Source organism: Bos indicus, chromosome 19 (genome assembly GCF_029378745.1).
Source record: "Bos indicus isolate NIAB-ARS_2022 breed Sahiwal x Tharparkar chromosome 19, NIAB-ARS_B.indTharparkar_mat_pri_1.0, whole genome shotgun sequence".
Taxonomy (NCBI): Eukaryota; Metazoa; Chordata; class Mammalia; order Artiodactyla; family Bovidae; genus Bos; species Bos indicus.
In genome coordinates, this window is record NC_091778.1 from 12882230 (window position 1) to 13839624 (window position 957395).

Sequence of the window (957395 nt, forward strand, 5' to 3'; positions counted from 1 at the left end):
GCAGAGCCAAGAAATGACAAGTCAGGAGTAAAGAGCATCCACACACTTCACAGTTGTAAAATGGCTTTATGTTCCAATATGTAAAATAAAATGTCCATGCTATATAACAAAACACTTGACGTTTCATATCCCGTTCGCTAATGTGTCTTCTAATAAAGTGTAATCTGTACTGTGTGTGTGTTTATATATATATATTTATTTATACGTTTTATCTAAGTCATTCTGTTTTTAACATCAAATGTGTAATAAAAATTTAAATAGACGTCTTTCCAAATACCCTCTCCAACGTTCATTTTATTAAGTTTATTCGTTTGTTTAAAAAAAAAAAAAGCAAAGCTGGATTTGACATGTGGCCTGCATTTGTGAGATATATATATTTATATATTTTATTTATTTATTTATTTATTTTATATAATATATAAATAGCTATTCAGCATGCAAAGAGTTTAGTGATTTCCCAAATTTTGATTACAGAGTTCCCACCAGCCCCACGGATGGGCTGGTGACATTCAATGCTGAAGAGCTGGGCTCGGGACCATGGGATCCACCTTCCTGGAAAAGCGTTATCCTTGCTCTGAGCTCACTGGCTGAATTTACTGGAAGAAAGGAATGGTTTCTCAATTCTCGTTTTTATTTCTGTTGGGCTCCAGGCGCCAGAGGCGAGGGTTTTCTAGGAGCAGAACAGGCTCTGGAGGTGCTGAGTAGCACGGTCTCCTGGGGACACCACCAGGTCAAGTGCATTTCCTAACAGCCGATTGAAGGACGCAGACGGAGCCTGAGAAGAGAGTCTGGCGCATCAGAGTGAGGGCTGTATGCTGGGGACCAAGGCAGAAGGGCTCTGTCCTTTATAAGAAAACCTGAATGATGCCAGAGATGTTATTGGTTGCATTTTCACAATTTTCAGAAAAAAAAACAGGGTTTTAATATCTGTCAACTGGTGCTTAGCCCATGATTCTCTCTCTAAAAGTGGTCCCTCAGACCTCAGAGCTCCAGGGATCAATTTCCAGGCCACTAACCGAGCAGTCAGCCCTCCTCTCCGAGCGGGCTTGGAGGTTTAGCTGAGCCCACCTCTCAGGTAGTCTCGCAGACTCTCCGGAAGCCGAAGAAGTGGGCCTCCTCCTCCCTGAACAAGATGCTCAGCACCTTTCTCAAGAGCCAGGACTCTGCAAGATGGGCAGAGAGCCCCACCTCCCCAGTCAGGAGAATCCTCCTCCCCCAACCCCCCTACTCCCGACTTGCCCTGCCAGAGAGACTTCACCACCTGGCCCCTGAGTTAATCGAAAATTATAAAAACCTCTAAGTGACTCACATGAACACTCCACTCCCATCCCACCCAAGGGCATGTCAAGAGATGTCAGAAAAGACTGGATCCAAATCCTGCAGCCAAAAATCTCTTCTTAGATAAGTGTGTGTTTTTTCTTTTTGCTTTGTCGGGGCCTCAGTTGTATGTCAGAAGATAGGTGCTCTCCAAATACAGGCGCGCCGGGGGCACACTGCACCCCACCCTTTGAAATACCTTGCTGGGTTTCTTGGTTAGGGAGCAGGCCAACCCTCAGAGGTTAAGACTGGGTTAACACGGTCCAGGGGCTGCGGAGGGGACCTGGGAGTCATCCGTCAGTCCAGTTCTCCACGGTCCCCATGCCTGAATGGTATTGTAAGGAGGCTTCCCGGGACAAGGAGAAGCTCTGCGAGTAGAGGAACTCGTTGGCCGCGTTCAGGTGCGGCGAGGGCGGCTTCCGCTCGCACACGGCGCCCGGGAGGGCGCGATCTCTGGGGAAGGAGGCGCTGGGGCCCCGCTCTCGGACCTGAGACTGGGAGAGTTGATTGTAGACACTGAAGTGGGCGTTGCCCGGCGGCTGGGAGCCCTGGGCGGAGATGGTGGGCAGCCGGGGCATCATTGTGGTGGCGGTGAAGTGCGTGGGGAAGGACTGGTAAGGCACAGTCTCCATGGTCTGAACGCTGTAGCTCGTGTAAGGGGACACGGACGTCCACATGTTACAGCTCAGCGGGGGCGGGGGCAAATCGTCCACCCCGGACACCCCCGCGATCTCGGGCCCCGACCCTGAGTACATGCAGGCCTCTCGTGGGGTCACCTCGCTGCAGTAGGAGGGGCTCAGCATCTGCTGGTCGTAGGGCGGGGGAGAACGGAAATAATGGTCCTCCCCCACCGCCGAGGGTGCTTCCAGATAAGATCGCTTGCAGGGTAAGTCCAGGTGGCGGGCACTGTCTGCTGGAAGACAAAGAAACCTCAGGAAGAGCCAGGTCCACCAGCCCAGGGCCCAGAACACCCCCTCCCCGACCCCCAGCTGGATGCCAGGACAGCCTATCCTTGTCATTGGTGGGAGGGGGGTGCCCCACGCTGCAATGGCACTCCCAGACCATTTTAATCAGTGACAGCTTTTATAAGGTGGCAGTAGCCCAGAAGTGGTCAGATCATGGACTGCGCTCAAAGGCCACCGGGGGACACCGCATCACTGGACACTGAGTGATGTGTTTAGCCAGGCAGCGTATGCCTTTGATCCCTTGCCGCCCTAACTCTTGGGGACGGTAAGAGGCTTTAATGTGCACTGGCATTCTTAGGCCAGGCCCACCCTGGCCAAGGAAAGTGCAAGCGACTGCCAGGCCACACCAGGCCCAGAGGCTACAAGCTGTCTGAATTAGCCAGAAAATTAAAGCCACAGTGCTTCTGCCTCCATCCTCCGCTCCCAGGAAGGCCTCAGCAAGCCAAAGCTACTCACAGGCACGTTCCTGTTGCTTTCAGAAGAGGAAGTAAACCCTATGTATGTTCAAAGAAGTCCCATCAGATTGTCATTACGCAGATTCCAACATAACAGGGTTTACACAATTAAGAAATAGAGCTGTTAATAAGTAAAAGGTGACTTGCACTTCTAAGGCGAAGCTAATATACGCTGTTGGGGGGAAAGATGACATTAAGTGCCCCAGGCCATGGATGTGTATCTTTCAACATCCTCAAGCAAGAAGGCTTGATTCTGGACGAGCTCATCCACCCCTGGGACCCAGGGATAACCCAGGCCTGAGCACTTGGGCAGCAGCCCACTCTACAAATTTAAGAACACTTGTCCAGTTACTTGTCTTGGCCTCCGTCCTTCTATCTTCCCTAGGGATTCTCAACAGGAAATCGGCCATAGACAATAGGTAAATAAATGTGTATGGCTGTGTTCCAACAAGACTGTATTTATAGATACCAAAATTTGAATTTCATAGAATGTTCATATATCACGAAAGAGTCTTCTTTTGATTTTTTTTTTCAACTACTTAGAAATATAAAAACCATTTCGTATGACTCACAGATAGAACAAAAATGGACTGCAGGCCAGATTTGGTCCAAAGGCCACAGTTTGCCAGCCCTTGTTTGAGGTCACTAGTTCTAATAGGACTGGTGCAGTGGCTACTCAGGAGTCTTCCAGGGTGGTCCCTAGGAGCTGGGCTGAAAGAACATTCTGCGCAGCAAGCAAAGTCCCTAAACCCATTCCCAAGAGAATTTCAGTGGTCCTGTGAGGACTTCTGACACAGTAATACTAATCATTGGTATTTTATAGAGGACAAACTTGAATCCTTGTACCAGGGCACAGATTTCTAGTTCTTGGCTCGAACTCCTCTCCCTCACAAAGAAGCCAGCACGGACAGGTCCGTGGCCTATTTTCCTGGCCTCCAGTCTACATCCCCCTACAGCCCCCATCCACTCTCAAGAAGCCTCTGGAGATCTGATGGGATGGGGTGGGGAAACTGAGCTTGGCCAGGACTCCAAGCTCGGCCAGGACTCCCAGGGTCAGGGTGGAGGTCGCGTCTACAAATGACAAATTCTGGACTGGGATGCTTCCGCCTCCCCCATGCCCAGAGGCAGTGCCTGGCTCACTCTGTCCTCTGCCCACCCCAAGGAGGTGCCCAAAGCAGCGGCTGCCAAGGGACAGCTGGGACTGGGGACTGCTTGTAGCAGACCCTCCGATCCTAGCTTCTGCTCCCCGCCCGCTGTGCGCTCAGTTCCGCCCTCATCGCTCTCTCCCCGACGCCTATAACAGCCTCTGTCCTCCTCACCCACTCCCCATCACCCCATCCCACACGACTGTCGTGGCAGGTTCCACATGCCTGTCCTCAATGCCAATCTCTGTCCCTCTTCTGCCTAAAATCCTTGTCTAGGGGACACCCCGGCCACAAGCTCTCTGCATGCAAAGCAAGAAGCACTGAGCCTGACCATGGTCCCCAACGCTTTACGCTCGCTGTCCCAGGCCACAACAACCAGTGTGTGTGTGTGTGAGTGTGTACGCGCACCCACATCCATGCACGGCCGCATGCTCACATGTGCAGTGGGGAGTGTTTGTGGGGAGGGCGTCACCCCCATCCCGACCCTCCGGGGCATCCAGACCAGGAGTGAGCTACCTCGTCTTTTCAGGCAGTGGTAGAAGAGGCTGGAGTCCCTCTGGGCTGGGAAGGTGTTGAGGGGAAGGTCCTGGGGCTCGGCCGCAGCAAACTGCATGTGAGCCCCGTTCTCATACTGGTAGTGCTGGAGCGCCTGGTGAGCTCCGTGCAGGGGGCTGACGTCAGGCTTGGACGACAGCTGGGTGGAGACGAGCCTCTGCCTCACGATGCTTTTGGAGATCACGGGGTATTCTTTGCTGGAGGTGAGGGAAAGACAGTCAGCCGGAGACGGGAAGGGAGGGGAGATACTCTGAGGGTCCCCGCATTCATGTGCCTGAACTCCATCCACCCGCCCCAGCCCCCCTGGGCGGGGCGGCCCCCACCTCTGCAGCCGGGCCACACGCAGGTCACTGTCGTCACTGCCCCGGAATCCCTTGGCGAAAGGGTTGTTCTCAATTTTCAGCTGTGTGATCTGTCAGGAGAGGAGGCACAGAGGAGTCATGGGAGAGAGGCCTGGGCCGGCCCTGCCCCGCACCCCAACCACAGGCACATTCAGAACCCCGGGCAGCATCTGGGGAAGTGGCATCTTGCAGAAGCCTCCCCGGCCTTGAAGTTCTTGCCGCACCTCTTACCCGTTCTCCTAGCGGCAGACCCCCATTCTATGTCCTGTGCTCCTGAATTCAGCCCCTCGTCACTCTCTCCTGGGGCCTGTAACAGCTTCCCACCCACATCTCCCCATCCTGCACAACTGCCACATCAGGTTCTGCCTGCCTGTCCTAAACGCCAGTCTGACACAATCTGACACAAGAGGGACAATCTTGTCCCTCTTCTGCCTAAAATCTTTCCCCCACACCCAACCAGTCCCAACACAGGTGTAGAAGCCTTCAGGGAAGGGCAGCTTGGGCACAGGCAAGGAGGAAATGGGATAGCCCATTCGGGGATCAGAAGACAGTCTGGGGTGGTCGGGCCGGGGCAGGAGGTGGGCCAGGATGTGCCAGGAGCGTGCCGGGGGGAAGGGCTTCTGAATGGCTCAATCACCTGCTCCCCCGCTGCTGGCAGTAACAAAGGGCTCCTCTCCCACCCTCCTTCCCTACTCTCTGCAGGCCCAGAATCCCACCAGGGAGAAGACTGCAGAACAAAAGGGCCCCACAGTGAAGCCACAAGGCAAGCTCCACGCTCCCGGTGTTCCCAGTTGCCATCTCTGTCTGTCCCCAGCATGGACCACAGACAGCTACCCTGTGCTGGGGATCAGGAGCCTCGTCTCCTTCCCCCGCACGTCTTTCATTTCTCATGGCTCTGCGGGAGACTGAGCGGGTTCCTGAAGCGACTGCCCTGCCCATCTTGCACCGGGGCTTCACTGCCTGCCTCCCTCGTGGCCCAGAAATGTGTCTGCGCTGGGGGCGGTTGTGGGACTGTACCTTGTGATTCTGGTAGGAGGTCACAGAGATGAAGGAAGTCTCTGGGAACACGTGGGTGCAGAAGGCTGTGTTTTTGGAGCCAAAAGCGTTGTTCTCGTCGGCCTTCACGATGTGCAGCCGCGGCTGGTACTTGTGCATGGAGTTGAGGATGATCTGGAAGAGAAGGGTATTTTGTCAGCGCCAGGTCCCCACCCTCTTGTCTTCAGCCTTGTCCAGCCGCCTGGGGCTGGATTTCCTTCTCCTGAACGCCCAAGGCTCCAGGGTTTGACCACAGGGGGTTGAGCCCAGAAGGGTCCAAATACCTCCCAGGGTGAAGAACCCGGCCCCTGGGCCCCAAACTAACCTCAGGGGCACCCATTGGCCTGTCTGCTTCAGCACTAATGCCTGGTCTCAGGGCCTCCCAGATGACAGCCCCTTTACTGTAGTAATGGGGGATGGAACCATTTAAAGGCCACCAGTGACTCGACACAGTGTTAGTAGGCAGAACTGAGATGCAGGCAAAAGTCCAGGTGCCACTGACTGTGTGACCCCAGGCAACACCTGGGCTTCTCTGAGCCCCAGCCTTCAGCCCTGCGGGCTGCCTCTTCCAGCTCACCCCTCCCCACGTATGTGGGACCTGCCCTATGGTGGGCGCTCAGCCCCTCCTCTCATGACTGTCAGCAGTGAAAGCCGCTTCTCAGCCCAGGGTCTGCAGGACGGGGGAGGGGGACGCCGAGGAAGATGAACTCTGATCTGTCTGGTCTGGGCGGGCGCCTGTCCCTTGAGGACTTGCAGAGCGGAGGCTGAGAACACCCTGATGCACCCGGCCTTCAGACCCACCCCAGGCAGCCCACAGCCTGGGCAGGGGAGCGCTGTCATGGGCTGAAGTTCACAGTACCAAGGCCGGAGGAAGACCGGAGGCCCCAGGCATCCCCCCAGCCCTTGTGGGTGCCTGGGGAGAGAGGCCAAGAGCCTGGGACACTCAGCCCGGAGCCCTGGGACCAGCACACGGTAGTTTTGGCCCCAAAGCCTCTTCCTTCGGCCGTGCCCCACGGTAGCGGCAGCATCATGTGCCATTAAAATGTATTTTTTATCGTTGACATTTGCCAGACACCCTCCCCACTGGAGGTAGGACAGGCATTTGGGGCATTTTATCAGCACAGCGCGGGTTTTTGTTAACCCTTCAGCTCCCCTCCTGGCTGGACGAGGCTGGTCCCTGGCGGAGCTCCTTTCTCTCCACCAGCAAGTGCCCCTCTCTTGGGCTGGCTCTCCCCACCCCCAGGTTCCCAGGGACCGGCCTTCGGCTGAAGCTTAGTGGGAGATTTAACCCCCGAGTGACTGAGTTGCCAAGCGAGGGTTCAGAGCCTGGCTTCCTCTGGCGGGGCTTGGCCTCCTCACCCCCTGGGAAGGAAGGCGGCCCAGGGAGAAGCTCAGCTGAGGGAGTGGGTGGTCCGGCACCCAGGCTGCGGGCTCTGCCCTGCCCTGGCCTCTGGGTCTGGCTGGGCAGCTCCAGCAAGAACTCTTCCACCTTCTGCACTGGCCCCTCCCCTGATCGACTCTCAGGGACAAACCTCCAGAGCCTCCTGGGACAAACACAGAGCCCCCCGAGCCCAGATCCCATCTGCAGCTGGGGAATCCACTGCCCAACGCGGGGCCTGCCAGGCGAAACACTCAGAATGAGGCTGAAGCCGGGAGGCCTCCCTGGACTGTCCATTCCGGGAGCCCAGGGAGGGGCTCTGGGGAGAGCGGCTGGGGCTGGGGACACACCGCCCAGTCCCCAGAGGTTCCTCTGTCACCCTGCGTGGTGCCAAGGTCTCAGAAGACCCAGCAGCTGAGTGCCTGGGAGGTGACCTAGAGGCCGGATTCCTGCCTCTGCACCTCCGCACCTGTAGTTCTCTCTGCTGTCTTGATCTTTTTGCCCCCATTCTCCCTCACCTTCTAGGCCCAACTCTTCCAGGAAGTCGTCCCAGATTACCTGAGGCCTGCTCTAAACTCCCAGTTCTGAAGCTTCCTTTCCACAGTACGGTCTACTGAGCTATGGTGCTGCTTCCAGCGGCTTCCTGTTCCATCTTGTCTCTTCAGTTAAATTATAACTCCTCAAGAGAAAGGGCCATATCTTTTATTCCTTTTGTACCTCCAGGCTCCTCCTTTACTCCAAAGCAGGAACAAGTGAGTGCAAGACCAGGTTATGGGAAGAGGAAGTCCTGGGCCATAACCACAAACTCCCTGTCCCCTCCTCCCTCATCTTTCTTTGCCCATAGGATAAACTCTAAGGCATGGTTCAGGCAAAAGTAGTGATTGAACATGTGCACAGATAGTCCTTCTGTGATCACTTACACGCTCCAGCCCCTGGCATGCAGGGCTAGCCTCAGTCACTCCAACCCCCGTGGGTGGGGGGTGGGGGTGATGGGGGGCCCAAGGTGAGAACACACAGGAGGCAGACAGAACCCAGAGCAGGCGCTGCAGTCCCCAAGCAGTGAGGCTGTGCCATCCCTAAGGACCACTTGGGACGGACCACAGCCACCCTGCACCTCTGCCACCTAAGCAGTCAGAGCCCTGGGCATCGTCAGGCCCCCGGGCCCCTCACTGTCCCCCGCCTCCGGGTCTGGTCAGTGACCACGCCCTGTGACTCCACCTGTAAAACAAAGATCAGTTCATTCCCTTGCTCAGAACCTTCTGGTTCATCCAGGAAGACTGCCCTTGGTTGAAGGCAAGGCCCTTTGTACTTCTCCATCTTCCTCCCATTTTCCCACCACCACCACCAACCACCATTCCTGCCATATTTAAGGCTCAATACTTGGCCTCTGGGATTCCCTGATGGTTCAGACAATAAAGAATCTGCCGGCAATGCAGGAGACCTGGATTCGATCCCTGGGTTGGGAAGATCCCCTGGAGAAGGGAATGGCCACCCACTCCAGTATTCTTGCCTGGAGAATCCCATGACAGAGGAGCATGGGGTTGCAAAGAGTTGGACACGCCTGAGAGACTAACCCCTCACTTCACTTCACATGCCACTTCCCTTCTATTCCTATTGCCACCTTTGATGGTTCCCTCTTGCCCTTGAGATAAAGGTCAAACTCCTTAGCCCATCCATCAGACATGGTCCTTAATGACAAGGGTGGAGACACTGCCAAACACACCTTCTAGGAGAGTGAACCAGACAGGTGGGCAGAGAAATCTGGGGGAGAGAGCCACTGCCAGACTCGCAAAGGAAGGTGGGGCTCCTAGGGGAGCCCAACCCCAGCCACAGGGAAGCCAAGAGGGGCCCAGAAGTGTCTGCGGGTCTCTGCCCATCAGCTGCCAGTCCTGAGCAAGCGCTCGCCCTCCAGTCATCGCAGTCCCCATCTGTACAGTGAGGCCTTCGACTACGTGGTCCCAAACACCCTTCCTGATTCTGCCAGTCTGGAACCTGGGCAGGTATGTGGAAGAAAGTTCCAGCCACTGAACTAATGCAGACTCAAGCTGGAGCATCGGCCCTGACTGCCTGGGAGAACGGGAAACCAGCTCGGTGACTCACACCTGGCTTTCCTCGGAAGTTCCTCGGGCGCCACACTAAACTATTTTGCCAGAGTCTCACATTTATATTTCTTGCAGAGGACATGGGGCCAAATGGGCCAGCCACGTCAACAAACCCCACTACACGGCTGGTCCCGTCATCATCACTGCTCTACAGCGATGGGGTTCATTATATTCTGGCTACAATTCAGAAGCCTGTTCTATTTTAACAATTGTGATAGCGCCAAACAGCCATCTCCTTGAGAGATCAGCATGGCGTGCTTAGCTTAACGAGGCCCAGATTCATTTGCGCTGGAATCACAGAACATTAGGGCATGGAAGGGCAGGCCACAGCGATCACTCTAGTGCCACCTCCTCATCTGTATGATGAGGAACAGGAGGTGAGTAGTGGGAACGTGACGTGCCCAAGGACACACAGCTGGTGGGAGACTGGATCCCGAGAAGACTCCAGACGGCCCTGGAGAGAGCATGAACTGCTCTCAACCACAAGCTCGGTCATTAATGATAAGTTTCAACTAATCATGGTGGGAGACGAGGATCTACCAGACCCTGTCGCACCTCGAATGCGCAGGGTATCTGGATGCTGGCCACACAACAAGTGGGGCTAACGTCTGCCCGTCAAATATTAAAACCAGATTGTTTCCTGCCTCACATTTGTACTTTCTGAGATGACCTTCTCCATCATCCTTCTTACCCTGTCCTGCCCCACAAAGAGGTTTGGGACAGAGACAGGATCTGCAGCTCAGAAAAGTTTTAAAAAGAAGAAAACCAAACTGAGACCAGAGAGGCCCAGAGATTGGCTCAAAGAAGACCCAACCCAGGACTGAGTTGGACGGCCCGTCAGCTGACTCAAGAGGCCTGGACTGGGCAGGCCCGAGTCCTCACGCCCAGGGCAGCAGGCGGGGCGCCTTCTCTGCCAGCCAGTGTGGACAGAGCACAGCCTCTGTGCCAGGCCCTGTGCTGAGGACTGTCCACACAGCACACAGTTAAGCTTTACAACATCCCTGTAAAGTATTAATTGTTGTTGCTGTTGTTCATTTGTTAAGTCATGTCCGACTCTTTGCAACCCCGTGGACTGAGGCCCACCAACTGGAGCGGGTTTCCATTTACTTCTCCAGGGGATCTTCCCGACCCAGGGATCAAACTTGCACCTCCCAAATTAACAGGCGGATTCTTTGCCACTGAGCCACCAGGGAAGCCCCAAAGTATTAACAGGTGTTAGTATTCCGGCCCACTGTAACAGACAGGGAGCTGAGGCTCAAGAGGGTGCAGGTGTCTGCTCAGCCTTAGACAGTGATGGGAGCAGAGCCAGCATCAGCATTGATCTCCCAGCCTCAGCTCATACCTGCACCTGTTCCTGGCCAGGGAGGGTGGGCAGAGCTGGGTGGGGAGTCTGTGTCCCAAAGCACCCAGCAAGGCTTGGCACATCGTCAGGGCTCAGCAAATGTGGGAGGAAAAGAAAGAGATCAGTAGTTCTGGGTCCCCCCTGGCATATGCTTTGTGGGGACATCAGCTCCCAGCAGAGGAAGTGCCTTCTCTAAGTAAACCCCGCTTCGGCAGGTTACTGAGTTACTGAGAGAAGTAACACTCGCTCCTGCTCACTGCCACTCACACTGCCTGGCAGCAGGAAAAAAAAAAAAAACTCCTGGTTTACCGTCTAGTGGGAAACTGACAAGGTAATCCAAAATCCAAAATCCAAAATCCAGTGGTGAGAAAAAGTGGCAGATGAAAGACTGCATTGATGATAGTAACAAACACGATGACAGGAAATGGGAAGGGCCTCTCGAAGAAAACACTTGAATACACTTTTGAAAGACAAAAGGCAGGCTTCAATGAAGAGAAAGGCATCATGATCAGTGCCCCCCCACCCCAGGAAATTTATAATTTAAAGTGATTCTAACAAAAACACCAGTAAGTTTTTTTCTCAACACTGCAAGCTTATTCTAAAGCTCATTAAAAAAAAAAAAAAAAGATAAGACCAGCCAAGAAAACTTTGAAATAGAAGAGCAATGGGGAAGGACCGAGTCTGCCAGACACTAAAACCTATTATGATGTCTCAATGGTAAAAGCACTGGCGTAGGAACAGACACAGATTCAGGAGGGGATTTACTGTACAGAACCAGAGAGTGTCCTAAACCAGAGAGGGGAGAGGGCCAGTCAGTTATTGGTGTTGGGACCACTGGATAGCTCTCTAGAAAAAAAAATAAAGTTGGATTCACACTTGGTATCGAATGCCAGAATAAATTGAAAAGGGGCCAATGGTTTAAATGTAATAATAAATCCATAAAATACTATAAGAAAACACAAGAAAAATCCCTTATAAGTAAGGAATGGATTGGGGCTTTTCAATTACTCAAAATCCAGAACCCATAGAGAAAAGACTGACACAGTCGATCAAAAACGTCTGTGTAGGATTACCACCCCAGGCAGGACCAAAAGGCAAGTGACAAACTCGGAAAACATATAAGCAACTCGACATCACAGATGGGAGCTAAATCTTTCTAGCTTATAAAAGCTTCTAGAATGGATAGGTGATTTTTTAAAAAGTAACCTAAGAATGAGAAAGGATAAAGACAGACATTCACAGAAGAGAAGAGATATATATATATATACACATATATATATATATATAAAGATGCTTATGCTTACTCATAATAAAGGAAATAGAAACTGAAGCTAAAACTGATATCTGTATTTCAGCCACGAGACTGGAAAAGATCCAAAACTTTTCTCTCCCACCATGTTCGTGAGGCCACAGCGACGGTGGGAAGACACATCGCTGCGACGCCAATGCAGGACAGGGTGACAAATTGCAAATCCATATATCCCTCAAACAGGTACTTTATCACAAAGAATACTTGGCAGAGGTATAAAGTGACATATGTACAAGCGTAATCGAAAGAGCAAAGACAGGGAAACATCGAATTCCTTCAATAAGGACTGGCTACATGATTAACGGAACAATCGTTGGATGAAATTCTACGCAGCTATGTGAAAGGAATGACGCATGAATGAATGATGAAATGATCTACATGAACGAAATGATCTCTGAGACACTGGGTTTACAAAGCAAGGTGCAAAGTGTTTACAACATGGTACCTTCTGTGTCAGAAAGAAGGGATCTGAGACGCTGTATTCTGACTGCATGTGCAAAAAGAAACACAGAAAAGAAATTAGTAACACTGGTTCCTTGTGGCCAGAGCTGGAAGAAACTAGGTGGATGGGGAACCAGTGGAGGGAGATGGCTCACTGCAGACCTTTTTCATTTGTTCACTGATTGATTTTTCAATCATATGAATGTATTTCCTATTTAAAAACAGAGTTGACAAACAAGTATAAAATCATAACTGTGGCAAGTACTCGAATGGAAAAGTGTGTGGTGCGCTGAGAGCATATAATGGGGGCCCCAAACTGTCTCCCTGAAGCCGTGGCATTTGAGCTTGGATCCCAAGGCTCAGGAGTAACTGACTAGGCTAAGAGGCCCGCGGCTGGCAGAGGAAGCAGACTGAGGGGACGGTGCTTGTGCCATTCTGTGGCCCGGGGAGCCCACGTCCGCAGTCTGGGGCTAACTCAGCCTCTGCAAGGCTCAGACTGACTATGTGAGCAATCACAAGCTAACCTTTCTCCTCGGCAACGTGGGAGTCCAGAGACACAGGAAGTGGAGAAGATGGCCGTCTCCCTGTACACACACACACACACACACACCCACAAACATCCACACAAACCCACCACGCAGCCATCCCCTCCCTGCCTCCAAATTAGGAGAAAAGCAAGACACAGGAGGTAGTGAAGATGGCCATCTCCCTACATACACCCACACCCACACACACACACCCACACACACCCACGCAGCCATCCCCTCCCTGCCTCCAGATTAGGAGAAAAGCAAGACACAGAGGTGGTGAAGATGGCCATCTCCCTAAACACACACACACACACACACACACACACACACACACACCATGCAGCCATCCCCTCCCTGCCTCCAGATTAGGAGAAAAGCAAGATCCAGGTATCAGCCATCTCCACCTCCTGCTGCAGGATGCAGGCCCCAGCCTAGCAAGGCTCTCCTCAAGTGCTCGGAGCAACTTCTCTTCCCATCCCGTGGTCACCTGGCACAGGACCCTGCTGGGGACAGGGGGCAGTGAGCAGGAGGGGAGGTAGGCAGGTGTCTTCTTAGCCAGCAGAGCCACAGCTGCGAAGCTGACCTGGAGCAGCCTGGTCCCAGGCCACCAACCCTTTCCACCCCTGCTGCTGGCTTATGCCCAGAACCTAAAGGTCACACCCTGACTCTACCCCTCAAGAACAGAGGGCTTTCCTGGACTCACAGCAAAAACCCACAGGAGTTTTCTAATCAGAAGCCAATCCTATCTTTTCTGAACACATGTCCTGAGGGGCTCCTGACCCTGGACCCTTCTCCTGGGTGGCTGGGTGGCACGTGGGAGACAGCTGCCGATGTCTCTGAGATCCTGAGTGGGGAGTCCACTGTCCACCTGGCTGGAGAAAGTTCCTTAAGGTTTGGAAGCTTTTAGGAAAAATGGCAAAGCGTGGAGGTGAGCTGTGTGGGAGGACTTGTCAGGGGCAGGTTCACAGTACAAGATGGCTTTTTCCCAGGTTCCTGCACCGAGAAGCCAAGAAGGGCGACTTGGAGAGCTCACTGCTCCAGTTGGCACAGACCAAGGGGCAGAAAGCCAAGGCTCAAATGGGCCACTTTGCCTTGATATGTCTAGGAAGTTAGCTCATCCTCCACAGCCCTTCCCTGCAGGGCCAGAGGCTGTGACCTCTCCAGTGATGCTCTAGATTGCTGAAGATCTGACAGCTGGAGCCCTGGGTACTGAAAGATGGGGGGAGAAGCCAAAGGAGCACAGGCCTAGGCATCAGAAGGCAGGGGTCCATCTGTGCTTTGTTACTCCCGGCTCCTGAGACAAGCACCTTGTCTCCATGAGCCCCTCCAGCCTCACAGAGGGTGCAGTAACCAACAGACTGCACGTGTTGGGAAAACGTGGGGGTGGGGAGAAGGAAGATACTCTAACACCCCAACCCTCCGGGGAGGAAGCTGAGTTAGTACAGGGAATAGCCCCCCCGCCAAGGAGAGGAGGGCCCCAGGCTGGTGTGGCGAGTATAGCCACCCCCAATATCACAAGCCCAGCAAGCCAGCCCCACTGGCTGCTCAAGACCACTGCAAACCCTTTCAGGACCCCAGAGGAGCCACTGAAGCAGCAAGCCAGGGTGAGAAACCTACTGCTGGGCAACGAAAGCCGGCTCACACCCTCCTGCTTCCAAAAAAGCCCCACTTTTTAACCACCTGACTCCCTCCCCTGGCCCTCTCTGCAGGGGTCCAGGGAGGTGGAAGGGTCCTCAGAGACATTCCTGCAGCTGGGAACCATGAGAGCGATCTGTGTGTCTAAAACTCTCGCCAGAGCTTTGATCCCTGGGTATTTCTGGTCACTCACCCAAGGATCCACCTCCCGCCCAGCTCTGTCCACCCCAGTGGGCGGTCCCTGGGTTGTGTGTGTGAGTGTGTGAGTGCGTGCAGTTGTGGGCAGAGATGTGGCTCCCCACCTCCCACCGTGGAGGCCCTCGCTAATCTTTCGAGGTTGATCCCAGAGCCTGGCCAAGCAGAGGAGGCCAGAGAGGAGCTGATCACGAGCAGAGTCTTGGCCAGAACAGCAGTCTCTCTGGCCCTTGGTCATAAAAGACCCTGTGATCTGAGAGGTGGGGGCTTGGCTGACCCTTCCCCTTGGAGGGCGGCCTGTTGACACCCCTGTGGAAGGCTGCAGGGGCGCATGTCCTCGGGGCCCACACATCCAACAGCATCTGCCTGCCCTGTGTGGGAAAACCCCATGCTGCTTGCAAAACAGACAAGTTATGAGTTGATCATATTAACTAAGCATTCTCCTAATTGTTGGTTTATCGATTGCTGATGACTCAGAAGAGAACTGAACAGACTCTGAGAAAATTAGAACCAAGAGCTGCTTGCCATGGAGAAGGCAATGGCACCCCACTCCAGTACTCTTGCCTGGAAAACCCCATGGATGGAGGAGCCTGGTGGGCTGCAGTCCATGGGGTCGTGAAGAGTCGGGCACGACTGAGAGACTTCACTTTCACTTTTCACTTTCATGCATTGGAGAAGGAAATGGCAACCCACTCCAGTGTTCTTGCCTGGAGAACCCCAGGGACGGGGGAGCCTGGTGGGCTGCCATCTATAGGGTCGCACAGAGTAGGACACGACTGAAGCGACTTAGCAGCAGCAGCAGCTGCTGCTTGCCAATTACACACCCATCAACCAGAAAGGACGCATCGCTGGCATTCTCCATAAGGAGCTATGATTCACAGAGTGCTGATTTGCATACAGCTCCCCAGAAACAGAACTGAGGCGTAAAAGAGGCACGTGCCTGCATGCCCCCCACCCCTGCTTCCCCCACCATGCCCCGCACAGATGTTATGAGTGTGCAGCCGGGGCAACCGCATCCAGGAGCCGATGGCACCCACTCCATCAACACCCCACCCTGTGTCTCCAGGGTAACCATGCGTAACCTAGAGGGGCGAGGCTTGCTCCCTGGCAGATGATACTGGGTCCCCAGGCTTCTGTTTGCCACACGTATGAGCTAAACATTTCCACATAAAGAGCTTTTTGTGGGCCTGCCAGGGCCAGACTGGGGAAAGAATGAGCTTCAGCAGCCTGGACGGGGCGTCAGCAGCAGCATCCCTGGGGTTTCAGAGTTGCTCTTGTGAGAGCCAGGCCCTGGGCAAGGCCAGGAAGGGGCTGACACAGGAGCCAGTGCGAGGCCTGCCTTACCAGGGCAGGCGGCTGCGGGGCCAGGCAGACGCCAGGGATGAAGCTTCTGAACTCATCCATGACTCTTTCTCAAGACAATCTCCTGGTCTTAGGCCCCAGCAAGGCCAGATTTGGGGAAACTGAAGCTGAGATTTGTGAGATGTGGGTCCATCCATGTCGTCATTGTCATCAAGTGTTACTCAGTCATGTGTTCGACTCTTTGCGACCCCATGGGCTATAGCCCACCAGGCTCCTCTGTCTGTGAGATTCTCCAGGCAAGAATACTGGAGTGGGTGGCCATCCCCTTCTCCAGGGGATCTTCCCGACCCAGGGATTGAACCCATGTCTCCCACATTGCAGGCAGATTCATTACAACGGTAAAGGGAAGCCATCATAGTTGACATTCATTTAGAGCCTCTTAGGCGCCACATGCCTTATGTATAATCTCATTTAATTTTCACCTGGTCATCCCCATGTTCTGGCTGAGGAAACTAAGGTGCAAAAAGGCTAAGAAACTTGCCCCAAGTTACCTAGCCAGTAAGTGCCAGGGGAAGGATGCTTACTGTGGAACTCAGACCCTGTGCTCTGGCCCATAAACCCGCCTGGGACTGGGTCCCGAGAATGGATTCTCCAGATGAGCACCTCTGAGCACCCCACCTCCCTGCCCTAGCACCCACACTTGAGGCCAGGCAGCCCCCTGCTTACATGCCCGAAGGGGTCCAGGTGGTTGTTTGTCAGCTTCAGCTTCTGGAAGGAGACCAGCTGCCGCATCCAGTGGGCCCCCGTGGCAGGAGAATCCGGGTGCACATACAGCCGTCCAGGCATGGCCGGCTCAGCCTTCCCTGCCACCATCCTGCCAACAGAGGGTGGAGAAGCCGCGGCTGGTGATTGTCCTGCGGTCTTGGAGGGCCCAGATTTCCTGTCTCCCACCCCACAAAAGCAAATCCCCAGAGGCCTGAACCTGTCTCCCACCCCACAAAAGCAAATCCCCAGAACCACATCACTGCTGGTGCCAACCGCACAGTCCATTTAGGGCTTTGGGGGTAAAAGGCGGGGAGGCAGAGGAGACAGTGCTGGGAGGGACAGCTGTCCTGAACCTCCCGTATCTCACTGCAGTAGAGAGAGAAAGGGAAATCGTAGAGAAATGTGATGGTTTATTTGAAGGGGCTAATCACAAGTGTGTCATGGGGAGATTTAGGCACTTCCGTGTCTGGGCTGTATTTACACTTCTTACATGTTAGAAATAACATTATTTGGAGGTAGCTTCTCAGACGACAGAGACGATTTTCAAACTGCTTGCCCCCAAAACAATGGTGAGAAGTTAGCTGGTAGCTGTCCGCTCAGGGAGAATCTGCCCTGAGTGCTAAACCAGCCCAGAGAAAGAACAGAACTGAGCTCTTGGCAGGACCCGGCCACCAAACCTGGCCTCCTGGGCTCGGGTTCTGCGACCTTCTTACCCCACACAGCCACACTCACATGCTGGGCTGCGGATTCATTCATCCCTCCCTCTTTCTCCTCGGGAGCTGTCCTAGGCTCCGGGGGCAGATGGGGAACATGAACAGGATGGCCCAGGAAAAACCGCCTTCATTTACTGGGTCCCAGCTTGGGTTCAGCCTTTAACCTGCCTGCTCTCCCTGGATGGTGGACATGCAGCTTAAGAGGGAGGGTCCTGGGGTGGGTGGGGGTGGGAGGAACTGGGAGATTGGGGGTGACACCTATACCCTACTGGTGCTATACGTAAAACTGATAATGAATGAGAACGTGCTGTGTGGCACCGGGAGCTCTACTGTACTCTGGCGACCTGAACGGGAAGGAAGTCCAAAGGGAGGGGATAGATGTGTATGTCTGGCTGGCTCAGTTTGCTCCGCAGTGGAAACTAACACAACATCGTAAAGCAGCTGCACTCCAATAAAAAGTACTTAAAAAAAAACACAATACAAGAATTAAAAAAAAGCAGGAGCAAGGGGGTGGAGAGACAGGAGAGAGATTCACAGTCCAAGACCTAAGTATGGACTGTCAAGGCCCCCAAGGAAAATGGCTCTTACCTTCTGCTGTACCCCCACCTCCAGCACAGCCCTGTCAGAGCCTAAACCCGCCCTGCGCTGGGGCTCATGCATCACCCCACAGCCCAGTCACCCACCCTCGGGTGTCCACAGCCGTGGGGAGAGCGCAGACCCTTGAGATCCATCAGAGACCCAAACACTGTGGCTCGTTTTCACCCCAGCCCCCGCCCCATCTGCAGCAGGTGTGCAGACGACCCTGTGGCTTCGGCAAGCCCGGTGCCTGAGCCTGCGGATCTGGCCAGTCACTGGGACTAACTGGTGAGTCCCCAGACCACATGGCAGGCAGGGGACAAGTGTGCATGAGTGGGAAGGCAGGTGACGTAGGGTCCCAGGTTCTTACCATTTGTTGTCACAGAACTTGTAGCGGTGGTCATCCGCTGGGACGATGTCGATCAGCAGGATGTACTTGGTCTTGGGGTTCATGCCCGTGACTTTTACCTTGTAGCTGGGGAACATCCTCCTGGGGGAAGCCGAGGGGTGAGGCAGGGGCGGGGACAGAGCACTGGGAGGGAGGGACGGCACAGAGCAGGCAGGCGAGATCTTGGCCCGTCTGAGCTTCGTGACCTTGTGTAAATCGCTTCCCTCTCTGGCCAGCCCCTCCCACCTCCCCTACAAGGAAAGGGCTGCACAAGCCGCTCCTCTGAGCCCCTGCAGTTATCAGACTGTGGCTGTGAGCAGCTGAAGCACAGAGACCCTGCTCAGGACTTCAACACCAACCAGGCTGCCTTCATCTCCCTCCTGTCTGTCATCCATACACAACAGAAGTTCCAGGGGGTCATTCCAGGGGACCAGAGCAGAAGACCTGGGAATCCCTGGCAGCTTCCTTTATGGTCCATGAGATGCCACCTCTGGGTCATGTCTCTATGGAAACAAACCCCCAGCCTCAAACTAACTTGCAGGAGAGTGCTGTGGGGTCTCTGGATGCCTGCTGTGTGTGGAGAAGAGGTGTTTATCCCTGTGAATGCCTTGTCTGGGCCTGTGCACACTAATTGGGTCTCAGGGAAGGTCAGTCCAGGAACCTTGAGGAGAAGAGCATGGTTTTCTAGAACCACCCTGCCGCGGTCCACAGCCTGGCCCCACCACTGACAAACCACGATGCCTTGGGCAACTGGCTTGGATGTTTTACACCTTGGTTTCCCTATCTCTAAAGTGGTGAAAGAAAGTGAAAGCGTTCATTGCTCAGTCATGTCTGACTCTTTGTGACCCTATGGCTTATAGCCCACCAGGCTCCTTCATCCATGGAGTTCTCCAGACAAGAATACTGGAGTGGGTTGCCATTTCCTTCTCCACTCCAAAGTGGGGACGTTGTCAATACACCCATCTCATAGGTTGCTGGGTGGACTGAACGAGTCCACTTTTGGCTCTTACCACTGACCCTGACTGCTCTCCTTCCTCTGAAGACCGGTGGTATGACCGACCTCCATGAAAACAGACTCATCAAAAAGAAAGTCTTCCAGTTCCTGCAGCCCATGCTGAAACTGTCCAGGACCCTGAGGCTCAGGGGACGTTTTGGAGAGGGCCACTACGTCGGACCGCTCAGCGCACCCACACCTACAGCAACATGTACACATACCTGTGGGCTATCCCTCCCCCAGTCACCAGGTCCCTGACCCTGGACTTCCCCAGCGAGGAACTTCCTCACGGTCCTCATCAGAACCTCGCACGCTTCCTAGCCGACCTTTTACAAAGATGTCTCCAAGAGAGGCAGGATTCAAATCCAGCAGGACAAACCAAGGCAACTGGGATCCAGATCCCCAGAGCCAGTAGAGTGCCCAGGCGGTCCACTCTGGGAAAGCCAACAGGGGACCTCTGGCTTTCACGAAGCCAAGAGACAGCACAGGGACCCTCGAGAGAAGCTGTCCTAAGCGCCTCACGAACAGATGACCAGAGTCTTCCATTGCATCAACGTGGAACCAGCTTACCTCGACAGGGCAGGGCTTCTAGAAGGGATCAAGGCCCGCCCCCAAGCCCGCAGACCCTACAGCAAGCCCAGGACCCTGAGGCAGAGGGTGCCCTGGCCTCTGCACCCTCCCTGGCTGAAGGACGGGCCCTTGAGAGCCTTGCCAGGGGCCCGGGGTGCGGGAGCAGCCTGACCCTGTGTGTGCCCGAGCACTTGAGTTTGCGGACCCGGCGGAGTGCGCATGCGTGCATGTGTGCGTGCCTGAAGGGAGGAGGGAAGTTCTCGCTGCAAGTCTAGGGACTTATAAACTGTGTGGAAGAATTTGTCTCAGATGTCAACTGAAAGCATTTTCGAATGTCCACCCCACCCCCTCTCCAAGAACGGGCAGAGCGAGAGGACTCGGAGACCCAACCCTGCCTCCTGCTTACCAGCCCCTTGCCGAACCCTGGGGGCGCAGCTGGAGCCTGCACCCCCCTGGTTCCTGGCCCGGCCTCACCCCCGGGTGGGCCTGAGACTGAAGGGGAGGGAGAGAGGCAGCACTTGCCTCAGCTCCCCCCACGCCCTGGGGGAAGGCCAAGAATCCTGTCCCCTGCAGGCTACCATTTTGCAAGGGCTACAGAAACAGCCACCGAGTGACTTGGGGCTCTCCCGGCATCAGGGCCTGTACTTGGCCTGTTTCTCCTGCAATCACTCCAGGTGGCAACAGCAGAGGACAGCCCCGGCTTCCCCCCACACCCCCACCCCCCGGCCGGTGACCACAAAGTGGGCAGCCACTGCCACAGTCTTTATAATCTAGGTTGGTGGCGGGGGGCAGCGGGGTACTAGATCCTATTTTTCCCCTTCTACTCCCTACCACATTTTTTAAAACATTTTCTTGATGTCTTTATTGAATTTGTTACAATATTGTTTCTGTTTTATGTTGTGGTTTTTTGGCCCCAAGGCATGTGGGATCCCAGCTCCTCAACTAGGCATCAAACCCATACCCTCTGCATCGGAAGATGAAGTCTTCACCCCTGGCCCGCCAGGGAAGGCCCTCCCTACTGCAGTTCATCTCAGCAGCTCAGGAGGCCAGGCTAACATGACTGGTACTTCTTAGGAGGCAGGCGAGCAGCCTGTGCTCAGCTGCTCAAGGCCTGGGGCCGCTGTCCTGTGATTTGGCCTCTCCTGGAAGCTGGATGTGGACTGGGTTCCCAGCTGATAATAGCCTTCAGGAGGTTCTGAGTGAGTTGGGGCAGGGCAGGAAGGTGTCTCCTAGCCTCTGCCTCCCTTTCCCCTCTTCCGAGGGCAGCAGCCCTCAGAAGTCAGAAGGGAGGATGAGGTAGGTGGTCTCAGGGCGGATTCAAAGGTCCTCTGCTCCAGGATGAGCAGGCCCGGGCTCAGTGAGCACCCCTGCCTTCGTGGAAACAGGTATTTTCATCTCTCTGAGGTCTGGTGTGGTAGCTGTTTCTGGACCACGGAGGACGCAGGCACTGGGGACCCTGGGCCCCCTCATCTCCCCACCTAAGGGGCTCCAGAAGGATAAAGGGCCTGCTGTGTGCAAAAGGCGAAGGAAGAAAGTGAGGCACACCAGCCTGCCAGCCTGCTGCCCCAGCTGATGGCATCTGCCCTTTGGTTCCAGAGGGGCTGAGCTTGGAGCCCAGAGGCCTGGCATGGGAGTGTGCCCCAGAAGGGCAGGACTCAGGCCACAGGGGCCAGGCTGGCCTGGGAGCCGCGACTTGCCCTGGACTCCCCCTGTACTGTACAGGTCCTCTCGGTTGCAACAGATGAAACCACAGATGAAACCCTCTGAACTGCTTCTGTGATTTAGGATGGAAAAAAGATACCTGAAAACCAACCCCTTTGGGGGGAAGTGAACCCCTCAGAGGGACAGGGAGGGGAGACGTGACTCTGAGCAGCCCGTGTGGCGCTCAGCCCTGGCACCTGGCTGGCAGGGAAGCCCTGTCTCACCTGTGCCCAGCACCCGCAGCCACCCAGAGGCGGGCTCCGCAAGCCTTCTGTCCTGCCCGCTCCCTGCGCCCCTCCACACCCCTTGCACGTGCACCGCGGGCCTCCTCTCCGAGGCCGGTCCCCCTCTCCCGGCTCTGGGTCCCCGCCCCCTTGGGGCACTCTGGGGGACCTCGCGGAAACCGCTCCGCCAGGGGATAAACAAGCCGCCTATCCTGCCAGGCCGGGAGGAGATGAAAGCCTGGGGGTTTCTCCTCTGATCATGAAACAGGCTGTGGAAGGGTGCGGGCCTGGAGCCTTATCTACCATACTAGGAAATGGTTTTAGAATGAACTGCTAAAAACAAGCTTCCTTGGACGTTTCTCAGTGTTGGAGGCTTTCGGGGTGCGGGGCAAGGGTCTGGGGCATTTGGATTTTGGCAACGAACCAGTAAATACAAACAATGCTGAGAGAGGGGCCAACAAGTTTCATCTGGGCTCAGAGAGCTGTGGGGTGCCCGGGTCTGGGCCCAAGGGGGTGGCCAAATTCAAGGTGCTGACCTGTTCCCTCCCCACCAATCCTGCAAGGAGCTGGGGTAGCAGGGAAGAGAGGACCTGGGGGATTGGACAGATTCTCTCCAATCACTGGGGACCCCAAACTCCAAGTCCACTGCAGTCCCAGCTTCCTGGGGCTCAGGAATCCTAGGAGCAGCTATGTAGGTGCAAAATCAAATCCAAGGCGTGAGAAGCCCGGAGAAGGCTTTTGAGGTGGGGAGAAGTGGTGACTGGGAGGGCAGACGAGGGATGCTGGGGGGTCAGTAATGTTCTGCTTCTTTATCCGGGTGGTGGTAACACCGGTGTGTTCAGTTTGTAGAAGTCCATAGGGCTGTACAATTAAGACTTGTTCACTTTTCTGCAGGAATGTTCCACTTCAATAAAATTGACATTAAAAATTATATATGTGTGTATATATCATAAAGATGTGTACACACACACAGAGGCCAGAGTTTGAAAGGAAAGGGCTTTAGGAAAAGGGTAGGGGGTCCACAGAAAACCCCATCTATTTTCTGTCCCTAGTGTCTGAGGGTCTTAAAGAAGAATTCTGGGTGTGTTGGGAACAGGCTGGGGCCCAGCAACTAAGGCTGAGTTTGGGGGTGGGAGGTAGGGGGTGCCATTTAATACTGAGACCAAAGCTTTTGTATCCAAATGATTTCTGAGAGCAATGGACAGAGCAATGTACTTTATTTCCACTTAACACACACACACACACACACATTCACACACTCACACACACATGCACAGAGTTTTCTACTTCACTCAAAGCATTTTTCAGAAATATTTTCCCTAAGATGGGGGCAGGAAAGAGGGTGTGTGGAATGGATGCTGTTTTGGAAGACCAGTTGGTTCTCTGAGATTTTTTTTTTTTTTTTTGAAGACACTTCCTTCTGATAGACTTTTGCTTTCAGAAAATACTTTAGAAAGAGATCAAAGCACTCTCTCCCCAACCCACTTTCCCAGTGTCTTCAACCCTTACTTCTCTTATCACCCACGCCACTGGGCTCTGACGCTCTGTATACAGAGCGAGGGCAATTGGCTTTGAAGCCCCGGATTAAGCCGGGCCAAATCCTTGCCTCAGAATAACAAACAATACAGGTTCAACAGGAGTTCTCATCAGTAGTTCATTTTTCAAACACAAATTCACTGTCACTAACACAAGCAACATTGAACTCAACAGGCTATGAAGGCTGATAGTAGAGATTTATCTGGTGGCAAAACCATGACCTAGGAGTAGAGCAGTCAGACGGTTAGGAAAGTTTCATATTGGGGAGGTTTTTATTTAAATTTTGTGGAGCTCACTTTTATCTGTGTTTGGGAGAAAAGGCAGTTTCTCACATGGATCAAGCTTGGCAGAGATGTGAGGTAGCAGAGAGGACCCTGCTCTCTGCAGTTAAGGGCATAAACTCTCTGGGTTCAGCCTTCTGAGAGGCTTAGAGAACACTCTGGCCCCATCTGACACTCGACATCAGGGCTTCGTGAGCATTCAGAAATCGGCTGTCTTGAACTGTGGCTGGCATGGTATTCACCCTCTCGCGTTGTCGGAGAACTTAAAGTCACTGTCCGATGAAGGAGACCCTGTTTCCCTTTGGCCGTCAGCTCTTCGAGGGCTTAAGGCATAACTAAGGACTCACACTGGCTTGAGAACATTCGGGCTCCTTTTCTCCAGCCCCTCTCCTTCAACCAGAGAGCAGTCGTGCCCCTAACCAGCCAGGGTCTCTATGGCAGCACAAGAACTCCGCTTTGAGCAGGCCCCCATAAACAAGCAACCAAGGGGATTTCTCAAAGTTGGGGTTTCGTTCGGGGGGCGGGGCATCACTTCTTGGCTTGTGTAGAACCTGCTAACTGCCTAACTCTGCTTCTATGGGCAAGCGCCAAATGCCTCCCCTTCTCAGGGGTCGGGTTTACCTTCTCTTGGTTCTCCAGCTCAGGCAGTCTAGGATTGTATGATTCAAGGTTCAGGAGAGATATCGAGAAACAGAAGTGTCCCGGAAGGCCGATGGTACAGAGCACAAAGAAGAAAACAGGGAGAGGCACTGGACAGAACGCGGAGGAGCCAGGAGCCCGAGCAAAGCAAGCTGCCTTCCAAGGCTGTGTGGGTGGGAGGCGGGAGGAGGAGGCGGACACAGGGGTCCCAGCGGTGAAAGTGGTCTCTGAAGCCAGTGGGCAGCTAGGCAGGGGGTGCTGTGAGAACCGTGCTGGCAGGGGATGAGGCTAGTGACTTTCCTAAGCACTAGGCTGGTGCAAGGAAAACTTTCTGCCAGAGAAATGAAAGACTACGATGGATCCTTAATTGGCCAACATCATCACGGCCATTTAAAAATTATTATCATCATTCCCTGAGGTCCATCTCTAAGCCTCCATTAGGATCAGGCACAAATATCTGCCTGAAGCCAGTCACCTCTGGAAATGTGGGATGTGTGTGTGTGTGTGTGTGTGTGTGTGTTGGGAGAGGGAGGGAGGAGGCCTCATGCAGGTGCAGGAAACCCCACTGAGGAGAATCACAAATGCCTTTTGTTTAAAAAGGCAGGGGCCAGGCATGCCCAAAGAGCATGCCGGCCATTCATTTTCAAGAGACAAGGTTATTTCTGCAGCCTAAAAATGGAAGTTCTGGATCTTTCTCTTCTTTCCTTCCCTAGATCCCAGCAGTAACAAGAAATAACCACCTCTCCCAGTCACACCTATAATCCACTTAGCAATTTACCAAGCACTGCTCACAAAATCCCTGGTTTGAATCTCAGAAAGAACGGCAGGTTTGAACAAATACCTCTGAGCCACAGGAAATTTGGGGACTACCCCAAGTGCACACAGCTAGGATAAGGCAGGGCTTGTGACACCCCCACTGTCCTCAGTGAATGCTCCATGAGGCACCCCCTTCATCACCACATCCCCCAATATATCTTCCCTCCCCATTGCCAAGTGCAGCAAACTCAAGCCCTGACATCTTGTTCCTTCCCCTGATAGAAGCCCTGGATGGCCGTACCACCTCCCTGACTTAGGCAAGAGGGCAGGGAAGTGCCCAGACCCCCACCCCAACAAAACAAGAGAAACTTTGCAAGGCCTGTCAGTGGGCAGACTGGAAGGACCCAGCACCCCTACCCTGTGTACAGCAAACCACCAGCTTTTTATGTTCTTCGACGCATCATTCCCTAAGCGGTTCGGCGGAAGTTCTCTAAAAAGGAGAAGAAAAACGCTGAGTAAATGCCAGACATTTCTCTAATTGTGATGAACGGCATTCGCTAGATTTACCGTGTGCTTACATGTGCCAGGAGCTGTGCTAGGGCTTTACAGGCAACTGTACAAAGACCTCTTATTTTATAGATGGAAATGAGGAGACAGCAGAGACCCTAAAATACCTGGCCGGAGGGTTGCACAGATGGAAGGAGGTGAGCGGAACCGGAAGCCCCAAGTTGGATTCCACATTCCTGGCGCCTGATGCTTCACCGTCTTATTCCTCAGAAAACTCAGCTAGGGGCCCACGGCCAGACAAAGGGACATTTTCACACCTAAACTGTACCCCGGAGACCAAAATCGAGTGTGAGCTGGTGGAGGAGGCAGAGTAGAGGGGAAGGACTCCTGAACCTGAACTTTCTCCAGGTTCGGTCTGCAGCAAGCCCCCTTCACCAGATAACGGCCCTCCTCCTCGCGGTTCCAGCCCCACCCGGCCGCGCCACCCCAGCGAATGTCTCCATCCTGCCTGGGTCCGCGGCTTCCTCCTCTCTCCCTCTCCTCCCAGGTCTCTCCCACAGACACACCAGCGCATTTTAAAGATGTTTCCACTTTATAAATCATCCCTCTCTGGCAGCCACCCGAGGACTGCTCCCCGAACAACACACACACACACACACACAGGGCCGAACGGTGCCTTCTCCTTGGCTGAAGGGGACCGGCAACGGCCGAGCGGCACCCGTGAGATGAGAGGCTTGGGGTTCACGCTCCCCACCACCCCACCCCACAAAATTTAGGGAAATAGGAAAACATGGTCCAGTCCCCTTCCTCCATCTGTGGAGGGGCATCTCCGAGTCCCCAGTCAATGCAACCCTGAGCAACTGGGCAGGTCCCCAAAAGGAGGAGGACAAAGCTGCACCCCCACCCCCAGACCCCCAGAGCCCAAAAGTTCTGGAGCTGGGACCTCCGGCGGCGTGACCCGAATTTGCATTTCATTTGCATAATACTGCCCCGCCCCTGCCTCCAGTCCCCGCCGCTCCCCGGTGGTGCAGTTCCCTACCGGCTGCCCGCGGCCAGTTCGGAAGCTCCGGCAGACCAGGAGCTAAGGCCTGAATGGCGGAGGAGGCTGGGTTGTTGTCCTCTGGGCTAAAGATCTAGGGGGCTGCTAAGAGAGCCCCTGGGGATCCCCACTGCCCCCGTCTGTCACCCACCCCGAAGGAAAACCAGCGCTGACCTGCCAGCCTTGGTGATGATCATCTCGGTGCCCGCCTCGTGGAACTTCTTCCAGAGCTCCTTCTCATGCAGGCCCACCTTGATGTTCTCGATGGTCTAGGGAGGGCAGGGAGGGATTCATGTCGGCCTTGCCCACGGCTACAGGCGCAGCCCTCAGAAAGGGGGACACAGGCCCAAGGGGCCAAGCAGGACACTGCCAGCCCTGCTAGGAGCCCAGGCTCCTGGAGTCCTGGCAGATTTCGTTTCACAAAATGGTTCTGTTCCATTGGTGAATTTTTAAAAATGTGAATGTAATCAGTGAATCTCCCTTCTTCGGAGCTGCACCTACAGACGGGCCCACAGAAGACACGCAAACCGACCTTGCCTGGGTCAACGACACACTCCTACACAAACATAAACACTCTACCCAACAGGGCCAGACTTGCGGGCGGGCAGACACACCGACCCAGGAGGGGCACCTCTGCCCCCGACCGACAGCGCAGGACCCGCAGACGCGGCCTGCAGACCCGCACAGGCAGAGGGCGTGCACAGGGTCACGGTGACATCCGTCCCCCGGAGCTGGACGGATTCCCGCAGCCACCGGACCAGGGGCCACTCTCCCCACCTGGTCCCAAGGCTTTCGCCTCTCGTCCTCTCGAGGTCGAGGCGCCGGACCCTTTTCCCGGGCTCGCTGCGCTGCGGGGTCCCCCCTGTCGCCTGTCCCAGAGCAGCCTCGAGGGCGCAAAGTGGAGGAAGGACGAAAGGCAGAGAAGGCGCCCTGCCTGGGGGAGCGCGGCAGTCCTGCCCGTACTGGGGCGGGTTGGACAGACGCTGGTGGCCCTGCAGACAGATCGACGCCCGACCTCCACGCGACGGCCGTCCGGGCCCTTACCTGCTCGGCGGCGGCGGCAGTGGCGACGGCGACGTCGGCGCCGGGGCCCGGGGGGCTGGCGAGCGCGGCTCCGCTGAGGCCTGGCGCGGCCAGCGCGGGCTCCGGGGCGTTGGCAGCGTTGGCGGCGCTGGCGGCGCTGGCCTCGCCGAGCGCGGCTCCCGGGGCCCGGAAGGCCTCCTCGCTCTCCGACAGGCCTTTATCCTGCAGCATCTCCTGTGGGCACAGCACACACGGGTCACATGCCCCGGTCCACACTCACCCGGGACTCCGCAGCCCTCTGGAACCTGGCCGTGGTGGGGGTTCGGCCCTGGCGCACGTGGACCCCGCCCCCTCCTGAGCTGGAGGAGGGAAAACACATGGGGGGCAGGACCCTTTCCTCCTCCCTCCGGGTCTGGGGGTCTGGACCTGTGAGGGTTTGTGCGCGGTTCAAGGTCCTGCCTGCCCCTGGGTGTGGGGCTGTGCGTTGAGTAGGTCTGGGGGAAGGACCGCCCTCTCGGCATGGCCCCAGCTGCACCCCGAGTCCCTCCTCCTGCTGGGCTCCAGTGGAGTCTGAAGCCTGGTTCTTTTTCGGCTGATCCTTCATCACTGGGGTCCAGGCTCCCTCTTGGCCCAGGGCAGCTAGGACCCTTTCTGAGCCAGAGGAGAGGAGAGTCAGGCCTGGAGGGTAGGGCCCATGTTCCGGGGCTCCACACCAGCAGAGAGGGCCTCCCTATGGAGTGGCCTCTCAGGCCCTGGCTCACCCCCTTCCCTCAGACTGCAGCCAGGTAGATGATTCCTGAACCAAAGGGTTTCCCTCCTGCACATTCCCACTCCCCTCGCCACCTGTGCGGCACCCACCCACGCATGCACACACATACTCACACCCAGACACAGCTGGGAAGTCACCCAAGGAGCCACATTTTCCTAGGGTCGCTCTGATTCAGGCCCTAAACTCAGCCAGGGACACTCCAGCCGTGCCCTCACGTGCACACTGGCTGGTTCAGTCACTCACATTTTTAGTTACAAAGGGCTCTGCTTTGGGGAAAGGACCCAGACCCCTCCCAGCTAAGGACCCCCTCCCAGCTGGGTGGGCCCAGTTCACCAGCACAGCCTAGTCCTGCCCCTTCCCCAAGCAACTAGGACTATTCACCCTCTTGCTCATGTGCCTGCTTCCTTCTGGAAGCTGGTCCCGGGATGTCAGGATGAGAGCCCAGTCTGCAAGGACCTGCCTGTCCTGCCTCTATCATGGGCGCAACCCTGCATTATCTCTGCTTCTCCTTTCCACCACCTAGCTCTTCTCCCTTCATCTGGATCTGGGCAAGCTCTAGGGAGGCTTTCTAAATGTCCAGCTGCCTCTTTTGTGACCAAATGTTCCCCCTTTCTCCTCCTACCTTCTTTCTGTCCTCCCCAGGATCTCTCTGGGCATTCCACGGCCCAGGCCTCTCATCCACTGGCCTCCTCATCTCAGGCCTAGACATCGGCTCCCAGGGCCTCACAAAGTAAACAAGCCAAGTGCAACCGAGGAGATAAAAAGGGGCCGGGGCCAGTTGGGGCTGGGAAAAGCCCATAAAGATAAGGCTGACAGCCCTGCCGGTCCTTGAGCCACAGGCACGGAGGAGGCAGGCCCGCGGGGCATAGCCAACTCCACCACGGTCCTTGGCCCACAGGCGAGTTGCGGGACTGAGCCTGGAAACCCAGGAGACCCCACGCAAGGGGACACCGCACCACCACAACGAGGGTGGTTATGCGCTCTGGCCCAAGGCGTTGGTTCCGATTATATCTGGGGTCAGCCTGGATGGGCCCCCGGGGTCAGCTGGTCCAGGTGTGGCGGCCCACGGGGGCGGGAGGGACTGCCTGGTGAGATGCTCTCCTGGCCGCTAGGTCCCCTGCGGGGCACTTGTCACGCGATGCCCCGCGACTTGCGCCGCACTCTCTCGGTGCTGCCCCGTGCGGAGCATATCCGCGGCCCGCGGTCACTGAGCTCCAGTCCCAGCGAGGGACGAGTGCTGTGCGGGGCTCTCCTTCCCAAACTCGAGGTTCGCCTCTTCCTTGTCTCTCAGCCACGCAGCCACATTCCGACATCCCGACGATTCGCCTTCCCTGGAGCTCCCCGCTCGTTTCCTTGTCTTCCCGCCAGGCACGAGCAGACCCGAGGTCCGGTCCGCTCGGACCCCTAGCCCCGGCGCGCTGGGACTCGGGTACCAGCAGGTCCGGCATCAGCCGAGGGCCGCGGCCGGCGCTCGCCCTGCTCCTAGAGCCCTCTGCGGGCGCGGCCGGTCGGCTCCGCGCCCTGTGCGCTTGGGTCCGTCACTTTTCAGCTGTCTCGTTTTCTAAGGATAGCATTTTTCTTTCCATTTCTAGATTACTGGTGATACTTTTCTTGTGTCGGGGGAATTGTTAATAGTTTATACTATTTTAAGCATTTTAATTATCTTTATTATCAGAGTAGTATTCTGGCCAGTTCAATAACATTAAAACTATCCTATCACACACTAGTTATTAGTGCTTTTATTTTTAATACTGTATGGTTAAAGTACTGGTTTGATTTGTTAATTCACCATTATCAAATATGTTGTTATGGCTTTCCTGTCACATCATTCTAGGGCCTCCTGGCACGTTAGTAATTCTATTAGTATTGTACTAATACTTAGGCAATCATTAAATACAGTCTTCCAATAGGTCATGTTAATCTATTATTATTTTTACTCTGTATCCCTAAAATGTTTCCGTGGCTGGTTCTTCAGTCTCTGTTCTTGGTCACAGTTTCCAAAATTTTTTACCATAACATAATATTATTGTTCTCAATATTCACATTAATTTTCTTCACATCCGTATAATACTTTTTGTTATTTTACCGTTACTTGTTTTGTTAGGATTGTTCATAATATTCCAGGTATTCTTCATCACATTGTTACAATATCTCTTTACTTTGTCATTATTTGTAATGTTATGGATCTTAATTCGCTAGTTACTTTTCACCACATCATTACTTCTTGTTACTTTGTCATAATTTGTCATATTGTTGTAGCTCTTAATACTCTGATTCTTTTTCATCACATTGGTACACTACTTCTTATTACTCTATCATTATTTATACTGTTGTTGGGACTATTAAAACCTTGGTCATAAATTGTCATATTACTCTAGCAATTCTTGTTGCTGTCTTTATTTATAGTACTATTGCTCTTAAGATTTTGGTTAACATTTATTTTAATAATTCACTATAGCATCAATAATAAATTATATTATAGTATTCTGTCAATACTAATATTAGTATTTTCATTGTTCACCTTTTTCCTACGGTTTTATCATTTTGACACTATTGCTCTTTCTTATCCTATTGCTATTGATTTTAATACTATTGATTTTAACATTCTTCTCACATTGTTCCATCACTTTGTCTATGATTCTTTCAAATTTGGGGTTACAGTTTTCACTTCGTTTTGAGAATGACTATTATTTTATTGTGGTTTTAAAGTCCCGAGTACTCTGTTAGTTATGCCGTTTAGCCCTGCTTTTTGGGTAATGGCTTATATTTTGGTAATTCTTGATCATGGATCATTATTTATATATGATGCTCCTTGCTTTAATTTTGACGACCCTGTTGCATCAAAGGCTCTGAAGTCCAGTGTTCTCATCACACACATTTCCACATCGATATTCGCCAAGTACCGGGCCCTCAACCCTGGCCTTTCTTCTTCTGCAAACACCAATTTCAAGACCACCGCTCTGCTTGTCTCATCCTAACCTTGTTCCTTTGGCGTTGGCGCTGTCCTCCCTATGCTCTTGGGTCCTCAGACCCAATTCGCCCGGCTGCTCGGAGGAGAGGAGGTCTTGAGCCACGACCGCTGGGAGTCGGGCCGAGGCGGCAGCCGGATCGGAAAACACTTCGCGCCGCCCTCTTGCCGCCCTGACCGCCCCCGAGGTTCTTACCCCGGTCCCGTTACTCGCCCCCTTTCCAGCTCATCTTCCTCCACCTTGCAGCCTCACCCTGGTTTGGGGTGGCCCCCTGTCCCGCAACACCCTGCTCACCCTCACCCACGCCGGGACCCTCACTCACCCTAACTGCTCTGCCGCAAGCGCTGGTGCCCACGGCCCGAGGTCCACTGCAAGCCCGGGTCCGAGGAGCCCGGGTCAGCCGGGACTCCGACTTGGGGCCGCTGGGTCAGGGTCCCGCTGCCCGCCGCGCCCTCGGGGCCGGACGCATCCCGGTTCTGGAGCGGGCCCTTGATCTCCGAGACTGCACTTCGGGGCCTCAGCTCCCTCCCCTCCTCCCTCCCTCCGGGGCCGCCCCCCTCCCCGCGCTGACGTCGCCGCTGTCAATCAGTCCGCGCCCGCCGCCCCCCGGGGAGGGGGCTCGGGGTCTCCGGGCTCCGCGGCCCCGGGACCCCGAGCTCCAAGCGGGCTGCCGGCTCCCCCAGCGCGCGGCCCGCTGCCCTCTCCGCGGCCCTCGGGCCCCGCCGGCCGGCCCGGGCTGGGTTGGGAGCCCCGCATGGTTTAGATTAGAGGGGGCAGGAAGAGAGGGCGAGCGGCCCGGCCGCGCCGCGCGGCTCCCACCCGAGGCTCGACAACCGGGACGGCCCGTCGGCCGGCCCGGAGCGGCGGCGCGGCCCGCATCCCGGGACGCCGCACCCCGGGTCAGCGGGGCCGGGGCCCGCTTCCAGACGGCCGACCTGCGCGGAGCCGCGGGCCACCGGGCCCGCCTGCCCGCACGCGCCGCGGTCCGAGCCCGCTCCTGGGGCCGTGCCCGCCGCGCACCCACGCCCTGCCGGCCCGCACGGCGGCTCCCGACCATGCCCGCCACACATTCTCACACCTCCGCGCGCCGGCCCGCGCTCGCGCCTGGGGTCAGGCCCCGGGCCTTGTCGCGACGGCCGGGCCCGGACCTCGTCTGGGACCGACCCCGCTGCTCACCGGCCCGCGCTCTTCCGGGCCCACCGGGCAGCGGGCGCTGCAGTCGGCCGCGGGGGTCACGGGTGGGGGCAGGCCCTGCGCCCAGGAGGGGAGGAGGCCCCGTGGCCCGGGCCTGCAGCGGCGGCGGCGGCGGCGGCGAGGAGGTGCGGCGCCGGCCTGAATCGGAGCCCAGGCCCAGGCTCCGAGGTGCCAGCGCTTGGCAGAGCCTCTTGGGGAAACTGCGGCCGAGGGCCAGGACTCTGCCAGCAGCTCCCCGAGATCCCGGAGGGCTGAAGAGGAAGCCCAATGCCTGCTCCAGTCTAAGAAGCCCAGACGGCTTCGCACCGAGCCAGCCGGCCTCTGGGTCTCGAAAGTGAGTGCCCCTCAGCCGCCTAGACCTCCCTGCCCGGCCTCTGTCTCACTTATCTCCATGTCTCCATGTCTGTCTGTGCCTCCCCGCAGGCCCCTACAGCTGCACAGGCAGGCAGGCAGTCCCATGTGGACCTCAGCCCATGCCCAGCCTGCCCACTCATGTGCAAAGGCCCCTGAGTCCTTGGTCAGTAGAATTCCTAGATAAGCTCCTCAGTTCTCAGCATGGGCTGCATCCTCAGTGGTGTTCCAGCCTCTCCAATCAGCCTCTGTTCCTTTCCAGATTCTGACCTCAAAAGCAGATTCATTGGAACAGGACAGGGAAAATCCTTTGCTGGATGTCTCCGTCCCTTTTATGATGCTAGGAGATGGAGAGCGGGGCATCAAGGCTTTCCCCACCCCCCTGCACACATAGCAGGAAGGAGAACACCAACTCAAGAAAAGCCAGCTGCCCTTGTCAGGAGCCTGTGATGCTGGTCCATCGTGGGCCCACTGCCCAAGAATCCCCTTCTCCCCTATCAGTACCAGAGCCTGCTGCCCCATCTTCCCTTCATGACTTCTCTCATGGAGCAGGCCCTGGTCATGGAGTCCCAAACCAGGAAGGGAAAGTAAGGTCTGAGAGAGGTGGAGAAGCTTAATCCTCCTCTAATTGTGCCTCCTCCTGGAGTAGAGCCAGGGAAGGCCCTGGTGTTTCAGGAGATGCCTGGGGAGTCATGTTTCCTGTGTTAGGGAGAACTGGATGACATTCCTCAGCTTCTGCACCCAAGCCCCCTCCCATGTCTTCTCCAACAGCCTGGAGGGAAATCCCTGGCAGGTAAATAGCATTTGGACTAACCAAGCAACTACTGTGTGGCATGGTGAACAGGGAGGGCAGTCAATCACCAGTACCATGGGAAGACCAGAGTTAAGCCAGACCCTGGAAAGAGTTTCCTGACAGTCATGGAGGACGTTCATAAGGAGACCATCTAATGTAGCTCTTAAGAGAAGCTATAGAGTAGAAATTTCCTAGCAGTTCAAGGCTTTCTGGAGACTCCTGAGAAATAACCTAAATCAAAATTGACCAGTTCATGATGATGTGGAGAAATGTGATATGGAAGAGACAGGCTAGGTTTTGGTGATTAAAAGGAAGGGGCAAACCAGCCAGCAACTGAGGAAGAAAAAGGGAGAGGTTATATGCACAAATTCTCCATTACTAGAATGGAATACATTATTTTGTTGATTCTAAGAAACACATTTTTTTTTTCACATTTTGACATCTCTTAAATTAGGATGCATCTTAACATCAATGGTGTGTCATAGTTTAAGTAGCAGTTTTATTTTTCTTAGTGGTACATAGAGTAATAGAATAGTTTACAACTGATGAAGTATAGTATTTGCTGATAAATGGCCTGTGGAGAAAAGAAAAAGACCAATTTTTCCCTCCCAGGACAGATGCGAGGAATTCAAAGTACAAACACTCTGCTCAACTAGCTGAGCTAAGCCGATCGTAACCAAGTGTCTATAACACCACCTTGGGTTACTTAGGGGAAGAGTCTCAGGTTTGGTGTCAGACTGTCCAAGGTTTTGAAATCTGGCTCTGAGTCCTGGCTCACTATTTAGCAGCTGTATGACCTTGAACGAGTGAGTGCCTTGACACCTACATTAAAAAGGGGATAATCACATCAACTGGCGCAGTAGTAAAGAATCTACCTGCCATGGCAAGAGACAGGAGACCCAGGTTCGAGCCTTGGGTTGGGAGGATCCCCTGGAGTAGAAAATGGCAACCCACTCCAGTATTCTTCCCAGGAAAATGCATGGACAGAGGATCTTGTAGGCTATAGTCCATGGGGCTGCAAAGAGTCAGACATAGCTGAGTGACTGAGCATGCACTGCACACCAACATACTAGCAAATTGTGAGATTTGGGTAAGTCAGTACATATAAATGCCTGGCATGTAGTAAGTAGATAATAAAGGTTAGTTCCCAAGTATTTTTAAAATGTATTTTATCCCACCTCTTTCTCAAAAAGGCTTGAGGTAATTTATAACCAAAATAAGAAAATAATAATACAAGTAGAAAGGCAAAGTAGGGTCGAGGAAAAAGGAGAAAGAATATATGCCATCACTAAGTGTTGAAGAAGTTGCTATAATTGAGAGAAAATTCTGGCTTACTACCAACAGGGCAAAATGGTAGTTCTCCATTTCAGAAATGTGGAAACACTATTTCCTTGGTGAATAATGGGGGGAAAACTTCACCTTGGCCCTAAACATTAAAGTATTAATAGCTTTTCATATAAATGTTTATTCTTATATCTGTACACTGTCTTATCATTTACAAAATGGTTCCATAGCTACTTTCTCATTTGATGCTGTATTAACTCTATTTTTAATCTCCATTTTATGGATTCATCCACCCAAAGAAATATTTATCAAGTACCTACTATGTGCCAGACACATAAACAAGAGGAAAAGCCAACTAAGCATTCTATTAGTTAGCCAGCTGCTTAGCTAACCAGTTACTAACTGCAAATTCACAAACAACCTAAAAATGTACTAATTCATCACGTATATAATCAGTCCCAAAGGGAGCAGGGGCTACAGGATAATCTGGAGAATCCTAGTCAATACGATAAGGTGGCTTGTTCAGAGCCTAGGGTGGGCTTGGTTGAAGATGATTACTTGAGATGGCACCATACGGTAGTGAAAAATAATTACAATTTTTTAGAAAATCCTAGGTTTTGGAGCATTTAATAAATACCAACATCAAGCCCCACCCCAGACCGAGTCAGAATCTCTGCGAATACAGCCAAGGTTGTGCCAATCGTGGAAATCCTATTTCCTGCTCTCCTAGTCTCTTTCATAGCTGGGAGTGGTCATGTGACCCAATGTTGGCCAATGAGGCCCAAGGGAAAGACTGGAGGGGAGATAGGGTGTGGGGAATTTTTTGCTTTGTTGATAAAAAAAAGGAAGACAGTCTTCTTTTCGCCTGTGGATGAGATCCTTGGAGTTCTCATGCTCTAGAGACCTTGAGGCAAAAAGGATGAAGATCAATGTGCTAAGGATATCAGAGCAAAAAGAAAGAGCCTGGGTTCCTGAGGCCATCACTGAGCAGGTAAACCTGCTCTTGCAATGTGAGAAAAAATAAACCCTATTTCTTTATATCATTGTTAGTTTGACTCTCTATTACTTACAGTCTTACTCCTGAGATATATGTGAAGGTCCCAGCTCAGTGCAGAGTGAGTCCTTGGTGTTTCATAATGAAAAATACACATTTTAGTGTCTTTATGTATTCTTGTGTATACGCACATACCTTCTCATTCCAATCCAGGAAACAAAATCCCTCCACACTTCCTCCCAGCCATGTTATTCTGTGTGTGCTATGATCTAAGGCCTGGGATCCTTGGTAAGAGAAAAAAGAATGGGTGAGGCAGCAGGGAATTTACCTGTCCCCTGTGTCTTTCTTGTTAACCAGTAGCCCCAATTCTTGGTTCCAGATTCCCCAGCCAACATCCCACTGGGATTATCAAACTCAGGACAACTGGTGGGGGCAGGAGCTTGAGCTCACTCTGGAAATCGGAGGATGGAACAAGGAGAATGGGTAGTGGGTGGCAGCTGCTGCTGCAGGTGCTTCCCCTCTTACCACAGGCATAGGTCTGCACACCTGACCTCTCACCCTGGCCTCCCAGGCCTTCTCCCACAAAGAGAATTAGGAAACTTCCAGTTAGAAGGAACTGGGAACTGGACTGGCTGGATCCTGGACCTGGGTGAGATAGGCTGCTCTGAGCCGCCTCAGGACTGAGGACAGAGGCAGTGTTTCACCAATAACACAGGTAGATCCATCCTAAAACTCACTGGAGGAACTACAGAGATAAAGAATGAATCATCAGATCTGGGTTTTGCAACCTAGATCTCCTGTTCCAGAGTCCTTAACAGTAGGCAGATTCACTGCAGAAAATCAGCTAATTTCTTCCCCCTTACACTACATGCTCCTGAACTGCCGCTTCTTTCCATTTCCCCCAATAAGACTTCCTTGAAACACATTTATTTTACAATCTGTCTGAGGAAGGTATATCTGCACTATGGTTGTGTTAGATTAAAAAAAAAAAATCTAACTCAGAGAAAGTATTTACTTTTTCCACCCCCCTGCCCCTTCTTTGCTTCTCTTTCTCCCTTCCATCCTTCATAAACATAGATTATCCACAACCAGCTTTTAACTTGGGTTCTCAAGGGTTTTTCTGAATAAGGGGCTGAAACAAATCAGAATTCAAGAATAAGAGTATTTAGGCTATCAGACAGCCCTTGAAATTTGAAGTTTAAAAAAAACCTGAATTCATGTCCTCAACAGGCTGTTGACAGAGGGACCTAGAGTGTGATCTCCTTTAAGCCTCTGTTTCGTCATCTGTAAAATGAATTGAATAATAACTGCCACCTCACAGGGTAGTAGAAAGGACGAAGTGATTTCACATAGATAAAAGTGCTCGCAAGCTTTCACCCCTCTTGCTGCACTTGGTCTATTCTCTTGCTTCTAAGCAGTCAGAGGCACGCTGGGGCTGTTAACTGGTCAGACCTCCATAGTAAGAGTTTCCATTCCCTCAGCCGAAGCTGGGTGGATGGAGCTGTCCAAGGAGCCCTGCGCTCAGGAGCCATGCCAACACTGGCACTGAACAGGGCACAGACCCCGGCCTGTGCGTTCCTGGGAGGTAGCGCCCCAGACCGTGGCTCGTCTAGATTCAACAAACCCTCGAAGGGGAGGGCAGGAAGGCGTCCAGAGGCCCGACCCCCACGTCTCTGCATTTTCTGAAGTTTCCCCTTTGAACACGTTCCTTTATTTATTGGGCCTCATTTAACCTCAGCCATGTCCTCCTGGGATCATTTATTTGGTAACTGTCACTCAGCCTGCTCTGGTATTAACCTCATAATCCTATTGATTTCCTCCAAGCTAGTTGGGGGCTTTCTCGACTTCTTCCCGGGGCCGGTAGGGGCTGATTCCCAGTTCTGGTCATTACCGAGGAAGAGGCCCCAGACGGGAAAGGGCCTGCCTGGAGGACCATCTAGGGGTTCCTGGTTCCCACCTTGGCTCCTTCCAGGCTCGGAGAGGCAGATTGGTGAGGCCTTAGGTGCTTAAGTGTGAGGTAAAAGCGGCTGAGCACCCACCAACCCCGCCAGGAGTTCCCTGACTGGCTACTGAGGCCGTCTTTCAGCTCCAAAGGCCTGTGCTTCACCAATCGCAGCTTTGCTTGGCCAGGAGCCCCGCCCCCGTCCGCCATCTTGGACTCCGGACGGGTAAGGGGCCCAATCACTGCGGTGGAAGCGGGGAGGTGGGGCCGGGTCTGCAGCTCGTGCCCACGTGGCCGTGGGCCTGCGCCTTCCCGCCACCTGCGGCCGGAGCCTGGCCCCTGTCGAGCTGCAGCTGCAGCTCCCAGACACCACCCCTGCCCGTCGCCAGGGGATTAGTGTCCGTCTGTCTGTCGTTTGGGATCACCTCGGTGGGGGTTGTCCCAGCCCAGACCAGGGCGTCCCTTTTGCCCTTCCCACAACCACTCTCTCAAGGGCCCAACCTGGGCGGAAGGGATTGTGTTGGGGATCCAACAGGCTGGGGTGCTGATCTCTCCCAGAGCGGAGGTGTGGGGTGACGGGAGTCCCCCCTCCCCACCAAGCCTGAGCCACATGTGCTGGGAAGTTCATTTCCCCTTGTTTTGCAGAACGGGCTCAGGGATTGACCCCAGGAGTGACCCCAGTGTCAGGAGGCATTAATGATCTCCATACGGGCAATAAACAGGCAGACTGGCTGGTTTGGTGTGGAGGTGCCCTGGAATGGGGCCGCCTTATTAGCCTCACATTCGCTCAAGGGTAGAGGCTTAATTAGCAAGGGCTCCCTCCCCCAAACATCCTTGAGCTCCTTGGGTACATGGTTGGAGACACTGGAGCCTCTGGCTGGTTCCTCTGCTCCTTGTAGGCCTTCTCAGGAGGCAACCTCTTGAGGGGTCAGCTTAGCCATTTGGCCACTTCGAACAGGAATTCTTGCTTGCTCCTGATGAAGTCTCTTCTAAAAAGCCTCCAAAGGCCAAATCCACACGTTCTGAGTCACCTCTCTTTTTTGTCTATAAGAACCCAGGAACAAGAAGACCTTACTCTTCTTTAACTTAACTCTCCCTAAGCCCTATTTTCCCAAAGAGCAAGGGGACTAAGTAGGTGGTTACCAGCCTTTTGGGGGGTGGGAAACTGCCTAGACTATGAAAAACACAATCTGATTTGTCATATTTCCCTCCAAATGTATTTCCATCAGGTTGGTTACTTGTAAGTCTGTTGGGAGAGACAGACTTGTAAACAGATGCCCAGTAATAAAAGGGGCTCAGGGCTATGATCTATTTCCATGTTAAATGCGAAGAAAGTACAAAACGGGATAACTAACTCATCCTTCCTTGTTCCATGAGGTCCATGAGGAGATAACATCAGAGTGCATCTTTGAAAGATGAATATGTGTAGGATCCTGAGAGGTAGAGGATGTGAAAAGTAAGTCCCAGGAGAGCAGAAGGGCAAGTATTGAGTTAGAAAAAAACTTTATTCGTGTTTTTCCTAACCATCTTTATGAAAACCCTAACATTCTAAAGGAGATCAGTCCTGGGTGTTCTTTGGAAGGACTGATGCTGTAGCTGAAACTCCAATACTTTGGCCACCTCATATGAAGAGTTGACTCATTGGAAAAGACTCTGATGCTGGGAGGGATTGGGGGCAGGAGGAGAAGGGGACGACAGAGGATGAGATGGCTGGATGGCATCATCAACTCGATGGACATGAGTTTGAATGAACTCCAGGAGTTGGTGATGGATGGGGAGCCCTGGCGTGCTGCAATTCATGGGGTCGCAAAGAGTTGGACACGACTGAGTGACTGACCTAAACTGAACAAACTTTTTGGCCAAAGCAATATAAAGGTTCAGGCGCTTTCCTGATGGCTCAGTCGGTAAAGAATCCACCTGCAGTGCAGGAGACATAGGAGACGCTGCTTCAATCCCAGGATTAGGACGATCCACTGGTGAAGGAAACGGCAACCCACTCCAGTATTCTTGCCTGGGAAAGCCCTGGGCTACAGTCCATGGGGTCTCAAAGAGTCGGACACAACTGAGTGACTAAGCACGCACAATACAAAAGCACAAAGGGCATGTTTGAGGAGCAGCATAACTGCAGTGGTAGAAAATGAAGCTTCGTAGAAAGGTACAGTTTGGGAACAGCCTTGTAAACCCTGTTCATTAATCTATCTAGATAGTGATTGCAGGACATTGAGCTCCTCAGAGACAGCGCAAATGAGAGCTCAACAGGTACTGAGTGACTCAGCCTCACTGAGGAAAAATAATTCAACGTGAGCAAGGAGAGCCTAAGAAACTGAGAGGCAGATTGTCATCATATGCGTTCTTTGTGCAGACTTAGCAATTTGCACAAGAAGGGAAGTCCCTGGCAGTCCAGTGGTTAAGGACCATTCGCCGTCCGATGCAAGGGGTGCAGGTTTGACCCCTGGTTGGGGAGCTGTGATCCCACATGACTCATGGCCAAAAGAACCAGAAGATAAAACAGATCTAATGTTGTAACAGATTCAATAAAGACGTTAAAAATGGTTCACAGAAAAAAAAAAAAAAAAGGAAAAGCACAAGAAGAAACATCCAGATGCTTTAGTCAGTTTCTTGGAGTTTTGAATAGATCATGTCTATAAGGAGAAAGAAAAATTTGAAGACATAGCAAAGGCAGATAAGGCCCATTGTGAAAGAGACATGAAAACCTGTATCTCTCTTAAAGGGGAAACAGAAAAAAAAAGTTCAAGGGTACCCAAGAGGCTTCCTTCAGCCTTTTTCTTATTTTATTCTGAGTTTGACCCCAAATTCAAAGGAGAGCATCTGGGCCTATCCATTGGTGATGTTGCAGAGAACCTGGGAGAGATGAGGAATAACACTGCAGCAGATGACAAGCAAGCAGCCTTATAAAAAGAAGGTTGAAGGAAAAATATGGACAGGGTATTAGTGTCTACTGAGCCAAAGGAAGCTGATGTAGCAAAAAAGAGAGTCATCAAGGCTGAAAAAAAAGCAAGAAAAAGAAGATTAAAAGGGGGAGGAAGAGAAAGAGGAAGAAGATGATGTTGAATCAGTTGGTTCTATTGAAGTTTGTGTTTTTTTCTTGCCTTTAAAGCATTTATGGAGAAGGAAATGACAATCCACTCCAGTATTCTTGCCTGGAGAATCCCATGGACAGAGGAGCCTGGCAGGCTACAGTCCATGGGGTCGCAAAGAGTTGGACACAGCTGAGTGACAAAACAGCATAAAGCATTTAGCTCCCTCATACACAACTCCTTTTTAAGAAATAACTAAAATGTAAGGCTGGGTAAGATTTGTTTTTACACTATACAGTGTCTTTTTTTTTTTCCCCTATACTTACACTGCCAAATGTGTCTTTAGCTAGCTCTGTCCTGGTGGTATTTGCAATGGCTGCTAACCTGATACAGTGTGAGGGTTATAAATTGGTATGGAAATTTAAAGTAGTTTCTTGTTGGGCTTTCCTGGTGGTCCAGTGGCTAAGACTGCACTTCCCACTGCAGGGGGCACAGTTTCAACCCCTGATCAAGGAACTAAGATTCCACATGTCTTGTGGCCAATAATAAATAAGTGAAAAATAAAAAGTACTTAAAAATAAAGCAGGCTTTTGTTGGTGCAGCACACAAATTAATTGTATATGAGGATGGTAGTCTTCTCATCTTCAGTTGTCTTTGATGCAGTTTATATTAATACAAAATAATTGTTGTTCTGTTACTGAATACCACTCTGTAACTGCAAAAACAAAATGTTGCAGCAATTTTGTTGACCATCTGAATTCCTCTAAGTAAATACAATTTTAAAAATCAGTATTGTTATTCTTTTCCTAGGTCTGAAACTTTTCTTATTGAGAGGAAGCTCCATTTTGGATCACATAAATTATTACCGTGTTTATTTTTTCAATACAGTTAGCTGATAAAAAGCTATTGTCTACACACCTTGTATATGATGAAGGTAATAAAAGTTGAATTGAGGCCAGAAAAACCCCACAACTCCCTCCCCCAAACCCAAACCAAAACCCAAGCAAAAACAATGGCAAAAAACTTTATTGAAGGGCAGTGGGTAGACATGAAGGGTTTTTAGCAGGAAACACACCTGGACTGATCAGATTTATGTTTTAGAAGGTGACTGCTGGTAGGGTGGGTGGATTTAGGGGTGAAGAATGGTAACAGGAATACCAGTTATGAAGGCAGGGAAATTATTCAAAAGATGTTTAGAAGACGTGGAGTAGGAAAGAGGCTGGAGTTTAGGGTGTCTCTGGGTAGGGATATGATAGACATTTGTGATTTTGTATCCAAAGAGTTGACTCTCCTTTTTCAGGGTCAGAATCCCAGTTTCATTGTAGAGGAAAGAGTCATTGTCATTGGGTAGAGTTGGATGAGAAGAGTTTCAGTGAAGGAGCTCTGCCCAGCCCCAGCCAAGACATTAGATGCTCTCTTCCTAGAATTCTAATCTTGAGCATCAAGGCAGAAAGAACAGAGGCAAAGGAATTGAATCCTCCTCTTTGGACCTCAGCTTCCTTACCGTACAGTTCATTTAAGATTCAACAAATGGACTTCCCTGGTAGTCCAGTGGTTAATGCTTTGCCCTTCCACTGCATGGAGCGCGAGTTTGATCCGTGGTCTAGGAACTAAGATCCCATATGCTGTGTGGCACGGCAAAAAATAATAATAATAAAATTCAACAAATACTACATAGTGAGCAACATTCTTCTTCTTTTATTTAATTGAAGTACAGTTGTCTTACAATGTCATGTTTATTTCTACTGTATAGCAAAATGATTCAGTTATATGGTGTGTATGTATGCACGTATGCTTGATTCCTCAGTCGTGTCTGACTCTTTATGACCCTATGAACTGTAGCCTGCCAGGTTCCTCTGTTCAGGGGATTTTCCAGGCAGGAATACTGGAGTGGGTTGCCATTTCCTTCTCCAGGGGATTGTCCTAGACCAGGGATCAAACCCACGTCTCCTGTGAATTCTTTACCACTGAGCCACAGGACAGGTTTTAATCCTTCCCGACCCAGAGATTGAACTCGTGTCTCCTGCATCTCCTGCATTGCAGGTGGGTTCTTTACTACTGAAGCATTGGAAAAGCCCGTGTGTGTGTGTGTGTGTGTGTGTGTGTGTGCGTATGTGTGTGTGATTTTTCATAGTCTTTTCCATTATGGTTTCTCAGAGGATATTGAATATAGTTCCTTGTGATATACAGTAGGACCTTGTTCTTTATCCATTCTATATGAAATATTAATAGCATGTATCTGCTCATCTCAAACTCCCAATCCATCCCTCCCCACCCCACTTTGCCCTTGGCAGCATGGTAGGTAACATTCCTATTCTACATTCTCCAGTCTTCGTGCCCTGAAGGAGCCATTCACCTGCACCCACTGTTCAGCTCCCCATAGCTGCTCCTACCTCGGTCACTTCTGAGCCTGGATTTTGAGCCTTCCCTTCGAGTCAATGAGTTGCTTCATCCTTCCAATAAATCCCCTCTCTCTGCTTAAGCCAACCAGGTTCATTTCAACAACTCCGAAAACAGAACCCTATCTGTTTGTGATGACATTGAGAGAAGAGGCAGTGAGCAGAGATGAGTTTAGTTTTAGCTGTGCCAGGACTGTAGTTGGAAGGATGGGGGGCTGAAGATTCAGAACTCGTCAGTGCATGGTGGGGATTCACACTGTAGCTGAGAAAACCACTAAGCAAGAATTCTTTAAAAGAAAAAAGAAAGAAAAGAAAAGAAGGAGACCAAGAAGAGAATCTGGAGGGTGTGGAAAAGAAGATAGGAAACTGGATGGGACTTGAACCCAGCCAAAACCGTGCTTGGGACTTGAACCCATGTGGCTGGGACTCAAACTCAGCCAAAACCCACAGTACGTACTTACTTTCAGGACCTAATGAAGCTTGGGTCCTTGATGTCTCATTGCAGAAAGAATTCAGCGAGAGACAAAGTGATAGGTAAGAAGTAAATTTATTCAGATACAGTGTCCACAGACGGTGTGTGGACCATCGTAGACGGCGAGTGCAGCCCTGAAATTTGGTGTGGTTAGTTTTTATAGGCTGGGTAATTTCATATGCTAATGAGTGGGAGGATTCAGTTCAGTTCAGTTCAGTCCCTCAGTTATGTCTGACTCTTTGCGACCCCATGAATCGCAGCACGCCAGGCCTCCCTGTCCATCACCATCTTGTGGAGTTCATTCAAACTCATGTGCATCGAGTCAGTGATGCCATCCAGCCATCTCATCCTCTGTCGTACCCTTCTCCTCGTGCCCTCAATCCCTCCCAGTATCAGGGTCTTTTCCAATGAGTCAACTCTTCGCATGAGGTGGCCAAAGTATTGGAGTTTCAGCTGTAGCATCAATCCTTCCAATGAATACCCAGGGCTGATCTCCTTTAGAATGGACTTGTTGGATCTCCTTGCAGTCCAAGGGACTCTCAAGAGTCTTCTCCAACACCACAGTTCAAAAGCATCAGTTCTTCGGCACTCAGCTTTCTTCACAGTCCAACTCTCACAGCCATACGTGACCACTGGGAAAACCATAGCCTTGATTAGACGGACCTTTGTTGGCAAAGTAATATCTCTGCTTTTCAATATGTTATCTAGGTTGGTCATAACTTTCCTTCCAAGGAGTAAGCGTCTTTTAATTTCATGGCTGCAATCACCATCTGCAGTGATTTTGGAGCCCCCAAAAATAAAGTCTGACACTGTTTCCACTGTTTCCCCATCCATTCCCCATGAAGTGATGGGACCAGATGCCATTATCTTAGTTTTCTGAATGTTGAGCTTTAAGCCAACTTTTTCACTCTCCTCTTTCATTTTCATCAAGAGGCTTTTTTAGTTCCTCGTTCCTCTTCACTTTCTGCCTTAAGGGTGGTGTCATCTGCATATCTGAGGTTATTGATATCTCTCCCGGCAACCTTGATTCCAGCCTGTGCTTTTTCCAGCCCAGCGTTTCTCATGATGTACTCTGCATATAAGTTAAATGTAAAGCAGGGTGACAATATGCAGCCTTGATGTACTCCTTTTCCTATTTGGAACCAGTCTGTTGTTCCATGTCCAGTTCTAACTGTTGCTTCCTGACCTGCATATAGGTTTCTCAAGAGGCAGGTCAGGTGGTCTGGTATTCCCATCTTTTTCAGAATTTTCCTTAGTTTATTGTTATCCTCACAGTCAAAGGCTTTGGCATAGTCAATAAAGCAGAAATGGATGTTTTTCTGGAACTCTCTTGCTTTTTCCATGATCCAGCAGATGTTGGCAATTTGATCTCTGGTTCCTCTGCCTTTTCTAAAACCAGCTTGAACATCTGGAAGTTCACGGTTCACGTATTGCCGAAGCCTGGCTTGGAGAAAGTTGAGCATTACTTTACTAGCGTGTGAGATGAGTGCAATTGTGCAGTAGTTTGAGCATTCTTTGGCATTGCCTTTCTTTGGCATTGCCTTTCTTTGGGATTGGAATGAAAACTGACCTTTTCCAGTCCTGTGGCCACTGCTGAGTTTTCCAAATTTGCTGGCATATTGAGTGCAGCACTTTCACACCATCATCTTCCAGGATTTGAAATAGCTCACCTGGAATTCCATCCCCTCCACTAGCTTTGTTCGTAGTGATGCTTTCTAAGGCCCACTTGACTTCACATTCCAGGATGTCTGGCTCTAGGTGAGTGATCACACCATCATGATTATCTGGGTCGTGAAACTCTTTTTTGTACAGTTCTTCTGTGTATTCTTGCCACCTCTTCTTAATATTTTCTGCTTCTGTTAGGTCCATACCATTTCTGTCCTTTATCGAGCCCATCTTGGCATGAATATTCCAACTATTTTTGGGAAGGGGCAGAGATTTCCAGGATTTGGGCCACCACCCACTCCTTGGTCTCTTAACAGTGGCTTGGAACTGTCATGGTGCCTCTGGGTGTGGCATTTCACTTGCTGATTGAGGATCAAGGCCTGGTCTTATCTGCCAACTTGGTCCCATTTGATTCTAATGGGTTTATGTTGTGTCCTTGGGCTATGCCAGTCTTTCAAAAGTTGTGCCCTGCCCCCTTCCCTCCTGTTACAGAATCAGTTAAAGGTTTGGCCAAGAAGGGGTGCAGTCCTGGCAGAAAAAGAACTTTTTTGGAGCAAGGAAGAGGTCTGTATAGTGTAAGATACTGGCCAGAGTGTTACAGAGGAGAATAAATGACTGGGGATGTTAGGAAGAGCAGATGGAGTGTAGGGAAGAGAAGAGTCGACCTCCCTCCAGACTGTTGGAGGCTCAGATGAGCAGGCTGCAGTGAATTGGGTTTGGGGGGGCCACCAAATGAGAAGCTGGTACTCTGATTTCCCGGGGGCTTCTGGAAAGAGCAATTTAGTGGGTGCCTCCTGTATCATCCTTCTCTCTTGTGGACATTAACAAAAATTTGCCAGTAAGTTCCCCACACCCCACTGGACCCCTCACCTACCCAGAGGACCTGTCCTGGGGAACTCTGTCTCAGACTCAGCAAGGAGCCTAGGGCCCAGCCGAGAAGCTGAAGACAACCTGCCATGGTCCTGGATCCCTGCAGCAGACTCTCCTTCACAACCCACCCTTCCATCTCACTGCGGCTGCTGCCCAGACTCAACCAGCAGACAGTAAAGCCTCCAAGACTGACTCCAAATCCCCACCCCACCCCGCTTCTCAGACTCCAAAGTCCCCTGAACACAGCTCTCCCACGGTGCCTGCCTGCATCTTGTTCACTGGGCACCCCTTCTCTCCTCTGACTTCCTGCCTATTCGCACACTTCAGACTTTCCATACCTGAGCCAGCAATAGCCCTGAGGAGTAGAAACAGAGGAAGTGGGATCATCACGCCCTTTTTATAAATAAGGAAACTGAGGCTCAGGGAAGTAAAGAGATCTTCCCAAAGTCACACAAATAGAAAGTGGCCTGTGGAGACTTCTGGAATCCGATGCCTTCTAGAAGCCAGGCCCTGGAATCTAGAAGCCAATGCAAAGAAATAGAGGAAAACGACAGAATGGGAAAGACTAGCGATCTCTTCAAGAAAATTAGAGATATCAAGAAATGGTATGGACCTAACAGAAGCAGAAGATATTAAGACAAGGTGGCAAAAATACACAGAAGAACTGTACAAAAAAGATCTTCATGACCCAGATAATCATGATGGTGTGATCACTCACCTAGAGCCAGACATCCTGGAATGTGAAGTCAAGTGGGCCTTAGAAAGCATCACTACGAACAAAGCTAGTGGAGGGGATGGAATTCCAGGTGAGCTATTTCAAATCCTGAAAGATGATGGTGTGAAAGTGCTGCACTCAATATGCCAGCAAATTTGGAAAACTCAGCAGTGGCCACAGGACTGGAAAAGGTCAGTTTTCATTCCAATCCCAAAGAAAGGCAATGCCAAAGAAAGGCAATGCCAAAGAAAGGCAATGCCAAAGTTCCAGAAAAACATCCATTTCTGCTTTAGTGACTATGCCAAAGCCTTTGACTGTGTGGATCACAATAAACTGTGGAAAATTCTGAAAAAGATGGGAATACCAGACCACCTGACCTGCCTCTTGAGAAACCTATATGCAGGTCAGGAAGCAACAGTTAGAACTGGACATGGAACAACAGACTGGTTCCAAATAGGAAAAGGAGTACATCAAGGCTGCATATTGTCACACTGCTTTACATTTAACTTATATGCAGAGTACATCATGAGAAACGCTGGGCTGGAAAAAGCACAGGCTGGAATCAAGGTTGCCGGGAGAAATATCAATAACCTCAGATATGCAGATGACACCACCCTTAAGGCAGAAAGTGAAGAGGAACTAAAAAGCCTCTTGATGAAAATGAAAGAGGAGAGTGAAAAAGTTGGCTTAAAGCTCAACATTCAGAAAACTAAGATAATGGCATCTGGTCCCATCACTTCTCGGGAAATAGATGGGGAAACAGTGGAAACAGTGTCAGACTTTATTTTTGGGGGCTCCAAAATCACTGCAGATGGTGATTGCAGCCATGAAATTAAAAGACGCTTACTCCTTGAAAGGAAAGTTATGACCAACCTAGATAACATATTGAAAAGCAGAGATATTACTTTGCCAACAAAGGTCCGTCTAATCAAGGCTATGGTTTTCCCAGTGGTCACGTATGGCTGTGAGAGTTGGACTGTGAAGAAAGCTGAGTGTCGAAGAACTGATGCTTCTGAACTGTGGTGTTGGAGAAGACTCTTGAGAGTCCCTTGGACTGCAAGGAGATCCAACAAGTCCATCCTAAAGGAGATCAATCCTGGTTGTTCATTGGAGGGACTGATGTTGAAGCTGAAACTCCAATACTTTGGCCACCTCATGCGAAGAGTTGACTCGTTGGAAAAGACCCTGATGCTGGGAGGGATTGGGGGCAGGAGGAGAAGGGTACGACAGAGGATGAGATGGTTAGATGGCATCACTGACTCGATGGACATGAGTTTGAGTGAAGTCTGGGAGTTGGTAATGGACAGGGAGGCCTGGAGTGCTGTGATTCATGGGGTCCCAAGGAGTCGGACAGGACTGAGCGACTGAACTGAACTGAGTGCCATTGTCGCCTCTCTGCTAGCACAGCACAGGCTGTTGGCTTCTGCAGTTTGGCTGGAGGTGTTCTGGGGCGTCCTGGGTGCAGCGGTCAAGAGTTTGGCCTCTGGACTCATGCGCCTTGGGTATTACCTTGGGTAATTTAGCCTCTCTGGGCCTCAGTTTCCTCATCTGTAAAATAAGCAAATAAAAAAGAAAGAAAGTAAAAGTTTTAGTCTCTAACTTGTGTCTCTTTGCAACCCCAGGGACTGTAGCCCACCAGGATCCTCTGTCCCTGGAATTCTCCAGGCAAGAATACTGGAGTGAGTTGCCATTCCCTTCTTCAGGGGAACTTCTCGACCCAGAGATCAAACCTGGGTCTCCTGCATTGCAGGTGGATTCTTTACTGTCTGAACCACCAGGGAAGACATAAGATGAGCAAAATAATACCCATTTATATAATCAGATCATTAAGTATTTGGAAAGCATTTAGAACACTACATAGTAAATAGATTTACTTGAAAGAAAATCAGTGAACCCAGGGATTTAGGCAGGATAGCACTTGGTTGAAAAAGATGAGATCCAATCACTCATGGTGCTGCTGCTTTAGAATCAAATATCTGCCTTACAGGAAATCTGCCAGTCACAGCAGGCTGCAGAGGAAGCAGAAGAGCTAACCACTGTCAACATTCTACCATATTCCCTTCACTCCTTTCGTTCTAAAAAACAATTTTTTTAATGTATTAAATTTTAATGAAATAGACCTAGAAAAGTCAGTCATCAGCTTTGCAGATGAGGGTCATTTTGATGAACCATTGAGTGCCTTTTGTGCCCATGTAAGCATTGGTGTCTGGGTTTTGTTTTTTTTTTTAATGTTTTTAGGGTTTTATCCCCTTTCCAATTAATATTTAGTTCATTACTTGTGCTCTTGGCTACTTGTAACAGCAAAGAGTGGGAACAATAGAAATGTTACTTAATCATGACCACTTACCAAATTGTATGAGTGGTGTGATCCAAGTTTTATAAAAAATTGGTTACATCTCAGCAGGAGTACATGGGAAGGTGTGGCCAGTAGTTGCCCCAGGGAAGATAGGGTTGTGGGTGTTCTACTTTGTTGTTTTGTGGGTTATGTTTTCCTTTGGCTCATCTGTAAATTTTTCTATAATGAGTATGTATTGCTATTTTTATCACCAAAATAGAAATAAGAACAATAATGATAAACAACAGCTAGCTTTAAACACTTACCGTATGCCCGTGTATTAAATCCTTGATACCAGCTTCCCAGGTGGCTCTAGTGATAAAGAATCTGCCTGCTAGTACAGGAAACACAAGAGATGAGGATTCAATCCTTGGGTTGGAAGGATTCCCTGGAGGAGGAAATGGCTATCTGCTCCAATATTCTTGCCTGAAAAATTCCATGGACAGAGGAGCCTGGCGGGCTACAGTCCACGGGCTCGCAAAGAGTCAGACAAGACTGACCGAGCTTGCACGCACACATCTCCATTAGCTCATTACATTAAGTAAACATAAACTATGAATTCCCTAAGTGGGTGCATCAGCATAATGTAGACGTTGTTATCCACTTTTTAAAATAAACTTTTATTTCAGAATAGATTTATAGAAAAGTTGCAATAGGAGTTCCCCGGTGGCCTAATGGCTAGGATTCCAGGCTTTCACTGCTGTGACCCGGCTTCAATCCCTGGTCAGGAAACTGAGATCCTGCAAGTCACCCAGTGAGGTCAGAAAAACAAAGTTGCAAAGATGGACATCCCAGATGGCTCACCTCCAGTCTCCCCTACTGTTAGCATCTTTTACACCACATGAATATGGTATATTCGTCCCAACTAGTGAGTGAATATTATACATTGTTAACCAAATAGAGGCTGCTGCTGCTGCTAAGTCACTTCAGTCGTGTCCGACTCTGTGCGACCCCAGAGACGGCAGCCCACCAGGCTCCCCCGTCCCTGGGCTTCTCCAGGCAAGAGCACTGGAGTGGGTTGCCATTTCCTTCTCCAATGCAGGAAAGTGAAAAGTGAAAGTGAAGTCACTCAGTTGTGTCGGACTCTTAGCGACCCCGTGGACTGCAGCCTACCAGGCTCCTCCGTCCATGGGATTTTCCAGGCAAGAGTACTGGAGTGGGGTGCCATTGCCTTCCTTGATTCAGATTTCCTTAGTTTTTTGCTTCCTGTCCTTTTTCTGCTCCGGGATCCCATCCAGTATATCACATCACATTTAGTCATCATCCCTCCTGAGGCTCCTCTTGGCCGAGACAGTCCAGCTTTCCCTGTGCTCAGTGACCTGCCAGCTTTAAAGACTGTGTGTGAGGTGCTCAGTTGATCTCTTTGTGACCCCATGGACTGTGGCCCTCCAGGCTCCTCTGTCTGTGGGATTCTCCAGGCAAGAGTATTGGAGTGGGTTGCCATGCCTTCCTCCTCCCTCCCAATCCAGGGATTAAACCCGTATCTCAACGTCTCCTGCATTGGCAGGCGGGGCTCTTTAAAACTAGTGCCACTGCTGGTCAGGTATGTGGATTCTGCCCCGTGATTGGGGTTTTTCTCATGTGTTTCTCGTGATTAGACTGGGATCATGGGTTTGAGAGAGAAAACCCTCAGAGGTTTCTGAAGCACCCTTCTCATCACATCCTATCAGAGGGACATGTTATCCAGATGATGTATCACTGATGATACTGACCTTGATCACGCGGGTGAGGTGATGTTTGCCAGGTTTCAGCTGTGACGTTCTCTGCTTTTTCGGGAAGAAGGAAGGCGCTGGGCACAGCCCACATTTTAGGACTGGGGGAGGGGCATTTACATCCATTATTTGAAATTCTTCACAGTAGATTTCCCCATTCTCAGTTTATTTATTTATTCAATCACTTAGTTATATCAGTATAACCTCTCAGACATTCATGTCATATTTTGGATTATGATCCAACGCTATGTTATTTATTTTGTCACTCACCTTTTTGCATATTGGCCATAGGGAGTTCTTTCAGCTGGCTCCTGGGTCCCTTTGACATCCCACCATTATCATCCACCTTCCACGGATGAAAAAAATAAAGTTGAGAGAAGATGACTCAGCAGAAGGGTCACACTGTGGGCGAATAGAGGTCTCTTTCTAACTTCTGGGCAGCCAGTATGATCATGAGATAACACTGTCTCCTCTAAACACACACACACACGTTTTAAGAAATTTTGGAGTTTGGATAAACTTTGCCCTGCTTATAAAATTTTTCTAATTTTTATTAATCAGTAATCTTGGCTATGGTACCTTTTCATGACTTTGTGTGTGTGTGTGTGTGTGTGTGTGTGTGTATGTGTGTGTGTGGACATCTAGTTTTTCCCACAAATCCTTGTAGTTATATATTAATTTTGTTTTGATAAATAAATATTGTTGGACATGGCAGTTATTTCAAATGTTTGCTAATATAGACAACATAGAGAAGAAATCGGAGAAGGCAATGGCACCCCACTCCAGTACTCTTGCCTGGAAAATCCCATGGACGGAGGAGCCTGGTGGGCTGCAATCCATGGGGTCGCTAAGAGTCGGACACGACTGAGCGACTTCACTTTCACTTTTCATTTTCATGCATTGGAGAAGGAAATGGCAACCCACTCCAGTGTTCTTGCCTGGAGAATCCCAGGGACGGGGGAGCCTGGTGGGCTGCCGTCTATGGGGTCGCACAGAGTCCGACACGACTGATGTGACTTAGCAGCAGCAGCAGCAGCAATAGAGAAGAAATAATTAGCTATAAAAATTAGAAATAATAAGTAGATTTAATGCTCCTTAAAAAGATGGACAGAAATGCTTAAAGGCGTCTAAAGGTTGCAATACTACTTCACAAGCAACTAAAAATTCAAGCACTTTCAAAGCAGCAGCTGTGGATATATGTTCATCGTTTCTAAGGCCATGCGGTTGATGGGTCTGCTTTGGGCCAGCTACCTGGAGCCCGTCTGCTGGCTCCTGTGTGCCGGATAACTTCCTACAGCACAAGTGGCTTGGGCATACTTCGGTTTCCAGTAGGGCTCCTGCAATGTCCATACCCCCTGCCCCCACTGCCACCCCTGATCTGAAAGCTGCAAGACAACAGAGTCCACAGAGGAAAGACTGCCAGCTGTCCGCACCATGATGCCGAGCGCTCCCCATCCTCCCCGGGGCTGTCCCAGCACAGCCCAGCAGGTGACTGGCACGCTCAAGGCTTACACGCTCCATCCTCTGCCCAGAGCTACCCTCCTCCCACTTGCCACCACCCTGGTCACCCCGACCTCTGCACGTACCTCCCACAACAAAACCCTGTGAGTGGGGCAAGGGCAGGAACTGATGCCCAGAGGAGGGGAAACCGAGGCACAGAGGTTAAGGGAGCCAGCCAGAGGCAGAGTCAGGCAGGGCTAGAAGCCAAGCATCTCGCTCCTAGTCCAGGGCCCCTTCCTGCTCCCTGGCTGCAGGGGGAGTCTGCCCTAGACCCTCTTCTGTGATGGGAGATGCTGACCCAAGACCTTCCCGTCTCTTGCTGTGCTCGGCTTGGTGTCTGTGTGGCTCCTCAGGGGTGGTGGTCTTCTTGCTTCTGCCAACACAAGAGGAAGCAGTGGAGCGCTGGGGGGCCCCCAGCCTCTCCCCTCGGACCCCATCAGTCAAAGACAGGACCAAAGTCAGGAGGAAACACCCATGCAGGGCGGACACCCTCGGGCCCGCACGTGCAGCCCAAGGCGGCCTAGACCAAGGTTTCTCAACCTACACTGTTGGCATTTGCGGCCAAATAATGCCTGTAGTGGGACTGCCCTGTGGTTGTGGGACACTCAGCAGTGTCCTGTCCCTCTCCAGGGGCCTTTTGCATCCCTACTCCAGGTTATGGAAACCCCAAATATCTCCAAACATTGCCACTGTCCTTTGGGAGGGAGGTCAAAAATCACCCTCATGTAGAAACACTGGCCTAAACAGCCAACCTCTGAGTTCTGAGGATAGTGTCTGCCTTGATTACATTCTTTTCCAGAAATATATTCCTATTTATTCAATATGTAACCAACTGTGACTTGATTTGTATACTTTTAAGATTGAAAGCAAAAGGAGAGGGCGGCAGAGGATGAGATGCTTAGATAGCATCACCGACTCAGTGGACGTGAATTTGAGCAAACTCCAGGAGACAGCGGAGGAGAGGGAGGCCTGGTGTGCTGCAGTCTGTGGGGTCACAAGGAGTCAAACACGACTTGGCCACTGAACAACAACGACAACAAAGCAACTTTTCACATCAGCGATTTACAAATTTTTTATCAGAGCATGATGTCCTAATTTGGGGGTTTTAAACTATGGTCTCTGTGGCCTGTTCTCAAAGAAAGGACAGCAATCATCCTACAGCTAAGACTGAACTCCTATCCTTGACCCAAAGTTCCAGTGTCCTGTGGAAGAATCCGGCTGGTTTTGGGAAAGGGTGTAGCTGCTGACCCGAGGCGTTGGGGCATCTCTGGCAGTGACACAGACCCTTCCTGAATGTTGTCTATGCACCACACAGCCTCCTGGTGAGCAGGGGCTTTGCCCGTGAAAGCAGGATGGCAGCTTGCAGAGCAGACGGTGCTTACAGCCCTTGTGAGTCTTCTGTGGCCTAAGTGAGCACAGGACGGAATATCCCCCCAACACACCCACCTTCCCACCACAAACAGGGTGGGCAGTGTGTTTCCTAGGTTAGCACTGAGTTCTCAGGCCAGAGGAGCAGACATTGTCTCATCAAAAGATACATATATTTGGTCCATACTGCAGTCTCAAAAAAAACTTTCGCCCTTCTGAAAGATGGTGGGCTTGAAGTAGAGAGCTCTGTTTTTTGCTTTTCCCAGGATGGACCGATAAGGGGAGAGTCAACCAGACGGGTACTTTTGGCAGACAGGCGAGGTCTGGGGATGGAGGGAAAGAAGATGTTGGTAAACTTTGACTCTCACTGACCAGAGGCAGAGTGGGTAGTTCAGTTCAGTTCAGTCGCTCAGTTGTGTCCAGCTCTTTGTGACCCCATGGATTGCCACACACCAGGCTCCCCTGTCCATCACCAACTCCCGGAGCTTGCTCAAACTCATGTCCATAGAGTTGGTGATGCCATTCAACAATCTCATCCATTCTCTGTCATCCCCTTCTCCTCCTACCTTCAATATTTCCCAGCATCAGGGTCTTTTCCAATGAGTCAGTTCTTTGCATCAGGTGGCCAAAGGATTGGAGTTTCCGCTTCAGCATCAGTCCTTCCAATTAATATTCAGGTCTGATTTCCTTTAGGATGGACTGGTTGGATCTCCTTGCAGCCCAAGGGACTCTCTCAAGAGTATTCTCCAAAACCACAGTTCAAAAGAATCAGTTCTTTGGCACTCAGCTTTCTTTATGGTCCAACTCTCACATCCATACATGCCTACTGGAAAAACCATAGCTTTGACTAGACAGATCTTTGTTGGCAAAGTAATGTCTCTGCTTTTTAATATGATGTCTAGGTTCATCATAGCTTTTCTTCTAAGGAGCAAGTGTCTTTTAATTTCAGGGCTGCAGTTACCATTTGCAGTGATTTTGGAGCCCCAAAAAATAAAGTCTGTCACTATTTCCACTGTTTCCCCATCTATTTGCCATGAAGTGATGGGACCAGAAGCCATAAACTTCGTTTTTTGAATGTTGAGTTTTAAGCCAACTTTTCACTCTCCTCTTTCACTTTCATCAGGAGGTTCTTCAGTTCCTCTTCACTTTCTGCCATAAGGGTGGTGTCATCTGCATATCTGACATTATTGATATTTCCCCCAGCAGTCTTGATTCCAGCTTGTGACTCATCCAGCCTGGTGATTCACATGATGTACTCTGCATATAAGTTAAATAAGCAATATACAGCCTTGATGTACTCCTTTCCTGATTTGGAACCAGTCCATTGTTCCACGTCTGGTTCTAACTGTTGCTTCTTGATGTGCATAAAGATTTCTCAGGAGGCAGGTCAGGTGGTCTGGTATTCCCCTCTCTTTCAGAATTTTCCACAGTTTGTTGTGATCCACACAAAGCTTTGGCATAGTCAATAAAGCAGAAATAGATGTTTTTCTGGAACTCTCTTGCTTTTTCAATGATCCAGTGGATATTGGCAATTTGATCTCTGGCTCCTCTGCCTTTTCTAAGTCCAACTTGAACATCTGGAAGTTTACGGTTCATGTATTGCTGAAGCCTGGCTTGGAGAATTTTGAGCATTACTTTACTAGCATGTGAGATGAGTGCAATTGTGCGGTAGCTTGAGAATTCTTTGGCATTGCCTTTCTTTGGGATTGGAAAGAAAACTGACCTTTTTCAGTCCTGGTACTCCCTTCCAATTCAAAGTTCTTTCCTTTGGCCATGTACAGCATCCCCACCTGTGCCTGAAACGGAGATCAAGTCAAACACTTTCTCTAAACTTACCTGATCTGAAGATTTACTTGGGCACTTGTTGAAAATAAAGATTCCCAGGCTCTTTCAGCAATTCTGACTCAGTAGGTCAGGGACTGAGCCCAGATGTTTCTAGTATCTGTAACAAGCACCTCATGGGCTTCCCTGGTGACCCAGAGTAAAGAATCTGCCTGCCAAGCAGGACACTCATGTTTGATCCCTGTGTGGGGAAGATCCCCTAGAAGAGGAAATGGCAACCCACTCCAGTATTCTTGCCTGAGAAATCCCATGAACAGAAGAGCCTGGTGGGCTGTAGTCCATGGGGTCGCAAAGAATGGGACATGACATAGCATCTGAACAACAACAAGCACCTCAAGCAAGCTGGGTGACACCGAGGAGGCAAATTTGTATTCTTTGCCCCTGGCATGTTCTTTTCATCTAGCTTTTCTCTCTCTTTGAGAACTTGGTAAGTTCTGGTACCACCTGGGGCTCCTGAGGATGGGACCTTTCCATCTCTAGGGTCGACCAGATGCCTACACAGAGGGAAGTTCAATACATTTTTGTGGACTAAGTAAGTTCTCAAATAGACCTCCTCCCAGGCAAGTCCCATGTCCTATTTTTATTGGAGTAGAGGATGAAGTATTTAAGATACAAACTTCATAGAATTTTCTTTTTAATCAACTTCATTGAGATACAGTTTTACATACAATAGATGGCACCCATTTAAAGTATCTATTGGATGAGTTCTGACAAGTGACAAGTTCTGACAAGTTCAGCATTGATATAACCACAAATACAAGATAAAGACTATTCCATCATACCCAAGAGTCCTGTCTTGTCCCTTTGCAGATAGTCCCCCTTTTGCTTCGGCTCCAGGAAACTTTTCCCTGGCAACTTCCTATCACTATAGATTAGTTTGCGTTCTCTATCAGTTCAGTTCAGTCAGTCAGTTGTGTCTGATTCCTTGGAACCCCATGGACTGCAGCACACCAGGCCTCCCTGTCTATCACCAACTCCTGGAGCTTGCTCAAACTCATGTCCATAGAGTTGGTGATGCCATTCAACAATCTCATCCTCTGTCATCCCCTTCTCCTCCTACCTTCAATCTTTCCCAGCATCAGGGTCTTTTCCAATAAGTCAGTTCTTTGCATCAGGTGGCCAAAGGATTGGAGTTTCCGCTTCAGCATCAGTCCTTCCAATGAATATTCAGGACTGATTTCCTTTAGGATGGACTGGTTTGATCTCCTTGCAGTCCAAGGGACTCTCAAGAGTCTTCTCCAACACCACAGTTCAAAAGCATCAATTCTTCAGTGCTCCGCTTTCTTTATAGTCCAACTCTCACATCCATATATGACCACTGGAAAAACCATAGCTTTGACTAGATGGACTTTTGTCAGCATCCTGTGTAATTACATGTAAATAGAATCACACAGTATGTATTCTTTTGTGTCTGGCTTCTCTCTAAAATCTAATGATTTTAGATTCATCCATACTGATGGGTAAATGTATCACCTTTATTGCTGAGTAGTGTTCCATTGTATGGATATTACCACAATTTGTTTATTCAGTCACCTGGCGATGGGCATTTAGATTGCTTCCAGATTTGGCTGTTGTAAATAAAACGTCCATAAACGTTCATGTACAAGTCTGTGTGTGGAAATACGTTTTCATTTCTCATGGAATTTTCTAGGACTGGGGTAGAGGTAGCCAGGAGTAGGGACACAAGAAAAAGCCCTCCCTCATCTGTTAAGTCAATAAACATTTATTAGGATGGTGATGTGCCAAGCCTGAACTACAGGCTAAGACAGCCAGGACAAAGAGGGCTCTCATGACCTTTCAGTGTGGTCAGCACTGTGGCAGAAGTGCCCTCTGTGGAAGGGGGCCAGCCCAGCGAAGGAGGCCAAGAGGGCCTCAAAGGTCTTCAGACCACAGTCCACCAAGAAGGCTTCATTTGGAATGCAGGTGTGCGAGGGAACATTTTTTAATGGCTCTAAGGGAAAGACTTTTAAATTAAATTATCATTTTTTTTTCCACTTAATACCAAGGTAAATTTCCCTAAGAGATGGGAGTTTCCACTGGGAGGAGAGATAAATGTGGACAGACCCCTCTGGGGATAGTGAGTCTGCGTAAGGTTTCTGGACAATCAGAAAGAAAAGTATATTCATGTAGCACGAACTTGGTGGCTCAAACAAAAGACATGGATTCTCTCATGGTTCTACAGACCGGAGTTTGGAATCATGGTTGTGTGGGACCACACTCCCTCTGGAGGTTCTAAGGGAGATCCTTCCGGCTTCCTCCCTCCCCTTCCCTCCCACCCCTCCTTCCTTTAGGACCCTCCCTAAATCCACGATGATGTCACCTTGAAATCCTGAATTGATTGCATCTGCAGAGACCCTATCCAAGTAAGATCACCTTCACAGGTACTGGGGGATAAGATTTGGTCATCTCTTTCTCAGGGCACAATTTAACCCACTGCAAATGGTGAACTACCGGGAATTTAAATAACTCTGGCCCAGAAGCTAAATAAAATAATAGTAATAAAATGAAAGTGAAAGTCACTCAGTTGTGTCCAACCCTTTGTGACCCCATGGACTGTATGGTCCATGGGATTCTCCAGGCCAGAATACTGGAGTGGGTAGCCTTTCCCTCTTCCAGGGGATCTTCCCAACCCAGGGATTGAACCCAGATCTCCCGCATTGCAGGTGGATTCTTTACCAGCTGAGCCACAAGGGAAGCCCATTAAAGTCAATATTATTAACAGTTTCCTACACGCTAAGATCTGTCCTGAACACTAGACACAAATTCTCCCATTTAATGGCCCTGGCTGTTCTGAGGCATGTGAGCAGCCCGATGAAGGAGGAAACCGCAGGTGGTACCAGGCACTTCATTAGCATGCTCACAGCTGCACAGCAGACAGATAGTCTGTCCAGCCCGAGAGTCACTGCAGCACTTTACAGGTGATGCAGCAGGTGTCCCCCTAAAGTTCTTGGAGGTCTTAGACATCTTTCTCCTTTCAGGGCTTGGGGGAGTTGAGGTGGAGGAGATCCTTCCCCTTGGGAAGGGGACAGAGGTGGTGAGTGAATCTCCTGCCAGCTGGCTTTGCCCACGAGTGCTTTTAACCCTTGAGCCTGGGAGCCACCACTGAGTCAGAAGGGCCAGGAAGAGACCCACACAAAATCTGGGAAGAGAAGTTAAGGCAACATGACGGTTTTGAAACACGCAACTCAAGAGTGGGGCAGGAGACCCAGAGAGGTTAAGCATAAGGGTGCTCAGGGGGAGGCTGGTCAGCAGCTGAGCGCTGCCTTGGGCATCTCTTCCAACTGGGGAAGAGGTTTGCCCTGCCTGGGGGTCTGGGTGGGCCAGACAGCCACTTTCTTGGCCTGGCATTTAGGAACAGGCTATGAAAAGCAAAATCCTGGCAGTACCGCCAATGACAAGCTAAGAGGCCAAGGGGGCAGAGGGGTCCTCTCCCAGTTTAGCCAGACCTCCTTTCTTTATTCTCTTCTCCCCATTCTTCCTTAGATAATCAATCTACTTTCTTCAGGTCATCAACCTACCCATTGCCCAAACCAACCCAGGAAAAGTTTAGGCCAGTAACTGACCATCTCCAGCTCCAGCGTGGGATCGAGCAGTTTAGAAAAGCACTCAGCACAGATTCATTACCAAGGCATATTAATATAAATGTCACTATCACTTAGGTGCTAGGCAGCTAGGTGTTATTGATTTATATGCCTGTGTCAGGTCTGAGATGCCACAGGTAATATCTTTGTTGCATCGAGCAGGATCTTTCCTTGTGGCACACAGGCTCTCTAGTTGTGGCACATGGGCTCAGTGACTGCAGAGCACAGGCTTAGTTGCTCCACAGCGTGTGGGATCTTAGTTCCCTGACCAGGGATCGAACCTGCATCCCCTGCATTGCAAGGCAGATTCTTAACCACTGGACCACCAGGGAAATTCCAGCAAGGTGTTCTTATACATTACCTTTTTAACCCACGGTTACCCTGTTAGGTAAGATTATTATCTCTATTTCAAAGAAATCGAGGTTCAAACAGGTTAAGGTCAACCTGACTCTAGAACATTTGCCCTTATCCCCCCATACATCAGTGGTTCTCAAAATGTGGTCCCTGGACCAGTGGCCTTGGCATCACCTGCGAATTTACCAGACATGAGAATGCTGGGGCTCTATCCAGAATCTGATGTTCTTTGGGAAGAGCCCAGCCGTCACCCTCTAGGTGATTCTGATACAAGTTTGGAAACAACTTCCCTGCAGTATCCTATCCCCTTCAAAGATTCAGACAGGCCGAAGTTCTTTTGTAATAGGACGTCCAGACTGACAGATGAAGGAAATAGCCTCTCTCTGGAGTTTAGTAAAGACTTTCTTCTAGTTCTCATGAAATCTTTGAGGACAAGTGAGAAGACCAGTGAGAAAGGAGGCTGGTACAAAATGACAGTATGTCTTCAACCCAGAGGCACAAGTAGGACCGACAGCAGTTGGACAGTCACCCCCAATGAATGCTGACTAACAGGTCTGTACAAATCTGGCAGGAAGTCTCCACCAAGGAGCCACAGGAGTCCACCCAGTTTGACTTTTTACTCAGTGATATGGAAAATGACATAGCATCAGCTTGGTAGGTGTCACAAACTGGAGGAGATGGCAAATACATCCGATAACAGAATGAGGACCAAACATGATTTTGACCAGTCAGAAGGAGACCTAGATATGAAATCCAGCACACGGTTGCCATGTATGGTTGTGAGGGCTGTTGACTACCCAAGTAAATCCTTTGAGCTGAGAAACTAAATGGGGGCTGAAATTCAGCCAGCACTTCACTTAATTCCACTCAAAAGGAGAGGAACCTTTTAAAAATTCAAATCAAAGGTATTTTATGAATTTGAAACATGCTGGCTCAACTTTTTCTACTGAAGTAAAATAATATACATAAATTTGTCATTTAAAAAAAAATTACAACAGCTAGAAGTGTCTATTAAACTCTTTTTAATGTAGCACCATTCACAGTGGGGCAAGATTCTTGATCTCAGGCAGGGGAGAGTTTTGCGTGTGGGTTTCATGGAATATGTAGAAACTACCTGGATGATAAGCAGTGGCTGCTGAGTCAAGGATCAGAAAACTAGGGGCAGGTGAGATCTTGTTCTTGCATTAGCTCCCTCCCAGGGCACCAGCTGTCACTTGAAGCAAGCATCCTTGGGAGAGTTGGCTATGAGTTGGCAGACATCCGACATCTCATCCACATACAGTCAGCAGATGAAGAGCTAGCTGGTCCTTCTCCTTTATGGATTTCCCCTTGTCGGAAACCTAGGGCACGTATTCGTGGGGAGGCCGCAGAGCGTCTGTGAGCTGGGCTTCGGTGTATAACAGCTGCCTGCCACCATCTCCCGTTGCACATGCCATCATGGAGTCCGGGGACACCTTGGGAGCTTAGATCTGCAGGCGGCATGGCTTCAGATTTTTCTCCATGTCATCCATTTCCTCCATGCAGACAATGATCAGGAAGACCGAGTTCTCCAGCTGGTCCAACCAGCAGGCCTCCACCTTGCTAAGCTGCACTCCTGCTCACCATGGTGACACGTGAACTCCCACACGCCGCTGACATTTTGTTCCTGAGCATTTCTGTAGGCCACCAAAATGACACTGAGGATTTTCTGGACCATCAGTTGCTATGGGAAGAGCTCTCGGTTGCTATGGGAAGGTACCAGCAGCCGGAGCACAGCTCACACTGTAGAGCTCACACTGATGGGCAGGGTTGGGGCGGGGGTCAGACTCTGGAGGCGCCTGCAGCTACAGCATACTGGTCTTGCTGGGGGCTGCCCCCTCAGGGAGTTTTCCCAGTGGGAAAATATATTTTCCATTCTGTTTGCTGTTCTTTCACTCTCTTGATAATGTTTTTTGAGGTACAGAGATACTTAATTTTGTGAAGCTTATCTATTTTTTTTTTTTCTGTCACTTGTGCTTTCAGTATCACGTTTAAGAAACCATTGCTAAGCCTAAAGTCATGAAGATTTTCCTGTATAATTTCTTCTATGATAGTTTTAGCTTTTAAACGTAGGTCTTTTATCCATTTTTGAGTTCATATATGATATAAAGTAAGAGTCTAAGTCCATTCTTTTGCATGTGAATATCCACTTTGCCTAGCACCATTTTTTAAAAAGACTGTCTTTTTCCCACTGAATGGCTTTAGCTCCTTCGTGGAAAATCAATTGACCATAAATTTGAGGCTCTATTTCGTGGCTCTCAATCTATTCCTTTGGTCTATATGTCTATATGTCAATACCACACTGTTTTGATTACTGTAGGTTTGTATTATAATTTGAAATTGGGAAACCTGAAACTTTGCTCTTCTTTAAAAAAATTTTTTTTGGGGAGGGGACTATTTAGGGTTGCTTGACATTCTACATGAATTTTAGGATGGATTTCTCCATTTCTGAAAAAACTACTGTTGACTCATCACTTTTGATATTAAAAAAAAAAAAAAAATCAGTATCACCTGTCCATAGTGGAGAGTGGAGAAGGGATCTGGCATAGAAGCAACTTGAGCCAATACTGCTCCGTGGCTGCCAAAGAATGAGTGACATTTCTGTTGTTGTTTAGTCGCTCAGTCGTGTCTGACTCTTTGTGATCCCGTGGACTGTAGCCCACCAGGTTCTGTCCATGGGTTTTTCCAGGCAAGGATACTGGAGTGAGTTGCCATTTCCTTCTCCAGGGGATCTATCCTGCTCAGAGATCGAAACTGTGTCTCCTCCATTGCAGGCAGATTCTTTACCACTGAGTGGGCAAGGAAGCCCCAAGTAACTTTGGACTCTGTTTAAACCAGTGCAAGAGGAGAGAGGGCCCTGAGGCCTGTGCTCCACCCACTCAGGCCTACATTTTTCTAGAGGACTCTTGAGACCACAGATACTGTCTCTAGGGACAGGATAATATATACAGTGAACAGTCCTTAACTGAGGAAACTTGGTAGATGACCAGGTAGAGTTAGAGGAAGGGGTTGTGTGTGTGTGTGTGTGTGTGTGTGTGTTCAGTCACTCAGTCATGTGCGACTCTTTGTGAGTGTGTGGACTGTAGCCCACCAGGCTCCTCTGTCCATGGGATTTCCCAGGCAAGAATACTGGAGTGGGTTGCCATTTCCTCCTCCAGGGGATCTTCCTGACCCAGGGATCAAACCTGCTTCTCTTACATCTCCTGCATAGACAGGCAGATTCTTTACCACTAGCGCCACCTGGGAAGGGTTTGTATGGTAACTTTCAAATATTTGGATGGCCCACCCTACCCAAACTTTCTCTCTCTTCTTCTGCCTATAAAACAAAAGCTTCCCTTATAGATGAATGAAGACGAAAAAATGATCTGGAGTTAGTCAAGGCTATCCTGTTTCTAACCATTGGTGAAGTTTTTAACTGTTAGATCAGTTCAAATCTGTAACAAGCTGCTACCTTGGGAGGTGGTGAGCTCTGCATCATGGACAGTGTCCAAACAGGGCCCAGGTGATGGGTGACTGATTCAGTATGGCAACAGGAGTCAATGACCCCAGAGACCCTTTCAGTCATGGAGCAGGGTTTATAAAAGATCCTGTCTGAGAGTGTGGCCCCCTTTTCCTCCCAGAGCCTTTTCTCTGTGACAGCTGTTGCAAGAAATGCTGGGAATGACGTGGCTGCCAATAGGAATCTACTTCAAATGATGTTTCAGTGTCACTTTAGAAGGAGGCAGAGTAACAAAAAGAAAAAAGAAGAAAAATAAATAAATAAAAGGAGGCAGAGTGAAGAATTTCCCTGGTGACCCAGTGGCTAAGACTGTGCACTCCCACTGCAGGGGCCTGTGTTCCATCCCTGGTCAGGAAACTAAATCCCACATGTGGCGCCACTAAAGATCCCACAAGCTGCAACCAAGATCCTGTGTGCTGTACCTAAGACTTGATGCAGCTACATAAATAAACAAATATTTTTTAAAAGGGAAGGCAAAGTGATGTTCTGGGAAGGCCAGACAGATGTAGGTCCCAGCTGGGGCTCTAGTTATACAGTGCTGGCAAGTTACTTTATCTCTCCAAGACTCAGTTTCCTAATCTGTACAATGGGAGAATAATAGTGACTGTAACTGACCATATGTAAACTGTCTGCCCCCAGACAGTTCTGGGGCACCAACTCCCACAGCCTCATCCTCTTGCTTGCAGATCTGGCCAATTATGGTTGCCTTCCCCTTGTCCACTAAGTACATATGGAACCCTCAAAGGAGCCAGTCAGAGTCTCCACAAGTGATCTGCTCGACACACAGAGAACCAGGCCTCTCTCTTCCCCTGGGATGGAGTGATGTAAAAGCCATCTGGGCCTCGAGTGCTTTGGGCGTCTTTCCTGTTTTGTGGGGAGAATGTGCCTGAGAGTGGAGCCAATACAGGAGAGAGTCAGGTTAAGACCTGGAGCTAATGAGAGACATCCTGGACTAATCTGACTCCCTGGATCCAGCTATGCCTGAAGTCCACTCCTGCTTTTATCAATTATGTAAGTAATAAATTCCAGGTTTGGCTTGAGCTAATTTGAGTTGGGCTTCTGTCAGCAGGAATCCAAAGAGCTTTCTGCAGAGCAGTTGTGTGGATTCGGAGAAATATTGCCAAGTACCTGGCACTTAGGCAGGCATTTTGGGAGAGCCCAGCAAGCTTGGTTTTCTGCTGTAACCATAATGGATAACAGTGGCGGATGGGAATGGTGTGTTTGAGACAAGTGAGTATGTGATTCCCACGGTGCCAATCAGCATTTCCTTGGCTTGTTCTGAGGGGCACAGGGGACAATTTCCTCTCCCCTTGGGCCACAAAACTAGATTTCTATAACCACAGTTGCCCACAGCCAAGCTCCCTGTCCCACAAAGAAGCCCATATGCGGTGGGAGAAAATGACACCAACCCAACCCAAAGAAGAAATGACAGAGGAGGTCAAGAGTGTGAGAGCCGGGGACAGCCATGCACCCGGCCACCCGTGTTCTGAAAGGCAGGCCGCCCCCTCGCCTGGTCTTCCAGGTACCGCATGAGCCAACAAACTGCTCTTTTTCTTCAGCTTCAGCTGGATTTCCGTCCCTTGCCAGCGAAGGATTCCTGACTGACACGCCCAGAGGCCGGCTGAGGTGAGGCCGTAAAAGACCCAGTGGGTTGGCTCTGCGGCTGGGACAGTCCGTGCCTGGCTCCCGCGTGGGAAAGGCTGGCTTCCTTTCCCATCAAGCAGCTCTCACATCTGGTGTCCCCCCGGAGGGGGACAGATAAGGCCGATGGAGGGTACCGACGTCACAGTTGAATGCCCTCTCCAACTGCCACCTCTCAGATCCTCTGAGTAAACCATGGCCGTGCCTGTAAGCCATGTGCTATCTGGTAGGTGGGCCAGTTTCAATGACTGCACGGCCTCCTGCCTGGTTTGGAGGGTGGGCTGGGTTCCCCTGCACCCCTGGTGGGTGAGGGTGAGAGCTTGAGTAGTCTGGGCTGAGCCCCCACGGCAGGTTTGACAGGTGGAGAAAGGCGTGGGGCCTTGGCGATACTCGGGGCGCCCCCACCCCCCAGCCCCCACCATGTTCTGCCCTGGGTGCCCAGCACAGCGCCCTCCATCTCTTTATTCGGGTGTTACTCGACAAACACTGAGCAGATGCTGCGTGCCTGGCATTGTGCTAGGAACAACGTGACAACTGTGAGCAAAATGAAGCTTACGTTCTAGTGAGGGGAGACGGTCAATAAAATAAGTTTAAAAATTCATAGCGTGCATGATGTTAAAAATGACAACAAACAGAGGAAGGGAGGGAGACAGTGGGGAGGATGAAGGTGGGTGACTATCTTCACAAAGGTCGACCAAGGACAGTCTCAAGAGAGACATTGGGAAGAGAGGAAGAATGTGCCTGGCATGTTCAAGAAATGGCAAAGAATTGCTGATGGGAATGGACAATGGTGCAGCCATGTTGGAAAACATTTTAGCAGTTCCTCCAAAAGTTAAACAAAGTTATCCGTTGAGCCAGTTAGGTCCACTCCTCGCCATAGACCCAAGAGAAATGAGAACATGTGTCTACCCAAAGACGTGTATGTGATGTCCACAGCAGTATTATTCATAATAGCCAACAAGTGGAAGCAACCCAAATGTCTATCAATGGACGAATGGATAAAGAAAATGTGGTATATCCATGCAATGGAATATTATTCAGACTTAAAAAGGAATAAACATGCTGATCTCTGCAAAGGACAACATGGATAAGCCTTGAAAATATTATAAGTAAAAGAAACTAAGTCACCGAAAAACAAATGTTGTATGGTTACGTTTATATAAAATGTCCCGACTAAGCAAATGCATAGGGACATAAAGGAGCTCAGTGGGTGCCAAGGGCCAGGGTCAGGGGTGATGACTGCTAATGGGTCAGGATTTCTTCTGGGGTTGATAAAAATGTTCTGGAGTTGGATAGTGGTGATGATGGCACGACCTTGTGAATGTTCTAAAACCACGGAACCATATACTTTAAAAGGATAAATTTTATAGCATGCAAATTTTAATCTCAATTTTTTTTAAAGACATTAAGAAATAAGGAGACCAGTGCCTCTGAGAGAGGGAGAATGATGTCTGGAACACAGCAGTGTAGAAGTTGCTCAGGGGCTCAGGGGGCTGGCTCAGTGGTAAAGAATCTGCCTGCCAATGCAGGAAACACAGGTTCGATCCCCGGTCCAGGAAGATCCCGCATTCCAAGGAGCAGCTGAGCCCTTGGGCCACAACTACTGAGTCTGTGCTCTAGAGCCCGGGAGCCACGACTGAGCCCACGCGCCCTAGAGCCCGTGCTCCGCAACAAGAGAAGCCATTGCAATGAGAAGTTCACGCCCCACAACCAGAGAGGAGCTCCTATTCAGTGCAGCCAGAGAAAAGCGCCCACAGCAATGGTGATCTAGCACAGTCAAATATAAATAAAATTATTTAAAAAAAAAAATCACTCAGTGTGTATTTGTTGAAGCGACATAAAAGCGAGGCTAATTAACCCCGTTGTGGCCTCCATCTTTTCCTTGTGGGGAAGAGACCTCTGGATCCCCAAATGGTGAGAACCAGGGACACAGCGCTCTGTGGGCCTGGTTAGTTCAGATTTCTCCACAGCTGAGGATTCTCACTCAGTCCCTCCCACTCCGGGGGACAGACAGAGGAGCTCTGGAGAAGGGCCACCTGATCCCAGGAAAAGACCCCTGATGTGAAAGGAACCCTCCCAAGCTCCACGACCTGCTTCACTGGACTAGTCCTTCACTTCTTCCCCCTTGTGGAGCCTGCGCTGGCCCTCTGAACCTGTTTTCCTGCCCATCATTGGGGGAAAAGGGAAATGAGCCCTCAGCCCTGGCCCGGGGCTTGATGGAGTGAGAGGAGACCATGCCTTTGTGTGAGGTGGGCAGGAACTTCTGAGCCTCTGAACCGATGCCCTGGGCCCAGGTCAGGGTCTGCTCCCCGGGTGCTGATGGGAGCTGCCAGCAGGGGAGCCCTGGGAAAAATAAGTTTCTACCAGTGATCTGGGAAAATGGGGAGGACTTGGAAAACAAGGCACTTGTCCAGAAAGATGGGGAGGGGGTGCAGGCTGGACAACCCTGGGTGTTTGGAGGAAAAAGTGCAAGGACACGAGGCCTCAGAGACTCAGACACAACTGAAGCAACTTAGCAAGCCCCGAGGTCACTGTGCACGCCGTCAGGGTGGCCCCGTTTCCCTCGCCCTTTGCAGGATACGCAGACGAATCTATGTCAGAGACCCCCGACACTTGAGGCTCAAGAGGTCAAAGCCACAGAACTAGAGGTGTGGCTGGGAATTCAGCTCAGGTCTCTGTGGCTGCACAAGGTCCTTGCTTGTATTCACTTTCCTCAGTGTCATCGCCTGGCAGCAGGACTAGCCAGAAATCAGGACGGAGGCACAGAGGGCAGGCCTGGACCCCTCACCCTGGGGGTCGGCTGGAAACCCCTGTCCTGAAACCAACCTGGAGCTGAAGGGACGAGGTTCCGGTCCCAGGCTCCAAACCGGGATGACTCTAGGTCCCCATCTAGTGGTGAGAGGTGGGTACTGCCTCACCGACCACGCAGCTCAGTGAGACAGGTCCAGGTAGGTCAGCAGCAACCCACTCTCCAGCAACAAACAACCCCTGTCTGGGCCTGGGGTGAGAGAGGCCCAGGAGAGAGGGCCTCTTAGGAGGCAGAGGAGGCCCCACTAGGTGGCATCAGTGGGCTTCACTGCCCTCCGGATTTCTCTGTAGCAGCCTGGTCAAATGTCGGGGCTCTGTGCTCAGCCGCAGGCCCTCCAACACACAGCCCCCTCCCCCCACCCCCTAGCCTGACATCCAAGTCTAGGACAGGTAACCCTGGCTCAGGGACTTGGTGGTCTATCATCCCAGACGGCAGGGTCTCAGTGGCCAGAGCTGGTCTCCAGGGTAGAAGGGGTCACCCAGTTCTGGTGGTCTCAGCCCTGGCTGCTGCCCAGGCCGGGGGAGAATTTGCCCTGCCCCCAGATGGCCCCCAGGTCCCATCCTTAAGCTCCTCCAAAGGGGCAAGTCCTCCCCAGGAGGGGCAGGAAACCAGCGTTCACTGCGCCAAGCGCTGCTCTAAACAGCCCCTCACTTCAGCCTCAAACAACCCTGGGGCCTAAATACTATCATCTCCAGTTTGAAGAATCGATGGGGAGGAGTAAGCTAATTTGCTCACATCACAGGTTCATTGAATCAGTTCAGTTCAGTCACTCAATCGTGTCCGACTCTCTGCGACCCCGTGGACCACAGCATGCCCGGCCTCCCTGTCCATCACCAACTCGCGGAGCTTGCTCAAACTCACGTCCAACTGTAAAATGACGTGAGCGACACCCATTCAGAAGGGAGAAGGCCGAGGAGAAGGTTCTTGGAGAAGGAAGTGATTCCAGGCAGAGGGCAGGGCATAAGTGTGAGAAGTCTCTGAGGCAAGGTCAGAAGGGTTACCCCAGACCTGGGTAGGTGGACAGTGGGGTGGAGGTGTGCGGGGTGGGGCTGGGGAGAGGTGGGCTGGGGCAGGGGGGGCGGGTAGGCAGGACTAATATAAGCCCCTCTCCCAGGCTTGACCCCAAGAGCACAGGAAGACTTTGGAGGGCATCAAGTGACCTTATCTGGTCTGTATTTCAAGAAGGTCCTGCAGGCAGGAAAGATCAGTGGGCAGACATGCGGGGAGGCTCCCACTGGTCCTGGGCGGAGGGGCTTGCCCTGGAGTTGGGGGATGGCAGACGTTTTTGGCTCAAGGCAGGGGTTCAGAGGCAGCAAAGACCCAGAGGCCAGAGAGCCCCAGAGCCGCGGGGGAAGAGAGTCACCCAGCGTGGCTGGAGAGCAGGGTACGAGGGCTGGGAGGGCCGTACATAGTCCATTCAGGCTACTGTAACAAAACTCCAGACTGGGTTCCTTGTAAACAACAGATATTTCTTTCTCCCAGTCCTGGAGGCTGGAAGTCTGAAATCCAGGTGCCAGCATGCTCCAATGAGGACCTTCTTCTGGGTCGCAGATGCGGAGAAGAGAGTCTCTTTCCTTTCTTTTTAAACTTCATTGAGATATAATTTACGGGGTATCTTTTATGACAGCACCTATCCCACTCAAGAGAATCTGATCCTTACAACCTAAGCAGCTCCCAGAGTTTCCACCTCCTAATATCATCACTTTGGGAGTTAAGTTTCAACATGGGTTTTAAGGGGACACAAACGTTCAGACCATACAGCAGCCTGGAGGCTTCTCCTGAAGAGGCAAGTCCTTAGGCAAGATACCTGCCCTCCCCCAGGCCTCAGTTCCTCAGAAGAGAGAGGAGGCCCCACTGGGCCTCAGGGGCTGTCTGTAGTCGACTCCAAGTGAACATCCAGGGCCGGGCACACACAGACTGAAAGGATCAGGTATGGGCTTCTGGAGGGGGCATTTCATTCATTCACTTATTCGGTCACACATTCAGCAAATGTTTCTTGCACTGCTTCCACATGTTAAGCAGTTTTAGGTCTGGAGACCCAGAAATAAGCAAAGCAGGCACCAGCACTGCCTTGGAGGAGCCAATGACCTCATAGGAAGTGTGTTAGCGACTCAATCATGTCCGATTCTTTGCGGCCCCACCGACCGCAGCTCACCAGGCTCCTCTGTTGATGAAAATTCTCCAGGCAAGAATACTGGAGTAGGTTGCCATTTCCTTCTCCAGGGGACCTTCCAGACCCAGGGATGGAACCTGGGTCTCCTGCATTCTTTACCATCTGAGCCACCAGGGAAGCTCCTAGGAAACAGAGATCCTAAACAAATGTGTCCCTTCCCAGAGGAAATGTGGCAAGGCCAAAAGGTGGAGCGGGAAAGGGCTTGGAACCAGCAAAGTGGGGCAGGGGGAGAACCTCAGAACTTCAGAGAGGCTGGAGCTGCCTTCTCCATGGAAAATCACCCCCACCAAGGGGTGTAGGCTTGTCTGTATGTGTTTGCATGCACAAATGTCTGTGTGAGGTAGGGACAGGTATATGTCTATAGGTGTGTCTGTGTGTGTCTGTGGGCATTTGTGTGTCTAAGTGTGTTTCTCTGTATGTCTCTGTGCATCTCTGTGTGTGTGCAGGTCTATATGGGTTTGTGTGTGGTTGTTAAATGCATGCCTGTGTACATAGGACTGTCCATATATGTACACATTTGTGTGTCCGTGGCGGGGGGTTAGCATGTTACATCTGGGTCTCCACGTATGTGCATGCATGTGTGTGTTGGTGTGTGAGTGGCAGGGTGACCAACTGGGTGACTTGCTATGATCTAAAGAGTTTCTCAGAACTTGATCTAGCAGTACGAAAGCAGAACTCTAGGAGACACAGTCACGTCAGAGTTGTGGGAAGCCAAAGCTGGGAGGGTGGACAGCCCCTCCAAGGAGGAAATAAGACCCAAAGTGAGTATAACAGAGTGCGCATGCTCAGTTGTGTCCAACTATATGTGGCCCCACGGACTGCAGCCTACCCATTTCCTCTGTCCATAGAAATTCTCTCCAGGCAAGAATACTGGAGTGGGTTGCCATTTCATTCTCCAGGGGATCTTCCTGACGCAGGGATCAAACCCACGTCTCGTGCATCTCCTGCAGTGGCTGGTGGATGCTTTATCACTGCGCCAAAGTGGGGCAAGGCTAAATTAGAAGGGGGGTGGCCTGGACCGAGTGCCCAGTGGGATGGTCAGGAACTCTTGGGGCTCCAGGAAGGAGCCCAGGCTTGGGGTCGGCCAGACCATGCCATGACCCGAGACTTGCTTCTTAGCAGCTCTATAACCTTGGGCAGGTCTAAGCTTTGGTTTTCTCCTCTGTAAAATGCGGATGAGCATATCCACTGTCCAGCTGACAATGAAATAAGAAAAGGCATGCCCAGCATGGGCACACGGTGGGTTTTCCACAGCTCCTCCCCTCAGGCTGAGGAGAAGGTGTGGTGGGGCCAGAGGATACCTTGTTCTCTAGGGGACAGAAATCAACAATGAAGAGAGTAAATGTGCCTGAGCTTAGCACTCGCTGGGTGACGTCACCTCTGCTACGATTTTACCCAGAGGAAGTCACTGACCCTTGGGTGGCGGGGTGGGGGTGGGGTGCCTCTGCTGGGCTGACTTGAAGCAGGGTGGCCACCCTTCCCCTGATGTCCTGGTCTTGGGCTCTGAGCCAGGCTGCTTCTCCCATGGACACGTGGCCTGGTGGGCCAAAGAGGGCACCTGGCCCCTTTGCCCTTTCCCAGCCGCGAGGCTGACTCTCACTCATCATCACTTCATCAGCTAACATTTCCAAGGAGCAGGCCCGTGGGATTGTGAAAGAACTCTTCTTTATTTACTGGATGGCTTGGGGGCATGTCACATCACCTCCCTGAACCTCACTGTCATTGGCTGTGAAATGGGGATTCATCATGAACACCCTGCCAATGAAAAAAAAAATAGTAAAAAGAAAAGGGGGCTTCCCTGGTGCCTCAGATGGCAAAGAATCCGCCTGCAATGCAGGAGACCTGGGTTTGATTCCTGGATTGGGAAGATTCCCTGGAGAAGGGAATGGCAGCCCACTCCAGTATTCTTGTCTGGAGAATTCTATGGACAGAGGAATTCTGTCCTGGTGGGCTACAGTCCATGGGGTTACAAAGAGTCAGACAGGACTGAGTGATTAATACTTCACTTTCAGTGAAAGCCCATACACAAAGGTGCCTTGACTGCTCCCCACCCCCCACCCCAAGCCTTCCTCCAGCTAAGGAATTAGCCCAGTTGGGTATCCCAGGTCTGAGAGGCACCCTTAAACATGAGTACCTGAATGTCCTCCATGAGTATCCCCTTGTCTCTTTTGAAGAAGTCACAGTCAGTGAATAAACCGCGGTGCTGGCTGCCCAATCTACCCTCCATCAAGCTACGCCTCTGCCGCAGCTTGTACCAAGGTGCAATCCGGCTTGGATGGGGGGAGGAACCACATCCCACAAGGATGCTGGAGGCAGCTGGAGCCAGCTGGTTCCGGAAGTGCTCAGGACCTGGAATGTGATTTCCTAATTGTGAATTCTTTCTGGCTACCAGCCCTGCCCCCACCCCCAGGAATCTCATCAACAACAGCCTCTGTGGATGACCCCACCCATCTCCAGGCTTAGGTTCCTCAAACTTAAATGGAAGTGGAGTCCCAGCTTTTATCTATAAACCTCGATTGGGGGTTGGAGTCTTGGCAATGGCAGATCAAGATCACCTGGTCGCTCACAGACCAATTTGATTTTACTCCAAACCATTTATTTTCGGGAGGAGGATTTGGGGCCCAGAGGAGGAAGTCACATTGTCTAAGGTCATTAGACATTGGAGGACATTCAGGTATAGCAAGTCAGAGCTTGACCTTATACCTATCCTCCCAGCTTCAGCGGTAGATGGACATGGAGAGAACTACTAAACTCCCAGGGTTCGATCCTCTCCTGGGTTACACTGTGTTGAAGGGAAAAGAGCTGGAGGCCGAGTGCAGGAAAGACACTGGCTGGGGTCACACAACAAGCTGGCAAGGTGTGTCCTGGCTTTCTAGCTGTGGACCCTTAGTTAATAAGAAGGGAGGTCATCTCTGGGAGTGAGATGACCAGAGCTCCTCCGGGGACCTTAAGCATCATCTGGAATCAACCTTTCAACCCCGCCACTGGAATCAACTTGGACCTCACACTCCCTCCTCCCCATTCAAACCTGACCCAGAACCTCGGGGGCTTGTAAACCCAAGGGAGAGACTGTCAGGCTGACTCCTGGGCCCTCCTCAGTCCGCACGACTTCCCACTGAAACAAAGCAGACCTGAAGCCTCCCCAGGCGCCTGGCACCCGGGCCTACGCGGGCAGGGGGGAGAAGCTTTGCAAAGTTCTCCCGGGCGGGGGGTGGTGGTGGTGGTGGCGGTGTGTACATCCTGCCCGCCGCCGCCCTCGACCTTGGAGACTGAGTGGAGGGAGGTGAGCTGGGGAAAGCGCCTCGGGGGACCTCCGGGCAGGAGGCACCCTGGGTCCGACCCGTCCCTTCACCCCACACCTTCGAGGGCCCCCCACCCGCCAAAGCAGTTCGTCCAGCCCGCGACGAGACCAAGCCCATAGCTCCGCTTTTGGGACGCCCGGAACGCGGTCGTCCGGCGGCCTCCGGCTCCGAGGGGGAACGCGAAGGCTCCAGCCCGCCGGGCACGCGGAGGGCGGCCGGGCCGGGCCGGGCCGGGCGTGGGGGGTGTTTGCAGATGCGGCTTCGCAGGCCAGGGAATTGGCCCGGCAGGGCGGTCCCAGGAAAAGGGAAGAAGTCCCCCACCCCATCCCGAGCCTCGGGCAGTCCCATCCTTGTGTCTGCCTCCTCTGTCTGGAGTTTCCTTCGGGTGCGCGGAGCGCCTCGATCTCTCAGCGGCCTGCGCCCACCCCCTGGGCCTGCGGCCCAGTCTCGGAGCGGATCCTGCCGCGGCTCTGGGTCCAAGGTAGGCTCCAGCCCCGGGGCGGGCTGTCCGGCCGCCGTTCGGCCCCTGGCCTGGAGCGCCATCTGGTGGACATGTAGGGGGTTGCCACGGCCTGCGGACAGTCGGTTCTCCGCCCGGAGCTGCGGAAGAGGGGCGCAGGGCAGAGGGGCTGCTGTCGGCTCCGGGAACCAGGTGCTTCAAGGAAGGAGTGAGGGGTAGGGGGAGAGGGGCCGCGCTTCCAGAGAACACAAAAGGAGCTCTAGGTGCAAACCAAAGTCCCCGGAGCGTTCCGGACAGAGACTGGAACGTATTCAGCGAGCGTGACCAAGCTGCACTGCCAAGGGCACGCGCGGGGCAATGCCCAGAGAGGACCCGGAGTTCAGGCTCCGTCCCCTTGGCCCCTGACCCCCGGTCTCCTCTCTGCTGCCCAGGCCCTGGAGCGCAGAGCCCTCGGCCCCTCGCCGGACCGTGTACATGCCGGGCTGGTGCTAAGGACTTTGGCGTCGAGGCAAAGGAGAGGACAGAGTGGGATTGGATTGGGGGTACCTCCGAAAGCCGGAAAGGAAGGCAGGCTCAGAGTTTAAACCTCGGTTTCACCGAGACTGTCCCCTGAACCGTCCCTTTTACTGGGACTTGGGGAGGAGGGCGGGTAAAGGCCTCGAGCTGGGGCTTTCACCTGTGGGGTATCCTGGGGGCGCGTCAAACTGAACGCCCCTCTGGCTCCAAGGGGTTGCCCTGCATGGGGTACCCTGGGGAGGCCGGTCCCACTTCTGCACCCATGGGGTGGGGTTGGGGGAGGGCCGGGCCACTGGTGCTCAAGATTTCCTCCGAAGATAGGAGAATGACTTGAGGGCTGGGGAGACTTGGATTGACAGAAGAGAAAACGAAGTCCCTTAAGCTTCCCAGGGTGGCTCAGACGGCAAAGAATCCGCCAGCGATGTGGCAGACTCTGGGTTGGATCCCTGGGTGGGGAAGATCCCCTGGAGGAGAGCATGGCAACCCACTCCAGTATTTTTGCTTGGAGAAGCCCCATGGACAGCGGAGCCTGGCGAGCTACAGTTCATGGGGTTCACGAAGAGTCGGACACGACTGAACGACCAAGCACAGCACAGGTCACGCAATCCTTGCTGCCTAGCCGCTAGGGGTCTCATGGCGAGCTCCCCTCCCCCACAGTCTCCAAGCTCCCCTGTGAATCACACTCCTAACCCCAACACCGACACGCACAACTCCCTCCCACACTCCCACGGTGCCAGCGATCAGCGCCCCGCGGCGACGCATCAGGTCAGCAGCGCCCATCACGCCCAGATTCGCTGGTCCGCTGGGGATCACGCCGTCTAGGGCACCCCCCGCCCCGGTGCCAGGCCCTGAAGGGTTAAAGAGGCCTTGGGGGCACCGGAGCGGTGGGACGCGGGGCGCCTGGGCTAATTGGCGACCCCAGGAACAATGAAGGCGGGGAGGCGGGTGGCTTAATTGGGCCAGAGAGAGGCCTGGCCTTTGTCTGAGGCCCGACCGCGCGGGTTTCCGCAGCCGAACGCAGGAGGCTCGCAGCTGGGACCCAGCGCAGGGCGGCGAGGGCGACCCCGGGAGGGGGTACAGTGAGGTGGGGGCCGGCGGTGACGGGGGAACGGCTCCCCAGGCTGCGCTCGGGGCCCCGGGGCGCTTTGGGACCCTGGAGGATCACTTCATCCCACCGGGGAGCTGCAGCCGCCCTGCGGCGAGAAGGCGGCCGCCACCAAGCCGCTCTGCGCGACCGTGACCACGACCCTCCTCGGGAACCGGGTCTCCCCGCGGGCTCGGCCGCGGCGCCAGCTCGGTGCTGCCCCCTGGCGCCAGCAGCCCGCTCCGCACCTCTTCCCCACTCTCCCTGCTGCTGCTGCTATGTCGCTTCAGTCGTGTCCGACTCTGTGCGACCCCACAGACGGCAGCCCACCAGGCTCCTCTGTCCCTGGGATTCTCCAGGCAAGAATACTGGAGCGGGTTGCCATTTCGTTCTCCAATGCATGCCTGCATGCTAAGTCGCTTCAGCCGTGTCCGACTCTGTGCGACCCCATAGACGGCAGCCCACCAGCCCGTGGAAGTGTCCACGGGATTCTCTAGGCAAGAATACCAGAGTGGGTTGCCATTTCCTTCTCCCCATTCTCCCTAGACAGTGATAAATCAGAAGAAACACACGCGCCCCTCTTCAAATGTTAGAGACCTCCAATAGACACTGTTCACGCAGGGTTTTATTTGAGCCGAGAAAGGGGCCTTTCTGCCCCGCCCTGGTCCTGAACTGCCCTCCTGCACGCCCGAAGGTCAGAGGCAGGGAAACCCGAGCCCACCCTTTCCCAGAGCCGGGACAGTCTTCTTCGCCCTCGCACTGGTTCACAGGCCGACACCCTCCCCCGAATTCAGCGTGGCCTGGGGCCCGGCTCCCTCCCTGGAAGAGGAGGACACGATTCTCTTCTTTGCAAATGGATGAGCCCACGAAGGTGTCCAGGGAGCCTGGAGGCCAGTTCTCCTTCACCCTTCCTCCATCTCACCATCCCCGATGTCCCTGGTGAACTGGAAGCCAGCGCCTCTCGGCCTCGGAAGTGCCCAGGTTGAGCTGCCTGCTAAACCAGGGCATCATGGACACTCACACGCTTCAGAAAGAGGAAGCAGCTGGGAAGGGGTGATGCTGAGGGATGGGCAGACCCCGCGGTGGTCTGAAGGAAACTTGCCGGTCTCCCGCCCCTTCCACTGCTAGGATTTGGGGCTGGAGACACCTGTCGGCTGGGTGAGGAGGGGTGGAGAGGCCGCCCTCCTGGGGCAGCAGCTGTCCCGGCAGACTCGGGCGACTGGGAGCGAGGCCTAACGGCGATTGACACAGTGCGACTCCCTGAGCGACCTCCAGCTGAACCCACTATTGTACAGGGAGAAAGTGGGGGAGGAAAAAAGAGCCTCGGGAGCCCCAGTCTTCATACACTGTCCCCCACCCCCGAGAGAGATATAGATGATTTTCACGGGAGGACCTTCAGTCTAGACTCTGCCACTCTGGTCAACAATCCTGATTGGAGAGAACGTGTCCTTTTGAGGTTCAGGAGACGGAGGGATGGAAAAGGATTCTAGGTTCGCGGTATTTGGGGGACCATGGCCAAACCCCTCCTCCGGACGGAGAGAGGGAGCACCCGTCTTATCAGCCCCACCCAGCCAGAACCTCCGAAAGGAGATGCAATTCCACGGTGGCGCGCGCCCCGGGCCGGGAGCCGGGAGGCCAGGCGCGGAGCGGCGGACGGCGGAGAGCGGCCAGCAGAGGGAGCCCGGCCCCCGGCCCGGCGGCGGCGGCGCTGGACGCGCGCGGAGGGCTCACGGCGGCGCGGCGCCTCCCCGCCCGCCCGCAGCCCGCGCCGGCGCCGCCCGGCCTCGCGGCTCCGCTCACCGCCCCGCCGCCAGCCCCGGGCGCTCGCCCCGCAGTCCCGGCCTCCGGTCCCGCCTGACGCGCTCGCGGCGCCCCCTGCCCCGCGCGGCCCACAGAGCGCACTGCGCCGTTCACTTCGCATTGCAGCGTTTTATTGTTTTCTCGAGTTTTTGTCGTTTTCGTCTCGCTCCGGAGCGAAAAGTGAAAACCTGAGGTGGAGCCCGCGGGCCGGGCGAGCAAAAAACGCCCGGGCGCAGGGGCCGAGGGGCTGACGGGGTGGGGGCTTCTCCGGGGGCCGGGGGCCCTCTCCGCAGCCAAGTACCTCCTCCCCACCCCCCAGCCCTGTACAATATAGATGCTCATGTAAAAGGAAAAAAATTATAGGCTATGAGTTAATCTCTAAATATTCTGTACACAGCAATGTACACCTTTGAATAAATTAATACCAATTTGCATATTCTGGGAACCTTAAAGCTTATTTACACAAATTACCATTTATTTCATAAATATCTTTTTTTTTTCCCGCCCCCTGGGGACTCAAGACAGAAATGCCACTCCCTCTGCTTACCCAGGGGTGGGAGGGGCGCCTGTCCGGGAGAAATGGAAGGACTAAAGGAACAGGCCCCTCTCAGCTCAAGTCTACACTGACTTCATCTTCACTGACCTCAGCTCCCCTCACCCCAGATTCTCCAGCGGTCCGGGGCTCCAGGCTAGGGGGCTTTGGGGCTTCCTCCCCTGACCCCTGCACCTTCTGGCTCCCCAGACAGCCAGCCCCGGGCTGAGGCGGGGACGAGGCCTCCCCCACAGCGCTGGAGGAACCGGGACAGGCCCCGCCGATGACACCTTGACACCGGAGCAGACCTGGACCAAATCCAGCGGCCCCAAAGCGACTGTGTTCCGGATTCCTTGTGAGGCCCAGGGAAGTGTCCCAGGCCCCGGCTGGCCGATCAGGGTTTCATTCCGGCTGCAGCCCGCTTCTCTCCTTTATTTAAATAAATACCCATTCTGTGCTGTACACGTCCCAAGCAGCAGGGGAGGCAACCCAGGAGGCCTGCGCGGTGGTGGCGGTGGCGGCGGCGGCAGCGGAGCAGCAGGGCGGGCCCCCTCACTTGGGCGACTCCCTGCCGGGGGAGAGGGCTCGCTGGCTCTCCAGCCCACTCACCAGTCTCTGAATGCTCTGCAGTTCACTGGCCGCCTCTTTGGCCGCGCCGCCGGGCGACAGGGCCACGCGGGCCGGGGCCCCCACTTTGCGGAGGGCCAGCTCCGGCAGCGGGCTGGGCTCCCGGCTGTTGCCGCCGCCTGCAGCCTTGGAGCCCTCTGCCGCCAGCCCGGTGGTGAGGAGGCTAGTGCTCGGTGGGATGGAGACCGGGATCTGGTAGGGGCTGAAGCGCAGGCGGGGCCGGGCACTGCCCAGAAAGGGGCTCCGGGACAGGGAACCGGCGGCAGCCGCGGCCGCGGCCGCAGCGCTGGTGGCTGGCAGAGCCGAGGCCGCCGCTGCAGCGGCCGCCATGTAGGTGTAGGGATAGGGGAAGAGGCCTCCGAAAGTGGGCATGGGGATTCCCTGAAAGAAACAAAACAAGACAAGGGTTAGGCATCCCGCCTGGGGTGTTCCTGGGGGTGATCTGGGTGCTGGTGGCCGGGCGACAACAGGGAATCCTTGCCCTGCTCTGTTCAGGAAGACAGGTGCTGCTCACATAACCTTACTCCCCAAAGAGCGCAGGTAGTAATGAGCCATTATGCCTATGCCCACTTAAGGCTATGATTCTGAGCGGGCCCTACCAAGCTCTGTGCCAGCTATTACTCTAGGAGTAAGGGAAGGCCATTACAGGCGGCTGACCTAGCAAAGGGCCTTGGGGGAAGAAACAGGGCCAGCCGGGGGCCAGGTGGCCGGTAGGTAACTTGGCTGTGTTGGCAGGGAGGCGCTGCTCGCTTCCAACAGTGTCCTGCCCTGCCTTTTGATCCACAGGTGCCCCGAAGGGCTGGGGCCGCATAGGTCGGGAGGAGCTTTGTATATTCTCCCTCCCTCTGCCCACCTGTTCAGGGGTCTCCTGCCCGGGCCAGGAGAAGGCTCCAGATGCCAGTCTGTTCATAAACTGGCCTGAATGCAAAGAACTCCCAGCGGCTCCCTAGTGGCAGCTGAAGAAGGAATGCAGAGTCTTTGCCTGTGGAAAGCCCAGTAGCCGGGAAACCCTGCACAAAAGACCGCCTGCGGCCCAACTTTTGGATTATCTGACCTTTGAGATCATGGTTCCTTCCACGGAGTACTTGGGGACATGGGGAGGAGGGCATGAGCTGACTGAGCTGGGCTTCCAGGGAGCCTCAGGCCTGGCTCAGGCAGGGAGAAGGAAGGGAAGTAGCTTAGTCAGAGATGACAAAATACCCTTCCTGAGAAGGTCAAGCCCTACTGAGCATTCAGACCTAGCATCTCAGAGGAAGGAGGGGGCTTCAGATCTCCAAGGTTTTGTCTCTTTCTGATGGCCATAGGAAGATCCCCTGGAGGAGGGCATGGCAACCCACTCCAGTATTCTTCCCTGGCGAATCCCCATGGACAGAGGAGCCTGACTGGCTACAGTCCATAGGGTCTCATAGAGACTGAAGCGACTTAGCACGCACAGTACGATGGCCATAGGTGAGTGGTTAACCACTAGCAGTATATCTAGTGATGCCTCCTGAGTGCTGAGTGCCTGTTCCCTGGCCTTGCACCTGTTAACCAGGCTGCGACTAGAAGCCCTGACTTCCCTGTGACCTCTGCGATGCCCATGCTCGTCACCAGAATTTGTCTGGGGAGGAGGCATTCACATACACACAGAGTCAACCTCCAGGCAAATTAAACCTCCAGGCTCTGAACTCCACTTTCTGGAGGCTTCCTTACCAGCTCAGAGCCCCAGATACTGATGCCAGTGCCTCCAACGTTCACTCCACACACCCCTGACGCTGAGCTGTATTTGAAACTCATTTCAGAATCCCTTCCCCCACTTTAAAAATATTTGCTTCTGAACCAAAGGAGCCTTCTCAGACCTAAACTCCTATTTTCCTTCCCTTAAGATAAGATCTTAAGGGTTCAATTTGCCAGAAACCTCAGAGGGAAGAAAATGAATGTAGAGATTCCAAATCTTTCTACAGGGAATATTCCATCCAAGCAACCAAAGAGGCCACTCTCCCCTTAGGATCTTCTAATTTTGCTGCTGCCCACAGTTTCATAAGCTCTCCCCTGGGAGCTCAGAATTTCGACCTGGGCCTGAAGGACTGAGATGTGTGGCTGGGGGAGTTGGGAGACTCAGTGTTGGGGAAGAAAAAGCCCCGGCCTTTGTCAGGTCGCTTCCTGAGGGTCTGAAAGGAGCCCGAGACATCTGGGAGGTGGGTCAATTTGGTGGTCGGTTATCCAGAACACACTGCAAATTCTCGTACTTTTTTTGTCCAGCCACTTTAGCCTTTCGGGGACTAACAGTAGTTCCCAAGAAAAATGTCCTGAGGCAGGCCAGGCAAGTGGACTTACAAAAGCTGGAGGCAGACCCAGTCTGACAGGGCACAGAGTCTAATGGGTACCAGTCTATTCTGGGGTTAGAGGGAAGGAAATAGGCCCAGAGAGGGTCAGGGACTTGCCCAAGGTCACACAGGAATCAGAAGCAATCTCCTGGCCAAATCCTGGACCTGGTCTTGGTCTCCCAGAAGCCAGGTGTGGTTCAGAGGGTCCACCGGATCTCCCCAGGAGGGAGTCCTTGCCGGCGGACGCCCGGAGCGCCTTCAGGCCCTATGCCTTCCACCTCTGCCCGCCTCGGATTCCCCTTCCTTCCTTATGCTGCTGCCAGCTCACAGGCCTTACCTGAGATGCCAGCATGTGCTGGGAGAGGTGGAATGGGAAGGGCCCGGCGGTGCTGGCCGCACTGCCCGCGGGACCCAGCCCGCCCGCGTCCAGCCCGGTGGCGGTCCCTGGCCCGCCGCCTCCACCACCGCCGCCTCCGCCGGCCACCGAGGCTAGTAGGTGGCCCATGCCCATGGCGGAGAAGGCTCCGGGCCCCATGGCGAACTGTCCCGGGTGCAAGAAGAGCGGCTGGCCGGCCCCCAGCGGCCCGAAGAACTGCTGCCCGTGCAGGTGGCCGGAGAAGGCCAGGCCGGGCAGGTGTCCGGCGCCCAGCGGGGACGCGCTGTCCGTCTGCACCACCAGCGGCGCCAGGCCGGGCTCCTTGCCTTCGCTCGCCTCCTTGCGCCCCTCGTCCTTCCGCCGGACTTCGGCGCGCTCCTTCTCTAGGCTCCGCAGGCCGAACGGGCCGTCCCCGCCGCTCTCGGCCGGCTCCTTGCCCCTCTCGGGGCTGCGCCGCTCCCTGGCGCGATCGGGTTCGGTCAAGCGAGGGGGGCTGCTGCTGTCCAGGGCGGGGCTGCGGCCTAGCGCCGGCCCCGCGCGTTCCTCGCCCAGCCGCTCGGGCTCCGGGTCACTGTCCGCGGCGCACGACTTCTCCTCGGCTGCGGGGAGAGAGGATGCGCGGCGTTACCGGCCCGGGGACAGACAGGCGCGAAGTCCGAGACGGAGAGACGTGCACAAGTCTGCTCTCGGGGAGGCCACGTCAGAGGAACTCCTGGAAGCTCGGGGTAGTAGGGGTCACCCCATCCAAGATCCCTTATTTACGGGGAGGGCGGGGGAGGAGGAAAGTGAACCCGGCAGAGGAGGCCTTGCTGCCGCAGTCACACAGAGCCAGCGCCCTAGGCTCAGAGCCCAGAAGGATCTGCGGGCCACCAGGGACCGCACTCAGAGGAGGCCTGGGGTAGAGGCCTGTCCCAGACTCGCCGCTGACGCTCCCCCCAGGCCTTCAGTTAGCCAGATGCTGAGCACCGAGCCAACCCGGCGCCCGGGGGACACCCTCCCCTTCTCCTCCCGGCCCCACCCGCACCTCTGGTCCGGTGCAGGCGCAGGGGACTGGGCGCCGTCCCCGGAGAGGGTGGCGGTTCCCGCGCAGGGGGAGGGTCGCAGGACGAGGCGTCCGACTCCGCGCCGTCGCGCTCCGGCTTGCAGTGCTCCTCGTACAGGCGCAACGACGGCAGCGTCAGCTGCTTCCTGGGGATGAGCCGCAGGAGCGGTGTGAGCGCAGCCCACCCCCTGGCCCCTCCACGCCCTGCTCCCCCAGGCACCCGCCAGCCGGCAGCCCCGCGCACCCTCACCTTTTCTCCCGCCGGCCGTTCCCGGTGTCCCGGAAGCCCTTGGCAAACGGGTTGTTGTCGATCTTAAGCTGCGTGATCTGCGGGGACCAACCAAGGGGGCGGCGCCAGGTCAGGCTGCGGGCTCGTCTAGCCTGGCCCGGGGCACCTGGAGGTCAGAGGCTGCTCGCCCCAGAAGAGAGCCCCCGGGGAGGGTACCCTGGGTACCCGCCCGCCTGGGCTGGGCCGCTCCAAGCCACAAGGCAAGGTGAGGTCGGCGGGCGGACCTCGAAGAAAGCGACCTCCAAAAACTATATATATTCGAGGTATAATCCCTCGACTTGCACACACAAGCCCAAAGCTGTGCACCCCGAGTGGAAATCCGTCCAAGCGAGCATGCAGGCCCACCCGGCCATTCGAGTTAAGGGAACCCGGCACCTGAGCACCCAGGTCAGCAGACACACATGTCGACAATCACAGGCACGGCTCCGCGCACACGCAAGTACACACATGTAAAACAAGTGCCCAGGGAATCAAACGAATTCACACGCCTCCACACGGATTCAAGGCACTCCAAATGGTGCACGCATATACCGGCCCAGGACAGATCGGTTCACAATGACAGGGAAAAAAAAAAAAAAAAAGATAGAAAAAAATACGGCCGGCAGGACACTCAGACACTGTCCTTCAACCCAGAGTGGTGCACACGGACTTGGGCCTTAGCAGGGGGTTGCCTTGCCCCTCTACAGAGAGGGTGTAGAAAGATAGCAGCCAGGAAAAGCCCTTTCCCTTGAAGGAAACGTCTCCAAGCACATCCCAAGGGGTCCCAGGCCTGAACTGACCCAGAGAGGGATGGGGGGCGGGAGGGGTGGTGGCTGTCACCTGTCCCCCCCGACCACCTCTGGCTCGCCCAGGAGAGGGAAAACTAGGCCCTGGGTTCCCAGCAGCCGGAAAGTCTGGGCAGATTGCCTCGGGCGCCCTCTTTTCATTTAAATTCCCATCCAAGAGCCAAGAAATAAACGAATAAAACGTAAAAATGTCAGCGCGGGCCCGGAATCTCTGCTAATTACTAAGTAAACATCCCCACCCCAAGGAGCGCCCAGCTGTTCGCGCGCCCCGGGGAGCGTGTGCGTACGTGTCGCGGGCCTACAAGAGCGAGCCCGGGGGGTTTCGCTGGGTGCTGCGCTTACAGAGGCTGGGGGCCCGGGAGCCGATCGTGAGGGTGAGGGGGGGGGGGGGGGCGGGCGTGCAGGGGGCCGTGGGCGGGTGTGAGTGGAGGGTCGGAGGCCGCCCGACCCGCGCACCTTGTCGTTCTGGTAGGCGGTGACCGCGATGAAGTCGGTCTCGGGGAACACGTAGGTGCGGAACGTGCTGTAGGGCAGCTTCAGGATGTCGTTGGCTCGCACGATGTGGAAGCGCGGTTGGTACTTGTGCATGGAGTTCAGAATGGTCTGCAGGGAGGGCGAGGGTCAGCCGACAGCCCCCAGCCTGTCTCCCAGAGCCTTTCTATTCTCTGGGGACCGGACCTTCTGCCATTTTTCTGTCTCTCTCACGTTCTGTCTTTCCCACCTCACCCCCAAACCTTCCCCCGCTTTCTCCTGTCTTCTCTGCTCCTTACCTCCCCATATTAATTTTTCTTCCCCCCCCCCTCGATTTTCTTTATCACAGTTTCTATTTTCATTAAAAAAAAAAATTACCCCAGCTGGAAACCAAAATAAAACAAAACTCGCTACCATTCCACTCTTAACTTCTCTTTCTCGTCATGGCTAAGCCCCTAGTAAACCCAGGGAGAGAAGACTGGGGCCTTTGCGGCCTCACCGACCTGCCCTACCTCGGGATGGGGTAGTCCCTTTAGGCCGGTGAACTGCCCCTTCCCATTCACTGGGGCCCTGGCTCAGGCAGAAGCAGTGAGAACCCCAAAATCCCCTCTCCCAGATCAGGCATCTGCCTGAGGGAGGAGGGGAAGGTAAGGAGGGGAGTTGTTTGACCTTTTAAATCTCCTCCTTTGGGGATGGGGATGGAACTTGGGTCTTGGGGAAGGGTGAGAACCAACTGAGGTCCTGGGCCAGTCTTCCAAGCTCAGACCCCAAAGACCACAGCTCCACAACCCGTCCCAGCTGCACCTGCCTCCTGCTCGACTCCAGAAGGGAGTTTGGAAGGCCTGAGATTTTGAGAGTTTGGAAAGTGAGATTGTGGGCAGCCTGGAGCTTAGTGGCTGTGAACCCCAACATTCCCCAGGCTTGCAGAGCAGAGCCTCTGCACCCAGGCCCAGCCGGCAAAGGCCACAGGGCAGTGATCTGGGCAGGGGCACTCTGGGGGTTCTGCGAGCACTCCCCTCTGGGGAACCGGGGGTCTTCTCTCCTCCCCACCAACCCATGGTGCTACTTGCAGTCTTCGACCCCCATCAGCACTTGGCCTGCACTCACGAAGCCGTGCTTGTCCGAGATGTTGTTGGTCAGCTTCAGCTTGTGGAAGGCCACCGGCTTGGCCATCCACTGCTCCCCCGTGGCCGGGCTGTCTGGGTGGATGTACATCCGTTTGGGCATCTCGGGGTCGGCCTTGCCTGCCACCATCCAGCGCGAGTTATGGAATTTATACCGGCAGTCATCAGCGGCCACAATGTCCATCAGCAGGATGTATTTGGCCTTCTTGTCCAGGCCGCTGACTCGCACCTTGAAGGGAGGAAACATCCTCCTGGGAGAAAGTGAAAGAGGGAGAGGTCAGGGAAGCCAGTGGATCTCGAGGACCCCTCTCCCCCAACCTTAAGCTTCGCCACACATGTTCCTCTGTTGCCCTTGCTCTGTCCTCTTAGGAAGGTCTGGGAGATTCCACCTGTGGTGGTTATTCCTAGGAGATCCCATTTCTGCCTGTCAAGACCCTCTCCTGTGATGAAGCTTGCCCTCAGCCCTATGCTCAGATCTAGTGACCCCTTTTTTCTCCCTCATCTGAGATGAAAGCCGAGCTCCAAGAAAGAAATCCAAGGCCCTTACAAATATACCCGCTTCTTATGAACCTCCCTGAAATTCGTTCGTGGGAATATATCCACTTAGGGCCGAAGCTCTCAGAAGTGCAGTCGGATGTTTGTTTGGGGGAAGGAACTGGGTTACAGCAGCGGAACAAGGACCCTGACCCTGAAGTTCGGGCGAAGAGGGTGAGTGAGCCGAGGCCTGGATTCTCCGCGTCCGAGCCAGAAGCTTGAGAGGTTGGCGACTGTAGCTTTTCTTCCGGCTTCAGGCCCTACGGAGCCGTGTGCCTCCGGAGCTCCTGGTTCCTCGGCCCGGACAAGGCTCACAGGCCGGGTCAGGTTGCAGCTGGGCCGGCTCGCGGCGGAGAAGGGCCGCGACCGGCGGGAACCGGAGGGCCGGGCTGGGCCTAGCGGGGGTGAGAGTCTCATTCCGGGCTCCTGGGTAGGAGGAGAGCGCGGGAGACGTCGCATCTTCGCGGAGCACCGAGCCAGACTCGCCTCCGAAGCAGGAGAGAGGGGTCTCGGGGCTGAGGAGTTGCGGCCGAGACCGCTGAGACCCTCCAGGGCCGAACCGCGGGGCCTCATCGGCTTTGGAACTCTGAGCGCTGGGGGACTGTTCTGCAGGAGCACGTTTTCGTTTTCATTTGGGAGACTTCGATAATTCGGGTTTTTTTAAAAAGAAAAATTCGTTCGGTGCCAAATGAGAAAAGTCAACTCGATCGTCTGTGCATGGCTCGGGGGCCGGAGCCGGGAGCTGGGAGCCGCGGGCGGTAGGCTCGGCGCTGGTCGGTGCTGTCGGGTTCCCCTCCCGCCCACCCGCGCGCCCTCCGGCCAGCCGGCCGCCCTACCTCCCGGACTTGGTGATGACCATCTCGGTGCCCAGCTTGTGAAACTGGTCCCACAGCTCCTTGGCCTCCAGCGTCACCTTGGGGTCGTCCTCCACCTCGTCCTCGGGCTCCAGGCTCTTAAGCGAGCGCAGATGAGCGGCGGGCGGATGCGGGCCGAGTGCCGAGACGTGCAGCCCCGCCTCGGCCGCCGCCGCCGCCGCCGCCGCCGCCGCCGCCGCCCCCGCCAAGCCCGGGTCGGGCAGCGGCTTGGCCAGAGCGCCGGGCGGCAGCGCGAGAGCCGGGAAGAAGGAGGGCTGCGCCGCCGCCAGGAAGGCGGACATGGGGAAGTCGGCCGGCCGTGGCGCGTGGAACGGGTGGTAAGCCATGGCGCTGGCCGCCAGCGCCGGCTCTCTCATCGGGACATCCGGCCCAGGCGCCCGGGGGCCAGGGCCGGGGGCGCGCGGCTCGGACCCCCGGCCCGGGCGGCGGCGCGCACGGAGGAAGGGCGACCCGAGTGGCAAGCGCGGTGGCGGCTCCTCCCGGTTCCCCGTCCGGCGCACGGCGAGGGACGCGGGGCGCTGGGCGCGGGGGCGGCGGGGGCTCTGCGCGGGGCTGGGCTGGGCTGGGCCGCTCCGGCGCCGGGGACCACGCGCGACTGGTTAGATCTTGTCGTGATCTCTGGAAAACTGTGACTATCTCACATGTCCTGCCCTGCTCGGATCCCCTGCGCTAACGAGCCAGGCCCCCCTTGATTGCTGATTTTACGCTTTTTGGACCAATTGTGGGTCTCCGGGGGCGGGGTTTTGACAGCTCAGGCCAAGCTCGGAGCGGGAGGGGGGGCCCGGGGAGAAGGTGTCGGAAGCCTCAGCAGTAAGAAAACATGTCAACAGAATAAAATATTAACCAATGACGGGCCAGCGGGCCCCGAGACCCCTCCCACTGCCCTGGCCCCCACCCCACCGCCAGCGCCCACGGCTGCCTGCGCCCGGACTGGAAAGCGCGGCGGGCCGACCCGACCCGCCGAAAGGGCCTGAGGCGGGGGGCGCCCGGGCGCCAGGGCCCGTGGGGAAGGACCCCCAGCCGCAAGCCGCCCCAAGTGCAAAGCATTGACATGGCCCCGCGAGGAGAGGGGGCGCCCTCCTTCTCCCACGCCCGGCAGCCCCGCAGCCCCGGCCCGCGCCCCGGCTTGGCCTCCGATCCCGCTCCCGGCCGCGGCGCCGCCCGGGCCCCTCCACTCCGAAGGGAGGCAGCAGGTGCTGGAAGGAGAGGCCGGTGGGCGGGCGAGGCTGGAGGTGCCGGCTGCCGAGGTCCCGGAGCCGAACCCAGGTGGCGGGAGCCGGTGAGTGCGGCGGTGGCAGAGCCCTGGTGGGGCCGGCGGGGGCGGGAGGCGGACGCGGCCTTTCCTCGGGGAACGCGGGGACCCCCCTAGCCCGCGCCGACCCCCTCACAGGAAGCCCCTGGAAGAACCAGGAGTTCCGGGAAAGCCCTGGACTCAGCCCAGTATCCGTTTGCGTCCCCGAGCTAGTCGGAGCTCTCCCAGGAGAGCCGGTCCTCCGGACCGGGAAGGTGTGAGCGCACCTTCCGCGGGGCACCGGGCGGCAAGACGCCGGCGGATCCCGCCCACAGGTTCTTGACCCAACGAATTTTCGTCGCATCCGGTACCAGAGACACAAGCATGCCCCATCCTCTACACCGGCATCCTCTCTAGGCCACTTTCCTGGAATTGGTTCCCAGCTCTCGAAAGCTCACGTCTCCCAGGTTCCGTGGTGCCGACTAGCTAGTGTGGGGGTCTGAGTGTCTGTGCGCACCTGCAGTTGAACCTCCCTTCCCCCGCCCCGCAGCCAGACTTTGTTCTCCCGCAGGACCAGGGTTTTCTCCCGCCCTCAGTATGTGTGTGTGTGTGTGTCTCGCGCCCACGGTGGTAGTTCTCTCTGTGCTCAGCGGGAGTCGAACTTAAGGCGGGCGGCCACACACCTGCCTCGGATCAGTCTCAAGCCCTGACACTGCCTGATTCCTGGCGGTCGGAGGGCCAGACGGACCACGCACTGGACACGGGTGGCACGCCTGCCCGCACGCCCGATTCCAATGCAAGTTAGTTCGGCCGGCGCGGACTCTGCCCCGGCGTGGTGGGCGCGTACAGCCCACACCCACAGTTCCATGCGCTGCGCACACCAGTCGCAGGGAATCTTTATGCTGCACACGCAGACCTGGCGTGTAAAGTCTGATCACCCCGGGCAGTGCAGTTTGGGGACCGGCCGGAGTGGTTTGGCCTCCTCGACCTTTTTTCTACTTTCCTGAGCCGACCCCAGAGATCTTGCTACATCCCTATACAGCGCGCCACAGGGCGCCGCCCCCAGAGGGTTTTCCTTCCCGACCTCACTCTCCACTGGGTCGCTCCTCTCTTAGTGCCTCCTCTCTGTCTAGAACGAATCTTTGACTCCGTGCCGCGCAGTCTATGCAGCCCGGGCCAGATACATTGCTGCTTTGCCCCGGCAAAGTCCTGCCGGCTCCATCTTAGGCGAGATGTTGCCGCTGGGGAGGGATGTGTGTGGATAGGATTGCGCAGCTGGTGGGGTGACCAGATAACAGCCAGCGTTCCGTAGCCAGAAATCCGGGCACTGGCCTGGGAATCCGCGCATGCATTTGCAAAGTCGTGTGTGTACGCGTACTTTCAAACTTAAGAATGGCGTGGAGAACACCTAAGTGTGTGCGATTTGAACATTTTCCTGGGGAAGGTCTGTACCTGGTAAAAGGGTCCAAGACCCAGAGAATTTGAAACACGCTGGCCCAGGTTGTTTGCCCAAGAAACCGCGCGGCGACGGTGCAGCGGCTGCCTTTGGGGGACCACGATCCCACCTGGCCACAGCCACTGGGCCACGGACTTGCCCTCTGGCGGCCGCGGGCTCTTTCTCTGCCCGGACCCCATCAGCTGCCCTGCCCCGCCATCCCGCAACCAGCACGAGGTCCCGCTACAGCCACTCTTAATAGTCTGAATTTCCGTCCCCATTCCCCCCACCGCGCGCAACACCTCCCGCCAAACTCTCCAGCGAGGAATATCCTTGGCTCAACGAAAACCCGCGAAGCGGAGGCCCAGGCAGCTCTGGAGCTGCGCTGTGCGGCGTTCAGCTCTCGCTCGGCCCCTCCCCCGCTGGGTCTCCCCTCCCCTTCCCCTTCCCGGGAACAGGCGCCTCCGGGGGGTCCCCAGGGCTGAGAGTGCGTGTCTCTTTAAGAGGCCCCGGGGGGCGCCTCGCGAGCTGCCCGGGGCTGGAGGGGGAGGGCGCGGGCGGGAGCGCTGGCGCCAGGCGGCCGAGGCTCCACAACAAAGCTCCGGCCCCTGTCACTTCGCATCGGTCGAGCCCCGCAGACGGGCGGGGGACGCGCGCTCGGCCGCGCCCCCGCCCCTCCCCGGCCGTCCAGGGCCCGGGCGTCGGGCGGGCGCGGGCCTCTGGCCTCTGGCCTCCGGCCTCCGGAGCGTTGCACGCGCTCCGGACGCTCTGCGCCTCCCGCAACCCGGAAACCCGGCGGGGGCGGCCTGGGCCGGGTGTGGCCGCGGCCCTGAGCCTGGGCGGGCTGCCGTCGGTCCCTGGCCCCTAACCTTCCGTGGGGTCAGGGGCCGCGGCGGGGGTCTTCCCGGGGTTGGTCCCGCCGGCGTCTCGGGCTGTGTCCCTGGGCGGGGATCCGCCTGGAGTGATGGCCTGGGGGGCACGGGCCTGTGGCAGAGGGGACATACGTCCCCGCGGGTAGCGGGGCGCTGGCCTGAGGCGGGTACCAAGTGCGCGGTGGTTTAGGAGTGTGCCTGGGCTGAGCGCGGGTGACGCGCGGGGCCCTGCGCCTGTGACCAGCAGCGGAGGTGCCGCGGGGCGCGTGCATCCTCGCCCTGGCTTGTGTGCGCAGGAAGGAGGGAAGAGGAGGGCAGCATTGCCTCCCATCCCCGTCTCCCCGACCGGACCCGCGCCTTCCGGAGCCTTGGCGCCAGCCAGCCCCGTTCAGTGGCCGGGCCCGGCTCCCCCGCAGTCCCTGGTCTGCCCAGGCTGGGGGCCGCGGCCTCAATGACCCCGGCCCGCAGCGGCCCGGCCTGTCCCGTCCACTTAGACAAATTGCGGCTGACAGGCGCGCAGTCTCTCTGGAGTCGCCGCCCGCCCGTCGCCTCCCTCCCGACCCAATTACCCCGCGCAGGGTCGGGCCAAGTGGCTGGGACCGGGCGGAGGGCGCGAGAGGCGCGACCTCTTCTCCGCCGGTCTTGCGCGAGGCCTGGCGGCTGGGCCCCTTCTTCCGGTCAGGTTCTGGGGATGCCCGGTAGCAGCACGGCCCCTGGGGTCCTGTCCCCGGGCTTCCAGGCTGGCGGGAGGCCCGGGCTGGCAGCCCCGGCCCTCGAGGGTGGTCGCTCCGCACTTTCGAGGGCAAGCAAGGTCGCAGGGCCCCAACACCCAGGACACGTCCCTGCCGGACTTTGGGCGACTTCCCCAGAGTTTGGGGGACTCCATCATCCCGGGAGCTCCCGGAACTATTCTGTGCTCTGGGGTCGAGGTCCCGGGGTCGCAGCGGTCCGCTTGGGACGCAGGGGTTGGTAAACGTGAGGTGGACCTGCACAGGTGTGAGTTCTCAGGTGTGGGTGCCCGGGATCGTGGCAGAGTGAACAGGCCACGCTGCTCTGTGGCTTGAGGGGGCAAAGCACAGGAAGGACCCCCGTGCCCCGCCCCCCCGCCCCCCACGACCAGCCCACCTGCGAGAGAGGGGCGGGGCTGGCCTGAGCGCTCTCACCAGGTTTTCCATTCGCTTTCTGCAGAGACGCTTTGCCGGATTCCCTGGAGCAGCTTTGAGGGCAGTTCGTGACAATCGGGTTCCAGCGTCGCCTCACCCGCCCTTCCCTCTCCCTTCCAAAGAGCTACCTGGCCTGTCCCATTAGCCTCTAGGCCTCCAACCAACCTTTTGCTTTTTTGACCTGCAGCTTCCTCTTGGATCTTGGACCATGTTGCTTGTCTCTGCTGGGTATGTTCCTGTCCCCCCATTTTGCAGATGAGCCCAGAGGGGCAGTCATTTACCGGGGGCCACACAGCTACTGGTGGCAGAGCTGAGATGGGACCCATGGACCTTAAAAGAGAGCAAGGCCACTTCCTTAGCAAGTTAGTGATGTCGTTGCTGGCCCACTACCTACACCTGCACGGGCAGCCAAGCAATACTGAGACTCCTGGGCCCCAACCCTCAGGCTGGGCTCTGGGTTCTTCGAATCCAAGATAGTCCAAGATGCTCTTCCCTTTTACCCCTAGAGTTTCCAGCTCTAGGTCTGCAGGAGGGGGCTGCTTTCTCAGTGACACAGGGACTTCGGAGCAGCTTCAAAGCCAGTCAGGGGCCAGGGCTGGATGCTCTTAGGGGTAGGGAATGGGGGAGACAGGGCCAGAGTCTTGGACTGTGTGGGGGCCCAGGACAGGGAGGTCGACGCAGAACAGAGCCCCCTAAGGGAACTGGCCAGGACACGTGAGGCAGCAGGGAGCAGACAGGGGTCAGCAGATTAGCTGTGTGACTTCTTAACCTGGGACAAGGGCTCAGGCTTCTCATCTGCCAAAATGAGGACCGAACAGCTCTCTGGGGGTGCCTTCAGTTTAGAGATTCTCTGATCTGTGAAAACCAGAAAAACAGCAGCGAGCAACCATTTCCAGTCTCGGCTGGCAGCTGCCTGCTCTGGCCCCGGCTTGCTTGCAGAGGAGCTGACGCTAGTGTTGGACACAGGTTGGTGCCCCTGAATTTACCGTGGGGCCACTGGGCCATGGCTCTCGTCAGTCCCAGACAGTGCCCTGCCTCCTTGAGCTGCCACCCCAGTTCCCATCAGCCTCCGTGCAAACCATGAAGGTATTTTTTTCCCCTCCATCAAATTGGGAGAAAGTCCATAGTAATTTGCCTGTTGAGCGGGTAGCACTGTAAGAACCAGGGAGCTCACATGGCTTCCTCAAGGTCACCTGGTCAGGCCATAATTAGATGCATGTTCTCCTAGGTGATGCCATCCTGTGGGGGGTGGGGGGGGGGGGCTGCTGGAGGTGAGGCAGAGATTGCCCTGGGAGTTATCTCTAGAGGACAGGAGGCTGGCTGCTCCAGGGCCAGTGGGCAGTAAGGCCCCCCACCCTGGGGCCCAGTCTCACTTCCAGCTGATTACAGGCTGTGGCAGGGTCTATAACCTCTCCAATTAGCTGGAGGCCAGACCCAAGGCCTCTCTGATAACCCTAGCTCCAGTGGCAGCCGCCATGGGGCCAGCTTATCTGGCCTCTCTTATCCTGCCCCTTCCCCCACATACTCCAAGAGTTGCCCTGGCTGCGAGCAGATGAATAACCAGATTGTCCTGCAAGCTCAGCCGGCAAGTCCAGCCCTACACCCACCACTTTCCCTGACCGAGGGAGGCCACAGCTGTTTTTTGCACCCCCTGGAGGGAACAGGCTGAGCCAGGGAGGACTCCTGACTCTAGGCTGCCAGTCAGTCCCTGAGTGGTTGGGGAGCACTCCTGGCTCTCCATCTTTGCCCCCGCGTCTGTGTGCCTGAGGGTGGGTGAGAGAGCTGGATCCTGCCTGGAGCTCTGGACGCGTCCCCAAGGAGCCAGCCAGTAGGCACAGGCAGGCTGGGGGCACCCCTCTCTCTCCCGGCCCCCTTTTGACTGAAACACGGCTCTGGAGGGGTGGGGCTGTGCCTGGCGTATCAGTGTGTCCAACTGAACCAGAAAGGGGAAAGCTGCTGGTCGCCATCAGCCCCTGCCGGCTGGGCCTCCTTCTGTCCGGGCATGTGATCCTCGGCCCGTGGGTCCCAGGGCAGGAGGGACTGGCTTCAGCCACCCTCTGCAGGGCTGGCCACTCAGCCTTCGGAGCAGAGCGTGGTTCGGGTCCTGTCTTCCCCCAGCATGCCCAGCTGGCTGGGCACTGAAGATTAAATCTGTCCTCAGGTGCCAGGGCTGGATGGGGTGTGTGTGAGCAGGGCGGGGGCCCCGGGGCTGCCCTGCTCTGGCTGGACGGCTGGAAGGCAAGGCCTGCCTGTTTGTGAACATCTCTTCTGTGGCTGTTGCATTAAACTTCACCCCAAAGTACGCCTGGCTCAGTGGTTTCCTTCAGTCCCCCCAGGCCTCTCCAGGGTCTCCGGGGAGGCAGGATGGGGACTCGCACCCATTTCCTTCCCCCTCAGCACGCCCTCTTTGCTCCACCCCTGCCCGTCACCTTAGGTCCAGAACTGGGAGTGGGGAGGGGACCGCATCCAGAACCTGTCATCCAAGGTTCTGACCATCCTTCACCTTCTGAGTTTGCAAAGAGAGGTACAGGACTTCCCTGATGGTCCAGAAGACTCCCAGCTTCCAGTGCCAGGGGTGTGGGTTTGATCCCTGGTTGGGGAACTCAGATCTCACAAGCCTCGGGGCGCAGCCAAAGAAAAATTTAAAAATTAAGAAAAAAAGAGATATATGCTTTAAAAAAGAGAGAGGTAATGACAGGTCATGTCCCAAAGAGAAGGCCATAGTCTTCATCAGGCTCTCCTTACCACGGCAACCCAGCAGCACATTCCAAGGACCTGGCCGCCACAGCCAGGGAGGCCCGGGGTGCCCTCCAAAACCCAATGGCTCCGGTGACAGGCAAGAAGGTCAGAGGATGGGTTTGTCAGACGCCACCCAAGTTCTGGATTAAACATCCTCCTCCACCTTCCTCCCCGCTCCCCGACTCCCCCACTCCCACACTCGTCCAGGTGGGGGTGTTGGGCGCAGGGCCGCACGGTCAGGCTCCCAGGACCCTGACCCCAGCCACTCAGGGATGGACACCAATTGCAGCGTGATTTATTGAACAAGACGTGCACTTTTTGACAGGGCCTCAGAAACCACGGTTTCCTTCACTGAACAGTACAGGATCAGGGTACAAGGGCGTACAGACAAGAAAGACAAATCCTTTCCATGAGTTGAAGGGGAGAGAAAAGAGGAAGCGGGGCTTCTCCTTCCTTCCTCCTCCCCTAATACTCCGGGCCTCAGTTCAGCACCAGCGGGACGCTGGGCAGTGTGTGCCGAAGCCAGGCCTGGGTCGGGGCTGGCCGCTCGGGGCCAAGATGCCGCCGAGCCAACCCCCCTCCCCACCCTAGCCACCCCCTCCCCCCACCACCCCGCAGGAGCTAGGTTAGAAAATACAAAAGCGGGTCCGATGCGGGACGTCATGTGCAAACGGAGGCGGGACGGAGCTTCTGCAGAGTCTCGGCCACGGCCCACCCCATGACGGGGGCAGAGGTCAGCGCGCGCAGAGGTGCTTTGGAGAAGGGTCTCTTCTCGATCCAGGGAGGCTGGGCGGCTGTCATGAAGCTTGGGGAAGGTGGTGGGTTCAAAGAGGAACGGAGTCTGAAGGGTAGGAGCGGATGGGGGGCGTCTCCCTCTCCCTCCGGCAGGAGAGTGGGCCGGCCAGCCCGAAGCAGGCTGCTGGGACCTATGGGAAGCTGGTGGGGAAGAGGCTGAGGGGCTGACTCTCGTTGGTGGGCAGCGGAGACCGGTAGCCGTCGAAGTTCCTCGGGATGCTGCCGCTGGTGGAGCCCGAGCTGTTACTCAGAGTCTCGATGCTTCCCTCTCGCTGGAGTTCTGCAAGACAGGACAGAGGGCCAGGCCCGGTCAGGGGGCGTTCTCAGCGGGTAGGCGAGGGGTGTGCATTCTGGGCCGGCTGCCTGCCGCGAGGCCAGTCTGGGTCCACTGATATCCTTCTGCGGTGCGGGGGGTGGGGGGCAGCCTGGGTCCCAGGGAGAAGCCCCCTTGGCCGGCAGGCTCCCGTCACTTCCTCACCGTGTGAACCCCTTTAGCCAGGAGCATGGCCACCCTGATGATGCATTTGGACCACACTGCCATTTGTGGGGCATGTGCCCAGGCCTGGTGCAGACTCTTGCTCAGCCAGCTTGCTTCCCAACATCGTGAGAGGCTCCTGTTCTGGCAGGAGGGGAGAAGCCAGGAGGCAGGAAGGACCAAGGCATCCCCATCTGGTCCGTCCGCCCCTCGCCTCCCCTACCAGGGACCCGGGCTCAGCCACTCACTCGCTCACAGGTCCTCACCCACACCATCTACCTGCCTGCCAGGCCCCTCCTGTGCCCTCCCCCTGCAGGGGGGAGTGCCTGCTTTGAGAAGGACCTACTTGCCTGGAGTGCCTCCCTTCCCCTTCCTCTGGGCTCCCACGTGTCCTGGGGACCCCTCTGGAAGGGACGTGTTTAGGGTCCACCCGGGAGTCAGGTCAGGAGGCTCCCAGCCCCTCCCCTGGCGTCTGCAAGCCAGGCTACCATCTTGGAGATGGCACCTGGCTCCATCTCCTTCCACTATGGGCACCTTCCTCAACTGCCCTGCCATCTCTTGACCCAAGACAGGTACTGGGGTGGGTGGGCTGGGAACAGACTTCCTGGCATGCTGAGTGCAAGGCAGAAAGAATTACTTCTTGGCTTTCTGAGAGTGGTCAGTTCCTATCCCCTCTCCCTCACAGTGGGCTCTGAGATGTGGGCACACATATCCCTTGGCAAACTCTGGGCCTCAAGCCAAGATGAGGCACCTACAGTCCCTCCTTCTCCAAGGTACACCTGCCTGGGACAGAGTGGGAGGGGGTCTCGCCTGTCCACCCCGGAAGCCCAGGCTCTCAAAGCGGTTATTTGAGACAACAAAGTGCGCTCAAACGTGACACGTGTCTGGTCTCCTGTGCCTGCAGCCTGTGCCTAGGCCCCCTGCCACCTTCCACGCCCAGCACAGCTGGCTTTGGTTAGGGGATGGGTCACAGCCTTCACTCCTGGGCTAGCCACCACCGGCCAGCCAGGAAGTAACCACTGACCCCCACTCCCTGTGGGTGACCCCTGAAGCATGCTGGAGGCCCAGCAGCAGCAGCAGCCACAGAGTGGGTTGGGGGCATCTGTGCTGGCCTCCTTCAGACGCCTCCCGGTTCCAGTGTGAGGTGTGAGGCACCAGCCGTGTCCGGGGCCCAGGCTGGAAGAGTGTGCCTGCAAACCAGAACCTCTCAGCAGGTGGGGGGCTGTGGACACGGGCTGCAGGCCTGGCGACGGGCCCTGACTGCCAAGATGCACTGGCTGCCCTGTTGGGCCTGACCCTGAGATTAAGTCGAGTCATCCAGATGCCGCCGGAAAACCCAGACCCCCGCGCGGGCTCTCTCCTTCTCCACTCAGCCTCTAGCCTCCCCCTCATTTGGGGCCCATTGTGCCAGAAGGGACAGGACAGGAAAGCAGGGAGCAGACCCCCAGGTTTCTACACGGAAGCTTCGCACTCCAGGAAAGCTCTCCCCATCCCCTTGGTTTCTCACGAGTGCAGCCCGGAGGCCCCGGCCCCGGTGCCGGCCGTCCTGGCGCTAGGGGGCGCCGACAGCAGGCTGGGAGGGAGAGAGGAGGCGAGGTCCCAGCAGGGCGGCAGGGGCTGCCGGACTCCAGGCCCCAAAGAGAGCCTGGGACGAAGGGGCAGAAGAGGCAGCAGCCCCGGGGCAGGCCCAGCGTTTCTGATGCAAAGTGCAGGTCCGTCCCCACCGCCCCGGAAGCCGAGGCGCGGGGAGCCTGGGACCAAGCGGGGGACCCCCACTGCCCTGCAGCCACCCCCCAGCAGCGCAGGGACCCCGGCCCGTGAGTCCGCACGGCCGCCCCGCACCCCATCCTGTGAGTGGGGGGACAGGTGCCACAGATATTTCAAGATGATTTTGGGGCTCCCAGGGCCAGGGACAGCCTGTGCTGTCTTGCTCGTGTTTTCTCTTCACCGGCGAGGACCTGGGTGAGACAGAGGTGGCCCCTGCCTGCCGGGTGACCAGGCTCTGCTGGACTCAGGTCCCGGGCGTCTCCCCCGGCCTCATCCCTCCTGTCCTTGCCTGTGGCTGCTGCCCACTGGATAACTCCCAAAGCTCCCTACTGGTCTCCAGACCCCCCGAGCCCCCCTCTCCAAGCCACCGCATCCCAAAGCCAGAGCGTTCTGCCTGCAGCACAAACCTCATCTTGCTTTTCCTCTGCTTAAAACCTTCACCGTCTCCTAAGGGTTCTGAGGATGAGGTCTCTCAACTCCTCACCTCTATCAAACTGCCTTCCGGGACCTGCTCCTCTCCAAGACCCCACCTCACTAAAGTGGATTTGAGGAATCCAGATAACGAGCTTGGGCAGTCTGGGGGCCTTGCGAGGCTGCTCCAGGCCTCTGGGTGTGTGCTCATCTGGGGAAAAGCCCTTCCCAGGCTCCTGTGGCCCCCAGGACACCTACTTATCTTTGAAGCTTAGTACTCCCACAAGCCTGTGCTGTCGCCCTGGTAGCATGGCCAGGCCCCACCGCGCTCTGTACTGACTCCTGCCTGGGGCCCCCTAGCACGCTGGGCATCGTCTGCTCACATGTGCGTCACCGTCCATGTGGGGGGAGTCCCTTGGAGGCCGGCTCTGTGTTTGATTCCCTAGTGCCAAACCACAGAGCCTACAAAATAGTTGGTGTTCAAAAAGCAGTTCTTGAATGAATGAATGAATGGATGAATGAATGAGTGAGTGCGGAGGGAAGGGGATGGGTCACTGCTTCTGCAGCTTGGCTACCAGCATAAGAACCCGGGGCCCAGGTGCTCCTGGGCCGTTGCCTACATGCCCCCGTCAAACCCCTTGCTCTTCTGCTCCCTGAGACAGGACCGTGTGAGTGTGTGAAGGAGACGTGGATGTGGAGGAGGGGTGCACACACGGCCCCCCGCAGGCCACCCAGCCGCCCAGCCCTTCGGAGCAAGCGGCGAACGGAAGTGTGCGGCCTTACCTTCCTCCATCCCGAACACACGCTTTGTTACTGTTGGGTTGTTCGCGGGCGCTGGGCGGTTGGCATTGTTTTTTTTTTCCTTTTTTTTTCCCTTTTGAAAAGAAAAGCATTGAGGAATCTTTTGGGAAAAGATCCGGACAATGATGGAGTACACTGATGTCGGCAAGCAGGAGGCGAGGGCACCAGGAGGTGTGGGGAGCTCACGCTGGGAGGAGGGTAAGCTGGCAGCAGAGTTCTGCAGTGACATGCACGTGTGGGGGGCTGGGGACCAGTCTTGGGGGCCCCGGAGATGGAACTGTCATGGCAGAGCCGAGACCCCTTTCGTCAAGGGGGCGATGTGGGGGGAGAGGGTCTGTCCCCGGAGCAGGAGGAGCAGCTGTGGGGAGGGGAGAGGCGGGCCTGCCGGTCCATGCAGTGCCCGCGCAGGTGGGACCCAGGAGAGGACAGGAGACAGAGAAAGCCTGCGGTTTCCAGGGATGCCTCCGTGTGTTCTGACTCGGTGGTCCAGCTCGGGCTGCCGCCCTCCTCCCCCCAATTCCAAGACCCCCGGGTCTGAACGGCAGCCATATAGCTGCACTGGACTTGCAAGGAAAGCCCACCAGAAACCTGCCAGGGCTGCAAGGGAGAGCAAGCTGGGGACCTCTCCCCACTCAACACAAGTATGTGGATTCTGGCTGGTGGGATAGAGCCCGCTTTTATGGAGGCTGCTCTCCAGGCCTCTAAGATAACGGACTGCACTCAGACGGAAAATCTTACTGTGACCTCACGTTCCCCAGCGCCTCTGTGCGCCTGGGAGGTAGGTGCTGGTCTCCCCATTTTGCAGGCAGCTAAACCAAAGAAGAGCAGGAAGCCACTGGCTCTGGGAACACAACCCCTCGAGAAAGAACTGGGCTGATGGAGACGTGACAACTCCAGGCATCACTCTGACTAGTCCCAATCCCCTCCACTGGCTGTGTCCACCCGCTGGCTGCTGGCTCTTTTTGGAAAATGGGGCCTGTCACCCAAGCTGCCCCTCGAGGTCACGGGCTGGGACGGGGTAAGCCACAGCAGATAATGGGCAATGGAATGAGCAGCAGCTCCAAAGGAGAAGCCTCAGCTCTCACGAAATAAGCAAAGGACCGAGAAAGCTCAGCTCTCACGCCACCCTCACTCTATATGGAGCCTGGCAAATTTCACAGGTCTTGGGGGGCCAAAGAGGTGGCTGGCCTTGTCAGGGAGAAACAACCCTGGTTCCCTGGGTGTGTATGCCAAGGGAGACCCAGGGGGAATGGAAGGAGGCAGGAGCCTGGCTGCCCGCAAACGCTGCCCCCCTCTTGGGGTGGGCCGTGCAGATGAGGGAGACGGTCTGTCCTGGCCCCTCGACTCTCAGCAGGAGACTGCGGCCCCTCAGCCAAGGCAGGGGCTGTGGACACTGGCTCCTGGGAGCTCTGGGTGGGTGCTGCGGCCAGTGCCGGCTGCACCCGGGGAGAGGCAGAAGATGAGCCGGGAAGGGGACACACAGCCCCGGAGACGGCACGGGGGTGGGGGGCATGAGGAAGCCCCTCCCTCTGGAGTGCTGGTCCCTGAAGCTGCTTCACCCTGGAGGGCCTTCTCCCCGGGGCCTGTCCTCTCTCCAGGGTATAGACCCTTCACTCCCTCAAGGCCACTCTACGCCTGGCAACGCAGGGATTTTTGGGGACACCCGGGATGCGGCCTCTCCAAAGCAACAGTCACTTTCCTAAGCGCTGTGGTCTTGGTTCCCCCATCCCCGGGGAGGCATGGAACACTGAGGACACAGGGCCTCTGTGAGTTTCAGGGAGAGCTGGGGCGCCCAGGAAGGCAGGGGACCCAGGGGGGTCCGGAGTGAAGCACTACCTTGGGCTTGGCCTTCGGGCCTCTTCCAGGCCAGATGGCAGTGGCTGGAAAATCAGAGCCCCCAGGGAAGCCCCTTGGGTTTCTGGTGGGTGGAGGTGTTGTGGGGAGCCCTGGTCTCTGGACTCAGAGGGAGGCCTGTTTCGGGGACCAGTGAGGACAGTGCTGTGCTTTGGGGAGGAGGGTCCCTGGGGCCCCTGGTTCAGCCCCCAGGGCCCCCTGGCACTTCTCTTACCACAAAAGGAGCAGCGTTTGCTGCAGGGCCCTCCTGGTATGCTCAGAGGCTCCAGCCAGCCCAGCTCTGCATGCTGGGCCTCGAGATGCTGCTCATTAAAGGGATTAGCAGAGCACTTTTATTGGGTCCTGGCTGCAGCCACACACCCCATTCCCAAGCTAACCTCCTGGGCAGCCTGCGGGGAGCAGGATGAGGCCTCAGGGCGGAGTCTCAGGCAGCACTGGCCACAGGCTTCCAGCAGAGAGAAGGGAGCGTTCCCCCACCCCGCCCCTTGGCCTCAAGGCCCAGGTTGGGGAGGCAGATGAGGCGAGTGGTTCAGAGAGCCAGCTCTGGGCCCTGTGACCTGGGAGACTTGGGGCAAGGTCCTCAACCCCTGTGCCTCAGTTTCCTGCACAGGCAGCTAGCAAGGTCTGTTTCACAGTGCGCTTGTAGAATTAAATAATGCATGCAGACTGCATCACAAAGTGCCTAAAGCTTCCAGTCAGCAAATGTGAGTTACTCTCATTGCTGCAATCGTATTAGTGATTGTGATTATCCACAAGACCTTGCTGGGGGTGCCCTCCGGCTTCCCTCCCCCAGCAGGTGTCCCTGCCATCCAGACCCTCACCCCCACCCCTTCCCCACTGGAACTCTGGGAGAGTCTTTCTTTTTAATCAAGAAATGGCCTGAAGAGGAAGATGGCAGATTATGTGTTTACAGCTTTTCATTTCCCGCCTTGCCTCTTTGGAAGTACCCTCTTCCAAGCTGGAAAATAAATTTCCAACCCTGTTGACGTGCATTGATTTTTCCCTCCTGCGTGCACCTCCCAGTTCTCCCCTGTCAGCAGGACCTGTGGTTAAGCCCCCTGCCTGGGTTGGGCTCAGTGGTACCTCTGGGGAGCGATGGAGGTGGGTGCAAGCGGAGCACAGAGCAGCCAGCCAAACTGCCCTATCCTGCCCAGTGCCTAGCTCAGAGGTCTGCAAACAGAAATGATCTGGGTTCCCTTCCATGGTGAGGGGTCTTGGCTGGGGGCAGGAGGAGGGATCCTCTGACCCAGATCTTCAGCATCTTTCCTGCAGCCCCCCTGGGATATACAGGGAGGAGACCAGAGGACCACAGAGAGGATGGCTTCGAGCTCAGCAAATGGTTCCAAATGGGCTCTGCCCCAAGCAATGGACATTATCCACAGGGGGCCTTCCAACGAGGGCCTGGGACCAGCTGTGCAGACAGGCATGGAAACAGAGGTGCGGGGTTGGGGGGTGGCTGGCCGCCTCCCACAGGGCTCAGCTTCTGGTGTGGGAAGAACCCAAAGAGATGATCTGGATGCCAACGAGGGGTTGGTCCTGGTGGGCGTGGCTCTGGGCTGCTTGTCTCACACCAGCCCTGAGCCTGCAAACTACTGTCCTCTCTTCCAGAGTGTCACTCTGGGAGGTGAGGGGGGCTCTTCAGGGAGAAAGAGCGGGGAGTTGGCTGAGATCGCTTCCTGAAACTCGGACAGCTCTGTCCACACTGTGGGCGGAGCCGGCCTCAGCCCCAGGGCATTTTTCAGGAGGTTAAAAGGGCAGCAGTTAAAGAGGAGGCAGCCTGCAGGGGGGCCCTGATTTTCTCCCCACTTGGACACACCCACCCTGGCTCTTCCTGCCCCCTCCAACCAGCCCTTCAGGGTCCCACCCTCAGGCGCCCCCACCAGGCTGCAGAGGTGCCAGCCGACCAGGGACCCGCTTCTCCACCCACACCAGGTCTTGGGGGCTGAGTGGGGCTGAGAAGTTGTCCTCTTTCTCCTCCAGCAAGGGGTTTCTGCTCCCCTCCCAGGCTTGCTTGTGGAAGGAAGGAGGGCAGTTTCCCACAGTTGAGGGGCTGAAGATGAAAAGGCCCTTCCACGTTCAGATAAGGGGAACCCTGATCTGGTCAATGGAATGAAGGTGGATGAAAAGATGGCTAACAATGGCCTAGGACTCTCCCGGGTTTCACACCTGTGTCTGAGCACTGAGGCCACCTACTTTCGGTCCTCTCACCGCACACTCAGCCTGGGGTCCCTGAGAGCTTGTGCCAACGGCCTGAGTCCTGTAGCCAGTGCGCAGGCACACACCTTCCTTCCTGGCAGGAGTCTCTTCCAACCCAAGTGCTTCTGCAAACCTGCTTTCTTATCTCCCTGCCCAGCTCTTTCTCCTGGTGTACCGCAGGTACTGAGACCCAGAACACCACAGGATGAGGCCAAGGTCACGTGGTCTGCCTTGCCCCTCGCCCCTCCCCTTCCCCAGCTCCAGACGTTAAGGGCAAATACTTGCTGCTCTCGCCTTGGGTCCCTTGAACTGTTTCCCTCGGCCACTGGGGCCACGCATGGGTGCCTAATAACCTCAGGGGAGACTTGGGGCCTAAGGGAGACCCTAGTCCTGCTGGGTATCCACTGGCCCCTCCCCGGAAGGTGAAAGTCATGGTCAATACCTGGAAAGGATGACTAAGGAGACCATCAGGTGGAGAGCCCTCTCTGTGTCTGGAGGAAAAGACATAGCCCCTTCCTTCCCTCCATGAGGACAGGTCCTCAGGCCTCTGGAAAAACCCTACTCATGAGAGCAGGCCAGTCTGGCATTAACACATGAGGCAGGGACAGAGAGGCAGGCTAGATCCTGGAGCTCCTGGTGGGCTCAGTGGGGATGACACAAGAGGCACATGCTGGAATGCTGGGGAAGAAATAATCAAAGAGGAAAAAGAGGGGGGGAAGGAGGCCTGAAGAATGAGGAAGGGTCAGTGTTCAAAAGGCATCCTCCACCTGGAGCTGGGTGTGTATGTGTGTGCACACGTGTGCACCTGTATGTGTATGTGTACATGTGCATACATGTGTGTGCGCATGGGTGTGTACATGCACCCACATATGTGTGCTTGTGTATGTGCATGCGGGCATGCGTGTGTGCTGGGGGTGGGGAAAGCAGCAGAGCATCTGAGTTCCAGGCAGAGCAGCTCCTGCCCAGCCTTAGATGGGGGGTTACCCAGGAGGTGGGCTGGGGTCTGGGGGCTGCAGCCTTTCCCTGAGGCCCCTCCCACCACAGCCATGACGCGGCACCAACTCCAGGCAGGGAGAGGCCCACTCCCAGGAACCCCACGTGACCCAGGCCCTCTCCAGTCTTGGCTTAAGGGGAAGAGGGCAGGACTCCCCATCCCGGCCACCCAACAGCACCGCGGGTGCGGGGACCCTCTCGGGGCCACTACATCAGTCTAACTGTAAATCCGGACCCAGGCAGAGTGAGTCCGGTCATGGCGTATTATACATGGGGCCAGGAAGGGCGGAGCTGACCTGGCTCATGGTCCCCGGTTCTGAGTGATGTGATAAATCTGGCTGAAATGTGCTTGAGGTCAGCCAGACGGAGGAGCACCCTGGAGCTGACCCTCCCAGTGGCTACGAGGAAGAGGCGGCTGAGAACTCACCCTAAACCCCGCTCTGCCGCAGACATGCTGAACGACCTGGGCAAGTCCCATACCCCTTCTCCGCTTCACCACCTGTCAGGCAGGAGGGCAGCGGCTGCCCTGGCAACCTCATGGGCCGTGTGAGGCTCTGAAGAGAGGAGGATGTGAAGGTGCTTCGAGAAGCAGGATAAGCCCCGAGGGCGTGGCAGAGACTCTCACTGCAGTGGGGTCCTGGCTAGAGAGCTGGGGGTGCCGTCTCTGAGGCCCCTGGAGAAGCGGTCCTCACCCAGGAAGGCCCGAACTGCCCCCTCTAGCCCCAGGCCAGCAGTGCGGCCTGGGGGCAGAGCCTCAGCAGAATGGCACCTGAGACAGATGTGGAGGGGGGCATGGAGCTAAGGGATGCCTGGCTGGGCTCTGGGAACAGCCTTCTCTGCGCATGCCTGCACGTGGCGCCCCGTGAATGGGCGGCTCAGCACGGCTCCAGGGAGGACACAGCTCAGAAACTGTCCCAGAGAACCAGGTGTCCGGCAGCCAGCCTCAACCCGCCCTGCCTCCTCAAGTGGGGTCTTCTCAAGACCCTCTCTGGGGCTGTGAGATGGCGCAGCGCAGCTTGCAGACCGCAGGGGAGACGCTGCTCCCCAAACGTGGCTGGCCTGATGGGCTCGAGCCACATCTGGTTCCCATTCAAATGTCCAAACGTAATTAAATTCTCTCCGACGCAGCGGAAGAGTTTGGTAAGATGTGGCTTTCCCCCTTCCACCAGGGTTAAGAAATCACTGTCTCGCACTCCAGTGGCTGACCGGCGCTCCTCCCGGCCGCCGATCCCTCCTGCTCCACCAAGGAAGGGCCTGTGTTCGGCTCTGTTTTCTTGGGCTGAAGGGGCCAGGGCCCTCCCCGCAAGGAGGAACAGCAGAGGCCAGAGCTCCTGCGGGCTTCATCGGGGTGGGGAGGCGAGCCACCCTGGGAAGACAGCTGCGGGACCCAGGCTCACCCTGGGGACACACCAGTGTCTGGATGCGAGGGGTCTTGTGACACCCTGCCGAGGGATTCCCCTCTCTGTAGCTCCTCACAGCAGGATGCGCGTGCATCTCTGGCCTGCCTCTGTGGGCAATGCAGCCTCCCCAAGTCAGGCCCAGGGTTGGGGGGCAGCTGCCCACCCGCCATGCATGGAGGAGGGTTGAAGATGGCCAGGGGCAGCCCAGGAGCCCGCCCAAGGGATCCCCCGGGGCCGCCACGTCACAGGGGCTTGCTGGTTGCCTCTGGCCTGTCAGAGCCCCAAATGGGTTAAGGGGCAGCTGGGTCCAAGGTACCGGGCCTTGGTGGGATGGAGGGCGGCCCCTTCCACAGTGAGGAGGCCCACTCACCCGAGGCGTCGGCGCCTCTCCTGGCCTCCTGTTCGGCCCCTGCCTGAATTCAAGCACAGTTCCCTGGGTGGGCTTGCCTTTTCCAGCTTCCCTTCCCAACTGAGCACCTTCAGTATACGGCTTCTTTTTACTTAGGGATTTATGACTTTCACGGTAATGGGTTCATTCTACTTCCTCTATGTCTATTTTTCTAATCACTGTGGTATAGGCTTTATGAGACATTTTTTTAATAAAATAAGTCGGGGTATTATTCTTTTTGAAACTATCTATCCTGTAAGTTAATGACTTCAAGAGGGTGTGGATGCTCCCCAGAGACAAACGGGGGCTGGGGAGGGGATAACTCTGGTGGGGGTAAGCGAGAATCTTCCAGATTCAAGAGAGGTCCCTTGACGACTCTAGGCCAGGTTGCTCACCGATACCCCTATCTGAGCTCTAAGACCACTTTTAGGCTCACAAGGCATTTCCACACCAAAGAACGCTCACCCTGGATATGGGCCCAGCACACACAGCAACCCCAGTATTGCTGACCTGGCTCTAAATAGGAAGAATTTTGTATATCTGGTTCCAAATGGTTAACAGTTAGTAATGGATTTAATTTAATTTCTGGGTGGCATGACCGCCAAGGCCATGTGTCTGGTGCCTTCGTATCAGTGAAGGTTTTAAGGAAATAAACCCAGTTCGTGGATCAGTCGTCCTAGGCCAAGCCTAGCCAAGACATTGGTGCTGGGGTCGAGGTCTCTGTGGCCCCCGTTAGGGTCCCGGCCTAGGATCCTGAACCCATAGTCACGAGTCTCAATTAATCGCCGTGGCGCCGCCCGTGGCAGAGGAGAAGGTGGGCAGACGCTGCCTTAGCCTTTGTGCTCTGCGCTCAGACTGCCTGCTGGTGCCGGGGCTCTATTCATTATTCAATTCAGCTCGCTCAGACGAGCTTTTCCATTTGCTCCTCCAGGAGGAATAACAAATCTAGAAATGCAATTCCACTTTGCTGTATTAAGATATTGATTTGCCTGTCGAGTGGAAGTGCATCTGTTCTGTCAGCTCCCCCGCTCCTGTGGGCAGGAAGGGGTTAACCAAATGTTTATCACAAGGCTGGCTTCAGAGTTGAAAGTAATGTGATCAGTAATGAATTTTGTGTTACATTAGGTTGTATAAATGGACAGACAAGCGCAGACAACAAGTGGCCAGGAGTCGGGGCTAATCTAATGATGTAAAAATAGAGACAGCACCAATTATACTAGGGGCCAGCTCCAGGCTCCTGCAGGGACTGCAAATGAATAGGTACAAATCAAATTACTCACTAATAGACGCACTACAAGAGGGGCAGTCAATGGTAAATGCATTAGAGCCTAGTGACCTCTCTGCTCTGCACTGCAGAATCCGAAAATTTGACTTCCATCTTAAAAGTGGGGGGCGGGGAGTGAGGTTCTCAAAGAAACTCTTGTTGGGGGAACAAGAGTGGCTACTCCCCACCCCAAACCAGGCCACAGCCAGAAGGTACCCCGTCTGAGTCGACCTCCTGCCCTTGCTCTGATGCCTCCCAAAGCCTGAGCACCAGGGGGTGCAGGGGTGGGGGTGACCTCTGGGGGAACAAAAAAGGACCAGGGGATGAAGCCCTGCATGTAGGCAAAGACAGGAAGTTACATACCAACACACTTCACAACCATGTGTCTCTCAGGGGTGGTGGCTTTTACTGCTACTTCAAAGGCTGTGTCTGTATCGAAAATAAAATATTTCTTTAAAGAGGATTGCAACACGGACCCTGCAGGGAGCAGCCGGTAGAGAGATCAAGGGGAGAAGAGATCAGAATCTGGTCTGACCACTGGGAGCTGTGCGGTCTGTTCTGAGGCGCGGCGTGTGCAGGGCTTCATCTATTTCCCACCAGCCCAAACTGGTCTGTCCTCGCCCCTTTGCTCCTCCTCCCAGTCCCGCCGATGTTCCTGCCTGGGGATGGAAGCAGGGAAGGCTGTGGAGGTCCTGCCAGCACGTGGGCAGCCCCTCAGGTTTTCTTCCTTCTCTGGGGCTCTAAGAATGGAGAGAGCAGGCCTGAAGTTCCAACCTGCTGGGCAGGGCGAGGGGGCTGCTCAGAGAAGCCTTCTGACATGCCCCAAAGCATGAACCATATGCTTACGTTCAGCTCCCAGTGGCTTGGGGAGGCAACAAGTATGAAATCCAAGTCCCTCCAAGCATGGAGACGGGGGCCCTGGTAGGCCTGGCCCCACCCGCTCCCCTGTCTAACCGAGCCCTAAGGCCAGCCCCAGTCACACACATCAAAGTGGAGAGTGCACACTGGTCCTGGCCAACTGGAGATGAAGGGAACAGGCCGGGAAGATGAGGCCTGGCCCCTAGCCGGGGCGGGGACAGGCACCCAATGGAAAAACAAATCCTGAACAAATGAAGCAACAGGATGTCAATTCTCCGCAAACTCAATTAAGCACATGGAGGGGTGGGATTGCAAGCTATCGGGCTACACGAAATAAAACACATGTGAGGGGCTGGGGGAGGTCCGGGAAGCCTGGGGCGGGGGATTCTGCCCACACACCTTAGAATGCCTTCTGGAGTGGGCCTGAAGGTGTCTGGCTGCGGGGTGGGGGGTGCAGGGGTGGGGTTCAGAGAGAAGTGAGCAGGAAACAATCACCCAATGTCATAGGGTAGACAGCTGACTCTGGTGTGGGTGCTCGGAAACGCCTCCTCCTGTTAAACCCAATCTGATGGGCATGGCTTGGCCTTCTCGGTACCAGCCTCTCTTTTGCTTTAAGAGCTCAGGCTCTGGTTTCCTAAGGGGTCAGAGGGCCATTTCCAACGTTCATTGTGTGTCTGTCTTTCCTCCCTCACCAGCCATCCCACCTCGGGGGTGGTCCAAACACCTCAGACCATCTTCTGAGGCAGAAGGGCAGAGGTAGGGGCCGAAGGGAAGGATGGGTATTTAACCATCCATGACTGTGTTCAACTTTGTTCAGATCTTACACCTTGCAGAAAGGTCAACGGTTAAAGGTGAATTCCCTGGCAGAAGAGGAGGAACAGAGAGAAAGCCTCCCTTTTGTTAACCATTTACCCGTGTTCATGTCTTCAGAGAAGGGCCCTTATCAGGGGGGTCCAGTGGCTCTTCTCCACCCTCTGTCCAAGCCTGTCCATTTCCCACAGGAATCCCTGCTTCCCTGTTGAGGCGATGCCTGGAAGGGGGACCTGTGAGGTCACGGGGGCACTTCCTCCTTATAGATAGGAATCGGTGCGCTCTGGTTAAAGAATCCAGAGTCGACTTTGGGCAACTGAGAAATGAGCAGAGATGCTTCTCAGCCCAAGTTCTGCATTATAGCTCTGCCTTTGCCTGGAGCTTTCAACAGCCTTAGGGGAGAAGAAGAGAGGGGTGTGGGGGCTGGTGGGGGCAGAGGGAGAGGGGGCGGGGCAGGAGAAACTACCTACCTAGAATGGGCCAGGAACCAACAATTGTGTCTTTTAAACACAATCCCTTTTCCCATTGCTCTGACTGGCTTCCATTGACCTCTCAGGAGCCACAAGACCCATCCAGTCATTCAGCAAACATTAACTGGGGATTCAGCCTGGCTCTGCTCCCAGTGCTGGATGCAGGGCAGGGAAAAGGCTGCTGGTCAGAGGCAACAAAGATGAACTGGATTCAGGCCAAGGATCCGGGATTGGGCTAAGACACACCGGACGGGCAGTCTGGCTGAGGTAGGGGCTGGAAGGACCACCGGAGCTGAGCCTTACCCCAGTGGGTTGGAGAAGGGAATACGCCGCTGCTCACTAATGTTAAAGGCAGCATGCGTGGCCTGTCCTGGACCAAGCGTCCCGTGCGCAGGCAATGCATAAGTTCAGAGACAGGGGAGATTAGAGTCTGGTCTAAAAAGGGAACTTGGTAGGGGGCGAGGGCAGCAGGCCCCTGAACAGAGACAGGTCAGCAGGGCTTGTGCTGGGGATGATGGCCGAGGGTGTTGGCATGAACTATGAATGAGGGTGACTGTGGAGGGGGTGTCGGGGAGAGGCTGGAAAGGTGCGGCAGCCCGAAAGTGAAAGTGAAAGTGAAGTCGCTCAGTTGTGTCCGACTCTTAGCGACCCCATGGACTGCAGCCCACCAGGCTCCTCCATTCATGGGATTTTCCAGGCAAGAGTACTGGAGTGGGGTGCCACTGCCTTCTCCAGCAGGAGCCCGAAAGAGACTCTGAAATATGACGGCAGGGTCCCAGGCGGTCAGCTGTGGGCCCGGGAGGGCTGACGGAGAGCGGGCCCTAACATGACGGTGGTTTCCTTTTCTGGGGCTCCCGTCTCAGGAGAAATGGGTGGAAATGACTCAGATGATAGGACATTAAGAACCGGAAATTCTTCCTGGACATCTCCTTTTAATCCCACAGCGCTGAGTTATGATTTCACATCAAAGCTTTCATTTTCTCCTCCTTTGCCCATCGTAATAGGGGATATCTACCGCGTGGTGGTGTGACAGGACGTTTGCACGGGTGGCATGGAGTCTGAGGCATCAAAGCCGTTTGGGGGGTGGCGCCTTGAGGACAAGAGACAGGAGGAAACGAGGCGACCGAAGCGCTCAGCACGGGGAATGGCGGCGGCCAGGACGTGAAGGAACAGGAGGCCAAAGCTTACTACACTTCGTGGCTTCCCTCTCCCAGGCCTTAGAGGGGAAGAAAGGAGACAGGGGAAGCTTTTTCTCTCCCTGAGGGCAGGAACTGTGCCCAGGGGCACCTCAAAGAGCCTGCCTACAAGGGGAACCCCAGAGAGACGGCACGGGTCTCCAGAGGAGGCAGTGGAGAGGAGGCCCTGAAAGCATTTTGTAAAGACACGGAAGGAGGAGAAAATCCAGGGCCCAACTAGGTAAAGCAGAGAAGGACCTACGGGACTGGCCAAGTTGCTTGGACGACAGTGCTTGCCGGAGAGTAGGGATGTTTAATAGCTAAGAGAGAGCTCTGTGGGTGGCTCAGCAGTGAAGAGTCCGCCTCCCAGTCCAGAAGACATGGGTTTGATCCCTGATCCGGGAAGATCCCACGTGCTGTGAAGCACCTAAGCCCCTGAGCTACAACTGAACCCACGTACCCTAGAGCCCGTGCTCCGCAACCAGAGAAGACGCTGCAGTGAGAAGCCGCGCCCTGCAACCAGAAAGTAGCCACTGTTGTCCCCAACTTTTTAGAGAAAAGCCCGCGTGGCAATGAAGACCCAGCACAGCCAAAAAAACATAAATAAACAAAAAATTTGAAAGCTAAGAGAATTAATTCAGCCCCCATGCCTGCAAGTATGGTCATGTGATCACGTGGTGCCTGTGATGGGAGGGGATATTATGGCTCCTGCTGCCTTAGCAGGAAAAGGTCCCCAAGACTCAGCAGCAAGGCAGGCAGGAGTTCCAGGCCCGTTGGAAGAGCTAATCCTAGAGGAAGAATGCAGGGGCCAGCGTGCTGGGTTATGTGTTTTGGGGTGCCTAGCTGGTCAACTCCAGTACCAATAACTAACACTGGTTGAGAGCTGAATTCCTTCAGTCCTGAAATGAAAGCTATTAGCGTGCATGCACGCGCACGTGCACACACACACACAGCGCTTTGAGTCATCTTTTGCAAAACATAGGTTGTCAGTGGATATTTATTAATTCACTTATTGAACCCTTCCTGTGATCATTTAAAAACTTCATACTGTTCAAAATGTGCTTTCCACGTTAAGAAAGAAAAAAGGTACTTTTCAAAGTACCTTAAGCCTTTTCAAAGAGTAGAGGTAAAGATTTCTGACAGAAATCTTTGGAAGACCTTTAGTTGAAAATAATCTCATAGCCTTTTCAGCTGAGTAATTAATATACATTCAGGAAAACTCAGAGGATTTAGCAGAATAAACTAGAGCATTGGTTTCCAAACTAGATTACAATTCATCAATGTGTTGTAAAATCATTGATTTGTAAATCATTGATTGTGTTGTAAAATCAATTTAGCGGGTCCAGACTGCATTAAAAAAAATGAAATAAAATAATCCTAGAGTGCTTTGCCTATACTACTGTTTTCTGAAAGTTCTGACTAAGAAATATTTGAGAGAAAGTATATTTGAGTAAGGAAGTTAAGTGTATGGAAGGTAAGAGGTAAAGATTGAGCCCCTAGTGTGATCCCCAAGAGTAATTGCTTCTGGACTAGAAGAGTCAGTTAAAGAGATGCTGGACACAGTTCCATGCGCTAAAGTAGGTCCTTGTTATTTTATATATAGTAGTGTGTATATGAGGAAAAGGCAACAGCACCCCACTCTAGTACTCTCGCTTGGAAAATCCCATGGATGGAGGAGCCTGGTAGGCTGCAGTCCATGGGGTCGCTGAGAGTCAGACATGACTGAGCAACTTCACTTTCACTTTTCACTTTCATGCATTGGAGGAGGAAATGGCAACCCACTTCGGTGTTCTTGCCTGGAGAATCCCAGGGACGGGGGAGCCTGGTGGGCTGCCGTCTATGAGGTCACACAGAGTCGGACACGACTGAAGTGACTTAGCAGCAGCAGCAGCAGCAGCAGTGTGTATATGAGGAGAAGGCAATGGCAACCCACTCCAGTACTCTCGCCTGGAAAATCCCACGGATAAAGGAGCCTGGTAGGCTGCAGTCCATGGGGTTGCTAAGAGTCAGACATGACTGAGCAACTTCACTTTCACTTTTCCTTTCATTCACTGGAGAAGGAAATGGCAACCCACTCCAGTGTTCTTGCCTGGAGAATCCCAGGGACGGGGGAGCCTGGTGGGCTGCCGTCTATGGGGTCGCACAGAGTCGGACACGACTGAAGTGACTAAGCAGCACAGCAGCAGCAGTGTGTATATGTTAATCCCAAACTATACTCAGTATTTTGTAATAACTTACATGGGAAAAGAATCTGAAAAAACTATATATGTATGTATAACTGAATCACTTTGTTGTAACTGGAAACTAGCAACATTGTAATCAATTATATTTCAATTAAAAAAATACTTTAAAGAAAGAGAGGCTAGACAGAAAAAGTTGCAGCCTTTCCTACCCCAAGTGCTGTGATCAAACAGGAGAATGAAACAGTGTTCCCAGGACTGTGGGAAGCCACAGTCATGGGGAAGACATGGTCGCTCTTGACCGTGACTGCTGACTTAGTGAGCTCCTAAGAGTCAACAGCAGCCAGGGGAGGCAGCCTGCAACAGACACGTGTCAGGAATACTTCAAGCAGCTGATCAGGACCTGTGAATTAGGCCTAAGGGCGTCTGCTATTGGAGGTGGGAGAAAGCCAAAAAAAAAAAAAAAAAAAAAGACAAGGCTTAGCTAAATAGTGATTGAAAGAGTTAACGTCTCAAGTGACAATGAAATTAATATGTATCTAGGTGTTTATGAAAATTTTTTTGTGTTATATCTTTGCCATTTTTGTTTAGTTGCTAAGTTGTGTTTGACTCTTTGTGACCCCATGGACTAGACAGCCTGCCAGGCTCCTCTGTCCATGGGATTTCCCAAGCGAGGATACTGGAGTGGGTTGCCGTACCCTCCTCCAGGGGAATCTTCCAGACCCAGAGATCGAACTCTTACATCTTGCATCTCTTATGTTTCCTGCGTTGGCAGGAGGATTCTTTATGGCTGAGCCGCCAGGGAAGCCCAGGTTATATCTTCCCTCAGACACAAAACGACTGGGATAAGTAAATGTTTTGCTTATGGAAAAAAAAAAAATCCTATTTTTCTAGAAAAGGCAATATTGAAAGGAATGTCTGCTAAGCGGGAATTAGTCAAGTTATTTTGAGGGGGAGTGACGGAGAGAGGAGGGGGCCACGGGAGACGGCATTCCAGGCCGAAGGAGAAGTATGTGCAGAGGCCCCGCAGGCAGACAGAGCACGTGTGCTCAGGGACCCTCCAGGGAGTTCAGCGGGACTGGGGCTCACCCAGAGCAGGGACAGGAGCCTGGAGAGAGGGCAGTGGCTGGTCATGAAAGACTTCATGCACGACAGGCCGTGAATCCAGGAGAAGGACAAAGCTGAAGGCAGAGGAGTCCAGTGTATGGATATATGGAAACATAGGTAGGGGACTGGATGATGGGCTTGGAGATCAGGAGAGAAAGCCAACCTGGAGGCACTTTGGAAATCATCGGTTTATGGATAGTAACTGAGGCCACGGAAGCGGAGGAGATGGCCCTGGATGGATGGAGGGAGGGGAGAAAGGATTGAGATAGTGCCTTGAGATATGGATTTAAGGCTGACAGAGGAACAAAACTCAGGGAAAGGATGGAGAATTAGCTGGAGGCAGAAGAAACCAGGGGCGTGCGGGGAGGCAGGAACCACAGGGAGCTCACTCCAACATCACTGGGCCTGGCTCCCCAGGCCACCGCTGGGGCAACATGGGTACTCAGGGGGGACTCTGGGGTGGATGGGCGTTGTGGCTGCTCCGGCTGTGGGCAGGGGCTGCTCCTCCTCTGGACAGGAGGAAAGGGGGTTTTCAGGGTCTGGGTGCAGGAGGCCACGGGATTTCTCAAATGCTGACCACTCTCTTCTGAGTGGGAGAGACAAGCTGGTGGGTAAGAGATTTGAGGGGAACAGGTAATCTGAAATAGTGTCCATCAAGAAGGAAAGAGACCGATTTCAAGATGGTGGATGGATGGAGCCCAGGTACCATACTGAATAAAGAGCAGACTAATTCATACTCAATAAACAGCAATAACATGGGGAAAATAATAAAATACAAACTCTCAGAGGACCAGAGACATGGAGACTCTCTAAGGGAAAGAAAACAGGCTGGAAGCCACAGCAGTAAAGCAGGGGCTACAGCAAAGCTGCTAACATCCAGGTTAAGTGCAGGATCCCATCCACCCAGCAGTTCCTGCACATCTGCCACATGCCAGACACCATTCTAGGCACTGGTGTCTCCTGTGAAAGACGAGTGCAAACTGAGAATCGGGAAAAAATGCAGAAAGACTGCCTGGGCTCACTGGGGAGTAGAGACCGCACATTGGCAGAGGGGCACCGACCCATCTGAATAATTCACGACTTTTCTTCAGCCACCTAAGTGTACAGGCAGAGTTGGCCTGACCTAAATTTTGCTTTGCTGAATGGGGAGATGTGATGATATTAGAGAGAAAGCAATTTAGTCAGTTATTTTTGAGCTGGACTTGCAAATCCCACATGTGATCTAATTATTCATAGACTACTTGGTCAGCAGCCAACCTGGAGGACAGAGCCAACACCTGCCTCAGAGTTAACCATGTTTTAAAATGGATCTTCTCTGACTTTTATATGCATGGTGAAAGTGAAAGTGTTAGTCGCTCAGTCGTGTCTGGCTCTTTGTGACTTCATGGACTGTAGCCCGCCAGGTTCCCTTGCCCATGGGATTCTCCAGCCAAGAATACCGGAGTGGGTTGCCATTTCCTTCTCCAGGGGATCTTTCCCAACCAGGGAACAAACCCGGGTCTCCCGCATTCCAGGCAGACTTCGCTGTCAGAGCTACCAGGGAAGCCCCATGCACAGAGATCTTGTCCAACTGCAGCTGCTGAGTCAGCAGGGTTCGGTGGGGCCTGAGAGTCTGCATTTCTAATCAGCTTCCGGATAGAGATGTTGCTGCTGGTTCACATACCACTCTTGGAAGAGTAAGGTTTTTTTTTTTTTTTTTTTGGTTTTAATTTTATTTTATTTTTAAACTTTACATAATTGTATTAGTTTTGCCAAACATCAAAATGAATCCACCACAGGTTTTGAAAGGCTTTGCTTTCCTTTGGGGGAGAGCTGGTTTGCACTACGGTGCAGCTTACCAGTGGAATGCTGGAGCTGGCTGACTGTTACACTTTCAGGAATTCTGCTCGATGACTGACATCGTGTTGACAGCCTGAAACTGGCTGTAATGGGAGCTTCTATGCTATGGAAATGCCCAAATGCTATAAATCAGGACTTTCCTGCTTCCCTTTGCAGAGCTGGCTGTTAAACACTTACTAGCACATCACTGGCTGAATCTGTATAACAGTGAAACATGGATACAGGGGACTTCGGCGTCAGGGGTCATGAAAGTGTGTGCCATTCACACCTTGATAAAGAGGCCACCTGTCCCGGATGTACACTCAACAAAGAACCTGCTGGAGGCATTACAGGAACCGATCGTCTCTGCCGCCTCAGAGTAACCAACAGAGGTAGACGCCTGGGTCACCCTATCCTCCACCCAGAGAAGCAGGTTGTAGAAAGAGACAGGGACCAGGAGGCTCCTTGAGCAAAGGGTGACTTGCAGGAAATTCTCACCCACATCACACTGTACTTCCCTGGCTATCCCCGGGCAGCAGGCCGACTCTACTGTGGGTGTGTTAGCCTGCCCTTTCTAGGACCCACGGCTGCACTGCTAGGCTGATACTTTATCTGGAGTTGCGAAATGTGAAGACTGAATCTCAACAAAGGCAGAGGGGAACAGGTTAACTTCCACGATATCTGCTTTACATAGTGACCTTTAAAATCAAGGCAGAGATGGGACTTCCCCAGCGGTCCAGTGGTTAAGACTTCGCGTTCTAACGCAGAGGGTGAGGGGTTCAATCCCTGGTCAGGGAGCTGGGATCCCACATATCTCAAGGCCAAATACCAAAATACAGAAGAGAAGCAGTGTTATAACAAATTCAATAAGGACATAAAAAATGGTCCACATCAAAAATAAAAAAATCTTAAAAAATAAAAAACCAAGGCAGAGTTTTATATATATATATATATATATAAAATACACACACACACACACACACACACACACACACACACGTCAAAGTAAACCAAATGAATCCCATTTGGTGACAGTTTGGGGAGGAAAATGAAATCCCTCAGCTCTCAAAGGGCGTCTCCTATTTTCTGACCTGTGGGTCAGGCAGTTTTAATTTCCTCTCTCCCTCTCTCTCTTTTTTTAATTTCATGAACCCGCTTAAGGCCACAAAGACTCCTGAATCCCTCAGCTGTCCGGCAGATGAACTGCTGCCAGCTTCTCTCAGGTTACTAATGGTCTGTGCCAGGCTGAAGTTCCCCAGCCCGGCCTAAGCGCGCCTTCCCGTCTGCTGGATGATACGGCCGGGCTCTCCGGGGCTTCGGAGGAAGGCGGCCAGGAGGAGGGCCGACCCTGAGCCGCTCTGGCCCTGGAAGAGCGGCTCCTGGGCATGTGTCACACTGGCCCTGCTGGTGTGAGCGGTGCTGGACGGGGCCCCAGGGGTACAGGGGAAAGCTGGGCTGCAAGTGAGGCTCATGAAGGGAAAAGCTTTTCTTCCTGTCGGCCAGCTTCTGAGCAAAATGGGGTTAGTAAGTGTTAGTCCCCCAGTCGTGTCTGACTCTGCGATTCCATGGACAGTAGCCCGCCAGGCTCCTCTGCCCATGGGATTCTCCAGGCAAGAATATTGGAATGGGTAGTGATTCCCTCTTCCAGGGGATCTTCCCAACCCAGGGATCAAACCCAGGTCTCCTGCACTGCGGGCATATCCTTTACCATCTGAGCCACCAGGGAAGCCACACGGGTTCAAGTCCCCTGATAATGGCTCTGCTCTTCATCTCCAGGTCCAGGTGGGAGAACAATGGTGTGATGACCTGCCATTCACAAGTTGGAGGGTTTTACAAGGAGGGCTGAGAGGTGGTGTGCCTGTGTGTGTGGGATTCAAGGCTAGAACACGGTTGGTTGCAGCTTCCAAGGCCTGCATCTTCCTTTCCAGGGAAGAAGGAGGCATGGAGCAGGGGGAGGCGGGGCTGGTCCTCAGAGACGGCGGTCTCCCGTGGCTGGATAAGGCACCTCTCCATCTCTAGCCAACTCCCTCTCTTGCTATTCTGTTCGTTTGCCAATTATCACATGAGCGCTATGGGCAGGCATGAAGCTAATGCTGTGGAGATAGAGTTGAGGACAATATGTCTCTATCCTCTTAGGACAGAAACAGAGGAACTGAATGGGATGGGAAAGAAGAGAGGGAAAACTTAACCGCTAAACCCAAATATCTAAAAGGCCTAGAGGTTCCACAGGGAATCGGGACTGCGTCATAGTGTTAGGCATTCTGAGTTCTGCCAAAAATGCTTTGACTCTGTCTTGCTGGTCCTGCTTCCTGTCCAGGCGTGTCCGTTTCTCCTCCCTGGGATCCTCTCTCCAAGGAGGCGCATGGAGTGGGGATGAGCGGTTCACGGTGAAGGACAACAGGCTTGAGAGGAGTCAGGCAGGCAAGAGCAGGAAGACCTGTAGCCAGGATCTGAGGATCTGTGCTCCATCCCCTGGTGACCTCAGAACACCGAGAAGACGCCTGTCGGGTGGTCCTCCTCGGACATAAACACTGAGCTAGAGCCCTCACTCACAACACAGATGTCTAGGAGGAGCTTTTGAAAAAAGGAGAGGCAGGCTGGATTGTAATTCTGTAGAGATGGAAGGGTTATGGCTTTCCTAAGTGCATATGTGTGTGTGTGTGTGTGTGTGTGCTTACAGCTGCTTGCCTGGGGCAAGGCTCACCCAATCATCTAAGGATGCAAGAAACTGCCCTAGTCCCCAACCGCTGGACTCAGTGGCAGACAACAGTACCAAGGCCAAAGGCAGCATAAGAAAGAGCTGTCTGGCAGGGGTGGGGTGTGGTCACACCAAGCCTGTCTGCTTCATCCTTGCCCCTCGGGGCTTGCAGGACCCACCGACACTCGCCAATCTCTAAAGCCTGCAGCAGGGCAGAGGCAGGTGCGCTGCCTTAGCGTTCGTCGCCCAAGGGCTGCTGAAACCTTAGTGGGCAAGGCGGTCCCTTTCCCTGGAGAAGGCTGTCCTTCAGGGCACCGCCTGTACAGCACAGTGGCGGAACCACAGCAAGTCTGTAGGCAGCAGCCCATGGAGCAGGGGTCGGTTCCATAGGAACTCCCCTCTGCACTGGGTTTCCCAATACCAGAGCTTCCAGAATGGATGGCAACCAGAGTGTTAACTAGAGAAACACGGTGGGTTAAGACAAACACACGCACCCTCTCCCAGCAGAGAAGCCCCACACTCACAGGCGCCGCTCACGACCAAGTCAGGCTAGGAGTGCGAGCCCACCTTTACCTGTTCCGGGTCCCACCACGTCCCGGCTCGGGGACTCAGCCATGGCGTCGGCCAGCCGCTCCCGCAGGCCCTCCTCGGTGTGCTCCATGGAGGCCATGTGCCGCAGCCCAAAGCCCTCTGGCCAGCTCCCGCACACCTCCAGCAGGGTCACGCTCCGGTCGAAGGTACCTGCAGCACACACGGGGACATCCGACCTGAGTCACCTTGCAGAGAGGGCAGGCTGTTCTCGCCGCTGGCCCACCGCCACCTCCCCGCCCCCGCCCGGGGCCTGTTTCAGCCCTTCCCGAGGCCGGAGGAAGGAACACCATGAAACGTGGATGCACGGGGCAGAACGAGACGGCTCATGCCACCAGCTCAGGGCATGGAGATTTCCACGATGTGGGGTTAGTAGTTTTTGAACTGTTTTCGTTTTTCCTATTGAGTGGCCTGTAAGATCTTTATTCCCTGACTAGGGATTGAACCTGGGCCCTCAGCAGTGAAAACATAAAAAAGAGTCCTAAGCACTGAACTGCTAGGGAATTCCTTGAACTGTTTTCAGAGGATCTATAGGGTTCCCCTGAAGTATTCAGGGACTACTTCAGGTTGGAGGTCAAGGGCAGCAGAATTCTTGCCCAGGTTCAAGCAAAACTACCCTACTTGACTCTGTTAATGCAACAGGGCTTCCCCTAAAGCTTCATTTTTAAAAGGGCTTACCGAGTTCACATTAAAAAAAAAAAAACAATGCTTTCAAAGCCACTATAGCCTCTAATCTGTACCAAACGTCCTCGTCTCACATCTGAAGCTCAGAAAAGTTATGTCCCAAGATCCAACAGCAGGTTTGTGGGCCGGTTTGGTTCAAGGACTTGGATGCCCTGACAGTTCGGTCTACACCTCATTCTCCTCCACTGCACAGACTTCCCCAGGACATGCGCATCACTGGGGCACCATCTGGGGGGGCGGCAGCAGGAGGGCTGGGTGACAGCATCTTCTACAAAGACCTTTCCTCCATCGGAAGCTGCACCCCAGTTCCAACGAGTACACGGTGCTCTGCTGAACGCCAAGCTTAGACTTTACATGCAAGATCACTTCAAAGGCTACCTTTAAATGATTCGACTTTATTATACAGCAAGTCTTCTGTGAAGCTTATTTCAGCCGCTCTCTCTTGGAAGGAGATTACAGTCATGCTCTGTTACTTTAAGCACATACCCTTTCCCCAGTGATCAGGTAATGAATCCACCACATTTATTGGGCTTGGTTCCTGCCAGCACCAGGAAGATGGGGAAAAAATGCAAATGCCAATGTTTCCCCAAGTTAAAAGTACACCAACACACACTCTTTTTATCGGGCCTTGCTTCTCCTCTTTGATCAGCCGTCAGAAACTATCTTCCCTCGGCAGTCTGGACTGGGCAGCGTCAGCACACACTCTCTGCCAATGACAGGTGGTAATAGAGAGGGTGCGAGCCCCAGCCCCGGCAGGCGGCCCTGCCTCTGATAACGGCCCAAGCATCGAGGTGATAACCATTCGTAAACACTCCGACAGCCGGTGACTCCATACATCAGCAAAGAGGGCCAGATAATCCTGGGCTCTCCTGACCAGACAAAGGCCCTTGGCCAGTCCGCTGGGATTTCTATGTGTGGCTGGGGTCACTTTTGGCTCCTGAATGTCATCAGCCAAGTTTGGCTTTGATTTATCTCTTGCCTAGTTGGAGGGTGGATTCCTGGTGCCGGAGGAATGGGCAGTGTCTATAAATGTATCTCCCCAGGAAGAGGCCCACCTGGGGCGGGGGTTGCTGGGGATCAGCTTGCTGGGTGGCACCTGGGAACAGGGACCTGCCCCGCACCACATCCTCTCTCCATCGGGCAGGGTCAGGTGATGGGCCTGGAGTGCTCAGAGTGTCAGCCCCCCAAGAGGCCTGGGCTGTGCTCATCCTGCCCTGGAGCCCACATTCAGTATCAGCATCAACCATGACTCAAAGGTGCCCAGTCCCCAAGGACACGCAAGGACTGATGACACCCAGCGGACTGGCGATTCCACTGTCCACTCACTAAGTGGGGAGAGGCAGGTCCGTGCATGTCCCTTTTCCATTTCTGAAGTGGACCTAGTAACACTTTGCCCTGTGTCAAAGGAGGGGAGAGATTAAGTGTGGTTCCTGCCAGCTCTCCTCCAGCACTGCCCCACTCTTAGTTGACAAGATCAAGAGCTACAGCGCCACTGTTTCCCTGAAGGGTCTGCCTGGGACGTCTATGCCTAGTAATTTACAGAAGAGGAGATTAACAATAATACACGTGCACACTCCTCTGCCCTGTGCACTCAGGGCTGAGGCAGCAGCTTCTTCTTTTTTTTAATGGAGAGAGATGTCCCAGAGCCAGGGAAAGGAAAGAGAATCATCGTTCCTTTTCTCACTTTGCAAGAGCACAGTGCCTGCCTTGAGAAAGGTACTCAGTTAAGGTTTGTATGGACTGTGTTCGGAAGTCAGGGCAGGTAAGCTGAGAGCAGGACCAGGAGGAATATCAGAAGCCAAATCAGGAAGACAACAAAACAGCCGTGACAGAGGGTCGAGGCCAGAGGAGTCTGTAATATTTTAAGGGACAAAGTGACAGGATACAGGAGAAAAAGATCAGGAGTTAGTGTTATAGTGGAGAATGGAAGCAGAGATACAGGCTCCAACACAGAGGAGCTGTGTGTGTACTGGCTCTGGGCAAGCCAATTATCTTTCTGGGCCTCTGACTCCTCATCCATAAAAGTGGAAAACCAATACAGTCTCACAGGGGTGTTGCAGGGTGTGTGTTAGATAAATGGCATATGGTGAGCTCTCTGCACATAAGGGGTATGCGCGTGTATATGTGAATAACAAGTCTGCACCATGGGAAGCATCATCATAGATGGTGACTATCACGACGATCCTGAGAGGCATGACAGGCACCACTCCAGCATATGGAAGAGGAGCTGAAAGCTCAGAGAGATTCAGGGAGGCTCAGGGTCTCCGAGTGACAGATCTGGAACACAGGCTGCTGGTCCTTAGCTAGCTCATTCTATCAGCTGCATCTGCCCTGGAGAACTGTTCTAGGGAGAAATCACCCCTGTCTTTCTTAACTTGTTCTGGGAACTCCTGTCACCTTCATCCATGGCCTTTTAAACATGCTTCCCATTCCCAACCTGCCCAAGTTTCTCAGAGTATCATGATTAAAGCTATAACAAACCTAGACAGTGTATTAAAAAGTAGAGACATCACTTTGCTGACAAAGGTCCGTCTAGTCAAAGCTATGGTTTTCCCAGTAGTCATGTACAGATGTGAGTGCTGGACCATAAAGAAGGCTGAGCGCCTTGAATTGACTCCTTCACACTGTGGTGCTGGAGAAGACTCTTGAGTCCCTTAGACTTCAAGGAGATCAAACCAGTCAATCCTAAAGGAAATTGACCCTGAATATTCATTGGGAGGGCTGATGCTGAAGCTGAAGCTCCAATACTTTGGCCACTTGATGGGAAGAGCCAACTCACTGGAAAAGACCCTGATGCTGGGACAGATTGAGGGCAAGAGGAGAAGGGGACGACAGAGGATGAGATGGTTGGATAGCATCATCGACTCAATGGAGATGAGTTTGAGCAAACTCTGGGAGATGGTGAAGGTCAGGGAGGCCTGACATGCTGCAGTCCATGGGGTGGGTCACAAAGAATCAGACACGACTGAGCGACTGAACAACAAACAAATCACGATTATGCTGAGGAGCCATCCTGTCTGTTGAATGGCACACAGGAGAAAAGAAAAATTGACAGGAGATCCAGTCTGCTCTCTCTCAGCAGGGGCGCTGTGAGGAAGCAGCGGGTGGGAGGCTGGGGATACAAAAGGGAAGTGAAGTATCAGTCACTCAGCTGTGTCTGACTCTTTGTGACCCCATGGACTGTAGCCCTCCAGGCGCCTCTGTCCATGGAATTTTTCAGGCAAGAATACTGGAGTGGGAAGCCATTTCCTTCTCCAGAGGATCTTCCCAACCCAGGTCTCCCACATTGCAGGCAGATTCTTTACCAGCTGAGCTACCAGGGATCCCCTACCCATGCAAGTGTTCAGCAAAGGAGCACCCAATCATTTCTACTGTCCTGAGAGGCCACGGAGAGGATGTACTTAGTGGGTGAGGAGGAGTCCCAGAGAGGCTCAGCAATGCCCCTTCCTGCCCATCCTTCCACCCTTTCAGTGCAGATGAGGGCAGCAAAGGAGCTCACGAGGTCTCCTCGTCCTGGAGCGAGAGAAGGGCTGCAGGTGTGTGCGTGCGTCAGCAGGCGCTGGGGTGAGAGGCCAAGCCCTGGGGAGAGTGAGGTCACCTCTGGGCTCTTAAGCAACTGCATATCTTGTCAGCGTGGTCAACGCTGCCATCATTCATCTGGCCAGCCCACAGACACTCCATCAGATGGGCTGGCCCTTCGAGCCCCATTACAGGGGGGAAGGGTCAGTTTCAAGGGGGAGAAGACACTTAGCACAGGCTGCTTGCAAAGCACAAAATGCACATACTTAGCAACTCAGATCTTTAGCTGAAGCAACCCTCTGCTGTTTACCAAGCCCTCTCACGTTGATTATTTTGGTGAACTCACACATTCATTAAATATGGATTAGTGTCCACTGTGATATGAGTCAAGCACTGTGCTGAGGGGTGGGGATACAAAGCGAGCCAAAAAAAAAAAAAAGGCCCACAAAGCTCGGGGAAGCAGCTGTGATCACCATTTCACAGATGTGCATTTTACTGAGACTGAGAGTGGTGAGACAACTGAAGGTCACCGGTCCTGAGAGTGACAGTTTTCCCTGATACTTCCTGGGAGCCCCTTCCATCAGGCCCACCTCCCACCCTACTCTTCCTGGAATATTTCTAAGATTCAGTTTAAGTCCCATTGGCGCAACGAAATCTTGTTATAATGATAATCGAAATCAGGAGCACTCTTCCACAAAGTTTGATTGTCTACAAAGTTCTTTACCTGTTGGGGTGAAGCTGGTGAAAGAGATAAACTTACCACCCCCCAAGTGTGTGTGTTGGCAAACAGGAAATGATACAGGCCATTCTGGGGTACTGACGGATGCCCCTGTAGCCCATCCTCAGATTCCCAGGTTAATGAGCTCGGTTTCATGGCGTCTTTCCCACGCTGCCTGACACGATTCACACGATCTGCCCTTCAACCTAGTTTAGAAGCTGCTTGAGGGCATGGATTCCTCCAGAAGCCACAAGTCTGTAATAAACACTGGGCTTTGTGTATTGCGCTTGCTCAGAACATGTTTATTGACTGATTACAACCATCTGAGAAATTTGACAGTCACTCTGGAGTCAATATACCCTTTGGGCGTATTGTCCCAGAGATTATACCTCTCAGGCCAGCATGGTGAGGGGAGAGATGGAGGTAGGCAGAAAAAGAAGCTAAAATTAGAGGAAGGAAAAAGCTAAGTAAGTGACCAGAAAATGCTGCAGTATCAGTTCCTACTGTCTTCTGTGCACTTATTTTAGAGCCCAGATTCTGGGAACTGGAGGAACCAAAACAATCTGCCTTGGATGGTAACAGAGAGTCAGGCTCGTACAGGTGAGCCACCTGAATCCTTCATCCCGACTGGGCATCCTGTGTTACACTGTCTCCCCAGAGGAGAAACAGGTCAGGTTCTGGGGTTTCACACGCCCATTAAAGGCCTGCCAATGACAGCTGGTGAGCCAGCAAGGTCCTGGGGAGGCTGGGGGCACATGTGCTCTTTTGTGCACCACTGTCGAGGGGCAGGGAAGACCAGTGGGTGAGGCAGCATGGGGGAGCTGGGATGTCCTCGGAGCTGATACTGTCTAATCACACCCTCGCTATTTAGGAGACCGTGGCTCAGCCTCCGCTTTGGACTTTCATGAGACCCTGCTGATCTGATTTCCAGCCACCGGGGAGGCCTGGTACCAAGAGTAAACTTGTCATTAAACAATGCTCTTCAAGGCACAAGCCCTCGGGATGAGAGCGTGTGATGATCATGACACCCATGATAACTCAGAGATGATCCCAGGCATGATGAGACCAGCTACTGGAGAGTCTCCCAGCCTGCTCTCCAAACTGAGCTCCAGACTGGTGCTTTCTCTACACGACAGGTGCTCTCACATAAGCATGGGGTGCGGATATTAGCTTCCTGGCTATTAGGTGTGGCCGCAGGCACGTTTCACTATGTCAGCATGCGCTATGCCGTGGCTAACAGACATGGGGAAGGGAGGCTGAGGGCAGAGGAGGACCCCACCTGTCCCTCTCAATCCTCCAGGTCACTTCCAAGCTAGCTGTAACCCACATCCACCGACGGAGTACAGAGCAATCTTGTGGACTCAGATTATCGAATGTTCACCAAACTTGTGGCCGGGTACTACCTGTGTTCCACAGTCATCCATTTGGCTGTGAGGCTCAGATTTGGGAGTTAAGTCATTTCTAAAGGCTCTACTTCTCCAGTTTAGAAGTGAACTTAGGAAGAAAAGGGAAAGGTACCAACAAAGCACAGAAACACCTAGGCTGATGCTGAAAGCCGGGGGTGCGTCCAGACGTGTCCTCACGGGCCCTCGGGGCCACGAGCAGGAAGGGACTATACACTGCTCATCAGAGGTCCGTGAATGGACAGCTGTGAGGGGCCAACATGTCAAAGGCACCTGACCCAGGGAAGAGGAGTTCAACAGTAACTGAGATACCAAGAATTTCTTTGTAACGTAAAATAGAGGGGTTAAAAGCAACGATACAAATGAACTTATTTACAAAACAGAAACAGACACACAGACTTGGAGAAGGAACTTGTGGTTGCCAGTGGGTAAGGGAGGTGGGAAGGGATGATTAGGAAGCTCGGGATGGACATGTACTCAATGCTGTATTTGAAATGGATGGCCAACGAGGTCCTACAATATAGCACAGGGAACTCTGTTCAATGCTGTGTGGCGGTCTGCAGGGGAGGGGAGTTTGGGGGAGAACGGACACATGTATATGTATGGCTGAGTCCCTCTGCTGTCCACCTGAAACGATCACAACACTGTTAATCTGCTATACTCCAATACAAAATAAAAAGCTTTAAAATAAACAGATAAATACATTAGTGAATAGGAAAAAAAAATAGTCATTCTGACAACTACTTGCCCAACTGCAATGTTTGATCACAACTAATACTTTAAAATATAGACGACAAATCCAGACATCCAGGCTGTAACTGGAATTCTCCCATTGGCTTTTCTACTTACTCTAGGCCTTAGCTTCCCCACTTACCACATGGAGAATAAACGAGTGACCCTCATTTAAGGGGTCTGCTAATATCTTCAATGTAATTCATAGTAATGCATTAACAGAGTAATGGTGAAATGATGTTTGAGGTGCCTAGGGTATCCAAGGGCACCAAATTTCATTTTCTGTGAAAAAGTGAAAGTCACTCAGTTGTGTCCAACTCTGCGACCCCATGGACTATACAGTCCATGGAATTCTCCAGGCCAGAATACTGAAGTGGGTAGCCTATCCCTTCTCTAGCAGATCTTCCTAACCCAGGAATTGAACTGGGGTCTCCTGCATTGCAGGTGGATTCTTTACCAGCTCAGCTACCAGGGAAGCCCTCATTTTCTGTGAACCAGTTCCATTAATCAAACAACCACCCCTGTAAAGCAGTCTTGCCTGGAAGAAGCAAGGAAGGATTCTCCCACGGAAACTTCGGCGGGAGTGCAATGCTGCCAACACCTTGATTTTGAACTTCTGGCCCCAGAAATATGAAAGAATAAATTTCTGTTGTTTTAATTCACCAAATTTGTAGTAATCTGTTATGGCAGACTTAGGATAATAATACACCTATAAAACAGGGAAATGAATATCTGCCTTCCAGGGCTGTCATGACCATCTGACCAGGTAGGACACGAAAGGCCTTCCCTGGTGGTCCAGAGGTTAGAATCCGCCTGCCAAAGTAGGGGACACGGGTTCGATCCTTGGTCCTGGTTGATCCCACATGCCAAGAAGCAACTAAGCTTCTGAGCAATATCACTATTGAGCCTGTGCTCTAGAGCCTGAGAGCTGTAACAGAAGCCACTGGGATGAGAAACCTGTATACCACCAGGAGAGAAAGCCTGAGCAATGAAGACCCAGTGCGGCCAGAAATAAATAAATGTGGACAGTACATGAAAGAGTGCTTTGCGTAACTGCACAGGGCCACCGGGCCACTCCAACACAGCGGACGACCTGGAAGCTATGTGAGCAGCTCTTTGGAAGGATGGTGGGATCTGTGAAATGCTTAGAAAGTGAGTGGGGGCCCTTATAAGCCAGAAGACAAGCAGCTTGAGGAAGATACTGGGTGGGGAGGGGAAAACAGCCATATCAGCTCCTAGTCTGGTCAACTCCATCATGAAACCGAAGTGTATCCATGTCATTAGGTAGCCAGAGCCTTTGATGGGGAGTCACAGCATCTACACGGCTGTGTGTCCCCGCTTCTCTGAGGATGCCTGCAGGGGGCACAGGAGAGCAGGACAGGTGGCCTCTTAGCTTCAAGGTCAGGTCCTTCACATCCTCTGATCTCATCTGAGGGTCGGGATAGGATGCTTCATCATCCTAAATTCTTTAATGGATAAACAGGATTGTAGTCAACATGGATAAGGATGAACTGAGACAGACTGTTGCTAGTGGGAATACTGGGCTTCCCTGGTGGCTCAGTGGTAAAGAATCTGCCTGCCAATGCAGGAGACACGGTTCGATCCCTGGGTCGGGACGATCATGTGGAAAAGGAAATGGCAACCCGCTCCAGTATTCTTGCTTGGGAAAGCCCACGGGCAGAGGAGCCTGGCTGGCTACAGCCCATAGGGTTGCAAAGAGTCAGATATGACTTACTGACTAAACAACAACAACAAAATGGGGACACGATAGATAGAAACCATCTAAAGGGCAATGTGGCAATATGTATAAAGAGCCTTTTAAAAACATGCTGAACTACTGACCTGGGGATGCTACTGCCATGAACCTAACCCAAGTAAATAAGATGCCAACAACCTTCATGCATACAGATGCTCACTGCCACGTTAAAAATAGAGGATTTGTTAGTAAACTATGTTTCATTGCGGCCGAAGAATACTAGGTAGTCTTGAAAAACGATGTTTATAATAGTAGAAATTCTGTAAGAGATGATGCTAAATGATTTGAGATCAACAGATACACACTACTAGAAATAAAACGTAGACAACAAGACCTACTGTAGAGCACAGGGAACTCTATTCAGTATCTTATAAAAACCTACAGTGGAAAAGACTCTGAAAAAGAGTATACAACACACATATCTGAATCACCTTGCTGTACACCTGAAACACTGTAGATCAACTCTAATTCATTGTTCTTACAAAAGTAAAACAGGGGCTTCTCTGGCAGTCCACCTAGCAATGCAGGCGACATGCGTTCGATCCCTGGTCAGGAAGCTAAGACCTCACATCCCTTGGGGCAACGAAGCCCGAGTGCCGCTTCTACCGAAGCCTGCATGCTCTGGAGTCTGAACTCTGCAACAGGAGAAGCCCCGGAGCTGCGACGAGAGAAAGCCCACGTGCAACAGACACCCAACGCAGCCTATAAACAAATACTATACTTTAAAGAGTAAAACAAAACCGTATAGTAAGTACTACCGAACAACGTAAAGAAATAAAAAAAAAACCCACTTTACATGATTCATGTAAAGTGTTATTAACCGTGGTTGCCTCTGGGCAGCTGGGTTATACGGGACTCTTCTGTTACTTTACACCTTTTCTATATGCTTCTTATAACTTCCATGATCAGCATAAAACAAGCCCACAAATACTAGGAAAAAACTGAGAAAACAATGCCCGTGGCAGGAGCACTCGTGCTGGGACCCGGATGGGGAGCCTGAGAAACGCACGGGATGGGAAGCCCGCTGGGCTGGCTCCCAAGCGCAGGGCCTGCAGCCCGCCGCCCACACGCGGCTTCTCTTCCAGCGGCCTGGCTGGCTGCACGCGATGTTGACCCATCCTTGTGCACCTCCGGCATGTTTCTTATTAACTTGTATCAGGAATGTGCACCAACCTGCGTGTGACAAATGCCAAACAACTCCACCTCTGTACCAATTTCATACATCAGATCAGAGAGGGCCAGTGGAGCGCCCTGGAAGGAGTTGGTTTTTACATCGAGTTCCTTTACCTGTCACTTTCGTTCCCACCCTGCCCTGCCCCCCAATCCTTTGGATGAAGAGGACGCAGCTTCCTAGGAGACACCCTTTCGTGTCTGCCAAGGAAGGTTCAATCACCTCACACATCATCAAGAGGTCACCGAGCAGGGCCCTCCTGCCTTTTGTCTGGGAGAAGGGTTCAGTCATCTCAGGAAGGAGAATTTCCACTGGCTTCACACTCGGACCAGACCTGGGGGTGCCTCAACAGCAGAGCTTTCCGAGTCAGGCTGACACTCGCATTTCCCAGACAGGATCTCAGAGACCCTCTCCTCCTCTGCTTTAAATGAGGCACAGTCGAGATTCATCCCCTTCCAGGTGGGGAGAGAAGAATCATTTTGCAGCTCGACAGCAATGAAAATATTCCCTCGGGATGCTTGGGTCGCTTCTGAGGGTGGAGAGAAAGCTCACACACAGCCTAGTGTCATGGGACTCTTATGGCAAGGCTCAGAATACACTGCAGGACCAACGGTATCCTGAGAAACCTAACAACTCCTTGAACGGAAAAACTTCACGTCACTGTATCTCTCAAGAAAAGCATGCAAACTAGGTTTTCTAGGACAGTCCTGACTCCATATAATTAGTTTTGTGATCAGATATCAGGAAAGGGAAGAGAATAAATATTTGTTGAGTATCTATTTTGTCTGAGATCAGCCACTTCACATGGATGAGACATCGCTCCAACAAGTCTAAGAGGTTGGTGCTAATATTCCCATTTTAAAGATCAAGAAACTGAGGCAGTGGGAAGTAACTTTTTGCCAAGTTGACAATATCAAAGGTACAGTCAGGATTCTGATTCTTCCTCCAACGTCTGTACTTTCCTCATGAAAATCCAGGCTGAATTTTGATTTTAAAAACGTGGCTGCAGGAACAAGAAGGGTATTTTCAGTGGAGTCTGTCTTCCTATTCCAGAATTTTAAAGTGGTTCTTGAAAATGAGCTGTAGTGGGGGTGGGGGAAACAACCCCACTAAAATCCTGTGTTTGTCTTAAAAGAGATTACAGTGGTCCACAAAGAAGCCAAATTTGAGGCTCTCAACTGAGGAGAACTTTGAAGTCGGAACCTGGGGCTAAGACATCCTCTATTTTTATTAATTAAAGATGATGTTTCAAAACCATCAGATTTATCAAGACTGGATTTCAGATAAATGCACAGGCAAGCATGGCTTGTCCTTTGGGTCATTTTTGCTCCTCCCTGAGGATCTGTATTTCCTCACACGAGACTTCTCTGCGTCCTGGGCTGGCTTGAGGTGGATGGAGGCCCAGCTTTGCAAGCCTGGGTCCTGCTAACCTCAGGGCTTTTCAAAGGCCGGGGAGGGATGGGTGTGTGCAGTGGGTCCTACCACCATCTGCTCTTGGAAGAAGAGGTAAAGAACCCGCTGCCAGTGCAGGAGGCATAAGAGACACGGGTTCGATCCCTGGGTCGGGAAGATCCCCTGGGGGAGGGCATGGCAACCCACTCCAGCATTCCTGGCTGGAGAATTCCATGAACAGAGGACTCTGGCAGGCTACAGTCCGTGGGGCTGCAACAAGTGGGACACGACTGAAGCACATATGCACGCCGCGGGGCAGAGGCTGAGGGGAGAGGACAGGAGCCGCCCACCCCCACCCTGTACTGCAGGAGGCTCCTGAATGTGCCTGTGGGTCCTGGAGCTGACTGGTTCAACATCCTGGCCATTTTTTGCTTTGTTATTCTGGTAGTCACCGAAGTCTGCAGCCTTGAAAATGGTACCCCCAGCTCGGGCAACAGGCACTTTCATTAGGAATATGTGGTCAGCGTCTACCAATCTCCGCCACCAAGATCCACCAGCCCTCACTCCACGGGGTAAATGTGAACCAGATTTGCTGCTGCAGGCGTCTTGGGATGAAGCTCTGGGCCTGGCCTCCCATTCTGATGTGGGCTCAGTTATAGTACATGACAGGATCTCTACTTGCCAGGCCCTTGCAACAAAGCTGTTAGCGAAGACTTGGCCTTGGGGCCTTAGAGGAGCAAGATGAGAAAAGCACTATTTGGACAACACGGGACACCCACCCGAGCTGGGGTGGCTGGGGACGCCTTCCATCCGAGGTGGAGACGGGTGGTGGACAACTCACAGTGGAGAAGGGGTTGTGGGCGGGTGGTGTCTGAGCGCAGAAACAAAAGGAGGGATGTTTCTCAACTGGGGCCATGAGTCAACTCCACGGGAGTAGGAAGTCTCCCGTGAAGAATGAAACCTCATGTAATTTCACAGAATCATTGCCTATTTTCACACAATCATTTCACTTTGATTCTGAGATCATTCTGTAGTGTGTACTGTAGACAGGACAGACAGTGGTGACCCCATTTTACAGAGGAGCAAACTGTGGGTCAGGGTGGCTCGAGGACTTGCCTCAGTCACCGTGGTCTCTTGCTCACAGGGAGGCTATGGAGCCACCCATTCAGGTCGTCCGTGAACAGATCCGGACACGTCAGAAATATCACTGGGGCTGCCTGTAGCTGGCACAGAAGTCGGATCCAAGTGGGGACCGGTGAGCCACTCTGCCAGAAGCTTGGCTGGGGCTTTGCTGGGGTCCCCTGTCCTTGACTTCTGGCCTAATTTCCTGGCCTGGCGGCCCATGGGGGAGGAGGTGGAACTCTGCCTGGTATTGCTTGAATTTATCACAGAAGGGTGTGTTCAGGGCTTGTTCTGCATCTGAATCAGTGGGGTGCCCGGGAACTGTCATTTCCTGTCTTGACATGTCCAAGGATTTGTTCAGCCCTGGCCAGTGACCACGACTAGCAGCCCAGGCCTGGAGACCAAGGAGGACAGAGGGAGAAGTCGGGCGGCTGCAGGAACACACAGCGGGGAGCACTGCTGCTGCTGCTAACTTGTTCAGTCGTGTCCGACTCTGTGCGACCGCATAGACGGCAGCCCACCAGGCTCCTCCGTCCATGGGATTTTCCAGGCAAGAATACTGGAGTGGGGTGCCATTGCAGGGAGCAATGAGGCAGAGAAATCTGCGCGGTGACGATAATCCCTTACATTCACACTGCCTTGCCCTTTACAAGGTGCTTTCACAGGCCTTTCCCCACCCTGATCACACAACACCCCCAGGCAGGAAGGCAAGGCTACTGTTACTAGTCTCCATTTCACAGCTGAGGGAAAGCGCAGAGAGCTGAGCGGGCGGCAGAGAGGAGACTGGGGAACCACTGGCCTCTACATCTTCCATACTCAGAGTGTGGGCCCCCGACCAGGGGCAGCAGGAAGCCTGTCAGGAATGGAGGCTCTCAGGCCCCACCCGAGAGAGGAATTAACCAGCGTTGGGGTTTAAGTCAGGCCCCCAGGGGATGCACAAACCGTGAAGCGGGAGGCTGACAGAGATCCCCCACTGGCCCGGCCCTGTCTCCCCGCCATTCCTAGAGCCTGTCTGGGTCTAGCTACTCATTTCGAGACAAAGACCTCGAGGCCCAGGGAGGGGACGGGTTCCGGGCCCCGGGAGGAGCAGGAGCAGACAGAGCCTTGGTTGTGCAGGTCTGTCCCAGGCCCCTCGCATCCAGCGGATGCCCGAGGGCCGTCTCCCTTGCCTTTCTGCCCCCCGCCCCGCCCTACGCTTCTGCCCCCAGACCACCCTCAGCGGCCCGTCCTTCGGCCTCTCCCCTTGGTTCCAGTCTTGTGTTAAGTGTTGACACAAGTTCTAAGGCCCAGGGTTAACCCTCTATTAAAGCAAACAGAGAGGATAGTAGCTGTGCTCAGTCTAGGAGCCAAGTGGGAATGTGTGCGTGTGCACGTGTGTGTGTTGGCAGGTAGGATCGATGCTTGGATTGTCTCTGTCCATCCCCCTTGGGCCTTCCTGCCTCTAGGAGAAGGCTGGGGAACTCTTGCTTGCCTGCGAAGGAGGCTCTGCTCACGCTCTGCAAAATACCTACTTCATTACTAAGTGTGAAAATGCCCCCCAAAGTGTGTTAATCTGGTTATGATTTCCCCTCCGCTCATTGGTCGCGCTGTGTGCCAAGTTTGGCGCCTGTGGGTAAAGCGATTCGTATGCTGTGGCTGGAGACTGGGGCCAGGATTCCCCCTCCTTTTCCTCCACTTCTGCTCCGCTGGGGCCAATCAGGATGTTATTCATTTCCCCAGTTGAGAAGCGAGTTCACAAAGGCCAGCAGAGCCTCCTCTGCCCCTTCCCTGTGTAAGCAACGCCAACCCCTCCCACGAGGAGGAAGCGACATATTTTGTTTCTGCTTCATTCACGCAAGGAGCAGGTTTACAGAGTCGGCCCAGAATGAGTGTGTTTGTTGAAACCTATCTTTTCATCTTTGGACTGAGGGTACACAGTGAATTAGAGGAACAGCAGGGTCATCATAAGGAGAGGGTGGCAGGGGGAAAGTCAAGGCACCAAGAAGCCCTTAGGAGGGGGCTGGAGACCTCACGTCACCACGTCCGACAGACACGGCCTTGTCATCTCCCCTTGAGTCAGAGCTAACAGCTGAACGGGAAAATTAATTTCTCACTGTGCTTCATCTGAGTCTTAGAAGTGCCTTTAGGGTAGAAAAGTTACCAGAATAGCTTTCTCATGTGTCTTGGACTGTTAAGAAAAAAGTAAACAAATAAAAACCAAGCCATCTTTCTTATAGAAATACAATGAACTTGCAAACTCACCGCCATCCTCTTGGGCAAGTCATTAATGAAGAGGTTTGGGTATGAGCTCGATAATCTCCTAATGGGGGGGTGACTCTCTAGTTCTCAAGAGCCAAGATGGTGGGGTACCCCATGGACTGGGGAACCAGCCCTCCTCCTCCTCCCCCTGCCTGCGGTGTCTATCTTCAAGGCCCAATAGTAACCTGAACCCTCTGAATCTAGCTGCAATCTCTTCTCTTCATGGAGTGCTTTGTATCTTATTTTTAAAACCACAGGGAGGGGCTTCCCTGGTGGTCCAGTAGTTGAGTCCACTGTGATGCAGGGGACACTGGTTCGACCCCTGGTCGGGGAAGATCCCACGTGCCAGGGAGCAACTAGGCCCCGTGCACCACAACTACTGAGCCCACGTGCTTCGACCACTGATGCTTATGCGCCCTGGAGTCCGTGGTTCTCGATAAAGAAGCCACCCCAAAGAGAGAGTAGCCCCTACTCAACTAGAGAAAGCCTACTTGCAGCAATGAGACCAGGCACAGCCAAAAAATTACTAATAAATAAAAAACTAAAAGAAAAAAACACGGTGAGATGAGAGCAGGGGGCCAGACCCTTTGGGCAGTTATACTGTCATACGGTCACTGAACTCTGCTGGCAGAAAGAGCATGTGGTTAAGCGTGGGATACTAGTGCAGGCTTTGGCTCTGGTCTGCTCTATGTGACTCTGGGCCTCCCTGGTGGCTCACTGGTAAAGAATCTTCCTGCGATGCAGGAGATGCAGGAGACAAAGGGTCCAGTCCCTGGGTCGGGAAGGTCTCCTGGAGGAGGGCACGGCAACCCACTTCAGTATTCTCGGCTGGAGAATCCCACGGACAGAGGCGCCTACAGCCCACAGGGTCACACAGAGTCAGACCTGACTGAAGCGCCTTAGCACACACATACGTATGTGACTTTGTGCAGGTCCCTCAACCTCCGGGCACCTGAGTTTTCTCTGCTGGGAAAGAGGAATAATAATGCTAGTTATTATGGCTAGTTAGTCATAATTTTCAAAATCATGTGAAGATTCAAATGACAAGGTACGAGACAGAACCTTCAAGACAATAATGCGTAATCGGCTTGCAAAGTACTGATTCTGCTTTCAGAAGTCAGATGGATGGCCTTAGGCTGGTGCTTTCACCACTTCCCTCCAGCTCCTCTGAGACATAAGGAGGATGTCTGAGCTGTGTGGCTTCCTGTGGTGTGGGAACATTCACATAGTTTAGCCGGGTCGCTCATTTCTAAACCAGGAATGTGAAAGTCACCCGTAACGTCTTTATTATAGCTTTCATGTTGCACAAGATCCCCCGCTGCTGCCCTCCAGGATCAAACGGGCTCACCCTGTAGTTGTCCTGATGTCCCAGAGATACCTGAGAGCCAGGAGCCTGCAGCACAGATCTTGCCACATAACAGGTGCCCAGTAAATGTTTATTAAATGAATGGATGAAATGACAAGGCTTAGTTATCTTTCCATCTGAAGTATGTATGTATCATGGGTCTGAAAGGGAGCTCCCAAAGGCATTTCTCAGCCACCCTCCTACCTCCAGGCAGCATCACCCTTCAATCTTTCTTTTTAAAATAACTCCAAAAAGGAGAGGTTCCTATGCTCCTTAGAGGGACACTCCTGAACCCTTGACTCAGTAGCCACATTCTGCCTGCAGTATCAATCTAAGTATAATCAATATCTCTATTTATGCTGGAAAGATCATATCCCAAGGCCAATCATTTAGGAAAGATTATTTATCTTGGTTGCTTATTAAAGATGATGTTTGAATTTTATAGATTCATAACTTTATACACAGGGCATAGGCCCTCTAAACAGCTTCTATGCTTCATAAGAAATACCTATGGTAGGGACAGGGCTCCCCTGGTGCAGGAGATGTGGGTTTGATCCCTGAGTTGGGAAGATCCCCTGGAGAAGGAAATGGCAACCCATTCCAGTATTCTTGCCTGGGGAATCCCATGAACAGAAGAGCCTGGCAGGATGGGGTCACAAAGAGTCAGACATGACTTAGTGACTCAACAACAACAATGGTAGAATCGTCTATACATCCAACAATCTATACATTGCTGAGAATAGCTGTATTCAGCATATTTCATGGATCTCACTGCTGAGTCAGTGAGTAGGGTTAGTCCCTAAGCCTGTAAGTGAATAGAGTCGGCTCCTGCAATGGCAGTAACTTCAAAACGTCTTCTTTGTCTACATGTGGTGTCTCTTCCAAACTTCTTTAATGGTCAGCTTTTTAACATATGGTGTTTTTTTTTTTTTCAAATACTGGATTACATTCAGATCCATTATTGCACAAAGTGGAACCGGCAGTCAGACTGTCTACACCAGAGGGCAGTGAGGGTGTTCAAGTCTAAATGCTTTCAGAGAAGTGGTGCGGATCAATTATCTGTCTTAAATGCAGGATTTCCACTGGATTCCCGAATCCTCAGACAGTTGTTCACAAATGCTCCTTCAGATCAGTGGGTTAGCACTTCCATTTCCACACATCTGAGGAGTCCCACCAGTCACAGCAGCTCCTGACTACAGGGATTCTTCAGAGCTTTAGGTCAGAGTCTGTGTGTAGGGTGGGGGCATGGTTGATAAATAGCAGGAAGAGTGCCCATGTTATATGATGGAAGAACCTCTGACCTGGAACATCATTCTCAGACTTCCCTAATAAGAAGAATCCCCAGGGTGCTTATTGTTAAAAAAAAACCCATTCTTAGGTCTGTCTCCAAGATGTTCTAATGCAGTGGAAAACAGATAGATTAGGAGACCCTGGGAGAGGGTCTGATTCTTACCTGGGAAGCTTGGGAACCAATGCTCTAGAGAAGCCGGGGCTCAAATCTAGCCTTAAGAATCTCTCAAGACTGAAAAAGCAGGTGACTATGCCCCGCACCTCGACCGTGGTAGCTCACTCACAGCCATGTGGCAGCTCACTCACAGCCATGCGGCAACTCAGATGCTATAAAGGAAAGCTGACTGCACGAAAGGGACCTTGCAGGCTGCTCGCATTCTCCCTGTTTCCTCTGATTTTCCTCCTTCCTCTCCGACCACCCCTCAAGCCTCTCCAAGGCCTTGCTCAGCTCCTTCTGCTCTTCAGATGTTGGTGCTTTTTCAGGGTTTCATCGTTAAGCCTCTTCTCTTCCTTTTCTGTGCACTGTGCCTGGGCGAGCTTATCAGCTCTCAGTCACAACTACCACAGACACATGACCAACTTCCAAACGGTGCTTCTGACTCGGTTCTCTCCTGGCCTCCAAAGCCACTTGCGTCAGACCGAACACATCCCCTGGGCACCTCCAAGTCACGTCCAAAACAAATCCATCACCTTACTGCTCTGGAACATGGCTTCCTTCTCTAGTCCCCAGATCAATGCCACACAGTCTTCTTGGTGGCCCCAGCCAAAGCCCTCCTCATCCCATCCCCACAGTCAGCTGACCAGGAAGTTCTCTGGGTTTTACTTCTTAAACCTCTTTTATAAAACCAGTTAGTTAATTCATTTTTTTGGCCGCACTGTGTGGCTTGTGGGATCTTAGTTCCCTGACCGGGGATTGAACCTGGGCCCCAGCAATGAAAGCGCCAAGTCCTAACCACTGGACCACCAAGAGATTCCTTTCTTAAACCCTCCTGAATCTGTCCCCTGCTCCACAGCTACTGAGCTCAGGCTCTCATCAGGTCTCATGGGGAAACGTCAATGACTTGACACTGGTCTTCCTGCCTCTGTGTAGAGTTTCCCTTCTTTTAATTATTTTTAGTGCCACTTTGTCTACGCTTTGTCTACAATACACATCTGAACATCTGCCTCACCAAGGCTTGGGATAAAGACCAATCGCTCCAGCATCACTGGCCCCGGTCGCTCTTCACACTCTGTACCCCAGGCCCCCCGCCCCCATCCAGGCCCCCCGCCCCCTGTTCCTTGGAAGCTGCTGCTCCTGCTGCCTGGACTGTTCTTCCCTAGTGCTAGTGCTAAGTCGCTTCAGTCATGTCCGACTCTTTGTGACCCATGGACTGGAGCCCTCCAGGCTCCTCTGTCCATGGGATTTTCCAGGCAAGAATTCTGGAGTGGGTTGTCATGCACTCTTCCAGGGAATCTTCCTGACCCAGGGATCGAACCCCTGTCTCTTATGCCTCCTGCATAGATGGGTTCTTTCCCACTAGCGCCACCTGGGATGCCAAGTCCTGTTTACCCTGAAGACTCAGATCAGCTGAGGAGCTGCCAGCACTCCTCTTCCGGGTGAACTTAGGTCTTCCAACAGGTCCCCAGCACCCTGGGCTTCCCTTCCTCAGAGCCCCACGTGCAGTCACTTACATAGCAGACCCTTTTGGGGGTCTACTGGGGCTTCCCTGGTGGCTAAAGAGCCTCTTGATGAAAGTGAAAGAGGAGAGTGAAAAGTTGGCTTAAAACTCAACATTCAGAAAACTAAGATCATGGCATCCGGTCCCATCACTTCATGGCAAATAGATGGGGAAACAATGGAAACAGTGACAGACTTTATTTTTTTGGCTCCAAAATCACTGCAGATGGTGACTGCAGCCATGAAATTAAAAGACGCTTGTTCTTTGGAAGAAAAGCTATGACCAACCTAGACAGCATATTAAAAAGCAGAGATGTCACTTTGCCAACAAAGGTCCCTCTAGTCAAGGCTATGGTTTTTCCTGTGGTCATGTATGGATGTGAGAGTTGGACTATAAAGAAAGCTGAGCTGAAGAATTGATGCTTTTGAACTGTGGTGTTGGAGAAGACTCTTGAGAGTCCCTTAGACTGCAAGGAGATCCGACCAGTCCATCCTAAAGGAAATCAGTCCTGAATATTCATTGGAAGGACTGATGCTGAAGCTGAAACTTCAATCCTTTGACCACCTGATGGGAAGAACTGACTCTTTGGAAAAGACCCTGATGCTGGGAAAGACTGAAGGCAGGAGAAGGGGGTGACCAATGATGGGATGGTTGGATGGCATCACTGACTATGGACATGAGTTTGAGTAAACTCCAGGAGACAGATGGTAAAGAATCTGCCTGCAATGCAGGAGTAATAGGTTCGATCCCTGAGTCAGGAAGATCCTGTAGAGAAGGGAATGGCTTCCCACTCCAGTATTCTTGCCTGGAGAATTCCATGGGCAGAGAAGCCTGGCAGGCTAGAATCCATGGAGTTGCAAAGAGTTGGACACTAACACAAGCGTTAGTGAGCAACCAACACTTTCAACTTATGGTCCAGCCACTGTGCTGAGTACTGGGAATTTGGTAAAGGTGACAGCCTACAAAAAGAACAATATTTTTTGGTCTATTTTCTCACTAGGGTATAAGTTTCTGGAGGGCAGCATCTGCTGCTTCTTTTTTTTAAAATCTCTGTATCCTAAACTCAGGCAGGAGGACAAGGGGGCAACAGAGGATGAGATGGTTGGATGGCATCACCAATTCAATGGACATGAGTTTGAGCAAGCTCCAGGAGTTGGTGATGGACAGAGAAGCCTGGTGTGCTGCCGTCCATGGGGTTGCAAAGAGTCAGATACAACTGAGCGACTAAACAACAACAACAATCCTAAATGCACAGCATGGGGCCACAGTAGGCAGGAAAGAGGGAGGGAAGAAACTGAGGTTGTTTAACCTGGAGAAGAGATTCAGACAGCTGAGATTCTAGTACTCAAACATTTGAGGAGAAGTTTTACAGAAAGGGGAATAGATGTGTGTGTTTGGGAGGGGGGGTTGGGGCCAGGGGCCAAAACAGGACCCATGGGAGAAAACAACACGTTGGCATGTCTCAGACCAACATGAGAGGAGGGGCTACCTGATGCAACAAGCTGCACCCTGCGGCAACACAAGGCTCGACCCGAGCCCGAGCGCCTCCGGAAGCCTGTCTGGAGTCACGTGGCGAGTCACGTGGTTGGGGACTGGTCTCTCAGCTGAGTCCCCACAGCACAGGCACACCTTCAGTGATGGGGCTGTGGTCGAGTAAGCTCTTTCCATGTCTTTCCTTCAACTTTGCAATGTGTTTCGTCTTATTTTTGTATTCAGAGGCTAACAAAGGCAGGATGGGAAGTGGTGAAAGGCTCAGGTATGTACTAGTAATATAATATTGGGCAAATCAGTTAATGCCCCTGGTTCAATGTATACATCTGTAAAACAGGAGTAAATAAAAATAGTACCTGATGCAAAGAGCTGACTCACAGGAAAAAACCCTGAGGCTGGGAAGGAGGAGAAGGGGGTGACCGAGGATGAGATGGCTGGATGGCATCATCGACTCAACAGACATGAGTCCGAGCAAAGTGTGGGAGACAGTGAAGGACAGGGAAGCCTGGCGTGCTGCAATCCATGGGGTGACATAGAGCAGGACACGACAGAGTGACTGAACAACAAAAGCTTAAATGAACATGCCTGATACAATTAATGCTTAAAGGGACAGCAATCCCACTGATTATCAAAATGACCCTGCCAAGTTCTTCTGTTTCAGAAAAAAGCTGTGGTATAAAGACACTCTGTATTAGGCCAAGGAGCTGACCTCAGGGCCAGGATTCGAGACATCTCATATAGTATTCCTTTCGGGCATTAAAAAGAAAAGTTTTCTCCCTGATTTTTCAATCATACTAAAATGATCTGACAATAAAGGAAGTACTGTCTTCACCAAGGGAATACAAATGCTCTTTGTGAATGACATCACCTCTCCCAAAGGAATTATCTGACCAACCAGGGGAGAAGCTCAGAGCTCACACAGTCTCTAGAATAGCGCACTGCATCCTTGGCACGGGGCTCACCAGACTTAAGTATCAATCTCGAGACTTCAGAGAGGACCACGGTGCTACACCGTCACCGTCTCAACAAGCCCTGCCAAATGCTGAGGACTCGGGGTGCTCAGGCGCCTGACCAAAACAACCCCCGAGGCCTTACAATTCTCTGACCTCCGCACACCAATGACCTTCACCTTCATTCTAGCCATTCATTCAGCTGGATCCTTGCAATTGGCACTTCCAGTGTTTGAAGCAAGAGACCCTGCAATTTTGATCAGGAAACTTCCTAACTGTTGATTCCGTTCACTTCCTTATTTCTACTGGGTTGGCCAAAAAGTTCATTTGGGTTTTTCCATAACATCTTACAGAAAAATCTGAATGATCTTTTTGGCCAACCCTATCACTTCATGGCAAACAGATGGGGAAAGAATGGAAACAGTGACAGAGTTTATTTTCCCAGGCTCCAAAATTACAGCAGACGGTGACTGTAGCCATGAAATTAAAAGATACCTGCTCCTTGGAAGAAAAGCTATGATAAACCTAGACAGCGTCTTAAAAAGCAGAGACATCACTTAGCCAACAAGGGTCCGTATAGTCAGTTATGGCTTTTCCACTAGTCATGGACAGATGTAAGAGTTGGACCATAAAGAAGGCTGAGTGCCTAAGAATTCATGCTTTAGAATTGTGGTGCTAGAGAAGACTCTTGAGAGTCCCTTGGACAGCAAGGAGATCCAACCAGTCCATCCTAAAGGAAATCAACCCTGAATATTCATTGGAAGGACTGATGCTGAAGCTCCAATACTTTGGTTACCTGATGAGAAGAGCTGACTCACTGGAAAAGACCCTGATGCTGGGAAAGACTGAGGGCAGCAGGAGAAGGGGGTGACAGGGGATGAGATGGTGGGGTGGTATCACTGACTCAATGGACATGAGTCTGAGCAAACTCTGGGAGATGGTGAAAAACAGGGAAGCCTGGTGTGCTGCAGTCCATGTGTTCGAAACAAGTTGGACACAACTGAGTGACTGAGCAACAAAATACTAATACTTTTCAACCTCACGGAGTCTGACAGCCCCTGAAGCCCTCCCTAATATCTCAGGCCACTAGCTCCCTCCTGGTGATACTTCACCGTCGCCGGCCCCCTGCCACCTCTCCCCCTGGTTTATCTGCCCCTCCTGCTTTGCTAGAGGCATCTGGAATGATCCATCCAACCATCAAATTTCTCTGTTCCTGGGCTGCCGAGCTGTGCTGCAGAAAGTTGACTTGTGTCAACCGGCACCATGACAAATTTATCAGGCAGGCTCTCCCTGCTCCTCAATCTTTAAAATTTTTTTTTTATTTTCCCATTTGTTCCTGGTCGGATCCCTCCTGGATTTCCCTCTCTCCTCAAGCTCCTCCATCCTGTCACAACGCGCTCCCTCACTCTCAGCAGATGACCTGCCAACTCACTGCCTTTGGGATTTCCTTTTGAGTTCTTTCTTTTAAAGATTCAGAAGTCCATGCCTCTTAAAAGCGACCCAGGGCAGGAGTGACAAGCACAAAACATGGCCCCTGAAGAATCGTCGAGCCAGCCAGTCAGGCAGAGTGGAAGCAGAGCCTCCTCTGGACGGACAAAGTGGGAGTGGGGGTGTCGGCTGGGAACAAGTCCGCAGCTCTCCTTGCCTCTCCTCTCCCACCAAATGCGTTCTGCGGAGTTTTTGATTTTGCCCTTGTCACTTCCATTCTCCGTCAGCTCGTTGGTGCTGTGTGAGGCTGAGTGCCATCCTAAGGTGGATGGAAAGCTGATGACAGCCGGCGAGTGAGCCCCTGCCCCGGGGTGGGTGGTTTATAATCCAGATTACCCGGGGCTGCCTCCGAACGAGGAGGGACAGAACAGTAATCATTCCGGGGAGATTTGCGTGTGAGTGTGTGTGTGTATTCACTGAAGAGTCATCCCCGGATTTGGAAAATACCTGTCCAAGGTAGCAAACAAGAGGCTAGCATGTTACCGCAACTCCTGGCCACGGTGGGCCAAGCTCCTTGGTGACCCAGCCCAGCTCGCTCCCCCAGGCTTGTCCCCGACTCTCTCCCTTGCCCCTTGTGTTACTCGTGATGAACCTCTTTTACTTCCTTGGGTAGACTCCTCCCTCTCACCTCTGGGCCTTCACGTCCTCCCTTCGATGACAGCTTGAACAGAACTGGGCAGGTCTGGTGCCCCTCCTATGCGCTCCCATAGCAGAGCCCCCTGAACTCACGGGATCACATTCACTCCACGGGCACTGCTGGTTTGCCTGTTCTCTTTCTACAATGTAAGCCCACGAGGGTGTAGAGATCATGTCTTGCTCTTTACCATATCCTCAAAACCTAGGATCCACCTATGCCAACGTCTCGAGACTGAGCCCTGAGAATCAAGGGTTTTGGAGGCTAAGGGAAGACTAAGATCAGTGCAGAGAAGGGGAAAGAAAGTCCCAGAGAAAATAACGCTGAAAGAGGGAACCAGTCTAGACCAGAAGACCCAGAGTTGACTACTGCCTGGTTTCCCAGTGCAATGGCTCCAACTTTCAGCTCAGGGTCTTGGATAAAGAGGCCCGTGTCTCTGATGAAGCAGAAGAAACAGGTAGGAGGTTGGCCCTTTAAGACCTAGAGGATCTGCTGGCCAAGGCCAATGAGGGAACGCAGGTTCCTCTGTGTAGAGGGTTCATGTATTCCAGCTCCTTGCGGGTATCAGTGAGCCTCTCTCCTAGGGCTCTTTGGGATGGGAGTTGGGTGCTGGTCTGGTCTGCACCTTCAGCATGCTCTCCAGGCTCTTGGCCCCCATCTCCTGCTCTTTGATCTTATGACTGACCCTTGCCTGTCTTAGCCCACCCGGGACCTTCCTCCCAACCACATTTCACCAGGCCAATTCCATCCAAGTCTGCATCCAACCAGGCACTCAAACCAGCTGGAACAACCTGACTTCACCAACCAGGCACCAAACAAAGCACTGGACTCTGTGGCAGGAAGAGAAAGTGGGGAAGTGATGCAGAAAGGGTGCCCCATGGAGGCTGCAGAGCTGAATCGAGCAAAGCACACTGCCACAGATTTGCTTGTCTCATTCCAGGCAAAATGCCCAACTGGCACTGTTTTCAGAGGAATTAAGCTGCTTTTGACTTAGACTGAGGATAATCACAAGTTCCTGGAGGATAACGCTGAGAAGGGAACTGTCAGAAGAGACATTTGATCACACTTAGACCTGGTGGAGGAACGGCTGTGGGCTGCTGGTTATCTTGCCATCCAGCTGTTTGGCACAAACCCCTGCATGTGCTTCCTCTAATAGTACTTCTCATGGGGGTCTATACATCAGAATCCACAGGGGAGCTTTTCAAATATACGGAAGTGCAAGTCCCATCCCAGATCATAACCCGAATTTCTGGGGCCTAGGACTGGGGGGCCTGGGCATCTTTATCTTTGAAAAGCTCCCCTAACCCTATACTCTAATCTGAGCCCTAACCCAGGCGACTCTGAGGCATTCCCTGTTGCCATAAACCATAGCCAGGTCTCTCCTCCTGTCTAAGTTAGTGTGTCTGCCTGAGACCATTACTATTAGAGAGCAGGGCACACACATGAATACTTCTCTCTTCTCAGAAGCCACCCTAGTGCCATTTCCAACAGAATGCCCACAGAAGAGCTTGTGCCCCAGCTGACATGTTTAGAAACACTACCATCCCCACCCTGTGGGGCAACAGCCTTGGCCAATGTGCTCATGATGGCAGAGGGAACTGATGGAGGCATTTGGTGCCCACCCTCCAGAAATCACCCTTCCTCAGCGGCCCCGCAAGCTGGGGAACTAGGGTGAGGTGGCTCAGAACTGATTACTGGCTGGAGTATGCAGGAATATTTTCATTCTCCTTTAGAAGAAAAAGCCCTTCACACACTGCATGGATAAGAACCTGTAGCCCTCCACTGCATTTATTTCTGGAGTGCAGTGTTCATTGTATGCTCAAAACTGAAATGAAGGTGACCAACACAGCTGAGCGCTGAAGAATTGATGCTTTTGAACTGTGGTGTTGGAGAAGACTCTTGAGAGTCCCTTGGACTGCAAGGAGATTCAACCAGTCCATTCTGAAGGATATCAGCCCTGGGATTTCTTTGGAAGGAATGATGTTAAAGCTGAAACTCCAGTACTTTGGCCACCTCATTCGAAGAGTTGACTCATTGGAAAAGACTGTGATGCTGGGAGGGATTGGGGGCAGGAGGAGAAGGGGACGACAGAGGATGAGATGACTAGATGGCATCACTGACTTGATGGACGTGAGCCTGGGTGAACTCCAGGAGTTGGTGATGGACAGGGAGGCCTGGTGTGCTGCAGTTCATGGGGTCACAAAGAGTCAGACACGACTGCGCGACTGAACTGAACTGAACACAGGCTTGCTAAGAGGATAACACTGGAGACTGTCTTCCCCTTGGGCTCTCTGCCTATATGGGTGGCTGGCCCGCTAAGGGAGGAGGGGTGGGGTAACTTGGTGTTTGGAAGATTCCTCAGTGGCCATACGGCTCTATTCACTGAGAAATGAGAAGGAAACATTTTCCTTTTTTTTTTAACTGCACGATATTTGCTTTACAATATTGTTCTGGTTTTGGCCATACACCACCATGAATCAATCACAGGTTACCTATGTCCCCTCCCTCTTGAACCTCCCTCGCACCTCCCAACCCGTCCCACCGCTCCCAGCACAGGGGTGAGCTCCCTGTGTCACACAGCAGCCCCACTGGCTGGCTGTTTTATGTATGGTAACGTAGATGTTTCCATGCTACTCTCCCACTGCGTCCCACTCTCTCGCTCCACACCGTGTCCACAAATCTGTTCTGTTTGCGTCTCCATTGCTGCCAGAAGGAAACATTTTTAAGAACCAAGCTATGAACCACCACCCTAAGTTCATGATTTCCATCATGGCCAATTGCCTACCTTTATCTCACAATAACATTTTTTGTTCATCGTTGCTAGAAAAGCATGTTTTAGGACACCTAAATTCCTTAAAACTAAAATACTGTGTTATTTCGAAATAGGAAATTGTCTTTCAAATCATTCCTGGAAGGGGCCTGTCAACTTGTGTCCCATTGCTAGCAGCTAAGTTTAAGATATTTTGGGTATGGAGAATGGTCCTTAATATCTAGGTGGATCCAAGGGGGCAGGGTATAGGTCAAATGATCACCACTTCCCCTAGCCTCTTTCTGGGTGCCAAATCTCAGGCTATAGAGACAGCACGGGAAGAACAGTCAAGACTTTGGATCAGGTGGGTTTTTATGGGTTCTGTGGAAGGACTGCTGGCCTCCTGAAGGAAGGGAGAACCACGTGGTGAAAAGGAACTGGACATGGAGTCAGAAAGCCTGGACCCATCACTGGCTGACAGAGTGTCAATGCACAAACACTTCATGCAAAGGACACTGCACTGCACGTCAGTGTCCTCAAGTGTGAAATATCTGCCCTCCCTGTGTGAGGTTTGTTGGAAGAATCAAATAAAATTCCAAGTGTATATATGCTCTCTATAAATTCTAAAAGAAAGTGTTTGTTAGTCGCTCAGTAGTGCCTGACTCTTTGCGACCCCATGGACTATTAACCCTCCAGACTCCTCTGTCCATGGAATGCTCCAGGCAAGAATACAGGAGTGGGTTGCCATGCCCTTCTCCAGGGGATCTTCCAGACCCAGGGATCAAACCCGGGTCTCCTGCATTGCAGGCAGATTCTTTAACAACTGAGCCACCAGGGAAGCCCCTAAAATGATGATATAATTTGAGAAATGCCAGGTTTTCCTCTGAGGACCCGGCCTATCCAGCAGTCTGCTCCTGATTCTCTCCCACATCCCTCAGCCCCTGGGATGGAGCCAGCATCATCTGGCTCTTCCCAGAGGCAGACATCTCTTCTCTGTTTCACAGCAGCTCCACTTTGGCTCTGGTGCCATTAGACTAAACAGCCTTGCCCCCTCCTCCACGTCCCACCCCTACCCCCACATCATCCTTCAGAGATTTCCCGGCTTCACCATCACACTCTCCATCACAAACCCCATCAAAAGTCACCCAGATGGTCCTTCCAACAACTTGGCCTCGCAGCTTCTGAACCACCTCACTGCTAGTTTACTTCTACCACCTGGTAAAGAATCTGTGTGCAATGCAGAAGGCCTGGGTTCAATTCCTGGGCTGGGAAGATCCCCTGGAGAAGGGAATGGCTCCTCTAGCCTCAAACCTCCGATACCTTCTCCAACTTTTTCACCTTCAGCTGAAGCTAAGACTTCTTGACTTTGCTAAGAAAACGGATGCAATGAAAAGGGAATTGAATCCACCCACCCCTCTGCATCTGAGCCAAGACCAATCCCTCCATGTGTGAGCTGGACCCCAAACCCTCCTGCCATCATGCTGCTAGTTTTTTTTCCATTCAAAGAAAGGCAGACTCTTAGGACCCTCTCTCCTCCTCTAGCTGGCCCCTCATTTCTCTCCTTCCCTTAAAACTCCTTCAAAGAGAGGTCTGGACTTGCTGTCTACAATATCCTTCCTTCCTATTCTCTCTTGGAACCCACACCAATCAAGGGGTTGCCCCCACCTCTCCACTGGAATGTTTCCTCCAAGGGTGGTGACCTTCCCGTTACTAAATCCCACGGCCGCTTCTCAGCGGGTCAGGTGTGCGTTTGCCGTGTTCGATCCCGCTCTTCCTTTGGCTGCGCCGTGCCGCTCACCTGGTTTCCCTCCCGTTTTCCAGCAGTTACTTTTCAGTCTCTCTATTCTCCCCTCCAGCCTCTAAATGTGACGACGCTCAAGTTCACAGGCAAAGCCACAGTCTGCTCAAAGGAGGGTTGGAGGGCGTGGGAAGCCTCCGTTCCAGCTCCCCCTTGCCCTCCCACTGTGTGCTCATCACCTCGGCTCTCATCCACTGCAGCAAAACCTTTTCTCCAGCAGCTTTGCTGGTGTGACCTGAGGATGAAGGAGAGGGAACCCTGGTGGCACAGGTGGTAACACAGACCAAGGGCGGCGGCCACTGTTAGACTTGGTGTTTAGGCTGAGAGCTTCAGAACGTGGTTGCCGGCCATCAGCTTTGCAACCTCCACCGAACAGCCTTCCCCAGAGGTCATGTGTTGCTTCTTGAACAGGCTGGCTAACAGAGTCCAAAAGTTAGACTCTCTCCCATGAGAGAATGGGAGAATCAGATGGGTTTTTGCAAGCTTTCTTTTTGGAACGAAGATGTTAAACTGCCTTATTAAGAAATTGAATACGAAGATGGATGTGACTACCATGAAGAGGAGAATCAAAGGTTCATTTTGTTATTTTTCCTGTGTGTGTGTGTGTGTGTGTGTGTGTGTGTGTGTGTGTGTAAGGGTACCAGACAGGCTTCCCATTTAAGGACTGAAAAGGATTTGCATTAGGACACTGAAGAAAACACACACACACACCAAACTTTTCTCAGCGTCACAGGGGAAAAGGCCTTCTTTCTGGGAAACGGGAAAGGCACTACTCCGGGTGAGGGCAGAGGGACCTACTCCCCCACGGGCCTGAGTTTCCAGATCCAGTGGCGTCGGGCTGCCTCCTACCCCGGGGAGGGGCCTTCTCCTTTCAAGGCTGGGCTTCGCCTGACTCACAGTTCCAAAATCCCCTACCTCCACTCAGCCAGCAATGCCAGAAAAACATCTGCTACCCCTAACCCTCCACTTCCCCAAAGAAATGATTAAAAAGTTAAAGAAACACTTCCATATGGAAGAATCCACTCCCAACAGGTCACCACAGAGATACTTCAAACACAATAAAACAGGAAGGACTGAAAAAAAAAAAAGGCAGAGAAGTTCACAGAACCCACACAATCTTTTATATATGGGGTGGGGGTGGGGGTGGGGGAAGCCACCCTGTAACTGTGCACAGTTCAGAACACCATTTGGCAGTTAAGTATGTCCTTAATCTGCTCGATTTGCTCATTACAGTAAAAGGTTAGAAGAATTCGAGAGTGGTGGCCAAAAATACTGCCATAATCTCTATTCCTAAAGTAAACTCACAAAGTGAATTTAACTTCTTCAACTGAAATATTTCAAAGTTGAAAGTACCACCTCCCCCTACCTAAAGACTGGCCACAGGGAAGACACGGTCACTTAAAATCAGAAGCACTTGAGTGGATGTATGGTTATCCATCCAACGAACATTTATTGGGCATCTAAACACAAGAAGGTCCGGGACCAGTCACTGGGATACAAAATGAAGCGTGACATTCAACCTACCTTTGAGGTGATTACACCACGGAAGGGACGCTGTGGTTTTCAAGCCAGAACTCAGAGCTTGCACGGGAGAAGGGACCGAATGGAAGCAGCGGGGAGAGACACACGGCCCTGGCTTGAAGTCACACAGATCCAGGATCTAGCTGTTCATAGACCTCGGCCCTGCCAAGGCTGTGTGTTATCAGACGAGGCCCCACTGAGCCCCGGCCTCCTCGATGATAAAATGAGGTGGGAACCAGCTTCCTTGCAGGGATAATATAATGCTTAACAAAAATATACATAGGCACGCCACTAATGGTTGAAACCAGAGAGACTTTTTCCATCTCGAAAGCCCTGTGACATGCTGAAAGGCTTCGACTAAGAGCCTTGGGTTTCTTTAAGGCCAGAGGAGAAGGAGCAGACAGAAAATGATCTCCAAGGAGTGAAAGAAAAAGAGAAAAAAGAAAAAAAATAACACTACCAAAAGAAAAAAAAAAAAGAAAAATCCCACCAATACTTAGTTTAGGTGGACTAGAAATAGTGATTTTCTTTGGAGAGGGAAAAAAAAAAAAAACAGAGGCAGTTCACACAGAGCTTGGCAAACCCAAGGCCGAGGGAAGCCCATCGGGAGCTTGGCAGAACGGTGACCGGGCACTTTGTTGCTCGAGGGGTAGACTGGGCCTCCCTTCCAGGAGGCTGAAGGCTGACTTCTTTGGCTACCTCCCCTGGGCCTTAAATTGCTTCCTGAGGCAAGGACCCAGCTAATGGTTTATTTACAACAGGAAGAAGCAATTACCTTGGAGAACACGGAGTCATCTACCCCACCACTAGCCAGGAAGACGGGCACTCTCCACCAATAACCCCGAAGACACACGGAGCAGCGACTGCCCCATTTAAAGACCCGGCCCCCGCTCTCCTCCCCACACTGCCCTGGGAGGTGACTGCGAAGCAAGCAGGAGAAAGGGAGCCCGGCCAGCCACACCAGGCCTTGAGTCGGGAAGGTATAAAGTCATTTTTGTGTGATGCTGGGCCTTTTTGGTGAGACCCCATCGTGTCTGGGGGAAAAGCCACAACACATTCATGCGCCAAATCTAGCTCTCCCCAAAGAATGCCATCGGTCATGCTAAAACAGGGCTTCCCTGGTGGCTCGGCGGTAAAGGAGCGGCTCGCAATGCAGGAGATGTGGGTTCGATTCCCGGGTTGGGAAGATCCCCTGGAGGAGGGCATGGCAACCCACTCCAAAATTCTTGCCTGGAAACTTCCATGGACAGAGGAGCCTGGAGGGCCGTAGTCCACGGGGGTCACAAAAAGTCGGACTTTTGTGTGTGTGTGTGCGCTCATGACTGAGCGCGCACACACACACACACACACAGAGACACAGACACACTATGTTGAAACAAACAAAAGATCCTTGTGGATGAGTGGAACTGAGCATCAGGACAAAATCCTCAGGACTGGGAGTGCGGGGAAGCCAGGCTTGGAATGAGCACACTGCACCTTGAAACTAGAAAGTCAGATGACCCATTAGGGAAAAATCGACAGGAGTGCCAGCAGGAGAGCTGGGCTGGGGGTGAGACTAGGTAGGCAAGGTTTCTAGAAAGCCCCAGAGAGAGAACAGGAGGAAAGCTGGGAGCTCTCTATGGGAGGAGGCTGACAAAGACAATGGGAAAGAAGCCTAAGGGAATGCAGGCTGTCTGTTCTGATATTTAATATCCGAGAAGGAAAGGCAGGAGAGGTGCAAAAAGCTTAATAGTATTTGTAGTTCAAATTAAAGTGTTCAAAGCCCCGTTATAGAGCAGGGTAATGTATGCAATGACATCTGGGACTGTAATCAGCAAAGCGCTTTCAAGAGCTGCCAAAGCAAACAGCCAAATAACAAATCCACTTTACAGATCATCAATCTGGTCCCGGACTTGCCAAGGTAAATAGTACAAGGCTGAAGTTTGCTTTGCAAACCAGGGAGCTGAGAGTTTAGTGAGGCCTCGATCCAGAGCAGCACCGTTGGGTAGCACCTCTGGAGCTTTGCTCGCGTCAGGGGAGTCCGACGAGGCCGGCATCTGAGGAGAAGGCAGGCGGGGGCCACCAGAGCCCCCCTCAGTCTGCAGGCCGCCAGGGCTGCCAAGCCAGGCTGTGCCCGCTTAGGTGCCCACTCTCCAGCCCAGACTCGGGCCAGGCTAAAGTCTATAGACTTTTAAGAATAAAATCCAGCCCAGAGTTGGTTTTTTCCTCCCTTTTTCCTAGTCACTGTGAAGGGCCATGAATTCCCAACACAAGAAAGGTGTCTCTCAGAAGCCAGACGGTCTCTGCAGGAGGAGCAGCCCTGGGCAGGGGACAGGGGGCATGTGCTCCAGCTCACAGGTGCCCAGACTCCTTGCTGCTTCTGAGTCTGCAGCGGCCCTGAAGGATGGCAGGGGTTGTGTCCTGTGGGCACTGCTCAGTCTTAGAGAACAGGGGAAAGGCGTCTGGCCTTGCCTTCATTTCCACACCCAGCCGGCCTCAGCAGCCTGGAAACACAGCCGCTGTGCTCCTTTCTCTTCCACCCAAAACTGTCTTGATGCAATCTGCCTTAGTCCCTGAAGGGCAAGAGAAGGGACATTTGTAATTCCATATTTATTTGTGTGATTCTTTGTTTAATGTCTTTCCCCTCCTAGACTGGGCTAATGACTTCCTAATTGCCTAGGTCTCTGCATGAAAGTATCCCCAGGGCCCCCTGCACAGTCCAGTCCATATGTGTGCTGTCAGACTCTTGGCAATCCCATGGGCTGCAGCCCTCTAGGCTCCTCTGTCCATGGGATTTTCTCCAGCAAGAATACCGGAGTGGGTTGCCATTTCCTCCTCCAGGGGATTTTCCCCACCCAGCGATTGAACCTGCGTCTCCTGCATTGCAGATAAGATTCTTTATTGTTGAGCCACTGGGGAACTTGAAAAGTACAGATCATGGGGATCTATCTAGTCCATAGGAGGCCGTCAATAAATATTTGGTAGCACTAAAGGCAGATGACCAATAACTACCAAGCACTGAGCACCTCGTCTGGGCAACTCATCTAAAGACAGTTTAATCCTTAACGAGAACTATATGAGCTATTACTACTATACCCACTTTCCAGATGAGAAAACCGAGGTCTATTAAGCAAAACAACCATTTAAATAAATTTCCCTCAATGTGTAACATTAATTACTTGGCGATAGGAACTCTGCTGGTAGGGATACAGCTGCTTAGATGGCCCCTATGCCTTGTGTCTGCATTTCTCCTAGTGTGGGGTTCAGAGAAGCAGTGAGGAAAGTATCTGTTGAATGACTAGCAAAGAAGAGTAGAGTCTGCTCTGCTTATATCTTGTTCTGGTTTTTTGCAAGATTGCATGAAAAACCTTGAACAAACTTTTTCTGGGCTACTCAAAACCACTCTAAGTTGTTGTTCAGTCACTAAGTCAAGCCTGACTCTTCAGGGACCCCATGGACTTCAGCCTGCCAGGCTCCTCCATCCATGGGATTTCCCAGGCAAGAATACTGGAGTGGGTTGCCATTTCCCTCTCCAGGAGATCTTCCTGACCCAGGGATCAAACCGGCAACTCCTGCATTGGCAGGCAGATTCTTTACTGCTGAGCCAGGAAGCCCCACTATGCTAAAGACATGGGGCAAAAACAGCTGATTTGGGTGACAGGGGATGAAGGAGAGACCGTTCCGAAAAGCCAAGTGCCTTGACTGAGGACACATGGTAAGTCAGCCCTGGAAAGCAGGACTCAGCCACGAGGCCGGAGGGAACGTCCCCGCCCCACTTGAGAGGAATCCGCTGCCCTGAACTTACAGGGTTTTCATGGAAACAGACTTGACTGAAGGAAGGTTTGCCTAGGTTGACTTACTGAGAAGCAGAAATGGGCTGGAAACGATACAAGGCTACAAGAGGCGGGCAGTGATGAGTCTGAGGGAGAATGCCTTGGCCTCCTAGGACCTTCCGTGGTAACAGAGCGCCGGTGCCATCAGAGCTTCATTCTGGAGGCCGAGGTCCAGAATCGGGTGAGCCGTTTACTGGGCACTAGTGAATACTACTTGCTGCTACAATAAGTCATTCCTGTGACACTCATGCTTTCCAAAAAGGACAATTCAATAATCTCTCTGGCCCTTCTGCTATGATTTATCGCGTGCAAGGCACTGGCTTGATGCTTGAATACACTCTGTATTATCCTTACGCTAAAACTCTGTAACATGGGCTTTATCATTCTGCTTTATAGACAAGGAAATTGAGGCTCAGAGAAGCTACAGAACGTGCCCAAGGTCATCCAGCTCATCCTTGTCTCCCACATGCCTTTCCCTGACTTCCAAGGAAGGATGCCCATGTTCGCCTTCCCTCAACAGCTCTCAGTGGACACAGCCTTGACAGGAGCTGAGAAATCCTTTGTCCGTGTTCCCACTGTGTCATGATCATCTGTTTACACATCTGTCTGCCTAGACTATGAGCATCTGAAGGGTGGTGAGATTGTGTCCGATTACCTTTTGGAATCTCTAGGGCTTCGGGGCCCTAGAATCTGAATCTTGAGGACTCATCAACTTACATGTTGAATTTTTATAGAGGAACACATTGATAAGTGTGAGCATGCATGCTGACCTCATATCTCAATCAGGGAAACCAAGGACCGGAAAGGTTCAGGAACTCAATAAAGTTGAATAGCTATTCTAGTGGGCATAAAAGGGGCTCCTGGGCTTGGGGAGGAAGTAAGAGCTGGCATGACGGTGTGGTATGCATGGGATTGGTGAGGGTTGGGGGTAGCAGGGTGTGGGCTGACAGGCCTACTTGGCTCACAAAATACCTCCATTTTGACCAGGGTCTGGTTTGAGGTCATAGACAACTACTGTCGCCTGATGAGAATGGGTACCCTCTGAAGACTACAGGTCATGTACAAAGCCCTCTGAAGATAGAGCTTTTTCTGTCCTCAGAGCAGCAGTGTCTGACAGAATCTTTGAGGGTCCCTGGGCAGTGACTGTGCATGTTCTTCTCACAAGGATTTCATCTTTCTGCTTAAATGGGCTTCTCGCCTGACCCAGATGCCAACCAACGTGCAGAGATCGGCCTGAGGTGTCACCAGGAAGACAGGAAGAGCCTTGTAAAAGCACCTTGATGAGGCTAACACAGAAAGGCTTGAGGAGACCCTAGGCAGCAGCCTGCAGTTTGGGGGAGGACAGAATTCTAGAAAAGAGCTCTGAATCTGGAGTTAAGAGGCCAGGATTTGGTCCTGGCCCTGCCTCTTACCAAGCAACAAGACTTCTCTGTAGTTCGAGGAGACAATTCCTACTTCAGAGGGTGGCTGTAGGGATTAATAAAGGTATTGACTCTGAAAGAACTTTGTAAAACTGTAACATGCCTTTCACGTGAAGTTTCTTCTTCTACTGTCAAATGGTTCCCCTTTCTTCAATCTGCAACCATGAACTCTACCCAACACAAACATAAACCCCGCCCTATCACAATGGTCAAGGGTTCCATCCTGCTGGGGAAGGAAGTGGATTTCTAGGACGGTGAAGGGAGCTGAGAAGAGGAGGCTGGTAGTCAGAGCAGGGAGCTCGAGGCCTAGAGGGCTCCCGACTTGAGCGCCACACGGAGCGGCTAGCAGCCCGGTATGCTGCAGGCCCGCCGTCCTGGTGAGACTCCGCTCCGGGGGGGTCACCAGTCAGTATCTGTTCAAAGAACCACTTCTTCTCACACCCCACTTGACTCCGAAGAGAAGCCCATCTAGGTTCCTCTTCACAGAGCCTTTCCAGAGAGAGGAGGCCTCACAGGGACTGCCCTCTTCAGAGAGCCGGCCAATGGCCCAGCTCCAGGGCCCGGCGGGCTGGGCGTCAACTCGCCGCATTTGTCTGAGCAGCCTCACCCTCTCATGGGAGGTCGAGACGCACATGCCAAACCAGACACACATATGGAGAAGATTAGCCTGACCGACGTGCAAACGAGGCAGACCGGCACAGGAGGGTCCATGCAAACGGCTGGCTTGGTACAAACCAAGAAAAAAAGGGCACCACCCAAGCCCATGGTGGGCTAAGTTATGGGCAGATAAAGCTCTTGTCGGCCCTGGTGATGGGCTGAGGGTTCAGAAGGGGAGTCGCTTCGGGTCAATAAACACAGGCTGTACAGAAATGACAAGCCCACGTGGGGCAGAAATGACAGTCATGGCGCTGAAATGTGCTCCTTGTTCATGGGTTTCTTGACAGGAATCCCCTTCCATTTTCCTCGAGGAGTGGGATGTAAGAAGGGTTGTATTATTTGGACCGTTCCTTTTTGCCAAGGTGGGCAGTCAGGGCATTCTAGAATAGAAGGGGAGGGGCCGCTCAACGCTTTCCAACCTGTCCCCAGCCCCAGGAAATTTCAGAAGCTCCAGCGTTCGCTGTCAGAAAGTGACCCAGAGAATAGGATGTTCTGGTACCAAACAAGCCAGTGGGATTGTCAAACACCTTTAGAAAGAGGCAATTTCTCTGGCTATCAGCAGGAACCTTTGAAAACTCCCTAATGAGCCCACCTCTCACGTCCAGCCTTCACTATCTCCACCTCTTTGTCCTGGTTGTTCTAGGGGCTGCTGCTGCTCCATGGATATTTCTCTTGCGTTTCAGAAAGTCTGGAAGCTCCTGGAAGGCAGGATAAAGTCTTACAGGCTTCTCTCACCTCTACCACACCCAGCACTTGTAGGAGGCTGTCAAAGACGAACACACGTGGAAAACCTCCTCTGTGCCTGGCACCGTGGCTTCAGGGACCATTGGGGAGATGGCAGAATTGTTTCAGCTGTGACTGTAGCAGGTCAAAGCTATCGGGGACCGCTCAGCACCAGCTGCTGATCTTGCAAATGAGGAAACTGAGGTCCAGAAAGGGAATATTAGGTGTCCTCTGGGTACTCATCAGCTTGTGTTACTGATGACTGACCAGGCAGGCTGGGGGACTCTCTTTGGGGCTGACTTTTGAGAAGCTGTAGGGTCATCGGTTCAGCCAACTGGCCACAGATTCATGCGTCTGCCACCTACCCCACCCCCCCACGCCCATAAGACCTTCTGCTGAGGGGAGCAGCTTGCTGCCTAGTCGATTAAGGTGTGCCTTTGGGAGCCGAGGACAATTTAGGAATGAATACTGCTCACGGGACATTCCCCCCAACTTGTGAAAAGAAGCTAGAAATTTCAGGAACTTCCTTCATTGAACTGAAGGCTTTGCAACTGGGAAGAGACCTCAGGGCATCCAGACCTAATTCTGTACTGCACTTATTTGTTTCCCTGGCAATTTCTGCCCCTCAACAGTAAGTTGCTTCAGGGCAGAGACGGTATCTTATTCCCTCTCTCCACTAGGCATCTCCAGGGCCCAATGATGGTTGATTACAGGAGATTGTCAAGAAATGCTCATCAAACCAACATTCTGAACTTGATAACAGGGAGCAGCCTCCTAGAAGAGTTGGCCCTTGAGCATGGTCTTGCAGGACCCTGGTGGCTCAGTGGCCAAGAACTTGCCTGCCGATGCAGGAGATGTGGGTTCGATCCCTGGGTTGGGAAGATCCCCTGGAGAAAGGCATGACAACCCACTCCAGTAATTCTTGCTTGGGAAAGCCCACAGACAGAGGAGCCTGGCGGGCTACGGCTCATGGGGTCACAAAAGAGTGGGATTTGACTAAACGATGACAACAACATCTTGCAGGATCCACAAACAAGTGTGGCTGAGTCACATAGGTGAGCCTCGAGGAAGAGAAAGTAGGAGTAAAGAGATCTTCCTGATCACCACCCAGTAGGCACTCCTGGCCCCTCACTTCTTCTTATAAAAAATCTTCACTCTCATTTCCAACTAGAAAAGTCATACATGTTTTTACTGCAAAATATATATACATAAAACCTCATAAAAGTGAAAATTCTTTTTTTTAACTTCTCCAGATAACTACTATTAACATAGTTTTGGTTTCTTTGCTAGCAATAAAATGGTATTACACACACTGCTTTTCAACTGCTTTTTGTAAAGTCTAACAGTGTTCTTCTTCATACCTACCTGCTATTGCTATGATATGTGCACACTCAAATTTACTGCTACCCACACGTATATCGATCGACAGCTGTGTTACTTATTAATAGTTTTTCTTTGCTATTACAACAGCACTTTTTCCTGTACCTTAGTAATTTTACTGATATTTTTATAGGATAAATTCCTAGAAGATAAATGGCTAGGTCCAAACGACTGAACTGTTAATATGTATATGGTTACCACCAAACTGCCTTCCAGAAAGGGTGACCCACTTTTACATGCCACTGCCAGGGTCTGAACAAGCACTGCAAGCAGGAAGCAGAGTCAGTGCCTCCTGCCGAACTGCTGTGAACGGATCTGTGGCCCTCGCCTCCACCTGAGTTCCTGGGTCAGTTCCCTCATTCTCTATGGGCTCCGCTGCCTCATCGCTACACCCTGCACACTTGGCTGTCATCTAACTCTCAACACAGTCTCATCGCACTTCTCCAAAATCATGAATATTTACATTTATTATATTAATTTGTAAATGTCTCCCAGCCTCTCCAAATAGATCTGGGGCTGCCTCAAGGGAGAGAAGACCTCTATTTCCACCCTTTATCATCTCCCAATCTCTCTCCCCATCCTTCTCCAAAGTAACACCAAGCCCAAACATCTCTTCTGTGCTGAAGACCCATAGATTCCACTCCCCACAAGTGGAGTCCACATCTTGACATCTCCATAAAAGCTCAAGTCGGAGCTGACTTCTCCACGTGACTGGCGACTTTTAGTGAATGAAGTAAAAAGAGTAAAATAAGTCAGAAAACTGGGGAGCAGCCTTAACATCTTTTCTTCTCTCATTCATACTGATTCGATCACAAAGTCCTCTGACCGTATGTCCTAAATATTACTGCTGTCTGCCTGCTTCATTTTGTTACTGAGACCAGCCTAATCCATCCCATCACCTCCTACTGGACTTCTGTAGAAGTCGGTTTTCCAGCGTGATCTTTTCAAAACTCATACATGATCCTATCACTTTCTGATGAAAATATATTTCCTGTTGCCATGGGGTCGCAAAGAGTCAGACACGACTGAGCGACTCCCACTTTCACTTTTAGGAGGAGACTCAAATCCTTCCCGTGAGCAGCTAGACCCCATAGCCTTACTCGTTGTATTTTCCGCCCTCTCCTCCCTTGAACACCGAGTTATAGCCACACAGGACCTCTTTCTTTCTTTTTCAAGTTAATTTGTATTTGAGTGGAGTTTACTTATACTGTTGTGTTAGTTTCTGCTGTACAGCAAAGTGATTCAGTTATACATAGGCACTCTTTTTAGATTCTTTTCCCATATAAGTCACTACAGAGTGCTGAGCGGAGTTCTCTGTGCTATACAGGAAGCCCTCATTAGTAATCTATTTAATATATAATAGCGTGAATATGTCAATTTCAGTCTCCCAACTTATCCCTGCCGCCCCACTTCTCCCTTGGAAACCCTGAGTTTGTTTTCTATATCCACACAGGCCCTCTTTCACCTTGACCACTCCCCTCACCTCTTATACCCCTGCCCTCTTGGCTGACTTAACTCACCCCCCCTAGGGCTTAGCCTCAATGTGACTTCTCAGGAAAAACTCTCCCCAAATAGCTCTTTCAGATGCTCTCCGACCACGTGGAATGCCTCCTTCGTAAGACTTCACACAATTTGTAATCATGTTTATTTGGGAGTCTATTTGATTAATGTCTCTTTCCCCTCCCTAGACCATAGACTTCACAAGCCCCATTGTGTCCAAGCTCAGTGCATTTGACAGCACACACAGCGGCATTGAAGAGCCATTTGATGGATGATGAACTAATGAATGGCGGGTGCTCAGGCACATTTGACAACACGATTTCTCAATTCTTTTCTGTCAAGGTCTCCTCACTGGCTATTTTAGCCAGATTTAATCAGACACTGTGAGTCTTTTCGTGGGAGAAGCACTCAGCCTGACTGTTCCCAGATGACAGTCCCTAGGGACCACCCTACACTGTTTATCCTACTACACAGACCAGCAGAAATGGAGACGCTCTTTTCAAAAACACCTCCTAGAAAGAGCCCCTGCTTTGGGGAGTTGGCCCATCTCTCTCTCTCTCGCCAGTCAGGCCTGTTACTCCTGGAATCCAGCCAGACACTTTTTGCAAAAGAACCCCTGTCACTTTAAGATTTTAGTCCCTTGCTTGGGCCATATATCAGTGTTCCTTGCTGCAGTGGCTATGCTGCCTGCTGTTCAAATTTGTCCAATTAGACACAGCCCCATGGGGTGGAATTCAGCATGAAATCTGCCTGCCACTGACCAAGAATGAATTGGTGTCAAAGCTCCTCCTTTGCTAGGCAAAGCCCACAGGGAGCCCAACACAAGTCTTCCCCAGAGATGGCTCACCGCCCTCGGGCAGTGCCCAGTGCCCTGAGGCTGAGGGTCATCCTTCCCACCCCAGTGACACCAGGACTGAACAGGGCAGGGTGGGGAGGGGCAACGCTGCTGGGGCAGGTGTGGGATGGGGTGGAGGCTGGGGGGAAGCACCAACAGACACAAAAAGGTATGGCTCAGAGTTCCTTGTCATCGCTATTCAAACAGCACAGAAAGCAGGATTCTCTCCCTCCCTGAACACAACTAAGCTACAGCCTATGTCCTGAGCTGTGGTCCGCGGAGACACAAACACTCAGTCTCTGAACAGTGACGCAGTGGGTGGTGGGAAGAGGGATGGGGTGCTTCCAAAGCACAGGCAAGGGATTTCCCTGGTAGTCCAGGGGTTAAGAATTCACCTTGTAATGCAGGGGACGTGGGTTTGATCCCTGGTCTGGGAAGATCCCACATGCCGCAGATCAACTACACCCACAAGCTGCCAGCCTCTGAGCCTGAGCACCACAATGAGAGTTCTGTGTGCTGCGATGAAACCCGCGTGCTGAAGCTAAGACCTGACACAGCCACACAAATATTGTAAAGTAGAGAACCAATGGAAATTTGCTGTGTGACTCAGGGAACTCAAACTGGGGCTCTGTAACAACCTAGAGGGGAGGGAAAGGGTGGGAGGTGGGAAGAGATCCAAGAGGGAGGGGACATATGTGTACCTATGGCTAATTGAGGTATGGCAGAAACCAAACCAATATTGTAAAGCAATCATCCTTCAATTAAAAATAATTAAAAAAATAAAAAAAATAAAGCACAAGCAAAGTGCTCATGAAACCATGGAAATGAGTTTCAAGGTAACAATTTTGAACAAAAACCCTCCTTTGCAGTCAGTCTCTAACTTATTTTTCAAATGTTTTTAAATTTCTTCTCGAGAAGCTCAAACTTTTAAAAACTTAAGAAATTCTTAGGATAGTAGACGTTTGAACATGGAGAGACTTCAGAGGTCATCTCATCTACATCCTTATTTTCTACACGAAGCGCCTGAGATGAGGGAGAGGAAGTGACATAGCCAGGATCATACAGTCAGTCGCTAGCAGGGCGGGAAGCCAGGCTGCTGACTCTGAGCTGGGTTCCTGCCTTCCTGTTCAGTGCTGCCTTCCTTTCTGGGCTATTCCAGTTTGCTTTTTAACACATGGGCAATGCTGAGTCAGGACATACAGTGCTCATGAACCCGTGGTATATGGAGTTGGGATATATTAGAACTGAGATTATTTACATATATCATAAATATATAAATACATGTATTTGTTATACATACATATTTGATCCCAGTGCTAGTTTCCTCTACATGATCAATCCACACAGGATCTGTGCTGTGGGCTTCAGTTTCATCAATGTGTATAGTAAAGGAAGTTGGGGGCTGTGAGTATTCCAAGGCTCCCTTCATCTCTCATTCATTCCTTCACTCATTGAAACATTTTCTGAGTGCTTAGCAGGAGTCAGCCACTGGGGACACAGAGATAAGGGAGGAGTCTTCAGACTCCCCTGGTGGCTCAGATGGTAAAGAATCTGCCTGCAAAGCAGGAGACCTGGGTTTAATGCCTGGGTTGGGAAGATCCCCTGGAGAAGGGAATGGCTACCCACTCCTGTATTCCTGCCTGGAGAATTCCATGGACAGAGAAGCCTGGCGGACTACAGTCCATGGGGTCACAAAGAGTTGGACACAACTGTGCAACTAACATTCGGGACTTCCCTGGTGGTCCAGGGCTTAAGAAGCTGCCTTCTAATGCAGGGGACACGGGTTTGATCCCTGGTTGGGAAACTAAGATGCCATATGTCCCAGGGCAACTAAGATCATGCACTGCAACTAGGGGGAAGTCCGTGCACAACAGATTCCCACGTGTGCCGCAACTCAGATCTGACGCAGCCAGATAAACAGATACTTAAATTTAAGAAAGAGAGGAGGAGTCCTGACAGGAAGAGAGGGCCACAGAAGGCCCCATGTGCTAAGTGCTCTAGCAGATGCCCGTGCCCTGGGAACACAGAGGAAGGAGGCTCGAGCTGAAGCAGTGTCAGAATTCCTCCTGGAAGCTGGGGTGAGCATGGTGAAAGCACCCCCAAACACTTCACAGACCCTAGCAGCTCGAATCCTGTCTCCCACCCAAGCCTTGACAGTGAGTTATCATCTCCAGGAAGAACGTACAGATGAGAAGGGGATAGGTAGTCTGGGAAAGAGGAGGAACAGACAGCCCACGAACCCACACAGGGGACCGGGGGGCCCGAGGAAAAGCAGAGCTGTTGGATAGCTTACGAGCAGCGGAGCACAGCAGCTGGGCCCCGCCTGCTTCCTGGGGATTCTGCACCGTGGTGATAAATGGTCTTTGGGTCCTCACAGGGAAGAGGGGGCTACTCAGGAAACCTCGACCCACCTTTTGACTGAGAAGCCATATGGAGGAAGGAAGTGCAGAGTGCGTTCACCAGTCCCTGCCCAAACTCACCCCCTCCACAACCCTCAAGTGAATAATTTTATGAACATCTAAGATTTTTTTTTGGTGGGGAGGGGGGCACACCATGCAGCTTATGTGATCTTAGTTCCCCCATCAGGGATCAAACCTGGGTCCACGCAGCATGGCGTCTTAACCAATGGACTGCCAGGGAATTACCTAAGATCCTGCTGAAAGCACTGGACATTATCAACTGACTTTCTCCTCCACACCAGTCTTCCAAGGTACGAAGGATTTGTTTCATTGCTTCATTTTACAGGAACGGAAAATGCAAGGCAGTTCAGGGCCAGTGTCTCTATGGCTTTCTAGGGAGTGTCAGAGCTGAGGCTGGGACCCAGGGCTAGGACTCCCTGACGCCAAATTCTCACTGCATTACTTATTTTCATGTGTAGTGGAGGGTTCCACATATATTCATATTTAACCAGTGAGATTTCAGAGGGAAAAATAATCAGAATGGGTTATAAATGAGTCCTTCCCCCTGGGGAAGTTTGGGCTCTAGACAAAAGTCTTCTCATCTTTAAAAGACTCCCTTTTGTGAAATGAACAATCTGGCCCGTGGTCATCAGCTGTCTAAAAGACTGCTGGGTTACAGCGAATTTCCCCATGTGATGTTAAATCCATGTGACCATTATCCTTTTTCTTTTTTTTAAAAAACCAACGGCTAAGCAGCTCAATCAAATTAATTGTGGTGCTTTCAAAAGGCATCAAAATAGCCAAGACTCTCCCCTCGCCCCAAAAAAGGAAGGCGCCTTGTTTTCAGGAAAAGATGTAAAGTCCTCACTCTAGAGTACTCAAACAGATATTCATTCTATGACAAATCCTCCTTTTCTCCCAGAGCATTTTTTTTTAAAGAAAGACTTAAAAATATCAACACCAATAATGAGACTATATTCTCAGCTTACTTCTGGCCAAATTTTATTTTCAGCTTTGAGTAACTGGGAGTTCTTTATGGCAAAGGACAAAGAAACAGGAGGCTGGAAAAACCTCATTAAAGAGCTAAGCAACACAACTCACTTGTTTGAAATGAAGTGGAGGCCAGAGAGAGGGAGGAGAAAGGGAAGCAGGGAGGGAGGCATGGCAAGGCCATGCACTTGGCCAAGCCTTGGGCCTGCAGAAATGTCCCGGCCAAATCGTGGCTGAGTTACAACTTCCCTCTTAAGAGGATGGCCGAAGGCTTGGAGGGTGGGTGTAACCCCAGGAGGCAGTCCTGGTCCTCAGCGAGAATGAGGAGAGGAAAGAATCCTTTCTTTCTGCTCCTATAAACTGCTCGGTTTGGCAGCTCTCCTAAAACAGAACCTTCCAGAGACTAGCATTTTCCCTCAGAGGGAGTCCCTTGCATTTGCCTGGGTTTTACAATGAGCAAAGCGCCTTCACAAGTGAGCTCACTCTTTTTAAAAAATGTTTATTTTATATGGGGTCGCAAAGAGTTGGACACGATTTAGTGACTCAACAGCAAAAACAACGAATGAACTTGTGGTCACCAGGGGAGAAGGGAGGTGGTCGACGGGCTGGGGGTCTGTGATGGGCACGTACACACGCTATGTTTCAAACAGGGAGAGGAGCTGGGCGAGGAGACATCTAAGTCCATCTCTCAGTGACAACCAGCATCTTTCTTTTTCTGCTACTGCTCCGTCCTGCCTTGGATTAGTGAAGTGCGGCCATTTAATTTCATGCCACATCTATCCAGAAAACTGGACGCTAGAAGGAAGCTGAGAGTCTACTTTAAACAAATAAGCAGAAAAGGGAAAATGGAAATACCACATGTTTAGTTGTGTCTTTAAAGCTCATAAGAAAAAAGGCTAGATGTAAGGATTCAGAAGACTTAAATTCTAGTCTGTAACTTACCTATCATATAATGTGGGAAAATCTTAAATTCTCTACGCCTTTTTTTTTTAATCTTTAAAATGAACTAATAATAATAATCCCTGCCTATATCACCACATGCTTTAAGGTTCATCTGAGATAACATCTTTGACAGCTTTCTGTAAATGTTAGAGCATTATACACCTATGATATATTATTATTATTATGACTGAAGAGCTTATTACACACGTCTCAAGCAGATTGAAGAAATCCTCTTTGCCTATTAAGAAAACATGTGAAACATCCAAAGCAAATATTAGAAAACGTCTAATTATATCCTCTGGGTCCTGTCACTACGGCAGGTGAATTCTTATGACTTAAGAAAAGTAAAAGGACTGGGCTGAAAAAAGAACCCGTAGTCACATATTTTCTTTCTTCAGTGTGCCCTGGAGGAGAGTCAGGGACACGTGAGGAACCCAGATCTTTTCAGTCTAAGTGTAGCTGTCTAGGAAGAGACTGATGCAGAAATCAAAACCGGGTTTTAGAGTCAAAGTGACCCGAGAGCATGAGATGGTCAACAGCATCACTGCCTCAATGGACATGGATCTGAGCAAACTCTGGGAGACAGTGGAGAACTGAAGAACCTGGGGCAACCGTCCACAGGGTTGCAAGGAGTCGAACACGACTTAGTGACTGAACAAATAACAATGACGATCCGAGTTCAGGTTCGAGCTCTGCCAAAGTCTATCCATGACCCTGGAGCAATTTACTTCACCTCTTCAGGCTTTGGATACTAATCTGAAAAATGAAGACGAGAATATTTATTTGTGTAGAGTTGCCGTAAGAATTTGGAATTTTGTATGCAAATTTTGTACGGCCTGTAGCAGATGTTCATTGTGTAAGTCATCTTGCATTTTACATATCTCCTAAAAGGTCATAAAATTCTACTGGCTTGCTGAAGGAGGTCGCTATGGGAGAAGGAACGTAAAGACACTAGTCTGGGAGCGTGGAAAACCCAGGCTTTGAAGGTTTGAGACCAGCTGTGAGAGCATGCGCCGGGAACAGCCCAACACCCTCATCTGTAACACAGGCCAAGTACTATATTGTCCGTATGAAGACTACAAAACCCAAACCAGGAAAAACCCTACCATGTCAAGCATATAAAAAAGGACCAATAAATATCAGTCACGGGGCACAATTCATTTCCTCAATTCATCCCTTTTGAGTTCACTATGTCTGAAATTTCCCTGTGTAGCTACCATAAACATGTTATATAGACTTTTCTATTTCCTTTGCTGTTTCTTTTGGCCCATGTGGAAAGGTATATATGTACAAAAGTGGCCAATTATTTTTTCCTGGCCCATCACGTAGAAAATGTCTTGGTTTTTTCTTCTTTGGGCAAATATAAAATAAGAGACAGCTTTGGTATAACAAGAGTGTAACATTTAACCGAGTGTAACAAGCGTATTTAGATAGTAAACATCAGAGATAGAGGTGTGTCTTGTGAGCCTCAGATGTTGTCCCGTCTGCTCTCCTTTCCTATTCTTCCTGCCTCCATCCTTGGCCTCTTGTGCTCTAGGACAGCTCTGAACACACCTTTGCTGCCATATCTGTTCTCACAATCTCATCCAAAAATGCCTCTCCTCTCTCAATTCCCAGCTGACGTACTTATCATCTTAAAAGACGACCTTAAGTCCATCACCTTAGCTGAACCAGCTCTCATTTCTAATATTCTTAGAGTAGTTGATGAATAAACGTATGTCTACTTGCTACTTCTATACTGGAAGAATAAAACTGAAGGCTAGAAAACCAGCAGAAATATACTTTTTCCTATGGAAAATTTCTCGTAATAAACGCATAGGGAAAAAAATGTTTTCTGAAAATTACGAGTTCAGTCTGAAAAAGACATTTGAAATCCACCTTCAAAGATACACACTACTTTTCATTTTAATGGAATTATAGCTATTTATAGTCTGCCTAACGACTAAACAGAGATACAGTACAGACAAGAGAGGAAAAAGAAATTACTTCAGTCAATGTCAGAATGACAAGCCATCAAAAATCTGTGGTTTATTAAGAAAAGAAAAAAAAAAGGAGATCTCCTAAACAGATCTGGATGGCCCAGCAAACTTCTGAATTTAATCTTGTGATACACTGTAACGACAAAAGGCCTCTATGGCATAGCAGGCAAATTTATAAGCATATGATCAATACATTTGACATATTATTTAATTATAAACTCTAGTGACAGAGACAATATGAAAATCTAGCGTCAACATTCTGACAGCAGAATAAATAAATAGATATAATTATTCCTCATACTAATCCCAGAAGAATTGTAAATTATCAGGCCAGACTGTAGATCTGAGTTCTAAGGTTTCCTTAATGTGATAGAGTTTGATGTAGGGGGTGTCATATCACCAATATCATGCCTTTTTATTAGAATGAAAAGGTCTCTGAGGATTTCAGGTTCAAATGGTCAGAACAACTCCAGGTTCTCTCCATGTTATTAGTATTCCCCGATCACAGCTTCCTACTGGGATACACACATGGAGAACTATGGGGAGGGAAGAAGGCTAGAGGCAGAGGCAGGAGCCGAGAATCACTACTGTTGCTGTTGTTCAGTCGCTCAGTCGTGTCTGACTCTTTGCAACCCCGTGAACTGCAGCACACCAGGCTTCCCTGTCCTTCACCACCTCCCAGAGTTCGCTCACACTCATGTCCACTGAGTTGGTGATGCCATCTATCCATCTCATTCTCTGTTGCCCCCTTCTCCTCCTGCCCTCCTCCTTCCCCAAATCTGGGTCTTTTCCAATGAGTCAGTTCTTTGCATCAGGTGGCCAAAACACTGGACAATCAACTGTGCATGCTCTGGATCCTGGAATCTCGACCAGGAGGCGGAAGCCCTTACCCATCATTTCACAGAGCAGGACAATGAGAACCAGAGAAAAGGATGGACGTGCTCAAGGTCACAGGGCTTCCTGGCAGAATCAAGTCCAAGCCCAAGGCTCACGATGTACAGTACAAAGCTCTTTCTCTATTCCGGGTGAGAAAGCAATTGCTGAGGTGGTCAGCTAGAACATGGCCAATACAGCCATAGCTATTATCGTACCAACAGAATGAACGCACTTTCCAGCGAGGGCCAAGAGAAATGACAGTTAACATTTAACATTATGGGACTAACTTCAAAGGCACTCCAGCTGGACTCTAATGATGGGAGATGAAACTGCTAACATTAGCAGGAAGTTGCAGGTGGACAACTTGGACTGGAAATAGCACACACGTCCTCGGGGCAGGAGTGCTCTGTGGAAACCCCACACAAGGCCGCCGCCTCACTGGCAGGGTGGGGAAATACGGGAAGTAACCTTCTGTGTGTCCATGGTTCAACATGTTATTAAGCTGTTCATTTCTCATTAACGCTAGAAACAGTCACATTTGCCATTTAGTGGAGGGTGTGGCTGCCGATGACAATATGAAAGGGAGATGGTGCTGCTGGGTTGGCGTCAAGAAAGACTGTTATTTTTGTTACAAGGAGAGGAGACAGCTGCTGCTTGGGGGCCACCAATGAACAGAGATTGGACACTGCAGATCCTGGAGCCTTAGGAGGGAAGTTCCAATGTAGAAAGGTCAGTTCATTCTGGAATCTCTACTCTTGCCTCAGAAAAGGGCAGAATTCACCTGTAGAACCCTTGCTAACTTTTAGCCACAGAGAGTCTCTTGAATGAAGGGTTGATTCCACCTACCAGGGAAACAGTCCATTCTTTTTCTAGCAGATTCTAGTCCCTTCCAGCCAGTGTTCTGGTCCCCAGTATGATGATGGATGAAGAGGAGGAGAGGAGCAGGACAGAGCTCTGGCAGCACAGGGGGGCGGTCTCTGCCCTGGTGTCCCATACATCCCGAGATGCCCCAAACACGAACACTGCCCAGGCTGTCCCTCCACCACTGGGTTTGACTTGTCAGGCCTGCAGAGCCATCCTGGTCAGGGCAATCTGGCATGTTCCACCTGGTTCCTCCCACCTTCAGACCTCATCCAGGTTCTTGGCCCGAGTCTGCCCACAGGTAGGTGGAGGGGAGAAGATGGGCCTCAGGTCCCCCTGGCAGGCTGTGCCTGCTCCAGGCTTCTGTCCCCTCCCCAAGGAAAGAGTCCCAGGGATATTCGTGCACTGGATCCCTGCCTTGAGCAGGGTCAGCTGTCCAGGAACAAGACTGGGTCTCACTCTGCCACTCACTGTTTCCCCACCCAACTCAGCAGAGTCTTGCTGGATTCTCAAAGTGCTACTGAGGCCCCACTGCCAGCTGCCCCTGCTGCTGCTGCTGTCCCACCAGCCCAGACGTCTGCATGGGGCTGTTTCCTAGAACCCCCATCACTCCATGATGCCAGGAGTGGCACCTCCCTGGTCCACGGCCCAAACACCAGAACCATCCAGTTGATCAGGACTAATTCTCAGCACAGGCCCATGAACAAGCAGGCGTTTGAGAAAGGCCATTTGCTGGTAAGGAAAATAACACCATCCACAGATGAATGAATGAAAGCGCCGGACCTGTTATCCAGGCAGTGTTGCCTTTATGTCATTTTATTACATCCTATTATATATGGCATCTGGGGGTGCGTTCTGGAGAAGAGTTCTCTCCCTCACTGGTCCATCAGCTTTGTCCTGAGTTAGTGAGGGTGGCAGGGAAACGTGGAGCAGAGGCTTTAAAAGCCGAGCAATGAAATGCACAAACTGATCAAACACCTGGGCGGTGGTGGGGGGGCGGGGACAGCTAAACATAATACAGGATATAATATATACATGTGCGTATGTTAAATTCAGAGAGAAGACATAACTCTTTAGAAACCTGAAATTTTTTGGAATAGAAAGCAGTGAAAGATGAGCACATACGATAGTCATCTTGGACTTGTGTTACCAGTCTCCAGGGTCTGATGGCATCATCAGTGCCTGTTGTGAGAAAGGAATCTTGGTTCCCACTGTAGCACTTCCAGAAAAGGACTGGCCATGGCCAGAGTTCGCTTCTTACACCAATCGATCGAATACATGAAGAATTCCTTAGGGGAAGAGAGCTAAACATAATTTAAGTCGAAACTGTTAATTTAATAAACCTAAATGGCAGGAATTGTTGGCTATTACCCTGAGGAATTGAGCACAGCACATGCAGGGTTGCGTGTGAGCCTGAGTAGGTGTTTGAGAAGAGGGCCATGCCATTCGCACTGCCTGGACTTCTTTTCTGAAGAGTTTGCCTTTTCTGTTTATTTCCTCCTTTTCCTTCCCTCCTTCTCTCCCTCCTTTATTTCTTGGATCAAACAGTCAGTATGTACAGCTCTGGGCCCCTATCATTGCTGCTCTGAGAATGATATCCTAGGCTCCTCTCCCAAATGGCTCCCATTCAGCACATATTTACTGAGTGCCTGCTATAGATCAGACAGGACTTAAAGCACCAGAGCATCCCCAATGGAAAGATAAAAGTCCCACCCATGAAGAAGTGACAGAGGAACCGAAGGGGAGATGATGGAGGGGGAGTTAGGATACTGGACACGGGAGGGATTTCCTTGGTAGCCCGGTGCTTAAGACTCTGCCCTTCCACTGCAGGGGTTTGATCCCTGGTTGGGGAACTATGATCCCGCAAGCTGCACAGTTTGGCCAAAAGAAAAAAGAAAAAGATACTGGCCATGGGAAACACTGAGCTTACTGAGGGGTGAGGGACAAAGTTGTGCAAAAAGTCCTGCCACTTGAGGTGGCTCATTTTTCTTTTTTAAAACAATTTATTATTTTTTTTTAATTGAAGGATAATTACTCAGCCATATTGTGTGGGTTTCTGCCAAACATCAATGCGAATCAGCCACAGGTATACCGATGTCCCCTCCGTCCTGAACGCCCCCTCCCACCTTCCTGAAGCGGCTCTTGGAGGAGGACCAGGTGACATCTGGCTGACAGCAAGGAAGAGGAGGAAGGTGAGGGGCCGAGGAAGGGGACATCCTGGCGGGAGCAACGGCAAAGGGGTGGAAGACTGGGGTCAGGGAACAACTAGCCGTTTGGCCTGTTCCGAACCCAGGCCCCACATGGGGAGAGCAGGGGTGTGGCTGGAGAGTGGGGCTTTGGGAGGCTTGCTGGAGCACCCGGCCCGTCATCCTGGCGCTGCCGTTAACGGGCAATGTGGTGCTGCCCATCCTACGGGCTTCTCTGCTCTGAGGTGAGAGCACAGACCCCCAGGCTGAGGGTCCGGTCTGAGGCGGTTCTGGAGCCTCTCCTGGGCCTCGGAACAGGGAGTGCAGGCTGACACGGGTGGAGGTGCAGAAGGGCGGCCACTGGAATGTTTGGGAGAGGATTAAAGGCATTTTCTAAGCCAACGGTTCCACTGACGGGTGAAGGGGAGTTCCAACACCAGATGCACGCGGGGATGGCTGAGAGCGTTTGGGTCCGGAATCCCCTTTGGTGGCTGGAATCAACCGCTCTGACAAAGGCCACCTGGACAAACCCCGAGCCGGAAGGAGCCCGACCCACTCCCTGGGTACGACTGATTGGCCCGGAATACCAGGTTAGTGAGTTGAAATAATTAAACATCAGGCCAGCTGTTTTCGGCCATTAGGTAACATTTTTCATTTCAGAGACCACACAACGGAGAGGGGGAGAACCGAGAGATAAGACCTGTGTTTTGATTTACTGAGTCTCTGCAGCAGATAAAGTCCAGCTTCTTGGAATCCTTCAGGCAATTACTATTTCAGGCTTGGCAAGGACTGGAGTCTGAAAACTAACTATTGGGCTTGTCTTGGCAAGACTCGAAGTCACTGTTAAGTTGTACGGCTGTCCCGGGCGGCGGCGGCGGAGGGCAAAGTCAGTGGCCAGAGGGAGCCAGGGACCGTAGAGCTCAGAGGAGCCCAAGGCTGGCCCTCCCCCAGCACGTTCTTAGAGAGGGAGTGTGGTCAGGTGGAGAAGGCCCGGGCCTGCTGGTTGCGATCCTGTGGTTCCCCTTCTGGCATCTGCTCTTGTTGGTTCTATGGGCACTGCTCACACTCCCCACCTTAGCATCCTTTGCTGTAAAAATGGAGGGTGAGCACGCTTATGTTTGTGCGGGTGGGGGGAGAAAGAAGGGGGACTGGCAGGTTGCCCACTGTGCTGGCTTGGGACACTCGGGAGTGGGGGGGCCAGGGTGGACAAGGGGACACCAGAAGACCTCAACTTGAACCTCCTCCTTGCCCCTCACCTCGTGGACAAAGACACTATGCTCAAGTCACTTCCCCAGTCCGGGGCCTCAGTTTCCACCTGGCGTTAAAATGCCAGGGAGCTGGATCAGACGGGCTGGAACCCAAGGACCCTCCTCGTTCTGACCACCTGCCCTCCCCCAGACGCCGAAGAAGATACATGGTGGGGCTGAAGGCATGCAGAGATTTTTCTTTCGAATGGGAACGAGACAAGGCCTGTGCGCTCCAGCTGACGTCCCCCACAAACTCCTGGAGCCAACACTAAGTATGGGGCGGGGAGCGCGGGGCCGTCTGAGGAGACAGCAGGCCCGCGTGTGGTCACTGGCGACTCCGGACTGAAGCATCTCTTGCGCGAGCTCTTCCACTTAATTGGGAGCTTGTCTTCCCAGTTGTATATTTTTATCCTGCGCCCTGGAACCCAAACCATGAGGCCTGTAGCCAAAGGCTGCTTCTTGTTTCCTCGTTAACTACCTCGGCCCTGCCGGGCTCTACCCAGGCCGGAAAGGCTTCCTCGGGGGCCGCGCCTCCTCGGGCGAGCAGCGCTCAGGGGAGGCTGCGGGGCTGGACCAGAATCCCAGCCCCATCCTCCAGCTCTGGAAATAAATCCCCTCCACTGTCTGGCCCACACAAATCCCAGTTCAGCCAGGCTTCTCCTGTGGGGTTATTCTGGTAACAAAATGCCTGAGCTCAGCAATTCTTCTCTACTCTTACCCACTCTCAGTGAGGAGCCAACTGGGCTATTCCTTAGACTCCGCTTTCCGTGTCTGAAATGCGGTTGAAAACTAATATTCCAGATGTTTCCTCATATTTTAAGTGGAACCACAGATTAAGCTTCCTGCAGGAAGGCAGTGTGGCACCGTGGAAGGAGGACGGTCTTGGGGAGTCAGACCGGCGTCTGAATCAGGGCTCCAGCCTTTGCAGCTGCATGGCCCTGAGAAACCCACCATTTCTTTGAAGCTTGTTTTCCTCTTCTTTGGGAATAACAGGATTCCCTTCTCTTCAGCAGTAACCTCCGTGTGCACAAAGGCTGTCTGATTTGTTCATCGTGACATAGTCTACACCTCACACAGAGTTCGTTTGTGAATCAGTACACATCGAGTCTGTGATTAAAAACCTCAAAGGATATTGAGGAGCCTGACGGCTTTCCTGGTGGCTCAGATGGTAAAGAATCTGCCTGTGACACAAAAGACCCAGGTTCAATCCCTGGGTCAGGAACATCCTCTGGAGAAGGGAATGGTAACCCCTGCAGTATTCTTGCTTGGAGAATCCCATGAACAGAGAAGCCTGTGGGCTACAGCCCATGGGGTCACAAAGAGTCAGACACGACTGAAAAACTAACAACGGGATTAAAGATGTGAAGTGTCTAACTTTGTACCTGGCCTTAGAAAGTGCTTATTCAGATACCCGGGTCTCTGCAGTGCCTGGAGACATATCCCTTCTACTGAGTGGAGTGGGTGCTCAGAGAAGAAGACAGCCCTTGGTCATGTTCATCGAAGTAAGGAAGAGGCCACCTTGTGGGAGGAAACACAGGCACTTAGAAAGCCCTTCGATTTGGGGATCTTTTGCTAAAGCTCACTCTCTGGCCATAGAAAAAGGAGCCAATCAGATGCAAAGCCACTGATGTCACAGATGGATGGGAGTCGTAGGAAGCCTTTGGTAATACCAATGGCTTTCCTGGCCTTGGGGTCTTCTAAGGAGATTCACAAAACTAGACCCGGGCATGGAAACCAGATTTTCAAGGGCCCCGGCTACACTGGACTATTGTTCCAGGACAGAAACAACTCAGAACAAAGTGATGAGTGGGATTTTCCTTGCATTGGCCACAATACATATGTTTGTTCAAGAAAAAAAAGTTGGAGCGAGAAGACATGAATGTCTGCTGCTAAAGAAAAGCCTGTTTGTGCCAGCCACAGTGGTGGGATTGTTCAGGGAGTTCATCTTGAAAGTCCAATTACCCCAACAGCATGGCCAAGGTCAGTGTCATTTTGGGGTGTGGCAACACTCCAGCCTCTTCAGTACCAGATGTGAATTACCCAGGGTATCTGCCTTGTGGGAGAACTGGCATCTGCTAGACGGGCCAGCCCATCTCCTGGCTGATACCACTGGTCTCCTTGCTCCCTTCCATTCCCTTGGACAGGCTTGTCTAATGGATACACCACGGATTTTTTAAAAAGTAGGATCCTTGACTGAGATTTGGATCCATCATTCCTAGGGAGTAAATCAGGAGGAACACTTGCAGGGGCTGGCACATCTTAATGATGATCCAGGACCCACATCTGAGCAGCAAGAGATCAAAAGATCCCCCTGCTTCATTTCTAACTCCCAGAAACCACAACAACTTGGAGCAGTACAAGTCTTAGGAGGCTGAGATGTGCAGTGACCTATTCACCCTAACACTTAACTTCAAAATGTATCTTTTAAACATAGGATGCCAAGTTCCTTTCTGCCCTCTATTTCAGGGGGATTTAAGAGCAACAATTTACCTACAAATTCTTCAAGCAGCCTGGGATTTATTTAGTACATGCTGACTCCTTCAAATAGTGGATAATATGTCTGGATGTAGATTTAAAAAACAAATATCTAAACTTTTCACTAGCCAGTTTGAATAGAGCTCACAAATTTGAACACTGAAGGATGTACTTCCATCAAGCAAAGGAGGACCCAGCCTAAGAGAGGTGCCACCACTTAGAATCTCCAGTCTCTGGGGTTGTCGTGAATTTTCTCAAAAGGAAAGTTGATTTTAAATCAATGTCATAAGATAAATAGATACTGGCGTGGAAAGCAAGTTAGGCTCTCTGTATAACAGGAGCTTAAATAAGAAAGGATAGGTACACATATATTACATTTAGATACATTCACATAAAATATGTGGCCATAATAATAATAATAGCTAATTATTATATACAGCATTTACTGTCAGGCATTGTTCTCTGTGTGGTGGGCAGGCAGGCAGTATTTTAAGTGTTCTACACATATTAACTCATTGAAGCCTCACAACCCTCAGGTGTGGGTATACTATTTCATGGATGAGACACAGAGAGGTTAAGTAACTTGCCCGAGGTGACACAGCTAGTCAGAGGCAGAGCTGGGAACTGAAGTCAGTGAACACTGCTCCAGTGCCCGTGTTCTAACCCACCGAGCCGCCACTGATGCCCTGGGAGATCCTCTGAAGCCATGTGGAGCGCAGCCTTCCCTCTTCTGCATTCCACCTTCCTCCCAGCTGCCTCCCCCAAACACACACACAGGCCAACGGAATTGGGAGTCCTTTTCCTCTCACAGCATTTGCCACCAGAACGGTCTTGTTATAGAGAACAAGACTGGGAGCTCCAGGAGGGCAGCGTGTGGAGCTCAGATCCTTGATATGAACCTCCTACCCCTAATTCTTGGTTCACAGCTTGGCTCGTCAACTGGGCCCTGGGGCAAGTACTGGTTTCCAAGAGACGGTTCACAGGCAGGCTGGAGAGAGATTTGGGAGTTCTTTCGATTGTCTCATTTCTGATTATTCAGAACACCCATCAAATATGATGGGATGAGTGGCTCAAAGAGATGGGAGGCCCTATGCATGTATGTATAACAGGGAGGAAGGGCTGGAAACCTGGAAGCTGGGAGAAGGAAGAAACGTGATCTCTTCTGATCCATTCACCTGGCAAACCCATGGCAATGTGCACTGATAACTGAGAGCCAGGACTATGTTCATTAACCCCTGAATTCTTATTTTTACTATTATTAACATATGGAGGGCAAGGACTAATTCCCACCACACAGCTGGGACACGGCTTCCTTATTAACGAAACACAAGGTGGTAGCCTAAATGCTGTAGTTTTTATAAGGAAAACTGCTTTACGCCTAAGCTTTTCTGTTAATTTTATACCTTCATCTTTAACCACGATGCTCTCATTTGCCAGTGTTCATGGCTTCGTTTTACAAATTGCCATTTGACTTCAGGAGCTGCTCCTTACGAGGGTGTATAGACCCACGGGAACCTCCTGGTCTCCCCCTTGTCATCCTGTCCTTCCTCCTCAACCCAGAAACTGGCCATCACTTTCCCCAGCAGCTGCTTCACAATCCAAAAAGCGCCTGGGTCACCTCTCCAGCTCCAGATTTTGTTCAATGTGCTTCACACATGGGTTTCCTTGGGAAGAAGGATGTCGCTCAGGGAAAGGAGGTGACGCCTATCTGAGATGGGACTTGTTCTTCACAGGAAAAACAAACCTATCAGAATGTTCTTTTGTGCCACGATGAAGCTGAGATGCAGAGGGTTAAGTGAGGAAGTCAGGCTGGCTACGCCACGGCCCATCTGACACCCACTTCGGGTCCACTGATGCCCCTGTGAGTGGTTCCCTGCTACATTACCTATAAAAGTGGATAGTGGGGAGTGATGCTCTAAAGTTTAGTACCCCCAGGGTTCTCCGCACACCAGTTCCCTCAAAAGATTTCTATCTCTACCTAATCCCTCATTATCTGAGAATGAATGAGGAGGGAAAAGGAGGCTCTGGCTATCTGCTTCATCTTGAAAAATTTGAGAGATGTTTGCACATCGGTGGAGAGCTATCTAATTCCCCTATAAACATTCACACACGGGCGAAGGTTCTCTTTTTCCCCCTATTACTAGACCCAGAACTGAAAGGAATATTACTCCTTTTAGGGGTAAAAAATTAACCCCTTGTTCAGGTCAAGCATAATGAAATCCAAAGGGAAACAGTATTTCATGCTAAAAACACTCAGCAGATGGGACAGAGAGGTTCTTGGTATCTCTGCTGGAAGAGTCTACACGACCAGATGGAGGGGGCACATACAATACTCCCCCAACCGACTCAGACTTTGGTACATAAACTTTGTAAGTACGATGTTGCCAGATTCCGGTGCATAAAAAAGTAGCTGAAAAAAAAACTCAAACCATAAATAATGCCAAGTAATAAAGGAGGTGAATGTTTCTGTTATTAGATTCTTTCATTGTATAAATCTGTTTAATAAGCTGGCTAGGAATCACTGATAGAAAACAGACTTAGTATGGTGTTACAGACCAACCCGCTCTAAGAGGCCAGCATGGGAACTCTTGCCAAGTTATATTTTTCTGCTCTTAACCAATGCAACTTAAAATGTAATTGTTGTTTCCTTGCTCAAGAATGGAAAATGTCTTATGAGGCTGTGTTCAGAGGGAGTAGACGGCATGCGTGGTGTCACACGGTGCTCCCTGCCTCTCTCCTCCCCTCCTCCCACCCCCAAAACTCAGCATTTGAAGGCACTTTACCATATTTATAGATCACGCTGCCTTTTGTCTTACTCATTGAGAGGCACTGGGGTCTGTGTATAACTCCTACTTTTTTGAGTCCTATTTCTCAACATTTATATGTGTGTGTTTAGAAAAATCCCTCCAAATATCCTCCTATGACCCAAGAACCATGGCAACGACTTTGGCTCAAGAAAGCCACTGGATGCTAACGGGGGTGGGATGGGATGGGTGGCGGGTGGAACGGAGGTCTCTGAGGCCACATCCATCTTCCAGCAGGATGGTTTCTAACGGCTTGTTGATGCTTTTCTGGGGTTGGTTACTATCATCGTGATGGGCTGTAAAATGAAATGCTATAAACTAGCTGATGGCTCGAGGAGAAATATTTGCCAAATGGCATAAACAACAACACCAGGAGTCCCCACACGCTTGGCCACACTCACAGGGCTTGCACACTTGCACCCGTCCCACTGCTGGCCGCTCTCCTTTCTGACCCGCATTCCCAGGTCCTCCTTGTCAGGAGGCCCACATGCAGCTCACCAGATAAAACGGAAGGCGGTGGGGTGAAATAGGTATTTATCTGCCCCACTTACTTAGCGCTTGGAAAATGCAAGTCCCAGTGGTATAAAGGTACCTCATTCGGAGATGTGCATAAAACTGTAGTGTTACATTTGTAACTCTGTGTCAGATGCTTTGCTGTGCATTTTACACAGGTCATACAGAAGTGCCTAAAGAAGGTGCTCCCCACAAATGAGTTATAAGTTCTCATTAAATACTTTTAATTTAGTTGCTCCCCAATGAGCTGGCCATTACGTTCTTAGTCAGGCATGTAACCCCTTCTAGAGAGCACTGTTTATGTGGAAAACAGTAATTCAACATGGAGCACTCAGATATGAAATTAGTTAGCGCCCTCTCTACAGTTTCTGGGATTTACAGAATTCCTTTTGTCTCTGAATGTTCTTTTTTCGGTGGATTGAGAGGACAAAATCCCATTGAGAAAGACTGGGATTATTTTTTATATATCTTCATTTTTAATTAAATTTATTTTGAACCAACCAAAGGTACACATACGTCCCCACCCTCTTGAACCTCCCTCCCACCTCCCACCCCTCTGCGTTGTCACAGAGCCCTGGATTTGAGCTCCAGGCATCATACAGCAAATTCCCACTGGCTATCTATTTTATACATAGTAATGTTTATGTTTCAGTGCTAAGATTGGGATTATGGATATTTCGCACAGGTAGATGCCAAACACAGAAAATAGTTTAAAGGGGCCACTTAGGAAAGTACAACATCACAACTCTAGCTAACAATACTGTATTGTATATTTGAAAGTTGCTAAGAGAGGTAGACCTTAAAGGCTCTCACACAAGAAAAAAAAATGTAACTATGTGAGATGGTGGATGTTAATCTTATTGCGGTAATCATTTTGCAATGTGATGTGTATCAAATCTTTATGCTGTACAACTTAAATTTATACATGCTGGTATCAATTATATTGCTATAAAACTGGAAAAAAATTAAAAGGGCTACTCACATGTTGACTAGAGGCTAAAGAAAGAGGCTTCAACATTTCTTATGCTTACAGCATAAGCTTACAGCTTACAGGGACATGCAAGGCAGAGAAAGAAAGGATGGGGTAGATTCTTTTCTGAGATTACTCTCAAAGAACTCGAATCAAAATCTAGTAAATGCTAGTAACAGTAAGGGGGAAATGGGAAAAATTACAGGTAGTATTGATTGTTCTCCAAAAAGCACACTAAAAGCTGACAGAAAAATCTCCTTCTGGGAACAGTCCCAGAGGAATGACGTGGCTGAGGTAGACGGCAATGTACTTTTCAAACGAGATGAGAAGCAACATTCAGCAAGTGCCAACCCACGCCCGACAGGAGGCGGGGTCCTGAGCTTCATCCCTCCCTTTCTAATTCTGTGGCTTATGGGGAAGGAAAACCACCAAGACTCAGCAGAAACGGCTCTCTGATGAACATTGTCGGACCTTTGAGAAAAATCACAGAAGCGGAGGAAACTGGCCCAGAAACTCTTATGCCAAATTGGCCAAGAGACTCGGAGCTGTTCCTAGAAAGATCTGATGCCAGGAAATAGCAGACTTAGAAATAACCACTCTACTAAAGCCTGGGGAAAAACTCCAAAGTTCCATTAAGGAATGAATAAGAAAGGTGAAGATTCTACAGGCTTATATTCCAAGAACTATTTTAAAGAAAAGAGCTTTTTGAATTATCTCTCAAAATGAATACTTGGTAATATTGATTATGTTCTGGCTCTCAAGGTGAATTTTGCTTTCATCTGAAGACAAAGCAAAGCCTATTGTTGTTTAGTTGCTAAATGGTGTCCGACTCTTTGTAACCTGTAGCCCTCCAGGCTCCTCTGTCCATGGGATTTCTGAGGCAAGAATACTGGAGTGGGTTGTCATTTCCTTCTCCAGGGGATCTTCCCAACTGAGGGATCAAAATCAGGTCTCCTGCATTGGCAGGTGGATTTTTTTTTTTTACCACTGAGCCACCAGGCAAGCTCAAAGCAAAGCCTGCTCATCTCTAATAACTATATATAAGCCTGAAGTCTGGCTCCTATATAGTCATAACCAAACCACTATTACAGTGCCGAAGTACTTCAGCTGTAAAGCCAAGTGTCCACTGGGTTCATCGTGCTCAGTTGTGTCTGACTCTTTGCTACTTCATGGACTGTAGCCCACCAGGCTCCTCTGTTCATGGGCTTTTCCAGGCAAGAATACTGGAGCGGGGTGCCATTTCCTCCTACAGGAGATCTTTTCGACCCAGGAATCGAACCCACATCTCCTGGATTGGCAGGTGGGTTCTTTGCCAAGGCACCCCCTGGGAAGCCTGTAAATGTCCATAAGGACATTAAAAAAGCACACACAATAACAGAAGTTCCATCTATATGTCAGCCTCATGGGTTTCACAGCTTAGATGCAGAGACTCTGAGAGTTCTGCCCAAGATCACACAGCTGCCAAGAAAAGAAACCAGGACCAGAACTCAACTGTACCTCCTTTTTTAAAAAAACACACTGCTTTCCCACATACAAGATTTGGGGCTTTATAATGTTCTTACCAACTGTTTGAAAACTGGAAACCCATACGAGGGTGTCTGAATCAGAAGCCACCCACTGAGGTGGATTTGAAGGCTAAGCCTCAGGGCCAAGGTTGGTGAAACAAGAGGAACAGATACAGACCTCAGGGATTAGGCTATTCTCATTGCACGGTGACCTCTTTCTGGCGGGAGCGAGACAGGGAAACTAACAACAAAGGCAGTCCTCACTTTTGATCACCTCCTAAGTGCTGGTGACTCTTCTAAGCATGTCACTCCTTGAATCCTGACCACAATTCAGTGTGTATGCAGACGAGGAAGGGGTTTAAAGAAAGTCATTCAGTTTTATACTGCAAAGTGGAGAACGATGGATTTCAGCCCAGGCTTGTCAATTTTTCAGAGACCACACTCTTTCTAGAATGCCAGGCTTTTTTACTGGTTGGGCTTAGCATTGCTTTTGGCTCGTGGCCCCCTTCATGGTGAGTGACTGGCACACAGCTGCATTCTCCCTTCTTCACCCTATACTGAGTGGTAAGGGAAGTGTTATTAACCCAACTGAGCAGTGGGGTCAGAGTTCAGTGGATTTGTCATTTTCCTGGGGTCATCTGGCAAACCTAAGAGATGCCTCCTCATTCATTGAAAGGCCAGGATCCCATCTGGAGAGGAGCAGGGCCCTATAAAAGTGGCAATCCAGGGCTTCCCTCACAGCCCAGTGCTGAGACGCCACGCTCCCAATGCAGGGGGCCAGGTTCAGTCCCTGGCTGGGGAGCTATATACTGCACGCCACAACAAAGATCAAAGATCCTACGTGCGACAGCTAACACACAGAGCGGCCGAGACAAATAAATAAAAATAAAAAAAAAATAAAAAAGGCAATCTCCTAAGAAAGGTCACACATACCTGTCACTTTGATCCTAATAGGAATAAAAACTTTAGAAAAGGATTGGGAAGGAAATGGTGAGATCTGAGGGTGTTAAGCAACTAGAAGAGGCATACTGGAAGTTCCAAATGCCACGGAAGTGTCTTCCTGTACCTGAGACACTGAGGTCTTCAGAGTTCTGTAACAGCCCAGCGGGTGTGCTACCCATCCATTCTCCCCATCTCCCCTACTCTCTTCCTTCCAGCGGGAGATAGGATCAGATGTGGAAGTCACACATGCCCCGAGTTTCACAGTATGACTGAGAATGGTAAAAGCCAGTTTCCTAGGCAGCAAACAGTGTGACTCACATGGGGAACCATAAAAATTTGGGTGATGCTGAAACATGGAATTCAAGGCAGGAAGTGGTCGGAGCTGTGGATGTGCAGGCAGGCAGAAGCCAGAGCAAGAAGAGGCTTTCTTCAGACCGTGATAAGATCTGCTGAGGGCAAACAGGAAGCCTCAGACAGACCTCAGAATTCCCAGGTGACACAATGGTAAAGAACCCGCCTGCCAATGCAGGAGACAAGAGTCGCTGGTTCAATCCCTGGGTCAGTAAGATCCCCTGAAGGAGGACGTGGCAACCGACTCCAGTATTCTTGCCTGGGAAATCCCATGCATGGATAGAGAAGCCTGGTGGGCTATAGTCCAAGGGGTCACAAAAAGTCAGACACGGCTGAGCACACAAGGAGCAGAAAGAACTCCAGGCAGGACAGTGACAAGGCCAGACGGGTGGTGTCTCAGGACAGAAAAATGGAAGCCAATGTGAAGACTGGAAGAGCAGACAATGGCAGTAAAGAGGCTGTAGCCCAGGCGGTAGTAACAGGAATAAAAAGAAAGGCCACATCAGAGAACTTTTGGAGGAAAACATCAGCAGGAAGGTGACTTTTCTGTGTGGAGGAGGAGGCCGTGGTGAGGATGACCCCCTATTTCCAGATCTGTTGATACCAAGGATGGTGGTGCCATGGACTGGAAAATAGTGGCCGCGGTACTGTTGAGAGTGGAGCATGGATAGGATGGGTTAGGCTAGAAAAGTGATGGCCACCCTTCAGCCAGCCAGCCAACAAGTATTATGGAACATCTATCAAGTGCCAGGCACAGAATTCCGTGCTGGGATCACAGAGGTGACTTCAATCTCCGCTGTTCAGGAGCTTCCAGTCCAGAAGGAGGTCAGAAACATTAGCAGGAGACTACAGCATGTTGGGCTACGTGGTGGATACAGATGAGACAGAAGAGGACGGGGACACATGGATTCTGTCTCAATCCACGTGGAGCCAGAGACAGGCGGTGGATGGCGGGGAGTGCCGTCCCATACCTGGGCCCGCTTCCTGCGGGCTGGTCACTCCTTACTGCCCCCACACCTCTAAAAAGAAGTCAAGGACAGAAATGAGAAATGACAGCAGGAGGAGAAAGCACCAAAGTCCAATTAACAACAGGTGGTAAGGCTGTCAGTTCAAATCATTGTCCTGGAAGCTGAGCAGAGTCGGGGTTCAGTCAGAGCAGGGCCGGATCAGAACTCCAACTCCAGCCAGCCTACGGCACTAATTGCTCAGCGGAGCCCATGTGTTCCTTCTCACCCACTGCATGCTTCTCTGGCAGTTCAGAAGTTCCAGGCTCCTGCTGCGTCCCCGCACACGGGCATGTGTTTACACTGCTCGGACCCCCCGCCCCGCCCTCATAGATGAGGGGCTATTTTTTTCCTTTTAATTTTTTTAGGCCTCCTGCAGCAGGGTGCACTCTGGGTCCCCATATATCCTTTTCATTTTGTCCCAATGAGATGACATTTCGATATTATTTGAAAAATCAATAATAGCCCTGCTTTGCTGCATCAGCACACAGGACGGTGGCCGCAGTGCTTATGAAACCACCTCCGAGGTTTCATTACCAGACCCACCTTTGCCTTCAATGGCCCACTTGAAAGGAGGCTGGGGGGCTCTTCATGAGCTCCGCTTCCTCAACATCCTTTGCACTGAATGTTCTAGAACACAGATGGTTAGAGGACACTGGAAGGGGCCTGAAAAATGGGCTCCTCTCTTGAAGTCCTGACGGTACAGATGAGAAACCTGGGAAACGATCTGCAGTCTAGATCCCCTGAGTCTATAGTCAGAACTATTCCATTTCACTGCCTTTCAGTGTCTGAACTACTACAGAATTCTCTTAGATAAAAACACACCCAGGCCCACAGCCGATCCCGCAAATGAAGAGTCACATAAAGTGAGGTTGTCTTTTCTCTCAAAGTTGGGGGGAAAAAAATACATGAATTCTGGAATCCTGTCACTTATCAATGCAACCTAAACTCTCTATATCTTAGTCGTCTTCCCAGTAAAATGGGAGTAACAATGACACGGACTTTCTGGGTCTGTTGTGAGGATTAAATATGAGAGCTTATGACTAGGTAAAGAAATTACTTAAAATAAGTGTAAGGCTTTTAAGTTGAATCTAAAATACAGCACAAATGAACCTATCCGCAGAACAAAACAGACTCACAGAGAACAGACTCGTGGCTGCCGAGGGGAGGGCGAGGGACGGACTGGATGTTTGGGGTTAGGAGATGAGAACTACTACAATCAGAGTGAGTAAACAAGGCCCTGCTGCAGAACACAGGGACTTATGTCCAATCTCCTGGGATGAACCACAGTGGAAGGGAATATAAAAAAAGAGCGTGTGTATGTGTCGCTCTGCTGGACACCAGAAGTTAGCACAACACTGTAAATCAACTGTACTTCCATTTAAAAAATTAAAATACGTGCAGAAAACTCTGCATCTTTATTTCCATTTCTCAATTCATAATAAAGAGGATATTCCATTCCTCAAGAGTCTAAAAATGCCCATACTGGGAAAAAAAAAAGAAGAAGAATTTGCATTTCATTATTGGAAAGGTGTAGTTAGCATGTTGAAGATTCTATTAGATGGTACCAATTTTCACATTAAGTGGACATGAGTTATTGCTGAATACTTGAAGCTATCTCCGGAGCATAAGACATCACAGCCATGTAAATGGCGAAGTCAGATCCCATGGCGTGTCTTGATGTGACACTGACAGGATGGGAAAAGTCCACGTGTGCACCAGGGAGGCAGGAGGACCACGGAGGAGGGGAGGGGAGGACTCTGGGCTCCGCTCCTGGCAGGGCGTGAGTGGGAGAGGCAGGGGCTATGAGCTCGGTGTGCAGAGATCGCAAATGTTTCTCAGCAGGAGCTGACAGAAATAACCTTTCCTCGGCAAGACACTGGGTCTTTGCAGAATGGTACTAAGAGGCCAAGGTGGCTCTGAGTCACCTAATTCTAGGGATGGTCTGGCTTCTTTTTCATTTACCCCTTAAAACTCCCCTTACATGAAAATATGAAATTATAACACACAAATCTGTGGGAAGGGTAGAAAGGGAGCAGATTTTTCTTTTCCTTTTGGCTGCTCTGTGTGGCATGTGGGATCTTAGTTCCCCAACCAAAGATGGAACCCTTGCCCCCTGCAATGGAAGGGAGGGGTCTTAACCACTGAACCCCCAGGGAGGTACAGAAGCAGATTATTCACACTGCAAAAGAATTATTTCTTTCTGATGAAAGGTCTTTTAAATTGTAATCCCATTCAGAGGTTACTAACCTGGGGTCCACAGGTCTCCAAGCAATCCACGGATAACATTCAGGTGATCTGTGGAGTTGGATGGAAAAGAAATTCCAGCCATATTTTTACTAACCTGTAACTGAAATTTGGCACTTATAACAATTATGAATGTAGGCAATATACAGTAGCTAGCAGTGCCTATGACTGTCATCCACAGAAATCACATTTTTATTGCATGTTACTATTGCAATTTACACAGGGTTTGGAAAACTTTTTCTGTCAAGGACCAGAGGGCCAATATTTTACACTTTGGGGGCAATATGATCTCTCTCCAACTGTTCAACTCGGCCACTGCAGCATAAAAGCAGGCAGAGATGACATGTAAACGAATGAGCAAGGCTGTGTTACAATAAAACTTTATTTACAAAGCAGTCTGTGGGCTGTGGTTTGCTAATCCCTGATGTATACACATTATGACTTTATAGTAGCAATTAGTTTTGGTTATTTAATATGCTAAAATGTATGTATCACTATACTATAAATGTGAGAAGAAAGTGAAAGTGAAGTCACTCAGTCGAGTCTGACTCTTTGTGACCCTATGGACTGTGGCCCGCCAGGCTCCTCTGTCCATGGGATTTTCCAGGCAAGAATACTGGAATTGGTTGCCATTTCCTTCTCCAGGGGATCTTCCTAACCCAGGGATTGAACTCGGGTCTCCTGTTCTGCAGGCAGACTCTTTACCATCTGAGCCACCAGGGAATCCCTATTATAAATGTGTAGTTAGAACTGGACATGGAACGACAGACTGGTTCCAAATAGGAAAAGGAGTACGTCAAGGCTGTATATTGTCACCCTGCTTATTTAACTTATAGGCAGAGTACATCATGAGACATGCTGGACTGGAAGAAACACAAGCTGGAATCAAGACTGCCGGGAGAAATATCAATAACCTCAGATATGCAGATGACACAACCTTTATGGCAGAAAGTGAAGAGGAACTAAAAAGCCTCTTGATGAAGGTGAAAGTCGAGAGTGAAAAAGTTGGTTTAAAGCTCAACATTCAGAAAACGAAGATCGTGGCATCCGGTCCCATCACTGCCTGGGAAATAGATGGGGAAACAGTGGAAACAGTGTCAGACTTTATTTTTCTGGGCTCCAAAATCACTGCAGACGGTGACTGCAGCCAGGAAATTAAAAGACGCTTACTCCTTGGAAGGAAAGTTATGACCAACCTAGATAGCATATTCAAAAGCAGAGACATTACTTTGCCAACAAAAGTCTGTCTAGTCAAGGCTATGGTTTTTCCTGTGGTCATGTATGGATGTGAGAGTTGGACTGTGAAGAAGGCTGAGCACCAAAGAATTCATGCTTTTGAACTGTGGTGTTGGAGAAGACTCTTGAGAGTCCCCTGGACTGCAAGGAGATCCAATCAGTCCATTCTAAAGGAGATCAGCCCTGGGATTTCTTGGAGGGAATGATGCTGAGGCTGAAACTCCAGTACTTTGGCCACCTCATGCGAAGAGTTGACTCATTGGAAAAGACTGTGATGCTGGGAGGGATTGGGGGCAGGAGGAGAAGGGGACGACAGAGGATGAGATGGCTGGATGGCATCACTGACTTGATGGACGTGAGTCTCAGTGAACTCTGGGAGTTGGTGTTGGACAGGGAGGCCTGGCGTGCTGCGATTCATGGGGTCGCAAAGAGTCGGACACGACTGAGTGACTGATCTGAGGCATATAAAATATTTTAATAATTATGTTCTTCTATCTTTTATACATTGAAAAATATTCTGAGAAGGGATCCGTAGGCTCTACCAGGTTACCAACAGTCCATGGCAGGAAGATTTAGATGCCTTGTTATAGGTAAATGTGCTTGTTTACAAATGACTCCTGGGCAAAGACTAAAAGGACTGGGGAAGAGGAAGGATGGCGAAACAAAGTCAGCATGTGGCAGACATTGTCAATTGAAGCTAATCAGATATGAGATAAAAACCTTCCTGGGACCTTGCTGGTGGTGCAGTGGATAAGAATCCTCCTGCAGTACAGAGGACACGCATTCCGTCCTGGGTTCAGGAAGAGGCCGCATGCTGCAGAGCAGTGAGGTGTGCGCTACGACCGCTGAGTCCACCACTGAGTGCTGCAGCTGCAGAGGCCCCTCTCCTACACCTGTGCTCTGTAACGAGCGAAGCCAAGACAATGAGAAGCCTGCCCACGGCAACAAAGAGAAGCCCTTGCTTGCCACAACTAGAGAAAGTCCACACGCAGCAACAAAGACCCTGCACAACCCCAAACCTCCTTGCACTTTCTGTGGCAGGATAGGAAAAAGAAAAAAAAAACATAAATTCTTTTCTCCGTTTTCAGTGACTGCATATAGAGAGTTCCACTTTTGCACATTTCTTCTGTTTAAGAGGCACTCACTCTCCCCATCTTGTCTCCCCACGACTTCTTGCTGTCATGCATTTTTCTGAAGTGTTTATAGTGAAAATCTGTTCCTTAAGCACGATGAGTTTATACATCTCAGACTGAAACTTGCTTTCTGATGATTTCTTTCCCCAAATATCACCTGAACAAAATCTTCTGAGATATTAGACAGCAAGTGTTTTCTTAGGAGTTTCTTTTTTTGGGGGGGGGGGGCGGTGGGCATGCTGCTCTGCACACAGGATCTTAGTTCCCCCAAGAGGGATCGAACCCAGGCCCCTGGCAGTGAGTGTGCTGAGTCCAAACCACTGGACTGCAAAGGAATTCTCTAGAATTTTCCATTTAGAAACCTAAGATTGAAGGGATGGGAAAGCTGAAGGGGAGAAGGGGACACAGGGAGGGACCAGGCATCTCTGTGCCTGATCGAAGTCAAAGCTCTAGAAAAATATCCTTAGGGTTTCAGAACAATGAAACCAACTGGAAATACACATGGCAAGTTACATCCTTCTCACAGAAGACAGGCTGCTTTGTCCTTCAAGTGTAAGTCGTATTTACATCTAATAAAGCAACAGCAAAATATAACGTGAGGAGAAAGCACCTTCTGCTTAGTACTGTACTAAACAGCTCTGGGTTACATTTACAATTTTAATAAACTGATTTGTCAAAACTGTCAGAATCAAGGGAGATCATCTGGATACCAGATGAACAAAAATATCTGCAATTATAAGCTGTCCATTTTTCTCTTTCATCTTCTATATACGTATCTGTGAGCAGCTACATATTTCCATGCACATACATGCACATAAATTTTAAATCATTTAAAAAAACCTGTCATAATAGAATTCAGGAGAGTAGAAAATACAGTTCTCTTGGGAGAGCAATGGGACTTGAAGGCTTAGCTATATTCCCCGTCTCAGGACGATCATCCTTTGGCTGAACTGCTGTGTCAGAGCCCAGACATTTCAGTTTCGTTACCACCTGAGTTGTTCCTCATTCTCCCTGATCACTCGCTTATTGTGTGACCACAGGCACCGAACTAAACCTCTCTGATATCTGAATGTGAGGCGAACATTTCGAGAGATGCTAACTGCCCTACCAAAGTGGCACACGTATTGAGATTCCTTTGGGAAAGTAACCCAAACCCTCTGAAGAATGCTACGGAACTGCCATGAAATAATCCATACAAATACCTATCCCAGGTTTGATCAGAATCTCATCTTTGGCAGTGTAAGGGTCAAATTACATGTGACAACTCTCACCTGGAAGGTAGCTTGTACCTGAGGGCACTGAAATCTCTGTTCTGATAGGGGCGTGAGAGTGAAAGTGAAAGTTGCTCAGTTGTGTCTGACCCTTTGTGAACCCATGGACTTAAAGCTCAGCCTTCAAGTCCCATTACTCTCCCAGTCCATGGAATTCTCCAGGCCAGAATACTGGAGTGGGTAGCTGTTCCCTTTCCAAGGGACCATCCCAACCCAGGGATCAATCCCAGGTCTCCCACATTGCAGGCAGATTCTTTACCAGCTGAGCCACCAGGGAAAGGTGGGAGGGTGCAGCCCAAGACACAGGCACTGAAGCAGCCTGCGTGCCATCCCCTTTGGGGGCCTGGATCGGACTCCCTTTTGCAAGTAGTTCAGAAAGGCAGTGGGACTAATCATCAATGATCTTTTTCATCATCATTCTCAAGGTAGGAGATTTCAACTGGAGAATCAACTCAGAGAATGAAGATGCTGAGAAGAGCCGATGTTAGCGGGGACAGAAAGATGAGGACATTTGGGAGAGCTCAACGTCCTTTTCATTTCATTTTGCTGTTACTTGAGGATCGATAAGGAATGAAGACTCTCAGTAAGGCTAGCTAAAAAGCTGACGTTGTTTAGGGAGAGGGAGGCAGGGAAAATGGTTTTTAAACCTGACATTCTAAATGACCCCTGCTGTGTTTTAAGGACGATGGTGAATGTCTCTGTGGCAATTTTCCAGCCCTGCTACACACCAGGCACAGAGTGTGCTGGAAAGTACCACTGACTAAAGTATTTTGCTGATGTCCAGATCTGTGTCTTTGGTGAGTGAGGAGAATCTGCCATTCTAAGCAACACGTGTGTGGCCTTTTCGAATCAGAAATGGATGCAAAAACAGGCTGCTAGTGCTAGAAGGGACCCTAGAAACCAGCTGGGATGTGTTACTTGAATTTCCGGAGGCAAAAGCTAAGATCTAGATTGGGTGAGTGATGGACTTGATGTTCATAGTGAGCTGCTGACGAAGCTGGACCCAAGTCAGTCTCCAGATGCTGGTGCAACACACCAACCAATCCACCTCTGAAATTATTCTCTGGACTATTTAGAAACAGTCCTTTTGAGGGATGAGAAAAGCGGAATATATTACTAACAAGGGGTAGAATAAAACATTTTTGAAAGCCTAGCCATTTGCCTACTTCACCCTCTCCGTCAGACGCAGCTGGCCTTGTTTGCTCTGTCCACCCATCCCTGGACCCACATCTCACCGACCTTTCTAGCAAGAACACCTGGGCCTGGCTTTCTCTGTGGCCCTGCTCCCCTGTCTGTCCCCACAGGGGTCTAGGTCTCTGCCGAAAGCCGCTTTAATCATTTGTTAATTTGCTTAAACATCTGGTCAAATTTTGGACATAATCTCAACAGGAGGGTTTATGCTAACTTCTCTTGAAGTTGAGAGTTTCCACATGCCCGCTGCCCCACTCCCCCACACTCACACACAAGCCAATCGTCAAGGGCAGTGAGGCGCTCTGAGCCAGGAAAGAGAAAGGCAAGGAGTGTGGCTTGGCCCTGTTTCTCTTGGCTGTTTCTTGAGCTCCTTAAACTCCAAGTAGGCGCGTTTTCTCTCCTCTACCCCCACCCTCCTTCTGTATGAATGGTACTGCTTTCTACTCAGTTGCCCAATCAGACCTAGAGCATCACTGTGGACTCTTCCCTCTTAATTACATTCTGGGCGCAAGATGCCATGAACCCTCATAAAGTCCTCGAACTCTCTCTGTTTTGCACCTCCTCTCAATTCCCACCTTACTTCAAGCATTCCTCACTTATCATTCGGATTAATCCAGTTATACCTGATGGTTTTCCTGGATCTAGCCTCACCCCACTAGAATCCATTTTCCACACTGTAGTCAAAGTGGTTTTTCTGAGATAACATATCTGATCATATTGACTTGCTTAAAATTCCACAGAAGCTCCCCAAAGCCTTCAGCCTCTACCATGACACCCAAACTCCTCAGATCCGCTTTCCATTTCTCTCACCTCATCTCTCATTTATGCCCAATAGCCTGGCCTTCCTGAACTAAACGGAGCTTGTGCCCTGGACACTCTTGTCGACGCACCTTGTCCAAGACTCTGTCCCTGCACTGCTGCCTGGCTTATTCCAACTTGTTCTTCAAGACTTGGTTCAAGCAATCATTCTTCCAGGAAGTTTCCCCTGGCACCCAGTTGGTGCTTAATAAATTTACTGAGTAAATGAATACACCAAACAAAATGGTAGGAAGATGCTCTAGGAAACACATCTCTTTCCTATAGAAGCACAGTAGTAACTACCAAGGGAAAGAAGGAATGGAGGCTGGAGAATGAGAACTTTGGCCAAATGTAACATCATCACGGCAGGGGAAGAGGCATCCTGCTTCAGTACCTTTGTCAGAATCACCTTTTCAAAAGTGAGATGGAATCATAAGGAACAGTCTCTTCACGGAAGACCTGAAGCCTGGAACAACACCACTGCCTGCCTTGGAGTCATCAGGAATCAGCAAATCATAGTGAGTGATTTCACTGATATTGCCAGCAACTGCCCTGTCAAACTGCCGTTAAGTCTAGCTCAAGGTAACCACGGAGAACTGGGAATATCCAAATGACCTCTGGGTTGTGGCTGCCTAACCTGATTCGGGGAAGGAAGCAGTGGTGGAGGCAGATACAGGGATGATAACACATCTAGGTTCTGGGTCCCTAGGAAATACTTTGGGAAATATTTTACGAGTATCATCAGGAAAACAAAGCTCATGTTCAGAGAAGAAAGGGAAACTTTTCCTGACGCCCTGGGCCAGAGCAGGAGCTATCTAAGTAACTGGGTAAAATTGTCACGATTTTCAGAAATTTCAAGTGAACCACAGACATCTCAACACACTCCTCTGGACCTGAGTGGTAGCAGAAATAGGCTTTACCATAAAGAAGCATGGAGAGGCTTCCCTGGTGGCTCAGTGGAAAAGAATTCACCTGCCAATGCAGGAGATACAGGTTCGATCCCTGGGTCAGGAAGATCCCCTGGAGGAGGAAACAGCAACCCACTCCAGATTTTTCCCATGGACAGAGGAGCCTGGCGGGCTACAGTCCATAGGGTCACAAAAGAATCGCACATGGCTTAGTAACTCAACAACAACAATGTAGTCAAAGAAAGAACTAGAAAAAGGGATCTTCACCTGGAAGCCACTGCCTTAGCTCACGGGGGCAGCAAACTCTCAGGAAAGCAGCACCTCCACGATCCTGGAGACAGAGGCGGCTCCTCTTCTAAAAGACTCTTCCTGCCTGCCCTGTACCTTGGGGACAGTGCTGGGCACTGTGAGTCTCAGAGACAGAGGTTCTCGAGCCCGTCCACCCTCCGGGAGCCAGACTGCTCTCTGGCCGAAGTCTCCATCAGCAACACCTCCCTGTCGCCATCACCTGCTCCTTATAAACCACTTGACTTGAGAATTCAGTCTGAGGGAAGGAGGAAGGGGTGGCGGGCTAGGCCGCCCAGTAATCCAGCATGATCGTTCCAGATGCTGTGACTCACTTACAGGGAGTTCCTTGTCCGCATTGTTCATCTCAGGCAGCTTATTAGGGAGCGTGCCCTCCAAAGGTTTAGAGATAAGTCTCTGGTGGGGAGTACATTCCCCAATCAAGACTTCATCACCCAGCAGGGGCTATTTAGAAGCTGGGTTTCTCAGCTTGTCTCTTCCGTAAAGTGACACCAAGATCTTCCTGTCAGCCACAGTCTTGAGTAGTGATGTCATTAAAGGGTTTGGTCTTTAAAGAGTGGAGGCGGTCTTGGTTTTCTAAATTAGTGAGAGGGTTTAAATGCTGAACTGCCCTGCCCTACTTCTAGCACGGTACTAGGAGAGAGAATTGTCCTAGGGGGCAAAGAACCTCAGGGTAAGAGACGAATCAGAAGTCTCAAGAGAAACTGGTTGTAAAAGATTGATCTTATCCCCAAGACCAGTTGTTATCAAATGTCGGCTAGATTCCAGTGAACGGGACTGGATTGGAGGCTGGCAGTAAGGAATGGAGCTGTCCAATTGTGTTTAAGAGACAACACTGTCTAAAGAAATCTGACAAATAGAGGGACAGGGGAGATGGAGCAGAAGAGTTAACCAATGGGACCAGACAGTTCTGCCACCCAGCCGAGGCCTGAAAGTCAACTCAAGGTCTTTGAAAATCAAAATCTACCCACTGGTAACTGAAGTGAAAGTAAAAGTGTTAGTCGTTCAGTCATGTCCGACTCTTTGCAACCCCATGGACTGTAGCCCACCAGACTTCGCTGTCCATGGAATTATCTAGGCGAGAATACTGGAGAGGGTAGCCATTCCCTTCTCCAGGGGATCGAACCCAGGTCTCCTGCATCACATGCAGATTCTCTACTGTCTGAGCCGCTAGGGAAGCCCACTAGTACCTGAAGGAGTATGTTCAAACAGCACTAGACAAAAGCTCTCTATTTCTTATCCCTCCTCAGGCTTCCTGAACTCATACTATCAGTGTGGAATTTTTTAATAACAAAAGGAATTCTAAATACCATGCTGTGCGTAGCATAACTCTGCCTGCTCCTTGTATGGCTTAATCAAACATTTAAAGATTCTCAGGATGGGTGATTCTTCCTGGGCCGGTGGGAAGTTCCATGTCCCTCAAACATAGAAGCAAAGGACCAGTGAACACTGGGACACGACAGCGCTTCTACCTACATGCGGGCCCAGAATATAAACACGGGTTTTTCCACTCCAGCCTCCTTTCAAACATAGTGAGTTAACTCCATTACGAGTTTAACTACAGTCATTGGGCATCCCTTATACACATTTTCTTTTTTAATAACCACTTATTTTGGAGGCTGGAAGATACAAGGATGAAATGCTGTCACCTATTACTCAGCTCCTTGGACGGCAGACACAACAAGGTTACTTCCCAGCAGAATCGGTTGGCCACTTTCAGCAGCCCTCTCAAATCCCGCTGCACATAATGGAACTGAAGTGCATGCTGTTCCTCACAGCATCTCAACAGCACATGGGCTTTCTTTTCTACTTGACCATTGCTGATCCCCGGTCACCTGGCAACTACATGATGGTTGTGACGATATCTTAGAGACGCCTGGTTCGAGTTATGATGGAATAAGACCTTGTTCTGTTTTTCCTATAGATGTTCTCTGAGCCCTAGTTTTCTCATTTTAAAAATGAGTCAGTATAGACACAGAACTTAAAGTTACCAAAGGGGAAAGGGGGCAGGAGAGGAGGATAAATTAGGAGCTTGGGATTAACAGATATATACTACTTTATATAAAATAGACAAGCAACAGAGTCCTACTATATAGCACAGGGAACATATTTGATATCTTATAATAATCTATAATGGAAAAAAATCTGAAAAAGAATATATATATATATATATATATATATATATGCACATAACTGAATCACTTTGCTGTACATAAGAAACTAACACAACATTGTAAATCAACTATACTTGGAAAAAAAAAATACCAGGAAGCTTAAATTAGTGGTTCTTGTTTTCCTCCATCTCAACACATATGGGCTTCCCTGGTAGCTCAGATGGTAAAGAATTTGCCTGCAATGCAGGAGACCGGAGTTCGATCCCTAGGTTGGGAAGATCCCCTGGAGGAGGAAGTGGAGACCCACTCCAGTATTCTTGCCTGGAGAATCCTATGGACAGAGGAGCCTGGAGGGCTACAGTCCATGGGGCTGCAAAGAGTCAGACACAATTGAGCGACTAACACTTTCCACTTTCAACATATCTGAGAGACATGCATATCTCAGAGTAAGAGTGGGAATGATTTTTAAATTGGGGTAGGGAAGATAAGAAATAAAAAAAGTTATCAGATTGGAAGGGCAGGGGAACTTTCTCAAACTGTGAGATTTCCAGCTTAAAGGATTTCTAATATCCTTTCTAAATAGAAAACTTTGCCCACCTCCACATCCCCTCATTTTTTCTCCACTGGTTCCCCAGTGAGGTATGGATCACATCTCCTTCAAGATTGCATCAGTAATATTTTTTTTGCTAACATGCTGGTGGTCCCTGAGCTTGCTCACAGAACATGAGTTCCCAGAAACTCTTCTGGTTGCCAAAATTTAGCAGTAATTGGCGTTTATACTTGGGGAAATCTTTATCAAAAATCTCATACATATATCAAATAATGCATTTGTCAAAAATAACTCCCCATAAATGATTTTTTTTCCTGGCACATATGATTACAGGTTATTGCTGAAGTTTCTATGATTTAATTGGAGAATTTTAATCACCAAGGGTTCAACATTGCAAATATTCTGTGTGCCCTGATGAAAAACAGACATCCCAAGGCCAATTTTTAGAAACGAAATCCACATCCTTCGTTACTTGCATGACATCATGTAGGGGATAGTTTGCAAGGCTATGGTAACTCATTCATCAAGGACAAACACTGGGCGTGTGATTAAGAGACCCTCTGTCTCCTCCGACCCTGGCTTCACCTACCCAATTCCCAAGCATGCAGGACCCCCCTCACCCCCTACACATCTCTTTTGAAACGAAGGAACTGTCCTTTCAATTCCCTGCAGACCCACCTGGGGATTAAAAAAAAAAGAGAGAGAAATCTAAGAACGGCTCTGAGAAGGTTCAGAGGCAAAGTAGGAAAGTGGGGGTGGGTGGGATTGGAACCCATCTAAAGAAAACACAGGGGTGATCCTAGAATCCTATCTCCTGGAGGGGTGGGTGGGTGCCAAGTTCTGCATTTCTCCTAAATGATCCCAGCAGCTGCAGCACGTTATATGTGGCGACTCTTGTAGGATCTGAAAGGGTTTTCAAAGTCACGCTGGCAGCTGCCTGCTGTCGCCCCACTCTGTAATGATTGAATCTCTTGTTCCTTTTATAGAGTTGTTCTCTCCTAATAAAACACTAAAGGCTGGTCCAAGCAACTGTTCCAGGATCACTAGATGCACTGCTCCCTCCCTCTTCCTCCTCGCCCTACATGCCTTTGCTTTTCTGGTCACAGTGGAGCTCTGTGTAAATTGCTCCAGCGCTGACCTGCAGCGGCACACCAGTACACGCGCGGGTTCACACGAGCACCAGCGACCCCAGTGCAACCGAGCCTGAACTCGCGTCCCCTTCCAGCTATTTCCCGAGCTGCTTCTTTCAAACTGGGTGACCCTCCTAAGTACATGAAAGCATGCAGAAAGCCCACACTGCCGTAAGTGAGGAGCCACAATTCATCGTGTGCGGGAGCCGGGAGAGGTGACACCGTCAAGCTGTTCGTCAGAATGCAAAGCTGTGACTAGTCAGCTTTTGGAAGAGGAGTAGTACAGAATAAGCTGGGCCTTTTGTTGGTTGCTTGGTTGGTCAATATGAGCCGTATTTGAAAGGTGTGAACTCCTTGCAGACTTCAAAATGCAGATGGAAACACCACCATCCCAACCTAGGAATCAGCTCAACGAGGGTTCCCTGCTCATCTCAAACCCCACCGTCCTCCCAGCTGTGACCTGGGAATTTCGGAAAGAAAGCACGGCTCCCTTTCCCACGTCAAGTCCAGCAACGTTTAAAAGTGGCCTTGGGTTTCAAGGTTTCACACCTACTTTACACTGGATCTGTATTTTTATATTCCCATTTAAGACTGTAAGCACCTCATGAGTGGGAGCCTGGGTTAGTCAGCTTTTTAATCATGGCCTGGGATGTAGCAGTTGTTCAGAAAATGCTTGCTGAATAAACACGGAAGCCCTGAAAACAAAAATGGACTTGGCTTGTGGGTGCTAGGCAAACCCCAAAAGCCCCCTGATCACATTTGTTCCCAAGATTTGGAAGACTTTTGGTTGGGCTTTTAGTGAGGAAATCCTACCTACCCGAAATAATTCTATTTAAGTAATGGCCATTTGACTAGAGATGAAAATAACAGAAAGAGGCTTCAAGCCCTAATGGGTAGTAAACAAATTAGAGGCGCCTAAATTCTCCGTGCAGCTTCTCTTTATCTTAAGATCTCTCTGAAAGTATACATAAAAATGTCGAAATTGGTGACTTAACCTTTTAGCTCACTCTGGTTAGCATTCTTTTCTCTGTACACTGAGTGCTAAGTATTTTATTTAAACTGATTTTTTTTGTTACTATAAAATTTTAAAAAATATATAAGCAGAGAAATTGGTATAATGAACCCTAAATATTCATCACCAACTTTAATGACTACCAACTCACAGCCTCTTATTTCACGTATATAAATTAGTTTTTTAAGATAAGTTTTGTGACAATCAGACTTTTGCCTAGAGCTCCCCCAATTAGTTTATAATTACTACCAACTCTTTAGTTTTGAGAAAAACCTCCCACTCAGAAGGTGGAAGTTTTGAGCCAAAATATGACATTTGACTTGGGTGCAGCTGCTTAAAATATGTCTTCATTAAAGTCAGATGAAGGAGATAAGCTTAGTCTCAGCCTTCAATGGAACGCAGTCAACGTTTGCATTTTTTCTTTTAAGTATAAAAGTAGAACTGTTTTCCACCACTCCCTCCCATGCTCCCTTCACACACACACACACACACGCACACGCACACACCCCCCCCGAAATACCCTCTTTCCTGAACAATTCCGTCAAGACTGCGTTCCCAGACCTTTGGGTTGTGAGCACACATGCCTCTGATTCCCAGGCTCTGTACTCGCAACTTAGAAGGAACCCAAAGGCAAGGACATGGGGCAAAATGAATGCTCAAATTGATTTTTAAGGAACAGACCTTTATACATCTTTTTATTTTTATGGCTTAAGATGGTGCAAAAATGTTACTTACTCCCTAAACAGTTATTAGTCTCTGTAATGTAACATAGCAGATACTTTCTAAATCCTTTTAGCCTTCTCCCCCTTACTGGAAAGATCATCATTTTTTTTTTTTTTATTTCAAAGTGGATTTAATAAAGAAAAGGAGCGCTGTTAAAGAAATACGTGAGGCTTTGACATTAAGCAGTGCAACCCCGGAGAGTCGGCAAGAACAGGGTCTCTAATCTCCAGTGATTTATAGAGGCTCTTCCTTCATCTCTGTGCTTGGGGAGGGCCAAAAAGTTTAGAGACAGCCTGGCGTCCCTCTTACTCCACACCACTAACTCCTGCTGGCCAGGCTGCCTGCTAAAACTTTTAACCCTTTAGCTGCCAGCTGCCAGCACATGCAGTAAAGCCATTTTTTTTTCTTTTTTTTGCTTTCAGAGGATGGAGTGATATCATATCGCAGTAATGCCCAGGGAGATAAACACTGATGTCTGATACTAAGAATCTAAGCCAAGGCAAGAAAAGAAGCTTAAAAACCAAACTGGGTTACCCTGAAGATGTTTGGAAAAGGTTAGAAAAGGAGCTCCTTTTCAGGAGTGAATGAGAATTCGGGGGGTCATGTCCGCACCGCAATCCCAGCATTCTTTGTGAGCCGGCTGTTATGGCGGCATCTTCTCCTGTGTGACACTTAGTACTTGGAAACAGAACTCAAGGTCAAAGTTCCAGAGTATGATTAGAAGGAGGGAGACAACATGAAGAACGTTGAAATGAGCTGTTCCAACAAGTGGACGAAGGGGTGCAAAGGAAGGGAGACTAGCTTCCTGACTAGGGATCGAAACCACAGCCCCTACATTGGGAGTGCAGGGTCTTAGCCGCTGGACCAACCAAGCAGTCCCTCAAGCAGCTTCCTGAATCACAGAAAACACACAGGGTCTATGGCCAGAGAACAAGAAAGGTCTTTTGCAGCTTGCTCCTCTTCTGGGAGGCCATAGTCTGTGGTTGCCTCAGGCTTGGTTCCCTGTCTCTGTCACTCAGAGAACTTCAGCTGTACAGCAGAACTTACCCAAGTCAAGGTCTTGGGCTGAACCACACCTTTTGTCTTTAAACTTCTTATTTTATATAAGAGTATAGCCAATTGACAATGTTGTGATACTTCCAGGGTCATAGCAAAGGGACTCAGCCATATATATGCATGTATCCATTCTCCCCCCAACTCCCCTCCCCCTCCTTGTATTTGTCAACAAGGCCTGACTGGAGATCTGAAGTAGAAAGCCCATGCTGATCTAAAGCCAGGAGAGTCTGCAGTGGAGACGGCCCTGGGAAAAAGCTCTTACACTACATAATCTTGGGCCCCTGCCGCCTGGGCCACTCCTGACAAAGAAAGAGACAGAGCCCTACTTTAAGAGGCTTTCTAGAATCAAGTACCCAGGTCAAGACAGCTGACAAAGATCAATATCCCTTACTTGAGGGTTGGCAGATGGCAAGGCAAGGACACAATATTCACCACTGACAGGAGCTACGGCAAGCTGCAAAAGACCTTCCTCATTCGCTAGCCATAGACAACGTAAATTTTCTGTGATTCAAGAGGCTGCCTGGGGGACTTCCTGGTGGTCCAGTGGCTAAGACTCCGAACTCCCAGAGCAGGGTTCAATCTCTAGTCAGGGAATCTAACTGACTAGGAGTCCCTAGTCAGAGAGATCTCACATGCTGTAACTAAGACCCGGCACAGCCAAACTAGTTAGTTAATTAAAAAAAAAAAGCAGCAGCAGCAGCTAGTTGAGCATCTCCCTTGACGGTGAGGCTAGAGAGGGAACTGAGGCAGAAACTGGAAGCAACTTGATCAAGAGCTCGAAGCCAGTGGGGGAAAATCAGGACTGAAGGCCAAAGCTCCAGACTCACGGTCCACAACACCTTGATGAAAAGGGGTCAAGGGTTGTAGAGATGTTAGACCCAAGTTCAAGTCCTAGCTTCTGTCTTTGGCAAGTGATTTCATCTTAAGCTTCAGTTTACACCTCTTAAAATGGGAATAATAATTTATCTATTGCTGTGAGGATTCAACAGAGAGAATCAAATATTGAATAAAAGCCTTTAGAATGCTAGCTGGCATATGGCACATACTGGGAAAAAATGTTCTGAATTATTGTAGTTGTTCTTCAATTTAGTCACTCAGTTGTGTCCAACTCTTTGCGACCCCATGGACTGCAGCACGCCAGACTTCCCTGTCCATCACCAACTCCCGAAGCCTGCTCAAACTCATATCCATCGAGTTGGTGATGCCATCCAACTATCTGATCCTCTGTCATCCCCTTCTCCTTCTGCCTTCAATCTTTCCCAGCGTCAGAGTCTTTTCCAATGAGTCAGTTTGCATCAGGTGGCCAAAGTACTGGTGTCTCAGCTTCAGCATCAGGGCTTCCAATGAATATTCAGGACTGATTTCCTTTAGGATGGACTGGTTGGATCTCCTTGAAGGCCAAGGGACTCTCAAGAGTCTTCTCCAACACCACAGTTCAAAAGCATCAAATCTTTAGTGCTCAGGTTTCTTTATAGTAGTTGTTCTTATTACTGGTTTTCTTTTTTCCCCCTTTGGAAATTCACGTGCTGCTCCCACCCAAGTGAAAAGAATAAGAAGTGTACTTTCTTGGAACAGGACATGGCCCAAAGCTGCTCTGAACCAAGGCAGTATGGCTGACAATTTCCCCCACGACAGCCGCCACCATATGCTTCCTTATTTCTGCCACGGGACATACCACATTTGGTTGTAATTTAGTTCTGTACAGATCTGCTCCCCAACTAGCTAGAGCTCTAGTGGGGTAGAGTCCATAGCTTATTCCTAGTCACATCTCCAGCGTCTGGCTCAGTAGGTGGCCCGCAAATGTTTACTGGATGAATAAATGAATGAGTGTAGTTTAAAGGGCCCAGAAAGCCTTCTCTGCTTTTCTTTGTTTGGGCCAGAGTATAGCCTGTCTACATAGGCTGCCTTCTCACTCATGGGAGCCCAGGGCAGCATTTAGATGCCAAACATCTTTGCAGTCCAACCTTCTCCAAAGGTGACATGCTCAAGGAGTCGCTCTGTGACTCTTTCACCAGGCTGGGAAGTGAGCATTTAACACATCACGCCTCTTAGCAGCACACTCCAGATCCTGGCCCGCTGTTAGCACTGAGTGTGAAAGGCCCTATTTCGCTGTGTTAGTTTTTGGTCCTGCACCAAGTCGCAGCATGCTAATGTGATAAACCTCTTCTAGGCCCAATTGTCATTGGCCTACAGGGTCAAAGACACCTGGTACAGTTCTCAGGTGCCCACTTGCCAGGCTGGCTCTAACCAGAGACCTTTCCTGTACCTGCCAGACTTCACCCGCCCTGCAGTAGGAGCCAACATCAAGCCAAACCCCAGAGACCATTGTTCCACCTCCTGTGATGACTTTCAAAGGTAGATTCGGTAGATCTATGAGTAAGAAGGAGTGTGTCACATGCCCCATCCAGGCTCACCAAGGAAAAATGGCAAAGACCTTCCCTTTGACTATGGCAAAGGGATCCAGGAAAAGGTGTTATCATACTTTCATAATTAAAAAAAAAAGTGATCCAAGAGGAAGATGTGTGCAGGGTTAAGCTGCTTTGTAAGCCATCTGTTGACTCACATCCACCACTGGGAACTCTTTGGAGACAATTCCCACCAGGTGTTCTCTTTTATGAAACATTCCTGGTCAACGAGTAACCAAGGTGTCACAATATTCTGACAGCTCCCGCCAGGCGCGGGTTTTAGGTCTGAGATTCCATAAGGCAATCTCCAATAGTCATTTGACTTTTTTTTTTTTAAAGACAAGCTCCCCAGGTCTTGAAAATGAAAAATTAAGTGGTGGAGCTTTAGAATTAAGCCAGTTTGCCCAAAGCTGGGACCGGAAATGGGGAGGAAAAATGGAAGAACTGGGCGGGGCAGGCGCTGCAGGCTCTTCACCTTGGAAACTGCAGATCCCCAGCTCCAGCGCTCTGGGTACCCTGGATAAACAGCCTTATCGGCCACCCACACTACTTCAGTGAGTAAAAGGGCTTAGGAATGTAAATCACAGTGGAGTGAAGTGTGATCCTAATTTGCACTTAATCAAAGCCAATTAGAGAGACATTATTTATACAAAGCCCATGCATCTCAATTATGCGGAGCACAGCCCACCACAGTTTGGAGTCCAGACCTTAATTCTGCTTAATTAGAGAAGTAAACATTTTCACTGAGTTCAATCCCCCAGTCTAGTCTAGAGCCTATGGGAAAACTGAACCAAACACACAGAGTTCCACACTTTAGGGCCAAGAAAGTGTAACTGACACCTGTTGGAAATCAGCAGAAAACAAAGACAAGTATTCAGACCTGGGGGCTCCTCTGGGCCAGACTAAGTAACTGGGTCCTCTCTTTTAACACACACGCGTTAGCACCTACCTTGCCAGGCACCAAAGAGCGTAATAGTGTCTCCTCTGTTTCTGCACTTTAGCAAGATAAACCACGACCCAGGAGGATGGGAAAGCAAAGGACCCCAGTTCAACGCTTAGGTGATACTTTTTTCTTTTCTCTGGTTCATGTGGTCCCTGGTCTGCTGGTGGAGGCAGATTCAGGGTAGCTGGCTGAGTCACCAGGGGGCAGAAAAGGCTCCGAGGTCATGACAGAGCAGCTTTGTCTGAGTAGAGACTAAGGACAAGAATTTATGGCGACAAGGCTTCCAGAAGCCCACAGATGAGGCTTCCAGAAGCCCACAGATGAGATGACCTGGAGAGGGCCCTGGTGACAACTCCTTGGGAACATCGCTCACCATCCATTCTACAGGCAGGTGCTAGGGGAACATCTGCTACCCTTTCTGAGCTCACTGTGCTGTGCCCTGTCCTGCCTGGGCAAATCCACTCGCTTTATGATGAGCAGGGGCAAGGGGGCTCTCCCAGCAGATGCCCTGACAGCTCACCTAAGAGTTCCTCCTCTCCGTGTTTACAGCCATCTACCTGGCCTTACAGGAACCAATCAACACCCAGGCGGATTGAAAAGGGTGCTCAGGGCTGGTGCACTGGGATGACCCTGAAGGATGGGATGGGAAGGGAGTTGGGAGGGGAATTCAGGATGGGAAACACATGTACACCCAAGGCTGATTTATGTCAATGTATGGCAAAAACCACTACAATACTGTAAAGTAATTAGCCTCCAATTAAAATAAATAAATTAATTAAAAAAAAAAGTCAGTAGAGTTGAAGCCTAAACAGCATCGTCCAAAGCTCAGCTGGAGAAAGCAAAAAAGAAATTCAGCGAGAAAAGAAATGCGGCTGTGGACTTCATTGCTGATTCCAAGGAGCCCCGAGGCAGCAAGGTCAACTCATAACACCAAATACGATGAAAGCTGCCCAGGTGAGGGAGTTCAAATTCTAACCTGAACTGTAGTTCTCAAGTTCTCACCAGAAAATCAACTTATTTTTTTAAATCTCATTTTGGTACACATCCCCCTCTAAATTCACTTGGCCATTCCTTTGTCAGCTCTGCCTCCTGCCAAATACGGACAGACAAGGAGAGTGAAATAAATAGAGAGTACCTGGCATGAAGTGGGTGCTTAAGAAGAATCTGGTGGATCAACTGTAGGAGCCAATTAGATTCATGGGTACTTTTCCAACACAGATGGTCCCCTTAGTCTTAAAAAATGAGAAAATCTCTGAAGGGACCAGGCAGCATCACTGAACATCCCAGTGGCCCAACGGCTTTCACCACATAAAGGAGCAAAGCAAAGTGGAATAACCGCCACAACTTCCAGTGTTAAAACATCACAACACCACAGTATTATGCAGAGATAAGAAGTCACGAGTGGCTTTAAAGAGGGAAAAATAACAGTCAAATATACGTATATAAAACTTACCTCAATAAAAATGTTTTTTAAAATTCACATTTTAGGAAGATAAAGGGATAACACAATTTGTCCAATTCATTAAACCAGGAAAAGAACACAAAATAATAGTGTTAAATTCTTCTCAAACTGAAGTATAGCAACTTTGGGAAGGGTTTAGGCAAGAGCACCCTGTGTTCACAGGCTTCCTTCTTTTTCATTCGATCCAGCTCTTCTGTTTTATTAGCAGGGACCAATCCAAACACAATTTTCTGTAACTTAAGCATTTAATATGTCTTTGGAGCCTTCATAGGTCAAACAAGGGAATTTTCCCTTGCTGACACAGGAAGTCACATTTAAGAGTAAACCAACTCTAGTTCTGCAAAGACTTTTTTGCCTTTGAACTCATTCGGCACAACCTCAATGAACTGGGTTCTCTGTCTCTGTGTATTAACCAAATGCCCTGTCCACTTTCCCCAACCATCCAACGCTCAGAAGTCACCAGTCTGGACATCTGGGGAGAACCTCTCACTAAAGACAAAGTCTGCCCCTCCTTTGTCAGCTTCCAACTAGGAAGCTTAGTAAAGACTTCACATTGATAAGATATTCCCAAAGAAGCAATAAAAGAAATTTCAGATTTATGAGGTTTGCTTTTTCCTAGAGACACAGTTTATTTTAAACCTGAGACCCATTAAGGAGAAAAATAACAAAAGCATGTATGAATGTGTTCACTAAGAAACCAACCCAAATGATTCCTTTACAGTTTAAAAAGTACTTGCTCATATATTACCTCATTTTGATCGTATTAGATATTTACACAAATCTGAGAGACAGGTACACAGTAGATAACTGGTATCTATATGTTACAGTGAGTCAATGAGGTATTCTGAATCCAAATTCAATGTTTCTGCCACTAGACACAACAGCCTAAATGGAAATGGTTGTTTAGGAAAATTTTATTGAGCATCTGTTAAGTGTGCAACCTTCTTGCAAAAAGGGAGTAACAGAAGAATGTGAAGATTTATCACGAAAAAAATAGGAGAATTTTCTAATTAATAGAGAAGTGCAGAAAGTTATTCTAACTCCCCAAAACTGTTAAAAATTACTGATAAATTTAAATACATAAAAGCTTAAAATATGGCAAAAGTGTCACAATTAAAAGATATTGACAAGATGGGAAAATATTTATAATACATACACAAAATGCTAATTTGCTTAGTATGAAGAAAGTTTCTCCAAATCAATCCAAATAAGACCAATCCCCAAAACCACAGAATAGTGAGCAATGATGAACAGAGAATAATATATATATAGAATGTAAATATGTGAAAAGATGCTCAATGGCTATCTAAGAGAAGTGCAAATTAAAATTACAGCAAAGTATTACATTGAATCTGTCTGATTAGCAAAACTCAAAAAAATTGATCAAATGCTTTTTGAAAATGTATAGAAAAGCAAGCACTCTCACATTATTAGTGGGAATGTAAGATAGTTTACAACTGTGATGGAAAATGTGGCATTTAGAAAGTAAAATTACAAACGCACCCACCTGAAAGTCATACAACACTGTATACCCATTATATTTCATTTTTTTAAAAGAAAGAACAAACAAACAATCCCCCACAAAAAAACCCCAAATGCACATGCCCTATGACTTGGGAATTTTACTTCTAGAAACTAACTGTATAGCTACACTAATTGTACATCTACACAAATGCTCAAACATATAAAAGGATATTTACTTTAGCCTTGTTTATAATGAAAAAAGGTTGAAAACCATTTATACATCCAACAATAGGGGGCCTAAGTAAATGATGGTAAATTATTGCAATGGAAAATTATGCAGTCTCTAAAAAGAATAAAGAAATACAATAAATACTAACAAAAGTATCTGAGATACATTGACATATGATAAAACCAAAGGACAAAAGAGTGTGCCTTGTAGGGTGTCCCTTTGACATAAAGAAAAAAGGATGTTTGTATGTGCACAGAATATCCCTGGGTTGACACACCAGAAACTCGTAACAGTGATTACCTCTGGGAGACACTGAAAGACAGTGTAGGGAGACTGCTCACTACATACCATTTTGTACTTAATTGTCTTTTGTAATCACATGGTATATAATATCTATTCAAAAAGCTGAGATACCATGTGAATAAAGCAGGCCAATGAATTGAGACTTGCTGGAAAAAGCCTTTGACCTGTTAAAAGTCCAGAGATATCCATATGGCTTTATCTTTGCTGCCCAAATGAGCAGGCATGTGTGAGAAGAACTGGCAGAGCCCTCGGCACTGGTACTGCTCATGTAAACACTAATCCATCGTAAGAATGCACTTGAAGGGGCCACATCTTGCTGGGCACAGACACACACACACACAAATAGTACCCATCTTTTCATCTGAATAGGGCTTCCCTGGTAGCTCAGTTGGTAAAGAATCTGCCTGCAATGTAGTAGACCCTGGTTTGATTTCTGGGTCTGGAAGATCCACTGGAGAAGGGATAGGCTACCCACTCCAGTATTCTTGGACTTCCCTTGTGGCTCAGCTGGTAAAGAACTCGCCTGTAACACAGGAGACCTGGGTTTGATACTTGGGTTGGGAAGATCCCCTGGAGAAGGGAAAGGCTACCCACTCCAGTATTTTGGCCTGGAGAATTCCATGGACTCTATTAGTCCATGGGCTCACAGAGACGGACACAGCTGAGCGACTTCCTGGAAATCACTTTTTTCATCTGAATATACTCTTCCTTTCAAGTTATAAGAAGCTTTCATATCCATCATTTCACTAAATCTTTACAACCACATTCCAAGAAAGGTACTTTGTTATATGGGTCTGTACACTGAAGTTCAGATGCAAAATCTAAGTGGCAGATCTGTGACTCCAGCCTAGATGGCCTGATTCCAAATTACATGTTCTTTCTACCAGGTCAACTACCTCACACTCTCTTCCAAGGAGAAATCAGTGACTCCTCCTCTATGCCCAAGCTGTGCCAATTAAAAGCTACAAAGTAATTATTCTGCTTACATAACTCCCTGGATCCTGTGATATTCATTGGCCTCCTGGACTTTCACAGACTGTACCTTGGCTTTCTCAGGGTGTCTATGGTGTTCAAGGGTGGAGTACGGAATTTGGACTCCCAAGGACTCTGAGATGCCTTACAAGTCTACTCTTCAATGAAATAGAGGATTTCTTGAGTTCTGCTGACACTGGGGAGAGTATTATTCCAGGGATGAGCATTTCACTAAAAAAAGTACTCAGAGTTCTGCAGTTAAGCTAAACAAAGAATTAACACAGAGACTGGGAGAGGGAGAAACAGTTGAGTTCAGAAGAGGTTTAACAAAACTCACACCACCTCAGACATCCAGCTGGTCTGAGTCAGCCAAGCCCAACATGGCTTGTGGTTACCTGGAGGGCTGTTTTTTTAAAAATTCAAGTAGAGGGATCAGAGACACCTCATCAAGGAGTCTCAATGGCTTGGCCCACTATTTTAAACATGGTTTGTGGTCTATACCAGGATGGACTGAATAACTCAGTATCTTCCAAGGGATTAAGATCAACTGTAACATATCCCAATGGCAGTGATGGGGACAAGTGAACAGACATTGGGCTCACATCAACATTAGACACACATTTTTGTTAGACATATCCTCAAGGCTGCAGGGAAAATCCGCAAAATACAAACAATGCCTAGAGAATCCTTTAGCCCCAACAGGCTAGGCAAAAGCTGTCATTCAAAAAGAATCCAAACAATAAGGAATGGAATGGAACTTTCCATCTGCTCACAAACCTGCCCACAAAGGGAATCATTGATTGAGGAAAAGAGAAGAAATAAGCAAGAGCTGCTATTCTGTGAAGAGTGGCCAGTTCTAGGGTTGCACCTTTTTAAAAAAAACAACAGGTTTATTGAGATATAATATACCTATCATACATTTCACCCTTTTAAAGGGTACAATTCAGCAGCTTTTAGTATAGTCATAGAATGGGTAACCATTTATTTTACAAGTTTAAGTATTTCCAAAAGAAATCCTGTAGCTCTTAACCATCGCCTTCTAAACTTCGCAACTCCCGGTTCCAGGGAACCACTAATCTACTTTCTGTCTCTCTAGATTGGCCTATTTTGGACATTTCCTATAAATGGAATGAAACAACCTGCGGTCCTTTGTGACTGGCTTCTTTCAGTCACAAATGTTTCCAAGGTTCATCTGTGTCACAGCGAGGGATAAGAGCTTCATTCCTTTTTATGCTTGAATAATGTCCCATTGTATGGACATCCTACGTTATGTTTATCCATTGATCTGTTCAGGGTTGGGTTGTTACATCTTTCAGCTACTGTGAATAATGCATCTGTCTGAATCCCTGCTTTCAAGTCCTTTGGGTATATTCATTAATCAGTTGATAGCTGTTTCTATTTCTTGGCTATTAATGATTATTAATTATTACTTGAAATGAATGTTACCATGAACATTGGTGTACAGGTTTTCACTTCACTTCATTATCTTTCATTTCATTCTCTTTTACTTAGGTGTGAAACTGCTGGATCATATGGGAACTCTACGTTTAAAAATGTGAGGACCTGCCAGAGAGTCTGCTAAAGCAGCAGTACCATCCTACATTCCCAAAGGCAGTTCCGATTTCTCTACATCCTCATCAATCTTTGAGATTATAGCCCTGCTAGTGCATGCAGAGTGGTATCTCACTGTGGCTTTGAGTGGTGTTTCCCGATGGTTAATAAAGTTGAGCATCTTTCCACATGATTATCAGCCGTTAGTATATCTTCTTTGGAGATGGGTCTATTCAGATCCTTGCCCACTTGTTTAAGTTTATTGTTGAGTTGTAATACTTATTTATATAGTATAGACAAAAGTTCCTTTTCAGGTATATGATTTGCAAATTTTTTTTCCTATTCTATGGGTTGTCTTTTCATTTTGTGATACTGTCCTTTGAAGCATAAAAGTTTTTAATTTTGATTATATCCAGCTTATCTACTTTGTGTTTCTGCTTTTGGTACCATAGCTAACAAACCATTGCCTAATCTAAGGTCACAAAGGTTTACAGCAATGTCATCTTCTCGGAGTTTCATAGCTTAGCTCTTATAGTCAAATCTTTGATCCATTTAGAGTTAAGTTTTGTATATAATATAAGGAACGGGTACAATTTTCATTCTTTTGCATGTGGGCTTTTAACTGTTTCACCATTTGTTGAAAAAGACTATTCTTTCCCCAATTGTCTTTGTACCCTTATTGAGAATAAATTGATCATAAATGAGGGTCTATTTCTAGACTCTCAATTCTATTCCACTGACCTATATGTCTATCTTTATGCCAGTACTAGACTGTCTTGATTCAGAGAAGGCAATGGCACCCCACTCCAGTACTCTTGCCTGGAAAATCCCATGGATGGAGGAGCCTGGTAGGCTGCAGTCCATGGGGTCGCTGAGGGTCAGACATGACTGAGCGACTTCCCTTTCACTTTTCACTTTCATGCACTGGAGAAGGAAATGGCAACCCACTCCAGTGTTCTTGCCTGGAGAATCCCAGGGACGGGGCAGCCTGGTGGGCTGCCGTCTCTGGGGTCGCACAGAGTCGGACATGACTGGAGCAACTTAGCAGCAGCAGCAGCAGCAGACTGTCTTGATTACTGTAACATAGTAGTAAATTCTGAAATTGGGTAGTTGATGCCTATAACTTTTGTTCTTTTTTTCCCCAAAACTGTTTTGACTATTCTGCGTTCCTCAAATTTATACATGAATTTTAGGACCAGCTTGTTGACTTCTGCAAAATCAGCTGGGATTTTTATAGAGACTTAGTTGAATACACAGATCAATTTGGGGAGTACTGTCATCTTAATGATATTGTCTTCCAATCAATAACATAACATGTCTTTCCATTTATTTAGGTCTTCTGTAATTTCTTTTAATACTTTGTATTTTTCAGAGTATAAAGTTTATACTTCTTTTGTTATATTTATTCCTAAATATTTTAATCTTTTGTTGCTATTATAAATGGAACTGCTTCTTAGTTTCATTTTCGATTTGCTCGCTATCCTTGTGTAGAAAGCCCTTCATGGATCACAGCCTTGTCATGGTGTGGGGGCTTGTGTAATTCAATGAAGTGTGAGCCATGTTGTGCAGGGCCACCCAAGACAGACAGGCCATAGTGAAAAGTTCTAACAAAACTTGGTCCACTGGAGAAGGAAATGGCAACCCATTTTAATTCAGATGACCATTATATCTAGTACTGTAGGCAAGAATCCCTTAGAAGAAATGAAGTAGTGCTCATAGTCAACAAAAGTGTTTGAAATGCAGTACAATTTTTGAGATTGGGTGCAATCTCAAAAACAACAGAATGATCTCAGTTAATTTCCAAGGCAAACCATTCAATATCAAAGCAATCCAAGTCTGTGCCCCAACCACTGATGCTGAAGAAGCTCAAGATGACCGGTTCTATGAAGACCTACAATATCTTCTAGAACTAACACCAAAAAAAGATGTCCTTTTCATCACAGGTGACTGGAATGCAAAAGTAAGAAGTCAGGAGATACCTGGAGTAACAGGCAAGTTTGGCTTTGGAGTATAAGATGAAGAAGGGCTAAAGCTAACTGGCTAACAGAGTTTTGTCAAGAGAACACCCTGGTCATAGCAAACACCGTTTTCTAACAACCCAAGAGATGACTCTACATGTGGACATCACCAGATGGTCAATACTGAAATCAGACTGATTATGTTTTTTGTAGCCAAAGATGGAGAAGCTTTCTATACAGTCAGCAAAAACAAGACCTGGAGTTGACTGTGACTGAGATCGTGAGCTTGTTATTGCAAAATACAGGCTTCCATTGAAGAAAGGGAAAACCACTAGGCTATTAGGTATGACTGAAATCATATCCCTTATGATTACACAGTGGAAGTGACGAATAGATTCAAGGGACTAGACCCTGTAGACAGAGTGTCTGAAGAACTGTGGGTGCAGGTTCACAACATTGTACGAGGGGCAGTGACCGAAACCACTCCCCCAAAAAATAAATGCAAGTAGGCAAAGTGGTCGTGGAGGCTTTACAAACACCTAAGGAAAGAAGAGAAGCAAAAGGAAGGGATAAAGGGAAAGATATACCCAACTGAATACAGAGTTCCAGGGAATAGCAATGAGAGGTAAGGCCTTCTTAAATGAACAAAGCAAAAAAAGAGGAAAACAACAGAATGGGAAAGAGGAGAGATCTTTGAAGAAAACTGGAGATATCAAGGGAACATTTCATGCAAGGATGGGCACGATAAAGGAGAGAAATGATAAGGACCTAACAGAAGCAGAAGAGATTAAGAAGAGGTGACAAGAATGCAGAGAACTACACAAGAAAGGTCTTAATGACCCAGATAACCATGATGGTGTGGTCACTTACCTAGAACCGGACATCCTGGAGTGTGAAGTCAAACAGGCCTGAGGAAGCATTATGATGAACAATGGAGGTGATAGAATTCCAGTTGAGCTCTTTAAAATCCTAAAGGATGCTGCTGCTAAAGTGCTGCACTCAATATGTCAACAAATCTGGAAAACTCAGCAGTGGCCACAGCACTGAAAAGGACAGTTTGCATTCCAAGCCTAAAGAAGGGCAATGCCAAAGAATGCTCAAACTACTGTACAATTTGTGCTCATTTCACATGCTAGCAAGCTTACGCTCAAAAATCTTTCAAGCCAGGCTTCAACAATACATGAACCAAGAACTTCCAGATGTACAAGCTGGGTTTCAAAGAGGCAGAGGAACCAGAGATCAAATTGCCAACAACCACTGGATCATAGAAAAAGCAAGAGAATTACATCTACTTCTGCTTCACTGGCTACACTAAAGCCTTTGTGTGGGTACAACAAACTGTGGAAAACTCTTAAAGAGATGGAAGTACTAGACCATCTTATCTGCCTCCTGAGAAACCTGTTTGCGGGTCAAGAAGCAACAGTTAGAACCAGACATGGAACAACAAACTGGTTCAAAATTGGGAAAGGAGTACGTCAAGGCTGTATATTGTCACCCTGCTTATTTAACTTATATGTAGAGTACATCATGTGAAATGCCAGGCTGGATGAATCACAAGCTGAAATCAAGATTGCCGGGAAAAATATCAACAACCTCAGATATACAGATGATACCATTCTGATGGCAGGAGATGAAGAGCAACTAAAGAGCCTCTTGATGAAAGTGAAAGAGGAGAGTGAAAAAGCTGGCTTGAAACTCAACATTCAAAAAACTAAGGTCATGGTACCTGGTCCCATCACTTCATGGCAAACAGAAGAGGACAAAGTGGAAAATGGTGACATATTTTATTTTCTTGCACTCCAAAATCACTGTGGATGGTGACTGTAGCCATGAACTTAAAAGACTCTTGCTCCTTGGAAGTAAAGCTATGACAAACTTAGATACAGTATTAAAAAGCAGAGACATCACTTTGCCAATACAAGTCCATACAGTCAAAGCTGTGGGTTTTCCAGTAGTCATATACAGACCTAAGAGTTGGATCATAAAGAAGGCTGAGCACCAAAGAACTGATGCTTTTGAACTGTGGTGTTGGAGAAGACTCTTGAGAGTCCTTTGGTCTGCAAGGAGATCAAATCAGTCCATTCTAAAGGAAATCAACCCTGAATATTCATTGGAAGGACTGATGCTGAAGCTGAAGCTCCAATACTTTGGCCGACTTGGATTCGAAGAGTAGACTCATTGGAAAACACCCTGATGCTGGCAAAGACTGAAGGCAAAAAAAGAAGTGGGCAGCAGAGAATGAGATGGTTAGACAGTAACACTGACTCAATGGACATGAATAGGAGAAAACTCCGGGAGACGGTGGAGGACAGAGGAGCCTGGGGTGCTACAGGCCATGGGATCACAAAGAGTTGGACTTAGAGACTGAACAACAAAACTGCTCTAAAAGGTATCTGTTAAAAAATAAATTTAAAAAACTTAAAGGATAAATACTGCATGATTTCACTTACACGAGATGTGTAAAATAGTCAAACTGAGAAACAGCAGAATGTGATTACCACGGGCTGGGAGTAAGGGGGAAATGGGGCGCTGCTGTTCAACGAGTAAAGAGTTACGGTTTTGCAAGATGAAAAATTTCTAGAACTGTCGTACAACAATATGCATAAAGTCAACACTATTGTACTATACACTTAAAAATAGCTGAATTGGAGGGGGCAGAAATTGGATGGAGGTAGTCAAAAGGTGTAAACTTCCAGTTATAAGATAAATACTAGGGATATAATGTACCCCACGATAAACATAATTAACGCCGCTGTATGTTAAATATGAAAGTTGTTAAGAGAGTAAATCCTAAGAGTTCTCATCACTAGAAAAAAAGAAATTTTCTTTTTCTTTTATTTTGTATCAATGTGAGATGATGGATATTTACTAAACTTATTGTGGGAATATTTCATGATGTGTATAAGTCAGATAATCAGGCTGTACATCTTAAACTTATACATGCCGTATGTTAATTATATCTCAATAAAACTGGAAGAAAACAGGGTAAAACATTTTTTTAATGGTTAAAATGGAAAACTGTATTTTATATACTTTTTAAACCACACACACACAAAGCATCTAAATCAGGTAAAGGGAAAGCAAAAGAAAACTTTAAAATGTGGTGGTGGTGATAGGAAAGGAGAGGGACAGACAGACGCTACTGTACAATTCTGTCCTCCCATGAGGAATACGCCTTGACGACAGAGTTCATGGCTCATTCAACTGAGTGGTCAAGAGACCCTTTAGTTAATAAAAGTATTGAATGAATGAATGAATAAATGCTGAAGAGGCAGGGATGGAAAAAAAATAAAGGTGTACAAGGTCCTAGACGGCTGGAGATAGTGACTCTTTGGTGAGTGACTTCGGCCTGAGTGACATCTACCAGTGAGTCACAGCAGTTACTCTCCAGGCACAAAATGTAGGACAGGATATTAAATATTCAAGAGAGATGTGACCTGGTTCTTTGGGGGGGCTGGGGGTTCCGGGTTTTCAGTGAGCTATGAGCACACACAGAACGCTATCGGACAGGTCTGTGGACACGGAGGAGACCGAAGCAAAGGGAGCAGTCTTTAACCCCCGTGGTCACGTTTCAGGGCAAGCAGTCCTCCCTTCCTGGCTCTGCTCTGGAAAATTCCGTGTTTCACCTGCCTGCCTCCTTCCTCTTTGAATTCAGAATCAGACTGTAAGCCTGTGGGCAGCCCAGGTTACCTGCCAAAGATAATACGTTTTGGCAACATGGCATTCACTCATTTATTCGCTCACTCGCTCACTCACTCACCCACCAACGGCTAAGATAATTTCTACTATGGTAGCTGTCGGTCAGGGCCCTTAATGTTTTTCAGGGACTGGTCAATCTCTCGTTTAAGCTTCCAAAGAAATAAAAGCCTTGGCGTCACTACTTATTCTCTTTGAAGTTACCAACCAACGGAAATTTAAAAACTAACTTTCCTATCCTAGTAGACAGGAGACAAGAAGAAAAGAACCTTACTTTTGGAATTCTGGCTTTATAAAGAAAATAGGGAATGTCCCCATTTGAATGCATCTCTGGCCGGAGAGAGTTAATCTCCGGCGATGGAGGATGTGCGTGTGTGAGGACGCTGTTTATTCTAGACTTTCTGCAATTTACAAATTGAAACAAATAATGGTGGAGACATTTGCAACTATGGAAAAAAGGGTGTTTACAAAGTGGGAGAAAATAGACTAAATAGGCTTAGATGACAGAAAATTTCTAACACGGCATGGGATGGACTCCACAACAACAGAAGGTGCAAAGGATTATGAGTCATACTTGTTGTAGCAATTAGATCTTTTAGAAGATTTCCTAAGTATGTCCGTTTCAGAAAGCTGCATCTACATGCAAGGTCACGTTAGTAAACCCTGGGGACACCGGACAGGGAAATTTTCCTAGGCCTCTTGTTTCATCTCTCCAACCTTAGATAGAGCTTCTCAGATACAGGTCTTAGTTTAGTTGTTAAATCATTCAAGCTCAAGGTGCTTCTCACACTTTCCTTTGGAAACTAATTCTCCTTTCCTAAATCGTTCCTTAAATGGCCTTGCTCACAGCAGGTTTTCCTGTGAGAAGCCTGCGAGAAAGATCGCCTTTAAAAATTCGCACACCAGTCATTTTCTTTGTCCACCCAAAGGGCTAAGGTCTATTTCTTTCTGTTTGTCTCTCTCTCTCTTTAAAGCCATCTGTCTCCTCTGCCTATTGTACTGCTTCTATTTTTAGCACTGAATTTCATATTAAACAACTCAAATGCTAGAGTAAAAATGAGATCTAACTCCAAACCATAATCGCTAATTTGCTATCTTGGTTGTTACAGAAATGGTCATATGAAAAACATCAAATTGCTTATTAATGGTCAAAAAGGGTCTGTCTAACCAGAGACATTTTAATGACAGTAAGGACAAATTTCCCCCATGTAGAAGCTGACCCTGACTACATGGACTTTCGTACAAATTGCATATCTTTATAAAAACAATAGTCAAACAGCAATTCATTAGAGATGAGGAAGGGAAACAGTTTAGTATCTACACTGGTTTTCACAAGAAAAAGACACTTATTTTTTATGGGGTGGGAGGGAATAACTATTCTCCAGTTCAGTTAGCAAGAGAAGGTGTAAGTTCACAAGTGCTTATTACAAAAATATAGTTAAATATTTTTTTAGGATAAAGGGAAGGAACATAGTCATTTGCTCTTTTTTACACAAAGCCCAAGACGGCAGTGCATACCCAAACACTGGAAATAGAACACTTGATGGAAGACAAAAAAAAAGAATGATGATTTTATGCAATGAGATCCTGAAGTTCATTTCTTTATCAAATGAGCTTGTTTCACTAAGTTTGGGTATGTCTTGGCAATCCTTACTTAAAGTCAACATGAACTGAAGCCAAGAAAAGATTATAGAAACCAGGCCCACGGAAGCAGAAATTTGGTCTAGAGTATTTTCCAAGGAAAATATTGATTGGACATTTTTCTTCCTTGTACAAGAGGGAAAAGAATAGATTATTGAATATTATGTATCAGGTCCTATGCTGTGTTATATGCAGTATCTCATTTAGTCCTCAAAATACCCTAGTGAGATAACAAATGTTAAGTAGCACTATGAGGTTAGACAGCTAATTAAAAAAAAAAGTGGAATGGAACCCTGGGCTGTCTGCCTCTAAAGACTAGATCCCTCTACAAGGTGATTTCTTTCTCCCATATTCTACCGTGCTCTCTCTGTGCTAAGTTGCTTCAGTCGTGTCTGACTCTTTGCGATCCCACGGACTGTAGCCTGTCAGGGTCCTCTGCCCATGGGATTTTGCACTGGCCCTTTTGTATTTTTAAAACCTGACAATAACGTACCATATAGCCTTCTCTTCCTTTTTGATTCAGAGTTTTAAAAATGTTTTTAAAGATATAAACTATTATGGATACAGATGAAATCTCTGTGTATTTTATTCCAATCCCATGTCTCCTTCTAGCCCAGTGTCACACTACTCTTACAATCTGTTTTTTTCCTCAACGTGTTTTTGGTCTAACTGTGTGGCATGTGCATGCGGGATATTATTTCCCCAACAGGGATCAAACCCATGCCCCCTGCATTGGAAACACAGAGTCTTAACCACTGGACCACCAGGGAAGTCCCTCCTCAACATGCTTTTTTCAGACTTATCTATGTTGCTCCAATTCATTCATTTTTACTCCATATAATGAACATACCATGATTTCTTTAAAAATCCATTCTTTTGCTCATCTGCAATGAACATTATTATGTGAGTCTTCTTTTACGTAAGTCAGAACTTTCCTTGGACTACATACCTAGGAATGGAACAGCAGGATCTGAGAAATGATAATGATAATAACTGATACTTAAACAGTGCTTATTTTGTGCCAAACATTATTCTAAGTGGTTTATATATATTAAGTCGTTTAATTTTCATGATAACCTTATAAGGATTCTGTTATTATCTCTATTTACAGTGATAGGGAAGTAGTCTGATTCTAGAATCTATGCAATTTTACTATATATTATGTAGTCTAATTATCACCTTCTAAAATGATTATATCAATTCATACTTCCAGTATCAGTGTACGAGTTTCAACATCCTTGGCAACACTTGTGATCAGAGTTTTTAACTTGTGCTATCCAAACATGACGTACTAAATTTTTCCTATACCGTTTTTCCTGGCATAATTTATTGACCAATAAATAGTCCATCTTACAGCACTGATTTGTATGGTATCTCTATCATATTTTAAGTTGCTACACACATGTGGATTCCATTCTACTCTGTCTCTAACGATACCATTCTGCCTTAATTATTACAGTTTATAAATATATTTTAATATCTGGTAGGACAGAAATTGAGAATCTAATGACAATCATAATAGATCTCTTGGTCTCCAAAATTGTTCTTTCAGAATTTCAACCCTTTGGTTTTACACATGAAGTTCAAGATCACCTTGAAAATTTTTATGGACAGAAATCTGTGCTGGATATTCTGATTGTTTCTTCAGATTCCCTTTCTACTTTTCACATTGCTCCATCTCCATGAGGCTGTCCTCCAGAAAAACAGCATCAACTGGGTCCCTTCATCCTGGACTCAGCCACCGAGAGTCAATGACAGGAGAAGGAAGACCAAGAGGGAAAACAGGTCAGGGTATCTTCCCTCATTGGCTTTGTTGCCAGGGGTCACAATTACCACTGGCTGTTCCTATAGCTCTGTCTGGACTTTTGTAAATAAGCCCATTATTGCCTCTCTTCAGCAAACCCTTTGGTGTGTACCATTGGTTTCTTGATCATTTGACTGACTTAAAATCTATTATAATTTTGGTTAAAATTTCATTTCTCAATTAATTTGATAATAAACACCTTTAATATTCTGAGTCTTCTTATCCATGAACATGTATCCGTTTATCTAGGTCTTTCATCTCTTCAATTTTTTTAAGATTTTTTTTGATGTGGACCATTTTTAAAGTCTTTACAGAATTTCTTACAATGGTGCTTCTGTTTTATGCTTTGGTTTTTATGACCTTGAGGCATGTGGGATCTTGGCTCTCTGACCAGGGATCAAACCCACTCCCCTTGCATTGAAAGGTGAAGTTTTAACCACTGGGTCACCAGGGACGTTCTTCATCCCTTCAATTTACTTTTACGGATTTTCTGTAAACATTCTACATATGTTTTCTAAGAATTATTCCTAGCGCGAGACAGCAAAAGAGACATTGATGTATAGAACAGTCTTATGGACTCTGTGGGGGAGGGAGAGGGTGGGAAGATTTGGGAGAATGACATTGAAACATGTATAATATCATGTATGAAACGAGTCGCCAGTCCAGGTTCGATGCACGATACTGGATGCTTGGGGCTGGTGCACTGGGACGACCCAGAGGGATGGTATGGGGAGGGAGGAGGGAGGAGGGAGGAGGGTTCAGGATGGGGAACACATGTATACCTGTGGCAGATTCATTTCGATATTTGGCAAAACCAATACAATATTGAAAAGTTTAAAAATAAAATAAAAAAAAAAAAGAATTATTCCTAGCTTCTTTGTGTTTCTTTGCATTTGTAAAAAGGGTCATTTCTTTAATTGGTTATTGTTGGCCTGTAGCAACACCAGCAATTTCTGTATCCAGCATCCTTGCTGAACTCTTCTATTAGTTCTAATAGTTTGCTGATTCTCCTGGATTATCTATGTAGCAAATCATATCATCTGCAAATAAGGTCAGTTATCTCTCTTTCCTTCCAAATCTTACATTTCTTAATGCTGTGCTTACTTTATTGCATTGACTAGTACTTCCAAATAATGCTGAATAGAAACGGTATTAATGGGCATCCTTGTCTCATTTCTCTTTGCTCTCTCTTCACTGAGTAAAACCACCATAAATTCTAAAGCTGTGCCTCCCAGCTTCCATTTGTATAAGTAACTGTATACAAATTAAAGGAGGCACATTAGCCAAGAGAGCCATGTGACTACCATGTGCCTCAGAGCATATGATGTAACATTCTAATAAAGACATGACAAGCCTCGACAACCACAGCCTACAGTGAAATAGCCTTACATGAATTGTGAGCCTTGGCTTGGGTATAGCTTATTTACAAAATAAGGTTCAACCAATTCCTGCATAAGCCACCATCAGTTCATATTCCAGAAACTGTGGAGACGATCACATCAAACACTGCATGATTTTTACCATGTTAGCTTTTGAAACTGGGGGGAAAACAGGCAGAAAAGAAATAAACAGAAATAAACAGCGTGCTCTCTCTCTTTTAATGAATGTAATAACAGAAGAGTAATGAGGTTGGAAAACAGATGTGGACAAAGGAAAACGCATGCTACAGTGTAGCCCACACAATCTGGAAAGGAATGATAAAAAAAAAAAAAAAAAAAAAAACAACTTTACAAGCTGTTTTGAGTCTTGAATTAAAAGGAGTAATCAAGCAAGGCTGACTTATAAAGGGTCAGGGGGTAGCATCCTGCAGCAGAGAATAAGCAGGACTCCTTCTCCTTCACTGTCTCCTGCCCAGCTGAGTCCAGGAAGGAGGATTTTTTCCCATGCAGCAGCCTCTCTGAACATATTTTTGATTCCGGGTTTAATAACTGCCATCTAACCTCCTTCCCCTATCCACCCGCTCCCCAGGGAGGTACTTCCCTAATGGGTTGGCCCTTTTCAGTCTGGTTTTAGCTTCTGGCTCTTTATATTCTGAACGGGGGCACCTCAGTCTCCTGATATTACTTCCAGGCAAAAAATGTGTCCAATTAGATAAATGTGTGTGATGCTGGTTTGGGGGTGCTCTCATTCTCTGATTTCCCCCCACACCCTGTTCACCATGTTCACCTCCTAGAGTCGATTAGAATGTGTATACTCAAAGAATCCAACTTGAGAGTATCTAAATCCTCAAGTAGAGGGGTTTTTTTTTTGCTTGTTGTTGTTTTTAAACTTTAACAGTATACATATAGTAAAGCAAAATCAAGAGGCAAATGCACCACATGATAAGAGAAAGAGAAAGCCTTATCCTGTTTCCAAGGAGATTAACCACACAAAGATAATTTTCTTCCCCCTGCTCCTGTGGGCATTGTTATTAATGGTGTCTTACGGCAGAATTGTCAGACGCTCATCAGTTTACCAAACTATGTTAGCCTGTGCAAAGCATCTCTCAGAATGGTCCTGTGAGAAAGCAATCTGCTGAAGTTGTCTGACTGGGGCCTCTGAAAGCTTTCAAACTCAGCTACTGAAGTCCAGCCAGCATCTAATTTTACCCGTGAGTTCCAGGAGAGAGGAAAGCTGGTGGGAAGATTACAGAGTTCCTTGAAGCTCTGACCTACAACAGGAAGACAGTTGTCAGCCTTCATGTCTCTGACTCTAAATCCCAAGGCAGACAACAGTGGCAGGGCGTTTTATAACACGTTCCCATTGTACAATTGCATATTTCAGAAACATGATGTTGGCTCCCTCATTTTCCACAGACCTCGTGTCAGTACACACGGACGACCTTAACATGAATTTTTCACTTCAGCTTTTCAATTCGAATGTGTCTAGTGTACTTGGGCTTCTCTGGATTTTCTTAGAAAATGGTGGGCATCCACTGTTGGTCAGTTGGCCAGTGCCTCTACACATTCAGTCTGATCACTGCCTTAAGGTCCTGGGAACTACTGGTCATGGTGAGACGCTACAGTGATTTCAGAGTTTCAGGGGCCTTTTATTTTGAGCTTTTTGTAAACAGAGTGGAAAAACAGGGCTTTGAAGTTACGTCTTGGCTTCAGCACTTACGAACTCGGCTGAGTGCCTTAACGTCTCCAATACCTGTCTGCAAAATGGGTGTAACGACACCTTTCTTAAAGGCTGGGAGGACTCATGACGTGCAAGGTTAAGCAAGCTGCCCAGTGCTTAAGTCATGCAGTTCAGTAAATATTACCTATTGCCAATCCGAAGTGATAGACAGCAAATTCACAGTGATCTACAGTAAAGATGCCAGTGAATGACACCTCCTAAGGAAAAAGATGGCCTCAAGTGCCCCTAAGAGCACGTGGAGGATCAGCCAATGTGAGAGCAGAAGTGATAGCCAGTGTCTGGTGTCAGGGAGATCTCCAATATGATTGTCCCAGGCCAGTAATGGACAGCTGCCCACCCCAGGGCTGGTGCCCTGGGAAAGAACATGAGCTTCTTCTTGCTGGTAGGCTGATGAAAGGGAAATAAACAAGAGAACCAGCTCCCATGGGGAGAGACGTAAATGGCTTCATTACAATTCTTACTCGGACCAACTTGCCTTCTGGAGTAGCAGTTCACACAGTAGCCAGGAACCTAAGAAAGGACCACAAGTTAGGCCACCCTCGGCTTCTCCAGAGTTGAACAGATGAACTGATGTCCTCAGTCCCCATGGACAGGAACTGACAATTGCTGTGCTCTTAAAGTCAGCTGGACTCCCATCAGAACAAAGCACAAAGCATACTGGAACATCAACCGTAACTCTGGGTTGTTATCTGGCTGAATTTTAGTGTTCTCAAATTCTACATGCCCTCAAGAAGAAGAGAGATCAACACAGATTAGTCCTGAAGTTCTGCTTACTGCCCTCGGCCTTTTCCAAAGTAAATAAAAAGTAAAGTCGCTTCAGTCGTATCTGATTCTGTGCGGCTCCAAGAACCATAGCCTGCCAGGCTCCTCTGTTCATGGGATTCTCTAGGCAAGAATACTGGAGTGGGTAGACATTCCCTTCTCTGGGGTATCTTCCTGACCCAGGGATCGAACCTGTGTCCCTTATGTCTCCTGCACTGGCAGACAGGTTCTTTACCCTTAGTGGTAAAGAACTACTAACTAAGCAACTACAAAGGATCAGGTACTACTGCTAATCCATACCATCCACCTGCCTGCTAGAAAGAAACCTTTTAGAAGTGGCTCAGCCACTAGAGAGCCTTTTCAGTATCTGAGAGAGAATAACAAGGTTACTTCTGACATTCAAATAAGCTGTTTAGGAGAGAAGGGCACTGTATACTTAGACCCTTGGGTTTAAGAAGGAAACTCATCTTTTAATCAGAAATGAAATAAGAATCCCCAAGAGCTCAAGGCTCGCTGCAACATCTGTCAGTTTAGAATGGATTAATAAAATTAGGAGGGATGGCAAAATCTTATCTAGAGGGAATTACAAATCCAAATCCATATGCTGGAAGGGGATGGGATAGCCAGTTGTCAATATTTAGCTAGTGTCCTGTGATTCTTTCACAGAGTAACACGTGGCTTCCCAAACAAACCACAGAGTAGGTTTACCAGTCCTTGTTGTATTAGATGAATACACTAAAATTATTAGTAGTAAATCTCCTGGTTGGAAAATCACGGCAGAACGGGTGAGTATCCAAAAAGGCTACAAGGAGGAGTGGTATTTGATCTAAACCTGGAAAGATGAACAGAATTTCTCTGAGAGTATGTATAAAGGGACACTGATGACAAGAGGGCTTTTCAGAGAAACTGGACCGCGTGCACAAAAATATGACGGTGGAGGGACTTCCCTGGCAGTCCGGTGGCTGAGACTTCACACTTCTAATGCAGGGGAAGTGGGTTTGATCCCTGGTGAGGGAATTAAGATTCCACGTGCTTTGTGGCGAGACCAAAAGATTTTTAAACAGTGAAGGTGGCAAGGTAGAAGGTATGTTTAAGAGAGATAAGTAAGTAAATTCAGTACAAACAGTGTATCTAAGGAAGGAGTGGGTAGTCAGATAGAAGAGCTCAGTCTGAACCAAAGGGAGCTCAGTTTGAAAATGGGAAGGGAGACTGTGCTGACTGTGAGGCAAGGTGCTGGCGTTTCATTTGGATTCACAGGCTCTCCTTTTGAGGCGGTTTGCTAGTCACATGTGTACAGAAGAAGAAACAGGCTAAGTGAAGGTCCCACGTTTGTGGCAGAACAGTCATACTTTTGAATTATTTGATTGCTCCTCGATTTCATGTTCCCCCCCACCAGCATCACCACTGTGTTACCTTACACAAGAAATTAATGAACTTGGATTTCTATTATCGGAAGGTGGCAACACAACATTCAAGTTTCCGAGGGGAAAAATATTTCGACAGGATCAAACTATTGGCTCTTTGGGGAAACAGAAAGACTCCTCTGGACCACTGAAGTGTCCCATTCGAAGGAAGGTAATGTGGAAAAAAGTTTTCTTGAAGGAATGACTTGAGGACATGGATCGAAGACCAAGGTTCTGGCCTTTATTAGCAATGTGACTGATTTCTTTTTAAATATTTATTTATTTATTTACTTTTAACTTTTATTTTATATTGGCATATAGCCAATTAACAATGCTGTGGTAGTTTCAGGCAGACAGCAAAGGGGCTCAGCCATACATGTACATCTATCCATTCTCATCCTGGCTCCCTCCCCATCCAGGCTGCCCCATAATATAGCAATGTGACTTCAGATGAGTTTCTTTCTCTATGTCTTATTGGCAAAATGGGGATGACAACATCTGTCTCACAAGTTTCTATTTAGAACACACACAAAGTGGGTAGAAGTGCTGCTCTATAACTACACGGCATACAGAAAAAATTTTTTAAAAATCCAACATTCTTGATTTGGTAGAGAAAAGACCTACACATAATTTGAGTTCACCCCCAGAAACCGCTCAGAGACATGCATACACGTGGTAATAAGGCCCAGCCCTTACTTGTAGGCTGCTCAACACCATCTGCAGGGCTGGGGTTAAGGCTGAGAAAATTACTTTGGGTTCCTGTGTGATGGGATACAAACAGCACTAAACACTTAGGTCCCTTTTGTAATGGTTATTTTTGTGTGACTCTGTCTCTTGTTCGCCTTGGTCTCCTACTCATCTCTCTCTGGGCCCCTGACTCAATGGTTTTAAAGGTATTACATGAACAACAATCTTAAATGCATAGCATTCCACGCACAAAGACATTCCATTTAAAGAAATCTTCAAAACAAGAAACTACCTCGTGGCTTGAAAAAGGAAGGCTTAATGACCCATGTTGTCTGATCCAGCTCAGGGTCACTTTGAAGGCACTTGGAAACACAGCACTCTCATGTTAAAAAAGAAGCCTCAATTATATAATGAGTCATCAGCCCGTTTAGCCTATGACTACCAGCAGAGGTTGACAAAGGGTGGGAAACATTTTATTAACTGTAAAAAATGAAGATCAAAGTCAGAAAATAAATATGATATACTTGTGACTTGGGAGCTTCAGAAAATAATCTCTCGGTTTGAGCAGACTCAATTTTCAGGGGAAAATAGATTAGGTGGCATCTCCCATCCCTAAAGTCTAGGAACAAAGTTGCACAGAATAGCCTGGCAAGAAAACTAGCAAGGGACCCAAATTCCTGAAAGCCAAACACCATCCACTTATTATTTTATTAGGTGTTATTCACTGAACACATAAACAAATCGCCAGGACTTTACTACGAATAGCTCAGGGAAAAGAAAGCTGTGGTAAGGTTCCTCATGTGAGCAGCTCAGTCAGGAAACCTTCAGTCCCAAATGCTACATACAACGTGGGCAAGCAAAACAACATTCAGAAAAGTCTTCGCCAAATGAGCATTCGATGGAAAAACTCCACTCAATACCCACAGCAGCACTTAAGTCAGCCAAGTACCAAAAAGCACAAAAGTCAAATCAGAGTCTGATTCCGGGCCTACTAACACCACTGGGTGCCGAGATGTGGCCTCTGGAGTTTCAGAGAAGGATGGGAAGACTTCTGGGGGCTGATGGTATTCAAACGTCTCTGACCACTGGAAGTCATCACCAGTTTCCCATGACGTTTTCCAGACATCATGGAACGTGGAACCGAAGAGAGGGCGTCATGGAGGTCTCTGTGGGCTCGAAGGGGAAGGAACTTGGGTGCACTCATCCAGGCTCTCTTCCTACCTTGTCAGGTGACCTTGAGATGAACAGTTATCTCTTGAGATTCAGTTTTGCTCTTTGCAAAACAAGGAACGTGATGGAAGGGTATGTTTGACAACCATCAGAGAAGGGAAAGCTCTGATATTTTCATCCAAATCTGGGGCAGAGAGGAGGATGAGGAATTGGTTCCAGTCTCCAGTAGCTCCAAGCAGAGCAAAATCTGAAACTTCAATAAGTCATTGTGCTCCTTCTGTGACGATGACAGCTCTCAGAAAAGCTGCTTCAGTGCTTTCAGAATGAATTGAGATTAACGAAACTAAAAAAGAGTTCCAGATAGGAAAGTACCAGCAAAGAGTGGGATGTCACGACAGGGGTGTTTCAACACAGCCAAGGCAATCCCAGAGCTTAATTAACATTTTAAAAGGGAAAAGCTAAAATATTCTTATTGAAAGTTGGAATGAATTTATGGTTGATGTTTCGAGATAAATGATGATCAGTGTTGTTGTGGTACTGCTGTTGGTAAGGATGCAAAAACTTTTCCAGCAATCAAATACTCTGCTTATCTGCTATTTAAAGCAGTGTAGTTAAAGTTTTTAATCTTACCAAGTACTTGGTCAAACATTTTAGAAAAACAGGAAAACTGATCTGACACGAGGGCAAAGGAGAGATAAAAGCACAATGAAAATACAACTGACACATAAACTAAGAAACCAATTTTACTTTTTAAATCAATGAGCCTTAAGTCAAGCAAAGGGGCTTCCCAGATGGTGTTAATGGTAAAGAATCTGCCTGCCAATGCAGGAGACGTTAAGAGATGCAGGTTTGACTCCTGGGTTGGGAAGATCCCCTGGAAGAGGGCATGGCAACCCACTCCAGTATTCTTGCCTGAAGAATCCCATGGACAGAGGAGCCTGGTGGGCTACAGTCCACGGGGTCACAAAGAGTCGGACATGACTGAAGTGACTTAGCATGCATGCAGTACCAAAGGAAGGGGTTAGCTCTCTCGAATTTTTCTTGTAGGGTTGTTTCTATGCTAAGGAATACGGTTGTGACTGGGGTTTTAGTAGGGTCCCAGTGGGCCTAATGTAGTAGAAAAGCTGAGGGATTGAGGTCTTATGGGTATTATCCTAAGGCTCTTTCTCCTATTTTCCTTTTATACATAAATAAGACAAGGGCTCCAGGCAACTATGAAGTTAGGGTAGCAAAGCATAAGGCAAATCACTTGGTCTCTCTGAGCCTTGGTTTTTCCACAGGTAGACTGAGGAGACTGAACCATAATATATAATCACTCAGTCATACCCAGAGTCCTTTTCAACTGAAATCACATAATCAAGTAGGAAATGTACCACCAATACCCCCAAATACACACACTTCTACACCTCTGCTCCTCAGCTGAAATCTGACGGCAGAACTTCATGATGCACTAGACCAGAGGTATTCACAACCCGTCAGTCCTGGGTGTGACGGTTTCCTGGTGATAGAGCTAAGGCCAGTGAATGCTATTATGAATGATAATAATAGCTAACATCATCAAGCTCAGGCACCAGAAATGTCACAACAGTTTATTCAGTCGATCCTTGTAACAACTCTGTGAGGAATTAACCCTGACATCTGTCTCCATTTTGCAGATGAAGAAACTGAGGCTGAGGCACAGCGCGGTTAGGCGAGTACCAGGGAGCAAATGATCACTGGATCCCCAAGATCCAAGGAAAAGGGACCACAGGGCTCCTGAAAACACTGCAGGATGCTAAAGACGGGGCTCCCAAGACGGAAGATTTAGCCCACCGAGGCGACGCCAGTGGGTTTAGCTGACTGTGAACTGGGACATGTGGGTGCCGTGTTGGTTCTACCACTGCAGTTAAGCCAAGTCCATTTCCTTGTCTATAAGACAAGGGCAGAGGAAGCGATAACCTTCCGGGCCCTTTTCAGCTCTGACATTCTCCATGAGGGACCATGTCCCATAGGGACTCAGCAACTGTTTGATTCCCAGGCTCTTTTTTTCCCCCAAAGTTCTTCATTTCTATTTTAAAAAATTGCATGTTCCCGTGGCCCTGGAATGCCTGCCTCCGGCCCCTCTGGAGCCCTGGGTTATGTGAAAGCGGCCGTGCCAAGCTGGCCCATGGGCGGGGCCGAGGCTTCCTGGCTGGCCTGTGACATGTTCCTGACGTACTGTGTGGTCAAGGAGCTGGAACTGGGGGGGCTGAACAAGGGCCAAGCCTTGCACTTCAGCTTCCTGACCTGGCAGCCATTCAGAGAGACCCTGCTAAGTGCTATTTCCTAAATACACTCTCTTTTCATAACAATCTTACCACATTGCTTTCCTTTACAAGCGCTCTTAAAAAAAGGGAACTGGACTCCTTCTGGTTAATCTACACAGACTACATTTGGAAACCATCAGAAACTGAACTCTAAACAAAACGTTATTAATGTGTTGTAATCTGCCCTCTATGTTGCAGATGAAAAGAAAATGTTTTATAGTTTCAGAGCATACGTTTTAATTGCCTTTTAAGAGTGCATATACTTTTAGTACTTAGTGTTATAAAACTGTAGTATCTGTTTCTTGATAACTGTTGAGTGATCTCAGCTATTTTTATTAGTTTTTTTCCCCCCTTATCCTTTTCTCCCTTTTTCTCCTGAACTGCCACCATGCAAAGTTCCCTTAGATCAAGCTTGATAGGGGGCTCACATATTTGAGATCTTCCATTATAAATAGCTTCTTAACAACCTCCACCTCACTATAAAACACTTGTTCCTGAAAATGAGTTCTATAAACAAAGATGGAGTGGATGGCTTTGTCTAATAATCCAGTAGGGCTGGGAACCGAGCAGTCTAGCCTTTTCCCAGTTGCTCTTGCTTTTTTATGGGGGCCAGATGACCCACAGAGATCTGATGCCCTTGCTACTTTTCTCAACTGTACAGCCTTGTCCCAGGAGACTAACATATCCGTCATCGGCCCAGAGGTTTCAAGGGCAGAGTCGTGGCCATACCAAGATCCAGTCTGTTTTTCAGCAAAGAATCCCAATTTCATTAGAATTAGGCCTGAAATTAACGGAGGGGTTGGCCTCTCCACCAGCTGACAAACGCCAGGAAGACCAGGTGACTTGACAAGAGTCTAAGGGGCTGAGGTGCCCACTGTCCCACCCTCCAGCTGGCTGAACAGCGCCCAGCTCATGGACCAACGATATAAACCTGAATCACAGGCTCACAGGAAATGAAGTGACCTTTCTCAGCTCAGGGCTTCCTGGAGCAGGGCTGGGGGGTGGGGACATTTGACCATCTGGATTACTGGTCAGCAGGAAACTGAAGAATTTGCCAGGGGTCTTCCGAGTGGTCCAAGTATTAAGTGTCTTCAGTGAGGCACCACAACGGCAACTACAATTGATAAAACTTTCCAGGATCATCCAATGTAAGGTAATGTCCCCAAAATCAGATTCAAAGAGACTGCTTGGACCAGACAGTTCATAGAGATGACGTGGTCCATCACTCATTTTCAGGTGGGGAACTGAAGCCGGGATGGGCAAGTTATTTACCTGAGGTCTCGCGGCCTACGTGAGCTCAGAAACCCGGCTTCTAGTTCTTTGCCTGGCTCTTCACCCACCACAGAATGATCACTGCTGAATAAAGGAAGCACCACTAGGAGGAATTCCCTTTAGTTATCTGAAAATGGAAGCCTGTGCCCTTTAATTTCAGTTTCTTTTCAAAGATAGTCATCTTTCTTATCTCAAACATTAACTCCAATGTTTCTTACTCTGTCTCCAGCGTTTCCCTAATGTCTTCATGACTCACTGGATATTATGGCTTGATACAGTACAGAGTGGTGCTCAGTTACAACCTTAGCTTCTAAAGCAATTTTTTTTTTTAATGAAAAACAAGCCTTTCTCTCAGTCTCCTTGCCATCAAAACTTGCACAACACATGGAGAATTCTTGCAATGGCTTAGCAGGCTCTGTTTTCATAATATGTCAGTCAGAATCCACAATGTGAAGGAGCAGTTGTTTATAAATCTATCACAACTGAAAGTTTAAATTGGAGTTTTCTTTCCTACCCTCGCTTCAATAGTCTTTTACTTCGTATATGGGCTAAGGGGGAGAAAACAACTAGGCCTACTCAGGTCTCGCTGCGCGCTGACAACCAGGAGGCAAAGCCATCAGCTGGGCCCAGGGCATGAATGTCCTAAAACACCCACCAAGCAAACCCGACCTTCCTTATGGGAAAGCCAGGCCATTCCACAGCTCTCTCTAGTTCTACAATGGATGCTGTTATTCAGGACCTTATTTTTTGATCCTCTTCAAGCCTGCCTCATTCAATTTCTGGATTCTTAATCCTTGGGGCAGGTGACATTTTAATACTCTAAGAAATCAGCTCAAAAGAAAGCTTTGAAAAACTGGGTCATCACATTTTAGTATTCCAGGGGTCTATCAGCTAGATACGGCAGGCCTTTCTCTCTTTAGACAGATCACAGATTAAAGGGTAATAATTATAAAAAGACAGGACAGAGAACAGCTACTTAAAAACATCCTTGGAAATAACTTCTTCTACCACCATTTTACAACCGCTTCCAAAGGATTCTCTTCTGAGATGATACAATGTGAAATCAAGAGTTCTCCTTGAGACAGGTTGGAAGCCCTTCCGTTCAGTTGTTTTTGAATTAATCGGTGCTCCTAAAACAAACTGTTTCTTCAGCCAGGGACATGATTCTATGTTGGGATCCTGGAGTCTGTCTCTCTCCTTAAGATCTCAGCAATATAGTTTTTGGGTGTGTTTCATGACCTTTTGTGCTAGCAAATAAGCCTTTGGAGGATTAAAATTAACTTTTCTCATCCTAGTTTAAAGAGTACTCTGCTCTGGGAACATCAAAAAAAAAAAAGAAAAAGAAAAAAAGCCTGAGCCTTGTGCCAAATACCAGTCTAGCAATGCTGATATTGCTTTCAAGGTTCTTATTTTAAAAATAAATTTTTACAGGAGTAGCAGAGAAAGTAGCAAAAGGAATCTACAAAAGCTCTTCTTTTTAAGATCAAAGAAGAATCAAGTTTTGTTACAAGTTTTTGAGAGTATACGACTACTTTAAACTACTCCAAGTGGTGTAAAGCATTAAATGTGCTTCAAACTTCTTGACGGAGAGATCTAAGAGCAGTCACTCAACCTGACCTAGGTATCCTAATAAGGACCACATAGAATATTCAATGAAGTCTTGGTATCATATGTGTTAGGAGCTTTGAAGTCAGGCTATCAGATTGGTCATCTGCCACAGAGTGGGCTAGATAAATTCCCACAATGACACACTCCTGGAATGAACACTAAGGGATTCAGGTCAGTGCTCCTTCCTGCTAAGAAAGCACAGGGCAGGCAAATTCTCACCATACAGCCTTTGCCCTCTGATCTTATATCTTACCTGTCCTCCCCAGGCCCAGCGCTCTGTGGGAATTCATGACAATCTGACGCTTGGATCCTCAATTGCCATAATCTTTATGAGTTGATTTCTTTGAAAGTTCATGGGAAATAGGCTGGAATCATTACAGGGAAGGCACTTTAGATTTCCATTAAAAAAAAAAAAAAAAGAGTGTCAGCTTCAACTCCAAAATCTATTCCTTTACAAGGAGCACAGAGAAAAATTGTATTAAATCATCCAGAGGAAAATACAGAACTTGAAAGTATTTTAAAGGACTTTAAAGGACTTCAGACTCAAATAGGGTGTCATCCATGACAGGTACAAAGAAGGATCAGAAGTTCCCTTGGCTGCCTTCACAGGGCAAGGATTCAAGAAGTGCTCAGGAAGGCAGGAAGCTTTCCAAAAGAAGCTAATTCGAAAGACATTTCCAAGTCAACATCCAAACCAAAGAGATGTGGAAAAATTCACAGAAGCATCCTAACAAAACATCCCGACAAAGTACCCTAACTCCTTTTTGCAAACCCACAACGGGTAGGAGCAAAGTTCTAATGTGACAGCCTTTTAAAGCAGCAAGATGCAACCACAAATGTGGTTGCTCTTCCAACATTATTTCCTTTGGGAAAATTACATGGGTGGGTAGGGAAGCAAACCCCAGAGGACTGCAGTTTACGAGGCCTGAGAGGTAGGCTGCACAGAACCTAGGAGTGGGGGCCTCCTGGTCCAGAGGAGAAATCTAACCTTACTGTACTAGGTGGCGAAGATCTCTGGCTGCTCTTCAGGCAGAGTATGCTGCTCTCCATTTGCAAAACTGCTCAATAAAATTTTACTGGCAAGGCAAAAGGAGAAACATCTGCTATACTCAAGAGCAGCTGTGGTCAGCAATAAGGCAGCTGGCACAGGGTCAATGCTGTTCTTGCTGGTAGGTGGTATTGTGGTCACCAGTAATTACTTTGGAGAATTTCATGGAGTCAAGGATAACTAAATGGACAAAGAACATTTTATTTTACTTTCTATCTTTAGCCCAGGAGCAAAAATCGTGACATGCTGTACAGAATTCAGAAGCCCAAAGCAGTCCCTATTTTTCATGGAAGAACTTCTGTTACCTCAAAGACTGGAAACCCTTAAATGTAAGTATTTCAAACAATATGCTCTTGACAAGTGACCTCTCCACTCATTATTTCTGATTGAACAGTTCCTGTAGATTGCATTAGTCTTTAAGTGTTTCCTTTTGCAGATATATTATAGAATACTTTATAAAGAAAAATGTGAAAATTATATTGAGCAAATCAATAAACAGTACACGTTTTTAAAAACCTCATCTTTATCAAATTTACATGATACCTTCAAAGTTAAATAAACCCTGCACAGAGTGGGAATTTGGAGTGTAAATAAAAATCTGTTCAAGGCATGCAGTTGATAATTTTTCTACAGAATGATGAATGTCAGAAAGTAGCAGTTAAATTAATATACACTGTACTTAAAAAATTAAACACTTGGGAAATAACCTCTCGAGCCACTGGAAAATGACAAAGTCTAAGATATTTCAATCAAGTTAATTTCAGTACCAGAGCAATGCATTTTTCCCACCAGAAACTATATGAAAAAAACAAATTAACCAAAATGGGCCTCCGAATGATGGGATAACATCAACCTCAAAGAGAATGTCATGATTGCTTGTCAATTAAGTTATGCTACACACACATACTCAAAGGCGAAACTAGCCGCATTCATTTTAAATCATGTCAAGGCCGAATGGCTGATATTATATTAAAATGAAAGCATGACTTGCATTTTAAAAAAGAAAAGGAAATGTTCTTGCCAACCAAGAGAGCTAACGTGCAACGGCTGGTGTAATTCAGGTATGCAAGCTCCAGTGAGGCCATGCAAGGTGAACCATGTCCAAAATGTTATTGGATACACAACCCCAGGGCTTCCCTGGTGGCTCAGATGGTTAAAAAAAAAAAAATCCGCCTGCAATGCACCTAGGTTTGATCCCTGGATTGGGAAGATTCCCTTGGAGAAGGGAATGGCTATCCACTCCAGTATTCTTATCTGGAGAATTCCATGGACAGAGGAGTCTGGTGGGCTATAGTTTATGGGGTTGCAAAGAGTTGGACATGACTGAGCTAGAGACAGCCAGATGTTCTCAGATTCCTTACCCACAGAAACTGTAAGGTATTAAATGCCTGTTTTCTACCACTTAACCTGGGGATGATTTGTTATATATCAATAAATAACTAAGACAATACTGGAAAATTGTACACACACACCCTAAGTGTACCCCTTACTGCTGGGGCTCCTAGAACATCCTTAGATGTGTTGGGAGTGGAGGGAGAGACTCAGGGACCACTTTCAACCAATTTTAGACCTATTTCTGACTTGACCGTCTCTACAACGCCACTTCTGATCAGGTTAGGGTCATGGTAGGTCCAGGGTTCTCCTAGGATGGAAAAGAACCCCTGGTTGGCATGCAAGGCAGATCAAAGCTGGGTGTGAGAAGGCTGGGATTTTAAATGTCAGCCTTGTTAGTCATTGTGAATAGATCACTTGAACCCTCAGAGCTTTAGACAAGTCAGAGGAGGAGGGCTTCCAGTTTTGATGTTACTTTGAGTCCATGAAGATCCTAGATCCTCTAGACTCTAAACAGGGGCCCCATGACTTTCACAGCCTTCACAACTAGGCAATAAGAGGTACCTAAAAATCTCCTGCTAATTTTTTTTTTCTTTCAATGAGACTTTCCCTATCATTTTTTAAAAGTACTAAATTTAGGTGCTCCGTAAGGAATGGCTTTTATGGTAGCCCAACATCTCATGGTTGTAACATTAGTCTACGGTCTTAACCAACTGAATAGTAGTCAGAGGACTTCTATAACTTTGATTTGGACATATAACATTTTGATCAGAAAATCAGAGAAAAACTGACTGATATCCAATAGTATCATCTTTTAAAATGAATTATTTTATTGATTTATCAATAATATTTGCTTAAATATTGTCTAAAATTTTAGTTCATTATACTGCATTTAGGAAGACAAATTGTGAAACCACAAATACAATGGAGTTTCAGTTCAGTCTTAAAAATCACCATGTTGTCCCTGTATATCCTGTTTTGCAAAATGTAGAGTCAAAGAAGTCTGTGAGCATCAGGCAGTTTTAATACTAAATGAAAATAATCATCTGAATTTTACCTTTTTATTCTTTTATGACACATATTTTGCTAACTTCTAGTCACCCTGTTTTTAAACTGATGCCTTTGCTGATGTGACTTCTATAAACTGAATGGACTTTCCTTAGTTTTGTTTTTTTTTTAACCTGCTGAAAACTGATTTTGTCTTCTAAAGACACTACCTTCTAAAGAATTGGCAAAAATAAATCCTGATACATCCAATGATGAGATAGTATGCACCCCATTATATGAGATTATAAATAAAGTTTTCAATCTGTCTGGAAGAAACTGGGATTAGGGATTAGTTTGTAAAGACAGAGAGAGATGCAATAATCTTTGGAGAACTGAGATTGAAACTACTCCTTCTCGTCAACATTAGCTCAGAAAAAGTGGGATAAACCTCTGAAGGAGCAGGCTGACCGGCAGAAGCGAGGTTCTGAAGGTAAATTTTCCTTTGGCTTTCTGAATCCCAGGCTCTTTTCATCTCATGAGACTTTAAGTCCAGGTTCTGCCGTTGCTCTTTGCTATGACTTGTGTTTGGTGATGTCTTTCTCTTTCTTAACATACACATGAGCCAACTTTTTGTTTGTTTGTTTTACTTTTTGGCCACAAAATAAGGCAGGTGAGATCTTAGTTCCCTGACCAGGGATAGAACCCACGCCCCCTGCAGTGGAAGCTTGAAGTTTAACCACTGTGTTGCCAGGCAAGTTCCCCAGTTATGTCTTTCTAACTGGAGGAAGGGTCTAAGCATGATGGGCAAGTCAGTGAGAAAATTCTCATCATGGCTAAAGCATCAAAAATACAAAGGGAGGAGGGCTTGGGTCTTGGGTCTGGCAACATTAACCAAATATGGACTGATTCCAAAAAGACATGAAAGTTACTAAAACACCACTTTAAACGTCTTTATGTGTTAACAGGTATAGCAACTTAGGGCTATTCAGGACATATCTAAGACTCTCTTAGGTCAAATTCTGATATTTATACTGTCTTCTTCATGTTCTTGGCTTCTTAATCTTGAATAAGAAGAACCATTCTGGTTCTAGATTTACTTGTCACTGGGAAAGCGTTCTCCTTTAATTAAAACACAGACATACACTGAATCTCACTGCATTATCATGAAGGCTCTTAGATTTCTTACCAAATTAAGCATTTATTCAAGAAACCTTTTTTAAACCCTATGCGTTTACTATTAGTAGGAGGAAAAGTATAATGCTTAAGCTGTTTTTACCTTAAAACTATTGTTTTATTGGGCTTATTTACTTTCTCTTCTGTTATTAGCACAGAGATGGCTAAGTTGTTGTTGCTGGTGTGTGTGTGTATTAAATCTTGACACAAGACAAGCAGAGAACAGCAGAGCAAAGGGCAGTGCAGGCAGAGTGGTCAAACAGGCTGCTTCTGCCACTCGCTTCCACACATAACCTGTAAATCAGTAGCAACAGCAAATTCCTCATTGACTTCTGGAATCATTTCCAAATAGTCAAACCTCCAAGGTCAAATCTACCAATTCAGTGTGTCTGTTGTACTGAGAGGCCCCCAAAGAAAGGACTGCAATTTCGTGTTGGCTTCTTCTGAAGGGCGGGTGAGAGACAGCGAGTGAGAGTTGCGGGGGAGGGAGCTGATGGTTTCTCATGGCAAGAATCCTCTCCTGCCCAAATACAGGAAAATTCCCAAGTAAGAGTGGCATATTGAAATCTAATCAAATGGCTAGCCTATTTTTGCCCTTGGATTCGTCAAAACCGCCTTAAGAACAACCCTTGGTACCTTTCAAGAATGCTTCTTTCAGGGGAAGGCTTTAGTTAAGATGCTCTTCAGTTTGAGTTTAATTTACAATTTAGTCCCAGGGCTTGTGACACAGGTAAATGAATGTGGTCGACTGAATGAGATAAAATCGGGCTTGAACTTCTTAGGGGATGTGCACTAAAACAAGTAAGTTTTAAACAAGCATCAGCTGCAATTCGGTCCTTTTTAAACATCATGATGTAGCGGAAAGAATATGGACTTTGGGGGTCAGAGAAACCTGGGTTCGAGGCCTGTCCCAATCACTTATCTTTTCTTAGACACAGTTCTCTTAAAAATACTATTCTACCTGGCAGGACAGTTGTGAGGGTAAGAAAATATGCATATACAGTGTCTATCACAGAGTAGGCATTCAATAAATGATTCTTCTTGCTATGAATACTACTACTCCTACTATTATTATTATTTGAGGTAATACGGTTACTTACAGTTTCTAAACATCCAAATAGCCACACCAAAACGTAGGTCATAAGGAGAATGTAACTGTCCTAATGGAAAATCCCAATCAAAATATTTTTATTATATACATGTTTAAAATTTAAGTATAAGACTTTTAGGCCTGTGAACTTTAACACAATAGCTATGCCTTCACATACCGGAGTGTTCTTAAAAAAAAAATATTCACATTGAAAAGGTCAAGTTGTAAGGCCATTTGATTAAAATAGTAATAAAAGAGTAAACATTAACTCACAATTTCTCCTCTGGTCTTTACTATTCCAAGCAGTATCACCTCCCAAATAAGTTGCACCTTAAGACAATTTATCTTGATTAAAATCTTTAAGTTCTTAATTTTAAGTAGGGAAAACTTTAAGCCAAGTTTAATACTTTTACCATGATCTAGATCTTAACTGCAGTATGCTGTCCTCTGCTACTCCTGGAACATGACTGCCGAAAGTAAACGAAGTTCCCTTTTTATATCAATTTTAGAGCCACTGATAAAAATGCAAATAATTAACATCAGAAAGGAAGAATTGCTCATCACTAGGCCACCCAAATTTCCAGAAGCATCAGAAGTTATAGAAAGCTTATCTCTGGAATTTCAACAGTTTTCTCAAAGGTTTCAGAGCTATCTACTAGAGGCCTTGCAAACTGAATTAAATAACAAAAAGAAAGCAAATGAATAACCACCCTTCAAATCTGTCAATATTTCAAACCTAGGCTTTCCTCCTGGGTATATAACTATCCTAGTATCTCCTCTCCAAATTCCCTTTTCAGATCAGATCAGATCAGTCGCTCAATCGTGTCCAACTCTTCGCAACCCCATGAATGGCAGCACGCCAGGCCTCCCTGTCCATCGAGTCAGTGATGCCATCCAGCCATCTCATCCTCTGTTGTCCCCTTCTCTCTTGCCCCCAACCCCTCCCAGCATCAGAGTCTTTTCCAATGAGTCAACTCTTCGCATGAGGTGGCCCAAGTATTGGAGTTTCAGCTCCCAAGCTAAATAAGGATGTTGGTGCCAAATTAACTCCCATTATCTAAAAGAGGGTAACCCATTTAATTCACTCTTGCTTTTGCGTCTCAAAAATAAATTCACTAAATCAGCACCTGATCTTTTCCTAAGAAGAGTAAGCCTATTCTGTATGTAGAAAAAAACTGACTCAAAAATAGGTTATGTTGCTTCCACTGTTAAAAACATCTACAAGTAAATTTAAAAATCTGAAGTATCCAAGCATTTGGATTTCTTATTTGCCAGTCCAGACTATCTGCAATATCCATTTCGATTTTTGCTATTTCTAACTGCGAAGCCATCACAGGAGTTGGCCTGAGGGCGGGGAGAGGAAATCTGGCTTCCACCTCTGGGACACACGTTTCAGCGCTTGTGTCTGACTGACTCTGCCAATCACCCCTCCCAGAAGCCACAAGGCTGGCTTACAATAACAGAGTATATCAAAGAGGACAGGAAAGAAAACAAGACAGTGGCAGGGTCAGCAGAGGATAAGAACACGGTCAAGATGCCCTGTGGAGGCAGGGAACGGGGAGCCATATATTCATGGCATTAAAATATGTTTCTTAGAAAAGGTAACATCATAAATGCATAGGACCTTGACTGCCGAAGTCAGCCCAGTACGACTGTAAAACCACTGTTACACACAACTAGGAGAGCAGACTGTCTCATTATGATGGGACTGGTCAAGAAAAAACACTCCAGTTCACGTGAGCTTGGAATTATAACCCATACGCTTAAACCAACTGAGAGTGATGATTATGGTAACTGTATACTGACTTCTGATATAAAGATCATCCACATAAAGTGACACTTTTCACGAGAACCATCTAACTCCAGAATGGTGATAATCTATTCTTGCCTCCATATAAAAACATGCCTGATCCATTCTGCACTGTGGTCATAAACTCAGCAGACTTAAAAGGCATAGAGAGTGGGACAGAAAAGAAGTTGAGAGGTGGCGGTGGGGGTTTATAGTCCATCTGCATTTGACCTTGACTCTGCTACTTATGGGCTGTGTGATCTTGGGTAAGTCACTAGTTTCTCTGAATTGCAGTTTCCTCAGAAAATTATTATGAGCACTCAACATCCAAAAAAAGGTAAACTTTCAATATGCATTAACTCAGGGAAGCCTGATATGCTACAGTCCACAGGGTTGCAAAGAGTAGGACCTGACTTAGCAACTGAACAGCAAATTATTAAAGACAGGTAAAAACAAAAGATAACGTTTAAAGTCCACACTCTTGGGCCTGACATTCCCAAACTACTTTTAGCCTCAATTAACTTTTTCAGCCTTTGCTTACTTCCCTTCACAGCCACTATCCAACTTTCCTGTATCTACTCCTTTAATCTGTGTGGTTCCCTCCATATAAAATCACCATTAGAGTCACTTTTAAAGATTCGAGCCTACTATTCAAATAATACCTTCTTCAAACAGCCTTTTTTATCTTCCCCATTCCTCTTCACTAAATTACTCATAGTATCTTGCTATCTTCTGACAACTGAGCATTTTATGCCATCTATTATAGCCAGTTGTATATGAACAGAGCAGCTAGCACAGGGCTGAGATACTTACATACAGTAGCACTTAATAAATGTTGATTAGAGGAATAAAGGAGTCACAACGATTCTCTCTCTCTGCTAGATCTAAGGAAAGGAGCAACTTGCCTTCACCCTCTCACTTTCCTCCAGACCCCCACGAAAATGCCGCTGCCTCCTTAACTCTGGCAGGATGGGAGATGCACGATGCCAGGAGCCTAAGCTGTGAGCGCTGGCACTTTGCTCTTTGCCTTCAAGGAGTTAAACTGAGTCCTGGGGAGATAAAAATCTCTGGTTTTTATTGTTTAGTGAGAATGCCTGACAAACGAAGATCCAGCTGCAATTGTAACATTCCAGGCTCATAAGGCGCCAAGTTTTACTAACTATAATTTAACTGGTCCGACTGCTGCAGTCCAAATTCTTGTTTGGATAATCAGTCTTTGTTTGAATGTGTTCAAAAACAGCCCAGGCTAGCATTAGCCTCTGGGTATGTCATGTGAGCTGATTACCCTGTGGCTCCCAGTAGCAGAAACTCATACACAAGAGGAGGATTATTTTCCTAGTATTACTGTTACGCTAACATATAATCAGCCCTTTTCTCCCAGTCTCCACATCTCTTTCACAGCCTCCCCCAACCTTCCTCCTCCAACCTTCCCGACCCCCCCAACTCCTGCCTTTCTTTTTTCTTCTCTCTTTTCTCTCTCTCTCTCTCTTTTTTTTTTTAATAATTCAAAAGTCTTCTTTCCAAGTTCAACCAAAGTTGAAAGGTGAAAAGGTCAAGAAAGTTTCATGGCTGTGGCTGTTTAGAAAAGGGTAGGACTAACTGGGGTCTCTCTTGCTCAGCGTCTACTCAAGGCTCAAGAAGCTCATATTTCACTGTACTTCTGCAGCGCCCAGTCGCCTTGACACAATCTGTTTGGAATGAAATTAAGCCCTTGTTAATCATTTTTAACATAATATATTAATAATAATTTCACCTGACAAACAATCATTTCATACTTAAGTAACTCAAGTGGCTCATTTGTTTGTTAAAAAAAAAAATCCAAATTCTCCAAATTGCACATTTTAACCGAAGGACGCTTACTTGGGACCTGCCCACCCTGCCTGTCTGCAAGTCATTTGGCTCTAACAAGCCAAGAAGGATTCTGGAAACTCTGTACCTATCCTGTCACTTGGGCCTTGGTCTGGCCATTCTCAAAGAGCCCAAATGCGCTGACGCCTTTACAGTGCTTAGGACAGAGGCTGGCTGATAGAAAATACCAGGCGGTATTTGCTATGAGAATTTTGGGGAAGAAATCCTGACTCGAGGGTATAGTTCTAGCAATCAGTGGGAAAACTGCTGGCAGGGAAAGACCATGGCTCAGAAAAGGCTGGAATGATTGGTACATGGGTGGGTGAAATGTTGTAAACTTGGAAGCTCATGTCGGAGCTCTCAGCTGGTCTGGTAGGTGTAAATCTGGTCCTCGCAGCTCCTACATTGCTAGAGGGAAGGCCACCAAAGGGGAAGGAAACTCCGATCCCTGAGAGGGAGATCTGTTTATTTTACAATTAACAACAGCAAAGGAACGCTTTCTGAAAGTTTCCCTGGAAGGCTCAGAATTTAATCCTATACAACAGTTCGGTATTGAATCTTCAAGGTCTTAGTTGAGATGACAGGCAGAAATCAGAGTACTTCAGACCTGCTCCAGAGAGAGAGACACACACACAAGGACACAAGAAAAGCTCCTTCTGGGGCCAAAATTCTAAACTACGCGGTGACCTAGGATTTGAGAGAGAAGAGGAAACAGGAGGCTGTGCACTAGGATGTGGCGGAAAATGGCAGGAAGTGACGTCTACTGCTTGAAGGCTTATCATGCATCTGTTGTTGTTGTTGAGTCACTAAGTCATATTCGATTTTTTTGTGACCCCCTCATGGACTGTAGCCTGCCAGGCTCCTCTGTCCATGGGATTCTCCAGACAAGAATACTGGAGTGGGTTGCTATTTCCTTCTCTAGGGGATCCTCCTGACCCAGGGATCAAACCCGTGTCTCCTGCATTGGCAGGTGGACTCTTTTACCCCTGAGTTATCTGGGAAGCCTGTCATGTATCTACTTCTCTGTATTCTTGCTCCAAGCATTCAAAGGGAAAGAAGAGCAAGTCGATTGTGAATTCCCACAAATTCAAACAGTTCCATGGTAGACTGTACTCATCTTTAACATCCACGAATTACATCTTTTACCTACTTATCCTGCTAAAATTTAAGACCATGTTTTTCTTCCCTGCTGTGGGTATTGTGTGAAAAAAAAAAAAAACCACACCCCACTGTTATTAATAATGCTCAGTTCACATTAATTAGAATTTTAGAATGGCATAGGCCAAAGAGCGCTTAAAGAAAAACTGAAGTAGAAGCGTCTTGGGGCCAGAAGTGAGGCCAGAGAAGGATTTCCCATGTATACTCCATGAACAAAATATCTCCACTTGGATCTGTTTTCTGTATTGGGGTCCTGAAAAGATTTCACTTGAAAATAAAAGGCTCTGCTGTTAAAAAATTTCACTAGAAAAGAAAAAGGCTCTGCTGTTGAGGAGGAGGGTTTAAGAAGAAGGTTTGAAAACCAAAGAGCTGGTCCAATCTTTCATCTTAAAGTTAAAGAAACAGGGGACAGTAAAGCTGTGTCCAAGGTGCCCCGTGAGTGGAGAACAGGGTTAAGACAAGCACCCCTCTGCAACCCCCAGCTCAGTATATATACTCCATCTCCAATATACGTTTTAGGGAAGCCCTCCTTCCATTCACTACGTTTGGATCAAAAGACTGCAACCTCAAAAGAAATACTTTTTAGCAATATTTAACTGGAACTGTAAGTCGAATCAACAATCATTTTTAGATCTGGACAATGAAGTAAGACAAATCTGGGGGATGGCCATCTTTAGTTGCAAAATCACTTCTGCTAAAGCCATTAGCTACATAGTGTTCTCAGCAGCTCGGATTTTACAACAAAACCGTAAAAGCTGGGGGTCAAAGCTTCTCCCTTGAGGCTTAAAGGTGTGACGCTTCTGAAATGCTTCTTGGGCTTTCAGAAGCTTCCCAATCAGCTCTAATCTTCATCACCTCCTTCTGATTATCCCTGTGTTGCTAGATAATATGGAGGCAAAACAAAACAAAACAAAACAAAACATACACACACAATAAAAAAGGAAGTATTTTTAGCCTCTTTTTAAGTGGTGACTAAGTTTATCACACTCCTACTCAAATTAGTCATACAGGTTAGTCCCAGGGGAGAGCAGTCTGGCTACAGATCATTGCAAAGGAATGACTTCTTGGAGGCCTAAAATAAACACTTAGGCTCATGGTTCTATCTGGAAATATAGTCAAATAGAAGCAAATTCCATGAAATTCCCAACTGATGCAAGCAACATTATTTTGTATCTTACAATACTAGCTTGGGTTAGCTGCTGTAGTCTGCTAAAGAGATAGATGACTCTAAAATGATGATAAAGGAAATAGTTATTTTAATAATGATAATAATAATTTTTTTTCCAACATGCTTATTCACAGGGGCTGAAGATGCCAACAAAGCAGCAACGGAGAAGAGAGACAACAACTGAGAATAAAATGGGACTTACAAAGAATTTCCCACCACTCTGGTTCTTTTTTTCCTTTTAAGAAAGAGAAAATTGGGTCTTGAATCCTCATGATGAAACTTAGGGACTTAAGATTTTTAAAGCTGTTCACCACAAACAAGATTTTCAGGGCAGAACTAGCACATGGGCCATGAAGCTGGTTATATTCAAGGGTCTGTCCAAGTGCCATAAATGCAACAAAGATTCCCATAAGAGCCTTTGTTTCTCTGTTCAAATCTGAAAACAACCCCTCCTTACCATGCCAGATAGTGTTTTTGAAGGGAATTAGCCCCCTACTCTTTTTTTTTTTTTTGCCAAAATGCATTAGTCATGAAACATTACCACCAGTAGCTCCAGTTACATAAAACCTACATGCTTATCCAAAATTAATTGTTTCCAAGCTATCTGGGAAACTAAGCATGCTGTGCATGAATAACTCATAGTCACTAACTTTCCGGAATATTTTAAAACCCTAACCTCCTTACTTCTTTTGAAAATAAGATGCCTTTACACTCAGCATGGCTGTGTATTATAGATTCAGAACTCAAAAAGTTTCTAACATGGGTTAGGAATGGCTTTGCCACTTAATGACCTTGGCATGAGTGCCTAAACTTTACAAAACCTGTTTTTTATCTGTAAAATGGGAAGAAAAGAAATTAAAAAAAAACCCTCTGCCAATGTTTGTGTTATTGCAGATTTTCTAGGGTTATCCAGTGGTGGGCCAGGGAGAGCTGTACTGCTTGAAAATTTTAGGGGAAAAAGTGAAGGAATTTAACTGACAAATAACTCACATGTTAAGACAAACATACATATTGTGGATGAGAATAAAATATCAACACTAATTTTGGGATAAAGCCGTAGCTTCAAGAAAAATTTTAAGACAGTAATAGTCAAGGTTGTGGCTCCAGAACCAAGGACTGAACAAGGGGGTCACATAAGCACCTCTCTCCTGCTCTTCAAGGTACTTCAGTGGAAAAGTTTTAGAAGCACAAGAAGGGGGTTCACTAACTGAGACTGGGACTGTCGAGGAAAAACACTGTTGAATTTAGACACAGAAGACCGACCTATGATTTAAAAGACGACAACTTTCATTCTTTACGATAACATCCAATGATTTTGGAAAATACTGTAATTATTGGACCTGTTACTTTAGTGTGTTGAAATCCTTTCAGTTCAGTTCAGTCACTCAGTCGTGTCCGACTCTTTGCAACCCCATGAATCACAGCATGCCAGGCCTCCATGTCCATCACCAACTCCTGGAGTTCACTCAAACTCATGTCCATCGAGTCGGTGATGCCACCCAGACATCTCATCCTCTGTCATCCCCGTCTCCTCCTGCCCCCAATCCCTCCCAGCATCAGGGTCTCTTCCAATGAGTCAACTCTTCGCATGAGGTGGCCAAAGTATTGGAGTTTCAGCTTCAACATCAGTCCTTCCAATGAAAACCCAGGACTGATCTCCTTTAGAATGGACTGGTTGGATCTCCTTGCAGTCCAAGGGACTCTCAAGAGTCTTCTCCAACACCACAGTTCAAAAGCATCAATTCTTTGGCACTCAGCTTTCTTTATAGTCCAACTCTCACATCCATACATGACCGCTGGAAAAACCATAGCCTTGACTAGACAGACCTTTGTTGGCAAGTAATATCTCTGCTTTTCAATATGCTATCTAGGTTGGTCATAACTTTCCTTCCAAGGAGTAAGTGTCTTTGAATTTCATGGCTGCAATCACCATCTGCAGTGATTTTGGAGCCCCCCAAAAATAAAGTCTGATACTGTTTCCTCATCTATCTGCCATGAAGTGATGGGACCAGATGCCATGATCTTAGTTTTCTGAATGCTGAGCTTTAAGCCAACTTTTTCACTCTCCTCTTTCACTTTCATCAACAGGCTTTTTAGTTCCTCTTCCCTTTCTGCCATAAGGGTGGTGTCATCTGCATATCTGAAGTTATTGATATTTCTCCCGGCAATCTTGATTCCAGCTTGTGCATCTTCCAGCCCAGCGTTTCTCATGATGTACTCTGCATATAAGTTCAATAAACAGGGTGACAATATACAGCCTTGACATACTCCTTTTCCTATTTGGAACCAGTCTGTTGTTCCATGTCCAGTTCTAACTGTTGCTTCCTGACCTGCATATAGGTTTCTCAAGAGGCAGGTCAGGTGGTCTGGTATTCCCATCTTTTTCAGAATTTTCCAGTTTATTGTGAGCCATACAGTCAAAGGCTTTGGCATACTCAATAAAGCAGAAATAGATGTTTTTCTGGAACTCTCTTGCTTTTTCCATGATCCAGCGGATGTTGGCAACTTGATCTCTGGTTCCTGTGCCTTTTCTAAAACCAGCTTGAACATCTGGAAGTTCACGGTTCACGTATTGCTGAAGCCTGGCTTGGAGAATTTTGAGCATTACTTCACTAGCTTGTGAGATGAGTGCAATCGTGTGGTAGTTTGAGCATTCTTTGGCATTGCCTTTCTTTGGGATTAGAATGAAAACTGACCTTTTCCAGTCCTGTGGCCACTGCTGAGTTTTCCAAATTTGCTGGCATATTGAGTGCAGCACTTTCACACCATCATCTTTCAGGATTTGAAATAGCTCAACTGGAATTCCATCCCCTCCACTAGCTTTGTTCGTAGTGATGCTTTCTAAGGCCCACTTGACTTCACATTCCAGGATGTCTGGCTCTAGGTGAGTGATGAAATCCTTTAAAAATACACTATTAATTATGGTTTCTTATCAAAGGCAGCTTCTTTGGTTAAAGAGTTCAACTTGTTTACAGTCTCCTTCATAATTTCTCAATATTACTAGGGCTTAAAAGAGCATCTCAAAGAAAAATAATAAAGGGCTCCTGAAACCATTCAAGGCTTCACTGAAGAGCCAGGTGGCTGGTCCCATTAATGGGAGTCACACTTGGCAAAATGAGGAAGTTTCTGCTGCTGGATTCTACTGGCCTAGTGGGATGATGCAAAATGAGTGTAAAAGAAAAGGCATTCTTAGTAGAACAAGATGTGAAAAACTTTAGGACTGAAAATCTGAAGGGAGAGCCTCCAGGTGGGAAAGGAGTCTGTGTCTACACCTGTGGCTGAGCCCTTGCTCTCTACTTGAGAGTGGGGCTCACTCTCAAGAAAGAGGAAAAGTAATGCTACCACCACCGCACGAGCTGTTCTTCTCTTTATAAAGGCTCAAGGATTTATCTGCAAATCTCTTTCTATGCTGACCTCAGTGCAAATTTTACACAAAGTTAAGAGAGAAAAAAAATCATTAGCGAAAAAATAAACATGGTGTTCTGCGATGACCCAGACAGGCAGGATGTGGGGGTGGGTGGGAGGAGGTCCAAAAGGGAGGCGATGGGCTTCCCAGGTGGCTCAGGGGGAAAGACTTCTCCTGCCAATGCAGGAGACATAGGAGACCTCGGTTCAATCCCTGGGTCAGAAAGATCCCCTGAAGAAGGAAATGGCAACCCGCTCCAGTATTCGTGCCTGGGAAATCCCATGGACAGAGGAGCCTGGTGGGCTACAGTCCGTGAGTCACAAAGAATCGGACATGACTGAGCATGAGAGAGCCTGCATATGTACACACAGAGCTGATTCACTTCACTGTACAGCAGAACTTCACACCACACTGTGACGCAATTACACTCCCCCAAAGAGAAACAGCATCAAAAGCTGTTTCCCAAGGTTTCAGGTTCTGAAAATCTCCCCCAGAGCCGCAGAAGCCTTCCTGACACAGCACAGGTGCTCTGCTGGACCGTATAATCCACGGGACCTTTGCCTGCTTTCTTCTCTCTCGGCCTCCGGTCCTTCTCTCGGTCAGGCGACCAGAACACCAGGTCTCCCCCCACATTCAGGACTGGCGCTACTGTCCACCTGCACATCTCACCTTGAACCCTCAAGGGCAAACAGGGCTCCCCTGTTCTGTTTCAAATCTCCCCGCCCCAAGGGTGCCTCTGCCATCATGATCGTCTCTGGCCTGCAGGGCATGTTTAGCTTTCCACAGCGGCAGGGACTACCACCCACCCACAGAGGCCAAGTCAGTTATCTTCATCTGGGGTCCAGGGATGGACCTCTGAGCGTCCTGAAGTCCCTGAAAACATATACAACATCGTGTGTCTGAGAGTATCCACACACTTCTTCTGGAGCAGACTCACAAATTTCATTAGCTTCTCAGCTCTATGACCCCAAAATATTAGGAACCACTGACTTAGATTTTCCAGATTTAGGTGGTGGAATCTGCACCCCTCTGGAACAGTCTGTGAGGAGTCATAGAGGTCATTCCACTACAGATATGCAGATAACACCACCCTAATGACAGAAAGTGAAGAGGAACTAAAGAGCCTCTTGATGAAGGTGAAAGAGGAGAGTGAAAAAGCTGGCTTAAAATTCAATATTCAAAAAACGAAGATCATGACATCTGGTCTCTTCATGACAAATATATGGGGAAAAAATGGAAACAGTGACATGCTTTATTTTCTTGGGCTCCAAAATCACTGTGGTTGGTAATTGCAGCCATGAAATTAAAAGATGCTTGCTCCTTGGAAGAAAAACTATGACAAATCTAGATGGCATATTAAAAAGCAGAGACATCGTTTTGCTGACAAAGGTCCATAGAGCCAAAGCTATGGTTTTTCCAGTAGTCATGTATAGATGTGAAAGTTGGACCATAGAGAAGGCTGCGAGCCAAAGAATTGTTGCTTTCAAACTGTGACATTGGAGAAGACCCTTGAAAAATCCTCAGGACTGCAAGGAGATCAAACAAGTCAATCCTAAAGGAAATCAACCCTGAATATTCACTGGAAGAACTGATGCTGAAGCTTAAGGTCCAGTTCTTTGGAAACCTGAAGCAAAGGGTTGACTCATTAGAAAAGACTCTGATTCTGGGAAAGATTGAGGGCAGTAGAAGGAGACGATAGAAGATGACATGGTTGGATGGCATCACTGACTTAATGGCCATGAGTTTTAGCAAACCCTGGGAGATGGTGAAGGATAGGGAAGCCTGGTGTGCTGCAGTCCATGGGGTCACAATGAGTCTAACATGACTTAGCAACTGAACAACAACAGCCACTACTCCTAAACAAAGATAGTCTATATCCATCCTGGCTAACAGTGTAACATTAGCTTCACATGGAGTAACTCTAACCTATATGAAAGGGGCTCTAGCAACCACATACAACATCTCATAAATGCCCAGCCTGGAACCCCTCTCCCAGTCTTCATCATTCTTTCCCCAGAGGAAAGCATATTCTATTTCATGCATAATCTAGTTACCTGAATTTCTGGTCCTCAGAATTAGAAGCAATGTATTTAAAAGGAGGCTTCCCTGGCAGCTCAGAGGGTAAAGCATCTACCTGCAATGCAGGAGACCTGGTTTCAATCCCTGGGTCAGGAAGATCCCCTGGAGAAGGAAATGGCAACCCACTCCAGTACTCTTGCCTGGAAAATCCCATGGACTGAGAAGCTACTACAGTCCATGGGATTGCACAGAGTCAGACATGACTGAGCGACTTCTCTTTCTTTCTTTCTTATTTAAAAGGAAAGAGATGGTATAAGTAGATGCACTGATAGCAATAAGAAAAAACTTGGTCTCTCTGAGCCTCAGTTCCCTCATCTGTAAAATGGATACAGTGAGAGCTTGCTCAGAGGGTCGTGTGAAGATTAAATGAAGTTTCCATGTAATGCTATGTGCACCTAGCATATATTACATAGTGAGTAAGAGGTTTCTTACTGACTGGTTGTCGGTCAGAAAGGCTGTCAGTCTTGATGGGAGAAAAATAAATAAAAGTCACAGTTAATACACATGAGTACTGGAGCTATTTTGCATCTGAGGAAAGAATATGACACTTAAAAATAACCTCAACCTTTAAGATGTAAGACCCAGTACAACACTATATGCTTATAACAATGAGTCATTCAACAACTCTAAACACAGTATTTCTAAATTGTATATACATATATTGGAGAAGGTAATGGCACCCCACTCCAGTACTCTTGCAAACATAGAAAAAGTATAAAATCATGCATAGATAGAATGATATATATCAAATTGAGGCCAGTGATTACCTCCGGTAGCAGTAGTTAGTTAGGAGGCTCTAGTTTCTTTCATGAAAAAGGTGAGAACAAATACTAAAAAATTTGCACAATGGGTCCACGTGGATACTATTATGTTCTGTACTTTTCTATATGTTTGGAATATTTCATAATTAAAAATTAAAAATAGATGAAAAGAAAAAAAAAGAGTTATTCAATAATTAAGAACTACATGCCTAGGTTGTATAATAGCTCAAAGGTCCTCAAGAAGCAAACAAGCATGAATTCACTTGAGAAAATGTCCATGCAAAGGGTTAAAACATTTAAAATAATTAACACTTTCTTCTCCAAATATGCACAAAAAGACAAAGTGTCAATGTAATTTAAATGCTTCAAATATGGCCCCCTCTTTTTTTTCTGACATGCTGGAGTTATCTAAAAAGTAGGTATTGTAGGACAAATTTTTCTCAAATTCACCACTATAGAAAGGATCATGGATCTAACAGCAAGAACGTTAAAATGCATATGAATAACACTACTGTGGTCAGCAGGCATTTTAGAAATCACACTGTATTTTTGAATGTACAACAAGAATTAAATCAGAATCAGGGGCTCCCCTGGTGGCTCAGTGGAAAAGAATCTGATTGCCAATGCAGGAGACACAGGTTCAATCCCTGGTCTGGGAAGATCCGACATGCTGTGGAGCAACTAAGCCTGTACATCACAACTAGTGAGCCTGTGCTCCACGAGAGAAGCCACCACAATGAGAAGCCAGCATTGCAATCAGAGAGTAGCCCCCGCTCTCTGCAACTAGAGAAAAGTCCATACAGCAACGAAGACCCAGCACAGCCAAAAATAAATAAATAAATAAAATTATTTTAAGAAGACTCAATTATGAAAGAAGAATTAAATCAGAATCAACATGTAATAGAGAAAGAAGTGAACCTTAATTTGCAAAAGGACAACCATATGTTCTGTAGCTGAAAATATACGGGTAGTGTCCATGATACCATATGTAAAGAAAATAGATCCATTGAAGAATCACTAATACTCAAGCTCTCACCCTCCCTTCCTTGGTTGTACCCACTGGAAATAGGAATAAATATCCCCTTCACCACCATACTAGATCCCGCTAAAGTCTGAGGTGGAAAATGAAGCTGGGAGAATAACCTGATTACATATGCATCAAGCACAAGCACAAATAAATGCTTCTGGATTGTAGGGATAAGATGCTCAGGGCTTATTAGGACTCCTTGATCCAGAGAGATTTAAGGATCTGGTTTCAATTAGACGCTTTAAGCTAGTAAAACTACGTTCATAAATACACACTTATAGAAGAACTTAAAACTAAGATAATTAAGATGCTGAGGAAAGGAATTCCATTCCTTTCCTTCCCCTCCTTTATTTGCAATCCAGTTGAAAGAAGAAAAAAAGAGCTGAATGATTTCATGAATTCAACAACGGTGGCAAAATTAAATAAACGAATCCAGAAGGATCTTCACAAACTGAACACTGATACAGTGAATCTTTGGGGAGGAAGTGTACAAGTTCATGACCTTTGACACAGTGGCCACTGGCTAAAACCAACACAAGTGTAAAAAGGTAAACTTCAGAAGCAAGTGGAATTAGATCAGTGCTGGGAATTCAGATGGTCGCTTATTAAGTGAAAAAGGGTAACTATTATATTTAGCACATAATCTGTGTTCTTCCAAGATTGTTAGGCCTGAAAACAAAGGCAGGCTGGGTCAAGAAAGAAGAAAAGGAGAGATGAGTCTTATTTCTCTAAACAAATGCCTGAGCAAAACTCACATGTCTACCAGGACAGACTTGGTACCAGTGACTGCTTTCATTCTAGATCACTGTTGACAAATTTCTTATGGTCAATTAAGAACAGATTAACTTCTGACATGTCAAAAACACCTGTAGGTGGTAGCTATGACTATCAGCATGGCATGGCTTTGGAGTTCAAATCAAACGTCTCACTCTGTGTTCATAAAACCAAAGGCAGAAGAGCAGAAGAAAGGATTCCACCTGTCGTCAGTCTGTGCCGCAAAGGTGTGGCGGTCAAGCACTTGAAAGATGGTTAGTCTGAATGGGGATGTGCCGTAAGTACAAAATGCACAGCAGATTTCCAAGACTTGGCAGGGAAAAAAGACTGTCAAGTATCTATTAATCATTCATTTATCTATTAAGCCTTGAAATGGTATTTGAGATATACTAGGCACACCAGGAAACTGAAGAACAGAAAGTTTAAGGAATTTCAGGTCACAGAGGTAAGAAGCTGAGAAAACAGGATTCAAGGCCAACTGACCGACTAACATTCACGACCCCATACTCTCCCGTCTAACTTACTTTCCAGACGGTATCTCCTTCCCCCTTTCTTTGTCACACCCTGTCCCCTGCAGGCAAACAGGACCACCTACGTTCCCTGTCTGCACATGTCTTCAGGGTACTGTTCTCCCTGCCAGGAACGATTTCCCTTTTCCTATTTCCATATAACAAAACTCAGCTCACATGACACTTCTTCCACGAAGCCTTTCCTGAACTTCAAGTGGAAACGGATTTCTTTTTCTCATATTACTTTTTAGTCATAGATGTATTTCGTCTATCTTCTTGCTAAGAAGAACTTGGCTTTGTGCATATTTAGATCACCTATGGTTCCTAGCCCAGAGATCACATAATAGGTGCTCCAAAGTTCCTTTAACAAATGAATGAGTATTTGAAGTATTTAAAGATACAGGATAAAAACTAAAACTGCTTTCTATCCTCAAAAAGGTGTACAGTCAAGTACAGGAGGAAAGACGGACTAACCAACTGATATAAAGCAAACGCTTTTCTGTCCTCAATTAGAGAAGGCCAAAGGGAATTGAAGCAGGGCGACTTCAGTCTCACTCACCTCCTCCTATTCAAATCCTAGCACACGGCAATACTTGGCAGACATCCTTCAGACATGATCAGGCTATAACTGAGTTCTAGCCATAGTGCCTGGCTGACATCTGTAGCAACAACTTTACACGCCACAGAGAACCCAGACTTAGGAAAGCAGCTGTTCTGAAAATACCTGTGCTCTTTCATCATCACATCGCCACCTTGCCAGCGGCTCTCAGAGATGCAAATATAAATTACTCCACATCGTGTTCTAAGAAATCAAGATATTCCTCCTGGCAAGTGTATCCTAATTGCTGGTTTTAGATTTTTAAAAACTTGACATCCGGAAAAGACACTATGTAGCCCTTTAAAATGACTCATGGTTAAAGACGTCTTTTAGCGAGATGTTGGCAGGTGGTATATAAAATAAGGAAATGCATGAACATGAAGAGAGACAGTACCCAAGATGACCGGATGAGGCAGCTTGCCAGCCATCCAGGACCTGATTAGAGGTATCTCTATTAAGTAGCATTTAAAAATATTTGTAAAAAAACAGCTCTGAATCCTGTCACGTGTGGAAAGCAAAAATACACATTCGTAAGAAATGTATTCCACAATTACCATCCACAGTTATGACTAAGGATAGGGAGATACTGCACTGGTGTTCTTCCAATGTGGAGGATTAAACTACTGAATTTGGGACCAGCAAACCAGGACATGAGAAAAGTCCAAGGCGGAGTAATATCATCACGGAGGGAAACCTGAAGGGCTAGCTTTGGGTTACACGGCCGACAAGCTTCAGCCCCCATTTTTCAGGGAGGGCACAAGGAGGAAAGCAGGGGAGGTGCGTGCACAGGGAGCCGCGTGTGTCTTTGCTCACGGCAGCTGAGTGAAGCCAAAGGGAATTTCAAAGCAAACCCCAAAGCCAGCGGGGCAGAGGAATCAACCCGATCTGCGGGCCAGTCAACGGCCCACCTTGACCAAGACTGCTGATCACGTGATGTAACTTACAAAATCAGCCATGACACAGAAAAAATTAACTACACTGCCTCACTGGTAAGCTATACACGTAAGACAGGAGTGCAGAATTTCACAGAAAGATCTGTCAGGTAAACACATCTTTACCTCGGAGAAAATACAGTTGAGCAACTATGAAAATAGGAATGCCATGACTCTCTTCTTTTTCAGTAAACCTCCAAAATTTGAGGTCAGGAGCCATTTCCTTCTCCAGGGGATTTTCCTGACCCAGGGATCGAACCTGGGTCTCCTGCTTTGGCAAGTGAGTTCCTTACCACTGAGCCATCAGGAAAACAGAAGATTCTCTCCCACATTAGAGAAAAATGAAGCCTTAAAGAAAGGAAAAACCATCCCAAGACCACAGTAGGTAGTCAGGCCTAATGTTCATTTTATTATTGTTTTTTAAATGCTTATTTATTTGCCTGTGATGGGTCTTAGTTGTGGCATGTGGGATCTTTTACTTGCAGGGCAGTTGGGGCATGTGGGATCTGGTGTCCTGACCTGGGATCAAACCTGGACCCCTTGCACTGAGAGAGCAGAGTCTTAGCCATGGGAGAGCAGAGTCTTAGCCACTGAACCACCAGAGAAGTCCCCCAATCTTGATTTAAGTCTGTAAAAGAGAATATAGATTCTCAAAACTGAAATCTGGAGCTTGACAAGTTTAGGGGTGCTCTTTCTCTCAAAGGTTTATACTGAATATTTTTATCATTTATTTACAGTTCCTCACCATTCTTTCATATCTTGGCTAACCGATTCCTTCTGCCATTCTATATCCTCTACACTTGTATCTATATCTGCTTGTACTATATTATGACCGCTAATAAATTCCCTAAACTAGGCACTTTGAACGTATGCAGGGATTATATATACATTTATTGAGTACCGGGCATGTGTATTCTTAACAGAAATAGTAACATCAACCCCTGTTAACCAAACACTTGCAACTGTGTCCAGGCCCTGTGCTATAATTGTACATTTTCTTATTTAATCCCCAACAATATGAGTAGGTTACAATTCTCATTATAATTTTTATTTTACAAATGAGGAGGCAGAGGGAGGTAGACCCATTGTTGAGTGATGTGATTAGCTTTTCCCTGACTCTAGAATTTATACTCTTCGCCATGACATTCTCCCATAGGCCATATTCTTGTGGTTTTCCCTTTATATTATGTAGCCTCCTGCAGTTTTTTTTATTCAGTGCCTTGCTGAAGACCCCAATCACAGGCACATGTAATAAAGCCATTTTTATGATCTTAGTTGGAGTAACAGTCCCAATAGTAGCATAGCCAGCAGCAGCTTCGGGAAAGGTAGCTAGCTGTAAGAAAGCGAAAAACAGGCCTGGGCCTTCCCAGGAATCCATTTCTGAATGTGTCCCAGAGGTGCACTTCTTTTTTTTTTCCTTCCAACCTTGATAATCAAATTTATCCCTTAATAGCTAAAGTCATGCCTCTGCTGGTGACAAGAAGTTAAGAATCTTAAATCTCTGAGGGACAGATGACAGCCTAGTACTATCAATCTGGTTTGGGAAGAGAAGGCTGTGAAATAGCCTTAAGTGTCTGATAGGAGATTCTTCGCAGGCAGCCTGAAAAATCCGTGGAGGGTGATAATGATAAAAACCAATTCTCAGCAGGTAGAGCTTGAAGTAAAAGCAGTCTCTCTCTGACACCAGAAGGAAGTATTCTTAGACCTTCTTTAAAAAGAGCCAGGCAAGCTATTGTTTCTACTCCCTCAGAAGGGAAACTGATGGAGAGACACAATCAAAGCTGCTGATGTCTGCACTGACACTTCCAAACACTGGGATTCTACGATGAACCACACTTTTTAAATGAAACACAGACATTTTCTTCAGGGGTGGGAGGTGGGGTAGGGGTAGGATGTGTGCCTTCCTGATAAGACTGGGTTCTTGCATTTTAATAAAAAGTTTATTATTCCAGCCATCACATTTTTCTTCCATTTTTATCACCAGTTCCCTTTGGGTACCCTGTTGACCTTGGGCACAGATAATCACGGACCATCTTTGGTGCCACAGCTAGGAAGTCAAAGTCATATCATTTTTCACCTCATTGTCTTAGTTAAAAGTATTCTAGGAGAGGTGGATTTTCAACTCCTTTCATCCTACGATTTGCGGTTTTAAGTCACTAGTTGGGAGTTCAGTCACTGTGTTGCATCTAAAGATCAAGTAATGGAACTTTCACTTTTTTTTAATTTTCAAAGATCAAGTAATGGAACCCAAGTTGAAACTGTATTAATTCACTCTGCTTTAACCCTGGAGACGTATTTCATAAAAATCCAAGTATTATGAAATAGTCAAAAATTGTCTTCATGTGTGGAAAGGTGTTTTCTTCCCTGGTGTGCCTGTCAGCTGTGAAATAAAATTCTAAAATGTGGGAAAGCTAGAAAACAGGGGCTCTGGGCACGGCATTCTCCAAAGAGATCCTTATGACTCCGTCAAATGAGAACACTTTAGTTTTAACGACACACCAGGACTTTTCTCTGAAAGGTTCTGGGAATGGCAGACTTATTCCTGGTTAGACCCCCTCTCTCGCCTTAACCCCCATAACCCGTCTTGTTTTTCCTGCCCCCAACAGGATGGGAAGAAAACGTCCTTAGGAGACCTTTCCTTTTTTATATTACACAATCTCATCTCTGGAATTCAAGTCCTCTTACGGCTCAGCCCAAATAAGAAGTGCTTGTCACCAGGAAGGCGGCCATCTGAACATGCAGCAGCTGGATGAGAAAAGAGGGCATGTCAGCCCAGAGCAGCAGAGAGGGTTTCTCACGGCAGCTATTTGCAACCCTCCAAGGAGCTTCAGAGGCTGCCCATTAAAACCCTGTTAAAACACTTCTGATGTTGTCAGCAGCAGAGAGCTGAAATAGCACAGCGATCGCTGAGATGCTATCTGCCTCGAGCAATTCAATGGTACTGTCAATACTATGAGCAAGAAGGTACAAGATAAGCAACAACCTAATTTCTACATCAAAATTTCATAAACTCCCTCAGCGGGCAGCACTCCATGTGGGCACACAGAGACCAAGCTAGTGGACCACCCTGGGGAGAAAAAAAAAGACCTTTGTGTTCAGATCTGGCCCCAAAGTCCTGAAGCTACACACAACTACTGAACTTACAACACTCCCTAGGAGATTTGCCCAGAAAGGAATTGCGGGAATGAATGGTCCTTTCCCGGGCACCCCTGGGCACCAGTCAAGACATGGGATTTCTGGATGAGGTTCCTTTCTCAGAGGTCTTAGTATGTTCAAAAGACACCTTGCTGTATCAACATCCATCCATGTTTGTTCCTCATGAGAAGAGTCCAATTGTATGGAAAAGGCTACAGAATCTGCTGGGTTTCATACTTCACTGCCCTGCTTATGATTTCCTACAACAGTATTAGTTACAGAGACCAGAATCGTAATTCCAGAGTACCTTTCCTTGTCAGCAAATATCAAGAAGCAGCTATCTGTTTTGGATCTGAGTTGATAACAGCAGGTTAGAGAGGTGAATCCCTCTGTTGTAGAAGCACACAGCCTCGTATCATTCCATTTGGTGGCTCTTTCTTTTGGCCAACATAGGCTGATGAGTAGAGTGGCTGTCATCCATACTGGTGCACTTTTAAGGGTGAAACAGTGAGCACCGCTGATAAATACACCGACACATGCAAGCGGGATCTGGGGAGCCTGGGACCGATGGTTAGCCAGGTTGAGTCCTCACAGTAAACCGAGGCTTGAAAAGTTGTGTGATGGGATAGGAAGTGAGTAAGTGGCTATTTCCTCACAGAACGAACAGCAGTCTGGAATGAGGATGCTCAGCCCACCAGCTGGATGTCTTTCTTGCCTAATAACAAACATCAGGCTGTTTGATCCACAGTTGTTCACGCAGACAACCGTGCCAACTCAGCCCTGACTTCTCGGTGAGAGAGCGGGGGCGTCACCACGTGATACAACGCAGTCACAGTTACCCACTGCAGTTTCACACGCAGGGTCCTGGGACAGCCAGCAACATGCTTCCAGGAAATTTACCTGAAGCCAGGAGCATGCTGGTCTTCGGGTCCTCTTCTCTAGCCCCAAAGGACAGACCCTAGAGAACAGAAGGTAGGAAGGGGACTCCAGACTGAGAAAGCCAGTGCATCCAGCTCCAAGAGGAACAAGGGATAAAGCACTCAATTCAACTTCTCATGACCCAACACTTAGCATTTCTTCTTTTAACCTTCTTAGTTCTTAGTCAAGTTGGCTGGAAACCACGAAAGCCCAACCAGGCTAGAAGCAAAGCAATATTAAGTGAAGACCTACTTGGAAAAGGTCTGCTAATCTCAAGATTTCTGGCAGTCACTAGTCTACCTAAATCATCAGTGGCCAATTATAACTGTTCATTCAAAACACAAAGGCATCGCAGAGCCATAAATCCAGTAACCAGACTACTCTGAGGAAGTCTGACACTTTACTTGCATAGTTTATTTTGTGCCTGGCATTAGACAGTTTTTTAAAAACCATTTTGAGGAAGGGAGAAAATAAGGCTTCAAGGAGTTTCAGCAGAGCAAGTATGAGTCACTACATGATCAAGAAAAAGATTTCTCAAGCAAATCAATGAGTGAGAGGAATCTGCCTGATGCTACCAGATCTGTAAAACCTAACATGAGATAAAAGGGAGAGGGGTTCTGAAGGGTGTCTAGGTCCTGGGAATATGCCCTGCATTTATTTGTCCATTCCTTCAATCGCTCCAAATAACCATGACAGGGGGGAGAAAAAGTGTTTCTGCTCTCAGTTCCTGTTTATCTTTTTCATGAAAGATTTCCTATAATTTACATTTCTAAGGCAAGCCAAACTAAGCCACAGTGATTCCCCGCTCACAATATCCTCACCAAATACTTCCAAACCATTGAAAGGACTGGAGATCATCCAGGTGGGAAAAGAATCTATTCTTTTCAGGAATCCAGATTTTTCACTATCACAAAAGGCAGTGTGCGTGCGTGCATATGAAGTCGCTTCGGTGGTGTCCGACTCTTTGCAACCCACTGGACTGCAGCCCACCAGGCTCCTCTGTCCATGAGATTCTCCAGGCAAGAATATTGGAGTGGGTTCACAAAAGGCAGAGGACACTTTAAAACCAGCACTAACTTTAAACTCTCTGTGGCAGACAAACAACTATGCAGATTAAGGACTTGATATTTAGATAAAGGAAAACCTGCACAAGTATGTCCAAACTCACTGTTAACAAGCGCACATTCAATTCTGCTATCTTAGCAGAATGGGTTTGAAAATTATCTTTAAAAACATTTTTTACTGAAGTATGGTAGATTTACAATATTGTGTTAATTTCTGCTATACAGCAAAGTGACTCAGTTATACCTATGTATATTCTTTTAATATTATTTTCTATTATGTGAGAATTATCTTACTTCATATAAAATCAACAAGTATTTATTGAATTGCCTAGTTCATAGATACTGTATAAAATAGAAAGAAAGTATTAGCTGCTCAGTGGTGTCCGACTCCTTGCGAGTCCATGGACTGTAGCCCGCTAGGCTCTTCTGTCCATGGAATTCTCCAGGCAAGAATACTGGACTGGGTTGCCATTCCTTTCTCCAAGGGAATCTTCCCAACCCAGGGATCAAACCCAGGTCTCCTGCATTGCAGGCAGATTCTTTACCGACATTATGACATAGGCTAAATCCTACCTGTGTTTTGATTTGATTTTTTCATTCTGAACAGTTAGGTTTTTGTTTGTTTTTACTTTAAACTTGTGTTGAGGGTAGGATGAATTCTAGAAGAAAACAGCTTCTCCCTCAATACTCTGTAAACCTGAGTTAAGGCAAATCAGACAAAAGAGTGACAGAAATCCCAATAGGAGTATCTTCTGTTGTAATTAAACACATATTGACATCACTCTAAATCTACTACGCTCAATTTCTGGACATCCCACGATACATTAGGAATTTCTCTCCTCACTGACTTACTTTATTTATAGGAAATGGGAATAGACAACTCACATCAGCTGCCTAATATGAAATGATGCTATACCTCCACAGGTATACAATCAGCAAGATACTCAGCAAAATGTTCTGAAATATAAGAGATCTATTGCTAGGAGAACCAACATAAATATATATTTCCGTAATTTAGAAAAATGGACTTATAGATTACACTCGTAAAAGCAAAAGAGATTCAACTCAGAGGTTTTCTGGGACTTCCCTAGTGGTCCAGGGGTTAAGAATCCACCTGTAATGCAGGGTACTCAGGTGTGATCCCTGGTCTGGGAACTAAGAACCCACAAGCCATGGAGCAAGTAAGCCTGTGTGCTGCAACGACTGAGTTTGCACACTCTCGAGCCCGTGTGCCACAACTAGAGAGCCTGCATGCCACAACTACTGAAGCCCAAGTGCTCTACAGCCGGCAACGATTGAGTCTACACACCACTAGAGAGTCCAGTGCCACGCAACAAAAGATCCCACATGAGGCAGTGAAGATCCTGCATGTCCCAACGAAGACCCGAAGTAGCCAGATAAGTAAATAAATAAATAAATTTAAAAAAACAAACAGGTTCTCAAATTTGGCTCTACACTGGAATCATCTAGGGAGTTTAAAAAATACTAATGTCTGTGCTTCACACTCAATTGCTCTGTGTGCAGTCTGGAGAGAGGGAGTTTTTGAAAGGTTCCCAAAGAATTCTAATGTGCAGCCAAGGTTGAGAATCACTGCATAAGCGTTGCTGGTGTTCGTATCTAATGAAGCCTGGATATCTTGAGCTGGGGACAGTTAGCAAATGGAAGAGGTGAATATGAAAGAAAGAGAAATTGGGAAAGACTAATATTAATCTTTCACACTTCTTGTAAATAATCACAATTTACTTTGAGATTAAGGAGCTTTAAAAATATGTCAAATACACTCCTCTGTATTCTGGAGTCTGCAGCATGATGGACACTGGTTTCCACTGTGTGCGAGGGAGCAGTGCATACAAGTTAGGAGACATATTCAAGTGTCTGCTTGTCTCTAGTTTAGGTCTTTCACAAAATACTAAACTGAGGTAGAGAACGGTAAAGTGTTAGGAGAAAAGAGACCAAGGTAGTAATAGAGACAAATAAAAACCAAGACCACCAGATTCTCCATTCAGAGAAAGGAGAATCAGCTAAGTTAGTTCTTTTCTCTGGTACTTTGATGCCTGAAATATTTTCTCTAACTGATGGGTTTCAAGAGACATCTGTTTCTTTCTCAAAAGAGTTAAAAGAATTAGACATCAGTGAAATACATCCTGGTCTTTTATTCTCAAGAAGCTAGCTCCCTGAACTGAAAAATATTAGACCAAGCCAAGAAACAGATTAAGAAAAATCATAATAATAGACAATATGTGAAATTAATCCTGGTTAGTTACATTTCTTGCTTATCTGCTCCGGCTATCAAAAGAGAGATTCTGATTGATTAGTTCCTTATATTTTATCTAATGGATGTAAGAGAAATGTAGGTTGCGTTTATAGGGTAAGTCTGCACATTAACTATGCAAGTGGCAAATTTTCTGAGATGAAACCAATAACAGAATAACTTGTTATTATAACTTGTTATAACAAACCAATAACTTGTTATTGCTAAATACTTCTCAGCATCTGTATGGTACATTCATTGATAGCCAGAGACTACCCTTTTGAATAGTTATCTTTCAGTAGTTTCCAGGAAAGTCACTGTTAATTCAAAGTAGTTCCAACAAAATATGCCTTTAGTTGGAATGCGATTCTTTGAAACCAGCCCTACAGAGTCCTCCCGTGAGGTTAGTTAGTATCTGCGGCCCCACTTTAACTCAAGCAACCGGGCTTCCCCGGTGGCTCAGCAGCGAAGAAGCTGCCTGCCGAGGCAGCAGACACAAGTTCGATCCCTGATCTGAGAAGATCTCACATGCGGTGGAGAGACTAGGCTTGTGCGCCACAACTGTTAAGCTTGTGCTCTAGAGCCCAGGAGCCACAGTTACTGAAGCCTGTGCGTCCCAGAGCCCGCGCTCCACAAGAGAAGCCACTGCAATGAGAAGCCTGCACACCGCAGCTAGAGAGGGCTCCCGCTCGCCACAACTAGAGAAAAGCCCTCGACGCACGGCCAAAAATAAAACAAATAAAATGTTTAAGAAAGAGAGAGCTGCATTAAAAAAAAATCAAACCACCACTCTGGACAATCATTCTCCGCCTTTCACTTAAGGAGGCATTTGGCTGGCAGAAGGCCTCACTCAACCCTTTCCACTTGGTTACTGTATGATTTTGCTTTAAATTCCCATGTTGCCTAACTTTTGTCCTATGAAAATTTTATGCATAAGAATTAAACAAAGGAAGAAAACTAACACTTTCTAAGGCACTGAACAATTGGCTAAATTCTGAGGAACACAGAAAAAGTGTGACACAGATCCTGCCTCAAAGAAGTTAACTATCTGATGGGGATTCAATTCTAAAACATAAAAGCAATCGCACACAGAAAAATCAAAGAGGTATTAACTAAATAAAGGAATAACTCTCAGGAAAGGCTTTTGGAGGAAAGGACCAGAAGAACATACAGATACAGGCAAATTTGCAAAGGAAGCCCTTAGAAACACTGCTAACCAAAGTCACTGCCCCAAAATGGGACCTCCACAAAGGCCACTTCATTTTCTAGTGTGATTTCTAAGATAGGTTGAAAAATGGAAATTGGAAACTAGCACCAGTGAGCATAATAATCGCCTTGGTTACAATTAAGGTTGGAGTAGTATCTGCTTAAAGCAAGGCAAATATAAAGCTATCTTGGCTAAATCCATTGACTTGCATAGGCTTCCCAGGTAGCTCAGATGGTAAAGAATCTGCCTGCACTGCAGGAGACCTGGGTTGGGAAGATCCCCTGGAGAAGGGCATGGCAACCCACTCCAGTATTCTTGCCTGGAGAATTCCATGGGCAGAGGGGCCTGGCGGGTACAGTCCATGGGGTTGCAAAGAGTCGGATGCAACTGAGCGAATACTTTCACTTTCATTGACTTGCATATACAGACATTGTGCATGCCTGCTTCCTTAGTCACTCAGTCACGTCTGACTCTTTGCGACCCTGAAGATTTAGGCCATCAGTCTTCTCTGTCCAGGGATTCTCCAGGGAAGAATACTGGAATGGGTAACCATTTCCTTCTCCAGGGGATCCTATATTGTAGGTAGATTCTTTACCATCTGAGCCACCTGTGAAGCCCATACACATACACACATACATTTTATACACTCATATCTATTATATTTATTTAAAATATATTATTATATATAATTTTATATATTCAGGTGTACATATAAAAATAAAATATGTGTAAAGTGAAGTGAAGTCGCTCAGTCATGTCCGACTCTTTGTGACCCATAGACTGTAGCACACCAAGCTCCTCCGTCGGTGGGATTCTCCAGGTAAGAATACTGGAGTGGGTTGCCATTTCCTTTTCCAGGGGATCTTCCCGATCCAGGGATGAAACCCGGGTCTCCTGCACTGGAGGCAGACACTTTAACCTCTGAGAAAACCTCCTATAGAGACACAGAACTTCAGATCCAAGTACTAACATCAAAGATTTCAAGGGAGGAAAGGATATGTATATAAAACTTTATCCCATGCCTTGTCTTTTGCAGACTTCAGATAGCTCTTTGAAGGTGTAGACAAGTCCTTTGCTATCAGCAAGTAATTTAGGGGGTTAGTACATATATCAGGCTTCCCTGGTAGCTCAGCTGGTAAAGAACCCACATGCAATGCAGGAGACCCTGGTTCGATTCCTAGGTGGGGAAGATCCCCTGGAGAAGAGATAGGCTACCCACTCCAGAATTACTGGGCTTCCCTGATGGCTCAGACGGTAAAGAATCTGCCTGTAATTCGCAAGACCTGGGTTCGATCCCTGCGTTGGAAAGATCCCCTGGAGAAGGGCATGGCAACCCCCTGCAGTATTGTTGCCTGGAATCTCCCCATGGACAGAGGAGCCTGGCAGGTTACAGCCCATGGGGTTGCAAAGAGTCAGACACGACTGAGTGACTAAGCACAGCACAGTACATATATCATCTTATTTTTAGACTAGTTGAGCTCCAAAAGAGGATATCCTTCCAATGGAACAGACCTCTTTCACAGGTAGGCTTTTTGTAAACAGGATATGTATACACTTTAAGAAGCAACAAGTTGAGGATATAAATCTGTCAAGGCTAGAATATTCCTATTGAGTTTTACAAATGGCAGAAAACAATAGGGTACCAGTTCTTTCTAACATTAGCTGCTTTGTTCCTCTCACGGCCTTACAGAAAAGATTGTTTGCAAGTCTTCACATCCTTACAAAATATTCAGATTCTTCAATGAAATGAGGTTCCCACATGGTGGATACACCCACACAAACTGCTACAGTGAATGAAGAGGATTATAGTCAGATCTTTGATGATCCTAACTTTATGCGAAGGCCCTGCTCTGGTGGGCAGCTTTCCCTCCAAATCTATGCCTGAAAAATTTTACCCAAGAAACAGACCCTAGACCTTCAGAAGAGCTGGTTGAGTGGTTGAGTCGAAACATTTCCTGTGTAGGAACATTTCCTGGTGTAAGTACAGTGATGGCTCCCTCGCTGAAATGTCAGAGGCTTTTTGCTGTTGTCGCTGGAGAAATGACCTGGATGCAAGGAAAAGATCCTGAGTCTAATGATGCATAATTCCTCCTAGATCAATGCACATCTGGAATACCAACCTCAGGAGAGCCTGCCTGCCTTATGCAGACACCTCTGCTGCTTCAAGATAGCGCTCTTTTCAGCCAATAGCTCTTACACGGAGCAACACTCACTTTAAATCACCTTTCAAACAGCTACTCATCCAAGGGAGGACAATTCAAAAGGGATCAAGCCGGGCAGCTAAGAAATCTGCGGCTAGAGATAGGACAAAAGAGGTCAGAAGGGACCCAGGGAGAGGATGGCTCTCAAAGGGACAGGACAATCGCTGGATGTTTACCTTCTTGTTTGAAAAGTCTGTCAGGGCACAAGTATGGTCAACAAGGAAGCACAGTCACTTGGAGGCCAGATGAGCTATCGTATGAACTAACCAGGCAATGGTTACAGATGACAGAGGGGAAAAGGGACCAGGGGCCGGTTCCAGCGATTGCGAAGGGGGAAGGCGGAGAATGTTGATGTCATTCCATTTCTTCTGAAGGAGTAAGACTACGCTCCACTCTCACCCCAGGGTTTTTTCTCCTTTCTTCCACCCAGGGCCAAGACCCTGGCTCCGAGAAGGCTGTGGGCAGCTAGGACTCTGGCTCACTTCCACCATCTCTAGGGGTGTGGGTCCAGCTTGGCCTGGGACAGACTGGAGAGAGGATGCTTTCAGTTGCTGAAGGAGGCTTACACATGCCTTTATTTCCCTACTATAACCTATCCCTACCTGCAAAGAAGCAAATGCCCATGGAGAGTAGATTTCCTGTTTCTTTTGCAGAATTCCTGACTCCCTGAGATGGGAGAGTGTGTTAGTAGCTGAAAAAATCCCTTCCTTTCGCTCTCCATTCGTGTTTGTTTTAATTCTGAGTTAGGGAACCACTTTGTGATCCTATTTAATAGCTGCCCCTGAAACTGTCTCTGCTGAGTAGTTTACTAGTACTCTTATCACATTGTGAGGATTTGATGCTTAGCACTTGGTCACAGGGCAATTTCAGCGATAGATCCCAGATGAGATCTTAGTGAATATGAGCCTTTCCCCGATATTCTTCCTGGCCACCAGGTATGAATCAGGTAAGAAATTCAGAACACTTGCTTTTCAAAAAAATTTTTTTGATGTGGATCATTTTTAAAGTCTTTTAAAAATCTGTTACAATATTGTTCTGTTTTCTGTTTTGTTCTTTTGGCCGTGAGGCATGTGGGGATCTTGGCTCCCTGGCCAGGGATTGAACCCGCGTCCCCTGCATTTGAAGGCTAAGTCTTAACCGCTGGACCGTCAGGGAAATCCCAGGACACTTGCTTCTTAATGCTGGCCCCATCTTTCAGGACTTAACTCCAATATTCACTCCTTTAGGAGTTCTGGATAGCATCTCATAGACTATAAAGGTAAATCTCTAAATGGCTCTAAAGGGAGCTTTCAGGACTTAAAAAGCCACTCCATCACAAAAGCTACAAACTTCCTTATTACACAACAGGAACAAATCCGCTGGGTTACTTCAGCTTCTAAGGGATGAGTGAATCCTCCACCTGATGGGATGACATTAACTTCCATGGACGTGATGTGGCAGTCACACATCAAATCAGCAGGTGCCAATATTCTTGATGAGATGTGGCTCGATTTTAAACTTCTTCATATTCTATCCTTTTGGGAACCCTGACACTTTCTCTCTGCAACTGATGGAATCGGCTCCCAGACCTGATGGATTCTGTGTCTAATTAGAGCACTCCTCAGACCTTTCCTGTAGAGGGTGAAGACTGGACCACATTCAACTGGCTTTCTGTTCAGCCTCTTTAAAAAGCAATGGCAGCAGCTCTCCTACAAAATGGTCCAGGGCAGCCACCTAAAAGGGTGGGTGATCTTCATAAATGGACAGGAAACAGAAAAGACGAATATTTGGGCGGGTGACAGATCCCTTAACTGGCCCTTCAAGATACGAGCTGTTCTATTAAACATAGGGCCATTATGCTGGCCGGCCATCCACTTTAAACCCCAGAGTGATTAAAATGCTGGCAGGAAATGAAAGCTCTCTATTGAAGGTCCTTCCCTGAGGTCCTAATTTCAAACCAAATTTTACAGCACCGCACAGGAACAAAGGCAGCCCAGTCTTCCAAGTCTTCTTTTTGTCACTTTGGACAAAGACACCCCCTCATACTCTTCAAAGAACAATGGCCTCTGTAGAGCCACAGCCACGCCAAGAATGGGCACAAACCATACAGAAACACATTTTAAAAATACATTTTACACTGCCCTTGACATTTCGGATAAATAGAAACCACGGCGCTGAAATTCCAAATATTTCATCCTCTCCCTCCTCCCTTCGCCTCTATAATGAGAATTTTCCTATTCTCCCAATCTACTTGATCTTTGACATTTTGGCCTCTGTGAATGGAGGATACAGTGGAGTAGCCAAATAAATTAATTATTCAGATAACTGCGTTTTATTAAAATAATCACTGGCATTGAGACACAGTCACACAATTTTCCACCATCAGGAGACAACAAGGATGGCTATGAACCTTTCTTTCATTGAAATGCCGCCAGAGTCTTTCCTGTTCCTTAGTCCACTGCGACCAAGCCAGGCAAAACATGTTATCAGGACAGGATTTCTTTTTTTTTTTTTTACTAGCTGTTGTTTCGGGGTGGCCCTTTTTTTTTTTTTTCCCCCATCTTCTTCTGCAGCAAAAACAGCTTTCATGTTTTTACTGAACCACTTCAGACTCACTCTTCCACACAGTGGATGTTTACTTGGATTTTGCAGGCTGAGAACAGCTGGTTGTTTCCTAACAAATGGAACACGAGACCATATGTTTCAACATTTAAGCAATTTTGAACCAGAGGTATAATTCTGAGTGTCCTTTGTGGAAACTGTATGTTAAATACCCAAAGGATCCGCGCCATACAAGAGATATGGTACCCCCTCCCCTTCCTTTTTTAGCGCATTTCCCTTAGCAACAAAACCACTCCACACCACTTACATCACACACTCGCACCACAAGTTTGCAGAGAGCACTGGTGAGCTGAGTGCGGCTCTGCTTCAGGGGCAGCTGTATTTTAAACAGGAAAAGACAGCTAAGCAGACTTTTTCCTTCTAATTCTGTTTGGGAACAAAATGTGTCTGAGGCCCTCTGAGGGCACATCAACAATATGGATACCTATTTGCTTCCCAGAAGCCCAGACCTAACAGATGTATAAAAGAGGAGGCTCTGATATTCATAGTCAGGATGACCAGAGGCTGTGTTTCTCCCCCTTTGGTTTTCAGAACTTTCTCATGTGAAGCTGGGCTAGTGAGATTCAACTTAAATTCATGCCGAGGATGAGATATGTCCTAAACCGAGGAACTTTTCACAAAACTTACTGTCTCAGCTCTCCCATGAAACTTATTATCACATTTCCTTTAAATTCAAGACTTCAATATTAATCATTAATAATGTTGTGGCTAGTGGTAAAGAACCTGCCTGCCAGTGCAGGAGATGTAAGAGACCTGTGTTTGATTCCTGGGTTGGGAAGATCTCCTAGAGGAGGGCACAGCAACCTGCTCCAGTATTCTTGCCTGGAGAATGCCATGGACAGAGGAGCCTGGTGGGCTTCAGTCCACGTGGTCACAAAGAGTCGGACATGACTGAAGGGACTGAGGATGCATACATGCATTGTCAGAAAACAAAACTATGGATTTCAAGTCAGGCTGAGTCAGAGCATTTGCAAGACTTAGCACTGCATCAGGAGGAAGAGTCTCTTGTTCCTGGAAGATGAGAGCTCAACTTTAGAAGAAATGAAATGCAGTGAAAAGTCAAATATATGTAAATAGGCAATACAGTCAGTCAAATACCAAGTGCAGGGGAGTCGAACAGGAAGCTACCAGCCTCTGGAAAGCCTGAGAGCTCATGAAACCTCCCCATTTTAAATTGAGATTCTGAAATAATAAGTTGAAGTCAATACATTTTTATACGTCATTTTCTAAAATATTAAGTAAGAATTACTTATTAAGATAAACTACGTAAGAGGTAAAACCTGTAGGTAACAGGCTATTTTTACCCTAGATTCAGAAAGGAATTTCTTTGAACTCAAGATCCTAAATATCCCAGTCTCTATAAGTTTCTGTATATGTCATTAAATATATTTTTTGAAGAAGATTTTTAAAATAGCCCTCCTTATTATCATTACTATACACTTCAAGGATAATTTAAAGAGGTGATCAATATTAATTCCCAAGATTTTTTTCTCCATCCATGTTCTTATATAAAAAGGGAGATTAATAATACCACCAATATTTTTCTTTCTCTGATTCCACTTAAGTGTAAGAATCCTACAGAGAATTTTCCAAAGCCAATGTGTTCAGCCATGTTACTAATAAAATTTCAGCAAAACCAAAACCATTATTCCTCCCCACCACTTTCACCAAACAAGACACAAATATGTCCTTAGTCGCTCAGTCATGTCCAACTCTTTGCAACCCTACAGGCTGGAGATCACCAGGCTCTTCTGTCCATGGGGATTCTCCAGGCAAGAATACTGGAGGGGGTTGCCGTGCAGGGGATCTTCCTAATCCAGGGATCGAACCCAGGTTTTCTCATATTGCAGGTAAGATTCTTTACCGTCTGGGCCACCAGGGAGGCCAAGACATAAATACGTATATGCATTATTTCTGTCTCAGCTTAATTCTCACAGCTCTAGGAAAACTCTGGAAAATGGACCTTTTGCCAGCTGACTTTCTTTGAGCTCTGGGACAGGGCAGAGCTCCTCTCCCGGGTTTTGGAGCAACACAGGGATTGCGTGGGGTAGGAGTGGTTGGAGAGGGCAGTTACATCCGTGCTTTTACAATGTTACTCAGTACACAAGGAAATGTGTACCGAAATGTTCAGTGTAGTTTTGCTTGCAGAAGCAAGCATTTTTAACCAACTGCTACAGGGAGGCAGTTAAATAGATTATAACATCTCCATAGAGCAGAATGCTACTGGAAAGAGCTCAAGGAACTGGAGCAGAGGCCAAGGAGTCAGAACACCTTTGTTTGAATCTAGTCTTATTTTTTAAAAACTTATTTATTTATTTGGCTGTGCTGGGTCTTAGTTGTGGCATGTGGGGTCTTCTTCAATCTGGGTTGTGGCATGCAGGGTTTTCAGTTGCAGCATGCACACTCCTCCAGTTCCCTGACCAGGGATTGAACTTCGGCTCTCGGCACTGACAATGCAGAATGTTAGCCACTGGACTACCAGGGAGTCCCTAGCTTTGGCTTTTCCTATCTTTGTTATCTTGGGTGCGACTTTAATGTTTCTTTAAATCAGTTTCTTCATCTATTAATACTTATATCCTAAAGTTATAGTGAGGATTAAGTGAATTAACACACATCTGCCTTGAGAAATAGTTTCCATCCTTATTAATATACAGACAATGAAAGAATAAGGCAAATCTACAAGTGTAATACATACTGACAGGGAGACAGTATCTGTTAGAAATTGGTGAGAGTAAAACACCAACTGGACAGCAGTAGATAGAGTAGTATGAGAACAGGGAAGAAAATCTGAATGCCTATGCTTCCATGCATATAGCAGATAGAAGTTTAAGAAATATCCCTGCTCCACTGACAGATGAGTGGACACAAAAGATGTAATGTATATACATAACGGAATACTACTCAGCCACAAGAAGAACGAAATAATGCCATGTGCAGCAACAGGGATGGACCTAGAGTTATACTAAGTGAAGAAAGTCGGACAAAGGCAAATATCACACAGTATCACTTATATGTGGGATAAAAAAAATGATACAAATGAATTTATTTCCCAAACAGAAACAGACTCACAGACATAAAAAACAAACTTAGGGTTACCAAAGAGGAGGGTGGGTGGGGAGGAACAAATTGGGAGTTTGGGATTAACAGACACATACTGTGAAAGATACATACTCCTATGTATAATATTAACAACAAGGACCTACTGTATAATACAGGGAACTATAGTCAATATCTTATAATAACCTATAATGGAAGAGGATCTGAAGAAGAATACACACACACGTATTACTCAATCACTTTGCTGCACACCTGAAACAAACTCAACATTGTAAATCAACTACATTTCAATTAAAAAATTTTAATAAAATAATTAAAAAATAAAAAGAGATATCTCTGCTATCTTTGCCACTATACCAGAGTTTATGTGCGTGAAACCTACAAAAGGTCTAAGAACAAATATTAATACTATGTCTTCAAATAAAAAGAGACTTGAAAAACACACTCCTTTGTAGCTTACATATCAGTTGTTCCCCTAATACCTCTGTTCCTTCAAAACAAAATTAGTTTGGATCTATACTGAATTCTTCAAACTAAAAAAAAAAAAAAAAAGACCTAGATAGATTCAATGCAAAAATTGTTATATTCATAAAGGAAAACCACCTCATAATTTTCTAACATAAAAAAAGTAGTTTTAGTTAATATGATAGTTACAGTGTCACAAAAAACTAGCATAAATTATAGATTTTATATATATACAGATATACATACACACACAAAGCAAAATAAAATATGCCTTACTTATTGTAAAAAAAAAAAAAAAAAGTTATTCCCAGAACTCAAGAATCATCTAGACAGCTCTGACTCAGAATATAGGGAAGGCTGTGTATAGGATGCCCCAGGAAGGCCTGAGGAGGCCCCCAGCCCCCTGTCTGTTCCAGCATGCAGTCACTCCAGTATATGTGTCAAGGTGACAGCATTATAAAAACTAATGATCAGTCTGAAGCTAAAACTCAAAGGCATGGTTTAAGTTCCTTTTTCAAAGGTGATGATTGCACTAGGTAAGGCTTTTTCCAAGATTATGACTTATCCCACACATTCTGAATCATACAAGAGTCACTCATTCACGCAACATTAATTGTCTATAACTAGAGTGCTACAAACAGTCCTCTAAAACTTAGGCTAAAATCTATGTTCCTCAGATACACGAGAAAATTATAGAAGTAAAGGAGAAGTATAATGCAGGAATAAGCTAGTCTCAGTTGGCTCATTAGGTGGGAAAAGAGACACACGTAATTGCTTTTCCTTTAAAAGCTCAGATTCTACTGATCAGATGGGTACAGATAGCATAAAGGGCTTTGGGGCAAAAATTATCTTCCTAACTGATCACAAAGGCTGTTTTTCCGATCACATCTGCTCCTGACATGGTTCCCACCCTAAGAATACCAAGACTATTCATTTATTAAGATCTTGCGTAAAACTAGGTCCATTCCACAGGCCCTACAAAGTTTTGTTGTCTAGTTGCTAAGTTGCCTCTGATTCTTTGCAACCACATTGACAGTAACCCGCCAGGCTCCTCTGTCCTCGGGACTTTTCAGGCAAGAATACTGGAGTGGGTTGCCATTTCCTTCTCCAGGGGGTCTTACTGACCTAGGGATCGAACCCGGGTCTCCTGCATTGCAGGCGGATTCTCTACCTCTGAGCCACCACTTAGGCCTCTTTAAAGTAGCCATTTTCAGACTAAGCAGAGTGGGAAAAGCCTGCTGAACAAGGGTCTAGAGAATATAAAAGCAGCACATTCTCCGATGAGCAGTCCTTGCTCCTGCCCTCTTCCCTCTAGACCAACGGTGGGGTTAGCAAGCCGGACAGCATGTGGTAGCAATCACAAAGACCAATTTGTTCTGAGCATGTCAAGGTCAATGACATTATGGCTGAGGAGACTGTCTTGAGCGCTGGACGTCTGCAACAGTTCCTGAGTGTCACACAGGATCACCTATGGCGTTTGTTTGCCATTTCCTCCACACTAGCTCTCAACAGCTATCTTTCCTGTAGACTTAGACATACGCAGAAATGGAAATACCTCATTCTGGTGGTCTTCTGTTGGTCAACAGATACATGCTATTATTGATGCTGACAAGGTGGGAGGCCCACCAGGAAGTCCAGCTGGATTTGTTGAAATAAAACGATTTTTCCTTCCTGAAACACATTTTATCAGGAAACTGGTCTCTCTGACTGTATCCCACTTAGGATATATTGCCTGCTCTACCTCTAGAAGACAGAAAAGGAGGATAGAAATGTCTCCCCCACTACTCCCACTCCCTTTTACTTTCAACCTTTTGGGACAGGTAGAAAGGAGAAAAATCACACTTCTTGTACTTCCCAGAAAGTTCCAAAGCCAGTCACTGTTGTTGTTGTTGTTAATAATAAGAGAGTCTTAAAACTCTCTTCATTTTAACAGTGGACTGGAAAAGTGAACAGAGTGGGAGAAATCCACTGCGTATTTGTCAGAAATTGCTACTTAACTTCTTCTTAGTGTGAATCAGAAGTTAGCCTTTGATTTCAGATAGAACTGGACTTCTTAATTTTTTATCCTATTACTCTTTCTCTTCCAATTATTCCTGATATTTAATAAGTTCCAAGGCATTTGTTTCATTCTCAGCCAATGTCAAGACTGAATAATACAAGAGGAATCAGATTTAAAGAAAAAAAAAAAAGCCCTGGTACTGTGTTTTCAAAGGTAATTATATTCCAGAAATACTTAACATAAGGGCTATAAACTGTTTTAAAGAAAGTTACAGTGACGAAGCAACAACAATTTTTGTTATTTTTAACATGGGTATTTTCGTTTAAAAAAGATTCCACTCAGTGTTTCCCAAATTCAGTGTTTCACATAATGGTCCGTCTAATATGAATGTGGGAAAAAAAGACAAATCCAAACATGGAATATTCTCTTCAAAAAATAGTGAACTAAATGTAAAGGTCCAGTAAAATGTGATATTTAGATTTTTCTGAGCTCGTTCACATGACCTTCCTTCTATTTATAGAAGTGCAGCAATTCCCATTTGAATATAGAGCAATACCTTGTAGGAGAACTTGATTTAGCACAAATAAACTTGGGGAAAGTGTTGACTTAAAAATAAAACACTGAAAGAGGAGGGAGGGGTTTTTCTTCCCCCCCTCTGTGAAAATTTCCGGAAAAGCTGTAAACAAAGGCAGGTTTGGCTCAGACACTGAGTGACTCTGGTGAGCTGAGGAGGATGAAGAGTGTATCAAACCTCCCAGAGTGAGGAAATGTTTGTAAAACAGTTAGTAAATCACAAGGAGCCAGGGTCACCATGCTGAACAAGCCGAGGGACTCGAAGCCAAAACCCCAGCTGTGAAAGAAGGGGCCCGGCATGGCTTCACAGCTTGAACCCCATTTTGCATGATCTCTCCAGTTCCATCCTCTGCCCTTTCCCCTCGTGTGGCTTCAGAGCTTGGAGGGCTCCGCGATTAATTAGCTCGGGGCCAAGGGCGCTGCTGACTATCCCCTATTGAGTGCCAAGGTGAGGATCCCTGGTACACTGAAAGCAGTGATACTGATGGAATCTTTGGTCCTAGGGACAAAGCTGAAAGTTCCAGCTGGGAAAAAAGAATCACACTCAACCTGGGGGAAAAAAAAAAGTTTACAAAGATAAACAGGAGGCAAAATATGTAGCTGGAAGTTTCTATGGATTTCGAAATCTCTTTTCAAGCCCCTTTTTGATCACTAGTCTCCCTAACTCTTCTGTGATACATCTGTTAATTATTCTTTCCCTGATTTTACACAGATGAAAATGTGGAAACTGTTAAGTCCTTCATAAACTGTCTCTTTTGTGCCCCGTTGTCCCCCAGAAGTCAGGAAGACAAAAATAAAATAAGAATAGTAATAAAGGGAGAAAGAGAAGGGAACATACAGTCTGGAGGACTCTTCTCAACTGCTCTGGGCAGAAAGTTCTTTTTGGCTGGATTGACAGTTAGTCCTCTTCATTCATCTTTAGTCTCCAAAAATGACTTTTCAAGACTGCCTATTCCTTCTCTACACCAAACTCTATCTGCCCACACAGAGACTAATACTATGCACTTAAACTATGAAATAAAGGAAGGATAATTATTAATGGTTTTTAAAAATTCTTAAAGTGAAAAGTATGGTGATAGATAGAAATGTTTATTTTTCAAACACTGAATGAAAAGAAGGTGAACTTGCAAGTCGCTTAGTCGTGTCCAACTCTTTGTGACCCCATGGACTATACAGTCCACGGAATTCTCCAGGCTAGAATACTGGAGTGGGTAGCCCATCCCTTCTCCGAGGGATCTTCCCAACCCAGGGATCGAACCCAAGTCTCCCACACTGCAGTGTGGATTTTTAACCTGAGCCACCAGGGAAGCTCAAGAACACAGGAGTGGGTAGCCTATTCCTTCTCCAGCAGATCTTCCTGACCCAGGAATTGAACCGGGGTCTCCTGCATTCCAGGTGGATTCTTTACCAACTGAGCTATGAAAAGAAGGTGGAACAGAGAAAAAAGCAGGCACCCCTGATTACCACCAACAGAGACCAAAGACGGACAAAGTAAGGTACAGTGCTTCCATTTAAAAGTTAATTTGGAAAAAAAAAAAAAGAAGTCTTGCAATTGTAAACAAACAAACAAAAACCTCTTTTGGAGGCACCAAAATATTTCCTTTTGAAAAAAAGAGGTAAAAAGCACAGGCATTAGCAAACTTCTCCAGCAATTACACATAATTTAATATGAACCCTGATTCACAATAGAAGATGAAAAAAATCTTCATCATGATGCTGATGCTATAAATATAAACTGCTTAGAGAAAATTGGGTACCTTGATTATCTAAATTGAAATAAGACAGATACATTAGAGTCAGCTTTACTGTTGAAAAGCTACTGACCTGGTATAAGTTATTCAGGCTGTTTATTTCTACTACTGATGCATCACTTTTACTCCTTTTAAATAGACTCGGTGAGAGCAACAGGACATGTGCTGTTGAGTTGTTTTTCTGGCTTGGCACTGAGTCAGGCACACTCTCAGCTCATCTCTCACACTTTTGTCTCAATGGCAGGCCAATGGTGATGCTATATAATCCTCAGCTTTGCTTTGTAAAAAATTCATTTGGCCCATCCAGAGATCAAACAAGATTTTCGGCCCAATGTATTCTTATTCTAACTAATGGAGTGATTAGCCCAGATAGCCTAGGGCAGAAAAACAAGGCGTATCAGAAGGAGAGGAAACTCTTGCTTGAGAAGGCTAGTGAATGCTTTGAGTAATGTTTCCAGGCAACTGGGAAAAGTACAGGCTTTGGAGCCAGCTCTGGGATCAAATCCTGCCCTCAACCTTGACAGCTCTGTTGGGCTGGGCCAATCATTTCATCCATTTCCTCCTCCGCAAAATGGCCGTAAAAATCACTAGTACCAAAAGTGTTGATAGAGCTAAATGTGATACTTCTGAACATACCTGGAATGGCATCCAACACATAAAAATACTGAAAATGTTAGCTTCCTTCCCCCTACCTGTCCCCTCATTTCACTGGAGTATACACAAAAGCCTTTAAAAGTTCCTGTTTTTTTTAGATTGCACATGGACCATAAGTCACATACATGGAGCCACACCACTCTCTCTCACCATCAACTGGAACTCGTGCAAACGCCATAGGTCTCCCGGCTCCCACCTCCTCCTGCACCACATTTGTTATACTGAGTCAAAAGGACTCCTTTAAGCCTCAAAGAAGAGAGTGTCCCCCCCAAAATAAATGGCCTTGACTCAAACTTTGGATATGTAGCTATTTAAACATGTTGTTCACAGCTCATGTTCTCAGCTTGAGGAATTCCTCTTGGATCCTGTCTCCAGTGGCAATGGATGGTTTCCACATTACATTCTTTGCCCCCTTATTCAACTGGCAAGCCAGATAAAATAAAAATAAATTCAGAAAACACACACACACTTCAGTGCTATTGTGAGATAGACAAGTAGGTGATTAATACGGGTTGGAGATATGCTTATCATTAACAGGCCTCCTGGTTCTGATTTTGCTACTAGGAGGTGCTTGCCCATGTCAGGTAGTCTGCTTTCGAGAAGAAATACTGCTGTCACTGTTTGATTTTAGGTTTAAGTTACAATATAGCTTACTGATTTTCAAAAGCAAGATCTCATCATTTTAATGGGACTGAAAGACAACTGAATATCCATCTATAATTTTTTTTTAACCATTTTTTACCTCTTTTGCACTGTCTGGTAGGTGGGTGAAGGATACTAAGGATCAAAGATAAACATTTGCCCTGTTAAAAATCAACTCAGAGCTTCTAACTTGGTTTCAGAATCCTATGTGAGGGTTTCTTTCTTCCTCCCTCCTTCTGTCCTTCCTTCCTTCTTCTCCCGTCCTCTCTTCCCTTCCCTTCCTCTCCCCTCCCATCCTCTCCTTTCTTACTCATGGAGATATTACTGGGCTCAGGCCGTGGTGCGGAGACATATCCCATCAAAAAACTGCATTTTCCAATTCTATTTGGAGTTTCAGCACTCGATTATAAGGCTCAGAGAAGTTTCTTCATTTGGAGAAATAAAAATTTGGCCTCATTGTACCTGGCAGTGTGGGCGTGGCAAAGAAATAAAACTCAAATGCAGGCTGAAACAAAAGCAATATCATAATAAAAACATATTAACAAAATGAGAGAGCCAGCTGGGCGGCCAAACAACTGGAGATATCTTACCACCACCCTAGTTGAGAAGCAACAGAAACTGCTCCACTCCTAAAACCTCCCCAACAGGGACGGGGGGTTGGGCACAAAGAACGGTGATCCCGGAGGTTCACACTGCACGCCAGCTCCGCCACGTACTTTCTCCCTGGCCTTGGGCAAGTCAAGGACCTTTGCTGAAGCTCAAGTTCCTTTACTGTGAGCTGAAGACAATCTCTCTCTCTCACTAAATCAATATGGCTATAAAATGATAAATGCGATAATGCTTTGTCAAGAGTAAGTGCCATGCTGATGTTGGTATTACTATTGTCAAACAGCATACTGACGAGCCACTTGTCACTCATGCTCACGCTCAGTCCTATCTGACTCTCTGCGACCCCATGGACTGCAGCCCACCAGGCTCCTCTAACCATGGGATTCTCCAGGCAAGAGTACTGGAGTGGGTTGCCATTTCCTCCTCCAGGGCATTTTCCCCACCCAGGAATCGAACCTGCATCTCTTGCATTAGTAAGCGGATTCTTTACCACTGAGCCACTTGTGAAGCAAGAATAATAAGTTAACCAGCTGCTTTTATTAATCTAGTTTTTAGTCACTCAAACTGCTTTGAATCCCTCTGATGTCTCCTGAAAGCTGTGTTGTGATCTAAATGAAAATTTTATCTATTAAGTCAACAGTCAATTCTAAGTTGCTGTTTTTTTGTTTTTCTGGACAACAAGAAATGAAGGGGCTCGAGTTCAAACTGGCTTAGACAGGATGCTGTAGTTAGTTTTGTTAAGTTTTTTTGCCCAAGTATGTTTCTACTTAAAATCATCCTTTTGCATTATTCTGCAAGAGAGGGTAACTCTTATCTCATCCAAAATTGGTGTTTCCAATTTCCTTATATAACAAGGCTTGAATGTTGTGGAGGAAGTAGCCAAAAACCAAGGAACCAAGAAAGATCAAAAAGCAAGAGACCTATAACCTGTAAGGTTAAGAGGTTATGACCCTAGGGCCCTGAAGTAAGGTGGGAAGTCTAGAAAGATGTTTTCAGGTACATTAGGGAACTAACTATACAGGGCTTTTTGAAAGGCCATAGAGATAGAATCTAATGCTTAGGACAAGATTACTGGCATGAATACCCTTTACAAAGATTATAGAGATCCATTCAAAATCAACCTGCCTCTGTTGGAGAAAGGAGCTTTACCCTCTGTATTCGCTGTTTATAATGAGCATTTGTCTACCCTGAAAGTACTTCTTTTAACTTGTTCATCATTGTCCTAAACCTTTGATACGGCACAGTCAGACTACAAATTAGAAGGAAAAATATATGTGATTAGATAACCACACTGAATCACACAGACATCTAAACAATGGTGCTAACTGCAACCTAAATTTGGTTGTGATGGCTAGTATTCACCTTTAAACTAAGAGAGGAAAAATGCAGTCAATATACTATCATTAATGTAACACCACACACTGGCTTCCTCTCTGTTTCCTTTAATATTTGATAGGAAGTGGTTGTAGCTGCGGCAGCGTGGATAGAGTAAGATTGGATGGTTGCACACGTATTATACAATAGAATACCAATACACATATATATTATGTGATTGTGGGCTTCCCTGGCAGCTCAGTGGTAAAGAATCTGCCTGCAGATGAAGGAGAGGTGAGTTCAATCCCTGGGTCTGGAAGATCCCCTAGAGAAGGAAAATGGCAACCAACTGGAGAAGGGCATGGCAACCCACGCCAGTATTCATGCCTGGGAAATTCCATTGACAGAGGAGCCTGGTGGGCTATACTCTAGCAAGACCACATCGTATTATGGATAGGAAAAGTTTTAAGAAACATAAAAATAAGATGCGGAACTGCATTAACTAAATTCAGGAAGGACAGCCTCTACCGGACACTTTTTTTAACTAAGAATTAAAAGATAGAGAAAATGTTTGTTTCAATTATATATTATTAGTCATCAGAGTATGGTAAAATGCATTAAAAGTCTTTGGACCTTGTAAACATATATTAAAGACATTACTCATCAGGGAAGAATCAGTGATTTCAAAGTATCATTATCTTAAAAGCTTTAGAAACATGCACCTTTCAAACTTCCAATTAAGTTAAACTAATCTGCATCAATCTAAGGAAATATTTAGACTCTCAGAGTCAGGAAATTAAGCCACCAGTTCTTAAATTCAGAGCATACCTCTACGTCTGTCTTGCTTTTGTACTTAATGTTTGTAGATAAATGCTAAGAAAATGCTCGAGACGAACAGTGTATTCAAATCAAAAGTGCATAGAAACTAAAAAAAGGGGCCAGGATAATGGAACCAAAGGGACAGGAATACAATGATAATTTGTCAAAAACACCTTTTCCATACTCGCTATCCTGCAAAACATGACTGATCAACTATAGAAAGTAAGGTAATAAATAGTGCCTCCCTCCCAAAACACTTTTAGCATAAAATGGCTACAGACATTTTAGAAGAAAACATTTAAATGACTGAATGATTTGTACATCGGCATTTCCTACATTTTATTTACGTTCATATCAGCAAACACCTACTTGTACTTTTATATGTCTAAGACTCAGTGGATAAAACCGTGAAGAAAACCCAGTTTTATTCTTTTCTCTCTTGCCCTCAAAATGTTTAAAATCTAGAATGACAAAGAAAAGACAGACTCCTAACATACTCCTAACACATCCAACACACACATTTATTACTTCTCCAAGGAAATATCTGAGTAAAACAATCTAGAAACTGTCAAAATATCTAATAAAATATTGATGCTTGAGTGACACTTGCTTTGATACTGCAGAGCCAGAGTAAAGTGGGAAGTAAGTACAATTACACAGCAGATCCGGGTAAATCTGGGATCAACAGAGCTGATAATTCAAGTCTTCTGCAGGTCTTTATCCAGCTTGGCTTAGCACTGTTCTTCTCAGGATAGGGTCTTCTGTATAAGGTATCTGGGAAATGCATACCTGCTGAGCGGTCCCCACCATCCTCCAGCTGTGATCATCTCTACTACACTGGCAGTAAGATGAGACGAGGTGTCTGAGAGGCTCACTGACGTTCCTTCTAGATATGACATTCTATGAGCAAAGCTAAAACGTTTCTTTCAGTCTGACCATTCCAAGAAAGAAAACACGTTATTTAACTTCTGTCTCAGACCAGCACATTCTCTAAGACAATGTCTCAATTTTGGCAAAAGACCTTAATTTATGTCTCTTTATGGATTCCAATATCATGAGCTAATCCTACACCTAAAAAAAATGCATTCATTATGTAAGCTTTCTCTTAAGCAAATAGAAGGCTGGAGAGTAGGAAAACACTGTTTGCCATTCAATGCGGCGTCAGCAGAACTTTCCATTATTAAGGAGGAGGCTGCCCATTTCTAGATAATGAGGACAAATTTTTCATCATCATTGTGGTGCCCTTCATTTCACTATGTCACTCTGGAAGTCCTGTACTAGTCTGAACGTCCTATACTCTCCACCTTTGCCTCTTGTAGCATCAACAGGTTATAAAAATAATACTTTGTCTCATGGTATGCAACCTTAAGATGAACTCGGGGAAAATGGTATTCGTTATTCTGTTGGATATATTAGATGTGCAATAACGATGTATTATAAAGTAAATCAAATTACAAAAATGAACCCTATCCCTTGGATAAAGTTCTGGGAGTGGGCCAACACCACAATTATTATCTTCCCTAGCATTGAATGTTCTACATAAGTGTTTGGAAGATGTAAACAGGACATAAATCTGAGATCGGTTCTTCAATCTGTCTACAAATAACCATGACATTATATATAAACTATACTTTAGAGCATATATGCTTTCTGTTTAAGCAGTTAAGAAGTGTATTAGACACTATGATAAACAGAAAAAACAGAGCGTGAATACCGATAAATGCAAGCCTTCCGTCTCGGAAAGTCTTCACTTATTTGATTAAGTTAGGTGAAAAACAGAGCAGTCATGCTTGTAGCCTTTCTTCCTTTCCCCTTTCCTTTCCTCTTTTTATTTCTAATGCGAATCGGAAGTCTATGTGGAGCAGTCTGGCTAGCCCCAGTCTAACCTCCCCATCTGGAAGGGGACTAACCAGCCTTGGGGCTACTTCCAACCCTTCCCAGCTGTTGGGTTGGGGTTTTTTGTTTTTGTGGGCTTGAGAAAGCATATTTATATAAATGATTGCCATATCCTTTGCCAGCTGTTGACCCTGCTCTTGTCCCGGCTGGGGCATGGTTTTCATTTTTAGCGGCCACAGACTGGAACTGACCCTGATAGAGTTAGCACGCTATGCAAACAGCTTTACGCGCTATTGCTGTGACAGTTCAGACAATGGATGCACAGTGTAATCCAAGGGACCGGTGTTTCCCTTTGGGCAAATGTCACAGAATCCAGAGCTGGAAGTATCAGTTGAAAAAATAAATTCTGAGATGCACTGTGTTATGGAACAACTTCTCTTCAGTTATTCAGACTGCAAAGATTTCGGCTAGCATCATAGCAGGGATGCATCAGCAGCAACAAATGAGTTTTCTCTTATCCACATATGAATCTGAGAAGTGCCCTAGATAGATCTGCAGAGGCAGGGGTCGCAATAGTTATATGAGAGGTTAAAAAAGAAAAGCTATATTTTCAGTTTTAAACCTATGTATAAATGCTTCTGATGCTAACGTCCATAAATTAAAAAAAAAAAAAAAAGGTCCTTGTACCTTAATAGGAGAAGAAGATAAAAATCAGTTTGGGCTTTTGGTAATTATTAAGACATACATATACAATCATTCCTAAAGATCCAACCTGATCATTTCTTAGGCACATTACTAACCAGAAAAAAAAATCTATGTTTAATCTGTGGATAACTGTAGTCACAGCAAACTAGAAAGTTTAGAAATATTATCAGGGAGAGTACAGGTGGGGGAGGGGCCCCACAGGGACAGGAGCGGTGAATATTCCATTAAGGATAATGCATCCTGAACAACCAGTTTTCATCTGCAGCTAAAAGGGAACAAGAGAATAAACAGCAAATTTTTACAACTTTCATAAATTTTCTTAAGTCCTTCTGTCCACAAGCACAAACGTATATGTGAAGAATAAAGAAGTTTAATTAAAAAGAAGTAGACTGTTAATGCTTAAAGTGATACACTTCAAAAACTGAAAACTTCTAATATTTGATAATTTACAGGTCACTCAGTCATTGCAACAGATCATTATTTTGAGAGTCTAATTGTAAAGAGAGAACAGCAAGACAGCTAGCTTGTCAGAAAGAAGTCCTGTATTATGTTCCCTCTCTCTGCAAGCCTGCAGGCTGGCCGGCTATGGCAGATGGAGTCTGCCATACATAACTGTAATTAAAATGTGAACCCCATCTTAGAGGTCAGAATAGACTAGTTGACAAACAGGGAAGCCGGGAGATGGAAAGAAAAAATATTTCCTGACATAAGCATTTTCAGTCTTTGAAAAACAATCCAAAAGGAAATATAGCCTATGAATTTAAGCGTCACATACTTAGTGTATCTTTTAAAAAAAATCCTCAGAAGCTGGAGGTCTGGAATTGCTTTAAAGGCAGCTCAGAATTTCAATCAGCTTTAGCACAATGAAAATTTCAAGTGCTAGGGGAATTAACTGATGGGATATTTGAAGCTTCTATGAACTCTGATTAACTAATGACAAAATCTGTGAAATCATAAGGCGATATTTTTTCCTCTCATGCAAATATATTTGTAATAATGGGGAAAAGAAAATAAAACCATATATTGCTAACAGTAGATTCTGACTGAAAATTTTCATGCCATTGGTACAAGCTAAAAGAACAATCTCCATATTATTTTGTAAGCAGAGTATGACTAGATTTTTAAGTTTAATATTATATCCCTGTGTTTTACATTTATTTTGATCACTGATGTATTGGGGCTTATTCTACCATCTTATTTTGTAAGATCCGTTCTCCCTTGCTTATTATGACACTGATAGTTTTTATAATCATTTTTTCTCTATACGTTTGTATGCTATAGATTATATTTCTGTTAATGGTTTACCCTTAATTTTTATCATACTATATACAAATATAAAAATTCCTAAGTTACTCAGTATCACAATATTTGTCCTAAGTATGCTTTAATTGCCACTGAACATCCTCACAGTTTCTTTGTCATTACTGTCTGGCATTTAAGTTTCATGAAAGGTATTGTTATTATAACATTCACAGTTAACTGCACATCACTCTGCACTCACATTTTCATGATGAAGTACATCTTTAAAGGATATTTTTTTCCAGCAAGAACAAGTCAAGTCAGTAATAAACCCTTACTACCCTGTGAAAATACTAAATGAAAATTTTAGCTGGGTATAGAATTGTACTTCAAGAGTTATTTTTCCTTAACACTTTTGCTGTGTTGCTCCATTGTCTTTAGCAGCTAAAGTGCTCAAATAGAAGTCTACCGCCTATCTAATTTTCATACCTATTTAGGTAATGTATCTCTTCTCTCTGATAACTTCTAAAAATCAGTGGTCTTCAATTTTACTATAAAGTATGTAGATATGAATTTGTATACTCTGCTCAACACTCAGCTATACTTTCAATCTGATGACTAAATCTCATCTATTCTACAAAGTCTAGATGTGAGCATCACTTCTTGGTCATTTTCTCTATTTTATTTTGGAACTCTTACTAGTTGTCTACCAGAGTTTCTAAAGTCCTTATTTTTTTAGCTATTATTTATTAACTATTATTTCACTTTTTAAATATCTCTGTGCTGTGTTATACCAAAGTGTTATCTCTGGAAATATGTTAATGGGTAACCTATATTTTCTTTTTTTTGTAGTTATGGTATTATTGATACAGGACTATGTATGTATATCTCTGTAAAAATTAAGTAGAGAAGGGGGTATAATTACTCCTAAATGTATGGAAGGCAAGAGTGAACTCGAGGCCAAGGAATTAAATCCCTCAGCTGATTTTCTACAAATGCAAATATATCCCCACTTGCCCAGGGTTATTTCTTCTTATGCAAATCTGAGCTCTCCTTCCTTCTTTTCAACACCTCCAATCCAGTCTCCCCCCTGATCTGTTCTCAGCCTTCTGGCTAAGATCAAGTGCAATCTCTTCCTTGTTTGGGATCTTGCTCTGTCAGCATCCAATCTCTCTTCCATTTCTGATTGATTCCTCATTTCTGCATTCTTCCCTTCAGACCATAAATAGACTTAAGGTTTTCGAAGGAAAAAACAAATGTTCCCTTGAAAATGACATTAAAAAAGAGACATCCCATGTCCTGTCTTCTCACTTCCTGTTAATTCTTATTCACTCCATAGTTTGTGACAGTGTGGCTCTCATGTTTACTGCTGTATTCAAACTGCCCTTGCTAACACCTCTCATGATTTGCCAGTTGCTAAATTCAATATATATTTCTATCCTTGTCATCCAGGACCATTGCGCAATCCTATATTTAATGGCATTGCTGATTGAAAACCCCACACCCACTCCATGACTTTTGGTGGCACTGCACTTTGTGAGTTTTAGTCTTGATTCTTTCTCAGCCCTTTCTGAACAAATCATCCTTTGCAGGCCTATAATATTCTGCTGATTTTCAGGTTCTTGACCTCCCCATCTTTCTTACTGCCTATACTTTCTCTTTCATCTACACTGATAACTTCCAAATTTTTACTTAGGGCCAGGTGGGCTGCCTTGGCTGCCTCAGAAGTACATCAATTTCAACCTTCCTAAAATTAAAAGTATTAAGTTCCCCATTAAACTGCTCTCCTCTTATAGCCTCTTCCATTCAATCAACACAGACAGAAACCTGGGATTCATATTAAACTCCTCCCTCTCCCTCACGCCTCATATCCAATCATGGTGCCTGACAGTTTTTACTCTTCAACACTTCTCAACTTGTTTTCCTACTTCTCTTCATTCTTCTCCTTTCATTTCCACTTACCACTGCCCTAATTCAGGTCAACACTCTAAGTGCCCTCCCTGACCCCAGTCTTAATCTTTTTTCCAAATCTGCCTTCTCTGCAGCTACCAAATCGTATTTGAAATGCTAGCCTCACTATATCACTCATCTTCTGCTTAAAATCCTTGTCCATTCCTTACAAAATGAAGACCAAACTCCTTAACTAACACACACTGCTCGGGATTCATCTCTCACAACTCCCTGCCTAGGAATTTATATTATGGAACCTCTGTATGAGCCCTTGAAAGATACCATGGATTTTCTTGCCTCTATACGTTCACTTATACTATATTCTCTACCTGGATTGCTACCTCCTCATCCGGGGTGTCATACCTCTAAAAAGCTTTCCTTAAATATTCTCTCCCTCAACTAACTCCATGCATGGAACCGAATTCAGCAACAAAGATCATACCCTTTGAAGTTTGCTGTTCTCTATGGTATAATATAGGGCTTTCCAGGTGGCGCTAGTGGTCGAGAATCAGCCTGCCAAGGCAGGAGACTTAAGAGACACAGGTTCGATCCCTGTGTTGGGAAGATCCCCTAGGGGAGGGCATGGCAATCCACTCCAGTATTCTTGCCTAGAGAATTCCATGAACAGAGGAGCCTGGCAGTTTACAGTCCATAGGGGTCGTAAAGAGTCAGACATGACTGAAACAACTTAGCACAGCATGCACAGTATAATATGATTAAAAATCCAGTTGGTTTTCATCTCTTCCTTATCACAGGTTTTATATACTTGTAATTTTCTATGTAGGTACATTACTTTCTTCTCCTTCTTTTACCCATTAAAGCTTGGTACTGCTTTAAGGACTCTGAGAGGTCTGCATTAAGGACTTCTCTCTGCTTGCTTCACCTTGTACCTATAGGGTATCCACTATATACTTATTCAGAGGCTGAGGTTGACTCCTAAGGTTAGAGAGAAAAAGAAAGCGAATCACCTATAGCAATAGGCTTTTAAAAGTAAGTAAATTTTCCTACTGGTAATTGAATCAGCAATGTCATAAGAGAAACAACTTTGTTACAGAAGACCTAACATCAACTTAGCTTCCAGAGCAGTCTTGTGGTTCATATCAGAATGTAAACTAGGAATTATGTGGAAATTCTCATGGGGAAATTCCACAGAGAACACTTGTTACATGATGACTAATAAAACTATATTATAAGAGGTGATCTTTTTGCTGAAGAGTAGAGAGAAAAAGAATGTTTCAAATATATGGCACCAACTAAATAGGTCCTGAAAGTTAAGCAACAATAACAAAACTTGCTAGTTTAAGAGTTGGATATTGTTTATTAGCAAGAATAGCAAAAAGACAAAAAGCCAAAATGGTTTAGGGAAGAATCCATCCCTGAAATACTAAAATTCTGCTGTGTATTGATCCATATGTTTTGGATTTTTTGGTATGCATATATGTGGGGGTTCGTGCAGGAAACAGACCTAAGACATCAAAAATATTTTTTAAAAAATAGCTGTATTTGCACATGAGGAAATGAGTGTTAAATGTATAAGATTTTTTAAATCTTAGAAAAAGTTCACATTGCTCTGTGCACCAGGAAAGGGGGCCAGAAGGAGATCTGGATAGAGAATTTCTTTTTAATTTTATAAAACTTAAAAAAAAATTCAAATGAGAAAGGAGAAAGTCTTCTAAAGTGGGCAAGATTAATTTGGCATGTTATACAAATAGGAGGAAATCTGCTAAAATGAAAAAAAAAAGAGGGAAAAACGTAGCTGCTAATCTTAGGTTAATAGTAAATGACCCCATCCACTGTTAACCTCAAAGACTGACCTCTTGACCCACAGCCAGTGGCCCTGTTCAGAAACATGTTGCCACCAGAGTAAATAAAAAGAGAACATAACGTGCTGAAATTGTTACTGCTAATGACAAGTGACACACACTTTATACTGCCAATGAGCAAGCCATCAATAAATAACTCTAAACGTTTGCCAATATTCTTCTAGATTGTAGTTTCCTGTGTTTCTACATTTTTAGTTATTTATTTATTATGGAAGAGGGAGGGTAAAATTATTATTCTGATCTCTAAGGATTTTAGAAGGAAATTTTTTAAAGTACTGATTATAACAGGAAGGGGAAAACCACATGGGTAGATGGGTTGATCATCAACACTACTCAATAATTCATATCCACACTCTTTAACTAGCATGGTCCATGCTAAAAGACAAATGGTAAAAGAGGCATTTCACGGACATTCCAGAATTCTGGCCTAGAACACAGGTCACAGACATAAAGTCCAGATTTAGGAAACTCTAAAAGCCTGGTGTTCAGAGCATTTTAAGTTCTTACAGTCTCTTAGTGATGGACGGATCTGTTCTGATAACACAAAATCTGAGGTTTGATTGACGTTGGCAAGTTGATTCTATAAAAACCAACACATGGAAAGTGATAACACTTTTACAGTTCTGAAATTTTGAACCCAATTTATAACTAAGTTTTACTTCCGTTTTTTTTCCCTCCACCCAAATAGATAATGTATAAAACACTTCTGGAAGGATAAAGAAACTGATAATATTGTTGGCCTCCAAAGACAGGAATTAGGTGATCGACGGACTATGGGAGAGAAAGATTTTTCACTCTCGTACCCTTTTGTATGTTTTGAATTTTGAACCTACTAAAATTTTTGAAATATTAAAACACAAAAATTCAAATGAACAAATAATGAAAATTATGAGCATATCTACGAACAAATTCAGAAAGCAGGAAAAAACATACAAGAATTTGAAAAGATATGAATTACAAATGGGAAGCCAGCTCTGAGTTAGCAGTATAAATTTGCCTGTGTATAAACAGTGAAAACAGAGGCAGATGTAGGGACACATAACTAATTTTAATAAAATAAGCCTTAATACACAGGTTTAAAATGATTGTATAGAATGTGTATGAATCCACATATAATATATAGTACAATTAAATAATAATTTAAGCAAGTAGAAAGAACTGGAAAACTATATTTTTCAAAGTAATTGGAAAATACAAATTATACTTCATCCTCCACCCCATCCTCACACCTCTCCCAAAGAAATACTCTTTAGTTAAGTATACAGATGAGACTAAATTGTATACACACAGTTTTGCATCGTACACTTTCTTATATTTTGTACTTTCTTATTATTAGGAATTTTCAACATGAAGATGAAATGAAAAAGGCTTTTTAGCACAGTTATAATTTGTAACCAAACAAGAGCATACAAAATAATATAACGCACAATACTCATAAATTAAATTATATTTAACTGCAGAAAGTAACCAGTTTCTCTCAATTTCTCACTCAAGTTTTTTATTTTTATAAAATGTTTCCTGCTTTAAAGTTCTTCAAGAGTGAGAGATGCTTTGACATGCTTTTAATTGATTCGTTTTACACTCAGAAGGAGGATAACAGTGATTTGTGAAAAGGATTTTTTTCTGTCTTGCACACATCTCTCATTTGTCTATCTTAATTCAATTAAAGGAAATAAGGACAGTTTGACCGATGAATGAACCATATTTTAACCGAGGACACTTCTATTTAAACTGGAGTGTATCAACCACTGTAATTGTCAGTTAAGTTACTTCCGATTTCTAACTTTTGTTTTGAGAGGTCACAGCATGGTCATGAATGAGAAGAACATATTAGAATATGGATAAGTATTTAAACCATTAGTCCATTAGCCATTTTAAGAAAGCATTTTTTTAATTATTACTGGCTTGTACAGTGATAATTCAACTCCAGAAGTAGCTTTTGTCACGCTGAAGGCATAGGAATATAAATACGATAAAACTTTTGTTTCTGTACGTTGAAACGGTAGGCAGAAGTTTTATTATGCTGGGCCTCACAGGTTTTGGTAAGATGTTTTGTTGTTTGAATTAGCTGTACAGGGGTATTAATTTACCTTCAATTAAGCATACCCATTTTAAGTGTTGCCTTTCAGGAGATTTCGGTTTTTAAAACGCATATAAGATCATCACCACAATCAAGATATACATTTCTATCACTTCAAAAAGTCCATTCACACCCCTTGGAAGTCAGTCTCTTTCCTTCAACTCCGGGTCCTCAGCAACCCCTGATCTGCACTCTGGCACTACTTTTGCCATTTCTAGAATTTTATGTAAATAGAACCATGCAGTAATAGTGTTTAACGTGCCTTCTGACTCAGCACAGTGCTGTTGTGATTCGTCCATGTTGCTATGTGTATCAGTCAGTAGCCCCTTTCTTTTTATTGCTAAGTACGGATATAATACAAATTTTTTTCTCATCATAAACAGATGAACATTTGGTTTGTTTAAAGATTTTGTTTCTTATGAATATAGCTGCAATAAACAACATTTGAGTACAAGCCTTTGTATAAACATATGTTTTCATTTCTCTTGGGTAAATATATGTGAATGGCATGATGGAATCATAAGGTAGGTATATGTTTAAATTTATAAGAAACTACCAAACTATATTACAAAGTGGTTATACCAATTTGCATTTCCAAAAACAATGTTTAACGGTTCCACAGTTTTTCCACATCCTCATCAACACTTAGTATTAACATTAATACTCAGTATAATACTCAGCCATACTTACAGTTACAGTATCATTTCCCTAATGACAAATGTCAGAACATCTTTTCACATACTTGTCATTTTTTTATCTTCTTTGGTGAAGTCTCTGTTCAAATACCCATAGTTTGAGCTATTTTTCTCATTATTTAGTTATAAGAGTTCTTTACATATTTTGCACATGATTTCTTTATTCTGTGCATGCAAGCTAAGTCACTTCAGTCACGTTTTTACTCTTTGTGACCCTATAGACTATAGCTTGCCAGGCTCATCTGTCCATGGGATTCTCCAGGCAAGAGTACCGGAGTGGGTTGGTATACCCTTCTCCTGGGGATCTTACCCACCCAGGGATCAAACCTGCATCTCTTATGTCTCCTGCATTGGCTGGTGGGTTCTTTATCACTAATGCCACGTGGGAAGCCCCGATTTCTTTACTAAATAGAGTCAGTTCTTGCTATCTGTGGTACTTATATTCTATAAAGTCATCATGAACAATGAATTAATGAAATCAATGAAATTTTCTGGGGAAAAACAGAGTGAGCCTCTGGTTACAACATTTCCATCAAATAAATTAGGAGAGGCCTGTGGGGCCTGATACCACCCTTATGGCAGAAAGTGAAGAAGAACTAAAGAGCCTCTTGATTAAAGTGGAAGAGGAGAGTGAAAAAGTTGGCTTAAAACTCAACATTTGGAAAACTAAGATCATGGCATCTGGTCCCATCATTTTATGGCAAATAGACGGGGAAACAATGGAAACAGAAACTTTATTTTCTTGGGCTCCAAAGTCACTGCAGATAGTGAGTGCAGCCATGGAATTAAAAGATGCTTGCTCCTTGGAAGAAAAGCTACGACCAACCTAGACAGCATACTAAAAGGCAGAGACATTACTTGCCAACAAAAGTCCATCTAGTCAAAGCTATGGTTTTTTATAGTAGTCATGTATGGGTGTGAGAGTTGGACTATAAAGAAAGCTGAATTCCGAAGAATTGATGCTTTTGAACTGTGGTGTTGGAGAAGACTCTTGAGAGTCCCTTGGACTTCAAGGAGATCCAACCAGTCAATCCAAAAGGAAATCAGTCCTGAATATCACTGGAAGGACTGATGCTGAAGCTGAAACTCCAATACTTTGGCCACCTGATGCGAAGAACTGACTCACTGGAAAAGACCTTGATACTGGGAAAGATTGAAGGTGGGAAGAGAAGGGGACAACAGAGGATGAGATGGTTGGATGGCATCACCGATTCGATGGACATGAGTTTGAGTAAACTCCAGGAGTTGGTGATGGACAGGGAGGCCTGGCATGCTGCAGTCCATGGGTTCGCAAAGAGTTGGACACAACTGAGCAACTGAACTGAACCGTGGGGGCTCCTCCCCATCTTGCACAAGCAAGGGAACTGAGACACATAGTCCCCCTTTGAAACTATGTCTCTGTGGAGTGTCTCCCAGTCTGTGTGATCAGAAAAGAGAGGAGAAACCTACAAGTTGCATAAGCCTAGCAACACCTGAGCTGAGAAATGGCGGGCAGAACTGATAGTCTGCATAGCTAAGCTAGTGGCTCTGTTCAGCCAGGGAACCAGTCTGAGTTAAGACAACAAATAAAGAGATCTACCAGCTTTAGAGCTGCTTCTCTTACCAGTCCCAGAGGGAGCAGTGGTAAAGAATCTGCCTGCCAATGCAGGAGATGCAAGAGATGTGGGTTAGATCCCTGGGTCAGGAAGATACCCTGGAGGAGGGCATGGCAACCTGCTCCAGTATTCTTGCCTGGACAATCCCATGGACAGAGGAGCCTAACAAGCTACAGTCTCTGGGGTTGCAAAGAGTTGGACACAACTGAGCACGCATACTTCTGTGCTCCCACCACACCTGGGCAGAGAAACTAATTCACAGCCCTGCCCATTGCTAAATATTGCCTTCAACCTGGCCAACCAAAGAATCTAACCAGAGCACACAGGAAGCTGTGGAGCCCATCCAAATGCCTGCTTACGGTGGCACTTGAAAAGGAAGCACAGTCCATGACTTTCCCCATCTGCACGGCAAAACTGGTGGCCTCACTTGATCAGGAAATTCAGTGCACACTCATGCCTGATTCTAGGCCCTCCAAAATGAGCCTGGGTCGCATCTTGTTGCCCTGCCAGAGCAGGGACGCTCAATCATAGTCCTGTCAGCTACTGAATATAGTATTCAATTCCAACCATCTAGTAAGCCTGACCAGAGAACACAGGCAACCAGGGAACCTCCTACAGCCTCACTTGGGTAGGAAACCAAGCCAGCAGTCCTAGTCAATAGTAATCAGACAGTGGGTGGATTTTTTGCAGAAACTAATGCCTATGGTGTTACTATGTCTCTGATTGATAATGTGTTAAGGAAGTTCAGTGAGCTTCGAGAATATACAGACAACTAAATGAAATTAGGAAAACAATAGATAACAAAATGAAAAGGTTTACAAAGAAACAGAAACCACCAAAACCAACAAACAGAAATCAGAAATCCTAGAGATGAGAAAGATACAGTAATTAAAATGACAAATTCAAATGCAGACTCAACCACAGAAAAGACAGAATCAGTAACCTGGAGGATAAGACATTGGAAATGATCCAGTCAAAGGATCAAAAGAAAAAAGAATGAAAAAGAGTAAAGAAAGTCTATGGGACTTACGGGGGCTTCCCAGGTGGCACTATTGGTAAAGAACCACCTACCAATGCAGGAGACAAAAGAGATGTGGGTTTGATCCCTGGGTTGGAAAGATCCCATGGAGGAGGCCATGGCAACCCACTCCAGTACTCTTGCTTGGAGAATCCCATGGACAGAGGAGCCTGGCGGGCTATAGTCCATGTGGTTGCAAAGAGTGGGACATGACTAAAGCAACTCAGCACACACATGGGACTTATGGGACACAATGGAAAAAAAAAAAAAAAACCACAGTATTTCTTTTCCAGAAGAAGAGAAAGGGACAGAAAGTACATTTACAGCAATAATGGCTGAAGACTTTCCAAACCTGGAAGGAGAAATAAACACCCAGATCCATAAGGCCCAAAAGACCCAAAATAGGTTGAACACAAATAGGGCTACACTGAGACATGTGATAATTAAATTGTTAAGAGTCAGAGACAAAGAAAGAATTTTAAAAGCAGCAAGAGAAGACAGAGAAGTTGTATACAAGAGAGTCCCACAAGACCATCCATAGGTTTCTCAGCACAAACTTTTCAGGCTAGAAGAGAATGAGGATAAACATCTTCAAAACATTAGGGGTCAGGGGGTCGGGGGGGAATTGCCAACCAAGAATTCTATAACCGGAGAAGCTGTCTTTCAGCAAAGAAGGAGGAATAAAGACTTTCTCAAACAAACATAGCAAATCCATACTCTGTTCTGATCTGCTTCATTTGAGCACAACCAGTGGGCCTAAAGAGTTTCAGGCCTTACCACAGAAGCATGGGCTCAGGCCAGGATCTAATCATCTCTGTCCCTTACCAGTCCTATCAACTAATTAAATAAAATTTTATATCAAATTGCCAATTTTCTGCCAACTTCTAGAAATCCAACGACAGAAGAGAAAGTCTGGCCTCATGGAGCTTATCTTCTATCCCTGGGCTCTACATGGCTGTGTTATTTTCTCCTCCTTTCAAGTGCAGCATGGCGAGGACGATTTTATTTATGTGCCTGAATAACAAAGCCTCCTGTGGTTAATGCCATCTGTGAAGGTAAACTGCTGCTTTCTGTTCCACTGCAGAGACACACAGAAAGGGGCTAATGCTCTCTGATAAAGGCAGCAAGTATCAGCCCCCATGTGCTATCAAGGTCCACCACTTGCTGTAACAGTCCCTCTGAGCTGTCTCCTCATACTTGTAAGGCACACCTGTTACCCAAGTACCTGACAATCAGCTCTTGGATACCTTGGAGGCAACTGACAACATTCAGTAATTCTCTCACATCCTCTGACAACACAGGGTCAACATTTAAGCTAAATTATTTCTACCCAGTGGTTTCCAGTTTAACAGAATATGGGCTCAGTATTTATTTATCACAGCTTGTTGCCTGTATAGTTTAATTGCTTATCTATGGCCATAATCATTTTCTGTCTTGGTTTATCTGCCAAGATATTTTTAATGAAATGATGTATCATCCTCTCAAACCACTCATTATAAAGAGAAAAGAGAATATTGTAAAGCTCTTGGGATTAATATAAAAATGTACAAGGGCTTCTCTGAGCTTTTAATCAGTCCTTCACAACAAGTCCCCTACACTAATGACTTAATGATGTTTGGCAAAACACAGAGCACTGAATCTGGTCTCAGACACTAGAATATCTTTAATACTGAGAAATAATTACATAGCAACTCTATGCTAATATATATCTCTTAAAAAAAAAAAATCTCAGAGAGCAAGAGCTTACAAACATGTTTTTATGAAATATCACAGCGAACACAAAGGCCTCTCCAAGATATACAACCGAATATCCTGCTGAAAGTATCTAAAGGGGGTTTTTGTAGAAAAAGGGTCCCCAACCTCCAGGATCTAACGCCTGATGATCTGAGTGGACCTGATGTAATAATAATAATATAGGGCACACCAAAGGCAATGTGCTTGGATCATCCCAAAACCATCCCCCTCAACCCCAGTCCATGGAAAAACTGTCTTCCATGAAATCACTCCCTGGTGCCAGAAAGGCTGGGGACCACTTTTCTGGAAGATGGATGCCCCTAGGCCTAGAAGAAATTGGACTACAAGAAAAGGACTGTATCATTCCATCTGCAAATTTCTAGTAAGTACAGACATTCCCCCCTGCCCTCTGGAGCCCATCAGGTTATTCTTGTGTTAATGACCTCACACAGCAGACAGCGCCAGTCTTTCTGATTCTCTTTCTTGTACAATGATTTCCCTAAAGCCAGTGTTGGGCAAAATGCCACTAATACCACCATAAAGCCCCCACAGTGCTTGAAGGGGGAGGCAAGAGATAGAGGGGTTAGGAGGTAATCAAGCTTACAGATTAAAGCTTACTAAAGCTACAAGATGAGCACAGCTCTTGGTGTTTATTAACTCTTCTAGTACTGAGCACTCCTCCCCCACCCTCATGGCACAAATCACAAAGGTCTTTTCATCAATGGACCTCAAAGGCAGGCCTGCTTTAAGCTTCCAAGTACAGCATCTCTACTGGAGTGTTCTTTGGTATCTGTCGGTCAGGCAACAGTCCCTGCTTTTCCATGTAACATTAGAGTTATTCACGCCTGCAGACGATGAGATCTTTCTATACATGCACTGACATCTGTGAGGGCTGAGTACTGTAAGCACTATATTCTAGATGTTTTTTTTTTCCCCAAAGGCCTTTTTCTAACACACACAGACACATAAAAGGCCTTTTTCTGTGAGAACAGGAGACTGTAATAGGAAAAAGTTAAAATAAGAAAAAACAAAGAAACATCAGAGCAAAAAAAAAAACAAACAAACCAATTTTGATTACAATTCAATGGTTTATATCAGGACCTGCTCCACTAATCTATCCACTCAGGTGGAAGGTGTCCTAAGGATTAATTTTTTTCCTTTTTTTTTTTTTTCATAAGACAGGCTTATGTGAGGTATTTACCAGGAATACCTACCACAGCCTGGGGATCTAACTCAGGCTTGCCTTACAAGACACATGGGGCACCAGCTCTGTGCCACAGTGCAGCTGGATGCGCAGGGCATCCCGGCCGCTTTTCTTGTAGCCCAACTTCTTCTAGGCCTAGGGGCATCCATCTTCTAGAACAGCAGTCCCTAACCTTTTTGGCAGGATGCCCTGCGCATCCACTTTACCAGTACTGAACCTCAGTCTTTGAGTACATTAAAACAAAACCCAACAACTCTTTTTCCCCTCCAATTCCACAACCTAAGCCTAGAAAAACTCAGGGAGTTGGTGATGAACAGGGAAGCCTGGTCCATGGCGTCGTCGTAAAGAGTCGGAATGACTGAGTGACTGAACTGAACTGAAGCCTAGGAAAAACAGTCACATCATTTCTAGAATTTAACAACTATAGGACTTCTGTAATAAGCTAATGCTTATTATTTTGCAAACCTTCAGCATCTTCATTTATTATTTTTACTTTTGATATCTGGAATGGCTATATATATCCGGTTGTTCAATTTAGGGGTACCAATTCCTAAGGGATATTTATTTGATTTGAAGTCATGAAAAATTTCCCACCTCGATTTGATAAATCATATCCCTTCATCCTTACCACTAACTTAAAAGTTATGTAAATTATCCAGATGAACAAAAACAATTTACGATTATAATGTTGTTAAATGAATTAGATAACAATGACTACAGCTTCCCAATTATAGTTTGAGACAGATAAATTTATACTTTATTGATAGCAGGAGCAGAAAGCCTAATCACTAAACGCCAGCACAGTCTGGTTTCTGTAGGGTAATGACCTATCTCTATATTCATAACAACAATCTCATTCATCATAATTCACATTTAAAAAAAAAAAGAAAAAGAACTCTAGTCAAGCTAATGGAGGAAACGTGTGAAAAGTGATTGGCTGGGTAAAACTCTGTATGCAGCTGGAGGGCCCTAATTGATCATATTGTGCTGCAACTAAGCCTTCTGCTAGCACAACAGATCTTTATCTAACCACATTTCAATTGATTTTCACTGATAGTCTTCTTTCTTATGTCTAAGGCTTAAAGTACTAAACTAATAAAAGGATAAAAGACTTTGTAATACAGATTTCAAAATATAATGTCCAAGCAGTACTTCCATGGAATAAGATGGCAGGCTGGGTGTGTATAGCCCACCACATATATAAGAGCCAGAACCTGTGAAATTGGGAGGTAATTAAAAAAAAAATGTTTAGGATTTTAGTTTGTATTTCAGAGTCCAAGGTAAAACACTCCAAGATACAAATGTCTAATATTTACTCTATTTTAGGATGCGGAAGTATAAGACAAAAGATTATCCATTTAGTAGCACTTATACAGGTTTTTATGTAATATAAAAATTTGTTTTATTGGTTTAGTACAGTATCAAGAGTTGGTCTCCTCATTAAATATTCATTAGTTTAAAAATAAGTCAAGTACAATGGCTACACATTATTCATCTTTCAGATGAAAGACCTACTGGATTAACTGAACACAAAACCAAAAATCTCAAAATAGAATTAATGTATAGAACTTAGAATGAAAGTGTAACCTGAAGTATAAACTGTCATTAGAAGTTAACAGTTTAATTGACATACAATAAACTGTGTAGATTAAAGGGAACAATTTGATGTTATGACATATGTACATACCTATGAAACCATCACCACAAACAAGATAATGAGCGTCCATCCCTGCCAAAGGTTTTCTCAGATGACAATCTACTTTTCACTTCACCAGACCTCTATATCGGAAACCGTTCACTAGCTTTGTATTACCATGGATTTGTTAGCATTTCCTAGAATTTTATATAAATGAAACCAAATAGTATATATTTTTTTGGCCAGATTCCACTGACATTTTGAGATCTATCCGTGTTATTGAAAATTCATTTTTATTGCTGAGTAGTATCCAGTTTCATGGATAAATACCAATTTATTTATAGATTTATTTGTAGATGAACATTTGAGTTGTTTTCAATTCTTAGCTACTACAAATATGGCTGTTATTGAATTCTGATATATGATAAAATTAAGAAACTGCTGAACTGCTTTCCAAAGTGTTTGTAAAATTCTGTACGTCCAGCAATGGTATATGAGGGCTTCAGTTGCTCTATGTCCTTGCCAAGACAAGGACAATATTTTGGTCAATATTAGACAATCTGATAAGTAAATAGTAGTGTCTCAAATACAGTTAAGAGTTTTTATATATTCACATAACCTGGACATAAGCCTTTTATCAGTTGTGTGAATTGAAAATATTTTCCCCTAATGTGTGGCATTCCATTAACAGTATCAGTAGAAGAACAGATGTTCTAGACTTTGATGAAGTCTGCTTTGTCAATTTTTCTTTTATGGATCATACTTTTGTTATGAAAACTAAGAAACTATAGTTTTTCTTTAATAGGCTATACTTTTGTTATCAAAGAAACTATAGCTTTTTTTTTAATGGACCATACTTTTGTTATCAAAACTAAGAAAAAATTGATTTCTCTATCTTTTGTTGTTGTTGTTTTTATTATTTCCACTTTGATCCTTATCCTAGTGGAAGGTAAGAACTGAAGTCACTGATCTGAATCCTTTCCTTATTAGGTATTTAGTGCTACAACTTTTCCTCTAAGCACTCTGTTAAAGCATTCATCCCACAAACTTTGATATGTTGTGTGTTAATTTTTACTCCATTCAAAATAATTTAAAAAAATTTCTTCTTAAAACTATGACTTATTTAGAAGGGTTCATTTTCAAATATTTGGGGATTGTTTTCAAATATCTCATGGTATTGACTTCTAATGTAATTGCACTGTGGTCAGAGAACAAACTGTAGGATTCAAATCTTTTAACTTTATTGAGGCTTCTTTTATGGCCCAGAATATGAATCATCATAGTAAATATTTTATGTACATTTTTTTTAAAGGTGGTTCTGCTGTTGGTGGTGGTTGTTTTTTTTTGTTTTTTTTTTTAAATAAATGTCTATAAGATTAAGTTGTTAATAGTGTTATTCAAGTCTTCTATATCCTTGCCAATTCTTTGTCTTTTTATTATTGAGAGAGGGATGTGGAAATCTTCAACTATAATTGTGTGTTTGCCTAATTCTACTTGTAGTCAGCTTTATTTCATATGGTTTGAAACTATAATCAGACACATAGACCTTTAGAATGGATATGTCCTCTTTAGGAATTAATACCCTTAATGCTATGAATGTCCCCTTATTTTATAATAATATTTTTCTGATGTCTATTTTGTCTATTAATATAACAGTTCCTGCTTTCTTCAGTTTTCACTGGTGTATTATTTCCATCCCTTTACTTTTATCCTATTTGTATCTTTAATTGGGTTTCTTGTAGACAAACTATGGTTGAATCTTCCCCTTTGATCCAATCTGACAGTTTCTGTCTAATTTTAATTGCGTCTTTAGGCCATTTATATTTAATATGACTTTTGGTATGTTGGATTTAAATCCACCATGATGTTGTATATTTACTATTTGTCTATATGTTTTTTTCAGGGGTGGTTCCTTTTATTCTCCCCTTGACTTCTTTTGGAGTAACTGAATATTTTTAGGATTCCATTCTATCTAATTTGTTATTAGCTATATAACTTGTAATTTTAGTGGTGGATTTAGCATATGTTTTTAACTCATCGTTAAAGATCACCTTGAAGGAATATCATACCACTTCACATACAGTATAAAAACCTTATAACTTTTTAACACTGCCTTAAAGCAATTTAATTATGATGTGCCTTATGTCATGCTTTTAAGTTCTGTTAGGCAAAACTGCAATAGTTTAGGGAAAATTTTGCCTCACTGTGGAGGAAAAAACTTTCTGTGTATTATCCCCATTTGCCTATAAATTATGAGGTTTTCCACTATTACCGCTGGAAACAGAGGATTCCCAGTCCTGTCAGAGCACTGGTAAATGTTCACTCTAACCCTTAGAAGTGGTCCCTTCCTGGGTCTTGGGTAGTTTCTCATGTGCTGATCAGTACTCAGCTGAAGGCCTATAGGATGTCCTCTGCAGATCTTTAGAGCTAGCTATCTGTACAGCTCTCTGTTCTCTGGTACTGAGCTCTGTGAATACAAGTTTCTTGGCCTCCCCAAACTCCCAGCTTCATCTTTTCCACTGAGGAAGACTGCTGTGCTCTATGTGGATTTCCCCTCCCTTGTTACCATGCGTCCTGGTCATGAGCCAGCACAACTGTAGGACTCCGTTTGTTTTGCATCTCTCAGGGTAACTGCCTGATACCCAATACCTTGAAAACCACTGTACTGTACAATTGTCTACCTTATTTTTTTTCAGGTGGAAGGATATGTCTGATACATGCATTTACTGCAGGCCTTGTAAAATTCCATGTGCAGTGTATCCAACTAATGTTTAGAAAATGAATGCCAACTATTTCACCTTTATGAAAATCAACTGAGAGAAACTGAACAAAATCTACTTTAAATTAAATTAGTAAAAAATGATCCATGTCCACAAATATCCTTAGCTTAAACTCCAATTCATGATCTTATCACCAACACCAATTTCTGCTTCTCAGATGGTTTTTAACATCTACATGACAAATGAAAAAATATGCTGATTTTTCTGATTTCATGTTTATTTATGAAGATTGGTGTTAAGATTTTCTAAAGTATACTGAGGAATCCTTAACTAAAAGAATCCTCTCACAGCAGTTGCAAAACCCCAAACTAAGTCATTACACTTCTGTGTAAAAGACTGGACACCTGTTATCTTCATTCTAGATTTCATACACACACACACACGCACAATCTGTTAAGTTTAAAATGATTTACTATTTTGCTTCAAGTAAAACACTTTAAAAGTCATTTAAAAACAGGCTTATTAGCAATACAAGGCACTGTCTAAACACAGGAATGAAACCGGGTATTTGAATTGTTGAGCAGACACATTTCCTGTTTATGAGATCTTAAGAATTACCATGAAACATATTCCAATTTTAAATAATGTGTTAGATCAAAGCACAATAAGAATCCCTTATATTGCTCCTTAAAATAGATGATGGTTTCAGATGGTTAAGAAAAGAACAGGCTCCTGCCTAATGTGCCCATGGATGGGAGCATATTTATCCACACTAGTATCTTGAGGTGAGATTTTTCTGTTTGTGGGCACTAAGAAACTAGGAGAAATGACCAGAAATCAGCTTTCACTACTCTGGATCTTTCAACATCCTAGGACATTACTGATGCGAACCTAAGTCTTTGCAAAACGATACTATATTGTAATTAGAATATAAGGTATGAGCAGTTATATTTACAGTGACTATAAGCCCTCAAAAGAAGTTAATGAACTGAGGCTGACCTTGATCACTGACTCAGATCCTGCAGCACAGGGCAGTACCTGCTCCCTCTCCCACATTGGCCAACCTCTGCTGCAACAGTAATCAATTTGCCGTCTTGATCTCTCAAGCATATCATACATTTTTTGATCCATCATTAAGCCTCAAACTTGTGGCCTAATTAAATTACTGAGGAAAGACACTTTGGAATTCTAGACTTTGGCAGGAGAAAAAGCAGAGATAAATATTTGAGTAAGGTGAGAAAAGTATTACCTAATCTCCATGGGGTTATTTATATTCAAAGTTGCTGTTCAAAATAAAATTTTATTTGACTGCATTTTTTAAACACAAACGATGTCCAACCATTTGCAGCATGGTAATTAAATGCCAAACATAAAACAAAGGAGAAGGAAGAAAGAGAAAAGGCTCAAGGGATAAGACAGCTCCACATGACAGGTGTAAACAGATATGGAGGTGGTGTCTAAGGGTCATCAAGGTGATCTTCCAGAGTGTAGAAGTTACATGGGAGAAAATGTTGAAGGACAGAAAAAAGCTTAGAGTGAGAGAAATGAAAGGAAGACACAGAGAGAGAGATCAGAAAAAAGAAGAGTCAAGCTTGATCTTCCAAATAAAATAACCTAATAATGAATTTTGTCAATAGGCATAAATTTCAGTTGTTTCCAATGAATGATAAAAGCCACTGGGGAAATCAAATTACTTCTAGAATTAAGAGACAGGCAGTGTCATACCAGAGAGGAAAGAAAACAAACCTATAGTTGGTGCAAAGATCACCAAGTATGTTTTAGCAGCAAGGTAAAACCCCATGCAGAAGTGGCCAGGATGGTGAAAAACAGACATGGGAAACAGAGGAGATAGAGCAACAGAGAAGAGTAAAGGAAAATAGCAACTAATTATAAAAACACTGAAAAACAGAAAACAAACCCTAGCCACTTCCCTTTACATGGAATGGCTGTCCAAATACTGCTATATGTTCAAACACACCCCCTACAAGAAACCCAATGAGGATGATGTTAGTCACTCAGTCATGTCCAACTCTTTGTGATTGCATGGACTATAGCCTGCCAGGCTCACCTGTCCATGGACTTCTCCAGGCAAGAATACTGGGCTGTTCCCTTCTCCAGGGAATCTTCCAGACCCAGGGATCAAAACTGGGTCACTGCAGGCAGATTACCATCTGAGCCACCAGGGAAAGACGAGTCCTCATAAACCCAATTTCCCCCTCCACCACTGGGCACCCACAGCATTATATTCATTGAAGGCTCTTCTGTGGCATTTAGCTTACAGTCCAGTTAACTATACATATTTCTATCCCAGTAGATTGTGAACTTCAGTTAAGGATCATTTTTCATAGTATCTAGTACCTCATGTCCAGGACACAAAAGACTGCTGGGTTTGTTGTGGCTGTTGTTTAGTCACTAAGTTGTCTGACTCTTTTGTTACCCCATGGACTGTAGCTTGCCAGGCTCCTCTGTCCATGGGAATTTCCCAAGCAACAATACTGGAGTGGACTGCCATTTCCTTCTCCAGGGGATCTTCCCGATCCAGGGACTGAACCTACATCTTCTGCATTAGCAAGCAGGTCCTTTACCACTGAGCCAACCAGGAAGCCCAGAGTGCTGGGTAGGTACCCACAGTATCATGTCAGAAACTTAAAAATACTGATGATGAGGTTTCATTTTTCTCTCAAAAATCTAACTGATTACATGTCTGGGAGAGAGGGTAGTTTTGGCAAGAGACTGGCCATGAAAAGATCTGAATGTGAAGTCCAGATATGACCATATTGTGCTGTATAAATTTATGCCTATATATTAATCTTGCTGAGTTCTACCTTCTCTTAAGGTGGCAGGATTACACATTCTAAGATTATGATTCTCTCTTCCCTGAACTCAAAGCATTTACTATCTGTACATTAATTGTGCAATTGATCATAGAATGCTTTGTGGCATTTCGTCATCTTTTAAGTATTCAAATGTATTTATATCTCATCTTTCCCAACCATAGCTCCTTGAATCGAGAAAGGCACAGTTTTCTTGTCTCCCACACTGCTAAGAACAGAAAGACACAGAAAGCATTCAATAAATACCAGCCTATTTCATAGAATGAATTTCTATTTCATAGAATGAATCGATTCTTTAAGAAAATGCTCAGAGGGCTGTCACCTAGTGTTTGGAGGCTCCGTCACAAGTTGCCTTTTAACTGGAAGGAATTGGGAAGGAAGAATGACGAAGCCATCAGTTACAGGAGCTTCTTTATAGGACAAAAATATGCCAGGAAGGAATTCAAGGCTTTTTGCTTGCTGTTGTTCAGTCACACAGTCGTGTCTGACTCTTTGCGACCCCATGGACTGCAGCACACCAGGCCTTCCTGTCCCTCACCATCTCCCAAAGTTTGCCCAAGTTCATGTCCACTGTATCGGTGATGCCATCTAGCCATAACCCGCCAAAAGAAGCTACCGGGAAAGGTGTTTTGTTTTCCAAGGATGAAAAGGAACTGGGCAGGGGCATCTCCCTGACTAGCAGACACCAGGGAAAGACTTATCAAGAGACTTGGTTTCCTATGTTCATTGCATTGCTAAGTCCAAGCAGCAATTATCTACTTTAGCAATGATCATTACCATCACAAAGAATTAGGCGCGGCCCATGGTGGCAGTATCTGGATTTACAGGACCTTACTTTGACTCCAGCTCTAGTACTTGGTAACTGTGCTGATATTACTTAACATCTCCAAGTCTCATTTTGCTCATGTATAAAATATAAAATAACAACTCCTTCCTGAGTCCATTCAAGAATCGAGCAGCAACATGGACGGACCTAGGGATGACCACACTAAGGGAAGCAAGTCAGAAAGAGAAAGACAAGTACCTTATGATATCACTTATGCGTGGTATCTTAAAAAATGGTACAAACGAACTTATTTACAAAACAGAAACAGGCTCACAGACACAGAAAACAAGCTTACGGTTACCAAAGGGGAAAGAGGGGAAGGGGTCAATTGGGAACTGGGGATTAACAGACACACTACTAAATATAAAACAGATAAACAAGGACCTGCATGACAGCACAGGGAAGTATTATAATAACCTATAACGGAAAAGAATCTGAAAAAAATAGATATACATGTATATGAATAACTGAATCACTTTGCTATACATCTGAAACCAACACAATACTGTAAATAAACTATATCCCAATAAAAATTATTTTTAAAAAGGAAGTGTAAACTATGTAAGTGAAGAGTCCTCTAGAACTTAGAATGGTTTTTACAAAATCATACAACGAATGCCCTGTTGAGTGCTTGACACTCTTGAAGTAGGTGTGGTCACGCTAAACCATGCTGGGCAGTAAGGTTCCTATATTCTAGACAGCATCTGGGTGCAAAGGTGGGTTTACCATAATTCCTTTGGATCCTGGGACTCCCTCTGAGAGGAAAGTCTTAGCACTCTGGGCCCTAACAAGGCTTCCTTTGGAACGTACCGGATAACCAAAGAAACTAAGAGGCAAGGGTGCTGAGAGGAGTTAGATTCGAACAGCTGGAAACTGTCACTGCGCGTGCTGTCCCAGGAGGCCCCGCGGCGCTCTGCTTCCTGGACGACACCCAGATGGAGAACCACCTAGGGTTCAGTGTCCTTCAGTCTGAATGTCCCTGTGGGGTCTGTGGTTCCACCTTCTCACAACAGCCCAGCAGAGTGGTTTAACCAGGAAATCCCATGCTGGGGTTAAGAGAACATTCTTACCCATGAAGAGGTATCATAGCTATCATACAATACCAGTAAGATACTAACTTATAAGGACCTAGAAAATTATGAACCAAGTTTAATATAAAAACTACATCAGACATAATTTAATATTTCTTTGCTGATTTAGAAGACAGTTCAATATCTTGCCACTGTTGCAGAATTACTCTATACATGACTCCATGGTCCTATGAGTGCTTGCTCTCTCTCAAGGGTTTTATAAATTTTCCAATATCAACATTTCCATCAACCACCCCCCCAAACAGTCATGTCTTTATCATTGATTTCAGTGACTAACTGAAATAGGATCACTTCAATTAAGTCTTTGGCTTACTTGAGTTTTGTTTATTTCTCTGACTCCTGGATAAATGGAATATGACCACTCCTTAAGCTATATTCCAGAAAGACTCTGGGATGAAAACTTTAAATCACTAAAGAGGATTTCCCTGGTGGTCCAGTGTTTAAGAATCTGCTTGCCAATAAATGCAGGGGACATAGGTTCCATCCCTGCTATGGGAAGACTCCACATGCTACAGAACAACGAAGCCTATGAGCCACATCTACTAAAGCCTGTGCATTCTAGAGCCTGTGCTCTGCAACAGTGGGAAGCCCACCACTGCACCTAGAATGTAGCCCCTGCAGCAACAAAGATGCAGTGTAGCAAAAAATAAATAATAAATTTTAATTAAAATTAATTTTTTAAATTAAAATAATAAACTACTAAAGAATTTGAGTGACTCTGCATTGGAAAAATGTACTGTCGCTATTCCTTCAAACATAAAATATTTTAGGGTCAAGTGTTAAAAGAAACTATCCTGACTCTTGAGAGTTGAGAAACGTTGACCCCCTACATTTTAGTGTAGAAGAAATGTCCTGTTCAATAATATTTATCATGTGTGTTGCACTGTTTCGCTCTTAATAGATACACCATCATCTACTCTGGTGGCAAACACATTCTAAGTATTCACTACTGGACCACACAAAAGGTGTTCAACCAAAATCTGTCTGATGTGAAGAAAACGTTGCCCTGACCTTTCACAGAATAAGACCAAACTTACAGACCTATTTTACAACCTGAACAAGATATGTATGTATATACTTTTTTTAAGGAAAAAATTAGAATACTACGTTGACCCTCTTGAATGTCTCAAATAATAAGACCTTAAGCATGTAAGTAATTCCCTCTCCTCTCTCACATTTCACCAGGGGTGGCTCCTCTGCCTTGGCTAGAGAGCCAGTTCCTCCCTCAAGGAGGGCACTAAGGCAGGAATCAGTTTCAGAGAAAGAAGTGTAGCCCTAAACTGGTTTACTTATTATTTTTGTTTTCAACAACAAAAAGCTGAAAACTGCAAAATGCTATTAGAGAAGTCTGCTGAAATAAATGCAGAGTCCAAAAAAATCAGTGAACCATACCAATAAGGTTTATTACTGGGATCATCTTGGTCTTGCTGCTGTATAACAGACTGTAGCATGGAAAAAGGCAGTGAGGGATTCTCTCAGGACATCTCCAAATAAAATATGGTACGTATATCTGTCCTTTCCCTGGAACCATGTAATAGGAGAAAATTTTCTTTCTGTGGAGGCAAATACATTTGAAACATCTCTCTGTTGGGAATTAAAAAAACAAAAACACCTAGGTGTCAGAAACACTTCCACAATTCTATCGCAAGCCCTCCCTCCAGAATGACTCTCACTTACTCCCATCCCAGAGAGAACCAAAATCTTCCTGAACCATACATATTCCTGTAAGAGCGGCAGCTCTATACACATAGCAGTCCCTGTCAAGTTTATTTACCCAAGATATTTCCCAAAGAGAGGTCTTCAATTTTTACTTAAGAAAAAAACACTGCAGGACCAGATACATACATATCATTGGGGGGAGTAAAACCATCTACATACCGACCAAATTTTATATTCAATGAACCAAATCTACAATCAGCCTGTAAATGTAAATCAGCTCTACATTTATCTGGCTATTAAGCACAAATTTAGGATTTCTTAGTAGAAGGAATCCAATTTAGCTATGGCATTAAATGTGTGCTTTTTTTCCTTTCTGAGAGGGAGTAATATAATTGAACTCTGTCCATCATAGCAGATCAGGGCTACTCATCTTTGTCCAGCCATCGTGTCTGTGAAGGCCAGAGAAAGCAGTAGTAATACTCTTCCAGCACAAACTACTAGTTAAATGTCAGCTGAGGAGAATGAGTTCAACCAACCAAACAGCAACTCAGGCACCATTAAACTGGATTTGCGGAGGCTGGCGTGCGTGTGTCGCGGGGGAAGGGACAGATGACTACCCTCAACCAGCAACCACCCTTGCCCTGGGCTGACATCACCTTTCCAGATGGCTAGCTCAACCACTGCCAGATTGTTTAAAATAAATACATCGTCTGTATTTTCACTCTAAAATGTGTATGCTGAGGTGCAGAAGGCAAGAAAAGAAAAAGTAACTGATAAAATCACGTGATTGATCAAATACCGCTTAAACTCCCAGGCACATTTGGTGGCACCGTCTCTGTCTTGTAAAGTATTGAAAAGCCCTGGGCTCTGGGATAATGACAGAAGAACAACTGCTTTAAATTAAATGCAACAAGCAGGCCTTGTAACAGGACCAAAATCCATCCCAGGTTTTTCCTAAATTCCAAAGGCACCAAACTCCTCTTTTCCAGTATTTGATAAGAAATGCTTAACACTTTTCTTTTCATATATTTCCTGTAATTACACATTTATAACAAAATGTGGATTTACTTGGCAGCCAAACCAAAGTGTTTCATATTGCTTTTCGATTACAACCCTTGCTGCTGAAATACAGTATACTAAAAATGAAATAACTTTTCTATTTTAATGTGGTTATAAGCTTCCTGCTAGGCAGCAACCTAATTGAGACTTTTGATGTTCGTTTTTTTTTTTAAAGACACACTATTCTTCATCATCTACAGAGTGTTTTAACTATAGATCTCTTGCAGTCTTCCCAAAGTTGACACAGGGGAGGGGGAGGGTGTGGGAGGAGGAAGGCCACTTTATCAAAGTCATTGGAAATACAAGGTATTAATTATGTTAAATGAAGAAATATGGGCATTTGGTTACTTTTGTGGGTCAGAAATATTTTAATCTGACGCTGCCAGCCAGCTGCCTTTCCCTGAACACCCCTCTACATTTCTACTAGTTGCAGAGATACATCAAAGCTCCAAAAAGTGAGGAAAGCAGCCACCAGCAGGGCCTTTACCCGTCCCCCAACCAAGGTCACAGTTTCAGCTAGAGAGACAGCAGCACTATCCACTATGATCAGTAAGAAGGCCATGACCTTTTTCACATTTTGGAAGTATGTATAGATGTTAGAAAAATTGGTACACCCTTAGCCCAAAGCAGGAAAAAACAAAAAAGCCTCGGTGAATGGAAAATAAAACTTCTGTGATATTTAGAAAAGAAAACAAATGGTATTCTCGACTGCTCCCAGTCGAAGCAGAGCTGGCTCACACAGATGCAGCTGACTTCTACGCTTTGCTAAGTCGGCCAAGCACACGGTCCAGAAGCAGTTACAGGGAGGGGAAACAGAGCTGTCGCCCCGATGCCTGAACGCACTTTACTGAAGCGACGCATGGAAACTCTGGATAGGAACAATCAAGGAAACGAACAGCAATTACGTAAATGCCACATATTTCCTCTATGACCAGAGCAGGGACTTCTACAAGGTCACCTAGTAACATCTGAAAAAAATCCACTCAGCGTACTTTATACAGGCTTTCTGATCAAGAAATCAGATCATGTGTTAAGAAGTCAGGTCACTATAACGTGCAATAGTTGTGCAAAACAAAACAAACCCAAACAACAACTCTACTTTAGACCATAAAAAACAAACTTTCAGTGAACTGTACTTTCCTGCGCTTCATTTCTATTTTTGATTCTAGTAGCATATAAGCATTTTGGGCAAAGATATTTACAGATCATCTACTGTCAATAAATATTTTATTTGAATCATAACTACTGCATTTGTTCTTCTTGGACTTCAATTGCAGAAAATTCTCAAAGGAATCAATTTGACTGTGGGCACTAATTTACAGAAACAAATCCTTTGCATGTAATATACAGGCACACAGAACTTTTCTGTTCTAGGATTGGGTTTTGAGAGCCCTAATGGCAGAATTTCTTAAAGGTAGGAATTAATCAGAATAAAACACGACTATACCATGTTTGTCTTGAACCTTACACTACATTACAGGTAGAGAGGGGTGTGTCTTTTAGGTAAAAATACAACAAACAAAACAGAATAACCAAACCCAAGACTCAAGTGAAAACACAAAGACCCTCCCTTTCCCTGACTCTGAAAAGAAACGGATGAAGCCAAGGGCCTTTTCACTGTTGTTGACTCATTTCAACCTTATCCAAATGTTTGCGCTTCACTGTAGCCCTCCCACCTCCTTGAAGATGTTGAAAAATGCGCAAGATCTCTGTATAAAGATATTCATTATTGAGCTGCCTGGACTTTTTCTAATCTTAATTCAATAAAAATCCACATATCATGAGTCAGGTTTACCAACTGATTTTAAGTCAGGAATAAAAGGAGTTAGAAACACATTCACCAGCAATCCACAGTTTTCTCCCTCATTTCACATACTACTTCTCGGAATAAAAACGGAGTGATAAGAAATCTCACTTTTTTGATAGTTCATTGCTGTTAGAGGTGACAACTATCACAAGGAATCTAAAACTAAACCAAACTAAACCTCTCTCAGCTGACGCTTGGATATACCTTCTCTGAAATTAATATAGAGCAATGTTCAATTTTGAAAATAAGCAGAAGCAGACATATTGATTTTCTGTTTCTATGTGTAATTCTTATTGAGTAATCAAAGGCAAAAAAAAAAAAAAAAATCCTAGCTGAGACAGTGAGGACTATAACTCTCTTCTCAGGCTTTAAAGGATAAATTTTATGAATACACGTGGATTCATAAGTTTGTCCTTTAAATGAGAAAAATTATGTACATATATTTGATTTGTTGATGTTATATTGAGTCAAGAAAATATGCAAGCTGGTATATAAATAATTTCTCTCCTTTATACCTATAAGAAAACAAATACATTTCTGACAGTAGAACATGTGAACTTCATATCAATTTTCTGAGCTTTTAGCATTTCCAGTACTTGGCAACTTGTGCATTTGTTAGCATTTTCTAAATACATAAGACCTTTATTTTACACGAATGTAGTCGGACTAGTCTGGTTTTCCCACTAAATAAAATTCTAAATAAATGTCTAAATAAAATTCCTTTACAGCAGTTTCCTTACTGACTCATGGACTGTTCCTCTCTCTCTTTAAAGCAAATACCAGAATCATGCTATTGGTGCAACTTGAATTTCATTGTTAAGACATGAATGTTGAAATTATTCTAAAGTCTGGATGAAGACAGCCTGATATTTGATGCAATATTAATGCAATTTGCTTCATCTCAACTAAAGATTCAATACCAAAATTACCAACAATTACAATACATTAATTCAGTAAAATACTTTTGAAAAAGGTACCAGCCTTGTAGGTCTAACTTGATTTTTCAAAATGAGTCAGAGATTTAGCCTAATGACATGAAAGCAGCCGATGTTGGATTAAAACAAATACCAACCACAAAAAGTCATGCACATATTCCAGCACTCTGAAAAATGACCGAAACACTTAAAAAAAACTTGGCATAAAGGTGCAGGTACTAACATTACAAGAGCTTTGATGGGTCATATTAAGAATAAGAAATCACCTCCCAGATGTTTGAAGGACAAGAAAAGAAAATCTTTCCATGTAGAAAAAAATATCTGAGTATAAGCAAAATAGCCATGATTAAATAAAATTTTAGGTGAATGAAACTGCCTAGCATTTTACAATATTAATGCTAATGGTTTATCACAGTCTTGTTTGCATGTTTAACAGCTCCCATTAAAACAAACAAAAAAGACGTGTATGCAGGAAGGAGACGGGAAGGGAAAACTAAAGCCATACATGGTAAGGATGGAGATAGAAGAAATATCAAATCAGCCAGAAATATACAATAGCAATTTCCAATGTTGGGTCAGGAAATAAGGTAGAGAAAAGTTGCAATCTAAAGAGAAAACACTTTTAGGAAATGGCAAAATTAAAACAGAAGTAGATATGTAAAATAGATGAATGAAGACAAGGTCTTCCTGCACCAAGGGAGTTGTTTAGGAGAAACAGTGTCCGTTTGTGGCCAGCGATAATACTTTCCATTCAATAGAGTTTGCAGCTTGCTGATTCATATGATTGCAGGCTGGCGCCCTGCTGGCGAGCCTCTCCACTGAAATTAAATCCACTCTCTTCAGTTATAAATTATAATGCTCTATAAACAACACTCCCATTGGGAATGGGGAGAGAGAGAAAGGGAGGAAGAGAAGGAGAGGGAACAGTGGAAAAAAAAGAGGAAGGGAGGGAGGCAGAGGAAAAAAAAAAGATCCGGAGAGGGAGAGGTTTCTGCATAGTCCACTCACTGTTTAATGTTCTGCTCTTCTGCAACAAACAAGGGGAGTAACTCTTCCCTAGATAGCACTCCTGCTGCAATTCCTCCACTATTTGATGTAGAGCCCAGAGAGGAACGTGGGACAGTAATGTGAGTCTATGAGGAAAAGCACTTAGGAATCAATGAGTATGCAAGAAGAAAACATAAAATAGATTTTATACATGGATTTTTCAAATCCATTATTGAATAGATCTTTGGAGTCCCAGGGGACCACCAAAATAAAATAAAATTTCTGATTCTATTTAGATAAATTAGGTCTACATATGGCACATCTTTTGATATCCAAATCAATCAGAGGTATTCCCTCAAAATGCCCAGGCAAGTAAAGGAAACATAGAAAAGCAAAGATAAAAAGAATGATGCCCAAATGGCTACACACAAGGAGTCCAGGACGAAAAGAAAGTTCAGTGATCTGATTACCCAGAGATGAAACACATTTTTAAGGAATATCCATCTCAGAATTCAATGTTAAATTTACAGGAAAGTGATACCTCAATTGTTTAATGGTAAAGGGTCTGTTGGTCATTTTTTTCTTTTAAAGGTGTCTTTGGAAGGAAAAAAAAACACAGAAAACATTCAGTTTTGTCAATTAGCTAAATAACTCTTGAAAAGAGTCCATCACAGAGTTGGTTTGAACACATCAGTTTCAGGGCATTAAATTATATCCATATTCCACGTTTCTTTTGTGCGTCAGTCTTGCTTAGGAGTGATTTATGCCCCAAAGTGGGATAGAAACAACTATTGTCATATGGCAATTAGTATTCCAAAGGATCACGTCCACAGGTTACTCATCAACCACAAAAGAACACGGTTCCATATAAGAAAACACCTTTGAAATTTCTTACTAAATGATGAACCTGCACATAAAAATGTCAGGGGAGGTCAGGGCTGGAGGGAAGGAGAGAGGGAGGCAGGGAGGAGGTGGGGAGAGGAGACAGGCTGGTCAAACCTAGGTTTGAATGTGATCTAGGAAAACAGCAAAGCCTGCAAACCCAAGAAGTGTCTTCAGTGAGGAAACTCAAGGCAAACAGAATCCCCCACAAACCCCAGACGTGCATTTCCGTCTCTCATTTACACAGATCCAGTATTACTCCCATTCTCCCTCCCAAAGTAACAGGATGAATGACAACTCCAGCTTCCTACTTCAGTCACAGGGTAGAGAAGGAAAGGAAAGAAGACTGAGATTTCAGTCTTAGGCTTGAAGTAATTATACCAAGCTAAATTCTGAACTCCGGGAAAAAAAGAAAACAAAAAACAAAAACTTTAAAACTGGCACATTGACTCAAATCTTAACCAGAGAATCAGGCTTAGGAACAACTCAGATTTTGCACACACTCTCTTTTTTTTTAAATGTGTCTAGCTGACTGTCTCTGTCTCTCTGCTCTTGGTTGTGGTGCATACCAAGTAAATTATTTGCTGATAGGTGAATCTCAGCAAAGGCTTTTTCTTCCTTTGAATGCCTGGTGAGCTTGTTGGGAAAAGTCATTTAAGTCACTTAAAACAATCCCATGAAAAGTAAAACTCAATTCTGAAATAAGAGTATAACTTAGAGCTTAAAAATAAATTAAATAAAGGAAACATTAAAAGATAAATGGAGCAGGATGCTCTGTGGCTGAGGTAATCTGAGTGGAAAGGGAAGGAGGGTTACGTTAATAAATGATTAAAAGGCCTTAACAAGAGCCTATCAGGTTGACCAGGAAAGCATTCTTCGCCTCGGCTCCTCCTCGAGACCACCTTTTTTACATTTGTTCTCAGTGCTGATCAATATGGTTTTCATTTGCTGATTTCCATAATGCCACATGTGATCTGCCAGCCTGACATAATGAAGCTGGAAAGAGCTGAAGTCATTTGAGCATTCTCGCTAGCATGACTGTCGCCAGTTCACCAAATGCCTATTATCTGAAAGCCAGTGTTTTTCTTTTGCTTATTGACAAATACCAGCAGCGTGTGCCCCTAGACAGATGTAAAACCTCAGCACTGGGTGACAAATTTAAATTAAAATTCAAGTTAAATAGTACACTTTTTACTGGAGCTTTTTTTTTTTTTTTTTGCCACCACTCAAACTGTAATTTAAGTTTGATTAAATAGAGAAAAACAAGGTGTGTGAATTATCCATTTCTGAACACAAATGCTCATTTCTCTTGATAAAAACAATGTATCACAAAGAATAAAACACACATCCTTGATGATGCCACCAAAGCCTCAGGAGACATTTAAGTTCAAGTTCTCCTATAAAGATACCAATTCAGTTGACCTACTACTACTACTAGCGTCTGGTAACATTCACAGAAATTCATATCAGATTATGCTTATCAATTTTTTTACTCCCTATTAAAATTTCTTTAATCTATGCTCTAGGGTGGAGAAAGATTTTTATGATATGTAAGTATTTCATGCTTTTTTCTTTTCCATTGTATAGCAAAACTGAGTTTGTTGAGGTCATCTCACATGAGAGAACCATGCAGAGACCTTCCACGATGCCTGAAAGGTCTCATTACAAATTCTGTGTGTTGTACACTGGTCACTTTTCTATATTCAAAAGACAATTTCAAGGAAAACTCCAGACAGGAACACATTTCTGAAATGATTTCTTTTGCCTTTTCCAAGCCAAAAAAATTAAAAAAGCCAAAGAAACAGTTGCATTTAATCAAAAGAACACTTTAAGTTTACATTTTAAAAATAAAACTATATTTCGAGCCAGTAACTTTATTCACAATAGATTTTATTCCTTTTTATGTTAAATTCATTAAATAATGAATATTCTGGTGATTAACCAATAGTCATGTTTTTGTTCTCAAGAATGTAAAAAACCTGTGGTGGCAGTTTCACACCGGAACTATGAAAACAAAATGAAAGAGTTTTGCCAAAAAATCTCCCTGAGTTTTCCCAAAAAGGTGAATGTGTCATGGCTGAGTCAGTGCCCAAAGTTTTATAAATAGTTCTATCTCCAAATATTGCATTTGCTCCCAACACTCAGCTCAAAAATCTCTGCTTCACTACATGGGTTTTCTTCCTCACCTTTTCTCCTTCCCTCCCTCCCTTTTTCCCTACCTTCTTTCCTTCCTTCCCACCCTCCCTTCCCTTTTTATACACGCTTATCCAGCAAAAGAGATGGCTGGCTCAAAAGAAAACGAAACAGAAGGCAGGCAGTGTAACAGACAAAGGTCCTTCGAGAACCACGTGGTCCCAGGGAACCAACACCAAGCTCACTTACTCAGCCCTTGCTTCCATTCTTTAAAAGAATGGATCTGTTTATTCTCCTTTCTCATGATTCCTTTATCACCAGCAAAGGGATACTTAAATGATGAGATCTGTAAACTGGCGAGTGCCAGATCATGGATTGTTCTGAAATGTTTGCTGTTGGTGGTGGTGTGTTAATTCCTTTGGAACAAACAGTAGCAGACTCTACCCACAAATGGAAAGATAAGAGTTGAGGCATCACCATGTTTTAAAGAATCTTATAAATGCTACTGAGTTCTGATATTAAAGTTGATAATGAAGTTAAATAGTGAAGTTTAGCCAAAAAAAAAAAAAAAGAAAAGAAAGAAAAGCCAGTATAAGGATTCTAAAGGTGCAGAGAATGCACTTCAGGGACCTTTCACTGGGACTCTGAGATTTCGGGATTATGGTAAAAGCAAAGGATAAAGAACATGTGGTCTGTCTGAAAGTACCAAGCTACTTTCTCTTATGAATTCCAAATTTAAGAAAATAAGAGCTGTCACATTACAATGGTGTGGGGGGCTGGGGGGGTTTGGCGGGCTGGTGAGGTCAGATCTTTTAAGCACATTAAGTCATCTCTTTCCCTGTGAGAGTCATAGTAAAAAGTGTAACATAGCAAGAAAACGGAGAGAAAATATAATTTTGCCTAGACATGAAGCAGGGGGAGAGGAAGGAGTAATATTCCTAAACTCTAGTGGAATTGGTTTCAGACTACCCTATGGGATACTTAACACTAACATTTTGCTTCCCTTGAACATGGACTCAGTTGCCTTAACTCTAAAATATCAGCCACCAAATCCAGTTATGAGAAGTTACACACACAAGTAACTGTCACACTGAGAGCACTGTGTGAACTCACTCAGATGAACCCTCTCCCACCTCATAATATTATGGTAACAACATAGAATAGTTGGAAAAAACTCACAAAAGATGAAATCCTAATCAGAACAGACTTCTAAAGTGAGGTAATGAGGTGGAGGAGGGGACATGACAGGAAAGGGCCACTCTTAATTGCAGTAGGAACAGGAAGACAGAGAGAGTTCTACAGACAATTGACAAGCGGGGGAGAAAACTATCAAGGCTCTTTTGAGCTCTAGCGAACTCAGGAGGGTTAGAAGATTGTGAGAGTAATATGATAGAAGAAAAAAATTTTTAAAGGACAAAGGAAAGGCACTATCTCCTGCAATGTCAAGATATCATAAGTAAGAAAATTCAGTAACAGGTGGTTCAGTGACAGAATAAGCATCTCTGGGAGGCTGTGGATAGCTCCTCTGCTACAGGTGGGGAAATCCTATCCTTCACTGCCTCGTGCAGGGAGGTGTACCCACCAAGCTCGAGGGCACCTATTACCCTCCCAAAGGGAAATGACCAGGAATCTGCAATCTTAGGATGGGTGTTGTTCTTTAGTCACTAAGTCGTGTCCGACTCTTTCCCGACCCCATGGGCTGTAGCCCACCAGGCTCCTCTGTCCATGGGATTTCCCAGGCAAGAATACTGGAGTGGGTTGCCATTTCCTCCTCCAGGGAATCGTCTCAACCCAGGAACTGAACACGTGTCTCCTGCATTCTTTACCATTAAGCCACCAGGAAAGCCCCACAGTATTGGGATACTAGTGGTCTTTAAAAAAAAAAAAAAAACGATAATCTCAAGATCTTGTACTCTTCATAATAAAATGAAACATGAAATTCTGAACTGGATCCCTTGATCCTCTCTCATATCTCCTCCCAGTTCAAGGAGGGGATAACCTAGTCTGCCCACCCTAGCCTCTCATTGTTTAGTCACCAAGTCGTGTCTGATTCTCTGCTACGGCCTCTGCTTCCTGTCATAATGCTGCTCTCCACAGGCAGATAGAGGACCCTTGCTCTTCCCGCACTGGGTCACTCTGTGGGGTTGCTGCTTGTCACACGTCTTATAGAAAGTTTGCTGGGTGTTGTTAGCAACGTTTGCCATGTTTGGCGGAGCGAGATCAGGATGGAAAGCTGTGGTCTATCGTCATCACCCTATATCTGCAGTACTTGCAAGGGTGCCCAGAATGGGGCGGTCGTTCAAACATGGATGCTAAACGATGGAGAGCTTTCAAAGCAAAGCGAGGATCTGCAGGAGTCCTTAATATGTTTTTTTGTTGTTGTTTTAATAACAGCAGTAAAATTAAAGAAGTAGGAGAACCAGGAGGTAGCAGTAGCAGCAGTAGTACCGGGGTCATCACAGCCTGCAGTGACCAGCTGGCGGTAAAGGTGGCTCTGCAGAAATCTGTGGCTCAGGGCCTTATCAACAGCAGAGATTCACTCCCCTTAGATGCGTTCCCAGGGAATGCTGAACTACAAAAGAGGGTTTGAGTGAGGGTGGAAAAACCAGGATCTTGAGTAACGGAAGGATTTATAGTCACGTTTAGCACGTGAGAAATGAAACGATGAGGTAAGTACCTTATTAGTAACGCTCGGGTCAGGACCAGGTCAGGATGGGTTAAGACGGAAGGGCCCTGTCGGGAGCCCTGGAAACAAAGTGGATGGTGCGAGGCATTTTGGACGTGGCCTTAGCTTTCTGAGCTCCAAGACAGCAGCCACCAAATCCAATTATTAGAAATTCTACAAAAGCAAATCCAAGTGTAATCAAGAAAGGCCAAGGAACAGGGAGAGCTGAGAAACCTGTCAGTGGAAGGCAGATAAAGAGAGGACCGCAGCATTTTATCTTGCGATCTTCAGTGAACTCTCTGCCGGGGGCAGAATTTTCGCTTTCTAGAGCAGGTTGGGCTTTATCACACAGCTTGTCCCGTGGTTCCCACTTTTCAGTCCACGTGGGTGGTAGTGATTATTTTTAATGTATTCCCCCTTCAATAAGTCATAAAGAAGCTTACCTATTCAAATGACCACAATAAATGATGAGAAATAGCGCACTGACCCCTAAGCAGCAAAGACCCAGAAGGCAACACTTAAAACACAAACTGCCAAGAGCGACCTGATCGGGTTTCATAAATCAGGCCCTAAAAAGTGGGAATGAGAGCTCCAGTAATTGCAGCCTTCTGTCTGGGAGCATACAGTAAAAATAGCCACAGTAAGCACTCCTCCCGGCCAATCAATAGAGTCCTATTAACCTCCCGGCCAATTACAGGATGATTGGCTAAGCAAACAAAGAATTATTGGCTGTTTAGCTGGGACTTCATTCAGGCCTCTCTCTTCCCCTGTTTCTCATTCTGTTCCTCTCCTCCCCACCCCCTTTCCTGTGAGGAAAAAAACCATCTGCAAACACCTGATATTCATCTAAGTCTCTGCAGTTGTACAGTCTTGTTAAATTGTTACCACCTTTTCCACAAGCAGTTTTGGCAATTAACCTCATGGCCAGGGACTTCAAAGAAAACAACTGTTGAGTTTAACCTCTCTGAGCTACCACAGATTCTTTTATGATTTTTCCTGAAACACTTTCATCCAGAGAGGAAAAAATGCAGACTGATAAAAACGAATGTTTATTTTAATATTTGGTTAATTTATTAAGGAGACGAACGCGCCTCAGACATTTCGCCATAACGTGGTGTGTTCGTTTCTCCCAAGTCTCCACAAAGTGAGGTTTTATTTTAATTTACATTCCCAACACATGTGTGCTTCTCTGCTCGTCCACAAATCCTACATTTGCTGGAATCCAAGGATTTGATACATTTGACCCTCTCTTGCCCCTGTTCACAAATCTCTCATATGTTTCTCCAAACTGTTTAAAAGTTCAGAATGAAAACGGCATGTAAAATTAATGCTAAGAACCAAAGTTGCCATTAAAAATCTATTTTCATTTTATATTTTTACCCTCATAGATACACTTTTTACATTAAAAGCAAGGCTAATCCCCAACTCTCAGGAGAATAAACTACCAGCAATAAAGATCAAAATATATGACTGAACAAGCAATACAATTCTTCTTGAGTAATCTTGTGGCCTAAGTGTTTCAATGCAATTTATGCTATGTAACCAGCTTTTTACAGCTGTATATAATAATAATCATGGGCCTGATCTTACCAGTTGAAGGCAGGTTTGTGGAGGTGTGTTAACTCCTTCAGGCCACAAAGTTCATGTCAGAATTTTAACAAAAGTGCTTGAATATTGCGGAGATCCTGAGAGCGACGGATTTCTCCTCTGTCTCTGGTAAGGTCAGGCCTTGTAAAACTGCCGCTAATACTTCTGCCACTCTGTGAAGCAGAGAACTCTGCAGACGGGTTAGAGTATTTGTGCAGCTTTTCTAGAAGTAGAATGAGGTTGAAATAATAAATCTGCAGGAAAGGTAATAGAGTTTTTGTTTGGAATTTAATCACCCAATACCTTCATGTTATAATTAACTCCCCCCAAAGCCATACGTCAGTGTTCTCTGGAAGATGACGTTCTGCAGTACAAGGCTATAGGACTGATGGTTTTATGAAGGGTTTGGCTTTAACCAAACAGCGCTTTTCTGCCAAAACTATCCCCAGCACCATTCCCAAGAATCTAGAGGAGAAAAGAGAGGGCAGAGTAACGCTGCAGTTTTTGGAGTCAGACAGACCCGGGGTAAAACTACTTTTGCTACTTATCGGCTGTGTTGAAAGTGGGCAAATACAACCGATTATCCATATCTTGCAGGGATGCTGTGAGGAAACAGTGGAGTTGAGTCTATAAGGCACAAGTCACAAACTTTTACTTGGCCCATACTGTTTTAAAAATCAGGAAATATCCATAAAAATGTGAATTTCCTGTCTCTCTCGACTAAATGGAAGGTCTGGCAACTCCAAGCCCACATTTCTGCAACAGCAACATGGAGCAGAGTAGCGACAGAACCTTAAATGCAGGTAATTTGCTATAGATTAGCCCCTGCGGCTTAAACCTGGCCGTTGAAGCATCTGAGTTTTTGAACCCTCCATGAGTATCTTAAAACAGAATTTGGAACTGTGTCTGGGACACAATATTTGGTACACAGTAAGTACTCAATAAAAGAACTACTACACCAAATAAAATCCGTTGACTCCAAAATTGTGAGAGGTTTCACAAATATCAGCTGAACATTTTATGGGGTAGAGAAAATATCAAGTCCTAGAAATAATTTCTGAAAACGTCTGTGTTTATTTTTATATATATTTGGAAGGTCTTTTTGAAAATGGCATATTTATGTATATGTGCTGTCTTCAGAACTTTCTAAATATCTCTGCTGACTAAAGCTCCTATAGCACATGTTTTCTTATCATGCTTCTTCTGGAATTTAGCACATATGACCCTAGTATTTGTATCTGCATCCCCAACCAAATTGTAAGCTCCTCAAGTATGTATTCCCAAAGCATGCTGAGACTATCAAAATACCTCTAATTCAGGCAATGGCTAGTCTCAAGGAAACAGGTGAGTGCTACTTAAGAAGAACACTTGCTAAGAGGGAGAAGTCCGTTGGGGCTTCCCAGGTGGCTCAGTGGTAAAAGAAGCCACTGGTAGTTCCTGCCAACATAGGAACTACAGGAGGCGTGGCTTTGATCCCTAGGTGGTGAAGATCCCATGGGGGAGGAAATGGCTACCCACTCCAGTATTCTTGCCTGGAAAATCCCATGGACAGAGGAGCCTGGTGTGGGATACACCCTATCGGGTCGCAAAGACTCAGACACAACTGAGCATGCACGCACATGCAGACGTCTACTCGATCTTCTTTGACAAAAGAAACATCTGTAATTAGGAGTGCTGGACACCACTAACTGTACGAGGACAAGTGTCTGACATGTTTTTGTTTCTTCAGTAAGAGAATGTGCTCTGAAATACTATTTAAGATCCCAATTTGCTTAACGAACTTTACTTCTTGACAGTTCACAGGTCAATTTCAATTCCACATCCTCACACATTCCGAATCAGTGGGATCTGAATCAGGAACTTGACGGTGTTATCATTCTTTCACTGGGTGTAACCACAGAGGGTGGGTTACAAGGAAAGAAACTGAAGAACATAGTAGAAGAACAAAGCTTAGGATTCAAAGCTGCCTCTCTAGTGCAGGATTCTCTCATTTTTACTTTAATTATAGTCCCATACTCAAAGCCAGGAAAACAACCCACCATCTTGATTAGGTTGTCTCAGACAGCCGGGGAGGGAGTGGGTCGGAAAAGGCCGATGAGGTCAGTCATTATAAACAATCTGCATTCACAAGCAATTTTCAGACAGACCCAAACTGGTTCACAGGACATAAGTGATCCTGTGCTACGAACAGGAACACAGCAGCTGTCTGTCTGGGGTACACTGTGCAGCGAGGAGTGAGTCCTCTGTAGAGGAGTCGAGGGGTTGCAGAGCAAAGGACAAAAATATGTCTCTACTGGGGAGAAGATAAAAGGCAATCTCAAATTCCAGGAGTGTCTTAGCAGCAGCCAGGGAAGATTTGGCAGTTTCTGCAAACAAGTGGCCCGGGTTGAAGTTTGTGAGAGAAGGAAAACAAAAAAATGAAATTTGTCATGTACATGAAGTTCAGCTCAAACCTAAAACTTCCCCTGTCCACTCTCGTTAAGAGGACTTTCCTATTCGGCAGAACTCTTGGGAGCGAGCAAAGGGATGTCTGGTCATTCTCATGGCAATATTTTGCTTTTTCCTTCCTTTTAAATTTTGCTATTCTTTGTCAACTTCAGTCAAAGGGGGAGGGCTATTTGTGCTGAACATTTAAGCGCGATTTTCAGAAGGAACGTTAAATGACACGAGGGTCTGGTGCTATGCTGTACAGTTCAGTGAACTCCCCCCACCCCCCCACAGATCAGCAAGATGGTTGGAAATGCCTCTCTCCGTCTGTTTTTCATCTCCAAAGTCTGTGTACTCAGTAGAGTGTGAAGAGAGCCTCTCTTTTCTTCAGCACATTCTCCCAGTGGTCCTGCCCCCCACCCCCACTCCCTCTCCGTAGCCCCTGCAGCAGAGAACAGGAACTAGAGCAAATGCTTTTGTGAATTAAGAGATCTTGTGAGCGTAAATTCGGCCAGGCTGCTCCTTTCTGCAGGCCAGACCCCGCTGCTGCCCCAGGATGTGAACTGTCAGTTTGCATAGCTGGTGATGAGTTGCAGAACCATCAGCAAAGGTGAAGACGGCAGAAACAAGAAAGATTCAAGACTGGTGGAAATCATTTCACAAGGAAAATTTCAGCCATCAGTGGGAGGAAGCTTTGAAAAATGCTGCCATTTCCGAGTCAGAATGAAGGAAAAATTAAATTACTGCCGGTGAGGCGAGCCAAAGTTGCATCTCCCTCCAGGGAGAGTTTTGATAATGGTAAACATTTGACAGCTGGCCTGGAGTTGTTATCTTGTTCTAACAGTTGTTATGGTCTAAATGAATATTTCTGATAAGGAAAGAGAAAGAAAAATTTAAACACTTTTATGGTTTTTTTTTTTTTTCCTTCTGTTTTTAAACCTGAGCGGGGGTAAGCCAAACAAGTTCAGAGCCACTGAGAAAGTACTCTGCTGGCCTGATTCTGGTCTGGAAATCTCACCAGCATCATCGTTTCCGTGAATCTAGATGAATTAATTCTTTGATGTAAATCAACTTACTACCATATTATCTTTAACCTTTAGCTTTCTCAGTCACTTGAAAACAATTCCAATCGTTGACTTGGAGCACTCAAGGAAATAAAGGGTTAATAAGAACAAATATACCAGTCCAAGAACTTAAGCTCCAGAACCTGCAGAGAAACGTTACGTTGTTACGGAATCTGTTTTTTAGCTACTGAGGATCAACCATCAGAAAATTTTAATCTCGCACAGATTTTATTATTTTATGAAAAATATAGGGCCAAATATTTCAGAAAGGTAACAGAGAAAAAAAGCGGCCGAAAGAATTTTAAACTTGAAAAGGACTGTTTACTGGGTGTCTGAGGGTTCTGCATCACTCCACCAGGAGCTGTGGAGTGCCTGCAGGGAGATTTCATTATAAAACACTTGCTCAATTCCTATATATAGCATAAGAAAACAAGTCTGAGTTATTGTCTGAAACGTTCCAGGTCTTCACAGGCACTGGATCTATCACGGTATCTAGACATACGCGCAGGAGGCTCGGAGGACAGGGGAGGCAGTCCAGCTGCCTTATATGGGTCTGCTGATAGTCGTGGCCTCAGAGAGAGCACTGAAGTCCTGAGAATACTATAACCCTAGGCACGCATGTTAAAACAGAATATCTGCACTCCCAAGTCTACTCTGCCTCTGACATTCTACTAGATGGGAGTTAACCATAGGCTAAGAAAGGAGGGACAATGGCAAAGAGGAAGAAGGAGTCAGAACACTGTCCTCCTCTGGAATGAACAAAAACGTGGAGGGTATTTTCAGCAAATTTTATAAAATTTGCACTTTCCTTGCCTAAAGTATAACCACCAAAAAAACTGGGAAAATTAGTATTTAGCACTCAGAAACAAATCACAGAGCATTTGCTTGGGGGTATAAACTGAGGATTCAGTCTCCATCCTCAAGCAGTTGTAAGGCACAGAGGCCAAGGGAATCCGAGCTGTATAATAGGTGTCCGAGCTTTCTGTCACTTGTACACTTAGAATGCATTTGCAAACATTATGCCCTACCCAAAGGAAAACTTTACCCAAAGTCTTCCCCATTTTTCTTTCAAAAATAAAATCTACCTTTATTCTTGTATTTGTGGGAAGTCAGAGTTTCATTATTTTTTTTCCCCCGGGACCCTGCCCTGCCTTAGTATGAAAGTATATAAATTGATATTAAAGTATGGTATTTTGAGAATGTTTCAAAGTAAGGTCAAACTGGTGTTAAAAACCCTACTAGTGAAGGCTAAAATAACAGTCTGGCTGAACAGTCTTAAGTGCAGCTGACTCCAATTACTAAGTACATCCTAGCGATTTTTTTTTTTTTTTTTTTACTAACAAGAACAATGCAAGCAAGTCTTCGAGTTCAAAAATAATGTCAAAGAGAAGTTACTCACAAGAGAAATTAGATAAATTATCCTAATGCTGCAGCCATATAGGCAGCTGACAGTTAACTTCACCTTCAGCACTGAAAAAGTTGAGTTTTTTTTTTTTTTTTTTAACAAATATTCAGAAAAAGAGATGAAGGAGATTCTAAGAGGGACCGAATGCTGGGGAAAAAACACTGTTTTTGAGTAAAACATATGAGACACTTTTTGGATAAGAAAACATATACATAATCTAACCACTACAAAATCATGAAAACAGGGCTTTCAAGTAACATTTTTAAAACATTTTATTATGGAGGATTTTGAACACACACCAAAATAGACAGAAAAATATAATAAAACCCAAGCATCCTTCACACAACCCAACAACCATCAAAACCATGGTCAATCCAGCCCCATCCACATCCACTTCTCTCCTCCTGTATTATTTTGAGACAAATTCCAGATGTCATCAAATCAGACACTGCACATGAAAAAGCAGAGATCCTTCAAGTACTTTATTCCACACTGAATGCCTCTTTCTGCCTTCACCTCCACCACAAAATCTTTTTTTTTTTTTTTTTATGATAAACCTTTCCCTTTTCCCATAGGACACTGTTACTAGTACACTAACTACCCAGGGCACTACATGAATCTAGCTGAATAGACAGCATATCTCAAGATACACAAGACTTTTGTTTTATGTGTGGGCTCGTGACCTTCACCTACCCTTCCATTCTTAAAAGTCTATGGCTCCTTTATGCAAATAGCCACTCTGGACCAGTGTTCTTCCATTACCAAAACTAGGACCCCATCATCTTCTGGCACCAAAGAAAACAGTGGTGAAGGAAGTATAGTGGTTAAGACATCAGCTTCAATCGAACAGATCTGACTTTGTTTTAATATCTATTTATCTGGCTGCATCGCGTCTTAGTTGCAGCACGCGAGATCTTTGTTGCATCATTCAGGGTCTTCTGCCGAGGCGCACGGGCTCTGGAGTACGCTGGCTCAGTAGTTGCTGTGCACAGGCTTAGCTGCCCTGTGGCATGTGGGATTTTCATTTCACAGCCAAGGATCTAACTTGTGTCCCCTGCATTGCAAGGCGGATTCTTAACCACAGGACCACCAAGAAAGTCCCAGATCTGGTTTTAAGTTTGGCTCTGCTTTCTATCTTTGGGCAAGTTATTTAATCTCTCTGAGTCCCTATCCTCCTCATCTCAAAAACTGGGATAGTAATAACTCCCTCAAAGAACTGTTGAGAAGATTAAATGAAATAATATGTGTAGAGTGCTTAGCCAAGAATAGCTAATAAATGGTAGCTCATTTTAAAGAATTAAGCAAGAGAATCTTACATGTGATAAATATCAATAATGACAGGAGGTTACGTATAAAGTAGAAGGGAGAAAGTGAAGGAAGCAATGGAGTACAAATACTCCATTTTTATAAATCACAACCCTCAACAAACTTCTTTTAAGAACTTAAGTATATCAGTGTAACTGTTTAAGCTCCTAATCTAAAATAAAGGTGCTTCAATCTATTTATAACTGTTGATCCTTTAAAAATCAAATGTCTCATACACAAGTGTAAACAGCCTTGGTTGAAGAGTGTAATATTTACACACCAGGGTGAGGACTCAGGACTGAGGGGGATGAACGCTTGCTGCCTTGTCTAAACGAACCAGCCCAGCACCTTCGCTTAGGTGAACCTCAGCAAAGCCATTAAGTGACAGTACCCGCAGCGGAAAGCAGCGGCGGCGGCAATGGTCTCTCACTTGGCTTCGTGCCCGAACCATTTCAGAATCACGCTTTTGAAAAAAATCACTCAGATGAACAAAGGGCATGGAGAGGCATGCTTTTTTGCTTAACATTTGTCAGGACACTTGCAAATTGGGACAAAAATGTATCTTAAATCATGCACTATCAAATCACTACATTATGATCTGTAATGTGCCCAATGTCATACAGTCATTTAATAAGGAAAAGAATGGACATCAACGTCTTATGTAAGAACTCTCTACCTATTAATCAAAAAGCATAAACTAGAAGTTTTCTGCTGACTTTTTGAGTGTATGCTTTTCTCTCTGTGTTTTTGCATTCCAAAGTTATACAAAGGTTATGCTAAAATGGCCAAATGCCAGAGTGCAATTTTTTCAGAGGAAAAAAAAGAGGGGGAAGATTAGCGACTTTTATGTGGTTTAACAAACCAAGCCTCTGTTGGTATGATTACCAGGTAAATGGCTGACTGTGATATAACCACTTAACAGAGTTACTTCTCTTTAGTCTTTACCACATCTATTTAATCCTGCTGCTAGAATAATCTTCCTAAATGTATCACTCACCACCTCAAAAACTTTTCATTCCTTGCTCTCTATTCCAACTCTTTCACCAGCATTTTCCTTTCACAGTCTGGTTCTGACCTCCCTAGACAGTTGAAGCTTCCAAACTTCCCTTCATATGTCCCTTCCTATATATTCAAAGCAGATTTCAATCTGTCCTCAAACTACTCAGTACGTGTCTGCCTTGGTACCTTTGTTTCTAGTCAATAGGAGCCCCTTTCCTGAATCTTCATCCATCAGAATTCTACCTATACCTCAAATTTTAGCTCAAGTGCTCATTTTTTCCCTCCATACAACTGTCTCTGTTCAACCCAGTTAGAGCTCGTCTTTCCCTTCTTTGTACTCTAAGAGGAATTGAGCTGTCTTGAACTATGGTCACTAGAGTTCAACTTTATCCCCTGAATTCCAAGTTTCTAAAGATCATCCCCTTTTCACTTTTTTTTTTTTTTTTTTTTGTACCCCTCAGAGCATGGAGCATGGTGACTTTTAATCACACTAAACTGTATTGCATATTTGATATCTAGAAAATCATCAATAATAGCATTTACATCTTTTCTGATAAGCAGTCCATACAAGGAATTCTTCAAGGGGAATTTCTTAACTGGCTCACCAACTCTTGGACTTCATGGTTTCTGCTAGAGACGAAGCCCCCCACAGAGCCCATCTGATATACGCACATTACCCAAAAAGAGCAGCCAATTCTCTCCTGACCCAGTAAGAAACTGAAGAAGGAAGACATGTGCAGGAGGAAACACCAAAACCACAAACATGGAAACAGTGTTTGTGAACCTCTTCTGGCCAGATCACAGACATCCTTAATTTCATCACACTTCCTTAAAAGGAGCAAGCTGGGAAATAGGGAAGAGGAAAAAAAAATATCTTTAAGCTTATTTTTTTTTTAAGTCTTCCAAATTTGTAGATTAGGTCATCTGTAACTCTAAGGAGAATAATGTACAATATCTGAGAACATATCTAATGTTTCTTGCCCTTTTGGCTAGTATCAAGTGAAGAATGCATCTAGATTTCAAAACTTCAACCACTAGCAATTAACATGCTGCTAAGGCGCTTCAGTTGTGTCCGACTCTGTGCGACCCCAAAGACGACAGCCCATCAGGCTCCACCTTCCCTGGGATTCTCCAGGCAAGAACACTGGAGTGGGTTGCCATTTCCTTCTCCAATGTATGAAAGTGAAAAGTGAAAGTGAAGTCGCTCAGTCTTCCACTTAGCGACCCCATGGACTGCAGCCATGGACTGTCCATGGGATTTTCCAGGCAAGAGTACTGGAGTGGGGTGCCACTGCCTTCTCCAAGCAATTAACATGAGGTAAGTGCTAGGGCAAAATGCGTGCGTGGGGGCATGCTGCTCAGTCGCTTAGCTGTGTCCAACTCTTTTGTGACTCTATGGGCTGTAGCCCAGTCAGGTTCCTCTGTCCATAGAATTTCCGAGGCAAGAATACTGGAAGTTGGTTGCCATTTCCTACTCCAGCGGTAGGGCAAAACAGATGTAAATAAAAAACTAACCATAACTCATGCTGGTTATCCATTTTAAATATAGCAGAAATGCATATTGTATGTACTTTCAAAATATAACCAACCTCGGGGGAAATCTAAACATTAGTACTATAAACACACATGTGCCAAAGCACATGTGCAGGCTTCAGTCCTTCCTACACCACGAACCACTTTCTGTCACCTCCCAGTTACAGTTCCAAAGTGGTACTTGAGATTGACATACACACTACTGTATTTAAAACAGATAACCAACAGCACCTACTGAATAGCACAGGGAGCTCTGCTCAATACTACGTAACGACCAAACGTGAAAAGAATTTGAAAAAGGATACATACACGTGTATGTACAACTGAATCACTTTTCTGTGCACCTGAAACACTGTACCACCATAATCAACTATACTCCAATATAAAATAAAAAGTTAAAAAAAGAAAATAATAACTTTTGAAAGTCCAAAAATCAAACTCATCTCTGTCTCCACTATAACTGAGTTGCTTTTTTCCTAGATTTAATAGATGCAATGAACACACATAAGCAAAAGATGAGTCTAAATATAACTTATCAAAAATTACAGCTACTTTAGGGTGGTGTTTGAAATAAAGTGTTCCTCTACTTTTTATGAATTTATTGCTGATGAAAATATTACAACTTAATATTTTTATACTCAACATCATAATTAGGGCTTTCCTGGTGGCGCAGTCAATGAAGAATTTGCCTGCAATGCAGGAGACCTGGGTCTGGGAAATCCCATGGACAGAGGAGCCTTGAGGGCTACAGTCCATTGGGTCACAAAGAGTCAGACACATCCAAGCGACTAAACCACCACTACCACATCATGATAAAAATAATATGAGTATGAAAAGTATTCCAAAACAATGCATCTTCTGAAAGCAATATACCCAAAGAAGAAAAATTTTATTAGTTTCCTGCTGTATTCCTAAATATAACTGTCATTTGGACCAAGAGCCAAAAAAACAAAACTATGGTAAAAAAATTCTAGAATTTCAACTAAGCAAGTCTCTTACTCCAACAATAATTCTTAAACACCTAAAACAAACAAATACACCAGACGATCCATTTTATTTCTTAATGTCTCAACATTGCCCCTAGATGGATAATTTATTAACAATAAAGTCAAATAAAAACTGAAAACTGCTTACTAGAAAATGTTTATAAATGTTGAAGTAATACTCCAATTATATCCCCTACACAGTAATTTTGTCCTTCTGCAAGTCACACAGCTGTAGTATAACAATAGCCTTTTCAACTGTACCATGAAAGTAGATATTCCTATACTCTCCATATTACTCAACACTGGTAAATTATTCAATCTAAAAGTGGACTCTCTTTATTCAATCTGAAACTGGGGTCCCTGACCCCTAAGATACTTGCTGGGGTTAAGCTTAGGTTTGTGGTTTTATCAAAGCAAAGACTTCTAAAGCTGGGCTGTCCAATCTGATAGCCACTAGACACAAATGGCTATTTAAATTTCAATTAATCATAATTAAATCTGAAATTAAGTTCCTCAGTTACATTTATCACATCTCCAGTGCTCAAAGGCTACACGTGGTCAGCATAGAATCTAGTGCTCTTCCATCATCACAGAAAGTTCTACTGTACAGTTCCAGTCTAAGGATGACCAGTCTTACAGGTCATATTTGCTTTAGTTCCATTGTTTTAAGGCAAAGTGAAAAAATTGATACTGCCACCAATCAATTTTCTTTTTTTATTTATTTCTAGGCTGAAAATCAAAGCTGTATGATGTTTCAGGATAGATTTCCCACTGCCTCTGGATCCAAAGATAAGAAAGAAAAAAAAGTGGTCCCCTGGCAGAATCAAAGAAAACAAAACTACAACAAAACAAAAACTCCACCATGGTCCATAAAGCACGCAGGATGTCCTACCTATGAGAAACTCAGTGATTGGCATGTTGGACAAAAATAATCTCCCATTATTTAGAAACTGCTCACATCTATACAAACATACTGTCTTGAGTGGATACATGTATTTTCACCTAACCAAGAAGATATACCTCCTGTGGCTAAAAACTGGCTAGTGTACGCAACATGGTCAAGTGATTCAAACATGGGTTTTGAAACCAGACAAGAGCTGAGTCCTGTAGTCCTTCATACATGTTCACCAGTTTCATGACTTTTGAGCAAGTTACTGAATCGTTGTGCATCTGAATGTTCCAAAAAAAGAAAAGCAAAAATCAGGTCAACTTCCCAAGGGATCATGATCAGTATCAAAGAAGATAAGATGGGACTTCCCTGGCAGTCCAGTGGTTAAGACTTCACATTCCAATGCAGAGGGTGTGGATTGATCCCTGGTCCAGAAGCTAAAATCCCTCATGCCTCGGTAGCCAAAAAACCCAAAACAAACAGAAGCAATACTGTAACAAATTCAATAAAGACTTTAAAAATGGTCCACATCAAAAAAAAATTTTTAAAAACAGGAAGATAACGTATGCTATGCTATGCTAAGTCACTTCACTCGTGTCTGACTCTGTGCGACCCCATAGACGGCAGCCCACCAGGCTCCCCCGTCCCTGGGATTCTCCAAGCAAGATAACGTATACTTGGCATTAACTAGCACAGTATGTGACACAGTCAGTTGCACTGGCAACTATTCTATTCTGTCTTCTATAGAAGCCAAAAAAAAATAAAAAGACAACCCTCACAATAATAATGCCACTAATAATAGCTATTAGGAAACTGAATCTCTTTTTAAAAAGACAGCTTTATCGAGCTTTACCTGACACATTATACAAACCATCCTTTTGAAGTGTATAAATCAATGTGCATCAAGTCTTCTAATACATAATTTAACATTATCCAGCACCCTTTAAGGGCTGTGACGACGTAAGGTTCTAGGGTAGTGGTTCTCAAACAGGGGCAAGTTTGCCCACCAAACATTGCACCCTGGGCAATGTTTGGAGACATTTTTGATTATCCAAATCAAAAGCCAGGGATGTCGCTGAACATCCTACAGTGCGTGGGACAGCCCCACAATAGAGAATCATCCAGTCTAAAATGCCAGTAGCATTTACGTTAAGAAACCTGTTGTTGGGATACAAAGATGAACAACAGACAGTGTCTATTTGAAGCTTACTGTCTGGTGAAAGAGTGCAAGGTGGAAACTGAGCAGAGGATGCTAGGGTTGCAGAGAGAAAAGGATGCTTAAGTCAAAACATATTGGAAGACAAACAGAAATCTGCCAGGAGCACTTAGGATGGAAAGGAGGGCTTTCATGCAGAGGGAACAGGATGGAAACAGTGCTTATATGCAGAAAGCTTGTTGGAATCTAAGAAGATTCCAGGAGTTGAGAATGGTGAGAGCTCAGGAGAGAATGAGAGAATAGAAGATTACACAGGAGCCGGATCATCGTGATTTTGTATGCCATGCTAGGAAAGAATTTGGAGTTGATCTTTTAATCAGTGGTCAATGCACACTTTCTGTAATGAGCCAGATAGGAATATCTTTAGGCCACATGGTCTCTGTTACAACTACTCAGCTCTGTAAGCACAGCGAGGAGAAAGCAGCCATTGATGATACATAAACGAATGAAGGTGGCTAACGAATGAAGGTGGTTTCCTTTAGAACATTATTTATGCACTCAAATTTGAAGGTTATATAATTTTCTGGGTTAATAATATATTCTTCTCCCTTTTCCTACTAATAAAACTGTGAAAGCCATTTTTTACCTGTGGGCTGTACACAAGCAGGTGGTAACAGTGTTTTGCCAACTCCTGCTAGAGTGAATACACAGGCCTTCGAGGTGACAAGTCAGCTTATACGATAAAAAACGAAACAGAACGTTTATCTTGAGATCTCTGGAAGGACTGACCATCTTTTAGCCATTCCTGCTAAAGAACAAATGGATGTGGGCCTAAGTTTTGTCCACAGCTTGTTTGCAATACTTACAATGAGGTGGTTTGCTAACTAAAGGAATGAAAAGCTCATTTCAGGCTACTGTGGTGAAATGACATTTACCTAATGCAGATATAAATTTCTTCGTAATTAGTGGGCACTTGACACTAATGTAATCTGATTACTGCAGCAAAGTCATCCTTAAACTAACTCCCCAGTACTGACAGAGTATGTCCTTGAAATAAGCGAATTAGGGCTAAGTGACAAAAAAGTACCAGCTATTAAGAAACAACCCCACATTTATAACCATCTGTTATACTGAAGGAAAAAACCCAAATACTTCATAGTGTCAATATGAGAGGTAAGACACAGGGCACTTGAAACACAGGTTAGGAGTTCTCACTATCTTAGTCCTGATATTATTCCAAGGCAAATCTTAGAAATTTTAAACTACTGGAAATCACTTACCTTTAATTTTCAAGAGAGAGAGATCTGATAACATAGATTCGATTGTGAAGAAAATATATCACTTTTACTCAATTTAAAAATGTTTTATTTAAAAAACTGTAAGAGAAATATACAACATATAATCTGGAGAAATATTTCTTTAAAAAACTTGTTTCTTCCTGATTCCAATTTCTTATGATTTTTAATAGCCACAATGGTGTACTATTCTAACTAAAGTCATTTCAAATCTAAACAACTGTCATTTACATCTTTGATGTGGTTGACTCATGGATAATTATGATTTTTCTTAGGGACAATAATCATATGTCAAAAGGATTGTTTTGAGGATTAACTGATTTGTTTGTAATTTAATTATATAGTGCCTGGTATATAATATATGCTTCACTGAGATTGAAAGTAAAAGTCGCTCAGTTGTGTCCAACTCTTTGTGACCCTGTGAACTATATACAGTCCATGGAATTCTCCAGGCCAGAATATTGGAGTGGATAGCCTTTCCCTTCTCCAGGGGATCTTCCCAACCAAGGGATCGAACCCAGGTCTCCCACATTGCAGGCAGATTCTTTACCAGCTGAGCCACCAGGGAAGCCCAAGAATACTGGAATGGGTAGCCTATGCCTTCTCCAGCGGATCTTCCTGACCCAGGAATCGAACCAGGATCTCCTGCATTGCAGGCAGATTCTTTATCACCTGAGCTACCAGAGAAGCCCTAACTGAGGTTAGGTGTCATTAACATGAATATTTTACTGTTACTACTTCAGCTTCTGTCTAAATGCTTCACCACAACAGAATTCTCCCCATTTTGAAATACTTTTCAAAAATTCAAGAACCAAAAGAATCTAGAAATTGCATGATCCAGCTCTATAGCATACAAGTGGATAGACTGACTGAAGTTGAACATGCCTGGTTTTGAGTCTTGGTGACACCAGCCCATTAGCTCAGTTAATTCTGCCAAAACCTTGATTTCCTAATTTATAAAATGGAGATTAAATAAGATAATGCTGTAAGGTGCTGAGTTCAGTGACCAGCACATACTTTTAAAATCAATAAATGTTCACTATTATTATTGATTTTAATCTTCCTACCGTGAAATTGTACTTCTTTTTTCCATCTTATGAAGAAATGTGTGTAAGCTGCCCCATATTTGTTTTGAATGTGACTCCTATCTAACCATACTGACAGGCCATACTGGGCTGAGGCAGACCATTTAAAATATTTATTTTCCAAATCAGGCAAACTACCTCTTTCTTTCCTTGTGTGATTCCTTCATTAGTATATACCACAACTTCAAAATATTTTAATAAGTCTTCCAAAGCTTCAATTTTTCCAAATCCACTCCATGCATCTTGGGAATACGTATGTGAAAACCTGCTAAATATGTCTGTGAAATGCTTTGTTAAAGATTACACAATCAGGAACAAAAGATGGTGCTTTTGGAGATTCCAAGCAGTTGCGGGCCAGTGAATGTAACAGAAAGCACCTTTCCGATTCATTTGCTTCAAAGGGCTAAGGAAATAACCTATTTCCTTTTCCCTCTTTTCTATCTGGTTTCTCTGATGTGTTCCCAGATACTCAAAGAAAGATTCAGATATCCATGAAATTTTAATATGCCTGTTTGAAGCCAGAAAAAATAAAGAACAGTACGCCCATATTTAAGACCAGGAAGAGTCCATCAGTACTTGAGGGGGAATTTGGTTCAGTCTTGGAAATTACTGAAAGAGTCTTTCTTCTGTGGTTAACATGGAAGTCATGTCAGATGGCTTAAATCTGTATGGAATTCCACAACCCTGAAGCATGCTCCTGAAGCCATCCTACGAACTTGGCAATTACTCCAACAGCCTAAATCTTCATCTGTTGCCAGATAAGCTGCAACAGTTTTTGGCCTTGCCTTACAGCCCTTGCACTTGACACCATTTAGCTTAGACTCAGCCCTTGACCTTGCCTTGATAGCTGGGAAAGAGTTCAGAGGGACCAAACCTCAACAGAAACAATCTTAAGTGTGAAAGGTTCTACCCAAAGCTTCTGTCAATGAGTGCTCTTTAACACTGATCTTTAATATCATAAATTCAAGAGAAAAGGATAACTGCAAATTCGCCCCTGTATCTGAGAAACATGAAGCTTTGTTGTTCTTGTTTCTTTGTTTTCGTTTTTGCCTTAAGGCAAAAGTACAAAGGCCATAAGGGTAACCTGAAAGGCTCCTCTCACTCTTAAGCATTCTTTTTATCAGCTTTGTTCATCTGATTGAATGTTACTTAACTTTTCCTTTAACGTTGGATATTTGACGGGTTCCTAAACACACTGAGACTTTTTCCACAAAAAAGAAACCACTTGATTGGATCGGAAACCAGTACCTACTTCTGGAAACAGAAACTTTAAAGACAGATAAATCAGGGTGGTGGCATTTTTTGAACTTTGCTTGAATTGATATTTTTCTGTTAACCCATGTAGATCTGCTCTGGAGCTTCTTATTGACAGGGACAGGGCTCTGGTTGTATCTCCTACTTTTTCTTTCCTCCTCTCTCCACCTTGCCTCCTCAGCATTGAACAAAGTACTCAGCACACTAACCAGCTACATGTGTACTGATTTGCTCTTACACAATACTCCATGGCATCCAGGGTACTTTGTCTCTCTCCCTCCCTAAATTTAGTTCTGGATATGGTATTTTGACCAGTCGATGGAGTGCAGAAACTCACCGTGTAAGCCTGTCACAAACAATCTATATCCTTAACATGAACTCCAGTGTTGTAGATCTTCTGAAAAGACATAGAATTTTGGCTGGGTTTGACCAGGGCAGTGGATTACAGCTCACATGGCCACAGAGAGTAAGATTACTGATTTGGCAGATGACCAGAGACCCAGACCAAGCAATGACACTTACTTGCAATAACTCCACCTAGACTCAAGTCATTTTGGAACAGTGTCTTGAGTTATGGACATAACCCTAGATTTGGAACTTTTGATCTGGTTTTAATTAAAATTAGCAAGCGAGTAGGACTTTGTGCTAACTGGCATTCTATCTTGTAAAAAGAAGAAGCGGAGGTGATTATAGGTACCTAACATCAAATTGGAGAAGGCAATGGCACCCCACTCCAGTACTCTTGCCTGGAAAATCCCCTGGATGGAGGAGCCTGGTGGGCTGCAGTCCATGGGGTTGCACAGAGTCGGACACGACTGAGCGACTTCACTTTCACTTTTCACTTGCATGCACTGGAGAAGGAAATGGCAACCCACTCCAGTGTTCTTGCCTGGAGAATCCCAGGGATGGGGGAGCCTGGTGGGCTGCCGTCTATGGGGTCACGCAGAGTCGGACACAACTGAAGCGACTTAGCAGCAGCAACATCAAATTCAGTAAAAAGCACTGGATAAAAAAACCTGAAGTGTGATTTAATGATCTAAGAAATTAGGCAAAAGCGTCAAATCTGAAGAATTTAAAAATGGCTATAGGTCAAAGCATTAAAACTACGTTGGGAATGGAGTGGCTATAAGGGGAACCCAGTGCGGAATCTGCCAGGGGTTAATTGCAACCCGGCATGAAAAGCAGTTAACAAGTGAGAATTAGAACACCCAGGAGGAAAAGAAAAATGTTTCCAGTGCCATAAGAAATAAACAACAAAGGAGGAATATTTCCTTTGGCTACCACTATGTCCTTTTCAAAAGCTCAGAGGAGCTACGGGGAATGCCAAGGACTGGTTTTCTCTCAACTCCCTCTGAAACATTTGTCTTCATTACCACTCTTTTTAATCAGGGCTCCTTCATGAGTGTTTCTGCTCAGCCCCTAAGGGGCAGCTCTGGTCTGCGATAAATCAGAGTCCACACCGCAAGTCACTAATCAGCACTCCCAGGGAAAGAAAAACAGAGAAGTGCAGACCACGATGCTGAAAAGGCCTGGGGGCTCGCAGGCCTCAAGGAAGAAAGGCCTTAATGTGGAAATAATAAATGAGTGGAGGTGGATGAGGACTCCAGTGCCTAGGACTTATTTCAAAATCTCAAACGCAAATTGTTCACACTTAGTTGTAAAAGTTTAGAAGATAATTTCGTTTCAGCAATGTAAGGGAGATTATGTATGGGTTTGCTTATTAACAAGTCGAATCTGTACCCCTAGCTCAATGATTTCCATACCTAATTCACAGATGTCATTAGGAAATAAAAAAAATTCCTGGTGAGAACTCTAATATCTATAATATGACTTTATTTTGCTTAAATGGGAGTAGAATCATAAATTATGAACATATTACATTTTTCCTCTGGAAAGGATCTTAGAAATACTCTTAAAAAAGATTAAATGCAGTTGCTGAAAGTCACCAGAGCTGGTAAGTAGCAGAGTTTCCTCTAGAAACCAGGATTCCAAACACCTTGTACAACCACAGATCTCATGCATGACTCAAATACTGAAAAAAACACCAGTTAACAGAGACAAAAAAGTGGAATATGACTTAGGAAATGTTGGGGCTACAGCCCTATGTCCACCACTTAATCGATTTCCTTGGTTAAATCACCGAACACTGTGAGTCTCAATTTCTTTGTCTGTGAAATGGGGTTTATATATTTCCCGAATATACTATAGGGCTGCTGCAACATATACATTGGATTGGTCAAAAATTTCATTTGGGTTTTTCCATAAGATATTACAGAAAAAGAACTTTCTGGCTAACCCAATACAAGGTATTATTTAATTACTATAAACAACTTTTCTGAGAGCTTAAATGGACTTAAGAGCTAACAAGATGTAAAACTGAGAAAATTCACTTTTCAGAGGAAGACAGATCCAGATTTGGCAAATAATTCCAGGACCCTAGGATACAAGCTTAGATATGAAATCCCTCCTGAGATATAAAATCAGACCACGGTGTGGCATGCAAATTCGCAAGTCAAGAGCTGAGCCCACAGCTTCCAAAATAGATGCTAACTTTTCTAATGGCAAACCTAAGACCTACTTTATATCCACCTGCCTACGACAAACTGAGGAGGGCAGGGACTCCAGAAAGACATCACAGGTGACACCTAGCCTGTTGCATGACGCTGTGCAGCAATAAAGGCAAACGCCTGCCGAGGAGCCGAGATCTGGTGCCATTCCAACTTTGCTGGCATTTTACTGCTTGTTGCATGTGAAAGCTAAGGCATGATAATGTCATCTCAGCATGGCCTGATAGATATGCATACTGTCCTTACACAGAGCACAGAGGAGCCCCAACGACTCTATCAGGCAGAGTCATAGCAATCCGAAAGAGCTAGTTTTCCTCCACTCAAATGTCATTAAAATATAACTAACGAATGAGCATCCATCAAAGTGATAAACGCTTCCTGCATCTAACTGCATAAAACAGCCTCCTGCTTTTCCTTTTGAAACCAGAAACTTTGTTTGTCACTGACTTTATGAAGAAAAGCTCTCATAAGACCTCAGGAGAAACAGCTGGATACTGCTCTTAGGAGCCAGGATTGGAACTGCTTGGAGCCCAACCAAACAAAAAAGAAGAACAGTCTGACTAGACTGCAGGTGCTTGCAGAAGGGATATAAAGAAGCATGGCTAGAATTGTGAATTTTCATTAACAAAACTAGCCTTCATACTGTAAAATGGGAATAATGACATGATAAAACCAGTATTGTGGAATAAGTTTCTATCAGCATTATGTAGGGCTTCCCTGGTGGCTCAGACAGTAAAGAATCTACCTGCAATACAGGAGACCCAGATTGGATCCCTGGGTCAGGAAAATCCCCTGGAGAAGGGAGTGGCAACCCACTCCAGTATTCTTGCCTGGAGAACCTTATGGACAGAGGAGCCACAGGCTACAGTCCATGGGGTTACAAAGAGTCAGACAGGACTGAGCACACACACACACACACACACAAGGTGAACTGGGAGAGGCGGCATGGCCGGAGGGACTAACATTCAGGGCCAATTCGGACACCGCCACAGTGCTCCAGGCAAGAGGTGATTAAGAATCAGTTCTGTGGTTATTCTGATGGACGGGGACAAGGCTTGTACTGACTATTCTCTGGGACAGAGAGAATTAATGATATTGTAACAGCAAAGAACAGCTCTCTCTCCATATTAGATCTGTTTCTTTTATTTTAACCTTTATAATCTATTGCTTTTGCTTGAAGTGAAAAATGTCGCCTATAGTCTGAAATATTAATATATACGACAGCCCATTCTCAAGGCTCTGATCTCTAAGGGTGTAACATTTTTTCATTCACATAGACTTTAAAAGGTAAAGAACAGAGAATAACATTTGTCTTATTGGAGTTTTACAGGAACATTGTGACCTGTCCTAGGAAGACAGCTGCAAGAACAAAGGATTCCAACACCAAGAAGTGTGCAGCAACCAACCAGACACCCCCTCACCTTGCCTTTAACAATAATTCCTTGAAACATCTTTGGGGACTACAGTGTTCTCTGGGGCATTAGCCACCCATTTTCCTCGCACGGCCCTGCAGTAAATCTTCCTCTGCTCCAAACTCAGATGTTGTTTTGGTATCTTTTGGCCTCACTGTGCGTTAGGCACACAAACTGGCATTTGGCATTAATGCTAAGGAAATCATACAGATTCGTTTCTCATAGTTAACTGGGAAGATATTCTATTTGTTGGTTTTTAAGGAGCTGTGAATGCTAGAATAAAGAGGAATACTGATGCAATTGTTATTAAGTACTGTTAAGAATCTGAAGGAGCTTTAGATAAAAAAGTATTGACTGTAAATTTAGAATCCGTCATTATGAACTTAGTCAAGTTGAGTGTGGGTCTTTCAGCTGTCTACCAAATTTGTGATCAGAACAACTGGGCAGATGCTGTGAGGAAATCATCCACATGCTCTGGGGGATGTGCCAGCTGCCTCAGCCACAGAAGCCAAGTATGGGTGATAACGCCGTGGAATCCAGCACGGCCTTTACCAGCAACAACAGACCAAGAATCACTCACGGCCTAAAGAAGAGCATCAGCAGATCTGTTAAGTACAGATATGGACTGTATTTTTCTTTCAAATGTTGCAATGAAGCCAGATATAATTTAATGCTGCACTGTAAGAAATGAATCAGTCTGCCTTTACACACAAAAATGGGCTTCCCTGGGGGCTCAGTGGTAAAGATTCTGCCTGCCAGTGCAGGAGACACGGGTTCAATACCCGGGTTGGGAAGATCCCCTGGAGAAGGACATGGCAACCCACTCTAGTATTTTTGCCTGAGAAATCCCATGGACAGAGGAGCTTGGTGGGCTACAGTCCACGGATCACAAAAGAGTTGGATACGACTCAGTGACAAAACACCACCACCACACAAAAACGGCTTCTACAGACCGTGAAGAGTAGCTCGGCAGAAGAAATTAATCAAGGTGTGTTTCCTAAATATGGGCAGAACACAACATACAGAAGCACACGGGAGAACGAAAGATGCTGAGAGAGGTTCTAGAACTGAGGATCAGCACCTTGTATTGCACAAGACCTCCCCCGAGAGAGCAAAGCTCCTTCTCTGTAAGGAACTGAGGTGCTGTAAGGAATGCCTTGAAGTCGAAAGTCAAGTCTGGCTGCTAAAAAGCAGCCCCTCTCAGATATATTCTCCTTCCTGACAAATACCCACCCACCAGCAGGCCTGGGAGACACATGGCGACCAGAGCAAGTTGTCAAAACTTATCATTATAAAACGTCCATCTTCTAAAAGCACAACCTCTGCTCAACACAGTGTTTCGCTTGGAAGACGGCTCTTCTGAGAGCTATAAAAAGGTAGTTAGAATTGATGAGGTAAGCTCCTGTAGTCGAACTAACAATCACGTCAGAAAGGTAAAGGTGAATAACGATGGTGGAACGCTTAACCAAAACCCCTAAACAATAAGGACAACAAAATTCATTAATTATGTCCTTCTACTTCAAAGAATTTCATAATTCTTAGCATTCCTCTCTGGAGAAAAGAAAGCTGCGTGCGAGTCCCATGGCTCTCCTCCTTTAATTTCCTTTCTCATTCCATACCCTCAGGTGGCTAGCCTGGTGCTACATGGCCTAGGCTACATGTAAGTTCACAGCTCTTTGCCTGATCTCATGATCCTCTATCAAAACAGCACTTTCAGAAGTGTTTCCTGTCTAGTTCTGCCATTGCGTGAGTGTTTCCTTGGCTGGATCAGCTGCCAAATTAAGTCCCTTTGGTAAAAAAAAAAAAAACAAAAAAACTGCAGGGAACTCAATATAGCCCTGTCCCCCCTCCACCTTAGGTCTGACATCCGGAAGTGACTTAGGAAGTACTCTAATGGTTACCAAATTTTTGGAAACTGATTTAACTTTCCTGAGCTAAACATGTGTTTAGGAGAGACGGCATCACTAATCATCACTTGACCTTGTGACAGACCAAAAGTTGCTGATTTTTTTCCTTAAAAAAAGAAAAAAAAAACTTCTATCAGCTAGCACAATGATGTAAATGCAAAATCATGCTGTGAGATGACTGCAAACATGCTGATTTCCAGATGTTTGACAAGATAATGCAGAAACACCAAAAAGGAAGGCGAAAAGTTTCTGCCACAAACTCTGCTTGGTTACTTGCTTTCTGGGGACTAGACACAGCTGTCAAACCGTTTAGGATAAAGAAGAACTAAAGGCTTTTTGTTACTTGTCAAATTCTAATCCATTAACTGGGTAAAAAGAACTTTGTCTCTGAACAAAGATTTTTCTCTGTACAAAAAGTTTTTCCAAATTTGTTGTTACTACTGTGATCAAAAATAACTGCAGTGTTATTTACTCAAATATATATTTATTGTTGGGCTTTCCAGGTGGTGCTAGTGCAAAAGAATCCGCCTGTCAATGCAGGAGATGGTAGGAGTCGCAGGTTCAATCCCCTGGAGGAGGGCATGGCAACCCACTCCAGTATTCTTGCTTGAAGAATCCCATGGACAGAGGAGCCTGGCAGGCTACAGTCTATGGGGTTGCAAAGAGTCAGACATGACTGAAGCAACTTAGCAGACACACACATATTTATTGTTGCCATACCTTTTATTTAAATAAGCTTGTACACCAATCATAGAAGGGACAAATCTGGAGCAAAGCTCTGCACATTCTGCCAAATATCCCCTTCGTACATCAGCCATAGATAAAATCATGTCAAAACAAAATCTTACTTGGCCTGTCCCTGCTACATCTGCTGCTTTTTATAGACTCATCCTTGACTCACACTATTCCTGGTGGAAGCCTTCCCCTCAAAATCCAGATTCAGTCGTCAGATTTGCAGTATCCAAAAAAAAAAAAAAAAACACAAGTGTCTCAAATGAATGGGTTCCTTAAAAGAAAAGCCAAACTTTGGGTAATTACATTCAAATTCTTTAATCACATTAACTGAGCTCAATGGGAAGTGTGGTGTTTCTTTCTTATGTATCTTCTCCAGAGCCACATAAATGTAATACAGATTCTTTGTCCAAAGGGAAATCCAACATAAAGACTCCCCCTTGGCAAAATGTTAGTTTCAAGTGCATGCTTCTTGTCTGTTTCATGCAGCTGCTACTGCTGCTGCTAAGTTGCTTCAGTCGTGTCCAACTCTGTGCGACCCCACAGACGGCAGCCCACCAGGCTCCACCATCCCTGGGATTCTCCTGGCAAGAACACTGGAGTGGGTTGCCATTTCCTTCTCCAATGCATGAAAGTGAAAAGTGAAAGTGAAGTTGCTCAGTCGTGTCCAACTCTGTGCAACCCCACAGACGGCAGCCCACCAGGCTCCCCTGTCCCTGGGATTCTCCTGGCAAGAACACTGGAGGGGGTTGCCATGTCCTTCTCCAATGTAGCTTCATGCAGCTAGAAGCAGTATATGTGTATGTATATATATGCATGTTGGATTCAGTTGTGCCAACTCTTTGCTACCCCATGGACTGCAGCACACCAGACTTCCCTGTCCTTCACTGTCTCCCAGAGTTTGCTAAAACTCATGTCTATTGAGTCGATGATGCCATATTTATATCACCCTCCTCACACCTCATCCAACCCTCAAAAAAACACAAGGGGGGAAAATGGATTCAGAGAATATCAGGAATATTTGCAAGTACATGGTTTACTGACAGTGTTAGATGTTACCACAATTTAGTACTACTTGCTTCTTTCCCACCTCTGGGCTAAGAAGAGGATTTTACTTCCCCATCCCCTTAAAACTCTAATCCACCAGTCTCGGAACTTTTTGTGATAATGGAAATGTTCTACATTTTGTGTTGTCTGGTACAGAAGATTTAAAATGCGGCTAGTGCCACTGAGGAACTTAATAGCGAATTTTATTTAATTTTCATTAATTTGGTGGCTCAGCTGGTAAAGAATCCGCCTGCCAATGTAGGAGACAAAAGAGATGTGGGTTTGATCAATGGATTGGGATGATCCCCTGGAGGACGAAATGGCAACCCACTCCAGTACTCTTGTTTGGAATATTTCATGGACAGGGAGGCCTGGCGGGCTACTGTCCATGGGATCGCAAAGAGTTGGACATGACGGAGCACACAATTTGACTTTAAATAACGAAATGCAGCTAGTGGCTAGTGCATTGGACAGCACAGTTCTAACCCACGAGCTGTGAGCAGAAGTGACCAGTGTGACCCCTCCGATGTCCCCTTTCCCCTGTCATGGTCACCTGCAATAATTTGATGATGAAGCTTTAGTTAATCAAGGTCCAAGAGTAGAGACAGCATGAAGCAGGGACTCCTGTAACCTCTGATGGACAATAATTTAGCCAGAAAAGTCACAAAATGTACAAGAAAAAAAGGAGAGCAAGAACTGATCTTTGTGAAGACTGTATGGGTAAAATATTATCCACAAAAAGCTCAAGAAGCTCCTGCTTCTCATGTACAAGTGGTGGTGGAATGAGAAGGGGAAAGGCAGCTACTCAATCAGCCTACAACTACTCCTAAAGGCGGAACACAATCTAAAATTTAAGAGCCTGTGATAGAGGGTGTATGACTTAAGACATTGTACTAAAGGCTCAGAAAAATAACCCAAGTCAAAATTTTAACACATTTTATGTTGCTGTTGCCATGGAAGATATTTTTGTATTCAAAGCAGCAAAATTATATTTCTGAGTAACAAAATTTCCCACAAAGAGAAAAATCCCCTAGTCATGAAAGAGTTAAAAGCGACCAAAATTAGACACAGTTCATGTTAAAGGTTAGAAGAATAATCAGTCATTTGAAAAACACTACATAAACATTTTTCCGGATGCAATTTTCAGTCCAAGGATACATTTCCCAGTAGAAATCAGCAGCTAAAAAGGAAATCATTTCGTCTCCATAAGTGCCAAATTGTATCCTGATTTTTCCTGGTCTGGCTCAACTTTCAAAACTAGTGGTTCAACTTCTGCAATCTTTCACCCAATGACTATGTAAACACATCTTTATAAGACAGACATAAACCTTGGGTGGGCCAATTTATGTTGGATTATGAAAATACTTAAAATACAAAATCATATAATGACTGTTGTCCTTTGGTTTCTTCAGTAAAAGGAAAGGAAAATCCAGTTAACATAGGCAGTAGTTCCTGTGAAGATAATATGACACACATAGATTGCTTTCTCTTTTTCCAATGTTTTTGAAAATAAATATTACAGACAAATCAGTAAAGCACTGCCATCATATTTTGGCAAAGAGGTATGTAAATTAAGATTTGCAAATATACCTCGACGTGCTCCATCACATGCCACACAATTGGAATGAATTAAACTACTCGCACGAGGCCAGGAAAAATTCTCACCCTTGGAAATACTTTGGATCCTCAGTATTCGGTCAGAGGTTATAGAAACATTAGTTTTAAGGATAAAGTAATCTTAAGTAAAAACCAAAGATTCATTCAGAATTTATTACTGCCTCTGATTCATATGTATCTCAGATTATTCAGAATGCTTCCTAACACAATTCGAGCAGACTATCGAGCCTGTCGCTAGAAAAAAAACCATAAATTGTAATACTTCATAGAAAGATAAACTCTGCTTTTTCACTTCTCCCTTGAAATTCTAGAGCTTTTATGGTCAGCTACAAAATGCATCATGAAAAGCCTATCTTGAACATTCAGCGTGTGGAGGGGAAGAATTTTAACTTTTCCTCCAATGAATAAAGTTATGTAAAAGAAGACATTTGAGGAGTCTTTGGAGAGTGCAGAATAAATTACTGCTGTAAGATCTGGAAAAGTTCAGTAGAACGTTAAGAGATTTTCACATCTGTGTCTATACATTCATGTCTTGGGAATAATGTATCTTCAAAACCATTCACAGAAAAATGTTGTCAAGCACTCCTTTCTTCAGTAAGCAAAACTTAAGAGTTGCAATCACAAACATTTCATTGTACCATATGTTACTGAGAATTACACCAAATATCCATGATTGTATAATCACAAAAATGATTCCTGCCAATACTATTAAAAATTATAACAAAGCAAAGAATTTTAAGTAGATTAATTCAACAAATGTTTTACAATTATAGTATAACTGTATGAATAATCTTCTAATGGCTATATTAGTCCTTCACATTTGCTCCTGAGAAAACAAACAAGTGTGTAACTGAAACAGCATGAACAGACTATAGCAATGAACACAGCATAGTGCACATTTTCTCCCCTGTGTTCGGAGAGGCCAATGAATGATATGATTTTTTAATTCACAAAATTTTAACTGAACATAAGACTATACTAGAGCTGCATTTTCCTGTTCAGACAACTTGTTCTGCCCAAACCATCATGAAGTGTTTCATTGAGTATTTTCATTTAACTATAACTTGAAAGACACAAAATTTTTAACTTGTTGCCACAATTAGAAAATCTTTATTTCTTCTGAAAAGAATAAACATATACAAATGTTCAAAACTAAAAATTAAAGGCTGATTATTTAAATTTTGCTTTTAAATTAAAATATTTTGCATTCCTTGCCCATTTAAAAAACACTCTCCAATGAAAGCCACCATTATTTATAAGTGAAGAAAGAAAAGGGAATTTGTCTTACTTCTCCCCACTCCTCACTTCGCCATTGTCACCTGTATCTATTTCCAGGAAGCTAAGATTCATTAGGGTTAATCTGCCTACTAAATGAATAAACAAAGGATTTCTCTGTCACTAGAGGCCAGGTGAGCTGATAGCATCTTCTGACACAGAAAATCATCTGTACCATACAGTTCAGGAAATTACCTGCTGCAATTCCACACCTGGGATCATTTGGCAGGCAGATCTTTAATGCTGAGTAATGTATGGAAAATTGACTATAACCATTTTTTCAAAGGACTGAAAATCTTCCAAATTTTAGAAGAAGAATATTTTTTATGAAATTAACTTTATAAGTTACCAAGGAAAACTAGTGAAAAACAGAGCAAGTTTTCCATGACTTTCCCCTAAAAACCAACAATGGATACAAGAACCAGTGTCAAAGTGCCAACATGCAATGAAATAAGAACTGATACAACACCAACATTTTTATGAGTCACAAAAATCTTAAAACATACATATATATATATATATATATATGTGCAATTCTAAGATAGAATATGATCAACAAACTAAATTTAAAAATACATTATCATAATCCCTACCTGAACCGACTGATAAATTCAGGCCAAATAAGGCTACATGACCTCAGTAGTTCATCAAGATGCCAGGAAATTATTTGTTAATACATTAAATTGAAAACACTGCTTCTACATGTTTCCCTTTGTGGAACAGGATCCCAGTACATAAATAGAATTTACTTCCATATAGAAATCATTTTCCAGTTAAATAATCCAATAGGAAAACAACTGGTAGTAAATAAACATAAAACAAAAGTAAAAAAATGAGGTCAAAGATAGGTGACCTCTCTCCAAATGTTGGGGGAAGGGGAAGAAATATATCCTAGCTATTACTTTTTTAAGACTTTTTTTTTTTATGTGAGCCATTTTTTAAAGTCTTTACTGAATTTACTACAATTGTGCTTCCGTTTTATGTTCTGGTTCTTTGGCTATGAGGCATGTGGGATCTTAACTCCCCGACCAAGGATTGAACCTGCACCCCCCTACACTGGAAGGCTAAGTCTTAACCACTGGACCACCAGGGAAGTCCCAAGATATTACTTTCAAATAAAAGTTGATAGCTTAAAAATCATGTGGGATAAGCAGGTAGGAGAACCAGAGGACTGATTTGATTCGGTACAAGACACTGCAGCAACCAAACACTTAGACAAAACATGAAAACAAACAGTGGTTAGGGATTATCACCTTCTCAAACAGGTTCAAGCCTACAAGAGGGTCTAGTTGTGACACAGAATGAAATAAGACTAAACCTATCAGCTTTCAGGCCCATAAGGACCAACCAATGTAGGATCCTTGGCACAAGAGGCCATTACGTGGCTGAAACTGGTGCAAACTTTATTCAACTTTTAATAATACACTCACTGAGAAAAGGGGCCAAGCTACTGGGCAGATTATATGTCATTCTCTAGAGGGAGTAGAGACCGAAGAATGGAAAGACTTAGGGAAAGGGTTAGTCAACATTTAATGCATGCTTACCGTGTGTCAAGTCCCATAGGAAACAAGACTGGGTTTGCTCAAGGGCGATAAAAAACAGATACGATCTTTGTACATAGGATGTGTTATCAATATGATTACATTGGAATTTCTTAGCTTTACAAGGGTTCCTTGGTGGTTTTTTATACTGTATATGTACACACTGTATATGTATATATGGGGGAGCTGTGCATATAGGACAACAGAGCTATCAGTGGGGAAATCCTGACAATGGGGACTCGAGTCTCATGTTCAACACACTGCACCTAAGGAAGAGCAAAGTAGAAAAAACTACAAGAGACTTACTCAAAATATGGGATCTTTCCTAATTTTTTTTTTTAATCTATTGGGCCGAGCTTTCTGAAATCAGCCATTTAAACATAAATCAAAATAAATGCAAACTGTCTGTGACTCCCAATAGCCATCAGCTTATATTGTTGTATTGACAACAGATGCTAAATAGATGAATGTCATATATACACAGTCCTTAATTTATTTTTGCTGAGAGGGTTCTTTGGTGTATGTGGGAAAATTCAGCATGTCAGTTTAAGGAAATGTATATGATTTCCCTTTCAAGACCCTACAAAAACATATGGGAGCAAGATAATGTTTGTCCTGACCTGCCAAAATCCTGGGGCGATCACCTTAAATCCGCGCTGCATTCCTGAGTACTAATGCTCACATTGGGGCTCTTGCATTAGCAGATGTGTGAAAACGCATGTACTCTGAGAATTCCCTCATGGCTCCACATCTGAAGAAGCGCCTCTGCAACAGCTATTCCAGCCAAAAGCTGAAATGATATTTCCAAGTTAAGTATACCTTCACTGAAGCCAGTGTCTGGACAGAAAAATTCAACCAAAGGGTTTGTTATCTGGCTCAGAACCAAGAGGAGCCCGAGCGAATGGGACACGCATTTTCAGAAGGCCTCCTCTGCTCCACGCCCTATCCTCCCATTCTATCAGAGATGCTGGGAAATTTTCCTTGCTCATGTAATAATTCCCCACTTCAAACCCATCACTGGAAGAGGCATGCGCTTGACTTTCGGCTGTGATTAAAACAGGGGGAATGTTGAATACTGCCAGTAGTTCATTATTTCTGCTGTGGCCAAAAAACGGGCTGAGAGCATTAACAAAACCAAACTACCTTTGCATACTTTCTTTAAAATTTTTTCTTGTAAAAAAAAAATAATAGATTTTTAAGCCTTATAAAAGTGGCACAAACTCCCTGTAGAAAACTTTGGAAACACTTTAAAGAAGAAAGTTAAAAATGCCCCACATCCCATCACTGAGAGGTTAAATGCTCTTTATATTCTGGTCTTTTGCCTTCTAGTTTCTCAAAAGTATAATATGCAGTTCTGCCTTCTTTTACATTTATAATAGCAAAATGAGAAGCAGTAGTCACGATCTGAGTTAGACAAAAAGCATTAAACAACAACCAAAAAAGCAAAAAATCTAGAAAATGTTCAAAAGGACACCTAGTATGCTCTGTTCTGCGGTGAAGCCCTAACAGTTACGGATATCTATATGTGGTGAAGCCCTAACATATGTCTATATGTTATCTGTATGTCATGTAACATGGACATTATATAGCAAAGCTACAGAAATATAAGGAGAAGTATTAGTAGCATGAGGTTTTAATTCACCATTCTCAGTCTAGGATAGGACACATATGGCATCAGAAGACACAAAAACATAATTAATGAGGTAAGTTTTAATTCACCATTCTCAGTCTAGGATAGGACACATATGGCATCAGAAGACACAAAAACATAATTAATGAGGTAAATTTGATATAAATGCAACTTTATCTTAAAAATGGAGATTATGTTCCTTTTCAAGTGCCCGTAACAATGTAAACTCATAAAAAAATAAGTATTTTTGCCAAAAAATAAAATCTGATCTAAGCAATCTTCTATATCTAATGAACAATTTACAGGAAATTTCAGGGACAAAAGAACACTACAGGGATACAATCAGCAAAATCCTATTTGTGGGAAGATAAACACTACAGGATAAATGTTTCTTTAAAAACTGTAAGGAAGTGACAAAAGGAGATGGAAGAGAACTTTATATTTTAAGAGAATCTTATGAGATAGCAACCAATTGTACTATATATGGGTCTTATGGAACAGGATTTTTAAAAACAAGATAATCAGAGAATTTAATACGAATTGGAAATTTGATACTAAAGAATTATTGATAACTTATTTCAGGAGTGATAATACTTTGCTTTAAAAAAGTTTATTTTTTGGTGATATGTGCAGATATAGTTACAGATGAAATAATATAGTGTGTGAAATTTGCTTCAATATAATTTGGTGGGGTAGTGGGGTAAGATATGAAACTAGTTTGGTCACAAGTTCTTACTTGCTGATGTTATTTGATTGTTAGGGGGATTGTAATGCTATTCCTTCTGTGTTTGCATAAATGTGAAATTTTGTATAATACAGCATTAAAGGAAGAGAGAGTATGTGTGTGTTTGTGAACTGACTGCTGCTGCTGCTAAGTCACTTCAGTCGTGTCCGACTCTGTGCGACCCCACAGACGGCAGCCCACCAGGCTCCCCCGTCCCTGGGATTCTCCAGGCAACAACATTGGAGCGGGTTGCCATTTCCTTCTCCACGGGAACTGACACATGTATGCAAATACAGAAATTGATGATACCAAAGATGGATAATTCTTCTGAGGAGTTATAATTTAAAGGAAAGAAATGGGTCTATAGCTAATATTGCTTTATTTTATTTAAAAAATTGTTTTGGCTGCGCCACATGGCATGTGAGATCTTAGGTCCCTGAAGAGGGCCCAAACCCTCACCCCCTGCAGTGGGAGCCTGAAGTCTTAAGCACGGGACTCCAGAAGGCCCTGATATTGCTTTTAAAATGCGCCTCGTGGTTGATTCATTTCTAATTAAAGTTCAGTTTTGTGTGGCAAGAGATTACAATATCAGCAAGCGCTGAATCTAGTGACAGCACGAACATACTTGCTACGTTATTTATATATTTATTTAAACTTTTTCTATAAGTTAGAAAATTTTCACACACAAAAAAATTATCTTAGCAATTCCTGCCTGTTTGTATTTTCAAATATAATGTCAAAACTCAAATAACAACTACTGGGATTTTGACTGGGATTGTAAGAAAGTTCTGAACTAATTTTGGAATAACTGCATTTTCTACAATACTCAATTTCCTTCTTCAGAAACATCATGTACTGGTAATTAGTGTAAATTATATTACACTGAAGAGTCTCACTTTTTCCCCTCTTTTTGTACATTTTCTGTATTTCTTCTTAGGGTTATTCCTAAGTATTTTACGCTTTTTGGTATTATCATGAGTAAATTTTTTAAAGAACTAGATTATCTAATTGTTTTTTTTTTTTACTGTTTTACTGAAAGATAAGAGTTGGGCTTCCCTGGTGGCTCCGCTGGTAAAGAATCCGCCTGCAACGTGGGAGACCTGGGTTTGATCCCTGGGTTGGGAAGATCCCCTGGTGCAGCAAACAGCTACCCTCTCCAGTATTCTGGCCTGGAGAATTCCATGGACTACACAGTCTATGGGGATGCAAAGGGTAGGACATGACTGAGCAACTTTCACTTTCACAGAGAGTATGGATGTTTTATACATTACTTAAGTCTCTGATCAGTATAGTAAATTCATTAAAACTTGATGTTCTTGAATTCTCTCTCTAAAAAAAATCATATTGTATAAAAAATTATATTATCTGTAAATTCTGATTTTGTAAATATATGTCTTCACAATGCTTTATATATTATTGCATTGTCTGGAATTTTTAGAGTAATTAAATAATCATGGTCACAGCATGATTGCCTTCTTCATAATTTTAGAAGGAATGCCAACAGTATTCTGCATTGAATAGGATGCTGGTGCTTGGTTTAAGTTAGCTATTCCTTAGTATTTAAAGAATTTACCCTTCTATTACTAGATATCTCATAAATCTCATAAATAAAGAGTAAATCTCATAAATAAATGCTGAGTTTTATCAAATACTCTTTCAGCAACCATTGAGATGATCATATTCTCTTACTGCACCAATCAGTATTATATTACAACAATAGATCTTCTAACTCGACAATAATTCATACTGGGTCACAGTTGATGAGTCTTTTACTGTAATGTTCAATTTGGTTGGTTGGTATTTTACTTGATATTTATAAACCTAAATTCAATGTAAGAATGATACATCGTTCTTTTAGTGATTCATTTTTAAAATTCTCTCTTATACGGAATTAGAAAAACCCTGTCCTCAATAGGTGTTAAAAAGTTCCTGAATGCTAATGCTATTTATTATGACATAGGAAAAGGCAGGAGGCCACAGCCTGCAAGCACAAAGGTGAGATAATGGCTTCCACATCACTTAACTGTCAGCCTTCCTTAGTGTGAAGTGTTGTGTCTAGAGACTCCCAACCAAGCAGCCATTTTAAAATATACAGAGTATTAAAGCAATTGACAAATACAAGAACTGTCAACTTTTTGGAAGGTAGTTTGAAAACGGTCTTTTTTTTTTTTTTTTTTGCAATGTCACGATGGAGTAAGAAAGAAGAAAGCCAGGTTAGAAACAAATAATATTCATTTCTAAACTGTAGCACCAGAATCTTGAGAAGCGAGTGCTGAATTGGTAAATATTACTGAACATTTCTATAACTCTCTGGAGTCCTTAGTACTAGTTTGCAACAGTTTATGACAGAATTTACATAGTGACTTGGAGAAAGCATAGGCTCTTTATTTTGTAAGAACTCTTCACTCTTTATTCCTGAGTGATGACATTTCAACTGCAAGAGATTCAGAACACAAAGGAACTAAATGAAGGCAGTAACTCGTCACCTACCATATGAGACTCACAGCAGATTATTGAGCTCCATGCTCATCTTTACCTCTTTCTGTAGAGACCAGCTCCAGAGAAGCCCAAGTTTGAGGTTTCTACAGATTTACTAGTAAGGTCGTTAGCAGAAAAGAGATTAGTCTACAAATTCTATTTGTAAAAGAATGGAGCCAGATAAAAGAGATGGAGGGGAAGCAAAGCTGTGCTCAGACTTAGCAAGACTCAAGGTTCCTCACAAAAGGCCCACCTCATACTCAGTCAAGGCACATTCTATGGCTGTCCATATTTCAACGTTTTTCCCTCCCAGTTTTTTGCAACATGTTTCAAAATGAGAAACTACATTGGCAAAATTTTAGCTTACTTCAATGTACACAAAATGCCTAGTCTGGCTTTAAACTTGTGAAATACTGAACATGATGCTCTAAGAATACTGGTAAAGTAAAAGGAAGCAAGGAAGAAATGAAAGTTTCAAATGTACCTAACATAATATTATGGCCTTCGAAGTCTAAAATACTTACTGTTTGGCTCTTTAGAGAAAAAGCTTGTTGATTCCTGATACCAAACCAGGGTTGTACAATGTATTTTCACATACAGACAGAAATATGCATATATATAGTTTTTTCCTGAGAGATTTGAGTAAATTGCACAAACTAATGGAAAATAGAGTAGATGTATATTTCTCTACCTAAGGACAACCAAGTGAAAGTGAAAGTCGCTCAGTTGTGTCCAACTCTTTGCGACCCCATAGGACTATACAGTCATGGAATTCTCCAGGCCAGAATACTGGAGCGGGTAGCCGGTCCCTTCTCCAGGGGATCTTCTCAACCCAGGGGTCGAACCCAGGTTTCCCACATTGCAGGTGGATTCTTGACTAACTGAGCCACCAGGGAAGCCAAAACCCTTGTATATTAATTACAGCCGACCCCTGAGTAACAGTAGTGTGAATGGAGTGGATCCTTTTGATTAGGGATTTTTTTCCCCTCCAACAGTAAATACTACAATACTGTACAATCTGCTACACAAAACCCTGGGCATGAACTACAGCTGATTCTGGAAAAACACATGTTTCTACTAAGCAGGTCCACTTCCACCAGGATTTTTTTAATTTCCAACAGTAAATACTATAACACTATGCAATCCACGTTAGTTGAATCTGTGGATGCAGAATGGGAACTGTGGACAGGGATTTTCAACTCTGCGGAGGGTAAGTACTCCTAACGCCCACGTTGTTCAAGGGTCAACTGTATATACAAAATAAACATAAGACTTTGAAGGGTTGAAGAAAGGCAGCAGAATGGCTAGGACCTTCACGACACAAAGAATAACACAAAAAGAAATCCTTGGGGTTTCTTTATGCCTCAAATATCTCAGACTTGGAGGTGAAGAAGCTGGCAACCTGAAAACTCAAATGGAAATGTTAAAAAAAATAAAAGAAGTCTGAACAAAAGCCTGATCTCTAGCCAAGGGAACAGGAAAGGGGCAGCCTTGCAAGGCAGAGACTTTTAGAAAAATAACTGCTTTATTCTAGACAAGCACCAAAGGGAAAAACTGTGGTTCTACCACCACCCAAGCCAGCAAAGGCCAACTTCCCCTGCCACAGTGGTATCAAGAAAGCCAGTTAAAACAACAGGTCTGGGGACTCCTCTGGAGGTCCAGTGGTTAAGACTTTGCCTTCCAATGCAGGGGGTGCAAGTTTGACTGCTAGTTGGGAACCAAGATCCCACATGCCTTGCGGCCAAAAAACCAAAACATAAAACAGAAGCAATATTGTGACAAATTCAACAAAGAGTTTTAAAATAGCCCACATCAAAAGAAATCTTTAAAAACAGAACAAAAGCAGGTTTAAGATCCAAATCTCGGGAAAATACCCAGGTTCAAATTGAAAATCACTGGACATACCGAGAATCTGGAAGACATCAAACTGAATGAAAAAAAGACAATCAATAGACACGAACACCAAGATGACAAAGATATTTAAGTGATCTCAGAAAGATTTTTTTAAAATGCCAAGACAAAAATGTCTCAAAGAGCACTTAAGACCATCCAAGAAACAAAAGAAACAAATAGAAGCTTCAGCAATGAAAGAGAAACTCTCAGCAAAGAAGATGTAAAGAAGAATCAAGTGGAAATTCTGTACCTCCAACATCTAATACAATAAAATCAGAAGTTCAGTGGGTGGATTCAATAGCAGAAGGGAGGGACAGTAAAAACAAATCAGCAAACTGTAAAAGAACAACAGAAATTGCCTATCTGACCAACACAGAGAAAACAGACTGAAAAATTAACAAAATTTCAGGGATCTGTGGGATTATTTTAAACGACCTAACACGTGGGTAAAAATGCGCCGGAAAAGGAGGGGAAAGAAGATGGGGGTGAAAAAGTATTTGAAAGAACAGTGATTGAAAACTAACCAAATTTTGCAAGAGACATAAATCTACACATTAAAGAAGCTGTGTGTGTTAGTCGCTCATTCATGCCGACTCTTTGCAACCCCATTGACTGTAGCTCACCAGGCTCCTCTACCCATGGTTTGAATTCTCCAGGCAAGAATACTGGAGTGGGTACAGCCTTTTCTTTCAGGGGATCTTTCCAACCCAGGGATCGAACCCGGGTCTCGTGAATTGCAGGAGGATTCTTTACCGTCTGAGCCACCAAAAAAGCTGAATGAACCCCTAATAGAACACTCTCAAAGACACCCATGAAAAGACACGTCATAGTGTGACTTCTGAAAACTAAAGACAAAAACACTTAAAGGCAGCCAGAAAAAAAAACAACAGTTTACCTAAAAACACCTCAAATGAGCGCAGATTTCTCATCAAAAATGCACGGAGGCGAAAAAAAATTGACTTTTTCTTTTCTGAGTATTGATAGATAAGAACTGTCAACCCTGAATCCTGTACCCAGAGAAAATATATTTCTCTAGACTTTCTCAGATGAACAACAACACGGAGAGCTTGTTGCCAGCAGACTTACTTTAAAAGGACAGCTAAAGGAAGTTCTGCTAAGACAAAGAAAACAGTAAAAGAAGGAACTCTGGAATACTGAAGGAAGAAAAAAATACAGTGAACAAAAATGTGAGTAAATGTAATAGGCTGTCCTTTTCCTCTTGAATTTTCTAAACTATGGTTAAGAGTTGAAGTAGGACTTCCTTTGTGGTCCAGTGGTTAAGAATCTGCCTGTCAAAACAGGGGACAAGAGTTCGATCCCTGCTCCGGGAAGATTCCACATGCCGCAGGGCAACTAAGCCCGTGCGCCACAATTACTGAACCCGCACTCTCGGGTCCACAGCTGCATCTGCTGAGCTCATGTACCCTAGAGCCCACGCTCTACAACAGGAGAAGCCACTGCAACGAGGAGCCCACACAATGCAGCTTTTGGGCCTCCACTCGCTGTAACTAGAGAAAGCACGTGTGCAGCAACAAAGACCCAGCCCAGCCATAAATAAATAAATACATTTTATTTTTAAGAGTTGAAGCAAAAAAACAACCACAGATGTGGTTCTAAATGTATACAGAAGAAAGATTTAAGAGAATTATATTTTAAATAAGGGGTTTCCCAGGCGGTGCTAGTGGTAAAGAATATGCCTGCCAGTGCAGGAGACACAGGAGACGCAGGTTTGATGCTTCCTGGGTCAGGAAGATCCCCTGGAGTAGGAAACGGCAACCCACTCCAGGATTCATACTTAGAAAATTCCACGGGCAGAGGAGCTTGACGGGCTACAGTCCATGGGGCTGCAGAGTCGGACATGACTGAGGGATTAAGCAGCAGCAACAGTTTAAATATGAAGAGTAAAGGGACATAAAGGGAGGAGACTTCACTCAAACTGGTAAAATGATACCAGTAAACCGTGATAAATTATACATGGTTAATGTAACACACCTACAGCAACCACTAATAAAGCTATATAAAGTAGCATAATAAAAACGTATATATATCAAAATGGAATTTTATCAAATGGTCAGGCAACCCACAGGAAGTCAAGGGAAAGGAAACAAACAACTAAAACAGAACAAATAGAGAATAAAAAATTAGAAGACTTATGCTCTAATATATAAATAATTACATTCAATGTAAATGGTCTAGAAAAATGAAGTAAAAGACAGGTTGGCAAACAGAATAAAAAACATAGACTATATGCTGTCTATGAGAAATTCACTGTAAGACATAAAGATACACACAGATGAAAAGTAAAATTTGGAAAACTAGTACATGATCTTAAAATCATTGAGAATAAGAGAACTCCACTAAGCAACTCAACAACAACAACTAGAGGAAAAAACTTCCCACTGAACTGTACGTGACGTATATTAGTTTCAGATGTACTACATCATGTTTGATATACATTTATACTGGGAAATATCACAATAGTCTAGTTAAACATCCATCACCACAAATAGTTACAAATTTTTTCCTACGATGAGAACTTATAAGATCTACTCTCTCAGCAGCTTTCAAATACACAACGCAGTATTATTAACCACAGTCACCATGCTTTACGTTCCCAGGACTGATTGACTTTTAAATGAGAATTTTGTACCTTTTGACCACCTTCATCCATTTCATCCATTTCCCTCCGCCTACATCACTCCCACCAGCAACCACTGCCTGTTATCTGCATGTATGAGTTTTTATTTTTATTTAGATTCCACTTACAAAGTAAGATCATATGGTACTTCTGTTTATCTGACTGGCATAATGCCTTCAAGGTCTATCGATGTTGTCATCAGTGGCAGAATTTTCTTTTTATGTCTGAATATTACATTGTGTGTGTGTATATGTGTGTGTGTGACATTTCCTTCATCCATTTATCCATCAATGGACCCTTAGATTGTTTCCATGTCTTGGCTATTGTAAGTAATTCTGCAGTGAACGTGGAGACATAGATATCTTTGTGACTTAATGTGTTTCTAAAAGTATATATTGCCAGATCATATGATTGTTCTATTTTTAATTTTTTTGAGGAACCGCCATACTGTTTTCCATGGTAGCCGCGCCAGTTTACAGTCTGGCATTCCAGTTTACAGTACACAAGGGTTCCCTTTTCTCCACACTCTTGCCAACACTTGTATCTCTTGTCTTTTTCATGATAGCCATTCTAACAGGCATGAGATGGTATATCATTGTGCTTTTAATTTGCATTTCCCTGATAATTAGTGTGTTGAGCACATTTTCATGCACCTATTAGCCAACTGTATGTATTCTATGTGATGTCTCTTCAGACCCTCTGCCCATTTTTTTAATGACTTTTTTTCTCTATTGAGTTGTATGACTTCTTCATATATTTTGGATATTACCCCTATCAGATACATGATTTGCAAATATTTTCTCTCATTCTGTAGGATACCTGCTACTTTTTTATTTTTGTTTCTTCTGCCATACAGAAATTTTTTAGTTAGATGCAGTCTTGCCTAATTGCTCTGGCTAGGACTTCCAATACTATGCTGAATAAAAATGGCAAGAATGGGCAACTTTGTCTTCTTCCTGATCTTGGAAGAAAAATTTTCAGCTTTCCACAACTAAGTATGATGTTAGCTGTGGACTTGCCATACATGGACAAGTGTTATACATGGAGTTATCATACACAGACAAGTTATTATGTTGAGGTATGTTTTCTGTATACATCTTTTAATAAGAGTTCTTATTATAAATGAATGGTGAATTCTGTCAAATGCTTTTTATACATCTATTGAAATGATCCTATGATTTTTATCCTTAATTTTGTTAATGTGGTATAGCATATTGATTAATCTATAGATGCTAACTCATCCTAGCATCCCTAGAATAAATTCTGGTTAATTGTGGTGGGGGCTCCTTTTAATGTATTATTGAATTTGGTTTGTTAAATTCTGTTAAGGATCTTTACCTCTTGTTCATTAGGGATACTGGCCTGATTTACTTTTCCTGTTGTGTCCTTGACTGGTTTTGATATTAGGATAATACTGACATCATGAAATGAGTTTAGAGGTGTTTCCTCCTCTTCTATTTTTCGGAATAGTTGAGAAGTATTGATATTATTTCTTCTTTAAATGTTTAGAAACATATAAACCAAAGATCTATATATGGGAATTTTATTTATTCTTAATTACTATGGTAGAAAAAAATTAGAAACTGAAAACTTTAAGGATAGAAGCTAGACAAATGATTCAGAGACTACAACCATTAAAATATCTATATTTGGGAAAATACTGAACAACTTGAGGAAATCTGATGATGATGATGAGGTAAGCTACTCAATATTATTTAATATTAGGTCAATATTAAAATATAAATTTTAAAAGGTCAAGCACTAAGAAGTTATATGCCATAATGTTAAGAATAATTATATCTATGGAATGAAATTAGTTTTTAAATTTTGTTTTTCACAGTCTTCTGAATTTTCAAAAATTTCTAGAAATAGGACAAACTTAAAAAAAAATACCAGATAAGTAACAGATGAACTCAACCAAACTTGCCTCATTCCCCCTTTTCCCCAAAGTGGACCAGTACTAAAGCTCTTCTATCTTTCTTGTTTTTTCTCTTCTCTCCAACACTGAAAGCAGGAAGTATAAGAATTCTGTAGGTTTTTCCTCTAGTGTCAGCAGAGTCATGGCTTTTCAGGGTCTGGTTTTCTAGCCGCACTCCACTTAACTTTTATTGAAAACCTCACAAATGAAACTAGGCTCCTCCTAAGTTTTTGTGTGATCATTTGGTTTAAAGAAATTAAAGGTCTGAGGAAAGCAAAGTCCAGGTTTTTGGGTAAACCATGTGGGTTTGGAAAACCAGGCTGGTGCAAGGCAGTTTTTCAAAGTGCTATGCCCTGCGGCAGGGTAGTTTTCAATAAACATAAGTAGGAAATATTTAAATAGCACCCAATTTACTTTTTAGTCTCATAAAAAGAGAGGGTTGAAAGAGTGGAGATGCAGATATGGCTCCAGCATAAACCAGAGCTGAGCCAAAAGCATGGAGGAAACCCAAGGAGGTTACCTGAAGTTTGTTTTATTTAACCTGTGATGATAAAAGATTCACAACTTTTCCTCTTCTTAGTTATGACTACATTTACATATAAATTTACGTTCAAGATAACCTACTGAAGGATACTGCTTGCTTTGGACAGGAAATCGTTAGGTTTCTTCACTGGTTTCTTGTATTATTTTTATGAAGAGGGCAAACATTTTTCATTACATTGAAGCCCTCAGATACCCTGGAGAAAAATGAAGATGCTTAAATAAAGTCCTTTAATGAAGCAGGACTACAACAGATGAACAATGCACAGAATCCCTCACAAGGTGACATGTAATACATGATTTGGAGTTCAAGGTGCTGACATGGATCCTAAGTAAATGAGACTTGTTATTTGATCCAATAAATGATGAAATGTGAGATTAAAATAATAGCAGGAAAGTGTTGTCTTGCTTAGTCCCTGGTAAATGATTTACCTCCTAGAAGCCTGGAATTATGCTTCAAGCTCTCAGCATCTTGGCCAACATGAATGTGTGGGTGGGGAGGTGGAGTGGGACAGAGGACAGCAAGCCCACCCAACTCCTGGAAATTTTAAAGAAAAGGCAAAACTTTCCAAGAGTAATAGTCATTTTGGTAAATGAAACCATTTGTAACTTTAGAGGGTTTTTTCTTTTCCTCCAACATATCATAAAAAAATCCACACTGTGCTCTAATAGGCTATAAAGCTTTGGTTAAAAGAAGGGTCAACAAGAGCTAAAACCACTAATGTCATACTTGAAGAAGGAAGAGTGGAAGGCAGTGACGCCCCAACACTTTCATGATCCCAATGAAAAGTCTCACCCAGGCTAAAAACTATCTGCCAAACTTATGCCAAGAACAAGTTTTACAGCCAAGCTAAATTCTTCTGTGCATATAAGGAGTGTTATAAAAAGAATGACCTATTCAGCATCCCTGGGAGAGATTTTCACTTACAGGAAAAAAAAAAGAATTATCAAAACAAGAAGATAAACTGAAACAGAGACAGAAGGGGAAAAAAGAGGGAAAGGGAGACAATGACATATCAAGACAGAGTCCAAAACAAATGTAAACAGCCAGTCTAATCCAATTAGGAGACTGACTGCTCCTCAGGAAAACAAAATGGCTCTGTTTCTTCAGCTTTTGTAGGCTGAGCAAAATGTATGTACACACTAAAACAAATACGACTCCAGTCAAATCCAATTGGGCAGAACTATTTTGCGGTTCTTCTTTGTTAAGGAGATGAAGAGGCTTGAGCAGTTAATTTGTGTTCTGTCATTTCTAACAAAACCCCCCTGGAAGGGTTCATTTCACTTCAGTACTTGAGTCACCATGTTCCCCAAAAGGCCACAGTGATGAGTACCTTTCCCTTAAAGGACTGTCAGAGCTGCCTCAGCGTAAGGCACATGTAGCCATACAGTACAGGATCACAGATTTTAGAATCAGAAGAGTCTTTGAACATCTAGTTGAACAAACTTACTGCAGGAATCAATTGAAGATCACGAAATGTCATACTGTCATAATGTCATACTGTCATCATCTAAACACGGGAGAACTGGATAAGGGAGAAGGAGGGAGTGGGCGAATAATTTCTATGGTTAAGACCTGAGATACCAGAATCTAATCTAATACATTGTTATAGATATCCTTCGAGAAAATTATATATTAGCTAAGAATACAAGCTTCTTTGTAAATCAACTAAACTTCAATTAAAAAAAACAAAAACAAAAAAAAACAAGCTCTGTAATTAGACTACCTGGCCTCCAAGCTGGGATCTACCATTTCTCTTCCTCCTTGGGTATAAAATAAGGACAACAGCATCATCATTCTCCACGGGAAGCATGACTAATAGACATAAATGTATTTCTGAAAAACCCCAGCGAACATTTTTGGCCAATCCAATACTAAAGAGCAAAACAAAATCACTGGGATATAGTAAAAATCTTTCTTCCTTCTCCTATTACTGAATTAAAGAAACAAAGGGAGAACTAGGGCCTTCCCAGGCGGCACTAGTGGTAAAGAACGCACCTGCCAATACAGGAGACATAAGAGATTCAGGTTCAATCACTGGGTTGTGACGACCCCCTGGGGGAGGGCACAGCAACCCACTCTGGTATTCTTGCCTGGAGAATCCCACCAACAGAGGAGCCTGGTGGGCTACAGTCCCTGGGGTCACAAAGAGTCAGACACAACTGAGTGACTACGCATGCAACAAGGAGAGAACTAATATTTAATGAATCTTTGTTATGTATTCAAACCACGGTCAGAAGACATCCGGATGTTACATCTATTGACTCTGATATCATAGGAGATAGGTATTTCCAAACAATTCTGAAGGACAAAGGGCCTGAAGGTAATACACCTGGCTGGCTACAGAGATGACACCAAATTCACATTTGCTCACTAAGTTCAGGCACTTCTGCTACACAACTGTCTATCCCCAAAATGCATTTACCAAAAACATATTTTAATAAAGATCTATGCAAAACATGTTCACAATAAAGAAATTCAGATGGCACTGTCAAAATGGGAAGTAGTATAGTACCCATAATTTCTCTGGGCTGTACCCCTTTACTCTCAAAAAGGGAAATTCTAATAATACATGTACCTCAGCAGATCTCTATGAAGAATAAAGAAGGTAACGCATGTGAAATGCTTAGCACAGTATGTTAAGCAATCAAATGTTACCAAAAACCACTATTGTTCATTATGCATGGAATTTAATAGGCAGCACATAAATTAAATGGCCTACAAATAACTCAGTATTTAAGTAGAGATGCTAAGTATCCTGTTTATTTCCCTTTACTTCTATAACTTCCCTCATATAGAGTAGTTAGGTTTCCTTCATAAGTAAAGACAAATAATTCAAAATTATATTAATTTACATTAATTTTGATGATCACAACCTCAAAATAATTTTGTCTCAGCTAAGTATATCTTTTAATTTGCATATTACTATTTTTGTGAATGTAACTATTACTACAGAGTTTTCCTTAGTAATTAAAAAAATTTTTAAACCCTATGACTGGGACTTTCCTGGTGCTCCAGTGGCTAAGACTCCATGCTCCTAGTGCAGAGGGCCCAGGTTTGATCCCTGGTTCGGGAAGATACCACATGCCATGTGGCATGGCCTCCCTGCAGCCCACACAAAAAAGTATTCCTAAAATTAAACCATAATAAACCACTGTTGATTCCTGACACCATAGTTTTAAAGCACACTGCAATGAAAATATCACCATCAACAGCAGAACTGATAGAAGTATCACCTCAGCACCTTTCAATTTATCAATATTCTGATCCTCTCAATGCAACAGGCAAAATTTAGTACCTTTTTGCACATAAAAATACAAAGTCATAAAATGGGTCAGCTGAAGACTCCGTAGCCCCTAAATATTAATGGACAAGCAAAGCAAAGCAAAAACATTTTTCTCCCAGATATACTTTCATGCCTGAGCACTACTTTTTTAGTTTATCGAAAAGCCTAATTTGATTATTCAGAACTGGGTGGGGGAGGTACTTCTGAGTACACTACACCAAACTAATCAGAAAAACTTTACCATGTGAAAACACAAGTCCAGTGTATGGGATTTGAACAGCTCTTACAAGTTTCAAAGTGACTAAGAACTCTTAGAGCTTTATAGTAATAAATATTGTAGTGTATCAAGGTCCATTGGGAATCTCCACTCACGTTATACCATGATAGAAGATCAAGGTGTCAGGTCCATTTAGAATCAGAGCTTTGGGGGGTTCTTTTATGCTTTAATCTATATTGTGAAAAAGCAATTAACAATATTTCCAGGAGAAATACAGTCCCTTTGCCTCTCTCTCCCTCACCTGCAAAAGTAGAACAGACTGGGAGTTACAAGCACCAGTGTTCCTTTAGTTTGCATTTTCCCACAATTAGATGGGTAAAGAAATGTGACTGTGGGCAATCACCATGCTTTAGTGAAAGCCTTTTTCAGCTTGAGAAAACATTATCTGATTGATAGTGGCTTTCCTAGCTGAAAATAAATGGTTACTGCTTAAAGGGTAAGAGTCTCTCTGTGAGCTACAGGGCTACCTAGGTGAACCATGAGCACAATTGTTTTCAACCAACAAAACCTTATCAAAGAGGTTGTACCGATGGCCTCTTAAAATAGATGAGCCACTCAAAGAGTCTGGAGGTGCTGTATTCTGTGGCTTCTCAGATGTACACAGTATACCAATAAAGAAACATGGTTCCTAGGTCAGATATATACCTTTTGCTGATTGTATGAACAAAATCAAGGTAGGCTATTGTGCTGGGGCTCCCTTCATGATCCAAGGGCTAAGAAACCACCTTGTAATGCAGGGGACATGGGTTCTATCCCTGGTCGGGGAACTAAGATCCCACATGCCGTGGGGTAACTAAGCCCGGTGCCACAGCTACTGAGCCTGTGCCCTAGAGCCCACCAGCCTTAATGAAAGCCCACGCACCACAACCACCGAAGCCCAGTGCCCTAGAGCTGCTCCTAACAAGAGAAGCCACCACAGGGGGAACCACCCCGCTCACTGCAACGAGAGAAAGCCTGTAAGCAGCAATGAAGACCCAGCACAGTCAAAAATTACATAAATAAATAAAGAAAAAAAAATTTTTAATCAACTAGACTTCAATAAAAGGGGTAGGCTACTGTGGTCAAGATGGTGTTCAATCTCCTGGAGAAACTGAAGGTTTCACAGAGTCGTATCTTTGTTCTATCACCAACAAGGTAACAAAATACAAGTTATTAACCATCATTTAACCTCAGTTTCAGAGAAGGCAATGGCACCCCACTCCAGTACTGTTGCCTGGAAAATCCCATGGATGGAGGAGCCTGGTGGGCTGCAGTCCATGGGGTTGCTAAGAGTCGGACATGACTGAGGGACTTCACTTTCACTTTTCACTTTCATACATTGGAGAAGGAAATGGCAACCCACTCCAGTGTTCTTGCCTGGAGAATCCCAGGGACGGGGAAGCCTGGTGGGCTGCCGTCTATGGGATCGCAGAGTTGGACACGACTGAAGCTACTTAGCAGCAGCAGCAACCTCAGTTTATTTGTGTAAGTAAATAAACAATAATATCTTGCGACGGTAACCTGTCAAATTCTGAAAAATATGATAGCTGGTAAGAGCTTCATTTATGTTTTGCAAGGATAACGCATGAGTGTAGTCTAAAAGATTAAAATTAAAGTCGTCTTTTCACTTCTGTTACCCAGGCACTTAGTCCCCCTCCTAGGAGGCAACTACTATGTCTACTCAACTTCAAAAATTTGGTTTTAATATTCCATGCTGAAACGTTGAATTCATTAACCTTTATTGAGTGCCTATTATGTGTCAGAACCGTTCAGGGTGCTGTGGGGAGTTCAAAGATGAGCTCACGGTTTTGAAAGGGAAATGGTTCCCAACTACCTTTAATACGAGGTGATAAACACAACAGTAAAAGTTTAAGAACAGAGGAGAAAGTAATTAATTTAATCAGTGAGGTGGACTGGAATAAAAAGTATAATTAAGAACATGTTTCACGGCAAATGAAAAGTTTCAGGCACCATACCAACATTTTTCCAAGGTCTCTCTGGCATAGGCCCTCTGATTCAGGAGTTAGGACCCTACCGTGGATATTAAAAACTCTTATTTAGAGGTATTCACTCATGACTAAAAATCTCTGCCATAAGAAAAGTCAGCCTGATACAAGGAATGTCAAACGGTTATCACAGATGCACTAAGTGTCCTCTTTAGGTAGTAAGAAGCCGAAGGGTGGAGTCTTTTCCCAATCATACATTCTTCATTGGAAAACTGTATGGTGGTGTTGTGGTTCAGTTGCCCAGTCATGTCTGACTCTCTGTGACCCCATGGACTACAGCACAACAGGCCTCACTGTCCCTCACTGTCTCCTGGAGTTTGCCCAAGATCACGTTCATCACATCGGTGATGCCGTCCAGCCATCTCAAACTCCTTCGCCCTCTTCTCCTTCTGCCTTCGATCTTTCCCAGCATCAGGGACTTTTCCAATGAGTCGTCTGTTTGCATCAGATGACCAAAATACTGGAGGTTCAGTTTCAGCATGAGGCCTTCCAGAGACTATTCAGGGTTAATCTCCATTAAGATTGACTGGTTTGATCTCCTTGCTGTCCAGGGGACTCTCAGGTGTTTTCTCCAGCACCACAGTTCAATGGCATCAATTCTTTGGTGCTCTGCCTTCTCTGTGGTCCAGCTCTCACAACCAGATGTGGCCACTGGGAAGACCATAGCTTTGACTAAACAGACCTTTGTCGGTAGAGTAAAGTCTGCTTTTCAACACACTGTGTAGGCTTGTCGTCGCTTTCCTGCCAAGAAGCAGTCGTCTTCTGATTTCATGGCTGCAGTCCCTGTCCGCAGTGATTTTGGAGCCCAGGAAGAGGGTAATGGATGACTAACTGGAGAGTTCAAGTTTCAAGTGCAACTTTCGGTATTCTGCACAATTGCAACACCGAGCATTTACAGAATAACTAGGGTCTCTTCAATACTCTTAGAAACAACATTGAAATAGGTTGAAGACTCAAGATGGTATGTCTCATAGGACTGCCGAGGGTTCAACTACAACTCACAAGTCTGCAATGGCATTAGCAAAATGGTAGCAACTCAAAACAAACCTTTTTGGTTTAATGGAATTTAGGTCAAATCCCTATATGTGAATATCCTGGGCCCATGTACAAGAGGAACTAACTAAAAAGACAGTCCCAAATACCCCCACAGCAACACATGTGGAAGTTAGCCTAGTATGACCAGAAGACAAAAGTTGAGTCCATTACTTTCAAGTTTACATGCCTGACAACAGATCTAGGGATGCAGGAATTGCCCAGCTAATGTTTTATAAACATAACCTTCAAACACAAATTTCCATGCCAGTCTAACAAAACTAAAGCAAACCTGACTTGAAGGTCATAAATGCCTTATACTTTATTATTTGGTTATGTAAAAGCTATCAAAGAGGGGAAACGTGCTACACAAACATTTTTTTGTTTGTTTTTTAAGAAAAAAATGACATGAAAGATCATTTGAAACACTCTACAAAATAGGCAAACAGATCACACAATTTACCCAGGGCTCAAACAAAGGAATAGTGATCATAAACATAATAGCAACTGAAACAAAGAATTCTAGGTCAAGATTCTCTTTTCTGGGTTTAAAGAGGTAATATATACACAAAGATGCAACATTTAGTTCAGTTCAGTCACTCAGTCGTGTCCGACTCTTTGCGACCCCATGAATCGCAGCACGCCAGGCCTCCCTGTCCATCACCAACTGCCAGAGTTCACTCAAACTCATGTCCATCAAGTCAGTGATGCCATCCAGCCATCTCATCCTCTGTCGTCCCCTTCTCCTCCTGCCCCCAATCCCTCTCATCATCAGGGTCTTTTCCAACGAGACAACTCTTCGCATGAGGTGGCCAGAGTACTGGAGTTTCAGCTTTAGCATCATTTCTTCCAAAGAACACCCAGGACTGATCTCCTTTAGAAAGGACTGGTTGGATCTCCTTGCAGTACAAGGGACTCTCAAGAGTCTTCTCCAACACCACAGTTCAAAAGCATCAATTCTTCAGCGCTCAGCTTTCTTCACAGTCCAACTCTCACATCCATACATGACCACTGGAAAAACCATAGCCTTGACTAGACAGACCTTTGTTGGCAAAGTAATGTCTCTGCTTTTTAATATGCTATCTAGGTTGGTCATAACTTTCCTTCCAAGGAGTAAGCGTCTTTTAATTTCATGGCTGCAATCACCATCCGCAGTGATTTTGGAGCCCAAAAAAATAAATTCTGACACTGTTTCCCCATCTATCTGCCATGAAGTAATGGGATCAGATACCATAATCTTAGTTTCCTGAATGTTGAGCTTTAAGCCAACTTTTTCACTCTCGTCTATCACTTTCATCAAGAGGCGTTTTAGTTCTTCTTCACTTTCTGCCATAAGGGTAGTGTCATCTGCATATCTGAGATTTTTGATATTTCTCCTGGCAATCTTGATTCCAGCTTGTGCTTCTTCCAGCCCGTGTTTCTCATGATGTACTCTGCATAGACGTTAAATAAGCAGGGTGACAATATACAGCCTTGACATACTCCTTTTCCTATTTGGAACCAGTCTGTTGTTCCATGTCCAGTTCTAACTATTGCTTCCTGACCTGCATATAGATTTCTCAAGAGGCAGATCAGGTGGTCTGGTACTCCCATCTCTTTCAGAATTTTCCACAGTTTATTGTGATGCACACAGTCAAAGGCTTTGGCATAGTCAATAAAGCAGAAATAGATGTTTTTCTGGAACTCTCCTGCTTTTTCCATGATCCAGCAGATGTTGGCAATTTGATCTCTGGTTCTTCTGCCTTTTGTAAAACCAGCTTGAACATCTGCAAGTTCATGGTTCACGTATTGCAGAATTTTGAGCATTACTTTACTAGCGTGTGAGATGAGTGCAATTGTGTGGTAGTTTGAACATTCATTTTGGCATTGCCTTTCTTTGGGATTGGAATGAAAACTGACCTTTTCCAGTCCTGTGGCGACTCATGACTTTTCCAAATTTGCTAGCATATTGAGTGCAGCACTTTCACAGCATCATCTTTAAGGATTTGAAATATCTCAACTGGAATTCCATCACCTCCTCTAGCTTTGTTCATAGTGATGCTTTCTAAGGCCCATTTGACTTCATATTCCAGGATGTCTGGCTCTAGGTGAGTGATCACACTATTGTGATTATCTGGGTTGTGAAGCTCTTTTTTGTACAGTTCTTCTGTGTATTCTTGCCACCTCTTTTTAATATCTGCTGCTTCTGTTAGGTCCATACCATTTCTATCCTTTATTGAGCCCATCTTTGCATGAAATGTTCCCTTGGTATCTCTAATTTTCATGAAGAGATCTCTAGTCTTTCCCATTCTGTTGTTTTCCTCCATTTCATTGCATTGATCGCTGAAGGCAGCTTTCTTATCTTTCCTTGCTATTCTTTAGAACCCTGCATTCAGATGCTTATATCTTTCCTTTTCTCCTTTGCTTTTCGCTTCTCTTCTTTTCACAGCTATTTGTAAGGCCTCCCCAGACAGCCATTTTGCTTTTTTGCATTTCTTTTCCAAGGGGATGGTCTTGATCCCTGTCTCCTGTACAATGTCACGAACCTCCGTCCATAGTTCATCAGGCACTCTGTCTATCAGATCTAGTCCCTTAAATCTATTTCGCACTTCCACTGTATAATCATAAGGGATTTGCTTTAGGTCATACCTGAATGGTCTAGTGGTTTTCCCTACTTTCTTCAATTTAAGTCTGAATTTGGCAATAAGGAGTTCATGATCTGAGCCAGTCAGCTCCTGGTCTTGTTTTTGCTGACTGTATAGAGCTTCTCCATCTTTGGCTGTAAAGAATATAATCAATCTGATTTCAGTGTTGACCATCTGGTAATGTCCATGTGTAGAGTCTTCTCTTATGTTGTTGGAAGAGGGTGTTGGCTATGACCAGTGCGTTCCCTTGGCAAAACTCTATTAGCCTTTGCCCTGCTTCATTCCATACTCCAAGGCCAAATCTGCCTGTTACTCCAGGTGTTTCTTAACTTCTTATTTTTGCATTCCAGTCCCCTGCAATGAAAAGGACATCTTTTTTGGGTGTTCGTTCTAGAAGGTCTTGTAGGTCTTCATAGAACCATTCAACTTCAGCTTCTTCAGCATTACTGGTTGGGGCATAGGCTTGGATTACCAGGATATTGAATGGTTTGCCTTGGAAACGAACAGAGATCATTCTGTCATTTTTGAGATTGCATCCAAGTACTGCATTTCAGACTCTTGTTGACCACGATGGCTACTCCATTTCTTCTGAGGGATTCCTGCCCGCGGTAGTAGATATAATGGTCATCTGAGTTAAATTCACCCATTCCAGTCCATTTTAGTTCGCTGATTCCTAGAATGTTGACATTCACTCTTGCCATCTCCTGTTTGACCACTTCCAATTTGCCTTGATTCATGGACCTGACATTCCAGGTTCCTATGCAATACTGCTCTTTACAGCATCGGACCTTGCTTCTATCACCAGTCACATCCACAGCTGGGTATTCTTTTTGCTTTGGCTCCATCCCTTCATTCTTCCTGGAGTTATTTCTCCACTGATCTCCAGTAGCATATTGGGCACCTACTGACCTGGGGAGTTCCTCTTTCAGTATCCTATCATTTTGCCTTTTCATACTGTTCGTGGGGTTCTCAAGGCAAGAATACTGAAATGGTTTGCCATTCCCTTCTCCAGTGGACCACATTCTGTCAGACCTCTCCACCATGACCCATCCGTCTTGGGTGGCCCCACACAGCATGGCTTAGTTTCATTGAGTTAGACAAGGCTGTGTGTGGTCCATGTGATCAGATTGGCCAGTTTTCTGTGATTATGGTTTCAGTGTGTCTGCCCTCTGATGCCCTCTCGCAACACCTACCGTCTTACTTGGGTTTCTCTTACCTTGGACATGGGGTATCTCTTCACGGCTGCTCCAGCAAAGCGCAGCTGCTGCTCCTTACCTTGGACAAGGGTGTCTCCTCAAGGCCGCCCCTCCTGACCTTGAACATAGACATCAGAAGGGGGTACAAAGAGTACCCACTTGCTAGTGTTAGCAATGGAGTTATATACTCTCCAATGAATCCAAAGAAGCAACATTATTAAGTTTTAAATACTTTGTGATATATTTAAAGGCTTATGTTTCATCAGAAATCAATAATCCAACACATATTGATTATCTGCTCTGTGGCAGGTACCAATACCCAGCATGTGGAAATACAAAGACAACCCTTGTTTTCAAATAGCCCTCTATTATATAGCATTACTTTTTCCCTCTTTTTCAAGGCATCCCCACCCAGACTCTGCGACTTCATGGACTGTAGCCCTTCAGGCTCCTCTTGTCCATGGAATTTTCCAGGCAAGGATACTGGAATGGGTAAGCCATTTCCTTCCTCATGGGATCTTCCTGACCCAGAGATTGAACCTGGGTCTCCAGCACTGCAGGCAGATTCTTTACTGCTTGAGCCACCAAGGAAGCCCCAATAATGCCCATCAGAGGTGTCTTAAACCAAGTGGTGACAGCAATCAGGATCCACATTGACTGTTAAGTCCTTTCCTAACTGCACTATTGCTATTTTCACATGGCAAATTAATCTTGATCACAATATACTTACATACACTGGTACAAAGAGTAACTTAAGAATTGCTATCAGTGTCACCACCTTCAACTCACATTCATGGATCATGGATGCTGTAACATCCGCTTACTCAATTTCTTTTTGTCAGCATACACTTAGCTGCAGGAAAAGATCAAGTTCAAATGTGTTATGATTTAAGTTGCACTTCTAATCCAAGTATTTCAATCAGTGAGAAGAAATTCTGTTTTGTTATTTGAAAAATCACAAGCTACAAACACTAAAGTCATGACTTTCACATCAGAGGTAAAATTCAAACTTCAGCACCCCAAAATCCTAGAGATACAATGTTCTAATCCTTTAAGAATGCCCTGATCTGTGGTTATTATGATAGCCTCTTAAATACTAGGAAGGAGAGAAGGAGGGACAAAGCCTCTATTTTCCTTCGCTCCATTCACAACCTCGCCCCAAAGTTCTGAATATAAGCATTTTCTGTAACAATAAGCCACCTTTACAACAACCAGATAATTATAGGTTCAGGTCAAGAACTCTAGACCATATTGATTACAGCTCTATGCAAGAAGGACCCTCCAGCACTGTTTGTATCCATTCTAACAGGGACAGCTTTTAAGTATCTGTGACACTCAGCATTTTCAGTCCTATCAGTGCCAGAAATGGAAAGCCAATGACCAGTCAGCCTGTCAGTCGTTGCCTGAAGCAATAAGGACAAGCTGGGAATTCATCACACTGGAGCTTCATCTGCCAGCTGCATTCACACATTTTCACCACCTGAATAGTTGATTCTCTTCAACTCCCACGTGGCTCATTTCAGCATACAGTGTTTTGAAATGAATATTTGATCAGGCAGGGTAAAAAGAGGTTTGGACTTATCTGAGGTGTCACCATAACGCACTCTAAGTATTTCTAAGTATCAGGAACTAGGTGTCTTAAATCCCACTCTTTGCATATTTCTGAAATGGATCTGTGATCCTAATGAAATATGATTAAATGAGATAAACCATGTGAAAACATCTAACACGTTGTTAGGCACGTAGCTGTTTATAAATAAATACTAGTTCCCCATTTTCTTACTTCCATCTAATGGTAAACATCCTGACGATTCCTCATAGAGGAATGGGAGACAGGTATCTCAAACTGTCAAAGAAACTTAAAAATAATTCTAACTTTGTCAAAATGTTAAACTGTCACCCAAATATGAACCTAAGAAATAAAGAAATATGGTAGGCTGAAAATTAAAATTGCTTTGTGATTTGTGGACTTCAGGATTATTAGGGTGCTGATATGACAAGATATGGTTTTCTTTGTATTTATCCTACTTGGGGCAAGCTAACCTTGAAATTGGAGTTGATGTCTTTAATTAACTTTAGAAAATATTCAGCCCATCATTTATTTATTTTGCCCTATCCTGGCTTTTTTTCCATCCATCTCTAACAACTGCATGTACGTTAGGCAGGTAAATACCACAACATACATTTCTCACACTGAGTTTTGTTGTATTTCATTTTCTTCTTTCTTCACTTCAGTTTAAGTAAGTTTTGACTTGTTTTTGAATTTCTGATTCTATCTTCCTCTTCATATAGTCAGCTGCTAAGCCCATTCAATAATTTATTTATTTAATAAATTATATTTTTCAATTTTAGAAAGTCAGTTGGGCTCTTTTATGGATTTTGTCCATTTTTTGTTATTCCAATGTAGGAATAATACAATATAAGGATTCAGGTGTTCCAATATAGGAATGATACAATAGAGGAATGTTAAGTTTTCATTTAAAACAACAACTACATCTAACATTATATGTAACAGTGAAATGTTAAACACTTCCCTATAAGATTACGTAGAAGACAAGACTTTCAATATCATCACTTCTACTCAGCATACTAGAGATCTAAGCGAATACAATGAGGGGGAAAAGAAATGAAGTGTAAAGATGGGAAAAAATATAACCATCTTTATTTGTAGATGACATGACTGCTGAGCAAAAAATCCAAACAGATCTACTAAAATTAATACATGAATCTATAACGGATTCTGGATACTAGTTCAATATACTGCCCCCCCCCAAAAATTGTATACTATATACTATGGAAAAATTCTGAAAAACAAAGCCTGCTATTCATTATAGCATTAAAGCATCAAATGACTGAAATAAATGTTACAAAATATGTGTAAGACTCCTACATTAAAAGTTAACAAACATCAGGAGAAATTAAAGAAGACCACCAGGCTTCCCTGGAGGCTCAGTGGTAAAGAATCCACCTGCCAATGCAGGAGACACGAGTTTGATCCCTGGGTCGGAAAGATCCCCTGGAGAAGGAAATGGCAAACCATTCCGGTATTCTTGGCTGGGAATCCCATGAACAGAGAAGCCTGGTGGGCTACAGTCCATGACGATGCAAAAGAGTTGGACATTACTTGGTGACTAAACAACAAAATAAATGGATAGCTATACAAGATTCATGTATCGAAAGAGTCCATATTGTTAGGATGTCAAATCTGCTAAATGTGACCCACAGATTCAATGAAAAATGACTCAAATCTCATCTAAATTTTTGTAGAGATGAATATACATTTAATCTGTAGTATGTGTGTATACAGATATACACATATAATACATACATACATGTATATATATTATATAAATATGATGGTTGTTTGGGGGAATTAAGACCGTTTTGTGTACTTAAAGATAGGAATCCAAAGAGTTTTTGTATGTGATAATATCTATCAATATTGAAAACATTTTTGTGTTAATCCATTAAAATTTTAATTTTGAAACGTTACAAATAATGATAGTCATGCTTTCTTTTTTTGAGGTATATTATATGAATTTTTATTGAAGTATAGATGATTTATGATACTATATTAGTTTCAGGTATACATGGTGAGTCAATATTTTATACTCTATTTAAACTTATTACAAAATAATGGCTATATACTTGTTGTGTATTTCACCATAGTAGTTTGTGCCTCTTAATCTACCCACCTACCTCTATCTTGCCCAGTTCCCTTTCCCTCTCTTTAATGGTAACCACTATTTTATTCATTTGCCTTGTTTTTTGATTCCACATATAAGTGATAATATACAGTGTTTGTCTGTCTTATTTCACTAAACATAATACTCTCCAGGTTCATCTACATTTTTGCAAATGGCAGAATTTCATTCTTTATTATGGCTGAGTCACATTCCGTTGTACATACATACTATATCTTCTTTATCCATTCATCTGCTGATGGGCAATTAGGCTGCTTCTCTATCTTGGTTACTGTGAATAATGCTACTATGAACATTGAGGTTCATGTATCTTTTTGAATTAGTATTTTCATTTCTTCAGATATATACTCAGGAGTAGAACCGCTGGATCAGTTCTATTCTTAGTTTTCTCAGGAATATATACCATTTTTGTAGTGGCTGCACCAAACCAGAACCCCACCAGCAGTCTACTTGGGTGCCCTTTTCTCTATATTATCACCAACATTTGTTATTTTTGACTAGATTTTTCATTGATAGCCTTTCTGATAGCTGTGAGATGATATCTCACTGTGATTTTGATTTGAATTTCTCCTTTGATTTCTGGTGGCTCAGACAATAAAGAATCTGCCTGCAATGCAGGAGACCTGGATTCGATCTCTGGGTCTGGAATCCCCAGAGAAGGGCATGGCTACCTACTCCAGTATTCTTGCCTGGCGAATCCCATGGACTGAGAAGGCTGACGGGCTACAGTTCATGGGATTGCAAAGAGTCGGACACGACTGAGCGACTTACACTTTGATAGCAATGCTGAACTTTTTTTCATGTGGTTGTTGACTATCTGTATGTCTTCTTTGGAAAAATGCCTATTCAGGTCTTCTGCACATTTTTTTTTCTTTTTTAAAAAACTAACTTATTTTAATTGGAGGCTAATTATTGCCATTTTTAAATTGTGTTTTTATATTAAGTTGTAAGCGCTATATATATATTTTGGATATTAACCACTATGGTCATATCATTGGTTAAATTTATTTCTAGGCATTTTACAACTTTTAATCCATTCTAAATTGTTTCATTAATTTCTCTATAGTTCATTATTAGTCTATAGAATAAGCAACATATTTCTGTATATTCATCTTGTATCCTGTAACTTCACTGAATTCATTTATTATAGTTTTTTGATGGAGACTAAGTTTTTTCATACATAGTATCATGTAATCTGCAAACAGTGACAGTTTTATTTCTTCCCTTCCAACTTGGATGCTTTTTAATTCTTTTTCTTGTCTGATGTCTGTGGCTGAGACTTCCAATACTATGTTAAATAGAAGTGGTAAGAGTGAGTGGGGATCCTTGTCTTGTTCCTGATTTTAAAGGAAAGACTTTCAGCTTTTTACCACTGAATAGATGTAACTGGAGGGTTTCTCAAAACTGGCCTTTATTATGCTTCTCTTACACCCACTTTGATGCGAGTCCATCATGAATGAATGTTGGATTTTGTCAAATGCTTTTTCTCCATATATTGATGTAAGTCAGAAATGGAATTGGAAAAGGATTGCGTGTATTCATATTCTGAGTCTTATCAGATTCTGGGGATATTCTTCCCTGATAGAACACTTAACGTGCTAGTTACAATGATATCTGAAACCATACCAATTAACTTCTGCAATCTGTCGTATTAAAATCCTTTGTTCTGTCTTGCACTTGAAATGAGTCCATTACCATACATAATTTTATAAGACCAGTCATTTGGAAAATACTGCATATCTTCCAAATGTTGACTTATTTTATGACATAAAATATCATACTAGGTAGTATCACCACCTATCTCATCAGAAATGTGTTTAAGTATGGGACCTGTTATGCAGACTGGTGGATACATGGTTTCCAAATTTCTAATTTTCAATTGAAGACTAGAATTTTATGATTGGTAGTAAATATTTGTCAGTTTGTTTTTTTTGAAATGACATGTTTACTTTGTTCATTTTTGAGAACATTTGTACCAAATACCAATGTCTGAATGAACGAAGTTTCAGTTTTTCTTTTAAGTAAAATGGCATTCCATGAAAACAGTTGCTAGTTCAGTGCAAAACAAACACACAACTCCCTCAAGACAACTAGTGTGCATTAATTCAATTATGATACATAGAACATTAAAAAGTACACAAACATGAAAATCTAATAAAATTTATTAGCTTCTAAAGTTTGATAAAATTAATAATGTTTACTGTATCAAGAAAGCCTTAAGTAATTATATCCTTTTTTTTAAAACTATGAGCAAATTGCATCTGCTATGAGCATAGCTTGGTGCCACTGCTTTTTACCACGCTAAGAGGCCATCAGGTTTATACACCACTGCTTCAGCACCATCTATACTGAATGTCAAGATGGCAAAAAAAGACAAAAAATGAATTCATATTTATAAAAATAGTTTTCACTCGCTGACCCCTTAAAAGTGTATTGGACACTTTCAGAGAGGTCCATGGACCACACCATCTGCTGGTATGTGTGTGCATATGTACGTGCATGGAAATGTAAAGCCATACATTAATCTATATTTTATATTCTAGAATAGCCAAGAAATGACTAAAGGAAAAAGTAGAGACATTAATTTGTTACATTTCAAAACTTACTAAAAAGCTAGTTATTAAGATAGTGTATGATAGTGGTATAAAAGACAGGGGTGAGTGTGTGTGTGTGTGTATGGAAGAAAATAGAGAATCCAGGAAAAATATGATTTTTTTAAAAAGTATCGTCAAAATTCATTGGGGGAAAAATCTTTTTGATGAACAGTACTGGAACACACTTATCTGGAAGAAACTGAACCTTGATCCTTGCCTCATCTCATAATAAAAAATATTTTGAAAAGATTCATAGACTAAATGCAAAAGCCAGAACCATATAGTTAGTAAGGAAAAGCACTGAAACACATAAAAGTAAAAATAATGGAAAAAATGTATTTCTGCTTGTCAAAAAACACCAATAAGAAAGTGAAAAGGCAATGAATTGAAAGGACATACTGGCAAAATATCCAACAAAAAGCCTCATCCAGAGTAAAGAACCCCTGAAACTCAACAGACAACAGACCCAATAAAAACTGATGAAAGACTTCACAAATACATTGCAAAAGATATCCAAATCTCCAGTAAGTACATGCAAGGTGTCCAGTATCAGTATTCATCAGAGAAAAGCAAATTAAGACCACAGTTTACATTCACTAGAATGGCTCACACACTGCTGTTAAGAATGAAAAAATGGTATAGTCATTTTGGAATACTTCCTTGGCAGTTCCTAATAAAGCTAAACACATGCCTACCTTCTGAGCCAGCGATTCCAATCCTATGTACATGCCCAGAAGATATGAATTGACTATGTCAAAAAAAGACTTATACAGCAAAGTTTATAGCAGCCTTATTAATAATATGCCAAAAGCTAAAAACAACAGAGTAATGGATACATAAACTGTGTTATATTCAAACTATGCTGCAATGTAAAAAAATGAACTAGCGATACTTGTAATACTTGAATGAATCTCAAAAACATTAAATTAAGCAAAAGAAGCCAGATGCAAGAGAATGTACAGAATGATTCTATTTACTTCAAGTTCAATATAAACAAAGCTAATTTACGATGATAAAAGTCATAGTCTGGGTCAAAGGTAGTCTTGACTGGAGGAGGAATAAAGGAACTTTCTGAAATGATGGAAATAGTCTAACTTTGATCTGAGTGGTGATTATCTGGGTATGAAAACTGATCAAGCTGTATGATTAAGATATGTGCATTTTTGCTATATGTAGACCATACCCTAATTAAAAAAAAATCCTTCAAAGATGATCTAAAGTATACACGTATCAATTTTTCAAGCTAGAAGGAACTTTGCAAATAACCTACTTCAATTCTTTTCTTCATTTTATAGAAGTAAGCCTTGGGTTTTGAAGCCATTTCTTAAAGAGCTAGTTCCAGGCAGAGCAGAGACTAGAACCAAAGATCTGTAAGTGACTAGTCACTATTCCTTCCACTGCCTCAAGCTTCAAAAACAAAACTGTTCCCAGGAACAATTATTTCCACTTTGATTATTTGCTTTAGTTTTTCTCTGACAGTTTTCAACAATATCCAGGGGAATACCCCAAGCTCTGGTTCCGACTAGTTGCCCGGGTGAGGTCCCGGGCTGCTTTTTAATTGCTCACTGGGCTTACACAGTCAGTGGAGAGAGGCTCCTTTGTTTGTTTCTAAGTTCATAGATGGCACCTATAAGCATAAGCCGCTCAGGCTCTTGGACACAATTTAAAATAGTGTGGCACTAACAGTTTGACACTAATGTCACTAAGACAAATGGAATCCCCGGTTCAGACTTAAACAAATTCTAATACTGCCCCCAATATTGTCCCTCTGCCACCACAGTCTCAGGCAACAGACTACATAAACAGTCCAGCCTTGTATTAAAGATGTAGTAATAACGGTACAAAAAAGAAAAGTTGGGTCTTTTGGCCCAAAAGTCTCATGTAAATAATGTGGTACCCTGGTATATCAACAGTAGGGAGAATTCCATCAATTCCTTCTCCAAACGCTTAGGAAAGACTTAAAGGCATGTCATGGACTTGGTGCTTGCAACAGAGAAAGCCAAGGCGAGCTTTCAGCTGACACAAAGATTTATTCAAAGAAGCAATGTGTCATCAGAAAAAAACTTTCCCAACAGCTTCTTCTACTTCTGTTTACAGTTTTTTCATCTTCAAGTGGGGCAATCATTTTTTCCTTAATTGTGCTGAGCTAAAATTTTCCACACTGTTAACTTGAATTTCATCTTCTAACATCCCATAAATATTAGAAAGAAGAATGAAAGGAGTATTTAAATCAGGAGGAGAGAGATGTGACTGAGCACTTTTGTGATGGGAAATCAGCTCTTTTCCCTATGTTCTTAATCTCTATAATTTACTTTTGATTCTATAGAGGCAGTAGGTGTTCACTAGATGAGAGCTGAAATAAGGCACAGACTTCCTCTTTTCTAATGAAAAAGCCAACCTTAATTATCTTAGTTTGAATATTTACTGTTCAAAGTATAAATAGTGTCACAGTAAAATTACTGACCTCCTTTTTCCCCCTCTAAGGGACTCTGTTCACAGGTCAGGACTAAGCCTTCTTTTAATTTCACCCTCATCCCTAATCCTCTTACTGATTCCACAAAGGCTTTGAATACCCAAGGTACAAGTATGCCTGGAGTTTTCGTCACCTTATAATCACAAAGACTATCTGGAACTCTATTAAATGAAAACCATATCATCTAAATAGCTCAATATTTCAAAAGAACTTTATAGCCTTTATATTTGGGAGTTATTTTAGGAAATAATTTGAACATATTCCTGCCCAAAAAGGTACAGCAAATTTTTATAAAGGGAAAAAAATTCTTTTTTTTTTCTTTTGTCTTTTGGCCATCCTGCATGGCATGTGGGGTCTTATTCCCTGATCTGGGATTGAACCCGTGCCCACGGCAGTGGAAACAGGGAGTCTTAACCACTGGACCACGAGGGAAGTCCCTTACATTCTTTTCACAGAGGCAGAGAAGAATGGCTAGGTAGGAAACATGACTTGTTGAAGGTTTTAGCAAGAGTTCAAGACCATGACTATAATACCATGGTGTCTATCACCTGTTATGAAAATCATGGAGCTAAGTGACCTCACCACGGTAGACTGAACGGTGTTTCTTATAAATCCCTTTGCTCTTACCACCAGCATCTCTTATGCCCCTGATGGCTTTAAGATACAATAACAAAGTCTGTATGCCTCTGATTGGAATGGCAACTATAGATACATGAAATATAGCCCTTAGGAATATAGTTCCCCCAGTGCATCAGAGAAATCTCTGTAAGATAAAACCATGCCTCCATAAGAATCTCTCTCCAGCAGAGATTTGGCTGCTGTAATAATATCCTTGTTGTCTACCCAACCATACTTTTCTAATAGGTATAATTTCTTTTAAGGAAATGGCAACCCACTCCAGTGTTCTCGCCTGGAGAATCCCAGGGACGGGGAAGCCTGGTGGGCTGCCATCTGTGGGGTCGCACAGAGTTGGACACGACTGAAGTGACTTAGCAGCAGCAGCACAAAATGCCAAATACACAAAGTAGGCACAATTGATCATTATAAAATCAATAAAATCAAACCAGTTTGGGTTTTCTTCAAGCAAACAAATTATTTAGATATCTGCAAGAATTGGGTGCTGAAAGCCTGAATTAATTAAGTCCTTAGAAATCATTTAGATGACTCCAGTTGTACAGAAAAAAGAACATTTCTCTTGAGTCAAGAACAGCAACAAATACCAGATCTGCAACTCTGTCCCTGTTTAGTGGAGTGTGTGAGGTAGCACCAATACCTGATATATCAAAGCATGCTGGAAAGAACAAGAACTTGTTTTACTGCTCTGTCACAGCTTCCCTTCCCCTCCTGTCAACTGCTCAGGAATGTACACCCAAGCTGCTCTCACCACTTCTAATAACATTTTCTCTATAAAATGTTTACTTTAGTAGAGTCTGACAAAGATGTCTGCTCTTCATACAAGTGGGGCATAACTTTGTCTTTGAATCTCAGTTGCTTTGAGTTCTTTCTTGGTAAACACCAATTTCCATAGTAAAACTACAAACGAGGACAAACAAACTTAGGACGAACCAGATCTTTCCAGGCTCTGCGTGGATGACTCACCAGCAATTAGAGCTGTTATTAAGTTATCCAACAAGTTATGCAGCCTGCACATCTTGAAACAAGAACTGCAGCCACCCAAGTGGGAAACAAAGTTTGAACAGGACCCTGACACTATTTCTACCTTCCTGCCCTTTCAGCCCTACACCTTTACCAGAAGGACACGGGTTACAAAGGACAAACAAAAGCAAGAAATTCTTAGATACCTAACCAAAAGAAAAGTACAAAGGGGAAAACAGGAAGTAATCATGACATGCGTTGTCTAGAAATACTGTCTGATTCAGACGCTGATGTTAATCAGGTGGATAGGAAAACTGGAGCAGTTCCTTCAGATCTCATTTTTCTGGGTAGCCTGTGTGTACAGGCAAATCTATGAAGTCCATTTCCAGAATGGCATTCTCCTTAGACAAGAAGGGAACCTCTGACAATTAACTTCGAAATCTGAGGCAGGGTAGTATTTTTTTCAGTCTCCAAATATCAGAGGAAACACGACATGGGAAGTAGCATCTACATATAAAACAATTATAGATCTGCTGAGTCTAAAATATACATATATAAAGAGACAGCAAGAAACTTGTTCACAGGTACCTAAAGGTATGGAATTTACACTATGCCTAAATCATCTAAGTTATTAAGTGAAAAACTTGTAGTTTAATACATCTCTGTGTGAAGGAGTGAAGCACAAACATACCACCTAATCAAGAGTCTCTGTAAGAATTTGCCAGCAAGAGTGGCACAATGTCCCACTGATTTTTGTTTCAGTAGAGTAACACTGTGGGACACACAGATACTGAAAGCAGAACATACAGATCCAAGGTGTAAATAATATTTTCACTTTGAAGATGGTCATAGCCATCAGAAGATCTGGTCATATCAAGTTGTATTTTTAAATTCTACTCCTTTGAAAAGTAATTTGATGAACAATAATTACACCACCACTAGTTTAGACAGAGCAAGAGCTGTCACTAAAATAAAGGGATAGCTACAAAGTCTGCCACAGGAACAATTAAAAAGACAATATGTTTAGTTGTATAAATTGTTTAAAGGTAAGACACAAAGCAAGGAACCCTGATAAGAGGAGGCGCCACACTGGTCATACCTCTCTAAGCAAAGGCAATCAAAACTCCAGATTAGCATCTTCATAACAAGCAGCTGACTCCAAGGCATGGGTCATAATCAGAGACGTATTTCCTGGTTCAGGAGCAACTAGACTCTTGTTAATAGAAGAATCTAAAACAGAATTTCCCTATAAACCTCTTTTCATAAAGAACCCAAATCAGAGTTTGAGATTAGCAGATGCAAACTATTATATAGAGAATGGATAAACAACAAAGTCCTACTGCACAGCACAGGGCACTGCAGTCAGTATCCCGCGATAAGCCACGGTGGGAAAGAACACGAAAAAGAAACGTACAACTGAATTGCTTCGCTGTGTAGCAGAAATTAACACTGCATTGTAAATCAACTGTACTTCAATAAAATAAATTAAAAAAAAAAAACCAAATCATTTATAGTTTATCTTGTTAAATCAATAGAAAAGTAACACTGTTACAATAGTGGCCCCACTAGACACAATCGATGAAGTTTTGCCAACAAAATATTATCTGCCCACTTAAAAAAATGTGATCAGTGAAAGAGATCCAGACCATTGGAGAGGTGGAAAATAACTCACAGAAGTCTAATTCCTCATCTATGGTGTTCTTTAGCTCAGCTAGAGAAAGCACACGCATTTCATTGCTCTGGCTGTCATTCTGAAAGGGGCTAATGATTTTCTGCAATGAAAACAGGCTGAGAAAAATAATGGAACTTAGTCACCAAGAAGTAAAGACAAGTCAAGCAGAGGCTCAGAGCTGGGAGAACAACATCCGAGAAACTGCTGTGTGTTTCACTGATAGAAACCTAAGTGTTGATAAATCAAGACATACGATCTATTCCTTACTCAAACATCAACAGGAAACTCTTCTTGCAGCAGAGTTAAACAAAATTATGGAATCAATAGTTCATTGAAATTCCTCTCTGTGGCATGAGAGAACTTTATAAAGAGCTAAAGTTGAGATAGTGCTATATGATATATACAGTCTTTCCCCAGACTATAGCATTGAATATGGCACATTTAATAATACACATGGCAACTGCTTTAGTGACGTGCATTTCATCTAACCAACGGCCAGTTACTTGACTCTAATAATATGGCAGTTTAATAATATAAAAAAACAAACCCCCCAATCAACAAAGCCTGCTACTGTAATCTTGAATAAAACACTTCAGGTTAAAATATATCATTTCCAGGATTCACAGTTGTAAATGATAATTCCATATGAACAGGATCTGTTAAGCATTCTCAGACCGAAACTATCAAAAAGATTTATTAAGTCACCTATCTCAATATCTCTTGCAGTGCAAGTCTAGGGACCTTAGATATTGCTGTGCTGGTTTCCAGGGGACAGCCCTGGTTGCCAAGCTAAAGCTGAGGAACAAGTATGAGTCCTCTAAAATACAAGTTTACACTAAGGATGAAAGCACAGCCCTCAACGTGGACCGTGCGCTCAGACACAAAGTGCAATCCACTGACAAACAGCTCAGAAAGCCAAGGAAAAGTACAAAACCCATTAGCTTTCAAACTTCGAAACGTCCAGAGACAGAATCAGAAACAGAAGCTTTGGTCTTTTAAAAGTGGCCTTCACAAATCAGTTTTGTGTTTGTTTCCATTTTCTTTCACAGTTTAAGCCTCAATCAGATCAGCTGTCTCCAGGGATTTTGAAATTGCTATAGATTAAAATCCTCTCTGACTCAACTGTTTGACTAATGCCGGGTGTTTAATAATTCTACTTGTAAGAGACTTTTTTTTGATGAAACCCTGCTGTATGAAAGTTTCAGATGCTCCACAGCTGTGCCATATAGAAAGCATCACTGTCCTTACTTTTGTTATCACTGCATTTAGAGATGAGAAAATGTATCATGGAAAACAGTTCTGTTATTTGGCAGATGGGACCAAAAACAATTTTACAATATTAATTTAGCAACCATCACCTATAGAGGCAAAGACCTATTTCCAGGTACCAAGGATACATATTCGTGGCTTGGTTCCAAGGATAGGAAGTTAATAACTGTTTTAGACGGACTTAAGTTAATGAATTTCTAAATTTCATGCTTTCAATAATAAAGCCATTTAGGCTATAGCAGTTGGACTCTCTGCTTCCACAGATCAGGCACTTTGATACTCCACCGGTTGAGTAAATTGAATCCATATATTGTATTTACGTTCTCTGTCAAGGTTGCTTTTCCACATTTGAGAGATCAAAGGCCAAAACAGTCATCAACCCTGTAGCCTTCAATACTGTGTTCATTACATTTAATCAAGTGCCAACTCCATGGTATCACTCACCAACCTTAACAATATTTAAATGCATGGCATTGTTTAGCAACAAATGTAGGCACAGTATTGTTTTAATACATAAACACACACACAACTTGCCACACTCGTGTGCACGCACACTTGCTTGCTCACATGCAGCCATCCCTCCTCATCCTCCTTCCCCAAGAGAAGAGAAAGATGGCAAGAAATATACAGTATCTACATTTGCAAGAAAAGAAGTTAAAAAGGCATGGGGGAAAAAGCCATTAAACATTTTGTATGCAGTCTTCTACCTGAGGCAGCATCAATCACGGTGGAAATTCCCCTTCGATCAGACACTGGACGGGATGACCCTGGCATGCTGACTGGGTCAGAGCGGACTGGCTGGATCCTGCAATGCAATTGAATTTAATTCACATATGTTACCAGCATCAAAACTGTCCCATGCTACAACAGACCTTAAATCGGCAATGCTGGAATAGCCCAGTCCATTAAAGAACCATTCACTCTAAAACAAGGCAAATGGGTGAACTGCAGTCCCTAAGGCTCTTGCAAAAGACTTAAAGCACAGTATTCTCTACACTCTGGACCCCTTCTTCTCTTTGTGTGGTTTTCAACAGCTTAAGGGGTTGAAAAACGGATGTTCATTTACAAAGGGGCAAATGAAATGGAACGAGAGAAGACACAAAACAAATTATGCTGAATCCTTGGACATCTGAAAAGTGTACGTGGCATCTAGAAAAATGGTACATAGGAAGCTATTTGCAAAGCAGAAGTAGAGCAACAGATGAAGAGAACAAGTATATAGACGCCAAGGTGGGGAAGGAGAAGTGGGATGAGTTGAGAGACGGAGGCTAACATATATACTATGTATAAAGCAGATAACTAATGAGAACCTGGTGTATAGCACAGGAAACTGCTCAAAGTTGATGGGAGGGGAGTTTGGCGGAGAATGGATACATGTATATGACTGGGTCGCTCTGCTGTGCACCTGAAACTACCACAACTATATTTTAGTGACACTCAAATACAAAATAAAAGGTTAAAAAAGGAAGATGAGGAGTTTTAAGAATCTTCAAATTCATGGATAGAATCGTTGCCTTCCTTAAAAGATATCAATTGATACAAAAATTTGAGCCACTCCCTTAAAATCCTTAAAGAAAATTATTTTACATATGGCAACAAGCATAGGATAACAAACCTAGACAGCATATTAAAAAAGGAGAGACATCACTTTGCTGACAAAGGCCCATACAGTCAAAGCTATGGTGTTTCCAGAAGTCATGTACTGATGTGAGAGGTGAACCATAAAAAAGGCTGAGTGCCAAAGAATTGATGCTTATGAATTGTGGTCCTGGAGAAGACTCTTGAGAGTCCCTTGGTCTGCAAGGAGATCCAACCAGTCCATCCTAAAGGAAATCAGTCCTGAATATCATTGGAAGGACTGATGCTGAAGCTGAAACTCCAATATTTGACCACCTGATGTGAAGAACTGACTCATTTGAAAAGACCCTGATGCTGGGAAAGATTGAGGGCAGGAGGAGAAGGGGGTGACAGAGGATGAGATGGTTGGATGGTATCATCGACTCAATGGACATGAGTTTGAGCAAACTTCAGGAGATAGTGAAGGACAGGGGAGCCTGGCATGCTGCAGTCCATGGGGTCGCGAAGAGTCGGATATGACTTAGCGACTGAAAAACAACACAGGATAACACAGCTGTGTTGGGATGTGGCTGCCAGGGGGTTAGCTAAAATCTCTACACTCTAACTGAGTTACCTCCACAATATCACTAATTAGCATGTAAGAATCAATTAGAATGTCAGCAAAATTGCAATTTACTACATATGAGTTTAAGTTGCTTGGGAATGGTAAATCTATTAATGCTAAGAGTCTAGTTCCAGCTGTATTTCTGCACTATTCACTGAAGGATTTCTGTATGGCCCAAAGAGCTGAGAGGCCCAGGCAACTTAAAGGAAAAAAGACTTACCATAATAGTCTAAGTGTGTATGTTTTGGCAATGCATTCATTCAATAAGTATTTGTTGAGTATTAGTTATGTGTCACTAGTATTCTAGGAACAAGCAGAAACAAAACACAAAATGCAAAGTCTGTGTGCAGATACATGGTATAGCACATGAGCATTCAAGACTGATGCAGAGGAAAACTAGTGTGAAAATGAATGAAATAGGTAAAAAAAGCTTGAAAAGAGGAAATGAGGGAATGAATGCATGGTCCACAGCAGAGTGAGAGGATTTTGTGGAGCTGGAACAGAAATTGGACCTCTATACAGTGTTAGGATGATGTATTTATATGCAAAGGAGCAAGAAGATCCCTTTAAAGACAGAAGTAGAAAAAGCAAACCCCTGGATTTGTGGCCAAGCATGATAAATGCAGGTCATCTTGACGAGCATGATTTGGCTTATGCATGGAGTTTATAGAGGATATTGATGAAGATAAGTTGATAAGCACCATGAGACATTACAGAAGCCTGACATTTCAATTACGGACTGTAGAAAAAGGGTCCTCACTGAAAGCACAGTAGGAATGTGTATGTGTTTGTTGTATGAAAGGAAGAAATAGGAGGGAGGTGAAAAATGCATTTGACCTAGCACTGGAAGTTGGAAATGCTGGTATGCTAATCACTGATCACTGCTCTAGCGGTGTACGACCCAGTAGCCCTTCTATATCAGCTTATTTTCCCAAGCCAGTTATGGTGATCCCATCGTCTCATGGTGAGATTAATTAGGTCTGCAATGAGTGGGTCTAAGCAAACGTGGGCCAATAAGAAAACAGGAAGAGTTTACTTCAAGTTTCTAGAAGAGCTGTTTTCTGGGTCTTAATGAAAAACAAGCAGCTAGTCTGTTAGATATGCTCAGTGCATGCAAATTAAAGCTGCCTCCCAGTCTAAATAACTTATGTGGGCTAATAAATTTCCTATTACTAATTCAATTTATACCACTGGAGTTTCTGAATCAGCCAGGGTTGTGGGTGGAGTGTGCTTTGGGCTAGATGAAAGCAGGCTGGCCAAGAACTGATGTACTGAAACCAGGCACCAGATACACAGGGGTTTAGTCTATTATTCTTCTTAATTTTACAAATTTTATATATGCTTGAAATGTTTCCATAAAAAAAAATACAAAAATAAAAACAAACTGGTAGGGGTGATGAAAATGTCCCAGAATTAGGAGGATGCAGCAGAACATAGTGACTACACTAAAACCACTGAACTGTACGCTGCGCTTTATGTTATATTCATTACATATCATTTAATAACATGATTAAAGTGTGAGGATCTAATGTATCACACAGTAACTACGGTTTTGATAATACTGAAGTTTGCTGAAATAGTAGAAGTTAAATGTTCTCACACAGAAAGATCACAACATACATATATAAAATGTATCAAACAATGGATGTATTAATTAACTAGATGAAAAAATGAAATGAAGTTGATTTCCCAGGAGCTAACCTTGAATGGAAAACTAGGTTTTATATCTCATTCTTTTACATTATCTATTTCTCAGGTCTATTCATAAATATTTCATTGACCTTTTTCTACATGTTAAATCCCTATTCCAAGTAAGGAGCGGCTCTAAGATTAGCCAGGCTCCCCTGGTGCCTCAGTGGTAAAGAATTCACCTGCCGATGCAGGAGACATGGATTCGTTCCCTGGGTCGGGACGATCCTCTGGAGAAGGAAATGGCAACCCACTCCAGTATACTGGCCTGGTAAATCCCACGGACAGACGATATTGGCGGGCTATTGCCCATGGGATCATAAAAGACTCAGACACAACTGAGTGATGAAACAACTCTGAGGTTAGCCATTCCTGATCCCCTCATGGATATGACAGCCAACAGCACACCTGACAGTTGCCATTTTGGTGAGGATACAGGAAGGCAGACTATCGCAGCATCATATTGATTCTCGGTGATCTGGGGTACAGAAGGCACTGGATGTGAAGGGCTGGTTGCACCAAAAGATCTAAACAAGACTTCACAATTTAAAGGAGAAAGTAAAATCAGCAGCCATAATGCCGAAAGAATTGTAGAACCAGACGTAAGGAGCCAGGATAAAGTGATGGCGCACAGAGACGAGGAGAATATCAGGAGTGGGATTTTTAATTGGATGTGGGGCAGGAAATGGTACTAAACAGGACACGTAATTGAAATAATGTGAGATAAGTCTGAATCTTTCATCAAAATTGTGTTCTAATGGGGTTAAGATCTTACCAAGGGCTCATATGCTCAAAATTTTAAATATAAACTGCAAGCAAAATACAACAAAATTATAAACCTGGGACTAATATAAAGGTTTCTAGTATTTATACATGCTCAACAAATAGGATATAAACAATTTAAAGATAAATACCAGGAGCTTTGTAGTATAAGAAAAAGGAAAAGTCCCTGAGGAAAATTCTAGAAGGACTTCAGGAATAAAGCTCTGTCGGAAGCAGCAAGTTAGAGAGCTCTTAGACAAAGACCTGCATCTGAAATAAGGGGTAACGAAGAAAGCTAGAGGAGGTCCACAACCAAGCAACAGGGCCAGCCCTGGGACTCTGCGCTCCCAATGCAGGGGGCCTGGGTTCAATCCCTGTTCAGGGAACTAGATCCCACATGCCGCAGCTAAGTGTATGCTGCAAATAAAGATCCTGCATGCAGCAACTAAGACCCAGCATAGCCAAATAAATAAAAATTTAACAAATTCAAAGGAACAGAGCTGGGTGTACAGAGCTGGAGATGTTCTCTAAAGAAAAAGGACAGGATCTTATCAGAACAGCAGGTGACAGTCATCAGAAAAAAAGGCAGGGAGGGTGGTCGCTGAGAATCTTGTAAATAGTAAAGAGAATAAACATAGTTTTATAGGTCCATTTTATTACTATTTAAGCAACAGAATAACCTACAAAAACAGATGAATATGCACTGAATCACTAAGCTGAGAACTGACTCTGCCTGACTTCCTGAAAATGGATCATACTTTATAACTGCTTTCTGGGAAAATGGTCCAGCATCCACCGAGTTGCCTCACAACTTAAGAAAAGTTCTATTTCTAGAAAGCTGAAGAAAATATAATAGACCCAAAAGAGCAAAAAAAAAAAAAAAGTGAAGAAATAAAAAGCGAAAGAAAACTAAAATACTTGAAAAGGTATTACAGGAGACATGTTTCATTCCCTGTGCATGTGTGCTAAGTCGCTTCAGTCGTGTCTGACTCTCTGCAGCCCTACAAACTGCAGCCCACCAGGCTCCACTGTCCGTGGGATTCTCCAGGCAAGAATACTGGAGGAGGGTGCCATTTCCTCCTCCAGGGAACATTTCCAGGGATCGAGCCTGGGTCTCTTATGTCTCCTGCACTGGCAGTGGGTTCTTCGCCACTAGTGCCTCCCGGGAAGCACTACATGAGTTGTTCTTAAAGAGGATGAGATGGTGGGATGGCATCACCAACTCAATGGATGTGAATTTGAGCAAACTCCGGGAGATAGCGAATGACAGAGAAGTCTGGTGTGCTGCAGTCCACGGGGTCGCAAAGATCTGGACACAACTTAGCAACTGAACAGAAAGAAGAAACTAGTCTTAATTTACCTCTACAACAGCTTTTGCCTTAACAAAGAATAAAAATTGGTTATATATTTGTATACTTACAGTATAAAAATTTGTGACTAATGTTGACAAAGAAGTAGAATAAAAACATATTCCCAACATATGATTGGAACACATTTTTCAAACAATTTTTTAAAAAAGAGATGCAAGAAAAAAGTGAGAGGGTTATTTTAGATTGAAATAAACATATAATGTAGAAATTCTTCTGAAAAGAACACAAAGAAAGGAAATCATATTGCATTAGACTGGGCCCTTCATCATCTGTTGTACCTTGATATGTCAAGTCTTGGTATAACAAATTAAATTGCTAAGCAAATTTAAGTTGCAAAAGTCAAAAAGTTCTCAATTATGTTTAAAAAAAAAACCTAAAAATAAAAAGCATACTCTGTAAACTTTGTATAATGATTCTTACAAGTGAGGATCAAAGAATATATATGATGAAAACACAGAGAGAGAGGATAATCAGAAATACAAGAAAGGCAACATAAAATAGGATGGCTTTTAAAAGTGCACTGAATATTCGATCCAGGAAAGTACAATCTAGAACACAAATATTTATGGGAGGTGATGAGATCTCACGTAAGATCCTCAGTGATTAATAATGAATCACAAGTCACAGTGCAACAACATGTGTTCTGCAACATGACACAGTGTAAAGGGGGGAAATGTAAAGATTATCTAAGATGTTCACCACAAATGAACATATTAATCTGGTCAAATCTCTCTCTAGTTCTTATTTCTTACCTGAGACTGTTGAGGTCAAGATCATCTGTATCAAAATCTGAAAGGGGCTGTGGAGTATCACTTGGACCATGAGACTGCAACACAGATGAACTGGATGATATGACTGTGGTTTGGCCTGAGGGATGGATGGTTTTGAACTGGAACTGTGGACCCATCCATAGACGTCTGTGGGGTCCGGTATGCGTTACAATTTCTACCTGGAACAGATCAGAAATCATGATTGAGATGTATCATGACCACCCTCTGAGAGCCTTTCATGATCCCCCCATCTCATCTCTGAACGCTCACATTCTCTAAGAAGCCCATCTTAACCTAGTGGGAGAGGGAGAGGGTGTCATCCACAATCAGAAAGTTGTGACAACAGCAGCCTGTATAGACATTCACTACATCCATCTACTGGTTTTTGTCATAATATAATAAAAATTCATTTAGTGTTTGTATGTGTATAAACACACACACACCCCCCCCCACACACACAACGCAAAAATCACACAAATATAAAAGGCCCAGTTGCCTGCCTCATACACCTAGCATCAGCTGCCTAAGGACTACTTTTTTCACTCATTCTAGACAGTCCTTATCACTCTGCGGGCATGCAATGAACACTACACTTGTCAATCCACATATTAAAAGTAATTCCTTCACTGAGGACTAAGCTCATAACAAACGAAGTTGTTCTTGAACTATCCAAGGATAAGAAAACGTCTGAAATAATTTAACACTCACAGCCAGTTTCTTTCCACAATTAAATATTGTAATATTTACTATACTTCCCTCAAAATTCCCCCAAATTCACTTTTAAAGGAAGACAGGATTACAAATTTTCTCTCAAACTAGATTTGTCTTCAAAAATACCATTTCTTAACTACAGTGTTTCCTCAGCTCCCATGAATGTTGACATAGGTATTTTAAATGCTGCAGAACAGTAATACCAAAATGCCTTATGAATTTCATGCTCTATGGAAGAGGCAGGGAATGTTGCCAATATTAGACAAAGCAGAGAGGAAGACATGCGGTAAAACCTAAAAATAAACATGTGATTTTATAAACGAGCGACTTGAATGAGAGACTAAATATGCAAACCTTTGGTGAGACACTATTTCTCAATGTCTTATAATTGCTACATCCACGTCTATACACACAGTTCATAGAACTGACTTCCCATGGGCCTTAGTGTTGCCCTGAGTTCTTCTATATTTAATCACATTTCTCTGATTGTGGTGATTAATTCTTAACAAAACACAACTGAAAAGGTTCTCGGAGTGCAGCTCCGTGTTTGTGAAGTCCTAACGGGCAAAAGCACCATGGTCTTGGAACAATATCCACATTCCCGCTAATCACGGGGAGAAAACGACTCAGATTTAGGACAGTGATTTCTCATTCAAGGAGTTGTATTCAGCAACATAAATGAGGCCACAGATAAAGCATGCTGTGTATTTTAAGCTCAAAACCATCAGTGTCACAGAGCCGAGAGGTAAACAGATGCCTGTGCAATTTCACTGAGGCGATGGCCAGATGTTCCAGCTCATCCTCCTGTTGTGTGCGGTACAAACATATTGTGTATACTTTCACACTGACAGCACACATTACCCCTTTTTCTATTTGAAAAGTTGAAGTGAAGGACAGTGGTTTCTCTGCCAGCATCCTTTTTCTAAAAGCTTCGTTTGTGGTATCCTCAAAAAAGGATGCACCTCCATGTGCAACCTAAAGGAGCTTTTCCTGTGAGTATTTTCAGTGTGATGAAATGTCTGTCACCTAGAAATAATTTCATTCTCTGGTTTCCAGATTCCCTTTAGTAGTTTGGGCTCTCCTCCCTGAGAAAGCAGTGAAACTGCACCCGGGCCCCTAGGAGGCACCTGTCTGCTGAAAAGCCGCGGGATTTGGTAATCCGAGACCCGGTCATTAACTTCGCCCAGTGATGTCAGACTTGAAACAGACATAACAGCATCTGTAATGAAGTCACTTGTAATCTCATCATTTTGAAATCTGCCCGAGTATCTTTTATTTCAAAGCCCTTGAGATGAAGACAGCTTCACCTGGCAGGGGGAGGAAGGGTCAGTGGAAGCTGTTACAGGACTGGTTTGGAGACCCTTGGAAGCCATGTTACAAGAGCTTAGGAAAGGAAGGCCAGCCCAGCACTTGGGCAAATTAGGAGGCAGAACTTCCCTAATCAAAGTCTGGGCCCAGTCTTCAGAAAATGTTGCCTCCACAAAAGAAAGCCTGAAGATTGCTGAATGGCTTCACCATTTTAACCAGGCCAGTTCTTATCTTAATCCAAACAGTCCATCTGAAATCCAGGGTTCTGGGGGATATAAATGGCTTGTTTGAAAGATATTCGTACTTTATGTTCTCTGCATGAAAGCTAATGTACACACACATATATGTATATGTGTGTATAAAATATATGTATATGTAGCCCTGCAGCAGTATTTCTGAGAAATTCTTAATATGGAAAGATGATTAATTCTTGATGATCCTAAAAATAACCCGAATTCTGCCCATTTTCCTCTAAGGAAAAAAAATTTTTTTTAATTTCGAGAATAAAGAGAGAGAAATGGAGCTCTGTTTTCTGTCACCTTAATAGACCCGATGTTTCCGAGTCTCACCTGAGACAGCCACTCTTCATCTTCCTGTCCGCTATGGTCAGAAGCTAAACTGTCGTAGGACCCGTGCCGAGTAATGGGCCCAGGGCTTCCAGGGGGGGCCACTGACGGAGAAAGAAAACGTATTTAAACAACTTTAATCCATGCTGTGAAAAAAAAAAAAAAAAATGAATATGGGCATAACCATCCTGGATACTGTGGTGATTTATAAGCTAAAATAAGACATTTAACACACAATTCAAATAACTAATGAAGAAGAAAGATTAAATTTCTTAGGAGCAAGAAAAATCTCCAACTAGGAGCACATCTTAAAAAATATCTGTGGGAATCTAATCATGACATGTATCATTGTTGAAGAAATAAACACTTAACTGAATCTTAACAACGTAAGTACATAAGAAGCAGTGACGATTCCATTGCCTGTGCAATGTAACTGCTACACCTCAGGACACTTCAATGCCTTCCACCTAACAAAGAAATTAAGTTGATGCAGTTCTTATACTCTGGGAAGGGGTTTTAAAAACAAGTATCATATAAGATTCTTTAAGAGTATACTTAATAGTTTCACATAAATGGAAGGCATTAAAATATTTTAAATTTTAAAGCACTTTTAGTTCCTAAAACAATGATTCATCAAAAGAAATGTTTCTTTTTTTTTTTTAATGCTTCTATAGTTTCCCTGATTTTTAGGTCATAGGATACAGGCTTAAAACAGAAACAGCCCACTTCTCATACACAGACGAACCTCTGCTTAGTGTCACTCAGGTGTGTCCTGGTACGTCAGGTCTGTCCATGGAATCCTCCAGGCAAGAATACTGGAGTGGGTAGCCATTCTTTTCTCCAAGAGATCTTCCTGACCCAGGGATTGAACCTGGGTCTCCTTCATTGCAGGAAGATTCTTTACTAATAGTAAACATGCCTAGGTTAGGGAGATCTCGTGGAGAAGGGAATGGCTACCCACTCCGGTATTCTTGCCTGGAGTACTCCATGGACAGAGGAGCCTGAAGGGCTACAGTCCATGGGGTCACAAAGACTTGGACATGACTGAGTGACTGATCTTTGCTTGCTGCTGCTAAGTCACTTCAGTCGTGTCTGACTCTGTGCAACCCCACAGACGGCAGCCCACCAGGCTCCCCCGTCCCTGGGATTCTCCAGGCAAGGACACTGGAGTGGGTTGCCATTTCCTTCTCCAGTGCAGGAAAGTGAAAAGTGAAAGTGAAGTCGCTCAGTCGTGTCTGACTCAGCGATCCCATGGACTGCAGCCGACCAAGTTCCTCCGTCCATGGGATTTTCCAGGCAAGAGTACTAGAGTGGGATGCCATTGCCTTCTCCAGATCTTTGCTTAGTCAAAGCAAAAAAATGATTCAGTAAACATTTATTGAGTTCCTAGGAAACAAATATTATCCCAACAAAAACTTACTTAGCCTCCTCTACTTAAAGTCTCATACTTTTTATTTGCTTATTTTTATTATAAAAGAGGACTTTAATTTTTTAGAACAATTTTAGGTTCAAAACAAAATGGAAGAGAAAATACAGAGATTTCTCATACATTCTCTCCCTCATTAAACATTTTAATACTAAGAGAAATAAAGCAATAAAGTACTGAGGGGAAATAGAGAAAAGAAAAAAGAAGAGAACCAAAGAGGAAGGAAAGATGGTGACTACTGAAGAAACCTGGAAGAGACAGAAAAGAATGAGAGAAAGAAAATAATCTCAGAATTTCTACCACCCAGAGATATGTTTCTATACTTCAATATGTATATTTTCCAAAGGCTACAATTCTAAAATTGAAATCAGAGGATATGAACATATCTATATTTCTTAATGCATATTCCCAGAAAAAGACATACATTTCCACAAGGAGTAACTCACAAGCCAATCTCACAACGCTCTTGCCAGAACAAGTATTTTGAAGAACTAAATCTTAACAAAACAGGTTTAAGTGAGGTAGACAGAGCAGAACGTAGGGCAAGATTTTAAAGAAGACATACTCACCAAAACCTTATCTTAGCTAGCTGGGAGGGGAGAAATGACGCTTAAGCCAGTCAATCACTCATCAGAGGGAGATAAATAGTATTAAAATATAAGATTTGCAATGGTTAAAACTATTAGCTGTTAGTTCTTCAAATCCTAGTTCTGCAGCTGAGAGGCAGGCTGGCAGCTGGCACGAAATACAAGTGACCACCAAAGCAAAACAATTCCCTATATTCTGAATATCATGAAGAAAAGAATATCATAATAATCAATGTTGAAGCATCCTTTTAAATAAAAACTGATATGTAATTATGTTTGTAAAAGGTTAGGTGTTTCCCAACCACTTGTAATATTTTAATAAATAAAGGTGAAATTCTTAATATAGAACAGAGCAAGAGTATGCCTCAAAGCTGCCCTCTCCTTAAAGACTAATCAAGAAGCCAACTAAGGACAAATAGTTAGAGGTCAGCACTCTTTGGAACGCAGCTGAGGCCAGAGAAAATTTTAAAGAGGTGAATGAATAGGCCATGCGTACATCTGAGAAGAAAGAGTTACAGAAAATATCAATTACAAAGATTTTGAAGTGGGAACATGAAATGTTTCGGTCATGTCAGAAAGCCAGTATGGTAGGTGCGGTGAGGGAAGCTGAGAGTGGAAGATGAATCAGGAAGGCCAAGAAGCCAGGGAGGGAGGGTCAGCAGATGGTTTAGGACTTTTTTTTAAAATAAAACTAGGATAGACAGATAACTGGAAAAATTGGAAGAGAAGTTGAGAAATTATACCCTTGTGTTACTAACCAGTACCTAATGTGATTTTTCCCCCCAAGAGTTTATAATATACCCAACATGTGCTGAGCCCAGCCTACTACCTGTTGCAGAATAAACACTTTATAAATAAATGAATGAATGGAGCTTTTGATTCTAGAATAAATAATGAAGGCTACCAGGATGGTAGGATACTTATTCACTCATCATCAAAATGGGGATAAACTTGGGACTTCCCTAGTGGTCCAGTGGTTAGGATTCTGTGCTTTCACTACCGAGGGCCTAGGTTCAATTCCTGGTCAGGAAACTAAGTACCTGCAGCTGCAAGGCATAGCCAAAAAAAAAAAAAAGATATGTATGGAAGGGTAAATTTAAAAATAATCTAATGGCAGAGAATGGTGAGGAAGAGGATTATAGCTGAAAAAAAACGTCAGTCATGAGTTGATGACTTTTGAGAATTACAGGTACATGGAGAGTCATTATACTGACACAATTTGTTTGTAATTTTGTGTATGTCTGAGATTTCCCAGGTGAAAAGTTTCTCAAGGAGGAAAAAAAAATCTCTTTCTACTCTTCCTCTTCTTCCCCTCCAACCTGTTTCCCAAAGGAACTGGTAAAAATACCAATCATATATCTATGAACCATTAAATCTGAATCCTAAATTTCTAAATAGAGATTGTGAGAAGAGTTACCATACTTTATGTTCACTAAAAAACAGTATTTCAATTAAGAATGCTTGGAAGAATTCAGAAGATTCACAATATAAAAATATGTGTAGTGGAAAAATATTTTTCAACATAAAGTAAATATCCTTTATCTCTCCCTCACATTTCTTTACATTTAAAACTTTCTCCAATCCAGGTAGGAAGAAAACTCCATGATTACTAGCTGGTGGAAACAATGACATACCCAGTCACAAAGAAGAGAGGAATTCAAAACCCTGACCCTGGGATAAGAAAGAGAGATTAAAAGTATGACAGTTAGGAGCAAAGCTTCCATGGTTTCCAAGCAGCTATTAGGAAAGACATGCAAAAACTGGAACAAGAGCCCCACAGACAGAAAGGGGAAAAAAGAGGGTTCCCAAGGAAGGGTACAAAAGTCAGAAAGTTTTAGGGATGAACAACTGTGAAAAACCCTAATTTCATTCTTGGGTAGTTTCAGGAAGTAGCAGGAAGTTCCACTTGGGAAACAGCATGGAGGTTTTACTCTTCTGCAGTGGAGAAGGTGTGCACATAGTGTGTTTTCACAGCTGAGCCTGTGACAACCTCTCCAAGTCCCCTGTGAATGTGATGATGAATATTTACTACACATTCAAGAGTAATATGGACAAGGTCCAGGCAATTGTCGGGCTTTGAAAAGGCTTTGAAACAAGGACGGATGCTACAAAGACCTATATGAACCAATGTGCTACTAGTTGCTCAGGCGTGTCCGACTCTGCAACTCTGCGGACTGCAGGCTGCCAGGCTCCTATGTCCCTGGAATTCTCCAGGCAAGAATACTGCAGTGGATAGCCGTTTCATTCTCCAGGGGATCTTCCTGACCCAAGGATTGAACCCAAGCCTCCTGCATTGCAGGCAAATTCTTCACCAGTGGAGCCATCAGGGAAGCCCGTGAACCAATACAACAGCCAACAATTAAATCTGGTAAGGAACTGGGACATCTCAGTGGTGAAAAAATAGAGGTAAAATATCTTCAACAATCCCATCTCATATCTTTGCACGATGTAAGCCCTACAGAATTTAGATGCAACTGTGTAGGAGGTTATAATTGATTGAGATTAATTTTTCCCTATTTGTTAGGACAGAGGTACAAAAGAGGACTAAAGAGAATTTATAGAAAAATGAAGTTACATATGTTGCAAGCCTGAGTTTAATGGACCAACATAAGCACCTTCTAGCTAAAGAAAAATAGTATCGTTTACATTTCCCAACTATTCTTAGGGGTTTCGCAGGTGGTTCAGTGGTAACGAATCTGCCTGCCAATGCAGGAGACGCAGGTTCAATCCGCGGGTCGGGAAGATCCCCTGGAGGAGGAAATGGCAACCGACTCCAGTATTCTTGCCTGGAGAAGCCCATGGACAGAGAAGCCTGGCGGGGTGCAGTCCATGGGGTCACAGAGAGTCGGACACGACTGAGCAAGCAGCACTGTTCTTAGATAGTTAATGATCCTGGGTTAGGAAAAGGGATATGGAATTTTGAAATAAAAATTTCTGCTATGCTCTATCCCTACTTTTAGTACAATCATTTAAAACAAGCCTATCCATCTAACTACAAAGGGTACACTGTCAACTTTTTTTACAGAATACAACTCCAAAAGTACTGCCTGTACACACAGGCATTTGATAAATATAGATCAACAACCCAGGGCAGGCTGAGCAGATCATTATGAGGTAACTGTGAGCTAGACTTTGTTTATATTGTGTTTTCAGGAAAGCAGATCATGCTTCTAGTGAGTAAATAAAAGCTAAAAAAAACCCACGAAGTGTATTTTAATGTCTTACAGTGATATATGAGTATGTGTACGTATGTGTGTATTCCTATGAATATATTTATACTTATACGTGTTTATGTGCAAAGCAAACAAAAAAAAAATCTTCAGTGTTGACCTTTGCAAGTTAGTCTCGTTAATCAAACCCCCCAAAATTTCCAAATCAGTAGAACAACCGAAGTAAAATTATGAACAGAAACATTGAATGGTCCTCTGAAAATACCCCTACAGCTGAATGCCCCATAACAAAATTCTCAGTCTGAAAACAGAAAATGTCAATTCATAATATAGATTCTCAAATTCATAAGTAGTTAGGAAGGGGATCAATGACCATAGAATTTTTACAAATTACCCACATAAAATATAGTAAAAGAATTATAAACATTGTATTAACAGATATCTAAAATGATACTCTGAAATCTCATTTTTAACATTAATTAATGGACTACTTAAAGGTTAGGATACATAGGTTTGAGTCAAGCTTCCAAGAATGAGTTATTACCAGTCCTGAAGAAAGGTAGAACTCTCTTGAAATTTCAGGCTGTTTTATCCAAAGTAATAACTGTATATCCTCAATTCCAAGAAATCAAATTCTTTTTAGAATACCCCGAAACTAACAGCTAGATCTCAATAACCTAAGTTCATCTGCAACAAATCTAGTCTTCCAGTTGAAAGAGAGAAAGTACATTTTTATCATTAATATTAATACACTTTATATTAGAACAGGTAATTACTTTTCTCAAGTGTATTGGCCACGGTTTGGATACTCAGGAAAAAATTAGATCCCCTAACTACTGAGTTTACAACAGGGGACAGAGGACCTAGATATTCTATTAAAGAAATGAAAGGAACAACTATTTGATCTCAGCACCATTCATCCTTAAAAGCAATGAAAGGAAAAAGAGTTGACAATACATTTGAAAGTTAAAAGAGACTAACCACATACAGGTTATAAGCATCGTTTTTCTAAAAACTAACACAAAGCATACTGCTGCACAATGAGCCGTGCTTATTTATAAACTCAATGAAGGGACAATCTATCTGATTCTGTTATGTTCTTGTTCTAGTCTTTCCTGCATCTCTTGAACTCCCAGTAATAAATTCTCGAAGCTTCAGAGGACACAGCTGCTGATCAAGCACAGGCTCCGCTGCTAGCGAAACTCCAAGCTCCCAACTTTAGGAGATGGTAAAAAAAAAACTGCTATACTTCCTGAAACGAAGCTCAGTGCCACTGGAATCAGAGAGATCTACTTCTCAAGTAAGGGGGTGTGGAGCAGGGCTGACCCAAATGGCATCTACTTTTTTATCTGAGATGCAACTTTCAGCTTTAACTGCTGTTGCAAAGCCTAAAATCAGTTCATATGTTGAACAAACAGCACTAGAAAGAAACTTAGAGAGTCTTTCAATATGAAGAAACAAAAATGGATCCCAAGGTTTTTATTTGGAAAAGTGAGTGTGAGCTGGGTCTTACTGGCAGCTGAGTGGGCTGCAGAATAAAGTATTCTCCAGATTCAGGACCAGACTCAGTTTTTGCTTGCCCCTACTCCTTAACATATCCCCACAAATCCTCTGCAAACAATAAAACCCTTACCATGCTGAAGTCTTTAGTGGAGACCTGAGAGGTGAATAATGTTGTGCCAGTATTATTCAGTCCTTCAGGTTATTTAGGGGAACAACATTCCTTTTTCTAGCAACAGAGAAATTTGTGAGTTAAATGACATCATGCTGCCTTGAATGAAACAGCTCAGGCTCAAAGTTCACCCAAAGGCCAACAGTGATAAACCCTCATCCAAGGACAAACTTCAATATATTTTCGGTACTTATTAAAAACAGCATTTATAGAGCAGCCATACAATAAGAGAAGGCTCTTTACCAAACTCTGTTTCTGATCAGAAAGCACTCAGGATCTGAGGAAGAAATTCTGCTTGGAAAGGTAGTTTCTTAGCTCAGAAAATAATATTTGCCTTTTAAGAAGAAAGGCTCAAAGACAAGTAATCCAAAAGCAAAACGGACTAAGGCATTTCCTAAGGAACAAGCAATTCACAGAAGAGGAAATACAACAGCCAACAAACACATATAAAATAGTAGTAATCAGAGACTTGAAAAATTTTACAGGTTATGCTTTCATACTATCAAACTGGTAAAAATTAAACTCTGGACTTTTAAAAAATAATTTTGTAAAAAGGAGAAGGCTTTCAGGTCAAAAATAACACACCTAACTATCTCTATGGAAGCCTAGAAGTTTTCTAACTTATAAATGTTTCCACTTATATGTAAAGGAATTTGCTGAATTTCACACATAGAATAATCTAGCAATAGCACGATGTATTACTGGCTACTCTGTTCATTATGAGCCATCTCTCGTACCAGTGCGACAACAGCTGAAGCACTCCAACACATATAAAAGGGAGCAGGTTTGACCCGCGCTATATATTAAACGGACCAGTGATCTTCCTCGCACCCTGACCCTGCGGTACCGCAGATGCTCCCTAATTAATTATTAAAGTTTTCTAACAGTCAGTCATTGTACGTCTCTGGTTTCACTTTCCTTTTATTCCACATTCCCAGAAGAACAGTCACAGGCAATATATAATTAGAAAACTGACGTATCCTCATTGCCTACGAGATAACAGATTTCATTGGGTAACTGACACAGGGTCATCTCTGCCCCACCTGCTCTTCTCCCTTGCGCTGCCCCCAAAGCATCATATAATATTCCCACACAAGACATAAGCTAAGGCGCTTTCGTTTGGTTCTTCCTGCGACCATAACGGTCCACTGCCGTTTTGCATCTGGACAAGCTGTACCTGGGGGGAGTCTGGAAGGGTTCACAGTTTAGTTTTGCTCATCCATGTAACTCTAAATGTCATAAAAATGGACCGATAGAATAAAACATAATGGCTTCATGCTATCAGCAAGATCAACTACTCCACTGAAAAGTTCAAACTGTCCCGGCACACTTCTGAGAACTGAATAGGCTGCAACATTTGCAATTAAGGTCACCTGGAAAGATACACACAATTTAATGTGTATTATGGCAACTCAACTCACAGTACAACCACATTATATATACATTAAACCAGCAGCAGGATAACTAGAAAAGTCCACCCTGGCTATTTTAAAGGAACATAGCCTGTCTGTATAATACCTTGCTTGCAGCTTACAGTTAAGTTTGTCTTGCCAAGGGTTAGATAACCTACTCAGAAAAATAAGTCTAAAAACAACAAAACCATTCTTATCAAAGCTCACCTTTACATAACAGTTGCCTCAGGGAAGAAAGGGATGAAGGAATGACTCATTTTCCCCTAAATATTCCTTGGCACCATTTAAATTGTGTATACTATGTACCAACTTGGGCTTCCCTGGTGGCTCAGATGGTAAAGCGGGTTCGATCTCTGGGTAGGGAAGATCCCCTGGAGAAGGAAATGGTAATCCACTCCAGCAATCTTGTCTGGAAAATCCCATGGACGGAGAAGCCTGATAGGCTACAGTCCATGGGGTCACAAAGAGTCGGATACGACTGAGCGACTTCACTTTCACGTACCAACTTAAAATTTGATAATTATAAAAGTTGGGGAATAAGCACAATACAAGTAATATGGTTAGTGAAATCAACCTAACAAGTCAAGAAGAGAAAACAGAGAAATCACAAGCACTTCAGTGAATGATGGAAACCCAATGCATGAAACGAAAAGGTGAGTTTATAGCATTTCCCCCCATATTTCCTTAGGTTTTGTGACATTTTCCTTAAAAGGGGAAATGGAAGTGGTTTTATACACTCTTTCTCTCATATTCACTGTACACATCTTTGTTTATCAGCTTTTAGCAACTACTCAAGTACACACGGGCTTCCCTGGTGGCTCAGTGGTAAATAAAGAATCTGCCCCCCAGTGCAGGAGATGTGGGTTCAATCCCTGGGTTAGGAAGATCCCCTGGAGAAGAAAATGGTATCCCACCCCAGTATTCTTGCCTGGGAAATCCCATGGACAGAGGAGGCTGGTGGACTACAGTCCCTAGGATTGCAATCAGATGTGACTTAGCAAATAAACAATCCAATCAAATACACATGGTAGTGTATGTTTTTACTGAGAGAAATAACTGCTTACTGGTGCTAATTCTGGGCAGAATCATGAGCTGTAATCTCTTGATAATGGCAACTGTATTCTCACAGCTACCTCTGTACGTTAGACGCATTTCTTTCAGGAATAATCAGTTCTCAATTCAAACACTCTAAAATACAATATCCTCTATAAGAGACCTAAGATGGGAGCGCTTATAAAGTATTGTGAATTGATGTCTTGGAAAGTAAAAAAAAAAAAAAATCACTGTTTGGATTATTAAACTGCATTCAATAACCAATGTACACAAGTAGGCAAGAGGCCAAGTATTGAAAATGTATTGTTCTCTATCTCACCTACAATGGTACAGTTGAAGAGCAAAGAGTTTAACTATTCAGTCTAGTCTCCACAACAAAGTCCGACAAAACAAAAATAAAGGAGAGGTAGTTGTGGGACGTCCCTGGTGGTCTGGTAGCGAAGATTCCATGTTCCCAATGCAGGGGACCTGGGTTCAATCTCTGGTCAGGGAACTAGATCCTACATGCCACAAGAGTTTGCATGCCGCCACTAAGACCCAGCACAGCCAAACAAATTTTTTAAAGTATTTTAAAGGGCGGGGGGGGGGACGGGATGGGGCGGTGCGGGGGAGTTGTTTGGAAATGGGAAAATGGCAAAAATCATTTTTTTTTTTTTTTGCAAAGAGTTAATGCAGCTTCTTCCATGCTTCCCTTATTTATTATCTAGTTACATTCCTGATAAGACCAGATCATTATACAACAGGAAGAATTAAGTGCACATTTTCCCATGCCTAAGCAGAAGAGCAAAGTTCTCTTGGCATGGAGAGTTAAAAGCTTTTAGTTGTGGAAGACATCAACATTTTCAACTTATACTTTAGAATATAATTTAAAATCTTTTCAAACAATCATTAAGGACCCTTGATGTGTTCCATAAAATAGAGAAATTAAATGATTAAGATTTTTACCTCTAAATAAATCAGAAAACCCATAGAACCAAGAGGACTGGGGAAAGAATGAAACAGAAAATACTACCCTACAAGCACCATAGGGTTGTCTCCCTTTTCAAACACAAGAGAACACTTTTGAAGGCTGTTCTTTCCTATACTGCACAATGACGATAAGCTACCCCTTATCGTCAAGTCTTTGTCATTAGACACATGCAGGCATTGCTGCTGCTGTTCAGTAGCTAAGTCACGTCCATCTCTTTGTGACCCATGAACTGCAGCAGGCCAGGCTCCTCTGCCCTTCACTATCTCCTGGAGTTTGCTCAAATTCACGTTCACGGAGTCAGTCCATCTCATCCTCCACCACCCTCTTCTGCTTTTCCCATCAGTTTTTATCAGCATCAGGGGCTTTTCCAATGAGTCAGCTCTTTGCATCAAGTAGCTAAAGTACTGGAGCTTCACATATATATATATATACACATACATACAGATACATGCAAGTATTACATAGGTAAAAAGATACAACAGTGGGTGGCTTTCTCATAATACTTTATCCACCATACATTAAAAAAGCAACAACAGCAAAAAAGGTTTCTGTACTTCCTTTGTGGCACAGTGATTAAGAACCCACCTGCCAATGTAGGGGACATGGGTTCGATCCCTGGTCAGGGAACTAGATTCCACATGCTGGGGGGCAACTAAGCCCATGCACCACAACTACTGAGCCCACATGCCACAGTTACTGAAGCCCTCACGCTTTAGAACCCATGCTCTGCAACAAGAGAAGCCACCACAGTGAGAAGCCCGGGCACCGCAACTAGAGTAGCTCCCGCTCGCTACAATGAGAGAGAGTCCACAGCAGCAATGAAACCCAGTGTAGCCATAAATAAATAAAATTTTAAGATAACATCAGAAACAAGAGTGGCAGAATGTTGTTAATTCTTCAAGCTGAGTAATATGTAGATTCATTATACTAGGCACTGTACTTCTGTGTATGTTTGAACATTTCCATAATAAAAAACTCTTAAGACTATTTCATGAATGGAAAAAACAGCAAATATTTTTTGACCTGCAGATGCACAAAGAGTCATCTTGATTCTTTCATGGCAAGACAAGGAAATGTGTGAAATATTCAGGACTATGTTGTTTTCTCACTGCATCATATACGTGAGAATCGCCCATACTGACTTTAGTTTACTGTAGAACATTTAATTTCTGTGCCGTGTAACAAACTGTATAGTTCATCCTTCCATTTTCCCTTCTTTCATCCTTTTGCTTCCTTCCTTTATTCCCTCCCTCCTCTTTCTTCCCCTCTCCCTCATTCCTTTTCTAAGAAATTCACCTGCCATAGGAACACAGACAGGTTCATTATAAACTTCAAAAAAATACAGAGTAAAAAACAAAAGGCTCACCAGAATAGTGGACAATGATTTCAATGATAATCTCAGAAAATCAAATGTCCTTCTGGCATGTCAGAAGTTGGGTTTCAGAGTCTTAAGGCAACTAACCATCAGAAAGAACTTCCAGAGGAAAGCCTTTCAGAATGCAGTGGACACCAAGAAATATCCCAATTCCCATAATTTACTAAGGGATTGAAGATGCTTGAAACAAACAGGTCTAAGAGAAATTTTCAATTTGCTTCAACAAATTAGAATTACTAAGTAAAGTTCTTTTTATAGCCTTGAAAATACTCACATTAAAACCTTACTAGTCAGGATGACCACTTAACAGAAGAGAAAGGATTTACCACAAATGTTTTCTCTTCACTGTCATTGTTTAAAATTGATTTATGTATTTTCACTTTTGGCTGCACTGAATCTTCATTGCTGCACATGGACTTCTCATTAAAGTGGCTTCTCTTGTGCAGAGCACAGACGCTGGGGTGCACAGGCTCAGTAGTTGTGGCTCGTGGACTTAGTCGCTCCACAGTACATGGAATCTTTCAGGTCCAGGAATCGAACCTGTGTCCGCTGCAATGGCAGGTGGATTCTTAAGCACTGGACCACCAGAAAAGTTCCTGTTGTTTGTTAACAATAAAGCTATGCCACCCGGCAGGATCTCAGTCATAAAGCCGTTGGAATACAGAGAGGCAAGAAAGACCTCAAAGGCGAACAAAAATACTATTTCTGTAAATGCCACCCACAATGCTAATCTATAGTTATTTTTTATTCTATCTAAGGTAATGTGTCAAGCTTTTTGGATGAATTCGCTCATTTAATCTAAAAACAATTTTATAAGGTGAACATGAAGTCACTCAGTCGTGTCCGACTCTTTGCAACCCCATGGACTGTAGCCTACTAGGCTCCTCTGTCCATGGGATTTTCCAGGCAAGAGTGCTGGAGTGGATTGCCATTTCCTTCTCCAAGGGATCTTCCCAACCCAGGGATCAAACCCGGGTCTCCCACATCGTAGACAGACACTTTACCGTCTGAGCCACCAGGGAAGTCCATGTTAATGGTAGGTAAACTGAAGTCCAGAGAAAAGAAAGTACTTCGGGCCACACTTTACATTCTCTATAATATCCCTGAGGAATTCGAAGATTTCATTTTAGAAAATATTGGTTTGGTTTCATACTTAAAGGTATAAATGGCATAACCATAGAAGGACCACTGGCACCTAGAAAACATCCTTGGAAGGCAACAGAATGCCTAACCCCCAAATATTCCTTATAATCTCAGCTCTGACCCAAACTTGACATCACATAAGGGAAGTTCTGAGGCTCTTCATGTGGTTATAAAATACAAAGAAAGCACAGAAGAAAAGGCAAGAAACTAACGGCATAAAGGCAGTTCAGTGTTTCTCGTCTCTCCACCGACTTCCACAGAATCACATGGCAGAAAGCTTCCTGTCATATGACAACAATAAGGAGAACAGATTCAAACTGGAAAGGGACAATCAAGGGCATTCACCCACCACCCTGTGCCTTGGTCACTCAGTTGGTTACCTTCAGTAAGAAAGATTGTGAGAAAGAAATTTGTTTCTAAAAAGAAGTTGAGTGATGATCACGGTTTTTACATCATCAAAGCAAAAGTAAAGCTTTTGACTTAAATAATATGAGAATGCAAAGGGCAAGATAGACAAACAGAGGTACAGCTGAGAACTGAGCAGAAAGGCTTAGTTTCTCTTGTATTTTCTATTCTTCTGGACTAAGAACTAAAAGTTACCATGCAGTCAAAAAAGCCTGGCACATAGAGCGCAGCAGAAATTATTATTTTATTATTACTTAAAGGGCAGTGGCCAAGAGCAGCCCTTCTGTTAACAGCAAAGAGGTGCAGGTAAACACATAAGCAATGCCACCATGAAGTAGAGATTTTTGTTTTAACAAAATCTATATTTATATGATTATATTTCCTATGGATGAGAGCGGCTATAATTAATGGATTTCCCTCCTTCTCCTAATGCAGCCATTTGTCAATTCAAATACAGAATGTCCAATCAATTTTGATGTATTTAGTAAGCAATTTGTCAAATGGTGCTATAATCCAGTTAATATATTAATTCTTGGCATGGAGAGAGCTCTGCCATCTACATGGTTTTCCATAGCTCGTGTGGAGTGAAAAATCTGTGCTGGAACTCAACGGTCACTCTCCAGAGGTGACACCTCTGTGTCCGGGCATCAGGAAGCATGGCACAGTTCATCACTTAATAGGGAAGCTGCTTCGCTCAACTAGACACCTGGGGTCGACTGGACAGTGTAGCTGCCAGTTCACTGTACTAAACTGGGTGTCTCTGAGTGCCTGTGTGTCTCATACATTTAAAAAATTGATCAAGCCAACATACGTGACACTAAATGCAAAGTAAGCTTCTGAGAGAGGAACAAGGCTTTATTTATGAAATGTATGCATCTTAAACTTTAAAAATACTTTTATAATGTTTCTTCATATGAACTGGTAAAGAAGTGACTCTCAATCTTTTATTTTTCCTATCCCAATATCCTTCAGGTAAACGACTGATTCCTCTTAGTATTTAACAAGACACTGTACTAAGGCCACACAGGAACCAGTGGTCAAGATTCTTAGAAGACCGCCTTCAGTACACACAGTGTGATGCTCTGAACATGACAGTTTTCTTACTTCATTATTGGATAAGATATAAATATATATTTCATCCAATAGTCACTATGTTATCTCCATCTTTTTCCTACATCTGTCTATGTACTGGGGGCTGGAGAAAGAGAAGCAGAGATTTCAAGTAGGTGGCCCAAATTTATATGATAGAATGAATCTGGGTTAGACAGGTGAAGGAAGGATCAAATTCTTTCTCCAACTTTTTAGTGGGATATTCAATCCCTACCAGTTTGGGCAGAGCAGGGAATAGAAGAGAGATTTTCAGTGTATCACAGATAACTTCCATGGGCATGTTTGGCAAATACTTTCCAAAAATGATGAATCTATCCATTCACTGTATCCAAATCTTTCCATATTTCTCTATCAGGAAATGCACTAGCAGAGATGAAGGCAAATCCTTTCTAGAACACAAAACTGAAAAACAAGGCAAAAAAAATTTCATGTTGTATGACAGAAACCAGCACAACATGTAAAGCAATTATCATCCAATTAAAACTAAACTTTTTAAAAAACAGAAGAGAAAGAAAGAAAAGAGGAAAGGATATTGCATTCATATTCCAGACCTTAGGCTCCCCTTAGCCCATTTATGAACCATGAGCGAGCACACTGGCAGAGTGGTTCGGCACAAGGCTGTGTATTTAAAAACCTGCCGTGTACACTAGTCCTCCAGACTACCAGACGGCCCATTGTTCGATGTGTCTGCTGAGAAAGGTGCCCTATGTGTCAGAAAAGCACACTGAATCTTTTTCAATGACCCAGGGGGCAGAGGTCGCTTATTATAAATGGATAATGAGACCTAATGCAGTGCTCCGAGTATGGACAATGAAAGGGTCTATCCATAGCCCCTGGTGGATTGGTCATTCAGGCTTTTATTTCCTCGGCACACTTAATGGAGTCAAACAATTGACAGAAATTCTATAGAGAAGGCTGAAACTGGGAGAAACAACTGTATCCTAACCCTGATAGACAGATACAAATAGTGACCCTGAAATGGCGCCAGAACTCCCATCACCACTAACGCAGCAGACTGCTGTAGCATTCCCCCTAAATTCCCATTTAGTCATTTGTTAGCAATTAACCTTCCTGATGGAAGTGATGGCGCATCAAACTACAAGCTCCCACCAATATCAACCCACTACATTACTGAGGTGAGCAGATACAGACCATTCTCTTTTGGCCCCTTATTTTTGGAGAGAAGGGCAAACAGATCCCCCCACACCCTCCATCTTGCATCCCCACTACCCAATTAACAAAATGCACATTCAGAGGTATCAGTATCTGAACAGAAGAACCTTAAACTCTGGTAAAGTGAAAGTGTTAGTCGCTCAGTCATGTCCAACTCTTGGCAACTGCATGGACTGTAGCCTGCCAGGCTCCTCTGTCCATGGAATGCTCCTGGCAAGAATACTGCAGTGGGTAGCCATTCCCTTCTCCAGGAGATCTTCCCAACCCAGGGATTGAACCCGGGTTTCCTGCATTGCAGGCAGATTCTTTACCATCTGAGACACTAAACTCTGGTGGGACAGAGTAAATGACATCAGAAGCAGTGGTACTCCAGGATTAGAGGCTTTATGATCAATAGATTACTTTTCTTTAATCTATCAGAAGCAATGTTCTACCCAGCCAAATCTGCCAATTCAATGGCAATGAATATTAACAGCATAAATGGAAACAAATATACTCAACTGTACCTGGGGAAAAAAAGCAAGTCATAAAACAACTTAAAGGAACACTAAGTTGTAATAACACTCATAATTTTGTAAAATGAAAAAAGACATCTAAAAGAACAAAACAACCCTCTGTAATAACTTTTCTTTTGTTTCATTCCAATTTTAAAAAACAATTATAACAGGATGGTGGTGTGACATAAGAACTTTTTCCCTCTCATATGATGAACACTAAAGCAAATGACAGAAATAATAAGACTTAATTAAAAATGAAGTCTAGGTCATTATGTTGTAATAGAAAGGACTTTTGATGCTAGAACCTCTCAACAATAAATAATGAGAAACCCAACCAACTATTCCACAGGTATGAAGATCTATGTAAAGATATAGGTATCAATAAAAAGCATGTATCCCATGAACACAAGGGGAAAGAAAGTAAACTGAACTTTTTGATAAACTATATATTTTCATTGAGGAAGAAAATGTATTGAATTTCATAATGTTCCTCAAGTTATACAGCATATATATGGCCAAATTCAAGGTCAATATTTCTCAAACAGATAATATGTCTCTTGGAGAAAAACACCATTTCACTAAAATCATTTCTCTAAGGAAGGACATATGTCAGTTGATAAAATTAAGTATAAATAAGAGAATCCACCGAATATAATTCAATATGAAGTGGTGTTTTAAGTACTGCAGATATTCAGACCTAGATAGAGTAGTATGACACACCCAATGACCCAACAATGGACTATAAATACTCTATAAATAAGCCCTACATTACAAGTTTCCTCTACAGGAGAAAAACATTTCTTTCTTTCCCCTTCCACCCTACCAACTCTTGGGCAAATATTTATTATGGACAATGCAAGGAAATATTGTTGAGTACCTCTACCATACTTGGTACATACCACAACAGCGATGCAATCCAGGATGTTAGGTTAAATCTAACGTGGCACTCTGAAGAGAGCGGCTCTGAAAATTACTGCACGTTTAATTGCTTTTCCAGGGCACTGATGATGACCATGGTAGAGGAGACCAGTACTTTTTTCATCCTTTTTTTTTACCAGTATCTTCAAAATAGATCACCATTGTATTGTAAAACCAATAAAACGAGATAGTAAAATACTCTAAACATGTCTTCACTCTAAACCTAAAAGTGTGATTTTATTACAAGGAAAAACATTTCCTATTTTTACTCTCACAGTTGTAGCTGGTAGGCCAGCAGGATAAAATTTAGGTCAGAATCAAGATCTCTAGAATCTAACCTTAAACATGCTGCCTACTTGCATTTTTCATAGTTCTAAAGTTGCTCAGTCGTGTCTGACTCTTTACAACCCCATCGACTGCAGCCCACCAGGCTCCTCTCTCCATGGCATTCTCCAGGCAATAATATTGAAGTGGGCTGCCATTCCTTTCTTCAGGGGATCTTTCCAACCCCGGGATCAAACCTGGCACTCCTGCACTGCAGGCAGATTCTTTACCATCTGAGCCACCAGCAAAGTTCTTCAAGCCCTTCACAGTTCTAGGTAAAAGACAAATGTCAACACTAGCTTTAGGTATTATCTACTTCATTATACATAAAGACTTAAACAAAAGTGCTAGTGAAGTCCAAGTGATCAGTAAAACAACATTTTTTAAAAGTCAATATGTCAATAGACAGTCCAGCTATTCAAAAGTAACATTTCAGGTGGATTTTTTGAGTGATTTACATTGAGTTTTTAAATTTTATGCTGTCTATACCATAATGAAACCTCATCTCTTCCCTCTAAATTCTCTCTAGGATAAAATTATTTCAGAGAAAGTTTACATCAGTGACTGATTATAATCCAAAAAATCTCAGAAAGGAGCTCGTCTATAAATACACATATGGAGTATACATAGAGGGAGTTTCTGAGTTATCTCCAAGAACCTACTGAATATTACCACCAGCCTACATTACTTTGCCAACAAAGGTCCTTATAGTCAAAGCTATGGTTTTTCCAGTAGTTATGTATGGATGTGAGAGTTGGACCATAAAGAAGTCTGAGTGCCAAAGAATTGATGCTTTTAAACTGTGGTGTTGGAGAAGACTCTTGAGAGTCCCTTGGACTGCAAGGAGATCAAACCAGTCAATCCTAAAGGAAATCAGTCCTGAATATTCATTGGAAGGACTGATGCTAGGGCTGAAGCTCCAATACTTTGGCCAGCTGATACAAAGAGCCAACTCACTGGAAAAGACCTTAATGCTGGGAAAGACTGAAGGCAGGAGAAGAGGACGAGATAGTTGGATGTCATCACTAACTCAATGGATGTGAGTTTGAGCAAGCTCTCAGAGATAGTGAAGGACAGGGAAGCCTGGCATGCTGCAGTCCATGGGGTCTCAAAGAGTCAGACGTCACTGAGTGACTGAACAACAACAAATATACTACATACACCAAAACAGAGGCAACACCGTAATCAGCAGTTCTTTCTCCTATTCAGGGCAATATATTTCTCTTAATGTTTCAGTGAATGATAGAACCTTTTGTTCAAGCCCGTCATCCATTTCTCTCTACTTTTCTTCAGTAACCTCATATAGTCCCAAATCATACAGATACAACTTGTTCAATTTCTCCAAAATTCAGCCACTTCTCTCCATCCCCACTAAGAATTAACTTCTTCCTTCTTTAATCAGCCCTAAGCAAAAGGCTATTTTTTGAACCATCCATAACAAAGCTTAAAAATAAACAAAGAAAGAACAAAATTTATTCCAAGGAACTTGAGAAGGCAAAAGGAGAAGAGGGCGGCTGAGGATTAGATGGTTGGATGGCATCACCAATTCAATGGACATGAACTTGGGCAAACTCCAGGAGATGGTGAGGGACAGAGAGGCCTGGTGTGCTGCAGTCCATGGGGCTGCAAACAGTCAGACACAACTTACTGACTGAACACCACCAACAACAGCTTGAGTATCTCTTAGGAATAGAGAATAATCCACTACTCAGTAATGTGAAACTACAACTGCCCAGCATCCTATCAAAAATCATTAGGTACACAAAGAAGCAGGAAGGCACACCAAGAAGAAAAAAATCAGTCAATAGAAAAACTCCCCAGCAATACCAGGGTGAAAAGAGTGAGCACACAAGGATTCTACAGCAACTATTACAAAATAAATGTTCTATATGTTCAAACATGTACATGACGAAGAAAGAAATGAAAGCTATAAAAGAACATCCAGATGGCACTGGATGAAAAATATGGTATCTGAAATGACAAATGTGTTGAATAAAACAGCACACTAGACAGAGCAGAAGAGATGATAATATATATATAAATACACAGAAACACAAACTATACAAAATCAAACAGAGTGAGGGAAAGAGAATTTTTTTTTTTACTATTAAACCTTTTATTTTTTAACTTAACAATATTGTACTGGTTTTTGCCATATATCAAAATGAATCCGCCACAGGTATACATGTGTTCCCCATCCTGAACCCTCCTCCCTCCTCATACCATCCCTCTGCATCATCCCAGTGCACCAGCCCCAAGCATCCAGTATCGTGCATTGAACCTGGACTGGCGACTCGTTTCATATATGATATTATACATGTTTCAATGCCATTCTCCCAAATCATCCCACCCTCTCCCTGAAAGAGAATTTTTTAACTGAGCAAATATCAAGGGGTGAACATACATATAACTGCAGTCAGAAAAAGAGCAAAGAGGAATGAGAGAAAAAAACGTGAAGATATAACTGCATTAAACTTTTCAAATCTGATGAAAACTAAAATCCCACAAATCAAAGAATCTCCAAGGAGAAGAACACCATGCTACAATTTTATGATTTAATTACTTTTCCACTCTGATCTTTACTATTTCCTTTCTTGTGCTATAATTCGCTCTACTTTTGCTAGTTTCCGAATATGAAAGCGGACGCCACTGATTTTGTTTTATAACATGTGCATTTAGTCTGATCAATTTCACCCTGAGTACCACTTCAGTGCCATCCCACAAACTTTTCCTTTTTTCTCCACAGTTTTTATTTTTAAATAACTATAGATTCCTATCAAGTTGCTGAAATAGTACAACGAAGGTTTGCACACACTTCACCTAGTTTCAAAACCAGGAAAGTATCATTGGTACAACCCAGCGGCCTTATTCAGATTTCACTAGTTTTACATACACTCATTTTGTGGTGAGAGTGTGAGGGGGGTGTTTAAATGTAATTCTATTCCGTTTTATCACACACGTTTATCTGTATAATCTCTGCTTCAATCAAGATATAGAACTGTTCCGTCAAAGATCTACTGAATTCTTTATGGTCATATTCAACCCTCCCTCATACTCTGTCTCTCTACAGGATGCCCTTGAGAATCATCCAACTTGTGGCATGTATTTATACTTCAACCTACTATTCTTTTCTCCCTGAATAGTAGTCTCGGATAGGGGTGTGTTCTCTTTTTATTTTCATTCAGCTAAAAATATCCTAATTTCCCCTTTGATTTCTCCTATGAACCATGTATCATGTAGAAGTGTACTGTTTACTTTCCATATATTTGTAGATTTTTCCAGAGATCTGTTAATCATTTCTAATTTAATTCCATCGTGGTCGCAGAATATACATACTTCGTATAACTTGAAAGCTTTGAAATTTATTGAGACTTGTTCTATGGCCCGGAAGACGGTCTGTATTTGTCAATGCTCCTTGTGCACGGGAAAAGAATGCACACACTACTATTGTTGGTGGAGTGCTCCACTTTGTCTGATAGTAATGCAGCAAGTGAGAGTTTAAAGTGGGTTTTCCCAGACTAGTGGTTGCCAAGGGAGTGGGGATTGAGGCAGAATGGAGTTAGCGGATATAAGCTTTTATATATAAATGCGTAAACACCAAGGTCTTACTCAAGAGCACCGAGAACTGTACTGAGTATCTGATGATAAATCATAATGAAAAAGAATATTTTAAAAAGGAATGTATATATATATGTATCAATATAACCAAATCCCTCTGCTGTAAAACAGAAATTAACACATTATAAAGCAACAGCTGTTGCAGTTCTTCAGTTGCTAAGTCATATCTGACTCTGCAACCCCATGACCTGCAGCAAATACATGTCAATAAAAATCAACTATATATCAATAAAAAAATATTGATTAAAAAAAGTGGGTTTCTCCTAAGCAGCATATAACTGGGTTTTATTTTTTGACCCAACTTGACAATTTCTGACTTGTCCGGTATTCAGGCCATTTATAACTAACATGAGTACTGATGATGCTTAGGGTTACATCAACTTGCTTATTCTTAACATTTTACTTCCTTTTTCAGCACTTAGGTTTGCTTTTTATTTCATCATACATCTTTAACAACACAGTTTGCCTCCAAATAATGTTGAAGTCACACATACAATAAAAACCTTACAATAGTATAGTTCCATTACAATAAAAACCTTACAATAGTATAGTTCCATTTCCCCCTCTCCTGGGTTTTATACTACTGTTGTCACACACACACATGTGTTTTAAAGACCACAGTACATTCACACTATTTTTATGTTAACAGTCAATTATATTTGAAAGATAGTTAAATAATTAACAAAAACCCCATATACAGGCCTTAACCATTTTCACTGTGTATCAAAGCTATACTTCCCTTGCATGATCCTTTGTTACCATTTAACAAAGAAAACTCAGTAAACTTAGGGAGGAACTTCTCACATACCCATGGATTATCTTAGAAGTTCAAAGCCTGACCTATCCCCAACAAAGCTAGTTAATGTCAGCAACTTAAAAACACTGCTGCTGCCAAATCACCTGAAAGAAAAGGAGGAAACATTATTTTTTGCCCAAATAAAACTTCCCCAGTTTAACTCCGTAAGCCCTGTTTTTAATTTACAATTTGGGAAGCTCGGAAACAGACTAAAGAAAAAGTATTATCTACTTTGGGATCACATTCAAAGCTGGTTGATATCTGCTAGTCTCGTTTTTGTTTTTGGCAAAGGAATACACTGAAATAAAATGCCTATTTTAGAAAAAGTAACTATAGTTATGTATTTGTTCTGAAGGAAAAAAAAAATACTGTTACCACAAAAATCACTAATCATCACTACTGTAATCTTTTATAAACGATTCCTAAGATTTCTTATGACCCAAGCAGAACTTTTTTTTTTAATATTAGATTCTTAACTTTTACCCTCACTGAGCTAGACAGCAAGATGAGACTACCATCTGCATATATTCTTTACACACATAAACTAATCAATCTACTCAAACCATAGGACTTTTTTGGCTTATTCTAAACAGCAATTTCTTATGGCTCACCCTAATAACAAAGAAGTAAATTCCACCTCCAAAGTGACCTTGTAAGGGGCAGGTTCATATGAGTCAATTTATACACCAAAATTGCTCAAAATTGAATTCCATTCAATTAGTATGGGTAGTAAATGTGACTAGAGTTAAGAATACAAAATTTGGAGTTTTCACTTACTTGACTATATTTAGGTAAGAAGTCTTTAAAGTTCAGGCACACTTCCCTTTCCCTGCCCATCAGTGACCCTTAGGCCACATATGCAGAACTTCTGTTTATCAACTAGCAGTGTACTTGTTATGATTACAGGGCTGGAAGGGGAGGTGGGGATTCCTTGCTAAACATCCTGCTCTCCTAGTCTCTTCTCCCTGCGACAAAGTGTCTTTTGCATTTCCATTTACATCATTCTTTGTCCAGTATTATTACAACTTCCGGAGTTTGTACAAGTCTACTTCACTTGATCCACAGATTCAGACACAACCAATGAAAATGCTGGTGACCCTAGAGAAGTTTGCATTACAGTTTTACTCCAAATGATTATATTTGAAGATACTTTCAGTACTATATTATCAATAGTCTGCAGATTTTCAACATGGTCAAGTAAAACAAAAACTTCCTGCCGCCAGGTTCAATATCATCTTTTCAAATGGTTTCAGTAAGGGAAATGGAGAGAAGGCAAGAAGGTAGTAAGAAAGTCTTCTTCAGGAGGTTCTAACCTGCATAAAGATGGGCTTAACAGATGGGCAGGTAAAGGTATTCTCTCTAAACCGGCTCTAGCGTTGCTTTAACCAATTATATTTCAGCTTTTACTCCTCTGATGCAGATGTCCATGTCTTGAATGTTTAATTTCTTCAGTCATGAAATATACTAGTTTGTCCAGGACTCTAAATCAAACAGCCTTTTTATTTAAAAAAAAAAAAAATTTATTTGACTGCACTGTGGCAGGTGGGATCTTCACCGTGTCATTCTAGATCTTTCATTGCGGCACACAGACTACGGCTGTGAAGTGTAGGCTCAGTAGTTGTGGTACTGTGGGCTTAGTTGCTCCGCGGCATGTGGGATCTTACTTCCCCAACCAGGAATCAAACCTATGTTCCCTGAATTGCAAGGCAGATTCTTAACCCCCGGACCACCAGGGATGTCCAATAGTCTTTCTTTACGTAAGAAAACGTGACTTCAAAATTCAGGCTAAATCTGTGTCTCTGCTGTCAATGTAAAGAAGTGATATAATAATTATTACAGACTTAACTATCTCTGAGGTGTTTTACAAATTAAGTTATATCTATAGTAACATTTCACTAGATAAGAGGGAATGTAACAATTATGTAACCTAGATATAGGACACACATATTAAGTCTGTCACTTAGACAACAGATCTGGCAACAAGGTCAAGATCACAGATTCAGAATAGGTATTCCATTGTTAAGTCCTTGAAGTCTATTAATTGAAAATATTTCTTATTTATTTCTGAAATAAGAAATAAAGGTTCAGAATGATGCTTAGCATCACTGCACTGACCACAGTAACATGTTTATAGAGCAAGTATTATTATTGATACTTTATACTTAGCAAGTTAATGAGAGGTGGTCTGGAACTAGAAACTTGGCCTTTTCATCCTTATTCCTATGCTAGTCCATCTGGAATTCAAAACATCTAACATGACATGCATTATATTATGTTCTTTATTTAGAAATCAAACAATCATCAGTGACTACTTCAAATTGCCTAATTTTGTCCTAGTCCAACTGCGCAACATCTCACAGGTTTATTCTGTCTTCTCTGTAAAAGCCTTAACTGATGCCCTCCCATCCTGCTCCAGTATCACGTAGCCGCCACACCTCTTCCCTACTCCTGAACCTCTTCTTACAACACTGCCAGTGTATTCTTTCTAATGTAAAATTCTGATGGTGTTGTTGCAATGTTTGAAAACGACTGACAGCTTGGGCTACAATGGTGGTTCTTCAGTCATGCAGCTGGGGGGTTTTGTAGTTCTAAGAATTGGACAAAGGTGTTTAGAGCTGTTAAAATAAAGTTAGCTTAACTCACTGGAACAAATAAGTCAAGGAATAGAGATAGCTGCATTTTTTTCTTTTTAATTTTGCCTGTATCTTTTTCTACACATTTGGAACTTGCTACTATTTGTCTACTATAACAGACCTGTCAAAATAACTAAAGAGGACTTTCCTGGTGGTCCAGTGGTAAAGAATCTGCCTGCCAATGCAGGGAACACGAGTTCAATCCCTGGTCTGGGAAGAGCCCATATGCCACAGGGCAACTAAGCCCATGTGAAACAACTCCTAGGGCACTAGCATGCCCTAGAGCCCGTTCTCTGCAACAAGAGAAGCCAGTCCAACGAGAAACCTGCACGTGGCTGTGAGAGAGTAGCCCCTGCTCATCTCAGCCAGGGGAAGCCCGCCTGCAGCAATCCAGACCCAGGGCAGCCAAAAGTAAATACATACAAAGTATATTTTAAAATAACTAAACAAAGAAAACTGGTATTAGTGCTGAAATAGTCAACTATACTTAATTCAACAATTAACTATTTTTACCTCTGTAGAGAGGTATGGGAAAATGTTCTTATAAACACTGACATTATATATCAATATATGTTTTTTCCAAGTCATATGATAGAGTTAAATATATGCTGAGATAACCTAGAACCTAAGAACTTTTATATACTCTGCTTCTTAAACCAGAAAACCGGAATCCCATGGACGGCGGAGCCTGGTGGGCTCCCATCTATGGGGTCGCACAGAATCGGACACGACTGCAGCGACTTAGCAGCAGCAGCATCCCTCTGTAAACAATTTAGCAACTTAAGCCACTGCCTTCACAATTACATGTATAACCCTTCACTGATGACCTGTCTCACTTTCTTCTACGTTTTGATAAAACATCTGTCTCCTGAATTAGATACTGAATTCACTGAGGACAGAAGGAACATACTACTCTCATTTAAACCATGAGTTACTGACACAGAGACGTCATTCAATAAATACATGCTGGAAGAATCAGTGAATTCAATCATATAATAGAAATGAAACCGCCAATTACTTGTTACAGTTATGGAGCTTCATAACTTTAGTGCAAAAGTCAGTACACTTTCTCTGTTTCCAGTATAACATATCACACATTATAAACATAAAATTGTTTTACAAATTTTTTACTTCATACTGTATAATACAACCAGGCAAGAAAATAAGTCTGATAGAATAAAACTCCATTAAAAACATGTCAGTGTTGATTTACAGAAAACTTCCTAAAAGCATACAGTACTCAGAGCCATCTAGTTAAATTAAGGATTCAGTGAATTCTACAGAATTGCACTATAACTGTAAAGAATTTTTAATTCTATGACCGTAAGCTGAATAATAAATATTCAATTATCTATTCCAGTCTCACCTACAAAGAAGGCTATTTCTAGTTCAATGCATACTTTTTTCTCCTTAAGTAAAAACAGAACCCAGATCAAAAGTAAACAAAATCCTTATGGAGCTGCAATCACTACTTCAATGTTGCAAAAAAATCCTACAAAGCAAAAAGCCTGCTAATATAATTTCCACAGCAAAAAGTGTGTAACTTCTTTTTATGTCAGAAATAGATTCCAATTTTATGAAACTTTATTATATCCTAGAATCCTTATTTAAAAAAAAACTTTTGGGGAATACCCACCAGATATTCTCTATCAATTTATATAAAAGTAAGGGTATATGTCATGACCAGGGAACATGAACATCCAGAGGCATAATTAATGTGTGCTAAAGCTTATGATGTATCATATTAAAATATCTTCCTTGCCTCCATCAGATTGTTTATGGCCTCTGGCCTATGTACCACTGGTAATATGCATGGTTGCATTAAAAGTCAGCATTTTAAGATGAAAGCTCAAAATAGTGTATGGAAGGAAAAAATCAAGAACTACTCACAGCCAGCAAGCAGGAACTGATAATACTGTACTGCATCTGCAGCGAGGAGCAGAGGGTGGTTTGCATTAAATGGTGGCTGCAATTCATTCCATTGAGGAGTTCTAAGGAAATAACAGATTATTAATATTCAGGCTTAATAGATGGAATATAAATCATTATCACTGTCACCACTTATAGACACTGATATAAATTCACACTATCGTTTTAATCATCAAAATGAACTTGTTAGAGTGCTGAAACCTGAAACACAAAGCCATCTGCTTAGGAAGAATAAAAAGGTGGCAGTGAGTCATACAAATTACATAGAGTCAATATTAGTTTAATAGCAGACGACCCTGCAACATAATAGACAAGACATTCAAAACACTGAACAGAGAGGAAGTGTGAAACTCAAATGTCACAACTAATTTTTACCTAATTTCTGACAATTGTTAGCGTTTCTGACAATTGTTAGCGCCCTCTATTCTTAGAATATATTTACATTTAAAATAAAATAAAGCAGAAAATAATGGTTAAAAAAACACAGTTAATGGTGGGCTTATTAAAGACCTGATTATCATGAGTTCCAAAATAAGCCACTTATTTCAATGATGGTGCACTAATTTTAATTAGATCTGCCCACTCCTAAATAGCTTGACACATAAGATATTGATCAGATCAATCCAGTGCAGTCAAGTAGTAGGAAAGAGTGCTGGAGCCGCCAAAAATCAATACAAGAATATTTTTAAATGTCAAAAAGAGTGAGATCATATTCATATGAATTTTTGTCTGTTTCCTTCCATACATAGCTTCCCTGATGGCTCAGACAGTAAAGAATCTGCCTATAATGCAGGAAACACAGGTTCGATCCCTGGGTCGGGAAGATCCCCTGGAGCAGGCGATGGCAATCCACTCCAGTATTCTTGGTGAGAAATCCCATAGACAGAGAGGCTACAGTTCATGGGGTCTCTGAGCTGGACACAACTGAGCAACTAATACTTCCACACACATCAGGACCAATTTTCTCTGTCTCTCCTGTACCAGTATACACTATACTGAATGGGTTTTGTCCTATATCTTATTTCTCCCTCTTTACACTAGATTATAAAAGTTCTAATGACTATGTACTTTCAAGGAGGACTCTGATTTTAATAAGCATTTTTACAGTGATGAGCCATTTTATCTTGGGGAATCACTTTATTTATTATTATTATTTTAATATTTATTTACTTGGCTAATATTCTTAGGAGCATAATTCTTGACAGCTAAACAGTGGCAATGTCCATCAACTGATGAATGGATAAACAAAGCGTGGTATATCCATATAAATCACTTGGCCATAAAAAAAGGAATGAAGTTCTGCTACATGCTTAACATGGCTGGGCATTAAAAACACTGCACTAAGCGAAGGAAGTCAGAAGCAATAGGTCACATTTTGTATGATTCCATTTACATGAATGTCCAGAGTAGGCAAATCCAAAGACACGAGGTAAACTGGTATTGCCTAGGGCTGAAGGGTTGAAGGAAGATGGTTGGAGGGGAGTGATTACTAACAGATATGGGGTTTCTTTGGAGGGTGATGAAAACTGACTGTGGTGGTCCAGTGGTTAAGAATCCATCTTCCAATGCAGGGGATGTGGGTTCTATCCATGGTTCAGGAATTAAACTCCAACATGCTGCAGGGCAACCAAGCCCATGCACCACAAGAGAAGCCCTCATGCTGCAATGAAGACCCCATCACCCTCAAAAAATTGACTGTGGTGATGGGTGCAAAACCAGGTGAAAATTCATGTTAAGTGACTGAATTGTATTATACGCATTAAATATAAATTATATCTCAATTTAAAAAGGAATGAATTATCAAAAAAATGCAACAAGAGGCATTTGTTGTTCAGTCACTCAGTTGCATCCAACTCTTTGCGATCCCATGGACTGCAGCACGCCAGGCTACCCTGTCCTTCACTATCTCCCGGAGTTTGCTCAAACTCATGTCCGTTGAGTCTGTGATGCCATCCAACCATCTCATCTTCAGTCACCCCCTTCTTCTCTTGCTGTCCATCTTTCCCAGCGATCAGGGTCTTTTCCAATGAGTCAATTCTTCGCATCAGGTAGCCAAAGTAATGAAGCTTCAGCTTCAGCATTAGTCTTCCCAGTGAATATTCAGGGTTGATTTTCTTTATGATTGACTAGTTTGATCTCCTTGCAGTCCAAGGGACTCTCTCTCAAGAGTCTTTTCCAACACCACAGTTCAAAAGCATCAATTCTTTGGCGCTCAGCCTTCCTTATGATCCAACTCTCACATCCATACGTGACTACTGGAAAAATCATAGCTTTGACTAGACAATAAGAGGGATAAATCAAAATAATTTTGCTGGGAGAAAGAAGACAAAAAGAGTATTCGCTCTGATTCTATTTATATAAAATTCTAGAAATTAATAAACTGACCTACAGTGACAGACAGCAGACCAGTGGTTGCCTAGGGCTCAGTGGGTAAAGTAGGAATGAAGGGGGGCAAGAGGAAAGATTACAAAGAGGCATAAGAAAATATTTGAGGTGAGGATATATTCATAATGTGGGGCTTCACAGATGGCATAGGGATAAAAGAATCCGCTTGCAATGCAGAAGATATGGGAGACACAGGTTTGATCCCTGAGTCGGGAAGATCCCCTAGAGAAGGAAATGGCAACCCACTCCAGTATTCTTGCCTGGGAAATCCCATGGACAGAGGAGCCTTGAGGGGCTACCGTCGATGGGATCGCAAAGAGTGGGACACGACTTAGCAACTAAACAACAATGTGTTTATAATGTTAATCATGGTGATGTTTCACAGCTGTATACATATGTCAAACCTTATCAAATTGTACACTTTTAATATTTTATACCTCAACAAAGTTGAGTTTTTTTTTTTAATAAAAAACAAAGAGAGATACTACCTAACCAGAGTCCAGCTGGCTCGAGGAGATGTCATCATTTCCAGTGGGGTGTCATCACTGATCTTGGGGGCGGTGCTTAGTGGTCGTGGCTCCATCACGTGCTCCACTAAGGTCCCATAGCAGCTAATAATGTAGAGGGATTCAACTACAACTTGTTTGGACTGATCTACAAACAGAAAAACAGATGCTGGATATGTGATAATGGCATAAAAGAAGAGCTTCATTTTTACAGGTTACTGACCCTTCAATCTATTCCTGAGGCTGGCTGCAAAAATAAGGCGGCAGAAACTTTCACATGGTGCCCGCTCCTTGTCTAAAGTTTATTCTTATAGTAGATGCTAATAAATATGAAGGGCTTCTTCAGTGACTTAGCAGGTAAAGAATAGGTCTGCAATGCAAGAGACGCAGGAGATGCAGGTTCGATACCTGGGTCAGGAAGATCCCCTGGAAGTGGAAATGGCAACCCACTCCAGTATTCTTGCCAGGCAAATCCCACGGACAGAGAAGCCTGGTGGGCTACAGTCCATAGAGTCTCAAAGAGTCGGATACGACTTAGCGACTGAGCACAACAATAATGAACATGAAAAGGTCTTTGCTATCAAAATATTTTTAAATCTTTAAGCAATTTATTTCAAGAATGACATAAATATATTCAAAATTTTAGTATGCTGAAACAATATTATACAATCTTTTGCATTTGCTTACAGTGTAGTAATTTGTCCCACAACACGCAAAATGAATACCAGGTGAGAGAGGGAAGGACTGACAGAAAAGGAACCCTGGAAGGACTAAGATTTAGTTATATCAGAGGTACCAACTCAACTGCATGAGAGACTCCATCTGCCTAAATCAGCCTAACTTCTCACACACTCCCTCTCAGAAAAGTTTCTCCTTTAAATCTCTGGATTAAAAAAAACAAACAAATGAAAAACAGGAGCAAATCCTCCTCCCTCAAAGCTTCTTCCCTCATTCCTCTCAGTGGGCTCACTGGCCCCCACAGTAAATGAAGAGCAGTCATGCTTTGAGGTCAGGTGCTGAATATGGATCTAATCAAATGACTTTATAACAAGTACACATGTCCTCATTACCAAGACAGGTTTAGTCCTCTATCTTGGGTTTTACAGTAAACCTAGGAGCACATAAAATCCCTCATGAGTGCTGGGCAGGTCACCTTATCTCTTTGCCAAAAGACTCAATTACAGCTGATTGGAGAACATGGCTAATGACCAGTCCGTGGGACACAAAGGAGCAGCAAGTTAAAAGGGTAATTAGAACAGAAGGGAGAAGCGTTTGAAATGGAGCTTCACAGAGGGCTTTACCTAGTAACAAAGTCATTTCGATAGCATCATTAAAGCAAAGGAGGTAACAAAAAAAATAAAGATGGGATAAGAAAATGGAAGGCTGGCCTACTCCACAGTATCCTCCCCCACTTAGGTAAAGAGCCTGCTGTGTCTGGGATCCTATTTCCAAGGAAAGGCCACTGAAAGGCGATAACGAGGGAAAGAGCTGATGTCTGACTGCCAGTATTAAGCGTCAAGGAGAGCCGTTTTGCCAAGAACAATACAGCCTGTGGAACTCATCAGAAGAGTGCTTCGCTAACAATTTAGTTTCTGACCTACTTCAATAGAATCACAATAATAAGAGGAAATTTTTAACTTTCAAAATGAAACACTTGGTCCAGGAAAGTAGACACTCTTTTCTACATAAGAACAATAAGGGATCATATACGGTATTTCTGTAAGCTGATTCTGGTGGTCAAAGAAGGGATTTAAATAAACAACACCATATAAGTTCAAAGGGACACTGGTTACCATAAAAGATGATCCTTATTTCTGAGTGGGAGCCTGTTTTTATATCTTAATTTATAACATGGCAGAGCTGTTGTTGATTATTCTTAGAGAATAACTAAGAGAATAACTTAGAGAACTTTGAGAGCACCTGTATATTGTCACCAGCAAAACAAAATAAAAACACTCAGTGGGCAATTTATTTTACATTTATAGTGAGAGGACAGCCTTTCCTGTGGATGAGACTTGAGTAGTTGAGGAAAGACAATGCTAACAGAGTGGGGGCAAAATTCTATTATTGGGCTGAAGCTTATTCAAAGAGAGCGGCTATGAGTTTTCTTCAAGAAACACAAATTACATATGGTAAGTTTAACTTCAGTAAAAACACATACCTTTTTCTCTTTTCAGACCTGCATTATTTGCAAACCATGATCGGGATGTCCCAAACGTTGCTGCCACACAAAATTCTCCGCCCATTGATTTGCTTGGTGAAATTTGTGGAGGTGGTTTAACTTTGCTTAAAAGATAAAATGATAGAAAAAAATTACCAAGATGAAATCACAGTCCTCAAGATAATGACATATTTCCCTTAAAATTCTGCCCCATGTAGACATGCATTTTGCCTTAAGGAGAACTGTGATCGGCAGCAAAACTAGTTCAAAGTTTCAGGGTATTATCAGAACAGCAACTTAAAAGACCAAGAAGAACCGATTTCTTTCTGAAGAATGTGCTGCCAAAATCCAAGTCAACTTACTTGAAGTGGATAATATTTCCCTGGATATTTCAAAGTGGAACAATAAAACCAGCATAAACCTCTCATAATAATAGGATAGCTTATCATTTCATATTAAATATAAAACGTGAGGCTGACAATACAGTTGAATGGAGACATCATGTATGAAAACACGAGACGATACAGAATGGAACCCTGACAATGCTCGCAGCCGCATGCGATGTATGGTTAGACAATATCTGGAGAGGAGATCTACCGATCTGATGCAGTTATAATCACTGATCTTCCTATTTCGTACTTTTTCTTCATGGATTTGTGAAAATGATAGGTCTATTTTTGTTCTGTTTCTTCTAATATTTAAGAATACAATAAGTAACTTCTGCTACTTCACGTAACTACTGTAAAAAAAGTACAAGCTTCCCCCTTTGCTTTCCCCAAATCAGCTTCTAGTACAATCAACTTCTGATAACAACCTATTGTCTTCTTTCAATCCTGTATCTCTTCTCTATGTCAAAGTCTGCCCCCAGAGTTCCTTAGCAATTTCGCCAGGGACCTTATAAACTCTGCTAGACAGTCTCCAATGTCAAATGACATTATTTCTACTTTCCTTTGCTCATTATCCTTTATCTCTTTGTCTTTTAATGAAGGTTAGATGGAGAAAGATTGGGTTTTGAGGGTCAGGTAAAAACATGAATCTGAATCCCAGGTGCAAAAGCACCTGTGTGAATTTCGTTTAAGTTACTTAACCTCTCTGACCTCACACAACCAATATATAAAATAGAAAGATCATAATGCCTACCTCATAGGGTTATTATAAGGATTACCATATTACATGTGTTCTCAAAGTGTGGACCCTGGCACTGAGAAGTTCTTAGACATGCAAATAATCTTCAAGCCATGGCCCACTCTGACAATTGGTTTTAACAAACCCTCCAGGAGATTCTGGCAACCGCTCAGGTTTAAGAACCACTGATTTTGTAACATGCAGAAAGCGCTCAGGGCAGTGCCTTCCCATATCTTAGTTCTTAATGCTAATTATCTCTTAATAGCACACAGTCTTCAACTAAGTTTTTAAAAGATCAGACTTCAGTTCGGTAATCTCAGTTTCCAAGTGTTATGACACCTGAAATAGTCTCTCACATATCTGATTTCCTGAGCCCTCTGTTTTGATGTCTTCCTGGTAGGGAAAGCAAAATGTCTGGCTCAGAAGCCATTCTGCTTGGTCCTTTTGGTGTGTGCCTCTGACAAAATCCATACAATGCACCTTGTCATATATGACAAGGCCTCTTCTTTCCAACATTAACATTTTCTAAACACTCCAAGTTATTACCCATAAAAATCACATCCATGCCTAAAACACCGAAGACTTCCACTGACAGGGCATAAAACAATAGCTTCGTGTGTGTGTCAAGATTCTGTGATAAAATGAATGTTTCTACCAACAATTTCATATCTCTGCTGCATGTGCCACAGCTGCAATGTTGTTATTCAGTCGCTCAGTCACGTTCAACTCTTTGTGATCCCATGGACTGCAGCACACCAGGCTTCTCCTTCACTATCTCCTGGAGTTGGCTCAAATTCACGTCCACTGAGTTGGTGATACTACATAACCACCTCATGGTCTGCCACCCTTTTCTCCTTTAGCCTTCAATCTTTCCCAGCACAGGATCTTTTCCAATGAGTTAGCTCTTCACATCAGGTAGTCAAAATACTGGAGCTTCAGTTTCAGCATCAGTCCTTCCATGAGTACTCAGGGTTGATTTCCTTTAGGACTAACTGATCTGATCTCCCTGCAATCCAAGGGACTCTCAAGAGTCTCTTCCAGCACCACAATTTGAAAGCATCAATTCTTTGGTGCTCAGCCTTCTTTATGGTCTAACTCTCATATCCACACATGATTACTGGAAAAACCGTAACTTTAACTACATGGACCTTTGTCAGCAAAGGATGCCTCTGCTTTTTAATACGCTGCCTAGGTTTGTCATAGCTTTTCCTCCAAGGAGCAAGTATGGCTGCAGTCACCACCTGCAGTGATTCTGGAGCCCCAAAAAATAAAATCTGTCACTGCTTCCACTTTTTCCCCATCTATTTGCCATGAATTGATGGGACTGAATGCTCTGATCTTAGTTTTTTGAAAGCTGAGTTTTAAGCCTACTTTTTCACTCTCCGCTTTTACCCTCACCAAGCAGCACCTGAGCTCCTCGGAGCTTTAGTTCCTCTTCGCTTTCCGCCATCAGGTAGTATCATCTGCATATCAAAGGCTGGCAATCTTGATTCCAGTTTGTGATTTATCCAGCCTGGCATTTTGCATGACGTACTTAACGTGCATGTAAGTTAAATAAGCAAGGTGACAGTGTACAGCCTTGATGTAGTTTTCCAATTCTGAACCAGCCCATTGTTCCATGTCCAGTTCTAACTGTTGCTTCTTGACCTGCATACAGGCCTTTCAGGAGGCAGGTAAGGTGGTTTGGTATTCCCAACTCTTTAAGAATTTTCCCCAGTTTGTTGTGATCCACACACTCAAAGGCTTTGATGTCGTCAATGAAGAAGTAGATGTTTCCTGAACTCTCTTGCTTTTTCTATGATCCAACGATGTTCGCAATTTGATCTCTGGTTCCTCTGCCTTTCCTAAATCCAGCTTACACATCTGGAAGTTCTCGGTTCACATACTGTAGAAGCCTGATCTTGAAGGATTTTGAGCATTACCTTGCTAGCATGTGAAATGAGCACAAGTATATGGTAGTTTGAACATTCTTTGGCATTGGCCTTCTTTGGGACTGGAATGAAAACTGACCTTCTTCCAGACCTGTGGCCACTGCTGAGTTTTCAAAATTTGCTGGTATGTTGAGTGCAGCACTTTAACAGCAACATCTTTTAGGATTTTAAATAGCTCAGCGGGAATTCCATCATCTCCACCAGCTTTGTTCATAGTAATGCTTCTTAAGGCCCTCTTGACATTACACTCCAGAATGTGAGTGACCACACCATCATGGTTATCCAGGTCATTAAGACCTTTTTTGTACAGTTCTTCTGTGTATCCCTCCCTGCCAGCTCTTCTGCTTCTGTTAGGTCTTACTGTTTCCGTTTTTTGTTGCGCTCATCTTTGCATGAACTGTTCCTTTGGTATCTTCAATTTTCTTGAAGTGACCTCTAGTCTTTCCCATTCCATCATTTTCCTCTATTTCTTTGCACTGTTCACTTAAGAAGGCTTTCTTGTCTCTCCTTGCTCTTCTCTGGAACTCTACATTCAGTTCAGTATTTCTTTCCCTTTCACCTCTGGCTTTCGTTTCTCTTTTCCCAGCTATTCATGAGGTTCCTTCGTAGTCTTTATTTCCATTGTGTGTGTGCTCAGTAATGACCAATTCTTTGCAACCCCATGGACTTGGATTTTCCCAGCAAGAATACTGGGGTGGGTTGCCATTTCCTCCTCCAGGGGATCTTCCTGACCCAGGGATCAAACCCACGTCTCCTCTGTCTCCTGCATTGACAGGTGGATTCTTTACCACTGAGCCCTTGTTTCTGTTATTGAACTGCTATCAGGGAACTCTAAGTTCCTGTAACTATTAATAGCATCTTTTAACTTCCATTGGTTAGTTTCTGGAGGCTGGAAGGCTGAGGAGAGAGGGGGAAAAATATTCCAGAATTTTTTTGAAAGGTGTTTCTACTGTATGACTTATTTTTTACTAGAATCACCATCAAGGAGCAATGACAGTACAAAATATACAAATTCAAAGTTCTTTGCAAATTCCTGAGTTATTTTTGTTTTTGTTGTTTAAATCATGTGGTAAGCAACAAGACTGAAGCTGACACTCCAATACTTTGGCCACCTGAAGTGAAGAACTGACTCATTTGAAAACACCCTGATGCTGGGAAAGATTGAAGGCGGGAGGAGAAGGGGATGACAGAAGATGAGATGGTTGGATGGCATCACCGACTCAATGGACACCGGAGTTTGAGTAAACTCCGGGAGTTGGTGATGGACAGGGAGGCGTGCTGCAATCCATGGGGTCACAAAGAGTTGGAAATGACTGTGCGACTGAACTGGACTGAACTGAAGCAACAAGACAGAAAACAAGTAGCATGCCACTTCTTAAGAGAGTCTATGGTGCATCTAAGCTATGTATGCTAAATAGATTTTAAAAGTTGCTACTGGGCCAGTTGGCTACCTTTGTAATATAATAATCAATTTAGTCTTTAGTCAAGCAAATATATATTTTGTATGTTTACTGGCTTACAGTCTAATTATTCAATGTCAAAAGCTGAAGTCTCAGACTTCTTTAATGTTACACATAACTCAGTTTCTGAACACACGACTAAAATGCATCAATATAGTACCATTTTACATAAACTCATTATTTCCTGCAGAGAATAAGTACCTTATGTTAAAAATATTCTTAAAATTATGAAAAAATTATCATTTTTATTCTTATATTTCATCATTTCTTCTTATTCTTCTGATAGGGCCTTCATACATCACATTAGTAAAAGTTGGTGTTTAATATTAAAAGTTTTTATCCCTGAAAATAACTTGCCACCTCCTGCATGACACAAGGCAATGTATTGGGTACTCAGCATATTTGGTGAACATGGTCATAACAAGTTAGTCCTATCATCAGTCTACCTTTGGAATGATTATGGTATTTAAGCAAAATAGAAATTTTAAATACGTGCAGTATATGTGTACAAGATTTTCAGAAAAATAGAAAAGAGACATAATCTAAAGAAAATATTATTATTAATAAAGTATTTTCTATATGAAATGTCCAAAGGAAGAAAATTTAATATTGATTCAATTTCCCCTTTATCCTAAAATTTTAAAAGACCAAGACCAGGTGGAATATTGGGTGGAAGCAGAATTGAACTTTTCCCAATGACCCAGAATATTTCTATTGCAAAATTACCTTTTGTTGGCAGAAAGATAAAATATTGAAAAATGATACATATGTGAAAAGAATAAAAGAGAAAAGTGCTAGCCTTCTAACTCATGCTGATTTATAGATTGGTGTTCCAACCATTTTAGAAAAGCACTCCAATATTAGCCTTCTTTTCTTTCTTCTCAATATCTATCTCCCTTTATTCTATTATAAGACATTTGCAAGTTTAAAACAAATGCCTCTCACTGTTTAACTAATTTACTCAATTATGAGTTGATAGAAAAAAAATTATGTGTATACGAGGGTCCAGAAATTCAATTGTGTCATCATTACAAATGAATACAAAACATCCTGATAGAGCTGGTGGACTCCTATCCATTAATGACTCCTGCACTATACTCTCCTGTGCCATAAATAATTCCAAGGTCAAAAATTAAAAGAAAAATTTGCCTTCACTTGTGAGCAAAACATAATGGACTACAGAATGAATTCAACCTTCACCATATCAGAAAGCATCACATTTACAAAACTTATTAAGAGACAACATAATCAAAACTAATATAAATATATGATTAAAAAACAACAACAAATAAGGTGCTAAATTGAAACTGAGGATTTCAATATTTCGTCATTTCTTCTGGGAGACCTAACCATCTAACCATAGAATGAGAATCATTTTTAATGCCATCAGATGTTCTAGGGACATTAACATGATGACATCTTTAAAAATATTTACAAAGACTATTGAAGTTACCCATTGGCTCCTTCTGTATTATGTAATTCAGTCAGATAAACATATTAAATTTCTCCGCTTGTTTTTTGCTCCACACTCTAACCACAGACAGACCAAAAAAAAAAAAAGCAAGACTCTAATGATATAGGCTTTAAAATTATAGCAAAATTATGTGCATCTGGATAATTTTCTATGTTCTGTAAAATAGGATATGAGTGGTGAATCTGTGGATGGCATGAAAAGCAACAATGAGGTCTGCAGCCTTGTTTAGGACACAAGCGTGGAAAAGGGCTCAGCTGAGAGAGAAGCACCATTTCTTTCATTCCCTAAATCACAAGGGGACAGTCAATACTTTAGTTCAAATCTTAGACAATATTTATATAAGAATTACAAGTGGTGTTATACCTTGTGTTAAAGAGAAAAAGCTCTTCTTTATATTCCTCACTGTGATTAGCCTTTCAAAAGGAATTTAGAAGTTTCCCTCATTCTCAGCTTTATTTTCTAAAATAGAAACTAAGAAGGAAAATGAAAGTACTGTATTTTTTAAAAAGATACTAACCAGGTATCTAAAAGTATTCTATCACAAATTCTTTTTAAAGGTCTCAGAGATTTTCTTTGAACCCGGCAGATAAGATTCTCCTCTCCATATAATCTTTTCTTCTGAAAATGAATTTATATTTTTTTCAATAGTGTCAGAATAACTAGATTAGTTTAAATTAACTATTTATAAACATATTGAAAACGTGGCACTAATTAAAACTTTAAATATAATTTGATACGTAAGTTTTAACTCTTCTTTAAAATTACCCTTATATACTATAAAGATATATTCAAATGAACTACCTTTTGTCTATACTGTTCTGCATATATTTTTTCTTTCACTAAGAAATTCAAAAACTAGGAAAGTTTACTAGATGCAGATTAGGAACTCCATAACAACTTGTTACTTATTTGTAATATTGAAAGCAAAATTCATTTTTAAAATTTCACTGTATTTCTCTTAAATTTTCTGCATTTAAAAAGTGTACCATGTGTGTGATTCTTTTACATCATTTATACCATCATTTAAATTCCAAAATCCTAGAAAATACATAATCTTCAGAATGTATAAAATGGCTAAAGTGTTGAAGTTGGTCTGCATAGTTAACTTTCTAACAAGCTTATTTGGTTGTCAAAGGAAAAGAAATTATTATAAACTGACTCATCTGAAGCCACATGCATTTAACAATTAAAACAGTTTATCAAAGAGTGGAGAAATGAGCAGAAATCATGATTGATCAAAAGCAAAATCTCAGCTAAATATAAATGTTTCAACTGAAAAATAATAAAAATTTGTATGAAATTTATATAACATTTTAAGAGGAACTATAAAAGTTTCATATTCTTCCAAAATACAAATCCTACCCTATACTGAAAGTCCTAAAAACGTGATGAAATAAAGAGATAATTTTATTTAACATAATATTTATTCTAAAACAGTAAATAAAAACATTCTCAGGTTGAATGCTAAACAACATGGAAAAATAGTAAAAACTCTTAAAACAAAGAAGCTTTTTATAAACAACATGGAAGAAGTTGTCAAATTTATATTCATTTTGCTGCCTTAATTTGAGGTTTCATTAAGATCTTAATGGGAAAAACATGCACCACCAGTAAAGAGACGTATTTTAAAGGAGGATCTTTTAGGCTAGTACAAGTGACTAAAAACGAGTTTCTTGCTAGCTAACGATGGCATCAAACAAACCACAAAGCAGTCTTCTAAAAGACAGGCAATGATTTAAAAGTCTACTATATTTCATATATCCCTTTCTTTAATCTGGCTCTTTTAATCTTGTTTCAACCTCAAATCATTTCTGGTTGACAAGTGCTTTTGCTTAAATTTGAGGAGCACATAAGCTGTTGAAGGCATGGGCTTTTCTTATTTCACATACAACATTTGTCATTCCATCTTTACGTCTATGCTAAAACTTCAAACTTTATTAACATACTAAAACTCCTTTCTTTGTACTTAAAATGAGAAATTTATCCCGAGATGGAATTCAATTCTAAATTGAGTCTACAAAGAAAACTTGTCATATGTTGAATCTGGCATTTAAAACTCCACTGTTTGCTACAAGCTCCTCAGTAAGATCCAAGTATCTTATTTGTTTTTGGAAGAAAATCTAGTTAACACAAGAATGAAGATTGACTTTCAGGGAATTTTTACTCATGTATACCCTGAATTTGCTTATCACAGTTTCACAATCTGTGTACTAACTTTGATACCACATTCTAAAGAGGAAATCTTTACGATGATTTATCACCCTACTCTAATGCAATAATGAAATTTTCAGATGTTCCTATTAGCGTATGAACACTGAAATTAGTTTGTGTCAAATTATTTAAGTTTCTTTTTGTCCAAGAGGAAAAAAGACTGTAAGACTTTTCCCTAGGACCATAAGACAGTATAAACAAGTCTCAGAAGCAGTTATGAGAATTGAACATACATGTATTCTGACTAAATTTATAAAATTGATATAAATTAACCAAAATGTCTCTTGGGCTCACTCATTCCTAGAACCAAAACAAAACAACAAAACCATGATCTAACTTAAAAAAGTTTCTTCTCTAAAATGGAATTTCCCCCTTAAACCAGAAAATAAATCATAGCATGACAGGTAACATTTACTGAGCTCTTATTATGTGCCAGGCACTGCTCTAAGTAATTTATACGCTAGTTCATTTAATCCTCATAATGAACCTATAAGGTAGGTACTACTGGTAACTCTTAACAGAGATAAGGAAACCAAGATATAGACTGGCTTTAGAAAAGTACCCAAGATCATACAGGTAGTAAGTGTGTGACCTGGAACGTAAGACCTAGACAGTCTGATTCTGGAACTCTGACTCTTAACTATCTTGTTAAACATATTACACCAAGCTCTAAACACATTCTATTGCACATCTTTGCATGAAAGTATGAAATATACTGTTTCTTTTCTATGATCATCATGCTAAGACTGACAAAGTTATATTTTATGCACTCTTATATAAGAATGTAAACGAGTTATAGTGGGTAGGTGCTAATAACTCAAAATAATACGTTATTTAGGAATTTAGGAGTGTGTACGTAAAACCCAAATTTCCCCATGTAGCTCCTTAACTACCTAAACTATTCAAAACAGAACTGACTCTTTTGCCTTTCGTACCAAATAAAATGCAGTAAAAATTTATAGGGTATTTTTAGTATAACTTAAATATATTTATATTTCAAAATAAATCATGTCTTCAGAAGTTCAGCATGTCATATAGGGAGTTTCTATCTTCTATCACTATAATACTAAAAGCTTTAAATGTGGGTGTTGGCCATGTCTTATATACCAGCATTATTATGAGAGAATTCTTCTCCTTTCTTTTTTTAAAAATATTATTCTATGATTTTTTAATATGAATTTTCAAGAAATGAAATGAAACCAAGAAAACGAATCTTTTCAGGCGTAAATACCAACATCTACCAATGACTCAGGAATTCGGTGCATCTATCTGTGATTAGGCCATGCAATTGAAAACAAAGTACAAAACAGAGTTACTTTCGGAGAGTACAGCAAATGAATTAGGCATGCGGGACCGAACTGAGACTCACCATGGAGCTTTTATGGAAAAACACCCCGCTCCAAACAGATAAGGCCTTCATGGAAAAGGGGGGAAAATGCACAAAAAATATTAGAGGAAAATTCATTTAATATTAACAAATACATGTTGATCACACTGTTAAAGAGTATGGATTAAATGGCTAAAAAAATTAGTAATCTTTTGCAATTCTGCTGTCAATACTAACAAGTCTGACATAACCATTGAACAGAAGGATGTGTGGTAACAAGTCCCTTCATTTTCATAAGGTTACAGATTTCAAAATGCTCTGTTTCTCCCCCTTTTCTGGAGCACCCCTGTAGGGTTCCTAAGGTAAAATAAAATTTACTTCAGAGGCCCTTTAAAACAAAGTACAAATTAAATGGAATAACTGGACGGAGAAAAGAGTGGAACCAGTAGCAACACATGTGTGGTTGTGCGACACGAAATGTTTAACACTAGTGAAAGAGGACTCGATAAAAATTTGATAGGCGTTGTTGCCGTTCACCAGTTGTCTCAGAGCCACAGAAAGTACGTATTTTCTAAGCTGCTTAATTACAGTAAGTTGTACTGCATACTGCTGGTCAAAGGAACTAACACTAAATACAAGTCTGTGGTATGATTTACTTCCATTTTAGGGTCACATTCCAGGAAATCAGCATTTCTCTTAATAATGACAGAAGAGGTTAGCTTCCTCTATCTGGCCTATACTGGGCTAGGTTGGAATACAGGAAACTAAAGCCACAATTGCTTGTTTTAAATATAGCTGGGGATACAAAGGCAGACTTCCATGTTACACATATTTCTTCTTAATATTCTGTTCATAGCATTTAAGACATGCTATGCATACTTGCACAAAAAGAAGACTGACTTAATTATATCCAGAACAAAATACTGTTGTTGCATCTAACATTTGGAAGGAAGACATAACAAACTGAGAAAGAAAGAGCACTGCATAACTTGGTAATTCTCTCCTTCAACTTTGGTGCCAAGAACATTAAAACAGAAAACTCATGCTAATTAGCATCAATCTCCCAGCGAAGTGGACACACAACACTGAGTACAGTTCTGAGGACTGAAGTACAGAAGATATGAAAAAGAGAACAAAAAAGCAAGAAACTATTAATATTAGAAGAAACTGTGAGTTGGAAGACAGAGATATTAGAAAACTTTAGAGATGATTCAAATGCAAAGCAAAGAAATCTCTCCCACAGTTAATGATAAGACCACAACCAGAGATATGATTTCACCACTCACATCTAAAACAATGCATTTCAAAATTGTTTTGACTGTGACCCACGGAAATATGCAGTTGGCCCTCCATATCCAGAAGGCCCATACTCACAACCAGCCATAGATCAAAAATATTCAGAAAAAAAAATTCCAGAAAGTTCCAAAAGGTAAAACTTGGTATGCACCAGCAACTATTTACAACTTAGAAAAGACTTAAAGTATATGCATAGATGTGTGTGCTACTGCTGCTACTAAGTCGCTTCAGTCACGTCTGACTCTGTGCGATCCCATAGATGGCAGCCCACCAGGCTCCCCCATCCCTGGGATTCTCCAGGCAAGAACACTGGAGTGGGTTTCCATTTCTTTCTCCAATGCATGAAAGTGGAAAGTGAAAGTGAAGGTGCTCAGTCGTGTCCGACTCTTTGCGACCCCATGGACTGCAGCCTACCAGGCTCCTCCGTCCATGGGATTTTCCAGGCAAGAGTACTGGAGTGGGGTGCCACTGCCTTCTCCTATAGATGTGTGTAGGTTATGCAAATACTAGGCCATTTCATATAAGGAACTTGACCATCCATAGATTTCAGTACGGGGTGGGAACCGATCCCCTTCAGATACTGAGGGATAAATGTACTAAAGTATAAGCTCATATGTACCTGAACACAACAAACTGAAATAATTTAATGAATGTGGGGGGTTGTGTTTGTGATCAATTTTACTTTTTCCATTTCAATGTTTTGTAGACATTAATGCTGGGATTTAGTTTCAGTGACGATTAATTCATATTATGACAAGGTAGGTAGGTCTGGGTGGGACCTTCAATTCTCTATTTCTAACAAGCTCCTAGATAATATAAGGTTGTTAAGTTTGAAGAACAAGGAGCAAGATGACATTTTATTATATTCTATTTCACTAATGAAAAAAAAGTTAGCCATGATTCCCCTGTCCATTGATTTCATGATTCACTGATTACATCAGAAACAAAATGTTAATGGAACTCATCTTGTATTTTGACCAACACCAATTTAAATAACTGTGACCATGTGAAGACACCAATCTCTCAGTGGCACTGTGATGCCATGAAATAATGATCAGAAAACGGAAGGTTCAAAACATTTCCACATGCCCACAAGTGAAAGTGAAAGTTGCTCAGTCGTGTCCAACTCTGTCACTCCACGGACTATACAGTCCATGGAATTCTCCAGGCCAGAATACTGGAGTGGGTAGCCTTTCCCTTCTCCAGGGGATCTTCCTAACTCAGAGATCTTCCGAACCCAGGTCTGCTGCATTGCAGGCAGATTCTTTACCAGCTGAGCCACAAGGGAAGCCCAAGAATACCAGAGTGTGTAGCCCATCCCTCCTCCAGTGGATCTTCCCGATCCAGGAATCGAACTGGGGTCTCCTGCATTGCAGGTGGATTCTTTACCAGCTGAGCCACAAGGGAAGCCCAAGAATACCAGAGTGTGTAGCCCATCCCTCCTCCAGTGGATCTTCCCGATCCAGGAATCGAACTGGGGTCTCCTGCATTGCAGGTGGATTCTTTACCAACTGAGTGATGAGGGAAGCCCCTAAGATACTGCCTAAATAAGAAGTTATTGTTGACACATACTACCCAACTTCTTTTCATTTTCTTCGTTAGGCACACCCCTGAATTAATCAAACAGTCCAAACAATTCTGACAGAAGCCTTTGTGATCTGGAATGTCTGGGCATGAGTTGCTCTTTCCCATACATTGTATAGAAGCTGGATAAGTCTCCCATCTCATTCCAAATATCAGAATAAAGGGTTCCCATTGGAACCTGGTTATCCATTTTAAATACAGCAGTGTATACAGGTCCACCCCAAACTCCCTAACTATGCCTGCTCAATGTTAAGAGGCAGCCTGGAAGGGAGGGGAGTTTGGGGGAAAATCGATACATGTATATGTATGGCTAAGTGCTTTTGCTGTCCACCTGAAACTATCACAACATTGTTAATCAGCTATACTCCAATATTGGAGAAGGCCCTGGCACCCCACTTCAGTACTCTTGCCTGGAAAATCCCATGGACGGAGGAGCCTGGTAGGCTGCAGTCCATGGGGTCGCTAAGAGTCGGACACGACTGAGCGACTTTACTTTCACTTTTCACTCTCATGCACTGGAGAAAGAATTGGCAACCCACTCCAGTGTTCTTGCCTGGAGAATCCCAGGGACGGGGGAGCCTGGTGGGCTGCCGTCTATGGGGTTGCACAGAGTCGGACACGACTGAAGCGACTTAGCAGCAGCAGCAGCATACTCCGATATAAAATAAAAAGTTAAAAAAAAAAAACCAAACATCAGAATAATGCTGATTCATTGCAAATAATTTGCAAGTTTTATCTTGGTCCTTTATGCCTTAAATGGCTTCTGAGTGACCCCCAAAACCAAATAAACAAAAATGAAACGAAACTTTAAGTTTCTACAGTTCAAAAGACCAGCTTATGTCCCACCTACAGAACCAGTAAATACTTTTTACCAAGTTTAAATTTCCTTATGTATAAAAAGTAACATTAGCCGAACAAATTAAACACTTAAAAAAAAAAAAACTGCTAGATTCTCCTTCCGAGGCAATAGCAGCATGTTACCAACAAGAAGATTTCCACAACTTCACAATCCCCAAACGCACTGTTAACTCTCACTCTCTAGACACTGCAGTGAGCAGGCATGCAGTGAACAGCAGCATGGTCAAGCTTAAACACAACACGGCTCTCACTGTTCACAGTATAATTCAGCTGGATGCATTAGAAGTCATCCTTCTTTGGCCAAAGAAGAATCTAGAGACTGGCCCAGCTCAAGGAGAAGACAGGGGAAGGGGGAAACAGGTGAGGCCTCCTTTCTGGCATGATCCCAGTCTATACTCACCCACTTCTTAGCTGCTCCTACAAACGGGATCTCCGCCACATACATGGAAAAGAAGACCCATAAACACCAAAGAATTAGAGTGACTGATGTGATCACTGACTTGGTATGGGGAGTGTCAGCTGTTCTTTTGAAATGTGCCCGCCTCATCTTTTCTCAGTAGTGAAAGAATGAAAATAAAAAGTCACAAAGGCCAAGTCCATGATCCAGCTGTCTTCACCTATGGCTTTCCCCTCCAAAATCCCGCAGCTGTAGTTTTACAAGGGGTGGTTTGAAGGAGGAAAACAGCACGTGAGGCAGAGTGTATGCTGAATTAAAATGGTCTGCATTAACAAATGCAACTCCAATTATCATATTCAGGTGTTAAGAATGTGTATATTTCCAAACACTAATAAGTTTCAGCAGGCTGAGCAATCCATATAAAACTATCCACTTAGTCATGATTATGTCCTGCTGAAGCTGAATTCTGATTGGAAAACATCAGGGTTGGCCAAGAGACTACAAATCAGAAATACCAGTCCAGCATTAACTGACACTGACACTGGTTCTCAAAGTGTTTCTTCTGGAGATTCTCAGAAGACAAGAAAGAATTGTGCTATATATCAAATCACTGTGTGCCTGCGTGCTAAGTCACTTCAATTGTGTCCAATTCTTTTTGACCCTATGGACTGTAGCCCGCCAGGCTCCTCTGTCCATGGGAGTCTCCAGGCAAGAATACTGGAGTGGGTTGCTGTGCCCTCCTCCAGGGGATCTTCCCAACCCAGGGATCGAACCCATGTCTTTTATGTCCCCGGAACTGGCAGGTGGGTTTCTTTACCACTAGTGCTACCTGGGAGGTCCCATATCAAATCATTAATACTATGCAACTCTTTAAACTCTGATTCATTTTTTTTAAAGGCCACACAGTCCACATAAGCTTTGGTCTTCCTAGTTGAAAATAAGACTAATAAAAAGACTGTTCAAATGTTAAGAGGAAAATAAAATCAGATTTTATTTGAACATGGTAAAACTCTTTATAACCTGACTCTGCTGCTAAAAGGCAGTAATAATAATTAGATTTCACCATCTTCAGAGTTAAAGAATAGTTGGCATCTAAAAAACAGCAAAGAAAGGAGAGGGTGGGATGAATTGAGAGAGAAGCAGTGACATATACACTACCATGTGTAAAAGAGACAACTAGTGGGAACTTGCTATACAACACAGGGAGCTCAGCTTGGTGCTCTGTGCTCTGTGACGACCTAGACAGGTGGGATGGGGGGAGTGGAAGGGAGACTCAAGAGAGAGGGGAGATAGATAGATATATCTCCCCATATATATATGTATACTTATAGCTGATTGACACTGTTGTACAACAGAAACTAACACAACAATGTAAAGCAATTATTCTCCAATTAAAAACAAACAAAAAATTCTGAAAGTTCCACTTTCCAACTAATCATGTCCTATGAGAATTCAAGCACTGTCACTTAACAGACATAAGAATGAGCCCATATAAATATTAAACATACTGAACAGAGAAAGGGCTGTACAACACTATCTGTAAAATAGTAAAGAAAAGCCATATAGTCTTAACACCACATTCCAGGAACCCCAATGACTGTGCTACACCCTACACCCCCTCGTGTTAAACAGTAACTTTGATGGACTCACATTCCCCATGTGCATACAAGCAAGTTAGTCCTCATATCATTTTCAAGTATTACTCTAAATTTTTCATTAATTTAACTACTAAAGAGACCTATGGCACTACTGGCTCTCAAATTATTGTTCTGAAGGCAAATTCAAGCTGAAATATCCAGGTGAATTTTCTAATCTGAGATATATTCAACATGCAAATTTAAACTACAAGCTCAAGATTTTCATCAGAAAAAAACTCTCTTGTTCAATTTCCGCCAGATGTGGCAGAAGAGAGACTAGAATAGCACACACAGATTTCCAAATTTCCATAGAAAATAATGCTTGCTGACTTGTAATACATTATACAGGAGACGTAATCTCCTCCCTATTCCCACTCCCCAAAATTAACAGATTTATGGTAAAAGGGAACAAAGTATGGAATGGCTTAAGTACTCTACTGACTTAGTACAAAAACTGGAAACTCAAACTGTGCATGTATATTGCACATGTAGAAATATCCATCCTAATGAAAATATACATTGCTAGTTATTTTATATCTGGAATGAAACATTTATAGCTTAGTTATCAAGAAATAATACATAGATAAGACAGGACTAGGAAGTGGAGAATTACCATCTGGACTACAAGGAGATCAAACCAGTCAATCCTAAAGGAAATCAACCCTGAATGTTCATTGGAAGGACTGATACTGATGCTGAAGTTCCATTACTTTGGCCACCTGATGCAAAGAGCCAACTCATTGGAACACATCCTGATGCTGGGAAAAACTGAACGCAACAGGAGAAGAGGGCGCCAGAGAATCAGATGGTTAAACAGCATGACCAACTCAGTGGATACAAGTTTGAGCAAACTCTGGGAGATAGTCAAGGACAGGGGAGCCTGGCGTGTTGCAGTCCACTGGGTCACAGAGTTGACCATCACTCTTTTTGTGTGGGACACAACTTAGTGACTGAAAAACCACCACCACTGTAACTGGTGGGGGGGGGGGGTGGCGGGGTGTCTTTTTCCAAATCTTTCCCATTTAATTCTTCAGACTTCACCTATAAGATCTGAGGCTTAGGTCAAAGTGTCTAAATAAGCCAAGGCAGACCAAAGTGAATTAGAAAGAGGAACAAACCTTCCTCAAGGACTGTATGCCAATGTCAGTTATTCACTTTGCAAACTCTGATGGCAGATTTGGTCTACAGATTTCAACTAGAGATAATCAAATAAATGCTATTAAATGCTTCCATTTCTAAAGAAGAACAATCATCTATGTTTCCTAAATGGAGCTCCTGTGAAGCACTGGCCTAGGGAACAGCAATGAATGAGGCTTAGAAAGTACTTAATAGAGCACCTGTTGGAAACTCATACACTGTAAGGCTGACAGGTTACAATCCATACACACAAATATACCTCGGATGACGAAATTCACGTAGGCACACTGGAAATAGCAGAACCAAGATAAGAAGATGGAGCTTCAGACTCCTAAGATGATATTCTTTCACTATATTCCCTAGGCTACCTCTCCAGAGTCAGGCCCAAGGTTCCTAATACCTAGCTCAAACTGTTCACAAAAAAATGAATACATACAAACATGGTGGAGAGAGGAAGTAGCAGGAAGCTGCTCGATTTAAGAAAACCAGTGAAAGACAAAAAATCGTATCAGGTTACTTCACTAAACATGTCAGCTAGTGAAGGGCAAGAAGTAACTTCATTCCCAATTTCTATATTTTTTATTCCCATGAAATTACTAAGACCACTTTAAAAAAATGTATTTGTTTATTTATTTGGCTGTGCAGGGTCTAGTTGAGGCATCTGAGATCTTCGATCTTGGTTGCAGAACGCAGGATCTTTAGTTGTGGGTTGTGAACTCTTGGTTGCAGCATGTGGGATTTAGTTCCCTAACTAGGGATCCAACCCAGGCCCCTGCACTGGGAATGTGGAGTCTTAGCCACTGGACTACCAGGGAAATCTCTCTGACCACTTTTTGAAATGTCCTGTTCCCTGCTTGTGCCCACAAAATGATGTATGTGTCAATAATTTTAGATTTAATGTATGTAAAATTAAGCATACTGATGAAAAATTGTCTATTTAGTAAGTTTTTACATAGAAAGCATTTAAAAAAACCCTTCATCACGTATTTGATCCATTAATTCAGTCAAACATCTATGAGCTATTGCTTCGTTCCTACTACAAAAAATTTACACTCCAAAACAAGGAGCGATCCCTTGGCACCCACTTTCACTTTTAAAAGATGAGACCTATGCTGATTTACACATGATAAAAACAGGATGGAGGCCTTTCCAATCCTCTAGTCTTAGACTGGAAGAAATGGGTTTTGTTTGAATGAGCGGCTATTAAACCGAATAATTCCTAGCACATCTTCCGCCTTCATCAGCGTATACCGCAGTTGGGCTGAGCAACAGCTGTTGCCAAAACAGGCCTTATTTCCTCCCAGTGCTGCTTCAAGGTACAGAACATGAAGGTGTAAATACATCTGTCTTCTGCCATTTGCAGTTCTACTGGCCTTGCAAATGTCTTTGAGTAAGACAGATGGTCCCTGACACTGCACAGGCTTTCAGGGATGTATCTTTCTATAAATAAGGGGGCAGATGTGAAGCGTGGTAAGCACACGTCTATCCCCTGAAGGTTTGGGTTGAGGTTTCCATCTAAATTTGGTTATTTAAATATAGGATCCTAAGCAATCCTTGGAAATCTCTATGCTAGAATGTATTTTTTAATATTTATTTTATGCAATTATGGCAAATATCTAGGACATGGAATATACATTTGTAACTAGATATAATATTAGGTGTATTGGAATTTAATGCCTATAAATGAGTCAGCTCTGTGTTCTCTTTCTACATAATTAATGTCAAATATATCTATAAGCTTTATTTTTTAAATGCTAGAAAACGCATTTCATTGAAGCAAAGTTAGAGTAAATTAGGATTTCCACAATGACCTGGAAAATTAAAAGACTATTTGCTCATCACTCTGGTGACCTTAATGTGGTAATCAAAATCCTCAGGAAACACAATAAAACTTGATGGAAATAATGCAAGTGAGCTAACTGCAGCTTAAGAACTGCTGCTGCTGCTAAGTCACTTCAGTCGTGTCTGACTCTGTGCGACCCCATAGACAGCAGCCCACCAGGCTCCCCCGTCCCTGGGATTCTCCAGGCAAGAGTACTGGAGTGGGGTGCCACTGCCTTCTCTGGCTTAAGAACTGGTCACAGTAAAAAAAAAAAAAAAAAAAAAATTAAATAAAAATGAAATTAATGTAAATCATAAACTCTAACGGGAGAAATCTAATGATTCAAACCATTAGATGTGCTTTGGGATGTGCTTCAAATCACCTTATGTCAAAAATGGAAATTCAAGGACTAGCTTACTCTCCCAAAACAAGTACTACTTTTGGTTAGTCAAAATACATGTATGTCAATGAAAATGCTAAGTGTTGAGACAGTAAAACCACAAACTACACTCTGAAAATTCTATGACCAAACAGTACTGTAAGAATTATACAGACAAGGGCAGGGAAGCCTGGCATGCTGCGGTCCATGGGGTCGCAAAGAGTCGGACATGACTTAAAGACTGAACAACAAAGAATTATAAGTAATGTCACAATAGCAATTTCTGAATACAGTCAACAAACCCTTCAGAAAATGGTTTAAGAGTATTAGGTCTTATAATCTAGCAGTGACCTGCATAAGTTATGAATACTATCATCAAAGTGTTTTTTGTCATGGTAATCTGTGTTAATAGGAAGAGGAAAAAAGAATAGTAGGAGGGGAGGGGGAAAAAAAGAGTGGATGGGGTAACTTACGGAGCACTAAAACTCTGCCACAAGTAAAGAATTCATTATAGACAACAGGCATATGGAAGAAAAAACCTAATAAAATGAGTTTTTGGTGGATGTGTATGTATGTGAGTGCATGTGTATGGAGTGAGAAAAGATAAATAAGGCAAATTCATTAAACTGTTAACATTTGGAAAATCTGGGCATGCAGCAATTCCCTTTTTTATTAAAATAATTGATTTATCTTAATTGGAAGATAATTTCTTTACAATATTGTGGTGGTTTTTGCCATACATCAACATGAATCACCCTCGGTTGCATATGTGTCCCTTCAACCTGATTCTCCCTCCCACATCCCTCCCCAGGAATTCCTTTTACGGGTTTAATAACATTTTTTTCCCCAGTAAATCTAAATGAATCTCTATCAAAATTTTGGAAATTAAAAGGCAAGTACTCATTATGGGACAAATATTAATTTTTCTCTCTAAACACTATAAGAAAGGACATGCTAAAAAGAATTTTAAAATTTGGCAAAAATAAAAGGGTTTAAGAACTGAGATAAAAGCCCAGCAAAAAATATGATACATGTACCTTAAACTAATATTAATTTCAAAGCACACAATTAAAATTCCTATCACTTAATTCATTAATAATTATTAAATTATCTAGGATACAAGGAACATAATACACATGCTCTAAAAAATCTAAGAACTATAATCAAGTTTTTAAAAAGAAAAGGAAACATAAAAGTTATCTAAGTTCATACAGTATGGTACCTTAGGAAGAGACTAGATAATAAATAGTTTCTACCCATCTAAGGACACACAGAAAGAATAGCAAGAGAGAGAGTAAAAGACGTGTGATGGAGTTTATCTTTATCATGGAAAGTTTCAAATATATGCAAAAGTAAACTCACTTTCTAAGTGCGTATTAGTCACTCAGTCATAACCAACTCTATGAGTCCCAACGGACCAACTCTATGAGACCCCCTCGAGCCCACCAGGCTTCTCTGTCCATGGAATTCTCCAGGCAAGAATATTGGAGTGGGTAGCCATTCCCTTCTCCAGGGGATCTTCCTAACCCAGGGATCAAACTTGGGTCTCCTGTACTGCAGGTGGATTCTTTACCATCTGAGCCACCAGGGAAGCCCCCAGAAAACTCATTTGCTAATCCTCCCCACAAATAGTTTGAATTAAATTCCAACATCACACAATTTCAGGCACAGAACTTTAGTCACCATCTTAGAAATAAAATTAAAATCATGAGGAACAATTTTGAGTGTTCTTTCACTTATATTCAGGAAAGACAGACCAAAAAAGTTACAATTATATACTGACGTCTGTGAATGAAAAAATACTAAGATTATGATTCAAGATTTAGTCTCATTTTTGTTTGATTCTATATCCCAGAAATGTATCATTATCCAAAGAAAAAAGCCAGCTATCTGTAAATTTAAGTTCGTAACCCCTTTACTATTCGTAGTCACTCTTATTTATTTTAAAATAAAGAAACTAAAAGAGGAAAGGGAAGGAAAAATTCTACTTAAGCTACTACTGAAGGGTTAAAAAGCTGAAATCAAGTTTTAAAAATATAGCCAAATGATTTGTATCACAAGATGTCAGATTTTGGAGCTAGGTTTGCTGTTTCCCAGCTTCTTTTTTTTCCCCCCTTAATATACCACAAACTCAATTTCTACATTCAAAATAGGATCACTTTATAGGAAAACACCACTCCACTAGTCAGAGGGTCAATTTCAGTGTCACAGTGAAATCTGGAGCTCAAAGGCCTGGTCCTTGAGAATGAGTATTTCTTCTTACAAAAGTATCTCATGTCAGCACTTTACCACCTAGCACAACAATGACAACAGATTATTATATGTAAGTGGTACCTCAATATAGATGCTTTTTCAAAGTATCAGAAGCACGGTTGTCATATTAAGTTCTCTCTCCTTAGTCAAAATTCGGGGGCCATTATAAATCCAAATCATGTCCACAAAATCAAGAAAATGAAACTGTACTACTTTCGGACAAAGCCACAAGGCAGGAACTACAAGATTGAGGAGATGGATCTGGTTTTCATTAGCCAATACGAGTTCCCACAACTTGTCGCTGCTTTGTTTTTCTCTATGAGCGTGTGTGTACATGCTTGTGCATGAACGTGTTTGCGCACGTTCTATACTTTGGACTTAATCAGCTGACATTAAGCCTCATGTGGGCTGGGAATAAAGAACATAATCAAAACCACCCAAAGAAAAAGTATGCTTTATTTTTATGTATTTAATCCTCTAAAATAGCTATTTAAAAAGTATCAAGCCTGAGGCCTTACCCTGTTCGTTTGGTGATGGTACCAAGTGTCATTGGCTGCTTGATTTGGGCGAGAGGCATCAACACCATCAGGCTGGGAAGAGGAGAGAGTCGAGGGTTGCCAGGGTTGTTGTTGGCAAAATTATTGTAGGAGTCTTGGCTGTTGAGCTTCCCTATAAAGAGAAAAAAGAAAGAAAAGCATCACCAAGAGAAGTTTCCTTCTCTGACAGGATTTACACTGGCTCCACTAATCTTTTAAGAAAATTATCAAAGGCAGACATGATTCTAAAAGAATCAAGACTCTATGGAAGGGGGGAAAAAAAAAGGACTCTGGTAATACCAAACATGACTTGACTATGAACAGAGACTATAGTCTTTGAGGATGGAGGCTTGGAGGATACAGAATTGGATAGATGTTAAATGGTTATACAAATAATTGGTATAAAACTGAATTTTGTGGTGTTACAAAGAAATATAAGATAGTAAGAGAAAAAAAAATGAAAAGGTCTAAATTAGTCTAAAGGAAGCATGGAACGTTTCCTTAAACAAGCTAGGGAGTCAGAGGGGAAGAATATTCCAGCCATGGCAACCTACAAAGCCTCCAGAGGGCAGAAGAAACATGAGACATAAGGATGTATATCCACAGAGAATACCATGAGAGACACAGGATGAAACTGATCAAAATCAACAAGCAAAAACATTGCCTGCCTCCCAAAATGTACCACTACCCACCATAAAATTAAAAATTATGAATCAACCCTTTATTTTATGACCACGTTAATATAAAAAAATAAAAAGAATAAGAACTATGGCTCACTAACAACCAGGAAAAACAAACTGAAATAAAATCTGATCTGCATAGAGAGACATTACTCTCATCTCACCAATAAGCAAAACTCCTCTTAGGTACTTACCTTTTCTCCCATTCCATGGCTTTGCATTTTCCAGAATGTTCTATAAATGATGTACCACACTGAGTCTTACCCCTTTCACTTGTCAGTAAGCATCTGAGATTCAATCACTCTACATTTTCCTACAGGTATCAATTCCTTCCTTTTTATTTCCGAATATAATCTCATTGTATGGAAGTACTCACAGTTTGTTTATCCAGTCATTGGCAAAAGGACATTTGTTTCCAGCTTTGGTTATTACAAATAAAGCTGCCATAAACATTTCTGCACAAGTTTTTGTATGAATGTAAGCTTTATTACATTCAAAGGAGAAAAGGAAAGATATACCCATTTGAATGCAGAGTTCCAAAGAATAGCAAGGAGAGATAAGAAAGCCTTCCTCAGCGATCAGTGCACAAAGAAATAGAGGGAAACAACAGAATGGGAAAGACTAGAGATCTCTTCAACAAAATAAGAGATACCAAGGGAACATTTCATGCAAAGATGGGCACAATAAAGGACAGAAATGGTATGGACCTAACAGAAGCAGAAGATATTAAGAAGAGGTGGCAAGAATACACACAAGAACTGTACAAAGAAGATCTTCACGACCCAGATAATCACCTAGAGCCAGACATCCCGGAATGTGAAGTCAAGTGGGCCTTAGGAGGCAGCACTAAGAACAAAGCTAGTGGAAGTGATGGAATTCCAGCTATTTCAAATCCTGAAAGATGATGGTGTGAAAGTGCTGCACTCAATATGCCAGCAAATCTGGAAAACTCAGCAGTGGCCACAGGAATGGAAAAGGTCAGTTTTCATTTCAATCCCTAAGAAAGGCAATGCCAAAGAATGCTCAAACTACCGCACAATTGCACTCATCTCACACACTAGTAAAGTAATGCTCAAAATTCTCCAAGCCAGGCTTCAACAATACATGAACTGTGAACTTCCAGATGTTCAAGCTGGTTTTAAAAAAGGCAGAGGAAACAGAGATCAAACTGCCAACATCTGCTAGATCATCAAAGAAGCAAAAGAGTTCCAGAAAAACATCTATTTCTGCTTTATTGACTATGCCAAAGCCTTTTACTGTGTGCATCACAATAAACTGTGGAAAATTCTGAAAGAGATGGGAATACCAGATCACCTGACCTGCCTCTTGAGAAACCTATGTGCAGATCAGGAAGCAACAGTTAGACCTGGACATGGAACAACAGACAGGTTCCAAATAGGAAAAGGAGTACATCAAGGCTGTATATTGTCACCCTACTTATTTAACTTACATGCAGAGTACATCATGAGAAACACTGGGCTGGATGAAGCACAAGCTGGAATCAAGATTGCTGGGAGAAATATCAATAACCTCAGATACGCAGATGACACCACCCTTATGGCAGAAAGTGAAGAAGAACTAAAGAGCCTCTTGACGAAAGTGAAAGAGGAGAGTGAAAAAGTTGGCTTAAAGCTCAACATTCAGAAAACAAAGACCATGGCATCCGGGCTCATCACTTCATGGCAAACAGATGGAGAAACAGTGGAAACAGTGGCAGACTTTATTTTAGGGAGCTCCAAAATCACTGCAGATGGTGACTGCGCCATGAAATAAAAAGACGCTTGGTCCTTGGAAGAAAAGTTATGTCCAATCTAGACAGCATATTAAAAAGCAGAGACATTACTCTACCAACAAAGGTCCATCTAGTCAAGGCTATGGTTTTTCCAGTAGTCACGGATGGATGTGATAGCTGGACTATAAAGAAAGCTAAGCACTGAAGAACTGATGCTTTTGAACTGTGGTGTTGGAGAAGCCTCTTGAGAGTCCCTTAGACTGCAAGGCGATCAAACAAGTCAATACTAAAGGAAATCAGTCCTGAATGTTCATTGGAAGGACTGATGTTGAAGCTGAAACTCCAATCCTTAGGCCACGTGATGCAAAGAGCAGACTCGTTTGAAAAGACCCTGATGCTGGGAAAGATTGAAGGTGAGAGGAGAAGGGGACGACAGAGAATGAAATGACTGGATGGCATCAGTGACTCAATGGACATGAGCCTGAGTAAACTCCAGCAGTTGATGATGGATAGGGAGGCCTGGCGTGCTGCAGTCCATGGGGTTGCAAAGAGTAGGAGACGACTGAACTGAAGTTTTTAAAAATATGTATCTAGGAATGGAGTTGCTGATCATAGTACATGAATGTTTACATGGAGATAATAATTTTATGTTTAAGGTGATGAGAAAATGCAAAACACTTTGACAAAGGAGATGATCCATTCACATTCCCACCAGCAAAATCCGACACTTCCAGTTCTTCTGTATCCACAGTAGAATTTGGTGTTGTCACTCATTTTGATTTCAGCTATTCTGGTCAAATATGCAGCTGCTGCTACTGAGTCGCTTCAGTCATGTCCGACTCTGTGTGACCCCATAGACGGCAGCCCACCAGGCTCCCCCGTCCCTGGGATTCTCCAGGCAAGAACACTGGAGTGGGGTGCCATTTCCTTCTCCAATGCAGGAAAGTGAAAAGTGAAAGTGAAGGCACTCAGTCATGTCTAACTCTTCAAGACCCCATGGACTGCAGCCCACCAGGCTCCTCCGTCCATGGGATTTTCCAGGCAAGAGTACTGGAGTGGGGTGCCATTGCCTTCTCCAGGCCAAATATGGGTGTTGGCCAAATATGGGCTGATCAGGTTGCTGTTGTTTTGGTTCATGAACTTATCTGTCATCCATTTATTTTCTTTGGTAAAATACCTATGTAAAGCTTTTGCCAATTTAAAAAACTGGGTTAATATTTTTGCTGAAATATAATTCACACACCAGAAGATTGATCCTTTTGAAGTATACAGTTCTATGGTATTTGGTATATTCTACAGAATGATGCTAGGATCGCTATCTAATTTCAGAACATTTTCATCACCCAAAAAAGAAAGTCCATACCCTTAGCGGTCACTCTTCTTTTTCCCTACCCATCAGCTTTTGATACAGGAATCTGTCCAGTTTCTGTAGATTTGTCTGTTCTGGATAATTCATATAAATGGAACCATACAGTGTGGCCTTTTGTGAGTGCTTTTTTCAATTATGTTTTCAGTGTTTATCCACATGTTGTACCATGTGTCAACAGTTCATTCCTTTTAATGGCTGAATAATATTGCACTGTATGGATATACCACACTTATACCAGCTGACGAATATTTGGGTTGTTTTAACAGGCTACTATGAATAACGCTTCTATGAACATTAGTACATAGGTATTTATGTGGACTTGGGCTTCCAATTTTCTAGGGTTCATATGACTAGGAGTGGAACAGTTAGGTCTATATTTAACCTTTTGAGGAACTGATAAACTGTGGCTACACCAGTGTATGAGGGCCCCAAATTTTCCACATCCTCAACACCACTTGTTATGGTCTATCATTTTTATTTTATCCATCCTAGTGGGTGTGAAGAGGTATCTCATTGTAGTTTTGATGTGCGTTTTTTAAATATCTTTTTCATGTGCATTTTAGTTAATTTATACACCTTCTTGGAGAAATGTCTATTCAAAACATTTGCCCAAAATTGAGTTGTCATTTTATTGTTCAGTCATAAATAAGAGTTAAGCATATGCTCAGAATGTAAATCCCTTAGCAAAAACATGGTTTATAAATATTTTCTCCCCTTCCTATGTCATCTTTTCACTTTCTTCATGGTATGCTTTGAAACACACAAGTTTTTAACTTTGATGAAGTCTAATTTATCTATATTTTCCTTAGTTGCTTATGCTTTTGTTGTTATACCAAAAAAAAAACACTGCCCAGTCCAAACATACAAAGATTTATAGCTATGTTTTCTGCAAAGAGTTTTATATTTTTAGCTCTAACATTTAGGTCTCTAATTTTGAATTAATTTTTACAAATCATGTGAGGTAGAAGTTCAACTTCACTTCTTTTGAATGCTGAATATCCACTTGTTCCAGCATTACTTATTGAAAAGATATTCTTTCCCAACCCAGAGGACTATCCTGGCACCCCTGCTGAAAATCAAACGCCTATAAAAATGTAAAAAATTCTTTATGGATCTTATTCTCAAATTTTAAAAGTTCTTTATATATTCTGGATATAAACCTTTTATTAGATATGATTTTCAAGTATTTTCTTACCCTGTTCTGACTTGTCTTTTTGTTCTCTTACAGATCTTTTAACAAGTGGAATTTTTTTTAAAATAAATTCCACTTCATGAATTTGTTTTGTACATTCTTATTATAAAAATTCAATCTAAAAACATTTTAATTTTTATATTTTACTCTTACAAAAATATAATGAGACTTCCCTGGAGGCTCAGTGGAAAGAATCTGCCTGCCAATGCAGGACACACAGGTTTGATCCCTGATCTGGGAAGATCACACATACCACAGAGCAATTAAGCCCCGTGTGTCACAACTATTGATCATGCGCTCTGGAGCCCACAGGGCACAACTACTGAAGCCTGCGAAGAAAAGAAGAGGAGGAGGAGAAGCCACTGCAGTGAGAAACCCACGCACTGCAACCAGAGAGTAGCCCCCACTTGCCACAACTAGAGAAAAGCCCGTGCAGCAACAAAGACCCACCACAGCCAAAAATAAACAACTTAAAGAAATATATATATATATTTCTTTATGATTCATAGTATTTATATGATATAGCTAACTTTATTGCAAGGTAGAAAATACGATGTTTTAAAACAATAATGAAATGAAACAAAGGAAAGGAAATGAAACAAAATCTCTGAAGTTTAACTGACATTTACTACAACCTTACAAATACGCATTTCGATTTTTTTTGTTTGTTTCTTTAACCAGCATCCTCAAAATAGTACCGGCAATGTCTATTACTTCAATACTGAGATACTTTAAGTCTGAGGCAAGGCGGGATCCATGATCTCTCATTTTTCCATTCAACTGATATCCTGGCCTAAAGACAAACTGAGTTAAATTTTGTTGAGCTGATATGTTGTACCAATTTGTTCTGCTATCTGAAAATAAAAATAAAATATACATAGTCACCGATAAGAGACGAGAATATCAGAAGGGAACTTACTATACTGCAGAGCAGAGCACCCATTTGGGCATTTATTGTTTCTATGTTATTTGGTGTCACCACCTTGTAAGCCTACTGCTACAACATTCAAATAAGCTACAAATCTCCCAGAGAGAAGAGTATGCAATGTAAAGGCAGACGTCAGGGTAACATTAGTAACGTCCTCTTCAGATACAAGCCACATGGAATCAGAAAATTTAGATCCCTGTGTTTGTTTTTCTGGTTTCTGTAATGCTTTGAAATTCTGCCATATCAGGATGGTTTCTAAAATAGCCATTACATAAATCCTCGCCTAAATACAGACACACAGAACTCACTGAAGATAATACTTTAACTTTCAAAACTCCAAAAACCCTTGTTCCAAGAAACCTTTTCCCAAGAAAGAATAAGTATTGTGAAGTATCTCTGTCACAGCAAATAATTGTTTTCACAGGGACTTAAGATAGGAAAAAACAGTAAAATCAGGTTGAGTTGTTTTTGTTTCTAAGACAGTCAGTGGTCTGTTACAAATTTTTGATGGATCATCATATCCAGCAAAACTTTCTGCTTCTACCTATATTTTGTCCTTATCTGCAAAAATGCCAGCTCACATTTTGATAGAGATTGCACTGACTCTTTGATCCTATATTGATCCTATATTGATCCTATATTGATCAATATAGGAGTGTTGCTATCTTGAGCACATTAAGTCTTTCAAGCCAAGACCATGGGATATCTTCTCACTTACGCAAGTATCCTTTAATTTCTCTGAATACTGTTCGGAGCTGAAATCAGGCCACAACATGAAATATGTCACAAGCTAATGAAATTCAAGGCCTATGTTTAACACACACATTTCACAACAACAGTTAAATATTTGTTGAGTGCCTCAGCCGAAGACCATACGCTGTAAGGACTGCATTCTTTGCTGTTGCAAAGCTTACAGTCTAATATGCATGAAACAGGAATAATTAAGTGCTAATTGCCTAGTACTAAAGATAAGTACACATGGGATCAATTATTTGGAGAAGATATCAGGGAGCACATGGGACATGACCTAGGCTTTGAAAGATGGATAAAATATGGGTAAGAGCAGGAGAGAAGAAATATTCTGAGGATGAAGGATAACATGAAGAGCAGAGATTGTAAAGTGATGCCACAGATGTGAGCAAGAGTACGAAATCTCTTAACTAGAGAGAGAATTATAATGGAAAGCAATGGGAAGAATATATATTTCAGTTTTAGAAGCAATATTTCAATTGAGGTGGAAGTAGCTAAATTTAGGTATCTAAATTCTTCAGCAAGGGAACAGCACAGATTTTGAGAACACTGAACTTAAGAGATACAATGAGAGTTCTAGAAAGTGAAGCTTTTCACTGAGAAGCTGCAAATCCTGTGGTTTCGTTAGGTTAGGTTGACTTAAAATCCTTCACTGCCCCACCAGCTTAAAAACAACCTCAAGGTACACCACACCTATCCTTCTCCGTCTTTTGCAACACCCAAGTATTTATGAGCTTTTATTCTTGGTGTCTGTATTCATGATGGAGCCTCTGAAACCCAGTGCATCTGAAAGAGTAAAGTAAGCTGGGTAGATTTTATGTTCGTAAGAATAGGGGCAGTGTCTGACTTATGTTTTATTATGTGGCAAGTAATTTATTTAAAATGGCTTTAATGAAAGAAAAAAATGTGTTCAACAATGCCAAGGTTCAGAAAGGCATACTCAGAGAGAAAGCTGCTAACTCTGGTAATCTTCTATTGAAGATTACCCTTTCAAAGAGCTTCCTTGGTGGCTCAGTTGGTGAAGAATCCGCCTGCAATGCAGGAGACCTGGGTTTGATTCCTGGGTTGGGAAGAGACCTGGGTTTGATTCCCGGGTTGGGAAGATCCCCTGGTAGAGGGCATGGCAACCCACTCTGCTATTTTTGCCTGCAGAATCCCCACGGACAGAGGAGCCTGGTGGGCCACAGTTCATGAGGCCGCAAAGTTGGACATGACTGAGTGACTAAGCACAGCATGGCAATCTTCAATAGGGGAGCTTCACTAAAGAGGCGAAGAATCTGATTTGTTGTTGTTGTTGGAAAGGGATAAGCAATGGGTATACTAACAGGAAATGATCACGGTAATGGATACAGAACACAGACTTAAGGACTTTGAGGATAAAAAGACATTAACAAGATGAGATAATGCACCAGGCAAAGGACTCATTCAACATTCATTCTTTCAGTTCACACTTTTGGAGCCTTATTGGTATGAGGCCCTATTCTACGCCTGGCTGAACAAATCCCAGGAATCCTAAAATTCATAACATAATAAGATAGAAAGACTTTAAAGAATTTAAAGCGAGCAAGCATGCCACGAGAGACATCCTCAAAATGTCTCAGGAAAAAAAGGAAGGAGATATTTTGATTATTGTTGTTTTAAATGGAAAATATTCAAATTTTGAGTACAAAGGCAGGAACTTGTATCTTCCCGTCTTTAGTTTCCAACTAGAAAATAATGGATGAGAGATGTGTGAGTAATTAATTCAGGAATTAGTAAAATGAGGGAACTCACATAGACAAGAAATCTCATCATCTCACATGTAATGATTTATACATAAAAATATACCAAATTTTAAAATGAAAGTTCACACAAAAATAGTATAATGATCCTTTCTTCCCCTTTCACTTGCTCAAAGTCTTTATTTAAAGATGATTCTATCACCTCCTTGTGTCATGGATTTTCTTGGGAAATGCAGCTAGAATCTAACAAACCTCCAGATTTATCCTCCACAAAAACTGAGGACTCCTCCAGAGTAGGATCAGCATCTTACTAATGGTTGACATCTCAACAGATGTTTGCTGAATGAAGGAAGGAAATATATTTTTTCTCATATCCAGGAAGTACAGGAAAATACAACCCTATGATCTATAGGAAAAAAAATTAATTTTGGAGGGGACCCAAAGTACTTCAGAAGATAGCGAGGGGCTGGAATCTATCGCTTTCACTACTCGCTTTAGCCTCAGGTTGACTCGACCAGGAGCATAGGTTTGGGAACTTTAAGAACAGATCTTCGGCCACTCCCTTACGGTTACATCAGCCAGGATTTTTCATTAAGCCTGAGGCTTCTTACTATAATGAGATTCAGCAGAAGAAACTCATAGTATCCTAAACCTTGGACATGGCTTAAGTGTGTCCCTCCAGCCTATGCTTCAGCTTTCCTTTGGACGGAGAGGGAGAGCAGTGCCCCTTTCTTTATTTCACCTTCTCAGCACACATACAATAGTAACCTTAAAATTCAAAATGTCTGAGGTCAGTGAAGAGTCACTATGTCAATTCTAAATGTCACCTTCACCAACCATTCTCTACTATACTTTACTATATAAGTATAATGAAAACAGTAGAGGTTGTTTAACCGCAGCTTTAGTAGTGGGCGTCACAAAACTTTAAAATACATATAATATTTCACACACCATTCTACTTACAAACCCCAGCTGGGATAAGACCTGTAAGTGACAAATGCCATGAGAGTGGATATTCTCACAGTATTTCTGGCACATCCCAAACAGAGGAAGTCCCAAAAATCTCATGAGAAAATAAGCTCTTCTAAAACTCTCATCCCAGTTTTTTGGGCTTACTCTATATAGATAAACTTCCATAAGCCTTCAGGCTTTCGGGTCTTTAACCAAATCCACCAGAGCTTTGATCCTTTAGAGGTTTACCAGTCCCCAAGATAGACGGCGTTCTCTTGGGGGAGAGAAAAAAATCCAAAGCTCCAATAAAATGGTTTTCTCAAAGCAGGAATTCTACTCGCGAACAGAAAATCATTTAAAAATCAGAGTGTTCAAAACATCCTTTGATGTTTAAAGCAATGATATTCTGTTTTCAGTTGTTTATTTGTTAATGGTTATTATTGTTTTTAACATTACAAAGTCCTAAGCCAGAACAGTTCACATTGGGGTTTAACTACTGACTTTCTGTATTTCCTTGTACAAGTTGGCGTTTTTGAAAAAGGAATTATGAAAACAACCTTGTGGGCTCTTTTCTTCCTCCCGTTCTGCCTTCTGGATGAAGAATACCTGCAAGTACTTTGGGAAAGGACTCTCAGGCTCCTCACGAGTACACAGCACCACTGTCCGTGTGTGAGGTGGACAGGGTGTGATCTCTGTTTACTAAAAAATGCTGCTAACTTCAAAACGCCACCTTATCATGTGTGCGTGGTGCCAAAATATGTTTTCCCACACACTCTACACTGTAAAATCACAGGGGGAAAATGGATGAAGTTGAGGATAAAAGTAAAGACCGAAAATAACAATGGTCTTTGTTGCTGTGCTGGAGCGGCAGCCTGTCAGGTCAGCCTCGCAGAGGTATATTCCCAAACCAGTCATCATTAACGGACTCACTTCCACAGGAAAAAAAAAAGAAAGACAGAGTCTGAAAACTCCGGACAAAAGAAATCCCTGCAGACAAAGTAAAAACAAATTAAAAGACCCATTATAAAACACAGATGCTACAAGGAAAATAAACTTTCCAAGATTTACTGGGCTTTGACAAACTTGAACATTTGTGGAAAAGACATCAGCAACAACTCCCAGGTATGTGGCTGCGAAGCTAGACTCCTTTCTGTTTTATCTTTACCCTCCCTACACAAGCTGCCAGGTTGGTATTCTTAGCTTCTGAACGCAGTGATGTGAGAACATGTGAATGTGGCAAACTGCCAGCCACGAGAAATCTCTAAAGCCGGCAAGAGCTGAAATTATTGACCATCTCAGATTATGTTAAATATTAAAGTTAATACCAGTGTATCTGTGTGTACACATGTATTTCTTCTTAAATGCAAACCAGAAGAGGAAAAATAAGACATACATGCAATTACAGGCTTCCTTCTCATCCTTTAAAAAAATTTCCCTACCCTACCATGCTGTGAACGAAGAGCAGTTAAAATAACATTATGCAATCAGGGGATCAGAGCTGTAGATGAGAAAGTACCTTAAAACAGTATCACATCAGTGAGAAAGAGAAAACTTCTTGTTTCAGGTTTCTAGAGGCACAAGCTACAGATTATTGCTAATGACGGTCCGAGGAAGATTCTAGGAACAGAAGGTATAAGAAACTAAGAACTACAATGGAAACAAGTGGACCAAACGGAGAGGGGGGAGGATAAAGCAGCATTGTCTTTTGTTGTCATTAGGGATGCAGGGATAAATATAAAAATGGCAGAGATTCACGTGGAAAAAAGCAAAAGGACACTAGGCAGAGTGGATGATGCCCTAGGGGAGGGCACAGCTTTAGGAGGTCTGCATTATCCCCTCACTTTTCGACCCTTACCAGGGATACACTCTTATCTCCTTTAGGCACTCCATTTTTCTGAAACTTTACAACAGAAACATATACAAGATGAGACTCCGACAAGAGTTTCAAATTCTGTTCTCATCACCCATTCACAGGACCCACTCTTGTTCTGGGATACAAGCCTTCCAATCAGCGTCCTTGGTCCCCTAATATTTGAAACTCTCATGCTATGCAACTGGAGTAATGAGGCATACTGAGAACCAGTGAGTGTGTGTGTGACAGGCTGCCAATCCTGGAAGACAATTCTACAGGAAGAACTCTATTACCGAACATCCCATGACTGTCCTCCTTCCAACAGCGTCCTTGCTCTAAGACCTTATGGAGATAAATGGTTCACACTCAACATCACATCTTTCCAAAATAAAAACTGGCAGTAAGTTCATATGGGGCTTATTTTTTGGTGCTTTGGCTTTCCACAGAAGACCAAAACGTCCAGTCTGCTTTTAATATCCCGCTGTGGAATCGACAGGGATAAGAATGCAAAATATACCAATGAGTTTAACCAAGTTAACTCTGTAGTTGAAAAGCTCCTAACTTCTTGACTCTGTCAAAGGGAGTACAATGGTAGCTTGTTTTGAAACAATCACTGGAAATCTAGGCTTTGAAAAGTTAAAAACACTACTGAGCTCTGGCTTGCCATCTAATTTAACATTAAAGCTTTCTCAGCTAAACACTCGATAATTATTTAATCAAAACCAAATAAAGTCCTTTCCGAATATATAAAAAGTATCCTGTGCAAATGGGAATTTCCTGACTGTGGGCTGCTTGGGGTTGACATGAGAGTGTCTATTTCTCTTTTTCTTTCTTTTTTTTTTTTTCCCCTTTCCTAGATGAGAATGACAAGCTTCCCAGCTGCAGTTCCAGGACTTTCACCTCCTTTTTGACCTTTTCTCAGGCGTATTCCAGTATAATCTGTAATCTACTCAAGTAGGAAGAGGAAACAGCAGCGCCCTGGTGAGAAACAGCGCCTTCTGACCCACATACCAAACTGGGCGGAAGCAATGCTTGTTCACAGGAGCCAAGGCGAGCAGAACACACACAATTAGGAGAAAATGAATAATGCATCCATATTTTTAAAAAGACTGTTAACAGAACAAGCAAACAGCTTTGGTGACAAAGTGCAAGATAGGAAGTGTTCAAGGCCAATTCTGATTAGGTACTGACTTGCTCTCCCTGTAACCTTTTTGGAGAGTAAATAGGTGGGGAAGCAAAGATACTGTAAAAACGTTTATGCATTTCAAGCAAAAACACTTGTTGCTTTTTCAAGTACACAGCACAAGAGACACAACTACAGGTACTTTGGGGAGGGGCAGCAGGGTAGAAAAACAGGAGAATACCCCACAAAACTGACTTGAAAACAAGAATCCAATTTTTTTTTGCAAGATGGTGATTGAGGTTTTTAATGATACTGTCATCACTCTTCCCATCACGTACAAAGGAGCTGCATGGAACTTCCCACTAGTGCTTGTTAAATGTCAGGAGAATTAAAATTTCATATTCTGGAGAATTAAAACTGCACTAATTATTAAAGTTATCAAGGTATAAATTTATAAATAATCAAATATACAATTCGCTAGGTGGTTTCCTTTTCCATCTGAATACTTTTTCATCAGTTAATTATTACCTTAATGTGTTCACCACTGTTTCATGTAAATGTGTTTTTCTTTCCTTAAATCTAAAACTCAATCAATTTAGAAAATGTATATGTAAAAACTAAAGTCAAAAGGAGCTGCTGCTAAAACTATATGTAGAACAAGATCAGTCTACACTACTCTTAAAAGATACTAAAGCTGTCTGAGAACAAGGAGCCTTGGAATGTGAAAATAAGCCTAGAAAGGGAGATGAGATCAAGAGTTAGAAACAACATTCATAAAAATACAAATGTGGGGAAATAGAAATATTTCCAGAAATTTTCAGAGATAAAATGTGTATGGGGACAGGCAATTAAACACATTGTGTGAACGTGTTTTGTCTACATTTCCTTTCCACTCTGTTTCTGGCACGATCTGTTCCCAGGGCCAACTCAAATTTACAAAATGAATTTTTAAAATCTTTCCCCATAATTGGGAAGTTCATTACCTTAGTTTATTATTCTTACAGCATTCTAAGATTTGAGATGAAGAACATTTGTAAGAGCTGGTTCTCTTAATATTTTAGAAGTTTCAGCAATTATTAATTCATTTTAAACATTAGGACTGTAGTTTACCACTCTTTCAACAATGAAAAATCAAAACAGTAAACGGACTATACTTAACACTACAGGGAACAAAGCACACTCTTTGTATAAGAAGGATAAAAGAAAAAGATCTTGGGACTTTTGCTTTCAGATTCATATTATTCCTAAATCTAACAAATTTAAGCAACCTCAAAATTTCCCAGTCTTCTGAAGTGAGCTTAAGCAGTTTTGGGAGTAAGCGCTTAGAAGTGAAGACTCTTAATAAACTTAGTGAAAAAAATCCCCAGAACTAAAAACCCCATAATCTGACATCACTTAAACCAAATTTGGGATTAAATGAGTTCTCCAAAGTATAAATAAATCCTCATTGAAATGCTTTTTAAAAATATACTACGCCCATATCTCTCATACTTAAATATCTTGCAATGAATTCTGTATCATGTCAACAGAGCAAACAGAAGCACTTAACTGAAAAAGGAAAAAGCTTATAGAAACTTACCGGCATCATTCAGTAAATAAATGCTATTATTTAAACTGAACATATAAGATGTGGAAGAATGGGAATTGGCACTGAAATAAAAACAAACACTGTAACAAGATAAAATACTGAATAAATTGCCAGATTTAAGGTGTAATGTTCTTAGACTCGGAGGACTCGAAGTAATTAAAACATTTGCAGAACTGGTCTTTTTCCAGTACGTTAAACACCGTATACTGAAGGAAAAACTAAATCTTAAAATCCAAGTATTTTCTGCTGAATAACAACTATCATAGTACACTGGAAGCAACTTTCCTAATAATAAAAAAGACATAATTCAAAATAGCAGTAACAAAGATGCTCCCCCAACCTCCTTCTCGCTCCCTTACCCCCACTCCATAGAAGCCTTCCTTCTTTTAACTCATGACCATTAAGGATATTTTCTGGCTCTACTTCAGCATCATGACTCAGGTCATGAGAAGTGTCAAAGATGCATTTCCTTCAGATGGGAAAAAGCAACAGATTTTAACAACCATACAAAGATGGGAGTACTGTGCAAAAGAGCCAAATCAGCATTTTTGACAGAAGGGAAGATAAAACCTTTTATACTCACATATATTTTACTTCCAGCTTAAAAACACTTAAATAGCATTCTATCTAAAATATGCTTACATGTTCTGCTCAAGAAGAAAACAGGAAACCCATACTCAATTTAGCTGCCTAAATTATCAACAATGTGTGAGAGAGAACTGTTCACCCATCAAAAAAGAAAAAGAAAGTCAAAGTATACCCTACGGACATTAATAAATAGTTCAAGTCTTTGTCTTCTAAATGTGTTTCTCCAAAAGCAAAAACCATGAATTCACCTGTTTACATTAAAAACTACTTTTGATAGAAAGTCCTTGAGGGAGAAAATCACAAAGAAGAGTGATGCCTGACCCTACCTGGGACCTGAGGATGAAGGCTCTGCACACTCCTTGTGACTCTGCTGCCTTAGCAGAGACACTTTTTCTTAATCGGCTGGATTACTGCCAGGAAAGCATATTCAATTAACAGCACTGTCGCTTTACATTTTCTTTCATCCATGATTTTATCAAAGTGTACATGTTTTAATCCACTCCAAATTAGACAGGAGTGAAATATTATTGAACATTTGTTAACTCCTGACTAGGAAAGGTTCTCAGCACTGAAAAGGGAATGCCTGTCTCGTCTGAAGCTGCCAACAGCAGCAATGCCCACACTAACTCCACTCTATCCATTTGGAAACAGCTTCACTCCTGTGCTTCATTCTAGCTTCAATATTCTCACCTGCAAAAACACATCATCCAATGTTAATAACTCTTTCAATGAACCTTAAATCCCCTTCCTTTTCTCATCCTTCTCCAAATTCTCAATGTCATTTTATGCTAAGAACCATTATAGTTTCTATTTCTCAACAGAAACCATTATGGTTTCTATTTCTGTGTAACCCTGGCACAGCACTGACCCAATCGCTGTACCCTTCTGCAGTTTGCAAACTTCAAGCCAGTAGTCAGGTTTTTACTTCCTGCTCAGATTCTTAAGTTCAAGACTGCTCATGGCTGCTACTCCCAAGTCTCATAATTTCCAAATCTGTTTACTTGGGTCACTCCTGCAGACACTGGTCAGTGAGTATCAGAATTTTCCTACTTAATTATCTTCCTAACTGGAAAACTAAGGCTAAGCTTACCTGCAAATTGATAAGCCAAATCCTCTTATAAGCAGCAAAGAAATGGATCAAAAATTATAACTACCTTTTAAAGAGATAAACAATTTTACATCTATAGAATAAGAAAAGAGTGAGATAATAAAGAAACATTCACAGAAAAGATATTAAAAGCATATTTCAGAAATTTAAAAAACTGTAGAAATAAAAAAAAGAACATACTGTAGAAATTAAAATGCAATAAGCAGGTTAGGAGATAAAGTTGGGGATATTCTTTTAAAGTAAAGCAAAAAGACAAAGAGATAGAAAATGGAAAAGGAAGTTAGGGGTTCAGTGTAGGAGATCCATTATCCAACTGACATGATTTTGAGAAAGGGGCAAAAAAAAAAAAAAAAAAAACCAGCAAGAAATAAATTATCAAGAATTGAAGCCTCTGAGTGGGAGCAGTGGGTGCAGGAGAGTGCAATTTTGCATTATAAAATTGTGATATCACTGTATGTACTGCTTTGGTACAAAAATTTTATTGAATAGGTAAACAAAAATAAAACTCCACATGTCAGCAGAAAAGCATCGGGCCTAATGATGCCTCAGTAGTTGAGTGTAATCACTGCTCCCATAAAGTACAGAGACAGACCCTTGAGTAGCAATATATAGAGAAACAAAGAAAGGAACTGTTAGAACACACAGACACCACTCCCTCCAATGATTAACTAAAACATTTGCCTTCATTCAACTCCCTAAATTCATTCATAGGAGCTAGGTACCTGGATAAGATACTAAAACTAGATAATCAATGACAGCAGTTTATTTCAAAAATTCAATTCTGTAATAAGACTTTGAGGAATAAATCATAGAAAACGTAATAAAAAGGAAGCTAAGTTATTACAAAATCTTAGACGGCTTCAGTATCCATAGAACACCAGGTTCATGCCAGGGCGGCCATGACTGCAATCATGGGAAAGTTTAGAAAAGATCGCCCTCTAGAGGCGTGTCTCATTAACCATTTTAAAACAAAACGTGAAACCTGCAGTCCATGGCGTGCCAAAGTTAAAATACAGAGAAAACACAAAATATTTCATAAAGAGTAAAGAGCAAAATAAAAAGTACCAATTTTGCTTCAAGTGATAACTACTTTAGCCAGAATTTATTTTACGGAATAAAATTAAAAAGAGAGAAAAATATGCCATATTACAAATGATATAGACAAAAGATAAAATAGTCAAATAGACTGGTTTTTATTGTATTACACTTAATATAAAGTAAAATTTAGAGATAAGAGTTTTTGAAATATATTCCATAGGTGGTTTTATTTTTCTCAAAACTATCTTATCTTAAACTTCCTCTCAATTTTGCTATGAACCTATAACTGCTCTATAAAATAATCCATTAAAAAATCAAGCTCTCTTTATTTAGTAGATGGTTTCTTCAACTAGGGCTTCTGAAATAGAAGCACTTTGTTTTCAGGACAGTATTTATTATAAGGCCTCTCTTTTCAATCTACTTTCCCTAAAGAACTCGTCTGCCCTCTCAGAAATAAGAGGGAGCGACATGAAAATATTTTAAGTATGCATAGTTTTTGTGCATAGAAATGTCAAGACAAAGATTATCAACTAACTTACGAGGAAAAAAAAAACTCACTAGGAAAACTAATAGACTTAAAAAAAGAAATTAGAAACTTCACCAGAACTACAAGAAAGTACACGCAACCAGTTAAAAAAAAAAGTACTAAACTATGATAGCCTAAAAGAAGATTTTTATCCATTTAACATGTATACACTATATGTATACTCTGTGTCATATGAGGCATAAAATTTAAAGCAGAGCTACAGTGCACATGATTGATTTTTCTTGGCAAAAATTAAAACATACAAATGGAAACTTCAATCCACAAGTAAACAGTGATGTGGAAAGAGAAGTCAAGAAACATCACATTATTACTGATTGTCCTCAGGACGTGAAACTATATAAGGCTGAAACGTGTGGTTGCTTTGTATTTACAATTGTGATGTGGTCTGCATCAAGAAAACTACCGATCAACAAAAGTAAGTAAGTACAATAAACCACTGAATGAAGGCCATAAACAGAGTTTCCAACAGAAACAAAGAATGCCTCGTGTAGATGCCAGGAAGAAAAGTGATGCTGCCAGTCACTGAGAAGCACTTTATTAAAATAGGGAGACTTCGGTCCAAGCAATTGGAGGCCTCATCTACAGGACTCAAGAGTCTTATCAACTAATTCCGTTTCAAAGCAGCAGAATCTGGAATTCAGATGCCTGAAGCTATGATTCCCTTGAGGACTTGTGACTTAATGGGAAGGAGACACCTCTGAGAACCACAGAAGTGAATCCAAAACCTCTCTGTTGATGCAACGGAAAAAAAAAAAAAAAAACAGGAAAAAACCAAATTTTTTGAAAGCCCTATCATATAGTAACCACCATATTCTTGAACCTAAACTGGAAAACTAATTTGCAAAATGAAGAAATGCAAAGGCCAGAGAATGGATGGATTAATTTATTCAACAATATTTCCTAATGTATGGTATCACATACATAAAGAAAGCTGAGCACCAAAGAATTGATGCTTTCGAACTGTGGTGCTAGAGAAGACTCTTGAGAGTCCCTTGGACAGCAAGAAGATCAAACCAGTCAATACTAAAGGAAATCAACCCTAAATATTCATTGGAAGGACTGATGCTGAAGTTGAAGCTCCAATACTTTGGCCACCTGATGTGAAGAACACTGGAAAAGATCCTGACACTGGGAAAGATTAAGGGCAGGAGCAGAAGGGGGCGACAGAGGATGAGATGGTTGGATGCCATCACTGACTCAATGGACACGAATTTAAGCAAACTCCAGGAGATAGTGAAGGACAGGGAAGCCTGGCATGCTACAGTCCATGGGGTCAAAAAGACTCAGACACATTAAGAAACAACGTCAGAAATCAACTTATCAATTTTGAGTCTAATAATGCTACAAGATCCTATACATAATAAGGTCACAATTATATTTCAGTCACTTATTATTGGATGATTTCTTCATTTACTCTCTTTTCTGCATATAAGGTACTATACAAAAATATGAATAGTGAATAGGTCCTATATACCTCATCAGTAATAAACAAATTTAATAATGAAACTAATCACAGCAGCTAATCTTTTCCTAAGTTATTTCATATGTGCCAGACACCATTCAAAGTGCTTTGATCCTCACAGTAACTCTCTAAGGGAGGTAATTTTATTATCCCCATTTTACTGATAGAGAATTAAGGCACAGGTAGAGCAAGTACTGTGTTTAAATTAAAGGAGTCAGAAAGTCACCCAGCTTCCACCACAGGAAGTCCGACTGCAGGTCCTCCAACTGACTCCAGAAGGAAGTCACAGTTAATAATGGAGATCATCAAAAATAATAGGTAGAAAGCAGTAAGCAATAAATCCAGATAAAGAACTTACAGAAGAAACAAATACTGGAGTTAGGCACTTTAGGTTAAGAGGGAGAAAGCACACTGTGAGCTGAGCTGAGCTGCCAAGATGCATTCAACATTTACCTGAAGAAATAAGCAGAAAGCAATTCAGGTGCAGAAACAAGGTGCCGACTGAAGCTGAAAAGCAAAAGCAAGTAATTAAATTTGCTTGAAGCATAAATAATAGTGGCAGAAAGGGTTTCTTCATTCAGCAAAAACTTCCTAACTGGTAAAGGGAATGCCTCATCTCCCAGAAGACTACTTGCCTGTCTCCTTGAAGCTCCCAACACCTGCAACCACACTCACTTCCTATTTCTATGAGAAAACAGAAGCAGTCTTCTCTTTGCCCTCTAGTGTGAGTGCACGCGTGCTCAGTCAGGTCCGACTCTCTGTGGACCCCACGGACTGCAGCCCACCAGACTCCCCCATCCACGGAATTTTCCAGGCAAGAACACCGCAGTGGGCTGCCATTTCCTACTCCAGCTTTGCCCTCTAACTTCTCCCCATTTTCCATCAATGCTCATTGAAAAGCCTGTCAATACTGGCCTCCAATTTCTCTCTTCCCATCCTTAATAAAATCCACCCCTATCGGGCCCCCATGGCTTCACCAAAATTGCCCTTATCAAAGCCACATGTCCTCTCTTGACTAAATGCAATGGTATTCTATCTTTTTCTCAGTCCTTATCTTAATTGTCCTATTGGCAGAATTTAACACATTAATCACTCCCTCTCTTTTCTCAGAAGAAAAAAAAAATGTCTTCATTTGGGCTCTAGATTTCTCATGTGTGGCTTTCTTTCTATGCCACCTACTACTTAAAGTTGGAGGGCCCTAGGGCTCAGACCTGGGACATCTCCATCTTTTCATATTCATTCATTTACTAGGTGATCTCCTTCTGCTTTGGCTTTCTTTATCTATGCCTTCTCAACATTTATTCCCAGCCTGTTCCTTCCCACTGAACTCCAGATTCATAAAACCAACTATCTACCTAGCATCACTAGGTCAAGATCCCTCTTAAACTAAACATGTCCAAAACTTCTGACCCTGTCTTTATCCCCAAACCTGCTTCACCCCCGTGATCCTCATTTCCTGTGATAGTAGTCCCACCCTTCCAGGTGCTCAGGCCAAAAGCCTTACTGATCACCCTGACTTCTCTCTTTCCTCGCCTGGATTTCTGCGATACCCTCTTCATTCGTCTCAAAAGGGTTCTAATCTTACCAGACGGCAGGCGGTGCATTTTCAGTACACATCTCCATTCTGCAGTCTTGCCATGTCACTCAAAACCCTCCACAGCTTCCCCATTTCATTCTGAGTAAAAGTCAAAGGCTGACATGACCTGGCTGCACTTTCTCTCTGACCGCATCTTCTACTCTGCAGCTTGCATGATGTTTCTCGGCCACATGGGTCTCCTTGCCTCTCCAGGGACACTCCAGACACATTCCCAGCTCAGGGGTTTTCCACTGGCTGTTTCTTCTGCCTGGAACACGTTCTGCAGGTATCTGCATGACTTCCTCCCACACTTCCATCACAACGCTATTCAAATGTCATCTTCTCAGTAAGACCTGCCGGAAGCATCCTAATTTCAAACTGCAGTCCTCTCCAGTACACCCTATTTCCCTTCCTTTACTTTGTTCCATAGCACATAAAACTACCTATTTATCCATCCATCCACCTACCATCTATCCTATGTATCATACACATCACTCCACTAGAAAGTCAGTTCCATGGAAACAGAGATGTTTTCCTCTTTTATTCACTGCTGTATCCTTAGAGCTCAGGAACATAGTAACATTAATGAAACGTTCTTGAATAAAATGAAAGAATCTTACAGATGTTAAAATGAAAAGCAACATTACCATGAATGAAAAGTTCTTCATTCTGACAAGTAATGAATTGTTTTTATTAGAAAACCTTGATAGATGTTTGAAAACTTTCATTTGAAGACTTAGAATCTACATTTTACCAAATACTAAGTGAGGCACCAAGGTACAAATATGAATAAGAAAAAGATCCTCTCTTCATAGAGGTTAATTCACTGGGAGACACAGGCATGCCAATGAACAAATAACATTAAAATATAATAAAATTATGTTCACAGAGTCAATACCAAGCCTGATAAAGAAGACACAACATCAAGAGATGTTTAAAAGAGGTTTAAGAGATGAAGTGACAGTGTTAGCTAGATCAGAATGAAGTAGGGTTTTAGTAAACATTCAGGGAATAAAAATTATATCGAGAAGAGTACATCAAGAAATGAATATACGTGGCCTTTTAGGGAAGGGTACGGAGATGTAGGTGTGGTGGGACAAGAAGCTGGGAGGAAGATAGAACCTTCCATAACATCCCAAAAGCATGGTGCAACACTGAAACACTGAAAGTAGGAAAGTGGAAGAGTGTATTTACGGTTAACAAAGAAAATGCTTCCAACAGTTAAAAAAAAGGGCAAGAGGCTCCTGAAACAGATGAGGTAAGAAATGATGATAAGAGGTTCTTAATCATTTCTGTCGTGGACTACTTCAACAGTCCAGAAAAGTCTGTGGTTCCTTTCTCAGAATAATACTTACAAATGCGTGGGATACAATACACAGAATTACAAAAGAAAACTGTATTATTATATTGAAGTAAAGCTAGCAATTAATTTTAAAAATTAAGTTCTGCTATAGTAACACATGTAAATAAATATTAAAAGCAGTAATATTACCTAATAATATATAAAAATTTTCAAGCAATGATGAGCATAAACCATATTTCAAAATACATCAACAATTCAAAACACTTCAAAATATATTTTTTGTATATGATACAAAAGCATCTGTGTTTTTATTGGTGACAGTGTTACAAGAACTGCTATTACTGGCATGTGTTGTCTATATTCATAGTAAAAGAAAACATTTAACTTTGGGTACGGGATCATAAACCTAAAGTTGAGATATTTTCCTATCCATGTTCATGGATCTTAAGAATGCCTTACAAAGACTAAGGTCCAGGCGACAAGATTAGAAATGAAAGAGATATTTAGAGAGAGTTATGTTTCAAATAAATAAACATCCTCTGTTCAGTAAAAAATGGCAAATAGATAAAATAATCCTAACTTAAACTGGATTGCCTCCAGAAAGTAAAAAGGAAATATCCCTATATCAACTGTTATTTAACAGTTTCCTTTACTTTGCTAAAAAGAGCACAGACAAACAACGGTAATACCGCCAAAGCATGATTCATTTTCAAGATGAATCCCTCCCCGTTCAAAAGTTTACATTGTTTTTGACTAGCATCAGATTGTTTATCCACACAAACTGTAAATACATCATTTTTAGAACTAACCAACAACAATGCCCACTTTGTTTTGACATGTACCGTACAAAAAGAACATAAAGAAAAATGACCAGCACTCGAATGTCCGCACTTTAAAAATGAGAAAAAATGACAGAGTAAGCAGGTGAAATTCCAACTTCATAAAACTTCAGCACACATTATGAGGAGGAAAATGTCCCCAGAATTCCTTGTTTTCAAAGGGGAATTTAAGAACAGCTGTGTCGCCCAATAACCCATAATCTCCTCTCTGAGATGTCTTCTGTTAACTTTATGCAAAAATATTAAGAAAGTTGTGAAAGCAATAATGCTGAGAGAAAATAATATATTTTGACAGAGAATTTAAGTATTACTCTTCAAAGGTCTAATCTTTTACAGATGACAAATCCTTAACTGGTTGGCACTTCGCACTCTTCAGCAAAAATACACAGAAAGGTACTTGCTCAGCACTCAACTATGTGCTTTTTCCCCTTAGACAAGAGCAGAGATGACCTCAATTTTCGGTGCATCTTATGCCTAAAGTCTAACACAGAACCTGGTATATGTACCTTATTAGAGAAGGAAGAGTGGGAAGAAAAGAGGAGCTCAGAAGAACGCTCTCTGAAAAGGCACACACGGAAAGACTATACACTCTCCCTATTTTTCTACTAATACATCTGGTTCTCTGGTCAACCTAGCCACCCAGTGTGCACACTGAACCTCTCTCCATGAAGTTTACAGTAAAAGTGAAGTTAAGAAAAATATGCAACACAAAAAGCAAACCCCTTGAAGAACCTATGTTGTTCAATGTTCAGTCGCTAAGTTGTGTCTGACTATGTGACTCCATGGACTGTAGCATACCTGGCTTCCCTGTCCCTCACTATCTCCTGGAGTTTGCTCAGACTCATGTCCACTGAGTCGATGATGCCATCCAACCATCTCATCCTTTGTTGCCCTCTTCTCCTGCCTTCCATCTGTCCCAGCATCAGGGTCTTTTCCAGTGAGTCGGCTCTTCACATCAGGTGGCCAAAGTGCTGAAGCTTCAGCTTCACCATCAGTCCTTCCAATGAATATTCAGGGTTGATTTCCTTTAGGATTGACTGGTTTGATTTCCTTGCTGTCCAATGGACTCTCAGAAGTCTTCTCCAGTACCACAGTTTGAAAGCATTAGTTTTTTGGCTCTCAGTCTATACCACCTCCTAATTACAGAACAAAGTTGTATTGTTGTTGTTTAGTAGCTAAAGTTATGTCCAGCTCTTTTGTGACTCCATGGACTGTAGCCCACCAGACTCCTCTATCCATGGGATTTCCCAGGCAAGAATACTGGAGTGGGTTGCTATTTCCTTCTCCAGGGGATCTTCCTGCCTCAGGATCAAACCCACATCTCCTGTATTGGCAGACTTTACTACTAAGCCAACAGGGAACCCAATGTGACAAAAGTTACACAAAAAATGTAAGGAATCATTTCTGAAGTAAAATGTCCTGCAAATAGCTGAAAAAATGAATAAATATCTCAAAGCTTTCTAAACCTTTTAAACATGCTAAATACTTTTTTTAATGACTGTTTTTTAAAACATGCTAAATACTTTTTTAATGACTGTTTTCACCCAAGACTTACTGTAAAAGATTTTCATGGACCACTGCTGCTGCTAAGTCGCGTCAGTCGTGTCCGACTCTGTGTGACCCCATAGACGGCAGCCCACCAGGCTCCCCTGTCCCTGGGATTCTCCAGGCAAGAATATTGGAGTGGGTTGCCATTTCCTTCTCCAATGCATGAAAGTGAAGTCGCTCAGTCATGTCCGACTCTTAGCAACCGCATGGACTGTAGCCGACCAGGCTCCTCCGTCCATGGGATTTCCCAGGCAAGAGTACTGGAGTGGGGTGCCAGTGCCTTCTCCCTCATGGACCACTAGTTAAATATAAATGAATCACAACTGTTCTTATAAAAAATAATAGAACCAAAGCACAGAACATCATCTAGGTAGAAAACAAAGATTCCAAACTTGGGACTTCCCTGGTGGTCCAACAGTTAGGACTCCACTTCCTAATGCAGGGGTTGTGGGTTCCATCCTTGGTCAGGGAGAGAAGATCTCCACATGCCTGCCTTGTGGCCATAAAACCAAAGCAACATAAAACAGAAGCAATGCTGTAACAAATTCAATAAAGACTTTAAAAATGGTCCACATCAAAAAAATCTTAAAAACAACAAAGGGCCCAAACTTTTCTGAGTTGCAGAATTTCTCCCCAGGATTCTAGTTACAAATATACTTTTTCAGTCTATCTTAAAATTTCCTCCAAGGAAAAAATATATCTAAATTTATCTATTACATGTATCTTTAATTGACTAAGTATTACAAAAGCACATGTGTTCAAGCAGGAGCTAAAACAAATAAGGATAAGGATATATCCAGAACCATAAAGATACACTCAAACAAGTACTTGTACACACATGTTCATAGTACCACTATCCACAAAAGCTAGAAGGTGGAAACAACCCAAATATCCATCAATGGATGAATGGATAAAATACTGTGGAACATTCACATAACAGAATACTATTCAACCATAAAAAGGAATCAAGTGCTGATACATACTACAAAGTGGCTGTACCTCAAAGAAGCCAGACAAAACGTGACATATTTTATGACTGCAGTTATATGAAATATCCATATCAGGTACATCCATAGAGATGGAAGCAGATTGGTGGCTGCTAGGGACTTGGGCACAGAAGAGCGGGGAGGAATTTCTTAAAGAATATGCAGTTTTTGTTTGGAGTGAAGAAAATATATTTGGAACTAGATAGAAGTTGTTGTTGTACAATTGCTAAGTCATGTCCAACTCATTGCAACCCTATGGACTACAACACACCAGGCTCCCTATGGACTACAACACACCAGGCTGCCCTGTCCTTCACTATCTCCCAGAGTTTCCTCAAACTTGTGTCCATTGAGTCAGTGATGCCATCCAACCATCTCATCCTCTGTCACTCCCTTCTCCTCCTATCTTCAATCTTTCCCAACATCAGGGTCTTTTCCAATGAGTTGGCGCTTCCCATCAGGGGGCCAAAGTATTGGAGCTTCAGCCTCAGTATCAGTCCTTCCAATGAGTATTCAGGGTTGATTTCTTTTAGGATTGACTGGTTTGATCTCCTTGCAGTCCAAGGGACTCTCAAAAGTCTTCTCTAGCACCACAATTCGAAAGCATCAATTCTTCAGCACTCAGTCTTCTTTATGGTCCAACTCTCACATCTGTGCATGACTACTGGAAAAACCATAGCTTTGACTATAAAGACCTTTGTCAGCAAAGTGATGTCTCTGCTAGATTTCCAAGGAGGAAGCATCTTTTAATTTCATGGCTTCAGTCACCATCCTCAGTGATTTTGGAGTCCAAGAAAATAACTACAACCACTCTGGTAGTATCTACCAAAGTCAAGATTTGCATATGTTGTAACCTAGTATTTCCACAAAAATGAGCACACATTTGCACTATGAAACAAGTACCAACATTTTCATATCTTCATTATACATAAGAACTCCACAAGAAACCACCAAACTATAAATCAACAGTTGGAGAAAGAATAAACAAATAAGTAGAAATATATTTATACAAATGGAATATGTAAGAGAAATGGAAATAAATGAATTAAACCTACATAGAAATATATGAATTAATCTCACAAACAATAGTGAGCTATAGTTCACTTTTTTTAAAAGGAAGTGATTACTCTAAAGCCAGAATCATGGTTTGCTTTTATGGAAAGGGGGCACAAAAATGGAGTTCTGATGTTTTATTGATTGATTAGGATTATGGTTATACAAGTATTTTATCTAAAATAAAGTAATGACTTATATGTGTCTTTGGGATTTGGGGAGCTTTTTGTGCAACACATTAACAGAAATCCCACAGAGGTGTATTTTAAGATAAAATGCAAATGCTGCTCTAAAATATGTATGACTCAAGAATATCCCCCTCCCACAATAGATATATTTTTTTTTTCACAATAGATATTTCTTAATGAACTACAGTACTGACTTTGGTTAAAGCCAGAGTTTTCTGGAAAAGATCTACAGATAAAAAATTCAATCTCTAAATTTATGAAAACGGTCTTGAACACCATATTCCATATACATGGCATCAAGTAATCCTTATACAGTTAAAAAGTTAGGGAGTTAAAATATCATGGTAATGATCATCATCACCATTATTTAAATTTATTAAATGATTTAATATGTTAAGAATGTCCTCAAATGAACCCAAGATCGTCTTCGTATGAACAGATTAGAACAATGGGTTTATTTTATCCCAGATCTCAAAAATTAAAGGTAAAAGGGAGAAGGACTGTTGGGAACAGTGAAGAGAGAGAAAACTGAGTTTACCGTGCAGAGGGGATCCAGAGGGGCTGCTGGATAGACCTGGAACAGGGCTACAGCGACCTCCTTGCTTAGACGTCAGTTCCTGTTCAATCTCTTCCAGCCCAGCACTCTTCTGGAAACGGCTCATACGATTCACGACTCGTGGTGACATATGCGTTCGAACACAAGGCTGGCCACCATAAGGGTTGATTGGGAAAACATGGGAAGTGCCCCGGAGTGTACTGACCACAACCCAGCGACAGTCATGGCTGAAGCATATGTCTTGCACCTAAAATGAAACACGGGAAAACACAGAAATGACCGAAACTATTCAGATTTAATGAAGAATATCACACACATATTTCCAAATATAAACAGAAACGGTTGCCTGGTTATCAAATTTATCTCAGATCAGGTTATATTTTCAAAATGCTTATTTTAAAGATTAGACTCATTCTGAATAGTGATCAAAACTTTACATCAGGGATTTGATAAGATTTAGATATTCTAAAGGGAATTCTGTCTCTTGTTGTATAGAGTGCCAAATCAGAAAATAAGACCTAGGCGGTTTCACTCTATAAACCTATATTTAAAAAAAAAAAAAAAATATATATATATATATATATATATATACACATGGATAATATTCATTTCTTTAAAGGCATCTGCCTTCCAAAAAGTATAGAAGAGAAAAATTAAAACATACATTATACAATGTATACAAGGTGAAGTTATTAATCTAATCATTTGTTCAACAAATATGCTAAGTAACATGCTAATAAATACTAGGAACAAGAGGCAGATAAAATCATCCTTGAGCTCACAGCCTACAAGGAAGGAAAGACATTAGAAATTAACAAAAATATAACATGTAAAAGTGAAATAACTATTACATATGAGGCACGGTGGTAACAAAAGAGAAGCAATATACAAACTCTGCTTGTGACAGGCAAAAAGGAGATGTTCGAGAGGGTAGATACAGATCAGGAGTGGCATCAAAAAACATGATCTGAATAGTTCTGGGTTCTGGAAATGAGTTTTGAAGTAGGATATATTTATAAAGAAAGGAAAGAAGGGCATTCTAATTCAGACATATTAAGATATTCTACTTTGGATATAAATGCATAGACATAAGATGGAAGGGGCTTCTTCCCAGGTGGCTCAGATGGTAAACCTAAGTTCAATCCCTTGTTCAGGAAGATCCCTTGGAGAAAGGAATGGCAACCCACTCCAGTATTCTTGTCTGGAGAATTCCATGGACAGAGGAGTCTGGCAGACCATGGGGTCGCAAAGAGTCAGATACAACTGAGAGACTAACACTTTCACTTTCAAGATGGAAATGAATGGCAAGTAATTCTGTATGCCAGAAACAACATGAAAGTCAGAGCAAGTGGTGTCTGGATTTTATTTAGGAAAGAGTGGAGTAAAGATTTCAATTCTGAGAAACTCCCTAGCAGTCCAGTGGTTAAGACTCAGCACTTTCCCTGCCGTGGGTCCGAGTTTCATCCCTGGCGGAGAACTAAGATCCCGCAAGCAGCACAGCACAGCCAAAGAGAAACAGAGCATTCAGTTCTTGAAGGATGACTGTGGGAGTGAAATGCAGGGGAGTGGATTTGTAGTGGAGATAAGGATAGCTGAAAGAAAGTTAGGTAGGAGTTCCTTCAATAAACATAGCAGCTAAAGGACCCTGAAGAGAAGTAGGAAGAGAAAATGTCTCAAAACACTCTAATGACGACCCAAATGCCCATCAATAGATGAACTGGAGAAAAAAGATGTGATACACACATATACACAGTGGAATATTTCGGCCATGATAACAATTTAAAAACATAAAAACTTATGTACTGCAGTGGTTGGCAAACACTGCAGGCCGTATACTCTCTCTCAGCTATTTCAACTACTCAACTCTGCCCTTCCAGGGTCAAAGTTACCATAGAAAATATATATAGATCAATGCATGCAGTTATGTTCATTAAAAAAATGAACTTTTTTACAGAAACAACTGGTTGGCCACAGACCTGATCTAGGTAAAGTCAGTCACTAAATTGTATGACATTTATCAGACACTAATATGGAATTTCCAGTATTTTCAAATTAACAAACTGAATTTATTACTTTTATCTTGAAACCAGTCTAATGGTGACAATTTAAACAAAAATCTCTATTTACGTTTATACTTTAAAAAGATAGCCAAGTAAAATTCAATACTGTTTTAACCACAGTCTCTTGAAAAACAGGCAAGTCATAGGTACATAAGAAAGATTTCTACACTGACTAAATGATAAACTAATTTTCCAGCACATAAAACAACTGTAAAACAGTATTTAAAAAAATAAACCAGACAACAAAAGTATGATAATTTAAAGATGCTGATGAGTAGGATTTAACATGAAAAATGCATGTGTGTCTCTATATATATGAATATGAAAAATATTAGCTAACATTATAACAACATGAACAAGTAAAACTCTCCAAGCAATCCAAGAAGCTAATTTTCAATATATTAAATCTTTGATAAGCCTAAATTCAGCTCAAAATCTTGACTAACATTCCAGAAGTATCCTACAAATAAAAGCTATAAGTATTCATCAAAGTACAAGAGCCTAGAACCTTTGAAATAAAAAGAAATTTTAGTTTTATACATCAAACAAATATTTCATTGCAAGACGACTGATAGGCAAAAATGATCAATACAGATAAACCCTAAAATGAACCACATACCCACCCATTTCAATTACTGTGACACACCCAAATGCCACGTTAATGTTATAATTAAAGAATCTCCTGATTCTTTATGCTGAGAAATTTAACTCCCAGCGAGTCTAGAATTACAAATAGAAAGTCGTTCCTCAAGTGTCTCATCTGTCTTCTTCGCCTACAGTAACTTTCAGCTAAACAAATAACAGAAAAGCAAAAGAAAAGGAAGCAGCAGGACAAAGGAAAGGGTAAATAGCAGAAGCAAGAGAGAAGAAACACAGCACCAGACGAATTTAATAGTATTGTACCATACGCATTAACACAAGCCAGAATCAAATAAATAAAAAAACTTTAGGCTTATTGAGTAACTTATGTTCCATCATCAGTGGAACTAAACCATGTTATCTAAAACCTTTTTCCAAAACACTTATAATCAAGACAACTTCTTGGTCTGGTCAAGGAAAAGAAGTTTCCTTCTTTCAAGAATACTTCTGCAATGAGGTGGTGGTAACAAACAGTATCAAGGCAAGAAGACAGAATCCCACTAAATGCTTACTTAGAAAACTGCAGTTAGAGAAGTGATTCTGCTCTATGACCTTAAAGACACATCAGGATACATAAATGAGCAGAGACGAGTTGCTGAAGACATCAGCAGTCAAGAAACTAGGGAAAGTTTAATCCTTTAAATAAAATTACAGAAGATAACAAGTCGCCTATCCACAAAATGCAAAATGATATAACTGTCCATGTTATCAAACAAGTTGGGTGGTTTTTCACATATTGTTAAAAATAAGAAAGATGGGGAACCCTCATTAAGACACTCATTATTATCAGTTTTGAGCTTTTAAATAAGCAAATGTCATCATGCTTAACAAGATATAAATGAGAAATACACAGTGCTTAATTGTTTTGCAAATTTCTACTGGGTTACATAATTTATTGCTCTTTAAATGCATTATTTGGCATATTTATAAGATCTCAAACTTGCTTCTTATTGTAATGATGAAAAATTTGGCTATGAGAAACCAATTAGGCCTGTAGAAAACTAAATTTTTCTTAAAACTTAATACAGCTGTATTTCAGTAATTCTAATTTATACAAGCATTTTTTCAGCAATCTAAATCAATTTCATTGATTTACTCACCCAAACAATATTTGGGGCCACAAAAGTCTAATATAGCAGACATATATGGAATAATTATGTCCAACATTTTATTAAAACAAAACCCCAAGAATATATTCATTCACAGAACAGGCTGAATTCAAATTACATATAAAATAACAGTATTTGAGCATTAGAATTAAGTGTTATTACATTTAAGAATCTAACATACAACAATCAGCATCACACAAGGCTCTAAATTTATGCCACCAATTTACTCCACGGTCTCAATTAACCAGTAAGAGCAGTTTAAAATTTTAGGGTTATTTTAACATCCTAAAATCCCTAACTTTAGTGTGCTAAGAAGCACCTAGATTATCTAGAAGAAATACAGATTTTTGATCCCACGTTCAGAATTACAATTCAGGAGGTGTTGGGAGATCTTGGGGGAGACACGAGCAAGAAACCTGCAGTTTTTGAACACTCAGATAAGGACTCTGCTACTGACCTTAAGTCTCTAACATGGAGCTAGAAAAATTAATAACCTGACCAGAAATAGCAGCCCTGTAGCCCCATACCAAACCTTAGAAATTATGTAAAAGATACTTTTTAAAAAAATTAAGTAAAAGCAATGATTTCCTAGGGTGTGAGTGGGGCAGTAGATTGACTGAAAAGGGCCAGAGGAAACTTTCTGAGATGATGAAAATGCACGGTACTTTGATTTATGCTTATACAGATGTAACTAGTGGATGACACGTGGAGCACCCGACTCCTGCTTCACAGCCTCACCTGCCACCACTACAGACGCCTCCAGTGCACTGCCCACAGCCTCTCACAGCAGGCGCTGACACAGTTATGATCAGCCAGACAAAAGCAGGATGCTGCTGCAGTGTTCTGGGAAAGTATCCACTTTCCTGATAAAAGGAATTAACATCACTGAAGCTGTCCTTACTGTGTGAATTCATCTTACTGCTTTGAATTCAGAAACGATGCCCAGTAGAGTGGCAATTACAAAGTGATCACAAGAAAAAGAAAGTCACTGAGACACTGTACCAAAACCAGCAGCAGCCTTCTTGTAAGGTGAGAAAAATAAACCCTGTGTTTTTATTTCTGTAGCCAAAAATATGCCTAAAGATTCAATTACCAATTCCCTTTCCAACTCCCTTTTAAAAAGAAAGAAAATCTGAAAGCAGAGAGTACTCAGATAAAATATCTCAAATCCCAGAGTACCTACTGTCTTTCAGAAGCCTGTTAAGAATGGCAATCAAACCATAAAGACAAGTCCCATACCACAAATGCTAACTGGTCAAGATCCAAGCCATCAGATGAGGTTATGTTTAATGAAAATGAAGGAAAATATTTAAAATAAGCTATGTGCCCAAGAATGAATATATAACATTAATTAATATACAATATATTAATATGGGATTCCCTGGTGGCTCAGTGATAAAGAATCTGCCTGCCAATGCAGGAGATGTGGGTTCAATCCCTGAGTTGGGAAGATCCCCTGGAGAAGGAAATGGCAGCCCACTCCAGTATTCTTGCCTGGAGAATCCCACAGACAGAGAAGCTTGGAGAGCTACAGTCCAAGGGGTCCCAAAAAAGTTGGACAAAACTTAGCAACTAAAAACCACATAGACATTCCCAACCCAACAGTTCAATGATTTCTCTTTCAAAATTGATAAATACACTTTCATTTAAAATGGTCTAACTCTGACAAAGCAACAAGGTTAAAAGCAATAAGCTGGCGTGAGAATAAGTTGCTTAAATGGAGATGCGGTAAAGACAGATAATCCATACACAGCATCTAACTCATCTGCCTACTCCCTCCCCATATCGATTCTTCAGATTCATTTATGTAGTCAATAACATATTCAGGGGAAGCCTTTCAAAGCTTGCGCTCTGCTAGGCGCTAAAAATTTGAAAATGAGCTAAAATAAGTAGCACGCTGAACTCTTGGGCATCTATGCCAGAGAAATGAAAACTATGTTCACATAACATATTCGTAATAGTGCAAACTGTAAATTGTTCAGGTGAATGTTTATAAAACTGTGAAAGTCAGGTTCCTTACAAAAGGGTAACATGAGGGGACCGTTCAGTATCTTGACAGCAGTGGAGGATACTGCCGACACGTATGATTAAAACATATACACTTACATACACATATACACACATGAACACAAGTAAGTCAGGTGAAATCTGAAAAAGATCAATGCGTGGTGCCAATGTCAGTGTATTGGTTGTCACATACTCTAGTTTTGCAAAATTCTAGTGCTGGGATTAATTGGGTACAATGTACATGGGATCGATTTCTTAGTACAATTTCTTGTAAGCGCACATGAATCTATGATTATTTCAATAAAAATCCAAACAAACAAAATGCGGATGTAACACCCTGGGAACACCACGGTGTCAGCAGTGCCACTGGAGCCGACTCCTGCTGAAGCTTGAACTTGAGTGGAGACGAGGATGAGGGGTGGCCCCAAAAGCCAAGGACTACAGTGTGAACCAGGCAGTGCTAGGAGTGGGGACAGAAAAGAAGGGGCTGCTGTGCCTGGATCCTCCCTGGACACTGGTGAGCAGCACCGCTGCTCATCCAGAAATAACTGGCACGAATGCTTGGCCAAATGAGGAAAAAAGGCTAACACTCCTGGCTGCTCCCATAGTATCTGCAGGCTAGCCTCCCCGGCCACAGAGACAGGGGATAATGAGATGACCTGGCAGCTGTCACTGGAAAAACTGGCATGTGCACCTTAAACACATTAGTCCATGTCCTCGTGTAAGGGGAAACAGCCCTTACCCGCATAGAAGTAAAAAATATCCTAGAGCAAAGCCTAAGCACAGTTCAGAGAACTAAAGTGACCTTGTGCATGCATGTGTGCGTGCTCAGTCGTGTCCAACTCTGTGTGACCCCAAGGACTGTAGGCCGCCAGACTCCGCTGTCCATGGGATTCTCCAGGCAAGAACACTGGAGTGGGTCACCATTTCCTTCTCGAGAAGATCTTCCAAAAGTAGGGGTTGAACCCGCGTCTCCTGCATTGGCAGGCAGATTCTTCACCACTGAGCCACAGGCGGGTGTACTATCATAGTTTATGTTCATGAGTATAACTAGTGGCAGTTTCTGCCTTGTGGCAGAAAGCAAACAAGAACTAAAGAGCCTCTTGATGGAAGTGAAAGAGGAGAGTGAAAAACTTGGCTTAAAAATCAACATTCAGAAAACTAAGATCATAGCATCTGCTCCCATCACTTCGAGGCAAACAGAAGGGAAAACAGTGACAGACTTTATTTTTGGGGGGCTCCAGAATCACTGTAGATGGTGACTGCAGTCATGAAATTAAAACATGCTTGGTCCTTGGAAGAAAAGTTATGACCAACCTAGACAGCATATTAAAAAGCAGAGACATTACTTTGCCAACAAAGGTCTGTCTAGTCAAAGCTATGGTTTTTCCAGTAGTCATGGATGGATGTGAGAGTTGGACTATAAAGAAAGCTGAGCACCAAAGAACTGAGGCTTTTGCACTGTGGTATTGGAGAAGACTCTTGAGAGTCTCTTGGACTGCAAGGAGATCCAACCTGTCCACCTTAAAGAAGATCAGTCCTGAGTGTTCATTGGAAGGACTGAGGCTGAAGCTGAAACTCCAATACTTTGGCCACCTGATACGAAGAACTGACTCATTTGAAAAGACCCTGATTCTGGGAAGGATTGAAGGAGGGAGGAGAAGGGGACGACAGAGGATGAGATGGTTGGATGGCATCACCAACACAATGGACATGAATCTGAGTAAACTCCGGGAGTTGGTGATGGACAGGGAGGCCATGCGGTGCTGCAGTCCATGGGGTCGCAAGGAGTCGGGCACAACTGAGCGACTGAACTGAACAACGAGTATTAATGGCTTAACTGATTGTACTTACATGCTTCTATGTGTCGGGGGGGCATCCTCTGCCATGAAGACGGAAGCCCATAGCGGCTCACCTACTAGCCTTTCCGTTTCTTCCCATGTTATGTAACAGACACATCAGAATCCAAGGAAAAAGTGAAGGTGGAGGCTTAATGGCTGCTAAAGCATGCAGAGGTGTTATCCCAGTACAACATCGCCACCTGCCTGAGCCAGCATCCAAGTACACTCCCTCTTTTAGATGGCAGCTACTAAACCTGCTTCTGGGTTCTTGTCACTGAACAACTGACTCATGGAGGCTTTGTGGTTTTTCCAGACCCGTACTGGGACAAGTCAATTCCAATCCAATGATGAGTGTGGTGGAAGGTTCCAAGAGGGATTGCTAGTCAAGTGGGAAGGGTATACTCCAGAATGTGTTCCAGAACACCCCCAGGAGCACCTTGTTTTTACAACTACTTTATCACCTACTCTACTGCCTGAAGCAATGCCAGTGGTTCAATAAGCCCTTGAATCACAGAGTTTCCCTTGAATGCCTGACTCACTGATGGTTTGGCTAAGATGAACAGTGATGGTGTCCACAGGCCCAGAGCAGCTGCACAGCACCAACAAAAACTTGGGATAGACAAACATAAGGATCAATCAGCACAGCAGGATAATGGAAAGCTGTCGCCTCTGCTTTTATTGAGGAGTCACTATAACTGTGGGCCAGTGATGCCCATTCATTTCTGTATGGACGTTTTTGTGCTACAGTGACAGGTAATACAGAAAACATATAGAATGCAGAGCTATTTTGCTTTCTGGCTTTTTAAAGAAGTTTGTGGATACCTGCTTTAGATAATCCCCCTAAGGACAATTACTAGAAGTGCTATACTTATACTGAAACGTGGGCATCTGTCAATGGCCTTGCCAATGGTCTGGTGTGCCATGAAGGAGATTATATACTGGCAGGTTGCAGATGTCCCTCTTTTAGGGCGAGGAGCTGTACAAATATATCATGGCTGGTAACAGAAGAATCTGGGTCACTAAGGCCCAAGGTGCGAATCGAGCCACTGGTGAGGAAGCTAGAGTCAAGCTGCTCATCATACCCACTTTGCCTTGCCCTGCATAGTGATTTCCATCCAAATTCATCAGTTATGCCTCTTTGCCCATCTACTGTCCATTGCTTCCTTCATACAAAGTATACAAGATGTCACAACTTAAAAGCATAAATATACTACAGGTGTTGGGGGTTAGCTGTTCAGGACAAGATAGTTAACAGGACTGCTTAGAGATCTGCCCTTTTTTCCTCATGTATTTAGTTGTCCAGTCGTGTATGACTCTTTGCGACCCCATGGACTGTAGCCCACCGGGCTCCTCTGTCCATGGGGCTTCTCCAGGCAAGAATACTGGAGTGGGTTGCCATGTCCTCCTCCAGGGGATCTTCCCAATTCAGGGAGCAAACCCAGGTCTCCTGCATTGCAGGCAGATTCTTTACCATCTGAGCCACATCAAATGTTTAGAAAGTGTTATTAAACTTAGTTTTAGGTGCACAGACATCTAAATCTTCCTGATAATTTGACTCTTGAACATTGTGAAATATCGCTGGTAATATCTTTTGTCTTAACCTCTTTCTTAGTTTATATTAATACAGTCAAATTTTTAATATTCATATGTTTATTATTTGCATGACAAACCTTTTAACATGTATTAACCATCATCATATTAAAGACTCAAAGACAATCTTTAGTAGGTAATTTGTCCCTTTAGTTTGGAGTTCTTTAGGCTGAAATATGTTAATATTTAGTATATGATTTATATGGTTGAATTTTGATGTACTATTTAATTTTGTTTTCTGTTTATCCTGTGTCTTGTGTCTCTGTTCTTCCCTTTCAGCAAAATTGCTTTTGAAGTAATTAAACATTTTTTTAGAATTCCATTTTAAATGAAGTTTTGTCTTTTTAGGTACAGCACAAATGAACCTTGGAACAGTATAATTCCATGTACCTGTTCCCACCCAACCACCAATGGTATTCTGCTATAGCTATCATATGTATTACATGTATACAATATAAGCCCCAGAAAATGTTTAAATTTCCTACATAGAGAAAGTATCTTAACATTAAATTTAAAATGTTAACATTTATATTTTAAATGAATTAAGAAAGGGGGGAAATCCTCTTTAATATGAAATTGATCATTTCTCGGATATTTCATTACTTCCAAAATGTCCAAGTTTGCTCTGGTTATCCTTTCTCCCTGCACAACAGTGTGGATTTGCGAGGTTTACTGTTCACTTTGTCGTTCTTAAATGATACTCTTGCTAGATGGAGAATTTCTTATTACCAGTACCTTTTTCTTTCAGTCCTTTAAACAAGATATTCCACTGCCTTCTGACTTCCATGGTTTCTGATAAGAAGTCAACAGTTTGAAAATGTTTTTTCTCTGTATATGTTATTTTCCTCTGGCTACTTTCAAGATTTGCTTTGGTTTTCAGAAAGTTTACTATGTCATTCTTAAACTTCAGCTTTGTCATATTCAAAATGTGTCTTTCACTAAATCTGGAACGTTTCCCATCTTTATTTCTCCACGTATTTTTTTCTGCCTCATTCTCTCTATACCTTCTCCTACACAGATCAAAACAAATTTTGCTCCAGGATGGATCATACATAGGGTGATAACTACACCTAATTTGGATAATTTTGATGAGGAGATGTGAACTTTGAGTCTGATGATATTTTAAAGAGATTTTACTGTTAAGAACTGATGTTGTAATGTGCTGAGATTTCCAGGGATGTTTGTATGGGGTAAACGTATTTTGCACGTGAAATTATCCTGAATTTGAGGGTTCAGAGAGGGTGGACTGTAATGAAGTAAACAGTGCTCAAAACAAGACATACCCAGATCCTAATCTGTGGGACCTACATACAGTACATTATAGTACAAAGAGTGACTATTACCTTGTATGACAAAATACATGATTAATATCTAGATCAGAAGTTATCCTGGATTATCAGTGCTAATATTAAATGGAATCATTTAATGATACTAAATAATTATTTAATGTACCCTTAAAAGACACAAAGAAGAGGAGAAGACACAGAGGAGAGGAGGAAGAAATGAGGCCACAGAGGGAAATACTGGAGTGGTATCTAGCCGTAAGCAAAGAAATGTTTAGTCACCGGAAGTCGGCAAAGGCAAAGAACAGACTCTCTGTTAGAACTCTAGAGGGAGTGCAGCCTCGCCAACACCTTGATTTTGGACTTTGGGCTTCCAGAAATGAGAGAAATAGATTTCTGTTATTTTAAGGCCATTTGGTTTTGTTCTGTTATTTTAAGGTAATTTGTTATGACAAGCACAGGAAAGAAATGTGCAGTAAATTTGTATACAATGTGAATTTTCTGTTATGGACTCCCCATAACTGAAGTTGCTGGGTGGTATGGCAAGCTTATGTTCAGATTTTCAGAAACTGCCAAACTATTTTCCAGAGTCGCCGTACGACTGTACATTCCCAACAGCACTGTGTGGAAGGGCCAGTTCCTCCACTCATTCACTTTTTGAGAGTTCCCTTAAAATGTGGTGTAGATACCAGACAACTTGAGTCTAACTCAAAGGGTCTCTCCTGTGTTTTCTTCTAAAAGCTTTACAATCATAGATTTTATACATTTAAATCTATGGTCTAGTATGAGTTCATTTTTGTATATGGGATGAGACATGGGCTAACATAAATACCCAGTCAGTTCATTACCACTGTTGAAAAGACTAACTTGTCTTCATTTTGCACCTTTGTCAAAAATCAATTGTCCGTATGTATGGAAATGTGCCTGTTACTATACCTTTAATAAGTCTAATTACCAGGTAATGCTCCAACTTTTTCTTTTTCAATATTATTTTGCCCAGTATAACTCCTATGCAGTTGTATATAAATTTGAGAAGTAGCTTATTCATTTTTTATCAAAAATGTTTAATACTGCTGGGATTTTAATGGAGATGGCATTGAATATACAAATCAGTTTGGAGAGAAATTATATTCTAACAATATTATGTACTGCAGCCCAAGAATATGGTTTAACTCTTTATTTAATCAGATCTTTACTCTCAGTGATGTTTTACAGTTTTAGAATACAGTCCTACATGTGATATGCTCATTGTTTTTAACTTAATTTTTTTTTAATTGACAATTGTTTGATTCTAGTATATGGTTTTGGTACCCAGAAGTCTTGTTAAAATCACCCATTAGTTCTAACTTTTTGTGGTATTCATTAGATTTTCTGTATGTCATCTTTAATGTAATTTTACTTCTTCCTACTGGTATGACGGTGGTTCTTCCCATGGTTGCAGATTTCTCGGCAGATCTCAAGGGTTTTTTCTTTGTAGCTTTCATCTCTCTGATACTCAGTCCTGAGAACTCCATGATCTTGGTCTTCCTAGACTCACCAATATCTCATCAACAAAGGGATTCTAGACTCCATTTGGGTTCCCCTTTCCTATACCCCAGGCTGTTTTTTCCTGAACTGACCGTCGCAAAGAAACCGCCTGCCAACCCAGGGGACACAAGAGATGTGCGTTCAATTCCTGGGTAGGGAAGATCCCCTGGAGAAGAAAATGGCAACCCATCCCAGTATTCTTGTCTGGGAAATCCCATGGACAGAGGAGCTTGGCAGGCTACAGTTCATGGGATTGCAAAAAGTCAGACACGACTGAGCATTCACACACAGGTCCTTTTCTCCTTGAGAATTAAACATATTAATCATACCATTTTGCAGGATTGCTCTGATAAAGTAGAAGTAACATGTTTCTAATACACAGAGGTTTCCAAAGCAAGTGTACCATTTATCAAAATTAGCATGTTAAGTACAAAAACTACTAGTGTCAGCTTCGGTAAGACTTTACAGAAGTATATTTTTAAATACCGTAACGTTTTACTACATATGACTTTACTGATGAAAACTAAGAATATTTTGCTAACTACACATGTACTTTATGAGGAAAATTACTGTCAGATGCAGAGGATATCCCAAGTCATAGATCATAAAACAACTTAATTCAACATAATTAGATCCACATATTTGATCCTTTTTTCCTTGCATGATTAAAGTATCCTCAGAGTTCTTGGAAGATTCCAGAATGACATGATTTTAAAATACTCAAAGACAGACAGATTACTTGCCATACAGATTTCATCATCAGTATTAAATTTTATATATCATTTCAAAATCATTTCAGTATACACTTATAAAAATTAATTTTATGGTTATCAATTGTGTTTCCTTAGATCTTTATGTTTAAGGTTTAAAAATTTCCAATCTCCTAAATTATAGGATGTGACATAGAACAACACAATTTTAATAACGCCTATTTGGTTTTCCTACCTGTTAAATAGGAATAGCATTGGCATTAGCAAATATTAGCACCTACAAACATTTGTCCATGTGCAGCGCACTGTTTTATGGATGAGAGACCCCAAGAAGCTTAAGCAAGATCTCTGTTTCCGTGTTAGAAATAAAGGTAAATTGAATGACAAATAATGTTAATGCAAAAGAGGTATCAAAAATGGATATAAATTTTTTAAAAGGTGTGGGTGCTTAAAATGTTCAAATTACTGGAGATTACAGTTGAGGTAGAGCATATTAGTAAGTAGGGAGGATAGGATGCAGATTAAAAAACAATAAAGAAATAAAATGTGGGGCTTCCCTGGTGGCTCAGTGGTACAGAATCAGCTGGCTAATGCAGGAGACACAGTTTGGATCTCTGATTTGGAAAATGTCACAAGCCATGGAACAACTAACCCGTGCACCACAACTACTGAGCCCGGCAGCTGCAATTACTGGGCCCACGTGGAGCAACTCCTGAAGCCTGTGTGCCATAGAGCCCGTGCTCTGCAGGAGAGGCCACCGCAATGAGAAGCCCACACACCACAACTGGAGTAGCCCCTGCTTGCCACAACTAGAGAAAAGCCCACGCAGCAATGAGGACCCAGCCAAAGATAAACAAATAAAATTACTTGTTAAAAAATGTCAAGAAATAAAACATGCCCTTTATTGTACAACACAGGGAATATGGCCAGTATTTTTTGGTAACTATAAATGGAATATAACCTTCAAAAACTGTGAATCACTATGCTGTATACCTGCAACTTATATAATACTGTACATCAACTATACATCAATGAAAAAAATCTTTTCAAAGAAATAACATGTGCCCAGCAGAACATTTTATAGTGAAATAGTAAATCTTTACCTAAAATGCTCATCTAATTGAAAACTTCCATACGAAAGCAATAACAGCAAATGGTTATTAAACAGGAGAAAGCAACTTCATTGTGCCAGAATGTAAGCACACTGTCAAAGAATAATGTACATATTATAAGCTAATAGATGTCGAAGATGTCAAGCTAATAGATGTCAAACTAATAGGCTCCAACAGGCCAAATGCGGACTGTTCTGAGTACTAAAATAATTTTTGAATGAATATAACTCATTTAACAAAGAATCTATTCAACCAAATGATACATGTAAATAAAACAAGTAATAAAAAGTTTGATGAGGAATGGGATATTTATATAGTTTTAAGTGACTTCTCCTAGCCCACTATCCACACAGGCCACAGCACAAAGACAGCAGACTAAAAATGTCCTTCTCCCAGTCTTCCCCTGAAAGCAGTATATTTGCATACTTTAAAAGCTGCAGTCTGAAGGCTCAGCTCCCAATCAGTCTGCATCTAGGTGCTGAGATCCACACCACATCAACAAAATGAAAAATAAAAATCATATGACCATCCCAATAGATGCAGATAAAGCACTTGACAAAATTCAACAAGCATTCATGATAAAAACTCATTAAAGTAGATACAGAGGGAATATATTTCAACATAATAAAGGTCATATATGACAAGCCCACACCTAACATTATACTCAATGGTGAGAAGCTGAAAGCGCTTTCATAAAAGCCGAAAGCATTTGCAATTGCATCAAAAAGAATAAAATACATAGGAAAATTTAACCAAGGAAGTGAAAGACCTGTGCACTCAAAACCATAAGATACTGATGAAAGAAACTGAAGAAGACACAAATAAATGAAAAAATATTCCATACTCATGAATTAAAAGAACCAATACTGTTAAAATATCCACACTATCAAAAGCAATCTACAGATTCACTGCAATCTCTGCTGCTGCTGCTGCTAAGTCACTTCAGTCGTGTCCAACTCTGTGCGACCCCATAGACGGCAGCCCACCAGGCTCCCCCATCCCTGGGATTCTCCAGGCAAGAATACTGGAGTGTGTTACCATTTCTTTCTCCAATGCATGTAAGTGAAAAGTGAAAGTGAAGTCGCTCAGTCGTGTCCGACCCTTAGCGACCCCATGGACTGCAGCCTACCAGGCTCCTCCATCCGTGGGATTTTCCAGGCAAGAGTACTGGAGTGGGGTGCCATTGCCTTCTCCGATGCAATCTCTATCAAAATTCAAATGGCATTTTCACAGAACTAGAAAACAGTCCTAAAATTTGTAGGAACCAGAAAAGACCCCAATAACAAAAGCAATCATGACCAAGAAGTACAAAGTTGGAAGCATCATGCTTCCCAATATCAAACTATATTGCAAAGCTAAAGTAATCAAAACAGCATGATACAAAGTTTAAAAATAGGGGGTACTATTAACAAAGAAAAGACCACAATTATTACTTTTAATTACATATCGCTTTAGAGTTCGAAACTAATGCAATAACAAAAATAAAACTGAAAATGGTCAAAAATTACCATAATACTTGTCAGAAAGTATGTTCTATATAAGGGTTTCCCTGATAGCTCAGTTGGTAAAGAATCCACCCACAATGCAGGAGACCCCGGTTTGATTCCCCGGGTCGGGAAGATTCCCTGGAGAAGGGATAGGCTACCCACTCCAGAGTTCTTGGGCTTCCCTTGTGGCTCAGCTGGTAAAAAATCTGCCCACAATGCGGTTGAGAAGATCCCCTGGAGAAGGGAAAGGCTACCCATTCCAGTATTCTGGCCTGGAGAATTCCATGGACATTCCATGGAGTCACAAAGAGTCAGACACAACTGAGCGACTTTCACCTTCTATACGTAAAATACAAGAAAAATTTTTCTGAAAAAGTATTAGATCTCAAAATAGAGTACAGCAAAGCAGGAAAACACAAATCTAATACAAAACAATATATAGCCTATTATACCTCAGCAATAATAATTTTACAATGTAATAATTCCTAGATGCAAAAATTCTATACTTAATGATGCAAATTCTAACTGCATTAAAATGTAATTTCAATGTAATTCAAATTAAAAACTTAAAAATATTCTTTATATAACTTCAAAATATTTTTATATAACTCAATATTCTTTATATTACCCCATAACTAAAATGCATTTCAATAAGAAAATGCTCAATAGCTGAAAATGTTTTCAAAAATGAACAATAAGTCTGCTATAAAACAGTAAAAGTGAGTAAAACAGCATAATGTTGGTGAAAGGTACTGCTTTATTTTTACTTTCTAGTAGAGGAATTTCTTAATACACACTAAATCTAAAGACTGCTATAATGAACCACCACCATCAACATCACCTAGATTTGACAATTATTAACATTTTGCATATTGTTTTCAACTTATGTCTTAGTTTACTTTGTTCTGCCAGAACATTCAAAAGCAAACCAGACACATAGTATCGTTTCACCCATAACTACTTCAGCATGATTGCAGAATATATGCCTAATAGACTGGACTTGAAGAAAACAAACAAAAAAATGGTTTTAGGACAGGAAGAGAACAATAAATTGAACTTCTGTTTTATCAGTGTTCATTGTTCACCTACTGCTTATGTTATTAACTGGGTCAAAATAGGATAAAGTTCTTAATTATCTGACCCAGTCTAAAAAACTGTATGAACACACCAACATTAACGTTAACCTCCAGTATGATACAAATAACCTCTGGATTAGATGTCATATTACACAAAAATAACACCTTCTGAAAAAATATACAACTTACTTTGGCTTCAGTTTCTCCCCTGTGAAGAGTATATAAATGATGGACAGCACTTTGTGATGAGGACCAAGGATGAGTCAAAATTTGGAAGACGTGGAAGTCATGGCCAAGGGTATCTGTTGTGACTAGAAGCATTCCTGAAGGACACACCAAAAAAGGGTAAAAACAAACACCATTATGTATGTGGATAAAATATTTTCACAAGGCACTCATCATACTTTAAAATATTATTGAAGGGAAAAAGTGACCAAATATATAAGAAACTTCCTACAATTAAAAAAAAAATTAAAACACAAGACTTTTTTCCTGTGTGAATACAAAACCTTAAGGTCACATCAGTATTCAAGTATAGTGACATACTTACATGTCAAGGTTTTATGATGTTCTCATACAACTAGTAGAGAAAAGTTTACAATGCTGGAATCACAGAGTTCACAAGCATTTTAAAATAGCAAATCTGATAATAAAGAATGTGAAAGACTTCCCCCCATGGAATTAAAACCCACTTTCACTTTTTCCATTTCTCAAAACCTGAATTCTAAATTCCAATTTGAGTACTACTACAGCTAATAATACCCTACTCAATTCACCAGTTTAAAACTTGTCTCCACTCTAGCCTATTTATTTAAATTCCCTACTGTCTTTCACAAAGCAAATTTTGATGAGATGTCATGGCCAAGAATTATGCACCTAACACAAGGTCACAAAAATTTTGGTTTCCTGTTCTATTTCACAGTTTTATATTTTACATTTAGGTCTTTCATCAATTTTGTGTTAATTTTTGTACAAAGTGTAAGGTATTAGAAATTATCTTTTTTGAAAATGATGTTCAATTGTCTCAGCAGGATTTCTTAAAGAGGCTAATCTTTTTTTTTTACTTTACAATATTGTATTGGTTTTGCCATACATCAACATGCATCTGCCATGGGAAGAGGCTAATCTTTATCCTCTTTTATCTATCTTTTATTCTACATTCAATGTCAACATGCCAAAGATCAACTGGCCATATTAGGATGGGTGTTTTTCTGGAAGTCCTATTCTGTTCCATTGATATCTGTGTCTATCATTCACTAATATCACACTTTCTTAACTTACTATTACTTGGAAATCACACAGAACAAGCCCTTGTTTTCTGACCTTTCCAAGATTGTTTTAGCTATTCCAATTCCTTTGTCTTTCCAAACACAGATTCAGCTTTTCGATATCTACATAATTAGGATAACAAACATCTTAACAATAATGAGTCATCTGATCTATGAACATCACATATTTCTTGATATGTCTTCCTTTTTGTCTTTTAGCACATTGATTGTATTTTCTTAGTGTTACTATCACTGGTACTCTATTTCAATTACCAAATTTTCCTTGGCAGTATATAGAGATATAACTGATATTTATATAAATATCTGTATACAAGGAGATTGAACCAGTCTATCCTAAAGGAAATCAGTCCTGAATATTCATTGGAAGAACTGATGCTGAAGCTCAAACTCCCAACACTTTGGCCACCTGATGCGAAGAACTGACTCACTAGAAAAGACCCTGATGCTGGGGAAGATTGAAGGCAGGACAAGAAGGGGACGACAGAGGATGAAATGGTTAGACCGCATCACTGACTCGATGGACATGAGTATGAGTAAGCTCTGGGAGTTGGTGATGGACAGGGAGGCCTGGTGTGCTGCAGTCCACGGGTCGCAAAGAGTCAGACACAACTGAGCAACTGAACCGAACTGTGTGCATACCTACACACTCTACAAATTCTAGGAGCTTTTATGTAGATTACATGGAATTTTCTTTCTAAACCTACAGTATGTGAATAGACATAGTTTGATTTTTCTCTTTCCACACTACATGACCTACATGCCTTGTTTTTTCTCTTGACCTGCTATTTTTGCTGAGGTAAACAAAAATGACGAGAGGCAATATTCACGCCTTGTTCCATGTTTTAGAAGAAAGTATTCAATCTTTAAGCATGATGCTAGTTGTAGATTTCCTGTAAATGCTCTGTATCAACTTAAGGACATTATTTTCTACTTCTAATTTGTTGAGAGTTTTAATAATAAACAGATGTCAAATTTTGTCTAATGCTTTTCTGCACCTATGAGACGATTATGTGGTTTTTCTTCTTTGGTCAATTAGTATGGTGCATTTTAATAATGAAAGGTTATCAAATGTGGAACAATCTTGCATTTCTGGGATAAATGCCACTTTGTCAGAATCCTTTATTACATGCTGCTGCACTGAATTAGCTACTATTTTCTGTTGTGAATGTGTTCCTGGGGGATACTGGTTTGTAATTTTCTTTTCTAATACTGTGTGTGTCTGTTTCTGGTACTAGGGTAGAGCTGGTATGGTTGCATAATGTTCCTTTTATTTCTAGACTTTAACAAATGTCCAGTAAAATTTTCCAGTGAAACTATGTGGGCCTTTTTTGTGTTTGTGTGAAGACTTTTAGATATAGTAATTTAATTTCTCTTTAAATTTTGTAAATATAAAATGTAACATAATTTTTATAATGAAAATATATTGTAATGTTTTTTCTTGGAAGAATTACTCTCTGTAACTCAAGTTAATAGTCTGTAGGGTCTTTAGTAATGTCCACTTTTTCATTCAGGATATTGAAATTTTGTATCCTTTCTCTTTTTTTCTTGGTCAGTCTAGCTACTGCTGCTGCTAAGTCGCTTCAGTCGTGTCTGACTCTGTGCGACCCCACAGACGGCGGCCCACCAGGCTCCCCCGTCCCTGGGATTCTCCAGGCAAGAACACTGGAGTGGGTTGCCATTTCCTTTCTTCAATGGTCAGTCTAGCTACAGCTTCTCAAAGAAACCATTATGGTGTCACTGGTTTTCTCTTTTCCATTTCACTGATTTATCCTCCTTCTTTTGCTGTCATGACCCTCTATTACTATTTCCTTCACTGCCCTTACTTTAGTTTTATTTTCTATTTCTTCAAGTTTCTTAAAAGCTGAAGCTTAGATCACTATGTCAGGAAGATATGTTGTTTAGTTTCCAAATGTTTGCGTATTTTCCAGTTATCATTCACATACTAATTTCAAATTTAATTCCATTATGATAAGAAATTAAAGTTTGTTTTATATCTCAGAACAACGTATCTTGTTGAGTGTTCCATGTACACCTGAACACTTGGTGTATTCTCAGTGTCAATTAAGTTAACTGATACTCTTATTGGATCTTTAACATCCTTACTTGTTTGCCTACTTTTGTGTTCTATTATTGAGTAGAAGTTAACATCTCCGAGCATAATTATGGGTATTTTTTTCAGTTATATAAGCTTCCTAAATTTGAGCCCTATTTTTTTAGGTTCATACACATTTAGGATTGTTAAAACTTCTTGGTGAATCACCTCTTTTATCATAATGTCCCATTTTGACCTTAGTGTCTCCCTTATTCTAAAGCCAACTTTCTCTGGTATTAATATCACTACTTCAGCTTTGCTTTGATTGATGTATGCATGATATATACTTTTCTATTATTTTACTTTCACAGTCAATATAATTATAAAATGACTCTGTTTTGGATAATAACTGGGGTTCAGTTTGGGTTTTTTTATTCCTATCTCAAACTTTTAATTAGTGTTTATAGACCGTTCACATTTAGTGTAACTTGTGGGTAAGGTTGGATTTACATCTACCATTTTGTTACTTTTTACTATTTTTCTGATTGTACCCCTGTGTTTTTTTTCCCCTTGATTTTTTAAAAAATTTTACTTGGTATTGGAGTACAGTTGATTAACAATGCTGTGTTTCAAGTATATAACAAAGTGATTCAGTTATACATGGATCTATTCTTTTTCAAGTCCTTTTCCCATTTAGGATTTTACAGAATATTGAGTAGAGGTCTCTGTAATACAGTAGGTCTTTGTTGGTTATCTCTTTTAAATTTCACCTTTGTTTTTACTTTTGCTTATTTATCTGCTCTTGCTTCCTTCTCTTTTTTTAGATAATTTCACTATTTTTAATACAAAATTTTAACTTATCTATTGGTTTTACTGGTTTTTCCAGAAATTAAAATATACATATTAAAATGTTTGTGTGTTTGTTAATATTTTGTCCAGAATATATTTGCTTTCTGTGAGAAACAGAAGCAAAATCATATTTTGTAACTCCTAAAATCTCTTTGTTGAAAGAATATCAAGCACCTGTGCAAAGATAAAGTGGGCCTTTATATGGGAAGGTGAAGTATATATGAGTTTTCTATTTATTGGCTAACATATGGTACAGCTCCAGTCATTATATTTGATTAAAAAATAGCATATTAGATGCCAGTATCTTGGCTATTTCCAAGAGAATACATTTTAAGATGATGAACCGTGTCATTTATTGAGATCTAGAGCAATTTATTTAACATTACCTCCCATTCTGTGCATAGCTATCAGCATGAGGTCAATAAATACTGTTGTCATTCATACAATAAATTTCAAAGATTGGACATGCTCTGTTTTGCGGACAGTGTGTCTTGACTCCTATTTTTTGCTTAGTTATAGGAAGTCTGAATTGTCACAATTCTACTACTATGTTTTCATTCCACATTCCCACAACAAAATCATTTCTGCACATGAAAAACAATTCAGAGGAAACATCATTATGACAGGAAATGTGATGCACTTGTATTTATAGCACAAATATATTACTCATTCCCGAACATAAACTTCACTTTCTTTTATTAGCGTATCAATGATTTACTCATAATTAGCATTCACATAGTAGTCCCGATTAGCCAAATCAAGACTCTTATTGTTTTGCAAATGAAAGATAATCACAAATAAAAACTTTTCAACATGCTCCTAGTTTTTCAAACTGGCATGCAAAACAACTTCAAATTTTAAGAGAATTAGCCATTGAAAATCTATCCTGATTATCTTCCTGTATCCTGTCTCAAAACGTTTTCTTCCACTTATTCATGCAAATACAGCTTACATAACTCAGAAATAAGTCCAACTTTTTGACAAAACTTTAAAATAATTTTTAAAAAAATTTATAGAGAGGAAAGGAGGAAACAGCTAGTGTAGTACTATACCAATAATATGCTTCCTTTGAATTTATAATTTCCTCTTTTGCACACATTCTGCAGGAAGAAATGACAAGCTTTTTTTTTTTTTTTTCTTTCTAGAAAACAAGTTAAAAAGCAGATATACATAAAAGGAAAAACTTGTACAGAGTAGACTGTGGCTTGAGAACTATTTATGCAGCATCAGAAGACTAAACCAGACTCCAGCCTGGCCATAAACTAAACCCACGCCCCAAATGAGGTGCCAAGCCACAAAAAGCATTTGCGTCATCTGGGAATACAAGGAAAAGAAGGACTTCTAATTATAGGGCCTGGAAGCGGAAGCCTAGAGTGATTAGCTGTTTAGGCGCTGCTGTATGTTTATCTGGAAGCTTCCTTTCCTTCACTCTCAGCCTTAAGTTTGATAGATGAGCGCTAGCATTAGAGGGTAGGGACTAAAGCTGCTGATGGTACATGGCGTTCCCCAAAATCTGAGGTAGCTGAAGACTGAACATTAAGGCTTTTGTGGCCTCATAAGAACATAAGTCTTTTCAACTGGGCGTCAGCTGGTTAGCCCAAAAGGCAAAATTAAAGAGTAGCAAACCTCTACTGGGCATATGCTATAAAATCTTGGAAACTTGAGTAGGGATGTCTTTTCTGCCATATCCTATTTATAACACCTACCTAATTGTATGGTTCTTTATCACATGCACACATATGAACTGGAAGACAAATTACCAGCTTATTCACACTCTCCTCCAAAAACACACATAACCACTGATATGTTGGGTCAAATGGAAATCTTTACAGGAATTCAGATTATCATCACTCATAAATAACTGTACATTTTAGTATTAATCATTGCAAATTTAATACTTTCTCATCAACACCTGTAAAGATGAAAACCTAAAAATTATTAAAGTTTGTACTTTGCAAACATCCGAACACCTTTATTTAAATAATTACTTTCTTCCTTTCACTTTACATAACATGAAATTGTTACCGTTTGAAGATATCTTTGGCCATACCCAACGGCCACATCCAAAGGCCATAACCAAGATAAAGAACATGTGAAAAAATTCTCTTCTATTTGCAGTCCATCCCCTCCCCATCACCTGGCCCCAGCAACCACTGATTGACTTTCTGTCATTACAAATTAACGGTCGAATTAATGGTAAAGAATCTGCCTGCCAACACAGGAGATGCAGGTTTGATTCCTAGGTCAGGAAGATCCCCTGGAGGAGGAACTATGGTGTTGGAGAAGACTCTTGAGAGTCCCTGGGACTGCAAGGAGATCAAACCAGTCAATCCTAAAGAAAATCAACCCTGAATATTCACTGGAAGGACTGACGCTGAAGCTCCAATACTTTGACCACCTGAAGCGAAGAACTGACTCACTAGAAAAGACCCTGATGCTGGAAAGACTGAAGGCAGGAGGAGAAGGGGACAACAGAGGATGAGATGGTTGGATAACATCACCAACTCGATGGACATGAGTTTGAACAAGCTCTGGGAGATAGTAAAGGACAGGGAAACCTGCTGTGTCCATAGGGTCGCAAAGAGTCAGACACGACTGAGTGACTGAACTAAGCTGAGGCACATTTAATTTTATAAGAAACTGAGAAAATGTTTTTTCAAGCCGGCGCTATCATTTTACTTTCCCATGAACTCCATAATTTTGCAACATTTGGTGTTGCTGATATTCTTAAATTTAATCACCTCAGTGAGTACTTGGTGGGTTTCTTATGGTTTAAAAATGCTATGCTCCTTGGTGATCAGTGATGCTGGGTGCTAAACAGTTACTTGCATATTTCCTTGACTTTACTGTTGAAATCCTTTGCGTATTTTAAATTGTTTTGTCTTCATTTTATATACATTAAAATTATATTATAAAAATATTCAGAGAAGGCAATAGCACCCCACTCCAGTACTCTTGCCTGGAAAATCCCATGGACAGAGGAGCCTGGTAGGCTGCAGTCCATGGGGTTGCTAGGAGTCAGATACGACTGAGCGACTTCACTTTCACTTTTCACTTTCATGCATCGGAGAAGGAAATGGCAACCCACTCCAGTGTTCTTGCCTGGAGAATCCCAGGGACGGGGGAGCCTGGGAGGCTGCCGTCTCTGGGGTCGCACCGAGTCGGACACGACTGAAGTGACTTAGCAGCAGCATAAAAATATTAAAATATATATACGTGTGTGTATATATATGTATATATATATCAGATATATACTCATGGCTTATATATCCCAGTTCATTTGCTTAACCATAAGTTTCCAAGTAATGAAGACCAATATGATGGTTTGTTTTTTTGGTGTCCTATCTAAGAAATCGTCCTCTATGCCTCCTGGGTTACAATGATAGAATCTTTACATTTTTTTTTTGAAGGTTTATAGTATTAGGTTTTAAATTAAGTGCATGATTGATTTTGAGTTAAATTTTTGTCTATGCTGTTAAGGAAAATTTTGCTGTTGTTCAGTAGCTAACTTGTATCTAACTCTTCGTGACCCCATGGAGCATACCAGGCTCCTCAGTCCTTCAGCATCTCCCAGGGTTTGCTCAAATTCATGTCCATTGAGTCAGTGATGCTATCCAACCATCTCATCCTCTGCCACCCTCTTCTCCACCTGCCCTCAATCATTCCCAGTATTAAGCTCGTTTCCAATGAGTCAGCTCTTCGTATCAGGTGGCCAAAGTTCTGGAGTTTCAGCTTCAGCATAAGTCCTTCCAATGATATTCAGGGTTGATTTCTTTTAGGGTTGACTCATTTGATCTCCTTTTGTCCAAGGGTCTTCTCCAGCACCACAATTAAAAACCATCACTTCTTCAGCACTCAGGCTTCTTCATGGGCCATTTCTCACATCCATACATGATTACTGGAGGAAACCAGTTTACTTTTCACCAAATGGATATTCCAGTTGTTCTAGGACCATCTGTTGAGAAAATCACGCTATCCCTATAGTGAATTACTTAACACTTTGGTCAAAAATCAAATCATCATAAGAGTTTGAGCAATTCCTGGATTCTATTCCATCCATCTATGACTGTATTTACCCAAAACCATCCTTTCTACATTACTAAATACTTATTTTAAAAAGTATATATTTAAGTAAGTCAGAAATTTAAGTAGAGTCAGTTTTTTAAATTTATTCATCTTTTTCAAGATTGATTTGACTATTTTACTTTATATCCTTTGAACCTCCATATAATTTTAGAATAAGCTTCTGTTGATTATTTTTGGTTTAAACATTCACTTTTAATAAAGTTAACTAATAGTGAACAATATTAACACAAAACACTAATAGGATATCAAAGCACAAAAGTGATAAAATATCTTTATGAAAATGTGGTTTTCTCTAATAACTAAATATACAATTTTTCTTATCATATAATATTATAATCATCACAACATAGAGGTCACTAGGATGGCAAAAATGTACAATTTTTAGATAAAGTAGTTATCTTGGGGACATTATTATGTACCAACACAATGCTATTGTCCTGCTGCTGCAGCTGCTGCTAAGTCGCTTCAGGCATGTCTGACTCTGTGCGACCCCATAGATGGGGGTCGACCAGGCTCCCCCGTCCCTGGGAGTCTCCAGTCAAGAACACTGGAGTGGGTTGCCATTTCCTTCTCCAATGCATCAAAGTGAAAAGTGAAAGTGAAGTTGCTCAGTCATGTCCTACTCTTCGAGACCCCTTGGACTGCAGCCTATCAGGCTCCTCCGTCCATGGGATTTTCCAGGCAAGAGTACTGGAGTGGGGTGCCATCACCTTCTCTGTGCTATTGTCCTATACAGATACAAATACACAAACACAAAAGCAGTACTAACTTAATGTCACAGACAGTCATTGCCACAAGTTCATAATAAAATACAATTTGAATGAAGGTTAACAGGAATTTGGTAGATCAGTCTGCTTAGAAGACATATTTTACATATTAAAATTGTAAGATTTAATTTGAAAGGTAAATTTGGAAATTTAGGAATTTCCAAAGGAATGCCATTTGATGTACTTCAGAGATGCATGAAAACAGAACCTTTAAATTTTCTGGATGGAACGTATACAGAGGTGGATACGTGTGTATGTGTGTGTAGAAATTCACCAAGCTATACACTTAAGATCAGTACACACAATGTGTATCATATAATTACATCTCAAGAAAAATGAAGATGAACCAAAACAATAACAAGGATGAGGGAACAAGATAATTTTTATGGCTTTATCTAGAGTGAAAGAAGAGATGATAAGATGGTAAATAGAGCAGTTAGAAAGGTAAAACTCTACCCCCACAAGTAGAAAAAAAGACATCAAAAAACACAGCAGTCACAGAGGGATGTATATGAAATGACAGTACATAGTAGTAAGGAGTCAAGAAAGAGGTCTACAAGTCTCAGATGTGCAACCTGGCCAACTGATGGTCAAAGCACCATTACTCATGAATTCCACTTTGCATACACGAAAATACAACAGATTTAGTTCAGAATTCTAGCAGGGGAGATCAGAAACTATGTAACACATAACAATTAGATGGAAGATAAAACTCGGTCATCACTTAGCACTTTCACTTTAGGAATATTTGCAAATGTAGCAAATATTTTTCTTAGCCCATCAGAAAGATATGATTTGAAAAGAAAGACTAACAACAATAACAAGAATAATCAAAATCTTCCCATGAAATAATCAAAGGTATGGCATGGGATTGGGGGAAATCTAGTCTATTTTTTATTTAATAATAATATTATTTCTTCTATGCTGTTGCTAAGACTTTGTTTAGATTATATATATTAAGTTTGAGTAGACTGCAGTTTCTATGTTTTCTTTTTCATCTTCCATTCCTAAATCCATTCCCCACTGCCATCCTTTTCCCACCATAAATACGCATCATATTGAATTTAATATATGTTCTTTGAAATATATTTATCCTTGAAAATTTTTCAGAGTACTGTTCAAACTATTTAAAAAAATATATATATATATAAAGTATGTATAGATAGAGTGTTAGTCACTCAGTCATGTCCAACTCTGTGTGACTTCATGGACTGTAGCCCGCCAAGCTCTTCTGTCCATGGGATTCTCCAGGCAAGAATACTGGAGTAGGTTGCCATTCCCTTCTCCGGAGGATTTTCCCAACCCAGGAATCAAACCCCGGTATCCTGAATTGCAGGCAGATTCTTTACCGTCTGAGCCACCAGGGAAGCCTCCAATACGTATATACATATATTTAATATATGGCAAGAATATAGACCAATCTGAACGAGGAAACTAAAACAAGCCTGAAGCTGGAGAAGGGCCAGAGTATACGAGCAGAGTGGAAAGGAGAAGGGACAACGATAGTCAAGGCTTAACCGTTTTAAAGCTGTCCTGATAAGCAAAAGTTCAATTCAGCCTTGGCTACTTCACCTGTATCTACTTGGTCATAGACATCCTTTTTTACCTTTTTCAAAATTTAATACCGGATCTAATAGAATACTTGCAGCTGCAGTGTTATGGGCATTTATACTTACCTCACATTTTTACATGGTAGGTATGCCACTGTACGTATTCACATCTTTCATTAATCCATTCAGCATTAACTGAGTACCTTTGCTATGGCCACTGCTTGTATTCACATCTTTCGTTCGCTCATTCAGTATTAACTGCGCCACTGTATATGTTCACATCTTTCATTAGCATGAAAGATGCCACTGTACATATTCAGTGTCTTCATCTCTTACTAGTTCATTCAGTATTAACTGAGCACCTTTGCTGTGGCAGTGGTGATAGCAAAGGAGCAGGGTTCCTTCTTATTGATGGACATTCAAAATCCAGGGCTGCATTAGGACTTTCATATACCCTGACATTTTTGCCTTCATTGGCCCCCTCTTCCATGAAAAAACTATTTTATGACTACAGTTGCTGGTTTAAACGTATATTATGGATATTAAGGCATTCCATTAAAACTTTATATATATTTTTGCGTTATAAAGGAGTTAAACATTTTGGTGGGACCCTAAAATGACTGTGGGCATGTTGCCTACTGTACTTTATGGCAAATCACCTGAAAAATTCCCTCTGACTCTCATATATAAGCCCAGTGCCACAATGAATGTAGAGCAAACACAACAAATTCTTCAAGGAGTAACTCATTACGTGAGTAAAAGATATCACTTTACAAGATGAAAAAACAAGAGAGTAACTACAGACTTCTAATGGAAATATCCCCACGACAGGGTCGGGGAGGAGGCAATAAACTCTTCAAGCTGCTTTTGCGCTGCTAGTGACACAGCATACGTGACTAACACTGAGACACCTAAAACTGTCAGGTGAGAGGAAAAACCTAAAGCCACCTAATTCTATAAACTGAGAAGACATTATAAATGTTAACAAAAATCAAGACAAGGTATTTTTCTGACCACTTGCTATGATCAATCGGGAAAACTGCAAAAAACAAACAAACAAAAATCCAACTGTTTAAATGATTAACCCAAGACCACCAGCACCTTTCAATATATAGCATTTAAATAACCAGAAAAATGCCAAGTCTGTTAAAGATGCAGCCAAGCATTCAGAAGGGTTCATGTTTAATCTACTTTACTAGAGACCCAACATTCATTTTCCTCTTATTAATGGATGGAAAAGCAATTTCCCTGCCAAGGAAGGGTAATTATTTAAGACGTGGATGTGTTGCCCTTCACAGCTCTAGGCTACTCAGCTGGCAGAAGTAACGCCTCTGGAAAGCAAATCAATTATTTACTGAATTAAAGACAACAGGTCTGTGTGAGAAACATCAGGCCACACTGCAGAGAGCTGAGAATTTCTTCCTTATGTTTCTAATTTCTAATCTAATTAATTAAAAAACACATATCTTCTTTGATGTCAAATATCATGAAACTAATAATACTCCCATCTAGTGTACCAAGTCACAAAAATGTAGTTTCCACAAGATACTTTTAATTTCAATATTAATCACGTGTGATATGCACCTGCATTTAATATAATTTGCATCATGGAACAATCCCACAATTGAGGGAGGGATACAATTTTTGTCCAAATCAGAAATTGGAAAAAGTTGGCTTTATTCACAAACAACTAAGTACATTACATTAATACCTTATCATGGCCCTGATTATGCTGTTCTTCACTTGTTCAGTCGTGTCCGACTCTTTGCGACCCATGGATTGCAGCATGTCAGACTTCCCTGTCCTTTACTATCTCACTCAGTTTATTCAAATTTCAAACCACTGAGTCTGTGATGCCAGCCAGCCATCTCATCCTCTATTGCCCCCTTCTCCTCCTGCCCTCAATCTTTCCCAGCATCAAGGTCTTTTGTAATGAGTCAGCTCTTTGCCTCAGGTGACCAAAGTATTGCAGCTTCAGTAACACTTCTTATAATTAATATTTAGGACTGATTTCCTTTAGGATTGACTGGCTTGATCTCCTTGCTGTCCAAGGGACTCTCCAACACCACAGTTCAAGAGCATCAATTTTTTGATGCTCAGCTTTCCTTATGGGCCAACTCTCACATCCATCCATGACTACTGGAAAAACCATAGCTTTGACTAGACGGACCTTTGTTGGCAAAGGATGTCTCTTTTTCATACACTGTCTAGATTTGTCATAGCTTTTCATCCAAGAAGCAAGTGTCTTTTAATTTCATGGCTGCAGTCACCATCTGCAGTGATTCTGGAGCCCTAGAAAATAAAGTCTGCTACTGTTTTTACTTTTTCCCCATCTATTTGCCGTGAAATGATGGGACTGGATGCCATGATCTTATTTTTCTCAAAGTTGAGTTTTAAGCCAGCTTTATCACTCTCCTTTGTCACCTCATCAAGAGGTTCTTTAGTTCCTCTTTGCTTTCTGCCACTAGAGTCGTATCATCTGCTTATCTGAGGTTGCTGATATTTCTCCCAGCAATCTTGATTCCAGTGTGTGCTTCATCAGCCCAGCATTTCTCATGATGTACTCTGCATAGAAGTTAAATAAGCAGGGTGACAATATACAGCCTTGATGAACTCCTTTCTCAATTTTTAGCCAGTCGGTTGTCTCACATCCGGTTCTGTTACTTCTTGACCTGCATACAGGTTTCTCAGCAGGCAGGTAAGGTGGTCTGGTATTCCCATCTAAGAATTTTCCAGTTTGTTGTGATCCATACAGTCAAAGGCTTTAGCGTAGTCAATGAAACAGAAGCAGATGTTTTTCTGGAATTCCTTGCTTTTTCTATAATCTGTTGGATGTTGGTGAGCCAATGGATGTTCCTCTGCTTTTTTAAGTCCAGCTTGTACATATGAAAGTTGTCAGTTCACATACTGCTGAAGCCTAGCTTGAAGGAGTTTGAGCATTATGTTGTTAGCATGTGAAATGAGTGCTATTATACAGCAGTTTGACCATTCTTCAGCATTAGCCTTCTTTGAGATTGCAATAAAAACTGACCTTTTCCAGTTCTGTAGCCACTGTTGAGTTTTCCAAATTTGCTGGCATATTGAGTGGAGCACTTAATAGCCTCATTTTTCAGGATTTTAAGTAGCTCAGCTGGAATCCCATCGCCTCCACTAGGTTTGTTCATAGTAATGCTTCCTAATTCGCAACTGACGTCACACTCCAGGATGACTAGTTGAGTGACCACACCATTGTGGTTATCCAGGTGATTAAGACCCTTGTTGTACAGTTCTTCTGTGTCTTCTTGCCACCTCTTCTTAATCTCTTCAGCTTCTGTTAGGTCCTTGTCATTTCTGTCCTTTATTGTGCCCATTTTTGCACGAAATGCTCCCTTGGTATCTCAAATTTTCTTGAAGAGATCTCTAGTCTTTCCCATTCTATTGTTTTCCTCTATTTCTTTGCGCTATTCACCTAAGAAGGCTTTCTTATCTCTCCTTGCTATTCTCTTGAACTTTGCATACAGTTAGTTGGGTATATTTTTCCCTTTCTCCTTTGCCTTTCAGTTCTCTTCTTTTCTCAGCTATCTGCAAGGCCTCCTCAGACTTTGGCTTCTTTCATTTCTTTTCCTTTGAGATGATTTTGGTCAACGCCTCCTGTACCTGGTGGCTCAGACTATAGTAACAATCTGCCTGTACGAAGGGGACCCAGGTTTGATTCCTGGGTCGGGAAAATACCCTGGAAAAGGAAATGGTTACCTACTCCAGTATCCTTAACTAGAGAATTCCATGGACAGTGAAGCTGGTGGGCTACAATCCATGGGGTCCCAAAGAGTCAAACACCACTGAGCAACTAACATTTCTCAGATTATAAAGACAGATAAGACAACTAATTAATGTAACTACTCAATGTACACTTACTATCAACTATGTGAAAATTACCAGGCTAATAATATCTGGGAACAAAATAAAAGCATAATAGCAAGTAGAGATAAGAAAGCCCTCCTCAGTGATCAATGCAAAGAAACAGAGGAAAACAACAGAATGGGAAAGACTAGAGATCTCTTCAAGAATCAGAGATACCAAGGAAAAATGTCAAGCAAAGATGGGCTCAATAAAGGACAGAAATGGTAAGGATCTAACAGAAGCAGAAGATATTAAGAAGAGGTGGCAAGAATACACAGAAGAACTATACAAAAAATATCTTCACGACCCAGATAATCATGATGGTGTGATCACTCACCTAGAGCCAGACATCCTGGAATGTGAAGTCAAGTGGGCCTTAGAAAGCATCACTACGAACAAAGCTAGTGGAGGTGATGGAATTCCGGTTGAGCTATTTGAAATCCTCAAAGATGATGCTGTGAAAGTGCTGCACTCAATATGCCAGCAAATTTGGAAAACTCAGCAGTGGCCACAGGAATGGAAAGGTCAGTTTTCATTCCAATCCCAAAAAAGGCAATGCCAAAGAATGCTCAAACTACCACACAAATGCACTCATCTCACACGCTAGCAAAGTAATGCTCAAAATTCTCCAAGCCAGGATTCAGCAATACGTGAATCGTGAACTTCCAAATGTTCAAGCTGGTTTTAGAAAAGCCAGAGGAACCAGAGATCAAGTTGCCAACATCCGCTGGCTCATCAAAAAAGCAAGAGAGTTCCAGAAAAACATCTATTTCTGCTTTATTGACTATGCCAAAGCCTTTGACTGTGTGCATCACAATAAACTGTGGAAAATTCTGAAAGAGATGGGAATACCAGACCACCTTACCTACCTCTTGAGAAATCTGTATGCAGATCAGGAAGCAACAGTTAGACCTGGACATGCAACAACAGACGGGTTCCAAATAGGAAAAGGAGTATGTCAAGGCTGTATATGTCACCCTGCTTATTTAACTTCTATGCAGAGTACATCATGAGAAACGCTGAGCTGGAAGAAGCACAAGCTGGAATCAAGATTGCTGGGAGAAATATCAATAACCTCAGATATGCAGATGACACCACCCTTATGGCAGAAAGTGAAGAAGAACTAAAGAGCCTCTTGATGAAAGTGAGAGAGGAGTGTGAAAAAGTTGGCTTAAAGCTCAACAATCAGAAGACGAAGATCATGGCATCCGGTCCCATCACTTCATGGCAAATAGATGGGGAAATAGTGGAAACAGTGGCTGACTTTATTTTTCTGGGCTCCAAAATCACTGCAGATGGTGACTGCAGCCATGAAATAAAAAGATGCTTACTCCTTGGAAGGAAAATTATGACCAACCTAGACAGCATATTAAAAAGCAGAGACATTACTTTGTCAACAAAGGTCCATCTAGTCAAGGCTATGGTTTTTCCAGTGGTCATGCACGGATGTGAGAGTTGGACTATAAAGTAAGCTGAGCGCCGAAGAACTGATGCTTTTGAACTGCGGTGTTGGAGAAGACTCTTGAGAGTCCCTTGGACTGCAAGGAGATCCAACCAGTCCATCCTAAAGGAAATCAGTCCTGGGTGTTCATTGGTAGGACTGATTTTGAAGCTGAAACTCCAATCCTTTGGCCACCTGATGCAAAGAGCTGACTCATTTGAAAATATCCTGATGCTGGCAAACATTGAGGGTAGGAGGAGAAGGGGACGACAGAGGATGAGATGGTTGGATGGCCTCACCGACTCAATGGACATGGGTTGGGGTGCACTCCAGGAGTTGGTAATAGACAGGGAGGCCTGGCATGCTGCGGTTCATGGGGTTACAAAGAGTCGAACACGACTGAACTGAACAGAAAACATGTTGAAAGGATACTCTGAAGTGAAGTTGCTCAGTCATGTCCGACTCTTTGCAACCCCATGGACTGTAGCCTACCAGGCTCCTCCGTCCATGGAATTTTCCAGGCAAGAGTACTGGAGTGGGTTGCCATTTCCTTCTCCAGGGGATCTTCCTGACTCAGGGATCGAACCCTGGTCTTCCGCATTGCAGGCAGACGCTTTACCATCTGAGCCACCAGGCAAGTAGGGGAATTGTTAGCCAATTCTAAATTCACATCGCCAGGATGGCTCAAGTCACTCCTTGTTCAGGGATCAGAAGATCTATCTCCTGTCTATTTTGGAGTACTATCTCTACCAAGCTGTGTTGGCTCTTTAGAGATATCTTGAGAAATCTTATTCCCAGATACCAGATTTTGAGGGTGTTCATTAGAATGGCACTCATTGGTCCTGAATAGGTATCTGAGACCTCCCAGGGGCTCACAGGTGTATTGAATGTCCTCTTTTGTTTTCTTCCACAGCTTGACTAGTGAGTAGTGAATCCAGGAGTCATGTCCTGGTACCTTGACTGCTGTGGGGGTAGAAAGTATTACAGGGTAGGGGCCTTTCCATGTGGGCTGGAGTTGAGCCTTTGGGGACCCATCTTTCCAGACTTTTTAATTAGGACTTGAGTCACTGGAGCATACAGTGGTGACTCCTTAGAATATTTTGGGTCCTTGTTCATACTCCACAAGCGTATATCCTGTTGGGACTGTCCAATGGCCATGGTATAAGACTGGAGGGTCTGAACCTCTGGATCTAGGAAGAGGTCACTGACATAAACAAAAGGTCTCCCATAACATCTCATAAGGACTAAGACCAACCTGTTCTTTAGGGGCAATACAGATGTGGAGGAAAGCTATTAGTAAAGCCTCCTTCCATCCTGGGAGGTCTCCTGGGTTATGTTTTTTATCACTGATTTTAAGAACTGGTTACTCTAGATGAGTATAAATAAATTAAAAACTAGGATGAGGGAGGTTAACAACAAAGAAAACAACAAGTTAATATTTATTAAGGTTTCACTATATTTTAGGTATTGTTTTAGATGACAGTACAGCCCTCATTTTATTGATGAGGAAACGAAAATACTGGGAGTGATCCAAGCAGATTAAGTAACTTGCCCTATTAAGTAGCCAGGTGAAGGGGGGACATGATATCTTACACAGGGTCAGGTAAGTTTTCCCAAAATGATACTTAAGATGGGACTCAAGAGACACTAGGGCTTCCTTGGTGGCTCAGACAGTAAAGAAACTACCTGTTATGCGGGGGGAACCCGGATAGGATCCCTGGGTTGGGAAGATGCCCTGGAGAAGGGAATGGCTACCCACTCCAGTATTCTTGCCTGGGAAATCCCATGGACAGAGGAGCCTAGTGGCTCCTTTGCAAACCCAAAGAGTCAGACACAACTGAGCAAATAACACTTTTAAGAGATAAACAAGAGGCAGGGAAATGAACATTCCAGGCAGAGGTAAAATGATGTAACATGTTTAAGGAGCTGAAAAATCATAGAATGGCCAAATATGGGAGAAAACATGTTGATCAAGTTGAAGTGGTAAGCTTGTGCCATGCTGTAATACTTTTAGACAATTCACTCACTAATAAAAAGGTTGTTGAAAGATGTTTGTATCATTAACATTTCTTATAAAATATTTGAATATCTTAAAATGGAAGTAAACATGGAACATGATACAACAATCATAGCTGAACAGAATAACCCAGAATTGGGCTGGAATTAAATAAGACTTTTTAAAAACAAGAATAACTGAATGATTCTCATACATACGGTTATAGAATAAATGTCTGTAGAGCCCCTAAATTCCTATAATGAAATGCCAGAAACCTACTGGGGTTATATGTGGAGTTTGGGGTGAGAGCTATACGTGAAGTGGGTGTGGGGGGGGGGTGTATCTATGGAAGTAATTAAGTTTACATGAGGTCATATGAGTGAAGCCCTGATGTGGAGAGTATTAGTGTCCTCATAAGAGACAGCACAGAGATAGCTTTCTTTCTCTCTCTCCCTGCTCCCTTGCATCAAGGAAAGGCCACGCAAGGACACGTTAAGAAGGTGGCCATTCGTTAGTGATGAAGAAACACCTCAGGAGAAACCATCAGCCAAACCTTGATCCTGGTCTTCCAGCTTCAAACACTGTGAGGAAAGAGATTTCTGTTATTTAAGCAACCGAGTCAATGGTATTGCCTTCTGGCAGCCTGAGCTAATACATGTTCACAGGTTATTGTCTAAACCACGTATCATAGAAAGCATTTTACATGCTAAAATGACCACTAAATAGTCTTTTGGGCTGGATTTATAAAATCAAAAGAGGCTGTTGTTCTTGCTCTATGAGAAACTGATGAAAAAAACAAATCAAAGTTATAAAAAATACTATTAAAAACTAAGTTCAATACAAAGCAATTAAAAGTAGCTGCTCTCACATTGAGCAGAACAGAAGAAAGAAAAAGGGTTCAAACAGGTGAGGGTAAGGACAACTCAGTAACCCTTTAAATAATTTTCAGTGGCTCCATTTGAGCTGATGTAACAAATCAGAACACTGCCCCCACAAAAATACAACTCTGTACGCAATTAATCAAGAGGGATAAGATTAATAATGCCAAAAGCTGTGAACAAAGAGAGCTGACAATAGCTGAAAGAAGAAATAACCATCAAACTAAACTATCAAATCTAGTTGAAATAGTCCTCAAAATTATGGGCAAAATACAGATGCTGACAGTCAGAAAATGTTAAAAGAAGTCATCTTCATCACAGAAACCAGAAACAGCCAACGGAAGTGTGTTACTTAGTAAAGTACAAAAGTAATTCAAAGGAAGAAGGATAATATCTTGGAAAAAATGATGAAGTAGCAAAAACAGGGACCAACCATGACCTAAACCTGATACATTATACATTAAAAATAACACAAAAATATTTAAATTATAAATTTAAATATAAATGTGAAACTAACATCCTGTTAGAAAATTACATAGGAGAAAATCCTTGCACCCCACCCAGACTGGTGACCATTTCTTAGACATGAACACAAAAATACAACTAACAAAATTTTTACAATGTATTTGACAAAAAGCTAAGAATTTTGCTCTGCAAAAGACCCTATTAAAAAGATAAAAGGAAAAACTTCTCACTGGGAAAAAAGATTTCCACATCACATATGTTAGAGAGGATCCATAAAATAGAAAATGATGAGACAACCAAATGCTGGCAGAGAATGAGGATGCAGAGAAACCATGTCTAGAGGATTAAAGGGAAGTTTGAGAAGAATGTCTCACCAAGTAGGGGACATCAATAGACAGATAACATTATCAAAATAAACACAAATCTGGAGTTGAAAAGTACAGTAATTGAAATGAAAAATTCGATAAAGGGGCCCAAATAGAAAATTTAAATGGCAGGAAAAAATCACCTGAAATTATCCAGAATGAGAGGAAAAAAAAAAAAAAATGAAGAAAAATGAACAGAGCCTTTGAGATCTGTGGGAGGTAAGTCTACGGGAGTCCCAGAAGGAAAGAAGAGGGGGGAAAAGACAAAGAAACAATGACTGAGAGGTCCCAAATTTCATGAGAAACATTTAGGACAGTGAAACTTTTCTGTATGACACTATAATGGTAGGTACATGTCAATAGTCATTTCTCAGAACTCGTAGAAAATACACCACCAAGAGTGAGCCCTAATGTAAACTATGGACTTTGGTTGATAATAGTGTGTCAGGATGGGTTCATCACTTGTAAGAATAAGATCACTGTCAGGTGGAGGGTGGATAGTGTGGGAGACTGTATGTGTTTGGGTGTGGCATGCGGGCGGAGAGAGGGGGAAGGCAGAAATATGCGCGCGCTCTGTACTTTCCATTCAATTTTGCTGTGGACCTAAAAGCGCTCTAAAAGATAAAGCTTATTAATTAAAAAAATAAGTTCCCTAGAAAATGTTACTCATTGTGTATCTAAATAATTGAAAGCAACAAACTTACACCACCCCTACTGAAGCTGCCCTGATCTAAGCAGGAGGTCTCTCTGGCACTTCTAAACAAATCATAAATGTTGCCATTAAAATATTTGTTTTAATTCAGGACTCAGAGTCACAGCTAATAAACAAGAATGGGAAGGAGAAATTGAAAAACAAACTGAATACAGCTGCTGAACTAAAAGTTTCACAACTCTCTTTAATGGTATCCCTTAATCTCTTTTCTGAACAGGTTCCACACAAGGCCAAACTGCACGCCACCGAGTCAAGCAATCTACATTTTCTCCTTAATTTCCTTAGCAGTGTTTTTCCACCATGTAAATTGTTTTTAGAATTTCTTAGGAGTTGGACAACATTCCTGGTTTGATCCTGGATTTTGATATCCAGGACATTTTAGTAACTCTGTGATCTAAAGATAGCCTCTCTAAATAAAAATATTTAACAGTGAGATATATACAGGTAAACTAGTTAGAGAAAATCAGATTTACAAACAAAAGACAGGCAATCAACTTTTCTTGTATGTTTTGTTTCACTTACTTTTCTAAGTGAACTTCCCTATACTTTTCTAAGTAGTACCAACAAGTACTACTCTTGTTATTGGCCACAATGCAGACCCAAGGAGAAAATCTTTAACCAAATAGAGAATTACTGGAGTGCCAGTTAAAACTTGCTGAATATAAATAAATTTTGAAATATACATTGGATCCATGTAAGGAAAAACTGGGGTGTTACTGGAGGATCTACAAGTTATATTTTGAAAGGGCCAATTTAATTTTTAAAAAAAATGTGTGTGTGGCATGGGATTTAAGTTAGATGCCATTGTGCGTCCCCGCTGAGTGTGCTAATTCACTTCAGTCATTACAACTCTTTATAGAGAACTTAAATCTTGATAGAAAATACATTTGGTCTCCCCAAAATATTTAAGTGTTACAAAAATAATTACAGGGAAAAACAATAACTACTAAGGTATTTACAAACAGCAAAGAAGCCTCTTGACTCAAATATTTTGTACATATGAATGTCTCAGTCTGAGAGTGTTAGAATAAACCAAGAAATATGATATGGAAATTAAACAAGCAAAATAAAATGTGACCTAGTGACAGGAGCTGGATAACAGGTAGTCACAGCTGAGTCCAACGCCTTTCTCTGAGAAGCTGTTCAGCTACTGAATAGCTAAGACAAAATCAAGGCTTTCAAGTCATTGAGAGTTGAATATTTCATACATACACTTGTTCATACTCAAGCAATAAAATTCATGTTCTGAGCAGCAGAAATACTCAGAAATAAACAATAAATAATTAAGATGAATTGTAAGCAATGGCATGAAATCTGTGCCTATCAGCTTCTATAGAAGATCCTGCAAACCAGTTTTCTGAGTGCTTGCTGAATTATGAACCCATCATTTCATTCAAACTTTTAAACAGATACAAAGCAGAAATGATGACACACTGAAAAATTAATCTGCCACATAATAAACTGATGAGTCCACTGTACACAGCCCTTACTTCAAAATCTGTGTCAGCCGTGCCATATTTTTCTTGCCTCATTCATTCAACAAATATTTATTTATTTACTAGGGACTGAATCCTTATTTCCAAATCATCTTTTGGCTCCTGTTTAGAACTGGCTTTCTTTTGAAGAACTTTCCCCAAAAGCAAAATAGCAAGTTAATATTCATCTCCTAGCATTCTGTCCTTGCTCCACAAAGGACTTGTCTTCCTTTTTCCTTTTTTTGGAAGTCCCTATTCCACCAGCAGACTCCATGGGTAGGTACTGAACCAGGCACTGCGAATGAAGTCTAGCTTGCGATGCGTTTAGCTGAAACGAGTGAATGCATAAATGGGCTCATAAACATTTTAGTGCCATGAAAATTTTCAGCAATATGATGAAGCCTAAGAACCTCTTTCTCAGAATAATATTTTTTAAAGGAAAAATACTTAGGGTTATTAAAATTGACATGCAGCAGAATATGTGATTTTTTATTAATAGTAATACATTAAAATACAGGCTCTGCCATGATTTTGAACCGTTGCATTAATTAGAGAATTATATAAATAACATCAAAAAGATATGAAAATACCCATCATTTATATTACAAATTCACAAAAAAGCTAATATTTCAGTAGTTTATTATACATATTGATAAGTGAAAGAATTTTCATTAAAGGTTAAAGAAAACAGGGCTTCCCTAAGCAGCTTAGACAGTAAAGATTTCGCCTGTAGTGCAGCAGAAATGGGTTGGATCCCTCGGTCGAGAAGATCTCCTAGAGAATGGAATGACCACCCACTCCAGTATTCTTGCCTGGAGAATCCCATGGACAGAGAAGCCTGGTGGGCTACAGTCCATAGGGTCACAAAAAGTCAGACATGACTGAGGGACTAACACTTTCACTTATCACTTTCACTAAAGAAAATAAAGATGTGATTTTTTTTCCTAAGTTCACATACTCTCTAAATATTCTCCGTGGACCTCACAGACCCAGGTTAAGAAGCTGTATTTTAGATTCAAGAAGAAATGTAAGAGATCCTAAAACTCATAAAATATCAAGGCTTCCCTGGTGGTCCAGTGGTTTAGAACTCACCTGCTAATGTAGGGAACATGGGTTTAATCCCTGGTCTGGGAAGACTCCACACGCCAAGGGGCAACTATGCCTGTGTGCCACAATTACCGAGTCTTACCCTAGAGCCCGTGAGCCACTACTGAAGCCCACACGCCCCGGAGCCCGTCCTCCTCAACAAGAGAAGCCACCACAGTGAGAAGCCGCAACCACAACCACAAGGGAGCCCTCACTCTCTGCAACTCAAGAAAGCATACACGCAGCAACAAACACACAGAGCAGCAAAATAAATAAATTTTTTTTAAATGTTGACAATTCTCATAAAATTCTCTTTCTTCCAAGAAATTGTAAGATTCGGTGTGAGACTGAATAAAGATACAACAGTATAAAATGTCGATTTACATGTGTCGAGGCATTACATACCAAAGGAAAGATCAAAGAAATAATTGATATTGCACTTCATTAAAGTTAAATACTTTGATCTTCGAAAACCACTTCAAGAGAATGAGAAGACAAATCACAGACTCGGAGAAAATATTTACAAAACACATATCTGATACAGGACTGTCATCTAAAACACACAAAGAACACTTAAAACTCATCAATCAAAAAACCAACAAACCAATTTAAAATTGGTCAAAAGACACAGATGGCTCAGTAAATAATATATACAGATGACAAACAAAGTATGATACAATAGAATATTATTCAATGCTAAAAAGAAATGAGCAATGTAGGCATGAAGAGACATGGGAGACTTGAACACATATTAGTAAGTGAAAGAAGCCAATGTGAAATGGCAAACTATGTAACATTCCAACTGTATGACATTCTGAAACTATGGAAAGAGAAGAAAGATCAGTGGTTGTCAGGACTTGAGAGAATGAGGAATGAACAGGCAGAGCAACAGGGACTTTGTTCGACTGTTCAAACTACTCTGTACAGCACTACTGTGACGGGTTGCTGCTGTCATTGTTTAGTCACTAAGTCATGTCCAGCTCTTTGCGACCCCATGGACTCCTGCCCACCAGGCTCCTCTGTCCGTATACTTCCCAGGTAAGAACCAGTACTGGGGTGGGTTGCAATTTCCTTCTCCAGGCGATCTTCCCAACCCAGGGATCGAACCCATGTCTCCTACATTGGTAGGCAGCTTCTTTACCAAGGAGCCACCAGGGAAGCCCTTATAATGGTGGATACATGCCATTATCTATTTGTCAAAACCTTGAATGTATAAGACCAAGAGTGAATCCTAATGTAAACTGGGACAGACAGGCTAGCAAAAAAATATTTAAAGAAATTATTACTGCAAGATAAATTATACAGTTATACAATTAACATGCTAGGAACAGAGCAAAGTACAGGACCTACACAGCACAGGGAATTATATTCAATATCTTGTAATGACCTACACTAGAAGCTGAAAGAGAATATATATATTATACAACTGAGTCATTTTTCTGTGTACCTGACACACTGTAAATCAACTATACCTCAATAAAAAAAATAAAATTTTAAGTATAAACATAAACAACTTTAATCTTTCCATTAAAACATAAATTTGGGAGTTAAAACATAAATCAAGTGGCAAATGTAAACAAAACTATGAAATCACAGAAATTTATGGTCTTCTAGAACTAACTGCTACACGATGACAGAGGTAACTACAATATCCTTTAAGTTATGTAAGTTGTTTTTATAACAATGGAGATTCACAGACAGGAAAAACTACAGCTTCAAATGTCTGAAGCATCCCAACTCTGGCCATATGAAACACATATTAACACAAAGGAGATCTGACATAACAGATGGACTATCAAAAGTGAGTCAGAGTGGTTACTCTAAGAAGAGTACTGTAAGTGACATAACTTCCAGATTGTTTCTTCAAATTCAACTTAAATCCCACAACATTCAGAGCATTTAAATAAATCTGTCTTCATTAATTAAATCTATCCACAGATCAACAATTACTACAAAATCTTCCTCTCTATTGAAAATGGCTAATTAAGAGGAGGAAGATTACTCAAATACTTTATATTATCCTCATGATCATCCTTGATCTGAAAAGATGAAAAGAAGGAGGAAAAAGATAGGTCTTTCCATTAGTTTTAACTAATATTCTGCAGAATAAGATATGGCAGTCTCCTCAGACCCACCAAGCAAGGAAAAGTCCACAAACTAATGAAGACTATTTCAGCTCTGAAAGCATTAGAGCAATTTTATCTTTTATTCATAATCAAAGTATTTTTAAAATAAGTCCACAGGAGTGAACTTTCACCACTGGAAGTATTAAACCAATTCCTAACTACGAAAATTGGTAATTAAAGAGGAAGTATAACATATTTACTCTGCCTTTTACATCCAGGAAAACTGTGGCTCATTTCTGGTTAATGAGAGAAAACTTTCTTTAAACAGAGTTAACAGAAGTTAATCAATGCTGAAAATATGATAGAAAAACCACCATTCTATAGCCTTCAATGTATAATAACAAAACTATTAAGTAAAAACTTGTTTCAGAAATGAGACCAAGGGTTCCCTGCTGGTTCCATGGTAAAGAATCCACCTGACGATGCAGGAGACACAGGTTCGATACCTGGTGTGGGAAGATCCCACGTGCCACGGAGCAACTAAGCCAGTGCACCACAACTATTGAGCCTGTGTTCTAGAGCCTGGGAACCGCAACTACTGAAGTCCACGTGTCCTAGAGCCCGTACTCCACAACAAGAGAAGCCACTGCAGTGAGAAACCCGTGCACCACAGCTAGAGAGCAGCCCCTACCCTCTGCAACTACAGAAAAGCCCGTGCAGCAACGAAGGCTCAGCACAGCCAAAAATTAAATAAATTATAAAAAAATAAAAAAATAAAAAAGCAAGAAATGAGGCCAAAGTAACACTCTGCACTTGCTAATCTCCACGAGAGAATTTATTTTCAAAATACAGACATTTGATGGTCACTAACTTATTCATGTGATCAAACGTAGTATTATAAATGACAAGACAGCCTGATTTAATGTATCCCCTGCCAGGATGAAGTGATGTAGACAGCAATATGTAGGAAGTTTGAAAAAAATCATCTTCAGGCCTGAATGTATTTAAAAGCCTTTAAGGAAAAAAAGGAAAACATTATTATAAAGAAAATATATGTGAAAAACGCAGAATTTGGACAAGATAACTAGTCTGGACGTTGCAAGTAAGGGGGGGAAAAGGTGAAAGCTATAAACTGGATTAAAAAGAGCTAAAGAGACATAAACTGGAGAAGGAAATGGCAACCCACTCCAGTATTCTTGCCTGGAAAATTCCATGGATGGAGGAGCCTGGTGGGCTACTGTCCATGGGGTCACAAAGAGGCGGACACAACTGAGCGACTTCACTCACTCACTCACAAAGAGACATAAAACATAAGGAGTGAACTTTAATTAGATCTTGATTTGAATCAGTTAGAGAACTCATTTTTGAGACAGTTGGGAAATTTTAAATTATGACTTGGATTTTAGCTAATATGTGTTGTTTTTCTGAATATAATATACTGCTGCTGCTAAGTCACTTCAGTCGTGTCCGACTCTGTGCAACCCGATAGACGGCAGCCCACCAGGGTCCACCATCCCTGGGATTCTCCAGGCAAGAACACTGGAGTGGGTTGCCATTTCCTTCTCCAATGCATGAAAGTGAAAAGTGAAAGGGAAGTTGCTCAGTCATGTCCGACTCTTAGCGACCCCATGGACTGCAGCCTACCAGGCTCCTCCGTCCATGGGAATTTCCAGGCAAGAGTACTGGAGTGGGCTGCCAGGGCCTTCTCCATATAATATACTATTTGGTTACAAAGTACAAGAAGGGCCTTACTCTTAGAAAATGTATGCTTAATTTGTAGTTGGTAAAATGTCATCACATATGTAACTTACATTCAAACATTTTAGCAAAAGACATACACATTATATACAATGGGAAGACTTGTTTAATCAACATGACATCTGTCACTGTACTGTTTAAAAGGAACATACAGTTACAGAGAAAATGCCATTCACATACATAAGTAGTTTTGAATATTAAAGTCCTTGCCTTATAACACAGAAATAAATGTAATTCAACAGCACTGTTTATGTACTATTCTATATCTACTATTTATCTTTACTACTCAATCACAACTTTACTCAGTAAAATTAATCTTTATAGGATTTCTAAATTTTTATTATAAATTTATTCATTCAATAATCACTGAAAACTACTTACTTAGGTCATATACCCTAACACATATATTTCATATTTTCTATTTCCAAAAAATTGGATAGAAAACTCATAATATAAATAAGGGTGAGGGGAAGGACATACCACTTGTATTAAAAGCCATGCAGCACACTGGTTTTTCATGAGCAGGGAAATGGGCCACGATGCCATCACTGTCAGAGTCCTCGCTCACAAGCACCTGTACAGAAAGGAAGAGGCAAACGGAAGTTAACCAATTACTGACCTTGAAGAGACACAACACCACTACATCCCTGACCAAGTAACAGGCTTCCGCTACATTTGAAGATTATTCTTCATAATACAAGGTGGGCATGCCACTTCAGAAATAGGGAAAAGATGTAAATTGCCCCCAGCGAATCAATCACATAACCTCTAAAAACAACTGGTTGACCTGACTGCAGATGACAATGATTTCTTGAAGCTTCAGTTCAGAAAAAATGAAAAGCCTAAAATCAGCTCTATACAGCTTTATCTAAAAATATGAACAGGAGTTCTTATTGTGTTATGGCCTGCTGAAAAACTCTTGCCCGTGACTGGAACAGAACAGCAAAAAAAAAACACAAAACAAGTTAAATACAAACAAACAGGCATATATATATTTAGGGGAATTACCAAATATTTTTTACTTAAAGTACAAACACTGTGGTCTTTAACCTCTAGTTTTTAGACAGACACAACACTTCTTTGAAAATACTACCAGTAGAACAAGCAGTTTGGTATGTCAAATTCATTCCCCTTCATTTTCTTATAAGCATACTGAAATACAATTTACATTCCATACAATCTGCCTATTAAGAGTGTATTATTCAATTATCCCTAGGGAAAAAAGTTTTAAAACAGCATGTATTCATTTTGCAAAGCAAGCAATTAGCTCAAGAAATTAAAATCTTTACATATCTAATGTTACAAAGGGAACGCCTACTATACCAATATTGGATCATGATATTCAAAGAATTTATCTGAAGCAATCCAGGAAGTAGTCCTACACTGGCAAGGTTAATTTTTCTTTTAGACTTAAAGAGTTTTACAGAGGTATAATTTACATAAAAGTTACTTATTTTATGTTTACAATTCAATATTTTTATATAGTACTGTAACTGTTACAACAATCCATTTTATAGGAATGCCTTTTTTGTCATCCTTTTCCTATCTTAATGCTTTAATTTTCTTGCCTTATTGTTCTGGCTAGAACCTGCAATTCAGTCAAGCTGCAGATTGTCAAATTTTTTGTCTACAGGTCTTGTTTTTATTACCACTATAACCATTTTTAAGTATTCAGTTCGGTACCGTTAAATATATTCACATTGTTAACAGATTTCTAGAACACTTTCACCTTGCAAAACTTAAATTCTATACCCACTAAACACTAAGTCTTCTTTTTCCCTCCTCCCACCCTTAGTGACCACCTTTGAACTTTGTTTCTATGCTTTGACTATTTTAGAAATTCAAAATAAAAGGAAGAATTTAGTGTTTGTACTTTTGTGACTGGCTTATTTCCCTTAGCACAATGGCCTCAAAGTTTATCAACACTGTAACATGTGAAAAGATTTCCTTCTTTTTAAAGGTTGTGTAATGTTATTACACTGTGTGCGTGTGCGTGTGCGTGTGCGTGTGTGTGTGTGTATACATTTCTCTTTATCCATTTACCTGGTGGTGGACATCTGGATAGCTTCTACCTCCTGGGTACTATGAATAATGCTACAATGAACATGGGTGTGTAAATATCGCTTCAAGATCCTGCTTTCTATTATTTTGCACATAAAGGCAGAAGTAGGATGACTGGATCACATAGTAACTTTATTTTCAATTTTTTTAGAAATTTTCATGCTGATTTCCATAATGGCTATATCATTGTGTACTCCCACCAAAAGTTCCCAAGGGTGCCAACTTTTCCCCATGTTTGACAACAGTTATTTTCTGTTCTGTTGATAGTGGTCATCACCTGATAGGCGGGAGATGATACTTCACTGTGGTTTTGATTCACTAATGATTAGTGATTCTGAGCATTTCTTCATATGTTTATTAGACATGCCTACATCTTCTTTGGAGAAGTATCTTGATTCAAGTCCTATGCTCATTTGTTAATTTTAACTGTTGAGTTGTAGAAATTCCTTATTTATACTATATATTAACTCCTTATCAGATATATTATTTACAATGATTTTCTTCCACCCCATAGGTTGCCCTTTCACATGGCTGGTTATTTCCTTTTAGGCACAGAACTTTTAAGGTTTGATGTAGTTCCATTGGTCTATTTTTTACTTTGTTACCTGTGCTTTTGACATTATATGCAAGAAATTATTGCTTGATTCAGTGTATTAAAGATTTTCTCCTATGTCTTTATGCAGGAGTTTAATAGTTTCCGGTCTCACGGTTGAATCTAAAATCATTTTTATATATGGTATAAGGTAAGGGCCCAGCTTCATTCTTTTGCATTAGCTATCCAGTTTTCCCAACCTCATTTGTTGACAGTGTTTCCCCACTGTGTAGTTTTTTTCAACCTTGTCAAAAACATTTTGGATGTATATGCATGGGTTCATTTTCACATTTTCTACTCTTTTCCATTGGTCTACATATCTATCTTTATGCCAGTATCACATCATCTTAATTACTATTGCTTTGTAATATGATTTGAAGTGAGGCAGTGTTTTTTTTTTTCGGAGAAGGCAATGGCACCCCACTCCAGTACTTTTGCCTAGAAAATCCCACGGACAGAGGAGCCTGGTAGGCTGCAGTCCATGGGGTCGGTAGAGTCGGACACAACTGAGCGACTTCACTTTCACTTTTCACTTTCATGAATTGGAGAAGGAAATGGCAACCCACTCCAGTGTTCTTGCCTGGAGAATCCCAGGGACGGGGAAGCCTGGTGGGCTACGGTCTATGGGGTCGCACAGAGTCGGACACGAATGAAGCGACTTAGCAGCAGCAGCAGCAGTGTTTTTTTACCCCAAAATTGTTTCAGCTTTTCAGGGTCCCTTCAGATTCCATATGCATGGTTTTTCTCTATTACTACCACAAAATGTCATAGAGCCTTTGATAGGTACTGCATTTAATGTCACATTGGGTACTATGGATATTTTAAGAACATTAAGTCTTAAAATCCACAAGCATGAGATGTCTTTCCACTTTTCTATATCTGAAAGATGCCTTTCACGTCTTTTAACAACATATTATAGTTTTTAGTGTGTAAGTCTCTCATTTCCTTGGTTAAGTTTATCCCTAAGAGTTTGCTTTCTTAAAAAAAAAAGACAAAATTGAGAAACCCTTAACTAGATTAACAAAAACAAGAGAGAAAATTCAAATAGCTAAAATTAGAAATGAAAGAGGAGCCATTAAAACTGATGTCACAGACATAAAATGGATTATAAGATATTTCTATGAGGCCCTCATTGCCCTGATACCAAAAGACAAAAAGAAAACCACAAATCAATATCCCTGAAGAATAATGATGCAATCACCTAAAAGAAAATGGGATCAAACCAAATTCAACATATTAAAAGGATTATACACCAAGAAAAGTGAGGTTTATACTTGGAATGCAAGGATGGTTCAACATACAAAAATCAATCAATGTAATACACACCACATTAACAAACTGAAAAATAAAAACCACATGATGATTTCAATCAGTGCGGAAAAAGCATCTGACAAAATTCAACCACTTTCATGACAAATCACTCAACAAACTAGGAATACTGGGAAATTACCATGTTTAGTAATATAATAAGTTACATATACAGAGTCCACAGTTAACATTATACAAAATGGGGCAAGACTAGAAGTTTTTCCTCTAAGATTACTAAAAAGGCAAGGACGTCCTCTCTCAGCACTACTGTTCAACACAGTACTGTGAGGTCTAGTCATAGCAACCAACTCAAGAGAGAGGGGGGAAGAAAGGGAAAGAAATACAAGGCATACAAATGGTTAAAGAAACCTCCCTCTCTAGATTACACACATACACACACAAAATTCAACAAAGTTGCAGGATACAAAATGAACACTCTTAATTTTATGGCAAAACCAATACAATATTGTAAAGTAATTAGCCTTCAATTAAAATAAATAAATTTATATTAAAAAAATAAAATCTAAAAAAAATTAAGAATTTTTAAAAATCAGCTTTTTTCTATATATTAACAAACACTAATTTAAAAAAAAAGGAACTAAGAAAACAATCTCATTTGCTATACCACCAGATTTATCAAATTTGTTAATATTTCCAAAGAACCAGTATTGATTTTCCCGATCATTTCACTGCTATTTTGTTGACTGTTGGTCATATTTCTATTATTTACTTCATTTGTCTTACTTTCATTACAATTTTCTGTTTTTAAACTCTCTTGATGGAGAACTAAGGTTATTAATTTAGGACCATTTTTCAAGTTATAATTTTCCCATTAAGGAATAATATAGCTTGAGATTCTTTTATACCATAATTTCATTCTATTACTGATTTCCATGCTTTAGATTTGCTTTATGGCCAATCATATGGCCTATCTTGGAGAACATTCCAGATATTCTTGAAAAGAATGTGAAGTCTGTAGGTTGGGGGATGGGGAGTCTCAGATCATTTTGGTTGATAGTGCTAATCAAGTCGTTAAATCTACCAATCTCTTAAAATTTCTATATAGTTTTTCCATCAATTATGGAAAGCACAGTATTTAAATCCCAAACTATAAATGTTGGCTAGAACCTCTTCTTTCAGTCTGTCGGATCTGGCTCGTGTTTGTTGCCCTATGTTGCCACGTGTTTATCATTTTATCTACCTATTACAGTGACTCTCTCATCATTATAAAATGTCCTTCTTTTTCTCTGCAGTATTCCTTGACTTAAAATCTTTTATCGGATATTAATATAACCACTCCAATTCTGTTACCGTTACTGTTTGCATGGTACATTTCTTACAACCTTTTACTTCAGTCAATTATGTTTCTGAATCTAAAGTGATTCTGGTGGGACAATCACTCTCTTTTAACTGGAGTCCATTTATAGTTAATACAATTACACAGATAATTGGATTTAGGTCTGCCATTTTCCACTTACTTTTATGTCTCAGGTGTTTGTTGCTCTGATCCTCTTCCTTTGTATTAAATAATTATTCCTAATGTTTACTATTTTTATCTTCTGTTGATTTGGGGGGAGCAATTTCTTAGTGATTTGCTATACAGGTTGTAAGGCGCTTTATAGAAAACAGGATTACAGGTTAATTTCAGACTTAATTTTGATAAATTACAGCTCCTTGCTCCAATATAGCTCCATTTCTTTTCCCACTCCTTTGAGATACTCCTGTCTTGTCAATTACCAACTAAGAAACATCGTATTCCCTAAAACAGTCTTCCAATTATATACATACATATGTTGGTGTGTTTGCTGCTGTCCCAGAGGTCTCTGAGACTCTCTACATGTCCTCAATTCTTCCTCTCTATTCTTTTTGAATGGGCCCCAAACTGAGATTGCAAACCCGGGCTACGAGAGCACACATTATCCTATTCATCACCTACCAAGTCTAATGAAAACACTATTGGACTTCGGTTTTAACCTTCTATTCCAAATCAAGTAAATCCATCCTCTAAAAGGGAACTGCTTGTTTATATGGCTTACTCTGCTCTGCTTAAACTACCACACTCACCAAGCCCCTGGCAGATGTAGATAAGAGAAATGTGAATTTATGTTTATCACTTCTTTCTTAGCTTTCTGATCAATTTCTAGAGCCCTCCCCCCCCTCAAATAGTTACTTTTGAAACTTCTGTCCATAATGTACTTATTATCTGGGAAAAAGGGACTGTGAGAACAGAGGGGTAGGGAGATATTATTTAATGGGTACAGATAATGAAAAATTCTGGACATGGATGATAATGATGATTATTCACCATTGTGAATGTACTTAATACCACTGAATTGTAAACTTAAAAAAAGGCTAAATGGCAAATTTTACATTATATATATTTTCCCACAAGTGGGGGGCAACATGCATTACAAATTATTTCTCTCATCTCTCTTTTCCATTCTTCCATTCAATTTTCAAAAATGTTAGAGAGGAACACAAGAAAAAGAAGTCTTACAGGAGCAGTCTCCAGGAAAGTGCTAAATATACTAAGGATTTGCTTTAGGATACATGGCATATTCATAGAGTTGTGCAACCATTATGACAATCAAATTAGAACATTTTTATCACCTAAAAGAAACTTCATACCATTAACAGTCACTCTGCAACCCCCTGTTTTCTTCAAACTCCCAGCCCTAGGCAAACAATCTACTTTCTCTTTCTATAGATTTGCCTGTTCTGGACATTTCATATAAATAGACTCATACAAATATGTATTCTTTTGCAACTGGCTTCTGTCACTAAGCACAATATTCTCAAGGTTCATTCATTTTGTCGCATTAATACTTTACTTCTTTTTACTGCTAAGTAATATTACATTGTATGTCTATGTCACATTCTATTTACCCATCCATTGATCAGTTAAAGTACATTTATCTGGGTTGCTCCTATTTTCTAGCTATATGAATAATACTGCTATAAACATTCATGTACAAATTTTTACACAAACATGTATTTTCATTTTTCTTGGTTATATACCTCCTAAGAGCAGTTCTCTTAGGAGACAAATGCCCAAATGGTAACTCTTTTCCAAAGCAGCTGTACTGTGTTACGTCCCCACAGCAGTGTGCCAGGGCTCTCATTTCTGCTCACTGGCCAGTGGTATATTATTTCCAGAAAGATGTCTATTCAAATCCTTTGCTCATTTTAAAATAAGGCTATTTATCTTTTTATTATCCAGCTATAGGAGTTCTTTCAATATTCTGAAAACACACACAAATGAATGCAGGTAAAAACAAATGGTGAGAGCTAAATATGCTCAGAAGCCTAGTTAACAGTAAGGTGTCATTGTCAATAACCTGGTTCTGACATTTTATGACCGCTATGTAAGATGTCACAGTTTGGGAGAACTTGGAGGAAACTGGGGGAAGAGCACATGGATATATCTGCAACTTACTGTGAGTCTACAATTATTTCAAAATTAAAAGTTAAAAATGTAGAGCATACCACAAGATTTTTAATTTCTCTCGTACTGATAGATGACAAGTGGTATCTTGGTACAGTTTTGTCTTTCTCTGATAACAAGTTAAATCTATAGATTTTATACCAGTGGTATATACTTTTTTCTGTGAAATATTTTGTCCTTGCCCATTTTTCTACGTCAAACCAATCTCTTATAAGAGCCTCTTATCTTTCATGTATTATAACTCTGTACCCTCTCTTTGCAATACAATTAGTATTGAGTACTCTATTTGATGGTGCTAACACAGAAGCCATCGAGCAAAAGGGCTCATTAATCTTGGTGAGTACCAAAACCTCCTAAAAATATATAGACTTCTTTGAATCTTCCCTGTATGAGCTTCACAAATATAACAACCACCAGATACTTTTGAAAAGATTGTCTCCACTGCATCATCACCTTGCCTAAAATATCACACTAATACCAAAGATATCCCAAATCAGTTGTCCTAAGACTTCATTTTCACTCACTATCTAAACAGGCTAAAATCCTGTGAGTAACAATTCAATATTATTAAAGCAAAGCACTTTAATTGATACAAGGTGGATAAGGCTTTACCATATGAACAAAAAGAGAGACAAACACCACAGGAACCACTAAATTATTATGAACTACACTTGTATTTACACTCAGGGCAAGAATAGCTCTAATTTATGTCATCATTCTGGAGTATTTTTCTTTGATTAGAGACTTTGCCACCTGCTAACTTAAATTATGTTACTTTATAAAGGCAAATTATACTGCTTATGCTTTTAAATAAAACATGGAAGTAACATAGACAAAATGGACAGTCAACCAAATCTATTCCTCTTTAGTGCAGTTACCATACAGTGATCCTGCCACCATCAAATAATACTAATCAATTCACCATCAGAAGGATGGTGAAACAAATTTTATATACTATCCCTGTAAACATGAAAATATCTTTACTGAAGTCTCAATGGATTTAAATAGCAAAAGTGAACATAATGTCAGCTTTATTTCCTAAGATGGAGATGGACAAGGAAAAAACACTACAGTTAAGGTCAAACATCAGTGGGAAAGGGCTTAAAGTGATAAACCCATGACATTAACCACTGCAGTCTTTTTAATACAATCCAGCATAACTTAAAAACAGCTCTGTACTCCAACTGAACTATTTATCAGAGACAAAAATGTCTTCTTGACAAAAAACAGATTCATGTTAATAAAAGAAAGCAGTATTATACTGAAGAAATCTTATTGCTTTAAAAAAACACTTATGATTCCTTAAAAATGTACATAGCAACTTCTCATTTATTTCCTGTCTTTTAATAGAATTTTTAAATCAAGCAAAATTTCAGAATATAAGTAGGAATGGAAAGAGATTATGCTCTGAACAAATGATAGAAAAGATAAAATTTCTCAGGTTGAGCAACACTTTCAATTTTTTAACTTTTAAAAGCTAACATTTTATTATTCTTATTTCCTAATGAACTACTTCAGTTGTTTCCAATGTTAACAATGCACTTCTCACAGAAAAAATAAACTTTCATATAATCTACAATCCATTTCCATATTCCAAATGTGAGAATTCCAATTGAAAGTTATGAAGAGTTAACAAAGAACTAGGGGGGGGAACAAACCACATTTGAAAACACAAGACCTAAGGCTATGCTTTTTGTATAAATTAAATTCTCTTTACTCATTATATAAATTAATGAGTTATAGCTCTATTTCATCAAAAATAATAGGAGATAACAGTTTCAACTTTTAAATCACCACACATCAGTCTGTCAACAAATGCTAGATGTTTAACATACTTAGGTATACCCGCCAAACTAGACAATATTGAGGAGGGTTGTTACTACTTAGTAAATGTGGGTGGCCTTGGAGGTGAATTAATTAAGAATCAAAGGACAAAAGAAAATATTTGTTAACACTCATAAAACACTAAGCGTTTAAATATTTAATTCCAATTTAAAAAGAGAACATCTGTATGTGTCTGTCAACTCGAGCTAATTAACACAACGTTAAAAAAAAAGTCATTACAGTCAACTGAAAAGTTTGCTAGCACTTCATTAAAAAGATTTTTAAACAGGAATACAAGCCTGTAACATATCTGGTTAACCACAAAGTTAAGATGGGAAAGGCAGAGAATTATATTATTCATATTTCAAATAAAATATAATAGCCAAATTCAATAATAGCCAGAATTTTAAAGATTTTTTTCTTTTCACTGCAGCACAGTCTGTATTTTTTTGAAACGCCACTTGATCTTACTACAGGAATTAGTATATGAGTACAGGCCAAATGTAATCTCTCATCAAGATGCAGAACCATATATACTGGAAGCAGATTTCTAAAAAAAAATGCAATATTTAGGATTAATATTCTAATGGATCACATAATTATGTTCTGAAAACAGAATTAAATATAAGTTCTATGTTTATATTTAATATTTAAATAAATATAAATTGAAATAATTTGTATTTCCAAATCTTGCTCTACTCCTATCTCATTCTAGTAATCAATTTTAGATTGTGTATTTACAGCAAAGATCACAAGCCATTAAAATTACCTTCCTTTAAGAAATGTATTTTAAAATCCATAACTATGATTCAAAAGATAATAATTTATGAGTGCATGGGGAGAAAAACAAAACCAAACTGGTTTATTTCTAGCAAGACTTACAGAAGCATAGCGTATTTTTCCATGTTTATAATCACTCTTAAATTTTTCTAAACCTAGACTGTAAAAATCTGTTTTATATGAACATATAAGATCTATTTTTAATCTGAACATACTCTATGTTTTATCTGAACATATAATAAGTTATTACCATTTACGTATTCTAATATACTCTTTGAGATTTTGTGTTTTTTTTGTATTTGTCAGGAAGTATCGGTAATAAAATTTGTAATAAAATTCATTATTGTCATTTATAACCACCACGTGCACGCATGCTAAGTCACTTCAGTTGTGTCTGACTTTTTGCCACACTGTGAACTGTAGCCTGTCAGGCTTCCCTGTCCATGGAATTCTCCAGGCAAGAATAATGGAGTGGGTTCCATGCCCTCCTCCAAGAGAACTTCCCAACTCAGGGATCGAACCCACATCTCTTGGGTCTCCTGCATTGGCAGGTGGGTTCTTTACCACTAGCACCACCTGGGAACTGTAATTGGTTATAATTAGACTGATTCAGCTTATACAAAGTGTCGTTTAAAAAAAAAGAAACAGTATTGAACAGTATAAAAGAGATATATAATTATTTATTTATGGAACAGATGTCCTGATGAGATAACAGGAGAATTCTAAGGAACCTCAATTTTAACTTCAGGTTTGATATAACAGGTTTTAACATGTTACTTCCCAGGTGGCTCAGTGATAGAGAATCTGTCTGCCAAGGAGGAGACGCAAGTTTGATCCCTAGGTCGGGAAGATCCCCAAGATAAGGAAATGGCAACCCTCTCCAGTATTCTTGCCTAGGAAATTCCACAGACAGAGGAGCCAGGCAGGCTACAGTCCATGGGGTCACAAGAGTCAGACACGACTTAGCAACTAACAGCAACATCATTTTTTAAAAGGTTCTATGCCAATTATAGTGGGCTTCCCAAGTGGCTCACCGGTAAAGAATCTGCCTGCTAATGCAGGAGACATGGGTACAATTCCTAGGTCCAGAAGATCCCCTAGAGGAGGAAATGGCAACCCACTCCAGTATTCTTGCCTGGAGAATCCCATGGACAGAGGAGCCTGGTGAGCTACAGTCCACAGGGTTGCAAAAAGTAGGACACGACTTAGTGACTGAACAATAACAATAATGCCACTTATGGGGCTTCCTCGATGGTGCTAGTGGTAAAGAATCTGCCTGCCAATGCAGGAGACATGGGTACAATTCCTAGGTCCAGAAGATCCCCTAGAGGAGGAAATGGCAACCCACTCCAGTATTCTTGCCTGGAGAATCCCATGGACAGAGGAGCCTGGTGAGCTACAGTCCACAGGGTTGCAAAAAGTAGGACACGACTTAGTGACTGAACAATAACAATAATGCCACTTATGGGGCTTCCTCGATGGTGCTAGTGGTAAAGAATCTGCCTGCCAATGCAGGAGACATAAGAGACGTGGGTTAGAGTCCTGTGTTGGGAAGATCCCCTGGAGAAGAAAATAGCAACCCACTCTAATATTCCTGGCTGGAGACTCCCGAGACTCCCATGGACAAAGGAACCTGGAAGGCTACCTAGGGTTGCAAAGAGACAGACATGACTGAAGTAACTTAGCACACACACATGCCATTTATAATTATTACAAAATATTGGCTATATTCTCTGTTGTACAATAATTACTCATCATTTTTTGAAAAAAACAAACAAAATTCTAACCTGAAATAACCTTAAATTTCTACAATTCCAAATTAACACATCTCTGAGGCCAAACACACTTTGTATGATCTTGATCCCAAATGATATTCTTAATTGCTCCATCCTCTGCACAAAATGAACATTACAGGCATCACAAACTCTTACCTGGCCCTCTCCAACTGTTTCAGTGTCAATTACTGTGATGATTCCTGGGACCAGAGGACTCCGCCGTGAATTACTATGGATGGCAACATCATCTTCCGTCACACCTGAAGGGAGCGTGCCCGTCAGCTGGGTCACCACTTTCCCAACCATTGTCAAGCCAGTTTTCAGTGTCTAAACAATGAAAGGTAAATGTATCATTTTGCATCAATACTTGGATTCTAAATAGAAATATGTGTTTTGATAATTCAGATTAAATTCTTTATTTTCTAATAAGCTCATATGTAGCAGTGCACTGTCACAGAAATTGTCTGACTTTTTACACAATCTTAAATTTTAGTTAGAAAATTAGCACTAGGTTGAGTAAATGGTATCAGTAGGTACCCCCAAGTCAGCATGGTGAGAATTAGGCCATAGGTAAATAATTACAGAGTTTGTTTCACATGAGAATACAATTCTATTTTTATTAAAAATATTTTTTCGCTCTCCTCAGTGCATGTAACTTAAAATATGTGAAATATTAAGAAATAGGAACTATGTGATATTCTATTTTTTTTAACTGTATACACCTAATTTTCAGTCTACTTTTTAGCATAAAAAAGACTAAGCTACAGATAGAATCCATACGTGAAAACGACTTTCTCATTTAAATCTATAACATGATGCTATATAATACTGTACATCAAGATTTGGTATGTAGGTAATGCAGACTCCATCTAAGATACTTCAATTACTACATGAATGAAATGTCATAAAATTAGTTAAAAGGGTTCTTTTCTCTCCAGAAACAGAAAACAATTTAATGCAATATTTCTAATATATTATTTCAATTAAAGACATGTTTCATAATTAATTTTAGTTCCATTTCATTCAAAACAAATAGATAAAAAAACTAACTCATCTGTATGTTTTCTTTTATGTGAATTTCATCTGATTATTCTCATAACCATTAACAAACAATCATGTTAAGTAACGGGAGTTTTTCTTATTCTCTGAAAGGAAAGAAAGCAAAAACAAAGAGAAAGCTGTATGATTCATACACATTAAATCTAACCATTAAAGCCAAAATAAACTGTCCAGTCTACATGGACATATCAAAAATTATGTACAATATAACAGACACATCCTCATTATTGTGAGGAAAAGTTTTTATTAAGATACTTTAAATTAATCTTCAATAATGTGACTTGCTCTTTTAAAATAATTATGCACCTATATTCTGACATATGCTGCATCTAAATTTTAAGAAGTATATTGCTTCCACAGCATATCAAATATTAATTTACAAATTATAGGCAAAGAAGGTTGTTTATAAAGGCCTAAATATAATTTAAGCAACAATAAGATGGAACTTAAAAAAAGGAAATGCACATAATATATGTATATTTTACTGTAGCTATTAATATATTCCATGGAACCTTTATTATGAACTCGAATTGGTCAAGGCTCTTTAACAAAGATGTAGATAGGTTTCCTCAAACACCTGAAATACCTCGGGTTTATAGAAGAGAAAACTGAGGCTACAGAAGTTAGGGAAAATGGCAGTTCAAACAGCCAGTCAATAACAAAGCCAGAACTCAAAACCAGGACTTGCTCCAAACCACTATCCAGTAATGCCCTGTAATCTCTTCCTGATACTACTTGTGATCTCACACTTGATGAATTCAGAACACAAATGTATACCGGGAAGGAAAAAAGGAAAAATAAAGACTCTCACAGTGTTTCCTAATAAATACTTAAATAAAATGACCAGCAAAGCCATTTGCAGAATTCAAGCAAAATGATATAACTTACAGCTGACTGAAACCAAGAAAAAGCCACAAATCAATTGTAACAGTTTTGTTTAGTGCTAAAAACTCAAACTGCAGTGATTAGAAAACACATCGGTGTTCTTCAATTAGCAGCCAAACATTTGCTTCAATAATTCACAAGAAATGACTTACACCAAGTCTGTTAGAGTGTTGTCCAGAAAGCCTCCAGAGGATCAACAAAACCAGGCGCCACAGTGTTTCGATGTCAAAGGCCGCCAGGAAGCCTGATTAACCTCTGAGATGCCTCGGCCGATGGCCTCGCTCCATTAATGCTAATGGAGATGCTCCCACTTCAAGGGAGCTATCCCCTTTATCAAAGGAATGCCTTTCAGGTTTAAGGTCTTGGATTGTATATACTCCCCATTTGCCCTTGAGCTTATTATTTCATGCTCTTATACCAGTGAAAAGGAATAAAACTAAAATAACTGGAGCACACAGAAAGGGGGAAGTAATGTACCCAAAGCAACCACAAGATAAAGGGAACAGTTAATACAAGAGAACTGGGGGAAAAAAACTCCAGAAAGAGGGGGAAAACAAAGTAGTACGTTCCGTAGTCAAAGGTGAATAAAGTATTACAGGAGGAGTTAATGATGTTTCTCACCCCCCAAAAAAACTCAGGCCTACTGGTGGTACCTTATTAGTGGACCAAAATCTAAAGCCCAAACTTAACAGCCTCAGATCTGTACTTTGTATAGTAAGTGACAGGACAGTACTCTCATAGCTCATTAACTTTCAAAATAAGGCCTTAGGGTGTAGAAGAGGGGTACTGAAAGCTTTCCACATGAGTAAGGACCTTTACCTTGGGGAGAAGTTTGTTTCCATGTTAGAATCACACGTACCAATGAGCACTACTGTCCTCACAATCTGAAGAATATTACAAGAATACTCACAGAACTAATCTGGACTGTAAAGCGCTGAACCTAAGACTATAATGTATGTGTCAGATAATCTACTGTGACCAAAACTTCAAATGAACATGGTACTGATTCTGTTCTACTGCACAGAGATTTGCCAAAGGTCACTAGTCATCTTTAACCTTTCTCAGGCCGTATCAGTTGTCCTCCTTACCCATTAGGGCTAATGGTGCTGCTCTCACAAAAGCTGTTAGTTGTCCTAAGAAGTTATCAGATAACAGAGAAAGCAGAGGCATTTTTATTAAATCAATTCACCACGCTGGGTTTAAAACACATTAAAAGGAAAACTCAAATAGGACGGTTGCAGGGTAACTAGAAATATATGGACCAAGATTTAATAAATGTTTCAAAATAATCCAATTTGAACAATTTCAATATTAAAATTTTTCTTTCAACATGACCTCAGAGAATTTATTATTATTATATTCTTTATAAGGAAAGTCAAATAAATTATTTGGAAGGATGAATTTTAAGTGCTATTTAAAAACCCAGGGAGGGAAAAAAAATATTATTTCCTTGAAAACAATCCAAGCACATATACAATTAATACAATTTATATTTACATTTGTAATATGAGACATCAAAAAGAACTAAAAGTTTAATAACTAACCCTTCTATATAACAAAGAGGTAACCTCTATGAAGCCACATTAAGAAGCTGTCGTCAGAGAGAAAAATATCAATGACTACTTTTGTCAGAGAAAGTGACTTAGTATTTTCTTAAGGAGCACATACACCACGGCTTTTAAATATTTTTTCATGTTACAGCTCAACAAATATCATATTACCTAGAAATTATTCAAATGGTAAGAATAATAATAATAAATTTTATTTTCTATTTTCAATATGATAGGCTAGGTAAATCAGATCAATCCTACCAATGAGAACAAGTAGGAAAACTAGAGTTTTTTTTTTTTTTTACTCTGCTTGAAGGTACTGAATATTTAACAAAACAGTGATGAGTTATCAGGTCCAAATCCAACAGAACAGGGAAATGCAGCTGTGTGAGCTGGTATTTAGGCCTAAATGCACTGGATAATGGGCTTCCCCAGTGGCTCAGCACCAAAGAATCCACCTGCAATGCAGGAGACACAAGGGACGCAAGTTCCATCCTTGAGTAGGCAAGATCCCTTGGAGGAGGGCATGACAACCCACTCCAGTATTCTTGCCAGGAGAATTCCATGGACAGAGGAGCCTGGCGGGCTACAGTCCACGGACTCTCAAGAGTCGGACATGACTGAGTGACTCAACAACAACAACTAAGACTGAGCAGTGCTTCTGACAGACCTGTGGTGGGACCTAGGCTATCATGTCCTGCTTTCCCTGCATGCTTCATGGTGAAATATAAAGGGACACACAACAGAAATAAGAGTGAACCTGTACTAATCAGGATCCCACAGCTATTTCAGGTGACCTCTATTTAAATAATTTAAGTACTTTCAATCCATGAAATTGGATAAAGATGATCCAAGCCTGAGAGCGTCACAGAACTCTGATATCATCTCAAACTAAAAACTTTTTCTAAAGATCTTTTAAATATATTTTAGCAAACAAAGAGTCAAGACATCATAAATGAGAACTAAGAGAAAAAGTAAACAACAAAAACACAACAAAAATGGAGCCAGATAATGGAATGATCAGAAACAGAGCGTGTTTACTGTGTTTAAACAGTTTGGCAATTTGACAAAAATTGAATTCATGAGAACGAAAGACTATCAGTATTTACTAAAATGTTTTATCAATACACACATGTTCGATTTCATCAACCCCTTTTGGTACATAGATTGAGGTAATTTTTATCATTTTCTCCTTTATTATGTTAATGTGGCAATGAGACCCACTGATTCTGAGTAATAAACCAGTCTTATATTGTGGAATTATCCCAAATGAATTGTGACACATTACCCCTCTGTGTAATTTTTTTTCTGCTAATATTTTATTTAGGATTTTTCATATCTATGTTAATGATTTAATGAGTAAGACAGGACTGTAGCTTTCCTTTTTCATAACACTCTTGTTAAGTTTCAACATCAAGGTGATCTTGCATTATGAAACAAGATTAGGCATAACCTGACCTTTTTATTCTATGAGTCTTTGCAATATTGCCATTGTTTATTCTTTTTCTAACTGAAGTATAGTTGATTTACAATACTGTGTTAGTTTCAGGTGTAAAGCAAAGTGATTTAGTTATACATATACACATTTTTCAGGTTATTTTCCATGATAGGTTATTATAAGATATTCAATATAGTTCCCTGTGCTAAACAGTAAATCTTTATTATTTATCTATGCCATTGGTCATCTGCAAACATTAGATAGAATTCTCTGGTGAAAGTTTCTAGATTTGAAGATATCTTTAGTTTTACTTAGTAAAGTTTTTATACCCACTTAAACAACAAAGTACAGGAATTATCATGTAGAAAATGTAAAATAATAAATTTCAAATTATACTGCTTAATTATTGCAGTAATGTTTATGTTCTTACCACAGAAAACTAGAACTGCTTATATCTCAGAAGGTTAATTTACCCACAGTTACTAATACTGAGTAACTTACTAGAAGAAATTACATTTGGGGGAAAAATCATCCCAACTTTCCAATCTTTCCCATATAAAATATCCACACTTTGTGAAATGAAGAATCATTCCAGATCTGATAACATTTTAGGAAAACAATTCAACAGTATTTTCAAAGAAATCTCAAAATATTCATGTCATCTAATTCAGGAATCCATAAATGCACAGAAAAAAAAAGAAATCTCAAAATATTCATGTCATCTAATTCAGGAATCCATAAATGCACAGAAAAAAATTATATAACTATAAGAAAAATGTTTTTAAAATATTTCATGAAATTTAAGCTAAATATGAGTTAAAAGAGCAGGGTTCAATATATGACAGGACGTGTTAAGACTAGCAAGAAACGAGTGACTTTTGCGTTCATGGCTATATTTTTTTCCTTCATTTTATAAATGTATAAGCAAGAACATGAATAAGCACTAAAATCAGGGTAAAGTAGTTAAAAGAAAAATTAAACATTAATCACTTTATTTAGGAGTTAATGGCAGAAAATTCTCTTTTGTCAGAGGTAACAAGGAATTGCAATCAACACCAACTGCACTGGTGACTAATGGCCCATTAAGGAGCTGTCATCAGCACAGTTTCGTGGAGGTTCAGTGTGGAAGACATGAGTGCGTTCCTCACCGGTCACAATATTGTGGTTTAGAAAATTAGGGAGTTTGGACTTGCTTTTTTTCAAAGCACATCAAGTCTAGCCTCGTTCCAGTAAGTCTATTTTCAGCTAACAGATAAACAGCTAAACAGTTACTGAATGAAGTAGGTCACTTTCCTTTTAAGTAGGCACATAAACACACAATTATACCAAAGAAGAGCTGGAAAATTATCGCTGGTCACACAACTAAAAATTATTCAGAATAACAATACAGTGAGCTATCCTGACCAAAGTGTGTGACGCAGATAAGTCAGAAAGAAATTGAATACTTGAGAACTATATCTCATTGGTATATTGTAAATGAACTAAATAACACCAACGCTGCCTTTACTGTTTCAGATTTCTCTTCACTGAGCTAACCATCCTAACTTTTTCATACCCAATAGAGAAAAGTAAGCCATTCTTACAAAGATTCTGAAATCTAATATATGCTGCTGTAAGCAAAAAGCCATTCAGTATTTTCCTTTGACTGAAAAATACGTAATGCTTCTCTCATCAAACCCCATCATGGAAGCATTTGTGATCAATCTTGAAGTATTTCTGTATTTGTTTTACATAAAACAGTGTGACCTTTGATTCCCTCCCTGTGGTTTGTTTTAAACAGTTGTTCTTTTCTGAATAGTTGTGCTTTCTATTACATGCTGTCATTCAGATTCACGATGTCATCCCTATTATTAGAACTGTTTTGTTGTATACTTCACAATTCAAAAGAACGGTGATTATAAGGATACCTTATAATCAGCATAAAGTTTACGAGCCATCATCAAAATGAACCCTCGCGCATACACAAAAAGAACTCACTTGACAAACATGCAGGGGGCAGCTCTGTGACATGAAAGGGTCTTTGAATGCACCAGGGCCTTCACTCAAGTTTTCTTAATGACTAATATTCTCTTTGTGTCAAGAAGATTCATAAATGTTCAAAAATGCAAAGGGATGTCAGTATGGGTAGAATGATTCAAATCACACACACACACACACACACACACAAATAGAATCCAGAAGTCACTACTTAAAATATGCAAAGCTTCTTTCCAAAGTAATTAGATTATAGACTTCGACCTAGCAAACAGACATAAATACCTTAAACTGGACAAACGCAAACCTTAAAATCATTACAAGAGAAAATAAAGTGTGATTTAGGAACCTTAAGAGATTAAATACCTAATCATTTAGGCACCAATTCTCAGGTGACAAAATAATTCTGACTTACTTTCTAAATTTGTTCGACACTTGTGAGTGAAAAGGGAAGGGAAAATCTCAATACAATTCAGGAGAGAAATGGGATAATTACTCCACGTAATCAAACCTCCCAGAGACTGCAGGCTACTCACTTTAGCAGCACTAATGACTGTGGCGGTGTAAGACTGAATGTTGTCTCCACAGGCTCCACCACGGGACTGATGACATCGAATCAACTGCAAAGAGAGAGAGAGTGACCATTCTGTTCAACTGTTTAACTCTACAGGCTCTTAGGACAGAGCTTATTTACCACATAGAATGGTGGTGATGGGTGGGAATATTTGCATGAGCCCTTTTTCGACAAACAGCTAAAAGCCGTGCTGAGACACTTTTACCCCTTTTTATAATCTATCGGTGCCACTCAGGCAGTTTCATGCTCAAATACGATTTTTAATTACAAGATGAATAGTCTTTAAGAATTTATAAACTGAAATGGTAGGATTTGAGATCTGGCAGACTTTCCACAAATAAATTTTAGAAACATAATCAAAGGACTTAGCCACAACTTCCTAACATTAAATATTTAACATGCTAGCAAATTGGAGGTTTTGTCCTTTTAATTCCTACATAAAGACAGCAAAAGGAAACTTTAAAAAACAGACAAAAGAGTGTGCCATATTTCCATTTTCGATTGTGTTTGTGGGAAAGCGGCAGAAATTGTGCATAAATCAACTATGACACATATAATAGCTGTCCACTTCAGAGGGCTCACTAGTTTTAACATCAGAAGGAAAGAGACATGTCCTTATTCGTGTCTGATGTAAATAAGTAACTTGCCAATTTTCAAAATGAATCACTAGTTTCAATGCATGATTCTCTCATGTGTTGAGCAATAAACCAGGACTAAAGCCTCCACTGCCCTTACACTCTCCAAATTTAGGCTTAAAAAAAAAAAGAAAGCGAAATATAAAAATTATTAGCCATATTTTTATACCGAAAGGTTTTCAAATAAAATGGCAATAGACTATTAGAATAACTCCACACTGTGATATGAATTATTAAAAGCCTATAGAAATCAAAATCTTCCTCTCCCAAAACACACACACACAAAAAGCCTTAGATAATTTAAAACCACCCACCTGATAAAAACTAATGTGTGAACTTTTATTCTTTTATTTTAAAATCAAAATTTTCTTCATCTCTGACATTAAAAAGAAACAATCCCTTAAAACAAGAGTGGTGAGGTATTTCCCAAATCACAGGTAATTGGTAAATATAGTTCCACACATGGGAAAAGAGAGAGTCTGAAAGGTGCTCATTTTAGCTAATGAAAAGAATCTCCCTCATTCACCCACTCACTCATTCATTCATTCATTCACAAATACACAGTTGAAGAATTATAAAAATTATCCCTCTGCTGCCTCCTGCAGGACATGCAAGGAAAGACATTATCTTAGAAACACTACCATCTTCTCCCAGTCTCAGCTAATTAAAATAATCAAGGAAAAGAAGCCATACTATTACCTCTTCAATTCAACTAAATCTGAGTTAGCATTTCTACATAAACATAACTAAGTCAGAACTCTGTTTAAAACTGAGACCCATTGCAAAAATTATATTTGCATCTGAGGTACATCAAAATGAAAGATAAATCAGAAATTTCTGTAGTGCAAAACTCTTATCACGACTAAATTCTAGGAAATACTGGTGAGTGAAAAAAGCAGTGTACAAAAGAACATATATATCTATACACACACACACACACACACACACACATATAAAATGTTATCTTTTAGGAAAGAAAAAAATAAATATATCAAACACATGATAAAATATATAAGCATATAAATAAAATATAAACAAAAAATACACAATTACCTACCAAATAATACATTATTTATACACTATGTATTATTTGGTACACAATCATAATTGAATAATACAATGTAACAACAATGGAGGAATGCAAAAAAAAAGGGACAAAGAACAAACTAACTCAACCTATGAACACAGTATTTGATCTTATATCTTCAGTCTTAGGAAGTAATAAAGTAGAGAGAATTGCAAAAAAAATCCTGAACTCTTTTTAGTTGGTTTGATTTTTGTAGCAGTGTGAGCAAGCAATTCTACAATTCCTTTTTGTATTACAGAACTGAAGAGATGAAGAAAACGTGCTGATGTCACAGTCTCCTATCTGAAACAAAGGACATATAAATAGGAAATGGGGGACAAACAGAGAGAATCCTGTGGAAATGCCAATGTGAACTCTTCATTTCCAAAATGTATTATGTATATATGGAAATACATGGGTGCACAAATATGCATCTATGTATATTTGCCTATTTATGTGTATATATAGAAGTATGTTTGGGTGTATAACATGCATGTTTGTGAACTCTGTCCACTGAAAGAGTCTAGAAGCAAAAAGACCCCAGAAACAGTAAGTACGTCTACTGGACAAAGTTTAGGTATCTGATATCACTGTCAATTTAAAAGAACCAGTAAAATCAGAGAATTCCAGGCCTGAGACAGGGCAAGTACAAAGATTTATGATAGTGAGCAAGGAAAAAGTATTTCTTTTTTAATTTTGATGAAGCCACAACACAATGTCACAAGAAGCAGACTAAAGAGGCTCTTTTGATTGACTCTGGGATAATCTGAAAGCCAAAATAATTACAGACAGAAAAATATTAAAAACTATTGAAAAAAAAAGGAATCCATGAGCCCATATCAAAAATACAGATACAGTAAGACTTTTTTAAAGATGGGGAAGTTCTTGATTATAATAAAGAGCCAAATACCTACTGGTGTAGAGTAGAACTGGAAAATCATTGACTTGGAATATTTGTAGGAAAGACTGATTCACGCAAGAATCATCAATGGGTGCTAAGCTTAGGTAAGGCTAAGATTTTGATGAAAAGTAGGATGTAAGCCTGCTCTTTCCAAATTATCTATTGGTTAACAAGAGGAAAAAAACAGTGATTATTCAGTATGGAAATTGGACAAGACCCTGACAAAATTAGCATCACCAACAAGGAACAGATGTGTATCATGTACCTCCAGATGTGATGCTGTGGGAATTACAGAACAACCCCCGCGCACTGTTCCAGCCAGAAATACAGAACCCGGTTATAATCAAGAGAAAACATCAAAAAGCTCAAAAGAAAAATCATTCTATTAAAATAAAAAGAATAAGGGGCAGAGGTAGAGGGTTGTTACCAATCTTGTAAAAGACAAAGCAAGAAAGGGACACTCCTACAAGATATAATACCTGATCCTAGACCTGAGGCTGCACCACAGGAAAGAAGCTTTTTACAAATGACAAGATAGGGTTAATTGACAAGATTGGAACAGGGACAGTATAACAGATAAAAGTAATTTATCAACATTAAATTGGCTGATAACAAGTATTTTGGAGGCACTGAGATATATGCAACTTACTCTGAAATGGTTCAGAGGACAAGCTGAGTTGAGAGTACATGGGTACAGTTGATTGGACAATTTTGTGGTGCCCAATTAAAACAAAACCAAACTAGTAAGGTACACATTCATTACTAGTTGTGAATTACCTTTGGAAAACTCAACACTTGCTCCATAACAAATATTCCTACACGGGCTCTGCTTACCTTGTTTTCTGCATAAGCAAGCCAGCGACTCCCAAGAGCAACAGGATTCATGTTGGGTCCAGGACAAGGGTAGCAGCCTGAAATTTATCAAAGGGCAATGTTAAGACATTTCTTAATAAATTTTCTGTTGGTACATCACATTTTGATGCCATAAAACCAGAAAAATCAAGGGCTTTTTTTCCCCCAAATCTCACTTAAAATTCTCATAACCTAGCTATTATTTTAATAGCTCAAAAAGGTTCCTTTTTTTTCCTTCTCGATAGTTTCCTTTGGCTTTTGACTCTGTTCCAATAAGAAACAAATCTGGGAAGAACTGGTATTCGCTTTTTGCAAAAATTGGGCATTTTTAGTTACTCCTAGAATAAGAGAGAGAAGCCAAGAAGAACCATGTAAAGTTCATAACCCTACAGTTTCAAAAGTCTAGCAAAATCATCTGAAGAAGAAAGAAAAGGATACAATTGACTCTGGAATTTAAGGGCAAAGAAAAGGAAGATGTACACCTTAAATGAAATGACATAAATATGAAGGAAGGAGGTAGAAGAAGTAAGTTAGGTATGGGGCCAATGGGGAGAAGAAATTCACAAAGGGTGCATGAGCAGATGCTGGGGAACTAATTTACACAATCCTGAGCATTTCCTTTAAGCATCCAACTTCATTCTTCTTGCTTTCAGCCAAGCCAATAACAAACTGGTAAAAAGGATTATTTTGCGGTTCTTTTCCTAAAAAAAAGTAATCCCATATTCCCGACAGTGGACACCCACACCATGGAAACACCAACGCCATCTTCCTGAACCCCACTGAACAAGACACAACACAATTCATTCAAGTAAGTGGTACGTGTCATCCCTGAGGCTCTCATCTGCCCTCCTGACTACGCCAGTAAGGTCTCTGGGCAGAATGTCCTCATCCATCAGCTACACAGGACAATATTTCAGTGGCTCACAGAACTGCTTTTAAAGGACTACTCAAAGGAGACTGGAGAATCAAAGGACACCAAAAGCCTAACCTAAAGAATCTGAGGTCTATCATTCCACAAGTATCTCATTCATATTTCACAAACACTTTTCTCTAAAATGTACACTAGAGCAAGGGCCCCCAACCTCCGGGATCTAATGCCTGATGATCGGAGGTGGAGCTGATGTAATAATAATAGAAATAAAGTGCACAATAAGTGCAGTGTGCGTAAATCATCCTAAAACCATCCCCTCTCCCCAGTTCGTGGAAAAATTGTCTTCCATGAAACCAGTCCCTGGTGCCAAAAATGCTGGGCGCTAGAAGATCAAACTGAGGTTATCCGTTTCATAGTTTGGGGCTCTATTTGGAATCTGAATTAATATAATGAGACAGGTTTTTATAAAAAGAATAACTTTTCTTACCATGGCAAAAAAAAAACAAAAACAAAAAAACAGCCAAACTGCACGAAACACATGAGCGTAACTGGAAAACAACAGCATGATTGGAATAGCATGAACAGCACACCTGAAAATCTCTGCCCCAGCAGAAAGCTTCGGTCTAGTACTGATCCTGAGAGGAAGGGAGCCATCAAGGCATGAATAGTAATTAACTACTTTGACTTGTACTGTCAAAAATAAAAATAATTTATATGTTCAGTAATATACTATCTTTTCGCTTTATTTTCTATCTTCCTCCCACTTGATAAAGATCAAGCGTTTGTGTCTTTTGTTCACAGCTAAATCTCTACTGCCTAAAATAATACCTGACAAACAGCTTAATAAAAATGCTGAATAAACAATGTACCTAAATATTAACCAACCTTAATATTTATCAGGCATATAGGCAAAAAAAAAAAAGTCATCTACTGAAGAAAATTTTTCTAATAGTGTGCTTGCCTACTCTCTAGGTTAGGCTTTCTGTGTTCATTTTAAAGCCATTTTTTAACAGAAATCTTCCTTAATTGTACATTCGTGCTTCCCTGAATTCAGGAAGACTTTTGAGTAGCAATTTCTGAACTGATAATGCTGTTGTTTTCACAACCACTAGACAATCACAAGTCTCTGTTGTTTCTGGTACCCTTTAATTTTCATTTCCACTCCTTCAACTCCATCAATTTTGAGTTTACTATTCTCTCTCTCTCTTTTTTTTTTTTTTTTTGGCTACATTGAGCGCCTTATGGGATCTCGATTCCCTGATGAGGGATTGAATCTGGGCCCTTAGCAGTGAAAGCATGAAGTCCTAACCACTAGACTCCCAGAGAATTTCCTGAGTTTTCATTTTTAAAGAAGATGAGGAACTTATAAAGAAGATATGATCCTAAGAGAAAGTCCATATGTCATACAAAAATACAAGGTACTACCAGCTTTATCATTTGCTGCTCACTGTTAAAAGAATTTCTTTCTGTGTATTTCAGAGTTTAAAGGATGGTGTATGGAAAACTTTGGATTCCCGAAAAATCAGCTTCTGGGTAACTGTGATGTTACTATCATCACTGAATGCACATTATGGACGTATCCATAGAAAAAAGGACTTCCCTGTCGGCTAGGCGGGTAAACAACCCACCTGCAATGCAGGAGACACAGGAGATGTTGGTTCAATCCCTGGGTCAGGAAAATCCCCTGGAAGAGGAAAATGGCAACCCACTCCAGAATTCTTGTCTGAAAAATCCCATGGACAAAGTAGCCTGGTGGGCTACAATCCAAAGGGCTGCAAAGACTCAGACATGGCTGAGTGACTTAGTATACAATATAAACAAAGACAACATACTTTAACATATATATTGCACAGTATTTACATAGTAGATTTCATTATTACACTCCCATCTAATTCATACCAAAATGTACTTTATCTGCCTGCCAATATAGGAGACATGGGTTCGATCCCTGGGTTGGGAAGATCCACTGGAAGAGGAAAATGGCATCCCACTCCAGTATCCTTGCCTGAAAAGTCCCATAGACAGAGGAGCCTGGCAGGCTACAGTCCATGGGGCTGCCAAAGAGTTGGACACAACTTAGTGACTGAACAACAAATATACATATTTCACATACACTTTCAGAACTGGAGAAAAGAGCATAAACATGGTCTATAAGAAAATTTCCCCTTTTAAAATGTAATGTAAAAAAAGAACCAAATGAAAACCGGAAATAAATACCTGTGAATTGTGGCATTATATTAGAGGTGAATAATCTCTTGAATTTTAAAGTCAACATGTGCTTAGTTGCTCAGTCAAGTCCGATTCTTTGCAACCCCACAGACTGTAGCCTACCAGGCTCCTCGGTCGATGGGGATTCTCCAGGCAAGAATACTGGAGTGGGTTGCCATGCTTTCCTCCAGAGGATCTTCCCAACTCAGGGATTGAACCCAGGTCTCCTGCATTGCAGGAAGATTCTTTACCATCTGAGCCACCATCTAACTCGATTGTGATAACAGTTTTGCCTCAACAGATCCTAATAAGTATATTTGCTTTCCAAATACTAAAAAATACTAAGGAAAATGTAGTTTACAATTCTTCATTTCACTTTTTGAGTCAATGTTTTTAGAAAGCCAGTGGACCTCAAGAATCAGAGTGTATTGGAATGAAAGCAAAGTTTTTCTGCTCTCCAAAACACTTTTTACAGCTAGAATCAGCAGACCATCAGCCTCTCAGCACTATCCCAACTTTCTAAGCATGACTCCTTTAAACATTAACCACTGCCTCCAGCTAAACTTTGAAAACAAAGTGAAGGAAAACAACCACCACCACCTAAATCTCTACAATACTAGGACTAATTCTAACAAGTTTACAATGTTTGTGAACAAAGTAAAAGAGAACTGGATATTAAAAAACCTCAAGTTTACAAATTTGAATAAAGGTAAGATCCACGAAAAGCCCCGCTAACATGAAGATGATTCCATAACTAAAAGACTGATGGCAATTTTACATGGCATTCTGGCAGAACAGGGGCCCTAGTGGAGAGAAGGCCTGAACTCATTTTGAAATACAAAGGGTTGAACTACTCTCTGTAATACCCTGCTTTATTTTCCTTGAAAAGAACAACTCAAAAGATTGCACACCTTTTTGGAAAAACACAGATGTCTGCACTTATGATCAACTGACTTTCAACAAGGCTACCAAGACAAGTCAATGGGCAAAGAACAGTCCTTTCAACAAATGATGATGGGCCAACTGGATATCCACGTGCAAACAAATGAAACTGGACCCTGCATACAAACTGGAAATGAATAAAAGACTAAAGCTAAAGCTTGGAACAAAACCGTGGTAAATCTTCATAACCACAGGCAATCCTTTCTTAGTGCAAGCCTGCTCAGTCATGTCCGACTCATTGCAAACCTATGGACTGCAGCCGGCCAGGCTCTCTGTCCATGGGATTCTCAAGCAAGAATACTGGAATGGGTTGCCACTCCCTTCTCCAGAGGATCTTCCTGACCCAAGGATTGAACCCGGGTCTCCTGTATTTTAGGTAGATTCTTTACCATCTGAGCTTATTACATTTAGGTCTGTGATTCTTTTTGAGTTAATTATTGTGAAGGATGAATAGTCTGAGTCTAGATTCAGTTTCATGCCTATGAATGTCCAGTTGCTCAGCACCATCTGCTGAAGAGACTATCTTTGCTCTATTATGCTACCTTTGCTCCTTCATCAAATATTTATTTCTGGGCTTTCTATTCTGTTCTGTTGATCTATTTATCTGTCCTTCTGCCAATACCACACTGTCTTGATTACTGTAGTTTTATAGTAAATCCTAAAGTTAGGTAGCAACATAGAGGAAACTTGATATTATTAAATGAAATAAGCCAATCTGAGAAGGCTATATACTATCATTCCATCTATATGATATTCTAGGAAATCCAATGGTTGCTGGGGGTGGGGGGCCAGTGCGGTTTGGGGAGGGCAGCGATGAACAGGCAGAGCACAAAAGATTTTTAAGACAGTGAAAATATCCTGCATGATATTACAATGATGGATATACAGCAATATGCATGCACACATGTGTGTTCAGTCGTGTCTGACTCTGCAACCCCATGGACTATAGCCCGCCAGGCTCCTCTGTCCATGGAATTTTCCAGGCAAGAGTACTGGAGGGGGTTGCCATTTTCCGCCTCCAAGGGATCTTCCTGGCCCAGAGATTGAACCCACATCTCTTGTATCTCCTGCACTGGCAGGCGGATTCTTTACCACTGGGGACACCTGGGAACCATATGTGCCATTATACATTTATCGAAGCCCAGTGACGTACAACACCAAGAGTGTGTCCTAAGATAAACAATGGACTCGAGTGATAATTTTGTGTCAACGCAGGTTCATCAAGTGCAACAAATACGCTACTCTGGTGAGGGACGCTGACAATGGGGGAGACTGTGCACGTGTGGAGCTGGGGGCATACGGGAAATGTCTGTGCCATCTGCCCAATTTGCTGCAAATGTAAAACCACTCTAAAAATGTAATAGTCTACTATGTTCAGTGAAGGACACAGAGTCACAAAAGACCATACACTGAATGAAGTTCAGAAAGGACTATAAAAACCTCTCCAGAAAGACATTAGGACATAAAATATGAAATACCACTTCAGAGATTTATTTGACCATCTTACTGATGATTAATGACCCTCTTAAGATTCCATGAGCTTTGAATTTAAAACTTGATTTCATTTTTGCTTTATTTTTTATGTATACAAAACAGTAATGCCATTGAAAGGCTTAATGGGTGAAAATTACTAATATGTGCAGAGAATAGGGAAACCATGTTATTTCATGGCACACATGTTTAGAATCCACTTCATACTGCACACCTGCCTGGGCTACAAAAACATCATGGCAGCCTAGCCTTTCGTATATTTATGGGAACCCAAAAGAATAGCGTTTTAACTTGAACTGGTCTTAGATGTCACATTAACCTGCCCAACTCTCCTTACAGAAGTTACAAGCTTCCTTAGAAGCATAAAAAGAAAGGCTCCTCTTCTCAAAATTAAAAATAATTTTGCATTTTAAAGATCCTTTAAATACATTCTTTATTTATTATTCACCACTAATATAAATGAAGAATATACACTGTAACACTAAGAAATAACAATAGGATTGTAAGGAATAAATTTTACTCCTCAAAGCAAAAACAGAAGCCAATGGAAAGAGTTACTTACTACACAATACTCTGGTCTCTCTGGAGACTTTGTATCTGAGTTTAAATTTAAGCACACTGGAAATGACTGCTAATGACATCTATCAGTCTTTGTCTTTTGTTTTCTTAATCATATGTGGGTTTTGGATTTCCACATCAGACAGCTGCTCAAGGCCACCTTTTCTGTTGAGCCAAATACACAGGCATCTCCTTTCTCATCACATTGGCTGCACTCCCTTTCCAGCTCTTTATCGGCTCTCTTTAGCTGACCCTTCCACCCTTTGGCACAAATCCCCATGATGCTTTCTCTGATGAACACAGTTGTGTCTACTTATTTTACAGACTCATCATTGTATTCATACCCAACTCAGGCAATCACGATTGTATTACACAAGAGCTTTTCAAACCCTTCGAGAAATTAAATGCTTGCATGAACAAAACAATATCCTCATTAAGAATGTGTCGCTCTACATGGCCTTTAGTACTAGCTCTTTAAAAACTAGAAACCAGTCAATGGGGGTTGGGGAGAGGACCACACGGCACAGGCAAATGGAGCACCAAATATGCTATTCTCAGTGTGCCCGTCAGCTCGCCTGTCCACCAGGCCCTACACCCTGGCTTACAGGCATGAACAACCCAAATTTGGAGAAATACACATAACCTATACCATGCTTCTTTCGACCTGCCAAAAGTTTCAGTCTGCTTAAAGGAATAGGGGAGAGGGGAAACTGCAAAAATTGGGGGAAAACAAACTTCTTTAAAGTCAGAAAATGGCTCCATTTGTTTCTTGATTTTAAATATTAAGTCTTGCTCAATTCTGCTCAAAATATTGATATGAATTTCTTAAGGTACAGTTGCATTTCAAAGAAAAGAAGCCAAATTTCTTCAGACAAACATGTGTCAAATATCATCAATCTTACAAACCTAACATTACTTGAATAAATCTGGTCTACAGGGTTTTCAAGTAAAATAAAATAACATGTAACCAAGAGTGCAATACTTCTTAATGGAAGTATGAAATGAGGTATATAACTACTACTGGCCAGAGTATTCGATATGCAAGGTTTGGGGGGATCTGTTATGAAATGCTACAATAAATAGCAATCAGAGTGTGAGGAAAGAAATCACAAACTTTTGTCATTTTTGATGCTTTCTGAAGTCTTTTTTTTATATATAAACTACAACACATATTTAAATACGATATAAAGAAGTACCCAAGTCAACCAAGTAAACATATGCATACACATAAGCAGTACTCAAAAGAAACAGGATATTACAGAATCCCAAAAGCCCCTTCGCACACCCCCTCTTTCCAGGTTATGCAGCATTCTGCATTCTGACACACTAGTTGGGGCTTCCCTGGTGGCTCAGATGGTAAAGAATCTACCTGCCGAGCAGCTTTTAGTACACAATTTATTACATTATATCCATCATTTATCACCAAGAAATGGCAGCTGTACTTTTATACTACCCCACTTTGCAACACTTAACATACATTTCAGATTTAAAGAAATCTACCACTCCAGATTCTTGCCTGGAGAATTCCATGGACAGAGGAGCCTGGTGGGCTACAGTCCATGGGGTTGCAAAGAGTCGAACACATCTGAGCAACTAAGCCGACTAAACAGACTTCATGTCATCTTCAAACTGTGAGCGCCATTTCACAAACAGAAGACGTGATAATCCTAATGGATCTGAAATAATTGAAAATTCACTACTGGAGCCTCTACCCTGCTTGACCAGGACTTACTTATAAGCTGCATGCCACTTAAAAAGCATCTGACTGCAACACTAAAAAAATCTGGTGATCCTTCCATATCTTGTCTTCCCATCATGAACAATTCATGGAATACAAGAGAGACTAATAGTTTAATAACACTTGTTCAAGTAATATTTTAATAATACTTGTTCAGTGGTCCAGCAATACAGAGGGAAGCATTTAGACTATATAACCAAGATTCTAAAAAAACATTAAATAAAAAGAATAAAAGTTAAGAAAGTAATAATATCTCAGTCTCCCATTCATTTTTATCAAAATCAACTGATATTTTGTGTTTCCTAAAGGCTTATAAGGGCTTCTCAGGTGGCTCAGTGGTAAAGAATCTGCCTGCTAATGCAGGAGACATGGGTTCAATCCCTGGGTCCGAAAGATCCCCTGGAGAAGCAAACGGCAATCTACTCTGGTATTCTTGCCTGGGAAATCCCATAGATAGAGGAGCCTGTCAGTCCAGGAGGTTGCAAAAGAGTCAGACACAACTTAGAGACTAAAACAACAACAAAGGCTTCTAAAACAGAAGCTCCTATTCCTGAAAGGGGAAGCAATACTCCAGATACGGGAGAGAGACTCAAGAGCTGATCATTCAGTTCAGTTCAGTCGCTGTAGTGTCCGACTCTTTGCGACCCCATGAATCGCAGCATGCCAGGCCTCCCTGTCTATCACCAACTCCTGGAGTTTATCCAAACTCATGTCCACTGAGTCAGTGATGCCATCCAGCCACTCATCCTCTGTCGTCCCCTTCTGCTCCTGCCCTCAATCTTTCCCAGCTTCAGGGTTTTTTCCAATGAGTCAGTGCTTCACATCAGGTGGCCAAAGTATTGGAATTTCAGCTTCAGCATCAGTCCTTCCAATGAAAACCCAGGACTGATCTCCTTCAGAATGGACTGGTTGGATCGCCTTGCAGTCCAAGGGACTCTCAAGAGTTTTCTCCAACACCACAGTTCAAAAGCATCAATTCTTCGGCACTCAGCTTTCTTCACAGTCCAACTCTCACATCCATACGTGACCACTGGAAAAACCATAGCCTTGACTAGATGGACCTTTGTTGGCAAAGTAATGTCTCTGCTTTTGAATATGCTATCTAGGTTGGTCATAGCTTTTCTTCCAAGGAGCAAGCATCTTTTAATTTCATGGCTGCAATCACCATCTGCAGTGATTTTGGAGCACAGAAAAATAAAGTCAGCCACTGTTTCCACTGTTTCCCCATTTATTTCCCATGAAGTGATGGGACCAGAGTCCATGATCTTAGTTTTCTGAATGTTGAGCTTTAAGCCAACTTTTTCACTCTCCTCTTTCACTTTCATTAAGAGACTTTTTAGTTCGTCTTCACTTTCTGCCATAAAGGTGGTATCATCTGCATATCTAAGGTTAGAGACTCAAGAGCTGATCATTACAAAGATATAAATTTTCAAATAAACTCATACTTTAAAAAAGTTTGTCCTTATTCCAACCAGAGGGAGAAACCTCATTCACCTATGCATTCATATATTCATTCCTTTAAATACTCGCCAAATTTATAATTCCCAGATCAAACCCGTATCACTTTCTCTAGAGACGAGTACTGATCTTCTACGAATAATTTTCCTTCTCATCTGATTACTTTTGATAGCGTTGCACTACGTTCTCAACCATTTTGGCTAACTAAACATTCTGGAAAAGAACCACTGATGCTTCGAAACTTGAAATAGTTGTGATAAATGTTTTCATATTATAAGGAGCAAAAATAAGCATCAGAAATATTTTTAAGTTAGCCAGAACATAATGGATATATTTTACCTTGCATGATGGACCTTATTTTCTTAAACCAAATCAAGATGCACAACTTTGTTCTCAAGAAGATTACTATAGGGTGTCAAAGAAAGAAGGAGTAAACAGAAAACACATACAATAAGACAGAAGGTAAGTGTCTTAAGGGAGAGATAATGCTATAAGAGCATTCCCAAAGGGTACTGGGTAACAAAAGAGATCTCTAATCAGATAAATCTGGGAAATACTGAAATGTAGTAAATAAATTTAAACAGATTAAAATGTTAATCACCACTGGTATCCTCCAACAGAAGGCAGCATTTCCTAAGTCTGTTTTACCAGGGCATCCCGATTTACACAGCATGTTGAAGGTCTACTGTTCTGCAGTCAGATTTGGGAATTGCTATCTTCAGGGATTTAGGAGGAGAGGCTACTTTAAACTAAGGGGATCAAGAAATACTTCATATAAGAACTAATATGCACACTGGAGCTAGAAAGACACATGGGATTAAGTCACTATGCGGAGACAGATGGTAGTGAAAAGGCCATTTCAGGCAGGGAAGCAAAGCAACAAAGCATCTCCAAAAGCTGAGATTCATGAGTGACTCAAAGTAAAGGTAGAATAAGGAGCATGAAAATGGATTGTAGAAATAAAAGACGTAGCAAGGACACTGGATTTTGGTAAAGAAGGTTTATCTATGTCAAAAACCTTGGGAGTTCAGTTGGAAGGGATGCACAAGTTTACACTTGTTGACCAAAGTTAAATCAACTATGGCCTTTGTTCAAATCAAAAGACCTCAGTTTAGACGACAAGTTACTTGATCATTTGGCAACAGAGAAATAACGATTCTGCAAATTCTTGTCATTTAAACATAGATGATAGATTAAATTGTATGTCAGGGATATGTTTTGAAATAATTTGGGAAGGGTATAAATGAAAAAGATTGTCCACAAGTTAGTACTTATTGAAACCAGATCATAAGTACATGGTGGTTCATTACACTACTGTCTTTAAACAACTGTATATATTTCCTGAAATAAAACTTTGAAAAAAAAAAAAAAACACTCAAAGGAAATGAAATGGTAAATCTAGGACTTCAGTAATTTAATAAAATGCAATATTTTACCATATCACTAAATGACCACATTTATCAAATATGCAAACTTTCTGAAAATCAGAAGTGACTAAAAATTCACCTTTCTGCAAGAACTGCATAACTTCAAGTAAGAAAAAGAATACATATTATACTCTTATCTTTTTCTGCTTAAAGGTATTTTTGCTCTTATTTCTACTATAAATGGTTTAATTGAAAAAGCACAGTAAAACCCCATGAAAATATGGAATTTCTTTAATGTGCCAGTTTCTATATTGATCCTGCCAACTGATTCAAGAGCTTTACGTATCTGATGTAAGATGACCCAAATAAGGATATTCCAAAAACAAACTCTCCTACTGTAAAATCTCAGACTGCAAAACACTCCCCCAGTAAAGCTGCAAATATTATTAATGTGCAAAAACAAAACTTTTTTTCAAAAAAACTGTAACTACAGCGTACAGTGAGGTAGGATTTTGTTTAAATCTTATTTATAAATCCTTATACATTTCTATCACTCATTAGTAAATAACAGACACATGTCAGTTGAAACAAATTTCACTCATATTTATATATATACAATTAAAGATACAGGCTATATGTACATGATTATATGCAAAATTCAATTAGACCATCTAAGCTTAAAAATAACTGATAAATTTTGCATATTTTCTCCAATTAAACAGAGTACTATGAAAAGCCTACTGATTCTAATGTATCAAAATTATTACAAAGCCTATCCTTTGAATCTAACTATGAAACACACAAATCTAATTATTTTAACTATCTCTTTATTATAAAATTTAATTTTTTCTTTTAAAATTCTATAGTGGATATTAAACTAATCAATGAAAAATCTATATAGTTTACTTATCCACTAAAAAAAACCAGCATAAATATGGAATGCTGCTGAACTGTGGTGTTGGAAAAGACTCTGGAGACTCCCTTGGACTGCAAGGAGATCCAACCAGTCCATCCTAAAGGAAACCAGTATATTCATCGGAAGGACTGATGCTGAAGCTGAAACTCCAATACTTGGCCACCTGATGCAAAGAACTGACTCTTTTGAAAAGAGCCTGATGCTGGCAAAGATTGAAGGCAGGAGGAGAAGGGGACAAGAGAGGATGAGATGGTTGGATGGCATCACCGACTTAATGGACATGAGTTTGAACAAGTTCCGGGAGTTGGTAATGGACAGGGAAGCCTGGCGTGCTGCAGTCCATGGGATTACAAAGAGTCGGACATGACTAAGTGACTGACCTGAACTGACTGAACTCTCCATTATTAACTTACTTACATATATTAATTTCTCTCTAGTCATTGTGACAACTGACTTCGTAGCCTAACATTTATTACAAAGAAGGAAACTGAAGTCTATTGACAAGTGTAATATTACTTTCAACATACAAAACGCAGTAGGCACAGTGTTTAAATAAGGCTTAAATTTCAACACATTCATTGTCATTTAAATAAACTATTTTAACAAATAATTATTGAAGAGTTCTCCCCAATTTAATACTCAGCTGAGGCAGCAAGAGCTATCCATAAGTATAAAATTAAAATGGACTCACAACAGAGATATCTAACTTTTCAGAAGCCAAAGCACATGTATCTTTAATCAATGATAAACAACAGAAAACTACTGATAAGATGTAAAGACAAATGCTCAGGAAAAACTGGTATCTTAAGCTGGCTGTAATATTCATATTCCATTTCAACTTACTCCTCTGTAGCCCACAAACTTGGAAGGATGGAAAGATTTATACATGATTCCTCTATTTCTCTACTTGTTTTAATTCTAACAATGAGTGACATGATTATAAAGTAATATGTTAATGCATAAGGTTTGTATAGGAACAAAGAATTAATATGCTAAGACAGGCCATGTAATATCCAAAGCTTACTGTATTATGTGCATACAGCATTTGTGAATGAAGATGTTAGTAACAAAGCTATGCTCCCCCAAAGCTTTTAATTTATAGATGAAACAATAAAAGATCCTTCCTAGGAATCTATATTTAATAATTATTAAGACATCAGTAAATTTCGGATCAGCACAATATAACTGACTAATAAGTAGGTCAATGTACTCATCATTCAAGAAATATTTAATGAAAGCCTACACTAATGTCCTAGGTGCTAGAAACACGAATGTAAATTGGTAAATGGTGTACATTTCACCTTGTCATAAAACAAAAAATATCTCAATGAACATAGTCTCTAGTATTATCTCTGTAGATCTCTGAGAGAAATGACTACAAGATTAAGGAGATGAGTTGTATACTGTATTCTTCTTCATAGTCTACAAAATGATAAACTATACGTTACAATGAATTATTATGTATTGTTATGTATAGTATATATTATATAATCTATGCAATTACATACAGACTACAAGATATTATCAAGAATATGAGCTCTTATCAGAAAGGAATAATGTCTACTACCAGGGCTTAATATACGGATAAACATCTGATAAGTAAGTGTGTAAACAGTTTTGATATTTCAGGAGATGCAGTAGTATGACTGGGATTCCCTATACATAACAAAATTGAGCTTTATTCCAAAAGAACTATTTCTGCAGCATACACAAAACAGAGTCTCTGAAAACACAGCTGTAGCTTTGATGGTGAGTGTTAGACGTTAAAACATAAACGAGGGAAAACTGTTGCTTCACTACACTGTACTTTGAAAAAAATCTAACTCCAGACTTCCTACAGACTCAGCCCTTGGAATTTCTACCCTGCTGGACTGCCCTATGTGTGGGTGTGTGTCTGTGTGTGTGTCTATGTGTGTGTGTGTATGTGTATTTGGATCCAGAATCTAGGCTTATTTCTGCAAATCCAGGCAGAGTTGTGAGAGGTCGGGGAAAGAAAGAGTGAAAGATTGACACATTTCCCTCATGAATGATAATACAGTTACATCCACAAGTATGTTATGTTAATTAAATAATTTAACAACATAGTTACACAGACCTAAATTAGTCACAACTACTCAAGGAGAATATACAAGGAAAAACTGAGTGTACTAAAAAGCGTCTACAATAACATGAAGAAAACATGCTGTGGGCTGAACACATATGCCATAAAATTATATTACTAAATAAGGCATGCACAGGAACAGAGAAATACAGTAACAGAAGAAGCATGAAATATTGATGCTATGATTCCAATTAGTCTGTTGATTCTATCAAGTAAATAATATAAACTCAAAGGCATATAATAGGAAATAAATCAAGTTGATACATACTTGTGACAAAAAATTTTTTCGTGAAAGTACAGCTATCAAAGGCAGCAATTTTCTCCTGCAATACTACAACAAGGATCCTAAAATTAGAGGGAAAAAAATCATAAACTATAAACTGAATCATAAAATAAGTTAAATCAGTATCTACCATAGCAATTTTTAAAAATCAAACACATCTTATAACATATAAGCTAGAAACATCTGCTTCTTAGATATAAAAATATAACCCCCAAATCCTTAATATGACCAATACAGACAAGATTAGAGAAAGAAAAGTGATAGGAGAACTACACCTCAAAATAAAGTTGTTTTTTTTTTATAATATTTTAATTCATTATAAATCAAATGAACCTATCTTCATTAAGAATGTATGAGATCAAAAAAATGCTGGCAATTTACTAAAAGTGTTTTTCCACTGCTGGCTCAAAGTCATGGAATTAAACATAAAATGGATTTATACAACCTATCACTTCAAATGACTACGGAATTTCTCAACACAAGAGCCAAAGAAGAGAGGGAGGGAGAGAAAACAGGAAGGAAGAAAGAGGAAAGAAGGAAGGAAAGGACTGAGGGAGGAAGAAAACTCAGACAACTGTTATTCAGTATAAATGAGATATTTCTGATTAAGGATATATTAAAATTAATCAGAATTTGTATTTTTCCCAAAGTCCAAGATTTAGAAATAATTAGGAAAAAGTTACAAGTTTTCAAAACTAAACTGCATCCAAAATGAAGCTACTTTAGAGTATTGCTACATGCTATCTTGTACGAGAAACACATGAAATACTGCTTTACCTTTTGTTGCAATGGAGATCATAGATAGGCGTTTTAAACTGAATGGACTTGACCATCTCCCCAGTACGAAGTGAATATAAATCCACACAACAGTAAGGTGGACTTGTGCTACAAAAACAAACAAACAAAAAAGACAAGAGTTATTATGCTTTAAAAGGTGGGAAGGCCAGTAACTTTTCTTGTTAATAATACATGCAAACTGATTATGCTGCTGCTGCTGCTAAGTCACTTCAGTCATGTCCGACTGTGCGACCCCATAGACGGCAGCCCACCAGGCATCCCCATCCCTGGGATTCTCCAGGCAAGAACACTGGAGTGGGTTGCCATTTCCTTCTCCAATGCATGAAAGTGAAAAGTGAAAGGGAAGTCGCTCAGTCGTGTCCGACTATAGCGACCCCATGGACTGCAGCTTGCCAGGCTCCTCCATCCATGGGATTTTCCAGGCAAGAGTACTGGAGTGGGGTGCCATTGCCTTATATATATATTCCAATCAATTTATCTCAGGAATGCCAAATGAAAACAAATAATGAAACATCACTCAATTAATACTGTAGAACAGGAAAATTATAAGATGATCTCAATAAATGAAGTAAAGCATTTGAGAGAATTAAAATCAGTTCATAAAAAATATTTCATTAATCTGATTCAGGATACCAACCTTAAAACTAATCAACAAAATTGTGAAATACTGAAACGTTTCACCCCAAAATGAGGAATTAGAAAAGAGTATTTGAAGACTATGGCAGTGTACCCCATATAGTATGGAAGGTCTATGCATAAAATATTACTACAAGAAAGGAATAAAGCTACCATTATTTGCTGAGAACTTGATTGTATAAGACCTAGTAACACAAAGTGCAATATATATACAGACAAGCCTGATAATAATAAAAGACTACACATTAATGTATGCATTAATTTGTAAACTGATTATTACTATGGATTACCAATTAATATATGGATTTATCAAGGTCACTAGATGAAACATCACCTCTACTATTATAAACTAAGGATAAACAATTATGAAGTGAGATCAAAGATACAAGTATTTGAATATCTCAAATAATTCAATTTCTAAAGGCAAGATTTCAATACATTTACAGGAAAAGGAACAAAGCAAACAAAACAAAAAGGCCAAAGTGAATGGATGTATATACCATAGGCTGACCCTTTCTAAACAGATACAATTAAAGCCTAATCAAGAATCTACCAGAAATGAGATCTCATCCTAAAATATACATAAACATTCAAAATAAGATTTAAACTATAAACACAGTGTGTTCCAGACACTAAAACAGATGATGAGATCAATGTTTCCACCTTAATAAAGTATGAAAAGAGCAAGTTACATCAAATCAAAGTGAAATGGAGGAATTAACAACAAATCAATGAAATAAAACTTGGGAAAGCAAAAGAAGAAAATGAATGAAACTAAACCTAATTCCTTGAAACAGCTAATTTGAATATTCAGTATCTACAAAGGAATTGAACTCATAACTTAAAATTTCTTACAAAGAATTTCTTAAAAATGGCTTCATTTGAAAATTTTACCAGTTCTTGAAACAAGTTTAGATATCCTACATAAATTCTTTTAAAGGTAGAAGTCACCAACTTATTTTATGAGGCCGTAACACCTGATTCCCAAAATAAACAAATACTTCACAAGAAACTATATATACATTTATAATGTCTCATGAATGTATGTCAAGAATTCTCAACAAAATATCAATAAGTCAAATCTAGCAATACAAAGCTAGATGAGATTCTTCCTAGAAATAAAAGACTGTTGAATAGAAGAGAACTTCTTCAACTTGATGAGGGGCATCTACAAAAAACCCACAGGTAAAAGATCAACACTTTCCTGAAAGATGAGGAACAAAGCAAAATCACCTACTCTTAACTTCAATAACCACAGATACGCAGATGACACTACCCTTATGGCAGAAAGTGAAGAGGAACTAAAGAGCCTCTTGATGAAAGTGAAAGAGGAGAGTGAAAAAGTTGGCTTAAAGCTCAACATTCAGAAAACTAAGATCATGGCATCTGATCCCATCACTTTACGGCAAATAGATGGGGAAACATTGGAAACCGTGACAGACTTTTATTTTGGGGGACTCCAAAATCACTGCAGATGATGACTATAGCCATGAAATTAAAAGACGCTTACTCCTTGGAAGAAAAGCTTTGACCAACCTAGACAGCATATTAAAAAGGAGAGACATTACTTTGCCAATAAAGGTCCATCTAATCGAAGCTATGGTTTTTTCAGTAGTCATGTATAGATGTGAGAGTTGGACTGTGAAGAAAGCTGAGCACCGAAGAACTGATGCTTTTGAACTGTGATGCTGGAGAAGACTCTTGAGAGTCCCTCGGACTGCAAGGAGATCCAACCAGTCCATCCTAAAGGAAATCAGTCCTGAATATTCATTGGAAGGACTGATGCTGAAGTTGAACTCCAATACTTTGGCCACCTGATGTGAAGAACTGACTCATTTGAAAACACCCTGATGCTGGGAAAGACTGAAGGCAGGAGAAGGGAACGACAGAGGATTAAATGGTCGGATAGCATCACTGACTTGACAGACATGAGTTTGAGTAAGCTCCAGGAGTTGGGGATGGACAGGGAGGCCTGGCATGCTGCAGTGCATGAGGTCGCAAAGAGTCGGACACGACTGAGTGACTGAACTGAACTGACCTACTCTTACCACTCCTGTTCAACAATAACAACCTAATTTTTAAGTCTTTATGAAAATTCATAAAACATAGTTTGGGGTACTTTAAATGTATAAGAAAAGAGGAAATCCTGCCACTTGACAACAACATAGGTTGAGGGCATTATGCTAGGTTAAATACAAGAAAAATACTCTATGATATAATTTATATAGTGAATTTAAACAAAAACTCAACTCACAGAAAAAAGAACAGGGGCTTCCCTGGAGGTCCCGTGGTTAAGGCTCTGCGCTTCCAATGCAGGGGGTATGGGTTTGATACCTACATCCCACATGCCACGAAGCATGACCAAAGAAAACAAATGAAGGTGTTTTTTTTTTAATCCAATTTAAAAAATTTTAATAAAAAAGAATAGATTAGTAGATGCCAGAGCCCAGGTCAGGTGGGGAGGTATGAAACAGGTGAAGATAGTAGAAAGGTACAAACATGCAGTTATAAGATCAATAAGTCCTGAGAATGTGACGTACATCACGGTGAGTACAGTTAACAATGTGTGTAGGTGCTCAGGCGTGTGCACCAACTGCTTGCGACCCCATGGACTACAGTCTGCCGGGCTCCTCTTGTCCATGGAATTTCTTAGGCAAGAACAGTGGAGTGAGTTGCCATTTTCCCCCTCAGGGGCTCTTTCCCACCCAGGGATCAACTGGCTTCTGATTTTTATGCCCTGGTCGAAGTCTCAACCATTTGATTGCCAAGGAAGTCCCTGGCCATAATGTTTTAAAAGATACTTTACCATGGAAGATACATATATAGTAACTAAGGGCTTGAAAAAATGTTAAGTATCACTAATTATCAGGAAAATACAAATTAAAAGCACTAAGGGACACCACTACTACAACGACTAAGATTTTACAAGACTGCTAATTCAAGATTGCAAGACTTTCATACATTGCCACTGGGAATGCAAAAAGGTAGTCACTTTGAAAAGTAGTTTGGCAGCTTCACATAAACATATCTAAGTCATGCTGTGGGACTTTGTTATTCATAATTTTGTTTTTGCACAGTTAAATGTTGATCAACAGGTGAATAGCTAAATGTATTGAGATATATTCGAGCAACAGAATATTAATAACAGAGCAAACTATCCAACTAACAGCACATGTGAATTTCAAAACCATCATCAAGTTCTTAGGGGAAACAAGGTCAAACATAAAAGTCTACATACTCTATGGGTCCCTTTCAATGAAAAGCCAGAAAGGTAAAACTGTAATAATAGGAGGCCGATCAGTGGTTGCCAGCGGCCAGAGGAGGAGGGGAGCTACAGAAAAGCGGCATGATGGGTGCCCACTTACAGGATGACAGAAATGGTGCTGGGTCTTGATTGTGCTAGAGATTTACACAACTGCACACAATTGGCAAAACTGAAGATGGGGAGCATCTTGTAAAACCTAAACTCCCAACGCCAAAACGGACACAAGGCAAAAATTCTTTTCTTAATGTTCCCAACTAATTAATCCAGTCCTCTGCTGAGAAGCAATGAGTTAATAATGAATGAAATTTAACATTTTGCCAGACCAACTGGGAAGGAAAAAACAGCTTGTCACCTTCAATTAGCAGCTCATTAGAGCCATGGTACACTAGAAACTTGGATTCTGATCATTTTGCTGGCATCCATACAATGTCACAACTGAGAGTCTTCCTGCAGAAAGCCTTCAATAGTAGACAAAACAAATGCTACGAAGGTTCAGTTTAGAGTCGAGTGAACAAGACGCGGTAGAGCTAAAAATTCTATTTATATATGGAAAAAAACCTCTTCTTCAATGCCTAATAGAAAAAGATAATTCATTTAAAATCAGTTTTCAGAAAGTCACACATTCATAAAGGAGTCACGCTATCTGCCAATAAGACAGTTGCGTACACGCCTGACATATCCTTTTGTTCTCTATTTTCTCTCTTTGTAAAAGCCTTGACTATTTCCCTGGGACACAGCAAGACAATCTTAATTTTCCTCATGGGTAGGCTGATGAGAAAGCTTTCCATAACATCAGCAGTATGCAAGCCCCATAACAGAAAGGACGTGTGTTGTGCTACAATATACTGGTAAGAAAATAAGCTTTCACTTTATTACTAACGTGCACCACGCAGTGTCAAATGCTGTATACAGAAGTCTTCATTAGATTTCTGGAGCTCAAATGGGTTAACATTTTTATTGGTTTGCATCTGACATTTAAACCTAAAGTTGTGACTTCACTTTAAGATAAACCTAATTAATACCTTAAGGAGAAAAAGTTCACACAGAAGTGTAGAGAATCTAATTTAGAACATAACTGAACCTATTGCAAGCAAAACCAGAGTGGGAAAGAAAAGCAGAAATGATGTAATTTGTCTTATTAAATGATTGGTTAAAGGACTCTAAACTGTGCCCAGGCACCACTGCCTTTCCAACACATAAATAATCAACAGGGGTAACATAAAGTTATTTAGTACTTTTAATGAAATATAAAATAGAAATGAATGCAAATTCTGCTTAACTGACCCTTCCTTTACCTAAGTAACTTGTTTTACAGTGAGTAACCAGGACATACATTAAAATTTTTTGCACTGGAGCAATCTGTTACCTGCTATACGCATGACTTATACACAAAAAGGAAGTTATAAAGCCTTTATTAGCAAGGGCCTAGTCCTCTCAGAGCCAAAGGTATGGAATTTACACATTTAATTCATTTCAGTGAAGAGAGTTTCCTTCAATTATTGAAAGAATACATTTTTAAAACTTCCATTACTGAAAATGAAAGGGATAAATTAAGCAATTATATAATATAAAATAGCTAAATTGAATTTCTTAAAAGCAAATCCTGAAAATATACAGAAGATAAACACCAAGAGGAAAAGACTAAGGATTTTCATCTAAATATGTGGCTTATTTTATTATTTCTTAACTTCTCTGTAATCTTTCTCATCAGATTTAAAATTTTTTTCACGTGCTTAATGTTTTAGAAAAGTTTTTGGCTCACAACAAAACTGAACAGAAAGCACAGATTTTCCCATGTGGTCTCTGCTCCCATTCGTGCACAGTCTACTCCATTACCAACTTCCCCTACCAGAGTGGGATATTTGCTACAACCTATAATGACACATCAGAGTCACCCAATCTCCACAGTTCACAGGACGGTTCACTCTTGGTGTTATACATTGTATGGGTTTGGGACAAATTTACAATGACATACATCCAACGTTATAGCAGCATACATAACAGTCTCACTGCCCTAAACACCGTTTTTTGTCTTCCTGTGCATCTCTCCTAACACTCACCTTCTTACTGTCCTGCTGTTTCTGTCTTTTCCAGAATGTTGTTTACTTGGAACCATACAGTACGTAACCTTTTTAAACTGGCTTCTTTCACTTACTAATATGCTCTTAAAGGACCCCAGCCCCTTTCTTTTCTTTGAAATCTTTGAAAGGATTTCAAAAGATTGAAAGGTTGTTGCTTCTCAATCACCATGTCAGGACTGACTCTTTGGGACTTCCTGGACTGCAGCACACCAAGCTCCTCTCTTCTCCACTATTTCCTGGAATTGCGCAAACTCATGCCCATTCAGTCCCTGATGCCATCCGACCATATCATCCTCTGTCCCCCCATCTCCTCCTGTCCTCAATCTTTCCCAGCATCAGGGTCATTTCCAGTCAGTCAGTTCTTCGCATCAGGTGGCCAAAGTATTGGAGTTTCAGCTTCAGCATCAGTTCTTCCAATGAATATTCAGGACTGATTTCCTTTAGATGTACTGGTTTTAGTCCTGAATAATATTTCATGATCTGGATGTACCACATTTTATTTATCCTTTGACCCACTGAAGGACATTTTCAGTTCAGTTCAGTCACTCAGTCATGTCTGTCTCTTTGCAACCTCATGGACTACAGCACGCCAGGCTTCCCTGTTCATCACCAACTCCCGGAGCTTACTCAAACTCATGTCCAGCAAGTTGGTGATGCCATCCACCATCTCATCCTCTGTTGTCCCCTTTTCATCCTGACTTCAATCTTTCCCAGCATCAGGGTACTTTCAAATAGGTCACTTCTTCGCATCAGGTGGCCAAAAGCATTTGGAGTTTCAGCTTCAGCATCAGTCCTTCCAATGAATATTCAGGACTGATTTCCTTTAGGATGGACTGGTTGGATCTCCTTGCAGTCCAAGGGACTCTCAACAGTATTCTCCAACAACACAGTTCAAAAGCATCAATTCTTCGGCGCTCAGCTTTCTTTATAGTCCAACTATCACATCCATACATGACCACTGGAAAAACCATAGCCTTGACTAGACAGACTTTTGTTGGTGAAGTATTTTTACCATGCTGTCTAGGTTGGTCATAACTTTTCTTCCAAGGAGTAACCATCTTTTAATTTCACCATCTGCAGTGATTTTGGAGCCCAAAAAAACAAAGTCTGTCACTATTTCCATTGTTTCCCCACCTATCTGCCATGAAGTGATGGGACTGGATGCTATGATCTTAGTTTTCTGAATGTTGAGTTTTAAGCCAACTTTTTCACTCTCCTCTTTCACTTTCCTCAAGAGGCTCTTTAGTTCCTCTTCATTTTCTGCCATAAGAGTGGTATCAGCTGCATATCTGAGGTTACTGATATTTCTCCTGGCAATCTTAATTCCAGCTTGTGCTTCATCCAGCCCAACATTTCTCATGATTTGTTCTGCATATAAGTTGAATAAGCAGGGTGACAATATCCAGCCTTCATATACTCCTTTCTGTACATGGAACCAGTCTGTTGTTCCATGTCCAGTTCTAAGTGTTGCTTCCTGACCTGCATACAGATTTCTCAAGAGGCAGTAGGTGGTCGGGTATTCCCATCTTTTGAAGAATTTTCCAGTTTGTTGTGATCCACACAGTCAAAGGCTTTGGCATAGTCAATAAAGCAGAAGTAGATGTTTTTCTGGAACTCTCTTGCTTTTTCAATGAGCCAACAGATGTTGGCAATTTGATCTCTGGTTCTTCTGCCTTTTCTAAAACCAGCTTGAACATCTGGAAGTTAATTCCTTCATCCCGGGACCATGCCTGCGGAATGAGGAGCCGCATTAGGAATTACTGACAGTTAATGGTTCATGTACTACTGAAGCCTCACTTGGGGAATTTTGAGCATTACCTTGCTAGCGAATGAGATGAGTGCAATTGTGCAATTGTTTGAACATTCTTTGGTATTGCCTTCCTTGGGGACTGGAATGAAAACTGACCTTTTCTAGTCCTTTGACCACTCCTGAGTCTTCCAAATTTGCTGGCATATTGAGTGTAGCATTTTCACAGCATCATCTTTTAGGATTTGAAATAGCTCAACTGGAATTCCATCACCTTCACTAGCTTTGTTCGTAGTGATGCTTCCTAAGGCCCACTTGATTTCACATTCCAGGATGTCTGGCTCTAGGTGAGTAATCATACCATAGTGGTTATCTGGGTCATGAAGATCTTTTTTGTATAGTTCTTGTGAGTATTCTTGCCACCTCTTCTTAATATCTTCTGCTTCTGTTAGGTTCATACTATTTCTGTCCTTTACTGTGCCCATCTTTGCATGGAATGATCCCTTGGTATATCTAATTTTCTTGAAGAGATCTCTAGTCTTTCCCATTCTATTGTTTTCCTTTATTTCTTTGCACTGATCACTGAGGAAGGCTTTCTTCTCTCTCCTTGCTATTCTTTGGAACTCTGCATTCAAATGGGTCTATCTTTCCTTTTCTCCTTTGCCTTTCACGTCCTTTCTCTTCTCAGCTATTTGTAAGCCCTCCTCAGAAAACCACTGTATTTCTTTTTTGGGGGGATGGTCTTGATCACTGCTTCCTGTACAATGTCACCTCCTTCCATAGTTCTTCAGGCACTCTGTCTATCAGCTCTAATCCCTTGAATCTATTTCTTACTTCCACTGTATAATCGTAAGGGGTTTGATTTATGTCATACCTGAATGGTCTAGTGGTTTTCCCTACTTTCTTCAATTTAAGTCTGAATTGGGCAACAAGGAGCTCATGATCTGAGCCACGGTCAGCTCCCGGTCTTGTTTTTGCTGACTGTATAGAGCTTTTCCATCTTTGGCTGCAAAGAATATAATCAATCTGATTTCAGTTTTGACCACCTGGTGATGTCCATGTGCAGAGTCTTCTCTTGCGTTGTTGGAAAAGAGTATTTGCTATGACCAGTGCATTCTCTTGGCAAAACTCTTATTAGCCTTTGACCTACTTCGTTTTGTACTCCAAGGCCAAATTTGCCTGTTACTCCAGGTATCTATCGGAGAAGGCAATGGCACCCCACTCCAGTACTCTTGCCTGGAAAATCCCATGGATGGAGGAGCCTGGAAGGCAGCAGTCCATGGGGTCACTGAGGGTCGGACACGACTGAGTGACTTCACTTTCACTTTCCACTTTCATGCACTGGAGAAGGAAATGGCAACCCACTCCAGTGTTCTTGCCTGGAGAATCCCAGGGACGGGGGAGCCTGTTGGGCTGCCGTCTATGGGGTCACACAGAGTCAGACACGACTGAAGTGACTTAGCAGATTAGCAGCCACGTATCTATGACTTCCTAGTTCTGCATTCCAGTCCCCTATTTTGAAAAGGACATGTTTTTGGGTGGTAGTTCTAGAAGGTCTTGTAGGTTTTCACAGAACCATTCAACTTCAGCTTCTTCAGCATTACTAGTTGGGGCATAGACTTGGATTACTGTGATACTGAATGGTTTGCCTTGGAAACAAACAGAGATCATTCTGTCATTTTTGAGATTGCATCCAAGTACTGCATTTCAGACTCTTCTGTTGACTATGATGGCTACTCCATTTCTTCTAAGGGACTCTTGCCCACAGTAGTAGATATAATGGTCATCTGAGTTAAATTCACCCATTCCCGTCCATTTTAGTTTGCTGATTCCTAAAATGTCGATGCTCACTCTTATCATCTTCTGTTTGACCACAATGGAAACAGTGACAGACTTTATTTTTTTGGGCTCCAAAATCACTGCAGATGGTGACTATAGCCATGAAATTAAAAGACCCTTACTCCTTAGAAGAAAAGGTATCACCAACCTGCTGCTGCTGCTGCTAAGTCGCGTCAGTCGTGTCCGACTCTGTGTGACCCCATAGACGGCAGCCCAACAGACTCCCCCGTCCCTGGGATTCTCCAGGCAAGAACACTGGAGTGGGTTGCCATTTCCTTCTCCAATGCATGAAAGTGAAAAGTAAAAGTGAAGTCGCTCAGTCGTGTCCGACTCTTCGGGACCCCATGGACTGCAGCCTACCAGGCTCCTCTGTCCATGGGATTTTCCAGGCAAGAGTACTGGAGTGGGGTGCCATTGCCTTCTCCAATGACCAACCTAGACAGCATATTAAAAAAACAGAGACATTACTTTGCCAACAAAGGTCTATCTAGTCAAGGCTATGGTTTTTCCAGTAGTCATGTATGGATGTGAGAGTTGGACTATAAAGAAAGCTAAGCACCGAAGAATTGATGCTTTTGAACTGTTTTGTTGGAGAAGACTCTTGAGAGTTCCTTGGACTGTAAGGAGATCCAACCAATCCACCCTAAAGGAAATCAGTCCTGAATATTCATTGGAAGGACTGATGCCGAAGCTGAAATTCCAATACTTTGGCCACCTGATGCGAAGAACTGACTCATCTGAAAAGACTCCGATGCTGAGAAAGATTGAAGGTGGGAGGAGAAGGGGATGAAAGAGGATGAGATGGTTGGATGGCATCAACGACTCAATGGACATGAGTTTGAGTAAGCTCCGGGAGTTGGTGATAGACAGGGAGGCCTGGTGTGCTGCACTCCATGGGGTCGCAAAGAGTCAGACATGACTGAGCGACATCACTTTCACTTTTCACTTTCATGCCTTGGAGAAGGAAATGGCAACCCACTCCAGTGTTCTTGCCTGGAGAATCCCAGGGACGGGGGGAGCCTGGTGGGCTGCCATCTATGGTGTCACACAGAGTTGGACACGACTGAAGAGACAGCAGCAGCAGTAGCAGCAGCAGCAAGTTTTATTCAGAAAATTGAATCTGTACAGGAAAAACCTCAGAAAAATTTCCAGAATGAAAAAACAAATAAAAGATGAAGTGAAAGACAGCAGATTAAAATAACTGAACATAGAGATTCGACTTATAAAAATTCATAATCCTCAAGGATGCAGTGTCAATCTCTACCTGATAGTTTTCAGCAAGCTAGCCTTCTCTGCTTCTTCTACAAGCCCAATCACATAAGCCAATTCCTTGAAATGAAAATCACATGTGTTTGTGTGTGTGTGTATACTGAATGATATGCTGCGGAATCTAGAATATAGCACATATGACCAGAGTCAATGCTTGCTCAACAAAGAACTATGACTTTTGACTTCACAAGCCAGAGGTAAAGGCTAAGGCACAATGGTAGGCGGTATCATGACACATTCAAAGGGCTGCCCCAAATACAGTCTTTACAAAAGGTGCTTAAAAAAGTCAATAAACGATGCACGGTTATCGACCTCAAAAAGCAAAAGAGCAAACCCTGGGAAAGGGGCACAATATGATGTTCAAAGTTGCCACATTACTATATTCAAAATGTCCACTGTTACATAAAGAATTGCAATGCGCACAAAGAAACAGGAAGGTATGGCCCATCCAAAGAACAAAAATAAACTGTGAGGAAATGACATTGAAGAACCTACACGAAGAATTTAAATCAATTGTCATAAATAAGCTCAAAGAGCTGAAAGAAATCACAGACCAAGAATAAAGGAGAAAAATGAATTCACAAATTAAGACTATCAATAAGATATTGGTACATTAGGACAAAGGAATCACAAAGAAATAATGGAACAGAACACTTTATTGTTCTTTAGTCACTAAGTTGCATCTGACTCTTTTGCAACTATAGACCACCAAGGTCCTCTGTCCATGGGATTTTCCAGGTAAGAATACTGGAGTGGGTTGCCATTTCTTTTTCCAAAGGATCTTCCCAACCCAGGGATCAAACCTACATCTCCTGCATTGGCAGGCAAATTCTTTACCATTAAGCCACCAGGGAAGCCCAAAAACTAAAATGAAAAAGGCACCGAAGGTTTCAAAGTACACCTGAAGAACAGAAAAGGCTCAGAAAGAATTTCCAAACTTGAAAATAAGATGAGGGAAATTACACATCAGAGTTGCAGAATGAAAACAAACAAAAATAAACACAGCTTAAGTTTAACAATATACACCAACTAAACTTAACCAACCTATAGAAGACTCCACCCAATAATGACAAAATACACATTCTTTTATGTTAGCCACAAAACAAGTTTCCCTAAATTTAAAAACAATGAAAACAATCTCTCTAACCAAGCTGGAATGAAGTTACAAATCAAAAGCAAAAGGAAAACTGGAAATTCACAAATATGTGACATTAAACATGGCATTTCAAACAATCACCATGTCACAAATATGTGGAATTAAATAATAAACCCTTAACAGTCAACATCACATTAACAGAATGAAAGGGGGAGAAACAACATGATCATCTCAACTGATACAGAAAAAACAACTGCCAAAATTCAACACCCTTTCATGATAAAAAACATACAGGAAACTAGGAATACTCCGGGTCGAAATCCGGGAGTTGGTGATGGACAGGGAGGGTCAAAACTCCGGGAGTTGGTGATGGACAGGGAGGCCTGGCGTGCTGCGATTCATGGGGTCGCAAAGAGTCGGACACAACTCAGCGACTGATCTGATCTGATCTGATCTGATGCAAATATGATAAAGGGCACTTGCAAAACACTGCACTCAGGGACAAAAGACTGAATGTTTTTCCTCTAATATCTGAAACAAAAAATGGATGCCTATAGTCAACACTCTATTGAAAGATCTAACCAAAGCAATTAGGCAAGAAAAAGAAACTGAAAACGCCTAAGTTGTAGAAGAAATAAAACTCTATTCACAGACATGATCTATATATAGAAAACTCTTAAGAAGTCACAGAATAGTACTAGAAATGATAAATTCAGGAAAATTTCAGTGTACAGATCAACATATATAAACCAGTAATTACCAACCCAAAATAAAAGAAAGCAGTTCTAGTTACAATAGCAATACAATCTCCACCAACATTCCAATGGCTTTTGCAGAAATGAAAAGTCAACCTAAAAGGAAACGAAATTGCAAGAGGCCCCAAAAAGAAAACAAAAGAAAAAAGAAAAAAATTGAACTCACATTATCTGATTAAAAAAATTACAACAAAGCTATATTAATCAAAACACTGTGATACTGACATTAGACACATAAATCAATGGACTAAAATTCAGAGTCCAAAAATAAACCTATATATGTATGATCAATTAATTTTTCAAAACAATACCAAATATCTTTAGTAAATGGGCTGGGAAAACTGAAGTTTATATGCAAAATTTGGACTACTATCTTATTTACTTTGGCTGCATCACGAGGCATATGGGATGTTAGTTCCCTGACCAGGGATCAAACCCACTTTCTCTGCATTGGAAGCGTTAAGTCTTAACCACTGGACCACCAGGGAAGTACTGCTATCTTAAATCATATATTAAAATTAACTTAAAAAAAATTAACTCAAAATGTATTAAAGACCTATGTATAAGAGCTAAAACTATACAAGAAGAAAATATAAGGGTAAACCTTCAAAATATTTGACAATATTTTCGTGACACCAAAGGCACAAGTAACAAAAGAAAAAATTACGTTATCCTACTATTTAAAACTGTTGTGTATCACAGACATTGCCTTACAAATTAAAAAACAATCAAAAAATAGAAAATATTTGCAAATTGTGTATCAGAGAAGGGTCTAGTATCCAGACTGTATTGAGAACTCTTGCTATTCAACATTTAGAAGACAAACAACTCAATTACAAACTGAGCAGAGGACACAAACAGACGTTTCTCCAAAGAAGATATACAAACAGCCAAGCATGTGAAAAGATTATCAATATCATTGATCAGTGGTGAAAGGCAGATCAAAACCACAATGAGATATTACTTCACAACCCTCTAGGTTGGTCGTAACAAAACAACTGAAAAGGAGGAGGTGTTTGTAAGGACACACAAAAAGGAGAATCCTGGTCCATTACTGGTGAGAATACAAAATGGTACAGTTGCTGTGAAACACGGTTTGGTGGTTCCTCAAAAAGCTGAAGACAGAATTACCATATGACCCAACAATTCCACTCCTAGGTATATACCAAAAATTAAAGCATGTGTCGACACAAAAACATGTATATGAACATTCATATCAGCACTGTTCATAATAACCACAAAGTGGAAACAACCCATATGTCATTTTAAATGATGAGTGCATTAACAAACTGTAGTATCCACATACAATGTAGAATTATGGTGCCTTAAAAAGAATGAAGTTCCAACCATATGACACTCTAGAAAAGGCAAATGTGTGGGGACAGTAAAAAGATGTACTACTACTTCAAAATAACATTCAGTTGCCTTTTCACTTACTTATTTGAATATTAAATTTCAGCAATCTAGAGTAATGATTTACTGTTTAAGCTTTCAATCTAATTTCTTTAAGTCATATATGGACAATTATGTTAAATTAACACACATGTAAATAAATTTTTACTATTATAAACTACTCTGAACCAAATCTGAGTGGGCTTCCATTTCTCATGTTCTTCCATAACACATTACAATTGTTGGTATCCTTTTCAGTTGGTTTTATATACAGATAATGCTATACACGTTGTAAACATGGTGAACTATTCTGAAAGTCTGTTTCAAATGCAACAATTGCTATTTAAGGCAAAAGTCAGCAATACAGTGAGGCCTAATTAAATGCACCATTAAACGGAGCAAGGAGCATGTATTGGTCAAAGAACAGGAATTAAGTAAGAGTTTTAGGTATGTGTAGTTAAGTATTCCTAGTTAAGCATTCCTATCGAAGTACATCTTTTCATAAAGAATCAATAATCCCTTTTCTAATGTCAAATACTCAGTCAATATCATCTAGAAAATGAGGAATGACCTAGGTATCTTGGGCTTTCTGTGAAGACTTAGAATAATGCTGAGTAATTGAGCTTCTTTTTACTTATATAATTAGTAATTATACAATAAACATATATGCACTTAATATATATACAGTTAACGCACAGAAGAATGATGATGGTGATCCAACACTTACATTGTTGAAATTTAAAAACGACTGAAAATAATATATTACCTAGGTGCAAACTATTTTTTATGCCTGACAGAAATAAGAATCACAAATAATATATATTAAGCCTCTAAACTTATAATTTTCTATCAAAAATACTTAAATTTTGAGTCTTGGAGTGTACTTTTGAAGTTTCTTAACAATATTTTTTCCTAATATTCATATATATTATTAGAATCATAGCCATCTCTTACTCTGGACAATGTTTTAAAAAGTTTTTTTTTATAATGCGATACAATGAGCATCACGTTAAAGCAATGTGAGATATGGCTTTTATGATTTGAAAGTTCTAAATATTAATACCATTTTCCTTTACAAAAACTTTTATTGTTTTTATTCATTATATTTAACAGATTGAACCAAAATTAGGAAAAGCGGAACAAAGTATTTGAAAAAGTGACATTTTCCAAGAATGTGCATGTATAAGTGAAACACAAAATAGCAAAGACATTTTAAATCTACCACAAATTGCAAGAAGCATGGAAACACTTATTTTTAAATGGGAAAAAGCTGCACAACCTTCAACATGTGTTACTGAATCTAATCCTTTAAATATAAGAGGAAAAATTTTGATAGTATTACATTATTTGTATTCTTATTCTGCTCCTAAAGAACAAAAGCCAGTTGGTGGCATTTATTTATTAAGTAATTAAAAAGAAAAAGCCAAGTAAATGGAAACTGAACCATATTAAAGGCTAAATTTTTGATTAGCCTAGTTAATAACATTTTTTCTTCTGCAAAGTCCAGAATAAACACTGGATAATTAAACCTTCCAACACTACTACAAGTTGAGAGAGTGGTATTAATAATGCTTTTACATGGGGCGGTACCCAGGCAAGAAGGAGTAAGTCTGCATACAAAAACAGGAGGCAATGTAAAATTTGGCTTGGAATCAGATGCTCTTCAATAGGGTCACACACTAAATAAGAAGCAAAGACGTAACACACTATATATATATATTTTTTAAGTAAGTTTCTATTGTTTGCAATTAAATACAAAGATTAGTTAGAAATATTCTACCTTCAGGGAGATTTCAAAAACAATTAACTGGTTTGTTTTTAAGGACAGAAAATAGTTTTAACACAAGGAAATATGTTTAATATACCACCGTGGAAAAAAGTGGAATGAAAATTCAAACTACAGAAGAGATGTTACAGGGAACAAAAAAGTCTGCAGATTAGTTCATATATCCATATACAAACAATGTAAACATTATATAATTTACACATTTATGATACTGTTTTTCATTTATGCCTAAACAATTTTTGTCCACTAAACACTATTCCTAAATACAATACTTAAAATTTTGTTTAGGAAAAATTTTCAAAACTTTATAGAGTGTGGTACAGATCAACAAATTTATATTCCAAATCCAACCCCCACTGCTAGTTTCACCAGAATACAGCCACACCCATTTATTTATTTGCTATGGCTAAGTTGAGTAGTTGCCACAGAAATTATATGGTTCTCTGAGTGCTTCCTATACAGAAAAAAAAAATCTTTACTGACCCCTGTAACACAGTTCTCCATTTCTAGTGTGGAGAAGACTTTTCTCAGGGTCTTTTAAGTATACACCTCAGTAGAGGACAAATATAAGGTGAGCCTGAGTTCCTGAAATATAGAACTCTACAATGATATATTTTGGGATTAACCATTTTCATGCCTGACATTTCCTCCACTGCATTACTTCACTTTTCTTTATTTGGGAACTATACAAATATTCTAATTTTATTCCCATTTTCCCCAAGCTCTCATTTTACTCAGCTTTCTATCTAGTCTTCCTTCTCTACTTTGTAATTCCTTTTATCAGTTCTGTGATGAATTTGTGAGGCTTTTTCCTTCTGTTTCTTCCTATAGGTCATGTCTCTCATATTATCTCACCCTGCTTTCCCAAAGTTCTTGTATTTCTGCTTTGTGCTCTTTATAGCAATGATTCTTAAATACCTATTTGCAATTATGAACTACTCCATGGCAACATTATTCTATTGACTGGTCTTCATTTACCAATAACTATTCTCTAAGGACTTTCCATTTGTACATTTCATGTTAAGTTTTCCAAGATCAGTAGTCTTTGACTCTTTGCAAACCCCATGGACTCTAGCCTGCCAGGCTCTTCTGCCCATGGGATTCTCCAGGCAAAAATACTGGAATGGGTAGACTCCCTTCTCCAGGGGAATCTTCCCAACCCAGGAACTAAACCCAGGTCTCCTGCACTGCTGGAGATTCTTTATCATCTGAGCCACCAGGGAAGCCCAAAGTTGTTCCTAATACTGCTTATTATCTTTATCATACCATAAGATCTGTAGTAATGCCCTTTCATTTACTCTTGATGTTTATAATTTGTATGTTCTATTTTTCTTGATTGTCATACTAAAAGGTTATCAATTTTACTGGTATTTTAAAAAAACTAGTTTTTCACTTAACTGATTTTCTGCTGTTTGTCCATTTCTTTTCATTAAATTCCATTTATCATTTCCTTCCTTCTACTTATTTTAGGTAAACTTGCTCCTCTTTTTTAGATGCTTAAGGTGAAAGGTTTAGACCTTTCTTCATGCCAAACATGAGCATTTAGTGCCATAAATATCCCCGTCCACATATGCTGTGTTCTTCATTCTTTCAGATCAAAATCTGCTCTATTTTCTCCTGATCTCTGTTTGACCGTTTTTTAATTTCTAAACATTGTACAGGTTTTACAGACACATGTTTATTACTGAATTCTAACTGAATTGCATGGTGGTTCTAAAAAATACTCTGAGACTTGCTGTAACATCCAGCATATGATCAGTCTTGGTCAATGTTCTATGTACAGTATGCGGATGTAGTATTCTACACATAGCAGGTGAGTCAAATTGATGTTGTACTAAAAGTTGATGTCTTCTATATTCTGACTGATTTCCTATCTCCTAGGTCCACCATTTGCTAAAAGAGGATTGCTCATCTCTGACTTTAATTGTTTCACTATTTGCCTTTCAGCTGTAATATTGCTTCATGTATTTTAAAACATAATTGAAAAGTCATTTTTTAAAAGACTGAACATATTCCAGGAAGAACAAATAAATATATGTCAGTCATCACAACTAAAGAAATAAATATTAAATAATAAAATACTCATTACACATGGGTAGGTATTTTTATAGTATATAGTGTGTTAGTCATTCAGTACTATCTGACTCTTTGTGACACTATGGACTATACTCGGCCAGGCTCCTCTGTCCATGGAATTCTGCAGACAAGAATACTGGAGTGGGTTTATATTCCCTTCTCCAGGGTATCTTCCTGACCAGGGATCGAAGCCAGGTCTCCCACACTGCAGGCAGATTCTGTACCATCTGAGTCACCGAGGAAGCCCATTTTATAGTATTTAAGTATGCCAAAGCCTTTGACTTGATTATCACAATAAACTGTGGAAAATTCTGAAAGAGATGGGAATACCAGACCACCTGACCTGCCTCCTGAGAAACCTATATGCAGATCAGGAAGCAACAGTTCGAACTGGACATGGAACAACAGACTGGTTCCAAATAAGAAAAGGAGTACATTAAGGCTGTATACTGTCACCCTGCTTATTTAACTTCTATGAAGAGTACATCATGAGAAACACTGGGCTTGAAGAAGCAACAAGCTAGAATCAAGATTGACAGGAGAAATATCAATAACCTCAGATATGCAGATAACACCACCCTTATGGCAGAAAAGTGAAGAGGAACTAAAAAGCCTCTTGATGAAAGTGAAAGAGGAGAGTGAAAAGCTTGGCTTAAAGCTCAACATTCAGAAAACTAAGATCATGGCATCTGGTCCCATCACTTCATGGAAAATAGATGGGGAAACAGTGGAAACAGTGTCAGACTTTATTTTGGGGGGCTCCAAAAATCACTGAAGATGGTGACTGCAGCCATGAAATTAAAAGACGCTTACTCCTTGGAAGGAAAGTTATGACCAACCTAGATAGCATATTGAAAAGCAGACATTACTTTGCCAACAAAGGTCCATCTAGTCAAGGCTATGGTTTTTCCAGTGGTCATGTATGGATGTGAGATTTGGACTGTGAAGAAAGTTGAGCACCAAAGAATTGATGTTTTTGAACTGTGGTGTTGGAGAAGACTCTTGAGAGTCCCTTGGACTGCAAGGAGACCCAACCAGTCCATTCTGAAGGAGATCAGCCCTGGGATTTCTTTGGAAGGAATGATGCTAAAGCTGAAACGCCAGTACTTTGGCCACCTCATGCGAAGAGTTGACTCATTGCAAAAGACTCTTATGCTGGGAGGGATTGGGGTCAGGAGGAAAAGGGGATGACAGAGGATAAGATAGCTGGATAGCATCACCAACTCGATGGACGTAAGTTTGAGTGAACTCCGGGAGTTGGTGATGGACAGGGAGGCCTGGCGTGCTGTGATTCATGGGGTTGCAAACAGTCGGACACGACTGAGCGACTTCACTTTTGCTTTTCACTTTCATGCATTGGAGAAGGAATTGGCAACCCACTCCAGTTTTCTTGCCTGGAGAATCCCAGGTACAGGGGAGCCTGTCTATGGGGTCACACGGAGTCGGACACAACTGAAGCGGCTTAGCAGCAGCAGCAGCAGCAAATTTAGAGACAGAGGGGTAAAAATCTAAGGCAACTACAAATAAACTGGATTAAAGTTCTAGTCACGTAGGAGGTATGGTACTCTGCTGGAAATAAAAGAGCTTTAAACAAAGATATGAATATTTGGAACAGCTAATTTTTCAACTTCTATTACATCTATTTATTTAATATACCATCCAAATCTAAATAGTTCAATATTCTGACATCTGTTAAGAAAAGAAAATTTTTCCGTGGCTAGAAAGTTAAAGTGCAATCGTTCAAGAATAGAGCAAAATCTTCCAAATCTCCAAGAGATCATTAGATCTCTTTTCCCAATAACACAAGGGACAAGTTTGTCAACCCGGCAAACATCTCTTCAAAACTCAAAATCTGAGGATATACCATCCCCCCCCCAAAAAAAATCATTAAAAATTAGAACGTTTTAAAGCCTCTCAACTGGTTTTAACCAGACTAAAGAGGTACAGGTGAAATATATCCTAATTACCATTCTATATAACATGATAAATTTGGAAAACTCAGCAGTGGCCACAGGACTGGAAAAGGTCAGTTTTCATTCCAATCCCAAAGAAAGGCAATGCCAAAGAATGCTCAAACTACCACACAAATGCACTCATCTCACACGCTAGTAAAGTAATGCTCAAAATTCTCCAAGCCAGGCTTCAGCAATACGTGAACTGTGAACTTCCTGATGTTCAAGCTGAATTTAGAAAAGGCAGAGGAACCAGAGATCAAATTGCCAACATCCGCTGGATCATGGAAAAAGCAAGAGAGTTCCAGAAAAACATCCATTTCTGCTTTATTGACTATGCCAAAGCCTTTGACTGTGTGCATCACAATAAACTGTGGAAAATTCTGAAAGAGATGGGAATACCAGACCAACTGACCTGCCTCTTGAGAAACCTGTATGCAGGTCAAGAAGCAACAGTTAGAACTGGACATGGAACAACAGACTGGTTCCAAATAGGAAAAGGAGTATGTCAAGGCTGTATATTGTCACCCTGCTTATTGAACTTATATGCAGAGTACATCAAGAGAAACACTGGGCTGGAGGGAGCACAAGCTGGAATCAAGACTGCCAGGAGAAATATCAATAACCTCAGATATGCAGATGACACCACCCTTATGGCAGAAAGTGAAGAGGAACTAAAAAGCCTCTGAAAGTGAAAGAGGAGAGTGAAAAAGTTGCCTTAAAGCTCAGCACTCAGAAAACTAAGACCATGGCATCCAGTCCCATTACTTCATGGCAAATAGATGGGGAAAAGTGGAAACAGTGGCTGACTTTATTTTTCTGGGCTCCAAAATCACTGCAGATGGTGATTGCAGCCATGAAATTAAGAGACATTTACTCCTTGGAAGGAAAGTTATGACCAACCTAGACAGCATATTAAAAAGCAGAGACAGTACTTTGTCAACAAAGGTCCGTCTAGTCAAGGCTATGGTTTTTCCAGTGGTCATGTATGGGTGTGAGAGTTGGACTATAAAGAAAGCTGAGCACCGAAGAATCGATGCTTTTGAACTGTGGTGTTGGAGAAGACGCTTCAGAGTCCCTTGGACTGCAAGGAGAGCCAACCAGTCCATCCTAAAGGAGATCAGTCCTGGGTGTTCATTGGAAGGACTGATGTTGAAGCTGAAACTCCAATATTTTGGCCACCTGATGCGAAGAGTTGACTCACTGGAAGAGACCCTGATGCTGGGAAAGATTGAGGACAGGAGGAGAAGGGGATAACAGAGGATAAGATGGCTGGATGGCATCACCGACTGAATGGACATGGGTTTGGGTGAACTCCGGGAGTTGGTGATGGACAGGGAGGGCTGGCATGCTGCGGTTCATGGGGTTGCAAAGAGTCGGACACGACTGAGTGACTGAACTGAACTAACATGATCTAACACGAAGTAGTATATTACAATGCTGAGGTTACAAAACTAAAACCTTAACACATAGAAAACACTGCATTTCAAACCCCAAAAATAATATATGACAATTCATAATAATACACATGTGAGATATTTATAAATAACAATGAGCCATATTAATAAATTCCAACTAGTCCAAGGACAATGACAATAACATTTAAAACATATAATGAATTTCTCTAACAAATAAGGAAAAGAACTGTCCATTAATTTTGCCAAAATAATTTCCATGATTTTTTTAAATCATTTGGAGATATTAAAACATTCTTGTGGGGGGAGGGAGGAGGGCACGCGGGCGTCGGCGTGGCCCTTGCGCTCTCCCTTTCTTCCAAAAAAAAAATAAATAAATAAAACATTCTTAATGAAGGAATACAAAGGTACTAAACAAATCTAGTAAATGTCATCTATACATTTCATGAACTTACATGCCCTTTCACTCAAAAGAACTAGAAGACTTCTAAAGGGCAGAAAATACACTTTATCACTGCACAGTGAACATAACACTACTGGTTAAAAGAATCTATTAAGAATAAGAGAAGAAAATTAACTACTTGCTATCAATTAACAATGCTCTACAATTCTTTGATACTATAATGGTGTATACATGTTTATCCAAAACCACAGAACATAGGTTTGTCCAAATATATATTTATATACCAAAACCACAGAAAGTACAATGCATTACTGAACAAACTCAAGAGAGATACTTGGTAAAATTCCATTTATGAAAATATGAAAATGCTTGACACTCTTATCTTTTGACTCTCACTTTTCTAAAAGAAAGTGCCACGCTGTGGCTGCTCTGTAATTTTTATTATTGTGCATTTGATAAGTACCAGCCATTGTTATAAAGATAATGTAATGTATTATTTCCTTTAACCCTTATGTGATCTATTTACAGAGGAAGGTTTTTCATTAAGCCTTTTCAACAATGAATGATCACAGGAAAACGTTCCTATCAACAGCAAAGACTTCAAATATTGAACAGTTAATGTTTTAAATTTATCATATTAATTTACTAATTGATTAGGGAAATGATTTACAGAAACAGGATACAAAGAAAACAGACTGAAAGCTGTAAACATGACTCACTAGCATCAAGTTTCCAAAAAATCAAACAGAAAACAAATAAATCTGCCTCTGGTATCCACACAGTAAATATTATAATTAGTCATAATTACAGTATAAGTGTTATACTGTATTCTTTTAAATTAATTATTCAGGATACTAAAATCTTACTTTGGGTATGGAACAGGGAACGACTGGGAGTTTGGGATTAGCAGATGCAAGCTATTACCCATACGATGAATAAAGAAGGTGCCATACAGCGCAGGGAACTATACTCAACAATCTGTGATAAATCATGATGGAGAAGAAATATTCATGTGAATAAACGTGTAGCACAGCAGAAACTAACACAACATTGTAAATCTGCTACACTTCAATAAAATTAAAAAAAAAATAAAATCTTACTTTGTAAATCCCAATGTAGAAGAAAATCAGTTTTTCTTGATAACAGCAGAAATGTTAAAAAATTGCTTACTATTTTATAAATTTTGAAGATACATGAACTTGGGGAGTCTAAATTCTACTATGATCTATTTTTTTTCCTTTTCATGGACAACATAAGGTAAATCATTGGCAGAGGGATACCAAACAACAGAGGAAAAAGGGTAATTTAAAAATTAAAATTTTACTTAATGATTAAGAAATGGATTATAAGACAGTTCCCTAAAGAAAGAAGTTAATTTTGAGTCATGATATTATAAAGAAACTTTGAATACTAGAAAAATACACTTAGAAAAATTTGTGTGTTCTTTAAGGTACAAGCAGTAACACTCCAACAAAATAAAGCAAAATCTTGCTTGAATTTATTTCCGCAGAAAGCAAGCTAATTTGTTAAATGCTCATCTGTCATGATAAAGTGTATACAAAATCATTTTGCATATCAACAGATAAATATAACTGCAGTTTAACTGGAAAATGTAAGATACTTGAAATGAGAACACTATACACACACACACACACACACACACACTTTCAGAGCACAACTATATTGTTCAATTCTTCTAATTTGACTTACTAAAACACAAAAAAACCATTATTTGTACACTAGAGTACGTTTGTTTGAAACCTATGAAGAATAGTCACAATTTGTAATACCTGATAAAGCCACAAATTGTCCTTTCTGTTCCTATGGTATCAGGTTTAGAAAATAAACCGATGATGCTTTACATACTTATAATAACATGCAAAGTTATTTTATAGTGAAGTATAAACTAAATTGCAACACCACCAAATGCCTAAGATACAGATACGGTTAAAAATTAAGAGTCATTTTCCATTTTGAACAGCATTATTTCTATGAAAGATTACTTTTTTTTCAGTAGTTAGAAGAAAAATGTTTTTCTAATTTGACTGCTCTTATAACAGTAGGTAGAACCAGGAGTGGTCGAGAGGGATCACAAAACAAACCAAAGCTGTGAAGTACACATATTACACCCAAAGGGGCTAATCATAAATTTGAAACAATATGTTAGAAGTAAAATGTATAACTGCCTTCCACTAATTAAAAAGTTTTTATAAACATCTATAGGGAAGAAAGTGAAAATAAATTATTTGTAATATAATTTTGAAACTCTTGTAATTCAGAGGAACAATCCTTAGTCACAGTTCACAAAGAAAACTACTATATGAATGGCCACAGATGCACTTATACAAAATACAAAATACTAAGGTTATATTGGAGCAATTTGTAACCACAGCTTAACCACAGCAAGATGTGAATTTTTGATCCAACCTTGTAAGAAATCTTAGATTTAGATTTCATTATGAAGAATAAAAATGTCCTTATTGCCCAGGATCAAGAAAACTAATAATATACTACCTTCACAAATTAACGCTATCTACACAATACCTAAATAAAAGACTGCCAAAATATATTTCTTCCCAAGTGAAACCATGAATATATTTGCATTATAAAACAACAGTGCAATTCGATTTTTCAAAAATTACATAAAAGATATTTAAGAAGACTAGGAGACAGAAGTTAGCACAGACATTCATATGACACAAAGGCAGACTGATTGAAATTTAGATTCTTTCAGAATACATAAAATACAAGGTCAAAGTATTTATCCTATATATAGTATAGCTACACTGATTTTAAAAGAAAAGGATGAAAAGCAGGTGGTGACAGATGAATGGAACCCAGTAAAGCTTCAGAGAAATTAAAGGGAAGTATCTCTAAGGTTCTGGTCTGAGCTAAAAATGGAAACTGGAAATTCCCATTTCAGCTTCCAGGATTAAGCAGTTTAACAGCCATCAGTCTGATGCTCCAAAAGTTTATAAGCCTCCAAAAGGCTTTATTTTGAAAAGTATACTTTAATATCTAACTTCTCCTAAGAAATGGGCAGAATGTTTCTTCTCATTTATCAAAAAAAAAACTTCTTTACATTTTGAACCTAGATTTTTAAATAAAGGAGAGACTTTAAAAAAAAAAAAAGACCGTACCTCGGGCAAGCCTCAGTTCACTGGATCTATGTCACATTGATTTATAACAGTTATTTCTTAGGGGGAAAAAAGCACACACAGATGCAAACAATTACTCTATTTTTGTAGGCAACAAGTGAGGTGGGTGGTAACTGAGAAATTTTTTTAAAATCCTGTCACAATATTCTGCTTTTTCTTAAGAAACCCTCCTCACACAACAAACGTTTGCCACATCAGAGAATTTCCAGGGCCTGAAGCACCACTTTGATTCCAGACCGCTGCAGGCATTAGCAGGAGGTAATTAGGGTAAAAAGTTCAGCCACAGTTCCATGTCTAGAGTCCTGCCAGAAATAAATTTCCTCTCTATTCACTGGTTTCTACTGTACCCTCCCTAAGAATCATATTGAAAACACATTTATCTTTGTGGAGTTTGTTCCTCTTCTAATTAACGTTATGGCGTTTACAGTGTTTAATAATTTAAAACGTCCCCCCATCGCAGCAGTTTTTAACAGTGGAGGGGTGCATTATCATTTTTCCTATACTGCGGCTTCATTGGACAAGTGACTCACAGAAGTATGCAGTGCAGCTGTTTTCCTCAAGCTCTCTGGTCATCATAAACTTTACTTTTATTTCCTTGTTTGAAAAAGGTGCATGGACGAAACTGACAACAGATGCGTTCAGTATGTTCAGTGAAATTTTTCAGGGAAATGAAGACTAATAAGGGAATATATGTTACTTTAACACAAATTTATTATATTTCATTATTTCCACAGAGATAAATAAAAACTGTTACACTTAAATAAGTGATAAAACCAAAATATATCACACATTTAAACACTTAAAACTTTAAGGAGGGAGGTTCAAAAGGGAGGGGATGTACGTATACCTATGGCTCATTCGTGTTGCGGTTTGACAGGAAAGAACAAAATTCTGTAAAGCAAGAGTCAGACATGACTGAGCGACTGAACTGAACTGAATTATCCTTCAATTAAAAAATAAATTTAAAAATATATTTAAAAAAAAATTTTAAAGAGGACACTCCAAAAGGGACACTCAAAATTCTGTCTCTTGTTCATTCCTATCCACAAGCACATTGATCCCCCTCCACACCAGGAGGCTCTAATTAACATGCCAGTTATTGTATTATAATAACTGTTTTAACCTTTGGATACTGTGTTTGAAAAATAAGATGTTAGTAAAATTACTTGAATGCCAAGAAAAAAGACTTGTTATACCAAAAGTTACTAACAAAGACAAAATCACTTAACATTAAGACATAACACATTCAAAATACTTTAAAAATATATATCTTGCTTCTAGGATAATATACTGTTTGTGACAACTACCTTTAGGCCAGATTTATTTTTTAAATAACAGTTATCTGCTTCTAAACATAAAATAATACTTCAAGTCATCTGTAATTTTAAGCTTCTCGGCAGAGTGTAAGTCCAAAGGAGTTTTTGTATATTGCTCCTCCATATCCACAGGTATATTCAGCTTTACAAACTGAAATAAAGAAGAAAATTGTGGCCCTCTGTAATATCTCACACAGAATATAAATCCAGGATCTTATCACATCTTAAAAAAAAAATTAACCCATCTGCTCTACTATTTTACTTTCCCACACTATTCAGGACTTCCTATTTGTCCATCCTTCCCTGCCCCCCATCATGATATGGATGGCTTCAAGAATTTCTGCCATCTTTGAGGGAAGTTTTCCAACTAGACGTATAGAACAATATCATGCTTTGTACCATTACAGTTGGATTTACATTTCTTGAACATTAAAGATCTATTTAAAGGCATTCTATAATTGGAATTAAACTAGGAAAATAAATTAAGAAACAGAAGAATTTTTAAACGAATACCAAAGGAGAAAAAGCAAACCTTAAGATTTCAAATCCTAATTTTTTCTTTTTTAAATTTATTTTTTAATTGGAGGAAAATTGCTTTACAATGTTGTGTTGGTTTCCACCATTAAACAACGCCAATCAGCCATAATTATACATATATCCCCTCTTCATATACTGACATTAAGTAAAGGTTCATAAAATAATAAAATCCTGGCTTTTCATTGCATTTACATAACAGGATATCATATATAAGTCATATACCAATAATGAAGCAATTTTCTATATAATATTGAAACCAAAAGAATATAAATGCTTTCCTTTATGGTGAGGACTTATTATATTCTGTTTAGGGACTATGTGCCCACCTTAAAATCATGAGGGTATTTTCTTCATCTTCAAAATATTTTGTTCCTTTTTTCTGTGACCTTTAGGCCTACAATACATCTTAAGTTGATTTTTACATGATATGTGATAGGAAACAAGTTTCTTCATTTTCCATATGAATACCCAAATGACCCAAAACCATACATAAATCATCTCTGTACTACAGAGCCATTTTTTATTATAAAAATATGTGAATCTGTTTCTGGACTCCCTAGATAGTCCACTAATCTAACGGTCTCCCCTTATGCCAATGCACCTTGCTTCATAATATCAAGTAGTGTAACCCTATCAACATTGTTCTTTAAAACTATCTGGGCTATTCCTGGGCCTCTGTATTGATAATCATATGCATTCTGGAGTCAAATTCATGACCTTGAGGTAAACAGAATATAAGATATACTAATCCTAAAAGCATGGACAGGGCATGTATTAAATCTACTCTGACAAATGAGTTTAAAAAGGTCACTTAACACAAAAGAAAAACAGGCTTAAAACTTGGTCATGCACTTCAGAGGATGCTGAAATAGATTAAAATATATATAAAAGTATTCAAATTCCATAGCTGTCAATAAAATTAAAACAAAAATCACCTGAGATGCTAATGCATATTCATCAAGATGGCTAAAATGAAGACTATCAAGGCCAAGCTCTCACACAAAGTACTGCAACTGGAAGGCTTATGAAGGTAACTGGTATAGCCACTTTAGAAACCTGCTTGGTAATATCAAGCAAAGCATAACTTATGACCATGCAATTCCACTGCTGCTGCTGCTGCTGCTGCTAAGTCGCTTCAGTCGTGTCCAACTCTGTGCGACCCCATAGACATTAGAAATAGACACCAAAAATTGTACACACATATGTACAAATGTTCATATCAGCGATGTTCGCTACAGCCCAAAACAGCACATTATCCAAATGTCCATCAACACAGAACACTGTCCTAACACTCTCTAACCACGTTCTCTAGTATTTTTTACACATCACTTGCCACCATAATATATATTTTATTTATTTGTTTCTCTCTCCCTGCCAGAAAGTCAGCTCGGTCAGTATATAGATCTTTTGTCTCCTTAGATCCAAGTGGCTCAACCTTAGCCCTATTGACATTACAGGCTGGAAAATTCTTTGTTGTCAGGAGTTGATGTGTACTCTATAGGATGTTTAGCAGCAACCTGGACTCTACCATAACACTAGCACATCCCAGTCCTTAGATATGACATCCAAAAGTGCCCCAGGCATTGGCAAGTGTCTCCTGGGGGCCAAAACCACCCCTCTCATCTCCTTCTCACCTCAAAGCCACTGCCTTGGATTATTACTGTACTATAAAAGCTGCTGAAATATAGTAGGGACCCATAATGTAAGTACCCATAAACATTTCTTGAAAGAATAAAATTCCTGCTTAGAACAAAAGGGGGAAAAACATTAAAGCACTTTTTGAGATAGCAGCATAGGTAATCTATAGCAAACATTTTAAAATCATACACACAGGTATGATTTATGTAGTAGCAAACAAGGATTCCTTACACCTTACAGAGGCATGCAGTAAATTTATTATCAATTAATTAGCTTACTCTTTGACAATAACATATTTAAGTTTTAGTTAAAGCAAATTACCTTTCTCAGTTCCCAGTACTTTGATTCAAGTAATAGAACTATGAGATTTAGCAACATTTTTATTCTGGCTAAATACCATACAACTACATCACCAAACTATTTCCACCAGAATTGTGAAATACTTGATTTGAAAACTAACATGGTTCTTCATGATGAATTACCTAGTTTTCAGCAACAATTTTGTCTTTGGGATAAACACAACAGTGATCTCTTTTCAAGGCTTGTTCACTGTGCACATGCCCGGTTCCACCAGGAGGAAGCATGCCTGGACGGAATTCCACAAAGTCAGAATCTATGCAGATGTTCTTTTCCTTTTGGTTTTCCTTTAATTTACAAATCTTGTAATCTAAGCCTGAAGTTGACTGAACCAACATTTAAACCAGTACAGCAATAGCAGCCAAAAACTCAATCTGTTTTCTATTTATATGTCAAGATTGCATCCTTTTGGTGGCTGAAAAAACTGTTGTTTTGAAATGATTACACAGAAAACTGCAACCCCTTTAGTTGTTTTGTGAACCAGTTCTAGAGTGAAAATGTTTCTTTTAAAGGGCCTTTAGTTTAAGATACAGAGCAGAAGAAAAAACAACTTTGCATTCAAGGTTCCCATCTTTTGTTTTGAACTACGTAATAAAACAGTCACATTAAACAACATGACAGCAAAGTTATCTCCCCTCAAAAAAGATCTCAAGGATACTCAAAGAGACTTAATACGTGGAAATGTGCTTCTTCTACTGAGCGCTGGGAGGGGCAGCAGGGGCGCATTATAAAGAGGCATGAGAAAACCATTGTGGGTGGTGGACATGCTCATTACCCCCACCAGAACGACTGTTTCATGGGTGTGCACATACGTCAAAATTTATCATAACATGCACTTTAAATACGTGCCATTTGTTATGTTTCAATTATACCTCAATAAAGATATAAGTAACATGGGCTTTCTTGGGGAATATAAACAAATTACCATTTTCCAATGAACATAAAGGGCTTCAGTTCATCAGAGATACTAAAAGACACAGTACTGGGTTAGGACATGAAGCCTACAAACCTGTAGCACAAATTCTGGACAAACTGGGCACAGCCGCATGCTTCCAACAGTCATACAGACAACACTTCCAATCTATGCATCAATATATACTATGTATATATTTCTTTATATGTATATGAAAAGAAATTCCTAGTAAAGAGTTTTCCTTGGGTGCCCTTACAATCTTTCTAACCAAATAATCCGAGGTGCATCTAACAGGGGCCTGACATTGTACTAAACACCTGAAAATACTGCCTTATTTAATCCTCACAAAGACACAGCCTAGGGGTTATAAATGAACACCATCTTATACTTATGGAAACTGAGACTGAGAACTATTGAATAATTTCAGTCTAGTAATTCATATCTAGGTCTGTGTGACCCCAATCCTCTGTTCTTTCCATTATTCTATACTTATCCATGGATTCAGGGGTATCAGTGAATATTACAGGGTACCAACCTTAGGCTAAATGCATACGCAAAGACTATTAGAGAGCCCAAAACGAAAATCAGATCCATTAAACATAAATATCACTACAGATAGAGTTCCTATTAGATCAGCACTACAGAAGCTGCCACTGAAGGCCCACTGTCATCCAGGATATCATAATGTCAAACTCTGTCACTTGTCAGAACTAAAATTTCCTGGCTAACAGCTCTGGATTGATTAAGCTACAGATCTGTACAAGTAATAAGAAATCGTGATGGTTTCCACTCAGAGGTAGTCAGAAATGTACACCTGTAAGCCCAAAGCAAGGTAAGAACAACTTTGTTATTGCTGTTTAGTTGCTAAGTTGTGTCCAATTCTTTTGCAACGCCACAGACTATAGCCCGCTAGACTCCTCAGTCCACGGGACTTCCCAGGCAAGAGTACTGGAGTGGAATGCCATTTCCTTCTCCAAGGGATCTTCCTGACCCAGGGATCAAATCTGCATCTCCTGCATTGCAGGTGGATTCTTAACCACTAAGCCATCTAGGAAGCCGAGAACAGAGTCCAATAGAAAGACAAATTGAGCTATATAATTTTAAATTTTCTAGTAGCCACAGTAAAAACAAGAAATAAGTGAAATCAATTTTAATACATTTAATGTAATATATCCACAATATCAGCACTTTCATTGGCACCAACCATGTTTCAGTTGCTCAATAGCCAAATCTGCTTGAAGAGTACATGAAGAGAATATCTAAGCAGCTAATAATTTAGGTGCATAAATCCTAAAGAGAAGTGGTAACACTCAAAACACATCCCAAAGAAAGAGTTATCACCATGTTCCCAATTCACTGTAATGACAGCATTTCAATACTTACTTTCTGAATAAAGGTTCAAAAATTGATGTGGATGCATTCCCCAAGAACCTCTATTAAAATCAGGTAGAACCACAGAACAAGAATTAGATGTAGCTCTTTGCAACGTGGCCACAGGAAATGCAAGCAGTAGTTAAATGAAGGGAGAGATGGTCCCATTTTAAATAAAATCTGTGGCTAATTTCTGTTCTCAACAAGTTTCAAATCAGATAGTATAGGAAACAAACCTTTCACGAGTGCTTTCTTCTTCTCTGATTACATCGCTCTCTGACACAAAATCTTAAAAAGCCAAAGAAGAAAGTTTTAGATCTGGTGGCAGCATATGATGGCCTATTTAAAGCTTTAAGCTCTTTCCATTTGTGACTAATATTTTAAACTGTGTATATTAGTATTTCATATTAAGGAATATGCATTAAGTAGGATAATATATATAATAAGGTAGCACCAATATTCATCATTAAATAAAACATGCCATAATATATTAATAAGAGGCAAGAAAAAGCAAGGTGCAGATGAGAACAATACCACCCAAGTATTTTTACAAACGCATTTGTGCAAGTATATAACACCACCTGGGCTTCTTCTCTGGTGGCTCAGATGGTAAAGAATCTGCCTGCAATGCAGAAGACCCAGGTTCAATCCCTGGGTCAGGAAGATCCCTAGGAGAAGGGAATGGCAACCCACTCCAGTATTCTTGCCTGGAGAATTCCACGGACAGAGGAGCCTGGCGGGCTACAGTCCATGCAGTCGCAAAGGGTCGGACACAACTGAGCAACTAACACTTGACTTGACTTGATAACACCACCTAACTTTGAATCTCCAAAGGTCTTTGAAAAACACCACCTATCAACAAATAAGGCAAATGAATCACCCTGAAATCACACTACAGCGTAAGTATGAGAGGGATGAGAGAGAAAAGCTAAGAACTTTAAATAATATTTACCTTATGGCAGAAAGTGAAGAGGAACTAAAAAGCCTCTTGATGAAAGTGAAAGAGGACAGTGAAAAAGTTGGCTTAAAGCTCAACATTCAGAAAACTAAGATCATGGACTCTGGTCCCATCACTTCATGGGAACTAGATGGGGAAACAGTGTCAGACTTTATTTCTGGGGGCTCCAAAACCACTGCAGATGGTGATTGCAGCCATGAAATTAAAAGACGCTTACTCCTTGGAAGGAAAGTTATGACCAACCTAGACAGCATATTAAAAAGCAAAGACATTACTTTGCCAACAAAGGTCCGTCTAGTCAAGGCTACAGTTTTTCCAGGGGTCACGTATGGATGTGAGAGTTGGACTGTGAAGAAAGCTGAGCACCAAAGAATTGATGCTTTTGAACTGTGGTGTTGGAGAAAACTCTTGAGAGTCCTTGGACTGCAAGGAGATCCAACCAGTCCATCCTAAAAGAGATCAGTCCTGGGTGTTCATTGGAAGGACTGATGCTGAAGCTGAAACTCCAGTACTTTGGCCACCTCATGCGAAGAGTTGACTCACTGGAAAAGACTCTGATGTTGGGAGGGATTGGGGGCAGGAGGAGAAGGGGACGACAGAGGATGAGATAGCTGGACAGTATCACCGACTCGATGGACATGAGTTTGGGTAAACTCTGGGAGTTGGTGATGGACAGGGAGGCCTGGCATGCTGCGATTCATGGGGTCGCAAAGAGTCGGACACGACTGAGTGACTGAACTGAACTGAACTGACTGAGGCAGAGAAGCAGGGGACGAAAAGGAGATCCTGATTCAATACTGGCAGAGCCGGGAATTTCCTGTGGTCCAGTGAATAGGACTCCATGCTTCCACCGCAGGAGGCATGGGTTCAAGCAAAGAAAGTGCCTTCTCTGCTGACGGAGAGCAGAGGGGGATTACTTGCAAAACAAGGAGAGAATGCAATAGTCTTACGATGGTGGAGCACAGTTAAACCACCCAGGATTTGCTCTCAGAAGCAAAGGGGTCTCATCCTGAGTAGGGAAATGCCACAAACAGGTCTGAGATCAGTTGGCTCACACCCTTGGTTACTAATGAGTCAAATAGGGCAATGAGGGGCTTCCCAGGTGGCGTGAGTGGTAAAGAATCTGCCTGCCCATGTAGGAGACACAGGTTTGATCCCTGGGTAAGAAGATCCCCTGGAGGAGGAAATGGCAACCCACTCCAGTATTCTTGCCTGGAAAACTCCATGGATAGAGGAGTCTGGTGGGCTACCGCCCACAGGTTTGCAAAGAGTTGGACTGTGACTGAGCATGCACACACACACAGGGGGATGAGAGTGTGTGCAGGACCAGAGATGCTTGCATGTTTTTCCGTAAGCTCTGTACTAATGATTATATAACAACCCTATATCTTGCTCGAGGACATGTTTCTCCTTCTTAACAAAAACCTTCTGACTAATCCTGTTATCTTAAGATCTATGTTGTGGGAGTGGGTCTGGTAAGATTTTTCTATTGTTAGTAACCAACTGAAAAAGTATGTCAGGCCTTGATAAGACTAGTGGGACAATCTCTGCCCCCTCTATGTCAGAAGTTTTCTCTATTCCTTTTCACTTTAATAAAACTTTTGCTACAAGAAACTCTGAGTGACTGAAGCTGCATCTTTGGTCCCAAAGTGAAATTATCTCCTCTGGAGATCACAAATCTGACACGGTTCACCATAAGCTATCACAGAGAAAAACTGGTTCAGACAAAATAAAAACTAAAACCAAGAATACTACAAAACACACACAAGTAGTGACCGTAAACAAGAAACTACAGTCATTAAAAGCACTGCTACATCATCCTTTTCACTAGGTATACAAAGGAACAGATAATACGGTTCATGCATCTACTGCTGTGTGCCAAACCACTAGAAATCATACTGGCTTAGGACAATAAAAAAGGTACTGCTTGCTCAGTCATGTCCAACTCTTTGCAAACCTCTGGATTGTAGCCTGCCAGGCTCCTTCCATGGGGATTTTTCAGGCAAGAATACTGGAGTGAATTGCTATTTCCTCCTCCAGGGGATCTTCCTGACCCAGGGACTGAACCTGTGTCTCCTGAATGGCAGGAGGATTCTTCACCTGCTGAGCCATCAGGGAAGTCCCACTTTATTTCTCACGAAAGAAGACTGAATTCAATTGACGGTTGAGAGAATAGAAAAACAGGACATGTGCAAATTACAACTACAATGAGAAAGCATTACATATTTATATTACAGTGGCTAAAATTTAAAAGTCTGATAAAGTCAAGTAAGGAAGTAAAGGAATTAGAAACCTCATACACTGATGGTAGGAGTATAAAATGAGACCAGTCACTTTGAAAAACAGACATCTAACATATGATTCAGTCATTCTACTTGCAGATATTTGACCAAGAGAAAAGAAAGCACATGTCTATATGAAGACTTGAACATTAGGTTCAAAGCAGCATTATCTGCAAATCCAAAGTCTAGAAACAACCAAAATATCCCTCAACAGGTGAACTTAAGAACCAAACTGTGGTACATTCATACAGTATGAAACTAGTCGACAAAAAAAGCAAATGATAAATGCAACAATATGAATGGATCTCAAAATAAAGATACTCTGTAACAGATATACTTACAAATATACTTTTTAAGTATAACAAATATACTTTGTGTATTTTTTGATTCCACTTTTAATATAAAACTCTAGAATATGCAAATTAATATTCAGTGACAGAAATAAGATCAGTTTTTCATGCTACAACACAGCATACAAAGTATATTTTGTTTTTTGTTTGTTTTCCAGGTATGATTTTTTTATTTTGGTCACGCTGAACCTTCAATGTGGCATGCAGGCTCATCTTGCTCTAGAGCACAGGCTTAGTTGCCCTGCAGCATGTAGGATCTTAGTTCCCTGACCAGGGATTGAACCTGTGTCCCCTGCATTGAAAGGTGGATACTTAACCACTGGATCATCAGGGGAGCCCCACAAAGTATATTTTGAACACAGAGTTCATTAGCTCAGTTGAATACAGAAGGAACCAGGCTCATCGTGGCTCAGTCTGACCATGCGCGTAGGCAACAATAAATGTTATAGCTTATTCCTCCCTGGTCTTTGTTTATCTTGTTCCTTCCTCTCTAACTTAACAGTCTCAACTCTTCCTTATACCCCTATTCCACCAAGGCTCCTTCACCTTCTTTTTAAGGTGAAATTCCATATTTACTAGTAAACTTTTTATCAGTATGAACATTTTTTTAAATTTTAATCAGGATTATTGCTCTGATTACTTTGCATATTATTTCCTCCATATCTGTTTTCCCCATAACCTCAGTTTTAGTGTGAAATTTTGCAGAAGATAAGCATGCTGTCCCCTCTAAATACACTCTGCCTCCACTGCACCCGGCTCCTTGCCGTTGGGAGACTGGCTGGCCTGTATCAAACAGACTGCAGCAGTGGGCTCCCTAACCCCTCAGAGCGCAGCCTCCAGCTTCCGGCCGGGTTCAGCCTGAGGGGCCACTGGGTGGCCGCTCTGCTGTCAGGTTAGAGCAGATACACCGAGTGCCTCCACCAGCGGCTTCCACCAGGTAACCTCCTGATGTGGCTCTCACTGTAGGTTCTGCTAATGGCTCTCACCCCTTGCTGAGAAACGGTAAAGGGTCTCAGGCCCTCTTCACTTTACTTAAACTATCCTCAAAGTACCCAGTTGGAATATGTCTTCTATTTCTGCCAGGACCCTAACAGCACAAGTTTTGGGGAATACATATATCATGTAATAGCAAGAAAGGCAGTTCTTTGAAAATTTAAACCAGGATTCCTTTGGTTTGGTCACCTACATATAAACATTTTGGTGGGCTATTTGAGATTTGTACCAATTTCAAGGCTTGCAAGGAAATATACAACGTCTATAAAGATGATCTTATAGCAAACTACCAAAGGGCATCCATGGTTCAGGTATTATATTTTAAAATAAATACACTAAAAAACTTTCCCCTGTTACAGTAATGTCATCTGATTTCCGTAAGGTTTTGTTTCACCCATAAGCAGATAAACAGGACAAGCTCTGAGGGCTCTGATGGTCCAAAGATAATACTAGAAGTCAAGAGGGCCATGAACAACCCATGATATCGGACAGCCCGTCTCATGAAAAATCTCTGTGCCAGAGACGCAGGTCTCACAGAAATGGTATATCGAAGATGGAAAAGCCCAGTCTTTGAAAGCAGTAAAGAGAGTCAAAAGCCAGGCAGAAAGCTAGAAGAAAATGCAGAATACCCACAGAAATGTAAAAGACGAGAGAGATGAGCAAGTGAAAAGACTGGGTGCCTGAAGGAAGGCTAAGGAATAGCTCAAAAAGCCCAGGTCATAGAGCATCGAACACTGGAAGAATGGCCTAAATCTCTTTTTGGATCTGCACAAGTAATGCCAGCTCAAACTGTGATTCCATCAGATCTCACAACACAGCAGGAAGAAAATACGTTAAAACAAAATACTTAGGGACTTCCCTGGTGGTCCAGCAGTTATGGATCTGCCTGCCAATACAGGTGACAGAGGTTCCACCCCTGCTCTGGGAACGACGACTCCACGTCATGGGGCTGTACTTAATCCACGTGCCGCAACTACTGAGTCTGCGCATCCCAGAAACCATGCTCCGCAACCAGAGACGCACCGCAGTGACAAACCCGAGCACCGCAATGAAGGGTACCCCCGCTCACTGCCACCAGAGAAAGCCTGCATATGGCGACGACAGCCCATGCACCACACCAAGAACAGCGCAGCCAATAAGAAAATAAACAAATAAATAAAATAGTTAGCATCACATGTAAGGGTTCTGTGACATTTCACGACAAAAAGAACTGCTGGATACCCGGTATCCCAAGCAGCCTCCCTTTTGGTTCTATTTAACATAACCCTTATTTATTTTAGACACAAGTTGAAATAAATCCTCTTCAGTAACACTTCAGGGTGGTGAAACTGTGCTTAACCTCCACCTAAATAACTGCTGCTTTAGCTCAGTGGCTAGCGAACACCAGTCTCACAGAATTCTGTCAGTCCAACGTGACCTTTGTTAGCAATCTGTAGCAAAAATGCGAAACTATTAATGCTGTGAACTAAGTGTATTTTATTTGATAAACAGTCCTTAATTTTGAAATCAAGTCTTTATTTCTGTTCAACTATTAAAATTATTTTGCTTTTTGAGGTAAATTTAAGATGTCTGTGGTTTGCCAAAATTTTCATCTTTCTAGAATTATTAAAATTCAATCTTGGAAATACGGCCATCGAGTGCATATTTAACAAGAGATAAGAGACTCCTAACTAACTGAAATAAAGACATTTTCTGACTCTTTTAATTGAAGTATAGGTGGCTTATAAGGTCAGTTTCAGGAGTACAACACAAAGATTTGGTACTTCTATAGATTACATACCATACAAAGGTATTATTATAATGTATATATGGACTATATACTCTGTGTTGTCTATTACAGCCTTGTATCTTATTTATTTTATTTACAACGTCTGTACCTCTCAATACCCCTCCTTCCATCCTGCTCCCCTCTTAGAATCACTAATTTGTTCTCTGTATACATGAGTCTGTTTCTGGGGAAAATTTTCTCACTCTTACAAGAATTTGCCACCACCAAACAGATGTATGTATGGTATGAGTCTCCAGATAAGACTTTCTTTATCTCATATGATCTTCAAGTTTTTTTCTAACATTCTGTGATTCTATGTAAAAATCACATCTCCACTCCAATGTGTATAATGTGATGATATTATATTGGATTAAACATTCTTCAAGGTCTGAAGTCAGCTGCTGAATAATCATACTCTTTTGCAGTTATTCATAATACCAAACAAAATCCTAACCATGAACAACTTCATTACTGGAGCTGGTTAGCATGTAATATACAATACGTTTTCATTTCCTAAGAAAGTGTACATTCCTTAGTATGTTGTCCACACTTCCCCTCCCTCCCTCAAATTATTACACAAGACATTGACTTAATTCCTGGATCAGTAACGCAACAAACATTATCTCCCACCTAGACCTTAAATGGCTTATCTGAAACGATGATGGAACAGTGTGTGTGTTTCTCTCTCCTCCCTCCCTCTTCTTCTCCCTCTACATAGACATATAAACATGAAGAAAGAAAACGTTACTATAATACAATACAAAAGTAAATGGTATTTAAAGACTGTCATGAATGTAGTAAGACTCTGTATTAAAAATTGTGGGCTCAGTTTGCAACGTGTAAATATCTAAAGGATAAAATATGAGGAAGGACCAGGATTATTTCCATAGCAAATTCCCCCCTTTCTTTGAAAAGGGATTGTTGTTCAGTCACTAAGTCGCGTCCAACTCTGTGACCCTGTGGACTACAGCATGCCAGGCTCTTTCGTCCTCCCCCTATCTCTTGGTGTTTACTCATTCATGTCCATTGAGTCAGTGATGCTATACACATTTATAAATAAGAAAATTTATACATCAAAAGGAAATTTTACTGAACTTCCCTAAGATAAACTTACTAGGCGGTATTAATTGTGAATATAAGCAACTGACAAGTGTCCAAAGCACCTTGTGCTCAATAAAGCATTTGTCATGGAAATGAATGGCAACAGACATGTCTTGTACGTCCCAAGCGGTTAAGGGGGTCCTAAGATTTTGTGCACCAAAGGCCTTTGAAGAAGACATCAACACCCAGGTTCAGGACATGTGGTTCCTCAGATTAAGATATTTTCTCAACCATAAAAAAAAAAAAGTGTTACTAATATTAAAATAAAGGATGAGTATGACTGTACAGAAAACTTATTAAAATTCATTTAGCAAAAAACAAATAGTTTGGGGCCATGCTAGTTAGAAGGTGCTATGCTTAAAACCAAGAAGGAAATATCTTCGCGTTCATTTATCAATAACAATTCTTAAAACAATCCAGCAAAAGATACAGACATAGAGCCATCTCTTTGCAGAATGATTCTCCTACTATGAAATAAATATAAGGAGCAGACATGGGAGAGGGGAAGTGAGTGTCTACAATAGATTTTTTCCAGTAGGCAAATGTTATTTTAATCAGAACTATATTCATCGCCCCTGTGGTGATTAATGTGTCAACTTGGCTAGGCCACAATAATCAGATTTGGTCAAATACTATTCTAGATATTTCTGTGAGCATACTTTTTTACATAAAATAATATTTAAATTAGCAGAATTTGAGTAAAGCAGGTGATGCTTCATAACTTGAATGGGACTCATCCAATCAGTTGGAAGTCTTAATAAAATCTTCAAAAAATTGACTTCCTTGGAGGAAGAGGGTTAGAAATTGCAACTCTTTCCTCAGTCTGCAGATTTTGGATGTTCAGGCTTCACAATCATGTGAGTCAATTTCTCAAAATCAACACCCCCATTCCCTTCTTCCTCTCTCCTCATATATATAATCCCTCTTCCCACTGGTTCTAATTCTCTGGATTAGACTAATATAACCCACATACCATCAGAGTCATCTCTCAATAAATAATCTCATCACCTCCTATATATATTCAAGTGACACCTCAATAAATGAATCCTGTAAAAATAAAAATAATCTCCTTGGGACTTCCCAGTTGTCTGGTGGTTAAGATTTCACGTTCCCACTGTAGGGAGTATATGTTCAATTCCTAGTCAAGGAAGTAAGATCACACGTGCCACACAGGGAGGCAAAAAAAAAAAAATCTTAATCATACAGTTAAAGAGGGTTGCTAAGGAATGGAAAATCTTTCAATACTTGCAAACCAAACTCAGCAAATAGTTGACTATCTTCCACAAACACATCTTTTTGTGGGGCTTCAACAGGACTGGGTGTGCCTGAATCGCAGAGGTTTAATAAACATCAGGAAAAGTGAAGTCAAGGAAGGTTTCTTTCACCACAGATACTTCTTCAACTCTTCTCCACGGTTTCCATTCCCTTTTTCTTTTTCCCTTTAAAATTTATTTATTTATTTTTGGCTGTGTTGGGTCTTTGTTGCTGCATGGGCTTTCTCCAGGTGCTGAGAGCAGGGGCTACTCTCTAGTAAATTACATTGCACACGGGAGCTTCTCACTGCGGTGGCTTTTCTTGTTGTGGAGTACAAGTTTCAGTAGTTGCAGCACGTAGGTTCAGTAGTTGTAGTGTGTAGGCTCAGCAGTTGTGGCGCACAGGCTTAGCTGCTCTGTGGCATGTGGGATTCTCCTGGACCAGGGATTGAACCCCCTGTCCCCTGCATTGGCAGATGGATTCTTAACCACTGTACCACCAAGGAAGCCCCCCCAATTCCCTTTCACCTCTCCTGTTAACATAACAGGCCTCTGATCCATGTGCTGACCTGAATATAGTGTTGTATTCTTCTAGAAAGCTTTTTTTATCTCCTCCACTCTAGAATTTCCATTTGGTTTTTCTATAACTTATTTCTAACTGAGATTCTCTACATGTTCAGTCATTGTTACCAAGCTTTCCTTTCATTCCATAAACATGGTTCATTTAGTTTTTAGAACGTATGTATAACAGCTGCTTTAAAAGCCTTGTCTCTAAAATTTAACACTGGAAGCAATCAGCAACAGTTTCTATCACCTACTTCCTTTCTCAACATATCATACTTTGCTATTTCTTGGCATGTGTCATAATTTTATGTTGGAGATTAGACATGTTTTATAATATGGTATAAGAATTCTGGCAAGCTACTTTGCTCCACGATATATAGTTACTAATTAATGCCTCTGCTGGATTTTATTTTTAATTCTTGCTTTCATTTTAAAGCCTGCTTTCCCAGGGGCTGCCCCTGTGTCTATGTAGCTTAGTGATTAGCCAAAGGTTCAACAGAGAATTCATTCAACCACCCTGAGTCAATAAAGGTTGTCATTCTTTCCAAAAGGATCTCTGTGTGCAGAGGTCAGACATTTTCAAGTCTCCCAGGTTTTAGTTTCATAGGATGCTTTCATGGCTCCTTTGCACATACATGAAGCTTTAATTGATCATGATTTTAGGCTGAAAGAGCCATGGGCCCACACAACCCCGTGACCATAAGTTCCATGGACAATGCTGCTGAGCATGTCCATGACATTCCCCACGAATGTCATGGCCATGAATCAACCAAGTTGGAAACAGAAGGGGTGAAGTGTGACTCAAGCAGCTCCAGGCATGAATGCCACAGATTCCCATAGCTATGACTTAATATTTACCAGTCTCTCAAACATAAACACTTTTCACATTGTTGGAAGCCTTTGGTTGAGTTCTAGAGAAATGAAATGGTTGTTATTACCTATCTTGCAGATGAACTTCACTGTAAGTCACAAACCTCCATCTTTCCTAAGACTATTTCTACCAGTTTCTGTTCCCCAGCTACAGCTTTATAACCTACTCTGGAAGTTCTTAGTCTTCTATAACCCTGCCAAACTTTCTTATTCCTTTAGGTCCAACACATGCTGTGCCTTCTTCATGAGGCTTTCTCCTATCAATCCAGGTACACTGACCTCTACCTTCTTTGAATTCCAATTAGACATCACTGGGCTTTGCAGGTGGGGCAGTGGTAAAGCATCTGCATGCCAGTGCAGGAGATGAGGGTTCAATTTCTGGGCAGGAAGATTCCCTGGCATAGGAAATGGCAACCCACTTCAGTTTTCTTGCCTGGAAAATTCCATGGACAGAGGAGCCTGGAAGGTTACAGTCCATGTGGTCACACAGGATCAAGCATGACGGAGCACACATGCACACGCACACAGATGTCATTATCCCATAATCATCTTCTATGTGCTATGTTTTTGCTTTCAACAACATTCTTAAATCTTTGAGACACAGAATTAGGTTTTCATGTTTTGTATCCTTATCCCATACCTAGCAAAGTGATGAGTACACAGTAAATTTTTGCTCACTTCAACCCAAAACTTTACACTGGAAGAAAATTGCCTTGTAACACATGGAGTCAAACCATTTCCCCAGAAAGCAACAATTAAGACTCCAAGATCAATCATGTTACACCATACCATTAGCACATTCTTTCCTTGTGCACTGCATCCATGACCCAGACACTATCAGCTGAAAGCACATGGCAAGGACTGCTGGTTGCCAAGCCTAATACTCATTTTGATCCTCTACCTTACTAACAAAACCACAGTAATATCCCTAATTTCCTTGTAGCTAGGAGTTCAAGATGAGATACTAACTGATAAGACAGTAGCCTTCTTGAGATCATAAGGGGAAGGGGTCATATTCTAAAAGATGTCAAAGCTAGAAATGGAAAGAATCTATATCATTAATGACACATGGCAGAAACATTTCACTGGCCCTGTACTGCCTACCCAGTCATTCAATTCCAGGGTTTGCATAGGCCATTGGAACTTTACCAGCAGTTGAAAACAATTCCTAACTGGAATTATACAGTGATAACTAAATCACTATAAGCTATTATGAAGAATATTGTTCTCATTTAATATATAGAGAAAGTAGGGAAAACTTGACTTCATGAGCAATAACAATTAATCATCTTAGTCAGTAAGCCTCTTACTGTCCCAAATGCAATGAGCATGGAACTAAGAGTATGCCTGCTTGAAGAGTCTAGAAAAAGAGTGGATATATGTAGATGTATAATTGATTCACTTTGCTGTAATCTGAAACTAAACACTAAAAATCAACTATATTCAATAAAAATTAAAAAAAAAAAAAAGTATGGTTGCTTGGGTTTGAATCCACAGTTTCACTGTGAGAATTCACTGCCTGTAGTTTCTAAACTACAAAATAGGAATAAGAACAGTATCTATTTCAAAGTATTGCTAACAGAAAAAAAAAGAGAAAATTCATGTAATGCCTTTAGAACAGTGTTAGGCACATGCTACAGCAACAATAAATTGTTGGCTAATACACAATATACACTATGCTACATTTTATTATCATTAAGATATATTAAAATATCTTATATTAGCATCTTACCTAAGGATCATAACAGATATTCTAATATAACTATAAAAGCATGATGGAATACACACTACTATATAGAAAATAGATAATCAACAAGGACCTACTGTATAGCAAAGGAGGAACTCTACTCAATACTCTGTAATAACCTATATGGGAAAAGAATCTGAAAAAGAAAAGATATATGTATATGTATAACTGAATCACTTTGCTCTACACTTGAAACTAACACAACATTGCTAATCAACTATACGCCAATATAAAATAAAATTTTTTTAAAAGATCCTCAAAACAATGTAAAATATAAATGTTAATAACAGTTGATGATGATGATGTCCTAACAGTAACTTCTAATCCACTGTAGAAGGCTATTATAAATACTAAAAAAATAAATAAATAAACAAAATGAAACGTATTTTTCTTAATGATGCTACTCTTTCATGACTGAATTCTGATACTGCTGGCTTTCTTTCATGTCCTGCTATCATCCTACATTTGAGCGAAAACAGTTGAGCAGAAAAATAAAGTGGCCTGTATGGCAAAAACCTTAAATATGTTATTAAGTCCTGTCCCATCCCTTCTGTAAAAGCATAGTCTTATGGTAAACAAAGACTTGAAGACATTAAAGTTCCCCCCTCTGAAATAACACAAAATTTTAATAGTGGTTCAAAAAACTTTTTTTTAATTCCTTACCCAGAAGATCCAGTGCTCTTACAAACACCAAGGAGGGGCCTTTTTTCAGCAAAGTTGTCACACTTTTGAGCACCTGATAAGGAACATGAAGTAAAATGTAAAACAAAACTTCAAAAAGTATTCTTCTATATTTCCATTATTTTCATCCTCTCAAAATATTTATGGCTAAAGAGACAGCAAAACATTCATTTAATTCAATATATTTATATAATTGAACAAAAAATAGAAAAGCTAGAAATAAACCTATAACTGCTTCTAAAATGAACCAACATTTAAAATCTTTTTTATAATTGGCAACAACAACCTCAATTTTACACATGTTCTCCATGCAATCAGAAAGCCACCCCCAATTCCACCAACTAATTGCCTAAGAGTTGTATAATTTTGATGTCAAAATTAAATAAAGGAAGGTCACAACAGAAACTTTAAAAACCTCAAAATTTCAGGCCATTCTCAATGTACAACAATGTAAAATCCTAAAAAAAGACTAGTAAACTGAGTAGCAATGTATTAGAAAATAAAAATCAGTCAGACCATGAAGAATGAATGAAAGACACTGTCAAGTAAAGAGCTCCAAGAAACAGCACAAGCAAAGCACGCTGAATGAAGTCAGAGGATGCAAACATACATCACTTGCAATCAACTTTTTAGTTTGCTGCTTATAAATAGGTAAAATCACCTGGAAATGTGGCTAAAAAAAAAAAAAAACAAAAAATTTGAAACTATCATTAATAATCTTTTAAAAATATAAGAAGATATTTTAAGCATGAAACAAAGTAACAATGCAAAGAAAAACTGATGCTTAGAAATGAAAGAGAGATCTGGGAAATTAAAAAGATGGTAGATATTATTTAAAAACTCAATGCAAGAATATGAGAAAATTTCCTAGAGAACAGAATCCAAAAAAAAAAAAAAAACCCACCCGCAAAAAAAGAGAAAAACAGCATTAATCTATATACACATAAACAGGCTTCCCAGGTGGCTCAATGGTAAAGAATCCACCTGCTGATGCAGGAAAGGTAGGTTTGATCCCTGGGTCAGGAAGATCCCCTGGAGGAGGAAATAGCAACCCACTCTAGTGTTCTTACCCAGAGAGGAGCCTGGCAGGCTACAGTCCATGGGGTTGCAAAGAGTGAGACACCACTGACTGAACACAAACACACGCAAGAGAACTGTTAAAGGACCATCTCAGAGTTCCAACATATAGACAGGAATTCCAAAAAGAAAGAACAGAGAAAAATAGAGGAAAGAATCCATGAATTGTTTCAAAATTTTTCATAGAACAAATATGAGTCTATAAGCCCCCTGTAGGTCTAATAAAATGAATTCAATAGCTGAACCACATGTCCATCATTTCAGGATACTGAGTCCTAAAAAGAATTTTCTATAGAAGCTCCAGGGAAAATAAAAAAGGTTGTTTACAGGATCAGAAATTTAAATGATTGCTCTAGATACTACACTACTTATCCAAAAACCTACAGCTAACATCATGAATCCATACCCCTAAGGTCAAGAAAAGGTCAAGAAAAAGGCAAGGTCTCCACTCTCACCACTATTTAGTTGAATGCCAGCTATTCAACACGGTACTGGAAGTTCTAGACAAGACAGAAAAGAAAGAGGGGGACTTCCCTGGTGGTACACTGGAATCCACCTGCCAATGCAGGGGACACAGGTTCAATCCCTGGTCCAGGAAGATTCCACAGGCCACAAAGCAACTACGGGCCACAACTACCGAACGCAGGCTCTAGACTCTGAGAGGAGCAACAACTGAGCCCATGCTGCAACCACAGCAGACTGCGCACCTGGCGCCTGCGCTCCACAGCGAGAGAAACCACCACGATGAGACGCCCGCGCACCTGGCGCCTGCGCTCCACAGCGAGAGAAACCACCACGAGGAGACGCCCACGCACCGCAACGAGAGGGCAGCCCCTGCTCACGGCAGCCAGAGAAAGCCCCCGTGCACAGCAAAGGCCAGGCACAACCAAAAACAAGCTTAAAAAGTAATAACTGTAAAAAAAAAAAAAAAAAAAGAAGAAGTAGAATTAAAGAACAAGGATAAAAAGAAAAGAATGGGGAGGAAAATCATATGGATAAGAAAGGAATAAATAAAACTCCCAATTTGCAGGGCTTCCCTGGTGGCTCAGATGGTAAAGAAGGTGCCTGCACTACAGGAGGCCTGGGTTCGATCCCTGGGTCAGGAAGATCCCCTGGAGGAGGAAATAGCAACCCACTCCAGTATTGGTAAATCCCATGGACAAGAGGAGCCTGTAGAGCTACAGTTCATGGGGTCACAAAGAGTCGGACTCAACTGAGTGATTTTTTATAGATACACACATACACACACACATCTTTGCAGACAACACAACTGATACATCTAAAATCCCAAGTAATCAACAACAACAAAAACTCCTAGAGCTCGTGAGTTAGCTCAACAAGGTTACTAGAGTCAAGATCAACATATAAAAATCAACTGTATTTCTAGGGACTTCCCTGGTAGTCCAATGGTTAAGAATCCACCTTGCAAAGCAGGGAACACGTGCCTGGTCAGGGAACTAAGGCGCCGCAACAAATGATGCCGCATGATGCAATGAAGATCCAGCGTGCCACAACGAAACTCCAATGCAGCCACATAAATGAGTAAATGTATCTTTAAAATTTTAATATAAAAATGAGGAAAAGATCTGAACCGACACTTAAAGTAAATATAGAAATGGGCAATAAGCAGATGAAAAAATGCTCTACGTCACAGGTCATCAGGGAAATTCAAATTAATTAAAACAATAAGACACCATTCCACAAGCATCACACTGCCCAAAATGTAAAACAACAACAATACCAGATGTTGACAAGGAGGAGGAATAACAAGAAGATGCCACCATCACCAGAGGGAACGCAAAATGGTATGGTCACGCTGGAAAACAGTGGACAGTTTCTTACAAAACTAAACATACTCCTACTACAAGATCCAGCAATCATGCTTCTTGGTATTTACCCAAAGGAGCGGAGAACCTTGCTCACACAGAAACTTGCACATGGATATGGACGTCAGCTTCGTTCAAGTTGCCAAAACTTGGAAACAATCAAGATGCCCTTCAGTAGATGGGTGGATAAATAAATTACAGCACCTCCAGAATCTGCTGTATGACACAGGGAGCTCGAATCTTGTGCTCTGTCACAACTGAGAAGGTGGGAGGCAGATCAGGAGGGAGGGGACATACGTGTATCTATGGCTCATTCATGTGATAATATGACAGAAACCAATAAAATACTGTAAAATCCTCCAATTTAAAATAAATTAAAAATAAAAAAATATAGTGCCTCTGGACAATGAAATATGACTCAGAATTTAAAAAAAAAAATTAGCTAGCAAGCCATGAAAAAACACAGGGGAGGCTTGCATGGCTCTGGAAAAGGCAAAAGTCAGTTTTTAACATTGAGACAGTAAAAATATCGGTGGTGTTCAGGAGTTTAAAAGGAGGGAGGCATGAATTAGTAGAGCACAGAGGATGTTTAAGGCAGACAAACTATAGGGACACAACAGTGGTGGAAAAGGTCAGTTTTCATTTCAATCCCAAAAAAGGGTAATGCCAAACAATGTTCAAACTACAGCACAACTGCAACTCATTTCACATGCTAGCAGAGTCATGCACAAAATCTTTCAAGCTAGATATCAACAGTACATAAACTGAGAAATTCTAGATATACAAGCTGGATTTAGAAAAGGCAGAGGAACCAGAGATCAAATTGCCAACATCTGATGGATCATACTGCTCATGGGGTTCTCAAGGCAATAATATTGAAGTGGTTTGCCATTCCCATCTCCAGTGGACCACATTTTGTCAGAACTCTCCACCATGACCCGTTTGTCTTGGGTGGCCCTACACGGCATGGCTTGGTTTCACTGAGTTAGACAAGGCTGTGGTCCATGTGATCAGATTGGCTAGTTTTCTGTGATTGTGGTTCCAGTCTGTCTGCCCTCTGGGGAAACAGTGGAAACAGTGGCTGACTTTATTTTGGGGAGCTCCAAAGTCACTGCAGATGGTGACTGCATGAGAAACGCTGGACTGGAGAAAGCACAAGCTGGAAGCAAGATTGCTGGGAGAAATATCAATAACCTCAGATATGCAGATGACACCACCCTTATGGCAGAAACTGAAGAGGAACTAAAAAGCCTCTTGATGAAAGTGAAAGTGGAGAGTGAAAAAGTTGGCTTAGAGCTCAACATTCAGAAAACAAAGATCATGGCATCCGGTCCCATCACTTCATGGGAAATAGATGGGGAAACAGTGTCAGACTTTATTTTTGGGGGCTCCAAAATCACTGAAGATGGTGTCTGCAGCCATGAAATTAAAAGACGCTTACTCCTTGGAAGGAGAGTTATGACCAACCTAGATAGCATATTCAAAAGTAGAGACATTATTTTGCCAACAAAGGTCTGTCTAGTCAAGGCTATGGTTTTTCCAGTGGTCATGTATGGATGTGAGAGTTGGACTGTGAAGAAAGCTGAGCGCCAAAGAATTGATGCTTTTGAACTGTGGTGTTGGAGAAGACTCTTGAGAGTCCCTTGGACTGCAAGGAGATCCAACTAGTCCATTCTGAAGGAGATCAGCCCTGGGATTTCTTTGGAAGGAATGATGCTAAAGCTGAAACTCCAGTACTTTGGCCACCTCATGCGAAGAGCTGACTCATTGCAAAAGACTCTGATGCTGGGAGGGACTGGGGGCAGGAGGAGAAGGGGACGACAGAGGATGAGATGGCTGGATGGCATCACTGACTCGATGGACGTGAGTCTGAGTGAATTCCAGGAGTTGGTGATGGACAGGGAGGCCTGGGGTGCTGCGATTCATGGGGTCGCAAAGAGTCGGACATGACTGAGCGAATGAACTGAACTGAAAGTTACTGCAGATGGTAACTGCAGCCATGAAATTAAAAGACACTTGCTCCTTGGAAGGAAAGTTATGACCAACCTAGACAGCATATTAAAAAGCAGAGACATTACTTTGCTGACAAAGGTCCGTCTAATCAAGGCTATGGTTTTTCCAGTGGTCATGGATGGATGTGAGAGTTGGACTGTAAAGAAAACTGAGCGCAGAAGAATTAAAGCTTTTGAACTGTGGTGTTGGAGAAAACTCTTGAGAGTCCCTTGGACTGCAAGGAGACCCAACCAGTACACCCTAAAGGAAAAAAAATCCTGAATATTAATTGGAAGGACTGTTGCTGAAGCTGAAACTCCAAAACTTTGGCCACCTGATGCGAAGAACTGACTCACTGGAAAAGACCCTGATGCTGGGAAAGGTTAAGGGCAGAAGGAGAAGGGGATGACAGAGGATGAGATGGTTCGATGGCATCACCAACTTGATGCACATGAGTTTGGGTAAACTCCAGGAGCTGGTGATGGACAGGGAATCCTGGCACGCTGCAGTCCATGGGGTCGCAAAGAGTCGGACACAACTGAGCGACTAAACTGAACTAAAAGTAGTCAAATCCTAGAAACAGAAAGAAAAATGTGATTACCAGGGCCTGGGATAGAGGGATAGAGGGAGAAATAGAGAGCTGCTGTTCAATGGATATGGAGTTCTTTGAATGTACTTAACACAGCCAAGCTTTATAATTAAGTTTACCAGGAATTCCCTGGTAGTCCAGTAGTTAGGGCTCTGCACTGCCACTTCAGGGGATATGAGTTCACTTCCTGATCAGCGAACTAAGATTCAGCATGTCACACTGCACCCCTCCCACCAAAAAGAAGTTTGTAAAGATTTACAGACAGTAAATCTTTTGTGATTTTTACCACAGTTTTGAAAAAGGTACAAAGAAATTGTGTGGTTGCACAAGTGTGTGCCTATTGGCTATGTGTCATTAGGCAGATATACAGACAGATATTTAGTAACCTTAAGTGCTAAAAACAAAAACACATAATCATCAATTTCAGGATAGAGTAGTCTTCTTCGGGGTTTAGGATGGAGAGAATTTCCAGGAGGGGTATAACAGGGGACTTAGGCACTCTTAACAGTGTTCCACTTCTTTGCTAGATGGTATACACCAAGTGTGGGGCTTCCCAAGCGGCACTAGCAGTAAAGAACATCCCTGCCAATACAAGAGACACAGGAGACGCAGGTTTGATCCCTGGGTTGGAAAGATCCCCTGGAGAAGGGCATGGCAACCCACTCCAGTATTCTTGCCTAAAGAATCCCATGGAAAGAGGAGACTGGCAGGCTATATAGTCCATAGGGTCACAAAGAGTTGGACACGACTGAAGTGACTTAGAATGCATGCATACACCAAGTGTAATGTAAATGTTAATAATCCACATTAACGGATCCCTCCAAAAATAATGAGGTTTAAATGTGGCTACACATTTATATTGTGCTCTGACATAATATACTTTTAAATTGTGATAATAATTATACAAAATAGGTTAAGACAAGTTATATGATCCATTCACAGCTGTATTATCACACCTTAAAAAGATCAAAACTATAAACACATTATTGATGAATAAAGTTCCCCATAACCAATTTAAATTATGAGAAGCTTAGAACAATTAGTGTCTACATTTTCACTAAACATTAATTTACTATGGATTGTGTGCTTTTCCCCCTGCTAAACAAATAAATCAGATTTCACAATTAACAATATGACTTTCAAATGAAGTACAAGTTAAAAATTAACTAGTCCAAAGCCCAGGATATTTATGCTTCAAATTAATTATAACTGAATTTCAGCCACACAAGGCCAATTCTTCACTCCTACATTTTTCACCTTCACCTTTAACAATACCTATTTTGCCTCTGCCTCCTGGTGTTTTGACAAGGTCTTTATGGTTTGTACCTGGTATTATACACACCAATTTTGATGAGTGTCACATCATGTCTTTAAAGTGCAAATAATACTGGCAAGAAAGGTTTGATTGTCTTTGTGTTTTTCAAACCTGAATTGAAGAACCTCATTGGTTTCCACTGAACTACTGGGTTACAAATGGAGAAGGAAATGGCCACCCACTCCAGTATTCTTGCCTGGAGAATTCCATGGACAGAAGAGCCTGGCAGGCTACAGTCCATGGGGTTGCAAAGAGTCGGACACGACTGAGCAACTAAAATACACTGAGTTACAACAGTCCTACCGAATTTGCTCTCCAGGTCAGTCACCTGACACTAAAGATTTACACTCTTCATGGATATTTAAAAAAGGTAACCAAGCAAAAAATTTACACTACAAAATAAGGCCCTCACTAAAGAACAACATAAAGCCAAAAGCACCCACTATACCAGCAAAACTGTCCAGAAATAGGAAAGACTAGTCTACAAAAAGCACACAAGTCATAACAAATCCTTCAAATTTCTTTGAGGCACACTGTCCACTGAATTTTTTTCAAAGCTGGAAAACTATATAACATAACCTTAACTCTGCCTTAAATAATGTTGTTGTGGACAGTTTGAATAAACACAATTTTTTAAAGTGTTGGTATAAAAATTCTACAATCTCATGAACACTGTAGCTATTAACCTGATTTTTCTTGCAATATAAATAGCATGTACTCTCCATGATGCCTAATGGAGTCATCACCCTCCCATAATGTAATCCTCCAAATTGTAGAGGATTAACTTTTTATATATAAAATTGTGTTTATTTGCATGTACAATAGAGAGAATGACGTTACACACACCTGTTCTACAGCATTTAACAGAATGTAGCACGATGATTGAAATGAAAAGCGGTTAGCTAAATCCATCAAATATAAAAACTATTGCAATCCTGTTGCAAAGTCCTTTTGTTAAACTCCTTTTATTCTAAATCCTTTTAATTCTGTCCTATAACACTAAAACATTTATAAAAAAGCTTAAAATCCTAATAAATCGCACAATTAAAGTAATGAAAATGGGCCTGCCCACCAAGTCACCAAACTCCTTCCCCCTCAACAAAATTCAACAGTTTTCATGTCAGAAAATGTTAAATGATACCCCCTACCACACACACCACTGTGAACTCACTTAAACTGAAGCGTGTAAGTTCATTAATCAGTCTTAAGAATTTCAAGATACCAAACAGAAACCAGTTCTGCATGGATCCAAAAGCATATTCAGAGGCAAATCAACATCCAACTGATATTAAGATTCTAACTCTACTCTGTGATGTTGAGGATGATACCTGGAAAAGAGAGATTTTTACGTAAGAGTATGTTAAGTAGGCAGTAAGGAATTTTAACTGAGACTGCCTGCTGCAGAAAGATTCCACTGAACAATTTAATTCATTTTATCAGTTAAGCTGTTTCCAAGTCTTCCATTCCATTTGTTATTTTATCGAAATGATTACTTTCAGAAAATATTTAAGTCAATGGGGTTGTCCAAACCCATTTTCCTTACAGATTCTCTCAGTGTGAGCTTCAAGCTGTAGTCATATTTTGCAGATATAAATTTTAGGCAAAAAGTATGATCCTATTCAGTTGTAGTCAATATGTCTTATTGTATGTAATTTCAGATTTTGGGTAGATATTTTCCCACTAAAAAGTTCTATTTTATTAGACAATGTTCTATTTTGTGCTATAAAACAATCTCCATTATGAACTAGGTTACTTCTCATGTTTACTTCTCACCTAAAAGAGAAAAATGTAACGAATATTTTAGTACAAAGACGACAAAGATAAAATGGAAGATGCGATGAAGAGGGAGAAACGGGGAAACAGGTACACAGGTTGCAGCTACCATCAACCAACCACAAGAAAAACAGGACAGAAATCTTATTGCCTTAAATATGTTTTATCAAAACATGATCACCAAGTACAACTCTGCGTTTGCCTCAAATATCCAAAACACGCATATACATTTTAGACTCCACAGTGACACAAAAACATTAAAATGTTAAAGCAACATTTTTTAGTTCTTCCTGGCTTTGTTATCTTCCTCCATAAGTTAAACTCTTCAGTATATGAAGTATCCCTTAATATACAATAGTGTCACATTATTTCTCTTCAAGGATTGATCAGGCCCTTTATGTTCTTTCCCAGATTTGACTTGCCAGACCTTTTAACAAACACCAAACACAAATCATACATGTGACAAAGGAGTAAAATGAGACTTTGAGAGGCTAAATCATTTTCCCAAGTTGCTGTGGTACTAAACTCCATGTGAACCAGAATAAGAGCCCAGAATTTGTTCCTCTGTTTCTCTGGCTCACTGAAAAAATCACTGCCAGAAAGTTATGGTTGAGAAGAACTCCACTGGAAAATAAATAAAACTACTGATAAAGGCTAATGTATCTAATCGCTTAGTGCTTTAATTCTCTCATCTGCAAAGTGGAGATAAGTACCCGTACCTCACATAGGATTGTTGTGAGGATTTAAAAAGATAATAAATGGAATGGCCTAAACAAGGTGCTGTGACAAGAAAGAACTCAATAAACTTTATGCAGTTATTACTGTTGCCAGCAAATGTCATATTGTGAATCCATTCATCTACTTTCCTGGTAAGAAAAAAATACTGTTCACAACCTTAACTCCTTCCGTGCTCCTCTACCATGGTGTCGGTGTCTCTCTGACCTAACTCTCTGCCCTGCTAACCCACACTGGAATGTGCCAAGGACACTTCTGCCTCAGGAACGCTCCATTTTCAGCTATCTCCTTAGAACTACCAAGTCATACTCTAGTCACCTCCATAGTTGTCTTACACACTTTTTTTAGGTCATTGCTAAAATACTTTCCAATCAAAAAGATCATCCTCTATCATGCTTCCACTCCTTATTTTGACTTGTTTTTCTTTAAAGAACTGAACAGAGCCTCGTATTACACACATTTAATTGATTTACCTATTTCAACACACTCAAATGGTGACTCAAACTCCATGACACAAGAAGATGTCATGACAAAGTTCACAACAGCTTTACTCATAACAGCTCAAAATATATGAATTCAACTCAATAGAAAATGAAAAATATAGTCATAAAATGGAATACGATTAAGTAATAAAAAGAAAAGATGTACTGATACATGCAACATTGTCAAGAACAGGGAAAACGACTCCTCTAAAGTGAAAGTGGAAAAAGAGAGGCTTCCAAGGGGGTGAGGATGACCGGGAAAGGGCACGTAAGGACCTTCTGCAGGAACAGAAATATCTTTATAGAAGTTGGGTTACATAAGCGCATGCATTTGTCAAAACTCAAGCTGTAACAGGTAAATCTCTGCACTTCTCTACCGTAAATTACACCTACATTAAGAAAGTGAAGCAAATAAGCAAGTTGTTCAGCAGCAAAGGAAATAAACTGTGTGCAAGACATGAATAATGGTTGATTAGACTGGTGAACAGAGGTGGGCTTTTCCCTCTTTTTCATCTAAAATGTGACCAAAATATCAGTAGTTAGTCTAGGGGAAGGGTATACGTGAGTTGACTGTCATATTCATTTCACCATTCTGCAAGTTTTATGTTTTTTGCAGAAACAAGTTGGAATATGCATCCTAGTAAGTATTAGCCTGGCATGCTACGTCCATGGGGTCACTGAGTCAGACACAACTTGGCAACTGAACAACAGCAACAGTGCATTAGAATAAAAGGATTAACATGAAGATGTAAAATACGGTATCAAAAACACAAAATGTGAGGGAGGGGAGTTAAAATGTAGACCTTCTAGGTGTTAGAACTTAAATCATTACCAATTTAAAGCAAGGAGATAGAGTTAAAGATCAAAATTTATGAACCCAATGGTAGTAACAAATCAAAAGCCTAAAATAAATACACAAAAACTAGAGAGAAAGTAACACAAGCATACCACTAAAAAAAAAAAAAAAATCAAATCACAATGGAAGAAGCTAAAAGAAGTACAGAGAAGAACTATAAAAATAACCAGAATAAAAGGAACAAAATGGCAATAAGCACAAACACTTCTAAATGTCAGTGGAATAAATGCTTCAATCAAAAGACACAGCTGTGGGGCAGGGGAGGTGGACTGGATTAAAAAACAAGACTCATCTATATTCTGCTTAAAAGAACTAAAGACATGCACAAATTGAGTGAGGAGAAGTAAAAAGAAATTTCATGCAAATGGAAACAACAAGGGCGGTGGTAGCAATATTCATATCAGACAAAATAGACTTTAAAGCAAAGTCTATAAAAAATAACAAAGAAGAACATTATTTAATAATAAAAGGATTAATATAAGAGGATATAACATGTTAAAATATATGCACTTTAAATATTTAAAGCAAATATAAACATGGACACAAAAGGAGAGACTGACAATAATGCATTCATAGTAGGGGACTTTAACACCTCACTTACATCAATGGACAAATCATCCAAACAGAAAATCAAGAAGGAAACAGAGATCTTAAATGACACATTAGACCAATTAATCTTAATAGATATCTACAGGACATTCCATCCCAAAAGATCAGAATACACATTCTTATCAAGTACACATGGAATGTTCTCCAGGATAGATCATATGTTAAGCCAAAAATAACTCTCAACAAACTTAAAAGAATAGGAATTGTATTGAGCGGTTTCTCCAACCATGATACTATAAAACTAGAAAGCAGTTATAGGAAGAAAAATGGGGAAAATGAAAACATTGTGCTACTAAAAAACCAAAATGGGTCAATGAACAAATCGAGGAAGAAATCAGAAAATAGCTCAAGACAAATGAAAATGGAAACACAGCTTTCTAATATCTATGGGATGCAGCATTTGACAAAATTCAACATTCATTCATGATAAAAACTCTCATCAAACCGGTTACAGAGGCAACATATCTGAACATAATAAAGGCCACTTACAACAAGCCCACAACTAACATCATACTCAGTGGTGAAAAGCTGAAAGCCTTCCCTCTAGTATCAGCAACAAGGCAAGGATGTCCACTCTTGCCACTTCTATTTATAGTACTGGAAGTCCCAGCCACAGCAATCAAAGAAAAGATACAAAAGGCATCCAAATTGGAAGGGAAGGAGTAAAACTGTCACTATCTGAAATGGCATGGTATTACATACAGAAAATCCTAAAGATGCCACACACACACACAAAAAACACTATGAGAACTAAAAAATGACTTCAGTAAAGTTGCAGGATACAAGATTAATACATTTAAAAAGTTATTACTTTTCCATACACTAATATTAAACTATCAAAAGGAGAAAGCAAAAAAAAAAAAAAAAAAAAAAACCATTTAAAATCATATCAAAAAGAATAAAATACCTAGGAATAAGCTTAACCAAAAAAGTGAAAAGACTTATACTCTATAAACTATAAAATACTGATCAAAGAAACTGAAAATGACATAAAGCCATGGAAAGATGATATCCTACGTTCATGGACTGGAAGAATTAATACTGTTAAAATGTCCATACTACCCAGCACAATCTACAGATTTAATGTAATCCATATCAAAATACCCATGACATTCTTCACAGGACTGGAACAAATAATCCTAAAGTTTATATTTGACCATGAAAGATCCTGAATTGACAAAACAATCTTGAGAAAAAAGAACAAAGTGGGAGATATCACTCCCTGACTTCAGATTATATTACAAAGCTACAGTAATCAAAACAGCATGGCACCGGCACAAAAAGAGACACATAGAACAGAGAAAGAGAACAGAGAGCCCAGAAATAAACCCACGCCTTCATGGTTAATTAATCTACAACAAAGAAAGCAAGAAAACACAATGGAAAAAAGACAATCTCTTCAATAAGTGGTGCTGGAAAACTGGACAACTACATGTAAAAGAATGCAATCAGAACATTTCCTCATACTATATACAAAGATAATGTCAAATGGATTAAAGATCTTAAGTCTGGAAACCAAACATAAGCCAAACACCCTTTGAATTTTGGTTTACTATAAGCCTTGGCTGCATTCGGTACAGAATTCTGACCACATTTGAGAAGTTGACATACTTTCCTGACACCAGTTCTATGAAGTATATGTTTTATATTATACTCAATTTCTATGTCCACAGAGCCACATGTCATTCAACCTCCCCAAGTTTGAGCACACTTAACATGATACAATTTTTTTCATATGATAAACAAACCTAGGGATGTCAAACATAAAATGAGAAACAATAAAGTCAGAAATAGTTTCAAACCATAGATGTGGCATTATCTCATAGTTTATAAATATGGAAACTCTATATACCAGGAAAGAATACATTTCGTTTTGAACAAATATGCTCAAGTAATTGAAAATTAATTCTGGCAATTATTGAAAATAGAAGAAGAAAACTATAATACCAAAATCTTAAAATTGTTTAGAAATCATCTATATTTATGTACACAATATGTAAAAATAAATATAAAATCACTTAAGGAATTTAACTAGCATAATATGTTAAGCCTTAATTTCAAATGTCCCAAGACCAGACAAAGTGTTTTATAGTCACAAAAACTAATCTGAATATGAGCAGTTTGAAGTCAGACACAGACTTAAGGTTTATGACCTTAATTCTGAACTTTAGTCCCACATTTGTAAACTGGAGATTCTACCTTACTTGAACATAGCAAGTGATCAGAAATAGTAGCTATTATAATAAAGTAAGACTAAAATGAAAGAATTCTGTGGGACCTAATGTTTAAAAGCTGGTAAAATAAACTGTTAACCATAAATTAAACATAGCAGGCAATTATTAAGTAGTAATTATGAGCCTCACAGGGCCACATCTGAAAGGATGAAACAGATAAACAACATCATCTCTTCTGAGTAGTCTAGAACTTACTCAGAAAACTAGTAAGAAATTATAAAAAGCAAAGTAAATAACAGGCATTAAGCTCTCTTTTAAAAGCACCCAAAAAGCTCAGATATATAACCTTTCCTTGGTTGATCAGAAAGGTTCAATGGAGGTGCTTCCCTGGTTAAGAATCCATCTGCCAATGCGAGGGACATAGGTTCAATCCCTGGTCTAGGAATATCCCTCATGCTATGGAGCAACTAAGCCCAGACACCTCAACTACAGAGCCCACGTGTCACAACTACTGAAGCCCATGTGTGCCAGAACCCATGCTCAGGAACAAGAGAAGCCACCACGAACAGAAGTCTGAAACCTGAGATGCCCCTGTTCACTGCAACGAAGACACAGCGCAGCCAAAAATAAAGTTATATTTTTTAAAAAGAAGAAGAAAAGAACGGTTCAATGGAGAATGTCAAAATGAATTTGGGTTCCTTGGAGAGAAAGGATAAAGGAATTAAGAAAAAAACCAAACATGGAGACAAGAAAATACAAATGAACTAAGACTAAAGTCTAAAGTATGTATAATCTGCTGGAGAAAGGCTTTTCCAACTGACTAACAGAAAATAAAGTAGGGGAAACGAGTCCAAGAAGATCATGTGGAAAGATCCTGAATTCACCTCCTCTCATGGACATACCAAACCTACAGCTACACAAAGATCATTTCCACCAGGAAATGACCTAAAAACTAGATGAACTGCTTCCCCACAACAAAAGACCACAACCAGACAAGTAAAAGGACAGACATAGGACTTCTGTGGTGGTCTCCACACTTCTTCACACTTAACTTCTGTGGTTAAGACTCCACACTTCCAATGCAGGGGCCAAGGGTTCAATCCCTGATGGGGAAACTAAGATACCACATGCTGCATAGTGTGGCCAATTTTTTTAATTTAAAAAAAAAGGCGGGGGCAGAGACAAGGTCTCAGCAAAAACCCTACCCCTGGCTCCACAACACCAATAGGGAAGATTCACCAATCTAGAATGCCCCTCCTGGAGGTGTAGGATTGATGCCTCATGTCGGGCACCCCAACCCTCAGGATCTGCACTAGAAAGACAAGCCCCCAAAACGTCTTGCTTAGAAAACCAATGGGGCTGACATCCAAGGGACCCAAAGCACTATATGAAAACTGGAATTCCCCTTTCAACGGGTCTGCATGCAGTCTCACTCAAATTAAGACCAAGCAAGAAAAGAAAAAAAACAGCAATTTAGAAAGTGCCTAGACTATATGCGAAGGAGATTCATTTGCTCATCTAAGAGCAACTGCTGGAGGGACAGGGAACAGCAGAATCTCGCCTTGGAGAGTGCTGGTGGGTTCCGGCACTCTCCTGCTAGCCTGCCAGCAGAGCTGGGCTCAATCAGAAGCAGCAGCCTCCCTCCAGCCTTGCTAAGTCAGGCAGGGGAAGGTGGTGGCAAGCACTGCCCTGCTGAAGCCGGAAAGCTCAGGGGGCTGCAGCAAGCCCTCTTTACTGGTTGGAGTGATGAGCAGAACAAACATTCTACTGCTCCCTAGCTAAATTCCGGCGCTACATTTAGCCACTCCCTGGCTGAGGCTGACACGCGTGAGCCAGGCAGCATTCTCCCACCCCCAGACCAAAGCTGGCAGGGGTACACAGGAAAGGCACCCCCCTGCTGCACGGCTGAAACCAGGGGCATGTGGACTCAAGACATTTTCCCACTGTCTCTGGAAAGCCAGAGGGTCAGCCTGCCACTGACACTCTCCAGCTGACTTGCTAAAGGCAGCAGGCATGTGCAATCCACACAAGGGCCACCCCCTTGATTGCCTAGCCCTGTTGGACAAGGAGGCCGACATTATTGAGCTCTAGGGGACTATAACAATTGAAAAGACAGTTCTTGGCAGGCCACCACCCCCAGGGCACTGCATAGAAAGTCAAATGAAATTCAACCCTAGTCTGCCTGTGAAAAGGCAGACTTAGCCTGGAGCTTCGGCCTAAGGGACAGGTTTCGGGTTTCCCACACACCCAGAGCTAAGAGGTGCTCCCAAGGAGACACCAGCCCTACCTTCTCCTCTGACCTTACTACAGCTCTAAAAGACCTTCCAGAAAGGAGCTGCACAACTGTCTAGAGCTTCAATTTTTCTGTCACCCAGGGAACTACAGCTCTCCTGGACTAGAAGCCAGCAGGAATTACAAATGTGATGCACAGGACTGTATGTATTTCTATACTTTAAAAGATCCTGCCTGGGGGTCTGGCTTCCAACCAGCCTGAAACTAGGTGCTAAATGAGATTTCCCCTATTACAACATTGATAGGTCTTAGCACTCCCTCAAAAAGCCTACAAGGGGAAGGGAATCCATAGAGAGATTCTAAAAGTTTGGCAACTGAATATATGGAAGAGACTGTAAGGATGAGAGATATCTCTTTAGGCTTCTTATGGTGACTAAGGTCAGCAAGGATAAAAGATATAAGGAAGTTCCCATAGCAACACCCTGAATGTAGCATGAGAGGGAGAGAAAGGGAGATGGGAGAAGACACCAGAATTCTAGAGCCACTTTTTCCATCCCGCCAGTGGTGGAATGGAGGTCATGGGGCACCCTCTTAACAACTGCTCATTTTAGGCACTTTTTCAGTGAAATTAAAAAAAAAAAAAATGACAGCTTACTTCATTTGTCCTGGTGAGACAGGATAAAGAAAAGTACTGTTGATGCCTACAATCAATTAATCTTTGACAAAAGAGATAAGAGTATACAAAAGAAAAAAGACACATCTCTTCAGCAAGGGTACTGGGAAAGCTGGACACCCACTTGTGAATCAATGAAGTTAGAATACTCCCTCACGTCATACACAAGATTTGCCAAGTACACTACGGAAAACAGTACGGGGGTTCCTCAAAAAACCAAAAATAGAGTTGCCCTATGATTCTGCAATCCTACTCCTGAGCACATATTCAGAGAAAACTGTAATTCAAAAGATACCAACACTCCCATGTTCATAGCAGCAGTATTTTACAATAGCTAAGACATGGAACCAACCTAAATGTGCATCAACAGATGAATGGAAAAAGAAGATGTGATACATACACACACACACACACCAGAATATTACTCAGACATAAAAAAAGAATGAAATAATGCCATTTGCAGCCACATGGATCTAGAGATTATCATATTAATCAAAGTCAGATAGAGAAAGACAAATACCCTATGATATCACTTATATGTAGAATCACAAAAAATGATACAAATGAACTTACATAAAAGATAAAACAGACTCACAGACACTGAAAACAAACTTAACCACTACCAAAGAGGAAAGAGAGATGGGGAATAAATTAGGAATTTGGGATTAGCAGATACAAACTGCTATATGTAAAACAGGTAAATAATAAGGTTCTTCTGTAGAGCACTGAGAAATATATTCAATATTATGTAATAAACTATAATGAACAATATATGAAATGTATGAATGAATATAATGAATGAATATATATGAATATATGAATGAATATAATGAAAATATTGGGAGAAGGAAATGGCAACCCACTCCAGTACTCTTGCCTAGAAAATCCCATGGACGGAGGAGCCTGGTGTCCATGGGGTCGCAGAGTCGGACACGACTGAGCAACTTCACTCACTCACTTTATAATGAAAAATAATTTGACAAAAAGAATATGTATATATACATATATAAAACTGAATCACTTTTCTGTATACCAGAAGCTAACACAATACTGTAAATCAATTATGCTTCAATTTTAAAAAGATTTTTAAAGGAGAATATCATTTACACTTGAAAGACTATAAAACTATGGTATAAAAATATAATAGACAATGAACTTGAAATCATACTACAGTGGCCTGTTCAAAACATGAATAAAAATACCAAGCACAGAAGTTAGCCACAGTCATATTCTGGTTAGAGAAAACATATATAAACACACTACTTTACAAATGCAGAAGTGACTTAATACTGTTACATTTTTAAAACAGTAGCACCTTTCAAGAATACATTTTTATAAAAGACAATCTCTCAAGACAAAATATATACAAAGAGAAACATCCCTCCTTCTTATTTCTTCACTCCAAACTTTTAGTTCTCATTTCTGATTTCCACTTCTGACCAAATATGGTTTCTCTTGCTTGTACCTTTCTCCTCTCCACTTACAGCCCCAAATACAAAGAATTAGACCATTAACAATCCTTGGTGGGGGGCTTCTCTGTGGCTCAGACAGTAAAGAATCTGCCTGCAATGCAGGAGACCCAGGTTCGATCCCTGGGTAGGAAAGATCCCCTGGAGAAGAGAATGGCAACTCACTCCAGTATTTCTGCCTAAAGAATTCCATGGACAGAAGAGCCTGGCGGGCTACAGTCCACTGAGTCACAAAGAGTCGGATACAGCTGAGCAACTAACACTTTCACTTTTTCAACCCTTGGTTCATTTTAACATTAAATGCTTGGACTTCATTTTTATATTTTAATAATATAATAAATACCTATTAACCCATCACCCAAGATAAGAAGTAAAACATTACCAACAGTTTCCATTTACTAACACATATTCATACATCCTAAACCCTGTCACTCACCCACTACTGGGTAGCCCCTCTTCTAAATTTTGTGCTTTTCACTCATTTGCACACACACGCACACACACACACCGTTGTATTTTCCATTTTTGTATTATAAAATTTGAGAGTTTTGATTAGTCTGTGTGCCTGGTTGTTGCTGTTAACTGTGAAGCTATATAAAGTCACCTGGCCTCAAATTAGATTCTTTCCATGTTCCACAAGTGAAATAATGGAAATTCCAAAATATTCCCAGAGGGAACATACATATACATAAAAACTGACAGACTAAAAATGACAAGAGGGAAAATCTTAGTGAAAACTAGGTTAAACAGGAGGTGCCAAGAAGATATTCAAATGATAACAACTGAGGCCCAATAATCTTGTTTTTTAAGATTAAAAGCATCACAGGCAAAGAGGGAAAAAATGTCATTCTCTAAAAGGTAAGAATCATCGTAATCCCTTGACAATAGTAAGGTGAGAGAGAAAGTTCAAGCCTCCTTTACCTATTCATGAAATCAAAAGGAAAAAAGAATCCCTTGATGTTTTTATCATTTTCTTTTTCTACTACATCTAGTACCAGAGAGAAGAAAGCCCAATTAAAAGTACAATAACTAAAAATGCTTGCACCTTTTAAATGATCCGATATTCAACTTCCCCAAAGATACCTTAATATTTAAACTATTCTACAAATAAAATCCAATCCCATTTTTCTTTATTTACAAATAAAAACCCCACAAGCCTAAAATATTTTCTTGCTGACCCTTTAAGAAAATGTTAGCACACTCCTGCCTTAGACTGAAGGCTGTTTCGGACATACCGAACAAAAACTGAGTAATTTGACTATATTCCAGAATCAAGCCCAGAAATATTTAAAGGAATACAAAATATCAGCCCTGAGCAACATAAAATTCACAAAGTGTGGCATCCAACGGAATGTTTCAAGGCAAGCAAAAGCAAGAAAAGCTGATTCATAATTAGAAAAGCAATCAATTGACAGAACAGACTGACATTTCTTTAATGATCTATAGCTGACTTACAATGTAACATATGTTTCAGGGATATAACATAGTGAGTCACAATACAGTAATTCACGATTTTTAAAAGCTATACCCCATTTATAGTTATTATAAAATATTGGCTATATTGCCCATGTACCATATATCCTTGTAGCTTATTTGTTTTTAATTGAAATATTAGTTTCTGGTGTACAGCAAAGTGATTCAATTATATATCATATATACACACACACACACACACACATTGTTGTTCAGTTGCTCAGATATGTCTAACTTTTTGTGATCCCATTTACAAATACTCTTTTACAAGATACTGAATATAGTTCCCTGTGCTATTCAGTAAGACCCTGTTATCTGATTTTTATACAGTGGTTCGTATCTCCTTGTAGCTTATTTTATACCTAACAGTTTATAACTCTTAGTCCCCGACCCTATCTTGCCCCTCTCCCCTTCCTTCTCTCCACTGGTAACCACTAGTTTGTTCTCTGAAAGTCCACTTCTTTTCTGTTACATTTACTAGTGTACTAGATTTTTTAGATTCCACATATAAGTGACACCATACAATATTTCTGTATGACTTATTTTTCTGACTTAAATCACTAAGCATAAAACCCTCCGAGTCCAACCATGCAAATGGCAAAATTTCACTGTGTGTGTGTATGTGTGTATACATCTTCCTTATCCATTCATCTGTTGATGGACACTTAGATTGCTTCTATATCTTGACTACTATAAATAGACTTTATTTTGGGGTTCTCCAAAATCACTGCAGACAGTGACTGCGGCCATGAAAGTAAAACTTGCTTGCTCCTTGGAAGAAAAACTATGACAAACCTAGACAGTGTATTAAAAAGCAGAGACATCAATTTGCTGGTAAAGGTCCATCTAGTCAAATCTATGGTTTTTCCAATAGTCATATATGGATGTGAGAGTTGGGCCATAAAGAAGGCTGAGCACCAAAGAACTGATGCTTTCGAACTGTGGTGTTGGAGAAGACTCTTTGAGAGTCCCTTGAACAGCAAGGAGATCAAACCAGTCTATCCTAAAGGAAATCAATCCTGAATATTCACTGGAAGGACTGAAGCTGAAACTGAGGCTCCAATACTTTGGCCACCTGATGCAAAGAGCCAACTCACTGGAAAAGACTCTGATGCTGGGAATGATTGAGGGCAGGAGGAGAAGGGGATGACAGTGGATGAGATGGTTGGATGGCAACACCAATTCAATGGACGTAAGTTTGAGCAAACTCTGGGAGATAGTAAAGGACAGGGAAGCCTGGTATGTTGCAGTCCATGGAGTCCCAAAGAATCGGACACAACTGAGTGACTAGGGTACATGTTTCTTTTTTAATTAATGCCTCAGCTTTTTTTCTTTCTGGATATACACACAGGAGTGGAATTGTTGGATCATACAGTAGTTCTATTGTTAGTTTTTTGAAGAACCTCCATACTATTTTCCATGGGGCCCCAACAATTTACATTCCCACCATCAGGGTATTAGAGTTCCCCTTTCTCCACATCCTCACCAACATTTGTTATTTGTGGCCTTTATGGTGACAGTCATTCTGAGAGGCATGAAGTTTTGATCTGCATTTCTGATGATTAATAACGTTGAGTATCTTTTCATGTATTTTTTGGCCATCTGTACAGCTTCTATGGGAAAATGTCTATTTAGATCTTCTGCTCATTTTGTTAAATGAGTTGTTTTATTTAATGTTGAGTTGTATGAGCTGTTTATATATTTGGATATGAATCAGTCACATCACTGCATCTTCCCCCCTTCAGTAGACTGTCTTTCATTTCGTCCACTGTTTCCTTTGCTGTGCAAAAGCCTTTAATTAGGTCCCATTTGTTTACTGTTGCTTTAATTTCTGTTACTTGAGAAGACAGATTAAATAAAAACATTATACAATTTATGGTTTCTGGTCTTCCATTTAGGTCTTTAATCCATTTTGACCTTATTTTTGTATATGGTACATGAAAATGTTCTAATTTCACTCTGGACATGTAGCTGTTTTCCCAGAGCCACTTATTGAACAGACTGTCTCTACTCCATTGTATACACTTGCCTCCTGTGTCATATATTAACTGACTAAAACTGCATGGGTTTCTTTCTGGGCTCTTTATTCTGTTCCACTGATTTCTGTCTGCTTTTCTGTCAGTGCCACACTGTCTGGATCACTGAAGCTTTGCAGTATAGTCTGAAGTCCGCAAATGTGATACCTCCAGCTCCATTCTTTCTCAAGATTGTTTTGGTTATTCGAGGTCTTTTGTGTTTCCATATGAATTTTAAAATTATATGTCCTCGTTCTGTGAAAAATGTCATTGACATTTTCACAGGGAGTGCACTGAATCTATAGATTGGTCTGAGGAGCACGGTCATTTCAACAATTTTAATTCTTCCAATCTGCAAACACAGTATAGCTTTCCATAGGATAGACTGACATCTAAATGCTATGATAAACATGCTCCATTTATACAAGAAGGTAAAAGAGAATGCTAACGTGTTAAAAAAAAAAAGACATGGGAGATCTCTCCATAAAGAAGCATATAAATACACACACAACTCCTAAAAATGAAAAATGCAGTGTCTGAGATGAAAAATATACTAGGATAGATTAACAATATATTAGATACTGCAAAAAAAAAAAAAAAAAAAGATTAGTAAACATGAAGAGGCAGCAATAGAAAGTAACGGAAACACAAAAGGGGAAAAAAGACCAAAGAAATATACATACACACAGTTATCTGAAATATGCAAGTAACTCTTAAAACTCAACAAGAAAATAAACAACCTGGGCTAAAGACCTGACAGATACCTCATCAAAGAAGACATACAGATGGCAAATAAGCATATGAAAAGAAGTGTCCCATCACATGTTATTAGGGAAAACAAATTCAACAAAGAAATATCGTAACACAGGTAGCAAAACACTGACAACATCAATGCTCGTGAGGATGTGGAGCGACAGAAACTCTAATTTCACAGAATATATGAGTATTCTCTACATTTTCTGTTCAGTGTTTCTGTAAGCCTGAAATTGCTCTTAAAAAATAAAATGTAAGACCAGAAACTGTAAAACTCCTAAAGGAAAACACAGGCAAAACACTCTGACATAAATCTCAGCAAGATCCTCTATGACCCACCTCCTAGAGTAATGGAAATAAAAGCAAAAATAAATAAATGGGACATAATTAAACTTAAAAGCTTTTGCACAATGAAGGAAACTATAAGCAAGGTGAAAAGACAGCCTTCAGAATGGGAGAAAATAATAGCAAACGAAGTAACTAACAAAGAATTAGTCTCAAAAATATACAAACAGCTCATGCAGCTCAATACCAGAAAAATAAATGATCCAATCAAAATATAGGCCAAAGAACTAACCAGACATTTCTCCAAAGAAGACATACAGATGGCTAATAAACACATGAAAACATGCTCAAAACCACTCATTATCAGAGAAATGCAAATCAAAACCACAATGAGGTACCATTTTACGCCAGTCAGAACAGCTACTATCAAAAAGTCTACAAACAATAAATGCTGGAGAGGGTGTGGAGAAAAGGGAACTCTCTCTTACACTGTTGGGGGTAGGAATGCAAATTAGTATAGCCACTATGGAGAACAGTGTGGAGACTCCTTCAATTCAGTTCAGTTGCTCAGTTGTGTCCGACTCTTTGCCACCCCATGAATCGCAGCACATCAGGCCTCCCTGTCCATCACCATCTCCCGGAGTTCACTCAAACTCATGTTCATCGAGTCAGTGATGCCATCCAGCCATCTCATCCTCTGTCGTCTCTTTCTCCTCCTGCCCCCAATCCTGCCAGCATCAGAGTCTTTTGCAAGGAGTCAACTCTTCGCATGAGGTGGCCAAAGTACTGGAGTTTCAGCTTTAGCATCATTCCTTCCAAAGAAATCCCAGGGCTGATCTCCTTCAGAATGGACTGGTTGGATCTCCTTGCAGTCCAAGGGACTCTCAAGAGTCTTCTCCAACACCACAGTTCACACGACCCAGCAATTCCACTGCTGGGCATATGCACTGAGGAAACCAGAATTGAAAGAGATACATGTACCCCAGTGTTCATCGCAGCACTGTTTACAATAGATAGGACATGGAAGCAACCTAGATAGCCATCAGCAGATGAATGGATAAGAAAGTGTGGTATGTGTACACAATGGAATATTACTCAGCTATTAAAAAGAACACATTTGAATCAGTTCTAATGAGGTGGATGAAACTGGAGCCTATTATACAGAGCGAAGGTAAGTCAGAAAGAAAAACACCAATGCAGCATATTAACACATATATATATTGAATTTAGAAAGATGGTAACGATGACCCTATATGCAAGAGGGGCAAAAGAGACACAGACCAAAAGAACAGACTTTTGGACTCTGTGGGACAAGGTAAGGGTGGGATGATTTGAGAGAATAGCATTGAAACATGTATATTACCATATGTGAAATAGATCACCAGTCCAAGTTCAATGCATGAAACAGGGCACTCAAAGCCGGTACACTGGGACAACCCAGAGGGATGGGATGGGAAGGGAAGAGGGAGGGGAGTTCGGGATAAGGGGACACCTGTACACCCGTAGCTGATTCAGGTCAACATATGGCAAAAACCACCACAATACTGTAAAGTAATTAGCCTCCAGTTACAATTAATTATTGCGACCCCACGGACTATACAGTCCATGGAATTCTCCAGGCCAGAATATTGGAGTGGGTAGCCTTTCCCTTCCCCAGGGGATCACCCCAACCCAGGGATCAAACCCAGGTCTCCCGCATTGCGGGTGGATTCTTTACCAACTGAGCTATCAGGGAAGCCCCAATTTTTTTAAAAAAAAGTCTATTAAATATATCTATGTATTTTATTTCTTTAGTACTTCATACCCAAAATTCTTCACAAATCCACATTTTTTAGAAAGCACCATACCACTTTTCACAGTGGCTGCACTAGCAAAGCACATGGATTCCAATTTTTTCCAACTCCATCATCACCAATACTTAATTTTCTGTGGGGCTTTTTTTCTTTTCTTTATTCTAGCCATTATAATGGGTGTTATATAATGGATGGGAAGTGTTCTCTTTTTGTGGTTTTTATTTGCATTTCCCTAATGATGATGCTCAGAGAAGGCAATGGCACCCCACTCCGGTACTCTTGCCTGGAAAATCCCATGGACGGAGGAGCTTGGTAGGCTGCAGTCCATGGGGTGGCGAAGAGTCAGACATGACTGAGCGACTTAATTTTCACTTTTCACTTTCATGCACTGGAGAAGGAAATGGCAACCCAATCCAGTGTGTTCTTGCCTGGAGAATCACAGGGACGGTGGAACCTGATGGGCTGCCGTCTGTGGGGTCGCACAAAGTCAGACACGACGGAAACAACTTAGCAGCAGCAGCAGCAGCAGCAATGATGATGCTGAGCATCACGTGCTTATAAGTCATTTGTATATCTTCTTTGGGGAAACATCTATTCAAAATCTTTGCCCATTTTTTCAATCAAAATGGGTTTGTTTTGCTATTGTTGTTAAGTATTTCCGATTTTTTATAATACGTGAAATGGTATAATATTACTTGAAGGTAGGCTGTGATGAATTAAAGATAAATACTATAAATCATAAAGAAGCACTAAAAAATAAAACAAGACAAAAAGACATAGCTAAGATATACAACACAGGAGATAAAACGGAATTATTTTATGATTTAAATCCCATAATACACACATTAAATAAAATGGTCTAAAACACAATGATAATCAGGATACAATATTGGATGAAAATTACACACTGCCTACAAGAAATGCATTTCAGGTATAAAGAAAATCAAAGGTTAAAAGTAAAACAACCATAACAAATATACCATGCCAAAACTACTCAAAAGAAAGCAGGACTGTTTCAGAGCAAGAAACAGTATCAGGGACTTCATAAAAAACATATCTATACATAAAGAAGACTTTACTATCCTAAATGTTTTGCTCCCAATAACAGAATGGCAAAACACATAACACAAAAACTCATAAAATTATAAGAATTCACTAACAGCGGAAGATCTCAACAACCAACTCCTGTAACTGATAGAATAAGCAGAAAGACAATACGTAAGGATATAGAAGAAAGGAACAAGACAGAAAATATTCTAGGACATAAAACCTATCTCAGAACACTTAAAAGGACCAGAATCACATAAACTATGCCTTCTAATAACAATGGGATTGAATTAGAAATTAATAATACAAAGGTACCAGGAAAATCTCTCAAAATTTAAAAAGAAAACAACATCCTAATAAATAATTCATGGTTCAAGGACAAAAATCACAAGGAAACCTAGGAAAAAACCTGAATGAAAAAAGAAACACCAAAATCACAACCTGTAAAAGAAAAACACACACACACACCAAATTCAGCAAATTGGTAAATAAAAATGAATTAAAATTGAAAGGTAAAAACTTTTGAAAAACCTGTACTCTGAGAGAATGTTGATAATGGGGGAGAAAAAGTATGTACAGAGTCAGGAAGGTATAAGAGAAATATATGTACCTTCTGCTCAATTTTGCTATGAACCCAAAGCTGCTCTAAAATGTAAAGTCTTTCTTTTTCAAAGCCCATTAGGGTAAGTCACATGAAGGAACACATCTTTGTACATATTTTATATACATATACACACACATATCTAAAGGAGGGATTCGACCTAGAATATATACAGGACTCTTACACCTCAATAATAAAAACACCATTAAAAATGGGTAAAAGAGAGACAATTTTATAAAAACAATAAAAAGGCAAATAATCACAAGAAAAGATGATTGATATTATTAGTCATTAGGAAAACTGGAACACTGCCAGTGGGAATGAAAATCAGAATAGCCACTTTGGAATTCCAATTTAGCATTTTCTTACAAAGTTAAATCGACACTTACTATGTTTGTGCTAAGTCACTAAGCACACACAGCCTTTTATAGCTGTGTTTTTTTAATTAGCATAATGCTTTCAAGGTTCATCAGGTTTAGTATTTATCAGAACTTCAATTATTTATGACCAAATAATATTTCATTAGAACCACATTCTATTTACAAATTGACAGACATCTGGATTGTTTCTACTTTTTGGCTAATGTGAATAATGCTGCTATAAATATTCACATACAAGCTTTTGTGTAGATATTTGTTTTCATTTTTATTGGCTATACACCTAGGTGTGGAATTGCTGGGTCATATGTCAACTCTGTATTTAACAGTTTAATAACTGTCAAGCTATTTTCCAGTGGCTATACTATCTTACATTGTCAGAAGCCATGTATGAGAGTTTCAATTAGTCCACATCCCACCAATATCTGTTATTATCTCTCTTTTGGATATAGCCATTTTAGTGGGTGTGAAGTGAAAAGGGGGACTTCTTACAGTGATAAAAGGTTTTGTGTTTTGATAGTTATATAACGATATCCATCTGGCAAAACTCATCAAATTTTCTACTTAAAATTGATGAGTTTCATGGCATGAAAATTATTTGTCAATAAAGATAAATCCTTTAAAAGATTTACTTTAAAATATCTATTATTTAGAAAATTATGAGTTTTCATTTTCACACCTAGGAATGTGTAAGGATAAACAAACAATTTTCAAGACCATAATTTGTCCAATTCACTAAAACACCTACAATCTTCTTTATAGTTCTACAGTTTTAAAAAAAAAAGGCATTTAAACTGTACTGATAAGGATCAGCATCTCCATTACAAGTCTGTTTATTTGGGTCAGAATCACTAAGCTCACATGTAATTTAGTTGCTTCATGTTACACCTTTGTTTTTATCTGATTTGAGATATCCGTCACTAACCCTTCTGATGTACTTTTAATAGTTTATACCAAGTCCAGTAAAGGGAACCAACATTTCTTTTAAAGGGCTGATTTAATTTAGAGTGAACGTACTTTGAATAGATTACAGCTGTCTTTGTGATATACTTCATCCCAACAGCTTAAAATTTTCAATGTACTTAATGTAGGAAAATAGATTACCTATATATGGGTCCCAATACTGACTATCTTCATTGCTCTTCACTGTTAGACTAAAAACCAAGGACTTCAAATATAATGAAAACACAATTGAAGATATTTTAGAGCTTCAAGTGTGAATGAAAATACAGAAAAACAGAGCTACTTTTACAAATTTCAATGAATACAAAATTGTTTGATTTCTGCGGTCAGAGTCATAGCCTAGAAACACCTGGATTTGCTAAAACTGTTTTCCTATAATAAAGGAAAAATCATATAATGGAAGACAGTGAGGCCTAAATGGTTAAGGGTGAGCTTGAAACTTCAAATTCCAGCTGGATCACTTAACAGCTACGTATCTTGATGCTAGTCACCTACCTCTTTGAGCTTAGTTTCCTCACCTATAAAATAGGGTAATGGTATTCACCTTGCAAAACAGTGGTAAAGTGGTGATAATGTTTATAATCAACCTAGAATTGTATCTGAAGAGTATCAAAGCAATATTATACATATGACTTGTCCGTTTACTTCCTCTCTTTTCTCTTTAGTATACTTCCTACTCACTACAGCCTTCATAGGAAAAGTCCCAAACTATAGGGATCATATATTTAGGTGTGAACTGAGAATACGCTTAGATCAATTTATCTAACTCAATACCATGGCATCACCAAAAACTAAAAGGATTTTTAAACTAAAACAGCAGTATTTCTAAAACAAACATTCTCTTTTAAAAACACTGTTTTTCTGACCAAAAACATTAAAAAAATTTCAAGTGAACAGAACATATGTTCCCAAGTTAGGATTCACCTAAATCACAGGCTTCGCAAAATTTTGTAAAAATCTACATGATCCCAAGTGACAAAGGGCCCAGTAATAAGGACTAGGTGTTATGAAAAAAAAAAAAAATACACAAAGCAAACTGAGAAGTAATTAGAGCAGAAAACATTAGGGAAGCCCTAAATCTCATAGTTTGGCCATTTAAAATGTCGATAAGCCTGTTTCCTCTTTGCAAAATACTGGTGATGACTGTAAGCAAATGTCAGTTGGCCTACTTTCGGAAAGGCGCTAGTGTTTTGGATGAACAGACTGTGAGAGTGTGTGTGTTTACAGGGTTTACTTGTTGAACCACAGTTATTAGAGTTTTAAAAAAAAATTATGACAAACCCTTCTGGAAAAGTTAATCAGAATTTCTGAATTCATATGACTAAACAAATCAAACAGCTCTCCCTTGATTGTGACAAAACTTGTTTGAAAAGGATGAAACACGTAGCCAGCACATTGAGAAAATAATGAAATTCAACACATAGAAAGTGCAACCTATTCAAAAATTTGCAAAGAAAAAAGGAAATGAGAAAAAGTTTAACAATTCTAAAGGTGTTCTGCTCATATCTGTCTCTAGAAAATAACTTTAGCCATTCATATCATAAAACAGCAGCTACAATTAGTGTTTTTGACTGCATGGGTGGGCTGTTTACAATATTATAAGCTTCAAAATATACTAGGCATTTATACTCCAGTAAGGAAAAATGGACTGGACCTTGGGGTTTTTTTAAAAACCTTTTAATATTTTAGGATGTGAACTGTGAATTCCATGCATAGCAGAACAAAAAATAATAGTTAACTTTCTGGCAGTAAGTAATAATAAAATAACCTAAAAGGAATAAGCCAAGTTGTCTACCCATTGTATTAGATGAGAAACAGGATTTTGGCTCATAGACACTTAAGGAAACCATATCTCCACAGTCCATCTGCTCTCAGAGTAAAAGCCCTAGTTTATAAGAATTTGCTCTAAAACAAGAAAATTCAGACACCCAGTATATTAGACTCCTAAGGATAATAAATAAGGTTCAATATGGATTTCTAAAAAATCTGGTTCAGGTGAGAACCCAAAATGGTCATCTACTCCATAAGCGATAAGCAAACGGCGTAAGCAAGAGGCTAATATAATTCCTGACAGAATTACAAGCTCTGTTACAGTCAAAAATGGCACTATCCATTTGGTCAGTGATAAATGATTTTAAAAACTACATTATACTAAAGTAGAGTTTTCGTTTTTCTTTGGCAAAATACTGCATAAATCCATTTGGTGGGTACCACCTATAGATATTCCACATATCACACAAGGCACTGAAGAGAATACAATGATTAAAAACAACTGTACCTGTGATTCTAAAGGAAGATATAACAAAGGAGAAATTTCCCCAAAAAAGCTATGAAAATCAGAGGTTGGCAAAAAAAAAAAAACATTCAAGAAGATATAATAGAAAAAGAAAAACTTCAACTTTCAAAGAGAGTCATGATTTAAAATTAGATATGGTAAAGATATGCAAAGATTTTCTTTGTATGAAACTAAAGACATGTATGTAAGAGCTGGACCATAAAGAAGGCTCAGCGGCAAAGAATTAATGCTTTTGAACTTTCTAACTGTGTTGGAGAAGACTCTTAAGAGTCCCTTGGACTTCAAGGAGATCCAACCAGTCCATCCTAAAGGAATATTCACTGGAATATTCAGTCCTGAATATTCACTGGAAGGACTGATGCTGAAGCTGAAGCTCCAATACTTCGGCCACCTGATGCAAAGAACGGACTCACTGGAAAAGACCCTGAAGCTGGGAGACACTGAAGGCAGGAGGAGAAGGGGACGACAGAGGATGGCATCACCGACTCGATGGACATGAATTTGAGCAAGTTCCAGGAGTTGGCGATGAACAAGGAAGCCCGGCGTGCCGCAGTCCATGGGGTCGCAAAGAGTTGGACATGACTGAGCGACTGAACTGACTGATAATGAAGCTGAAGCTCCAATATTTTGGCCATGTGATGCAAAGGGCTGACTCACTAGAAAGACCCTGATGCTGGGAAAGGCTGAGGACAAGAGGAGAAGAGGGTGACAGAGGGTGAGATGGCTGGATGGCATCATCAACTCAATGGACATGAGTTTGAGCAAACTCTTGGAGATAGTGAAAGACAGGGAAGTCTGGTGTGCTGCAATTCATGGGGTGGGAAAGAGTCAGACACAACTTAGTGACTGAACAACAATACAGGACATCTACAGACACACATACATAAGAATATATCACTAATAATCTAGTAAAGAGTTGAAATCAGTAGTACAAAACAAGCATGGTATTATTAGAAAAAACAGCAAAAATATGAGGACTATCCACTCTCCCTAGCACTCAAAGACAGAAAAAATTGCTAAAGAATAGGATTTTCCTTCACCACATAGGCATAACAGCCAATAAAGCACAGAACTGGGAAAAGGGAATTCACATGTATAAACAGCATACTTCCTTTGAGAAGCAATTTTACAATATCTGTCAAATTTTTACATGAATACATTCTTTTACCTAGTAATTATCCTTCTAGGAGTTATCCTAAAAATAATTCCTTGTATACTTTTTAAATGTATATATATATATATATGCTGCTAAGTCACTTCAGTCGTGTCCGACTCTGTGTGACCCCACAGACGGCAGCCCACCAGGCTCCCCCATCCCTGGGATTCTCCAGGCAAGAACACTGGAGTGGGTTGCCATTTCCTTCTCCAATGCATGAAAGTGAAAAGTGAAAGTCAAGTCACTCAGTTGTGTCCGACCCTCAGCAACCCCATGGACTGCAGCCTACCAGGCTCCTCCATCCATGGGATTTTCCAGGCAAGAGTACTGGAGTGGGGTGCCATTGCCTTCTCCGATATATATATATATATATATATATATATATATATATATATATATATATATATATATGTACACACACACACACACACACACACACACACACACATACACACAAGTATATAACAATGTAACATGTTACAGGGCAAAGGTTTAAAATTAATATAAATGTTCATACAATGAAATAACATAATTTTTGGCAGTGCTGAAAGAACTTTTGAAATGGAAAGATGTTCACAATATAAACTGTTCTACATACACACACATCCAAAAGCAAATACATATAATACATGTAAAGAACTTGAATCAGGTACTGTATATAATACAAGTTAATTTCAAGAATGTATGAATAGCTCAAGGGTGAAAAAAAAAACAGGAAATGCATACTGTAAGCTATCAATATACACTCAGTATCTGAGTGAAGAAATTAAAGAAGTAAAGAGGCAACCGGGGTTTATCACTAATAACAGAATCACATGAATTTTCACTTTCTACATTTCAGCATTCCTTGATTCTTATAACGAATATTTTAAGTGGTTAGAATTAATTGTATGGTCTAAATTAAGAAATTTAAAACATATTAAGGCAAATGTGGCCTCTGATCCCACTCCTTGGAAATAATCATTAGCACAATATCCACAGCTATCTAAAATTTTTAACTTACACATTAAATCACATATATTGCTATATTTTATTTCACAAGTCAGGTACTGATTTACTTAAAACTACTAGAGTCATTGAGAGTAATAAGAATTGACTTGAAATTAATTTCTAAAAAGGATGGATTTGAAAGATAATAAATAACAGCTTTTATTTGACATGAAAATACCAATTGATTGGTCATAGCTTCCTGGAAGACTGCAGGCGTAGGTTCATTAAGAAAGTAATCAATTATTATTAGTGACCATGAAAAAATTGGGAAGCACGAACTGTGCTGATATGAATAAATGCCAATTAAATATAATAATGACCTTCTATGGGGTAAAAGCAGAGAAGGTAATGGCACCCCACTCCAGTACTCTTGCCTGGAAAATCCCATGGACGGAGGAGCCTGGTGGGCTGCAGTCCATGGGGTCGCTACGAGTCGGACACGACTGAGCAACTTCACTTTCACTTTTCACTTTCATGCATTGGAGGAGGAAATGGCAACCCACTCCAGAATTCTTGCCTGGAGAATCCCAGGGACGGGGGAGCCTGGTGGGCTGCCGCCTATGGGGTCGCACAGAGTCGGACACGACTGAAGTGACTTAGCAGCAGCAGCATGGGGTAAGAGAACATCCAAATCTTTCAGTTTCTCACTTTTGTTAGGAGACAGACTGCACAGAAACACCTACAGAAAGGGAACTTGCTTTTCTTCTAGATAATAACTTTCAAAAGATTATATTATGTAGGAACATTAAAATATATATTAACACTTTGTATCAAGTACTCTGTTAGGTACTAAAGATTTGAAAACAGCCTACAAACCTACAAGTAAGAGGCAATGAGCAACTAAAATTCAAAAAAAAAACACAGTAAATCCTATGGGAACACATACTACTGACCCTGAATAATGTCCTAACTCAAGAGAAGCTGAATAACGTCCTAACTCAAGCGTTAGGACATGTGTATTCTAGAAGAGGAAGTAGACAATGAGAGACCTGATAGGAAGAAGAGGGCTCATCCTAGGAAATGGAAGCTCAATAAAACCATCACAAAGGAGTGTTGTTGTGGAGAGGAAGGTGGAGATAGGGAACACTGGTGATGGCCAAAGATAATGCTGGAAAAACACACTGCAAGGGAATCAGTTCACCAAAGACCTAATGATTCTGCTGTGCAACAGTTCTTACTGATTTCGTAATTCTAACCATTTGGAGATTTCTTTGTATTTTCTACATACACATTTAAATTATCTATGAATAAAGATGATTTTACAACTCTCATTCTAATATTTACATCTTTTCTTTTCCGTATCTTATTGTAATGGCAAGGACTTGAGTTCAGTGGTAAATAGAAGTTCAATGGTAAATCCATCCCAAATTCCAAAGGAAAATATTTAATATATCATTATTGATTGTAATATTAACAGTAGATCCTTTATAGACTTTCTTTAGCATACTGATGTTTCTTTCTATTCCTAATTTGCTAAACATTTTTTTAATCATAAATAGTTATTAAATTTTGCTAAAGATTTTTTCCATTTCTATTGAAATGATTATTTGTGTTTCTTCTTCATTCTACTAATATGGTGAAATACACTGATTGATTCTCAAATGTTAACCAACCTTGTATACCTGGAATATCTTTTACTTGGTCCTGACATATAATTCTTTCTATGTCTCACTGGATTCTGTTTGATAATATTTACATGCAAAACAAATTACATCAAGAAAGAGAAAGGGAAAGAGGGAGAAAGGAGAGAGGAAGAAAAAAGAAAAGACAAAGGAAGGGAGAGAGAGAGAGGCAGAAGCAAAGGGAGGGAAAGGAGGAGAGGGAAAGAGAGAGCGAGGAATGTGTTGGGTATGAGAAGGTGAAGTTAAAAAAAAAGGGTAACAGAAAAGAATTACTCAAGAAGAGTTAGCAAGCCACATTCAGACAATATCCCAAAGAGAACAGGGATGAAATTATTTTTTAATTAATCACTCTGGGGGTATAACAGTCAAACACAAGTACCAGAGAGAACATGGAAAATTTAGGAAAGGAAATCATAGAAAAAGTAGTTTAAGGAACTTTCTCAAAACTATATACTTGCACTTCTACACTGAAGAGGCCCAGAATAATATATGAACCAACAAACAACACTGCAAAATTTCAGAACACTGGGAATAAAGCCAACATTCTACTAGGTCCCAGAGAAATAAACAAGCCATTTACAAAGAAAAAGGTATCAAAATACTTAAGATTCTTCAACCATAACACTAGATTAATACCTTCAAATTTCTGAAGTAGCATTACTTACAAGTATTTCTTATCCAGCCAAATTAACAATCAAGAACTAATTAAGAAAGAATAAAGACATCTTCAGACAAACAAGATCCACCACACATTCTTTTTCCAGAAACTAGTAAAGACTTATTCCACCAAAATGCGTGCAGAAGCAAAATGGGCAAAAGAGAGGAATTAGGTAGTCTATTTTCCATTACAAAATTTATCTGATCAGTTGCATGTATAGCTTTAATGAAAACAAATCTAAAAAATTAAGTAATAAAACCAACACATACATTTTGTGTAAGTCAGACATTTAGCTTTGTGAAATTACATCTTAAATATTAAAATTAAAGTGTATTAAAAAGTTATAGTGGATGAAGAAATTTTTCTTTTAATTAGACAAAGTAAATTAAACAAACTCAAATCCTAATAGCAATATTAACTTCTAAAGTTTTATACTCTCCCATGAAGTATTTCTGCCCAAAGTAAAACATTTGAGAAAAGTTGAACATTAATAATTGGTATAAATAGGGGAATTCCCTGGTGGCCCAGCGGTTAGGACTCCATGCTTCCACTGCAGGAGGCCTGGATACTATCCCTGGTCATGAAACTAGATCCCACAAGCCACACAGTGCAACCAAAAAAATTTTTAATAAATAGTAAATAGTTGATATAAAGAGAAGAACTTCATAAATCAAAGGAGAAAAATCTGCCCCTGTGAATTACATACCAAAGAAACAAAGACACAGCAGACTCCTTTAGTAATGAAGTTCTTAATTCCAACCATCCAAAGAGAAAGCTGGCTATTCCAAAAACAATCTTCTTTGTCAAAACTTTCACCAAAACACAAATGCAACAAAAAACAGTGTGTGTGAAGCAGAGACAGCGCTGGTAACTGTATAATGCCACATTCTTCAATAACAAGGGGAAACCTCCACATGACTGCAGGACACTGTTGCCTTATTACCTCTACCTCTACCATTTCAACTAAGCAGATTTCATAATTAAATTAATCTCTAATAATACTTAGGCACACAATAGTTTAAATAAACACCATTCTCACCAATTTAGAGAAGTAATTGTACAAAGTGTTAGGAAGATTTCCAACTTCTGTACAAACTTTAAAAATATAACAGAATTTAAATATTTTAATATTCTTTTTTAAGTATGCAAATGGTACTAAAATGATTGTTTTTAATGCACATGCAAAAAACATTACTGAGTGAACACTGGCAAATTAAAGAGAAAAGACAGTCTGTACAAAGCGTAGATCATTAGAGTTGGGAGTTATTTAGGCTTCTGAACAACTGATATAGTTTAACCATATATCTGATTTTTTTAATTAAAAAATGCCTAATATTTACATACGACATTAAGAAGTATTCATTATTAAAGCAAAAATTCAAGGCCAAAAGTCCAAAGTTGTACTTCTGCCATCGCTATAAATACAGACAAGAGATTCATCTGCAATCCAGATAATGGTGAAAACCAAGCTCCCCAAGGCAGTAAGTAAAACTGAGAAGAGCAAAGACACTGAGAACATCAGAGACTTGGGGAATACCCACAGCAGAAAGCTCAACGAGCAACATAACAAAAGCAGCACAGTCAGCAAGGAAGGGATCTGGGATGAGCGCTGCCATGAAAACCAAGAGAGAAGAGGCCTTCAAGAGCGAGCCAGCAAAGTCAGAGACTAAATGGAGATCAAAGAGGAGGAAGATAAATCAAAACCACAGCAGAAAGTGAATGGCCATATTGAATTGGTTAAGATTACCTATTTCCATCTCAACTGACAGAACTTAAGACTTTATCTTGGAGGGAGGAGGGGAAGGGGTATGGACACTTGGAGGAAAACAGGCTTTAGTTATCATTCTTGCTGTCTGTTGTCCAAGACCAATAAAAGAGAAACCTCTTGCTGAATGATTTGTTTCTTCTTAAGGGCTACACTCACCAAACTGTGGAGCAGGCAAGATTCTAGCCGCTCGAATTGGGCCATGTCGAACAGAAAAAAGCTCCTGTGCTTCCCCACTGATCTGCAGGAGGAGACAGAAAAAATACAGGAAACGAAAACACAGGTCAGAACATTATTATACAAAAACAAGATCTCCTAAATTTTTACCATGATTTTTGGTCTCAAATGTTAATATATACACATACACACACACTTATGGTGACCATACACATTAAGCATGTTGATATGTTAAATTATCATAAATATTTTTAGAAAATGTTAAGAGCATGCACTTCATATGAATAGGAAAATAAAAGGTCTGTTTCGGAAGCCTATAATTTTTATCTTTAATAAACCACAAGTTTGTTAAAGTTTGTTCAGTTCCTACATGACTGCCTTCCATTTTAGAGCAAAGCAGCTAGGATTTTTATTAGTATTCAGCTTTCTATGTATGAAAACAAATATTCTTAACATTCTGAAAAGCAGAACTTAAATGCTATAGTAACTTTCACAAATGTGCTATGTATGAGAAGAAGCAAAACATGTTGCAAAGAACACTGAGGTGGAGGGTGAATGACCTGGGTGCCAGTTACGGTTCTGCAACCCTAGCTGTTAACCTCCTGGAGTAAATCATTTAACCTCTATAAACCTTTATTACTTATTTTCTTCTCTAAATATATTTTAGTAAACATTGTATGCATTTAGGTGTACAACACGAAGATTTGATATACATATACCTGTGTGTGTATATATATATATATGTATGTATGTCACGTTCTCAGAGTAACCTTCTGTATGTGATAAAAGCAACTGAAATCTAGTTATCTAGTTTTCTTTTCTTTCTTTTATGGCCATGTCGCATGACATGCAGGATCTTAGTTCCCTGACCAGGGATCGAACTCACATCCCCCTGCAGTGGAAGCACAGTCTTAACCACTGGACCACCAAGGAAGGCCAAGAAATCTATTTTTTCAGTATTCAATACAATATAATTAATTACAGTCACCATGCCTAAACATTAGGTCTCCTGACTTACTCAACTTATAAAACTGAACCTTTATACTTTTTGACCAACATTTCCTCTACTTCCTCTAAGCCTATATTCTTTGCATTTGTAAGTTGAGACGATAAAGATGCTAAACAAACTCAAAATGCTTTTAGTTTCAATATTCTATTCATTAAAAATGTATGCATCTTTAAATTTCATTTTTATTATACACTAAGATCAAACATTATATGAATCTGTTCATTTTGAGTCATTATCAGATTTGTTCCTCAAATATAAAGGGTAGTCTATTACTCCAAAAGGAAAAGAGGTATACTGATATATGTGTTGGGTGTGGAAACAACTGCTTTTCAGAATTACTAGTTCAAAAGGACAATCTGCTGCTAATTCAAATACTGCACAGATTAAATCATAATTAGTTAAGAAAGTCTTTCCAGAGTACTGTAAGTGGTAATGTAGTTCCCAATAAATTTTCTTAATTGCCAAGTGTTTGATGGAATATGTTACATCAGATCAAGAAAATGGCAAATACTGTAAAACTCATTCTATAAACCCAAAAACTTACAATAGATGTAAAAATGGTAAACATTCCATAAAGTAAACACACCGACAGTATTTCTTTAAAAACAGGCCCGCCAAACAAGGAATTTAAAATATCAACACTTTATATATTACAAAAGGTCTATCAGTCTTCCAATATTGGACAAAAAATCTGTAGCGCTGCCTTTTAGATCAATACTTTTTTTAGATCTTCAGCTTCTCTTCTACCTGAATTGAAGTGCTGCAAACTGTAAATAATTTTGTCTCTTATAAATGTTAAATTATGGTAATGCCCAAAGAGCCATCATATTCATTTATAATATAAAAATAATTAAAATATATTTATTGGCCACAGTGGCAAATCCCTCTATAGCACTTGGGAAGCAGAAGCTATGAGGAACGCTAGGCTCTTCCACTAACCATGCAACAACAGCACCACCTACCACCAATTAAACACACAAAAGCTACAAACTCAGGATAGCAAACTAAAGAGTTTACCTCTCTACAAAGTCCTCTGTAAACATTAAATTTTTAAATGAACTACGAAGGCCATTAGAGTTACAGCTTTTAAATCTACATTTTATTCTTATAGAACAGAATTTTAAATTTAGAAAAATCCTTAAAGGGTCATTTTGTCCAATCTCCCACCCCATCAAATAATCACACATTCTCTGAAATCTAAAAATTACCATCACCTCTTTGATTTTAGGAACACTTTCATAGAAAGGTATATCACTAACACAGTCCAATTACATTACAGGTACATTACTTGCTATCTCCAAAGCTGTCAAGCCACTTACTTTTCGAAAATAAACTGCTGTTGGACAATGGATAAATAATATTCTTCAATATACATACTATTTCTACCAAGAATGAAATGAAAAATAAACTGTAAAACAATACCGTAGATATTGCATTGAAGTTATAATTCAGAGTAATGAAAACCATTTCTCACAAATAAGGATTATTATACCTATAACAAATCATAGTATTCTAACACAAAATCCACTGCTCTGAAATATTATTTCCATATGCCACAAGTCTAGCATTTAGTTTTTGGTTCTATCAAATAAGCTTAAAAAAAAAGTTTAAAAAAAAGTCTAAACATATTTACCTGAGCTGCTATACTAAATTATAATAAAGAATAAAGAATATAACAAACCTGTCTTGCCACATTCACAATATGATAAACGTTTGTTATCACTGGATTTAATACCCAAGAGCTTACTTTGATATATAAAAACATTTTGAAATCTGAACATACCATGCTTTTGAGCATAACAGCTTTTAAAACAAACCGAAATGCCTTATTCTATTCTAAGCTTTTACTCTAAATCCCTCTTTAAATGTACAGCAACAGGTTAAGAAAAAACATTAGTATTGATTACAAAATACATCCTCATATTCATTACCCCGTCCTTCTTGCCCCTAAGTTAAGGTCCTAGAATCTTTCATTAAAACATCAGAGAAGGAAGCAGGGAAAGCACTATCACAATTTACAAAATAGTGATAGAAATTTATGAACATGTTAAAATCAAAATTGTTAGAAGCAGAATTCTAAAGTTTCCTGAGTCACAAATGTCAAGCATGACACTTGGAGGAGAACACCCTCCAAATAATATAGGCAAATTCTACACTGGAATACAATTTCAGAACAGAAAAAGTGCTAATCATTTGGATACAGATAAGATGTGCACATTTTAGGGAGGACACAGAGAAAATGGATATGGTCTTACAGGCTCCACTTTGGCTGCCGTTTTCAATTACCTCTAATCATTTTAAACAACATGTTCACTGGCAATATTGCTCTCAAATAAATGAGTGTCAAATTGATTTTTAGGTTTCTTTAAAAAAAAAAAAAAAACTCGTTGAAAATAGCAAAGAATAAAATCCTCACAGATGAGGATTTTAACTGATCCTGGGAAGAATCACCAGGGGCTCTAAGTTCACTTTTAAACCAACACTAATAATAAATACAAGGGGAGAACTACCAGCAAGGCGTGTACCAAGCAAAGCTCCAACTTGCTGGCAACTGCAGTAACTTGGGGAGAGGAGCAAATAGGGAGGAAACCTCTCCAATAGCTCCTCATGGTCTCTGCCTTTGTTCTTACTGGCATTTTAATTTCTGATGACAGACTTTTGTTGTTTGGAGCATAAACCGGACGTACCAGTTTGGAGGCACAATAAGGAGAACAAAGAATGATTTGTTCACACTGTTGGAAAAAAATCTTTTCCAACCATAGAAAATAGCTTTCGCATGGTGAAAATATGCAAATTACATACCAAACCAAAAAGCGGTGGAGGGGAGGACAAGTTTAGAATCTCACAACTCAATCAAAGGCAAGAGGAAATTATAACAGCCGAAGACAATCACACACACACAGAAAAGGCTGTAAAAGTAGTGGGGGAGCTTTGTAAGTGCTTTCAGAGAATCCTAAAAGCACACGAAGGTCATCTAGTCCTCAGAACCAAACCTGCCTCTGAAATCCTGATGACTTTTCAAAGACATCTGACTACAAAATAGAGAAGTCAATCAAACACAGAGGACAATAATAATGCTTTACAATGACAAAGAATCAGGACAGGAATACATATTTACACCCCCAGCTTCCCTTTGAAGTGAAGTGAAGTGAAGTGGCTGAGTTGTATCCGATTCTTTGTGACCCCATGGACTGTAGCCTACTAGGCTCCTCTGTTCATGGGATTTTCCAGGCAATAATACTGGAGTCGATTGCCATTTCCTTCTCCAGGGGATCTTCCCGATCCAGGGATCGAACCCAGGTCTCCCGCATTGTAGACAGGCACTTTACCGTCTGAGCCACCAGGGAAGTCCGACTTCCCTTTGAGACGCTGCAAATGGAGAACTATGGTCTGCCATTGATTCTCCTTAACAAACTTTATTGAAAGATAACAGACACAGAAGTAATACAGAAATCTTAAGTGTTTGTACAGCTTAATGAATTTGCAATGTTAATACACATCTGTTACCAGCACAGACATCAAGAAACAATAGTACGGACACCCAGAAGGTCCCCACACCCATTCCCAGTCACGAACCCAAGGCAACAACAACCATAACTCTCGTGGTCTGGGCGCAGGATGGAAAAGAATTTCCAGATATGAGACAGAATGAGAGGGAAATGAAGTTTATCAGAGTAGGAGACACTGTTAGAACAGCAGGCCAGCTCAAGGGAGAACCGACCCTGAACAGGGGTTCTTAGTCCACTTTTATACCCAAGGTACGAGGAGTGAGATAGGGGTCTTATGGGTCATTTGCTGATTGGATGAAGCACATATACTGGGTGTGGGAAGAGTAAGCCAAATACCTTCTCCCTACCCATTATGGCAGAAAACAAAGAAGAACTAACAGCCTCTTGATGAAAGTGAAAGAGGAAAGTGAAAAAGTTGGCTTAAAACTCAACATTCAGAAAACTAAGATCATGGCATCTGGTCCCATCACTTCATGGAAATAGACGGGGAAACAGTGGAAATAGTGGAAACAGTGACAGACTTTATTTTGTTGGGCTCCAAAATCACTGCAGATGGTGACTGCAGCCATGAAATTAACAGACGCTTGCTCCTGGGAAGAAAAATTATGACCAACCTAGAGAACATATTAAAAAGCAGAAACATTACTTTGCCAACAAAGGTCCATCTAGTCAAGGCTATGGTTTCTCCAGTAGTCATGTATGTGTGTGAAAGTTGGACCATAAGGAAATCTGAGCACCAAAGATTTGATGCCTTTGAACTGTGGTGTTGGAGAAGATTCTTGAGAGTCCCCTGGACAGCAAGATCAAACCAGTCCATCCTAAAGGAAATCAGTCCTGAATATCATTGGAAGGACTGATGCTGAAGCTGAAACTCCAATACTTTGGCCACCTGATGTGAAGAACTGACTCATTTGAAAAAAAAAAAAACCCTGATGCTGGGAAAGATTGAAGGCAGGAGGAGAAGGGGATGACAGAGGATGAGATGGCTGGATGGCATCACTGACTCAGTGGACATGGGTTTGAGTAAACTCTGGGAGTTGGCAATGGAAGGGAGGACTGGTGTGCTGCAGTCCACAGAGCCGCAAGAGTCAGACACAACTGAGCGACTGAACTGAACTGATGGGACAGGAGGGGAGATAGGTTATACTGCTCAGGAAGACCTGAAATCTGTTAGTAGTTACAACATGGGGGAGGGAAAGACAATAAGGGTCTGGTTTTTCCATTCCTACATTCTAAGACCCTCCTTGGTTTTATCTGCTCTTTTCATCCTTGGGTCACTACAACAACCAATATCTTGATTTTTCTAACACGTAAGTTTTACTTGTTCAAGTTTATGTAAATGGAAACACACAGTATGTACTCTTTCGTGAATGGCTTCTTTTACACATCACCTGCCTGTGAAATTCATCTGTATTATTGCATATGATTATTTCTGTTGCTACACAGATTTCCACTGCATAAAACTACTACAGTTTATCCATTCTACCACTGGCTGATGGAAGTCTAAGTTGTTTCTAGTTTGGGGCTCATAAAGTATCTGGAAAAACTGCACAAACTTTCAAAGGGGAAAAAGGTTATTGTGTGTTCTTTCAGTGGATTATCAACAATTGTACAGTAGATCCTTTGGGGCTATTTGATTCTGTAAGAACCTGCACCTTTGTCTTGACTGGGCTATCTGACAATACTTTAAGTTGTAGAAAACTGATAGTAAGGCAATTGATGTTGCCCACAGAAATGCAAATGAACTTTGTCTAGCAGAGATGCAATTGAACTCCACTCATAAAAAAGATCCCAAGCAGTACACTTTTGTCCCAACAGGATATGAGCTAGGTTCACATTTCTGAACAGGTTCATTTCAGCATTCCTAACTGCTTATACTGTTCTTCAGATTCTCCTTTGAACCAGCGATAACTTGCCTAACACCTCATTAACAAGTTAAATAAAATCTATGACACATGTCCATTGTACAGTTGTATGAGTGTCATGATTTTACCATTTTTAAAATGGTAACATCATAAGGAATACTGCTATGAATATTCTTGCACATGGCATTTATGGAACATGTTTATTTGAGTACATACTACTGAAACTGCTTTTGTACTAGGAATATGGGCACATTTTTGGAGATTTTTACTGAAACAGTAACTGAACAACTTACCAGTATAAGAGAGTTCTCTACCTGTTCCACATCCAACACTTGGTGTCACTCTGGTGGATGTTCAGTGAGATTCTCACTGTGGTTTTAATTTGCACTTTCTTCAAAGAAGGTGCTTGAACACCTTTTCATGTGCTTATTGAAATTCAATATTACTATTTCATGAATGGCCTGATAAAGTCTCTGGCCCAATACAGCTGCTTGATTCTAAAAATTATGGATTTCGCTCTATTACGCAGCAGTGAGCGAAAGGCATAAATCAGTCTTCTCTGGCAAAGCAATGCTGCCTCAATCTAAATAAATAAACCCCTTTAGTATAGTGGTCCTCTATCAGGGCACATGACATAAGAGTTCTGTCCTGAAGGACCCTCCATTCCCAGTGTTATGTATGCTAATCAACACAAAATATGAATGAGATTCTTTTTAGCAGCTCTGGAAAAACTAGAGCTTTTGGTCCATGATTGAATTCATATTTTAATTTCAAATCCAGTAATAAGCAAGCTCTCCTCCCCATATAAGGTAAAATGATTGGGTTATAACAAAGTGATAGCCAGTGAAATGGAAAAATGTTGATTTATAAAAATTCACACAAACACTCAAAGCAAATGCAGTCCCTATTAAAGACAGGAAACATAAAAAATTACTGTATCTTCCTCCTGTAACTCAAGCAGTTCAAACACAAAAGATAATGTTTAGTAGTCCTTTTCTTTTTCTTTCTTTAGCAAGTTTCAATCTCTAAAAAACTTAAATAGAGGCATTAATTTACCTATTTTTCAAAATGGCTATAACATATATAGTAGGGCAATTTTAGACTGGAAATATAAATTAAAAGACCAAGGCATCAGACATAAAAGACATGAGAAATACAATTCCTCATGTTTATCTCAAGCACATCCTGACTTCCAGTCAAAAATATCTTTCACACCTGCATTCTCCAAACATTGCCTCTGGTTCCAGCTAGAAAGTCTAAAAGAGTTAAAAGCACCCTGGAAAAGGAAATGGCATCCAACTCCAGTATTCTTGCCTGGAGAATTCCATGGACAGAGGAGCCTGGTGGACTACAGTCCATGGGGTCACAAAGAGTCAGACACGACTGAGCAACTAACACTTGCACTTTGAAAAGCCCCCAGCAGGTAGGACCCCAGAACCCCCAGTAGGTAGGACCCCGGAGGTTGTATTCTTATTCCGAAACCATGGCCTATGGCAACAAGCCAAGTGAGTACAGCACGAGAGACCATCAGTTACAAATATCACATCAACAACATCAAGGATTCCAACAGTTTATTACAGTAGAAAATAAACTGGATTGTGTTTATAATCTATTTAAGTGGGCTAAATCTGAGTTTGGTTTTAAAATAAGAGTAATAACATATCTATGTAACAAAGAAATGGTACTAAATTTCATAGTTATTAATAAAATGTTTTATTTATCAATAAAATATTGAAGCTGAGATTCCAATACTTTGGCCACCTGATGCAAAGAACTGACTCATTTGAAAAGCCCCTGATGTAGGAAAAGATTAAAGGCAGGAAGAGAAGGGGACAACAGAGGATGAGATGGTTGGATGCCATCACCGACTCAATGGACATGAGTTTGAGTAAACTCTGGGAGTTTGTGATGGACAGGGAGGCCTGGCGTGCTGCAGTCCATGAAGCACTCCAGGTTCCAAAGAGCCAGACACTACTCAACGACTGAACTAACTGAACTAATAAGTTATGTAAAACACATGGTTGGCACACAGAGAGAGTTAAATCAAGAAGATGCTTTTCGAACTTCCCTGGTGGTCCAGTGGTTAAAAATCCACCTTCCAATGGAGGGGAGGCAGAAGTTTGATCCCTGGTTGAGGAACTAAGATTCCACATGCCAAGGGGCAACTGAACTCTCATGTGACAACTAGACAGCCCACGAGCCACAACTATAGAGCCCACACACTTACCCGCACACCACAACTAAGACCCTACACACCCATACCTAAATATTAAAAAGAAAAAGAAAGATACTGGTTGGATGAATGAACTGACAAATAACTAACTAGGTCTATACTGGCCTCATCGTTCAATCTTAACGGTACTTAACATAAGTTGCCTTTGCCCCTTGTTTTCAAAACGTTGTTAATATTTAATATCTGGAAATTTGTTATAATATCATATCATGAAACACATTTGCGTACAACTCATTCTTGAACCCACTGGTATAACACTTCCTAAGCTTTCCAGCTCTCAAGAGAAGGACCAATGCCTAAGAGACAAGCAGCACCTCCTCTGGGCAGCACGTTTCATCACTGGTCTTCACATTCCTGCTCAAGATCAAGGGCCACTCCACCTGGCAAACATCCCATACTCATTCCAACCTTTCTGTGTTTATGTAAACTTTTTACCTGCAACAGGTTTTCTTACCAAGAATGATGTAAAAACAGCCCACTTAAATAAACAAATGTAGACATCAATCTTTTCTAATTGTCTCACAGGTAGCAGCCATATAGACACAACTGAAATGAAGTCCTTAATAAGTAAACACTGCTTCATCAGTCTTAGAGTTAAAACTAATATCAAGAAGAATTTTTTCACTAAGGAGAAAAATGTAAACTATGGACTTAAGTTAATAAAGTGTCAATATTGGTTCACTAATTTAAAAAAAAGTACCTTGGGAATTCCCTGGTGGTTCAGTGATTAGTACTCCACACTTTCACTGCTGTGGGTCCAGGTTCAATCCCTGGTCTGGGAACGAAGATCTTGTAAGCCAGCCACTGCCATCATTAATACAAGATGTTAACAGGGGAAACCAGGGCGGGAGGCAGTTATGTTTGAGGGATACATGGGAATTCTCTGTACTTTCTCCTCAACTTTTATGTAAACCTAATGCCAACAAAGGTCCATCTAGTCAAGACTATGGTTTTTCCAGTGGTCATGTATGGATGTGAGAGTTGGACTGTGAAGAAGGCTGAGTGCCGAAGAATTGATGCTTTTGAACTGTGGTGTTGGAGAAGACTCTTGAGAGTCCCTTGGACTGCAAGGAGACCCAACCAGTCCATTCTGAAGGAGATCAGCCCTGGGATTTCTTTGGAAGGAATGATGCTAAAGCTGAAACTCCAGTACTTTGGCCACCTCATGTGAAGAGCTGACTCATTAGAAAAGACTCTGATGCTGGGAGGGATTGGGGGCAGGAGGAGAAGGGGACGACAGAGGATGAGATGGTTGGATGGCATCACTGACTCGATGGATGTGAGTCTGAGTGAACTCTGGGAGTTGGTGATGGACAGGGGGACCTGGCGTGCTGTGATTCACGGGGTCACAGAGAGTCAGACACAACTGAGCGACTGAACTAAACTGAACTGAACTGAAAGCTGCTTTGAAAATACTCTATTAATGTTTATTCAAATATATATGGAAAATGTGGAGATTCCACAAATAAATTTTAAACTTCTCTGATACGCTCCTAGCCCCTCACCCAAAAAAAAAGAGAAAAAATAGAGATAAAAGGTAAAAATATAGAGAAAGGTCTTCAGCATGGCCCCTTAGCCAGCTGATGGGAATTAGGTCTCCAGTTGCCATTAACAATCCTCTGGGTCTTGCAAAGGTGAAAGGTAAAAATAGAGACAGAAAAGAGGAATGAAGAGGCGTTAAGGTCTTACACTAAAGAATTCAGTTCCTCAGGCAACAAAAGGCCCTTACTTGGTCTATTTAAATAAACAAGTATATAAGTTATCACTTTGCTAGTTCTCTCACATACAAACAGCACAACTGAACTTACGAAGTCTTTAAAATAAAGATTGGTTCATGACAATTTTTGCATTGTTGTTGTGTGTTTTCTTTTTTTTTTTTTTTTTGGTCAAGCCCCGCCCCTTGAGGGATCAGGGATCAAACTTATGCCCCCTGCAACAGACGCACACAGTCCTACCCAATGGACAGCAAGGGAATTCCCAATAGCCTTTTTAACTGACAGAGTAACAACAATAATTTGTTTTAATTGAGGAGGAAAGGTAAATACATACACACACAAAATTTCTTTAGTTAAAGAAAAAGGGTAAAAATAAAAACATAAAACAAGAGACAGGGGTAGGAGATGGAAGTGTCACCTTACACTAACATGTTCGGTTCCTAAGCAACAGGAGGCTAGCACCCAGCTACATGAGTGCCAATCACAACTACAAAGCAAGCTCTCTCCAATCGGATGGTATGTTTTCATCTTAGACATACGGAAACAAAGGAAAACACGTCCAGATCAAAGAGGCATCAGAATCTCCTGTTAACACTGTATTCAAAAACAGTTTTTAAACTCGAGTTGTTTTTTTTTTTCTTCCCTCAAACAAGACACTGCCAGCCGGTCATTTTATGTGCTATAACTCTTCTCCAACAATTTCAAAAACTTAAGATAGCACACTTTGAGCAAAGTATTCCTAATGGTAAAAAACAGTAATTCTTTTGAAAGCTCCTAAAAGTAGGAGGAAATAGGGGACAAGTTTTTTGTTTTACTTTTTGCCTAGCTAACCACAAATGATTCAGTTAATGTCAGTGTCAGTATCTTTGTAACCTACTCTGCATGCCATCAGGAAAAAAATGCAAACCACAAAAACCACCTAAAATGCATATTTGTGAGGACTAACAACTTATAGAACAGATACTCGCTAACCACATAAAGCAGACAGCAACCAAGCCTGTATTTTGGTCTTAACACTAAATTCAAAATACAAAACTTGAGGCAAGAAGGAAGTGAGTTTCAAGAACAATATGAAAACCGCAGAACATAAATAATGAATGGAACTTGTAATCATATTTTCATACTTCCAATTTTTTTTACACACAGAGAGAGGAGTATCTTAAGGAAACTTTAACCTTTCCCCTTTATCCTGATTTTTGAAAGGAAGATCAAAGAAAAGCAGTTTAAACTCACACGTTCCTCCGGTTATGCAACGCAGATTTAGACATTACACTTCAAAACCCCAGCCATTACTTCAGCACCACCAGTCCAAATACCATCGCGGAGCTTTGAAGCGGCCCTAATGGTATCTTCCATTTGCAAGTAACACTTCTGTAGTCAAAAGATCTTACCCCGGGTAGATGTTAATGTAAAACCACTCAGACTACACAGACACACACGCCTGGAGGCAGACTAGAAGGTGTTCAGAAGTCAATGTAACACCATTACAGAGCGTGTCAGCCTAGGAGCTGTCATAAACACTTCATAATCACTCAGACACACAAACTGGATTCCCCTTAACTCGTTATTTTATTTCATGCTGAGTACATGTCCAATTGAAAAGGAACGAGAGAAAACGACGCTACAGATAAGCCAATTTTGGCTTATAGCCTTTTTCCACTTTTAGAAGACTCAGCGTGTCATATTTTATTGGCATTGTAAACCTACACTGATATAATCTGTGGATTGAGATAGTTTTGCCAAAGAGAAACTGATTATATCAAAGAGAAGGCTAAGGTTTTTCTTCTGTAAAACAGGTATCATACAAACTTGTAAGATTACCCGGATGATAAAAAATGACTTACAGTGCCAAAAGGCGCAGGAAACGGAGCTCCTAGAATCCTTAGCTATTGCAGATGTCAAGTGTATAACAGTACAGGCTCTTTGGAAAACTCCAGGGAATTTCTAATAGAGTTAAATACATGCCTAACCCATGACCCAGCAATTCTACTCCTAGGTAGGTACTCAAAAACAGAGTATTAGTCACAGATCTACAATGATGTTCATAGGAGCTTTCTTCACTATAACCAAAAGCCAGAAACACAAATGCCCATCAAAAGAAGAACAGCTAAACAAACTGCAGTATATTCAATCCACAGAATGAAACACAGTCATGAAAAAAATAAAAAATACAAACTACAAAATGTAACAACACGGATGAATTTTTAAAAAGACACAGTGCAACAGACAAGACACAAAGTGTAGCAGCACATGCTGCGTGCCTCGACTTACACAAAGTCCAACTCGGCAAAGCTAATCCACACTCAGAAGAGTGATTACCTTGGGGTTAATACTGTCTGGGGAACTTTCTAAGTAAGAAAAACGTTCTACATTTTGTTCTCAATGGTAGTTCCATTTATTTGCATGTGTAAACACATATATACACACTTACATAAACATACATAAAACACACAGTCATCAAACTATAGACTTGACATCTGTACATTTTGTGGTAATCTTTAAAGGTATATGTCATAGAGAAACTGTGGTACCTCCCCACAGTGGAATATCATCCAGCACTGCAAACAAATGTGCTATCAGCCATGAAAAGATGTGAGGGAAGCGTAAACGCGTATCACTAAGTGAAAGAAGCTGATCTGAAATGGCTACATACTGTATGATTTCAAGTATAGGACATTCTGGAAAAGGCAAAACTACATGGACAGTAAAAAGCCAGTGGTTGCCAGAGGAGGGAGCACACGAGATGTTCAGATCAGGGCACAGGCAGAGCACAGAGGGCATTTAGCGCAGTGAGACCCTGTGTGATGCTCTAATGGTGGGGACGTGTCATTACACATCTGTCAAAACCCGCAGCATGTGCAACACTGAAAGCAAACCTGATGTAAACCTCGCACTGTGAATGACAATGTGGGGTCAGCACAGGTTCATCAATTCAAACATGGCATCGCTCTGATGTGCAATGCTCATTAACAGGGAGGCTATGTGTTTGTGGGGGCAAGAGGATGTGGGAACTCTGTACGTTCAGCTCAATTTTGCAATGAACCTAAAACTGCTCTGAAAAATACTTTTTTTTTTTCTTATCTACCAAAGAAGCTGAGCTGGTTAAATACGAACTTCAATTTTTTTCTCTGTAAACTGGGAATAATAGCAACTAGTCAAATTGATAGGATAATAAGACAATAAAGGGTAATGTGCCTAAAATAATGTGTGTGGTACATTCTGATTTTTTTAATAGTTGTTACTATTTGTATTATGAAATTTCACTATGCAGCACAAGCATCAAAATTCCCCAAAGCACCCCAACGCTGCTCAGGGCTCTACTGCACTCTGCTCAAACCCCCATCGTGACATGAATCTCAAAGACTCAGTACTGCTGACATTTTGGACTCAATAATCTTTGCTGTGGGAGGTTGTCCAGTACACGGTAGGATGTTTAACAGCATTTCTGGCTTTTACTGACTAGATGCCAGTAGCAACTCCTAATGATGACAATAAAAAATGTCTGCAAACACAGACAAATGTTTCCTTGGGGGCACAATCACTCCCATTTGGGAAGCACTGACACAGATGGCAATCATGTAGTGACAGAGCGCACAAGTAAAACACCATCTCCTCGAGGCAGGGCTCAGCCCTCAGCTACACTGATACATCCTAATACGTGGCATCGACCTAAAGTTCCAGTGTGGCTGAAGGGAAAGATGAGGGTTCTGCTAATTAACTTTTTTAAAAAGAGATTTTAGGAAAAGGGGATAGACTGGGAACGGAAATGGAATGAAAGCAAACAGCAAAAGATTATAAAACTGACTTTGAATCTTTCTGATACTGACTCTCTAGCACACTTAGAATATCCAGCTCAAGGCTGAAATCTTGAAACATACTTATTAACATATATACTCATATATACATGAGCATATATATATGTGCACATACATATGTAAATATATATGTAAATACACACACACATATCCTACCAGACAATGTACCTGGCACCAGAGATATAGACCATGAAAACCTGATCATAGTTCTAGAGATACAAAGAATTCTCCCAACTGCTAATGTAAAATCAAGATTTCCAGAAAATACTGAAACACACAGGAAAACTGAATTAAAAATTATGAAATCAGAAACTCTTCACTTCATTCCTTCGGGCCTATGTTCAAAATTCAAACATTAAATTGATTATGAACAAGATCTAGAAGATAGAAATACTAGTTCAGTTCCTTTTTAAAGGCCCCAGAGGGGAATTCTCTGGTGGTCTGGTGGTTGAGACATCATACTTCTACCGTGTGGGGCACAGGTTTGGTCCCTGTCAGGGAACCAGATCCCACATGCCGCCTGGTACACCCAATAAGAAAGTCCCCAGAAACCTATTATTTTCTATTATCTCACCCTTCCCATCTGAAAAAAAAATGAGAACACAGTTGATTACTACCAATCAACCTGAATGAATATTAAGGGAAAGAACAGGCTTATAATGGAGAGCACTTAATTTTAATATTTAAAAATACAAATATTTCAATTCCATTTTAAAAATAATTCTCACTAAAGTGTGTGTGTGTGTGTGTGTACACGTATACATGTACAATAAATCTTTGGTATGCTTAACTGTACTCAACAACTTTTCCCATCAAATTGCATGTATCTAAGCCAGTAGTTTCGACCAAAATTTTCTCTGGAGTTGTGGTTCTAAATCAGAGGACGTCTGACAATGACTGGAGACATCTTTAATTGTCATAATTAAGGGAGTTGGTTTGGGCATTTAGTAGACAGAGGCCACAGATGTGACTATGTATGCTACAATGTACAGAACAGCCCCCCATAATAAAGAGTCACCTGGTCCAAAACGCCAATAACGGCAAAAATGAGTCACAAATATATATAACTTGTATTTTCCTACTTTTATGTGTTATGCATTAAAATTCATTTTAATTAATTTATTTTTAAAAGTATCAGCCTTTTAAAACAATCATTTGTTAATTCTGTTATCACTTCTGATAGTTCACATGAAGATGACCAGTACTTTTTAAACCAGAAACATATACATAAAGAAAGAACACAGGGCTTCCCTGGTGGCTCAGCGGTAAAGAATCCATCTGCCAATGCAGGAGACACAGGTTCAATCCCTGATCCTGAGCCTGCTCTCTAGGCCCCCAGAGCCGCAACTTCTGAGCCCCTGCACGGCAACTAGAGAGTAACCCAGCTTGATGCAACTAGAGAAAAGTCCGCATAGCAACAAAGACCAGAACGGTCATAAATAAATAAATACAATAATAAATCTACTTAAATGAATTTTTAAAAAGGAAAGAAAGTAGATTAAAAGCAAAGGCATAAGAGAAAACCGTGTGATCAATGCACTCTGTCAAGTTGCAAATAATCCCCAGGCCAAGGTGAAGAATATTCAAATATGGCAAACTGGAAAAAAAAAATGGGACTTAGTCTCAAGATTAATCATTGCATCTGTAGATGAAAATCTGATTGAGTTCATATACTATGAATCCATCAACATAAAGTTCAAAACTGGCAAAATGACCATAATTCATGGTGTTAGAGATCAAGGTAGTAGGTCAACTAAATCTAAATAAAACTGGAAAAGACAAACAATAAAAAAAAATTTTAATCATTGTAAATGTCTATTTCCTGGTTTTGATATGGTACTATAATTTATATGTCACCTCTGTGAGAAATTGAGGGAAATGCACCCAGGACTCTAATATTCTGCAATTTCCCATGAGTCTATATTTTTTCAAAATTCAAAGGTTTTAAAAATCAATTTGAAAATAGACTAAAAATAAAAGCAAAAATATAGAAATGGTCAAAATTACGTACTCATATTTGGTGGGCAAAGAATGATCCTTTCAGGAGTGCTGAGTTCGTGCGTGCTCAGTCATGTTCAACTTTCTGTGACCTCACTGACTGTAGCCCACCAGGCTCCTCTGTCCATGGGATTCTTCAAGCAAGAACACTGCAGTGGGTTGCCCTTTCCTCCTCCAGGGGATCTTCCTGACCCAGGAAATGAACCCACGTCTCCTGAGTCTCCTGCATTGGCAGGTGAATTCTTTACCACTGAGCTACCTGGGAAGTCAGTCCTTTCAAGAAATGGTGCTAAATCAATTACATTTTTTAATTTTTTCAATTCAAAAAAGCCTTGACCCCTGTGTCAAACCATATACCAAAAATTTCAAAAGGATTATAAATCTAAAGGTAACAGCAATCTTCTAGCAGAAAACACGGAGAAAGCAATGACACCCCACTCCAGTACTCTTGCCTAGAAAATCCCATGGACAGAGGAGCCTGGTAGGCTGCAGTCCATGGGGTCGCTAGAGTCGGACACGACCGAGTGACTTCACTTTCACTTTTCACTTTCCTGCACTGGAGAAGGAAATGGCAACCCACTCCAGTGTTCTTGTCTGGAAAATCCCAGGGATGGGGAAGCCTGGTGAGCTTCCGTCTATGGGGTCGCACAGAGTCGGACACGACTGAAGCGACTTAGCAGCAGCAGCAGCAAACATAACAGAATATTTTCACAGCCTTAGAATAAAGGATACAAAAAGCATTAAGAATAGAGTAAACCACTTAAAATTTGATTTGGATTTCCTTCATCAAAAGACAACAGTAAGAAAGTGAAAATTTTAAAAACCTTATAAGGAAGACTAACAGGATAAATGATGAAATCATAAAATGGACTGGATTATTATTTGTATCAAATTTAAAGGTGCTGGTTTTGATAACAGTGCTATGGTTATAAAAGATAATGTGCTTGTTCCCAGGAAATACACACAGAAGTTTTTATGGAAGGGGGGCATAAATTCTATTGATAAATGGTTCAGAAAAAAATCTGCACACACAGAAAAAATTGAGAGAATGATAAATAAAAAGTAAAATCTCCTTCACTAGTAAATCTGGGTAATGAGTAACAGGAGTTCCTTATATTAGTACAAAATTTTCTGAAAGTTAAAAATTATTGCAAAATAAAAGCATCTTTAAAGCCACAATAAGATACCAACCCATATACACAGGAATGGTTAAAATTAGAAAGACTGACAATACCAAGAGCTAATGAGAACGTGCAGCATGTGAAACTTTCATAAATTGCTGGTGGGAGTACACACTGGTAAAACCACTTCGGAAAACTGATTGGCAGTTATCTACTAAAGTTAAACATACGCGTTCACTTCGACACAGCAAATCCATTCCTAGGTCTACATCCCAGAGAAATGGGTGCAGCATATATCCACCAAGGAACACACACAAGAACACCAGAGCAGCTTTATCCATAATATTCAAAAAGTGCAATCAACAAAAATGTTAATCAGTTGTATAATGGAAGGGCTTCCCCGGTGGCTCAGACGGTAAAGAATCTGCCTGCAATGTAGGAGATTCGGGTTCGATCTTTGGGTCAGGAAGATCCCCTGGAGAAGGGAATAGCAACCCACTCCAGTATTCTTGTCTGGACAATTCCATGGAAAGAGGTGCCTTTCCATGGGGTTGCAAAGAGTAGGACACTAAAAATAGTATACAGCAAAATTAAGAGCAAATCACTGCTACATATAATAACATGAAAGAATCTCATAGTCACACTGTTGAGAGAAAGAAGCCAGACACAAAAGAGTAGACTGGATTATCTCTGACCACCCCCCAACACACACCCTGTTTTTTTTTAAGTTCAAGAATAGAAAACACTAATCTCTGGTGACAGAAGTCAGAATAGTGGTTACTTGGAGGTACAAGGAGGCAGTAGTGACATGCAAGTGGCACGAGGGACGACTGAGTGGCTGGAAATGGTCTGTGTCTTAATCTGAGTGGTGCCCAGAAAGTTATACACACATTAAAAACTCAATCTGCTCACTGACGATCTGTGCACCTTATGGTATTTAACACAGTCAGTGAAATTCGTAAGAAAAACAGCTGCCTTCCGCACATCACTGGTCAGCTTGTGTCCAAAGAGCTTCCATTTCAGAGTGGAAAAATATCAAAAATATTTCAAACAAGAGATTCCGATTTACAATACTAAATTTCAAACTCATTTTTCAAATCAACAAAGGTCACAGAAAGCCACTATTTAAACACTGGCAAGACTAAACTTTAGATATAGACTTGTTTAAAGTCATACCTTAGGAAACATATTCCACAGAAAATATTTTCCTCTACTAATCTGAGTGAATTTCACAAGCTACTTAAATATTCTTCTTCACTTCTGCTTTTATTAGGGCTTCTCTGGTGGCTCAGATGGTAAAGAATCTGCCTGCAATGCAGGAGACCCGGGTTCGATGACTGGGTCGGGAAGATCCCCTGGAGAAGGAAAGAGCAACCCACTCCAGTATTCTTGCCTGGGAAATCCCACGGACAGAGAAGCCTGGCAGAATTCCACAAGTTGTTTCAATATTATTCTTCATTTCTGCTTTCATTCACTCTGTGACACCTGAAGATCGTCCACTGCCAAGTGACTAAAGAGCCATTCATACTTCTCTTTCCAGTAATAAGAGACTGAACCAAACAAAATAAGGCTCTACTCTCAACAAAGGCAATTTTTTTGATTTGGGTCCATATTCAAACTTTCTCTGCTTGCCAGTTACCCAAATCACTGACTTTAGATTGTTCCCAAATGAAACCCATAGAAATTGTTTCCTGGCTAGCACTCTTGACATGGCAAAGGTGGCACCCATCCTCTAACAAATAATAAGCTAATTGGTATTCACCTCAAATATGTCCTTGCAGGTTTTCTCTGAAGTTTTCAATGTAAAGGCAAGACAAAAAGTGTAAAAGCCACACTAAAAGCTTTAACGAAAATATTTTCTTTTAAGGGAACAGCTGGACTTTTCTTAGCCCAATGTGTTGGCGACACCTAGTGTTGCTTCTTTGCAGCACATCCAAGAAAACACTCCGAATCTTAACTTCAATTGCTCAGTCGTGTCCGAATCTTTGCGACCCCGTGGACTGCAGCACACCAGGCTTCCCTGTCCATCACCAACTCCCAGAGCTCGCTCAAACTCATGTCCATCGAGTCAGTGATGCCATCCAACCGTCTCATCCTCTGTCGTCCCCTTCTCCTGCTGCCTTCAGTCTTTCCCAGAATCGGGGTCTTTTCCAATGTGTCAGCTCTTCCCATCAGGTGGCCAAAGGGACTGGAGTTTCAGTTTCAGCATCAGTCCTTCCAATGAATATTCAGGACTGATCTTTAGGATGGACTGGTTGGATCTCCTTGTGGTCCAAGGGACTCAAAAGTCTTCTCTAACACCACAGGTCAAAAGCATCAATTCTTCAGCACTCAGCTTTCTTTATGGTCTAACTCTCACATTCATACATGACTACTGGAAAAACCATAGCTTTGACTAGACGGACCTTTGCTGGTAAAGTAATGTCTCTGCTTTTTAATATGCTGTCTACGTTAGTCATAACTTTCCTTCCAAGGAATAAGCATCTTTTAATTTAATGGCTGCAATCACCATCTGCAGTGATTTTGGAGCCCAAGAAAATAAAGTCAGTCACTGTTCCCCATCTATTTGCCATGAAGTGTTGGGACCAGGTGCCATGATCTTGGTTTTCTGAATGTTGAGTTTTAAGCCAGCTTTTTCACTCTCCTCTTTCACTTTCATCAAAAGGCACTTTAGTTCCTCTTCACTTTCGGCCGTAAGGGTGGTGTCACCTGCATATCTGAAGTTACTGATATTCCTCCCCACAATCCTGATTCCAGCTTGTGCTTCACTCAGTCCAGCATTTCCCATGATATACTCTGCACATGAGTTAAATAAGCACGGTGACAATATATAGCCTTGATGTACGCCTTTCCCAATTTTAAACCAGTCCATTGTTCCATGTCCAGTCCTGTTGCTTCTTGACGTGCATACAGATTTCTCAGGAGGCAGGTAAGGTGGTCTGGTATTCCCCTCTCTTAAAGAATTTTGCACAGTTTGTTGTGTTGTGATCCACACAGTCAAAGGCTTTGGCATAGTCAATAAAGCAGAAATAGATGTTTTTCTGGAATTCTCTTGCTTTTTTGATGATCCAGCGGATGTTGGCAATTTGATCTCTGGTTCTGCTTTTTCTAAATCCAGATTGAACATCTGGAAGTTCTCGGTTCACACACTGTTGAAGCCTGGCTTGGAGAATTTTGAGCATTACTCTACTAGCATGTGAGACGAGTGCAACTGTGCGGCAGTTTGAGCATTCTTTGGCATTGTCTTTCTTTAGGACTGGAATGAAAACTGACCTTTTCCAGCCCTGTGGCCACTGCTGAGTTTTCCAAATTTGCTGGCATATTGAGTGCAGCACTTTCACAGCATCATCTTTTAGGATTTGAAATAGCTCAGCTGGAATTCCATCACCTCCACTAGCTTTGTTCATAGTGATCCTTCCTAAGGCCCACTTGACTTTGCATTCCAGGATGGCTGGCTCTAGGTAAGTGATCACACCACTGTGGTTATGAAGATCTTTTTTGTACAGTTCTTCTGTGTATTCTTGCCACCTTTTCTTAATATCTTCTGCTTCTGTTAGGTTCATACTGTTTCTGTCCTTTACTGTGTCCATCTTTGCATGAAATGATCCCTTGGTATCTCTAATTTTCTTGAAGAGATCTCTAGTCTTGCCCATTCCACTGTTTTCCTCTATTTGTTTGCACTAATCACTTAGGAAGGTTTTCTTATCTCTCCTTGCTATTCTTTGAAATTCAGATGGAGATATCTTTCCTTTTCTCCTTTGCCTTTCACTTCTCTTCTTTTCTCAGCTACTTTTAAGGATTCCTCAGACAACCATTTGCCTTTCTGCATTTCTTCTTCTTGGGGATGGTTTTGATCACTGCCTTCTACAATGTTACGAACCTTCGTCCATAGTTCTTTAGGCACTCTATCAGATCTAATCCCTTGAGTCTATTTGTCACTTCCACTGTATAATTGTAAGGGCTCATACCTGAATGGTCTAGTGGTTTTCCCTAATAAATCTTAACTTACTGAACCTCAAATACACTGTTTCATACAACTCTCATCTTTTAGGTACTGTAATGAATACGTTTTCAATACCTGTTTAAGATATTAAGCACTTCAAAAGAGGATGAGAGGATTTCCATGGTGGTGCAGTGGATAGGAATCCATCTGCGAATACAAGGGACATGGGTTTAATTCCTGGTCTGGGAAGATTCCACATGCTGCAGAGCAACTAAGCCTGAGTGCCATAACTAAAACAGGCAAACTAATCCACAGGCAAACTAATCTACAGTGGAAAATAAGATAACAATAGTGGCTGTTTCACAGATGGGATGGAGGAAAAGTGGAAAACAGCCACGAGGGAAATTTCTTGAATGATAATCATGGTCTATATCTTGACAGAGATGGGGGCTGCCATGTATTTATCCAAGCTCAGGAAGTTTACATATTAAGATTTGTGTATTTAACTGTGGGTAAATTTTACATTAAAAACTAATCAAATATTCAACTTTAATGATAAGCCATGCAAAAGTATTTAGGGGGAACCATGCTGATTTTGCAATTTACTTTGAAATGCACCCAATAAGATCTATAGGTAGAGAGAAAATTAAGCAAATACAGTAAAAATTTTCATGGTATAATCGAGGTGGTGAGTATACATATTTTCCATAAAATTGGTTCAACTTTGCTCTATATTCAGACTTTCTGAAGTTCTTACAATGGTACAAAGCTCATTTTGTAAGTTTTACCTTGCAAAACTGTAGCCCAGCACTTCTGAGACACCCAGCATTTTTCACCTGCTCACCAAGCTCCACCAAAGTGTCTCCCTGCTATTTTTAAATATAGGAAACAGAATCCTATATGAGAGAGTACTGCCTTTAAACGCCCCTTCCTCAAATGCCCACAAGACTTACTCATCCACACTTCTGCTCTGCAAGTCACTGAGAGAGGCTTTCCAAGACTACCTTACATAATACAGCAACACACAACAACACCAACCACCCCACTATAACACTTGGTATGTGTTTATTTATTATCAAAGCATTGTACATGTTTTAATATCATCTTCCCCACTCTTCAACCCACCCACCTAAAATAGAAATTCCATAAGATAATGGTTTTGTTTAGCTCATTGTTGTTTTCCCAGCACCTTGAACAAGGTCTGGCATATAAAAGACAATCAATAAATCTTTGCTGAGTGAATGAATGAATGAATGAACGAGGCAAGTATAAATGGCATGGCTTTATAAGAATGCAATTTGGCAAATCTACCAAGAGCTTTAGTATACCTTTTATTGATCTCTCTAAATTACATAATCATAAAGATATTTATCTCAATATTCTTAAGAAGAAAAAAACTTAAGAAATCTCAATCAATGTCCAACTATAGAGTAAAGAACATTTCCACCTCAGAACCTCTGACTTTACTATTTGCTGTTCCAATCATACTGTGGCTAAATTTAATTACTTCCATGCCACTTCCTTATTATAATCTCTTTTTTCTTCATATTACAATTTGTCTTTATTTTTATTTAAATCCAGTTCTTCTACTAGCTCCTAAAAGACACTATTTTGCTCAAAATACATACTTTATTACAGACTTGTGTTGAATAAATGAACACTTTTTAAGTTCTCATACCTCAGGGTACCCAGTCAATCTATGTGTAAGACTGGCTGAAAATATATATATATATATATATATATATATATATATATATATATAAAGAATACAAGCAAGATATTTTAAAATAACTGAAATAAATAAAATAAATAACTAAGATAACAAGAGCTAAAAGAATTATGGGAGTTAAAGGAAAAGTACAGAATTACTGTGTTTTGTGTTTTTTTTCTTTTCATATAAATCCCATAAACCTATTTGGTCTTTAGTCCATGTACTGCTGATTTTTTTAATTAACTTACATTATCATATGTAAAATAGACAGCTAATGGGAATTTGCTGTATGACTGAGGGAACTCAAACAGGGCTCTGTAACAATCTAGAGGGTAAGATGGGAGAGAGGTTCAAGAGGGAGGGAACATATGTATACCTATGACTGATTCATGTTAATGTTTGACAGAAAATAACAATTCTGTAAAGCAATTATCCTTCAAATAAAAAATATAAATTTTTTTTTAATTTTTTAAGAATTTTAAAGGAATTCCCTGGCAGTCCACTGGTTAGAACTCTGTGCTCTCACTGCCAAGGGCCACATTCAAACCTTGACTAGGGAACTAAGATCCCACAAGCCACGCACCATGGCCAAAAGAAAATAAAATAAATTTTTTAAAAAAGAATTTTAAGCAAGAGCACTGATATTCACATTACCAAAAAGAGGTAATGGCATTGCTAGGCATGAGTAGGAAAGGGACCTATTTATCCAGAACAACAACATAAATAATCATTCTTTCTCATGTTACATCAGATGTGTTGACAGAAGGCGCGTGACAGCTTGGGAAAGCTATGAATACTAGTGTTTTCCTGCAGGCATCTCATACACAAAGTCATAGGGACTGGGCAATAAAGATACCACTTCTGCACAGTTTTGAGCTAACTCAACTTAGCTAGATTCTGAGATATCATCTAAGCCTCAACTGCATTTATGCATTTCATTAAAAAGGCTGAGCACCAAAGAATTGATGCTTTTGAATTGTGCTGGAGAAAAGACCTGTCAGAGTCTCTTGGACTGAAAGGAGATCAAACCAGTCAATTCTAAAGGAAATCAACCCTGAATATTCATTGGTAGGACTGTTGCTGAAGAAGAATCTCCAATACTTTGGCCACCTGATGCAAAGAGCCGATTCACTGGAAAAGATCTGACTCACTGGAAAAGATACTAATGCTGGGAAAGACTGAATGCAAAAGAAGAGAGTGTCGGAGGAAGAGAAGGTTAGAAAGCACCACTAACTCAATGGACAAGAATTTGAGCAAAGTCTGGGAGACAGCATTGGACAGAGGAGCCTGGCTTGCTACAGCCCATGTGATCACAAAGAGTCACACATGACTTAGTGAATTAACAACAACAATGAACTTCATAAACAATTTTTTTTTTTAATGTTTAGCCAGGATGTTTATTTTCTTAATCTGAGACTCAGAGGTGGGACAATTATATAAAGTCAACCTTGGGCACAAACTTGAAGCAAAACCTGAGCTGAAATTCAGACAAGGATTGACTTTCTGCCCACCCTCACTTAACTCAAAAGCAAATATGCTTTACGGTCTCAAAGGTCCCTTAGAACCAGGTTTATTTCTAGACTGACCAACATAAGCTCCTCATCTACACATGGTAACACTTAAATGATTACTGAATGGCTAACTAGTGATAAGTTTCAGAAGGGTTTAGTTAGAGCAATGGGTAACTCACACTGGTCTATAAAGGATGAACATATGAAGGTACACCATAACTTTTACCCTGAAAACTAACACTAAGCTGCCATACCACTTGCATGGCATATCTTCTGCTACCGCAGAGAGGAAATAGAGCCCTTAGATAGTGGGCTTTGAATGTTAAGTCAGACAGAACTGGGTTTGCATTCCAATTCCTCCTCTTTAAGTAGTGTGACCTTACCACCTATAAAATAGGATAACTTCTCCCTCACAGTATACAACACATGAGACAATGTGTATATAAAGCTCTCTGAACACAGGAAGAGCTCCATCAGTGCAACAGAAGGAGCTTATTTTTCCAAACTGCCTCCTAATTCTTGAACCAGTCCTCAGGGGGGCTATACGACTACAATAGTAACAACTGACAATTAATGAAAATTCCATGAAGAAAAGATTATTTAGTTCTCTCAAAATACAATCTGTGCATAAGAATTACTTCAAAGAAGTAATTAAAATTACTCGGAAGACCTTTAAGTTACTCAGAGCTAGACATAAGTCAACTATTAAAAGCGATACCTCTAATTATAACCAAAGCCAAGTGGGCAGCCTGAGTACCACCAAAGGAATGTGCTCAGTCTGGTCAACACCCCTAATCCACAAGGCCCAACCCTGTTAAAGCTCTAGCTTCCTCTTTGCCTTCAAGTCCGTCATCAAACAGAGTAAAGCATCAAAATGGTGGTGACCTAAATGGGAAGGGAATCCCAGAAAGAAGATACATATACATTTATATACATATAGCTGATTCACTCTGCTGTACAGTAGAAACTAACACAGCATTAGAAAGCAACTATACTCCAATCACTCAGTCATTAAAAAATAAAATTTTTAAGAATCAAAATATAGTCTCTTATTAATAAGAAAAGGTTACATTTACAAAATCCTCTCCTCTGAACACAACCTAGAATTATTTTTCTTGTTAGGAAAAAGCAAATAAACAAAACACTGCTACATTTTAGGTCCTTTTGTCTATGCCTTTGGCATGATACTTCAATTACAAACAACATTGCAAGGTCTTGAAAAAATGTCAACTACACATCCCCAAAGGCAAAAAAAACAAGTTCACTTGATCCATGACATACCAACAGGATTCTTCTATCTCTGCAAAATAAAGCCAATTTTTAAGAAATATAAAGCCTCAAATCCTAAATATTTAATAATATGATACATAATTATTATAAGATTAGTGCATGTGTATGTGAGTGTTACTAGCTCAGTTGTACCCGACTCTTTGCAACCCCATGGACTAAATAGCCTGCCAGGCTCCTCTGTCCATGGAATTCTCCAGGCAAGAAATACAGAAGTAGGTTGCCATTCCTTTCTCCAGGGGATCTTCCCAACCCAGGGATCAAACCTGGGTCTCGTGCATTACAAGCAGATTCTTTACCAACTGAGTCACCAGGGAAGCCCCCTATAAGATTAGAGGAACTATAAGAACTATAGTTCATTATCAGTGATTTACAGAATATAAGAATAAACAATATTTTTAGTTTAAATGTTTAAGAATTATGAAGATCAATGTACTCATTACTCAATAATCCTTATGCCAAATTCTGTACTCAAGAACATCTAGCATTTCATTAAATTTGAGGCAATATATATTTGCTTATAAATCTTTTAGGAAGTAACCATAATACTCAAAAGAACCAAAAAGGGAAGAAAAAAAAGTCTAGTTGAACCACCCATGCAAAACAGCCTTCAAACAATGTAGTAAATGCGTTTATTAAAGGCACAAATACTGGCCCCGGGTCTCCAACTGCAAAAAAAAACAAAAAACTACACAATAGATGTTCCACCTGCCAACTAGGCCTTCCACCCCAGTCTATAAGAGAGACATGATATTTAGGCCATGCCAAACACCAGAATATAACTAAGTATGAGCCAAAGTATGTAGTCCCAACTACACTTCACTGAGCTGTGATCCCACCAAGCCTCTTCCTCTTCTAGTACATTTACTGTTGGTCATCCCAGAGAAGCACATGGAGGACTGAAGATGGAAACTGGGCCCAGTGTTAAGCAATGTAAAACATTTATCAAAACTGTGATTTATCCTAACAGATACACAGACACAAAATGACCTTAGTTCAAGCTCATGTATTACATCGTTTCTAATATCAGAAAAGGCGAGGGGAGGGTGCACTCAGGTGTTACCAATAATTGGAAACAAGTCATGTAAATTAAGGAAAGTCCAAATAAGAGAATTATATGTGGCTATATAACCCATAGAGAAGCTCTTGGAATACTAACTCATAAGTAAAAAACAGCAAAGTACAGACAGTTGTATAGTATGTTCCCTTCTGTTAAGGAACGGCAGGGAGGGAGAAATATATATGTTCTTATTTGCTAAAAAATCAGGATACATAAGACACTAGAAACCCTAGGGAACTAGAAACTACTCAAGATAAGGGAAACTGAGGACAGCAGCGGTAGGGAGCTTTGTTGCCCACTCACACCTCTTGAATTTTGGACCACGTGGATGTTTTAACTGACTCAAAACATTTTTTTTTTAATAATCGCTAATTTTTTTAAGCCTTCTATAAGCTTCTTTGTTGTTGTTTAATCATTAAGTTGTGGCTAACTCTGCGACTCCACGGACTGTAGCGTGCCACGCTCCTCTGTCCAAGGGATTTTCCAGGCAAGAACCCCTCGAGGGGGCTGCCATTTCCTTCTCCAGGGGTTAGCCTCTTTACGCTTTTGTAAAAATTGCAGGAAAAGAGAATAATAATACCTACTTCGTAGGGTTACCATGATGAGACGTGAGATCTTCCATGTAAAGTGATCCCCACAATCGCTAGCCTACTTTACAAACCGTTTACTGCATGGTTCAGTTCCCACGTGCCCTTTACTCCTTGGGCCTCCTATGGGGTTCCACACAAAGCAGTCTCTGAGCAACTGCTTGCAAAATAAATGGAGGAGTCCTTAGAGAAAATATGGCCACCAGCTAGCATGCTGCAAAGTTTTCTATTTCAGGGAGTCAGCATATCATACTTACAGGGATGCTCCAGACCTGCATTCCATCACTGTAGCCAATCATAATTAGCAAAGGCGGCTCATTCCCTGTGCTATGAATTTCATGAAATTCCAGATTCCTTGATGTATCTGCATTAGAATTAAATAACAGAAGAGGAAATTTAAAAGACACAATGTCAATCAACAAAAATAACGACATTCCTTTAATGCTATTGGCATAACGATTGCTTCAATTATTTTTCAATAAAAGTTCAGAAGTTTCGGGACTTCCCTGGTGGTCCAGTGGTTAACAATCTGCCCTGCAATGCAGGAGACACGGGTTCAATCCCTGGTCAGGGACCTAAGATCCCACATGCTGCAGGGGCAACCAAGCCTGAGCACCACAACTACTGAGCCCAAGCACCACAAGTAGAGAGTCCGACGCAATGAAAGGCCCCACAGGACTCAATGAAGATCCCGGATGCCACAACTATGATCTGACCCAACCAAATAAATATTTTCTTTAAAAATTCAGAAGTTTTGGAAAACATTTAAATGAAAGTGAACAAAAAGCTGAAATCACAAAACTAGTAGTTTTTTTGGTCGTTTCGCTGCTAAGTCGTGTCTGACTCTTTTGTGACCCCATGGACTACTGTGTTCAGTAAGGATGATAAATGCTTAATATTCACTGATGTGAACTGGATCCTCTGTCTACAGGATTTTCCAGGCAGGAATACTGGAGTGGGCTGCCATTTCCTTCTCCAGGGGATCTTCCTGGATCAGAGACAGAACCAGCGTCTCCAGTATCGGCAGGAGGATTCTTTACCACTGAGCCACCAGGGAATAGTACCTTAGCACAAGTAGGTTTTAAAAATCAAACTCTCTCAGGAGGGTACCAGTACGAAGTATCATTCCATCACACATGAAGAGCAGACTACAGAACCCGACAGACTGACAGCAGTACCCAGGGGAAACACCAGCGCCGGGTGAAGGACAGCGGAGCAGTGCCCGCAGAGGCAGACAACGTAAGCTGTGTGGGTTCACAAGTTGTATCTGGACACTCTGAGAAACAACAGGGAGAGGATAAGGTAGAGTAAGATGCAAGATGGGGAGGAGTGGGGGAACTTCCCTGGAGGTCCAGTGGTTAAGATTCTGTGCTCTCATGCAAGGGGCGAGGGTTGGATCTCCAGTCAGGGAACTAAGATCCCACCTGCCACATGGTAGGGCCAAAAAAAGATGGAGTAAAGGTCTCTGCAAAGAGCTAAAGGGCTTGTGGTAAGTTGGCACAAGAAGCACAATGCCAATATGATTACTCTTGTCATAAAATCATGCTACATTAAAAAAATATTTTTCTAATTAAGAAATTTTTTAAAATAAAAATCAAACTCTCACTGGATACCCAGGAAATACTAATACCAAGAATACAACCACCTATAAAAGCAAATCAAAGTAAAATATTTAGCAAAATTAACTAAATACAAATATGATGTGTAACCATCTAGAATTCTAATATGTATAAATTTAGCAATGGAAGAAAAATTATGTTCCTTTCCTTACAGGGGATAGTAAATCCTGACACATCTGAACACACTGGACATACAGTTCACTATAAAAGAATTATGTGCACTTTTCTAATCAACTTTCAACTTTTCCAGTTCACACCAGTGAATATTAAGCATTTATCATCCTTACTGAACAGAACTATTACACCTCAAAAATCACTAATCAAGACTTTTCTTCTCAGATCACAACCTTATCTTCCAGCAAGTTTGCTTAACTATTTGCTTTGTGATTCGCTCTCTGACTTCATTAAGACCTCCAATCCACTGAAACCCTGCCTTCTCCCTACTCTTCAGGCCTCTCTCATATATTTACTCTCCTCCTGCCTTAACAGTCTTTGATCAGGCATCTCAGTAACTTCTGCCAGTCATCTACATTCTCTTATCCCTTTGTGTGGGATCTTTGCATGGCACCCAACCAGCAAAACCTCCATCCTAGATGAACCCAACCAGTCCACTATCCTAGTATATTCCATGGCAACCAAGTACCCCCAGAGAAAATCACAAGAGACACAACTGTCACCACTATAAATTATCTCCACAAACCTCAACTGAGCCTTCAAAACTGCACAACAAATGTACTCAATTTTCTGAAACAACTTCTACAAGTTCAATGACTTTCTTAAACTGTTCTCCAAGCCCTGACTCCACCCAATGTCTCCTTACTCAGCAGATAATGTGTCTCATATACCGCACAAGGAATCTAGAAACTTCATTGCCAAAAACCTACATGCATCTGTACCACTCACTCTCTTCTCATTCCACTCTATGACACACAATTCTATTTCCTTTTGTCTAAAGTAAATTACTCTGCGAGGGGGAAGGGGAGGGTGGGATGTATTAGGAGATTAGGACTCTTTGGAACCCCACAGACTATACATATACAGTCCATGGGATTCTCCAGGCCAGAATCCTGGAGTGGGTAGCCTTGCCCTTCTCCAGGGGATCGTCCCAACCCCGGGATGGAACCCAGGTCTCCTGCATTGCAAGCGGATCCTTTATCAGCTGAGCCACAAGTGAAGCCCATAAATACATTACCATGTGTAAAATAGCTAGTGGAAACCTGCGTGTACCACAGGGAGCTGGGCTGGGTGCTCCGTGATGACCTGGATGGGAAGGTTGGTGGAAAGGGGGGAGATGTGGGCGGGAGGTCCAAGAGAGAGGGGACACATGTAGACATAGCTAATAGCCTACATACTGAACGATTCTCTTTATATGAAATTCAGAATCACTAGGCAATTAGGTAGCAACATTCTATCTTCTACCTTAGTTATGGCTCCACAGATTTACAATGTGTAAAAATTCAGTGATCCATACTTTTGTGCTATTTATCATGATATATTTGCACAATAAATAAGGTGGGTTTGTTTTTGTATTTTTGGCTGCTCCAGGCAGCATGTGAAAAATCTTAGTTTCCTGAATAGGGATCAAACCTACAACCCCTGCAAAGGAACCCTGGAATCTTAACCCACCAGGGACCACCAGGCAAGTCCCTAAATAAGGGTTTTTTTAAAATCATAAACCAGTAATATCCCTCTCCCTGTATTTGACTTCACTATTTCCTCTCTTTCCAGGAGCTGAACTCTTCGTTTATAACTGCATCTGCTTTTCATCTCTCATTCATCCCTGCCTGTTTCAGAACGTGTTTCTGCCCCAACTCTCCTCCCAGGTGACTTACTACAGTCATCAGTAACCTCCAAGTTGTTGAATCCAATATATGTTTTTAAGAACATCTTGTTAAGATTATTCAGCAGCTATAACCAATGCTAACCATATTCTCCGCTGGCTCATCCTTTTCTAACTTCTCTTGAAATATTAGAGTTACTCAAAGCAAATTCCTAAACTCCCTTTTCTTCTTACACTAACCCTCCCTAAGTGACCGCATTCCAACCATTGCTTCAGTTACTTTCTGCTAGTGACTTCCTCAGTATGGGTTTTGGATGTCTCAACAGAAGATCAAATTCCACTTAAAGATCAGGATTTCCTCCCCAAACATGATCTTCCAGGGTTTCCTATTTTGGGGAACAGCATGATTATCTATCCAGATAGCAAAATCAGGAACCGCCTTCTTCCTTCCCTCCAGCAATAAATCTATGAGCAAGCTTCCTAAATAGCTCTCTGCTTACACCACCACCACCTCTGTCTACAATATCTATTGCAAAAGCCTGAGTGACTTTTTGCCTCCACCACTGTCCACCAAACTCTGTATTAGAGTCAGAGCGATCTTTTCAAAATATACATATTGGGGAATTCCCTGGCAGTCCAGTACTTAGGATTCTGTACTCATTGCCATCAGCCCACAGTTTGATCCCTGGCTGGGGAACTAAAATCCCCTAAGTTAAGAGGCACAGCCGGAAAAAAAAAAAACAAAAAATGGCATACCTTCTCACTTCTATCCTCTACATTAGTGACTTCCCATCGCTCAAATATAAAGATCAAAATCTTGAACAGAGCTCAAAATCAGTAATTTTTTCTTCCTATTTTTTGGCTACAAGGCATAGCATGGGGGATCTTAGTTCCTCAACCAGATATCAAATCTGTGCCCCCTGCAGTGGAAGCACAATGTCTTAAGCTCTGGACCATCAGGGAAGTCCCAGTTATTTTTTATGCTGATTTTCCTTTGACAGGAATTCACTAGCATAAAATTAATAGCACATGATTCTATATCCAGCAAAATTCAGAATCATAAGCTTATTTAACCTAAGGGCATAATTAATTCTCTTTTGTTGTTTAGTCCCTCAGTCTTAAGCAAGTAATACAAAGAAATAAAGGAAAAAAATGCAATGGGAAAGACTAGAGATCTCAAGAAAATTAGAGATACCAAGGGAACATTTCTTGCAAAGATGGGCAAAGTAAAGGACTGAAACAGTATGGACCTAACAGAAGCAGAAGAGATTAAGAAGTGGTAAGAATACACAGAAGAACTTTAAAAAAAAGGTCTTAATGACCAGGATAACCACAATGGTGTGGTAACTCACCTAGAGCCAAACATCCTGGAGCGTGAAATCATTGGGCTTTAGGAAGCATTACTACAAACAAAGCTAGTGGAGGTGATGGAATTCCAGCTGAGTTATTTCAAATCCTAAAAGATGATGCTCTTAAAGTGTTGCACTCAATATGCCAGCAAATTTGGAAAACTCAGTAGGGGCCACAGGACTGGAAAAGGTCGGTTTCTTTCCAATCCCAAAGAAGGGCAATGCCAAAGAATATTCAAGCTACCCTACAATTTTACTCATTTCACATGCTATCAAGGTAATGCTGAAAATCCTTCAAACCAGGCTTCAACACTACATGAATCCAGAACTTCCAGATGTACAAGCTGGATTTAGAATAGGCAGAGGAACCAGAGATCAAATTGTCAATATCCACAGGACCATAGAGAAAGAAATGGAACTCCAGGAAAAACATCTATTTCTCCTTCACTGACTACACTAAAGCCTCTTACTGTGTGGGTCACAACAAACTGGAAAATTCTTCATGAGACGGGAATACCAGACCACCTGACATACCTCCTGAGAAGGCTGTATGCAGGTCAAGAAGCAACAGTTAAAACTGGACATGCAATAATGGACTGGTTCAACCTTGGAAAAGGAGTACAACGAGGCTGTATATTGTCACCCTGCTTATTTAACTTATACGCAGAGTGCATCATGGGAAATGCAGAGCTGGATGAAACTCAAGCTGAAATCAAGAGAGCCGGGAGAAATATCAGTAACCTCAGATAGGCAGATGACACCACCCTAATGGCAGAAAGCAAAGAGGAACTAAAGAGCCTCTTGAAGAACGTGAAAGAGTAGAGAGAAAATACGGGCTTAAAACTCAACATTCAAAAGATGATCATAGCATCCGGTTCCATCACTTCATGGCAAATAGATGCGGAAACAATGGAAACAGTGACAGACTATTTTCTTGGGCTTCGAATCGATGTGAACAGTGACTGCAGCATGAAATTAAAAGATGCTTGCTCCCTGGAAGGAAAGCTATGACAAACGTAGTGTATTAAAAAGCAGAGAAATTACTTTGCCGACAAAGGTCCATCTAGTCAAAGCTATGGTTTTTTCAGTAGTCATGTAGAGATGTGAGAGTTGGACCATAAAGAAGGCTGAGCACCAAAGAACTGTGGTGTTGGCAAAGACTTCTGAGAGTCTCCTGGACAGTAAGGAGATCAAACCAGTCAATCCTAAAGGAAATCAACCCTGAATATTCATTAGAAGGACTGATGTTGAAGCTGAAGCTCCAATACTCTGGCCATCTGATGCAAAGAGCCGACTCACTGGAAAAGACCCTGATGCTGGGAAAGACTGAGGGCAAGAGAAGAGGGTGACAGAGCATGAGATGGTTGGATGGCATCACCAACTCAATGGGCATGAGTTTGAGCAAACTCCAGGAGATAGTGAAGGACGGGGAAGCCTGGTGTGCTGCAGTCCATGGGATTGCAAAGAGTCGGACATGACTGAGTGACTGAACATCAACAGTCACTCAGTCGTGTCCGACTCTTTGTGACCCCATGGTCTGTAGCCTACCAGCTTCCTCTGTCCAGGGAATTTCCTAGGCAAGAATACTAGAGTGGTCTACCATTTCCTTCTCCAGGGGATCTTCCCAACCCAGGGACTGTACCTGCATCTCCTGCACTACAGGCAGACTCTTTACCACTTAGCCACGGGGGAAGCCCAATTCTCTTTACATCTAACATTTAAATGTTCTTTTATAATATTCCATTGATTTATATATACATTATCTAATCTGATGCACAAAAATCCTGTTTTATACGTAGAGCAGGAGCTGATTTCATTTTATGACTGACAAGAACAAGTTCGGGGAATCCCTGGTTGTATGGCGGCTACGACTCTGTGCTCTCACTGCTGAGGGCCCAGGTTCAATGTCTGGTCAGGGAACAAACATCCCACAAGCCATATGGTGTGGCCTAAAAGAAAAAAACTTAAAAAGAACAGGGGAGTTTCCCAACCCAGGGATCAAACCCAGGTCTCCCACATTGCGGGCAGATTCTTTACCAGCTGAGCCACCAGGGAAGCCCAAGAATACTAGAGGCAGTAGCCTATCCCTTAAGCAGAGGATCTTCCTGATCCAGGAATTGAACCAGGGCCTTCTGCATTGCAGGCAGATTCTTTACCAACTGAGCTATCAGGGAAGCCCCCCCACCCAAAAATAAAGAACAAGGTTGGTATAACTTACTCAAAGCTGAAGAGCAATCTCAGGACTCTTGATATTCAGTCATCTTTGTACCACAGCTACCACCTTGATCACAGGTTGTCACTTTTAGAAGGCCTCAAATGCCATATATAAAACACTGAGGTCATTATACAAAAATCTCCTTTATCTTACTTTAGGTTCTGCTTAGTCACTTGTGCTCTTTTTCTTTCTCTGGATGGTGGTAGAGCAGACTTCATTACTTTTAAGTGAAGCTCTTAATTTTGTAAAAACTTTAGGTTATTCTTCAGAACTACTACAGCTTTAAGTAATCCTCATTCTTTATGTCTTTTATCATACCATCACTGGTTATTCTAAAACTGCTCTTTACCTTTTTCACTGGTTTCTTTTTTCTCCCCTAAATATGGACTTTACAGTTTTTCCTATAGAGATATGTAGCATTTCCTCTGTGGTTTTAGATAACTACAACATTTTCCTTTGATTCACTCATCCTTCAACAACATGTCTATCTTCACTGAGAACACAGTTGTGGCTGCCAAGGAGAAGGGAGGTAGAGGAGAGAAGGATTGGGAGTTTGGCACTAGCAGATGTGCCAAATATATTATATATAATATTATATATAATATAAAATTATTATATATAGGATGGATAAACAACAAGGTTCTGCTGTATAGCACAGGGAACTATATTCGATATCCTGTGATAAACCATCATGGAAAAGAAGATGAAAAAGAATGTATAGATATGTATAACAATCACTTTGCTATACAGAAGATATTAACACAACTCTGTAAATCAACTATATTTCAATAAAATTTTTTTACAGTCTATCTTATTTGTTAACCTCACCTATTAGCACACTCAGTATACTCTCCCTCCTTGGAAAACTGTTTGTACTTGGGAGGAGGAGAGGCGGATCCTGGATTTTCTGCTCACCTCAAAAATCAAGGTGTAAAGTAAAATTAATTTTCCTCCCAAACCAGCTTCTTCTGTATTTCACATGCATGTTGATAGCAGCAATATCCTACCAATACCCAATCTAAAAACTGGAAATTCACTTTTAGTAGATGCTAATAGGTGAATGAGGGGCTTCCCAGGTGGCGCAACGATGAAGATTCTGCCTGCCAGTGCAGGAGACGCAGGTGGTGTGCATCCGATCCCCGGGTTGGGAAGATCCCCTGGAGGAGGGAATGGCACCCCACTCCAGAATTCTTGCCTAGAGAATCCCACGGACAAAAAAGCCTGGCGGGCTACAGTCCATGGGGTCGCAAAGAGTTGCACATGACTGAGTGACTGAGGGCACACACGTGCACACAACAGCTGAATGAGGATTAAGGCTGAAATTCTCATTTCAGCCAGAAGATCCCCTGTGCAAAGATTCCAAGGTATAAAAAGTTCTCTGCTTTTCGTGACTCTTGAAAGGCAAGTGAGGTTAAAGTATAGATACTGAAGCGTCGTAGTTAGATGGGAAATGATTAAGAGTTTGAGGCATTTGGGGATATCTAAGTGAAGATGTCTAGGAGGCCACTGAAATGGGGACCCAGGCACACTAGGGCAGCAGAGGCTCACAGCCCCTGCTCTCTCTGCAGCCTCACACGCTTCCTGCTCTATACCGCCTCCTTTTCTGATTACTGATCTTACCCTCCCCCCACATCAAGCACAAGGACAGGCTTCTCCTCACAACCAGCTGAGCCAGTGCTAGTACCATATCCTTGGCCACTGCAACTATTCCCATAACTGGAAGGTAATCCAGACTGAGCATGCTGGACTGCCCAAAGGACTCTTTTTTCCTCTTTGATCATAAAGTTATAAACAGAGAGCTTTGAGCAATCACTGCTCCAACCTCATTAGAGAAGTCAGAGAAGAGAAATAAGCGCCAGAGAGGAGCAGTGAGAAGTGAAAGACTCAAGGGATTAAGCCACTATGCTTCCCAGCCATGGGAGCAGGTTTAAAATGAATACCATATGGAAAATAGTACGGTGGTTTCTCAAAAAATTAAAAAGAACTTATAAGCCAACAAATCCACTTATGGGTATTACTCAAAAAGAAACTGAAAGCAGGGACTCAAAGAGGTATTTGCAAAAATAACTGCTAAAAGCAGCATTCTTTGTAAAGCCAAAGGGTGGAAGCAACCCAAATGATCACCTATGAAAAGATAAAATGATTAAAAAAAAAAACAAAAAACAGAATATCACAGACTTAGAAAGGAAATTTAGACACATGTATGATATCACATGAGAAATACTGGGCTGGAAGAAGCACAAGCTGGAATCAAGATTGCCGGGAGAAACATCAATAACCTCAGATATGCAGATGACACCACCCTTATGGCAGAAAGTAAAGAGGAACTAAAAAGCCTCTTGATGAAAGTGAAAGAAGAGAGTGAAAAGTTGGCTTAAAGCTCAACATTAAGAAAACTAACATCATGGCATCTGGTCCCATCACTTCATGGGTAATAGATGGGGAAACAGTGGAAACAGTGTCAGACTTTATTTTTTGGAGCTCCAAAATCACTACAGATGGTGACTGCAGCCATGAAATTAAAAGACGCTTACTCCTTGGAAGGAAAGTTATGACCAACGTAGACAGCATATTAAAAAGCAGAGATATTGTTTTGCCAACAAAGGTCTGTCTAATCAAGGCTATGGTTTTTCCAGTGGTCATGTATGAATGTGAGAGTTGGACTGTGAGGAAAGCTGAACACTGAAGAATTGATGCTTTTGAACTGTGGTGTTGGAGAAGACTCTTGAGAGTCCCTCGGACTGCAAGGAGATCCAACCAGTCCATTCTAAAGGAGATCAGTCCTGGGTGTTCATTGGAAGGATTGATGCTAAAGCTGAAACTCCAGTACTTTGGCCACCTCATGTAAAGAGCTGACTCATTGGAAAAGACCCTGATGCTGGGAGGAATTGGGGTCAGGAGGAGAAGGGGACGACAGAGGATTAGATGGCTGATGGCAGCACCGACTTGATGGACATGAGTCTGAGTAAACTCTGGAAGCTGGTGACGAACAGGGAGGCCTGGCGTGCTGTGATTTATGGGGTCACAAAGAGTGGGACACGACTGAGCAACTGAACTGAACTGATGATATCACTGAATGATGCTGCTTATGAGGTGGCTTAAGTATCTCCAATTCAGAGACAAAGTAGAATGGTGGTTGCCTGGAGTTAGTGAGAAGGAGAGAATGTAGAGTCGTTGTGTAATGGGTATAGTTTCAGTTTTACAAGATAAAAACAGCTCTGGAGATTGGTTGTGTAACAATGTGAATGTATTTACAACTACAGATCAGTACACTCAAAAATGGTTAAGAAAGTAAATTTTATGTTAAGCACATTTTACCACAATTAAAACCTTTTTTGCCCTTAAACTGATCACATGCAACTAAAAAAAAAAAATCTGTTGAACAGAAAAATTGATATCTAAGTATCAATTAGATACTTAAAACTTGATATTAGAACTGACCAACTCAGGATAGTAAGAATTACCCCCGCAAAGGCTAGAAAGTTGGCAGTTCTTATACTGGAGCAAACCAGCTGATTAAACCTGATGTGTTTTGGGACTCACACTACATGCTCACCTTTAGAGAATGTGACAGAAAATGTCAGGATATTAACCTGCTTTGGCTACTTCTTTTATCTTTTTCAGTACAGTGAGTGCCTCAAGAAAAACAATCTTGGGTATAAACGAGACTCCCTGAAAGCAGAAACAAAACAATAACCATGACACAAAGGGCCTTAATCCTCCTCCTATTAAACTCCAACAGTCGCAGTCTCTACTGGACACCAAACTAGATTAGGAACAGAGATAGCTAAAAGGATTCAGGAAAAGAGAATCCCAATAACCCAGATTCCTCAGAAGTATCTCTCCTATAAGCTGTTACCTACTCCACCCCCAACTCTGATAAGCCCGTAATCAGACGGGCTGCAACCCTGTGGCAGGGGCCAAATGGCACCCTTTAATAATTTCATGATGAAAAGCAGAGTTCTCAGGCCTGCTGGAACAAACAGAAAGGAATCAGCAGAGCACAGTTCAATTTGAAGACTGCAGGTTTTAAATCAACAGCTAATAGAGTTTCATTAATATTATAAAATAACTTAAATCTATGGACAGGTAAAAGACTTCTAAATTGTTTTGCCAGAAAAAACTCCAAGTCTAGCAAAGAGAAGCCTAAATACCTAATACAATCTCTGGGTATCCAACTGCTCTACAAAGAAACAGGCTGCTGAGCTACTACGGCGGCGGCCAGAAGCAGCCTCTCCACTGTCTCCCTTACGATGTCATGACAGACAAAAGGCAATGATCAAAGAATCACATCCCAGCTGCGGAAGACAAAACCAGGGAAGGGCAGGATGGCTGATCAAGAATCTCTAATGTAATGGAAAAGTGGCAGAGCTAGTGGTAAAGAACCTGCCTGCCAAACGCCAGAGACGCAAGAACCCACGTTCAAACTGTGGGTTGGGAAGATCCCTGGAAGAGGGCATGGCAACCCACTCCAGTATTCTTGCCTGGAGAAGCCCATGGACAGAGGAGCCTGGAGGGCTCCAGTACAAATAGTCTGCAAGAGTCGGAATAACTGAAGCAACTTAGCATGCACACACGGCCTTTTTCAGAGAGATACTGCACTTTCAGCCAGGGAATCCTACTTTTTCTTTCCCATGCCAAATTTTCTTTCAATCATAAATATCTCAAAAGGTCTGCCATACAAGCACCTAAATAAAACATTCCTAAAGAAAGAACACAAATAAGAGGCAAATCCAAGAAATGCTGTAAGAGACTGGGGAAATTAAGGAGGATCCAATATCTTGGTAATATTTACTATGGCTTTAAAACACACACATACCTGTGTGCACATGCACACACAGCCCGAGGGCCAGAGATGGTAAAAAGAGTATCCATAAAAATCCAGGACAAAATGTCATACACTATCAATATGACATAGAAAGGAGACACCAAAGGATATGGGAGTACGCTAAAGTATTTAACATGAAGATGTATAAATTTAAAAGTTTAATAAATCAACTAAGATACAGGATATTCTTAAGGACAACCATTATAAGTTCAACAGAACAGAAAGTCCCAAATAAGTGGCATCCATTTACATTTCCAGATGCAAATGCATTGCACTTCAATAATGCAAAGGCTTTATAAAGCATTATTACCCCAGCAATTCTTATTTGCTGTTAAAAAAAAAAAAAAAAACTTTCCTAAAGATTATTTTGATGACATTTTAAAGTTAATTTTGTGAAATTTTTTTTTTTTTTTTGACCATGCCGTGAGACTTGTAAGATTTTAGTTCCCTTACCCAGGATTGAACCTGGGCCCCAGGCAGTGAGAGTGCAGAGCCCTAACCTCTAGACTGCCAGGAATGTCCCAATTATGTGATTTTTTTTAAAGTCATTTTACTGCTGACATAAACCTTTTAAAGATCAATTACTTTTAACATTCTGCATATGCTTTATAATTTTTTGCTATTGTCTAATATTTTCAAGACCATGACCACATTTCCTTTCTTATTAAATCAAGAAAGTCCTCTAATACATTGACATCCACAAAGCAAATACACTTGCAGAAGAGAAGAGAGTCTGAATTCATGAGAAAATGGTGACAGGAAACAAAAGATGACAAACACGTAAGTAGTTCTTAATAAAGAAGGGAAAGAAGAAAAAGAAGAATACACTAGCAACAAGGAAATTTGACAGTCGTGAAGAGAAAGGAAATTTTGAATATAAAGCGCTTTCAGAGAGAAATACTGTAGGAAAAGGTTATGTATCATAAATAACCACCTATACAAACGAATGTGTTACTCTGCACGGACGGCATAACAAGTTGCCATGTAAACAAACCACCTGACAGAGAATCCAAATCCAAAAGAAACCGATTTGTGGAAGTGACAGCCTCCCGCGTTCTGGACAGTAGTTTTTAAAGGAAAATGCGGAATCTTAAACGTCCCAGAGGAGACAAAGACTCAAGAGTAAGGTACCCATCAATGTCCAACTAGGAAATGAAAACAAGTCAGTGTATTCATAACTGGGAACTTAATACAGACAACTGGTTCCACAGACGGTGGCCTACTGAATTAGCAACAGCAGGAAGCCAATACCACCCCTAAGCTAGGAAGACAGGGAGGAAAGCAGGGTGCTGGGGTCACCCCGCAGAAAGGCAAGTGGAGCTGCCCAGGGGAAGAGAGAAGCACGGAGGAAATGTAGCTGCCAAAAGAGAGGGAGACGGAATACTACTCTCCCTTGCTCCCATCCTCCCTTCCAATCTCCTACCAGTACCTCCCAAACTCAGCCAGAAGACAACAGGAAGGAGCAATGATGTGGAAGGAAGGTGTCTGAGAACAAACAGGCCCTGGACTGGCATAAGTTCTGCTCAGGAATATAATGTTTTTAAAAAATAATTTCCCTTTTATTTACTTATTTGGCTACACCAAGCCTGGGCTTCCCTCATAGCTCAGTTGGTAAAAAATCTGCCTGCCAATGCAGGAGGCCCAGGTTCAATTCCTGGGCCGGGAAGATGCCTTGGAGAAGGAAATGGCAACCCACTCTAGTATTCTTGCCAGGAGAATTCCATGGACAGAAGAGCCTGGTGAACTCCAGTCCATGGGGTCTCAAGAGTCGGACACGACTTAGCAACTAAACCAAACTAGCACCACCACCAAGCCTTGCTTGCAGCATGCAGCCTCCTCAGCTGGGACACTCGAACTCTTAGTTGCAGCGTGTGGTATCTAGTTCACCAACCAGGGATTGAATCCGAGCCCCCTGCACTGGGAGCACAGAGTCTTAGCCACTGGACCACCAGGGAAGTCCAGAAAAATATTTCAAAGTCTAAAAAGTTCAACACTAATTTTTATTGTGCTGTTATAAATCCCATACAACTGACCAAACTTGAATTAGAAAAACTTTTTCTCTAAGAAATTGTTATCTTACTTGGACTTAAAGTTTAAGGCTAGGCACTACATGTACAGTGACTCTAAGACTTACAATATTAATTCTAATCAAGTTTCTATAGTTGAAAATAAATGTTTTTTGAAAACTTAAAAACTCATTTTAAGAGAAACTAACCTGACAAAAGGTAAGGGTTCTCTTTTTGGAATCAGGTCAACCTCAAACATTTAATTCATATGCCCCCCCACCAAAAGTTAAAAGCATACCATTTAAATCTGCATTTTCAAATCTGACCCAGACTATTTTCTCCTTTTCTTCTGTTAGAGGTGTTCCACTGTAAGCCTGTATAGTAAACAGAAATATTTGAATCAAAATGTTTTATAGCACGAATAGTAGTGATGTTCAAAACAAAGAGTAATTGAACCCCTCCAACCTCACCAATCCTACATCTTGAGAACTGGCACATTTTGTAATACTTTTATTTTCAAAGAAAGCTATCTAGGAGTCTGATACTCTTGGTCGGAAAAGGGTTTTTAGCCTAAGAACTGCAGAAACCTAAAATACAATGATCAGAGTCTATTGGAAGTGTCACTATAACTCAAAGACACTCAAAAAACTAATCTCCTTTACTGGTCAACAAATAAAGCTGAAGAAATAAACCAAACCACCACATATATTGATTTAGTTTCCAAGTGTTTAGGATCAAGCAATTATACTCTACCTAAAATTGTCAAGATCATTACTTTCCACTAACCACCAGTTCCAGGTGGAGGGTGCTGGCCAGAGTTGGGGATGGAAAAAACACATTACTTTTTCAGTCTCTTTTGCCTCTAGACCCAACCTATAAGCTTTCTTGCAAGCCCATAAGGGTCACGAAGATAAGCATAAACTGCTGTGAAGTCACTGGGAGAGAATCAACAGTATCCACCAGCATTCTTTTTACAGTGAACCATTTTTAAAGTTTTTATTGAATTTGTTACAATATTGTTTCTGTTTTATCTTTTGGTTTTTTGGTTGTGAGGTTATGTGCAATCTTACCTCCCTGACCAGGGATTGAAACTGTGCCGCCTGCACTGGAAGGTGAAGTCCTAACCACTGGAGCGCCAGGGAAGTCTCCCTCAGTATTCAAAGGGAGTCATCTCTCCACAAAGTAAATGCTTTTATTTAAAAGTATCTAGATTTTCTAGGTTGTATATACTTGCAAGCACTGAGGATGTCAACAGAAAGCTGCAACATTTTCAGTTATAAAGTGATACTCAGTTCACAGAAGTTATTTAACATAACCTGTATCAAAAGTTTACAAAAACTACTATCCAATATATAATGTGTTATACATGACTTGCTTTAAATTTCCATGTCACTTTACAGCCTTTTTCTGTACTACACAATGTTAATGGCCACTAAAGATATTACTAAAAGACAGGATCATTTTAATAGTAGGTTTATCAAACAAAAAGAAAATGTTATCTTACACATTCGTGTGATTTCAATTGTCTTTGTTTAAAAAAAAAAACAACCTGAGATATGTATGGTACAATTATACTTAGAGAAAAGGAAAATCTGTACTAGAACCAACTAATTCATCTACTTTATCTTCAACCATCTCATCCTCATCTTCTTCCTCTTCTTCCTCTGTCTTGCTCTCTTATCCTTGAAAACTCTTGGAAATTCCCTGCGTGTCCAGTGTTTGAGAAACCACCTTCCAATGCAGGAGAGGCGGGTTCAATCCCTGGTTGGGAAACTAAGATTTCACATGCTGCAGGAGCAACTAAGCCTCAGTGCAGCCAAAAATAAAAAATCTTTAGAAAAAACAAAACAAAGCTTTGCCTATTAAAAATAAAGTTCTCACCTGGGAATAATTTTAGATTATTAAACATAGCACCGAGAGTTCTCATATACCAGTCAACCAATTTCACCTACTATTAACTATCTAATCTAACCAAATCTTACCTTACCATGGTACCTCTGTCAAAACCAGTGACTTAACACGGGTGCTTTACTACTAATTAAGCCCCAGTCGTTATTGGGATCTCAGCAGTTTTTCCACTAATGTCCTTTCTCTGCTCCAGGACTCAACCTAGGATACCACACTGCATTTAGGACGACCCCTTTTTCCCTATGTGAGGCTCTCCATTAACCTGGTAAAGCAATAATACATTTCCAAATCTTCTTCCATTTAGCATAAGGCTGCTTGTGTGCACATGTGCACTAAGTCACTTCAGTTTCATTGCAACCCTATGAACTGTAGCCCACCAGGTTCCTCTGTCCACAGGATTCTCCAGGCAATAATACTGGAGTAGGTTACCATTTCCTCCTCCAGGGAATCTTCCCGAACAAGGGATTGGACCCACCTCTCCTGCACTGCAGGCGAATTCTTTACTGCTGAGCCACCGGGGAACCCTTAAGGCAGCTTATCATCTCCTTAATCAACATTCTCCCAATTCCTCTCCAACATTTGCACGATGCTCTCCTTTGACTTCTGGCCAACATGCAATATGAAACAAGGTTAAAAGAGGCTTTTCAGTGGATTGGGATTCTTAAGACTTCTTCTCTTTCCCCTTCAGGGAGAAACAAGACTTTCACAAGGCTTGCAACACTTCTGCTACGTCTTCAGGTTTTCATCTCTCCTCAGCAGACATACTGCTCTCTACTAAGCATTTTTTAGAAAATTCTATGAAGTTGACTGAAGCATATTGCGTGCCTTCCTGCAGGCTGGCATCTAGAAGGCAAGTGACATCATGTCATTTTGCCTCCCAGCTTTCGATGATATCCTTTATTCATGTTTGAGTCGTCTGTCAGTGAAGCATAGACTCACCAGGTGCCGATTCAGATTTTTTTTTTTTTGATCTGTACACACTGCTTTATTTGGCTGCACTGGGTCTTCGCTGCTGCACACAGGCTTTCTCTAGTTGTGGACAGTGGAGCTACTCTCTAGTTGCAGTACACAGGCTTCTCGCTGCGGTGGCTTCTCCTACTGCAGAGCACAGGCTCTAGGTACAGGGGCTCATTAGTTGTGGCTGGAGGCCCCTAGAGAGTGCAGGCGTCAGTAGCCATGAACGGGCTCAGTTGCTCCACTGCATGTGGGATCTTCCCAGACCAGGGATCAAACTGGTGTCCCCTGAATTGGTACGCAGCTTCCTACCCACTATGCCACCAGGGAAGGCCCCCATTCAGGTTTATCTGCTATCTTACTGGAGGTCAGTGTACTGACACATAATTTCTCCCCCAGCACTGATTTTTAGCCCTCCTTCAGTCAAGATCCAACAGCACTGCTCTCTTATTTAGATTTGAAGGTTTTATCCCATTACTGATACAGGACTTGTTATTTCTCCTTTTATTCCTTATCTGGTTTCTAAAACATATACACATTCATAAGCACAGAGTTATTACTAAATTTAAAAAAATACAGCAACAATCACTGTAGGTATGTTTTTTCTTCACTGGAGAGAAAATAACTTCCATTGCATGCTCTTTGTCAAAAGTATTACTTTTAATTATAGCAAATTATTCTACAGAGACCACATATAATTTGCTTGACTATTACTGACATTTGGGCAGGCTATAATTTTATTTAGATTGATTTGGCTGCCCTGGGTCTTCGTTGCAGCATGTGGGATCTGGTCCCCTGACCAGGGATCTAACCCTGGCCCCTGGCCCCCTACATTGGGAGCACGGAGTCTTAGCCACTGGACCACCACGGAAGTCCTGTGGCTACAATTTTTCACACTGAAAAATGTCAAAATTTCTCACTCAAAAGTTCTTGGCTGTAACTTTTTTTTTCTGAGAATTTTTTAGTAAGTTTTCTTAAGTACAATTATTGAATCAAAGGGCATAGCTTAGGGCTTCTATCAGTCATAATGACATCTGTTAAACACAGTGGGAATTCACACTATTTGTGACAGATGAAGAAACTGATATAAGTCTGACAACACATTTTCTCCCTCTTAGGGATATTTGGAAACCCAGAGAATAATTTTTAGGTTCCATGAATTCAGTGATTCCCAGGATAAAGCAGGGGTTGGAACATGTCTCAGCAAAGATGTATCATTTGCCAAGTGGCTGAATGCAAAATGGCAGATTCTGGATTTGTTGCTGTTCAGTTGCTAAGTTGTGTCTGACTCTTTGCAACCCCATGAACTGCAGCAAGGCAGGCTTCTCTGTCCATCACTATCAGAGTTTCCTCAAACTCATATCCATCGAGTCAGTGATGCCATCCAACCATCTCATTCCCTGTTGTCCCATTCTCCTCTTGCCCTCAATTTTTCCCAGCATCAGGGTCTTTTCCAGTGAGTCAGCTCTTTGCATTAGATGGCCAAAGTACTGGATCTTCAGCATCAGTCCTTACAATGAATATTTAGGACTGATTTCCTTTAAATTAACTGGTTTGATCTTGCAATCCAAGGGACTCTGAAGAGTCTTCTCCAGCACCACAGTTCAAATACATCAATTCTTCGGCACTCAGTCTTCTTTATGGTCCAACTCTCACATCCATACATGACTACTGGAAAAACCATAGCTTTGACTAGACAGACCTTGGTCCACAAAATGATGTCTCCAGCTGTTTAAAACACTGTATAGGTTTGACATAGCTATTCTTCCAAGGAGTAAGAGTCATTTAATTTTGTGGCTGCAGTCACTGTCTGCAGTGATTTTGGAGCCCAAGAAAATGAAATCTGACTCTTTTTGCACATATCCCCCACTTATTTGCCATGAAGCGATGGAACCGGATGCCATGATTTTTGTTTTTTGAATGTTGAGTTTTAAGCCAGCTTTTTCACTCTCCTTTTTCACCTTCAACAAGAGGCTCCTTAGTTCCTCTTCATTTTCTGCCACTGAAGTGGTATTATCTGCATATCTGAGGTTGTTGATATTTCTCCCAGCAATCTTGATTCCACCTTGTGATTCATCCAGTCCAGCATTTCACATGATGTACTCTGCATATAAGTTAAATAAGCAGGGTGACAATATACAGCCTTGACGTACTCCATTCCCAATCTGGAACCAGTCCTTTGTTCCATATCCACTTCTAACTGTTGCTTCCTGTCCTTGCATACAGGTTTCTCAGGAGGCAGGTAAGGTGGTCTAACATTTCCATCTCTTTAAGAATATTATACAGTTTGTTGTGATCCACACAGTCAAAAGCTTTAGCATAGTTAATGATGCAGAAGTTGATTTTTTTTTTTTTTTGGAATTCCATTTCTTTTTCTACGATCCTGCGGATGTTGGCAATTTGATATCTTGTTTCCTCTGCCTTTTCTAAATCCAGCTTGTATATCTGGAAGTTCTCGGCTCACGTACTGTTGAAGCCTAACTTGAAGCATTTTCAGCATTACCTTGCTAGCCCGTGAAATGAGTGCAGTTGTGGGGTAACCTGAACATTATCTGGCATTGCTTTTCTTCGGGACTGGAATGAAAACTGACCTTTTCCTGTCCTATGGCCACTGCTGAGTTTTCCAAATTTGCTGGCATAATGAATGCATTCACTTTGACAGCATCATCTTTTAAGATCTGAAATAGTTCAGCTAGAATTCTATCACCTCCACCAGCTTTGTTTGTAGTAAGACTCTAAGGCTCACTTGATTTCACACTCCAGGATGTCTGGCTCTAGGTGAGTAACCACATCATCACTCGGTTAACTCGGTCATTAAGACCTTTTTTGTACAGTTTTTTTGTGTATTCTTGGCACCTTTTCTTAACATCTTCTGCTTCTGTTAGGTCCTTGACATTTTCGTCCTTTACTGGGCCTATCTTTGTATGAAACATTACCTTGGTAACTCCAATTTTCTTAAAGAGATCTCTAGTCTTTCCCATTCTATTCTGGATTAAATGTGGAAAAAAGGGACCATGGGTCATCGAATCTGGTCTACCACCTATGTTCACTGGAGAAGGAAATCTCACCCCACTCTAGTTTTCTTGCCTGGGAAATCCCATGGAAAGAGAAGCCTGGTAGGCTATAGTCCATGAGGTGTCAAAGAGTAGGACACGACTTAGTGACTAAACAACCTGTGTTCATAAATCAAGCTCTATTTTAATACAGCCATACCCTTTCTTTTATGTAAAATGCAGTGCTGAGCAGTTGCAGCAAAGACTGTATGAGCTGTAAAACTTCTCTGGCCCTTTAAAAAAAAGGGTCTGCCTGACTACTGCACAAGACCAAGAAGCTTTTTTTTTAATTTGGCTGCTCCAGGTCTTAATTGTGGCATATGGGATCTTTAAGTGAAGAATATAAACTCAGTTGCAGCACGTGCAATCTAGTTCCCTTACCAGGGATAGAACCCAGGCCCCCTGCATTGGAACCATGGTGTCTTAGCCACTGGACCACCAGGCAGGTCTCTGGACTATGAAGCCTTTAGGACAGGCACTGAGCATCCCTTAACTTAACACAGCACCCGACTGGTGGCGCCTGGTTGAGTCAAGTCTGCTGCCTGAATTTTTGTTTTCTTTCCACAGTCACTAGAATAATGACTTAGACAATGCAAACTTCTTAAATGACTATTCTATTTCTTAGATCCATAACTACATCTTTACTTCCACAGGTACCTAACTCTGATCCCAATCTTCACAGTCAATTGCATAGCTCATCCCCTTCCTGATGTATAATCCTCATAAAAACTAAGTTAATCTTCCACCTTGCACCATCATAACATTCTTGGCTAAAACCCAATCAGTTTTAGCAGCCCCCTATTTTCAATCTATTGCTCAATCCAGTATTCTTGTTTCTCTAGAAAACTCTCCAACGAGTCCCTCAAAGCCTCTGATCGCAGCCTCTCTCTTCCAGCTGACAAAAAACTGCTTGCTCTGCAGGGTTTCCATGAGCGCAAAAGGTGCCTTTGAAAAATGTTATAAAGGGGCATTCTAATGGGAAGGTAGACTATCAAGATGTTCAAACGCTCCTCCCTTAGAACTAGCTCATATCAAGGCCCAGGGGTTAAGAGAAAGGTACAGTTTTATAGAAGACCAAATTGGATTTTGGCCCTGATCGCTCTCTAAGCCTGGGCTATACAAGAGTCTCTACAGCCACAGCAATTCTGCTGCCTACCATCCCCAGCTGGGCAATTTCCTTCACCATCACATTTCCATTCATTTCAACTGACCCCACTTCCAATGTCCTTTGGAACTTGACTCTCGCTCTTCCTTTGCTGTGCATTCCCTGAGCATTTAAATATTCAGCCGGTTACTACCAGGTGTAGCACTTACTGATATGTTACTACTGTCTCTGATATCTTACTACTGTCTCTGATATCTTACGGATATGTTACTACTATCTCTGACTGTTTCAAGCCATTGACTTCCCTACTTAACCAAGCTCCTCAAGAAAACAAAGCATTTATTTTGCCTTACAGGCCCCAGAGATCTTGCCATCATGACCTATTTTTTCATCAAAGTTGACTGAATATAATAAAGGAAGACCATATATGCCTTAATATTTTCCCTTATTTGAAGAATACAATTGGTGTAATACAATTGAAATCTGGATTTTAGACTTTTCCAGGACCTTCTCCTAAAGCTGGGACACTGGATTTATGAATGCCCTTTTTCATCACTACAATTACAGATATTATGCCAGTCGGAACACTGACAGTACCAGAGAAAACCAGAACCCTCCCCCTTTAGGAACTCCACTAACCAGCAACTTCCCAAAGATACTGTTTCCCAAGAATCACCTGAGATTGTTCCTAGAGACACAAGTTACTGGAGGCCGCCTCAATTCCCTTAAGACAAACTCACCTGGAGATGGGGCTGGAAATTATTATTTTTAATAAGTGTGCCAAGTGTTACCTATGTTAATTGAAGTCTGGGTGACGGTGCACTAGAGATGATCCCAGGAGAGTTACTCTCATTCTTTATTCTCACAGTTAGTGAACAGTAAAGGGCTTACTCTCTTAGAGTAACAAACTGTTGGTCACTCAGTTGTGTCCAACTCTTTGCAACCCCATGGACTGTAGCCCCCCAGCCTCCTCTGTGCACAGAATTCTCCAGGCAACAATACTGAAGTAGGGAGCCATTCCTTTCTCTAGGGGATCCTGACCCAGGATCAAACCCAGGTCTCCCACGCTGCAGGCAGGTTCTTTACCGTCTGAGCCACCAGGGAAGCCCTAGAGTAACAAGACAAGCTCTAACTGGCATAAAACTACTGTTCAATATGAAAGTGATACAGATCTGCACTCAGTATTTGGTTAATATAATATCTCGTTAACCAAATGCAAAGCATATACTGCTTATTTCACTTTCAACAGGCAACATTTACGACAAGAGAAGATTTTGGAAACAGAACCCAAATAGGCATTCCCAAGCCCCATCTCTCAACTAGTACCTCACCTTGATTCCTCTTAGGAAATCAAGTCCTAAAGAAACATAATTATGACAACATCAGCACAAAACTAAGGCACATCTAATAGTAACAGCAGGAATAGTTCCACACTACCAGTGCTCACAATGCTAAAACATCAAAAGTCTTTCTTAAGTTGATGATACTGGTGTCAAACTCAGGGAACAGAATATTTCAGAACTTCCCTGGCCAAGAGTAAGACATGCTATTCCCGAAACCACAGAGATACTTACCTGAGGCACAACATCTTGCAGAAAAGTCACGACACTTTCCATGTAGGACTGCTCCCTGAAAAAGGGGTGAGATGGAGAAAATTTAACATGACAGCTAAATATAAAACAAGGAAAAGCTCTTTCTACAAGCTCTAACAGTTATTCATAATACTTAAAAAAGAAAAAAACAACTTTCATCACCTGGTAATTCTGCTAACTTACTTTCTTAATTTTTCTGAATATGTTTTTAAACGCAAATGAGCTTTAAATTTCTTTCAAACATTAACTCTTTTTAAAAGTCATGTTTTTTGTTTTTTGGGGGGTTTTTTTGGCTGTGCCATATGGCATGCAGGATTTTAGTTCCCTGACCAGAGATCAAATCTGTGCCCCTTGCAATGGAAGCAAAGAGTCTTAACCACTGGATCACCAGGGAAGCCCCTCCACTTTTTTAAATTGAAGTAGACCCCGGTTCCATTCCTGGGTTGGGAAGATACCCTGGAGAAGGGAAAGACTACCCATTCCAGTATTCTGGCCTGGAGAATTCCAGAACACCGGGTCGCAAAGAGTAGATTCCCTGCTGGCTCAGCTGGTGAAGAATCTACCTGCAATGTGGGAGACCTGGGTTTGATCCCTCGGTTGGGAAGATCACCTGGAGAAGAGAAAGGCTACCACTCCAGTATTTTGGCCTGGAGAATTCTATGGACTGTATAGTCCATGGGGTCGCAAAGAGTCAGACACAACTGAGTGACTTTCACTTCACTTCACTCCATAGTTGAATCACAATACTGTGTAAGTTTCAGGTGTACAAAGCAAAGTGATTCAGTTTTCTATTTTTTCCCAATTCTTTCCATTATAGGTTATTATAAGGTATTGTATACAGTTCCCTGGGCTAACAATAGCAAATCCTTATTTTTTACTTTATGTCTACTAGTGTATATCTGCAGAGAAGGCAATGGCACCCCACTCCAGTACTCTTGCCTGGAAAATCCCATGGACAGAGGAGCCTGGTAGGCTGCAGTTCATGGGGTCGCTAAGAGTTGGACACGACTGAGCGACTTCACTGAGCGACTTCACTTTCACTTTTCACTTTCATGCACTGGAGAAGGAGATGGCAACCCACTCCAGTGTTCTTGCCTGGGGAATCCCAGGGACGGGGGAGCCTGGTGGGCTGCCGTCTATGGGGTCGCACAGAGTTGGACACGACTGAAGTGACTTAGCATAGCATAGCATAGTGTTTATCTGTTAATCCCATACTCTTAACTTATCCCTCCCGTTCTCTTTCCACTTTGCTAACCATAAGTTTGCTTTCTTCATCTGTGAGTTATAAATAAGTTCATCTGTATTTGTTTTCAGATTCCACATGTAAGTGCTATAATAGATCTGTTTTTCTTTGCCTGGCTTACTTCACTCAGTATGATAATCTTTAGGTCCATCAATACTGCTGAAAATGGAAATATCTCATTCTTTTTTACAGCCACATGGTCTCTTATAGTGATATACTGGATTGGCCAAAAAGTTCATTTGGGTTTTTCCATAACCCAAATGAACTTTTTAGCCAACCCAAAGGATACAACTTTTAACTCATACCGAAGGAGTGATGAGAGAAGACTTGACTAAAGCAGGATCTTCCTAAGTCAGAGCAGAAGAATGCCCTAGAGCAAGAAAAACTACTGCTGATGACTCAGTATTCAGTGACCTTCTGTTTAAATTGGTTATGAACCTAATCCTAATCCCTTACCTGTATACAGCAAAATGAATCTGTTTTGATGCAGGTGCAGGCATTAGGCGGAGAAGGCAATGGCACCCCACTCCAGTACTCTTGCCTGGAAAATCCCATGGATGGAGAAACCTGGAAGGCTGCAGTCCATGGGGTCACTGAGGGTCGGACACGACTGAGCGACTTCACCTTCACTTTTCACTTTCATGCATTGGAGAAGGAAATGGCAACCCACTCCAGTGTTCTTGCCTGGAGAATCCCAGGGGCAGGGGAGCCTGGTGGGCTGCCGTCTATGGGGCTGCACAGAGTCGGACACGACTGAAGTGACTTAGCAGCAGCAGCAGGCATTAGGAGTTATTAAGAAATCCTCACAGAACTCTTGACATAGGTAAGACATGGGAAAATATCAAAATGCATAAAAGTGAAGAACTATTAAGGATACTGCATGTGTGTGCACGCGTGCACTGTCGTGTCCAACTCTTTGCAATCCCATGGACTGTAGCCACCAGGCTCCTCTGTTCATAGGATTTCTGCAGGCAAGGATACTTTAGTGGCATTCCCTCCTCTAGGGGATCTTCCCAACCCAGGGATTGAACCCACATCTCCTGTGTCTCCTATATTGGCAGGCAGATTCTTTACCACTAAACCACATGGAAGCCAGTATTAAGGATCCTGAAGATATTTCAAATGTGAAATATATGGGTATCAGCAAATGGAGAAAAAAAATTATTCAAAACACCAAATCAACTTCATTTTAGAGAAATGTGAAAAATCACATTTAGAGGAAACAATGTGAGTTATTCTAAATCCTATTTTTTAAAAAGGCAATATGCCTTGCTGCTGCTGCTGCTAAGTCGCTTCAGTCATGTCCGACTCTATGCGACCCCACAGACGGCAGCCCACCAGGCTCCCCCGTCCCTGGGCCTTAGATACCTATAAAAACTGATTAGGCCTTCCTCTCCAACCTCATTTTTCTCCCCCTCTCCTTAGCCTGCTTCAGTCACATGCAACTTCAATTCCTAGACCACACCAAGCTCTTCTTTGAATTAAGACCTTTACATCAGCTTTTGTTCTCCAAGGATTCCTTCTCAAACTCTTCCCTTTCAGATCTCCAGCCTTAGAGTTACCTCCTCAGAGAGGTCCTCCCTGACAGCCTTAAATCACACCCTCCGATGTCACTCTTCATCAGAGCACACTGGGCACTGATCACAGCCTGTGATGACTTTATGGACTGTGTCCCCCACTGGAATGTAAACTCTTATTACAGAAAGGAATCCCTCTCTCATATTTACCTTTTATCTCCAGAATCCATAAGTCAATATTTAGGCACAGAATAGATGCTCAAGCATTAGTTGTTAAGAGAACACTGAATAAATTAAAGAACTTCAAAAAAACACTAAAATTACATGTTGCATAACGAAAGCAATATATGTGGAATACCATATGGTGAGGCAGCATAGAACAGTGCATAAAGCACACAGACTCTGGACACAAACTGCCTGGGTTTGATCCAGGTTTCCTTTCTTGGCTGTTATCAAGGAAAACTGGTATCTCTCTGCTTTGGTTTCCTCACCTGTAAAACGAAGACTGAAATAGTACCTAACTCATAGCTAATAATATGCTTAACCTATCGCCATGGTCCTTAGTTAGTGAAGGAATATACAGCCCTGGGAAACACAAGAGGAAAATAAGGGGAGTTTAATGGTAAATTATCATAGTATGCACATATTTCTGTTAATCTACGAAGGAAATCTTTATGTAACATGCTAAACTGTCCATGGGAAATAATCCAAAATGCTACAATTCCCTTACGACATTTTTGAAAGACAGAAAACAAATTTCATCTCCTTAGCCATCTATTCAAGGGTCTTGACTGTCCACTCCAACCTCCTTTAAATAGGTCAAGTTCCCTAAGATTTCATTTATGAAAACAGCTTCCCTTTCCCACATCTGCTCACTCCATCCCCTTTGCCGAAAATGAGCCCTTGATTCTAACTGCCCAAATTATATTCTACTTTTAAAGTATGCTATAAATGTTAGCTTCTTAATGAAACCTTTTCAGATCTGAAGTACTCCAACTAAATACTTTCCCTAAAATATTCCCTCTAAATTCTCATGCTGTTTTGCTGGCATCTTTTTTTATTCATTATAGTGCTTACAAGTATATACATCTTAAACTACATTAGATTATAAGCTCCTAGAAAGTACAGATATGCTTTGTCAAAAAATGCTTAAAATATAGAAATGTATTCTGACACTGACTTTGAAACTTTCTGACTGAGACCTAGAGTGATATATTTTACATCACAATATAGTATTCTTGCCAGGAAAATCCCATGGACAGAGGAGCCAGGTGGGTTACAGTCCACCGGATCACAAAGAGTTGGACACAACTGAGCACATCCACACACACATAGTAAACATACACATACATGTGAATGAATACATCTATGTGCTTGTCAGAACACAATACTAACCTCCAATTATATTTTCTATTATATTCTATTTTTTAAATGGTCCTGATCGACTAAACTGACTTAATGACCCACTAATTGTTAAAACTGAGGTCTGAAAAAACAGTACTCATGTGTTTTTCGTGTACTCTATAAATGTGCTAAACACATCAACTTGACCCTCCAATTATTGCTTTTATTTGGCTTTGGCAATCAATAATATCTGTCATCCTGTAAAGCCAAGTTAAACAGATTTTCAAAAGTAAGCACTGCTCAGGAAAGAAAGCTGATTGTTAGTTACTATTCTGAGTAATCTTTCTTTCACCTATCAGGTTCATCTGAAATTTGCTTACGTGACGGCCTGAGGGCGAACCACAACTCCACCAGTACAACGACTGGGTCTTCTGGGGGAGTCTGTAGCCATTTCTTCATTTAGAAAACCTGTTTCCAGAATGAACAGACAAAAAAAAAAAAAAAAGGGTCATTACTGCTCAGGATAACAAGAAAGATATATGATTGCTCGCTAGAGATCCATTGTCAAAAAATATATAAAATATAGGAAAATTTCCCAGCAATTTCTCTTATACCCAAAAGGGCAGAGGGCAGAATAGGAAGAAATAGACAAAAGTACTTTTCAAACTACTGTGAGGTCTTCTTATTTGGACCAAGCCTCAGAACCACAAAACTAGTTAAGACTCTTGTAGGACCCGCTGAGCTCCCGTTAACATAAACTAGGAAGGGATGGAAAGTCTAGCAGAGGATCACTTTATAAAAACAAATGTGCTACCTCTGTGAGCCAAAATTAGAGAATTTATTGAACTCTAATGTTGAATAATAAAAAATATACAAGGTACAGTATTTTAAGACCAAATGGAGCAGTGAGGTAACACCTTCCAACTAAGATCTTTGGTAATCTATGAGTAAGACTACATATGTATCCTAATGGGTGTTTTCTAGTCTTATTGTGATCATTTCACAATATATACAAATACCAATCATTATGGGTACACCTGAAACTAATCTAATACTTTATGTCAATTATATATTTTAAAAGAGACTGCATGGTCACAATTCAACAAGATTTTCAAAATCATATGTTAACCCCTTTGCTACTGTAACCTAATCACCAGAGTCTAAGTAAGTAATAAAAACTTATATGACATTAGAAGCCCTTTATCCTTTCCAGTCCCATCACTGCATCCTGATTCTTGAATGTCTAACAAGCATCTGAATCACTTGGGAGGTTTTAAAAGCATGGAACACACTTGGTTAAGGTTAAAAGAGACAGCAATGTGAAAGATCTTAGGAGACAGCACATAGCCTGGAGCTAATCTTGCTTGAAAGCACCTAAAGCCACCTCTTTTAAGCAAGGGGCATTCTATCACCTTAACGGAAATCTCGCCCACAGACGATTCCCATCTGCTACAAGCAAAAGACCCTCTGCCCCAGCTAGCCCAGGGACCCCTTCCTCAGAAGGGACCTTCACCTCGAGCCTCTCAGCCCTCTCATTTCCATTCCACCCTTTATTTTTCGAAACACAGGCTCCCAAGAAACTGTCCTTAAGGACCCTGTCTCCCGAGAACGACCCTCGCCAGCCCCTCAGGCCCCACTCTCCTGAAAGACATCAGCACGGCGCTACCCACTTAACCTCCAACACCGAGCCGCCGCTGCCCCCGGCCGCCCTCTGGCCCCTGGCCCTGCCTCCCCTCCCCCTCCGACCTCCACAGCCCCTCCTCGCCGAATCCCCGCCAGCCAAACCCCCTGGCCTCAACGCTGCCCGGCCCTGGTCCTCGCCCAGCCTCCCCCGAGCCACACCGCACCGTCAGCCCTCTCACCGGCCGCCCCGCCGGTAAACGCTGCGCTCCAGCTCAAGGCTCAGTGTTTAGTCTCCCCCTCGTGATTGACGGTTACCACTTCCTACCACGCCTCAGCGGAACTACCTCTCCAGCCAATCCCAGAAGCACACCGGCCGCAGCCGGGCACCGCCCTCAGGGGTCAGCTTCGCCAACCAGCAAGTAGGAAAGAGGCGGGCCCGCCTCCTGAATTGACCCAATCCGCTGGGGCTCGAGGGAAAACAAAACAGTATGTAGAGTTCGAGTGAAGCCGAGGTGTCAGGTTCGGTTGCGAACGCAGGCGGGTGGCGGGGAATTACAAACACGTCTGTTTTCCTCTGTGCCCAGCGCCTTCGTGGCCCAGTCACAAAGCGTCCTGCTGCAGAAGCCCGTACCTCTTACTCGGGCGTCGCAGGCTAGCAGTCAGACTCGACACCGAGACGGGTGTGTTTACATCGAATTCTCGCGACAGCTGGTTCGAAGCTCAAAGCACGTGGACATGGCAGCTGCCAATCACTTTTCGCTGGCCACTCAGCCATTCCGAACCCGCCTTCTGCCCCGCCTTTTTCGATGTGTTTACCTTCCGGGAGCTGAGGCGGGTTTTCCCCCGGTGGGCTCCCGAGCCGGGGTGGTGATCTGAATGAAGGGTGCGGCTGTCATGTTGTCTGTTTGACCTAGGTGGTGGACCACGCCTGACTCCTTCCTCACTTGTTTACATTTCCCGTAAGGAACAGATGGAGATCTCCCTGGTGTCATTCCGTCAGTGACATCTTTTTTTATAATAATAACATTTATTGTTATGTTTAAGACCTAAGCACTTCATAAGCACTGTCAAGTTTAATACCTCTGACAGTCCCCTGAGACTATGGATCATTAATAGCCATGGGGTTTGTAACAGAGGTGTTGATAACCTCAGTAAAAATTTTAAAAAGGTTTTAGCACCGTGAGAAGGAAAAAGTTTAGTCGCTAAACTGTCTCACCGGAAATATGCAGTTAATCAGGTGCTGGAGAGATAAATATAGATATAGCCAAGAAGCCACCCATTTGATTATGACGCTCAATTAGTGCCAGTAAAAAAGGACACCCAAAGTGATATTTATCAGCCCAATGTTTGAACATTAGGCTAATGAAAGATTTTGAGGAAATTTATCTTCTTCACTACACAAATGCCCAGCACCATCAGTCTTTTATGATTTGCTTCCTACATGAAACCCTATACGGAAGGAATCTTTCCCAATATTTTGAATTCTTTTTGATCTTTTACTATCCCTGGCTTACTTGTTGTCTCTGAAAATGTTTTTTTTTTTTTTTTTTTCGGTTATTTCCCTAAGGTATGTCTTATTTTCTCCCACAGAAAGTTAAACTCCACCTAGGCATGAGTAGACTTAAGGCTTTCATATTGTTGAATTTCCCTTAACACCTAACAGGCCTGAATACAACAGATAGTTCAAAATTCAGAGGTAGTTAATTAAATCATTATTATTCTCATGTTGTCTCTGACCCACAAAAAAGAATAAAGATGAAATCCAGAGACCAATAGGTAACAATCACAAGTAGAGTAACTAGTATTTGTACAAAGCGTTTCAGTCTAACTGTTGTATATGCATTTTTAAACTCCGTAACTCTTTCACTATTCCTCTTCAGTTATGGAAGAAACAAGGAGACAAATATGATAAACACAAACTCATTCAATCAATAAATATCTGAACACCTACTAAGTGTCAGTCATGTTCTAGACTCTGGAGATACAGCAATAAATAAGTCAACCAATGTGTCTTTCTTCAACCAAAGAATTTGCACTCTGATAGGAAGACAGAAATAAACAGACAAAGAGGGAACTTCAAATAGTGTAAAATGCTATGGGGAAAAAAATAAGCCAGATAAATAGAGATAAGAGACAGCTTATTTTAGGTAATGTGGTAAAGGAAGGCCTCTAAGGAGATGGCATTTGAACCAAGATTTCAGTGAAGCAGGTTTTCAGCAGCTCTGAGTGAAAAGCAGTTTAGACAAAACAAACAACAGGTACAAAGGCCTTAAGAAAGCAATGAATGTTGAATGGGAAAAATAATATGACTAAACAGAGTGGATTGGGACTTCTCTGGTGGTCCAGTGGCTAAGACTGTGCTCACAATGCAGGAGCGCCCGGTTTAACCCCTGGTCAGAGAGCTGGATCTCACACACCACAACGAAGAGTTCACATGGCTGCAACTAAGAGTTCGAGTGCCACAATTAAGATCTAGCATAGCTAAATAAATGTGTTCAAAAAACCCCAAAGTAGATTAAGTAGAAAATGATAGCAAACTAGTTAGGAAAGGTAAGCAGTGGCCAAATCCAGTATAGTGTATAGAATTATAACGAGTTTTAGTTTTATCCTAGGGTGGGAATCTATTGGAAGACTTCCAGCTAGGAAGTGTCATGATCACATTTACATGTCTAAAAGACCATTATACCTACTAAACAGACAATAAACTGTCTTTAGGGAGGGGCCAAGAGTGGAAGCGATGGGTCAAGTAAGGAGGCATGGGAGAGCTATCTAGACCTGGGGCTAGAGATGAAGCAGTAGAGTGAAAAGTAATCAATTTCAGAATATTTTGGAAGACAGAATTGAAAGAACTTGATAATGGGTTGGATGTATAAGAGAAGGGAAAAGGAGAATCAAAGATCCTGCCTGTGTTTTGGGCTTGAGGAAATGAGGAATGCCATTTTATGGATCTGATGAACCCTCTTGAAGTCATACATTTTTTAGTGAAGGAGAATTTCTGTGACTTGGTTTCTTCCTTTGTAAACTGTAAAAAGAGTATTATGCTCCTCCTAAGATTTTTTTTAGTAATGTGATGGTTTGGTAGGAGGTGTGTTTTGTTTTGTATGTTGTTTATTTTATTGGGTGTTTTGTTTTGTTTTGTTTTGGCGTGTGGGATCTTAGTTCCTAGACCAGGGATTGAACCTGTGCTCCTGCAGTGGAAGCAAGGAGTCCCAACCACTGGATTGCCAGGGAATTCCCAGTATATTTTTTTTAAGTTTTAAAACTTTGAAAAGTTTAATGCTGGTACTATTTATTTCCATATCAATTGGTACAATTTTACATCATGTTTTATACTACTTCATCTTTGCAAAGACATCGAATACACAAAAACACACATTCAATAACTGAAAAATATGGAATGCTTCATTAATTTGCATGTCATCCTTGTGCAGGGGCTATGCTAAACTCCTCTGTATCATTCCACTTGGAGTGTACTGCTGCTATGTGCAACCCCAGAGACAGCAGCCCACCAGGCTCCCCCGTCCCTGGGATTCTCCAGGCAAGAACACTGGAGTGGGTTCCATTTCCTTCTCCAATGCATGAAAGTGAAAAGTGAAAGTGAAGTCGCTCAGTCGTGTCCGACTCTATGCGACCCCATAGACAGCAGCCTACCAGGCTCCTCTGTCCACGGGATTTTCCAGGCAAGAGTACTGGAGTGGGGTGCCATTGCCTTCTCCCACTTGGAGTGTATGTGTTGCCTAAGCAAGCATCAGCCTCATGGGATTTTTATGAGGTGTAAATAAATTTTAAATTCTTGGGACTTCCTTGGTGGTGAAGTGGTTAAGAATCCTCATTGCAATGCAGGGGGCGTGGGTTAGATCCCTGTTTGGGGAACTAAGACCCCCACGTGCTGCCGGGCAGCTAAGTCTGCAAACCACAACTAGAGACCCTGTGCACTCCATGATGGAATGAGGATCCCGTGTGCTGCAACTGAGACCCAACACAGCCGAATAAATAAATATTTTTTACAAAAATAAAATTATCAGAACCAGTTAGAAATGTGTACAAATTAACTAGTTCCTGTCCGTCTTACAGGATTAGAAAGTTCCAAGCCTTAGGACCTACTTTCCTTTCTTATTGAAGCTTTCCTGCCAGAACACAGTGGCTTGTTATCTGCTTTGAACTGGAAAACAGTTTGCATTCACATCTGTATATTTATTCATCCTTTTATGTAAGGCTTGGGTGTGCAATTTTCAATTCTTTGACGACAACAGACTTGGTTTTCCACTGTCATGTGAGAACATTAGGCCCCAGCAATGCGTCATTGCCAGATAAAAGTGCTGCAGTAAACCGAGAAAACAACAACAAAAAAAGCAGCTATTTCTAATTACTCCATTTTTTTTTCTCCACAGAGATGGTGTGCGATTCACTCATGGGCCTCAAATAGAAAGCAGAATTTGTGGTGATCATGTTTTAACTTTTTGGCCGTGCTGGGTCTTCACCGCTGTGCTTGGACCTTCTCTAGCTGCAGCAAATGGGGCCTGCTCCCTAGTTGCGGCACGCAGGCTTCTCTTGTTATGGAGCTCAGACTCGAAAGCACTCGGGCTTCAGTAGTCGCAACTCTCGGGCTCTAGAACACAGGCTCAGTAGTTGTGGCGCATGGGCTTTGTTGCCCCACAACATGTGGAAGATTCCCGAACCAGGGATTGAGCCCTGTCCCCTCCGTTAACAAGCGGACTCACAACCAACCCAATCATCAGGTAAGTCCTGTGGTAATCATTTTTTGAATGAACATGACTTGTGGAAGGCTTAGTACATATTGTTAGTTCATGAGTCATTTCAGGTTACTGGGTCATGGAGAAACTTTTCAATAGTCTCTTCTTTGGATTGAGCAATCCCAGCTGGGAAACTCATTTTCAGTGTAAAAGTAACTTCAAGCTAGAGTCCTGTTTTCTTCCAGTTGCTATAATGGCCCATTGTAATAAATCACTGATTACTAAAATCCCATGGACCTGCAGTCCAGAATCAAAAGTTTGAGATTTGTCAAGGAACTATCCATAAGCAAACCAAACATCAGGATCAGTTAATATTTTCTCCTCTATTTTTGTCTGATAGGATTAGAATTCTTTTTTTAGCCTCAAACGAGTCATTGCCTCACTTGTTTTGGCCACAGAAACACTTGGACAATACTTATGTGATTTAAGCAGTGGTGAAATAATCTGATTTCACATAGAACTATGGTGAACATTAATATTTAATTGTCAGTCAAGTATAAGGAAAAACAAAGGAGGAATTCCCTGGCAGTCCAGTGGTTAGGACTCCACGATTTCGCTGCCAAGGGCTCGGGTTCAGTCCCTGGCAGGGGAGCTAGGATCTTGTAAGCCTGGAGCAGGGGCCAAAAAAAAAAAAGGAAAAACACAGAGGTTAAAAAAAAATCATGCTCATCAGTCTTCTCTCTCTGGTTGGGCATTTTGATAGCAAGGGTGATTGTACATGTGTTAAGGCAGGACGTACAGTGTAAATCACCTACATACAACCCGCAAGTTGTGAACGTTCAGAGATGCAAACGTGCATTTGTATGTCTAATAAGGTAGGTTAGTTCATGCATCAGGTGTACATTGTCATGAGCGTGCGTCCTCTACAAGTGGTTGTGCTTTTGTGTACTTTACTGCACAGTATTGTATAGAATACAGTAATACGGTATCTTTATTTCACACCCAGCAGGTCTGGAAACAAGTGTGAAAGCAGCAGGGATGTAGCTGGTACTACTGTGCTTTTCAAGGTACTGTACTGTAACTTTAAAAATGTTGTCTTTATTTTTTGTGTTTGTTTTATATGTATTATTTTTGTGAAAAGCATAATAAACATACTACAGTACAGTACTGTATAGTCAGCTGTGTTAATTGAGTTGTTATGAACAAACTGGACCTACAAACACGCCCTGAGAACAGAATTTGTATGTGGAGGACTTGTTAAAAAGCAGAGACATTCCTTTGCCAACAAAGGTCGTACAGTGAAAGCTATGGTTTTTCCAGTAGTCATGTATGGATGTGAGAGTCGGTCCTAAAGAAAGCTGAGCATCAAAGAATTGATGCTTTTGAACTGTGGTATTGGAGAAGACTCTTGAGAGTATCTTGGACAGCAAGAAGATCCAACCAGTCAATCCTAAAGGAAATCAGTCCTGAATATTCATTGGAAGGACTGATGCTGAAACTGAAGCTCCAGTACTTTGGCCACCTGATGTGAAGAGCTGACTCATTTGAAAAGACCCGGATGTTGGAAAAGATTGAAGGCAGGAGGAGAAGGGGGCGACAGAGGATGAGATGATTGGATGGCATTACCGACTCAATGGACATGAGTTTGAGCAAGCTCCGGGAGCTGGTGAAGGTCAGGAAAGCCTGGCGTGCTGCAGTCCACAGGGTCACAAAGAGTCGGACATGACTGAGCGACTGAACAACAGGGGACTTAAGTGGGAAATCTGTACCTTCCCGCTCTAATTTTGCTGCGAACCTGAAACTGCTCTTTAAAATTAAATGTCTATTAAAAAAGTTACATTTTGGACTTCCCTGGTGTTCCAGTGGTTAAGAATCTGCCTGCCAATGAAGAGGACATGGGTTTGATCCCTGGTCTGGGAAAATTCCACAGAGCAGTTAAGTCGTGTGCCGCAACTACGGAAGCCCACGCACCCCAGAGCCTGTGCTCTGCTACAAGAGAAGCCACCTCAATGAGCAGCCAAAGCACCCCGAAGAGGAGTAGCCCCTGCTCGCCACAACTAGAGAAAACCCGTGCACAGCAACCAAGACCCAGTACAGCCAAAAATAATACGTAAATAAATAAAATTAATGAATGTGTAAAAGAATTACATTTCTCTGGGGAGGGTAAGAGGGAGGCTCAAGACAGAGAGGATATATGTATACTTATAGCTGATTCCTATTGTGCGGCAGAAACTAATACAACACTGTAAAACAATTACATGCCCATTAAAAAATCAATTTAAAAAGTAAATGAAATGAAAATAACATTATATTTCTCTAAAATCCTCCAATTGTGAGTACAAGTATATTACTTATTCACTCCGTGGGCATTCTCTGATGCGTTCATTAGGCTGAAACTTTTGCACACTATCGTTTGTGGTAATCTCTAAAAATTAGAATTTGAAACTTTAGAATTGCAAAACCGACATAATCCAAGGTTATATCACTTCATATCTATTTAATTACAACAGTGCCTGCCATTTTTCTGCCCTGGATATTACTAGATAACTGTGGTTTCTGAAACACCATTTCCCACATTGCTATTCAAAATTCTAAGTATTTCTTTATTATCTTGGTGCCTTCAGCCTAACCCACAGATCTCTTTAGCCCACTCTGCTCATTCTCAGGCCCAGCCAACTTTCTGAAAATACAGTGATAATTTTCTTTCACTTTGTCATTCTCTTAAAACTGTTATCTATAAAGCGGTCATGTAATTTATCATCCTAGCTAGGAAAGCTTCATGAAGTGAGGCTCTATTAATAATTAAGACAGACTTCTCTGGTGGTCCAGTGGTTGAGACTCTGTGCTTCCAGTGCAGGGGTATGGATTCGATCCCTGGCCAGAGAACTAAGGTCCCATATGCCACATGGTGTGGCTGAAAAAATAAATAAGCCAAAGGAAAATAAGGTAAACCATGAAGTATGGTTGCCCTTTATCTTTGACACATTAGTACTACTCTGTAACTTTTCTACAGGATTAATGTATAATTGCATTGCCTATTTAGCTAAAATGTAAACTCTTTAACAGAAGGGATTGTTTGTGTTTCATTTATATTCCCCTTAAGACTCTATTCACTAACAGGAAAAATTAGGTGTCAGAACCCCAACAATTTATCTTACAATTTGGAGCTGGTGTTTATACTTAAGGACTTTCCAGGTGGCTCAGTGGTAAAGAATTTGCCTGCCAATTCAGGAGAGACAGGTTTGATCCCTGGGGTGGGATGATCCCTGGGGTGGGATGATCCCCTGGAGAAGGAAATGGCAACCCACTCCAGTATTCATGCCTGGGAAATTCCATGGACAAAAGAGCCTAGCACGCAATAGTCCATGGGGTCGCAAAAGAGTCAGACATGACTTACCAACACACACACACACACACACACACACACACATTTATACTTAAAGACACTAGAAATTAAAACTATTGATTGAAGACCAAAAATTAGTTTCATCAACTCTTATTCGATGCCCATAGCATAATTTATTTCCCCTTCACATACATAAACTTGGATAAAGTTTGCTTAAATCAGTGAAAACTGAATCTGTAGTAACAGTTTTGAGAAGCTAAAAATTTAATATTAGGAAACATTTATTTAGCTCTATATACCAGTCATTGTAGTATGCTGCTCTGCATTTTACACGTGAGGACCAAGACTCAAAGATGTTAACCCATTTAAACACCAAATGCAGGCACAATGACAGAAGTGCATGGTCCCTGAACCTCAGCTTTCTGCCTGAAAAAGAGGAACCCCCAAAGAAAGGGAAAGCTCATGGAGACTCTGGAGAGGGGGCAGCTCTGGACAGTGATTCCACTGAATACCTTAGGCATGAATCTTATCCTAATCAGCATATCAAAGACTCTGAGAACTAAACTGGCAGATAGATCACTGCCCAGGTCCCAAAAATGAATCGAGACTGAAACCACAACCCACGGAAGGAGTGTTAAAATATGCAGCACTGAGACAGGAATGGGGAGGGTACAACCTTTAAGAGAATGACAGCCATTGAAGAGCCAATACAGATTAGTAAGAGCCAAGGTGGGGCCAAGATGGCGGATGCCTGACTTCCACTAGACCTTGAGCCTCAGTATATGCTCATTGTAATACATCAGCGGGTCTTCCCAGATGGTGCTAATGGTAAAGAGCCTGCCTGCCAATGCAGGACACAAGAGTTGCTGGTTTGATCCCTGGATCAGGAAGATCTCTTGGAGAAGGAAATGGCAACGCACTCCAATATTCTTGCCTGGAAAATACCATGGACAGAGGAGCCTGGTGGGCTACAGTCCACGGGGTCCCAAAGAGTTGGACACAACTGAGCAACTGATCGACTGAGCACACACACACGCACAATACATCAGTGAGCTAAATGACTTGCTCAGAGACACCATGACAGTTCCAAGGCTGGCCATAAAGGGCCAAAAAGTGGGCAGTGGCCCAATTCCTGGAAATCCCTGCCCCTTCCCCAAAACAGTTGGAATAATCTTCTCACTCATTACCCTAATAAAAACTGACAACCTCCCACCTTCTGAGATGGCCCGTTTTCTGTCTGTGGAGTGTCTCCCTGAATAAACCTTTCATTCTACGATGACTGGCTCTTGAGTCCTTTCCCTCATGAAGCCAAGAACCCACGTTTAGCAGCCATCCTCGGGACTTGCCTGGGACGTGGCAAGTGACCATTCTCTCATGTCCACTTTCTTTCCTGTAACAGCATGAATTAACCGGATTGACTGCCTACTAAAACAAAAATATCAATGATCTCCATAAGAGCTAAATAAAGTGTCATAATAGTCAAGCATCTGGGATATAATCCAAAATTACATGGTAGGGATTTCCGTGGCCCAGGGGTTGGGAGTCCACCTTGCAATGCAGGAGACACCAGCTCAAGCCCTGGTCCAGGATCCCGTGTGCCACAACTACTGAGCCTGTGCTCTGTAGCCTTCGAGCCACAACTACTGAGCCCATATGCAGCAACTGCTGAGCCCCACACGCTCCAGTGCTCATGCTCTGCACCAAGAGAAGCCGCCGCAATGAGAAGTCTGCACACCACAAGGAAGGCAGCCCCCATTTGCTGCAACTAGAGAAAGCCCATGCATAGCAACGAAGACCCCGCACAGCCAAAAATCAATGATTTTTTAAAAATCACGTGGTATATAAAGAACCAGGAAAAATCTCAATTCACATGCAAAAATCAACAGATGCCAATACTTAAATGACAAAGAATCATATCTGACACTTTAAAGCAAAATTGCACAAATGCGCTTGCAAGCAATTATGAACACTCTTGACGTGAATGGAAAAAAAAGAAGATCTCAAAAAAGAGAGGATACAAAGAAGAACAGAAAGGGTAGGGAGTCCCTGGAGAAAGAAAACCAAGCCTGGTTTTCTCGACAGAAGAGACGCAGTTTTGGCCCAAGCCACTGTGTAATCTAAGCCCGGCTGCAATGCGTGCCCTTGAACAGGTGTCAGTAACTCATGACATTTAAGGAAGTAAGGGACTACAGGAACAATGGAAAAGCAGTCAAGATACAAGAGTTCAGTGATGAGAGAGTCCTAGTTCCTCCCCAAGGGGCGTATATAACTACCTGATACATACCCTCTGATACACTCCTTTCCGTGTCCCCCATTTCTTGTTTGTAGGAAACAGGGTTCATTCAGCCTCCTGACCTTCCCTGAGTTCCGCAGATTTAAACAGGTGCTTATTATCAGGGAAGGGAGGGGAAGCAGAAACAAAGGAGGAACAGTCAAGAAATAATAGTGCAGCTGCGGGGCAGGGTCGTGGCTCCTCCTCAAGGCGTATAACAACGTCCTTTGAGTTCTTCAGTAGGAATGAGGCCCCACCTGGGTGGAGAATGGTATTTTAAGGCTGAGCACAAGATTCCTGGAACCTTCTACCTCACCATTGACCAATCAGAAGAAAGCCTGCACAGGGGAAGATAAGGAAGACACTTACCCTTCCTCCTCAAATGATTCTCCCTTTGAAAACTTTCATGGTCAAGCAGAATCTTTGGAGCTGGCTTTTCGACACTAGACACTAGTCGGCCTTCTCCCAGGTTGCTGACGTCCTGAATAAATCAACTTTTCCTTTCCAACGAACACTCATCTCTTGAGTATGTTTTCAAGCAGCAAGCAGCAGAACGCTTGGCTACCTCAGTTCTGGCGGCCACGGAGCTGACGGAGAAGACTCGGTAGCCAGTGTGGCGGGTGTTCATGGGCTGGCAGGCAGCAGGGCAGGCTTGGGGGGCTTGGAAAGCAGAGGACACGGAGAGCAGGGGCCCTCAGCAGCAGCTTCCTGGCCATCGTCTGGCCCAGCGGCACAGTACAGCCGGCCACATGGGGCTGCACCCAGGAGTGGTTTTCACGGAGGCGGCCACAAGGCCTGGCTAGCAAAAGCTTCGAGAAAACTTGCACCGAGGGGAAAGGTGCCAGGACCCTCACCCTCCTTGTTCCAAAGGTCACTAAGGGTCTGGCGCAGGAAGAGCTTGCAGCAACCTGTGCCGCAACCACCTCAAAGGTCCCTTATAGTCAAAGCTATGGTTTTTCCAGTAGCTATTATGGATGTGAGTCGGAACATAACAAAGGGTACGCACTGAAGAAATGATGCTTTTGAACTGCGGTGCTTGAGAAGACTCTTTAGTCCCTTGGACAGCAAGGAGCTCAAACGAGTCAATCCTAAAGTAAATCAGTCCTGAATATTCATAGGAAAGACATGGTGAAGCTTCAATACTTTGGCCTGATGAGAAGAACGGACTCATTGGAAAAGGCCCTGATGATGGGGAAGATGAAGGGCAGGAGGAGAAGGGGACACAAGGATGAGATGGTTGGATGGCATCACCGACTCAATGGACGTGAGTTTGAGCAAAGTCCAGGAGATACCAAAGGACAGGGAAGCCTGGCATGCTGCAGTCCATGGGGTCACAAAGAACTGGACTTAACTTAGTGACTGAACAACAAAGGAGAAACGTAGGTGACAATCTGGGACTTGCAATTGGTATCTTAAGTGTAGGCAGCACTACGAGACTGAGCTCTGTGGGATCCGATGGACAGTGTCACAATAAATTGTAGGACACCCAGTTGGCATCTGCAGAATATTGGAGCATTTCTTGGTATAGGAAAACCCACACATCTGGCACCTTCAGTAAAAGAAATTGTGTTTGTTTTCCTTTCAGCGGACATGGTTAAGTAGTAGTTGTTGTTTACTCTCTAAGTCATGTCCGACTCTTGTGAAGTCATGGACTGCAGCCTGCTGGCTCCTCTGTCCATGGTATTTCTGAGACAAGAATATTGGAGTGGGTTGTCATTTCCTTCTCCACTGGATCTTCCCGACCCAGGAGTCAGACTCTCGTCTCCTGCATTACAAGAACCACCTGGGAAGACCCAGTTAAGTAGTAGCATAGTTAAATAACATAGCCAGGGTAGAATACTAAAGAATGAGGAGGCTCTGTGATGTTCTGATATGGAAAAATCTCCAAGATATATATGAAAGAGAAAAATACATGTAAAGCTGTAGGTCTTTGTGTAGACTTGTTGGCTACCCTGAGGACTAAAGTGAGGGTGTATTCATTATGTACCCATTTTATACATTATGAAGTTTCCATCATGCATTACACTTCTGATCTATATGTGATAAGCAAATAAAATTTAATAAAAATAGAAACATTAAAACATTATTTGCGATTGCATGACATCTTTACCTCCTTAAAAGAACAGGCCTAAAAACAGCCCTAGAACACATACCAAAAAAAAAAGTTAATTTTACCTTTCAGTTATGTATCTCAAACCAAAAATGTTTACCGTATTAGACAGCTACTAGTATGGTATGAAACTGGACTCTATTATACTAAAAATATAATCTAGGAAAAATTCTGACATTTTTACATTAAAAAGTTGATCTGAAAAATAAAGATGAAAAAAATCTTTCACAAAAAAGTGAGTCCAAAAGTGTTTGCTACTTGCTTTCATTATCTTGGAAAGATCTGAAAAACAAACTCTAGTCTTGAAAAAAGAAATTGAAAGTGTTAGTCGCTCAGTCACACCCACCTCTTTGCAACCCCATCGACTGTAGCTTGTCAGGCTCCTCTGTCTACCGGATTCTCCAGGCAAGAATACTGGAGTGGGTTGCCATTTTCTTCTCCAGGGGATCTTCCCAACCCAGGGATCGAACCTGGGTCTCCTGCGTTGCAGGCAGACTCTTTACTGTCTGAGCCACCAGGATCTATCTCTAGTCTTAAAAAACTAGCCAAGATTAATGTTTCACCTGGAGCACTTGTTCTCAATTAATCCTCTTACAGCTAGTATGCTTCCAAGTGCACAGTTCCTAGCCTACCATTGGTGCATGGTCAGTGCTGAATGCATGAGTTAACTCTTCGAGGTCTCATTCAGAGTCCTATTCTAAAGTCATACATTTTCAAAAGTTCTCTTTGTAAAGCAACTCATCACACCAAAACGACATACTCTTAGTATTTCAGTATTAGTTCCTTTTAGTTTTTTCAAATAATACAGTTTTATTCACTTTCAATTGCTACATAATATTTCATCAAATTCTTACAAACCATAACTTATAAACCATAACTGACCTAATCATATTCTTATTGTATATTTAGCCTGAGTTGATGTACTCTCCGTTAAAATTAAAGAGTGCAAAAATGAACATTACATACATTTTAAGTTGTTATTCTAAAGCTTGATCATGGCATAACACAAAGTTAATATATATCATTAAAACAAACCAATAACAATAATTCAGCAACATCAGTAACAGTTCACTGATTTATTAGATGAACAAACATATCCATATAATCAATGAAAACTGTACGATATATAAAATAATTTAAGAAATGTTGGGAATTAGCAGCACCATCCATTATTGAAATAGCAAGAAAAACTTCACATATTTTATGCAAACACGAGAAGAGGATATAACTACTTTAAGACTTATTAATGCCACTGAATGTCTGGGATGATTGAAAAGGGCATCTCTTTAGGCAAACATACCTCCTTCTACTTCAAAGATCTGGTGAGCAAATATGATGGTTAATGTTTTAGAAAAAATGCTACTGAATGAAATAAGAGATACTGCATAGTATTTTAATTAGGACAAGGAGACTAACACCCAGCTACTTTTGCATGGCTCAACACTTCGGCTTCTATGAAAAATTTAGTTCTGGATTATGAAATTAGAAATAAAAAATAATTTAAAAAAGACACTAGCTGTCTCTAAGAAACATTAAGTGGGACACAGGTCACTATGAAAATACATCACTTTTCCAGTTTGCTTAATAATTTACTTTAAAAAGTTGTGTAGTTTTCATCACAAGTGACATACAAATTTCTTAATAAGCATTTTTAAAAGTTTTAATGTATTTCTAAAATCTAATAGATTCTTTTTTTTTTTAAACCTTTAGCCCTGTTGTTACATTTACTGTGTATCAGAGTAACAGACTGAGTTTGTGTGAAGGATACAAATTTACACACATTTTACAGCAACTTACACCCTAACATCTACAAAATTCACATTTATAATACAAGCAAGTACAAGGCCAGGCTAAAATTGTTGAATTCCAAAAAGTCAAATTCATACTATTTTTATTTTGTCCCCTTAAAAAAAGTTCAACTTCGGCACCAAATTCAAAAGAGCCCTCTTAAGAAGTTTGGAAAAAATTTCCAGACGTATTTCAGCAAACACAAACAGTTTTTCTGTGCTGGTGAAGTAAAGGATTTCCAATTTTCTTCTGGCCCCTGAGTCTGCGTCGCACGGTAAGTTTAACAGAGTTCTTGCGCTGGGAGGTTGTGGGGAGGCTTGCAGGCTGAGCACCACTACTACGACTTAAACCATTCCGCCTGTGCTTCTTCATTAGAGGGCCGGAGTTGGATTCTTCCAATGTCCTTTTGAAGTTTGCCGGAGGGGTTCTTTCAACTTCCTGGGCTTTCATTTGACCCGGGCTCGATATCTTCACATTTTTTTGGTCCGTGATGGTGTTTGTTGAATTGGTAGGCACCAGGCCAACGGACAGGCTATTATTCAAAGAATCGTGTATCCTTAAAGTCAGGGCTTTAGTGCAATTTTCTTCTAGTGGCTCTGGATCTTTTGAGGATATGACTGCAGCCTGGACATTCCCTCGAGCTATCTCAGGTGGGACTTCTAAATAATTCTCTGAGAAGGCATTACTACGGATAAGGGCAGGTATATGGTCCTTGGAGTTCAGCCTTGGCCATGGGTCCTCCTCCAGGGGCTGAAAAACAGGAAGGTAAGACCAAGTGAGAAATAATTTGTCCTAGAATTCAGCTTAACCATTGGGGAAATGAAAGGGTTTCATTAGAATAAATGACAAAATTGTTTACTTGGGGGGTTTATTTCCTACTTTCTATATTTAATTTCTGAATATTTAGTAGTGTGGAAAATGTAAAGTGTGACATTAAAGCAATTCTGTCACAATGGAAATTCAGATTGTTGCTTTGCACCCATCTCCTCAACACTAGATGCTGTTCTGGGATTTGAGAAAGTAGGATATATGGGACTGTGCTAAGTATGGCTAGGGCAACATGCAAAGATACAAACGAAAGTCACGTGGAACTTGCAGGTTGCTGCTTAAAAGCCTCACTGGGAGGCACGGTGTGCACTGCTTTAGGTGCAGTGCCCCGAAGCTAAATGTTTTCGGAATCTCCTCCCATCTCCAGACAAGAGATGGGAGGACATTGTTCCTATCAAATAAAAATCTTCCACTATTTTAATAGTTTATAAAATCACTATTTTAATAACTTTCTCAAGGGCAAATTTTAAGCATAAATACTTCCTCTTCCCCAAATGTGTATCATTTCCCTCAATCTTTCCTCTTTCAGTCAAATCAAATTTAATAAAATATTTTCCGAAAAGCCTAAGTAAATCCTTTTGTATTTAGAATGGTAAATAAAGATATATTACTAGTCACCTTCTGATATAAAATTCCCTAGGAATAAACACCTTTTGAAAAAGTGCTTTATAAAAAAGCATATTTATAAAAGTAATGTTTCCTTTAATGTTTCTAGAATTAAGAAGAAAAAGGGAAACTGTAGGAATCTAAAAGCATTTCAATTCAACCATAAACATGAACACGCTTTACTAAGAAAAATAAACCAACTTTAGGTCCACTGGAGGCTAGAGATGAGAAACTCTGACATTCCTAACGTAGTACTGCCCCCAACAGAATACTGCCATGCTTTCTAAAATGCTTTTATTGATTTGTTTGGCTGTGCTGTGTCTGAGTTGCAGCATGCAGAATGGTTGCGACATGCAAACTCTTAGCTGCAGCATGTGGAATTTAGTCTCCTGACCAGGGATTGAACCCAGGTCCCCAGCATTGGGAACCTGAAGTCTTAGCCACTGGACCATCAGGAAAGACCCTTAAGAAAAAAAAAAAAAAAACCTAAGTATATTTCTTTCTTTCTGGGGTCACTGGTTCATCTATTTATTTTACACTGCATGGTTTATGGAAAGCCCAATTCTTATCTGTTTTAACACTGACTAGATGTTGGGCAGCAGTCTTATTTCGAAGTACCGGTGTTGAGCATGGATAACAGAACAGTCTCTATTCTAGAACATTCATATGTGGCTTTCAGCAATATCAACGACAACCTGTCTGTGAATTTATCCCCTCTGCATTAGGTTGATTCCAATGTCTACCCTGATCACAAGCATGTACTGACTGATCACAGAAAACTATACCTCACCATAAGTAATTGTTGACTAAAGGTTCATCTTGCTTTAATATAGAAAAAGGATTTGCAACAAGACCAGGCAGCAGATAAATTCTGTAGACAGAAGACTTCCTACTACCAAACAAGCACATTACTAACTTAGGGACAAGAAAAAAAGATACTCATCAGGCCACTTATACGAATAGAACATAACTGCTCTAGCTTGTACAAAGAGGTTTAGACATTAGATGGAATTTCTTTACAAAAGAAAAACAATGGGATGATTTTAGAGTTAACACAATTTATTGTAATTTCTGTTGTGCTGTGTTCTTTTAAACTCACAAACTATTATTCTGATACCACAGGTGGACTGGCTTTTCTTCCCCTACTTATTCCTTTAACTTTTCCATTTCCTTCTCTTTCTATTGGCATTCTGTGGAAATATACCGCATCTGTTTGAGCAGCCAACGGCTTAGACTTCTGAGACTCATCTCAGATTAATTACTACCTGTATGCTAAGCCTTCTTACGTGTTCATAAAACACATGATATTGAGAGCTTACATCCTAAAAATTCACACTTGCAAAGTTTCACTTCAGAGATCCACTTTGAGAGCTCCATATATTTACAATCCAACAGTAAACAGCTAATTACAAGTTGTGCCTAGAATGCAATTGATACTAAGTGCTAATCCTCTGAAAGAACTCTCTTCCTCATTCCTCCTTCCTAGAGCTCTTGGCTTACTTAAAAAACAGCTAAAATTAGTTTTGCCCTAAAGAAAGATGGAGAAAGAAAGGTGTGCCATAGTAATATATCACTTAAACAGAAGTATTTCTAGTATGTTTGTCCCAAAACAAAGATTTGAGTACCGATTTAGCTTACGATTCAAACAGAAGTTGACATGTCTGTAGATAGGTAACCTAGTCTCAAGTGCCTAATCTAAATATGGGTAAGTCTTAAAAACCATTCAAAATCAATCAAAATGTCATTATATTTATCTAGATGCTACTAAACACAGGATTATTATTATAACAATGAAATAAATCAGAGATACTCATGAGTGGCCATGGTTAACTAAGATAAAAGAAACAAAACAAAACACAATCTCTTGAGCAGAAATCTGTCTTTATTTACTTGTTAGGCCAGAGCCTACAATAGTGATTATTCTGAATGGCTCTAAATATTTTTTCATATTTAGGTGTGGCTAAATGGTTAACAAATAACCATGCCTACACAGAAGTTAGTCCATACATAAATCTCCTAATCTTTACTTTAGTATAATTATTAGATCATTATTTTTCAAAATTGTAAAACATGTTTTAAAGGGCTTCCCTGGTGGTCTAGTGGTTAAGAGCCTGCCTGCCAGTGCAGGGGACAGGGTTCCATCCTGGGGCTGGTAAGATCCCACATGCTGCAAGGCAACTAAGTCCATGAGCCGAAACTACTGAAGCCCACGTGCCTAGAGCCTGCGCTCTGCACCAAGAGAAGCCACCACGACGAGAAGCCCGCGCACTGCAACGCAGAGTAGCAGCAGTTCCTGCTCGCTGCAGCTAGAGAAAGCCTGCACAGCAACCAAGACCCGGGATAGCCGAAAGTAAATCTTTAAAGAGTGTTCTAAACTATTCCTTGGTGTCATTTCTGTACAATTTTACTAATGCCAATCCATACATTAAGAATGTCCTATTACAGTATCTTCTCTCCCCTCATTCTTACCTCCATCCTATGGCACCTCTACACTACCTACAATTCAGTTACAAATATGAACACTTTAGGGAACACAAAAGTAATGAATACTTTCAAATGCAGAAACTGGTGAATTCTGGAATGAACATAAGCTCCTCCATAACACTCAAAAGAGAATGAAGAGACTTTAAAAGATCTCAACCTGCATTATTATTCAAGAGTTTTCAAAGAAAAGAAAGTTTCCACAAGAAATTTTTTTAGGAAAATAAGCATAAAATATTAATTTGTCAATTTCTAAATGAAGAGTCCATGTAAGGAAAATTAAGTTGCCATATATATGTGAGGTAAAAGATGGGAAAGCAATAATGGAAAACTTCCAAGTACTCTATACAGGATCACAATACCCAAAATTAAATAAATTCTTTGTACTGTGTAGCTTTGATCATCTTAAAAAACTGTCTCAATACATGACATAAAATTCCACTGTGTTTCCCATTTTACTGGTCATTCTTCTGAAAGCACATTCTCAGAAGGCCAGGTATATCACAGCAGTTATCAATATTACTAATTATTAGCAGAAGATTGGAAAAAAGTAGGAAAAAATTGGGATGAAATCAGAAAAAAGGGAAATACTATAGCATTTAAACTTATTTCTGAGCACATCTTAAATTCATTCAATATTAATATGGGTAAGAAACAGGAATGATGTTTCTTATTCATGTTAATAGACAGCCAATTCTAAAGGCTGATATCCTAAGGTCCAGTTCAGCCTTGATTCTGTATCTTATTCAAACTGCTTAATATCTCACTCTTATTATCTATAAATGGAATTAATTATCTGCACTATTTAGCTTCCAGGGTTATGAGGTTCAAATGAAATACCACATATGAAAGTCCATCACAAGCTTTTAATTTAAATGCTTACAAACATGCATAATATTAGAAGGGAATCAGTATGTTCCAAATATTAATACTGTTAATAGTCTTCAGGGGCCACATCTAGTCACTGTCTATTAGGTGTTCTACGGAGATCCAGTATGCACTTTAATACCTCTGGGTACTAAATAAGAAGCACTAAATAAGAAGTACTGATAAGAAGTTACACAACAAAATCCAAAATCCTATTTTATAAAGAATCTGAAAACTGTTTTCATGTAATACTAATCAGAGAAATTCCATCTATTACAGCTTAAATACTAGAGAATTGTATACCTTGACTGGTGGTGTAGAACACGGAGAAGGAGTCATCACGCAGGTTTCTTGACTGTTATAGGAAGGGCTATCAGTCAGGTTCAGATAGAGCTCATCTTCACTGGTGAAATGTCCCTGACTGTCCACTCCCGGAGAGATGCAGATTACTATGGCACTAGTATTATCTGCTCGAAGCATTCGCTGCCTCCAGCGGCCTAGGGCTCGATTCACAAGCATTTTGGCACAAGACTGTCCATGCTCACCCTGTATTTAAAACAACAGAAAAGAAGATAACTCAGACTCCGTTACCACTATGGTTGTATCAAATTAATACAAATTAATAATGTTCAACAAGGCCTACATAAATAATTAAAATTTCAAACCTTATCCACAATCCCTATAACTATGTTAAGACAGCATTGCTCTAAATTAAAAAATAAATCAATAAAGCCTTATCCTGTGGTTAAATTTCATCTGTATTTTTATCTTTTGGGGAGCAAGAAACTTGGTCTTCATTGTAACCTTACTTAAGAAAAGTTATACAGTTATACAGAAATTATCTAAAAGGGGGAAGTAAACATCAAGATATTACAGATAAACAACTATACGCCAATAAAAATTAATTTTAAGAAGTATTACAATAAATAATTCACAAATGAAATAATCATACATGGCAAAAAAAAAAAAAAAAAAAACCCACACTGCAAAGGGCCAATTTCCTAAAATAAGAGATTCTGCAAATCAAAGACAACCCCAACATAAAAAAATGTCAAAGGACATGAACCAACTATAGAGACAAAGAAATATAAATGGTTCTCAGCTATATATACATACATATATATGTGTACACTGTTGCTGTTCAGTTGCTCAGACATGTCCAACTCTGCGACCCCACAGACTGCAGCACACCAAGCTTTCAGGTCCTTCACTATCTCTTGGAGTTTGCTCAAACTCATGTCCACTGAGTTGACGATGCCATCCAACTACCTCATCTTCTGTCAGTCCCTTCTCCTCCTGCCCTCAATCTTTCCCAGCATCAGGGTCTTTTCCAATGAGTCAGCTCTTTGCCTCAGGTGGCCAAGAACTTCAGCTTCAGCATCAAAGTCCTTCCACTGAATATTGAGCGTTGATTTTCTTTAGGATTTACTGGTTTGATCTCCGTGCTGTCCAAGGGACTCTCCAGAGTCTTCTCCAGCACCACAGTTTGAAAGCATTTATTCTTCGGTGCTCAGTCTTCTTTATGGTCCAACACTCACATCCATACATGACTATTGGAAAACCCATAGCTTTGACTATATGGACCTTTCTTGTCAAAGTGACGTCTCTGCTTTTTAATACACTGTCTAGGTATGTCATAACTTTTCTTCCAAGGAGCAAGTATCTTTTAATTTCATGGCTGCAGTCACAGTCTGCAGTGATTTTGGAGCCCAAGAAAATAAAATCTGTCACTGTTTCCATTTTTTCCCCATTTATTTGCCAGAAAGAGGTAGAACCGGATGCCACGATCTTAGTTTCTTGAATGTTGAATTTTAAGCCACCTTTTCCCTCTCCTCTTTTCACCTTCACCAAGAAGCTCTTTAGTTCCTCTTCACTTTCTGCCATTAGGGTGAAAGCATATCTGAGGTTATTGGTATTTCTCCTGGCAATCTTAATTCCAGCTTGTGCTTCATCCAGTCCAGCATGTCACATGATGCACTCTGCATATAAGTTAAACAAGCAGAGTGACAATATACAACCTTGACGTACTCCTTGACCAATTTTGAACCAGTCTGTTGTTCCATGTCCATTTCTAACTACTGCTTCTTGACCTGCATATAGGTTTCTCAGGAGATAGGTAAAGTTGTCTGGTATTCCCATCTCTTTTAAGAATTTTCCAGTTTCTTGTGATCCACCCAGTCAAAGGCATACATACATACATAAATGGCTAATGTCACTTACATGAAGAAAAAAGCAATACAAGCCATATAGTATAGAGATCAAATATATACCAACAGTATGCCAGCAAATTTGGAAAACTCAGCAGTGGCCACAGGACTGGAAAAGGTCAGTTTTCATTCCAGTCCCAAAGAAAGGCAATGCCAAAGAATGCTCAAACTACCACACAATTGCACTCATCTCACACGCTAGTAAAGTAATGCTCAAAATTCTCCAAGCCAGGCTTCAGCAATATGTGAACTGTGAACTTCCAGATGTTCGAGCTGGTTTTAGAAAAGGCAGAGGAGCCAGAGATCAAATTGCCAACATCTGCTGGATCATCAAAAAAGCAAGAGAGTTCCAGACTATGCCAAAGCCTTTGACTGTGTGGATCACAATAAACTGCGGAAAATTCTGAAAGAGATGGGAATACCAGACCTGACTTGCCTCTTGAGAAACCAATATGCAGGTCAGGAAGCAACAGTTAGAACTGGACATGGAATAAGAGACTGGTTCCAAATAGGAAAAAGAGTATGTCAAGGCTGTATATTGTTACCCTGCTTATTTAACTTATATGCAGAGTACATCATGAGAAACGCTGGGCTGTAGAAAGCACAAGCTGGAATCAAAATTGCCGGGAGAAATATCAATAACCTCAAATATGCAGATGACACCACCCTTATGGCAGAAAGTGAAGAAGAACTAAAGAGTCTCTTGATGAAAGTGAAAGAGGAGAATGAAAAAGCTGGCTTAAAGCTCAACATTCAGAAAATGAAGATCATGGCATCCAGTCCCATCACTTCATGGCATACAGATGGGGAAACAGTGGAAACAGTGGCTGACTTTATTTTTCTGGGCTCCAAAATCACTGCAGATGGTGATTGCAGCCATGAAATCAAAAGACACTTACTCCTTGGAAGGAAAGTTATGACCAACCTAGACAGCATATTCAAAAGCAGAGACATTACTTTGCCAACAAAGGTCTGTCTAGTCAAGGATATGGTTTTTCCAGTGGTCGTGTATGGATGTGAGAGTTGGACTATAAACAAAGTTGAGCGCCGAAGAATTGATGCTTTTGAACTGTGGTGTTGGAAAAGACTCTTGAGAGTCCCTTGGACTGCAAGGAGATCCAACTAGTCTATTCTAAAGGAGATCAGTCCTGGCTGTTCATTGGAAGGACTGATGTTGAAGCTGAAACTCCAATACTTTGGCCACCTGATGCGAAGAGCTGACTCATTTGAAAAGACCCTGATGCTGACAAAGATTGAGGGTAGGAGAAGAAGGGGACGACACAGGATGAGATGGTTGGATGGTATCACTGACTCGATGGACATGGGTTTGGGTGGACTCCGGGAGTTGGCGATGGACAGGGAGGCCTGGCGTGCTGCGGTTTATGGGGTCACAAAGAGTCGGACATGACTGAGCAACTGAACTGAACTGACTGAACTGATATACCAACAGAAACAGTAAAAAAGGAAAAAAACAAATTAAACAATCTCATGTTATACAAATAAATGTGGCTTAGAATAAGACTAATAGCATTATGTTGTTGTTTAGTTGCTAAATTGTGTCCAACTCTTTGCAACCGCATGGACTGTAGCCCGCCAGGCTCCTCTGCCCCATGGGATATCCCCAGGCAAGAATACTGGAGTGGGTTGCCATTTCTTCTCCAGGGGATCCTCCTGACCCAGCAATCAACCCCGTACCTCCTGCATTGGCAGGTGCATTCTGTACCACTGAGCCACCAGGGAAGCCCCCAAAAAGCATCATACAATGGATTTATAACTGTTAAGTTTCAAAGAACAGAAAAGAAAAATTATGTGCTCCAGAAAAGAGTTTCCTGTTTTAAAAGTACCTCTAGAAACAGCTGCAGAGAAGGCAATGGCACTCCACTCCAGTACTCTTGCCTGGAAAATCCCATGGACGGGGAGCCTGGTAGGCTGCAGTCCATGGGGTCGCTAAGAGTCGGACACGACTGAGCGACTTCACTTTCACTTTCCACTTTCATGCACTGGAGAAGGAAATGGCAACCCACTCCAGTGTTCTTGCCTGGAGAATCCCAGGGACGGGGGAGCCTGGTGGGCTGCCGTCTATGGGGTCGCACAGAGTCAGACACGACTGAAGCGACTTAGCAGCAGTAGTAGCAGTAGAAAGAGCTGAATAATGAAAATGAGTAGAAATGTTTGAAAAAGAAATGTGCCATGAACTATAAGCAGAAAAAAAATTTTACTTAATATGATAGATTAATGTGTTACAAGATTAAATATTAACATACTGTAATGTATACTATATAATAATATATAATCTACTACAGTACTATAAATACTTCATTAAAATATATATTACACATATGTCATTTAACTGTCAGCTCTACCCCTAAAGTTTATATATTCAAACTGAATAAAGAACTGGGTTTTTTTTCATTCTCTCCTTGGGAAACAGGTAATCATTTTTATTTGGGGTTGTCTGATCTTGGTCATAGTACAGTATTCAATACATTAATGATGGCAAACTGCAAAAACTCATCTCAGCTGCTTTAAAATCTTAGTGTTAAGCCATCCTTGCATTCCTAAGAAAGGCATCGCATGTAATGATGTTTTAAAACACTGCTTGCCCCCTTCTAATATGAAAAATACGTACCTCAACTGATCAAAGGCAGCATCAATCTGTAACTCATTAGTCTATCACATCCCCCAGTGTACGCGCACGCTGCACCACTCGCCAAACACCAGAGCCCTGAGAACTCGCTGAAGGACTCTCCCTTTCACTTCTGTGTGCCTGTTTCCCTCCCAGTAAAGCTCCACCAAAAGGAAATCTATATCAGCCATTTCTACTAACTTACTTGCCCTCTCCCTCAACTCACTGATTCTGTTGACTTGAAAGTCGCTCAGTCGTGTCTGACTCTTTGCAACCCCAAGGACTATACACTCCATGGAATTCTCTAGGTCAGAATACTGGAGTGGGTAGCGTTTCCCTTCTCCAGGAGATCTTCCCAACCCAAGGCTCGAACCCAGGTCTCCCACATTGCAGGTGGATTCTTTACCAGCTGAGCCACACAGGAAGCCCAAGAATACTGGGAGTAGGTAGCCTATCCTTTCTCCAGCAGATCTTCCTGACCTAGGAGTCAAACCAGGGTCACCTGCATTGCAGGTGGATTCTTTACCAACTGAGCCATCAGGGAAGCCCCTGTTGACTTGGGCCACTCCATAATACTGTGTCCTTCTCTTCCACCATACTGTCTCACTAGGTGAGGTCACAAATTGTTGTGGCTTTACTTTACTCCTATTAACACTGAAATTAGCATTTCCAGGCACTGCCTTTCAGTAACTGCCTACTGAAAATATCTATCTAGATGAACCAAAGGCACCTCCTATTCAACATGCTTACATATGAACTAATCATCCCTCCTCATAAAATGATGTGTTTCTTCTTCATAACAGCTTCCAGCCATCACTAAGTAATTTGGGTGTCATACTCTCCCTTCTTAAAACCCAAGTTCTGTCAATCCTATCGTTTAATGTATTTCTTTTTTGCTTGTGTGTGTGTAGCGTAGTCTTTTTGTTTTTCCATTGCTGCCTTAGATTCAAGCTTGCAAAAATTTTCATTTAGAACGTAACAGCAGCCTCCATAGAAGAAGCCTAATAAACTCATTAAGAAAAATCAAATCAAATACACTGGCAGTAAAAATCAACATGTAAAGAGAGATGAAGACAGATCTTATAGATATGACTCTATTCATTGAAATTCACCTCGCAAGGATTCTTCACTAATCACTGCTGACACTCATTCTCTTTCATTGCCAACTTTGCCGGTTTCATTTTATTAAGAGGTCAGATGGTTTTCCTGCACATCCTAATAAATACAATCTTCACATCCATTATCATCTACCCTCTATTCTATATTCCACTCTGCAATGAGTATGCTTTCTAAAATGCTTTTCAATGTGCTCCACTACCTGGTTACAAAGACCTAACTTCGTAACAGACCATTCAAAACCTTTTTGCTTCTTGTTTTCCAATCACATCAAGTTACTTGTGAAACCTGAATGTATTGTAGACTTGTCTCTTCGACTTTACACATTCTATTCCTTTGTCTGGAAAGCTTCACTCTCCTCCCTTGATTTCTTAACCTGGTAAATTCAACTCCACCTTTAAGACTTGCTCAAATACGAGTCTCACCCATGAAACTTCCTTATGCAATCTTCAAGTTTCCTATCCTCTCTCTCTCAGTTCTCAACACCTGTTCTAAATATTGTTCTATAGATACTCTTTAAATACTCATTTAGGTGTTTACGAATAGGTTCTTCCAGCCCAATAAAACTGGTTTATGGCCTCATCATGCCACTGAAATGTTTTTCTCTCATCATTAAAGAATTATAAATCCAGAGACTTCCCTGGTAGTTCCAGTGGTTAAGAATCTGCCCTGCAATGCAAGGAACGTGGGTTCAATTCCTGGTCAGGGAACTAAGATCGCACAAGACACGGGACAGCTAAGCCCATGCGTCATGACTACTGAGCCTGCATGGCACAACCAGAGAGCTGGCATGCTGCAACTAAAAGGTGACACAGCCAGAAAAAAAAAAAGAATTATAAATCCAACAGACATGGGAATTCTCTGGCAGTTCAGTGGCTAGGACTGCATGCTTTCACTATCAAGGGTCCAGGTTCCCTGGCCAGGGAACTAAGATCCTGCAAGCGAGCACAGCCAAACAAAATAATATTTATTTTATTTAATCTTTGTTTTACATCTAACATCACTGACCAAATGCATCATCCTAGACCCGAGTTTGTAGAATTGAATAGACACATGACTGTTAGATGGTGAAGAATCTGCCTGCCAACGCAGGAGATGCCAGAGATGCAGCTTTGATCACTGGGTCAGGAAGATCCCCTGGAGTAGGAAATGGCAACCCACTCCAGGATACTTGCCTGGGAAATTCCACAAGAGGATCCTGGCAGGTTACAGTCCATGGGGTCGCAAAGAGTTAGACATGACTGAGCATGCACGCATGCACTTATCATCAAAACAACTCACAATCAAATGGTACTGATAGCTACCTATACATCCTGGTTGCAATAATATGGCAAATGCTGAGCAAGGGCCATGTTCTATCTACCTTTGCATCCTGTGTACCTAGTGCCTAACATGGTAGCTGAGGGAATAAATGCAGGCAATTTAATACAAGTTCTTTTATTCTGTCTCCTTATTTAGCTTCACCGATCCTCTCATCTTAGGAAAAGATCATCTCTTCCAAGGAGCCATTGCTTCCAGTTACTTCCATGTGCTTTGGACCTTTATCTCTTATTTCTCTTATTCTGTCAATCTTTCTTGTAAAGACTATAAAACTGCTTTCAAGACCCTGTCTTTTCAAGGTAACAATGGCAATTCCCTTGTCTTGCCGAACACTCACTACATCTATTTCCCAGGCTCACAAAATATTCTTTCATCATCACTCCAACCTGCCAGCTAATGTTCCCATCACTTCAATTGAAACTCTGCATCCTTGAAGATCACTAATACTAGAAGATCCTAACTGTAAAACCCAATATCCTGTTTTCATCCATCTGTCTCTACTTCTTTGTAGAATCTGACTTTGCTGGCTACTGCTCCAAAAAACACTCTCTTTGCTTGCTTTCAATAACATCACACTTTCCCGAATCTCCTTCGTCACTGCTCAGAATAAAGAGATCAATTTTCAAGCAAGCCATGAAGGAAAGGAAAGGATTTTCTCATTGACGGTTGTTTCAAGGTTTATAGGTATATAAAGTATAGGTATAGGTAACAGAGTCACCACGTGACCCAGCAATTCCATTCCCAGGTCGATATGAGAGAACCGAGAACATGTCCAGAAACTTGTCTGTGAATGTTAATAGCAGCAGCATTCAAAATAGCCAAAAAGTGGAAACAGTTCAAGGATCCATCATTCCCCTAATGAGCTGCAGAAACCTATACCTTACTTTCTTCTCCAGCCAGGGCAAATGCAAAGACCTACTCCACGGGAACACGCTTAGTTCATATTCAAGACTCCTGACGAAAGCACCAGAACAATGCATAGGTGATCATATGGAATTGAGTTACTTCTCACCATCAGGTATTTTTTCTCCTCTTGGTCCTGGCACATGGAGATGGCGTCTTGAGGTGGGATCATATTCCAAAGCCCATCACTTCCCAAGATAATATACTTGTGCTTCTGGGGGTCAAGAGTGTGGACGCTTGTGTCTGGTTCAGGTGACACCACAAACTCGCCACTGAAGAAATCATAGCTCCACAAATCACCTGGGGAGCAGGAGGCAGAAAAAGCCAGAAGCATCATTTCCAAGAGAGTAGTATCCCATCAACAGATTAAAGAGGAAAATCTACATGTTCATCTCACAAGATGCAGAATAGCATTTGATAACATTCGAAATCCATTCATGACTTTAAAAAAGAAAAATTCTTAGCAAACTAGAAATTTTAAAAGTTAACTCTCTTATTAACCTGATAAAAGCATGTCTTTTATCACCACTTTTCTTCCAGTTCTATACGAGGGATCCTTCTCAACACAGTAAGAAAATAAAAATATATCATATATATGTATTAGAAAGGAGAAAATAAAACTATCATTTCTTGCAGATAATTTTATTTCTACATAGGAAATCAAAAAGAATTTAGATAAATTATCAGAACAGGAACACTTAGCAAGGTTGCTAAATAATAAATAAAAGTCAGCAGTATCTCTATATAACAGCAAGAAACAGAAAATATAAAATTTTAAACAATTCCATTTACAACAATGAACCAAATGCAAGGTACTGAAAAGTTTAACAAAAGGCATGCAAATCTATCATGGACAAAATTATACAATTAGATTCCAGTATCTAAATACACAGAGAAAGAAATTATAAGCAAAGATAGGAAGATCATGAAGATGTTAAGTCTTCCAAAAATAACCTATAACGTCAGTGTAATTCCATCTAAAATCCCAAAAGGATTCTTGTAGAATTTGACGAACTGATTCAAAAATGTATAGGAAGGAACTACTGTATAGCACAGGGAACTCTACTCCATATTCTGTAATGATCTGTATGAGAAAGAAGCACTACTCTGTAATGATCTATATGAGAAAAGACTCTAAAAAGGAGTGGATATATGTACTAATATATGTATAACTGATTCATTTTGCTGTACAGCAGAAACTAACATGACATTGCAAATCAACTATATTTCAATAACATTTTAAAAATACATTGAAAAGTAGAAGAAAAAATAAATAAAATGTATAGGGAAGAGCAAATGGCCAAGATTAACTAAGATAACTGTGAAGAAAAGATAAAGTGGGGAGAACTTGCTCTATAAGTAGGAGTTCTAGTGGCTAACCGAAAACCTGTTAACCCCCCAGGTCAAGACAATTTGATGTAACCCCCTACATCAAATCGGAAAGGATGAGTGCTAGTCACTTGGAAGAAAACTGCAGAGATAAAAATGAGCATTTTTATGCTTTTAACCTATCTTTGGAAGCTAAAAAGTTGTAACCAGTCTTTGGAGATCAACAGTTCACTCTTCCAGTGAGCCTCTCCCTGATTATCCTCTCCCTGATCAGCTCCACGTAAAACAACGCCTAAAACTTCTGCCTTTCGGATCCACCGGATGAAGACCTCAGAATGTTCAACATAAAAAAAACTTTCAGTTACTCAGGTCATCAACAGATCAATAAAACAGAAACAGGAAGAAAATTTATAGAAACCATCTATCCTTCTGTGATACACAAGATAACTAAGTAGGACAATATAAACTCTTCTGCTCCCCGAAACAGGAAGGAGGAGACAGAAAGATGAAAACAAATTTCTGCCTCTCTTGTTTGTTGTGATATTCTTTGGGCAAAGACCTTAAATTAAGAGCAAAAAGTTTTCAGACAAGAGGATAAATTGTGTTTGCCGCTGCTAAGCAGGTCTGACTTTTGCTAAATAAGAGGAAGTTCTCTGTCCTCTCCTTATTCAAACTTTACCATACCTTCCCATCAGAAATACTGGCCATTTCAACTATGCTCAGAGCCGAAGGAAAGAATAGCTTGAAGCAATTACTCTAATATAAAATAGGAACTCACTGCTAAACCAGCCTCTTGAAAGGGGCAATTCATTCTTCAGAGTAACAAAAGAGAACACATATGACCACTAAAAGCTAGTTATAATCCAGGCCAGCACACAAAGACACATTCATCAATTTATACCAGTAAAAGAAAAATCCCTGGTTGAAACTATAAAAATGAACATGGATAGAAAAACAGTTAAGATAAATATTAAAGTAGAATTACAGGGTTCATACGTGATGTTAAAAGCCTTCAAAAGTAGTTTTCCCCCAATATTTGGAATTTATATTGCCATTGCAAGTAAGAACATAAATTTACATACAGCAGAATCCCTAATATGTCTAAAATTAAAATCTAGGTTAAAAAAAAGAAATTCCAACTTTCAATCTAATGCAAACTATATAACCTTGAAGAAGGGTCACAATTTCTCATATATAAACTAACAATAATATCTTTATAAATTGGAAAATATTTTTAAATAAGTTATTTCACATAGCACAAAAACCAAAAGATACAAAAATCTCTGTTCCCACTCATGTGCTTTCTGGTTCTACACTGAGGGAATAACTGTTGTCCTCATGTATTCTTCTAGAGATGTCTATGGATATATATACAAGTATATATGTATACTCCTTCTACAAAATCATTCTCTCAAGCTTGCAACTCCCAAATATGTTCTCTCAAGCTTGCAACTCCCATAGTCCCCAATATGCTGTTCATCTCTTTTCTTCTGACTAAACCTCAGTACATTTCCAGAAGAAACATACATTTCTTTTAACTTAAATTTCTGAAACTGTTTCTTTTTTTAATTATTTTTTTTGTTTTTGGCCATACCACGCAGCATGAAAAAAGGGCTTCCCTAGTGGCTCAGCAGGTAAAGAATCCGCCTGCCAAAGCAGGAGGCACGGGTTTGATCCCTGGGTCGGGAAGATCCCCTGGAGAAGGAAATGGCAATCCACTCCAGTATTCTTGCCTGGGAATCCCAGGCACAGAGGAGCCTGGCATCACCAAAGAGCCAACAACTTGGCATGTGGGATCTCCGTTTCCTCACGAGGGATCAAACCTGTGCCCCCTAGAACGGAAGCAAGAAGTCCTAACCACTGGATCACCAGGGAAGTCCCAAACTCTGGGTTTTGAATGGGACTACATATCAATAACCTCAGATACGCAGATGACAATACCCTTATGGCAGAAAGTGAAGAAGAACTAAAGAGTCTCTTGATGAAAGTGAAAGAGGAGAGTGAAAAAGTTGGCTTAAAGCTCAACGTTCAGAAAACGAAGATCATGGCATCCGGTCCTATCACTTCATGGCAAATAGATGTGGAAACAGTGGCTGACTTTATTTTTCTGGGCTCCAAAATCACTGCAGATGGTGATTGCAGCCATGAAATTAAAAGACGCTTACTCCTTGGAAGGAACCAACCTAGACAGCATATTAAAAAGCAGAGACATTACTTTGCCAACAAAGGTCCATCTAGTCAAGGCTATGGTTTTTCCAGTGGTCATGTATGGATGTGAGAGTTGGACTGTGAAGAAAGCTGAGCGCCAAAGAATTGAACGCTTTTGAACTATGGTGTTGGGAGAAGACTCTTGAGAATCCCTTAGACCAGTCCATCCTAAAGGAGATCAGTCCTGAATATTCATTGGAAGGACTGATGCTGAAGCTGAAACTCCAATACTTCGGCCACCTGATGCGAAGAGCTGACTCATTTGAAAAGACCCTGATGCTGGATGGAGGGCAGGAGGAAAAGGGGACGACAGAGGATGAGATGGTTGGATGGCATGACCGACTCAATGGACATGAGTTTGGGTGGACTCCAGGAGTTGGTGATGGACAGGGAGGCCTGGTGTGCTGCGGTCCATGGGACCGCAAAGAGTAGGACACGACTGAGCGACTGAACTGAACTGAACCCTGAACCATAGATCAATTTGGATAGAAATGCCATCTTAACAATATTCTATTTCCCAACCCGACAATATGGTGTATCTCTTCTTTAATCTGAGCATAAGGATATTTCTTCTATAGAACCATAGTCAGAAAATGGCATGCTGATCCAGAATTGTGTAATATAAAACCTATCTTCAAATTTTTACAATTATCTCAATAATGTCTCTCTTTTTTGGCCACACTGTGTGTCCTGCAGTGTCTTTGGCCACGCTGTGTGTCCTGACCAAGGACCAAACCCGGGCCCCTCAGTAAAAGTGCTGAGTCCTAACCACTGGATCACCAGGGAATTTTGCAATAATTTTTTTTTCTTAAAGAAACATTTATGGCTGCGTTGGGTCTTTGTCGCTGCCTTCTCTAGTTGCAGCAAGCAGGGCCTTCTCACTGCAGTGGCTTCTCTTGTTGCAGAGCATGGGCTCTAGAGTTCTCGGGCCTCAGTGGCTGCAGCACGGGAGCTCAGCAGTTGTGGGTACACAGGCTTAGTCGCTCCCCGGCATGTGGGATCTTCCCAGACCAGGGATCGAGCCTGGGTCCCATGCATTGGCAGGCAGATTCTGAACCACGGGACCACCAGGAAAATCCAACAACCCCTTTTTTAATGTCCAGGATCCACTCAAGGATCATTCCTTGCATTTAGTTGGCATATTTTTAGTTGTTTTTAACCCAGAACAACTCTCTAGGTTTCGTGATTTTTGTCATTCATGACACTAACAGACCATTGTCAAAAGTCTCCAGGCCAGCTGTTTTGCAGAATGACCCTTGATTTAGGGTTTTGCTGTTTGTTTGCTTCTTTGTGTTCTGCAAGATATAAAGGCTTGTATTCAGGTTAAATTTGGTTTTGGCCGGAATACCACTTTCTCAGCTAATCACGTTAGGAGGTACAGTGTCAGTCTGTGCCACTGGCAATGCCGAGTTTGATTATTCAGTTAAATTGCTGTCCACCAACGCTGTAAAGGTATCCCCAAGTAATCTGAAGGGTGATGGTTGGAGACTGTGTAAAATATCCTGTTCCTTACCAAAATACGCCAGCTTTTAGCATCCATTAATGATTCTTGCACAAATCACATGTTATTGTAATAGTTGTAAACTGAAGACAGAACACTAACATTTATTAGTTGTCTTTCCCTATTTTTGTATCTTTGGCTGCACTGGGTCGTTGCTGCACACAGGCTTTCTCTAGCTGTGGCGAGTGGGTGTAGCCTCCAGTTGCAGTGCTCGGGCTTCTCACTGCAGTGGCTTCTCTTGTTGCAGAACAGAGACTCTAGAGCCTGGGCTCAGGAGTCGTGGCACACAGGCTTAGGTGCTCCGCAACATGCTGAATCTTCCTGGACCAGGGATCGAACCTGTGTCCCCTGCACTGGCAGGTGGATTCTTAACCACAGGACCACCAGGCAAGCCCCTAGTTATCTTGTCTAAAGAAAAGCTTTCCATTCTTCTACTTCTTTATAATCTTTTTGTATCAGTATGGACTTAGGGAGTCCATAGAGATAAAGAGTCCTCCTGCACTTCAGGTGGACTCTTTACACTGAGCCACCAGAGAAGTCTTCTGCATGGCTTTCAGTTCAGTTCAGTCGTTCAGTCGTGTCTGACTCTTTGTGACCCCGTGGACTGCAGCACACCAGGCTTCCCTGTCCATCACCAACTCCTGAAGCTTACTCAAACTCATGTCCATCAAGTCGGTGATGCCATCCAACCATCTTATCCTCTGTCATCCCCTTCTCCTCCCGCCTTCAATCTTTCCCAGCATCAGGGTCTTTTCAAATGAGTCAGCTCTTCGCATCAGGTGGCCAAAGTACTGCAGTTTTAGCTTCAGCATCAGTCCCTCCAATGAATATTCAGGACTGATTTCCTTTAGGATGGACTGGTTGGATCTCCTTGCAGTCCAAGGGTCCTTCAAGAGTCTTCTCCAACTCCACAGTTCAAAAGCATCAACTCTTTGGCACTCAGCTTTCTTTATAGTCCAACTCTCACATCCATTCATGACTACTGGAAAAACCATAGCTTTGACTAGACAGACTTTTGTTGGCAAAGTAATGTCTCTGCTTTTTAATATGCTGTCTAGGTTGGTCATAGCTTTTCTTCCAAGGAACAAGCGTGTTTTAATTTTATGGCTGCAGTCACCATCTGCAGTGATTCTGGAGCCCCCAAAAATAAGCTCTCTATTTCCATTATTTCCCATGGCTTTACCTGAGATCAAATGAGTAGGAATCAGAATTGAGCTAAGTGTTTTTATCATTGGTCTAGGGTTTGTACACCATTAAATGGGCACAGAATGTTCTTCCTCTACATATTGAAGGGAGGGATACATCATGGCAGATGTTGCTGGCTGCCTGTTCAATGGCCATTTCCCTTTTGCTCTCACTAGGGGCACTGGAATGACACCCGAGGAGAACAAGGCCTTTCTTCTGGGGCTCAGTGTGTTCTCTGCTCGCTCCTGAGGCACACTGTGGCCAGCAGGGTGCAGGACACCTAACGCCCTTACCCCTAGGAAATTTCAGCATCACCTCACTCCTTGAGTGGCTTCCCACGAAGAGACTCCCAGCAACTTTTGTCTCACCTAATCCACCCTCAAAACTCAACCAAAATCATCTCTTTAAAACACAGATTTAAGGCGGATTGTTAGAGAAGGCAATGGCACCCCAATCCAGTACTCTTGCCTGGAAAATCCCATGGACGGAGGAGCCTGGTGGGCTGCAGTCCATGGGGTCGCTAAGAGTCGGACACGACTGAGCGACTTCACTTTCACTTTTCACTTTCATGCATTGGAGAAGGAAATGGCAACCCACTCCAGTGTTCTTGCCTGGAGAATCCCAGGTACAGGGGAGCCTGGTGGGCTGCTGTCTATGGGGTCGCACAGAGTCGGACACGACTGAAGTGACTTAGCAAGGCGGATGGTGCTACTGGCGGCACAACAATTTATTTATTTATTTTTTTAAATCATAAAGTAAATATCTAAGGAAATTCTTGTTTTATGTATTTATATGGACTCCTTACACAAATAACATTCCTGTTCTCCTAAGGGTTTCTTCTATAAATTGGAATGGCCAAGGAAAGCACTGTCTAATTTTGACTTGATTATACACGTTCAAGAGAGAAAGAGGGAGTGAAGAGAGAAGCGTTGGAAAGTCTTCGACTCTGGGGCTCAGCACGTACAACAGACGTCTCGGACTCGAGATTCATCCGGGTTGTCGGGTGGTTCCAACGCCAAGGGAAAACTAGGGGAGCCCACCCCACCCCACCCCACAGAGAGAATTTCTACAGCTACTCTAGCAAGGTGCTCCAGCTAAAGCATAGGTTTCAAACTACAGAGTTTCAACTTAACATCTAAAATTTTAAACTGTAGCATTTCTGCGACAAATAAGCTCAGAGAGCTCATCTCAGAAGAAAAATTAAAGAACTATTGCTCTGATGAATGACAAGTCTGGCTGTTGCTCTCGCGCCGCCCGACTTCCAGGCTCAGGCAGACACGTACGGGGGCGGCGGCTCCTTGGTGGCGCTGTTCACAGTGGCGTCATCGTACGGGGGTAGCAGCACTGTAGTGTCGTTGCTGGTAACATAAACCAGGACATCAGAGGAGTTCCTGCCATTGATATATCGGTAGCAGTTCCAAACACAGCTAATCAAGTAACCCTTAAAAGCCAAGATAATGCTGATGAACAGAAGAATAATGAGGACCAAACAGGTAGGATTCACTGACATGATATCATCTTTGTAAGGAAAATCAGGAGGCAGCTGTCATATATATTCCTGGATGGAGTTTGGATAAACAAGTACGGTGACCGCAACCAAGGTGTTGAGGGCAAAATCAAAGATCTGGTAGCAGAAGAATGGGATGATCCAGCCTGCGCGTTGCTTGTATGCGCCGTACGTAGCCATGGCACAGATAAGGATCATGAGAACAGAAATCGCGATGGCAATGCACATGTTGGCATCATCCATGAACTCAAAGTCACCCCCGAGTTCAGAACTTGAAAAGTGGTAATGATCTGGATCATCCAGGGCGCTCAACAGAATCAGCAGTACCACGGCATTGAGGATCAAGTACCAGACGCCGAGCAGGATGGTGCCAGTGCGGACATGGCAGCAGAGGCAGCAGCTGTTGGAGGAGAACCGTGTCCAGGGGGCCACCATCTTCATCGCTCGGGCCGCGGGCGCAGTGGCGCAACTCTGCGCCCAAGTTCGCAGGAGCTTTGGCCGTCGGTCCTGAGCACCGCGCGGCTGTCGCCGGCCCCTCTCTCCCCGGCTACCCTCACTCCCTCTTCCCGGCCCCCGTCTGCCTACCACTGGCCCCGGGCCCCGCGCCTCTCCCCGCGAAGAGCTCGCAGCTGGAACCTCGGCCGGAGCCTGAGCTCCGAGGGCTGCTGGCACAACAATTTAAATGTACTTAATATACTTCAACTGAACTGAATTCTTAAAATGATTAAAATGGTAGATTTTGCTATAGGTCTTTTGCCATAATTAAAACACACACACACAACCTAGTTGCTTCCCTAACTCTGCAGTAGTTTACTCGTGCATAACTCTTAACCACAGCCTAGAAAAATGCAGTGTTTTCTCACTTGATCAATGCCTCTTATTCTCATATCTCTGTTCCACATACCCTATTCAGAGTCCCTTATATTCGCCAGGCCTCCTCCTATCACAGAGCTGTTCACAAATGCAGTTCTTATGCCAAGAACACATTTTCTTTCTCTATTAGCTTTTCGTAATTCTTCAAAGCTCAGTTCAAACATCACTTCAGTGGCTCTCCAGTTAGGTAAAATATTCCTTCTTCTTTTTGTGATCATTTGACGAATGCCTCTCCCCTTCTCTAAACCATAAGCTTCCATGAGGGCAAAGACCTGTGTTTGGCATACTTGTTCAGTCACCAAGTCAGGTCTGACTCTTTGCAAGCCCATGGACTGCAGCACACCAGGCTTCCCTGTCCCTCACCATCTTCTAGAGTTTTCTCAAACTCACGTCCATTGAGTCGGTGACGCTATTCAACCAACTCATCCTCTGCTGCCCCCTTCTACTCCTGTCCTCAGTCTTTCCCAGCATCAGGGTGTCTGCGCTCAAATATCTGTACAATGAATCAATGAGTTGTAAGACGCACATGCAATTCCATCAGGGAGACACTAGGAGGCACCTTTGCTACATTTGCACTCAAGTAATTTTGATCAACAGTACAAATTTTGATGAGCAAACTTCTCTCCCAAAAAGCTAGAATAAAAATGACTATTCACCATAAGAGTGGTACTAAATACTATAATCTTACTATGGGCCAATAAGAATTACCATGCAACAAGTTAAACTTTAAAAACAAAAGCTAGAACTTAATTTTTTATATTTTTCCCCCATGTGCCAGAATAAAGACAGGTAAAGTGATAATAACAAAGCATTTCTTTTAGCTTAAATATTCAAATCTAAAGGATATTATCTTTTTAATGCTATACACCTTAAACTTAATATACAGTACTGTATGTCAGTTAAATCTCAATAAAGGTATTTGAGGTAAAAATATGGGATAGAAAAATAAAACCAAGAGAAAAAGCAGAACTGATGTTTTTCATTACTGAAACAGTATCATCTCTCCCACATGTCTTTTTATATGAAACAATCCATTTATTTCCATACATTTGTTTACAAAATTATGTTAATGCAACTGTCATAGGACATCACTGTAACAACTGTATTTTATCTCCTACATGGTGTTTTGCACCGGGTGAGTGGATCCTTCCCATAAACTCTGATTATTTCTTCCCTTTTTAAAACAGTAGCAAACCCTCTCCTGGGTTTTGACTCCAGCTAGAGCCCTAGCTCTCCTTCCCAAATTCCTAGAAGAGTGTCTAAAACTTGTTATATCAAAATTGCCTCTTCTCGCTCTTTCTTAAACCAATTCCAGTCACAACTGTGGTCTCACTATCCAACCAAAAGCCACTTTATCAAGGTCACCAATGACTCACATCACCTCTCAAGTCTTTGCTTTACCTGAGCTTTCAACAGTAAATACATTTTTTTTTAAATTGAGGTATAACTGACATATAAGGAAATACTCACCTTCTTGAAATACTTTATTCTCTTAGTTTTTAGGACACTCTCCCAAACTATCTTGTTTTTTACTTGTGGCTCTTTCTGTCTTGTCTGACCCCATTCCTCCATTCATGCCCCTACCTCTGAACAGTGACAGTATCTCAGGGCTCAGTCCCTGGACCTTTCCCTGTTCTTCCCCTCCCCTTTTCTGCCTACACTCAATCCCTTGATTCAGCCACAAACTGATGTCTTTAGCCTAGCTCTCACTAGCTGATTCTCATAACCAGAAGCCAAATGGGTATCACCGCTTCAATACCTGATAAGCACCTTGAATGTAACTTGTCTGAAACTGAACTCCTGACCACCCTCTACTAATCCGCTCTGGTCTTTGCTACATCGGTTAATGGCAACTCTTCAAGTTCTTCAGTTTAAAAAAAAAAACTCATGAAAAGGACACTGCGGATTATTGCTCCTTCTGCCTGAATTCTCATGCCCCAGTCACCCCCAGGCCCTCATCTCTTCACTCCAGCGTCATCTCTCAGACCTCCCCTGACCATTCCATTTAAAAGTATGACTCCCGCCTCCCACAATGTTTCCTGCTTAATATTTCATGCCAGCACTTTTCACTGCATACAATATATATTCTACTTATTTAGTTTAGTTTATCATGTTTCCCCCTACTATAAAGTAAGATCCATGGGTCAAGAAATCTTCACCTGTTTCGTTCACTGCAGAATCCTCAAAACCTAGAGCAGTACCTGTAACATAGCAGGCATTTAATAAATACTTGGTGAATGAATAAACAATCATGAAGAAGCGGGGACTCTGTGTGCAGTTTTAGAATATTTGCACATACTGATACATTTTAAGAAGTAGAGCTTAATTCCCCTCCACTTAAGGGCAGGAGAGACTGAGTGACTCACAGCTAACCAAAAAAAAAAAATATGGAGGAGGTGAAGAGATGTCACTTGTTTTTGACACTAGATCATAAAAGCACATCGTGGCTGCTACCCTGTTGTCTCTCAGATCACTCGCTCCAGTAAGGCGGCTGCCACGGCATGAAGACGCAACAAACAGCCCTACAGAGAAGCCCACTGGGCAAGGAATGGAGGCCTCCTGGCAATAGCCATGTGAGTAGGTTGTCCTAGAAGTGAATGCCCCACCCCATTCAAGCTTTCAGAACACAGTCATACTTGACACTCTGACTCCAACCACCCGAGAGACCCTTGAGCCAAAACCACCTAGTTAAGCCATTCCCAGGTTCCTAAGCCACAGAAACCATGGGAGATGATAAATGTTTTGAACTGTTAGGTTTGGGAATATTCTGTTAAAACAGCAATAGATTCTTAATACAGTGAGATTTTAATAGCCTGGTATAATCACTTGGGGGAGAAATTTGGCATCACATAATAATGCTAAAGATATACATATCTTTATACATCTTGGACTGCACTTTCCAAGTGATATGCCGTGGATGGTTTAAGTGTGACCGTGGGTCAGCAGGGTAGGTCCTGAGTGGCTAGAACCTCTAGGTCAGCTGCCCACAGCCTTGAGCAGCCTTCCCTGTTTATTCTAAGATATTATCTTATTATTTGTGTGCCATGGTATTTTAAAAGTTGGTGAGTAATGTAATGTAACCCAACAATTCCATTTCTAGTTATGTGCCTTAAATAAATCTCATAGATGTACACAAGGAGGTATTTATTGCAGCATTTTTGATAATAGGAAATGTGTGCATATAACCTAAATGTCCACCAATCAGGGCACAGAGGGAAAAAATATAGTTTCATGTTGGAACTGAATGTACAGCAGTTAACGCATGAACTAGAATCACATAAACATGGATAAATCGAAAAACAATGCACAGTGAAAAAACAGCTAGTTGGAAAAGCTGTTTTGAATACAATGGAAAACTAACCAAGGATCAACTATTTTAACATTACCATGCACTCTCAGAACTATAAGAAACCCAGTTTTATATTCTCCAGCTTCCGAGCCAATGTAGACATCTATGTCAACCACCCAAGCACTTCAAGTGAAGGAAAGGCTCACTACAGTTCACAAAATAATGCTGTTTATTACTTTTTATCATCTGTAGTAATTCTGTTTTACTGAGCTAAAATTTGGTTCTCTCTTTTATAGTTCATCACACATTTTTTCTTTTTGAGAATTTTCACCTGTTGCTCTCATTTTTGCATGCTCAGTTTTTTGAAACATTCAGTACATGGAAGCTCCCCACCCCCTACCCACCTTAGCTGAGCCACACAGCTTGTGGGATGTCAGTTCCCCAACCAGGGACTGAACCCAGGCCATGGCAGTGAAAGCCCAGAATCCTAACCGCTAGGCCACCAGGGAACTCGCAACACCTTTTTAAAATCAGGTTAATTTCTCTTCTAGATGACAAAACTTCACAAATACTAACCCAGCTATAAGTGTCCTCAGTATTTTGATTCCAGGCTGTATTCTGCCCAATTATCCTGTTTAAGTTTAGGAGAGTGGCAGCAGATTCCAGTGGAAAGAGTGGGGAAAATATTTATGGCTGCGTCAGGTCTTATTCACACTCGCAGGCTTAGTTGCCCTACAGCATGAGGGATTAGTTCCCTGACCAGGGATTGAACCTGCATCCCCTGCACTGAAAGGCAGATTCTCAATCACAGGACCACCAGGGAAGGTCCAAACTTACACTTGTAAGTTGAACAAAGCTGTACGCAAAATCCCTACATAGACTTGATCGACTGACTAATCTGGAAAGGCAGTTTCTTAACTGATTAAGTAGGACAGTCTACTGTATTACAGCATTCTAAGACTATACTAATTTTTTATGGCTAAACTATACCTAGGGGTTTCCCAGGTAGCTCAGTGGTAAAGAATCCTCCTGCCAATGCAGGAAACATGAGTTCGATCCCTGGGTCAGGAAGATACCTTGGGGAAGGAAATGGCAGTAAAAGAAAACCTACTCCAGTTTCCTGCCTGGAAAATCCCATGGACAGAGAAGCCTGGCAGGCTACAGTCTATGGAGTTGCAAAGAACTGTACATGACCAAGTGACTGAGTATGCATGCACTTATCACTGTAGAATTATCTTATGCTCATTAGCAATCAACGAAAAAGAAAGCAAAACAAAAAACCCTAGTTGTCTCTTAAATGAAATGCTATGAAAGCAGATAATCACCCAAAGCATATTATGAACTTAAACCTAGCACTTTTTATTTACTTTTATTGAATTTCATATTATTACTGCCAGTCTATTTTTTTTAATCTCATCTGGAGATCATTTCAAATGTATAAAGTGATAAAAATAAAAACATAACAAAGAACCCCCATCTTAGATTCATTACTGCTGACATTTTGCCCCATTTGCTTGTTTTCAATCTACATATGTATAAGGATTCTGTGCATGTAACCTTGCAACAAAGGTGTTTTAAATAATGGTCTTTTATCCCTAAGTACTTCAAAGTGTATTTTCTAAGAATAAGGACACTGCAGTTACCAGCTTCATAAATTTATATTAATATAATATGTACCTAATATACCACCTACCATTCATATTCTGAATTGTTAGATGGCCTAATAATATCCTTTATAGGCAGCTGAGAAGCCAGAATAGCACTTGCTTAGAACATTTCTTTAGCCTCCTTCATCTAGATTGTAGCTATGCACTCTTGACCAGGGTACTACCTAGGGGATGTGTGTATCACATGTCTGGAGGCATACAACGTCCTTATTAGTGACGGGAATTTTCATCATTCAATGTGTTGCCTGATTTCTCTACTCTCTAATTACTATTTTTTCTCTCTGGCAACTAAAAGTATTTAAACAATGCTAATAATATTCTGTTGCTTACATACTTCTGAATATGCATAATACACAAAATTGAGAACTACACACATTCTTTCTTTCTCTAGATAGTTAACAAATGTTGAAACTAAGCTAAGGGGGAAAAAATCACATCACTCAAGATCTCTTCAACTACACACTAATCTACTAATTTTGTACTGATTAATATATCCTGCAAAAAAACCATCTAATGGTATTGTTCAGCCTCCACCTCGCACCCTTGCTGTTGTTCAGCTGCCCAGTCATGTCCGACTCTTTGTGACCCGATGCACTGCAGAAAGCCAGGCTGCTTTGTCCCTCACCATCTCCCGAAGTTTGCCCAATTTCGTGTCCATTGCATCGGTGATGCCATCCAGCAATCTCATCCTCTGACACCCCCTTTTCCTTAGTCCTCAATCTTTCCCAGCATCAGGGACTTTTCCAGTGAGTCGGCTATTCACATCAGATAACCAAAATACTGGAGCTTCAGCTTTAGCATCAGTCCCCCCAACGAATATTCAGGATTAATTTCCTTGAATTTATTTGATCCTAAATACCCAGGATCAAATCAGTTGACTGATTTGATCTCCTTACTGTCCAAGGGACTTTCAGGAGTCCTCGAGCACCACAGTTTGAAGGCATCAACTCTTTGGCATTCTTCCTTCTTTAAGGTCCAGCTCTCACAACCATATGTGACCACTGGGAAGACCACAGTGTTGACCATATGAACCTTTCTCTGCAAAGTGATGTCTCTGCTTTTCAACACACTGTCTAGCTTTGTCATAGCTTTCCTGCCAAGAAGCAATCATCTGATTTCACGGCTGCAGTCACCATCCGCAGTGATCTTAGAGCCCAAGAAAGAGTGGGGAGTGCCACGATCTTAGTTTTTTTAATATTTAATTTTAAGCCAGCTTTTTCACTCCCCTCCTTCACCCTCAAGAGGCTCTTTAGTTCCTCTTCACTTTCTGCCATTTCCCCACCCTTACACCATCCCAATAAAAACCAACAGAGTATGTAATGGAGAAACTTGACTTAGTAGCAGTTCATAAGAGAAATATCTAGAGATCTGAGCTTAATAAGCCAACTAATGTGAAAAGATTACTAAAAGCTAATGGCAGTCATAATTCTAAAACTCCATTACTACAAGTACAATGCTCAGGGAGCAGGAACTACGTATTTCCACTGTACTTCAAACTGATCAGACCACATCTTACAGTGTTCTCAATTCTGGAATCACGTTTATTGAGGGAAACATCCAGAGGGATAGGACAAGACTAATGGAAGGTCTGAAATTAGCCTAGAGAAACACGCTAGCCAATTCTGAATAGGTAAATGACTGTCATTATGCAAAAAGAAAAGGTAAAGACACTGCCCTGTCTGAAAGCTTCATGGAGACAGATTTTAACTCATGGACTGTCTAATAATGCAACAATTTGTCCTTAAAAACATAAAGATTACGGAAGATATTCGTGTGTGCTGAACTACTTACCTGAATTACTGCAGCACTGTACCTGAACAGAGCAGGAATGTTAGAAACAGGAACACCAGTTGGTTTTTCTGCTCTTTTTGCTGCTCCTTCACCTGCTCCTTGTCCTCCTCTCTGTAGTCACGTAAGGTTTCAAGGCTTACGTGAAAAGCAAGGCACACACACTTCACGTACACCAGATAAACTAGCATCTGCTTTTCTAAACCGAAGTTCACCTTAGTTTTGAACCTGCAGTAAGACCTTACCCTCAGTCCACGTTGAGTTCCCCATGAAACCCCTCTCTATTCTTCAGTAATATTAATTCCTTGCCTCCCGGGCCCTCGGGAGCTCACTAATGCTACAAATGGCAACAGTCAACTTGAAATCTGCCATCTACCTGAAGAGTAAAGAGAAGCTGACTATCACTTTCCCCCGTTTTTTCCTTGGGTCAATTATATCACATATATACTATGAGTGAATGGCCTGGGTAACTAAGACAAAAATCTATAAAATAGGTGAAGTGCTTAGAAACTGCTACAAGCCCCCTAAATGGCACCCTGGCCTCCAATGTTATTACCCTATAATTTTAGCCATTATGATCCTTTAAAAACAAACTCGATCATGCCACTGCCCTACTTTAGTAAACAACAATAATAACAACAACTAACATTTACAGAGCATTTACTATGTGCCAGGCACTATTTTAAGTACTTTGCATGTGTTAAGTTACCCAATACCCACAACAGTATGAAGCAGGCCCCACTTCACAGCTGAAAAAACTGTCACAATATATTAAGTAATTTTCCCAAGTCTGTACAGTAAATGACAACACTGGGATTAGAAACCTAGGAACTGTGGCTCCACAGTCTACCTCTTAACCACTGGGGTTTATTTCCTCTCCTACTCTTCAATCCCTTCCCAAAATCATTTAAAATAAAATTCCTTATCATGCTCTAAAAAGCCTTGCAGAATTTAGTCCTTGCCTACCACCCATAATGTCTTCATCACACTTCCTTCCTTAGTCTGTACCACCCTTCTCAATCAGGCAAGCATCCTCATCTCCACCGTCATTTTAAATCCCTACCTTCTCTCTCTCACTAAAGACAAGGAGTCCTTTCCTTCCAGCGTTAGGGTTCTTTGCAAACAAATGACAATTTCCAGTTCAGGTTAACTTAGGGTACTTCCAAACAATTAGGCAGGAAAACCCAATCACGTCAATGAGCACTGCCAAAGGAGGTCAATTATCACCTGGACGTATTCATACCAACCAGGTTTCTTGGTTTTTAATTTTGATCCTTACTGGATTCACAATTCAAAATCATGGAACAGGGACTCTAACTGATCCAGCTGGGGTCATATGCCTGACCATTTATATTTTACTAAAGGACCCTGAACAGGAATGTCTAAACTAAGACCGCACAGAGTAGGGAAGATAGAGTTTCCCAAAAGGGAGTCAGGACATTATTTAGTAGGAAAAAAGAATATGTGCTGAACAACCCCCACCACCATTCCTCCCAAATCAAATGTCCACCAATTGCCTAATGGCCTCTGCAAGTGTTATGCCTTTGCTTTGACTTAGCCCCTTTTCCTCCTTCAGGTCTTATTCAAACACCACTTTTTAAAAGAATCTTCCTTAATCATCCTCTTCTCCTGGCCACCACCTATCCCTCCCACCAACTACTGGCATATCATATTGCTTAATTCCTTTTTGATGCTTTTGAAAAGAATTTTCTCATTTGTTTGCTCATTATCAATTTTCCCCATTAGATTATAGGGTCCATGAAGGTTGGGACTACATGTATTTGATCAAATACCAAAGATGAACAAGCAACAGCAGCATGATCTTTTAAAAAATGCAAATGAGATAATATTACTCTTTAGCTTAATATCCTTCAATGTTTCCCAGTAACCTTAGTCTAGAACAAAAATATCTGATGTTTACATTTGCCTCAATTAACTCCCAACTTTTGATAATTCCTAGAACATGCCAAGCTCTTTCCCAATTCAGGATCCATGCTTAGGATATTCTTCAACAGGCTCTTCACAAAATCTGATTCTTAGCCATTACATCTCAGCTAAAATAACACTTCCTAAAAGGAGCACTTCCATCACACTACCTAAGATAGATTTTCCCTTCTAAATTATTCTTTATCACAGGACCCCTGTGATTTCTGTCTTTCATATTTCCTAATCTGTAATTACTTCATGTACAAATCAGTTCAGTTCAGTTCAGTCGCTCAGTCACGTCCAACTCTTTGCAACCCCATGGACTGCGGCACGCTAGGCTTCCCTGTCCATCACCAAATCCCAGAGTTTATTCAAACTTATACCCGTCAAGCTGGTGATGCCATCCAACCATCTCATCCTCTGTCGTTCCCTTCTCCTTCTGCCTTCAGTCTTTCCCAGCATCAGTGTCTTTTCCAATGAGCCAGTTCTTCGCGTTAGGTAGCCAAAGTATTGCATTTGCAGCTTCAGCATCAGTCCTTCCAATGAATATTCAGGCCTGATTTCCTTTAGGGTTGCCTGGTTTGAACTCCTTGCAGTCCAAGGGACTCTCAAGAGTCTTCTCCAACACCACAGTTCAAGAGCATCAATTCTTTGGCATTCAGCTTTCTTTACAGTCCAACTCTCACATCCATACATGAGTACTGGAAAAACCATAGCTTTGACTAGACAGACCTTTGTTGGCAAAGTAATGTCTCTGCTTTTTAATATGCTGTCCAGGTTGGTCATAGCTTTTCTTCCATGGAGCAAGCGTGTTTTAATTTTATGGCATTATTATTAACTTTATATTTTAATTTTTCATCTGCAGTGATTTTGGAGCCCAAAAAAATAAGTCTCTCACTGTTTACAGTACAGTGTACAAGCTTACCTTTTACAATGTACAAGCTACCTTTTACAATGTACACACTTACCTTTTACAATGTACATGCTTACCTTTAAAAAAAACTGAAATATAATTGACCTGCAATATTATACTAGGTTCAGAACAGATTTACTTCTTTATCACCCATCTCTCCAACTATTTATTCTTGCTCCCTGAGGGCAGAGTGTATCTGTATCATCACTCCAAACCCTAATACAGTACCCGGAACCAAGTTAGTGCTCAAGTGTCTTTAGAGGAAGAAGGAGAGAAGGAAAAAAATGGTGTTTTCTAAGAGAAATTCTCTTTAGAAGAAAACTTAACTAGTACATCCAAAGTAAGATATTTCTATAGTTACAATCCTCTAGCCTTCCTTCCAAAACAAGATGGAACAGAAAATAAGTGTTAATTTTGTCACAATTTACTCTGCTAGCTAATGGAAAAGAAAAAAGAGCTTTGAAGGCTCTGAAGAGAAATTTGAGGGGCTAAAGTAGGAAAGGACATTTAGAAATAGTTTTAAGGCTAACATCAAACCTAGGCATACATTTACTTCTTTAGAAAGAAATGGAAACTATCAGAACATTGAACACAACTCAGGATCAAAGAGCAAATGGCACTGAAATCCATACTTTAACCTTCCTCTCAATTAGGTTTTCAATCATTTACTACAGTATCTATTTACACACTCAGAATGTGCCAAATGAGGGTTTAATTCTCAGTCTTGTCTTTTATTTTACCACCATATGCTGCAGAACATCCGAGATGGTTTCACCAAACCGAAGTCCTACTTACCAAGTGCTCTGGCTACTGCCAGAAAGGGAATCTGGTCAATGACTGTGCTCCTCCTCACAGGTCCATTGTGAGTGAGCCGAGGCCGTTTCCAAACCACACGGTTCACCCCAGACTTGTTCATCACACTGAAAGACAAGAGGTTCACAGAAATACACTAAGTGATCACACTATATCAACTCAAGTAGTTTCACATGTTAAATAACTATTACAATCAGATTGTATTATCATCTGCTTTAGACACAAAGATGCATAAATCAAAGTTCCTGTTCATAAGGCAAAGACAAAATAGGGTAGATTAAGATGAGAATTTGGAGATTATTTAGGGAGCACAGAGAAATAGAAATGAGTAGATAGCATGTATATAAAAGCAAGATAATTTGATAACTTAGAAAACTGAGGGGAGGAAGAAGTGGTTATAAAAGAAGAGGGAAAAATACATAAAAGAAGTCAAAAAGGTTGTATAGTTTTTGAAGGATTTAAGGGTATTGAAAACAGAACTTTCGCTTTAGTATTTTTGATCTGAGGAATTAATAAGAAATGCTTCACTAGAAATACCTATGTATTTAGATATTTCTGTATTTAGAAATGTGAGATTAGACCCTGGAAACAGATCAGCTGTAGAGAGAGCGATCTGGGAGTTTGAGAACAAGAAAACCCTCCTAGAAATTTGGTGTAGGAGCAAGAGAAATCTGTAATTAATACACAGAGTAGTTAGTACACTCCAGGGTGCCCAACATATTGAAATATGGTCAAATATTTCAGCAAAAAAGTAATACTAAAAACACAGTAGAGATGGTCTCTCAACCTATGCCCGAATGACCGAAATGGGAAACTGGCCCTTAAATCAATTTAACCATAATCTGCCTGGAATTAAAAAAATAAATAAAAGAAAAAAAATGTTTCCCTGGAAGGTTTAAAAAAGTTGAGGGGAAGAGGGGAAAGAGCATTTCCAAGAAACAAATATTAGCCTGTCTGATAACAGGTTTACCTGACAGATAGATACATGCCCAAGACCGGATTCCTGACTCTCAACGATAGATGACATTAAGGTCATCAAATTAAGTCTTCATACTCAGGTCCCACGTGTACACTGAAACCCTCTGATTATAGTCTGAAATTTCATTTAGTGTACGGCAGGTCAGCTGACAATCATCTGTGGTCTTCTCGTCAGTTACTCTTCTCCTTATTAATGAGCACTATGCCATCCTGATGTATACCTGAGTCTCAATAGTTTACTATGTTGACTGTGAGTAGCATGACTCTGTCCCCCTAAACGTGATGAACTCAGAAACTAAACAGAATATGGGACAGACAATGGTGACCATCTCCACAGGAATGTCGCTAAGAAATGCTGTGGACATTAGCAGCAGCCAGCCAGTTCCCCTCCATCTATGGCTTTTCTACTACTGCTCTAACTTCAAAGGAATGAAGATACCAGAGAAGAGATAACAAATGGAATAAAAGCTCTAAGAGAAACAAAGGCATGCTCTGCTGCTGCTGCTAAGTCGCTTCAGTCGTGTCCGACTCTGTGCGACCCCATAGGTGGCAGCCCACCAGGCTCCCCCGTCCCTGGGATTCTGCAGGCAAGAACACTGGAATGGGTTGCCATTTCCTTCCCCAATGCATGAAAAGTGAAAAGTGAAGGTGAAGTCGCTCAGTCGTGTCTGACTCTTAGCAACCCCATGGACTGCAGCCTACCAGGCTCCTCCATCCATGGGATTTTGCAGGCAAGAGTACTGGAGTGGGGTGCCATTGCCTTCTCCGAACAAAAGCATAAATATATACAAATGAGAAAAAAATCTCCCTGAGTCCAGAAAAACATGAATATAGCAGAAGGAGAACAACTGCAACCATCTTTCGAAAGTATAAAACAAACCTCATGAGACAAGGGCAGGCCAGGCGCCTTGAGCAGCGCTGTCCCAACAGACTTGCAGCAGTGCTGGAAACATTCACTCCGCACATTTGAACATGTAGCAGCCACCAGCCATGCCCAGCTACTGAGCTCTGTCAATGTGGCTAGGGCAAATGAGAAACTGAATTTTTAATTTAACTTTAATTTATTTATATTTAAGTTCAAACAGCCACATGGGGCTACAATAACCAGACAGAACAGGAGGGGAATGAAACAAGTAAAGAACATGGTAGAAAATTTGGCCAATGTTAACATAGAAGATAAATATCAAGAGAGTTGCTCATTTACTCTCCCTTTTGAGAATTACTTTGTAGTACTGAAAGAAACACTGTTCCAGGTCATATAAGAGTCAGCAAAGGCGGTTATCTTTTTTTTGAGGTTGGAACTGCTTTTATTGGGGCGAGCGCGGCAGGCCCGCCGTGGTCAGGTGAGTGTTCCAGGTGAGTGTTCCGCAGCAAAACTGGGCGCCTCCACGCGCCACCTCCCCTGGCGAGGGCAACAGGCGACGCTCAGTCCGAGGGCGGAGGCGGGGGCGGAGCCGCCAGGGCCCCGGGCAGAGAGCAGGAGCTGGCGGCACCGGCTGGACCGCCCAGGCAGCGTGGCAGCATCCCGGGCAGGGCTGAGGCTCCCTGGGAGAGGCAGGCAGGCAGCACCGGGGGAGGGGTGTCCCGCAGGCCTCGGGGGGCAGAAGCCTACGGGAGCCCCGCCGTACCTGGCTGGCACGCCTGAGCGCTGGGTAATGGCGAGCCTTTCACCAGAAGGGTCTATCTCCCGCCCCAGGTCTGCGTCCTTGGGGCCTGCCTGGGGTGCGAACAGGGACACAGTGGGCACTTACTAGGGAGCTGAGGCTGGAGGGCTGAAGCCAGAGGCCTGGGGTCTGGGGGCCTGGCCTGGGCCAGCTGGGTCTGCTTGAGGACCTCGGCCTCCCGTGGGGAAGGGGCTTCCTGAGCAGCCCAGGAGACTAGGGACTCGCTGCCGCCCCCGCAAAGCAAGCAGGTTGGTCCTAAAGACACAGAAGCGCTGATCCCTATGGCCCTGCTGCTAGGGGCTCCATCCCCTGCCCAGGCAGGTCGGGCTGGGGCTGAGGGAACCTCGCCCAGAGGGAAGCCCCTAGGGAGATGGAGGGCCGAGTTGGGGGGTGGTTACTTTTTATTTTATGCTTTCTTCAAAGCTGACCCTCAAAAAGCAAACAGTAAAGACTACATCTACCATTCACGGACTTCCCCTGGCAGTCCAGTGGTTCAGACTCTGCTTTTCCAATGCAGGGAGGCTGGGTTCTATCCCTGGTCAGGATCTAAGATCCCCCAGGCTGTGTGGTGTGACCAAAAAAAAAAAGAGACAAAAAGTGTTTGTTGCTGTCCAAATCTTTGCTAATATCCAACCAAAATACCATTCACAAGAAACTATGAAACACAAGAGTTCCGGGAAAAGAGACACCAGCATTCTGCCTTCCTCACACCTTATGCCCTGTAGCTCTTTCCTAAACCTGCTCCCTAAAAAGTAAGGCTTGCATGTGTGCCATGCTCAGTCACTTCAGTCGTGTCCAACTCTGCAACCCTATGGACTGCAGCCCGCCAGGCTCCTCTGACCATGGGATTCTCCAGGCAAGAATACTGGAGTAGGTTGCCATGCCCTCCCTCCAGGGGATCTTCCAGACCCAGGGATCAAACCTGTGGCTCCTGCATTGTAGGCACGTTCTTTACCACTGAGCCACCAGGGAAGCCCCAAAGTCAGGCTTAACATTAAGTAATTACAGTAGCTACCCACATTGCTTTCAATATAACACTCCTGGGAGCTCTCTTGACACGTAATATTCAAAGTTGTTATGGTCTCTGAGCATAAACACCAACAGAGGAACAAATGACAAAAAAAGAGCACTGGCTAAAAGTTTTACACCCAGTAGCAAAAACCCAAAGCAATGCTGTAAAAGATGCTGTTTCTCTTGCACTTCCTGCCATTGTCCTGTGTGATTAAAAGGCATACAAAAGGATCAGCCTGACACGCAGGGGCTGACAGAGAAGCAACAGAAGGCTGGGAAAACAGAGCACTGGCCAGTTGCCTAGGGTGAGGACAGAAGGAAAGGAGGAAATAACTTATAACAAAATAGCTCAATTTGTGCAAAAAGACACCTGCTCTCAAATGGCAAAGAGTTCGTCCAGCTGTCCAGATGGTATTTTAAGTAACAGCACAAAAACCATAAACTCAAAAAATAAAGTTAAATACAAATACATATTAAAAATTCATAGAGAAAAATAAAGAATGGTAAAGAAAAAGATTTTTTACAAGACTAATGAAAGGAATCAGGCCTACCAATATTAAAAATTATAATTAAAGCCTCGATTTTAAAAAAAGTATGGTACTGGTATTTAAGGATACCCAGAAAAGGCCCAAATTTGGGTGGGCCACAAAGTTTGTTCAGGTTCTGCCATATCATCGTATGGGAAAACCTGAAGGAACTTTTTTTGGCCAGCCCAATAAATATGATTGCAAAGCTCACTTTACGTAACTACCAGCAGTGGTCTCAGATACACACTGACCTTCACTTCACACTTACAGGACCTAATAAACCATAGCACGAAACCAGGTTCACTTGACTTTGCGGGATACAGGACAGGAAACACAGTCTGCAGAACTGCAGCTCCAGTAGTGCCGCCTTCAGCAATGATCCTTACAGAAATCCAGGAGCCAACTTCCAGCCACCACAAGTGAGCTTCGTAGGCCACAGGAATCTGTGTCTCAAGAGCCCCTGACTTCCCGATCCCCACACAAGTCCAGCTGCATGCACACAGGGCAGCCAAGGTCCCTGCTTTCCAAGGGAAATCTGTGGTCCATAGCAATCTTTCCTATCCACCTGCAGTTCCATTCAAGGATCCTTCTACAACGAGCAATGTTGCCTTGTAACAGAGTCAACATTCCACACTTATCTTAACCAGGGAAAGACTGCTAGAAGAGGATAAACTCCAGGTCATCTTCCCACTAATAGAAGGGTTTTATGCCTGGTAAGCCTTCAAATCAGCAAGGAATGGCTGTGGAATTGTTCAAGTGGCTACTGATAGCCAGTTAGAAAAAAATATTAACTTGAATCCCTACTACACAACTTTAAAGTTCCAGAGCTATAAGATTAAAATGTAAATGACAAAACCATACAAATACTAGAAAAGTGGCTCTTGAAACATGGTTCAGGGACCCCCCTGGAAGTCCCCCAGACAATTTCAGGGGATCTGCAAGGTCAAAAAATTATTTTCCTAATAATACTAAGACCATGTGCATACAGTGGAGTTTTTAAACAGCTACAGAACTTGATATATTGTATGATAAAAGATGTCAATATTTGGATGATCTGCATAACCCAGCTAACCAATGTTTTACAAGTGACCAATACTTAGGTTTCAAAATCATGCACAGGGGCTATATACTTTATGATTCCAACTATGTGGCACTCTGGAAAAGGTAAAACTAAGGAGATAATAAAAAGACCAGTGGCTGCCAGGAATAGAAAGAGGGGAAGGGGAAAGGAGGCAGAGCACAGAGGATTCCCAGGACAGTGAAACTGTTCTGTATGAAACTGTAACGGTAGACACCTGTCATTACACATCTGTCAAACCCTAGAATGTACAACACCAAAAGCAACCCAAATGTAATCTATTGACTTTGAGTGATAACGATGTGTTAATGTAGGGTCATCAATCATAACAAATGACCCACTCTGGGGAAGAGAGCTGACAGTGGAAGAGACTATTCACATAGAGGAGGCAGGGACTTCTGTACTTTCTGCTCAATTTTGCTATGAATCTAAAACTGCTCAAAAAATAAAAGTCTATTAAAAAGATCATGCACGGATAAAGATATTATTTAACCAATGGCTCTTAACTGATACACCAATGGCTCTCAATGAAAGAATATGAAAAAGTTACTGGTAAGATTTCAAACATCACATTATCAATCTTTAAGAAATTCCCTCTTCGTGAATTTTAGAACAGTATCAAAGAAAAATGCCCACAAAATATGAAAAAGCTTTGAAAACAGTCTCTCTTTTCCACCTATATATCTTTTCCACCTATATAAAGTAAAATATGATTTTACTTTAGATACTGCAACCAGAATACCTTATCACAACAATTTGAATGCAGAAGCTAATATAAGAATCTAGTTGTCACCTACTAAGCCAGACAAGAAAGAGACTTACAAAATTGTAAAACGGTGCCAATCCTCTCAAATGTTTGTTTTGGGGAAACAGCTATTTTTTCATAGAAAAAAGTTCTTTCTGTTAACACATAATGAGCTTAATATTGTTATTTTTCAATAAATTAACAAATATTTGAAACATCTTCATTTTAATTCCTAATATGGTTGTCAATACATCTGACCCATAAACAAAAAAATTCTTTGAGGGCCTCAATTTTTAAGAATGTAAAGTGTTCCTAAGACCAAAGTATTCATAACTGTTGTATAAGAAGAAAATATAGAAGACTTTATAACAATCTCAGAGTGAAGGAATTATATATATGGCACAAAAACCAAAAGTCATAATGGTAGACACTGATAAATTTAACTACATTAAAATAAACTTCCACATGGAAAAAAAATTCCAGGAGCAGAATCAAAAGACAAACTGTGAAAACAACATCTGAAATTCATCACATACGTAAGTCTAATTTCTCTAATGTATATGGCTCCTATACATTAATACAAAAAGAAGGCTGACTACTCTCCCCCATAAATAAACAAAGATGATACACAAAAACACACAGAAAATGAAGTCTATACGGCTTTTCAACAAATAAAAAATAATTCAACTTTTCTCAAGATAAATTCAAATGAAAGCATCACCAAGATGACTTTTTTTTTAACCTACAACTGGTGATGATCAACAAGTTCTATAATTATGTTGTCAGGGTCATTCACATATATTGCTGATAGAAGTATAAACTGGTACAATCTCCATGGAGACAAATAGTTACCAATGTAATTTTATATCCTGCTTATTGTGACCAACAAGCATTCTCCTATATTATTAAAAATTCCTGGCAGGGGAAAGGGGGAACTGGTCAAAGGTACAAATTTCCAGTTATAAGATAAGTAAGTACTATGGATGTAATGTACCACATGATGAGTGTAGTGAACACTGCTATACAATACACAGGAAAGTTGTTACGACAATAAATCCTAAGGGTTCTCATCACAAGACTTTTTTCCCTTTATTTTTTCTCTCTTTTTAAAAATTGTATCTATATGAGAAGACGGAGATTAGTTGAACCTACTGTGGTAATATTTCACAATATAATTAAACCAAACTATCATGTAGTACGTCTTAAATCTACACAATAACGTCAATTATCTCTCAGCGCAACAGGCAAAAAAATGGTATTTTTTTTAAAATTCCTCATATGTATTGGAGGTCATTATACTAGTCTCCCTCTACTTTTTTGTCTGTTTGTTCTGGCCATGCCACGCAATTTGCAGGATCTTAGTTCCCTGAGGAGGGACTGAACCTAGGCCCTCAGCAGTGAAAGTGCAGAGTCTTAACTACTGAACCACCAGGGAATTCCCTGACCTTTACTTTAATGTTTGAAAATTTTCATAATACCATGATTTTTAAAAATTTTGTTCACATCATATCCACTGTTATGAATATAATTAAATGTAATTAACCATTTTCCAGATTTTGGGCCTTCAAGTTATTTTCAGCTGAATTAACAGTCAATAAACACTGCTGCAATCAATAACTCTATTTAGACATTTTGGTCCACATTTCATATTCCTTCTTTTTTTTTTCATATTCCTTCTTTAGAGGAGATTCCTGAAATTACTCAGCCTATATAAATTTAAAGTTAGTGGTATGTTGTATTTTGTATAGGTCATACCAATATATAATCCTAGCAACAGGATACCCATTACAATTAAAATATTGCTAACTCAATAACAAAAAATAGAACTTCACTTCAATGTTAAATATTTTTCAAATGTTCCTACTGTTTTTAATTTTTTCTGTCTTTCAAACTTCTCCTTTATGCCATCTGAATCTGGCAGGGTTTTACTGCTTCTCTTACTGATCTTTTGAACTCTTGGTAATTTAAGGATGTTAATTCTTTCCTTCAGCTTATTATTTCTCTGAAAAAAAAATTATTTAATAAAAACAAGAAAGGAGAAAAAAGTAACAATATTATGGTTAGACTTGAGTTAAATGATTACTTAGAAAACATTGGATTCTGTTAACTTGCCTCAGATCCTTGATTTTTTAAAAATTAGTATTGGAATGATTTTTAAATTTTCTTACGTTATTCCTTCCTCTGCTTTTAGAATAACCTTGCATTTTAGTTTGTATCATAAAAATACTATGCTTAAGTCAAATTCACTTCATAGTTTACAAACTGTCTCAAAACACACTGAGAACATAACACAGAGGTTTGCCGCGTACGAAACTTACAAATCAAAGAGGAAAACTGAAGGCTAATTCTAACAAAATTCTATTCCCCAAAATAGATTCAAATTGTTCTATTCTGAAACTCTGAGGGCTGCTTTGTCCAGATTCTGAAGGGCATGCTGATTAGTGTTTATACAAAAGGCTTTAAATAAATCCCTGTATGTTTTGTTACTTGAGTGCCATTAAGATATTATTTCCTTTTGGAGCCATTTATCAGAAATAAATCAGTCAATTCAAAATAATAAAATAATTATAAATATACATGGATACTTCACCAGGCAAGCTAAAAATCTGTAACTTCATTGAAAGGGAGAAGTAGGTCCACCTGGTAAGTAAAGCAGAAAAGGACTAAATAGAACCGAGAGAGGAAAGACAGAGGACAATCATTACCTCCCACCAAGTCCTTCAATTCGTTCTCTTTCCTTGGGAAGTTCTGGCTTATGGTCCTGTGTCACCTCCACAGCTCGGATAAAATCATCCTTGGGGTCATCCTGAATTCCAAGAACCACCCCTGAGTCGCCCACGTGAGCAACATACATCTTCAAGCCTCGGATGATGACCACGCTGGCAGTTGTCCCTGACGTGCTGGGAAGACCTGTCATAGTCTTTGGCCATTCTGCTGTAATAGAAAAGAAAAAATTTTACTTTCAGGTGTATACATAACTACTGTGGCAGAATAAAAACTGCAACTTACGTTGAGTTAGCATATTAAAATCTGAATTAGCACACAAAAATATTTAAGAAACATATTTTGAAAGCTATTAAAGAAGGACTTATGTTAATCCCTTCATTCTTACATTAATAAATTAATTTTATAGATAATGCAATTATATTGTGACCATCAAGGCAATCTTAGGAGAAAAATGTTACGTCATAGGTTTAGTAATTCCACATAAGTCTTAGTCTTAACTACATTTAGTAGCAAGGATATGTTAAAAGTTTGATACTGGCAGCAGCTTATCATCTGTTTATATTAATTTTTCTCCAAAAAGATTTTCAGAAAAAGCCACTTGATTTGTTTTTAAAGTAACTCTGCTGAATATTCATAACCTAATAAATAACATTTACCAAGCACCTACTGGATACCACTTCCTAAGCGCTTTACCTGTGCTAAGAGCTTTACCTGTATTATCTCATAACACTAACAATAAGCTAAGATCAGTTCCATTATTTTAATTTTGCAGATGAAGAAACCAAAACTTTGGTTAAGAAAGTTGCTCAAAATAACTCAAATATTTTAAGCAGCAAAGATCCCATGTATCTAATTCCAAAACCTATACTGATTATACTTACTATCATTTAAAACTTCTGAAATATTCTATGAAATGAAGTGTAGTCATTCAGTCATGCCTGACTCTTTGCAACCCCATGGACTGCAGCCCACCACTCATCTGTCCATGGGATTTTCCAAGCAAGGATACTGGAGTGGGTTGCCATTTCCTTCTCCAGGGGATCATCCCAACCCAGGGATTGAACCCAGGTCTCCTGCACTACAGGCTAGATTTTTTTACCGACTGAGCTACAAGAATAAAATATTCTATAACATTGAACAAATTACAGTTCAAGATAGCAAACAAAGTCTGAACACTGACATATTCTCCCCACAAAATCCTATTGAAAGGACAGATTACAAATAATAAAAAGTCCTGAAACACAGTCATGAAACACAGAAAAGGGTCATAAGAAATCTGAGGAATTCCTGAAATTTTAAACACATGGAACTGTATTGAGGGGAAAAAAATCAGAATGCAAAATTTTTAATTCAACATGAGGAAAAAGCAGTCAGTAAAGAAGGCAGTACATCAGTATTCCTTGTTAACAGAGTTCCAGGAAAGTTGAAAGAGGCAGTGACAAAGGCTGAAGTAAGGAATGGATGCTGGAAGCTTGGCAGATTCATTTAAAACTGTGGGAGTTTTAAACTGAGTGCCTAAACTCCCCACATGGTAAAAGGTGAAACATTTAAGTGCTTAAGATGCCAGTACTAACTACAGTGCGTGCATGCCAGTCGCTTCAGCCATGTCCAACTCTTTCTGACCCTATGGACTGTAGCCTGCCATACTCCTCTGTCCAGGGATTCTCCAGGCAAGAATGTTGGAGTAAGCTGATGTGCCCTCCTCCAGGGGATTTTCCCAATCCAGGCGTCGAACCTCCATCTCTTATGTCTCCTGCATTGGCAGGTGGATTCTTTACCAATAGCACCACCTGGGAGCCCTCAGTACTAACTATAATACTTCTCTTCTTTTTAATTAATTTATTTTAATTGGAGGATAAATACAATATTGTGATGGTTCTGCCATGCATCAACATGAATCAACCACAGGTATACATGTGTCCTCCCCATCCTGACCTCCCCTCCCACCTCTCTCCCCACCCTACCCTATCCTCCTAGCTTGTCCCAGAGCACTGACTTTGGGTGCCCTGCTTCATGCATCAAACTTGCACTGGTCATCTATTTTACATGTGGTAATGTGCATGTTTCAGAGCTATTCTCTCAAATTATCCCACCCTCGCCTTCTCCCACTGAGTCTAAAAGTCTGTTCTTTGTGTCTGTGTCTCCTTTGCTGCCCTGCATGTAGGATCATGGGTACCATCTTTCTAAATTCCATATATATGCATTAATATACAGTATTTGCCTTTTTCTGACTTACTTCACTCTGTGTAACAGGCTCCAGGTTCATCCATCTCATTAGAACTGACTCAAATGTGTTCCTTTTTACAGCTGAGTACTATTCCATTGTGTATATGTACCACAACTTCCTTATCCATTCATCTGGCAACGGACATCTAGGTTGCTTCCATGTCCCAGCTATTGTAAATAGTGCTGCCATGAATACTGGGGTACGTGTGTCTCTTTCAATTCTGCTCTCTTTTAAGGAAAGTGGTGCGTCTGCCGATGGGAACAACAGGATCTCAAAGGGGATGTGGGAGAAGAGATAAATTCCGCCCCCGCCAAGTGGATGAGGTGCCACTCAACTTTTATAGCCATGAGCCTCCTCTAATATAACTAGACTGACTAGTTCTTTTCTTTTCCAAAATTATATATGCCGAAAAGCCATCTCTTGAACCCTACAGTGCATCTCCCCGGCCCATCACATGATACAGGAATCCATCCTCCAGAGTGACCTGTCACTCACAACAGAGGACTTCTTGCAGCACAGGAAACAACTGCTGAGGGAAACCAGAACCGCTGCCAATACTGACGAAGCTAGAAATTCATGCGCATATGCCACGTACACACGTAAAACCATCTGCAGCAGTACCAGACACACAGTGAGTAGTCAATAAACATTGGTTTGCGGGCTTCTCTGGTGGCTCTGTAGTTAAGAATCTGTCTGCTAATGCAAGAACACGGGTTCAATTCCTGGTCCAGGAAGACCCCACAGGCCACAGAGCAACTAAGCCACAGAACCTGTGCTCTGAAGACTCAAAGCCACAGCTACTGAAGCCCGAGAGCCTGTGTTCAGCCACAAGAGAAACCACTGCAATGAGCAGCCCTCACTCACCACCTAGAGAAAAAGTGCACAGCTACAAAGACCCAGCAGAGCCAAAAATAAAATAAATAAATAAATTTTAAAAACACTAGTTGTTGTTATTACCATTATGTATTTAAGAAAACAGCAAACAGCCTGAGAGACACCAAGTGGAGTTGCAAAAAAAAAAAAAAAAAAGCCCCAAAGAAAACAGTTGTGGCTAGATTACTGGCATTGATAAAGTTCAATAAGGTCAATGGATATAAATACTTATATAAAATATCAATTCTATTTCTGTAAAATAGAAAAAATTACAAAATGTAACTTTAAAAACAAGATCCCATCCACAGTAACAGCAAAAGGTATGAAATATCTGGGAACAATGCTAACAAATCTCTAATAAGACATTCATGGAAAAGTAGAAAACCCGTGAACAAATAAAACAGTCAGCACAGATCCATGCATATTTAGACACTTGATATATGAACAGTGGAGAAAAGACAGACATGCAATAAATGGAACTGGGACAAAATTTAAAAAATAGTAACTCTAAGTTCCTGATGCCAAACACAAAAAATCAATTCAGATACATTAAAGACCTAACATGAGGGACTTCTCTGGTGGCGCAGTGGCACCAGGTTCATCCAGGTGGAACAATGCGGGGGACACGAGTTCAATTCCTGCTCCTGGAACTGAGTAGGGCAACTAATCCCATGCACCGCAACGACGGAGCCTGCGGGCCCTAGAGCCCGTGCTCCGCAACAAGAGAAGCCACCGCAGTGAGAACGTGCACACGGCAACTAGAGAGCAGCTCTGCTCACCGCAACTGGGGAAAGCCTGCGTGCGGCAAGGAAGGCCCAGCAAAGCCAAAATAAACTCATTTTTTAAAAAAGACCTAACGTGAAATGCAAAGTTAAAATGCTCAGAAAATGCACAAAAAGGTACATTCATGATCTCAAGGTAAAGAAGGATTTCCTAAAGACAAAAAATGGATTAGCCATATGAAATACAATGATTGTGAACTTGTACTACCATCAAGACTTTCTATTCATTAAAAGATACTAGAGTGAAAGACAACTCACAGAATGGAAGAAGATACATTTGTAACATATATGGGTCAAAGGAATAGTATCCAGAATACATAAAAGGCTCCACAAATCAAATCAATAAGACTACTCAACAGAAAAACAGATAAAGAGCCTCAACAGGCTTTGACAAACAAGGACATGCAGACAGCCAAGAAGCATGCGGAGATGTTTGGCTTCTTTAATCATCAGAGAAATACAAATTAAAAGCCACAACAAGATACCACACATAATTATCAGACTGCATAAAATTTGACAATAGTAAGTTAAGAATGTGGAATAACATGTTCTATCATCAACTACTGGTAGGAGTATGAACTGGTACAACTACTTTAGAAAACATCTAGGCATTATATGGTAAAGGTGAAGATACGCATACTCTGTTCATTACCCTTGGGTATACACTATAAATTAATGCACATGTGCACACAATACCTATGAATGCTCAGAGCAGCACTTTCATCTGGGCTTAAAATGAGCAACTCAAATGTCCTTCAGAATCTCACAAGAAGTATGAGATAAAAGAATACATACAGCATGCTTTTCTTCAGGGGGGAAAAAAAAAAAAAAATATATATATATATCTCTCTCTCTCTCTCTCTCATGTTTACAGGCAACAGGCAAACTATTAAGAAAAGTAAGTAAATCACTACAGAACTATAATCACCTAAGTCAAGATCCTGATTGCCCCTTGGGGGAAGCGAGGAATATGAGATGAGAAGGGCCTACTGGGGTTCAGGCAATGTTCTCTTTCTTAAGTGGATGGTGTTCATTTTATGATTATTTATTATGTACATTTATGTGTTACGGCCTTTTATGTATGCATGCTATATTTCAGGGGGGTTTTTTAAGTTAAAAGAAAAAAAAAGCAGCAGGAAAAAGGCATCAATTCTGCAAACACAGATCCCAGCAGACAGCTCTATAGACCATGCAGTTTTGCAGTTCGGTTACAGACATCATTCCTTAGAAGCTCAGCCTAGAGTATGGTATGTTTCTTTAGACCTTTATTTTATGGCTCTAGGTAAAACCTTTCCTTTTTTTTTTTTTTTTTTAAAGAAACTGGAAAAGATTGTTTTCTGCAGCTAAATATAATGAGAACAAAGTGAACTCCCAGAAAAAAGAGTTCTTAAGCACATTAAGAAAAACAAAATTTACCTACAGTATACAAGTAATTCAGCTGTTGGCAAAAAGCACCTAAAATGAGATGAAAAGGGAGGAAAAAAGCTAAAAATAAAAAGGGTAATCAAAGAAATGTTAATGTTTAAATCACGTTTTTTGTCAAAAGCACTAATATATTATGAAAGATATTCTGCAATGATCTAAAAATACTGAATAATTCCTGCTCTCCCTCTTCATTTGAAATGTCACCTTTTATCATATGTTACATCTTGCCTCAGATCTATTTCTAGACTCATCCTACTAATCTATTTATGGTGCTTTTTAATAATTGGGAGTTTAAGTGTCCTCCAATTATTTTTCTTTCTCAATATTCTCTGAAGTATTTTTCCACATGAACTTCAGAAGTAACCTCCAACCTGTGGAGGTTCTGATTCAAACTGCAATGACTTTATGCATTAAGGAACCTACCTCTATTATAATGTCTTCCTTAGCCTTTCTTGTTTTCTACTTTACATTTTAATCAAAAAACAAAAATGACTTAAAACTAGGAGATATTAAAAACAGTATCAGATAGTATATGAATTCTGATTTAAGCATCCTTGAGAATATGTGCGTAAGTCATTAAAACAAAGACTAATAAATTTTATAACACAAAAATGTAAAATTTATGGATGAAGTAAAGCTATTATAAACATGTATAGAAAGTATATGTTCTTTATAATAAGTTTAAATTTGGGGGTACTTATATACTTATCATGTATTAATATCTATTAATATATCCTGAGACTCATATGCCAAAGCCTTTGACTGTGTGGATCAGAATAAACTGTGGAAAATTCTGAAAGAGATGGGAATACCAGACCACCTGACCTGCCTCTTGAGAAATCTGTATGCAGGTCAGGAAGCAACAGTTAGAACTGGACATGGAACAACAGACTGGTTCCAAATAGGAAAAGGAGTATGTCAAGGCTGTATATTGTCACCCTGTTTATTTAACTTATATGCAAAGTACATCATGAGAAACGCTGGGCTGGAAGAAGCACAAGCTGGAATCAAGATTGCCAGGAGAAATATCAATAACCTCAGATATGCAGACACCACCACCCTTATGGCAGTAAGGGATCCGCACTGGCAGGCGGATTCTTTATCCACTGTGCCACCAGGGAAGTCCGAGGTGGGTACTATCTTGATTCTATTTTAAAGATGAGGATACTCAGGTCACACAGGCAGTAAATGGAGAAACTGGGATTTAAACCCAGGCAATTCAACAGAGTCCTAATCACTGCACTAAGAATTTTTACAGCATTCTAATGTCAAAGTAGTACAGAACAGTAAAAGCCTTCAGGAAGCAATTTGAAAAACATGTATCAAGAGTCATCAAAAGATAAAACATATTCTTCAACCAAATAATTCAGCTTTCGGAATTTTTTTTTCCTGAGGAAATATCCGAATGGAGGAAAAGGCTACGTTGCTTTTGTCGTTGTTTAGTCACTAAGTCGTGTCCAACTTCTGCGAGCCCATGGTCTGTAGCCCACCAGGCTCCTCTGTCCATGGGATTTCCTGGGCAAAAATACTGAAGTGAGTTGCCATTTCCTTCTCCAGGGGATCTTCCCAGACCAGGGATCAAACCCACATCTCCTGCATTGGTAGGCAAACACTTTACCACTGAGGCACCAGGGAAGCCCTGATGTTGCTTTTACTTTAGCCTTTACTGACAGTATTAAAATACAGTACACGTGTCTAACACACATTCCCGCTTCTAATACTAGCATCCCAGTTTTGTTCTGGAGTTCACAGCCTCCACTGCATGCAGGCTTTAGGAATGGAACTGAAAACCTGCTTGCTCCTGGCCTAGGTGTAGGCAAATGACCTGTGTCACTGTTTCATATATTTGCATCTTTAGATAGAAAGGCATAGAGCCAACTTTTGGAGCTGATTCACCCCAGAAACTAAAACTTTTCAATGAATATCCACTAGTTCCCATCACCTAGAGCCCCAGAGATCCCGGCTTCTGTCCACTGTGAAACCTGGTTTAGCCTTTAGTCTGATTCTGTGAGCTGCCTAACATCGTTCTAATAAACTCCCATGCTCTTTTCCCTCCTCATCGTAGACTGAGTCACTGTGTTGTTTTCAAAGAATAGTAACACAAAACCAGTACCACAGAGTAGGCTGCAGGCAACTAAGTCTCAGAAAAATGTCAATTAGTTACGGAACCAATAAGGGGTAGAAGACATTGAGTCTCCTGTTCATATTCCAGGTAGTAACCAGTGGTGAGACAGGGCTGAATGTATCAATAAACAGTAAGTGCAAAGTCTACAGTGAGCATACTAGCTTAGAATTACGGTAATAAAACTGCAAACACAGATCCAACTCTGGCCTAAGATTCCATGACTGAGAAACAACAAACAATTTGACATGACTCTTAAGGAGCTGGACTGTGTCCTTCCAAAAAAGATATGCTGAAATCCTAATACTCAGTACCTCAGAACATGCTCTTACTCGGAAAGAGGGTCTTTACAGAGACCGTCAAGTTAAAAGTGTCGTGAGGGCGGGCTCTAATCCAGCGTTCTTACAGAAAGGGGAAATACGAACATAGAGACAGACAAACACACAGAGAAAAGATGTTGAACACATAAGGGAAAGAGTCGTTTGACTAGAGGGATGCTTCTACAAGCCAGGGAGTGCCAAGAATTCCTGGTAAACATGAAGCTAGAAGAGGTAAGGGATTTCCTCTGAGAGCTGTCAGAAGACAGAAACAGCACGGCCCAGCCAGAACCCTGATTTTGCACTTGGGCCTCCAGACCTCTAAGACAAGAGACTTCTGTTAAGTCGACCAATTTTTGGTACTTTATTATGGAAGTTCCAGAAAACAAACACAATGACATAAAGGAAACAATTCAAAGATTTAGGGAAATAGGGACCTTAGACTAAATCTATTGTATGAATATGCATCCCACTTATCCACCCCAAGAAAACCTGAAAAGACTCTCTTCAACTTCAATACTTAAAGAAGTAATTAAGTAAACACCAAAACCTTTTTTTAATTGAAGTATAGCTGATTTACAATATTGTATTAGTTTCAGGTATTCAGCAAAGTGATTATTCGGTTATACCTCTTTTTATATTTTTTTCCTTTCTTTCTTTTTGGATACACTGTGTGGCATGTAGGGTCTTACTTCCCTGACCAGGAATCGAACCAGGCCTCTTGCACTGGGAGCTTGGAGTCTTTGACACTGGACTACCAAAGAAGTTCCTATATATTCTTTTTATTCTTTTACACTATTGGTTATTACAAGACATTGAATGCATTCACTGTGCTATACAGATATGCTTACTGTTAATCTATTTTATATATGGTACACCAAAATCTTTTAAACACATTTTACTGACTTTTCTCTCTGAGCAAGAAATACTAAGGGAAGAGGCTGCCATGAAAATGGGTCTCCTGATTTCTGTGGGTGGGAAAATCCTGAGATGATGGAGATCAGATGAGAGCAGTTAATTACCCAAAGAAAATCTGGTATGGTTACTTCACTGACAACAGGAGAGAAGCAAAACTGGATCTCCAGAATGGTCTTTCAACAAAAAATAAGAAACAAAACAACCTTCCAAGTTTAAAGAACTGTTAACCATCTTCAAAGTAGTATGTGGCCATTCTCACACGCAGCTAAACACGGAGGTAAAGGAGATGCCCACAACATTGAGTAACTACTGAACAACAGCTCTAAGTTAAAAATTCTGGAGCTACAGAATACAGCCTCAGTCCACTGATAAATAAGAGCTAAGGCCCATGGAGGTCAGGTTCTAAAAAGACTTTCAATCCAGTCTACCTGAGACCCACTGGAATCCCAAACCTATCCCACAGCTTTTGGTCCCCAAATAACCTCAGAAACTAACAGCTTCCTCTCATGGTTCTTTAGTAATTGGTCAGAAAGTCTACTAATGGTTGAAAAGGTCAAGTGCAAGACCACCAACAGCACTCTCTTCCAAAACAGCAAGTTAAAAGCATTATCACATCTCCCAAAGAACCACAAAGATTTGTGTCACCATTAAAGCATGAGCAGAGGGGATGATCTGATATAGTTTGACTACAGCAAAAGTCTGACAGCTCTTAGAAAATGACAGGGGATTATAATCAAATGATGATGCCAAATGTTGCTGCAGTTTTGATTTATCCTCTTTACTGAAACAAATAAACACAGCCTTGGTTATCTGGTATGCATCCAACTGCAGGGCTCTGATGAAACAGCTACCTAGATCCTCTTCCGATCGGACACCTGCTTCTTCAGGTTTACTTCCCCGCCCCCTCAGGAAAAATCCAAAGAACTTTTTTCTTGAACCAGTAGAAAGTCAACCACCAACAAAATATACCATCACTCCCAAATACTATTATAGTATCTAATTCCTGTGTATAGTATCTAATTCCTGTCTATCAGTCATGTCCAACTCAGCGACCCCATGGACTGTAGCCTGCCAGGCTCCTCTGTCCATGGAATTTCCCAGGCAACAATACTGGAATGGTTTTGCCATTTCCTTTTCCAGGATTCTTCCAGACCCAGGGATCGAACCCGAGTCTCTGCGTTTCCTGCATTACAGGAGGATTCCTTGCCTGGAGGGTGAAATTTGAGGAACAGAATGGCAATATAAGCACCGGGAAAGCCCTAATTCCTATACCATCAGAATCAGGAAATTAACATTGATAGCATACTACCACTTAATCATAGATCTCACTCATTTTCATCAACTAGCCTAACAATATGCTTTATAATAAAAGGTAAAATTCAGGACCCCCTTGTTATATTTGCTTAGCATGTATCTTTAGTCACTTCCAACTTGGAACCTCAGTGTTTCCTCGATGCTTTTTAGGAACACTTGGCCAGTCATTTCAAGAATGTCTCTCAGTTTGGGTTTGTTTCATGTTTCCTCATGTTTGTAACCAGATTATGCATTTTTGGCAGGAAGATCACAGAAATATGATCATCTCCCTGCAGGCAGTATACAATTTCAATTTGTCCCATGTAAAGTGATGCTACTCTTGAATCACTCAATTAAGGTGGTGTCTGCCAGGTTTCTCCCTATAATCTTTTTCTTTTTGTAATTAATATGTTTCACAGGGAGATTATCTGAGACAACATAAATATCCTTTGGAGTGAATTGAATGGTGCCCCCACCCAACACCAATAAAAGATATGCCCACCCAGAAGCTGTGAATGTGACCTAATTTGGGAAAAGGATCTTTGCAAATGTAATTAGGTTAAAGATCTTAAGAAGCGATCAGTCAGATTAGAGTGGGTCCTAAACCCAAAGACAAGTGTCCTTAAGACAGAAGGGGAGAAGATACAGGCGATATCAAGACAGTGGACACTGAACAAGCCAAGAAATGCCAAAAATTGCTGCCAGACACCAGAACCTAGAGGAGAGGATGGAACAGATTCACCCTCAGAGCCTCCAAAAGGGGATCAACCCTACTGACACCTGGATTTCAGACTTCTGGCCTCCAGAACCACGAGAGAATAAATTTATGTTGTTTTTAAGACATCCAATGTGTGCTAACCGCCCCCTAGGGAACTCATTACAGCAATTCTGTTCCTCCAAGTTTTACCTACTAGTTTTAGTATTTATTGATGTTTCTTGGCTGAATCAACAATTATGATGGTTACCAAATGAAATTTTCTAGTTCCATCCTTCTTTCTACATTCATTCTTGTAAAGAAAGGCTTTACATCAGCTTTATTCATAAGAGGTAAAAGCTGTGGACAATCCAAATGCCTATCAATGGGTGAATGGATAAACAAACTGTGGTATATCTAGACAATAGAATACCACTCAGCAAGAAGGAAAAAAAGGAATGAACTACATGCAACAACATGCGGCAGCAGAGATTATCTAATACTGATGGAAAGTAATGAATGATTAACAAAAATAGAAAAAATCAGTACTTGATAAATACGGCAAATTCATTCAGCACATGTGATGAGCGAGACAACGAAGGTCCTTGATACTAAAAACTGAAAAATATGAAACTAATGATAACAAGCTTAAATTCCATGATTTAAAAAAGTTTTCTTCAAATTTGGGGAAGATTCTGGTGGCTCAGATGGTAAAGAATCTGCCTGCAATACAGGAGACCCAGGCTCAATCCCTGGGTCTGGAAGATGCCCTAGAGAAGGGAATGGCAACCCACTCCAGCATTCTTGCCTGGAGAATGCCATGGTCAGAGGAGCCTGGTGGGCTACAGTCCATGTGGTCAAAAAGAGTAGGACACAACAGAGCGATAAACACTTTCCAGTTCTATCTGGCTTTCTCTTGTTTCCCTTTACCCCTTCTGCCCCTCTTCTGCATTTGTCCATCTCTGTTTCTGTCTTTGAATTTAAGATAATGAAAACTATCTGCCAAACACAGAATCAACAATTTAGGTTAAGACCAGTTTCTTCATAATTCATTCCTTTGGCCATATTCTTTTAAGTAAATGCTCTGATTTTCAGTTGAACAAATTTAAAAAAAAACTTCCCATATTTCATCGTCCTTTACAAATACTGTGGCAAATTTCCTGTAATCACATCAGAGATCACACTTCATTCATTTCAAGTGTATGTTGTTACCTTTCTAATGGTTCTCTTGATAACGTAAGTCAATGAACTATGATTCAAAGGAATAAAAGCTGCATGTTGTTCACTAACTTCTCTGAACTATCAAAGTGCTACTCCTAAGTCGCTTCAGTCGTGTCCAACTCTGTGCGACCCCATAGACGGCAGCCCACCAGGCTCCCCCGTCCCTGGGTTTCTCCAGGCAAGAACACTGGAGTGGGTTGCCATTTCCTTCTCCAATGCATGAAAGTGGAAAGTGAAAGTGAAGTCGCTCAGTCGTGTCTGACTCTTTGCAACCCCATGGACTGCAGCCCACCAGGCTCCTCTGTCCATGGGATTTTCCAGGCAAGAGTACTGGAGTGGGGTGCCATCGCTTTAAAAAGTTTCTGAGAGTATTGAATCATAAAAGCCATCCCATCATTTAATTTTGTGATATTCTCTTGAAGGTCATTTGCAGTGGCATTAGAAAGGATAATAAGAACATTATTTCAAATGAATAAACCTACAAAAAAGTACATATAAACTTTGAAACATTATTTCTTAGAACATAAGCATAACACAGAAACAGTAAATCCACACATAGGAACATAAATAAATTAGACATATACTGTAACTTAAGATCAAGAAGTAATAATAAAATGAAAAAAAAAATTTAAAAGAATATGTTGGGACTTCCCTGGTAGTCCAATGGATAAGACTCCATGCTCCCAATGCTGGGGGCCTGGGTTCAATCCCTGGTGGGGGAATTAAAGTCCCACACACTGCAACTAGGCCTGTGCTACTCAGTCTGTGTGCTCCAGAGGCCATGAGCCCCAACAAGACCCAGCACAGCCAAAATAAATACATTTCAAAAAGAGGATATGTTGGGAATTCTCTAGCAGTCCAGTGATTAGGACTCCAAGGTTCCCACTGCTGGGGGCCCAGGTTCAATCCCTGGTTGAAGAACTAAGACCCCACAAGCCACATGGCATGGCCAAAAGAAAACAAAAAGGATATATTCACATTCTCTCTCACTCTATGCTATATTTATCAAGTCCCTCTGCCTCAAGACAAAAGTAAGTCATATAAAAATTTTTAGATAATTCAAGTTTTCCTTTGTAAATTTGGCAAGGGTATATAAGCACTTGAACAATGCTAGAGAGGTCAACCTTAATGGTAATTAAATAAATGAAGAAGGCCTTAGGGGACTTCACAGGCGGTCCAGTGGTTAAGACTCCACCCTCTGCTGAAGGGGGTGTGAGATCCATCCCAGATTGAGAAACCAAGACGTTGTAGGTCAGAAGTGGCCAAAAAATATAAGAGGGTGTGGTGCAGGAAGACAAAGAAGGCATTCTTTAAAAATATAAGAAAGCCCTCTCCACCCACTGGTATGGCTATTATTTTTTAAGAAAAGAAAAATATCAAATGGTGGCGAGAATAGGGAGATATCAGGACCCTTGGAGAACTGCTAGTGGCAATGTCAAACAGTACGACTGCTGTGAAGACAGTTTGGTGATTCCTCAGAAAGTTAAACACAGAATTACCAAATGACCCAGCCAGTCCACTTCCAGGTTTAGACCCCAAAGAACTGAAAACAGAGAATCTAACAGGCACTTCTACACTCAAGTTCATAGCAGCATTAAAAGATGGAAACAACCCAAATATCAACAGATGAATGGATAAACTGTGGTGTGTATATACAGTGGAGTATCATTCAGCCTTAAAAAGGAAGAAAATTCTGACACATGCTACAATTTGGACAAACCTTAAAGACATCATGCTAAATGAAATAAAATTCAAAAAGGGCAAATGTGGTATGGTTCTGCTTATATGAGGTAGCTAGAAGAGGTGAACAGCAACTGAAAGTAAAATAGAGGCTTACCAGGGCTGGAGAAGAGGATAATGGGAAATTACTGTTTAATGAGTACTGAATTTCCGTTTGGATAATGGATGAGTTCTGAAAATGTAGAGTAGTGATTGTTGCACAATCCTATGAATATACTTAATGCCACTGAATTACACACCTAAACCTGGCTAAAATGGTAAATCGTATGCAAACACATTATCATTTTTAAAGGGGGAAATTTTTTAATTAAAAAAAAGGTAAAAACACCAATTTAACCACCACACCCAAAGAAATTCAACTAAACTAGCAGTCACTTTGGGCAAGGAATTGCATGGTCAGCCCTAAAAGATTAACTATAAGATGTGTAAGGCAGTATCTCTGCTCCCGAAGACCCCAAGGTTTAGCCGAGAAACAGACAAAACACAGCAGTTATCTCACAATGCTGCGAATCATCTTTACAGGGATTCCACCAGATCAAAACCATTTTCATAATACTTCTAAGTTTATTCGCCCTTTTCACTGTGTTGATATCTGTACTGATGGTTGAAAAGCAGTGGCTAGTAAAACTGCTGTTGCCTTAGCAGGAAGCAAGGCAGTGGTACCAAAGTGAACTAGTGGATCCTGCTGCTGCTGCTAAGTCACTTCAGTCGTGTCCGACTCTGTGCGACCCCATAGACAGCAGCCCACCAGGCTCCCCCGTCCCTGGGATTCTCCAGGCAAGAACACTGGAGTGGGTTGCCATTTCCTTCTCCAATGCATGAAAGTGAAAGTGAAGTCGCTCAGTCGTGTCCGACTCTTTGCGACCCCATGGACTGCAGCCCACCAGGCTCCTCCGTCCATGTGATTTTCCAGGCAAGAGTACTGGAGTGGGATGCCATTGCCTTCTTCGACTAGTGGTCCTATATGCACTATAACCAGGGACTTCCCTGGCAGTCCAGTGGTTGACTCTGCACTTCCAGTGCAGGGGGTCGGATTTGATCTCTGATTGGGAAACTAAAGACCCCACGTGCCTCAAAGTCAGCAAAACATAACCACTCACTTCCAGTTTAAAAAAAGAAAAGGGAAGACTTCCCTTGTGGCTCAGTTGGCAAAAAAAAAAAAGGGGGGGAAACCAGTTTAACTTATGAATGTCCTTGATGATGCAATAAAAATTAATTTTATTAAACCTCCACCCACGAATACATGTCTTCAACCTTCTGTAAAATAAGAGGGGAGGTGCATAAAAGGCTTCTGTTGCATAGTATGGCTATGAAGAGGGAAAGCACTTGTGATTGAGTGAATGATGGAAAGAAGTAGCTACAATTTTCACAGACCATCATTTTTACTTGAAAGACTGATAAGTATTCTTGGGCTTCCCTTGTGGTTCAGCTGGTAAAGAATCTGCCTGGAATATGGGAGACCTGGGTTCGATCCCTGGGTTAGGAAGATCCCCTGGAGAAGGGAAAGGCTACCCACTCCAGTATCCTGGCCTGGAGAATTTCATGGACTATACAGTCCATGGGGTCGCAAAGAGTCGGACACTGAGCAACTTTCACACTTTCACTCCAAGTCTTAGTAGAAGCACGTGGGATTTTTACTCTTCAGTGTAGCATACGGAATCTTTTTTAGTCTCCAGAACATAGTTTTTGGCATGTGCAATCTAGTTCCCCAATCAGGGATCAAACCTGGGCCCCGTGCACTGGGAAGGCACTTAGCCACTGGACCACTAGGGAAGTCCCAGGTCTGTGACCTTTCACTGCTGTGTCCCTGGTCAGGACACTGAGATGCTGCAAGCCACAAGGCACGGCCAAAAAAAAAGAAAGACTTGGGCATCTGGCATACATTTTTTTCAAAATGAAGTTTTTCAAGAAAAGCTGACAGTATTTGTTGCCAGTGATAAACTTAGAACTGCTGCTTAAAACCTCGTATTTATTTGGCTGCATTGGGCGTTAGTTGCAACACTCGGGATCTTTGTTGCGTCACGTGGGATCTTTCCTCACGGGGCATGTCCTCTCTAGTTGTGGCATGCAGGCTTGGTACTTACAGGCCCGTGGGCTTAGTTGCTCTGAAGCAAGTGGGATCTTAGTTCCCCTACCAGGGATGGAACTTGAGTCCCCTGCATTGTAAGGCAGATTCATAACCACTGGACCAGCAGGGATGTCCCCAAATCTCCTATTTTAGAATATATGTGTCCACTACCTGGTAGTGATGACAATAAACTTGGTAACTTCCCAATCTTAAGACTTCTCCAATGTGATCAGTGATAGTAACAAATGTGGGTATTCTATAATGAAATGCATCAATACTTGGAAGATCTACATAATTCAGTGAACCATTATTTTCCAAATGACTCATGTACATGCCACAAGAACACATGTGGGTAAAAGGCTGATTCAAAGTGCAAGAGAAACCAATGGCTCTTACTGTTAAAATAGAAAAGTTTATTGATGATGTTTCAGATTCCACTTTGACTAATCTTAAGAAACTACCACTTTGGGGTGGAATATCCACAATTATCTGAAAAGACAAACTATTCCTCCCTTTTTCTACTACATATGTGTGTGAGACTGCCATATATAGCAACTTGATAAATTTGATTTAATTGAAATTAAAATTTTCTCTTTAAAAAACAATGCTAAAATAATGAAAAGACAAGGTGCAGACTGGGAGAAAATGTTTTTGCATTGTATATCTAATTAATGTCTTGTATTCAGAATGTATTAAGATCTCTCAAAACTCAAAGAAACAAAAAATGGGCAAAAGATTAGAATATTTATTTCAATATTTATTTTAGGGGGAAAAGTGATTTTTCACTTTAAAATGTCAACACACAATAAGCTTATTTTTAATAGGTTAAATTTCATTAATTTCTCTCTTTTTTTTTTAAAGATGTATTTGTTTGATTTTTGGCTGCGGTGGGTCTCTGTTGCTGCATGTGGGCTTTCTCTAGTTGCAGAGACAGGGAGCTATTCTTCATTGCAGTTCTTGGGTTTCTCATTGCAGCAGAGCCTGGGCTCTAGGCATCCAGGCTCCAGTAGCTGCAGCACAGGGGCTCAGGTAGTTATGGCTCCCAGGCTTAGCTGTTCCATGGCAACTAAGGGGGATCTCCCCAGACCAGGGATGGAACTGGCGTCCCTTGCACTACAGTGCAGATTCTTAACCACTGGAACACCAGGGAAGCCCCTAAATTTCTCAGTTTTAACTTCTCATACAGTAAAATATGGTTGATGTAGCTCACATAAACAAAAGCTGCTTAGAACCCTGAATCATTTGAGTACAAAGGGTTCTGAGAGCAAAAAGTTTGAGAACCACTACTGTAGCCTGACACACAGGAAGACTGTCAAGACTTCCATTTATGTAGCCTACTCTTTTTTTTTTGCAAGTTTTGATGGTGGAGTATAAGGCTAACTGTGGGAACAAAGTAAGCTTTAACATTTGGTGTATAAATCTTCGTTCAAAAAGTACATACATGTCAAAAGACATACACATTCACATTTAACAGCAGGATTTCTGCTTTATTAAAAAATGCTCAAGTAACAGGGTTTATATTTTATCCTTTCAGTGAAAACACATGGCAAATTTATGTTGCTCCAAGTGTGCTCCAAAATACACAGGACTCTAAATGTTCTCTGTGTCTAATTTTCCTCTATCTTGTCTTGCTGTCCACTCCCACTTGCCCTACAAGCAATGAAATGACAAATTTCTGGAATATGCTGCTGGTGCTTTCAGCTGTGCTCTGCCTACACAAAAACAAAACAAATCCATAATAGGGGCCTCTGGGATTGGATGAAACAGCCTCCCACAGGCGGACTGGAGGTTCTATGAGTCAATCAAACAATTCTTGGCAGAAATCCAGGCAAACAGAAAACAGACTTTGAAAGAAGCTAGTCCACAACTCTATGACAATACCTTTTAAAAATGTTCTGTATTTGATTAACCTTTACACTCTTCTCTATGTCTCTGTTCCTCTACTGAAAATAAAGCAACATTATGCTACCTTAAACAAGAGGACTTTCTTAAGTAACAGAAGTGGTATTGTGTTTTCTCTAAAAAAGATTCATGCCATTCATTCACAGCAATGCCTAAGCACCTACAACTCTGTATGATAACACAGGTTGGGTACAGAAACATCGGCTGCTTTAGAACACATTCAAAGCTTCGATGAAACTACAACTACATCGAATTTTTAGAAATTAGGGTCTCCAATTCCTTTTGGCACATCAGTAATTCCTTATCTCTTCCTACTTTGACGGGTATCTACAATTTACAAGCACTTTTACGTGGGAACTGTTGAGAACTCTCTGACATCAATTAGCTAAGGCAAGTACCACAGGGCTAAAAAAAAATAAAAGTGCGCTTTTGAAAAGCCCTAAACTGAATTTAACACATCCCGCTAACGGGGCCAGTTTAAGTGGTAAGAACCCATTCCACGCTTTTATTTTTCATAAGCCGTACAAGCATAAAGATCCTAGAAACATTTCATGATCACCATACCGAATTCTTTCCCAAGACTAAGTCGCTGGATGATAACTTTTTAGCCTCTCTACTATAGCCAACAGCTTACTCCAACTACCAGCCACCCGGGGTCAATTTTGGAGGCCTGACACCGCCGGTAGGAGGCCACCGATAGGAACAAGTCCTTCAAGAGCAAAATTATGACAGATTCGAAGGAGATACTCTTTTTTTTTTTTTTTCGCCATCTCCCGCTTCCTTCGCGCGTCCTGGGTAGCAACACGTCTTCAGTGCATCTTTAGGCCAAAATCTGGCGCCAGGTTTCAAACACGCTTACCCGCTGGCTGCCATCAGAGTGGAGTAGCGAAGGGACGAGGGGACGCCTCCCCACCGATCCCGGCCGGGGTCGGGGGGTGGAAATAAAGCGAGGGATGTCTGAAAGGAGACCACAACCCTCTCCTTCCGAAAAGCCACTTTCCTTTGCCCGGAGCCCCCCATCCTGGAAAGTGCGCTGAGAGACCCTGGAGTCTGCCCTCCCGTCGATGGACACACCGAGCGCCCTCGGTGGCCGCGGGTTGGGGGGCTCGCGGGGCCGGCGCGACAGAAAGCCCCGAACTGCCCGGAGAAGAGGAGGGGGGAGGCCGCGGCAAGCCGGGGAACTCACCCAGCTTCTTCCACATGGCGAGATGACAGGCGAGGAAGCCTTTGCGGATGGCGGCGCACACCTTCGCCGGCTCGGACGACGTGAAGCCCCTCTGCTTCTTAATGAAACCCCACAGGTGCTCGCGGGCGAACTGCGCCGCCTCCCGCCCGCCGTGCCCGTCGCACACGGCGAAGAAGGCCACCGAGGAGCGGCGGCGGCAGCAGCGGCCGGGAGCCGGCGAGGCCCCGGCGTCGGGCGGCGCGGCGCGAGCCTCCCGGGCGGCCCCCGCGGCGCCTCTCCCCGCCACTTCGCCGCCGGCCGGGGGCGGCGGTGACCGCGGCGGAGGCGGCGGGCGCGAGGGCGATCGCCGCGACGAGAGCTCTTCCTCGGCCGCCGGCTCGGGCTCCACAACGATCTGAGTAACGTCCTCCATGTACTTCCTCCCGCCCTGGTCGGAGAAGACGCTCACTCCCAGCGAGTACAGCCCCGCCATGGCCGGCTGGCCGCGATCCCGCCGGTCCCGCGCGGCCCGCCGAGTCCCCGCGGCGGGAGGCACCCTCGGCGCTCGCCAGCCAACTATTGTTTATCTCCGACGAGGCCGAGCCGGAGGAGGGGGCGGTCCCGGAGGGCGGAGGTAGGGGGGGCGCGCGCGATGTCGGGACTTGTCCGCGAGAGCTGGGCCCGAAAGCCGGGGGCGGACAGAGCCCAGCCGCTGCGCCTGCGCAGTAGGCCTCCCCCCGCCCGCCCGTGCCCACCACACAAATCCGACGTTCTCGCCGGCTGACGTCACTCGGCTCTGCGGAGCCGACCAATCCGGAGTCGAGTTGGCGCGCGCGCCCGCCCTCCGCCCCCAAGCCTCGCCCCTCCCTGCAACGGCCGCGCTCCTCCGTCCCAACCCGCGCTGGCGCTGGGGGCGCGCCTGATCCGCCCGGCTTACGCCTCGCCACAGCTGGCGGTTTTCGCCGTCCGGCTTTTTCGGCGGGTGCTAAAACGCTCTGTTAGTCTGCTGGCACCTTTTGGTTCAGTCCCCGGGATCACGATGCATGCGGCCGCCCAGGGCGTGCCGCTGCTTGCCTTGCGGGGAAAGGCGTGTGGGCTCGGGTCTCCGGCGGGTCCGGAGAATCTGCCGGGAAGAGATCTTTCATTTCTTGAACTGAAATGGCGGGAAACCTCACTTCGGAAGGTGGTTTGCGAACAGGCTGGGGGAAAAAAAGCTTGCCACCGCCGAGCTGGATTTGGGTGGGATGGATCCGACCGGGAGTTGACAGCGCAAATCTAACCCGTGTTAAGAACTTGTGATTTCCATCTGGTCGGCTACCCAGTTGCGTTTAACGTACGTCGGAGACTGAAAAGACTTACATTTTAACTTTTTTTTTAAACATCTTTTCACCTTTTGTTGAAAATAGTTTTTCCCACGAGCCCTGGGTGCAAGCATTTTACTCCTTTGGTGGGATCACTTGAAAACAGGTTACAAAAACTGCCCAGTGCTACAGAGCTCCAACAGTTCGGTTACCTTCCCGCGTCTTCTCCCAGCAAGTTACAATCTGTGAGCTAAAACCTTTGCACGGATTTCAACAGCAATAAAGCAAGCCTTGGAGTGGGCAGGTTGGCTGTTGTCAGCAGCAAACGTTCTTGGGAATCAATTTAAAGTTCACTTTGTCAGTTTTTGACCGCTTCACCATCAGCTCTCCTGTGTGTTCTTTCCAGTAGAGCCTTGGAGATTTTTCAAGTGGAATGATCCTAGGAATGGGGAAAATGTTTATTTTTTGACATGTGACACAGACATAAAATAGGAAAAACCCTCCTACCAATAAAATATAAATAAAAATCATTTCAAAATGTAGCAACTCCGACGAGATAAATTAAATTGAAAATGTACTCAAAGATAATACCCTGCATCAAAATGCACTAGGCCAGGTGGTTCCAGAGTGTAAAAAGACTCGGGAAAAAAATCCCAGCATGTTCTGAAAGATGATCATAATCCTGTCATCAAAACCTGACAATTATAACACTGGAAGGAAATGATAGCCTGTATTTCATAGCTATTAATAAATGAAAAAAACCCGAGTGAAATATTAACTATTCTAGACCGGTATCCTCAGTAACATCACCTGAGAACACCTTGTATAGCTCTGTACTACTCTTCTTAAACAGCTTACCCACCTTCCTTTCCATTCCAAGAGATTACAAAAAAGATAATCCCTCCTGTTCTACAGTCCTTTTTACTCAGTCACAACCGGGTAGCCTCAGGGTCATCTATCATTACCCTGATTAACATCTCGATGCTACTCTCTATTTCTTTTCATCTGATTCAGTAACCTGCTCTTTACCAACCATCCTAAACCATTTCACTCCACCCTTTAGATTTCAACATCTGTTATCACCCATTTCCTCTATACTTCACCTCTTCTCTAAATTTTCCCATCAACTTCCTGTTCTAACAGAAAGCTGGTTTGTGTGTGTGTGTTCAGTAGTGTGCAGCTCTTTGCAACCCAATGGACTGTAACCCAGCAGGCTCCTCTGTCCATGGGATTTTCCAGGCAAGAACACTGGAATGAGTTGCCATTTCCTACTCCAGGGGATCTGCCTGACCCAAAGATTGAACCTATATCACCTGCATTAACAGTCAGATTCTTTACCACTAAGCCACCTGGGAAGACTGGTTTATAGCCTAGCAGAACTACCTCCCTTCAGTCAGTTCAGTTCAGTTCAGTCGCCCAGTCGTGTCCGACTCTTTGCGAACCCATGAATCGCAGCACGCCGGGTCTCCCTGTCCATCACCAACTCCCGGAGTTCACTCAGACTCACGTCCATCGAGTCAGCGATGCCATCCAGCCATCTCATCCTCTGTCGTCCCCTTGTCCTCCTGCCCCCAATCCCTCCCAGCATCAGAGTCTTTTCCAATGAGTCAACTCTTCACATGAGGTGGCCAAAGTACTGAAGTTTCAGCTTTAGCATCATTCCTTCCAAAGAAATCCCAGGGCTGATCTTCAAAATGGACTGGTTGGATCTCCTTGCAGTCCAGGGACTCTCAAGAGTCTTCTCCAACACCACAGTTCAAAAGCATCAATTCTTCGGCACTCAGCTTTCTTCATAGTCCAACTCTCACATCCATACATGACCACTGGAAAAACCATGGCCTTGACTAGACGGACCTTTGTTGGCAAAGTAATGTCTCTGCTTTTGAATATGCTGTCTAGGTTGGTCATAACTTTCCTTCCAAGGAGTAAGCGTCTTTTAATTTCATGGCTGCAGTCACCATCTGCAGTGATTTTGGAGCCCAAAAACATAAAGTCTGACACTGTTTCTACTGTTTCCCCTTCTATTTGCCATGAAGTGATGGGACTGGATGCCATGATCTTCATTTTCTCAACGTTGAGCTTTAAGCCAACTTTTTCACTCTCCTCTTTCACTTTCATCAAGAGACTCTTTAGTTCTTCTTCACTTTCTGCCATAAGGGTGGTGTCATCTGCATATCTGAGGTTATTGATATTTCTCCCAGCAATCTTGATTCCAGCTTGTGCTTCTTCCAGCCCAGCGTTTCTCATGGCAAAGGAGAAAAGGAAAGATATAAGCATCTGAATGCAGAGTTCCAAAGAATAGCAAGAAGAGATAAGAAAGTCTTCCTCAGCGATCAATGCAAAGAAATAGAGGAAAACAACAGAATGGGAAAGACTAGAGGTCTCTTCAAGAAAATTAGAGATACCAAAGGAACATTTCATGCAAAGATGGGCTCGATAAAGGACAGAAATGGTATGGACCTAACAGAAGCAGAAGATATTAAGAAGAGGTGGCAAGAATACACAGAAGAACTGTACAAAAAAGATCCTCACGACCAAGATAATCACGATGGTGTGATCACTCACCTAGAACCAGACATCCTGGAATGTGAAGTCAAGTGGGCCTTAGGAAGCATCACTACAAACAAAGCTAGTGGAGGTGATGGAATTCCAGTTGAGCTATTTCAAATCCTGAAAGATGATGCTGTGAAAGTGCTGTACTCAATATGCCAGCAAATTTGGAAAACCAGCAGTGGCCACAGGACTGGAAAAGGTCAGTTTTCATTCCATTCCCAAAGAAAGGCAATGCCAAAGAATGCTCAAACTACCGCACAATTGCACTCATCTCACACGCTAGTAAAGTAATGCTCAAAATTCTCCAAGCCAGGCTTCAGAAATACATGAACCGTGAACTTCCTGATGTTCAAGCTGATTTTAGAAAAGGCAGAGGAACCAGAGATCAAGTTGCCAACATCCGCTGGATCATGGAAAAAGCAAGAGAGTTCCAGAAAAACATCTATTTCAGCTTTATTGACTACGCCAAAGCCTTTGACTGTGTGGATCACAATAAACTGTGGAAAATTCTGAAAGAGATGGGAATACCAGACCACCTGACCTGCCTCTTGAGAAACCTATATGCAGGTCAGGAAGCAACAGTTAGAACTGGACATGGAACAGCAGACTGGTTCCAAATAGGAAAAGGAGTACGTCAAGGCTGTATATTGTCATCCTGCTTATTTAACTTATATGTAGAGTACATCATGAGAAACCTCCCTTCAGTTCAGTTCAATTGCTCAGTTATGTCTGACTCTTTGTGACCCTGTGGACGGCAGCATGCCAGGCTTCCCTGTCCATCACCAATTCCCCGAGCTTGCCCAGACTCATGTCCACTGAGTTAGTTGGTGGTGCCATCCAACCATCTCATCCTCTGCTGTCCCCTTCTCCTCCCGCCTTCAATCTTTCCCTACATCAAGGTCTTTTCCAACAAGTCAGTTCTTCAAATCAGGTGGCCAGAGTATTGGATCTTCAGCATCAGTTCCTCCAATGAATATTCAGGACTGATTTCCTTTAGGATGGACTAGTTGGATCTCCTTGCAGTCCAAGGGACTCTCAAGAGTCTTCTCCAACACCCCAGTTCAAAAGCATCAATTCTCCAGCGCTCAGCTTTCTTTACAGTCCAACTCTCACATCCATACATGACTCCTGGAAAAACCATACCTTTGACTATAGGACGTTTGTTGGTAATGTCTCTGCTTTTTAATATGCTGTCTAGGTTGGTCATAGCTTTTCTTTCAAAGGGCAAACATATTTTAATTTCATGGCTGCAGTCACCATCTGCAGTGATTTGGGGGCCCAAAAAACTAAAGCCTGTCACTGTTTCCATTGTTTCCCCATCTATTTCCCATGAAGTGATGGGACCAGATGCCATGATCTTAGTTTTCTGAATGTTAAGTTTTAAGCCAACTTTTTCACTCTTCTCATTCACTTTCATCAAGAGGCTCTTCAGTTCCTCCTCACTTTCTGCCATAAGGGTGGTGTTATCTGCATATCTGAGGTTATTGATATTTCTCCCAGCAATCTTGATTCCAGCTTGTGCTTCATCCAGCCTGGCATTTAGCAGTATGTACTCTGCATATAAGTTAAATAAGCAGGATGACAATATACAGCCTTGACATACTCCTTTTCCTATTTGGAACCAGTCTGCTGTTCCATGTCCAGTTCTAACTGTTACTTCCTGACCTGCATATAGGTTTCTCAAGAGGCAGGTCAGGTGGTCTGGTATTCCCATCTCCTTAAGAATTTTCCACAGTTTGTTGTGATTCACACAGTGAAAGACTTTGGCATAGTCAATAAAGCAGAAGTAGATTTTTTCTGGAACTCTCTTGCTTTTTTGATGATCCAACAGATGTTGGCAGTTTGATCTCTGATTCCTCTGCCTTTTGTAAATCCAGCTTGAACATCTGGAAGTTCTCAGTTCATGTACTATTGAAGCCTCACTTGGAGAATTCTGAGTATTACTTTGCTAGCATGTGAGATGAGTGCAATTGTGCAGTAGCTTGAATATTCTTCGGCATTGCCTTTCTTTGGGGTTGGAATGAAAACTGACCTTTTCCAGTCCTGTGGCCACTGCTGAGTTTTCCAAATTTGCTGGCATATTGAGTGCATTACTTAAACAGCATCATATTTTTCTCCACTAGCTTTGTTTGTAGTGATGCTTCCTAAGGCCCACTTGACTTCACATTCCAGGATGTCTGGTTCTAGGTGAGTGATCACACCATTGTGATTATCTTGGTCATGAGGATCTTTTTTGTACAGTTCTTCTGTGTATTCTTGCCACCTCTTCTTAATATCTTCTGCTTCTGTTAGGTCCATACCATTTCTGTCCTTTATCGAGCCCATCTTTGCATGAAATATTGTATTTATCCTAAAGTTGGCTTTTATGACAACAAGATGATCTTTTTTGTATAGTTCTTCTGTGTATTCTTGCCACCTTTTCTTAGTATCTGCTGCTTTTGTTAGGTCCATACCGTTTCTGTCCTTTACTGTGCCCATCTTTGCATGAAATGTGCTGTTGTTATCTCTAATTTCTTGAAGAGATCTCTAGTCTTTCCCATTCTATTGTTTTCCTCTATTTCTTTGCACTGATCACTGAGGAAGGCTTTCTTATCTCTCCTTACTCTTCTTTGGAACTCTGCATTCAGATGCTTATATCTTTCCCTTTCTCCTTTGTCTTTAAATTCTCTTTTCTCACCTCCCTTACAACATTTCTACCTCCCTTACAGCATTTCAAGTACAAGAGAATATTATTCCTCTCATAGGTATTCTTATATTTGAACCAGGTTCTCATGTTGCCCCAAATCATTTCATCATTTCTCTTCCTTTCTCCTTGAAACCCCCAAGCCACTTTTCATTGCAGTCAGTCTAAGCATGTGGGCTTTGGTATTTGCAGCATAGGCTAAGTAGTTGGGGCACTCCAGCTCAGTAGTTGTGTTACATGGGCTTAGTTGCCCCGTGGCATGTGGGATCTTCCTGGATCCAGAATCGAACCCCCGTCCCCTGCATTGGCAGGTGAATTCTTAACCTCTAGAACACGAGGGAAGTCTCAACTGAGAAATGGAGTATTTCCTCCTGTATCAATAAACAAGGGTGTCAAAATCATCAGCAATTCCAGGCTTCCAGGGCAACCAGGAAGGAGAACAACACCTACCATCCAGCCGCTTTCAGGCTGCAGCCACTCCCTACGGTGAGCACCGAAGAGAAACATGATACTGGCCCCAGATAGTGGAGATGAATATGAAAAGTGAGCCCAGACTCTTGCATCTTGCCATGCATAGAAAAGTGCTAAGTTCCCAAACTTGAGATATCTGGTTTTCTTTAATTCATGAAAATACTTCTGATGTTCAGACTACCTACCCTTTGTTGCAAACTTCTATATAACCTGACTCCTCCCCCTGCCCAACGCAGTTCTCTCAGGGTCACTTGAAATTCTATCTCCCAGGCTTGAAGTCCTAAAAATTCCCACCAAATAAAACATAATTGTCAACTTTTGGGTTGTGACTATTTTTTTAACTCAACACTACACAAACTCTTTTAAAGGTAATGCCAGCTGCCACTGCACCAAGATGTTGTCACCAGCTTATCCCTGTTAACTCCCCCTTCATTTGTTCGTGGATCACTGTCTTCCCTTCTTCCATTATCCTTATCACTTCTCAGCCACTTTATGTTTCAAAATATTCATCAAATTTTCCATCCACACCCTGGCTTCTCCATACCTCATCCTCCTTGTTACCATTACAGGCCTTGTTACTGTTAAAAGCATCCCCTCAATTTGTATTCTAGTCCCTGTTTGCTGTCCTCTCAAGAGCTCTGCTCCACCAATTATCCTTTCTTGCTCTTACTAAGGTAGGAGATAGGTGGGCCCCTGGCCTGGACAAATAGATGGCAAATAGATGGGGAAATCATGACAAATAGGTGGGGAAACAATAGAAACAGTGAAAGATTTTATTTTCTTGGACTCCAAAATCACTGCAGATGGTGACTGCAGCCACAAAATTAAAAGATGCTTGCTCCTTGGAAGAAAAGCTATGACAAAACTAGACAACATATTAAAAAGCAGAGATATTACTTTGCCAACAAAGGTCCATCTAGTCAAAGGTTTGGTTTTTCCAGGAGTCATGTTTGGACGTGAGAGTTGGACTGTAAAGAAAGCTGAGCACCGAAGAACTGATGCTTTTGAACTGTGGTGTTGGAGAAGACTCTTGAGAGTCCCTTGGACTGCAAGGAGATCCAACCAGTCCATCCTAAAGGAAATCAGTCCTGAATATTCACTGGAAGGACTGATGCTGAAGCTGAAACTCCAATACTGTGGCCACCTGATGTGAAGAACTGACTCATTGGAAAAGACCCTGATGCTGGGAAAGACTGAGGGCAGGAGGAGAAGGGGACAGCAAAGGATGAGATGGTTGGATGTCATCACTGACCAATGGACATGAGTTTGAGCAATCCCTGGGAGTTGGTGATAGACAGGGAAGCCTGGCATGCTGCAGTCCATGGGGTCACAAAGAGTTGGACACTGAAGAGTTGGACTGAGCGACTAAACTGAACTGAACTGGGCTGGACAGTTGGTGTTTGTCAAGTGGAGTAAAATTCAAGCTTTGTTCTCACCCAGACATTCCAAGGACAAAGCTAGTGACAAAAGCTGAGCTCTACTAACGTGATAAGGTTCCCACTCCTGAGGTCAAGGAAGACTTCCTAGTCTGTACATGAGCAAGGAGGCTTTCTTGGGGGTTGAAAAGGGAGAGGACTCCACCCCACAATAAGTGTGGACATGCACCCATAGGCCTCTGCAATGGGATCCATCTTAAAAAATGTTGTGCACTCATCTTGAGGAGGATCCTAGGACTGGTCGCATGTGAAGAAAGAAACAAGATAATTAGCCAGTGCAAACAAAGACCCAGAAAGAGTGTATTATGTAAGTGATTTAAGTCACCTTTTTCCTGGGCTCCTCATTCGAGATGCCTAGACTTCTCTGTGGGTGTGTATTTCTGCCTAGTTTCTGACATAAACTGTTTCTCTGTATGCTCTCCCACACACTGTGCTGTGTCTCTAATAATAAAGTTTCCTGTTTTTACAGTTTTTGCCTCCTTGAAACATTCTTGCTTTTAAATGTGGGAAAGGGCCAGGGCTACTTTGCCTCTAACCTCTAGCTCTTGGTGGAATGGTGGCTAGGATTCCTGGTTTTTATACAGGTTGCTGCTGCTGCTAAGTCACATCAGTCGTGTCCGACTCTGTGCGACCCCATAGACGGCAGCCCACCAGGCTCCCCCCTCCCTGGGATTCTCCAAGCAAGAACACTGGAGTGGGTTTCCATTTCCTTCTCCAATACGTGGAAAGTGAAAGTGAAGTCGCTCAGTCCTGTCGGACTCTTAGTGACCCCATGGACTGCAGCCTACCAGGTTCCTCCGTCCATGGGATTCTCCAGGCAAGAGTACTGGAGTGGGGTGCCAGTGCCTTCTCCTTTATACAGGCTACCCAGGTTCAATCCCTGGACAAGGAGCTGAGATCACTCTTCAGGACCAGTCACTGCTGTCTCTCCGAGATTACTACCTCATTGGTTTCCCTTTTTTACCGAATTATTTCCATCTTTGTACAAATATGTTCTGGTTTGTATTTTAACAAAAATAACAATGACAAAAGCTACCTTGACTCATTCTACCCAATTTTTCTGCTCCCTCTCTTAAAAAAAATTTTAAAGATTTGTCTCTTTCTAGAGTCTACTTTCAATTCCTACCTCATAATTCCTCCTTAACCCAATCCAGTTAAGCAACCATCCCCCTAATGCTAAGACTGTTTTTATGTCATAACCAGACTTCTCTGTTTCCAAAACTTATGATGCCTGTTCTGAACTTACTGACTTCTGTTCCAGCTGAAGCAGCAAGTGCAGCCACTATTTCCTTCTTGAAACTTAATATGCTTCCTTCTGGAAACTTGGTTCTCTTAGCTTGTGAGAGACCACACTAGGTTTCTTCCTTCCTCATTAAGGGACCCCCTTTTCATTTTCCTTTGCTTATTTAACACCAGCTAGTCTTCTGGTTGTTGGGAGCACTCAGGGCTTTGTCATAGGCTCTTTTCTTTTCCTGTACACACTTCCCAGGCAACAGCATTCAGGACCAATGTTCTACAAACCATTCACTGATGACTCCCAAATGTGTATCTCCAGTCTGAACTTTACCCTGAATCCCAGATTCTGAATGCATCTGCACACTTGAGAGTTCCACATGAGTGTCTAATGGGCATTTCATTTTAACATGGCAATAACAAACTCTTGATTTCTTCCCCATATCTCCTTCTCCTCGTCTTGCCAATATCAAAAAGCATCATCATCCACCAGGCTGTTCAAGTCAAAAAACACTGGAGTTTTTTATTCCTCTCTTTCCTCCATTTTCTGTCCTTTTCGTTGTGGTTCAGTTGCTAAGTTGTGTTCGACCCTTTGAAACCCCGTGGACTGCAGCACACCAGGCTCCCTTGTCCTTCACTGTCTCCCAGAGTTTGCTCAAATTCACGTCCGCTGAGTCAGTGATACTATCTATCTCATCCTCTATCGCCCCCTTCTCCTCTTGCCCTCAGTCTTTCCCAGTATCAGGGTCTTTACCAGTGAGTCGAATTTTTGCATCAGGTGGCCAAAGTATTGGAGCTTCAGCTTCAGCATCAGTCCTTCCAATGACTATTTAGGGTTGATTTCCTTTAGGGTTGCCTGGTTTGATCTCCTTGAAGTCCGAGGGACTCTCAAGAGTCCAGCACCACAATTTAAAACCATCAGTTCTTCAGCATTCAGCCTTCTTTCCTATCTAATTTATCAGCAAATCCATTTGACTAAATCTTCAAAATCAATACCAAACCCACCACTTTTCACTTCGCCTACCACTACCTTTCCATTCTAAGCCACTATTACCTCTCACTTAGGCCCCTGAATCACTCTTCTCACAAGTCTAATTTCTTTCACTCTCGGACCTCTGTAAGTGCCTCCCACGTGGCTCAGCTATAAAGACTCCGCCAGCAACACAGGAGACCACCTGCAACACAGGAGACGTGGGTTTGATCCCTGGGTCAGGAACGTTCCCCTGGAGAAGGAAATGGCAATCCACTCCAGTATTCTTGCCTGAGAAATCCCATGGACAGAGGACTCTGGCGGGCTACAGTGCATGAGTCTCAAGAGTCAGACACAACTTAGCACCTAAACCACAACCACCTCTGCAATCCCTTTTCCACTAGCTACTATCATGATCTTTCAAAACCATAAATCAGATCAAGTCATTCCCCTACTCACTGCACTCAGTGACTTCCCATCACATTTAAAATAAAATACAAACTCCTTATGAAGGTCTACATGATCTTCTTTGTCCCTAAATGTTTGGAGCATTTAATAACATTTAATTCCCCCTTCCCCACTACCCTCACAGCCTCAGTGACCTTTCTGTTCCTTGAAACAGCCAAGTTTTTAAGGGCCTTAAGACTTTTTGCATTAGCTATTCCATCTCCTTAGGCAATGGCAGCCCATTCCAGTACTCTTGCCTGGAAAATCCCATGGACGGAGGAGCCTGGTAGCCTGCAGTCCATGGGGTCCCGGAGAGTTGGACATGACTGAGTGACTTCACTTTCACTTTTCCCTTTCATGCATTGGAGAAGGAAACGGCAACCCACTCCAGTGTTCTTGCCTGGAGAATCCCAGGGACAGCGGAGCCTGGTGAGCTGCCGTCTATGGGGATCGTACAGAATCAGACATGACTGGAGCCTGGTGAGCTGCCATCTATGGGGATCGTACAGAGTCAGACATGACTGAAGCGACTTAGCAGCAGCAGCAGCATTCCATCTCCTTAGAATGCTACCCCCACCTCTACTATCTTCAAAAGGATGGCTTCTTTTTGCTATTCAGATCTCAATTTACTAATCCTATCTAAAATAGACTCCCTATGCGTGCATGCTAAGTTGCTCAGTCGTGTTAGACTCTCTGCAACACTATGGACTGTACCCACCAGGCTCCTCTGTCCATGGGATTCTCCAGGCAAGAATACTGGAGTGGGTGCCATGCCCTCCTCCAGGGGATCTTCCCAACCCAAGGATCAAATCTGCATCTCTTATTTCTCCTGCACTGGCAGGTGGATTCTTTACCACTAGTGCCACCTGGGAAGCCCCTAGCCTCCCTATATCTCTGTTATATAACTCTAATTCTCTGCAGAGAAATTCTTTGTCATCTTTTTTATTCGTTTGTCTGTTGACCATGTCTCTCAATTAAAATACAGGCTCCAGAAGAACAGAGAACTTGTCTTGTTCATTTCTATATCCCCTGAGTCTAGAACAAAAAGTCATTATATAAGTTGGTTAATTCATCCTTTTAGCCAGAAATGTGTAAAATTTATGTGAAGGAAACAATGAAACTTTACCAAAGGAAAAAATAATTCCCTGAATAAGTGGAAAAACATGTCACATTCCTAGATGAGACACTTAATTTGTTATAATTCATTCTACACATTTGTTATAAATTTTCATCAAAATTCTAACTGGATTTTTTTTCACTTGACAAGTTGATTCTAAAACTTATCCAGCGACTTCCTTGTGGTCCAGCGATTGAGAACCCCCTGCCAGTGCAGGGCACATGGGTTCAGTCCCTGGTGTGGGAAGATTCTACCTGCCTCAGGGCAGCTAGGCCCATGTGCCACAACTACTGAAGCCCTCTAGAGTCCGTGCTCTGCAACCAGAGAAGCCAGCACAAGGAGAAGTCCAAGCGTTGCAACTGGAGAGTAGCCCTCGCTCGCTGCAACTAGAGAAAGCCTGAGTACAGCCACAAAGATCCAGTGCAGCCATAAATAAATAAATATGTTTTAAAAAATAAACATAAAATGTATCAAAAAGAGAAAATGGATAAGAATAGCCAACATGTTATCGGAAATGAAGACTCTTAAGATGATTCGTTGTCCTGAAGGTACCTGAATATTCTATAAAGTTGGGAGAGGCAGAGAAAGGGCAAATGGACCAGGAGAAAATAGCACAGAGAGAGTCCAGAAAAGGATCAATATATATATGTGAAGAGAATATATGATGGTTGTGGCATTTCAAACAGTTGAATAAAGGCCTAATGATTCATGAACTGACATTAGGACACCTGGCTATCCATTTGTTGGGACAACTCACCATCTCTGAAGAGGAGAAAAGGTGAAGCCCTTAACTGAGACCAACTCTAAAATAAAATGGCAGGTGGATGAAAGAGCTAAGTTAAGGGGAAAACAATGTAAAAGTGCAAGAAGAAACAATGAAATTTTTACCTATCAGACAGGCAAAATCCTTTTAAGATTGATAATCAGAAGTGGGAAAGATGTGGAGACTCTCATAAACCTTTAGTTTATTTCTAGCTTCAGTCCATATCAAATGAAATTTAAGGCAATGGCGCCCCACTCCAGTACTCTTGCCTGGAAAATCTCATGGACGGAGGAGCCTGGTGGGCTGCAGTCCATGGGATCGCTAAGAGTCAGACATGACTGAGCGACTTCACTTTCACTTTTCACTTTCATGCATTGGAGAAGGAAATGGCAACCCTCTCCAGTGTTCTTGCCTGGAGAATCCCAGGGATGGGGGAGCCTGGTGGGCTGCCGTCTATGGGATCGCACAGAGTCGGACACGACTGAAGCGATTTAGCAGCAGCATGCTTTGACCTAGAAGTCCCACTGCTAGTAATTCATCATACAGTATCTTTGCAAGAGGTACATATATGAAGATTTTCGCAGAAGCATTGCTCATAACAGTAAAGGAATAAATATTTTTTTAATGCTAGAATAAAAGATGGGATAGAAAATACTAAAACACCTTGAGCTTTTCTTTTTTATATTTCCAGTGGGTTTGTGCTTCAAATGTCCTTTTCACTTTTGAGATCAGTTAAATGGGATTAAAATTTCATGCTTTCTTCTAGCATTTTTATGTTTTAAAATGTGTTTTTACATTCACATTTATTTGAAATTATTTTGGCATGAATTAGATTTGAATTTCTTTCAACTAGGTATGTTTCCCAATGTCTTTTGTGCAATGACCTTATTTTTTGATATATCAGTTGGTGATATTCCCATTATTAAAACAGCAAGTTTTTCATATACTTGGATCTATTTCAGTATTCCCTATTCTTACTAATTTGTTGACTTGGGAGTCATATCTTGCTTTTAATGACTGAGTTCAAAATCTTCAAACATATACTGTAAGAATTAATCTTAGAAGAAAAATAAAACACTAATTAATTTGCTATTGTCTCTTCCTGTGGCTAATAGCCCATTGCTCACCTATTAGAGTCACCCTTCGTAATTAGAGTTATGAGATACTGTGTCTCAAGAGGTTAAATTCTTAAACTTGCTTTTACTCTGACCCTGTTGTTTTTGCAACTCAGCATTTAACAAAACAAGCAGTCTAATCTGGCTACCACTGTTTCATTCATCATGTGCAAATGTAAATTGGTAGGAGACACGAAATTAGAATCACGGCTGCCAGAGTCCCAAAGGTGTCAAACCTGTATGTGTTCTTAATTAGCCATGGAAATTCAATCTGTCGTGTTTTCTGCACTTAACTGGTTTTGCTGTCATTAGTGTGGAAAGAATATTCATACCTTTTCACTTTAGATAGCTTTACTTACCCACTTAGGCTTTTCTTCTAAAGAGATGTAGCCTACTCTTGGATTGATTATTGCTTTTCCTTGATGAAAATTTCCATTTTATCAGTTTCTGAAAAGTTAAACAAAAGTCATTTAATACTTTGAGGAATGCATTTTATTTTACCCTTGAAGTACTGTGCTATTAGTTTTAGTTAACAGTCCATCCTAAAGGAAATCAACCCTGAATATTCACTGGAAGGACTGATGCTGAAGCTGAAACTCCAATACTTTGGCCACCTGATGTGAAGAACTGACTCATTGGAAAAGACCCTGATGCTGGGAAAGACTGAGGGCAGGAGGAGAAGGGGACAGCAGAGGATGAGATGGTTGGATGTCATCACCGACTCGATGGACATGAGTTTGAGCAAGCTAAGGGAGATGGTGAAGGACAGAGAAGCTAGGCATGCTGCAGTCCACGGTCTCGAAAAGAGTCAGACATGACTGAGTGACTGAACAACAACTGCTTACTATGCTTCTGTTGGAAGTTCCAACCTCCAAATAGTGCGCCCTTCATAATTAGAGACAAAATCAGAGAAGACCACTTTAAGATAGAAACTAGCAAAATTAAGCAATTGATTTATTTAGAGGTGCTAATATCATAATGTTGGTTTCTGAGCTATGGCAGGAACAGAGCATTTTAGAATACTCACTGCCTTCTCTGTGTTGAGCAGAACTTGTAAGGTATATCATAATTTTTCCCCCAGATTTTCTTTTTCTGTCCAGTCTGTGGGACTTGAGTGAACTTAGAAAGGAGTTCAGAGTTGATTTTTAAAGGTAAGCTATTTTTAACAATTATTTCATTGAAGTATGGTTAATTTACAGTGTTGTGTTAATTTCTACTCTACAGGAAAGTGATTCAGTAACACATATATATATTCTTCACATATTCTTTTCCATTATGGCTTATCATAGGATATTGAATATAGTTCCCTGTGCTATGCACCAGGACCTTCTTGTCTATCCTTTCTTTTTTTATTTTATTATTTTTTTTATTTCTGGTTGCACTGGGTCTTTGTTGCTGCACCCAGGCATTCTCTAGTTGCATGAGCAGGGGCTACTCTTGACTGCAGTGCACGGGCTTCTCTTTTGGTGGCTTCGCCTCGTTGTGGAGCACAGGCTCTAGACACACAGGCTTCAGTAGTTGCGGTGTGTGGGCTCAGTAGCTGCAGCTCTCGACTTCTAGAGCTTGGGCTCAGCAGTCGTGGTGCACAGTCTTAGCTGCTGCACGGCATGTGGAATCTTCCCAGCACAGGGGTGGAACTCACGTCCCCTATGTTGGCAGGTGGATTCCTATGCACTGCGCCACCAGGCAAGTCCAGGAAGCTTGTATCTTTTAGTGAATATTGGTCAACTAGCAAGAACACTTAATACTTATAATTTGCTTTTGATTTAATCCTTTTATTTTTATTTCTGGAATATCCTCTCATCAGAAAAATCCTGAGCTTTTCCCGTCCAGCATGTGCTTTATCAGAAAAATCAGTTTCACTTTCTTGCGGTTTAATCTGGCACAAGTTACTTAGTACTATCTCATGAACTGTAAAAAAAATATATATATATATAGTGCATAGAAAATGGTAGGATAGTACCTGTGTACAATAAGCACTCAATAAATGTTAGTTCTTATGATCATTACTAGTGATTTATTTCTATCAAGCTTCTTGATTAAATTTTCTCAGTGGTTTTATTTTTTCACCTTACTTTCCTATAATCTGAGCTCCATCCTCTTTACTTTCCTGAAACATCTACTTCTTACCTGCTAACAAGAAGTAATTCTGCTTACTAATTCAATTCCATTTCTCTTGCTCATTGACCTCTCTGCTTGATTTGTAGCTTTCGCCACATGAATACATATGTACTTTAAACATTTTAACTTACACTCCCATATATTCACTTGCCAGTCTTTTGATGTAGGGCCAAGACCTTTACTTTGAATATGAGTCTACTGTTTGGGTTTTAGCACGCCTCCTTCTGCCATAAACCACATCAATAGTGTATCACCTATGACTTTCAGTTTTTACTTCCTTAAAGTGAACAAGACCTTCAAAACTGGTACAGAGTGCTCTTGATGCAGAATTCTGCTGGGTTTTATAACTTATCCAACTCACCATCCACCTTTTCCAGTTGTCTCTCTCACCCACACCTAATTTACAACAGTTTTTAAAAACTGATTTGCCTTTGTTATTAATAAAGCTTTCCATTTAATTTTTAATAGAGAGAACTTTATTTTTCTTCCACTCATACTTCATCATGTTATGCAACATTTAATTAAACTAGAACAACTGGAACAAACAGGTTTGTGAACCAGCGTTGACTCAACACCCGGGAGCAGAAATGTCTAGCAGAATCAAAGTCTAACCCAAAGATTCAGTGTGCAGTGGGCGTCTGGACATCCGTGTCCTCTCTGGAGGCAGAGGAGAGCACTGATTAATCGGGTAAGTGGTGCTAAGTGGTGGAAAGAGCTTCTATTGTCTAATTATTCTTGAAAGAACTTTCATGAAAAATGAGGTGGCAAAGTTAAAGAATTCATAAAAAATGACTGAGACTGGCTTTGTAATGAGAATAACATAGCTTACTCTGCTTACTTACTGCAATAAACTATTGTAAACAATAAAAATGAAATATCTTCCAATACTCTTTTTTAAATATTTATTTATTTGGCTGTGTCAGGTCTTAGTTGCCGAACTCGGGATCTTTATTCCGTCTTTGCGAGAGCTTTTGTTGTGGCACACAGACTCTCTAGTTGCGACGCCCAGGCTTAATTGCTTCTTGACAAGTGGGATCTTAGTTCCCAGGGATTGAACGGGAACCAGTCTGAAAATGAAGCTTAACACTAAGAGGAAGATCTGAGAGCTAGGTCTGGCGACAGTATTTGAGCTCTGTGGGTTTTTAAAAAATATATTTATTTATTTTTGGCTGTGTTGAGTATTAGTTGTGGCATCGAGCTTTGAATAATATTATGATTATCCCTGGACCCACCAATGGTCTTTTCAGTTTCCCTTTTTAATGAAATCAGTTTCTCTTGAATTTTTCTTCACTTGCAATGTGAAGAATCTCCATTGACAAAAGTAGAAATCTCCTGTTCCTCTCCTGAAAGGAACTGGGGACGGCCCGGAACCAGTGTGGTTGGTCTTGTTGGCCGGGCTCTGAACCGCCCTGTGCTCTTCTGTGTTGCAGTGCTGCTTTCATTCCGTGTGTTCTGTTCCGAGATTTCTGATTCGTTTTGTTTCTTTTTGATATATCCTAGTCTTTGCTTATGAACGAATTCAAATTATGGTCTTTATACACTTAGACTTTATTGATTTATGTGTAGCAGGAAATTGTTCATATGTTTACTGGCTTTCTACTCCCAGAAACTCCTATCAGCCCAAGGAGAAACTCATAAATTCACTTCAAGTTTATACCCCAGGAAAGTGATGCTAGAGGAGGAAAAACGTTAAATATTGAACTTTTTGTTTCAAAATCCTTGCTAAGCAAAAATATATTATTCATTAGAGCCAGTTTTCATGGCGGGGTAGGGCGGGGTGCTTCCCTGGTGGCCTTGTAGTAAAGAAACCATTTGCCAGTGCAAGAGATATGGGTTCGATCCCTGGGTCGGAAAGATCCCCTGAACAAAGAAATGGCAACCCCCTCCAGTATTCTTGCCTAGGAAATCCCATGGACAGGGGAGCCTGGAGGGCTACAGTCCATGCAGTCACAGAGAGTTGGACATGATTTAGCAATTAAAACAACTTTTGTGTTTGATGAAGGTGATAAAGATTTTACAAAATTAGAAGACAAATGCAAGAATATTCATTATACAATTGTTTGCAATAGCGAAAATAAAAAACATTTATCAAAAATGGAATAGATAAGAGTATGTGGTGTACTCATATGACTGTGATAGCAGTTGGAAGGTATGTTCTTTCAGGAACAGTATGTCAGACATTATTTGACTGACTTATTAACATTCCTAACTCCTGTCTCCATTTGCCATCTCCTCTGTAGAAGATATAAAAGCTCAACACTCCCTTCCCAAACTCCATTGCACCTGGATCTTTGGATAATAAAGATTAAGAAAATACAGGGACTTCCCTGGTGATCCAGTAGCTAAGGCTCTATGCTCCCAATGCAGGGGGCCTAGGTTCAACCCCTGGCCAGGGAACTTGATCCCACGTGCCCCAACTAAGACCTGGCACAGTCAGATGAATAAATAAATATTTTTTAAAAGATCAATGAAATATAAATGGAAATTTGTTGGGGGATTTTCAAGACAAATGTAGTTGGCGCTGCCTTTCCCCCCAGCATACAATCAGAAAGGAAAGGAAATGCCAAAAGAAATACAGAGATTCTGGTCCTAACATTACTGAGCCATGGAAAAAATGCCAACATCCCTTTACCTCTAGAGTATTTGCTATGTGGGGGAAAAAAATCCTTGTTTAAGTAACTCTTTTTTTAAAGTGAAAGTCGCTCAGTTGTGTCCAATTCTTTGGGACCCCATGGACTATACAGTCCATGGAATTCTCCAGGCCAGAATACTGGAGTAGGTAGCCTTTCCCTTTTCCAGGGGATCTTCCCAACCCAGGGATCAAACCCAGGTCTCCCGCATTGAAGGTGAATTCTTTACCAGCTGAGCCACAAGGGAAGCCCAAGAATACTGGAATGGGTAGCCTATCCCTTTTCCAAGGGATCTTCCTGACCCAGGAATCGAACTGGGGTCTCCTGCATTACAGGCATATTCTTTACCAAGTGAGCTAGTTACTTCAGGGAAGTAACTCTTGGTTGGATTTTACACTATTCTCAGCCAAAAGCATCACTAACTAGTACACTGTAACAATATGGATATATCTCAAAAGTAAGGTCACGTGTGTGCTCAGTCACTCTGTCACGTCTGACTCTGCAACCCCCTGAACTGTAGCCTGCCAAGGGGCTCCTCTGTCCATGGAATTTTCCAGGCAACCATATTGGAATGGGTTGCCATTTCCTACCCTAGAAGCTTAACAGGCTACAGTCCATGGGGTCACAAAGAGCTGGACACAAGTGATCACACACACACACACACATGCCAGGGGATCATCCCAACCCAGGAGTCTTCTGTGTCTCCTGCATTGGCAGGCAGATTTTACCATTGCATCACCTGGGAAGACCAAAACTAATGTTACAAGATATAAAATGAATAATGTTAAATGAAAACAAATTGATATGGTCATAGCACATTGTTATACAAATTTGAACACATGTAAGGCAATACTTTATATTGCTAAAGTAATATAATTTGGGTAATATACAGAAAATATAAGGTAATTTAAAGTCTAAAATCTAAAAAGTGCACGGAAAAAGTACAAACACATCAAGGCAGTGATATTTTTGGAGGAGAGGAGACAGGTCATAACACTCTGGAATGCCTAATGAGAGGTAAAGGGACATCAAATTCATCTGTGATATTTTTCTTCTTTGAAACAGAACAAAAAAGTATAACAAAAATGGTAACAATCTTCAATCCTTGGTAGTAAGGACAAGGTGTTCATTTTATTACTCTCTATATTTTTCTGTATTTAAAAACATTTCTCAAAGAGACAAAGTGAATGATTCTACAGGCTACATGAGGAGAACAACTAATGGAGAAACTTCAGAGCTTAGATACTGGGTGTGTCCAAGAGACCCTTTCATTTTGTGCCTCATCCTCTTTGCAAAGCTAAGCCTGTGGAAAGTCAATCGAATTCCTCCAGATTGTTTGAGGATCGGATGCAGTAGGGGATGTGCCTCATTTCCTTGGGAAGGTAATCACAAGCCTCTAAACCTTACCCTCTAAGCTGGCTTAAAACTCAACATTCAAAAAACGAAGATCACGGCATTGAGTCCCATCACATCATGGCAAATAGGTGGGGAAAAAGTGGAAACAGTGACAGATTTTCTTAGGCTCTAAAATCACTTCAGACAGTGACTGCAGCCAGGAAATTAAAAGACGCTTGCTCCTTAGAAGAAAAGCTATGACAAACCTAGACAGCATATTAAAGAGCAACTTGATTCTAACCTGTCTTGGGTCTACATGTTTGTGGGCAGCGTGTGCTTGTGCTTGGTCACTTAGGCGAGTCCAGCTCTTTGGAATCCCATGGGCTGCAGCCCGTCAGACTGCTCTGTCCATGGAGATTCTCCAGGCAAGAATACTGGAGTGAGTTACCATGCCCTCCTCCAGAGGATCTTCCCAACCCAGGGATTGAACTCAGGTCTTCCACATTGCAGGGGGAATTCTTTACCGTCTGAGCCAGCAGGGAAGCCCATAAATACTGGAGCAGGTAACCCTATCCCTTTTCCAGGGGATCTTCCCCAGCCAAGAATCGAACTGGGGTCTCCTGAATTGAGGCAGATTCTTTCCCAGCTGAGCTACCAGGGAAGCCCTGTAGGCAGCATACAGTTAACTTTTTGCACTGGGTGGGGTTCCAGTCTCTGCAAAACACTTCAAAGGACATGACTCAGAATATTATCCATAGTCCTTGAGGAGGAACTAAAAGTCCTTGACTCATTTAATGGCTAAAGTACTATTATTTTGCCTTGCTTGTTTTCCTTCCTTTCTGCATTTTCTCACTTTCCTGATTTTTTAAAATTATTTTTATTTATTTATTTCTGGCTGCACAGGGTCTTTGGTGCTGTGCGTGGGCTTTCTCTAGTTTTGGTGAGTGGGGGCGGTGTCTGGGCTTCTCATTTCGGTTGTTTTTCTTGTTGCAGAGCACAGGCTGTGGGCAGGCTTCAATAATTGTGGTGCACAGGCTTATTTGCTCCGCAGCACGTGGAATCTTCCTGGACCAGGGATCAAACCGATGTCCCCTCCATTGGTTGGCAGATTCTTAACCACTGCACCACTGGGAAAGTCCTCAATTCTCTGATTAAATTAAAGCTTTGAAACTCAGAGAAAACCTAGAAGGCTGACGTTTTCTACAGACAAGAGGCAGGCAGAGGGTATGTGGTGGATCTGTCCTGGGAAGACCCCCTAGGGTCTTGCCCAGTTACAGATTTGTTATACAAATACAGGAGTGTCTCATGGAATCTGAAGGCAGGACCTTGAATAGGGACTTGTCAGGAACCAAGACAATTGTTCTTTTTATCTTTCTAGGAGCATAAAGTGTGTCAACTATGCCTTTCTCCGCAGACCAGCCCTTCATTTGCTCATCAGCACACAGTCACTCAGCAAATATGTATTGAATTCTTACCTTGGACTAAGGCTGTTCAAGGCACTGTGGCTAGAGAAGAACACATATCCCCAAAATGTTCGTCTAAGCCTTTCGAACTGACACGTTCTTTTGATTCCAAGAGCCCAAAATTTTTGGACTTCCTGTTTCTATTTCTCAATCCCACTTCTACAGGTTCGAGTGAAGGTCTTACAACTCCAGAGAAAATTGGTTTTAGGTTGGAGCGGTGCAGACTCCTGACCTAGTATCAGCAGAGGGCACCAGTGAGCCTGAGGAGCCGTGAAAGCGTTCTGGAGCCCAGTCAGACCTCTGTTCTGACTGCTGTGTTCCAGGTGCCCCTCAGGTGTGCAGAGAGTCGTCTGTGAGGTTTCAGGTTAAGGCCTGAAGTTGGGAGCCTGGTCCCAACCAGGTGACCATGGTGAGATAACTAGCCTTCCTGAAAAACATGGAGAGGGACTTTCCTGTGGTCCAGTGGCTAAGACTCTGTGCTCCCAATGCAGGGGGCCTGGGTTTGATCCCTGGGCAAGAGAGCTAGATCTCACATGCCACAACGAATGATCCTGCATGCCACAATGAAAATCAAAGATTCTGAGTTTAGCAACTAAGATCCAGCATAGCCAAATAAATAAATACATTTAAAAAAAAAAAGTGGAGAAAGAGTTAAAGTTAGTATCTGCTGGGAAACAAGTAGAAAACCAAACCAACAGTGCAAACAGAATGTCACGCTAAAGGGAACAGACTGAGACACAAAAAAAAACAAACAGATACTAAGGAAGGAGACAAACAAGAGTCAACAAGATGAGTAAGTGCATTTAGAAGGTTTATTATTCAAAATTAAATCCAGAGGAAGGACAGACATAAGGCCTGGTTGATCCGGTGATTCAGTGATGTGGTGGGACCCTTCGCTTTCTTCATTTCGAGTTATAAGGAAGTCCACGTTGCATGCTTCCCCAGTGTGGTGAGAGAAGAAGAATGACTTTCCACAACTTTTTCTCAAGTGAAGAAAGTGAAAGTGAAAGTGAAGTCTCTCAGTCGTGTCCAACTCTTCACGACCCCACAGACAGCAGCCCACCAGGCTCCGCTGTCCCTGGGATTCTCCAGGCAAGAACACTGGAGTGGGTTGCCATTTCCTTCTCCGATGCATGAAAGTGAAAAGTGAAAGTGAAGTCGCTCAGTCGTGTCTGACTCTTATCGACCCCATGGACTGCAGCCTACCAGGCTCCTCTGTCCATGGGATTTTCCAAGTAAGAGTACTGGAGTGGGGTGCCATTTCCTTCTCCATGAAGTAGCTTACAGGAGATTAACTTTTATTTTTAGAAATTTTCATTTAAAAAATATTTGGGGACTTCCCTCGTGGTCCAGTGGATAAGACTCTGTGTTCCCAACTCAGGAGGCTCGGGTTTGATCCCTGGTCAGGGAACTAGATTACCACAGGCCGCAACTAAGAGTTCACATGCCACAAAAGACCTGATGTAGCCTAAAAAATAAATAAATATTAAAAATTGTTTTATTTATTTCTGGCTGCACTAGGTCTTCGTTGCTGAGCAAGGGCTTTCTCTAGTGTCGGTGAGCAAGGGCTACTCTCTGGCTGCAGTGCTCAGCTTCTCACTGTGGTTGCTTCTACTGTTGCAGAGTTCTAGGTCATATGGGTTTCAGTAACTGTGGCCTATCATCTTTGTTGTCCTTGGGTATGTGGACTCATCCTGCACCATTGACTGAACCCGTGTCCTCTGCATTGGCAGGTGGATTCTTAACCACTAGAACACCGAGGAAGTCTGAGATTACTTTTAGATTAGTGGTTCTTAACCACAAGGCCGTTTTCTCTGAGGAGACTTTGGGCAGTGTCTCGAGACATTTCTGGTTGTCACAGGTGGAATAAAGGGGTGCTATTGGCATCTAATGCTAGTTGGGTAGAGATCAGGGATGCTACTAAATATCTTGCAATGCACAGGACACCCCCTCCCCCTACTGAAGCTCCAGAACAAAGAATTATCCTGTCCAAAATGTCAAGAGTGTCGGGGAATTCCATGGTGGCCCAGTGGTTAGGACTCTGCACTTCCACTGCCAGTGACATGGATTCAGTCCCTGGTCAGGGAACTGAGATCCCGCAAGCCCCAAGGCACAGCCAAAAATATAAAAACAAAGTGTCAAGAGTGTTGAGACTGGGAACCCTGTTTTAGACCAAGTAGACTCACATCTCTGAAGCACCCAGCCTGGGTATGGGAGGGCTGGTAATGAGTGGTCAGAGAAACAGGTGTTCCGTATGCTCTTATGGTCAGTCATGTCCAACTCTTTGCAACCCCATGGACTGTAGCCCATCAGGCTCCTCTGTCCATGGGGTTTTCCAGGCAAGAATACTGTAGTGGCTTGCCATTTCCTTTTCCAGGGGATCTTCCCGACCCAGGGATGGAAACCAAGTCTCTTGCATCTCTTGCACTGATGGGCGGATTCTTTACCACTGCCAAAGGAGGAGGATGTTAAGACAAACATGGGACTTCCCTGATGGTACAGTGGATAAGAATCCATCTGCCAGTATAGGGGTTGAGGGTTCAATCCCTGGTCCAGGGAGATCCTACATGCCTCGAGGCAACTAAGCCCATGTGCCACTACTACTGAGACCACCTACAATCTAGAGCCCAAGAGCCACAACTACTGAGCCTGAGTGCTGCAACTACTGAAGCCTGAGCACCTAGAGCCCATGCTCCACAACAAGAGAAGCCACCACAGTGAGAAGCAGTTTGGGGAGAATCAGTTCATTTCCGTTGCTCTGTCGTGTCTGACTCTTTGGGACTCCATGGACTGCAGCACGCCAGGCCTGCCTGTCCATCACCAACTCCCGGAGTTCACTCAGACTCACTCATGTCCATCGAGTCAGTGATGCCATCCAGCCATCTCATCCTCTGTCGTCCCCTTCTCTTCCTGCCTTCAATCTTCCCCAGCATTAGGGTCTTTTCCAATGAGTCAGTTCTTGGCATCAGGTGGTCAAAGTATTGCCATTTCAGTTTCAGTATCAGTCCTTCCAATGAATATTCAGGATTGATCTCCTTTAGGATGAACTGGTTGGATCTCCTTGCAGTCCAAGGGACTCTCAAGAGTCTTCTCCAACACCACAGCTCAAAAGCATCAATTCTTTGGCGCTCAGCTTTCTATATAGTCCAACTCTCACATCCATACATAACTACTGGAAAAACCATAGCCTTGACTATAGGACGTTTGTTAGCAAAATAATGTCTGCTTTTTAATATACTGTCTAGGTTGATCATAGCTTTTCTTCCAAGGAGTAAGCATCTTTTAATTTCCTGGCTGCAGTCACCATCTGCAGTGATTTTGGAGCCCCAAAAGATAAAGTCTGACACTGTTTCCACTGTTTCCCCATCTATTTGCCATGAAGTGATGGGACCAGATGCCATGATCTTAGTTTTCTGAATGTTGAGCTTTAAGCCAAATTTTTCACTCTCCTCTTTCACTTTCATCAAGAGGCTCTTTAGTTTTCTTGACTTTCTACCATAAGGGTGGTGTCATCTGCATATCTGAGGTTACTTTTATTTCTCCTGGCAATTTTGACTCCAGCTTGTGCTTCATATAGCCCTGCATTTCACATGATGTACTCTGCATATAAGTTAAATAAGCAGGGTGACAATATACAGCCTTGACATACTCTTTTTCCTATTCGGAACCACTCTGTTATTACATGTCCAGTTCTAACTGTTGCTTCCTGACCTGCATAAGATTTCTCAAGAGGCAGGTCAGGGGTCTGGTATTCCCATCTCTTTCAGAATTTTCCACAGTTGTGGTAATCCAAACGGTAGGTGCTGGGGGAGAATGGACACATGTATATATATGGCTGAGTTCCTTCACTATTCACCCGAAACTGTTCCAACATTGTTAATCAGCTCTACCCACAATACAAAAAAAAAAAAAAAAGTGTTTTTTTTTTTTTAAAAAAAAAAGCACATGTACCAAAACTAGAGAGGAGCCCCCACTCACTTCGACTAGAGGAAGTCTTCATACAGCAATGAAGACCTAACACAGCCAAGAATAAATAAATAAATATAAATAATTTTTTTTTAAATGCTGACAGGAGATACCCAAAAGAGGGTAAAAAGTGATAGAGAGAGGGGGAGTGTGGATGGTCGCTGAGAAGAGAATGCTATCTACAGTAGTGTTTCTCAAACTTTATTATTCACCTGGGGATCTTGGACTCAACGGTGGGATTGAGCCAACAGGTCTAACAAGCTCCCAGGTGATGCCAATGATGCGTCATGGGCTCCACTTTGAATAGCAAGAATTTAGAGCTGCTGCTGCTGCTAAGTCGCTTCAGTCGTGTCCGACTCTGTGCGACCCCAGAGACGGCAGCCCACCAGGCTCCCCTGTCCCTGGGATTCTCCAGGCAAGAACACTGGAGTGGGTTGCCATTTCCTTCTCCAATGCATGAAAGTGAAAAGTGAAAGTGAAGTTGCTCAGTCGTGCCCAACTCTTAGCGACCCCATGGACTGCAGCCCACCAGGCTCCTCCGTCCATGGGATTTTCCAGGCAAGAGTACTGGAGTGGGGTGCCACTGCCTTCTCTGAAGAATTTAGAGCAGTGGTTCTCAAACTGAAGGGTGCATCAGAAGCACCTCGTGGGCTTGCTGAAACAGGTTTCTGGGACCCACTCCCAGAGTTTCTGCTTCAGTACTTCTGGAATGGGGCACAAGAGTTTGCATTTCTAATAAACTCCAAGGTGCTGCTGATGCTCCCAGTCCAGGGATCATATCTGAGAGCCATCGATTCAGCATGGAAGTGAAGAGAATCACCTCAGAAGCAAGACAGCTTCACCATTGAGGAGATAAGGAAAATGCAGACAAGTTTGTAGGTTTGGGGGGCGGTAGGAGGCTGAGGGGCACTTCCCTGGTAGCTCAGCTGCTAAAGAATCTGCTGGCAATGCCAGAGACCATGGTTCAATTCCTAGGTTAGAAAGATCCACTGGAGAAGGGATAGGCCTCCCACTTAAGTACTCTTGGGATTCCCTGGTGGCTCAGCTGGTAAAGAATCCGCCTGCCATGAGGGAGACCTGGGTTCAATCCTTGGGTTGGGAAGATCCTCTGGAGGAGGGCATGGCAACCCACTCCAGTATTCTTGCCTGGAGAATCCCCACGGACAGAGGAGCCTGGTGGGCTACAGTCCATGGGATCGTAAAAAGTCGGACATGACCTGAGCAACCAGGCACAGCACAGCACAGGAGGCTGAGGAATCTACTGCCCATTGGCCTATACCTTCTCAGTGAAATAGAAGTGAAATCAGCTGAGAGCAAGGGAGAGCTTGATGGGATAAGGAGCTGTAAATATTAGGTGCAGGCTTATGACTTTCTAATTAGCCCTTCTCGTAACCCAAAAAGTCAATTTATTTTGTTACTGATTAAAGGAACATTTTTCAATTACTTCATCCAGACAAGCTGACCAGAAAGTTATGTGGTGCAGTGGAAGAAAGATTAAGATTTTATTAAGATTTTCCTGTGGCTGGTAACTAGAAGCATCTGCTTTGGAAAGGGCCAAGCCTGCAGGCAGATTCTTAACCACTGAGCCACCTGGGAAGCCCATAATAATGGTTACTATTTGTTGAAGGCCTATTTCATGCTAGATCCCTAGTATACTATAGGGTTAATATAATAGCTCTGCAAAGGTAAATAGTAATACATCCTTTAACAGACAAAAATCTGAAGTTAAAATTTTGTTTGAAGTGAGGAATTCCCTAGCGAACCAGTGCTTAGGACTTGGCACTTTCACTGCCAGGGCCTGGGTTCCATCTCTGGCTGAGGAACTAAGATCCTACAAGCCACTGAAAGTGAAAGTGAAGTCGCTCAGTCGTGTCCGACTCTTTGTGACCCCATGGACTGTAGCCTACCAGGCTCCTCCGTCGGTGGGATTCTCCAGGCAAGAGTACTGGAGTGGGTTGCGGTTTCCTTCTCCAGGAGATCTTCCCAAACCAGGGATCGAACCTGCCAGACACTTTACCATCTGAGCCAAAAAAAGGAAACAAAATTTTTTTTTTTTTTTTTTTTTGCTTGAGGTCAACAAAGTTTCCCTATTTCCCAAATTTTAGATGGAAAGATATTATTTCTAAACAAAGTATTATACACTGAACCTTGAGTGAACGACTAACACACGCACACACTTCCCAACTTTGGGATCTATCAATCTCCCTAACAGGGCTGTACCTTCAGTTTTTGAGGTGTTATTTAACATCCAGTTCTGAGTAGTTAAGGGTAATCCTATTCAGCACTTTTTCTACTGCAGCATAGTAAAAAGAAAGTGAAAGTGAACGTTGCTCAGTCCTGTCTGACTCTTTAGGATCCCATGAACTGTACAATCCATGGAATTCTTCAGGCCAGAATACTGGGGTGGGTAGCCTTTCCCTCCTCCAGGGGATCTTTCCCAACCCAGGGATTGAACCCAGGTCCCCTGTATTGCAGGCAGATTCTTTACCAGCTGAGCCACAAGGGAAGACATAGTAGGGAAGAACAGTAAAGAGACAGGAGGAAACAAACTCACAAATATAGTACAAAAACATAAAATCCCCAAGGACCAGTGACCATGTCATGGAGATTAGACCTGAGAAAATATTCAGAAGATGGAGTGAAATGAGGATATGTCAGAACTGTTGGGTAATTTGATGAAGATGACGGTAGGAAGTGAGGGAGACCAGGGAGAGTCTCTGTTTAAAAGAAAGACATTTTCCTCCACCTCATCTGTCAGTGGACTGATTTCCCCACCTTCATTTCAGAAGCTTGAATCTCATACAGACATTTCAGTGAGTGACTTTTTTGGGACATGTTCCATGGGACGGAGGATGAAGAATTCTTCCTCTCCTCCCCCCCTCCTTTTCTTTTTTAAAACACTTGCTTATTTATTTGGCGGTGCCAGGTCTTAGATGAGGCATGAAGGATCCTTAGTTGCAGTATGCAGAATCTTTGTTGGGGCATGTGGGGGATCTAGTTCCCTGACCAGGGATGGAACCTGGGGTCCCTGCATTGGGAGGATGGGGTCCTAGCCACTGGACCACCAGGGAAGTTCCTCCCCCACCTCCCTTTCAACAGACATAACTTCCTATCCAATTCAAGATGAAAGAAAGGATAGTCACTCAGCCCCTCCTGTTCTCTGAGGCAGGAGAATCTCAGCCCCACCCCATCCCCCAGTTTTCTGACTCTTGAAATGGGAAGGGAAGGAAGAATAGCTGAGATCTTCTAGGCTTTTCAGTCCTTTGGCGACTTCATCTACTTTCTTTGGTCACACCGAGTCCCTCTTTCATTGGACAAGAAATGAACACACGTTGAACACGTACTGTCCACAATGGCTTGGAAGTTACTGAGCGATAGAGCCAAACTAGACCTGCTCCAACACGATTACCCAGCTCCCCAGCCTGCATGTCATGATACAGAATCCACTGAGACTTTATCTGAAACTAGCTATACTCAGAATATCAGAGGAACCTGAACAGGGCACTAGAGTTTCACGTAGAAGCCAACTGAACTCACTTATCATTCTTGGGTTTTATCCCAAATATGGGCAGCTCATCTTTTAACTTCTGTATCTCCCTCTCTTTCCTTTTTTTTTTTTTTTTGATGTGGGCCATTTAAAAAGTATCTTTATTGAATTTATTACAATATTGCTTCTGTTTTTATAATATATTTGGGGTTCTTTTTTGGGCCCTGAGGCATGTGGAATGTTAGCTCCCTGGCCAGGGATGGAACTCACACCTCTTGCACTGGAAGATGAAGACTTAACCACTGGACTGCCAGGGGGGTCCCCATACTTCTCTTTTCCTCTCCTGTACTTTCGGGCCAATGCCACTTTATTCTCTCTTTCCTGACTCATCCTCCCACGCTCCCTTCCCCAAAATATTTTTCTGCTGTGCCTTCTGGATATTTACTCCCATTATAAACAAACTCCTCCACATTCTTTTCTCCTCTATAATCTTCCCTCCCTCCCTTCTTGTTTTATCTTGAAAATCCTACTTCTGGGACTACTCTTTTGAAGTTAGGTGGCTCAAGATCTCCCACAATCCATACATTGTAGGGGCTGGAGGGAGTTCTGCTTTTTTTTTTTTTTCATTTCCATTATTACCAAACCAGTACTCCTCTCAGATGGGTAAAAATTCCTCCACCACTTTTCTTTCTCATCCACCGGTTTATGGTTCTAGACTGCATTTATAAGAGCTTGTAGCCCCTGGCTCCTGTCTACTGCTAACCCCCGTCCTTGCCAGCACCCTGATAACTTCATCTTCCCTTGAAAGAAACATGAAATCTCATGGTTATGAGCCACACTTCAGTGACTTATGCAACTCAAGTGACATATAGTTTCACTCCAGGGAAAGTGGACTCACCCATGACCATGCAAGAAACTGCTCCCCGTTAGAAATCTTTGGGCGATCCCCTGGCAGTCCAGTGGGAGAAGGCAATGGCACCCCACTCCAGTACTGTTGCCTGGAAAATCCCATGGACGGAGGAGCCTGGTAGGCTGCAGTCCATGGGGTCGCTAAGAGTCAGACACGACTGAGCGACTTCACCTTCACTTTTCACTTTTCATGCATTGGAGAAGGAAATGGCAACCCACTCCAGTGTTCTTGCCTGAAGAATCCCATTGACGGAGAAGCTTGGTAGGCTGCAATCCATGGGGTCGCCAGAGTCGGACACGACTGAAGCAACTTAGCAGCAGCAGCAGCTGGCAGTCCAGTGGTTAGGAGTCTGTATTTCTAGGGGCCCTGGTTCAACCCTGTGGTCGGGGAACTAAGATCCTGCAAGCTGCAAGGTGTGGCCAAATGTTAAGTAAAAATAATAATAAAACAAAATGGAGATCTTTGACTTCAGTGTACCTACCATTCTCTATTTCTACCTCTTCCAAACCCTAGCTTTTATTACTGTTTTGAGATCATACAGAGTCCTGTAGGTTCTTTTTTTTTTTGCCAGCTTTGAGGTTTGACTGACCCAAAAAAGGCATAGGGGTTCTTTTATTTTGTTGAAATATAGTTGATATACAATGTTGTGTAAATTTCTAGAGACATGTAGGTTCTTGATCTTTCTTTTCTCAACACATCAGCTCCATTACTGCCAAACTTCCCTTGCTCTGTAGTCTGACCTCCCTGGTTATCACCTCAACTAGTCCTTGAGGAGCACTCTCACTTCCCGCATCCCTTCCTTCTTCTGTTGTTACTGAAAGGTGTGGGGAGGGGTATACAGGTCTGCTTGCCACTCAAAAGCCGGTAAACAGGCCGGGTTGCTGGAAAGGAAAGTTTGCTTTATTTCAGATGCCGGCAACTGGGAGGGAGAGTGGCTGACCCTGTCCAAAGGCCGACTCCCCCTCAGCCGGACAATCAGGGGGTGAAGGTTTTTATAGACAGAGTGGGGGGGATTACAGGCAGAAAGAGTACAGTCATCTCTAACAGTCATCTTCAAATTGGTCATCAGTGGTCTGATCAGCATCATCTTGGTGGTTGTAGGTACAGTTAATCTTCAGTGGGGTGCACTTGTTTCCATTTCTTTGCAGTCAGTTCTCAGAATTGTGGCAGCTCAAGTCCTGGGCACAGTCTGGTCATCATGTAGTTAACTTCTCCACCTGGTGTTTTGGTATCTATAAGACAGCTATAAGACAAGTCACAGGGTATGGCTCAGAATATTATCTATAGCCCTTGAGAAAATATTAAAGGTCCTTGACTATGCTTAATGACTGCATTATTATTATTTAGTCTCCTTGGACTGTTTTCCTTTGTTTCAGTATGTCTCACTTCTCTGATTAAACTTATTAAACCTGTGAAGTTTTTCACAGGCAAAAGTCAGGCAGAAGATACTGTGGGTGGCAGTGGGGGGATTGGGTGAGCAAGGACCATATGGTCCTGCTCTGTTTTACTATCAGAAAGTGAAAGTGAAAGTTGCTCTGTCGAGTCCGACTCTTTGAGACCCCCATGGACTGTAGTCCATGGAATTCTCCAGGCCAGAATACTGGAGTGGGTAGCCTTTCCCTTTTCCAGGGGAATCTTCCAAACCAGGGATCAAACCCAGGTCTCCCAAATTGCAAGTGGATTCTTTACCAGCTGAGCCACAAGGGAAGCCCAAGAGTACTGGAGTGGGTAGCCTATCCCTTTGCCAGGGGATCTTCCCGACCCAGGAATCGAACCGGGGTCTCCTGCATTGCAGGCACATTCTTTACCAACTCAGCTATGAATTGACATCCAACACCATCTTGAGAACAAATTCGGTGCTGTCTTCTCCGCTCCTGTACCGAGAATGATGAGGAATGCTACAAGAATAAGTACTGCCTCAAATTTCTGGATCTGTGCACCCAGAACAATACTCAAGAACCTCCTTCCTTGTCCTTAGTCGATTCTCCTCCTCTTCCATTCTCTCTCCCTTTCCAAGCTTCCCCCACGCACCTCAAGCCCTCTCAAATCCACCTCTCAAACCCAGAGCTTACTCATTAGCTTTTTTTTTTTTTTTAAACTAGTTTTTAAACTTCTTTTTTGCTTTTTTGACACAGGCAGCTGGCGCGGCCTGGCTGACAAGTCCAGAACATTCCAGCCCCAACCTTAACTATTCAATGTTGGCACTTATTTTTTCTTTGCTTTTATTTAGAGGTGCCACGGGGCATGCAGGATCTTAGTTGTCCCACCAGGAACTAAGCCCCCTGCTGTGGAAACTCGGAGTCCTACCCACTGGACCACTAGGAATTCTCTCTTCATCAGTTTTTAAGTCACTTTCATGTTATGCATCTATACAGATATTTATTGGTCAGTTTTACTTATTTTTATTTTTCCCGAATCTTTCGCTTAATCCAGATTTCCAACATATTTCTTTTACATCTGCAGATTGAAAGTGACTGAATCATAGAGAAAAGCTGACAAAAGAGGTGCAAGAAAAAGATCACTTTGCTCCCCCTTTTGACCCACCAGCGCTGCTCAGTTATTTGAGCTAATAATCCTTTTTCCCTGAAGATAGTTTAAATTGGATTTCTGACATGACCTAAAGTATCTTTGCTAATATCTGTCTCTCTATATATGCTGTGTCTATCTTTTTCTGCTGTGTTTCATAACAGTCACAGATCCAGTGATTTTCCTCATTATTCATATTTGAGTGAGGATAAGTCTAGATCGGGCTTCCCTAGTGGTTCAGTGGTAAAGAATTAGCCTCCCAGTGCAGGAGACATGAGTTGGAAAATCCCCAGGAATAGGAAATGGCCCAGTCTAGTACTCTTGCCTGGAGAATCCTATGGACAGAGGAGCCTGGTGGGCTACAGTCCATAGTGTTGCAAAGGGTCAGACACAACTGAAGCAACTTAGCACACATGCATGCACTAATACTTTATTAATCACCTCTAGGCCTGTTCCCAGTTATGTGGGATCCAAAGAGGGGATCACCATTCACCTAGCTCTCAGCTAGGAGGTTAAGAAGGCTTTGGCTTAGCCCCTCTTCCATCTTGGACCGTCGAGTCTAAAGAGGCAGGTCTGGCCTTTCCTGGGTCAGTAAGGGGCACACACAGGTAGGGGCACAGATGGTGGCCAAGAGCCCCAGCTTGCCACCCATCTGCCAGCCTGGTTGTGTTTAGAGAAGGATTCCCTTGTTGTGGTTCACACTGGGCTTGACTGTGTGACTGCCGGCATCCAGCCAGCAGGACAGACTTCCTCATGCTCCTCTGTGATTTGTAAGACCTGGACCAACCACAGAGCCTCATCCACTGAGCACCCCACAGACAAATCACTGAGGGTGATCTAGGGATCACCCTTGCCATTAATGATAAAGAGGCCCCTGTAGGCAATACCTTCATCTTCCTTGGGACCATAATCATGGGAGAAGTTTCTGGTTACATGGGCCAGCAGGGGGATGTTCCAGGGCCCAAGCCTCCCTCCTTCTGGGGGGTGTTGATCCAAGCCAGGTGAGTGAACTAAGAGTCCACGGAGACGCTCAGTTCAGCTTGTGCAACTCCACAGCACGTTGCTGAAAGCCATGGTCTCCATGGGGCACACAAAGGTAAATTGCAGATGGGAGAAAAAGCGGGCCCTGTAGTTTCCTTTGTACTCAGAAAGCTTCACCTTCTTGAAGGCGCCATCCACCACTGGGGGAACCTGGAATTGCAGGGCGGGTTTTCCGATATGCGCGTTGCTGGATGCCATGACTAAAGCTGCGTGGGCAAGGGTGGGTGCGTGGACTCTGCGATGGGCAGACTCCTTTTGGTAGGGCCCCCAATCCAGTATTCTTGCCTGGGAAAATCCCATGGACGGAGAAGCCTGGTGGGCGGCAGTCCATAGGATCACAAAAGAATCGGACGCAACTTAGCGACTAAACAATATCAACAAGTCTAGACCAGCAAACTACAGCCCATGGGCCATATCTGGCCAGTGGCTAATTTTGTTTTTAACAGCCCACAGGTTAAAAATAGTTTTTACATTTTAATGATTATATTTTTAAATAATAAGAGCTTTCACTGTGTCTCTTGGCCCACAAAGCCTAAAATGTTTATCCATCTGGCCCTATAAGAAAAACTTTGCCAATCTCTGATTTAGAAAGATTTGATAATTGACTGTAAATATTCTGCATTTATTTTCCTTGGGTCTCTCACTATTTACCTGGCTGCTCTTGGAGTCCTTCATTATGTGGGTTTAAAATATTAAGTTCAGAATGTCAGTTTCCTGCACAGAATTGAGAGGAAGTTAGAGTCATGGGTTGTCTTGTCTAGAAGTTCCTCCGGGTAGACTTTTATCTTTTGTTTGTTCAAATTTCTGTTCCAGGTAATAGTTTTTGGTATCTATTCTCTCGTTTGGTTCTGCTTCTGCTTCAGGTTCATGTGTATGGCTTCCTTCCTGGCTGTTTTGTAAGTTGAATTTCCTCATGGGGTCAGTTGCCCCTAAATATAAGGGAACTTCTCTCAGCCCTTGAGATGAGCTTCTTGCTTTAATGGGATGTACAGTCAGGGAAAGACCTCTCCACAGGTTTTTCTGTTTTCATGGCCTCCTTTTCGTTCCTCAACTATACACAGGTGCTATTAATCTATAGCATTAAAAGAAATTCCAAGTAGGAAATGGCCCCATCTCTCAAAAACACAGACACACACACAAAAACTGCTTTTTCTAGGACACTGTATTTCTCTGTTTAGTGGGTATTAGTGAGGATCTGCTAGGATTTCCTCTATTCAGTTTTCATGACACAACACTAATCTCTTGGAAATGAAAGGTGTAGGTTTTAGTCTTAAATTAAAGACTTAAATGAAAGGTGTAGGTTTTAATCTTAAATTGGTGACAATCATCCAGCAGAAATGATTGTGGTATATATCCATGTCTCTCTTCCCTTGTTTCATCAATGACGTGTATTTTCATCATTGATGTTAATATTCCTTTATTTAAATCAATTACATGGAGATAGAGGAGTTGGTGTATATTTCTTTCACTCACACTCAATCATTGGAGGTTAACAAAAACTCATTAAAGACAAAAAACTTTTGTCAGATTATCAACTGGGATCCTGAAAAGGCACAGTTCATGTCCCAGTAGTAAAGTCATGAATAGCATGGAAACAATCTGAACTGATTCTTAGGGGAAGGACTGAGACGTCTGGAGATAAGATACTATTGATTGGCTGCACTAATGCCAGGCGAAAGGTCCAGAGCTAAGTAGGAGAGATTAGCGCCTCCTCCCAAATAGCCCACCATGCATTTCCTTCCCCATAGTTAGCAATGGTGGATCAAGAACACACCCTGGATGACAAGCCAGGTAAAAACGAGAACAGGAAGAAGCTACTGGGATTTGTTCCAGCCAGGACACTTGTACAGGGAACTTAACAGTTCTCAAGTTATCACCTTCTGCCCAGGGTGCTGTTTCAGTAAGCAGTCTTCTGCTGCGCAGCAGGCTAGTGGGATGGTTTATTTTATTTTATTTTATTGCGGGGGAGCAAGGGGGGAGGGGCATGCTTCACTGCCTCTCTGTTGCTGCACGTGGGCTTTCTCTAGTGGCAGGGGCTACTCTTTGTTGAGGCACACGGGCTTCTCATTCTGGTAGCTTCTCTCTTGCTGAGTGCGGGCTCTAGGGCACTTGGGCTTCAGTAGTTGGAGCACACTGGCCTCGTTGCTTCTCGCATGTGGGATCTTCCCAGACCAGGGGTCAAACTTGTGTCTCCTGCATTGGCAAGGCAGATTCTTTTTTTCTTTTTGGACAGGTAGATTCTTAACCACTGGATCGCCAGGGAAGTTGGATGATCTGATGAATATGTTCCAATTGTTACAGGAAGCGGACCCCTTCCAGGGCCCGAAACCAGGCTCTTCTCTAACACTCAGAAATGAACTGTCTGAGGAGACGCATGTGCTGACAAAGCAAGAGATTTTATAGGGAAAGAGCACCGAGGTGGAGAGCAGCAGAGTAAGGGAACCCAGGAGAACAGCTCTGCTACATGGCTTGGAGTCTCAGATTTTATGTTGATGGGATTAGTTTACGGGTTGTCTTGAGCCAATCATTCTGACTCAGAGTCCTTCCTGGTGGTACACGCCTTTTCAGCCAAGATGGATGCCAGAGAGGATTCCGGGAGGTGGTTGGACATGTGGTGTCTCCTTTTGACCTTTCCTGAACTCTTCTGGTTGGCGGTGGCTTATTAGTTCCGTGTTCCCTACCAGGATCTCCTGTCGTAAAACAACTCATGCAAATAGTTACCGTGGTGCCTGGCCAGGGTGGGCGGGTTTCAATCAGTGTGCTTCCCCTAACACAATGACTTCTGGAAGTTCCATTTAAGAGAACTGTACACCTGAAGGATAACTGGAATAGTCCACACCAGAATAAGTTTAAATCACAACTGACTCTGAGTTTGATGGAAGCAGGACAAACTCTAAGTAAAGACTCTGCTGAGAGGTGGAGGATACGTGAGAACGAACCATGTTTAGGAATGAGCTTGCCTGGAGATCAGCTTCCAGAATGACAGAGAGGACCTCAGTGAACAAACTCTCCCACAAAAAAAAAAACAGTGAAAATACCAGCAAAACAACTAACATCAACCTTTTTAGATATTGGGAAACTAACCGAAGCCACAGAACAAACTGAAAATCATCTATTCGAGAGAAACAACAGGACTGTGCTTAGAAAATGGGATCAGTGGTATTTTAATTTGTGAATGGGCTACTCTTTCCATCCCCTCCCTCCCCAGCTCAGGTGGGTGGTAGCCACAAAAAGCCAGCAGTCTCACAGTGGATGGAGAGGACTGACCTCTTGTGGAGCTCATTGAAAAGCAACACCCCCAGAGTACAGTCAATATTTTGTCTGAACTTGGAGCTCCCTGGAAAATCTCTATTCTTAGGTAGTCGTGGCTGTTTGATTTGACTCAGAGTTCAGTGCAACAGAACAAAATAACCCTGCTCCCAGGGCATTATCAAAACAATAGCCCTCCACTGGCAACATAGCAGCTCCCTGAGGCTCTGCTTTCAGGGGAGGTTAGCGAGAGGCAGGCTGGGAATCTGAGTATACCTTGGAGAACTGGATAATCATGGGGCACTCTGGAAATCTCTAACATATTCCAGGGATTCTGAAAGGCTGTGTGAATGCACAAGGTTTGCACAGGAGAGACGTGGAAATGGAGAAGGTCTTATTCACTGATTTCTGACTTTCAGGCTCTTTGCAAAACAAAAGTGAAAGCTAAGGATATCCGGTAAACTGCCTACAGTTTGAAGGCATGCCTTCTCACAAGATTCCCTTGGTAAAGGGTGAAAGCCATAAGGATATCCACGGTAAAGGGTACCTCCTGTTCCTAAGTAACTTTAAAAAATTTTTTATTGGACCGCACCAGGTCTTAGTTGTGGCAAACAGGATCTTTTTTTTTTTTTTTCAGCATGCAAACTCTTAGTTGCAGCAAGTGGAATCTAGTTCCCTGACCAGGGATCAAATCTGGCCCCTGCATTGGGAGCTTGGAGGCTTAATCCCTGGACTGCAAGGAAAGTTCACCTAATGAACTTTAATTTTTCTTCATAAGCTTAGGGCATGAATAACAAGATCTAGAACCTCATTCTTAAGGAGTGTGAGAAGAGGGGAATTATTCCTCTGGAGAAATTAGAGGATGAAAGTGAGGCTTAGTCCTGTCTAACTCTTTGCAATCCCATGGACAGTAGCCCTTCGGGCTCCTCTGTCCTTGGGATTTTCCTGGTAAGAATACTGGAGTGGGTAGCCATTCCCTTCTCCAGAGGATCTTCTGAACCCAGGTCTCCTGCATTGCAGGTGGATTCTTTACCGTCTGAGTCACCAGGGAAGTCCAGAGGGTGAAGAGGGAAAGTGATACAATAGTGTGATCCTGCGAAGATTCAAAAGTGACCCTGGCACTGAGACTGGGCCCCCACTCCCAAACCTGAAACTCAAATCCACAGAGGGAAAGTGAAGAGGCGCAGTGGCCTTTGCCTTCCTCTAATTTACCATGAAAATCTACCCTATGGCCAGCTGGTGCTCAGTCCCTTCAGTCATGTCTGACTCTTGGCGACCCCATGGACTGTAGCCCACGAGGCTCCTCTGTCTGTGGGATTCTCCAGGCAAGAATACTGAAGTGGATTTCCATGCCCTCCTCTAGGAGATCTTCCCAGGGATTGAACCCATGTCTCCTGAGTCTCCTGCATTGCAGGTGAATTCTTTACCGCTGAGCTACTGGGCAAGCCCCATGGGCAGCTGGGAGTATCAAGAAAAGCAAGGAAACAAGGGGCCAAGGAAGAGTAGGAATGAACTAGGGATCCTTGGGCATAGGGCCTGGACCATGCACGCCCTTCTGTCCTTAGAATTTTCGTGTTTGTCATGTATAATCTCTGGAGTGGAGGCAATAGCCATGACTACATGCTTTTGCCTCTGTCGGGGACTCACAGAATCATTAGAGCTATCAGAATAAGAATTAGGAGGGCAACAGGGAGGCAGACCATATGTCACCATAGCCTCAGCACCGTCTTGGGCTCCTCCCTGGAGTGAAGGTCGGTGCTTCTTTTTGGATGGTCCAGGATCTCCATTCACCCTCTTCCCCATTCCACCAAAGCCTTCCCTCTTCTGCCTTGTCCACTTCTGGATTCTTTTCTCTCCCCCTTCATCCTTTTTTTCTTTAATATTTGTTTATTTATTTGACTGTGGCTGAGTCTTCACTGTGGCTTGCGAATTCTTAGTCGCAGCGTGTGGGATCTAGTTCTCTGACCAGGTATCGAACTGGAGACCCCTGCGTGGGGAACATGGAGTCTCAGCCAGGGGACCACCAGTGAAGTCCTCTGCTTTATCTGTCTCTGTTCTCTGCGGTCTTCTCTCCTACTCACAACCATCCCCAGCCACAGTTCCTTAGAGAGACCAGGTGCCAAGATATCTAAGTCCCTGTACCGAGAATACCAATAATGACTCCTGAGTTCATCTGAAAGCAGAGCCTGAGACAAAGAATTGAGTGAAGGTAGTTTATTTGGAAGATGATCCCAGGAGGGCCTGAGGAGAATGAAACAGAGAAGGAAGAGGCCACGTAAGAGCCATTATCTAGATGGTTGCTGTGGGCATCAGGGGCTCCAGTTCGCCAGAGAAACTACTCCCGAGAAACTATAGCATGCCTCCCAGAATGGGGCATCTGAAGGCTGGAAGGCTGGATCAGCATCCACCCGCATTCCCCTTTGGATGAATTTGCTCCAGACTACGCTTTGTCTATGGGTCTAGCAGGTTCCTGCGGCATGGGGAAAGGTCCTGGGGCAGAATATGGAGTCATGGGCTGTCTCATCAGTCAGTGCTAGGTACACCTGAGCTCACGCGGAACTAACCACTACAGCTGCTTCTGAAAGCAGAGACGGGTCCACAGGACTCACTGTAAGAACCCAGAGGGTCTGCCAGGTCCCCTCCTCTGACTTCGTTTTGATTTTTGGCTGAGCTTCGTCTTTGTTGCTACTTCATTTCTCCAGTTGTGGCTGGTGGGGGCTACTCTCTAGTTGCGGTGCTCTGGCTTCTCCTTGAGGGGCTTCTCTTGTGGAACAAAGGCCCTAGCACTCTCGGGCTTCAACAGTTGTAGTGCATGGACTCGGTTGCCTCCTGGCATGTGGGATCTTCTAGTTCAGGGATCGAACCCATGTCCCTTACATTGGCAGCTAGATTCTTAACCACCAGACCACCAGGCAAGTCTCCTTCTCTCTCTCTTTTTTTTTTTTTTTTGGTTACAGTTTTAAGTTTAATGTTGTAGTTAGTAATTTGAGAATTATGTACAATAATATGTTCATGTATGCATAAATACAGTCCCCTCCTCTAATTTTTTTAAAATTTTCATCAGAAACCATTGTTGGGACTTTCCCATCAGTCCAGTGGTTAATTAAGACTTGTGCTTCCACTGCAGGAGTGCAGGTTTGATCCCTCCTCAGGAAACTTAAGATCCTGCATGCCATGTGGTGTGGCCAAAAAGAATAATTTTTTTAAAAATTTCTTAAAAATTAAGAAACCATTATAGATGACACAACTTGAGATGGGTGTTTATTTGTGTCACTTCCTCTAGTTGAAATTCAAATGTGAAATTTCTGGCTGGCAGAGAGGGAGAAAATGTACAATTTCCCTAAATCTAGGATAGAGCAACAGGGGAAAGAAACAGAAAAGGGCTGTAATGGCTTGTGTGTGTGTGCTCAGTGCCTTCAGTCGTGTCCGACTCTTTGTGGCCCCATGGACTGTAGCCCGCCAGGCTCCTCTGTCCATAGGATTCTCCAGGCAAGAATACTGGAGTGGGTTGCCATGCCCTTTTCCAGGGGATCTTCCCAACCCAGGGACTGAACCCGAGTGTCCTGCATCTCCTGCATTGCCGGTGGATTCATTATGGCTGAGCCACTGGAGAAGTCCTGTCATGGCTCAGTTCAGTTCAGTTCATTTCAGTTGCTCAGTCGCGTCCGACTCTTTGCGACCCCATGAATCGCAGCACGCCAGGTCTCCCTGTCCATCACCAACTCCCGGAGTTCACTCAGACTCACGTCCATCAAGTCAGTGATGCCATCCAGCCATCTCATTCTCTGTCGTCCCCTTCTCCTCCTGCCCCCAATCCCTCGAAGCATCAGAGTCTTTTCCAATGAGTCAACTCTTCGCATGAGGTGGCCAAAGTACTGAAGTTTCAGCTTTAGCATCATTCCTTCCAAAGAAATCCCAGGGCTGATCTCCTTCAGAAAGGACTGGTTGGATCTCCTTGCAGTCCAAGGGACTCTCAAGAGTCTTCTCCAACACCACAGTTCAAAAGCATCAATTCTTCGGTGCTCAGCTTTCTTCACAGTCTAACTCTCACATCCATACATGACCACTGGAAAAACCATAGCCTTGACTAGACGGACCTTTGTTGGCAAAGTAATGTCTTTGCTTTTGAATATGCTGTCTAGGTAGGTCATAACTTTCCTTCCAAGGAGTAAGCGTCTTTTAATTTCATGGCTGCAGCCACCATCTGCAGTGATTTTGGAGCCCCCAAAAATAAAGTCTGACATGGTTTCCACTGTTTCCCCATCTATTTCCCATGAAGTGATGGGACCAGATGCCATGATCTTCGTTTTCTGAATGTTGAGCTTTAAGCCAACTTTTTCACTCTCCACTTTCACTTTCATCAAGAGGCTTTTTAGTTCCTCTTCACTTTCTGCCATAAGGCTCAGTAAAGGTCAAATTATATATAATTTGGAGTTTCAAGTACTTGCGTAAGTTTCAGATAATTTTTCCGCCTAAGTCCAGAAACTGGACTTCAGTGTTACTGTGATATTTCTCAAGAGAAGATTTGAAGGATCTTGTCTAGAAGTGTTCTATGTCAGAGGTCATGGAATGCTTCTTACCTTTGTTTAAAAAGTTTTCAGAGGTTTTAGTTACTACTATTATGGATGGGGAGAAAAAGTGATGACTTACATTATTTTGTAAATAATAAGGCATCTATTGAATTCTCACATGATACATGGGATTTTTGGTTTACTGATTTTCCTGTTGGATATGAGTGTTCTATACTGCTGGAGAGTGAACTTATCCACTACTAACTTCCCATCGTTGCCTGGGGCTTCTCAGTTGGCTCAGTGGTAAAAGAATCTGCCCGCGATGCGGGAGATGCGGGTTCCATCTCTGGGTCAGGAAGAGATGAAGGAAATGGCAACCCACTCCAGTATTCATGCTTGGAAAATCCCATGAACAGAGGAGCCTGGTGATCTATAGTCCATGGGGTCTCAAAAGAGTCAGATACGACTTAGTGACTAAACAACAACAACATTGCTCAGCACCTGAACCTTTACTCCATATATTTTCCCCAAATATCTTGCTTATCACAATAAGCAAGAACTTGGACAAGATGAATTGCAAAAACAAATACTTTCCTTTTAATGATTGTATTGTGATTAACTTGGAGGGGAGCGGAAGAGACAAAGAGAAAAGATGGTGGAGTCATCTGAAGCTCTTTAGGGCTGATTTGTGTTTGTGAGTAGACCCAAGTGGAGAGTTTGTTCATCCCCAGGTCCTTTCTATTATCCTCAAGTGACGTTTTGGTCAGAGACATTACTTTGCCAACAAAGGTCCGTCTAATCAAGGCTATGGATTTTCCAGTAGTCATGTATGGATGTGAGAGTTGGACTATAAAGAAAGCTGAGTGCCAAAGAATTGATGCTTTTGAACTGTGGTGTTGGAGAAGACTCTTGAGAGTCCCTTGGACTGCAAGGAGATCCAACCAGTCAATCCTAATTTCCTAAAGGAAATCGGTCCTGAATATTCATTGGAGGGACTGATGCTGAAGCTGAAGCTCCAATACTTTGGCCACCTGATGCGAAGAACTGACTCATTGGAAAAGACCCTGATGTTGGGAAAGATTGAAGGCGGGAGGAGAAGGGGACAACAGAGGATGAGATGGCTGGATGGCATCACCGACTCAATGGACATGAGTTTGAGTAAACTGTGGGAGTTGGTAATGGACAGGGAGGCCTGGCGTGCTGCAGTCCATGGGGTTGCAAAGAGTTGGACACGACTGAGCGACTGAGCGACTGAACTGAACTGTTTTACTAGTTCTGTCCATCAGGGGACATTTGCAAAATAGCATATATATGTATAAAATTATGTTGCAAGATTCACTCTTGCCTAAATGGGGAATGATCCAAAGTTACAAAGAAGACATCTAGTTTCAAAGAGGGTATGCCACTTCTAAGAAACCAGGTCCTTAGAGGATACTTTAAGTAGACAAGAAAGATATTACTTAAGGTCAGGAAGTAAGAGAGATTTCTGTTGCCAGTCCATGGTGAGCTACAGAAGCTCAAGTGGCATCTGGGTTCCAGGTCTCAGTACAGGAAGTATTTGCTGACCCTGATTTTTCTTAGGATCATAGACAGGTTCTGTATGGTTCGGGGCACCAGAGCTCCCCCTTCTCTCTTGGACATTTCACATAATGCTTTGATCCAAAACAGACAATTTGCTTATTGCCTCACAGAAATCGTCTTCCACTTTGAATGGACAGGAAAGTACCAACATCAGACTTCTTACTTATCTCCAGCAAATCGATAAGAAAGCAGACACTTAGAGATTAACCTTTGCAGATCAGATTGGTGATTTGTTTGTGGACTCTCAAGTACCGAAGTACTTATCGGTTTTATCCTCTGGGCATCTCTTCCATTGCTTTCTTCTGGTGTCAGACTTACTCTCTAGGCAGAGAGAAGGTCTATGGCCCAAGCAAGGCTAATCTTACAACATCTCACCTGCAAGGATGAGGCCATTGGCCCAAAAGTCATGCTGGTGCTGCTAAGTCGCTTCAGTCGTGTCTGACTCTGTGCGACCCCAGAGACGGCAGCCCACCAGACTCCCCTGTCCCTGGGATTCTCCAGGCAGGAACACTGGAGTGGGTGCCAATTCTGTCTCCCAGGATTTGCAACCTTGAATGCAGACACATAAAAATAGTTTGGGATAGAGATGCCTTATGGCAGTATCCTAAAGAGAAGTTCTGTGAGGTGACTGGACTCTTCTAATGTCAATTCTTTCCGATATAGGGAGAGCAAGTAGGCATGAAAAGGAAATAAAAGGTATCCAAATTGGAAAAGAAGAAATAAAATGACCTCTATTTGCAGATGATATGATCTTCTATGTAGAACATGCTAAAAAAATACATTAAAAAACTGTTAGAGCTAATAAGTAATTTGAGTAAAATTGCAAGATACGAAGTAAACACACAAAAATCAGTTGTATTTCTGTATACCAATTATAAAAAATATGAAAAGGAAATTAAGAAAACAATTCCAAAGAAGTCATGGGGATGTGATGCACAGCATGGTGACTATAGTCAAGAATTTGTGAAACCATTTGGTGTTATTTTGGGGGCCCCAGAGAGCTCTGGTACCTCAGTCCTTTATGTCTCAGTGCAGAAAGAATTCAGCGAGAGGCAAATGATGATTATAAAAATCACTGATTAGAATAGGACACTTGTGAGGTTTATAAGCAGGTGGGTGAGGGGATGCCATGCTCCAAGAACTTACCGAACTCCCGTTTTATAATCAAAGGGAAAGTGGGGAGGGAGAGAAGAACTTCTTTTGTCTTTCTTGAGTAGACACCATGCTTCCATCATCAGCTCCTTCTCCAGGTTGGGCAGGGGAGTTTTCTTGTCCCTGTGCGGTCAAACTAAGTCCATAAATTATCGTTTTTTTTATGTGTGCAGAGAGCATGTCCTAGGGATTATTAACTTACTGAGCTCACTGGGCAGGATATGTGTCTCATGCCACCATTGTTTCATTGTTTGGGGGCATATCTCGTGTTTCTGTTGCATGGTTTTGTTGCTAAGCAATCCTGCTTGGTTTTGTAGTTAAGCAAACCTGCTCTCTTGAGTAATCATTACTTCACAGGGGTCTCCCATATTTTTTTCTACTTTTTCTTCTATTAACTATTTTTTCAAACACTTTCTCCCCTTTAGTTTTTTTTTTTTTTTTACTTGTTTTTGGCTGCACTGGGTCTTCATTGCTGTGCATGGGCTTTCTCCAGTTGCAGCAAGCAGGATGACTCTAGTTGTGATGAGGTTCTCATTGCAGTGGCTTCTCTTGTTGCAGAGCAGGGGCTCTAGAGCACTTGGGCTTTAGCAGCCGTGGTGCATGGGCTTAGTTGCCCCGAGGCATGTGATATCTTCTCAGACCAGGGATGGAACCCATGTCCTCTGCATTAGCAGATGGGTTCTTAACCACTGGACCACCAGACAAGTCCTGGGATTAACCATTTAATCACCCACTTTGTTCCTATCAATACTGTATTGCATATTTGAAAGTTGCTAAGAAAATAAACCTTAAAAGTCCACAGAACAATAGCTCCTCGACAAGAATAAAATACTTCAAGATAGATTTAACCAAAGAGGTACAAAACTTGGTAAACTGAGAACTATACACAAAGCTGGATGAAATTAAAGACCTAACTCAGAGGAAAGATATCCTGTTTAATGGATTGGAAGACTTACTATTGTTTAAGATGTTGGTACTACTCAAAGGGATCTACAGATTCAATGCAATCTCTAGCAAAATCCCAATTTTTTTGCAGAAATGGAGAAGGGCAAGATTATTTTATCCATTCTAAGTGTTCTGATGTGCTCACATTTGAGAAAGACTTTCTAAATCACATAAAGAATCAGTATTAAAAAAGAAAGAAAGAAATGTTACTTAAAAATGAATTTATGGAGAACAGTATGGTGGTTTCTCAAAAAAATTAAACACAGAATTGACATATGATCAACAAATCCTGGGTATATACCACAAGAGCTGAAAGCAGGGACTTAGATATTTGTACATCCATGTTCACCGCAGCATTATTCACAATGCCAAAAACCTAGCAGCCCAATTGTGCATCCAAAGATGAATGGATAAACAAATGTGGTGTATGTAAACTGCGGGATATTATTCAGCTAAAAAGGAATGAAGTTCTGATATATACTACAGCATGGATGAACCTTGAAAGCTATGTGAAATAAGCCAGCCACAAAAGAAAACATATTGTATGATTCCACCTATGTGAGGTACCTGGACTAATCAAATTTGTAGAAAACAGGAAGTAGAGTAGAGTTTACCAGGGGCTGGGAGAATGGGGAACAATTGCTCAATGAGTTCAGAGTTTCTGTCTGGGATGATGAAAAAGTTTTGGAAACAGTGGTAACAATTGGGCAATATTGTGATTTGGCACTAATTAAGTGCCACTGAGAGGTACACTTGAAAATGGTCGAAATGGCAATAACAAAAAAAGACTACTATTATTTCCACAATTTCTGAGCTACTTTATCAGGTTCCTTTCCTTTTTTCTTTCCTCCCCGGAGCATGTAGCAGTCCTTTTTCTGTGTTTATAAATTCAAAGGAATTTGACTGATACAGCACTATCAACCTCCCATACTTTGCTGGTTAGGAATCCTGAGTGGTCATTAGAAAAGCCCTTGAATTTGTGGATTTTAAAAGTCTACAGTGTTAGTTCAACCACAACGGATAGGAAGAATCCATGGGAACTGTGTGTTTAGCTTCTTGAAAAAAGGTGGGAGAAGGGCTTCCCTGGTGGCTCGGTGGTGAAAAATCCACGTGCCAATGCAGGAGACAGGGGTTCAATCCCTGGTCCAGGAAGATCCCACATGTCAAGGCGCAACTAAGCCCGTGTGCCACAACTCCTGAGCCTGTGCCCTAGAGTCTGAGAGCTGCATCTATTGAGCCCATGTGCCGCAACTACTGAAGTCCAAGCATGCTAGAGCCCGTGCTCCATAACAAGAGAAGCCATCGCAATGAGAAGCTGGCGGGCCGCAACTAGAGAGTAGCTCCTGCAGCAACAAAGATCCAGCATAGCCAAAAATAAATACAATTTTTAAAAAGAGGAAGCAAATCTGCATTTGAAATCCTCAGCTTTATGAATTTGGTTGAGAGAGGTGGAACAAGGACCTCTGGCAGAGGGCAGAGTCACTTACAGGAAACTTGAAACAAAGAAACAAGTGGTTTTTGTACAGAATCGGCAGAGTAGACTATAGGTCATCAGCAGGAGAGGGAGCAGAGGCGCTTATCAGAAAGAAAGGCTGTGCTCTTACAGTGAAAGGGAAATACGAAGAACCTCTTACTCAGATATAATAGTTCAGAAAACAGGCAGTCTATCAACTGTTACTATTTCAGGGACCCCAGAGATGTTTGGGACCTCAGAAGATTTAGCAGAGGAGTGGTCAAGTAGTAATTCCACAAGTAGCTGAATCCTCCCCCAGAAAAAAAAACCCAAAGTTCAGGAAATCATTGAAAGGTATCAATAAAAGCAACAAACAAAGAACAGGGCTGGTACTTGGGTTAGGTAAGTGAGACAGTGAGCAGTTAAAAACGTGCTCATGGGGACTTCCCTGGTGGTCCAAGTGGTTAAGACCCCGTGCTCCCAATGCAGGGGGTGTGGGTTCCACCCCTAGCCAGGAAACTGTGATCCCATGGGAAATAATTTAATTAAATAAAAAAAGGTGCTCAGTCCTAGGGACCTACAGATGTCATGCTCAGACACTCAGTCGTGTTCAACTCTTTTCAGCCCCATGGACTGTAGCCTGCCAAGCTCCTCCGTCCATGGGATTCTCCCAGCAAAAATACTGGAGTGTGTTGCCATTTTCTCCTCCAGGGGATCTTCCCAACCCATAGATCTCCTGCATTACCAGGTGGATTCTTTACCACTAGTGCCCCCTGGGAAGCCCCTACAAGCATATGCTGCTGCTGCTGCTGCTGCTAAGTCACTTCAGTCGTGTCCGACTCTGTGCGACCCCATAGATGGCAGCCCACCAGGCTTCCCCCTCCCTGGGATTCTCCAGGCCAGAACACTGGAGTGGGTTGCCATTTCCTTCTCCAATGCATGAAAGTGAAAAGTGAAAGTGAAGTCGCTCAGTCGTGTCCGACTCTTTGAGGCCCCATGGACTGCAGCCTACCAGGCTCCTCCGTCCATGGGATTTTCTAGGCAAGAGTACTGGAATGGCTTGCCATTGCCTTCTCCGTACAAGCATACGGTGTGTATAAAATAGAAGTACTATTCAACCGCAATTTCTGATCTCAAGTCTCCATCCTTGCCAATTTTTGAAGCAAACAGTCAAATTCGATTAGATCTCAATGCCTGTTTAAAATACAGTGTGTTTAGATTTGTTGCTACTTGGTTCTTCTCCCCTTTGGAGTTTAGAGTCTTGTGCGTGGGGGTGGGAGTGAAGAGAGAGTGTCAAATTCTCAGGCTCCACCTGTCTGCTTGCAAAGAGCCGGATACGGCTGAAGCAACTTAGAACTCACACCTGTCTGGTCCTCTACTTTGCGTCACCTTTCTCAATATTCTTTTGCTTTGCAATACAGAAGTAGCTTTTGAGCTTATGAATAAACCTGTATTGGCACTTCCTGGTGGTCCATTGGTTAGAGCTCCACACCTCCACTGCAGTGGGTACAGGTTCAATCCCTGGTCAGGGAACTAAGATCCTGCATGCCACACCGCACAGTCAAAAACAAAAACAAACAAAAAAAATGTATTGATTTTTGTTTCTGACCTTGCACAGTGATATCCTCACCCTCCACCCTCATTTCCCGAACGCCAGGGGAAATTTAGAGCTAATTGTAGGTTGTGAAAAGTCTCTTCTGGAAGAAGAAGAAAAAAAAAGATGATCTGGAGGGTAAGGAAATACACATTAACGTTTGGAGTATTATAGCCCATCACACATACGATGGCGTGTGTTACAAGTAGCGTGCTTGGGCTGTATATGAAGCTGGGCTTAGGATGCGAAGCGGAGGGAAACCACAAGTGTTGAAACCCATGAAATAGGAGCCAGACAGCTCCACACATGACAGCCCCACAGAAGGTCGCGTGTGAGACCGGGAGGGACGCTGGGCTGAGAGCGGGCTGACCGAGTCTGTGCGAGGTCGGGAGGAAGTTTTCAGACCTCAAGCTCACTGACTCACAGCTTCCTCTTAGAAGAGCCCCTCAAGGCAGGAGACAGAATTATGAAAATAATTCTATGTTCCTGTAATAGCTTCCTAGGGATACGGTAGCAAATTACCACAAACTGGATATCTTTATTATTTGAAAGTTATTTATATATTATTTATATTACATATTTCCTTTTGGCTGTGCTGGGTCTTCACTGCTGTGCAAGGGCTTTCTCTAGTTGTGGCCAGTGGGGGCTACTTTCCCTTGTGGTTCTCGGTGCTCGGGCTTCTCAGTGCAGTGGCTTCTCATGTTGAGAAGAACAGGCTCTAGGCTCGTGGAGCTCAGCAGTTGCGGTGCGTGGGCTTTAGTTGTTCTGTCACATGTGAGAGCTTCCAGGACCAGGGATCAACCCTGTGCCCCCTGCATTGGTAGGCTGATTCTTAACCACTGAAACTCCAGGGAAGCCCAAACTGGATATCTTTAAACAAGAGAAATGTGTTCTCTTGAAGTTCTGGAGGCAAGAAGTCCAAAGTCAAGGCATCAACAGGGCCATCATCTCCCTGAAGGCTCTAGGAGGCTTCTTCCCTGCCTCTTCCTAGCAGGTCGTTTGTGGCAATCCTTGACATTTCTGGGTTTTTTGACACACAACCTCAATGTTGGCCTCCATTATTGAATATGTTTTCCCTCTCTATGTCTCTGTTCAAATTTCCTTTTCTTGTTTCTATGATAACAGCCATGGATTAGAGCCCCTCTAATCCAGTATGACCTTATCTTGATTTGATTACAATCACAAAGACCTTGTTTCCAAGTAAGGCCACATCCTGAAGAGAACTTCAACAAATTTTTTGGGGGGAGGACACAATTCAACCTTATTAATGCCTGAAAGTAGAGAAAAAAGTATAGGTGGTTCAGTGCTAGAATGTTTAAAAAAAATCAGCTTTATTGAAGTATAATTTATATACTATAAAGTTCACCCATTTTATTTTATTTTTATATTTTAGCCACATAGCATGTGGATCTTAGTTTTCGGACCAGGGATCAAACTCATGCCCCTTGCATTGGAGGCATGGAATCTTAAAACACTGGACTGCCAGAGAAGTCCCAAAATACACCCATTTTAACTACACAGTTCTGTGCTTTTAAACAAATGTATACACCCATGGAGGATTTCCTTGGTGGCTCAGACAGTAAAGAATCTGCCTGCAATGCAGGAGAACCTGGGTTCGATCCCTGGGTTGGGAAGGTCCCCTAGAGAAGAGAACGGCTACCCACTCCAAATCTACTTGCCTGGAGGATTCCATGGACAGAGGAGCCTGGGGGCTACAGTCTATGGGGTCATGAAAGAGCTGACTGACTAAGTAGGCACACACACATATACCCATGGAACCATTACCATTAACTACTCCAAAATAGCTCCCTTATCTTCCTGTGTAGCAAATCCTCCTGTCTGCAGCTCCAGAAACCCACTGATCTGTTTTCTGTTACCATATCTTAACATTTGCCTTAAATGGCAACCCACTCCAGTATTCTTGCCTGGAAAATCCCATGGATGGAGGAGCCTGGTAGGCTACAGTTCATGGGGTTGCAAAGAGTCGGACACGACTGAGCGACTTCACTCACTCACTCATATAAAAGCGTAAGCTCTCAGTCGTGTCCAACTCTTTGAGACCCCATTGACTGTAGCCCGCCAGGCTCCTCTGACCATGGGATTCTCCAGCAAGAATACTGAAGTGGGTTGTCATTCCCTTTTCCAGGGGATCTTCCCAACCCAGGCATTGAATCCAGGTCTCCAGCATTTTAGGTACTCTTTACCATCTGAGCTGCCAGGGAAGCCTTTCCTATAGTTATATATAAAGGCAAGCATGCAGTATGTAGCTTTTGGTGTCTGGCTTGTAATTGAACAATTATTAAGTGCTAAGCACCGTTCTTCCAAGAAGCAAGCGTCTTTTAATTTCATGGTTGCAGTCACCAAATTAAAAGACGCCTGCTTCTTGGAAGAAAAGCTATGACCAACCTAGATAGCATATTAAAAAGCAGAAACATTACTTTGCTGACAAAGGTCCCTCTAGTCAAAGCTATGGTTTTTCCAGGAGTCATGTATAGATGCGAGAGTTGGACCATAAAGAAAGCTGAGCACCAAAAAATTGATGCTTTTGAACTGTGGTGTTGGAGAAGACTCTTGAGAGTCCCTTGGACTGCAAGGAGATCCAACCAGTCTATCCTAAAGGAAATCCTGAATATTCATTGGAAGGACTGATGCTGAAGCTGAAACTGCAATACTTTGGCTACCTGATTCGAAGAGTTGACTCATTTGAAAAGACCTTCATGCTGGGAAAGATTGAAGGCAGGAGGAGAAGGGGACGACAGAGGATGAGATGGCTGGATGGCATCACCGACTTGATGAACATGAGTTTGAATAAACTCCGGGAGTTGGTGTTGGACAGGGAGGCCTGGCTTGCTGTAGTCCATGGGGTCACAAAGAGTCAGACATGACTGAGTGACTGAACTGAACTGAGGGCTTCTCATTGCGGTGACTTCTCTTGTTGTGGAGCACAGGCTCTAGGGCTCTCAGGCTTCAATAGTTGTGGCTCATGGGCTCTGTAGCACGGGCTCAGGAGTTGTGTTGCTTGGGCTTAGTTGCTCTGTGGCAGGGGAAATCTTCCCAGTACAGGGATCGAACCCATCTTCCCTGCATTGGCAGGTCGATTCCTAACCACTAGACCACCAGGAAAGTCCCAGAGATGTGCCTTTTATTAAAACATGAAATCATATCCCTAAAGGAGAGTGGAGGACTTATCGTAAGACTCTCTTTGGCATTGTGCCAGGAATATAGGACCCAAAGATGAAATGGAACTTCATAGGTTTTATGCATGAGATAAACACAAAGGAACCAAAAAGAAGATGCAGTAAACCTTCTGTCACTATTTTTAACAGTTCAGCATCAATGCTCCTTCTTTTAAAAATTTTCTTCTGATTTGGCTGTGCCAAGTATTCATCGCGGCATGCAGGATTTATTTCCCTGACCTGGGCCCCATGAACTGGATAGTGCAGAGTCTTAGCCACTGGACCCCCAACAAAGTCCCTCCATTCTTGGCTTCCTCACTTCAGATAGTCTTGTGATTGGCTCCCAGAATCAATGCAATTCTGGAGAATCAGGCTCAGAAAACCAGCAGAGGCCAAGACAACTGAGTTGTCTGTGGTGACTCTGGCCTAAGAAGCAGAAGTCACCACAGCTGTCTTTTATCAAGAAGTGTTTACTGACCCTGCCACGGCAAGGCATTGCCAGCGTAACCCCTCTTGTGAGTGAATTCTGACGTCGTTTTTTCATTACTATACACAAGACTCAAATTCCAGGGCAGGAGCATTTATTTGTCTGGGTGCTGGCAAGGGGAAGAGGGCAGGGAGAATTGGCCTCTTTGGTTTCTGTAGTGGGAGGTGAAGTAGTTTCTTTCACTCTGGAAGAGGTTAGTCCACTAGTGTGAGTCTTTGGAATAACCATGACAAGTTTCCTTCCTTTTTTTTTTTTTTTCTTTTGCAAGGAGACAAAAGTAATTCAAATGCTGTTGTTTGGGAATTGGAAGTTTACATGCGAGGTAAATTTTTCTTTTCAGGCTATCGGAAGGTTAGTGTCTTGACTTTTTTTGTTGTTGTTGTTGCACCCCAGGGCATGCGGGATCTTAGTTTCTGCAACCAAGGAATGAACCCCTGCCCCTGCAGTGAAGCACAGTCTCAACCACTGGACCACCGGGGAAGTCCCAGGGTCGTGACTCCTTATTGTGGATCTTCTCCCAGTTGAGTTTTATTTTCACAGATGGTGTGCTCTAAACATTTGGAATGGACTGATAAGATTCATGACAAATCTGAAACAGGGAACCCCTTTCTTATTGCCTCCACTCTCTTATCCCAACAAAAAAAATTCTGCTACAGCCAATGGTTGGCTCCCAGCCTATAGACTTAGATTGCTATTAGATTATGGAAAATCACTATTGCATAAGGAGGTGAAGTTTTGTGGACAAGGGGATTGTGCTGAAATATTTTCACGTGTTCTTCTAGAACTCAGGAAAAGTATAGAGGTGGGTTGAACCACTGCCGTCCAGTGAGAGATGGATAGAGCTGCAGTTGTCCAAGAAAGAATTCTGACAATAAGCTGGCGCTTGACTGAGAATGAGACCTCTCCTACTAAAGCCTTGAATAAGGAGAACTGGAAAAGGGGAAATTTGGGGATTTTAGTGCTTCTTTGGGTACATCAATTTCTCTTAAAATATAAGAGAGAAGGATCACTATGTTAAATTCCAAATGTGGCGGTTTTTAAAAATAGATGATTTATGGTGTTATTTGGGTGATGTCAGTCAATAAACTAAATTTGAAAATACGACTGAGCAGGAAATAAGGTGAGACATCTCATGTAGTATATAATGTGGCTGTTGTACTAAAAAGTGAATGTTGTGCCTTGATCCATTTCAAAGGCTTCAGAGGCCAGGATCAAAGAGGCATTCACGAAGGCCTTGAGGAGCTAGACTGCCTGTCTTATTTACTCCAGACCAGTGTCTGGGAGGCTGGCCCAGGATGTGTGGGCAGAATTTGTCTATTACCTTGATCTCCTCCCCTAGAACATCCCAGAGTACGCTGTGTTCCAGGAAAAACTGATATACAATGGTCAACACAAGACATATTCTGAAAAACTCGCCTGCTAGACTTCAAGTCTGACAAGATACTAGAAAACATTAAGAACATAAAACAGGACACATTAAAATTTAAAATACTTTTCCTAAGGCCAAAAATCTCCATAAATGAAAACATACTCCAAATGACAAACCAGGAAAAATAATTTCCACCACTTGGTAAAGGGTTAGTATTCTGAACACATATATTAGAAGTAAAGCACTCCCTAAGGGAACAAGAAGGAGAAAAACGTAAATAAGCCGCTCATAAAAAATAATAAACAGGGACTTCTCTGGCAGTCAGTCCAGTGGTTAAGACTCCTCCCTTCCACGGTAGGAGGCATGGACTCCATCCCGGGTCGGGGAACTAAGATCCCATATTCCTCACCGTGTGGCTGAAAAACAAACAGACTAACAAATGGTTAACGTGGAAAAGTTTTCAATTTCACCAATAATTTAAAAGAACTGAAAATGGCTTTTCAGTGACTATGAATCTGGGGAATCCTGGCCAGGAGAAGGACATCAGAGCTCACGGTCCTCCCATCCCTTCAACTCCCCCGGAAGCCCCTCAATAAAATGGCTTGACCTCCCCCAAAAAGTTAAATAAAATAAAAGTACAAATGAGCACAACAATTAAGAAATGTTTGGGGACTTCCCTGATGGTCCAAGTGGTTAAGATGGTTAAGAATCCGCCTTCCAACACAGGAGATGCAGGTTCAGTTCCTGGTCAGGGAACAGGGATCCCACACGCGTCAGGGCAACTCTGCAATACTGAGCCCGAACACCGCAAGGAAGACCCAGCGCAGCCAAAGTAAAAAAAATGAATAAAAATAAAATTCTACAAAAGAAAGAAATGTTTTCACATGCTAGAGAAGCAGCAACTGAAAGTCCAATTCTACCCAGTGAATTTCCAGGTTATGAAAATTAAGACATCACGCCCTGTTGGTACAAATGCAAATTGGTAGAGCTTTATGGCAGAGTTATAAAACAATGCCCATCAACCTTCACGATTCCTTCTTTTTTTTTTTTGGCTGCGTCTTGGGGCTCCTGGACCAAGGAAAGAGATGAATCCTAACCACTGGACCATCAGGGAATTCCTAACGAATTCCTTTTAAAGCATCATTTGTTCTACTAGAAACGTATCTTACAGACATACTTAAACAAATGGAAAAAGGTACATGCACAAGCTCGTTCATTGCCACATTATAATAGGAATAAAAACCTGAAGTTCAACGTAAATGTCCAATTAATAGAGAAAACTAGTTAATTAGTAAACATCCACTCAGTGGAAGACTCTGGAGCAATTAAAAACATATATTTTAACTGCATCAATGTTTGGCTCAATAAATTATTACAAAGCAGTTACACCTGTTAACAGCCCAGATGCCCATTCGTGCACCCCTGTAGTCACGAGCATCTTCTCTAGAGGTAACTTCATCCTGGTTTTTATCGCTGTACATTAGTTTTGCCCGTTTTGAACTTCGTGTAAGTGTAACCATAGCATATTTTCTTTTGTGTCTGGCTTCTTTGGTCATCGTTATGAGAAAGATTCATATTGAATGTTGCTATAGCTGGTTAATTTCTGTTGCTGCTAAGCTGCTAAGTCACTTCAGTCGTGTCCGACTCTGTGTGACCCCATAGACGGCAGCCAACCAGGCTCCTCTGTCCCTGGGATTCTCCAGGCAAGAGTACTGGAGTGGGTTGCCATTGCCTTCTCCGAATTTCTGTTGCTACATGATATTTTTACTAGATATACCAAAATTTATTTATCTGTTCTACAACTTGGTTGTCTCTAGTTTTGAGTTATTATGAATAATGTTCTATGCAAGTTCCTTTTATATATTTTCACGTAAGTCTACATTTTTGTTGGGTATACACCTAGGAGTAAACTCTTGTATTTTTATGTGTACATTGTTTTGATAGATACTGCCAAATAGTTTTCCAAAATGGTTGTGCCAATTTATATTCCCACCAGCAATGTATGAGAGTATCAGTTGTTTATATTAAAAAATCCCCGATGGTCCAGTGGCTAAGACTCTGTGCTCCCTATGTAGGGGGCCCGGGTTCAATCCCTAGTCAGGGAACTAGATCCCCCATGCCACAACTAAGATCCAGGGCACCCAAATAAAATATTTTAAAAGTCAAAGTTATATTTATTATGCTTAACAACAGCTATATCAAGGGAGTGGGATTAGGGAAGACGGAGAGTTGCATAGTTTATACATTTAAGTACTTGTTTTTTTAATAACAGCATTATTTCTTTTTAACAAACTAAATCTGTATTTCTTCTCTATATTCCATTGATTTTGTAATTTAAAAATGTAACATCTGGGGCCTTCCCTCGTAGTCCAATGGTTAAGACTCCACACTTCCATTGGAGGAAACATGAGTTTGATCCCTACTCAGGGAATTAAAGTCTCAAATGCTGCATGGTGTGGCCAAAAATAATAAATAAATAAATAAATGAAAATTATAAAGTCTTATATATAAGGACAGAGATCTGGTCCAAAGAATTGGAAAAGACAATTAGGCTAATGGGAGTTCAGTGAGTTGGCATCAAATTTAACTTGGAGCTGTCTGATAGTCTAGGCAGGATATATTCTAATACAGGGTAAATAGGTGGTCTCAATATTGATAAATCGTGTGAAGAACGTGAGGAGGGACTTCCTTGGTGGCTCGGTGGTAAAGAATCCACCTGTCAATGCAGAAGACACGAGTTCGATCCCTAATCCAGGAAGATCGAGGCAGCTAACCCTGTACAACTGCTAAGCCCACTCGCTCACCTAGAACCTCTGCTCGGCGACAAGAGAAGTGATCACAGTGAGAAGTCCGAGCACTGCAACGAAGAGTGGCCCCCACTCACTGCAACTACAGAAGAGCCTGCACAGCAACGAAGACCCAGCACAGCCAAAAATAATTAATGAATAAAGAAAATTATTTTTAAAAAATCATGGGGAGCATGACTCATTGTGCGTTGACTGATTAGGCAGTGGCCGATTTTTTGGCATGATTGAAGACCAGATTTCAAGAAATAGAGGAGCAGGGTAGGAGATCAGGTAGGAACAGTGAAAGAGATGAAAATGGAGGTTTGGACTAGATCGTGGGTGTGGTGGTTGTCACTAAGTCCTGTCTGCAACCCCATGGACTGTAGTCCACCAGGCTCCTCTGTCCACGGGATTTCCCTAGCAAGAATGCTAGAGTAGGGTGCTATTTCCCTCTCCTGGGGATCTTTCTGACTCGAACCCGGGTCTCCTGCATTGCAGGGAGATTCTTTACCGACTGAGCCATCAGGGAAACTCCTGGATTGGACTGTGAAGGGCTTTAAAAAGCCAAATTAGGAAGCATAGACTTTATGATTTGGGCAATGATGAATCATCAGAAGTTTTTAATCAGGGAAAGATTGAAGGCAGGAAGAGAAGGGAACGACAAAGGATGAGATGGTTGGATGGCATCACCTACACGATGGATATGAGTTTGAGTAAGCTCCGGGAATTGGTGATGGACAGGGAGGCCTGGCGTGTTATAGTCCATGGGGTTACAAAGAGTTGGACACGACTGACCAACTGAACTGAAAACCATAGATTTGTACTTTATAAATATAATCAGTAACCATGTTAACAGTTAACACCCTATCTTGCTAGTTATTTCCCTGAAGAAATACAGCTTAATATAACCACTGGCACAGAAATCAGGTGTCTGCTTCCCCATCTATCCAATGAGCTAACAGACCAACAGTAAACCAGAGATGAGCCCTTCCAATCCTCAGTCAATTATTTTACAAACCAACTCTGAGAGAAAGACCTCCATTCTCTTCCTCAACAACAACAAAAAAACCCTTCAGGACCACTTCTTAGTAAGTATTTCCTCATAATGAATCAAATAGGATATCTCTTTCAACTATTACTGCGAGGAATAATTCTCACTTTAAAGATATTTCAAAGGGACTTCACTTTTTTGGGTGGGAAAGGGGTCCTGCTATTGGAAATCAAATTCATCAGGACCAGTGAAAATTGGGAAGGATAGATTTTTGGAACTTTAATTTATAATAGGAAGGGAATTTCACTTTTTGACTGTTTTCTCTGCAAGAAAGCCAGAGTGTGTGGGTCACAAGGGCTGGATTCAGGTTGGCAATAAAAGTCTTTACTTTGGCCTCAGACCTCAGCAAAATTACAGCTTAGCGTTGGAGCACTGGGATCTTGTCCATATTTATGCAATTGTACTTCTATTCCCTTTTGGCCTTTTTTTTTTTTTTTTTTTTGGTGTATGTTCTTCATTAATCAGAGTTGGAGTTGGAGGTGGGAAAGGAGCATCCAAAGCCCCCAGCAACACTATTCATGAAGGTTTACATTGGTATGATGTTTATTGAAGGAAATTTGGCAGTATTTATCAAGTTTTTCCACCTGCCAATGTAGGAGACACAAGAGACACCGGTTTGATCCCTGGGTCGGGAAGATCCCCTTCAGTAGGAAATGGCAATCCACTCCAGTACTTTTGCTTGGAAAATTCCATGGACAGAGGAGCCTGGCGGGCTACAGTCCATGGGGTTACAAAGAGTCAGACACAACTGAGAGTCTGAGCACACAGCACATCAAGTATTTATATGAACATACCTTTTTCAGTCAGCAATTTCATTTCTAAGAACTTTTTATTATTATTATTATTATTTTTTTTTTTGCCACACTGCAAAGCATGTGAGATCTTAGTTCCCCAGCCAGATATGGAACTCACTTCCCCTGCATTAGAAGCACAGAGTCTTAACCACTGGATGGCCAGGAAAGTCCCTAAGAATTTATCTTAAAGATAATACACAGGTAGGCAAAGATATGTAGGGAATGTTTGATTGCAATATTATTAATAATAAAAACTGGAAGTAATTTAAATGTCCAAGGAGAAGACAGCTTAAATTATGGTATATATGTTTTATACTCTATTACAATTCTTCTGATTGCAAGCAAAAGAAACAGATTTTGGGTGGTTTGGAGGGAAAATGAGAATATACTCAAAATAAACTGTATTTCATGAAAAAGAAGGAAATAGAAGTGGGGGAGTTGTCCTATTTACTTTACATAATTTTGTACTCTGTGTGTGTGTGTGTGTGTGTGTGTGTAATAAGAAAGGCTCATTATGTTTATAATCTTAAAATCTTTAAGAAATAATTGTGGTTTTTTTGGTTTTGTTTATACAAAAGCTAACGTAAAGAATATATTCTTAAGGCAGCAGTTTAGATTCTTTAGGCCGTTGTACCGACCTCAAGTAACTCTCAAAATTCTTCTAAACAACATGGTAGATTAGTTATTTATTACTGCAGCGCAAGATATACCAAAATTTGATGGCTTAAAATAGCAAATATTTGTAATTTCACAGCGTGTGTTGGTTAAGAATTCAGAAGCTGCTTCGCTCGGTGGTTCTGACTTAGGATCTGTCATGATATTGAAATTCAGATGTCAGCTGGGGCTGCAGTCATTTTAAGACTTGTTGGGGTTGGAGAATCCATTGCCAAGGTGGTTCACACACACAGTTATTAGCGGAGGCCTCAGTTTCTTACGGGCTCTTGGCTGAGGGCCTCGGTTCCCGACAACGTGGACCTCTCTATAATGCTTGAGTGTCTTCACAGCATGGTAGCTGCCCTCCCACCCGCCTTTGCAGTGACTGATACCAGAGACAGCAGGCAATTGCCATCTCTTACTATACCCTAGCCTCAGAATGGACACACCATCACTACTACAGCAGTCTATGGTCTGTGTGACCAACCCTGAGCCAATGTGAGAGAGGATTATACAAGGGAGTTGTTTAGGAAAATGAACTGTTTTCCCTTACTCTCACGCTCTAACTGGTCACCAAGTATGTGGGGTTTTCCCCCATTGACCAATATGCCAACACCAGCTGTGTGTCCGATAATTCAGTTCAGTTCTAATACTACCTAGAGATGATATCAGATACCATAAGTTAGGCTTGATGCCACAAGACTGCCCTCACTCCACATACCAATCTCATGTCCCAGGCTGTCACCTGCACTTCTTGTGACTGACGAGTTATAAATTGGGGTTCCCATCACCCTCTCCTCAAGCTTAACAGTTTGCTAGAATAACTCACAGAACGCAGGAGACACTTATTTATGTTTACCAGCTATTATATAATAAAGGATATGATGGGCTTCCCTGGAGGCTCAGTGGTAAAGAATCTACCTACCAATTCAGGCGTTGCAGCTTCAATCCCTCGGTCAGGAAGATCCCCTGGAACAGGAAGTGGCAACCTGCTCCAGTATTCTTGCCTGGAAAATTCCATTGACAGAGGGGCCTGGTGGGCTACAGTCCATGGGGTCTCAAAGAATCAGACATGACTGAGCGCATGCATACGCGCAAAGGATATGATAAAGGACCCAGATGAACAGCTAGAGGAAGGGGTGCACAGGCGAAGGTCTGGAAGGGTCCTGGAGTGCAGGAGTTTCTCCCCTGTGGAGTTGGGATGTGCCTCCTTCCCAGCACGTGTGTGTGTTCACCACCCCAGAAGCTCCTTGAACCCTGTAGTTGTATGATTTTTATAGAGGCTTCATCACACAGGCATGATTGGTTAGTAACTCAATCTCCAGTCCATCTCCCCTTCTCAGGTAGGAGGTAAAGTCTGAAGTTCCAAGCTTCTAATGATGGCTTAGCCTGTAAGGGGACCAGCTCCCATCTGAATCCGACCAAGAGTCACCTCGTTAGAGCAAAAGATGCTCCTGCCATCCAACCTTCGGGGATTGAGGAGCTCTGTGTCAAGAATCAGGGTCAAAGACCAAGTTTTAAAAGAAAAGGTGTTCCTAGCACCTTTACCACTTAGAAAATTACAAAGGTTTTAATAGCTCTGTCCAGGAACCCTCTTACACTGTTGGTGGGAATGTATATTGGTACATCCACTATGAAGAAGAGGAAGGAGGTTCCTTAAAAACTAAAAATAGAACTACCACGTCACCCATGATGGGCTTCCCTGGTGGCTCAGAGGTTAAAGCGTCTGCCTGCAATGAGGGAGACCTGGGTTCGATCCCTGGGTTGGGAAGATCTCCTGGAGAAGGAAATGGCAACCCACTCCAGTACTCTTGCCTGGAGGAGCCTGGTGGGCTACAGCCCATGGGGTCGCAAAGAGTCAGACAGGACTGAGCAACTTCACTTTCACTTTTCACTTTCACCGCATGACCCAGCAATCCCACTACTGGGCATATACCCTGAGAAAATTCAAAAAGATACAGGCACCCCAATGTTTATTGGAACACTATTTACAATAGCCAAGACATGGAAGCAACCTAAATGTCCACCAACAGAGTAATGGATAAAGAAGATATGGTACATTTATACATGGAATATTATTCAATCATAAAAAGGAACAGAATTGTGTCATTTGCAGAAACATGAATGGACATAGAGACTGTCACACAGAGTGAAGTAAGTCAGAAAGAGAAAAACAAATATTGTATATTAATGCATACATGTGGAATCTAGAAAAATGATAAAGATGATCTTATTTGCAAAGCGGAAATAAAGACACAGACATAGAGAACAAACGTATGAATACCAAAGGGGAAGGGGGGTGGGTGGGATGGGTTGGGAGACTGGGATTGATGTTATATACACGACTATGTATCAAATAGTGAGAACCCACAGTATAGCACGGGGAACTCTACTTGGCGTTCTCTGGTGACATAAATGGGAAGGAAATCCAAAAAAAGGGGGATGTATGTATATGTATAGTTGACTTACTTTGCTGTACAGCAGAAAGTGATGTGGCTGTGTAAAGCAACTTCCAAAAAAACAAACAAAAAAAATTGCTCTGACCAAAGGGCTAGGGATGAAAACCCAAATATAGACTTATATCACAATGTCAGAGGAGTAACTACTAGGAGGCAGGGATCCCTGAGGGTCATTTTGGAGGCTATTTACAAACAGACCATCTTGATTGTTTCTAGAGCTGGTTTGGGCTGGAGCAGCAAAGGAGGCTTCTCCCTGTATATGCTTTTGTACTTTAAAAAATTTGACCCACATTGAACATATTATGTATTTAACAGAGTTAAGGGAAAAAATTCTCCTATCAGCTCCCCATGATTTAGACTGCTAGCTCTCAAATTTAGCATGTTTCAGAATCATCTGAAAGTCTTGTTAAAACAGATTGTGGGCCCACACCATCATACATTTTTTTTTTTTGGCCAAAATAAGTAGTATTTATTATAGGATAAGATTTTTGGTAAATGAACAAATATCCATGACTCTCTGGTTAGGCTATATTTTGAAAGAACTAATTACAAAATAAAATAGACTAGTGTGGTATTTAACTCAGTACATAAATCATTGAATAAGCATTTCAATAAGAACCTGGTTTGTAAAAATAAGGGAAAGCATTTAAAACAGTTTCACTTATTATTTAGTTCTATAAATAGGAGTATATCTGTTTATTGACTTAATTATTCACTTCTCAAGAACTTCATTGAGTATATTTTAAACCAAAATGAATATACAATGAATGCAAAATATGTGAATAAACTAAACATGTACCCAGAGTTTATCAACTGTGATGACTACTTTAGAAAAATTATACATTTGTTGCTAAATCTTGTTATTTTTACTTTTTAAAATTAATTTATTTTAATTGGAGGCTAATTACTTTACAATATTGTGGTGGTTTCTGCCATACACTGACATGAATCAGCCACAGGTGTACACATGTCCCCCATCCCGAACTCACCCCCCACCTCCCTCTCCATCCCATCCCTCTGGGTTGTCCCCGTGCACTGGCTTTGAGTGCCCTGTTTCATGCATCGAACTTGGACTGGTGATCTATTTCACATATGGTAATATACATGTTTCAACGCTATTCTCTCAAATCATCCCACCCTCGCCTTCTCCCACAGAGTCCAAAAGTCTGTTCTTTATCTCTGTGTCTCTTTTGGTGTCTCACATATAGGGTTGTCATTACCAGCTTTCTAAATTCCATACGTGTGTGTTAATATACTGTATTGGTGTTTTTCTTTCTGACTTACTTCACTCTGTCAATAGGCTCCAGTTTCATCCATCTGTAAAAGAATGAAACTAGAACACTTTCTAACACCATACACAAAAATAAACTCAAAATAGATTAAAGATCTAAATGTAAAACCAGTAACTATAAACCTCCTAGAGGAAAACATAGGCAAAACACACTGACATAAACCACAGCAAGATCCTCTATGATCCCCAGAGGAGTAATGGAAATAAAAGCAAAAATAAACAAATGGGACCTAATTAAACTTAAAAGCTTTGGCACAATGAAGGAAACTATAAGTAAGGTGAAAAGACAGCCTTCAGAGTGAGAGAAATAATAGCAGACAAAGTAACTGACAAAGAATTAATCTCAAAAATATACAAGCAGCTCATGCAGCTCAGTACCAGAAAAATAAATGACCCAATCAAAAAATGGGCCAAAGAACTAAACAGACATTTCTCCAAAGAAAACATATAAATGGCTAACAAACACATGAAAAGATGCTCAACATCACTCATTATCAGAGAAATGCAAATCAAAACCACAATGAGGTACTATCTCATGCCGGTCAGAATGGCTGCTATCAAAAAGTCTACAAACAATAAATGTTGGAGAGGGTGTGGAGAAAAGGGAACCCTCTTACACTGTTGGGGGGAATTCAAACAGTACAGCCACTATGGAGAACAGTGTGGAGATTCCTTACAAAAGTGGACACAGAACTGCCATACGACCCAGCAATCCCACTGCTGGGCATACACACTGAGGAAACCAGAACTGAAAGAGACTTGTGTACCCCAGTGTTCATCACAGCACTGTTTACAATAGCCAGGACATGGAAGCAACCTAGATGTCCATTGTAGACGAATGGATAAGAAAGCTGTGGTACATATACACAATGGAGTATTACTCAGCTATTAAGAAGAATGCATTTGAATCAGTTCTAATGAGGTGGAAGAATCTGAAGCCTATTATACATTTCTTTCTTTCTTTTTAAAATTTATTTATTTATTTTTAATTTTGGCTGTGCTGGGTCTTCACTGCTGCTCAGGCTGCTCTCTAGTCATGTGAGCTGCAAGGGTTTCTCATTGCAGAGGCTTCTCCTGTTACGTGGCACAGGCTGTAGGGTGTGTGGGGTTCCGTAGTTGCGGCTCCCAGAGCACAGGCTCGGTAGTCCTGGTGCAGGGGCTTAGTTGCTCCAGGGCATATGGGATCCTCCAGAATCAGGTATTGAAACTGTGTCTCTGCACTGGCAGGCAGATTCTCTACCACTGAGCTACAAGGGAAGCCCCCATACAGTAGATCTGGGGCAAGGACTGAGAATTTTTATTTCTAACAAGTTTTAGGGTGATGGTGATATTGCTGGTCCAGGGACCACACTTTGAAAACCACTGATTTAAACCTTCTTGGTCTAATAGGAGAGCCATTAGCCACAGGTGCATCTTAAGCACTTCAGATGTGTCTAATACAAACTGAGATGTGCTGTAAGTGTAAAACACACATTGGATTTTAAAGATGTAGAAAAATAAAGAATGTAAAATATCTCCTTAGTAATTTTTTAATTGATTCTATGTTGAAATGATAACATTTATATATGTATTGGGTTAAAGAAAATACATTAAAAATAATTTCACTCATTTCTTTTTACTTTTTAAATTTTTTTCCTTGAAATACATTTGCTTTATAATGTGTTAGTTCTAGGTGTACAGCAAAATACTAAAACATAAAATCTTTTTTAGATTTTTTTTCCATTATAGATTATTACAAGAGATTGAGTGTAGTTCCCTGGGTTATACTGTAGGTCTTTGTTGGTTTGTTTCTTTTTATTTGTCACTGGAAAATTTCATAATAACATATGTCGATGGTACTATGTTTCTATCGGACAGTGCTGATTGAGATCATTCTTCTCTCCTGTTCGATGCTTACTATTTCTATATCCTTTTTTGGGGTACCTCGCTCTGTGGCAGGCATATGGGATTATATGACTCCACACTTCTAACCTTCTGCATTAGAAGTGTGGAGTCTTAACCACTGGACCACCAGGGAAGTCCCTATTTCTGTGTTCTTTAACGCCAGGAGTATGCTAAGAGAGAAACTAAATTGTTAATAGGTGATGATGACTTCGTAGATTCACTCCCAGTTAAACTATTTTCATTTTAACAGGAGGCCCACATGTCCACATATAAAAGAGTAATAAGCATGAAGATGCTTATTACTTTTTTCTGACATCTTGACAGCCAGGTAGAAAAGATACCTTTGGTTAGGCAGACATTATCAACCCTTCCCAGCTTCCACTAAACTCCAACCACTTACATGGCCTCAGCACATGGGGGGCAGGAGAAGGGGGGCAGGGATTGCCTGAAGACCAAAGAGTTCATTCCTTTTTCTCAGGCTTGACAGATGTTTTTTCTTGTAATGAAGGCATATTAAAAAAGAAAAGCTAAATTAATGTGGAACTACACAACAGCTCTTTTGAAGGTTTTTCAGGTATTACTTCACGAACGTTATATTCTTTTCTTTAACTGGGTCAAAGAAGTTCACTGAATTCATTCAGCAGTAAACATTTTATTTTTTAGATTACTTGATTTATTTTTGATTGTGCTGGGTCTTTGTTGCTGCATGCAGGCTTTCTCTAGTTGCAGTGAGCAGGAGCGTCTTTTCCTTGCAGAGCTTGGGCTTCCCTTGTCGCAGAGCCAGGCTCTAGGCACGCAGGCTCAGTAGTGGCGATGCATGGGCTCAGTCGTTGTGGTTCACAGGTTTAACTGCAGCATGGCATATGGGATCTTCCCTGACCAGGGTTCAAACCCCTGTTCCCTGCATTGGCAGGCAGATTCTTCACCACTGGACGACCAGGGAACGCCAACATTTTCATGTTTTAACTTAATAATTTGTTAGTTACTTTATCAAGGAGAAAGATTGGCTTTTAATTTCCATTTCAGAATAGTAATACACCAACTAATTTAGCCATATGAGTTACTTAATTTTTAACTTAGTACCCCTAATAGAATTGTGTGTTTTGTAATTAGTTTTTTTAAAGTTATGCATTCTCTTAAGAGTCAAATAGTTCTATTATAGTTTTATTATGTAAAACAGCAATCCTCCTTTCAGTTTTCTGTTCTCAGATTGTTTAAGATTGGAAATTACTTTTTCCCTCTAGGTCATGTACCGAGTCTATACACTAATTAAGACTTCGCCAACAACAGTGTTCCTATTGGGAAATTTGATGCTCTTGTTATCCGTCTACTCTTCTATGAAATATTTTCCCAATTGGCCACCAATTTTCACCTTCCGAAATGATTTTCTTTTTGGAATTCATCTCCTTATCTCTAAAATAACCTACACTGGTGCTTCTTATTTTCAAATTCAGGCATTATCTATTGTCTTCCTTTCATGGAAGATGAGGATTTAACTCTTTTTTTTAAATCAGCAAATATTTTTTTAAAATTATATATTTGGCTGCACCAGACCTCATTTGTGGCACACAGGATCTTTAGTTGCAGCATGTGGGATCTAATTCCCTGACCAGGGATCGAACCCAGCCCTCCAGCATTGGGAGTGCAGTGTCTTAGCCACTGGACCACCAGGTAAGTCCCAGGATTTAACTCGTCTACCATCTCTACCGGACTTCCCTGGTGGCTCAGACGGTAAGCTGTCTGTGTACAATGTGGGAGACCCGGGTTCAATCCCTGGTTTGGGAAGATCCCCTGGGGAAGGAAATGGCAATCCACTCCAGTACTATTGCCTGGAAAATCCCATGGACAGAGGAGCCTGGTAGGCTACAGTCCATGGGGTCGCAAAGAGTTGGACACGACTGAGCGACTTCACTTTAGGTACCCTTCCCATTTCCTTATCCTTCCCATATAGTTAGTTTATAATTTCAATAGATCAACATGTAAATGCTATTTTTTTCAAGTTTAGTATTACACTGTGATTTCTCTTTTTTTCTTACATGTTTTGCCTTTTGTGGGGTTATACTGTTGATTTTAGTTTATTTAACTTTCTACTTATTTATTAATTAAATCCCAAACTTCCTCTGGTTATGTAAATCTGCTCTTGAAACATATAAAAATAGTAGTATTCTAGCAATAATATTCTTCCAATTTAACCTTATTTTAGACATCTTTTCTAGAGGGAAAGTTTTTTTAATATTTATGTATTTGACTGCATTGGTTCTTAGTTGCTGCATGCAGGACTGTTTGAGTTGCAGTGTGTGGAATCTAGTGGTAGGCAGGATCTAGTTTCCTGACTGAGAAGATCGAACCCGGACCCCCTGCATTGGGAGCTCAGAGTCTCAGCCACTGAACCTCAGGGAAGTCCCTTTTCCAGAGTCTTCTGATGGGCTCTAGTCTATACCGGTTCCTCTCTAGGGCTCTGCCACTGTTCCGTTGGTTTCTGCCTTTACTATTACTATCATTCTAAGGCTTTACTTTAGCTCTGTTTTGGTTGGTTCCTCAATTTTTCAGTTCTGTTTCCTATTCTTTTCTCTTTCTTGGTTTATTCCTTCATTTTGGTGGAGTCCATTCTTTAGCTGTTTTATGAGGACAGGTAAGTGAGGAACAATTTTTTTTGAGATGTTCTATGTCTGAAAATATTTTTGCTTTACTTTTACACTTAATTGATATACTGAATTCTATGTTGGAAATAATTTTCCCTCAAAGGAATTTTCTGACACCATACACTAATAAAAATATTCACAATGGTATAGCTGTTGATAAGTTTGATGTCACTTTGATTGTTTTTCAAAATCTTCCTGGAAAGATTTATTCTTTGTCCTTGATGTTCTAAAATATCATGGTGATGAGCCTTGGTGGATGTTCATTTTCATTCATTTTTTCTAGGCCGTTGGTAGGCCCTTTTTGTCTAGAAACTCATGTCCTATAGTTTGGAAAAACAATCCTAAATTATATCTGGATTATTTTCTCCCCTCTATTTTTCTCTATATTTTCTTCTCTTTTTTCTACTTCCTAATATTTGAAAATGTCATTCCTCTCAGCCTGATTCCCTATTTTTTTCTTTTCTATTTCCTATGAGTTTTTTTCAGCTTCCTGGGAGATTTCCTCAATTTTCACTTCCAAAACTACTATTGCGATTTTAACTTCTGGGATCATCTGTTTAATTTCCAAGATGTTTGTTGATGTTCTGTCACCAAGTCGTGTTCAACTCTTTGTGACCCCATGGATTGCAACACAGCAGGCCTCCCTGTCCCTCATTATCTCCCAGAGTTTGATCAAATTCATGTTTATTGAGTCAGTGATGTTATCTAACCATCTCATCCTCTGCCACCCCCTTCCCCTTTTGCCTTCAATCTCTCCCAGCATCAGGGTCTTTTCCAGTGAGTCAGCTTTACTAGGTGGCCAGGGTATTGGAGCTTCAGCGTCAGTATCAGTCCTTCTAATGAATAGTCAGTGTTGATTTCCTTTAGGATTAGCTGGTTTGATCTCCTTGCAGTCCAAGGGACTCTCAAGAGTTTTCTCCAACACCACATTTTTCAAAAGCATTAATTCTTCTGTATCCAGTCTGCTTTATGGTCCAACTCTCACATCCATATCTGACTACTGGAAAAACCGTAGCTTTGACTACACGGACCTTTTTCAGCAAAGTGATGTCTCTGCTTTTTAATATGCTGCCTATACTTATTGCTCTCTAAAGTTTAGAATTTAAAGTCCCTTTTAAAACTGCATCTTATTCTCGTTTTACAGATAAAGTATATCTGAAGATATGAGACATAGTTTTTGCATGTTTTCTCCTCCCTCAATATATAGGTTTCCTCCAAGTTGCTTTTTCTGTTTGCTCTGGTTACTGTGTTTTATATTAGATGCATGGCTGCATGCTCATATTTAATTGAGATGCCACCAGGCTCTGTCTGCAGGTGGGACTTGTTCACTGTGGGCCTTTACTGACCTTTGCTGAGGAACCCTGATGTCACTTTCTTTTTAAAAATATGTATTTATTTGGCTGCACCAAGGCTTAGTTGCAGCACACAGGTTCTTTAGTGGCAGCATGCAAACTCGTAATTGCAGCATGTGGGATCTAGTTCCCTGACCAGGGATCGAACCCAGGTCCCTTGCATTGAGAATGTGGAGTCTCAGCCACTGAACCACCAGGGAACTCCGTTGATGTTGCTCTCTATAGTTCTTCTGGGCTAAGCAGACTCCCTAGAGAAGCCCCTTCTCCTGCATGAAGGGTACAGACCTGGCTGTCAGCATTCTGGGAAACCAGAAGAAGGCTAGTGGGTAGTAGAAGCATCTGAACATTTATAATAAAATGTTTTTCACTCATCGAACCTGTTTTTAGCATGAAACTCCTACCTTCAACTGAATCTGGTATCCCCTAGACCAGACACCCTGTGTTTTACCCTCTGGAAAGAATAAGATTCAATTCTCTGCTTCTAAGAAGAAGCAGAGCTGTTTGTCAGCACGTGTGGAAGTGAGCACGTAGGAGCCTAACATTTCCTAGTCAGATTTTCAGTCAATCTTCCTGTTTTTATCCACTCCTTTCCCCCCAATTCCAGAGGCATCTGGTGCCAACAATTCCTGAGTCTTTTGTGAGTTCTCTGACAGAAATCAGATTAATTCTCTATTTTCTCCATTGCTGATTGAAGATTGTGCTTTCTTACATCTACTAAGTCAGATAATACCCATCCATCTCATCTACATTCCAGTTGCCAAAACATTGTTGCTATTGCCTCCATTCTTGTTTTCTTTATTCTTATCAGTCTATGCTTCTTAAAAAAAACAAAAAGTTTAGGGACTTTCCTGGTGGTCCAGTGGTTGAGAATGCACCTTGCAATGCAGGGGATGTGGGTCCAATCCCTGGTCAGGGAACTAGATCCCACACGTTGCAACTAAGACCCAAGGTGACCAAATAAATATATATTTTTTTAAAAGTTTACTGTTGCTGTAATGGAGTGTTGGCAAGGGGGAACATTTTAACCAAAAAAAAAAAACAACCCACCACAGTTCTTCAAGCTACCTTTTTTTTTTTTTCAAGCTACCTTTTTAACTAGAAGTCAGGAATATTTTAAATACTGTTTAAAAATTAGTATAAAGCAGATACTGAATTGGCTAAGATAGTCAATGAATCACACATATTCTACTTCCTATCTCTCCAACTTCTTGATAAAATGATTCAAGAGTTGTGAAAAGGAAAAATTTTAGCTTGTGTCTGGAAACTAAAGAGGAACTCCTTTTATATCTTCTTCTTCAAATAATTCCCATTGGAGCTGAGTTACACGATAGGTTTGGAAAGAGGCAATTTTTTTTTTTAAATAAATGCATTTATTTTTAAGTGAAGGATAATTGCTTTCAGTATTGTGTTGGTTTCTGCCAAACATCAACATGAATTAGAAGAGGCAATTTCTTATATAAGCAATTTTTTAGAGTTTAGGATTATCTCATTTTAGAATGAAAAATAAGGCTTTCCCACAGATTAATTTGGGGAAAAATGTTAGCTGATATCGTCTTTATTTTAGGTTACTGAAAGATAAGCCAGATCTAAATATAGTGTACTCAACAATATTGCAAAATGTCAATAATAATTGTAGCTGGATAATGTATAAGTGGCAATTTATTATGTTTTTGTTTTCTGTTTTTTTAAATCACATGATAAAATTCTTATTTTATTTATTTTTAAAACTTTTTATTTTGCACTGGGGGATAGCTGATTAATGTGATAGTTTCAGGTAAATGGCGAAGGGACTCAGCCATGCATATACATGTATCAGATCTCCCCCAAACTCCCCTCCCCTCCAGGCTGCCACATAACATTGAGCAGAGTTCCATGAAAAAAATTTTAATCTAAAAAAGTATAGGGACTTCCCCGGTGGTCCAGTGGTTAAGAGTCTGCACTTCCAATGCGGAAGGCCTGGGTTTGATCCCTGATCTGGGAAATAAGATCCACATGCCACTCGGTACGCCAAAGATTAAAACAAATAATAAATTTTTTAAAATGTATATGACTCATTATATTCAACAAATATTCATTGAGCACCTAATTGTGTGTGTTGAGTACTCTTCTAGACATTGGAGATAAAACCGTGAACAAAACAGGCAAAATCTCCACACTTGTATAACTTACATTCCAGCAGGAGGAGAGGTAATCAACATAATAATTACTAGTATGTTGGAAGATGGTTAAGTGCTAAGCAGATAATGGAGATGATCAGAAGCAAATGGATTGGAGGGCTACTTACAACATTATTTAGGGTGATTAGGGAAAGTCTCATTTGAAAGGCATCATTCGAGCGAAGACTTAGAGAAGGCAAGAGAATTAATAGTGAAATTATTTGTGGGAAGAGTGTTCCAGGAAGAGAGAACAGTAGAGCAAGGTGACCACTGTGGCTGGAATAGAATGAGGAGGAAAACAGTAGGAAATCAGGTCATGGTGGTGAGATGGGGTGGAGGGAGCTTCAGATCATATGGAGTCACGGTGGCCAATGTGAGGAATTTTGTTTTTACTTTGAGTGAATGCAGTATGATTGTTTTAGGAGACTATCTCAGTCATCCAGATGAGAGATGATAGAGGCTTAAACTGGGGTGGTTGCAATAGACATGGTAAAAGGTGATCAGATTTTAATTATTTTAAAGGCAGGACCAATGAGATTTCTCGGTGGGTAGGATGTGGGGTGTGAGAAAGAAAGGAATTAAAGATGATGCCAAGTGAATCCTGGTGACTCTTCTGTATTCCAAAGGTAAAAGAAACTCATAACTTTCCATGCTTTCTCATCTTCAACAGTAGATGCAGAGTGCCAATGGAGCACATTAGCTGGTTTTTGTTTTATTTATTTTTGGCTGCCTGGGTCTTCATTGTTGTGCAGGGGCTTTCTCTACTTGTGGTGCACGGGCCTCTCATTGTGGTGGCTTCTCTTGTTAAGGACCCCTCGAGCTTCATTCAGCAGCTGTGGCACGCAGGCTCAGTATTTGTGGCACACGGGCTTAGATCCCACGGCATGTGGGGTCTTCTGGGACCAGGGGTCGAACTGGTGTCTCCTGCATTGGCAGGTGGATTTTTAACCACTGGACCACCAGGAAGTCCAGCATTGGCTACTGTAAGGGAAGAGGATCATGATTCCAGACTGCTATACCTGGCTCCCTCTGACATGGCAATTTACTTTGGGAGTCAGATTAACTGCCTGAAATTCGACTAATTTTTGTCAACTACAACAAACAGAGAAAGAAAAAATTTTTCAAAAAAAAAAAAGGGCTCAATCAAATCACATCAGTGAAATTCCTCAAGACTCCGGCACTTCCCTTACTTTCTCGCTCTGGGAGGGTGTTCACTTGTGGGCCTGCTCCATGCCCAGGGCTCTCCTCCCAAGGTAAAGCCTGCAACAGGATGATGTAGCCTTGGAGCAGGAGGCCTTCCTTGGTGGAAAGAGTGACTGACACGTGTTCTGAGGGAGTGCAGACCATCTATCAATAGAGATCTCTTTCTCCCTTGAGGAAGGATTGCAGCAAAATAAAACACAAATCACGATAAAAACATCGTAAAAGGGAAGCATGATTTATTAGAAACCATGATAAGCCAAAAAACCAATGAAGCTGCCAGTTAAGTATAAATCATCATTGATAAAGTGATTTTGAAATTTAATCCAATTCTTCAGAAGAGATCTTAAAACTGAAGAGACAAAATAAGAAAAAGTAATAACAATCTTGAACTAAATCACAATAAAAGTGGAGGCATAAGGTAGTGGGGAATGAAATCTTGTTCCAACTATCCTGGGTAGGGCAGCAAAATTATAGATAACGGATCTTGATGGTCATAAAAATATTGGATCAGATCATAGTTCTTAACAGATTGTGGGCAACCACAAGTAAAACAGAAAAGGATTTAAACAGAAATTGCAAACCCAAATGTCCACAGGGGCCAGAGAGGCAATATAGAAGTAGACATTCTTACTTCTTTTTGTTTGAAAACAGTATACTATAGTTAGCTTGAGCTGACATGACGAAATGCCATAGACTGGTTGGCTTAAACAACAGAAATGAATTTCCTTATGGTTCTAGAGGCTGGAAGTCTGAGATCAGGGTGCCAGCATCATCAGGTTCTGTGAGAGCAGTCTTCCTGACTTGTAGACAGCTGTCTTCTTGATGTATCCTCATATTGTGAAGAAGGCAGGGATTGCAGTCAGGTGGGAGGGCTCTGGGGTATCTCTCCTTTTTTAAAAAAATTACTTTATTTGGCTGTGCCAGGTCTTTGTTGTGGCATGCAGGATCTTTAGTTCTGGCGTGTGGGACCTAGTTCCCTGGCCAGGGATTGAACCCAGGCCCCCTGCATTAGGAGCATGTAGTCTTAACCACTGGACCACCAGTGAAGTCCCTATCTTTTTTTTTTCTTCTTTTCTTATAAGGACACTAATCCCATCAAGAAAGCCCCAATCTCATGACTTCATCTAAACCTGATTATCTCCAAAGGCATCATCTCCAAATACCATCATTTCAGAGGTGGGGGGAGGCGGCGGTTAAGACTCCATCAGATGAATTTTGGGGATAGGGAAACAATTCAGTCCATAACAACAGTCCTTAGGTCTTCAATAAAACTGACAGCACCATGCAAACAGGAGCATATTCTACCACAAGAAAACAATAGTAAAAGCAAAGATTATAAATATAAAATGCAATTTGCTCGCCAGTTTGGAAAAAGAACACAACATAAGGACTCTAGCGGACCAGAGGGGACACACGTCCTCTAGGGGGTCCAGCCGCCATTCAGTTCCAGGCGACTGTTGCCACATAAGGCTAGGGACCCCATGTTACAGACCTGATTGTTCAAGTGTGGCTAGAAAAATATTTCAATTTCTGAATAAAAAAATCCAGATTTTCCAGATTCAAAAAAAGTTAAATACCCTATGAGACAAACATCCCAACCATATCTGTGGGTTGGATATAAAGCTATATCATTTGCAACCTCTGATATAGGACTTCAAAATTACTCAAGAATAAAAGAAAATACATAGAATGCACGAGTCAGAATAAGAAACAAATATGTAACTAATCACTATAAAAACAAACATAATAAATTCTTCCAAAGGCAAAGACAGGTTGAGAAAAGAAAAAACACCACCTAAGGAGGCACCTCAAACAAGATGACTAAGAAACCTTGAAAGTAAAGGGAGATGTTCATTTCAAAGCATGTGCTAACCAAAGGATGGCTTTTATGACTAAAATGATAAGGAAATGCATGGGCTCATATAACTGGAAGACTAAATTTAAGGTGGGGGGACTTCCTTGATAGCCCAGTGTCTAAGACTGTGCACTCCCAATGCAGGGAGCCCAGGTTTGATCCCTGGTCAGGGCACTAGATCCTAACATGCAGCAGCTAAGAGCCCTCATGATGCAACTGAAGCTCAAAGATCCTGCCTGCCGAGGCTAAGACGCGGTGCAACCAAATAAATAAATAAATATTTTAAAAATAAAGAAATCAAGTTAAGGTGGAGTTTATGGTTATTTGTTTCTGTAGCTCAATAATTTTATCAAAGACCCAAATTATATGGTCTATCTGATTTGCCATCCACAGATCAGATCAGATCAGATCAGTCGCTCAGTCATTTCCGACTCCTTGCGACCCCATGAATCACAGCACACCAGGCCTCCCTGTCCATCACTAACTCCCGGAGTTCACTCAGACTCACGTCCATCGAGTCAGTGATGCCATCCAGCCATCTCATCCTCTGTCGTCCCCTTCTCCTCTTGCCCCCAATCCCTCCCAGCATCAGAGTCTTTTCCAATGAATCAACTCTTCACATGAGGTGGCCAAAGTACTGGAGTTTCAGCTTTAGTATCATTCCTTCCAAAGAAATCCCAGGGCTGATCTCCTTCAGAATGGACTGGTTGGATCTCCTTGCAGTCCAAGGGACTCTCAAGAGTCTTCTCCAACACCACACTTCAAAAGCATCAATTCTTCGGCGCTCAGCCTTCTTCACAGTCCAACTCTCACATCCATACATGACCACAGGAAAAACCATAGCCTTGACTAGACAAACCTTTGTTGGCAAAGTAATGTCTCTGCTTTTGAATATGCTATCTAGGTTGGTCATAACTTTCCTTCCAAGGAGTAAGCGTCTTTTAATTTCATGGCTGCAGTCATCATCTGTAGTGATTTTGAAGCCCAGAAAAATAAAGTCTGACACTGTTTCCACTGTTTCCCCATCTATTTTCCATGAAGTGATGGGACCAGATGCCATGATCTTCGTTTTCTGAATGTTGAGCTTTAAGCCAACTTTTTCACTCTCCACTTTCACTTTCATCAAGAGGCTTTTTAGTTCCTCTTCACTTTCTGCCATAAGGGTGGTGTCATCTGCATATCTGAGGTTATTGCTATTTCTCCCAGCAATCTTGATTCCAGCTTATGTTTCTTCCAGTCCAGCGTTTCTCATGATGTTCTCTGCATATAAGTTAAATAAACAGGGTGACAATATACAGCCTTGACGAACTCCTTTTCCTATTTGGAACCAGTCTGTTGTTCCATGTCTAGTTCTAACTGTTGCTTCCTGACCTGCATACAAATTTCTCAAGAGGTAGATCAGGTGGTCTGGTATTCCCATCTCTTACAGAATTTTCCACAGTTTATTGTGAACCACACAGTCAAAGGCTTTGGCGTAGTCTATAAAGCAGAAATAGATGCTTTTCTGGAACTCTCTTGCTTTTTCCATGATCCAGCGGATGTTGGCAATTTGATCTCTGGTTCCTCTGCCTTTTCTAAAACCAGCTTGAACATCAGGAAGTTCACAGTTCATGTATTTCTGAAGCCTGGCTTGGAGAATTTTGAGCATTACTTTACTAGTGTGTGAGATGAGCACAATTGTGCGGTAGTTTGAGCATTCTTTGGCATTGCCTTTCTTTGGGATTGCAATGAAAACTGACCTTTTCCAGTCCTGTGGCCACTGCTGAGTTTTCCAAATTTGCTGGCATATTGAGTGCAACACTTTCACAGCATCATCTTTCAGGATTTGGAATAGCTCAACTGGAATTCCATCACCTCCACTAGCTTTGTTCGTAGTGATGCTTTCTAAGGCCCACTTGACTTCACATTCCAGGATATCTGGCTCTAGGTGAGTGATCACACCATCGTGATTATCTGGGTCATGAAGATCTTTTTTGTACAGTTCTTCTGTGTATTCTTGCCATCTCTTCTTAATATCTTCTGCTTCTGTTAGGTCCATACCATTTCTGTCCTTTATTGAGCCCATGTTTGCATGAAATATTGTATTTATCCTGAAGTTGGCTTTTATGACAACAAGATGGCTGCCAACTACAATCTGAATATGGATTTTCATGTCTATGGTCAGTGGAAGAGAGTGGCTTACCCAGCTGTTTTGTTTTTCTTTTTTCTTTCTTTGTTTTTTAAAAAAGGAAGCCCATCCCTTTGGTTTAATTCAGACAGTTTAGTAAATTGCCTATTCCTAAATCAATAAAGCTTACTGGGAATGCCACATTCTGACTGGCTTAGCTCTATATTCCTAAACCAATCTTGTATTAGTTATCTATTGCCACATAACAAATTACCCTTAAACTTCATGGCTTAAAAGAACAATAAATATTTATGATCTCTCAAGGTTTCTGTGGGTCAGGATCAGCTTAGCTGAGCTGTGCTGGGAGCTCAGGATCTCACATGAAGATTCAGCCAAGCGGTGAGGTGCAGGGACAGTCCTCTGAAAGCTCAACTGAGGCGGAAGCATTCCTTCCCAAGGTGACTCACTCACATGGCTGATGCCTCAGTTCCTTTCTTCAGGGTCCTTTCCACAAGGCTGCTTGGGTATCCACACAACACGGTGACTGGCTTCCCCCTGAATGGCTGACTCAAGAGGGAGAGGGCAGAGTAGAAACTGTGTCCCTTGAAGTCACATAGCATCTCTGTCATCATATTCTGCTTGTTAGATGTGAGGCACAGTAGAAAAGAAACTCTTTTTCCCGATATGCAATTTCAACCAAAGCTGCAGGATTATTTTGTGTCAGCTTGCCTGGGTCATTATCACTCTGATCAAACCTGGGTCTTGTACCAGCCCTTAGAGCTGAGGGGCTGGGTCAGTACCATCTGAAACACATGAACTGAAAGTGGGGGAGATATAGGTCCCCTCCCCAAAATCAGGGTATTGTTATCAGAAGAAGAAGGAATAGATACTGGACAAGACAAAATAAAAGATGTCAACTATAGTGCCTCTGTGTTACTTGAAATTGTTACAGGAAGTGTGCTTTGCTTTTAGGGAAAAAAGTAATTTCAAGACAAAACAAGTTTAAAGATATTAACAGTGGTTATCTCTGCATGGTAGAATTACAGTAAAATTTTTCCTAGTTTCCTATTTATTCCAAGTTTTCTTTCACGGGTATGTCTTACTTTTATAATCAGAAAATAAAAACTGTTTGTTTTTTTTTTTTATAAAAGACAAAGTTTGCCACTGGAAGTATGGAAATAGAATGCAGTGCTGGAAAAATAACAGTACATTTTTTAAAAACCTATATAGCCAAAGTCACAGAGAAAAGAAAGAAAATAAGAATATACGAAGGAAAATGTAAAACTTGATTGCTGGAGCAAAATCAGATATACCAGTAATTAATACATGAATTCTTTTTAAAGGTAAATTCCAGTATATATGTTATATTGACCACAAAAATGACATAGAATTGTTGAGAACAAAGTAGAAATCACATCTCTACATGACCATCTTTCTCTCTGGGAATAAAACATGTCCTTCCTTTCATTAAAAGCCTCTTTTGCATCTTTATTGTTTTGCGGCTTTTCTGACATAGGCCATTAATATTTCTTATTAACTTTACAGTTATGTAAGTTATACATTTTAATGAATAAAGAATATATTATTTTTTAAAACTAATTAACCAATCTATTAATTTACTTTTTAGTTATGCTGGGTCTGCGTTGCTTTGCTTGGGTTTCTCTAGTTGCGGCGAGTGGAGTGCTACACTCTGGCTGCTGTGCACAGGTTTCCCAATTGCGGTGGCTTCTCTGGCTGCGGAGCGCAGGCTCGGGCTTGCAGGCTTCAGTAGCTGTGCCTCCTAGGCTCAAGAGCATAGGCTTAGTAGTTGTGGCACATGGACTTAGTTGCTCCCAGACACAGGGAATCCTCCCAGACCAGGGGTGGAACCCACTTCCCCTGCACTGGCAGATGGATTCTTAACCACTGTATCACCAGGGAAGTCCTGTTCTTATTCTTTATTCTTAATCTTTATTCAGTAGTTTATGTTTTCCGTGGTTTTATAATCTTTCTTTCCATTTTATTTCCTAACTTGCTATAGTTTGTATACAGGAAAGTCACTGCTACTACTGGCAGGAACGTAAATTAATAGAGTATTAAATACTTTCCAGATAGTCAAATCTACAGGAAGGAAGATAAGAGTGTCAGGAGTTGTAAGTAAGCAGGAAAATATAAAAGACTGTTTTCTTTTTTTAAATTTGCTTAAAAGACAATAACTGTTACAAACAAAACAAAATAAATGTAAGGATGGGCCTATAATAAGTGTCCCAGGTAAGAATATGACATCAGATTCAGTATAAAAGAGCAGGTGAATTTATTGGTAAATTTTTATCGTAAAGTTGCTTCATTGTGAAGTAGGAAGCGTCAGATAAGTAGGGATAAGGACTGAATAGAAAGTTCAAAGTGGGAAGTGTGGAGAACTATAGTATTGACTCTAAATAGATTGATAAGTTAAGAATATATATTATTAGGCACTTCCTTGGTGGTCCAGGGCCTAAGACTCTGCACTCCCAAGGCAGAGGGCCCAGGTTCAATCCCTGGTCAAGGAACTAGATCCCACATGCCACAGCTGAAAGATCCTGCGTGCTGCAACTAAGACCTGGCACCACCAAATAAATAAATCAATCTTTAAAAAAATAATAATATTAGCCTTAGAGGAAACACTAAAAAAGTAATTTAAAAAAGCTTATAGTTAAGCTAGTAAGAAATAAAATGAAAAATTTTAAATATTAGATTATTATTCCATTTATAAGAAATTCTAAAACAGAACTAATCAATAGTACAAGAAGATCATATCAATGGGTTCCAGGAGTGGAACAGTTGGAGAGACTGACTGCAAATGGGGCATCAAGGAACTTCTGGGGAGATGAAAATGTACACTTTTTGGGAGTGGTGGTTACATACATGTGTACCTTTGTCAAAAGTCATCAACTTAAGATATTTCACTTCTATTGTATACAAATTATGCCTTAATAAAGTTGCCATTTTCCAAAGCTTATTATATCTTTGAAGGGTAAATCTACTTGGTGACTTCACTTAGACATCTGTAGTTTTTGCTTGCCAGATATCTCTGACCTCATCTTTTGGTATTTTCATCTGATACTACTTTCTCACATAATTACTGGTTTCCTACTTGACGTAATCTTGATGAACAGTCATATGTATTGCTTTGTCCCCCTCTGACCGAAGTTGGACACGTGACCCAAGTTAGCCAGTATGACTTTCTGCCCTTGGCATTTTAATATTGAGTCATGTGATCCAAGGACCAAAAAACAGTTGGAGCTGTTTTATCCTGCTAGTGATCAGCCTTTGCAAGATAGTCCATGCCCATCACTACTTTTGGGTCTCAGACTTCTCTCTCTCTTCCTTCATGGGCCCTCTCTGCTACAGTGGAATTGTCTACCCCTTTGTGTCACAGGCTGCCAGTGGCCAGTTCTGGGAGGCTGTTCCAGGCTCTTGGGTACAAAGAATCATTCTGTTGTTCTGAGCAACTCTTGGGTTGCCCAGAGGTCACAAAGAGTCAGACACGACTGAGGGACTGAATGACAACATGCTGCTCCCATGTCAGGCTGGGGTGCCCTGTGATGTTCTCTAAGACCCATCTCCCTGGGTCTATCAAACCGCAGTTCCTACTCTGTGTTCTTACTCCCTTTCTGGATGCAACTTATGAATGCAGACCCTCTGGGAAATTTCCTGGTGGTCCAGTGGTTAGGGGGGCTTCCCTGGTGTGGCTCAACAGTAAAGAATCTGCCTGTAGTACAAGAGACACAGGAGACACGGATTCAATCCCTGGGTTGGGAAGATCCCCTGGAGAAGGGCATGGCAACATGCTCCAGTATTCTTGCCTGGAAAATCCCACGGACAGAGGAGCCTGGCGGGCTGCACTCCATGGGGTCGCAAAGAGTCAGACACGACTAAGGCGACTGAGCACGCACTCACCCAGTAGTTAGGGTTCTGTGCTCCCACTGCCGAGGGCCTGGGTTCGACCCCTGATAGGGAAGATTCCACAAGCCGAGCAACATGGCCAAAAATAAAGAATAAATAAAAAGAAAAGGAGACCCTCTGTACTGAAGCTCCCTTAAATATTTCATTGTTACTCTGGGATCCATGCAGGGGTTTGGTGGTGAAAGTTTTCAGCTACCTATTTAATATTCAATGAGTGTGAACTGGTATTAAAACATTTTTGTATTTCACAAAAATTCACAACACAGTGATCAGCTAGCCCAATTCAAGAAGACAGTGTATTAAATATACAGCTGAAGACAATAAAGTTATGTTGGAAAAAGTGTTTAGGCAATACATATCTAGAGCCTTAAAAAAGTACAAATTGCACCTTAATTTATAGATGTTTCCTCACCTATTTAAATAGATATATGTATAAAGATGTTCCTACACTCATTAGGATGACTATCAAAAGTGGAAAATAACAAGAGTGAAGATGTGGGAAAATTGGAACCCTTGTGCAGGTCCAGGGTTAGGAATTCACCTAGCAATGCAGGGGATCCATGTTTGATCCCTGATCAGGGAACTAAGCTCCTACATGCTGCAGAGCAACTAAGTTCAAGCACCACAACTAGAGAGTCTGTGCGCTGCAATGAAAGATCGCGCATGACACACTATTAATAAGACTTAAAAGCAGCCAAATAAATAAATATTTGTTTAAAATAGAACTACCATGTTGTTGTTGTTTAGTCGCTAAGTCATGTTCGACTCTTTGCGACCCCTTGGACTGCAGCATGCCAGGCGTCCCTCACTGTCTCCTGGAGTTTGCCCAAGTTCGTGTCCATTGACTCTGTGATGCTATCCAACCATCTCATCCTCTGCTGCCCTCTTCTCCATTTGCCTTCAATCTTTCCCAGCATGAGTGTCTTTTCCAATGAGTGGGCTATTCACATTGCTGCTGCTGCTAAGTCACTTCAGTCGTAACCGACTCTGTGCGACCCCATAGACGGCAGCCCACCAGGCTCCCCCGTCCCTGGGATTCTCCAGGCAAGAACACTGGAGTGGGCTGCCATTTCCTTCTCCAATGCATGAAAGTGAAAAGTGAAAGTGAAGTCACTCAGTCGTGTCCGACCCTTAGCGACCCCATGGACAGCAGCCTACCAGGCTCCTCCATCCATGGGATTTTCCAGGCAAGAGTACTGGAGAGGGGTGCCATTGGTAGGTGGCCAAAATATTGGAGCTTCAGCTTCAGCATCAATCCTTTCAATGAATATGCAGAATTGATTTCCTCTAGAATTGACTGGTTTGATCTCCTTGCTGTCCAAGGGACTCTCAAGTCTTCTCCAGCATCACAATTCGAAAGCATCAATTCTTCAGCACTCAGCTTTCTTTATGGTCCAACTCTCACATCCATACATGACTACTGGAAAAACCATAGCTTTGACTATATGGACTTTTGCTGGCAACATAATGCCTCTGCTTTTTAATACACTGCCTAGGTTTGTCATCACTTTCCTTTCAAGAAGCAAGCAACTTCTAATTTCATGGCTGCAATGCTTCTGGGATCTCTCCAGGAAGAGAAAATCTGTTACTGCTTCCACTTTTCCCCCTCATATTTGCCATAAAGTGATGGGACTGGATGTAGGATCTTAGTTTTTTGAATGTTGAGTTTTAAGCCAGCTTTTTCACTCTCCTCTTTTACCCTCATCAAGAGGCTCTTTAGTTCTTTGCTTTCTGCCAGTAGAGTGGTTTTATCTGTATAGCTGAGGTTGTTGATATTCTCCCATCAATCTTGATTCCAGCTTGTAACTCATCCAGCCTGGCATTTAGCATATAAATTAAATAAGCAGGGTGACAATATACCGCCTTTTTGTACTCCTTTCCCAATTTGGAACCAGTCAGTAGTTCCATGTAAGGTTATAACTGTTGCTTCTTGACCAGCATGTAGGTTTCTCAGGAAACAGGTAAGATGGTCTGGTATTCCCATCTCTAAAAATTGTCCACAGTTTGTTGTGAAACACACAGTCAAAGGCTTTTGTGTAGTCAATGAAACAGAAGTAGATGTTTTTCTGGAATTCCCTTGCTTTCTCTATGATCTAACAAATATTGGTAATTTGATCTCTGATTCCTCTGCCTTTTCTAAACCCAGCTTGTACATCTGCAAGTTGTCAATTCAAGTACTGCTGAAGCCTAGCTTGAAGGATTTTGAGCATAACCTTAATAGCATGGGAAGTGAGCACAAGTGCCCGGTAGTTTGAACATTCTTTTGAACTCCTCTTCTTTGGAATTGGGATGAAAACTGGCGTTTTCCAGTCCTATGGCCACTGCTGGGTTTTCCAAATTTGCTGACACATTGAGTGCAGCACTTTAACAGCATCATCTTTTAGGATTTAAGTAGTTCAGCTGGAATTCCATCACCTCCACTAGTTTTGTTGGTAGTAATGCTTCCTAAGGCCCATTTGACTTTACATTCCAGGATGTCTGACTCTAGGTGAGTGATCACACCATCATGGTTTTCAGGTCATCAAGATCTTTTTTGTACAGTTCTTCTGTGTTTTCTTACCATGTCTTAATCTCTTCTGCTTCTGTTAGGTCCTTGCCGTTTCCATCCTTTAACCTTCCCCTTCTTGCTGAAATGTACCTTTGATATTACTGAGATCATTCTGTTGTTTTTGAGGTTGCACCCAAGTACTGCATTTTGGACTTGATTATGAGGGCTACTCATTTCTTCTAAGGGATTCTTGCCCACAGTAGTAGATATAACGGTCATCTGAATTAAATTCACCCATTGCTGTCCATTTTAGTTCACTGATTCCTAAAATGTCGATGTTTACACTTGCCATCTCCTGCTTGAGCACGACCAATTTACCTTGATTCGTGGACTTAACATTCCAGGTTCCTATGAAATATTGTTCTTTAGAGCATGGGATTTTACTTTCACCACCAGACACATCCACAACTGAGTGTCGTTTCCCCTTTGGCCCAGCTGCCTCATTCATTCTGGAGCTATTAATCGCCCTCCACTCCTCCCCAGTAGCCTATTGGACACCTTCCATCCTGGGGGGCTCATCTTTTGGCGTCATATCTTTTTGCCTTTTTATACTGTTCATGGGGTTCTGGCGGCAAGAATCCTGGAGTGGTTTGCCATTCCCTCCTCCAGTGGACCACATCTGGTCAGAACTCTCCGCCATGACCCGTCCGTCTTGGATGGCTCTGTACAGCATGGCTCATAGCTTCACCGAGTTATGCAAGGGCCACGACAAGGCAGTGATCCATGAAGGGGAGAATTACCAAATGATCCAGCAATTCTACTCCTAGGTATACACCCAAAAGAATTGAAAACAATGACTCAAACAGATGTTTGTATACTCTGTTCATAGCATTATTCATAACTGCCAAAGTGTGAAAACAACCCAGATGTCTATGAACTAATGAATGGATAAACAAATGTGGTATATACATACAATTGAGTGTTATTTAACCTTAAAAAGGAAATGAATTCTGATACAAGCTACAACATGGATGAACCTTGAAAACATGCTAAATGAAATAAGCCAGACACAAAAGGACAAAAATTGTATGATTCCACCTATATGAGGTATCTAGAATATGTGAACTCATAGAGACAGAAAGCAGATTAGAAGTTACCAGGGGCTGAGAAGAGAAGGAAATTGGGGGATTATTGTTTAATGGTACAGAGTTTTTGAGAGGATGAAAAAGTTCTGGATGGACAATGTTGATGGTTGCAAAATAATCTTAGTGTACTTATTGCCAAGACATTGTACATTAAAATGGTTAATAGTTAAGTTTAATGTTTTGTATATTTCACAACATTTTTTTAAAAGGAAAAATTAACTATTTTAAAGTATGTGCTTTTCAAAGTATGAGTTTAAAGGAAGTAAATTTTTGGAAGCAGTGAACTCTGTGTTTTTTCCCTCCAAAAGAGAAGTAGGAAGACCTATTCATTTATTAATATAATTACTGAATGCTCACCCTCTGTCTTCAGTAGACTTGGTATCTGAAACACACGATATTGTCTAGTCCTCAAGAAGCTTACAGGCCTGCTGGGGAGATGGCATCCACACATGATATAATTAAATTGTAACATATCATTATAAAGGATGTTACATGGCAGTTTATAATTGTGATCTTTCAATTTTCCTTTTCTCTTGAATTATACATTCTTCTTCTCTTTTGATATACTCTTTTTACTCTCTCATACTTGACTATCTTCAAAAATTATCAGGTTTTTCCCCCAGTCTTGAAACCTATCCCAAGTCTGCCTGTGTATAATATAGAAACCTCATCCTTAAAAAATTCAAAACTGGACCCAATCTCTCAGTATGTTGTTAAGCTCAGTAGATGATCTCACCACATATTTTGTCTTCTTAAGTTAAAAATCTGTATCATTTGTATATTTGGACTAAACAGTTTGGTGAGGAGTTGGATGTGGTTGGAATGCACTTAGGTAGGCTAATACCCATATCAGATGGCTACATGAGGTGGTTACATGACTATATCAATTTGCATATAGTTTACTTTGTTCCTATTTTCTATCTTATTGAAAAAGTTAAACTTTTTACTGTTTCAGATAAAGAACCATAACTCTGTTTCAAATTTTTGCATGTATGTTAAACATTCTGATAATTAGAAAATTTCCTAGAAATTGGAGGTATAGTGTCAAGGTGAAATGAACTCACCTATAATTGCTCAAGTAAATCTGTTTGTTATTATCCTATGAACTTCACTGCAACTGAAAATGCTTTAATTGACCTGTTTTAGAACTTTTATGTAGATATTACATCCAAAACCAACTCATTATCTCCTTACTACTCTTATAACATCCCAAGGAAACCCTATCACAGTGTTTCTCACATTGTATTGTGATTATGGATTATATGCCTGTCTTTTCAAGAATGACCCTTAAACATTTATTCTGTATTGGACCAGCATTAGCAGCAAAATACAAAACCACTCAGACCATCTATGCTGACTCTATACTTCCTTTCTTTTTACATTTAATTTTTTTAATAATTAAATTGATTCATTTTTAATTGAAAAATAATTGCTTTACAATATTGGGTAGGTTTCTGCCAAACATCAACATGTGATTCTCTACTTCTGATTGTCAGGGTAAGTAGGTAGACTTTGTGCAGGGTAGGTTTTAAGGGAGCTTCCTCAAAATAAGGACTGGCAAATGATAGATTATATTTGCTATTGGTCTTAGGGTCAATATTAATGAAGACAGTAGAGAACAAGATTGGGGGAGCATCCTAGCAAGTAGCAGTTTGGATTAATTTTGGAGACAAGAAGCCACATGTAGCAAGCAGGATGAATTTAAAGAAGTCCAGACAAGATGGATCGTAACCATGAACATGTACAGAAAAAAGCTTTTGAGTTTTCTGCAGATACGGGTAATGGTACTAAAAGATGAGAACGGGGCAGAATTTCCTACCTGCATTGTGTCCCCAAGTGATGATAACTTGTTGGAAAGCCTTGCTCTGTTCTTTGGTGGTTGCAAGTTATAGGATCCAGTCATTTTGCCTCGGTGATGTGTGATGCCATAGGTGTGTCTTGATGACTATTTATGAGGGCCATGTGATTGTTGGTCTGTGGTTGATGGGTGTTGACTATGTGGAATTAAGACTTGAAGGTCTCTGAAAAAGCCTCTACAAATTTAGCACAAGAGTCATTATCTCAGGCTTCCCTGGTGGTTGAGTGATTAAGAATTCACCTGCCAATGCAGAGGACACAGGTGCAATGCCTGGTCCGGGAAGATACCACACGCCACGGAGCAACAAAGCCCATGTGCCACAACTACTGAGCCAGTGCTCTAGAGCCCACGAGCCACAACTACTGGACTTGCGAACCTAGAGCAGTGCTCCGCAATGCTAAGCCAAGGCAACAAGAAGCCCACACACCGCAACTGGAGACTGCCCCTGCTGGCCGTAACCAGAGAAAGCCTGCATGCAGCAACGAAGACCCAGCGCACCCAAAAATAAATAATCTAAAAAAAAAAAGGAAAAATTCCTTCTCTCCATTCTGATACCTACGGTTAGGTGGTTCACTCTTATAGGCAGTGTAGCATAGCCATTGGAGAAGGCAATGGCACCCCACTCCAGTACTCTTGCCTGGAAAATCCCATGGACGGAGGAACCTGGTAGGCTCCAGTCCATGGGGTCGCTAAGAGTGGGGCACGACTAAGTGACTTCACTTTCACTTTTCACTTTCCTGCACTGGAGAAGGAAATGGCAACCCACTCCAGTGTTCTTGCCTGGAGAATCCCAGGGATGGGGGAGCCTGGTGGGCTGCTGTCTATGGGGTTGCATGGAGTCAGACATGACTGAAGCAACTTAGCAGCAGCAGCAGCAGCATAGCCATTGTCAGAAAATTAAGAAAATTGTCCAACACAGGATATGAATTGTCTCATTCTCATGAATGAATTCATATGTTTAGTAATGTATAGTTCTGGGAGGGAATAGGTTGATTATGAAGTCTATTAAGTGATGGGTTCCTGGGAACTATAGGGGATTGGAATGGGGTGTTCCAGTGACCTGCTGTGGCATAACCACTACAACCTTAGTGATATAAATGAAGAACCATCTTATTATGTTTCTGTGGGTCAGGATTTCAGAGCAGAGCAAGGACACTTGTCTCACTTAGCTTACTGATGCTTGGACCCTCATCTGGAAAGACTGGAAAGGGTGTTCAGTTCAGTCGCTCAGTCGTGTCCGACTCTTTGAGACCCCATGAACCACAGCACGCCAGGCCTCCCTGTCCATCACCAACTCCCGGAGTCCACCCAAACCCATGTCCATTGTGTCGGTGATGCCATCCAACCATCTCATCCTCTGTCGTCCCCTTCTCCTCCCGCCTTCAATCTTTCCCAGCATCAGGGTCTTTTCAAATGAGTCAGCTCTCCGCATCAGGTGGCCAAAGTATTGCAGTTTCAGCTTCAACATCAGTCCTTCCTATAAACATTCAGGACTGATCTCCTTTAGGATGGACTGGTTGGATCTCCTTGCAGTCCAAGGGACTCTCAAGAATCTTCTCCAACACCACAGTTCAAAAGCATCAATTCTTCGGCACTCAGCTTTCTTTATAGTCCAACTGTCACATCCATACATGACCACTGGAAAAACCATATCCTTGACTAAACGGACCTTTGTTGGCAAAGTAATGTCTCTGCTTTTCAATATGCTGTCTAGGTTGGTAATAACTTTCCTTCCAAGGAGCAAGCATCTTTTAATTTCATGGCTGCAGTCACCATCTGCAGTGATTTTGGAGCCCAGAAAAATAAGTCAGCCACTATTTCCACTGTTTCCCCATCTATTTGCCATGAAGTGATGGGACTGGATGCCATGATCTTAGTTTTCTGAATGTTGAGCTTTAAGCCAACTTTTCACTCTCCTCTTTCACTTTCATCAAGAGGCTCTTTAGTTCTGCCATAAGGGTGGTGTCATCTGCATATCTGAGGTTACTTTTATTTCTCCCGGCAATCTTGACTCCAGCTTGTGCTTCTTCCAGCCCAGCGTTTCTCATGATGTACTCTGCATATAAGTTAAATAAGCAGGGTGACAATATACAGCCTTGACGTACTCCTTTTCCTATTTGGAACCAGTCTGTTGTTCCATGTCCAGTTCTAACTGTTGCTTCCTAACCTGCATATAGGTTTCTCAAGAGGCAGTTCAGGTGGTCTGGTATTCCCACATCTTTCAGAATTTTCCACAGGAAAGGCTGCTGCTGCTGCAGCTGCTAAGTCGCTTCAGTTGTGTCTGACTCTTAGCGACCTCATGGACTGCAGCCTACCAGGCTCCTCCGTCCATGGGATTTTCCAGGCAAGAGTACTGGAGTGGGGTGCCATTGCCTTCTCCACAGGAAAGGCAGAGGGTAACACAAATGTCTTGGTGGTGGTGGTTTAGTTGCTCAGCTATGTCCAACTCTTGCAACCCCGTGGACTGTAGCCGACCAGGCTCTTCTGTCCCTGGGAATCTCCATGCAAGAATACTCAAGTGGGTTGCCATTTCCATCTCCAGGGGATCTTCCTGAGCCAGGAATCGAGTCCAGGTCTCCTCCATTGCAGGCAGATTCTTTATCAGCTGAGCTATGAGGGAAGCCCAACTCACGTCTTAGGATTGACAAATCATGTGGAGGTTTCTTCACGGAAACAACTGATACCTGAGCAGGGATGACTCAAAGGCTGCATTCAGCTGGGACTGTTGACCAGGAGTGCTTACATGTAGCCTCTCCACGTGGCTTGGGCTTACTCAGAGCACAGTTGCCTCAGAGTAGTTCATCTTTTTACAAGCTGGCTCAGGAATCCAGGAGTATTCCAGAGAAGAAGGTAGACTCTATGTGGCCTTTTCTGGCTTAGCATCATTTCTGCTGTACTCCATTTATTGAAGCAGATATAAGCCAATCAGATTCAAAAGCAAGGTACTTGGACGCCCCCTCCAACATCTCAATGAAGGGAGATACTGCAAGTTAAAAAGGGTTACAGAGTCTTCTCTAGCTGTACAGTGGTTAAGATTTTGGGCTTCCAACACAGAGGGCATGGGTTCAACCCCTGGCTGGGGAATTAAGAGTCCACATTCTGCAGGGCTCAGCCAAAGAAGAAAAAAAAAGTTACAATGTGTATTGCCTCTTAGAATTCTCAGGATTTTTGGACCAAGTTCCTGTTTCATATAGCTCTGTAGAGTGGAAGGCTTTCTGCCAAATTTGAGGCTACCAGTAGTCAAGGCTTAAAGGAGATTTGGTGGACTGTGGGGATAACCTTGTGATACAAAGGACCTCGTCCACCCAAATGTATAGGTGGCCATGACAGCTTAGCAGGCCTCCTCTGTATTCTATCCTTCTGTAGCCAGGAGTGCATGATTCAAGATCTTCTTCTGGCTCTGCTGGTCATAGATGATTACTGTCTTCTTGCTGACACACAAATCTGATTCTTTTACTACCTTACAATCTTTTAGGGATTCCCTATCATCTCTAAGATAAAGTCCAAGGTCATCAGCATCACTTTAGCACCTTCATGATCTGACCTTGACCATTGAAAACTCAGATGCTATGCTATCATCCAAAATATGAAAGGCAGCATTTATATAATTATTGAGTTCAAATACCAGCTCTGCTGGGACTCATTAATTTTCTAGAGTACAACCGAAAGGCTTTCTTCCTTCAATTGAGGGCAGACTGCAACAAAAATGGCCTAGTTTTACCACTTTCTCCTCTGTTCAGCCAGTTCACAAGGGCCTGCAAATGGATTCCAATTCTGGAATTAGCACCTTAAGGTAAGAATTGATTGTTGATATGAAATTAAAATAACTGGGTATTTGCATTCTTTTACTTGCCACTTCTGGTAACCCTATTTAAGGCCAACCACAGCTTTCCTCGGTTCATTGATTACAGAGTAAATACTGGTGTAGACTGAGAAGAGGACTAAGTGTGTTTGTTTCCTTCTTTCTTACCAAACTATTTAACCTTTTAACATTGACATACCGAGGTGAACTGGAAGAGCCACTTCCAATTCTTTTAGCTCTTAAGTGTCAGCACATTATTATCATCGTTGTTTTCAGGTTTTACATTGCTATAGCATGACTATGAGACCGACAGTGTCACTAATTACGACAATTTCCTTAAACTAGAGCAGAAAGATGTTGCATGAAGTTCTTGAAATCTAAGACACGGGAAATTAAGTTACATAAGTTAGCAGATGTTCAGGCTGAGGATGGAAGAGCGCTGTAACAACAACTCTCAATTATTTCTCCCCTGAGGCTGGGACTAGACCTACGGGAGAAAGTTGAAATCTTCCTTTCTGTTTTACCAGTAAGTCATATCACGGCCACCACTTAGCCTTTTTCTCTCACCACTATTTGTAATTCCATAATCAGGCTAACCGCCCCACCAGATTTTTCTAAAGTGGTTCTTTTTGTTTTCTGTGTGTTTTTTTTTTTTTTCCGGTAAATTTCATCAGGAAAAAGAAACAGTAAAGTTCAAACAGTGCAAATGGTTACACAACGCAAGTCTCCCTTTCATCCTGATCCCTAGTTCTAGGCCGAAGGTTCCTAACTCGATTTAGGAACCGGAGCCGAAGGGAATGTTTCCAGAGCAATGTGAATTCTCTGAACGTGCGATCTTCAGTGGACTGATAATTATCATCCAAACTTTTGCCTGCACCTCGAAAAGGTCCTAGAACTCCCGAAGAAGGACTGGCTGAAAGGAGAGATGAAGCTGGAGACTCGGCAGCAGCTGGTAAAAACCTGTCATGACTCGTCCCAGCGAAAAAAAAGTCCCCCCTCAACCACCCAGCCCCGGTCCCCATGGAAAAACTCTGTTCCCCGTGGGCGGGATTTTTCCTTCCCGAGTCGCCTGCCGCATTCCTGCCCTCCGGCGTGTCGGCGTGCGCTGACGTCATGACGCCGCGCGCGCGCAGTCCCGCCCCTGCAGAGCTCGGTGCTGGGACGGAGCCCGGGGTACTCGCAGACCCGGAATGTGAGGCCTCGGCGCGGCTGGCCCCGTTTCTCTGGCGAGCTCTCCCCGCAGGGTCTGCGCCCGCCGCCCGCAGCTCAGCCGGGAGGAGTCAGGGCGGCCGCGCCCTTCTGCCGTGTGCCCGCGTGGCCGCCGCCGCCGCCGCCCCTCGGAATCCTCCGGGGCCGCTGAGGAGTTCGCTACGGAGGGAGGCGGGGGCCTTCGGGAGGAGGAGGCGGAGGAGGCGGAGGAGGCGGAGAGAAGGAAGATGGCGGCCGTGGAGCTCGAGTGGATCCCAGAGACTCTCTATAACACCGCCATCTCCGCTGTGGTGGATAACTACATCCGCTCTCGCCGCGACATCCGCTCCTTGCCGGAGAACATCCAGTTCGACGTGTACTACAAGGTACGGGCCGTGGACCCGCTCTTCCCGCCGCAGCCCCTGGGGCCGCACCCCCTTCCACGTCCGCGAACCCCCGCGTTTAACCCCTCACCCCTCGTAGTGGGATCGGCGCCCCGAGACCTCTGGGGCGGTGCCGGGCTGTCCGGTGTAGAAACGCTCCATCTGCTATCTTCTGTGTCTCAAACTCTCGTGCCTTGATGGATGGGATGCCTCTTCGCAGTGAGACTTTCCCCCCTCGGCTTTTGGTGTTCCCTCGTACCTCGGGGCCCCTTTGGGGTAGGCCTCTTTTGCTTGGACTTCCTCTATTGCGCCCTTGTCCCACTCAGCCCTTGGCTTCCAGCCTGTGACTTCGGGAATATTTTCTGCCCTCTCTTCCCCAATTAAGTGTCAGCATCAGCTGGACTTTTGTTTTGCTCTTTCCCCCTCCTTTCTGCCTTCTCCTCTCGCCTCCCTCCTTTGCAAGTATTTTTCTTTTCTTGCTTCGTGTCACCTTTCTCGTCGGTCATTGGGAGGAAGTTGGGGAATTATTGGAAGTAATGGTGTGCCTTATTCGCGTATCCTTTGAAGCTGTGGTTTTTGTTTATATTGACCCTTGCGGTTGAATAGGCGGTTTTATTAATACGAGAATGGTGATAAACTACCTGAAAGGAAGAAAGTCTTTCTTTTTAAAAAAACAAAAAACACTTGAGAATTTAAATCATGTTCCTGTAGTTGAAAGTTGTAATCTTGCAGCATTCCTAAATCGCTCCCCCTCAAAAATCTGAACAAAAAGCCTCCAAGTTCAGTCTCCAAGGAGGTTCAAGGGTAAGTGTCTTTAGACGTGGACAGTCTTGCAGTGTTTAGAGAGGGAGGAGAACTTTATGGACTCGGAGCCTCCCTTTTCCTCTCCCCCCACATTTGAATGTGAACAGTGGCCTTATTATTCAGTCCTCTTTGCCTTGAATCGGCGTGGATATCTCCTCGTCTCCAGTAGCCACCCACGCAGAATTTGACCAGAAGTAAAAGTATGATTTATTTTTTAGATCTAAACACTTCCTCTTGATTTGTAAGTTGGCTGGAACATTGTAAACTAAGATTTAACAGATGTGTATGTTCTTACATATATATGGTGTTTTATGGCAGTTGTTTCACTGGGAAGATTGCCCGCTTTCTCCACCCCAGAATATTTTTTCAGAAAGCTGCTGACTTGCTACATTCTATCTACTAAATCCAGCTGCTTTACACCAGTTTAACAATTTTTACCCCCTAGATATTTGGAGAATATTCATTTTGGTCATTTATATTATTATTTGGGGGGGGAGGGGTGGTTAAGGAAAAGTCTCCCTTTATTCCAGATCCCTTTGATACATTGATTTGCTTTTGTGTGTGTCTAAGGAAGTTTTGTGTATTTAAAATGTATTCCTCGCAGGAAGGATGAGTTAAGAGTTCTTTCCCAGCCTGGGAAACTGCAACTTTGTGTGTATGCTAACTGTATCCATTTTATTAAATCCTATGTTGTAACCTTTTACACTTTTTAGAGAAAATCATTGGAAATTTAATCAAAGTACATTCATTGGTTGAATTTCTTCAAAGTACTTGGATATCTTTCTAGTAACTTTCATTTCTAATTGAAGCTTTTCATTTGAGCATTATTAATAGTGAATGAACAGATGGTGCTTTTGGCCACATTTTGTGTTTCATATAGCCCACAGAGTTTTAATATGGCGTCTTTTGGGTACACTTATTATTCCTTAATAGTTGTCTGCCTGTTGGGAATGTGGAAAGGAAGGTATTTAACATATGCCTGAAACTGTAAGTGCTCTTACACAGTTATTTTAAGCCTCACAATTAAACTAAATTAGGGTATTAACTTGTTTTATAAGTGAGAAAGTGAAGTAATTTAGTCAGGGTCGCATATCCAGTATGGAGAAAGCAGTGGCACCCCACTCCAGTACTCTTGCCTGGAAAATCCCATGGATGGAGGAGCCTGGTGGGCTGCAGTCCATGGGGTTGCTAGGAGTCAGACACAGCTGAGCAACTTCACTTTCACTTTTCACTTTCATGCATTGGAGGAGGAAATGGCATCCCACTCCAGTGTTTTTGCCTGGAGAATCCCAGGGATGGGGGAGCCTGGTGGGCTGCCGTCTATGGGGTCGCACAGAGTCGGACACGACTGAAGCGACTTAGCAGCAGCAGCATACCCAGTATTCTCTTTACCTTGCTTTCTTGCTTACTGTTGAGTGTTTCCAGTTTTCTCCAGTTTATAGTTTCCAAGGAGAACCCATAATCAGACCCCACCAGTTGCCCCAACTTCCATCAATAGGCATAGTCACAGACAAAATTATAGTGTTTGTGCATCAAAAATTCCCCCATCCTGATTCACTGTAGTTCACTGTCACTCGGTTAGTTTTTGTCGGTAGCTTCAGGTGCAGCTTTAGAAAATGGGGTTATGGAATAAACAGGAGATGAAGAAGCAGGTGTGCTGACTGCTCCTAAGAAGGGAAGGGAGAGAGAGGGATGATCTGTAGAAGGGTAAAATGTGAAAGTTGTTAAAGTTTAAGGATGGAAGATGTTAAAATATACTTCTCGTCTGAATGACAGACACCAAAACAGAGTGAGAGGTTGAATATACAAGTGAGGCAGGAAATAAGTTATGGAGCAGAGACCCTGAATAGAGACACTAATTGAATGAGCTTTGCCCCTTCTTTCACCATCCATAAATTAAGGTACCAGTCTTACATTGGAGTTGGGGAAGACTACTTCTTCCTCTAAGATCAGATGGAAAGAGGTAAAGACATGAAGTATAACATAAGTAAGATTGCGAAGAATGGTTGTAAGGAATTAGGATAAGATCGCTTGCTGGCAGTAAGGGACAGGAGTGGCGGCTTTTATGTAGAAAGGCTAAACAGAAGTTGGAATGGCTGCTAAGGTGTATATGTTTTTTAAAAAATTGACAGAAGATATAGATGGTTCAATAAAACAGTACTGAATAATGTCTCTGACTCAGATCGATGTTTTGCTAAGGGCACTCAATGATTTGGGAACAGAAGTAGATAAAGCGAATAGAAAGAATTGTGAAATTATATACCAAGTAAAAGCAAATAGAGTGAAGGTCTGGGTTCCTCAAAGATGCAGTTTGTGATCTTTTTATTGTAACTGCTGAATGGTCTGTTTTGTATCCTGTTCCAGTGACAGAATTTGCCATAGAGTTAACTTTTGACCAGGTGAAGTGTCTCAGTAATGTGTTTTATTTTTTGTTTTCAGTCTTTAACTTAGTAATTTGGGGGTTAAAAATTATTATTTTAAGTCTTCTGCTAAAAAACATATGAATGAATTCCTGATTTAGTATTAGAATTGTATTTTTTCTTCATTTTTTGTGTTTATTTCTATTCTTAGTTATCTTCACTCTCAACTAATATTCTCATAATCTTTTTAAATTGGCTGGTAACAAATTGCAAAAAAATTTCTTGCAACATATTTGACAACCAAAGAGTTAATGTTTTTTCACATTAGAAAGCTCTTAGGATTAACAAATTGAGAACAGGAAATTCTCTGGTGATCCATTAGTTGGGATTCTGCACTTTCACAGTCAAGGACCAAGGTTTGATCCCTGGTTGGGGAATCTCCAAGCCCTATGGTGTGGCCAAAGATAAATAAAAAAATAGCAAAAACTTTAGTGGGAGTGGGGCATAAAAGAACATAAATCGGCAGCCACACCCTGTATATGGATGGAAAGGTAATGTGTTATAAATTTGTCAGCTCATGTCAGTTTAAGCTTTGAATTTATTGCAAGTTGAATCAGAATCTCAGGATTTTACTAGGTATAGGAAACTTATTAAATATGATGCTTACATGGAGGAATTAATTACCTGAGAATAAATGAGCCAAGGAAAATGTTAAATGTACAACATTCAGGATAGTCAAGTATATTAGAAGACCATATTTATTTTATTTATTTTATTTTTTTTTCATTTTATTTGGTTGCTGTTTATTAATGTAAAGCTGTACAAAGGTGATACAAATTTCTGTCTTGATAGAAGACCATATTTATTTTAAAACAATACAGTATTGGAAAAAGAAGAGCAAAGAAGGAAATTGATTTCTAGGACATAGTAGACAGTCTACATGGAAGCTAAAGCATATATAAGAATTTGTTTATGTACTAAAGTTACAGGGCAATGCTGTATTTAAACAGTTGGGAGGAAGCTGGTTATCTGGGAGGAGTGTTGGACCTCTACTTAACACTTTACACCAAAATGAATTCCAAGCAAATTAAAGATTTAAATATGGCAAATGATATCTTAAAAGCACCAAAATAAATTACTGGGTCAGTATCTTACAGTGGGAATGACTGAAATTCTTCTTTAAAGAAATTATTTTTAAAGTAATTTACAAATTTAAAAAGTGTCAAATGTTACAAAAATGAGTAATGTAGAATGTGAAGTCCTTTGTTATTCATCTTGCCAACGCTGTAATACTGTCCTGGCTTAGCGAAGGCTTCTCTAAGCATGAAACCAAAACCCAGGATGAAAAAAAGAAATGGATTTTGTTGAATACATTAAAAATTAGGGGGGAAATTGAAAGCACATTTTTTTAAAAGACTATGCAAATGAGCATAGAGACAGCATATTAAAAAGCAGAGACATTACTTTGCCAACAAAAGTCCTAGAGTCAAAGCTATGGGTTTTCAAGTAGTTGTGTTTAGATGTAAGAGTTGGACTATAAAGAAGGCTGAGCGCCGAAGAATTGATGCTTTTGAACTGTGGTGTTGGAGAAGACTCTTGAGAGTCCCTTGGACTGCAAGAAGATCCAACCAGTTCATCTTAAAGGAGATCAGTCCTGAATGTTTATTGGAAGGACTGATGTTGAAGCTGAAACTGCAATACTTCGGCCACCTGATGCGGAGAGCTGACTCATTTGAAAAGACCCTGATGCCGGGAAAGATTGAAGGCGGGAGGAGAAGGGGACGACAGAGGATGAGATGGTTGGATGGCATCACCGACTCAAAGGACATGAGTTTGAGCAAGCTCCAGTAGTTGGTCATGGACAGGGAGGCCTGGCGTGTTGCAGTCCATGGGGTCGCAAAGAGTCAGACATTGAGGAACTGAACTGAACTGAATTGATGCAAATGACATTTGTCAGGTATGAATTTCCTAATACAGAAAGATCGGATGTTCACCAGTATATAAAGTACAACCAGCTGATTTCCAGAAGACCTGAAGAGCTAGCTCACAGAACACGAAAATATGAATGGCTAATAAACAACAAATGAAATGCAAATTAAAGTGCAATGTCAAGCCAAGTCAATCATGAAGAAGAAATCTGGAGAACTTACACCATCAAATATGGAGCTGTAACAGATAGGATAATATGGGATTGCCATATAAATAGACAAATAGCCCAGTGGAAGAGTTCAGTCCAGTAACAGACTGACACATGTACTGTCACCTGGTTTATGACAAAGGTGACATAGTGGTACAATGGGGAAAGGAAGATCAAATAAATAGTGTTGGTTCGTTGGATATCCATGTAGAGGGAGAAAGATCATGATCTTATACACAATTACCATTTTTGGTGGATTGCTGATCTAAATGTGGAAAACAGTGTTTTAGGAAAAAGTTTTCACTGTGTCAGCAAAAATATATTAAATAGGATACAAAAAATGAGCTAAATGTAAAAGGTAATTTGGTATATTGGCCTATTTTAAGATTAAGAACATCTGTTTATTAAAAGATACCATTAAAAGAGTGAAAAGCGAAGCCACAGAGTGGGAGGAAATATTTGCAGCACATATTATCTCATAAAAGATTCATCTTGCATCTAAAAGACTAGAAATAAACAAGAAATAGCTAATTCTTTTAAATGAGAAAATAATTTCAATAGACATCCAAAAAGAGGACATTCAAAGGTCCAGTGAAACATTTTGGAAAGATGCTCAACCTCATTTTGTCTTCAGGGAAATTGCTGTTCTACTATACTCTCTTCAGAATGACTAAATGAAAAAGAAGTGTTGGTAAGGATATGGAGCAATCAGAACTCTCATAAACTGTTAGTGGAAGTGTTAATTGATATACCATTTTGGAAAACTCACATTGTCTACTATAAAGTGTGCGTGTGCGTGTATACACACACCGTATACCCCAGTAATTCCTCCTCACGATTATAACAGTAAGGTTCATAGCAACACTATTCATAATAACCAAAAAAATGGAAACTATCCCAATAGCCATCAGTAGGAGAATTATAAATTGTGAAATAGTCATGTAGAGGAATATTTTACAGTAAAATGAATGAATTGCAGTTGTGAAACCATATGGATATATCTCACAGGTGACATTAAGTGAAAGAAATCAGCAAGGCTCCCAAACTTTCTCCCTTCACAGCACCTTTAGGTCAAAAGAAATACCTGACAGCTCTGTTAATTAAGTAGTTAGATATAAAAAACTGAATAATACTTAAGTCCTAAAAACACAAGAACCATTAAAAAAAATGAATAAACAGAAATTGAAAGAGTATTTTACTCCATTCTTAAATAAGCATGATTACTTACTACTGAAATGTGTGTATGTGTCAGACACTGTACAACTTCTCAGATCTTGAAATTGAATTGGAAACTACCATTCTTATTTTCTGTTACATGAGTTTTGCACGTTCCTTTTATCATGACAACCACCAAAAATGCTGCTTCACAAAGATAAGATGTCATTGAAAGAAATATAGCAGTCTAGTATTTGGCATGGTTTTATATAAATGTTGAATATTGTACCTTTCAAGTTTAAAATATCTTGCAGTGCCCCAGGGCATTTTGGTGCAGCTTGGAAAATGTGGATCTATAATGTGTGGTTCCATTTACATAAGGTTCAAAAACAGGCTTAAAAAATGAAAAGTGTTTTAAGTTTGGAGAGGTTGCCCTTGGCGGGTAGTGACAGTGCAGGGCGCGAAGGGAGATATCTGGGATTCTGATGGTGCTCGGTTTCGTTAATGTCATCTGCATGTTGGTATCTGGGCATGTTCACTTTGTGAAAATTTATTGAACTTTGCATTCTTTTATTTTTCTTTTTAAAATTATGTATTTTTTATTGAAGTATAATTGATGTACAATATTATATATGTTACAGATATACAATATAGTGATTCACAATTTTCAAAGGTTATACTCCATTTATATTATTGTAAAATATTGGCTGTGTTCCCTGTGTTGTACAATATGTTCCTGTAGCTTATTTTATACGTAATAGTTTGTACTTCTTAGAGCTTTACATTTTAAATATAAGTTGTGCACTCATCTGTGTATATGTCATACAGTAAAAAGGTTTAAAAATTACCATTCCTCTTCACTTGCCAGATAGCATGGTTTAATGATTCAAAAAACTCTTATCCTTTAATCTACAATACCATGAAATTTTCCTATAGGAATGCTTGTTGACTGTACAGGAAATTCTGTTCAGGAAAGTTAAGTACAGTATTGTTCATGGTGGCAAAAATTGAAAACAACTGTTTGCTCATCAATCAGGAATGGAATATTGTACATCATTTAGAAAGAATGAGAATGCTGGATATATTGGTGTAAAGAGTACACGGGGAGAATAAAAGCTTGTCACAAAGTAGTATGAATAACAATCATGTTTGTTGTTTTTAAATGAGCGAATATATGTGTACATTTGAGTACATGTTGAAAAAAAACCTAGAGGAACACAAAATTTCAGTAATATTTATTCAAGGGAAAGAATTGTAGTTGTTTTTAACTTTGTACATATATTCTCTGTATATTTTTATACTAGAATTTTTATGATTTATTTTATTGTATAAAAGAAGTAAAATTGAATTTTTAAGAATAACCTGTCACATGAAGTTGTACTAAGAGGGGAATAGCCTAAAAGCCGATACTCTAAAATATTAGTGTGACCAAGAAGTCACATGGCACAGCAAAGAATCTGCCTGCAATGCAGGAGACCTGGGTTTGATCCTTGGGTCTTCTGTTTTCAGGGGTTTCCCTGATGGCTCAGGTGGTAAAGAATCTGCCTGCAATGTGGGAGACCCAGGTTCAAGCCCTGGGTCAGGAAGATCCCCTGGAGAGGGGAATGGCAACCCACTCCACTATTCTTGCCTTGAGAATTCCATGGACAGAGGAGCCTAGTGGGCTGTAGTCCATGGGTTCGCAAAGAGTCGGACTCGACTGAACGACTAAACACTTTTACTTTCACATAAGAAGTAGGTCAAGGTGATTGGTTTAAAAGAAAAATAAGTCAACTAATTAAGTAGTTAATTGGCCACATTAATTCACTAGTTAGCCACATCAAGAAATGTGAGAGAAAGCTCACATTCTCAAAACTAGGAATGAGAAAGTAAAAATAACCATGGATACAATGGAAAGGGGGAAGATAGTCTTTTAAGTTGTAGCATCATTCGCTTTAGATGTAGCATAGCTTATATGCATGCATGCTGAGTTGCTTCAGTTGTGTCTGATTCTGTACAACCCCGTGGACTGTAGCCCACCAGGGTCCTCTGTCCATTGGATTCTCCAGGCAAGAATGCTGGAGTGGGTTGCCATTTCCTCTTACAGAGGATCTTTCTGACTAAGAAAGTACAAATAACCAAAGAGAAGTTGATAGACTAAAACCATAAAAGAAGTTAAATTATATTTTCCCCTTTGTCCACGTGCCTCCACAGCAGACAAAACTCCCACATTATTAAACTATCTTGGGTATAGTCAAAGAATAGTTGATACTATTGATACTTTTTTAAAGATTTATTTTTGTCTGTACTGAGTCTTCATTGCTGATTGTAGGACTTCTCTAGTTGCAGGGAGTGGGGGTTCCTCCTCAGTTGCCATCAAAGAGGTCAAAGAGCTTCTTACTGTGGTGGCTTCTCTTGTTGCAGAGCACTGGCTCTAGGATGCTTATGTCTGCGTATGAGCAAAGTTGCTTCAGTTGTGCCTGACTCTGTGTGACCTATGAACTGGAGTCTGTCAGGCTCCTCTGTCCATGGAATTCTCCAGGCAAGAATACTGGAATGGGTTGCCATGCCTTCCTCTGAGGGATCTTTCCGACCCAGAGATCGAACCAGAGTATCTTGCATCTCTTGTATTGGCATGCAGGTTCTTTACCACCGAGCCACCAGGGAAGCCCTGGTTTTCTCTTTTATAAGTTCCTTTCTATGTTTTCTAATTTAAAAAAAAAAAAAAGCATCTCTGCTGGAATCAAAGGAAACAATATTTTTTTTTTTTAGCTAAGAATAAATCATGAGAGACCTGTAATATTTTATTTGTTAAAAATGAACAGCTTCATGTCTCCCTCGCCAGGGACACTCACTCATTCTCTCCTCACCCCCGCCCCCCGCCCCCCTCCCCCTGCACAGTTCCCCCTCCCCCGCCCCTCCCTCCTCTGGCCAACCCCCCCCCCCCCCCCCCCCCCCGTGTGTTCCTTTGTAGTATGTCTGAGCCTGTTTCTGTTTGGTTCTGTTCTGTTCACCGTGTATGGTTTGGTAGGTTCTGCATGGAAACGACTGATCTGAGGTGGGAAAAAAAAAAAAATGAACAGCTTCAGATCTAAAGGTAACTTTTCCAAAAAACACCAAAAAGTACAGTGTAAAGCATTTCCTCATTAAATACAAACGTTCATTTTGTGATGCACTGCATCAATGTTTTTTACACACCTTGATGCAAAGGGAAATTTAAGCTGCATCTTGTTTAAAAAAAAAAAACAAAACTTTTAATAACTGAAATAGGATGACTACAACCACATTCTAAGAAAGGAAAAATTTCCTCCAAAAGAGCATATTCCTTTGTTTTTATACAACATGTTAGCACTCAAGAATTGGAATCAAAGGAAACAATATTTGTTTCTATTTTTTGGCTACATGGCATATGGGATCTCAGTTCCCTTAGTTCCCTGATCAGGGATTAAACCCTTGCCCTGCAGTGAAAGGAAGGAGTCTTAACCACTGAATCACCACAGAAGTCCCCAAAACAAATGTTTTAAAGTTGGCTATCTAGAATACAGAATGAGGTTTTTTGTTTTTAGGGTTTTTTCCCCTAATTTTTAAAAAATTGCAGTGTAGTTAATTTACAGTGTTTCAAGTGCAGGGCATGACATCTCATATAGAGACAGAATGTTTTCTTATAGCCATGGACTGTAGCCTGCCAGGCTGCTCTGTCCATGGGATTCTCCAGGCAAGAATACTGAAGTGGGTTGCCATTTGTGGATCTTCCCGACCCAGGGATTGAACCTGGGTCTCCCACATTGCAGGCAGATTCCTTACCATCTGAACTACCAGGGAAGCCCCTCTTAAAACCATACTGTCTTCTTTCTACTGCCTCATGGATACACTCCTGATTTTCACCAAGGTTGGTAGTGATGCTTTAAGAAGAGAAGTCAAGAAACTTCTTACCTACATACAGAGATCCCTGATACCTATTTGGTTATATATGACTGGTTATCATTGTTGGCTAGATTTTTCATCTAACTAGACTTTTGGGGCTTCCCTCATTGCTCAGTTGGTAGAGAATCTGCCTGCAGTGCAGGAGACCCTGGTTGGATTCCTGGGTTGGAGAGATCCACTGGAGAAGGGATAGGCTACCTACTCCAGGATTCTTGGACTTCTCTTGTGGCTCAGCTGGTAAAGAATCCGCCTGCAATGCAGGAGACCTGGGTTCAATCCATGGGTTGGGAAGATCCACTGGAGAAGGGAAAGGCTACTCCAGTATTCTGGCCTGGAGATTCCATGGTCTGTATATTCCATGGGGTCCCAAAGAGTTGGACACGACTGAGCGACCTTCACTTTCAGTTTCAGACTTTTGTTTTGACTTTCCATTTGTATCATGATAGCATCTTCCACCATTAACACAATCATGTTATCTTGAAAATGTTCCATTGACCCACCAAATGAGAGAATTAGAGAATATGGGTTCTAGACGTAAGTTCATTCTTAGAATGATTGGGGGAAAAACTCTTTTAATTTCTCTTTTAGTGGATGGTGAATCTAGTATCATATATGTGGACAGTATATTTAAAGTTAGGAAAGGGTTACGTTCCCATTTGAGAGTTAACTATTCCTTGTACTTTAAATAATGTGAATATGTCTATTTAGCTCACTTATCAGTAAACAGAGCACTTTGCCCTGCAAGATGCAAATAATCATATGTTGGTCAGTTGTATATATATTTTTTTAAGTATAATGGAACCAATGAGTGTGGAGCAGCTGAGAAAATGTTATAAAAAGCAATAATAAATTTGTTTACTTGGCTGCATCAGGTCTTAGTGGCAGCACGTGGGATTTTCTTTGTATCCTGTGGACTCTTTCGTTGAGCTTCACGGACTCAATGGCTGTAGCTCATGGACTTAGTTGCTCTGAGGCACGTGGGATCTTAGTTCCCTGACTGGGAATCGAACCCACCTCATCTGTATTGTAAGGTGGATTCTTAACCCCTGGACCACCAGGGAAATCCCATAAGAAGTAAGAAATTTAAATGTTGGTTTACCTCCAGAAGAAAGCATTTCTTTTTTAATTAAATGTGCATTATATTAAGATACTTCTATAGTACTTGCTTTAATCCATGAATGTATAATCTGAGATCACAGTGCACTCAAGCAACAGGTAAAGGACATTACATGTAATATACAGTGTAATGTGAAAATAGAATAAGGAAATTTATATTCCAAAGTGAATTTATTTAGAGCTAAATTTCAAATGAACTTTGAGATTAGAGAACAAGAATAAATGTATCTTATATGTGTTAAACAAAACAAAATATTGCTACTTTTATTTATCTTAGAGGTAAAGGATGTTACTTGTTTAGCGGTAATGGATGCATTATTTTTAGAAAACGTTTTATTATGGAAAAATTAAACACAAAAGTAGCTGGAATAGAATAATGGATCTCCATGTGTCCATCGCTGAGCTTCAACAGTTACCAATTCTTGGCCAGTTTTACTGCTGAATCTATTTTCTCCAATCCCCTTTCATATAGTATTTGGAAGCACATCATTTAATTTCATCTGTAAATATCTTAGTTGTCATCATACTATTATAACACCAAAGAAAAATTAATAGTAATTCTTTATTAAATTGCCAGTCATTCAAATTTTTGGTTTTTAAGTGTCAAATATGTATATAGTTTTACAGTTTGTTTGGATCAGAATCCAGGTAAGATCTGTGCCTTGGGTGTTGGCTGATAGATCTCTTAAGGCTCTGTTGGTCTGTAGATTCCCTATCCATCTGTTTTCTTATCTTTGCAACTTATTTCTTGAGGAAACAGGATCCGTTTTCCTATAGACTCTACAGAGTTTCCTTTGGTTGTGAGATTCCAGTGATAGACCTCTAAAACATTTTCATCATCCCTTGTAGGTGTTTCAGCCTTTTTGCTTGTGAATACTTCATAGGTTTCACTGGTTTCAGACCAGTTTTTAAAGCCAAATTCAGGATTGGGGGGCTGTAGATTATCTAGGTAGTATGAATTTGGACTGCATACTTACAAATGTCCTAGGCTGGTTTTAGTTTTTCACAGCAGACTTTGCCAAGGCTGTGGGAGATGTTCTAGACTTTTATTCCTGGGTTTAGTGAGTCAGTTCAGTGCCAGATTCCTTTGCTTAAAAGGATCTGCTGCCCTTAATCCTTCCTATCTATCTGGTCATTGCACTCTGGTCCACAACCACTTGGAGCTATAAAACTAGTCTGTTTTTCTTTTCAGCTGTTCTTGAGTTCATGTCTCCTTAATTTGGGGCAGCTGTGAAGTTTCTGCTCTTAATTTCAAACTCGGCTACTTATCCCCAAGTTGTTTTGTAATATTTTATCCAGCATTGCTCTGTTTGGAAAGAGGCTGCAAAGTTTCTGTTTGTCAGTGCTATCTGCCATATTGCCAGAAGTTTGACTCCCATTCCTTTTCAAACCTCTGCCAAAGTGCTTTCTTCATTGGTCTGGGTATTTTATTTGTGTTCCTAAAACACTGCCTGTCTGGGTTGTATAATCTGAACATCATTTATTTTCCTACCTGACAGCCTCTGAATTTTTTGAAATCACAGTTCTTTTTTTTTTAATTTTGGCCACACTACATGACGCGTGGGATGTGGGAACTAAGACACGTGGGATCTTAGCTCCCCAGCTAGGGATCGAGCCCACGCTTCCCGCACCCCCTGCAGTGGAAGTGTAGAGTCTTAATCATTGGACCACCAGGGAAGTCCCTGAAATCACAAAACACTTCTCACTGTCTTTGTATTCCAGTGGTGACCATAGTCACCACTATATTCTCCAAACCTAGGACAATCGGCCTTACACAAATGTTCGTGATATTTATGAAGTTAATTTTAAAAAGTAAGTAGAATGTTCCTAGCTATAATAATCTTGATTTTGATATGAAAATTACAAAGGTTAAACAGGTTCAGTAAGCTGAGAGTTTAATACAATGAATGCACCAGGTACTTGGTAAAAGATCAGATGTCAAATTAGGGAACACCTATTTTTGTCTATAAATTTAAGGAGCTATTACAATTTGTTCTTGATTTTTACATTCAGATACTAGCACCTTATGTTCTGCACTGTAGTTTATTAAGTTTGCATTCAGATTTGTTCTCAGAGTTTATTGTATGGGCACGGTGTGTCAGTACAGTAGAGGACAGGACGGGAGCCTAGCAGATGTCTCTTTAAGATGCTTACAGTCTGATTGAGGAGACAGTAAATAACTGTCAAATCAGGGTTTTTCCCTTAATGTCAGGTTCATCAGATGAATTTGGGCAATTTCAATAAAAAATTATAGAATAGCAGTATTGAATACTTTATACTCTAAATGATAAGCTCCAGAGATAGAGAGTATGTTTTTAATTTTTTGTTTGTTTTTTTTCCTCTAAGATTCTGAGTTCTACCCAGAGCAGATTGCTACCAGTTTGGATTTTGCATTCAGATAATACTGAATATGTGTCTGTTCCTAGGCATTGTGTTGGGTATTGAGAATATAGTGGTGAAAGTGGTCAGAGTGTAGAATGTAATGGAATGACATGTTTAACAAATTATCACTTAAGTGAATGTGTGTATGCCTGCCTTGGTGCACCTGTGGAAGAAAAATACGTGTTATGAGCAAATATAACAGGGAACAGAACTTAGTTTGGGGAGTCAAGGGAAGGTCTTGGAAAAAGTGAGGTGTTAGCTGAGACCAATAGGATGGTTACAAATTAACCAAATCAAGAATCAATGGCATCAGTTTTCCGTGTGCAGGCAGCAGGTTTGTGTACAAAAAGTCAGGAGGTGGAATAAAAGAAAGTTAGTATGGCAGAAATGTGTAGGGGATCAGGGAGAAAGAATGGTGAAAGATGAGGTTTGAAAGCTAGTAGGACTTAGATGACTTTTAAAGACTCGTAGACCACATTAACAATTTTGGATTACGTATGCATTGAAGGTGCATGCTTTTAAACAGTAATGGCATGAAATGATTCACTTTTTCAGAAGTTCATTCTGCCTGCTATGTGGACATTGATTAGAGGAGAACAAGAACAGTAATGGAAAGACTCAGTTCAGTTCAGTCGCTCAGTCATGTCTGACTCTTTGCAACCCCGTGGGCTCCAGTCCACTAATCCCGGAGCTTGCTCAAACTCATGTCCATTGAGTTGGTGATGCCATCCAACCGTCTCATCCTCTGTCGTCCCCTTCTCCTGCCTTCAGTCTTTCCCAGCATCAGGGTCTTTTCCAGTGAGTCAGGTCTTCGCATCAGGTGGCCAAAGTATTGGAGCTTCAGCATCAGCCCTTCCAATGAATATTCAGGACTGATTTCCTTTAGGATTGACTGGTTTGATGGAAAGACTAGTTTTATGAAACATTTGCAGTAATCCGGTAAAAGATGTGAAATACAAATCCTGTACCATAGATGCTCAGGGATTATTGGACTGTTGCATCCTGCCTTCTCTCTTTTTTCCTTCTGCTTGGTGCTTCTACCATAAGCGCAATATCAGCAGTTCTTCAGTGACTGAAAGAGAGGGGTAACTGTTCCAAACATGAGTGAGATGCATGAGTTTCGTAGAGTATGTGTGGGTGAGTGTGTTTGTGACTTCATAGTTATTCTTAGACCACAGTTTTGGGCTGTTTCTTTTATGTCTTTTTCTAAACTTTTCTGAGGTTTTTGTTGTTGGGAATTAGCCTAGATTATTTTGTTTGCTTATTTGATATTAACGCTAAACTGTTCACTCAGCCTGGTAATTTTGGATTGGCTGAGAAAGCAGGTATGTCAGTTCAGAATGTCTTAGGCTAAGGAAGGCTTTCATCTCCATCTTTATCTTCCAAAGAGTTCTCTGGGTTTGAGGCTGTCTTGCATTACCCTTGCAATAGCTGCCCTCAGTTTTTATAGAAAAAATGTTTAGTGTCTGAAAGCCCTTGCTTCTGAAACATCACCAGGAGTTTCACCTCTTTATGTATTCAAGATATTAAATCCTACATAAGTGTGTTCCTAATATTTTACTTTTGTTATATTTTTAATTTTTGTTTACAGTATTTTATACTCATGGACATTTTCGGTGTTTATGAAATCACATATCTCTTCTTCCTTTATGATTTTACCTGTAGTATATAATGCTTTTAGAAGGGCAGTGTTACAAGGTAACTTTTAACATGGATGTTACTTAATTGTTTAATATTAATATTTAGAACTTTGATAAGACTGGGATTTATTTTTGTTCTATCAGGAGGTACCTTACTTTGTTTCTGCATTTTTATGCATTCTTTATTAACTATTTTTTTCTTTTAATGATTTTAAAATGCTCCCTTTATCAAATGTTAAGTAAGTAAGTAGTATACATAAGTTTTTATGTATACTAAGATCTGCTTTTGAACTCTGCATTTTGTTCCATTGATTGGTCTATCTTCATACTTGTACAATATTGTTTTAGTTGTATTTTTATTGTCTGTTTTCATATCTGTTGGGAGATAGTTTACATACTTCTAAAAAATAAATTTGTTCTTTCTTATTTTCTTTAAGGTATCAATAGCTAAAAGTAGTTGCTAGTCTATAACCTCCTTACTCAGTGGGTAGAGAATTTAATACTAAAATACATTATGTAGTAATGAACTAAAATAAGTCAAATTTTTAAAAATCTGATGTAAGAATCATTATCAAAGAACCTAGAGCCTCAGTTTTCTTCTTAGCTCTACTCTATAAGATACATGAATCTATGAAGGGATTTGTCTTCTATTATTTCTATAAAAATGTTTTAAATTGCTTGTTTTATACTCTTTCTTACTTCCTGATATAATACCTTTGAAAAGTATTATAGTGTAAGTTATGAAGAACATGGATGTAAAGACAGACTGCCTGGAGCCAGATTGTCACCCTGCTTCTTCTTAATTGTATGATTTTGAGCAAGTTATTTAACTTTATATGCCTCAGTTTCCTTATCTATGGAAGGACAGAATGAGTTGCTTAGGAAAAGTGCTTAGAACAGTACCTGGCACAGTAAATGCTGTTTATTTTGGATTGGTATTCAAAAGTCCTGTTCATATAATGTATAAATTTGCATTTGGGGGGAGAAGCCTGATAAGGTGTTTTGGTTTTTTTTTAACTGAAGTATGGCTGCTGTGCATGAAAAGATGATTGGATGATTTGAAACAGTTAAATCACTATTCTTTACCCCCAATTTAAATGTGGACCCATTTGTAGCTAGAAAAAGTGAACTGCTGAGAGATTAAAAAAAAAAAAAAAAAAAAGCTTGTGTTTATCAATAGGCATACTTTTAATATATTTAAAATAGTAACTAAGCTTATGGCTTTCCTTCAAACACCTTTTGTTAGGAAATTTTCAGAATTAAAGGGATATTATGAGTTATAGAACATATAGTTTATAGAACATACAGTTTAATTGTTTTATTTGACTAGTGAAAGGCAAAAAAGTGGTATAACTTTCATTTCTTATATTTTACAAAAGAAATTCTAAGCATTAAGTTTACTAATGGGTTATTTTGATAAGAGACTAAGGTTTTTTTGTCCTAAACTCTTTTTGAAGTATGTATATGTATGTATTTTGTTAACTGCATTTTTCTGTCCCAAATCAGAAATTTATCATACTGGTAAGTCCCAAAATAGAGGTTTGATTATAGATTCTCAGCTTTATTTTTCCTGAGTTTTTCCTTTGTTGGTTAATCGTGAAGATGTATGTGATGGTAGTGAATTTTATCATATGCATTCCCAGAAGCTCTTTTATTATTTATTTTTACCACAGAAAACATAATCATGTCCAAAAATAGCAAGTTTTTCTTATGAAGGTTTATGGTTAATATGAGTACCCAACCACTGTGTGAAGGTAACATTTCTGCCTCCCCTTCCTGAGCATGTGGGAGGTAGTTCTTACCCTCTCTCCCCCCCAGCAGTCATCACGGATGGTTCACAGACGTCTTCGGGGCAGTGGGGGAGGGACGTGTGTGCTGTGATGAGTCTTGGTGGTTTTACGTGGCCTTCTCCTGGGAAGCATGGGCTCTGGAGCATGCAGGCTCAGTAGTTGTGGTGCGGGCTTAGTCGCCCTGTGGCATGTAGGATCTTGGTTCCCTGACCAGGGTTCGAACCTCATCCCCAGCATTGGAAGGAGGATTCCAACCACTGGAACACCAGGGAAGTCCCTGCAAAGTGGTCATTGTTGCATGGTAGTCCTGTATCTACCTAATAGGCAGTCTTCCCTAGTGGCTCAGACAGTAAGAGTCTGCCTGCAAGGCAGGAGGCCAGGGTTTGATCCCTGGGTTGGAAAGATCCCCTGGAGAAGGGAATGGCAACCCACTCTAGTATTCTTGCCTGGAAATTCCCATGGATGGGGGAGCCGGGCGGGCCCCAATCTATGGAGTTGCAAAGAGTCAGACACGACTGAGCGACTAACACACACACCCCCTCATACATCCCCCCACCAACACACACACACTCTCCACCACCATCATGACTAGTGATTTATCCCCGAGTTTGCTGGCTGAGTTTGTAGTATGTTTTCCCTGCGCCAAGTTAACTAGTCTATTTGGCAAATGAATTCAGGAGTATGTCCTCTTTCTGAAACCCATGTTTTTGTCAAATGAGTTAAGTGTTAAGTGCTTATGATGTAAAAAGTGAATTGATGGAGCAAAATCTCTGCCTTCCATAAGGCGCTGTATAGCAAATACAAATTGAGTAACATATGGTGAAGTTGAGGCATGGGAAAGAGGGACAATAGTATTTTTTTTAACTGTGTGTATATATTATTTGGGATAAACATTTAATACATTTATTTAAATACTGTTTTAAATGGAAGTTTTAGAAAGTCAGGCAAAAGGAATAAATGAGTGACATGATTAGAAATTGTGCCAGACTGGATTGCTTTAGACATGATGTACTGTTAGTCTGCTTGTGAAGTTTCATGCCCAGTACTGATCTGAGATTCTTGTGTTCTGAAGAGCCTTTAATGGGGCATAGTGCCTAGTTCTGGCTTCTGAACATTATCTTTGCTATTATTTTGATAATTTTACTTTATCCAGTTTTAAGGAAAAAAGTTGTTTCTTGGCTATAACTGTTTTAATGTTTAATAGATAATTACAATATATAGGACTTTTTGTTACTTAGTATTTACCAGATACTCTTTTATAAATATTAATATCTAGCTATTATGTGAATTACACAGATTTGTTAGTTTGGCATTACATTTCTCTTAGCATAAGCATCTTTTCTGATATTACTGTGTAATTGTAACTTTGAGCAGTATTCATAATTCATGAAATATTAAGTCCATGAAATTATATTCATAAGTATTATTAAAGTAGAAATTGGCATTAAATTTTATTCAGTGATCTATTTTTTGTTTGTTTTTAATTTCAGCTATACCAACAGGGACGCTTGTGTCAATTGGGCAGTGAATTTTGTGAATTGGAAGTTTTTGGTAAAGTATTGAGAGCTTTGGATAAAAGGTAAATTCATTTTGTAACAATTGTGGTAAACTATACTATACATATTCTGAATTTTACCATTGTGATCATTTTTTAAGTTTACAATTCAGTAGCCTTAACTACATTCATTTTGTTTTGAAACCATCAATACCACCCTTGCTTTCTGTGTTCAAAAAACAAAAAATGAATTCATCTTCCATGTTCTAGCTGTTATGTAGTAGGAGTCATATGTAGGTGTAGGTGACATGGCCTTTGATTGTTCTTGCTTTTATTCTTCCCTAAATTTAAGTGGCATTTCTTTTTCCTAACCTACATTTCTAGGAAAATAAGAATATAGTTTGACAAAATACTCTATAATCTGTAGTATGACCATTGGCAAGTTGTTTCATTTGTTCAAAAAATTAAGTAAATACTTGTTAGAATCCCTGTATGTGTCAGATACTGTTTTAGATGTTGGTTACAGCAGTGAGGAAGTTCTTCAAGGTCTCTTCCTCATGGAGTTTGTATTTTAGAAAGGGATAATACAGTAATCAACAAGTAAATCACATGATTTCACTGTTTAGGGATGCCTTGGGAATGAGGCCTGTGTACTTAGCCTAAGAGAAATTTCTTGGTTAGTTGATTAATTAAAATTAGTCTATAGAAAAATAACAGATGAGAACTTCATTTTGGGACAAGAAGGCTATAGGAAAACTTTCCTAAAAAATCCCTTAAGAAAAGGTTAGTTTTCTGGAATTGAATTTCTCTGTGCAGTTCTAAAGATGGCCATTGTAAAGATTTAGTGGACTACCTCTCTTTCATCTCTCAGATTATCTTTCACCAAGTCCAAATCCCTTGGTAAGTGTTTAATGTATTTGTGAAACTAAAAGCATGTAGTTTGACTTTTCCTCCCCTTTATCCAGAGCAGTGACTTGGTTATTTACAGTTTTGTTTAAAACAGTTTTTTTTATTGAGATGAGTCACATACCATAAACTCACCATTTTGAATTGTACAGTTCAGTGGATTTTAGTATTTTCACAAGTTTTTGCAACTATCACCACTGTCTAATTCTGGAACATTTTCATCATCCCAAAAAGAAACGTGGTACCCATTAACAGTCACTCTCTGTTTCCCCTTACCCCTAGTCCCTGGCCGACCCGTAATCTGCTTTCTGTCTCTGGATGTGTGTATTCTAGACATTTCATATAAATGGAATCATATAATATATGCTCTTCTGTGACTGAATTTTACTTACAATGTTTTTAAGATTCATTCGTGGTTGTTTCAGTACTTCATTCCTTTTTATGAATAATTTTCCGTCATGTGGATGTACTGTGTTTTGATTATTTAGTCATCTGTTGGTAAACATGTGGGTTGGTTCTACTTTTTGGCTGTTACGGATAATGCTGCTGTGAGCGCTCACGGACAAGCCTTTGTGTGGACGTAGCATTGTCTTGTGTGCATATGTAACTAGGTTGAGTAAGCCCTAAATTGTTTTCCATGGCGGCTGCACCATTTTATGTCCCTGCTACCATGTATGAGGGCTTCCCCGGTGGCGCTAGTGGTAAAGAACCCACCTGCCAATGCAAGAGGACCAAGTTTGATCCCTGGGTGGGGAAGATCCCCTGGAGGAGGGCATGGCAACCCACTCCAGTATTCTTGCCTGGAGAATCCCCATGGACAGAGGAGCCTGGTGGGCTACAGCCCATAGGGTCACAAGAGTCGGATACAACTAGTATGACTTAGCACTCATACACACACCCATGTATGAAGGTTCAAATTTTTCCATATCCTTGCCATCACTTTTTTTTAAGTAGTATTATAGCCATCTTAGATGGTGTGAAGTGGTATCTCATTTGTGAGTTGATTTGCATTTCCCTAATGACTAATGATACTGAGTATCTTTTCTTGTGGTTATTGGCCATTGGAAATCTCTATTAAAATCTAGTGCCCATTTTTAAATTGGGTCATTGTTGAACTACAAGATAATTTGGTTTTTAAAATTGATGTTAGAAGTTCATTTTATCCTTCCCAGTCATCAGTGTACACATACAGAATCACTGGATCCACTGAGTAAAAAATATTAGGCTAACTGAGAATTATTATGGCATCATAGGCAAAAAGCTGTGTTTTATCTTATCCCATCTTTGAAAATAATGGTATTATTACTTCAAAAAGGCACGTGTTTTCAAAAAGGACAAAATATGTTACCTTTGTAATAACAATAATGACCTTTTCCTTCTCTTTCAGACATTTGCTTCATCATTGTTTCCAGGCTTTGATGGATCATGGTGTGAAAGTTGCTTCAGTCTTAGCCTACTCATTCAGTAGACGGTGCTCTTACATAGCAGAATCAGATGCTGCAGTAAAGGAGAAAGCCATTCAGGTCGGCTTTGTCTTAGGTAGGTAATGGTGAAATAGACGAGTGTTTTGTCCTGTGACATGACTCAGAATTAAACCTGCTGGCATTAAAGGATTCTCCCAGTACATTCCCAAAGTCAACATAAGGAGGTTATGAGAAAAACATCAGAAGAACTAGGTGTGATACATTGAACATTAACTTTGTGCTATGGGGTATACTATGCATTTAAATACTATGTTTCAAAAAAAATCCTCATGAAATTCCAGTGATGTGATGGTATTAATAGCATTTTACAAATGAGGAAATAGACTCAGAAAAGTTGAGTAACTTGCTCAAGTCACATAGTAATGGAGCTAAGTTTAGAGCCCTGTGGGTTTGTGATTCCAACCACTTACCTTCCCACTGTGTCAAACTGCTACCAACCTCTTTCATAGCTGTGACATGGGGCAAAGTTCTTTTGGGACCTGAGTTTTCCCATCTCTAAAATGAGGGTAAATCTGCATTCCTCATGGGCATATTCAAGAATATTGAAAACATAAATGGAAAAGGATTCTAAAAAGATTTTTATGCTACACATACAGAAAACTATTGTTTAACTTTTGCGTAACATTTTAATATGCCTTTTATAAATTATTTACATAGGTAAATATGTTTCAGGCAATTATTATTGAAGTTATTGCTACCCTTTTTTGTCAAATATTTATTTTGAAATGATTGTGGATTCACTGACACTATCAACACCAGGAAATTGACACTGGTTTAAAGTTTTACCTAGACTACAGACCTATTAGGTCAACCAAAACGTCTGTTCGAGTTTTTCCGTAACATCTTACAGAAATACTCAAAGGAACTTTCTGACCAATCCAATATTTAACATTCATTGGTTTTTATATATACTCATTTGTGTGTGTGTTTAATTTAAATGTAGTTGACCTATAATATTATGTTGTTTTCAGGCATACTGCACAATGATTTGGAATTTGTGTACATTATGAAATGATTGCATGACAAGTATCGTCCCCATACAAAGTTATTACAGTAATATTGACCATGTTTCTTAGGCTGTATGTTACATTCCTGTGGCTTATTTATTTTCTCACTGGAGGTTCATACCTCTTAATCCCCTTCACCTATTTCACCCCATCCCCACCTCCTTTCCCTGGCAACCAGCTGTTTGGTGGGTGTATTTATGACTCTATTTTCGTTTTGTTTTGGTTTTAGATTCTACATATAAGTGAGATAATATGATATTTTTCTTTCTCTGACTTAATTCATTTAGCGTGATACCCTTTAGATTTATGTGTTGTTGCAAGATTTCTCCTTTTCAAAAAAATTGTGATTGGGTAGTACTCTATGTGTGTATAAATGTATCTCATACCATTTTTATCCATTCATCTATTGATGGATATTTAGGTTGCTTCCATATCTTGGCTGTTATAAATAATGCTGCAGTGAACATTGGGGTGCATGTATCTTTTTAAATTAGTGTTTTTGCCTTTTTTTGGGTAAATACTAAGAAGTGAGACTGCTGGATCATATAGCAGTTCTATTTGTTATTTTTTGAGCAAGCTTCATCCTGTTTTCCATAGTAGCTGTGCCAGTTTACAATCCTACAAACAGTGCAGGAGGGTCCTCCTCGTGAATACTTGTTAATTGTTGTTCTGTGGTAATAGCCATCCTGACAGGTAGGGGGTGATATCTCATTGTGGTTTTGATATGCATTTCCCTGATATTTAGTGATGAGAAGCATCTTTTCATGTGTCTGTTGGTCATCTGTAAGTCTTTTTTGGAAAAATGTCTGTTCAGGTTCTCTGTCCATTTTTAACTGGAGTGTTTGATTTTTGAGTTGTCGTGTGTGCTTTTTCTATGCAGTTGATTCCATGTAAGTATTTATATAACCACCATTACCATCAGGATACAGGACTCTCCCATCATCACATTCTACCATTCTTTTTTAAAAAAATTATTTATTTATTTTAATTGGAAGATAATTGCTTTACAATATTGTGATGGTTTTTGCCATACATCAACATGAATCTGCCACAGGTATACATGTGTCATCCCCCCCATCCTGAACCTCCCTCCCACCTCCCTCCCCACCCTGTCCCTCTGGGTTGTCGCAGAGCACCAACTTTGGATGCAATGCTTCATGCATCAAACTTGCCCTGGTCGTCTATTTTACATATGTCTACCATTCATTTTTAACTTCTCACATTAACGTGTATGTCTCTTTCTCTCTCGCATGTCCACATATATTCTTCACCAAGTTTTCATGATCATTTCCTTCAATATTAGAGCAAAATTTTTGTAGTGGTCATAGACAGTTTGCTGGAGGAATTCAACATTCTTTTCCGAAAAGAATTTTCAGCATTTATCCTTTGATAGTCCCATGGACTATAAATTGCAACACAGAATTATGACTTAAGAATGTCTGTTAACAGTAGATTGTTTGTGATCTTAATGAATGTTAATATTGACATCCATTTAGTCCTAGATGGTCATGTAAAAATCTGTGTGGGAGATTTTTAGTATCAAGGAAGATGAAAGGCAGGAAGGCTAATATTCACTGAGCTCTTCTGTTGTCTTTACACTCATACCAATCTGCCCTCTGTAAGAAGCCAGATTGAACAACTATATTATCAGTCTTGATCCTAAAATTACTGAAACAGTGAAAAAACTTCATACCAGAAGTCTATGTGATGTATACTTTTTTTAAAAATTGCAGCTTTATTGAGATGTGCTTCATGGGGCATGCAGTTTACCCAGTCAAAGTATACAGTTCAAAGGTTTTTAAACTTAAGATCCCACAAGCCGCCCGGTCATCGCAAAGCTGGGATCCTGCTGCAGTGGTACGGGTGCCTCAGAGTTCTGAGAAGAGGGCTCGTGGGTCTAGAATCTTGACCTCTAGGAGGGGCACCTCAGTGACTAGTTGTTTGATGGGATACTGTGAATCTAGATCTGTAAGTGTTGGAAATCTGCAACTGGAATTGACTTACAGAGATGAATCGCACTGCCAGAGTAAAGAAGCATAACCTTTGGGCACTGTCAGCAGAGCCCATTCTGACAGAAACCGGAAGGTACTGGGGAGTGTCTCTTACTCCTGCAGGCTTACAGCCTTCTCTCTAATGCCTTCTTTGGTAGAGACTACCAGGGAACCAACTGGCAAAGGAGAAATGTGATAATAGAGTCCTAGCCGTGTATCATCAGACAGCCTAGAAGGGTTGGTTTGAAGCTGAAAAACATGATAACCTAATAACCAGCACAATGCCCAGTATGTTGAGAGGATGAGTAGGAGATTGCTTAATATGAATATTATAATCTCATTAATCCAGTCATTTAGTGAGCACCCTAAAATAATAATCATATTTAGGAGAAGAAATATTCTAAAGCACACTTCTCCCCATTTAAAATATTTGTTTCATTACACACAATTAAACATAAAACACCAGACTGAGCAAAATATTTTTTCTTCAACCCAGCTCCTATTGACACTATTAAGACTAGTTGGCACGATCAAAAAATGTATTAAACCACTAGGAGGGGGTCATGAGCCTCAAAAAAGATGAACAGTATTCCAAGGAAGTGATGCCCAGATGCTCAGTGCATTAGGACTGTTGAAGGACAGCAATTTGATTTTTTGCTAAAAAAAAAAAAAAAAAAAAATTGACATGATCTAGCACTACTGTTTCTTTTTATCTGTGTGTCCTCTGTAATGTGGTTTATTGTAAGAAGATGAAGTTTATTTGATTGAAAAGTTAACATTAACCCTGCATGATGAAAATGTTAGAAAAATCACTAAATATAGTGGCTAATTAACTGGAAAATGTCAGTGGAATATTTTTAGAGGGTTAAAACTCTTGATTCCTTATTCAGGGTGTCAACTTGGATCTAATGCCGCTAGTTTGTTTGAAAGTTTCTTTAAAATTTCATAGTTGGTGTCTTTGTTTTGGACTAGAAAACACAGGTTTTTTCCATTTTAGATAACGTTCATGGTAAGCATGCTTTCAGGTGATTGTTAAATTATCTGAAGATTTTGGTTTCTCTTGTCCTCAGGTGGCTTTCTTTCAGATGCAGGCTGGTACAGTGATGCCGAGAAGGTTTTTCTGTCTTGCCTTCAGTTGTGTACTCTACACGATGAGATGCCTCATTGGTTTCGTGCAGTAGAATGTTGTGTGAGGTAAGTTGGAGCGGTCCTGTGTTACATGCTGTAATGGTGTTAGTGGCTTTTCTAGTTCTAGCTCATCTAAGCGAACTCCAACATTTGATCAACCTTCTGAGATGACATTCATGTGTCAGTTTCACTAGTCTGGCCTCCTGTCTCTCATCTCCAAAACAGAGTTATCTTGCTACAGACAGCTTAGATTGAAGTATTATGAACCAAACTGTGTGTTATATATATCTCTTTTCTTTGTCATAGACCTCGTTTGTTCATTCATTCAACAAATATTTATAGAATGCTGTACTAGGCACTGGATGCTTGGAGAAGAAATATACTTTTTTCTTCGGTGTTTTTTTGTTTGCTTGTAACAAACAAATGTTTGTTTACATTTCTGGAATCATACATAACCTGATTAATATTTTATTTATAAATAACTTCTTGAAAATTCATTTTTTAACAGATATACTTAAAGGCAAGCAAATTCAGAAGGACTCTGTGCTTTTATGATCTTTATTTTTTTTGTACATGTAGCATTTAGTTTTAGCTGTTTTCATGTAGGTTTTCTCTTGCCCCCCTCCCCCAATTTGATTTGACATTTCTTTAAAAGAATTTTTTTAATATATAAAACTAAAGGAAAGTTGAAATAAAGTTAAAAAAATAATGAAAATTCTGTCATAAGTTAACCAGAGTCTGGTCAATTTACTGAATTTATTATATTTTTACTGAATAAGTGATGATATTTCTTATGTATCTTAGAAATGAGTTAATTAAATCTGAACCTCTTGAGAGCTGGAATATAGGTTCTTTTACATAAAACCATTGTTGATTTATGTTAACATTTACTAATGCTCTCTGTTCAGTCTTTTGAGGTTATTATACTGTTTTATACAGGGCTCACTTGTGTTAGACAGAACTTCAAATCCTGAAGTATAATGTGGAAACTTAGTTATAAATAATATTTTAGAAGCTTAGGACAATTGCCCAGAGATATTTTATGATAAATTATAGTAATAATTGCAACCCCAATAATTGTAGCCCACCAAGTTCTTCTGTCCATGGAGTTCTCCAGGCAAGAATACTAGAGTGGGTAGCCATTCCCTTCTTCAGTGGAATCTTCCTGACCCAGGGATCGAACTCTAGTCTCCAGCATTGCAGGCAGATTCTTTACCATCTGAGCCACCAGGGAAGCTCCAATAATAATAATAATAATTGTGTGCAGAAGCTATAAAGGGATTGGTTATTGGGCCTATACTTTGTAGTACTGATAAAAAATAATCTGTGTCATCTTTCCTCTCCACTTCTGCCTAGGAATAGGAGACTTGACTATATATCATGGGATTTTAGGGGCTAGCTAAATGTTTCTTTGTGTATGAACTAGTTAACTTAGAATTTTAAAAATCCATTTTGTATGATGTCATTGTAGATTCCTCTTTCATAGCAGGCAGTCTTTTGACCTACAGGTATAACATTTTCTTATATATGCTTGCTTTTTACTCATGAAGTCAGATTTATTTCTTTTGGATATCTAACATTTCTCTTGTCTGTCTGATTTTAAGGCTCTTATATAAATTTTACATCAATATAACCAAAAGATTTTGTTTTCTTCCAGGACTAGGGCTCCTCTTCTCTTTCCTGTTTTTTATTAACTTTAGCATGTAGCTCATTATGTTTGTAAATGTTACAGGCAAGGAGAAGGGTAAAAGGCTCATGCCAGCTGAGTTCTTTTTTTCAGACAGAAAAAATAGTTTTCCTAGAAGCCTAGGCCTGTCTTCCTTGCTTACCTCTCTTCGAAACTAGAAAGCTGGGACAGACTCTGCATATCCTCCAACCGGTATAACGTCTAGGGAGCAGAACGTTTTTAATTGTGCATTTTACTGCTCCAAATGAACTCATGGGTCTACATTAAGGAAGGAGGAGAGGGGAAAATATTGGATAGGTTACTTTAATTCAGTTACTGTTTTGGCTGTCTTTAGAACAAACACATATGAGTAGAAAAAAGCCTGTGCCAAGAAACAGAACTGTTTATAACACTAGCTTACTGCCTGTATACCTAGACATCTTGTTCTTAAGAATTTGAAATTTCAGAATAAAATTGGCTCCTGCACAGCTATACTTGATAAATTCTTGGTCATGATAGGCATACATAAAATTTTTAGTATTATAGTAGTATTGTTTGAAAAAAAGATTAAATTATTCTTAGCTTTAGAGTTGGGAAAACTCTGTTTTGGAGAACAGATGCTAATGAAATCCTTTAGCCAGCCCCAGGAGTTTTGAGCCTAATCTAAGAGTGTGTTTTTAAATTTAATAGCACAAAATCAGTTTCTAATTGGGGTGGAATGAAAGCAGTATAGAGCAGATGTTGGAGAATCATCTTGTCAAACCTGGTACCATTTCTCAGTCTTTGTTTTTTTCCTTGAAGACACGACTTAGTTTCTTTTACTTTAATTTTTCTATTTAATAATTTTGTTCTGCGTATGCCTGTGTCAATTACCAAACAAATCGAAAACATTCAGAAATCTATGAAGAAGAAAATAAATATGATCTGTAACCCTGCTGCCCAGAAATAACCACAGTTATTATTTTGGTATATTTTGGGGATTTTAAGTGAAAAATTGAACTTGCCAAACCGAGAGGAAAAGACTTGAATCTAGATTGAAGAAAGAACCCTGAGCCCTAGGAAGATGAATTTCTTGAAATCTAAGAATAAGTAGAAATTAGAAGCTAGGAGACAATAGCAGTATCTCAATTACTCTGAAAATACTATACAACATTTAGGATAAAATTCAGATTTTTAAGTGTATAGAGACCAAATATACCTCCATGTCTTTTTCCTAAGGAAAACAGTCAAGAAATTTCTCTAACCAGACAAAAGTTCAGTAATAGCAAATCTCAAGGTAGGGGAAGATAGTGTAGAAACGTGATAAATAGTGAGCATTGTAATATATACTAGACATAATGGAGTAGAAAGAGCATGAAGAACAAATTGTGAATTTGTAATATGTCTTATATAAGGATTTTTTTTTTTCAAACTGGAAATGAAAAGGAAATTATAGAAATGAAAAAACAGGGATTTCCCTAGTGGTTCAGTGGCTAAGACTCCAAGCTCCCAGTGCAGGAGGTGTGGGTTCAGTCCCTGGTTGGGAAATAGATCCCACATGCTGCAACTGAAAGATCCAGCGTACCACAAGGAAGATCAAAGATCTGAGTGCCTCAGCCAAGACCTGGGATAGCCAAAGAAATAAGTGTTTTTTAAAATAAGGAAATAAATTCTCAGTTACCACCTAAATGTAAGATGATTTTCTTTTTCCACCTGAAAATTGAAGAGTTGCCTTACAAAGCCCCTCTTATTATGTGATGTTCTTTCAAGTCTGTTGTTTTAAACAACAAAATACTATTTGGGAAAGAAATGTTAACCTGAAAACTTAGCCTGTGCCAGCATCAGGAAACTCATAGAGATAACCTGCCCGAATTTTCTTTTTAAGAAAGTAATGAAGAACTTCCCTGGTGGTCCGGTGGTTAAGAATCTGCCTGCCAATGCAGGGGAAATGGGTTCGATCCCTAGTCTGGGAAGATTCCACATGCCCTGGGGCAGCTAAGCCCATGCTCCACAACTACAGAGCCTGTGCTCTATAGTTCATGTGAGGCAACTACTGAAGCCCAAGTGTCAGAACTCCTGAAACCATGTGCTGTAACTCCTGAAGCCTGTGTGCTCTGGAGCCCGTGCTCCACAATGAGAGAAGCTACTGCAGTGAGATGCCTGCGCACCGCAGCTAGAGAAAGCCTGCAAGCAACAAGGAAGACCCCATGCAGCCAAAAAGAAAGAAAGAAAGTATTGGAATTTAATACGTTAAGAATTACTCTGGAAATCATAGCCTTATAGTTGTGTTAGGTATCTTTATTAACTGGCTTCTTGAATATTTCTTTGAAATGTAATGGATTAAGTGACTTGGTTGCAGAAATTATGGATGTCCACTTGTCTTAGGCAGAAGGAAAAAGCCCAGTGGTCTTAATTCTTTGCAAATGGTTGATGGTGCCTTTGGATAAAATTTCTAGTGACATTATACCAGGCTTAAAAGTGCTGATTTGCAAACAAGTGAAAATGTTTTACTCTGAAAAACTGTTAGGTGATTCAAAAAGTAGTTTGATGATGAAAATAAATGTTTTAAGATGCATGTGAACAGTTTAGTAACATTTCATAAATTGCAAGGAAGAAAAGTTTTAAAATTTTAATTTAGGTTTAAAATATTTATAACATAAAGATGATTTAAATATTAGAGATTTCAAAATTTTATCATATATATCCCTAAAACTTAGTATGTTCAAGTTGGCAGAAAACCTTTTTGGATGGAAGGTGGAGGCTGATGTTATTATGTTCAGGTTGCTTTATACTGGGCATATATGATAGCCTATTTTAAAAGTATGTATTTGGAAAAATGTAGTACTATAAGGAAGTATTATAAAAGTCTCATCTTGGTGCAGGGAATATGAATGGCTATCATTATTTAATGTTCAAACATTGTCAGTGCTTAGGGAGGGGTATTTAATAAATTGATTAATGGAAAAACATGATAGACATTCCAAATTAGAATAGTGAGAGTAGAGTGGTAAGAACGATTGAAGACTTGTCCAAGCAAGATACAAGCAAAGAGAATAGAGGACATAACTAAGTATGATAAATGAAAAATGTGAAATAAAATCAAATACAAGTGGCATTACAGTACATGTAAACGGGCTCAATTCCCCTCTCTAGACAGTGACTGCCAAGAAGGTGAAAAAATGAAACCCGGCTATATACTGTTAAAAGAAAATAGCCTCAAACAGTAATATCAACAATAAAAGCAGAATTCAGTATAAAAAACCCATTAGTTAATTAAAAAGGATGTTGATAATAAAACGTACAATCCACAAACAAAAAGGTCACAAACCCAGGTATCAGCCCTCTATTGCTTGGACAGAGGAGTTTGGCGGGCTACTGTCCATGGGGTCACAGAGAGTCAGACCTGACTGAGCATGCACACGCATAGGCACGTAAGCAGTACACTGTAAAAATACAAAGAATTTGATTTTAAAAATATATGTAAAAGTCAAGTATCTCCAAAGTAGGTTAATTCAGAATTCATAGAGGTTATCAGGGTACTAGGTTTTCCCCATCTTTTCACTCCTCTAATCTCCAGTGGTTGTAAGAATGCTCCTGTGGTTTGAGGTATCCCATGCAGATTCCGCATTGTCCAGCAGAAGAAAGACTGTATTTTATCTCTGATGACAAAAGAGCCTTTCTTGGAAACCACCAAGCTGACCTCTTGTGTCTCATTAGGCAGAGCTAGATCATTTGTTTACCTCTGAATCAGTCACTGGCAATCTGAATAGGATCGCTATGTTAGGATTGGCTTAAACGATCGGCTTAAACTAATGATTTACTCATGAGTCCTACAAGAAAGGAGTCAGTGCCTCACAAAATCAGGGTTCTACCAATAAGCATGAGGTGAGGAAAATGCCTTGGTTAGGGAACCAGCAGTATCTGTCTCCTCTCACAGTGCTTTGCTCCCCCATTTAAAATTAAAACCACACCAGATAGGTATTTATTAGAAATACAGAGTTACCTAAACTGACCCAAGAAAAAAATAGAAATTCTTAATGAAATCTAGAGCAAATTGATTGAATCAGAAATCAGAAAAGTCCAGGACCAGAAGGAAAATTTTAAAAATAATTTTTTTAAAAATGTGGCAAAACTAGAATCCTCATGCATTGCTAATGAGAATGTAAAACGGAGCAGCTGCTATGGAATAGTTTGGTGGTTTTTTAAAAAGATGAACACAAAAATTACCATATTACCCAGCAGTTTCAGCCCTAGGTATATATATCCCAAAGAATTGAAAACTGGGATGCAAACAGATATCTGTATGCTAGTGATCATTGCACAATGTTTCACACTGGTCAGAACGTAGAAATGACTCAAGTATCCGCCGACAAAAGAACCCTTGAGCAACGTGGGTTTGAACTGTTGAGTGTCCACTTAATACACAGATTATTTTTCAGTACATACATAATACAGTACTACATGGTCTACTGTTGGTTGAATCCATGGATACAAAGGCCTGACTGTAAACTTATATGAGAATTTTTTTTTTCTTTACTGCCCTAAAGGGTCAGTGCCCCAACCTCCAAATTGTTCAAGAGTCAGTTGTGGATATACAGCAAAATAATATTCAACCAATTTTGATATATGCTACAATATAGGTGAGTTTTGAAAGTAATATTCTAAGTGAAATATGACAGATACAAAACCACAAATACTGTATGATTTTACTTAAATATCTAGAATAGATAAATTTATAGAAACAGGTAGATTGAGGTTACCAGCAGCTGGGGGATATACAGAGAGAATGGGAAGCTATTGTATATTATAGAGTGTCTGGGGTGATGAAAATGTTATGGAAATGCAAGATGATTCATTAAAAAATACACTTGGATGAGCGGGAGAGAATTTTTTTTCCCCCTTCACGTTTACTTTTAACATACTTTGGTCATGTCTGTCTAAAACTAGTTATCTTGCTCAATCTTATAGTAAATATATTTATAAACTAGTGGCCTTTGACCAGGGGTTGTGAAGTGAAAGTCGCTCAGTCGTGTCTGACTCTGCGACCCCATATACTGTCCATGGAATTCTCCAGGCTAGACTACTGGAGTGGGTAGCCTTTCCCTTCTCCAGGGGATCTTCCTGATGTAGGGATCGAACTGGGGTCTTCTGCATTGCAAGCAGATTCTTTACCAACTGAGCTATCAGGGAAGTAGTGTGGCTTTTAGATTTGTATATTTTCCACTTCAAACAATGAGTAACTTAATTAATTAAATGGTTGCTTTTGATAATAGCTATTAATCAAGTAGCTATGATTTTATGTTGTCATAAAAATAAAATATCGTGGGACTGTGGGTATACGGGAAGTCTGTTTATCTTCTCAGTTTTGCTGTGAATCTAAAACGGCTCTAAAAAATAAAATCTATCTTTAAAAAATATTAAAATAAAGACTGTGCTTAATGGTTATACCACGTTTGGAGAACCTTGAGAGCCTGCCTTTTCCTTAGGCTGAACACTGCGATAGAATTAGATCCTTGGTTGCACCAGAAGTTTCTTGGATCCTGCATCCTGCTCATTGTAAGCCCAGATGAACACACAGACCCTGAAGAGTCTACATATGTTGAGTTTGCCCTTTTGTTTCAATAGATAATCAGCAGAGACTGGAGAAAATATCAAGCTGTGCTTTTTCTAGCATGAAATACTTAGTTTGCTACCCCCATCATATTCCAATTACTAATTTTCAGAAACTTACTTTTAGGGAGACTACCTACAGTGAAGTTTGCTGGAAATGCAGTTACTAGTATTGTAGAAATGACTGGTGAGCATGTTTCATTCTCTAAATTTAATTTTTTTTCCTCGTTCAGCTATTTGGATAACTATCAAATCTGTATTTTCTTATACCAGTCCTTTTTTCTCAAGGTTTTTTTTTTTTTTTCTTGGACTGTTGTAATATCTTCTGTTGTGGGTTGCCTTACCTCCAGTCTTGGCTTTACTGTAATCCATTCTGCACGCTATAACCACAGCTGTCTTTCTAAAATTTTACTATTTAATATGGTAACCATTAACCACATGTGACTATTTAACATTAAGAATTAAAAGTCAGTCCTAAGTCACACTGGGCATATTTCAGACACTCATTAGCCACTTGTGGCTACTAAATTGAGTAGAGCAGATATGGAACATTTCAGTTGGTTTTATTAGACTGTGTTGTCCTACGGCATAAATAATCTCACTCACTTTTGCAGCCAGAGTGCCTTACTATGTCAAATTAGACCCTATAAAAATCTTTGTTTTCTCTACTTTGGACTTCCCTGATAGCTCAGTTGGTATGCAATGCAGGAGGCCCTGGTTCGATTCCTGGATCAGGAAGATCTGCTGGAGAAGGGATAGGCTACCCATTCCAGTAGTCTCGGGCTTCCCTTGTGGCTCAGCTCGTAAAGAATCCGCCTGCAATGTGGGTGACCTGGGTTCAATCCCTGGGTTGGGAATATCCCCTGGAGAAGGGAAAGGCTTACCCACTCCAGTATTCTGGCCTGGAGAATTCCATGGACCATATTGTCCATGGGGTCGCAAAGAATCAGACAGGACTGAGCAACTTTCACTTTCACTTTTCTCTACTTTTATCTCTCTTCACATAATCCATTATTCATGATATTCCAGGCATGTTGGCTTTCTTACTATTCTTTGTTTATGATAGAATTATTTTCCCTTTCTCAGGGCCTTTGCACTCGTTTGGAACATGTTTCCCAAGATCTGCACATGATTACCTCTTATATTTAAGTGTCAGCTCAGATGTTATATCTACAGACAGAGGAGAATTCTTCTGTCTGCCCTAAGCCCCTCCTTTAAGAAGGTTTTGATCATATAACCCTATTTTTTATCGTCTTCATAGCATTTATCGTCTTACTTATTGATGTCTGTCTGCCTACCTTAATACACCATTCCCCACTAGAATGAAGTTCTTTCCCTTCCAGTTGTCCTGAGCTGTAACTGATATACAGTACTGTATACATTCAAGATGGTGTGCAACACAGTGGTTTGACTTAGATACATTGTGAAGTGATTATCACAAGTTTAAGGAGCATCTGTTACCTCATGTAGGTTCAGTATTAAAGAAATACAAAAAATTTTTTCCTTGTGATGAAAATTCTTGGGATTGACACTTAACAACTTTTATATGTTTAACATACAGTAATGTTCTTTTATCATTAAATTAACATCCCTCATACTTATGACTGGAAATAGTAACTTTTGTGTGCCTTCGTCCACTTCCTCTCCCCCTACCTCCCCCCTTTGCTAATCGCAAATCTGATCTCTTTTTCCATGGGTTTGTTTTTAACGTATAATTGATCCACAATACTCTTGTTAGTTCCTGTTACACAACATAGTGATTCAATATTTCTATATAACTCAAAATGATCACCAGATAAGTCTATAGTTACATTGTGTGACCATACAGAGATTTTACAAACTTATTGACAATATTCTCCATATTGTAAATGACATACCTGTGACTCCTGCAGCGAGAAGTTTGAACCTCTCAACCTTCTTCACGTGTTTCTTTCTGTACCCCATTCCCCTCTGGCAACCACCTGCTCATTCTCTGTCTGTAACTCTGTTTCTGTTTGTAATGTTCATTTGTTTTTTAGATTGCAAGTATAAGTGAAGTCATTCAGTATTTGTCTTTCACTCTGATTCATTTCACTTAACATAATACCCTCTAGGTCCATCCATGTTATTGTAGATGGCAAGGTTTCATTCCTTTTTATGACTAATACTCTATTGTGTATATATACCACATCTTCTTTATCCATTCATCTATTGATGGGCGCTTCGGTAGCGCCCATATTTTGGCTATTGTAAATAATGCTGCAGTGAGCATAGGGGTGCATACCTCTTTTCTAATTAATGTTTTTGTTTGGATGAATACCCAGGAACTTCTGTCCATTTTTTAATCAGGTTCTTTGTTTTGGTGATGTGTGGATTCTTTGTATAAAAATTTTGGATATTAACCCCTTATCAGATACATTGTTTGCAAGTATCTTCTCCAATTCCATAGGTGATCTGAACTGGTTTTTGATAATTTCCTTGCTGTGCAAAAGCTTTTTAGTTTTATGTGTTCCCATGTATTTACTTCTGCTCTTGTTTCCCTTGCCTGAGGAGACAAAAAAAATTACTAAGATTGATGTTAGAGAGCTTACTACCTATGTTTTCTTCTAGAAGTTTTATGGTTTCAGGTCTTACACTTAGGCCTTTAATCTGTTTTGAATTTAGTTTTGTGTATAGTGTGAGCAGGTAGTCCAGTTTGATTATTTTGTGGGTTACTGTCTAATTGTCTCAACACCATTTATTGCAAAGGCTGTCTTCCCCATTATATATTGCCTGCATAGTTAGAATGAAACTCCTGATGGTCATAAATTCTTTCTCTCTTTACTAGATTTCACTTTTTTTTCATTGTGGCAGGGATCATTGCAAACTCTGGGTTATTAAATGAGCAATTTGTCAAGTGACAGTGTCTCTTAATTTTGTATTACTTTAGCATGAAAAGTCTGTATACCAAAACATATTTTTTCTACTTTTATATTTCTGGTTTAAAATATAAATCCAATCAACTCATCTGATAATTACATATATTTTTTCTTCAAGTTGAAATTTTGGGGTTTCCCTGGTGATCAGTGGGTAAGACTCCATGCTGCCAGTACAGGAGGCCCAGGTTCAGTCCCTGGTCAGGGTACTGGATCCTGCACACCACAGCTAAGAGAGAAAAAAAAAATCCTGCATGCCACAAGTAAACATCCCACATACTGCAACTCAGACCTGTTCAGCCAAATAAATACTAAGATAAATAAATGGGGGAAAAAAAGAAATTTGGTATCATGGAAGGTACTTCATTCAGAATGTTGGATTAACCTTGTTGCTGTTGTTCAGTTGTTTAGTCATCACTCTTTGCGACCCCATGAACTGCAGCAGGTCAGGCCTCCCTGTCCTTCACTATCTCCCAGAGTTTGCTCAGACTCATATCCATTGGGTCATTGATGCTTTCTAACCGTCTCATCCTCTGCCACCCCTTTCTCCTCTTTCTCTCAGTCTTTCTCCATATCAGGGTCTTATTTGACTCTTGGTATCAGGTGGCCAAAGTAATGGAGCTTCAGCTTTAGCATCAGTCCTAACAGTGAGTATTCAGGGTTGATTTCCTTTAGGATTGACTCGTTTGATCTCCTTGCAGTCTAAGGGACTCTCAAGAGTCTTCTCCACCATCACAGTTCAAAAGCATCAGTTCTTTGGCACTCAGCTTTCCTTATGGTCCAAGTCCCCGGTCTATACACAACCACTGGGAAACCATAGCTTTGACTATACATATAGACCTTTGTCAGCAAAGTGACATCTCTGCTTTTTGATACACTGTCTAGGTTTATCATAGCTTTTCTTCCAAGGAGCAAGCATCTTTTAATTTTGTGGCTATATATAGTCACAGTGATTTTGGAGCACAAGAAAATCTATCACTGTTTCAACTTGTCCCCCATCTATTTGCCATGAAGTGATGGGACTGAATGCCATGGTTTAGTTTTTTGAATGTTGAGTTTTAAAGCCATCTTTTTCACTTTCCTCTTTAACCTTCATCAAGAGGCTGTTTAGTTCCTCTTTGTTTTCTGCCATTAGAGTGATATACTGTGTTGTTTTATATGAGGGTTTTAGTCTTTTCTAAAAGCAGTTAATTGTACGGTGAGTGTTGGAAGGATGCACATTGTGTAATGTTCCACCTTATTGAATAATCCTGATGATTCAGAATTACTCTTTTTATTTTTGCCTGCTCTGGGTCTTACTTGTGGCATGTCGGATCTTTCTTTGCAGCATATGGGATCTAGTTCCCTGGCCAGGCATCAAACCTGGGCCCCCTGCCTTGGGAGCACACACAGTCTTAACCACTGGACCACCAGGAAAGTCCCCCAAAGTACTCTCTTTTAGAATAGCTTGGTGATTGCCTGGGGGAGGGAGAAGGATGAATTGGGAGTTTGGGATTGGCAGATGCAAACTGGTGTATATAGAATGGATAAACAACAGGTCTTACTGTATAGCATAGGGAATTATGTTAATACAATATAGTAAATCAACTATACTTCACTTTTTAAAAAACAATAGTAAAATTACTCTCTTTTTTCCTGACTATACAACAGAAAGCTAGAGATCAGAAGATTGTTACCATCTCTCTCATCTTGGGTCATTGATATGTTAGTATTTTTGGAATAGATATAAAAGTTAGATATTAAGTATCTGGGTTTCATTTAATACTCCTGAAGAATGCTTCCTAACCTCTCCATACTTGGTTTTCTTTCTCTCTTTTTTTTAACTTGGTTTTCATTCATTTATTTATTTTCCACTTGATTTTCTTTTAAATGATGTTTATACCTTGTTCCCTCTCAGAGCTGAGCATTTTCATAAAATTATATTGGCATGATATATGGACATAATGTTTTAGCCAACATCATAATAGATTCTTAAATATATGTCAGGTCCTCACAGTGTTCTGTCTCATATGTGGTTCGTACAGATGTATAGCCTGTTGCTATCTTGACCTCAGTCTGACCTAAAGCATTTTACTACTCTTACATATCACTAGATAATCAGCATGGTTTTGCAGATACTTGTGTGTAAAAAATTCTGTATTTTTCCATCATAGAGGATAAAGGTTATGAAAGAAAGAACTGGCAGTACCACAGTTTTCAGTGAACTTGTCTTACTAGAAAGATAATTGAATTAAGCATTTTTATAAAGCAACAAAAAGGTTGCAGAATATACTAGAAAAAAGAATGGAAAGTAATGATAGGTAATAGGATTTCATGTTGATCTTTATTGTCTTCATTATTTTCCAGATCTCTTATAATAAAACTGTATTACTTTGGGATTTGAAACAAAGAGAGTTTTAAGTAATACATGTAGTACATGACAAGTGCACAAAGTATACACAATATTTAGAGAGGATAAGGAATCAACATTGGATCAGATTAATCACCGGTAGCTTTCTGGGATGAACATACACTTCTTTCTGTGTGTAGTCAGTCCCAGCTTGGGCCAGACAGTTGTTTTCCAGTAGTGCCTCGTTTCTTCTGTCTGGTGACCTTAACTCATTTGGGTGCTATGTAGCCATCTGTAAGAGGTTACCAAGTCTACCATACAGAAAATAGCTATCAGAAATAGGCTCATATTATTTGTGCAATTGCAGATTGCTTCATGTGCGAAATGGAAACTGCAAATACCATTTGGGTGAAGAAACGTTTAAGTTAGCTCAGACATATATGGATAAACTCTCAAAACATGGCCAGCAAGCAAACAAAGCTGCACTCTATGGAGAACTGTGTGCACTCCTGTTTGCAAAAAGTCACTATGATGAGGTGAGTGTTTTGAAGTATATTTCATTATAACCAGTAAGTATCTGTTAAGCTGAAAATAAATCATATAACCTCATATCTGTCTTAATCTCATTTTCAAATAATGGGTTTACTTAAAGCAATATACATTTGTAATGGAATATTTTAAATAGGCAAAGGAGTATTCTGTGAGATGGATTTTAAACATACACATGTACAATTTTACGTTTGTTTTTAATTTGACTAAATGTACTTCTGCCTAAATTATTTTGACAGCGTGCTCTGTTAAATGAACCTTTAGTGGGTGCTTTATTATTGGTTGTGTAGCTCTGGGTGAACTCTCATAAATTGAAGGCATTCATTTCATTGGGAACCTAGATTTTATTTACACTTTAATTGCATTGTTTTGCTTCTATCTCTGAGTTATCAGAAAGTAGTAGCCTCCATTTTGGCTTTATACTGTTAAATTAAGGCTTTGGTGCTAATGAATACATAGTTGAAAAGTGAACTGTGTGGGCTTAACTCTTTTACAAGGTTACTTTATTTATGGAAGAATATCATAATTATTTTGCACTGTCAGATAGCTGTCATTTAGCTTTAATATTTTAAAATTGCCCTAATGTCAATTTTTGCCCTGCAATGTAAATGTGTATATATATATATATATATATATATATATATATATATGTTCCACATTTAAAGGAGAGTTACCATTAGAAGTGAAATTAGAGAATTCTAGAATAACTGTAAAGTGATGTTTACAACCCCAAAGCTAGGATCATCCCGCTTTTAATATTTATCAAAGAAGGCATTATCAAAGAATGTTGGAAGTGTTGAACTTGTTGAAGTGTATGGTGAGAGTTTGTTAAGTTTTTTAAGAAACTGCCAGATTGTCTCTACCAGCATACGTTCCCACCAGGAAGAAGTGAGAACTCCTGTTACTCCATACCCTTGCCAGCATTTGATGTTAGTGTTGTAGATTTTGGCTGTTCTAAGAGGCATGCCTCATCGTTTACATTAACTATTTTTCAAAGCTTAATATTTCATTCTAAGATGAGTAAGTGCTGAGGATCTAATTATAGCATGCTGACTGTAGTTAATACTATATGTATATTTGAAGTTTCCTAAGAATAGCTCTTAAATGTGCTCATCACACATAAAAAAAGAGAACACTGAGGTGATGCATGTGTTAATTAGATTGATTGTGATACTCATTTCACAGTATGTATGTATATCAAATCTTGTACAATTTAAATATATACAATTTTTGTCAATTATACTTCAGTAAAGTTGGGGGGAAACTTTTTTTAGTCATCAAGCTTATTTGTTAAAATCTAAAATCCTAATCAGCATGTCTGCATTTTCTCAGGAGGTTTATATATTTTTTCTGGTTCTTTTTGATGCTGAATTCTTGTGTCTGCTGAATTAGTTCTGTTGATGAATTGTTTTGCTGCCCCTTTTATGCAGTAACTGTACCCAAGCGTGTCAGTCTAGATATAGAATTTGGCCCTTTTCTGTTGTTTTACACACCAAAAACAAAGAACCCCATTCACAAAAGGCCTTTGTGTGGACAGCCTTTATGGAAATGAGAATGAAGTAAACAGCAATGGTATTTGCCTGCCTGAAAAGTTCTTCTGGGAATTCCCTGGCATCTGGTGGTTAGAACTTTGGCATTTCCACTGCAGAGGACCCAAGTTCAGTCCCTGGTGAGGGAACTAAGATCCTGCAAGCCATGAGGCATGGCTAAAAAAAAAAAGTTCTTTAGGTGCCCCACCATGACCATCCTTTATCTCTCCACATATGCCCCCCTCATCTTGGCCGTCTCTGATTGCTCTTTCATTGTTTCTTTTCATCTCTGTTTCTCATACTCCCCTGCATCCTTCTTTCTGTTCTGTAAAGTAAATCATGTCTTGCCATTTTTTACTCCTGTACTCAGCTCCAGGCCCATCTTCTTCTGTCCAGACTCAACAGTGTATTCAGTGGAACAGAAATATCTTTTATTCACCAGTTTCCACTTTATTTACCAGCAGTTACTGTTTAAGTGACAGTTTTTTTCTTTCTGAACATTTGAATTGGGGGGTGTTATACTGGAGAAGGAAATGGCAACCTACCCCAGTATTCTTGCCTGGAAAACACCATAAACAGAGGAACGTAATGGGCTACAATCCATGCGGCTGCAAAAGAATCATTCACGACTTAGCAACCAACAGCAACATACTATATTTTATTCATGATCTTTGGAATTCGCTGCACATTCATGAGGAACATTTAAGTCTAGAGATGTTTCTCGTGTAATTTTGATAGTTTATAAATTTGTCATTGATACCTACAGAAAAGTACACAAATCTTGAGGATATAGTTTGATGCATTATCACCATATTCTGCTCTGAGTCCATATAGTCTAGGATATACCAAGATAATACCAACCTCCAAACAGCACTGACTTGGAATAACACCAGTTGATTCCTTGCTCATGTTGCTTCATGTCTTGGTCTGTCTGTGGCTCTGCTTCACATCATATCTACACGTTGATCAAAACCCACATGTTGTGGAGCGGCCTCTGTCTAGAACTTTACCAGCATTGGAGCAAAGGCAAAAACAGTATGGGGAAGGAATTACTGGTTCTTGAAGCTTTCTCCTAGAAATGGCACATTTCACATGAACTCTGCTTATATTTTAATTAATATTTTGGCCAAAGGAAATCTTAATGTGAAAGGGAAGTTTATCTTTCCTCAAGCTGCTGCTGCTGCTGCTGCCAAGTCGCTCCAGTCATGCCCTACTCCATGCGACCCCATAGATGGCAGGCCACCAGGCTCCCCGGTCCCTGGGACTCTCCAGGCAAGAACACTGGAGTGGGTTGCCATTTCCTTCTCCAATGCATGAAAGTGAAAAGTGAAAGTGAAGGCGCTCAGTTGTGTCCGACTCTTAGCGACCCCATGGACTGCAGCCTACCAGGCTCCTCCGTCCATGGGATTTTCCAGGCAAGAGTACTGGAGTGGGGTGCCACTGCCTTCTCCGTATCTTTCCTCAAAGAGGGGCAGTAAATATTTTAAAAGCAGTATTACAATTTACCACAGATTTTACATTCTTACTGGGGCAAAATCAGCTTATTTAGTATCTTACAAACCAGGTGTTTTTTTAACCCAAATCATTTTTATTTTTTCCTGTTTTGTTTTTGCATCAAAATTGCTTCTGAAGAGTTAACATCTTTTAGGTGGAATGAAAGAGATGGAAGCTTATAGAAGAAAACAAATGTTTACTTTCTAATTTTCAGGTGGTTTTCTCCACATTTTTATGATCCTTTTGTAATACTTTTTGTTTCCTTGAAGCAGTTCTTACTATCCAGAATAATTCATTTTGCTTCCCCACCCTCCACCCTACTAAGCACTAGGGGATGAACAACATTCTATTTTTGTCCCCTACTAGATACCTAGGCCCTAGCACATTGTGTGACACTGTCTCAAAGAGGTGTTGTGTTGGTTAACTGTATCACTGCACATAAAATGCTTAGAACAATAGCTAGCACAAAGTGAGCACCCAACTACACAAGCGATTGTAGTAGAACAATATCACAAAGAAGTGTTACAGTAGGGGGAGGAAAGTACAGGAAACCTTGTCCGGAGCTGAAACCTGAAGGACAGCTTAGGTGGTTTAGGGGGTTGGAGGAAGGAGGGGGATGTATCGTAAGGCAGAGGAAATGGTATGTGCAGAGGCTCTGGGACAGAAAGAACATGCTTCTGATGTCCTGAATATGTGTCACATATCCAAAGAAAAATGTAACAAGCATACTTTAAAGAAAACTCAGCCTCTGAGAGGAAATTTTAAGTGTACATATTTTGTGTGTCTTCCTTATTCAGGTACTTGAAAGCTTGCGGGAAAAATTCTTAAGCATTTCATTGAATACTGTCAATTTGATACATCACAGGGTTTGCTCTTCTGTAAATTTTTTTAGGCATACAAATGGTGCATTGAGGCAATGAAAGAAATCACAACAAGCTTACCAGTCAAAGTCGTGGTGGATGTTTTAAGACAAGCTTCTAAGGTAAATATAATGTTAAAATTATTAAATGGATTATAGAGTTTAATAAGCTTCAAATTTGTGTTAATTAACCTACTGTTTGGGGGCTTCCCTGGTGGCTCTGCCTGCCAGTGCAGGAGACACAGATTTAATCCCTGATCTGGGAAGATCTTTTGAAGAAAGAAATGGCAGCTCACTCCAGTATTCTTGCCTGGAGAATCCCAGGGACAGACGAGCCTGGTGGGCTGTAGTCCATGGGGTCGCAAAGAATCAGACACAACTGAGTGACTGAACAGCAACAGCCACCACCTGCTATTTAAAAAATTAAGTGTTGCATACTCATGGATACCAACATCTATTTTCTAAATTTTTCTGCTCAGTTTCAGGAATCTGGCTTCTTCTTAAACCTTTACAGCAACCTGAATTCCTTATGCCATGATTGTATGGGCTTCGGTCACTTTTCTGCTAAAGGATATCCTAGTATTAAACCTTTCAGTCACAGTATTGCAGTCTCACAGTGTGATAGCTTTCTGTTCTTGACCTGATAGGCAATACTTACATGGTGTTTCTTCTTACTGGGTAAAAAAAACAGAATGAATTAAGTCTTTGAAATCATTTAGTAATATTTTTAAATTGCTGCTTTAGTAAACTGAAGCTTTAAAGCATTGATATAATTTTCAGATATAGTATTTCCCAGAGCTTTTCCATTTTGAATATTCCACTTTGGCTGGTTTTACTTACGGAAATTTCAGTTAGAGGAATTTTTCTAAAATGACAGATTTAGAAGAGTCTTAAGATTTCTGTAAAATTTATTAAGTCATTTTAGAGCAAGTAAATAGCATAAATATTCAGGTAATCAGTAGAGCTAGAAGAGACAGTAATATGTTTTTTAATTTAAAACATTGAATATGCATTTAGTATAAAAACAGCTTAATTTATGTGCAAGATTTATATTTCTGTATTTAAATGATACTTAAAGTCTACTGACTTTCCCATGAATCAGAACATTTTAAGAAGTAATAGGAATACTTGGAATTCTGTACATTTAAAGATTATTAGATGGAAAACTTCCAGATAGTTTTAAGCTACTGGGATATAAATAAGTACTTTAGGAAATAATGGTGAACCCTCTCCCCCCACCCCACCCCCCACTATTTTATTTTATTTATTTATTTTTAGATGTAAATAACATATTTAATTTTTTAATAGATAGAATTGAAAGCAGGTTTGTTCCCCAACAATCTAGATGGAAAATGCCCTTTCCCATGAAGTTTTCTACGTATAGATAAATACGCTCACCAAAAAGCACCTCTTTGAAATACTATTAACTTCATTAATGTCTCTGTGCCTCAGTTTCATTCTCTTTAAAATGGGAATTTAGAAGAGACCTTACTTGTAGAGTTTTCCTTTCATTAAATGAAGCAGAGCATGTAAAACACCCAGGACATTGCTTAGTAGAGCTAAGCAATGTATTTCATTTAGTTTTTTTTTTTTTTTTCCCCCTAGACTACAGAGCTAGTCATCAAGACAGTATGGTACTGGCACAAAGACAGAAATATAGATCAGTGGAACAAAATAGAAAGCCCAGAGATAAATCCACACGCCTATGGACACCTTATCTTTGACAAACGAGGCAAGAATATACAATGGAGAAAAGACAATCTCTTTAACAAGTGGTCCTGGGAAAACTGGTCGACCACTTGTAAAAGAATGAAACTAGAACACGTCCTAATACCACACACAAAAATAAACTCAAAGTGGATTAAAGATCTAAATGTAAGAACAGAAAGTATAGAGCTCCTAGAGGAAAACATAGGCAAAACACTCTCTGATGTAAATCATAGCAGGATCCTCTATGACCCACCTCCCAGAGTAATGGAAATAAAACCAAAAATAAACAAATGGGACTTAATTAAACTTAAAAGCTTTTGTACAACAAAGGAAACTATAAGCAAGGTGAAAAGACAGCCTTCAGAATGGGAGAAAATAATAGCAAATGAAGCAACTGACAAAGAATTAATCTCAAAAATATACAGGCAAACCCCCTCCCCCCCCCACTATTTTAATAACATGTAAGAATGGGAATATATGAGCTTTTTAAGATACCTTTGTTATAACAGTTTAGTTCTGGGCATGACTGAAAATTTTAAGTTTTATAATTACTCAGGATATATACACATCTGTTTATAATGGAATTTTCAAATACTTGGAAGGAAAGAAATTACAAATAGATCCATTCTATTTATGTTTGAAGATGTTTTTTTCTTTTTAACCATTGTAGTTTGAATATATAAATCGTATTTGTTTTAACACATTCATTAACTGTTTGTGAGTTATTTAACAATTTTTCATTTCATCTTTAGGCTTGTGTTGTAAAACGTGAATTTAAGAAAGCAGAGCAGTTAATTAAACATGCAGTGTATTTGGCACGGTACGTGATTGTTATTAAAAATACCATTTAAAATTGTCTCTCTCTACTTTATATCCTAATAGTTTTGTATCTTTTTATAGGGATCATTTTGGATCCAAACACCCAAAATATTCTGATACACTGCTAGATTATGGGTTCTACTTACTCAATGTAGATAATATCTGTCAGTCTGTTGCAATTTATCAGGTATGTTAATAGTTACACTTTTTCTTTCAACCTAAATTGACTTGCTGACCTATAATTTGTTTATGGTGTATAAACTACTCTCAAAAAATAACTTTTTCGGAGCCCCTTCTCATATATGGCACACCATTATTTTACTAAATAATAACAGAAGTAAAACTTAACTTCTTTAGGAATTAAAGAAGTAAAACTTCTTAAGACTTACTGTTTTAGGAATTAAAGAGGCTCATCTAGGGAAAAAGTTTGGAGTTGTGGGTCAGTATTTAGTAGTTTTCAATTTTTTCATTTACCCAGATGATGTCTTTGTTGTTACTTTAGCACAAATCATTATAGTGCCTTTGTAGTAGCAAGAAGGGTAGATAACAGTTATTTTAGGCCTTAGTCAATCTTAGGTACATGATTTGTTATGCCATCACTCTGGACAAGGTATCCCTGATTTTATAGTTTATTTCTGAAAAGGATATAGAGAAAAAACACTAATGTAATTCCTAAGACATGTGAATGACTTTTATTAGTAAGCCATTGCCTTTTAATTCAGACTTACTCTTCAGAAAATCAAGCCGTGAGTGACTTTTATGTTCTGTTGTGACCTAAATTTGGAGAAGGAAATGGCAACCCACTCCAATATTCTTGCCTGGAGAATCCCATGGACAGAGGAGCCTAGCAGGCCATGGTCCATGGGGTCGCAGAGAGTCGGACACGGCTGAAGCCACTAAGCATACATGTGCTCTAACTACAGCAGAACTTTTTTCCAAAACTGATGGGGTTGAGTATATAAAATATATATTTAGGTCACTAGACTGCTTAATTTAACTAGGTAGTGTTTTCTAAGCATTCACAGTATTATCAGTTATTTTCTTGACTCTTTCAGGCAGCCCTTGACATTCGGCAGTCAGTGTTTGGTGGCAAAAATATTCACGTAGCAACAGCTCATGAAGACTTGGCGTATTCCTCTTATGTTCACCAGTATAGCTCTGGGAAATTTGACAATGCACTGTAAGTTCTACTTTCCTTTTCATGAGGAATTAAATGCTATTGCTATTTTGTTTTGTTTTGCTTTGCTTTTTCCTTAACACAGTACTATTTCATGTATAAATTAATGGATTAAAGTTGTCCTCCTGGAACTTTAACAAGATCCCTAAAATGTTCTTTAAGTCATTTAAAGTCATCCCAATTTATAAGCCATTCATTTAGAGCGTATGTGGTTTGACATTGAGACTTTTATATCATCATATAAAATGTCTTTTTTTTAAGTATCTCCTTCAGTAATTTTTCCTTGACTAATACAGTGGTGTACAAACTTGATCATAACATGCAGAAATACTGAATGACAGTCATCTTTTTTAATGCATAACTGAGCTTGTAAGAGAGAGAGGAAATCCCCAATGGCCAATAATGGACTAAAACCCAAAAGGGTAGGCATGAACCATAGTGTAACTGTTCTGGGGTGGTAAGGCTTAGAAGGCCTTAGAAGTTTCTGTAACCTTGGTTGAATACCAGTCCTGGTTTTAAGAGATAAGGCATTAGGCCACAGGAGGCTGTGACTTAAAACTGAAGCCAAGATCAAAGCTACACCCTCAGGGAAAGGGTAGACCAGGGAAAAACTGCCCACTGGCAAGAGGGGTGACGTGGAAGATTGTCCATCTTAGGCTGAGCTCTCAGTTGAACAACACGAGCCTCATGGGGGAATTTATAGGCTATAGACTTCTCCCTTGTATTTGGGCATCATGCATACAGGAAACCCCAAACCGAGGAAAACATTAAGAAGTACTTTGAGACTGCTGATTTCTTTTAGGATGCTTTTAAGGAGAAAATACAAAGCTCTTGGTAATAATTAACCTTCAGTCCAAGCCATACAGACTTCCCTTAGACCTAACTCTACCTAAGATGAACTCACCATAAAAAATGTTTTTAAATAAGGGAACGTTTTCTCTGTGAGTGAGTCAGAAGGCATGATGAACAAGATTAGAACACTAAAAATATCAGTTAACAGAATGTTTTGGTTGATGCTATAAAGTAAGGATTCTTAGATGACTAAGGGTATAAATGGGTTGGCAAACTATGGCCTGAAGGCAAAATAAAGGTTAATTGGAACCTGGCAGTGTTCATGCACTCCTGTTTTGTGTGTGGTTGCTTTTATGCTTCAACAGCAGAGTTGAATAGTTGGGACAGAGTGTGTACCACATAATCTTGAGATGTTTACTGTATGGCCCTGTACAGGAAAAAAAAATTGCTGACACTGATATAAAAGAAGGAATCAATAATGCTTTAGAGGGAAACTTAAGGAAAAAAGGCAGATATAAAAATAAACTGAGGGAACTATATGTATATCTGAGTCACTTTGCAATATACCTAAAGCTTACACAACACAGTAAATCAAGTATACTTCAATAATACAAATAAATGGGACTTCCCTGGCGGTTCAGTGGTTAAGACTCTACACTTGCACCACAGGGAGCATGAGTTATTTCTGGTTGGGGAACTAATATCCTACATGCCGCTTGGAGCAGCCAAAAATACACAGTAACATAAAATGACCGATACATGCTGCAGCTTGAACGAATCTTTAAAACACTGTGCAGGTGAAAGAAGCCAGCCACAGAGGACCGCATATTATATAATTTCATTGCATGAAATGTCTAGACTAGGCAAGCCTGTAGAAACAGAAAGTAAATTGGTGGTTGCCTAGAGTTGGGGGAGTTGGAGGAAAATGAAATGACTGCTAATGGGCACAAAGTTTCTTTTGGGGGGGATGAAAATATTCTGAAATTAATAGTGATAGGTGCATAACTCTGAAATATGCTAAAAACCTTCTGTTGTACACTTTAAATTGTGGTATGAATTATGTTAATAAACACTTATTATGAAAACAAATTATAATAGCTAGAATTAGAAAATAGTCATTGACATTAAAACTCAGTAGACAAATTAAATAGCATTAGATACAACTAAAGAGACAGCAGATTGGAAGATAGATCTGAGAAAATTGATGATTGCTTCAGTTCAGTAGCTCAGTCATGTCCGACTCTTTGCGACCCCATGGACTGCAGCATGCCAGGCCTCCCTGTCCATCACCAACTCCTGGAGTTTACTCAAACTCCTGTCCATCGAGTTGGTGATGTCATCCAACCATCTTATCCTCTGTCGTCCCCTTCTCCTCCTGCCTTCAATCTTTCCCAGCATCGGGGTCTTTTCCAATGAGTCAGTTCTCCACATCAGGTGGCCACAGTATTGGAGTTTCAGCTTCAGCATCAGGCCTTCCAGTGATATTCAGGACTGATGTCCTTGAGGATTGACTGGTTTGATCTCCTTGCAGTCCAAGAAAGATGGGAATAGAAGGTGTAGAGTTGTTTGAAAGGAACTGGTAGATAAAATAGACAAATAACTTGCCTTCTGTTTGACAGGATGAGCCATGAAACAATAACCAAACATGTCAGATGAGAATATATGCTGTGAAGAAGAATAAAATAAACTAAGAGTTTAGAGAGTGATGGTAGATTTTTTTAGGGTCTTCTGTATAGGCTGATCTGGAAAGACTTCATTGAGGGTAAACCATGTGGATATTCAGGGAACAACCATTCCAGAGAGACAATAAAACAAATGCAAGAATCCTGGGCTAGAACTGCTTTACATGTTCAGAAAATTGCCATTCCTATGTGGCTAGAAGGGAAAGAGGGAATTACTTCTGATAATGGTAGGAGATGTGGTCAGAGAGGTAGCCCAGTGAAAGATCATATTGTATTAAGCCTTGTAGGCTGTGATAGTAATTTCACAGTTGGTTATGAGGGAGATAGATGGGAATCCACTGGGTGTTTAAAAGTTCATTTAATTATCCTTCAAATAAAAATAAATTAAGGGAGGGAAAAAACTCAGTGTACAAAAGATTGGAATGTTACAGCGAAACTTGTCCTTTACCACAGCTAGTTTTAGGGATTCTACCAGTATTATGTTGTAAATTATGGGGGTTTTAATGCCTAAATTATTTGTAACATAAAAGAAATGCCAGAACTTATCTTCTGTATTGCAGGTTTCATGCAGAAAGAGCTATTGGTATCATTACCCACATCCTACCTGAAGATCATCTTCTTTTGGCTTCTTCAAAGAGGGTGAAAGGTACCCTTTGTAATCTAGTCTCCTATAGATAGATAGATGTATTTTAAGACTTCTTTAGCTGTCAATTATAATAGATGCCTACTATCTGACATTTTAAAATTGATTAAAATAGGAATATTTGTTGATTTCCTCAGAATTAGACTGTATATTACTAAAACAGACAATCACTGATTTAACATATTTGCCCACGTCTCTAAGAATTTCCAGTGGTTCATAATGAAAAGTTGTTTGCTTCTCTCATACAACATTGTTAGTAGGCTAGAGTACCCTTCTTTCTTCCTTCCTTCCACTTGCCTCTTCCCTCCTTTTTCTCTTTCCTTTCATTCATTCATGCCTTTCTTTTGAGGGGAGGATTGAAGAATCACCGTGACATTGCAGATGGGTTTTCACACGCCTTCACCTTTATTGTGCAAGACTCTGAAACTGTTTCATATCAGGTTACCTTTAGTGTTGCAAGGCTCGCACCACATACCACTTTCTTCTTTACTTTTTAACTCTTCTGCAGTCACTTACCAAGGGCCTTTGATTTTGCTGACGATTGGGTCACCCATGTGGTAATTCCTTGCATGATGAAGAACTTTTACCTTAATTCTGGAACTAGGCTTTACCTCTCCTTTAGGTTTGCATTTTTGAAGTCATGCAAGTAATACATGATGTCAAGAATTAAAAGAGAAAAAATTAAGTTACTTGAAACTCATCAATCCAGAATCAACATGTGGGCAAATATTTTTTTTAGGCTTTTCTTTCTTTGAAGACTGAAATGAGTGAATAATTTTTTTTTAGTTCTGTAATCTGCTTTGTTCACTCGATGTAGTACAAACATTTTCTCATTTCAATACGTGTAGGTATATATCCTTTTTTCTGATGTTTTTTCTAGTTTTCTAATGTTTTTAACTGCACCTGTCTTATTGGACCTCTACATTTTTTTTAACCTTTTGTTCTTTAAAAATGCTACAGTGAGCTAAATCTCTTACTTTTTGTGCATATGAACAATTTTCCTAGCAATAAAATTGCCCGGTTAAAGAATATATATTTGTAAGACTTTAAATGGAGTTTGAGGGTCTCAAATAGGACTTTGAAGTTAAATTATCTTCTTATCTGATTTGACTGGTCAAGTGAGTTAGGAGGAAACCAGTTCTTTTACTTCTATTTGGTTAAAGGTTATATAGTTTGCAAATGTGGTTTCACAGTTTTCAACAGTGGTTAGGTAGTCCTTGACACAGTTTCACAATTTAAAAAAATTTGCCTTTTCATTCTTGTCTTTCTTCTGTTTGCTTAAAAAACAATTTACGTCAGCAAAGCAAACCGATCTGGTAAAATAGAGAGTAATTCTGCAAAATAATTTGTTGTATACTGTTGTTTTTCTTACATTTGAAATCCATTATACTATGCAAAATAGAATCACCCCAAAAGTGTTTTGTTTTGTTTTTTCATTAAAATGGAATACGCTCATCTTTACCAGTTCTTTGGTATGTTATATGGTTTATGGTTCTAAACGATAAACATATAGAAGTGTATACAAGTAACATTTATAAAATTCAATTCTAAAGTTTATGTTCTGATGAGCTTTGATACATGGTTTGAAAGTGCACTGATTTTGTTGCCTTCTTATTCAGCACTTATTTTAGAGGAGATTGCTATTGACTGTCATAATAAAGAAACTGAACAGAGGCTGCTTCAAGAAGCTCATGATTTGCACCTGTCTTCACTCCAACTAGCTAAAAAAGCTTTTGGAGAATTTAATGTACAGACTGCAAAACACTATGGAAACCTTGGAAGACTTTATCAGTCAATGAGAAAATTTAAGGTAGGAGCACATTTTACTGTATTTTTCTGTCTAAGTAATCTTAGGTAATAAAGTACAATGTGAATAATAAATCTTAAGTAATGCTTCTTCAGTAATCTTAAATTATAAAGTATACATTTATTATACTTCCACATTATTTCACATAAGAATTGAGAAAATAGCTAGTATAAAACAGTCAAAATATAAATAAAATTCAAAAATACAAACCATAGAAAAATATATATATCAGACTTAAAACATAGCTCTTAGCTAATAGTTTAAATTGAACACTTAGAATGCCTGACACATAGTTAGATGTGCAAGAAATGTAAGATAATGCAAGTATTGTATAATTGTAGTGGTAAAAATATACTGAATTTAGTTTCCTTTTAGAACTTTGGGTTATAAATTCTTATTACTGTTGATTCCGTTCAGTCGCTCAGTCATGTCCGACTCTTTGTGACCCCATGAATCGCAGCATGCCAGGCCTCCCTGTCCATCACCAACTCCCAGAGTTCACTCAAACTCATGTCCATCGAGTCGGTGATGCCATCCAGCCATCTCATCCTCTGTTGGCCCCTTCTCCTCCTGCCCCCAATCCCTCCCAGCATCAGGGTCTTTTCCAGTGAGTCATCTCTTCGCATGAGGTGGCCAAAGTATTGGAGTTTCAGCTTCAGCATCAGTCCTTCTAGTGAACACCCAGGACTGATCTCCTTTCGGATGGACTGGTTGGATCTCCTTGCAGTCCAAGGGACTCTCAAGAGTCTTCTGCAACACCACAGTTCAAAAGCATCAATTCTTATAGAGTCACAGTAAGAAAGGAAAGAGAGTTGCTATCTAAGACATTCATTTTTATCTGAAAATCAGTTTACACATTCCTCAGTTAACCTGTTTATTGAGATAAAAATTGTCAAAACTCCAAAAAACGAAATAATAAAATATACTTCTATGTAAAAATTAATAAAGAGTTTCTTAACACAGTTCAATTAAATTTTGAAGTGTGTTAAATTGAAATAAGTTTTCATTTTAGAATATTTTGACATTAATTTCTTCTAATAGCTTTTTATTACATGGACACGTTTTCTCTTGTCATTTTGGTGTATTTCAGTGTTTCGTCAGCTTATGTGCATAGCTTCCCGAAGCCAGTGATGCTTCCTGTTAGGCAGCTTTTAGAACAATGTAGTGTCTTCTCTGATCAGATTACCTTAGCCATCCATAAACTGTTTTTGGCATTTAGAAGAATGTTACTAATTGGATAAGAGTTGTTGACATAGTAAAAAGTATAATCTAATGGTTAATACAGCTTGATTATTTTTCAGGAAGCTGAAGAAATGCACATCAAAGCAATTCAGATTAAAGAACAACTTCTTGGTCAAGAAGATTATGAAGTAGCCCTTTCGGTGGGACATCTGGCTTCTTTATATAATTATGACATGAATCAGTATGAAAATGCTGAGAAACTTTATTTGCGATCTATAGCAATTGGTATGTTACTTTAAAATTGTTTTAATTGATAAGAGATCAACATGTCTTACATGTTGTATAGGGAAGTGTTATTATTAAGACTTAAATGAGTTTAGAGCTGCTCAGGATCTCCAGGAGCTACTCAGAAGTCTTCTAAAACATTTTGCTAAAGATTATTTATCGATAATTGAAGCCAGTAATAAGAAATATGACAGTAGTGTGTCAAGTAAAGGCAAAAATAGTTATTTTAAAAATTTGTATAAACACTACCTCTAGCCCATCCTCACCCTTCTCCTGATTTTAAATTAGACAAAGTTGAGCTGTTTTAGAACTTGATATAAATGAAATACAATGTATCTTTTTATATGCTTTGTTTCTTTTGGTGAACATCAATTGTAAAATACATCAGTGTTGTTCATATCCCTGTTGCTTGTTAATTTCCAGTGCCTTGTAATATTGTATTGAATTAGTATATCATTATTTATCCATTCTACTATTAGTTGATATTTGAATTGTTTTCAGTTCAGACCGATCACAAAATAAAGTACTGTGGTCATCATCTAATGTTGTGCCTGTTAAAACTCTTCCCATGTTTTTATTGAATTTGTCTGTCACTTTCTTCTTGGTTTATGGAAGTTCCTTATATACTTTAGATGTAACAAGCCCTTTGTTAGTTAAACGTGTTGCAGATGACTGTCCCTCTACTGCTTGTTTCTTAACGGTGCCTTTCAAAGAACAAACATTCTTAAAGTTTAATGTAATATTAATTACATATAATATTGTAATTATTGCTCTTTTATTTTATGGTTGGCACTTTTTAAATTGTGTTTTGGAAATATTTTTCTACCCCAAAGTCAAAAGATACTCTTTTGGGAGATTATCTTCTGGAAATTTGTGAGGTAGTGATCAAATTTCTTCCCCTCTTCCTTTTTCCCTTCTGTATGGATATACAGGTTGACCAGGACCATTTTTTCAAAACACTGTCTTTCCCCTCTGCTGTGCTACCTTTGCCTCAAATCATATATCCGTGTATGTGAAGGTTCCTCGTTATCCATAATAGATTATCTTGCTTAACCCTACAATACACGTAAAGTAGTTTTAGAATTGTTAACCCGTAGTACTATGAACACCAGTGTTACTGCTTAGAGCCTAATAATTCATTTACATTTTATCTTGTCCTTAACCTGAAGGTATATAATCAGAATACTGTATTCAGAATTTACTTAGGTTGCTTATCTCCCTGCCACCTGCTATCAGTTAAGTTACTCATTTACGAGAGAACTGGGTTCATTTGCTTATGTTTGTGTAACATTCCCCCGTTTTTATTTAGTCTGCTAAATTATTTGACTGTGAAATATTAATACTCTGAAAAGTTAGAACTGTGGAGTTCCCTGGCAGTCCAGTGGTTAAAACTCCTCACTGTCACTGCTGAGGGCCTGGGTTTGATCCGTAGTCAGGGAACTAAGATCCCACAAGCCACATGGCATAACCAAAAAAAAAATAGTCAACTATACAGAAAGGTCTTCTCACAGATGTGTGACTGCCCTTAATTTCTCCTCGCCAGTCATTCCTGTGAGTAACTGGTCTTGTTAGTTTCTCATCTGTTTTTTCTGGGTTTTTTGTTTTTGTTTTTTACTTTTGACCGTGCTGGGTCTTGTTGCTGTGTACGGGCTCCTCGTTGCCGAGCACGGGCTCTCGGCATGCAGGCTTTGGGAGTTGTGGCACATGGGCTCGGTAGTCGCGTCTCTCAGCGCTAGAGCTTGGACTCGGCAGAATGGTTGTGGCTCACTGGCTTAGTTGCCCCAAGGCATGTGGGATCCTCCCAGACCAGAGAGCGAACCTGTTTTCCCTGCATTGGCAGGTGGATTCTTAACCACTGGATTACCAGTGTCGTTCTTCTGTATATTTCTGGCATAAGTGTTCAGAGACATAAATATTTTACTTTACATAAAAGGTGGCATACTCCAGATACTTTGCTTTTTTAGAAACAGTATGCCCTGTAAATGAGCTGTGAGATCTTCATGAACTCCCTTCAAACTGAAATTTTATAATTTTATTCTAGAGAGACCAATGACCTTAGACAAGAGAATTTTTTTTTTTTAAGTCTTAGAAGTAGGCTATGAGTAAGACTGTGTCAGTAAACCCTGATAAAAGAATTGAATCTGTTTCAACTGGAGGGTGGAATGATTGGGAGTTTGGGACTGATATAAACACACTGCTGAGTATAAAACAGATAACTAGTGAGAACACACATCGATGTTCTGTGGTGACCTACATGGGAAGGAAATGTAAAAAATGGTGGAGACATATATATATCGGAGAAGGCAATGGCACCCCACTCCAGTAATCTTGCCTGGAAAATCCCATGGGTGGAGGAGCCTGGTAGGCTGCAGTCCATGGGGTTGCTAGGAATCAGACACAACTGAGCGACTTCACTTTCCCTTTTCACTTTCATGCATTGGAGAAGGACATGGCAACCCACTCCAGTGTTCTTGCCTGGAGAATCCCAGGGACGGGGGAGCCTGATGAGCTGCCGTCTCTGGGGTCGCACAGAGTCAGACACGACTGAAGTGACTTAGCGTAGCATAGCATGTATGTATGACTGATGCACTTTGCTGTATAGCAAGAAACTAACACAATGTTGTACAGCAAAGGTATTCCAATAAAATTTTTTTAATTGAATCTATTCCTTTTAAAAGGAATAAAACAAAGACACCCTATTTTAAAGAACTAAGCTTGTATTGTAGAAACTACTTGTTATTTCATTATTTGAGCTTCCTTTTTTTTCTGTTTACTTTCAGGGAAGAAACTTTTTGGTGAAGGCTACAGTGGACTGGAATACGATTACCGAGGTCTCATTAAACTTTACAACTCCATTGGAAATTATGAGAAAGTGTTTGAGTATCACAATGTTCTGTCTAACTGGAACCGGTTACGAGATCGGCAGTATTCCGTGACCGATGCTCTTGAGGACGTCAACACCAGCCCTCAGTCCACTGAAGAAGTGGTGCAGTCCTTCCTGACTGCGCAGAATGTCGAGGGACCGAGCTGCTGAGGGAAGACCTCAGTTCACTAACTTACCTTTTCCCAGATTCCAGGGAATTCATACTGTGAAATCAAAACCGTGTTTTTTAGGGGGCTGGAATTTGCATTGAAACACTGGTCCAGTCCTTTGACCCTATTTGGGTGATCCCTTTCTTGCAGAGTGTCCGTAGGAATAAGCATATATTCAGTTATATTCAGCATGTACCGCATGTATAAGTAGTCTGGCCCGTATTTTCAACCTCGTAGAACAAACAACAGGAATTTTTTGTTTTCTTTTTTAAAAAAAAAGTAATTCATTTTGCAGAAAGCCTGAAAGAAAAAAAGAACCCCTAAATAAAACTATTTAAGAGTTTAAAAGAGTTGCATTCTTATTATGTAAGGATGATTTTAACAACTTTTTAACATATAATTCTTCCTTGAGGAGGTATTCAATACTGTACTGTAAAGAAATTTTATGGGGAAAATCTTTATACACAGTATAGAAAAGGTAACACAACTACTAAGAGCAGAGGGGCATCCTTACCTAGAGAAATGGGTGCAGCCGCTCCAGGGCTGCATGACCAGGGGGAAGGACTGTCAGATTCATCTGAACTGGACCAGTGTTGACCTGTAAGTAATAGAAAAGCTGATAAACCAGCAGTTTTAACTCTTTGGTTGTTTTGGTTTTGTTGTGTTTTTTGGGGGTACAAAAAGGCAAGATGCTCTGATAGCTTTTGCTAACAGGACCAGGAGGATCTGAAAAGGACCAGCCTAATGTAGAAAGGGGTTATTTGGACCAGAGGTTTTAGATGATTATTTTAGCCCCTGCCTTTACTTTTATCATAGAATGATTTCATTTAGATGTATTATGAAAACTGATAATACAAAAATTGTATTCATGTAATAGACACGAGATGAGGGAAATTTGGCAGTTTCAGTGGCATATCTTCAGTCAAGGCACACAGATGGCAATGCCCTAAGCAAGTCTGTAAATACCTGCTGCAGCCATCCCTCTCATTTTATATGCTACCCTAATAACGCAGTTCGCAAGTATATTGGCTGAGTCATGAAATAGCTCATGTCCAGATGGGAATTTTAGGTCAGTGTTTGGTTTATGGGGATTAATGGAAAAACAAATGCCGCCTAATAAGCAATTCTTAGAAATCCTTCATGTTTATGATAAAAAAAAAATTGCAAGCAATAGATCATTTTATATGAAATTCAAGAGTCAAATGTAAAGATTTCCCCTAATGATAAATCTATTTCACTAACTCCTCTTTGTTTATTGGGTTTTGATTTTTCATTTAAGCCAGTCAAGTTGTTTAATGTTGAGGTAATATTCAAATTTGAGAAGTTGTAACATGTAGCAATTCAAGAAACAAAAAAGGTCTGTTGCCATTACCTCAGTTCTTATTATAGTGGCCTGTTTGGTGCCTCTATAGTTAAGAATCAGGGTTTTCCCCCCTATTTTCAGGGGTTCATGACTTGGCTGTTAAGAGTTGTTGCTCCTGGCTAATGCTTGGAGTGGTCTGTGGGTGGGTGGATGTGTGCTGAATTTAGGTTTTCTGTCTAACAGGCGTGTTGGGATGGGAGGGGGGAAAATCTAGACTGCCCACCACGTGGAGTGCAGAAGAAGTAATTGGAAATTTCAGATCAATTCAGTTTTAAACACTTTTTTGGCCTTCCCAAATATAACCTTGTTTAAAGCTGTTATTTGCCATCTTGTTAGTTATGATCCCACCGTTTTTAAGTTCCCAGGAGGGGATTCTCTAGGGGAGGTGGAAGAAATGAAACAAGCCCAGATGTCTTTAAGATGATAGCTGTGTGATTTCGAACGCTGGGTTTAATCCTCATACTGAATTATTTTGAATTGAAAAGAGCGCATTGGCACACCTGCGCCTCCCCCTCCCAGTTAATTGCAATCTAATGCCGAGGCACCTCTTTATTAATTACCAAATAGTCTGTGTGACCAAGGACTAACATTTTTAAGTTACTCAGCTCTATCCTCATGGGCCTATATATTTAATACCTCCAAAGATTTTAAGGATAGGCTTTGTATACTTTTGTTGATTATTTAGAGTCCTGTGGTATGTTTGTGGTATAGGAATGTCATGGTAAATTGTTTTTCAATAAATATTTTGAAACTTATGTTTTCATATGAAGTTTTTTTTTTTTTTTAATCTGTATTTTTGGTTTTGTGCATATACAGCGTTTCCTAGGATAAAATCCAGCAAATGACTTAAGGCCTCATCTTCTCTAATTCAGTTTGAACTCAGATCACACTCAGTGATAAAGCAACATGATATTTAGAAGCCTAGGATCACAGGGTGATGTTAAATGACAGCCAGTTTTTCTTAAAAAAAAAAAAAAATTGTTGATAGTTTGCCATATTGCCATTGCTTTAATGTAGTTTTCTGTAAATCCATATGCTTAATGCAGACACTCTAGATTGAGAAAAGAGATTGCCAGTTTCTGATAGTGATATAACTTAATATGCTATTATTTCTGGTTCTAATGAAGAATAATACCCTAATAATTTTAAGTGTGGGTTTTATCCTTTTAGTTGGAATGCTTAGGATAAGTTAGGGAGGTGAATATCATCATGATATATGGGGGTAGGGGAAAACAGTCTCAAAGTAAAATTTACTTCACAATAACCAATTGCTTGAACAAATTTTTTGTATATGGTGGGGTTGTGTATAAGAAAGCATAGATCAACTTAAAAGATTTTTCTGGCGGTTCAACTAAGTAATATTAAGTAAGAGGCCTTTGGTCTCGTCCTTTCCTGGCTTTGTTCTCTCTTGTACTCGGGTTTTTTCCCCTAAAGTTTGGTGCTGCTCAAGTTGGGTGCATCAGGGAGCCCATAACACTCCTGTACCACACAGGTGGCCAGTCACTCCTTTGTTCAGTTTCAGAGAGCCAGTTGAGGGTTTTTTAGACCATAATTTTTATGGGTCGCCAAAGCTGACTTTGCCCAAAGCATTAGGACCCTTACATTATCAAAGCTCTGTCTCTGTTCAGCAGAAACAGCTGGCTGTTGCTTTGGAATAGCCTCCTTGCAGGTGTGCTTTGTTTTGTGAAAATGAAAGATTAGGCAAGACCTTTGTAACACTCTTAGCCTGTTAGAGTTCATAATTTTGAGAAAACCAGATCAGGCAGCTGCAGTCTTATAAATAGCGTGCCATTTGGCTGCTCCTGACAGTGCAGACAGGATGCTGAGCAGTAGACAATGCCTAGAACATGACTGAAACTTTGGGCCATACTTTACAGATGCAAAGAATGGTTTGCTACGTAGGAGGAGGGACAGCAGGCTTTCCCCGCTATCCAAAAGTAGTGTTGCCATGAAACCTCTGTAAGCCAAAACAGGTGAACAGCAGAGTGGCAGTTAGCTTAGGGCACATCTTGCCAATCGATGCACAAAATACACTGAGATAAAGCTCAGAAGCTCACACAGGTAAAGCTGTGGCGGCTTGAAGCTGAGGTGCCGAACGCAGTTCCAGGAGAGGAGCGTGGCGGTGCCCTCCCACTGCTCGCTGCTGCTGCCGCCTCAACAGCCACGCGTGTGCAGACACACGTGGAACGCCATTTTTGCTGTTCACCTTTTTTCGTGAAAGTGATGGTTTTGGATCTGTTTTCGGTTAGTAAAAACAGGCGCTAATGCAGGTCTTTGATAAAAGCAAAGTAGGATAAAGTGAACTTTGAGAAAGAGGAGGATACCTGTACTAAACTGTCACTCTGTTTTTTTCCCCCTGAATCTGTAGCCTGGCTACTTCCAAACTGTTCTTTTTCTGGATGGCAAAGTTACTACTGGAAAAATATTTATAAGTAAAAGCGTCTCTAAGACTTATTTTTGCTCTAAGAATTAGCATATATATTTCACCTCTTGGAGGACCTCAGTTCTTGCTAGAAAATTCTTTTCTTTTTTTTTAATCCGACATTTTAATTCATCTCCAGCTTGAACATTAGTAGTTGTCCGCAACTCTCAGGAATGTTTTAGGCAGAAAACTGGTTTTACCCTGTTGGTGACCTGAAGGAGTGTGCTTGAGGATTTGTTAAAATAATTGCTGTTCTTTAATTGCAATCCTAGGCATCTATAGCATGAGTGGCCTTAGTGAGTTTGTTGAAGTGCACATTTTTCTTTCAAAAGTAAAATTTAAGATTAAAAATATATGCTCTATATAGATATCTAGAAAACTTGGTTTGTGGTGCACAAGCGTTGGATCCCTAAATAACTCTGCAGGTACCGTTTGTATAACATTACTCATTTCTGTAGATTCCTTTGATGGGAAGATCTGTTGCCATGGTAACTAAAAACTTTTCACTTCAGTTCTACTTTTATGATGTGAATGAATGCTATGTTTTATTAAATATTACCAGGTCAGTACTATTTTTATACTTTATTAAGCAACCGGGGATTTTAGTTTAATAGACTCAAAAAGCTCTTACGGAAACAAAAGCAAATCACTATCCATTCTTTACATGAAAATCCCCACTAATAATGCCACAGTAATTTCTATAGAAATGTCTAAGGTCATTGATGAGTTTTTTAAAGACAATTCTTCATTGCGTCAGAATAACCTTTCATGTCACCCTCACCACAGACTTGTAGTGCCCACCATTATTTGTAACCATTAATACCATACTAAGTATGTTTGTAACCAGCATTGTGATATATTCTGTACTTGTATTGCTAAAAATGAATTATTGACTTAATAAATATAGTGTTCCTGCACTCATGGTGTATCTGTTTCCAGTTTAGTTGTGCTTACTTTTGGTTGGGACTTGGGACTGTTTAAACATCACAGACTCCAGAGAGAAACTGCCAGAACTGGAGCAGCGGTGCCCTCTTTCTGGTGAGACGTGTGGCAGAGGAGACGCTTGGTAACAGCACCTAAGACAGTGCTTATGAAAGTACTTTGGAAACACAAGCACTGCATGAATGCAGAGGGCTTTGGGGACTTTACAAAAGTAATCACACCCTTCTTTTCCCTCAGCTCACACAAAGGCTGAGGAAGGGTGATGAAAAGCTCTGCTGGGTGTCTGTCAGCGGCAAAAACCCTGGGTGTGGGTTATGGTTCTAGCCCTGCCTCTTAACGGTAGGAATTTGAGATGTGTCATTATAAGCCTCTTTGTGTTCATTTCCTCGTATGAAAGGTGGGGTCAGCTTAGGTCTTTTTAAAAATCCACCATGAAACAGCATGAATCTAAAGCACTGAAAACAATGACAGGAAATGAAACCAGATTATGAAGAAAACTGATGAATGTTAGGCAAAGCCCCACCTTCATTTGGCATGGTCAGCATTGACTTCCATCACCTGCCACCTTTGGTGATACATATATCACCAGTTTTTTGTGTGTTTTTTTTGGCCGAGCCATGTAGCTTCGAGATCTTAATTCCCTGACCTGGGATTGAACCTGCATCTTCAGCAGTGAAAGCGCAGAGTCCTAACAACTGGACCACCAGGGAATTCCCTGGTGTTCCTGAATTTAAATTTATTTCCTTTGCCATCTCCGTGACTGAACATGCTCTTCTATTGTTTGAAATGCCATTTCTTGCATAAACTCTCATCAGGCTGAAAGGACAAGGGAAGCTTGAGTTGCCACTTGGTGCTTAGTTATGCAGCATTTTATTTGAAGTTTTGTTAAAGCCGTTGTATGATCGTATGTACACCCGTGTTCACAGCAGCATGACTCACCGTAACCAAAAGGTGAAAGCAGCAAAAGGTAGTCCATACACACAGCATAATGTTCTTCTGCCTTAAACAGGAAGGAAATTCTGACTCATGCTACAATTTGGATGAACTTTGAGGGCATTGTGTTTGCATACGCCAGTCACAAATGGGAAAGCAAGTAAATGGTGTTTATGATTCTATTCACATGAGGTATCCAGGCTAGTCACGCTCAGAAAATTGCATGACAGTTGTCAGGCTGGGGAGGAGGAAAATGGGGAGTGGCTGCTTCATGGGTGTAGAGTTTCAGTTTTGCAAGATAAGAGTGTTCGGGAGATCAGTTGCATAATTAACACCACACTTACAAATAGTTAAAATGGTAAATTTTATGAGTTACTATAATTTTTTAAAGTTTCTGGATAACTGCATAAAGCAGTTAAGTCAGGCATGATATATGAAGTTTGAAAAGAGTGTGAGTATACACTTCCAGACAGTATATTGATAAGCCTTGTGAGATACATTTGTGAATTAGAACATTGATGTAACATGTCAAAATTGATTGGCATTTAACTTGCTGCTCAGCACAGAATCAGGTGGTTTTTCACTCATCAGTTCAATTCACTCGCTCAGTCATATCCGACTCTGCGACCCCATGAATCGCAGCATGCCAGGCCTCCCTGGCCATCACCGACTCCCGGAGTTCACTCAAACTCAAGTCCATCAGTTGGTGATGCCACTCCTGGAGTTCACTCAAACTCAACATCCATCCTGTCAGCAATGCCATCCAGCCATCTCATCCTCTGTCGTCCCTTCTCCTGCCCCCAATCCCTCCCAGCATCAGTCTTTTCCAGTGAGTCAACTCTTCACATGAGGTGCCCAAAGTACCAGAGTTTTCAGCTTTAGCATCATTCCTTCCAAAGAACACCCAGGGCTGATCTCCTTTAGAATGGACTGGTTGGATCTCCTTGCAGTCCAAGGGACTCTCAAGAGTCTTCTCCAACACCACAGTTCAAAAGCATCAATTCTTCGGCACTCAGCTTTCTTCACAGTCCAACTCTCACATCCATACATGACCACAGGAAAAACCATAGCCTTGACTAGACGGACCTTTGTTGGCAAAGTAATGTCTCTGCTTTTCAATATGTTATCTAGGTTGGTCATAACTTTTCCAAGGAGTAAGCGTCTTTTAATTTCATGGCTACAGTCACCATCTGCAGTGATTTTGGAGCCCCCAAAAAATAGCCTGATACTGTTTGCACTGTTTCCCCATCTATTTCCCATGAAGGGATGGGACCAGATGCCATGATCTTTGTTTTCTGAATGTTGAGCTTTAAGCCAACTTTTTTACTCTCACTTTCATCAAGAGGCTTTTTAGTTCCTCTTCACTTTCTGCCATAAGGATGGTATCATCTGCATATCTGAGGTTATTGATATTTCTCCCGGCAATCTTGATTCCAGCTTGTGTTTCTTCCAGCCCAGCGTTTCTCATGATGTACTCTGCATGTAAGTTAAATAAGCAGGGTGACAATATACAGCCTTGACGAACTCCTTTTCCTATTTGGAACCAGTCTGTTGTTCCATGTCCAGTTCTAACTGTTGCTTCCTGACCTGCATATAGGTTTCTCAAGAGGCAGGTCAGGTGGTCTGGTATTCCCATCTCTCTCAGAATTTTCCAGTTTATTGTGATCCACACAGTCATTTGGAAAACTCAGCAGTGGCCACAGGACTGGAAAATGTCAGTCTTCATTCCAACCCCAAAGAAAGACAATGCCAAAGAATGCTCAAACTACCACACAATTGCACTCATCTCACACACTAGTAAAGTAATGCTCAAAATTCTCCAAGCCACGCTTCAGTAATACGTGAACTGTGAACTTCCAGATGTTCCAGCTGGTTTTAGAAAAGGCACAGGAACCAGAGATCAATTTGCCAACATCCACTGGATCATCGAAAAAGCAAGAGAGTTCCAGAAAACATCTATTTCTGCTTTATTTTCACTCATGCTGCTACTTAAATAGTTTTGAGTATTATTCTGTTCTGTTAGTGGCTGTGACCCATTGCCAGTCCACATTCTACAACTGTTGTGTTGGTATTAGAGTCATCACATATCTCTATACAAGATGAAAAAGGAAAAAAAAAAAAAGACTAGTTATTTAAAAAACCACCCTCGGCACTTTTTGACCAGGAGGAAGTTTACCTAGTATGTATTTGATCAGACAAATCAAATCTTTAACTTTTTAGAACTAAAAGCTGCTTTAGATAAATCTTATCAGAAGGTGAGAGTTCCAGGGAGCCAAGGTGCTTATGATAAAAATGAAGAATTGGAAATGGAGCTGGACAGAAGTAAGAGTGCTTGTTTAGAAGCGGTTGGGATCCGAAATGGCTGCATATTTACAAGGGGAGGCCGTGAGATCATAGGGTTACAGCAGCAGGTGCTGGCAATGACCTGGGGTCTGGTACAGTTCAAAGGAAGTTCAAGGTTTTCAGTGATGCAGGGATGTGGCTGAGACCAAATCCTCCGTGGTCACCCACTCCATTTCTGTGTGCCTGAACTGTGAGTGGGTACCCACTCCAGTTATTCTTGGGCTTCCCTTGTGGCTCAGCTGGTAAGGAATCTGCTTGCAATGTGGGAGGCCTGGTTTGGATCCCTGAGTTGGGAAGATCCCCTGGAGAAGGGAAAGGCTACCCACTCCAGTATTCTGGCCTGGAGAATTCCATGGACTGTATAGTCCATGGGGTCGCAAAGAGTCGGACACAACTGAGCGACTTCCACACATGAACTGTAAGTGGGGCTTCCCAGGTGGCGCTAGTGGTAAAGAACATGCCTACCAGTGCAGGAGATGTAACAGACAGGGGTTCGATCCCTGAGTCAGGAAGATCCCCTGGAAGAGGGCATGGCAACCCACGCCAGTATTCTTGCTTGGAGACTCCCATGGACAGAAAAGCCTGGTAGACTACAGTCCATAGGGTCGCAAAGAGTCAGACACAACTGAGTGACTTAGTACATGAACTGCTATTGCTCCATTATAATTTCAGTTTGTCATCATTATACAGCAATAGATAATAATTCCAGCAATAGAGGATGCATTAAATTATGGCCCATCCACCCAGTGGCGTACATAGTCATTAAAAACTACACTTACCATATATAATAGTATGGGGAAAAGGTCATGACAGAAATAAAGCTGGAGGTCAAAACATAAATCAATACAAAACATGAATGAAACAGAAAAAAGAGCAAAGCAAATATGCCAATATGTTAAATGTGGTTACCTCTTTATTAGTAGAGTGGCAGGTATTAAAAAAGTACTTTATAGTATTTTCCAATATAATTAATACATATAATAAAAAATTCATGATAAATGACCCATGTAACTAACCTTGCAGTTTTCGCCTTTATAAGCCACCCCCGTTTTGTAGGCCATTGGAAGACATTTCAAGTGCTTCTTGAATCTGTGTCTCTGAGGCTGCAGTCCTAACAAATCCCAAATACACACCTTTTTATTTCAGTCCGGTCCCTTGTTTCTAAAAGTTTGGTTAACAGTGCCACGTTATACCAAATCTTAATTGGCATAAACCAAAAATATTAATTAACAGCTCTTGTGGAACTGGAGTTCAGGAGTGGCTTCACTGAGTTGTTCTAGCTCAGCGGACCTCATAAGACTGTAATTATGGCAACCTTAGACTTGGGTGCTGCTGGAGAATCTGCTTCCAAGCTGGCTCACATACACGGCTGTTGGCAAGAGGTCTCAGTTCCTCCTCATGTGGGCCACTTGATGGGGCTGTGAGTCTTTTTGACACAGCCACTGACTTACCCCAGGACAAATCATTCCAAGAGAAAGAGCCACAGTATCTTTTATGACCTACCTACCCCAGGAAGTCATAACTCCTCATTTTCACCATACTCTATTCATTAGAAGTTGGTCCTCCCCGAGAACAGCTCACAAGGGAAGGGGAATTAAAACCCTTGTCCTGAAAGAAGCAATATCAGAATTTGTGAGTATATGTATTTTTGTTTGTTTACTTATGGCTGCTTTGGGTCTTTGTTGACTGCGTGGGGGCTTTCTCTTTTTGTGGTGAGCAGCGGCTACTCATTGCAGTGACTTCTAGTTGCAGAGCATAGGCTCTCGAGCTCAGTATCTGTGGCTCACTGAGGCATGTGGGATCTTCCCGGACCAGGGATCAAACCTGTGTCCCTGAATTACCAGGCAGATTCTTTACCACTGGACCACCAGGGAAGTCCAAGTATTTGTGGATGTATTTTCAAACCTCCACACTGGATATTTAAATTGCTTCCAGTTTCTCCCCATTGTAAATTTCCTCCCTGATATTATCCTTGACAATGAAGCTTTGAGCACATCTTAGATTCTTGTCTTAGAGATAAATCCCTAGTCGTGGAGTTGCTGGGTCAGATTTTGACACGTGCTGCTGGGTTGTATCAGTTTCCATTCAGGTTGTAATGTATCAGAATGCTTCTTCTTCCACATTCACGTCCACAGGGGGCCTTTATGATTTTTTTTATTACTAATATGATACAAAGACAGAATTATTCTTTTCATTTGCATTTCTTGGATTAGTAATAAGGCTATGCATTTGGGGGTCTGTGACTGGTTGACTTTTCAGGGTCTTAACTGTCAGGATCTTCCTGCTGGTAAGGAGCGTCCCTAACTCAGTTCTGTCTGCATGAAGAACATTTCTTATTACAGACCATCTCCTAAGGCTCTGAGCCTCCTGTCTCTCTTCTCTGGAAACTTACCAGCTATCAGAAATCAAGACTTGATTTGAACTCCAGTCTGGACCTTCATCCCATCTCCTTGCAGAAAGTGAATCCTGGGGAAGAGGTCTGGGTAGAATAAGCTTCTAGACCAAATATCAAGGCTGAAGACTACCTTGCTTGTTTTAATTCTATATCTTTTAAAAAATAAATTTATTTGGCTTCATTGGGTCTTAGGTGCAGCATGCAGGATTTTTAAGTTATGGCTGCTGCTGCTGCTGCTGAGTCGCTTCAGTCGTGTCCGACTCGGCGCGACCCCATAGACGGCAGCCCACCAGGCTCCCCCGTCCCTGGGATTCTCCAGGCAAGAACACTGGAGTGGGTTGCCATTTCCTTCTTCAATGCATTAAAGTGAAAAGTGACAATGAAGTGGCTCATTCGTGTCTGACTCAGCGACCCCACGGACTGCAGCCTACCAGGCTCCTCCACCCATGGGATTTTCCAGGCAAGAGTACTAGAGTGGGTCACCATTGCCTTCTCCTTAAGTTATGGCATATAGGGTCTAATTCCCTGATCAGGGATCAAGCCCAGGCCCCCTACATTGAGAGCGTGGAGTCTTAGCCATGGGACCACCAGGGAAATCCCAAGACTATCCTGTTTTAAGCCGAAAGAATTATGGCTCTTTTGGAACTAGGAAAGAGGCAATGGTTTGGCTAATCTTTTGAAACTTTCTGTTTTGGAAACTTGTAAGTATGCAAAAGTAGAGAGACTAGTATAAGGAACTCCCTTACAGCTTTCATCCAGTTTATGAATACGTCTCATTATGACTGTTCTCTCAGCCACCAGGCACCCTGCCCTTGTGACCCAATTATTTTATTTCAGTTTTATTGAGATTAACTGATAAAATAATACGCACTGTGTAAGTTTAAGATGAACAGCAATCATATTTGACCTACATACATCATGAAATGATTGCCACAATGAGTAAACATCCATTATCTCATGTAAAAGAAAAAGAAGAGAAATTTTTCCTTACAATGAGAACACTTAGGATTTACTCTCTTCACTTTCATACGGAATATACAGCAGTGTTAATTATACTAATTATGTTGAATGTTATAGTCCAAATACTTAGTTTATCTGATAACTGGAAGTTTGTGTCTTTTGACCACCTTTCTCTGGTTCCTCTTTCCTCCTAGCCCCGCCTCTGATAACCACAAGTCTGATCTCTTTTTCTACAAGTTTATTTGGGTTTTGAAGTATAGTTGGGCTACAACACTGTGTTAGTTCCTATTACACAACGCAGCGATTCGATGTTTCTATACATTACCAAATGATCACCACTCCACTGGATATTTTAAATCAGATCCCAGAATCATAGTTTTATCCACAAATATTCTACTGTTTATCTCTAAAACATAAAGACTTATATATATATATATATACACATATATATATATGTATATATATATAAATCCAAAATACTATTACTAAACTCAAGAACTACTAACATTTCTTTACATCATCAAATCATCAGTCCACGTTCAATTTCCCTGAATGTTTCATAAACGTTTTTGTAGAACTGGTTTGTTCTAATTGAGGTGCAAACACAGTCCTCCTATGTCCTTTGGTCATATCTCTTCAATCTCTTAATTTTTAGATTTCTTCTCCCTCTTTTTTTCCCCCTTTTAAGTTTATTTATTAAAGTAACTGGTTTGTTTACTCTGTGGATCTTCACATAGTCAAGAGTTTGCTGAGGGCTTCCCTGGCCAATTCAGGGTACACAGGTTTGATCCCTGGTCCGGGAAGATCCCACATGTTGCAGGGCAGCTAAGCCCAGGGCCACAACCACTGAGCCCGAGTGTCCAGAACCTATACTCCACAACAGGAGGAGCCAGCACAGTGAGAAGCCCGCAACCAGAGGAGGCCTGAGCAAAGAAACAAAGACCCAGCGCAGGCAAAAACAAATAAATAATAAAAAGTTTTTGAAAGAAGTTTGCTGATTCTGTCCCCATGGTATCATTTAATATGCTCCCCAGTCCCTTGTATTTCTTATGAGCTGGTAATTAGATCTAGAAAATTGATCAGATTCAGGTTTGAATTTTTTGCCAACATACTGCTTAGGCTGGAGGCCCATAAATGTCTGGTTATTTTGCTTTATGATATTAAGATTGATCTGTGAATTCAGACGTTGTCTCCTGTTTAACTTGACCATTAGAGTTTCAATATCAATGATTATTTTTTATTTTTGAAATTTAATTTGGTTCTTTTTAGAAACTGAATACTCTTTTCCTATCATATCCAGTTTCGTTATTGTAGTGTCTTTTTCTCCTTTTTCAGTAAAACCCAACTCTACATAAGCAGGCAGATCAATAGCCCAGAAAAAAAAGTTCAGAAATAGACCCAAGTAAATCAGGAACTTAATATATAATAAGGATGACATTTCAAAACTCTGTAGAAAATGGTTTTTTTCCCCTATATATTATATCCTTATTGTATTTTCCCCTATATATTATATCCTTATTGTATATTGTATATTATCAATACACTCCCACTTGTGCAAGGATAACCATTTAGCTATCTGAAAAAAAAATATTGGAATCCAATTACACAACTTTAAATTCCAGATAGATCAAAGATTTAAATGTAAAAACTGAAATCTTGGTGCTAGAAGAAGGAAAGATAGAATTTTTAAAATTTATTTTTGGTTGCATTAGATCTTCGTTGCTACCTTCAGCCTATTCTCTAGATGCGGCAAATGGGGCTACTCTCTGGCTGTGGCGGCAGGCTTCTCATTGCAGTGGCTTCTCTTGCTGTGGAGAGCAGGCTCTAGGGTGTTCCGGCTTCGGTAGTGGCGGCTCATAGGCTCTAGAGCACAGGCTCAGTAATTGTGGTGCATGGGCTTAGTTGCTCTGTGGCATGGGGTACCTTCCCAGACCAGGGGTAGACCCGGTGACTCCTGCATTGCAAGGTGAATTTTTAACATTGGTTAAGAACATTGGACCACCAGGAAAGCCCGAAAGATAGAATTTTAAATATTCTCTGAGTGAGGAAGATCTTTCAAAGTCATAAAGAAACCACTTAAGAAAGATTGATAATTTTACTTTATAAAAACAAAAAATGTCTGCATGCACGAAGGAAAAATCATAAAGTCAAAACTAAGGAGCATTGGATGTGGAGCCAGGAGACCTGGGAAGTCTGTCTCTCAACTCAGCTGTGGCAGCCCCTAAGCCTCTGTTTTCTTCTCCGTAACGCGACAGAATCTCCCTGACGAGTTTGACATGAAGATCCAAGGAGGATGGATACAAAGAAAGCACTTTGCCATCTCCCGAGTCATGGAATCCAATCATTCATTCTACAAATATGTTGAGGGATTTTCCCAGCAGTCCAATGGTTAAGACTCTGCCTTCCAATGCAGGGGAAGCGGTTTGATCCCTGGCTGAGGAACTAAGGTCCCGATGCCACTGGATACAGCAAAAATTAAAGACAAAAACCCCAAATGTGTGTTAAGTGCCTCCTGTGTGCCGGGCCTGTCGTCCTGGGATACAGCAGTGAGCAAAACAGACAAAAAGCTCTGTCTTTGTGGAACTTCTATTTTAATGGGAGGAGAACATCAATAAACAAGAAATATAATCATTAACTAAATTATGTAATATTTGAGAGGTATTAGTACTTTAGGAAAATAAAAACAGTAAAGGATATTTGGGGTGCAGAGGTTGTTGGACTTTAAAATAGGGGATTACGGTAGGCTACCCTCAGGAGGTGATACTTGAACAAAGATTTCAAGGGAAAGAAGAAATGACCAAGTGGATATTTTGGTAAAGAACATTCCAGACAGGGGCCTTCCCTGGCGGTCCAGTGGTTGAGACTTTATGCTCCCAGTGCCAGGGGCATGGGTTCCATCCCCTGTCTGATCTGGGAACCAAGATATCCACATGCCTAAAGGTGCGGCATGTGGAATAAATAAATAAATGGCTATTTTTTAATAAAGGAATGTTCCAGACAGAGGAAATAGCCAGTGAAAAGGACCTGAAACAGGAGTATACTTTAAATCTTTTTTATTTATTTGGCTGAGGCAGGAGTATACTTTAAATTATTTTATCTTATTTTTATTTGGCTATGCCGGGCCTTAGTTGGAACACACGAGATTTTTGGTTGCAGCATCTGGGATCCAGTTCCCTGACCAGAGATCAAACCAGAGGTGGGCCCCCTGTGCTGGAATCATGAAGTCTTAGCCACTGGACCACCAGAGAAGTCCCCAGCAGTATGCTTGACTGGTATGAGAAAGCAAGGGTGAGGGCAAAGAGGCCCCAGAATGGACAGGGATAGATCACGTAGGGCTTTGCCAGTACTCTTGCCTGGAAAATCCCATGGACGGAGGAGCCTGGTGGGCTGCAGTCCATGGGGTCGCTAGGAGTCGGACACGACTGAGCGACTTCACTTTCACTTTTCACTTTCCTGCACTGGAGAAGGAAATGGCAACCCACTCCAGTGTTCTTGCCTGGAGAATCCCAGGGACGGGGGAAGCCTGGTGGGCTGCCGTCTATGGGGTCGCACAGAATCGGACACGACTGAAGTGACTTAGCAGCAGCAGCAGCAGCAGCAAGCTCTTGCAAAAACTTTGGCTTTTAATCTGCAGGAGATAAAGAGCTGTTGGAGGGTTTTGTTTGTTTGTTGGAGGGTTTGTATATGTTTGTTTGTTACTTTTAGAGCAGTTTTAGGTTCACAGAAAAACTGAGCAGATGGTGCAGAGATTTCCTGCATACTGCTCTCCTCCACATGCACGGCCTCCCCCGTCACCCACACCCTCCACCAGAGCGGTTATTGATTACGACTGATGGACTTACACTGATAGAGAATTATCACCCAGAGTCCACAGTTTACATTAGGGTTGCTCTTGGTGTCACACATCCTATGGGTCTGGGCCAATGTATGACGGCATGTATCCAGCACTCTGGTATCACACAGGGTATGTTCACTGCTCTAAAAATCCTCTGTGCTATTGGAGTATTTTGAGCAGAGCAATGTCTTGTGATCTGTCTTTTTAGAATTCTGAGACCTACTGAATTTAAGGAAAGAGTTAGGAGGCCTCCCCTACCCTCCCAAAAAAGGGACTTCCCTAGTGGTCCAGTGGTTAAGACTCCACCTTCCAATGCAGCGTATGTGGGTTCAATCCCTGGTCAGGCAACTAAGGTCCCACACGCCTCAAGGCAATTAAGCCCACCTGCCACAACTAAGACCTGATGCAGCAAAAAAAAAAAAAAAAAAGCCTCCAAATCCAAGCTCACCTCTTGCACATTTTACCTGCAGGCTTCCCGATTGTCCTCGAGGCTGGTAGGCATCTCCCACACTGGCTCCTGGTCTCCGGCTCTTTGCACAGGAGAAGGCTGTAGAGTTCCAGAATTCCTGTAGGGGGCAGTGTTGCCTCACACACAGAGGTCACTTCCTTATTTTGGTCTTTTCCCTAAACACCCAGCTTTTCCCCTGCGACCTTGTCAGTGACATCGCTTGGGAGAAAAGTGGAGAGCCCCCAGTTGTCTGAGACACGCTCCGACCTGCTGCTCTTCTCTCACAAACCCTCCCTGCTTTGTCAGGACTGGTGGGGACCACCCAATGAGGCTGACCCCCGGCCCCTGCCTTAACGTCTCTCATCTCACCTCTGGGAGGCAGTGGGTGGGGGTGGGAGGACCAGAGAGATGGGGTGGCTGCCTCCCTCCCCACTCGTGCGTTCCTGTCCTTGGCCTTCAGGTCTAGACTGATGTTCATTTTACCATTTAAGACCTTGGATAATATTTACTCCTGAATACAGATCGAAGGAGGAGAGGAAAAAGGGTCACACACATTTATTCTGGTTCCCCACCCCCACCCCACCCTCCACCCTTCATGGGCGCCAGATGCTCTGCCTGGAGCGTGGCCAGTTTTTTCAAACTGTTGTTATTTCTAATGTGAAATGTACCGAGTTAATATTGGCTATTGACTTTTTAAAAGAAGTTCTACTTTAGTCATTCAAAATGCCCTAGAGAAGTGCTGCTGCTGCTGCTGCTAAGTCGCGTCAGTCGTGTCCGACTCTGTGCGACCACATAGACGGCAGCCCACCAGGCTCCCCCGTCCCTGGGATTCTCCAGGCAAGAACACTGGAGCGGGTTGCCATTTCCTTCTCCAATGCAGTAAAGTGAAAAGTGAAAGTGAAGTCGCTCAGTCGAGTCCGACTCCTAGCGACCCCATGGACTGCAGCCCACCAGGCTCCTCTGTCCATGGGATTTTCCAGGCAAGAGTACTAGAGTGGGGCGCCATTGCCTTCTCCGGAGAAATGCAGCTGCCTTTAAAAAAAAAATTGTTTTGTGGCTGAGCCAGGTCTTGGATGTGGCATGCAGCATCTTTAGTGGCAGCATGTGAGCTCTTAGTTATGGCATGTGGGATCTTGTTCCCCAACCAAGGGTCCAACCTGGGCCCCCTGCATTGGGAGCATGGAATCTTAGCCACTGGACAGCCAGGTAAGTCCCTTGGGACGATTAATATAGTTCCTTCTTTGGTCTCCTGACTCTACCCTCTCTCACTTCCTCGTACTTTGCTGATACCCACGTCACATCAACTCCTTCCCCTGCCTGGCATCTCCCTTGTCACTGTCCCCTCTAAGTTCCCACAGGATCAAGGGCAGACGATTTAAGAAGGGACCAGACTTGTCACCCTCCGACTGACTCCTGGCCCACTCCCCTCCCACCTGTGCTCTCTCCTGGCAGACACATATCAGGCCTCTGTCACCTCCCTTAAGGCCCTCCCCAGACACCGGCATTACCCTGTTATAACGTCTACATGTGTGTGTGTTTCCCCCAGACTGTGACGGTCCTTGACACAGAAACTGCCTCTTACTCACCTGTGTATATGGAGGCCATTTGCTGTTCAGAAGGTGGCTGGCAAATATTTATTTTTAATAAAAAAAAAAAAAGAATGAGACCTCCCCTGCTCTCTGCAACTAGAGAGAGCCTGCAGAGAGCAGTGAAGCCCCAGTGCAACCAAATAAATGACTTTTAAAAAATGAACGACGATGATTAGCCAAGTTGAACTGTCTAAAGGATGTTTATTTTCTTGTCCCATTTATACACAATTAGGACTGAGCATCCTTTTGATAAAGACAGCTTCTTCTTCCCCCTCACTGGTCCCTCATATCCCCCTCCCCTCAAGTGCAAGTGCTCTAGGATCCAGGGCAAGCTGGCCCTCAGCCCCAGCTGGGTCTTCTATAGACAGGTCTCTGGAGTGTCTGGGGCTTCCTTAATCCTCCTTCTCTTGAGTTTCGGCTCTTGAGGAAGCTTAGAACCTGAAAAAGAGGAAGGTCGGAGACAGTGACATCACAAATAGTAAGAGAATCTCAGCCTGTAACATTTGCCGGCTGTGGTGGGAGAGCAGCAAAAGCTTACCTTGCTTTCAACCTAAGTCCCTTACCCTTTTCTCACAGAAACCCTGTGGGGTAGGGAGATGGAATCACCCCAGTTTACAGCTGAGGGATTACAGCTGAGGATCTGCAGGCGCAGAGTAAGGAAATGGGCTGCTCAAAGTCTAAGCCAGGGGTACAGTCAGGACAGACCTCCGGCTTCTGTGATTCCTCTCCACTCCTGTCTCCATTCACTCCTCAGTTTCCAGTACTTTGCTGCTGGGTTGTTTGCAAACACCATTGCCATCTTTTTACTTAAGAACTGACTCATGAAAAAAGTAAAGAACTGATTCATGAACACAGTGCCCAAGGAACACCACGAAGGTCCTATTTGGGGGGATGGTGTTGATTTCACTGATCTTTTCTTTTTTAAAAAAGAAATATTTATTTATTTTTGGCTGTGTCGCTTCGTTGCAGCTTGTGGGATCTTGGTTGCCCTCTATGGGTGTGACAGTTTAGTTGCCTGGAGGCATGTGAAATCTTAGTTCCCCAACCAGGGATCTAACTTGCAGCCCCTGCGTTGGAAGGTGGATTCTTAACCACTGGACTGTCAGGGGAGTCCCCGCACAGGTCACTTTTAATTTCATGATAGACACAGTGATTCACCTGGTCCTGGTGGCCCCACCTGGTAGTATGCGTTTTCTCATGTAACACAGTAGGAAGAATAGCACCTCGTCTGAAATGTATGCCCGTCAGAAATGTTTTTAACACGAATCCATGGGACCCTTGACCTACAATCCTGCTCTGAGAGAAACAAGCTTCAAAGATGCCAAATGGAAGCAACAAGAAAAGAGCAGGAGGTGGAACAGTCTGCAGAACAGTAGCCTGATCTCTTCAACATGTCGGGGTGGAAGAAAAGGGAGACTCAGGTTAAGAGAGACTTTTCCCTGGTGGCTCAGACGGTAAAGCGTCTGTCTACAATGCGGGAGACCTCGGTTTGATCCCTGGGTCGGGAAGATCCTCTGGAGAAGGAAATGGCAACCCACTCCAGTATTCTTGCCTGGAAAATCCCATGGATGGAAGAGCCTGGTAGGCTACCGTCCGTGGGGTCGCAAAGAGTCGGACACGACTGAGTGACTTCACCTCACCTAAGAGACATAACCAGGTGAAATGCATGGTTTGGGAAATTAAGTGCAAAAGGGATCTGACTATTGGGAAAATTTGAAAATGGAGTATTTAATTCAATGAAGATGTTGACATGGAAGGTTTCTATAATTATCTGAAAAAAGCAAGTTCAAGTCAAAACCACGCATTCAGCATGGTCTCATTTTGGTTTAATACAGGTGTTTATATACATGAAAAGCATCTGGAAAGTGGTGGACAATGTGATGTTTATATTTTCTTATTTTTTGTTAATCTATATTATCTAATTTTCTAGGGTATGCTTGTGTTTGTAATCAAATGTTATTTTAAGAATTATAATTCAGGGGCATCTGTGGTGGCCCAGTGGCTAGGACTGTGCACTCCCAGTGGCAGAGGCCAGGGTTCCATCCCCGGTCAGGGAACTAGATTCCACTTGCAGCTCACATGCCTCTACAGAGTTCGAATGCTGTAACTAAAGGTCCCGCATGCTGCAACAAAGACTGAGGGTCCCGAGTGCCGAAACCAAGACCCAAATAAAGAAGCAGTTTTTTAAAAAACACTTTACCCCGCTCTAAAAATAAATAAATAAATAAATTAAATAAATAAATAATAAAAAACACTTTAAAAAAAGAAGCACAATTTCAAGCCCAACTTAACACGCCATCTGCAGCTTTTCCCTGTTCCCTGCCACTCTATCCCTCTCCCTCCATCCTTCACCTCTAAGCCCAGCCTGTGTGCTCACTGTCTCACCTCCACACAGACCTCCATTCCACCTCTTTGTCTCCCTCGTCTCTCTCCTTTTTCCTTTCTCTAAAGCCTGTCCCAAACCTACCTCCTTCCAAACCTCCGGACCTACCCTTTGCCCTATGACCTGAGATTGATCATTAGTGAAAGGCGGATGGTCATGCCCAGCTCTTCTGGGTGCTGCAGGGGTGGGTGAAATTAAGAGACACGATGCACCTGGTAAGGGAGATGCTGGCTCCGAAGCCTGAACCACACTTTCCTCATCTGATTCATGGACTGCCTGATCCAAATCATCTTAATGATACCGACTGCCCTTCATTCCATGGTACGTTTCACTTCCTCAATCTAAGCAGTAGGCGCCAGGGCCATGGGCCCCACAGAGCTCAGGCACGAATCTGGGCTCAGGGCCATGGGCCCTCTTCACCGACCATCCTCACCTCCCTGCTCCCTCTGGTCCAGCTGTAGCCGCTGAAAAGGCCCTGAGCGTGTGAAGGCCCGGCCTTCAGAGACACACCCTGGGTCCAGTTTAGGACCACGCCCTGGGGTCCTAGGTTTCCCTGTGCACCTTCATTTTCTCCCACAGGAGCTAAGCAAGAACAGCTACACGTGGCCTCAGAAGCCAGTTCCAGAAGGGTGAGAGGTAGGAGGTCTAACATCTCTCTGATCCTTAGTGCCCGGAACGGGCCTTCACAGACTCCAGCCTTGCTGGGCACCCCTCACTGAAGACTCTGTCCTTTAAGCCCACAGCCTCCGTCCAAGGGCCATGGTCACTGGGAAGGCCGTTCCCAGCCCATCTGGCTGGACGGCCTCCTTCCTGGGGGAGTGACCCCTTCCTTCCACCCACGGCCCACCCAACACCAAGAAGGCACAGCCTGCTGCTCGGCCACTTCCCGGGAGTCTCTGCTCTTGGCCACTAGAAATGGCTCTGCTTCTGATCGTATGGGAGCATGCCTTTGTTTACCTGTTAGCTGGAAAAGGCACATTTCCCGAGACCTCCAGGGGGAAACTGAGATGGAACAGGAAGGAAACACACCTAAATATGATTATTAGTCCTGCCTGTGGGTCATGGGTGACTTTTCTGTTTTATCCTATCTGGCAAATCCCAGGGAGAGAGGCGCCTGGCAGGCGACAGTCTATGGGGTCAGACACGACTGAGCGTGCATGCACAAACATTTCAAATTTCCTACAGTGAGATGACCTAAGAGAGGAGGAGAAAAAGAGAAAAGAAAAAGTGGAGAAGGGGAAGGAAAATGGACAAAGAGAAATGCAGGGCAGAAGAGAAGATGGGATGGCTGGAAGAGGACCAGGTCAGGCGCTCCCGGGGGGCAGACGGGCCGCTCCTCCGGGCATACCTCTCCTGCGGGGGCCCCTGGCTCTCAGCTCCTTCAGCAGGCGGGCTGGGTGGCCCGGGGCCTGCAGCTTGGACAGCCTCTCCTTCATGCCATTGAGGTGGCTGCGGAGCCCCCAGGCAGTGCAGAGCTTGGGCAGACTGTCCTCCTGGTCAGCCAGCAAGGAGCTCTCCGGGGCGTCCAAGGGGCAGAAGGCCATCTGCAAGGGGACCAGAGTGTTGAGGAGGAGAGAGGGGCCGCCTGCCAGAGCCCGAGCCCTGCCCGTGTTAGGAAGCTGCTGCGGCCAGGCTGCACCTCACGCTTGGGCAGCCAGGATGGAGTGAGGACCACAGATGTTGGGGGGCAGAGGGGGGATCATGGGGATCTTGAGGTCAGGCTGCCAACTCTGTCTTCTTGGGTGGTTCTTTCCTTTGCAGTATCTCCTCCCTCTGGTTTTTGAGCATATTATGTGTTTGTAATGAAACAATGGGACTTAAAAAAAATATTTATCTGGCTGTGCTAGGTGGGGGAGGGCATGGCAACCCACTCCAGTGTTCTTGCCTGGAGAACCCCATGGATGGAGGAGCCTGGCGGACTGCAGTCCATGGGGTCGCAAAGAATCAGACACGAACGACTGAAGCAACTAGGCATGCGTGGCTGTGCTGGGTTTTAGCTGTAGCATGTGGGATCTTTAGCTGTGGCATGAGAACTCTTAGTTGCTGCATGTGGGATGTAATTCCCTGACCAGGGATTGAACCCGGCTCCCCTGCACTGGGCAGAGTCTTAGCCACTGGACACCCAGGGAAATCCTGGTGCTTATTTTTTAAAGTCCTTTGCAAAATTAAAATCGAGAGCCTGGAAACATCTTTTGAAAGTTCCTTGGCTGCTGAAATCTAGGAATGACTAAAATGGCAGCTCTTCAAATTCTTAGAAGGAATCACTGAATCTATCCCCATATTCATGTTCAGAGAATGAAACAAAGACCCACAGAGAAAGTGAAAGTCACATCCAACTCTTTGTGACCCCATAGACCATACAGTCCATGGAATTCTCCAGGCCAGAATACTGGTGTGAGTAGCCTTTCTCTTCTCCAGGGGATCTTCCCAACCCAGAGATTGAACCCAGGTCTCCTGCATTGTAGGCAGTTCTTTCCCAGCTGAGCCACAAGGGAAGCCCAAGAATACTGGATTGGGTAGCCTATCCCTTCTCCAGGGGATCTTCCTGACCCAGGAATTGAACTGGGGTCTCCTCCATTGCAGGAGGATTCTTTACCAACTGAGGATGCCATTATAGCTGCCCAGCTGGAGCAATGGGCAGGATAAGGTCAGAGCAGGGCTCTCCTTTGAATGAGATTATGTTTGAACCCAGCTCTGTCCTTCCCATTTGCTGCGTGGTCTGGATCAAGTTCCTTCACCTCCCTAGATCTGGCACCCTCATTTATACACTGTGGATAACAATTCTAATTACCACCTAGGGTTACTTTTGAAGAATGACATGAAGGAACGTAAAGTTTCCTAATACATAAACACTGTTCCCTGTAATTATTCTTTTGGACAGTGCTTCTCAAAGGGTGCTCTGTGAAATATTCTAACCTCACAGACTGCCTGAAAAGTGGGATCCACTCAGAGTGCAGGAGAGAAATCAATGGATTCTAATGTAACCTAGTGTGAAAAGTTCATTGATAACAAATCTGAAAAGGCTACATACTGTATGATTCCAACTATACCTTCCAATTATACAGTCCAGAAAAGGAAAAACTATGGAGACAGTAAAAATATCAGTGGTCGCCAAGGGCCTTGAGGGGAGAAGGGGGGATGAATGGGCAGAGCACTGGGGATTTTTAGGGCAATGAAACTTCCTTTCTTCACTGTAATGGTGGATACGTGTTACTGTATATTTGTCAAAACCTACAGAATGTACAAAACAAGGAATGCACCTTAATGTAAACCATGGACATTATTTATTAACAGTGTATCCATATTGGCTCATCAAAGATACGAATGTACCTCTCCAATGCACCAGGGAAGCCCCAATAAGGAAAACAGGAAAGGGTAAATATGGGAACTCTGTGCTTTACCCCCAATTATTCTATAAACCTAAAACTGCTTTTTTAAAAAAAGTCTATTTTAAAACATTCATTGAAGGAATTCCCTGATGGTCCAGAGGTTAGGACTCTGCACTTGCTCTGCAGGAAGCATGGGTTCAGTCCTGGTCAGGGAACTAAGATCCTGCTGTGTGATGTGGTATAAAATGAAAACAAACAGCTTAATAAACAAACATCCATTGATATGGTTTCAGATTCAACGTTGCAGTTAAGTAACTGCCACTTGCTGAGTTTTGGTGTCAAAAAATATTCACTTTTATCTGAAAATGCTAATAAAATACTCCTCTCCTTTCTATTAATAATTATATATATATATATATATATATATATATATATATATCAGTAGGAGGCTGGATTTTCTTATGTACCAAATCATTATATCGTAAGAGAGTGAGCAAAAGCAGATATGAGAAGCCAAGTGTCTTCTATTAAGCCAGACACTAAAGAGATCTGCAAAAATAGAAAGCAATGTCACAGGTTTGATTCATGGATCGGGAAGATCCCCTGGAGAAGGCAATGGCAACCCACTCCAGCATTCCTTCCTGGGAAATCCCATGGACCAAGGAGTCTGTCAGGCTACAGTCTACGGGGTTGCAAAGAGTCAGATGCAACTTAGCAACTAAGCACCATAAAAATTAAGAGGGGAGAAGTGATCTGAGACTAAGATGTTTGAGAATCACTGTTTTGGGACAAAGCCTACCCGGGATATTTATCCTCTGGCCTTTGCAATGGTCTCCATAGCCTCCCCCAAGCTGGCTATGCCTCTCTGCCTGGCCTGGGTCGTCCCCACCCACGGCTCCTCAGGAACGTCCCTGCTCCTGCTCAGGGTGTGGCAGTGGAGGGTGAAGCTGAGTCTCTGGCCTCCTGAGCCCACTCTGTGCCCACCCCGGAGGCAGTGGAGTTTTCCTCAGGCAATGAGCATGGGAAGGACTAAAGAGTACTTGTTCTATCACAGGGCTCTTCAGGAAATTTCCTGCCAGTCCAGTGTTGAGGATTCTGCACTTTCACCCCTGGGGGCCCAGATTCCATCCCTGGTCAGCTAACTAAGATCCCTCATGCCACATGCTGTGGCCAAAAAAAAACAAAAACAAAAACCACAGCCCTTCAGGCTCAGATCTCCCCCTATAATTCAAAAACACGCCACCCAGCCCTCTGCCGGCCAGGGAGGAGCCTCACCAGGAACTTGGTGGTCTGGTTGTTCTTGGTATACTTGTAGAGTTTGCGAAGCTGCTTCGCCTCCAATTCTGAGAAGAGGGAGACAAACCGCCAGAGCATCCTGCAAGGGAGGGGAACCGAGGCTGAGGGGGCGGGGCCGAGGCCGAAGGAGGCGGGACCGAGGCTGAGAGGGGAGGAGCCCAGCCCCTCTCCCCCCCACACCTGCCTTACGGCCAGGACCACCCGTCCTGGACCACCCCTGCCCCCTGAATTTTTGGTTGGGCGCTTGGAGGGCAGGATTCTCCAGGCCTTGAATCCCCTGTATTTGGTGATGAGCCCCCACAGCACGCAGCAGTTATTCTATCAGAGTTCTTTCCCCCACTCCTCCCACCCCGATTCAAAATAGGGAAAGGAGTATGTCAAGCCTGTATATTGTCACCCTGCTTATTTAACTTCTATTCAGAGTACAGCATTAGAAACGCTGGGCTGGAAGAAGCACAAGCTGGAATCAAGATTGTCGGGAGAAATATCAATAACCTCAGATATGCAGATGACACCACCCTTATGGCAGAAAGCCAAGAACTAAAGAGCCTTTTGATGAAAGTGAAAGAGGAGAGTGAAAAACTTGGCTTAAAGCTCAACATTCAGAAAACTAAGATCTTGGCATCCAGTCCCATCCCTTCATGGCAAATAGATGGGGAAACAGTGGGAACAGTGTCAGACTTTTTTTGGGGGGGCTCCAAAATCACTGTTTGGGCTTCCCTGGTGGCTCAGATAGTAAAGAATCTGCCTGCAATGCAGGAGACCTGGGTTTGATCCCTGGGTTGGAAGATCCCCTGGAGGAGGGAATGGCAATCCACTCCAGTATTCTTGCCTGGAAAATCCCATGGACAGAGGAGCCTGGAGGGCTACAGCCAATGGATCACACAGAGTCAGACATGACTGAGCAACTAACACCTTCAAAATCACTGTGGACGGTGACTTCAGCCATGAAATTAAAAGACGCTTTCTCCTTGGAAGAAAAGTTATGACCAACCTAGACAGCATATTCAAAAGCAGAGACATTACTTTGCCAACAAAGGTCCGTCTGGTCAAGGCTATGATTTTTCCAGTGGTCATGTATGGATGTGACAGTTGGACCATAAAGAAAGCTGAGTGCTGAAGAATTGATGCTTTTGAACTATGGTGTTGGAGAAGATTCTTGAGAGTCCCTTGGGCTGCAAGGAGATCCAACCAGTCCATCCTAAAGGAGATCAGTCCTGAATGTTTATTGGAAGGACTGATGCTGAAGCTGAAATACTCCAATACTTTGGCCACGTGATGCAAAGTGCTGGCTCATTTGAAAAGACCCTGATGCTGGGAAAGATTGAAGGTGGGAGGAGAAGGGGATGACAGAGGATGAGATGGTTGGATGGCATCAGCGACTCAATGTACATGAGTTTGAGTAAACTCCAGGAGTTGGTGATGGACAGGGAGGCCTGGCGTGCTGCAGTCCGTGGGGTCACCAAGAGACCACTGAGCAACCGAACTGAACTGAACTCCTATCCCCAGGTGAGGAGAGTCCTTTATCCATTCAGTGCTGCCCTGAGTCACTAGAGGGTGCTGTTCTCTCCACCCCTCTTCACCACACTCACTCCAGGATCCTGACCCTTCCACACTAAGATGAAGGACTAGGAGATTTTCACTAAGGAGTGACCTCGATTCTGGAGGGAGTGGCCCAGGAGAGAGGGTCATGGTCAGGGTAGGGAGGCTGTCCTACTTCTTCCAGTGCTTGATTTCCCAGGCTCGGCAGTAGTGCTGCAGAAAGGTGTTGATGTGGTCCCCTAGGACCACCAGGCTCTGCTTCATGTACTTCAGTTTTTTCTTCTGGGGAAGGTCCTTTGGCAGGTGCAGCTTACGCAGGAACTTCTTCAGTGGCCTTAGATATTCTTTACACTGAGGAGGCAACAGGGGAAGTGAGGGGCCATAGGAGAAAGAAGAGAAAGTTGGACACCCCACATAGCCCGCAGGTGGCCCAGCTGCAGCCCTTCCGACCCAGTGTTATGTGAGAAGGCCACTTCCTTCCCAAGAGGGTGTCCAGTGGGGCCATGAACTGTGGATCCGAGGCCTGCCAGCTTCTGACCCAGGTCTCCTGACCTGTAGGGAATAGGGTACGGGTCCCAGGCTGGCCCCTTACTCACAATTTTGAAGGTGTCCCGGTCGAGGCCCTTGGCATGGCGCACAAGGGAGTCTTTGGCTGGGGTGGTACTGGAGCGCCTCTCTAAGCTGGGTGCATTCGTCCCCTGGAGGAGGCAGGGGCAGCAGTCAGCTGGGGGCCTAGAGCTACTGCTCCTGAGAGGCAGTGCTGGGCAATCACTGATCCAGATGCCAGCCAAAGCCCTTCTCCGTTTTCCCAGTGACCTCCTCTTTGACCCAGCTCTCGGGCCAGTGAGCCCTGGGAAAAGGAAACCCATCTCTGAGAATTCCTGCTTAGAAAACCAAGAACACCTAATCCATTTCTTTTATAATATTATAGCTCTGTATACTAACTAACTTTGCAAAGCACTTGACAAACACTAACTCTTTTTGTTTTGAATCATAAAGAAAGCTGAGCGCCAAAGAATGGCTGCTTTAGAACTGTGGTGATGGAGAAGACTCTTGAGAGAGTCTCTTGGACTGCAAGGATATCCAACCAGTCCATCCTAAAGGAGATCAGTCCTGAATATTTATTAGAAGGACTCATGCTGAAGCTGAAGCTCCAATAACTTTTTGGCCACCTGATGGGAAGAACTGACTCATTGGAAAAGACTCTGATGCTGGGAAAGATTGAAGGCAGGAGGAGAAGGGGATGACAGAGGATGAGATGGTTGGATGGCATCACCGACTCAATGGACATGAGTTTGGGTGGACTCTGGCAGTTGGTGATGGACAGGGAAGCCTGGTGTGCTGCAGTGCATGGGGTTGCAAAGAGTTGGACACAACTGAGCGACTGAACTGAACTCTTTCCGTGTATGGTTAACTTCTTTTTTTTTTTTGAGGGGAGGACTGCACTAGGTCTTCACTGTGGCTTGTGGGCTTTCTCTCTAGTTGCAGTGAGCATGCTTAGTTACTTCACAGCATATGCGATCTTAGTTCCCCAACCAGGGATGGAACCTGGGTCCTCTGCATTGGAGGGTGGATTCTTTTTTTAAAAAAATTTTTTATTTATTTACTTTTTTGACCATAGTGGGTCTTCATTGCTGCATGTAGGCTTTGTTTAGTTGTGGCAAGCAGGAGCCATTCTTTGTTGTGGTATGAAGCCTTCTCCTTGCAATGGCTTCCCCTGTGGAGCATGGCTCTAGGGCTTGCAGGCTTCATAGGCTCAGGGGCTTAGTTGCTCTGAGGCATGTGGGATATTTCTGGACCGAGGATGGAACCTATGTCCCCTGATTTGCAAGGAGGATTCTTAACCACTGGACCATCAAGGAAGTACCAACATTAACTCATTTTATTCTCCCACAGATTCTGTAAGGCTAGAACTCTTTATTTTTGGTTACAGATGAGCAGAGGGTACCTGAGATGCTTAAGTAACTCCTTGGGGGAATGATCATCATTTATTTACTCGCTCATTCAGCAAACACTTATTGAGTTCCTAAGTCCCAGGCCCACTTCTTTGTATCCCTAATCTTTAGCTTCTTGCCAGGCTAACAGGCACTCAGGAAAGTGGCTGACAGTAATGGTGATGATGAGAAGGAACTTTCTGGCAGCAAGCTGGGGCAAAAGAAGTTGAAAATGAATCACAGTGAGGTGACTTCAGAATAACACTTGAAGTCAGAGCACAGGATTAGATTGACATGAGGTTTACACCTGCCCTTTAAAAAGCCTCCCAGAAAAGGGAGCGTAGGGACTTCCCTGGTGGCGTAGTGGTTAAGACTCCAAGTTTCCACTGCAGGGGACACAGGTTCAATCCTTGGTCAAGGAACTAAGATTCTGCATGCCTCATGGGGGAGTCAAAACACAAGTGAGCATTAAAGTCCTGCCTGTGTTCAGGGGGCACAGGAAGTTCCAGGACAGGCTCCTCCAGACTCCAGAGGGAACCCTGACTAGTCAACTGGACAAACACTCCATACAAACCATACAGACCATGACACATGTTCATACACACACACACACCAGCCTGTGAGTCTTCATAACTGACAATCATCTTGCCAGGAATCCCCACCCCCATTATCTTGCCAGGTATCTATGTCCTGGATAAACATCTGTCTGGATGAGTTAACCTTCTCTTGTTCTCTCAGTCTCTTACGAACTGGTGAACCTCACCATTTCCCCCCCCCCCCCCCTCTTCTTCCTTGACACTTATCTTCTCTGCCTTCCCAAGCCAGCCCCTGCAGGGCCCTCCTTTCCTTCCCCCCTCACACCCCCAGCCCCACTTCACCTGCTCTAGTGGCTCCTCCCTTTCGTCCGCCTGCCCATCAGAGGCTTCCATCTCAACAGGAGCGCTGATGGGCTTCATAGCGGCACTCCCCGGGTCCCCTCGCCCCCGGTGACTCAGGGAGTGGCACTCGGAACTCCGGGCAAAACCATGGCAACGGCCAACACAGAGCCCAGCGCCCCTCCCCCACGCGGCCCGGGTTCCTCGGGGTGCCCTGGAGCCCGCCCTGCAAGCCAGCAGCTTGGGCCAGGCACACCCCGGATTTTGTCGGGGCACACAGCTGCCCAAGAGGGGCGGGCACCCCGTCTCCCAAGAGAACTGTCGGGTGCTCTCGATTTTGAACGTGGGTAAGGTTTTAGGAATAATTCTCCTGCCTGCCTACCATTCAAGCCCCCTCGTTTACAGAGTGGGCTACCCTGTGGGCTTCCCCCTAAAGGAGAGCGAGAAGAGGTTTCCTAGCCGTCCTTTTAGGACAGGGGACAATGTGGTAGAGGATGCAGGGAGAACGTAGCATCGTCAGGCTCTCCCGGGATGCATCTTCTCTTCCATCATTCGTAGCCTCCAGGAGGGAGGAAGCCCACTGTGTTGGGTGGTGAGTGGATGGTGGTGGTGTTTTTAGGGAGTATACAAAAATACTAGCCACCAAGTACTACCTCAATTAACCCTCATACCTCTTCCCCGGGGTAGGTCCCAGGGGTGGTGGTGGTTTAGTCTCTCAGTCGTGTCCGATACTTGTGACCCCACGGACTGTTGTCTGCCAGGTTCCTTGTCCATGGGATTCTCCAGGCAAGAATACTGGAGTGGGTTGCCATTTCCTTCTGCAAGGGATCTTCCTGACCCAGGGATCGAACCCAGGTCTCTTACGTCTCCTGCATTGCAGCTGTATTCTTTACCGACAGTGCCACGAGGGAAGCCCCGGGATCACAACTGGGAAGCCCCAGGTCTCAGTCGTGATCCCATTTCCTGAAACACCAGCCGAGAAGCACAGAATTCCCGTCATTTGCCTTGGGTCCGCCGCCACGAGGGGCAGCGCCGAGGTTCGGGTAGGAGTCCGTCTGGCCTGGCTTTTCCCTCCTGCGTCGCCCTCGGGGGAAGCCAGGCCGCAGGCGTAGAGGGGGCTGGCGGGGTCCGCGCGTCTCTCCAGCCGGCTTGTCCTGGAGGCGCTCCAGGGCGCGGGGCTACGCCGCCCCCTCGTCTCTTACGCGGCCCCTTGCATCCCCCATCAGCTCGCCGTGCGGGTCAGGGAGGTGGTAAGACCTTGCGGCCCCGGTCCCCTCACCTAACCAGCATCTTCTTTGGATCGCTGGACACCCTCTCCTGGCCGGTCCCTTCCTGTTTTCTGGGCCCAGGTCCCGTTTTCTCCACTCGGTTTGGTCCTCTCTCTCCCCCGCCTTCGACCGCAGGGGTCAGCGCGCCGTCTGCTGACTTGCTGCCGCACGGTCTTCCCAGGCCTCTCTCTCGTCATCTGGCGGCGGTACCTGCGAGTGACAGGAATATTTAACTAGAGGTTGTAAGCTTTCCGGGTGGCTCAGATGGTCAAGAATCTGCCTGCAATGAGGGAGTCCCAGGCTCGATCCCTGGGTCGGGAAGATCCTCTGGAGAAGGAAATGACACCCCACTCCAATATTCTTTGCCTGGAGCATCCCATGGACAGAGGAGCCTGGTGGGCCACAGTCCATGGCGTTGCAAAGAGTTGGACGCAACTGAGCGACTGCACTTTGACTTCCCTAGAGGACAAGGTGGGTTTGTTTCCAGACTGGAAGGTGTGTTCTCTGAACATTAATTCAAGACTATTTTTCGACTGTTTTAAGAAGGGTAATTATATTGGCAAGAGTGAGGGGAGAGGACCTCTTTGGCACACTTCTACTGGGAGTGGTAATTAGTTTAAAAAAAATGTATTACAAAATGTTAAATAGGCGTTTGCTTTGACCCATAAATTCTGCAAGTGTAGGCACTCGGTCATGTCTGACTCTTTGAGACTCCATGGACTGTAACCTGCCAGGCTCCTCTGTCCATGGAATTCTCTCCAGGCAAGAATACTGGAGTGGATTGTCATTTCCTTCTCCAGGAGATCTTCCCAACCCAGGGGTCAAGCCTGTGTCTCCCGAATTGCAGGCAGATTCTTTCCCAATTCTACTTAGAGGAATTAGCCCTATGGAGAGAAGATATAGGAGAAGGAAATGGCAACCCACTCCAGTATTCTTGCCTGGAGAATCCTGTGGACAGAGGAGCTGCTGTCCACAGGGTCGCACAGAGTCGGACACGACTGGAGCAACTTAGCAGCAGCAGCAGCAGCAGAGAAGATGTAAATGAGGAAAGTTACGGTGGTAACAGTTTGGAAACAGCTGTCATGGATAGGAAAGGGTAAATAAACTGTGGCACATCAATACTTTAAAAAATACTATACTAATATTAAAGTTAAAATCAATTAAAAAATACTTCACTACTAAAATAGTACTGATTATTAAAATACATGTCTGATTCTGTGACTCCATGGACTATAGCCCGCCAGCCTCCTCTGTCCATGGAATTCTCCAGGCAAAAATACTGGATCTTCTCCTGGGGATCTTCCCCACTCAGGGATCCAGTGCGAATCTCCTGCATTGCTGGCAGATTCTTGGCCATGTGAGCCATGAAGGAAGAAGCCCAGTTATTAAGATATGACTGATTTTCACTATACAAATTAAATTTATATGAATAATTTAGATTAAATATGAATTAAATTTTTAAAATTTTAGATTACTACTCTATATTTAATGATGTGGAAAACAAACTAAAATACCACGTATGGTATGATCCCATTTATTTTAAAATGTATTTTATTGGTATATGTATAGTTGATTTACAATGTTGTGCTGATTTTTACTGTACAGCAAAGTGATCAGTTATACATAGATAAACATTCTTTCTCTCATTCTTTTCCATTATGGTTTATCACAGGATATGGAATATAGCTCCCTATTTACCATGCTCTGTGTAATAGTTTGCATCTGTTAATCCCAAACCCCTAAGCCACCCTTCCCCCACCACCCCTCTCTGACGGCAACAAGTCTGTTCTGTCTGTGAGTCTATTCCTGTTTCGTAGATAAGTTCCTTTGTGTCATATTTTATTATTTATAATTTATTTATTATTTAAAATTTAAATGTATTATTTATTATTAAAAATTTTAATCCCAGAGGGATGGTACGGGGAGGGAGGAGGGAGGAGGGTTCAGGATGGGGAGCACATGTATACCTGTGGCGGATTCATTTTGATATTTGGCAAAACTAATACAATTATGTAAAGTTTAAAAATAAAATAAAATTTAAAAAATTTTTTAAATTTTTTATTGTATCTGTTTTTAGCTTAGTTTTCTCTTTTTCTTGACTTGCTGAATCTTTGTTATTGTACACAGGCTTTTCTCTAGTTGCGGAGAGTGGGGCCAGTCTCTAGTTGTGGTACACGGGCTTCTCATTTTGGTGGCTTTTCTTGTTTTGGAGCATGGGCTCTAGGGCGCTCAGGCTTCAAGAGTTGCAGCACGTGAGCTCAGTATTTCCGGCTCTCAGGCTCTAGAGCACAGGCTCAATAGTTGCGACACATGGGCTTAATGGCTCCGTGGCATGTGGGATCTTCCCAGATCAGGGACTGAACCCATGTCTCCTGCATTGGCAGGCGGATTCTTTCCTTGAGCCACCAGGGAAGCCCCTATGCCATATTTTAGATTCCACTTATAAGCAATATTATATGGCATTTGTCTTACTTTTTCTGACTTACTTCACTTAGTATGATAATTTCTAGGTCCATCCATATTGCTCCAAATGGCATTCTTTCCTTTTTATGGCTGAGTAGTGTTCCATTGTATATATATGTGTGGCATATCTTCTTTAACCACTCACCTGTCAATTGACATTTGGGTTCTTCCATGTCTTGGCTTTCTGAATACTACTGCTACAAACGTAGGGCTGCATGTATCTTTTTGAATTATGGTTTTTGTCTGGATATATGCCCAGGATTTGGATTGCTGAATCATGTGGCAACTCTATTTTTCGTTTTTGAGGAACCTCCATACTGTTTTCCATTTCCACCAATTTACATTTCCACTAACAGTGTAGGAGGGTTCCATTTTCTCCACATCCTCCCCAGCACTTTTTTTTGTAGATTAAAAAAAATAATAATAATGACCGTTCTGACCAGTGTGAGGTGGTAGCTGATTGTGATTTTGGTTTGCATTTCTATAATAATTAGTGATGTGAGTATCTTTTCATGTGCCCGTTGGCCATCTGTATGTCTTCTTTGGAGAAATGTCTATTTAGGTGGTCTGCCCATTTTTTGATAGTTGTTTGTTGTTTTCTTATCGAGTTGTATGAGCTGTTTGTTTATTTTAGACATTAAGCCCTTGTTGGTCACAGTATTTGCAAATATTTTCTTCCAGTTCGTGGTTGTCTTTTCATTTTCTTTATGGTTTCCTTTGCTGTGCAAAAGCTTCTAAGTTTGATTAGGCTCCATTTGTTTATTTTTGCTTTTATTTCTATTGCCTTGGGAGACAGATCTAAGAAAACATTGGTACGATTTATGTCAGAGCATGTTTTGCTTATATTCTCTTCTAGAGGTTTTTACAGTGTCATGTCTTGTATTTCAGCCTTTAAGCCAGTGTGAGTTTATTTTTGTGTACAGTGTGCGAGTGTGTTCTAACTTCATTGGTTTGCTTGTGGCTCTCCAGCTTTCCCAGCACCACTTGGAGAAAGACTAATTTTTTTTTTTTATTTGTATATTCTTACCTCCTTTGTTGAAGACTAATTGGCTGTAGGTGTGTGGGTTTATTTCTCTATTCTATTCTATTGATCCACATGTCAGTTTTTGTGCCAATGCCATGCTATTCTGATACTGTAGCTTTGTAGTATCGTCTTAAGTCTGGGAGGTTAGGCCTCCTACTTTCTTCTTTTTCCTCATTATTGCTTTGGCAATTTGGATCTTTTATGATTCCATATAAATTTTAGGATTATTTGTTCTAGTTCTGTGAAAAATGTCATGGGTAATTTGGCAGGGTGGTATGATCCCATTTTTGTATGTATTTGTATATATAGAAAAAAGTTTTGAAGGATACACTTCAAAATATCGAGGGGAATTTTTCAGTTTCTTTGCATATTGTCTGCATTTTTAAGAATGATGAATATACTTTACAATTGCAGTCAGAGAGAAAGGAAAGCTGTGTTTGTTTTTAAAAACTACTCATAAGGAATAAGGAAACTTCCTTAGTGGTTCCGTGGTAAAGAACCTGCCTGCAATGCAGGAGACGCAGGAGGTGCAGGTTCAATCCCTGGGTTGGGATGATCCCCTGGAAGAGGAAATGGCAACCTGCTCCAGTATGCTTGGCTGGAAAATCCCATGGACGGAGGAGCCAGACAGACTACAGTCCATGGAGTGGCAAAGAGTAGGACATGACTGAGTACACAGCACACAGCACAGCATGAGGAATAAGTAACATCATTAAAAATGTAATATAACGCCAAGTTTAAAAATAGAACATAGGAACTTCACTGGTAGTCTGCTGGTTAAGACTCTGTGCTTCCAATGCAGGGGATGTAGGTTTGATTCCTGGTTGGGTAACTATGATATCTCATGTGCTACACAGCGTGGCCAAAAAAAAAAGTACACAAAAGATTGTCACATTATAACTCAAACTTAGGTAAGTGGTTGTGAATATGGACCACGACTGATAGAAAACACGCACACACAAAGAAACAAAGAATATCTGTACATTTATTCCTCCACCAGCCCCAAACAATATCTAAAATTCAGAAGGGGGAGGTAAGTATCAGAACCCCAAAGCTTGTTTGTCTCTGCCTGCTCCCTACCCCTCCTCTTCCCTCCCACAGCCGCCAGCAAATCCTATACTCTGGATGACTGCCCTATTTTCATAATGGTTTTATTATAAACTGTAGGAAGTAGCCTGAAGAGACAATTAAATCTAACAGCAGCCACGAATGCTCAATGCTCAGCATTAACTAAGACAAAGCAAAACTCCATTGCCTTTGGGAGACACTCTTTAAAATCCAATTGGTCAGCATAAAATGAGGAGCAGGACAACTCTTTCAATAGAGTCATTACTCCAATATTTAATTTTAAAAAATCCTTAGTGCCACATACTTTAAGCAGGAGGGGCTGGGTGTGGAGAAGGGTAGAAGTGAGCATGTTAATTTGTCCACCTTTTACTTTCTGCAGGCTGGCATGTTCCTTGATGATATGGATCAGGGGTTAGAGAGGAATTCAGCATAGAATTGGGGCAAAGGTCGACAGAGTCCGTGTTTCCCTTGATTGACGTTGTGGAGGGTCATAATGAAAAAATAGAATGGGAAAAACTAGAGATCTCTTCAAGAAAATTAGAGATACCAAGGGAACATTTTATGCAAAGATGGGCACAATAAAGAACAGAAATGGTATGGACTTAACAGAAGCAGAAGAGATTAAGAAGGGGTGGCAAGAATACACACAACTATACAAAAAAGATCTTAATGACCCAGATAACCACGATGGTGTGACCACTCACCTAGAGCCAGACATCTTGGAGTGTGAAGTCAAGTGGGCCTTAGGAAGCATCCCTACGAACAAAGCTAGTGGAGGTGATGGAATTCCAGCTGAGCTACTTCAAATCCTAAAAGATGATGCTGTGAAAGTGTTGCACTCAATATGCCAGCAAATTTGGAAAACTCAGCAGTGGCCACAGTGTTAGGGCAAGCACACTGACTGAAACCGCCCACCCTGGCCAGGCACCATAGTAACCACTTGCATGGTTACTATGGTTTTACGACAGGAGGTCCTGGTAAGGAACACAGAACTAATAAGCTGCCACCAACTGGAAGAGTTCAGGAAAGGTCAAAAGGAAACACCACATGTCTGACCACCTCCCAGAATCCTTCTCTCCGGCATGCATCTTGGCTGAACAAGGCGTGCACCACCAGGAAGGATCCTGAGTCAGAATGATTGGCTAAAGACAACCCGGAAACTAATCCCATCACCATAAAACCCGAGACTGCGAGCCACGTGGCAGAGCAGTTCTCCTGGGTTCCCTTCCCCTCCTGCTTTCCACCCAGCGCCCCTTCCCAATAAAGTCTCTTGCTTTGTCAGCAGATGTGTCTCCTCAGACAGTTCATTTCCAAGTGTTAGACAAGAGCCCACTTTTGGGCCCTGGAAGGGGTCCCCCTTCCTGCAACATCAGGACTGGAAAAGGGCAGTTTTCATTCCAATCCCAAAGAAGGGTAATGCCAAAAATGTTCAAAAAAGTTAGCCACACAGTCATGTCCAGCTCTTTGCGATCCCGTGGACTGTAGCTCCGGCTCCTCTGTCCATGGAATTCTCCAGGCAAGAATGCTGGAGTGGGTTGTCATTTCCTTCTCCAGTCCCAACCCAGGTCTGCATTGCACAGATTCTTTACCAACTGAGCCACTAGGGAACCCTAAGAATGTTCGAACTACCTCACAACTGCACTCATTTCACATACTAGCAAAGTAATGCTCAAAATTCTCCAAGTTAGGCTTCAACAGTATGGGAACTGAGAACTTCCAAATGTTCAAGCTGAATTTAGAAAAGGCAGAGGAACCAGAGATCAAATTGCCAATATCCTCTGGATCATAGGAAAAGCAAGAGAGTTCCAAAAAAACATCTACTTCTGCTTCATTGACTAGGCTAAAGCCTTTGACTGTGTGGATCACAGCAAACTGTGGAAAATTCTTAAAGAGGTGGGAATACCAGACCACCTTACCTGCCTCTTGAGAAACCTGAATGCAGGTCAAGAGGTAACAGTTAGAACCGGACATGGAACGATGGACTGGTTCAACATTGGGAAAGGAGTATGTCAAGGCTGTATATTGTCACCCTGCTTATTTAACTTACATGCAGAGTACATCATGAGAAATGCTGGGCTGGATGAAACACAAGCTGGAATCAAGATTACTGGGTGAAATATCAATAACCTCAGATATGCAGATGACACCACCCTTATGGCAGAAAATGAAGAGGAACTAAAGATCCTCTTGATGAAGGTGAAAGAGGAGAGTGAAAAAGTTGGCTTAAAACTTAACATTCAAAAAACTAAGATCATGGCATCTGATCCCATCACTTCATGGCAAATAGAAGGGATAACAATGGAAACAGTGGCAGACTTTACTTCTTGGACTCCAAAATCACTGCAGCTGGTGACTGCAGCCATGAAATTAAAAGATGCTTGCTCCTTGGAAGGAAAGCTATGACAAACCTAGGCAGTGTATTAAAAAGCAGAGACATTACTTTGCTGACAAATGTCCATCTAGTCAAAGCTATGGTTTTTCCAGTAGTCATGCATGGATGTGACAGTTGGACCATAAAGAAGGCTGAGCACCGAAGAATCAATGTTTTTGAACTGTGGTGTTGAAAAAGACTCTTGAGAAGCCCTTGGACTGCAAGGAGATCAAACCAGTCAATCCTAAAGGAAATCAGTCTTGAATACTCACTGGAAGGACTGATGCTGAAACTGAAGCTCCAATACTTTCGCCACCTGATGGGAAGAGCCAACTCATTGGAAAAGACCCTGATGCTAGGAAAGATTGAAGACAGGAGGAGAAGGGGACAACAGAGGATGAGATGATTGGATGGCATCTCTGACTTGATGGACATGAGTTTGAGCAAGCCCTGGGAGATGGTGATGGATAGGGAAGCCTGGTGTGCTGCAGTCCATAGGGTCTCAAAGAGTTGGACACGACTGAGCAACTAAACAACAGCAACATGAGCATCATTAAGGTCAACATCATCATTCTAACTTCTACTTGGGTAGGGGCCTTAGATTCTGTGGAACTCAGAGGTAATTATCAGCTTGTTCTGTGGTTCCCTTGAGGGGGAACCAGGACTCTGCTTTATCGCTGCCCTGGGTCTTCGTTGCTGCACACAGGCTTTCTCTAGTTGCAGAGAGAGGGGGCTGCTTTTCTTTGCAATGTGTGGTCTTCTCTTGTTGCAGAGCACAGGCTCTGGGCATGTGGCCTCAGTCGTGGTGCACGGGCTTAGTTGCCCCGAGGCATGTGGAATCTTCCTGGACCAGGAACTGAACTCGTATCCTGTGCATTGGCAGGCAGATTCTTAGCCCCCTGGACCACCAGGGAAGGCCAAGCTATTGTTTCTTGACTGCTTTTCCTTTATCCTTGCTTTCCCTCTCCTGTTTTAAGATCATTAATTGCTGAGACCTGATCAAGGGCAAGCGCAGCCAGGCTTAGATGACAAAATACCTTAAGCCTAACTGGTTTCTTTTATGTCAAGAAAATCATGACTGGTTCTTTTTCTCCAGGGACCCCCCTACCCTATCTGCTTTTTCCATCCCCACCCCTTCACCCCAGGAGCACATGCTAGAGGTCACAAAACTCTACGCTGTGAATTCAGTAGACATGGAAAATGACTTGAGCGTCTACTGCCTACACTTCCTCTCAAAGACTTGAAGATTTTCCCATCTCTGTGCATTGAACAGTGACTCAGAGCCTTCTTTTTCCCCCAAAGAACTCTGCTCTATTCCTCTCTTTGATAAGAGCCCAAGAGCATCTGAGCATTGCCAGAAGAAGCCTCTTGATCTTGCTCTGAATAACCAATTATCCGATTAGAATTCTATCAAGACTTCAAGAAAAAGAGGGCCACTCAAATTCCTGTCATAGCTGGGTGCTGAGTCTGCAAGGCTTGAGACAGTTCCCAGCTGAGGACCACAGCATCCGTACTCCAAGGCTACCAGGGTCTGAGTCACCACCAAAGACACAGTCTTTTTTAGATTTTATTGGAATATAGTTGGTTTACAATATTGTGTGTTTCATGTGTACAGCAGAGTGATTCAGTTAATCATATATATGTATATACATATATCCATTCTTTTTTTACATTCTCCTCCATTATAGGATATTACAAGATACTGAGTATAGTTCCCTGTGCTATACAGTCGGTCCTTGTTGGTTATCTATTTTATAGATAGTAGTGTGCATATTTTAATGCCCAAAAGAGTATCTTAAAAAATTTATTTATTTATTTGTTTGGCTGTGCCAGATCTTAGTTGTGGCATGCGAACTCTTTGCTTACTGCATGTAGGATATCCCTGATGGGAGCCCATGGTTTTAGCCTCTAGATTACCAGGGAAGTCCCCCGAAAGAATATCTTGACATGGATTCACTGAGTTAACAAAGAAAGAGTTAACAAATCCTTAGAAACTCTCATGAAGGACTTCCCTGGTGGTCCAGTGGCTAAGACTCCATGCTCCCAATGCAGGAGGCCTGGGGTTAATCCCTGGTCAGGGAACTAGAGCCCACATTCTACAACTAAGAGTTCACAGGCTGCAACTAAAATCCTGCAAGCCACACCTAAGACCCAGCACAGTCAAATAAATAAATATAAAAAGAAAAAAAGAAATTCTAGCTAGTAAAATATATGTGAGGCTCCACAGCCTTCATCAAGCAGAGAAGTCTATAGCCCCCAGAAAGTTAGGAACCAGTGATCTAAGAGGTCTATCCTAAGCGTATGGACCTATTTCTCAGCAGTAGTTTTTCAGATGGGTCTTTAAATCTGAGCTCATGGAAGCACTCAAATAGATACTGAGAAATCCTAGAAACACGGTCTGGAGAGAAACAGCATGGAGGAAGAAGTCAAGGGATTTTTAGGACTAAAAAAAAAAGGAAAGTATTAGTTGCTCAGTTGTGTCTGACTCTGCGATCCCATGGACTGTAGCCCTCCAGGCTCCTCTGTCCATGGGATTCTCCAGGCAAGAATACTGGAATGGGTAGCCATTCCCTTCTCCAGGGGATCTTCCTGACCCACGGATCGAACACGCATTTCCTGAACTTCAGGCAGATTCTTTACCACTGAGCCACCAGGGAAGTCCATTTTAGGCCTAACTAATCAATTCCAGACCCAACCCAAGAAGCCAGGGATGAAACAGAAGGCTTGACCAAGTCCAGTAAAGCTGAAACTCTGTGTCCCCTGCCAGGGGCCTACATCCAGACTTTAGCAGTGGGGAGGAAGCGCCTGTCACAGTAATATAAGGATGACAGCCAGTCAGTACAAGACTGCCTGTGTAAAGCCTTCCATCCCTGGGAAGACCCAGACACATCACTGCATCTCGCCATCTCCTCTCTTTTCAGAAAAACAGATCTCAAAAATGTTCGGTACATTTTTTTTCTTCGCTCCCTGGTCTAATATTTACTATAGATTTCCATTTAATGGAGCCCTAGATTAATTTCACTTTTTTTTTTTTTTTTTTTTTGGTAGCAATGTTTTAATTTGGGTTTTATGTACTCTAAGAATATCTTATCAGGGCATCAAAATAACACTGCAGAGCGGCACCCTGAGAACTTCAGAGCATTTTCTAAACAGTTGAATGATATGTAGGCTTCTGTGGTCATGTCAAATTCCTGGGCCTGGACTTCCCTGGGGGCCCAGTGGATAAGAACCCGCCTGCCAGCACATGGTTTGATCCCTGTTCCAGGAAGATTCCACATGCCGTGAAGCAACCAAACCCCTGAGGCACAACTATTGAGCCCAAGAGCTGAAACTACCGAAGCCCATGTTCTGGAGCCCGTGCTCAACAACAGGAGAAGCCACCGCAAGGAGAAGGCCGAGCACCGCACCTGGAGTAGCCCCTGCTCACTGCAGCTAAAGAAGAGCCTGCGTAGCAAAAAGACCCAGCACAGCCAAAAATTTAAATATTAATTTTTAAAAATTTATAGAAAGGAAAATAAATTGCTGGGCCTGATGACTTCCACGTGGCTGTCTCTGGAAGCTGTTCTTTCCTAAGTTGGGATTCAGGGAGATGACCAGGAGAGAATTGTGTGGTCAGTGAATATTAGAGTTGGGAAGGATTTTTGGAAAGAAAAAAATGACACCCCCAAATTTCCAGCAAGTTCCCCCCAAACGACTTACTCTTACCTCCTCTTTTTTAGAGTACTGTATTTGTACCGCTTGGTTTCAGGACTAGATTTGATCGTACTAGAGGTTCATATCAGGTTTTCCAGACTGAGACAAATTCTGATGAGTACGACACTTTACCTCGGAGCTTAAGAATCAGAATCTCCCGTGAGGGCCTGGGAATCAATATTTTAATAGATGTCCCAGGTTATTCTGATCATCAGGCACATTCAAAAGATGCTGGAGTTGAATCCCAGATTGACCCTTGCTGGGTCCAATTTGTTAAATAATGGACTCTCCAGCATTATTCTAGAACCAGCTCTGACAGACTCTTAACAGGTTCACCAGAGCCGATCGGTAAATTTCCAGGAATTTTGCCAGCCGTTTGTTCAACACAGACATTAAATGAAATTGATAGCAGGGACTCAAATACATACTTGTACTCAAAGCAGCATTATTATCAATAGCCACAAGGTGGAAACACTCAAGTGTCCATCAACAGATGAATGGACAAAGAAAATGTGGTAGACTGATACAATAGAATTTTATTCAGCCATAAATAGGAATGGATGTTTTAAAATGTATTGACATATAGTTGATTTACAATGTTGCATTAATTTCTGCTTACAGCAAAGTGATTTAGTTATACATATATATATATTATTTCTTACATTTATTTTTTAAATTGAAGTATAGTTGATTTACAGTATTGTCCCAATCTCTGCTGTACTTAATTATACATATCTATACATCCTTTTTTTATTTTTCATTTTTATTTTTCGCTACTCTGGGTGCTCATCGCTGAACAAGCTTTTCTCTAGTTGTGGCAAAGAAGGGAACTCTGTAGTTTGAGTGTGTGGGCTTCTCACTGCAGTGGCTTCTCCTGTGGAGCATGGGCTCTAGGGCTCATGGGCTTAGTAGCTGTGGTTCCCGGACCCTAGCTTCCTTGCTCCGTTGTGTCTGACTCTTTAAAACACTTTGGACTATAGTCCACCAGCCTTCTCTATGGAACTTTTCAGGAGGAGTCTTTCCTGCTGAGCCATCGGGGAAGACTTCTGGGGCTCTAGAACACAAGCTCAGCAGTTGTGGTGCAAGGGCTCAGTTGCTCTGAGGCCTACACATTCTTTTTTCATATTCTTTTCCATTATGGTTTATCCCAGGAGAGTGAATATAGTTCCCTGTGCTATACAGTGGGAATTTGTGTTTTATCCACCCTATGTATAATGGTCTATGTATATGTATATTAAGAAGAGGTGGCAAGAATACACAAAGAACTACAAAAAAGATCTTCATGACCCAGATAATCACAATGGTGTGATCACTCACCTAGAGCCAGACATCCTGGAATGTGAAGTCAAGTGGGCCTTAGAAAGCATCACTACGAACAAAGCTAGTGGAGGTGATGGAATTCCAGTTGAGCTATTTCAAATCTTAAAAGATGATGCTGTGAAAGTGCTGCACTCAATATGCCAGCAAATCTGGAAAACTCAGCAGTGGCCACAGGACTAGAAAAGGTCAGTTTTCATTCCAGTTCCAAAGAAAGGCAATGCCAAAGAGTGCTCAAACTTCCGCACAATTGCACTCATCTCTCATGGTAGTAAAGTAATGCTTAAAATTCTCCAAGCCAGGCTTCAGCTATACGTGAACCGTGAACTTCCAGATGTTCAAGCTGGTTTTAGAAAAGACAGAGGAACCAGAGATCAAATTGCCAACATCTGCTGGATCATGGAAAAAGCAAGAGAGTTCCAGAAAAACATCTATTTCTGCTTTATTGACTATGCCAAAGCCTTTGACTATGTGGATCACAATAAACTGTGGAAAATTCTGAAAGAGATGGGAATACCAGACCACCTGACCTGCCTCTTGAGAAACCTATATGCAGGTCAGGTAGCAACAGTCAGAACTGGACATGGAACAACAGACTGGTTCCAAATAGGAAAAGGAGTACGTCAAGGCTGTATATTGTCACCCTGCTTATTTAACTTATATGCAGAGTATATCATGAGAAACACTGAGCTGGAGGAAGCACAAGCTAGAATCAAGATTGCCAGGAGAAATATCAATAACCTCAGATATGCAGATGACACCACCCTTATGGCAGAAAGCCAAGAAGAACTAAAGAGCCTCTTGATGAAAGTGAAAGAGGAGAGTGAAAAAGTTGGCTTAAAGCTCAACATTCAGAAAACTAAGATCAATGCATCTGGTCCCATCACTTCATGGCAAATAGATGGGGAAACAGTGGAAACAGTGGCTGACTTTATTTTGGGGGGTCCAAAATCACTGCAGATTGTGATTGCAACCATGAAATTAAAAGATGCTTACTCTTTGGAAGGAAAGTTATGACCAACCTAGATAGCATATTGAAAAGCAGAGACATTACTTTGCCAACAAAGGTCCGTCTAGTCAAGGCTATGGTTTTTCCAGTGGTTATGTATGGATGTGAAAGTTGGATTGTGAAGAAAGCTGAGCGCCAAAGAATTGATGCTTTTGAACTGTGATGTTGGAGAAGAACCAGTCCATCCTAAAGGAGATCAGTCCTGGGTGTTCATTGGAGGGACTGATGTTGAAGTTGAAACTCCAATACTTTGGCCACCTGATGCGAAGAGCTGACTCATTGGTAAAGACTCTGATGCTGGGAAAGATTGAGGGCAGAAGGAGAAGGGGACGACAGAGGATGAGATGGCTGGATGGCATCACCGACTCGATGGACATGGGTTTGAATAAACTCCGGGAGTTGGTGATGGACAAGGAGGCCTGGCATGCTACGGTTCATGGGGTCACAAAGAATTGGACACGACAGAATTGAACTGAACTGAACTGAACTGATGTATAATGGTTTGCATCTGCTAATTCCAAACTCCCAATCCTTCCTTCCCTGGCAAGCACAGATTTGTTCTTTATCTGTGCTCGTTTGTCTCATAGCTCAGTTCATCTGTGTCATAGTTTAGATTCCACATTCAAATAATATCGTATGGTATTTGTCTTTCTGCCTTACTTTGCTTAGTATGATAATCTCTAAGTCCATCCATGTTCCTGCAAATGCCATTATTTTATAAGGAATAAAATTCTTATACTTGCTACAGTGTGAATCTTGAAAGCATTATGCTAAATGAAATGTCAGACACAAAACAACAAATATTGTATGATTCTACTTATATTAAAAAAAAAAACAGAAAGTAAAATAAAAGTTACCAGCATCTGAGAGAAAGAAGGAATATTTAGAATTTCTGTTTGGGCTGATGGGAAAGTTTATTGCAGGCAATAGATGGTGATAGCTATACAACATTGTGAATATACTTAATGCCACTGAATTGTATACTTGAAATGGTTAAAGTGGTAAGTTTTGTGTAATATATGTCTTACCACAATAAAAAAGTTAATTCTGTAAACATAGAAGTATTAACTTACAATTAAATAAATTATATTGGAAACAATAATACTCAAAACTCCACACTTCTTTTGTGTGTGTGTGTGTGTGTGTGTGTGTGTGTGTGTGTGGTTTTTTTTTTTTTAATTAATTTTATTTTATTTTTAAACCTTACATAATTGTATTAGTTTTGCCAAATATCAAAATGAATCCACCACAGGTATACATGTGTTCCCCATCCTGAACCCTCCTCCCTCCTCCCTCCCCACACCATCCCTCTGGGTCGTCCCAGTGCACCAGCCCCAAGCATCCAGCATCGTGCATTGAACCTGGACTGGCATCTCGTTTCATACATGACATTTCACATGTTTCAATGCCATTCTCCCAAATCTTCCCACCCTCTCCCTCTCCCACAGAGTCCATAAGACTGTTCTATACATCAGTGTCTCTTTTGCTGTCTCGTATACAGGGTTATCGTTACCATCTTTCTAAATTCCATATATATGCGTTAGTATACTGTATTGGTGTTTTTCCTTCTGGCTTACTTCACTCTGTATAATAGGCTCCAGTTTCATCCACCTCATTAGAACTGATTCAAATGTATTCTTTTTAATGGCTGAGTAATACTCCATTGTGTATATGTACCACAGCTTTCTTATCCATTCATCTGCTGATGGACATCTAGGTTGCTTCCATGTCCTGGCTATTATAAACAGTGCTGTGATGAACATTGGGGTACACGTGTCTCTTTCCCTTCTGGTTTCCTCAGTCCACACTTCTTGATTATCTTTCCTACATTTTACAATGATCTTTACCCCGGAGGTTTTTATGTCTGGTTGTTTCTATTTGGTTCTTGTTGTGGTTCAGTTGCTAAGTTGTATCTGACTCTTTGCAACCCCATGAACTGCAGCATGCCAGGCTCCCCTGTCCTTCACTGTCTCCTGGAGTTTGCTCAGATTCATGTCCATTGAGTCGATGACGCCATCCAACCAACTCATGCTCTGCTGCCCTCTTCTTTTGCCTTCAATCTCTTCAAGCATCAGGGTCTTTTCAAATGAGTCAGCTCTTCCCATCAGGTGGCCAGAGTGTTGGAGCTTCAACTCCAGCATCAGTCTTTCCAATGAATATTCAGGATTGATTTCCATTACGATGGACTGGTTGGATTTTAAATAGCTCAACTGGAATTCCATCACCTCCATTAGCTTTGTTCGTAGTGATGCTTCCTTGACTTCACAATCTAGGATCTCTGGCTCTAGGTGAGTGGTCATACCGTCGTGGTTATCTGGGTCGTAATGTAACTTTTTTGTATAGTTCTTCCATGTATTCTTGCCACCTCTTCTTAATATCTTCTGCTTCTGTTAGGTCCATACCATTTCTGTCCTTTATTGTGCCATCTTTGCATGAAATGTTCCCTTGGTATCTCTAATTTTCTTGAAGAAATCTCTAGTCTTTCCCATTCTATTGTTTTCCTCTATTTCATTGCATTGATCACTGAGGAAGGCTTTCTTAATCTTTCCTTGCTATTCTTTGAAACTCTTCATTTAGATGGGTATTTCTTTCCTTTTCTCCTTTGCCTTTAGCTTCTCTTCTTTTCTCAGCTATTTTTAAGGCCTCCTCAGACAACCGTTTTGTCTTTTTGCATTTCTGTTTCTTGGGGATGGTTTTGATCACCTCCTCCTGTACAACGTTATGAACCTCCGTCCATAGTTCTTCAGGCACTCTATCAGATCTAATCCCTTGAATCTATCTGTCACGTCTACTGTATAATCACAAGGGACTTGATATAGGTCATACCTGAATGGTTTTCCCTACTTTCTTCAACTTAGGTCTGAATTTTGCAATGAGTTCATGATCTGAGCCACAGTCAGCTCCTGGTCTTATTTTTGCTGACTGTATAGAGTTTCTCCATCTTCAGCTGCAAAGAATATAATCAATCTAATTTCTAGAAAAGAATACCTGGGGAATTTCCTGGCAGTCCAGTGGTTAAGACTCTACACTTCCACTGCTGGTGTTCAATCCCTGGTCAGGAAACTAAGATCCCAAAAGCCTCATGGTGTGGCCAAAAATAAATTGATGAATAAATAGAATAAAATAAAAGAATGCCAGAAGGGAGAGGAAGAAAACAAGGGACACTGCAGAGAGAGAAGCCAGCAAAACAGATGATGAGAAGCTGGGTCCATGTGGGGTGATTTGGAAGCTGGGGATGAATGGAGATTACACTTCCAGTGGGAAAGGGTGGCCAAAAGGATTGATATGGATTGTATTCATCAGCTGTAAGTTATGAGCTGCAACCCTTCACTAAAACCCTTCATATCTACACTACTCAACAGCCTCAGATGTTTCTTTGAATGAAGGAATCAAAAAGAAGCTAGGCTGTCTTATTTGTATTTATTTGTTTCTTTTGGCCTTGCTGCATAGCATGTGAGATCTTAGTTCCCTGACCAGGGACAATCCTATGACTCCTGCATTGGCATGGTGCAGTGTTAACCACTGGAGCTCCAGGGAAGTCCCTAAGCTCCTTATTTTGGGCCCTGCTGACAGTGAGAGATAAAGGGATAGCTCCAAGATAAGGCAAGAAGAGGCAGAGGAACCAGAGATCAAATTGCCAACATTCGTTGGATCATAGAGAAAGCAAAGGAGTTGCAAAAAAAAAAAATGTACTTGTGCTTCATTGACTATGCAAAAGTCTCTAACTGTGTGGATTGTGATAAACTGGAAAATTCTTAAAGAGATGGGAGTACCAGACTACCTTACCTGTCTCCTGAGAAACTTGTATGTGGGTCAAGAAGCCACAGTTAGAACCCTATGTGTATCCATTGACTTGTTCAAAATTGGGAAAGGAGTATGACTAGGCTGTATATTGTCATCCTGTTTATTTTACTTCTATGTAGAGTACAACATGCCAAATGCCTGGCTGGATGAATAACAAGCTGAAATCAACAACTTCAAATATGCAGATGATACCACTGTAATGGTAGAAAGTGAAGAGGAACTACAGAGCCTCTTGAGAGTGAAAAAGCTGACTTGAAACTCAACATTCAAAACACTAAGATCATGGCATCCGGTCCCATCACTTCATGGCAAATAGAAGGAGGAAAAGTGGAAGCAGTGACAGATTTTCTTTTCTTTGGCTCCCAAATCACTGCAGATGGTGACTGCAGCCATGAAATTAAAAGACGCTTGCTACTTGGAAGGAAAAATATCACAAACCTAGACAGCATTTTGAAAAACAGAGACATCACTTTGCCCACAAAGCTCTGTATAGTCAAAGCTATGGTTTTTCCAGTAGTCATGTACAGATGTGAGGCTGCTGCTGCTGCTAAGTCGCTTCAGTCATGTCTGACTCTGTGTGACCCCATAGACGGCAGCCCACCAGTCTCCCCTGTCCCTGGGGTTCTCCAGGCAAGAATACTGGAGTGGGTTGCCATTTCCTTCTCCAATGCATGAAAGTGAAAAGTGAAAGGGAAGTCGCTCAGTCGTATCCGACTCTTATCGACCCCATGGACTGCAGCCTACCAGGCTCCTCCACCCATAAGATTTTCCAGGCAAGAGTACTGGAGTGGGGTGCCATTGCCTTCTTCGACAGATGTGAGGGCTGGACCATAAAGAAGGCTGAGTGCTGAAGAATTGATGCTTTCAAACTGTGGTGCTGGATGAAACTGTTGAGAGTTCTTGGACAGCAAGGAGATCAAACCAGTCAATCCTAAAGGAAATCAACCCTGAATATTCTTTGGAAGGACTGATGTTGAAGCTGAAGCTCCAATACTCTAGCCATCTGATGGGAAGAGCCGACTCACTGGAAAAGACTCTGATGCTGGTAAAGATTACAGGCAAAAGGAGAAGGGAGAAGATGAGGTGGTTAGATAACATCAGTGACTCAATGGATATGAATTTGAGCAAACTGCTAGAGATAGTGGAGGACAAAAGAGCCCGGCATGCTGCAGTCCTTGGGGCTGCAAAGAGTCAGACATGACTTAGCAACTGAAAGCAACGACCAAGATAAGGCTCAAAGGAAATAAATCAATCAGAAGTACCACCATAGTGACATAAATTCCTGGGAATTTGGAGAAACTTTGAGAAGTACTTTGGACTTCTATTCTCTACAGATTGAAGATCAGTTTCCTCTAGATTTTAAGGAGCTGGAAGATCTCAGCTATCACTAGATTGCATTCAATTTTGTTAAAAAATTTAGTTGTGTTATATTTCATTGCTTGACAAGTGGACATTAATACATTTTGATTTTTTTCTATAGTTCAAAGGGTTAGACTTTGATTTGGAGTCCTGGGATTAGGAATATTTTCAGTAAATCCATAAAACGTAAGGTTATTATAGTGTTAAATAACCCTGCTCTTTACACAAAATGGATTTTGATACCCATCAAGATCCAAGCTATCCAAAGAGTAAAGTAGGAACAGGGAATGTTAGTAACTTACCAGGAAATGACTGGCAGCACTAAATCAACCCAGTGATGAGAGTTAGTATTGCCAATGATGTCATGTGCCTGGTTGATCAGTCGAGTCAGACTCTTTGTGACTATGGACTGTAGCCCACCAGACTCCTTTGTCCATGGGATTTTCCAGGCAAGAATACTGGAGTGGGTTGCCATTTCCTCCTCAAGAGGATCTTTTCAACCCAGGGATCAAACCCGAGTCTCCTGCATCTTCTGCATTGCAGGCAGATTCTTTACCACTTGAGCCATCAGGGAAGCTCTCAGTGACGTCCTGTGTGGCATCATATCCCAGGTGTGATGTATGATGAGAAGGGCACTTCAACTCGGCAGTATTTTTCAAAAAACCCACAATCCCAGTCTAAGCATGAGAAAAACATCAGACGAAACAAGATCGGGAGACATTCTACAAGGTATCTGGCCAGTCTTCCTCAAGACTGTCAAGGCTGTGAAAATCAAGAAAAGACCAAGAAACTGTCACAGGTTAGAAAGAACCAGGGAAGGGCTTCCCTGGTGGCTCTGTGGTAAAGAATCCTCCTGCCAACGCAGGGGACACAGATTTGAATCCTGATCTGGGAAGATGTCATGTGCTGCAGAGCAACTAAGCCCTTGTGCTGCAGCGACTGAGCCTGTGCTATGACCCAGGAGCCCATGTGCTGTGCCTGCCGAAGCCAGTGTGGCCAACAGCCTGCACTCTGCAACAAGAGAAGCCACTGCAACGAGAAGCCTGCAAGCTGTAACTAGAGAGTAGCTCCCACTCTCCAAAACCAGAGAAGGGCTACCCAGCAATGAAGACCCAGCACAGCCAAAAATAAATAAATTAAAAAAAAGAAAGAACCAGGAGACATGATAACTAACCATAATGTGGTACTCTTGAGTTAGATCCTAAAACAAAAATTGAGCTTTAATGGAAAAACTGGTGAAATCCAAATAATGCCTTGAGTTTAGATAATTATATAACAATGTCTGTTTCCTAGCTTTCACAAATGTATCATGATAATATAAGATATTAACAATGGTGGATTTTGAGTAAGGAGTGTATAGAGGAACCTAGTGGGCTGCCATCTATGGGTTGCACAGAGTCGGACACGAATGAAGCGATTTAGCAGCAGCAGCATATAAAGCTACTCCTTATAAAACCTTTGCAACTTCTCTGTAAATCTTAAAGTATTTCCAAATAAAAATTATTTTTAAAAATTTATTGAAGTATTGTTGATTTAGAATGTGTTAATTTCTGCTGGACAGTGAAGTGATGCATATATATATATATATATATACATTCATTTTTTATATTCTTTTCCATTATGGTTTATAATAGGATACCGAATATAGTTCCCAGTGCTATACAGTAGGCTCTTGTTGTTGAAAGTTTATTTTTAAAAAATCCGAGACCTCTCTGGCAGTCCAATGGTTAAGACTCTGTACTTCCAATGAAGGGAGTAAGAATGGCAAAGAATCATCCCCTGGTCAGGGAACTAAGATCCCATAAGTCGTGTGGCAAGGCCAAAAATAAATACATAAAAATAGTACTTCCCTGGTGGTTCAGGGGCCAAGATTGTGCTCGCAATAAAAGAGGTTGGTGTTTGGTCCCTGGTAAGGGAACTAGATCCCACATGCCACAACTAAGACCTGGCTCAGCCTACTAAATAAATAAATAAATATTTAAAAAATAAAATAAGGAAGGGATTTAAGTGACCAGTTCCCCATTTTAAAGAGCATAAAAAATCTGAATTACATAGCCTTGGTCTGACCCAGGGAATCTTATATCCTTAAGTTCAGAGTTTTTCTATTTAAGGAAATAAAATTATATGGTTTATTTGTGCTACCTACCAGAGTATGTTTCAAGGAATCTTTATTTATCCCCATTGACAAAAAATGGGATTCTCCTAGGCCACAGAAAAGAGATGCATTTGGGAACCCGAACTCAGAAAAGACATTCTCACTTAAGCTGTTTCAGTTGGATCAAACCTGGCTTCCTTTCCATGCCTGCACTTGGGATGAATTACCCACGGATGGGTGTTTCATTTGCTCAACTGTAATATATTGAGATGGAGTGCAACTCTGTGCAGAACTCTGTCCTGAGTAGTTGCATAAGAAAGGAAAACAGGGACTTCCCTGGTGGTCTTAAAAAAGATTCTCAAAACAGTAACAATTTTTTTTAAGTAAAATTAAAATATTGGAGGAAAAAAAAAAAAAAAACGGAGGAGCTTTCCTGGTGGCTCGGTGGTAAATAATCCATCTGCCAATGGAGGAGACGTGGGTTCCTGCTCTGATCCAGGAAGATCCCACGTGGGTGGAGCAACTAAGCCCATGTGCCACAACAACTGAGCCCATGCTCTAGGGCCCGGGAGCAAAGACGAGAGAAGTCACTGCAATGAGAAGCCCACTCGCCACAACTAGAGAGCTGTCCCCACTCGCTGCAACTAGAGAAAAGCATGCACAGCAACGAAGACCCAGCACAGCCAAAAGTAAATACATAAATAACTAAAATTATTTTTTTTTCAAAAGGAAAACAGATACAAGGGAAAGAAGCAAGCACATGCCATTTGGAAGGCATTTATAGTTAGTGGAAAGTATCATAACTTCATAGAAATCCATCATCATAGTACAAGCGGGTGACATTCCCATAAGTGCAACAAGTCCCCGTATTTCAGGCTGAATCCAAAGGGCTGGTGAGAAGCAGAGCACAGAGATTGAGAAGTGTTAGGTGGGAATAATTTCCTGAAATAAATAATTTATAGGCCAAATCTGATGGACTGGCAAAGCGGGATTGGGATTTCTCAGCAGAAGGAATAGCGTGGGCAAAGTTATGAAGATGGTGAGAAAGGAAGAATTGTGCGTGACTGGAGTGGATAAGCCAGATTAGAGAGAAGAAACAAGAATGTTAAGGAGGACAGCCACCCAAACCAAGGGCAGCAACTCCAGTACCATCTACAAGTAGAGAAGTGAGCAAGTTGTAGAAGAGAGATGGGGGACTTCTCTGGTGGTCCAGCAGTGAAGACTCTGTGCTTCCCAAGAAGGAGGCACAGGTTCGATCCCTGCTCTAGGAACTAAGATCCTATATGTTGTGTGGCACAGCTGAAAAACTGAAATAAAAAAAAAAGAAGAAGAAGAGAGATGAGATAGGGAAGGGGAGTGGGAAGAGAAAGGGAAAGGAGAGGAAACACTCATAAAGGCCTTGGCAGAGGTATCTGAGTGCATAATTTCTCTACCTGTTGGATAAAAGGGTGAAAGAAAACAAGACGCTGTTTATAGGATTAGCGCATGTACCTTGAATGAAGTAGGGAGTTAATTTATCAGATACACATTGAGTACTTACACTGTGCCAGCCACTATGCTAGACTCTGGGAATGCAGAAGTGAATTAAACAGACCCAGTCTCCACCCCTGGGGAGCTTTACTGTCTAAGGGGAGAGAAAGACGTCAGTTAAGTACTCCCAGAAAGGTGTAGTTGTAGTAATAATGAGACGAAGAACAAGGGGACCTGCTGATGAAAAAAAACTTCAGATTATTAATTTGGTTTCCCAGGTTCCTTGATGCTGGAAGGGGAAATTTTCTTTTTGGCCACACCACATGGCTTGTGGGATCTTAGTTCCCCAACCAGCAGACTGAACCTGGGCCCTTGGCAGTGAAAGCACCAAGTCTTAACCACTGGACCGCCAGGGAAGTCCCTCAGGAAATTTTTTTAAATTAATTAATTATTTGGCTGTGCCGGGTCTTAGTTGCAGCATGTGGGATCTTGGATCTTTGTTATGGTGTGCAAGATGTTTTAGTTAACGGCACGCAAACTCTTAGTTGGGGATATGGGAACTAGTTCCCTGACCACAGATTAAACCCTGGGCCCCCTGCTTCGGAAGGGTAGAGTCTTAGCCACTGGACCACCAGGGAAGTCCCTCTTCCCGGGAAATTCTTAATAGAGACTAATATTATCATATATCCTGGAAGAAATTTATCCTATATAAAGGCACTAACCATTTAGGTATATATATATTCTTCATGGGATTTTTTTTTTTTTCAGTTTAAAATTCAACTTTATTGAAGTAAATTTTATATAAATTATAATTACATAACTGCAATTTATATAATGTGAACTCATTTCAAGTGTAGAGTTCAGTGAGTATCAACAAACACACACTTATAACCTATAGAGCTACAACCCAGGTTTAGAACTTTCCCATCACACCAAAATTGCCTTTCGTCTTTCCCAGCCAACCTTCACTCCCCCTCCTCCTTCAGCCCTCACCCCCAGCCCCAGGCAACTATTGGTCTGCTTTCCATCATCATCAATTTTCTTTACTGCAGTTTCACATGAATAAATCATACAGGATGTACTTTCCATGCCTGGCTTCTTTTGCTCAGCAGAACATTTTTGAGATTCTTTCATATTATCACATGGATCAAGAGTCCATTTCTTTTTATTGCTGAGTTGTATCCTATTGTATGACTATATCAGTTTAGGGAGAGTTTTATTTGTTTTCCATATGGCTATTCAGTTGTCCCAGTAATATTTGTTGAAGAGATTCTTGCATTATCTACTGCTGGAAAACACATTGTCTTAAATTTTAATAGCTTAAAACAATCCTTATTATCTCACGCAATTTCTGTGGGGGGAGAATCTAGAGGGTTAGCTTGGTGAGTCTGGCTTAATGTTTCTAATGAAGTTGCAGTCAAGATATCAGCCAGGGCTGTGTCGTCTGAAGACTTGACTGGGGCTGGAGGATTCACTTCCAAGGTGATTCACTTGTATGCTTGGCAACTTAGTCTGGTTGCTAGCAGGAGGCTTCAGTCTCTCACTATCTGGACCTCTGCATAAGGCTTTTTGGGTCTCCTCAAGATGACAGTCATGTCAGACCTCTGGACTACAGAACTGTATAGGAATAAGTTTTGTGTTGTTTTAAGCCACCAACTTTGTGTTAATTTATTACCTCCCTGGTGGCTGAGTCAATAAACAACCCTCCTGCTAATGCAGGAGACATAAGAGATGCAGGTTTGAGCCCTGGGTTGGGAAGATCCCATGGAAGAAGAAATGGCAACCCATTCCAATATTCTTGTCTGGAGAATCCCATGGACAGAGGAGCCTGGCAGACTATAGTTCATGGGATTGCAGAGTCGGACACGACTGAGCGACTAAACCAACACAGATCATATTACTGCAAATAGGAAAGGAATATACTAGGTCATAAAAATCATGTGCCTTCTTTTTGCTGCCATTTTTTTTCTCTCTGATCACTTGCTTTGGGGGAAGCTAGCTGCCATGTTGAATTTTTCCTTTCACATATTATATTTTTCACCTTTAGTAGTTTTATTTGATCCTTATATCTTCCATTTCTTTTCTCATTATGTCTGTTTTCCTTTAAATATCCCAATATAATTATCATAGTTTCTGTTGACTGAGTTTTCTCCTGGTTCGGCTATTATTTTTACTGCTTCTTGGTACATACGGTCATTTTTTATCAGATGCTAGGATGTTACATTCTTGAGTGCCTGAATTTTGTAGTCTTCCCTTGAAGACCACAGGCATCTGTTTTACCAGATGGGTTAGGGTTACTTTTAAATTAGTTTGATGTTTTTGAAAGCTTGTTTTAAAGTTTTGTTATAGCAAGTCTAGAGTATAGCTTAACCCAGGTCTCCCGCATTGCAGGCAGATGCTTTAACCTCTGAGCCACCAGGGAAGCCTCCCACTATAGAGTTAATACAGATCAATTGGTAATGTTTGACATTTCTGAGGTCTCTCCTGACTGTCTTGAGTAGTCAATGAGGTCTTTCTTTTCTCACTGGTCAGAATATTTCCTAGCTGGGTATGAGCCCTGGGAATTGTTCAGTTATCTCTCTTTGATTATTCCATGCTCATTCTCCTGGAATTTAACTCTATCATTCTGGACCACATTCGTATCCAGCAAAGAATCAAAGCCCTGTGCAGACTTTTGGAGTTCTTTTAATACAGTCCTTCTTTCATTTTGCTATTTTGTCTAGCAACATTCAGCTACCACAGGGACCATGAACACCAATCTCTGTCTCCTCAACTCAGTGAGATTGCTGTGTTCTGCCACGTTCAGAATTTATGATCCAGAATGTGCCCTTAGGCATAAAGCCAGGGCAACTGTAGAACTCACTGCATTTGTTCATCTTCTCTCAATGATGTCAGTTCTGGACCGTCTATTGTCCAATGCCTAAAAATAATTGTTTTCTATATTTTGTTTAGTTTCCTAATTGTTTATGGCAGAAGGGTAAATCCAGTCCCTTTTATGCCATCATGGTCAGAAACAAAGGTCTTCTGTTTCATGGTCATTTTATTAACATAAGCCAGTCTGTGAGAGACTGATCAACATGATAAAATGGAGTTTGTAAACTTAGAAGTTCCTCAACTGAGGTGACTGCACTAAGACTAGTGTCAACCTGGGAAGCCTTTCATGGGCAGACAACGAATCTGAGGTGGTGTCATCGCACACCCCTGATTTCTTATACAAAATGGTTATTTGACAAATGTTTGTTAAATAAATGAATTACTAAATGAAGATAATTACACTTAACCGTAGTCTTTCTAGAACCCAAAAGAATGGCCAGACTTACTTGCTCTATCCTATGAATTGACTAAGTCCTTGGTCTATGAGTCTAACAGAAAGATGTTATCTAAGCATACTCACCATGAGAAATAAGGCTAATTTATCAAAGAACAAATTGTTCAGCATATGTGCGGGCAAAGCTCACCAATGTTATCACAAAAAATAACTCACAAAGTAGCAACATGCTTAACTTCATACTTTATCTTATTTTATAATCCATAGTGTAACTGTAGATTATGCGCAAGATTTCAGATGTAGGTTTTTGTTTGTTGTTGTTCAGTCACTAAGTCGTGTCCAACTTTGCAACCCCATGGACTGCAGCACTCTGGGATCCCCTGTTCTTCACTATTTCCCAGATTTTGTTCAAATTCATGTCTGTTGAATCAGTGACGCTATCTAACTATCTCATCCTCTGTCATCCCCTTCTCTTTTTGCCTTAAATCTCTCCCAGCATCAGGGTCTCTTCCAGTGAGTCAGCTCTTCCCATCAGGTGGCCGAAGTATTGGAGCTTCAGCATCAGTCCTTCCAATGAATATTCAGGGATGTTTTCCTTTAGGATTGACTGGTTTGATCTCCTTGCAGTCCGAGGGATTCTCAAGAGTCTTCTCTAGCACCACAATTCAAAAGCATCAATTCTTTGGTGCTCAGCCTACTTTATGGCCCATCTCTCACATCCATATATGACTACTGGAAAAAACCATAGCTTTGACTATACAAACTTTTTGTCAAAGGTATGGTTGTGGCTCAGATGGTAAAGAATCTGCCTGCAATGCAGGAGATCTGTGTTCGATCCCTGGGTGGGGAAGATCCCCTGGAGAAGGGAATGGCAACCCACTTCAGTATTCTGGATGGAGAATTCCATGAACAGAGGAACCCGGTGGGCTATGGTTCAGGGGGTCACAAAAAGTCAGACACAACTGAGCAACTAGTTGTTTGGGCAAGTTATTTAAATTTGATTCACTTTTTTTTCTTCTGTAAAATGGAGATAATGATAACATATGCCTCATAGAGCTAGTGTGAAGATTAAATGATTTAACAATGTATGTAAATGTTAATCCAGTATCTGACACATATTAGAGCTCAATACGTGTTAGCAATTAATTTGTTTAAGAGGATGTTCCTTGATTACATATCTTATAAATGAACTCTCTATGTCTTTGCTATGATGATAAAACATCAGATGTTGGTCCAAGGATTTCAGAATAATCAGTTCTTTTTTTTTTTTTTTGGATGTGCCACATGGGTTTCACGATCTTAGTTCCCTGACCAGGGATTGAACCTCATGCAGTGGAAGCATGAAATCCTAACCACTGGACTTCCTGAGAATTCCCAGCTTTATTATTATTTTTTTTAGTTTTTAAATAATTTTTTCTTTTCTTTTTTCTTTGGCCATGCCACAGGGGTTGCAGGATCTTAGTCCCCCAATTGAACTGGTACTCTCTGCACTTGAAGCATAGACTCTTAACCACTGGACAGCCAGAGAGGTCCCAGCTTTGAATGGTAAAATTGTATACATGATGGCCATGAATAAATTTATTAAATGGCCTGCATGTGCTTCTTGGAGGTACTAACAGTTCCTAAACTGGGACTTTTACTAGTGATTACTCTTTGCTTGTTTGGGGATTGTGACACTGGTGAAAAGCACCCAAGTTCTATTTAAGTGTCCTTTTCAAACTGGAAACATGAGAAAGCTATTTCTTGCCAGCCACTATTTTTAGAGCTTGTGCTCTGGGTGCACAATGATGGTTCTTCAAGAGAATTAATCCCTGTATCTTTCTGTTACAAGGAGGCTGAGGTGCACCCTTCAATAATTTCTCTGAGCCACAACTTACGGGTGCCTGTAGTATGTAGGTAATGCAAAGACCATGGAAAAGGTGAGTTTCAACAAGGCCAAATCTCCCCTCAGATAGGGATCTTTCCAAAAATAACTCTTTAAGGAAATGAGATTTGAGGAATGTAGGTAAAAATGTAGTAAGTGATGATATCTTCTTATAGATATCTGGGCAAAGGGAGAATTAAAGGATCTTTTCTTAATGCCCCAAAATTAATAGGTCAAGTCAGAACTTGCCCCTGGAATGAAATATATCAATACATTAATGCTCAAAACCTATTCTATGTGCATGATATTTTAAAAAACTTTTTATTTGGAATTAATTTCGAGCTTATAGAGAAGTTACAAAAATAAGAATAGCACAAAGGATACTTGTATGATTCATCTATTGTAGACATTTTACTCAGCTCACCTTATCATTTGCATTCCTCTTTCTCCCCTTCTCTTTACATATATAAATACTTATATACATATATATATATACACATGATACATATATATGCATACACTACATTTATATGTGTGTGTATATATATATATATTCCACCTTCAGATGTAACACAGTGCCATTTCTGCTGCATTCCATTCATTGAAGCAATCACAAATTTATGTTCAGGCTCAAGGAGTGGGGAAACTGTTTCTGAAATGTTGTATGTATAAAAATAGTTTTTTCCTGAACTTTTTTTTTTAATTGCATGGAGTCTTCTTCGCTGCTCATGGGCTTTCTCAAGTCAGAGAGAGTGGGGCTACTCGTCACTGTGGTGCGCTGGCTTCTCACTGCGGTGGCTTCTCTTATTGAAGAGCATGGGCTCTAGAGCTTGGGCTTCAGTAGCTGTGGTGCACGGGCTTAATTGCCCCACAGTAGGTAGAATCTCCCTGGACCAGGGTTCGAAACTGTGTCCCCGGAATTGGCAGGCAGACTTCTGTCCACTGCACCACCAGGGAAGTCCTTCTTGAACCATTTAAAAGTAAGTTTCATGTATCATGGTCCCTTTTCCCTAAATAACTTCAGTGTATATTTACAAAGAACAGGTGATCAAGTCAGAAGATACTGCATTAGGGAAAACACATTAAGGAGCCTCATTCACACCTGGATCTGACCTATAGGATGGGATTCCAGACTCCAAGCCTGACCCTGATGTCATAATGGCTCTTTTGGAGAAAGGGCTGAAGATATACTGCAATATAGGAGGGAGGTAAATTGTTTGGCCAGAAGTCACACTGTGGCACAGCAATATTTCCAGAGACTATTTCCCTCCCTTTAAACCTGGCCAAAACTTTGTGACTGCTTCAGTGATGCGAATGCCTTAGAAGTGACACTGTGGGACTTCCTGGACGGTCTAGTGGTTAAGAATCAGCCTGCCAATGCAGGGGACACTGGTTCAATTCCTGGTCTGGGAAGATACCACATGCTCTGCAGCAGCTAAGTCTGTGCACCCCAACTACTGAGCATGCACTCTAGAGCCCTTGAGCTGCAACTACTGAAGCCCTTATACCCTAGAGACTGAATTTTCGCAACAAGAGAAGCCACCGCAATGAGAAGACTGCACACGGCAGCGAAGAGTAACTCTTGCTCACTATAACTACAGAAAACCCATACGAAGAAATGAAGACCTAGCATAGCCAAAAAAAAAAAAATTAACACTGAGTTATGTTTTAGGCTACATCATGAAAGGCGATATAGCTTAGGGTGATTCCCTTTTTGTCTCTCTCTCTCTGTCTCTGCTCACCTTTGGAACCTAGCCACAGCATTGTGAGAAAAGAGGAAACACATTACACGTGTAATCGTTCCAACTGACAGTTCCAGCTATGGTCTCAGCCAACAACCAGCATCAACTGCCAGCATGTGAGTGATCAAACCCTCAGAGGATTCCTACTTCCTAGCTTTCAAGCCACTGCAGCTGACACTAAATGGAACAGAGGTTAGTTATCCCCACTGAACCTTGCCCAAATTGCAGATTCACGAACAAAATAAATGTTGTCATTGTTTCATGCCAGTAAGTTTTGGGGGATAATTTCTTGTGCAGGAGTAATAACCAAAATCATATATAGTAGCACAGGGATACTCACTTGTGTAAACAGACATATGTACCAGAATGTAATTCCAATCAGCACTCTAGTGTTTCAGAAGAATGAAAATTTAAGTTTAAGATCAATGAGGGATGGAGTATTGAGGATAGAAAAATTCCTTATATTAGTGTTTGTACAATGCTAAGTTGACCAGAGTTAATAAATGCACACAGAAGCCTACTAACTAGAATTTAACTCTACCTACCTCTGTTTTCATTACATATCCACAGAAACTAGAAGATTTGGATTAATTTAGCACCCTTTCTCCCCACTCCAGTACTCTTGCCTGGAAAATCCCATGGATGGAGGAGCCTGGTAAGCTGCAGTCCATGGGGTCGCTAGGAGTCGGACACGACTGAGCGACTTCCCTTTCACTTTTCACTTTCATGCGTTGGAGAAGGAAGTGGCAACCCACTCAAGTGTTCTTGCCTGGAGAATCCCAGGGACGGGGGAGCCTGGTGGGCTGCCGTCTATGGGGTCGCACAGAGTCGGACACGACTGAAGTGACTTAGCTGCCTTTCTTGGAAGGTTGCCCTAGAGTGCAGAGCATGATCTGAGTACTAATTAAGAGAGTATGTCTGAGTATATTGCAATATGGGAGGGAAATTTGAACCATTTCCCTATGGATTTTCAGGGAACAATTTTTGTATT

General features: G+C 42.1%; 6 protein-coding genes, 2 long non-coding RNA genes, 1 other non-coding gene and 2 pseudogenes across 11 annotated transcripts; 2 read left to right on the forward strand and 9 right to left on the reverse strand.

The window, feature by feature from the left end:
• Nucleotides 1-1424: 1424 nt before the first annotated feature.
• On the reverse strand, nucleotides 1425-27990 carry TBX4 (T-box transcription factor 4). 2 transcript variants are annotated; one of them, XM_019980753.2, is made up of 8 exons: nucleotides 27781-27990; nucleotides 26911-27005; nucleotides 18472-18591; nucleotides 16774-16921; nucleotides 5796-5948; nucleotides 4761-4849; nucleotides 4399-4634; nucleotides 1425-2227 (listed from the first exon to the last, which is right to left on the reverse strand). In XM_019980753.2, exons 1-8 carry the CDS (start codon nucleotides 27988-27990, stop codon nucleotides 1608-1610), a joined length of 1671 nt encoding a protein of 556 aa, XP_019836312.1. In that variant the 3' UTR covers nucleotides 1425-1607. The 2 variants fall into 2 exon arrangements, with proteins under 2 accessions (XP_019836312.1, XP_019836311.1); XM_019980752.2 differs by having other exon boundaries at nucleotides 1425-2230.
• Nucleotides 27991-77322: 49332 nt separating this feature from the next.
• On the reverse strand, nucleotides 77323-87053 carry TBX2 (T-box transcription factor 2). Its single transcript, XM_019981154.2, has 7 exons — nucleotides 86131-87053; nucleotides 84744-85011; nucleotides 83622-83768; nucleotides 82342-82418; nucleotides 82074-82237; nucleotides 81011-81648; nucleotides 77323-78748 (listed from the first exon to the last, which is right to left on the reverse strand). Exons 1-7 carry the CDS (start codon nucleotides 86523-86525, stop codon nucleotides 78293-78295), a joined length of 2145 nt encoding a protein of 714 aa, XP_019836713.2. The 5' UTR covers nucleotides 86526-87053; the 3' UTR covers nucleotides 77323-78292.
• A 6829-nt stretch (nucleotides 87054-93882) lies between these two features.
• BCAS3 (BCAS3 microtubule associated cell migration factor) lies at nucleotides 93883-679908 on the reverse strand. The gene is made up of 28 exons (XM_070774269.1): nucleotides 679733-679908; nucleotides 679261-679359; nucleotides 679141-679196; nucleotides 677674-677761; nucleotides 673172-673226; nucleotides 664876-664951; nucleotides 651038-651144; nucleotides 623399-623480; nucleotides 587626-587698; nucleotides 544054-544161; nucleotides 543262-543338; nucleotides 529326-529402; nucleotides 525852-525935; nucleotides 518566-518736; nucleotides 507105-507198; nucleotides 480120-480253; nucleotides 463472-463736; nucleotides 436794-436944; nucleotides 424955-424999; nucleotides 415385-415509; nucleotides 413206-413371; nucleotides 410294-410394; nucleotides 384125-384225; nucleotides 381519-381715; nucleotides 375471-375568; nucleotides 117643-117810; nucleotides 106317-106382; nucleotides 93883-94684 (listed from the first exon to the last, which is right to left on the reverse strand). The coding sequence occupies exons 1-28, from the start codon at nucleotides 679906-679908 to the stop codon at nucleotides 94536-94538; spliced, it is 3189 nt and encodes a 1062-aa protein (XP_070630370.1). The 3' UTR covers nucleotides 93883-94535.
• LOC139177719 (uncharacterized) lies at nucleotides 227271-237899 on the forward strand. The gene is made up of 2 exons (XR_011562224.1): nucleotides 227271-227475; nucleotides 237826-237899. It is a non-coding gene; the product is annotated as an uncharacterized lncRNA (long non-coding RNA).
• A 2394-nt stretch (nucleotides 679909-682302) lies between the features above and the next one.
• Nucleotides 682303-682407, reverse strand: LOC139177809 (U6 spliceosomal RNA). The gene has a single exon (XR_011562277.1). It is a non-coding gene; the product is annotated as a U6 spliceosomal RNA (small nuclear RNA).
• A 9992-nt stretch (nucleotides 682408-692399) lies between these two features.
• Nucleotides 692400-753262, reverse strand: PPM1D (protein phosphatase, Mg2+/Mn2+ dependent 1D). Of its 2 annotated transcripts, none has more exons than XM_070774285.1 (6): nucleotides 752578-753262; nucleotides 733788-734013; nucleotides 725062-725186; nucleotides 706190-706380; nucleotides 698212-698454; nucleotides 692400-693876 (listed from the first exon to the last, which is right to left on the reverse strand). In XM_070774285.1, exons 1-6 carry the CDS (start codon nucleotides 753047-753049, stop codon nucleotides 693319-693321), a joined length of 1815 nt encoding a protein of 604 aa, XP_070630386.1. In that variant the 5' UTR covers nucleotides 753050-753262; the 3' UTR covers nucleotides 692400-693318. The 2 variants fall into 2 exon arrangements, with proteins under 2 accessions (XP_070630386.1, XP_019835910.2); XM_019980351.2 differs by having other exon boundaries at nucleotides 733788-734016; nucleotides 752578-753261.
• On the reverse strand, nucleotides 706387-725037 carry LOC139177718 (lysosomal-associated transmembrane protein 4B pseudogene; annotated as a pseudogene).
• Nucleotides 753263-783437: 30175 nt separating the features above from the next.
• On the reverse strand, nucleotides 783438-796879 carry LOC139177506 (uncharacterized). The gene is made up of 2 exons (XR_011561915.1): nucleotides 796612-796879; nucleotides 783438-783800 (listed from the first exon to the last, which is right to left on the reverse strand). It is a non-coding gene; the product is annotated as an uncharacterized lncRNA (long non-coding RNA).
• LOC139177505 (peroxiredoxin-2 pseudogene) lies at nucleotides 785587-786322 on the reverse strand (annotated as a pseudogene).
• Nucleotides 796880-842224: 45345 nt separating the features above from the next.
• Nucleotides 842225-902702, forward strand: APPBP2 (amyloid beta precursor protein binding protein 2). The gene is made up of 13 exons (XM_070772602.1): nucleotides 842225-842666; nucleotides 861441-861529; nucleotides 863739-863890; nucleotides 867904-868027; nucleotides 880807-880975; nucleotides 884904-884993; nucleotides 887333-887400; nucleotides 887481-887586; nucleotides 888455-888579; nucleotides 891611-891696; nucleotides 893313-893503; nucleotides 894802-894967; nucleotides 897748-902702. The coding sequence occupies exons 1-13, from the start codon at nucleotides 842529-842531 to the stop codon at nucleotides 897999-898001; spliced, it is 1758 nt and encodes a 585-aa protein (XP_070628703.1). The 5' UTR covers nucleotides 842225-842528; the 3' UTR covers nucleotides 898002-902702.
• A 12709-nt stretch (nucleotides 902703-915411) lies between these two features.
• On the reverse strand, nucleotides 915412-926732 carry CHCT1 (CHD1 helical C-terminal domain containing 1). The gene is made up of 6 exons (XM_019980828.2): nucleotides 926593-926732; nucleotides 924377-924478; nucleotides 923956-924131; nucleotides 922218-922317; nucleotides 918962-919157; nucleotides 915412-915668 (listed from the first exon to the last, which is right to left on the reverse strand). Exons 1-6 carry the CDS (start codon nucleotides 926668-926670, stop codon nucleotides 915589-915591), a joined length of 732 nt encoding a protein of 243 aa, XP_019836387.2. The 5' UTR covers nucleotides 926671-926732; the 3' UTR covers nucleotides 915412-915588.
• Nucleotides 926733-957395: the final 30663 nt, after the last annotated feature.

Bases quoted from the DNA above. Each gene is read 5' to 3' on its own strand.
- APPBP2 (XM_070772602.1), top strand. From the start codon at position 842,529: ATGGCGGCCGTGGAGCTCGAGTGGATCCCAGAGACTCTCTATAACACC. The intron at 888,580-891,610 runs GTAAGTTCTACT...TCTGTATTGCAG, and splicing joins GGGAAATTTGACAATGCACT to GTTTCATGCAGAAAGAGCTA. The intron at 893,504-894,801 runs GTAGGAGCACAT...ATTATTTTTCAG, and splicing joins AGTCAATGAGAAAATTTAAG to GAAGCTGAAGAAATGCACAT.
- CHCT1 (XM_019980828.2), bottom strand. From the start codon at position 926,670: ATGAAGCCCATCAGCGCTCCTGTTGAGATGGAAGCCTCTGATGGGCAG. The intron at 924,479-926,592 runs GTGAAGTGGGGC...TGCCTCCTCCAG, and splicing joins GGGAGGAGCCACTAGAGCAG to GGGACGAATGCACCCAGCTT. The intron at 915,669-918,961 runs GTATGCCCGGAG...CCTCTTTTTCAG, and splicing joins CAGGGGCCCCCGCAGGAGAG to GTTCTAAGCTTCCTCAAGAG.
- TBX4 (XM_019980752.2), bottom strand. From the start codon at position 27,990: ATGCTGCAGGATAAAGGCCTGTCGGAGAGCGAGGAGGCCTTCCGGGCC. The intron at 4,850-5,795 runs GTACAGTCCCAC...CTCTCCTGACAG, and splicing joins CCTCCTACCAGAATCACAAG to ATCACACAGCTGAAAATTGA. The intron at 4,635-4,760 runs GTGGGGGCCGCC...CCTCACCTCCAG, and splicing joins CGTGTGGCCCGGCTGCAGAG to CAAAGAATACCCCGTGATCT.
- PPM1D (XM_019980351.2), bottom strand. From the start codon at position 753,049: ATGGCGGGGCTGTACTCGCTGGGAGTGAGCGTCTTCTCCGACCAGGGC. The intron at 734,017-752,577 runs GTGAGTTCCCCG...TTTCTATTACAG, and splicing joins CGCCATGTGGAAGAAGCTGG to CAGAATGGCCAAAGACTATG. The intron at 693,877-698,211 runs GTATACAATTCT...CCTGTTTTTCAG, and splicing joins GTTCTACACCACCAGTCAAG to CCCCTGGAGGAGGACCCATG.
- BCAS3 (XM_070774269.1), bottom strand. From the start codon at position 679,908: ATGACACCAGGGAGATCTCCATCTGTTCCTTACGGGAAATGTAAACAA. The intron at 410,395-413,205 runs GTAGTATCTCTC...TTATTTCCTTAG, and splicing joins GCCAGCTGGACTCTGGTTAG to AACTCCTCAATGGAATGAAT. The intron at 117,811-375,470 runs GTAGAAGACTGC...TGTGTGCTGCAG, and splicing joins CGTGATTGATGCTGCCTCAG to GTACCTTCGACCGGAGCGTG.
- TBX2 (XM_019981154.2), bottom strand. From the start codon at position 86,525: ATGAGAGAGCCGGCGCTGGCGGCCAGCGCCATGGCTTACCACCCGTTC. The intron at 82,238-82,341 runs GTGAGGGTGCGC...GCTCATCCCCAG, and splicing joins AACGGCCGGCGGGAGAAAAG to GAAGCAGCTGACGCTGCCGT. The intron at 81,649-82,073 runs GTGCGGGTGGGG...CTCTCCCCGCAG, and splicing joins GCGCCTGCACCGGACCAGAG to CCGAGGAGAAGTCGTGCGCC.